Source organism: Geotrypetes seraphini, chromosome 15 (genome assembly GCF_902459505.1).
Source record: "Geotrypetes seraphini chromosome 15, aGeoSer1.1, whole genome shotgun sequence".
Classification (NCBI taxonomy): domain Eukaryota; kingdom Metazoa; phylum Chordata; class Amphibia; order Gymnophiona; family Dermophiidae; genus Geotrypetes; species Geotrypetes seraphini.
The window spans coordinates 44,300,665-45,454,097 of record NC_047098.1 but is presented as its reverse complement, the minus strand read 5'-3'; the positions used below and the strand labels follow the sequence as shown (position 1 = coordinate 45,454,097).

The 1,153,433-nt window shown below is 43.2% G+C and overlaps 4 protein-coding genes across 16 annotated transcripts; 2 read left to right on the top strand and 2 right to left on the bottom strand.

The window, feature by feature from the left end:
- Positions 1-54,488: 54,488 nt before the first annotated feature.
- On the top strand, positions 54,489-153,035 carry TBX4 (T-box transcription factor 4). Its single transcript, XM_033922895.1, has 9 exons — positions 54,489-54,943; positions 63,775-63,927; positions 76,190-76,284; positions 118,605-118,724; positions 119,451-119,598; positions 129,816-129,968; positions 147,395-147,483; positions 147,741-147,985; positions 152,019-153,035. Exons 2-9 carry the CDS (start codon positions 63,778-63,780, stop codon positions 152,648-152,650), a joined length of 1,632 nt encoding a protein of 543 aa, XP_033778786.1. The 5' UTR covers positions 54,489-54,943; positions 63,775-63,777; the 3' UTR covers positions 152,651-153,035.
- A 48,327-nt stretch (positions 153,036-201,362) lies between these two features.
- On the bottom strand, positions 201,363-556,060 carry BRIP1 (BRCA1 interacting protein C-terminal helicase 1). 9 transcript variants are annotated; one of them, XM_033922784.1, is made up of 21 exons: positions 555,687-556,056; positions 549,727-549,838; positions 530,580-530,690; positions 528,871-529,001; positions 502,264-502,407; positions 461,757-462,032; positions 436,123-436,329; positions 423,464-423,663; positions 419,013-419,145; positions 408,222-408,376; positions 406,926-407,091; positions 396,453-396,593; positions 388,553-388,714; positions 359,291-359,450; positions 354,911-355,032; positions 342,552-342,664; positions 337,735-337,817; positions 312,900-313,235; positions 307,787-308,626; positions 303,965-304,046; positions 201,363-201,450 (listed from the first exon to the last, which is right to left on the bottom strand). In XM_033922784.1, the coding sequence occupies exons 1-21, from the start codon at positions 555,804-555,806 to the stop codon at positions 201,396-201,398; spliced, it is 3,849 nt and encodes a 1,282-aa protein (XP_033778675.1). In that variant the 5' UTR covers positions 555,807-556,056; the 3' UTR covers positions 201,363-201,395. The 9 variants fall into 9 exon arrangements, with proteins under 9 accessions (XP_033778675.1, XP_033778680.1, XP_033778678.1 ...); XM_033922789.1 differs by lacking the exon at positions 201,363-201,450 and adding an exon at positions 208,921-208,945; XM_033922787.1 differs by lacking the exon at positions 201,363-201,450 and adding an exon at positions 250,336-250,366.
- Positions 556,013-692,142, top strand: INTS2 (integrator complex subunit 2). Of its 5 annotated transcripts, none has more exons than XM_033922796.1 (25): positions 556,013-556,059; positions 571,810-572,110; positions 576,789-576,927; positions 577,380-577,482; positions 578,279-578,392; positions 580,739-580,869; positions 580,973-581,146; positions 582,528-582,754; positions 583,469-583,594; positions 600,354-600,425; positions 600,517-600,631; positions 609,864-609,932; positions 618,390-618,524; positions 618,722-618,898; positions 620,127-620,235; positions 624,780-624,884; positions 625,819-625,983; positions 626,215-626,416; positions 631,112-631,237; positions 651,315-651,516; positions 660,791-661,036; positions 665,794-665,901; positions 687,666-687,771; positions 687,862-688,038; positions 690,713-692,142. In XM_033922796.1, exons 2-25 carry the CDS (start codon positions 571,818-571,820, stop codon positions 690,883-690,885), a joined length of 3,594 nt encoding a protein of 1,197 aa, XP_033778687.1. In that variant the 5' UTR covers positions 556,013-556,059; positions 571,810-571,817; the 3' UTR covers positions 690,886-692,142. The 5 variants fall into 5 exon arrangements, with proteins under 5 accessions (XP_033778687.1, XP_033778684.1, XP_033778686.1 ...); XM_033922793.1 differs by having other exon boundaries at positions 556,027-556,149; XM_033922795.1 differs by having other exon boundaries at positions 556,044-556,128.
- An 18,071-nt stretch (positions 692,143-710,213) lies between these two features.
- MED13 (mediator complex subunit 13) lies at positions 710,214-1,142,446 on the bottom strand. Its single transcript, XM_033922821.1, has 30 exons — positions 1,141,637-1,142,446; positions 1,139,005-1,139,239; positions 1,066,621-1,066,789; positions 1,056,405-1,056,550; positions 1,030,185-1,030,382; positions 1,022,542-1,022,736; positions 1,010,432-1,010,594; positions 992,631-992,732; positions 983,836-984,525; positions 961,029-961,242; positions 957,224-957,308; positions 938,810-938,931; positions 926,169-926,256; positions 911,024-911,238; positions 903,307-903,503; positions 870,251-871,182; positions 847,057-847,224; positions 827,966-828,189; positions 816,038-816,227; positions 815,364-815,802; positions 802,429-802,648; positions 792,022-792,213; positions 782,253-782,476; positions 770,790-770,932; positions 769,758-769,916; positions 768,864-769,049; positions 768,390-768,538; positions 744,319-744,492; positions 731,873-731,973; positions 710,214-718,541 (listed from the first exon to the last, which is right to left on the bottom strand). The coding sequence occupies exons 1-30, from the start codon at positions 1,141,700-1,141,702 to the stop codon at positions 718,409-718,411; spliced, it is 6,519 nt and encodes a 2,172-aa protein (XP_033778712.1). The 5' UTR covers positions 1,141,703-1,142,446; the 3' UTR covers positions 710,214-718,408.
- Between the last annotated feature and the right edge of the window lie 10,987 nt (positions 1,142,447-1,153,433).

The following is a 1,153,433-nucleotide window of genomic DNA, read 5'->3' as shown; positions in this document are numbered from 1 at the left end:
GAATTCTATGATACGGGATGTAGATTTGATAACATTTGGAATTTGTGCTCCATATATGAAAAAAAAAAAAAAAAAAAAGAAAGGCTTGGAACGTTTTTGAGTACACCACTTATTTAGTCGTGGCCTATATGCCACAGGCTCTTGCTTCATTCTTTATTTATTGGTATTTATCTGGTTTTATGATGAGATTCACTCAAGGCAGCCTTGTTTATACTTCCTCTTCTCTCACGTGAAGTCACTGCTGTGTCTTGACAGGAGGGATGCAGCTGGCGTTCTCAAAGGCGGTCTGGTTTCCAGAATATCTAAGATGGATATTCTTCAGCGGTATTTGCAACACCTATAGTCAAAGAATCAAGTTCACGTTCATAGACTGATTGCCCTATTAAACCAGCTCTAGAGAAACAGAGCTCAGAACCCCAGGGTTGCCACAAACTCAGCTCTCCAAAGAATCATTGTTATTTAATGGCTGAAGTCAAATGAATATAAGATCTCGCCACACAGAAACTACATTACCTACTCTTTACCTCTCTAGAGAGGACAAATGTTCTTCCATTGCAACCCTCCATTTTTTATCTCTTTTGTAATCCGCCTTGAACCGCAAGGTAATGGCGGAATAGAAATCTCTAATGTAATGTAATGTAATAGCCTTACTGGGTCAAACCAATGCTCCATCTAGCCCAGTATCCCATCTTCACAGAGGCCAATCCAAGTCACAAGTACCTGGCAAAAACCCAAATAGTAGCAGCATTCCACGCCACCGATCCAGGGCAGCAGTGGTTTCCCCCATGTTTGTTTCAACAGCAAACTATGGATTTTTCCTCCAGGAACCTGTTCAAGACTTGTTTTTTAAACCAACTACATTAACTGCTCTTACCACATCGACTGGCAACGCATACCAGAGCCTAACTATTCTCTGAGTGAAAAACATATTTCCTCCTAATGGTTTTTAAAGTATTATTCATCAAATGTCCCATAATCTTTAGAAACCTTGATGCAGGAAAAAATTGATACACTTGTACCTGCTCTACACCACTTTGTAGACTTCAATCTTATCTCCTCTCAGCCATCTTTTTTCCAAGCTGAAGAGCTCTAACCTCTTTGGTCTTTCCTCATACGAGAGGAGTTCCCTCCCCATTATCATCTTGGTCACTCGTCTTTTAACTTTTTCTAGAATATGTAATTCTCCTGCAGTCACCCTGGTTCTGATGCTTGTGTTATATCACAAGATCAAGTACCAAGAAAAGCAGTCCAAGACCAAGAAAATGTAGCATAAAGATATAGAAATATTTTTCATCATTTTGGGTGCCAAGGACTTGATTAAAAGAATTTCTAAGCATGCCAGGATAAGCTGCCTATGCTGTACATGGTACATCTTACTGCAGAGGGAAGCTCTCTTTGGCATGATGCAAACTCTACAATGAAGATTAGCAGTAAATGTGAGAGACTGAGATTCATTCCTGTCACAGCATGTACAAAACTAACCCATTTGGAGAAATTGCCTACCAGAGACCGTTTTTATAAAACTTCAATTTTGTGACCACCCCTTAAGTGATTAAAGCTACAGCCTCAGCACCCTGGATTTAAACTCACATTGTTCTTTGTGACCCTGGGCAAGTCACTTAATCCCCCCATTGCTCCAGTTACATTAGATAGATTGTGAGCCCACCAGGACAGACAGGAGAAAATGCTTGATTATCTGAATAAATTCATATAAACCCCTCTGAGCTCCCCTGGGAGAACAGTATAGAAAATTAAATAAATATGATGTGGAGCCATAAAACATACAAGTTATTCCACACTTTTCTTGACATTTCTCGTTTCAATAAGACAAATGATCTAGTAAATGGGCATAGGTATAGGGAAAGCAAGCCATTATGACATCACCAATGAGGTTTGCTCCTAAGCATTGGTGGAATGAGGCATTATGACATCACAAAACGAGAGACCGCTGAAAAGTTCTCAGCCCAAGAAAGAAGAGAATGGGAAGAGTGTGACACAGTGGTTAAAGCTACAGCCTCAGCACCCTGGGGTTATGGGTTCAAACCCATGCTGCTCCTTGTGACCCTGGGCAAGTTACCCAATCCCCCCACTTCCTTCTGCCAGAACCCCGAATGAAAATTTGCCGATACATCACATGCCCACCCAGATCCCCCCCCCCCCCAATACCTTTTTCTTATAGTTCGGCTGGAGGTATGTTCCGGCTGGCAGGCTTGCCTCCATAGAATGGCAGACCTTCCCCTTCCCAGTGCATCCTGGAATGCACTGGGGAGGGGCCTAAGGCCATGATTGGCCCAGGTGCCTAAAGCCCATCCCATAACCAAAATCTTAGGCCTTCCTCCTAGTGCATTCTGGGATGCAGTGGGAGTGTATTAAGACTTTGATTGGTCACTCCCATAGCATCCCTCCGGCTGGCCAACAAGAAAAATATATGAGGGATCCGGGTGGGCTTGAGGGGGTGTCAGGGTGGGGGCAAGTTTTCAGGGGGATTCTGGCAGGAGGGCCTGGGCATCTCTCCTGCCATTGATATTCAGGGGGTGGGGGGTTTCTGGAAGGAGGGAGTAGGCATCCCTCCTGATGGCTGACTTCATGGAGGGGGGGGAGGTTGGGTTCCATGCTGTGGCCGCTAAACTGATCATGGCAGGGAGATTCCCTTGCTGCGATCAGTTCAGCGGCTGCATCTATTTGAAATGTAGGCCTGCATTTTGCTGGCCTACATTTCAGGTGACTATTGCGCCTGGGAGACACCTAAGAAGATGCCTAGGGCCATCTAAGCTCACCTAAGGCCACTTTCGAACGAAAACAAACACATGCCGAGCATTGAGCGAGTTTAGGCAGCCCTACGCATCTCCCTAGGTTCATGAAAATGCCTAAAATGTAGGCTGTCTGCCTCAGGGTTTTTAAAAAAAAACAAACCCAAAAAACCCCATGTGCGTCCAGATTAGTTAGAAGTGGTAGGACGCCTACCGCCACCTACAATCGGGATGCCGTTTATAGAATTTGCCCCTTCTCCTCGTGAAGATACTGAGGGGAAAAAAGGCTGGGAAGAAACAAGGGACAAATTGCAGGAGTTGACTAACCCAGAAGAAGAGGTTAGAATGTTTGCAGCCAAAGAGAAGAAAATAAAGACCGAAGCACAGGGAAAGGAAAGGAGGACAACAAAATACCAGGAACTAAAGTGCATATATGCTAATGCAAGGAGCCTAAGAAACAAAATGGGGGAACTAGAAGCCATGGCCAACGCAGAAGACAGCGACATCACTGGAATCTCTGAAACATGGTGGAATGAGGAAAGCAAATGGGATACAGCACTGCCGGGATACAAGCTCTATCGCCAGGACAGGTCAGGACAAAAAGGAGGTGGAATAGCCCTATACATAAAAGAAAGCATACAATCCGCAAGAATGGACACAGCAGAGATGACCAACAAGCTGGAATCGCTATGGGTTAAAATACCGGGAAGGAAAGGGCCTGAAATAAAGATGGGCCTATATTATCGTCCACCCCGGCAAACCGGAGATATCGATGAGGAAATGGAAGCCGAGATGAAGCGAGAATGCAAAAGCGGCAACACGGTTATTATGGGAGACTTCAACTACCCCGGGATAGACTGGAGTCTTGGAAGCTCGAAATGCGCTAGGGAGACCGAATTCCTGGAAACTACACAAGATTGCTTCATGGAGCAGCTTGTTAGAGAACCGACGAGAGGAAATGCCACTCTTGATCTAATCCTAAATGGGTTAAGGGGACCTGCAAAGGAAGTAGAAGTAGTGGAACCGTTGGGAAACAGCGACCATAATATGATCAAGTTCAAGGTTGAGGTAGGAGTACCAAAAGGCAAGAGATCCATATCAACAACTTTTAACTTCAGGAAAGGAAACTACGAAGCAATGAGAGAAATGGTAAGGAAGAAACTTAAGAACACTTCCATAAAATGGCAAACGGTAAATCATGCCTGGTCCTTCTTCAAGGACATGGTGAACGAGGCGCAAAATCTGTATATCCCCAAATTCAGGAAGGGGTGCAAAAAGAATTGAACAAAAGACCCGGTGTGGATAATCAAAATAGTTAAGGAAGCGATAGGCAATAAGAAAAATTCATTCAAGAAATGGAAAAAGGATAAAACTGAGGGGAACTGGAAAGAGCACAGGAAGTATCAAAAAAAATGTCACCGTGTGGTTCAGAAAGCCAAAAGAGAATATGAGGAGAGGCTAGCCAGGGAAGCTAGAAATTTCAAACCATTCTTTAGATATGTTAAAGGGAAGCAGCCGGCTAGAGAGGAGGTGGGACCGCTGGACGACAGAGACAGGAAGTGAGTGGTGAAGGAGGAGAAGGTAGTGGCAGAAAGGCTTAACATGTTCTTCTCGTCTGTATTTACAAACAAAAACACGTCCAACATACCGGGGAACCTGAGCAATTCTTCAACGGAAGTCAAGCAGAAAAATTAACATCCATGGAAGTGAGCCTTGAGGACGTCCGCAGGCAGATAGAAAGACTAAAAACTGACAAATCCCCGGGTCCGGACAGGATACATCCAAGGGTTCTGAAGGAATTAAAGGAGGAGATAGTGGAACTACTGCAGCAAATTTGCAACTTATCCCTGAAAATAGGCGTGATTCCGGAGGATTGGAAGATAGCCAACGTTACGCCCATCTTTAAAAAGGGATCAAGAGGTGACCCGGGAAACTACAGGCCGGTGAGCCTGACTTCGATTCCGGGGAAAATGGCGGAAGCACTGATAAAAGAAAACATTGATGAACATTTTGAAAAAAACGAGCTTCTGATAACCAGCCAGCATGGTTTCTGCAAGGGAAGATCGTGCCTAACGAACTTATTGCACTTCTTCGAAGGGATTAACAGACGGATGGACAAAGGAGACCCCATAGACATCATATATTTAGATTTCCAAAAAGCCTTTGACAAGGTGCCCCATGAACGTTTACTCCGGAAACTGAAGAACCATGGGGTGGAAGGAGACGTACATAGATGGATCAGAAACTGGTTGGAGGGTAAAAAACAAAGGGTAGGAGTGAAGGGTCACTACTCCGACTGGAGGAGGGTCACGAGTGGTGTCCCGCAGGGCTCGGTGCTCAGGCCGAAGCTATTTAATATCTTTATAAATGATCTAGAAACAGGGACGAAGTGTGAGATAATAAAATTTGCGGACGACACCAAACTATTTAATGGAGCTCGGACTAAAGAGGACTGCGAAGAATTGCAGAGAGACTTGAATAAACTAGAAGAATGGGCAACGAGATGGCAGATGAAGTTCAAGGTTGAGAAATGTAAGGTATTACATATGGGGAGCAGAAACTCGAGATACGACTATACAATGGGAGGGATGTTATTGAATAAGAGCACCCAGGAAAGGGACTTGGGGGTAATGGTGGACATGACAATGAAGCCGATGACACAGTGTGCAGCGGCCGCTAAGAGAGCAAATAGAATGCTTGGTATAATCAAAAAGGGTATTACAGCCAGAATGAAAGAAGTTATCCTGCCATTGTATTGGGCAATGGTGCGCCCGCATTTGGAGTACTGCATCCAATATTGGTCGCCGTACCTTAAGAAGGATATGGCGTTAGTCGAGAGGGTTCAGAGGAGAGCGACACGTCTGATAAAAGGTATGGAAAACCTGTCATACGCTGAAAGATTGGAGAAGCTGGGTCTCTTTTCCATGGAGAAGAGGAGACTTAGAGGGGATATGATAGATACTTATAAGATCATGAAGGGCATAGAGAGAGTAGAGAGGGACAGATTCTTCAAACTTTCAAAAAATAAAAGAACAAGAGGGCACTCGGAAAAGTTGATAGGGGACAGATTCAAAACAAATACTAGGAAGTTCTTTTTTACCCAACGTGTGGTGGACACCTGGAATGCGCTTCCAGAGGATGTGATAGGGCAGAGTACGGTACTGGGGTTTAAGAAAGGATTGGACAATTTCCTACTGGAAAAGGGGATAGAGGGGTATAGATAGAGGATTACTGCACAGGTCCTGGACTTGTTGGGCCACTGCGTGAGTGGACTGCTGGGCACGATGGACCTCGGGTCTGACCCAGCAGAGGCATTTCTTATGTTCTTATGTTCCTCCAGTATTAATGTGTTCAGCACCACTAAAATTCCAGATTGAACTTTATAGTTGGCTAACCCATATGTTGGATTTAGGAGAATTTCAAGCAAAGGATGTTATTACATCTATAATTAATAATTCAAAGGAATCACCATCGCTGATTTCTAACTACAGGCCAATAGCAAGTATTCCTTTATTCATTAAGATAATGGAGGGGTTGGTGTATTCACAGTTGCTTGATTATTTAGAACAATAATCTCTTTTACATTCATCTAAATCAGGCTTTCGTCCTCTTTATAGTACAGAGACTGTTTTAGCATCCTTTTTAGACTATTTGTACAATCTGTTTAGTTAAGGTGTTGGGGCAATTTGACCTAAGCAGTGCATTTGATCTTGTTGATCACTGTCAACTACTTAGATGTTTGGATGCTTTGGGCATTTCTGGTAATGTCCTTAAATGGTTTCGGGGCTTTTTGCATTTTTGTACCTACCAGATCCAATTTGGGAATATATTTTCTAACAAATGGACTAATTATTACAGTTTCTCAGGGATCCCCTCTCTCTCCTTTACTCTTCAATGTTTAAGAACATAAGAATTGCCGCTGCTGGGTCAGACCAGTGGTCCATCGTGCCCAGCAGTCCGCTCCCGCGGTGGCCCCTAGGTCAAAGACCAGCACCCTAACCTAGACCAGCCCTACCTGCGTACGTTCTGGTTCAGCAGGAACTTGTCTAACTTTGTCTTGAATCCCTGGAGGGTGTTTTCCCTTATAATAGCCCCCGGAAGAGCGTTCCAGTTTTCCACCACTGTCTGGGTGAAGAAGAACTTCCATACGTTTGTACGGAATCTCTCCTCCTTTAACTTTAGAGAGTGCCCTCTCGTTCTCTCTACCTTGGAGAGGGTGAACAACCTGTCTTTATCTACTAAGTCTAAATCCATAAATGTGATCTATGCTGCCATCTGCCCTCATGATCTTTGTTGAACAGGGCAATTGTAGAAGAAAAGAGTTAATTGAGACATGCAATGGAGAAAAATCACACATGTGAAAGCTTGAGGGAGGCGATGGGACCACAGAATACTGCAGTGCTTCATTTTTAATTTTAATATCATTGAACCCTATCATCTCAACCAGGAAATTGTCTATTTTATGAGACACATTAAATAGCTCGCAGCAGGGTATATTGAAACATCTTGGTGTAATTTTGGGATGTGTATGTGTAAAAAACATGCACTAAAATATGATTTTTCATTTTTCTCAGAGGGATTGTCTGAGGTGGAGCATGGGAATGTCTGCGGTTGTCAATCAGTGCTGCTATATTAGCATGCATGATTAGTGCATGGGCCCATAGTCCCTCATTCTATAAAATGCGCCTAACTCCTAGGCCCATTGAATGCAATTGTCAATCATCCGTCAGGCGCCAGGCACGGTTTAGTGACACCTAGGTGCTGGTAGGTGTTGAAACCTTAGGTGCACTCCCATTTAGGCCTGGCCTAAATGAGTGTACCTAATGGTGCCTAGGTCAAACGACGCCCAAAATTCTTCCTGAGTCCGCACTTAACCAAGGGTAGGTCCTGCCAATCCAATCTCATCAGCTTCTTTGACTGGGTAACAAGAAAGTTGGACTTGGGAGAGTCTTTGGACGTCGTGTACCTGGACTTCAGTAAAGCTTTTGACAGTGTCCCACACCGCAGGCTGCTAAGCAAGATGGAATCGATGGGGTTAGGAGAGACACTAACTGCATGGGTCAATGATTGGCTGAGTGGCAGACTTCAGAGGGTGGTGGTTAATGGTACCCTCTCTAAAACATCGGAGGTGACCAGTGGAGTGCTGCAGGGCTCGGTCCTGGGTCCACTTCTTTTCAACATATTCATAGGAGATCTGACTCAAGGGCTTCAAGGTAAAATAACACTATTCGCCGATGACGCCAAACTATGTAATATAGTAAGTGAATGCAGTTTACAGAATTATATGGCGCAGGACCTGCTTACATTAGAAAGTTGGTCCTCAACCTGGCAGCTAGGCTTCAATGCTAAGAAATGTAAGGTCATGCACCTCGGAAGCGGAAATCCATGCAGGACGTACTTCTTGAACGGAGAAACTTTAACTAGGACTTCAGCAGAATGAGATTTAGGAGTAATCATCAGTGCAGACATGAAAACTGCCAATCAAGGCTTCATCTAAGGCAAGGCAGATATTGGGTTGTATCAATAGAAGTTTCATCAGCCGAAAGCCTGAAGTCATAATGCCGTTGTACAGGGCCATGGTGAGACCTCATCTGGAGTACTGTGTGCAATTCTGGAGGCCACATTACAGTAAAGATGTGCGCAGAATTGAATCGGTTCAGCGGACGGCCACCAGGATGATCTCGGGGCTCAAGGGTCTCTCGTACGAAGAGAGACTGAACAAATTGCAGCACTACACTCTCGAGGAACGTAGGGAGAGGGGAGACATGATCGAAACATTTAAGTACCTCACGGGACGTGTCAAAGTGGAAGATGATATTTTCTTTCTCAAGGGACCCTCGGCCACAAGAGGGCACCCGCTCAAACTCAGGGGCGGAAAATTTCATGGCGACACCAGAAAGTATTTCTTCACAGAGAGAGTGGTTGATCATTGGAACAAGCTTCCAGTGCAGGTGATCGAGGCAGACAGCGTGCCAGACTTTAAGAATAAATGGGATACCCATGTGGGATCCCTACGAGGGTCAAGATAAGGAAATTGGGTCATTAGGGCATAGACAGGGGGTGGGTAAGCAGAGTGGGCAGACTTGATGGGCTGTAGCCCTTTTCTTCCGTCATCTTCTATGTTTCTATGTTTCTATGTTTAACTATGCCTACTTATTGGTAGGTGCCTACTAGCAAATTCATTTTTAAATGGTTTTTGAATTGGATTTTGATGGTGCTTTCACTTATCAGCACCGATTAAGCCAATTAAGAAAATTAAGTTTGGCACTTAGATCGGCTTGGCGCTCCGATCTAGGCACCTAACTTTAGGTGTCATTCATAGAATCTGTGACTTACTACCTACAAAATAGGTGGCAGTCAAGGCTCACTTAGTAATCTTTTTTAATGGCCACAAACTAATGGGAAAATTATGGGCCTTTAAGTAGTTAAATACTACTGCCAATTTTTATACATTACATTACATTGGTGTCTTCTATCCCGCCAGTACCTTTCAGATTTAGGTGGTTTACAACAAGAGTTGGCCTGGGTATTTCCAGGGAGAAAACCTGGTTAATAGATGTAGTATGCGTTGGGATCTGTTGAGGGTCGATCAGGTTTAGTTAGATCATTTGACAAATTTCTTGAATAGAAAAATTTTTAAGTTCTTTCCTGAATGTTTTATAGTTGGGCGTCATGTTTTATGTGTCTTTTATTTTGCATCTGTACTATTTTTATTTATTTTTTGAGCTCACAATAAACCATGACACTGATAACTGGTTGCTGTGGAATACACTTTACAATCACATGGCACACACATTATTCTAGTCCAGTTCTGAGTGCCTTTGTATACATTATTTTGTTGTATTTTATTTTATGCAAAAATTTATTTTATTTTATTTAGTTCAAATTTATAGACATGACTTTTGATGTCTTAATGATTTCTAATGACAACAAATGGGATGGGAATGATATTGTATATGCTATTTTTATTTTCATATTTTTTGTTTTTATCGATTCATTCATTATAATATTTATATCCGTTCAGATGTACCTTTTGTGGCAGTGTGTGGCGCAGAGGTTAGAGCTACAGCCTCAGCACCCTGAGGCTGTGGGTTCAAATCCCTCACTGCTCCTTGAGACCCTGGGCAAGTCACTTAATCCCCTCATTGCCCCAGGTACACTAGATAGAATTTGAGCCCGCCAGGACAGATAGGGAAATAGGATAAATTACCTCAACGTAAACCACTTAGCGTATAAGTGGATTATAAGTAATTAAATAAAATAAAATATATCATTATTTACCCCCCTCCCTTTTTACAAAGCCGCACTAGTGGCTGACTCTGCAGTAATCGCAGTGTTTGCCACGTGGCTTTGTAAAATAAGCCCTTAATTTGAGTGGTTCATTTTTGTGTTATTTATTTATTTTGTATTTCTACTCTTCATGAAGACCATCAAAAAATGGCCATGTTGGTTCTACGTTGAATTAATTTATTATAGTTTGAATTGGATTTTACTTATAGTGTGGTTCTCTTTCATGGGGATCTTCTGGTTTTTTGCTTCCTCGTCTGTAGCTTCATCACACATGGAATTTCTTTCTTTCTTTTCATTCGTACAGGCCTTGCTGCAGATAACATGCACCAATCATTAGAAAAAGACCTACATATTTCGAATATAGCTCATCAAACAACTTGTAGAGGAGATACAAATAGTTCCAGGAAAATATATAAAGGAAATTGACAAGATGCAATTCTCTTACCTTAAAGCCATAAAAAAAATGAAAACAAGAAATCCAGAAGGATATCCTTTTATGCCCAATTAAAGAGGGAGAGAGTCAGGAGCAGAAAAACTCTACAGGGCATGGTCTTGCATTACTCCAGAAACCAGAAATAAGAAAAGGCATTAAAGTGAAATACACTCAAGCATGCTTATATGATTATTACTTGGTCTAATTTCCCTATTTATAAATCCTGGGAGGAGATACAACAGAACTGTTTCTCAAATCAAGGAAAGCTCTTAGTTGTTCAGGGATAAAGAAAACATAGTTAACTCCCACATACTTAACAAGACATTTACAATGATAAGTCAATAGAAAGGAATCAGGATGAGCTTGGGTTTCTTGTCTCAGTATAAGAGAAGCTTTACTTCTTTTCTGTATTACTTTCACCATATCAGAATATAGACAAATATCGCTGTAACCTGTTCTGGGCTCCTGGGGAGGATAGGCTAAAAAACTAACTAAATTTTGTCCCAAGAACAATATACTACTACGACTATGAAATATTTCTAAAGCGCTACTAGGCGTATGCAGCGCTGTACACATCTGAGCATGTCAAAGAAAAAGGCACAAAACATGGATCATGACTCCTCAGATACAAAAGTGAATATTAACAGCTGGTCCTTTGCTTGCGAAGCTTCTTGAGTGTGTGATCCTCCACCAACTTCAGGCTTGGGATGAACATTCTCTTCTTGATTCTCAACAACATGACTATCTGCCATATCGTGGTGTTGAAATCTTATTGATCGTTTTGTTGGACGTACTGGGAGCCACTGAAAAGTTCTCAGCCCAACCAAGAAGAGAATGATGTGGACTGGAGCCACGAAACCTACAAGATATTCCACAATTTTCGAGAAATATCTCATAGGTTTTGTGGCTCCACATCATTCTCTTCTTGGTTGGATTGAGAACTTTTTAGCGGCACCTCATAGTGCAAAACTTTAAAGGTTTGGAACCGCCTGGTACAGCATTTCGTTACTCTTTCTTAATGTCACCACAGCTTTAGATTCTGTTAATCATGATATGTTGTTAAATCAACTATGTTCTGTGGGAGACTGCTTTTGGTTTTCTTCTTACTTGACTGATCATTAACAGAAAGTTTGTAAAGAGACGTCATTATTATCACGGCGCATTATCAAACATGGGGTACCTCAGGGCTTAGCCCACTCTGCATTACTTTTTCATCTTACATCCTTTATGTGATGTTAGTGGGGCCCATGGTCTTATTTATAATTGATATACAGATAACATTTTATTATATTACCCTGCTACCCTGGGGAATAATTCTTATGGTGATTAGTTCTCTGGACTGTTGTTTCTTGGCTGGTCAGTTGTGGTCTGATGGTAGATAGTCATAAAACTAAGGCCCTCTTTTGTTCCACCTCATGTTTGCACAGCTGACATGGGCATTTCTGTGTGTGCAGAATTACAGTATCTTGGTGTTTTGTTGAATACACACTTGACACCTCTGTCTGTGATGTAGCCACTGCAATCAAGAACCCTTTCCACAAGTTGAAGATACTTAGACACGTTCATCCTATTTTAACAAAATCTGATCTCTATCATGTACTTATTGTGCCCTGTGAGGATTTTGGGAATATAATGTTGTATGACTTGTCTGGTTCTACTGCTTGGTCTTGCGTGCAATTGCACTACTTATACAAGGTCTGTTCAAAAAGTTCCAGGACAGTTTGAATTATGCATCAACTGGAAGTTCTTTTGAGACATGCTAGGTGTCATTGAGTAGCCTAGCTTCGGGTGAAAGAGCAAACAGGCAGCAAGAGGAGAAGAGCTAGTAGGAGCAGGCAGCAGGAGGAGAAGGGAAGCAAAGACCAGAAAACAGAGCCGATAGCAAGAGCAGGAAGTTAGGGGCAGCGGCGAGAGTAAGCTCTGCCCAGCCCCACATCGTCTGCCGAGTCATCACCCAAACTTCCCCTTAAAAGGGGAGGAGCCAATGGCGCGCAGCCGTTCGGCACGCGGCGAAGGCGAGCGGTAAAGGCGCTCGCCTTAGCGAGATCGCCTTTGCGAAGGAGCCTTAAGAAGGGAACAAATAAAGCCCAGGACCCAAGAACACAGCGAAGTATTGGAAGGTAAGGAGCAAGAGAGCACACACGCAAGGAGAGCTCACACAAAGAAGGATAGAGAGGCACTAGGCTTCGGGGACAAGGAAGAGGAAGGCCCAAAGCGAGGACAACACTTGCTTACAAACAAAGGGAAGTAACAGACAAGGAGCACATACAGACAAGGAGCACACACACAAGGCAAACAGAGAAGCAGGCTCCAGGGACAAGAAAGAGGTAGGCCCAAGAGAGGACAGCACTTACTCACAGGCAAAAAGAAAGCGACAAACGAAGTAGGTAAGTATAAGAGAGAGCACACACAAGCAAGAGTAAAAGGCACCTGGTAAATTGAATTGAAGAGAAGCAGAGATGGAAGCAGCAGGAACCCAGAGTAGCTTCCCAGTGTACTGCACAGAGTGTCATATGTACGTCTACCTCCCCTCGGGGAGGCAAGCATGCATATGCAGTCGGTGCCAGGAACTAGACAGCCTGAAGAAAGAAGTCTGTCGACTGCAGTGCAGGATTCAGGAACTGGAAGGACTGCACACCTCGGAAGACCCCTTCAGGACAGCTGAAGACCTCACAGGTGAGAGCCACATCGAGGAACAGGTAAGGGAGCTCGAGAGGTTCATCGAGGAGGCCTACAGGAGGGTGGAAGAACAAGATCAGCAGCAGCGCTGGAATGAGGAAGCTGTGCCCACACGAAATGGAAGACATGAATCAACAGACACCATGGATGAAGGAGCTCGTGGAAGAATCGTGCAAGAAGAGGAGGGGAGGACTCACCGGAGCCATGAAGGGGAAGAAAGGAATCACACAGAAGATATGGACTTGCGACCAGTGAGGAAGCTGAAAAAGGGGATATCTGCAATCATAGTGGGAGACTCAATCCTGAGAGAAGTGGACAGTCATATAGCAGGAGGGAGAGAAGACTGGCTAGTGACCTGCCTACCAGGAGCAAAAACAAAGGACATCACTGATAGAATTGAAAGGATCCTGGAAGGAGCGGAGACGGAAGAGACGGCAGTGATAATCCACGTTGGGACAAACGATGTCAACAGGAGAAGCTACAGCAGGAATGCACTAACTGAACAGTTCAAGAGCCTGGAAAGGAAACTGAAGCTGAGGACACAGAAGCAGTGGCGTACCAAGGGGGGGCGTGGGGGGAGGTCCTCCCCGGGTACCAAGCCCTGAGGGGGTGCTCCCGGTCCAGTCCGGTTCCCCCCCCTGCGCCGGGTGTCGTGTTTGGAAACAGCCTGCAGCAAGATCACGATGCTAGCGATCTTTGCCTGCTTCGGCTGTTTCCTCCACCACAGTTCCGCCCCTCCTTGACGTCAGAGGAGGGGCGGGACCGCGGCGGAGGAAACAGCCGAAGCAAGCAAAGATCGCTGGCATCGCGCGATCTTGCTGCAGGCTGTTTCCCAAGGGAAATGAAGCGGGGAGGCCGGGGGAATGAGCAGTGCTTCTTGGTGGTGGTGGTGGTGGAGCCGAGCGGTCCTTCGAGGTAGTGGGGGGGGGCAGCAGGCCTTCAGGGTGGGGGCGGGCAGGCAGACCTTGTTGAGGGGGGGGGAGACAGGCCTTCAGGGGGACAGGCCTTCATAGAGAACAGGCAGGCAAGCCTTCAAAGGGGGGACAAGCCTTCGGGGGGTGCAGGCCTTCGGGGGGGGGACAGGCCTTCAAGGGGGACTGGCAGGCCTTCGGGGGGGGTGACAGGCCGACGGGGGGGTGCAGGCCTTTGGGGGGGACAGGCAGGCCTTCAGGGGGGGTGACAGGCCGTCGGGGAGGATGCAGGCCTTAAAGGGAGGGCACAGACCTTCAAGGGGGGACAGGCAGGCAGGCCTTCAAGGGGGGGACAGGCCTTCGAGGGGGGTGTAGGCCTTCGGGGGGGGGGGGGGTGCAGGCCTTCCTGGGTGCTGCAGGCCTTCAAGGGGGGGGCAGGCCTTCGAGGGGGGTGTAGGCCTTCGGAGGGGCACAGGCCTTCAAGGGGGGGCAGGCCTTCAAGGGGAACAGGCAGGCCTTCAAGGGGGGGACAGACCTTTGAGGGGGATGTAGGCCTTCGGGGGTATGCAGGCCTTCGGGGGGTTGCAGGCCTTCGGGGGGTTGAAGGACTTCAAATGGGGGGACAGGCCTTCAGGGGGGGCAGGCCTTCAAGGGGAATAGTCAGGCCTTCAAGGGGGGGACAGGCCTTCGGGGGGTGCAGGCCTTCAAGGGGGGGACAGGCCTTCAAGGGGGGGGACAGGCCTTCGGGGGGGTGCAGGCCTTCAAGGGGGGGGACAGGCCTTCAGGGGGGCAGGCCTTCAAGGGGAGCAGGCATGCAGGCCTTCAAGGGGGGGACAGGCCTTCAAGGGGGGGCAGGCCTTCGAGGGGGGTGTAGGCCTTCGGAGGGGTGCAGGCCTTCAAGGGGGGGCAGGCCTTCAAGGGGAAAAGGCAGGCCTTCAAGGGGGGGACAGACCTTTGAGGGGGATGTAGGCCTTCGGGGGTATGCAGGCCTTCGGGGGGGTGCAGGCCTTCGGGGGGGTGAAGGACTTCAAAGGGGGGGGACAGGCCTTCAGGGGGGCAGGCCTTCAAGGGGAATAGGCAGGCCTTCAAGGGGGGGGACAGGCCTTCGGGGGGTGCAGGCCTTCAAGGGGGGGACAGGCCTTCAGGGGGCAGGCCTTCAAGGGGAGCAGGCATGCAGGCCTTCAAGGGGGGGACAGGCCTTCAGGGGTGGGATGCAGACCTTTAAGGGGAGGACAGGCCTTCAGGGGAGGGAGGGGCCCTGGTGTAGAAGTACACGGAGGGAAGGGGGAGGGGTTCAAAGAGACGTGCACATGCCGGACTTTGGGTGGGAAGAAATAATGGGTCTGAAAATAGAGGAGAGAGAGAGAGATGATGGACATGGGTTTTAGGGAGGGAAGGAACAGAAAGGGAGAGAAGTTGGACACAGGGGATGGTGTGGAGGGGGGGATAGAGATACTGGTTAGGAGGGTAGTTGGGAAAAGAAAGGGAGAGATGGGGTGGTGGGGAAGGAGGGAGAGCTGCTGGATGAAAGGGTAGTTAAGAAAAGGTGGATCTGTGGAGGGAGACAAAAAAAGGAAAGATGCTAGACATCTGGGGGAGAGAAGGGAAACAGAAGGGGAGGACAGAGATGGCAGATGGATGGTTAGCACAGAGAAAGAAGAAAGAAGGAAACCATGGCAAGCAAGTTATCAGAAGACAACCAGAGCCTTGGACCAACAAGATTTGAAAAATAACCAGACAACAAAAAGGTAGAAAAACTAATTTTATTTTCTGTTTTGTGATTACAATATGTCAGATTTGAAATGTGTATCCTGCCAGAGCTGGTGTTAGACCGCAAACGTGAGCTAGGATTTAACAGAGAGAGGAAAAGTCCTTTTTGTTTCTTTATTTTATTTACACCACAGCCAAAGGGGGGTGAAAAAGCTATAAAATAAACCCACCATGATGTTTGAAAAAAACACCCAATTGGGCAGGAAAATCGAATCGATAAACCAATTCAATAGGCTGAATCGAATTGAAATTTTTTTTCCTGAATCTGGCAGCACTAGTTTGCGCTACTGTCTTAGACTTTAGGACCTGGGATTGGGGAGAGATGGCATCCTCAGTACTTTATAATGCAAGTAAAATGAGGATTTGGTCAGATTTTTGAAGGGTCTGCACTCTGCAGAAGAAAAATATTGTATAGGCCGGGGACATGAGACAGCAGGAAATGGGAACTTTTCTTCCTTCTATTTTTGTGAATGGAAAGGCTGAAAATGTCAGAGAGTTCCGTTAAAATATGTGCTTTATAAGAAAATATAATAATGTGTTTTATAAAGTTTATAGCATTGCTGGCCTACCCGGTGAGGTGTTCCTAGTGGTGGTGGTGGCAGCGTGTCAATGTGTTGAGAGGAAGAGGTGATCTGGGAAATTCTGCTGAGTAAACTCCGGGCCCATTTCCACCCCTCAGTTAGTCCACTCCACTCAACTGGTTCACACACTGAGTGGGTCTTTGGGTGTTGTTACTGGGTAGTTGTTTTGGGATCTCTTCCAGTGGTTTGTCAGTATCTCCTTCTGGTCCAAGGAAGGAAACTTTGTTAACCTTAGCACTGACCTACAGAATATGTTTGTAACAGCGCTGCTTGTGTGGCATTAGTCTATGTAGTGATCAAAAGAAAAAAACAGACCTTTGCACATTTTTGCACTATATGGTGGGTGTATGAGGAGATTCACATTTCCTGCACAGCTAAGTCCGTGTGAAGTTACCTTGTGTTGTATTTGACATCTAGCAAAGTCTCTGTTTGGAAGGAAAGATCTAAGCTTAAAAATGAAGTGGCCAGAAGTTATGGTAAAAGCAGATAGCGTAGCTGGTTTTAAGAAAGGTTTGGACAAATTCCTGGAGGAAAAGTCCATAGTCTGTTATTAAGACATGGGGGAAACATCTGCTTGCCCTGGATCGGTAGCATGGAATGTTGCTACTCTTTGGGTTTTGACCAGGTACTAGTGACCTGGATTGGCTTCCATGAGAATGGGTTACTGGGCATGATGGACCATTGGTCTGACCCAGTTAGGCTATTCTTATGTTATGTTCTCATCTGTAGGGGCCTTTGTTTTCACTTCTTATTTTAATGTATTTTTTTTCTGAGAACTTATCAGTGTTTTTTATAATGGGAACAAAAATGGAAGAGAATTAATGTGTGTGGAATGGGGGGGGGGGGTTAACTAATTTCTTCAGCTAAATAATTCAATCCACCTCAACCAGACATAGGAGAACTCACGCACCATTCACACACACTCCAACCAAAAACGTCAAAAGAAAAAAACAGTTCGACAACCTCCTAGCCATTCGAGCTGTAACACTCGACCCCCAACTTTACAACCTATTGACCTCGACCACAAACTACAAAACCTTCAAAAAAGAAATAAAAACCCTTCTATTCAAAAAACACATAAAACCAAACTAACACAATCAGAACTGTCCCAAGCATCACCTGCAACTACTCCATATGTACTTCTGATGTCATGACAATTCAGACATAATTTATGTTATGTATGGTATGTTTGGAATAATGGTTAACATAGAAACATAGACACATAGAAAGATGACGGCAGAAAAGGGCTATAGCCCATCAAGTCTGCCCACTCTACTGTCCCACCCCATTAAGTCAGAGTGCTGCTCGACCCATGTAGAGATCCCACGTGGATGTCCCATTTATTCTTAAAGTCGAGCACGCTAGTGGCCTTGATCACCTGCACCGGTAGTTTGTTCCAGTGATCCACCACCCTTTCTGTAACGAAATACTTCCTGGTGTCACCACCAAATCTCCCTCTTCTGAGTTTGAGCGGGTGCCCCCTTAAGACTGAAGGTCCCTTAGGAAAGAATATGTCGTTTTCCACCTCGACACGACCTGTGACGTACTTAAATGTCTCAATCATGTCACCCCTCTCCCTGCGCTCCTCTAGAGAGTAGAGCTGCAACTTGCCCAGTCTTTCCTCGTATGAGAGACCCTTCACTGCCTGTTTCTATTATGACCATTTATTCAGTTTCATGGTTATTACAAAAAATATTTTTTTACATGGGGGGGGGGTCAAAAAATTATGGGCCCCGGGTCCCACCACATACCCTAGGTACGCCACTGCACAGAAGATAGCATTCTTGGAGATCCTGCCAGTACCGAGGGCAGAAGCTAAGAGGCAGATGGAACTACAAGCAATAAACGCATGGCTACGGAGATGGTGCGAAGAGGAGGGATTCCACTTTGTGAGGAACTGGACAGCGTTTTGGGGGAAGAACAAGCTCTTCAGAAGGGACGGACTACACCTGAGCACGGCAGGAACAAGACTTCTAGCAAGCAACGTCAAGAGAGGAATAGAACAGGCTTTAAACTAATAAGAAGGGGAAAGCCGATAGTCGACCTAACGTCGACGGTTCGGGCGAGAGTATCCAAAGAAGATACTGAGTGGGAAAAATGCTGGGTAGAAACAAAAGGCAACCAACATGAGTTCAAGGAACATGAGAAATTGGCAAACAAAAACAAGGGCACACAACAAGAGCTACAGGAGCAGGAGAATTTGAGGAAACAAGTTGCAGACAAAAAAGATGCACCAGAGAAAGAGGATCAAATTAACAAAACTCGGGAACTAGCAGCTCAAAAAAGGGATAACAAGAGGAATGAATCACAGAGAAAAACAACAGAGAAGGGAATAAACCAGGACCTAAACTGCTTGTACGCAAATGCAAGGAGCCTAAGGAACAAAATGGGAGAACTGGAAGCCACGGCCAAAAAAGAGGACCTAGATATCATTGGAATCACGGAAACATGGTGGAACGAGGAAAACAAATGGGACATAGTACTGCCAGGGTACAAACTCTATAGAAAAGACAGGACACACAAGAAGGGCGGAGGAATAGCACTATATATATATTCACTCGACCATAGTGGATACGGCAGCAGAGACGGATGGATTAGAATCACTATGGGTTACATTACCAGGAAGAAATGGACCTGACATAAAATTGGGACTGTACTATCATCCACCTGGACAAACAGAAGCAAAAGACAAAGAACTGGAAGCATAATTAGGGCGGGAATGCAAGAACGGAAATGTCATAGTAATGGGGGACTTTAATTTCCCCGGGATAGACTGGAACATTGGAAACTCAAACAACGTGAGGGAAACGGAATTCCTAGAGGCCGTGCAGGACTGCTTCAAGGAACAACTCGTCAAGGAACCAACGAGAGGGAATGCCACTCTCGACCTACTACTCAACGGGCTGGGGGGACCTGCAAAGGGAGTAGAAGCACTAGGACCACTAGGAAACAGTGATCATAACATGATCCAATACAAACTAGAAGTAGGAACATCAAAAGGGAAAAGAACCACAGCGACAACGCTCAACTTCAAGAAAGGGAACTATGACGCTATGAGAGAAATGGTGAGAAGGAAATTCAGGAAAAGCTCAAGAAAAACAAAGACCGTAGAGGAAGCCTGGTCCCTATTCAAGGACACGGTATAAGAAGCACAAAATCTGTACATCCCCAGATTTAGAAAAGGGTGCAAAAAGAATCAAACAAAGACCCGGTGTGGATAACCAAGGAAGTGAAGAAAGCGATAGGGGACAAGAAAAAATTGTTCCGGAAGTGATGGGCTGATGGGCTGCCGCGGGAGCGGACCGCTGGGCGCGATGGACCTCTGGTCTGACCCAGCGGAGGCAAATTCTTATGTTCTTATAACACAATCACACGCAAGACGTTGACGTAAGGATGTAAAGTACGCCATTGTCATATGTGACTGTGTTTTGCAAGTGCATTTTTATCACTATGGTTACCTAGCCTCTTTGTGCTGAGAATATGAGTCACGTGAATGCATTTTCACGCATTTGACTATGAACTGTAGTTAATATACCGCAGTACCTTAGGAGTTCTATGCTGCTTACAAAGGAAAATTGAAACAGTGACAATAAAAACAAATGACCTAGAAATTACAAAAATCTCTTAAATAAGTAGGTTTTCAATCATTTCCTGAACCGTTCTTGTATAAATGACCGTTTACCGATGGAAAAGCAAACAAATTACAATTTGTAATTACAAATTACAAGCTGTCCAGGGGTCCGGACAGCTTTTCAAAACCCCTGCACTTTGTCCAGGTATTGAAAAGCTTCCGACATCAGGACGCACACGCGTGACATCATCACGTCGCATCTGTGCATGCATGCGACATCATCGCATCGCATCCGCGGATGCCGTCTCGATGCATAAATGGGTTATGGGGGCGGGGCGGGGGCAGGGCTGGGGTGTGATGTGGGTGAAACTGGGCGGGCGAAGGAAAATCTGGGAACCCTATGCATATTCATTAGGGATATCTTGAAAACCCAACTGGCTAGGGGCCCTCCTGGACAGATTTAAGAACTACTAAGCCTACTTCACACACCGAAAGTTTGCCAGTTTCGTAAAACCAGGGCACCAATAGACAAATATTGCAATGTTATCCAATCTAATGCTGTATGACTGCTATATTTTCTTTCATCCGTATGGATCCAAAATCTTCAATAAAATGTATGAACATAAGGGGTCTTGCAAATGAAGCCATGATTTCCTATTGTTGATACTGAAGCCCAGATTCTCCATCCAGCGCAGATATTTGGCGGCCACCTACAAAATGACTGACAATCGCATATCAATCACTTGACGACACCATATAGAGAATTGCACCTTTGGGAAAGATAGGCATTGGAAATGTAGGCCAGGGCATTAGCCATACCCACAGTGGCATTAGGTGGCAATAAGCGCCTCCGGAGGCATGATTCTGGCGTCTTTTCTATAGGAACTGATAGGTGCTTTAAATTTAAAGTTATTTGCTGCTTCAAATTAACTTAGGCTCTGGTATGACGCCTACCAGTGCTATGGACCCAAACGCCGGTCCTAGCAGTGCCTAATTTTAAAAAAATGGGTGTTTAATATTTTTTTTAATGACGCCACTTAAAACCAATTAAAACACTTCTATAAGATTCTAGCCCTTTCTGCCTACTCTTTTATAGGTGGGAAGGAGTCACATGCTAATCACACGCTAATCAGTTAGTACATGGCAATATTGCTGCATTTACCACAGGATTGCCCACTCTCTGCCCTCAGATAAGCCTCCCACCACAGTAAAAAATAAAAGTAATTTTTTGGGTTAGCTTCTGCCGAGACTACCCCATTAGACTACCAATAAGTTTAAAATAGGCACGGGGGGGGGGGGGGGGCCTAGAGGTGGGTGGGTGGGATTTGTAAGAAGAGGTCTGTTCTCAGAGTGGTGCTGGAAGGGGATTTTATACTGGGAGGGATTCAGGAAGGGGGTATATTGTAGAGAATGACACAAGGATGGGCACCCATGTGGCGGGGATGGGGACAGAGCCTATGGGGATGGGACAGGAACAGGGAGAGAGCCTGGGGGGGGGAGGGACAAACTTTGTTCCTCTGTCAAGCTTAACACATCTTAGACAATTGGCAACTGAATTCCATAATAATAATAAAAAAATCCCTGCAGAAGCTGCTTTTGGATTTCAATGAACTACTATTAAATGACATCATTTGTGTCTTGTCTGCCATCTACAATATCCTTCCATCATGTGCCCAGCTGCTCAAGTATCTTAGTCATACTGCAACAGATTCATTCATCATTGTTTGCATCAAGGAGCAATTCCAACACTTAATAGACACTTATTTTCCTGTTCATCCACTACACACTTTAGGTTCTCTTCTACACCCATTTCTGAAAGACAATCCAATTACCTTCACAGATGATGTAAAAACATAGGCAACTGAATCTTTGGGAAGGTTGCACCAAAACCAGATCAAAATGGAAGGCTCTATTTGTGATTTATAAATAGTTGTACAGGATATTGTTCCTTTTTATACTTTAATAAAAAGATTTAAATATAAAATCATAAGTGTTCAAGACTTGTGCAAATGAGGACAGAGTGCGGGGACAGAGATAGAGCTTGTGGGGATGGGTTGGAGACAAGGACAAACTTTGTCCCTATGTAATTCTCTAGTATATTGCTGAGGAGTCATGTTGAAGGCTTGAAATGAGGGGGAGGGGAGGGGGGATGACTGATCCCCTTATACGGGTCTTGGCTAATATTGATCTGGGACATGCATAAGTATTTTATCTGGGTCCTTCTGAATATCAGCCAGGACATGCAAGGAGCCCTAAGGGTAGCGGCTAGCACGGCCGGTAGTTTAGCATGCGGTATTACGTGCGTTAAACCAATACCACACCTTCGTAAAAGGAGCTCTAAGTCTTTTTTCTGCATACCTCCATTAAGCCTGTGAAATGTTTTGTAATGAGACCAATATACAACATTAACTATTGGGTCGTTTATTGATTGCAGCACAACGCTGGTATGACGGTCAGTTAAAGCACAGCTTTCTTTCCTCTGAAGAAGCTGTTGGTGAAACGGGCACTCCGTAGGATTTTAAGATAAGTGCTACATGTCATATTTTTGCTTGAATATTGCACATGTTCGTATAGAGTAGGAGGGTTTTTTGACCTATGATTATATTGTGGGGAACAGCAGCAGTACCACTGAATATATTGAGTCTGTTTCACCCTTGGAGGTCTTTTTATGTATAACAATATTTATTGAAAGAATCAAATAATCAGTACAATAGGATAATACAAAAATACATTCAATACAATAAGAATTACAATAAATTTCATACATGTGTATGTCTGTTAACATGGGCAAGCTACACACACTCGTACATCCAGACACAGGCACTCAAAATTATGGCAACAATATTTATGGGAACAAAAGGCCACAACGTTATTAAAACAATCATGGGGAAAACCCTAGGAAGTACCTGAGCAGCCGTATTCCCTGAGCAATCTTGCTCCCCTTGAAACACCAGCGAGGGAGCGTGACCGTCAACACTTTCATGACCTGCCATACTATCTTTCCAGCGAGGCCACAGCATCCATCCATTCAAAAGCTATCCACAGTTCCTCTGTCAGCCCACCATGGAAGCCATTGAGGAAGACAATCTCTTGCCTGTAGGTCTAGTATGCTCTCACCCCTAGAGTCCAGTCTCAAATATTAGGCAGAAGATTTCATGGCTCGGATGCCTCCAATGTGTAGATCTGTAAAATGGCCATTTCCATTGCATAGTTGGCAAATACAGGTGGTCTCTTGCAATTATTTCAGAAGTGGCAAGCCCTAATAGCTTGTTTTGTAAGGCTAGACTCAAATAGGGCATTGGTCTTTGACTTAAGGGCCGCTGCGTGAGCGGACTGCTGGGTACAATGGACCACTGGTCTGACCCAGTAGCGGCAATTCTTATTTTCTTATGTCTTGAGGGCAAGTTTAACCGAAGACTGGGTCACTTAGCCCCTTATTCCTGTGAGTTCAATGGACCTACCTGGGAGCAGGTAGGGAAGAATCTGGAAGAAGTTGGTCAGACAGGGGGTTGGGAGTGGGGGGTGAATGAGAGTAGAAGGAGTAGAGGATTAGTTCTGTTTGCGGATTAGACCATTCAACCTATAACAAAAGAAGTTGTGAGTTAATTGGTCCAGTGGTTTTAGAGAGAGTAAGGGAGGGAGAAGAAAGGAACAGATTCTCCAGCACACTGTCCTGCAAAGGTTGAGCTTCATCTGCTCCTTGGAGATGACTGTCTCACCCTCTCTCCCAGTTGTTGTTGTTATGTTCTGTTGTTGCCTGTTTGCTGTTCTAAGTATTAGCTGCCACAGCGAGCAATCACCCGAGCTATACAGAGGATAAGACATGTGATTAGATATAGGGGTCAGGTGACTCAGGTCGATGAGCATGGAAGTCCATGCCAGCTCCTATGGTCCTAGCTGTTAAGGTGGGGCCAGAACAGAGAATCTAGGATCTTGCTACTTAGCTACCAGGGCAAACGGAGGAAAAGGGAGCTATTTCTTCTGCCAAATAGATGTTGGTAGCTTGGGTTGAATATTTAATATAATCAATAAATGAAGCTGGGGCATTTATGCATTCCATACTGGCAACTGGTAATGTTATTATGGGATTGAATATGGGCGTGGGTAAGGTGGGAGGGACTGGAGATAGGGGGAGGATGAGGTGATCCCAGCTCTAATGGTTAAATGGTCCAAGGGAACCAGCATATCCTGACCTGGAAATTTCAATTCCCATTTGTAACTTCTGTGTAAAATGGGACTCTATGCATGATAGGGAAAGGGGAGAAAGACTCGAGCCGTGGGGTGCATGTCTCTCCCTTTCTCTGTCTTTTCTGTGTGTATTTTCTTTGTATGCACTCTCTGTATCTCTGTTTAATGAGTGATGACAGTGTGAGTGTTGCTGAGTTTCCCAATCAGTTGCTGCAGTCTTTTAAAAACACACAGATCCCCTTCCGACACTTCCAACTTTTCCCAAACTTTGCAAATGGAACTTAACGTTTTTACTCATTGAGTTACTTCAAAGAGAAAGTTTGGAGAAAGCCTATACATTGGCTAAAGAAGAACGCATGTCTTCATTCATGACTTACATTCTGTAATGTGGGCAGGGTAACAATAATTTTATTATACTGTAGTTACAGTACATACAGATAAAGTTGTAATTAATTATAAATATAAATCTATGTCTGCATGGTATGGGCATAAATATTTTTTTCATCATAGCTGTAACATCAGGTTTGCTTGAGATGGAATTTTTATTTGTCACTGCATATTACTAATCTTGATATTTATCTGCCGTCTTTTAACCACGCTTCTAAGAATGAAGATTACATTTAACCGAACAGCTTCCAGAGTTTTGGACATGTTCGTCCCAAGTCAAATTGTTTATCATTAGCTGGTCTAACCAGACCAGTTACTTGCAGTAAAATGTAAAATTGTAAGTCATTCAATAAACTTGAGTCTTATACAAGATACATCTTTATTTTGGCTATGCCCTTATTTTTATAACATTGTACTTAATACAACTGGCTTCATGTCTGCCTTGGAGAACATTTTTTTCTTATATGGCTCACACCGGTGGATTAGTACTGTATGTTACCTCATTGCTGGTAAGAGGAAGCCCGAGAGCTGGTCTCGATGGGCGGAAATTAATATGGGGCTGGAAGGCTCACGTTGTCCGCCTGCTGGGACTAGCTTTTGTTGGGGGGGGGGGAGAGGCAAGAAACAGTGGAGGCTAGAGAGGAAGTGGATAGAGGAGGTAGGGGCTTATTCCTGCCTCAGCCAATCAAACTGTTTGATTGGCCAAGGTCTGGAAGGTTCTGGGGAGGGGGTATTTAAGCCGGGACTTCCATGGGGTCAGGGTATCCCTGACCCTTGGAGGCAGCTTTCGGAGGTGGCTTTGTGAAGGCATTCGTGTTAATGGTTCCCTATAGCGGCTTATCGAAGTGTCCAGGAGGTTGGGTCCAACGTGGCGCAGTCAGAGAAGGAACTGGTGGACTTGTGTTTCCAGGCCAGTAACTCATTCGACAAAGAGCACTTGTCGGATCAGGTGGGTGAGCCCATGTCATTGCCATGGCATTCCTCTATGCTCATGGCCTTGTCTGCTTTGGCTGCAGTGTAGGCCAAGCAACAGGAGCGCAAGGGAGGAGAGGCAGTGCCACGAGAGGGGGATGTTGGCTGGGGCACATTTGGGGTGTGCCCATGTGCGCGTGAGTCAACTGAGGCTGAGACTTCATGGGGCTGAGGTACAGGGAGTTCCCCCATTAGTGGACGGTCTACTAGTTGGGGGGGGGGGGTGGCGCAGCAGGGTGGCGATACGGGGGCCAGGCCTGTCTCAGCTGGAAGCACATTGAGTGGGCTGCCAGGGATGCCAGGGTTCCCAGCTGCAGAAGGGTTGGGATAGGCAGTAGTGACCCCTGGTGGTGGGCCATTTTGGACTGCAGGGCAGTGGCTTGGTGGTCCTTGCTTCCTCCTAATTTTGCATCAGTAGAGTTGTCCACAGCTTGGGGACAGCTGGGTAGTCCAGGTACAGTGGGGCCCGGGTGTGGAGAGGGGGGAAGGGTGTCAGGAATGCTGCCAGAGTTGTCTATTGTGAGTTATATGTCGGTCGCTGAGCTAGTTTCCTTTTTCTCTTCACAGAACACGGGCACTGGGATCTGGATGGCTGAAGACACCACATTTGGAGAAGTGATGGTCACCAGCATGTTGGCTGATCCACCGGCGAAGAGCCCAGCACAGAGTGGAACAGGCTTACAGCAGGAGGATATGGTGACGGCTGCACATGGGGTCACTGGGGTGTTGACGTCTGGAGTGGCAGGGTTAAGAAGGGAGGGAGAGGCAAAGGGTCCAAGAAAAAGCATAGGGGCAATCGTAGTGCTCAGATACATGACTCATCGTTTTCCTCTTCCTCATCTTCTTCATCTTTGTCCTCTTCACAGTCTTCGATGGTAGGACTTGCGGTGGTCAGGGGAACCCTCAAGACCAAGGGGGGCAGGCTAAGGGCAAACCGAAGTTGGTGGCCATGTTGGAGTTATGGAAGAAGGTTCCCAAGACATTGTGGATGTTTTCCACTTAATGGAGAGGCAGGTTAGCAAAGTGAATAAACGGAAGGCTAGGAAGGAAGGCAAGCAGGTGTGTCCACCATCCGTGTCATAGAACATCGTTAATTGGATGTAGACTTTCCTGCGTCTGACTAGCATTTAGGACCTGGCCCATTCTCAGAATTACAACTTGCTGCTGGCTTATGCGGATTTGGTTTTGGACACTTATCAACAGTTCGAAGGTTAGGCATGGCTCAACTATGAAAAGCTTTTAGGAATATAATGGAAGAAAACTGGGGGACTCAGGATGTGAACCTGTGGTTGACCCACATGACAGTGAAGTCTGGGGGTGTCACTGCCCATGGCAGCGATTTGGGCAGGAGCGCTGGGGATGAGAGAGCCGTGGTCCTTTCGAGCCTCACTGGACACTGGGGCCGCCGGGATGGAAGTCGTTACTGACATTTGTTGGAAGTTCAATAGATCCACATGTCCTTTCCCGGATTGCAAGTTCAAACATGCATGTGCCCAGTGCAGGCAGGGGAATTCTGCCCTTAAATGCCCAAAAAAGGGACTGGGCAGACCCCCCTGTGCTCAGGAAGTAGTCTAGATGAGGGGCCATATGGACGCTGTTGAGGCATTCAGTAGCACCAGCTATGTGGTCCCATTACTGGGCAAGTTTTCATGTGATGGCATCTTTCCTGCAGGAGAGGATATGGAAACAAGGGCTGGTCATGGAAGCACTTCTGGTGACATATATAGCAGATTGTGCCAGTCAGGGTTGTTCCCACCGCATAGTGGCGGGAGATTGGCAGGATTTTCTTTTTTTTTTTTTTTTTGCGAGGCCCTAGGTTGGGGTAACCCATCTACAGGATTCTTGGTGCACAGGATGCTGCCAGTCATGGGGAGGTTGTGGCCGGCATCATGCATGATCTTCTGCAGCAGTTGGTCCAGGATCTGCCAAGCATGGTGTTTTCACTATGCGAGGAACAGTTATTCTGGACGGCCTTTACGCTGGCATTCTTCGGGGCCCTCCAGATAGAGGAGCTGCTGGTTGCCCCCTCGGTGCTGAGGGTGGGGGGCTTTAGGATAGAACATGTTCAGGCATCTGGTGATTCCTTGAGCTTGTGGATAGCCCATCAAGTCTGCCCACTCTACTGTCCCACCCCATTAAGTCAGAGTGCTGCTCGACCCATGTAGAGATCCCACGTGGATGTCCCATTTATTCTTAAAGTCGAGCACGCTAGTGGCCTTGATCACCTTCACCGGTAGTTTGTTCCAGTGATCCACCACCCTTTCTGTAACGAAATACTTCCTGGTGTCACCACCAAATCTCCCTCCTCTGAGTTTGAGCGGATGATTTTGCAGTTTGCTGTGAGAGGTATCTAGCAGCTGATTGTGGTGGGTCACAGCCCTGTTGATTGAGGGGAGCCTGTAATGGCATTATAGGCTTGTGACGGTGTCCCAGGCTACCAAATGCTGGGGGGAGGGGGCTCATCCGGCGATGAGCGATTAGAGGACGTGAGCTTGGAAAGCAAGCGTCATTGGCTGGTCAATGGGCATGGAGGCTCATGCCAACCCCAGGCTATAGCTGAGGACGGTGGGGTAAAATGGGGAGTTAAGTTTAAAGTATGTTGTTATGGTAGCTTGGGTTCTTAAGTTTTTGCTGTATGATTATAAATAATTAGGGCTGCGGCCTAATTTCACCAACAGAAGTGTTACGTGTTATGTGTTCAGAGTGTTTAAAATGTTGATTGTCTGGGGAATGGGATGTTTATGGGGAACGTTGGGTGGAGGGGGGAGGTGTATGAGCAGTCAACCGGGCCTTTCCAGGTCCAGATGTTAATGTAGTTCAGTTGTTCAGTCAGTTCAGCTGAATGCATAAAAATATGGACTAATGTCTCGACTAGCTTTTGGGAGCCAACACCCGCTTCTTCAAGTCAGAACAGAAGGAGCAAAACATGACATTTACAAGCTAAAGCCGGAAGAAATCAAAATTGGTTGTGGGGTGAGATGGTCCAATGAAATCTTCACACACATTTTGTGACAAGTGTGATGAGGGTCTCTTTTCTAGAGATCATAAAGTTGGAGTAGCACATTCTTTTCTTGGCCAACTCTTCTATGTTTACAAAGACTGAATGCTTTCTCCAGTTCTGTAAACATTCTTGTCTCAATCACCAGATAAAGTCTGCCACAAGTCCAGTGCTAAAGAACATATTGATTTGACTGAATATTTTCGGCCTGGGCACTGGTGAAAAAAAAAAATCAGATCTCTTCTCCTCCCCCACCTAAAAAAATTCCTTAAATTGGAAATTCACAGAGAAAAGTTCAAAGTGGTAAGACTTGTCAGAATTAGTAGAGGCACACTTTCTATGTTTACATGTCCTGCATGTTTTTGCTGTCTGACATACGTTTTGCTGTGTATAATTTTTTTAAACGTCTGACTGTGGAGACCTCTAAAATGGGGTTATCTTTCTCTTAATGCCTAAATGTAATGGCAGTCAGTCTGTAATAAGGTTTAGATCTTTGTTTCAGCCTATTCAAGTCTCTATTTTATTCTTCCATTTCTACTCTATTTCTTTGAAAGCATATTTGAAGGAAATAAAAGCCTAAACGGAAAACTGGATGAACCCCTTCCCCCACACCAATAATTTGAGACTTATTCCAAATCTATCGCAAGTTAATTGAATTTCTTTTTTTTTTTTTAATTGAAAAGCTTTTATTGAAAAACACTCCAAACATTACAGAACAATTGCACATGAAAGGCAAAAACAAAAATACATAGAAGACTTTCATGCAGCTGATTATTTTGGGGAAAGGGGTTGTAGTAAAAACGAGTGCATAACTTACATCTTTGAAATAAAATATATTTGGAAAACGGAAAGTACTTTTAATTCTGGGACTGTTACATTGATTAAGGACGGTTCCAGATTTTACTGTTCAAAGCTCAAGAGCTCAGCTTGTAGCATTTTTTATTCATTATTACACGAAGATTTATGACATATTTTTAACCTACAACAAGAAAAACCAAAGCGTTGACAATTTGCTTTTAAAAATGAATTGAGTTAATTAATGCAGTGCAATTATTCATTTCCTTCTCCCACATATACATATTTCCCTATAATAATATTAAACAATATAACATTATAATTTCTGTTTGCAAAATACGATCCCTACAGATTTTTTATTACTGTACTTTACACGGAAACCCCAATTAAATAATAGAAAACAAAAGATTTTTTTAAAATATATTTTTAAAAAAGCTAGATCAAAAATAAAACTGTTCTCACTTAAGAATGCATCTGTTTTCCACTCTTCAAGTTACAGAATAATAAAAATTAAAAAAGATATTTATTTAGATTTAGAGCATATGTAATAGAAAATCCTTCCTATGCCCCTTAATTCAATTTATGAAGTGCACACACCTGCAAGAAGATCCGGCATATATAACAGTCACTAACGTTTAAACTATTTTCATGTTTCATAATTCTTGATTGTTTTAACTTTATGAGAATTTGTTTACTCACATCTAGTTTTGGCTGAGTGTAAATTCTTGCAAAATACCTAAAACCACCCTGCCACATATATATTTCATACAAGTCTATATTGAATGGGCTAAGTCTGTTTTATATGAAAGTATTAGATTTTATTTGGACATGCCAAATTCGGCTTTGAGCTTAGATTTAATATTGCTCTAGCAAAACTATTGTGTTGTCTTCACCGCTTTAGCTCTTTCTGTTAACTTGAATCCTATATGCGAATATTTTCTTTTTATGGGTCTTGGCCACCTTTACCTGCATTTTTAATGGCAGTTCCCTCTTTTTCTTCTCCAGCATTTACCAAAATGTTAATAGAGAACCTGACAACAGATCCTTCTTTATGTAGACAGTCCTAGTTCTCACTTCTTAAGAAGGGAAGAAAAAAAAAAAAAATCCCTCTCACAAATGCAAGTTCCAGTGGTTCCTTTGAGCTCTCTGAGATGCAGGTTCAGGATCCACCCGATTTGAGCAAAACCCTAAAGGGAAATTGTTAGATTAGGACGTGTGGAACGGAAGGGGTAAAACGCGGATCTCAACGGCAGGTCCTGAAAAATCTTCATTTCGTGTGGAATCTGAAGACAAAAGTTTGGTAGACGAGCAAGGGAAAAAATGTACTTCAAGGCATTCTTAGTCTGCTGCTTGAAAACCAGTTGTTCACAGCTGTGGTATGCTTGAGTTCATTTCCTCGATCCAACGATTTTTAGATCCAGTGCATTGCGCTGGACCAGACTCCGGATCTGTTTAGGAGGAGGTCCCCCCCTCCCCCTTCATATTAGTCAAAGAAAGTCATGATTGTGATTTTGCGTATTTACAATCAATTTTACTCTATGGAATATTTTATTACTATCATTTCTATAGTGCTACTAGAGCAGGGATCTCCAAGTCCCTCCTTGAGGGCTGCAATCCAGTCAGGTTTTCAGGATTTCCCCAAAGAATATGCATGAGATCTATGTGCATGCACTGCTTTCAATGCATATTCATTGGAGAAATCCTGAAAACCCGACTGGATTGTGGCCCTCAAGGAGGGACTTTGAGATCCCTGTACTAGAGGTACCAGTAAACACAAGTCTTCATCAGAAAACAACAAGGACGCATTTACAATCTTAACCTCATTCCAACCAGAGGGGAGGGGGTGTGTGCTGAAAAGTTCTCAGCCCAACCAAGAAGAGAATGAGGTGGATATGGTTCAATCAATTATATAAAACAATGTCAAAAAACATAGAATTTCTGAACGAAATAAGATAACACTCCTTTCAGCTACTGATAGGTGTGTGTATGTCACATAACTACTATCAATTTGACTCAATTTTCTCAAACAGTATAATTCAGGGGTGTCAAAGTCCCTCCTCGAGGGGCCGCAATCCAATCGGGTTTTCAGGATTTCCCCAATAAATATGCATGAGATCTATTTGCATGCACTGCTTTCATTGTATGCTAATAGATCTCATGCACATTCATTGGGGAAATCCTGAAAATCCGACTGGATTGAAGCCCTCCAGGAGGGACTTTGACACCCTGGTATAATTGCTCACTGTTTTGGAAATATATTTAAATATCTATTGCAGTCCTTGGAATGAAAACAGATTCTTAAAGAAGAAAATAGTGATCATCAGTCAGAGTTACCTCAATAAAATGAGACTCTTCAGATTCTACATCTGGACAGGTTATAGGAGGATCTGGGGAGGATGCTAGATCAGGGGTAGGCAATTCCGGTCCTCGAGAGCCAGAGCCAGGCCAGGTTTTCAGGAACTCCACAATAAATATGTACGAGATGGATTTGCATGCACTGCCTCCTTGAGATGCAAATCTATCTCATGCATATTTATTGTGGATATCCTGAAAACCTGATCTGGCTCTGGCTCTGGCTCTCAAGGACCAGAATTGCCTACCCCTAGGCTAGATTATAAGTTGCTTTCATAAGAACATAAGAACATAAGAAATGCCTGCACCGGATCAGACCTGGGGTCCATCTAGTCCGGCGATCTGCACACGCGGAGGCTCAGCCAGGCACACCCTGGCGAATACAATGTCACTCGTATCCCTCAATGTCTTCTGCAAGAAGATGTGCGTCTAATTTTCCCTTAAATCCTAGAATGGTGGTTTCCTCCACCAGCTCTTTCGGGAGAGAGTTCCAGGCGTTCACTACTCGCTGTGTGAAGCAGAACTTTCTGACGTTTGTCTTGGCCGTGTCCCCTCTCAGCTTCAGGCCATGACCTCTGGTCCGAGACTGGGTTACATTTGCCAATGTGAATAACGCTGTTTCTTGCTCACCATCCTTTCCCCCTGCTGGTGAGTGAGCTTGCTCCATTATGTCAATCCCTTTTAGCAATTTAAAAGTCTCTATCAGATCCCCTCTCAGTCTTCTCTTCTCAAGGGTGAATAGTCCCAGTTTTCTGAGGCGATCTTTGTAGCTCAAGTTCTCCATACCTTTTACTAGCTTCGTCGCTCTCCTCTGCACCCTCTCCAGTAGTGTTATATCCTTCTTCAGGTATGGAGACCAGTGTTGGACACAGTATTCCAGGTGTGGTCTGACCATTGCTCTATAAAGCGGCATTATGACCTCCCTTGATTTACTCGTGATTCCTTTCTTTATCATGCCTAACATCCTGTTAGCTTTCTTTGCCGCCGCTGCACATTGAGCCGATGGCTTCAGGGTTCTATCTATCAGTACTCCCAGGTCTTTTTCTTGTTCGATCTTCCTCAATGTTATACCTAACAGTTTGTACCCATGCTCCTTGTTTTTACTGCCCAGGTGCATCACTTTGCATTTTTCTACATTAAAACTCATCTGCCAATTTTCTGCCCATCTCTCAAGTTGCTTCAAATCTCTCTGGAGTTCTTCGCTGTCTTTTTGTGACCTGATTGCTCGGCATAGTTTTGTGTCATCTGCAAACTTGATGATAGCACTGGTCGTTTCTTCTTCCAGGTCATTTACGAAGATATTGAATAAGATAGGCCCAAGAACTGAGCCCTGAGGCACACCGCTAGTTACTTTCTTCCAGTCTGAATACTTCCCATTTATGCCCACTCTCTGTCTTCTGTTTTCTAGCCATTTTCCTATCTATCTTAGTATATCCCCTTCTATTCCATGACTTTGTAGTTTCTTGAGAAGTCTCGCATAAGGTACTTTGTCGAACGCTTTCTGGAAGTCCAAGGATTTTATGTCAACCGGTTCTCCGCTATCGACTTGTTTGTTCACTCCCTCGAAAAACTGAAGTAAGTTTGTCAAGCATGACTTCCCTTTCCTGAAGCCATGCTGACTACCTCTCAGCAGGTCATGGTTATCCAGGTGCTGTACAATGCTGTCTTTAATCAAAGCCTCAACCATTTTCCCAGGGACCGATGTGAGATTCACTGGTCTATAGTTTCCCGGTTCTCCCCTTGATCCTTTTTTGAAGATTGGTATTACGTTTGCTATCTTCCAGTCTTCTGGTATCTGTCCGGTTTTAACTGACAAGTTAGCAAGGGTTTGCAGTAGTTCTCCGATTTCCACCTTTAGTTCTTTTAATACTCTCGGGTGAATTCCATCTGGGCCAGGGGATTTGTCACTTTTTAGTTTGTCAATCTGATAGTATACCTGGTCCAGATCCACCTTCACTGTGGTGAGGCTCTCCTCTATTTCCCCCTTGAAAACTTTCACTGTTTTGGGTATTGATGTGGTGTCTTCCTTGGTAAAGACAGAAGCAAAGAAGGAATTTAATCTGTCTGCAATCTGTTTGTCCTCTTTGATGTATCCTTTTCTTCCTTGGTCGTCTCAGATAGAAATTTTAATTAGCTTTGCTCAGTTTTATGTTTATATACGAGGGGTATGTTTTGGGATATTGTCATGTTGCAGGGTCCAGTTCTGCTTCAGTATTAATTTTCTTACAGATCGTCTTACATGTTCCTCAAGCATCCTCTGATACATGATAGAATTCATTGTGGATTCTATGATAGTGAGCTGGCCAGGTCCTGCTGCAGCAAAACATCCCCAAACTATGACACTTCCACCTCCTGGTATGAGATTCTTTTCCTGGAATGCTGTATTTGGTGTACGCCAAACATGTCCTCTTTTCTGGTGTCCAAATAATTCAATTTTAGACTCATCTGTCCATAGAACACTATTCCAGAAGACCTGGTGTTTGTCTATGTTCTCTCTGGCAAACTTCAGTCTGGCCTTGATGTTTCTCTTAGAAAGCAAAGGTTTCCTCCATGCACACCTCCCATGCAAGTTAAATTTGTGCAATCTCTTTGTGATTGTAGAGGCATGCACTTTCAAATCAACTGTAGCAAGAGCCTGCTGTAGGTCCTGTGATGACATTTCAGGGTTTTGGGAGACTTCTTTAAGCATCTTGCAGTCTGCTCTGGGGATCAACTTGCTTGGACAGCCAGACCTTGGCATGTTGGTAGCTGTTTGGAAAGTCCTCCACTTGAACCCTATTTTCTGGACCGTGGAATGGCTAATGTCAAATTCTTTTTGAGATCTTTTTAAATACCTTACCAGACTTATAAGCTGCTACAATCTTCTTTCTGAAGGCCTCAGACAGCTCTTTTGATCTCACCATGGTGTTCACTCTCACCGCAGCAGTCATGAGCACACCAAACTAAATGTCTGAGGTTTAAGTAGGGCAAACCTCCTTCAAAATGCTGAGTAACGATGTGCTAATCATGTGCACCTGATGTGATACACATGTGTCACTTGAGCCACTTTAAGTGGGAGGATATGTGGGGGTGGCCTAATTTATTCCTCAGTTAGAATACACATTTTGGTGGATATCTTTTGTTTCATGAGTAAATCAAGGAAAATTTTTGTTGTTTACCTGCAATTACATCACTTTCTTTTCCAGAGATAAATAAAAAAAAGATTTAACAACAATATGTGAATATTTTGGAGAAAGTCACTTAACCCTCCATTACCCCAGGTGCAAAAAAATGTAAAAGCACTTTGATTGTAAGCACAGAAAAAGAGTATATTAAATCCCACTCCCTTGGAGAAGAAGCTAATGGTTAGTAGAGTGAACTGATATCCTGGAGAGCTGTGTTCAATCCCCACTGCAGCAACTTGTGATTCTGTGACAGTCACTTAACCTTCCATTGGCCAAGGTACAAAAAAACCCCTCCTTAAATTATGAGCCCACTGGGGTCAGAAAAAAGGACTAGTAGCCTATAGAAATGATTAGTAGTCGCATATCAAACAGGACTTCCAGATGTGGGTAAAAATGAATAAACATAGGTGAGTGAAATATAATTGAACTCAAAGATATTTAAGCTAAATTGCAATGATATCTGTAATTTGCTTTCTCATATACCCCCCCGGCATTGCGGCTGCGGCGGTAACAGTTAGACAAGTTCCTGCTGAACCAGAACGTATTCAGGTAAGGCTAGTCTCAGGGCACTGGTCTTTGACCTAAAGGCCGCCATGTGAGCGGACTGCTGGGCACAATGGACCACTGGTCTGACCCAGCAGTGGCAATTCTTATGTTTTTATGATGCTCATAGGAATTCTATGAGAATAAGAGCTGTTATCGCCATGGCTGGCGCTAAAAACTGCGCTATGGGTTTGTAAAAGAGGTGGAGGGGAATAGCGAAAGCATTAAGATGATTAGCATAGCATCAAATATCTGCTAGAATTTTAACTTACCCTCCCCCCACTTTTATAAAACCGCGAAAGTGTTTTTTTTAATCACAGGCCGGCATGCTGAATGCTCAGTGCTGCTTCCGACGCTCATAAGAATTCAATGAGCATCAGGAGCAATGCAGAGTATTCAGTGCGCCAGTCAGCGCTAAAAACTGCTTTCATGGTTTTGTAAAAGGGTGGCTTAGAAACAGAGAACATGTCGACAGATAAAGACCTAAGGCCCACCCAGCCTGCCTGACTATTAACAGCAGGATCTGGATAGGCCCTGCAGTCCACCTACATACTCACCCCCCCCCTTACCATCATAACCTTCCCCCACCCCCCTTTTTCCACAAACACATGATGGTATAAATCCACAACAACATTAACATATCATAACTTCAATTAACATCATAACCAAAAGAGCTCTTCCCGAGCCACCAAAATTACATAGTTTCAGTGTCCTCAATCCCACCACCTCAGCAAGGGTCAGAGGGAGTGGCATTTCCCTCATGCCCCTTTTACCCAGGTCACCTGACCCACCAGGCACGGTTTCCAGCCGGCCCACGGCTCATCACCTGATGAGCCCCATGACCCAGTAGCTTGGGAGATCCACACCCCTGAGGTACCATCATCTGCCAAAAACAATGGGCAGGCGAGTGGGAAAAAGCCACCCTGGAGGACCCCAGAAAGAGTCGAGTCCTCCAAGGTCCCGACTTTAAAACCTCGCCCCTGCGCCCTTTCCTGCCTCCCCACCAATTATATTAAAGCTACCTACACTAACGGGCCCTCCACCCAATCCTCGCCCGATTACTTCCCCCCCCATCTAACCTAACAACCCCAGCTGATGGGTGACACGCGGGCCCTACCAGCCCTGTGTTATATTATGTCCATCGACAAGGGGTCTCAGGCTCCCATTTACCACATTCTCTAATGGTAATCAATTCTTGGCATTCCCATCTTATTTCCCAATTCCAGAGAACCCCCTGTGTCTGTCCCAGCCTTTGCTATAGAGCAAACATTTAGACATTTATTTTTCTAATATGCAATTTATTATATTTAGCAGAATTGATTTTACAGTGGATTGCCCTATATACAAGGGATCTTCAACATGCTTCCGCACTTTCCCCCTCTTTCATGTTTTAATAATAATAATAATAATAATTTATTTTTGTATACCGCCATACCCAGGGAGTTCTAGGCGGTTCACAACAGATAGATGAATTACATACAGTGCGGTTGAAATTGAAGAACATAACAAAGCAATCCTAGAGTCAAACTAGTTTACATTTACAATTTAGGTGAGGGAAGGACTATATACAGAGCATAAACAGTGCATACGGTAAGAGAATACCCAAGAAACTACCTGTGTTAAAGTGCAAATGCAAATACATATGTAAAAGTTCTTTGAAAATAGAAAATTGATAAGATGATAGAAACCCCTCAAACATTGATGGTGTGACAAAAAATAGATTAATAAATTAAATGAATAAATAAGTTAATACAGTCATGTAATACGGTCATACAATAAATATTCTGAGAAATATTATTCTAATATTATTCTAAAATCCTCAAAAACACACATGCATGCCTGACTTAGCTAAGGTATAAAAAGAATTAGAACACATTAAAGAGCAAGCATAGAAAATGTAGATAATAGACAATGTATTTGCATTTGCACTTTAACACAGGTAGTTTCTTGGGAGTTATCATATAGATTTTTAAGTGTATTTTTTCCCCAGGGATGATCCTACCACTTTATTCCAGTGTGGTTTGCATAGTAAGGGCCTAATGATGTATGAGGCAGTGCTTATTAGCGCCAGCAGTGGCGGTAACTGCTCTGATGCTCATATGAGCGTCGGAGCAGTTACCGCCACTGCCAGCGCTAAAACCTGCACTATGTTTTTGTAAAAGAGGGGGTTTGGCCTTCTTTTACTAAGCCGCAGTAGAGGTTTCTACCATGGCCCCAGGCGCAAAATCCTATGACACAGAGGAATTCTATGAGCATCAGAGCTGCGTCTGTTCCAGGCTGTGGGGGAGTTTGATATTTTTAAACACTATTTACTAAATATCTCAAAAGCAAATTACATCACTTTTCCACATAATCACCCTGTTTTGAGGTATATTTTTCCCAGCGTCGTACTAACGTGACCTCTTACCACTTCTCCTGCCCCAACCATTTTCTGCGAAAATATGAAAGAGAGGAAACTTTTTAAAGAACTCTCCTATGTATACATCACAGATAAGTTTAAGTTTAAGTTTATTAGGATTTTATATACCGCCTATCAAGGCTTTCTAAGCGGTTTTACAATCAGGTACTCAAGCATTTTCCCTATCTGTCCCGGTGGGCTCACAGTCTATCTAACTACCTGGAGCTATGAAGGATTAAGTGACTTGCCCAGATGTAGTATATATACAGTATATTTTTTTCTTTTTTTAAGTATGCCTCTGTGATGTTTCCGCTCTTTCATATTTTTGTGGTAAATGGTTGGGGCAGGAGAAGTGGAAGAGAACGTGTTAGTATATATGTATATAGATCTATATAATCATTTTTTTGTTGTGCTTAGAGGGATTTGAGGATTCATTTTCCTCTTATTCACCCTAATCTCATTTGGGGGAGTGGGAAAATGGTTCATTAAGAGATTGACCTCAGTTTACTTTTATTTTGCTCCTGTTCCCAATTTTTGCACCACGTGACTATGGGAGTGCGTTTGGTTTAAAATTCACTTTCAAAGAAAACCTGATAAAAATCTTGCCCCATAAAGTATCAGTAGTTTTATAGGACTGTCTTCAGGAATAGAGTCTCCCACTCGAAATTAAACTTAAGGCAGGAGATAAGAAAAGTCTGGACCAAGCATACAGCTACCTCTGGTAAGATCTGTCCGATATTTTCCATTATTTTCGCAGACTGCCCAAACAGTCTGCTGGAGGAATAAATAGCAATGCACCAAAAATATGTATCTTTAACCTTTTAAAAGAAAACCTTTATTATTTGTACTGTTTCACTTTCAACAGTGATCTATGTTTTGCCTTTTAGCTATTTATTGTGGGGGAAAAAATTTGGAAATCCTACTTAGATTTAAAAAAAAAAAAAAAAAACAACTCCAAATTTGCTACAATGGCTACAGCCTGGTTCATTTCTTAGCAATAGTACACAAATATGGCCTGGACACTTTTAAAGCCAGATTAAATTAATATGTGATAATTAAAACCTATCTAGGAAAATACAGTTTAAAAACTGACTTTAAAACATGGAATAAGGGATTTGTTAATAAGAAATTAATTAATCTCTAGCCACTGTAACAAATTTGGTACTTCTCATCCAGAAAGGGGGCCACGGAAAAGTTCTCAGCACAACCAAGAAGAGAATGATGTGGATTGTGAAGCCATGAATCTTACAAGTTATTCTACGCTTTTCTTGACACTTTTCCTCTCAATGATATGAAATGAAACGAAGTGTCAAGAAAAGTGTGGAATAATGTCTAAGTTTCATGGCTCCACATGAGTCTCTTCTTGGTTGGGCTGAGAACTTTTCCGTGGCCCCCTTTCTGGATGAGAAGTACCAAATTTGTTACAGTGGCTAGAGATTGATTAATTTCTTATTAACAAATCCCTTATTCCATGTTTTAAAGTCAGTTTTTAAACTGTATTTTCCTAGATAGGCTTTAATTATCACATATTAATTTAATCTTAATTAAGTTTTCCAAATTTTTTCCTAAATGGTTATTAATTTGTTAAAGGTTAAATTAATGAACACAAAAGGTAATGACAATAAGGAAAGCCTTTGCCTTTATCGGAGGAATCAGTTTGATTTTATTATGTATGTATATAAAGAAATGTAACTTTATTCTTTATTTAGCAAAATCAGCCCCGGAAAAATAATTTTAGAAGAAAAAGCAAGAACTTATTAACCAGCATAGTTTTCATGCACTTAGTTCAGTTACCAGGAGCCGCTGAAAAGTTCTCAGCCCAACCAAGAAGTGAATGATGTGGATTTTGAAGCCATGAAACTTACAAGTTATTTCACGTTTCATTTCATATCATTGAAATGAAAAGTGTCAAGAAAAGTGTGGAATAACTTGTAAGTTTCATTCTCTTCTTGGTTAGGCTGAGAACTTTCAGCGGCATCTCTTATTGTGATGTCATAATGCCTCATTCCACCAATGCCTCAGAGCCAACCTCATCGGTGATGTCACAGTGGCTTGGTTTCCCTATACTTGTGCCCATCTGCTAGATGCATTTTCCTCATTGGAACCAAAAAGTGTCAAAAAAAGTGTGGAATAATTTGTAAGTTTCATAGCTCCATATCATTCTCTTCTTGATTGGGCTGAGAACTTTTCAGCGGCACCTCGTATTGTCTTGGTACCAAAAACTTTTTGCTTTCATTACATTCCTAAACAGAGAAAATTCAAAACAGATAAAATGTCCCCCCCCCCAACAGTAGTGGAAGATTTAGCGGCTGGATAGATTTGTGTCCACATTTCTCACAAAATACCTTTATTCTTTTGCACGTTTAAGTTACAACGAAGAAATCTTTTCCCCTAAAAAGTTAAACTGAAACAGCTTTAAGGAAGATTCTACAATAGGTGTCTGTAGTATATCAGATTCAGTTTACAGAAAAATGTATATTTGACAACGTCAGAGTCCTGCTGAGTTTGCTTAGGTATATGAAAAGCATCAGAATTTTTGATCCACTGTTATTACTGGTTTAAGCTTTCAGATTATTGTATTACTGAAACGTTTCCTTGTTATTGTTTCATTAATCTAGTATCGGACATAAGGCGAATGTGCGAATGATGACACACGTTTATAACTTCTTAGAAATGGGGCTTTGTGCTACTCTCAGAAGTTTTATCTTTCGATACAATTTCATCTAATACCTTCCGAGGTAGCACAGAAATCGGGGCCAGCTCTCATAAAAGTTAAGGCTTCGGGGGGGGGGGGGGGGAGGGGGACACAAGAACGCCTTTAGCTAGAAGTCCGTAAACGCAAAAATAAAGCAACCCTTTTTTTTTTTTTAATAATTTTTCAGTCTCTCTCCTCTCTTTGTATGCATAAAAGAGAAATTACAATGCGGTATTTCAATTCATCGAAAAGTAATATTTGACGAATATTCCAAGGATCTGGAGCATGGAACAGATGCACACCTATATATGATCATCAATCATATAGGTCAGTGGCAGCGCTCAAATATAATGTCTATTTGTGCATGAAACTTGTGTTTCATAAATATTTTGCTCCTCCAGTAAGTAACTTCGCGTTTATTTTTATTCATTTAACATTTTTTAAAAATTATTTTTAATTCTGATTGGAATTTGCTATTTTAAAAATAATTTCCCGAGCGGTAAAAAATACCCAAAACAAAACAGCACCAAGGAAATCACCAGTGAATGCAATAATTAATATATAAAGGGGAAAAGGCAGATTTTCTGTAAGTGGATCAGCTTCAGGAGCAAAATCATGTGTGTTGCTCTATTAAGGGGAAGGGTTTATTAAAGTGGTCATTGGTTATCATCCCTTAGACCAGGGGTGTCCAATCTTTTGGCTTCCCTGGCCGAAAAAAAATGTTTCTGGGGCCGCGCAAACGCTGCAGCAAGACATAGGAGGAAGCCGGCAAGACAGTAAACACCCGGGGGCGGCAGAGGAAAACACTACATCGCCCTTGACCGGGGCCGCACAAAATATTTCACGGGGCCGCAAGTTGGACACCCCTGCCTTAGACCTTTAGGCCTGTGCCATTCAGGCTTAGTTTCAAATACATTGTGGAAGGAACTTGGGAGTTAAACATGTGCAATACTTTTCCAAATATGTATTTCTTTACAGTCTGGATAGATGCTTATTTAATATGGACCGGCATTAACTGGTGTGCTTTTCTTACTGGCTGGGGGGGGGGGCTCTTATTGTTCAGATCCGAACCTAAAATTGGGATTTCAATATTTAAGGATGAACCATAGCGGTCCCCACACTAAAAAGAAGTCTTTTTTGTTTTATTTACCTTTTTTTGGGAGGGGGGAGGCTGCTCCTGCATGTTTACCATTTTTGGTCTAAGCCGACCTGAACCGAAGTTAAGCATAACTCCAGATTTATGTTTGGCTACAGTCAATTTGGCTCTGTATAATTGCAGGCTCCTATTATAGGCCCTCGAGGGTATACATAGGATGTCCAGAAGTATGATTTCTTGTAGAGGAATATGGAAAATAATTGGAATTTTGCATAACACTTGCTTACAGTATATCAACACAAGAACAAACTGAGCCTTATTCTCTCTTCTTGAAAAATGATTCATTTTTAAACTAGTGTTTAGATTGCGATTTGTATATTTGAATTTCTAGGTCTTTGTTTTGTGCCTCTCTCCCTCGTTTGAAAAAAAAACCCAACACCCTACAACTATGAGTAAAGGGAGGCTCGGTTGTCCCTTAACCTGGCGAAGCTATACCACATGAAACGATGGGCTCCTTTTTAGGCGCACGCTGCAGATTAGCGCGTGCTGCCCCTCGCACTACGCATAAAAACTTACACCAACTCAATGGTGGCATTAGCGTCTAGCACGCGCTAAAACCGCTAGCGCGGCTTAGTAAAAGGAGCCCTATGAGCTGTAGGAGAGCATCTCACCTTAATTTATTTATTAGAATCCGTTATCGCCTTTTTGGAGAAATTCACCCAAAGCTCTTTTTTAAAACATATACGTTTCTCTTATTCCTAAAGAATTTGCCTGGTGTTTGTGTAACAGAATTGTCTTGGTATTCTCTTTGATTTTTTTACAATCTTTTCCAAAACCTAGAAATTGACCCCACCCCTTAGAGATTTTAAAGATACTGTATGCTTATTTTAACACACAATTCTCTAACCATATCTGTGTGGACGAACCTATAGATATTGTTGTTTTATGGTCTATATCAGCTTTTTCTTAAAGCAAATTATTTCTTTGCAAAATGCTGTTTAGCTGGGGGGGGGGGGGTTCTAAGCGATACAAGCTGAATAATTCCGATATTGCCCAAGAAAGAGTGAACTATTGAACTGAAATGGTGTGTTTGAATCCTGTTTTTGCAAGGTAGGTCTATGAGAAATCTTTTCAACGGCTGAAGGCCTTTGAAACACCCTTGAATATGGACAAAGAGGCTCAAAGGTTCTCTGGTTAGTGAACTTTTAAGGCTTTACTGATCCTTTTCATGTAAACATCATTTAAACCAATAGTCCATTTTATTCTACCCTTGACTATAAGCACAAAGAACCATCTTTTCCCATTTAAGTCTTGAAAACTAGTCACTGATGTATTAAAACAAAAGATCACAATTAAGTGGGCTAATAGGTCAACCATGCAATTTTAGGCATAGAGGCTAAAGAAAAACTTAGGCCTCAAAGAGCTTAGGGACCCCAAACTGCATGGCCACATTTGGGTGCGTGCCCAAGTTATCTTAACTGAGTAAGGAGTTGTTTAATTACCAATAAATAGATATTAATCAGCAATTATTGCAGTTAAGATTTGTGCATGCATCTTGCTAAGTTTAATTCTATAAAGATCCACACACATATCTTTTAGCATATAACTGAAAAGGGGGTGTGGCCAGAAGAGGGGCAGGGGTATTCACCAAATCTGCACACATGCCATGGCGTAGGAAGGAGGGGGCTAGGGCGGTCCGCCTCAGGCGCTTTCATGGTGGGGGGGCTGGCACCCCCTCCTCTTTTCTGCCCCCCGCTCCTCCTTCTCCTGCCCTGCGCGCACCTTCACACACACACACACACAAACACACCCATCGTATCTCTAGCTCTTTGCTAGCATTGAACAGCAACACCAACTTGTTGCTTGCATCAGCATTGGCTTGTCCTCTGATGTCACTTCCGGGTCCTGCACCTAGGAAGTGACATCAGAGGGATTGCCGAAGCTGATGTGGGCAGCAAATTGCTCACATCGGAAAAGTTAAAGAGGCACAGAGGAAGGGAAGGGGCAGGCGTGTTTGGCAGGGGGGTGGAGAAGAGGGTGTGAGAGGGGCGCCCCCCCATTCCAGGCACCTCTCACCCTTGCTACACCACTGCACACATGTCATTAGGTCAAGCTAAAAGCTCACTTTTTCAAGGCCACTCCTCATAAAATACCTATGCCTCCTCATAAGATACCTACCATTCTGCCTATGAGAAACTCCCCAACCCCTATATGTACTGTCTAAATTATATTATAAGCTCTTCTGAGAAGGGACATGTACGGCGCTGTGCACACCTTTCAGTGTTTTAGAAATGATAAATAGTTGTAGTAGTAGTACAGTATTAAGATTCAAGGGTCTCCACATAAAGGGACAGATTATGTAATTTGGTGCCTAAAAAGATAAGTGCCTACACATTTAGGCACCCATTACAGAATCCTGCCTAACTAAAACTTAGGTGCCTACAATGTAAGCCAAGGTTTTAAAAGACTACATTATAGGTGCTTAAGTACTTTAGAGAATCGTGCCCCTAAACACACCTACTCTGCCCCTAAATAAGCCTACTTTGAAGTACGATGACATAAGATAGGTGCCTATCTTATATAGAATCATGCCTATGAAGATGGGCACCTGTCACCCAATTAATTTTTAATTTTTTCAATTATGAGCTTGCTAAAGCTCTTAATTGAAGCCAATATACTAATTAAGTTGGTGCCTAACATAGGTACCTATTTATTTAGGTGCATATATGATGCCTATCTTTAGGCCCTTTTATAGAATTTCCCTTATATTATGTGCCAGGATTTATACTCAGTTGGCGTAAATCTTTGTGCCCAAAGTTGGGCACAGATCCAGGTGTTAACCATTTTCTATAAGTGCAACTTAGAGGACTGTTTATAGAATAGCGTTCCACACAGATTATTTTATGGCGCTCAAATTTGGGCATTAGTAGTAAAACACCCACTTAAATTATTTTTCATATAATATGCACCAACCTAGATGAATCAAACAAAATTACATGTGCATTTCAGTCTTTTCTTTAATTAAATTGTCTTCGGACCATCAAGAGTATATAGTTCCAGTAATTTTTCTGCTTGGACCTTAAATTCTTCATCAGTCTGGCATCATTTTAACTTAACTAAATTACTTTTCAGTGATATAGTGAAATTATTTAATAGAGCATATATCTTTTAAAGTCGCATCGGGGGTGATATTAGCCGACACAAATTCATGTTTCGCCCTACAAGGGCTGTCTCAAGGCAATTTCCCCTGAAAAATAATGCCATTTATCACTATCTCTCCTTGATAGACCCAGTATTAAATATTTGGATCTATCAAGGAAAGACAGTGATAAATGTCATTATGTTTCAGGGGGAAGAGCCTTGAGACAGCCCGTATAGGGCGAAACATGAATTCATGTCAGCTGCTATCACCCCCAATGCGACTTTAAAGATAAGTGCTCTATTAAATAATTTCATATATCACTGAAAAATAATTTATCCCCCTTTTACAAAACCGCAAGAGCATTTTTTTAGCATAGGCCTGCACGCTGAATGCTCTGCGCTGCTCCGGACACTCATAGAGTTCCTATGAGTGTTGGGAGCAGCACAGAGCATTCTGCATGCCGGCCTATACAAAAAAAATACTTCTGCTGTTTTGTAAAAGGGGAGTTAGCTATGTTAAATTCAAGTTTAAATTATGAAAATAATGGCGGACTGATGAAGAATTTAAGGCCCAGACTGAAAATTTACTGGAACTGCATATCCCTGATGGTCCGAAGAAAATGTATTTCAAGAAAAGACTGAAATGCAAATGTGATTTTGTTTGACTGAAATTTGGGCGCCATTTACCAAATCTAGTCCTTGATGCCTGGTTTATGCACAGTGGGGTCCATTTACTAAGCTGTGTTAAGCACTTCTGCACACCTGACACAGCAAAAATAGCCAAACATGGGATGTAGTACAGTGTTCCACCTTTCTTTTGGCAAGTCTGCATGTCATCCATGTAGTAATTAATTGTGAGGGGGGAGTGTCAGGGGTAGAGAGGGGGTGTTCCCGCACTAATCAGTTAGCGCAGCTATATTACCGTGCTAATTGGTTAGCACACGGTTAATAGGGGAATCCTTACTGGCTCTTAAAAAGGTGGGGATGAGTGCTTATGTGATAATTTTTTTAAAATATAGAGATATAACCAGAAAACAGGCTAAGCACATTAGCAATTATATCAATAGAGACTGCACTAGAACATAAGAATTGCCGCTGCTGGGTCAGACCAATGGTCCATCATGTCCAGCAGTCCGCTCACTCGGCGGCTCTTAGGTCAAAGACCATTGCCCTATTTGAGTCTGGCCTTACTTGCGTATGTTCTGTTCCAGTAGGAACTTATCCAACCTTGTCTTGAATCCCTGGAGGGTGTTTTCCCCTATAACAGCCTCCGGGAGAGCGTTCCAGATTTCTACCACTCTCTGGGTGAAGAAGAACTTCCTTACGTTTGTACGGAATCTTTTCCCTTCTATCTTTAGTGAGTGCCCTCTCGTTCTCTTCACCTTGGAGAGGGTGAACAATCTCTCTTTCTCTACTAAGTCAATTCCCTTCAATCGTTTCAAATGGTGGAGAAAAAAGACCTCACCTATCTTGTTCCGACAAGTTTCAACTTCATGAGACTTCTGTGTTTTGAGCCATTTGGTGCAATTCCTTAGTGAGGGTGAAGAATTTGTGTTTGGCGAAGACTGCTGATGGAGAATTAATGTAGTAATCCTTGATAAAGCTGGAGGTGAAATAGGGCCGCTGTTGAGCTTTTTTTGTGAATTCAAGATAAAGAATACAGTTGGACTTTGCTTTTTTTTTTTTTTTTTTTTTCAACTGCTATGGTTGTAAGCTGTGAGTGATATGGGATTGTATCAATGAAAATTGTGCTTAAAGACACATTTTTGCAATTTTTTTTTTAAGAATGCAATAGAGTAATGTGCTTAAAGTGGAGTTTTTTTAACCAAAGACTGGAGAAGCTCCTTTATATAAAATATATTCATTCTCATGAAATTGGGACTAGAGAATGACACAGGGACAAATTTTTTCCAGTCCCCTCAGGAACTCATTTTCCCGTCCCATCCCTGTGAGTTCTTTTCCTGTCCCTGCCCCATTCCTGCAAGCTCTGTCCTCATCTGTACAAGCCTCAAACACTTTAAAATCATAAGGAAATTGAGTTCCTGCGGGGATGGGGACAAATCTGTCCCTGTGTCATTCTCTAGTTGGGACTTGTTGGAGCAAGATATGTGAGGTCTTTTTCTCCACTATTTGAAACTAGTGCAGTCTCTATTGATATAATTGCTAATGTGCTTAGCCAGCTTTCTGGTTACTCTATATGTTTTAGGCTTTGCTAGTGAGATTATATAATTCCTCTTTATAACTTTAGAGCTCCTTGTATTTAGCCACGGTAGAGGTTTCTACTGCGGTCCATCCAGGTAACTGCTCCAACGTACATAGGAATTCTATGAACATCGGAGCAGTTATCTCACTGGGCTGCAGTAGAAACCTCTACCAATTCTAAAAAAAAACCCTACTGGTTGTCTAGTGTCCTCTTCAGAGTAGGAAAATCCTGAGTTCCTCCTGCCCCTGCCTGTTGCATAATCCAAATGGGGGCTGTGACTTCCCACAGCAAACTTGCAAACCTGCCATGGGAATTTGCAAACACTATTTTGATATTGAAATTGGCATAGGCAGGCGCAATACCCATTCATAAGAACATAAGAGTAGCCTTACTAGGTCAGACCAATGGTCCATCAAACCCAGTAGCCCGTTCTCACAGTGGCCAATACAGATCCCTAGTACCTGGCAAAAACCTAAAGAGTAGCAACATTCCATGCTACCAATCCAGGGCAAGTAGTGACTTCCCCATGTCTTTCTCAATAGCAGACTACGGACTTTTCCTCCAGGGATTTGTCCAAACCTTTCTTAAAACCAGCTACACTATCCGCTCATACCACAACCTCTGGCAATGCGTTCCAGAACTTAACTGTTCTCTGAGTGAAAAAAAATGTCCTCCTATTGGTTTTAAAAGTATTTCCCTGCAACTTCATTGAGTGTCCCCTGGTCTTTGTCATTTTTGACGGAGTGACAAATCGATCCTCTTGTACCCGTTCTACTCCTCTCAGGATTTTGTAGACTTCAATCACATCTCCCCTCAGCCATCTCTTTTCCAAGCTGAAGAGCCCTAATCGTTTTAGTCTTTCCTCATACGAGAGGGGCTCCATCCCTTTTATCATCTTGGTCGCTCTTCTTTGAACCTTTTCTAGCACCACTATATCTTTCATGCGATATGGAGACCAGAATTGAACACAATACTCCAGATGAGGTCGCACCATGGAGCGATACAGGGGCACATGTGACCTCCAGCTGCCATGGGAAATCGTGACCGCCATTTTGACTTTGCAGTGGGTGGAGGCAGGAATACCTTGGGATAGATCCAGCTTCAAATAGGTCACTAGACCACCAAGGGATTTTAGAAGGTAGGCCTGGGGGAGGTCAGAGCTGGTGGGTGGCCTTAAGGGGATGGATTTTCTGTCAAGAGGAGTTTGGATGGGGAGGGAGAGACAGGCTTGTAGCAGTGGTGGTGGGGAGGGTGATGGTAGGGCTATGGTTTCATTTTCTGCTTTAGTTCCTGTCAAAACCAAGTGGCAAATTTTGGTCACAGATTCAGTTTTGGTCAAAACCAAAAGCCCTGCTTTTGGCCACCCTCTGACTACAGGACATACTAAAACATCCTTTGGTAATTTTCCTGTTTGTATGTACTAATAACACACATTTATTTGTTGCCTTTACTTTCTGGAGCGGGCGTGGCATGGATTGGGAATAGGCAAAGAAGAGTTATCCAGCATGCACATTCATATTGGTTTGTGTTAACTGAATAACAGATTTAACTCAAGAGCCCTTAGACCCATAGAGGGGCATAATCGAAAGAGATGTCTAAGTCCGTTTACGTCCATCTCGCAAGTTGTCCAAAGTTAAAAAGAGCCTAAGACACATTTTCGAAAGACAAGTCCAACTTTTTTTTACTTTCAGAAATTATCTAATTATACGTCCTGCTGATCTGATTGTCCATGCCGCTAAATCGTCTATCTTTATACCACATTTCCGTCCAACTTTCCATCCAAGTCCAAAACGCCTAGAACAAGCCCTGTTGGACGTGGGAGGGGTCTGCAAAGTGATCGACTGCACACCCAGACATACCATCTAAATAGTGGGGTACCTTACAGGGCACTGCTGTGAACTTCACAAAAAGGGTGCCATGTCTTCTCCTCCCTACATCTCCCTTATAGGTTATGGTGAGCCCCCCAAACCACCTCCAGAATCCTCTAGACCCATTTATCTACCACCTCAATAGCCCTTATGGCTGCAGGAGCCACTTATATGCCAGTAAAAAAGAGTTTAGGGGGTGTATAGGGCAGTGCACATGTTTATGTATCAATGCAGTGATTACAGGGGCTTATGAGCATGGGTCCTCCTCTCTATGGGTCCCTAACCCACCCCCAAGATGACTTAAGTTGCCTCTGGGCTGGACGACTAGGCTTTCCTATGCCAGGCAGCCAGGTGATGATGGTCTGGAGGCTGAAATTTAAAGTTGTGAATAAAATTTTTATGGAGGTGGGGGGGTTGGTGATCACTGGGGTAGTGTGTGTGGGGGGGGGGTCTGTGTTATGTGTTTTCTATGCTTATCTGGTGAATTTAGGTGGATTTTTGTGACTTAGACCATGTTTTACATGGTCTAAGTCACAACGTCCAAGTTCCGTCTAGGCTCTGTTATTAAACTTTGGATTATACATGCTGTATGACTAAGTCTAAGCTGGCCCATGACCCACCCAACTCCCGCCCTCAACACGCCTCCCGAAACGCCCCATTTAGCTTTGGACGTTGAGCGGCACTATGAAGGCCTAGGTCGTTTTTAAATAGGTCCAAAACCAGTTTTATTATCGGCACTTGGACGTTTTTGAGAAATGTTCGTCCAAGTGCCGACTTAGGCCGATTTTTGGACATTATTCTCTTTCAATTATGAGCCCCATATTCTATTAATGGTGCCTTATGTTAGGCAAAACCAATCAAAAGGACTGTGGAATCGATGATCTTGATGAAAAGTGTCATAACAGTCTTCACAATGAAATGATGAAAGGGTCCAGAGAAGGGCGACTAAGATGGTTAAGGGGCTGGAGGAGTTGCCATATAGTGAAAGATTAGAGAAACTGAGCCTTTTCTCCCTCGAACAGAGGAGATTGAGAGGGGACATGATCGAAACATTCAAGGTACTGAAGGGAATAGACTTAGTAAATAAGGACAGGTTGTTCACCCTCTCCAAGGTAGGGAGAACGAGAGGGCACTCTCTAAAATTGAAAGGGGTAGATTCTGTACGAATGTAAGAAAGTTCTTCTTCACTCAGAGAGTGGTAGAAAACTGGAACACTCTTCCAGAGTCTGTTGTAGGGGAAAACACCCTCCTGGGATTCAAGACATAGTTAGACAAGTTCCTGCTGAACCAGAACATACACAGGTAAGGCTAGTCTCAATTAGGGCACTGGTCTTTGACCTAAGGGCCGTCGCGTGAGCAGACTGCTGGCCACGATGGACCACATGTCTGACCCAACAGTGGCAATTCTTATGTTCTTAAGTCCATATATATCATAATACAGATGTGTGGTGTGGACCCAACAAGGTCCATGTTTCAGAAATGACAACCTCTTTTGGGGGTCCAATCTGATGGAACCAAGAAGCAAAATAGGCTGAAAAGCATCCAAAAATATAACTGCGAGCTAAAATCTAGAGCACCGTCAGTACTGTGATATATATGGACTGATCCACTGATCTGCATCATTTCATTGTGAAGACTGTTAATACACTTTTCATCAGGATCATCCATTCCACAGTCCTGTTTCTTTTGCTTGGTTTTCCCTGTCTCACTGTGGAAGATTTTGGTGCTTCTTTTTGGCTTGCCTTAAGTTAGGCCTAACTTAAGTTGAAAACACCGTTTAAAAAAATTTAAAACCGATTTAAAACAAATAATATAGGTGCCTACATTGCACCACTTTATGATGCAGTAAGTGGCATTAGGCATCGTAAAGCGCCTCTTTAGGCACGATTCACATGAAAAGTAGGCACCAGAAATGTAGGCCTTGAAAAACCCTGGCCGCGATTATATAAATGGCATGGTCACATGATTGACAGGCGATTGGAAGCCATTTTTAAGGTGGCTGCCAATAACGGCACCTTTTATAGAATCCAGGCCTTAGTGCCTTAAATAGGTAGCAGTAAGCGTTCCTGTGGGTTTTTGGGGTGGATTTTGTTGGGGTTTTTTTTGCAAGACTCACAGCTAATTGAACAATTACTACTGGGCCTGCAAACCTAAAATTAGAAATACCCTCTTTTACTGTTGTGGTAAAAATGGACTTGGCACACTGGAAAGTCCTGTGTTAGGATGCACTAAGCCAATTTCTTCCCTCAGCATGGTAAAAAGGCCCCTTACTAGCTTCTAAATAGGTAGCCCCTAAGCAGTAACACCAATCACAGTACCCTGTAGTAATTGTAAAGACAAATGCTGTTAACAAAATTGTAAACTTTCTGTTAAACTGTACCTGCTGTAAACTAGAGTTTAACAGAAAGTTTACAATGTGCCTCTCCCTGTCCCATTCTGCAAGCTCTGTCCTCATCTGCACAAGCCTCAAACAATGACTGAACTCACGGGAACAGGACGGGGAAATAGCGTTCCTGAGGGGACGGGGAAAAAAATTGACCCCCGTGTCATGCTCTACTGTAAACCACCTTTGGTGAATCTCTTCATAACCCCTCTCCTCCTTTATGAAGCTGCGTTAGGCTTTTTTTATCGCCAACCACGGCAGTAAAAGCTCTGACGCTCATAGAATTCCCATGAGCGTTGGCGCTAATACCGCCACCCCAGCCAGCAATAAAAAAGCCTAATATGGCTTCATAAAAGGGGGGGGTCAAAGGCAATGAATAAAGCCCAGTAAATACATATATAAAATGATGGGAACAACTCCCAATGTTTGCCATATTAAGGGGTAAGGGACCCTTTGACAAAAGACAACTGACATTAGCAGCACTAAGCCTTCCCCCTTATACAAAAGCATAGCATGGTTTTTAACGCTGGCCTTAGCGCAGGGGTGTCCAATGTCGGTCCTCGAGGGCCGCATTCCAGTCGGGTTTTCAGGATTTCCCCAATGAATATGTATGAGATCTATTAGCATACAATGAAAGCAGTGCATGCAAATAGATCTCATGCATATTCATTGGGGAAATCCTGAAAACCCGACTGGATTGCGGCCCTCGAGGACCGACATTGGACACCCCTGCCTTAGCGGTAACAGCTCCTACTCTCATAGGAATTCTATGAGCGTTGGAGTTGTTACCATTGCGACTGGTGCTCAAAACCACACTACGCTTTTGTAAAAAGGGGGGGGGGAGGGGTAAATGCTTTGCATCCATTTTATACTTAAGGGCCATGTGATACTTAGGGCAGGCTAATGGATTACATGTGCTAAGCCAGGGGTAGGAAACTCCTGTCCTCGAGAGCCGTATTCCAGTTGGGTTTTCAGGATTTCCCCAATGAATATGCATTGCAAGCAGTGCATGCAAATAGATCTCCTGCATATTCATTGGGGAAATCCTGAAAACCCGACTGGAATACGGCTCTCGAGGACTGGAGTTCCCTACCCCTGTGCTAAGCTTTAGTACAGGGGTGTCCAATGTCGGTCCTCGAGGGCCGCAATCCAGTCGGGTTTTCAGGATTTCCCCAATAAATATGCATGAGATCTCTATATATGCTAAGAGATCTCATGCATCTTCATTGGGGAAATCCTATAAACCCGACTGGATTGCGGCCCTCGAGGACCGACATTGGACAACCCTGCTTTAGTAGAAGGGCCCCTAAATTGCAGGCAGGCCTTGGGGGTCCCCTTGCACCATAATTATATGCTTCAATATAACACACTCCGTATTATGAAGTGCGATCACCATAGAAATCCCAATGTGAATTTTTAGTGCCATGTATGCTCTAAACCAGGGGTAGGGAACTCCGGTCCTCGAGAGTAGTATTCTAGTCGGGTTTTCAGGATTTCCCCAATGAATATGCATTGCAAGCAGTGCATGCAAATAGATATTCATTGGGGAAATCCTGAAAACCTGACTGGAATACGGCTCTCGAGGACCGGAGTTCCCTACCCCTGCTCTAAACCTTGTACATATGCTCAACACTCAATGTGTAATTATAAACAACACACCTACACCTTTACAAAAAGCGCAGCTACAGTCTTCATGCAGGATATACAGTAATCTTCAGATGCCTCAATGGTGACTGGTTTCACACGAGTCACTCTGCCTGTGATCCGCCTAAGTTTTTTTTTTTTAATTTATATTCCGCATATCCTACAATTCTGTGCAGATTACAAATTATTCAGATACTCAAGCATTTTTCCCTAACTGTCCCAGTGGGCTCCCACTCTATCTAATGTATCTGGAGCAATGGGGATTAAGTAACTTGCCCAGGATCACAAGGAGCAGTGCAGGATTTGAACCCACAAGCTCAGGGTGCCGAGGCACCATTGCACCACACATTCCCACAGACTTCAAATACTGTTTAGTTAAAATACTCATGAAACACACATTTTTGAAAAAAAAAAATTCACAATAATCCATATTTAAAAGGTACTTAGCTTGAGAAAGTGTGTCTCTTTTTAGAGACTTGGGCCAGATAGCCTGACATGGGCCATGTTTCACTCATACTCTTACTGTGTCAAAGGCTGGTATCAACATTCTGAAAGATGCCCTAAATCTCTCATCTGTATGCTCTAAAGATACTTTCTGCTATTTTTTTTTTTTTTCTCTTTTCTGCTTAGAAAATTGTTCCTTCCGATTGTTGTTGCAAGATAAAATGCCCATAGGTCAACCTCATCAATCTGAGAATCCTGACCAGGTCTTACTTGAAATGAATCTGCAATTTGAAAGTTTATCGTCAATATATTGAAATAAACATTGTTTTTCAAAAACAATTCACAGTATGAAAAAAGTAGACAGTTCATCCATATGGGTATAATTAGAGTTATTTATCTATTTATCTAGGGGCAGCGGGATAACTTTTTTGGCTGGAGGGGCCAAACAAACCAATCTCTGTCCTCACCCCCAAGTTCTCTAATCGCTGATGCTGACCTGAACCCCAACACCCACCCCCCCATCTTGCTGCCTCTGTGCTTAGCCTCTGGTTTCGGAAGTGACAGTGGGGTCTTTTGCTCTTTACTTATGACGGTTTATGATTTCAGCTGTATTTTTACCTGAATTGCAAACTTTCCTAGAAAAATAAAAAAAAAAAGCTTTACTTCTACATATCAAACAGAAATATATAATAATAATAACTTTATTTTTCTATACCGCCATAGTCAGATGACTTCTAGGCGGTTCACATCGAAAGAAGGCTGGACATTCAGCGAATTACAAATGCATGAGGGGGATTGTTAGAGAAGAAAGGGGGTTGTTGGGGGGCAGATAAACCCAAAATTGGCAGATAAACTAAAAACTGCAAACTGTGGCTTGCTAGAAAGTAGCGGTACATCTTCTTTAAGGAGGCAGTGCTGTGCTTGTAAATCAGATACTTTTCTCTGCTCCCTCCCCCCTTTTTATAAAAGGGACAAATTAAGACGTTTATTTATCTTGTGATTCTTTCCTACTACATAAGACTATTGTGTGTCTTTTTACCATTTCATATATTTCAGATGGGCATCGAATGGGTTAAAGCTCTTGAAAATTAGGGTCCTAAAACGAATCTGATTTTTTTTACTGGAGAAAAAGTTACAAGAAAGTGGGGGGGGGGGGGGGGAGGGGAGGCAGGATTCATCCTTTGCTGTGACGAGCTAAGGTACTTACATGGGGGTAGATGGGGCTAATAGTTTGGAGCGTAATAGTTGGTTGTGTTTTCCAGGAGTCCCTGGATGGAATCTGGCAGCAGCTGAGCTAAGCTGGGTCTGATTGACGGCTGCAACGTCAGCAGAGAGGAAGGAATGGGGGTGGGGGGAAGGCCACAAACTTTATCTCTATGGAGCATTTGGAGACAAGATCAAGGCAAAGATTCGGTGGGATCTAAAATGGTCCCACTGATAACGAGAGCCCACCTCGGTGGCCATGCGGCTGACCTGAAAGCTGCCTAGGACCGAGTCTTGAATTCGGATCTGTGCAGGGTCATCCTCCTCCCACTCCTCGCCTTTTCCATAAGCCGCACGGTACAGGAACCGGAGCCTCGACAAAGCAAGGAAGGGATCTGGAACTCGGCTTTCCAGAAATGCTGCGCCCATACTTTGAATACTTTTAAGAGGAGGTTTTCCAAAGCCCAGAACTTCTGCAATCGGTGTAAGTGGCTGCCTTTTGACACTTTTCCTAATCGTTTTGCTTTCCTCCCAAAGCGGAATCTCAAGGCTCTGGTACTGGCTACGATTTCTACCCAAATGAGCTGAGCCCAACTGTGGGACTTATTTAGAGCGTGAGGTTGAACCAGCTCGGATTGGAGTTCAGTGTCCATCCTTGTTTGTCCCTAAATCTGTCTATGTGAGAGCTGGAGAAAGCTTTCTTTATTTGTTTCCCCAAATCGTCCCCAAGTATGACGCCGCTTGGTTTTGTCTCTAGCAAAATACTCTGATCATGGTAAAGTCGCAAACAGTTAAAATAAGGCAGAAAAATATTCCATATTGCTTATTTCTTTCCACCTTCCCAACAAAATTACATAATTCTGTCTGCTAAAAGGCCTTGAAAGTTGAAGGGACGAAAAGGCACTCTTTTAAGGTTGATGTCATCTGTGGTCAAGAAAGTTAAAACCCAGAATTTCAAACTTAAACAAGATCATTAGTTCCCTCAAACCCAACATAACGACTTAATGTGTTTGCGCGCGTGCGTAATATTGACAATATTAGTATTTGGAATTTCGACCTTCCTACCTATCTTCTGTTCTGCAGGTTAAGTGTTGCAGCTTTTGCTGACCTTCGACACCTCTCCCCCCACCCCCAGGGCTCTGAAACTGTCTTTCAGCCAGTCTGCTAGGTTCTGGGCGTTTGGCCTACCGCTTTTAAACTCCGTTTGAAGCAGTTTAAAGATTTAGTAAGGTTAGATCAGGGGCCTTTGAGCAAATGGTTTACATTATCTTCAGATTTTTGAAGTTTCTCAGTGAGTGGAGATTGCACTTTTCTCTCGAATAAAAAGGAAAGAAAGAAAGAGAAAACGTCGTCGTTAGTCGAATAATATTTTTATTCTTGCTCATAGAGCTGGGTTACAAAATGAAATATTTAAACAAACGACCTGCAATAATATCAACATTTTTTTATGCTATGCAATTCTATTATATTTATTTATCTATTGGTTATTAGGGTTAATTAACTGCCTTTATGAAGAGTTTCATTGAGTTGTTGCTGGAAAAATACAAGTTAATAGTTGCTACAATACATACAAGTGCAAGAATAGTTTAGGTTTAAAGAAACTGCAGTGGACAAGTGAATGAACCCAGAGTGTAATCATTAGAATGTTTAAATAAGCTTGAACTCTTTTTTGCATTATCTAAAACAATGTCAAAACAGAGAATTTTGTTTCTGTAAATTGGCACTTAACGAAGTAAGATAACACTCTTTTCAGCTACAGTGGCAAAATAACGCTCTTGGGCTGAGAACTTTTCAGCACCCTCTCATATGTAATAAAAGTGATTTATCTGTTTATGAGACCTATTGAAATTATGTCAGTTTATTTTTCTACCTATAGGCCAGTATTAAACATAGACCCTTTTAACACACAACCATCTTACCTTATTCATAATCTGCCTCTTTTTTTAATGCAGGCCAGACTAAACCTGAATACTTGAGTGTGATTGTGGGGGTTAAGGATAAGTCCATTTACTAGGAATATCTTGTTGTTTGGGTTTCTTTCTGATGACTTCAATATTCTTTAGGTGAGAGGATACTGGCCGAGCAGCACTAGTGCATCCTTATCACTTTGATGTCAACAGGCACTTTGTAAAAATAGAGCATTTTCTTTTGAAGAGTTTGTGTCTGTACAGAAGTGTACACATTTTCTTATACAGAAATGTGTGGTGTTTAAAAATACCCCTCACTATTCAGAAAGCCAATGAAAAATATTATATATAGATATCCTCAATTAATCTCTTGATATTCAAATATTATTTATTCAAGCATTTTTTTTCCTTTGTATGGTAAAAAAAAATGATTTATAATGTTACAATCTGAAAATCAGTTATATTAAATTTGATATTTTCACAGTGTTATGCATAATAAATTCAATTTAGACATCAGTTATTAAAGGGACACAGTAACATTTTAACCATTGCTATAGTACAAATTAAGGTACAATGTTGCTTAAGAGAAGGACAATTCTAAAATAATCTACAAATGATAGGATGCAAGTGGTACAAATAACAAATAGACTTATGGAAGGATACAGGTTCCTATCACCAGGAGCTTATGATCTTCATAAGTCATTAAAAATGGATTTGGAAAAATACACTACTTATTTCTAGGATAAGCAGCATAAAATCTGTTTTGGAATCTAACCCGGTACTTGTGACCTAGATTGGTCGCTGTTGGAAACAGGATACTGGGCTCGATGGACCTTCAGTCTATATGGCAATTCTTATGTTCATTATATCAATATTATAGCAATGCTATACTTATTTCCTAGTGAGACATAGAAATATAAGCATAGCACTGGAATATTAGTCTTAAAAGTTACCTAAATGTGTGATTCTATATAGTTTAATGGCAATTCCTGTGTCTTCATTCATATATCTCAAGGTCTGTGCTAGCCCTATGGAAAATGAAGGCAGATAAAGACCATATGGCCTATCCAGTCTGGCCATCCATACCATCTTCGGTCTCTTCCTCTCCCTTAGAGATCCTATGTACTTGTCCCAACAGTGCATCTGTTTCCCAGAAAGACATGAATCCTAATTGATGGAAAGCCCTTTCAGTTTGCTTTTCTAAGAAACCAGGTACCCATAGGTCGTATCTGGCCTTTCTTAATAGTTAATGTGATGTTTTGTCAAAAGGGTTCCTTTAAATAGGATATTTGTTTTTAAGCAGAATTCATTCTCTGTATGGATAGACACTTTTTTTCCCGAGTTTCCCTTTGGAGCAGGAATGTTTATGAGTCGTGGGTCTTAAAGCAACCAAGGGAGTACTTGAGGCCTATTTTCCAGGCAGATGCAGTGTGGGAAAGAGCTTCGGACATTATGAAAGAGAGAGAAAGCATGTACTTTACAAAAATGCATCTCTGCAATTTCCAGGTCTGGTTTTATAAATAATATAATAACAAAACTCTTGGAAAGTACTATATATACCTTATATTTAGTATACATACATATTACTAAGTAGTAAGCCTAAGAGGATATGTCAAAGGAAAATACATAATTGTGGGATCTAGGCTACCCCTGTCCATCTTGTCCATTGCTAAGGCCAACAGTCTACCTTGGGACTCTTGGATTGAAGGCCAGAGTTAAAATTTTAAAAAAGGGTTTTAAGATCAGTTATGAATCTTTTATAGGAGGGCTTATTTCAAAAAGCTCACAGATGATGTTACACACAACTAGTGGATTCATGGGGCAGAAGGTGGTTATAGCTAGCAGGTTTTGGGACTGGCATGGAAGGGAGCCAATGGGGACACAGGTATAAGCGGCTAAGAAATTGTTTAAATAAATAAATAAATAACAATAAATAATATAATATAATACTAGCAAGAGGATCACATTCTCCCAGAATTTATTATAATATGCCTCAGTTCCTTTATTTCTTCTCTGATCCATGAGCCTACATATGACCTTCTTGTTTGTTTATTTATTTATTGGGCTTTGTTAATCTCCTTTATGATGAAATTCAGCCAAGGTGGCATGTTGTAGCCTCCAGGATCAGAGAGGACCTGACCACTTAAGTTGCAGAGAACAATAAAATAAATAGAATCCCCCCCCCTAAAAAAACAACAACAAAAAAACCCAACTATAAGAGTGTTATGAAGGAAGAATTTCAACAAAATTAATTCGCTTATATGTCAGCATAGGAAAAAGTGAGATACTTCCCTTACTGCCTACATATGTTGTCTGAGGTAAGTGTGAAATGTGTCCAATAACACCGATTACGTATGTTTTTCCTACAGTATTCCATATTCAACTTTAAAATACTGAAAAATATAAGAAAACCTTAACTATATACTCATGAAGACAGTCACCCTCCAAACACCTCAATCAACAATCTCTTTTTAATAACCCATGCTGTCTAAAATATAAAAAAATGCACTGCACTACCTAATAACATAGTGCTGGTTTATCCAAGTTGTGTGCAGTAATAAATAAGGGCTTTTTTTTTGGAGAGGATGGGGAGAAGCTGATAAATCTGGCTCAAGTTTAGGATAATAGACTTGGAACAGTTAACCAAAGTAGAAACAACTCTGTGATTTTGTTTATCCAGGACGGATCACGATCATATACAGAAGTTTTAACTGTAAATTAAAGCGGCTGGTGATATATTTTTATTCAAAAGAAAAAAAAGAAAGGAATACTTACCTAAACAATGTGACACAGTCAACTTATAAAACTGAACTGAGTGTATTGATATGCCCATCGAATGTTGCGCAACTTTAAATCACAAGCACGAGCTCTCCTCTTGCTGGGCACATTTTTAACAGAAGTCAAGCTGATGAGCAGCAGTCTCAGAATAACTGTCATGTCTTATCTTTATTGGCTTTTCCCAGTCTCTGTCCAAGTTTAAAAGCGACTGCCTCATATCTAAGTGGGCTTGCACTTAGCATGTTTATAGAAGGCATTTTTGTACCATTATTATTACCAACTGTTTAAATGGGTTCACCAAGTAGAAATTTGGGTGATATTGGAATAATCTGTGAGACTTTGACGGGGGACATTCAAAATGAAAGCCAACTATGTTTCCAGGGTTTTTGGTTTTATAATAATAAAATATCTTGGAAAAAAGAAAGACGCCTCAACTTTGCCAGATTCACGATAGTAAATTGCAGTCATGGGGTATAACAACTAGAAAAAAAATGTTATAAAGATTTCATTTGCTAAAGTACTCCAGCATTAAACATTTAATCACTGTGGGAATGGATGCAGCCCAGTTTCAAAATAAAGAGTTGTCTTCTGAGAGGATCCAGCACTTTCCTGAAAACAAAGGGGTGGGGGGGGGGGGGGGATCCAAACCTGCTATGAAAATCTTGGTGAAGCAGATCAAGTTCAGCTCGGGTTATTTTCTTTCCACATCTTCAATGAATATAGACCTTTCCTAAACTAACTTCTGAAGCGAATTTAAAAACCTCCCACCTTTTTTTACTGCATTATCTTTCTTTTTTTTTTTTCTTAGCTAAAATGTAGCAATTTCAAACCTAGACCGGTCTCTCTTCCTTATAGGTTATATGATTAGACATTGCGGTGTCAATAGTTCAAACTATGTTTAAAATAGTTCTAAAGGAGCTCATAATGTATCAAAGTCACTTGATATTTGTTGTAGTGAACAATCTCTATGTTCATATCAACTGGCTTATTTTCAATTCATCCAAGATAATATCGCAGTGAATTATATTCTTTCACTGGTTCCTAAACCTCAACCCACAATTGTCCATAGACCAGATCAGAAGAGATTTATATGTAAAATAATGGGAGACACGTTTTAAACTGATTGCTGTAGCTCTGGAATAGCCGTGCAAGAACTGACATCTGAATCTCGTGTTTTGTTTGTAGGAGACTGAGGTGGCTTTTGACAGGTTCCTATTTCTTAAGTGCATTTTAACTTTAAAAAAAGTGATTATATATCATGTTTTATGTCCATTTTATTTTGGATAGCATCAGCGAAGGTAAGATTATTTTAAAACCATTAAGACGATGAGTTAAACGTACAAAAATAAGGTATGGATGTATAAATCCATTTTAGTTATTTTAGAAAACAATACTTCCTTGGAAAAGTGATTATGGCAGAACCTGTTGAAAAATCCAACTATTATAATCATAAGGCATATAGTGTTAAAAAAAAAAAAAGGACTGGAAGGAGAATGAAGAGCAATTTAATTATTGTTAAAGAACCTTGAAGGCCAGTGTTTAAAATATGCTTTCAAGTTTCATGTGGGATGAGCAGGAAAATGTCATTTCGTCATTCTTTTGAACCTTCAATGATAGTTTGTTTAGTAAAAATAGAGACCAGGGGTGAGACATTGTTTCATATTCTTCTGGAAAATCAGAAAACTCATTTAAAATATACTTCGAGAAAGAGAACAGTGGAGTTTGTAGGGACAATAAAGGCAGATGATGCCTTCTAATTGATATATTTTGGAACATCTAACTTAAAACATCTACAAACGACGCTTAAACCAGTGGAAAGGAAAGTGAGAAAAAGTTTTCCCTTTGGATTTAAAGTGACGTCCACTACATTCTTTTTTTTTTTTTTTGTCAAGTTCTTTATTGATTTTCTAAACTTCAAAAGTGCAATACACAAATATATATCATATAATAAATTAATAAAAGCACATTCAACTTACAAATATGCATAACCAACCATTTTCTCCCACCCAATGATTATTCAATAAAACACAGAAACATAGGGCTCCTTTTATCAAGCCGCGCTAGCGGGGTTAACGCGTGCAAATTTTCATCACGCGTTAACCCCTGCGCTGGCCAAAAACTACCACCTGCTCAAGAGGAGGCGGTAGCGGCTAGCACGGCCGGTGATTTAGCACATGCTATTACGCGTATCAAACCGCTAGCGCGGCTTGATAAAAGGAGCCCATAGACTATCCCAATAACTTTACCCTATTCAGATTAAAAATATCCTCCCACCCTCTTCCCACCCCAGGTGGACATACTCAAAAGTCAAATTAGGACAGAAATAGCCCCCTCCCACCCTTTCCTGGATATGTATGAAAATAAACCAAAACTGACTCATAATCAAAGACCTACTATAGTGAAGTAATATATGATGTCAACGGCCCCCAAACCAGCTTAAATAAATTACTGTGCCCCAAACTATCGGCATTCATTTTTTCATATCTATAGCTGGAGCACAAATTTGCCCACCACTATATTCTTCTGTATTTACTCTAGCACGGAAAGGCGTAACAAGATATTTTGAGTTATTCTAATAAAGCAATATAATCTTCCTGCAACTGTTTACAGCATTCAATGTATTGCAGAGGGTCTTTGCTTCAGTTCTAAACTGTTGAGAAATGGCTGTTTAGTAAAGGTTTGAGCCTGTTCTATTCACTAAAAGTTTGCACGGAAGCAAACCTTTAGTAAATCAGCTTAGGTGTACATAATGAAACTCCCAACTTCCTGAATGGAAAGACATTAATATTAGTAAGGTCACTACCAAACTCTCTCAGAATTATCCTTTGATCCAACTCCATTTTGATGCAATCAGCTACCAGTAAAATCCCCAACTGGCTCCCAATGTGTTGGTGTTAGAGTAAGTTAATGGAAGTGTCACAGAACTTGCATCAATCCGCTGATAAATTAAAAGAAATGCTTCCACAAACTTAACAGAAGAGAGAAATGTAAAGAAACAGCAGGTTTTGCATTTACTTAAAATATTTTTTTTTTTTAATTTATAACATTTTATTGAAGGCAATAATTAAATATAATATAATACAAATAGATTTCATTTCAAATAGATTCACAATTATGATATTTTCATACATATTTCTATCATTCCTCCAAAATATATTTCCATAAGACCCATATCAACCCCCCTACCACCCCCACCTCCCTAATTAAAAAAAAAAAAATCTTTTAAGACAAGCTTCGGGGGTTATTAGTAAAACCTGCTTTCCACTGCTTCAGTTCTTCCTTGCCAGGGCAGTGTTTTAGGGTCTGCGCGAAGCTGGTCTATATCTTTAAATATAATTGCAAACAGCAACGCTTAGCGTTTTATTTGGGAAGGATACCCATTAATTTAGCTGGACGATGATATCAAATGGCTTTAATTTGCAAAATGCTATAAGACCGAAATGAAAACAACAGCAGTGTCATAAAATAAGAACCCACAGGTTGGCCAAGTTCAGGCCCATCTAAAAAGCTCACGTAAAGCTGGCTTTCCTTCTCTCGATCTCTCAGTGGCTTTCATCTTGCTTCAATATATGAACATAAACAGTTTAAGCTTCTTTTCTGGGGACTGTTTTCAAAAAGGGGTTTCCACCATTCTGTTGTGCTTTTTACTGTATACACTGGGGTTGTGCAAATGGCAAACAAAGAATTTTTTATTTTTTTTTAAGGCAATTTAAGAGCAATGTTGGGAAGTTAAACTAGAGTTCCGGGGACCCAATTTTATAGATTTTCCTTAGGTACATAGGAGGGAAAATCTTTAGAAAGCAATTCCAACCTTTTGAGACAACACCTACATTTCCCTAGGATAGACTTCTACCTTCTTTATGATGCTGATTTTTTTTAAATTTTCTGTTTCCTAATCACGTGCAACATACATAGTAAATGACAGCAGAAAAAGACCTAAATGGTCCATCCAGTCTGCCCAACTCCTGTTCAGGTCTTTGAGATGTATATTCTACTGTTATAACTGTTTAACTGTATCCATGACATCTTGTTTGCCTGTCTTGGCTGTTTAGATTGTAAGCTCTTTCGAGCAGGGACTGTTTTCTTCTTCTTTATGACTCTGTGCAGCACTGCATGCATCTGACAGTGCTATAGAAATGCAGTAAAACCTTAGCTTGCAAGTAACTTGGTATGCAAGTGTTTTGCAAGACAAGCAAAACATTTCATTAAATTTTAACTTGATATACAAACAAGGTCTTGCAATACAAGTACATACAGTATACGCACATCACGTCATCACAACTGAGCCGATGGTTCTTCTCTCTCTGACGCTGCAGGAGTGTAGTGACTGTTCTAAACAAGCAAGGTCTTGCAATACGAGTGCATACAGCATTTTGTATTAAAGTTTTTGGGTTGTGGAGCTTCCATTATTTCTTCTGGAGAAATTCGCTTTGATATACCAGTGTTTTGAATTAGAAGCATGTTTTTGGAATGAATTATGCTTGCAAACCAAGATTTTACTGTAATTAATAGTAAGTTATAAGATGAATTTTCCTGGTCAATTTCTATAGATAATTACATGTACACACTACTTGGTTCTAAGACAGTGCATGTGCGGGAAATAACAGTGTTTTTTTAACTGTTTTTAAAGGCAATGCTCCAGGAGAAGGGCCCCTCAGAGAGCCAAGAAGGCTTTAAAGCAGCAGCAGCAGCCCCAGCCGCTGGCCACACAGAGTCTACCACGGGATCACCCATCCTTGGAGTAGCCGGATTGAGCAGTTCCCCGAACCAGGATTCAGAGCAGGTATATGATGTCGTTATTCTTCTTATGATGTAAACGTTAAGTGGAGGCTGCTTTTTTGTTTTTTGTTTCCATTCTTGTGAAACGGGCTGCTCAATCCGAATTCTGCATCCCCTATAGTCTATTTCAGCTGTTATTGGTTGTAATGACCATGAAAGAAGTTGTCACTCCATGATTACTAGTGAAGGGGAAAGGACTCTGGTAACCCAATTCCCTTCTGGTTTTCTGTCCTGCATAGGAAACATTTTGTCATAGGAGTGATTACTTTCATCTCTTGTGCCATTGTGCCATATCTAATATTTCACACCTTTTATCTAGTACTGCCTGGTTGTGAAATGGTGAATCATAGCATTGATGATGCTTTCTAGAACTAAATAAGTGATCTGTAATGTCGCTACTGGTTGCAGTACAGTATATCCATTCCTGCAGGTTACATACTTGGAGATCAATTGGTGTTTAGGGCCAGGGGTCTTCCTTGGTGAAGGGAGCCCTCCCATCCTCCACCCTATCTCTGTTCTTCTCCCTTCCTATATAGAGAGCATGGTCTAAGTGTGATACTAACCTTCCCCCTTCACCTTCCTCCTTGACAGCACAGATAAACAAGAAAAGGATAGCTGAAGAATTTGCAAGGGTGCCTTTTCCCCTAAGTACGACTTCATACTAGAGCCATAATTTTTTATGGAAACATTTCATATTTTCCTACTTTTCTATAGTTATACTCTCTGAACATTGGTTTATTGTTTTAAAAAAGCACTAAAAGGGGATGAGCATTTTTTTTTTTTTTACTTTATATATTACATTTCAGGTACATTGTAAAATATTTTGTTGTTCAGAGCTCCATGTAATTAACGCTGTATTTTTGTTGAGAAAGTATGATTTCAGCCTCAAAAGCAACTATTTTACTGTCATTGCTACAAATGGATGCATTGAGAAATGTTTCCACTTGTTCTCTGTGTTTATGTTCCCCTTTTATGAGGGGTGCTGAAAAGTTCTCAGCCCAACCAAGAAGAGAATGACTTGGATATGGTTCAATCAGTTATCTAAAACAATGTCAAAACAGAGAATTTTGTTTCTGTAAATTGGCACTTAACGAAGTAAGATAACACTCTTTTCAGCTACAGTGGCAAAATAACGCTCAGAATTTAGGAAGCTGGTTGGTTGGGTTGAGAATTTTTCAGCACCCTCTCATATTTAATAAAAGTGAGGCAAGTATAGGACAATCAAGCCATTGTAAAGTCACTGATGAGGTTGGCTCTTATTGGTGGAATGAGGCATTATGACATCACAATTTCAGCTCTGGTTACCAGACACTGAAACTCTTCACACTACAAGAGGTGCTGAAAATATCTCAGCCCAAGCAGGAATAGAATGATCTGAAACCATGTCAAAACACAGAATTTTGTTTCTGCAAATTGACACTTAATGAAATAAGATAACACTCTTTTCAGGGCTACAGTGGCAAAATAACGCTTTTTAGGAAGTTTTTTAAGAACGAATTTAGGAAGTTGGTTGGTTGGTTGGGCTGAGAACTTTTTAGCACCTCCTTGTAAGTTACTAATATTACATTGTAAAGCTTAAAGGTGATGGAGGGTTGAACCTTTGAGTGACACCACTGGGGACCAGTATTAATAATAATAAAAAAAAAGAGAAAGAAAGAGAAGGAGCAAGTTCTTTGATACCATAAGTTATCACCCCTTTTAAGTGCGGAATTGCTAGATCTGCTGTTTACAAGTTTTCAGTCTGCCAATTCCCATACATGTGACTGGAAAAATACAATTTGCCCTTTCTAGATTTCTGCATTTTTCGCATTTCAGAGCTGCCATAAACAAACAATTTGGGTGCCCACAGATCCATTACCAAATGTTTTAATATGCAGCACTTCAGTATGAGTCCCAGAATCACAATACGCAGTCTATGGTGTCAACGAAATAGCAAGCTCTTGTTTTGCTTCTAAGAACTAATACACCGAGGAGGGGAAGTTATCATGGCGGTCTACCATTAAGATGGGTTATTTTACCACAAATAACTAAACATACAAGGGGCCGCTGAAAAGTTCTCAGCCCAAACACGAAGAGAATGATATTCCACACTTTTCTTGATGCATTTTTGTTTCGATGAAATGAAACGAAAAGTGTCTTGAAAAGTATGGAATAATTCCTGTTTCATGGCTCCACATCATTCTCTTCTTGGTTGGGCTGAGAACTTTTCAGATGACCCTCGTAAGAGAAATGTCTCTAGAAATGCTTTATATAATAAAAGAGCCAAGTATAGGATGATCAAGCCATTGTGACTTCAGTGATGAGATTGGATCTTAAGCACTGGTGGAATTAGGCATTATGACATCACAATATCAGCTCTGATTACTAGAACCTTCACACTAAGGAGGAAAGCTATTAGTGGCCTGCCTAGATGCCCTAGGGTTGCAAGGTAATGTTCTCTCATGGTTCAAAGGGTTCCTTGGATCAAGACTTTATCAGGTTAGGTCTAACAATCAGCTTTCCGTAGCTTGGAAAAACCCTTGCAGGGTCCCTCAGGGTTCCCCACTCTCATCCACATTGTTTAATGTGTATCTATCTTCTCTGGAGTTTCATTTAACCAGGGGTCTCAAAGTCCCTCCTTGAGGGCCGCAATCCAGTCGGGTTTTCAGGATTTCCCCAATGAATATGCATGAGATCTATGTGCATGTACTGCTTTCAATGCATAATCATTGGGGAAATCCTGAAAACCCAACTGGATTGCGGCCCTCAAGGAGGGACTTTAAGATCCCTGCATTGAACAAACTGGGCTCTAGACCAGGGGTAGGCAATTCCGGTCCTCGAGAGCCGGAGCCAGGTCAGGTTTTCAGGATATCCACAATGAATATGTATGAGATGGATTTGCATGCACTGCTTCCTTGAGATGCAAATCTATTTCATACATATTTATTGTGGATTTCCTGAAAACCTGACCTGGCTCCGGCTCTTGAGGACCGGAATTTCCTACCCCTGCTCTAGACTGTACCAAGAAAGAGATAGCTAGGCTTGGACTGATTCACAATACGGAGGTCAAATTAATTTATGGTCTACAGACAGGGCCGGATTTAGATGAAAAGAGGCCCTAGGCTATGCCACTTATGAGGCCCTTTCACCTCCCATTGAACCCCCACCCCACCCCCCTCCGATGCCAGCCTGCCTGCTTCCCATCCCCCTTCCACTGAAACCCACCGATGCCAGTCTCGGCCGCCCTGTCCTGACGGATCCACGTTTTGCCTCTCTCTCCGCGGGGCTGGGCTTTGCCCAGCTGTTTCCGGACTGACGTCTTTCCCTCCCCGATCCTCCTCCCAGGGCAAGAAAAAGAAAGGGAGAAGCCGAGTCAGCGCCCCGTTGTGGCCAGAGTCGGTTCCGATCCCAAAGCGGATTTTATTATTTATGATATAATCATGAAAATATAAAATAAAGCATGTAATATACATTTTAAAATATGCAAATTAAAACATATGTTAAGAACATACTTAGAATTCCGCGAAATGAAGATATTGTCACAAAAAAAATTTTCAATAGTCTATAAACACTTCACTAAAGTATTGAACCTACTGAACTCAAAAGGCGAGAATCAAATGATCGTGTACGCAATCCTAAAATAAGAATCTTTTCTAATAACATTAACACGTGTTTCATATTATCAAAGTAACACGAATATAACCGAACGTCGGGATATCAATAGGTCTGTTCGTTTGTCTGTTCCAATCTACACCAATCTGCACTTTATTTATGCAAGAACAAACCAGAGCTTAGTAGCATAAGGCACGTCAATATTTGCCATAGCAATCAGTAAACGTATGAACTATACTTTGGTGCAATCTAGTATATACAAACGAACAGACCCAATGAGCCGAACGCATTGATCTTAACCAATACATTTTTATGTTTATTAGTCATATGTGTAGAATTTCTCCTTATTTTCGGTTCAGTGTTTTAGTGTTCACTGTTTTTAGAATAGTGTAATTTTAATTTTGCTAACAATTTGAATGTAGGCCCCTCTTGATCTTGAGGCCCTAGGCTGAAGCCTAGTTAGCCTATAGGAAAATCCGGCCCTGTCTACAGAAATATGATCATGTGACTCCTATCTACCTTGAGTTGCATTGGCTTCCAGTGGAGGCGCACATTTTGTTTAAGCTGGGTTGTCTTTGTTGCAAAGTTGCATATGGTATTGCTCCAAACTATATGATCGATAGATTTCTCATAGCACTCCATAAACATAGACGAGAATCACATGCATTGTTTAATTTTCCGTCTGCTCAAGGTTGTAAGAGAACAAATCCTTGGAACATACACTAGCATTTCAGGCTGCTTTCTATGACGGAATTTAGGCCACTGTTGCATAGTGCTTGCTCTTACAAGTACTTTAGAACTCAATTGAAAATGCATCTTTTTTCAAAATATTTAGCGAACTAATTTAAATCATCCTTATTTTTAATCTTTTGTTCACCGCATTGAACTTAGGGCTATGCAGTTTATAAGTACGATGTTATGTTATGTGTTATTTTTCCACTAACTTATGCTATTTTAACACAGGTCCCATCTTATGCACTGAGACCTGTGTTAAACTTGTGGTAAAATAACTGGCCTATAAGAACTGTTAAAAAGAAGCATTCAATTATTCTCAACCACTGATAAACCATTTTTAAAAATCTCATTTTCCTACCTATGTGTATTGTTTTTTCATGGAAGCAAGACCTTCAATTCTTTATTCCAAAGTCCTTAATACACTCTTACTGCTTTTCTAGCACATTGGAATGTAAGGCCATCTTTTACTATTCCACGGTAAAGGTTTCTACCATGGCCTGGAGTGCTAAATGCTCCAACGCCGCTCCAATGTTAATAGGAATTTTATGAGCATTGGAGCATTTAGCTCTTTCTGTGGTGGTAAAAAACTTTGCTGTGGCATAGTAAAAAGGGGGGGGGGGGGTGTAAAAGAGGATATGAGACTGACTACATTTGGACCAGTGATACTAATTAACTTGAACCTTCTCTCATCAATTCATTTCTTAATTAACTCATTCAAGACACCAGGCTTCTAACATGGCATACCCACACTTATTTGGCATTTATTTCACGTTATTCTGCCTCATTACCTTAAACAAATTAGAATAGTCTCTATAGCAAAAAATATAACAGGATACAAAAATACACCAATATTCCCAGTATTCAAGATAGAACATGGCTATAGTTTTATTTATTGTAAAACCCCTAAATATGACAGATATTTTACCCAAGCAAGGAACATAGTCACAGTAACTAAAAATTAATTGAGTGAAAACTGTCTGCCACCCAAAGCTGGAGAGCCCTTTAAGTTGCTCTGATGGGTCCTGCCATGCCCAGCAAGGGCTTGATGGGCTGGCATGGACCTCTATGCCAAAGTCCAGACTGAAACCTACGAAGAAGAGCCTAATGATCACCACCTGGAGAAGATTTGAAGCCCATAACTTAAAGTCTGCTTAATAACTAAACATTTTTTGTTCAGGTACCCCCAATATAGCTGAACAGTTATGACATTCAAACAGGGGAAAGAGCCGTACAGAACACACAAATATATGTCAGTGAAATTGAGCATGGTGAGAGGGAAAATGGCCTCTGAAGAGCAAGAAGGCTTTCATTTCAAAGACACACTTATAGTGTACTGTAGATGGAAAAGCTCCCCACACCAGAAACCAAATGGACCAATCGGGGTTACTCAACTTTTGGTGACCCGCTTGTTGCATAAAAAAACAACAAACTAATTGAGTTCAACTGCCTGGATCACTGACTGTCACAACTGATACTCCAAGTAAGGAGTTTGAGCTCCAGAACTTTCTTCTTCTTCTTTTTTTTTTAATCACTTCCATGCCCCAGTATCCCCATTTGCCAAGCGGCACATCATCCTGTTAACTGGGGTGCTAGGGACAAGCCTAGCACACATTATTCTTCTTTGCATTGAACTGAAGGCATCACATCCCAAACTATGCAACGTTCTGTTTTGAACAGTTATCCGTAACCTAATGTCCTATTATTGTCTTACTAAATGTGACCTGACCCTATCTGAAGGCCATACCTGATGCTCACATACTCCCTTTCAAGGCTAGTGGGTATACATTGAAGGAACTAAGGCCAGTACTGGGCAGGCTTGCACAGTCTGTGTCCTGATAATGGACATTCAGTTGAGGTCAGGCTGGGGAGGGTTTCAATGGCTGGAATGGTTAAGATGGGCTGGAGTGAGCTTTGATGGAGACTCCAGTAGATGGAACCTAAGCACACTACTGGGCAGGGCTCTGGGTTTCTGGCCCAGAAATGTCTACGTAAAAGGACCATTTAAACTAAATAATTAATTTATGCAGCATGTATGGTTGGGCAGACTGGATGGACCACTCGGGTCTTTATCTGCTGTCATTTACTATGTTATGTTATGTGATCGGCCTCTCCATTTCACTGAATGGCATGACTCCTGGTGTTATAGCACATGTAGTATTGAAACCCAGAGATAATGAGATTAGAATAGCACATCATATTGGGTTATTAAATATAGCAATCAGAAAGGAGCAGCCTTACTGCAGAGATTATATCCAGCATACCCTGGTTCATTTCTGCCATGATATGTGCTAAACAAGTGTTCAAAAATAAAATGGGTAAAGCAAAGAATATCAATCTATCAAAATTCAATTTGCTTAAGAATGAATTTTAAATGTATTTTTGTGTGGCTTTCTTAAGCAAATTGGATTTTGTCAATAGGGCTAAAGAAGGACAGAGTCAATCACTTACAGAGACAGTGATCATACCCTGGTATTGCAATACTGCATTCTCGTGTGCTCTCACTGCTCAGACATCAGTAAGGTAAGAAGGCCTTTTCAAATAGGTAATCTTCTGGTGCAGCGCGGATTAGGGGAAATGATTGCTCTAGTCGCAGATGGTGGGGTAAAGAATTGCAATGGTGAAAAAAGCTGAATTTCTCATGGATTCCCATTCCTACAATCCAGAACATACAGAGTTAAAACAAACAAAGAAAAATCTGAACCATGGTCTAACCCCTGCGGAGTACCCCACGGATCACCTCTTTCTCCCACACTCTTCAACCTATACATTGCCTCCCTAAACAAGGTCTAACCTCCTACAGCTATGCAGACGACATCACCATTCTCCTTCCGTTCGATCAACCAGCACCATCCATGACAGACACAATAAACAGAACACTTGAAACAATAGCAACTTGGATGAAAGACTACAAACTAAAACTAAATCCAGACATCCTACTCAAAAATAACAAAACCCCAACCGTAACAAGCCTTGTCATAAACTACAACATACCACATCCAGCCCACTTTAAAACTCCTGTGAGTGCTAATAGACAGAGGCTGTACAATGCAGCCACAAAACAATAAAAAAATCATTCGCAGTCATGAGAAACCTGAGGCAAATCAGAAAATTCTTCGACAGAAAACAATTCCAACTCTTGGTACAATCCCTAATCCTAGGTCTAATAGACTACTGCAACATATTATATCTCCCCTGCACAGCAACCATGATAAAACAACTATAAACAATACAAAACACAGCCCTGACTGGTCTACTCACTGAAGAAATACGACCACATCACAGAGGCATACCATGACTCACATTGGCTCCCAATACAAATGAGAATACACTTCAAATTTTACTGCCTACTATTTAAAGCAATAAACGGAGACAGCCCAGCCTATTGGAACAATCGACTAGTTCAGTCCACCTCAACCAGACATAGGAGAACCCGCGCACCATTCACACACCTTCCAACCAAAAGCGTCAAAAGAAAAAAGAACTGTACGACAACCTCCTAGCCACTCAAGCTGCACAAGTCGACCCACAACTCTACAACCTATTGACCACGACCACAGACTACAAAACCTTCAAAAAAAAATAAAAACCCTTCTATTCATAAAACACATAAAACTGAGCTAACACAAGCAGAAATGTCCCAAGCATCACCTGCAACTACTACATATGAACTTCTAACATCATGGCAACTCAGATGTAATCCTTAACAACTCAAAGAAATGTGCAAACTACTCCCTAAATACTTCTAATCTCCGGACAAACCATTTGTAATCCGCCTTGAAATCCCTAATGTAATGTAATTTGACTTGAGAAGGATGGGGCGTGACAAGTCTATTGTGCACTAGAGAGCGAAGAGTGTGAGGAGGTATATAAGGGATAATCAGTGTTGATAAATAAATAGGAATACTAGAATGTGGTACTTTATGGACCAGTGTTAATATCTTGTATTGAATTCTATACTGAACTGGTAACCAATGCAATTGTTTCCGTAGCAGAGTTACATGGTCATAATATTTGTATTTACATTCACTTTATAGACCCACTAGCTGATGCCCCGGCGTTGCATGGGTATTTAATTATAGCAATAACACTGTAAATGGATTCAAATAAAGATACTTTATAGTGGTGAATGAAATTATTGTTTTACAGCTTAATAAAAAGTACAATATTCAAATTATAATGTGAAATATTTGACAAAATGAATACAATACAACTAACGCAAAACGTGATTATAAACAACATTTTTAGTTTCAACTCCAGGAGCAAGAACATATAAATAGTTGGGTGAACCCACCCTTGAGCAAGCAACATAGAGTTGTGGGCCGAGAGACCCCCAGAACATATCACCCCAGGTAGTGAGGGATCTGCATACCAAGTTTCGTTCAAATCGGTCAAGCCGTTTTTGAATTACTGTGAGAATGGCAGCTTTTTACATTTTTTCCATTGACATGAATGGGTGATATCTGCTTATCTGTTTGTAGCTCCGCCCATGTGTGCAGGTGGGCCGCGAGACCCCCAGAACATATCACCCCAGGTAGTGAGGGATCTGCATACCAAGTTTCGTTCAAATCGGTCAAGCCGTTTTTGAATTACTTTGAGAATGGCAGCTTTTTACATTTTTTCCATTGACATGAATGGGTGATATCTGCTTATCTGTTTGTAGCTCCGCCCACGTGTGCAGGTGGGCCGCGAGACCCCCAGAACATATCAGCCCAGGTAGTGAGGGACCTGCATACAAAGTTTCGTTCAAATCGGTCAAGCCGTTTTTGAATTACAGTGAGAATGGCAGCTTTTTACATTTTTTCCATTGACATGAATGGGTGAAATCTGATTTTCTGTTTGTAGCTCCGCCCACATGTGCAGGTGGGCCGCGAGACCCCCAGAACATATCACCCCAGGTAGTGAGGGATCTGCATACCAAGTTTCGTCCAAATCGGTCAAGCCGTTTTTGCGTGATTGCGGCACATACACACACACATACATATATACACACATACATACCTCCGATTTTATATATATATATATATATATATATATATATATATATATATATATAGATAACCGTGGGCTTACCAAACTTGAGTATTACAATTTACAAAAGGGACCTTTTACTAACTCCAGTCATGGTACATGGGCTCAGTGGCTTAGCAAGGGTGAGAGGCACCAATCCCGCATGCTGTGCGCACCCCCCTTCCCTTCACCCTTCTAGTTGAAGTTGTTACTCGTGGTGGTCAACAATGTGCTCCTCGCAACCTCATTGGCTCTTTCTCTGATGCCACTTCTATGCACAGCACCTGGAAGTGACATCAGTGGGAGAGCTGACGGGGTTGCAGAGAGTGCACTGTTGACCAACACTCTCGTAAACAACTTCAACTAGAGGTTTGAGAGGAAGTGTAGGGGGTGTGGCCATTGGGGGGGGGGGAGGAATGGGAAGAGGTGGGGATGGAGAGGAGAAGAGTTGCCTGCGCCCCCGCCAACATGGTACCTAGGGTGAACTGCTCCCCTCACGCCTGTCTGCCTTGGGAGGCCCTGCTGGTAATGAAACTACCAAAGGCATAGTTTTCAGCTTCTCAAATGATTGCAAACCCCAATGGCATGACAAGTCCATGACAAGTAAGGGGGTTACTATGCCACTGCATGGATTTGTCATGCCATTGGGGTTTGCAATCATTTGAGAAGCTAAAAACTATGCCTTTGGTAGTTTCATTACCAGCAGGGCCTCCCAAGGCAGACAGGTTTCAGCCGAGATGTCAGACAAAGGATGTACCATCCATCTGGGTAGCAGCAGATGGGCAGTGTAGGAAGCAGAGGATCACATTTGATGTGACATCATCAAATTTATACTGCACAGAAGAAAGGCCCGGCAATCTACTTCTGTATTCTGCCACGAAAACTTGATGTTCAAGCACGAGGCAATGGCACCTAATGACCTTTTATTAAGTGGGCCTTGGAGTGCCCTTATGTGGGTCATTCCCATTTTTATTGCTGCTGTAAAAACCCCAATTTTCTATTTGTTCTATTAATGGTCATGTACTAATGTCAATCCAGAACCATAATATCAGCAGAAATCTATCTAAACACTACACCCAAAAAGTAAGATCTAAAAGCACATAACCATTTAAAAAAATGACCACGGGAGCAGTTGTCACTTATTTTGTAGGCCGTAAGGGCTCCCGCACTATATAATACAATTCAATATAGTTCTTCTATCTCCACAATAAATCTATCTAGCTCTATGTGGATCACAAAATTAAGAGGCTGGCTAAAATCCAGGATTTGTATAAATGTGTGTGGGTATTTTTTAAATCCAGAAACAATATAACAATTCATAACTTCCTAAATGAGAAATAATTATTTAATTGTCTCACTTCAACTGGGATATTATTCCATAGAAAAATTGACATATTGAAAAGTGGAAGTGAACTGTTTTTTAAATTTATATTTCATACCCTTTACTGATGGGAAATTTAACATTGCATAATCTCTACAGTTAGATTTTGATGTTTTATATGATAATATAACCAGTTGAATCAAATACAGGCAGTCCTCAAGTTACAGACGCCTGACTTAAGTATGATTCGTACTTAAGAATGTGGTTGCAGCTTCATTTGATTTTACTGAGCAGTATTTCCAGTGGCATAGACATTAAGAAGTGTGTGGTTGTGCATGCTGTACCTTGAAGTTTTCTTAGTATGTTTATTTTATAAGGTATATCCACATAGCACAACCTCAAGAGTATAGGATAACAAGTCCAAGTGTTACTCTTAAGGGAGAAAAGACCTCAGTGTCTATTAGGGAAAATCAAAGCAACCCATATAGACAGGCTAGTTGCAAATATCACTTGCAGCCAGCAGACACATCCTCGGTCAAAAACTCCCAAAAAGTTGAGGACACAATTTCACAGTGAATTTCAACAGTCTTAATTCTAAGTCTCAAAAAGTTTTCAAAAAAAACACTTATCTGAAAATTGTTGTCTTCTCAATCAAATTGCAAACACAAGAACTTGATCCTGGAGCTTGGAAGCAGGAGAAAATCACTCCATAGGAGACAAACTCAGAGCATAGCAGCTACTAAATATCACCACTAGCATAGGAGTATTACTTGCTTCTATCAGAAAAACTCAAAAATCATTTACAAAAAAAAAAAAATGAACAAAAACAAAACAATAAAATTAAAATGATTTCATGCATATTCATTATGGAAATTCTGAAAACCTCACTGGTTGTGGCCCTTGAGGAATAAGTCTCTACACCCCTGGTCTAACGCTTCCCTGCCTGTCATATAATCAGAAGATAAAGAATAGACTATACAAAATCTTGTATACATGAAGACTTTGTGGGGTGAGTAAGGAGGGAGGGGCTCCTGAGCTCAATCATGAAAGTTTCATTCAATTAGGTAATCGACTGTCAAGTTATTCTGTTATAGGGGAGAATACCCTCCAGGGATTCAAAACAAAGGGCTCATTTTACAAAGGTACATTAGGGCCTTAATGCGCAGAATAGTGCGCGCTAGCCACTACTGCCTCCTTATAAGCAGGCAGTCATTTTTCAGCTAGCGCGCGCTATAACACAACTAGCATGTGCTAATCTTGTGCGTGCGCTAAAAACGCTAGCGCACCTTAGTAAAAGGAGCCCAAAGTTGAATCGGTTCCTGCTGAACCGGAACGTACACAGGTAGGGCTGGTCTTTGACCTAGGGGCCGCCGCGTGAGCGGACCGCTGGGCACGATGGACCACTGGTCTGACCCAGCAGCGGCAATTCTTTTGTTCCGAAGTTCTTACACAGTGTCCCCAAAAATATGCCCAGAAAAAAAAGTCACCATAAACAATTTATTTTATTATTACGGAAAAAAGCGTTTGGAATCCAAAATATGAAATGTTCTGCTGTCTAGAATTAAAAAAAACTAACAGTCTCTCTCTATTTTTCCATTTTATTTCTGTTTAGACAATAGAAAACATCAAAGTCTATCTCCATGAGAAAGAGCTGTGGAAGAAATTTCATGAAGCTGGCACAGAAATGATCATTACCAAAGCTGGGAGGTTTGTGACAATGTTCTTCATAGTTTGGCAGCTGGGTTTTTAATTCTGATCTTTCCGATTTCCAGTTGTTTTTTTCCCTGTTTTCTTGAGTGTTTGTAATGCATGGTTGGGACTCATACCCTGTTTCCCCGATGATAAGGCAGGGCCATCAAATAAGACAGCCCCCCCTTTTTAGAAAAAAATGTAAAATAAGGCACCCCCCCCCGCAAACAAGCCACCCACCGATACCTGCGCTTACCCGAATCGGGTGGTACGGTGGGTGACTCCGTGTGGTCCCTCCGTCTACCGTATTTGCCTCCATGGCTGCGTGCTGCGCCTCGTCATGAAGTGAAGAGGAGGAAGTGACAGGACTGCAGCGCGCGCACGTGACTCCGCGCAAGGAAACACAGGCAGCTTCCCTCATCCCTCCCTAACGGAGACTGCAGGAGTTTGTTCACGGCCAGAACATCCAAAAGTGAGACACGCAGACAGGTTTCTTTTGCTGTGAGCAATACCACTTACTGTATATAAAGCCTGTTTAAAATGCATACAGTATATAAACAATGGTTTCACATTGTCAAGTCCCCTCTGATGCTACACTACAGAATAATCTCTTTACTGTGTTTCCCTGATGGAGAACATTGGGGACATTAAATGGTACAATATATGGTATGATGGATAAAGCTGGCCATACACAGTACGATTTTTCGGCCGACCGATTCTTCAGCTGACCGTTTTCTTCCTCCAACGAACGCATTGCGAACGTACCTATCGCGAACGTAATAAAATTCTGGTTTTTTTCAACAATAACTGTGTACTGTAGTCTTCTTCATGGGTAAATAAGGCATCCCCCCGAAAATAAGCCCTAGAGCATATTTTGGCCTTCCAAAAAAAAATAAGACAGTGTCTTACCATCGGGGAAACAGGGTAATAACATTAGTAGATGACGGCAGATAAAGATCCAAATGGTCCATCTAGTCTGTTGGGGTTTTTTTTGTGTGTTTTTTCCCTTTTTCTTAGCTATTTCTGGGCAAGAATCCAAAGCTCTGCCCGGTACAGTTCTTAGGTTTCAACTACTGAAGTCTCCGTCAAAACTCACGCCGGTCCATCTACATCCTCCCAGCCACTGAAGCCCTCCCCAGCCCATCCTCAACCAAAGTGCCATATACAGACACAGACCGTGCAAGTCTGCCCAGTACTGGCCTTAGCTATTCAATATTTACTATTACTTTTTGATTCCAGATCCTCTGTGTTCATCCCACGCTTTTTTGAACCCCGTCACCATTTTCCTCTCCACCGCCCTCTCCGTAAATACTCCGTGGCAGATGCCATGCAAAAGGGCACCTCTCTTTTGTAAAAATCATACCTAAGAAGATAGGTAACTACAGCCCAATTAATTTTTATTTTTTTTTTCCAATTATGAACTTGTTAAAGCTCATAACTGAAGTCAATTTACTAATTAAGAGAGACACTCAACTTTAGGCACCTATTTATAGAGGCACCTAGCTTTAGGCACCCCTCACGGAATTTTTGCCTGTGCAACATTTAAGTTTCAAGTTTATTTACATTTGATGTATCGCTTATTACAATATCTAAGCGATGTACAATTTAAAAACCAACAGATTTACACATATAATTTACAGTATTCTATGTTACATGCCTAAATGTCCTCCCTGCCTCCAGTAGCATAGTAAGGGGGGGGGAGGTCCACCCCAGGCGCCGTCCTGGTGGGGACGCTGGCACCCATCCTCCTCTCTGCATAGCGATAGCAAAGGGGTCCAAGGAAGGGGGCAACCAATGATGCAACCTTAAAGATTTTATGGTTGCATCTTTAATTGTTCCCCTTCCTTGGACCACCTTGGCTATCCCTATACCTAAAGACACGTAAGTTAGAGAATAATAACAGTTATGTGCATGATTGGAGTCTCAATTTGGCATTTACATGCATAAGTGTTAGGAGCTGTTAACATCAGAACATAAGATTTGCCATACTGGGACAAACCAAGGGTCCATCAAGCCCAGTATCCCATTTCCAACAGTGACCAACCCAGGCCCAAGTACCTGGCAGAAACCAAAAAACATGTGCCAAATCTACTTAGTACATAAGTTTGAGGGGAGCACACATGGGTAGAGAATAGATGGGTTATAGGACATAGCATAGAATAGTTCTCAGCCCAAGCAACAAAGTTTGGGTAGTCTCCATCAAGGGCGATTCTCTGCTTTTTTCATTCCACATTTTTCTTATAGAGTGAAAAATCACAGGACTAAGGGGAAAATTCTATTACTACCGGGCCTAAGTTAATTGAAATACACTATTTGAAACTGCAACAAACATTGAATTTAAAGCACCTACCAGTGTCATAAGAACATAAGAAGCGCCATCTCCGGATCAGACCTTCGGTCCATCAAGTCCGGCGATCCGCACACGCGGAGGCCCCGCCAGGTATACACCTGCTTTATTTTATAGCCACCATATCTTTATATGCCTTTCTCAAGGAGATATGCATCTAGTTTGCTTTTGAAGCCTGGGACTGTCGATTCCGCAATAATCTCCCCTGGGAGAGTATTCCAGATGTCCACCACTCTCTGTGTGAAGCAGAACTTCCTGACATTAGTGCCAGAATTGTGGCTCTGGGAGTGTCTATCGGTGCCTAATGCCACTATGGACATGACTAATGCTGGACATGGCATTAGGTGCCATAAGTGCCTATGTAGGCGTGATTCATGGCACAGATAGGCACCAGAAATGTAGGCCTGTAAAACCCTCATCTACATTTCTAGCACTTATCTTTCACAGAGACATGATTCTCTATATGGCATCATTGCGAGATTGACACACAATCAAAGCGACCGCCAATTTCGGCCCCATATATAGAATCCAGATCTAAATATATAGCCCTCAATGGAGACTGCCCCATCTTTGTTGATTGGGCTGAGAAATTTTCAGCAGCCCCTTATATATGGTTTGCACACCCCAGGGCACATTTAGGCATTAATAGTTATGACTGCCATTGACTTGACCTAACGGTTGGTGTCTAACTTTAGATGTACTTATGCTAAGCTATGCCAAACTTGTCTTATATTCTGCCTTATCTCAAAAGGATTTAATGTGGATTACAACAAAGAGATCTCTAGCAATAAGACAGAAGAAATAATAAAAATTCAATCCTAACTAGTCGTCAAGAGGTCTGAGAGACCCATCTCTCAAATAAATATGTTTTCAACAATTTACAAAAAGATTATAAGATGTCAACAGGCAAGCTATTCCAAAGTTTTACTCCATTATAGGCAAAAGACAATTGGTAATACTTTTTATATTAACCTTTTTCAATTATAACACACAGTGGGGCACCTAAATCTTGGCACCAATTTGTAAGGAAAGGGAATGGGACTTGATATACTGCTTTCTGTGGTTACAATCAAAGAAGTTTACATATTATATACGAGGGGCTGCTGAAAAGTTCTCAGCCCAACCAAGAAGAGACTGATGTGGAGCCATGAAACCTACAAGTTATCCCGCACTTTTCTTGACACTTTTTGTTTCAATGCTATGAAGTGAAACGAAAAGTGTCAAGAAAAATGTGGAATAACCTTATAAGTTTCATGGTTCCACATCAGTCTCTTCTTGGTTGGGCTGAGAACATTTCAGTGGCCCATCGTATTGTGATGTCATAATGCCTCATTTGTTTCTCTATACCTGTGCCATTAGCCTCATTGAAACAAAAAGTTGCAAGAGAAGTGTGGGATAACTTGTAAGTTTCATGGCTCCACATCATTCTCTTTTTGATTGGGCTGAGAACTTTTCATTGGCCCCTTGTACAGGTACTTTATTTTGTAGCTGGAGCAATGGAATTGACACCATTGTCTTGAGGCAAAACAACATATGTGGTTACTTCCCTGCTCTGGGAAGGGTTTCATAAAAATGCAGATAAAAGTACACACACACTTTACCTGCATACAGGGTTTTCAAAAAATCCTCCTATCCAGGTAAACAGCTGGATTATAACATTATAACATTCTTATCCCCCTCTCTAAGCCGCAGTACAGGTTTCTGCCGTGGCTCCGACATCGCTCCAACGCTCATAGAATTTAGCAATAGAAACCTCTATTGTGTCTTAGTAAAAGAGGGCCTTAGTCTTTTTAAACAGCTGCAGATTTATTTTTGATGTTAAAAGTTTCACATTGTTGTGGACAAATATTTTGCTGAGGGTTATAGATAATGGGCCTGATATTTGGACCATGGGAGTTAGCTGGGCTGATTCCCGTGGATGATGGTGAACCTTTAAATTCAGTGTCGGGCTGTAGTCAGCGACTGGTATTGAATTTCCAGGAGTTTTTTGGCCTCTAGAAACATAGCCAGTTAAGCCAATATTCATTGGTTGGCCAGTTAAGCTATAGCGGCCAACGATAGACCTGCTATTTATTCAGGTCTATCTGGTAGCCAGTCAGCCAATGAATATTGACGCTAGCTGTGACTAGGGTAGCTGCTAAGTGCCATTATTCATTGGCCATCTCACACTGAATATTAGCACTTTGCCAGCTAAGTGCTATTTAACTGGCTAGAGGCCATTCCTAGTACTGAATATTAGGCAGAAAATTTTTTTGGGTTTTTTTTCCAAACTGTTTTCTCTCTTTAAAGCTTATGACCAGACTGCATTGGGTCTCCTTATTCATACATAGCGAACCTTTTATATGCATTAAGAAAATAACTCAAAGAATCGCCTCTTCCCCCCTCCCCCCTCCCAATAGGTGATCAGGTCTCCCAACTCTATTATGTCTCCATTGCATTATGTCTGAAATTTCATTTGCTTAGAAACAAGAGAAGAAAAGTGTAAACGAGAAATATATTAGAAAAAGCTAGAGCATCTGAAATCATCACCTTTATCTCCAGAATGAAAATTCCCCACGTGGCTGACTTTCCCATCAGGAGGTCTCGACCTTACAACCAGACAAATCTCTTATCTTCTCCCAGACTTTGAGTTCAATGTTGCTTGTGTTAGTGACAGTGAAATTGGGCTTGAAAAATGAACCAGTGATGGGAACTCCTGTTGAACCTGCGTTGTTTGTTATTCAGAGGCAGGGGTCTGGCATAAGCTAATCCAGCACTTCAAAGCTAACTGCCCTTACTTTATATACAGTGCGGTCATCATCGCAGAATGGCTTGAGTGATAAGAGAAATCAGGGCCTGGAAGAGTCAAATGCACTGAGAAAATGACTCTGTGGAAAGGAAAACCCTTTTTCTTTGATCTCGTTAAATTATTTTTCCAAAGTAAAAATTTAGCACAAAAAATATCATATCAAATCTAAAAAAAAAAAAAATCCAACACCCCAAAATAAAATGTATATATTTCTTGGAGCCATTTCTGTAAGATTCTGAATTAATACAATGATCTTTTTTTCTTTACAAATCACTTGGAAAGATTCAATCTAGCAAAAACAACAGTCAGCCATTTTTAGCTATGTAAAAATACTATTACATTACATTACATTAGTGATTTCTATTCCACCATTACCTTGTGGTTCAAGGCGGATTACATCCATACTAAAAAAAGAATTACATTCACAATTTGAAGGAATAGAATAAGCGATGACATAAAATTTTAAGGTAATAAAACGTTGGGTAAAGAGTTACCAACGGGAAGTAGAGGTCTTTAGGAGATAAGAATAGGGTGAATTATGGGGTTTTAAATAACGTTTGGTAGATAGATTAGAGCGTACTAAGGGTATAGAGAGTGTTGGATGTTGGGTTGGGATTGGTCGTGCTGGATAGGTTTTATGTGTTTTTTGAAGAGTATGGTTTTAATATCTCTCTTGAAGGTTTTGTAGTTTGTAGTCGAAGATAACAGAGTGGTGATTTGTCTGTCCAGTTTAGCTGCTTTGGAGGCTATCTATAACTATTACTGCCTCTATCTGTTGCCCCATAACTTGAAACACATTGCTGAGCATTAGGAGTAGTATGGGTGGATCTGGGTGGGTACAGGGCCACCCACTCTGGGCTCAAGATGTGGTTGACAGAGATCCCCATGTCCTGCCAGCTGAAGACTCTTGGCATCTCTTCCCCGTCTCCTCATAGGTGATCAGGTCTCTCAACTCCATCCTACATGCCCCTGTACTTTTTAAAGCAGGGATCTCAAAGTCCCTCCTTGAGGGCCGCAATCCAGTTGGGTTTTCAGGATTTCCACAATGAATATGCATGAGATCTATGTGCATGTACTGCTTTCAATGCATATTCATTGGGGAAATCCTGAAAACCTGACTGGATTGCAACCCTCAAGGAGGGACTTTGAGATCCCTGTTTTAAAGCCTTCAATTCTTCACCACCATCAAGTAGACACTCATACCCACTGGTCATGCCTCCCTTTGATGCAACTTCCTGTTTCTGCAAAGGCAGGATCAGGTGAGAGGGAAGACTCGGGGCCAGTGCAAGCAGTGGGTATGAGTCACTGCTCACTGCCGACAAAAAACTGAAGGCTTTAAAAAGTACTGTGGGTTTAGGAGTGGAGTTGAGAGACCTGACCACTTGCGGGGGAGGGAAGGGAAAGATCCCAGGTGGGGGTAGTAGTGTTGTGCCTACCTATTTTGGGTTCAGGTCCACCCCAAAGTTGGGGTGTTTGGCTATGCCCCTGCCTGTATCATACAGATCCCAAAAATTAAGGGTCCGAGTTGAGCCACATGCAGACCCATTCCAAGAGTTGGTGAGCACAGTGTGCTGTCATTTGTAGTCTTAAGTTCGACTATGGACATACCATAGGAACAAACACCTCTTGAGTTAAAAGTAGCCTAGCTGATGAAAAGAAGACCTGCCCAGGCAGGGTTGTGTAATTTAACTAAAAAAAAGTCCTGCTTGACTACAGAGGAAGGTTTAGCCCATCCTCTCAGTTAGTAATTGTAGCCACAATGACTGCTTTATTGAATGCCAAGGAGTATAGATGGGACTAGGATTGATAGTATTCATTAGAGCACACCACATACAAGGTCTGTTCAAAAGGTTCCAGGACTGATTTATAAAAATTTATTAAACAATCTTACAACTTATTCCATTGTGACCAAATACTCCCCTTTTCTACCTATACACTTTTCCCAATGTCATTTCCACTTCTGAAACAGTCCTTAAATGCATCTTCGGGAATCACCAAAAGTTGCTGCGTCAAATTTTGCTTTATGTCTTCAATGGTGTTGAATCACTTTCCTTTCAGTCTAAGTCAAGAGGGTAAGGTGGCTGGGGATGAACTGTCATCACATTTTTTGCACAAAATTCATGAATTTTGACAGTGGTGTGAGCAAGCGCTTTGTCATGATGCAGGAACCACGACTGCACCCTCCAAAGTTTGGGCCGCTTCCTCCTAATTCTCTCACAGAGTCATTTCAACACTTTCAGATAGATTAGTGCACACAAGAACCCTCACTTGATCAACATGATCATCATCAGTTGACGTTGATGTTCTTCCAGTTCGTGAATCGTCTTCCACTTTTTCACAATCCCTTTTGAAGCATGAATAACATTCAAAGCACCTTCCATGACTCATGACATGTTCCCCATAATCCACTTTCTACATTTCATAAGTTTCTGTAGAGATCTTACCCAATTTAAAACAGAACTTCATGCTGTAGCGCTGCTCATTGAGATCACACAAAATGAAAAATAGCTGTTCATGAAAACACACGTTCACAAAAATTGCTGTAGCTTGGAGACAAAAACAGATATCAACAAACGGAAAAGAGGAGGTTACTCGTGAAGTTTCAAGCTACTCAATGCCACCTAGTGTGTCTCAAAAGAACTTCCCATTGGCTCACAATTCAAACTGTCCTGGACCTTTTTGAACAGACTGCGAAGAGCTGGAGGAATGGCCTAGTGGTTAGAGTTGCTGTCTTATTACCCTGAGGTTGTGGGTTCAATCCCTGTGCTATTCCTTGTGACACTGAGCAAGTCATTTAACACACCCTTGCTCTAGGTAAATTATGAGCCTCCCACCAGGATAGGTAGGGAAAATACTTTGTACCTGATTACTAATTAATGTATTATAAACCACTTTGATATCTGTGGAGGAAAGGCAATATATCAAATAACCATAAACTGCATTTTACCTAATTTAGTAAAATATGAGAAGTCATGACAGCCATCCTTTATCATAATTCCTAGAATCTAGTATGCTTTTTTGGTTTCAGCATATTGTCTACAATGACAACCAGATCTTTTTGGGGGGCGCTGACCCTTAAGGTAGACTCTAGCATCTGGTATCTATGACTTTGGTTATTCTTCCCAATGTACATCACTTTTCATTTGACCATGTTAAATTTCATGTTCCATTTGGATGCCTAGTCTTCCAATTTCCTAAGGTCTGCCTGCAATATTTCCCAATCTGCATGCGTTTTAACAACTTTGAAAAGTTTAGTGTCATCTGAAAATTTAATCACCTCACTCATCATTCCAATTTCCAGGTCATATATAAATAAGTTAAATAGCTCGTGCCAGTTCAGATCCCTGTGGCACTCCACTACTTACCCTTCTCCATTGTGAAAAATGGCCATTTAAACCTATCCTCTGTTTTCTATCTGATAACCAATTCCTAATCCACAACTGAATATTGCCTCCTATCCCATGACTCTTTAATGTTCTCTGGAATCTCTCATGAGGAACTTTGTCAAAAGCTTTCTGAAAATCTAGATGAAAATCTTTATCCCCATGTTTATTCACACCTTCAAAGAAGTCAAGCAAATTGGTACGACAAGATCTCCCTTGGCTGAACCCGTGCTGACTCTGTCTCATCAAATCATGTTTGTCTACCTGTTCCACAATTTTAATTTTTATAAATTTTTCACTATTTTGCCTGACACTGAAGTCAGGCTTACCAGTCTATAATTCCCCAGATCTTCCCTGGACCCCTTTTTAAAAATGGACGTAACTTTGGCCACCCTCCAATCTTCAGGTACTACACACGATTTTAGCAACAGGTTTCAAATCACTAACAGCAGGTCAGCAATTTCATGTTTGAGTTCTTTCAGTGCCTTGGGATGTATATGATCTTGTGCAGATGATTTATCACTTTTAATTTGTCAATTTGGTGTAGTTCATCGTCCAGATTCACCAAGATTTCTTTCAGCAACTCCGCATCATCACCCTTGAAAACCATTAATGGGTCAGATAGATCTCGTACATCTTCTTCCCTAAAGACCAAAGTAAAGAATTCATTAAGTCTCTCTGCTATGTCTTTATCCAGTGGCACAGTAAGGGTGAGCAGCGCCTGGGACGGTGATGCTCCTCTCCCCACCCTCTTCTCCGTCCCCCTGCCGCATGCACAACCCTTTTCCTGTACCTTTTTTACTTCTTCGGCAAGAGCAGTATGCCCATGTCGGTGTTGGCTCGCCCTTTAAAGTCACTTCCTAGGCACAGGTCCTAGAAGTGACAGCTGAGACAGTGCTGATGCGGGCAGCAGCCTAGCACCGGGGAAGTAAAAAAAGGTACAAAGGAAGGCAAGGGGCACATGTCAAGGAGAGGAGCTGGGGATTGAGAGGAGGAGGGGTGTCACACCCTTAGGAAAACCTCACCCATGGCGGATCACACTCCCTCCCCCCGCATCCCCCATACTATGCCACTGGCCTTATCCTACCTGAGTGCTCTTTTTGCTCCTTGATCATCCAATGGTTCCATGGATTTCCTCATAATTTTTCTGCTTCTGATATACCTCAAAAAATTGTTACCATGAGTTCTTGCCTGTTTGGCAAATTTCTTTTCATATTCTTTCTTAGCTTTCTTTATCAGTACTTTGCATCTAAATCACCAATGCTTATGTCTCTTCTTATTTTCTTCATTTGGATCCTTTTTCCATTCTTTAAAGGATATATATATTTGCTCTAATACCCTCTTTCACTTCACCCTTTAACCATGCCAACTCTCATTTTCTCTTCTTTCCACCTTTGTTTATACATGGAATACATCTAGTTTGGGCTTCCATGATGGTATTTTTAAACACCATCCAAGCCTGGTTTACAGTCCTAACTTTTGCCACCAATCGTTTTAGCTTCCTTTTAATCATTTTCCTCATTTTATCGTAGTTGTAATGCCACTACAGTAGATTTCTTTAGAAACATCATTCCAGATAGCTCAAATTTGATCATATTATGATCACTATTTCTCAGTGGACATAATATAGTTACCTCCTGTACTATGCTCTGCATTCCACCTAGGATCAAATCTATCCACCTTTTTACAAAACCGTAATGCAGTTCTTAGTGCCAGCCATGGTGGTAACAACTCCAATGCTCATAAAATTTCTATGAGCGTCAGAGCGGTAACCGCCATGGCCAGCGCTAAAAACCCTGCCATGGTTTTGTAAAAGGGGGGGGGGGGGTATAATAGCCCTCCTCTTATGTCGGTTCCTGGACAGATTGCTCCATGAAGCAATCATTTATGATGTCTAGGAATTTTACCTCCCTGGCACTCCTTGATGTAACATTTAACCAGTCAATGTTGGAGTGATAGCCCATTCATTATGTGCAACTGAAGAAGTGAACATAAAGAGTCAAGACACAAATACCTGATTTCCTGACTGTGATGTGCCCCAGGGATCTCCACTGTCCCCCATCCTTTTCAATGTTTACATGACATCATTATACTACAAGAAGTTAGTCCAGATTTAAATTAATATTTGTTCTTGTATTACCAGATTGTTACAGTGATCAGTTTTGTCATAGAAACATGATGGTAGATAAAGGCCAAATGGCCCATCCAGTCTACCCATCTGCAGTAACCATTATCTCTTCCTCTCTCTAAGAGATCCCACATACCTATCCTAGGCTTTCTTGAATTCAACAAAAACAAAAAAAATTGACCCGAGGAAATCCACAGAGAAGAAAGTCCATGAGAAACCAAAAAGCACTGTGGAGTGACGATGTTCCTGAAATGGACTTTTATTGAGAATTTCAAAGTTCCAAAAGTACAATTGAGTAATCCACACAAAAATAAAGTAATCCACATAAAAACCTAAAGGACTGCTGAAAGCGTAGGACCCAACACAGTCCATGTTTCGACAAGATAGTCTTCTTCAGGGGTCCCTGAAAGTCCTATGGTAGTAGATACATGGAGTAACTGCAAATCCTTCCCTAGGGACAGGTAATCAGAGTGGAGGGAGGTATGAAGCTGCCGCTGAAGATCTCAGGTAGGGCTGTTGTGGGTAGGGCCTGGTTGTCTGAAACTTCATAATAATAATTTTTTCAGACACTGGAGAAGCCTTGTCTATTGAAAAATCATCATGAATATTGGGTATTACACTAGATTCTACATTATCTTTTTGGCAACAGACAAATGATCTAGTTAGAAAATGTTTTCTAAGTTTACATTGCCTAATGTCGCTATGAGCCCTATTTTATCAACATCATTTTGCCACAATTGTTAGATTGACTGTATTAGTTCAGTTGGACTATTGTAATTCAGTTTATTGTAGTAAAGGGAATTTCAAACATCTACAACTGATATTGAATACTGCTGCTCGGATGATTTTTAACAAAAATAAATTCGAACATGTCACGCCCATTTTGAAATCACTACATTGGCTTCCTATTCATTCAAAAGTCAAGTTCAAATATGCTTGTCTAGTTTTTAAATATTTTATGGACAATTAGGAGACTCAGTTGTATCATTGGCTTTAGGTCTGCCAGGACAAAGTAGCCGTAGATCTTCTTTTCCATCATTTAAAGGTGTTCAGTCAAGGAGTCAAGTCTTCTTTTTTTGATCTTTTCTATTTACTACTTTATGGAATGAATTACCCATCAATCTGTGGTCATACGCTACCTATCAATTCTTTTGAAAAAGATTAAAGACTTTCTTCTTTTCTGCTATTTTGGATTAGGGATTTTTAAAAAGTGAATATACTGTGCAATGTCTTAATATAAACCATATCAAACTCTCTTTTCAGAGATGATACGGTATATAAAATGAAAGATTAGATTGCTTTATATTGTATATTTTGCTCAACAGTCAACCAGTAAAGCTGTATCAGAGCTGGGTGATATGGTCTGAGCAAGCCACACCAATTCTATGGTAACAATCTATGGTCTGGGGTAGAGGAAGGCAGTGGAGAATGTTATTCTAAAAGCATGCCCTAGCAGCTGATATTCTCTGAAGTTGCTGAAACATGTGAATGGAGAAGAGGCCAGAAAGAGGGGAAATTTATTGAGTCAAGAGTAAAAAGGAACAGAAGCTGCTCTTGTCCTGCAAGTCCAAAATCCAAATAAAACGAGACCAACCAATTGGTGATATCAGTTCTGGCAGAGCGACAAAGCCAGAATCTTGAAACCTACCTTGTTGGATTATTGGTTTATTCAAATATTGATATTGAATATGACTATGCGGCAACCAAAATTATAAAACCACTCTTCCATGATTGTGCCAAATATAATTGGTTAGTATCATGGCAAATTGCAGGCCTAACTGTGATGTCAGTGTTTGATCATAGAGGTGTGTAACCTACACAGGGTGGGAGGTATGACTCTGATCACCATTGATTGGACCATGTGGGTCTTTCTGCTATCATATATTATGTTACTGTGACTTAAAATGAGAAAATTGTGTTAAAACCACATGACTGATTCTTGGATTTTGGTTTCATTCACTAGAATCTGTAATAACTACAGTTTTCACCCTGTATCTGTCTGCCCTTGAGTCCACCATGGAAAAAGTGCCCAGTCCGAGTTTAGCTGCTGCTTGACTTGGTCATTGGTTCACAAAATGAATCTTGGGTAGGATGGAAGATCCCTGTGGACTGCTATGAATTTCCTAAGCTAGATCACAACCCCTAGCCAAGAGCACTTAACCTAAGATATGGTATGAACACTTTTGGAGAATATACCAGTGACAAAAGACAGTAATAAACTAGTATGAAACATGAGTTGGACAGTGAGAGAGAGCAAGGGAACCTCATTAGAATTGGCTCTGTTTCAATGAGAGAAACTAGAGCGAGTGCGAAGTAGAAAACAAGATATAACTCAAAGAGCTCATCACAACACAGCTCATTTTAAAACCATTTGTGAGCCTAAAGCAAGATTAAAATGCACACGGCACACAAAAATTAAATAAACATTTTGAAAAACTGTCCTGCTGTATTATCAGAGCCAGTGACTTGCTCACATATCAGCTCCCAGGCCAGTGGTGGGTAATGAGATCCTGTCACTTGTTTATTTTGGTTGCTCATTCTTAAGCTTTGGTCTTCTTGGTGCATTGGAAATGCATGTTGCTCTGCTATTGAAACATTTTTATGATCTCTTCCCCCATATGGTTCAAAACTCTAGAGGGAGAACTGTAGCAGGAAACCTTTTACTATAATTAATAGCAACTGTAAGGGAGCTTTTAAAGTACTTGGCCCTGAAGTACAATACACTGCATTTCTAACACACAATCTTTTGCTATTCATGCTCTCTTGAGGACACTGTGCTTCACTTGTTCTCTTTAGACCCAGGGTCAGCTCAACCATTAGGCACATTAAGTAGTCACCTAGGGTAGCATGTTCTGGGGAGGGGGGAGAAGGGTTTCAGCAAATAGAAGCTGCAGTCAAAGCAGAATACATATAAACAGCCACACAAACTCAGAGAATCCAAGTTGATTAGATATACCACCCATCGTACATACATCTTAGTGGTTTACAATAGTATACACACACACACACACACACACATACACATACACACACATACACACACATACATACACACACATACACACACACATACACACACATACACACACACATACACACACACATATATATATATATATATATATATATATATATATATATAAATCTGTGTTTTAACATTTTACTCTTAATCTATAGCAACTGTAAGGGAGCTTTTAAATTTATATACATGTATATAAATTTAAAAGCTCCCTTACAGTTGCTATAGATTAAGAGTAAAATGTTAAAACACAGATTTTATAAATTCAAATATTTAAAAAAAAGGGGGAATGGTATGAAGAGAGGGTAAGAGAACTGCGATATATGATAGTAAAGGTGGGGGGGGAGCAAATTTTTTTTTAAAAATCCTCTGTCATCTGAGATTGGGAATTATTAAGAGATTATGTTGCAAGGATCAAAGTGAGCATGTTGGTGTACAGTATATGGAATATGATGACGTTTCAAATACAGTATAGAGGAACATGGAACTGACAAATTTTGAATACAAGAAGTAGGATTTTATAGGTGATTCTATGTTTGATCAGGAGTCAGTGGGCAGCTTTGAGAAGGGGTGTAACGTGGTTGGATTTCCGAGTTCCAACAACTATTTTATGGCGGTGTTCTGGATGAGTTGAAGACATTGTATATCTTTTATGCATAAACTATTGTATCATGTAGTTGTTCTTAAACCTGTCCTGGGGGACTCCCAGCCAGTTGGGTTTTCAAGTTACCCCTAATGAATATGCATGAGAGAAATTTGCATGCCTACTATCTAGTTTATAGGCAAATCTTGCTCATGCATATTCATTAGAACACAAGAATAGCCTTACTGGATCAGCCCAATGGTCCATCTTGCCTAGTATCTTCTCTTCACGGAGGCTAATCCAAGTCACAATTACCTGGCAAAAGCCCAAATATTAGCAGCATTCCATGCCACAGATCCAGGGCAAGCAGTGGCTTCTTCCATGTCTGTCTCAACAGCAGATTATGGACTTTTCCTTCAGAAACTTGTCCAAACTTTTTTTTTAAACCAGCTACATTAACCGCTCTTACCACATACTCTGCTAATGCATTCCAGAGCTTAAATATTCTCTGAGTGAAAAACTATTTCCTTCTATTGATTTTAAAAGTATTACTCTGTAACTTCATCGACTGTCCCGTAGTCTTTGTAAATCTTGATGCAGTAAAAAGCGATCCACTCAGGATTTTGTAGACTTCATTCATATCTCCCCTTTTCCAAGCTGAAAAGCCTTTCCTCATATGAGAGGAGTTCTGTCCCCTTTTTCATCTTGGTCCCCTTTTCTAGTGCCTCTATATCTCTTTTTTTTTTTTTTAAGATAAGGAGATCAGAACTGAATGCAATACTCAAGGTGAGGTTGCACCATTGAGCAATACAGAGGCATTATAACATTCTTAGGGTTCCTTTTACTAAGCAGCGTTAGGGCATTAATGCGTGGAATAGCACGCGCTGAATTGCTGCACGCGCTAGACCTTAATGCCAGCATTGAGCTGGTGTTAGTTCTAGCTGCGTAGCGCACGGTAATATCCTGTGTACGCTAAAAATGCTAGCGCACCTTAATAAAGGAGCCCTTAGTCTTGTTTACCATCGCTTTTCTAATAATTCCTACCACTTTGTTTGCTTTCTTGGCCACCACCACAAATTGGGCGGAAGGTTTCAGCGCATTGTCCACGATGACACCCAGATCTTTTTCTTGGAGCGCTGTTTCTCAAGGTGCACCCTAGCATCAATAACTCTGATTTGGATTATTCTTCCCAATGTGCATCACTTTGCATTTGTCCACATCAGTGGCATACCTAGCATATGTGACACCCAGGGGCCATCATTTTTTGACATGATTTTTAGTAACAAGCCACATGTCACACATTAGTACCTAGGAAAAGGCAGCATCTTACATACTGCAGTGAGCAGTACAACATCAATACACCCATTGTAAAACTAAACAAGCCAGACTAGTACAGATCAATCCTGCAGTCAATCCTAGCAAAAAACCATGTCTTTTGAACACAGAAAACACCTTCTCCAAGTATGGAATATGTAATCACAAACTAACCCCTCCCTCTTTTACAAAACTGTAGTGTGGATTTTAGCCACGGTGGTAACAGTTCTGATGCTCATAGAATTCTGAGCATCAGAGCTGCTACCACCACGGCTGGCGCTAAAAAAACGCTCCACAGTTTTGTAAAAGGGGGGATAAAATAGAAATACATAGACAAAGGTTAAATTGAACCAGTAAGAAGCTGGACTCACAGAAACAGTGACCCATGTCTCCTAAAGCAATAAATAAATAGAAAATTTTTTTTCTACCTTTGTCTTCTGTGGTTTCTGCTTTCTCATCTTCTTGTAACTCTCTTCCTTCTATCCACTGCCTGCCATCTCTCTTCCCCTATATGGCATCTTTTCTCCTTCTATGCCCCTTCCAGAAACTGTATGCCTCCCCCTTCCATCTCTCCTTTCACCCCCATTGGTCTGGCATCTCTCTCCTCTCCTTCCCTCTCCCACACCTTTCCTCTGCAATCCCTTTCCCTTTTTTCCCTCATTTTCCATTTCAATTTATTTTCTGCATCTGTCTAGATTACGTTCTTACTACCCTCTCATCAATGTCCTTTTTTACTGTCTACCTAAAGCTTGCCACCTCTTTCCCTCACCCCTCCAGTGTTTCCCTAACTCAATCCTTTTCTCCCCATCATGTGCCCTCCTTTTATTTATCCCCTCCTTCCATCATGTACCCTCTTTCTCCAACCCTTCCATCTAGTACCTTCTCCTCTCTCTGTCCACTTCCATCCAGCGTCTGCTCCCCTCTTTCTCTCCTCCCATTTCCTTCCTGCATTTGTTCCCTTATCTCTCCCATCTGCACTTCCATCCAGCATAGGCTCCCCACTACCATCCAATGTCTGCCCTTTCTCTCGCCATCCACCCCTCTTCAATCAGCATCTGTCCCCTTTCTTTCCCTTCAATATCCTAGTCCCTTATGTCTCTCCCCTTTCTCTGTACATCAATTCCATCAGCACCACCCTTCCATACCACCCTGCCCCCTTTCTTTCCCTCCATCACTCTTCCATTCCAGCAATCCTGCTCCTTTTTCTCCCTTCATGCAGCAAGGTCCCACGATGACTGTAACTGCCGGCTGCCAGTCCACCCCACTCCGACGCACTTGCTCTGGAGCGGACTCAGTAGCTGCATGCTGGAAGGCCCCCGATGACTCGTCTGCTGGCTCTGCTCCGGAAGAAGTAAGTTACGTTGGAGGGGGTGGACCCAGCAGACGCAGGGAGTTGTGGCAAAGTAACTTACTCTCTGATGTAACTTACTTCTTCTGGAGCAGAGCCGGCAGACGAGTCATTGCGGGACCTTCCTGCACCTCAGCGCGGCTGCCGACTCTGCTGCAGAGAAAGTAAGTCAGAGGTAACGTGACCATTTATTTTTTTCATCAAAAGGGGACATCTATTAATTGACTGTGTATCCTTTCTTTCATTTCTTTCTTTCTGCCCAACAATTGTCCCTTTCTATTCCCTCCCTCCTTTCTTCCCATGTCCTTAGTGCCCCCAGTGCCCCCGTCCTGTGTGCTTAGTGCCCCCAGTGCCTCTGTCCTGTGTCCTTAGTGCCCCCAGTGCCCCCTTCCCGTGTCCTTAGTGCTCCCAGTGTCTCCTTCTTATGTCCCCCCACTACCTTCTAGATTTTGTCCACCCCCAAAGCCAGCCTGCCTGCCTGCCTACCAATCTCCCTCCCTCCCTGCCGCGCTAAATCCAGCCAACTTGCCTGCCTACATCCTTCCCTCCCTGCCACAGGAAAAAAAAGCGCCTCTCTCCTTCCTTTTCCCTGGTCCGCGCCTGCAATCTTACCTCCCCACTGCTGCTGCTAATCGCGGACAAGAAGTCTTCTTTCCGACGTCAATTCTGATGTCGGAGAGGACATTCCAGGCCATCCAATCACTGCCTGGCTGGCCCGGAACATCCTCTCCGATGTCAGAAAGAAGAATTCTTCTCGGCGATTAGCAGGTGCAGCAGGGAGGTAAGATTGCAGGCATGGACCGGGGGAAAGGAAGGGCAGGAACGGCTGTGCACCCCCCCCCAGCCGTGCACCCAGAGCGGACCCACCCCTCCTTGGTACGCCACTGGTCCACATTAAATTTCATCTGCCATTTGGATGTCTAGTCTTCCGATTTCCTACTGTCTTCCTGCAATTTGTCATAGTATGCATACATTTTAACAACTTTGAACAGTTTAGTGTCATCTGCAAATTTAATCACCTCACCTGTCGTTCCAATTTCCAGATCATTTACAAATAAGTTAAATAGCACCTGTCCCAGACCAGAGCTCTGTGGCACTCCATTATTTACCCTTCTCCATTGAGAAAAATGGACATTTAACCCTACCCCTTGTTTTTTATCTGATAACCAATTATTAATCCACAGTTGAACATTGCCTCCTGAACTATGACTCTTTAATTTTCTCAGGAGTCTCTCATGAGGAACTTTGTCAAAAGCTTTCTGGAAATCTAGATACACTACACCAATAGGCTCACCTTTATCCACATGTTTATTCAGGGCCGCCATCAGAAATTTCTGGGCCCCTTACTGAGCAATCCTATTGGGCCCCCCACGCACCCCTTCCCCCCCCAACACCCCCCCCCCTTCTTCCATGGGCCGAATACACACATACTTTTCTGCTAATGCTCCACCTAAGCCAGTCCCGTAAAATCTTCTCACGTCCATTGGGTGATTTGGCATAGAGGAGATATTCATAAAAAGAACGTCCGTCAAGATCTTTACTCATAGACTGTGCCATTTGCTTTAAATCATCTTCCATCATTAATCCAAATTGCACAATTCTTTCTCTGTCTTTGTCCTGAATGGCATCTGGCCACATTGCTGGATTCTTCCAGTCAACAAATTTATGAACAGGCGCGGAGAATGCATTTTTAAACAAATGTAGTTTATCCTTGTACTCCTTATGTAATTTTAATCATCTATGGATATGTTTGTATGTTTATTGTTCAAATGGTTTTATTTATTTTCCCAAATTTATTTTTGTTATACACATTGAAAATATTTGATATTGCGTTTAAATCAAAATCTCAATAAACTTGAAACTTGAAACGAGTGCCCGTGAGATTGTGGGAGGGTTAAATACTCAAAACTTAGAAGAATAACAATTTACTTAAAGTTTTTGCTACGCCAGCTTTCTGGTATCTTTACATACAGTGGCGTACGTAGCATATGTAACACCCGGGACCCATCATTTTTTGGCACCCCCCCCATCTGTAAGAAAAACATGATTTTTAGTAACAAATCACACGTCACACATGAGTACCTAGGAAAAGGCAGCATCTTACATATTGCAGTGAGCAGTACATCAATACACCCATTGTAAAACTAAACAAGCCAGACCAGCACAGATCAATCCTACACCGTCAATCCTAACAGAAAACCATGTCTTTCGAACACACAGAACACAGAAAACACCTTTGCCTAGTATGGAATATGTCATCACAAACTAACCCCTCACTCTTTTACAAAACTGTAGTGTGGATTTTAGCCACAGTGGTAACAGCCCTGACGCTCATAGAATTCTGAGCATCAGAGCTGCTACCACCACGGCTAGCGCTAAAAAACGCTCCACAGTTTTGTAAAAGGGGGGATAAAATAGAAATACACAGTTTCAATGCTCTAGCTCAGAGGTGCCCAAACTTTTTGAGCTTGTGAGCTACTTTAAAATGACCAAGTCAAAATGATCTACCAACAATAAAATTAAAAAACACAAAGCACACTATACGCTGAGAAAATGTTAATTATCATTCCTATTCTGGGTTTTTTTCAAAGAGGTCAAGGCAGATGACTCTATGCATTGTCACCTCAGTAACAACCATACAAAAATAGACAAATATACCCTCCATCCTTTTTATTAAACCACAATAGCAGTTTTTAAGCGCAGGGAGCTGCGCTGAATGCCCAGCGCTGCTCTTGACGCTCATAGGCTCCCTGCGCTAAAAACCACTATTGCGGTTTAGTAAAAGAGGACCATATTGTAAAATATAGACAGCAGATATAAATTCAGAACTGTGCATAGTAAGTGAAGGGAAGTTTTCATCTCTGGGAATTTACCCAGTTAACTATTAAGTTATTTGGGCAAATTCCTTTGAAAACTGTGGTAATACTGTCTCCACTTTGCTAAATTTAAAATAAAATCATTTTTCCTACCTTTGGTGATTTCATGAGTCTCTGGTTGCACTTTCTTCTTCTGACTGTGCATCCAATCTTTCTTCCCTTCTATCAGCCTGTATGCTTCCTCTCCTCCACACCTCATTCCCTCCCCCAACTTTTTCTTCCTCTCTCCCTGACCTTTCTTTCTTTTTTTCTGTTTCTCTTCTTTCCTTCTGTTTCCCTGCCTGCCCCCTTTCTTTCTTTCTACCTGCCGTTCCCCAAGCCACTGCCACTGCCGCTGCCATTGGGGAACAGGACCCACCAATGGTTAACAGGCCCCAAAGCCGACGCATGCTCTCCCTGCTTAGGGCCGATCAGTCTTCCTCTCCCCGACGTCAATTCTGCCATCGGAGAGGAAGTTCCGCACAGCCAGGCAGCGATTGGCTGGCCCGAACTTCCTCTCCGACTGCAGAATTGACGTCGGGGAGAGGAAGACTGATCGGCCCGATAGATTAGATCACCAAGACAAAGTGAGTCCTGGGTGATCGACTCTGCCTTGGCGAGCTACTGGCGCCCCTGCCTTAGAACACTGCCTAGGACCCTGGGGGAGCCCGGGCCCCCTGTCAGCTCCGGGCCCCTGAATGCAGGACTGGTAGTACTGCCCTGATGGCGGCCCTGTGTTTATTCATACCTTCAAAGAAGTCAAGCAAATTGGTGAGGCAAGACCTCCCTCGGCTGAACCCATGCTGATTCTGTCTCATTAAATCATGTTTGCTATATGTTCCACAATTTTATTTTTTATAGTTGTTTCCACTATTTTGCCCAGCACTGAGGTAGCCTTACTGGTCTGTAATTCCCCGGATCTCCCCTGGAACCCTTTTCAAAAATCGGCGTTACATTGGCCACCCTCCAATCTTCAGGCACTACAGACGATTTTAGTGACAGGTTATAGATCACTAACAACAGTTCAGCAATTTAATGTCTGAGTTCTTTCAGTACCCTGGGATGTATACCATCTTGTCTTGGTAATTTATCACTCTTTAAGTTGTTTGATGTACCTAAAAAATTGTTATTATGAGTTTTTGCCTCTTTGGCAAGTTGTTCTTCATATTCTTATTTAATTTTCTTTATCAATGCTTTGCATCTTGCTTGCCATTGCTTAGGGATATCTTGAAAACCCGATTGACTGGGGGTCCCCCAGGAAAGGTTTAAGAACCACTGGTACAGTGTAACGCATTGTAGTAATCAAGTTGAGCAATGACTACAGAATATACTAGCATGCTTAGCGATGATAGTTCTAACAAAGCTTTAATGTATCTGATCATTTTTCATTTGTAAAAACTACTTTGGATAACAGGTGAAATTTTGTTGTTGGAAGTTCAGCTTTTGGTCTAGGATTAGTATTCCCCCGGTCATTTGCGGTTCGCTGTTCACAGACCCAGTCATTTGCTGATATTCTGACCGCGAATGACCGGGCAGGAGAGGGCAGCCGGAGCGGCAGGAGAGAGCAGCTGGAGTGCCGGCGAGTGAAGGAAATCACTCGCGGTATGCTCCGACCACTTCTTCCTGCACTAAAGTCAGGCCTCACTAATCAGGAGCTGCGTGTCAAAGCACATCAGGCAAAGCAAAAGAACGAAAGAGAACAATATCAACAGATAACTGAGAAGAAATAGGAAGAATAGTGCATATGGTTTTCTATACTGATCTCCAAAATGGTTGAATATTTGGGTAGTCATAAATCATATGCTTAAGGTCACCTAAATTTCCATTACAATGCCAGCGTTTATTTGAAATTCATTATTTAGCTTGCTAGGAGTCCAATATGCTTTATAGTGTAGGACGTTATGTATACTTAAAAAATTTTATCCATTGGTCATCAGCTCCTGACCAAGTAGATTCGGATGTCCAAATGTATTTAGTACATGTACTAGTAGTTATAGATGATGATATAAAAAAATTATGATAAAGTGAAGTCGTTTGACCTTGAGTAATTCTTACATGACAGAGTTCCAAAAATTTTGATATTAAAGGGACATTAGGATATAGAGGCCATTTTAAATTCTTTAAGCAGTGCTGTAGTTGAAACCATCTTTAGAATTCCATAGAGGGGAAATCAAATTTAGTTTGCAAATGTTGGAAGATGAGTAAAGACTTAGGACCTGATTCTCCAAAATGCGTCCCGATTTTAGGCAGCTGTAGGCGTCCTACAGCTGTCTAATCAGCCAATCGGGATGCACGTTTTTTTAAAAAAATGCTCCCCAGGCAGGCCTGAAGGCGCCTCCGGGAGCCTAGGGAGACCCGCAAGATGCCTAAGCTCGTCTAAGGGCCTTAAGCGGGCCTTAGGCAAACCTAGGCGGCCCTACGCGTCTCCCTAGTAGAGGAGAAATGCTAAAATGTAGGCCAGCAAAATGCTGGTCTACATTGTAAGTAGACGCGGCCGCTATACTTATTGCGGCAAGGGATCTCTCTCCCGCTATAAGTATAGCGGGCCAATGCCTGTCCGATCGCTGGCAGGAGGGTGCTCAATCCCTCCTGCCCGAAGACGCACCCCCCCCCGACAATATTGATCGCTGGCAGGAGGGTGCCCAATCCCTCCTGCCCGAAGACGCACCCCCACCCCCCCGGCGCTAACAACCCCCAAACCTCCACCCCACCAAACTAACCTTTTCTTAAGGCCAGACGGTTCTTGCCCGTCCAGGCGGCAGGCCTGCCTCGTCGAAATGAGGCAGGCCTGCCCCTTCCCGGCCCATCCCGCCGAAGCCTAAGGCCTGATTGGCCCAGGCTCTAGAAGCCTGGACCAATCAGGCCTTAGGCATAGCGGGTCCGCCCATCCCCACTAAGTCTAAGGTCTGATTGGCCAATCAGGCCTTAGATTAAGTGGGGGTGGGCGGACCCGCTATGCCTAAGGCCTGATTGGTCCAGGCTTCTAGAGCCTGGGCCAATCAAGCCTTAGGCTTCGGCGGGATGGGCCGGGAAGGGGCGGGCCCGCCTCATTTCGACGAGGCAGGCCTGCCGGCTGGACGGGCAAGAACGGTCTGGCCTTAAAAAAAGGTTAGTGTGGTGGGGTGGAGGTTTGGGGGTTGTTAGCGCCGGGGGGGAGGTGCGTCTTCGGGCAGGAGGGATTGGGCACCCTCCTGCCAGCGATCGGTAGTGTCGGGGGGGTGGTCAGTAGTGTCGGGGGGGGGGGGGCATCTTCTGGCAGGAGAGTTTGGGCACCCTCCTGCCAGCGATCGGTCAGGGGGCTGCGGCCCGCTATACTTATAGAGGCAGAGAGATCCCTTGCTGCGATAAGTGTAGTGGGCCGTGTCTAATCTAACCCGATTCTCTAACCAGCGTCTGTAACATGGATGCCAGTTACAGAATCGGGGTTTAGTGTAGGCCGATTCTGAATAGGACGCCTCTCCCGGGCGTCCTATACAGAATCAGGGCCTAGGTGTCTTGCGGGCCTCGCCTTCAATATAGGTGGCCTGCCTGGGGAGCATTTTTTAAAAAAAACATGCATCCCGATTGGCTGATTAGACAGCTGTAGGACGCCTACAGCTGCCTAAAATCGGGACGCACTTTGGAGAATCAGGCCCTTATTGTCCATCAGTTGATTAATATACCAAATATCCTTCCCCTTCCATATGGAAGCAACATATTGGCTTACCACCAATTTTAATATTAGGATTATACCAAAGAGGAGCAGAGAGAGAAGATTTATTCCGTGAAAGTGTAGGAGAAACCTTTTCAAGCACTTGTATGACATAGTGAGTGAATTTGTTGGTATCATATTATGATAAATGTTTAATATTTTCCTGGATGGGAATATACTTCAGTGGAATTGGAGAAGTTAGAATACCAAGCAGGTGGAGCAGAGATCATAATTGACTGACCATAGAGTACCATATCTCAAAAACATAGCAAGATGGTATTTATAAAAATCCAGAAAACCCAATCCCAATCATGTACTTTAGGTAGCTTTTAACATAGAGAGGGCAATGCGTGGAGGTTTGTTGCGCCAAATAAATTTAGAAAGTAGGGCTTCAAGATCTTTATAAAAAGAACGGCTTGCAAGTCTAGGAAGCATTCCCAAGATATAATTGATGATAGGAGTAAGAGTCATTTTAACTGCTTCAATCCTACCCCACCAAGATAAATGATATGGAGACCACTTAGAAATCAAGGCAGAAATTTTAGATTGAAGAGCCTTCAAATTTAGGGACATGAGAGTATCTCTATGCTTGTGAAATAAGATACCAAGATATTTTAGCTGATCAGGAGACCATTTCAAATCAACAAGACCTAAATTGGATTGAAATGTGTTATCATTCAATGGCATAGCTTCTGATTTGTTCCAATTAATAAGATAACCTGAGAATATAGAAAATTCAGAAACATTTGGAGTAGCGCAGGGCTAGAATCAGTGGGTTCAGTGAGGAATATAAGAAAATCATCAGTGTGCGCTAAGGTTTTAAATTGGTGTCCATTACAAGAGATTCCTCTGATGGAGGATGAATTTCTATTGGCAATCAATAATGGTTCAAGTGCAATATTAAAAAGAAGTGGAGGCAAGGGACAACCTTGTCTAGCACCTCTTGACAATCTCACTTTCTCGGAGAAGATGTCATTGATTTTAAACCTGGAAATAAGGGATGCATATAAGACCTTAACCCATTGCACAAAAGCATTCCCACATCCAAACCATAATAAAGAGTCATATAAATGAGGCCATTTCACCATAGCAAAAGCTTTCTTGGCATCAAGAGAAATGGCGATGTTAGAATTTTTATCAGAATGGGCTAAGTCAATAAGGTATTGAAATGTTTGAGCGCTATCACCGATATATCTGCCTTTCATGAATCCTACCTGATCAGGGTGTATAATGGCAGATAAAAGTGATTCAAGCCTGGTTACTAAATATACTTCACTAATAATGTGGTCTATAGATGTGCAAATAGTCCTTATATTTGTCTGTTCTATAGATGATTTGAATAGTGCTGTCTCTAAAATCTGGTCTCTCTCCTGCTCCTGGCATTATTTGCTGCTAACATATAATTATTGTTGTCTTTTTCACCATATCTCAGATATATCATTGTTATATATAAAAATGCCTTCTATGATATCATTTTATAATATTCAATGGCTCTGGCTATATCTGTAGTTTATAAAGGTTGTCATAGTATATACATGGTGTTCTCTTGGATATCTCTTACATATTATCTCACCTTCTCTTCTAAAGTAGTTATACTGTTTTACCTTTGATTATAGGCATTTCAGTTTTACGCTAATATGGGGACAAGTTATAGCCCTTTTCTTATCCTATATAATAAAACTCTAGCCGCGCATGCGCACTCAGACCTGCGTGATCTTGTATCCCTGATCTGTGATCCATATGTCCGTGGCCAGAGTGCGTATGCGGCGGACAGATCGGGAAAGCACAGCACAGCCGGCGACTTCCCCCCTCCCGCCCTCACTCACTGCCCCCTCCCGCCCTCACTCACTGCCAAAACCACCACCTCCTCCTTCTCGCCGGCTCACCCGCTTTTAAATGAAGAGAAAAGCGCTGCACCGCGCTAAAGCTGGCTTTGTTGTCTTCTGTCCACTGCGGCCCGCCCTCTCTGACTACTTCCTGTTTCTGCTAGGGTTGGCCGCAGTGGATAGAATACGCTGAAGCCAGCGGCTTTAGCCGCCTATCTCCGTTCCTCCGGGGGGGGGTTCTTGGAGGAGAGGGATCGCGGCCACTCTGCGCCCCCACCGAGGAGCCCAGCAACTTTCCGCTGCCCGGGACCCGAGTCATTTGCCGCCCCCCCTCTTCCCTTACCGCGGCCCCGACTGGCGATTTAAGCAGCGTGTGCAGCAGTCTTCACACGCTGCTTCGGGCCCTTCTACTGCCCTGATTTGCTCCAGACGTGCCAGAGTAAATCAGGGCAGTAGAAGGACCCGAAGCAGCATGTGAAGACTGCTGCACACACTGCTTGAATCGCCATATGTAGTCGGGCCCGCGGGAAGGGGGGGGGCGGCAAAGGACTCGGGCCCACGTTTGTAATCGTGACTGTGGGAAGGGAAAGGGGGTAGAGGAAACGCTAATGCTGCTGCACAGGGAACTGGTGTGGGGGGAGGGAAATGGAAGGGGGAGGGAATGCTGCTTTGGACAGACAGACACAGGGAGGAAGGGAGACAGAAAGAAAAGAAGAAAGACACAGGGGCAGGTGCACAGGGAACTGGTGTGGGGGGAGGGAAATGGAGGGGGAGGGAATGCTGCTTCGGACAGACAGACAGAGAGAGGAAGGGAGACAGAAAGAAAAGAAGAAAGACACAGGGGCAGGGAGATATACAGAAAGACAAACAGACAAAGGGGGCCAGGGACAGAGACAGACAGAAAGAAAGACAGCAGGAGTCGCATCAGGAGGGGTGTGGGATGCCGCAGAGGGAACTTTTCCAATGGGTGCTACTGGGCGGCTGTCGGGAGCCTCTGATCAAGGGCAGAGCAAGGTAAGTGTATCATAGGGATAAGAAGGAGGAGGGGGGGAGAAAAAGGAATGGAGGCCTAATGTTGGACAGGGGGGAGAAGGAAGGTGCTGCTGGACAGAGGGGAGGTAAAACAAAGGGAGAAGGGCTGCTGCTGCATAAGGAGAGCCGTGAAGGGGTGGTGGTAGACACAGGGGAGGTAAAAGGAAGGGAGAATGGACAGGGGGAGCAGGCAAGGGGTGGTGATGGACAGTCAAGGAAAAAGAAAGACAGAAAGAAAGAAAGCGGCTAAGGAGAGAGAGAGAAAGAAATAAAGAGAGACACACACATATATTCTAGCACCTGTATATCTGTAGTTTATAAAGGTTGTCATAGTATATACATGGTGTTCTCTTGGATATCTCTTACATATTATCTCACCTTTTCTTCTAAAGTAGTTATACTGTTTTACCTTTGATTACCTTTGTTAGAAGACTGGGCAAACAAATGGCAAATGCGCTTTAACGTGGACAAATGCAAGGTCATGCATATAGGGAAAAAGAACCCGTTGTTCAACTACAAATTGGGGGGGGGGGTATTGTTGGGAGACAGTAGACTTGAGAGAGACTTGGGTGTGCTGGTGGATGCATCACTGAAGCCATCTGCACAGTGCGCAGCAGCCTCGAAAAAAGCCAACAGGATGCTGGGCATCATAAAGAGGGGCATAACAACCAGGACGCGGGAAGTCATCATGCCATTGTATCGCGCGATGGTGCGTCCACATCTGGAATACTGCGTTCAGTATTGGTCGCCGCACCTCAAGAAGGACATGGCGGTACTTGAGAGAGTCCAAAGGAGAGCAACGAAAATGGTAAAAGGGCTGGAACACTGCCCATACGCCGAGAGGTTGGATAGGCTGGGGCTCTTCTCTCTGGAAAAGAGGAGGCTCAGGGGAGATATGATAGAGACCTTCAAGATCATGAGGGGCATAGAGAGGGTGGATAGGGACAGATTCTTCAGACTGAAGGGGACAACAGGTACGAGGGGGCATTCGGAGAAACTGAAGGGAGATAGGTTCAAAACAAATGCAAGGAAGTTTTTTTTCACCCAAAGGGTCGTGGACACTTGGAATGCGCTACCGGAGGAAGTGATCAGGCAGAGTACGGTACAGGGATTCAAACAGGGATTGGACGGATTCCTGAAGGATAAAGGGATCGTGGGATACTGAGGGAGGAGCTGGGATGTAACACAAGTATAGAAAGCTAACCAGGTAATGAGTATAGAAACCAAACCAGGTCGTGCATGTGCAAGACCGGAGGGTTAGGACTTCGATAGGAAGACAGGACTTAAATGAGAAACCAAGGTGGCAAGGGAGCCCCTTCTGGTGATACAGACAGGTCGTGACCTGTTTGGGCCACCGCGGGAGCGGACTGCTGGGCAGGATGGACCTGTGGTCTGACCCGGCAGAGGCACTGCTTATGTTCTTATGTTCTTATGTTCAGTTTTACGTTAATATGGGGACAAGTTATAGCCCTTTTCTTATATTAAATACAGTGCTTGGAATGACCCTCAGACTTGTCGCTGTAATATTATTGGATTGACTGCTTCAGTTCCTGTCTTTTAACCTCTCAGTATTTTAGATAGGTATGGTTAGATTCTAAGAACATAAGAAGTTGCCTCCGCTGAGGCAGACCAGAGGTCCATCTCACCCAGCGGTCCGCTCCCGCGGCGGCCCTTCAGGCCTATTTCTTGAGCAGTGATCCCTGACTATTTCTATAACTTACCTCTTACTCCTATCCCTATAACCTGCCTCTACTCCTATCTGTACTTACCTCTTACTCCTATCCCTATAACCTGTCTCTACTCCTATCTGTACCCCTCAATCCCTTTGTCCTCTAGGAACCTATCCAAACCTTCTTTGAAGCCCTGTAATGTGTTTCTGCCTATCACAGCCTCCGGAAGTGTGTTCCATGTATCCACCACCCTCTGGGTGAAAAAGAACTTCCTGGCGTTTGTCCTAAACCTGTCTCCTTTCAATTTCTCTGAGTGCCCCCTTGTACTTGTGGTTCCCTGTAATTTGAAAAATCTGTCCCTGTCTACTTTTTCTATGCCCTTCAGGATCTTGAAGGTTTCTATCATGTCACCTCTAAGTCTCCGCTTCTCCAGGGAGAACAGCCCCAGCTCCTTCAGTCTGTCAGTATACGAGAGGTTTTCCATTCCCTTAATTAGCTTAGTTGCTCTTCTCTGGACTCTCTCAAGTACCGCCATGTCCTTCTTGAGGTACGGCAACCAGTACTGGACGCAGTACTCCAGGTGCGGGCGCACCATTGCACGATATAGTGGCAGGATGACTTCCTTCGTCCTGGTCGTGATACCCTTTTTGATGATACCCAGCATTTTGTTTGCTTTCCTTGAGGCTGTGGCGCACTGTGCCGACGATTTCAATGTTGTGTCTACCATCACTCCCAGGTCTCTTTCTAGGTTACTCACCCCTAGCGGTGATCCCCCCATTTTGTAAGTGAACATCGGGTTCTTTTTCCCCACATGCATGACCTTGCATTTCCCTATGTTGATGCTCATTTGCCACTTTTTGGCCCACTCCTCCAGTGTCGTCAGATCCTTTTGGAGATCTTCGCAGTCTTCCTTGGTTTTAACCCGCTATATAGTTTGGTGTCATCCGCAAATTTAATGAGCTCACATTTTGTTCCCGCCTCCAGGTCGTTGATAAATATATTGAACAGGAGCGGTCCCAGCACCGACCCCTGCGGAACTCCGCTCGTGACCCATAGCCAGTCTGAGTAATGGCCCTTTACCCCAACCCTCTGTTTCCTGTCTGCTAGCCAGTTTTTGATCTATTGGTGAACCTCCCCTTGTACCCCGTGGTTCCATAGCTTCTTAAGCAGTCTTTCATGAGGTACCTTGTCGAAGGCTTTTTGGAAATCAAGGTAAATAATGTCTATGGAATCCCCTTTATCCACCTGGCTGTTTACCACCTCAAAGAAGTACAATAAGTTTGTGAGGCATGACCTACCCTTGCAGAAGCCATGCTGACTTGACTTTAACAGCCCATTGTTTTCGACGTGCTCACAGATGCTGTCCTTAATCAGCGCTTCCATCATCTTTCCCGGGACTGAGGTCAAACTCACCGGCCTGTAGTTCCCTGGGTCACCCCTTGAACCCTTCTTGAAGATGGGCGTGACATTAGCTATTTTCCAGTCCTCCAGAACCTCTCCAGTTATTAAGGATAGGTTGTATATTTGTTGAAGTGGCTCTGCTATTTCGTTCCTTAGTTCCTTGAGTACCCTTGGATGAATGCCATCTGGACCTGGCGATTTGTCACTCTTTAGCCTATCTATCTGCCTGAGGACATCCTCTTGGCTTACCTCTAATTGGACCAACTTATCATCCTGGTCTCCATTTGCGATTTCTTCGGGTTCCAGAATGTTGGTTGTGTCTTCCCTCGTGAAGACTGACGTGAAGAACTCATTTAACTTGTCAGCTATCTCCTTTTCCTCTTTTACTATTCCCTTTTTGTCTCCATCATCCAAGGGTCCCACCTCCTCCCTCATTGGTTGTCTCCCCTTAACGTACCTGAAGAATGATTTGAAGTTTGTTGCTTCCCCCGCCAGTCTCTCTTCATATTCTCTTTTTGCTTTCCTAACCACTCGGTGACACTCCCTCTGGTGTTCTTTGTGCTCTTTTTGGTTGTCCTTTGTTTGGTCCTTTTTCCATTTTTTGAATGATGTTTTCTTGTCACTTATCGCCTTTATTACTGCATTTATTATCCATGCTGGGTTTTTTGTTCTATTTTTTTTGCACCCCTTCCTGAACTTGGGGACACACAGGTTCTGTGCTTCGTGCACCGTGCCCTTCAGTAGGGTCCAGGCTTTTTCTACGGACTCCATCTTCCTTGGGTTTCCGTTGAGTTTCTTTCTTACCATTTTCCTCATGGCATCATAATTTCCTTTTTTGAAGTTGAGTGCCGTCGTTGTGGTTCTTTTCACTTTTGATGATCCAATTTCAAGCCTGCAATGGATTGTGTTATGATCGCTGTTTCCCAGTGGGGCTAGTACCGCCACCTCTTTTGCGGGTCCCCCTAGTCCATTGAAGATTAGGTCAAGAGTGGCATCTCCCCGTGTTGGTTCCGTGACCAGCTGCTCCGTGTTGGTTCTAATTTAAGTACTTCTATTATGGGCTCCTTTTACGAAGGCGCGTTAGCGGTTTAACGCACGTGCTAAACCGCCGGACGTGCTAGCTGCTACCGCCTCCTCTTAAGCAGGTGGTAGTTTTTGAGCTAGCGCTGGGGATAGCGCGTGATGAAAAGTCACACGCGTTAAACTCGCTAACGCGCCTTCGTAAAAGGAGGCCTATATCTTCATAGGAGTCACTTTCTGTTCATGGTAATAGGTTTGGCAACATTGTATCTCCTTTGGTTTCATAATCTTCTCATTTAAAAACCAAGTGATTTACTTTGTTGCATTATATAAATTTAAACAATGGTTTATTGATTTGTTGGATGTTTAGACTGTTATAATACTAATGTTTATTATCCTATACTTTTATTAGCATCACAATGTTATTACTGTATCTTCATATTATTAAGGTTGATCTTATTGTGGTATTATAATAACAGTGGGTCTTTGATGATGGTCTTGATGCCTGAGTCAGACCCATGGATATCTCACCTAATGCCATATTTTTCTCAAATACCTTCTTTCTATATAAGTTCCAGAAGGCCTTTCACAAATTTCATGATAGTTTGATTAGAACCATTTCAAGTAATCCTTTTCAACCTGAGCATGGTTAGACTCAGCATAGCCAGCTGGAATGTAAAAGGCCTTAATCATCCTGTAAAATGCAAAACAAAGTTTCTGATTATATAACTTAAAAGAATATTGATATTTTACTTCTTCAGGAAACACATTTAAATAAAACTGATTGTTCCCAATTGAAATTTGAGTGGGCTTGTAAGAAGTCATTTTCGCATACAATATTACAACAAGCTGCTGATCCTGAAGGAAGATGGGTCATAATTATGTTCCAAATTGACTCACTCGTTTTCTCGATATTAAATATATGTACCTAATGTTGACTATAATGGTTTCCTGGCTGCTGTAAGAGCCATTCTAATGGAATATGGTTCTCATCCCTTGATCCTGGGAAGTGATTTCAATCTCCCTCTAGATTTAGTATTAGACAAGACAGTCCACTTCCACCCAAGATGTGGTCTGAACTTCACTCTATTACTGTGAATATGGGTCTATCTGACCCATGGAGAATTCATAATCCTACTGGTAAAGAATTCACATTTTACTCTGCATGTCATCAAACTTACTCTAGAATTGATTACTTTCTTGTTTCCAAATCATTAATTCCTAATGTCGCAAAAACAACTACCATATTTTTCGGACCATAAGACTGAATACACTGCATGCCCCCTCCCCCCAGGTACCTTTTGTAGTGGTGGTGGTCCAGCGCGGTCTCCTGGGCGGCTGCCTTGTCTTAGAAGAGTGACACACAATGCAGGAGCATGACCTTTGCGCTTCCTGCCTGGTCATGCCACTCTGTGATTGGCTGCAGTCAGTTACTGACTGTAGCCAATCACAGAGCAGCACGTGACCAGGCAGGAAGCACAAAGGTCATGTGTTGTGTGTCGCTTTTCTAAGACAAGACATCTGTCCAGGAGACTGCACTGGACCACCACCACTAAAAAAAGTACTGGGGGGCTGCGGGTGGCTTCTGGCAGTTTCAGGCTTTGGGCAGCTTTGGGCAGCTTCTGATGGCTTCAGGCTGCGGGCAGCTACAGATGGCTTCGGGCTGCGGGTGTCTTCTGGTGTCTTCAGGCTTTGGACTTTGGGAGGCTTCGAGCTATGGGCTTCATCCAAGCACCAGACGTACCAGACCACCAGATGCACCTATGTGTAGAGGAGGAAAACCAAGAAGAAAAAAATTCTAAACCAAGTTGTTGTTTTTTTTTTCCTTGGGTTTTCCTCCTCTATAGGTGGTGCGTCTTATGGTCCAATAATAATTTTGTATCATGTGTTGATCATTATGGATTTATGTCTAGCCTCTCAACTACAGAAAAGAAGTTGGAGATTTAATGATTCCTATCTCTCAGATCCTCAATTTACTGAAAGAATAAACAATTTCATAACAGAATTTTATCAAATTAAAGCATCGGACTCTATTTCGCCAAACATGGTATGGGAGGCATTTAAATCTTGTCTGCGTGGGGAAATTATTAGCTATTCAGTATAGAATATTAACCCAATTAGAATCTAAAATAGCTCAGTTAGAACAAGATCATATTAAAAATAATGATATCAATACTCTTCATCAGCTTGTCAAATTAAAATGTGAGTATAATACCATGGCTAGTGGGAAAGCTTGCAATGACTTATTGATTAATAAATCTGGCCTTTACTCAAATGCAGATAAAGCTGGTAGATCTCTGGCCCATTTTCTTTCAAACAGAAAGCAAAGGAATAGAATAGAATAGTATCTATTATTTCTGATGATGGAGTAAATGTTGATATTGCCAAAGCATTTGTGAAATTTTAAGATACATTATTTTCTTCTTCATTAAATGAGTCTCAAGTGGCTCGTGAAACATTTTTAAAGAACTTACCTCACCCATCTTTAACAGAACCACAGAAGGATCTCTTAGGTTCCCCTATTTCTATAACCGAAGTTATATCAGCCATTAAATCCTTATCCTTTCAAAAAGCTGTTGGTTTCCCTGCTGAATTCTTTAAAGCTTTCAATGCTACCCTTGCTCAGATACTAACAACTCTTTATAATTATCTTTGGCATAATCCTAGTGATCAAGGGCGATTTACTGAAGCAGTGGTTGTGACCATACTGAAACCTGGTAGCGATGTTACTAAGGTTGGAAATTATAGACCCATTTCCCTTCTTAATTCAGATTTAAGAGTTATTTTAAAAGAGATTTCCAGGCGCTGGAATTGCACCTCCAGAGGTGCCTAATGGCACAGCACTAAGGAGATCTTCTGCACAGGGCAGGATTAATTTGTCGAGGGCCCCTAGGCACACAAGTACACTGGGCCCCCCTGCCCCGCCCCACCCCACCATGCGCCCAGGTGGAAACAGGAAGCTGCGTCAGAGGGAAGCTTTGAGCAAGCAGCACTGCTTGCAAAATTACAGTTCCTGTTGCCTTTCTTACCCGCGTTTCTTGCTTGTCTTACTTTCTGTCGATTGGGGGGGGGGGGCACGTTGCTGATCAGAGAGGGGGGCCCGCATTGCCGATCGATGCTGGAGGGGCCCATCGCCATTTGGAAAAAACAGTGTTGATGTCCTCTTTCATCGGGCCCCCCTGACCATTTCGGGCCCTAGGTATGTGCCTACTGGGCCTATTGGTTAATCCTGCCCTGCTTCTGCAGCAAAAAATGGTGACTTGTGGGGTGTGCTGAGTAAACCTGGGGTAATTTTAGGATGTGTGCGTGTTATCCACATGCTAGAAAATAAAATTTATTTTTTGGCACAGAGGGCATGTCTGGGGGCAGAGAGTGGGCATCTTCTGTGTTCAGTAGTTAGTACTGCTACATTGCCATGTGCTAACTGATCAGAGTGCATGCTTAGCGACTGAGTCCTTACCTCCTACATAGCAAAACTAGCATATGGCCGTTAATTAATAAAGAGAAAATTCAACCATTTTACCCCAGTGGTAAAAATGGGCTTAGTCTGTGGGAAATATCCATATAAGGGTGTTCTAAGGCCACATTTTACTGCTGTTGGGTAAAAGGGCCTCTAAGAATTTTATTTTACAAGCATGTAGAGTTCAGGAAAGTGAAGAGGATCCTTAGTTATGAAAAGGGTCAGGAGTGCCAGAGATTAAGGGCCTCTTATACAAAGTCTTATAGTGCGGGCCACTGTAATAACGGCCCTGAAGCCCATAGGCAGTTGCTAGCGTGGCTTTGTAAAAGTGTGTGGTGGGGGCGGAGAGTTTGCAGCATCACAGCAAGGACTTCAGGGTTATTTGCATCCGAAAATTATGACACATTTCTAGCAGAGGGGATTTTTAATTTATGTTGGCCTCAAAGAGTTTGACAATATATTTTGTCAGAATGAATAGGTTCTTGGTATTGTGTAGGGTTACCAGATTTTCCAAATGGAAAGAATGGACCCCTAGACCCACCCCCAAGCCTGACCAGTTTCATCTATCCCCCATCCCATTATGCCCCAGCCCCCCCCCCAGCCCCTCCCCCTGCTGCCTACTCTCATTGGGCAGGAGGGCATCCGTGGATGTGCAGATGTGACACGATGACGGCAGCAATTTGTTGGAAGCTTTTCAAAACCCAGAGAAAGTGCTGGGTTTTGAAAAGCTGTACGGACCCCTGGACATGTCCTGAAAAAGAGAACATGTCCGGGGAAATCCGAATGTCTGATAACCCTAGTATTGTGCCCACTTAAAACCTTTTGGAAAGTAAGCTAAAAGGTTCCTATTATCTTGGCCCTGATTCTATAAATGGTGTCTAAATCGGTAGGGAAACGGTGCCTGCCGCATGTCAATCACATTTAGGCACCATTTATAAAATCAGGCCCCTTTCTGCCCTATAGGCACTATTTTCATGAATCATTAATGCATGCGAGGGCTATGCATTCACTGTTGTATTGTGCAGTAAATATAAACTCCTGATATTGTGGGTTCTATGACAAGGATTCATCAGTAAATTGAAGCAGCAGCAGCAGCTCCCCCCTCCCCCCATCCTCTCATGATGAGCTAGCAAAGGCTACTTCTTATTCTTTTCATTTTTGACTCCCTTTTACTTTCACAAGACATCTCTGCAAAGGAAAACATACCTCATAAACATGACCAGGATTCTGGAAAGTTTGGGATTGCACCGTATGCTACTTTTAGTACAGTGGAAACGCAAAACCAGCTTGACGTACTGGGCTTTGCATAGCCTTTGATGGCTGTTTCTTACTTTCTTTCTGAAATGCATACTAACACAAAAACTTCCTTCCACCAGACCGATGGAAAAAGTAGAAGACGGAGTGCAGCTTTCACTTTTTTTTTAAAACCAGAGGACTGCATTTCTGGATACAGCCCATAGGAACTTTCCTCCTTTATCCTCACACAAGGCTTACTGTAGGTTATGTTGATGTCATATCAAAGATTAGCATGCAGCATAGGTACAGAAATTGGATTGCCAGAAAAAATGAAAAAAAAAAATCTATTTTCATTATGAAAATTGCTAATGAAAAAGCCCCAAAGCTGGGAATAATGAGAAGATAAACTGGCAGGACCACTAACTTCTAAACTTAAATCTTTCCTGGAATAGAACACAGTTTTGGAAGATTTCATTGCAAAGTTGTAGCCTCCTGACCTGATAAAAATGCTATGACCACAATGAGATGGAGGAAGCCTGTTGTAAGTTAAAACACACCACTAATTAGGATGGGAGGACATAAGGGAAGTGGAACAGTGGTCCAAGCTGAAAAGAGCAATAAAAATGGCTACCGACCTTTATGTGAGGAAATTAAAGAAAACCAGAAGAAAAAAGAAACCAATATGGTTCTCCAAACTAGTGGTAGAGAAAATAAAGGAAAATGAGTTAGCATTCGTGAAATATAAAAATATTCAAGAAGAGGAGGACAAAACAGAATAACGGATGAAAATGAAGGAACATAAGAACATAAGAAGTGCCATCTCCGGAACAGACCCTAGGTCCATCAAGTCCAGCGATCTGCACACGTGGAGGCCCCGCCAGGTGTACCCTGACATAGTTGTAGTCCCCATATCACTCTAAGCTTCTCATATGGAGATGTGCATCTAGCTTACCCTTACCCATGTCACTTTATGCCACTCATAAGGAGATGCACATCTAACTTACCCTTAAATCCTAGAACGGTGGATTCCGCAATTACCTCCTCTGGGAGAGCATTCCAGGTGTCCACCACTCGTTGCGTGAAACAGAACTTCCTGACATTTGTCCTGAACTTGTCCCCCCTTAGCTTCAGTCCATGTGCTCTTGTCCGTGTCACATTGGACATTGTAAATAATTTTTTTTCCTGCTCTATTTTGTCGATTCCTTTCAGTATTTTGAAAGTCTCGATCATATCCCCTCACATTCTCCTCTTCTCAAGGGAGAACAATCCCAGTCTCTTAAGTCATTCCTCGTATTCCAAGTTCTCCATGCCCTTTATTAGCTTCGTTGCTCGTCTCTGCACCCTCTCGAGCATTTTTATATCCTTCTGTAGGTATGGAGACCAATGTTGGACACAGTATTCCAAGTGTGGTCTGACCATCGCTCTATAAAGCGGTATTATTACTTTCTCCGATCTACTCATGATTCCCTTCTTTATCATGCCTAGCATTCTATTCGCATTCTTCGCTGCTGCCGCACATTGCACTGACGGCTTCTGGGTCCTATCGTTAATACGCCCAGGTCCCTTTCCTGTTCAGTTTTTCCCAGAGTTGCACCTGACATACTATACTTGTGTTCTTTATTTTTTCTGCCTAAGTGTATCACTTTGCATTTTTCCACATTAAACTTCATCTGCCATTTATCTGCCCAATTCTCCAATCGGCTCAAGTCGCTCTGGAGTTCCTCACAAGACAGAGATACATCTGGTGAAAGCGCAGGCTGAGGAGCAAATGGCTACAAATATAAAAAAGGAAGACAAAATCTTTTTCAGGTATACTGTATTAGTGAAAGAAGGAAGACGAAAAATGGAATTGCGAAACTGAAGGAAGCTATGAACCGCTATGTAGACAGTGATGAGGAAAAATGCTAAACATTTATTTCTGTTCTGTGTTTAAGGAAGAAAATCCTGGAGAAGTATCATGATTGGCAGACAAAATTACATCTGAGAATGGCGTGGATACCACACCATTCACAGAAGAAAGTGTTTATGAACAACTTGAAAAACTGAAGGCAGACAAAGCCATGGGACAAGATGGGATCCATCCCAGGATATTGAGGAAGCTCAGAGAGGTTCTGGTGGCTCTACATAAAGATTTGTTCAATAAATCCCTGGAGATGAGAGTGATTCCATGGGATTGGAGAAGAGCAGATGTGGATCCTCTTCACAAAAATGGTCGCAGAGATGAAGCAGGAAACTACAAGCCAGTAAGCCTCACTTTGGTTATTGGAAAAATAATGGAAGCATTGCTGAAAGAGAGGATAGTGAAATTCTTACAATATAACGGGTTACAAGATCTGAGACAACATGGCATTACTAAAGGTAAATAGTGTCAAACTAATCCGATTGAATTCGTTGTCTGGGTGACCAGATAATTAGATCAAGGAAGTGCACTAGATATAATTTACTAGATTGGAGGCTCTTGAACAAACTTGACCAGCTGAAGGTAGGACCCAAAGTGGTGAACCGGATTAGAAACTGGTTGATGGACAGATGGCAGAGGGTGGTGGTTGGTGGAATTTGCACAGAGGAAAGAAAGGTGAGTAGTGGAGTGCCTCAAGGATCCGATTCTGTTCAGCATGTTTGTGAGCGATATTGCCGAAGGGTTAGAAAAAAAAGTTTGTCTTTTTGCAAATGATACCAAGATTGGTAACAGAGGGGGCACTCTGGAGGGAATGGAAAACATTTAAAAGGATCTGCAAAAGTTGGAAGAATGGTGTGAAGTCTGGCAACTAAAATTCAATGCAAAGAAGTGCAGAGTGATGCATTTGAGGAATAGAAATCTGAGGGAGATATACTGTAGGTGCTGGAAGGCAAGAAACTGATATGCACAGATGGGGAGAGGGATCTTGGGGTGATAGTGTCTAAGGATCTGAAGGCGACAAGGCAGTGGCTGTAGGCAGGAAGATGCTAAGCTGTATAGAGAGAGGCATAACCAGCAGAAGAAAGGAGGTGGTGATGTCGCTATACAGGTTGTTGGTGAGGCCACACTTGGAGTATTGTGTTCAGTTTAGGAGGCTGTATCTAGTCAAGGATATAAAAAGACTTGAAGTGGTCCAGAGGAAAGCGACAAAAATGGTAGGGGGTTTGTACCAAAAGAAGTACAAGAAGAGATTAGAAGATCTCAACATGTAAGCGGTGGAAGAGAGGAGGGACAGTGTTGATGTGATACCGACATTTAAATATTTGAAAGGCATTAATATAGGACCAAATATTTTCCAGAGCAGGGAAATTAGTAAAACTAGAGGACACAAGTTGAGGTTGAGGGCTGGTAGACTTAGGCAAATGTTAGGAAATTCTTTTTTACGGAGAGGGATGCTTGAAATGTTCTCCCAAGGGAGGTGGTGGAGAGGAAAACTGTGATGGAATTTGAAAAGTGTGGGATGAACACAGAGGATTGCTAATTAGGATAAGAACAGGTTAGCTTTCACTCTCTGAATCCTACAAATGAGATGGTTTGGATAGGCTAGAGTGAACTTCAATGGCAGCTCCAGTAGTTGGAAACTAAGGTCAGTACCGGGTAGACCTCTAAGGTCTATAGCCTAGAAATAACAGAGAATAAAAGACATTTTAATTTAATCATGAAATTGTGATTATAGGACAGACTGAATGAATATTCAGGTCTTTATCTGTCATCATTTACTATGTTACTATGTAATTAGATGTGACTTGTTTATTAGTAGTGATGAATTTAAATTGTGTGTATATAAATAAATAGAGATAAAAATGCAGATTATAGATATAACACCTATAGATATATAGCTGGGTGTATAAATATATATAGATATAGATACTGCCTTAGCCTTTAGACTTTCTTTTTATTTAAGAAGACTAAACCAAAGAATATTACTAGTGCCTTAATGTCTATTCCACATGAGCTCCATATGCAAAAGCTTAATTTTAGCTGCCATTAAAAAAGCACTTAGCATTTATGAGTCCTGCAGTTCTTGCTACTTAACAGCTTAGATAATCAGTAAAGATCAGAAAAACAAGTCCAGGAGCGCTGAACAATAAAAGGGCAATTTTCAAACACATTTAGCTGAATAATTCCTTAGATTAGTCCAGATGAAAGTTGTCTCGGGTATTGATTCCCGAGTGGACCCTTAGACCCAGGCCTGACCATCCCTGCCCTGTTATGCCCCAGTCCTGCCCCTAATGCCGCCCTAGCCCCACCCCCGCTGCTTGCTCTAGTCAAAAGGGAGGACATGTCCGGGGAAATCCAGACTTCTGATAACCCTAATCCTGGCGGATCCTCAGCCAGTTCGGTGTTCAGGATATTTATAATGAATATGCATGAGAACAATTTGCATGCAGAAATCTATGCATTCAGCAAATGCAGGAAAAGGTCAATATTCAGATCGTGGGAGGCAGGATGTGTGCTGGGCCATTTTCAGACAGGCATTGAATATCTAGGGAGTTTTGTGACTGTTAAAAAGTTAACTGGCTAAGTCAATATTAATTGCTGGCCATTAAGTGGCCACAGATAGGACTGCTATTTACATGGCCCGATTTGGCCTCTAAACTTAGCTGCTCGGTGCTAAAAATTGCTGGTTATTGCGTGATATAGCTGGTTAACATTTAGGCACTGATCATGAATATTCAGCGGCGATAACCAGTTATCTTGTGCTGAATATTCATATTTAACCAGTCAGTGCTGTTTCTGATTACTTAAATATAGGGGTCCTTTTACTAAGGCACACACTAATGATTAGCACGCGCTAAATGCTAACACGTCCATAGAATATAATGAGCGCGTTAACATTTAGCACGCGCTAATCTTTAGCATGCGCTAAATCAGCGTGCCTTTTTTAAAGTCTTTATTCATTTTTAAAACTTTCAACAAGTGTAACATAATATACAATCATTTTATACTTTAACATCACTTAATATACCATCAAAGTTTAACTCACATCAAATATCCCTCCCCCCTTAAATCCAACAATTGAACTTAAGCATAATAAATCATAAAATATTTCCCACCCTGGACGTGTATGAACAAAGGGGAAAAAAATAATATTCATTCTGTACAATATTTTGTTAATGGCTCCCAAACATCCCTAAATTTCTTAAAATGCCCCTGCTGTATGGCTATTACCTGTTCCATTTTAAAGATTTGGCATAATGAATTCCACCAAATATTATAATTCAGTTACCGTGCCTTAGTAAAAGGACCCCCTATATTTAACTGATCAGAAACAGTACTGACTGGTTATAGCTATTACTAGCATATTTAAGACAAAACAGAAAAAGTATTTTTATAAATTCAGCATAAAATTAAGCTGAGAAATGTGTTGCCAAAAGCAGAATTTTCCTGAAGGAATGATCATGAAGTCTGGGCCAGCAATTATTTCTTGCTATGAACAATAATGAAGGGATTTGCTCTTTGGGATCTTGCTGGCCACTCTTGGAGACAGGATGCTGGGCCTGATGGACCACTGGCCTGACCAATATGGCACATCTTATGCTTTTAAGGGATGCATGAGAACAGTACTATAGACTGAGTGTAATGGCTGCCATTTGATATCAAGGCATGAAGAGAAAAGAAAGAGGTCTTGCAAGAACAATATATCAAGTAGAGATATTCCTTGTTAACAAGTATAGATATAACTTACTTCTAGTGGATGGAGGCAATTATGGGCAAAATTGTAATGGTGTATTCTGTGTATCTAGTTATTTTACTATTTATATGCTGCTTATAGTCTAAGTAGTTTACATTCAGGTAATCAAATATTTCTCCCTATCTGTCCTGACTAATGTAATGTATCTGACTGATGTACCTGGAGCAATAGAGTGTTAAGTGACTTGCCCAGGGTCATAAGGGGTGGTGTTAGGCTTGAACTTGCAAGCCCTAACTACTCGATCTTTCTAGTAGATCATATCAAGGCCTGTGTCCATTCCTTCTTAAGTGCAAATTTCATTCTGGAAGTCCCAATTACAATGAACTATATGATGGCAGCCATATTATTGTACAAAGATTTGAACATACCCATCATAAGGAGTGAATAATACCATGGATAATCTCTGTCGAGAAAAATAGGGCCAAAAAGAGGAAGAGGCCCAAACAATAATTTTATGAAATAGTAGGTTAAAAGTCCAACATAGGATAACTTACAAGATTGCCCTCTTAATATTCAAAACCTTCAAAACTAAAGAACCAACTTTCCTCGATAAAAATCTTATACCTTATGAATCTAATAGATCCTTAAGATCCTCTGGACAACATCTGCTCTGGGTTCCTTCTCTAAAAATAATAAATACCCATAGATCAACAATATTCTCAGTTACTGCACCTACACTTTGGAATGCATTACCTACTCATCTTTGGCCAGAGCAAAATTTAAAGGAGCTGTAAAAAGCTTCCTATTCACTGATGCTTTTGACTAATGATCCCACTATTCTTTTCTCATTGATCCCCTTTTGTTTTTTTCCCATATAAGTTCTCTTTCCTGTATTTATTGTAGTTCTCCCCCTCTCCTGCTCGTTCTTAGTACATTTGTTTTGTAGTTGTCTGAGTAAAATTGGTCTGTTTATTATTGTTGTTTTAACTTTGTTCTTACCCCTATTCTTATTGTTGTAAACGCTTAGTATTTGATAAGCGTTCAATCAAATTTACAATAAACTTGGAAACTTTACAATAAGAGCTCTCAATGTCCTGTTGTTTTCCTTATTTGGGGGGGTGGGGGTTGGATTTCTTTGGATATGAATACTCTCAGAACAGAATGACTACTGTAGAAACTAGTTTTTAGACAATAGTTTCTTTTTGCATGATCTGTCAATGTAACTTATACATATAGTGGCATATTAAGAAGAGGCAGACTGCCCTGGGCGCCATCTTTGCGGGGGCGCTGGCCCCGCTCCTCCTCTCCACTCCCCGTGCACCTCGTTAAATGTTTGCTAGTGCAAGCAGTATCATCCACTTGCTGCTCACAACGGCCTTGATTTCCTCCTGATGTCACTTCCTGGTCATAGGACCCAGATGTGACATCAGAAGGGAGCCGAGGTCAACGCGAGCAGCAAGTGGAAAATGCAGCTCGCCCCAGCAAACATTTCAAGAGTTACATGGGAGGCAGGGGGCGCTCAAGTGGCAGGGAAGAGTGGGGGCACACAGTGTAACGATGCCAGGTGCCACCGCCCTGGGTGCCAACCTCCCTCGCTATGCCCCTCATACATGCTTATTTCTCTTGGTTCTTTTTCTATGAAGGAGGATGTTTCCAAGTTACAAGATTAAAGTAATTGGGATGAACCCAAAGACCAAGTACATATTGTTGATCGACATTGTCCCAGCTGATGATCATCGGTACAAATTCTGTGACAACAAGTGGTGAGAATTTAATGAAATATTTATTTTTTTAGTTGAAAGAACACAACATAACTGTATTTCAGTTTGCCTTCTGTATTAATGACTGCTTTTTTAATTAAACTTTAAAATATGAAGGAATTGACCTGGTATACTCTGTCAATCCACAGAACAAAATATTAGGTTAATCAGGTTTTCTATTCTGTCTTTACCTATTCTGTTCAAGGTCGGATTATATTACAAGAAGTTGGGTCAGTTACCCAGGAAGATACAATGGACAGTTTGACATGGACATTCAATAGAGTTGCTAGTATAGGTAGATCAGTACAGTTATTAATATAGTTAGATCATAGTTACAAATACAGTAGACTCTCATCTAACCAGCACCCATAGGGATTGATAGATGCCGGATAAATGTAGTTTCTGGTTGCTTGAGAGTTACTATTAAAAATCGGCCTAACTAATATACTATGTAGGGAATACCAAATGTCCGGATTTCCCCGGACATGTCCTCCTTTTCAAGGACATGTCCGGGGGTCTGGACGGCTTTTCAAAACCCAGCACTTTGTCCGGATTTTGAAAAGCTTCTTCTGGCAACCCTAGTCAGGGCCCAGCATTGAATAACACTGACAGTGGGCAGCAAAATGATCACCGCCGCCGGCTGAATACTGGGGGGGGGGTTAGATTGTAGGGGGTGTAAATGAGCTGCAAATGTCAATGTAACTAAGAAAATGGCTATTATTGCTGCAGGATGGTGGCTGGAAAAGCAGAACCGGCCATGCCTGGAAGGCTCTATGTGCATCCAGACTCCCCGGCTACAGGAGCCCATTGGATGCGACAGCTAGTCTCCTTTCAAAAACTGAAGCTCACCAACAACCACTTGGATCCCTTTGGACATGTAAGAAACTGATCTGCCAGATCACAGTGAAGTTTTTTTTAAAAAAAATAATTCTATAAAGTGAGCGCTAAGATTGCACTGAATAAGTATGCAAATGATTAATGACATATACAGGCGTAAAAGCTAAAATTCCACCTAAGCACTTTTCTGTAAATACACGTATGTATTCTGTACATAGCATGTATTTTACAGGTGGATGTATGCAAAGAGGGAATCTGTGCAGGACTCATCACCTACATGTGTAATGTATAGAATACCAGAAGTTAAGTGCATGTCTTCGGCATTTAGGTATGTTATGATAGTATTCTATAAAGGAACGTGAATGCTACCCAAGTATCATGAGCTGCCACTAGAGGCTGCGGCCACAAGGGATATATCTTCAATGCCCCCACAAGGACCACCAAGGATACAGGTAGGCCTAGACCTTAGGGAATTGGGTGTGAGGGGCTTGTCCTGGGAGGGATTGGAAGTCTTTGAGGGGTAGGAAGGAGGGGGGCTATTTTAAGTCTGGTGGGCCAGGAGGGGGGTTCAGGGTACTTTTCAGTTATGTGGGGTCCGGCTGATATCCAACCAGGGCCCCTATCACATTTAGCCCCAATACACAGTGTCACTGCCCAGACATGGCCCAGCCCTGAAAAAATAGATTGTACCCCACCCTGAACTTCTCCAAGATAGGGCAGAATAGTAAATGCCAATAAACATAAATAGTAATGATCAGTGTTTAAAAACACTCTGACTGCCACCAGCTGAATAACAGCCAGCAAGTATTACATTTTCAATACTGCCATGGAAGTCCCCATAGAAAGTTTTAGCATCTCTAAGGTACGTACATCCTGAAAAGTTCCAAGGAAGATAACAAATGGGCCACTGGGAAAATGAGAAACCTCAGATTCCTGGCCTTAAAAATATTCAAAAACAAGAGAAACTGTGGTGACAATGTTCTTGATTTAAAAGTTTTAATACCAAATGTTCTTCACAAATAAAAGCGATGCAGTCAATCCAAATAACACACAGCAAAGAGTAGTGGTGTGGACCCGACATGGTCCTTGTTTCAGTAATAAACAACTTTCTTCTGGGATCCAATCGAAATACAGCACAAGATTTAAATATTCTCCATCATCTCTGCTTATTGCCAAGCTGTCCTTAACATTGGCAATATCTGTAAACCTCTAACTTGGTCAAATATGTTTTAGTCTAGGGTTGCCAGATTTCCTTTTTGAAAAAAGAGGACGCCTGGCCCTGCCCCATTACGCCCACAGTCCTGCCCCATTCCACCTCTGGCTCTACCCCATTCCTCCCCCCCACCCCATCCCACACGAACTTCCCTGAGCTTGAAGGCCGCATTTGGAAGCCGTCGTGCATGCATGGACGTTGATGCAATGATGACACATGCATGCATGCATGCGCATGACATCATCATGGAGATGGCCGTGCATGTGCAAAGGCTTTCAGACGCAGCCTCCGAGCTCAGGACTTTGAAAACCTAGAGGACGTCTGGTAACCCTATTTTAGGCCATCCTAGCCAATTATTCTAATCCTCCAATTTGACCACAGTGTCTTTGGAGAATACACATAACTTGGAAATCAAACTGTGAAGCACAATTTCAGTTCTAGATGTTATCATCCATGTGTCCTGAACAGAAACATCATGTCTATCAGGTAAAAAGTAGTTTGCATGGTCAGATGGTGATAGGACAATTAAAAGGAATGGAACAATTCTGTTAGGTACTGTCTGTCCTTTAGAAAACTCAACAGCAGTGGTATTTATTTATTTAAGTTATGTATATATCACCTACCAATGGAGATTATCTAAGTGGTTTACATTTGGGTACTCAAGTATTCTGGCGGGCTCACAATCTATCTCACAAAGGCACTAGACAGGATGTTTTCAGGGATCCTCAATTGATTCTTTACTGAGGGAACTAATTCTAGAGACTTAAGGCCTGATTCTCTAAAGGACGCTGATCTGAACAGCCACCTAAGAAATGGCCGCCGATCACGTGTGAATCATGCATCAGTGTCCTTTATAGAATCGCGTCTTTTTTTTCTAACATGCCTTATAAATGTAGGCCAGCATTTTACTGGCTTACATTTAAGCTGTCTGTCTTGTGCCTACAGAGACGCATAAGGACACTTATGGATGCCCAAAGCCACTGCCAGTGGAAACCACACCTGCGCCGGCCTTGGCATGCCTAAACGCTTCTGTAGGTGCGAATTAGACACCTATATTGTAGGCATCCTTTGTGGCATGGACATTTTTTAAAGATGTGTGTCCTGATTGGCTGGTGAGACAGCAGTAGGACATCTATCACTGCCTACAATTGGGCCACCATTTGAAGAATCAGCCTGTTAGAAACCTTTTTACTAAAGTATGGGACTTTTTTCCACTTGAGATGTACCACCTCACTATTCTGGTTATTAGAAGACTCCAAGGGGGGATTTTCCTTCTTTCTCCATCTCTCCAAGCTTTTTGACTTACAGTGCTTTAACAGGAAGCATTAATGCACAATAAGTGCAAAGGCTGAGTGCAGATTGTTGGGCGGCTTGCCCAGCATGAATTGATAGAAACAAGTGGATATAAATCAAAGGGCTAAATAAATATAATGTTAAGAATTATTTGCAAAGAGATGGAGAATAAAATGGAAAAGACCATAATGTTGCAGTATCAGTCCATGGTGTGACTGCACTGTGAACACTAGACACAGGTTGGATTGCGTAGCAAAAAGGTGCAAAGAAGGACAGTCAAAATAAGAAAAGGGATGGAATAACTTCCCTTTAGTTTGCAGAAAAGGTTTATATTAAAATGTTAAGTGCATCAATGGTCATTTCAAATAAACTTAACACCTGCTGTTCAGGAGGTGGTAAGTGCACCCACACCAATTGCAAGTATTTGCAAAATATTTAAATCACAACACTGCTCTATTCTCAATGCACACATTCCTCTGCAAAGAAGCTAGCCTATGAGAAACAACTTTCTCTCCCTATCCCCATTTTTCTTCTCCTTTTCTGATATATACCATATTTCTCCCCACTTCCTTCTTTTAATAAATTTTTTCCTATATATCTAAATTTCTCTTCTTTCTTCCCCCTAGATGACTTACGGAAATTGTAAACCATTTGGCTGTATCTGATGGGTGGTATCAAGTATCAGTGCATGGAACATATCATGCACTGAGGGCAATGTGCAGTCCATGCATGCAGCCTGCCCAGTTCCTGTCCCCTGACAAGCATGCAAATAGCGCAGGACTTTTACTACACTGGCTATTTTTAAAATCGTGTAGCCGTTACTACAGACCCACGCAAACAGTTAGTATGCCCTATATCCCGCATTAACTGTGTAGTGCATTTTAGTAGACATGTTCCTTAGTCCTTAAATCCTGAGGAGGGTGTGGAATTCCCGGCCCCAAAGCACAGGGAAATCCCCAACTCCAGTCCACGGCAGATACCTCATTCTCCTGTATTGAGACTTGCAAATGATGATCCATTGGAATCCTGATGACTGAAGCAGATACTACCCCTCTAAACTGACTTTCCTTTTTTGCCTTCTTTGGGAAATTCCTTAATTAATGGCCTCCGAGTCCTCGGTAACACTAAAGAAGAATTTCTCGTTGGCCATGCTCTTCAAGTGCACACTCATGATGATATTTCATGGCTTCCTTTGCCTTTGGCAGTGCCCACGCTCCTTTAAGATGACGTTAACAGATGGGCAGACTTCTTTTCAGCTAATCTCCTCCTTCTCTCATTCACCAGAAGACCCAAAGGGAGTAGAACCAGTAGTGATCGAAGGACATATTTCTTTACAGAAAATATGGGACAAGCACAGAACATCTGAGAGAGAGAGAGATTGTAGAATTAGTAATTGGCGTCAGTGGCATAGCGAGGGTGAGAGGCACCCAGGGCCATGGTACCCATCCCCCTCGCCCCTCCTGGCACACGCGCACCCCTTTCCTAGTACCTCTTTAAAGTTCCCGGTGCGAGCAGCAACCCCAACGCACTGGCGTCAGCTCTTCCTCTGATGTCACTTCATAGGCACGAGTCCAGGAAGTGACATCAGAGCAAGAGCAGATACTGGCGCGAGCAGCAGCTTGGAGCTACTGCTCGCACCAGGAATGTTAAAGAGGTACAGGGGAATGGAAAAGGTGCGCGGTAGTGTGGGGGGGGGAGAGGAGGATGGGTGCTGTCGCCCCCACCAAGATGGCGCCTGCGGATCACTCCCCATTCTCCCTCTTGGTGTGGATGGACAGACTGGATAAGTCATCTGTTTTTTATCTGCTATCATTTTCTCTGTTTCTGTGAAGAACATCAGGTAGCCACAGTCCTTTCTCACCTCTATGGCAGGCAGGTTGCTTTCGACCCTGAACTGTTCCATTTTAGTCAATAGGTAGAAAATTGCAGGCTTTCTTCGTATTTCCTTCTGTCAAGGGTCGTAAAAGCAAGAAATACCATGATCATATGCTTTCATTTCAAGCAGCTTTCCGTGATAAGATTTTTCAACCATTGTTCTTCTCATCTCATTCTTATGGACATCTTAGAAAACAACTGAAGAATTATCTTTTTTCAAAATATTTGGTCGATTAAATCTCTAATGCTTTCTTCCTTTGTTATTATGTATAACTTTTGTAAACCGCATTGAACTTAAGGTTATGCGGTGTAGAAAGTCGATGTTACGATATGTAAGTGGAACATACAGTGATTTGCTGTGAGAAATCAGACAAGTTCTTGATTATATCTGCGAGTAAATATGTACGTTCAAAAATCCCCTCTGATGAGCTACAAATGAATTCCATATCTCGGTAAAATATTATTATAGGCAGTCATTAAAAAGAAACATTGTAGAAGCTATACCTTGCCTGTTAATCCTAAACCTGTTAACCATTTAGAAACTTGTAGTCTCATTACAATGAAAGACATAACATTTTAAGAGCTTTCTTTGCCTGCCTTCTTAAGTAAATGATGAATCTACACATTTCTTAAGTTTATTAGTTTATGCCATCGAGTAGCATGGATGAAAGAGTGAAAAATCACTCAACAAAACCTACAATCTTTGTTCAATCTTTGCCCGCCTCCTGTCCTAGCCTTCGCTAGTTCTTGAAAAGAAGCACCTGGTCTCCTTCTAGTGCCAGACACGTTTGATAGAAGCTGTAAGCACGAGCAAGGCTGTCAACTGCAGGTCACTTATGTCTCCCTATCAGCACAATAACACAAGAAACAGCCTTGACAGGAAAAATCAGTACCATGTTGTATCTTCTAGAACTCCTTCTTAATGTTAGTAAGCAAGAGTATTAAAATGTTCTTATTCTGCAATAATAGGAAAGGCTAAATATTAAAAAGGCATGTAAATATGACAAGCAAACATATACAGGCGGCTCAAAGTTCACAATTGACTTTTGTGAGGAAAAAACCCCCATTATATGGCAGCAATGAACAATCTGGAAGGGCTGTGGCTCACTGGTGAGTTACTGCCTCTGCACCCAGAGGTTGTGAGATCAAATCCCAGTGCTGCTCCTTGTGGCCCTGGGCAAGTCACTTAATCCTCCAGTGCCCACTGCTTTGAATGTAAGCTTTGAAATGCCAAAGCCTTATAAAGGCGGTATACAAGTCCACTTTCCCTTTCCCTGTTCTTCTAAAAGACAGAAATTGCACATTTTGACCCCTGATATTTAGAGAAATAATCTTCCTTTTCCAAAACCCACTGTAGAAGCACTGCAAGTCTTTAATGCTTCGTCCTGGGTGTGTTTAGTATAACAACAGATTAGGTCGAGGAAATTTATCGTTTTCTACTTAACCTGTTGTTTTGAAGGTCAGAGTTCCTGATGGTAAATGCTAATAAAATTTGCCACCACGCCTTTGTGACTGAACTGCTGCTTTGCTTCCTGCTGATTTCAGATTACCATGGAGTGGGGCTGCTCTTTATCCTTTTTATGGTAATATACAGTAGTAAATGGCAGCAGATAAAGACAGAAATGGCTAATACATTCTGCTTACCAACAATTTGTCTACTTTGAATAAATGGATACAGAATTCACTCGAAGAGGAGTAACTTAATGGTTTGGGGAGTGCCTCAGAACTGGTTTCAATCCCCATTTGCAATAAGTCACTCAAGTCTCCATTACCACAGGTGCAAAAAAAAAAAAAAAAAAAATCTGAAATTGTGAGCCCATTAAATACCTGTATATAATATGTAAATTGCTTAAAGCAATATACAGAAAAATAAAGGCAGATAAAGATCATTCATCTGTGAAACTTACTTTACCTTCTTCTCTCTTAGAAATCCTATGTTTTCATCCCAAGATTTTTTGAATTCAGATACAATTTTCATATCCACTTACCTTCACTGGGAGGCTGTTCCACAAATTCACCACCCTTTCCATGAAGAATTATTTTCTCAGGTTACTCATGAGTCTGTCTCCTTTCACCTTCATCCTATACCTCCTCATTCCAGAGCTTCCTTTTAACTAAAAGAGACTCAACCCCTGTGCATTTATGCCACTGAGGTATTTAAACACCTTTATCAATCTTCCCTCTCCCATCTTCCTTCCAAAGTATTCATATCTTAAGAACATAAGAATAGCCTTACTGGGTCAGACCAATGGTCCATCAAGTCCAGTAGCCCATTCTCATAGTGCCAATCCAGGTGCCTAGTACTTGATCAAAACCCAAGGAGTAGCAACATTCCATGCTACCAATCCAGGGCAAGTAGTGGCTTCCCCTATGTCTTTCTCAGTAACAGACTATGGACTTTTCCTCCAGGAAATTGTCCAAACCTTTCTTAAAACCATCTATGCAAGCTATTCTTGCCACAATCTCTGGCAATGCATTCCATAGTTTAACTATCTTTAAGTCTGTCCTCATACACTTTATAACAAAGACCCCTGACCATCTTTCCCCTATGTGTAGAACCAAACACCCACTGATCCTTCTCTCATGTTCCTCACACATCCTACAAAGTTGTATCATTTAGGATTGTAACTGCAGCTCTTCCAGTGATGACTTACAGGTCAGCGTTCAAAAGGACGTATGCTTTTAACAGCCCCTACTAAGGGGCTTATATGAAAACAGAAATTCATCTAAAATTCCGCTTAAGTCAGCACTTGGACAATCAAAAAGACAGGTCGTCCAAGTGACGATAGGATTTTTTGGCGTATCAAGAGACTTTTTAGGCCTCTGAATCCCACTATACACCCAGAGCAGAAAGAGGTATTTATGGAGGAGTGGTTAGGATGGGAAGTGGGCCGACCTAGACTTAGTCGTACTGCAGGGATAATCTCAAGTTTGACAAGACTGCTTAGATGGAACTTATACATTGTGACTTAGATGATCTAAAAACAGGTATAAGTGCCCAAAAGGTATCCAAGTGACCAGAGAACCACTGCAGGGACAAAGTAAAAACCCTCATACACTCCCCCTGTTTTCATTAACCTGCTCACACCACCATAATAATCATAATAAAAATGTTCATACCTCCCTCCGGAACATCAGTACTTGGCATAGGAAAGACTAGTAGAGCTGTACAAAGGTGGATTAAAAATAGTCTGGGGGGTGGGCTAGTGAACCATAGAGAGGAGGACCTAGGCCCATAAGCCACTCTAACCATTGTATTTATGGTGCAAAATGTGAGGCCACCAAAAAACCCTAAACCCTACTTTTCTGCCATATAGGTGGCACCTGCATTCATAAGAGCTATTGGGGTTTTGTAGACAGGTAGGTATAGTGGGTTTTGGGGGGCTCACCATAACCTATAAAGGAGTTCTGGTGAGATGTTTATATGGCATCCTTTTTGTGAAGTTCACAGCAGTGCCTTGTAAGGTGCCCCACTGCTCTCTTGCCATGTCTGGGTGGCCTGACCATCACAATGCTGGCCCCTCCCACGTCCAAAATGTTGTGTTCTGGACGCTTCAGACTTGGACGAATATTTGGTTGAGCATGTGGTATAAAGATAGACATACTGGCAGTCTAGACGATCAAACGCCTGGACGTACAGAGAGACGATATTTTGGGGAAAAAATATTTTGACGTACTTTTAGTGAATGGACCTTTTGTGGCTGGCGACTTTGGGTGATTAGCATCCTATGTCCACATCGGACTTAGATGTTTCTTTCAATTATGGCCCTCTAAGCGTATAAATCCCATTTCATGGAAATCTGTCCTATCTCCACAGCATTATATGGATAGTGCTAGAGCATAATTAGGTAGAAGTCTCGATCATATCCCCTCGCAGTCTCCTCTTCTCAAGGGAGAACAATCCCAGTCTCTTAAGTCGTTCCTCATATTCCAAGTTCTCCATGCCCTTTATTAGCTTCGTTGCTCGTCTCTGCACCCTCTCGAGCATTGTTTTTTTAAATGCTATAGCTGCACTGCCACTGAAAATTGATCTGTTGCTGTTTCAGGTTATAAACTGCTCAGAGCAGATTATCCCCAGTGCTTCAGTTCCATCTTTTTGCCATGGGGATCACCTGTTTTATCCTCCCGACTCCACCTCCTCCCAGCATTGTACTTTTAATCTTCAATGAGCAAGCCACTGGAAATAGGCCTGCTCGTTGGCGCTGCATGGCAGCTGCCCCGAAGATATAAACTACAACATTAGAAGACAGGTGGGAGGCCGGGCACTAACCATCACTGCCAATTTTGGGGAAGGCCATCGCCCCTGTGGCCTTCCCCGTTCAGACACCTAAGCATTTATGTACTTATGGGTTCACATATGCATATATGATAGAATACTGATATTTGCACATACTCTTCTTGCCTAAATCTATGTAGTTCCTCTATGAATTACCCCCTAAGGAGTAGATTTAGTAAATGATGCCCAAATTTGGCGATTCTGACTAGGGGTGCTGTTGTTTTCCATATTCCAACCTGTATGTCTTAATTCCCATCTCCCCATCCTTTTTAAAATATGGTTCTTTCTGCCCAATATTAAGTGCTATATAATTAGCCAGAAATGTCTCCTGGCCAGCTAAATAGCGCTAAGTTAGCTAAATGCTAATATTCAGCTTAAATGGCCCCTGAATATTAGCGCTTAGCGTATAGCCAGCTATCTGTGAAATTTAAAATGCTAGCCAGATAAGATTAGGGGCACATTGCTGGTCTATAAACTAAGTTTATAGTGGCCAAAAATAAACTAGATATTTAATGCCGGTCTAGCATTGAATATCCAAGCTCAGTGCCGATTGCTGGAATCAGCCTGGCTAACTCCTGTGGTTCCCCCTTGTTTCTTTATAAAATAGCACCTAAGTAGGTGTCAACTTGGCTCTTAACCGAGGTGCCCCTGTAATAAAATTACCTTCCTCAACCTTTGTAATCCTAGGCTATATCATGAAGGGATAAAGCCAAAGACTAAGATATTCTTCATAAAAAGGATAACCAGTCCCATCTGTAGCAATGAAATAGTTAATAAAAATCATGCATGGCTTATAACATGTCCAGAATTCCTTATCCTCTCTCCTGAGGGTATCTGGATAACCTCAACAATAAAAAAAAATCATTTAAATGTTATATAGAGCACTGGGGTAGGATGAGGCACTGCCAGACTTGATGTGGTCTCTTATCCACCTCAAATACAGAATGGGCTTCTGTTTCTCCCGTCTGGCTCTGGCAGCTTCATGAAGCAAAACAGAACATAACAAGCTGAGCACATCTAGACACACTGTATAAATGATAAGTTGCAACGAGAAACACTTGACTTTTCAATTTTATCTATTTTAATTGTTAAAGAAAGCTACATTTTTCATTGATAATTGGCTTTTAAAAAAGAGCTCATCTTCAATGGCTCATAGTGGTGGTGTGTGTGGGGGGGGGTGAGGTCATATTGTTTGTTTTCTGCTAAATATTATGGGATGAAGTCAATTAAACAATGTCTCCAGTAGTAGTTAAAAATGAATGTTATAAAATGAAAGATCAAATTAATCCATCTCATTCAAATCACTCATCTTACAACAAAGGAAACGGTGACATGCTCAAAACTCCCCGACTTGATTAAAGTGACTCAGTCTTGCTGTCTCTAATGAGACATCAGTTTCTATTTTTCTGTGCTGCAGTGGGCACCAATGGGCTGGTCCCTACAATATGGCTCTGTTTTTGGCCTTCATGATATTTTTTCTTTACTGTTATATTACAAAAGTAAAGCCGATTAAGTTTACCTGGTGCATGTGCGTTCCTATTCAAATGGTCATAGATGAGCCACTGAAGCTGCTGTAATCAGCTGCATTTTTGCGTTGCAGATAATTCTGAATTCCATGCACAAGTATCAGCCAAGACTGCACATTGTGAAAGCGGATGAAAACAACGCCTTTGGTTCTAAGAACACAGCCTTCTGCACACACGTCTTTCCTGAAACCGCCTTTATATCCGTAACATCCTATCAGAATCACAAGGTAAGGCATGGAACATCCATATCTGTTTACAAAGCACCGCTGTACTTCAAAACCTCTTTAGTTTTCAGCTTCACAAGAGTGGTTTGTAAGTTTATAATGTGTTTGTGTGATTACCATTTCTGTACAGCACACTGAAAAAGAGGCCCGATTTCCTTGCAAAATTAAAATAAAAGAAATTTCAGTTGTACCTATTTAAAGAGAAAAGTTATAAGATTTCAGGAGGTTGTGGAATTCATGAGCAGAACAGTTTATATATTTGAAAAGAACGTTTGTGGTTGAGGATAGCCTGAATAATGTGAAGTGTAATTCTATGTTTAAATCTTTTTATTAAATTTTCAGAAAACAAGTACAATAGACAATATCACAGCAGTAAAGCGAAAAATACAACAGAGACAAACCCCCGCCCACTCCCCCTTGGGAACAGCTTCCGATTAGTCCCAAACCATGATGAGCATATCAGTTCAATAGTCTGCTTCTTGCAGTTGAGTTAGAATAGAACAAAAGGGTAACCAGCAGCAGTGGCGTACCAAGGGGGGGGGGCGGTCCGCCCCGGGTACCAAGCCCTGAGGGGGTGCTCCCGGTCCGGTCCAGTTACCCCCCCCTGCGCCGGGTGTCGCGTCTGGAAACAGCCTGCAGCAAGATCGCGATGCCAGAGATCTTTGCCTGCTTCGACTTTTTCCTCCGCCACGGTCCTGCCCCTCCTCTGATGTCAGAGGAGGGGCGGGACCGCGGCGGAGGAAACAGCCGAAGCAGGCAAAGATCTCTGGCATCGCGCGATCTTGTTGCAGGCTGTTTCCCCAGGGCAGTAGTGTACCAAGGGGGGCGAGGGGGAGGTCCATCCCGGGTGCCGCCTTAGGGGGGGGTGCACAGCTGGCCCGGTCCCTATCGCGCTCCTACCCTCCCAGCGAAAGCAGCATCGGCGCCATTATCGAAAAAGGTAATGGCGCCAGGCCTTGGAGCACCAAGGCAGACCGCTTCTCCCCCCTCCCAGCCGAAACCCCGCTGACCATCCTATCTATCTCCCCCCCCCAAGTGAACCTTTCTGACCCTCCCAGCGAAAGCAGCAAACCTCCCTCCAGTAGCGTCGGCTTTATCCTCCCTCTGCCGCATCACTGATGACGTCATCAGTAACGCGGCAGAGGGAGGAGAAAGCCGCGAAGGAGGTTTGCTGCTCTCGCTGGGAAGGTCGGAAAGGTTCACGGGGGGGGGGAGATAGGAGGGTCAGCGGGGGTTCGGCTGGGAGGGGGGAGAAGCAGACTGCCTCGGTGCTCCATTACCTTCTTCGGGCAGCAGCAGCGTTTACAATTCGCTGCTGTTGCCGGCTTCAGGCCTTGTTCTCTGCCGGGTCCTGCCTACTTCCAGTTTTCATGAAGACAGGACCCGGCAGAGAACAAGGCCTGAAGCCGGCAACAGCAGCGAATTGTGAATGCTGCTGCTGCCCGATGAAGTTCAGGACATCAGGACATCGGGGAAGGAGCAGGGAGAAATCGGCTGCTGGCTTGGGGGTGAGGGTAGGGAAAGAATCATGGAAGTGGAGAAATCAGCACGATGGCTTTGTGCAGGCTAGGGGGAGAGAGAAAGAAAGGAAAAAATAAAGAGGGGGGGCCAGGGGGAGAGAGAAAGAAAGGCAGAAAGAAAGAGGGGGACCAAGGGGAGAGAAAGAAAGGCAGAAATAAAGAGGGGGACCAAGGGGAGAGAAAGAAAGGCAGAAATAAAGAGGGGGTCAAGGGGGAGAGAAAGAAAGGCAGAAAGAAAGAGGAGGGCCAGGGGGAGAGAGAAAGAAAGGCAGAAAGAAAGAGGGGGACCAAGGGGAGAGAAAGAAAGGCAGAAATAAAGAGGGGGGTCAAGGGGGAGAGAAAGAAAGGCAGAAAGAAAGAGGGGGGCCAGGAGGAGAGAGAAAGAAAGGCAGAAATAAAGAGGGGAGCCAGGGGGAGAGAGAAAGAAGAAGGATCAGAAGAAGGACCAGAGACTCATGAAATCACCAGACAAAAAAGTAGGAAAAATGATTTTATTTTCAACTTAGTGATCAAAATGTGTCCGTTTTGAAAATTTATATCTGCTATCTATATTTTGCACTATGGCCCCCTTTTACTAAACCGCAATAGAGTTTTTTAGCGCAGGGAGCCTATGAGCGTCGAGAGCAGCGTGGGGCATTCAGCGCAGCTCCTTACGCTAAAAACCGCTATCGCAGTTTAGTAAAAAGGGAGGGGGAATATTTGTCTATTTTTGTATAGTTGTTACTGAGGTGACATTGCATAAAGTCATCTGCCTTGACCTCTTTGAAAACCCGCGGAATATAAATGATAATTAACATTTTCTCTGCGTACAGCGTGCTTTGTGTTTTTAAAATTTTATTGTTGGTAGATCATTTTGACTTGGCCACAAAGGTAAGGGGGAGGGAGGGAGGGGAACTGCTGAAAGACATCTAATAATCCTTGCAGGCTTGACTGCAGGGAATTATTTTTGTAAAATCATGTTTTGTTATGTGACTGGCATTATCTAGACTTTAATTTCTATGAATGAATAGAATGAAAATGATATAAAATTACTTGCTTGTTTTTATGTGCGTGCGCTGAAGGAAAGTGGAGAGAGAGTGGGCTGAGGATGCTGAAGGGAAATGGGGAAGAGAGTGGGGAGAAGACGCTGATTTATAAATTGACAATTGTACAGAATATTGTTTCTTTTTATACTTTAATATAAACAATTCAAGGCTTGTGTGGATGGAATCAGGTGGTTTGCGGGGATGGGGACCGAGCTTACGGGGATTAGTCCAATAAAATTGTATTTTTTTATATCTCATTATTTGTTTTATTTTTATTTGTTAATTTATAAAGTGGTGATTGTTATGTATCAGTTTTTTCAAATTTACATCTACTGTCTTTATATTTTGCACTGTATTAGAGGACATGTGTTACTGTTTTTTGTGGTGTTGCATTGTATCCAGGGTCTGGTTTCTTGGCGGATCAGTTTAACTTTTGTCTACATATTTCTATTTTTAGTTTGTGATTATTCCATTTTGGGCGAGGGTGTATCTCTGTTCTGTGTGTATGAAAAAGACATAGTTTTCAGTTGGCATTGACTACAGGACCAATTGACTGTGCGGGATCTGGCTTGTTTAGTTTTACAATGTATGTGTTGGTGTTCTAGTGCTCACTGCAGTGTTTAAGATGCAGCCTTTTCCTAGGTACACTCTTGTGGTGCGATATGTAGATTGGTACTAAAAATCATATTTTTCATATAGATGGGGGGGTGTCAAAAAATGATGGGCCCTGGGTGCCACATACCCTAAGTACGCCACTGCCTGCAACTACTCCATATGTACTTCTAATGTCATGACAATTTAGACATAATTTATGTTTTGTTATGTTTGGAATAATGGTTACATATATGAGGTTCAATAAAAGAAAATTTTCACTGCCTGTTTCTATTCTGACCATTTATTCCATTTCATGGTTATTGCAAAAAAAAAAAAAAAAAAAAAAAAATTTTTTTACATGGGGGGGGGGGGTGTCAAAAAATGATGGGCCCCGGGTGCCACATACCCTAGGTACGCCACTGACCAGCAGCAAAGAAACATTGCACCAGGTTTAGAGTCCATATCAGAGATAGCTTGGCGCTCAAACCCTGCCAATTGAATCATTTGGGTAGGCCAATGCACCAGCGTGGGAGTATGTGGGGACATCCAGCATTGAAGGATTGTTTTGAGTCCCTGGACAGAGGCAGCTGCGCCCGGTCGAACTGGTACCAGCGAGAGTTTCAAAGTAAAAAGAAACTTGTCTGTGGGTATCCAAGTACAGTTCCAGATGGATTTAATCAAGAAACAGAGGCATCTCCAATAGGCCTGAATGCCAGGACAGGACCAAAACATATGGCCTACAGTGGCTCAGAAAGCCGCATATTTAGGGCAACAATCCTTGAAGAGGGGTAATTCTATAACTGAGTGTTTGCATTTGCATACCTCTTGCATGCCAAATATCACAGAATACTAGGACTCTTTTTTTTTTTTTATGTTCAATTGACTTTAAATTACAATACAGAAACAGCAACAACTCAAAATTTGAAAAATCTCCAGGTCACATAGTAATCTAATCTAATACAAGATTTCTGAATCGATCTAATACCATTTAGTTCAAGGCAATTTACATCAAAAAGAAGCCATAATAATTCTATGGGAAAATACAATTCCTTGGATCAAAACATATCTTTACAATTCTTTAACTAAAATGCTAACTTTACAATCTATCATATAAAACTGTTTTCAACATTCTACAAAACTTCCAATAACTAACTTCTTTCTTTATTTGTATAGGTAAATCATTCCAAATAACAATAGCAGCATATGTAAAAGAAGAATTAAACTGATGTTTAAAACATATACCTCTAAGAGGGATAAACTGCAATAAAAATGTATTACTCAATCTATTAGATGAATAATGCAAAAGTAAAAAGAACAAAGTAAGATGATCGGAAACCTCTGCCTGAATAATATGATGAATCAGACAAGCAGTTTTAAGATCTATACATTTCTCTACAATGCTGAGATTACATACAAACTACACATTACTGACTTGACGATAAGTATCAAGTGGTGTCCATGATCTCTTGAAGGATGCCAAGCTCCTCTTCATAATTGCAGCCACCTCCTCAAACATACAGCATTCCACTACCCAGAAATTCAACTCAGAATTACTTTTCCATTAATAGAAATGTAGAAACCTGAAGGCAGAAAAAGATCACCTGGCCTATCTAGTCTACTCATCCATGCCATCTAATCTCCCTTAGACATCCTATATACTTGTCCCAAGCTTTTTTGAATTCAGATATTGTTTTCATCTCCACCACTTCCACTGAGAGGTCATTCCATGAATTCACCACCCTTTCCACAAAGAAGTATTTCCTCAGGTTACTTCCGAGTCTTTCCCCTTTCACTTTTATCCTATGCCCTCTCATTCCAGAGCTATGTAGGTATTTAAATGTCTCTATCATATCTTCCCTCTCCCACTTTTCTGTAAGTCCGTGCCCATATGCTTTATAATAAAGGTCAGTGAACATTTTAGTAGCCTTCCTCTGGACCATCCTGTTTATATCATTTTGAAGGTGTGGCCTCCAGAATTGTACACAATATTCTAAATGAGGGGCATCAATATCTCCTATTTCCTACTGGCCATTCCTCTCCCTATCACCCAAGCATCCTTAGCTCTCGCTGTTGCCTTTTCGACCTATTTGGCCACACCCAAGCCCCAGTCCTCATTCATGCAGAACGTTCTTCACCCCCCTAAACCAGTGTATCGCAAACTGTGTTCTGTAGCATACTAGTGTGCCCTGGATAATTCCAGGTGTGGCCCGAAATGCCAGCGTGGAAGAAAGGCACTATCTGACTGCTTACAGGTCATGCCTGTCATGGCAAGAGGCATGTCCTATAGTCAGTCAGCCAATGCCTGTGCCTCTCTTCACCGGCGCCTCTGCTCCTTCTAACTCCCCTCCCCCAACACCGGCGGTAATAGGAGGCTTAAGGCCGTGGCTGGAGGACATCTGCACATGCGTGGACATCAGTGTGATGACATCACACATGCGCATGATGTCATGGCATCGACGTCCACACATTACTGGGTGACTTCAGCAACCTCAAAAAAGTGATTTTTTAGCTTGAATTTGAATACTTCTAGAGACAGTCTAGCGTTATGACTCAGGCAATCTGATCCAGGCATACAGCGCAGCAAGATAGAAGGGGACGGAGTCTGGAGTTGGCAGGGAGGAGAAGGGTACAGGGGGAGCATAGGGGAGATAAATCAGGACAGATACTGAGGAGCTGTTAGAGTGAATGCACTTTTAGATCAATAAGAGAAGTTGAACTGTATTCAGAAATGTATGGGGAGCTAATGGAGTGACTTGAGGAGAGGGGTAATGCAAGTATGGTGGCTCTTGCAGAATATGAGTTGTGCAGCAGAATTTTGAACAAATTGAAGGGGAGAGAGATGGTTGAGCGGAAGTCCTGAGAGAAGCAATTTGCAGTAATCTAAGCAAGAGGTGATGAAGGTGTGGATAAGGGTTTTGATAGTGTGCTTGGAAAGGAGAGGTTGAATTTTGGTAATATTATAGAGGAAGAAGGGACAGTCTTTAGCAGTTTGTTGGATCTGAATGGAGAAGGAGAGAGAAGAGTCAAAGATGACACTTGACATTACGAGCTGACAAGACAGGGAGGAGGAGAATAGTGGTAAGGAATATACAAGTACAAAACAGTCATGAAAAGGAATCAATGTTTTATAGGGTGAGATTTAATTGGGAGGATCGGGATTGGGATTGATATCCCTGGCAGAGAATAAGAGAAGGAGTAAGAGATTATGGGTGAGTGTGGGAGAGACACTGGGGGGGATGCCATGCCGTGGTCGAGATGCACACAAAGAGAATAGGGAATGCTGGATGCTAGGGAGAAAGTGTTGAAGTTTTAGGGCTGAGAAAACAGTGGAGGCCAAAATGATGGTGAGGTGGTAAATTAAAAAATGGAATGATGTGGGGTGGGTTCAGTGGTTTGGGGTGAAGAGAGAGATTGAGAAACCCAGTAATAGGAGGAGGAGGTAGTGTGCAGGAGTCATAGGTGAAAGGGGGGGGGGAGTTGGCACCAAGCACCTCCTTAATGGACTGAGATTTATCCTAGATATGGGAGAGTTTCCTAGACCTAGATTGGTGAGTTTAAATCTTAGCTGCCAAATTCCAGACAATTCTTCAAGCTTTGCTAGGTCCTTCTTCATGTTCTCCACAATATCAGGGGTATCTACCCTATTGCAGATTTTGGTATCATCCACAAAGAAGCAAATCTTACCAGACAACCCTTCAGCAATATTGCTTACAAAATTTTAAAAAGAATCAGCCCAAGAATCAAACCTTACAGCACATACTGGTAACATCCATTTCCTCAGAGTGAGTTCCGTTGACCACTATCCTTGTCACTTTCCACTCAACCAGTTCCTAACCCAGTAAGTTACTTTAGGACCATACTGAGGGCATTCAGTTTATTAGTTGTCTATGCAGAACCATGTCAAAGGCTTTGCTACAATAAAAATACACTACATCTAGTGCTATCCCTCAATCCCTTTGCTTTCCTGAATACCCTATCAGTTCTCTTAGCTTTTCCAGATATTGTTGCTGGTCCTTTTTCTGCAATCTTGAGAACCATAGTGACCTTCTTTATCTCTTACTTTTATTTACTTTCCTTGCAAAAAGGTTTGTTGCCCTTGCAGTAGCTCCTTCCAGTTTTGCCCACTGCTGTTCTGCTTCTTCTCAATGTTCTCATCCAGACAATTCCTTGAAATATTCCCCTTGCAGAATAAAGTTAGTTTAAATGAACCCTCTTCATGCCTATCATAATACACATCATCTGTTGACTGAATAGCAATTACTACTACTACTTATTATTTCTATAGTTCTGCTAGACATACGCAGCGCTATACATTAAAACATTCAAGAGAGAGTCCCTGCTCAGCTTAAAATCTAATCAAACAGACAAACAGGACAAGTAGGGGGTTAGGGAGTTTCTCAGGCATGGGTGCTTTACAAGTGAGTGGAAGTTAGGAGTTAAAAGCAACCTTGAAAAAGTGGGCTTTTAGCCTGGATTTGAATACCACCAAGGATTGAGTTTGATATACTGACTCGGGCAGTCTGTTCCAGGCATATGGTGCAGCAAAAGAGATGTGATGTGGTCTGAAGTTGGCAGTAGAGGAGAAAGGTACAAATGAGAGAGACTTGCCTGATGAACGGAGATCCCAGGGAGAGATAAGGGAAGAGAGATATTGAGAAGCTGCTGAGTGAATGCACTTGTAAGTCAATAAGAGGAGTTTGAATTGTATGTCAAAATGGATAGGGAGCCAATGAAGTGACTTAGGGAGAGAGGTGATGTGAGCAAAGCGACTCTGGCGGAATATAAGTCAAGCAGCAGAATTTTAAATGGATTAAAGGGAAGAGAGATGATGTCGTGGAAGACCTGTGAGAAGCAAGATGCAGTAGTCTAGGCGAGAGGTGAAAAGGATGTGGATAAGAATTTTGGTAGTGTGCTCAGAGAGGAAGTATGTATATCAAATATCTTAACTCTATCCCCCCACAGATCATGAAGTAACGCTGCTGATCTCAAAATCACAATCCTATAACTAAGCTTAACCTGAATACCAAACACACACTGAACCCAATACCAAACTGGATCCCAAAACTTCTTCTAATTAAAACGGTCAAATAACATATGAAACAAGGATCCCACAACAGACTTGCAAGACCAACAGACATCAGACCTATCCCCTGACAACTCTGTCATCCTTAGAGGGGTCCAGAGCACTCTGTGAACTACAGAGAAGAGTGATTATGTAATTGAAGCCAACAAGGATGGCCTATACCCTGGTCCAAAAGTACTCCCACAAGGAACACAAGGAATCAGAAAACTCTCACCCCAAATGATTTTCCCAAACACGTTCCAATGCTTTGTTGCGTATATTGCAGACACCCTTCCAGCCATTCCAACAATCTTTAAACACTAGTCCTTAAACTCTGAATCCCAACTAGCTGTCAGCATAATCAAATTGGAGCACTGACTTGCAACCATTGATAATAATGGACCATAGCGTATGTCATGTTATAACAACATGAAGGATGACAATGGCACTAATAAAAATGGATCACTTGGCACTAAGCCATTTGGACTACTGCAACATTGTTTACTTAGCTGGTGTTAAGAAAAATCTTTCCAAACTGAGAATTATTTAAAACACTGCTGTTAGACTTATTTTTGGTTTAAAAGGTTTGATTGTGTTAATCATTTCTACCAAGAGCTACATTGGCTACCGGTTGAACCGCAGGTTATTTTCAAGTTAGGCTGTATCTATTATAGAGAGGTAGCTGGTGAAGCCCCTTCTTACATGATTGAGAATATTTTTGAAAAGCAAGATAAATTAAAGCTCTAAAGCCAGGGGTGCCCATACTTTTGGGGCTTGCAAGCTACTTTTAAAATGACCAAGTCAAAATGATCTACCAACAATAAAATTTAAAAAAACACAAAGCACACTGTAAGCAGAGAAAATGTTAATTATCATTTATATTCCGGGGTATTTTCAAAGAGGTCAAGGCAGATGACTTTATGCAACAACTATACAAAAAAATACAAATATACTTCCTCCCTTTTTACTAAACATTAAGATCTTAGGAATAATATTTGACAATAAATTATCATACCACGATCACATAAGCAACGTGGTTAAATCTACTTTTTTCAGACTGCGCCAAATTCGTTCCGTCGCCAAGTTCTTATGTGCAAAATCCCTGAATATTCTAATACATTCTCTAGTCATCTCCAAACTTGATTATTGTAATGCCTTATTTAAGGGCTCAACACAAAAAGAAATCAGACGTCTTCAAATTATTCAGAACGCCTCTATTAAAATAATTCATAAAGCAAAAAAATTCGACCACGTCACACCCTTACTTAAGGAGTCACACTGGCTTCCCGTTGCACACCGCATTTTATATAAAATATGTTTGCTTACTTTTAAATCATTAATATTTCAAACCCCCGCTTTTATTTTTAGAGTTTTAATTCCTTACACTACTTCCAGAACACTGAGATCTCAGGATCAACATTTATTGGCCATTCCCTCATTGAGAGTCATTAATACGAGACGTCTTACTATTTTTTCAATGACTGCCCCCCAGTCTTGGAATGATCTCCCACTTTATATAAGAGAAGAAAAGAACTTAGACAAATTCAAGACTAAGCTTAAAAGTTTCCTTTTTAATGATGCTTTTAGTGAATAAATGATTCTTCAATCCCTCTTTATCTTATATTTTCATCATTTTATGTTCGTCTTCCCTCCTAATGTTGTTACCTTTATTTATTGAACTTGATACAGATTGTAACCTTTAAAGAATTTTCCTAATGTTTCTATATTGTTTTGTTTTTTTTGGTTGTTGTTCGTTTTTGAAATATTGTTTGTCTAAGTAATAATTTACCTATGTTTTTAAATATTTGTACTATTTTGTATATCGCCTAGAATGTAGATTAGGCGATTAATCAAACTACATAATAAACTTGGAAACTTGGATAGCGGTTTTTAGCACAGGGAGCTGCGCTGAATGCCCCGCATTGCTCTTGACACTCATAGGCTCCCTGCGCTAAAATCTGCTATTGGGGTTTAGTAAAAGGGGGCCATAGTGCAAAATATAGACAGCAGATATAAATTCTCAAAACAGACACATTTTGATCACTTAATTGAAAATAAAATCATTTTTCCTACCTTTATTGTTTGGTGATTTCATGAGTCTCTGATTGCACTTCCTTCTGACTGTGACATAGTAACATAGTAACATAGTAGATGACGGCAGATAAAGACCCGAATGGTCCATCCAGTCTGCCCAACCTGATTCAATTTAAAAATTTTTTTTTTTTCTTCTTAGCTATTTCTGGGCGAGAATCCAAAGCTTTACCCGGTACTGTGCTTGGGTTCCAACTGCCGAAATCTCTGTTAAGACTTACTCCAGCCCATCTACACCCTCCCAGCCATTGAAGCCCTCCCCTGCCCATCCTCCTCCAAACGGCCATACATAGACGCAGACCGTACAAGTCTGCCCAGTAACTGGCCTAGTTCAATCTTTTAATATTGTGCATCCAATCTTTCTTCCCTTCTTTCAGCCTCCTGTATGCTTCCTCTCCTCCAGACCTCATTCCCTCCCCCAACTTTTTTTTCCTGTCTCCCTGTCCCCCTCCCCTTTCTTTCTTTCTCCCTTCCCCCTTCTTTCTTTCTGTCTTTCTCTCTCCATGCCCCCTTTTTTTCTGTCTCCCTGTCCCACCTTTCTTTCTTTCTGTTTCCCTTCTTTTTTTCTGTCTCCCTGCCCACCCCCTTTCTTTCTTTGTCTTTCTTTCTCTCTGCCCCCTCCCCCAAGCCACTGCCACTGCCATTGGGGAACAGGCCACCACTGCAAAGTTCTGAGCTCTCCCTGCTTCCCGGCGCCATAAACAGGACAGTAGAAGCGCCGGGCCCACCAGCCTTCTCCCCGATGTCAATTCTGACGTCGGAGAGGAAGTTCCGGGCTAGCCAGGCAATGATTGGCTGGCCCAGAACTTCCTCTCCGATGTCAGAATTGATGTCGGGAGGGGGAGGGGGGAGAGGGGAGGATGGTGGACCCGGCGCTTCTATTGTTTACGGTGTCAGGAAGCAGGGAGAATGCGAAGGCAATGCGAGTCTATCACGGAGCCAGGGATGGGCTCTGCGATTGACTCACGTTGCCTTCATGATCTACTGGTCGATCGCGATCAACCTTTTGGGCACCCCTGTCTAAAGCCTTGCTGACTTTCCCAAGAGATGTCATGATTGCATGCTTTCATACCAGGCTACAATTTGGGATAAGGATTTCAAATCTTTGCTATTTTCTTCAGTTTCTTATTTTCACTTTAGAAAACAGTTGAAACCCAATTTATTTTCAAAATTCTTGGGTCTTAATTTCTTATTCATCATTTGTTTGGATTTTTAGTTTAATCTTTTGTAAACCACATAGAACTTAAAGGTAATGTGGTCTAGAAATAGATTTTATGTTTTATGTCATGTTCTTCTAATCAAGAACTATATGCCTTGACATATTCCTTGGGAAACATGTCCAATACCAATGCTCATTCAAAAGCCTATTTCTTAAAAAAAAAAAAAAAAAACCCAAAAAACCAGAGCAATTTTTAACCATTAACTAAGCATATAGGGAGTAATTCTCTAAGGAGCTGACTAATTTTAGGCGGGAAAAATGCATGTGAATACTGGTATTATAGACATTTACCTGGGTATGTATATACATATACATAAAAATGAGCAGTGCTGACTAAGCAGTATTCAGTAGGTATGTGCCTAGTTGCAATCGGGTAGGTGGATATTCACATGGGCAGTTTGGGCAAAGCTTGAATGGGGCACATGATTACACATGTAGATTATAAAAGGGGGAGAGTGTGGTGCCATGGTTAGAGCTACAGCCTCAGCAACCTGAGATTGTGGGTTCAAACCCATATTGCTCCTTGTGACCCTGGGCAAGTCACTTAATCCCCCCATTGCCCCAGATACATTAGATAGATTGTGAGCCCACTGGGACAGACAGGGAAAAATGCTCGAGTACCTGCATAAATTCATGTAAAACCGTTCTGAGCTCCCTTGGGAGAACGGTATAGAAAATTGAATAAATAAATAAATAAATCTTACCTTCTCTAGGTGCTTTAAGGTAGATGTAACTGTTTGCACCTTAAATATAAACTCTCCGATATTCAGAACTATTTAACCAGCCAGGAATGTTCCCTGGCCGATTAAATAGCATATCTACACCTGCCCATGTGACATAATCAGCTTTGTTTACCGGCAAAAATAGGCCATATGAATAGCAGGCCTATATTTAGCTGTTAAGCACTTAATCACTGAGGGCCAGATTCTCAAAACAGCACTGCTCGCAGTGGCTGCCTAGAAAAGTGGTGCTGATTGCGTGTCAATAACGCAACGGTGCCATTTCGAGAATTACAGCCAAGGCAAAGGAAATGTAGACCAGAGTTTCAAAGGCCTATATTTCCAGCACTTATCTTTGACGTGAATCATGACTATGAAGGCGCCTAAGGGCACCTAAGGTCACTTCCAGCGTTAACCACACCTTCTGTGACCTTAAGCATCCTTAGGTACCTCCATAGTCAGAAGAACGGCGTCATTGCTGGAGGCACCTCCATTTTTTTTTTTAATGAGAAAATAATTGATTTTGAACGATGCGGTCAATAACCACACCAATTAAAATCAATTAAGCCAATTAAGTTAGGCGGCGATATGGCACCTAACTTATCACCTTTCACTTGAGACATTGTTGCTCACTGCACGGCACCTTAATTTAAACCTGTTTAACCTGTTTTTAATTATTTTGAATTTAGTTGAAGTTTTAGTTTAATTATTTTAGTCCTATTGGTTTTTACCTTGCTTTTATTTTCTTCCAGCAATTCTCTCCAAGACCTCTCTGCCGCCGCTGTGCGGCGGCATGTTCCGGACTCCGCCCCCTAGTATCCGGTACATGACATTTAAATTCAGTCACTTTGCGGCGCACGCCAAAGGAGCGCACTTAAGGAGCATGTCATGCTCCTTAATGCGCTCCTTTGTGCGTTACTGCAGTGCGTTTCGAAAAACTCTGCAACAAATTGGTATAAACTTTTAAAACGTCCTTACTTAAACAAAACTTTCCTTTTCTGTTCATTTTTATTTCTGTTTCCTAATATTTTTCTGAAACACAATATAATTACTACTTCTACTCCTCCTTACTACCTTTCTACTATGGATAATATTTCATTACCTATTCCAGTCATTTGTGGACACAGACCAATTAAATCAGACATCAATCAAGCTTTTTTACGTCCTCCTGAACGCTCAAATATCACATTATCCCCTAATCAGATAGTTTCTTCTACACTAATCTCATCATCCCCAGACCAAAAAACAAGACATCTTAATATAGGTTTGATTAACATCCACTCTATTAAAACTAAATATCATTTAATTAAAGATCTTATTACTCAACACTCTTTCGATATATTATGTTTAACCGAAACATGGCTCTCTGAATGCGAAGAAGCCTATCTTTCTTATGCCTGTCCCTAGGGATTCTCATTCTTTTACAACCACCGTTGATTAGCGACAATTTTTCGAGAACCTTTATTGTTACATGTTGATAACTCTCCAGCGAATTCTTCTATTGAATTCTTACAGTTTTCATTATTAACTAAACCAAGAACTGATGTACTTTTAGTATATCTACCACCCCCTATTAACTCTGAAAATGTCACTGAACTTCAATCCCTACTTTTCGATTTTGGTAGCTCCACTTTAAATCCACTAATTCTGGGTGACTTCAATATTCATTTTGATGACCCCAACAACAATTATACTAAAACTATTCTTTCCTATATAAATCAACTAGATTTATATCCATTACTAACAATGCCAACCCATCAAGTAGGACACACAATTGATATGGCCCTAATAACAACTTCTGCAATAAACAATTTTTCAGTAAATTGTTGCCTACCGGTTCCATGGTCAGACCACTTTTTAATTTCAATAACACATACTATTCCACATAATTTACCTTACACTAAGCAACAATCAATTAATTTTAGAAACTTCAATGACCTTTCTTCAGATTTAATTCGTTCTACATTTAAATTGGATTTCTCTGAATCTAGAACTCATTCTTTAGACGACTTAATTAACCAATGGAACATAGCCACAAAATCAGTATTAGATAAACTTGCACCACTACAATCTAAAGTTATTTCTGCTCGCAAAATTCAGAACCCATGGTTCACCCTCATAAAAAAAACAATTAAGATCATTAGAACATAAGTGGAGAAAAGAAAAAACTCAAATTAATTCTCAAACATTCAATGAGCAATCTAGATTCTATAAATTAAAAATAAACCAAGCAAAAATGAAATTCTATTCTGACAAAATTTTGAAAGCTAAAAATCCATCAGCTCTCTATGCCATACTAAATTCAATAACAACTCAAAATAAACAACAAACAGAAGCTGCTGGCTCCTCACCCACTGCTCAGGAACTCGCTGACCACTTTATTGAAAAAATTAACAAAATCAGAAATACTTTTACAGTGAATCAACACATAACAATTGTTCATGAACAATCTGTTTCAGAGTCATTGTATTCAAAATGTTCAAGATTTAAAATACCAAGCCTCAAAGAAATTGAGTCTATCCTCAAATCCATTAATATTAAGGGCTCTAAAGCAGATTTAATTCCTCCGTTTATCCTTAAACATTACTTTGATATTTTTGGTTCTTTTATCCATACGCTAATTAATGAAAGCCTAAGTCAAAACACCGTACCAATGGCCTGGAAGAAATCAATCATTCATCCTATTATTAAAGATAAAAAAATTAGTTCTGAAGATCCATCTAACTTCAGACCAATAGCAAACATTCCTTTCCTGGCAAAACTGACAGAAAAGGTAGTTTTTAATCAAATTTCAGAATTCGTTGAAAAAACCAACGTTCTACATCCGAACCAAACCGGTTTTAGACATCACCATAGCACTGAACATTCTTTGATTGGTATGACTACCTCTATCCAATATTTTCTAGATCACCATCAATCAGTTCTGTTAATCTCTATTGATCTTTCTGCAGCCTTTGATTCAATCGACCACCAACTTCTACTTAATAGACTTCAATCCATCGGTATTACAGACCAAGTTCTTTCTTGGTTTGTATCATACTTTACAGATCGTACCTCTACTGTTCTTTTTAAAGACTCAATATCTAAATCCTCACAGACCACATATGGTGTCCCTCAAGGGTCTATTCTTTCCCCTTTGTTATTTAATATCTTTCTTGACCCTCTAATGACCTTATGCCAATCTGTGGGTTTCTAAGTCTTTGCCTATGCTGACGATATCCAGCTCTTACACCCATTGGACGCTAATAAAACTTCTGATATCATAGAGATCAGTGAGAAACTTGATCAAGTTTACCATTGGCTGGACTCTAACAGATTGGCACTTAACATTAACAAAACTAATGTGATGCTTTTTTCCTGGAAAGATAGTTCTTCTCTAGTCGCTCCCATTTCTATAAAAAATGTCCCCCTGCAATTAGTTAGCAATATAAAAATTTTAGGGGTGATCTTTGATCACAAACTGAATTTTCATGATCACATTAGTAACAACCTTTTATAGGCTACGAAAAATTCGATCAATTTCAAAATCACTTAATATTCTTATTCACTCTTTGGTGATCTCTAAAATTGATTACTGTAACGCTCTTTTTAAGGGAATCTCTTTGATTGAAATAAAACGTCTACAGATCATTCAAAATGCTTCCATTAAGCTTATAACTAAAACTAGGAAGTTTGATCATGTAACTCCCCTTCTAAAGAATGCGCACTGGCTTCCAGTTACCCACCGGATAGCATACAAACTATGCATACTCACTTTCAAATCTCTCCTTAATAAAACTCCAGCATTCATATATAAATTATTAATTCCTTATTCTCCAAATAGAACATTGAGATCCAATGAACAGAATTTACTAACAATTCCATCTCTTAAGGTTATTAACACAAGACGGCAATTTATTTTCTCTGTTACCGCACCTCAAACTTGGAACGCCCTTCCCATTTACTTAAGGGAAGAGCGCAATCTGAAGAAATTCAAAAGTCATTTAAAAACATTTCTCTTTAGAGATGCCTTTGGTAATTAACTAAACAGTTCGCAGGTCAAATTATTTTTATTGTATCATATTATAGCTTTTATTTGTCTCCCTTTTTGTACTTTTCCCTTTTTGTTCTACTTTTCTATATTGATTTTGTATTTCACCTCACTTCTTTCCTTGTGTTTATGAGTTTGTTAAGTTAAACTTTTAATCCCTTACGTCGTTATACATAGTTTTGTATTGTATTGTCTCCCAGTTATTGTAATTTTAAACTGTTCATCGCTTAGAAATACGATTAAGCGATTAATCAAAAAAACCATTAAACTTGAAACTTGAAACCATGCCAGTGGCTGCCACTGTGGTAATTACGCCGAAGCCCACTGGGATTTAAAGTTCTTTGGAGCACTTGCTGCATGGCAGCCGCTAGTGCAGCTTTGTAAAAAGGGGATTAGTGCGACATTTGTAGAATCCTGGCCTTAGTGCTAAATATTGGCATAACTGCTTAAATTACAGCGGCCAAAAATGAAACCAGATATTAAATGCCAGTCACTGAAAATAGCCCGGCATTGAATATCTGGGCTTAGCGACAGTAGCAGACAGCAAAAGCATTGCCCACCAGTGACATAGTAAAGGGGGTGCGGGGCTCGTGGTACGCCACGGGTGTGTTATTCCTAAAAGTGCGGAACCCTTCCTCCTCTCCGCCCCACCCCGCTCCTCTCTTTGCCGCACGTTCCCCTTGCCTTCCCTGTATCTTCTTTTCTTCCCCGGCACGAGGTTGCTGCCCGTGTCGGCATCGGCGCTCTCTCTGACATCACTTCCAGGACTCAAGCCTAGGAAGTGACATCAAAGGGCGAGCCGCCACGGACATAGGTACGCTGCTCATGCCGGAGAAGTTAAAAAGTACAGGGAAAGGGAAGGAGCTTTGTGCGCAGCAGGCGGGGTGGGGAAGGGAGCAGGCGGGGTGGGGAAGGGAGCAGGTGTAGGGTGCCACTGTCTCGGGTGCTGCTCACACTTACTACGCCACTGCTGCCCACCACTGGCTGAGAATTTGGCCCAGAGTGGGTTTTTTTTACACTTACACTATTATTCTATAAAGAAAAGTAGGCTTCAACTAAGTGTTTTCCTAGCACCTATATCTAAGTGCCCCATTGTAGAATTGTGCTCATAAGGCCTAAATAATTCTGTAGCAGCTTGGCTTCATTGATTTTTATTTTCTTTCTTTAAGATCACCCAACTAAAAATTGAGAACAATCCCTTTGCCAAAGGCTTTCGGGGGAGCGATGACAGTGACCTTCGTGTGGCACGTCTTCAAAGGTGTGAGAAACGTTATATGGAAATTATCGCTCGAAACTGTGAACATTCTTTTTCAGAAGTGTCTTAAAATGCCGAATGCTCAATTGTGCATAACTACCTCCCTCAGTTAGAACTAGAGCCAACAACCTTTTGGCTTACTCATGGAAAGTTTGTTATTTGGTCCCATTTAATGCTCTTATTTTAAATCAGTGACCAAAGTAAGTTTGTATAATCCTAGGCCTGTATGGCTGCTAACGACCTAACTACTTCCTCTCCAGTAAAGAATATCCAGTGATTTCCAAAAGCATCATGAGACAGAGACTAGTTTCCAGCCATCATGGTCCACTTTCTGGAAAAGGAGATGCAAATCCACTTCATGGGAACCATCAGGCCCTGCAGCATTACCAGTATGAAAATGGGCCTCATGTACAGTTTGGAAACTCTGATGCTCAGGACCTACCTCTCAACACCTTTGCCGCACAGAGAGAGTCAGGACTCTTTTATCACTGCCTGAAAAGAAGAGGTAAGCATAGGAATCGGTGCACATTTATCAATATAGTTGAGAAAACTTAAATTCCAAATATCATATCTTTTTCCTGGATTGTCTATCACTTATATAATAAAGCTGTCATGCTGTGAGGACCCTGGTGACTTTTTACAAACCATTTAATCTTTAGTCCCTTGCTGTTACATTGGACTCAGGTTTGAATGTATAAAATCAGTGTTTGTTCTACTCAAATTACTTATTTAATTCATTTTATATCCTGTCCTCCCCAGAGAATTCAGAACGGGTTACAAAGTAACATACATAATAATTTAAAAAAACAAGATTCAATTAGGGCTATACAGATAATTAATATAATATATATAATAATTTAACATTAAAGATTTTTTAAAATGTGTGCCATTATTAAAGTTGCAATATGATAAGTAAAATGTATTCAGAGGAAAATTATAATACAGTCAGTTCATTTTTTTCCAGCACAAAATGTGCCAGTACTCAGTACCCCTGAGTACCCCCTCAAAAAAAGCCCTGACTAAAGTAATTGAATACAATTAACCATCTATATGCATAATTATAGAGCAGTTTCTTCACAGCCAAGAACTTTCGCATTTGACAAGAAGTCCTGTTTTAATCCTAAGTGGCAGGACCCAAAGACAGCATCTTACTAGTTAATAAATTATATCAACAAATTGGTAATTGAAGTCTGTCTGACACGGGAACAAATTTTTCCCCATCCCCACGGGAATTCATTTTCCCGTCCTGTCCTGGAAAGTTCTTTTCCTGTCCATGCCCCATATAATGCTCATTCAAGATTTATTTAAATATTTATTTATTTTAAAATTTATAAACCGCATAAAAATATGCAGTTTACAAAATTACATGCATACATGTTTAAGAAATGCTAAACATGTTTCAACAAGATAAACACAAAAGATATTAACTAACGGTATCATTATTAAAATCTTCTTTTAAATTCATCCTACAAGATGGAAACACAAAATCCCATAAAGTCATTTACAGGACAGGAAGGCATTAACAGAGATTAGCACAGGAAGGCTTTGACAAATAATTGCGTTTGCAACATTTTCTTAAAGGACTGTCAAGAACTTTAAAAGGACAAGACAACAATGTTGTGAATGCCACCAGGTATAATTATATCTCCAAGTAGGGTCCTGCTTCGATAAATAAAAATTGTATGATTGTGACCTTAGTTCCTCCTTCTTGGACTACCTTTGCTGTCCCTACATCATAATTATATCTCCATCATAGGTCCAGTATTTACTATGCAGTATGTACTAATATCCCAACCAAAGTCCAAACTCAAAAAGTTGCACTGATTTTTGTACATCAGTAATATTAAAAGGTGGTAGATGCATGGAACAGTCTCCCAGAAGAGGTGGTGGAGGCAGAGACTGTGTCTGAATTCAAAAGGGCCTGGGATAGGCACGTGAGATCTCTCAGAGAGAGGAAGAGATAATGGTTACTGCAGATGGGCAGCTCTATGACCTCACAATGCAGGTGCACAGAGCCTTAGCCTATAGGAAGAGAAGATGCAAATGGTAAGAACCTTAGCCAATAGAGAGAGGGGAGATATGATGAGACGTTTAAATGCCTACAAGGCATAAATGTGCATGAGTCGAGCCTCTTTCATTTGAAAGGAAACTCTGCAATGAGAGGGCATAGGATGAAGTTAAGAGGTGATAGGCTCCAGAGTAATCTAAGGAAATACTTTTGTACAGAAAGGGTGGTAGATGCGTGGAACAGTCTCCCGGAAGAGGTGGTGGAGACAGAGACTGTGTCTGAATTCAAGAAAGCCTGGGATAGGCACGTGGGATCTCTCGGAGAGAGAAAGAGATAATGGTTACTGCGGATGGGCAGACTAGATGGGCCATTTGGCCTTTATCTGCCATCATGTTTCTATGAGTGATAAACAGTCTAAGTGAAAACAGCACCTACTAATCCCTGGAAAGGTATGAATCGATCTACTTAGGTTTTGAAAGCTTTGTGATTCTTTGAGACTTGTCCAAGAAAGGGCTGCAGGAAAGCAGGGCAAATGTAGAGAATGGATGGCTCAGGGGAATGGTCACCACAGTCCAAAACCTTTCACCTCTCAGATACAAGAGCATCTGATTTCACAGTACCAATGTGATGTATGACATCTTATGACACCTTGCCAACACCAGCAACGCAAGTGAATTACAGGGCAGCTTGCTAAAAATACGGAATGACAAGGTAAAAATGCCAGTGCTCTCTTCAGGCTAAGGGCTATGGCTGCTTGTTTTAGAAATATTCCTCAGTACAAACTAAATGGAGTCCGTTTACAAATATTACCATACCTTAGGCCCTGTTTCTTTCTCACTTGCAGAACGATGATTCCTGGCTTTGGACTGATCAGATGAAAGGAGAGAACTCTTGAAATCTAATCAAAGAAGTATTAAAGCCAGTGAAAAGAGCAGAGTTGTAGCCTAGAAGTTAGAGTAGGGTTACCATATGGCTCCAGAAAAAAAGAGGATGGATTGAGACATCCGGGTTTTACTTCTACTGAAAGCACTGGAAGTAAAATCCGGATGTCTCAATTCATCCTCCTTTTTCTGGAGCCATATGGTAACCCTAGATTAGAGCAGTGGGATAATAGCCAGGCAAGCCAGGGTTCATCTTTTACTGCAGCTCTTTGTGACCTTGGGCTGGTCATCTAACCATTCATTGCCTCAGGTACAAACTCAGGGAGCCCTTTTACTAAAGCTTAGGCCTGGATTCTCTAAATGGCACCATTTTTTTAAGACGCCGGTAGGTGCCCAAGCTAAGTAAACAATGCCATTTAAACAACATTTTAAACTGTTTTTTAAGGTGCCTACCGGCACCTAAAAAACAGTGCTGGATTTGCGCCTTTTGTAGGCGCTTTATGGCGCCTAATGCCATAGTAGGTGTGGCTAACACCAGAAGTGGTGCTAGGTGCCATAAAGTGCCTATGGAGGCATGATTCACATTAATGTAGGCCTGGAAAACCTTAGCCTACATTTCTGGTCCCTACCTTTGTCAAAGGTGCAATTCTCTAAACGGTGCCGTCGTGTAATTGACACCCGCTCGGTGGCTGCTTTTAAGGCAGCCGCTGACAACAGCACTGGTTAGAGAATCCAGGCCTTAGTGCATACTAAAAGAATTAATAAAATGGCATCTCCAAGGACAGCAAAATACCTAGTAATTCATCTGGAACTACTACCATGTTTCCCCCGAACTACTACCATGTTTCCCCCCAAAAAGGCATTAGGTCTTATTTTTAGGCAGGGCTTATTTTTTTTATGTACATGATCATCTCTCCCTTCCTCTCCTTCACCCCAATTCTTCCTCTTTCCTTTCTCTCCCCCACATTTAAAACATCTTTCCTCCTTCTCACCCATCCCATTGTGCCTTCCCTTTGCAGCATATTTCTATCCCTCCATCCCTCTCTCCCATCCCTCATGCAGCACCTTGAGCACCCGCCGCTGCCCCCACCATGCAGCCGAACTGCCCCTGATGACCCTCCATACTTCCCTCCCAACTGAACCCCGCCGACCGCTACCATAAATATGACCCGGCAGAGCAACGTTGGGCCAGCAGCACTCTAAACAGGCTGCTTTGCAGCCTTCTCGTTTGGACCTTCTCTGTCCCCCATTACTGATGACATCATCACTGACGCGGCAGCGAGAAGGCCATGAAGCAACCTGTGTAGAGTGCTGCTGGCCCGATACTGCTCTGCCGGAAGGTATTTATGGTTGCGGTCGGTGGAGTTCGGTTGGGAGGGAAGGATGGAGGGTCAGTAGGGGTTTGGCAGTTCGGCTGCGTGATAGGGGCAGGGCAGGGGAATCGCGGCTGCCTACGACTAGGGCTTATTTTCGGGGGTAGGACTTATATTAAGACCTACCCCGAAAATCATGCTAGGGCTTATTTTCGGGGTAGGTCTTATCAGGGAAACACGGTACTGGAAAAAAAAGGTGTGAACTAGATTTAAATTAATAATAATATCATCTACAACTTATTTGGCCTTTATTTCTTTTACATTTCTTATTTACAGAAAGTGCTTGTCACCTGGACCTGCCCTGTAAGAGATCCTATTTAGATGCAGCCTCTTCCTCTGCCTCGATGGGAGATGATCATTATTTTCGATCTCCACCTCCCTATGATCAGCAAATGCTGAGCCCTTCTTATCGTGGAGAAGTAGGCCCCCGAGAGGCCTGCATGTATTCCACTTCTGGAGCTGAAATGGGAGGCATTTCGACCGTTGAAGACATGCCGCCTCCCCCACCCACTCTGAGCTGTAACATGTGGACTTCTGTTGCACCTTACACCAGCTACAGTGTTCAGACAATGGAAACTGTGCCTTACCAGTCCTTCCCTGCCCACTTTACTGCCACCGCCATGATGCCACGCCTCCCTTCCATAACCAGTCAAAGCTCACAGCCACCTGGTGATTCCCACATCAGCGTCTACAACCAGCTTTCCCAGGTTCAGGGCAGGGAGAGAGTTCTTCCCTCTCCCTACCCAAGAGAAAGAGTTCATCCTTCCTTGTCGGAGAGGAAACCACCCTCGCCTCACTTAAATACAGCGAATGACTTTTTGCACTCGCAAAGCTTTTCCTTGTCAAGAGAATCCTCATTACAATATCATGTGGGAATGGGGACTGTGGACAACTGGTCTGATGGATGACTGTGATTTCTCATGACACTAAACAGCTGATTTTCATCAGACCTGAACATGTATAAATTCAGTGTCAGAGACTATGAGTAGCCTGCACTTCACTGAAACCTTCAAAATGGACCTTTTTGGGGGGGAAAAATAGAACTTGTACACAGGAAAAATGTGCATTACTTAGGACACCAGACAACTAGTTAGACTGCAACAAAAATGGTTAGGTAAAAGAGTATCTTATAAGTGCAGTATCTTAAAAAATATAATAAAGGTAATCAAGTAAAATTTGAAACCACAGGTCACTCAAGGTTATACTTGTATCTGCCAAGAGATTAATTAGCTTTGTAACATATGGGGAAGGCTTGCTGGCATTGGTAACCGGCATCACTGTGTCGTGCGCACCCCCCTCCCCCCCCCTCGCACTCTATTCCAACTCCTTGGGCACCCCCGCTACTCTTTCCTGCTGCTTAGGTACCCCCCCTACTCTTCCCTGCCATTTTAGCGCCCCCCCATTCTTCTCCACCGCTTGGGTGCCCCCCCACCCCCCATACCAGCACGAGCAGCATCTTTCACTCACTGCTCACACCAGCACTGACCCTCTTCTGATGTCATGTCCTGGTCCCATGACAAGGAAGTGATGCCTATGCAAGTTCGAGCAGCATGCGGAAGATGCTGCTCGCATCGACAAACTTTTAAAGAAGCACATGGGAAGGCGGAGAGGAGGAGAGGCACTGGCGCCCCCCATGAAGACAGCACCCAGGGCGGTCTCCCCCCCCCCCCCCCATTACTAGGCCACAGCATCTCATAGAATGCTATCTAAGGAGACTAAAAAGTAATTTTTTCTCATAAGTAAAATCAGTTTGATAATATTTGGTTCAAAGATTTCCTCAAAATCATCATCTAAAAATATCCAGAAAACCTTGTATGCCTTGTGTCTCAAGGTCAGGAGTCTCAGGTGAGACTATGTTAGAGCTGGTCTTTCCGCTCCCTGGAGTAGTAGACATTCAGCCATAAGACAAGCGTGGAAGGCCAGGCGCAATATCCAATAAAAGAACAAGGCAGACAATTTGAAAGATCCAACGTGAGTGAAAAAGAAGAGCACACCAATGACGGCCTTTTAGCCAAACAAGCAGCGAAACTAGACTACCAATTCTCCAGTTTACTGATAACGACCCCAGACTAAAAATCGTTCAGAAAAGAATTAAAAACCATGCTATTCAAGAAATCCTTGAAGACAAATTAACACCGCAAGACTCGTCTCAATTCTCTGAAGCAACCCGCTCTACTCCTCAATTCCTCCGGAAATGGCCAGATAACTCCTTTTGTAATCCACCTTGAACCGCAAGGTAATTGTGGAATAGAAGTCACTAATGCAATGTAAGGCAATGTCGTAGTAAGAGGGGGAGGGAGGGTGGGCAGACCGCCCTGGGCGCCATCATGGTGGTGGCTCTGGCACTTCTCCACCCCCCATGTCATGTTCGTGCCCTCCCTTCCTCCCTCCCTTGCACCTCTTTAAATTTTCACCAATGCAAGCAACTTCTCAGGCTTGTTACTTTCGCCGGCTAGCTCCCTTCTGAAATCACATCCGAGTCGTAGAGCCAGGTGTGAGCAGTAGGCCAGAGAAGCTTCTTGCGTTGGCAAAGATTTAAAGAGGTATGGGGGAAGGGAGGTCGCGAGTGTGGCATGGGGCAGAGCGGGGGGCAGAGATGAGGGCACAGGGGGCACCACTGCTCTGGTTGCATCCTACCCTCGCTATGCCACTGGAGCAGATCATATATAATGGCAGCCTTTATTCATTGCTCTATGCACCTGCGTGATTCACTGGAGGAGTGGCCTAGTGGTTCAGTCCCCATACTGCTCCTTTTGAACCCTGGGCAGGCCACCTAACACTCCATTGCTTTTAACTCATAACCCCCTCATCCTAACGCACCCACTGTAGCCTCCTTATGATCATAGGCAGATCACTTGGCACTCCATTGCCCCAAGTACAAAAAAGCATACATTGTGAACCCACTAGGGACAGAGATAATACCTGCATATAATGTGTTTAGTGCTGCATATGCCTAGTAGCGCTATAGAAATGATTAATAGTAGCAGTAGTAGTAAGTTGTGCGCCTAACTTTCAATTAACTCCAATTAACATCAATTATGAGGTGTTACTTGCCACTTATTGGTGCCAATTAAACCTATCACTCAATTAAGTTAGGCACCTACATTAGCTAGGCGCGCCAATTTAGACACCTAACTATAGGTAGACTTTATAGCAGGGGTCTCCAAAGTCCCTCCTCGAGGGCCGAATCCAGTCAGGTTTTCGGGATTTCCCCAATGAATATGCATGAGATCTATGTACATGTACTGCTTTCAATGCATATTCATTGGGGAAATCCCGAAAACCCGACTGGATTCGACCCTCGAGGAGGGACTTGGAGACCCCTGCTTTATAGAATCAGGACCTAGGCACTAATATTCAGCGGCCATCTCGTGCTGAATATTAGCACTTAGCCAGCTTAGCGGTATTTAACCAGCCAGAATCTCTTCCCGGACAGTTACTAAATAGCACTAAATATCGGGCAGTCTATATTTACCAATTTGGTGAACTTGGATTTTTATACCAATTGGTAATCAATCGCTCATGAAGCAGCCTCTTGGTCAAAACCTGTGTGTATAGAAATTGGAAGCAGAAAGTAGTGAATAAAGACTGCCATTATGAATGGTCAGCTCTTCTTCATCACCCATTTTAATCCAGGAACAATAACAGCGCAAGCCTAAAAGGGTTAAAACTTTAAAAGGTGGCAGTCACAAAAGCAAACTAAACTAAACCATTAGGTTTGTATACCGCACCATCTCCGCATGCGCAGAGCTCGGTACGGTTTACAGCGGTTAAGAGGAAAGGAATTACAAAGAAGGGATATAGGAGAGGGACAGAGAGGATAGAGAGGGGCAGGGTACTAGAGAACGGGAGGAGAATTAGATTTTTGAGAAGAGCCAAGTTTTCAAGCGTTTACGGAAGGATTGGAAGGAGCTAGAATTTCTGAGCGGGGATGAGAGGTTGTTCCAGAGTTCAGTGGTTCTAAAGGGGAGGGATGTTCCAAGTTTTCCTGCGCGGGATATACCTTTTATAGATGGGAAGGATAGTTTCAGTTTTTGGGAGGGTCTAGAAGAGAGCGGGTTTGATGAATTCCAGAAGAGTGGGATAACAGTAAAGCTCTACTAAACAGCAGGTAACACATTTGTGACCTTTATAATATAAAAGTCTGCATTTTGTACAGGTGTTCTTAACAAAATTTGAGAAATCAGTACAGGCTTTGCATGTTGAATAGCCCTTTGTATGTAACTAATTACATATAAATATATATAATTATCACAAATGCAGGCCATGTGCCCAATTCTGCTTTGCTTTTACAAATGAAGTACATAATAAAAATGAATGCATCAAGGTTCTGGAAAGAATGTTTTTTTTTCTATTTTTCATTGATATAAAAATTACAAAATGGTTAGACTTTTACAAAATTAGCTAACATATAAAGATACCATATTTCTTGCTTCATAAACAATATCCATACTATTGGAACAATTTCCAGTTGACCAGTACTGGGTACAGTTAGTGGGTTTCTTTGCTTTATACATACTTTTGGCTATGAGTCACTAGAGATGTGATCTTTCGCTTCCTTTCCCCTCTGACTTATATAAATCTTGCTTTTTCCCATGATGCAGGCTTGAACTTAAGACCTTTTCCTCAGCTTCTAGCCACTCTTACTGATGCTTTAAATTCCATTTTTCAAGGGTCATTTTGATGCTCCACATTCTGGCCACAAAGATAATCGATAGGCCACACTCAAAAATTCTGAGAGGAGAGGGTTAACGTCCACACTAAGAAAGGACATCGTTGCATCTTGATGATATATTTAATGACAGGGTTTGGATTCAAAAGGATAGCCTGGAGAAAATAACGAATTAGTAGATGCTGAGTAGGGATATTAAAAGCAATAATGTGCATTTACATTTATCATAGTGACACTGAATCAACACCAGACCAGACAAGCGCTGCCAACCTCCTTTTAGCAATTTAAGAGGGGGGTGTTTGTCTGCAGCCCCAGTGATCCATCTAATCAAAGTTCTTTGGCATAAAGTATGATATTGTGATTATATGATTTTTTTTTTCTCTCAAAGGTGGTTTCTTTGTTTTAAAAATTCCGTATTTCTTTTTTTTTCAAGAAGCACTGCAACCTTGATGGCTTGGCAAGAAAGCTATCCGAGGATATATCAGAAAACTTAGCACATTGCAACCTCTTCCCCTCTGTACTATGTAATTTTCTTCTATAATTGAGCTGTAATTATTCTCCCCATGATACTGTATGGGCCTCTCATTTTGTAAATTGCCTTGAACCTGTTCTGGAAAAGTGCGATTAAGAAATCCTGGTTAGATTAGATTAGAATCAGACATTAAATTAAAGGCTCCTATCTCCACAGTTCAAGGCTCGGTGAATTCCACTATAAAGTACGTATTGTGAAGCCATCACTTCCCAATAGGGTGTGATCCAAGTCAATGGACACTTTAGTGTGACACGTTTAGGAAAAGGTCCTCATATTTAAGGAGATGGTAACTTTTCTAAAGTTATTTTCTCTATCCAAGAGCATGCAATATTTATTTTCTCACACCTGGCTATTTTAGAAGCTCTATTCTTCTCTTGAACATCTGAAAACTGGAATTTAGACATCCATACCACATGGATGTCCAAAGCCTAATTATATAATGCCAGGAAATGGCATCTAGCACTAAAGTATGTCCATGTGGCAAGTGGACATGGTCTGGGCCAAAATATGAACATACAACTCCAAATGCAGAAGGGGAAGGGAAGTCCATGTCCAAAAAGACGGATGTTATTATTTAGACCTGCTACATGGCACATCTAGTTTACAGGAAGGGGTTCTGATTGAGCTGTCGTACACTGGAGGGACCTCCTCAATCCCCCAGAGGCTGCTGTCCCCTTTCCCTCCAAATGTGAAACCAGCAAGAGATACCAGGTTCTAGGACAGCTTCAGGTCCTATGAACTTTCTTAATAAAGCAATATGCAGATCTGAGAAGTAGCCTAATAGTCAGTGCAGTAGATTAAGAACCAAGGGACCACACTTCAGCTCTTGGTTTGGTTTGGTTTTTAAATTGTGAGCCATCTAGGAATAGAAAAAGTACTTACTAAACTGAAGGCTATGAAGTGGTGTACTTTCAGGTACAGTAGGTATTTTTCTGTTCCTAGAGCAGTGGTTCCCAACCCTGTCCCGGAGAAACACCAGGCCAGTTGGGTTTTCAGGATCACCCTAATGAATATTCATGGAGCAGATTTGCATGCCTGGCACCTCCATTATATGCAGATCTCTCTCATGCATATTCGTTAGGGCTATCCTGAAAACCCGACTGGCCTGGTGGTCCTAGAGGACTCACAATTGAAAAAAATAAAGAAAGAAATACAAACAGCTGAAGTGGGATTTGAATTTGGGTCTCTTAAGTCTCAACCCACTGCCCTAAACATGAAGCTACTCCTCTGCTCTGCAGGAGGGCCTGTGTAGCCATTGCCACACAAATGTCCTTGACCCATGTTTTCCCCATTCATTATTTAAATGTTTCAGTTTGTAAAATGGATATCCTTACTAGAAATTTCCAGGCTGTAGTCTGTTCTAAAATACATGTGTGATGGATGTCTATTTCTGCTATTTTAACTTGGTTCTCCATATTCTGGATTTGACGTCCTTTCTAAAATACAGCTCTATGCATTTAAATATCAATTCAACTTAGTCAACATTTTGAGTTGGTTAATGTGGATCTCTTTACTTTCATAACTATTCAAATTTTTTTTAAACAATGTTCCTTTATAGATCTCTCCAAAAACCAATGAAAAGAGGAATCTCTCAATAATAAGTTAAACTTAGCAATGACCTAGGATATTAAAGATACCATGTAACTGTATAATTGGAGGAAAAAAAGGCCTCAGAAGTCTGTCATCTGCTGCAGTGATCAGCTCACACATTAGTAAAAATAGCCAGCACTTATCTTTAAAGATCCCAACGGGGACCCGTTTCGTCAACCACTTCTTCAGGGAATCTCAGTGTGCTGTGGCTGTGAAAATAAAGAAACACGTTAAAGCTGGCTATTGCAATCCAGTACAAAATAAAATAAAACTCCAGCAAAAAATATTCACTTGAAACTGTGCCTTCTTGCCCCTACATGCCGCAGCATGTCTTGAAGCAAAATGGCGTGTAGTCCTAAAGAGCGTCATCAAATAAGTCTACATACTTCTATTTTACCCCCCCCCCCCCTTTTTTACAAAACCATAGTGTGGTTTATAGCGCCGGTCGCGGTGGTAACAGCTCTGACACTTAGAGGGTGTTTAGGGCAGTGGGTTGAGACTTAAGAGACCCAAATTCAAATCCCACTTCAGCTGTTTGTATTTCTTTCTTTTTTTTTTTTTTTCCAATTGCGAGTCCTCTAGGGTGGAGGTTGTGGTGGTCAGTTTGTCATTACATATTAAATCATGGGCGAAGGTGTTTTCAGTGTTCTGTGTGTACGAGAGACTTGGTTCTCTGTTAGCATTGACTGTGCAGGATCAATCTGTACTAGGTTGGCTTGTTTCGTTTTACAGTGGGTGAGCATATAAGATGCTGCCTTTTCCTAGGTACATTCTTGTGCAATGCGTGGATTGTTACTAAAATTCATGTTTTTCATATAGGTGAGGGGGGGTGTCAAGAAATGATGGGCCCCAGGTGTCACATATGCTAGGTACGCCACTGTCATTGACTCCCACTTTGTGTAGACAAGCATATACATTCTCATGCTTCAACCAACACTAGGTCCCAAGCAATTGTGTTACAGTGCTAGCCTCCAACACCTCTACTTGCATGCTGTTTCATGCATTATCTTCATTTTTGTGCCTTGCATAACCAACATCTAATCAAACCCAGGCCTTCTTCCATTTCAGGTTTTATAACAATTTGTGAAGTTGTGCAGTTTTCCCCAGCCTTTCTGAAAGCCTGATACAACCCCACACGAACAACCAGAAACAAAAATATCTTTGCATACCCAAAGATCACAGGCTGCAAATACAAATCCTTCCTGGATAGAACATTCATGTTCCAAACAAATAGACAGCAAGTCGGGCTGAGAACCCAAACTGACTTACAATGCATTCCGAAAATCTATTAAAACCGCCCTATTCGACAAATTCATTGACTAAAACAGACCACCCTCTCTCACTACGATATTCCACTCTGTAAACGCTATTTCAATCTCTCAGGAAGCTCCAATTTTCATGTATTCTTTACCTATGGAACCCCAATTAGTATGTAATTTTTCTATTTTAGGCTTCTTATTATTCGCTGACTGTCCAGCCTTCTTTCAATGTGAACCGCCTAGAAATCGCTTGACTATGGCAGTATAGAAAAATAAAGTTATTATTATTATGATACAGTTATCCCACTGCTGTTAGGGCTGTAACTTCTGCTCCATGCATGGTACCCTAGCCTCTGCAGATTACTAAGGAGATGACCCTGGCAAGCTGACAATTTTTCAAAATGATTTTGTACTGCAAAAATAAACTGCATGGTTATAATATACCTGCTTGGATCAGTTTAGAAGCTACTGTTGAATACCCAACTAATGGACAATTTTTTCCTATTCTGTGCTGATTAGTAAAACATTGAGGCCCCAATGTTCTAAACTTATCGTTAAAGTCTTGGGTGGTCGTTGTAATTTTTCCAATTTCAAAAAGATGAGCAATGCTGCAAAAACTTTGCATGCAAGTGAGTTCCATGGAAATTCCAACAGATCAATCATTGGAGAAAGTGACTGACACATGCGCAGAATAGTCCATGTAAAGAGGCATAAATGTACGCATGCTCCAGGAAATGCTATGTCATAGGCATGCATGAGCATCAATCATAGGCGGCCTTATTGTAGCACATCATGGGTGCACATCATAAGAAAATGCTTTTTTTCTACACTATTTCTGAGGGACATATATGCTGCCCCCGTATTTTGGGGGAACTTCCACCTCTCAGCCCCAGACCTGCTGTCATATACTTTTAATGAACACACATGAGACACATCTTTAAGGCATGCGCATGAGACGCACTTTTAACACACGCAGATATGCCCCCCCCCCCCCATCAGATATGATAAATGTATCCTCATCTCTCATGCAATCGGCAGCCCAGACCTGCTGGTGTACAGATTCTTCAAACTTTCGACAACTACAAGAACGAGAGGGCATTCCGAAAAATTAAAAGGGGACAGATTCAGAACCCATGCCAGGAAGTTCTTCTTCACCCAACGGGTGGTGGACACCTGGAACGCGCTTCCAGAAGGAGTGATAGGACAGGATACGGTATTGGAGTTCAAGAAGGGATTGGACAATTTTCTGAAGGAAAAGGAGATAGAAGGGTATAGATAGAGGGCTACTATACCGGTCTTGGACCTGATGGGACGCCGCGGGAGCGGACTACTGGGCATGATGGACCTCAGGTCTGACCCACCAGAGGCACGGCTTATGTGCTTGTGTACACTTTTGACTCACTGATAGAACCTGCATTTTTGTTTAAAATACTGTGTTTTAGGTGGTATAGAGCCTATATTTCTGACTCACTAGTTTTTAGCCATTGTGTCTGATTAGGTGGAGAAGGGAGGGGCTCTGTTTTACTTCTAAGGTTAATTGCATTATCTTTGGGACATTGCTGAAACAAGGCTGCCCTGTGAACTTCTAAAAGCTAAGTTACTCAGCATTTCATATTCTGCTCTTTTCACTGGTTTTCAGCATTATATCTGCTTAATTTCTCTTCTCCTCCCTGTTTCTTACTAAAAAAAAATATAAAAAAGCATAAAAAAATAAATCCTTCTCTGTCCTCTGTTAAATCTTATTTCCTCTTCCTGCATTTTTGTTTAAAATACTGTGTTTTAGGTGGTATAGAGCCTATATTTCTGGTGCCTGTGGCTCAGGGTGACTAAAGTAGGGAAAATCCTGTTATAAATCCTGTGTTTTAGGGTAGCACTGATAGAACCTGCATTTTTGTTTAAAATACTGTGTTTTAGGTGGTATAGAGCCTATATTTCTGGTCACTTCACAACCAATCAAGTCACTTCACAACCAATCAAGATGACCTTTATTCTATGCAATCACTGTGGTGCTTTAATTCCAAGACATACTATTTGGAGGCTTAAGGCTTGCCCCATCTGTCTTCAACTTGCCAGTATTAAGGAGGAGCTCTGCAAACTTAAACAGGAATTGAATACAATTAAAGCAGTTTCCATCACTCCACAAAATCATACCAACTTACCACCTCTACCTCAAAGAATAAAACAGCCCAGGAATAAATGAGTCACAGTAGGCTCAGGAAGACTGCGACATGTAACACAGAAACATCCACCTTCACTAATATTCCCTCTACAGAATTCCTTCGCTCCACTAGTGCACTGCGATACTCAGGAAAACAGAAGGGAGGTGGGACTGGAACCAATGAAGGTAACTCAAGAGAACAAGCGCACCCTAAGCACAAATAAAAAAGCCAAAAACAGAAAACTATTACTGTTGGGGGATTCCATCATCAGAAGCATTAACCTTGGAACACAGGGCGAGGAGACCAAAATAGTGAAATGTCTTCCAGGATCCTCAGCTACCAGGAGTTCCAGGCAAATACTGACTATAATTAAAGAAGAAACTATGGATTTTAACACTGATGTTGTTATCCATCTGGGAACAAATGACCTGGCCAACAACTCCACACTTGAAGCACAGAAAGCTTTTTGGGAGCTTGGTGAGGGCGTGAAACCTTTTGTAAAGACTTTAGCTTTTTCTGAAATACTGCCTGCATATGGAAAAGGAGAGCAAAGAGTGAAAAACTCAGAGGACTTTAATAGATGGCTCAGAGCCTGGTGTCATCAAGAAGGCTTCAGGTACATAGGAGGATGGGGAAATACATGGAAGGACAAGAAGCTATATTGCACTGATGGGCTACATATTACTACAGCAGGAAAAAGAAACCTTGCAGAGAAATTTAGACAATATTTTTCTAGGCATTTAAACTAGAAGGTGGGGGTGGTGTATGTACGAAGGACAATTATAGAGACCACCCCCGGCAAAAGAAAAGATGTGATAGTAGTAAAGGCTGCAACATAAGCAATATCAGCAACTCATTTCTTAGTATTGCAACGGAAAGTGAAACGACACAAAAATCCATACGAAAAAGGAGATTATCGCTGAAAAATAGCTGGAAAGTGATGACCACAAATGCTCGCAGTCTAAGCAACAAAGTTCATGATCTGCAAGCCCTGATATTAGAGGCAGATCTAGATATTGTTGCTATCAAAGAGACATGGTTCAGTGAATCACATGGATTGGATGCAAACATACCGGGATATAATCTTTTTAGGAAGGACAGAGATGCTCATAAAGGTGGAGGAGTAGCTCTCTATGTAAAGATCAATATCCAAGCGACTGAAATGCAAGGGACCTGGGGAGAGGAAGAAGCGATATGGATTGCTCTGAAAAGAGAAGATGGAACTTCTATCTACGTGGGTGTAGTCTACAGACCTCCGACTCAATCGCAGCAAATTGATAAGGATCTGATTGTGGATATCCAAAAGTTTGGAAGGAAAGAGGAGGTTCTGCTGTTGGGAGATTTCAACCTGCCGGATGCGGACTGGAATGTTCCGTCTGCAGAATCGGAAAGAAGTAGGGAGATTGTGGATGCCTTTCAAGAGGCTCTGCTCAGACAAATGGTGACGGAACCCACAAGGGAAAAAGCGATATTGGATCTGGTCCTCACAAATGGAGAGAGTATCTCTAATGTTCAAGTGGGTGCTCACCTGGGTAGTAGCGATCATCAAACGGTTTGGTTTGATATAACGGCTAAAGTGGAGAGCGGCCGCACGATACTTAAAGTCCTAGATTTCAAACGTACGGACTTTAATGCAATGGGAAAGTACCTGAAGAAAGAGCTGTTAGGATGGGAAGACATAAGAGAAGTGGAAAGACAGTGGTCTAAGCTGAAAGGAGCGATAAAAATGGCTACGGACCTTTATGTGAAGAAAATCAATAAAAACAAGAGAAAAAGGAAGCCGATATGGTTCTCCAACCTAGTGGCTGAGTAAATAAAGGCGAAAGAGTTGGCGTTCATGAAATATAAAAAAACCCAAGAAGAGGAGAGCAGAAAGGACTACAGGGTGAAACTGAAAGAAGCCAAGAGAGAGATACGTTTGGCGAAGGCACAGGCGGAAGAACAAATGGCTAAAAATGTAAAAAAGGGAGATAAAAATTTTTTCAGATATATTAGTGAAAGGAGGAAGATAAAAAATGGAATTGCTAGGCTAAAAGATGCTGGGAACAAATATGTGGAGAGTGATGAGGAGAAAGCAAATGTGCTAAACAAATACTTCTGTTCTGTGTTCACAGAAGAAAATCCTGGAGAAGGACCGAGATTGTCTGGCAAAGTTACACGAGAAAATGGAGTAGATTCTGCGCCGTTCACGGAGGAGGGTGTTTATGAGCAACTTGAAAAACTGAAGGTGGACAAAGCGATGGGACCAGACGGGATCCATCCTAGGATACTAAGGGAGCTCAGAGAGGTTCTGGCGAGTCCTATTAAAGACTTGTTCAACAAATCTCTGGAGACGGGAGTGATTCCTGGGGATTGGAGGAGAGCGGATGTGGTCCCTATTCATAAAAGTGGTCACAGGGATGAAGCAGGAAACTACAGGCCGGTGAGCCTCACTTCGGTTGTTGGAAAAATAATGGAAGTGTTGCTGAAAGAAAGGATAGTGTATTTCCTTGAATCTAATGGGTTACAGGATCCGAGGCAACATGGCTTTACAAAAGGTAAATCGTGCCAAATGAACCTGATTGAATTTTTTGATTGGGTGACCAGAGAGCTGGATCGAGGACATATGCTAGATGTAATTTACTTGGATTTCAGCAAAGCCTTTGATACAGTTCCTCATAGGAGGCTGTTGAACAAACTTGAAGGGCTGAAGTTAGGACCCAAAGTGGTGAACTGGGTCAGAAACTGGCTGTCGGACAGACGCCAGAGGGTGGTGGTTAATGGAAGTCGCTCGAAGGAAGGAAAGGTGACTAGTGGAGTCCCTCAGGGTTCGGTGCTGGGGCCAATCCTGTTCAATATGTATGTAAGTGACATTGCTGAAGGGTTAGAAGGAAAAGTGTGCCTTTTTGCAGATGATACCAAGATTTGTAACAGAGTAGACACCGAAGAGGGAGTGGAGAATATGAAAAAGGATCTGCAAAAGTTAGAGGAATGGTCTAATGCCTGGCAACTAAAATTCAATGCAAAGAAATGCAGAGTAATGCATTTGGGGATTAATAATAGGAAGGAACCGTATATGCTGGGAGGAGAGAAGCTGATATGCACGGACGGGGAGAGGGACCTTGGGGTGATAGTGTCCGAAGATCTAAAGGCGAAAAAACAGCGTGACAAGGCAGTGGCTGCTGCCAGAAGGATTCTGGGCTGTATAAAGAGAGGCGTAGTCAGTAGTAGAGGTGTTGATGCCCCTGTACAAGTCATTGGTGAGGCCCCACTTGGAGTATTGTGTTCAGTTTTGGAGACCGTATCTGGCGAAAGACGTAAGAAGACTTGAGGCGGTCCAGAGGAGGGCGACGAAAATGATAGGAGGCTTGCGCCAGAAGACGTATGAGGAGAGACTGGAAGCCCTGAATATGTATACCCTAGAGGAAAGGAGAGACAGGGGAGATATGATTCAGACGTTCAAATACTTAAAGGGTATTAATGTAGAACAAAATCTTTTCCAGAGAAAGGAAAATGGTAAAACCAGAGGACATAATTTGAGGTTGAGGGGTGGTAGATTCAGGGGCAATGTTAGGAAATTCTACTTTACGGAGAGGGTGGTGGATGCCTGGAATGCGCTCCCGAGAGAGGTGGTGGAGAGTAAAACTGTGACTGAGTTCAAAGAAGCGTGGGATGAACACAGAAGATTTAGAATCAGAAAATAATATTAAATATTGAACTAGGCCAGTTACTGGGCAGACTTGTACGGTCTGTGTCTGTGTATGGCCGTTTGGTGGAGGATGGGCAGGGGAGGGCTTCAATGGCTGGGAGGGTGTAGATGGGCTGGAGTAAGTCTTAACAGAGATTTCGGCAGTTGGAACCCAAGCATAGTACCGGGTAAAGCTTTGGATTCTCGCCCAGAAATAGCTAAGAAGAAAAAAATAAAAATAAAAAATAAAATAAAAAAAATTTAAATTGAATCAGGTTGGGCAGACTGGATGGACCATTCGGGTCTTTATCTGCCGTCATCTACTATGTTACTATGTTACAATGTTACGTGCATGAGATGTGCCTTTAACACATGCCCCTGGAATACGCTTTTAACACACTACCAGCACCTCCACATCTGCCAGTAATTTTGGAGCATTAAAGGTCAGCACTTCATGTTGTGCATCACCAGGCAATGTCTGGGCAATGCCCGGAGTGCTCATTTTAATATAAATGACCTAATTGTACCACATTAACATAGTATTATTGGAAGATGCTATGAAGCAAGGAAATGAGAGAAAAACTGCCATAGAAAGGTAACAGACTAGTAACTTGCACCACAGTCTAGACTGCTCTGTTGACATCACTAATTGAGAGAGTGCTAAATGCATTTGCATTATCTGCAATGCATTTAATGTGCAGTAAGGTCCCCATTCTATAAAAGAAGCCACAAGGAGCTGCAATGGGAATCAAACTCGCAACCTCAGGGTGCTGAGGCAGCTGCTCTAACCACTAGGCCATGCCTCCATGCCTTACCATGTAGTAACTGCACATCTTTACTACCCTTTAGTAAAAGACTCATTGTAAAGAAGTCTGCTCAGGCACCCTCAGAGCTGACATATATGGTATAGTTCATTGGTCTCAAACTCATGGTCCAGGGGCCATATGCGGCCCACCAGGTACTATTTTTAGACCCTCGGAATGTTTATCATAATCATAAAAGTAAAATAAAACCGTTTCTTGATCATATGTCTCTTTAGCTATAAATGACAATATTATTATTAAGACTTAGCCAAAAGGAAAGATTTATAAAGTTTACCTCATGCAAAGTTGTCATTTCTTTAATAAAACATTAACTATTTTTTTCTGAGGCCCTCCAAGTACCTACAAATCCAAAATGTGGCCCTGCAAAGGGTTTGAGTTTGAGACCACTGGTGTAGTTGTTAGACCTTAGGTCATGTGGATCTAGGCTCCTATCACGTACCACCAGGAAAGATAAGGAAAATGCTTGAGTACCTGATTGTAAAACGCTTAGATAGGCGGTATATAAAAACCTAATCAACTTGTATAATTGTAAAGGAAGCTTGATCCCGCCCAGTAAATTTTGGCCCCTCTTTGATCATTTCCTTGGACTTCTCTGTTAGTTAGTTGATGCATACTTCCTTTTTTGGACTAATCTCAAGGTATATAGTGTGTTTTCTTTTTTCATTTTAGTAATTTCCATGCCATTTATTGCATTTAGCAGACTTTCGTATAATACCTCGTACTGATGCATACAATTAAAATGTATCATAAGTCCTCTTCAAGCCCTCTTCATCCTTCTCACTTTTCATAGTAAAGTTTTTCTGGCCAAAACTCTTGATCTTTACTTTATAAAGTGGTTCACATTTGTCTTGCCTTTTAAATTGCATTACAAAAATTTTAAAAATAAATATTGGAAAATAAATAAAAATGAAAGATTATTGGATGAAAAATAGAGGGTAAGGTCAAATATAAACCACAAAACAGAGTAGATTAGGCTGTGGTGCAAGTCTGTTACCTTTCTATGGCAGTTTTTCCTTTCATTTCTTCCTTTAAGAGGGAACTGTTTTCTAAGATTAGGTAGATTTTTTTTTTTCCTTCTCTACCATTTGTCATCAGACACGCTAGAAGCTCAAAAATATCCAAAGGGATTTCTGTGTAGTATCACAAAGACGGACCAGGTTTACATTCTACTGTTAAAGCTGGGTGCGTGCTCAGGATTAATCAAGTACTGCATACTAGATTCCACATTTCTCATTTTAAATTTGCTCTGAAAACACATTATCATCAATTGGCGTTTGGTGCGTAGGTCTTTAGCATGTTTGATAAAGTTGCAAGACACTGGGATCCTATTCAATTGCAGCAATTTCTGAATACAAGTGAGATAACATAAATTTGGGTTGATTGTTGAGGAGTATATTAGAAATACCCTATTAATGTAATGGACAGGTTTTTAGTCCATTTGATATTTCCTTTGAAATTAAGTAAGTTCTCTCATTTTTGTGTGCTAGAAAGGAAATGTTTGATGGAAATTATGTTATTTCCTGTTTCTTCTTTGGTAATTTGTATGATTCCTTTTCTTTATTCTTTGTGAATTGTATATATGGAAGTTGATAAATAAAAAGGTCTTAAGTGCTTCTCTGAGATTTGCCGCTATCATATATCTAAATGCTTAAAAGTATTTGAAATTCTGAGCATGTTTAAAAGTAGTGCATTTAACAAATCCTAGGATTTCATTACAGTCTTTATTGGAAAGTTTTGTTGAGTTTGGTGATTTTTCTGGATTCAAATTAAATATGGATAAATCTGAAGCTTTGACTACTAATGATAATTTATGCATGATTTTCCACTTCGATGGATGGAAGATAAATTCAAATATTTGGGAATTTATATTTCAATAGATTCTAAATCTTTATATAAATCTAATATTCCAGATTTAATGAGTCACACAAAACAGAAATTGTTGAAACAGCAGTCTTTTCCATTATCCCTAGGTGGGCGTATTGCTTTTTTTAAAATGTTTCTTTTCCCAAAATGATTATATACTTTTTAGATGCTTCCCCTGGAATTGACAAGTAGAGATTGGCGGAAGTTAAGAACTGCTATTACTAAATTTTGTTGGGCTGGAAAAAAAACAAAATTATCTTTTGATTTTTTACTAGGATCAGGGATGAGAGGTGGCATGGGTCTTTCGGATCTTCGTATTTATGGGAAGGCATGTTTACTAAGACATAGTAGGGATTGGGTATTGGATGATGATTTATTTATAAAACCTCTTATAACATATATGGTATCCATAGATTGATCACAGCAGTAGCACATTGTAATATGGAATATGAAGTTCAGCAACATGGTATATAGCCCCCCGAAGAAGGCTTTGATATAGCTGAAACCCTCTTGGCAAAATAAAGCGTTGGGTATTTATGGACATACCTACCAACGTTGGCTCTAACAAATGGCCATCTAGATAAGTGTTGCTGCTTCCATTATACATTATATATTTTTGATAGACATTTTTTCACATTTGTTTGAGTCCCACTGTCTATTCTATGTTTGGAGGATCAAACATAGAATAAATTATTGAATTATTAAATTGATACCTTTTTAATCTTAGTTAAAATAAAATGGTTAGGGAGATTTAAGCGAGGAATGGAGGACTGACTTAGATGATTATATGGCATTACATCAATCCACGATAAGGACCTGAAATAACATATATGTTATAAGAGGTTCTATGTACTGAATTTATAGCCACTTTATGATACTTCATCCTCCTAGATTATTTATTACTTGGGAAAGTCAGTATGGGAAGGTTGAGTGCTGTGTTCAGCTAATATAATTTATTAGACATATTTAATTGTATAGTTTCTAAAGTTCATGACACTGCAAGTGCAAAATAAGTAGTTTTGATTTAAAAAAAAAATTCCCCCAAAACCCCATTCTGTTTGATGATGTTACCTTTGTGGGTTGGATATTTGATAGAGTGATGCGTGTTATTCTTTTGATAACTATAAATATTAGCAGTCACGCTGCCTGAATTAAGGTCTCTGAAGTCCTTTTCCCCTCATGTACTAAAATCAAATTTGTGCTGTTATTGATGTTATTGGCCTTTGCTGTTAATTTTGAACATCAGTATACTGTATTTGTGTGAGTGCTCAAGTGGAAGACACATAAGAACATAAGAATATCCATACTGGGTTAGACCAATGATCTATCTAGCCCAGAATCCTGCTTCCAACAGTGGCCAATCTAAGTCACAAGTACCATGCAGAAACCCAAATGGTAGCAACATTCCGTGCTACCGATCCCAGGGCAAGCACCAGCTTCCCCATGTCCTCCAGGAATCCGACCATATCTTTTTTTTAAACCTAGACATGCTAACTGCTGTTACAACATCCTCTGGTATGGAGTTCTAGAACTTAACTATTCTTTGAGTGAAAAATTATTTCCTCCATATAACTTCATTGAGTCAGTCTTTGTAATTCTTGATACAGTAAAAACTTGATTCACTTTCACTCATTCTACACCACTCAGGATTTTGTAGACTTCAATCATATCCCTCCTCAGAAACCTCTTTTCCAAGCTGAGGAGCCCTAACGTCTTTAGCCTTTCCTCATACAAGAGGAGTTCCAACTCCTTTATTGGTTGCTCTTCTTTGAAGACATTTGCTTATGACCACTCCTGTCACTGTTATATTCACAACGGAATGGATAGCTTTTGAAAGATTTTGATACTGAAAGCTGGCTGAGTTTTATCTTTTAATTTATGATTTACAATGTTTTACTTCCAATGATTTCATAGTTGTTTTTTTTACAATTACCTGGATTGACCATTGTTGAAAACAGGATACTGGGCTTGATGTATCTTTGATCTGACCTAGTATAGCAGTTCTGATGCTCTTACTAGTAATAATCTATATAATAAAACACTAAGCGCGCATGGGCACTCAGCCCGTGCTTCCCTGATCCCTGATCTGTCGCGCTGTGCCGGCAAGAGTGCGCATGTGCGCTTACTACGTCACCACAGGAGGTGGAGTCCTGCCGTCACCTTCCCGAGCCTCAACCGTCAATCTCCTCCTTCCTGCCCGCCTCGGCACTACCGGCCAAAGTTTATTTTTAAATTTAAAGGTGCAGCAGTTGCTCCTCTCTCGATCCCCGCCTGCATCGGAAGCCTTCTCCGACGCAGGTGCGGCTTGAGAGAGGAGCCGCGGCGGCGGCGCTTTGAACTAAAAAATAAACTTTCTCCGTCAGCAAGAAACTTCCATGAGAGGTGCAAGCGCAGAGTGCTTCGCCGGCTGTGGACGGTGCCTTTGCTGCTGCGCTTTCCGGTACGCCTCCAAGCCATGGCTCTCCCGCCCCGTCTCCTTTAGGCTGCGGAAGAGAATGGAGTGTGGGGCTTAGTGGAAGTGTTTGTGAGCTGACAACAGGTACACGTGCATGCGTTTCTTCCCTCTCCCAGCCAAAACCCTGTAGATCAATGGTGGCCCTGATTATAGGGGAAGACTTTTGCACTTAAGTTGCGGAGGGAAATGCTGCTGCACATGGAGGGGGAAGGAATGCTGCGCACAGGGAAGTGGGTGGGGGAGAGAAATGCTGCTGCATAGGGGGCAGGGAGAGAGACAGATAGAAAGACAGACAGTGGGAGGGAGAGAGACAGAAAGAAAGAAAGAAAGACAGACAGACATATTCTAGCACCCGTTAATGTAACGGGCTTAAAGACTAATAATAATAATAATAATTCATTTCTTGTATACCGCCCTGTAGACGGTTCACAACAGTGAAATTTAAAAAACATTTCAATTAAAAAGTACAATCACATATACACTACTATGAGCAAATTTATACAACATGGTTAAAATACAATTTCAGACATACAGTTATTAATACCTCAATTAAATACAACCTAATTAGAGAGAAAGGTTACAAGCACAACCTAATAAAAATATCTTTGTAAACTTATAATAAAAATCAATATTCTTGTTTATCAAATAAATGAGTTTTTAATAATTTCCTAAATATAGGGTAAGAATGAGCCTGAGCAATCAACGGGCCTATCCAGGAATTCACTTTCCCCACCTGATGTTCTTAAGTCCTGTCAAAGAATGTTTTATAACGACATGCCCTTGGGGTAGGGAAGATAAACATACCCAAATTTCTGGTATGTTGTTTTTTTTTTTTAATTAAACAGTTTCAGATATGATACCAAATAAGAGAGCAATAGTCCAAAAAGAGCCTTGTAACAAACACACCAAAGTACTGTGCTGAATCTGGATACTGGGAGGTGAAGCAACTTCTTATGGATTGCGCAGAATAAGACAGCAGGAGAAATTCAAATCAGGGAGATATTCACTTCATTTCTCAGCATTTGACCATTATACTAGACCTTCTCCTTTCTCAGAAAGACAGAAAAACAAGTAAATATGATTATTTTAAGTAAAGGGATCTGGTGACCAACATAGAGCCTTGCGAGCTGGGCTGCTTGTTTGTAGCCTTTCAACTACTTGGATTTTCTTGTGACTTTTATGTTTTTATATTTAAGACAGCCAAGGACCCTATAAGACCTCTGAGGAAGGCATTTTTATTTTGCTGAAACATGGCCCATGTTGGGTCATTTTTATTGTATACATTATTTGGTTTCTATCCTGTGGGTCACTTTGTGGATTGTCTTTAAGATTACTGTTTTTAAGTTATTTGGGTGCTTATTAAACTACAAATTAGTACACCTGATCTTTTGCTCCACAATCTTTTTGTTGTTTTGCTGCTTCATTTCCTTTTGGTGCTATTTGAATTTTGTTGTTTTGTCGGTTGGGCTAGTGAACCATCGAGGACCCAGGCCTATAAGCCACTCTGACTATTACATTTATGGTAGAAAGTTTCAAGTTTCTTTATTTTTGATATACTGTCTATCAAACCAAGTGTCTAAACAGTGGACAATATAAAAAGATTGCAAAAAACAATTAAAATAAATAAATAAAAGCAATATTTTATCAGATATTAAAAATCCTAGATGAATTCAGATTAACATACATGAAACAGAAGGAAAGTAGGGGAGGGAAAGGTTGTTTAAAATACATCGAAGTAAAATTAATTTAAAAAAAGGACGGTAAATGAGGAGTGACAAAACATTAGGATGGGAATCACTTCAAAAGACGCATTTGATGTTTCAAAGCTTCACAAGAATTAAGGGATTAAGAGATGGAAGCTGATACTAAAGAGTAAAGGCATCTTTAAAGAGCCCACCAAAACTCTACAGTCATAAGGGCTATTATGGTGGTAGATAGGTGGGTCTGGAGGGCTCATCATACATTAGAAGGGAGATAAGGTGAGATATACTTCTGGCACCCTTTATGTGAAGTTCACAGCAGTGCCCTCTATGGTGCCCTATTGCTCTATTGGTATATCTGTGGGGCTAGTCTATTACATAGTTTCAAGTTTCAAGTAACAAAGGACCCCTTAATATGTTGCAGCGACTGGGATGCTTCCAGATAGGGTTACCATCTGGCTCCAGGAAAAGGAGGACGGATTGAGAGATCCGGGTTTTACTTCTACTGAAAGCAATGGAAGTAAGGAGGACAGATAGAGACATATTTTAATCTCATGGTTTATCTCATATTTTAATGAGCAAAACATTAAAGTTCCCTCAGAAGAGAAAACCTCACCCCCCTATTTTTCAAACTTACGGCGTCCCCCAAGGTTCTATTCTCTCTCCACTACTATTTAATATTCTTTATTTCTCCTCTTCTCACCCTTGCTCAATCCATCGGCTTTACAATTTTTGCATATGCAGACGACATTCAACTACTCCATCCTGTTGATTCCAGAAAAATAACTGAAATACAAGAAATTAATAATAAACTTGACAAAATCAGCAACTGGCTCCACATAAATAAACTTTCCCTTAACATCAATAAATCCTGTGGTATACTCTTCCCGATCAGGAACAATGAAACAATAACCGGAAAAATCTTCATTAAATCCTGCTCAGTAAAAATTGAATCAAAAATAAAACTATAGACAAAGATTTAACCTTCCACGACTAGACATGCTCCATAGTAAAAACTTGTTTTTACAAACTCAGGCTCATCCGTTCTTTAACTTCAATCCTTGAAACTAATGCAATCATAACCCTTGTTCACTCACTGGTTATCTCCCATCTAGACTACTATAATTCCCTATATAATGTACTCCCACAAAAAGAACTACGTCGTTTACAACTCATACAAAATACAGCAATCAAACTTATACATAAAGTAGGGAAATATGATTACATTACTCCTCTCCTGAAAGAAGCCCATTGGTTACCCCTCACGTACCGTATTACTTATAAAACCTTAATGCTGGTTTTCAAAATTAAACTCTCATGTCTTCCATCTTTTCTTGACAAACTTATCATCCCTCTCTGCTCTCCTCGGACACTAAGATCAGCAGATCAAAACTTACTGGCTGTTCCTTCCATCAAAGAATTCTATTACATTAGGAAAACTAACTTCTCTGTAGTTGCTCCAACCTTATGGAACGCCATTACCGTAAAGATGTACTTCGAGCTGAGTCGGTCCAGCGAATGGCCACTAGGATGGTCTCCGGACTCAAGGGTCTCTCATACGAGGAAAGACTGGGCAAGTTGCAGCTCTACTCTCTAGAGGAGCGCAGGGAGAGGGGTGACATGATTGAGACATTTAAGTACGTCACAGGTCGTGTCGAGGTGGAAAACGACATATTCTTTCCTAAGGGACCTTCAGTCACAAGGGGGCACCCGCTCAAACTCAGAGGAGGGAGATTTGGTGGTGACACCAGGAAGTATTTCTTTACAGAAAGGGTGGTGGATCACTGGAACAAACTACCGGTGCAGGTGATCAAGGCCACTAGCGTGCTCGACTTTAAGACTAAATGGGACATCCACGTGGGATCTCTACGTGGGTCGAGCAGCACTCTGACTTAATGGGGTGGGACAGTGGAGTGGGCAGACTTGATGGGCTATAGCCCTTTTCTGCTGTCATCTTTCTATGTTTCTATGTTTCTATGCCATGCCACCTCAACTCCGTCATGAAAATCTTCTTGCCAAATTCAAGTCCAAACTAAAAACTTTCCTATTTCAAGATGCATATCATAATCTCTAAGTACCCCCCTTCCCTAAAGCCAGTAAAATTATCTCAACTGCTTTTACGAAGCGACCCCATCCCTGATGTCATATCCTCCCCCTCCTCCCTTTTCTTTTAAATTTTGTTTTACTAATGTACTTAATGACCCTTCCTTTCCTTTATTACCCTCAAATTCATGTAAGTTCTTGTTTATTGTCTTTTAAATGTTCACTCCTCCCCCATACATATACAATTACTATTTTACCCTTTTTTTTTTTTTAGCATTGTAAACCGGCCAGGTTGATGGTTGGTATATTAAAAACAAGAAAACTTGAAAACTTGAAACTTGAATCCGTCCTCCTTTTTCTGGAGCTATATGGTAACCCTACTTGCAGAGCACCAAGACTTTCTGGCCCAGCACTGGTCACTTCCACCATAGAACTCTGGCTTCAATTTCTAGAGGGGAAACAGATAAGCTAGAATATAAATCTATTGTTTACTTTATCAAAGAGTATAAAGTCTAGGAGATACTCCACAAAATTACATAGTGGCACATTTAAAACAAATAGGAGAAAAAAATATCCTTCAGTGCAAAGTAAGCTCAGGAACCCATTGCTGGAGGAAGTGGTAAAAGCAATTAATATAGCTGGGTTTAAAAAAAAACAAAAAACGTCCATAAACTGTTATTAGGATAGCCTTGGGTAAAGCCACAGCTTATCCCAGGGGGCCACTTAGCATGGAATCTTGCTATTGGGGGGATGTTGTAAGGTACCTGTGACCTGGACTGGCCACTGCTGGAAACAAGACACTGGACTCGATGGATGAGTACAACAACTCATATTTTTATGGCTTGCCTGGTCCCTTATGAGAGAAGTGGACAGTCACGTAGCAGGAGGGAGAGAGGATCGGCTAGTGACCTGTCTCCCAGGAGCAAGAACGAAGGACATCACCGACAGAGTCGAGAGGATCCTAGACGGAGCAGAAACAGAAGAGACAGCAGTGATAATCCACGTGGGAACAAATGACGTCAACAGGAGAAATTACAGCAGGACTACGATAATTGAACAGTTCAAGATCCTGGGAAGGAAACTGAAGCTGAGGACACAGAAGATAGCATTCTCAGAGATTTTGCCAGTACCGAGGGCAGACGTGAAGAGGCAGTCCGAGCTACAAGCAATAAACGCATGGTTGAGGAGATGGTGCGAAGAAGAAGGATTCCTTTTTATAAGAAACTGGACAACTTTTTGGGGGAAGAACAAGCTCTTCAGGAGGGACGGACTACACCTGAGCAAGGCAGGAACGAGACTGCTAGCAAACAACGTCAAGAGAGGAATTGAGCAGGCTTTAAACTGAAAAAAAGGGGAAAGCCGATAGTTGACCTGACGTCGACGGTTCGGACAAGAGTATCCAAAGAAGATACTGAGAGGGAAAAATGCTGGGAACAGGCAAGACACGAACAACAGAAGCTGTTGACCAACAAAAAGGACAATCAGATAAAATTAGAGGAACAGGAGAGATCAGGAAATCATGATGCAGACGAAAAAGATACACCAAAAAATAAGGAACAAAGGAACAGAAAAGATACACCAAAAAATAAGGAAGAAGGGAACAGAAATGAGGGACCGACAGCCCAAATAGGGGATGGTATGGGGAGCAAAACACATGTAAAACCAGCAGAGAAAAGAAAAGACCAGGACTTAAATTGCTTGTACGCTAATGCAAGGAGCCTAAAGTCCAAAATGGGAGAATTAGAAGCCATAGCCATAAAAGAAAACCTAGACATCATTGGAATCACGGAAACATGGTGGAACGAGGATAACCAATGGGACGTAGTGCTGCCAGGGTACAAACTCTATAGAAGAGACAGGACCAACAAGAAGGGTGGAGGAATAGCACTATACATAAAAGACACCATTCCCTCGACCGGAGTGGATATAGAAACCAAAGGCGGAAGGACTGGAGTCATTATGGGTCAAATTACCAGGAAAAGGTGGCCTTGACATAAGATTGGGTCTATACTATCGTCCACCTGGACAAACGGAAGCAAACGACAAAGATCTGGTGGCAGAATTGAGGCGGGGAAGGCAACAACAGGAATGTGACAGTAATGGGAGATTTCAACTACCCCGGGATAAACTGGAGTATTGGAAACTCAAACTGTGCGAGGGAAACAGAATTCTTAGAGGCTGTGAGCGACTGCTTTTATGGATCAGCTTGTCAAGGAACCAACAAGAGGAGATGCCACTCTTGACCTATCCTCAACGGATTAGGGGGACCTGCAAAAGAAGTGGAAGTAGTAGGGCCAATAGGAAACAGTGATCACAACATGATCCAGTACAAATTAGGAGTATGTACAACAAAAGGGAAAAGAACCACAGTGACAACGCTCAACTTCAAGAAAGGGAACTATGATGCTATGAGAGCAATGGTAAGAAAAAAACTTAGAAACAGCTCAAGGAAAACAGAAACTGTAGAGCAAGCCTGGTCTCTATTCAAGGGCACAGTGCAAGAAGCACAACATATGTACATCCCCATATTTAGAAAAGGGTGCAAAAAAAACCGAACAAAAGACCCCGCATGGATAAACAATGAGGTGAAGAAAGCGATAGGAGACAAAAAAAAATCATTCCGGAAATGGAAAAAGGACCAGACTGGGGAAAACTGGGATGAACACAGGAAAGGACAAAGAGAATGTCACCAAGTGGTTAGGAGAGCGAAAAGAGAATACGAAGAGAGACTAGCCAGGGAGGCAAAAAACTTCAAATCATTCTTCAGATATGTTAAGGGGAAGAAACCGGCGAGGGAGGAAGTAGGGACCGTTGGATGATGGAGATAAAAAGGGAGTGATAAAGGAGCAAAAAGAGGTAGCTGACAGGTTAAACAAATTCTTCTCGTCAGTCTTCACAAGCGAGGACACATCCAATGTACCGGAACCCGACGTGATCTTCCATGGTGATCAAGAAGAAAAACTGTCGGCAATAGAGGTGAGCCATGAGGATGTCCTCCAACAGATAGATAGATTGAAAAGCGACAAATCACCAGGCCCAGACGGAATCCATCCTAGGGTACTAAAAGAACTAAGAAATGAGATAGCGGAAATACTCCAACGAGTTTGCAACCTATCCTTGAAAACTGGAGAGATACCGGAGGACTGGAAAGATAGCAAATGTTACACCTATCTTTAAAAGGGGTCAAGAGGAGACCCGGGAAACTATAGGCCGGTAAGTTTGACATCGGTTCCAGGCAAGATGGTAGAAGCACTGATAAAGGACAGCATCTGTGAGCACATAGAAAAAAATGGGCTGATGAAAGCGAGCCAACATGGCTTCTGCAAGGGAAGATCGTGCCAAACAAACTTACTGCACTTCTTCGAGGGGGTAAACAGCCATTTGGACAAAGGGGAACCTGTAGACATCATCTACCTTGACTTCCAAAAGGCCTTTGACAAGGTACCCCATGAGCGGTTACTTAGGAAGCTGTGGAACCACGGGGTGGAAGGGGACGTACACAGATGGGTCAAACACTGGTTGGCAGGCAGGAGACAGAGGGTTGGAGTGAAGGGTCACTACTCGGGATGGAGAAAGGTCACGAGTGGAGTTCCGCAGGGGTCTGTACTTGGACCGCTGCTGTTCAATGTATTTATTAATGACCTGGAAACGGGGACGAAATGTGAAGTTATAAAATTTGCGGATGACACTAAACTCTGTAGAAGGGTCAGAACTACGGAAGAGTGTGAGGCCCTACAAAGAGACCTAAGCAAAACTGGAGGAGTGGGCAAATAAATGGCAGATGAAATTCAATGTAGGGAAATGCAAGGTCATGCATATAGGGAGAAAGAACCCGATGTTCAGCTACCAAATGGGGGGATTAGTATTAGAGGGAAGTAACCTTGAAAGAGATTTGGGTGTACTGGTGGATACAACAATGAAGTCAACGGCGCAATGCGCAGCAGCCGCGAAGAAGGCGAACAGAATGTTGGGTATTATTAAAAATGGTATTACGACCAGAACAAAAGAAGTCATCCTGGCCGTTGTATCGGGCAATGGTGCGCCCGCACCTGGAGTACTGTGTTCAGTATTGGTCACCGCATCTTAAGAAGGATATGGCAATACTTGAGAGGGTCCAGAGAAGAGCGACACGAATGATTAAGGGCATGGAAAACCTTTCATACACTGAAAGATTGGAGAAGCTGGAGCTCTTCTCCCTGGAAAAGCGGAGACTCAGAGGAGACATGATAGAGACCTACAAGATCATGAAGGGCATGGAGAAAGTGGAGAGAGACAGATTCTTCAAACTTTCAAAACATAAAAGAACAAGAGGGCATTCGGAAAAATTAGAAGGGGATAGATTCAAAACAAATGCTAGGAAGTTTTTCTTTACTCAGCGGGTGGTGGACACCTGGAATGCGCTTCCAGAGGATGTAATAGGGCAGAGTACGGTACTGGGGTTTAAGAAAGGATTGGACAATTTCCTGTTGGAAAAGGGGATAGAGGGGTATAGATAGAGGATTATTACGCAGGTTCTGGACCTGTTGGGCCGCCGCGTGAGCGGACTGCTGGGCACGATGGACCTCAGGTCTGACCCGGCAGAGGCATTGCTTATGTGCTTATGTGCTTATGTCACCTTATTCATGGTAGCTGAGAAGAGCACTGCTCTCACATCACACTAAGCCAGATGTGGTTTTAGGCTGCAGATTAAATGCCAGGTGCAGGTCTTAAAAATTAGTGGTTAGACATTTTAAGAGGCTTTCCAATATACAGAGGCAGATAGCAATGAGTATGATTACAGCCATGGAACAGGGTCCTCTGATCCTTTGCATTCCCTGAAAACTCCTTCTCCAAAGCATTTGTGATTCGTACTTCTACTTTCTCAATAGGGTAAACAGAACCACAAGCCCCATAAAGGTTTGCACATTAGACAGAGCTTAATAAAAGAAATCTGCCAGGCCCAGGAAAACATGGCTTGGTTTTTTTTTTTCAGTTCAAAAGTTTTATTGGTTTTGTAATAAAGCAAAAAGCATACAACAAGATCGAAGGATGCATAATACAAATATAGTTAATAAACATATTATAACTCAAGTACATCCAAAGATCAAAGAACAAGAAAAATAAGGGAAAGGGAAAAGGGAAATAAATTGTACAGAAAGAGAAACATGGCTCATCAACCATCTATAAGCTCTAGAAAAAATATAGCGGAGAGCCATGAGAGTAACAATAACTCTGGTAGTCCAAACTGGATGTCAATGGAAAAAGAACAGACAACAAGTAGCAGTAGGAAAAAGCAGTTAGAAAAGGGGAAAGAAGAAGGTGACACAATTAGTTGATCATAGGCCGAGGCTGATTAACCAGTAGTTTGATATGACAATATCGAGTATTCCAACAGCGGGGACCACATTTTGTTAAATCGGTCAAGTGCATGAGAGCGTTCTGCAGCTATACATTCAAATTTAGCTATCAAGCATACTGAATTCCACCAGATACCACGTTCCGCTTTAGCTAAATTTTTCCAATTAGATAGGATAATTTTAATAGCTATCAAAAGCAACAAGTGGAGTAAGTTATTTGCATCGTCAGAGAGCCCTAGATGGCCAAGTTCATCCCCAAGTATTAATATGGAAAAATTAAGGGGCGATGATATTTGTAATATCGTGCAGATGTCGAGCCATACTGCCCTCCAAAAGTCTTACAATAGTGGGCATTCTAGTAGCGTATGACGTAGAGAGCCAGTATCTTGACTACAGGACCAACATTTGCTCTCTGTATTAGTATCAAGTTTAGCTAATTTCTGAGGAGTCCAATACGCTCTGTGCATCAGAAAGAAAAACGTCTGTCTGTATGTGGAACAACAACATATTTTCGAGCTCCTGGTCCAAATATTAGGCCACACATCAGTAGCGATTTCCACATCCACATCCCGCGACCAACTGGACTCAAGAGCTGTTAATTGCTGGATTTTCTCTGATCTTATCCACTTATACCACTGAGATGCTACTTTACAATGTTGCGACACAGTGGAACTAACTTGAAGAATATCGGGAGTTGTGGCTAGCAAGGACTTATTTTTTAGTACAAACTTTAAAGAATGTTGTAGTTGAAGCCATTGATAGTGACATGTAGGTGGTAAATGCCAACGTATGAAAAGGAATTGGTGAATTCTCCATATGCCCGCTTGCTGCCAGCACTTCCAAGCAATTGAGGTATTCTGTATTTTAATATCAGAATTGTGCCAGATTGGCGCATGAAGAGTCGACAGCAAAGGAACTTGTAATGAACTTTCAATGATGTGGACGACTTGTTTCATAGAGATGAATATGTGATCGTTAGCACAAGCTGACTTGTATATCCTAAGGAAAGGTAGTGAGGGCAAGGAGAAGAAACCATATTTCTCTGCTTCGAATTGACACCAGATAGTGTTGAGATCAGGTGAAACATCATGAAGTAACCAACGAACAGCTTGTCTCATGAGGAAGGCACAATGATAGTCGTAAAAGTCCGGAAAATTCACTCCTCCATCTGCTTTATTATTCCTCAACTTTTTCAAGGCAATTCTCGAAGTACTTTTTTTCCAAAGAAACTGAGACAGTGCCGTATCTACCTTTTTGTAAAAGGAAACCGGCAAGAAGAACGGAAGCATGCTTAGAGTGTAAGTAATCTTGGGTGTGAGAGTCATCTTAATAGCATCCAATCTCCCCCACCAAGTTAGATTCAGAGGCGACCATTAAAGAGTGAGCGACTGGATCAGTTTCAATATGTGTGACATGTTTAGTTCAATAGTTTGGTCAATCGTGTTTCCAAATTGAACTCGAAGGTATTTTAATTTATGTGGCGATCACTGAAAATTGAAAGCCGCAACATCCGATTTCAGGGTGAATTTATTTAAGGTCATAAGTTCCGTTTTGGAAGTGTTAAGATTCCTGCGCATAGTTCTCAATAGTTGACATCAAGGGCGCCAAGGAAGCAGGAGTAGTGTATAAGAGAACGTCATCCGCAAAAGCGGAATATTTAACTTCAGTGGAACCACGCTTAATTCCTACAATATCAGGATTGTGACGTATGGAAAGAAAAAGAGGTTCTAAAGCCAGATTAAAGAGTAATGGTGATAATGGACATCCTTGCCTCGTGCCTCTCGTGGGATGAAATGAAGAGGAAAATGTCCCATTAATTTGTACATTAGTAGTAGGGGCAGTATACAAGACTCTGATCATTTTAATGAACTCATGCCCAAATCCAAACCATTGTAGGGTATCGAACATAAAGTCCCATTCTACTCTGTCAAATGCTTTCTCTGCATCTAAAGCCAAGGCTAGCATCGGTATATTGCTGTGAGTAGTACATTGAATTACATTAGCGAACATCCTGGTGATATCACTTGAGAGTCTTCCGGTCATAAAGCCATTTTGTTCTATCCCGATCAATTTATGCATGATATGTTGCAATCTAGTGGCCAGAATCTTAGCATATATCTTAGCATCCACATTGATTAGTGATAGAGGACGATAGTTGGATACATATAGCAGATCTTTTCCAGGTTTAGGGAGAACAATTATGTTCGCCTCTGTGAAGGAGCCAGATACACCACCCGATTCTATTAAGTATTCGTATAAGGCAAGTAAGTGAGGAATCAACAAATCTTGAAAAGTGCTATAGAATTCCGAGGTTAGGCCATCCAGCCCAGGTGATTTCTTTTTTGCCATGGATTTGAGTGCAAGCCGGACGTCATCCATCGAGATAGGCACAGAAAGAGCACTGTCCTCCTCTGTTGTGATAGTGGGGTGCGGTAGATTCTGATTCAACATAGTCAACGGGGGCACTTAAGCTCTCTCAGAGGTATAAAGGCATTGATAGAATTGCTGGAAGCAGGACGGTATTCGATTTGGATCAGAAGTTGTATGTCCATCAGGATCAACAATCGTGTGTATATTCAATCTCTCTTCCCTAATCTTTAAATAGTTTGCTAAGGCATGTCCATTCTGGTTATTATCACAATAATAACTAGCCGTTTTCATGAAGATTGCATTGCCAGCTTTTCTGCTGAGGATCAAGTTATAATTTAGACGAGCTTGATGTAATTTTGAGAGAGAGTATTCATGTCCGATGGGCTGGCTTGATGACATAACATGGCTTGTTTTGAAAGACTCGTCAGTTGCTTGGTTCAACCTAGCTAAAGTTAATAACTCATGAAATGTGTATATAGGGGTTTGTGTGTGTATGGATATATATATATATATACATGCATACACACACAAACCCCTATATACAATACATGTGGAGGGGCATAATCAAAACAAATGTCTAAGTCTGTTTTGGGCCTAGGGCGCTGATTGCCCAAAGTTGGCAGCATCCAAAGTCCATTCTCAACAAATACGTACAAAATTTTTTCCCCCGAAAATCGTCTACTTCTACATCCAGCCATTTAATCATCCAGACCTCTAGTACGTCTATCTTTATACTACATTCTCATCCCAAAAATTGTCCAAGTCCCAAATGCCTACAACAAGACCTTTTGGACATGGGAGGGGCCAGCAAAATGATGGACTGGCCACCCAGATATGACAACAGAGTAGTGGGGCACCTTACACGGCACTCCTGTGAACTTCACAAATTGGGTGCCACATAAAAATCTCACCACAACTCTCTTGCTGGTCATGGTGAGCCCCCCAAAACACCCCCACAACCTACTATGCCCACCTGTCTACAACCCCAACAGCCCTTATGGCTGCAGGTGCCACCTTTATGGCAGTACAGTAGGGTTTTGGTGGGCTCATATTTTTCACCATAAGTGCATTGGTTATGGGCCTGTGACCTCCTCTCTATGGTTCACTAGCCCATCCTCCAGACTACTTAAGCCACCTCTGCACAGCTCTACTAGGCTTTCCTATGCCAGGTGCTGATGTTTTGGAGGCAGGTATGTATATTTTTATTCCGATTTTTATGGCGGTATGGGGGGTGGGTCAATGATCAATGGGGGAGTATATGGGGGTCTGTACTATGTCCCAGCAGTGGTTATCTGGTCACCATGGGTACCTTCTAGGCACTTAGATCTGATTTTAGCTCGCCTAAATCACAAAGTATAAATTCCGTCCAAGCAGCCTTCTAAAACTTTTGATTATCCCTGCAGTACGACTAAGTCTACGTCGGCCCACATTCCACCCTAACCACTCCTCTAAAATCAACCCTTTCAGCTCTGGGCACACAGCAGGATTCAGAGGCCTAAAAAGTCTGGATATATCTAAAAACCCGTTTCGATTAGCAGCACTTGGATGACCAGTCTTTTAAGTTGTACAAGTGCCATCTTGGGCTGGGTTTTAGACACATTTCTGTTTCAATTATGAGCCCCATAGTGTATACATCTTTAGTAATGAATAATTGCATTCCATATAAGTATAGGAGGACACCTTCAAAGGGAGCCACATGCTACATTGTAGATGTCCCATTGGGCTGCCCTAAAAATCTTTCTTCTGCTGCAGTTATTAGAAAAAACATCAGTTTAACAATTTGCAGTCTTCAACAGTACACAATGAATCTGAAATTTAAATTAAAAAGACCAAATAGCAGTGTGCTTAAGAATCATAAATAGAAATTCTTTTACCAGATTTTAAGGAATACCAGATTTTAAGGACTGAGGTATATAATACTGTAAGCCAACTAGCACATTTGGGGGAGGGGAAACAGCCTCCTGATTGGCTACAATAGTGGAAAGAAGTGGCCTGGGAGTCACCTGCTAAAGCAAACAAATAGGAATATCTGCATCAAAGTGTGTTTAAGCAGCATTCTAGATTACACTTTTAAAAAAAAATCTATGAGATAAGTGGTCTTCACTAATTTTTAAGTCAGTGCCACCTAGCATTCAAATGAGCTGAGGGAGAATCACCAATACCGTATTTTCACGTAGATAACGCGCACCTGTGTAAAACGCGCACACGGGTATAGCGCGCGGAAAACACAAATTTATGTACAGAAATTTTTATATACCGCGCACACCCGTATACCGCGCATGCTGCCCAACTCTCCCGTCACCGCCCGACTCTCCTTTCGCTCGCCCCGACTCTCCTCTGGCCACCCCGACTCTCCTTTCGCTCGCCTCGACTCTCCTCTCCCCCTTGAAGTCCTGTCCCCACCCTGAAAACCTGAAGCCCCCCCCCCAACGTCCGATTCACCCCAATGCAGGACCGCTCGCACCCCCACCCCGAAGGACCGCTCGCACGCACTCCCACCCACACCCGCACCCCCACCCTGAAGGACCGCTCAGCCCCCACAGCCTCCCGACCCCCCCCATCATGTAGAAGCTCCTACCGGTGTCCTGCTGCTTTCTCTTGGCGGTCCCGGCCCTTCCATGAGCCCTGCGCCTGCGCTGCTTCCTCTTCCAGCGGTTCGCCCTTTCTCTAACGTCAAGCCCTCTTGCCCCGCCGACTACCCGACACGATCGGGGCAAGAGGGAGCTCAAGCCCTCTTGCCCCGCCGACTCCCCGACTCCCCGACACGATCGGGGCAAGAGGGAGCTCAAGCCCTCTTGCCCCAGCCAACCACGGCACTCCCGACACGATCAGGGCAAGAGGGAGCTCAAGCCCTCTTGCCCCCCCCGACACGATCGGGGCAAAAGGGAGCCCAAGCCCTCTTGCCCCGCCGACTCCCCAACTCCCCGACAATATCGGGCCAGGAGGGAGCCCAAACCCTCCTGGCCACGGCGACCCCCTACCCCCACCCCGCACTACATTACGGGCAGGAGGGATCCCAGGCCCTCCTGCCCTCGATGCAAACACCCCTCCCCCAATGACCGCCCCCCCCAAGAACCTCCGACCCGCCCCCCCCAGACAACCCGTGACCCCCCTGGCCGAACCCCATGACACCCCCACCCCCCTTCCCCATACCTTTGTGTAGTTGGCCGGACAGATGGGAGCCAAACCCGCCTGTCCGGCAGGCAGCCAATGATGGAATGAGGCCAGATTGGTCCAGCTCCGCCTACTGGTGGGGCCTAAGGTGCCTGTGCCAATCAGAATAGGCCCGGGAGCCTTAGGTCCCTCCTGGGGGCGGGGCCTGAGGCACATGGGCCCAACCGGACCATGTGCCCAAGGCCCCGCCCCCAGGAGGGATCTAAGGCTCCCGGACCTATTCTGATTGGCCCAGGCGCCTTAGGCCCCACCAGTAGGCGGAGCTTTGGGACGGATGGGCCAATCTGGCCTCATTCCGTTGTTGGCTGCCTGCCGGACAGGCGGGTTTGGCTCCCGTCTGTCCGGCCAACTACACAAAGGTACGGGGAAGGGGGGTGGGGGGGTCGTGGGGGTCGGCCAGGGGGGGCGAGGGTCGGCTGGGGGGGCGGTCGGAGGTTCTTGGGGGGGGCGGTCATTGGGGGGAGGGGGTTTGCGTCAAGGGCAGGAGGGCCTGGGATCCCTCCTACCCATAATGTAGTGTGGGGTGGGGGTAGGGGGTCGCCGTGGCCAGGAGGGTTTGGGCTCCCTCCTGGCCCGATATTGTCGGGGAGTTGGGGAGTCGGCGGGGCAAGAGGGCTTGGGCTCCCTTTTGCCCCGATCGTGTCGGGGGGGGCAAGAGGGCTTGAGCTCCCTCTTGGCCCGATCATGTCGGGGGTGCCGCGGTTGGCTGGGGCAAGAGGGCTTGAGCTCCCTCTTGCCCCGATCGTGTCGGGGGTGTCGCGGTTGGCTGGGGCAAGAGGGCGGGAGTGCGTGCGAGCGGTCCTTCATGGTGGGGATGCGGGTGCGGGTGGGAGCGCGTGCGAGCGGTCCTTCGGGGTGGGGGTGCGGGTGCGTGCGAGCGGTCCTTCGGGGTGGGGATGCGAGCGGTCCTGTGGGGGGGTGAATCGGACGTCGGGGGGGGGGGGAACTATGTAAAAAAAAATTTGTACAACACGCTCACGCGTATACCGCGCAAGGTTATGCACGGTTTGTAAAAACACGTATAACGCGCGCATTATATGCGTGAAAATACGGTACTTTCCCATGCAGGGCCCCAACATTGCTGACCATTGAGTGTCAATGAACAGTGACGGGTCAAAAGCGCGCCGACAACCGAGCGCATACAACAGAGCGCAGGGCTTGATCGCGCCGAAGAAAACCCATATTGTAAAGGGCTCTGACGGGGGTTGTGGGGGGGTTGTGGGGGGGAACCCCCCACTCTACTTAATAGGGATCGCGCTGCCTCACGCTGCCATGTTGGGGGAGTGTGGGGGGTGTAAACCCCCACATTATACTGAAAACTTAACTTTTTCCCTAAAAAACAGGGAAAAAATTAAGTTTCCAGTATAATGAGAGTGGTTACAACCCCCCAAACCCACCACAACGCCAGCGCGATCTCTATTAAGTAAAGAGGGGGGGGGGTTTCCAACCAACACCCCCCATCGGAGCCCTTTAAAATATTGTTTTTCTTCGGCGCGATTAAATCCTGCGCTCAGTTGTCTGCGCTCGGTTATCGGCGCGCCTTTGTCCTCGCGCGCTTTAGACTATGAACCGTCAATGACACCCATCACTTCCATCCTACCTTCAAACTTTTCATTGGGGATGGGCATTTCCAAATGCATTCTCTTCTTCTACTGAAAAATATCCTTCAAGCATGTAGCTCTTCCTCTAGGGTTACCAGACGTCCGGATTTCACCGGACATGTCCTCCTTTTGAGGACATATCTGGGGGTCCAGATGGCTTTTCAAAATCCGGCACTTTGTCTGGGTTTTGAAAAGTTATGTGGGCAGGGAGGTTGTCCGCGCATGCACGGACTTCCTCTCTGCCCAACAAGAGCAGGGGGCGGGGCTAGAGTGGGATTAGGGCGGGGATGGGCGTAACTAGGTGGACCTGGGAGTGGGGCTAGGGGGTCCAGATTTTCCAAAAGGAAAATCTGGCAACCCTATCTTCCTTCCATCTATTTTTGCCTTTCTGATCAAAGCTTGGATAGAGAAGAGTAGTGGGGAGAAAAATCCCAGACTGACAATGTGGGCCACTCCAGAGGTCGCCAAGGACCGCCACTGGCCCCTGGGCCTTGCCTTGAAGAACACTGTATTAGATGGTTAGATTCAACTAGGCCATGGATCTGAAAAAAGTTTCCTCCAGCACTCAGGCAGGAAGTTGATTTTGAACATAAGATCTTAATTATTCCAAAGGTTTTCTTTCTCCAGCTTTTCTGAGTGTCCAGCTGAGTGGCATTTTCATGACTTATTAAATGCATGCTTTACAGCAGTTGGTCTGTTCAGTCTCCATGCCCAAGTCTGTGCTTTTTTCAGGACGGTTTTTCCTGTCACACCAGCCAAGAAATACTTTTGAGTCTTTCTGGCAACGTGCATAGGTTGCATAAGACAAAACAAAATCTGTATAGAGTCTAAATAACAATGATATGACATATTAATTATATAATTTAAGTTTGAACTAATTTTGCTGCTGTTGCTGTTGAGCTGTGCAAACTTTGATCTCAATAAAAACAACAAATGGCATCAAAAGACAAAATAGTCCAAAGATGAAATTTCAAGGTGTAACGACAAAAGTACACCCTAAGGCTGCACTGGTGTCAGTGGATGTTTCATAACACAAAACCAATATGGCAAAGAGTTTGCAAAATGCAAATATAAAAGCAACCACTGGAGTGTTATTGACTGGCACTTTTTATCAACCTTTGCATCAGAGGCAAGAAAGCGCCAATGCTGAGACTTGTAACAATTGCAGGTCACACTATGCAGGTTGCCATTTTGAAGTGAATGATAGGTGAATCTACTAAAGGGGCAATATAGTTCACCAACATTTAGACACCAAAATGCACACAAAATGTAAGGGGGAAATTCTATGAGGCGCCTAAAGATAGATGTCTAAATAAATAGGCGCTTAATTTAATTAGTAAATTGGCTTCAATTATGAGCTTTGACAAGCTCATAATTGGAAAAAAAATTTATTGGGTGATAGTTGCCTATCTTCTTGGGCTCGATTATACAAAAGATAGGCATTTATCACATGGCACCTAGCGGCACCTAACAGTGAAGTAGGTATGTTTAAGGGTGTAGAGCAGGGGTACGGAACTCCGGTCCTCGAGAGCCGTATTCCAGTTGGGTTTTCAGGATTTCTCCAATGAATATGCATTGAAAGCTGTGCATGCAAATAGATCTCATGCATATTCATTGGGGAAATCCTGAAAACCCGACTGGAATATGGCTCTCGAGGACCGGAGTTCCCTACCCCTGGTGTAGAGTAACTTAGGTTCTGCTAGGCATGATTCTGTAAAGGGCTTAGGCGCCTATAATGTAGGCCTTTAAAACCGTGGCCTACATTAAAGGTGCCTAAGTTTTAAACTAGGTGCGATTCTGTAATAGGCGCCTAAGTGTGATTCACAAGAGATAGGCGCCATTTACAGAATTTTCCCCTAAATACTATTCTGTAACAGTATCTGGGCCCCGAGATATAATTACTGAGTTGAGTATAAAGTTGGCATTTAGACTTCAACATTTAGGCTCAAGCACTTACACCTAGTCTATGGCACATCACAATGTTGCATTTTAGTGCGTAACTATAATTTATACACATACATGTGGGACCCGCCTATGCCCCATCCACATGTCTACTCTCTTGCACATTATACAAGTGAGGTACTAAGGGGGAAATTCTATAAGTGGCGGCTACAATAATAAAAATCAATTTCAAAATTAGAATGGTGTCATTAGTGAGCTTTAACGAGCTCATGATGATAAAAACATTAAGGTTAATTGAGTGTTCGGCACCTACATCTCTTGTGTAGGTGCCTAACACCATGTAGGCATGCTTAGGGGTAGATCGTGGGTGTTTTTTTAATAAATTTAGGCACTGCTAGGCGTCATTAACAGAATCCCGCATTCATTGTAGGTGAGGTAAACCCTGGCCTACATTAGAGATGCCTACAATATAGGTGTCTAAAACGTAGGCTCAATTCTGTTAGTGATGCCTAAAATGATTGACACTTCTATGCGTCTACAGATGTAGTTGGTGTTAACAGAATCTGGTCCTAACTTTTTAGAATAGTAGCTTACCTTAGTTACAAACATAAAGTGCCAATAAACACCACTTTATTTATTTAATTTTCTATACCATTCTCCTAGGGGAGCTCAGAATGGTTTACATGAATTTATTTAGGTACTTAAACAATTTTCCCTCTCTGTCCCGGTTGTCTGGGGCAAAGGGGGACAAGGTGACTTGCTAGGGTCACATGGAGCAGCGTGGGTTTGAACCCACAACCTCAGGGTGCTGAGGCCAGTGGTGTACCAAGGGGGGGAAGTCCACCCCGGGTGCAGCCTTAAGGGGGGTGCACAGCTGGCCAGGTCCGGAAAATGGTAGATCACCAAGGCAAAGTGAGTCGATCACGGAGCCCATCCCAGGCTCTGAGATAGACTCATTTTGCCTTGGTGATCGACCATTTTCCGGACCTGGCCGGCTGTGCACTCCCCCTAAGGCTGCCGTTGGAGAAGAAGTTCGGGCCAGCCAATCGTTGCCTGGCTGGGCGGAACTTCCTCTCCGACGGCAGAATTGACGTCGGGGAGAGGAATGCTGGTCGGCCCGACGGTGGGAAGCAGAGAGAGCTTGGGGCAGCCGCAGCGGCGGCTTTGGGGCCTGTTCCCCAATGGTGGCAGCAGTGACTTGGTGGAAGGCAAGGAGAAAGAAAGAAAGGGAGCAGGCAGGGAGACAGAAGGGAAACAGAAAAAGAGAAAGGGGGCATGAAGAGAGAAAAAAGAAAGGGAGGCAGGGAGAAAGAAAGGGCAGGGAGAGAGGAAGAAAAAGTTGGGGGAGGGAATGAGGTCTGGAGGAGAGGAAGCATACAGGCTGAAAGAAGGGAAGAAAGATTGGATGCACAGTCAGAAGAAGAAAGTGCAACCAGAGACTCACAAAATCACCAGACAACAAGGTAGGAAAAATGATTTTATTTTCAATTTAGTGATCAAAATGTGTCTGAATTTATATCTGCTGTCTATATTTTGCACTATGGCCCCCTTTTACTAAACCACAATAGCGGTTTTTAGCGCAGGGAGTCTATGAGCGTTGAGAGCAGCCCTGGGTATTCAGCGCAGCTCCCTGCGCTAAAAACTGCTATTGTGGTTTAGTAAAAAGGGAGGGGGTATATTTGTCTATTTTTGTATGGTTGTTACTGAGGTGACAGTGCATAGAGTCATCTGCCTTGACCTCTTTGAAAAAAATCCAGAATAGGAATGATAATTAACATTTTCTCAGCGTACAGTGTGCATTGTGTTTTTTTTTAATTTTATTGTTGGTAGATCATTTTGACTTGGTCATTTTAAAAGTAGCTCGCAAGCCCAAAAAGTGTGGGCACCCCTGAGCTAGAGCGTTGAAGCTGCGTGTGGCTGCCATAAAGGTCATCTCTGACACAACCGGAAGTTACATCAGAGACGACCTTTACGGCAGCCATATGCAACTACAATGCTCCGGCTGCTGTAAAAAGGCAGTTTAGACATCGCCGGCCACAGGGCAGGGTGGTTTGTAGGACCGGGCCTATTGTCCGGGGGGAGGGGGGGCGTTGCAGATCTTGTTGCCAAAATCGGAAAGGTGAGGAAAGGAGAAAGATGGGCCTGTGGTGGATGGAGAGATTGAGAGAAAGAGGTAGATGATGGAAGTGGGTAGAAAGGGGAGAGAGAAGAGGTCAGATGATGGAAGTGGGGAGAAGAGAGAGCAAATGCTGAATGGAAGTGGAGAAAGAGAACACATACTGGATGGAAGGAGGGATAAAGAAAAAGGACATATGCTGGATGGGGGAAGAAGATAGAGTTAGTGAGATAGTGGAGGGGTGAAGAAAAGGGGTGGCATGCTATGGGTAGACATAGTGAAAAGAGGGAAACTGAAGACTGCATAGTAAAAAAGAATTTAATTTAAACGGAGGCAGAAAATAAAGAAGGAAGACCAGAGAAGGAAAGGGAAGAGAGAGAGAGGAGAGAGAGATGCCAGAGAACGGGGAAGGAGACAGAGATATCAGATCTGAGCGAAGGAAATGAGAAGAGAGAGATGCTAAAAACCACAGGGGGGAGGGAAAGAGAGATGAAAGGAGAAAGATGCCAGACCATGAGGGAACAGAGGGAACATGATGGATGCCAGACCAAAGGGGGGGGGGTCTAGAGGAGAGATGGAAGGGGAAGGCATACAGTTTCTGGAAGAGGCATAGAAGGAGAGAAGATGCCATATAGGGAGGGGCAGAGAGATGGCAGACAGTGGATGGAAGGACGACAGTAACAAGAAGATGAGGAAAGCAGGAACCAGAGAAGACAAAGGTAGAACAAAAATGTTCTATTTATTTATTGCTTTAGGAGACATGTGTCACTGTTTCAGTGGTGTTGCATTTTATGCAGAGTCCAGCTTCTTGCTGGTTCAATTTAACCTTTGTCTATGTATTTCTATTTTATCCCCCCTTTTACAAAACTGTGGAGCGTTTTTTAGCGCCAGCCGTGATAGTAGCAGCTCTGATGCTCAGAATTCTATGAGTGTCAGAGCTGTTACCACCGTGGCTAAAATCCACACTACAGTTTTGTAAAAGGGGGAGAGGTTAGTTTGTGATGACATATTCCATACTAGGCGAAGGTGTTTTCTGTGTTCTGTGTGTTCGAAAGACGTGGTTTTCTGTTAGGATTGATGGTGTAGGATTGGTATGTACTGGTCTGGCTTGTTTAGTTTTACAATGGGTGTATTGATGTACTGCTCACTGCAATATGTAAGATGCTGCCTTTTCCTAGGAACTCATGTGTATAAGTGGCTTGTTATTAAAAATCATGTTTTTCGTACAGATGGGGGGTAGGGTGCCAAAAAATGATGGGCCCCGGCTGAGGTTGTAGCTTTAACCACTGCGCTACTCTAGAAATCAAAATGTAGTAAAAGTGAGCCAAGTATAGGACAATCAAGCCATTGTGACATCACTGATGAGGTTGGCTCTTAGTCACTGGTGGAATGAGGTATTGTGATGTCACAATACCAGCTCTGGTCAGAGGCTGTAACTTGTCACACTATTTATTCAATTTTCTATACCATTCTCCTAGGGGAGCTCAGAACAGTTTACATGAATTTATTCCCAGTATCTGGGGCAATGAGGGATTAGGTGACTTGCTAGGGTCAGAAAGAGCAGCATCGGTCTGCACCCACAACCTCAGGGTACTGAGACTGCAGTTCTAACCACTGTGCTGCATTCTCAGACATAAAAGATAGCATGGCAAACATTGACAAAGATGGCAAAACATAGTTAATAAAGCATGTTGTATCTCTGGAGATAAAGCAACACCTCAACTAGATTTTTCATTAAATAATTGCAGTATAAGACTAGTAGATAGTTTCAGATATTTGGGGGGTTATAATCGACTGTCATTTACTTTTTCAGGAACAGATATCAAGCGTGTTTGCTAAAGGTTTTGGGGCACTAAGACAGCTTAGAACCATTCAAGATTTTTTGGATGAGAAATCATTGCATACATTAATTCATGCCTTTGTATTGTCAAAGTTAGATTATGGTAATTTAGTATATGCAGGGTTGGGACAGTTGAAGCGTTTGCAAACAGTGCAGAATACTGCAATTAGATTACTAGGTTGGGCGTTTATTCGTGATCATGTGACATCTTTGTATTTAAAATTCCATTGGTTACCAATAGAATTTGGGATCAAATTTAAGATCTTAATGTTAGCCCATAGAGCATTATTCCAGTTCCAGCCTTCATATCTTTCTAATTGGTGCCATTCTACGCCCCAAGGCGTTCATTACGATCTCTGAATGACAATAGGGTAGTCGTTCCTCATATTTCAAAGGCACATCTTACATCAACTAGAGATTGTGCATTTTTTTTAATTAGTGCCACGGTTATGGAATAATCTGCCCATAGACTTGAGAAAAGAAGAATCTTATATAGATTTTAAAAGACATTTTTTCCAATTGGCTTTCTCAACTTAGAACAGAGTTTGGGACTGTGATCTGTGTTTTATTGTTTTACTATTAGAATTGTTACTGTTGAGATATTTGCTATGATATTTTATGAAAAGAAAAAAAAAAGCAACTTTTGTTCTTAATCTTTCCTTTTCTATTTTTAATGGAGTTCTTTTCTTGATGAATAAGAACTGTGTATTGTAAACCGCTTAGATCCTTTTAGGCCAGGGGTAGGGAACGCCGGTCCTTGAGAGCCATATTCCAGTCAGGTTTTCAGGATTTCCCCAATGAATATGCATTGAAAGCAGTGCATGCAAATAGATCTCATGCATATTCATTGGGGAAATCCTGAAAACCTGACTGGATTACGGCTCTCGAGGACCAGAGTTCCCTACCCCTGTTTTAGGCTGTTATGTGGTATATAAAGTTCTTAATAAACATATACATAAACACATAGGGCTCCTTTTACTAAGGTGCGTTAGGGCCTTAACGCACAGAATAGCACGCGCTAGCTGCTACCGCCTCCTCTTGAGCAGGCGGTAGTTTCTCGGGTAGCGCACGCTAATCTGGTGCGTGCACTAAAAACGCTAGGGCACCTTTATAAAATGTGATAAAACATAATATGGTGAGCATAGTTCAGTAAAACATAGCAACAGACTAATGCATTGGTCAAGCTCTATATTAGTTCTATCAAAATATGATTCTCTTTTTTATATTCAAAATGTCCTTTTGTTTTAAATACTTAGTAATACTTTCAAAAAGGCAATGCTCATTTTAAAGTTTAATCGGCAGGGGCAGCTTCACCAACATAGAATCAATGTTTCGCTTATCGGTTTGTCAAGGAATCCCCTAAAAAAATAAAACTAAACTAAACTAAGCCTTAGGTTTATATACCGCATCTTCTCCACTGAAGTGGAGCTCGACACGGTTTACAAAGTTTAAAAAATATGGGAAGAGAGAAGAGAAAGAGTTTACAAAGCATAAAAAGAGGGGATGTAATCAGGAGAAGAGATTATTATATGCTAGAGAAGAGCCAGGTTTTCAGTTGTTTTCGGAATAGTTGGAGGGAGCCCAGGTTCGGCAGCGGGACAGTGAGGTCGTTCCAGAGGCCGGTGATTTTGGAGAGGAGGGATCTACCCAGTTTACCTGCGTGGAGGATGCCGTGTAGAGAGGGGAAGGATTGTTTATGTCTGTGGGCAGATCTGGTGGTAGTTGGTGTCGGGGCGAGGAAGGATAGAGGGATTAGGGGCGGAAGGATGCCGTGAATGATCTTGAAAGTTTGGATGACAGTTAAGTTCTCTCATTCTTTTATAGCTCTAAATCTAGCTTCATATTAACACAAAACATACTTTTCACAACTGTCATCGTCACCCTTGCCTCTGTTCTCATGCAAAGATGGCAGCAGTGTTATTTTCACAGCATTTAAACTACCAATCAGCTAATTATCTAATTTAGAGTATTGTTAATTATTGTTCTTTAGATAAACAATGAATATAGAACACTCACAGTTGTATAAAGTGCAAAATCTATACCCAAACAGAGGGAGAAGACCTCAATATACCCCAAAGATTCAATCAATAAGTTGAAACTATTTTGGGGTTAAGGTATCATCATTGGTCCATACCTCCGATGTAAATCCTATTTTTTATCTGGTTAAATTATCTTTAATGTTTTTCTCATGTTTCATTAATATTTCTCTTATGTTTCAAATAATTATGTGGTTTAATTTTTCTCTTATATTTCAAATAACTAAAAGAGAGCTGGCAACCAGATAACTATGATGGTGATATTCAGCAATCTGGCTTTGTAAATCAATTTTAACAAGCACTTATCTTTTTTAAGCCCGATGGAGGCCACATCCGTTTCGCACCAGAAGGCTTTTTCAAGGAATATGATAAAGCTCGCTCGATGGCCAGTGTCGATTCTATTTTATTTAGAAATCTTTAAATGAAAAAGAGAAAAAAAGAGAAAATACATTGCATTTTATCTCAATCATACTCTATAAATCAAGACACATGCCCGATCTGTGTGTGCAATTTAATAGAGTAACTCACCACTTAGCAAAAATAATTGGGTACTAGCAATTAATTATTGATGCTAATTGGCTTGTAAATCTTTTAGTGTGCCACTGAGAAGAGGGTGTGGCCATGGGAAGGGCATGGGCAGGTCAGGGGCGTTCACTAAAGATGCACACGCTGTTATACAATGTGGGCGACCCATGCCTAATTTGCGTGCAAGGTCGTACACGAGGTTTCAGTTGGTGTAAATCCTCAAGCCCAAAGTTGGGCACAGATCCATGGCACCTAATTCGGAGCACTGTTTATAAAAAAAATTTAAAAAAAAGCATTCAGTGCACATCTCTTTCATCGCCCAGATTTGGACATCATTTATTGGAATGTCATACTGGAACAAGCTTACTGGGCAACTAAGATTATGTGCAGATCACTGCAGCTTTAAGAAGATGTTGAAAACCAAGCTGTCTGTAGATGTTTACTTTTGATTTGTCCTTCCTTATCAAATAAGTTATTAAAGAATTTGTAGGTCCTATTTTTAGTAGGGCTGAAAGGGGCCGTAAAAATGCCGAGAAATCAGCTCCGGGGTCGGGAGAGATAGATGGAGACGTCCGTTCAGGCTGAGTGCATCATGTGACCCCCCCTGTAGGTCCTATTTTTATATGTTTTGATATTATTTTGATGAGTGATTTGTATTGTTCTTTGTTCATTGTTTTTGATTTATGTATGTTCATATGGAAACCGCTGTGACTCCAGGGCGGCATATAAAGTTTTAAAATAAATCAATCAATCTAGTCCTATGCAATTAAGTTGCACGTGTAACTGATAGTACGTGTTCTATTTTTCACACAGTGAATGTGAATGTATGTGCAAAGTTAGAGAATTAGGAGGGAAACGATACAAGTGAAGGAGACTGGATCTTTTCCTGCTATATATGCTCAGATTTTAGGTCTGATGGGATTAGTAGTCATACATAGTAAATACAGATGATGGAAACAGCCACATGAACAAATAATAATAATAAACTTACTTAGCCAAGAGAGAAAAAAAAAAGGGACATTAAAAGGAATTTGGATCTTATTTCTAGAAATGTGTATTTCGTAAGGAAATTCCAGCTCACACCCACACTCCTTATCTTTATCCCTGGCATAAACCCTTCCACTGTGATCATGCAGACCAACTTACTTTGTGCTTTTGCTTACTATAAAGTACCTAGCTAAAGCCAAGCAGCATTACAGATGGCAAAATGTCTGGGCTTTCTTTTAATAGGCTACAATAAAAAGCCCCTTCCAACAAATGACTCTTCTTAATCCTCTTCCCACCTGGCTCTCATCAGGGAGCTGCAAAGCATGACTTGCAGTGTTTTCTTTTTTTCACCTTCCTGCTCCTGCAAGCATTGTCATGTTTGCCTATATCATTTCATTCCAGAAACACTTCCACTGCATTTCTGATGAGGTGTTGTCATGAGAGCAGGACATGGCTCAGCCTTTTCTCCAGGGGTGACGTCCACCTACAAATGAACTTTTCCAATCGTGTCTGATCTAATAGGGACCTCATCTTTTTGACTCAACCTAGAGCACAGCTTGGAAGCAGAAAGCATTAACCACAGGGCTGAAAGGTTAGGTAAAGCTAAGGTTTAATATTTAACATGTTCATAGATCATGGTATACATAGTACAAGAAATATAAGTACTCACTGGAGAATGTTGGGGTATTTGCTATTGAAACACCTTGGATTATAGTCAGAATATCTAACACACCAGACGTTATCTGCATGTATATCATACTTATAATTCACAAGTATTCATTTAAGTCATTGCAATGTCCAGTCAAAGAAAAACACCCACAAATCATTTTGCAAGACCCAAAAAGGTTGAAGAGTAGCTATTTATCCTTACAAGTCATTCAGTTTACAAGTAGCTTTTCAAATAGGTTCAAGACTGAGCACATAGACTTCATTAATTTAAAACATATCAATCTGAGGACTGGCGAAAAGCTGGATTCAGGGCTGGCTGACATCACAAGGAACATGACATACTTCAGAGAGGAATGCACTTTGGCAGAAAAACATACATATTGTACTCTTATGAGGATGAAGGGATTTAGGGAGACAGTGCTTGAAAGAAGATGGGGGGGGGGTGGAAAAAGATACACAATCACGGGGATCCGCAATCTGCAAACAAGAAAAAAGATGTGGTTAAGCAAGTGGGAGGAGGTGCTGGAGGAAAGGAGGAGTTGCATGTAAACTGCTTGAATTATGACATGTAACCTATGTTATTATGGAGCTCATAATCAAAAAACTAAAACATAAAAAAACTGCCTAAGTTGGCGCTTGGATGTCCTAATCACCGGGACATCCAAGTGCAGCTAATCAAAACCCTTTTCCTGGACATTTAGCAAGATGTTTCTCCTCGCTGTGTATCTAGAATTCCAGGGGCCATGCTAGGAGGCATATTATGGGCGGGTTTTGGATGAGCTTAAATTGGACATCTTGTGGCAATAAACAAACCTTTTCTAAGACATCTTGGGTGGAATTTAGATGTTCGGAGCTAGACCTATTTTAGAAGTGTCTAAGTGCCACAAAGGGACCCAAACTGACCAGATGACTACTGGATTCATTAAAGTATGACCGTCTCACACTCCCCCACTGCTTACTAACACCCTCCCCCCCCCAAAAAAAAAAATCTGAAAGCCCTAGAATAGAGCATCAGAAAGGTGTTTTAAGAAACCTGGTAGATAGGCTAGAGAACCATAGAGAGGAGAACTCAGGTCCATAAGCTACTTTTACAACTATATTTATGATGGAAAGCGTGAGCCCATAAAAAAATAATACCCTACTCTACTGCCATATAAGTGCCACCTGTAACCATGAGGGATATTGGGGTAATAGACAGGTGGGTCTAGTAGGTTATGTAAAGATCACAGCAGTGAACTCTAAGGCAGTGGTTTCCAACCCTGTCCTGGGGGACCACCAGCCAGTCGGGATTCCAGGATATCCCTAATGAATATGCATGAGAGAGATTTGCATACCTGTCACTTCACAGACTTTTCTTTCAGATTTATTAGCATACCTGAAGAGGTATGAAGTCCCTCCATGTATTTTTATAGGTTAAAAAGTCTTTCTAAGTAATCTTACAAAAATCTTTGATGATTGCTGGTCATTTTTCCACAAAATTTAACTATGGATGCAGATTAGGCTCAGATCAAGCCAGGTTCATCTATATCCATAGCTTTCCCAAGAAATTAAACATAAAACACCTCCCTCATGCAACCTCTTTATTTGTAAAGAGGCCACTGGCCTTGAATCAGATCATTTGTTTCCTGACACCAGTCCGGTGTTAAAAATATATACACAAGAAACAGGAAGCACTACCTCCACAACAGTGAAAGCAGAGAACAAACAATGAAGATGACTGATCTACAGAGACAGCGACATACACTTTTGACTATGGAATCAGACTCCTGAGGCAGGCCCTTCTGGGCCGAAACATGATCGTGTTGAGTCATATTAAACAATAAAGGGAATTGAACACCGATCAGTCACCTTCGTTGCTTGTTCTCTGTTAAAAATATATAGTCATGTGGACAGTGGGCACCTCAGAAAGCCACACCTTTTCAGACCAAGCTTTGGGTCCCATAAAAGGTATTAAGCTAAGATGGCTCCCTTCAGTTCCAAATCTACCTCCAGATCATTCATTCCAGAAGGGGAGAGGAGTGATTGTCACTCATTTCTGCCCTGGCTCTTCCATAAAAATATCCTAGATATTGCTATTTCTAAAATGGCGCCATTATGGCAAGACCTAACAGAGATCACTCCTGTCCCTTTCTTATAATGGAATGGCCTCATAACTTTTATTCCTTTTTGTAAGGGGCAGAGCTTGGCATGAGATGACAGGGAGACATGCAATGTTTTATCATTAGGCCCTGAACAAGAGTGAGATAGGGTTATAGAAAGAGTCTCTGAATTGGGATAGAGCGGGTTATGGGTCACTAGTCCATAATGGAACGGACTAGCTGCCCCTCTAAAGAAATGGTACCACTGCATGAAATTGGGCTTTGGCAGCCATATTTAAGAATATTTTATCTCACCTAGTCGTATTTTAGGAAGGGACAGGCCCACAAAGCCTTTTCATGCATCCGCGTTACTAAATATCCCATTAATGAGCTCCTTTGTAAGCACATTGGCAAAATAAAGACAGCTCAGAAATTTGCATGAAGCAACACAGGAAAAATCAATACCCGATGGGAGCTCGTTTCACCAGAGGCTTCAGCTAATCTAATCTAATCTAAATCTTAGATTTATATACCAGATCATCCCTAAAGATATAGGGCTCAACTCAGTTTAGAATAAAAAAATATGTTTACAAAGGTATGTTGATTTTAAGATAGATCATTAGGAATTACATTCTAAAAAATGTTGAATCGCAGTTTTTAAAATTTTACAGAAAGCCTAAAAGGAAATACCTGATCGTATCTGAACGGGATGGTCATTCCATAATGCAGTAAATAGGAAGGAAAAAAGATTGAGCCTGCACAGCTTTGTAAATTCACTACAGTTTTGAATGCTCTGCTCCACACACAGCTTTACAAATTATTGCGGCTTTAAATGCTCTGTTGACATGGCCCAGTGAATTTAGCCTGCTACCAGAGTGGCTTCACTAAATGGACTACACCCAGCAACACAAAACCTTTTGGGTGCAAGGAAATGGTTTAAACTAAGTTGTCTCAGGTCAGCAGTGATAAAAAGTCACTACAGCAGATTGTGGCCAGCATCATATCAATTATATAATAATAATTCCCTCACTTAAAATCATTAATACACGTCGGCAATTCATTTTTTCTGCTACAGCCCCCCAAACATGGAACTCACTCCCTATCTATTTAAGGGAAGAACGTAACTTGGACAGATTTAAGAGCAAATTAAAAAGCTTTCTTTTTAAGGATGCATTTGATAATTAGAAAGCCTGACTAGTAGCTTTATTTCAATTGCATGTCTTTACTTCTCTGAAGTACATGATCTCTCCCTTCCCAGTGTAGTTTCCCATATATGTCTTATTTACTATCAAACAACTTGTATTTCTCTTCCCTTTCTTTCCTTTTGTTTTAATATGTTTGTAATATTAGTTTTTAATATGTCTTACAAGATTTAATTTGTGTTGTCTGTTTTGTTGTCCCCTAAATTTTGTAATTTTACTGATTTGTACATGGCTTAGAATTTTGAATAAGCGATCAATCAAATTTATATTAAACTTGAACTTGAAACTTAAGAATAATAATAACAACAGTTTATATACCGCAGGACCATGAAGTTCTATGCTCTTAGTCCAGATGTCTACAAGAAACTAAGAACTGCTTAATAGTAGAAGCCAAAGTCTACCAAGGCAAGGAACACGAAGTAATTTCTCCCCTGCAGAAACAACAGCTTTAGAACAGATTTGGAAGCAAAATGATAAAATGTGTGGGAGGACGCTTTCCCAGATACATGGGCAGAGCCAATAAAACAGGAAAAGGTGATACTTTTTTACTGGACTAACTCATATACTTCTTTGGTAGCATTTGTGATCTAACATTCCTTTTCTCGGGCCCAGACAGGATGAGCAGGTCAGAAAAAAAGATGACACAGCCGGAAAATATAAATATAAGTGAATTACAGATTATATTACAACAGCGGTGTGAAGGGGAAGGAGGAGGATTGATAAGGCAGCAAAATGCCATCTGGCCATGAGTTTAGAAAATTCATGTCTCTGCTAAATTCTGTTATGTTCCTTGGGAAGAATCTGACCATTTTAAATTCAAATGTCTTACTTTCCTGCACGGTTTTGAATTTCTCTTTTTAAGGATAACTTTTATAAGGAGATGCTTAGTTTTAGGGGCAAAAACAGGTGCAAATTGAGGACCTTTTTTTTTTTATCAAGCTGCGCTAGAGGTTTTTAGTGCAGGCCAGCGAAGTAAATACTTACTGTGAGCATGAAATGGGTGGTGTTTGGGAAGAGCAGGTTGATTATGAAATACAATATTTGCGTGTTCCCCTATGTTTCCACTGCTGGGATCATGATTGTTGTAGTGGTCCAAATCTTGCCACATCTGAGAAAATGGAATCAACATTTCAGCTACAATGGCAAGACCCAGAAAACTGGAACAATGTGATAAATTGCACGTGTTCCTGCTCGAGGATTAGTATAAAGAATTAGTATAAGAATTGCCATATTGGGACAGACCAAAGGTCAAGCAAGCCTAGTATCCTGTTTACAACAGTGGCCAACCCAGGTACCTGGCAAGATCCCAAAAAGTACACAATCACTTGGCAGGTTAAAGTTTCGATGTGTTGCACTAAGAAAAATGAACAAGCAAATTGTTACTCAAATGAGCCTCGGACCCTTGCGCAGGATTCAAAGTCACTGCTGCATTCACAAAGCTATATTCAGCTTAATGTTCACAAATCATAGGTTCCTCTTGCTATCGGGGGGAAGCACAGCAGAAAACTCAAAGGCAGCAGAAAACTCAAACTGAACCTATTGAGAGAAATCTGCACTTCTGACAGCCCCGGCGGCAGAGCTCAAAATATGTTCATAAACTTCCAGTGACAACCACAGCAAACTGGACATAGTTCCAACCTGCTCTTCTTTTACTTAGCTCATAATGCTGACGTCCTTCTTTCTTGGGTCCAAACACTGGCCACACCACTCTGCTCTCTTGACATACAATTGTAATCCAACTTACAGTAGTAGAGCGGTCAAATCACCATCTCTCAACAAGAGCCTTGTTTCACCAAGAAGTATAGTAAAACAAATTTTTTTGCTGTTTATCCTAGGAATAAGCAATGGTTTCTTCAAGCCATCTCAATAATGACCTATGGATTTCTCTTTTAGGAAATTATCCAACTTTTTTTTAAAAAAACCCTGCTATGCTAACTGATTTCACCATATTCGCTGGCAACAAATTCCAGAGTTTAATTATATGTTGAATAAAGAAATATTTTCTCCAGTTTGCTTTAAATCTACTACTTAGTAGCTTCATTGTATGTCTCATAGTTCTAGTATTTTTGGAAACAGTAAACAAGCAATTCACATCTACCCTTTCCAGTTCACTCAATATTTTACAGACCTTTATCTTATCTCCCCTAAGCTATCTCTTCTCCAAGCTGAAGAGCCCTAGCTGCTAAAGCCTTTCCTCAAAAGGAAGTCTTCCCATCCCTTTTGTCATTTTCATCGCCCTTCTCTATATCTTTTCTAATTCCGCTATATCTTTTTTGAGATACGACATCCAGAATTGCATACTATTTGAAATTTTTGCACTGTATGAACTTTACCTACTAAAATGTACATATTACATTTTCGCTCAGCAAATTGTATTTCTATACTATTGCCTCCTGAGGTCTCTGATCTCTGTATTTCCTCTGAATATCTACTTATTGTATTTCGCTGAATGTCCAGCACTCTTGATTGTAAACCGCCTAGAAGTCGCAAGATTGTGGCGGTATAGAAGAATAAAGTTGTTATTATTATTATATTTTAAGTTTTTTTGCACTTAATGAACTCTATGAACTTTACTGACTTCATGAATTTGTTTGAATTTTTGCATTTATGAACTATATTGACTTCATGAATTTTTTGAACTTTTAATGAGTATTTTGAATCGCTATTTGCACCAGTTGTCGATTCCCTTTAAGAAGGCTTGTTTGGCAGTTGAAATATTTGGATCTTTATTGAGTGATTAAGTTAGTTAAATTAATTCAGTTTTTAAATATCAACAATAAAAGATTAATTTTAAATTTAATAAGTAGTTAGGTGGTTGGAAACCCATGAGGAAAATAGGAGTGTGCCAATTGGAGCATAAAGCAACCCATGAATTGGGTATAACACTCCACACTCTGAGGTATACAATCACTTTTTGAGAGAAGATTAATTTCCATTTGGCTGATTTTGTATGTCTAATTGTGAGTACCGTATATTGCCATACAGTTTTTCTTATACATGTGGGTTTTTGTTTATATAGTTTTGATTAACATTTATATGTTCTGTCATTTTGTTCTTTAGAATTGTCTCTACCAATTTGCCTGGCATTGATGTCAGACTCACTGATCTATAATTTCCCAAATCACCTCTGGAACCTTTAAAAAATTGACGTTACATTGGCCACCCTCCAATCTTCTGGTACCATGTTGGATTTTAAAGATAAATTACAGATTACTAACAATAGCTCTGTAAGTTCATTTTTCAATTCTATCAGCACTCTGGGATGTATACCATCTGGTCCAGGTGATCTTCTACGATTACATCTTCCAGTGTTACATAGATTTGTTTGAGTTTCTCTGGTTCAACAGCACTGAATACCATTTCTGCCACTAGTATCTCCCCCACATTTTCCTCAGTGAAGCCCAAAGCATAGAATTCATTTTATTTCTTCACTATGGATTTGTCTTCCCTGACAGCCTCTTTTACCCCTCAGTTATCTAGCAGTCCAACTGATTCTTTTCCTGGCTTCTTGCTTTTAATATACCTAAAAAAAAGATTTTGCTGTGTGTCTTTTCTTTCAATGTAATCTTCTTTTCAAGGTCTCTCTTTGCCTTCCTTATTAGTACCTTAAATATGGCTTGCCATTCCTTGTGCTGTTTACAATTATTTTCAGTCACATTCTTTTTCCACTTTCTGAAGGATTCTCTTATAGCTCTAATAGCTTCCCTTACCTGTCTCATTAGCCACACTAACTGCCATTTGATCTTCCTGCCTTCTTTTATAATACATGGAATATATCTAGTCTGGGCTTCCAGGATGGCATTTTTTAACAATATCCATGCCTGATGTAAATTTTAGATCTTTGCATCTGCTCCTCTAAGTTTTTTTTTTTTTTTTAACCATTCTCCTCATATTATCATAATCTCCTTTTTTAAAGTTAAATGCTTTTGTATTGGATTTCTTGTATGGACTTATTCAAGGGATATTATCAAATTTGATCATGTTATGATCACTGTTATCAAGCAATCCCCAGCACCATTACTTCCCGCACCAATTCATGCTCTCCATCTAGAATTGCTTCGCCTCTTATTGGTTGCTAAAGCAGCTGCTCTATAAAGCAGTCCTTGATTTTATCAAGGAATTTTAGCTCCCTAGCATGCCCTGATCTTACATTTACCCAGTCAATATCAGGATAGTTGAAATCATCTATTATTATTGTGTTACCCAGTTTGTTAGCCTCCCTAATTTCTAATAACATTTCAGCATCTGTCCGTTCATCCTGGTCAGGTGAACAGTAGTACACTCATATCATTATCCTTTTTCCCTTTACACATGAGATTTCTACCCATAGGGATTTCAAGGTGAGTTTTGGCTCCTATAGAATTTTCGGTCCATTTGATTCAAGGCCCTCTTTATGCTATGTCTCCACCAATTTGATCCACCCTATTGCTGTGATATAGTTTGTACCTTGGCATAACCGTGTCTCATTGGTTATCTTCCTTCCACCAGGTCTATTATATCTATTTTTCCCTTTAGTGCAATATATTCTAACTCTCCCACCTTGTTTCTTAGGCTTCTGGCATTTGCATACAGAAATTTCAAACAATGTTTGTCATATCTATTTACAAAATGCGCAGCAATTGGCATGGATAATTTACAATCTTTAAAATCAGCCTGCTTTGCTTTTAAGGAAACATGATCTACTGTGGCCTGAATTGCAACCTTGCTATCGGGATGCTCCATTTTCTTTTTATACTGATATCTTTTAAAGATACTTTGTTCCAAACCACACTCTTTTGAGAAACTGTCGGCATTCCCCCAGTCTCTAGTTTACAAATGGACTATCTCCTTTTTAAATGTTGATGCCAACAGCCTGGTTCCACCCTGGTTAAAGTGAAGCCCATCTTTGCAGAATTTTGCCCAGTTCCTAACAAATCTAAAACCCTCCTCCCAGCACCATCGTCTCATCCACGCATTGAGTCTCTGGAGTTTTGCCTCTCTCTTGGGTCCTGTGCATAGAACAAAGAACATTTCTGAAAATGCTAGCTTGGAGATTCTGGATTTTTACTTACCTAAGAGCTTAAGTTTGGCTTCTAGATCATCTCTATCATTTTTCCCTATGTCATTGGTACCCACATGTACCAAGACAATAAGTTCCTCCCCAGCACTGTCTAAAATTTTATATAGGTGGTGCATGAGGTCCGCCACCTCCGTACCAGGCAGGCAAGTGATCAAGTGATCCTCATGCCCACCAGCCACCCAGCTATCTATATGCCCAAAGATCAAATCTCCCACGATAATGGCCATCCTAACCTTCCCTCTTGGGCAAAAGCTCCTGGAGACACATCCTCAGTGCAAGAGGATATTGCATCCCCTGGTGGGCAGGTCCTAGCTACAGGATTGCTTCCTACTTCAGCAGAGAGATGCTCTCCTTTAAGAAGACCTCCCTCCTCCAAGGCTGCACAGAGGTGTAAGTGATCATGCCTCAAAATAAGGTATGTTCTTGGCCACTTCTGCTAGTATTTTATAAAGAGAAGCAGGTGCTTAATTTTCTTTGTAGAATAAGCATAAAATAGGTGCTTTAAATAGCACACATCGTAGCTGCCCTGTTAAACCTGTTATGTATCCTGATTATTAGAGCATACGAGTTGCTTTACTGATGCAGCAGCCTGGTCCCCAGACCTTTACAGATACAAGGAAATTTTCCTTTCCAGTACTGGTAAGTTGATATTTTGAAAGCACCAGATCACTGAAAGTGTGAAACCCCACACTGCTCCTGTGACCCTGGGCAAATCACTTAATCCTCCACTGCCCCAGGTAGATTGTGAGCCAGGACAGATGGGGAAAATACTTGAAGTACCACTTTGAGTGAGGTTGTAGAACTACAAAAAAGGTGGTATACAAGTCTCAATCTCTTTTCCTTATTCTTGTTATACCACTTTCCTAACTGTGTATTAATCAAAAATCACAAGAAAGGAGCAGCAAAAAGAAAAAAAGAATTTCAATTTTAGTAGACTAAAGTATTTTGTGTTTTGCAAAGCGGTGTACCATGGGTGAGGTAGTGGGGACAGTCTGCATCGCATGCAGGAAGTAAGGGGGTGCATTGTCTGTAGAGAATTTTAAAATAATAATAAAACTGACTAAAAATCAATCTGCTTTTTATTATCAGCATGCACCAGCAATTCTAAACAATGTCAGTGATCAAATACTCCTCCCTGAAAAAAAATATTTTGTTGGTAAGTTCTAAACAATTGCTGAAGTCACAGTCAAGTTTAATAATACTGAAAATAATGTTGTTGTATAGAGGAGGGCAGTGTTAAAAAATGATCTACTCTGGCTGCCAAATACACTAGATATGCCACTGTGTTTGTTTACCTATCCCTTCACTGTTCTACTGAAAAGATTCTGGTGAAATTTCTATGGGTCGGATTACTCATGGTTTCTCACAGGTTAAAGCTGCATATTTCACACTGTTTTATTATTGAAATTATTGAAAACACTTGAAATGTTAGCTGGCAAGCGTCCGAGCTCAGTGAGTTTGCAGCAGTGCAGCTAATGTGCCCAACTTGTAAAATAGCTCTTAGCGGTAGGCTTTTCAGAGAAAGATGGAAACTGGCTTTAAAGCCTTGGACCTTTAATATCCAGTCCATTAAACTGCTGTCAGGTCTTACAGAGTCAGTTATAAGATCCTCCTGATTTGATCCACATGCAGGGGAAATCTGTTGCTTTTCCTTTAAACTTCTGCACTAAGTGTACTGTTTAAATAATTAGTGACACTTCCACTTTGATCAATTTGATTCACATTCTTATTCTTTTATGTTCATTTAAACTTAATCCAAGTAAAATTTAAGAGCAATTTTAACGTCAGTCTAAAGTGACAATGGTGATACTGACCAGAAAACATGACTATTTAAATCAAATGCTTTGCACTTGTCTTCTTTTTCTGCTTCCATTCATCAATGGCCAGGGCACATTTTTTTAAATGTAGTTATTTAAAAAAAAAAAAAAAACCTAAAATTGGAATCCAGTGATACTGTGCTTCCATCTTTACTCAAGTAGGATGACTAAGGGAAGGGCAGCACAGAAAAAAATGGCACATTAAGCCTCTGGATTACCTGTACGACTACTGTAAAATTTCCAGTGGTTGATATTCAAAGCAATTTACAGTCAGGAGAAGCTCCTGGCAGTGTAATTCAAAGTACTTGGTAAAAGTACTTAAGTAAAAGTAAAAATACATGTATTTTAATACTTAAGTAAAAAGTACAGTGAAGAAGACATTTAAAAAATTTACTTAAGTAAAACCTTGGATTGCAAGTAACTTGGTTTGCAAGTGTTTTGCAAAACAAGCAAAACATTTTATTAAATTTTAACTTGATATACAAGCAATGCCTTGTAATACAAGAACATACAGTATACACACAACTGAGCCGATGGTTCTTCTCCCTCTGACACTGCAAGAGTGTAATGACTGTTCTAAACGAGCAAAGTCATGCAATACGAGTACGTATAGTATTTTGGATTAAAGTTTTTGGGTTGTGGAACGAATCATCTGAGTTTCCATTATTTCCTATGGGGGAAATTTGCTTTGATATACGAGTGCTTTAGATTACAAGCATGCTTCTGGAATGAATTATGCTCGCAAACCAAGGTTTTACTGTATAATACTTTTTGAGTAAAAAGTAAAAGTATTGAAACTACAATGAATACAACTACTGTTAAAGTTTTTATCCCTTCCCTTTTATCAATTCAATTCACTTTGCTTTTAGTAAAACTAAATTTCGAAAATGACTGTCACTCATGCAAGTGTGCTTGAGAGTCATTATTAAACCAGCAGAGCTAATAAAGGTGTTCAGCTGCATTGGCAGAAAGTGGATTGCTCAGCCTAAATATAAAAGTTCCTTCAAATCAAGTCAGGGTGCAATATTACTGAAACTCTATCTGAAATATGACTTCTGTATAGCAAAGAGTATTTCATCATCATTGTCATTATCATCTCTATTGGAAGCAGTGTGGACTAATTCATCATTTGCATCTTCATCTTCATTACCATCATGCTGGCCAATTACAGAGAAGGCTTTCACAAACTTGGAATCATTGTCTGCTGTTGTTCTAATAATTTTTCATTTGATGGCAAACTCTTTTTGAATATCTTTGAGAACTGATGCAAGAACATCAAAAATGTGGGAGCCCTTCAGTCTTGGGGCCAGATAAGCAGGCATCCTCTCTAGCTTATAAATCCAGTAGAAAGGCAACCCAATGTACAATTTTCTATGGGATGACCTGCAGTTTGCTGTGGTAAAGACATATCTGTTCACCAAGTATTGCTTCTAGCTTCAGCTCCATCTCCATCTCTACGTCAAAGTGATCCATGTCATCATTGTTCTGTTTGGCTGGAGACCAGTAACCAGTTCAAAATACATAGGCAACTCTACTGTTCTTCTATGCCATATTCACTGAACAGATGAACAGATGAAATGATCCATTGTTTGCATGTTGAGATTTGCAAAAGTAAAATCCTGGTCTAGGTTTTGCTGTTTGATTTGGTTTTCTGAGGAATCATCACTTACATCTTGCTTCTGCTTCTGCTTTTACTTTTAACTTTTAACCGCAAGCATCAGATGTAACTAGGTAAAAGTGGTGAAAATTGGTGAAATTATTACTTCAATAAAAGTAATAAATGTTATCCTTTACTGCTTTACTAGTAAAAGTAACAAAATTTTACTTAAGTACAGTAATTACCATGTTTCCCCGAAAATAAGATAGTGTCATATTAATTTGGGGTCCAAAAAACGCATTAGGGCTTATTTTCAGGGGATGTCTTATTTTTTTTCACGTACAACAATCATCTCTCCCTTCCTCTCCTCCACCCCAATTTTTCCTCTTTCCTTTCTCACCCCCCTCCTTGTGCAGCATCTTTCTATCCCTCCCTTCCATCCCCTAGTGCAGCAGAACCCCACCAACCTTCCCTCTGTGAGACCTACATACCGTACCTCCGAGGTCTCTAAAAACAGCAGCAGCGGCAACACTCTGAACATGCTGCTTTGCAGCCTGCCCCACCGGGAAGGCCACGAAGCAGCCCGTTCAGAGCACTTTCACCGCCGCTGCTGCTTTAGGAGGCCTCGGAGTGGAGGTATGTCAGGTCTCACTGGGGTTGCTGAATCAACGAGTCTGATTTTTTCAGCAAATTGTGCAGGGATGGAGTCAAGAAGTGTTGAGGACATTCGTGGGGGGGGGGCTTATTTTTGGGGTAGGGCTTATATTAGGAGCATCTTTAAAAATCATGCTAGGGCTTTTTTGGGGGGGAAACAGGGTAGTTATACTTAGTCATTATATAACACTGGCTTCTGGCCATTTAAATTACTTGTGCAGGGCTATCCAGGGATATTCAAAGACACTTAACCAGCATTAGCCCATACAACTTTTGGGAGATGCTGCCACCTCATGCTCATCCCAAACTACACCTATGGGTAAAGGAAGAGGATTTATATCTTTACCACAGAAAACACTTAATCTATGCACTTTACTCATATAAAAATGAAATTAATTGAATTAGCAATATAAAACCCCACAGAAACAAAATCCCTTCTTTACCCCTGATTTATTGTAATATAGAGCAGTGTTCTTTAACCGCCGGTCTGCGGACTGGTGGCTGTTCGCAGAAATTTCCTGCCGGTCCACAGGGATGGCACGTGCATCAGGCTCAAGAGTGTTCTTCAATCGCCGGTCTGCAGTGCGATCGATACAGCGTAATCTTCAGGTCGGCTCTCTCTTTCTCAGTGCTGCAGTGCTCCTATGCACGTCCTGCACCTGAACCGGAAGCCTTCTTTCTAATATCCCAATGTCAGAAGGAAGGCTTCCTGATGAGGCACGAGAAGCACATGAGGAGCCACTGCCCACAGCTTTATGCACTGCATCAGTGAGGAAGAGGGAGCCGGCCCGAAGATAACACCGGGGGCAGCATAAAATGGCCAGGTGGGAGCAGGCCAGAAGGTAAAGCACAGAATGGAGGGAGGCAGACAACACAGGTAGGGGGAATGATTTTACTTTTGAATTTAGTGATTGAATTGCGTCAATTTTAAGAATTTACATCTGCTGTCTGTATTTTGCACTGTTCAGGAAGAAATGCATTTATTTATTTTTCTCTAGGGTTGTACTGCAGGCAGAGTCTTGCATCTTAGGGTTTGTTTGTATATATTAGTACTTTTAGTTTTTGGTCCCATATTTGCATAGGGGTTATCTGTGTTCTGGTAGGAATGAATGTTGAGAAGCATACAGTGTGCTTTGTATAGTTTAATTTTGTGGTTAACCATAATGTGTTATTAATAAGATTATATTGTGTGTGTGTGTGTGTGTGTGTGTGTGTGTATATATGAAAAATGAATGGAAAAAATGGTGTTACAATTAGCACTATTATGGGGATGGGTCAAGAGCAGAGATTGGGCGGAGATGGGCGGGGTCTGGCCCACAACTTAGCCTAGTGTTCTTCAACTGCTGGTCCACAGACTGGTGCCGGTCCACAAAATAATTTTCACCGGTCCATAGGTGTCAAAAGGTTGAAGAACACTGATATAGAGTATACTGTAGAACTTCTGAGATCAAACCATGTGGAATCCCTAGATGAAGAATTAGAGTTTTGAGGCCCTCTAGTGTTCAGATTGTAAACTGCAGCATATAAGAGTGAACACTAAGACTACCAAAGTATAGGGCTAGATTCACTAACCTGCCCGATCGTGGCCAATCCGTGGCAGGGCAACTGATCCACAACGGGTCAGGATGCAAATAGGGGTGATCAGAGGAATGCCCCCCACTGGCAAACCATCTTCTTTGCCTGTAGATGGGCTGCAAATGCTCACCGCAAAGGAAAAGCTGAGATTTTTACTTTACTTCGTGAGCCCATGGTTTTAACCCACTTTAAACCCCTGGGTTAAAACTACGGGCTCACATTGCTTGGGGAAGGGCAGGAGAGTGATTAGTGGGCCTGCTTTAATACTAATCTGAAAATATTCAAATATCTCCCCTGTGTTAAAACATTTACATTAGCTACCAATATCACAGCATATTGTATATGCAATTTTGATGACTATTCGTCAAGTGGTTTACGGGGATGCACCATGGTATGCGATACAAATTTTGCAGGAATATAATTTATGATCACATACAGCTGTGAGATTGAGCATGGAACCAGTAAATGGGGTAAGCCATATGAAAACATGGTTCTCAGCTATTCAGCTTTGGCATGCCCTGCCAGGTTCTTTGAGGCTGTGTAACAATAAGATGGCTTTTAACAAATTGCTAAAAAAACATTTATTTATCAAAGCTTCTTATTAATGCTGGTAGTATTTTAGGTACATGCTTTATTGAAATTTTGGCAACCAACTGTTTTAAGTGGATATGATGAATTGCATGTTCTGTCTGAGTAACATAACTGCAGCTAGGTTAGGTGCCATCGACTCGTGTTCAAGTCCTAATGACTTGATAATATCAAGTTTTCCTGGTAGAATACAGAAGTAGATTGCCGGGCTTTTCTTCTGCACAGTTTAAATTCAATGTTATCACTGTTGTCACATCAAACGCGATCCTCTGCCTCCAGCACTGCCCATCTGATGCTGCTCAAATGAGTGGTACATCATTAGTCTGGCACCTCTGCTGAAACCTGCCTTCCTTGGGAGGCCCTGCTGGTAGTGAAACTACCAATGGCATAGCTTTCAGCTTCTCAGATATGCGGCAAACCCCAGTGGCACAACAAACCCATGTACCATAACTGTCTGTTAAATTTGTGAACCTTTGATATGCGTGTTTTATATGTAATCCACTTAGGTTTTAAGCATAATAAAAGTTTTTTTAAATAAATATGTACAGTACTTCATTTTACTTGTCTTATCAGATTAAATTTTCATGTGAATTGCCTGGAGAGTTGCTGAAAGAGCTCAATGGGTTAATATTTCAGCTAGTACCTGGCACACTCAGCAACCTGAATTTCTTATAGATGGCAGAGGTCAGAACTGAGAGGCCCAGAGCAGGATGTGTTCGATTCCTTGTGGTATTTTAAAAAAGGATCTACTGACTCAAGAGTCTTCCCTAAAATACCTGCAGCAGCCATTTTACACACATATACACTGAAAAAGATAAATGTCACAGATCTGGCAGCTTCCACATGTACTTGCCTCACTTTTCAAACCTACATGGGTAAGTGCTGCCAATTAAGTAGTGACGTCACAATTTTAATATGGTTGCAGTTTTGCGGTAGATATAAACTACAGGGTAAGGAAAATGACTCCTTTAATCATGTAGAGGCCTAGCTGAAATGAGCACATTTGTTAAAACTAATGCATGCCACTGAGCGGGCATAAAAGCAGACGTGGCAAAGTTTTCCGATTACATGTGTATTCCATTTGTGAAATAGGGAACATACCTATAGGAAAACTGATGCAAGAGCAAAACGAAGTAATTTAATCAGCCAGAAATGGCTCCTAACTGGTTAAATTGTCTGTTTGGGGCGAACCGATCATACTTTTTAAAAATTTATTTAATGATTTCTATACATAAATGAAACATTTTGTAACAGAAAAGAGTTTTGCCCCAAAATTTAAACAAAAGAAAAACAAATCACCAGTCCTTAGACCCTAAAGATGTAATATGGTCAAAACTCTTATAACAGTCCACAATCCACATAAGAGGGAGAAACAATTCACACCTTAGAGAGAATATAAAACAAGGATAAACTAAAACATAATTTGTAGTGATACTTCCTCAAATTATTAACTATGAACTGGGCCTTCTACATTGGAGTCAATTAGGATTGCCTCACACCGAGGCACTGTGCATTGATATCCCTTTCCCTTCAAGAAAAAACTGTAACTGGGAGGGTCCGAAAAATACATAGGAATTCTGATCTAACAGGGTCATACATTTGCAGGGATATCTAAGTTGAAACTTTGCTACCAGAATTCCTATATATTTTCCGATCATACTTAGGGGTACTTAATTGGATAGTGCTGCTGAAAATGTCTGGTTAACGCCCAACTCAAAACCAGCTATCTTAGGAGTGGAGTCAGTACTTTTATGTGGTCCTATCTTTATGCGGTTCGCCATAGCCACTTACTGTAAGTGCTAAATATCGCACTTAACTAATAAAAAGCACTGGAATCGCACCTAACACCGCTATGGGCATGGCTTACACCAGAAGTGGTGTTAGGTGCCATAAAGTGCCTATGTAGGTGTCATTCATGGCAAAGATAGGCCCTGGAAATGTAGGCCTGGTAAAAACCCTGGCCAACACTTCCAGCACCTATCTTTCCCGGAGGCGCAATTCTCTATACAGCATCATCACATGACTGACATGCAATCGGCAGCTGCTTTTTAGTTGGCTGCTGATATCAGGGCCTTATAGAGAATCTGGGCCTGATAGCTGGACAAATTGAATCTGTTAACAAAATCTTCCAAATTCTTCTTACTTAAATATCCTCTCTCCACTCTAAAATTGAATATGGCTAAAACAGAGTTGCTCATCTTCCCACCTAAACACACCTCTCCACTTCCCTCATTCTCCGTCTCTGTGGACAACACTCTCATCCTTCCTGTTTTGTCTGCTCATAATCTAGGGATCATCTTTGACTCCTCTCTCTCCTTCACCGCCCAGATACAACATATCGCTAAAACCTGAGCACACTTCCATAACACTTATCCATACCCTCCTCATCTTGTGCTTAGACTACTGCAACTCGCTACTCTCAGACATTCTGCTTAGCCATCTCATTCCCCTCCAATCCGTCCAGAATTCGGCTGCACGACTCATATTCCGGGAGAGCCACTCTCCTAAAGTCACTTCATTGGTTTCCCATCCGTTTCAGACTACAATTCAAATTCCTCTTACTGACCTACAAATTCACTCACTCAGCTGCCTCTCACTATTTCTCTTCACTTATCTCCTCCTATTATCCCCCCACCCCCCATGAGCTCCACTCAGCTGGCAAGTCCCTCCTATCTGTGCCCTTCTCTTCAACTGCCAACTCCGTCCCTTCTGCCTTGCTGTGCCATATGCTTGAAACAAGCTGCCCAAAACGCTACAGCAGGCTCAGTCTCCGGTAGTGTTCAAGGCCCATTTTTGAAAATGTTTCATAATAGCCCCTAGTAACATAGTAACTTTGTAGCTCGGGAATACCGCCACAAGCCTGTAACATACAGGCCCCCCACCCAACAACAAAGCTGCGACCACATGTTCCCTAGGCTAATGGCCACAACCAGCAACCCCCTCGGCAGCCAACCGGAACATGCTAGGTGCTCCCCCCACCCAAAGGTACCACTGATCCACAGCCCAGAATTTGTGATGCCCCATACCCAAGTCCCCCAATGCCAGCCCTTACCAACTATGAGACCGTTCCACCACAGAATCCATTGTGCATCATCCCTGGATCCTAGGGCTCTGCATAAGCACCGCCCGCCCCAAGGAGGCACCTGGTGGATCCGAAGCACCCACTGCCCCTGAGGAAGTGGCCAGCCATTGCCACGAGCATCGACCACTGCTGGCTGCACACCAAAGAGCTGGAACACGGCAGAAATCCACACCAGCACCAATGGACCACAAGTAACACTCCTTGCCACCCACCATCTGAACTTCCCAATATACCCAATGCTAGAAACTCAAATTACCCGTGCCTGACCCCATGCCATAGGCCTATACTCTGCTCATAACCCCCCAAAACTTGCATCATAAAATATACATGAATGCTCGTGACACTACCACTCCCAACTCGCCTGGAGCCTCCAACATATGAACCACAGGAACAGTTACGTATCCCTCCAACCATACCAGCAGCAGTGCGCCTTCGCATACCAAGAACACACCACCCCCAATGATGTCCATGCAAAAAGAAAGCACCAATAACCCCTATCCTATGATTCTTCACAAGTGGCCGGCCCATGCGGGAGAGGGGGGCATCTGCCCTCTCGGAATGCAGAAGTACCCCCCAAAACACCAAGCCAGACACTGTAATCCATACACCGGCATCAGAACACCCACCCTTGCAAAAAGGCAACCTAGATTAACACCTAGCAACACACCCCACCCTAGCTGTGTCCCACGAGGATTACAATGCAAGCAAAATCCTGTACCCAATGGCAAGCAAACATCGCAGCCCAGATAACGGGTGCACGAATGCCAACCAAACCCAGGATCCCACATCAACCACATCCGGCTCGAAAGACACAATGTAAAAGTCCCAGCGGGATCACCAGGCCACTCCATCTAAAAACTGATTCACCATACCCTACCAGAACCTGATGGGTGAGCAACCTTACCCTCCAGACTGCCAGGCAATCCTCCCAAGGCATCAACTGAATCAATCCTCCGAAGACCCAACTCTGCCCCTGTCAACCCAACCGCAACATCAATCCTCACATAGGCCCTCACATAGGCGCACCCGGCTTTCGAGTACCAATGACCAGCAGGAGAGCATTGCAACCCAAACCATGAAGACACCCCCAGAATGCACCGGCGAACTGCACCCATGCCCACCAGCTGAATAGGTCAAGATCATCATGAACCCAAACCCGCCAGCACTAGAGGAGTGATCACCCACACCCTCTTTAACAAGGTCCCTGGGCACCACACAGCACCGGACGAGCTCCTCTGCTCCTGCAGAGACCACCCATTCCCAATGGTAGGCAAGGAGAATGATGCCTCCACCCTCCCCCCCCCCGAAACCATTAGGGCCACTACCCAGTTCTGCCCCTATAACACTCATTGCCTCTGCTCACCAATAGGCCACACACCCCAGTGCAGTCCCCCAACCACAATCCCTGCTCATCCAACATGACACCATTGAACCACCCAGTCCAGCCCCCATAAAGGCTTAGACAAAGTTGCCAAACTGCCCCCAGTCCCAAGAAAGGCGATGCAAATTTGTGGCCTGGACCACAGCCGCACCTTCTATCCCTACCACCAGCAGGCCTCCAGAACCACCAGAACTCCTAAGAAGAACCCAGCAAAGATCAGAGAAGACACCTGGCATCCGAAGCCCTAGCAGAATCCTAGGGGATCCCAACAGCCACCATGAACCCAGCTATCCCAGGCAGGTCCAAAGGCAGCCCCAAACCACCCTGGCTCTGTGCAGGCACCCAGTCCCTCATTATCTCAGCATCACACAACCTAGGCCTTCCTCAAAGTAATCAGGGACACACAGGTCCCTCCCCCTGGGGAGTCCACAGAATCTACCCTGGTCCTGCCCCCCCGGGGAGTCCACAGAAGCCAAGATGGTCCTCCCCCCCCCGGGGGATCCAGACCCCAGTATAGCCACCAGAGTTGCCACAGAACAGTCCCCATGGCCTACAGGTCCCTGCCAAAAAGGGGGGTGCACCACCGAACCCGTGGCACTATGTCAGCAGCCACCCTGCTCCTTCCCATCTAGGACATAGGCAAGAGGGCGCCACCCACAGCAACCCCCTGTTCCCCGTCTGTATCCATCCCTTGTGCTAGCTGGATGCACCGGTACCATCTTCTGGCGCCATGTCAGCAACCACTCTGCTCTTTCCCGTTGTGGACATAGGTAAGAGGAGGCGCCATCCGCAGCAACCACCCAGGCCTCCATCTGCAGCCATTCCTTGTGCTAGCCGGACACACCGGTACCATTCAACTCGGTCAAGCTGTGGGATCAATACCCAGCACTAGACTGACACCATCCTACACAAGCTCCAGACCTGAAACAGAACAGAAAAGAACAGCAGCGACAAGCCAAAAGTGCACTGCTACTAAGAAAGGTTTGGACAACTTCCTGGAGGAAAAATCCAATATTAAAACAAGGGGGAAACCTCCACTTGCTCCCGCATCAGTAGCATGGAATGTTGCTACTCTGTGGGTCTGGCCAAGTACTAAGGTCCTAGACCAGCCACCATGAGAATGGGCCACTGGGCCCGATGGACCACCAGTCTGACCCAGCAAGGCCATTCTGATGGTCTTATGTTCCTAAGCATAGACAAACAACCCGTCCATTCCTTTCTTAACCGCCAGCCCCCTCTCCCACAGAGTCCAATCCCAGTCATCCATCCCAAACCCTATGGAGGCAACAAGCCTGCTCAGGAAAACAGTCTGACAAGCAGAGGCTTCCATCAGACCTCACCAAACCCTCAAACCCCCGCCCCCCTCCCCCTCCCGTGCCCCTGAGCAAACCACCCTATCCCTCCAAGTCCCACACTGTAGGCGCCCATCGAGACCAGCTCTTGGACTCTTTATTTCAGTGTTGTTGCAAGTACGTATATTTTTGAAATAGCCCCTAGCAACATAGTATATGATAGCAGATAAAGATTTGCATGGTCCATCCAGTCTGCTCTATACATGCATTACAATTTCATGATCAAAATGTCTTTTTCTTTGTTATTGCTGGGCCATGGACCTTAGAAGTCCACATGGTACTGTCCTTATGATCCAACTACTGGTGCTGCCATCAAAGCTCACTCCTCTCACTCGTTGCATTTGTTGACATTTGACTTACTACTGTCATGCTGTTAACAAAATTGTACGTTTTGCATTGAATTGTACTTGCTTTACACTGCCTTGGGTGAATCTCTTCATTGAGAGTTAATAAGTCCAAACAAATAAGAAAATAAATAAACCTGGGTTGAGGAACTCATAGAGAGAAAATTCACAGTGAAAACGTCAATAGATTCCCTCAAGCTAAGGGAAATTCTGAATGCACTAAAGTCAAATAGACAAATGGCTATGTTGTACATTAAAAAAAAGAGGACCCAGCTTACATTTTCTTTGGCATAAAGCTGCAAAGACAGTCAGTAATTCAACTGTATGGAGAGGGTAAGGTGGGATGGAGTACGACAGGGTCAGTCTTTAGAGCAGGGAGGAATACTTGTGATACCAATAAAGGTGCAGTGGAGACACTTTAAACCCAGTAGAGATGGATCCCTTCATTATGAACATGCTCCAGGTGCCGCTTGTACTTCTGTTACTGCTATTATCCATTAAGTCATGTCCGACCCTTAGATGCTCTGTAGGCCAGTCCTCGGCCTGCTTCCCTGTTTTCCACATCTTCTTTCATTCTCGTGTCATTCCTCTATTACAGGTGGTATTATGTGCCAAACTCCTATCCTCCCCTCATCATAATGCGCACCAAAATAGTACAACATATTAAACAGCATAGTATTTGCAGTATTCTGGAAAAAATCTGGAACTGCCTGTCAGCAGTGGGAGCTGGAAAGATTCTGGTTTGTGGCTCCCACTTTACCTGGGATACCAGTGGTACTTTAATACTTGGCTCCCACTCATCCCTAGCTCGTAAGTCCAGCATATTCCTGTTGGCCACTGCAACAGCAATCCTGTGGTTACTGGCAACCATAAAATTATCAAAACAAAAAAGAACTAAGACCTGCAGTAGAGGTGCACAGCAAGAAAACAAAAGAAGTGATCACAAAAACAACCGAGACATTAACTTTGCAATAAAAAGTAGACAAATTGGGGAAAAGAAAAATCACTTGAACAAGAGAAAAAATTGGAAATTCTTGGAGCGCAAAATCAGCTCCTAATGAAAGAAAATGGTAATATTAATTTCAAGATGGAAGTGTTGAAAATATCACACCGAGACAAAATTTAAGATTGATTAACTTTCCTAAATCAATTACCATTTCACCAATAGATATGTTTAAACGATATCTCTCAGAGATTCTGAAAGTCCCACAAAATTCTTTATCACCTATTTCTAAAATTTATTATATTTCCTTGGAAAAGAAGAAAACTCTGGAAGAGCATCAGGAACCTGTAATAGATTTATTAGACTTGACAAATTTAATAGAAAAATCAGATTCAGAACAGTTTACATTTGCTACATTATTTGTGCAATTAGCTCTAGATTCAAATAGAGCAGTGTCGTACCTAACATATGTGACACCCGGGGCCCATCATTTTTTGACACACACCCAGCTGTACGAAAAACATAATTTTTAGTAACAAGCCACACATCACACATGAGTACCTAGGAAAAGGCAGCATCTTACATACTGCAGTGAGCAGTACAACATCAATACACCCATTGTAAAACTAAATAAGCCAGACTAGTACAGATCAATCCTACACCGTCAGTCCTAACAGAAAACCATGTCTTTCGAACACACAGAAAACACCTTCACCTAGTATGGAATATGTCATCACAAACTAACACCTCCCCCTTTTACAAAACTGTAATGTGGATTTTAGCCACGGTGGTAATAGCTCTGATGCTCATAGAATTCTGAGCATCAGAGCTGCTACCACCACGGCTGGCGCTAAAAACGCTCCACAGTTTTGTAAAAGGGGGGATAAAATAGAAAAATATGGTTAAATTGAACCAGCAAGAAGCTGGACTCTGCATACAATGCAACACCACAGAAACAGTGACACATGTCTCCTAAAGCAATAAATAAATAGAAAATTTTTGTTCTACCTTTGTCTTCTCTGGTTTCTGCTTTCCTCATCTTCTTGTTACTCTCTTCCTTCCATCCACTGTCTGCCATCTCTCTGTCCCTATATGGCATCTTCTCTCCTTCTATGCCCCTTCCAGAAACCATATGCCTCCCCCTACCATCTCTCCTTTCACCCCCATTGGTCTGGCATCTTTCTCCTCTCCTTCCCTCTCCCACACCTCTCTTCTGCAATCCCTTTCTTCCCTCATTTTCCTTTTCAATTTATTTTCTGCATCCATCTAGATTATGTTCTTTCTACCCTCTCATCAATTTCCTTTTTTACTGTCTATCTACAGCTCTCCACCTCTTTCCCTCACCCCCTCCAGCATATCCCTAACTCAATCCTTTCCCCCCCCCCATCATGTGCCCTCCTTTTATTTGTGCCCTCCTTTTATTTATCCCCTCCTTCCATCATGTGCCCTCTTTCTCTACCCCTTCCATATAGCTAAAGAAGCACTGCCTGGGCTTTGCAATCCCCAGTTATGTCTCTAGCATGATATATATTTCAAATCTGATATATTCTAATGACAAAATAGAAATAAAATGATTTTTTTCTACCTTTTGTTGTCTCTGGTTTCTGCTTTTATCTTCTTTTCACTCTTTTCCTTCCAGTGTCTGCCCTGTCTCTTCAATCCAGCATCTGTCCGTTCCATCCACTGTCTGCCCCTTCCAGAAACTGTCTGTCTCCCCCTGCCATCTCTCCTCTACACCCCCCCCCCTTTGGTCTAGCATCCATTTTCTTCCCTCTGTTCCCTCATGGTCTGCCATCTTTCTCCTTTCATCTCTCTTTCCCTCCCCCCCTGTGGTTTTTAGCATCTCTCTCTTCTCATTTCCTCAGCTCAGATCTGATATCTCTGTCTCCTTTCTTACTCTGCAGTCTTCAGTTTCCCTCTTTTCACTGTGTCTACCCACAGCATGCCACCCCTTTCCTTCACCCCTCCACTATCTCACTAACTCTATCTTCTTCCCCCATCCAGCATATGTCCTTTTTCTTTATCCCTCCTTCCATCCAGTATGTGTTCTCTTTCTCCTCTTCCATTCAGCATTTGCTCTCTCTTCTCCCAACTTCCATCATCTGCCCTCTTCTCTCTCCCCCTTCTCTCCACTTCCATCATGTGCCCTCTTCTCTCTCCCCCTTCTCCCCATTTCCATCATCTGCCCCTTCTCTCAATCTCTCTATCCACCACAGGCCCATCTCTCTCTCTCTTCCTCTCATTTTTCCGATTTTGGCAACAAGATTGGCAACGCCCCCCCCCCTCCAACAACGTGCCTCCTTCTACCCCCGGCATCAACAGAACTTCAGATCGGCAAGGCGGTGCTCAGTCCAAAGCTTCCCTCTGACTCAGCTTCCTGTTTCTGCCTAGGCAGTTCAGTCAGAGGGAAGCTTTTGACTGAGCACCGCGTTGCTGATCTGAAGCGCTGTTGATACTGGGGGTAGAAGGAGGCCCGTTGCTGATCTTAAGTGTCATCGCGAGGGGGGCGTTGCCGATGGCCCCAATGCAATCTTGCCGGCCCTGCGCAGACCGGCACCAGATGGCCCGGACCTGGCCAGCTGTGCACCCCCCCTAAGGCATGCACCCGGGGCGGACCTCCCCCCCCCCCTTTGGTACGCCACTGAGATAGAGATTGGTTATTGAAGTTGTTTTTCAAATATAAAGATGTTTTGTTTCTGAATCAAAAAATAAGAATGTATCCAGATTAACACAAAAAAAAGAGGAAACAATTTTTGCTATTGAGACCCCAGGTTTTAAAACTGGGAGCTACTATTGTGTCAAGGTTTCCCTGTAAATATTTGATTAATTTCAAGAGAGCCAGGTATACTTTTTTTGATTCTACGCAGTTGACAAGATTTATTTTGGAAAATGAGGTGAGGTCTGCAAATACCCCTGTCAATATCCAGGGAATGAGGGAGGAAAATTAGTCTTCGATCTTCATGGAACTCCTCCTTCATTTTATTGTGGACTAACAAACAGTTGAAACATGTCTAATTTACCTTATCATATTACAGTATTTCTTTTGAAATTTGATATGTCGGATACTGTTGATTGCATATGATTGTTATTGTCATAAAAAACTGAAATTCAATAAAGAATAAGTCATTAAAAGAAAACAAAACTGCAGGGAAAGGTACAGGGTGTAGGAGTTTATTTAAGTGACAAAAAAAAATAATCTAAAAACAAATACATAAAATACATCCAAAGAACTGGTCCTTATATTCATTTGGACCGGACCCGACATGGTCCGTGTTTCGAAGAAACACTTCTTCCTCACAGGTCCCAAATGTTGGTAATTAAAATATCAGAAAACCAGATTATATGAAATAAATGAAGTCAAAAAACAGGCATGGAAATATCCTGTGTGAAGCGCTGCACAATGAAACACAAAGGGCTCCTTTTACAAAGCCGCAGATTAGTGCACGCTAGCCGGAAATCTACCTCCTGCTCAAAAGGAGGCGGTAGTGCGGCAAGTTAGTGTGCGCTATTCCACACGTTAAGGCCCTAGCACAGATTTGTAAAAGGAGTCCAAAGTACATTACAGAGTTTTTTGTTTTTTTTTTAAGTAAGTTACCAAATGGCCTCCATGTTTCAGATATGCTGGGTTTTAGTTTACTATTTATTTATTTAAAAATGTATATACCGCATACAACTATGCGGTTTCCATATCACATACATAGAATCTTGTTTCCCTCCGATTATCACATATAACATAAGCATGTCAAAGACAACATCGTTAATCATCCCTGTTATAATAGGGATAGAGCACAAATTCGATCAATTCAGAAGTACAAACAAGCTTTAAATCATACATTGCTGTCAAAAAAATTCTGAAAGGCGATTATCAACTGAAATATACCTTAGCATGAGAATGCATTGGCGATAATTGACTTTTCAGCCTTTTCTTAAAATTCATCCTCCCCATACAAAACCGCAGGATACCAAGCAAGGCATTCCATAGTTCTACGCCAGCCACAGATATCATTGATGCTCTGATCCAAACTTAATTTCATCCCATTTACATCTCTAAGCTCTGTTCCTGGTTTATAGATCTGGAAGAATTCTGGTAAGATCTTTGGGGGAAGCATGATACAATGTCTGATGTATAATCGCAACAATCTTAAAATGCACTCTTTGTTGCATAGGTAACCAATATAGTTTCTTCAATGCAGGAGTTATATGGGTACTCCTTGGAACCCCTATTGAGTTACCAAACATGTTTGGAACATCTTTTATGTTAGCCAGGGCTGTGTGCGGTCAGTGTGCCTGCATAGGGCACAAGGGAAGCTATCCATTGGTTTCCTTTGCATTGATGTCACTAAAGTGGGTGGTAGTGAAAATGCACCATGTCAGTTGGGGGCACGTTGCACAGGGCACATTTGGTGCTTGTGATGTTCCTGCTGTTAACTGTACCTAATCTTTAGAGGAAATAAAGAAACAAGGGTTCAAATTCCCATCGCTGTTCTTTGAGATCTTGGACAAGTCACTTAACTCTCCATTACTTCAGGTACAAACAGATTGTAAGCCATCCAGGGACAGGAATAATTAGTTCTAAATAGATGTTTCCTGGTCCATTATATCCAGTCATTCAGACTTTGAAAAATAATAATTCTACATGAAATTGAATTTGAGACAAAAATTATAGAATGTATTACAACCTCCTGAAAGCAGAAAATGAAGCATTGTTGTGGGGTTTTTGGGTTTGCTTTTTCTAAATCAAATTTCAATATAGTTATAAAACCAGCAGATAAGGATGGGTACATTGTCATATTGGACAGAGTGAAGTACTTTCAAGAATTTATGAGAAAGTTGAATAATAGAGGTCACTAGGTTCTTTTACTAAAGCTATAAATCCTCATGTTGATTTTGGAAGATAAAAACATGCACTTTCTTCTGAGGAATGCACCTGTGTAGTTTAGGCTTGCCCTAATCCAGCCTAAAACATGGCCAGTCCATGCCCCGTTGCCATAGTCATATGTTTGCAAGTTGGATGTGTATTATCCTGGCTTTCTAAAATCTGGATTTAAGATGGGAGCCTGAACAAGTATGTTTTTAGAAGTTTTCTGAATTTAGTATAAGAAGATTTAACCCTCCTAAATGCTCCAACTCTCATAGGGACTCTATAAGCGTCGGAGCATATAGCGCCCTGGGCTGTGGCAGAAATCTCTACCACAGCTTAGTAAAAGAGGACCTTCGTTCTTAAAGTTGAAGGAAGGGGATTCCAAAGTTTTACAGATTAATAAGAGAAAGATGGCATACAAAAACGATTAAAGTGTATCTTATGAGTAGATGGGATGTGATATACATGTCTAAATGCCAGTGTATGCAAATTGTGGCCAGGCATGGGTTTGCCGCTAGGGTCAAACCTGTACTTGCCCAGGCCACAAACCTGACCAAGCGTATTTGTAGAGTTGGTAGGAATCAGGTACAGTATAAAAAACAAAAACAGGGAGTTCCAAGATCTGATAAACAAAATGGTTTTATTTAAGCTTATTTTCCACCATCAAGCAACTCCCCTGACATACATGCACACGCATGCCCCTGGCAGCAGGAGGAATGCCCACTCCCTTCTGCTGCAACTGTTGTGCCCCTGACGACCCCTGCCCCACCTACCTTGTTCACGAAGACCGGCTGGAGGGATGCCTATTTCCTCCGGTCAGCAAGCCCACCTCTTCAAAATGGTGGGCCTACCCCTACCTGGTGCATCCTGGGATGCATGGGGGAGGGGCCTAAGGCTCAGATTGGCCTAGGTTGCTTAAGGTCACTGCCAGGGGAGGGGTGTTGGGTGGGCTGCTTTACGGTGGTGGTGGGAGGGATTGGATATCTCAATCGCTGCCAGGGGTATATGTTGAGGAGGTTGCTTGAGGGCGGCAGCAGGAGGGAGTGGGCATCCCTCTTGCTGATCTTCGATTTGGAGTCCTTTTTTTATTTGTGGGTGTACAATATTCTGCGCGTATGCCAATTGCTAACACCAGTGATCAGCACGTGCAAATTTAGTGACCCTCCGTGAACCTCATTTGCATGCACAGTTTTTAAAGAATGACTCGCCTTTTGAAATTGTTACAATAGCGGCTGCAATAGCTGCCTGTTGGATTTTACCATGAACATTAAAGAATCTTCCCCTAAATTCTATATATGGGGTCTAAAAAATCTGGAGCCAATAAAAGCCTGTTATACTGAATTCTATAAACCACAATTAAAGTTAGGTATGATTTATAAAATAGCATTCACACCTGGGATCCATGCCTAACTTAGGCACATCCATGTGCTCTAACAGAAATGTGGTACAAAACCTTGTGTCTAAGTTTAGGTATGGATGCCCCTTAGTCTATAAATAAGCACATAACTTTGAGGAACATCACCAATCTGCCAACATAAGAACATAAGAATTGCCACTGCTAGGTCAGACCAGTGGTCCATCATGCCCAGCAGTCTGCTCACGCGGCGGCCCTCTGGTCAAAGACCAGCACCCTAACTGAGACTAGTCCTACAAGCATATGTCCTGGTTCAGCAGGAACTTATCTAACTTTGTCTTGAGTCCCTGGAGGGTGTTTTCCCCTATGACAGACTCAGGAAGAGTGTTCCAGTTTTCCACGACTCTCTGGGTGAAGAAGAATTTCCTTATGTTTGTACGGAATCTATCCCCTTTCAACTTTAGAGAGTGCCCTCTTGCTCTTTCTACCTTGGAGAGGGTGAACAACCTGTCCTTATCTACTAAGTCTATCCCCTTCAGTACCTTCCCATTTCTATACCTCCCTGTTTTGCACCACACATAAATTGTAGGTATAGATCTCGTGCATAAATTTTAATTGACTCATTATCAACTTTATAGAATTGGGGGAGGGGGGGGTTAGGGGGCAATTCTATAAACTGGTACCATAAGTTAGGTGCCACAAAAAACAATACAAATATAAGTGTCATACTGGCACAGACCGAAGGTCCATCAAGCCCAGCATCCTGTTTCCAGCAGTAGCCAATTCAGGTCACCAGTTCCTGGCGAGATCTTAAAAAAGTAAAACAGATTCTATGCTGTGTATCCTAGAAATAAGCAGTGGATTTTCCCAAGTGGACTTTTCTTTTAGGAAATTATCCAAACTTTTTTTTTTTTTAAACCCTGCTAAGATAACTGCATTCACCATATTGCCTGGCAACAAATGCCAGAGTTTAATTACATGTTAAGTGAAGAAGTACTTTCTCTGGTGACCAGCAATGACTAAAGGAGCGGGAAGTGACCAGAAAGAGATGAATGACCAGAAGTAACTGGAAGGATCTAGGCTGAATATGCAAGCATATGATCCAAAACAGCTAAACATCTCCTGCCTTTAACAGCCAGATAGGCAAAAGGATTTGAGTACCTAGTAGAATGAGTAGGGGGACACAAAGTGAAAGTGAGCCAGGAAGTAACCAGGAATTTGACATTGCAAAACCTGCAATTAATTTAACTATGAAACTACAAAAGTATGGAATTCACTACTCATAGAAATTCGTATTACTATGTTTCACAAAAATCAGAAAACATGGTGTTCCAGAAATCTTGGTTAGGGATTTAGCAAGACCCTGATTTTACATTGTGGGCTAGATTTTATACACGGCACCTAAGTGTAACTACATTGTAGGTGCCGCTCCATGTGGTTGTCAATCAACTGATAGGCGCCGCTTGTGGAATCATGCCTAGCAGTGCTTAAGGTACTGTTAAAGTAGATGTTGGGACATTAGATCCAGTTTTACCAGGCCTAATGAACCAGTGCCTGTCTCACAAGCTTAGTGATGCCTGTTTACCATGTCTATTCCCCAACCCTAACCACACCTACTTTTCAGGTGGTGCCTCCACTCTTGAGTTTCATGCAGAACTCTAATCCCCCCCTTTCACTAAGCTGCAGTAGAGGTTTCTACTGCGGCCTGAAGCACTAAATGCTCTGATGCTCATGGAATTCCTAAGAGCATTGGAGCAGTGTCAGAGCAGCATTGGAGCATTTAGTGCTCTGGGCCATGGGACAAACCTCTACCATGGATTAGTAATAGGAGGGGTTAATTAGTTAATTTTTTGAATTTATGTCAATTAACTTCAATGATGCGGCCAATTGCCATGTCATTTAAGCTAATCATCATAATTTGAGTTGCACGCGGATTTTAGTTAGGCATTGCTAGGTGTCCACGATTAGGGCACTTAGCATCACCTAACATACTTGCTGTTTATAGAATTTGGCCCTGTATGTCTATCTTTATGAACTGAAAATGCTCTCTGTAACCCACTATATCAGAAGTCTCTTAGGAGTTTAATCTGATTCTAACTTGCATTGTATGTTTATTTCTGTGTGATGATAATGCTGCTGCAACCTGGTTGACATCAGAGAGAAAAGCTGGTTGGAACAGGCATCCTGCTGGATGCAAAAGATTGCTGACATCAGAGAGGGGTCTTGGCTCCTTTCCTTGTCTTGGCATCCGCTCCATGGTACACAGCTGTGGGCGCATGTCCGAAGGGGTATGCTCAAAGGGGAACGCCCCTTTGAACAGTGGAGCGTACCACTCTGCTCCGCGCTTATGGGGAAGAGAAAAGGAAGGATTAAGGGGAGTCTTGCTCCAACTGTGATTAAAAGTTCTATGGACAAGCATTTAACAACTATTGTGCATCCACAGTTGGAGTCCCCCCCCCCCCCTTTAGAAGCTTCCCTTTCTTCTGGGGGATGTATCCCTTCCCTACAACCATTATTCCAATTAGAAGAATCTACTGAATAAAATAATGAGTCAGCTTAATTACCACAAGAAACTGTTAGTGGACAAGATTCTTCTATGCTGATTCTGTAAAACGGCCCAACGCTTGAAGTTAAGGTACCAACTCCAATACCGTTTAAACCTTGACCTATTAAAGTCATATTTCTAGCAACAACAAAAAGGGACCAGACATTACAGGATAATTTAATGATGATATATAGTTTACTGCAGAGACAGTTGAGAAATGTAATGATTAAGATAAGAGGTTTTGCACCTTCGAGAAAAATTTGGAGAAAATAGATTCTCAGGTTATATTCTGTCAATCTGTATTAGCAACCTCAGTTAAAGAAAATTTATTGATTCATTTACAAATGGAAGTATTAGAAAATGCCTCCAGGGTTGTGAATCTGAGGCTGCTTAATTTTCCTGAAATACACTCTCTCTCACCTAGAGAAATATTTAACATGTACGTGAAAGGTATATTACAGTTGAATTTAGAAACTACCAATGAAGGGAATAATTATTATTTACATTGAGCCAATGAAGGGAATAATTATTATTTACCTTGAGCCCTTAGGAAAGAAGCTCCAGAGAGAGAGAGGTGTTCTAAATGCTCTTGATAGTTTAGATTTAACAAAGTTATGGGAAACTTCACAATACACTACAGTAAAACCTTGGTTTGCGAGCATAATTCATTTCTGAAGCATGTTTGTAATCCAAAGTGCTCGTATATCAAAGCAAATTTCCCCATAAGAAATAATGGAAACTCAGACGATTTGTTCCACAACCCAAAACCTTTAATATAAAATTCTATATGTACTTTTGTTTTGCAAGACTTTGCTCATATAGAAAAATCGCTACAATTCCGCACCATCAGAGAGAGAAGAACCATCGGCTCAGTTGTGATGATGTGACGTGTGTATGCTATATGTACTCGTATTGCAAGACTTTGCACATTTAGAACAGTCACTACACTCCCGCAGCATCAGAGGGAGAAGAACCATCGGCTCAGTTGTGTTGATGTGTGTATACTGTATGTACTCGTATTGCAAGACTTTGCTTGTTTAGAATAGTCACTACACTCCCGCAGCATCAGAGAGAAGAACCATTGGCTCAGCTTGTATACTGTATGTACTCATATTGCAAGACTTTGCTTGTTTAAAACAGTCACTACACTCCCGCAGCGTCAGAGAGAAGAACCATCGACTCAGTTGCGATGTGAAGCGTGTATACTGTATGTACTTGTATTGCAAGACCTCGCTCATTTAGAACAGTCACTACACTCCCGCAGCGTCGGAGAGAGAAGTACCATCGGCTCAGTTGTGATGTATGTACTTGTATTGCAAGACATTGTATGTACTTGTATGTACTGTATGTACTTGTACTTGTATGTACTTGTATATACTGTATGTACTTGTATTGCAAGACATTGCTTGTATATCAAGTTAAAATTGAATCAAATGTTTTTGCTTGTCTTGCAAAACACTTGCAAACCAAGTTACTTGCAATCCAAGGTTTTAATGTATTCAGAAAAGATCTACTTTGTAATAGTAATGTCATCAGTTGAAAAAAAAGATGGCGATTATGAGAACTTTCTTTAAAAAGAAGAGAATACTTTTTTTGGTCAAACTATCTTGATGTTCCCCGATATCTCCAGACAACTCAAAAACGTCGTAAGTCCTTTGAAGTATTGGCAGGAGGGGGATCTTGTTTCCTAAAATTTCCTTGTAAATGTTTGGCGACATGGGGCACAGAATCATATATATTTTTTGGATCCAGTACATCTAGAATCCTTTATTGCTAATAAAGAGCTGAATTTACCTAAGGATTTGTTTGTTTAGGGTTTGATATTGTTTTTGCTTGGTACTGACATTTCTTTGATGTGTAAGATATTTTCTTTTCTTTTTATGAATCTATGATGTTAACCTTGATGTGGACTAGAGGGGAAAAATGTGGTTAATTTAGTTTTCCTATTGGAATTTTCTTCCTATTCTTGTTACTTGTGTTTATTTAACAATTCATAATTCAATACAAAAATAAAATGCTGCTGTAACTCGCCTCGAACTCTGCTTTGGAGGATTTGGTGAGATATAAGGCCACATACTCGTATAACACAACAAATGTAAAAGAATAAAACATCTAAAATGCAAAGATTTGTTACTGTTGTGCTTTTGCTGATTAGTTGGTGCCTTTTAGTTATGATTTTATGGCTTGCAAAAGGCACTAGGCCTAGTGGGAAGGGCAGGCTTCAGGGAGTTACCATCATTAGTTAATACAGGATGTCAAGATGTCTCATATTAGAATCCGAGCCAAAAAGAACCAGTCCTATTGCCCAAGCTATATGAGACACATCTCTTACTTCTAATAAGAGACATCTCAACAGAACATATTAATTTATACTAGGGGATGACATTTCCAACATTCAGACCAGATGTAGAAAGCATTTAAGCAATCAATCAATGAAACATTTGGAGATAAAACTGAGCTCTTAGATAAAGTTGGAAGTACCATGTAATGGCAATGAGGTGCAGTGAAGGTCATTTTTTTTAAACATCTAAGCCAGTATTTCAGCTGTTCAGACAAAAGAATACTTTTCCAAAATACTTTTCCAAAATAAGAACTTCATTATTTCTTTCAGGAGTTCATCTAAAGAAGCCATGCTGTCAAAAGTCTTAAATGACATGACAGGAGCTCCATGAAATCAATTAGAGACAAACATTACTACTACCATATGTGAAGTAAAGAACAAACTGCTCCCATCCCATAAAATGTAATTCAATTAAAAAATAATTTTAATATACAGCCAATGGCAACAAAAACATCTAGGCTGTTTACAAAAAGGAAACTCTTACAAAATAGTAATGAAATTAACAAGAAGATAAAGACAAACAAAAATACAGGAAAAGAGATGAGGTCAGACTGCTCTCACCTCTCTGTCATAATAGGAGGAGCTTTGAACGATCTAACGGAAGAAAAAACAATGAAAAACTGATTTGTGTCATAAAAGACTACTAACCAGATTGATGGAGAGGACAAAAGAACACATTGAAATCTTAATATATATTTGTATCGTCCCAAGCCAAATGTCTAAAAAATCCTTTGTGCAGAATTTCAAATAACATATCCCATATAATATTTCAGTTCCAGCATACTACTGAGCTTCATGGTGCTCTCTACATGTTCTTACCTTCCATTTCCTGCATATGAATTGATATAAAGAATCTCATCTACTATTCAGAAGCTCTGGGAGAGGAGATAGGTCACTTTTACAAAGACTCTTTGGTTCTATTGGTGCTTTACTGTAGAAATGAGCTTGTCCACTCCATATGCAAGTGGAAATATAAGAACATAAGAATTGCCGCTGCTGGGTCAGACCAGTGGTCCATCGCGCCCAGCAGTCCACTCACACGGTGGCCCCCAGGTCAAAGACCAGTGCCCTAACCGAGACCAGCCCTACCTGCGTTTGTTCTGGTTCAGCAGGAACTCGTCTAACCTTCTCTTGAATCCCTGGAGGGTGTTTTCCCTTATAACAGACTCCGGAAGAGCATTCCAGTTCTCTACCACTCTCTGGGTGAAGAAGAACTTCCTTACGTTTGTATGGAATCTATCCCCTTTTAACTTTAGAGAGTGCTCTCTCGTTCTTTCTACCTTGGAGAGGGTGAACAACCTGTCTTTATCTACTATGGGGTCCTTTTACGAAGGTGCGTTAAGCATTTTAGCGCATGCTAGCTGAAAATATACCACCTGCTCAAAAGGCGGTGGTAGCGGATAGTGCGCGTATGCTATTCCGCGTGTTAAGGCGCAGCTTTGTAAAAGGCGCAGCTTTGTAAAAGGAGCCCTAAGTCATTATCGTGAATGTTTTGATCATGTTCCCTCTCAGTCTCCTCTTTTCAAGGGAGAAGAGGCCCAGTTTCTCTAATCTCTCACTGTACGGCAACTCCTCCAATCCTTTAACCATTTTAGTCGCTCTTCTCTGGACCCTTTCAAGTAGTACCGCGTCCTTCTTCATATACACATACAGTCTGCATATGCACACTTTCACCTACAGTGAGCAAAGGCGGTCACGGGGACAAATTGTGCAGAGTGACCCTGGACCGCCACCTCACTCTAAATGCTCACACAGATTTATTGGTTAAAAAATGCTTTTCGGTACTATGGAAACTCAGAACCATCAGAAAACACTTTGATGCAGCATCCTTCCGCTTACTGGTTCATCTTCCATCTTAAGCTTGCTCGATTATTGCAACATCATTTACTTGGGATCCTTCAAAAAAACCATTATAAGACTCAGAGTCATTCAAAATTCGGCAGTTCGACTGATTTTTGGACTGAAGAAATGGGAACACATAAGCCCCTACTATCAAAAACTCCATTGGCTCCCCCTGGAGGCGCAAATCCTGTTTAAGTTCTCTTGTCTGTGTTATAAATCAATATTTGGTCTGGCCCTCACTTACCTAGTTTCCCAATTTAATCTGGCAAGTTCTATTAGGCCCACATGAAGAATACATCTGTTCACCTATCCGACAATAAAGGCCTGCCACTACAAAAGATTCTTGGACAGAACTCTTGCCTTCCAGGCAGGCAAATGGAACGATTGGCTTAGTAACGTTATCATGCTCTCCTCATCCTACTTCAGTTTTAGAAAATTGGTAAAAACGAGTTTGTTCAATCGTTTTGTAAACTAAGAATCTATACAGCTCTGCTAATTCAACCAGCAACCTAAAGAACTATATAGCTTTCCACTTCTTTCATTATGTAAGATTGTATTGATGACTTGATTGTGACCTCTTCACTGACTGTCCAGCGCTTCTTCTTGTAAACCGCCTCGAACTTCCATGGCTTTGGCGGTATATAAGAATAAAATTATTATTATTTGCAAACCCACATCTGAAAATTCAAGCATATGCACACATATGCTATCATATCAAGCTGCCATATGGGGTAAAGACCTAGAAAAACTAATTGCGCACACAAACAACTATGAAGAATTCAGAAAACACCTAAAAACTTACCTATTCTTGAAATACCTAGGTAATGAACCGGAACATCAACCCCCCTCGTAACAACACCACACACCTGAACTTGCAACCCCAAACCCCTAATCACTAAACATGAACACTATATGAACTCACGGAATATTTCTACTTCTGTGTAAACAACTTGGCGCTTCCTGGCCTTGCAACACACAAACTGACGTTAACATTACTAATGTTATCAGATGTACAATGCTATACTCTTTAAGTAGTTGTACGAGATATACACTGCTATACTCTCTAATTCGCAGTATGTAAAACTTCTCTTGATTGTATTTACAGTTTAGTTTATTGTAAACCGCCTAGAAGTCGCAAGATTACAGGCGGGATATAAGAATAAAGTTATTATTATTATTATTATATTAACCTAGAAACCTTGATGCAACCATACAAATCACCTTGAAGCCTTTCTTTTTTAGCCCAATAACTAAAAATAGTTCACTCCAAAGAGAAGGTGTAAAAGTAATTTTCCCTGGAGTAAATTTCAAATCTGCACAGACCTATGTAGTATGTACTTTTAATCTGTGCATTTAGCAGTACTTTCCTTTTCTTCCTGGCTAAATGCTACATGAATCGTTCCAAGACAGGTTTCAAGTGTAATTGCAGTGGCATTTGCTCCAAGGACCCGATTCACTGAAACTTTTTTTTCCCACAGACACAGAATAAGAGGGAGGCTTTAGTCTATCAGGACCTTGGTGAACTTTACCAAAACCTTTGATCTAATCCCGTAGACCTAGGCCAGCAACTTCAGCTAGCTACAGTTAAGGATGCAAGATTTAGCTCCTCTGCCTGTCTCCAAATCTTCTCACAGAGAAATGATTTATAGCTCAGTTAAGAAAAATGAGACTGCTCTTGAGTCTGGAAAAGCTCAGTCCGATTTCTACGATCCTAAATCAAGGCAGAGGGATCCATCAAACCAGAGAGTCACTGACCAAAACTTCACAAAACATGAACAGCTGCTGCAATGTATCTAATAAATTACATTACTTCCTTTATTTCAGTACCTTTGACTTGTCTAAGGCAAGTAACCATTACTCTGGCTGTAGGGTTTAAGTATATGTGTATCTTATGAGCAATTCCGGATTAATCATAAGCTTGCAGTGGCATCTCGTACACTCGTGCAAGACTCAGAAAGAGCATTTTCTATCTCCATAAATAAAACTATAAACCTTTATATCATTGGAGAGAGCTAGATTTGAAGGCTCATTTTTAACTCTCAGAAGAGCAATTTCCTTCTAAAGTATCCATCTTTCTCAATAATTTCATTCTGTACATTTCATGGGTATTCAGTTTCCAGCTTTGTGGATACATGAGAAGCTTTTATGTCCACATGTCTTGGCAGGACCACTAAAATGCAGGTACAAAATACAAAGGCTTGCATAAAAAAAAAAAATCAAGAGAGAAATGAATTTTGAGAACATATATCAGAGAAACTTCAACATGATAACACAAGTTTATTGCATTTTCTACCACAGCAAAATCAGCAGAGAGGAATAAAGCTATATCCAGTGTGAAGTGGGCTGGGACAGAAGTCCTGCCATTTTATCCTGCCATTTTGTTTCTTAAACAGAATCTGAGAAAGATCACCAAGAGATGAGACATAACTTAAAACAAACAAACAAAAAATAGCATAGGTGAACTCTCCAGCTTTCTGCTCACACCGGCATTGGCTTTCCCTCTGATATCACTTCCTGGCCCTGCAATCCGGAAGTAATTTCAGAGGGGAGCCAGGCTGGCACTGGCAAAGATTCAAAGAGGTACAGGTGGGGAAAGGGCGTAAGCCTGGTTTGGGGGGGCAGAGAGGTGCCAGCGCCCCCCACCAAGACAGCACCTGGGGAAATCCAACTCCTGTACCGCCCTTACCACACCACTGGGTGAACCAAATTTAAGAGGCAAGTAGGAATATCACTTCGGGGAGAAGTTATCAACATGGGCTATCATTAAGACATATTACTTGTATTTTATTGTTAACCCCAGTTGTTGGCAATTAGATCTTACAGCATAAAATGGGACCTGTGCTAAAATAGCATGAGTTAGTGGTAAAATAACACATCTTACTGGTAGCCCACATAGATAACTACGCCCCTAACTGAGCAGCTTTATCAACAATCTAAGGATACCTACAGGCTAGAAGGCCTGAGCATTTTTCCTTCTTAAGACACAAACCAATCGATATTCAGCTGATGGAGGTCAGTGTTTTTTAATGTGCTGTCACCAGCTAGATTAGACCCTGATATGGCTCATGTATGGGCCCTGATATTGAATACGCACAGCTAAGCGTTGATGCATTGGCTGCCAGTTTCAGCTGATATTCAGTTGGGGCCCGCATAAGACAGTGTGATGATCAGGTTACCAAATCCAATCATTTCAAGCCTTTTATGCTGAAAATTTCTCAGCCCAATCAAGAAGGGAATGACGTGGAGCCATGAAACTTACAAGTTATTCCACATATTTGCCCCTGAGTTCAACACACTTGACACATCATTTCTGAAGTTTCTCAAACTATGTGCCTTGGCACAGTGTGTGCCCCAAAGAGATTCCTTGTGTGCCATGAAAAAGTGCAGAATTTTACTTGATTTTTAAAATACCCTTCATAAGTATAAACTAGAATAGATGACATGTACATTGTGTATGTAAAAGTCTGTCAGTATTAAGAATAGCTATGTGCGTAAATATACAACCGCCCAGACAAGCAACATTCTTTGACAAGCTTGATCCTTAAAAACTAACGGCAAACAATTTTATTTTTATTTAATAGTTATCCTAATTTGAGCAACAAAGCGGTCAAGGCATTGTTATTGTTTAGATCTTCTTATCTTTGTAAACTTGGATTTTCAGCTCTGACAGAAATTAAATCGAAAAAAAAAGAGATTGACTACAGATGGAGGATGATGAAATGCATGTTTGCTTGTTGACTATCAAGCCGCGTTTTCAGTTAATTTGCACTAAAAAAACAAACACTTCCATCAGATTTTATCTACTTTAGTTTCACCATTGTTACAATTACAAAGCTTAAAGAACTTTAAATATATAACTCTCAAATGTAATTTTTTTTGTTGGTTTTGCAATTTTATAATTTCAATTATGAATGTGCCATGAAAAATGTTTTCTCCATTTAGTGTGCCAGAACTAAAAAAAAGTTTGAGACACACTGCTGTAACACTTCCAGAAAATACTTTGATGTCTGGTCACTGAAACACTGCTCCACTGCTGCAATTACCTCTGAATCACTTGAAAATTGTTGCCCTTGCAAACTCTTTTTAAGGTTTGGAAACAGAAAATAGTCAGATGGAGCAAGATCTGGTGAGTAGGGTGGATGGTCTATGCCAGGGGTGTCCAATGTCGGTCCTCGAGGGCCGCAATCCAGTCGGGTTTTCAGGATTTCCCCAATGAATATGCATGAGATCTATTAGCATACAATGAAAGCAGTGCATGCAAATAGACCTCATGTATATTCATTGGGGAAATCCTGAAAATCCGACTGGACTGCGGCCCTCGAGGACCGACATTGGACACCCCTGGTCTATGCACTGAAACCCCAACTGTGTCAAAACATCCATTGTTTTGCCAGCCTTGTGAGCAGGTGCATTGTCTTGCAAAAAGAGAGCTCCTTTCTGCAGCTTTCTCTCTTTTCTTTCAATGCCTCTCTTAATTGTACATCAAGTTACAATAGTATTCTGCATTAACTCCTCGGAAGATAGTCAGTCATTACAACACCTTCCTGATCACAAAACACTGTCACCATGTCCTTTCCTGCTGACTTTTGGGTCTTAAATTTCCTTGGCCTTGGAGAACTCGAATGCTGCCACTGCATGGACTGTTTTGTAACCATGTTTCATCATCCATATCTAGTTGTTCCAAAAAGTTGGCAACAACTCGCTGAAAATGCTGCAAAATTAATTTGGAAGTGTCCACTCAACATTGTTTCTCGTCAGCATTCAAACATTTGGGCACCCACTTGGCTGACAGTTTCTGCATACCCAGCTGCTAATGAATTATACACCCAACACATTCCTTGGACATCTGTAGTGTCTCAGTAATTGTTTTAGCCAATATTCACTGATCTGCCAACATTAGGTCATGGAGTTGACACTGTTTGAGACCTCCCAGACCTTGCTGCATCTTTGGTCTCAAAATCTCTATGCTGAAAGTTTGCACACCACTTTTTCACTGTACTATTACTACTAATCATTTCTATAGTGCTACTAGACATATACAGCACTTTACATCAAAACACAGAAGAGACAGTCCCTGCTAAAAAGAGCTTACAATCTAGTCAAGACAGACAAACTGGACAATAAAATGCATCAATCTACTGTGCTCAGATGGGGGAATTACAGAGAGAATGATAAGACAGATATTGGTGCTTAGAAGGTGGGCTGGAGTTTGGAATTGAAAGCATCTTCAAAGAAGTGGGCGTTTAGTCTGAATTTGAATGCTGCCAGAGACGGAGCCTGACGTATTGAGTCAGGCAGTTTGTTCAGGCATATGATGCAGCAAGATAGAAGGGACAGAGTCTGGAGTTGGCTGTAGAGGAGAAGGGTACAGAAAAGAGAGACTTATCCAAGGAGCTGAGTACCTTGGGGAGAGTGTGGGGACAGATGAGAGAGGAGAGATACTGAGGAGCTGCGGAGTGAATACACTTGTAGGTCAGTAAGAGGAGTTTGAACTGTATAGTGGAAATGGATAGGGAACCAATAAAGTGACTTGAGGAGAGGGGTAACGTGGACATAGCGACAATGACGGACCGCCACTTCTCCAATCTGCTGACTATGACGCCAAACTACAAAACATTCAAGAAAGAACTTAAAACTTTTCTATTCAAGAAATTTGTCAAATGATCTAACTAAACCTGATCTACCCTCCACAGACCCCGACGCATACTACATCTATTAACCATGCATTCTCCCTGGAAATGCCCAGGCCAACTCTTGTACACCACCTATAACTGAAAGGTATTGGCGGGATAGAAGACACTAATGTAATATGAGGCATGCAGCAGAGTTCTGAACATACTGAAGAGGGAGAGAGATGGTTTAGCGGAAGGCCAATGAGAAGCAGGTTGCAGTAGTCTAGGTGAGAGGTGATGAGGGTATGGAAGAGGGTCTTGGCAGTGCGCTCAGAAAGGAAGGATCTGATTTTAGTGATATTGTAGAGAAAGAAATAATAGGTTTTGGCAGCCTGTTGGACATGTGAAGAGAAGGAGAGAGATGAGTCAAAGGTTACCCCAAGGTTGTGAGCTGACAAGACAGGGAGGATGAGGGTGTTGTTCACAGAAATAGAGAACGAGGGAAGAGGAGAGACAGGTTTAGGTGAAAAGATAAAGAGCTCACTTGGCCATGTTTAATTTTAGATGGAAGTGAGAAAACTAGAAAGAATCTGGCAAAAAACAAACAAAGAGGAAGACAAAATACAATGGAAACAAAAAATGAAAAACTACAAAAGTCTGATTAGAGAAAAATGAACAAAACACTACGCCCAAAAAATAGGGACATCCAAAACAAATAGCAAAGACCTGTTCAAGTTGGTAAACAGACTAACAGACACTATTTAAATCCTGCTACGGGAAAACGAATCTATACCCTCGGCATAAACCCTCGCCACTTTCTTCAACAACAAAATCTTAGACATAAGAACGACCATACTTCCACCCTCACCCAACTTCGAATTCCAACTCGGACCCCACGAAAAAGAACCCAGAGTAGACATGCTCTGGAACCATTTTGAAACTCCAAACTGGCACCAATTTCTAACCCTGTTCAATAAATATACAAAATCAAACTGCCTACTGGACGTATGTCATTCCAAGACCTTGAAAACAGCCACACTAGATTTTAAAAAGGATCTATTTAATTGGGTCACAACCACTCTCACGGAAGGAACATTTCATGAGGAAATGGGACATATACTGATCACACCCATCTCTAAGGATCAAAAAAACTCATTAGCCCTGAAAACCAACTACAGACCCATAGCAAGCATCCCCTTATTTACCAACTTGATGCTAGTAAACTATCTAGACAAATTTTGCATACTCAATGAACACCAATCAGGATTCAGAAAAGGTTTCAGCACTGAGAAAGTCCTAGCCTCAATCCTTAATCACCTATACGGCCTATTCAGCAAAGGAACAAGTGCACTGATTTTATAACTAGACTTCAGCAGTGCTTTTGATCTTGTGGATCACGAAATAATGCTAGACTGCCTAGATGCAATCGGACTTACGGGAAGAGTAAGAAACTGGATACAGGGCTGACATCGCGATCCCACTGCGGGCTGCTTCATAGGTGGTGCAGGGAGGCCAGGGGGCGAGCGGTCCTTCGGGTGGGGCGGGCAGGCAGGCAGGCAGGTCTTCAAGGGGGGGGTGACAGACAGGCAGGCAGGCCTTCAAGGGGGGGTACAGGCAGGCCTTCAAAGGGGAGACAGGCAGGCAGGCCTTCAAAGGGGGGCAGGTCTTCAAGGGGGGGACAGGCAGGCCTTCAAGGGGGGGACAGGCCTTCAGGGGGTGCAGGCCTTCAAGGGGGGGGATAGGCCTTCAAGGGGATCAGGCAGGCCTTCAAGGGGGGAACAGGCAGGCAGGCAGGCCTTCAAGTGGGGGTGCAGGCCTTCATGGGGGGTGCAGACCTTCGGGGGGAGTGCAGGCCTTCAGGGGTGGGATGCAGACCTTTAAGGGGGGGACAGGCCTTCAGGGAGGGGGGCCCTGGTATATAAATACAGGGGGGGTTTCAAAATAATGGGTCTGAAAATAGAGAAGAGGGAGAGAGATGATGGACCATGGTTTTTATAGAGGGAAGGAACAGAAAGGGAGAGAAGTTGGACACAAGGGATGGTTTGGAGGGGGGATAGAGATACTGGATAGGAGGGTAGTTGGGAAAAGAAAGGGAGAGATGGTGTACCCTGGGGTGGTGGGGAAGGAGGGAGAGATGCTGGATGAAAGAGTAGTTAAGAAAAGATGGATCTGTGGAGGGAGACGAAAAAAGGATAGATGCCAGACCTCCTGGGGAGGGAAGGGAAATGGAGAGGACAGAGATGGCAGATGGATGGTTAGCATGCAGAAAGAAGGAAGAAGGAGACCCTGGCAAACAAGTTATCAGAAGACAACCAGAGCCATGGACCAACAAGATTTGAAAAATAACCAGACAACAAAAGGTAGAAAATCTAATTTTATTTTCTGTTTTGTGATTACAATATGTCAGATTTGAAATGTGTATCCTGCCAGAGCTGGTGTTAGACCGCAAATGTGAGCTAGGATTTAACAGCGCCAGTGTGGTTAGGAGAAGCCAAAGGGGGGTGAAAAAGCTATAAAATAAACCCACCAGGATGTTTGAAAAAAAAACCCAAAACACCCAATTGGGCAGGAAAGTTGAATTGAAAAACCAATTCAATAGGCTAAATCGAATCGAAATTTATTTATTTTTTTCTTGAATCAGGCAGCACTAGTTTGCGCTACTGTCTTAGACTTTAGAACCTGGGATTGGAGAGAGATGGCATCCTCAGTACTTTATAATGCAAGTGAAATGAGGATTTGGTCAGACTTTTGAAGGGTCTGCAGAAGAAAAATATTGTATAGGCCGGGGACATGAGACAGCAGGAAATGGGAACTTTTCTTCCTTCTATTTTTGTGAATGGCAAGGCTGAGGATGTCAGAGAGTTCAGTTAAAATATGTGCTTTATAAGAAAATATAATAATGTGTTTTATAAAGTTTATAAGCATTGCTGGCCTACCCGGTGAGGTGTTCCTAATGGTGGTGGTGGTGGCGGCAGCGTGTCAATGTGTTGAGAGGAAGAGGTGGTCTGGGAAATTCTGCTGAGCAAACTCCGGGCCCATTTCCACCCCCCAGTTAGTCCACTCCACCCAACTGGTTCACACACTGAGTGGGTCTTTGGGTGTTGTGCCTGGGTAGTTGTTTTGGGATCTCTTTCAGTGGTTTGTCAGTATCTCCTTGTGGTCCAAGAAAGGAAACTTTGTTAACCTTAGCATTGACCTTCAGAATATGTTTGTAACAGTGCTGCTTGTGTGGCATTAGGCTATGTAGTGATCGAAAGAAAAAACCAGACCTTTGCACATTTTTGCACCATATGGTGGGTGTATGAGGAGATTCACATTTCCTGCACAGCTAAGTCCTTGTGAAGTTACCTTGTTCTTTCTATATTTGACATCTAGCAAGGTCTCTTTTTGGAAGGAAAGATCTAAGCTTAAAAATGAAGTGGCCAGAAATTATGGGAAAAGCAGATAGCATTGCTGATTTTAAGAAAGGTTTGGACAAATTCCTGGAGGAAAAGTCCATAGTCTGTTATTAAGACATGGGGGAAGTGTCTGCTTGCCCTGGATCGGTGGCATGGAATGTTGTTACTCTTTGGGTTTTGACCAGGTACTAGTAACCTGGATTGGTTACCATGAGAATGGGCTACTGGGCATGATGGACCATGATGGGAGGGGAGAGAAGCGTCTGCCTCGAGTGCTTCAGGCAGCAGCAGTGTTTACAATTCATTGCTGTTGCTGGCTTCAGGTCTTTCTCTCTGGTCGGTCCTGTCTTCATGAAAACAGGAAGTAGGCAGGACCGGCCAGAGAGGAAGGCCTGAAGCCAGCAACAGCAGCGAATTGTAAACACTGCTGCTGCCTGAAGCACTCGAGGCAGACGCTTCTCTCCCCTCCCAGCCCAACCCCCGCTGACTCTGGGACCCTCCCAGCAAGCTGACTGTAATATCAAACCTCCCTCCAGCGTTGGCAGCCGCAGCACGCTAAACAGGCTGCTTCGGGCTTTCTCCTGCAGTTGAGTCCTTCTGCCGCGTCAATGATGACATCATCAATGATGCGACAGAGGGACTCAACGGCAGGAGAAAGCCGCGAAGCAGCCTGTTTAGCGTGCTGCGGCTGCCAACGCTGGAGGGAGGTTTGATATTACAGTCAGCTTGCTGGGAGGGTCGCAGAGTCAGCGGGGGTTGGGCTGGGAGGGGAGAGAAGCGTCTGCCTCGAGTGCTTCAGGCAGCAGCAGTGTTTACAATTCGCTGCTGTTGCTGGCTTCAGGCCTTCCTCTCTGGCCGGTCCTGCCTACTTCCTGTTTTCATGAAGACAGGACCGACCAGAGAGAAAGACCTGAAGCCAGCAACAGCAATGAATTGTGAATGCTGCTGCTGCCCAATTAAGTAGTTAAATGAGGAAAGGGAGCAGAGGGGGAGAGAATGGCTTGGAGGGAAGAACATAAGAACATAAGAAGTTGCCTCCACTGGGTCAGACCGAGGTCCATCTCACCCAGCGGTCCGCTCCCGCGGCGGCCCATCAGGTCTACGACCTGTGAAGTGGTTTCTGACCACTTTTATAACCTACCTCAAGTTCTATCTGTACCCCTCTATCCCTTTATCCTCCAGGAACCTATCCAAACCCTTCTTGAACCCCTGTACAGAGTTCTGGCCTATCACTTCCTCCGGAAGCGCGTTCCATGTGTCCACCACCCTCTGCGTAAAAAAGAATTTTCTAGCATTTGTTCTAAACCTGTCCCCTTTCAATTTCTCCGAGTGACCCCTAGTGCTTGTGGCTCCCCTCAGTTTGAAGAATCTGTCCTTATTTACTCTCTCTATGCCCTTAAGGATTTTGAAGGTTTCTATCATGTCCCCTCTAAGTCTCCTCTTCTCCAGGGAGAACAGCCCCAGCATTTTTAACCTGTCAGCGTATGGAAAATTTTCCATACCTTTTATCAGCTTAGTTGCCCTCCTCTGCACTCCCTCGAGTACCGCCATGTCCTTCTTGAGGTACGGCGACCAGTATTGAACACAGTACTCCAGGTGCGGGCGCACCATTGCGCGATACAGCGGCATGATGACTTCCTTCGAAGGAGGAAGGTATGCCAGACCAAGGGAAAAGGAAGGAGGAGATGGAGAGAGGCCATATGGAACAGAGAGAGAGAGGGCGGACACTGGATGGAAAGAGAAGAGAGGGGCAAGACAGAGGGTGAACAGTAGGGTAGGGGTAGAGAGAGGGAGACACACCGAATGGAAGTGTGGAGGACAGAGGGAGCAGACGTTGGAAGGAAAGTGGGGAGGAGAAAGAAAAAAGGCCACATGCAGGATTGAGGGAAGAGGATAGAGTTAGAAATAAAGATAGACAGACAGGGGGCCAGGGAAAGACACAGACAGAAAGAATGACAGCGTCCAAGGAGAGAGAGACAAATTAAAAAAAACAAAACAGACAAACAGACATCTACTGTAGCACCCGTTAATGTAAAGGGCTAAAACACTAGTTTTCTAATATGCCCCCTCTGAAAATTCTTAACAAATTGTATTCTGTAATTCGCTACTTTTTCTAAAAGGGCCCCTCTGAAATTCTAAACAAACTGTATATTGTAATTCGCTGCATTTTTAAGATTCTGCATACTGTAAATTCACTGTCTATCTGCATATTGTAACTCGCTAATTGTCCAGCTCTCTTCGTTGTGAACTGCCTAGAAGTCACACAATTGTGGCGGTATAGAAGAATAAAGTTATTATTATTATCCAGGTAGCGATGTCAGACAAGCAGGTTGAAACCCTGGACTGAATGTCTGTTGAGATTTCAGATGACGAGAGAGAGATCTGCTTGTTGTCAGCATAGAGGCAATACTGAAAGCCATGGGAGAAGAGCACCAAGGGAAAAAGTGTACATGAAAAAAAAAAAAGTGGTCCCAGGACAGAGCCCTGAGGTACACCAACAGACAGCGGGATGGCGGTGGAGAAGGATCCACTACAGCATACGCTAAAGGTGCGATGGGAAAGATAGGAAGAAAACCATGGAATAACCAAATCCATGAAAGGACAATGTATCAATGAATAGGTGGTAAGACAGGATGGGGGTCTATCCACAGCTTTTGACACAGTACATCACCACCTACTCATCGACACGCTGACCTCACTTGGGTTTTAGGGCTCTGTTATCTCATGGTTTTCATCTCATCTTTCCCATCCCACTTTTAGCATTTGCTCTGGTGGATCCTCCTCCACCACCATCCTATCATCAGTCAGTGTACCTCAAGACTCTATTCTGGGATTTCTTTTTTTCTTTATCTATACTTTTCCCCTTGGTGCTCTAATCTCCTCCCATGGCTTTCAGTATCACCTCTATGCTGATGACTCACATTTCTATCTCTCTAAACCTGAAATTTCTACAGGAACCCAGGCTTGAGTCTCAGCCTGCCTGTCTGACATTGCTACCTGAATGTCACCTCCATCAAAGATTAAAATGGCAGAGCTCCTTATCTTTCCTCCTAAACTCACCTCTCCTCTCCTCTTCCTCCATTCTCTATTTCTCATCCTTCCTGCCTCGTCAGCTCGCAACCTTGGGGTCATTTCTCCTTCTCTTCACATATCCAACAGACCGCCAAAACCTGTCATTTCTTTCTCTACAATGGCGCTAAAGTCCAACTTTTTCTTTCTGAACACACTGCTAAGACCCTCATCCACACTCTCATAACTTCTCGCCTAGACTACTGCAACTTGCTTCTCACAGGTCTTCCGCTAAATCATCTCTCTCCCTTTCAATCTGTCCAGAATTCTGTTGCACTCCTCATATTCCACCAATGTCATTATGCTCACATTACCTCAAGTCACTTCATTAGCTCCCTGTCTGCATCTGCATACTGTTCAAACCCCTTTTATTGACAAGTGTATTCATTCCGTTCTCCTCTGTCTCTCCCTATACCCCTCCCCAGGAACTCTGTTCATTGGATAAGTCTCTTTTGGCTGTACCCTTCTCCTCTGCTTCTAACTCCTGACCCAATCTCTTCTACTTTGCTGCACCGTATGCCTGGAACAAACTGCCTGACTCAGTAAGTCAGGCTCCACCTTTGGTGGTATTCAAATTCATGCTAAAAGCCCACTTTTAAGTCCTAACTCCAACCAACTTGTAAAGCGCCCTTATCTGTTTGTCATTTCATCTATTGTCCCCTATCCTGTCTTCTTATTCCCTCTGTAATACCCCACCTGAGCAGCATGTATAGATTCACCCTTTTGTCCTGTGTGTCAGAATTAGATTGTAAGCTCTTCTCAGCAGAGACTATCTCTTGCATGTTTAATGTACAGCACTGAATTCATCTGGTAGTGCTATAGAAATGCTAAGTAGTAGTAGTAATATCAGCTGGGACCTGCATAATTTTATAGGGCCATTAGCAGACCCCCCCCCCCCCAAGTCCACTCAGGACCCCTAAAAAAGCCCTTCATGTTTTCCCATTCCCTGCTCAGCCTCAGCCTGTGATCAGAAGTAGTTTGCTCTCTCCCACCGACCCCCTTGTAATGTTTCCCCACTTCCCATGAGAACTGGTGGCAGCCATTCAGGGAGTGGCACAAGGCCGGGCAGGAGCTCGAAAAGCTCGCTCCTACATGCCGGGTGCGCCGCTGGCTGTGAGATCTGACTGAGGCAGCCATCCAGGGAGAGAGGGGCTCAGCACAGGGCAGGAGTGTGGAAAGCTCGTCCTGCCCATACACCATTGGACCAACAGGGATTCAAAAAAGGTGAAAAAAGGTACGCAGGAGCGGGGGTGTAAAAATTGTTAAATCGGCCAGGCTGGGAGATGGGAGGGATCCCTCAAGTCTTGTCCTATCACTAGACTAAAAACAAAAGGAAATGACCTCGAAATATCCACAAAGAAAAAAATCCAGAGAAAACCAAAAAAACTCTGTGGAGTGACGATGTTCCTAAATGGACTTTATTTGAAAGTGTCAAAGTTCCAAAGGTACACTGAAATCATCCACATAAAATAATTCCATCCACATAAAAATAAATCATCCACATAAGAGCCTTAAAGGACCTAGTCCGCTAGGGATACAGGACCCAACACGGTCCGCGTTTCGACAAAAAGTCTTCTTCAGGGGTCCCTGGGGGTCCTATAAAGGTGAGTACGTGGGAAACAATTGTGTGGTGAGCCGGAAGTGAGACACTGCTTGCATTTGCAATGGAAAGGCAAATGCAAGCAGACTACCAGAGGGGGGACAGGGTATAGGGCAGGAAGGTAGGACAGGGTGCAGAGCCTGGCAGGGAGTGAGGGGGGCTGGGTTCAGAGCCTGGTAGGGCAGGGAGGGAAGGGGGCTGGGTGCAGAGTCTGGCAGGGGAGAGTGTGAAGGAGGGGACACAGGGTGCAGATCCTGGCAGGGCATGGCACTTGAATATTAAGCCTCCGTCTTATATTCGAGTCAACCATTTTTCCTCCTTTTTGGGGGGAAAATGGAGGCATCGACTTATATTTGGATTGACTTATATTCAAGTATATACAGTCAGTGCCACAGAATATTGCCAATTAGCCCCTGGCTGCTTAAATCACTTTGAATATTGACCCCAAAATGAGAGAAACTTCTCAATACCTGAAACAGAAGATGTGGGGCTTTAGTATATAAAAAGCATCCATTTCCACTATTTGGTGTAAGAAATAGAATTTGTCTTTAAGATAAGCTGACTTTTTGATCATGGAGAAGCATAGATTCACATTATCTTGGATGCAATCTAAAAAGTCCTATTATGATATAACAAAATAAATGCCCTCAGAGTTAAAGGAGTACATTGGATATTTATAAGCAAAACAAAACCAAGGCCCTGGAAAAACAATGGCTCTACAGAGCATCCAAGCAACTCATATTTCTACCATTTTGAGCAGATAAATTGTGTGACAGAGGTTCCCACTGAAAAGAAAAAAGTCATTTGAACAGAAGCAAGCACACCTGCAGAAACAGGTATTGCTCCTCTTGTTTGCTGAAAACCTGGAGCCTCTACAAAAGGTACCCAGACAAAGGAATATTTTATTTGTGCTGTTTGAAGATTCAATGCTTGTCTATTGAGCTGTGTTTAGGTTTTGGCCTATTGTTTGGTTTTGTGATAGGCAATGTCTGTGTTGTTAGTAATGTACTATTGATTCAAGCTGTGAAAAGTTCAACAGAGCTGCTGATTAAATAGAAATAACTAAAAAAATATTACAAGTTTTGTGTTACGGGGTGTAACCGGAAATAGGGTGGATGAATACGCTCTTTTATGTATTATGACTGCACTGTATAAATAGCTTGAGTACATATCAAGAGTTTTCAGCACAAAATGAGAAAACCCTTTAATGATCAAGGTATCAGAGCTACAGTCGTTTATCTGTTCTCTGAAGTAATAACAATGCTAGAAAAAATGGAGAAAAAACTTGGGACAAAAGTCAACACTGCTTGTTCATCCTCACATGTACAACAGGTAAACTGTGAACTATTTGGATTTATCCACAAAACAAGAGTTTTCAATTCACTTTACAGTTCCTTTCATTCCTAATGTCTCCCACACAATTCACGTCATTCACCCTTTCTCTGGTTGAGGAACACACAATGAGGGTTACGAGGGTAAAGGCTGAGGGCAATACGGAAACACAGGGAACGGGAGAACTGCCCAAAAATCAAGAGGAGGCGGCCCAGGTAAATGCAGAGGTGGAGGAAAAACGGCGGGACCTGCGGTGCTTATATGCAAATGCAAGAAGCCTCATGGCCAAGATGGGTGAACTAGAAGTCGTGGCCAAAGAGGAGGACCTGGATATAATTGGAATTACAGAAACCTGGTGGACAGAGGACAATCAATGGGATGTGGCGCTGCCGGGATACAAGCTCTACAGGAGGGACAGGACCCACAAGAAGGGGGGAGGCATAGCACTATATATAAAGGACTCTATCTGCTCGCTCGGGATGGATATGGCAACGAAGGCAGAGGGGCTGGAATCACTATGGGTCAAATTGCCGGAAAACAAGGGTGCAGGCATAAAACTGGGGCTGTACTATCGCCCACCTGGTACGCCAGAAGGAGTCGGACACGACTTGGAAGCTGAACTGAGACAGGAATGCAGGACTGGAAGTGTAACAGTGATGGGGGACTTCAACTACGGGGATAGACTGGAGTACGGGTCACTCCAACTGCACTAGGGAAACAGGATTTGTAGAGGCTGTGAGGGACTGCTTCATGGAGCAACTAGTCAAGGAACCGACGCGAGGGGGTGCAACTCTTGACCTCATCCTAAACGGATTAGGGGGGCCTGCAAGAGGGGTAGAAGTGGGAGGACCACTAGGCAACAGTGATCACAACACGATCAGATTCACATTAGAACGGGGGACACCCACAGCAAGGAGGACCGCAACAACTGCGCTCAACTTCAGGAAAGGGAACTATGTTGCTATGAGGGAAATGGTGGGGAGGAAGCTCAGAAACATCTTTAAGAAGGAGACTGTAGGAAGCGCCTGGATCCTATTCAGGGACACCCTGCAGGAAGCACAAAGAATGTACATCCACAGTTTCAGAAAAGGCTGCAAGAACAAGCGGTCAAAGGACCCAATTTGGATGTCAACTGAAGTAAAGAGGGCAATAAATGACAAAAAAGTATCCTTCCGGAGATGGAAAAAGGACCCAACGGAGGAAAATCACCAGGCGCACAGGAAAAGCCAAAAGGAATGCCACCGAGAGGTTAGAAAAGCAAAAGGGGTATACGAAGAGGGGCTGGCCAGGGAGGCAAAAATCTTCAAGGCATTCTTCAGTTACGTAAAGGGGAAGCGACCGGCAAGAGAGGAGGTGGGGCCGTTGGACGATGGGGACAGGAAAGGAGTGATTAAAGAGGATAAGGAGGTAGCTGAGAGGTTGAACACGTTCTTCTCGTCGGTTTTCACGAGCAAAGACACATCTAATATACCGGACTCAGAGGAGCTCATGAGTGGGGAACAGGCAGAAAAATTGGAGCACATAGAAGTAAGTAAGGAGGATGTCCTGAAACAGATAGACAGGTTAAAATGCGGCAAATCACCGGGCCCGGACGGGATCCACCCAAGGGTTCTGAAGGAACTAAGACAAGAAATAGCGGGCGCAATCCAGCATGTTTGCAACCTATCCTTGAAAACTGGAGAGGTACCAGAGGACTGGAAATTGGCGAATGTCACGCCTATCTTCAAGAAGGGATCGAGGGGTGACCCCGGGAACTACAGGCCGGTGAGCCTGACTTCAATTATAGGGAAGATGGTGGAAGCTATGATCAAGGACGGCATTTGCGAGCACATCGAGAGAAATGGCCTACTGAGAACAAGCCAGCATGGATTCTGTAAGGGAAGGTCGTGCCTAACGAACCTTCTGTATTTCTTTGAGGGAATAAGCAGTCGGGTGGACAATGGTGAACCCATAGACATCATTTACCTCGATTTTCAAAAGGCTTTCGACAAGGTACCACATGAAAGGCTGCTTAGGAAGCTGTGGAACCACGGGGTGGGTGGGGATGTGCACAGATGGATCAAGCACTGGTTGTCGGGTAGACTGCAGAGGGTCGGAGTAAAGGGCCAATATTCTGACTGGCGGGGAGTCACGAGCGGTGTGCCACAGGGATCGGTGCTGGGGCCGTTACTCTTCAACATATTTATCAATGACCTGGAAAAGGAGGCAAAGTGCGAGGTTATAAAATTTGCAGACGATACCAAAATGTGCGGCAGAGTTAGGTCCAGGGAGGAGTGTGAGGACCTGCAAAGGGACCTGGACAAGCTGGAAGACTGGACAAACAAATGGCAAATGCTCTTTAACGTTGAAAAATGCAAGGTCATGCATATAGGGAAAAAGAACCCGTTGTTCAACTACAAATTGGGGGGGGGGCATTGTTGGGAGACAGCAGACTTGAGAGAGACTTGGGTGTACTGGTGGATGCATCACTGAAGCCATCTGTACAGTGTGCAGCAGCCTCAAAAAAAGCCAACAGGATGCTGGGCTTCATAAAGAGGGGCATAACACGGGAAGTCATCATGCCATTATATCGAGCGATGGTGCGTCCACATCTGGAATACTGCGTTCAGTATTGGTCGCCGCACCTCAAGAAGGACATGGTGGTACTTGAGAGAGTCCAAAGGAGAGCAACGAAACTGGTAAGAGGGCTGGAACACTGCCCATACGCCGATAGGTTGGATAGGCTGGGGCTCTTCTCTCTGGAAAAAAGGAGGCTCAGGGGAGATATGATAGAGACCTTCAAGATCATGAGGGGCATAGAGAGGGTGGATAGGGACAGATTCTTCAGACTGAAGGGGACAACAAGTACAAGGGGGCATTCGGAGAAACTGAAGGGAGATAGGTTCAAAACAAATGCAAGGAAGTTTTTCTTCACCCAAAGGGTCGTTGACACTTGGAATGCGCTACCGGAGGAAGTGATCAGGCAGAGTACGGTAAAGGGATTCAAACAGAGTTTGGACGGATTCCTGAGGGATAAAGGGATCGTGGGATACTGAGAGAGGTGCTGGGATGTAATACAAGTATAGAAGGCTAACCAGGTAAAAAGTATAGAAAGCCAACCAGGTCGTGCATGTGCAAGACCGGGGGTTTTGGACTTCGATGGGACAATAGGACTTCAAATGAGAAACCAAGGTGGCAAGGGGGCCCCTTCTGGTGATTCAGACAGGTCGTGACCTGTTGGGCCGCCGCGGGAGCGGACTGCTAGGCAGGATGGACCTGTGGTCTGATCCGGCGGAGGCACTGCTTATGTTCTTATGTTCTTATGAGGGAAATTCCATAAGGGGGCATCTAGTTAAAGCACCTTTTAGGGCTCCCATGTTGAACGTACTATATTTTATAAAGACAAGTGGACACCTGCTTGTCTTTAGAAAATACTACTGTTTATTACAAATTGATACACCACCATTTCTAAGGCATAAATGGCAAATGCAGACATTTATACCAGTCATGTTTGCACCTAAATGATAGTATTTCATAATCTACATGCACATTTCACCCAAACCTCTTCCTGTGCATACTCACCAGCAATGTGCAAGCTATTATGGCACGGCCTGTACTTTTTCACTAGTTGCTGTTTTTATAAGTTGTCATTTTCAGCACGTGGATGCCCATCTTACATATTTTCAAACAGACTGTAACCTGTTCAAAAGTACATAAGAGATGGATGTACATTTGGGATGTTCTGAGTTGGACTTCCCTAGTTTGACTTGGATGTCTTTTCAAAAATACTCCTCCACACGTCTTTATACATTACTAGCGTACGTAGCAGGAATTGCACACATTTACATCTGCTCTAGAGCAGGTATAAATATTTGTGTGTAAAGTTCACAAGCTTGCATGTAGATAAGTGCATTTCATAATCAACATGCAAACCACTTATTTTTATTGATTTATTCAAATATTTGTTATACCACCAAATGATCAAAAGATATCACGATGGTTTACAAAGGGAGAGAAACCAGAAACACAACAGGAAATTAAGTACTCAAGAGAGGGAGTGAGGCAGCACAACAAATATTGCCAAAATTCAATGCTTGAAGCAAAAACCATCTAAACACAAAAGGGATAGGGATGGAAAAGCTGGGGAAAGGAAGCACAGAACAGTTCAGAAAAGAGCAAGAGCAGAATATCATCCAAGCAAGGACTCAAAGGCCTGATGAAAAGCCATGAGTTTAATGCGGACTTAAATTCTGAGAGGGAGGCAAGTGAATGTAAATCAGGGGCAGAGCCTTCCAGCAACCAAATGGAATGGCACCAAAGAAGGGACTTTCAGAAGATGGTGACCAGAAGATCCCAAGAGATGAGAAAGTCGATATAGAGACAACAAAAATGCCAAACAAGGTGGCGTACTTGTGAACTCTGGTCAAGCCCCACCCAGACCATGCCCTCAGCAATACCGACAGTAATGGCATATGCCTTCATGCCATGGCTTGTACTTTAATGCCTAACCTAATTTTATAAAAGTTATTTTACACTTGTATATTACCACATATGCACTAAAATCACTTTATAAAATTACTACCCAAAGCAAAAGAAACATACAATTCCCATACAAAAATAAACAGTGATAGAAAACTCACTGGGGAATGACCAAGATCTTCCAATAGAAAAACTTTTATTGTTACACACCTTATAATGTACAGTGGTTGAAAGGAACAGACTTGACATGGGCCATGTTTCAGCACAATAGCCTTCATCAATCATCAGCCAGTGAAAGTGATAAAGCCAAGAAAGACTGCTATGAACTCAATTTTCCGCTATATGCCAACAAAAATGTCTCCAAGTAATGAATCTCTGCAGTGGCTGTGGAATTGATCCTCCAGGAGGCTCTCGTACAGTGCTGCAGTTCCTTAAAAAAAAAAAAATTACCTCTGGTGTGACTTTTAGTTAGCATGTAGGTGCTAGCATGCTCTTTCCCTGCACTCCTCTTAGGGTCTTAACCTGAGAAAGAAGAGACTCAACTTAAAAATTTTAAAAACAATTCTCCCCTCCCCACCCCTGTACATTTTGTCACTTTTACGTGAGGGACGCTTAAGAGGGAATACTTAAGAGTGCCTGATTACTAGTCAATGTATTGTAAACTACTATGGGTGAATCTCTTCATGAAAAGGTGGTTCATAAATCCCAACACACAAAATGTGAACAGTTTCAGAGTGGTGTTTGGGTGGTAAACTGCTACCACTATTACTACTACAATTTGTCATTTTTAAGTGCTGCTTGATACACTCAGCAATGCAAACACATACACACAAGAGATGGTCCCTGATCTATGAATATTACAATCTATTCAAGGTAGAAAAAACAGGCCAGGTTCAAGAGTCAAAGGGTTTCATTTGTGAAATGGTTAAAGGGAATTGGAAACTGGTTGAGAGGTGAGCGAGAGAGTGTTAATGATAAATAAAGATCACTCTGTGGAAAGGGAGGTCACAATGGATTGCCTCATTGATCAAGTTCTAGGTCTAGCTCTATTCAACAATTTCCTATGTAATGTTGCAAAGGGGCTATAAAAGATCCAGATTCTGGATAAAACCAAGACAGCCAAGTGCAAATAACCAATCTGAATTCTGTATTTAATAAAATATTACAGCACATACAAGGTTCAAGAGTCATGGATTTGATATATGTACCATCTTTTTGAAGTACAATCAAAGTGGTTTATATTTTTTGCAGGTTCAGTAACCCCCAAGAACAATTTCATTATTTTCTACAGAATCGTTGTCAATGGAATGGAAGAGTAGACCATGCTTAGAACAGTGGGCTAGGAACCAACACTCAACCCCCATTGATGGTCCTGGGCAGGTCATTTAACTTTCCATTGTCTCAGGTGCAAATTGTAAACCATCTGGGGACAAGGTAATATCTATCGAATCTAACACACTCTGAACTACTACTGTCAAAGAATGAGCTAAATCCAACACTCCTTCCCTTCATCTATGTATCATGTAGAAATGCATATATTATGACATGCAGGTAAAAATCATTAGAACAAGAGTAAACACACACAGACACACATATGCAACACTTTTCAGCCCTGGCTCCCTAATAGAAGAAGTTGTGTATTATTAACCAAGCACTATTCATAAAAAAAAAAGAAAGAAGAACAAACAGCGGAAATATGCCTAGATCTGATCTTGTTCTGTATAACCAGAGCTTATACTCCCTAGGAACTGTACTCAACACATTTTAGTTCATTTTATAGGGGAAATCCATGGAAATTCTACAACCCCCTTGAACCACATTAATTAAAGCCCTCCTTCACAGATTATGGTTCATTAGGAAACAAAGTGCTTCTTTCTATTATATGTAGCACTGCAAGTGTAAACCCAGCAACAATAGGTCACAGAGAGCATGGTTTGTCACTGTTACTTCCAGAAAGTAGACAGGAAAAAAAGGCATATGTTAACACATGTATTTTCCTTTAACATGGTCTGATTTCTCGTTAATTTAATATGTCTGGGACCCTTTCACTAAGTTGCACTAAGCAGCTAATATGATTTTACCATGTGGAAAAAGGTAGCACAAGCCTGCACTACTGTCTCCTGTGCTAAAAAGACAGTCTTTGCTGTAAAATTCCCACATTAGATGCTTAACGTGCAAGTAGGCAGGAGACGGACCTGAAATGGATGGGCAGTGGAGTTGCCAGCTCTTACAGCTAGACAGTGGCGTACCAAGGGGGGGGGGCGGGAGGGGCGGGGTGCCAGCCCTGAGTGGGTGCTCCAGGCCTTGCCGATCAGTCTCCCCCACCCTCGAAGGACCGCTCGCCCCACTGACCTTCCTGCACCACCTATGAAGCAGCCCGTAGCAGGATCGCGACGTCAGCGATCTCTGAGCTGCTTGGGCGCTGCTTCCAGCGCCGCGATCCCACCCCTCCTCTGACGTCAGAGGAGGGGCGGGACCGCGGCGCAGGAAGCAGCACCTAAGCAGCGCAGGGATCGCTGACATCGCGATCCTGCTGCGGCTGCTTCATAGGTGGTGCGGGGAGGCCAGGAGGGCGAGCGGTCCTTCGGGGTGGGTCGGGGCATCAGGCCTTCAGGGTGGGGTGGGCGGGCAGGCAGGCTGGCTTTCAAGGGGGAGGGGGGTGACAGGCAGGCCTTCAAGGGGGGGGGGACAGGCAGGCCTTCAAGGGGGGGACAGGCTTTCGGGAGGGTATGCAGACCTTCAAGGGGGAGAGACAGGCCTTCAAGGGGGGGCAGGCAGGCCTTCAAGGGGGGGACAGGGCTACAAGGGGGTGGGACAGGCCTTCAAGGGGGGGGACAGGCCTTCAAGGGGGGGACAGGCCTTCGGGGGGTGCAGGCCTTCGGGGGGTGCAGGCCTTCAAGGGGGGGACAGGCCTACAAGGGGGTGGGACAGACCTTCAAGGGGGGGACAGACCTACAAGGGGGTGGGACAGGCAGACCTTTAAGGGGGGACAGGCCTTTGGGGGGACCCTGGTTTAGAAGTACACGGCGGGAAGGGGGTGTTCAAAGAGACGTGCATATGCCAAACTTTGGGGGGAGGGGAAAGAAATAATGGGTCTGGGAGAGAGAGAGGGAGAGAGATGACGGACCATGGGATTTAGGGAGGTAGGGAAGGAACTGAAAGGGAGAGAAATTGGACACAAGGGATGGTGTGGAGGAGGGATAGAGATACTGGATAGGAAGGTAATTGGGAAAAGAAAGGGAGAGATGGTGGACTCTGGGGTGGTGGGGAAGGAGGGAGAGATGCCGGATGAAAGGGTAGTTAAGAAAAGGTGGATCTGTGGAGGGAGATGAAAAAAAGGAAAGATACCAGACTTCCTGGGGAGGGACGGGAAATGGAAAGGGAGGACAGAGTTGGCAGATGGATGGTTAGCATGCAGAAAGAAGAAAGAAGGAGACCCTGGCAAGCAAGTTATCAGAAGAAAACCAGAGCCTTGGACCAACAAGATTTGAAATATAACCAGACAACAAAAAGTAGAAAAATTAATTTTATTTTCTGTTTTGTGATTACAATATGTCAGATTTGAAATGTGTATCCTGCCAGAGCTGGTGTTGGACCGCAAACGTGAGCTAGGATTTAACAGAGAGAGGAAAAGTCCTTTTTTGTTTCTTTATTTTATTTACACCACAGCGCCAGTGTGGTTAGGAGAAGCCAAAGGGGGTGAAAAAGCTATAAAACCCACCAGGAGTTTTGAAAAAAATCACCCAACTGGGCAGGAAAATCGAATTGAAAAACCAATTCAATAGGCTGAATCGAATCAAAATTTTTTTTCCTGAATTTGGCAGCATTAGTTTGCGCTACTGTCTTAGACTTTAGGACCTGGGATTGGGGAGAGATGGCATCCTCAGTACTTTATAATGCAAGTGAAACGAGGATTTGCTCAGACTTTTGAAGGGTCTGCAGAAAAAAATATTGTATAGGCCGGGGACATGAGACAGCAGGAAATGGGAACTTTTCTTCCTTCTATTTTTGTGAATAGAAAGGCTGAGGATGTCAGAGAGTTCAGTTAAAATATGTGCTTTATAAGAAAATATAATAATGTGTTTTATAAAGTTTATAGCATAGCTGGCCTACCCAGTGAGGTGTTCCTAGTGGTGGTGGTGGCAGCGTGTCAATGTGTTGAGAGGAAGAGGTGGTCTGGGAAATTCTGCTGAGCATACTCCGGGCCCATTTCCACCCCCCAGTTAGTCCACTCCACTCAACTGGTTCACAAACTGAGTGGGTCTTTGGGTGTTACATAGTAATATAGTAACATAGTAGATGACGACAGATAAAGACCCGAATGGTCCATCCAATCTGCCCAACCTGATTCAATTTAAATTTTTTAATTTTTTCTTCTTAGCTATTTCTGGGCAAGAATCCAAAGCTTTACCCGGTACTGTGCTTGTGTTCCAACTGCCGAAATCTCTGTTAAGACTTACTCCAGCCCATCTATACCCTCCCAGCCATTGAAGCCCTCCCCAGCCTATCCTTGTTTTGGGATCTCTTCCAGTGGTTTATCAGTATCTCCTTCTGGTCCAAGGAAGGAAACTTTGTTATCCTTAGCATTGACCTACAGAATATGTTTGTAACAGCGCTGCTTGTGTGGCATTAGGCTATGTAGTGATTGAAAGAAAAAAACAGACCTTTGCACATTTTTGCACTATATGGTGGGTGTATGAGGAGATTCACATTTCCTGCACAGCTAAGTCCATGTGAAGTTACCTTGTGCTGTATTTGACATCTAGCAAGGTCTCTGTTTGAAAGGAAAGATCTAAACTTAAAAATGAAGTGGCCAGAAGAAATTCCTGGAGGAAAAGTCCATAATCTGTTATTAAGACATGGGGGAAGTGTCTGCTTGCCCTGGATCGGTAGCATGGAATGTTGCTACTCTTTGGGTTTTGACCAGGTATTAGTGTCCTGGATTGGCTACCATGAGAATGGGCTACTGGGCATGATGGACCATTGGTCTGACCCAGTTAGGCTATTCTTATGTTATGTTCTCATCTGTAGGGGCCTTTGTTTTCACTTCTTATTTTAATGTATTTTTTTTCTGGGAACTTACCAGTGTTTTTTATAATGGGAACAAAAATGGAAGAGAATTAATGTGTGTGGGATGAGGGGGTAACTAATTTCTTCAGCTAAATAATTCAATCCACTTCAAACAGACATAGGAGAACTTGTGCACCATTCACACACCCTCCAACCAAAAACGTCAAAAGAAAAAAACTGTTCGACAACCTCCTAGCCATTCGAGCTGCAACACTCGACCCCCAACTCTACAACCAATTGATATCAACCACAGACTGCAAAACCTTCAAAAAGAAATAAAAACCCTTCTATTCAAAAAAACACATAAAACCGAACTAAAACAATCAGAACTGTCCCAAGCATCACCTGCAACTACTCCATATGTACTTCTGATGTCATGACAATTCAGACATAATTTATGTTATGTTATGTTTGGAATATAAGAAAATTTTCACTGCCTGTTTCTATTCTGACCATTTATTCCGTTTCATGGTCATTACAAAAAATATTTTTTTACATGGGGGGGGGGTCAAAAAATGATGGGCCCCGGGTGCCACATACCCTAGGTACGCCACTGCAGCTGTGCATGCATTGGCACCAAGTGTTAGCTTCATAACTGCCCAAAGAGCAGCTGAAATTCTACTTCAACATAAGATAGTAAATGCAATTGCACTATTGGTAGTCTAGTAAAGGGGGGGAGTGGGTCACAGCTCCCTCCTCCAATCCCTGACATCAATCATCCCAATAAACCTCCCCCCCCAAATATCAATGACAGATATCCCTTGGCCATCACGTAACCCACTCATCACCCAATAGACCACCTGATACCATCACTCAACCCCACCCCAAAGATCTTACATCTGACAGAAACCCTGTGCTTCCTGAGTCCTACCCTCCCCCCACCCCCCAGGATTTACCATACCATCAGTATGCCATCGCAGCTTGGCGAATATATATTTATTTCTGATCTGTGCCCCCAAGATGTATAGAGCAGGATAGAAATTTTTCAAATTCATTAAATTAAATAAATGTGGATACTCCTGCAGGACCTGGCACCGCATATTACTCGCTGGTAATGCAGGGCAGATGCAGGCTTTGCACATACTGCACATTAATTTTTGAGATAAATATACAGCAAGTGCAAAAACTTACTACACTTTGGTTAAATGATCCTCTACAGCTCTAAACTACAATAATTTCTGACCTATTTTATTTCATAAAGTCTTCTAGTCATAGAAAATCCTAGGATTAGTGTTCTGCTGCCATCTACAGACAGATTCCAATTTAGCTTTGTTTGAAGCAATCTAAGAATAAAGCAGTGGGGCTGTCACGTTGGCTCATATAGATGCATATGCAAAAATACACTTAGGGGTCCTTTTGCAAAGGCGCGGTAGTGGTTTAACGTACGGAATACCGCACGTTAAACCGCCTGCCGCGCTAGTACCTAACACCTCCATTGATGAGGCATTAGGATTTTAGGCTGCCGCGGGGGTTAGCGCGTGATGAAATGTCCGACACGCTAACCCCAGTAGTGTGCCTTGATAAAAGGAGCCCTTAGTTCTACACACGCTGAGGAAATCAAAATTTATGTGCTTATTGCTGATGTTTCCGATAGTACATAATAACATACGAATAGCCTTACTGGGTCCATCAAGTCCAGTAGCCCGTTCTCTAATCACTAGTACCTGGCCAAAACCCAAGGTATAACAAAATTCCATGCTACCGATACAGGGCAAGCAGTGGCTTTCCCCATGTCTCTCTCAAAAACAGACTATGGGCTTTTCCTCCAGGAACTTGTCCAAACCTTTCTTAAAACCAACTACACTATCCACTCTTACCACATCCTCTGGCAACGCATTCCAGAGCTTAACTATTTTCTGAGTGAAAAAAATTTCCTCCTATTGGTTTTCCCTGTAACTTTATCAAGTATCCCCTAGTTTTTGTAATCCTCCTAGACCAGCTGATACCATTCCAAAAGTTTGAGGAGGGTAGTTCTATACAGTACGTGTTAATGGTTAAACATGTAAATCATTAGAATAATGCCACACATATGCAAATGTATGAATATATCCATGGATTCTAAATATAGGTTGCTCCCCTGTCAGCCTGTTCCCCACGCCCATTTATCTCTTCCAGCGCTGCAATTTTCAAACACTGGGCAGCAGACAGCCGGCAGGGTTAGCAATACGATCCTGCTGCCATCAGCCTGCCCTTATCTTAGCAGCAACTTCCTGTTCCCATGTAGGGGGGACATTGCAGAGCAAAGGCGTCTGGAGCTAGCCGATGGCCACAGGATCATGTTGTCAATGCTGCTGGTTGTCAACTGCCTGAACTTTGAAATTGCAGTACCGACGAGGTATGTGGAGACACAGGGGAGACTCGGGTGGGAGGCTGGAGAGAGGCTGTGCTGTGGGGTGGAGCAGGGTAGGGGCAAAACTAGTGGGAGGCAGAGCAGGGCAGTTTGGGTGGAGCAGGGCGGGGCTGGGGTCATGTGTTCTCTTTTTTTTATTTTTTTATTTACAAATATGGTAACCCTAGGCAGATACATCTGGGACTCATTCAACCAGGTCACAGAGAAAGCTCTTGAAAAAAACCCCTGTAAGGCCTGCAGTCTACAACCTGGTTTCTCAACCCCTGTCTAGCAAAGACAGTACAACAAGTGAGCATAGATCTCATTGAAGGGAGCACTAAAATAAGGGTAGCCGCCATCAACACTAAAAAGAGCTGTGGTGCATCCCCTATTGAAAAAGAGCTCCCTTGATGAGGACAAGCTCAAAAACTATCAACCAGTCTCTAACATTCCTTACATGTCAAAACTGATAGAACGGACAGTCTACATTCAACTCAACAACTGACTAACTAAAAATAATTGCCTAGACCCACGTCATTCCGGTTTCAGACCTAAGTATGGAACGGAGACAGTTCTTGTGTCCCTTTTTGATGATCTGCACAGAAACTGTAACTGGGATCTGCCTCGATACTAGTGTTGCTGGATTTCTCAGCAGCCTTCGATACTGCTGTGGATCATAATATCATGCTTATAAGGCTGGCAGAAACAGTTATCTGTGGCACAGTATTTACATGATTCAAATCCCATTTGTCAGATAAACATTCAATTTTGTTCAGCAATAGCACATCATTACCTTGGGTACTGAACTGTGAGGCACCACAGGGGTCCAATACTGTCTCCCATCTTATTTAATATCTATCTTTGTATTCCTAACACAAGTGGACAAACACCTGACTTCAACATATCTTTTGGGAAGCATGAACGCCCTCTAAAAATACAGATTAAAAATTTTGTGATACTGCTAGACTCATCACTCACTATGATTTTGCAAATTCAAACCTTTAAAAATTGTCTCTATCATCTTCAGCAGCTATGAATTTTTTCAACATATACTGAAAATACAAGTCTGACCACAGTGGTCCATGCCATGATAACATCATGACTGGACTTCAGCAATGCCCTGTACACTGTTCTAACCAAAAAGAGTTTGCATCAGCTGCAACTACTTCAGAACGCTGCAGTGTGACTGATAGAAGGTTGCAAGAGGGATGACCACATCACACCCTTCCTGCACAACCTACACTGGCTACCAGTACCTTACAGGGCTAAATTTAAATCTCTATAATTAATTTTCAAGGTCCTCAGACAAAATGGGCCTGAATGCTTAAAGAACAAGCTAACTCTTTATACACCATCAAGACCTCTGAGGTTCTCTCCAGGAGCATCACTATATGTACCCTCACCAAAAGAAATTCTACAATGTGATACTCACCAGCAAACCTTCTGAGGATTAGCCTCCACATTCTGGAATTTACTCACAGAGGGGCCACATCTAACTCTAGACTACCTCTACTTCAGGAAGCAGCTAAAAGCCTGGCTCTTAATCCAAGTCTTTAATATGTACAGAAGATTTACTATACAGTATTGAAGTACCACCCTCCACTGGCAGCAATGTAGTTGGAGGAGACCACTCAGCTTAGAGGGAAGAGTGATCCAGACAGCTGCAAAAAACTAATATATATACACACACACATATACACACACATATACCGTATTTTCACGGATATAACGCGCACCCGTGTAAAACGCGCACACGGGTATAGCGCGCAGAAATCACGATGATATGTACAAAAACTTTTGTATACCGCGCTCACGGGTATACCGCGCATGATGCCCGACGCTCCTTTCGCCCGCCCTGACTTTCCGTGCGCTGTCCCGACTCTCCGTTCACCCCCCCTGACTTCCGTGCACTGCCCTGACTTTCCGTGCGCTGTCCCGATTCTCCGTTCACCCCCCCTGACTTTCCGTGCACTGTCCCCCCTTGAAGTCCTGTCCCCCCTTGAAGGTCTGTCCCCATCCTGAAAGCCTGATGCCCCCCCCCGATACATCCCCCCCCCCCGGCAGGACCACTCGCACCCTCACCCCGAAGGACCGCCGACTCCCCAACAATATCGGGCCAGGAGGGAGCCCAAACCCTCCTGGCCACGGCGACCCCCTAACCCCACCCCGCACTATATTACGGGCAGGAGGGATCCCAGGCCCTCCTGCCCTCGACGCAAACCCCCTCCCCCCAACGACCGCCCCCCCCCCAAGAACCTCCGCCTGTCCCCCAGCCGACCCGCGACCCCCCTGGCCGACCCCCACGACACCCCCACCCGCCTTCCCCGTACCTTTGTGTAGTTGGGCCAGAAGGGAGCCCAAACCCTCCTGGCCACGGCGACCCCCTAACCCCACCCCGCACTACATTACGGGCAGGAGGGATCCCAGGCCCTCCTGCCCTCGATGCAAACCCCCCTCCCCCCCAACGACCGCCCCCCCCCAAGAACCTCCGACCGCCCCCCCCAGCTGACCCGCGACCCCCTGGCCGACCCCCACGACCCTCCCACCCCCCTTCCCCGTACCTTTGGTAGTTGGCCGGACAGACGGGAGCCAACCCCGCCTGTCCGGCAGGCAGCCAACGAAGGAATGAGGCCAGATTGGCCCATCCGTCCTAAAGCTCCGCCTACTGGTGGGGCCTAAGGCGCGTGGGCCAATCAGAATAGGCCCTGGAGCCTTAGGTCCCACCTGGGGGCGCGGCCTGAGGCACATGGGCCCAACCCGACCATGTGTCTCAGGCCGCGCCCCCAGGTGGGACCTAAGGCTCCAGGGCCTATTCTGATTGGCCCACGCGCCTTAGGCCCCACCAGTAGGCGGAGCTTTAGGACGGATGGGCCAATCCGGCCTCATTCCTTCGTTGGCTGCCTGCCGGACAGGCGGGTTTGGCTCCCGTCTGTCCGGCCAACTACCAAAGGTATGGGGAAGGGGGGTGGGAGGGTCGTGGGGGTCGGCCAGGGGGGTCGCGGGTCGGCTGGGGGGGCGGTCGGAGGTTCTTGGGGGGGGCGGTCGTTGGGGGGGGAGGGGGGTTTGCGTCGAGGGCAGGAGGGCCTGGGATCCCTCCTGCCCGTAATGTAGTGCGGGGTGGGGTTAGGGGGTCGCCGTGGCCAGGAGGGTTTGGGCTCCCTTCTGGCCCGATATTGTCGGGAAGTCGGCGGTCCTTCGGGGTGGGGGTGCGAGTGGTCCTGCCGGGGGGGGATGTATCGGACGTCGGGGAGTCGGCCGGGCAAGAGGGCTTGGGCTCCCTCTTGCTCCGATCGTGGATGCGGGTGCGAGCGCGTGCGAGCGGTCGTTCGGGGTGGGGGTGCGAGCGGTCCTGCTGGGGGGGTGAATCGGGTGTCGGGCGGGGTGGGAACTATGTTTAAAAACTTTTGTATACCGCGCTCAGGCATATAACGCGCGAGGGGTATGCGCGGTAGGTAAAAACGCGTATAACGCGCGCGTTATATCCGTGAAAATACGGTGTATATATAATATATATGTGTGTGTGTGTATATATATATATACATATATAATACATAATACATATATAATACACATATACCCACATATATAATACATATATATATATATTTTTTTCATATATAATACATATATATACACATATATATGTATATACATACACACACACACACTTCAGACACACAGCCAGACCTTAAAATTTTGGGGGTGCCAAAGCATAACATAGTGGGGGGAAAACAAAAAATTATTTTGCCTTGCCTCTGGTCTTTGTCCCTCCCCCCTCCCCCCCCCCATATTTAAGTAGAAGTGCTCCTTCCACCTGTGACCACTGCCACCTCCATGCCAGGTCTTTTTCCCTCAGCACATGTTCAGTTTACATGAAACCTAGCAGGTGTAGGAGAACCCCAACCCCAGAGCAAGCTCAGTTTTGCAAAAACTCAACATGCATGGTGGGAGGAGGCCTAGTGCAATGGCAGCAAGCGTTGCGAGTGGAGAAGTACTTCCACTGGTGAGGTGTGGGGACGCCTGCCAGCCAAAGGTCCAGGATACAAATTATATCCCTGAAACATATATAAACAAATTTTGTTTATATATTCCATTTTCTAATTTCCTTAATTACTGTGTGCATGCAAACAGTATTATGTTGTGACACTTTTAAAATGAACTTTGGCACATTGCAATGGATTTTCTGTGAGCTGGCATTTTACTATCCTCAATGTATATTAAATACCACCACAAGATGAACAAACAGAGAAACTAAGCATGAACAAATATATTAAGTTTACAGCTATTATCCTCATTGAAATTGTTTCCGATGAAAAATGATGCCAGCTACTTTCTCTTTGTGCCAGCTTTTCAAGACCATGCAATCTATTCAACCTGTCAGCATAAATCTCGTACTTGCTTCTAATAACACTGCAAACGCACTTGTCACAGTTGCTAATGGTTTGCTCGTCACCACAAACTATGCAAAATATTTTTAGAAACCATAAATCACTGTTACCAGAGAGAGCCACCAGTAAGATGGATTGTACACCTCTTTAACCTCTGTCACCTCCTAACCCAACCATTTTCCTACTGACTTGTTCCTAAAGATCTAATTGTAATGTCAGTGCTTTCATTTTTTTTCAATAATGTAAAAGATTTAAAACAACCAGTTATAAGAATGCATGCTAATACAAATTCCATACTTTACCTCTCCCAGAGCCCATAGGACTAAAATGCACCCTGAGGTACATATTTCAGAAAGGACTACAGGGTGAAACTGAAAGAAGCCAAGAGAGAGATACGTTTGGCGAAGGCACAGGCGGAAGAACAAATGGCTAAAAATGTAAAAAAGGGAGATAAAAATTTTTTCAGATATATTAGTGAAAGGAGGAAGATAAAAAATGGAATTGCTAGGCTGAAAGATGCTGGGAACAAATATGTGGAGAGTGATGAGGAGAAAGCAAATGTGCTAAACAAATACTTCTGTTCTGTGTTCACAGAAGAAAATCCTGGAGAAGGACCGAGATTGTCTGGCAAAGTTACACGAGAAAATGGAGTAGATTCTGCGCCGTTCACAGAGGAGGGTGTTTATGAGCAACTTGAAAAACTGAAGGTGGACAAAGCGATGGGACCAGACGGGATCCATCCCAGGATACTAAGGGAGCTCAGAGAGGTTCTGGCGAGTCCTATTAAAGACTTGTTCAACAAATCTCTGGAGACGGGAGTGATTCCTGGGGATTGGAGGAGAGCGGATGTGGTCCCTATTCATAAAAGTGGTCACAGGGATGAAGCAGGAAACTACAGGCCGGTGAGCCTCACTTCAGTTGTTGGAAAAATAATGGAAGTGTTGCTGAAAGAAAGGATAGTGTATTTCCTTGAATCTAATGGGTTACAGGATCCGAGGCAACATGGCTTTACAAAAGGTAAATCGTGCCAAACGAACCTGATTGAATTTTTTGATTGGGTGACCAGAGAGCTGGATCGAGGACATATGCTTGATGTAATTTACTTGGATTTCAGCAAAGCCTTTGATACAGTTCCTCATAAGAGGCTGTTGAACAAACTTGAAGGGCTGAAGTTAAGACCCAAAGTGGTGAACTGGGTCAGAAACTGGCTGTCGGACAGACGCCAGAGGGTGGTGGTTAATGGAAGTCGCTCGAAGGAAGGAAAGGTGACTAGTGGAGTCCCTCAGGGTTCGGTGCTGGGGCCAATCCTGTTCAATATGTATGTAAGTGACATTGCTGAAGGGTTAGAAGGAAAAGTGTACCTTTTTGCAGATGATACCAAGATTTGTAACAGAGTAGACTCCGAAGAGGGAGTGGAAAATATGAAAAAGGATCTGCAAAAGTTAGAGGAATGGTCTAATGCCTGGCAACTAAAATTCAATGCAAAGAAATGCAGAGTAATGCATTTGGGGATTAATAATAGGAAGGAACCGTATATGCTGGGAGGAGAGAAGCTGATATGCACTGACGGGGAGAGGGACCTTGGGGTGATAGTGTCCGAAGATCTAAAGGCGAAAAAAACAGTGTGACAAGGCAGTGGCTGCTGCCAGAAGGATTCTGGGCTGTATAAAGAGAGGCATAGTCAGTAGAAGGAAGAAGGTGTTGATGCCCCTGTACAGGTCATTGGTGAGGCCCCACTTGGAGTATTGTGTTCAGTTTTGGAGTCCGTATCTGGCGAAAGACGTAAGAAGACTTGAGGCGGTCCAGTGGAGGGCGACGAAAATGATAGGAGGCTTGCGCCAGAAGACGTATGAGGAGAGACTGGAAGCCCTGAATATGTATACCCTAGAGGAAAGGAGAGACAGGGGAGATATGATTCAGACGTTCAAATACTTAAAGGGTATTAACGTAGAACAAAATCTTTTCCAGAGAAAGGAAAATGGTAAAACCAGAGGACATAATTTGAGGTTGAGAGGTGGTAGATTCAGGGGCAATGTTAGGAAATTCTACTTTACGGAGAGGGTGGTGGATGCCTGGAATGCGCTCCTGAGAGAGGTGGTGGAGAGTAAAACTGTGACTGAGTTCAGAGAAGCGTGGGATGAACACAGAAGATTTAGAATCAGAAAATAATATTAAAGATTGAACTAGGCCAGTTACTGGGCAGACTTGTACGGTCTGTGTCTGTGCATGGCCGTTTGGAGGAGGATGGGCAGGGGAGGGCTTCAATGGCTGGGAGGGTGTAGATGGGCTGGAGTAAGTCTTAACAGAGATTTCGGCAGTTGGAACCCAAGCACAGTACCGGGTAAAGCTTTGGATTCTCGCCCAGAAATAGCTAAGAAGAAAAATAAATAATTTAAATTGAATCAGATTGGGCAGACTGGATGGACCATTCGGGTCTTTATCTGCCGTCATCTACTATGTTACTATGTTATGTTGCACTATTATAGTGTTAAAGCATACTGTTAATAAATGGACCCCTAAATATGTTTTGTTTTTTTTTTTAAATCATTGTTGGGCAATTAAGAAGAAATGTTTTCAATAAGAATACTTAGATAATAACCGAAGAGATAGTCAAAATTAGAAAATATGTCTTTCTAAACCTTAGCTCACTTCTAATAGTTTAAAACAAAGGTGAGCAACCTGTGACCTGCCATTGAATTTTATGTGGCTTGTGAGACCATTGGGAAATATACATAGAAAACATCAAGAATACAGACTAATGGCCATTTATAAACTGTATTCTGCAATCATTTTTAGAATAGCTACTCTAGCAGTTTGTAATGCAAAGAAGCAATGGCCCACTATTCAAAAAAAAGCTGAGCTCCTAAATTTGTTCCCTTCTTTCAGGCAAACGTAGCAGTCTGTGTTTTCAGCTGGAAATTCATATTGATTTATAAACAAATTTAAATTCCTAAATTTAGGCCTGAAATTCATTTGCCAAAAATGATGCCTGAAAGAAGGGAACAAATTTAGGAGCTCAGCTGAAAATCAGTGGTAAGCTCCTAACTTCTTTCCCCCGCCTTAAATCCACCAGTTCTTACCCATTTTTTAAGCTCCTAAACCTATTTAGTGAAATTTTGAGTATAAGATTATGCACTCAGCCCTAGTAAATTTTGAAAGAGGCCAATTTAAGAGCATAACTCTCAAAGTCAGAAGCATAAATCCTTTAAATATTGGAGTATGATGGAGCATATGGGAAACTGCCAGTCACACTCCCTTAAAAAGAGTCACCTTAAGAGGCCTAGCTGTAGAGTACTCATCAGGGAGGGTATGGTTTGGCAAAGGGAGATTAAAAATCCAGAGCAGAGAAGAAACAGTTCTCTAGAACAGTGTTCTTCAACCACTGGTCCATGGACCAGTGCAGGTCCACAGGGCCAGCACGTGCATCAGGCCCAACACAGTGTTCTTCAACCACCGGTCCACGGTGCGATCGATGTGGCGTTATCTTCGAGCCAGCTCCCTCTTCCTAACTGATTCAGTGCACAAAGCCATGGGCTAGGGAAATCCAAAGTACCATTTTTATTTATTTTAATGTATCTTTAATCTATCTTCATTGTAAACCGCTTTGAACCTCACGGTATAGCGGTATATAAGAAATCAAATCAAATCCTGCGCCTAAACCGGAAGCCTTCTCTCTGACGTTGCAAAGTCAGAGGGAAGGCTTCCAGATGAAGCACGGACGTGCAAGGTGCAATTAGTACTATTATGGGGGCGGGGTCTGGGGGGTGAAGATTGTGTAGAAATGGGCGGGGTCTGGCCCTTAACTTAGCCCAGTGTTCCTCAACCACCAGTCCACGGACCGATGCCGGTCCACAGAATAATTCTTTTATTTCTGCCGGTCCATAGGTATAAAAAGGTTGAAAAACGCTGCTCTAGAATACACTTCCTTGACTTATGTATGAAGGAGCAGAAGGCTGGCCAAAATAGGAAGATTTTGTATCACTGGGACATTTGTAGCCTGGCAGGAGTTAGGCTTGGTGTCCAGTCCCACCACCAAACCTTGGCCAATCAGAGGAGACAATGGACAGGAAGCAATTTTGGCACCCCTGCCTCCCTTGCATTCTGTATGACCACACTGCTTGAACAGCGTTCAATACAGCCCAATACACCTGTAAACCCTTAACTTTCTGAAGCATGGCAGAAGCCAGTCCTTTCTGATGGTTGGCATTGAACTGAAAGATGATTTATATTTAATCCTGAGTTTCCATGCCTGTGAAAAGAACAGACTTCTGTCTATATTTGTTTAGAAAATACCATAAAGACTTTTGATTTAATTTTACACCATGACTTGGATACATCTTTGAAGATTCCACACTCTGCTCATGCTATCACATGGACCCCGTCTATTTTAGAAAATGTCTGATGATTTAACAGGACAATAAAAAAATAAAAAAACCTTTATGTGGCAATAACAAATTTCTCACTTACTACTAATATTTATTTATGGCATGCCATTAGAGGTAAATAAGTACTGTACATTTAGGGGCCTGTTACTAAGGAATGTTAAGCAGCTAATGTATTATATGAATTAGCATGCCCTGTTACTGCAATGGTATGACAGTAAGCATGTGCAAATTCACATTAACTGCACATTGTGCTAGGGGTTGGAAACTGGGTGGGTTATAGGTGGAGAATGAAAATGGAATGTACACAGCAGTTAGTGCATGGCACTTATTGTCCGTTGTCACTTGTGCATTCAGCACAGGCACATGCCACACCTCCACTTGTGTAACTTGTATGAATAATTGTAACCAGGGCTGAGGAGTCGGTATAACACACTTTCAGCTCCAGCTCCAACTCTTATTAATATTAGGCTTTAAATATTTTGTTCTGGATCTATAGTACTGGTAAATACTGTATAACTTATTATTTACTTGTACTTTAGACTCAGGGGAAGCAATTTTTGACAGTGTTTCTTCAAGTTTAATTTTATTTTGATATACTGCCTATTTACCAGTCTAGGCGGTGTATATACAAATTTAAAAACAGCAAAACGGTATTTCTTGATATACCAACTGCATTTTATACCTCAGATCACGGTATCTTGCTTAGCAGACTGAGGGCCTGCAGAGTAGGTGGGGTAGTCTTTGCATGGTTTAAATCGTTTCTAAGTGGTTGGAAACAAGAAGTTAAAAGTACATGAGAAAGTATCAGCTCAAAGGACCTTGAGAACTGGAGTGCCAGAAGTGCCTTGTTGGCGGTCCTGTTTAACATCTATCTTTGACCACTATGTAAGCTGTTGAGTGATCTTGATGTCTCGTATAGAGTGTATGCTGACGATATACAGTTTTTCTTCCCAATAAAAAGTTCAATGGTATCATCGAATGGGCAGTTAAGTGAGATTATGTTAAAGACCAAGGAGTGGATAGATGCTAGTAGATTGATGCTCAACACTGAAAAGACAAAGGTGATGCTTTTATCAAAGAATACAAATGAGATATTATCGGCCCATGTGCAAATACTGGATTCTGTTCTGCAATTCTCTTCCAAGATTCGCTATTTAGGAGTTGTTATTGACTCTCAAAGAAAATTTACTTTGAGACTTGTAAGTAGTCTTTATCACTATCTCTCTTGGAGCGATAATAAATCTGTTCTCCAAACGGTAGTGTTATCAAGCCTTGACTATTGCAATATTGTGCTGTTAGGTCATGCAAAATTCTATCATTCACGCACTGTTTAAGTTGTACTGGCTCAAGATGGGGTACAAAGTTAGATGGGGTACAAAGTTAGATACAAATTGTTGATGCTAACCTATTAAGAGATTCACAAGTTGGCTTCACAATACCTGTCAAAGGCAATTTCACTTCAGGTTTCTCTTCCAAAGTTATGTTCTGCTGGTAATGGCAATTTAGTTATACCAACAAGAAAAGATGTGAAACTACAGACTATGAGAGCTGGAGTCTTTTTATGTGTAGGTCCAGTGGAATGGAATAAACTTCTAGGTTATATACGACAGCAAGCAAGTCTAAGTATGTTTAAGCACTTACTAAAAGAGCATTTGTTTTGTCAAATGAAATATGAGCGCTAAAGAAAGAAGACAAAAAAAGGGGCAATTTTAATTATTTCATGCAATATGGTATGGTAAAGTGTTTTTACTAAAGGCTAACTGATGGGGATAGTATAATGATATTATTTTACAGTAAAATGTAGTATTTTTTATATTGTATTCATGCTTTGTTTATAGGATTATTTGTATGTATATTTTAATATGTCTTTGTAATCCGCTTTGTACAAAACAGACTATAAAGACCATAAAGGACAAAGATATATCTATTACAATGTTTTTTTTTTATTTTGAAGTTGGAGTCAATCTGCATATTTTTACTGACTCCATCTAAAATTGCATCTGACATCAGTTCCACAGCCCTGATCAAAACTTATGGTAAATAACTTTCCCATAGGGTAACTACAGGAGTCATGATGGGCACAACCTTAACAGTTATTGCACTATCATGGCTGACAGATCATGGCTTCCACTGCTCAATTTAAAATAGCATTTATAATAGTACTTTAATGATCCCTGTTTACGGTACATGGGCTTGTTGTGCCACTGGGGCTTGCATGCATCTGAGCAGCTAGCTGAAAGCTATGCCATCAGTAGCTTCACTACGAGCAGGGCCTCCCAAGGTAGGCAGGTTTCAGTGATGTCATACTAATGATGTACCACCCATCTGGGAAGTTGGAGGCGGAGGATTGCATTTGATGTGACAACGGTGACATCAAATTTATATTGCGCAGAAGAAAGGCCCGGCAATCTACTTCTGTATTCTGCCAGGAAAACTTGATGAGCATCAAGTTGCTAGGACTCAAACATGAGTCAATGGCAACTAACATTAACTTTAATGATTGGAATCATGAGGGAGGTAAATTTGTGGCAGGAATTGGACATGCTTTTGAAAAATCTTTCCTCCAAATACTAGCCACCTAATTGAAGGTCAATGGAAAATCTAGGGGACTATTTTGAGGCCCTCGGTATGTTTATCATAATCACAAAAGTAAAATAAAACAGTTTCTTGATCATGTCTCTTTAGCTATAAAATAAAATATTATTATTAAGACTTAGCCAAAAGGAAAGATTTATAAACTATAAAGAGTTTTACCTCATGCAAAATTGTTATTTCTTTAATAAGACATTAACTATTTTTTCTGCGGCCCTCCAAGTACCTACAAATCCAAAATGTGGCCCTGCAAAGGCTTTGAGTTTGAGACCACTGCTCTAGAGGGATGCTAACTGCAGGTTTTCTCTGAAAATAGAAAAACATGAAAAGTGTTGGGCATTATTATAGATTCAAACCTTACTTTTGTTGACCAGATTAATTCCTTAGTTAAGAAATTTTTCTTCAGATTAAGACAATTAAGAACGATCGATTCTGTATATGTCATGTATGTCTGTTCAAGTTAGATTGTAAGCTCTTCCGAGCAGGGACCATCTATAAATGTCAAAATGTACAGTGCTGTGTATGCCTTTCAGCGCTATATAAGTGATAAGTAGTAGTAGTATCTGCACATTAATTTTTGCGACTAAAGCACAGTAAGTGCAAAAACTTACACTTTAATAAAGGCGTCACTTACTTAAGTCGGTGGTAGTGGGGGAATATAGCACCTTACCAGATCTTTAAATTGGCATATTTCAATTGTGATCACAATTTAGGACTATGTTTATTTATAGATTAGGTTCAGATATCTTTACCCATTTATATCCTGTGTTCTGACATTATTTGCTTACTCAACCAATGAAGCCACTTGCCTTTCAGGACAGAAGGAGCTTTGCTTCAGTGACTATGAGCTATTCCCCTGTGTCATACCTCCTGAATTTATTAAGACAGTTAGTATAGTTTTATTTTAAATATACATCACTCCTTTGACATTCAGATATTCACTTTGTTTTGTTGCCAAATGGATGTGGGAGAAAAACAGCAGAATTAATCCTATTTTTTAATAAGGAGGGTACATACTGACCAGCTTCAGTGATAAATGTACTGCATGGAAAATTGCTTTATAAAACTAAAAGCTATTCCTATTTCTTACATTACAGTTTTACTGTCCAGAAACTAAAGAAGGCAGCTGGGAGGGGTCAGAGAGCAAAGGAAGCCTGATTCTACAAATGGCACCTATCAGTGCCTATAGTGTAGGTGCTGCTCGGCACAATCGTCAATCAACCACTAGGCACCACTTATAAAATTCCACCTAGCTGTGCCTAGGTGTGCTCTAGTCTGGTTCTGTTTGTAGAATCAGGCCCAGAATTTTTTTTTTAACTGCTATCAATTAAAAAAAGAATAAACAGTGTTTTAAACAAGATTTCCTTTATTCTTTCAAGAAACATGATCTGGAGTTTACTGCAGGAAGAGTAACTAATTTCCAGTTCTATAAATCTAAACACCCATTTATGCTTTACATGCAAAGTTGCAGGCACAAGTTATAGAAATAGCAAAGTATTTAAATTGGTATAGGGGCTGTTAACATCCTTTGTTAATTCAACATAATTGTTTTTATTTAATTTACTGTTGATTTTTATATATATCCAGGACGGGGTGGGTGGGGGGATATCTTTTTGGTTTATTTCTTGATTGAATTGTTGGAAGAAATGGGAAGGGATATTTTTCTTCTGTAATGTTATTTATAGATTTTAAGTGCTTATGTTGATTATTAATGTTTGTATACTTCATGGCATTTTGTATTAGTCTTGAAAATGAATAAAGATTTTTTTTAAAAAAGAAATGTTAGTTGTAGTAAACTTAATTTAATAATTAGTTTCTAATTGGAGTTAACAACCAATTATTGCCTATTTGTCTTGTTTGGCGCTAATTGTCATTAATTAACAGACATACATGTAACAGTCATAAGTTTATATTCTATAAATTGTGAGCGCAAATGTATCGCATACAACTGAAAGGAGCATAGACCTGGGAAGGCACAGGCAGGTTAGGTGCAAGCATTACACTAGCCATTGACTTTGCATAAGTGCTCATGCATAAATTTATTGTAATATCAAAGCACATACGATGTTGTCTCTCTCTGACGTCACTTCCGGGCCCCACACCTAGGAAGTGACATCAGAGGGATAGCTGACACGATGCAGGCAGCAAGTTTGTGCTGTTGCAGGTGCCTGGAAAACTAAAAAGGTTTGGGGGAAGGGAAGGGGTACCACTCACCCTTGCTACACCACTGCAGTGGTCCCCACAATCCGACACCCTTCAAATGATACTCCTGTGGTCTTCAGATTCCCGCAGCTGTATGAGTTGGTGGACAGACTATTCAATTAGGGAGGCCACTGCAATGGTTGCCCAGTCAAAGGGAAGTGGTCGGCCTTCCAGAGAAAGTGGTCCATCAACAGACTGGAGCTTCGGGCCATTTGATTGGCATTGCAGAAGCTGGAGAAGATTAATGCTACAGTGGTGCATATGTCAATTGCCAAGGAGGCACCAAGAGTACACACCTAAAGGTGATCTCCTCGGTGCATGTAGCAAGAATGGACAATGTCCAGGCCAATTAACTCAGCAGGCAGACTTTAGACCCAGTAGAATGGGCATTATCTGCAGGAGCATTCCAGTCCATCATTCTTTGATGAAGTTGGCCAACTTTCAATCTGAGGGCTATGGCAAGGAACAAGGTGGACCATTTCTTCAGTTCAAGATCTGAGGCCAGAAGTGAAGGCCTAGATGCTCTAGTCCAGATGTGACCAAAGAGAAAGCTCTTGTATGTGTTTCCTCCATGGCTCATGATAGGACAGATTCTCCACAGAATAGCAAACCACCCAGGAAGAGTAGTCCTCGGCCATGGCATGCGGACCTAGAGCATCTTCATAGGGACAAAAGTCTCTGACTGCAGGATCAACCCAATCTATTTTCCCAGAGACCAGTGGTCATAGATGATCCAGATCGCTTTGGTCTTAAGGCATGGCTGTGAGCGAAGGTAATAGAGCACAAAGAATACTCAGTGTTAGTCATTCCTACTGTTCTTAGAGCCAAGAAGCCTGCGATGATCTTTGTTTTCACCAAGGCATGGGAGACTTTTCAACACTGGTGCACAACAGAAAAAGTGGTTCTGTTTAGAGCTCCAGTCTCAGTGGTACTAGCTTTACGAAGTGGTGGGCCACTCGTGTTCAGAGCCCAAGAACAGAAATCTCTCCTAGCTTCTCATCCAGATATAGCCAGATTACTAAAAGGGGCGCTAAGACTCTGACATTTCTATCGTGCAATATTAACTTGATTCTGCTCAGCCTCAGTCAGGCTCCATACAAGCCTATTCAAAAGGCGTTTGTGACGGACCTTAACCATTAAGATCATTTTCCTCGTGGATATTACAGCAGCGAGAAGAGTCTTGAAGCTGCAGGTGTTGTCATGCAGGGAGCCTTTCCTCAAGATCACCAAGGTGAGAGTTATGCACGGTCGAAGGTCATTTTGGCATTTCACATCAATCAAGAAGTAAGATTACCAGCTTCCCAGACCAGAAGGTCAAAGAAAAAGGATCAGACTGCAAAAATTGGATGCAAGGAGAGTCTTCCTATGTTATCTAGAAGTCTCTAATGAGTTCCGACTGTCTGACCATCTGTTTGTGCACTCCAGTCAGGCTAGACACAGTAGACCAGCTTCCCTTGCTACCATTTCAAGATGGATTCACATGGCTGTCTCATCAGCAATTGCTGGTCTCCTTGGAAGCGCATTCGACAAGAAGTATGGTTTCTTCATCGGCAGAAGTTCGGGCTATTTCGGCCATGGAGACCTGGTCCACAAAGCATACGTTTTCCAAGTTTTATAGAGTGGACGTGATAGCATGGGTGGACACCGTATTTTGGTCCTCAGTGTTACGAGCAGGTGTAGAGAACACGCCCTATGTTTCTGGGACTGCTTTTGTACATCTATTGCACTAGAAATAGATTAGGTTCTTACCTTGCTAATATCTTTTCTAGTAGATAGGTGTGTTATTCTGGAGCCCTACCCTATAAGTTATTTCTCTGCCTGCCTATTCTCTCAACCAGATGGTTCAAGTCAAAACTGAGATTTTATGTAAGTCAGCCCTCAAGGGTATGCAGAATAATGTATTGCTATAGCATTTTGGGGGATGTTTGAATTCCATAAATGTTTCTGATTTGTATGGTTATTCTGAAGTTTGGATTGTTCCATTGCAATATTTAACATGTTTGCTATACTTTCAGAGCAGAACAGCACTGTATTTCGGAGAGTCTCCCCGTACCTCTCCTTCTTATGTGTATCTAGGGCTATTGCCTACTTTGGTACAAACTGCAGGGAGCAGCAGAGCCCTTGGCAGGAGGAGGAGGAGTTGAAAACCTGGAGTGGATTCCTTCTGCATGGCTCATGAGCATGGAGAAAATACCCTACTGTACAGAATGACATATCTATCTACTAGAAAAGATATTAGCAAGGTAAGACTCTTCTCTCTTTTTTTTTTTTTTTTTGCTCCTTGTACACACATTTACCTCTCTAGCCTCAAACATGCCATTCATTCTACTCCACCCCCACCCCAACATAAAGACTGTTGAAAGTAAACAATTGTTCTAATCCCTAGGCTGGTGTGGCATTTGATCGCTGGTTTTGCTCTGTGTTTCAACTAGGCCACTCTTTACAAAACAATTTGCCCCTCCCATGATAGTGTATGAATAACCAATTCTCATTTTCAACAGACACACTTAAACCCCCTATTGTCCATCCAATCAATAATTATATTTGCTCTTATATTGTGTACCACCTTCTGCTCTGGGAGCTCATATCTACCATAATCCCTTCTAAATGAATGGCATACAAAGTTCTAATGCACAGGGATCCAATTACTAGCAATTACCTTTTTTTCCAGCACTTAAGCACACAATAATCATGTAAAGAGAAATTGAAAGCAAACTTTATTTAAATTTGGAATCAATAAGCTAAGAGGCTCTCACATACGAGGATGCAAATGGATTATATGTATTTACTCATGTGTCTTTTCTTACAGGATGTGGCAATGAGGTGTTAAAATATGGTTTTAAAAATCCCCAGGAGATGAAAATATAATTTATTAAATAACTTTTGAATACAGTTTTTAAGAAATGTGTAGTAAACTTGATAGAGGAAATAATTTATTTTTTTAGACTTTGCGGAGAGATTTCAATTTGATCTTTTATTCCTAGAAAAAAGGATCTCTTCTCTTGCCTACATCTGCAGTTCTGGAATTACACTGTTCAAACATTTGCTCCACAATAGTGGGGTTTTCTTTATTCCACAATATAATACTTAATTAGTCTTATAGGATTTGTAGTATGGTGGAACAACCTAAAACTTTCTGTTCATGATGCTCATTAATTTACAAGCAAAAAAAAAAATCTTCAATGTGAGAGCGGACAGAATCTGGCACCATAGTTAAGAAGGGACCCTCGTCAAATCACACAGTCAGCCCAGAGAGATTCCCTTCTGATGTGGTTGACCTGGCTGCTCAAGATTACTCATGTAACTAAAATGGAGCTTTCTCTTCCCACACTTTCTCCTGCTTATCCAATCTCTATTTTACTCTCTTTATTCTATATTCCCTCAGCTTCTCCCCCCCCCCCCCCACCGTTCCATCTCAACAATCTTTTCTACCTTAATCAATCCTGAATGTGCTGTTTCCCCAATACATACTCTCTCTAAGCCCCATCTCAGCCAATTTCAAACCACACACACTTCTAGTGGTCAGCCTCTATCATCCTGTATCCAGCCTCATTCCCTACAAGCTGGTTTTCCCTCCAGTCAGGATTAGTGTAACACAGGTTGGGGCCCAGACCAGAAATTTGGGAGGGGAACAAAGTCTGCTGCAATCTGTGCTTAATTCAGCTTTGGTCACACTAAGGCATGGGGGTCCCAGGGCAATTGCCCTCATTACACTTCTTACTGGCCATGTCTACAGTTTGTTAATCATCTTCCAGAGTTTTGCTGCCAGTGTCACCTTCAGAACAGAAGTTAAATTTTCTTCCAGTTCGAGCAGCATGATACCTGAACACTTGTGCTGTTCTCAGTCTCACAAACTGAGCTGAGACCAAATGTAAACAAAACAGATGCTCTGACATCAACACTGGCAGCAACTATGCAGGTGGAGAGTGTTTACAGGGGAAAGAAAATCAGGGAGCCATAGTTAGGGCTGAAGGGAGTTGCCACCATATTTCAGGTCTTACAAGAATTCTGCTCTGTCTTTGTAAAATTCAAATTCAGGCCTGGTAGCTTTCTAACATCACTGATATTTTGCTGGGGGACACCCCCAACCCCCTGAAAACAAACAATAAATATAGGAGATATGTAGGTCTTACTTGCTTATGCAAATAAGACTTGCATATGCTCAAGTCCTGTCGCGCTCTGCCTCCCTCCAGACTTCCCATTTTGAAGCAGATGAGATCCGGCAGGCCTTGAATGTATGTGGAAGTTCAAGGATTGTGCCAGCTGCAATTAGTCTTTTGTAGACACTTCGACTGCATTGTTGTTCCCCCCACAAAAAAAATTGAATAGGCTGCCTAGTGGTTAGGCCAACCCTGTGTCTAGTTTGGGTAGTCCCCCAGGTACTGTGAATGTGAGTATATATTTCTATGTTCTTTTTCTGCATTTGCTATACCACCCTTCATACATACATTAGAGCTGTTTACAATGGTAAAGAGTCAAAATGATACAAGATAAATTAAATTTACAAGATACAGTAAAGCAGCAAAAAGTAAAAGTAAAGTTGAGCAGAAAATGTAAGCAGTGAAATTAAGCAAACCCCTGTGCCTGAGCTTAACATCAAAGTAGAGCGCACCTTCAATTTCTGTGAAATTTTTTGAGATGTGTCTAACCTGAGAAACTGAGGAAGAACATTCCATAATACTCATAAGAGGGTCTAGGACAAGATAAGACAATTCACATGTATGGTTTTGAAACACCTGTGATGGAAGAGGAATAATAAGCATCTATCAGCTTGGGAATGTATGAGGGCTGTTCAAAAAGTATCAGACCTTTAATCATAAAAAATACTCGTATTCAGATACAATCTTATACTAATCTCCTTCAGAGTAGTCCCCTTGGGCTGCCACACACTTCTTCCAATGGTTCTGCCACTGTCGGAAGCAACGCTGGAACGCCTCTTTTGAGATTGCTCGCAACTGGTTCGTCGCATTCTGTATGATGTCTTCCTCTTGACTGAAATCTGGTCCCTTTTAGGGGCATTTTCAGCTTGGGGAAAAGCCAGAAGTCACACGGAGCCATGTCAGAAGAGTAGGGAGCCTGAGGAATCATAGGTGTGTTGTTTGGCCAGGAAACTCCATATCAAATGTGAAGAATGGGCAGGTGTGTTATTGTGATGGAGCTGCCAATTGCCCGCTGCCCACAAGGTACATCTCACAGCGTTACGAAGGCAACGCGGAACCTCTTGGTAGTATTCCTTGGTGATTCGACGATCCTGTATCACCAGGGTCCTCACTAGGTCAATGATGATCTCATTTTTGGATGTTGAGGGCCTACCAGAACTTGCTTCACTCTCTATTGATGTGCGGCCATCTCTGAAGCGGCTGTACCACTCATTTATCTGTGTGGTGCCCATTGCTTCGTCCCCGAAGACCTGTTGAATCTTGCGGATCGTTTCCACTTGGGAATTGCCAAGCTTTACACAAAATTTAATGCAGTAGTGTTCAACTTTTTCTGTCATTTTGTCAAAAATGAAAATTGGACAGCGCTCACTTACACTTCCTCACTCATCGGCGGTCTGCCGGTGACTGACAGCTTCTGTAGGCAGGAAAAAATTCATGCATGTGCATTAGGATCGCCTACATATGTGCACCAAACTATGCCTCCCTAGCTTTGTTTACGCAAGAAAAATAAAGGTCTGATACGTTTTGAACAGCCCTCGTAGAACTTGAGTGGGTACATAGAGGGTGAGCAAACTTGAGAATTCTATGGTAGACCCATACTCAAAAGTATTTAAAGTCAAACTAAGAATCTTGACTTCAATTTGCTATCCAACTGGAAGCCTATGCCTTTCTAAAAACAACAGACTGATAAGATCAAACTTCTGGGCTCACTGGATAAGTCTTAGTGCAGTGTTCTGAATCTCTGGGGCCTTCTTTTTTTAAAAAAAATTCTTTATTGATTTTTCACATATTAGTGCAAAATACAAGTATAACAACATATAATAAATCAAGAAAAGCACAGTCATCTTACAAATATACATGAACAAAATTTTATCCCCCCCACCCACCCCACCCTCTCAATGATTCAAATATATATAAAGTAATTTAATCCCACCCTGGATGTATATGCTCAAAGGACCCAAATCTCTGTGGCCTTCTTAATCAAAGGCATAGAAGCCAGTTATAAAGTACATAGTTATATAGTAATCTAGTCTACTGACAATCAATGCATGGACAAGTATGAATAGGACCTCAATAGCACATCTTGACTATTGGAGAAATCTGAGCTTCAAATCTAAGTCCAGGGTCTAATATAAATTCCAACATTCTCTAATGAATTGTAAAGAGAAAGGTGGTAGTCTGATAAAAGTGGGACAACAGCAGAAGAACATCAGCCTTTAATGTTTTCTGAAACTACATTCAAATTCTCATAAGGAAAATGGTCTTGATGGTAAGATCTTTCAGAGAAATCCCATCCGAGGGTTCATAGGGCAGACGAGCCAAATAGTGGAGAACCAGATTCAGATTCCATGTAGGACAAGGCAATCTCAAGGGAGGCCTCAGCCTCCCCCCTCTCCCCCTCCCCGCAAGAAGCGAACGTCCGGGTGAGATGCCAGAGAACCCGAGAGAAGAGGGACCCAAACATGACAGGCCCGCAATCTGGACACGGAGAGAAGAAAACGCCAGACCTTTCCTGAGGAAGTCCAGAACATGCGCCACCGAAGGGGCCACAGGTTCTACTTGAACCTGGCACACCAGGCCTGAAAGTAACTTCAGGCTTTTGTGTAGGCCGACCCCATTGACTGTCTCTAGCTTTGAAGAAGCATGGCAATGACCACAAAAGAGTAGCCCCTAGCCCTCGAGAAATCTTACTGCTGCAATCAGTTGAGCAGCAGGAAGGATGCCGACTCCCGCCTGTCGCCACCCCCGAACCCCTACCCTACTGTCTGCGGCAATAGGGATGCCCACTCCCTCCTGCTGCCAATCCCCCAAATGACTGACACTCCCAACACTCCCCAATCCAATTGGCAGGAGGTATGCCCATGCCCACTCTCTCCTGCCGCCAGCCCTGTTGATCCTCCGAACTCTGGACACTCCCCTTAGGAAGGGAGGGCCAATCGGAATATTATGGAAGGGGCCTTATACCCCTCCCCAGTGCATCTCGGAATGCACCAGAAAAAGGAAGACCTGACATTTTGGAAGAGGCAGGCTTGCTGGCCAGGGGGAGTAGACATCCCTCTTGCCGGCCATCTCCGAAAGGTATAGGAGGATGTTCAGGAAGTGTCAGGGGGGATGTTGGGGTATGAAAGAATGTCAGAGTATATTGGGGAATGTCGGCTGAGTGTCAGGGAGTGTCGGGTGTGTGTTGGGGAATGTCAGGTGTTGGGGTGTATTGGGTGTCATGTTGGGGAATGTCGAGTGGGTGTTGGGGAGTTTCAGGGGTTCAAGGGATCAATGGGGCCAGCTGCAGGAGTTTGAGGACTTTGAGGGGGGGTTCGGAGGTGGCGGGGGGATGAATTGGGTATACCTCCTGCTGGTCAAGTTCGGGGGGGGGGGGGGGTTCCCCTGCCGCAGCTGCTCGGCTGATCACAGCAGGAGGATCCATTGCCGCTAATTTTTTTTATTGATATCAAATGAATAGGTGCAAGATCTACTGTATTAAGAAGTCAGCCGACTCTTAGTATTTGTTATGCTGGGACCCAGGGTAAAAGGGCCATGCTTCAGCAAATTTCATCAGGCAAGCAAGAAATTTCAAGGGCATATTTTGAGAGGATATTTCAGTACTGACAATGACAATGTGTGGCCTATCATGGCAATGATTTCCCATTTGCTCACAACTGATTATACTGACTTTGGTAAGATTTTTGCACAGAGCTAATTCCTCCACACATATACCTTTCCCCCCTTAAAGGAACAGTATTTCTCTCATAGTGATTATGACTAACATAAGTAGATTTGTTAATAAACCTGCTGGATTATTAATCTCCAAAAAAACTCATTCTACAAGTCATAAGAAACAGTTTTGACAAAGTGCATCTATGACTTGTTTTTCCTCCTAGCATTCTAGTTTTAGGTTGGCAGTTATAAAGTATGGGCTTGTCCAAAGTTGCAGCAGTGACCCAAAAATCCTCTACATATATGTGTTGTTTATGCTGAGTTCTTCCTTGGTGTTCATCATGGAGAGAAATCAGTAGAAACTCTCAAAACTGTCACTTAAAGTATTTGCAAGTGAAGGTTTATAACAAAACAAAGCAATCAGTACTGGGCTCGGCAAACCAGCTCCAGGCAAACTACATCTCTCATCACATCCTAGAAGTTATTCCCATTTAACAAACATGCGGACTACGCAAATGACAAGACTAGCAAGGACTGCAAGCCTGGGCTACACTCATAGCCAGTGAATTCATTTTTGATCCTCACAATTGTTTGGAGCTGAAAATATTCCGTTTCAAGAATTTTTGAAAAGTATGCTAACAGAACATTTTGTCACATTTAACATATTTAAAAATGTTTTAGGCAATGGAACCAAGACACAGGCCTCGTCCCTCTAACCCCCCACCTCCTGCCCCATAATATTCAAAAGCACTTCTCTGGGTTAACAGAACTTGCTTTCTGGATAAGAACTGACTGGAGTATTCAGAGGCACTATCTGGATAATGCCTCTGAATCTGCTTAATGGCCATTTTGAAACATCGCTTGCTCCGTACCATGCTCCGTACTGCTATAATATCATTATCCCCTGACGAAGCCTATCGAGGTGAAACGGAGGCCCCGTCGGGTTTCACCGAGCAGTGCTGATGTCTTTCAGTGGCGTCCATTAAGATAAATGCTTTTCTTAAGTTTTGGCACTATTTTTGAACATTTAACTTTGCAAGTTTAAAGACAAAAAAGGTATTTATCTAAAAATTTTAAAATGATTAAAAATTGATTTAAAAAAATTATAAATAATGACTAGGCGTTGGGCCAATGATTGAGACTTAGACCTGCAAGCATATTTAGCAGCTCACTGCCTGATATTCAGGTCTCTGAGGCCAATTCCTATGTCATATAAGACTTTTTTGGTGCATTGATTGTATAGGGTGTACTTGGGCTTTGCTTATTTTCAGGATTTCCCCAATGAATATGTATGAGATCTATTAGCATACAATGAAAGCAGTGCATGCAAATAGATCTCATACATATTCATTGGGGAAATCTTGAAAACCCGACTGGATTGTGGCCCTCAAGGACCGACATTTGACACCCCTGACATAAATAAAAGCCCAAGCCCACCCCATAGATACCCTAAAAATTTTTTCAATATGTAAATTTTTTTCAATATGTAAATTCTTTGCTTTCACAGACTTCACCATTCATCACACTAACCACTTCATCCCCAAAAGCCAACCTGAAAATAATAAGCTTTGAAATGTTTTCTAAACCAAACTACAGATCTTCTCTTAACTCCTGGGGAAGTATTCCACAAAGCTGGAGCTAAATGATAAAAGGCAGAATTGTGATTACCAGTAAAATGGCAACTGAAGCAAAGAGGCTTGACAAACTTAGCATACGAGAAGGAACATAAGGTTTAATGGGCTCCAATGATTTAATTATTGGAGCTAACAAGCACTTAATTGGCACTAATTATGATTTGGGTGCCAATCTGGCTATGTGCTGTAACAGTGCTGTAACAATGGGGGCCCCAAATTGAATCGAGTGCAAATGAAAAAGGGAGTATGGCAACCAAGATGGTAAAGGGGATGGAACTCCTCTCGTATGAGTAAAAACTAAAATGGTTAGGGCTCTTCAGCTTGGAAAAGAGATGGCTAAGGGGAGATATGACTGAAGTCTACAAAATCCTGAATAGAGTAGAATGGGTACAAGTGGATTGATTTTTCACTCTGTAAAAAAATTACAAAGACTAGGGGACACTTGATGAAGTTACAGGGAAATACTTTTAAAATCAATAGGAGGAAATTTTTTCTCACTCAGAGAATAGTTAAGCTCTGGAAAACGTTGCCAGAGGATGTAGTAAAAGCAGATAGAGTAGCTGGTTTTAAGAAAGATTTGGACAAGTTCCTGGAGGAAAAGTCTAAAGTCTGTTATTGAGAAAGACATGGGGAAAGCCTCTGCTTGCCTTGTATCGGTAGAATGGAATATTGCTACTCCTTGGGTTTTGGCCAGTACACTTCTCCCTTGTCATTCGCAGGGGATACGGGCAGAGTTGGACCGCGAATTGCGAAAAAACGCGATTATCTGGCTCTGACCCACCCCCACCTCCCTGCCGCCTTCCTGGCCTTACCTGGTGGTCTAGAGGGCTTTCGGGGCAGGAGCGATCTTCCTACGCTCCTGCCCCATGCAGATCGCCATGAGGAAATGGCTGTAGGGAGTTCCCGACGTTCTCGAGAGACTATGGGAACTCACAGCAGCCATTTCCTCATGGCGATCTGCATGGGGCAGGAGCGTAGGAAGATCGCTCCTGCCCCGAAAGCCCTCTAGACCACCAGGTAAGGCCAGGTAAGGCCGGGAAGGCGGCAGGGAGGAAAAAAATATGGATTATTTTAAAATTAAGACAGCTTTTTTATTTTCTCCCTCCCCAGAAAAAATTGCGATTATATGAAACCGCAAATGGAGAAACCGCGAATGGGGAGGGGGAAGTTTAGTGAGCTGGATTGGCCACCGTGAGAATGGGATACTGGGCTTGATGGACCATTGGTCTGACCCAGTAAGGCTATTCTTATGATGCACACAGTGCTGCAGAATAGTTGGGGATCCATGCCTAATTTGCATACCAGATTTTAGCTTGTACCCAAAGTTGAGCACTGAATTTGGCATTCAAGGTTCATTCATTTTTGAGTGCTAAATTCAGTGCTCAACACTATTCTATAAAGAGTACTCATCAAAAAGTACTGAATTTTCAGTGCCATTTATAGAATCTGGCCCTATGTGGATAGTGCTGGGGCAGATCCAGGGAAGTTCCTGAACACATAGCCAGATAATGTCATTTCTAAGTTATCCAAATAGCAGATAAGTCCGGCGCTGACGGCATTGTCCAGAACATAAGAATTGCCACTGCTGGGTCAGACCAGTGGTCCATCGTGCCCAGCAGTCCGCTCACGTGGTGGCCCTTGGGTCAAAGATCAGTGCCCTGCGTCTAGCCTTATCTGTGTATATTCTGATTCAGCAGAAACTTGTCTAACTTTGTCTTGAATCCCTGGAGGGTATTTTCCCCTATAACAGCCTCCGGAACAGCGTTCCAGTTTTCTATCACTCTTTGGGTGAAGAACAACTTCCTTATGTTTGTACGGAAACTATCCCCTTTAAACTTTAGAGAGTGCCTTCTCATTCTCTCTACCTTGGAGAGGGTGAACAACCTGTCTTTATCTACTAAGTCTATTCCCTTCATTATCTTGAATGTTTCGATCATGTCCCCTCTCAGTCTCCTCTTTTCAAGGGAGAAGAGGCCCAGTTTCTCTAATCTCTCACTGTATAAAAACTCCTCCAGCCCTTTAACCATTTTAATCACTCTTCTCTGGACCCTCTCAAATAGTACCATGTCCTTATTTATGTACGGCGACCAGTGCTGGACACAGTATTCCAGGTGGAGACGTACCATGGTCCGGTACAGTGGCATGATAACCTTCTCTGATTTGTTTGTGATCCCCTTCTTAAACCATTCCTAGCATTCTGTTCGCCCTTTTCGCTGCCGCCACACATTGTGCACATGGCTTCATTGAATTGTCAACCAGTACTCCCAAGTCTCTTTTCTGGGGGGGGGGTCTCTCCAAGTACCGCACTGGACATCCTGTATTCGTGTATAAGATTTTTGTTAGACATGCATCACCTTACACTTATCCACGTTAAACCTCATTTGCCATGTCGCGGCTCATTTCTCGAGCGTATTTATGTCATGTTGCACTAAAGTCAGCGATCATTGATAAAGTTGCAGGTCTTCACAATCCTTCTGTGTCTTCATTACTCTGATTAACTTCGTATGGTTTGCAAATTTAATCACCTCACTCGTCGTACCAATTTCCAGGTCGTTTATAAATATGTTGAAGAGCACAGGTCCAAACACCGAACCCTGCAGCACTCCACTCGTGATGCTTTTCCAGTCCGAGTATTGTCCATTTACCCCCACTCTCTGTTTTCAGCCAGTTTTTAATCCATGTATTTCACCCTCGATTCCATAGCTCGCAATTTTCCGAAGTAGTTGTTCATGTGGAACCTTGTCGAATGCCTTCTGAAAATCTAGATATACAATGTCGACTGGGTCGCCCTTGTCTATCCGCCTGTTTACTCCCTCAAAGAAGTGCAGCAAGTTTGTCAGGCAAGATCTGCCTTTGCTGAAGCCGTGCTGGCTGGTCCTCATTAAACCGTGTCCGTCACGGTGATCAATGATACAGTCCTTTATCAGCGCCTCTACCATCTTTCCCGGTACAGAGGTCAGTCTCACCATCTGTAGTTTCCCAGATCTCCCCTCAAACCTTTCTTGAAGATCAGCGTAACATTAGTCACTTTCCAATCTTCCAAAATCCCTCCTGATTTGATTGACAGATTGGCTATTAGTTGAAGCAGTTCAGCTATTACCCCTTTCAGTTTCTTGATTACCCTTGGATGGATGCCATCCGGTCCTGGGGATTTATCGTTTTTAAGTCTATCAATCTGCCTGCATACCTCTTCTAGACTGACCATCAACCCTGTCAGTTTTCCGTCTTCATTTACTGTGTATAGCCTATTGACTTCTGGTATGTTGTGTATATCCGCTTCGATAAATATATTTGCAAAAAATGTGTTCAGTTTGTCGGTGATGGCATTGTCCTCCTTTAGCACCCCCTTTATTCCAAATATGCAGCACAGATTTTTTTTTTCCCTTATCCATCCAATATCAATTAGCAAAATGCTGGAACCACTTACACTATAATCTTGTGACCACTATCTCAGATTCAGAAAACTTTTAAAAGCATTTCTGTACCAAGACAGGGAGCCAAACCTGAAGTAACTGAAGTGCTAATTGTAAAAGCCCATTTCTAAACTGTCTAATGCAACTCCTGGGACATAACAATGAGCCAACGATGACCTACTTGAACCTGTAACTATGTTTTTGTAACCATAATGATCTACCTGTACTAGCAACTCCGTTGACTGTCCATGCAAACTGTCCATTGCAACTTCCTGCAATCTGACCTTGAACTGAATAGGTAAAGGCAGAATCGAAAACAGCGGCAGGATAACACTGCAGCTGGCATTTAAAAAAAACCCCCAAAAAACCAAACAAAAAAACCCCCTACAACACACTGACCCAGTGGCTGAATATTGATAAGATATTTCAATGAATCAGAGAAAAGGAAATTGCAATGTTTAGTTAATTTCATCCTATATGAATATGCCCACACACTTTGAAAAATTGCGAGCCATGGAATTGAGGGTGAAATACTCACGTGGATTAAAAACTGGTTGGCGGATAGGAAACAAAGAGTGGGGGTAAATGGACAATACTTAGGACTAGAAAAGCGTCATAAGTGGAGTGCCGCAGGGTTTGGTGCTTGGACCCATGCTCTTCAACATATTTATAAACGACCTGGAAATTGGTATGATGAGTGAAGTAATTAAATTTGCAGACGATAAAGTTATTCAGAGTAGTGAGGATGCAGAAGGATTGCGAAGACCTGCAAGTTTATCGATGATCGCTGACTTTAGCGCATTTAGCCCTAAGTTGCTGCAAATTTATTTTCTTTTAAATGCTTTTGAGCATGTTGTTTTCCTGAGTGCACTTTTAAGTTGAAATTTATTGTATGCTGCCTTGCTGCTCTTGTTGAGAGGCAGTATAACAATTGCAATCAGCAATAAATTAAGGATTTCACCAAAATAGAAGTGATATTTTTATTCAAAAGCACACAATGGAATGGACATAGAATGCTTAGAAGTGAAAATTTCCAGCATTCTTGAGTCATCTGATTTTCTTTATAACGTATGGAATCTTAATCACAATAAAGAAATTGAGCATCACAGGTCACCTTTTCTGTTTTCCTTGTGTCGCTACTATGTGAAGATAGAATCTCTCTGCCCATCAGAACCCAGGTTTTATACATTTTTTTGTGTACTTCATGAGTTTGGCAGCCTAAACTTCCATCTTGAGTGGACCCAGGCTATACAAGTTATTGGGATACATTAACAATAAAGAATAGACACAGCTAAACACAGACTACATTAATTGCTCTCTTTTATGGGGGTGGGGAATGAAGGTAAAGAAGAGTATGAATAGGACCACAATCTCATCCTACTGTAGAATCAAGACTAGGATGTAGTTCTATGGCCCTTCACTTTCACAATTATCTAGAATCTTTCCTCATAGTTCATATCCTCTTCTAGTTACTTTAGTCTAGTCATTCCAGTCCAGGCCTGGTGGCAACCAGGGGCTCTAAATCCAGCCAATAGATGTTATAGCTGCACAATGAATAGGAAGTCCCAGTTTATTTACTGAAAAAAAAAAAATCTATTCTGCTCAATCTGAAAATTCTTGGCGAAATCAGTACAACAATAAATAATTAAATAATCAAAAAGTCACATAAGACACCTAAAGCAAACTAATTTGATACTTAAAACATTACAAATTATGGCCCCTAACTCCAAACTAAGACAAGAAAAACAAGGGCCATAGCAAACTAAATGTGAGCAGTGTGGCTGCACAGGTCACAAGGGAGGCAGGAGCTCCAAAATTGTATCCTGACCATTTACTGCCTTACTTGGCTGTATTGCAGTGGGTGGGGTACATCATATGGGATAAGTTTCTGGTTTGGGACTGTCCCCATCCCCGCACCCCGCATACTATTTCCTTCCCCACTGACTTTGTCTGATTCCATCCACACAAGTCTTAAATAGCTATTTTATATTGAAATCATTTTATTAAAGTATAAAAAGGAACAATATGCTATACAAATGTCATTTTATAAATCACAAATGCAGAAAAAGGAACAAAACCCATCTCCCCTCTACTACCAGGAAAACTGAATGCTACATAGAAAATTCATCCTATTAGAATACCTCAGTCGCACACACCACAAATGCCAAATACATAATAGCTGACCAAAAATGATGAACATAAATTAAACCAAAATCCCAAGAAGCCACACCTTCCATACAGTACACCACCAAAGAAATAAAAAGATTCATTTCCTCCTATACTCCTATATCACTCATGCCAGGGATGGTGTTAGGCCAAGGAATGCAATTTAGAGCAACTGCCCCTTTGCTAGAGAAAGTCCTAAGCCTGCTGGAAGCTGACGATGGCACAAGCTAGAAGGTGGCTTTGGGGTCCCCTCCCAAATTTCTGCCCTGGGCCTTACCCATGTCTAACACCAGCACCGGCAGGATAAACATTTCAGTTCTTATATATTCTAATCACAAAATAGAAAATAAAATTATTTTTCTACCTTTTGTTTTCTGGTCATTATTCAAATCATGTTGGTCCCAGGTTCTGGTTTCTGTTCTATTAACTTGCTTTCCAGGCTCTCCTGCCTATTTGACATTTTCTTCTTTCTCCGTGCTCACCATCCATCTCTGTCCTCCCCTTTTTTTGTCTCCATCCCCACAGTCCAGCATTTCTCCATTGACCACTCTCCCCTGCCCACCCCCCCATCGCGATCCTCCAGTAACCCTCTCTGCGTTCCTCTCCTCCATGGGATCAGCACAGTTACTTACCGTAACAGGTGTTATCCAGGGACAGCAGGCAGATATTCTTAACACATGGGTGACGTCACCGACGGAGCCCTCGGTACGGACCTTTTTAACTAGAAGTTTCTAGTTGGCCGCACCGCGCGTGCGCGAGTGCCTTCCCGCCCGACGGAGGAGTGCGTGGTCCCCAGTTAGGATAAGCCAGCTAAGAAGCCAACCCGGGGAGGTGGGTGGGACGTAAGAATATCTGCCTGCTGTCCCTGGATAACACCTGTTACGGTAAGTAACTGTGCTTTATCCCAGGACAAGCAGGCAGCATATTCTTAACACATGGGTGACCTCCAAGCTAACAAAGAGGGAGGTGGGATGGTTGGCCATTAGGAAAATAAATTTTGTAACACAGATTGGCCGAAGTGTCCATCCCGTCTGGAGAACGCATCCAGACAGTAGTGAGTAGTGAACGTGTGAACTGAGGACCAAGTGGCCGCCTTGCAGATTTCCTCGATGGGCGTGGAGCGGAGGAAAGCTACAGAAGCAGCCATAGCTCGGACTCTGTGGGCCGTGACAGTTCCTTCCAGTGAGAGACCGGCCCGAGCGTAGCAGAAAGCAATACAGGCAGCAAGCCAATTGGAAAGTGTCCGTTTGGAGACAGGATGACCCAAACGGTTGGGGTCGAAAGACAAAAAGAGCTGAGGGGCTGTTCGGTGAGCTCTGGTACGATCAAGATAGTAAGCAAGGGCACGCTTACAATCCAGCGTGTGCAACGCCTGTTCCCCAGGATGCGAGTGAGGCTTAGGGAAGAAGACGGGCAGCACAATGGACTGGTTGAGGTGAAAAGCTGAGACCACCTTGGAAAGGAATTTAGGGTGGGTACGCAGAACAACCTTGTCATGGTGGAAAACAGTGAAAGGTGGGTCGGCAACCAGTGCATGCAGTTCGCTAACCCTCCTGGCAGAGGTGATGGCAATTAGGAAAAGCACCTTCCAGGTAAGAAGCCTGAGTGAAGTTGTGGCAAGAGGCTCAAACGGAGGTTTCATGAGAGCTGAGAGAACCACGTTCAGGTCCCAGACGACAGGAGGAGGCTTGAGAGGCGGTTTGATGTTGAAGAGCCCTCTCATAAATCTGGAAACCAGAGGATGAGCCGTGAGGGGTTTTCCGAGAATAGGCTCGTGAAACGCAGTGATGGCACTGAGGTGGACTCTGATGGAGGTGGTTTTGAGGCCAGCGTTGGACAGCGAGAGCAAATATTCCAAGACAGTTTCCACCGCCAAAGAGGTGGGTTCTTGATGATGCCGGAGACACCACGAGGAGAATCTGGTCCACTTCTGATGGTAACATTGGAGAGTGGCCGGTTTCCTGGAGGCGTCCAAAATGAGGCGGACCGGTTGAGATAGATTCTCCGGAGAGGTCAGCCCGAGAGAAACCAAGCTGTCAGGTGGAGGGAAGACAGATTGGGATGCAGTAGAGACTGATGCTGCTGTGTAAGTAGAGTAGGAAACACAGGAAGAGGAATGGGCTCCCTGGAGCTGAGCTGGAGTAGGAGGGAGAACCAGTGTTGACGAGGCCACCGAGGGGCGATGAGAATCATGGTGGCGTTGTCCTTGCGGAGTTTGGACAAGGTCCGCAACATCAGAGGAAGTGGAGGGAAGGCATAGAGGAACCGATCCCTCCAGTCGAGCAGGAATGCATCCGGTGCCAGACGGTGAGGAGAAAAGAGTCTGGAACAGAATTGGGGCAGCTGATGGTTGTGAGGTGCTGCAAAGAGGTCCACCTGCGGAGTGCCCCATCGAGCAAAGATGGAGAGCAGAGTCGGAGGGTCCAACGTCCACTCGTGAGGTTGAAGGATGCGGCTGAGATTGTCGGCCAGAGAGTTCTGTTCGCCCTGGATATAGACCGCCCTGAGGAAGAGATTGCGGTCCGTGGCCCAGGTCCAGATGCGCAGAGCCTCCAAACAAAGGGGGCGAGATCCGGTGCCGCCCTGCTTGTTTATGTAGTACATGGCGACTTGATTGTCTGTGCACAGGAGGAGGACTTGAGGGCAGAGAAGATGTTGGAAAGCCTTGAGGGTGTAGAACATGGCTCTGAGTTCCAGGAAATTTATGTGATGACGACGCTCCTGTGGGGTCCAAAGTCCCTGGGTGCGCAGGTCGCCCAGGTGAGCTCCCCATGCGTAGGGGGACGCATCGGTGGTGATGATCATAGAGTGAGGGGGCAGATGAAAGAGTAGACCCCTGGAAAGATTTGAGGAGTTCAACCACCATTGGAGAGATTGCTGAAGAGATGATGTCACAGAGATGGGATGAGAAAGAAGATCTGTAGTCTGTGACCATTGGTTGGCGAGAGTCCATTGAGGTGTCCTGAGGTGGAGTCGCGCCAGAGGAAGGACATGCACCGTCGAGGCCATGTGACCCAGGAGGACCATCATCTGTCGGGCAGGAATGGAGGGATGCATGAGCACCTGACGGCAGAGATGGAGCAGGGTCTGCTTGCGATCTGAGGGGAGAAAGGCCCTCATCAGCGTGGTGTCCAGGACTGCTCCGATGAATTGAAGTCGCTGGGTGGGAAGCAGGTGCGACTTGGGGTAGTTGATCTCGAATCCCAGGAGGTGGAGGAGAGAGATGGTGTGATGAGTAGCTTGTAGCACGAGTTGAGATGAAGGTGCTTTCACCAACCAATCGTCCAAGTAGGGGAACACCTGGAGGTTGTGAGACCTGAGGAAGGCCGCCACCACTATCAGGCATTTGGTGAAGACTCTGGGGGAGGAAGCGAGGCCAAATGGTAGTACTTTGTACTGGTAGTGGTGGTGTAGTACCTGGAACCGCAGGTAGCGGCGAGAGTTCTGATGGATGGAGATGTGAGTGTAGGCCTCTTTGAGGTCCAGGGAACATAGCCAGTCGTGTTGAGAAAGAAGAGGGTAAAGTGTGGCAAGGGAGAGCATCCTGAACTTTTCCTTGACCAGACACTTGTTGAGGTCCCTGAGATCGAGAATGGGACGGAGGTCTCCCGTCTTTTTGGGTACAAGGAAGTAGCGGGAGTAGAATCCCTGACCCCTTTGATCTGGAGGTACTTCTTCGATGGCATTGAGAAGGAGGAGGGATTGAACCTCCCTCAGGAGGAGGGGGGTTTGAGAGGAGTGAGAAGCAGACTCTACGGGAAGGTTGTCCGGTGGAAGAGTCTGGAAGTTGAGAGAGTAGCCGTGGCGGATGATGTTGAGGACCCACTGGTCTGACGTGATGACTTCCCAACGGCTTGAGAAAATGGTGAGACGACCCCCTATAGGCTGTGGAAGAGGCAGCGAGGGTGGATGACTGGCTATGCCCTGGAGAGAAGAGTCAAAAGGGCTGAGATTGTTTAGCAGGCTGAGAAGGCTTAGAGGGTTGAGTGGCCTGAGATCGAGCCTGGGCATGGTGCTGCTGTTGACGGGGTCGCCGAGATTGTTGAGGAGGCGGATTGAGTGGCCTGGCTGAGAACCTCCGCTGGTAAGATGATTGAGGCCGATAGGGTCGAGCAGGCGGAGCCTTCTTCTTCGGCTTGATTAGGGTGTCCCACCTGGTCTCATGGGCCGAGAGTTTCTGGGTGGTGGAATCCAGTGACTCTCCAAAGAGTTCATCCCCGAGACAGGGGGCGTTGGCCAAACGATCCTGGTGATTGATGTCCAGGTCGGAGACTCTGAGCCAGGCTAATCGACGCATGGCTACGGCCATGGCAGAGGCCCGAGAGGTGAGCTCGAAGGAGTCGTATATTGAGCGGACCATATATTTTCGCATCTGGAGAAGACCAGAGATGTGTTGTTGGAATAACGGGACCTTGCGCTCAGGAAGGTACTTCTGGAGGGCAGACAGTTGTTGGACCAAATGTTTCAGATAGAAAGAAAAATGGAAGGAATAGTTGTTTGCCCTGTTGGCAAGCATGGCATTCTGGTAAAGCCTCTTGCCAAACTTGTCCATGGTCTTACCTTCTCTGCCAGGAGGGGTAGAGGCATAGACACTGGAGCCCTGAGTCTTTTTTAAGGTGGATTCCACCAGAAGGGACTCATGGGGCAATTGAGATTTGTCGAATCCAGGAATAGGAATGACACGGTAAAGGTTGTCCAGTTTACGGGGGGCTCCCGGTACCGTGAGGGGATTTTCCAAGTTTTTATAGAACGTTTCCCGTAGGATGTCATGCACGGGAAGCTTGAGGAACTCCTTAGGAGGTTGCTCAAAGTCTAAGGCCTCTAGAAAGGCCTGAGACTTTTTTGAGTCAGATTCTAGAGGAAGTGACAGGGCAGCAGACATTTCTCTCAGAAATTTAGAAAAAGAGGACTGCTCTGGTTTGGAGGTGGCATCGGGTGCCGATGGTTCCTCATCAGATGAGGAGGGATCCTCCTCGGTACCGAGAGGAGTGTCCTCCCATAAGTCAGGGTCCCTGACCTCTGGTGCATGTCGAGACACCGGGGTGGAGGGCGCGGTATGGCGAGTCTTGGACAAAGACTTTCCAGAGCGCACCGAAACGGTACCAGGGGAGGACGACCGGCGTCTATCTCGGTCCCGAGAAGAGTGCCGTATCGCCTGGTGCCGAGGAGGATCCAATGTGGCCTGAGAATGAACCACTGGATCGCCATGAAGTTGTTGGGCCGAAAGGATCGGCATGGAGGTGTTCACCGGTACCGAAGGGGTGGACACCGGGGGCTCGGTACGGGGCTCGGGCCGGTCTGGTACCGGAAGGAGCGGTGCCAGGATAGTGGGCAACAGTTGTTCAAGTTGTTTCTTCAACTGCTCCTGGAGTTGAGCCTTTAAGATGGCCGAGATACGGTCATCGAGGGGTGGCATCGGAACCGCTTTCTTTTTCTTCGGTTCCTTAGATGCCGCTCCACGCCCCGGCGATGAGGAGGCCGATGATGAGGCACTCACCGAGATCGGGGCGGAGCGTTTGCGGGACCGGTGCGATGCCGGTAAGGACGGTGTCGCCACCGTAGCTGGAGGGCGCTCGAGGGAAGAGGAAGGCTTCTTAGCCGGCTTACCTGGCGCCAGCGGCGCCGATGCGGGGTCGGTCGGTGTCGAGGTCGACGGTGCCGATTTTTGAGGTACCGCCGTTGAAGGTGAGGAGTCCATCGCCGACTCGGTACCGAAGAGAAGAGTTTGTTGGATTCTTCGGTTTTTAAGAGTTCTCTTTTTAAGAGTGGCACAGCGGGTGCAGGAATCCGCCCGATGCTCCGGACCCAGACACTGCAAACACCAATTGTGTGGGTCAGTTAAGGAGATCGGGCGTGCACACCGCTGGCACTTCTTAAAACCGACCTGCGGGGGCATGAAGGGGAAGATAGCCTCCGCAAAATCGAAGCCCGAGGCCTGTATACTGGCAACAGGCCCCGCCGGGGCAAAACGAAAGAAAAAGGGAAAAAGCAAAGTTTTTTTTTTTTTTTTTTGCAAATCAAAGAAAAAAGAAACCCGAAGGTAAAGAAAGAAAAAATAAGGAAAAAAGCGCGAGCGGGAAGGCAAAAAAGTGGTTTCAACGGCCGTTGAAAAAACACACGCGTCTTCTTCGCTCCGCGGAAACGAAGAAACTGGGGACCACGCACTCCTCCGTCGGGCGGGAAGGCACTCGCGCACGCGCGGTGCGGCCAACTAGAAACTTCTAGTTAAAAAGGTCCGTACCGAGGGCTCCGTCGGTGACGTCACCCATGTGTTAAGAATATGCTGCCTGCTTGTCCTGGGATAACGACAAGGCAGTACTCTTGTGCTCTTCAGGCCACCGACAGCATGAGTTAGGCTTTCCTTCTGCTACTGTTTTGCACCTAAGCAGAGCAGGAAACATTAGCAGAGGGAAAGCTTCCAGCTGTAGAAAGCAGCATGTCTACTTCACTCATGCTGCCAGTAGCCCGAAGAATGAAAGAGCAGCTGCAGTGATGAATCCCACCATCCCCAGATCCATCTCTCCTTTTCTAAACTACCCTTTCATCCAGCACCTCTCCCTTCTTCCCCACCACCCCAGGGTCTTTCATCTCTTCCCAACTGCCTTCCTATTCAGTATCTCTACCCCCCTCTCTACATACCACTCCCTTGGGTCCAACTTCTCTTTCTTTTTCCTCCTTCCATCCCATTGTCCACCATCTCTCTCCTGTTTTCAGACCCATTATTTCTTTCCCGCTCCCCCCCAAAGGCTGGCATGCTTCCCCATTTTCTCCACCATCATCTGGTGTCCACCTGGTCTTCCAGCAGGGAGGGAGGGAAGTCGTCTGGACCCGCGAGCTAGTACTGCCCGATTCGCCTCCCGGTTTCACTTTAACGAATTATGGCCTGTAGAGGATTGCACTTTACCTCTGCCGCGGTCTACCCCAGACCAAAACAGGACGTTAGGTCAGAGGAGGGGCAGGACCGCGGCAGAGGGAAAGTGCACTGGTGATCCTCTACAAGCCGTAATTAGTTTTTAAAGTGAGACTGGGAGGTGAATCGGGCACACTAGTTTCCAGGTCCAGACGACTTCCCTCCCCTCCCTGCCGCTGGCACAAACCTTGCAGAGTGAGCCACCACACACAAGCTTTCTCGAAGATGTTCTTGGTCTTTCCTCTGCCGGGCTCCTCCTTATGACACAACTTCCTTTCTTTGTGAAAAAGGAAGTTGCGTCATATGAATGAGCCCAGCAGAGGGAAGGCCATGAGCAACTTCCAACAGCCCTATGTAGAGATTGGCTCACTCTGCAAGGTGTGTGCCAGCGGCAGACAGGGAGGGAAGCCGGCTGGAGCCACCAGATCCATGAGTGAGGGGGAGCAGGGCTGGAGCGGCTGGACCCGCTGGACCCACGAGGGGAAGGTCTTGATGGTGGGATATCGGGGAGCTGTGGTGGGTGGAGTTCCTTGCGGGAACAAAGCTATTTACTGCTCCACAGAGCTGTGAAAAGGTTTGTTCCCATGTCATAGAAACATAGAAGATGACGGCAGAAAAAGGGCTATAGCCCACCGTACTGTCCCTTCCTCTTAAGTCTATACCTAGTGACTATTTATTCAGATTGACTCTCTTAGGGATCCCCTCTTTCCTCCTCTGACCCTCGTAGGGATCCCACATATGTATCCCATTTATTCTTGAAGTCCAGCACGCTGTTGGCCTCGATCACCTGCGCTGGAAGCTCATTCCAACGGTCAACCACTCTTTCTGTGAAGAAGTACTTCCTTATGTCGCCACAAAATTTCCCGCCCCTGAGTTTGAGCGGATGCCCTCTGGTGGCAGAGGGTCCCCTGAGAAAGAAGATATCATCTTCCACCTCGATATGTCCTGTGATGTATTTAAATGTCTCAATCATGTCTCCCCTCTCCCTACGCTCTTCTAGAGTGTAGAGCTGTAGTTTGTTTAGTCTCTCCTCGTATGAGAGTCCTTTGAGACCCAAGATCCTCCTGGTGGCCATCCGTTGAACCGACTCGATTCTGAGCACATCTTTACGGTAATGAGGTCTCCAAAATTGTACACAGTATTCCAGATGAGGTCTCACCATGGTTCTGTACAATGGCATTATGACTTCAGGCTTCTTGCTGACAAAGCTTCTACTGATACATCCCATCATTTGCCTTGCTTTAGATGAAGCCTTCTCCACTTGAATGGCAGTTTTCATGTCTGCACTGATGATTACTCCTAGGTCTCGTTCCGCCGAAGTACTAGTTAAAGTTTCCCCATTCAAGGTGTAATTTCTGCATGGATTACCATTACCGAGGTGCATAACCTTACATTTCCCAGCGTTGAAGCCCAGTTGCCAGGTCGAGGACCATCTTTCCAATGTAAGCAGGTCCTGTGTCATACTATCCTGTAAATTACATTCACTTACTGTATTGCATAGTTTAGCATCGTCGGCGAATAATGTTATTTTACCCTGAAGCCCCTGAGTCAGATCCCCTATGAATATGTTGAAAAGGAGTGGGCCCAGGACTGAACCCTGCGGTACTCCGCTGGTCACCTCTGATGTTTTAGAGAGGGTACCGTTAACCATTACCCTTTGAAGTCTTCCGCTTAGCCAATCCTTGACCCAAGTAGTAAGTGTTTCTCCTAACCCCATCGATTTCATTTTGCTCAACAGCCTGCGGTGTGGGACGCTATCAAATGCTTTACTGAAATCCAGGTACACGATGTCCATAGACTCTCCCAAGTCTAGCTTCCTTGTCACCCAGTCAAAGAAGCTGATGAGATTGGATTGGCAGGACCTACCCTTGGTGAATCCATGTTGATTGGGATCCTGTAGATTTTCCTCATACAGGTTCGTGTCTAATTTGCGTTTAATTAAAGTTTCCATGAGTTTACACACTATTGATGTGAGACTCACCGGTCTGTAATTCGCAGCCTCTGCCCTGCAACCCTTTTTGTGCAGAGGAATGACGTTGGCTGTTTTCCAGTCCAAGGGTACTCTCCCCGTGTTTAGGGAGAGATTGAAGAGTGCGGCTAGTGGTATCGCCAGGACATCGCACAACTCTTTGAGCACTCTTGGGTGCAGATTGTCTGGTCCCATGGCTTTATTTACCTTTAGTCTTGCCAGTTCGCTGTAAACTTCACCAGGTGTGAACTCAAAATTCTGAAACGGGTCGTCCGCATTTGATTTAGCCTCTAACCGAGGACTATGTCCTGGTGCCTCGCAAGTGAAGACCGAGCAGAAGTATTCGTTCAGTAGTTCAGCTTTATCTGAATCTGCTTCCACGTAATTCCCATCCGGTTTGTTAAGGCGTACTATCCCGTCTGTGTTCTTTTTCCTATCACTAATATACCTGAAGAAGGATTTGTCCCCCTTCTTAATGTTCTTTGCTAGAGTTTCTTCCACACGAAGTTTGGCCTCCCTAATTGCTGTTTTGACCGCTGTAGATCTGGTCCTATATTCCATGATAGCTTCTCTTGTTTCCGTATGCTTGTAGGAAATAAATGCTTTTTTCTTCTCCTTAACAAGGTGTGAGATCTCTGCGGTGAACCATTGGGGTTTATTGTTTCTTTGTCATTTATTTACCGATTTTATGTAGCGGCTAGTTGCTTCATGTATGGTTGATTTCAGTGTTAACCACTTAGCTTCTACATCATCAGTCTCCACTTGGTCCTGCATCGTCCGATGGACGAAATCTCCCATGCGTGCGAAGTATGTGCCGCGGAAATTGAGTACCTTTGTTTTCGTGTTTGATCTAGGGAAGCCTTTCCTAAGATTGAACCATACTATGTTGTGGTCGCTGGAGGCTAACGTATCTCCTACTGAGACCTCTGAGACGCTTTCCCCATTGGTGAGTACCAGGTCAAGGATTGCCTGGGCCCTAGTGGGCTCCATCACCATTTGTTTGAGACGGGCTCCCTTTATGGAGTTTAATAGCCTCCTACTAGCGCTGGTTGTCGCTGAAAGTGTGCTCCAGTCTGCATCAGGCATATTGAAGTCCCCAAGTATTACAGTGTCTCCCCTTAGAGTGATATTCTCAATGTCTTCAATTAAGTCTGTGTCCATGTCATCCAGTTGTCTAGGGGGTCTGTACACCACACCAAGATACAGGCACTTCTCTCTGCCTCTTGCCAGGTTTACCCAGAGGGATTCCCCTGTGTATTTGACATCTGTAATCCTGGTGGTTTTGATGTCCTCTTTAATATATAATGCTACCCCACCACCTAACCTGCTCTCTCTGTCCCGACGAAGTAAGTTATAACCTGGTATAACCATATCCCACCCATGAGAGTCTGTTAGCCAAGTTTCGGATATCGCCGCCACGTCTAGGTCTGCATTCCTTATTTCAGTCTCTAATTCTAGAATTTTATTACCTAAACTGTGTGCATTAACATACATAGCCCTCCACTCTTTATGTTTGCTAAATCCCTTTGAGATTTTTTCTACCTGAGTTGGTGTGACCCCTAGAGAACTGTTTGTAGTGTGGGTACTTACCTCGGAGCTTTGACTCATCTCATCAGGATAGTTCCTTACTGCGCTGGTATGTGAGTGGGTACCCTCCCCCGACTTACCTAGTTTAAAGCCCTGCGAAGCAGGCGGGCTAGTCGGTGTCCGAAAACGTCCTTACCTCTACTGGTCAGATGGAGTCCGTCTGGTCTCTGAAGTCCCTGTAGTGCCTCTCCATGGTTCAGGAATCCATGTCGGCGGTGAGATATACATTTTACCCATTCCTGCAGTTTTACTGCGGCCACCCGCAGGAAAGGGTCACCGTGTCATTCTCTAAAGAAGACCTGAGCAGAGGATCATACCCAGGTCTTCCACATGTCACCTCTAGGCTTATCAAGCGAGCCACCATACTGGTTCCTCTTTTAAATATAAATATGTAGAAGGCCTCGTTCAATCTGAATTAAATGTAGAAAGTTCCCATGATCCCCTTCTCAATTAAAGGTTCAATCTATATTGTCTGCCTCTTTGCCAAAACTAAACCTTTCTAGTCTTTCCAGTCTCTTATGAGACCCAGTAAATACAGACATCAACATTTAGCAGTAATTAGAGATTTAAGGAGGGCTTTCTTTATATGCAAACTCCTTGGTATGTGTGTGTACAGATTAGGGATATTACACTCATATTTACCACCTTGAATGTAACAGTTTTACAGAAATCATCACAGAAATAAACCTTTGCGGGAAGAGTATAAAATAATTTACAAGGGAGACACTAAATAAGCACTGAAAATAGAAAACACATGTGTGAGTTAAATTTCTTTACAAGAACATTTTGTAAGTACCGATATCAAACAATAACATTTCAGAAAGGTTTTTAGATAATTTACATACGATATTTTAGGAAAAATGCATTCTACTGATATTTTTTTATAAAATGAAACACACACAGCCATAAAAGATATTGGATTACAGATTAACTGGATCTCTCAATATGTAACAATACTAAAGCTAAAATGACTTAACAATAAAAGCCCAGAACGTCTGTGGGAATTATCTTCCAAGACCGACAAAAAGCAGGATGAAATAATCTCACATGGTACAAAATTTATAGGGGTTCTAAATGTTCCTAAGGAACCATGCCTGGGAAAAATATGAAAGCTGTTTGAGGCTTCTGTTTTGAAGAAGTGTGGCACAGTGGTTAAAACTATAACCTCAGCACCCTGGGGTTGTGGGTTCAAACCCATGCTGCTCCTTGTGACCAAGTCACTTAATCCCCTCATTGTCCCAGGTACATTAAATAGATTGTGAGCCTGCCAAGACAGGGGAAAATGCTTGAGTACCAGAATAAATTCATGTAAACCATTCTGAGCTCTCCTGGGAGAATGATATAGAAAATTGAATGAATAAATAAATAAGAAAGACAAGGGATGTGAAGAAGAGCAGAGGGGAAGAAATAGAATGGAGAACAGGAAACACAATGGAAAAGAAAAGGAGAGGGCAGGAGAACAAAGAAGTAACATACACCAAAGGCAACAGAATGCTTTTTTGTTTTGGGGGCCTAAAAGCTCTGCCCCAGACCCCACCCCATAATAATAGTACTAATTGTAATACCATTTCTTCCATTCATTTTTCATATATACACAATATAAACTTATTAACAATGCATAAAGGCAACCACAAAATTAAACTACACAAAGCACACTTTCTCCCGCCCTACCCCTGCACAGCATTTCTTTCTCTTTCTCCTCTACCCCCATGTGCAACATGTCTCCCTTTCTCTCACTATCCACATCTCTCTTTCTCTCACTCCCTCCCTTGCTGTGAAGGGGGTTGGGAGAGAGAAAGAAAGAGGGAGAGATTCAGGGTGCTTTTCTCCCACCCCCTCTAATGCCACATTCAACATTTCTCTCTCATATCCTCCAGACCTTTCCTCCAAGCTCCAGCATTAGAGAGAAGGCTTCTGGGCAGCTGCGGACAGCGTACAGGAACTGCTGCCCATGGCTGAAGGAAGAGGCGGCTTATGTGGTAGAGAGTAGAGAATGACACGGTGGCGGTTTACCCGCGGCCACCGCATTTTAGCCGCGGGTCACCCGCCGAAAACGGGGAAGAAAACTAGCAGTCGCTGCGGCGATGGGGACAAGGCCATTCACCGCCCGCGGGGCGGTGAATGGTCTTGTCCCCCGCAGTGAGGCATGAAGGATCGCGCGGTCCCCGCAGCTCACACCCGCCCGCCCAATCGATTCCAGTGTCCAGCCAGCTCTCTCCCTTCTCCTCACCCCAGTCCGCAGATCCTCCTCCTCGGCGACCCGCACGCTACCAGAGAGCCGCGCACACCCGCCGCTGCTCAGCCTCGATCTTCTGCTCTGACGCAACCGGAAACAGGAAGTTGCAGCAGAGCAGAAGATCGAACACTGAGCAGCCGCGCGTGTGCGGCTCCCTGGGAAAGCGCGCAGGTTGCCGAAAAAGAAAACCCACAAACCAAGGTGAGGAGAAGGGATAGAGCCGGCCAAACACCAGGATCGACCGGGCAGGCAGGTAGTGGCCGCGGGGACCGTGCGATCGCTAGTGTTCCCGGCTAAAATTGGAAGGAGGGAGTGAAAGGAAAAAGGATTCTGGGCCAAGGGGATGAAGTCGGAAAGAAAAACCCACAGCAGGAAAGAAAGGGAAGGACTGGCAGGTGAGCCAGATGCTAGAAGCAGGGGGGGGGGGAAGAAAGAGGGAAAAAAGCTAGATGGGGTTGAAAAGAAGAGACACACTGGTATGGAAGAGGAAGATAGGGGAAATCTGGACACAGGAAGGTAACAGAAAGAGGGGAAATTATGTGCATGGGGCATAGGGACAGAGACATAAAGGGGATATGCCATGGGGATGGTATATGGACACAGGGGGGGGGCAATGACAGATACATAGGGGAGATATTAGAAATGGAGAAAATAGGAGCACAGAAGCGAGATGGTTTGTGGGGATGGGACAGGGACCGAGCTTGCAGGCTCCAGTGGCTTGCACAAATTACATTGTAACGTGCCATGAAAATAAGAGGAAGGAAGGTAGATAGGCCACGCGAGAGGAGCTGAAGGGTAGTAGAAAGGAACAGATGGTAAAGGAGGGAGGGAAGGGTGGTGGTGGAAAGGAATAGAACAGACATTGAAGGAGGGTGGAGAGGAACAGACCCCCAAGGGAAATGTGGAAGACAGAGTGGGAAGAAGACAGATGCCAGACTATGAGGGAGCGGAGGGAAGAAGATGGGTGCTAGACCAATTGGGGGGGGGGGTTAAGGGAGAGGCACAGTAACAGCAAATTGAAGACGCAGAGAGAAGACACACAGTGGATGGAAGGAATTCAATGAGAAGATGTGGAAAGCAGAAACCAGACAACAAAGGTAGAAAAAAAAATTATATTTATTTATTTATTTTTTGCTTTAGGATAAAATAGTATATTAGTTGTGTTGATAAAAATTTATAAACAAAGCCCTGCCAGCTGAACATCTCTTTCTCTAGTTCAGCAGCAGGAACTTTGATTTATAAGAAAGGAATAAGCTAAATATTACAGTACTAAGGCTTATATGGATGCAGCGGGGACGGTGACGGGGCGGTGAATGGGATGGCAGTGGCGGTGACGGGGCGGTGAAAGGGATGGCGGTGACGGTGACGGTGCGGTGAAGGGATCGGCGGTGACGGGGCGGTGCAGAGGATGGTGGGCCGGTGACGGGGCGGTGACGGGGACAGATTTTTCCCCGTGTCATTCTCTAGTAGAGAGTGACACAGGAACAAAAATTCATTGTCCCCTTACCATCCCGCAGTGAAGTGCTTCTTTCATCCCCCTCCCCGTCCCTGCAGTCTTCATTTTCTTTCCTGCATCTCCCTGTTCAAAGCAGAGAGACTTTTTAAATGCATTTTTATGGGCCCAAGGCATTGCAAATAAACATTTGGGGGAAATTCTAAAACCGGCACCTAAACTTAAGTACCCTCCCGATGCGTAAATTAATTGAAAGGTTGTGGCAATGCGTAGAAAAATAAAACAGTAACTTTTATATGGCAGCAGCCTGGCTAAATTAAAGGGTCCATGAGTCAGAAGGGAAGGATCCTGGATTCCCCATCCTGAGCTCTTATAATAATAATAATAATTTTTATTTACCGCCATAATTGTTTGAGGCTGTTTACCAATAAGAAGAGTTGGACAATCAGCGAAGATAGGCACAATGAAACGTCATTGAATACAGTGTTAGAGCTGGACAATCAGCGAAGATAGGCACATTGAAAAGTCATTGATACATGTGAGCAGGATACAGAGATAAGAGGAGCTGGAACAATCAGCACAAGATCAGTGAAAATAAGCACACTGTAAAGTCGTCAAGTACAAGTAGGTAGGGTACTAAGAAGGCTTGAGAGATCTTGGTTACAAATTGGTTAGAGTAAAAAAGGAAAGGGCTTTAAGAGATCTTAGGTTACAAATTTGTTGTATGGCCCAGGGGGCTGATGCAGGGCTAAAAATTTATAAAAGTCTTTTTTTCCCGAAGCTCCATCCCTCCTTGAAATCCTGCTGCTTTCAAAACAAGGTCAACCCCTACCCTCAATGGGTCTCTTTAGACAAGAGTTAAGAGTGATCCCTGCTTATTCCAGTTCCAGTGGTTGCCTTCATCAAACTGGTGCTGCTAATCCATAGTGGTAGTCCCACGATAAAATTTTACATTATAGTACGTTAAGCCCAAAATTTGACGCATTTTAGTAGAAGAGCCTCTTAATGCATACTTGTCTTTTATACTTGGTACTAATCTGCAAGTGAAGTACCTACTGACTTTAAAAGAAGTCATTTTCTTTTTATCTGTGAAATATTGTATAGCATTTCTTAAAATATAACTTCTCTGAGCTGAAGATCCTTTGTCTTTTCACAAACAGATTTCAGAGACTTCAACTAATCCAGAATACTGCTGCTAGGCTGATCTTTGCAAAAAGTAAATTTGATCACGTCTCTCCGCTCCGCAAAAACTTCATTGGCTTCCTATAATTTCCAGGGTTTATTTTAAATGTGCCTGCTTAACATTTAAGATCTTGCATGGCATCCTTCCTCCTTTAATTCCCCTGTCTTGGAATTCTGTAAGATCTGACATTACCAGATCTACTCAAAAATTTAAATTGTCCTTTCCTACATTGAAAGGCGTTACCTACATTGGCAAATTAGGGAAGTCTCTACTTTTCGAAATTACTGAGCTGTGGAATAATTTTCCTATTCAACTGCGCGATCTGGGCTCTTTCCAACCATTTCGAAAACATCTGAAAACTTGGCTAGTTTCAAAGTTCTAAATTTGCTCCTCTCCATACTATTCCAAATCCATATTGTATCTGTTCTCCTTTCTAATTTTCTTATAAACCGTGCCGAGCTCTAATGTTATAGAGAAGATGCGGTATATACGCCTAAGGTTTAGAAGGCTTTTTTTTTTTTTTTAAACAGCTGGACTGGCAGAATTTAGACACTACTTTAGGTAAACAAAGACTTTTAAAATTAAAACCCATTTTATAAAGAGAATCATGTTCACATGCCTCACAATACAACTAAATTAGTTTGATCAGGTCAAATTTCTAGATGGAAGCAAACTTTACTAAATAATAATGAAGTGAGAGTTATAACGACCAACAGTGATTTGGGACCAGCCTTTGATACAGCGTGAGCGAAACATGCCTGTGTCAGCTGTTTGGTCTGTTCTCCTGGTGTTGCCGAGTTTTTTTATGCTAAGCACTTTTTCACTGCTACAGAAAATTTTGAGCCAGTACTATACTAAATGGAGTTCTGAATAAAAATCGAATAATGAAGTTACAAAATGAGCAGACATTGATGATTTAGGTGAATCACCGAGTGGCTCGTGTGAAACAAGTCACCTCCAAGGCTGCTGAAGACTGAATATGTGAAATAGCTGTTATGTTATAAGGATATTGAGCATTGAGCTTTTGTAGATTATTTAGTAAAGTTCACTTACAGCACAACTGAGACTTGAGGACAAATGTATTCTGTCATACCTCATGCCTCTACTGTTTAAAGACACAGTGTAAACAAAGAAGACATATAAATATGTACATATCTAAAATGTGACAAGTACTGAAATTCTTTTCAATAGCTAATCTTGAATTCCTAAACTTCTAGCTCAACTGTAGCCTTCTCTAGTCTTAATGAGAGCCTACAGGAGAGCGGGAGAAAGCCAAGGTTTTGTGTGCCTTCATTCATATAAGCTCCATGCTCTTTTAGTCTCAGACCCAAATATCAACTTTCCAAAAGGCTCTTCTCTCCCCAATGCCTAAGAAGGAGTCTGCTTCAAAGATAAACCTTGACTCTCTTGTACTGGGCTAGTCCCAGTGCTTTAATGTCATTAACAAATACCTAAGACATTCTCTATGCTTTTATAATGTATATTACCTGTCTCCTATATTGATGTCATTTTCTTTATTACTATCTTTCTTGGTTCCTCTTCTTTTATATACTCTCTGGACTTTCAATCCTTTCGTGCATTTAGGATAAAGAAAGACTTATTTAACAAAATCAATGACAAGAGCTACATATTTGCTATACATATAGATTAAAACAAATTAAAGTGCTTAAAAACTAAATAACTTGTTCCCCAGGAAACGATGATTCTTCAGTGAATTACAGGCAAGTGAACTGCTCACACAATACAAACAAAAGCAAAGAATTTGGAGAAAAAATTACTGTAATAACCACACTAATAATTTTGCATCATTTTTATTTTACCAAGTTTTGTAAATACTTTATTTGCTATAAAAACCATACAGTTAAACTTTAATAATTTGCACAATTCTTTAAGCCTCATTGTTTATCAGTAATGTTTTAAATCTGTTATAGTGAAAAAAGCTATAACATATTTTTGTGCTGATTATTTGGTATGTTTCAGAAGAAACCAAACCTGGTTAGTTTGAAAGAAATGAATAAAATAAAAAAATAAAATAACCAGTACATCATAAAGTACCTTTGGAAAAGGAGGAAGGAACAGATGTCTTCAAAAGCTGACATATAAAATCACCATTGCATAATTCTTATGCTAGTCTGATGAAAATAATATAATAAAAATAGAATCTTCTTTAAACAGTGAGTGAACAAGTAGCTTTCAGGATTAGATAAGGAGACAATATTGGTGATTTTCATTTATGATATAGATAGAGACTGGTTACTAAAAGTATACTCATATGCACAAAAATATAATGTAGCTTTTGTGGGACAGATGTCCCTAAAGCTAATCAAGTTTGGATGAAAAGGTTCTTATGGGCCCTTCATTTAGATATACATAAAATGCCAAGGAAAGTCATAACTATCACATTATCCTGCATGTCTATACTTTGTCATGATTATGAGGGACATAATCAAACACACAGTATATCTAAGTCCAATTTGGGCGTATGGTGCTAAACATCCAAAGTCGGCAGTGGGAAAATGGCCATTTTAGAAAAATATGTCTAGAATAATTTTTTTTTCTTGAAAATCGTCTATCTGGACATCCAAGCTATTGTTCGTCCAGACCGCCAGGACGTCTATGTTTATTCCACATTTTTGATCAAAAGTTCGTCCAAGTCCCAAACACCCAGAACAAGTCCATTTGGACATGGGAGGGGCCAATCTTGTAATGGACTGGCCACCTAGACTTGGCAATAGAGCAGTGGGGCACTCTAAAGGGCACTGCTGTGAACTTCACAAAAAGGGTGCCAGATAAACATCTCACCAGAGTTCCCTTATAGGTTAAGGTGAGTTCCCCCAAAAAACACCCCCAAGATCCACTTGTCTACAACCCAAATAGCCCTTATGGAAGCAGGTGGCACCTATATGCCAGTAGAGTAAGGTTGGGAGGTGAGGTTTGGTGGGCGCACATGTTCCATCATAAATGTAGTGCTTAGAGTGGCTTCTGGACCTGGGTCCTTCTCTCTATGATTCACTAGCCCACCCCCAGGCTATTTAAGACACCTGTATGAAGCTGTACTAGGCTTTCCCATACCAGGTGCTGATGTTCTGGAGGCAGGTATATACTTTTTTATTCTGGTGAGGGGGATCAGTGAACACTGGGGAAGTGTTTGGGGATCTTTACTTTGTCTCTGCAGTGGTTATATAGTCACTTTGGATACCTTTTTGGCACTTATACATGTTTTTACATCGTCTAACTCACAACGTTTAAGTTTCGTCCAAGATGTCTAGTAAAATATTCGATTATCCTTGCAGGACAACTAAGTCTAGGTTGGCCCCCATTCTGCCCACAAACTGCCCTAACCACTTGTCCAGATATGCCCCTTTCAGCCCTAGGTGCAAAGCGGCATTCAGAGGCATAAAAAGCACCACGACATGTCCAAAAAGTTGGTTTATCGGCACTTGGACGAACTGTCTTTTAGGCCATCCAAGTGCTAACTTGGGCAGGTTTTTAGACGTGTTTAAGTTTTGATTATGAGCCCCTATATTTACAACAACCTTAAAACCAAAGTGGAGAAAAAAAAACTGTCTCAACAAGATCTTGTACTTCTTAAAACTTATTTGTTCGCTCTGTCACTGAGATCTCTAGAGTCAGTAAAAGAACAACCTGGTCAGAAGACACCAGGGAAGTCAAACTAATAACAGAAACCAACTAGTATGGCAAAAATAACTTATTTACAAATAGATACCTGACGTGGCCATGTTTCAGCAACAGCCTGCATCAGGGGGTACAACGCTTAAGCTTGGAATTTTCTGCTTTTTACACCTAGAAGTGCATTATTAAAGACTGGATTAGTAGTAAGGCACATTATCTTTCCAAATATGTCAATGTTGTACCCCTGTTGCAGGCAAAAACAATGAGAATCAATTTATGAATCAATTATTTCTGCCATACTGGTTATCTGTTTGGCTTCTCTAATGTCTCCTGAGCAGGTTGCTCTTTTACTCTCCTAATGGCTGAACTCTAGATCTGACCACTCTGCCAACAGGAAGAAAATATAACAAAGGATGCTTATGATACTAACATTTCTCTCATCTATTTACGAAATAAACAGACTTTTACAAAAGTAAACCGATTCATTTCACCAAAAGGCTTGAAAGCTGGAAGCGTTCCATGCCAAACGGTTTATTTTGCATGTGAAGAAACCTAATGGGTTTCTTTCATTCTATGACTATGGTGAAAATGCTCTGCAATCCAACCCTAGTTCTCTTTCCAGCTAACCTGCTGTAAACCATCCAGAAACACACTTAGCAGAGAATTAAAAGAAATAAAACTGAGAATGGATTTAATTTTCTGAAAGATTTTTGATATAAAATACAGCACAATTTTGTGCCAAATAAAAACAGAACTGTTGCCTTATGTGAATTTGCACAAGTTGAAACACCATCCATTGTTTGAGAGAGAAAAATATGGACAAAGATAATACTGCAAACAGACCAGCACTAGAGCAACAAAACCAGATTTAAAAAAAAAAACATATACAATACTTGCCACCATATAGCAAACATAGAAGGAAATAGTTTAACACATTTATTACATGTTAACAGACCCAAAATATCATTAATATGCTCAAACGTTTAGCTCCATACAAAAGAGAGATTCAAAACACATAAGAACCTGTCAGCATTGATCTAGAAATTAATAACACTCATCTCCAGTGTGACAGTGATATTTACTTTGGCATGACCTTTGAAGGTGAAAATGTACTATTCAAAGATCAAAGTCTTGAAAGATATTGAAAGACTTGATAACTTTTTAAAAGAAATTTATCCCAATGAAATCAGTTGGTTTAATTATATTGAAGGTCCTCCTCGTTCACTACAATTTAATGTGCTTAAAATATGGTACAATTTAAACTGTGCAATATTGTTTTTACTGCCCTGGGTTCTATTATTTTATAAAGGAAAATTAAGGCCATACTGTATGCTTTTGAGGTACAGGGGTGTATCGTTTACCCAAAACCAGGTGATTCATTTAGCTTTCATACTAAATATTGTGTGCCTCTATGCTTGAAGTCCATCATTAAAATAAACTATAATTCAAATCATTTGGGTAGGTCATACTTGGATATCTTCTACTCAGTGCAGTACTAAAGTAAACAAACAACCCGTGAACTGTTTGAACTGATCAAGTGCCTGAAGATTAGAGCATCCTTGTTGATCTCAGCAACTCCTCCCAAACAGAAAAAGGTCTTGCCATAATTATTCTTAATTTGATCCCTTATGAAGTTTTACATGGTTATCATTACTTAAACAGGATGGAAGACACACCTTTGTGTTTTGATCTGGAAAGGCTAAGTTTCTTTGTGGTCTCCTTTTTCTGAAGTTGTGTTTGATCTTGTTCATTAGAATCGCTGCCATTATGGCTACCTAAGCCCCTCTGAATTTCATCACAAATCACAAGTTTATCCTTTCTTGCATTCACATGAGCATTACATGTTTCCAGCTCTTTATCCGAGTGTGTAACATTTATGGAACATGCTTCAGCAAGATCTTCCGAGGAAACATAGACTCCAAATCCATCATCATCATCCATAGCCCATTCTTTTCCAGTAACATTCTGAAATACTGGTTCATTCTTTTCTGTTTCTGAATCCAGCCCATTTTCAGAATCATCATCATATAGTTCAGGTGTGAAATAAATAGTTTCATCTTTAGTTTTGTCTTCACCCATTATCAGCATGTCAGCTTTTTCCCTCACTGAAGTAAGATCAATGACCTCCTCTGTGACTTCATGGGTGCAAAGAAATGTTCTCTTCTCCAATGTTGCTTCTGAATGCTCGACAGCTCTGTCCATCTCTATGGTCAAATCAATTACTGGTTCCTGCAGTGCATTTACTGTCTGTGAGGTCAAGGTTGATTCTTGGCACCCATCAGCATAAGGAATTTCAGTAATACTATAGTCTTGCTTCCTATTACTTGTTGAAATAGCACTTTGTTTTTCCTTTGTAGACAGAGGAGTGGAAGTTCGAGGCGTATGGATTAAGTAGTTTTCTATGGAGCTACAATTTGCCAGATTGTTTCCTTTTTTCTTCTGATAATTGGTAGTGGAACCTTTAATGGCTGAACTTCTGGGGTGGGAAATAATTTCTTTACCAATTTTCTGGCCATCTATAATCACAAAGGGAAAAACAAAGAAGAGAGAAAAGGCCTGTCAATATATTAAACATACAAATACAACAGGGGCTCAAAAGATCCACAATCAAAGCCAATAAAAGGGTGAAAAGATAAAAAGGTTTATTAAACTGTCCAATGTGGCCACATTTTGCCCAATACTAGGCTGCGTCAGAGATAAAAATATACATATCATTACAAGTTAATAATGAATAAATACCTACAGAACTGATCTGTATGCATTTTAATTTTGAATTGTGTAATGTGCTTATGATTTTAATGTCTTTACTATGTTACTGTTTTATCCCCTGATGCAGCCCAGTAAAATGTGGCCACTTCGGCCAATTTAATAAACCTTCTTACCTTTTCACCCTTATAATCAACTCCTTTTATTAACATTAAACATTACATTTAGCAAAGTTATTAGGTAAACAAGAGTTCTATACAGTCAAAATGTGGCATAGCATAATGGGCTCTTATATAATGCTCTGTGCTAACCTTTAGTGTAGTAGTTTATTCTTGGTTTTCCTGCACTATTCTTATTCACTAGGATAAAGTTAAGGGGTGAAAGGCTCCGGAGTAATCTGAGGAAATACTTTTTTACAGAATGGGCGAAAGATGCATGGAACAGTCTCCCAGAAAAGGTGGTGGAGATCGAGACTGTATCTGAATTCAAAAGGGCCTGGGATAGGCACCTGGAATCTCTCAGAGAAAGAAAGAGATAATGGTTACTGCGGATGGGCAGACTAGATGGGCCATTTGGCCTTTATCTGCCATCGTGTTTCTTTTTTTTTATTTAATATCATTTTTATTAAAGAGGCAACCAGAGAAAACAGGTATGGCACAAGGTGCAGATATATAGACATAAAGAACAGTACAGTGGTACCTTGGTTTACGAGCATAATTTGTTCCAGAAGCATGCTCGTAAACCAAAATACTCGTATATCAAAGCGAGTTTCCCCATAGGAACTACGGGAAACTCGTTTGATACATTCTCAGCCACCCACCCCCACCCCCCCGAGGCCAACGGCGCTGCTCTACCCCCCACCCCCCGAGAACCGGCATTGCTCCCACCGAAGGCCCCCCCACATGATCCGGCCCCCTCCCCCCCCCGCGATCCGACACCCCCCACTCATGTCGTACCCCCCACCATAATCTGAAATCCCCCAGACCCACCCGAACATGCTTCTTACCCCCATATGGCCACCGGCATGTCCTGTGCGTTGGTGCCGGTGCCCGAAGATCTGCCTCCTCTTCTTTGCTGGGCCTTGAGCATCTGCGCATGCTCAAGGCCTGTGAGTTCACGCTCTCTCCGAGATTCTCAGAGAACGTGAACTCGCAGGCCTTGAGCATGCGCAGATGCTCAAGGCCCAGCAAAGAAGAAGAGTCAGATCTTCGGGCACCAGCACCAACACACAGGATATGCCACTGCCGGTGGCCAGATGGGGGTAAGAAGTGTGTTCGGGTGGGTTTGGGGGATTTCAGATCGCAGCAGAGAGGGGGGGGCGCCAGATTGCGGGGGGCGCCGCTCGCAAATCGAGGCAAGCTAGGTTTCCGAGGCGCCGATTTTGCGAATATTTTGCTCGTCTTGCAAAACACTCACAAACTGGTGCACTCGTAAACCAAGGTACCACTGTACAAGCTGTCAATAGCTGCTATCACAAACAGTTCCAAAATACAGAAGCCAGAGCAAACAAATAAAGAGGTAGGAAGAGGAGCCCAACAACACTCACCGGATATGCACCAAAAGAAATAACCTAAGCAGAGGCACCGAGTGTGGGCGCAATCAACAAAACAGGTGAAGGCTCCATGTCCCCCCTCCCCAAACGGTCTGACCACAGGGCCATCCCCGCTTCCCCGTCAGCCCCACAATTTTCTAAATCATAACCCCCCCAGTGCAAGGAACAACAGGCACATCACACAACTCAAATCAGACAAGCAACCAACCATATCACAAACAAACCCCCCATTCACGCTCCCCTGTCGGGAGATTAGAGGCAACTGCAGGAACACCTTTCACAAAGCCAGATAGGCCCACACTTCAGGATTGAACGAGCACTTATAATAGCTAAGCTCAAAATGAGCCAGCTCAGACATCTGACATAAGATATTTTAGTGTAGGGAAATTAGCATAAAATGACTGCATTAAAAGATACCACAGTGGGCATGCACACTGCTGAATATGAAAATGCTCCCAATGTAAAAATATCTAGTGCAGTATTTTATTTTTCTATTGTTGTATCTTTAAGCCAGCTCAGGGCTGGAGTCAAGATGCAGTATAGGAGCAAAGACAGTAAACCAAGGTGAAGTATTACACTTCATACCTTAGATCACGCAAGATCTCTGGTGGCCCAAGTGAGCCCCTAGATCCCCGGCTTCCTCTCCCCAACACCACAAAACTGTCTAGTTCAAGTGGATGCCCCAACCACTAAAGATTGGAATGCTGGAATGATATCCACTTGCTCATACCTCCAGCATCACCATCTTCAACAAGGTACCACCTGAATTCTAGCAAGTCATGTGCCATCAGTTTAGAAGACGTCACTTGAAGCAGGGGCAAGTAGTCATCACTGTTGCCCACTAGAGACAAATGGATGGGGAGAGGAAGTCTACTTGGACCACCAAAAAACCACTGTGGAATGACGATGTTCCTGAAATGGACTTTATTAAAAATACAAAAGTTCCAAAAATACAAAAAAGCAATCCACATGAAAATAAAATGATCCACATAAAAACCTAAAAGACCTAGTATGCTGAAAGTGTAGGACCCAACACGGTTCGCGTTTCGACAAGATAGTCTTCTTCAGGGATCCCTGAAAGTCCTATTGTGGTAGATAGGTGGGAAAACTGATATGTGGAAAGTCGTAAGCAGCGTTCTCATGAACTCTTGCGAAATTCAGCACCTATCCTGGCATGAAAGTGAAAAACTCGGCACCTCTCCATGCAGAAAGTGAAAAACTATCTAAAATTTCACTTTCTGCATGTTGCACTACTTTCAACTGTGTATAGCTGAAATTATCAGAAGCAATTAAGGAAAGATTTATAAACTATATTGAGTTTTACCTCATGCAAAGTTGTTATTTCTTTAATAAGACATTAACTCTTTTTTTCTGCGGCCCTCCAAGTACCTACAAATCCAAAATGTGGCCTTGCAAAGGGTTTAAGTTTGAGACCGCTGTTGTAGTGGGATAACATCTATTCCAGTACCCACTGAGGAAATTCAAGTATGCGAACCCTCCTATTCATGTTGTTGCTCAATTATACTTTTGGAACTTTGGAATTTTCAATAAAGTCCATTTCAGGAACATTGTCACTCCACAGTGATTTTGGTTTCTCTTGGTTTTTCTACTCTGTGGATCTCCTAGGGTCAATTTTTTTGTTTTGGTTGCTTCAATTTCTCCTCCGACAAGCCAGCTGGACTTGCCTTGTTGTAAGATAACTGTGGACTCCTCTACAAAATCCTGGCGGGTAGAGGGAAATGATCCACTGATGCCGAAATAAAGTCAGATTGTACAAGAAATGCACTTAGGCATACCTAAGTTGTTATAGAATACTAGTGCATAGGTGTGGAGGATGGGCAGGGGAGGGCTTCAATGGCTGGGAGGGTGTAGATGGGCTGGAGTAAGTCTTAACAGAGATTTCGGCAGTTGGAACCCAAGCACAGTACCGGGCAAAGCTTTGGATTCTTGCCCAGAAATAGCTAAGAAGAAAAAATTAAAAAAAAAAAATTTAAATTGAAACAGGTTGGGCAGACTGGATGGACCATTCGGGTCTTTATCTGCCGTCATCTACTATATTACTATGTTACTATGTGTGCCCACTTATGGCAGCTCAATGGCTGGCGTAAGTTGGTTCATTTGCAATATGCACAACTGATAGTATTCTATAAGTTGAACCCATCACTTGGAACATGTCCATGGCACACCCATGCTCTGCCTACATTTATATCCCATCCCCCTTTGCAATTATGTGACTCTGGCATTTCTAAAATAGAGCCCAGTGCTTTTAGGTGTAAATGCCTATTATCGATGCCCGTGACTCACAGAAGTACTACTGTTCTATAAACTATGTATACACTTGGCACCTATAGAATGAGGGGACAAGCATTTTAAAATGTACCATTCCTCAAAGTTTAAGCTAAAATAATAGTATTAATTGAAAAATAACTGTAGGCAGTATCTTTCAAAGTGTTGTGTTTCTATTTTGTAACACTACATGAGAACTGCATAGACATTTACCAATCAGCTGTAATAATTGGTAGAATACATACCTTTGCTATTTGGTCTGGTGATTTGACTTTGGCTGCATGTAGATGAAAATGTAGTAGGGACAGCAGAAGACTGGGTAGATGGAGTTTCCTGAACAATTTCACATTCCACAGGGGCATTAGGCAAATCATCAGGAGTTGGGTGAATGGTTGACTCTAGTATAGAAGACGTTGATGACAGGTCTCTCAAACTTGACAGCTCATGCAGAGAATCACCATTGTAATGTAGCACAGAATCAGTGCTCTCTTGATGGCTCTTAGCAAATCCATCTAAAGACTGTAATGCTTCAGAAAAGGTTATATGGTGCCGAACCTGTTGCCTAACCCATTTTGACAATCCTAGAAAAAAAAAAGAAAAATAACTGAAATGCTATGAAACAATTCATCCAATGGCTGGTAGTTGCATTATATTGAACAGATTAATTAGAGGATAACATGAAAATATTTTCATGCAAGTTCTGCCCTCTGTTCATTTTTAGCACCTAACTTCCCCTTAAATATTTTGAAAAGCTCTTTTTGTTGACTACCAAACTCATTTTATTTTGTGTCATTTAAATTTTTCATTTAACTTTCAAATACCAGTGCACAGACACAGATTAATGTTTCTTCCAAAAACAACCAAACCTTTTACTGTAGTGCTCATTTCCCCCCACCCCCCCATGCCATTTTATGGACAATAGGCTAGGGCAGGGGTGAGCAACTCCAGTCCTTGAGGGCCAAAATCCAATCAGGTTTTCAGGATTTCCCCAATGAATATACATTGAAAGCAGTGCATGCAAATAGATCTCATGCAGAGTCTTGAAGGAATTGAAGGTTGAAATCGGAGAGTTATTGCAAAAACTTGCAAACCTGTCAATCAGAACTGGTCAGATACCAGACGACTGGAGGAAAGCGAACGTTACGCCAATTTTCAAAAAAGGATCGAGAGGAGAACCGGGCAACTATAGACATGTGAGTCTTACGTCTGTCCCCGGCAAGATGCTTGAATCACTGATCAAGGATAGCATAGTTCAGCACTTGGACACACACGACTTGATGAAACCCAGTCAACATGGATTCAGGAAAGGGAAATCGTGCTTGACGAATTTACTCCAATTCTTTGAGACCGTGAACAAGCAAATTGATAGTGGAAAGCCGGTGGACATAATATACTTGGACTTCCAGAAAGCATTTGACAAAGTTCCACATGAAAGACTTCTCAGGAAACTACAAAGCCATGGCATAGAGTGAGATATACAAAGATGGATAGGCAAATGGCTGGATAACAGGAAGCAGAGAGTGGGCATTAATGGGAAGTTCTCCGACTGGGAGAAAATGACTAGTGATGTACCCCAGGGCTCGGTACTTGGGCCGATCCTTTTTAATATTTATATCAATGACCTGGAAAACGGAACATCCAGTGAGATCATCAAGTTTGCAGACGACACAAAACTCTGCCGGGCAATCAGATCGCAGGAGGACAGTGAGGAACTCCAGAGCGATTTGTGTCGGTTAGAAAAATGGGCGGAGAAATGGCAGATGAAGTTCAACGTGGAGAAATGCAAGGTAATGCATTTAGGCAGTAAAAATAAGGAATACGAGTACAGAATGTCAGGTGCAACTCTGGGAAAAAGTGAACAAGAAAGGGATCTGGGTGTACTGATAGATAGGACCCTGAAGCCGTCGGCACAATGCGCAGCAGCGGCAAATAAGGCAAATAGAATGTTGGGCATGATAAAGAAAGGAATCTCGAGTAGATCGGAGAAAGTTATAATGCCGCTTTATAGGGCAATGGTCAGACCCCACTTGGAATACTGCGTCCAACATTGGTCTCCCTACCTAAAGAAGGATATAAAACTGCTGGAGAGGGTGCAGAGACGAGCAACTAAACTAGTGAAGGGTATGGAGAAACTGGAATATGAGGATCGACTTAAAACACTGGGATTGTTCTCCCTTGAGAAAAGGAGACTGCGTGGGGATATGATCGAGACCTTCAAAATACTGAAAGGAATCGACAAAATAGAGCAGAGAAGATTATTTACATTGTCCAATTTGACACGGACAAGAGGACATGAAATGAAGCTAAGGGGGGACAAGTTCAGGACTAATATCAGGAAGTTCTGCTTCACACAGAGAGTGGTTGACATCTGGAATACTCTCCCAGGGGAGATTATTGCGGAATCGACAGTCCTAGGCTTCAAAAGCAAACTAGATGCATATCTCCTTGAGAGAGGCATATAAAGATATGGTTGGCTATAAAATAAGCCAGGTGTATACCTGGCAGGGCCTCCGCGTGTGCGGATCGCCGGACTTGATGGACCGAAGGTCTGATCCGGAGATGGCGCTTCTTATGTTCTTATATTCATTGGGGATGTCCTGAAAACCCGACTGGAATGCGGCCCTCGAGGACTGGAATTGCCCACCCCTGGGCTAGGGTATAGCACAGCCCTCTGAAAGGTTATTTCTACCATACCAGCTCATAGGAAAAGTCAGATCTCCCATGAGTCTGAGCAACATTAATAAGCCAAAAAATGTAAAGTACCTCACCAAGTTACCAGGAGCTTCTCATGTAACAACAGTGACTGATGCTCTTTCATGACTCCTTGATTTTAAAACCATAAGCAAATCTAGTATGAAATTATCATAAAGCCATGGCTTCAAAGATTTTTGAAAGATTTGTCAGGTTATTTAGTAAAAAACAAAAGGAATTGACCCCGAAATTTCCATTGCAAATGCAAGCAGTGTCTCACTACACAATTGTTTCCCATGTACTCACCTTTATAGGACCCACAGGGACCCCTGAAGAAGACTTTTTGTCAAAACGCGGATCGTGTTGGGTCTTTTAAGGCTCTTATGCGGACGATTTATTTTTTATGTGGATGATTTCAGTGTACCTTTGGAACTTTGACACTTTCAAATAAAGTCCATTTAGGAACATCGTCACTCCAGAGTTTTTTTGGTTTTCTCAGGTTATTTAGTAAGCCTATGTTATTTTAGCAAATGGAGCAATAATGTATTAATATGTTACTGCTATGGATTTGAGAAAATTGGACTTTCTAGCAGAAGTTCTGTTAACCATAATTTATACCATCATGAAGACAAACTATCCCAATTAGGGTCTTTTAGCACAGCAGTTACTATACTAACATTACTTCTAATGCAGCAAAGGTTTTAGCGTGGAAAAATCTACAGTAAAACCATCACACTAAAGAACAGCATGGTCTTTATGCAAATTGTATTCAAACCTGCTGAATCAGGAATTCCTCCCAATGGAAGACAAATGAGTTGATTTTACTCTTTAATGCAGGATTTTTCTTTCAGTTTGAGACTGAAGTAAAGATCCTACACAAGAGCAGCAGGGTCATCTGAGGTGAAGTGCAGCACTTTACTGCTTTGGAAGGTAAGTTCAAAACCAAGATTATCCCAAAATCCCAAGCCTAGAACCGGATAATTTGGCATCTCAGAGGTAAAAAAAAAGGATGGGGAGATGAAAGGCAATGTGGCAAGGGAGAAATAGGGATGTAAAGTTGTCAGATCAAGAAACATGAAGGTATGGTAATGAAGGAAACAGAGGTATGAACAAAAATAAAAGGAATATAGAAGGGGTTAGCACCCAAGAAAAAGATCTAGGTGTCAACCTTTCACCCAATATGCAACAGCAGCTAAAAAAGCAAACACAATTCTAGGAATTATTAGAAAAGGGATGGTAAATAAGACTAAATGTTAGAATGCTGCTTAATCGCTTCATGGTGCGACCTCATCTTGAGTACTGCATTTCAATTCTGGTTGTCATATCTCAAAAACAATATAGCAGAATTAGAAAAGATTTGAAGAAGAGTAATACTTTTAAAATGAATAGGAGGAAATATTTTTTCACTCAAAGAATAGTTAAGCTCTGGAATGCATTGAAGAGGATGTCGTACGAGCAGTTAATGTAGCTAGTTTTAAAAAAGGTTTGGACAAGTCCCTGGAGGAAAAGTCCATAGTCTGCTGTTGAGACAGACATGGGATGGTAGCATGGAATGCTGCTACTATTTGGGTTTTTGCCAGGTACTTGTGACTTGGATTGGCTTCCGCGAAGATGGGATACTGGGCTAGATAGATCATTGGTCTGACTCAGTAAGGCTATTCTTGTGTTCTTAACCAAGGTGATAAAGGGGATGGAACTTCTTTCGTATGAGGAAAGCCTAAAGAGGTTAGAGATGTTCAGCTTGGACAAGAGATGGATGAGGGGAGCTATGATTTAAGTCTACAAAATCCTGAGTGGTATAGTATGGGTTTAAGTGAATTGATTTTTTTACCCTTATCAAAAATTACAAAGACTATGGGACACTTGAAGTTACAGGGAAAAACTTTTAAGGAGGAAATATGTTTTCACTCAGAGAATAGTTGCCAGAGGATCTGGTAAAAGTGGTTAACATATTGGTTAAAAAAAAATGTTTCAACAAGTTCCTGGAGGAAAAGTCCATAGTCTGCAACTGAGACACACATAAGGAAAGCCACTGCTTACCCTGGGATCAATAGCATAGAATGTTGCTACTGCTGGGGTTTGGCCACTGTGGAAACAGGATACTGGGCTAGATGGATCACTGGTCTGACCCAGTGTGGCTATTCTTATATTCTTAAAGCAGGGATCTCAAAGTCCCTCCTTGAGGGCCGCAATCCAGTCGGGTTTCAGGATTTCCCCAATGAATATGCATGAGATCTATGTGCATGCACTGCTTTCAATGCACATTCATTGGGGAAATCCTGAAAACCCAACTGGATTGCGGCCCTCAAGGAGGGATTTTGAGACTCCTGTCTTAAAAGCACCACTGCATATGTTAATAGTTGTATATGGAAATTATTTTCTTCTTTTACACGTTTTTTAATGATTGTAAACCGTCTAGATAAATTATTGATAGATGGTATATCAAATGAACAATAAACTTGGAAACTTGAAACAGAACATCAAACATGCCCCACACAGTTAAATTACTACATATAGCAGCACAGTTCAACCAATTGTATATTCTCCTTAGGTATTGTTCAGGACCAATCAGAAAAATTTGGCTGAAAATAAGGGCTACTGTGTTTCCCCTAAAATAAGACAGTGTCTTATATTAATTTTAGGCACAAGGTCCTAATTTCGGGGCATGTACATGATCATCTCTCCCTTCCTCTCCTTCACCCCAATTCTTCCTCTTTCCTTTCTCTCCCCCACATGTGCAGCTTCTATCCTACCCTCCCTCCCATCCCATCCCTCGTGCAGCAGGACCTTTGTCCAGCTTCTATCCTACCCTCCCTTCCATCCCTCGTGCAGCAGGACCCTTACCCAGGTTCCCTTCCTTCCCTTGGGTAGCAGAACCCTTGAGCGAGTACCCGCCGCGCAGCCGAATCCCCATCCTTCCCACCCTCTCATTGGAAACCCACCGCGAGCCTTACTTACCTCCATAAGCAGTGTGGAGGCCAGCAGCCCACAAATCAGGCTTCTTCGGTCTTGCCTGCTCGTAAATTCAGTCTGCCGCGTTACTGATGACAAAAGAGAAGGGACTGATGATGATGACAATGGCTGTACCTTTAAGGCTGGAACAACCAACCCTATTTTTAGCCAACTTTTTCCTATTGGACCTGAACAATACTCAAGGAGAATATACAATTGGATGAACTGTGCTGCTATACACAGTAACCTAACAGTGTGGGGCTTGTTTGATGTTTTGATATTTTGATTCCCTCCACTAAAATTTGTTACTGACTAAAGCATGTTCTGGTAGGCCCTCAACATCCAGAAATGAGATCGTCATTGACCAAGTGAAGACCCTGGTGATGCAGGATCATTGAATTACCAAGGGGTACTACCAAGAGGTTCTGCGTCACCTTCGTAACACTGTGAGATGCAACCTGTGGGCAGCAGGCAATTGACAGCTCCATTACAATAACACACCTGCCCGTTCTTCACATTTGATATGGAGTTTCCTGGCCAAACACCACACACCTGTGATTCTTCAGGCTCCCTACTCTCACGACATGGTTCCTTGTGACTTCTGGCTTTTCCCCAAGCTGAAAATGCCTCTGAAAGGGACCAGATTTCAGTCAAGAGAAGATATCATGCAGAATGCGACGGACCAGTTGCAAGCAATCTCAAAAGAGGCGTTCCAGCGCTGCTTCCGACAGTGGCAAAACCGTTGAAAGAAGTGTATGGCAGCCCAAGGGGACTACTCTGAAGGAGATTAGTATAAGATTGTTGTATCTGAATAAGGATATTTTTTATGAATAAAGGTCTAATACTTTTTGAACAGCCTCGTATAGTGACTTGATTTCAAGGATTTTTATCATTCAGATCCTCTAGAGTCAAGATGCAAGAAGTTTAGTTAGAAAAGTGGTTTCCACCATCAGGAGCGCCACAGGGCTCTCCTTTATCTCCTATTTTATTCAATATATTACTCTTATCACTAAGAAAAAAATTAGAGACTGCAGGTTATCGCATATTTATCTATGTTGACGATATTACTATCTTTTTTGAGGATAACATATTTCAAGATATTAATGTATATAAGATATTAATGGATGTAAGATTTCAGGAGAATACTCAGCTAGGACTGGAGTACCACAGGGCTCGGCACTCTCTGCCTTATTATTTAACATCTATATTGCTGCTATAGGCAAACTATTTGAATCTTTATGAGTTGAATATCAAATATATGCAGACAATATTTTTTTTTCCCCAGTAGGCGGATAGGATAAGAATTTTGAAAAATCATTGAGTAAATATATGTGTAACATTGAAGAGTGGATGGGAGAACAAAGTTTGAAATGAAATATACTGTAGATAAAACTGAAATAATGTTGGTAGGAAAGCCAGATCAACAGTGGCCTAAAGAAGTGAAAGTTATTGATGATGTTCTTTCGATACATTAGTCTATGACCATCTTAGGTGTAAGGCCCGATTCTGGCCTAACAATGAAGTTGCAAGTAACTAAGACCGTACAAGTATGTTATGCACAAATCTAATCTAATCTAATCCTTAGGTTTGTATACCACATCATCTCCACGTTCGTAGAGCTCGACGCAGTTTACAGTAGGAGAAATAGGAAGGAACTACAACAGAGGGTTAGAGGTAGAAGTGTGAAGAAAATTTAGAGGACTTGGGATGCCAAGATATAAGAGTTTCCTTGATTCCTAAGTTGGAGGGAGACTTACATTTTTTGAGAAAAGCCAGGTTTTCAGATGTTTGCGGAAAACTTGGAGAGAGCTCAAGTTCCGAAATGCATTTGTTACACTGATTAAAACTAATATTAGCGCCGTATGATTTCCATACAGTAGTCCAAGCTATGGTTTTGTCGAGACTTGATTACTGCAATGCCCTCTACCTTGGAATAACAAAAGATGCAGAACATTGCAGGTTATACAAAACGCAGCAGCAAGATTGATAATGTGATTGTATAAATATGATCACATTTCGCCATAGCTCCAAAAATTGCATTGGCTACCAGTCGCCTTCAGAGTACAGTATAAAGCAGTAATGATTTGTCATCAATTCTTGTATGGAAACATTCCAGAATTGTTCAAAAATAATATACTTAGCTATACACCAAAAATATCATTGCGCTCTGAGAATCTAGCTTTACTGAAGATGACGGTGAGAGACTAGTAAAATTACTTTTTGTTGTGCAGGAGTTAAGTTATGGGACTCCTTGGTGGGTCAGATACGAAACTGCCGTGAAAAGAGCATGTTTAGAAAACTACTTAAGATGCAGTTATTTGTAGAGCCAATAATTTTCCTTTCTGGCAGAGTTAATGAATTATTTATGATCTTTACTATGCAAGCTATGGCATTTTTTTGTAGACATGATTTCTGAGGATTGTTTGTATGTTTATTTTATCATGTTTTTGTTTTAAAATTATGTATGTAAATTATGTAAACCATTTAGTTTTATATGTTGGTAACAAAAATCTTATACACGAATACAGGATGTCTGGGGCGTTACTTGGAGAGATCCCCCAGGAAAGAGACTTCAGAGTGCTGGTCGACAGGTCAATGAAGCCATCTGTGCAATGTGCGGCGGCAGCGAAAAGGGCGAATAGGATGCTACGAATGATTAAGAAAGGGATCACAAACAGATCGGAGAAGGTTATCATGCCGCTGTACTGGACCATGGTAAGCCCTCACCTGTAATACTGCGTCCAGCACTGGTCACCATACATGAAGAAGGACACAGTACTACTCGAAAGACTCCAGAGAAGAGCAACTAAAATGGTTAAGGGGCTGGAGGAATAGCCGTACAGCGAGAGATTAGAGAAACTGGGCCTCTTCTCCCTTGAAAAGAGGAGACAGAGGGGACATGATCGAAACATTCAAGATACTGAAGGGAATAGACTTAGTAGATAAAGACAGGTTGTTCACCCTCTCCAAGGCAGGGAGAATGAGAGGGCAGTCTCTGAAGTTAAAAGGGGATAGATTCTGTACAAATGTAAGGAAGTTCTTCTTTACCCAGAGAGTGGTAGAAAACTGGAACGCTCTTCTGGAGGCTGTTATAGAGGAAAACACCCTCCAGGGATTCAAGACAAAGTCAGACAAGTTCCTGCTGAACCGGAACGTATGTAGGTAGGGCTGGTCTCAGGGCACTGGTCTTTGACCTAGGGGCCACTGTGGGACCGGACTGCTGCGGCAATTCTTATGTTCTTACGATATAGAAATTTTTAAAATAACTAAATAATTAAATAATCTGAAAATTTCATAGCGTTTTCACTTGATTACAGATTGGATGAATGCTTCTTATCTGAAACTGAATAAAGATAAAAGCAAATTCTTATTAATTGGTTCTAAAGATAAACAAGGGGAATGTTTAACTCTTGAAGTAGATGGTATTCATTATAAGTTAGAATCATCTGTAAAATTGTTGGGAATTACTCTAAACAGCAAACTGACTATGGAAACTCAGGTTAATTATCTTGCTAGAAGTGTTTTTTGGACTTTAAGAAAACTTAGAAGTATTAGGAAATATTTGCATCAAGATCAATTTAGATTGGTAGTGCAAACACTAATATTAAGTAAATTGGATACTACAACAGACTGTAGTTTATCTGGGAATTCCCAAGTGTCTGCTTAAACATTTGCAGACAATACAAAATTCAGCTGTCTGATAAATTTATAAATTAAGAAAAATCAGATAGAATTACATCTTCATATATAGCTTTACACTGGTTACCAATCAAGGCTAGAGTCAAGTTTAAGTTGTGCTGTCTGGTGTTCAACATATTTTATGGATTGACCCCACAATATATAAAGCAATTTAATTTGCAGGTTATTGATAGACAATATTATTTTGTTTGTAATACTTTAACATTGCAATTTCCAAGTTTAAAAGGAATTATATATAAAAGATTGTTTACTGTCTCCTTTCCTTATCAGGCCACCTCTGTAAGGTCAAATCATGCCAATTCAAAAACGATCTATAGTAATTCTTATCATTTTTAAAAAAGTACTTCAAACTTTTTTGTTTCAGAAATTTAACCTTAATAGTTAATAATGGGACAATGCTACTTATGTATATCTTAGTTGAATTGTATCTATTTCTTTGTATGTAATCTGCTATGAATTATTTGTTGGCAATAGCGGAACAATGGTCCAGTACTTGGCAACAGAACTTTAATGCCAAAAAATGTGAAGTAATGCATCTTGGAAGCAGAAATCCCTGCAGAACATACACCTTGAACGGTGAGAACTTAACAAGAACTACTGCAGAAAGGGACTTGGGAGTATTCATTTGGGAAGATATGAAGGCTGCCAATCAGGTGGAGAAAGCTTCAGCAAAGGCTAGACAAATGCTGGGTTGCATCAGAAAAAGCTTTATCAGCCGAAAGCCTGAAGTCATACTGCCGTTAAACAGATCCATGGAGGACACATTATCAAAAGGATGTGAAGAGAATGGAGTCGATCCAGAGAATGGCCACTAGAATGGTCTCAGGATTTAAAGATATCCATACGAAGAACGTCTGACCAGATTGTGCTTATATTCTCTTGAGGAGCGCAGAGAAAGGGGAGACATGATAGAAACATTCAAATACATCACGGGCCGCAATGAAGTGGAGAAAGAAATCTTTTTTCTTAAGGGTCCCACGGCGACAAGAGGGCATCCGCTAAAACATAAGGGGGAAAAATTTCATGGTGACACTAGGAAATACTTCTTCACCGAAAGTGATTGATCAATGGAATGGTCTTCCATGCCAGGTGGTCGAGGCCAGTAGCTCGATTTCAAGAGTTGATGGGACAAACAGGTATGGTTGTTACAGAGTAATGCTTAAAAGATGGATTCTCAAGGGAGGGAGGGTTCTTGAGTGGGCAGACTTGTTGGGCCACTGGCCCTTTTCTGCCATCATACTCTATGTTTCTCTATGTATAAATGATTTAACTGTAACTAACTCTGCAGAGCTGGCTATCTGCCCATATTCAATGGCACTAACATGTAATGGCTCTGAATATCGCCTCTATCTGATCATTCCCTAACTGCCTAGGTTAGTGGGAGTCTAGGGGAAGAGCTGGGTAGAGCCACTACTTAGCAGCAATGTTTAGTCCGCTAACCAGCTAAGTAAGCGGATAAAGTTACAACAGTCAAAATGCTGTCCTTTCTGACAAGTTTTCCAGGCAATGCTCTAAATATTGGCTGGTGAATGGTTAACTTCCAGGTAGCCATATTAACTTGGATAGTCAATGTTGGAAGCCGGACAAGCCACAGCATTAAATATCCAGGGATAATTCAGTCCACGACTTTGAGCGGCCTACAAACAACTGCTGTGGGCTAAATATCTGGCCCTACGTTTTTTTTCCCATTTCTCAGGAGATACTTCTTTCTTCCATAATTAATAACTAGAAGGCAATTATTTCTAAATGTTCAGCTCCTTGAGAGTAGAAGACCTGAAAATTTATATCTCTGGTTCATTTCCTTTCTGGCTTCAATGAATGAGTTGCATATCTCTGCTTCTAAGAAAGAATCTGAGCTCCCCCTATTGACTAACTCGCAGTTACTACAAGTTATCTTAATGTCATTACCTTTTTAGTTTTCTAACCTCACATATTGGTTCCTGTCTCAGAATCAAAAACTATTAAAGAAGTCACCCCTTACTCTGACCTCAATAATTAAAGTGTATTACACATTTTAAAAAGCAGACAAAGAACAGGAGCCCAAGTAATAGTTTTTCCCAGGTATCAAACTATTTCAAATATTTTATGTTGTGGCTAATTGTTATGCAAACATATGCTCTGTAACACTTACTAAGCAACATATAGCCTTCAAAGATCTGCAGTTATTATCTCGGATGGGTGAATAATGTTTCTGCAGCATGAATTTGTTATTCAGGGAAATTTCTTTAGTAAGAGTAAGAAATAATAATAATAATAATAATTTTATTTCTTATATACCGCTATACCATAAGTTCAAAGCGGTTGCAAATCGCTATCAGTTTATAATCTCATCAGCAAGTACTGCAGTGAATTAATGAGGCAGCATGCAAAATAAACATTTGATGAACATCTTGGTCTAGATTCACTAAACCCCACTTACTTTTCCAATCCGTTTCCGATCTGTGTCCACGTTGTCCCAGCCGACCAATTCAGGAACCCTCAACATGCAAAATATCTCGATTGGTGGCACGCCCCCACAGTGACTACACGGATCATGATCCTGACACATGTGCAGATCATCTTCTTTATCTGTAGATCAGTGGTCTCAAACTCAAACCCTTTTGCGGGGCCACATTTTGGATTTTTAGGTACTTGGAGGGCCACAGAAAAAAATAGTTAATGTCTTATTAAAGAAATTACAATTTTGCATGAGTTTAAACTCTTTATAGTTTATAAAACTTTCCTTTAACAGTTAAAAGGAAAGATATATAAACTATAAAGAGTTTTACCTTATGCAAAATTGTCATTTCTTTAATAAGACATATACTATTTTTTCTGCGGCCCTCCAAGTACTCTATTTTTTCTGCAGCACTCACATTTAAAGTTTAATATCTTTTCTTTCTCAAAACTGGCACATTTCAATCACTAAATTGAAAATAAAATCATTTTCCTACCTTTGTTTGGTAATTTCATGAGTCTCTGGTTGCACTTTATTCTTCTGACTGTGCATCCAATATTTCTTCCCTTCTTTCAGCCTCCTATATGCTTCCTCTCCTCCAGACCTCATTCCCTCCCCCAACTTTTTCTTTCTTTCTCTATGTCTGTCTTTCTCTGCTTCTGTGTCCCATATTTTGCTTTGTTTCTGGCTCCCTGTCCCCCCCTTCTTTCTTTCTGCCTTCCTGCCCTCCCCCATGCCACCATCGCCGGGTAATAGGCTGCTGCTGCCGCCATCGGGAACAGGCCGAGATCTCCATGCTTCTCTTCTCCACGGGGCCGACCGCCCGACGTCAATTCTAACATCTGAAAGGACGTTCCGGGCAGCCAGGCAGCGATTGGCTAGCCAGAACGTCCTCTCGACGTCAGAATTGACGTCGGGCGGCGAGAGAAGCAGGGAGATCAAAGAGCACGGTGCCGGCCTGTTCCCCGATGGCAGCGGTGAGAAGGGAAGGGAAGGGAAGCAGGTTGGGCACCACTGCTCTAGACGAGCCGCATTCTAGGGAGAACAGTGGAGGGTGGCCAGCTGTGTGGACCGCCCCCCCCCTTGGTACGCCACTGGAGCAGCAGCGTGTCTGGCCGGCTCATTCCGTTCAAAGCCGGGGGTGGCGGCTCCTTGGGAGATCCGTGCCTGCGTCTGAAGCCTCTCTGATGTTGTGATGTCAGAGAGGCTTCCGATGCAGGAGTGGATAGCGCAAGGAGCCGCCAACTCGCGGCTTTGAACGGAACGAGCCGGCTAGACACGCTGCTGCTCCAAAAGGAAGAGAATGATCCAGTCCAGACCGCGGGACGCAAATAAAACCTGGAGAGCTACATGTGGCCCACGGGCCGCGTGTTTGAGACCGCTGCTGTAGATGGTTTGCACATGCGCTTGCTCTCCTGACTTCCCTCTGACAGCATGGAACAGAAGAAAAAAAAAAATCAGCTGCAGAAAACACGGCCGCATAGCAATCCAGTGGATAGCTGTTTGAACAAACCGGCCTCCCTCCAGCCTTGTAGCAGGAAGAAAGAAAACAACGGGGAAAAGCTACAAAAGCCCCTGAGAAGTCCTGCTTATAGCCCCGAACAAGTTTACTGCTTTGGGAGGAGAAAACCACCGCATTCTCAGTTTAAACCGGCACTCTTTTCTGTGAGCTGTAAACACGTGCTGTTAATCGCCGTAAAGAATCCTTCTTTTCTTCCCTTTACTCCTCCTTACTAGGACCATGCAGCCAGCATTGGCTTCCCTGATATGCTACTGGCTTTGTACTGGACTAACGGAGCAGGGCAGCAGAGAACTGGGGAAGCAGAGAGCAGGGCGCTTTTGATTGTTTTTTTCAGGGTGGCAGAGAGCAGGGCAGTCTGAAAACAGTGCGTGATTGGTCCTCAGTAGTAGCTCATGTTTGAATCGGCCAGCCCAATTGATTTGTTTAGTGAATCGCTGCAGGAATGCATTTCCCCTCATTTGCATGTTGGAATCGGATCGGGTACGGACAAGATCGGCCAGAAGGTTAGTGAATCGGGTTGGGGTCGCAAACTGCTCACAAACCGATCGGTACACGATCGGTTTGCTTAGTGAATTTGGGCCCTTGTTCAGGTCCAGTGTGTAATCTATCCATTAATTATTCATTATAGGAAGAGGTACCAGGTACAGCTCCTTTGCCTAGACCACATGAAAGCTCCTTTCACAAAATTCCCAGAACTGCTCATATTGAGCAGCAGTAAAAAATCAAGAGGATGTAGTAGATTGGAATAAGAGAAAAAACAGGGATGAGTTTGATAAGACCTGTGATGAAAATATTCAATTACTGTTACATGTTGAATGTACAGCACTGCAGATGCCTTTCAGCACTATAGAAACGATAAATAGTAGTAGTAGAGTCAGAATTAGGACTCAAATGTAGCATGTCTTAATTAGCATCTTAAAATGTGAGACACTGGAGTTTTGAAAGAGAGAAAGATCAAAGATAGGCCAGCTGGTGACTCATCAGTAGTGTGGAATACACAACCACTGTGGACAATCTGGGCTTCATTACAAAACTAAACTTCTGCTGGAGATACTGAGGGAGGAAGGCAGCTTTGGCTGTCATCAAGACACTTAGGCCTAAATTCTTTAAACTGAGCCGTAAGTTAGGAGGCGGTAGGTGACTAACTTAACTGTTCTAAATGGTGTTAACTGGCGTGATAATTTACCATGTCATTTAAAAAAAACACATAAAAAACGTAAGGCTCAGAGGCGCCTGCAAAAAAGGATGCCATAATTATGCTTACCAAGATGCCTAATGGCGCATGAGGTTAAAGTAGGAGTGATTTATGCCATAAAAATGAGATTCTTACCGTGATAATAACTTTTCCAGTAGATAGGGATGGTATACTGAACCAAGGGTCTTGCTCCTGTGAGTCGGTTGCAGGAGATACTGATCACCATTTTCAGCACTTTCTCCTACCTTATCCACCCGTGAATTCACTCTGCCGCGTTACTGATGACATCAGTAAAGTGGCAGAGTGAATTCACAGGCGGACAAGGCCGAAGAAGCCTGTTTAGAATGCTGCTGGCCCGACTCTGCTTACTGAGATATGTAGGGCTTGCTCAAGGTCGGCGGGGTTCGGATGGGAGGGAAGGAAGGATGGGGGTTCGGCTGCACGGCGGGGGCTCAGTGCTCGCTCAAGGGTTCTGCTGCACAAGGGATGGGAGGGAAGGGAAACTGCTGTCAAATCCTGGGACTAGGGCTTATATTAAAACCAACTCCGAAAATCCTGCTAGGGCTTATTTTCGGAGTAGGTCTTAATTTTGGGAAACACGGTAATCAGGCAGCATTATGGGGTAAAGATCTGGAACAATTACTTATGCTCACTAATACTTATGGGGAATTTAGGAGACGCCTAAACACATATCTGTTCCTGAAGTATTTAGGTAACTGATCTGTACAATCTTATTCCACAATAACTGATCTCTAGAGCTGTTAATCACTAGCTTTTAACTTTGTTAACTCTACTCAATTTGTAGCACCTTTTAATCATTGTAAACCGCATAGAACTTCATGGTCCTGCGGTATATAAACTGTTATTATTATTACTAGTGTTAAAGCCCGTTACATTAACAGGTGCTAGAAAGCAGCCCCCTTTCCCTCTCCCTCTCCAGTTCCTCCCTGACTGTCTCTCCGTGGCACCCCTTCTGTCTTCCCCCCAAGCAAAGCTGTCTGCCTCAGAGCACACCCCTCCCCCAAAGCAGACCCTTTCCCTCTCCCTCTCCAGTTCCTCCCTGACTGTCTCTCCATGGCCCCCCTTCTGTCCTCCCCAAGCAAAGCTGTCTGCCTCCCAGCACACCCCTCCCCCAAAGCAGCCCCTTTCCCTCTCCCCCTCCAGTTTCTCCCTGTCTCTCCGTGGCCCCCCCTTCTGTCTTCCCCCAGCACACCCCCAAAGCAGCCCCCTTTCCCTCTCCCCCTCCTTTGAGAATTTTTACCTGCATGGGACACCTGCAGCACCGGCACCATACCCTCCAGCTGTTCCTCTGAGTAAAACTGCCACCACCGCTCAAACTCCAGCGAAACTGCCACCACCTGTTCAAACTCCTTCACGCGCCGACCGCCTACATGCTGTTGAGGCTGCCGCGCACCGTCCCCGTGGTCTGGCCAGCTCCCTTAGTCCCTTGCCGCCCCCTTCCCTTCACGCGGTCCCGTATCAGGCAGAGCAAATCAGGGCAGTAGAAGGCCGCAAACCAGCGTGTTTAGAGTGCTGCGGCTGCTGCTGGAATCAGGACGTTTGTCGGGACCGCGGGAAGGGGAGAAGGGCAGCGGCAAGGGACTAAGGGAGCCGGCCAGACCCTGGGAAGGGAAGGTCGGTTGGGAGGCTGAACGGGGGTTTGGGTGTGCAAAGACGACACTGACGAAGATGAACTGTCTTACGGGGGGGGGGGGGAGGGAACCCTAAGCGCACATGCGCACTCCTGCGGCCACAGACATATGGATCATGGAAGCACGCAGATAAGAGTGCGCATGCGCGGCTAGGGTTTTATTATATAGGATAATAATCTTTATTAACAGTAAGCCACAAGAACTGTGGAACCCCTAGGGAATTATATACATTAAATACACAATGTCTTCCAATTTATCACAACTGGCAGTATGTTCAGAGAAGCAGACTTCAGGCAGATGATCCAGGTAGGATTATCAATAATGATGGGTGGGGGTTTCAACATTCCATCCCTATCTACTGGAAAAGATATTATCAAGGTAAGAACCTAATCTCTTTTTCCAGTGCAATAGGGATGGTATGCTGAATTAAGGAACTAAGTAGTCCCCAAAACCCTGGGTGGGAGAGATAAGCCTGCCCTCAAAACTGAGGCTCAAAAGGAGGAGTCCTCCTGAGCAGCTACGTTCACCCTATAGAATTTGGTGAAAGTGTGACGGGATGGCCAAGATGCCACCAAACAGATCTCATCCGGCAGAATTGTCCTAGCCTCAGTCCAAGAAGAGGCAACTTCTCTTGCTGAATGCAGTCAAAGAGTGAAAGGAGGCTGCTTTGCTTAGACAATGTAGAAGGATGAAATAGCTGGCCTTACCCATCTTGAAATGGTGGCTTTGGAAGCCGGCCTCTCCATTTTAGCTGGATTTGTCAAAACGAAGAGGAGGTCCGAAAGACCAAAATCATTCATAACCTCTAGGTAACGCATGACAGACCTTCGGACATCCAGCACCTTCAAGGCTTTGTCCTTCTTCTTAGAACCATAGGTCTGAAAGGCTGGAAGTTGAATTTCCTGGTTGATGTGGAATGCTGAAACCATCTTTGGCAAGAAAGAAGGTATACTCTTCAAGGATATACCTGTCTCTGAGATAAGCAGGTAAGGGTCCCTGTAAGACAAAGCTTGAAGTTCGAAGACACACTGTACAGAAGTAATGACAACCAAAAAGACCACCTTGATAGTCAGGTCCATGAGGATGGCATCTTGCAAGAGCTCGAATGGAGGCCATGAAAGCCCCTCCAGCACAATGTTCAGGTTCCAGGAAGGACAGGGCTGGCAAACCGGAGGCCTTAATCTCAGAGCACCATTAAAGAATCTGATACCATCTGGGAACGAGGCAAAGGAAAGTCTGGCACCTTGTGACCTGAAACAGGAAACTCCAGCCATTTCTACCTTCAGAGAAAAAACTGCCAATCCCAAATGTAGCCTTTCTTACAGGAAGGACAGGGCAGCTGATACAGAAGTCAAGTCCAGGTCCAGCTGCTCCTTGTGGCACCAATGTTGGAAGGAATCCCAGGCCTTGACGTACGCCGCAAAGGTAGACATCACCAGATACAAGTTGCCCTTCTGGTTGAAAGTCGAGCACTTAAGAGCCATGCTGTGAGACCAAAATGCTCTGGATCTGGTAGGATGATCAGACCTTGAGACAGAAGTCCCTGAAGCAGGGGCCAGTCTGGAGCCACCAGAATGACTCGTTCCTGGTGTCCGGTCACTCATCTCAGTACTGTTCCCAGCATGGACCATGGAGGGAACACATAAAGCAGATCATTCACTGGCCAAGGCTGCACTAGGATATCGATCCTGGTGCTTCCGCACTCGTATCTGCAGCTGAAGCATCAAAATGCTTTCTTATTCCTTGCTGTCACCATAAAGTTGAACATAGGGCTGCTCCAAAGGTCTCCAATGTCTGAAATGCCTGATGCGATAGAGACCACTTTCCCAGATCCAGAGTCTGTCTGCTGAGAAAGTCTGCCTGTATGTTTTGCACTCCAGCGACGTGTGCCATAGACATGGCTAGAAGATGAGCTTCTGCCACTGGAAGAGGGCCTGCACCTCCTTCTGGATTCGGCACTCCTGGTGCCTCACTTGCTGACGTACACCACTGCTGTGACGTTATCTGAGAACACTCTGACCGTCTTGTTCGCCAACCAGGGCTGAAACCGTTATAATGCCAATTGGATGGCTAGGAGTTCCAGTCTGTTGATGGACTAATGGCATCACTGGACTAGGAATTCCTTGCAGTGTGCTCCCCACCTAGCATCCATTGTCAGTGTGATCCAAGAGTCTATCTGAAGAGGCATCCCTGAAGCCAACAACTGAGGATGTAGCTACCAAGTCATGCTGCTGCGGGCTGCTGTCATCCAGGTCAGTTGAACTTGCAGAGGGTCCTTCTGCAGAGACCAGCGAGAGAGAAGGGAGTGCTGCAGGAGGCACATATGAGTTCTTGCCCAAGGAACCACCTATATCATGGCTGCCATTGAGCCCAGAACCTGAAGATAATCCCAGGCTGACGGAGTCTGCTGTGCGAGGAGAGATGAGATTTGGTCCCAAAGTTTCAGTCTGCGTGCTTCTGGAAGAAACATTCAGCTGTTCTCTGTGTCGAATTGAACAGGCCGCAGTTGGCTCTTCTTCAGGTTGAGAATCCAACCCAGAACTTGAAGGGTAGTCAGTATAATCTGAACTGCTCTCTCTGCTTCCTCTCTCTCGAGGGGGCTCTGATGAGCCAGTCATTCAAGTAAGGTTGGACAAGCTAATCCAATTTGCAGAGATGGGACTCCACCATAACCATCACCTTGGTGAAGGTTTGGGGAGCTGCAGCTGGCCTGAAAGGAACCACCTTGAACTTAAAATGCTGTTCCAGAACATGAAAACAAAGGAAGCACCTATGATCTGGAAATATTGGAATGTGGAGGTACGCCTGTGTCAAGTACCACCAAGAACTTCCATGGCTGTATCAAGGTAATGACTGACCAAAGATTTCCATATGAAAACGAGGCACTTGGAGAGCCGCATTGATGTACTTGAGGTCCAGGATCGGCCTACAATCTTATGAGCCTTTCTTGGTCACAAAGAATTATATGGAGTATCTGCTGAAGCCAGAGTCTCCATCTGGTACCCGTTCGATAGAATGAATGTCTAGCAACCTCTACAGGGTCACTTGGACCTGGGCGGCCTTCTCTGGTCAGCCCATTGGAGAGTCTACAAACCAGGCAGAGAGGGAACAGGCAAACTCCAGCTTGTAGTAGTCCCTGATAACTTCCAGAACCCATTTTCCGGTTGTGATAGCCTCTCATGCCTCCAGGAACTCCTGCAGCCTGCCTCAAATTTTGCACAGAGGGGCTGGAGACCTGGCGTCATTGTGACTTCTTCGGCTGCCCACCGGAATAGGGGATGGAGCCCTGAGACTTTCTATTCATGGAGAATCTCTGTCGTGGGCTCTGAAAGGATCTCTTGGACGAGGACCCAGAGAAGAAAAGGTGCAAACAGCATGAGTCTTGAAAGGACCCATGGGTATATGTCTTTTAGAAGTCCTAAGTTTGTGACTGGGAGCGACTTTGGACGGCAGTCCAGGACGCTAGCCATGAGGTCATCCAACCCTTGGCTAAACAAAATATTGCTCCTGAAAGGAAGCCTGCTAAGAGTGGCTTTGGACGTGGAATCCCCAGCCCAATGACTGATCCACAAAGTTCTATGTGCAGAGTAAGTCAAAACCTTGCCCACTACCCTCAGCAGATTATACAAAGCATCCGCCACATAGTCCACGTACACCAACAACAGCTGGGCTATGCAATTTAGAATGGCATACATGAGCCACAAAGGAGACTGCTGCAGCAGTCTTCACTGCTAGAGTCAAGGCCTCAAACTGTCTTTTCAGCAACATGTCCAGTCTGCGGTCATGCTGAGTCTTGAGCCCCAAACCTCCTTCGCTAGAGAGGGATGTACGTTTGGTTACTTGAACCACCAGATAGTCCATTTTAGGCATAGCAAACATCTGCTGATACTCCTGGGTCCATAGGGTATAACTTGGACATGGACTTAGCCACCTTAAGGGATCCCTCAGGGTTTTCCCAGTGTTCAGAAATAAGGACCTTCATGTCAAGATGCCATTTGAAAGCGACAGGCTAAGAGCGGATCCAACTGTGTAGAGAACATCGTGATCCACTTCACCCAGTGTCACATAATCTCTAACAGAAGCTTCACTCTGTGAAAGAGGATAAGCATTCAGATCATCATCTTCAGTGACCCCATCTGACCAGCTGACAGAGTCAGGGGGAGATGTAGAGGTGGAATTAGGAGGATGCTGCACAGATGGTTGCTCTCCAGCTGACGCAGAAGATGCACCAATGCCACCAACATATGCTTGCCAGAGCAAGTTCACAAAATCAAGCATAAAGCGAATAGAGAACCTAGAATCCCCTTCAAGAGGAGGGTTAGAGTGCTTTCTTTTTGCTTTGTGGCAATCAGTGCCCTTACTAGGCACTGGTGTTGCACTAAGGGACACAGAGATGGCACATTTGTCCTCCAATTTTCCCAACAGTCATTTGACAGCAGTAATCAGATGGTCAGAGGCTGAATCAGAGGTCCTCACCTCCCCAGCCTGAGCAGAGGAATACATGGCACAAGGGCCCAACATGTTCATGTTATTGGAGCCTAAGGACACCATCCCTGGTGTTTAGAATATAAAATGAGGCTTTTTGAAGAAGTTTGAGAACTTAGAAGTCAAATTGGGAAAAATCCAAGATGCCTGCTGGCAGGATTTCCCCCTGAAAAAATGGCTGTAACTCCATCGGAGGACCACAAAACCCAGCGATTTTGGGGTGGGTAAACAAGGCAACAAGTTATCACAAAAAAACAGTAAATTCAGACCACAGACCAGACGATGTGAAAATGTGCTGCAGCTTGCCACAGCTCCTCTCAGGATAGCTCAAATTAGGAGAGTACCTCTGCCTCCAGGAAAGCTGCCTCTTCTGACTTTTCAGCTGCCAGTTGGGCCCAAAGCCGGACTGAGCCTCAACCCCTGGGACCAGAATCCAAACGCCAAGAAAAGGGAGGAGAAAAGTGTAGCAAACACAGTGTACACTCCGAAGAAATACACTAGCTCTTCTGATCAAGTCAAGGAGTGAGCAGAAAGAAGGGGAAACCCCCGAGCTCCACAGTTCAAGCAGGCTGGCTGAGAAGGTCCCTGCAGAATCTACCTGTCAACTGCAGAACGAAGTCTGCTCCTCTCACTCAGGCTAGGCAGTGACTGGAGCTGAACAGGAACACAAAATCCTGTGAAAAGCTGCAAAAAACCCCAACAACTTGAAAAACAAAAAAGTATACCGAGCCAATCAAAGTTACTCTTGCAGGCTCATTGCAGAAGAAATAGCTGACTGAGGGCAGCAGAGAGCAGGAGGAGGTGCTGAAAACAATGATCAGTATCTCCTGCAATGGACTTGTGGGAACAAGACCCTAAGTTCAGCTTACTTTCTCTAAAGCACTGAAAATAACCTTAGGCGCTGTTAGGCAGCTCTGTAGATAGATAGGCACTGGAAATGTAGGTCTACAAAACCCTGGCCTACATTTTCAGCACCTGCCTTTGACATTAGCTGCAATTACGAAAACAGTGCCATAGTGTAATTGACATGTAATCGGCGTTGATTTTATACGTGGCTGCAAAGCCATTTGCAGAATCTGGCCCCTAATGCCCAGTCTTAGATGTCACATTAGCTGATTTACAAAGGGAGCCCAGTCTATGGTTCCTGGCTGGGGACTGTTGCTACACTGATGTAACTGAGTTGTAAAGAAAATATGAAAGTAGAAGCAAACGTCCTAAATAATTGCAAATACAGAAACTGGGAGCCATTGCCCAACAAACTAGTTTCAATTGAGCTGAAAGCCCAAATGAGCAGACAGTAGCATAAATTCTGCAGTATAGCTGGGTCCAAGGAAGAAGAGAGCCCAATTGCAGCTGTTTCTGGATGTTCTAAGCTGGAACCTTCCACTCTGGGGCCCTTTCCAAAAATTTCCTTTTATCTGAAATTGGAAGACTGGGCATCCAAATGGCAAATGAAATTTAATGTGGACAAATGCAAATTGACTCCAAAAACAAAAAGGAATGGAGGAGCAATAAATCAATACCACACAACTTCACCGATTTGCTGCAAAGGCATGACAAAATCAAACTTCAATTGAGGAAAAAGTCTTAGGCTTAAAGAGAGGCAAATGAGTCGGCTCAGATTCTAAAACATCACTGGCTTAAAAAACCTCCAGAACACAGTAGGGAGATAAATCGAGGGTAATGCAACCAGGTGAGCACCCTATAATAAACCCCTTCTTAGGGGGAACCCGCGTTTTGCAGTTAACAACCGCTTCTTCAGGGCAATGGGGCGCAGGTGCTGAAATAAACATTCAGAAAACTTAGCTAAGTCCTGTAATCTCAACCAAACTTAGTGAAAATAAAGCATAATACTAACTGTTGCATCAGCTCTTCCCTCTTTTGGCTTCCGCTTTCTCTTGTAGTGCCATTGTGCTATAAACACCTTTACCATGATGTCACCACTGACACAAGGGACGTGGCAGACTCACTCACTTCTTTTTAAAAGGACAGACATTATTAGAGAAGATAATTAGACAGAACTTAAAAGTAAAACCAGTCAATGTTGCAATCTAGTCCATGTGGTTGTACAGTGTTAAATGTGAAAATCTAAAACTGCACGCGCTATTGTAAGATAAGCTTTCTATTGCCCCCACAAATTGAAGGAGGAGCATGATCCAAAATAATTCTGCGCATTTCACTGAATGAACGAGAGCACTGCAAACAATGCTTAACCATGGGTGCCTGTTGTAATCCTCTTTTAAACACACTACGGTGCTCAGCCACTCTAAGTTTTACATTTCTGCTAGTCTGTCCAACATGCAGTTTCAGACAAGGACAGATCATGACATATACCATGAATGCGGTGTCACAAGTGTCAAGATTTATTTTTTTTTCTCCCATAGAGCAGGTACAGGACGAGAAGGTAACCATCTATGTTTTAAACTATGACCCTCGTGCATATCTGATTGCTAGGATAATTCAACAGCATTGGGATATGGTGTCGGTATTGCCCTGTTTGCTGGACACCAGCTACAGGTAGCATACTGAAGAGGGAGAAATTTCAAGGATCAACTAAGCTCTGCTATGCTGAGGAACACTGACAACACTACAGGAGCAATGGGGGGATCACAGTTCCTGTGGAACTTGTAAGGCTTGTGACATCATGTTGACTATCACTGAATTTACAAACCCTTTCAATCAGAAACGGTACACTTTGCAGCATGCCACCACTTGTGACATTGCATTCGTGGTATATGTCATGATCTGTTCATGTGTTTAAAAGAGGGCTACAACAGGCAACCATGGTTTAGCATTGTTTGCAGTGCTCTCATTTATTCAGTGAAATGTGCCATTTTATTTTGGATCATGCTCCCTCTTCAATTTGTGGGGGCAATAGGAAGCTTCTCTTATAACAGTGTGAGCAGTTTTGGATTTTCATATTGAACACTGTACAGTCGCATGGACTAAATTGCAACATTGACTGGTTTTACTTCTTCTAAGTTCTATCTAATTATCTTCTCTAATAATGTCTGTCCCTTGAAAAAATTTAAAGGTTCCTACTGCCAGTGAGTCTGTCACGCCCCTTGTGTCAGTGGTGATGTCATGGCAAGGGCTTTTATAGCACAACGACACTACGAGAGAATGAGGAAGCCGAAAAGGGAAGAGCTGATGCAGCAGTGAGTATTATGCTTTTTTTCACTAAGTTTGGTTGAGATTACAAGAGTTAGCTAAGTTTTTCTGAATGTTTATTTCAGCACCTGCACCCCATTGCCTGAAGAAGCAGTTGTTAACCGCGAAACGCGGGTTCCCCCTAGGAAGGGGTTTGTTGTAAGGTGTTCACCTGGCTGCATTATCCTCGATTTATCTCCCTACTGTGTTCTGGAGGTTTTTTTAAAGACAGTGATGTTTTAGAAGCGGAGCTGACTCGTTTGCTTTCTTAAAGCCTGAGGACTTTTTCCTCCATTGAAGTTTGATTTTGTCAAGCCGTTACAGCAAATCAGTGGAGTTGTGTGGTATTGATAAAATGCAAATTGATACACATTGGGAAGCACAACCCAAAGCATAGTTACTATAGTCCACCTTAGGGATCAGTACCCAAGAAAAAGATCTAGGTGTCAACACAGACAATATGCTGAAACCTTCAGCTCAATGTGTGGCGGCGACCAAAAAAAGCAAACAAGATGCTAGGAATTATTAGAAAACAGATGAACAACAAGACTAATAATATAATGCCTCTGTTATCGCTCCATGGTGTGATCTCACTATTATGTTCAATTTTGGTTGCCATATCTCAAAAAAAGATATAATTGAATTAGAAAAGCTTCAAAGAAGAGTGACCAAGATGATAAAAGGGATGAAACTCCTCTCTCATGAGGAAAGACTAAAGAGGTTAGGGCTCTTCAGCATGGAAAAGACACAGCTGAGGGGAGATATGAATAAAGTGTACAAAATTCCGAGTCTTATAGAATGGGTACAAGTGAATTGATTTCTTACTCCATGAAAAGTTATAAAGACTAGAGGATACTCACTGAAATTACAGGGAAATAATTTTAAAACCAATAGGAGGACCTATTTTTTCACTCGGGGAATACATTGCCAGAGAATGTGGTAACAGTGGTTAATGGAACTGGTTTAAAAAAAGGTTTGGACAAGTTCCTGGAAAAAAAGTCCATAGTGTGCTGTTGAGACAGACATAGGAGAAGCCACTGCTTGCCCTGGGATCGGTAGCATGGAATGTTGCTACTATTTGGGTTTTAGCCAGGAGCTTATGACCTGGATTGGCCACTGTGGAAAACAGGATACTGGGCTAGATGGACCATTAGTCTGATATAGTATGGCTGTTCTTATGACATTCTGCCAATGGAGGAAAAAACTACTATTAAAAAAAAAAAAAAACACCTTAAAAAATGCATAGGAGGTTACATAACAAATTATGTTTTTTCCTATACTCAATTCAGTACCATACCAGCTATGTATTTGTTAGGGTTGCTTCTGAAACGGTCATCAACCAAAATTAGTGCACCCCAATCATTCTTGTGTCGAATACACCTACAAAAGAAAGGAAAACAAGAAAAGCAAATAAATCTAGGCTTTGAAATGCAGTGTTAAATCTTTTGCTATATGAGTGGTAAGCATAGGAAAGATCCAATGTTATGCTTGCCTGCTTCTCTACAATAGGAGTGCTGCTGGCAATGGACCAGTGGGTCACAGTGGAAAAAATTACATATATACTCGAATATAAACTAAGATTTTTGGATCAATAAAATGGCCCCAAAATGGTGGTCTTGGTTTATATTCAGGTCAGCGCTGACCCTCCCCCATCCTGAACCTGTTGCGGACTTCGCTGAGCCAACGGTAAGACTTGGTGGTCCAGAACAGGAGTGATTCCTCCGTCTTCTGCCCCAGTCAACCATAACAATTTTTATCTCCCTCAGCCCACCTCCCCCCACCCCATACCTTTTAAATCTCTGGTGGTCTGGGACAGGAGGGATTCCTTCTGTCTCCTGCCCCGGCCAACTTTAAACAACTTTTATCTTCTTCCTGCCCTGTCCGCGTACCTGTTAAGTCCCTGGTGGTCCAGCGGTGAACCACTGCATAAGCAACCTTCCTCTGTTTATATTCAGATCAGTTTATATTCAAGTATATATGGTATGTGAGCAAAGTAACATATCACATTTCTAGAGTAGAGAAGTGTTGTCTGAATAAGGCAGTAATACATGTTCACTTACATCCCAGCAGAGCCTGTCCTTCCAGACGCCATTCTCTAACTGTAGGGACCACTTCCTGTCACTGCCACAATGTATTATACTGCATATTCATTTACAGTAATATGTTGCCCTGCCAATAAGGACCAGTAACATGTGTGTCATTTTAATCATTTAAATGCTAGGATAAGGCATGCCATTTTTCTTTTCAAAACATCCTAAAATATACTGTATTTTAAGATATTATTAAAAGTCACTCTTTGAAAGAGGCAAGTATATAATACTTTATAAAAAAACTAGAGATATCTCTTGTGTGGATTTATTATTCTAAAGCCCTGCATAAAGCATTCAATAATAAAGAAATCTGAAAATGTGTTTCTATATAAAACAAAAATGTTCATGACGCATTTGGACATTTTGTTTGCTAAATTGTCTAAATCGCCATTTTTGAAACTTTTTTTTTTTTAGATGTTTTTCTGTGCTGTTTGTCTGCGGAGCATCTAAATCTCAAGGGGGCATGTTGAGTGTGTGTTTTAGGCAGGCCTATGATTTAGGAATTTTTCTGCAATAATGGAACATTGATGAAAATGTCCATGGCATAACTTGGATGTTTGACGCTAGACCTGTTTCAGTAACGAATAAGTGCCAAAAAGGTGGTCAAACTTACCAGATGATCACTGGAGGCATGAAGGCAAAGCCATCCTTTACTCCTCCAGTGACCCCTTTGCATCTCCAAAGATGTGAACAGAAAAGTACACACCAGCACGTATGACAGCTTTAGATGTTATGGCCAATCCTATTGGAGTAGTCAATTGGTCAGTGCAGTGGAGACTGCAGAGAACGAGACCCATATCCCACTCTAACTACTATACTTGTGGTGGAAAGTGTGAGCCCTCCAAAACCCACCCAAAATCTACTGTATATATATGTGATACCTGCATGCATAGAGCTATTGGGGTGGTATACAGTTAGGTATAGTAGTTTTTTGGGTAAGTTTTGGAGGGCTTATCATATAGTGTAAGGAAGTTATGGTGAGATGTGCACCTAGGACCTTGTATGTGAAGTTCATTGCAGTGCCCCCAAGGGGATGGTTGTGTGGTCAGTCTGCTAAGAATGCTGGCTCCTCCATTCCAATGGCTGGTTTTTGGGCACTCTTCATTTAGACCTTTTTTTAAAAAAAAAAAAAAATGGTCTTTTTGAACCAAACATATCTAGGAAATGGTTATTTTTGAAACAAAAAGTTGGATGTTTTTCCGGTTTGAACACGGTCATTTTCAATATTAGATTTTTGGACTTTCCCCCAAAATTGAATTTAGATGACATATTGAAAATGGTCCTCTAAATATTTCCAAAGCTTTATTTTTTCTATTAATTTGTTGACCAAGAAAGCTCCATTGAAAAAACTGTTTCTGCTTTAGTTAAAATTTGCTCAAGGACTCACTGACTTACAATTTTAAGAGAAAATGTTTGAGGACTGTAAGGCACAAGTACAGGATTTAGACCAGAAGACTGAGAAGGTACCATCTGTGTAAACTGGTTTAATTCAAGATGTTAATAGTTCATTGGAAAATTGTTCAAGAACCTTGAATTTAAGAGTGCTTTTAATTTTCCCAAAAAAATGTCCATTGGTATAACTGGTTGAGAGTGAGACATAAGAGACATACAAGAGGTTTTGAAAAATCAAGCAGATGATCCTATCTATTAGTAAGGCTTATTTTATACCCTCAGGAATAAAGTGCTTGGTTGTGGAAGTTCTTCCATTCTAGGAGAAGTCTCTGCATATAGATTGGATCTTTCTGGCTTTTTGGAAGACACTCATAATGAAGAGGCTAGAATAGCAACATTACTTGGGTCTTTCATGTTTCTTCCTGAGTAAAATCATGCAGAAGCCATGTTAGTCCATTTTTAAAGGTCATATATAGAAATAAAACAAATATCTACCTGTCTCTCACCCACCCAGCTCTCCCTGCTTTCTCACCTTACCCATCCCCTCTTCCTGTGAGACTGCCATTGGAATGCCTTCATGTTTCATTTATATATTCCGATATTTGTCCCACTTTAAGGTTTATATGAAAACTCACTTTTTTCTCTCTTTTCAGCTGGGCTAGTGACACTTGGGGGGGTAAGATGGTGTGGAGATGACAGGTAGGTAGTGAATGATTGTTAGTCCATTAATAAAGGTATCACTTTATTTCATTTATGTTTTATATATTATGCTTCATCCTGACAGAGATCATATTTTGAGATTGTATTTACAGAGAAGACATCTGTAATTTTTTGGACAAAACAACAGCATTTTCCCTCATCTCTGCAAGGCCTCTTAGGAGTGGAGAGAAAAATTATTGCCATGCATCAAGCAGCTTTGGCTCTAGATGCTTATATATATATATTTTTTTTTTTTTTGTTTGTTTTTTTTGCAAATTCCCTGCAAATATATAATTATTACTATTATTTCTATAGTGCTATCAGAAGTACAAGTGCGTACAGAGTCACAATGAAGACAGTCCTTACTCAAAAGAGCTTACAATCTAAACAGACAAGACAAGATGTCATGGATAGAGTTAAGGGGAATGGTCAATCTGCTGGCTAGGTTGGTTGGCAGTGGGATGCAAGGTTATAGATTGAAGGCTTTGGGGACATAATCATAATTAATAGCTGAATGAGGAATCATTGAGAGTTGGGTGTGTCCAGTTAATTCTGCTCTTTTAAAAAACCACACACACACCTCTTTTTAACCTTCTTGGCTTGGATCTTAATGATATATGATTACAGATTTTCATATTATTCACTCACTTCATATTTTATGGGTTACCACAAAAATTACACTCAGATATTCAAAGCTTAGACAGATCCAGATACAGGCATTAAATATCCAATATATGCAGATGGTGAGCACTAAGAAAATCCAAAAAGCAGTGGGATCGACCAAACTAATGAGCCAGGAGTAAGTCTTCTATGAAAGTGTTCATCTTCATTATATTTTGGATTCACATAGAGCTGGGTTGGGTTACAATGGGAATGGTTTTAGTGGGACTAGTAACTGATCTTTGCAATGGTATGATTGAGGTACCTCTGTTTTCAATTGTTTCATTGTCCTTTGTTTCCCCATTTTTTCTTCACTTTGCCCCTCTTTTTTTTTTTATAATGGACTTGGGGATTTATCATTTTGCTTGTAATGGAATTAAGATATTGCTTTTTCTTTCAAGATTTTGTAATAGGTGACATAATTTAAAATTAATCAAGCTCAAAAATTTACTAAAATTACACCTGCAATATACAGTTAATGAAAATGGCTCAAACTAGTTAAAGGAGAGATTTAAAAATAGTTCTACTTGTTGATTACATTTCCCAAATATTACTGTCAATGTGCATCCAAATTAAAAAAATCCTGCAAAAATTCAGTATATACTCGAATATAAACCAAGCTTTTGGGCAAAAAAAATGGCCCAAAAATGGGCGTTTATATTCGTGTTCTCAAGTCTGCATGCTTCCCACCCAGACTCATTGCAGGCCTCCTGCGGGCCTGCTTTAAGCCCTGGTAGTCCAGCGGTAAGCCAGAACAGAAGCGACTCTTCCTGCATTTTGTCCTGGCCTGATGTTAACCATTTCACCTCCTGGACTCGTTGCAGGCCTGCCTTAAGCCCTAGTGGTCCAGCAGTGAGCCAGGACAGGAGCGATCCTTCCCGCATGCTGTCCCAGTCAACTGTTAACTACCCAGCTTTCCTCCTGCACCCCTCTACAACATACCTTCTGAACCCTGGTGGTCTAGAAGTGAAGCGGGGCAGGAGCAATTTTTCTTTGTTCCTACCCCATGTGGAGCCACGATCAGAAATGACTGTGCAAGTTCCCAGGGCAAAAAGATTACTTCGTTTATAATCGGATCAGTTTATATATACAGTATCATGTTTTTTAAAAAAGTAAACAAAGTATTTATGTCACTATATATATTTTTTTTGCTGTATAGAAAAATAACAGACACAACAACCACCAATGACACTGTCAATAGAAGTGACAGCATGGTTCCTCACTTTCAAAGAATCAAATTGGATGCACCCAGTGCTTCATGAACTATTCTTACCTGCCCAGTGCCTGGTTGAGAGCTCTGTAAGCTTGAATTTCATACCACTGGCTTCCCGATAAAAGTCCCCGAATCTTTGTATGTTGATCATTGTATTTCCTTTTCAGCTCAACCTATAAGAAGATTGTTGAACACTTAAGAGTAAACTTGAAAACTATCCCATTATTTCTTACATTTGTCATGTACTCTAGATTGTTAAAAGCTATTTGGCAAACAAATCACAATAATAAGAGAGAATGAGGACCCAGTGTGACCAGCTTTCAGTGAGCTTAAGGCAAAAAAGGTTAAAATTTTTCTTAAAGGGCACATCAGGGACCTGCGCCCCACTGCCAGAACTCTTCCCCAAGCAAAAGTCTGTACAGCTTTCCCTCCGTATTCGCGGGGATTAGGTGCAGAGCCGGCCCACAAACTGTGAAAAATCGCAAATAAGTTTTTTGGCCAGCTCTGACCCATCCCTGCTTCCCTCCTGCATTCCCGGACCTTACCTGGTGGTCTAGCGGTGATGTGGGACAGGAGCAATCTTCCTATGCTCCTGCCCCATGCAGAACCATCATCAAAATGGCTGCCATGAGTTTCCGTTGTAGTCTCGAGACTACAACGGGAACTCATGGCAGCCATTTCGATGACGGCTCTGCACGGGGCAGGAGCATAGGAAGATCACTCCTGCCCCGTGTCACTGCTAGACCATCAGGTAAGATCCGGGGAGGCTCGGACAATCTAAAAATAGAAGAAAAATAGAAGAAAACTTAGACAAAAACCCCCGCGAATAACTGAATCCACGGATACTGAAACCGTGGATACAGAGGGAGAAGTGTAGTGACATTTTTAAATGGAGGAGGATGACATTCCAAGGTACATTGAAAAAAAACAATTAGAACATCTGCCACCAAATGGTTAACGCAATAAGTGTATAGATATAAAAGTGATGGATATAGATAGGGATTTTTAAAAACAACTATATGCTTAAAATTACAACATATGGTGTTAAAGGCATATGCCAAATTAAAAAAAGAAAGGCATTTATACTTCATACAATTAAAACATATGCTAAACAGGAAAAAAAATCCTAAACTAAGTACACTAATGTACAAAGATAAAAGTAATAAATATTGGGTATTGAGTATGTCAGACTCTGATGTAAAGGTATATACGATATGGAACACAAGGGTAGGAAAACTAGACGTAAGAAATATTGAGCGTGATTAAAAGAAGTGAAAAGGAAATGAAAAGGACCAAGTTAACCATTCTCTGAAGTCATCCACATTCTGACAATATAAGAGGTTAAGAAACAACGATTATACCAAACTTTATGCATTTAACTGAATGAAAATGTATCATGAACAGGAATGTGTATCTTAAGACAGATAAAAGAAATAAGTATAACCAAGTTCACATAGGTCACCAGCAGTGTTCCCTCTAAGCGGGCGGGTGTTGTGAGCAAACTTTTTTCACTGTGAGCTAAAAATATCGGGCGCCAGCAAGTTATGAGCCAAATAAATATGTTGTCAAAGTTGCTGATACATGAGGACGAGGTATTCAAAGGAATTTTAGGCCTACACGCTAAATTAAATAACGTTAAATAATATTTTTAAGAACACAAAACAACGCATTAATTCTTGAAAGTACAAAATTCTTTATTTTATTTTTTTTTTTTACCAGAAAAACTCAAATTTATTTTAAAACAGTCTACAGAAATTGTAGGGATGAAATGATATCTTAATAAATGTTTTACAACAAATGTAGTTATGTCTGTTACATCCATATGTGTAAACTGTAAATTAAAAACAGTCCAGAAGACAATACGTTTGATGCTTTCAATTTCTAGACAATCTATCAATTCCAGCTTCTACACAAAAGTATAAATACATTAAAACAAAATATTGAAAACCATTTTATTGGGCACAAAGTTTGCCTTCAGTGAGAAGAGTTCACTCAATATGTTGTAGAATAATTGTTGTGAAACTGGAATGGAATCAATTCTTCACTCAAGTTAGATATCATCAATATCTTCATCATCATCCCCAAGAAGAGGCGGTCGGAGCGTACGCGAGTCCGGCTGCCTCTCCTTGTTGGCGAGCTGAGCGGACCGTCGGGATCGACCCCCCGCACCCCCTAGGTACGCCTCTGCAAGTCTTGCCTTGCCCGGATTTGCCGCTCTCTTCCGGTGTTACTCCCCCCCCCCCCACCCGACTCTCCTCTCGCCGCCCTGCCATCTGCCGTACGCCTCTTCCGATCGCCCCCCTCCCTGCTCGCACCCCCACCCCGACGTCCGATTCCTCCCCCAGCCTCCCCTTACCTTTGCGACGCGTTACATGGACTGCCAGCTCGCCTGCCTGCAAGCACGTGTGTGCGCTGTGACGAGAAACTTGTGCGCTGCGATGTAATATTTTGTGCGCCAGCGCACGCCAGCGCAGCTTAGCGGGAATACTGGTCACCAGATGTTAAAAAAACATACCAATTCTGAAAATATGGCTAGATGAAGATAGTGGGTGCACTGAACTTTGTATGTGTACCTAAATAAAATGATTATATCCATCTTTAAGGACAATTAAGAATAATCCATAAAATGAATCACCATGCAACCAGATAATGGGCTGGATGGGATGGGCTGGGCTGGGCTGGGGAGAGCTTCAGTGGCTGGGAGGGTGTAGATGGGCTGGAGTAGGTTTTAACGGAGATTTTGACAGTTGGAACCCAAGCACAGTACCGGGTAGAGCTTTGGATTCTTGCCCAGAAATAGCTAAGAAAAAAAAATTTAAAAATTTAAATTGAATCAGGTTGGGCAGACTGGATGGACCATTCGGGTCTTTATCTGCTGTCATCTACTATGTTTTATGTTACTATAATAAAAATACAAATGAAGATACATAAAAAGTATGAGGGAATAGTAATGTATAGAATATATCTAATAAGATTAAATATATTAAATATAGATCTAATAAATTTGCTTATGTAATTGCACACATCCATATAGAACAGGGATGCCCACACTTTTTGGGCTTGCGAGCTACTTTTAAAATGGCCAAGTCAAAATGATCTCCCAACAATAAAATAGTAAAAAACACAAAGCACACTGTACGCAGAGAAAATGTTAATTATCATTTATATTCTGCAGGTTTTCAAAGAGGTCAAGGCAGTTGACTTTATGCAATGTCACCTCAGTAGCAACTATACAAAAATAGACAAATATACTCCCTCCCTTTTTACTAAACCACGATAGTGGTTTTTAGTGCAGGGAGCTGTGCTGAATGCCCTGCGCTGCTCATAGGCTCCCTGCGCTAAAAACTGCTATTGCGGATTAGTAAAAGGGAGCTATAGAGCAAATACAGACAGTAGATATAAATTCTCAAAAATGTGCAAATAGTGCATTCTCTTTAAAACAAAATCAAATTTTTATGGATAAATATAAAGGTTGTCTTTTCCTTATAATGACAGGGATAGCCATCCAGATGATCACTTGAAATTGGAAGAACTGTGATTGTTTAAATTTTTCGTTCTGGTGGACAAGTCTTTGCTCTAGTTATAGATTTGAAAGAATAAATGCTGAAAATTTAGGACATGGTAATATATTTAAATTAATATGGGCCCCTTTGGCATCTTACGTTATCTCTTTGTAATTGTTTGTTGACTGTGAGTCAGTTTGATCTTTACTTTGGTACATATCCAGGGCAGGGTGGGAGGGGGATTCTTTACGTCATAAATTGATTTTCAATAATATATGTTTATGTTATATTGAATGATTATTGTTTGGGTGGATGGGTGCATGGTGGAAAATGGATGCTTATGAACATGAGAAAGATGAATATGCTTTTATTATATTATTATGCATTGCATTAGTTGTATTGCACTGTTGTAGTTTTGAAAATGAATAAAGAATTAAAAAAAAAAATCAATGCACACTTAGCAGCAAATGAGTCACATATGAAATGACTGCACATCCCTGGTACAGATTTCATTCAACCAGAAAAGGTACTTAGCAATAGTATCTATGCAGCAAGAACTGCAAACACTGATTACCCTCAAAAACCGTAGAAAAATAAATATCTAAAACAGAAGACCTAAATATAACATGTTTCAAATAAGAACAATCAAAGCAGTGTGCACACTAAAAACAGAAAGGAAAAGACTAATTCTTCAGATAGAAAGGAAAGAATTTCGGCCACCTTTAACAAAGGTGTGCGGCAAATGCTCCGATGCCATGAGCGTCAAAGCATTTACCGCACTGTTGGCTATAGTAAAAGAGGTTAGTGAGGTAAACAGAGTCATCTTCTGCAAGAGACAGTCTCTCTGTGTCAACCGAGCCTGGAAAACCCCAAGAAAAAAGGTGAGTCTTCAAACCACCTTGAATTTAGGATAAACGAGTTTTAGTACAAAGGTTCATCAAGAGTGAATTCCAAAAGGAAGATGCCAAGTAAAAAAGAATGTACTGTGTTGGTTGAGGCACACTGACTATATGGTAGAGGGGGTAGATAATTTAAGTTAAAATTGTGAAAACACTGCTGAACAGCAAATCTAAATTTCTATTAAGATTCATGATGTTCCTAGATTCTAAAGGATGCTATAGAAAACAGATTTGCCAACAAATATAGCTCAGATTCATACATGCATATGATAAGAATATTTAAGACAGCAGAGCACTGAGCATTCATCAGAAGCTTGATAAATCTAGAAAAGTTGGTTTGTGATATTTTTATATAATCAGATTCCATTTCATTGTGCAAATCTGCTTTATCAGGCATCCAATCAATGGCCAATTCAAAATGAAATGCTGCATAAGTGAAAGCCAGTTTCTCCTGCTAGCAAATACCATAAGTGTGTGCAATGCCATAGGCTGGACTGGACATGCCAAAAATAATCATACAAAAAAGCTTGTACCTGATCTTCCTTCAAATATACTGTATATATACTTCACTGTTCAACATATTTTAAAAGACAAGCAGCAGTAGCAGCAGGCATGTGGTAAATAGAACCATTTTGCAGCAGTCAGAGATTTAGGGGGGAATTCATCGATGTGTACTACTGTTAAGACAGGTTATTTTACCACAAGTCATGTCATTTTAGCAAAAAGTCCCAATTTATCCAATGATACTTTGTGCTATAATAGCACAACTTGTGGTAAAATAACCCATCTTAACAGTAGCACTCATTGATGAATTCTAAACTGCAATAGCAGCTATTAGCGAAGGGAGTATTGGGAGCAGCATGGAGCATTCAGCATGACTCCCTGCGCTAATAACCGCTATTGTGGTTTAGTAAAAAAAAAAAGGGGGTAGTCTTTGATCTGTCTAATAGGTCAGACACATTCACAGCAGGCATTATGTTAGACTTCAGCCAATAATCGTAATTTCTCTTACTGATAAGTTAGACAAAATATTTTTTCTTTACAGAGACTTTAACCATTTGGAAGAGAAAAATACTAAAGGAAAAGTCAGAATGATTAATTCAAAAACTGTATTTTAGGTTAAGCTGTCTTATGGAGTATATCATTTTAAATACATTTCACCATATATAAGAATATTATGCTGCAATTAAGTTGCAGAGACTGATTTAAGTCAATTTATATTAGGGTTCTCAAACCTGTCCTAGGAACACACAAAGCCCCAGTCAGGTTTTCAGCATATCCACAATGAATATGCATGCAGTAGATTTAAACACATTGAAAACAATGCATACAAAGCCTCTTATGCATATTTATTGAGTTATGATAAAAACTAGAGAGATGAATGTGTCCTAAGGACTGTGATGAGGACCACTGATATTTAAGAATATGTGCATAAACTCAGCTCTAAATAATTTATCAAAATTTACTCAGATAGCCATACATCCAAAAGGCACAACTTTTTTTTTGCCTTCTAATTACTCATTGCAGTCTTTACCACTTCTTGCAGACTGGTCCAGAAGATATTGGATTATCAAAGTACTGCCTGGTAGGAAACTCCTGGCTGGCAATAGCCTTTGTTAAGTCTTCACACTTTTCTTCTGGCGCTTACCGTATTTTCGCGGATATAACGCGCACCCGTGTAAAACGCGCACACGGGTATAGCGCGCAGAAATCACGATGATATGTACAAAAACTTTTGTATACCGCGCTCACGGGTATACCGCGCATGATGCCCGACGCTCCTTTCGCCCGCCCTGACTTTCCGTGCGCTGTCCCGACTCTCCGTTCACCCCCCCTGACTTCCGTGCACTGCCCTGACTTTCCGTGCGCTGTCCCGACTCTCCGTTCACCCCCCCTGACTTTCCGTGCACTGTCCCCCCTTGAAGTCCTGTCCCCCCTTGAAGGTCTGTCCCCATCCTGAAAGCCTGATGCCCCCCCCCGACGTCCGATACATCCCCCCCCGGCAGGACCACTCGCACCCTCACCCCGAAGGACCGCCGACTCCCCAACAATATCGGGCCAGGAGGGAGCCCAAACCCTCCTGGCCACGGCGACCCCCTAACCCCACCCCGCACTACATTACGGGCAGGAGGGATCCCAGGCCCTCCTGCCCTCGCCGCAAACCCCCCCCCCCCAACGACCGCCCCCCCCCCCCAAGAACCTCCGCCCGTCCCCCAGCCGACCCGCGACCCCCCTGGCTGACCCCCACGACACCCCCACCCGCCTTCCCCGTACCTTTGTGTAGTTGGGCCAGAAGGGAGCCCAAACCCTCCTGGCCACGGCGACCCCCTAACCCCACCCCGCACTACATTACGGGCAGGAGGGATCCCAGGCCCTCCTGCCCTCGACGCAAACCCCCCCCCCCCCCAACGACCGCCCCCCCCCCAAGAACCTCCGACCGCCCCCCCAGCCGACCCGCGACCCCCCTGGCCGACCCCCACGACACCCCCACCCCCCTTCCCCGTACCTTTGGTAGTTGGCCGGACAGACGGGAGCCAAACCCGCCTGTCCGGCAGGCAGCCAACGAAGGAATGAGGCCGGATTGGCCCATCCGTCCTAAAGCTCCGCCTACTGGTGGGGCCTAAGGCGCGTGGGCCAATCAGAATAGGCCCTGGAGCCTTAGGTCCCACCTGGGGGCGCGGCCTGAGGCACATGGTCGGGTTGGGCCCATGTGCCTCAGGCCGCGCCCCCAGGTGGGACCTAAGGCTCCAGGGCCTATTCTGATTGGCCCACGCGCCTTAGGCCCCACCAGTAGGCGGAGCTTTAGGACAGATGGGCCAATCCGGCCTCATTCCTTCGTTGGCTGCCTGCCGGACAGGCGGGTTTGGCTCCCGTCTGTCCGGCCAACTACCAAAGGTACGGGGAAGGGGGGTGGGGGGGTCGTGGGGGTCGGCCAGGGGGGTCGCGGGTCGGCTGGGGGGGCGGTCGGAGGTTCTTGGGGGGGGGGCGGTCGTTGGGGGGGGGGGGGGGTTTGCGTCGAGGGCAGGAGGGCCTGGGATCCCTCCTGCCCGTAATGTAGTGCGGGGTGGGGTTAGGGGGTCGCCGTGGCCAGGAGGGTTTGGGCTCCCTTCTGGCCCGATATTGTCGGGAAGTCGGCGGTCCTTCGGGGTGGGGGTGCGAGTGGTCCTGCCGGGGGGGGGATGTATCGGACGTCGGGGAGTCGGCCGGGCAAGAGGGCTTGGGCTCCCTCTTGCTCCGATCGTGGATGCGGGTGCGAGCGGTCGTTCGGGGTGGGGGTGCGAGCGGTCCTGCTGGGGGGGGTGAATCGGGCGTCGGGCGGGGTGGGAACTATGTTTAAAAACTTTTGTATACCGCGCTCAGGCATATAACGCGCGAGGGGTATGCGCGGTAGGTAAAAACGCGTATAACGCGCGCGTTATATCCGCGAAAATACGGTACTATTGCTCACACAGTTGAAAGATACTTACTATGGCTGAATTATGGAGAAATAGCTTCCCCTGTTCACTGTTATCAAGTCTGTAGGGATATATCTTGGTATAAACACAGCATCATATGTTACCCTAGAAATTGTTTTTTAGTACCCTAACCTAAATCATCCCAGTAAAAGAAACTAGAACCAAGAATCCAATCTGAGCCTCCCACTAGTGTTTCCAAAATCTTATTGGTTCAAATCTTGTGCTTTTAAGAGTTAATACCATCAAGTAGTTTTGATGACGTGATAACTAGAATAAGCAACAAAGGCAAGCGCAACAGATTTTTCATCACACAGAAGACTATGTAAAAGATTTTTTAGAACAATCTGTTTCATGTATGTAGCACATATTAAAACATATGACTACCTCTTTCTCAGAGTCAGAAAGTTAACAAAACATTAAAGAAACGAGAAATCTGCTAAGTCTTTATTAAGAAAACGCTGCTCAGAGATAAACACACTTTTCAGAAGACACTCAGCAAGGACTTTTAATCTTCAGCCAAAGGACAGAGCATGAAACCTAAACAATTTACAGCAAAGTCAAACTGGAAAGAAAGAGGGAATGTGCATTAGGGGCATTTACTGCCCAGTATCATTATACTGTAAACACATTTATCAGTGTGTGAATCACAATATAAATTCCAGCAGTTAGAGGCTTAGATGACAGTACAAGGGCTTGTACTTTAAATCATTTCAAAAGATAAAAAGAACAAGGCAGTCTGTATTTCGCCTGGCAGATTTTCAAGGAATTTTTTCTTCTATATAGAGAGACTACACTTCAAAACCAAAAACAATAAAATTAAGTTACTGCCGCCAAGGGTTAACAGGTCTGTGCTGATGTTTACATCCAACAGAATTCAAAAGACTATTTTTCAATTGTTCATAGAATATTGATACATTTTTTAACATTGGCTGGACTCTAATTCAACAGCAGAAGACACAGAAAAACTAGGATTCACTGCTTATCAAAATGCCAGGGACTGTACTCGCACACTCTCTCTTGCAGATCTCCAGTCAGTTTCCACTTAGCTCTTTTCTATTTTAGAAGGGAAAATGGTAACCAACAAGGACTAATTTTACCCTTCAACTCAAATATTTGACAGAATCTGGGCAGTTATGTTCTTTGACCTGGGAGCCCCCGCGTGAGAGGACTGCTGGGCGCGATGGACCACTGGTCTGACCCAGCAGCGGCAATTCTTATGTTCTTACCTGATAATTTTCTTTCCTTTAGGTTTACTTATACTGGGATGCCAGATTTTTTATTTTTTTGCTGAACAGAGATATTCCAGGTTGGCCACTTTTGGAAACAGGATACCCTGGCATAATGGGCCCTCACTTTATTCTAGTATGGCAACTCTTATGTTGAACTTTCCTTAGCCTGGCATTGGCTGCAGCATCAAATGATACTGCTATTCCTTCTTTGCATAAATTTTGAGTCAGGTTGCTCAATATTTATAAGATGAAAAATTAACTGTTATTGTTTGTTTGAGGGTATCTCTTCTAGTGTATGCAGATGATAGGGAATGGGAAGGGAGGGACTTTATGGTTGTAGCTGGGGACTAGTTAGGAATATCCAATTGTTTTTGTTTTAAGCATATAAAACTTATTAAAATGTTGCAGGATTTATTATGTAATATTTTTATCTGTTTGCACTTTCACACTTTTTTTGTATACTCTTTGCACTGTTTGCTTCTACTTTTAATTGGTTTATAAAGACCTCCAATTAGAAAGCTGCAAAACTGGCCTGCTCTGGAGCTTTTCTCCTCAAAGATCAGCACTGGAAGAGTTTTCTTTTGCTATAACCACATAGCATTCTAGCTATTGCTCCAGCCGTTCATGGACAAATTTTTTGCCAGATCTTCTCTAGAAATGGTGAGTAAAATCTTGAAAAAAGAACGAGATAGGGCAAAATCCAGTGATTACAAAATGGCAGCGCCTGCAACTGGTGTTCACAGTGACAGTTCTGGGAGAATTGAAACAAGCAGTTTTACAAGCAAACAGTCCCGGAATGGAGCAACTTTCTTCTCAAATCACAAAATTAGAATCTTTACTTTCGGATAATGCCAAACGAGTTACTGATCTGGATCAATGAATGTCAACAGCTGAAGATGAAGCAAGACATTGAGTCAGAGCTTAAGGATATCAAACTATAAATCAACAAACAACAAGAAAAATTAGAGGATTTGAAGAACTTGGTCCGATTCATTGGATTTGATTCTGCCCACAAAGAAGCTACTCCTTGTGTGGAGTGAGCCTTTACCAAAAGAGGCCACTTTCCAGCTCCGATACAAGAGGATGAAATGGCCATGCAGATCCATTTGGAAATGGTGGCTTTCGAAGTCGGTCAACTTTTACGGGCTGGACCAATCAGCACAAACACTTCAGAGAAGAAAATAACTTAGACTGTTTTAAAGGTCTACTTAAAATCCATTTATTTAAAGATGCCTTTAATATTTAAGTCCCTCCCCCCCCTTTGGATACTCTTGCTCCTTTTCTAAAAGATTCACGCTCTTCTTCGAAAAGAATCAGATCACTGTACTTCCTTTCTTATTTGTTCTCTATCCTATATTGATTATATTTCTACCCCAATCCTTTCTGTATCACATTAGTATCGTTCTTGTCCTATCTGATGTTATGCCATTTACTTAAGTTGTTATAATCTTTTTAACTGTACTGTTACTGGCGTTTTTTAATTTTAGTTTGTTTCCCTGATTTTTTATCTGTAAATTGCTTAGAAGTTATATAAGCGATAGTATCAAATTTTAATAAAAACTTGATCAGACAAATGAAACTTGTTTGTGACCTCTAAGTACCTCAGCAAAAGTCTGCGCACATCCAGCGATTTCAACACCTTGTCATGTTTGTTTGAACCCGAGGGTGCAAAGACTGGCATCCGCACCTCCTGGTTGATGTGGAAACTAGAGACCACCTTCGAAAGGAAGAAGGGGACAGTGTGTAGGATCACATTGGAATCTGTAATCCGTAGAAAAGTATCTCTGAAGGACAAGGCCTAAATTTCAGAAACTCTGCGGGCTGACATCATGACCACCAAAATGACCATCTTGATGGTGAGATCCATCAACAAAACCTAGTCTAATGATTCACAGGATGAACTAGCAAGTGATCTGAGAACTAGATTGAGATTCCAGGCTGCAATTTAGGATAAGGATTTCAAATCTTTGCTATTTTCTTCAGTTTCATATTTTCATTTTAAGAGACAGTTGCAAGCCTATTTATTTTTAAAATTATTGGGATCCTAGTTTCTTTATTCTTCATTTGTTTTGTGCTCCTAGTTTAACCTTTGGTAAACCACACAGAACTCAAAGGTAATGCAGTCTAGAAATAGATTTTATGTTATGTTTATTCCAAATCGAGACTGGCTGATGTAACGGAGGGCATAGATGTAACATGCCTTTCAGAAACCTAAAATACATCTGGATGAGCGGCCAGGGACCCCCCCCTCAGGGGCTTGTAACTGAAGCAGGAAAGTCTAACTATCTGAACCCTCGGGGAGTCAACAGCAAACCCCTTCTCCAGTTCTTCTTGAAGAAAAGTGAGCAAAACAGGATCGATGACGAGCTTGAATATTTGTTCCTCTGAGTGCACCAATGCCATAGTTGACTTTTTCTTGTTGCAAACGATGGTAGCTATCACTCCTGTTGAGTAGCCTCTGTGAACTATGTCTACGCACTCAAGAGCGAGGTTGTAAAGCAGTCTGGATCTTGCAGGGCAATGGGACTCTGAATGAGGAGGTGAGAGTAGCAGGGAAATTTGAGCCCCCACTCTAGCACAACAGAGTCAGGATCACGATGCAGCTTGGAGTGACAGGCTCTAGCGACAAAGGATGCCGCTGCGACCACTTTCAAACCTGAGGCCACAAAATAAAAAAGCCTTTTTAGCACAAAATCAATCCTATAGACTTATGCGTCCTTCAACACTACTCCGTCCTCACTGGGGAGAAAAGTATGTTTGGTGACCTGTACCACCAAGAAATCTACCTTAGGAGGAATAAAACACTGATTAAAGGCTTACACCATTGGATAAAGCTTGGACATTGCCTTGGCAATTCGCAGAGGACCCTCTGGTGCCTCCCAGTGATCCGTGAGCATTTTCAAAATGTCCAGATGATCAGGAAAGAAGGAAGACTGCGACTTTGTGCTACTCATGAGAGAGCAATGTGCTGTCGAGGACTGGCTTACCTGCAATTTTAATTCCTGAAGGGATTTTGAAATAATCCCTACCAATTCGGAAGAACAGAGTGGGATTGTACAAGAATTTACCATTACCATTTTCAGTGGACCTACATCTTGATTAGAAAAAGTGATATTTAAAAATAAAGAACTGAAAACCTTTCCCCTGTAAGACACTGAATTGTATTGTATTGTATATACTTTAAACACCTAAGCCCAACTAATCTTAATTTTTTTAGCTCAGTTAAATAGGCTGGTCAGACTTGTTTCTATATGGCTAAATTCCTGTGTCATGCGTCGAACTACCATAGACTTGTCAACTTGCAACTCCTCTTTAACAGTCTTCATATCTTACCTGGAGATCTTTCACATTTGGAAATGGAATGCCTATAGTCAAAACGGCCCGGGCATTGTCATCAGAAAAGTCCAGCCCTTCACTCACTTTCCCTCTACATACTGCTATAAGTAGTGCGCCATCTGCAACAAGACAGAGTATACACGAGTACAATTATTTCAGAAAAGAAATTCTACAATATCAAGCCATATTTCAATATTTGTTTTAACTATCTTGAGCAGAGAATTGTGGTTGGCATGTTTGTTCAGATAAACATTTGAAAATAATGGTCAACAAGCAACTTGTAGGTTATTGGACTAACATTTAAAATTACAATGATTAAACACTTTGGGGCCCTTTAACTAAAGCTTAGCGTCCTTAGCTAATGGGCTTTAGTGTGCGCTAAATGCTGTGCATCTTATTTTATACCTATGGATCATGTGACACTTAGGCCCTTATTTTATAAAAGATACCTAGAGTTAGGCGACTAGATTGATACGGCTAACCAATCTAGGCACCTAACTTAATTTTTTAATTGGCTTAATCGGTGATAATTGCAAGCGCCATTAGAAAAACAATTTTTTAAAATTAATTTGCCAGTAAGCCAGTAATTTGGTAGGTGCCTACCACTTCAATGTAGACATCTACACCGAGGCATCCACCGGAAAGTAGGGATGGATCTGAAGCAGAGTTTGGGTGCAGATTGTGTTAGGCATTGGTAGGTACCTACCTTAGGCACACTTATTAAGTTCAAGAAAACCCTGGCCTAAATGGAGTGCACCTAAGAACACTTAGGCATCACTAGGTGCGATTTTATAAATGGCGCCTAGTAACTGACAATTATGCTGAATGGCACCTAGGAGTTAGATACCATTTTTAGAATTAGGACCTTAGTGTACACTAATGTCTGTTAGCAGAGACTAAGCGTTAGTAAAAGGGCCCCCTAATGTAACCCAAGCATCTTCACAGATAAAGCTGGTTGCCCCGGCTTCACTGCACCATTATTGCCCCTTTGTGGTATGAGTAGGAATAGCCATGTAAAGTAGGGCTATTCAATTCCGGTCCTTGAGGTCCACAGGGAGGACAGGTTTTCAGGATATCCACAATGAATATGCATGAGAGAGATTTGCACGCACTGCCTCCTTGATATGCAAATATCTCATACATATGCTTTGTAGATATCTTGAAAACCTGGCCTGCCTATGGACCTTGAGGACTAGAACTGAGTAGCTCTGATGTAAGATTTTCTTAGTGATAGGGGAAAGGGGTTGATGTTTGAAAACATTTTGAAGAGAAATAGGGAAGATAGGCAGTAACCAGATAAAGGTAGCATTTAAGATTTATTGGGTTTCTCTGTGTAAACAAAGAAAAACCCGTATAAACAAAACATAGTAACTGACAGCACATAAAAGACTTGCATGGGCAATTCAGTATGCTCAAAAGTCACATTTATTATCAAATCTTTATTGAACCAATATCCAATAGTATTATTACAATATTTTACTCGCTAAGTTCCACTTTACGATGTCTTTTCCTCACCAACTGAGATATACAGCACAGAGCATAGCATATACCTTTTACCTGTACTCTACTTACATATATTCTAAGACTTTTTTTTTTCCTTCTCGCTGAATGTCCAGCTCTTCTCATTGTAAACTTCCTCTGTCATCCTTCCTCCCTACAATTATTCCTATATTCTATGACTTAATTGTTTATTTTTTCGCTGAATGTCCAGCTCTTCTTATTGTAAACCGCCTCGAACTACTTTGGCTTTGGCGGTATATAAAAATAAAATTATTATTATCATTATTGTGGTAAAAAATACCTTATACTTGATCCTGACCTGTCCTTGCCAAAAAAATCTGTCCTGCACTAGGATTCCTTTGGTTCTGTTCAATTTTTAAAGGTTCTCTCTTTCAAAATTGAAGAAAACCAGGCTCTCTCTATACTTCCTAGTCCTATGGTTTCAAATATATTTATCACTATATAATTCAGTGTATCAAAGTCTGCCATTAAAATCGAGCAGGATGCTGATTTTATGTTTTAAAAAGGTCTAATTAAGATTTGCCTCTGTGGATGATACCAAAATCTGCAATAGACACCCTGGATAGTGTGAATAACATGAAGAAAGACCTAATGAAGAATGGTCTGAAATTAATGCTAAGAAATGCAAGGTCATGCATGCATTTGGGCTGCAAAAACCTGAAGATTTTTCTTCATGTTATTCACACCATCTGAGGTGTCTACTCTATTGCAGATTTTGGTATCATCCACACAGAGGCAAATCTTACATGACAAACCTTACCTCTGTCTGAAAAGCTCATGACTCAAACTGGTTAGTCTAAAATAATTCTTCAATGCAAGACCCAGGGGCCAATGGTGGACCCTGGAGATCTCCGGGGTGGCCCACATTGTCATTCTTGGTTCCTCCTACACTACTCTCTTCTCTATTCAAGCTTAGATCAGAAAGGGGGAAATAGATGGGAGAAAGAACTGCATGCTTGAAGAATATTTTACAATAGAAGAAGAGAATGTATTTGGAAATGTTTGAAAGAAGGTTGAAGTATAGGGTGCAATACGAAAGGAGAGATATTGAGGAGCTGCAAAGCATATACAGTATTCCTCCGATATTCATGGGGGTTCCGTTCCAGGAACCCCTGCGATTGCTGAAAAACTGCGAATACGGTTTTTAGCAGGGGAGACAAGAGAGGGCAGCCGGAGCGCTGGCGAGTGAAGGAAATCACTTGCGGTATGCTCCGACCGCCTCTTCCTGTACTAAAGTCAGGCCTCACCAATCAGGAGCTGCTTTGATACGCAGCTCCTGATTGGTGAGGCCCGACTTTAGTACAGGAAGAGGCGGTCGAAGCATACCGCGAGTGATTTCCTTCACTCACTGGCATTCCGGCTGCTCTCTCCTGTCCGGTCATTCGCAGTTGGAAAATACCGCGAATGACCGGGACCACAAATTGCAGACCGTGAATTCACGGGGGAGCACTTGAATGTAAGAAGAGTTTGAATTGTATGTGGAAATGGACAGGGAGCCAGTGAAGTGAACTGAGGAGAGGAGTAATGTGGGCATAACGACCCTGGTGGAATACGAGACAAACAGCAGCGTTTTGAACAGATTGAAGGGGAGAGATATGGCTTAGCGGAAGACCCGCGATAAGCACATTGTAGTAATCCAGAAGATGAGAGGTGACAAGAGCATGGATGAGGGTCTGGGCAGCGTGCTCAGAAAGGAAAGGATGGATTTTAGAATTATTATAGAGAAAGGAGGAGAAGGAGCGAGACAAGTCAAAGATGACCATGAGGTTGCAAGCTGACGAGACAGGGAGGACGAGAGTGTTATCCACCACTATAGAGAATGGGGAAAGGGAGAGCCAGATTTAAGAGGAAAGATAAGGAGTTCAGTCTTGGTCATGTTTAATTTTAGATGGCAGTGAGACATTATGGTGTTTAAAATTCTTTTGGGGATTAGCCCCACCCTTCACTCAGTTCTTTGGTGGAGGTATATATCTTTATACAGCCAAACCACTATTGGGATGAACAGGGTCCTACTCTGAAAATTTCCTCTATTAAGAAGATCAGACTTACCAGATCATGTTCATTTATAAGGCTTAATTGAGACTATGAATGCAATCGATTCATAAAGCATTCAAAAAATAAAAAGACATGGTTGTTTTCTAAAATTGGAACTTGATTTTGAATTTCAGAGATTGAAAACAAGCCATTTCCATTAATATGAAGATGACTTTATTAGGCTGAAGTTTGTTTGGGTTTTTTTAATCTGACTTGTTATAACTGATTTAATGATATATTTATTATTTATCTTGTAAAGCCTGTATTTATTTTTATAATCTGTCTTGAACTGCTGGTTAAACAGAATTTAAATTTCAAATTAAATCCAATTATCATAAGGCTTATTTGTGGAAGACTATATATACATGTCCTCATAAATTTTGAATGGCTAGATCTGTTGCAACAAAGCAATGTGGAGCTGAGAAATATTAGACCTGGATTGACTCCATCTTATATCTTTTTGAAGGTGTGGTCTTCAGAAATGTACACTGTACTCTAAACAAGGTCTCACCAGAGATTTATACAGAGTAATTATTCCCTCATTTTTCCCACAGGCCATTCCTTTCCCTGTGCACCCAAACATCCTTTTGAATTTTCCTATCACCCTTTCTATGTTTGGCCACTTTAAAATCATTCCATATGACCACACACATCCCGCTTCTCTTTTGTGCACAGGAATGCTTTCCAGGGGCTGGAAAGAGGGTCAGAGTTGGGAATTTTGTCATTGGAAATGCATTGAGACTTGAACAAGACTATACTGGTTTGCTCTTTAGTCTACAAAATTTAATAACTTTCATATACTTTAGTGACTTTCACAGTTACCTTTTTCTCCTTTGTTTCTCACTCCATTGTAGTATAGCTGCAACAGTTTATCAAAGTCAGTTTTGTCACCTCCTTGTGGTTCCACAACAACCATCTTAATACTCTCAAGCATCTCCCATAAGCCTGTATGCATCCACCGATCCTTTAATTTGTCTAACATCTAAAGGATTAAAATAAGTTTAGAACTAAAATACACTTTAAAATATTACTAGTTATATAAATGTACTTTCTAAAGAGAATTAACAGAGGTGTAATAATCTCATTTGAGCAGTAGCCTCAGCATCGTGATGTAATAAAGTCCTGTACACAATTATACTTATACTTTTACATTTAAATATATACATATCACCAAATCTACGGATTTCTAGAAAACAAACAATATATCAAATAAAAACAATAATTAGTAAGGAAAAAAACAAAATAGATCACCCTCTAGATCAGGAAAATGACATCAAAGATATACACAATGGTCAGAGATAAACAAAATAAACAATCAGTAAGAGATGTCCCAAATCATATTTCCCAAGCCATCCCTTACAGTGATTATTTGGTTCATACACAGTTATATTAACATCTTCTCTAGCTTTAAGACAATCTTCCATGTGCTTTGGGTCAAAAAAGTGAAACTAGGTATCCTCCAAAATGATAATATACATACAAGTGAAGTGAAGAACAAATTCAACCCCCAGGGCCTGAATCCTAGGGAGATTAGCCAAAAGGCCTTCCGCCTCAATTGTGTTCCTCTACCAAGATCAGGAAAGACTTTAATTTTTGAACCCATAAACACTGTCTACAAATCTAAAGGAAAGACAATTTTTCTTTCAGGTGGACTTCCTGGGACACCAGGCCGCACAGTGGTATAAAGTGATATCTGGATTTATGAATAAAAAAACGAAAACTGGTCTGAGGGACATTTGGAGCATTGAGATAAAGCATCAAATTACTGCATCTCAATGGCCACGGATTTAGTCTTGGAGGATAAGATGTACAATGTTGGCATCTATGAGACAAACTTTGTTTTTTCTGTTGCATAGAGCATTCTGGACCCCAGTTCGTTTACAAAAATTGGATAGATCTAAGTCTTATAAATGTTGGCATTGTCATCTTGAGGCAGGGACTCTAGATCATTTATTATTTTATTGTCCATTCATTTTGGCCTTTTGGAAATCGATATGGGGCCAAATAAATTCTTTATTAGAAAATCCGGTGGCTTTATCATACGATACTATTCTATTTGGAATGTCAATGAGGAAAAAAAGTCAAATTTCTGCAAAAAATAATAAATTATTACTTATTATGACAGGAGTAGCCATTCAACAAATTACGTTTAATTGGAACAATTGGAATAGACTTAACTACAGTTTCTGGTGGAACTCTGTGTCATATATATAAGACGGAAAGAACATTAATTACGCAAAAAGGAATTTTCAATAAATTTCAGGAGGTTTGGGGTCTATTAATAGAATATTGTGATGAGTAAATATCATTTTTCCTTTATTGATACAATTGTAAAGTGAGGGATGGGGAGGGAGGGTTGATATAATATTAAATGTTAAGAGTATTAGAAATATACAATATATTATATGATATATGAATTAGTAGGGATGGGAGGGAGGGTTTAAATTTTATAATTTAAGTTATACATGAAAGCTAATCAAATGTTATTTTATAAGTTCAAATGATATTTTCTGATACATTTGTTGTAAGATGTAAAAATGAATAAAGAATTTTAAAAAAAAAGATTTATTCTAGATAAGACAACATTAGTGCTGTATTTCAATGAGAAATCACCTGCATCAGATGTCAAAATATCTGAGTAGTAGTTCTTATGTATTAGAACCATATGTAAAACCAGCTAATGCTTGGGGTTATCTATAAGTTTAACAATCATCGTTTAGGACATGGTAAGTTTTGAGAATCCAATCCTCAGACTCCTAAAAAGATACAAGAGCTGTCAGATTCAATTTGTGCTTTTCAAATGTCACACAGACCGGAAAAAACGCAATCAGCATCTGTGCAAGTGCAATATTATTCTTCAATTTGTGTATTTTCACAATTTTAAGATGATGCACACAGATATGCATTTAAAGCTGTTTTCCATATTAATTATAAGGCAATTTGTCTATGGATACTTTTTATCCTATGATTTTCCATGCATATTCTAGGGGTGTGCAGGCCAAAAATTTTTTGTTTCGTTAGTTTCCGTTGTCATTTATGAGATTCCTCTTTTTGTTTGGGGTTTGTAAATATTTTTGCTTGTGGACATCATCAGTAGAATGCCTTATTGCTCAATAATGTGCACTATTAATGCACATCCCTAGTACTTTTACTTAGAAAACTGACTAAAGAAAAAGTATCCAAAGACATTTGCACCTTTTTTTCTGTGGGTATGTTTTCTGACTAAAACCAAAGCGCATCCTTTGAAAATCCTAGCCCTCCTAATCAAGTCTTACCCTATTTATGCAGACCATACCGCAATATCTTCAGTCTTATTTCTGTTCCTCTTCTCCCCCCTTTTTCATGTGTTCTGTGGAATGCCTACTTTATTTCTAACAAGCTCACTTATAACCACAACCTCTTTATCTCTCATTCTTTCCACCTGCTTGCACCAACTGAGACCTGGCTCTGCCCGGAAGACTGTTTCAATCGCTCTTCTATGTATTAGAGGTTACTTTTTCTGACAGAATACTTTTAAGGACAAGAATGGTAATCAATCACAAAACTACTAAATAATCCACTCTGTTCTGCTGAAAGAAGGAACTGAATCTGTAACAGTGGAGAAAAAGACCTCACCCTACTTAAAGCACTGCAGTATAAGCACAATTTTTCAATAAGAAACAGGCTTTCTTCATTCATCGGTCAGAAAAAAAACTCCACTTTTTATAATTTCTTCAATCTTCTCAGTTCCTTCAGTCAGCAGGACATTATAATTTCTTAATACAAACTGCAGTGGCGTACCTAGGGTATGTGGCACCCGGGGCCCATCATTTTTTGACATCCCCCCATGTAAAAAAATATTTTTTGTAATAACCATGAAAAATAAATGGTCATAATAGAAACAGGCAGTGAAAATTTTCTTTTATTGAACCTCATATATGTAACCATTATTCCAAACATAACATAAATTATGTCTGAATTGTCATGACATCAGAAGTATATATGGAGTAGTTGCAGGTGATGCTTGGGACAGTTCTGATTGTGTTAGTTCGGTTTTATGTGTTTTTTTAATAGAAGGGTTTTTATTTCTTTTTTGAAGGTTTTGTAGTTTGTGGTCGAGGTCAATAGGTTGCAGAGTTGGGGGTCGAGTGTTAGGAGGTTGTCGAACAGTTTTTTTCTTTTGACGTTTTTGGTTGGAGGGTGTGTGAATGGTGCGTGAGTTCTCCTATGTCTGGTTGAAGTGGATTTAATTATTTAGCTGAAGAAATTAGTAACCCCCCCCATTCCACACACATTAATTCTCTTCCATTTTTGTTCCCATTCTAAAAAACACTGATAAGTTCCCAGAAAAAAAATACATTAAAATAAGAAGTGAAAACAAAGGCCCTTACAGATGAGAACATAACATAAGAATAGCCTAACTAGGTCAGACCAATGGTCCATTGTGCCCAGTAGCCCATTCTCATGGTAACCAATCCAGGTCACTAGTACCTGGTCAAAACCCAAAGAGTAGCAACATTCCATGCCACCGATCCAGGGCAAGCAGACACTTCCCCCATGTCTTAATAACAGACTATGGACTTTTCCTCCAGGAATTTGTCCAAACCTTTCTTAAAATCAGCAATGCTATCTGCTTTTACCATAATTTCTGGCCACTTCATTTTTAAGCTTAGATCTTTCCTTCCAAACAGAGACCTTGCTAGATGTCAAATACAGAAAGAACAAGGTAGCTTTACAAGGACTTAGCTGTGCAGGAAATGTGAATCTCCTCATACACCCACCATATAGTGCAAAAATGTGCAAAGGTCTGGTTTTTTCTTTCAATCATTACATAGCCTAATGCTACACAAGCAGCGCTGTTACAAACATATTCTGAAGGTCAATGCTAAGGTTAACAAAGTTTCCTTCCTTGGACCACAAGGAGATACTCTCAAACCACTGGAAGAGATTCCAAAACAACTACCCAGGCACAACACCCAAAGACTCACTCAGTGTGTGAACCAGTTGAGTGGAGTGGACTAACTGGGGGGTGGATATGAACCTGGAGGTTGCTCAGCAGAATTTCCCAGACCACCTCTTCCTCTCAACACATTGACACGTTGCCGCCACCACCACCACCACCACCATTAGGAACACCTCACCGGGTAGGCCAGCAAAGCTTATAAACTTTATAAAACACATTATTATATTTTCTTATAAAGCACATATTTTAACTGAACTCTCTGACATCCTCAGCCTTGCCATTCACAAAAATAGAAGGAAGAAAAGTTCCCGTTTCCTGCTGTCTCATGTCCCCGGCCTATACAATATTTTTCTTCTGCAGACCCTTCAAAAGTCTGACCAAATACTCGTTTCACTTGCATTATAAAGTACTGAGGATGCCATCTCTCTCCAATCCCAGGTCCTAAAGTCTAAGACAGTAGCGCAAACTAGTGCTGCCCGATTCAAGAAAAAATAAAATAAAATTTTTGATTCAATTCAGCCTATTGAATTGGATTTTTGATTCAACTTTCCTGTCCAATTGGGTGTTTGTTTGTTTTTTCAAACATCCTGGTGGGTTTATTTTATAGCTTTTTCACCCCCCTTTGGCTTCTCCTAACCACACTGGCGCTGTGGTGTAAATAAAATAAAGAAACAAAAAGGACTTTTCCTCTCTGTTAAATCCTAGCTCACGTTTGCGGTCTAACACCAGCACTGGCAGGATACACATTTCAAATCTGACATATTGTAATCACAAAACAGAAAATAAAATTAGTTTTTCTACCTTTTGTTGTCTGGTTATTTTTCAAATCTTGTTGGTCCAAGGCTCTGGTTGTCTTCTGATAACTTGCTTGCCAGGGTCTCCTTCTTCCTTCATGCTAACCATCCATCTGCCATCTCTGTCCTCCCCGTTTCCCTTCCCTCCCCAGGAGGTCTGGCATCTTTCCTTTTTTTGTCTCCCTCCACAGATCCATCTTTTCTTAACTACCCTTTCATCCAGCATCTCTCCCTCCTTCCTCACCACCCCAGGGTCCACCATCTCTCCCTTTATTTTCCCAACTACCCTCCTATCCAGTATCTCTATCCCCCCCTCCACACCATCCCTTGTGTCCAACTTCTCTCCCTTTCTGTTCCTTCCCTCTCTAAAAACCATGGTCCATCATCTCTCTCCCTCTTCTCTATTTTCAGACCCATTATTTCTTCCCATCCAAAGACCGACATATGTGCATCTCTTTGAACCCCCCCATTCCCTCCGTGTATTTCTACACAAGGGCCCCCCTCCCTGAAGGCCTGTCCCCCCCCTTAAAGGTCTGCATCCCACCCCTGAAGGCATGCACTCCCCCCCAAAGACATGCACTCCCTCCCGAAGGCCTGCACTCTCCCCGAAGGCCTGCACCCCTCCTTGAAGTCCTGCACCCCCCCCTTGAAGGCCTGCCTGCCTGTCCCCCCCCCCTTGAAGGCCTATCCCCCCCTTGAAGGCCTGCACCCCCTGAAGGCCTGTCCCCCCCTTGAAGGCCTGCCTGTCCCCCCCCCTTGAAGGCCTGTCCCTCCCTTGAAAGCCTGCCTGCCTGTCTCCCCCCCCTTGAAGGCCTGACCCTCCCTTGAAAGCCTGCCTGCCTGTCCCCCCCTTGAAGGCCTGTCCCCCCTTTGAAGGCCTGCCTGCCTGTCTCCCCTTTGAAGGCCTGTCCCCCCCCCTTTGAAGGCCTGCCTATCCCCTCCTTGAAGGCCTGCCCGCCTGTCTGTCACCCCCCCACTCCCCCTCGAAGGCCTGCCTGCCCGCCCCACTCCAAAGGACCTCTCGCCCCCCTGGCCTCCCCGCACCACCTACGAAGCAGCCCACAGCAAGATCGCGATGCCAGCGATCCCTGCGCTGCTTCGGAGCTGCTTCCTCCACCGCAGTCCCGCCCCTCCTCTATAGTGGAGTTCCGCAGGGTTCCCCTTTATCCCCTACTTTGTTTAACATTTACATTGCTTCTTTGGGAACTTATTGCAAAGTTTAAAAGTAAAATTTTATATCTATGCGGATGACATCACTATAGTTATTCCTTTTACTAACCTGACTTCTGAGATAAAGAATCATTTGTCTTTTATTTTAAAGCAAATTGAATTGTGGCTGACTGCATTTAAATTGAAACTCAATTCTGACAAAACCAAATTGTTTCTGGCAAGCCCAAATGACAAAATTAAAGATTTATTGATTTCTTTGAATGATCAGGTCTTCCCAATTGACTATTCCATAAAAATTTTGGGAGTGACATTGGATCGATCCCTGACTTTAGATGAACATACGGATGCATTGGTTAGAAAATGCTTCTCGGTATTGTGGAAACTAAGATCTATCAGAAAATATTTTGATGCTGTATCATTCCGTTTATTAGTTCAATCTTCCATTCTCAGTATGCTTGACTACTGTAATATCATTTACTTGGGAACTTTTAAAAAAACTCTCCAACGACTTCGAGTTATTCAAAACATAAGCAGTGCCTCCGCTGTCAGACCAGAGGTCCATTATGCCTAGCAGTCCGCTCACGCGGCGGCCCATCAGGTCCAGGACCTGTATAGTAATCTTCTATCGGCTGTTACATTGATCTTTGGTTTGAAAAAATGGGAACATATAAGTCCTTATTATCAAAAATTGCACTGGTTGCCCCTGGAAGCAAGAGTTCTGCTCAAATTCTCTTGTCTTTGTTTTAAATCAGTATTTGGTTTGGCCCCTACGTATCTGGTCTCTCATTTTAGACTGAACTGTTCACATGTTCACTTATCCTACAATAAAGGCCTGTCGATATAAAAGATAGAACTCTTGCTTTCCAGGCGGGTAAATTGAATGAATGGTTGGATAACACATTACGCATTCTTCATCCTATTTCAGTTTTAGAAAATTAATAAAAACAAAAATATTTAATCAATTTGTAATTTAGGTTTTACTGATTTTTACTTTCACATTGTATGTATGTACTGATGATTTTATATTGTGTTTTATTCCCCGATTGTCCAGTACTTCTTGTTGTGAACCGTATATAAGAATAAAATTATTATTATTAATTTGCAGCAATCCTCGCTCACCACAATCTGTTACAATTCCAGGTTACCTTTTTTCCCATACTCCTCGCCCAGTTGGTCGCAGAGTAGAGAGCTGCATGGGAATAGGGGCAATGGGAATCTCACAGAGTTCATGGGGATCCTCTCCACACTTGTGGGGATCCCACAGGTATGGTACCTTCTTCCAGCATAGGGTCCTATGTAGCCATCCTTGTTCGCTCTTTTCAGGCTACCCTTCCCTCTGACACATTTTGAAGAGGTGGGCCTACTCACTGAAAGGAGTAGACATCCCTCTAGCTGGCCTTTGTCTTAATGGTATGGGGGGGTTGGGGGGACCCCAGTAGCAGGAAGAAGTGGGCATTTCTCCTGCCATCCTTGAAGTTAAAGGTATGAATGGTGTTGGGGGGGGGGACCCAAGCGGCGGGAGTGGGTGGGCATCCCTTCTGCTGTCCTTGAAGTTAAAGGTGTGGGGGGTATTGGGGGTTTGTCATGGGAACATGGGGCTGACTTCCGAAGCTGCAGCAGCATCACAGCAACGCAAAAGGCAGGTGCAAACTTTTTGTGTGCCTGCCTTGTCCTACACCACTGCATGAATGGCTGCCGTCAGTTCTCTTTGCAACAGAAAATTCTTTCAACAGGCAGTCTAGTGCCAAAGTGTAAAGCCTCACATCAAGAATTGGCAGCAAGATCCATTTCCTGAACTTCTGGTTTGGGTAAGGACATATAAACCTTCTTTCAACCATGGGAGACTTTCTGACAGATGAGGATCACCATTCTCCATTCTGGTTCTTGAGGGGAAGATTGTTCATGTGAAGGGGCCAATGCAGATCCCAATTTAGCTGCCTGCTCCATTTCTTCCTCAGCTGGCCTTGCCATGATAAAGACTAGGGTGAAGGGGAAGCCCCATCTGTACTTGATTCCATTATCTCTCAGCAGTTATTTCTGCAATTGGGAGATATCCACAAAAATATTAATTTCTGCCTCTAAAGAAAAGAGGGGCTTTATTTCAGACCATCATTATAAAGGTTGTCATCACCATAGCTATGGAAGCAAACAATTATAGTACATTTAGTACTGGTTTGAGAATATAGCGTTCCTGTGGATCTGTATGTTCTCTGTAATCTAACCTCTTTATTTACAACCTTGAACAACAAGATAGAAGAGGTCCTTCATTATTTGAAAAGCATACTTAGTTTCACATTCAGAGATAACCAGAACTTGCACATTATTTCTTTGCTGATGATTTTCCAAATCCATCTGCTTATTCTGGATTTTGCGAATACCCCCTCACCCCCGGTAACTTTTTATTTATTTATTATTTGCATTTCAAATTAATTTGCACCAGAATCCACTTGTTACAGCAATTCAGAGCATAGGTAAAAGTATAATCCAGCAGAAGAAAACATATAGACGTAAATTTAAACAAAATAAACATAATATAAAATTTCATACTTTTAGTAATAACAATTCATGCTCTTCCTTAGACCCCTAAAGATTCCAATGGAGAAAAAAGAAATTAATGAAACAAGGAGGTCTACAATTCAAGTATAATTAACCAATTAGGAAAAAACTTAACGTGTCATTCCAGCTTCATTGGGAGGGGGTATTTCGACTGTTGTTCCGACACGATTGATAAAAGATATGCAAAACCTTTCATATGCTGAAAGATTAGAGAAACTGGGGCTCTTTTCCCTGGAAAAGCGGAGACTTAGAGGGGACATGATAGAGACTTACAAGATCATGGAGGGCATAGAGAAAGTGAAGAGGGACAGATTCTTCAAACTTTCAAAAACTACAAAAACTACAAGGGCATGCGGAAAAATTAAGAGGGGACAGTTTCAGAATCAATGCTAGGAAGTTCTTCTTCACCCAAAGGGTGGTGGACACCTGGAATGCGCTTCCAGAGGGTGTGATAGGACAGAGTACGGTACTGGGGTTCAAGAAGGGATTGGATAATTTCCTGAAGGAAAAGGGGATAGAAGGGTATAGCTAGAGGATTACTATACAGGTCCTGGACCTGATGGGCCGCCGCGTGAGCGGACTGCTGGGCATAATGGATCTCTGGTCTGATCCGGCAGAGGCACTGCTTATGTTCTTATGGAAGGAGCCGTCGGAGCCTTGGGTTTGGAAACATCTCTATCCCCTTCAGCAACCCGATTGCCACCTAATCCGGCTCAAGAGGACGGCGTGAAAGGCGTGATTGCCGATAAGCCCAACGCAGCCACACAGAGATAGTGAATCAATCGCTGTTTTAAAATTGGCCAGGAATCGGCCAACAGCAATTGAATCACTATCTTTTAGTGAATCTGGGCCTATATCTTAGAAATTGGAGGATAGGAGGATTCTAAAACTTTTAATACCTCAGTTAAATTAACATTTCAATAGCAGATACAGAATATGCTTTAGAAAAATTAATTAATAACTGCATTCTCTAAGTTCTCCAATTTAAAGCGAATATTCCCACTGTCTTTCATCCAGGTTTGACCCTGCGATTCCAGAGTTTCCAGTCTAGTTGCATGCTTTACAGATTTATTCTCCAATTCCTATATTTTATTCTTCAGAATCGTAGATTCAGAGAGCATTACATTACAATGGGAAGTGTGTGTTTTATTTGGGTCCCCAAAGAGACTTGCAAAGTAAAAATTGCTTCCCAAACAGTCTAAATTAAAAAACTGAAAGGGGACAACACTGGCTAAGACCTCAACTTTATACTGTTCGCACTGCCTCTAGCTCCTTAAGCAGCAGTTTGTCCCTGGACCCCCATCTTCCGGCTGCAAAAAGTCACCTAAAGCTGGTACCAGTGATCTCTCCTGCATCACTTGTACTATGGGTTCTTCTGCCACACAGTCAGGAAGCGAGGCTGCCTCACTTGCCCCTCCAGCCACAACCAGTGATGCAGTTCAGGACTATGGCTATGCCGGCAGGCATTGCATTTCTGGGGAAAGACTGACTGCTTCAAGAGAGGCCAAGGAATCCTCTGCCTGGTTCCCACCTCCAACTGAGGATTTTTCCTCTGGACCTGCCCTAGGTCCACACTCCAAAAAACTTTTCATCAGGCTAGGTACTGGGTTCAGATGGGAAGACCCAGGTCTTAGATTTCCTCACTACCATTAGGAAATACAGAAATTGATTAATGGTGTTCTACAGAGTTCCATCAGTCAGCCATAAGAACATAAGCATCGCCTCTGCCGAGTCAGACCACAGGTCCATCGTGCCCAGCAGTCCGCTCTCATGGCGGCCCCCCAGGTCAGTGACCTGCAAATGATCCTCTTTTGAAGACATTTTGGCCTGTATAGTACCCCCTCTATCTATATCCCTCAATCCCCTTTTCCTTCAGGAACCTGTCCAACCCCTTCTTGAAACCCGAAATCGTACTCTGCTCCACCACCTCCTCTGGAAGTGCATTCCAGGCATCCACCACCCTCTGAGTGAAGAAGAACTTCCTAGTGTTTGTTCTGAATCGGTCTCCCTTCAATTTTCTTGAGTGCCCTCTTGTTCTTGTTTCCCCTGCCAGTCTGAAGAATCTGTCCCTCTCTACCCTCTCTATACCTTTTATGATCTTGTAAGTTTCTATCATGTCCCCTCTAAGCCTCCATTTTTCCAGGGAAAAGAGCCCCAGTTTCTCCAGCCTCTCGGCATATGGAAGGTTTTCCATGCCCTTTATCATTTTTGTTGCTCTTCTTTGGACTCTCTCAAGTGTCGCCATATCTTTCTTAAGGTACGGCGACCAGTATTGAACGCAGTACTCCAGATGAGGGCGCACCATCGCCCGATATAACGGCAAGATAACTTCTTTGGTTCTGGTAGTGATTCCTTTATTGATAATGCCCAGCATTCTGTTCGCCTTCTTTGAGGCCGCTGCGCATTGTGCCCCCGGCTTCATTGTTTGGTCCATCAGAACCCCCAAGTCCTTTTCTAGGTTGCTTTTGCCCAATACCATCCCCCTCATGCTATAGTTGTACATCGGGTTTCCTTTCCCTATGTGCAAGACTTTGCATTTCTCTACATTGAAGCACATTTGCCATTTATTCGCCCATTCACCCAGTTTGTTCAGGTCCCTTTGTAGCTCTTTACATTCCTCAACAGTTTTAACCCTGGTGGAGAGTTTTGTGTCGTCCGCAAATTTTATAACCTTGCACTTCGTCCCTGCTTCTAGGTCATTAATGAATATATTGAACAGCAGTGGTCCTAGCACTGACCCCTCGGGACACCGCTTGTAACTGCTTCCCATTCCGAGTAGTGTCCCATTACTCCCACCCTCTGCCTCCTGTCCTTCAGCCAATTACAGATCCATCTGTGCACGTCTCCTTCCACTCCATGGTTCCACAGTTTTGTTAGCAGGCGCTCATGGGGTACCTTGTCGAAGGCTTTTTGGAAGTCCAGATATATGATGCCTATGGGGTCACCATGGTCCAATTGTTTGTTTATCCTCTCGAAGAAGCACAGTAGGTTCGTTTGGCAAGATCTTCCTTTACAGAAACCATGCTGGCTGGTTCTCATCAGATTATTTCTCTCCACATGCTCATCGATGCTGTCTTTGATTAAAGATTCAGCCATGTTCTGTAAACCGCTTAGAACCTAACGGATGTAGCGGTATATAAGAAATAAATTACATTACATTACATTACATCTTCCCTGGAACTGAGGCTAAGCTCACTGGTCTGTAGTTCCCCGGGTCTCCTCTGGATCCCTTTTTGAAGATATGTGTAACATTCGCTATCCTCCAGTCCTCCGGGATTACCCCTGTTTTCAAAGATAGGTTGCCATCTTGGCCAAGCTCCTCCCCCTTTACTATTCAACCAAAGCTTTAGAAACAAAAAAATAATTTCACTAGCTAAACAACCGAGTGAAACTAATTTGGTGTTTTACAACTTTATTTTCAATTTTTAACCTGTGGGGAAAATATTTAGACCCCTAAAAAAGTTATGTCAGCTGCATTTTGTTCATTATGACCCCAGTTATGCGGGACTATCAGTGATGAAGTTTGCTGTATGCAAAATATAGAAACATATCTGTTTGGATATTGAGGGAGAGTAAGAAGGAAGAAAAACATGGAAAGAGACAAATCATGTAGAAAACAAATGCATTATAACCCACCCATGAGCTTCATAATTACAAATTACTCCTCCTCAATCAGTTCCCCACAATTCCATATTACATGAAATATGTTGCAAAAATTTAGGGAAAGGCCCAAAAACTAATTTGCTCTTTTTCACTTCAATTTCATTTAAAGTGCAGAATTTTTACATCTTTCCTAACATAACACACTGTGTCGACTGTCTACATTCTATCTGGATATTTTCAATATAGTGACTCAGATTTCTTGAACTATCTCACCAGGGAGGAAGCCAGTCCACATCAGAATGTGAGGAAACCCTGCACTTGCTCAATGTCCATGGCTTATACACAATTCCAGATGTTCTGTACATTAATAATGTACCAACTGAAAACTACTTTTTGAAACTCTAGAATGTGCAAATTACATTAAAACCTCTTTGCTCTTATTAATGGCACTATTACAATCCTAGAAATCTGGAAAATGCTGTTTAGTATTTAACTTTTATTTTTTTATACTTTTTAATACTGTTGCTTACTTTAACATCCAGATGGTCAGTCTTAATGTTTTTATTAGGACTAGGCTAAACAGACTTCAATCTAGATTAGTAGGGGTTTGTTTGTTGTTGTTGTTGTTTCTTTTTGCATAATTTGTGTAGCAGGTAAATACTTGTGTTTTTCTTACAAGAAATTACATCTTATATGCTCCCCATCATATAATAAAACTTGAAAAATCTGCAGTTTTCATTCTGTAAAACAGTTCAGCTTTGATGTTTAAGACATATAGACTATACTTAGACTAGTGGTCTATAGTCATCCCCATGTATTTGCATTAAAGACATGATTTAATAACTGATTTTTCCCTCTACATTCTGAAGGTAATTTTATAAGAAGCTGCCTAACCTGTGTAACAGGACTGCATGTTACTCCAGTATTAAAAAAGAATGTATAGGATCTTCATCTTATGAAGATACCTAATTAGTTACAATAGATGATGGGGGTGTCTTTTGTGGGATCTGAAGAATTGTGTCTACCAGTGGAAGAAGGAGAACCATGCTGATCAGAGTTTACATCAGTTATTTCAGATCAGGAAATAGATTTGGTTGCTTCCCTTTCTGTTGCTACTTATAGTAAGGAGCTGCTGTTGGCATTTAAAATTGATAATGGTGTAGTAAAACTGGAAAAATCAGAACCCATGTTGTTAGGTGCCATCAGTTTGTGTTCAAGTCCTAATCTAATATAATAAAATGCTAGGTCGCGCATGCGCACTAAAAAAATCGTGTTCCCTGATCCGTCGCGAAAACACGATTGCGCATGCGCGGATTTTACGTCACCACTTGCTCGCGACGACTTTCAAATAATAAAAAAAAAATTACACAGCTGCGGCGGCCTTCCTCACCGTGAATGGTACCGGCTCCTCTTTCGAACTGCACCAGGATCGAGAGAGGAGCTGCAGCGCTGGTTTTCAACTTAAAAAAAAAACCACAACTGGAGATCGCCGCTCTCACCCAGCTCCCACTATGCAAACCCCCCCCCCCCCATGGGAGGATGCGCCGCAGCAAAGTGCTGCACAGGTACTGGAGGGGGAGAGATATATCGCTTCTGCACCGGTACAAACATCCCTCCAGCGTTGGCACTCGCTGCACGTTAAACAGGCTACTTCGGGCTTTCTCCTGCAGTTGAGTCCCTTTGCCGCGTCACTGATGACGTCATCAATGACGCGACAAAGAGACTCAACGGCAGAATAAAGCAGAAGCAGCCTGTTTAACGTGCTGCGGCTGCCAACACTGGAGGGAGGTTTGATATTAAAGTCATCTTGCTGGGAGGGTCACAAAGTCAGCGGGGGTTGGGCTGGGAGGGGAAAGAAGCGTCTGCCTCGGGTGCTTCAGGCAGCAGCAGCGTTTACAATTCGCTGCTGTTGCTGGCTTCAGGCCTTCCTCTCTGGCCGGTCTTGCCTACTTCCTGTTTTCATGAAGACAGGACGGGCCAGAGAGAAAGACCTGAAGCCAGCAACAGCAATGAATTGTGAATGCTGCTGCTGACCAATGAAGTAGTTAAATGAGGAAAGGGAGCAGAGGGGGGGAGAATGGCTTGGAGGGAAGGAGGAAGGTATGCCAGACCAAGGCAAAAGGAAGGAGGAGATGGAGAGAGGCCATATGGGACAGAGAGATGGAAAGAGAAGAGAGGGCAGTGAATGGAAAGGGCAACATAGAGGGTGAACAGTATTCTAGCACCCGTTAATGTAACGGGCTTAAAGACTAGTGACTTGATAATATCATCAAGTTTTCGTGGCAGAAAACAGAAGTAGATTGCTGGACCTTTCTTCTGCACAGTATAAATTTGATGTTGTTGCTGTTATTGCATCAAATGTGATACTCTGCCTCCAATACTGCCCATTTGCTGATGCCCAGATGGGTGGTACATCATTAGTTTGACATCTCCGCTGAAACCTGTCCACCTTGGGAGGCCCTGCTGGTAGTGAAACTACCAACGGCATAGCTTTCAGCTTCACAGATTCGTGCAAGCCTCAGTGGCACAAGCCCGTGCACCATGACTGGAGCAAGACCAAAGAGGTGGCATTTTCAGATATTTTGGCAGCTTTTCATTCTGTCAATCCATTCTATGCTGATCCAGCAACTTGGGCTTTTTAGGTCTTGGCTCAAAAGTGATGGCATAGCTTTTATCATATTTAACTGAGAGAAAGATGCAGATCAGTTTTGGAACACAAAAGTCTTCCACCTTTTAGATGTTTAAAGGGATCTGTCTTGTCTGCACTACTATTTAATTTGTATACCCACCTATTTTTGCTTACAATTCTGTGTGTATCTCTTCTGATATGTGCAAGTGATATATGCACTCCGACAACCAGAAATATTAGATAAATTAGTCTTTAAGCCCTTTACATTAACGGGTGCTAGAATAGATGTCTTTCTTTCTTTCTGTCTCTCTACCTCCTGCTGTATTTCTCTCTCCCTGACCCCCTTTCTCTGTCTGTCTTTCTGTCCCTCTTCCTGCCCCTGTGTCTTTCTTCCTTTCTTTCTGTCTCCCTCCCGCTGTCTGTCTGTCTTTATTTCTATCTTTCTCTCTCCCTGCTCCATATGTAACATTCCCTTCCCCTTAATTTCCCTGTGCAGCAGTATTTCCCTCTGCGTCCATTTCTCTGAGCAGCAGGTCCCTGTGCAGCAGCATTTCCCCAACCCCCCCCTTTGCTTCCCGCGGTGTGGCCTACCATCACACTCGCAGTGGTCAAGGAGATCGAGAGGGCACAGCAGGAAAAACGGCACTACCGGTAGAAGTTTATTTTTAAGTTTAAAGTTGCCGCCGCGGCTCCTCTCATGATCGCTGCCTGCGTCGGAAGCCTTCTCTGACGCAGGTGCGGCTCGTGAGAGGAATCACCGCAGCACCTTTAATCTTAACAATAAACTTCTACCGGTAGTGCCGCTTTTCCTGGATTTAGGTTTGCGCGAGGTGGATAGCAGGTAGGCCAGCGGTTTAAGGCCCGTCTCCCATTTTACTTGCCCCCGAGCGCCAATTCTATGCATATGCCCGCCGCCAGCACTCCCAATGACCTCCTCACGGTCCAATGCGGTCAGCCATAGCGATGTTTCTCTGACGGTGGGTGAGTGAGGGTGGGAGGGGGGAGTCGCGGTGTGTTTGATGCCTCTGTCAATCGGCCACTGCCACAACTAAGCGCGCATGCGCACTCCTACCTGCGGTGCCCTACAGCGCACAGAAAATGGGAGCACGCAGGTGGGAGTGCTCATGCGCGGATTAGGGTTTTAGCTTTTTAGTGCATACCAGAATAAGTCAGGAACTACAGGCTGGCACAAATACGAGAGCAGATTTCCAACCTCTCTCTGCACATATTCAGAAAATACGCTTATAAGTGTAACCTTTAACCGTGGGAAACGAAAATACAGAATTTTTACACAATGATGGTTTTCTATTTGTGAACAAAATGAGAGACTGTATCAGAAGTCTGAAAGCTAATAAAAGAAAATAGGATTTAATTGTTTGAAGTTTCCGTAACATGAAGTAACTTCTCTTGACCAGAGCATTAATTTGTGAGTCAAAAGACATATTGCGGTCCAAAAGGACACCCAAGATTTTAATAACCGGTATGATAGGATAAACATTCCCAATGTTATAGAATCCTCTTTAACTTTAATATGTGGGAAGCCAAGAAAATTTTGTTTTTTCTGTATTTAATTTTAATTTAAAATCTTTCATCCATTGTTCCACTACCTGCATTATTGAATTTAGAATGTGCAGAATATCAGAAGATAGTGAATTGAGAGGTACAACGATAGTTATGTCATCTGCAAAACTGTAAACATTAATTTTAAAAGAAATTAATCTTTCACCTGTGTATATTTTCTGCACATATTACTTGTGTATGTTTTGTGCCTTCCCATATTATTTTTCTTTCGTACTTATATTTTATTTGCTAGTTTTATTAAATGAAGTGCTGTTCCCAGGTGGATTTTACCTACTAGCATTCCTTTCGGAGAAACCTTGTGTTGGCAGTCTTTCCCTTGAAACCTATGAAATTCCAACAGACAATCTTAGCACAGGAAATCCAGATACAGTACTAAAGTAGTAAAAAACAAGAACAGCACTGGTAACAGAAGTGTTTGAATCAAATGATTATTTTGTTCAACATATGGGGAGACAGAAGACATTCAAAATTTAAAATATCAAGAAATGCAATCATAAACCAAGAATATATGGCAGAAAGATACATAAATATTTCCATTTGGAAGATATGCCATGTGCAAAAACAAAGTCCTCAAAAGTCTCAGTTGTCAGATGTTCCCCAACGCAGATGCTTTCGATGTGGAAGGCTGTGATGTCTTCTCGGAACAACTATTTTTGTTGGAGTTTTCGACTCTTAATGGTACATTTTTGCAGGGTAGAACACCACGTGCAGGATTCAATGCGGTGTTCTGGGCCAAGGCATTGTAAGCACCAACTATGTGGGTCAGTGATGGAAATCTGCCGTTGGCACCTGCATCACTTTTTAAAACTGGTTAGTGGCTGGAACATCGATGGAAAAACCGCCTCAGCCAAATTGAATTCAATGGCTGAGGAAAAAGAAGAGGCCTCGATGGGCAAAGCCCGTCAGATGAAAAAAGCAAGGAAAAAAATGTCCCAGGCTGTTTTTTGTTTTCTTTAAAAAATAAACTAGAAAAATAAAATAAATAATAAGAAAAAAAAGACCCATGAGAGAGAAGGCAAAGGCAAAAATTGAACAATGTTCAAAAAGCAAGACTTCTTAGCTCCACGAAAACTAAGAACTGAGGAGCCGTGAGCAGTGTTGGGCAGGAAGGCACTCGCGCATGCGCCGTGCGAACAGTTCGTGAACTTTCTCAAGTTCTTAAAATGGCAATGCACTTTTAAAGCTGTCCGTACTGGGGCTCTGTGGATGATGTCACCCACATGTGAGAATATGCTGCCTGTTTGTCCTAGGATAAGGCTAAGACCCCCACATGAAGACAATGCCTCACCTCAGGCAGAAGCCCAGATGAGGGAAAAAGTAAAAAGAGTTTAAAAAAACCCAAACGAAGAACAGAAAATAAAGTTTAAATTTAAACCATGATCAAAGCCCAAAATACAAACGGGCCAAAGGCAACGTTGATCAGACGAAGTCCAGAAAAACACACTTATTCGCTTCATGGAAAACAAAGAACTGAGGAACTGCTCAACTGAATTATGCAATTTTGTTTCAACAATTTTAGTAATTGCATTAACCAGCACCAGCTCCAGGAGATAGTGCAGCAACCTCAAAGCAATGGTAAGGAGGTCCAAGAATTCTAACAGTTCATGAAAAACAGTAATAAAATTAGATGGATCACTACAAGAAATTATAGGCTGTAGCACTGCCTTCCTCACTGTATACTTTGACTTTGATATAACACATATTGAACAAATCATCAAGGCTTCAGACGCCAAGCAAGATACATCTTAATGCAGACAGGTCGGCGACATGGACTCTTAATGGTTCTTATCTTAATCATGTTTAAAAGCATTTTAGATTTCTGAGTAATTTTTTTCACTTTGTAACATTCTCTTTTATAAGGTGTTTTTGCTAGAAGTAGCTACTGACCATAAATGCACAGATGCTGTATCAGATCATCAATTTATTTCCAAGTTATTTACTGAACCTCAAAATCATCCATAAACGTCTCATTGTTGCTGTGACAAAAAGCAATAGGGGTTAAAAAAAATTGGTTTCCAAATATAAAATGGATTTTCTAGTCCTGTTTTGTTATGAAAGCATTGTAATGTTAAACCTTGAGACCTATGACATACTGTATCTACTAAGGCTCCAATGCTCAAAAGCTTACCATGCAAATAAGACTGGTTATAGCCAGTCTTACTTGCAAGTTAGATCAGTGTACAAAAGGTTCTTGAGGGCGGGGGAGAGGGGGAGGGGGAGATGTCTTTTACCAACTGTAGTAGCGGTCATCGAGAAATCTATGAAAATGCATTACAAGGAACTCACCTTTTACTATCTAAACTTTTCAAGCAGCTCTGGAGCTATCAGCAACTTCTCTGGTAGGAGCAGTTTGCTTAAATTTTAAATTCTGGAGTGTGTATGTTGTTTGCATGTGTATTCCATGCCTAAAAGCTGCATCTAAAATCGCCATGAAACTCAAAAACAGAACACTTCCAAACTTGCTGCAACAAGAGAGGCTTCAGATGCAGCTGAAACTTTTCTTTTCTTTTTTTGCCCTTGCTGCTGCTTATCTCCAGAGCTTCAGGAATCACAGTCTTGTATTCTATAGGGCCTGTGCACAAGAGCTGCGCCTACCATTCAGCTCTTGTGCGCAAGTGTCAGGCACAGTTCCTCCCCCTTTCACTGCGGTACTCGGCACAGAGTGCATATAATTTGCATGCTGTTTGTGTTAAGCATTGCCTGGCAAATGAAAGTCATGCTCAATCCAGTGTTTTCTACTGGGTTGCAGTTCTGTGCATCCGGCCCTAAGTAATGTTATACATGTAATCTGAAAAATGTACTTCTCAGTACATGAGAGATACTTACCGTATATGGTCAGATGCAAATACACTGCATATTGGTAAGATGAAGGCTTTGTTATATTTTTTCAACTTTATATAGATGACAAAACAATTTAAACCTAGCATTTACATTATAGAAGCTAACTGAGCGATATGACTAAGCATTTCACATTCAATATTTTAAAATTTCATGATATATGTACTTTGTAGTGAACATGAACTAAGATTTTCTGTCTGTGGAGCAATGGCAAGAGAGAGCTGCAATCTAGTTACTGATCAGAAAGGAGAATACTATTTACAGCAGGCCCCACGTCATCTAAAAGTGTTAGCTGAGAAAAGTCTTGCATGCAATGACAAGTAATGACATCTTTGTAAATGTTTGCAATACCAACAAATATTAAAATGTGGGAAATGCTACAAATTCTCAGCTTTCCCATCAAGCAGCGTTTCTTGATGAGAAAAGATTTTACTCATGGTCTTAGTTCCTATTACAGCTTCTGCTTAGTCACAATTTGAAGATTATTGGAGCCAAAACATTAATAAAATAAAAGGGCAAAATAAACAAGTCACTGTAATATAGAATAGCATACTAAGATAAAAAGAGATTATGTACTTAACCTGGTAACCTCTTTTCCAGTAGACAGGTGAGACTTCTAAACAGTAGGGTTATTTCCCCATAGCCGCATGCTGCTGCAGAGGTAATCCACTCCGGATTTTTCACTCTGCCTCTGTTATACTTCACTGGGCTCTCTAGCTCCACCTTCAGGAAGTCCAAGCACGTAGAGCCACCCAATACACGTGAAGGAGAGGCATCTGTAGCAACAGGTTTAAACAAATTGTTCTGCTCAAAAGTAACTAAACAGTACCGTTAACCGTCAACACTGGCTTCAAAAGAGCTCAGAAACTACTCCCCAAAAACTTGAAAACATATGTACAAATTCTTCCCAGCCCCCAAGGGCTAACGGGCATCCAAGAATCAGCATGGAGGAGCATAAACAGATTGAAAACTTTAAGCAGGTGCAGGAAGGACAGGGCGAGAGTCTAGAATGTCTCACCTATCTACTGGAAAAAAGTTTACCAGAGTAAGTACATACAGTAATCTCTTTTTCCAATGCAATAGATGAGACATTTTAGACAAGTGTTTCTCAACTTCAAGCCAAATACCCCCTAAGTCTAACAAATATCAACCGAGTACCCCCAGCCAAGCTCTCCCCAGACCTGATCCCCATAATAATAATACTAATTGTAATGCAATTTCTTCCATTCATTTTTTAAGGTGGCCACTCCAGAAGGGAAGTTTCTGTCTGCGGGTTTCTGGTAGATAGACGCGGTCCGCTGCCATGTTGAAAAGAACTCCCAGATATTCCAGTGACTGTGCGTCAGATGGCTCTTCCTGAAGTTGATAATCCAACCTAGATCTTCCAAAACCTGGAGCACCCGCTCTACCGTGTATCATACCTTGGCCAACATGGAGCTCTGATCAGCCAGTCATCCAAGTAAGGGTGAATCTGGAGCCCCATCTTACGCAGGTAAGCCACCATTACCACGGTGAAGATCTGGGGTGCTGTCGCCAGTCCAAAAGGAATGACACAAACTGGTAATGGTGTTCTAGAACATGAAACCGCAAAAATTTGCAGTGGGCCAGAAAAATGGGAATGTGCAAGAACACCTCTTTGAGGTCCAAACAGGTAAGAAACTCTCCTGGGGCCACAGCTGCAATGACCGAAAGCACTGTCTCCATTCAGAATTGAGGAATCTTGAGAGCTGCATTCATGTGCTGAAGATCCAGAATAGCCCTCCAAATCTTCTGAGACTTTCTTTGGCACGATAAAGTAAATTGAGTATCTGCCTGAACCCGAGAGGTCAGGTGGTATTGGCTCTATAGCTTGAATATCCAGAAAGTGCTGAATGGTGGTTTGAATCCTGAACATTTTGTCTGGGTGACCAGGAGAGTCCATGAATCGATCTGTGAGAGGTAGAGCAAATTCCAGCTTGTAACCCAACTGAATAATGTCCAAGACCTACTGGTCAGAAGTAATGTGCATCCAGGCAGGAAGAAATGCTGAGCGCCAGCCCCCTATCTGCAGAGGGGCATCCCTTGGCCTGGCGTCATTGAGCCTTTCTGGCAGAGGGTACAGAATGGGAGGTGGAAGGCTGGGAACGCCTGTAGTCTGTAATTGTCGTCAGGAGTACTGGGATAATCTCTGTGACATGGCATTTGCATATGGTCTGGAATGCTGCGAACCACAAAAATTAGAGCGCCCAATCCTGGCAAGAATCCACATGAGGAGAGCCTAAAGATTCCATCCCAGCAAGTTTCCAGGCAAAATTTACAGTTTTGAAGATGCAGGGAACTTTAGAAAAAAAGACTGCTAAAATCCAAGATGGCTGTCATCAAAAAATTTACACTAAAATTGTGATTTTTTTTCACACTTTCCAAACAGTAAAAACAGCAATTTTAGGACTTGAGGAAATGGAGAAGACGCCAAGGGATAAGTCCTGGTTTTCCCCTCCTGTCATGTGGGCTGCAGAAAGAGCTTGAAGGTGAGCTTCTGCCCACAGAAAGAACATCTGAGTCTCTAAGAGTAAGGGAGTGCTTCTGGTGCCTCCCTGTCCACATACGCTACTGCTGTAGCATTGTCAGAGAATACTCTTACAGCTTTTCCCTAGACGATCTTTTCCAGTGACTTCAAGGCCAGCCAGATCCTGAAGCTCCAGATGATTTATGGACCACCTCTTTAAATCAAGTAGTCCCAGCAAAGAGCTCCCCAGCCCAAAAGACTGGCAGTCATGAGAGTCACCCACTCGATATTTGGAGAGGCATACCCTTCGACAAGGAGGTTTCCTGAAGCTGTTTCTTGCTGTCCCTGCCCATGGGAGTTGCATCTGAAGCAAATGCATTTGGAGGGTAGAAATCCGAGAAAACCATATGTTCTGGGAAGTGAGAGGCTGTATAGAAAAAGAGGTAACCAGAATAAGAAGGGCAGTGCTGATGCCCCTGTATAGGTCATTGGTGAGGCCGCACTTAGAGTATTGTGTTCCGTTTTGGAGGCCGTATCTGGTGAAGGATATAAAAAGACTTGAAGGGGTCCAGAGGAAGGCTACAAAAATGGTTTGAACAAAAGGGGGTTTGAACAAAAAGAAGTATGAGAAGAGACTAGAAGACCTAAATATGGAAGAGCAACAGGGGAGATATGATACAGACGTTTAAATGCTTAAAAAGTATTAATATAGAAACAAATCTTTTCCAGAGAAGAAAAAATAGTACAATTAGAGGGCATAATTTGAAGTTACAGGGAGGAAGATTTAGGAGCAATGTTAGGAAATTCTTCTTCACGGAGAGGGTGGTAGATGCCTGGAATGCCCTCCCGAGGGAAGTGGTGGAGAGAAAAATGGTGATAGAATTCAAAAAAGCGTAGGATAAAAATAGAGGATCTCTAATTAGAAAACAAAGGATGTAAATTAAAGAACTAAGGCCGATATTGGACAGACCTGCATGGTCTATGTCCCATATATGGTGATTCAGTGTAGGCTGGGATAGGATGGACATCAATGGGAACTCCACTAATTTGGAACATGAGAATGTTACTGGCCAGACTTTATGGTAGATATCCTGCAACCAACGGGATGGTTGGATAGGCTGGAGTGAGCTTGGATGGCAATTTCAGCATTTGGAACCTAGTACAATACCAGACTTTACAGTCTATGGCCCAGAAATAAAGAGACAAATTAATTTAATAATGTATTAATTTTATTAAAAAATTTATACAATGCATACAACTATGCGGTTTCCATATCACATACATAAAATATTGTTTCCCTACAATTATCACATATAACATAAACAACATCATTAATCGTTATAAACAGGGATAGAGCACAAATTCAATCAATTCAGAAATACAAACAAGCTTTAAATCATACATTGCCGTCAAAAAAATTCTGAAAGGCGATTATCAACTGAAATATACCTTAGCATAAGAATGCATTGGCGATAATTGACTTTTCAGCATTTTCTTAAAATTCATCCTCCCCATACAAAACTGCAGGATACCAGGTAAGGCATTCCATAGTTCTACACCAGCCACAGATATCATTGATACTCCGATCCTAGCATGAATAGTCAACATTTTACCCTCCAAACTTAATTTCATCCCATTTACATCCCTAAGCTCTCTTCTCAGTTTATAGATCTCAAAGAATTCTTGTAATATCTTTGGGGGAAGCATGATACAATGGCTGATATATAATCGCAACAAACTTAAACTGCACTCTTTGTTGCATAGGTAACCAGTATAGTTTCTTCAACACAGGAATTATATGGGTACTCCTAGGAACCCCTGTGATTAATCTTGCAGCAGAGTTGATAAGCATTTGCAAAGCCCTCAACTTCCCTTTCACAACTCCTAAGTATAGTGAATTACAATAATCTACCCTATTCAGGATCAATGTCTGAACCACAGTACGGAAACCATATTATGGTAATATTGGCTTCAATCTATAAAGCATTTGAAGTTGCATATATCCCGCCCAGATTATTTTAAATATTTGGTTTTCCATTGTCAAACAACTATCTAAGCACACTCCCAAGACAGTCATCTCCTTTTTTACTGGCAGTTTTTTCCCCATAACAACCACCTTTTCCAACTCAAAATTATCTCTCTGGCCTTTCACCACCATTACCTCTGTTTTGTTAACATTTAATTTCAAAAAATGTTCACTCATCCAACTTCCGATCATTATCATATATTTTTGCAAGCAAAGATCTATATTAAGGATGTCTTTTGTCATAGAAGAATAACAGAATATCATTGGCATATATTCTGTATTGCTCACCCATCTCTTTAAACTTCTTTCTCAATGAGGCCATATAGATGTTAAACAGCATTGCCGATAAGGCTGACCCTTGTGGGACTCCTTTTTTAACTTCCACTATTCTTGATACCACACCCTTACTTCTCACCCCTAATGCTCTTTCATTTAGATAAGATGTGAACCATTTAACACATCTCCTGCTAAACCTAGTTGTTTCAATTTCACTAATAAAATTTCCAAATTTATAGTGTCAAATGCACCAGAGACATCCAAGGATACCATGAGATATTTTCTTATGATTACCTATACCTTCCCTCAAAGTCTCCAATACTGAGATCATTAACAATTCGACACTGTGTGCACGTCGGAATCCAAATTGGAACTCATCAAGGCAATTTTTTTGTAGTATAGAATCATTTAACTGATTCAACGCTACTTTCTTGATTACCTTTCCTTAAAATGGAACTACAGAGATAGGATGAAAATTTTTTAAATCCTCAACATCCAAACCCTTTTTCTTTAACACAGGAGTTACAGTTGATTCCTTACATGCCTTAGATAGTTCTCCTTCAATTAAAGATTTATTAACAAAAGAAGTAACAAAAGTGCATGATGTAACAGGTATCTGACGTAAAATATTTGAATTACAAGGATCCAAAATAGCTTGGGTCAGTGAAATATGAGCAATTACTTCACTACTTCCTTCCTTAGTCACAGAGCAAAAAATCGCCACAATTCAATTGATTCATCCTCATCATTCTCTGTTACTTTCTCCCGTGAAACCATTGTACACAATCTCCCCCAATTTCTTCTATAGATAGCTAGCATATTTATCAGCATCTGGTTGTTCTTCACTATTAAGCTGGTTGTTCCCATGTAATAAAAATTTACATGTCCTATTTTCTAATGGGTATAACTTATAGGCAGACTGGATGCCGTCATTTACTAACAGCTCCAGATGGCTCTTCTTGAAGTTGACAATCCAGCGCAACCACTGGAGCAATTCCAACACTCATTGCATTACCATTTTGCACGCCTGCCTGCTTGGATGGGGCTCTAATTAGCCAATCATCCAGGTAGGGATGTACCTGGATCCCCATCTTACAAAGATGAGCCACAATCACCAACCTAACCTTGGTGAAAGTGCAAACTAGAAATGCTGTTGAAGTATGTGAAGCTTCAAATATTTTCTGTTTGCTGGAAAGATGGAACTATATAGATACATTTATTTCTTTATTTCGATTTCTATCCTGTTTTCCCAGAAGCTCAGAACATTCACAATCATTTGAAAACAGACTAGTCATGACAACAAATAGGTTACAGTAGACAATAACAGAGCTTATTCTAGAGACCAGACTGGTCATAGCGAAGAGTACTAGGAGAAGTATATTGAAGCAGTTTTTGATGGCCCGATTGGCGGAAGAGGAAGGTCTTTATTGCTCTGCGAAAGGTCATTAGTGAGTCTAGCGACTTGATCTATGTGGGTAGTCGGTTCCATAGCTGAGATAGGAAATGGCTGTAGGATCTTTTGTACGCCGTACTCATTCGGAGAGATCTTCCTGAGGGAATGCCGAGTCGTTGTTCTGCTTTGGGGCGGAGGGGGCGGTTAAGGGTGTATAGGAGTAGCTTGGATGCTATGAGGGAGACTAGAAATTCTCCAGGAGTCAGAGCTGTGATGACCGACTGGGCCGTTTCCATGTGGAAATGGAGGATCTTCAGAAAGGCATTCATCACCTTGAGATCCAAGATGGGCCTCCGGTTCTCTGTGCCTTTCTTGGGCACGATGAAGTATCTGGAGAATCTGCCTGAGCCCAACGTCAGGGACAGGCTCTATGGTCCGAATGTCCAGAAGACTTTGGCCTCCTTTTCAGGCCATTCAGATCCAGAGGAAGGCGATAAAACTCGATCTGGTGATCCACTTAGATGATATCCAACAGCCATTAGTCTGAGGAAATTTACTCCCACTCCCTCCAAAACGCTGACAGCTCTCCTCCCACCGCCCACCCCCCCAACCTCCAATATGCAGAGGTGTTGTTGCCAACATGGTATCATTGGGGCTTCTTGGAGGGAGGGTTGACATGAGCCCTTAAGGCAGGGGTGTCCAATGTCGGTCCTCGAGGGCCGCGATCCAGTCGGGTTTTCAGGATTTCCCCAATGAATATGCATTGAAAGCAGTGCATGCAAATAGATCTCATGCATATTCATTGGGGAAATCCTGAAAACCTGACTGGATTGCGGCCCTCGAGGACCGACATTGGACACCCCTGCCTTAAGGTCTGCTGGCATCTGGAACTGCTGAATCGCTGTCTATAACTCTGGAAGGAACTCTGGACAGAGGCCCCCTGGTTATACTGCCAAAAATAACAGGTCAGATGAAAATTGCTCCTACTCCTGCCCAGAAGTTGGTGTGGTCTTTCCAGAAGAGACCTAGGAAGGAGATCTGCCACGCTAGCCATAAGGTCATCAAGGCCCTTACCAAAAAGCATCTGTCTCTTAAAAGGGCAGCCTGTTCAAGGTAGCCTTGGAGGCTAGGTAGCCTGCCCACTGCCTGATCCAGGGAATTCTATGAGCTAAGACAGCGTAAACCAACGCCTTGATCATGACCCTGTTAAGGTCATATAAGACATCTGGAGGCAAGCATCCATTGCAGTCTGGTGAGGCAAGCCTGAGCAACCAACAAAGCAGCAGCAGCAGCCTTGATTGATCCCCAGAGCTTTTTCAAAATCATGTCCACCTTGAGGTCTTGAACATCTTTCAGCATAACACCACTCTCACTTGGGAGAGCTATACATTTGGTGACCTGAGCCACTGTTGAATCAAGTTTCAAGTTTATTTCAATTTGATATATGGCCTATTTCACAATCTAAGCGGTTTACAAAGAAATTGAATAATAAAACCAAATTCAATTAAAAATCAGAGACAATACTAGATACATAAGGAATGTAGGGAAAATACTGTTACAATTATTGTTATTAAAAAAAAAAAAATAAGTAAAATTGGCAATGGTGCAAACAATGAAGGCAAAGGATAGACAGATTAAAAGCCTATTCTGGAAGCACTAAAAATATTATTATCGAAGGACTACCTCCATTTACATATCAAATGTGTCCTTAAAGAGAAAGGTTTTAAGTGTTGTTTTAAATTTGGAAGTGCAGTTTTCTTGTCTGAGATTACTAGGAAGGCTATTCCACAGTGTAGGCAGTACAACAGAAAAAATAGTTTTGCGGGCAGTGTCGTAAACTATTTGGTGAATGGAAGGAACAGAAAGGAGATTTTGCTGGGTTGATTGAAGTAAGTAGTATATGGAAGTAAAAATAGTATGTGGATGTAAAAGTCTATCTATAATGCCCACATTCGGCTGCTCGAATAGCTACTGGAACTCCGGTGCCATGGGATAAAGTCTGGATATGACCTTGTCAACCCTCAGGGACCTCTCCAGGGTCTCTCACTGTACCCAGTGCAATAATATCCAGATGCGCAAGAAAAAAGGAGGTCCAAGTGTTGGAGCTACTCATGACCGTGCACTGGGAAGTGGAGGTTGGAGCCTCCAGTTTCAGTTCTTTAATAGCATTGACAATAAAGTGGCAGAAGAAGCGGCGGAGCCGAGGGTCATCCCCCTTGTCAGGAGCCAGGGAGGCATCTTGACTGCTGGACCCAAACAGGGAGCCAGAGTCATCCAGAACTGAATCCGAGTCCAGAGACAAAAACGGCATGGTATCTGACCTCCAATCTGGTCAGTCTGGCTCAGAAAGGTCATTGGAGCTAAGGTCTGGCCTGCTCAACTGAGAAGTAGACACCAGAGGAAAGGACACTCCCTGAGTTGACAGCTGTGTGCCCACAGGCTGTGCTAACTGACCTGGTCTGGTCAGAAAGGCTCTCCACATCAGATTTACAAATTCTGGGGAGAAGCCTTATATAAGGGAAGCATATGAAGCCTGCAGAACTTCTGGTTGGGCTCTTGTGGGTTCGGCAGATTCCACACGCCTCTGCTTTACGTCACTGCAAGATAGGGAATCTAGATGGGACTTTGTACCCATTTCTCAGACCCACAGCGATTCAACAGCCTTAAAGAACATGGATGGAGCTAAGCATGAAGCTCCCACCCCTCCCTCAAATGTGCTGCAGCATGCGGTACACGGACGCTCCGCCAACGAACAACCGGCATAATTTTTACAAGTAATGATGTCCGGTCGATCAAAATCAAAATAGATGGATTTTGAGGCAGCTAAAGGCTTTTGAAAAAAGATCAATTGACATCCAAGATGGCTGATGACAGAACAATTGCACCAAAAATGGCTCACGGAGACTTAACTAAAAATTCAAAATCAGTGAAAAGGGGGTTTTGGAGGTGGGAGATCTAAACCTAACCTTAGAAATCCTCAAATTGAAGATTTTCAGACCCACCTTGATTTTCCCATAGGAAATAATGGGGCTGTACTCACAGTTCTGTTGAGGAGCCTGCCTGTCAGTTATTTTAGTGCAGCTGGAGAAAAGGAAAGGACTTTCTGCCTCAGATGCTTCCCAATCCAACTCCAAACCCAGAAATCTTCAGCTGCCAGTCGGACTGACCCCAACCTCCACCCCTATGGAACCTCGCAGCACGACGGGGGTAGGCAAACTACGCAACTGGCGCCCTAATACACTGAGGGTTCTTACACAGGGTGCCTACAGCCTGCACTCAAGCCACTGAGAAACTCAGACGGCGAGCTGGCTCCCAGGGGAATGGACCCAGAGCCCCGAAGACACATAGCAGGCTGGCTCCCTAGGTCCATCTGAAGGTTTGCCCTGCAGAACTGTAATCTGACTTAGCAGAACCTGCGTTCTTTCCCAGGCAGAGGATCCCAAAGAATAGAGTATCAGGGCACCAAAGTCTCAGAAAAACACTTAGTCCGAAAAGAAAAACAAAATTAAGCATAGCAGATCAGAATACCTCTGCACAGTTGTGGAAAGTGTTCAAAACTGTTAAGTATTCACACTTTTGCAAGTCCAGTTTGCAGGAATGGATTGATCACCATACGTATGAACTCCTGCATGGATGTAACAGAATCTGAGTTCAATACAATAGAAATTATTACAAAGTGATAGCCAGATATTCAATGCTCACTTAAAACACAATCTATCCGACATTTGGCAAATCATTTTTACCATATACATTTCAAGGAAAACTGATTGCCTGCATTAAGCTTCCCTTACCTTGTATGAAGACATAAAACAGAGCACCCCATGGCTTACAGTGTGGCATATAGAAAGCAAAAGTTCTCCCACTTCATCCTGGAATTCAAATGTCTCTGTATACTGGAATGTGGCACATAGTTTTCGACCCTTAGGACCTGTCCCTATGGTGCCAACCCAAACCTGCCAGATATAAGTATGGTTGTTATTTAGATCCTAGAAGTCCTTTTTGGCCTTAGGCCTGGCAAAGATAAGATAATAAATGGAAAATATATATTTTTCAATATAGTACATGGTAAAGGAGCTATATATACCTAACAGAACAGACTAAAATAAATAACAAATCAAAAATTAAGCCTGCTTGTAATAGGAATGGGGAGAATTTTCAAAAATATTTCAGAAGGCAAAGGTGAAAGTTACACAGTGCACTGTAAAAATCTTCATACCTAGAGCAGAGAAGTATCTTAATGGTAAGAGCTGGGAGCTGAGAAACAGAGAAGTCAGGGTACAAATTCTTCTGTTTGGCTCAAGTACAAATTTACATTGTGAGCCCTCTAGAGATAATTAATTCCCTGCTGTACCTGAATGTAACTTTCCTTGAACTATTATTAAAAAGATGAAAGCAAAATCCAAGTAAATAAAATACATCTTTGCACATTTTTCACATTGTGTAAAATTAAAGTTCAAAATGCATTAGAGATATTGATTCATTAATCTACACAACATATTGATCTGTTGGTCTCCTGTAACAAATGTTTTCCATAAACAACAGGACTGATCAGGCATATGGTAGAAGTGGGTAACGTCAGTGCATGTTGCCAGAATAGAACAGCTCTCCCAGATCTCGGAGCTGAGTGCAAAGTTCTGAGAATGTGCAGCAATCTCCTCAACAACTGTATATACTCGAATATAAACCAAGGTAACCTCCTCCCCCCCCAAAAAAAAAAAAAAGTAGGGAAAAAAAGTAGACTCAAATATAAACTGAGGTTAGAAATTTAGGTATACGAGTTTTCAGGGATCATGCCATAAGTAATCACTAATTTTTCAGTTGGGGCTTTTTTTTTGAGTCCAATAAAGCTAAAGGAGATCCAACAAATATTTTCCTACTTGAGGCCGCAACACCAGCCAAAGTTTCCAGACTTCTATCCTCACCAGAACACCTGGCCTCAGTCACACATGCAGAAAACAGAAAAAAACCTTTTCAGATACAAACCCACAAACTAAAAGTACTATTGTACACAAACGAAACCCTAATGTGCCAGACTCTGCAAACAGTACACACACACCCCCCAAAAAAGAAAGAAATGCACTTCTACCTGAACAGTCCAAAATATTTTAAAAAAACATGTAAATTTTCAAAATTGACTTATTTCAATCACTAAATTGAAAATAAAACCATTTTTTTCTACCTTTGTTATCTGGTGATTTTATTTTTTTTATCTTGTTCCATCTGTGCTCCTTCACTTTTTGCACTGATTTTCATATTCAGTTTTCTTCCATTTTCTGCTTCCATCTCAAATCTATCTTTCCAACTCTTCCCCTTCCCTTCATCCATGTACCCCATCTCTTCCCCTTCCATCCATCCATGTGCCCCATCTCTTCCCCTTCCCTCCATATGCCACCATCTCCTTCCTCTCCCCTCCATCCATGAGCCCCTGTTCCTCTTCTCTCTGCCCCTCCCATTCAGCATCGCTCCCTTCTTCTTCCCCCAAATGTTCTTCCACCTGGTTCCAAAGCCCCCCCCCTTCCACCACAAAAACTACAAAGAGGGTCACTGACGCAAAAGCAAATCTCTTGAGCTGTCTGTGGTCTCCTCTGCACAATTCCTTTGCAGCGGTCTGCCCAAATGAAAACAGAAAGTTGCTTCAGAGGGGGGATGGACAGTGGCAAAAGAAAAGTACAGAGGAGGCCACCAGCAGCACTGGAGAATCAAAGAACAGTGGCTTAGGCACTCCTATCCTCCACTAACCATGTAAATCAATGCTCTATTCCTGGACTCTACCTTAATAAGTACCGTATTTTCACGCATATAACGCGCGCGTTATACGCGTTTTTACCTACCGCGCATACCCCTCGCGCGTTATATGCGTGAGCGCGGTATACCAAAGTTTTAAAACATAGTTCCCACCCCGCCCGACGCCCGATTCACCCCCCCAGCAGGACCGCTCGCACCCCCACCCCGAACGACCGCTCGCACGCGCTCCCACCCGCACCCGCATCCACGATCGGAGCAAGAGGGAGCCCAAGCCCTCTTGCCCGGCCGACTCCCCGACGTCCGATACATCCCCCCCCCCCCCGGCAGGACCACTCGCACCCCCACCCCGAACGACCGCCGACTTCCCGACAATATCGGGCCAGAAGGGAGCCCAAACCCTCCTGGCCACGGCGACCCCCTAACCCCACCCCGCACTACATTACGGGCAGGAGGGATCCCAGGCCCTCCTGCCCTCGACGCAAACCCCCCTCCCCCCCAAGAACCTCCGACCGCCCCCCAGCCGACCCGCGATCCCCCTGGCGACCCCCACGACCCCCCACCCCCCTTCCCCGTACCTTTGGTAGTTGGGCCAGAAGGGAGCCCAAACCCTCCTGGCCACGGCGACCCCCTAACCCCACCCCGCACTACATTACGGGCAGGAGGGATCCCAGGCCCTCCTGCCCTCGACGCAAACCCCCCTCCCCCCCAAGAACCTCCGACCGCCCCCCAGCCGACCCGCGATCCCCCTGGCGACCCCCACGACCCCCCACCCCCCTTCCCCGTACCTTTGGTAGTTGGGCCAGAAGGGAGCCCAAACCCTCCTGGCCACGGCGACCCCCTAACCCCACCCCGCACTACATTACGGGCAGGAGGGATCCCAGGCCCTCCTGCCCTCGACGCAAACCCCCCTCCCCCCCAAGAACCTCCGACCGCCCCCCAGCCGACCCGCGATCCCCCTGGCGACCCCCACGACCCCCCCACCCCCCTTCCCCGTACCTTTAGTAGTTGGCCGGACAGACGGGAGCCAAACCCGCCTGTCCGACAGGCAGCCAACGAAGGAATGAGGCCGGATTGGCCCATCCATCCTAAAGCTCCGCCTACTGGTGGGGCCTAAGGCGCGTGGGCCAATCAGAATAGGCCCTGGAGCCTTAGGTCCCACCTGGGGGCGCGGCCTGAGGCACATGGGCCCAACCCGACCATGTGCCTCAGGCCGCGCCCCCAGGTGGGACCTAAGGCTCCAGGGCCTATTCTGATTGGCCCACGCGCCTTAGGCCCCACCAGTAGGCGGAGCTTTAGGATGGATGGGCCAATCCGGCCTCATTCCTTCGTTGGCTGCCTGCCGGACAGGCGGGTTTGGCTCCCGTCTGTCCGGCCAACTACTAAAGGTACGGGGAAGGGGGGTGGGGGGGTCGTGGGGGTCGCCAGGGGGATCGCGGGTCGGCTAGGGGGCGGTCGTAGGTTCTTGGGGGGGAGGGGGGTTTGCGTCGAGGGCAGGAGGGCCTGGGATCCCTCCTGCCCGTAATGTAGTGCGGGGTGGGGTTAGGGGGTCGCCGTGGCCAGGAGGGTTTGGGCTCCCTTCTGGCCCAACTACCAAAGGTACGGGGAAGGGGGGTGGGGGGGTCGTGGGGGTCGCCAGGGGGATCGCGGGTCGGCTGGGGGGCGGTCGGAGGTTCTTGGGGGGGAGGGGGGTTTGCGTCGAGGGCAGGAGGGCCTGGGATCCCTCCTGCCCGTAATGTAGTGCGGGGTGGGGTTAGGGGGTCGCCGTGGCCAGGAGGATTTGGGCTCCCTCCTGGCCCGATATTGTTGGGGAGTCGGCGGTCCTTCGGGGGGGGGGGGGAGGGATGTATCGGACGTCGGGGGGGGGCATCAGGCTTTCAGGATGGGGACAGACCTTCAAGGGGGGACAGTGCACGGAAGTCAGGGGGGGTGAACGGAGAGTCGGGACAGCGCACGGAAAGTCAGGGCGGGCGAAAGGAGCGTCGGGCAGCATGCGCGGTATACCCGTGAGCGTGGTATATCAAAGTTTTTGTGCAAATCATCGTGATTTCTGCGCGCTATATTCGTGTGCGCGTTTTATACGGGTGCGTGTTATTTGCGTGAAAATACGGTACTGGTGAGCTGGACTTCTGGTTCCTGACCAGCTTCCTAAGTGTACCATCAAGATATGCTTGCACTTTGCTTTGGGAGTCCCTAGACGTAGCACCCCATTTCGTTTGTGCGGGCTGTGTCTCCTAATAGCATGGTTTATTTCAGGTTTATACTGTTTCATTAACTGTTTCAATTGTTATGATCTTTTATGTTGCGAGCAGATTATACTGATTTGTTGGGGAGTTTCCCCATACCCCTCTCTTTTGTCTTTGTCCTCTACAGGTGACTGTCTGCTTTTATACAAACTGGCTTCCTGAGGGCACTCCTTGAGGTAAAAGGCATAAAAGTATATAAATGAACCTTCCTACAAGCAGTCTGGCTACATGAGATGCAAAACCCACTTGTCCAGGAACAGGGCAGGACTGTACAAGAAAGAGAGGTTTTAGCCAAGTTCCAATATACAAAAGAGAATTGCCTCCTATCCCACTTTTTAATTTCCTAAACAGTACTTCATGAGGGACTTTGTCAAATGCCTTTTAAAGTCAGAAACAGATCTCTACAGGACATACATACCAAAAAGTCTTCAACAAAAGATTCCTATTTGACAGCTGTCTTAATGTGTCAAACAAGGTGATCACTAACACTCTCAGTACCAAAATCACCTTAGGGAGGAATGACCTGCATGAGAGGTGAACAAACATTTTACCTTTCTGAGAAAATGAGCAACATTATAGTGAACTGCAACAGACAAACCCTTAAAGAATTCAAAACCAGGCCTTTCTTCAAACTAATCTGAAGAAGGTCCAAAATGGAATAAGTCCAGAGTAAAACTGGTAACGTGGACACACTCCAGAACTGTACATAGGCTAGCAAAGTCAACTTCTCCCATACTTTTAGAGATATGGATAGAACTACCAGGGAATATCTCCTGCTCAACACTTTCCTCTCGAGGGCAATTTCTTAGAGCAAACTATATTAGGTCATTCAAAGAATTTGACTTTGACATAAATGATCTCTGGAGAAAAGGAGCTGTCTTCAGCCTCATTAGATCTACCTATTAAAGCTTTCTTGGCCAGTTTAGCACTAACAGGATAACCAAAAAAAGATGAGAGGCCACGGTGGGAAAACATCAGCATCTTGCATGGCCAGAGTTGGACCCATCCAGAGGTTGTTCACTATGCATGCTGTATGGATCATTCGGATATTTCCTTTAGCTCAGATAAACAAACTCATAGCTTCTCTTCATCACCTGGGAGTTCCTGATGCCACCTTGTTCACTCACATTATCTACTATAGCTGCACACAGCATTACTGCTCCCTGAAACTGTAGAAGGAATCCCATTCAAGGCCAGATGAATGGCCCTTTACTCCAGTCTTTCTTAGGCCATATGCATCTGCAACAGTGGTAGTATTTGCCGCCATAGCTGGCTCTAACATGGCAGCCACTTGATCTGTGAATTCTGAGGTGGATCATCTTCTAGTGGAAGCTGCAAGAAGGGTGGCTAATCCCACAACTCTCTTATTTCCCTGCAAATAAAGCTGTACAACCACTAGGTCCCACAAACTACTCCACCTTCCTCTCTCAGCCATATCCAGGAAGTAGCCTCTAGTTGCTCTTGTGAAAACACAAATTTCTGCACAAAAAAAAAAATCAAAATTCTGCAAGTTTATTTGACAACATTTAAACAACATTTTTGGCTAATTATTATCCAGAATTTCAATATAATTCAGTATATTTTCATTAAATTATACTACTGAAGACAAAGAGCCTTCACGTTTTTCTCACTTAGTGACTTTTTTCTAGGAAAAGATATCAAGTTGAACAGCGTAAAACTTCTCTCTGCATCTCTAGAGTTGGAGACAGCATTTATACAACTAAAGGCCAGGATATATAATGAATCCCCCAAAATCCAGATACCTGCTATAGTCAGCATTCTACAAAACAGGTCAAATAAAAATTTGGGGGACTTTCCAACCAAACATTGGAAGAAATGCACTTTGGACAACTTTTTAAAACCTCTTAAGACAGTCAGATTTAATTGGTCAGAAGGATGGTAGTAGGAAGCCAAGAACTATTCACATGGCACAAAATGTTCAAGCAGTCAAACTAGTCCCATGGGAACCATTTACTATTCCCAAGATTAAAAATATTTTGAAGGATTATTCAGAATACAATTAAGTTTCTCTATGCCAAAAATGATTGATATTTAACCATTTTTGTAGAAATTATGCTGACCATAGCAGGGGATTGGGTTTATTTTTGGTTTACAATGTAGAATTTCAGTACAATTCAGTATTTTCATTTAATTTATAGTAGAGAAAACAAAGAGCCTGTGTCTTCCCCCCAGCCAGCCTCTCTCTCACCCTTGTCCCCCCAGCCATCATCTCTCTCGCTCTTGTCCCCCCCAGCCAGCCAACATCCTTCTCATTCCTGCCCTACCCCAGACAGCATCTCTCTTACCCCTGTCCCCCCAGTCAATATAGAAACATAGAAATATGATGGCAAATAAAGTCCAAATGGCCCATCCAGTACGCCCATCCACAGCATCCATTATCTCCTCCTCTCCCTAAGAGATCCCCACATGCCTATTCCACGCTTTCTTGAATTCAGATATAGTTCTTGTCTCTACCACCTCTACTGGCAGCCTATTCCATGCATCTACCACCATTTCTGTCAAAAAAGTATTTTCTTACATTACTCCTGAGCCTATTACCTTTTAACTTCATCCTATGCCCTCTCATTCCAAGGCTTCCTTTCAAATGACTCGCTTCATGAGCATTTATGCCATGAAGGTATTTAAATGTTTCTATCATATCTCTTCTCTCCTGCCTTTCCTCCAAAGTATACATTATTGAGATCTTTAATTTTGTCCCCATACACCTTACAACGAAGACCACTGACCACTAATTTTTCTGTTGTTCTAGGTACCCTTAATCTCTCCTCCTGTCAGAGAAGGAGGGAGGGAGAGAAAGAAGCCAGGTAGAAAGAGGGGAAGACAAGATGTCCCAATTGAAAAATTAGCTTACTTAGACATAAGGTCTGGTGTTTTGAGAGCTTAAGGATCCACTACTGCTTCCTCTTTGCCTGTGCTTACCTCAACAAGAAGAGCAACTTAACTGTGACTACTCAGAGAGTCTAAGTCCCTCCTCGAGGGCCGCAATCCAGTCGGGTTTTCAGGATTTCCCCAATGAATATGCATGAGATCTATTAGCATACAATGAAAGCAGTGCATGCAAATATATTTCATGCATATTCATTGGGGAAATCCTGAAATCTCGACTGGATTGCAGCCCTCGAGGAGGGACTTTGACACCCCTGGTCTAAGGCCAAATCCTGCTGCATCAATCTAGTTCATTCACCATCTAAACTACTAGAAAAGTGGTGGTCTTTTCTGTCTCCATCTTCTGGAAGGGGAACAAAACCCATTTGCTGGATTGGCCTGGCAGTAAAAGAAAGAGCAATTTTACATGTGTAAATTGGATATCTAAAAATTGTCTTCCCCCAATTAAAGTATTTACTTCATTTCAGAGAAAGTTGTTCCACACAACTTGTACTTTTAGCTATGTTAGAAGTGTTGTTCCTGGAGAAATGTTTATGTTGGTGGAAGATAACAATACATACAGATTATTGTATTTTGACATCTAGGCATGTTGTTTTCTATGGGAAAAGTGTATACACAAAGAAGAGGAGCCTAAGTCCACTTCTGTCCACAACAAGTTTCAAAGGGAAAAGTTAGATACAAAAACCATGATTAACAGGTACCCACAAACTTGTACAGCCTGACAATCTTAACTGAAATCTATATAATAAAAAACCTGTTGATCTTGAGGATGCACAAGATGCCTTGTAGCATTTACCTGTGATTTATTAATTACATGATTTGCTTCCAGCTGGATACAAAACTTTACACCAAGTTCAGAAGAAAATGATTCCATTGGTGACAGAGTGCCAGATGTCAGAACAATTGAGCGTGCATTACCACTAACTTCAGAAAAAGCCTTGAAAAAAGTGAGGGGAAGACAAAGGAAGTCATTTTAAAATAGAAACAATATGACAAAGAAGATACTTAATATAACTATTTTTACTCTGGATTATTCTTATAAAAACTTATTAGATTCAGTTTGTGAAAGCAAGAGTATTGTTGTACTATAAAAACAAATTTTAAATTATGAAAACAGTGTCTTTAGTAATACTGTATTTGCAACCTGTACAATTATCAAAGACAGTCAATTAAAAAGTTTCATCATAACCACTTTCCCTCTTTGCAACGAGAGTAGAAATAAGAGTCTCAGTAAATGACTGCAGCTAGCATTGTATTTTGTAACCTAAAAGGTGCCATCTCAAACCAAATGTGTAACAACTGCGAAACAAGGCAGTTTTAACTGTCCAGACTCTGTAAGAAGGAAACATTAGGTTCTTACCTTGATAATCTTCTTTCCAATATAAGGGTAATGTAGACTTGACAAGTGACATGTAGGTTCCTTTCCTCCAACTACAAGGATTTCAGAAAGCATCATCTATATTTTTGAACTCCACCCCCTTGTGTCCCTGGGTAATGCTGAAATCCTCAGTTTGTAACAAGAACAATTAAACCATCAATGGACCGTTATAAGAACCATAAGAAGGTCCATCATGTCCAGCAGTCCGCTCACGCGGGGGCCCACCAGGTCCAGGACCTGTACAGTAACCCTCTATCTATACCCTTCTATCCCCTTTTCCTTCAGAAAACTGTCCAAACCCTTCTTGAACTCCAATACCGTACCTTGTCCTATCACGCCCTCTGGAAGCGCATTCCAGGTGTCCACCACCCGTTGGGTGAAGAAGAACTTCCTAGCATTGGTTCTGAATCTGTCCCCTCTTAATTTTTCTGAATGGCCTCTCGTTCTTGTAGTTTTCCAAAGTTTGAAGAATCTGTTCCTCTCCACTTTCTCTATGCCCTTCAAGATCTTGTAAGTCTCTATCATGTCCCCTCTAAGTCTCCGCTTTTCCAGGGAAAAGAGCCCCAGTTTCTCCAATCTTTCGGTGTATGAAAGGTTTTCCATACCTTTTATCAAACGTGTCGCTCTCTTCTGAACCTTCTCGAGTATAACCATATCCTTCTTTAGGTATGGCGACTAATATTGGACGCAGTACTCCAGATGTGGGTGCACCATCGCCCGATACAACGACAGGATAACTTCTTTCATTCTGGTTGTAATACCCTTCTTGATTATACCTAGCATTCTATTCGCTTTCTTAGTGGCTGCTGCTCATTGCGCCGACGGCTTCATTGTCTTGTTGACTATTACCCCCAAGTCCCTTTCTTGGGTTCTCTCACTCAATAACAGCCCTCCCATCATGTAGCTGTATCTCGGGTTTCTGTTTCCTACGTGCAAGACTTTACATTTCTCTACATTTAACTTCATCTGCCATCTCATCGCCCACTCCCCTAGTTTGTTCAGGTCCCTTTGTAAACCTTTGCAGTCCTCTATAGTCCTAGCCCCACTAAATAGTTGGGTGTTGTCTGCGAATTTTATTACTTCGCACTTCATCCCTGTTTCTAGATCATTTATGAATACATTGAATAGCTGCAGTCTAAGCACTGACCCCTGCGAAACACCACTCATGACCCTCCTCCAGTCCGAGTAGTGGCCCTTCACTCCTACCCTGTTTCCTACCTGCCAACCAATTCCTGATCCATCTGTGTACGTCTCCTTCCACACCATGGTTCTTCAGTTTCCGAAGTAGGCGTTTATGGGGTACCTTGTCAAAGGCTTTTTGAAAGTCTAAGTATACGATGTCAATAGGGTCCCCTTTGTCCATCCGTTTGTTAATTCCTTCGAAGAAGTGCAATAAGTTCGTTAGGCACAATCTTCCCTTGCAGAAGCCATGTTGGCTTGTTTTCATAAGTTTATTCCTTTCTAGATGCTCCTCAATCGTATCTTTTATCAGTTCTTTCACCATTTTCCCCGGAACTGAGGTCAGACTTACCGGTCTGTAGTTCCCCGGGTCACCTCTTGACCCCTTTTTAAAGATGGGTGTAACGTTGGCTATCTTCCAATTTCCGGGATCACGCCTGTTTTCAGTGATAGATTAAAAACTTGCTGTAGTAGTTCTGCTATTTCCTCCTTAAGCTCTTTCATCACCCTAGAGACAACAGTGGAACCAACCAACCTGAGTGCAACCAGCATTAACATTTATGCAGCTCATATAGCCTCTCGCAAAAGATTTTGCTTTAGAGCCACCCGATAATTCTTCTTACTTGTTTAACAGAAGTACATTAAACATCTTCATTTTCTCTTGGTCATTCAAAGACAAGCCTCTGGAGACATCCATATATGTCCGAGGTAGACAGCAGGCTCTAACTTAACACCTGACAGGACGAGCCGTCAAGCTTACTGTACCCTTATAGTGGAAAGATTATTGAGGCAAGAACCTACATAAGAATAGCCTTACTGGATCAGACCAATCGTGGTCCATCAAGCCCAGTAGCCCATTCTCACGGTGGCCAATCCAGGTCACTAGTAGCTGGCCAAAACCCAAGGAGTAGCATTATTCCATGCTACCGATACAGGGCAAGCAGTGGCTTCCCCCATGTCTTTTTCAATATGGACTTTTCTTCCAGGAACTTGTCCAAACCTTCCTTAAAACCAGCTACACTATCTGCTCTTACCTACTTTTTCTTCCAGTGCAAATGGTGCAGACTTAACATATGGATGTACCAAGGCAGTCACCTAAGTTTAGGGCAGGGCAGATAAGCCTTCTACAAGCACCGAGAACCCAAAAGCGGTGTCCATTTCTGCTGCCATATCCACTCTGTAAAACTGTAAAAGTATAGAGGGAGGACCATGTAGATGTTCTACAGATCTCCTTGGGTGGAACTGCCCAGGATTCCGCCCACGAAGAAACTACACCTCTGGTGGAATGCACTTTCAAAGCAATCAGCGGCTGTTTATCACAGCCAATGTACACAGCAAGATAGCCATGCAAATCCATCTGGAGATGGATGCCTTCAAGGTAGACTTTCCCCATCTGCTAAGGTTGGTCAATACAAAAAGATGGCCGAAAAGACAAAATTCGTTTGCATCTTGAGATAATGGAGAAGACCTCTCCTCATATCCAGTAGCCAAGACTTTGTCCTTTTTTTATGCCTGTGGCATGGAATGCCGGACTTTCTGATTTACATGGAAGGCTGAGACCACTTTTGGTAGCAAGGAAGGCACCGAGCATAGAGACATGCCCATCTCTGTAAATCTGAGGAAGGTCTCCCTGCATGATAGAGCCTGGAGCTCCAAAAACCTTCTCACCAAGGCAATCGCCACTAGGAAAACTGTCTTGACTGTACGATCCATCAGTTTTGCATTCTGTAGGGGTTCATATAAAGCTTTACAGAGGGACTGCAAACCCATAGTAAGATTCCAAATGGGGAATAGTTGTCGCATGGGAGGATGCAGCTGCAACTCTCCCTTCAGGAATCTAGCTATGTCTGGATGGGAGCTAAGCACCTTTTCTCCACTCGGGCTCTAAAGCATGGGAGGATGGCTACTTGCATTTTGAGAGAACCAACCACAAGGATCTTTTTGAGGCCATCCTGAAGGAACGACAGGATTTCGGAAATGGGAGCTGTGTACGGCTTTACCTTCTGACCATGACACCAGCGCTGAAAAGTCTTCCAGTACTTAGCATAAGCCGTTACAGTCGCCAGATTCTTGGATTGTAGAAGGATAGTTATGACTCCCTTCGAGTATTCTTTCTGTGCTACGGTTGAGTGCTCAAGAGCCAAGCAGAAAGACCAAAGTGTTCCAGATCCTCCAGGATGATTGGGCCCCATGACAGAAATGTTGGCATTAAGGGCAGCCAGAGACATCTATCCCGTTGTAGCTGTACTAGATCTGTGTACCATATCCAATGCAGCCAATCCAGCACCACTATAATCACAGATCCAAGATGGGTCGCAATTCTTCAAATGATTCGGCCTACTGTTGGCCACAGAGGGAAGACCAAGGCATCTACACCGACACTTCCTGACTTGAATTACCATCTGAAGTACCAAGGTATGCTATCAGGTCGATTGCTGGTCTTCCCCAGCACTTCATAATTTTGTTGAAAACACTCTGGGACAGCTTCTATGCTAGCCTCCTCCCAATTAAACAACAATTGGGCCTCCAATTTTAACTCAACACTCCTGGTGCCTGTCTGATGACATATGCCACCACTGTGGCATGGTCCGAGATGACCCCGACAGCTTTGCCTTCTAGATACTTTTCAAAGGCCTGCAGTGCTAGCCGAATGGCTCTCAAATTCAATCTGTTGATGGACCAGCTCCTCTGAGAGGATATCCAGTGGCCCTGAACTGAGCAACCCTCACAATGACCTCCCTAGTCTACCAGACTAGCATCTATTGTCAGTATCACCTATATTTTATTTTATTTTTTTGTATACCGCCATACCCAGGGAGTTCTAGGCGGTTCACAACAAATAGATGAATTACATACAGTGCGATTGAACAAGGAGGAACATAGCAAGGCAATCGAAAGGTCAAAACTTGTTTACATTGACAATTTGGGTGGGGTTAAGGGCTAATACAGAGCATATACAGTAAGTACTGTAAGAGAATACAACTGGATTTAAGAGAAGGGGGAATAGAGCATATTAGATGAGAGGGGGGGCAACAAGGAGAAGGTGGGAAGCGTTGAGGAGGGGGAGGGGAGGGTTAAGGATTTGCTCAGTTGCAAAGAAGGGATTTTGATCTGTTTTTCTATTTTTCTAGTGTGGCGAGGGGGAACGATTAATGCGGAAGAGGGGGGCATTAAGGATTTGGTCCATTGAAAAGTAGAGTTTTGAGCTTTTTTCTAAAGTGGAGGTATGAAGAGGCGTCAAGTATAATTTGGGCGAGTCATGAATTTAGTTTGGCCGCTTGAAAAGAGAAGGTTCGTTCGAGGAATCTTTTAAGATGACACGATTTCAGTGAGGGAAAAGCGAACATAGTTATTCTGCGGGAGCTCTTATTATTATAGTTTAGGTTGAAGTGGGGGTAAAGGTAGTCTGGTGACATACCAGATACGGTTTTGTAGCAGATGCAAGAGAACTTAAATAGGACCCTGGATTCGAATGGCAGCCAGTGCAACTTGTGGTAGAAAGGGGATATGTGTTCCCATTTCTTCAGGCCAAAGATAAGGCGGATTGCGGTATTTTGGACCAATCTCAGCTTCTTAGTGATTTTCTTGAAGGCGCCTAGATAAATGATGTTACAGTAGTCTAGGACACTAAGAATAGAAGCTTGGACCAGCAGACAAAAGGAGGTGTCGTCAAAGTACTTTTTAATGGTGCGGAGTTTCCAGAGCACTGAGATACTTTTCTTAAACACTAGGTCAGTGTGTTTCTCCAATGTGAGATGCTTGTCTAAGGTGACTCCTAGTATTTTTAAGGATTGCTCAATACAGTAGTCTAGACCAGTGTTCTTCAACCTTTTTACACCCGTGGACCGGCAGAAAAAAAAGAATTATTTTGTGGACCGGCAAACTACTAGGACTAAAATTTAAAAATCCCGTTTCCGCCCCATCTCCGCGAGCTCGGTCCCCACAAATCATCTGATCCCATCCACACAAGCCTCAGTTATGATTTTATATTGAATGTATTTTATTAAAGTATAAAAAGAAACAATATTCTGTAGAATTGTCATTTTATAAATACAAATAATTCAGAGCAAGGATCAACAAAACCCCTGTCTCCCCTCCCCTTCACATATATCCCCTCTACTATCAAGAAGACTGAACAAGCCAAATTATTACAGAATGCTACACAGAAATATCATGCTAACAGAATACTGAAGTAACACATGACAGGAATAGTTTTAGGGGAGTGCAACTAGGGCAACTGCCCCCTGGTCAGAGAGCGCCCTAAGCCAGCTGAAAGCTAAAGAAGCACTGCCTGGGTTTTGCAGTCCCCAGTTATGTCTAACACCAGCTCTAGCAGGATATATATTTCAAATCTGATATATTCTAATCACAAAATAGAAATAAAATTATTTTTTTCTACCTTTTGTCGTCTCTGGTTTCTGCTTTCAATCTTTTTTTCACTCTCTTCCTTCCACAGTATGCCCTCTCTGTCTCTTCAATCCAGCATCTGCCCCTTCCATCCACTATCTGTCCTCTCCCCCTTCCATATGGTATCTGTCTTCTTTCTATGTCCCTCTCCCCTTTCCATCCAGCTTGTGCCCCTCTCTCCTATTTACATGATTCATTCCAGCTTCACTGCTCTCTTCATTTTTATCTCTCCTACACCAGATCTATCATCATTGTCCCTCTGCTTATTTTTCTGCTGACCCCTTCCTATCATCAATCTCTCTACTTTCTCATGCCTGTGTCTCCCCTTCCCCTCCTCTAATCTCTCTGCCAGCTGTTTCCTTCCTTTTTTCATTCTCCCTTCCCTCCTCCTCCTGTCCAGCAGTAACTCTCTTCCCTTCCTCCCCTCCCAGCAGCATCTCTCCGTCTCCCTCTCCAGTAGCAGCTGTCCCTTTTTTTTCCTTGCCCAGCAGCTTCCCAGATTCCTTTCCCTCCTCCCCTCCCAGAAGCATCTCTCCTTCTCCCTCTCCAGTAGCAGCTGTACCTTTTTTTCCTTGCCCAGCAGCTTCCCAGATTCCTTTCCCTCCTCCCCTCCCAGAAGCATCTCTCCTTCTTCTCCCTCTCCAGTAGCAGCTGTCCCTTTTTTTATCTTGCCCAGCAGCTTCCCAGATTCCTTTCCCTCCTCCCCTCCCAGAAGCATCTCTCCGTCTCCTTCTCCCTCTCCAGTAGCAGCTGTCCCTTTTTTTCCTTGCCCAGCAGCTTCCCAGATTCCTTTCCCTCCTCCCCTCCCAGAAGCATCTCTCCTTCTTCTCCCTATCCAGTAGCAGCTGTCCCTTTTTTCCTTGCCCAGCAGCTTCCCAGACTGATAGTGGTTTTCTCCCCTCCCAGCAGCTCTTCTTACTTCCCAGCGCAGCGATTCACGAAGGCAGCCTCGGGTCCTTTGTTGGGTCGCGCCGCCTCTGAGGAAAGAGGAAGTTGCATCATCAGAGGCAGCCGCGACTCAGCAAAAGCCCCGAGGCTGCCTTCCTGAATCGCTGCGCTGGGAAGTAAAGGAGAGCTGCAGAGAGGGGAGAAAGCCACTGTCGGAGGCTCCCCAAGATCTCTCCGGCCCAGCGCAGACTTCAGATGCTGATCTTGCCGGTCCTGCGCGGACCGGCAGGAAGTTCAAATGAGTCAATCTTGCCGGTCCTGCGCGGACCGGCAAAAATTTCCTGCGGACCGGTACCGGTCCGCGGACCGGCGGTTGAAGAACTGTGGTCTAGACCGTTAACATGTAGTGCAGTTTCCTTGATTTTGTCGTTTGGGGATACTAAGAAAAATTTAGTTTTCTCTGGGTTTAGCTTTAGTCTAAACGCTGTCATCCAGAGTTCGATCTGATTTAGGGTGAAAGATAGTGAGTTTAGAAGCTCTGAGGTAAGGTAAGAGAGCGGAATGATTATGGTGATGTCGTCCGCGTAGATGAAGAATTTGAGCTTTAAATTCTGCAGGAGGTTTCCTTGGGAGGCAAGGTATATGTTAAATAGGGTGGGGGACAAGGGGGAGCCTTGTGGGACCCCACAAGGGTTGTCCCAGCTGTAAGAGGTAGTGTCCTCCTTGAACACCTTGGAGGTTCTTGTTGTCAAGAATTCGTGGAACCAATTGAGAACGTGACCTGAGATTCCAATAGGAACTATAAGGAACTACGGAGAGTAAGTCCCTGAACAGTGTCTCCGCCAAGAGCCACCAGCGCAGACTTTAATGCACTTCCACTGTCCAGGGTAACTGCCTTTGGAGTGAATCCATTTGCAGAGACCAGTGGAATAGTAGCGCACGCTAACAAGTACGAAGAAGAGCTTTTGCTACCATGGACCACAGCAACTGCAGGTAGTGCAAAGCCTTAAGAGTCGGCATCACTAGAATTTCGAAAATCTGGCATCTTAGCTTCAGTTTGCATGCTTCGATTAATTAATCTTCTTTTTTAGTCATTCTCGGTTTTTATTTACTTAATTTTTAATTCAACTCCTCCCCTTTTGTTTTTGCCTTTCCCCCTCTTTTTTATTATATTGTAGTTCATTCCCCTTTTCCCTGGTTTCTCTTGTACTGTTGAATGTAACATAACCTAGCATTATTGCATGGTAATGTTTGTATTGTTGTCTTTCTCTTTTGTTTTTGAAATTATATTTTAAATATCTTTGTACATCGCTTTGAAATATGACCTAGCGTTTAATCAAAAATTTTTAATAAACTTGAAACTTGAAACTTTAAACTTGAAACTTCTGGAAGGAAAACAGGCCTTTTGACATGCTAAACAGAATACCTAGATACTACCGAAATTGGACTAGGTCCAGATGACTGTTCCAGAAATTGATAATCCATCCCAGGTCCTGCAGGAGCTGTACAACCTGTGCCACTGCCTGGAAACCTTTGACTTTGGACAGAGCTCTGATCAGCCAATCACCCTAACGTGGTTGAACCTGAATTCCTGCTTTGTGCAGGTGGCTGCAGCTACCACCATCACCTTTATAAAGGTGCAAGGCACCTTTGCCAACCCGAAAGGGAGCTCTGATAATTGGAAATGTCTTTCCAGTACATGAAACCTGAGAAACCTTCATCGAATCCAGCAAGGCTAGGAAGTTCCTCGGTGCTATGATCAAACGCATGGTCTGCATTTGGGATCTGAGCAACCTTAGTGCCATATAGACACTATATGGTGGAGGAGGGACACAGCTGGCACTTGTTATAGTCCACTGGATGAACAAGGGGCCATGCAGAACTGTTCCAGGATTTCTGCAAACTTCTGTAGCACTAGATGCCTTAAAGGTTGGATGAAGACCTAAAAATAAGAAAGGAGATACAGAAGTGAACAAAAGACACCTTCTCATCTCACATGCACAAAGAAAAACTGAGGAGATGAGTCATTTCCTAGAGACACAAGGAGGCAGTGTTGAAAAATATAGATGATGCCTTCTGTAAATCCTCCTGGTTGGAAGGAAAGGAACTCACATGTCAAACCTACTGTACCCTTTGCACTGGAAAACCCTTTCGTAAGAACATAAAAATAGCATTACTGGGTCAGATCAATGGTCCATCTATAGCCCAATATCCTGTCTTCACAGTGGCCAATACAGATCACAAGTATCTGGCAAAACCCCCAAATAGTAACACCATTCTATGCTACCAATCCAGAGCAAGCAGTGGCTTCCTCCTTGTCTGTCTCAATAGCGGACTATGAACTTTTCCTCCAAGAACTTGTTCAAATCTTTTTTTTTTTTTTAACTAGCTATGCTAACCGCTCTTACCACATCCTCTGGCAATGCTTCCAGAGTTTAACTATTCTGTGAGTGAAAAAATATACCTTCCATTGGTTTTAAAAGTATTTTCCTGTAACTTCATCAAGTGTCTCCTAGTCTTTGTAATTTTTGATGGAGTAAAATATTAATCCACTTGCACCTGTTCTACATCACTCAGGATTTTGTAGACTTCAATCGCATCTCCCCTCAGCCGTCTCTTTTCATACCTGAAGAGCCCTAACCTCTTTAGTCTTTCCTCATACGAGAATAGTTCCATCCCCGTTGTTATCCTGTGTCACTCTTCTTTGAAGTGTGTGGCACAGTGGTTAGAGCTACAGACTCAACACTCTGGGATTGTGATTTAAACCTCGTGCTGCTCCTTGTGACCCTGGGCAAGTCACTCAGTCCTCCATAGCCCCAGGTACGTTAGATAGATTGTGAGCCCACTGGGACCGATAGGAAAAATGCTTGAGTACCTGATTGCAAAACCGCTTAGATAACCTTGATAGGTGGTATATAAAAACCTAATAAACTTGAAACTTCTAGTTTTACTATATCTTTTTTGAAATAAAGCGACCAGAACTGAACGCAGTACTCAAGATGAGGTTACAACATGGAGCAATATAGAGGTATTATAATATTCTTAGTCTTGTTAACCATCCTTTTTCTAATAATTCCTAGAATCCTGTTTGCTTTTTTGGCCGTTGTCACACATTGCACAGGTTTCAGTGTATTGTCTACAATGACACCCAAATCTTTTTCTTGGGTGTTGATCCCCAAGGTGGACCCTTGCATCTGGTGACTATGATTTGTGTTATTCTTCCCAATGTGCATCACTTTGCATTTAATAAGACACTTAAACATTAAGCCTTTTTACTTGTTATTTTATGAGTTTGTGTTCTGTAATGTAGAGACTATTTTTTATAGTTACAAAGAGTTTTCCAGAATGTCTAAGAGCCACTATCTTTCTCAAGCTATGCGAGTTAAAATTGTAAATTGGTTATACAACCTGACTTACCACAGCTGGGTTTAAACACCAGAAGTTCAGCACCAGGACTGCAGTTTTCTGTCGGATATTTTTTCTGATTTTAGGACGGGCAAAGAATCCATTTTCATCAAGAATTTCTTTTCTATTTGTCCAGGTGTAGGTCTGTTGTAAGGCAACTCTATAGTCATTTGCATACCTAAAATGAGCAAAAAGTAAGTTTCGCATCATTTCATATCCTGCAATTTTAAACCAGATTTTCTTACATTTACATGTGTCACAAACAAAAACAAAATGTCAAATTTATGTCACAAACAAAAAGAAAACGGTGCTTGATACAATCAAAAACAAATATACAAGGCACTAATTTATCTATACGGAACTAGAGATTTTAATCATGCTAAATCTAATAACTAGACCTGCATTTATCATGTGGATACCAACTGGCAATGAATGGAGGTATGCTTCCATCCCTATTTTCTATCCCCAAGAAAATTCCCAGAAGTATCTAATTTGTAATATTGCCTAGAAATGTCCAGTTGTTTTACTTGTTATCTAATTTGCAATATCTCCTGGAAATATCCAGCTATCTCATCTCATTTGTAACCCAAAATTGTAACTTTCCTGGAAATGTCCAGTTAGCTCTTTTATAATCCGCCTAGAACTGCGAGGTACAGGCGGAATAGAAGTCACTAATGTAATGTAATGTAAGACGTATCACTCAAATTGCTCCCATCCAAATCCTTATCCATCCTCATTTCAGACTCAACAGCAGCATTAACTCCAGAAGTAAAAAGTAAGAATGGGGCCTACAATCTTTATGCACTGATGGATGCTTCAATGGCCTTGCCTCTTGCATAGGTTTCCTGTTACTATGGAAACCAGAGCAAGCAGAGGAACCACCACAAGACTTTTAGGCCTGCAGTTTTTGGTGGGTGAGAGGGATTAACTCATACCTCAGTGCAAGCTCAAGGCAAGCAACACGTAGATATAGCAGATATTTCTCTGCCCACAGAAGGCTTACAATCTAAGTTTGTACTTGAGGCAATGATGGGTGAAACAACTTGCCCAAGGTCATAACGAGCATCATTGGGAGAAGCAGGATATGAACTCTAGTTTTCATTGTTCTCAGCCCACTGTTCTAACCATTAGGCTCCTCCTCCAGGCCAAACGTTACTGCTTTTGTGGGCCCATACAAATCCAAAAAAACACCAGCATGATTTTAGCTACAAAAAGAAACCTTATAATGGTGAACGTGCTCCAGCATCTAAGAAGATTTAGAACCAAAAGCAGTTCCCTAAGTGCAACAATATATGCTTTTTCACTGACCTACTGTTTTCTTTAAAGAGATATGTGAACACCATAAAGAGCCCTTTCAGCATAAATTGTGTTTGGGGACTGACAGTAGGTAACTGAATTATTAGCTCTCCACCATGCCTCCAAGCCAGTTTTTCTTCCTTTTCAATCACTGCAGCAAGATGGTTCTGCAAAATTCAAAGTTCATGTTAGAGAAGAACTCAAAGCAAACTAGCAAGAAAAATAAAATGTGTGTCATTCAACTTGCATCTACTATCCAGGATTTTATTTAAAATAATTTTTCAAAGGCACGAGCTATAATAACCAAGGCTCTCTGGCTTCACCATTATAATGAGAGAAATAGGGAAATAGAGGATTTCAGTGTGGGGGGAGGTAAAGGAATTTGTTTAAAATTGATATAAGATATGATATAGCTTAGCTAGATGGTATCATTTTTGTTACATCTTCTCAATAAAAATGTTTGAAATATAAAATAATTTTTCAAGCTGCTGGACGCCAGATTTTGGGATAATGGAGATGTGTGAGGGATTAAAATGGGGGAGAGGAGAAGTAATACGTGTTTCCCTGAAAATAAGACCTTCCCCGAAAATAAGCCCTAGTCCCTGGATTCTCCGACAGCAGCGCTTTCCCCCGCCGCGTAGCCGAACCACCGCTGAACCTTCATCCTTCCCTCTCATCCACCCTACATACCTCCCTCCAGTGCAGCGTTGGGCTGGCAGCACTCTAAACAGGCTGCTTCATGGCCTTCTCTCATCGGGGAATTCCCTCTGCCGCATCACTGATAATGTCATCAGTAATGCAGCAAACAGAAGGCCCTGGCGGAAGAAGGCTGTGAAGCAGCCTGTTTAGAGTGCTGCTGGCCCAACGCTACTCTGGAGGGAGGTATGTAGGGCTCGCGGTCGGCGGAGTTCAGATGGGATGGAAGGATGGGAGGGTCAGCGGGGGAACGGCTGCTCGGCAGGGGGTGCTCAAGGGTTCTGCTGCATGAGGGATGGGAGTGAGGGAGAGATAGAAGCTGAGCAAGGGTTCTGCTGCCTGAGGGATCGAGGGAAGGAAGGATAAAAGTTGGGCAAGGGTTCTGCTGCACAGGGGAGAGAGATAGAAAGATGCTGCAGAGAGAAGGCACAAGGGGATGGGTGAGAGGGGATGAAATATGCTGCACATGTGGGGGAAAGAAAGGAAAGAGGAAGAATTGGGGTGAAGGAGAGGAAGGGGGAGATGATCATGTACATGAAAAAATAAGCCAATTTTTGAGCCCAAAAATCCCAGTTTATATTTGAGTATATACGGTAACACTCAGTAGCAAGTATGCCACTCTTTGCTAAAATCATAAAAAGTGTAGTTGCAGATCAACTGTCCTTCTACTTATAATTCCATAATTTACTTGTGATAACTCAATCAGCTTTTAGTAAAGGATTCAGCACAGAAACTTTACTGGGGGGCATTATAGTATAAAATTCATCATCAATTAGCCTCAGGTAATCAAATTGGTTATGCTACAATTTGATTGGAGTTCAGCCTTTGATCTGATCAACCATGATATTTTTATCTATTAACCATCAGATAAGCACAGCTGTCAAGAAATGCTTTTTCAAATTAAAAATGATACGGTCCATTGCCACTCTTCTTGAACTCCAATCACTGAATATTCTAATCCATTCTTAGAAATCTCCCATCTAGATTACTGTAATTCCCAATACCAAGGAATTACTCAAGAGGAGATTAGAAGACTTCAAATTATTCAAAATACCACCATTAAAATTATTCATAAGAAAAGGAAATATGACGTCACACCTCTACTTCAAAACACCCATTGGCTCCCCATTACCCATCTGCAAAATTCTACTGTTAACATTTAAAATGCATTCTAAACACATCAGAATTCATCGATCGTCTGCTAATACCATACTCCCCAGTCAGATCGCTCCACTCAGCAGATCAAAACCTCACGGTTCCGTCAGTTCGCAACATATTCTACAATACTTCCTGGAAAACAATCTTTTCTGTTACAGCCCACAATTTATGGAATGCCCTTCTGAATTATCTTAGAAAGGAAGATAACCTGAACATCTTTAAATCTAATTTTAAGACTTTTTTTATTTAAAGATGCTTTTGCTATTTAGCTTCCCCTTCCCAATTTTTTTTCTTCTTCTTTCATCTTTCTAGTTTTTCTTTTGTGCAGACATTTTCCCCCTTCCTATCATATCATTCCTTTTTGTTGTTTGTATTGGTTATTAGGCATCTACTGTAATTAGTTTCTCCCTACCTACCTCCCATACAATGTCTCTGTCTAACGTTTGTATTTATTAGACCCCTGATCACCCATGCTCTGCTTTTAAATATGCATGTATACTGCCTAGAGTGCTTGATTGGCGGTATAACAAAATAAACTTGAAACTTGATGGGAATCTCTGGCCATCTATTGAGCTGGTTTCAAGGATTCCTTACAGAAAGGAAGTATTCAGTAAAATGGAATAATGAAATGGTTGGAAGTTGGAAATTGAAATGTGGGGGTCCCTTAGGGATTGCAGCTCTCACCAGTACTTTTTAATATAGTGATGGATACTTTACAATCTTTCATGCATAAGATTTGTCATATTTTGGTTCTATTCACATCATTTTCATCATCAGTTCCCTGTATTCAGGAAAGTTTTACTTTAGTGCAAGAGTGGCCAACAGTGAAAAAGTTAAAATTAAATTCAGCTAAAATTAAAGATTAGGTTCTTACCTGGATAATCTTCTTTCTGTTAATATACACGTACGTTTCTGTACGTTAGGTGATCAATCTGTGCTTGCAAACTGTTGCAGAAGGATGCCAATCACATCTTTCAGCTCCTCTTGATCTGGATCAGTAACATGGAATGTTACTATTCCTTGGGTTTTGGCCAGATACTAGAGACCTGGATTGGCCACCATGAGAACGGGCTACTGAGCTTGACCATTGGACTAACCCAGTAAGGCTATTCTTATGTTTTCCTTCCACCAGTGGAGTATATTGCTCTCTTCAGTTTGTACCAAAGCAATCAAAATCTACTTTAACAGGAGGAGGAGCATGGGGAACTTCCCAGATATATCATACATTTCTGTTCTACTCTGTAACTCATGAAAAAGAACAATAATTAGCATGAACTGGCAACATAGATGTATCAATGAACCAACCTGCTGTGTGCAACTAGCACTAATATAAAGAGCTCCAAAGCTCAACAAACTCATTACTTTACTAGTAATTTATTCATACATGTTCATCCAACTGTCAGAATAAATCTACCGTATTTGCCGGCGTATAAGACGACTGGGCGTATAAGACGACCCCCCAACTTTTACAGTTAAAATATAGAGTTTGTTATATACTCGCCGTATAAGACTACCCCTTCTTCCGCACACCTTCTGCACAACAAATAAAACTTAAAAGAACATCAGAATTTATTTCAACAATTTTAATTAATTCACTAAAGCAATAGAATTCTTTTCCTACCTTTGTTGCCTGGTTTCTGCTTTCCTCATGTTCTCATTCAATTCCTTCCATCCACTATCTCTCTTCCTTCTGCATCTTCCATTTGCTCTGTTTCTGTGCCTCTCCCTTTCTTCCCCCTTCCAAATTGGTCTGGCACCCATCTTCTTCTCTCTGCTCCCCCCATAGTCTGGCATCTGTCTTCTTCCCTGCCAGCGTCTTCTCCCTACTCTCTCTTCCTCATTTCCTTTGTGTCCTTCTCCCCCCCCCCACCCTTCCCATGGCCTTTCAGCGTCCTTCTCCACCCCTTTGTCTTCCCCATGTGCTTTCAGAGTCCTTCCCCCCCCCCGCCCTTCCCATGGCCTTTCAGCGTCCTTCTCCACCCCTTTGTATTCCCCCATGTGCTTTCAGCCTCCTTCTCCCTCCTCTGTCTTCAAGTGCTTTCAGAGTGCTTTCAGAGTCCTTCCCCCCCCCTCCTGTCTTCACCATGGCCTTTCAGCGTCCATCTCACCCCCTCCTTCTCTACCGCCCCGGGTGCAGCACAGCCGTCCAGGTTCCCTTACTTTTGTGGCACTTCCCCGACCGACCGACAACAGCCCCGGTACGACAAACCTCCCTGCCCTTAACCGCGAATCTAAATTACCTTCTTACAGCTGCTGTAAGAAGGTAATTTAGATTCGCGGCTACAGGGCAGGGAGGATTGTCGGACCCGGGCTGTTATCGGTCGGTCGGGGAAGTGCCACAAAAGTAAGGGAACCTGGACGGCTGTGCTGCAACCGGGAAGGGGCGGGCCGCCCCTCTCCCTTGGTAGCCACTCGAACCGCTTGCAGCACAGAGCCGAACGGAAGTCTTCCCGACGTCAGCGCTAACGTCGGAGGGAGGGAGGGCTTTGTTTAAGCCCTCCCTCCCCTCCGACGTCAGCGCTGACGTCGGGAAGACTTCCGTTCGGCTCTGTGCTGCAAGCAGAGAAGGTAGGGAGAAGGAAGAGCCGCGTTCTGGATAGAAGACTGAGCATCCAGCCCCGCAGGAGCCCCGCGACCCTCGGAGGCGTCCCCATGGGATCCCCGCGACCCTAGGGGGCGTCCCCACGGGATCCCCGCGACCCTAGGGGCGTCCCCGTGCAGCTCTCTAAACAGTACCCGGCGTATAAGACGACCCCCGACTTTGGGGAGGATTTTAAGGTACTGAAAAGTCGTCTTATACGCCGGCAAATACGGTAGTTCCGGACTAGAGATGGCAGAGGCAGAAAGCAGGTGAATTGCAAAATTCACAGGGCGAGCCATACAGACTCCTGTGTATGTTAACAGAAAGAAGATTATCCAAGTAAGATCCTAATCTTTCATTCTATTACATAAACACAGGAGCTGGTACGTTAGGTGACATACCAAAGCAATGTTAGATGTCTAGGGTGGGACAGATCAGCCAGCCCGCAAAACTGAGGACCCAAAAGTGGCGTCCTCTCGAGCCGTCATATCCACTCTAGAACCTTGTACAGGTATGAAGAGTAGACCAAGTAGCAGCTCTACAGATCTCTTTGCGTGAAACTGCCTGGGACTCCGCTCATGAAGATGCCACACTTCTGGTCAAATGAGCTTTCAGAAAAATAGGTGGCTGTTTGCCACAGCCAATGTACGTGGACGAAATTGCCATGTGAATCAATCTGGCAATAGAAGCCTTGGAAACTGGTCTGCCTTGTCTTGACAAACTGGTTAGAACAAAAATATGGTTGGAAAGTTGAGAATCATTGGTCCATTCCAGGTAGTGGAGTAAAATTCTGCGCACAGCCAGCTTCTGCAATATCTTGTCTTGCTTTGTTGAACCTGTAAGATGAAAAGCGGGCAAATGAACTTCTTGGTTAACGTGAAAGGCTGACACAATCTTCGGTAGAAAGGAAGGGACCAAGCGCAATAAAACCCCAGCCTCTGTGATCCTGAGGAAGGACTCTCTGCAGGAAAGAGCCTATAATTCCGAGATCCATCTTGCTGAGACTATTACCGTCTTCACCATGAGATCCAGAAGGGACGCCTCTTGGAGAGGGTCATACAGAGGCTTAGAAAGGACCTTCAAAATATTAACATTCTAGGATGGAAAAAGATTGCACAATGGAGGCTGTAACCTGAGTGCCCCCTTCATAAAACGGGTCACATCCAGGTGAGATACCAGTGATAGCTTTTCTCCTTGAGCTCCAAAGCAAGAGAGGCCTGTCACCTGGACTTTGAGAGATGCCACTTCTAGTATTTTTTCTAGTCCAACTTGTAGTTCCTGGATCACAGGAACTGGTGCCTCGAAAGGCTCTACCTGATATCTTGGTGCACCAGAGCTAGAAAGCCTTCCAGGCCTTAGTGTATGCCGCAAACAATGATGACTACCTCCAAATGTCTATCTCCAAATAACCTTTGCGGGTTAAGGCTGTGCACTCAAGAGCCATGCCGTAAGACCAAAGTGCTCCGGGTTCTCCATAGGAATTGGTTCCTGACTGAGAAGAAACCGGCAGCTTGATGCATCTGTCTCGTAGGAGATGCACTGGATTCACATACTAAGGCTGGCAAGGCCGGTCTGGGGCTACCAGGATCACCAGCCCCAGGTAATTTGCAATTCTGCGGATAACCTGGCCTACCATGGGCCATGGTTGAAACATACATAGAAGCCTCTCTTCCAACCAGGACGGAAACAACGCGTCCAACTCTGCACTTCCGGTTATCTCTTCGGCTGTAGAAGCAATTTGACTTTGCATTCTTGGCTGAAGCCATCAAGTCCATCGCCGGTCTTACTCAACATTGCACAATGAGATTGGACGCTCTTGGGACCGTGACCACTCCCCTAGGTCTAGAATCTGCTGGCACATAAAATTGACCTGCACTTTTTCCACTCCAGCTGCATAGGCTCCTGGCCAAATCCAATAGACTCTACTCTATCCTTATTCTTCTCGATCTGACTGCTGCCTTCAACACTGTTGATCACCACCTCCTTCTTGACATGTTGTTCTTGCTGGGCTTTCAGGGTTGCGCTCTCTCCTGGTTCTCATCCTATCTCTCTCGTCGTACCTTCAGCATATGTTACAGTGAATCCTCCTCTGCCGCCATCCCACTGTCTATTGGCGTACCCCAAGGTTCTGTCATGGGCCCTCTCCTCTTTTCCATATATATCCACTCTCTTGGTACACTGATCTCCTCTCAGGGTTTTCAATATCATCTCTATGCTGATGACTCCCAGATCTACCTCTCTACACCAGATATCTCTATAGGAGTTCAGGCCCAAATTTCAGCCTGCCTGTCCGACATTGTCGCTTTGAATCTCGCCGCCATTTCAAACTGAATATGGCTAAAACTGAACTCTTTATCTTTCCGCCTAAACCCACCTCCCCCCTCTCGCCGTTCTCTATTTCTGTGAATAACACTATCCTCCTCCCTGTCTCATCGACTTGCAGCCTTGAGGTGATCTTTGACTCCTCTCTCTCCTTCTCTGCTCAGATCCAACAAACCGCCAAATCCTGTTGCTTCCTCCTCTATAATATTACCAAAACCCGTCGTCTTCTCTCTGAACATACTGAAGCCCATATTACAGAAAACTACACTGGCTGCCTGTGGAAGCAAGGGTCATTTTTAAGTTTGCTTGCCTTTGTTTCAAAACCATGACAGATTCATCCCCAACCTATCTGTCTCACCAATTCGAATTCCTAGGCACAACTAATACATGCAGTACCTACTTGTTCGCTTTTCCATTCTTAAAGGGCTGCACCTACAAGAGATACCTCGACAGAACACTTATCATTCCAAGCAGGGAAATGGAACAAATGTTTAACCAATTTCTTCTCAAATGAACTCTCGTACCAGTGTTTAGAAAGTCAATAAAAATCTATCTCTTTAACAAATTTCTCTGACCCCACCTCAAATTTCAATACACTTCCAGATAAACCTGACTAAACTTAACAAACCAATGTAAATTCGAAAGTTCACTGTAATGCCGCTATCTATATACAGTCTCTTCCCTTGTAAACCGCTTAGAACTGTTTGTAGTATGGCGGTATATAAAAATAAAGTTATTATTATTATTACCAAAACCTTTCTCCACGCTCTCATCACCTTGCATTTAGACTACTGCAACGTACTTCTCTCGGGCCTCTTGCGTACCCATCTCTTGCCTCTTCAATCCATTCAAAATTCTGCTGCACAACTCATATTCCATGAGAGCCGCTTTTCTTACATTACTCCTTTTCTTAAGTCACTTCTTTGGCTCCCTGTCCATTTCTGAATATAGTTTAAACTCCTCTTGCTGACTTACAAGTTCACTCGCTCTGAAGCCCCCCAATATCTCTCCTAACTTATATCCCCCTATGCTCCCACCCATGATCTCCGTTCATCTGGCAAGCTCCTTTTATCTGTACCCTTCTCTTCCACCGCCAACTCCAGACTCCATCCCTTCTTTTCTTGTGGCACCGTATGCCTGGAACAGGCTGCCTGAATCAATACATTGTGCTCCATCCCTGGCAGTGTTCAAATTCAAGCTAAAGGCTCACTTTTTTTGAAACTGCCTTCAACTCTTAACTCCCACTCACTGCTGTCAGATACCTATACCCACTGTATCATTTCCTCTACCATAATCTCCCCAACCCTGAAATGTCCTGTCTAAATTAGATTGTAAGCTCTTCTGAGCAGGGACAAATACAATCTGATGAGGACCAGCCAGCACAGCTTCAGCAAAAGAAGATCTTGCTTGATGATCTTGCTGCACTTCTTCGAGGGAGTAAACAGGCAGATAGACAAGGGTGACCCAGTCGACATCGTATATCTGGATTTTCAGAAGGTGTTCAACAAGGTTCCGCATAAATGACTACTATGAAAAATTGCGAGCCATGGAATCGAGGGTGAAATACTCACGTGGATTAAAAACTGGCTGGCGGATAGGAAACAGAGTGGGGATAAATGGACAATACTCGGACTGGAAAGGCATCACGAGTGGAGTGCCGTAGGGTTCGGTGCTTGGACCCATACACTTCAACATATTTATAAACGACTTGGAAATTGGTACGAGTGAGGTGATTAAATTTGCAGGCCCAACGGACAGCAGGGCCGATTCATTGGGATCTCTGGCTGTGTGATGTCTCAAGGCCAAGATTAAACGCTGAAGACAAGAAGGCAGGTTGGCCACAGCAGATCACAGATGCCAAATCCTATAGTCTCCAGCAAACCGTCTCCAGCCTCAGAAGCATATTTAAGCATATTACTAAGCAGAGGAAAAGAAACTAACTAGGATTCCCTCAGTAATGGCGAGTAATGAGCCCAGCACCAAATCCCCACCCATGCGATCCGCCCGTGCGATGATCTATTTTAATTAGAAAATAAAGTTATTTTTTCTACCTTGTGTTGTCTGGTCATTTTAGCATTCAAATCACGTTGGTCCGAGGCTCTGGTTTTTGTTTGACTTTGTTAACTTGCTCACCAGGGTCTCCTGTCCCTTTGATGTTTTCTTCTTTCTCTGTGCTCACCATCCATCTTCCATCTTTGTACCTTCCCTGCCACTGTCATATCTAACATTTCTGTTTCTTTCCCACTGTCTACCATATATCTCTCTCACCATGCCTTGTGCCCTGGGTCAAACCTCCATGCAGAATCTTTCCCTTCCTCCCCTCCATTATTATATGCAACATTTCTCCCCATGCACCATCTCTCCTTGCCCTCCACTCTATGTCCAACATTTCTCCCTCTCTCTTCTCCATGTATGGCTCCCTCCCCTCCACAATATGCAGGATTTATCCCTCTCACCATTTGCTACCTCTTTGTTGCATTTCTCCCTTCCTCTCCTCCACCCTATGTCCAACAATTCTTCCTCTCTTATCTCTCCTCCCATGTGCATCAGCTTTCCATCCTTCCCTCCCATCCCCCTGTGCAGCAGCATTCCATCCCTCTTATCCCTCCCCTACCACCATGAGATATGACATACTTCGGGCCTCCTAGAACAGCTGCAGTGGTGGCGGTAGCCAGCCGACAGAAGCAGCACTGTGAACAGGCCACCTGTGGCTGGCCCTGCCAGGGCTTTCCTCTGCCACATCATCAATGACAAGGCAAACAGAAGGCCTCGGGCGGGGAAGGCTGCACCAGCCTGTTCAGAGTGCTGCTTCTGTAGGCAGCCACCGCTGCTTTAGGAGGCTCAGAGGTATGTCAGGTCTTACTGAGGTGGTGTTGGTCACTGAATCGGTGAGTCTGATTTTTTGGAAGAACGAATTGATTCGAATCAACGAATCAGACAGCACTAATATACAAGGATGGGGAAAGGGATCTTGGGGTGATAGTGTCTGAAGATCTGAAGGCAACGAAAAAGTGTGACAAAGCGGTGACTGTAGCCAGAAGGATGCTAAGCTGTATAGAAAGAGTCATAACCAGCAGAAGAAAGGTGTTGATGCCCATCTACAAGTCACTGGTGAAGCCCCACCTGGAGTACTGTGTTCACATTTTGGAGACCGTATCTGGCTAAAGATGTGGTCCAGAGAAAAGCGACGAAAATGGTATAGGGCTTGCACCAAAAGACATATAAAAGGAGATTGGAAGAGCTGAATCTATATACTTTAGAGAGGAGGGGCAGGAGAGAGATATGATACAGATGTTTAAATATTTGAAAGGCATTAATACAGAAGCACATTTTTCCAAAGAAAGGAAAATGGTAACACTAGAAGGCATGAATTGAGGTTGAGGTGCAGACTTAGGAGTAATGTTAGGAAATTCTTTTTCAAGGAGAGGATGGTAGATGCCTGGAATGCCCTCCTGAGGGAAAAGATTGAGATGAAAATGGTGACAGAATTCAAAAAAGCATGAGATGAACACAAAGGATCTCTAATTAGAAAATGGTATAAAGCAAACCAGGGCCGGTATTGGGCAATCCTGCACAGTCTGTGTACCCATATATGGTGATTTGGTTTAGGATGAGCTGGAGAAGGCTTTGATACAAACCACTGACAGGATGATTAGGTTAGGCTGGAGTGAACTTCAATGGCAACTCCAGCCATTGAACCAGCCAGTAGAAACCTAAAGACAGTACCGGGCAGACTTCTATAACCTATTGCCCAAAAATATTAAAGGCAATTTAACTATGAATATATAATGAGTGTGACTACTAGGCAGACTGGATGGACCGTCCAGGTCTTTATCTGCTGTCATTTACTATGTTACTTTATAATTGCCACCAAACAGTCATAAGGTTGCATTAACCCCCCAAGCTGCACAGATTAACAGAGAAATGAAAGACATTGTATCATCCTGAGAACCACATAGTACCTGCCAATATATTTTCATTTCAATAATTTATTTATTTATTTTTACAATGAACCACAAATGCTCATGATCATTGCCTTAACTTACCTGGAGAATAGGAAATGAGGCATTAGTTATGCCCATCCCATGCAAAATGGTTAATATGTCCTTTCCTTCCCACACTTTAGAGGAGGATTCATATGCCCGTTCTACAAGCAGCTCAGAGCTTTCTCTTATCCATCTGCACACAAAATATTTTATTTATTTATTAAAAAATTTATATACCGCATACAACTATGCGGTTTCCAAATGACATACATAGAATCTTGTTTCCCTCCGATTGTCACGTATAACAGACATATCAAGACAACATTGTTAATCATCCCTGTTATAATAGGGATAGAGCACAAATTCGATCAGTTCAGAAGTACAAACAAGTTTTAAATCATACTTCGATGTCAGAAAAATTCTAGAAGGCAATTATCAACTGAAATACATCTTAGCATAAGAAGGCATTAGCAAACAATTGAGTTTTCAGCACTTTGTTAAAATTCATCCTCCCCATACAAAACCACAGGATACCAGGCAAGGCATTCCAGATCACATTGATATTAAGATAAACCCATGTACAAATTTCACATGGGCACTACTATACAGATTTGATGCCAAAGAGCAATTTGGATTAAGTGTACATTAATATATCTCTAGCTCCCATGTAGAAAGCAAAGAGAGCTGTATTTAGGTCACACAGAGCAGAAATTATTTAATTTTCTTTATTTGATGCGGCTAGTGCTAGTAGTGGTGATTCTATTTGAAGTCAATGGAGAAGAAATGCGAGTCCCCCAAGGATCCTGTCTTTCACTATTATCAAATATTTTTATTCAACCATTGGGGTTCTTATTATATCAGTTAGGTTTTCTGTATGAAAATGGCTTACAAATTGTGCTTCCTCTAGACAAAGATTTGTCAAATGAATTAGCTACGTTGAATCAGGATTTAATAATTGTTCCAGCTTGGTGATTAAATGATTAAGACAAATATTTTATGAGTGAGACAGCAGGTCTGGCTGTCCCAATGCTGCCATTATCCATACTTTACCTCCACCTGAGTTAAAATCTAAACTGGTCTAAACTGGTAAACAACATTGGTGGCCAAAGAAGTTAGAGATCTAGGGTGGCACTTTGACTGTTCCCTATCTTTAGATATGGACAATTTTTTTGAATGAATTACTGGTTATTCAAGCATTTGTGGTACTGCATTTGGATTATGGTAATAGCATCTTTCTGGATTTCCCAGAAAGATTGTTACATAGAGTACAAAGCCAAAGAAAAGAAGAGAACACCAGAAAACTCCTGCAGAACAATCACAATGAAAAGATACAAAAAGAGGGAGCAACCAACCAATGAATCAGGGACCAAGAAAACAATAATTGTCAAATTTCTCAGTTTGTCACCAAAGTGAACAAAGTGGTACTAAGTTTCAGAAGCAGACCCAACATGGTCCGTGTTTCAGCTCAACAGCCTTCTTCAGGGGTCCTCTTGGCCAGTGTTAAAAGAAACGCAACACAGAGTATATGTAATTCAAAATTCTGCTGCCCAAGTGAAGTTTGGTCGCTCAAGATGGAAATCAGCATCATCATTATTGGGCTTACATTGCTAGTTATCCATTATTTATTTATTAGAATTTATTTATAACCTCTTTGAAGTTCACTCAAGACTATGTACAGAAAGAATAAGTCAGAACATAACCAATAAACAATTGCAGCAGTAAAGAAAAAAAATGAAATTATAATACAAAGTATAGCATAGTATTTTACATTACAATGTCAAGGAATAAAACAGGGGAAACAAAAACACAAACTCAAATATGCAAAATATAGAGTGGAATTGTCCTAATCTGAATGATGTCCAAAAAAATACAAATGTCCTTTAAAATACAAATGTCCTTTAACTCAACTGATGGTTCAAATGCCTTTACTGTTCCATTAACTCAATGACTCGACATGTACATGTTTCGGCCAAACAGGCCTGCCTCAGGAGTCTTGAGAGTCTTCAAAGTTATGTCAGATGATATTGTGAATAAATGTGTAGTCTCTCTGACAATGCTACGGAATGGGAACTTCTGCAACAGTGCTCGGAGCCAAAAGATGTACCGGGCGTTCTGGAACTAGTTCTAGATCTAAAAATGAGTATGTCTAGTTTTAGATCTAGTTTTAGATCTGAATGCCCAAGTACGTCTTTTGGCTCGAGCACTGTTACAGAAGTTCTCATTCCATAGCACTGTCATGAGAGACTACAAATTTATTCACAATATCATCCAACATAACTTTGAAGACTCTCAACACTCCTGAGGCAGGCCTGCTTGGCCGAAACACGTACATGTCGAGTCATTGAGTTACTGGAAGTATAAAGGCATTTGAACTATCAGATGTGTTAAAGGACATTTGTATTTTGTTGGACATCATTCAGATTAGGACAATTCCACTCTATATTTTGCGCATTACAATGTCAATACAATGCCCAATAAAACATTTTTATAGACAGCATAGGGTGTAAGCAAAGGAGTTTATAGATAGAAGAGCTAGAGTATCAGAGGTTAGAAAATAAGGCCTTCCTTTACAAAGCTGTGCTAGTGTTGTTAGCACCAGCCACAGTGGTAAGAACTCCATGCTCATAGGAATTCTATGAGATCAGAGTTCTTACCACCGTGGCTGGCGCTAAAAATGCTAGCACAGCTTTGTAAAGGAAGGGGGTAAGGGACTAATTTGAAGAAAGTTGCGCATGATAAACTAGTGCTTGAAAATTATCTCATCTAGGGTAGGAGTGAATAAACATGTCCTGCTATAGTATGTGTAGCCAAGTGTCACTCCTTGTGTGACTAGCAAGCAAGTTACTTCTTCCATTAAAGGCCTGGGTGAAAAGCCAAATTTTCATCTGCTTCCTGAAGTAGAGATAGTCTTGTGTTTAGTGAAGCCTTTTAGGGAGTGCACTCCAGAGTGCAAGAGCTACTCCAGAGAAGTCTCACTGGCAGGTAACACAATGTGTGATGTCTGTCGGAGAGGGAGTGGTTAGGGCTTGGGTGCAATTTAAGATCCCAACATTAATTTTTTGAGTTCTCTATTTCAGGGACAAACTTGCTTTCAAGGCAGGAGGCATTAGAACAGATCCTTATAGTGAGAGAGGTATGGAAGCTCAAGATACAAAGAAGGAAGTTTTCAGTGATTCCCCCCTCATTGTGGAGCAAGTTAATATAAGATATTAGACTGGTAATGAACTATTTACAATTTCAGGAAAAAAAATTAAGAATTGGGTTATTTCCAAAGGTATAAGGGGACCCTTGAGGTTCTCATTGGTTTCAAGATTCCATGTGCTCTGGGTTATCAATTTGTGTAATGGTTTAGTATGTGAGTATTGTTTTATTTATTTTGTTTATTTGCATGATATATAGATTGCACATTTGAGGTACATCATGGTGGTGTATAATTTCAACTAAAATAAAAAAGAGAACAAAACAAAACCACAAAAGAGAATCTAAACTAAAAACTAAAAACAGGACTAACAGGGCCAAAATGCATATTATAACAATAGAAAATCCATTAGATTGAAATCCATGGAATATAAAAGGGAGGAGAAACAGAATGGGACAAAGGAGCAGAGAGCAGGAAACTTAAGATAGTAGTTTGTTGGCTTTGTAATTTATGTAGGTGATTTTATATTGACTGTAATTCTCTGTTTATTGCTTTGGGTGGTTCTTTGGACCAGGAAAGCAGCTTTTAAGTCTTTTTAATGAATAATATGTATTAATTACAGAAAAACTTGGAGAAAGGCTATTGTTAGATAATGTGGCCTGCTAATGAATAGTTATAAGGTTCTGAACTCTTGATACTGATTGGCTTTAGCATCCTATGGATAACAACAGACACTTCTTAGAAGACTCAGAGGAAAAGCCATAAGCCCCCTTATTTCACTTTAAATTTTGAGTGAAGTGGTGTGGTGGCTGTGTTAGCCCATTTTCCAAGCTTCGAAAGCTCATCATAAAATGCCTTGAGTTAGCCCAATAAAAAAAGGTATCACCTTGTTTCCTTCGTTTTTTGTTTTATTTCTTTATACTACTTTAAATTACAATAGTATACAGGAATCCAATAGAGCCCCAATGCTCACAAGTCATGTTTATTAAAATTGATGAGTTATGGCATTTATAGCTATAATTTAACCCTCATTCATAAATAATCATACTGGATCAGTAAAAGGTAGAAACAAGCAATTAACTAACCAACCACTGACATGAAATAGGAAAATATATTTTAAAAATGGTGCCCCAACATTCATAAACAAGATATATTAAAACGCACAATTCCCAGTGATTAAAACCATACTCATCACTTGTTTTGAATATGAATGGTGTGTAGGGTTTTGATTATTGGAATTTATGGGTTTGAGCTTTAAAACATTTTGTTCTATGGAAGCTGGGATTCCAATTTAAAATATATTTCAATAAAAAGGTAGCTAAATATACAAAAGAATCTAGTTGCTGATGGTAAAATAGACTGGGGTACTTACTTCGTCAAGCTATAGCATACACCACACAAAGGCTCATGGTTCTCACATCTAATGTTATGCTGTATCATGTTATCAATTTCATCTCGAGCAGACATCAGCTGTTCTTCTGTTACAGTGAAACTAGCTGACTCCCGACTACAGTCCTCAATATTGTGAGCTTCATCCAAAATAACCACCTGATCCTTCAAATTAATATTCATCTGGAAAAGAAAAGAACTTTCCAGCAAGATGACGTCTCATATTTATATGTCTGCAATGGTATGACTGCATGAATTATTTGACTTTGAATTTCACTCTAAATGCATAAAAAGGCCACTGTGTATGGAAGGATTAGGTTCTTACCTCAATAATCCTCTTTCCTGTAGAAAAGCATATGATTCCTTACGGATGGGTTGGGTACCCCAATTCGTGAGTTTGACCGTAGAAGGCATCAATCATTTTTCTCAGCTCCACTTCCTTGTCACCCTGGGCAGTGCTCTCTCTCTTCAGTCCTTACCAAAGCAAGCGATAACTCTTAAAAGAGGAAATGATAACAAGGAGGGGGTTCGGGGGACTCTTTAACATTTACTGTTTTTCGTTCCTATTGCAGAGCAGAGAAAAGTTAACAAACATTGCAATTGCAAAACTAAAGGTGGAACCAACTCACCATCTACCTGTGTGCAACCAGCACTAACATTTGTATAACTCTGTGAAAGCAGGGTGCAGTGGAACTTTAACCCACTACCTAACAAGTCATTTTCTTTTCTTCTCTTTAGACTGCCACAAACAAAGTTACTGGAAATTCAACCCAGATTATTATTCAAACGAAGGCTAGATCCATTTCTGATAGGGTAGGGTGCAAGGAATTGTATGCTGCTCTACAGGAAAGAGGATTATCAAGGAAAAAACCTGTGGAGATCAGCGGACAATAGTGTGTCCTGTCGCTGGCATAAATGAGCCTTCGCCCAAGGGATGATCTCTATGGTTACTACCATTGAACCCAGAACCTGCAGATAGTTCCTCCCCCCCCCCCCCCACACACACACTAGTTTTTATTATTTATATACCACCTATCAATGAAGGTCATCTAAGCAGTTTTACATTCAGGTAGTCAAACATTTTTCCCTATCTGTCCCAGCAGGCTCCAAATCTACCTAGCATACCTGGGGCAATGCAAGATTAAATCACTTGCCCAGGTTCACAAGGAGCAGCACTGGGCTTGAACCCACAACCTGAAGTTGTAGTTCTAACCATCAGTGCCATGCTGTAGGCGCCTACATCGCCAGAATGTTTGAAATTCAGTGGGTTAGCTTCAGTTTGCGTGGCTCTGGCTGAGAAACACTCGACCCACTGCCATGCCAAACCAAACTCCCAAGTACTCTAGGGATTCAGTTGGTCCCAGGTGACTTTTCTGGAAATTGATGATTTAGCTGGACTACTTGTACCACTGCTCTCTCACCCTCAATCTTGGACAGCACTCTAATCAGTCAATCGTCCAAGTACAGATGCACCTAAATTCCTTGTGTAGGTGTGCTGCTACCTCAACCATTACCTTGGTGAAGGTACAAAGTGCTGTTTCTAGTCCAAAGGGCAGTGCTGCAAATTAGTAATGTTTTCCTAGCACATGAAATTTCAGAAATTTCCTGTGGCCCAGAAAAGTGAGAATATGCAAGTAAGCCTCTGTCAAATCCAGAGGCTAGAAACTCCCCTGGTGTCGCCCCCACAATGACTGACCATTCACCATGTATAATCAGAGAACTTTTAGTGCTGTATTTACTGACTTCAGATCCAGGATTGGTTTTCAAATGTTTGAGTCTCTTTTGGGCATGACAAAGTACCTGCTCAAGCTCAATTCTTCTGTTGGTACAGGCTCTACAGTCAGGATATCTATTAGCCTTCTCACTGTTGCTCGCACTTTGACCACTTTCACCGGCTAGCCAACTGGGAAGTCCACAAATAAGTCCCTCAGGAGATGAAATAATTTAGAGTTTGTATCCTTCTCGAATGATGTTGAATACCCTGCGGTCCAAGCATATCTGTGCCCAAGCCTCCCAGGAAGCTGTCAACCTTCCACCTATCAGTGGAGGTGCAGTTAAAGACTTGGTGTCATTGGGCCTTTTGGGAGGTTGCTGCTGGGCAGGAACAGGTGGACTGAGCCTGCCTGGAATTGCCATATCTCTGCTGTGAACTGTAATATGATCTCTAAGCAGAGCAGCCCACCAAGGGCAGACGAAATCTCCAAGAACCTCGACAGTTACCATGACCTGACCCTCTTGAGGTCCGAAGTCTACTGTCTGACAAAGACTCAGGTTGACGATCCAACATACTGGCCATCAGATCGTCCAATCTTTTGCCACATAGCATTTGGCCCTTAAAAGGTAGCCTGCTCAAAGTGGCCTTGAAAGCTGAATCTCCTGTATACTAGTTCTGCCCGATTCACGATTCGAATCGATTTACCGATTCACTTTGGGTGAATTAATTCTAATCGATTTACTTTTTTAAAAAAAATTGGCCTCCTGATTCAGTGGCTGACCTTCCCCCCCTCGCCCTCCTAAGCGCAAAGGATGTACAATATAATATCGTTCGATGGTGACTGCAGAAATAGTGAGACTCGAGGCGAGCTGAAACAAACTCCCAGGGAGACATAGAGCCAACAGAATTCATCCCCGACTTCCACCTTGCAGAAGACCGCAGAGCTGGCCACCATCCAAGTTCCCAGGGGCATGACAGTGAGAGAGGCCAGAGTGTCGATGAGGCACATATGCACCACAAACTTCCTAAGGTGAGGAGTCTTCACGATCACCACAGTGACAGCCACATTGCCCACGATTGCCAGCACATCCAAGAGCAGCATGAGAAAAAGCCCCACGGCATTGCGCACGATCTCTGGGTCCCCCAGGGCTCCGCTCCCGGCACTTGAGGCAGCACCAAGGCCGGAGCACGGGCAGATGAAGGAGCAACTGTTGCTGCCATTCCAGAGTTTGGTAGTGGTTTGAAAACAGCTCCTGCTTTAAGGGCAAGGGGGGGAGGGTCAGTCGGCAACAGCCATTCGGGTGGGGGGTTGCAGGTCTTCAGGGGGGACAGCCCAGGCCTTCAGGGGAGAACAGACCAGGCCTCAGGGGGAAACATTTCTTAATGAGGGGGTGCAGGCCTTCAGGGAGGGGGGGACAGACCTTAAGGGGGGTGCAAGCCTTCAGGGGAGAGGGGCTCTGGTGTAGAAGTACACAGAGGGAGGGAGGAAAGGGTTGGTTCAAAGAGACATGCATATGCCAGATTTTTTTGGGGAGGGGAGAAATAATGGGTCTAAAAACAGAGGAGAGGGAGAGAGATGGTGGACAATGGGATTTAGGGAGGGAAGGAACAGAAAGGGAGAGAATTTGGGCACAAGGGATGGTGTGTGTGTGTGGGGGGGTGAATAGAGATACTGGATAGGAGGGTAGTTGGGAAGAGAATGGGAGAGATGGTGAACCATGTGATGGTGGGGAAGGAGGGAGAGATGTAGGATGAAAGGGTAGTTAAAAAAAAGGAGAGATGATGGATCTGGGATGGTGGGGTCCACCCCTGCAGCTGCAGGGATGGAGACCAAAAAAGGGAAAGATGCCAGACCTCCGGGAAAGGGAAGGGAAACAGAAGGGGAGTACAGAGATAGAAGATGGATGGTTAACACAGAGAAAGAAGAAAGAAGGAGACCCTGATCAGAAGACAACCAGAGCCTGGGACCAACATGATTTGAACAATGACCAGACAACAAAAAGTAGAAAAAATAATTTTATTTTCTGTTTTCTGATTACAGTATGCCAGATTTGAAATTTGTATCCTGCCACAGCTGGTGTTAGTCTGCGAACGTGAGCTAGGATTTAACAGAAAGAGGAAAAGTATTTTTTGTTTGTTTATTTTGTTTATACCACAGCACCTATGTGGGTAGGAGAGGGCAAAGAGGCTATAAAAGGGGTGAAGAGGCTATAAAATAAACCCACCAGGATGTTTGAAAAAAACACCCAATTGGGCAGGAAAATCGAATCGAAAAATCGATTCAATAGGATGAATAAAAATTTTTTTGCCTGAATCGGGCAGCACTCTGCCCACCTCCCAACGTCACACCCGATCTGCCCCCATAAAAGGGGATGAGCCAACGGTCGTATCGAGGAGGAAGATAATATTTTCTTTCTTAAAGGCCCCTCGGCCACAAGAGGACACCCGCTAAAAATCAGGGGCGGGAAATTTCATGGCGACACCAGGAAGTATTTCTTCACCGAAAGAGTGGTTGATCATTGGAATGAACTCCCAGTGCATGTGATTGAGGCCAGCAGCGTGCCAGATTTTAAGAATAAATGGGATGCACATGTGGGATCTCTAAGAGGGTAAATTTGGGGGAGGGTCATCAGAGTTGACAGACTTGATGGGCTATGGGATATCTAAGAGGGCAAAGTTAGGGGGGTGGGTCATTAGTGTGGGCTATGGGATATCTAAGAGGGCAAAGTTAGGGGGGTGGGTCATTAGTGTGGGCAGACTTGATGGGCTATGGCCCTTTTCTGCCGTCATTTTTCTATGTTTCTATGTTTCTACTGCCTAATCAAGAGAATTCTGCAGGCAGAGACTGAGTATGCAGAAACCTTGCTCATGACTCTAAAATATCATATAGAGCATCTGCCACATAATCCACTCTGGCAATTAGTAACTGGGGGTAAACATCATCATTCAATTAAGGAATCCGACAATCTGGTAAGGCAGGCCTATGAAACATAGGAAGATGTTGCTGCCGCTTTCAGACCCAAAGCCAAGGCCTCAAACCGCCTTTAGAGGACTAAATCCATCCTGTGATCCTGCATATCCTTTAATATTAATCCCCCTTCACTGGGGAGCAAATTCCTCTTGGTAATCTGCTCTACCAAGAAATCCACTTTATGCTGGACACACATCTGCTGAAAGTCAGAAGCCATTGGATACATTTTTTTACATGATCTTGGCAACCCGCAAGGGCCCCTTTGGGGCCTCCCAATGCTCCGAGGGAAAAAATGTAGGCTAATCCTTAGAACCACTCATAACAGAACACTGAGCTTCCAGGGTCTGCAGGGGTTCTAACTTTAGTTCCCACAAAGATTCTGTTATAATCTCCAGCAAATCTGCCAGTTTAAAAAGGCGGCGCACCATCAGGTCCTCCCTCTGATCCAGGGCTGCCACAATCACCTGACTGGTGCCTTCCACCTGAGACCCTGAATCTTCCAACACTGAAGATTCATTTTGGTGGGTCAAAGGAATTGAATCTGAGTCTCAATCTTCCTAGTCCTTTTCTGACTGGACCTCTGGATCATGCACAACACTGCCAAGAAGGAACTACGCTATTTGAGGGTACAACCTCCTGCACTAACCCTGATGTGCTTTCAGATGGTGCTGACAGAACCCTATAATTTAGATAGGCTTCAAACATCATAATCATAAAATCAAAGGTAAACTCCAATCCAAGGTGCCCCAAGGATCCCTGCAGGAATTGTCTTCGCTTTCTCAAGGGCCCAGGGGAGTTCGCGCAGTAGTGCTTCGCTGCAGATACAATCACCCTTTCCAGGCTCTGGGAGAATTTTTGACCCACAGACTGAGCCACCTGTGAATCCATAACCCTTAAGGAATCAGAGAGGGCTAAGCCCATGGCTCATGACCCTCCCCCCCAACTTGCTCCAAAGCATGTGGCACATGGATGCTCCTCTTTCGGCTATCCAATACAAATCTGGCATGATACAGGAGGAAAACAGCTTGAGAAGTCCATCTGTATTGATTTTGATCCAAATCAAGGTGTTTTTGAGGCAGATTGAGTTGGACTGAAAAATCTAAGATGGCCACCACAGCAGAGTTCTATCACCAAAAATGGCCTAGGAGAGCAAAATTGCAGTTCAAAAAATTCAGGGAAGGGGTTTTCCAGAGGTGGAAGACCCTAAATGAAGCCCCAGCAACTCTCAAAAATGCAATATAAAATTGAAAACCAACCCTGATGTCTCCCATTCACTACAATAGCCTGAACTCACAGTTGGTGCTGGGAATGCTTTTGCTAGAACTCCAGCTTAAATTCAGAGAAGACTTCTGCCTCAGATAATAATAATAATAATAATTTTATTTCTTGTATACCGCTATACTGTGAGGTTCAAAGCAGTTTACAGTAGATACAGAAGAGATGCAATTAAGTAAGATTAATTAAAATGAAGAAAAAGTACTTAGAGTTCCCTGACTGTCCCAAAGGCTCACAATCTTGCAAAAGTACTTGAGAAAAATTAATTAATTAGGCTATAAACATAGAATAGAAGAAGGCAGGAAAACAGTACATAGGAAAATTAATTTAGAATATATTATACAGGAGGTTTTTTTTCGGATACGATATATGGGAAGGATTTAACATAATATACATAATAAATTATGTATCATTAAAAAATTAAATCTAGTAACATTACAAAGATTCTAAACTGAATTCCATACATTGATTGAGTAAATGGTTTAGCAAAAGAATTTAGAAATTGAAATTGATTACATTAATTAAGAAAATTGAACCAGGTAGTAGACTAAACTTGGGAATATAAAGAGGAGATAGAAGGAGAAGAGTTTAGGTAGAATGAATATGCTTAGTGAATAAATGAGTTCTATAAGTGTGTAAGTGGCTCCAAAAGCTTGTATCTTTGGGCTGCCAATCAAACCAATAAATGTGACTGAGACCTGTCCTCAAGCCTTCAAGATGTATGCGTGTCGATGGGGGGAAAGGAAACCCAGCCAGCACCCAGTAAAGCCCTCAGGATCAGCACAGGGTCACACAACCTGCACTCAAGCTCTGGATAACCATGAGCGAGCTCTGCTTTGAGGGGTACAGTCCCTGAGCCTCCAAACTGTTAGTGCAGGCTGGCTAGGCAGGTTCCCCTAAGGGCTGCCCTGCAAGCTACAGACTCAATCCAGAAAGCCTGTGTCTTCTCACAGTCAGAGCTGTCCCAGGAGCACTGGGAACCTGCAACACTAAAAGCCTCACAATCTGGATAAAATACCCGAAAATAATAAAAATTTCAGAGCAGATCAGAAAACCACTTTCCAACTCTCGTGTAGAAGGAACAACTGAGGAAGAACTGGAATGCATTTCAGAGCAGGTGGTGGAGCTGAAGAAACTGAACTTCTATACAAACTCACGGTTAGGGATATATAACCTACCTGTCAAGATTCCTGTACCCTTTGCACCAGAAGTTATAGTTCAACAGAACACCTTTACTCCAACCTGCTTTACAGCGGCTATTCTACAACTAGGCACCTCCATTTAGGCACTAACGACATGTTCTATAATAGCACCTGGCTCCCCAGATTCTGTTATAGAATACTAGCATAAGCTGGTATTGGTACACTTAATATTTGCACACCCACAATCACACCAGGCATAGACCTGTCATTAACTACACGCAAGTAAGTGCAGCAGTGAAAGTATTCTATCAGTTATGTGCATAACTAGGGGCTCCACTAAGACGCACCTACGTGTAGAGGAGGAAAAAAACAAGAAAAAAAAATTTGGTTCAGAATTTTTTTTTCTTGGTTTTTCCTCCTCTACATGTAGGTGCATCTGGTAGTAAGCAGCCTGCAGCCCCACACACCTTTTTTTAAATGCCAGTGATCCAGTGCGGTCTTGCCAGGAACTTTCCGTGCTCCTGCTGGACAGCTGCCGCCTTTTTTGCTGCAGAGAGGCGAATAAGGCAGGAGCACGAGCTTTTTGCTTCCTGCTTGGTTCCGCACCTCTCTGTGAATTGCTGTTGTTGGTTCTCGCGATTCGTGAGAACTGACGCAGCCATTCACGGACCAGGCGAGGGACCAGGCAGGAAGCAAAAAGCTCGCGTTTCTGCCTTATTTGCCGCTCTGCAGCAACAAAGGAGGCAGCCATCCAGCAGGAATGTGCAAAGTTCCTGGCGAGACCATGCTAGACCACCAGCATTATTTAAAAAAGGTACAGGGGGCGGGGGTGAGGTGTTTAAAAAATTATATTCGCTCCATAATATGCACCCACTTTTCCACCCACTTTTTGGGGCGGAAAAAGTGCATCTTATGGAGCGAAAAATATGGTATATGCTTTCCTTGTATTTATGCACTTTATAAGTTAGGCACATTGTTAGAAAATAGTGCCAAGGTGCCTGCTGGCACTTTCACAGGCAAGTGCAAATATACGTGTACAAAGGGCACATAGATGTAGGCTTCTGGTTTACAAAATTGCCCTAAATATGGATAGTGTCAGCAGTCAATAAGAATTTTCAGGGACACTATCCATAAAGTGCCAATTACTGCCATTGAAAATTCATGGTTAGAGCACTTAACTGTATAGTACCTTTGAATATTGGGACAATGGTTTGACAGATTAGACATGTCAGATCCTTGGTCAGCAGAGCAGACTGAACTTGGAATAAAGTCAGCTCATACAACTGTTCCAAAGGAACTGGATAAATGCCAGAGCTCAGATGCAGGCACAGTAAAATAGCCATCTACTACTGCTACAAATCTCAAAATTTACATATTTTGAATAGTTTGTATTGTACACTATATTGAATGTGCTGTAGTTTGGAGGCAGTTTATAAAATAAATTCATAGCAATATAATAAAGAGAAATCAAATATCAATAGCAAATATGGTATACTTTTATATGTATATTTGGAACCCACTTACATACATCTTTTAAACTCAGACAAACTATATTGTGCACAATCACTAATTCAATGCAGTTTTCTCCTAAGGACCTACTGACTGGCTGATTTTACTGACTACTTAGCTAACAACTTGATGAACGGCTACTGTACAGTACTCCCCTGCCACCAACTAGTTAGCTTTCATAACACTCAGCTGGCAAAAATCTCTGGTGAGAACACTGCACTGAAATAGCCAGGAGCAATAATGTATCAACATGAGATTTATTATGTATTCTGTCTAAATTGAATAAAACATTGTGAAATAAAAATCTGACAGCTATGCAAACAAAGACACCACATGAAAATTTAAGTAAAAGCAAAAGTATTTCATGTCTGAAAAAGTCTCTAGAAATTAAACTCTACTAAATTTGGAAAATATGCACTGCTTTTTTCTTTCATTTGAGCCCACCTGGGGGCAGATTCTCAAAAGCTTATCGTGCAACAAAGATTGCTTGTAGCCAATCTAGCTTGCACATTAGTTCACCTCTGATGTACAAAAGGGTTTATCGTTGGCTTTTACTGATAAGAGATAGAAGCCACTGAAAATCCTATACAAATGCATTACAAGGAGCTCATAATATTAAAATGAGCACTCAATACAATGCAAAGCATTTATCTTTTAGCATGCATACTTTTCTGGCAGATCTGAGCTCTCATAGCCTTACTTTCCGGTCAGTGCCTGAGCAATGATTGGCTCAGGTACTGACAAGAAAGTAAGTCAGGGATTTGCGAGCCCAACCCGCAAGAACTCCAGGAGTCAATGGACTCCCTCCCAAATCCCCGATGACCCAGTGGAGACCTCTTGAAACCCCTCTCCCTCACTTAAAAGATCCCTGATGGTCAAGCAAACTCCCTCCCAAACCCCCAGGCCAGGCCCCCAGTTTGACAGTAGTCCTTGCTTCTTCCCTCCATCTCCCCTACCCCCCAACTGTGGTAATCTAACTCCCAGTACCCTATATGGTGCTTAGGTCCCTCCCAGTGCATCCCAAGATGCATTGGAAAGAGGCAGAGCACCACCATTTTGAAGAGGTAGGCCCGGAGGCAAGAGACTACGAGGAAAAAAATAGCCAAGGAGGTGAAAAACTTGAAGCCGTTCTTTCAATATATTAAGGAGAAACAACCCATGAAGGAAGCGGTGGGACCGTTGGATGACCATGGAATAAAGGGAGTGCTAAAGGAGAACAAAGCAATTGCTGACAAACTGAACACATTTTTTGCATCTGTATTTACCGAAGAGGATATACACAGCATACTGGAACCCATCAGGCTATATGCTAAGAAACGAAGACAGGAAACTGACAGGGTTGACGGTCAGTCTAGAAGAGGTATGCGGGCAGATCAACAGGCTTAAGAGCGATAAATCTCCGGGACCGGATGGCATCCATCCGAGGGTCATCAAGGAACTATAGCTGAACTGCTTCAACTAATAGTCAATCTGTTGATCAAATCGGGAAAGATTCCGGAAGACTGGAAGGTGGAGAATGTTGCTGATCTTCAAAAAAGGTTCGAGGGAAGATCCAGGAAACTACAGACCAGTGAGTCTGATCTCAGTACAAGGAAAGATGGTAGAGGCGCTGACAAAGGACCGCATCATTGATTACCTTGACGAACATGGTCTGATTAGGACCAGTCAGCAGTTTCATCAAAGGCAGATCTTGTTTGACAAACTTGCTGCACTTCTTCGAGGGAGTAAACAGGCAGATAGACAAGGGCGACCCAGTCGACATTGTATATCTGGATTTTCAGAAGGCGTTCGACAAGTTTCCACATAAACGACTAATTCGGAAAATTGCGAGCCATGGAATCGAGGGTGAAATACTCACGTGGATTAAAAACTGGCTGGAGCATAGGAAACAGAGAGTGGGGGTAAGGAAGAGCGTCACTAGTGAGGTGCTGCAGGGCTTGGTGCTTGGACCCATGCTCAAACCCGTGCTCTTCAACATATTTATAAATGATCTGGACATTGGTACAATGAGTGAGGTGATTAAATTTGTGGATGATACGAAGTTATTCAGAGTAGTGAAGACACAGGGGGATTGCGAAGATCTGCAACGTGACATAATCAAGCTCAAGAAATGGGCATCGACATGGCAAATGAGGTTTAACGTGGATAAATGTAAATTGATGCATGTCGGTAACAAAAATCTCATGCACGAATACAGGATGTCCGGGGCGGTACTTGGAGACACCTCAGAGAAAAGAGACTTGGGAGTTTTGATTGACAAGTCGATGAAGCCATCCGCGCAACGTGCGGCGTTGGTGAAAAGGGCAAACAGAATGCTAGAAATGATAAAGAAGGGGATCACGAACAGATTGGAGAAGGTTATCATGCCACTGCATCGGGCCATAATGCGCCCTCACCTGGAGTACTGTGTCCAGCACTGGTCGACGTATATGAAGAAGGACATGGTACTACTCGAAAGGGTCAAGAGAAGAGTGACTAAAATGGTTAAGGGGCTGGAGTAGTTGCTGTACAGTGAGAGATTAGAGAAACTGGGCCTCTTCTCCTTTGAAAAGAGGAGACTGAGAGGGGACATGATCGAAACATTCAAAATACTGAAGGGAATAGACTAAGTAGATAAAAGACAGATTGTTTACCTTCTCCAAGGTAGGGAGAACGAGAGGGCACTCTCTAAAGTTGAAAGGGGATAGATTCCGTACAAACGTAAGGAAGTTCTTCTTTACCCAGAGAGTGGTAGAAAATTGGAACGCTCTTCCAGAGTCTGTTATAGAGGAAAACACCCTCCAGGGATCAAAGACAAAGTTGGACAAGTTCCTGCTAAACTGGAACATCTTTGACCTGGGGGCCGCCGCGTGAGCGGACTGCTGGGCACGATGGACCACTGGTCCGACCCAGCAGCGGCAATTCTTATGTTCTTATGTTCCCTCCTGCCACTTCAGAACAGGTTCCGGGAAAGGAGGCATTTAACTTGGTCACCATGTTGGCAGGGAGGAGGGAGAGAGGATGAAACTTAGAGGAGCAGCAGCTGAGGTCAAAATTTTATATCAGGCATGGATGTTATTCAAAAATACCATTCTAAAAGCCCAGACTAGATATATTCCGGGTATTAAAAAAGGAGGAAGTAAGACCAAACGGCAACCAGCGTGGTTAATGAGTGAGATGAAGGAAGCTATTAGAGCCAAAAGAGAATCCTTCAGAAAGTGGAAGAAGGATTCGTCTGAAAATAATTATGAACAGCACAAAGAATGGCAAGTCAAATGCAAGGCGCTAATAAAGAAGACAAAGACCATGAAAAGAAGATTGTGCTGGAAGCAAACATGCACGGCAAAATTTTTTTTAGGTATAAAAGCAAGAAGCCAGGAAGAGAATCAGTTGGACTGCTAGACAACCGAGGAATAAAAGGGGCTCTTCAAGGAAGACAAGGCCATAGCAGAAAGATTAAATGGATTCTTTGCTTTGGTCTTCACTGAAAAATATGTAGGGGAGTTACCGGTGTTAGAAATGGTATTCAATTCTGATGAATCAGAGAAACTCAAACAAGTCTCTGTAGCACTGGAAGATGTAATGGGTCAAACTGAATAGTAGCAAATTGCCTGGACCCAGAGTGCTGATAGAATTGAAAAATAAGCTTCTAGAGCTATTGTTAGTAATTTGTAAATTTTCTCTAAAATCCAGCATATTACCGGAAGACTGAAGGGTGGTCAATGTGATGCTGATTTTTAAAAAGATTTCCAGAGGTGATTTGGGATATTATAGCTGTATATACCCCCCCCCCTTTTATGATGCCGTGTTAGGCTTTTTCATTGCCAGCCATTGCAGTAAAAGCTCCAACGCTCATAGTCTTCCTATGAACATCTGAGCTAATACCGCCACAGCTGGCAATAAAAAAGCCTAATGCTGCTTCATAAAAGGGGGTCATAATTTGCATGCTGTTTGGGTTGAGCATTGGTCGCTAAAATCAGACCGGTATGTCTCCGGCACTGAAGTTTTGATCTGCTCCTCAGACAAAACAATCTAATTAATGGAATACTTACACTTCCTCTGATTTGTTTATCCAGAAGGTAGTTGTAGGGACAGAAAATGATATAGGCATCCTGCATCAGATCTCGAGCTGCATAATAAGGACAAGCCTTCAGCCTCCTCCCTAACCCCACCAGCTCCTCTATATCCCATGCCTGATTTAGACAGGAGCTCTCCTCACGTATTTTATGGAAACCATGGTAAAAACGACAGGACCTGCCCTGAAACAAAAAAATTTTAAAAATATGAATTTGCGTAATAGATTAAAATCCACTTCTCCAATCAGAAACTGATAGTCCAAAGTGGAAAAAAAATATCTAAAAACATAATAAAAGAACAAAAACAAATAACATGGCAATAAATGACTATGAACAAATAACTTCAATATCATTAGCCAATTGATTACCAGGCTTCACATTTTTTTCCACTTCTCAATCCTAAGGAAAAAGTCACCCTCTCTCTCCCAGGTACCTCTGCAATCTCAATTCACCCCCGTTATTACTGGGAAATTTCTGCACACCAGCACAAGATAGAATTTGTACAGAACTCCTACCTGTATAGAATTCTACATTTCCCATGCACAGGCAATGGCGATAGATCATTGTGTCTACACAGCTCGGCCTCCCCTCCATCCTGCCATGATCAAGAAAAGGCACATGGCTGTACATCAGACCATATATGCTTTTCTTCTACCATCTTGGCCTGACTGTTCCTTTAAACTACATGGCTGTAAGAAGGCTCAATTAGTTCACAGGAATAGTTGGGCACAGGACATCAAAGGAGGAGGATACTGTTGAGTCTGATATATGGTCTGCTATAATAAATCAAATGAAATCAGTTATTAATTTGGAATTGAACAGTTCAATTCTTATAGAATATTATAAATTGGAACATATTCCCAGGGGGTTGAGAATGTTAAAAAGAACTATAGTAAAACCTTGAATTGCAAGTAACTTGGTTTGCAAGTGTTTTGCAAGACAAGCAAAACATTTTATTAAATTTTAACTTGATATACAAGCAATGTCTTGCAATACAAGTACATACAGTATAAACACATCACAACTGAGCCGATGGTTCTTCTCTCTCTGACACTGCAAGAGTGTAGTGACTGTTCTAAATGAGCAAAGTCTTGCAATATGAGTACATACAGTATACACAAGTCACATCATCATAACTAAGCCGATTGTTCTTTTCTCTCTGATGCGACAGGATTGTAGTGACTGTTCTAAATGAGCGAGGTCTTGCAATACAAGTATGTATAATATTTTGTATTAAAGTTTTTGGGTTGTGGAACGAATCGTCTGAGTTCTCATTATTTCCTATAGGGAAATTCGCTTTGATATACGAGTGCTTTGGATTACAAGCATGCTTCTGGAATGAATTATGCTCGCATACCAAGGTTTCAGTGGCATACCTAGCATATGTGACACCCAGGGCCCATCATTTTTTGGCACCCCCCATCTGTACGAAAAACATGATTTTTAGTAACAAGCCACACGTCACATGATTACCTAGGAAAGGCAGCACCTTACATACTGCAGTGAGTAGTACAACATCAATACACCCATTGTAAAACTAAACAAGCCAGACTAGTACAGATCAATCCTACACCGTCAATCTAACAGAAAACCATGTCTTTCGAACACACAGAAAACACCTTCGTCTAGTATGAAATGTCATCACAATCTAACCCCTCCCCCTTTTACAAAACTGAAGTGTGGATTTTAGCCACGGTAGTAACAGCTCTGACGCTTATGAATTCTGAGCATCAGAGCTGCTACCACCACGGCTGGCGCTAAAATACGCTCCACAGTTTTGTAAAAGGGGGGATAAAATAGAAATACATAGACAAAGGTTAAATTGAACCAGCAAGAAGCTGGACTCAGCATACAATGCAACACCACAGAAACAGTGACACATGTCTCCTAAAGCAATAAATAAATAGAAAATTTTTGTTCTACCTTTGTCTTCTCTGGTTCCTGCTTTCCTCATCTTCCATCCACTGTCTGCCATCTCTCTGCCCCTATATGGCATCTTCTCTCCTTCTTTGCCCCTTCCAGAAACTATATGCCTCCCCCTTTCATCTCTCCTTTCACTCCCATTGGTCTGGCATCTCTCTCCTCTCCTTCCCTCTCCCACACCTCTCTTCTGCAATCCCTTTCTTCCCTCATTTTCCTTTTCAATTTATTTTCTGCATCCATCTAGATTATGTTCTTACTACCCTCTCATCAATTTCCTTTTTTACTGTCTACCTACAGCTCGCCACCTCCTTCCCTCAATCCAGCATGTGACCTTTTTTCTTTCTCCTCCCCACTTCCTTCCAGCATCTGCTCCCCCTCTCCCTCCACTTCCATTCAGTCTGCCCCCCTCTGCCCCACACTTTCATTCAGTGTCTGTCCCTCCTCTCCCCCCCTTCCATTCAGTGTTTGTCCCTCCTCTCCTCCACACTTCCATTCTGCGTGTCCCTCCTATCCCTCACACTTCCATTAAGCATCTGTCCCTCCTATCCCCCACACTTCCATTCAGAGTCTGTCCCTCCTCTCCCCCACACTTCCATTCAGTTTCTGTCCCCTTCTCTCTACCCCTTCCATCTACTGTTCACCCTCTGTCTCGCCCCTTCCATTCTCTGCCCTTTCTGCCCTTTCCATCGTGTCCCTGCCCACTCTCTCTTCCATATGGTATCTTCCCTCTTTCTATGCTCCTTCCATAAACTGTCTCCTTTGTACATGATTCATTTCAGCCTCACCCCCTCTCCATTTTTCTGTCTCCCTATGCTCTGGAATCTCTCTCTTCTCCTTTCCTTCCTTCCCACTCCACCCCATGGTCTGGCATCTCTATCTCCTTCCCTCCCCCATGCCCTGGCATCTCTTTCTCTCCATGCTCTGGCACCTCTTCTCCCTCTGGTCTGGCATTTGTTTCCTGTCTCTCCCCCATGCCCTGGCATATTTTTCCTCTCCTTCCAACTCCCCCTCCCCCTCCATTATCTGGCATCTCCTCTCCTTCCTTTCTCTCCCTCCCTCCTTCCTTCCTTTCCCATGGTCTGGCATCTATCTCTTCCCCCCCCCTGCCCTGGCATTTCTCCCTCCCCCTCCATGGTCTGGTATCTCCTTTCCTTCCCTTCCATGGTCTTGGCATCTCTTGTTCCTCTCCCTTTTCCCTCCTTCAGTGTCAGCATGCCCCCTATCTACCTACTACTCCAATATCCAGAACCTCCTTTTTCTTCTTATTGCATCCACCCCGTGTCCAGCATCTCCCACCTGTCTCTCTACTCACATCATGTCTGGTTTTTTCCCTTCACCCTACAACCTCCATGTCCAGCATCTTCCTGTGTTTCTTTTTTTCTTCCTTATCTGATTTAGCAGCTTTCTTCCCTTTTCTGAGCCAGCCAACCCACCATCTTCCCACATCCCATTTCAGTACCTCCCCCTCTTTTCCCCAACTTAATAGGTCTGAATTGTATAGAAGTCCCTCAGAGTGTTCTAGTGCTGCTGCGAGGCTGGAGGCGATTCTTAGCTGCCATCAGCCCTGCCTTCGGCTCCGCCCGTAACAGGCGATCACTTCCCCTCCCGCGCTAAAGCCTGCCTCCCTTCTTTCCTCCCTACAGCGCCGAAATGGTCAGGGGGACCGTCAGATCCGGAATCACTCTCCCTATTCTCAGGGCTGGCATTAGGGGATGGCAAGGGGGCCCCGCGATCCAGGCAGCTCTCTTAGCTGCCATCAGCCCTGCCTAAGGCTGCGCCTGTAAAGCTAAACTGGACGGTAAAAGCAAAGAGAGACGCCGCGGGACTTTTCCACTTGCCTTCATCGCTCGAAGTTCTGCCGCTCTCGATCCCGCCCCTCAAAAACAGGAAGTCACTTCAGAAGGGGCGGGATCGAGTGCGGCAGACTGAATAGAAATCCGTAATGTAATGTAATGTAATGTGTATGGGGACAGACTTAAAGATCTCAATCTGTATACTTTGGAGGAAAGGCAGGAAAGGGGAGATATGATAGAGCCATTTAAATACCTATGTAATGTACATGCACATGAGTCGAATCTCTTTCATTTGAAAGGAAAAACTGCAATGAGAGGGCATAGTATGAAGTTAAGAGGTGATAGGCTCCAGAGTAATCTAAAGAACTACTTTTTTACAGAAAGATTACTCCATGCATCTACCATCCTAAAGAAACACTTTTTTACAGAAAGGGTGATAGATGCATGGAACAATCTCCCAGAAGAAGTGGTAGAGACAGAGACTGTGTCTGAATTCAAAATGGCCTGGGATAGGCACGTGGGATCTCTTGAAGAGAGAAAGAGATATGGATGGTTACTGCGGATGGGCAGACTAGATGGACCATTTAGCCTTTATCTGCTATCATGTTTCCAATATTAGTAAATACCGTGTCACAAAACTAGAGGAAGAGGAGGAAAATAATATTTTTATAAGAGAGGCATGAGATAGCGGGGGTTTTTAATAGGTTTTTGTTATGGGTTTGCAGGATGGACAAAATAATGGTTGTGTGAGTAAGAGATCTGATGTATCTAGTTATTGTTAAATCAATGCAATGTTAGCTTATTATGCAACCTGCTTCCTGCCTTTAGTCAGCTCAGTTACATTGTTTCAATAGTCAAATGGTGCAATAGTTGTGATCAGGCCGTAAAGTTATACAGGCTTTATCCAGGACTGAGTCATTCCCTGAATTGGGTTTTTGTATTGATTTTAGACTGTATTTGAGTATGTGGTGTGTTGGGATTGATGTTTTGATTAATTGTATGCTTATCTGTTTGTTGTAGGAATTGATGGTATCTGGTTGGTGTCACATGAGGAGTTCGGAGTAGTTCCAGTCTCCACTGTCAAGTCTTTACACTGATTCCCCAACAAAGCATTTGGCGAAACGGACCCATTGGAATCAGGATGCCCTAAGCAAAAGCGAAGTGATTAATAATAATAATAATTAAAAAATATATATATTTTTTTACAATATATTATAAGTTATAAATAAATCATACAGGTTGGAGTTTTTTTGATCTATGATTACAGTGATGTTTCATTCAATTGACCAGCTTCGGCAGTTTTGAAACAATATATAAATGGTCTGAGGTCTTTTTTCCTCCTGTTAAGAAATGATGTACAGTTAAGATCTATACCATCACAGTGTTAACTGTAAATCTGTTATGACTTTATACCAGTGTATCTCAAACTGTGACATGGCACACTAGTGTGCCTCCTGAGATTTCAGGTGTGCTGCGGCATACTGGGGATGAAGAGAGACGCTGGCGCCAGCTGACAGCCTACAGGACACACCTCTCATGGCGATAGGCAAGTCCTGTAAACAATCAGCCAGTGCCAGCGCCTCTCCTTCTCTCCGGCCCTTTTCCTGCTGGCAACCCCCTTCTGGCATCTCAGGGTCTGGAGGGCCTTCATGCGTGTGCATATGTCATCAGGGCAACGTTAGCACACTTCCAGATGTCTCGAGCCACGGCCCACTTACATTTAGTGTGCCGCGGCTCAAGAAAGTTTGCAGGATACTGCTTTATACGGATATACAGATTTAGAAATTAATAATTCTTTACAGCTCTACTTCAAATCTATCTTTTGATGAATAATTGTAGGGTTTCTTTGTCTAGTTGATGTCTTCATCTAGACCACTGGTCTCAAACTCAAACCCTCTGCAGGGCCACATTTTGGATTTGTAGGTACTTGGAGGGCCTCAGAAAAAATAGTTAATGTTTTATTAAAGAAATGACAATTTTGCATGAGGTAAAACTCTTTATAGTTTATAAATCTTTCCTTTTTGCTAAGTCTTAATAATATTGTAATTTATAGCCAAAGAGACATATGATCAAGAAACTGTTTTATTTTACTTTTGTGATTATGATAAACATACCAAGGATCTCAAAATAGTACCTGGCGGGCCGCATGTGACCCCAGGGCCGCGAGTTTGAGACCACTGATCTAGACCATTTAAAACTAGGATGTCTGAACATAAATCCAACATTAAAAGAGGTAGACTTTCAGAACCATTAGTAGAACATTATATAGAATTTCAACATCTATTTAGTTCTTTGAGGTGTTTTGCCATTGATTGGGTACCTACACCTTTAAGGGGAGGTAATAGAAAAAAAGATGGTTTTGCAATGTGAAGCATGCTGGATTAATTGGCTGAGATCTACTAAACCACTGGGACTTAATAGTAAGTTAGCATTCAATATGATTTTTGGAATCATTGCATTGTTTTCTACTCTATTGTTGTGTCTGAATGAACAGCGAATGACAGCTATTGTGACAACAGAGTTTTGGATGGGAACAACTGTTAGGTTTAGCAGTTTATGGAGAAGGATTGATGAGTAGATTTAATGTTTATATAAAAAGTTTGCGATTGAAAGATCTTGAATGTTAAGCCAGATATTGGCTAGTGAATGTGGCTCATGCATGAGTTGAATGAAGTTCACATGAGCGTGCTTGTCCTTTAAAGCACATACGTGGCGTCCATTGAGTTGCAGGTGCCATTTATGAGAAACTTTTCGTTGTGAATGCTTGCCCAGCTCTTTAAACAGTAAGCGATTTAGTTTGTATATCTGGTTTCTCTCACTTATTTTGCACATTTAGCAGAATATATAATAATAATAATAATAATAACTTTATTTTTTTATACCGCAATACCACAAAACAGTTCAGAGCGGTTTACAGGATAAGAGACTGTACATTTACAGCGAAGTTACAGCTTAGTTATAGCGAAGTTACATCGAGGTTACAGCATATCGAAAAACAGTTCAGAGCGATTTAAACAATGTAGGTGCAGAGAATTGGTTAACAATTATATGGCATAAACCAGTGACAATTACAAAAAGGTCCAATAATTGTTGCATGGGGAGAGGGGAAGGGTAGGGAGGGAGGCAAGGGATTATTAGTTTGGTCGGGGGGACGGGGGTTAGAGGCAGTGCATTTGTATTTATCATAGAATGTGAGCAGCATCTTGAGCATGACCCCAGAAGAAGCCGTTTAGATTGGCGAAACGGGTCCCATTGGGACAGGGCTTCCAAAAAATGATTTAAAAAAAATAAGTGTTGAACTATCTTAATGTAATTCCAATACAAAATGTGCTAGGACAGAATGTAGTATCGATATAGGAATAAGTTGATAAATGCTTGGTTCTGTAATTGTCAGGTTTCTCTAGCAGAAACATTGCAGTATAAAAATTGCTGTTAGCTTTATCAGCTTGAATGAACATAGGCACTGATAGTGGATTGTAATATAAATGTGATTTGTTATTTTGTTGTGCACGTGTTAACATAACGAGCCAGTATTTAATCCACTTTTGAATGTAGAGAATGTACTTTAGGGATTTATGTACTATTACACAAGAATGAGGTATGAAACAAAGTAACATAGTAGATGATGGCAGATAAAGACCCGAATGGTCCATCCAGTCTGCCCAATCTGATTCAATTTAAAATATATATTTTTTCTTCTTAGCTATTTCTGGGCAAGAATCCAAAGCTCTGCCCGGTACTGTGCTTAGGTTCCAACTACTGACGTCTCCATCAAAGCTCACTCCAGTCCATCTACACCATCCTAGCCATTGAAGCCCTCCCCATGCCATCCTCAACCAAACAGCCATATACAGACTCAGACTGTGCAAGTCTGCCCAATACTGGCCTTAGTTCTTCAATATTTACTATTATTTTCTGATTCTAAATAATAATAACTTTATTCTTCTATACCGCCATAGTCGTGAGTCTTCTAGGCGGTTTACATTGAAGAGGGCTGGACAGTCAGCGAGTTACAATATGTAGAGTTAAGAGAAATACAGCATGCAGAACTCTTTTTGAACTTTTGTCACCATTTTCCTCTCCACCATCTCTCTCGGGAGCACATTCCAGACATCCACCACCCTCTCGGTAAAGTAGAATTTCCTTACATTGCTCTTGAGTCTACCACCTCCCAACCTCAAATTATGTCCTCTGGTTTTACCATTTTTCTTTCTCTGGAAAAGATGTTGTTCTTCGTTAATACCTTTCAAGTATTTGAACATCTAAATCATATCACCCCTGTCTCGCCTTTCCTCTAGGGCAGGGGTAGGCAATTCCAGTCCTCGAGAGCCGAAGCCAGGTCAGGTTTTCAGGATATCCACAATAAATATGCATAAGATAGATTTGTATCTCAAGGAGGCAGTGCATGCAAATCCATCTCATACCCATTCATTGTGGATATCCTGAAAACCTGACCTGGCTCTGGCTCTTGAGGACCGGAATTGCCTACCCCTGCTCTAGAGTATTCATATTCAGGGTTTCCAGTTTAGCAATGTTACTTACCATAACAGTTGTTATCCAGGGACAGCAGGCAGCTATTCTCACTAGTGGGTGATGTCATCCGACAGAGCCCCGATACGGACATCTTGCTTGAAGAAACTCAGAAGTTTCGAGATGCCCGCACCGCGCATGCGCCAGTGCCTTCCCGCCCGATGCTCCGGGCGTGTCTCCTCAGTTCAGGTAGCTAGCAGAGAAGCCAACCCAGGGGAGGTGGGTGGGACGTGAGAATAGCTGCCTGCTGTCCCTGGATAACAACTGTTACGGTAAGTAACATTGCTTTATCCCAGGACAAGCAAGCAGGTATTCTCACTAGTGGGTGACCTCCAAGCTAACCTCAATGGGATGGAGGGAGAGTTGGCAACTTAGGAGAACAAATTTTGTAACACAGTTTGGCCAAACTGCCCATCCCGTCTGGAGAAAGTATCCAGACAATAATGAGAGGTGAACGTATGAACCGAGGACCAAGTGGCAGCCCTACAAATCTCCTCAATCGGTGTCGATCTGAGGAAGGCTACAGAGGCTGCCATTGCTCTGACCTTATGGGCTGTGACCTTACAGGGAAGGGGTAATCCAGCCTGAGCATAGCAGAAAGAGATACAAGCCGCCATCCAGTTGGAGATGGTGCGCTTCGATACAGGTCGTCCCAACTTGTTTGGATCAAAGGAGACGAAAAGTTGAGGAGCAGTTCTGTGTGGTTTGGTGCGATCCAAGTAGAAAGCTAAAGCACGTTTACAGTCCAGAGTGTGAAGAGCTGATTCTCCAGGATGAGAATGAGGCTTTGGAAAGAACACTGGAAGCACAATGGATTGGTTGAGGTGAAATTCAGAGACCACTTTAGGCAGGAATTTCGGGTGAGTGCGGAGGACCACCTTGTCATGATGGAATACTGTGAAAGGTGGGTCCGCCACCAAGGCCTGAAGCTCACTGACCCTGCGAGCAGATGCGAGGGCCACCAGAAAAACCACTTTCCAAGTGAGAAACTTTAGTGGAGCCTTGCTCAGAGGCTCAAAAGGAGGTTTCATAAGCTGAGAAAGGACAACATTTAGATCCCAAACCCTGGAGGCGGTTTGATAGGAGGATTGACATGAAAAAGTCCTTTCATAAATCTGGAAACCACAGGATGAGAAGAGAGAGGTTTCCCTTATAGAGGCTGATGGAAAGCCGCAATAGCACTCAGGTGGACTCGTATAGATGTCAACTTGAGACCAGACTGAAACAGATGTAAAAGATAGTCCAAAACAGAGGATAGGGAGGCTCGCTGAGGCTCCTTAGAATTGGAAATACACCATGAAGAAAATCTAGTCCATTTTTGGGAGTAGCATTGACGAGTAGCTTCCTGGAAGCCTCCAAGACATCCCTCACCGCCTGGGAAAACTGGTGCGGAGTTACATTGAGAGGAACCAAGCTGTCAGGTGGAGAGACTGCAGGTTGGGATGAAGCAGAGACCCCTGATGCTGAGTAAGCAGTGAAGGAAACACTGGAAGTAGTCACGGTTCCCTGCTGCTGAGTTGAAGTAGAAGGGAGAACCAAGGTTGCCTGGGCCACCGAGGAGCTATCAGAATCATGGTGGCATGGTCGGACTTCAGCTTGACCAGAGTCTTTTGAATGAGAGGGAATGGCGGAAACGCATACAGAAAGCGATTCCCCCAATCCAGCAGAAAAGCATCTGCCTCGAGGCGATGAGGAGCGTAGATCCTGGAGCAAAACTGAGGCAGCTTGAAATTGTGGGGAGCCGCAAAGAGGTCTATCTGAGGCGTTCCCCACTGAGCAAAGATCTGATGAAGGGGCTTGGAGTGGAGTGTCCATTCGTGAGGCTGGAGAAGACGACTCAGTTTGTCCGCCAAGACATTGTACCTCCCCTGAATGTAGACAGCTTTGAGGAAGGTGTTGTGGCGAACCGCCCAATCCCAGACTCTGAGAGCTTCCTGGCAGAGGGAGGCCGAGCCCGTGCCCCCTTGCTTGTTGACATAATACATGGCGACCTGATTGTCGGTGCGAATGAGGACCACCATGTCGTGAAGCAGATGTTGAAAAGCTTGAAGAGCATTGAAGATGGCTCTGAGCTCCAGAAGATCGATTTGATGGAGTCGGTCCTCACAGGTCCAGAATCCCTGAGTGCGAAGCCCATCCAGATGAGCCCCCCAGGCATAGGTCGAGGAATCGGTAGTGAGAACCTTCTGATGAGGAGGAGTGTGAAACAGCAAACCTCTGGATAGATTCGAAGAGGTCATCCACCAAAGTAGAGACTGCCGAAGAGCAGGAGTGACTATGATGTGTCGAGTCAACGGGTCTGACACTTGAGTCCATTGAGAAGCTAGGGTCCACTGAGGAATTCTGAGATGGAGCCTGGCAAAGGGCGTCACATGAACTGTAGAGGCCATGTGGCCCAGGAGGACCATCATGTGTCTCGCTGAGATGGACTGGCGAGAAGATACAGACTGGCAGAGACGAAGAAGAGCATCCATGCGCTGAGGAGGAAGGAATGCTCGAAGCTGGATGGTGTCCAGTACCGCCCCAATGAAGGGAAGGGACTGGGTAGGCTGCAGATGAGATTTGGGAAAATTGATCTCGAAGCCTAGGCTCTGCAGGAAGCAGATCGTGGTCAAGGTCGCCGAAATGACCCTTGGAGCTGACGGGGCCTTGATGAGCCAGTCGTCGAGGTATGGAAATACCTGAAGACCCCTGTTCCGGAGTGCAGCGGCCACCACCACCAGACACTTCGTGAAGACTCTGGGAGACGAGGACAGGCCGAATGGAAGCATTCGATATTGCAGATGTAGATGTCCCACCCGAAATCTGAGGAACTTGCGGGAGGCCGGATGAATGGGAATGTGAGTGTAGGTCTCCTTGAGATCCAGAGAGCATAACCAGTCGTTCTGCTCGAGGAGAGGGTAGAGAGAAGCAAGTGTCAGCATGCGAAACCTCTCCTTGACTAGGAATTTGTTGAGGGCCCTGAGGTCCAAAATGGGTCGCAGGTCGCCCATCTTCTTCGGAACAAGGAAGTACCGGGAGTAAAACCCCTGGTTCAGTTGGCCGTCGGGACCGGCTCCACGGCACGAAGCCGGAGCAAAGCCTGAGCTTCCTGGAGAAGAAGGGCGGTCTGAGTCAAGTTGGAAGGATACTCTCTTGGAGGGTGGTCCGGAGGGACCCGATGGAAATGAAGAGAGTATCCTTCCTTGATGATAGTAAGGACCCAGAGGTCGGTTGTTATGGCCTCCCAGCGATGATAAAAATGATGGAGGCGCCCTCCGATGGGAAAAACAGGGGGAGGCAGAACGAGGTTGGTTATGCCCTCGACGAGACAGTCAAAAAGGCTGAGTGGTCTTAGGGACAGCAGGCGATTGAGACTTAGGCTGACCCTTTTGGGGAGGCTGACGCTTCGCCGGTTGCCTCGCAGGAGGAGTTTGCCTCGGCTGATAAATCAACGGCGGACGAGAAGGTCGAGACTGCTGAGGCTTAGGCTTCGGCCGAAGGATAGATTGGAAGGACTTTTCGTGGTCAGACAACTTCTTCGTGACAGTCTCGATGGATTCGTCAAAAAGATCCGCCCCAGCACACGGGACGTTTGCCAGGCGGTCCTGAAGATTCGAGTCCATATCAATGGTCTGCAACCAGGCCAACTGGCGCATCGCCACCGAGCAGGCCGCCGCTCGGGCGGAGAGCTCGAACGCATCATAGGCAGATTGCATTAACTGAAGCCGAAGTTGGGACAGCGAAGCAACCACTTCCTCAAACTCAAACCTAGCCTGGGATTCGATGTATGGTGTGAACTTCCGAAGCACAAGTAGAAAAAATTCCAAGTAGGCTGCAAAGTGGAAATTGTAATTCAGGACTTGAGACGCCATCATCGAATTCTGATAGATGCGTCGACCAAACTTATCCATGGTTCTGCCCTCGCGGCCCGGAGGCACTGAAGCATAGACCTGGCCAGGATGAGACCGCTTGAGCGAGGATTCGACCAGGAGGGACTGGTGAGAAAGCTGAGGACCCTCGAAGCCTTTATGATGCACCGTGCGGTACCGCGCATCCAATTTGCCAGGGACCGCAGGGATAGAGTAAGGAGACTCGAAGCATCGCATGAAGGTCTGGTCGAGGAGCTTGTGCAGGGGAAGCCGCAAGGACTCTGCCGGAGGACGAGGCAAGTGCATGGTATCGAGGTACTCTTTGGAATATCGAGACCCAGCATCGAGAGTAATGTCCATGTCATCCGCCATCTGCCTGAGGAACGATGAAAAGGACAGTTGGTCTGCCGTCGCCGGTCTGCGAGACGGACTAGAAGAAGAAGAGGCTTCAGGCTCCAGAGAGGCCTGCGAGCAACAGGACAAGTAGAAAACCTCGGGGTCCTCGAACTCCGGGCCCAGAGGAGGAGACCCAGTCGAAGCAGCATACCCCAACCAAGGCAATTTCTTCTGAGGCGAGATGGTCGAGTGTCGAGAGGAATGATTCGAAGAATGTCTGGATCGATGCCCCTCCCGATGCCTGGAAGGGGATCGAGCCCATCTGTGAGAAACTGGCTCAGACGCCTCCAAGGAGCAGATTGGACTCGATGCCGTCGATCGCAGAGGCGGCAGAGTCGGAGGCTCCCCCGACGACGCCCAGGTTTGATAGGGGGTTCGGAAGAACTCGTCCTGCTTCCTGCTATGCCCAGGACTGGGTGGCCCCGAAGGTGGACGCCACACTGAGTCATGGGACGGAGTAATCAGTTCCAAGGGAGGCAGGTCACTAAACGAGGCTTTCCTCGAGGGGATGGGCTCCAAGGGAGGCATATCACTAAGGGAGGCCCTCCTCGAGGAAATCGGTTCCAAAGGAGGTACAGCGCTAACGGAGGACCTCCTCGAGGACCCGGACACCGCTCGCCGCTCCTCTTCGCCGAGTAACGAGGTAGTGCGGCGAGGAGGAGGAGGAGGGGGCGGTCCGCCCCTCGAAGCCGAAGCTGGAAGGTCAACCTGGATGGTGGCAATCAGCCGAGGCCCCATGGTCTGCATGAGCTCCACGAACTGAGCCTCCAGGATGGACCGCAACGAAGCCGATATGGAGGGATCCGCACCAAAAGGGGGCCCTTCCGCACGGTCTCCGCGCTCCTTGGGTGCTACGTGCTTCTGCTTGCCAGTCTTCGGCACCTTGAGCACCACCGGAGGAACTGTCGGGGTCGATACCTGCTCCGAGGAGACGGATGAAGACACCGGCGCCGAAGCCGGTGTGAACGACGCCGGTTTCAGGAGGCCCGAAGCAGCCGGGGAGGCAGAGGGCTTCGCAGAAGGAGTCGAAGCACCTGTCGATGTCGAAGCTGCAGGATCCGATGAAGCTTCCATCTTGAACATGGATTCCCACAGCAGACAGCGACGCTTAAACGCTCTCGCCGTCAGAGTGGAGCAAGGCCGGCACGATTTCGGGAAGTGATCCGGTCCCAGACACGCGCTGGCACTTGCTACACTTTTTAAAACCGGTGATCGGCCGGGACATAGGCCGGAAAAGCTCCGCCGCAAGGTCGAAGGCGCGGGGCCCCAGCCACGCGGCCAACCCAGTATCGGAAGGAAAATTTTTTTTTTTTTTTTTTTAAAGAAATCAAAGAAAGAAAGAAATGCAAAGGAGAGCCAAAAGAACTCAACCCGCGGCAAAAAAGAAGGCAAAAAAAGAGATTCAATGGGCGCAAATTGAAGATAGACTTCTCAGCTCCGCGGAAGAAAAAGAACTGAGGAGACACGCCCGGAGCATCGGGCGGGAAGGCACTGGCGCATGCGCGGTGCGGGCATCTCAAAACTTCTGAGTTTCTTCAAGCAAGACATGCTTGCAAGATGTCCGTATCGGGGCTCTGTCGGATGACATCACCCACTAGTGAGAATAGCTGCCTGCTTGTCCTGGGATAACTCCTCATATGTCTTTTGGCGCCCTCCTCTGGACTGCTTCAAGTCTTTTTATGTCCTTTGCCAGATACGGTCTCCAAAACTGAACACAATACACTTCTCCCTCCGTATCCACGGGAGTTAGGGACAGAGCCGGCCCGCGAATATTAAAAAACCGCGAATAATATTTGGGCCGATTCTGCCTTTAATTCTTGCTTCCCCTCAGCTATTTTAAGCTCTGTAAGCCCTCCCTTAAGCCTTACCTGGTGGTCTAGCAGATTTTTGGGGCAGCAGCAATCTTCCCACGCTCCTGCCCTGTGTAGATCACTCACAGGAAATGGCTGCCTTGAGCTCCCGATGTCTTTTGAGCCATTTCCTGTGAGCAATCTGCACGAGGCAGAAGCGTGGGAAGATTGCTCCTGCCCGAAAACCTGCTAGACCACCAGGTAAGGTTTAATTGGGGGGGGGGGGGTGCTTACAGTGCTTAAAATAGCCCGAAAAATTAAAATGTTTTTTTTGGTTTTAAATCGTGAATAACCAAATCCGCAGATGCTGAAACCGCGGATTTGGAGGGGGAAGTGTACTCCAAGTGGGGCCTCATCAATGACCTGTACAGGGGCATCAACACTTTCTTTCTTCTACTGGTTACGCCTCTCTTTATACAGCCCAGCATTCTTCTGGCAGCAGCCACCACCTTGTCACACTGTTTTTTCGCCTTTAGATCTTCGGACACTATCACTCCAAGGTCCCTCTCCCCATCTGTGCATATCAGCCTCAATGATTGAAATCTGGAACTGATAAGTCTCAGACTATTTTCAATTCCATCTCAAATTGAGCAGGTTTCCAAGATCCTTTCTCCTTTCTTATAATGTGAACACTTACTGTTGATATTTAGAAGCTTGTTGGCTGTGGCAGGCTGTGCTTTTGCTTCTTTATCCATCTATTTTGTAGTAGTGTTCTGCAAGAGGTGTGTGCCATGGGAATGGGGGAAAGAAAGGTGAGGTGGGTATTTGTTAGTGTTACCATATGGGTCCAGAAAAAGGAGGACGGATTGAGACATCCGGGTTTTACTTCCATTGCTTTCAATGGAACTAAAACCCAGATGTTTCAATCTGTCCTTCTTTTTTTGGAGCCATATAGTGACCCTAGTATTTGTGCCTGGGGAGATGCAAGGATTTTGGGAGACAGACAGAATTAGTAAGAAATAATGTGGAACAGTGAATGCCAAGGGGAGGGGAGAAACCAGTGGGAAGAACACCAGTACTGGATTTGTTTTCAGCTACCCTATCTGAAACACAAGTGACTGTTTTAGAAAGAGGCCTGACCGTTACTCCTTCCACAGAATATAATGTGTTTCTTTTATCTAGTGATTGAATTAATCTTCAATAAAGAGATCACCATACTGTTATCTGTATTTTTTTATCCAACTTTGTGATCTTCTGCCTCATAGTTAATCTAATTGGTGGCTTAAACATAACTGGCTCAAATCATACAGGCTTGGCTTCCTTATATTCTCCTCTTCCCTCCAATTTATATTAAAATCCCCCAACACTATCAACTGCAAAAACCTAATTTGCATCAAAAACTAACAAATTTTAGAATATTTCCCAAAGTCCCTGTAAAGTCCTATAAACCAAGAAAATACCCAAATCCTGTTTTTTTTCTACCTGAACCAAGAATCAGGTCTCTTCCTCTTATCATCCCTGTCAACACCTTCTGTAACACAATGCTAGGTGCTCCCTCCAGAGCTGCAATCATATCTCCTCCTTCCAATCAGCCCCCCCCCCTCTCCTGCACAGCTCTCCCTGCACTCTGACCACTATGCTTTCCTGCCAAAGCACAAATCACACTGCCTGGAAGTGCTCAGCAGACACTGCACAAGGAATAGCACTTTGCTGTTACCAGTGGTGCTTCCATTATTGCACTGCCTTCTGACTAGGCTGCTACAGCAACCACCCCAGTATCTGTACAGCCTGCATGAATCAAGCATTAGCCTTTCACTGCCCAGTCATCCACCTATGCTCCACTGGTCCTGCTTGGCACAAGTCAGAACCATCCCCTCACATGTAAGCTGCTCTCAGACTGGCTCCCCTTCATTCAGTCTGCACTTTTTTGCTATTCATTCTCTTGATCTTCATTTTACATAGACATTTTAAAATCAAAGATCACTTGAAGAAAGGGGGAGGTGTTGCCCAGACGGTCATGGACTCTTCTCTCACCATCTTGTAACTATCAACCCCTTCTTCTATCCCAAGTGTTTTCCTTTTGTATCACGCATTGTCGTTTGTGTTGTCTATTTTACCTGATTTTAATCTTTTTAAAAAAAAATTGTTATTTAAACGTTGTTTTTGTAAACTGCTTAGGATTGGTAAGCGGTATATCAAACCCTAATAAACTTGAATTTCACTGTTCTCCTTCCTCTGAAGTCCATTCCATTCATCTAATCACTCCTCTACCTCTCAGAGTAGCAGTAATTTACCGACCCCATAATAGGTCCTTCTCCTCCTTCATAAGAGCATAAGAATTGCCATACTGAAGACTAAGGTCCATCAAACCCAGTATCCTGTTTCCAACAGTGGCCAACCCAGGTCCCAAGCACCTAGCTAGATCCCAAGTAGCAAAACTGATTCTATGCTGCTTATCTTAGGAATAAGCAGTGTATTTCCCCAAGCTATCTCAATAATGGCTTATGGACTTCTCTTTTAGGAAATTATCCAAACCTTTTTTAAACCCCGATAAACTAACTGATTCACTGACTGACTCCTGGCTTTCCTTTCTTGAACCCTCATCTCCCTCTCTCATCCTCGGCAACTTCGACATCCATGCCGAGACAAAGGCACACATCTTTGACTTCAGAATCAGATGACAGAACATTTCCTTAAAGTATCTGCAATTGAAGACTTTGAACATTTTGTGTTTACTATTGTATCAGCAGCTTACAGACTCCTGAGGCAGGCCCATTGGGGCTGAAATACGATCGTGTCAAGCCATTGTAATAAAGGAAATTGAACATCTATCAGTCACCTTCGTTGTCTGTTTTCTGCTTTCACTTTTGAGAAGGTGGTATCTCCTGTTTTCAGAGGCACAATTGAGACAACAGGTGTTTGAATATGACAATAAATCGGGGGCCATGTTAGGTAGATATCTTAGGAAACAGAGAGTTCAATATATGATACAAGAAATCAGAGAACCGGGGGGGGGGGGGGGGTGAAGAGGGGGGTGTAATTCACCACAGATATCGACATTCAGATGAGCTTCATGAAATATTTTAAAAAGCTCAAAGTGATATGAGCTGTGAGAGGGAAGCCATAGAAACTTTTTTGGAATGACCACTGGTACATATTTCTAAGCTGACTGAGGATGATCAGAAGGGCTTGAGTAAGCTCATTACACCTTCTGAAGTGATAGACATGATTAAGCAGTTGAAACTGGGTAAGTCACTGGGGTTGGACAGATTCACGAGAACATTTCATAAGAGATTTCAGGATATTTTGGGAGGCCTCTTAGCAAGAGTAGCTAATAGGGTGCAGGAAGGGGGGGGCCTTGCCATCTTCAATGGGGGAAGCAGGGATAACAGTGTTGTTGAAGCTGGGCAAGGACCTGGAGGGCTGTGGATCATACAGACCTATATCACTTATAAATACTGATGCTAAGATTACAGCAAAGGTTTTGGCTGTAAGGCTGGTGGGAGTACTCCTGAGTCTTGTACATATTGACCAATCTGGATTTATTTTTAGGCAGGTGCATGATAACGTACACTGTGCTTTGCATTTGATCTGGCATGCGAAGAGGTGTCTGTCCAGAGAAGACAGCGATGCTGGCCATCAATGCCGAAAAGGCATTTGACAGGGTAAATTGGGACTTTTAAGGTAGTGATGAAAAAAAAAATGGTCTGGGAGACGCATTTTGCTCCTGGGTACAGGCTTTATACATCCCAGCAAGAGCATGTTTAAAGATTAACGGCTCTTATACATACTTTTCCCGATAGGGAGTGTTACAAGGCAAGGTTGCCCCTTATCGTCATTATTATTTGCTGTTTCAGTTGAGCCCTTGGCAGTGTACATCAGGGAACATTTGGATTTGAAGGGGGGCCAGGAGCATAAGATAGCGTTATTTGAAGATGATATCTTACTGTATATTAGGGATCCAGGGCTTACACTCCCGATACTTTTGAATGTATTCCAAAAAGATGAAGCCTTGACAGGATTTAAGGTTAACATAGACAAGTCCAAGTTCATGTGTCTGCAACTGAGTGTTGAGGAATAACAAAGGATAGGAGTAGCGTTTCCCTTTAAAATTGCTGGACCATACATCTGGTACCTGGGGATCTACATAACACAGAAATTGAACCAGCTGTATTGGTTTAATTATGAGAGGATTATGTAGCAGGTGAGGTCTGATCTTCAAGGCTGGAGGGGGCTCTGGCTGTCCTGATGGGGTAGGATAAAGGTGTTGAAGATGAATGTTCTGCCAAGGCTACTACACTCCTCTCTCCATATTTGCGGTGATAAGGGGCGGAACATGACCGCGAATACGGAAAAACCGCAAATAATTTTTTATATATTATTCACGGGTTTTTTGTAACAGCCATCCTTTAATATATTGAAATTGCGAACAACAAAATAAGAGAAAAAGGAAGCAGATATGGTTCTCCAACCTAGTGGCTGAGAAAATAAAGGTGAAAGAGTTGGCGTTCGTGAAATATAAAAAAAACCAAGAAGAGGAGAGCAGAAAGGACTACAGGGTGAAACTGAAAGAAGCCAAGAGAGAGATATGTCTGGCGAAAGCACTGGCAGAAGAACAAATGGCTAAAAATGTAAAAAAGGGAGACTAAAAATTTTTTCAGATATATTAGTGAAAGGAGGAAGATGAAAAATGGAATTGCTAGGCTAAAAGATGCTGGGAACCAATATGTGGAAAATGATGAGGAGAAAGCGAATGTGCTAAACAAATACTTCTGTTCTGTGTTCACAGAAGAAAATCCTGGAGAAAGACCGAGATTGTCTAGCAAAGTTACATGAGAAAATGGAGTAGATTCTGCGCCGTTCACGGAGAAGGGTGCTTATGAGCAACTTGAAAAACTGAAGGTGGACAAAGTGATGAGACCAGACGGGATCCATCCCAGGATACTAAGGGAGCTCAGAGAAGTTTTGGCGAGTCATATTAAAGACTTGTTCAACAAATCTCTGGAGACGGGAGTGATTCCTGGGGATTGGAGGAGAGCGGATGTGGTCCTTATTCATAAAAGTGGTCACAGGGATGAAGCAGGAAACTACAGGCCGGTGAGCCTCACTTCAATTGTTGGAAAAATAATGGAAGTTTTGCTGAAAGAAAGGATAGTGTACTTCCTTGAATCTAATGGGTTACAGGATCCAAGGCAACATGGCTTTACAAAAGGTAAATCATGCCAAACGAACCTGATTGAATTTTTTGATTGGGTGACCAGAGAGCTGGATCGAGGACATATGCTAGATGTAATTTACTTGGATTTCAGCAAAGCCTTTGATACAGTTCCTCATAAGAGGCTGTTGAACAAACTTGAAGGGCTGAAGTTAGGACCCAAAGTGGTGAACTGGGTCAGAAACTGGCTGTCGGACAGACACCAGAGGGGGGTGGTTAATGGAAGTCGCTCAAAGGAAGGAAAGGTGAGTAGTGGAGTCCCTCAGGGATCAGTGCTAGGGCCAATCCTGTTCAATATGTTTGTGAGTGACATTGCTGAAGGGTTAGAAGGAAAAGTGTGCCTTTTTGCAGATGATACCAAGATTTGTAACAGAGTAGACACCGAAGAGAGAGTGGAAAATATGAAAAAGGATCTGCAAAAGTTAGAGGAATGGTCTAATGCCTGGCAACTAAAATTCAATGCAAAGAAATGCAGAGTAATGCATTTGGGGATTAATAATAGGAAGGAACCGTATATGCTGGGAGGAGAGAAGCTGAAATGCACGGACGGGGAGAGGGACCTGGGGGTGATAGTGTCCGAAGATCTAAAGGTGAAAAAACAGTGTGACAAGGCAGTGGCTGCTGCCAGAAGGATGCTGGGCTGTATAAAGAGAGGCGTAGTCAGTAGAAGGAAGAATGTGTTGATGCCCCTGTACAGGTCGGTAAGGCCCCACTTGGAGTATTGTGTTCAATTTTGGAGACCGTATCTGGCGAAGGACGTAAGAAGACTTGAGGCGGTCCAGAGGAGTGTGACGAAAATGATAGGAGGCTTGCGCCAGAAGACGTATGAGGAGAGACTGGAAGCCCAAACCTCCACACCAACAATCAACACCCCATCACTGTTATCCGGAGAAGAAGATCAACACCCCCGAAAACAAAGCCTCAAACAACCACCACAACATTCATATACCCGGAAACAACTCACATTCCACAGAACAACACGACCTCCCTTACATGTGCCTATGTCAACATCAGATCTCTAGGACCCAAAACAGAAAACATAAAAAACTGGATAACAACAGAAAAACTTGACTGCTTATTCCTCACTGAAACCTGGCTAACCTCAGACACAGACCCTAGAATAAAAGAAGTATGCCCGCCGGGATACAAAATAACAGTAACCTGCAGAGAGAAAAAAAGAGGAGGAGGTCTAGCAATAATATACAAGAACACCATAACTCTAAACATAATCGAGAAAGTATCCACTCCACAACTGGATTTCCTAGCATGCCAACTCACAAACACAACACTAAAAAACTCTCTAAACTGCATGCTCTGCTACATAACACCAGGAAACTGGACCACAGTGAAACCCGAATTTGAAAACTTCATCTACCAAAACTCACTAACAGCTGACTACAACCTCATATTAGGAGACCTAAACCTACACCTAGAAGACCCAACCTCCACACCAGCAAACAACTGTCTATCCTTCCTCAATGCATTATCCTTCCAGATCCTAAATCCACAAACCACTCATGAAAAAGGTCATCAACTGGACATTGCAGCATTCATGACCCACCAACCAACCAATCAAGAAATCCAAACTCCTAACGGAACATGGTCCCCATCACTATGGTCAGACCACTACATCTTTAACTTCAACATCAACTGGACCAAAACCAAACATACACCTCAAACAAAAAAAACCACATATACCTCACGCAAACATATCGACCCAGCCATTTTCTGGTCAAAGGTAGACGAAACTATCCAAGACTGCGACCCAAAAAATTTCATTTCCCACTGGAAAAATGTATCCACCAACATACTTGATAATCTGGCACCCCTACAAACCAAAACCAGAAACAGAAGGAAATCGGACCAATGGTTTGATAATGAATTACTCCAACTCAAAAGACAGTGTAGAAGATTAGAAAGAAAATGGAGAAAAAAGAATCAAGAACAAACAAAAACCGACTGGAAAAAAATCAACAAACAATACAAAAATCTACTAAAAGACAAGAGGAAAAGCTACTATACCAAGCTCATAGGCACAGAAACACAAGACTCCAAAAAAACTTTCCAAATACTAAAAGAACTAACAGACACCAAACCATACACTACCACCACCAACACACCTCCACCATCACCCACCATTCTAGCAGAACATTTCAAGAATAAAATCACCAACACCAGAGCCACACTCATTCTCAACCCACCCAATCAAAATCCAATCACAATCCACCCTACAGGAAAAGAGGCAATCGCAGCAGACAGAACTTGGTCTCAATTCCCAATCATTCAATGGCCAGAATTCAACAAATTATACAAAAAATACAGCCATGCCTCCTGCGACCTCAACCATTGCCCCTCATATCTCCTTACCACCTCTAGTATAAAGTTCCGCACCATAACTCTACAATGGATCCAATTCACGCTCACAGAGGGCAAATTCCCTGACAACCTCAGCGAAATTGTCATCACCCCAATCCAAAAAGACCCAAAGGCACCACAAAACCTCCCTTCCAACTATAGACCTATAGCCTCAATTCCGCTATATGTCAAAATTACAGAAGGCCTAGTAGCCAAACTCCTCACCAATTACATAGAGGACCACAACCTACTACACCCCATGCAATCAGGATTCAGAGCAAATTTCAGCACAGAGACACTACTAGGCTCCCTCATGGATACCGTCAGACAACAACTTAGTATAGGGAAAAAAATGCTACTCATACAACTGGACCTATCGGCGGCATTCGACCTAGTAGACCACAACATCCTTCTACAAATACTAGATGCAATAGGCATCTCAGATAAAGTATACTCCTGGTTCGAAGGATTCCTAAAACTCAGAACATACAGTGTAAAATCAAACAAAGAAAAATCAGAATCCTGGTCAAACCCCTGCGGCGTACCACAAGGATCTCCACTATCCCCCACACTCTTCAATCTATACACTGCCTCTCTAGGAACCCATCTGGATAATCTAGGCATAACATCCTATAGCTACGCGGATGACATCACCATCCTCATCCCATACGATCATTCCAAGCCTACCATGACAGAGGAACTTCACCAAACACTGGAAGCAGTCACAACCTGGATGGAAAATCACAAACTTAAACTCAACCAAGACAAAACCAAATTCATCCTCCTAGAAAACGACAGGATCCAAACCACAACCATCCTAGACATAAACGCAACCAAATATCCCATCCAAACAACCATAAAACTACTAGGCATGACCATAGACAGATGCTGCACAATGCAACCGCAAATAAACAAAACAACCCAAAAATCATTCGCAATCATGAGAAACCTGAGACAGGTCCGAAAATACTTCGAAAGCACACAATTCCTACTTATAGTACAATCCCTAATACTAGGAATACTGGACTACTGTAACATTCTCTTCCTCCCATGCCCGGCAATTACGATAAGACAACTCCAAACAATCCAAAATACAGCCTTAAGACTCGTATATTCACTGAAAAAACACGACCACATCACTGAAGCCTTCATCAACTCACATTGGCTCCCAATCCAAGAAAGAATCCAATTCAAATTCTACTGCATATTATATAAAACACTACACGGAGACAGTCCATCATACCTGAACAATCGCCTCATCCAAGCAACCAGCACCAGACACAGAAAAACGCACTCCCCATTCATACCCCCCCCATCCAAAGAAGTAAAAAGAACAAAACTACATGACGGCCTCCTAGCCACACAAGCTGCAAGACTGGACAACCAAATCTCCATCCTTCTGATGACCACCCAGGACTATAAGACGTTCAGAAAAGAAATAAAAACCACACTTTTCAAGAAATTCCTAAAACAGATATAATAACATGACCACCAAAAGCCCTCAAGATCTTCATATTACCTCTCTAGCTATCATCTACAATTCTTATAATTCTGTAATTCTGTAACTCTGTAATTCTTCTATTCATTGTAATTCTGCTCCTTAAACTAACCTTTTGTAATCCGCCTTGAACCGCAAGGTAATGGCGGAATAGAAATCCCTAATGTAATGTAATGTAATGTAATATGTATACCCTAGAGGAAAGGAGAGACAGGTGAGATATGATTCAGATGTTCAAATACTTGAAGGGTATTAACGTAGAACAAAATCTTTTTCAGAGAAAGGAAAATGGTAAAACCAGAGGACATAATTTGAGGTTGAGGGGTGGAAGATTCAAAGGCAATGTTAGGAAATTCTACTTTACGGAGAGGGTGGTGGATGCCTGGAATGCGCTCCCGAGAGAGGTGGTGGAGAGTAAAACTGTGACTGAGTTCAAAGAAGTGTGGGATGAACACAAAGGATCTAGAATCAGAAAATAAGATTAAATATTTAACTAAGGCCAGTACTGGGCAGACTTGCACGATCTGTGTCTGTATATGGCCGTTTAGTGGAGGATGGGCTGGGGAGGGCTTCAATGGCTAGGAGGGTGTAGATGGGCTGGAGTAAGTCTTAACAGAGATTTCGTCAGTTGGAACCCAAGCATAGTACAGGGTAAAGCTTTGGATTCTTGCCCAAAAATAGCTAAGAAGAAAAAATTTAAAAATTTAAATTGAATCAGGTAGGGCAGACTGGATGGACCGTCATCTACTGTGTTACTATGTTTCTCTGTGCACGCTGGGAAGTAGCGATTGTGAAAGCTTGGAAACAGCGATTTTAAGGGTGGAAGCTTAGAAGAAGTGATTTTCAGGGTGAAAGCTGGGAAGCAGTGATGTTCTCTGTGCACGCTGGGAAGCTGGGAATCAGCAATTGTGAAAGCTTGGAAGCAGCAATTTTCAGGGTGAAAGCTGGTAAGTGCCAAACTTTTTATCGGTACAGTACTTTATTCATGATGTAATTTTGAGGGGAGGAGTCAGCATGCAAAAAAGCATGAATAAGCGAAACTGCGAATACGGAGGGAGAAGTGTATTTTGTTTCAATCTTTACCTATACCAATCCCTAAAGGGCTATTGCATAATTTACAGAGGGAATTTTCTAATCTCCTAGAATAGGGGAAAAAAACTCTACGGGCCCCGAGAGAACAAGGTGGAAGAGCTGTTCCTAACTTGCAGTGGTATTATCAAGCTGCACAATTACAGTTTATTTCAGATTGGTCAATTTCGGAAGACAACCCAGGGTGCAGCTAGAACAATCCTTTGTGGGACCCTAGCCCTTGAAATGGTGGATGGGGGCTTCCTATTCTGATTGGAAAAGATTATGCATAGTGACCAACCCTTTTGTACGTCACTTGATAGAGACTTGGGGCAAACTACAAACTAAGTGGGGAAGAGGAGTCAAGATATCGACATTAACTGCTATTTAAGGAGACCCAACTTTTACAGTGGGGACAGATAATGGGGTGTATGCTAGGTGGGAAGCCTTAGGTTTACACGTGTTTTGGGATTTTCTTCAGAGGAATAGGTTGGTAATGGTCACTGCCTTACAGGACAGATATCAGATCCCTCCTGGGGATTTTTTTGCAACATATGCAACTTCGTCATTTCATGCAGAGACAAGGGCTGGTTAGATACATACCCAATTTCATCAGAGTATTTAGAAAATTTATGGTTATTATTGGGCAGGGTTCCTAAGCCCATCTCGGTGTTATAAACCTATCTTAGGGTCTGGAAGAAATTATCTTGTCTATTGCACTAGAAAAATCTTTATGACCCAAAACTATATTGGGCCCTTCCCACTGTCACTGAAAACCTTCCTCTTAACAGAAACCTCCTAAAAAATGTTCTTAAGATCATCCCTTCCAAAAACCTTTACAAATCATCTGCCACTCCCCACCATACACTAAGGCCATACAGAGTGGCTAGCCCTTTGTCATGCCCTTTTAGTTATATGCCTACAACAACAAATAACATGACTGGCAATTTTTATTCAAAGACTTGAGTAATGCTTGTTATCAATTTGGTGGTGGTGGTAGTCCCTTGGGTGTCCTCAGTAGATAATTCAGAACAGAAAATTAATCTGCTGATCCATGGAACGCAGGATCCAAATTCAGGAATCAAACCAGAGACCAGAGTGGCAAGCCTGCCCCCTGAATAGTAATCATTTACTATAAGAAAATGTAACTTTTTTGATGAAGTATATATATCCACAACCACAATTACTCACATCTTTTGCTTCTAGAAGTTCTTTGCATTTTTCATTCTTGTTACTGGTTATGGATGGATGGATACAGGTGAAATCTCTGCTTGAAAGAATTGTCATTGGGACATTGGAATAAGCTGATCTCCGAAGTTCCTTTGTAATCTGAGCTATCTGCTTGTGCGTTCGGGTACCAAAATATATTTTGGGAATAGGCTTCTCTTCATTTTCTTTTTTTAATGTTTGGTCACCATCCTTGCCACTATTACTGCCACAGAAACAAAGGCTGCAGGGACCAGGTGGCTATGGATTGAAAAGAAAACAAATGTGTCAACCATTACACCACTGATTATAGCAACACCCCCCAAAAAACCCCCAAATTGTAGGATGCATATATTTAAAGATAAATCTACTCAGAAGGTAAAACATGTCTATCTGTTCTTTTTGCTCAAAACATATATCTTAGAAGCTTCATGACCATCAATATTATACACTGTATACCAATTAATTACCAAGACAAAAAAATATTAAGATTATATTTTGCAAGGTTTTGTGGCAATGAAACATTCAGTCACATACTCCACTTGACAGCTCAAAGATATTTTTTGCTATCCTTTTATATTAATTGTAATCAGTAAGACTATCCTCTATAAACAAATGCTAAACCATGGCATGTGTTACACCACAACTGCAGGGATCAAGCTGTCTCCTGGCCTCCACGCTGTGGAAAACCAAGTTCAAATTACCCTCAGTCCCACTCAACCTTGCCCGCCATTAAATATTACAATACAGGATAGAATGAAGGTAAATGTGACCCTCTTGGAGCTGTCAGTCACAAGGATAAAAGGTTCACTGATGTGCCAAATAAACAACCCCTCTAAGCAGATAAGGTTACAACCACACTGAAATTGTTACAGTCCCCCTTCTCAGGTTGCCAGTCTAGGAAGATTTCATTACAGGGTGCTGCCACATTAAATAGCTAGTTCCGAATATCCTGCCTTCTATATTGAATAATTACTTATTTGCTGAAAGGATAAAAAGAAGAGTTATGAATGGGGCTCTTGTTAGTGGTTAGTCAGGAAACAGCTGACATAAGGGTGTGTGTTACATATATAGCAGTATCTAACGTGACAAAGTCACATGGAGAACTGGAATGTAAATTATAGAACATTATTTCATTTTCTTAAACTGATGCTTTAGCAATGAAAGAAATCAATACTTTTTAAACTGAAAATACAGAATTATTTCACTGAAATTTACAGTGAACATTCAAGGTGCCCCTTATTCTCGTTAGTATATTGTACTTCTGATTCAACAAAATATTGTTTTACTACCAAAAGTAAAATTATCCCTAAGCATACAAAAATCGCTGCTGCTGTATGAGAACGTGCATTGTCATGGTGCAGCAAGATATTTTGGACAATATTCTTCTTTTGCAGCAAATAGCAGATTTAAGTTCAGTTCACAGCAATTTGCCTGCGTGCTTGGAAATGCACCAGAAAAGGCCCCTTCATCTCCCAAAAGAAGGTTAACATGTTGTTCTTCGACGGTGCAATCTTGCAATGGAGCATCCATATTTTTGACCTCGTGGCTGGCCAAACAACTAAAGGCCGAGTGCTGCACTGTGCATGGAAGAACTAGCTAACAGGCAATATACAAGTACATATGTTGCATTTTGCAAGCTCCGTTCCTGTTATCGTGTAATTTAACAATGGCTCTGTACATTTTTTAGTTCAATTTAAAAAAAAATAAAATAAATCACCCTTTTTCTTTTATGTTTTGTTTTATTTCTGTATATTACCTTTATAAATGTACTAACAGCTACCACACCATTTTACTTAAAAACATAAAAGCTGTAAATTAGGCTGAATTTTAGCTAATTGTGAAATATTAGCAAAGAACAACATAAGTCAGGGCATTTCTGAAATAGGCAGACTGTATATCATAGCTCTTGATAAGATTTTTTTAAAAGGCATAGCAGACAATAAAAATAAGATGCTATACTTGATTTGTGCAATTAAACAAATTAGCTACTGAACCTCTCTCTTCTGGTCATACATGCTATCTATCACCTGCCTGTTATTCTACCCTGGCTCTAAGCTGAACACATTCCAGTCAGGGCATTTTGAATGAAACACCCTCCTCTGTTGTCTTCCAGGACAGAAGAATGAACAGATATAAATCCAGTGATCTGCCTGTGGTCTAAAGCAGTGATTCCCAACCCTGTCCTGGAGGAACACCAGGCCAATCGGGTTTTCAGGCTAACCCTAATGAATATGCATGAGAGAGATTTGCATATGATGGAAGTGATAGGCATGCAAATTTGCTTCATGCATATTCATTAGGGCTAGCCTGAAAACCCAATTGGCCTGGAGTTCCTCCAGGACAGGGTTGGGAACCACTGGTCTAAAGGGAGATGATGTAACTCAGCCTCAACACCACTGAAATGAGCAGCTAGGGTATCACATATTCTTTATGAATAATAAAGGGCTGGGATCACAAACACCTGTCAAACAATCCTTTGCAAAACCAATCAGACACTAGGATCTTTAATCACATTTAACCCTGGTTGGGTGTCATATGCTGTGTGATATGCTGACCCAAAAGGTAAATGTCTTAATAACTATGAGTCAAGTCACTCACCCATTCTGCCTCTTTTGCTTTTCAAAATTATACCACAGGAAGGATTGCCACTTGCAATGTCATCATTTGAATAATGGGAAATAATTCAGTTTCTATTATTATTATTTAGAGCACTGAACTGGGCTTCAGAAGTCTGAGACAAAAGTTCAAGGTTTGCCTCCACCACCAGTCCTCTGTACTGGCCCTTAAGCAAGTCATTTTATCTTCCAGTACTTCCACGTATAGACATTTTTTGTGTACATTGACAAGTGAACAAGCTGTTTGACCTAATGTGTATTGTTAACAATCTCCCCCCCACCCCCTCAACTAATTGATATTGGCATCCTAAGTGCAAAAAAATTCATTTTTCAAGTGAGTTTTCACTGGCTTTATATGGACAAGTTCATCTGTCAAAGATCAGAGCCAATGGGGTCTAAAGTTTTAAGGAAGGATGCAAAAATAAATAAATAAATAAAAAAGCAAAATGCAGGAAGGAAAGATGACGGAGAAGTCTGTTGATCAGGTCCTTCCATTGGCAGAACACTTTGACAAGCTAAAACTATCAATTTTTCCGTTGTAGCTCCAACTTTATGGAACGCCATGCTACCTCAACTCCGCCTCGAAAATTCACTCGACAAATTCAAGACTAAACTATAAACGTTCTTATTCCAAGACGCATACCATAGTGTCTAAATATTTCCTTTCCAACAGCTAGCAAAATAAATATGAACCGCTTTTAAGCAATGATCCCCATTCTTGGTGTTTATCCTCCCCCCTTCCCTTTAATTATTTTGTTTTTAATGATGCAATTATTAACGTTCCCCTCCCCCTTAAGCTCATGTTCTTATTTGTAATTTGTCTATTTAATGTTCAAATTCCCCCCCCCTAAAAAAACTTATTTTAACCTTTCATTTTTAGCTTTGTAAACTGGCCAGGTGCACGTCGATGGTCGGTATATTAAAATTAATTAAACTTGAAACTTGATCCCTGGTTGGCACAAATTTCAATGTAGATGACTCACCTTGAAATCGCTTATAGTTGAGATTTCTAAGTGAGCAAGAGAGATTGAGCAATGGGTCTCTGGCCTAGAAGATAGCTTCGTGGGCACTACAGCAAAGATTGCCAATCTTTTTTTTTTTTAAATTTATTTATTTATCATTTTTCAATAACATATCAAGTACAGAAAGGTAAAGTTAGACAGGAAATAAAATACAGTACAAATTATAATCTAGAAACCCAATATATCTTAACTTTAACTCAAGTCTTCAATATAGGTCCAAGAAAGACTTAAAGAGCAACTGCAAAAACAGGCTGACAAGCTGGAGGAATTAGAGAACCATTCTCGGCACAGCAACCACCGCTTTGTGGACCTGCCAGAATCCATTCCAGAGGCAAAGCTGATATCGATTCTAGCGCAGTGGTTAGCTGTCGAGCTGCCCTTATCGTCTGGAGCAGGACCTCTGCACTTTAAAAGGGCCCATCGGCTGGGCAAAAGATCCTCCCCAGAGACCAGACCCAGGATCATGATAGCTAAGGTACATAACTACATTCACAAAGTAGAACTTCTCCGTGCATACTGGCTCAAGAGAGATCTTTTACAATATGAAGAGTCACCAATTCACATTTTTTAAGATTTCTCGCCAGTATTGCAAGAAAAGCGCTGATGATTTACACCGCTTTGCAGTAAACTTTATGAGAAAAAGATGCACTTTATGCTAGTGTATCCAGCTATATTAAAAATATTTCATGAAGGGCACTGGAAGGTTCTGGACTCACTTGAGGTGGCACAAGATTTTGTTAACACAATGGAAATTACAGCATCACAGCACATGATCCTCCTGCACATAGATTTAAGCCAGTATTAATTACAAAGTTTTGTTGAATTCTTATCTATGGTCTCACATGATTTTTCTCTGTTGTCGCGTTGGCAACTGTAATCACTAGGGTCTACTAATGTTTCTCTATAAGTAGTGTTTGTCATGTACCGTTTATACTTCGTTTCTTAATAGTGGTGAAGTGGGGTCCTAACATTAAATGGTCTTCTCCTACTCTCTGCAGCAGTGGGGAGTGAGGTATTTTATGGTGTATGTGGGGGGCTGGGGGAATTACATTACATTACATTAGTGATTTCTATTCCACCAGTATCTAGCAGTTCTAGGCGGATTACAAAAGAAGATAACTGGACATTTTCAGGAAAATTACAATTTAGGGAGCTGTTTACATGATTGAGACTTTGAAGAGAAAAATTACAAGAGTGGTAGAGACTTTGAGGGGGAAATTTACAAAAGAGGGGATGGACAAGGGGAAGAGTTAAGATATCTGGATAAATTTTTTGAATAGCAGAGTTTTGATTTCTTTTCGAAATGATTTTGAAGTCGCTCATTGTTGTCAGCAAGTTGGAGATGGAGTGGTCAAGTTTTGCTGCTTGCGTCACTAGTAGGTTGTCATACATCTTCTTGCGCTAGTACCTTTGAATGGGGGGTAGGTAAATGGGGTCTGAGTTCTCCTTTGTCTAGTTATAAGGTTCCAATTTAGGTGATTGTTTAGGTAAGTGGGGACAGTGCCATTTATTGCTTTGAATAATAGACAGTATAATTTGAATTGAATTCATGCTTGTATAGGTAGCCAGTGCGAGTCTAGGTAGGCAGCGGTGATGACCACAATTTGAGGGCTGTGTTTTGTACAGTCTGTAATTGTTTTATCATGTTTGCGGGGCATGGTAGGTAGAGGATGTTGCAAAAGTCCACTAGACCTAGGACTAGGGATTGGACTATGAGCCTATATTGTTCTTTGTCGAAGAATTTTCTTATTTTTCGTAAATTGTGCATGATTAAAAATGCTTTCTGGGTGGTCTTGTTGATTTGGACCTGCATTGTGCAGCATCTCTCTATCATCACTCTTAGGAGTTTAAGAGCGGACTGTATAGGGTATTTGGTGGCATTTATTTCTAATTCTATAATGGATGGGGTTTTGGCCTTTTCAAGCAATAGAAATTTTGTTTTGTCTGCGTTCAGCTTCAATTTGTGGTCTATCATCCATTTTTCCACTGCTGCTAGTGTTTTTTTTCAGTTTTTCTGTTGAAGTGGGATCTGGTGAATCGAAGGGGAGGAGTATGGTGATGTTGTCTGCATAGCTGAATGATGTTACGTCTAGGTTATCTAGAGTAGTCCCAAGGGAGGATATAAAGAGGTTGAAGAGCATAGGTTATGTGTTGACGTTAAAGAGTTCTGGAAGATGAAGTCTTCGAGTTCATGTTTTCTAGCGCTCCATTTACCTGGTGTTATGTAGCAGAGAAGGCAGGTCATGGTGCCTTTGAGTGTGTCATCGGATAGTTGGCAGGCTAGAAGATCCAGGTGGGGAGTAGAATGCAAAGGGAGTGTGTGAGCAGGGGTTTACTAGGGAGGAGGCAGGGCGGGAAGTTAGGATTAGGAGGGTTAAGGGGAAAGTGGGCGGAAGTGAGGATCATAATTTATTGGATACTTCTAATTAAGGTATATGTACTGTTGATATATCCTTGGTTACTATTTGCTATATTATGGAAGATGATGTTGAAGTCACCTGCATTTAATGTCCTGGATTTATGCAAGCTAAGTGATGCTTTGGGGGAGGCTGGGCTCCCGGGACCTTGCATATTTAATACCACTGTGTATTTTCTGTAATCAAAATGTTTATAGTATAACATGAGATCTATATGTATGATCTCTTGGAATGTGGGAGGTATTACCTCAACCTAAGAGAGCTAGAATTCTGACAAAATTAAATAAGACAAAAAGCTCCAGGAGACTAGGTTATCGGATAGTGAACATCAAAAACTATGCCGCAGCTGGGTGACCCAGGTCCATTATGCTTCATTCAGTGGTAGATATGGTGGGGTGGCCATCCTACAGACTTGGTACACGATGCAGGCTGACTTTATTTATAACAAGTAAAACATGGGTTAAAAACCTTTTACCAGGCAAGGGACCCAACACGGTCCGTGTTTCATATAATCTTCATCAGGGGTCCACTTTTGATAAAAGGAAAAGTTATCAAAAGGATAGCCTTGGACAAATAGCGGTGAAACACGCTGAGAAATCTAAAGCACTGGTAACACGCAGTTACCAGTGCTTTAGATTTCTCAGCGTGTTTCACCGCTATTTGTCCAAGGCTATCCTTTTGATAACTTTTCCTTTTATCAAAAGTGGACCCCTGATGAAGATTATACGAAACACGGACTGTGTTGGGTCCCTTGCCTGGTAAAAGGTTTTTAACCCATGTTTTACTTGTTATAAATAAAGTCAGCCTGCATCGTGTACCAAGTCTGCAGCTTTTGGTTTGTTTGTTCTGGTTTGTCGGTTACTGCAGACAGTTGGACCTCAGGTTTTTTCCTTTTTGGTTTGGTTTGCTGGGGTGGCCATCCTACTACATAAGAACTTACAATATGAAGCTGAAGTGCAGATAAATGTCTAATGAAGATAGATAATTCTGGATTTAACTCTACAGGGCAGAAATTATATCTTGATGGTGGTTTATGGCCCTAAACAAATACCCGTTTTCTCTCTAATTTGATTGCTCAATGTACTCTCTATTTAGGACAATGCCCCCATCTTGATCATGAGTGATTTTAATCTTCTAGTAGGCCCTATGATGGATAGATTTTCTCAGACAGGAGCACCACAGGGAGAAAGAGGGAGGACTTTGTCTTTCTTTTGTCATGAACCAGATTTAATGAACCTATGACACCTTTTACATGCTAATAATTGAGACTATATTCTTCTGTCTAGAGCGCAAGGGACTTTCTCTTGCATAGATTATTTTTTTGTTTTTGCCAGTGTGTTTACAAATGTAGTTTCTGCTCAAATTGGCCTTCTTGTAATCTCAGACCACTTTCCAAAAGGGATAGGTCTTCAAGGTGACCCTTATTATCAACAGCTACCTTCTTGAAGATTTCTTTCATACTTGGATCAGGTTGCAGAATTTAAAAAAATATTTAACGAGTAAATGGGAGTCCAACTGTGAACATAATTGTCACCACACAGATGATCCCATGTTATTCTGGGAAACGGGTAAAGCAGTGCTAAGAGGAGATATTATTTTGTATGTCTCACCAGAATAAGAAGTCTTCAGGTATCATTACCTTAGAGTGGGCGTTAGCTAAAGCCAAAAAATTGATATAGTGCAAGGCTTAACCAGCTGAACAAGAAACCTTTTTGTCAACTCAATCTGCGCTCAATTCTCTACTTCATGAGCTTATGAAAAAATGGTACTTTTATCAGTTCAAATTTTATATCTTTGGCAATAAACTTGGTAAACTCTTAGCAAATATTATGAAGTCTTGGCAGGGCCGCTCCTAAATATTATCACTCAAACGTAAAGATGGTACAATAATATCTCATATAGAGGATATAATACAAGAATGTTTAGAGCATTTTACTGCTGCTTATAAGGCGAATGCGCCTATGTCCTGGCCGCCCTGAGCAAGCCCGTGCTTACTATCGGAAGCTAAGAAGGGTCAGGTCTGGCTAGTACCTGGATGGGAGACTGCCTGGGAATACCAGGTGCTGCAGACTGAGGGACCCTATGTTGGGCAGCAGGAACACAGTGGAGCTGCACACTGCGCAGCAGAAGGCAATGGCAAACTACTCCTGTACTCTGCCATAAAATATCACAGGGTGGATTCCTCACTGTGCGAGATTCCATGAGTCAGTGGCCGATCCGGTGGCATAATCCATCCATAAGGCAGATGTAGGATTTTCTCCTGACCAATTTATTTGCATCAATCTGGCCTCCCCAAACTACTCCTTTACAGGCCAAGGAGCTCCTAAACATCATTAAAAAGATGCAACTTCACACTGCTACAGGAGTAGATGTGTTCTCTTGTGAATTTTATAAAATGTCAAGTTCACAAGGGGGGGAACCCTTTGCTGGGTTATTTTAATGCTGCCGTAAAGGGAGGGATCTTCCCAAGATTTGCTAATGAGGGGTTGATAACACTTCTCTTGAAGTCAGGAAAGCTTTCAGTGTCTGGACTCCTATTGACCAATATCTTTAGAAAATGTTGATATAAAACTGCTTTCCAGATTTTTGGCAGACTGGTTATCCTCTTATTTACCTGATTTGGTAGGAGTAAATCAGGTAAGATTTGTCAACTTTGAATCTTCACAAAGCTCTAATACCCTGTTTCCCCCAAAATAAGATCTATCCTGAAAATAAGCCCTACCATGATTTTTAAAGATGCTCCTAATATAAGCCCTACCCCAAAAATAAGGCCTAGTTAAGATCGACCCTCCCAAAGCCCCCCCCCTGAATGTCCCCCAACTCCATCCCTGACACTAGTGCTGTCCGATTTGCCCCCCAAAATCAGACTTGTCAATTCAGCGATCCCCACCCTGGTGAGACCTGACATACCTCTGCTCCGAGTCCTCCAAAAATAGCTGTTTTTGTAGGCCTTGGAGCGGAGGTATGTCAGTTTCATGGTGGGTCAGTGGGGTTCTGTTGCACAAGGGGATGGGAGGGAGGGATAGAAAGATGCTGCACAAGGGGATGGGTGAGAGGGGAGGAAAGATGCTGTACATGGTGGGGGGGGGGGAGATAGAAAAGAGGAAGAATTGGGGTGGAGGAGAAGGGGGGAGAGATGATTGTTGTACATCCCTGTGTTTTTGGACCCAAAATTAATATATGACACTGTCTTATTTTCGAAAAAACAAGTTAACCCTTTCTTTTAATCAGAAGCATCATATCAAATCTAATAGATGCTGAATGTAGAGAAAACCAAATTCCTACTACTAGAGAAGGAACAAAAACCATCTCTAACAGAACTCGAAGTAAACGCAACCAAATATCCAATACAGAGCACTCTCAAAATTCTGGGAATACAACTAGACAGATGCTGCACAATGCAGACACAAATCCACAAAATCATACAAAAAGCATTCTTCACCATGCGAAACCTAAGAAAAATAAGAAAATTCTTTACCAAAGAACACTACAAACTCATTGTACAATCCCTCATACTTAGTACCTTAGATTACTGCAACAGCCTCTACCTACCTTGCCCAAACAACATGATAAAACAACTGCAGACCGTCCAAAACACAGCCATCAGACTCATCTACGCTCTTAGAAAATTTGACCACATCACTCCCGCCTATGTAGACTCTCACTGGCTTCCAATAAAAGCAAGAACTCAATTCAAATTCTATTGTCTACTATTTAAAGTAACCCATGGCACTGCCCCCAGCTACTTAAACAACCGCCTACACCGCTACCACTCACCCAGATCAAGGAGAACTCAGAACCTATTCACCTTCCCCCCTCATAATGGTACCCGATGTAAGAAACTTTACGACAGCCTTCTGGCGACACAGGCAGCGAAAATTGACCCCACCATCACCAAACTGATGATCAAAACAACAGACATCAAGGTGTTTCGAAAAGAAATCAAAACAGTTCTATTCAAAAAACACGTCCTCACTCACTAATCTCCTCCCACTCGTACATGCTCTCTCCCCCGCGAATAGCACATCAGTCACTCCCCCGAACCACACCTACCAAAAAAAAAAAAAAAACAACCATTCAGATTCCTTAAAAAGCATCTACCACAAGTATCCAAAAAACGTTTTCCTTCAATGTTAGGTAATCTTCCTCTATTACCCGAACATATTGTTTTTCTCCACTGTATCCTGTAAGTACTTGAATCTTTATATGTAATTTCTCAACTATATTATGTAATGTACAAGAATCACTGTTATATAATTCTCTCAGTAATGTCCAGATATCTTCTAATTTGTAATCCGCTTAGAACCGCAAGGCACAAGTGGAATAGAAATCACTAATGTAATTGTCATCTTGATATAGGGACACTGGATCATCTGCTGTTCTATTGTCCTTTGATACTCAATTTCTGGAAGTTGATATGGGGACAGATTAATGCTATACTTGAGTCATCGATTCCTTTGACATATGAGGCAGTCATATGTGGAACGATATTACATCATTCTGAAGCCCTCATTGGACAGATATAGAGGTCGGCTTTTCCTTATCATGACCGGGAGAACCATACAAATGGTTATGCGCAACTGGAAGAACTAGGATCGCCTTAATTTTAATTTTTGGTGGGCAAATTTATGTTTAATCTATAGATTTGAAAAAAATGAATGCGGATATGCTGGGACATATTAAGAGATTTAAGTTAATCTAGAAACCTTTGACATCTTTTATGGATTCATTGTAGTTGTCTTTTCCTTTGTTCCTGGTTGTATATTGCACACACATACACACACACAGGGGGAGAGGAGGGCAGGAGGGGGTATTTCTTTATATGGTTCTATTCCCTTATGAAATGTTAGTTGGTTAGTTTTTTTTTATTGTTGTATGGATTTTGATTATAAATGTATATATGATTAATATTATTTGTATAGATACTGTATTGCATTTTTGTTGGTTTTGAAACTCAATAAAGATTTATTTTTTGAAAACTCCCCCAGCAAAAAGCAGCATCATATCCCTACTTTACTAACAAGCTTAGAAGCCGCTAAAGCATTTGATAATGTTAGCTGGCCCTTTAAATTTTACATGTTCGACAATATAGGTACTACAGGCTTGTTTCAAGCAGCTGTTGAGGCCTTGTATAAAGATCCAAGAGAAGTTCTGTTGAATAATGGAATAAAGGACAGAGGCCCTGATGCACAAAAGTTTTCCATGGCACTACATAAAAGGGTTCTTCACCACCGAGAACCAATGTTCCCTCTAAGGATTGTGTTCATGTGAGCAAATTTTTTTCCGTGAGCAAAGGAATGAGTTGATGTGAGCAAAATTTTTCTGTTACATTACCCTGTTGATATTACATACACTGTACATTACAAATTAAGAATTACAAACAAATTTAAAAAATGGAAAATAAGATGATATTTTATTGAAAAGACTTAAAACATTTTTCAGTTAGCTCTCAGAGGCCAACACCTCTTTCCCCAAGTCAAGACAGTAAGCTGTCCTATCCTGAGAAAGGTGGTTTTGGTCTCTGACAGTTGGTCAAAATGTATTAAAATGAGTCCAATGAAAAGATATCATGTTTCCCCGAAAATAAGCCCTAGCATGATTTTCAGGATAGGTTTTAATATAATCCCTATCTCCGAAAATAATCTCTAGACACCGACAGCAGCGCTTCCCCCTGCCCCCCTCCTCCACTGCTCACCCTTCCATCTCTCCCCCGCCAAGCGCGAGACCAAAATAACTTGTAACAAATGGTAACGTCGACAGCAATCTAGAAAGGCTGCTTCACAGCCTTTTCTCACCCGGACGTTCCGTGTGCTGCACTGCTGATGATATCATCAGTGATGAGGCAGAGGAACACCTGGGCAAGAGAAGGCTGCGAAGCAGCCTGTCTAGGTTGCCATTTGTTACAAGGTATTTCAATCTCGCAGTTGGCGGGGGAGAGATGGGAGGGAGGGATTGAAGCTGCAAGGGTTCTGCAGCACAAGGAATGGGAGAGAGGGAAAGATACTGCACAAGGGGATGGGTGAGAGGGAAAGAAAGATGATGCATATGTGGGGGAGAGAAAGAATTGGGGTGGAGGAGAGGAAGAATTGGGAACAGGAAGAATTGGGGTGGGGGAGAGGAAGGGAGAGATGATCATTGTACATGAAAAAAATAAGACCTACCCCGAAAATAAGACCTAGAGGGGCATAATCGAAAGGGACGTCTAAGTCCGTTTACGTCCATATCGCAAGTCGTCCAAAGTTAAAAAGAGCCTAAGACACATTTTTGAAAGATACGTCCAACTTTTTTTTACTTTCGAAAATCGTCTAATTATACATCCTGCCGATCTGATTGTCCAAGCCACTAAATTGTCTATCTTTATACCACATTTCCGTCCAAAGTCCAAAACACCTAGAACAAGACCTGTTGGATGTGGGAGGGGTCTGCAAAGTGATGGACTGCACACCCAGACATGCCACCTAAATAGTGGGGTACCTTACAGGGCACCGCTGTGATCTTCACAAAAAGGGTGCCATGGCTTCTCCTCATTACAGCTCCCTTATAAGTGATGGTAAGCCCCCCAAACACCTCCAGAATCCCCTAGACCCACTTATCTACCACCCCAATAGCCCGTATGGCTGTAGGAGCCACTTATATGCCAGTAAAAAAGGGTTTTGGGGGTGTATAGGGCAGTGCAAATGCTTCAGTATCAATGCAGTGATTACAGGGGCTTATGGACATGGGTCTTCCTCTCTACGAGTCCCTAACCCATTTCCAAGATGACTTAAGCTGCCTCTGGGCTGGACGACTAGGCTTTCCTATGCCAGGCGGCCAGGTGATGATGGTCTGGAGGCTGAAATTTAAAGTTGTGAGTAAAAGTTTTATGGGGGTGGGGGGGTGATCACTGGGGTAGTGTGTGGGGGTCTGTGTTATGTGTTTTCTGTGCTTATCTGGTGATTTTAGGTGGGTTTTTGTGACTTAGATCATGTAGGCTCTGTTGTTAAACTTTCGGTTATACATGCTGTACGACTAAGTCTAAGCCAGCCCACATCCCGCCCAACTCCCACCCTTGACACGCCTCCCGAAAAGCTTTGGATGTTGAGCAGCACTATGAAGGCCTAGGTCGTTTTTAAATACGTTCAAAACCCAGTTTTATTATCGGCACTTGGATGTTTTTGAGAAATGTTCATCCAAGTGCCAACTTAGGCCGGTTTTTGGACGTTTTTCTCTTTCGATTATGAGCCCCCTAGTGTCTTTTTTGGGCCCAAAATTAATATGACAGTGTCTTATTTTGGGGGAAACACGGTATCTGCTTAATTCTATTTTCTATTTATATTCATTAATCTTTATAAACACAGCCTAGTGTACTGATCTTTATTTCCATGCTGTAAAGGGGACACTGCTATCATTATTTTTAACATATAGAAGGGCATACCGTGTATACTCAAATATAAACGGATCTGAATATAAACCGAGGTAACCTTCCCCCCTGCAAAAAAAGAAGGGGGGGGGGGGGGGGGGGGGGTTTGACTCGAATATAAACCGAGGTTAGAAACTTGGGTTATCACTGTAAGCCAATCTACAAAGACTAGACATTTTTGAAATAAGTTTTAATACATTAACTTTATTATGTCTCAATTTAACCTCTTTGCTTCTCTGACAAACTTTAAAAATAGAAAAAGAATTTTGTATGTAACACCACATAAAAGACATACATAAAAATGGGTAAAAGTCACAAATCATAAAAATACAATCAAGCAATATGGCACTTAATGTATAACATAGGTGAAACAAATTTAAAATATTACAGAATATAATAATACAATAAATATAAGAATAACTACAATGCTAGCAGATAACTACTAAAACAACATACATTATGGGCTAGATTCACAAAGCAAATCGATCGTGTACCGATTGGTTTGCGACCCCTTTGCGACCAGATTTCCCTCCGGCCCCGATTCACTAACCTCTCCTGCGATCCACTTCGAATCAGTGCATGCAAATGAGGAGAAATGCATGCAAAGTAGACAGGGACGCGATTCACCAACAAAATTTTTAAAACTGACTGGGCTGGCTGATCAACCCAAGAAGCAACTGCTGGGGACCAGTCGAAAACATCTTTCCGACTCTCCAGCTACATAGAAGCCCTGCTTTCTGCACGCCTTGCTCTCTGCTGCCCCGAATCTCTCCTGCCTGCTGCCCCAATGCTCTTCCCCGGATCTCTCCTGCCTGTTCTTCCGCAAATCGCCGCCCTCCTCTGCCCCGGTTTTCTCCTGCCTGCCGCCCCGAATCTCTCCTGACCTTCCCCGCACTGCGAGCCCGTGGCTCACTGGGCTAAAATGTAAAAAAAGTATTAACCAAAAAAAAAAAAGTCTAGACGCATGAACAGACCATCTAAAGATGATCTGCGCATGCGTTGGGATCGCACACCAGCGATCTGTGCCGGCAGATGGGGACGTTCCTCCGATCGCACCCATCTGCATATTTGTTGAAGAAATCTGCAGAGGTTCTGCACCTATCTGCAGAGGTTGAAGAATCCATCGGACCTGCACAGATCGGGCACAGGTTGGTCCCAATAGGGCAGGTTTGTGTATCTAGCCCTATGCATGTGTACTGTGTTACACCATAGAGGTAAAACACATGCATGTGTACTGTGTTACACCATAGAGGTAAAACACACTCCTAGCCAAACTTCACTGGCTCCCAGAATCCATTTCAAATGCTCTTGCCTGGCTTTTAAGATCATTCACGGCATCCTTCCTCCCTTAATCCCACTATCTTTTAACTCGAGTCCTGACTCTACCAGACCCGCCCAAAGGTATAAACTATCCTTCCCCTCTCTACACGGTATTCGCTATGCAGGTAAATTGGGAAAATCCCTTCTCTTCAGAATTAAAGGTCTTTGGAACGACCTTACCACCCCGCTGCGGAACCTGGGCTCCCTCCAATTATTCCACAAGCAATTGAAAACCTGGCTTTTCACTAAAATGTAATTCTATCCCCCCTTACTCTTCTTTTCTATATATAAGTTCATGTAAACCTTTTTTTTCCTTCTCTTCCTATATTTTAAGTTCTTGTAAACCGTGCCGAGCTCCACATCCATGGAGATGATGCGGTATATAAACTTAAGGTTTAGTTTAATTTAGTTTAGTTTATTGCCACCCAGTACATTATGTTGAGTGCGGCTGGATTCTAAGCTGTTTGGTTTCCTGAAGCAGGAGCACGAAACATGTGCACGTTAAAGCCAAGAAACCAAGCTTTAAGTTAAGCAATTTTGATTTTTTGATTAATTTATATTGATTTGGCACGAATTGGCACTATTTATGCTTCAAAGTATGGTAGATTCAGCAATGATTGGGTGGTGAGATGGTATAAGGGGGGTTTTACCTTCTGTAAAAGCCCCTCCATATCTCTGAGCTGATCTTTACATATGTATAGCATTATTAAAGCATCATCATTGCACAATTCAGGGTAGTGTTTTTGATTATACATTACTGTATAGGCAGCAGAGATAATATGTGGGCACTTGCACAAAAAATGTTTTCCTAGACTATCAATATCCCTTCTTCCTGCTGATGAATTTTTTGTCTTAACTAAAAGTTTAACTGCTGAAGATCATATCCTAAACTTTTGAATAGCCATAGGGTTCATCTTTCAAAGCACATCAAACAATATTGTAGTGGAGCTTGGGTTATATTCTGAAAAGGAAAAACTGATCAAATCCTCTGTGTAAGTTATGATTTGTGTTGCTGGTTAACTCCAATAGCTGTCTTATTTACAAAAGTGTTTACAAGCTGTGCTGAGGATTAATTTGAGCATATACAAATTTTAGTATAAATCATTTTTATTAAATAAATAAAATAATACAATGTACAATATATAAATGAGTGAGTACAATATATAAATGAGTGAGTACAATCATGTATATCTAATAAATATAAATACAAAAGTAAACAATTCATAGAGTAATGAAATAAACTATATTTCAAATACAATTATAATAAATGAAAGACTATTTAACTAATTTCCCTCTCCCAAACTCCCCCACCCATTAATTGTACTGTATATACTCGAATATAAGATGATCCAAATATAAGTCGAGACCCCCATTTTTCTCCCCCAAAGGGAGGAAAAATGGTTGACTTTTTAATTTTTGTTTTAAATTTTCTTTTAATAATATTACTGTAAACCGTTTAAACTAACTGTGGTTGTATTTGCAGTATATCAAATAAATTGAAACTTGAAATGCGAATATAAGTCAGGCAGCTTAATATTCAAGTGCCCTGCCAGGATCTGTATCCATCGTCCCCCCCCCTCCCTCTCCTGTCAGGCTCTGCACCCAGCCCCCTCCCTGCCAGGCACTGCACACAGCCCCCTGCCCTTCCTCCTTCCCAGGCTCTCCACCCTGTCCCCCCTCCCTGCTCATCGTACCTCCTCCGGCTTTGGAATCCCTCCAGAGGTGTAGCAGACAGGAGTGAGCTTCCCCAGCTCTTGCCCTGTTGCTAAGCCGGTCGTTCGCTGCTGTGAGTTCAAGCTTCAGCCGCTGAGTGGTACTGAGCAGGAGTGTGCTTTGGCGCTGCTGCTCGGTGCTAAGCGGCTTCCAGAATAGCTCCCATGAATTTTGTGGCCCAATAATTCTGGTTTATATTCAAGTATACATGGTATGTGTTGAAAACAATAGTTCAGATTATGTAAATCCTTCCTTCTTTAAATGAATCTTAATTTGCTAAAGAAAATTTGTAGCAATGGGCCTGTTTTCTTTTCACCCCTACCTGATGGCCACTTCAGTGCTACCACCTCCCCACCTGATGATCGGCACATCTGACCTTCTCCTCGGCCATCTGGTGGGGTCTTGTGCATCTGCGCATGTTCAAGGCCTCTGCTGGCTCCTTTCCTTTCTGAGGTCATCTTGCCTTTTTTTTTTTTTTAATTATTTATCATTTTTCATACCATTAACAAACATAAAACATCTTGAACAGAAAAATTGCTTAAAGAAATTTTTTTTTAACATAATAGACCAAAAGAAGAAAATATTATATTACCCATACATCAAATTAGCAATCTCCAGTCCACAATTGGATCCAAGACTTTTACAGAGAGATATAAGCTAAGAAATTAACCTAAGAGAAAAATAAGTGACTGTAAGCAGTACCTGGGAGTCAAACATTTAAATCTCTGTTGTTCCCTCTTTCTCAAGACGTTTCAAGGCTATGAAATTAGTTAGGTGGGTAGGGTCGAAGAAAACATATTTATTAGAATCATATTTCACAATACACGCAGGAAAATCTAAGAAAGAAAATACCCCCTACTGAAATTACACCAGGTTTTAATAATAGGAACTGTTATCTTTGCTTTTGAGTCTCTTTAGTAACATCAGAGAAAATCTGTACCTTCTGTCCTAGAAACTCTTTGCTCCTATTTTTGAAGAACTATTTCATTATCCAGTTTTTGTCCGGCATCAGTGCAACAGTTACCAACAAAGTTGCTGGTTTTGCCAAATCTTTTATTGAAGTTTCCAACAGAGTTGTAACATCTAACTGAGGTTCCTGCTGCTCTTGCTACGCTAATTGTTGATCTGATATTCTAGCAGGTAAATAGTATGCTTGAGTAAAAGGTGGAATTAATTCTTCTGAGACCGTTAAGATTTCTAAGAAGTATTTTATTTTACATTTCCCTTGGGGATATAGTAAAAACCCTTGGAAAATTTAAGAACCTCAAATTATAGGCTTGATACCATTTTCAAGCATCTCCGACTTTCTCCTTAGATTAACGCAATCTTTAATCTTAGTATCCTATACTTGTGTGACCCCTTTTATTTCAACTTCATTTTTTTCCACTTTAGATTTTACCTAGGTCAATTCCTGATTTACCATACCTCTTAATTCTTGTTCCTGTTTATTTAACTTTTTTCCCACATCTTTGATTTGCAGAGTCAAGGAGTTTCCTAATTTGATAACAAGGTCCCAAAGAGACTCCATAGTGATTTCAGCAGGCATTTCAACTATGAAAGAATTAGCATGTTTTGTTAACAAAGCCTCACCTCCCACATTTCCTGCTTGTTGGTCTTGTTGTTCCTCCTTCCCTTGCGATGTTCCAGCTACAATCTCTCTCCTAAGACTCAAAAAGTCCTTCGGGATATCTGTCTCCAAGTTCCCAGATGAAAGAGCCTCCTGGTCCGCAAGCACTGCCTCTTCAGATGTGTCTGAGACCCGCGATGAGCTAGTGTGTTGCAGCTGTGGGGAAGTGTCTCTAGCTTCGGGGCTCAGCATGATATCCAGCCCTAAGACCTCCATAGCGGCATCATTCAACTCCCCGATACAAATGACTCCCACTGAAGGCGACTCAAGAGTTGCTCAATTGTCAAAGGGGATTTTCTCTGGGCGCCGCGAGGCCCCTGTGGCACTTCTCCCCCTTCTCTTTGGCATCAAGGCAAGTCGCAGTCAAAACTGCGATACAAAAAAGCAGGTACATTTTTCAAAATTATAGTGAGTGCTCTGGAGCTACCTTCTAGCGTTCAGCCACTTGCGGCCATCTTGGATGGTCATCTTGCCTTTCGTCAGTACATCAAGAATAAACAACACAAATTTGGCATAAAACTATTCAAACTGTGTATTAAAGATGGATATGCATATGATTTCAAGATATACAGTAGCACACAAAAGACCAATATCACTAATAGAGTTCCAATTTCGATTGTTATGGGACTTGTGAGAATCTACTTGACCATGGAAACACAATATATGCAGATAATTATTATACCAGTATTGAATAAGCGCACAAACCTTTGAATAGAAAACCACACCTTGTAGGCACATTGAGAAAAAATCGTTAAATGGTGTTTTCGGCGTTTTTCAACTGCTTGATGAAGGATTAAGCAGATTCAAGATGGATGATACAAGCACAGCAGCACGAGCGCTGGAAGCCAAATGAATTAAGCTAAGTGTTAATCTCCTTTTGTGCTTTATAAACGAGTGTACAGTGGTGGGTAATGCCCTTTTGTTGATCTTTACATTTCTGTGGGAGGTTGGACTTTTTTATGCAGATGACAGGAGTAACAGCAGCTTGAAATCACTTGTTGATTGCTGCGTGAAAGTTGGTTTTGAGGCTTTTTCTACCCCCCCCCCCCCTTTTTTTTGATGATGTAGATCTTTGGAGGCTTCTCAGACTCCTGCTGAATAACATTTTTGGAATTTTTGAATTTAGATTGTTGTTGTTATGTTTTTTTCTTCAGAGACATTTAAATACCTACATGATGTAAATGCTCAAGAGTTGAGTCTCTTTAATTTGAAAGGAAGCTCTGGAATGAGAGGGCATAGGATGAAGTTAAGAGGTGTTAGGCTTCGGAGCAATCTAAGGAAATACTTTTTTTACAGAAAGGGTGGTAGATGAGTGGAACAGAATCCCGGAAGAGGTGGTGGAGACAGAGACTGTGTCTGAATTCAAGAGAGCCTGGGATAGGCACGTGGGATCTCTTGGAGAGAGAAAGAGATAATGGTTACTGTGGATGGGCAGACTAGATGGGCCATTTGGTCTTTATCTGCCATCATGTTTCATGTTTCTAACTATATAAACCTGTCTACCAGGTCCCACATTTCCATTACCCATAAGCATTTCATTTAGATGCATATCGGTAACAAAAATCTTACACACGAATACAGGATGTCCGGTGCAGTACTCGGAGAGACCCCCCAGGAAAGAGACTTGGGAGTACTGGTCGACAAGTCAATGAAGCTGTCTGTGCAATGTGCAGCCGCAGCGAAAAGGGCGAACAGAATGCTAGGAATGATTAAGAAAGGGCTCACAAACAGATCTGAGAAGTTATCATGCCACTGTACTAGGCCATGGTACGCCCCCACCTGAAATACTGCATCCAGCACTGGTCGCTGTAATTAAAGAAGGACACAGTACTACCCAAAAGGGTCCAGAGTAGAGTGACCAAAATGGTTAAGGGGCTAGAGTTATTGTACAATGAGAGATTAGAAAAACTGGGCCTATTCTTCCTTGAACAGAGGGGACATGATTGAAACATTCAAGATAATGAAGGGAATAGACTCAGTAGATAAAGACAGGTTGTTCACCCTCTCCAAGGTAGGGAGAATGAGAGGGCACTCTCTAAAGTTAAAAGGGGATAGATTCCATACAAACGTAAGGAAGTTCTTCTTCACCCAGAGAGTGGTAGAAAACTGGAATGCTCTTCCGGCAGCTGTTATAAGGGAAAACACCCTCCAGGGATTCAAGACAAAGTTAGACAAGTTCCTGCTGAACTAGAATGTACGCAGGTAAGGCTAGACTCAATAAGGGCACTGGTCTTTGACCTAAGGGCCGCTGCAGAAGCAACTGCTGGGCACGATGGACCACTGGTCTGACCCAGCAGCGGCAATTCTTATGTTCTTGTGCTCTTATGGGTGAACTACGCAGCCTGAAAGAAAAATCTATATGCAAAGCAAATATGATTCACACAATGCTTTGAAAAAAATGTAGTGCGAATCGTATTTGATTTATACGGCAGTCAACGTGTTTATGATGTCAGATTTATATTTTTGCTGTTTTTTGTACAGCTTGACTCTTTCGCAAGCCACTGTGAATTGTAAGGATAAGCGGGCTATAAATAAAGTTTTATATTATGTTATATTTTTAAGTCATTTCACACAAGTTTTTCAACTGTTCTTTCTTGAAACTCTTAACAGGAATAGTTGTAGTCCACCACTATGGGCTCATGATTAAACCACACAAAGCAGCTGTTTATCCACTCACAGTAACCAGCAGGTGAACCCGATTCAATATTTATCACAGCCTTTCACAGATCACTGCTAACCAAGCAAACGTTTTAATTAAGCTGGAACTTGCTTCAAAGAGCTTATTCAAGATGTCAATCAGCAAGAATAGGATCAGATACGGTGTCAGGTGAGAGAGTGTAACACAAATCCGTAACTTTCTTCATCCCATCGCTGTAAATTAGCCCTGCTCTGGAGCTGGGACTCTGATTGTAACAGACTGCCAGTCTCCTGGAATGTGTAAGAGAAATTATTCAAACCCTATTGTGAAGGTTGTAAGCAATATGTTAAACTTGCAATGGGCTCGCACATTAAGACAGATTCTTTTCACAGTTGTTTTTTGATACTGCAAGTGTTTGTTACACTATTCTGCATTTACTGTTTACTTTCTTTCCTGATGTCAGTCAGGATGACCTGGACACTGCTGCCAAACTTTTTTTTTTTTTATAAATCAGCCCTGTTACAAAGAAATAAAGGATATGCTGCACTTTTGTATCTAGATTTAAACCATAAAACTGCACTCATGTTCAAGAGTTAGCAAGTCAAGAATCAGATGTGATTGTCGGAATCTATGATGTTAGTAAATTACAAAAATGGCAGATGAAGAATTTATCCAAGGCCTAGGGTAGAAGCAAGGCTGATGTGAGAGGTGAGCAAGAATGACTGCTTTCAGCACCAAGCCAAGGTGGAAGTGGGTGGGCTGGGGGTATGCCATACCACCTTTTTGAGCTAGTGTACAAGTCAGTGAGTCTGAAAAGAAAGGGAGGACTGAAAATAATCCTAATCCAAAGTACTATTTCATCCAAAAACTGCTACAAGCAGTTTACTGGAGCAGTCATAATAGCTTTTAAAGGCTATAAAGACTGCGACTGCAGTAACCCCGAAAGCTCTTGTCTGAGCATAGCCCGGACCTCTTCCTGAAGAGTAGGCATTAGTACTTGATGAGACATCAGCACAGAAGCAGTTTGCAATATTTGTTGTCTGGACATGCCTGAGAAGAGACATTATATGTAGCGATGTTGAACACTCCTTGGTGCATTGACACTTCCTATGTGTCAAGGATGCAGATGCCTGGAAAGTTGCTGTGCCATGCCTAGAAGGGGAAGAATGCTTGTTTTTCTTAGCTTTCTTATGTGAAGTCTTCTTCGATGCACGAGGCATGGATGAAGAGGACTTGGAGTCCTGTTTCTGACATGAGCCCAATGCCTGGTACTTTGAATGTGGCTTTGGTGTACTTGGTGTCGATGCCGGTGCTGATTTAGGCTAAGCATCTGTTCTCAAATCTCCAGCTGTGTTCAACGTTGATGCTGATTCAAAAAGTTTATTACACTAGACTCTGTGGGTTTTAGTGACCTCTTCTGCATACACAAGCAGAGGTCACAGCGAACGTCCTAATGTTCAGAATCCAGTCATTGAATGCACTAGTTATGAGAGTCAGAGCCTAAGAATTTGTTGTTCATTATCTCTCGTATTCTGTATACCAATTCATAGCTATGTCGCTGACTGTCCAGCTCTTCTTATTTGTACTTGCTTTCAGTGTACTTTTATTCAACGATTCTATATTGTAACTTATCGCTGACTGTCCAGCTCCTCTTGTTGTAAACCGCCTCGAATTACCATGGCTTTGGTGGTATATAAGAAAATAAATTATTATTATTATTATTATTAAAATGGTCCTATTGCATCAAGCACATTTTTAAAGCCACTCGGCACCTTTTTGACATGGAAGGAAAAATGGCTGATGTGAAAAATGGCTTGATGGCCCATGGAACTTGAGTAAAAAATAAATACCAAAAATCACCCAAAAAACATCAATGCTTCTTGGGCTCGAAATGGCTGGAAGGCCAAAAAAGTCAAAGTTGTTAAATTTGACCAAACTCAAGAAAAATACTGGTAAAGGTAAAAGATGAAGAATTATTTAGAAAATAAAAGGAAGAAAAGTACCAGAAAGACACAAAAATTTCAAAAGTTTGATGTGCAAATGAGAGATTGAAAAATATAGCTTCTGAGCTCCAAGAAAAACTAAAGACTGAAGGTCCCGTGCGCTGACGTCAGGGGTCACCTCAAAGATTTAAATTGCCAGTACACATAGCAGTGTCCACACCAGACTTTAGGGATGACATCACCCACATGTGAGAATATAGCGCCTGTTTGTCCTTAAAGGAATATAATTATACACACACGTTTAATGAAAAATAATGCCTCTACCTCCATAATTCATCAACAGATGGCAGCACTGACACACTACATGTATTCACTTGTTCTTTGAAATTGCTTCCTTCATCTCAGTTGGCAAATGTCTATGTGAAGAGGCTGTTTTGCTATCGCTTATCGGGTATGAAATGGAAGCATGCAGTGAGCACTCTGGTGCTATTTAAGCAACATGCCATTATAGAATTTCTGACTTTTTGAAGGAGTTTCTTCAGCTGAAGTTCACTGCCACATGCAGGATGATGATTGGGTTGTCATGAGTACTGTGTGTCATTGGGCCAAGAAAACAAAGACAGGGTGATTTTAGAGATCAAAAATGAAGTGGAAACCCCATGACAGCAAAAGACTAGTCTCACATGAGAAAGGTTGATGAATTGTAAAGGAATTAGACTCTCTGTCATGAAATTTCCATCCTTTTCCAAATTTTAAGGAATACCTTTACAGGCATCTGTTTGACTCAAAAGAGATGGAAAAGACTATGAGCAACTGGTTGAACAAGATAAGATATGCCATTCTAGTTATGGAGGTAGACCTTTACTTTTCATTCAATTTGCATGCTGCCTTAAACTCTATATGAAACCAAGAAATCTGTATTATGTTGATGCCAGATTAACAAGCATTTAAAGATAGTTTTGCAGTGTCTCATTATAGCCTCTAACTTTGAATCAAACTACAACAATTCGGCAAAACATGATCAAACTGGGAAAAAATTAAAACCACAACATAAATGACCCAATAGCAGTATATCAGTGAATGCATGCTTTACAGAGCATCAGTACATACAATATCTACAAGGAAAAAAGAATGAACCTACAGCCCTACCTTTGTAAGACTCTTGCTTTTGACCCCTTGTTTATGGGCAGTAGAGCATGCTTTATATTCAATGCCAGTTAAAGTGTACTTTACCAAGAAAAGGCAAACAGAAGTGAAGGATCTGCTTAAGGGTACGCTTCTGAGAATTCTGTTTGTTTAGTTTGGAGCAGCAGTTAGAAAAAAGTTAACATATTAAACAACTATAAAGTTTTTCAATTCTTCTACAATGATAAACATTTAAAGCAGGGTTGTCCAACACCAGTCCTCGAGGGCCACAATCTAGTCGGGTTTTGAGGATATCCCCAATGAATTTGCAAGGGATCTATTTGCATGCACTGCAACCTTTGCATACAAATAGATCTCATGCCTCATGCATATTCATTTGGGAAATCCTGAAAACCCGACCTGTTGAGGGCCAAGGTTGGACACCCCTGATTTAAAGTATTAAATGAAATCTAGTTGCTCCAAACGACTGAAAAGTGAATTCATCAGACCTAAACTCTGTTCACTACCAGATCTGGGGGCTGATATAGGAATGCGTCTACCAAACAGCGATATCTGACGTCAAAGGCCTTAAACGCCGCCTTATCTCTGTTTGGGCTGAGCTGAAGCAGAGCACTGTTAACAAGTCCATAGATTAGTGGCATCCAAGGCTAAACTTTATAAGGACTGTCCAAGGTCTGGGGAAGATGTGACAAAAACATTTTGGTGTGGATTTTTTCAGTTCATAGTGTACAATTGAATAATAGGGTGTGAAAGTTAGATCAAATAAGGAGATAAAAGCCATATTTTATGAATATTATAAACATTTATATACTAAGCAAGCCAGGTTGTTAGAAGGTGATGTTTATTTAAATAGTCTGTCTCTCCCACAGTTGTCAGAACAATCTCAGGCCATGCTTAATGCTCCTATATCAGATGACGACGTGTCAATGGCTTTTCAAAATGGAGCATTACTCAAAGCCCCCGGCAATGATGATTTTCGTATGGAGTTCTATAAATTGTAGGAGGCGGCAACTCCCTTATTAGCTACAATCTTCAATTAATTTGTTTGTAATGGACAAATTCCTGACTCCCTTAATATAGCCCAAATTATCGTTCTGTTGAAACCAAATAAAGATCCGGAGAAGTCTTCATCATACCGCCCAATTTCATTATTATGTGTGCAGACTAAATTATTTGCTAAGATTCTGGCAAACTGCCCAGCAAGATATTTACCTTGCTGGTGGCACCTCAAGTGGGGTTTTTAAAGGGTCGAACTGTGACCAAAAATATAAGAACCATTTAGGCCTCTTTCAAGTATGTAGAAATGTGGAACTTCCCTCCTTTTTGATTAGTTTCTATGTCAAAAAGGCTTTTGATCAGGTATCTTGGAAGTTCATGTAGTCAGTGCTTGCGCAATAGGTGCATTGTAGGATATTTTCAAGATATGTTCAAGGTGCTTTACAGTGCTCCTTGAGCCATGGTGTGGGAGAATATTATTTGTTCTGACCCCCTTTCGATAAACTGAGGAACAAGACAGGGTTGCCCCTTGTCACCGCTTCTGTTTGTTTTAAAACTGGATCCGCTAAAATGGGAAGTTATTACTAATGCTGATATCAAGGAAGTAAAGATTGGATGTTCAGTATTCAAAATTTCAGCATTCGCTGATGATCCCTTAGTACATATCACAGATTCCACCCCCCCCAGGTCATTGCCATACCTAATGAAAGGTATTATTCTCAAAGATAAAACCTCCGTATTATATTGCAGTAATGTGGAACCCTTGCTTAATTATACTAAAGCAGGGGTGCCCACACTTTTTGGGCTTGCGAACTACTTTTTAAATGACCAAGTCAAAATGATCTACCAACAATAAAATTAAAAAAAAACACAAAGCACACTGTATGCATAGAAAATGTTAATCATCATTCCTATTCCAGGGTTTTTCAAAGAGGTCAAAGCAGATGACTCTAAGCACTATCACCTCAGTAACAACCATACAAAAATAGACAAATATACCCCCTCCCTTTTTACTAAACCACGATAGCAGTTTTTAGCGCAGGGAGCTGCGCTGAATGCCCAGCGCTGCTCTCGACACTCATAGGCTCCCTGCGCTAAAAATCTCTATTGCGGTTTAGTAAAAGGGGACCTTAGTGTAAAATATAGACAGCAGATATAAATTCAGACACATTTTGATCACTAAATTTAAAATAAAATCATTTTCCCTACCTTGTCTGGTGATTTCATGAGTCTCTGGTTGCACTTTCTTCTTCTGACTGTGCATCCAATCTTTCTTCCCTTCTTTTAGCCTGTATGCTTCTTCTCCTCCAGACCTCATTCCTTCCCCCCAACTTTTCCTTCCTCTTCCCTGCCCTTTCTTTCTCTCTGCCTCCTTTTCATTTTTTTCTGTTTATCTTCTTTCCTTCTGTCTCCCTGCCTGCCCTTTTTCTTTCTTTCTCCCTGCCCTCCCCAAGCCACTGCCACTGCCATTACCATCGGGGACCAGGACCCAAACGCCACCAATAACAGGCCCCAAGCTCTCCCTGCTTCGGCCAACCAGCATTCCTCTCCCCGACGTCAATTCTGCCGTCGGGAAGAGGAAGGCTGATCAGCCCAAGATCGTGATCAACCTATTGGGGGAAATGCTGCCGGGTCCTGCCTTTGCGGAAACAGAAAGTAGGCAGGACCCGGCAGGAACAAGAACAAATGCTTCACTAACCTGTCTCCCACATTAGCCCGTAGCGAACGCTTGCTTCAGGGCTCTCAACATGTGCGTGCAGGCTTCCCTTCTCCCCCCCCCCCCTCCCCGGACATAACTTCCGGTTTCGGAGGGAAGAGAAGAGAAGCCTGCACGCACACGTTAGAGCCCGGAGCATAAGTTCGCTAGGGGCTGAAATCTCCAAGCTGGTTTTTTGGGGTTTTTTTTTTAATGTTCAGCAGCGGCAGATGACAGCTGGGCGGACCGCCCAGCTAAAAGGCCCTAGGGAGAACACTGGAGAGGAAGGCTGATCGGCCCGTAGATCAGGACGGCAACACGAGTGCGATCGACTCGAGTTGCCTTCCTGAGCTACTGGTTGATCGCGATCGACGCGTTGGGCACCCCTGTACTAAAGAATGTCTGCTAAGGTGGTCTATGTAGCTGATCTAAATGGTAGGATACATTTATTTGGCATGATATTTCCCAAGTGGCTTTATATTTTAAAACTTTTGCCTATACGGTTCCTGGCACAGGACATCATCAAATTGAATTCTTTATTGTCTCACTTTTGTTGGAAAGGCAAGAAACCAAAGGTAGTGTTACTACTACTATTTATTATTTCTAAGTGCTCAAATTTCTGCAGGGATCCTGGAGGAAAGGGGGTATGGGGCTTCCCAATACCCACTTTTATAACTTAGCTTGTTTGCTTCGGCATTCAGGAGAATGGTTTTTTGATCACCAGGATTTTGCCCCCATAGAAACAGAATTAACTATTTGCCCAGTGGCATATTACCTTGCTTCTATATGCTCCTATGGCCTCAGTAACACCTGCTATAAAATGAAGTGTATTTTTTCATTCTTTATGGGTAGCCTGGACTGAACTGATTTGACACTGGGATGGAAACCCCAGAGTTTTTCCAGTTGCTTGCCTATTATTGGTAATCTACAGTTTTAACCAGGGATGGCCCATGTTAGTTTTAGATGGCTGGTGTCCAATGGTATTACTTTATTATCTCATACTTTACAGGTAGATGAGACATTAAAATCCTGTTCAACTATTCGACAGCAATGCCAGTCAGGTATAGGGGATTTCCTGATGTATTAGCAGCTGCAACACTATGTGAAATCTTTGGAAGGTGTAGGCTTACTGTTTCCCAGTGAAGCTCGAATATAAGAGTTTACAGAGCAATACTTTGAGGATGGATTCTGTGTATCAGGCGTTCAAAGAGATCTCCAGCAGCTTTCTTCTCCAGTAAACAGGGATGTATTTTGAACCCAATGGTGTAGAGATGTGGGTCTCCTAAGAATTTGTTGGATCTACTTAGATTATTTAAATGAATTCCAGAGATCTCCATGAGTGCAGAACTTAGGGCTCCTTTTACTAAGGTGCGCTAGCGTTTTTAGCGCATGCAGGATATTACAGCACGCTTCGCGTCTAGAACTAACGCCAGCACAATGCTGGCATTAAGGTCTAGCGCACGCGGCAATTCAGCACGCATTAATTCCCTAACGCAGCTTAGTAAAAGGAGCCCTTAGAGAATGTCAGTTCAGAGTACTTCATGGTGAAAACTTTATTTATTTATTTTAGGTATTTATATACTGCGTATCAAAGTTATCTAAGTGGTTTACAATCAGGTACTTAAGCCTGGTGAGCTCACAATCTATCTAACGTATGTGGGGCAATGGAGGATTGAGTGACTTGCCCAGGATCACAAGGAACAGTGTGGGATTTGAACCCACAATCTCAGGTTGCTGAGGCTGTTGTTCTAACCACTACGCTACTCCTTCCTCCTCAGGATCAGCTCTATAAATTGAGCTATATTGCCTTTTCCACAGGTCCAAAATGTTCTCAGCAAATTAATACCTTTTTTCACACTTTTTGGTTATGCACAAGGATAAAACAATTCTGACATGCAGTTCTATGCTATATTGAAAGACTTTTTCAGTGGCGGGTCTGCTACTTGATAAATGTGAGGCATTTCACCTTACTCAGCAGGGGCATTGATCATTTTTGAGGAAAATAGTTGTTCTGGGGAAAAATGTTATATTAGCACTTTGGGTGAGTGGAGAAGTCCCATCTTATTTGGCTTGGCGTAATTAGCTACATGCTCTCTTGTTACTGGAATATAGGTATGCTAGATTTACCCCTAAACGTAAAAAACAGTTTCTTCATATTTGGGTGAAATGGTGTGGTGGCCGTGTTAGCCCATTCTTCATGGTAATATATAGAAATAAAACAAAAACAAAGAAAAAGATTATGTACTTACCCTGGTAAGCTCTTTTCCAGTAGATAGGTGAGACATTCTAGACAGATGGGTTATGCTTCCATGGCCACGTGCCATCTGCAGAAGGAATCCACTCAGGATTTTTCCTTTTGCTTCTGCTTTACTTCACTGGGCTCCTTAGCTCCATCTGCAGTTAGTACCCAAGCATTGAGAGTCACCAAATAAACGTGAAGTAGAGGCACTTTAACAAACAGGCTAAGAAACAACTGTTCTGCTCAAGAAGTAAAATCAAACACTAACATTAACCTCCAACAAAAGCTTCAAAGGAGCTCAGAAACTGCTCCTATACAAAACGGAAACATATATACAATATTCTTCTCATCCCCCCAAGGGCTGCCAGGCATCCAAGAATTAGCCTGGAGAAGCATAAACAGACAAACAGTAGGCAGGCGCAGGAAGGACAGGGCGGGAGTCTAGAAGGTATCACCTATCTACTGGAAAAGAACTTAATAATCTTTTTCCAGTGCAATAGGTGAGATATTCTAGACAGATGGGATGTACAAAAGCACTCCCCAAAAAAGCTAGGGTGGGCTTGTTGTGCCCGCCCATAAGACTGAGGACCCAAAGGCAGAGTCCTGTCTTCTGCCACATCCACTCTGTAAAACGTGTATAAGGAAGACTATGTTGCTGCCCTGCACATCTCCGCAGGGGAGACAGCTCTAGCTTCGGCCCCTTGAAGAAGTCACACTCCTGGTAGAATGCGTCTTGAAGGAAACATGGGACTTTTTCCCAGAAAGAATGTAGGCTGACGAATGGCCCTATGGATCCACCTTGAAATCGTGGCCTTGGAAGCAGGAGTGCCCCACTTAACCAAATGAGTCAGCACAGATGGTCAGAGAAACGAAACTCTTTACTGACCTCCAGATAATGCAGAAGTACTCTGCGCACATCCAGTTTCTTCAACAAGCCATCTTGTGTGCTGAAACCAGTAGGCTGAAAGGCAGGCAAACACACTTCCAGAATAATATGGAAAACCGAAACAACATTTGGCAGGAAAGAAGGAACCGTCCAAAGGGAAACCCTAGTCTCCAAAATATGAAGGAATCGTTCTCTGCAAGAAAGAGCTTGGAGATCTGACAAATGTTGCGCCAAAGTAATGGCAACCAGTAAAACAGTCTTGAGCATCAAGTCCAAGAGGGAATCATTTTGAAGAGGCTCAAAACGAGCCTTGGTAAGGCAAAACAGCACTAGGTTAAGGTCCCAAGAAGGGAAAGGTTGCTTAACCGGCGATCTAAAACAAAAAGCCCCCTTCAGAAATCTAGAGACATCAGGATGAGATGCCAATGAGGACCAGCGATCCCAGGATCTAAAACAAGAGAGCCCGGCTACCTGAACTCAAAGAGATGCCACGGTGAGGCTCTTATCCAGGCCAGCCTGAAGAAAGGCAAGAATCACCGAGATCAGAGGTGAAAAAGGTCTATCTGGTCTTCAGTGCACCAATGCTGGAAGGCCTTCCAGGCATTAGCATATGCGGAAATTGTAGATGACTTCTTAGACCTAAGAATCATATCAATAACCACAGCAGAATAGCCTTTGTGTTCGAAGGCTGCGCGCTCAAGAGCAATTCCACAAGAGCAACCCGAGTCCTCCATGCAGACCAGACCCTGGGTAAGCAGGTCCAAATGGGCACTCATCCAAAGGATGGGACCCCTGTGATTTGTCCAGGTGACCATTAGGAGAGTCCACAAACCAATCTGCCAGAGGCTGGGCAAATTCTAGCATGTAGCCTGACGGAATAATGTCCAAGACCCAGTGGTCGGATGAAATGCGAATTCAGACGGGAAGAAATGCTGAGAGCCTGCCCCCTAACTGTGGAGGGGCATCCCTCGGCCTGACATTATTGTGCCTTTTTGGCAGAGGGCACAGAATGGGAGGTGGAAGGCTGGGATCACCTGTAGCCAGCACACCACCATCAGGAGCCCTGCAAAAATCTCTGTGACATGGCACTTGCATATGGGCAGGATCGCCGGGAGCCACAAAAATTAGAGCAACCAGAAACTCTAGAAGTCCTGGATCTGCTATCAGGCAGAGTCTTAGGGCGATGGTCCACCACAGAATCCATGAGGTAATCCAGACCTTTGCCAAACAATAACTGCCCCTTAAAGGAAAGTCAAGCCAAAGTAACCTTGGAAGTGGAATCACCAGCCCATTGTCTGATCCAGAGCATCCTATGAGAAGAGAAGGAGTACGCCGACATCTTTGCCAAAACTCTCATAAGATCATACCATGTGTCAGCAATATAATGTGTCCCAGTCAAAAGAAGTTGACTCTCCAGTGTATGCAGTTGAGAAAGACAGGTGCCTGTGACATAGGACGTCGCCAAAGCAGCTGCGTCAAAGAGTCTCCAGAGGACTACATCCACATGGTGATCCTGCATATCTTTAGGCACCACACCACCTTCACTGGGCAGAAATGTGAATTTAATCAACTGCACAACCTAAGAATCTACCCTGGGTTGACCCAAAAGCTGCCATCACTCCTGTACCAGAGGATAAAAGCGTGACATGGCTCTGGCCATTTTAAGAGCACCTTCCGGAGAGTCATACTGCTCTGTGATCAGAACGCTCATATCAGGGTGCCAGGGAAAGGTAGCAGACTGCGAGCGCACACCATAAAGCCAGAAGGAATAAGTGGATACAGCTGGCTGAGTGACTAAATTCAACTCCTGCAATGATTCAGAAATAAGATTCGGCAAAGCTACAGACTTAAATAAATGCAGAACCATGGGATCATCCGCAGTTTCCAAAACCCTAGTGGGATCCGCAGATCCAGCACAGTCCCTAATCTCCCGTACCAGGGAGCAATTCACCTGTAAATAAGGGGTCAGAAAGTTGGTTATCCAGATTAGGATCCCCCAGATCAGGATCAGGCAATGCAAGAACAGCAGCAGGTTGAGTCAAGCACATGTCCAAAGGAGCAATGCCAATGAGACACGCCTTGGAAGCAGATTGGGACTGCACAGGGGTAGAATGCTGACTTAAACTTGTTCCACAAAAATTTCATAGTCTGGTAAAGTGTCCAACTCCTGGGGTATAGAGTCACCAATTGATGACTTAACTTTGTGTTTCTTAGAATGCTGAGGGTCCACAGCCAAGCGCATGGAACTAGCAGTCATGCTAAGACCCAAAAGTAAAGAAGGCCACACCGACGGGCTAGTCGAGCGTTTAGTCATCTGCTTCAGCAGGGGAGAGGCTAAGTTTGATGCTGCTGCCTCCCTCGGCTGTGCCATGCAGCACATGATGCAAGGATGCTGTGAAAATGCTAAATTTGTGCAATCCTGGCATGAATCCATATGAGGAGATCTCAAGGCCTCTATCCAACAAGATTTGAGGCAAAAATTGCAGTTTTGGAGAAGCAGGAAGCTCTAGAAAAAAAGATCGCAAAAATGCAAGATGGCCACCGTCAAGAAATTCACATCAATATCGTGATTTTTTTTACATTTATCAAAGACAAAAATAACGGCAATTTTAGGATTTTTCAGGTGGGGGAACATGCAGAAACTCTGAAAACCCCAATTTTCAAACCTCCCCCAATTCACCTCACAGGCTGTAACAACCTGCACTCACTGCCTGTTTGTGGATCTGTGCTGCAGCCTGCCTCATCTCTCTAACAGCAGCTGGATGATAGAATCCCTGCCTCATGCTGGGAATGTCTCTGCAAAGCTGATCTTTGGGCTGCCAGTCAGACCCTAAGCCTGACTGCACTTCCATCCCTGCGGACCGACGGGCGCGAACTGGGATGGACGAAGTGAGAAGACGCAGCCAGCACCCTGCGAGACACCGCCGAGTAGCTGCAGTAAAGGACGTCTTTGACGCAACCAGAAGTTGCGTCAGAGACTACATTTTCTGCCTCTTTCCTGCGACTTCAAAACTCTGGCTGCTCATAGAAAGGAAATTTAGAAATCGCCTGCCACGAAGGGAAGGGAGGGAGAAAGGGAAGGTGGGATGAAGAGAAACAGATGCTGAAGGGAACTGGGTAAGAGAGAGAGGGAAGGTGGAGTGGAGAGGAACAGACGCTGAAGGGAACTGGGGAAGGGAAAGAGGGAAGGTGGGGTGGAGAGGAACAAATGCTGAAGGGAACTGGGGAAGGGAGAGAGGTAGGGAAGGTAGGGTGGAGAGGAACAGACGCTGAAGGGAAATGGGGAAGAGAGAGATTCCAGACTATGGGGGAGCGAAGCGAAGAAGGTGCTAGACCAATGGGAGGGGGGGGGGAGAAGGTAAGAGGCACAGTAACAGACCATATGGATGAGGCAAAGAGAAGGCAGACAGCGGATGGAAGGAAATGAATGAGGAGAAAGATGAAGAAAGCAGAAAGGTAGAAAGAAAATTTCTATTTCTTTTCTTTAGGATAAAGTAATATATTAGTTGTGTTGATAAATATTTATAAACAAAGACCTGCCAGCTGAACATCTTTTTCTCTAGTTCAGCAGCCAGAACTTTGATTTATAAAAGACAATTGTACAGAATATTGTTTCTTTTTATACTTTAATAAAATAAGTTCAATATAAAACTAGTCGAGGCTTGTGTGGATGGGATCAGATGGTTTGCGGGGACAGGGCGGGGACCTAGCTTATGGGGATGGGGCGGAGACACAGAAAAAGTTTCCCCCCATGTCATTGTCTACGAAGGATCCCCTTATGTTGAATGTTTTTCCCATTCTTTTCTTTGTGGGTTTGTGAAAGGAGTTTGTTTCTTACCAGTTTCTGTTTTAGATTAGGTGGCTGACAAAAGGCCAGCACAGGTGGAGCTGGGAATATTTTTTTTAGTAATTCATATTTGGGAACTGTATGTTTAGTCCTTGCTTCCTAGGGCTTGTAGTAGTATTCTTAACTTCTTGTGAATATGTTGTTGGGGGGGGGGTGTTGTTCTTCTGTATCGAAAGCTTAAGGGAAGGAAGGAGGGTGGTAGGTGGGTTTTAATAGGAAGGGGGGTTGCAGTATGGTCAACAATAGTGCCGTTTTAGCCTCTGGAAAGGCCATAAGAGTCCAGGTCACCAGAGGTTTCCTTTGTTTCCTTAAGTGGGGAATTAAGGGGGTTGCAATGAGCACTTTTTTTTGTTTACAAATATCTTGATTGGTTGATTGCTGATGGATAGTATAGACACAAATCCGGAATGAAATAGTTGTACCATTGTCGGTGCATGCCTCAGTTTTACTTACTGAACAGTGATATATTGTGTACAACATGAACCAGCACATTGTTCAATTATTATTGACATATAAGTCATAGTGGTTATTATATGGTATTTTTGAACGTCAAATGTTTTCTTATCTAACTAAGGAGGGGTGTAATTAAATATAAAAAATGGAGCTGTAGCATTATATTTTCTTTATTGTTGTACTGTTGTGGAGTCATCAATAAAAAAATTGTTGAAACTTAAATAATGTTGAGCAGGTTACTGGAAGCATTAAAGGGCCAAGAACTTCAAAAGGAAGAAATGTAAGCTTCTTGTTGACTCTCAAGGAATTTTGGATCTTCAGTAAATTCATTGTGGTAATCTTGAAAACCAGACTGACTAGTTATGCCTTCAGAAAAAGGCTGAAAAGCCCTGATACAGAAAACACACAAGTGCTGATATCACCCTTGCTCTGCTTATTCTCTGCCCCCAGAAATGTCTACATATAAAAGCAGGTGCTATATTTTCTTACTAACTGCTTTAATATGTTTGTACATACCTCCTGGAATGAGTAAAACACTGTTCTATATGCCTTTAGTAAACAAACCCTATACTTAAGCTGTACTATGGATTTTCTTGTTTATTAAATCTATAATTTAAAAAAAAATTAATTAAAAAAAATCTTTCAAGCAAGTGTGACAGAGTAAAACTTTTCATTTTATAAGAAATATCACCCTCTAGTGGTTTACAGGTACCACAACATTACCTTGACACGTGCTAAGTATTCCCAAATCCTTCCTAGAAATAAAATTTTAAGAGCCCATTAGATTTTTGGGGGGCAGAATAGTAACAAAGTATAAGAACCTTTAAAGAAGTCTACACTGCCTGACTTCCTTATAGTCAGAAGTAATGAGCCTAAATTCAGACTCCATGATGGTTAGTGTGGCAACTATAAGTCCTTCGTTCTGTTCAGGTCCTCAGCTGCAAGTTTTGTAGATTTAGCTGGAGTCTTTGTTTGAGACTGCTGACAAGGAAACAGCAATCCAAATGTGGGTCAATGGTTCCTTAGCTATACCAGGGACACAGGAGCAGATGCAGCAAGTTTTGTGGTAAAGTTACAGCTCAACTGCAAAATAACTGCCCCTCCCCCTCCCCAATTTAGTTTTAAATTCCGTGGCATGCTATAATCTAGGGGTGTCCAACCTTTTGGCTTCCCTGGGCCGCATTGACCGAAAAAAATGTTTCTGGGGCCACACAAATGTGCAAACGCTGCAGCAAGACAGAGGAGGGAGCCGGCAAGACGGTAAACACCTAGAGGCAGCAGAGGAAAACACGGCATCACCCTCGACCGGGGCTGCACAAAATACTTCACGGGGCCGCAGGTTGGACACCCCTGCAAATCAATAAACATGCAAATTACTGCCACATTAAAATTGCAACAGTAGTCTGCAGCTTATTGATAATGTCACTTTTCCTGTTGGAGCTCAAGCAGCAATTGGCTTAAGTACTGGCAAGATTGGATTTTTCTTTTTAATAGCTGCAGGTAAACATTCTGCAGCATCCCTCCCACTTCTCCCTGACCCACAAGCTATTCCTAGTGTTTAATATCACCACTTCTTCCTGACCCCTGAACAATCCCTGGTGTCTAGTAGCACCCCTACCACATGCCCAGCTCCCTTCCTTCTCAAGGGCTAAACCAAATAGTGGCATCCCTTACTCCAAATCAATTTTTAAAAAAATTCCTGGTGGTTAGTGGGTGTGTATTATGATATACCTTGTATATAGATGTAATTCAAAGTGTATATATAATGGAGTATCTGCAATATAGAATAATGTAAAAAGCGAAAAAAAACCTCAACCTACATTAAGTCTACATTAAAGTCTCCATTCATGGATAGCACAATGCATCAACTCAAAGGTCATCACTGCTGTGTTCTCAGAGTGATAATAAGTTGAATGCCATTTGCCATAAGTGGTATTCCATGTCACATTTAGATATTCTGATACACCCAACATTTATAGAAGTAATGCACTCACATACACTGATCACTGTTAAGGTGTCTTTGGCAACTGATCAGGCTCACTTGCTTAGTCACCATTGACGCATTAAATTCAATAGACTTGATTTTCCCTACTGCATTTGAAACAATATCACGTAGATCTACTTGATACAACCCAAGGAGATGAACTGTTTTGTGTTAATAAAGTTTTGAAGGTGTCTCTTATGCCATTTGTCTATCAAATACTTTTTGGCATGCACTGTTGGTATTTAGGCCCAAGATAAGTAAGAACAGAGTTTATTTTTTTCTGTTCAAATGTGGTTGAAGTCATCCAAAGGGTAAGTTCAAAAGCACCATTTTATAATCACTGTATGTACTTGAATACAAACCCATCCAAATACTGTATAAACTGAGGTAACCTCTTTCCCCCAAAAAAAGGGAAATAAAGGTTGACTCAAATATAAACTGAACTTGCTTCAGTCTTGTGAGGTTACTGTGGGCGTGAATGGTTGTTAAAGCTGCTGCCTCAGCACCCTGAGGTTGCGAGTTTAATCCTAGTCTGCTCCTTGTGACTCTGGGCAAGTCACTTAGGGCCAGATTCTACAAAAGCCCCTCACATATCAGTACTACTGTCTCTCACATTTCAGGGAAAGTAAACCAACCTTGGACCAGAATGGAATTTAGACTATCTATGGTTCACACAGCTAGAACCATTTGCTTGCAACAGCAGATTTTTTTTAGGATGTAATGGCAATATTGTAAACTCTCTAATAAACTAACATTCTTGACACCCCGAAATATAAAAACTGGCATCCTTTGCCCTTAAATTGACTTCAGTCCAATCCAGTAAACACCAAGAGCAACAAGTTTTTCAACCAAAGGAAGAGGTTGCAAGCAGGAATGCTCCTTCACTTTCGCCTCGGTTAGTTTCTTTCTTGGAAGACCCTCTCCATTCTGTCATGACTTTTGCCGTGAACAGGGAGACTTCTGAAGGTTGACTTTGACAATGAGTTACTGCTGGAAAGAGGTCCACAGAGCAGACCTAGATTAGAGTTTCTGTAGGTTCAGCTTTTCCTTCAATAGCGCTAAACCTATCTTTACATTATAAGGAATGCATTTGGCTATTAGAATCAACTTTTTTAAGATCACTTGTTTCTAATTTTACAATTTTGTTGATACTAGAACTTAGCTACTATAAATTTTACAGATCATGCTTCAAAATTGGATCGAATCTGTCCAATCATCACATGTTATTTCTGACCAATCAGGAGGTGCCTTTTGTCAGCCAATCACAGTCCAGACGTCTAGGTAACAAGGCAGCTATAAAAGGTGTGGGTGGCTTTTGGGGTTTCATAAGCTTTCTAATTCAACCATGAACAGGATTTGGAACCTGATGTTGGAGGAGCATGTTCATTTGTCAGTGATGAGCGAGGAAGGATTTTTGTGCCACCAGATCGCCAGCAAAGTCAACTGCAGCCACAGCGCGGTATTAAAGATTGTACAAAAGAAGAAAGCGATGAGTTCAGTGGTAGAAAAGGCTCAGTATGGTCATCCAGGTGAATCAACATCATACCAAGACCATGCACTTCGACGCATTTCATTGACCTCACCTCAGCTACTGCATGAGTGGTTAGACGAGTGTAATAACAGTGTTAGCTCATCAACAGTTTATCACAGGTGCCTGCGGTTTGGTCTGTGGGGCTGAAAAGCACACAAGCTACCAATGACTGACGTCCAAAGGCGCAACCGGATTGAGTGGGTGCAGAAGCACTCAAGTTGGACATGTAAAATGTGGGAAAAGGTGCTTTTCAGCAATGAAAGCACCTTCTACCTATTTGGTAACCAGGGCCACATCTACGTGAGGAGGTTTCCCGGAGAGGAGTTCAAGCCTGAGTGCCTTAACCTCACTGTGAAGCATCCTTTGAAGGTCATGATCTGAGACCGCATGACTGCCAGTGGTGTCAGATGTCTGTACATGGTCATTGGAATGGTCAATGGGACCAAGTATATCACAATACTGCAAAAGTGCATGGTGCCATTAGCTCAGCAGCTGTTTCATGGATAGTTCCTATTTCAAGATGACAACCAACCTTGTCATTGCTCTAAGCAGGTGATCAACTGTAAGCATAAGGTGGCCTGGAAGATATCCAAGGGACATCCAACATAAAAACGTGAGTTGAGTCATTCATTGCAGCCTGAAACCAGTTGTCACCCATGATCACCTCATCAAACTAATCAAACTAGTTCACTCAATGCCAACACGGTGCAGACAGATGATCAAGAAGAGGGTGGCTCACCAAATACTGACAAAGTGTAAGAATGGATAGAAACCTCCGATGTGATATAACTAATACAAAAACAGGTTTCAACACACAACTGTGAAGAATTATTATCAAGAGGAAAAAACTTCAGATTCCTGCGCCACTGAAGAATATGAATTCAAAAGTGGTTAATAGCAGAGACAGGATTTCTATCATCGGTCAAAAACCTCTTGTAACCGATCTAAAAAATATTTTAAATTCAGTGAGTTATATATTTTATCATTGTTGAAAATGATCAGCTGTAACATTAATGCACTTATCTTATAATGCTGATAAGAGCCCGATGGGACCCATTTCGCCAAGGTATTGGCTTTGTCGAGGGACTTTTTGAAAACTACAAAAGAAAAAAAGTGCAATCGCATATAGAATATAAAATAATCAGTTGTTGAAACATTAAATAGAAATAGTACTCACTGCATTCAGTTTAACTGCTACTAAATATAAAAAATGGCGCTGGTGACTTACTGAACGCTACATAAGCGCACTTATGCTCAGCTCGAGTGATGTCATACATCAGCTGATGATACTAACTGAAAATCTCAATAGATTTTATGAACTAAACTAAACTAAACCTTAAGTTTATATACCGCATCATCTTCACGGAAGTAGAGCTCGGCACGGTTTACAAGAACTTAAAAATGAGAAAGGGTAGGAAAAGGTTTACATAAGTTTATAAGTTGAGTGGAAAAGTAAGGGAAAAAAGAAATTACATGTTAGAAAAGAGCCAGGTTTTTAGTTGCTTGCGGAATAAATATGAAAAAACAGCTGATGTCAAAAAAAGGAATTCCAACCCACAGTGCTATTGAGCCCGTATGGTTTCAATGTATTTAAGCGAAACATCCATCTAGCCTCGCGCTGGAGTAACCTTTTCTGACGATCAACCTTCCTCTCAGAAACACCTTAAATGTTTAAACTCATGATGAAACTCAATACAGTGTTCAACCAAAGGTGCGCTGATTCTTTAAGCTTAAGATTAGACTTGTGCTCACTCATCCTGATTTTAAATGGACGGATGGACTTGCCAACTTGAAGCTTGGCACAAGGGCAAATGACTACATAAATAATATAATCAGTGTTACAAGTTAAAAAATGTTGAATCTGGTATTCTCTGTTGTCCATAGGATTAATGAACGTTTTCCCTTGATGAGTTACAGGACAAATGCTGCAAGATCCGCATTTATAAAAATCTTTTGGCAAAGTGTTAGTACTTGCAGAAGATATACGATAGACTGCTGGACTGAGGATATTTTTAAAATTTTTTTCACGAGAAAAGGCAATTCTTAAAGGCACCTCTTGAAAAACAGTGTTTGTCTATATAATTTTCCAATTGTCTCTCAATATGTTGGCTGGGATCCTTCCCTGTGGCACTGAAACAAACCACACAAGTTTGAATGGGTTCTTCAATTCCATTGGAAATGGTCTTGTTTTTATTAAGCAGCAGATCCCTGTTGCAGTATCTAGCATCTAGGGATAACCTCGCTCACTAATTCTTCACAGTTGTGTGTTGAAACCTGTTTTTGTATTAATTATATCACCAAATACTGAGCCATCACTGACATATAAAACGGCCTTTATCAAGGCCACCTACATGAAGATGAAGGATATGATGATGCTTGTATGTAATTTTTTGGCCAGCAAAGTACAATACTCGATTTAAGCAGAAAAACAATTAACATGGCAACTTTAACAAACAAACTCAGAAATTTAAGGCCAAGCTAAAATAAAAAGTTGATTCTAATAGCCAAATGTATTCCTTATAATGTGGTAAACAGACAAATTTAGTGGGTCAAAAAAAAAAAAATTTTAAATAAAAGATCAGAAAGTTGAAAGAATACAAAATTCACAAGTGGTTCCAGACTTTTGCACACCACCATGTATATGCACTACAGACTAGTTTTGACCCCAGATTTCACAACTCTCTCAAGTGTGTGTGTGTGTGTGTGTGTGGAGGGGGGGGTTGCCTATATGTAGCTTTTCTATAATTCTTTCTTCTAAAATTGTTGAAATACAAGACTCCTTCACATTGAACTTGTGCTGAGAATCAGTCACTTAAAATCACCGACAGCTTTTGCAATACACTGATTCTGAAGTGACAAACTTTAGGTTAGAAATGTGATGACAAAGGAGGGACAGGTCACCTTTCAATCACAGCTCTCCCTGCATTATAGTGTGTTACATGTGTCATTTTTTAAAATGAGGTATTAGATTGTTCTTTGCTATGCAGCAGAATGTGTGATTAACAGACAGTACTCACTGTTTTCGGTACGAGAGGAATGAACGTTTCCGAATGACACATCTCTTCTTCTTTCCTTTGCTGCTGCTCTGTAGCTCCTAAATCTATGTCCAAATCCTCATTGATAAAATGCACTCCTCTGCCAAGACAAGGACGTTTCTTAGACTGTGAGAGGAAGCAAACCATTATGAAACCAGGAAGAGTCAACTAATACAATCTTTTTCATATCAGACTGTTCAGATGTGGAAGTGTCTTCCATTAGAAATAAGAATCTTTTCTAGTAGTTAGGTGTGTCATTCTGGACTGTAGGGTATTCCTCCCATCTTCCCCCCCATGCTCCCAAGCCGTGCAGAAGGAATCCATTCCAACTTTTTAACTCCTCCTCCTTCATCAGAGGGCTCTGCTACCTTCTTAGGCTTTTTAGCCCCGAGGAGAGTAGCAATAACTACCTCCGAGTATCCTTTGTATGTTAATGCCACACGCTCAAGAGCCATGCCATAAGAGCAAATGACTACTGACCCCTGAAAAAGAAGGCCCAGCTTCATCTGCAGTCTGAGTCCCTCTGCAGATGCACTAAATAGATCCGCATACCATGGTATGTGTGGCCAATCTGGTGCCATGAGAATGACTTTCCCCAGATGGTTTGCAACTCTACGGAGTATCTGCTCTATCATGGGCCATGAACAAAACATGTACAAGAACTCGTTCTTTGGCAATGGATGGACCAAAATATCCAGACCTGCACTCCTGGGCTCGGATCTTCAACTGAAGAAACGGTCTGCCTTCTTATTTCTCCTTGTCACAATCAGATCAAACGTTGGGCGATCCCAGCGAAGAACAATAGACAGCATCCACCCTCCGGGATCCAAAGTGTCTGTTGTGGTAATCTGCCTGGACATTGCCCACTCCTGCTACATGCGCAGCTGAAAGGGCCTGAAGGTGAAACTCTGCCCACTGGAATAGTAAGCAGGCCTCCAGACTCAGCTGCACCTCCCTTGGTGCCTCATTGGCAATTGACATGTGTCACTGCGGTAGCATTGTCTGAGAAGACTTGGACCACTTGTCCTTCCAGAATCTTCTCCAGCTTCTGCAATGCCAATCGAATGGCTCAAAGCTCCAATCTGTTGATTGACCACTTCTTTTGGAAGGCGGACCAACGCCACTAAATTGGGCATCCATTGCAGTGAGCTCCCCAACTGAATAGGCTGGAAACTGTTGTCACAATTACCCACAAAGCTATTCTGAGAGGCATGGCCCTAGATAATGCTTGTGGGTGGAGGCACCAGCTCAGACTGGCATGGGATTCTGGATTTTATGGCAGAGCCATTTACAGGGAGTCCGATTGTGATGACCACCACGATAGCCGTGTGTTCTGGAGAGGACGCATGTGAATTCGCTCAAGGAACCACATCTATCGTGGAAGCCATGGAACCTAGCATTTGCAGTGCCATGCAGATGGAACTGCCATGGCCAACATGTTTGTTATCTAAGTACAAAGCTTCTGTATGAGTGCTTTTGGAAGATAGACACAGCCTTCTGAAGTGTTGAAGACTCCTCACAGATATTCCAGGGATTGGGATGGGATCATTTGGCTCTTTTGAAAATTCACTATTCAACCCAGGCTCTGCAGGACCTGGACCACTGCTTGTTCTCTTTCTGAGAATGACAGAGACCTGATCATCCAGTCATCAAGGTATGCAACTGCAATCTTGTCCTGCGGAGATGAGCAGCTACCACCACCATCTCCTTGGTGAACATGCGGAGCGCTGTCACCAGACCAAAGGGAAACACCAAGAACTGGCATTGGTTCTCCAAGACATGAAATCTCAGGAACTCCCTGTGTTCCAGAAAGATGGGAATATGAAGGTAGGCTTCCGTCAAATCCAAGGAAGCTAGAAATTCTCCTGGTGCCAACACTGTGATGACTGACCACTTTTTCCATGAGAAAACATGGAACCTTCTGTACTACACTGACATGCATGAGATCCAGAATAGGTATCCAATCTTCTGAGCCTTTCTTGGACACTATGAAGTATATGCCCTAGCCTAAATAATTGAGTGGCACAGACCTTACTTACCAGGCACCCTGCCAGAGAGTCCACAATCCAGTCTGCTAAGAGCTAAGTGAATTCAAGCTTGTAACTGCTTCAAATGATCTCTAGTACCCAAAAGTCTGACGAAATCTGCACACAGGCCTCCACATAAATCCAAGAGTCGTCAGGGAAATGGCTCCAGTCATGGAGACATTGTGCTTTCTTGGAGGCTGAAGCAGGTTGAGTGTACATATTCCAACTCCCTTAGCAACTTAAAGAAATCATCCAGTCCAGCAGCAAGATGGGGGCTATCCAGTCTTTTGTACTGAGTGTCACATGTTTGATTATCTCCAAATTTGTGAGAGGTTTTATATGTGTGCTTGATGAAAAGAGATATTAGCACTCAGGGAACGGACATGATCTCTTGAAGCTAGAGTAGCAAACTTGGAGAAGATGAGGGAGACAGAGGGGTACATAGAAGAGACCTACAGAGATGATGTAGAAAATTCCCATCTCCAGTCTGGCAGACTTTGTGCTGCCTCAGAGGAGGGAGGTCTTCTTAAAGGAGAGCATCATCCTGGTGAAATAAGAAGCAATCCTGTAGCCAGGATCTGTCCACCAGGGGATACAATATCCTCTTGCAGTGGGCTTCTTCCCAGGAAGGAACACAAGAACACTAGAATAGCCTTGCTGGGTCCACCCAGTCCAGTGTCTTGTCTTCAAGTGGGCCAATCCAAATCACAAGTACCTGGCAAAAATCCAAAATTACAAAGACTAGGGGACACTCGATGAAGTTACAGGGAAATACTTTTAAAACCAGTAGAAGGAAATATTTTTTCACTTAAAAAATAGTTGAGCTCTGGAACGCATTGCCAGAGGTTGTGATAAGAGCGGATAACGTAGCTGGTTTTAATAAAGGTTTGGACAATTTCCTGGAGGAAAAGTCCATAGTCTGTTATTGAGAAAGACATGAGGGAAGCCACTGCTTGCCCTGGATCAGTAGAATGGAATGTTGCTACTCCTTGGGTTTTGGCCAGGTACTAGGGACCTGGATTGGCCACCATGAGAAAGGGATACTGGGCTTGATGGACCATTGTCTGACCCAATAAGGCTATTCTTAAGTTCTTAAAAATAATTTTATTTTCTGTTTTGTGATTACAATATGCCAAATTTGAAATGTGTATCCTGCCAGAGCTGGTGTTAGACAATGAGCATGAGCTAGGACCTAAAAGACAGAATAAAAGTCTTTTTTGGTTTAACACCAAAGCACTGGCATGGAGTTGGAGGGCAAAAAGGGAGGGGTGTGTGAAGAGGGTACAAAAATAAAACTGCCAGACCGTTTGAAAAAAAATGCACGATTGGGCAGGAAAAGTGAATAGATACGGAAAATCAATTCAATAGGCCAAATTGAATCAAAAAATTTTCCCCTGAATCTGACAGGACTACTGCAGACTGCCTCAGCTCTAAAAGTTAACTGGATCTGAGGGAAAAAATCATTGCCTCAATTGAACTGTCCTCCAATGTTGAAATCTTCAAGCTGTCAGTCAGATCGAAGTCTCACTGATCTTCAACTTCTGTGGACCTGCACACGCGAAGGGGGGGGAGGCGAAATGCAGCCAGTACCCTGAAGAGCCCAGCTGAGCCCCCTGTGGATGCCTAACAGCCTGTGCTTAAACCCCTGCAACCCAGTAGGCAAGTAAATCTTCTAGAGGTCAAACCCAACTCCACAAAGCTGCAGGCTGGCTAACAGATACCACAGAGGGATTGGCCTGTCAGGTGAGGACCTCAGTCTGCTTTTCCTCCATGCAGGCAGAGCTTAATCTCCTGAGGAGTTCTGAGCACCGAAATCCGTCAAAACCAGGAAAAACACACCAAAAATAAAGAAATATACAGAGCAGATCAGAAGGACTCCTTTTGGCTCGCGTACAGAAAGAAAAATTGAAGGGTGAAGCAGAGCCCTCTGGTGAAGGGGGTGTTGAAAAGCTTGAAAGGATTCCATCTATATGGCTCACAAGCATGGGGAGAATACCCCATGGTCCAGAATGACACACCTATTGCACTAGAAATCATTTTTGTAAAATTTTCAAGACATTTTTGAAAAATGTTACTCTTGATTTTAACTTTTTGTGTACTAATTTTTAAAGTATATGTACTCTCCCCTTAATCTAGGGTTTCTCTTGTTGCAATCCACTCTGAACTAGAGAGTTGCACGGGGACAGAAATCCCACCCATCCACACCTGTCCCCGCCAGGATCCTCTCCGTCCCCACCCATCCCCGCAAGGAATTACCTCCATCCCCGCCTGTCCCCATAAAAAGCAGCAATTACTTCTGACAGGATCATCAATTCCACAGTTTCTTTTGTGTTTGCGCTGCTGTTTTCCTTGTGGAATCTCTTTGGTGGAACCCTTTTTTGTTTTCTGTTCAGGTAATTAACTTATAAACCCCCTCTTTTACTAAGGCTGACGTGTCCATTATATTATATGGACGAACCTTGTTTACAAAACCTTCCATCCCTGTGGGAGTGCCGCTGGCTAGAGGGGGGTCCCCCTGTGAGTCCCGTGGGTTAGGGGGGATTCCCGCGGGACCCGTGGGATTCCCGCGATCCCCGTTCCAGTGCAGACCTCTACTCTGAACCTGAATTGAAAAGCAGCGGAATATAAGATTTCTGGTTAAATTAGACTATGAAGATGACACTGTTATGTCAGAGGTCCTATTCAAAGTGAACTTGACAAGGGAAATGTCAGTGTATTTAAAAAAAAAAAAATCTGAGAAAGTAATGAGAGAATAGCCAAAATATAACTTAAATAAAAGCCCTCATTGTTCAGATGATCTCACATCAAGCTGCAATTCTTACCAGTAGTTTGGGCTTTGTGCTACAATAGATATCAAGGCCTGGATTCTGAAGGTGGCAATAATCAGCATGTGCCTGAAAAAATGACACCACACGTGTGCCATTCAGATTATGGTGCTGATTTCAGAATCGCGGACTGCGTTGAAGATAGGTGTCGGAAATATACGTCAGAGAATTACAGGCCTACATTTCCAGTGCCTACCTTTGACGTAGAATCATGCTTAGCAGTGCCGAACATCAACCCCGCCTATAATTGTGCCTCTTTTCATGTTTAGTATCGCTAAGCATCTGAATAGATGCAATTCCGGTGCCATGGATTGTAAGCACCTCATGTTGCTTACTTTTTTTCTTTTGTTTATAATTGGTTTTTAACAGTGCAATTACCAAACCTTTAATAGCCAATCAAACTAATTAACTTAGGCACTGGTAGAGCGCCTTCCTAATGGTGTCGCTTTAGAATCCAGGCCTAAATGTTCAGGTCAGACTTATTTTGATAGCTTTAAAAAATATTAGCAAATGAAACAAGTTTACAGGATAGAGAAAAAAATACATTTTCATATTTATTTTTCACCTACTAACAAAGTACTCTACGTGAAGTACAAAATGATATGTACAGTATTTTTCACTCCATAAGACGAATATACCCCCCCCCCCCCCGGAGCGGTACCTTTGATTTGTGGAGGTCGGTGGACGGCTGTCTGCTGCTTGTCGGGGCCCATGGCGCACAAGCGCGCTATTGTCTGGACCAGCCAACACTTCCTAATTGTGCCGGTCGCTGGTGCTTCGCTGGACGGCTGCTTGCTGTTATCAGTATGTCGGGGCCAGCGGTGAACAAGCGCCACTTCTAAATGGCTGCCTCAGTTCTCGCTAGCTCCTCACGAGAACTGAGGCAGGCAGCCATTCAGAAGTGGCTTGCGGCCATGCAGCAGCACACTTGTGCGCCGCTGGCCCCGACATGCCGGTAAACATTGGGCAGCCGTCCAGTGAAGCACCAGCGACCAGCACAATTAGGAAGTGTTACTGGCCCAGGCATTAGCAAGCTTGTGCGCTGTGGGCCCCGACAAGCAGCAGGCAGCCATCGACCGACCTCCACAATTTGAAGGTACTGCTGGGGGGGAGGGGGGGCTGGGACGGAATTTAAAGGTGCTGGGGGGTATGTAAAAGCGATGATTGATTGGGGGGGGGGGGCTGGGACAGAATTTAAAGGTGCTGGGGGGTATGTAAAAGTGATGATTGATTGGGGGGGGCCAGAATTTAAAAGTTTGTGGGCTGGGATGGAATTTAAAGGTGCTGGGGGGTATGCAAAAGTGATGATTGATTGGGGGGGCTGGGATGGAATTTAAAGGTGTCGGGTATATTAATATACAATTTGGTTCATAATGGGTTTTTTTTCTTGTTTTCCTTCTTTAAATCTGGAGTGCGTCTTATGATGAGGTGCATCTTATGGGGCGAAAAATATATTTAAAAACATGCAACCTTCCTGCTCTCCTCCTTTGTCGCCTGTTGTTGAAAGTACTATATGAGATTTAATCAGAAGGACTTTACTGAACTTTCACTATAATTCCTTTGATTACTGGTATTTAAAACAATTTTTCTAATGTAATTTTCTGATCTACCCTCTTCTACATAGTGAGTTTTAGCTTAAACTCATAATGTTTCATTTACCTTTGACTTGATTAATTGAATTGTAATATATTATATATGGGTTGAGCTTTTCTTGATTGTTTAATTATTTAATTTTCTATAAATAGATTTATTAAAAAAAAACATGCAACCTAATGAAGACACTGGATTCTCATCTAAAATAACCACTCACAAATGCCCCAAAACCATATGCCAAAATTCCCTAATGCAGTTTGATTTGGCTCTAGAATACCTTAATCATGACCTCCCAGGCAGCAGGAAAACAAAGACATGGAATTAATCGAGGACATAGCGAACATCACACTACGCGGGGACACAGTAATGCTAGGAGACTTCAACATGCCCGATGCAGATTGGAACACACTCTCCGCGACTACAGGTAACAGCAAAAGAATATTAACCTCCATAAAGGGTGCATGTCTCAAGCAAATGGTATTAGAACCCACCAGAGACCAGGCGATACTAGACCTAGTACTCACCAATGGAGATAGCGTCTCGGAAGTCTCAGTAGGTGATACACTGGCCTCCAGCGACCATAATATGGTATGGCTCAACCTCAAGAAAGGTTTCTCTAAGTCCAACACAGCAACAAGGGTTCTCAACTTTAGAGGCACAGACTTCAACCGCATGGGAGATTTTGTCCATGAGGAGCTACATAAACAAGCAAAATCTGACAACTTAGAGGATATGTGGTCGACTCTGAAGTCCATCCTACATGAAGCAACAAAACGATACACAAAAACAGTAAGTAAACGCAGGAGAAACAAAAGACCCCAATGGTTCACTAAAGAAATTTCAGACCTAGTTAAAAAGAAAAAAGAAGCATTCATCACCTACAAACATTTAGGAAACCAGGGGGCGAAAGTGGACTATCTAGACAGATCTAAAGCTGTCAAAAAAGAAGTCAGAGAGGCCAAACTCCGAATGGAGGAAGAGCTAGCACGGAATATTAAGAAAGGGGATAAATCTTTCTTTAGCTATGTTAGTGACAGGAAAAGAAACAAAGTTGGGATAGAACGGCTGAAGCAATCGGACGGTAACTTTGCGGAATCAGATTCTGCCAAGGCAGAGCTACTAAACGAATACTTCTGTTCAGTCTTCACCTGTGAAGCGCCGGGAGCTGGTCCACAGCTTCAGACGGGAGGTAACCTGGAAGACCCATTTCAAGATTTCGAGTTTACGCCCAGTAGCGTCTACGAAGAACTATCAAGACTCAAAGTAAACAAAGCCATGGGACCGGACAACCTACACCCCAGGGTGCTCAGGGAGCTAAGTGAAGTCCTGGCAGAACCATTATCTGTGCTTTTCAATCTTTCCCTACGCACAGGAAGAGTCCCCTTGGACTGGAAAACCGCCAACATAATCCCACTCCACAAAAAGGGCTGCAGGACAGAGACAGCAAACTACAGACCAGTGAGTCTCACATCTATAGTGTGTAAACTCATGGAAACACTGATCAAACGGAACCTTGACACAATTCTAGACGAGGAAAACCTACGTGACCCCCACCAACATGGGTTCACCCAGGGTAGATCCTGCCAATCTAATCTGATTAGCTTTTTTGACTGGGTTACTAAACAACTGGATGCCGGAGAATCACTGGACGTGGTATATTTGGACTTCAGCAAAGCATTTGATAGCGTCCCACACCGAAGGCTTTTGAACAAGTTGAAATCGATAGGATTAGGAGACACTCTAACTGCATGGGTTGGGGATTGGCTGAGCGGTAGACTTCAGAAGGTGGTGGTGAACGGTACCCCATCTGAGCCGTCGGACGTAATCAGTGGGGTGCCACAGGGCTCAGTCCTGGGCCCGATTCTATTCAATTTATTCATAAGGGATATGACGCAAGGGCTTAAAGGAAGGGTAGCACTGTTCGCTGACGACGCCAAACTTTGCAACATAGTAGGCAAAAACTTATTACCTGATAATATGACACACGATCTACTGCTGCTGGAAAGATGGTCAACTACTTGGCAGCTAGGCTTCAATGCTAAAAAATGCAAGTTAATGCACCTGGGTAGGAGAAACCCGCGTAGAACTTATGTACTGAATGGTGAGACCTTGGTTAAGACCACGGCAGAACACGATCTAGGGGTGATCATTAGTGAGGACATGAAAGCTGCCAATCAAGTAGAGAAGGCTTCCTCCAGGGCAAGACAAATGATGGGTTGTATCCGTAGAGGTTTTGTCAGCAGGAGACCTGAAGTCATGCTGCCGTTGTACAGATCCATGGTGAGGCCTCACTTGGAGTACTGTGTTCAGTTCTGGAGACCACACTACCATAAGGACATACTAAGGATCGAGTCAGTTCAGCGAATGGCGACCAGGATGGTCTTGGGGCTCAAGGATGTAATGTAATGTAATGTAATTTATTTCTTATATACCGCTACATCCGTTAGGTTCTAAGCGGTTTACAGAAAATATACATTAAGATTAGAAATCTCACGTATGAAGAAAGACTAAAAAAACTGCGGCTGTACTCACTTGAGGAAAGAAGAGAACGGGGGGACATGATTGAAACGTATAAGTACATCACGGGACGTACTGAGTCGGAAGATGATATCTTCTGTCTCATGGGACCCTCAACCACCAGAGGGCATCCGCTGAAAATCAGGGGAGGAAAATTTCATAGCGACTCCAGAAAGTACTTCTTCACTGAGAGAGTGGTGGATCGGTGGAACGGACTCCCACTGCAGGTGATTGAGGCCAGCAGCGTGACGGATTTTAAGAGGAAATGGGATACTCACGTGGGATCTCTAAGGGTGTGAACTCTGGGGGGCGGGCACTTGGAATCGGCAGACTTGCTGGGCTATAGCTCTTTTCTGCCGTCATTTTCTATGTTCTATGTTTCTAAGCTTTTAACTATTTTCTTAATTTTAAACAAACAATGGGACATTTGTACTTGCAGTCAATAAAGGAACTATTTTTAATAATAAATGCCATCAGGGCAAAATGACACTGTGTTTTCTTTGGCATAGTGAGCTATTACTTTATATTTAGTACACAGATCTGTAATAATAAAAGTGAAATTGCTTACCTATAATGGCAATTCTCTACAGACAAGCATGCGAAAGAAGCCAGGATAGGGGGCAAGATCAAGTGTCACCCTTGCCAGAGTTTATTGCTCTACTCAGAAGCTAAGGAGAGCCCCTGAGCATGTGCAGGTGTTCCTATGCTGATAAAAGTACCAATTCTCTGTCAATTCATAACATAGCTCAAGATATAACTAATAGGGGGGGAACAAGGATGAGAACACATGACTTCATTTCCCTGCTGCTCACAGAGAACCCCTGTTACAAGTAAACAATCTCACTTTCTCTGTGGGCAAGCAGGGCTGAATGGAGCCAGAATAGTAGGTAATTTCAAAGCTAAAGGCTGTTTAGTTTTATTGCTTAATAACCTGTAATAAAAGATGGAAGTAGTTGTGCAAAAAATGGACTGTCTAAAAATGCTGTCACTGTGAGAAGATGCACAAAGGTGTGAATAGAAGACCATATGGCTCCCTTATAAATATCAAGTGAAGTTGATCCAAGATGATTCACAGTTGTTGGCTTCAGTCTATCAATATGGTCCACAATCCATTTGGAAATTGATTGTTTTCAGTCAGGATTGTAGAGACAAAAAGGTGAGAATCCTTCTGTAGAAAGATTTATGGTCCACTAATCAGTTACATAAACAAATATGTGCCTGTTAGTTTTCTAGGGAAAACCATAATATCTCCTCCAGGTTCAGCTATCTTTGCTTACTTACACGACACCAGACCCAGGCTAATGAGAAATACTTTTATTATGAAAATAGAAAAATATAGTTCATAAGCCAGCAGCAATAACTAATTATTGTTCACAAAATATCCGATTACATATATGAAACTCAGTACATAATTATCACAACACTCTTGCTAGATAAATAAGATAAACTAATTCTTACACTCTAAATAATTCCTTATAATAATAATTCCAGATTAGCAGCAAACTAAATATATCGTTTATCACCAAGAGTAGCTTCACCTCTCCTTATCCTGAACCACAATAGGAATCATTTATCTAACCCCAGCTGATAAGATAATAGAATTCCGTATTCTCACCATCCAATTAGGCCTTGGCACAAAATCAGGTGAAAGGGAAGACATCCTCTACTCAGCACTGAAAATAAGAATTCTTTTGGTACCGGAACAAGAGTTCGTCAGCCACTGGAGAAGCTGTAACTTAGGTTGACAGCAAAGGTTTCCTTGATGTGATGGAATCCAGATCTGTTTAAAGGTCCAGATCTCTCTCTCAGGCAGAGAGTCACAAGAGGTAACTTTTCAGGATTTAATTATTATAAGATGTGCAGAGAATCCAATGTTAAGATGTAAGCTCCCTCACATCCCAACACAGAATAATTATAATTAGCATCTTTTCACTTGGATCTTGTCAGATGACCTCCCCGGACCAATCCAGAAACAGAACTTAGATGAATAGCCTTTCTGTAGAGTCTCATACAGGCTGTGACAGAGGCGCCTTCGTTAATTAAGACCAGCACAGGAGCAATTCCTCCTCCAAGATTCACAGAGGCTGAGCATGGAGGCATAGCTGGATATCCTTGACTAGAATACAGTTCTGGTACATACTCAGAATGCATCAGGCAGAAACAGAAAAGATGTGTTCTTCTTTCTCTTCTTGCTAGGTTCAGGCTGGAATGATTTCTTGCAACAATGGTTCAGGCTTGATAATGCCAAAGAGGCCTAACCTTCAGGTGCAAATAAGGAAACACCCCTACATTTCCCAATAGCTGAATCACTTTCAAATTATATTAATCAAAGCTTTTTTCCAATGTAGTGTGTGTAGCATAGCTTCATTTGAGTAGAAGTGTGGTTTTGGGAGGGGGGAAAAGCTGAAAGGACTCTAATTAGGTTAAGGTGGAACTCTAACCACAACCTTTAGCAAGAAGGAAGGATACTTCTGTAACATAACCCAGGTAGGAAAAAAAAGTGTATATGGAAAACAGTGGACTAGGGCCTGAAGTTCTCTCACTGGCCTGACCATAGTGATAGCAATGAGGAAAAAGTACCTTCAAAAAAAGTGTTGTTTGGACATTGATTCAAAGGGGGCTTGAGTCATCTGTATGAGAAAAATGTTGAGCTCCTAAGAGTTGGGGGGGTAGGGGGAGAAGGAGGTTGAATAGGTGGCTTGGTGCGTTAAAAATCCTTTTATGAACCTGGAGACCAAGGGATGAATAGAGAGAGGTTTGATGATATGCTATGACAGCAAATAACTGCAAACATACCAAAGAGGTTTGCATTTCAGAGTTGGAAAAGGCAGAATTTCTCCCCTCCCCACCATCACAACCCCAGGAATTAGATCACTGGTAGTTTAGTAGACCCTTCTTCCCCACTTGCCTTGAAGAGGAGGTAAGAGCAATGCCCACTTGCTCCTGCCTCTATGCTGCCATCATCTAAAAAGAGATTAGGTTCTTACCTTGCTAATATTTTTTCCAGTAGATAGGGATGGAATGCTAAACCAAGGTTCTTGCATCCGCTCCCACAAGTCCGTTGCAGGAGATACTGATTACTGTCTTCAGTACTCCCTCCTTCTCCCTGCTGTCTCCAGTCAGTCAGTTTCAAAGCTGGCGACAGCCCTACAGTACCACACAGGAGGAGGAGAATGGGGAGACTCCCCCAACAAAACTTCGATCTGCTCATAAATATAAACACATAGTTCATAAACATTCCATGAACAGGAAAGGAAACAAATAATCTTTATTAGCTAAAAGCCATAATAAACTGTGGAACTCTGGGGAAACCCCAAGTAACAATAACAGTAGAGTCTAAGTTAACTGGAACTCTCACACAATCAGCAAAAAAAAGGTCCCAAAATGTCCCCCCTTCCTCAAGCCCCGAAACAGCTATGAAAACCCCTCCCTCCTCCCTCCTGTAGGCTATTGATGTAGTGGTGTACATTCAGGTATCTTTCTGTTCCTGGAGAGATCCCATTTAATAAAAGAGAGTTACATTTAGATTTGAACCTGTCTCTTGGTTTACAGTCCACTGCACTAACCATTAAGCTACTTCTCTGTTCTGCAGAGAGATCCACGTATTCATTTTCATATAATACATGTCTTATTTCCCTGGTTTATAATTTAAACTTTTTGGTTTGTAAAATGGTTGTTCAGGATGGACATCGCCAACGGATGTCCCAATTTTGACTTGGATATTCTTTTAAAACTGTTAGATTTGCAAAGCGTTTCTTAAAAGCCCACAGTGACACAATCTGATTAAAAAATCCCTGTGAATTGTATACTAGTGTCCTGCTCATTGATGGTAAAGGGAGTTAGAGCTGACATAATGACCTAGGAAACTGATTCCTCAGGAACCCTTTTATATTACAGCTAGTCAAGATTTCTAAATGAACTTAAAAGAGGAAACAGACTTTTCACACACAAGAGCATGTCTATTTTAACTAAACCATGAAAAGCCCTGCTCTCAATTACTCTGTAAGGATAAGGATACAAGGTCTCCCCCCTGTGTTTGTTTAACAAGCGATTTATCACTATGGCATTTCATTGTGTATATACTGTGCATAATAATGAACTCATTTGTAACAAGAAACAATAAAATTCAGATTAAAAAAACAGATTGATTGTGACATGACCCAACAAATTAGTGTGACACTGAGAAATAATTAATATTTGTGAGCCAGGTCAGAACACGTCTGAGAAAAAAAAAAAAAAAAAAAAGAACCCTGCTATTCAATTTTTAAATAGCTGCCCCTCCTAAATGATGTTTTTAAATACATACCAAGAAATGGCACAAGAGGTAATTGCTGCTTTTTTTCTGATCAAAATGTATATCCAAGCTTTTCATAAACTAAGAAGCACTTTAGCAGGAACTAGCCATTCAAAATACTGTTGATTTATTTAATAAGTTAGTCATTTTGCTCTGTAAAAATAAGAGATAAAATGATGCTGGGATAAACGCGAGTCAGCCCTGCTCCCAAACATTTGGCCTGGATTAAACATATTCAGTCAATTCTTCCACAAATACCTCTCTTGACAAACTACATTTCTCCCACTCCCTATTTCATAAACAAACTCTTGTCTTGAATGGGAGAGGAGATGTCTTCAAAACTACTAAAAAGAACTGCAACAGACCACGAAGAAGTGAGGACAAGATGGCGCCAGTGGCAGCTGCCACAGTAAACCAATTCTCCAAGGAAGCGCTGAGAGAACTCACTCAAGCGATAACAAAGGCATTGCAACCGGCTTTGTGCCATTCATCCGAGCAGATGCTGTGCTTTGAGCCTTTTAACTGAAACAGTCTGTTGCACCATTGATCTAGATAGAACAACGGGCGTTATTGCTCGATGATGGACAAACGGAGCATGTGGAAGAACTAAAGGTACGCAGGCCTTAATGAAGTTGCATGGCGAATGCCTGGAGGACCTGGAAAACTGCTTTAGTCAGTCTAGCTTGTATCTTCATTCCCGAGATAATTCTGAATAACTTTCTCCTAGACACCTTAGAAACCACCTTGAACAAGCTCATCGGATCGGTCACAGACAGGTCAGAGACCAGAAGCCCAGGCTCATAATTATTAAATAACACAATGACATCCATAAAGTGGAAATCCTTAAAAAATATAAATTTAACAAGGATACTCTTATTTGAGGACTAGATTCGTATCTTTCAGGATTATTCAGCAGCTTTAACTAAAAAACACAAGCTCTTCTATCTTCTCTACACTAAATTGGCTGAAAAAAAAAAGATACGGTTCATGTTCCTCTATCCAGCCATCTTAAAAATGTATCACCAAGGAAGTTGGCACTCTTTTGATACGGCAGCAATGGCAGAAACCTACATGAATACTTATGTTGAAGTGGAAACATCTGATCCCTGAGGGATGAGTAATTCTAACATTTCTAATGTTGTTTCTGGGTTGTTTTAGATGTCTCCTGGTCTTTGAGTAATTTGTATATTGAAAGAGTGGGGACTGGAGATACTGTAACAGTAGAATATTTAAATCCCAAGATAGTTTACAATATTTGCAGAGACATCAGTGATACCCACCTTATTTAATACTTTGGAGTTTGTCAATTATGTTGTACATATGTGACAAGTTTCTTTCACACCAAGTTGGGGGCTCGGTGTAGCATCGGTTACATGATCCACCATCTTTCCCTCCATATTAAGAAGCGAGACATGGACACTTCCAGAGGGTTACATCGGGAATAGGGTTTCATGGGGGGGAGGGGGAGTTGGGATAAAGGATAGGGGTGGGCAAGGATGGCGGGAAATTTTTGCATTCAACTTGACAGATGCAAGATATATCAATGTTGTAATTGGAGCTTTTGTACACTACTTGTCATATATTCATTTTGATAGCATAGACCTGAATCTCTTCATATGTCTCCCGGGTGAAGGCTGGATGCCTAAGGAATCCTATTTGATCACTATGAATGGTATTATCTTTTATATTACATACTATAAGATTCCCTACAAATATTCACATTATGTCCTGGAATGTGTTGGGCAAAATGTCCCCGGTCAAGCACAGTAAGATTCTAATGATGTTAAATCGTCACCATGTAGATATTGCATGTCTCCAAGAAACAAAACTCACTGATTCAGAACACCTAAAACTGGGTAGGAGTTGGGTAGGACAGGTGCTTGCATCCTCATCTGACCATAAGCGGGCAGGAGTGGCCATATTGATTTACAAATCTTTAATTTGCATCACACAGTTAATTTCCAAAAATGGTGAGTGTAGACAGGTATTACTAAAGGTCTCAGTAGGTGATCACAGTTTCAATTTATTAGCAGTGTACGGCCCTAACATGTATGAGCATGGCTTCTTTAAACAGTTGGTAGCGTGCTGCATAGATACTGCAACGATGCCTCTAATCTTAGCAGAAGACCTAAATCAAAGTTCATGACTCTGTTTTGGATCGCTCATCTGCACATTCAGCTTCACTGGGGAATGCCATGTGTTTGTACACAATTACACTCATAGATCCAAAGCACATGGAACCATGTCCTGGATAGAATACACTTTTCTCTCTCCCTCTGTGTTTGATTGGGTGAATGGGGCAGATAGGCCCTTCGATTATATTAGATCACTCAAACTGGGCAAATATAACGACAGGCCCTTCACCTAGTCAACACTTTTGGAGATTTCCCATGTGGATTTCCCTGTGGATACTCATTTTAAGCAGTTTCTAGAGTGCAAGTGGTCTGATTTTACACAATTTAATGAATATTAGAACTCTCTGGAGCCTTTTTGGAACACAGCTAAAGCTGTGCTCTATGGTGAATATATAGCCTTCGTCTCTGCCCATAAGAAGCAGATAGCACAAAGCATAATACATTTAGAAAAAAAAACTTCATTCCTCTAAGCGAGTATATTAGTAATCCAACTGCTGCCATAATAGAGGCGTAAACAGCTACTGAGGCAGCACTCAATTCACTCATACATGAATATACAAAAAATTGCTATTTTACCAGAAATATAAAATTCAATAAACACAGAAACAAGTCAGGGGTCTCAGATGATATCACGCATATGAGATGTATCAGGACAGTTACAGCATAAAACAGTAGATGTGTCGCAATTATTCCATACACATTTTAAAAACTTTTATTCAGCCCCTACACTAGGGTCAGGCCCATCAGTTATAGATTATTTAGAAGATTCTAGCCTGCTTAAACTTACGGCAGAGGAATAGTAACACCTTCAAGCTCCCATAACAGCCACAGAAATCCACACAGCTATTAAATTACAAAAAAATTATACAGCAGCAGGCCCAGATGGATACACATCCAAATTTTTCAAATTACTCTCTCCACACATGATCCTCTTTGGGACATTTATTTTCATATTATTCAGAGATGTTCTTTCTGAGGGAGGTAATGAGGTTTTAATTACACTCATTTTGAAGCCCAGAAAACCTGACTCCCTCCCTGATTCTTACAGACCTATTTCCCTTATAAATGTTGACTTGAAAATCTTAGCTAGGATTCTGGCAGATCATCTATCAACCTGCTTACCAAGAATGATTTGCTCTGAGCAAGTAGGATTTGCCAAAGGCTGCCAATCGGTTTTAAATGTCCTCAAAGTATTAATAGCGATGGCACACAAAGTTGATGAAAAAGTTTGTCATGGAAAGCACAGGCAAAATATTTGACACAATATAGCTCCTGAACAGAAAGCTTAATAGGGCTCAGATTTTAGGAACTGGAAGAGATTACGGTACTTTTCTTTTATGAGATAAATCTTTATTTAGATTGTTGAGAAAAAAAAAAAGTATGCAAATTTTTACCTACAGTATATTTACTCCCTATATTTACTCCCTCCCCTTTTACAAAACCGTAGTGTAGTTTTTAGCGCCAACCACAGCTGAAGCGCTCATAGAACTCCTATCAGCTTCAGAGCTGTTACCGCTGCGGCTGGCGCTATAAACCACACTACGGTTTTGTAAAAGGGGGAAGGGTTAATGTCATATCACAACTGTTCATCCTCCAATCTCTTCTTTCTTGCACCATTCGAAAGAGCATTTTTTTGGGCTACAAAACTCACAGAGCCACATTTTTGACCCACTATTCATAATAGCTTAAAATAGGAAAGTACACCAAGATTTCAACTTGCATTTAATGTTAAATATGTTGGAGATGTAGACACACCAATGTCTGCTAATTGATCATAACACTGAAGCTCAAATACATTTTTCAACCGAGCTGCAGATAGATAATTGATTTTTTATATATTTTTGTATGGACCTTCAGAATGCAGCTGGGCACCATATGCTACTGGTTGCTCATCTTCATCAGTCCAAGTTTTATTGATTTGTATTAATTAATTCTATAATGCATCTAATACTCCCATTTTTGATATATAAATTACTGGAGTGCCACTTAGCTTTATAGTGGACTATCACTCTTCCTTTACACCACCACTCCCAACATAGATGTTTCAAGTGAAACTTTTCTTGAGGGTCAAGGGGAAATTGTGAAGATATAAAAAATTCTTCTGTCTCATCTGTTCAATCAAATTTAAAAACATATGCAATGGTTTAAACTTATACTTGAGCAGACATTTCAAGAATAACATATGCAGTGCCTCTAATCATATTCAAAATTAACCAATTAAACTTGGACTGATGAAGACGATAGCAATCAGCAGCATATGGTGCCCGGCTGCATTCTGAAGGTCCATACAAAAATATATTTAAAAAAATAAAAAAATTATATCTATCTGCAGCTCAGTTGAAAAACGTATTTCAGCTTCAGTGCTATGATCAATTAGCAAACATGTGTGTGTGGCAATTGAATTGAGTTATTAAAAATGGCATAAAGATTGAGTATCTGGAGATGTAGACAGGCACAGGAATAAAGACAAACTTTGAATTGGAAATTTGTGCCTTTTTAATAACTGTAAATGTTTTATTATGATGAAAAATTAATGTAATCAAAGAACAGGAGGAGTAGGACTAGGAAGGAAACCATCCCCCCCCCCAAGATTTAGGGGGTCATGGTCGAAAACAAACTAGTGCTAGTTACCCTGAGAACACTGAAGACTTCAGCACTGCAATGAAACTGCTACACAAGCGAACCCGAACAACCCCATCATAATCACTCAGCCCACTTTTCCGAGCGAAGTTCGATCTTTCAGGTACTAACTTTTAAATTAGCAGTAGGGAGAGCTGTATTATTATCCAGTAACACACATAGCACAAGTACATAGAAACATAAAACAAAATAAAGTTGGGTGAATACTAGGTAGTGAATGAATTGCAAATATGCTTGATTTTTGGTTCAAGCAAGATCTTTTTCAACAGCTGGAATGAGTGGGCATGGAAAAGCAAATCATGTGCTATCACTAGTCAGTTGAGAGATGAGGGTTTTGTCTGGTCTTCAATTTTTCCAGGACTATAGTGAGCATAAATTTCATAAGAAAATGCACACAACAATCTGCATCATCAGTAAGAGTGGAAAAAGTTGCAATAAAAACTTTAAATGTTAATTTTTGAATCATATTATTTAGACTATATTAACTTGTAAACCAAAACATATTTATATCTGATAAGCTGGCCAGTTAGTAGCCCATGCCCCAAAACCTATGTCACTAAATTTTACTAAATTTGGAGATGTACAGCTAAGAACCCTTATTGAAACTGCAATGAGTCACCAACAACTACAAGAGTATGCAAAAGCAGTGGATGTCATAACCTGAGTTAGCATGGCAAGCCCAACATACTTAGCTTGTTGTATAATTACATCTTTGCTTCTAACTTCCCTTTATAAGTATATTTTTTTAGCTATGATTTTATGTAAACTGTTTAGGCTGTACAATAAGCGGTATATCAAGCCGTAATAAACTTGAAACACCATGCAATTTCATACCTCTAGCTCATTTGCATATTATACAATACTAGTCTTATAGCCCGTTACATTAACGGGTGCTAGAATATATGTGTGTGTGTCTGTCTTTATTTCTTTCTCTCTCTCTCCTTAGCCGCTTTCTGTATTTCTGTCTTTGTCTTTCTTTTTCCTCAGCTGTCCACCACCACCCCTTCACTGCTCCCTTTATCCAGCAGCAGCCCTTCTCCCTTTGTTTTACCTCCCCCCTGTCCAGCAGCACCTCTTTCCTGCTCCCCCTGTCCAGCAGTAGGCCTCCCTTCCTTTTTCTTCCCCCCCTGTCCATCAGCACCTCTTTCCTGCTCCCCCTGTCCAGCAGTAGGCCTCCCTTCCTTTTTCTGTCCCCCCATCCATCAGCACCTCTTCCCCTGTCCCCTTACCTCCATTCGCATCTGCCCTCCGCCATAGCCTGCAGGCGCCGACAGCCACCGCATGTGCCTGAAGCCGACTTAATGTTTCCGCCATCCCTGCCACCGCCGCTGCTTGAGAGGCCCGCGGGACCGAAGGCGGTCAGCATGTCTGTGGCTCAGGAGGAGGAGTCCTGGTGTCGTGCATGCGCACTCCTGCCAACCACTGACCTACAGACCAGGGAACATGCAGTAAGAGTGCGCATGCGCGCTTAGCATTTTATTATTATAGATGATACCAAATATGCCCTTTTTACCACTGCATGTATAGGCATGTGAATAATGCATGCATTTGAGGCCTAACTTCTGGCCAAAGCAAGGTCGGGTCAAATAGAATGTCTTTTGTAGCAAAAAATAGAATGGCCTTTGTAGCAAAAAAGATGCTCTTTCAAGTGATGTAAAAAAATTAAAAAAGTTGGACGATGTTCAGTTGAACCATTTGCACTCCAAAAAACGGCCAAAATTTGTATAAAGCACTAATATGATTTCTTTGTATAATTATATCTTTGCTTCCAATTGGCTCCAAAGCCTCTTAATGCAAATCCTATGTGCATATCATGTACCATGACTGCTGGAACAGTTATGGACTTGAATCGAAGTACAGGACAGGAACAATGAGGAGTCAAAGTAGACATTAAATTTATTTTATAACATTTTTTGCCTACATTGCTGGCTTATAAATGGGAGGTAAACTAATGTTACATTCCAAACTTTGCACATGAAATTAATGCCAAGGGTTGTATTAATCCGCAAAACAAATGACTTTGTTGGAATGTAGTGGCTGGACAAAGTTGCCATTTTGTGTTACGCATAGCACAGTACTTTGAGAGTGACCTACATTTGAGAATCTTTAGGTCTCAAACCAGAAAAATTTATATGATTTCATTTGAAGCTAAAGGGAACATCCATACAAAGTTTTATTCAATTTGAAGGAGGGTGAATGGGGATGATTTTCAATATTGGATCACTTGACATGGATGGAATGACCCAAAAATAAGGAAACACACTGAATTAAAGCAGAAATATAAGTCTACATAAAAAGGCCCATTTTAGATAGATCTTTAGAGGGGAATTGAGAAGTCCAAGCAAGAATGTGCTCAATTTTCCCTATTTTACAAAACACAGATCTGGTGGGAGGAGCAATTTTAGAATGTTCTGAACTCAAGTAGCTGGTGCAGCCACAAAATTGCAGTTTCCTGCCTGCAAAGATGCAGATGGCAGCCCCAACTGGAACCACTATTTTTAAAGGGATCATTAGTGGGATCTAGATAAACCTCCGTCTAATAAGAGTAGTTAAGTCTTGGTGGAGTTATTGAGGATGTCTCTGGGGTCAAGTAGAAAACAGGAGCAATCCCTAGATGCAACTGTCCTCTCTGAGTCCAGGTTCAAAATAGCACCTCAGTAGCCTCAAAATATTAGCATTAGGAGTCAGATGTGAAAATTTTTCAACCCACACATCAGCAATCGAATAACCAGTTTAGTTTAGTTTGTTAAACTTATATTCCACCTTTATACGAGGTTGATAAAAGTAAACAAGTCACAATCACAAATGTCTCCCACCAGACACCAGGAATCACTCTTGCCCCTTGATTTAGGATACATATCTAAACTGGGAGCTGGTACTTTTGTACACCTTGAAGCAGGTGCAAAAGCTGTTATGAACAGATGTACAGTATATTCCCATTTTAAAATGAAAAGTACATCTCTATTTTTCAGATACATACAAGCTACATTCCCTTTATATCTGTGTCTCTGGGAATATACATAAAGAAATAGAAGCTTTATAAAATTATTGTCTACATGTATATATGCTCTAAAAGTGTACATATTGCTATTTATACTTCTAGATGTTTTTAAAATGACTAAGTATCAAAATAAAGCACTAGTGGAGGGATTTTTTTTTTCCATTCTCTGTACCGAGTATTAAGATTGTCATTTAGTTTAGTTCATTTCATTTTCTATACACCTTTCCCTACTCATGTTGAAGAATTTTGGGCGTCCCAATAGCCTGCACATCCAAATAGAGGATTTTCCCCCCAAAAAAAATTATTTCTAGACATATGGTGGTTTGCCTTTCAAAAACAGGCATTTCCTTACTGCTGACTTTGGATGTCTAGCACCATACATCCAAATCGGACTTAGATGTATGTTTTGAAAATGTCCCTCTTTGTGTCCAATTTATTTGAAATAGCAGGTCAAGAATTCTCCCTGAATTTTCAGGAGAGGAACTCTCATCCTGGAAACTCCTCTATTTTTTGCAAATGTATTTATATGGTATTTTATGGAAACAAACAACAAAGTGAAAACAGCCAATAGAAAAACCAGAGCAATAAAAGTAACAATAGCAAAATATACACACAGACTATACAATACTATGCCCACCCCCAAAGATAAAAAAAATATCCCCAGGGCCAACAGCAAGACAACCCAGTACAAAATATAACCAAACAATCCCACTCCCTTACTAATGCTTAGCACGGGTTTTAGCGCCAGCAGCAGCAGTAATTACTCCAACACTCATAGGAGGGGGAATATAATCACCGAGAGCCAGCACGCCAAGTCAAATAGGAGTCCCAAATCTTATAAAAAGAAGCAAGACACCCTGATTTGAGCGCCATCAATTATGACATTAAAGCGAAACTTGATCACCCCATCTCCAACATGCTGACATCAACGACCGACTTCAAATCATTTCAAAAAGAAATCAAAACCCTGTTAGTCAAAAGATTTATCAAGAAATAATAATAATAATAATATTTTATTTTGTATACCGCCATACCCAGGGAGTTCAAGGCGGTTCACAACAGGTAGATGAATTACATACAGTGCGATTCGAAAAAAAGAAGAACATAACAAGGCAATCGTGGGGACGAACTCGTTTACATAGACGATTTAGGAGGGGGAAGGGCTAAATACGGGATACATACAGTGTGCTGCATTAGGATACAATACGGGATACATACAGAGTGCTGCAGTAGGATACAATAGAGTTTAAGAGGAAATTAGATAAGAGCATGTTAGTTGGAAACAGGGGGGGGGGCAACCAACTTGGAGGGGGGGTGGGAAAGTAAGGGGGGGAGAGGGAAGAGGAGGGTTTAGATGGGGGAAGGGGGGGCTAAGGGATAGGTCTGTTGCAAAGGAGGGGTTTCATCAGTTTTTTAAGGTGGAGAGGGGGTAACGTTACGGCGTTAGGGATTTGGTCCGTTAAAAAGTAGAGTTTTGAGCTTTTTTCTGAAGGGGAGGTATGAATAGCTGTCAAGTATGATTTGGGCGAGCCATGAGTTTAGTTTGGCCGCTTGGAAAGAGAAAGTTCGTTCGAGGAATCTTTTAAGGTGACACGATTTCAGTGAGGGAAAAGCGAATAGAGTTGTTCTGCGGGGGCTCTTCTTATTATAGTTCAGGTTGAAGTGGGGGTAAAGATAGGCTGGTGACATACCAGAAACGGTTTTGTAGCAGATACAAGAGAACTTAAATAGGACTCTGGATTCGAATGGCAGCCAGTGCAGCTTGTGGTAGAAAGGGGATATGTGATCCCATTTCTTCAGGCCAAAGATAAGGCGGATGGCGGTATTTTGGACCAGTCTCAGCTTTCTGGTGATTTTCTTGAAGGCGCCTAGATAAATGATGTTACAGTAGTCCAGGACACTAAGAATGGAAGATTGGACCAGCAGACGAAAGGAAGCGTCGTCAAAGTATTTTTTAATGGTGCGGAGTTTCCAGAGCACCGAGATGCTTTTCTTAAATACTAGGTCGGTGTGTTTCTCCAGTGTGAGATGCTTGTCTAAAGTGACACCTAGTATTTTTAGTGATTGCTCAATAGAATAGTCAAGACCATTGATGTGTATCGTGGTTTCCTTAATTTTGTCATTTGGGGATGCTAGGAAGAGTTTGGTTTTTTCTGGGTTTAGCTTTAGTCTAAACGCTGACATCCAAAGTTCGATCTGATTTAGGGTGAAAGATAGCGAATTTAGAAACTCTGAGGTAAAGTAAGAGAGCGGAATGATTATTGTGATGTCGTCTGCGTAGATGAAAAATTTGAGCTTTAAGCTTTGTAGGAGATTTCCTAGGGAGACAAGGTAGATGTTAAATAGGGTGGGGGATAAGGGGGAGCCTTGTGGGACTCCACAGGGGTTGTCCCAGCTGTAGGAGGTAGTATCGTCTTTGAACACCTTGTAGGTTCTTGTTGAAAGAAATCCATGGAACCAATTGAGAACGTGACCTGAGATTCCAATAGAAGTCAGACAGTCTAGTAGAGTGGTGTGGTCAACCAAGTCAAATGCGCTACTTAGATCGAGTTGCAGTATTAGAGCAGAAGAGCCTTGGCTGAATAGTTGATGCAGGTAATCGAGCAGGGAAGCTAAAATTGTTTCAGTACTGTGGCCTGACCGAAAGCCGGATTGGTTGTCGTGCAAGATGTTGTGTTTTTCTAAGTATGTGGTGAGTTCGGTGTTTACTATCCCTTCTGCTATTTTGGTAACCAGGGGGATGTTGGCGATAGGTCTAAAGTTGGAGGCCGTGTTGGAAGGCTCTTTAGTATTTTTCTTAATTGGTGTAATCAAAATGTGCCCTTGTTCTACTGGGAACTTCCCCGAGGATAGTAGGGAGTTGATCCAAGTCAGCATTTTGGCCTTAAAATTGATTGGGGCCGATTTCATGATATTAGGGGGGCAGGTGTCCAGTCTACAGTAGGAGTTGGCATACTTATTGTAGTGTTTACTAAAAGTTTGCCAGTCTATGGGTAAGAATGTGTTCCAGAACAGGTCGGCTCTGGATTCGCCTGAGTCTGGTAGAATGGGGTAACACCAGTGGGGCTTGGTTGGGTTGGTAAGAGAGGATCTTAGTTGTAGTATTTTGGAGTTGAAGAAATCCGCCAGGCAGTTTGCTGTTAGAGTGGTCTCTTCGGGTGAGTTGATAAAAGTTTCTATATTGTATAGATCATTTACCAGCTTAAATAGGTTGCTGCTGTTAGTTGAGATGTCGCCGATCATAACACATCTCCATGTCTATCCCCACTCTTGTAAATTTCCCATCTAAGTCTTAACCATGTAAACAGCACCCTAATTTGTAATTTTCCTGGAAAAGTCCAGTTATTTTCTTTTGTAATCCGCCTAGAACTGCAAGGTACTGGCGGAATAGAAGTCACTAATGTAATGTAATATAAACAATTATAGTCCAATTTAACAAAAACTTATTCAACTGGTGGAAGTTTAGATTGTTTCCACCATCTAACCAATAAAATCTTGGCTGCCACAAGCATATGCATAGCAAATGTGCTGGTTTAGGAACTCCAGGAAGTCTCACATGAAGCAGATAATAGTCCATTTGCAGAACAGTATTCAAATAAGTAAGTAAGGAGAAACAAAATAATTACACACTAGGACAGTCCTACCAAATGTGAAAAAAAGTCCCCTTGGGAACCACAGTTTTGCCAACAAAGCTCAGAACAATAGGAAACATCTTAGAAAGGCGAGACAGTTACCACTGATAATAAAAAATCTTATAACCATTTTCAATTAATGGAAGCTGATACAGAAATTTTAAATAGATGTTTAAAAGTATGGGGTCAATGGATCGCAAGGACTCTAGAGTCCAACTGCTTAAATCGGATCATTAAATAAAAGTGCTTTATTTAAATTGAATATATTCAAAGCACTCAAATTAGCTTTGAGGTCCCCCATCCTCAGAACATAGGCAAGACTTCCTCATTTCAATGACAGCAATAACATAACCACAATTTATATTTTTCCTGGGACTAGTAATAAATGGTCTACTTCAACAGGCAAAGTTTAGAGATTTTAATAGGTGTCATTGAGTATATTCTGGTAAAACTGCATATTTTGCCAAAATTCTTCTCAAAAAGCACACAGTATTTAAGAGAGAGATGTACCACTGTACAGGATTAGACTGCACCAACAATGCTTGATAGAGTTTACCTATACCTACCTATACCTCACCTGTCTGCCCCTGTACGAATAGCTTTTCCCATCAAAGTTTCTGAGAGTTCCAATTCCTCCCAATCTTTACACTTTATAAAATCTCGTAATTGATTATACTGAAAAAGATCTTGAGAGACAATGCCATACTCATTAACAAGATGTGAAAAGAAAGCATAGCTCCCCCCCATACCCATAATCGATAAAGATTACCGTATTTTTGCTCCATAAGACGTACTTTTTTTCCACCCAAAAGTGAGTGGAAATCTCAGTGCGTCTTATGGAGCAAAGGTACAATTTTTAACCCCCCCATACTGTTTAAAAAATCCCCCCACTGTATGCCCCTTTTTAAAACATCCCCCCACATGCCTGCCGCCACAACTTTTTAAAACATCCCCCCAGCAAACACCCGCCGCCGCACCTTTTTCACACACATCCCCCTCCGCATATACTCGCCACTGCACCTTTTTAAAACATCTCCCCCCTCCCCCCCCCCCGCAAACACTCGCCGCCGTTGTACCTTGTTAAAAACATCCTGGTGGTCTAGCGTGATTCCTCCCTCGCTAGCCATCTCCCATTTCCCAGACAGGAGCAGTGGAGGTCAGGTGAGAGCTTTCCGCTCCTGCCTGGCCCCGCACTGCTTTCTGATTGGTTTCCATCAGTTCTCATGGCGGCATGTGTTTGCAGGGGGGGGGATGTTTTAAAAAGGTGCAGCAGCAGGCATATGGGGGGATGTTTTAAAAAGGGGCTTGTGGCGGGAGTGTAATTTTTTAAATGGTATGGTGGGGTTAAAAAAATTGTACTTGCAGGGGGAGGGGAAGTTTTAGAAAGGTACCTGGGGGGGGGGATGATAAAAATACTGAGACAGCTGTCTAGGGAGGGAGAGAGGGATTTAAAAAGGTACCTGGGGGTGGGGTTCTGGCTGGCTGGCTGCCTACCATTAGATGTGCCCTGTATCCTGTCCCGGCCTACTACTAGACCACCAGAGGGGGACAGGGTACAGGGCACACCATTTGGTTCAGAATTTTTTTTCTTGGTTTTTCCTCCTCTACAGGTGGGTGCATCTTATGGAGCAAAAAATACGGTATGTACAGAAAGTTTAGTCCAATTAAGAAAAGTCCTATAATATTGGTCAGGAAGAAAATCAGGGAGAAAAGAAATAGCAGAAAGTACTTCCTATAAGGAAACAATTTAGCTCACTGTTTTATCCAGATGACCCGGGGCACTCGCAAAAAAACATTGACTTCTGTTAAAAGCTGACAATATATCTAGGGGGAGAAAAGGCAAGACCCGTAGAGAGACTGGAAACTCCTCTTGCAGAATCTCTTGGATACTCATAACAAGGAAGAAAATGCAAACAGCTCCTTACCTGTTGTTCAGCTCCTAATACACGGACTCTTTTCCTTTCTGTTTGAAAATCATCATCGTCGTCTCCACTGAATACAAATGCCTGCTTCTTAGGAAACAATTTTGATGCTGAAGTCTGTGCATAGGACATGTCTGCCAAAGGAAAAAAAAATCAGAAAATTAAAAAGGAATAGAATAAATGTTCCCAATTCATATATTATCTAAAAGATGGACAAGCTTGATAACAAAAGAATCCATAATTTAATTCAACTATTTTTCAGAACACAGCATGATGCAAACTAACTGCATGTTGGGGAATGAAAGGATAAGATTTAAAAAAAAAAAAAAAGTGATATGATTTCTCAAAACACAAAAAAGGACCTCATAATCAGAGGGAAACATAGAAGAGTAAAAGAATGCTAAGTATTTATGCCATCAAAGCCCATTCTCCACAGTTCTCAAAGCAGTGTTATTATAAGTCTCCTTTGGCACAACTATGCTTTTAATATATTCAATGAACTTAATCAGTACAACAATCACTTTTTGATCCACCCTGGACCACCTAGATCCGCCCCCCAGCCCCACCCAGTTCCGCCCCCAATCCATCCTAGACCTGCCCCAGCCCCCCCCCTCCCTCCATTGCCTGCCCGACAGTGATTTCTTCCAAGCTTTCAAAACTTGGACAAAGTGCTGGGTTTTGAAAAGCTGTCCGGGGAAATCCGGACATCTGGTAATCCTAGCCAAAGCCATTCCCAGAAATTAGGCGTGATGTTACAGAATACCTGCATTTGTGTGTCTAACTGCCATCAGTTGGGTGTAAGCAGAAACACCCAAAATTAGGTAAAAACAAAATAGCACCCTTTACCAAATACTGTACTAACTTAGTGAGGATCATAACAGTGCCTAATATTAAGCGCCATTTGCTGAATCTGGCCCTTAAAACTGGAGTAGCGCTGAGCTCACCTAAGGGATGAATGGCCTTGAAAAAACTTGGTTGTGAAACATGTTGGCTAAGTTATCCCATTAAGGAATTTTATCTTAATAATCAATGCTAAACTATATATATATATATATATAAATATAAATATATATATATATATATATATAAATATATAAATAAATATATATATATATAAATATATATATATAAAAAAAAAAATATATATATATATAAAAATATATATATATACTAAAATCTTATTATGAAATTAAAATGATTCAGTGAGGAAATAACACTTAAAGCCTAGGACAATGAATGATAGAAGTCCAAGGTGGTGTTTCTGAGGATCAATTAAATTGGTGCATTAAATTGTTTGAATGAGAGCCATAGGTGGATCAAAGTGATTGTTCTACTGATTACGTTCATTGATAAGGGCTCACGTTTAGGTAAATCGGATCATTAAGTAAAAGTGCTTTATTTAAATTGAATATATTCAAAGCACTCAAATTAGCTTTGAGGTCCCCCATCCTCAGAACATAGGCAAGACTTCCTCATTTCAATGACAGCAATAACATAACCACAATTTATATTTTTCCTGGGACTAGTAAAAAAAATGGTCTACCTCAACAGGCAAAGTTTAGAGATTTTAACAGGTGTCATTGAGTATATTCTGGTAAAACTGCATATTTTGTCAAAATTCTTCTCAAAAAGCACACAGTATTTAAGAGACTAATTACAAGTTACATTTCCTCTCAGTAAGAATTCAGCTTTCATAGACAATGATGAAGTACCAGGATTTGTCTCTCCAGAGGTATGAGTTGTTGTCCAACAGTGGCATCCACACTGACATGCTTTGGGAGTCTCTGTTCCTTTAGCCTCCTTTTCACACTCCCCTCGCTTTTCTAGAGAACAAAGGAGTACATGTCAAAAAGCAGAAGTGCTGTCATTTTGTTTTCATGTGTATAAAAGGTATGAGGACATCCAGATTTCTGACAAGATTGGGTTGGAGATGATGCTTTCACATGGATGTACACCAGTATAGAGCCAGGAAATATACAGTAAGTTCTACAAATGAATTACCCTACACCCAGCAAGCAACTAATTGATCTCTCAACAAGAGCCATTTAGTTTAGTTCAAGTAAAGGTATGATGAAGCTGTTATTCACATTAACATATCAGCTTCTTTACGAACATTTATTCTTTTATTTAAAACATTTTTCTAAATCCTCTTCCTGAATTTTAGTGGAACGCCCAAAACAGCACACAAGATTATAAAATACATAAAACTGCAGCCATTACTTACCTCCAAAATAAATTATAAACATTATATATATATATATATATATATATATATATATATATACACTTACAGTATATATATAGTATTGCACCTAATATTTATTTCCAAAAATTTAACATATCACTCAAACCACTGTCATTTATGGGCTATTCCAACTATTGTCTGAGCAAACTCTGCCCTGTTAAGCAAGAACACTGTTAACAGCAGTAAATTATATATACTTTTTCTTAATATAGCGCAGAAATGGTGACTAATATTTTTGCATCTACAGCAGATACAAAGCCAAGATAGACTCCATCACATCTGGCTGCCTATATATTTTGACATGGTGGAGACTTGACAACTAGTATTTAAGTAAGAGTGACTGAGGCCCCACACAGAATGTCAGGCACAGGTCTAGCCACCTTGTTAGGCAGAATGGATGGACTTTTCTATGATATATTACTTATAGTCCGCCAACTTCCAACTATTAGGTTCAAAGCAGATTAATAAAAGAGTGTACACGTATGATCTTTCAAATAAATAACAGTGAGTCTAACTTTGTTTTGAAAAGATAAATACATGAGCATGATCCTTAATTTAGTAGGTAATGAACACCAAATAATAATAACAGTTTATATACCGCAGGACCGTGAAGTTCTATGCGGTTTACAATGATTAAAAGGTGTTACAAATTGAGTGGAATAAACAAAGTTCAGAGTTAGTGAATAATAGTTCGAAGATTATTTGTTGAGGACTAAGATTGTATAGGTCAGTTACCAAAGTACTTCAGGAACAGATGTGTTTTTAGGCGTTTTCTGAATTCCCTATAAGTAGTAGGCACGAGCAGTTGTTCCAGGTCTTTACTCCATAATGCTGCTTGATGTGAGAAAGATGTTGGTGATGACTTTTAAATTTACAACCTCTAACCGGTGGAGAAACAAAGTTTGGATGTGAACTTCTCCTATGTCTGTTGGTTGTGAAAGAGAAAAGGTCTGTTATATATTTAGGGATTAAGCTGTAAAGTACTTTGAAGCAAAAACAACCAAACTTGAACTTCACACATGCCTCCATCGGCAGCCAGTGTAGAAGTCGATATGAAGGTGTTACATGATCAAACTTCTTCAGTCCACAAAGTAGCCTAACTGCTGCATTTTGTACCAGTTGCAATCGCCGCATATTTTTCTGGGAGAGTGCCAAGTAGGCAATGTTACAATAATCAAGTTGATTCAATATGAGGGATTGTACCAGAATTCTAAATGATGAGACATCGAATTAAGCTCTGATGGACCGAAGCTTACAGAGGGTGAGAAAGATCTTTCTAATCAAGGAGTCTACCTGGTCTTTCATGGTCAGACTCTGGTCCAGTGTTACTCTCAAAACCTTCATAGTGGGTTGAATGGGATGACTAAGGTTATTGATGCACAGTGATGCTTTAGTGTCAAGTGGGTACGGCGATGCTATAAAAAATTTTGTTTTCTCTGGGTTTAGCTTTAGTCTGAACTCAGTCATCCATTGCTCTATCCGATTTAGTATATCTGTTGCTTTGGGGGTGACTTCTGAGATAGAGGTATTGAATGGGATAATTATCGTGAAGTCATCAGCGTAGCTAAATAGTTTTATCACCAGCTGGGATAGTTGCGCACCCAATGAGGACATATAAACATTGAAGAGCAGAGGGGATAATGGTGACCCCTGTGGCACGCCAGATGAATTGTTCCATGTATCAGAGAGATTGTAATTGAAACGGACTTGGTAGGTACGGGATATGAGGAAACCTCGAAACCAGTTTAATACCTCTCCTCTGATTCCAATTGCATCTAGGCATTGTAACAGTTTCCCATGGTCCAACAAGTCAAAGGCAGAGCTCATGTCAAATTGCATGATCAGGGCGTTGAGGCCCTTACTAAACAAGTAGCGCAAATTATCCAGGATAGCTGCAATTACTGTCTCAGTGCTAAACAGAGGCCTAAAACCTGATTGAATTTCATGCAAAAGAGAGAATTGGTCGAGATATTCCATCAGTTGGGTGTGTACCAATCCTTCCATGATTTTCACAATGAATGGAATGGATGCTACTGGTCTATAGTTGGTTACTGATGTTGATGATTCTTTACAATTTTTTGGGATTGGGGTTATTATGATATGACCATTATTAGTGAGGAATTCAACAGTGATAGTTTAAAGTCAAATGGAGCTGTTTTCATAATTTCTGGGGGACATGAGTCCAGGACTCAGTATGATTTAGAATATTTGTTATATAACTTGATATAGTTATTCCATTCAAAATTGTGGAAGGAACTCCAAATCATGTCTGCTATAGTTGATTGATGTTCGCATGCGACAATTGCTGAGTGGTTATTTCTTAGGTTTTTAATTTTTGAATCAAAATGTTGTGTTGGATTATTTGCTGAGGGTAGCTTGATATTTAACATGGGTTGAGTGTGGTGTGCGGAGTCAAATAAATTTATGACTATGTTGAACAGTTCTTTTGTATTAGCTCCTTTTGAGCTAGTGTTAGATGAGTTAATTTTGCAAACTTTTTTATATTTCACTCTATAAAATGAAGGAAAATAAAGCAGTGTGTTAAACTGTGTGTCTTAACTAATGATGGCTTGTTGCAAAGAATACAAACTGGCTGCAACTCATTTTAGTAATTTTGAAAGATATGGTGGTTTTCTCAGGGGGCGATTTCGACAAATGGACTAGTTTTTCAAATACCATGACAGGAATGAACCGCACTCCTGTTTTTCCCTTTGGAGGACATGCTGTGGGTCACATATTAGATTTGATTTTTATTTACTAAGTTATGTATTTGGACTTGGAGATTGAAATGTACAGCGTCAGCATCTATGAGACAAACATGGTTATTTTTGTTAAATAGGATTTTCTGGACCCCAGTTCGATTTAAATAAAATAGATAGTTCTAAGTCTAATAGATGCTGCTATTGTCATATTGATATAGGGTCTTTGAATCATCTGCTATATTTTTGTCCGTTTATTTTTTATATATTTATATCTTTTATTATTTTCAATTTAAATTCCAAGTATTAAACTTGTACAGAAAACAAGAATAGAATAGATATCAAATACAATACATATGTAAATCCTAAATTAACAAATATACTATTTATGCTCAAGTCCTCAAATTGAGATCCAAGGATTAAAGAAAATTGGCGAAATTATAAAGAAAAATAATAATAATTTTTAAGAAACTGAGAGCTATAGCGATGATTATGAGGTCATAATATCCAAATTATAGGGCTCAAAGATTATTTGCATTCAGACGAGACATTGCCACGAAATTTGTCAGTTGTGATGGTTCAAAAAACACATATTTAAGAGTATGGTAACACACAATACATTTACACGGGTGTCTCAAATAAAAGGTTGCCCCCAAAGATAAAACCCCAGGTTTCAAAAGAAGAAATTCACGGCGGCGCCTTTGCGTCTCCCGTGCTAAATCCGGAAACATTTGTATTTTGTAACCAAGAAAACTTTTTTGTCTATTTTTAAAGTAAAGTTTTAACAACCATGTTTTATCAATTGGCAAAGCTAAAGTAATGATCATAGTGGCTGGTGATGCTAAATCCTTCTCAGATGTTTCTAAAATCTGTGAAATGTTTAAGGGTTCTTGATCTGAAGATTTTACTTTTTGTTGTTGATTTTGTTCTTTATCAGGCAAATAATAAACTCGTGAAAATGGTGGTAATGATTCTTCAGGTATCTCCAAATTTTCCACTAGATATCTCTTAAGCCTATCTCTAGGTGTTACCAGCTCAAGTCTTGGAAAGTTAATTAACCTTAAATTGTTGCTACGTGAATTGTTCTCAAGCATTTCAATCTTCTTCCTTAGGTTAATATTGTCTTTAACTAAAGTCTCTTGCATTTGTTTCGATGTTACAATTTCTTTTTCTATTTTTTGAATGGATGAGTTAGAAGTGTTCATTTCTTTTCTTAAATTCTTCAGTTCCTTATTATGTTCCTTAATTTTCCCTTCAATTTGTTGAAATGTAGGGGTAATATTTTTAACAAAACCAGCCATTAAGTCCCAAATAGAATCTAAAGTCACTTCTGCAGGTTTAATCAGTACAATTGGAGTTTGTGTAAATGTGAAGTGCTCACCGTCCTGAAGTCCTTCGGGGGTTGTTGTCGGTCCTTCCCCCTCATATTGAGATGGTGTTCCCCCAGATATCTCCATGGGGGCCCTAGAAAGGTGGGCCCCAACCTCCAAACTCTCCAACAGATCCTTCCTTGCCTCTGGAGAGGAGAAAACCACTGAATCCGGGGTTTCCCCGCCCCTGGGAGAGCAGGTTGTCTGGGGCTGCGGGGGCGGTGCCCTAACGTCGGGACTTAGTGTAGTATCGGGCCCAGGAGTATCCACAACGGGTTCGCCTCCCTGTGTCCTCAGCAGGCCGCCATCCAACGTCGCTGTGACCTCCTGCATGCGCCGCAGAAGATCCTGTATATTCCCGAGACCCGGAGCTCCAGAACGCCGCGAGGCAGAAGTGGCACTCCGGCCCCGTCTCTTCGGCATCGCGGTAAGTAAATACCGCTAGAAATTTTCCCCAACAAACGCGATTCTGGGATGAGCAGCTCAGCGCGTCCTACTCTCAAATCCATTTTTGTCCGTTTATATTTATATTTTGGAAAACAATCTGGGGACAAATAAATCTAGTTTTGGATTCAAATGTTCCATTATCATATGAGGCTATAATTTATGGAATAATTTTACATCTGAAACCCACTCTAGATAAATATAAGAGTCGTCTATTTATGATCATGACAGGTGTAGCCATGCAATTGATCACGAGTAACTGGAAGAACCATGATAGAATAAGTTACACTTTTTGGTGGGTGAACGTATGCACTACGTACAGATATGAAAGAATTAATGTAGAATGTAGGGGACTTAGTGGTGTATTTAATAAAGTTTGGAGCCCATTGACTAAATTTGTGAAATTATAATAATGTATTTATCTTATTTTTCCTTTTGTTCATGTACCTTTACACATCCATGGGGGGATGGGGGGGTTGGAGGGAGGGGAATAAATATTGATGATGACATTTGGGTAACTTTATTCTTCATTTATACTATATATTATGGAAAAATTATGTTCTTACCTGTTAAATTTTCTTTCCTTTAGAAGCAGCAGATGAATCCAGAGACAAGTGGGATAGCTCACATCGACCAGCAGGTGGAGATAGAGAAACTGATTAACAGGTAGTCTTATAGAATGGTATTCCTCCTGTCCATTCAGTTATGCTCCTTGCCCAAGCATCCAAACGTATGAGAATGAGCAATCAAAAAACTTCTTTCCAGTATCGAATTTCAACAAGTAAACTAAAGAACAGAACTACCAACCATAACCCAACTGAGCAACGCCACACAAAACATAGACAGATCGTTCCCAGAAAAGGTGGGGCTCTGGATTCATCTGCTGCTTCTAAAGGAAAGAAAATTAACAGGTAAGAACATAATTTTTCCTTCCTTAGCATAGCAGCAGATGAATCCAGAGACAAGTGGGATGTAGCAAAGCAAAACTCAAACCGGGTGGGAAGCGAACGCCACCTCCGCAATCACCGAAGCGCCAAAACTAGCCTCCGCACGGGCCGCCACATCCAATCGGTAATGTTTGGAAAAGGTGTTCCCAGACGACCAAGTAGCCGCACAGCAAATCTCCTCCAAAGAAAGACCTCCGGACTCCGCCCAAGACGTAGCCAACGCTCGAGTCGAATGAGCACGAAGCTGCTCCGGCAACTGCTTTCCCGCTAGCAAATAAGCCGAAGCAATCATTTCCTTGACCCAACGAGCAATGGAAGCCTTAGACGCAGCCATACCCTTGTTCTTGCCCGCGAACAACATGAACAGGTGATCCGACCGACGAAAGTCGTTTGTCACCCCCAAATAATGCAGCACAATCCGGCGTACATCCAGGAAGCGCAACGACGAGAAGCGTTCCCCCCCCATTCCTCCCACCGAAAAGCCGGGAGGTATAAACACTGGTTCACATGAAAGGAAGAAACCACCTTAGGCAGAAAGGACGGCACCGTCCGAACAGACACCCCAGCATCCGAAATGCGCAAAAAACGGATCCCTGCAGGACAGTGCCTGTAACTCCGACACCCGCCTGGCTGAAGCCATAGCCACCAAAAACACCGTTTTCAACGTGACATCCTTCAGAGTAGCCGCAGACAAAGGCTCAAAAGGTGCCGCTCGCAATCCCCCAAGGACCAGTTTAAGACTCCACACGGGACAGGTTCGTTTGACAGGAGGCCGGATACGGTGAACCCATTTGAGGAAACGAACCACGTCGGGTTGTGACGCGAGCGTAGAACGAGACCCCCGGCCCCTGTAACAAGCAATGGCCGCCACCTGGGGAACCTTCAGGGAATTATAGGCCAATCCTTTCGCTACGCCCTCCTGCAGAAAGGACAGAATAGCCGACAGAGACGCCTGGAAGGGAGAAATACCTTGCCCCCCACACCAAGACTCAAAGACTCTCCAGACCCTAGCATAGGAGGCAGAGGTAGAAATCTTTTTAGCCTGAAGAAGAGTGGAAATAACCTGCTCCGAATAGCCCCGACATCTCAGCCGCGACCGTTCAAGAGCCAGGCCGTAAGACCAAAATGGGATGGATCCTCCATGGCGATTGGACCCTGAGTCAGTAAGTCCGGAGTCACTGGGAACGTCAGCCGATCGCCCGCTGACAACTGTATCAGGTCCGCGTACCACGGCTGACGCGGCCAATCTGTAGCCACCAGGATCACCCTGCTCTGAAAGAGAGAGATACGGTGCAACACCCGACCTATCATCGGCCAAGGAGGAAATACATAAAGAAGGCAACCCGGAGGCCACGGGAGGGCTAACGCGTTCACCCCCTCCGACTCCTGTTCCTTGCGTCTGCTGAAGAACCGAGGAAGCTTCGCATTGCGGGACGAGGCCATGAGATCCATCTCCGGAAGACACCACCATAGGACCAGCAGATCGAACGCCCGAGCGGACAGCTCCCATTCGCCTGGATCGAGAAGATTTCTGCTGAGAAAGTCCGCCTGAACGTTTTCGTGACCCGCAATGTGTGCCGCCGAGAGAAGAGGAACATGCACCTCCGCCCATCAAAACAGAACCATTGCCTCTTCGGCCAACTGAGGACTCCGGGTACCCCCCTGGCGATTGATATACGCCACCGCCGTGACACTGTTCGAAAAGACCCTGGTCGGACGGTCCTGAATCATGGAGTGAAACGCCAGAAGCGCAAACCTGATCGCCCTCAACTCCAGCATATTGATCGACCACTGGGCCTCCTCCGAGGACCAAACACCCTGCGTCGAAGCCTGCAGGCACTGTGCTCCCCAGCCCAGAAGACTGGCATCCGTCGTAATCACGACCCAATCCGGCGTCGCCAGCGGCATGCCCCGGAATAGATTGGACTCGCTGAGCCACCACCGCATGCTGCGGGCCGCCCGAGGACTCCACTGGAGACGCCGATCGTAGTCCTGAGACACCGGGGACCACCGGGAAAGGAGAGACTTCTGCAACGGCCTCATGTGGAACCGAGTCCAGGGGACCACCTCCAGAGCCGCCACCATCGATCCCAGAACCTGTACATAATCCCAAACCCGAGGTCTGGGCGACTTGAGAAGCAGACAAACCTGAGACTGCAACTTCTCTCCCCGGTCCCGGGGCAGAAACACCTTCCCCAGACAAGTGTCGAACCGCACTCCCAGATGCTCCAATGACTGGGACGGGGACAGAGAGCTTTTGGGAAAGTTGATGATCCACCCCAAAGACTGGAGGAGAGAGATCACTCTCTGAGTCACCGACAAACACTCCCGCCTGGAAGAGGCGCGAATCAACCAGTCGTCCAAGTAAGGGTGCACACGAATTCCCTCTTTGCGCAGAAAAGCTGCCACTACCACCATCACCTTCGAAAAGGTGCGGGAAGCCATAGCAAGACCAAAGGGCATCGCCCAAAATTGATAATGCCGGCCCAGGATTGCAAACCGAAGAAACCGCTGATGCGGAGGCCAGATCGGAATATGGAGGTACGCCTCCTTGAGATCGAGGGACGTGAGGAACTCCCCTAGTTTTACCGCCGCAATGACCGAGCGAACTGTCTCCATACGGAAATGGCGAACCCTGAGAAATTTGTTGACCCTTTTGAGATCCAGCACAGGCCTGAATGACCCCCCTTTTTTGGGCACAATGAAGTAAATGGAATACCTGCCGAGACCCACCTCGTCCGGGGGCACCGGCACCACCGCCCCCAGATCCAGAAGAACCTGAAGAGTCAGGCGGACCGATTCTCCCTTGGCCGCCCCATTGCACGGGGACACCAAGAAAGAATCGGCGACGGGAGAGGCGAACTCTAACTTGTAACCGTCTTGAATAATGTCCAAAACCCACTGATCCGACGTGATCTTGGCCCACTCCGCCAGAAAGGCAGACAGCCGCCCCCCTAAAGGAATGGTGGAGGGAGCCGAGACCCCGTCATTGAGGAGTGCGATTTGCTGGAGCAAGGGCTGGCTGACCTGCCGGGGGCTTCGCTGCACGAAAGGAACTCTTTTGTGGAAATCTAGGTCTCGCAGCAGAGAATGAACCGTAAGCGGGCTGGAAGGAAGGCTTACCAGGCCTATATCTCTTAACATCCCGGAAGCGCGGTCTCGCAACCGAGGTCTTCAGAGGGGGTCTAGACCTATCCTCTGGCAAGCGTTGCGTTTTGGTATCACCAAAATCCTTCACCAACTTATCCAAGTCTTCCCCAAACAACAACCGTCCTTTAAAAGGGAGTTTAACGAGACGAAGCTTGGACGCCGCATCCGCTGCCCAATTACAGAGCCACAATTACCTGCGAGAAACCACAGAAAGAGCCATTTGCTTGGCAGAAGCACGAATAATATCATACAAGGCATCGGCCAAATACGCCAAACCAGATTCCAGATCAGCCACCTCCGAGGGAATAGAACCCCCGGACTCCATCATGTTATCCGCCATGAGTTGCGGCCATTACAAACAAGCACGCACAGCATATGAACTGCAAACCGCCGCCTGAAAGGTGACTGCCGTTACCTCAAAGGACATTTTAAGCGACGACTCAATCTTCCTATCCTGAACATCCTTCAGAGCAGCACCCCCCTCCACCGGCAGGGTAGTCTTTTTGGTGACTGCGGCTACCAACGCGTCCACTCTAGGCAACTTAAACTTTTCTAGTTCCGCAGGAGCAATAGGATACAACTGTCGCATGGCTTTCGACACCCGCAGATTTGCCTCCGGCGTGTCCCATTGCGTCGTGATAAGCTCCTGCATAGCCTCATGCACCGGAAAGGATATTGCCGGCTTGCGAATTCCTGCCATAAGGGGGTTCGCGGACCCTGACACTGGCGGATCCTCCTGCGAGATGTTCAAACCTTGTAAAGCCTTAGAAATTAACAAGGAAAGTTCCTCCCTGTGAAACAGACGGAGCGTGGAAGGATCATCCCCGTCCCTACCCGATAGCTCCTCCGCGTCTAAATCCGGGACCTCACCGTCCTCCAACTCCTCAGGAAGAGTCAGAGATACGGGGGAGACGGGGATAGCATCCCCCTCGTCCGCCGTTGCAAGCCTGCGACGCTTGGCCGCCTGAGCCTGCACCAGAGGAGCGACCTTAGGAAAGGAAGCAGACCCCGCCGAATTAGGAATAGTAGGAGAAGCAGAGTAGGCAATAAAGGCAGACCCAAATTCACTGCCTGAGCAGGTTGAGAGCTCTGTAAAACAAAAGCCCTGTGCAACATCATGATAAACTCCGGCGAAAATGAGCCGAGCCCACCTTCTGCCAGTCCAGCCTTCCCTGTCCCATGGGACAAAAATGCGGCTTCCCCCAGCGCACCCGACGCATCGGGAGCCACCGCACTCGCTTCAGGCATACGCGTGGTCAGCAACATGGCCAACGTGACCGCGCAGGAAGAGGAGCTCGAGTGCGCCTCTTCAGCGCTGGAAAACTCCCCTTCACCCAGCTGCAATAATGAATCCTCGGCCTGCGCATCTGCACATCCTGCAGAGCACAGACCCGACAGTGTCCTGCGCTTCCCACAGCGCGAACACCGCTTTACTGAGTCAGCAGCCATGGGGACTTTTTTTTTTTTTTTAAACGGAGAATCCCGCCAAAAAACCACCGACGCAGAACGCCCGATCTAACCCCTTGAAACGGCCCAAATCGCACGTGTCTAACCACACTCAAAATCCAACTCACCTAACACAAGCACACATTCAACTGAAGAAAGGTTATAGCTGGCAGTTATAGGCTGAACGCTGACCCGGAGGCACAGCACAGCACAGAAAGGCTCTGACCCTGTTGCTTTTTGTTTTTTTAAACTGGAAAGAAGAAAGAACACAGAGCCAAATGAAACCCCTCAATCCAATGGAGGGGAGGGTAGAGAAGGGACCTGGGGGGGACCCAGGTGTAGCTCCCAAAGCTGGCACCGCTCAGCCAGACACCCCTTTCTTAACTGAAGAGAACTAGACTCAACAGAAGAATATAAAAGTCCCAGAAATTTATTCCTGCACAGCCAGAATCCAGGAGCTAGAGTGATAGCTCCAAACCCCTGCTGGGAGATAGAGCAAACTGAATGGACAGGAGGAATACCAGTCTATAAGACCACCTGTTAATCAATTTCTCTATCTCTACCTGCTGGTCGATGTGAGCTATCCCACTTGTCTCTGAATTCATCTGCTGCTATGCTAAGGAAATTATGTTATGTTATGTTACTATTATATGTAGGAAAACTGAAAATCTTGAATGATATATATGTTACCTGCACAGATATTAATGTAATGTATGTAATACCTACTGTTCTTTCATTTGTATGACTGTTTTAGATTAAACATCAATAAAGATTTTAAAAAAGTTATGTATTTAAGTAAGAAATGAGGATTTTTATAAAACAATTACCTTGGTCTGATCATTAAAAGTTATATTTTAGAATGCATAAACCCACATTAAAGCTAAAGTCTCTAGATAGCAGAGTTATTGTGAGGAAAGAAACATACAAAATTCAGGACTGGTAGGGCCCTTCAGAGCTAGAGATTGAAACTTTAAACATAGCAGCAACTGAATGCTGGGACTTTTCCTTGATCATGCGCTGCAGAAAGTTGCACCAGAGAAGGAATTCAAGATTGCAAGGCCACATTTTGTCCTTTAGTTTACTGACAAAGTGAAACAAGAGAAAAGGAAATTAAAGAAGTTAGAGAGAACTTAGCGAAGATACCCCCATGCTTATTCTATGAGGAAATATAACTCAGCATTAAATTATTATTAATAACACAAGGCAACAAAAAAATTTTTTTTTTCAGAATCATCTGTTTTTCATGCTGATTTCAGATCTGTTATTAGTTTTTCCAGTCACCTAAACTTTTAAAGTTATGACTAATGTTAGTTTACAGCCTTTTAGCATATAAGGTTTTAAGAATTACAGCATCAACATAAAGAAATGTAGCAGCATCTGCAGTCTAAAGTCAAATAAGCACACAGCATAGTATAATTATACTGGACTGTGTCATTTAACAACCAATATTTCTTTAAAAATGCTTAGAGTATGATTTCTTTTTGTGAGTTGTGTCTGGATCACGGCACAACATCCAGCAGTAGTCGGCCATCATACTCTCATTCCAGAAACATTGGTAGCAACGCTCCATTAACTGAATGTTCTAGTAAAAACGTTCTCCTTGCTCGTCACTCACCATATCAAGATTTTGCAGGAAAAAGTCAACATGCGAGTGCAAAAAGTGTATTTTTAATGACATATGACAGCCAAATTTCTGATATGAGTCAAGGAGATTCTGAACTCCTTCCTTGTATGAAGGAGGCTTATGGTTGCCCAGAAAGTTTTCCACTAACCACTTGAATGCCTCCCAAGCTTCAAGCTCAGCTACTGAGAGTGATTGCTTAAAATCTTCATCCTGCATAATGGACTTGATCTGTGGGCCTATAAATATCCCTTCCTTCAGTTTTGCAGTGCTGATTTTTGGAAATTTCTTAACAAGATATTGAAAACCTGGTGCGTTTGCTTTACCCATGGCCTTTATCAGGTTCTTCATCAACCCCAGCTTGATATGAAGAGGTGGAAGAAATATTTTATGCAGATCCACCAATGGCAAAAATTTCACACTTCTGGGTTATAGGTATTCCTCAGCTGCCAGACATGCTTGGCATAATGTTCAGATGTAGATCTGCTATCCCACAAGCACAGGAAACAGCAGTATTTAGTGAATCCTCCTTGCATTCCCATTAGCATGCCAATGACTTTCAGACCACCACAGATGTTCCACTAGTGGGTTGTTGTTTGTTTGTTTCTATAACCGATTGCTTCTAGTAATTAAAAAAAAATCAGCCTCTTCTTCCCATTTGTTGAATGTATGTTCTATATTGGTATTCAAATCAATTGCAGAGGAAATTGCTAAGCCCACTGATTTGCTGGTAAATAAATCTTTTGAGGATGGAGTTTTGCAACCCTTCCTAAAAAGAGCTGTTCACCTTTTGTTGAAGAATAGTAATTTCCATTGATATTCTCTGCACATGTAGGATCTATCTCCTCCTTGCTACATTCGACTAAAGTTGTTGAGAAATTAGTTTTATACCAGTCGCAGAATCTTCTGGACACCTTTCAGTTTGGAGTTCAATGTAAGCATGGAATTGAAACATTATTGCTTCAAATGTATGATAGAATCAGATTAACGTTTTTTTAAGGACGAACAATTTTTCTGGTCTCATCAGATGTGGTGATTAAAAAAAAAAATCATATCAAAAACAATCTTTCAGTCATGTTAGGTTATTTGCCAACATTAGATGCTAGTGCTCTATCTCCACCTGCTGATAGATATGCATTATGCCACTAGTCTCTGGATTCATCTGCTGCTGGCACTAAGAAACCATCGTAGATACCTGGGAATGCTTTTGGATATGGAGATTATGCAGAATATGGAGATTTTGCAGGGTTCAAGCTTAACTTATTGAAGTCAGAGGCATTGCCATTGGACGAATCTCTACAAGCACTATGGGGTGCAACTTTAGAGCCAGCTGCAAAATATACTTCTCCCTCCGTATTTGCAGTTTCAGCATTCATGGTTTCGATTATTCACGGTTTGTAGCATGCTTGCTCCTCCCCCCAAATTACATCAGCTTGCATAGAGAAATCGCTGATTCCAAGCGTTTACAGAGAAAATCGCTGATTCCCAGCACTTTCTTCACCGTGTTTTGCCTCTCCTTCAGGAACAGGCCAGGTCTCCCACCATGTTATTCGCAGTTTCACCATATTCACGATGGTTTTTAATAGAAAACAGCGAACAACATATGAAAAAGTTATTCGCGGATTTTCTGTATTTGCAGTTCTGTTAATCCCCTATCATAGCAAATACGAAGGGAGAAGTGTAAGTCTTTGTGCTCTGTCACTGCTACCTCCCCCCATGACCCACCAACCTCAGATCAGACACAGCAGCAGCCCGAGTGCTGAGGCTCAAAGATCCTTTGGCCAGCATTGAAGCATGTTTCACCACAGCTGTAAGTCCAGTGGCATGTGGTGGCAGCAGCATTAGGTGTGCATGGGGCTTAAAGTAACATTGCACTTGGGCAATGGGCCAGAAATGGCCAAGCCATAAGGTTGACACTTGTGATCTACCTCTTCTCACTTGTTTATGAGTCTTCATTATCAATAAAGCCCCTTGGGCTGGAACACAGCTGACAACTTGGGGAGTACTGTCTTAATCTTTTTTTCAATTAAAGCCACAGCTCCCAAAGTGTTAATTTCTAACTCTTGAATCTACAATCACTTTAGAAACATAACATTACACCAAAGAAGATCACAATAAAAGTAATTTTAATTGACTTTTTCATTTATTTTAACAATCAATCTCTTTCCCCCAGAATTCAAAGGAAGCATTAACTGAGGAGCTGGGGAGGTTCTCTTCAGATAACCTAACACTATTCTGGCTACAATATTTTGGACATCCAGGCCTAGATTATGTAAATGACGTTTAACTTTAGGCATCCATAATGTGGACATCCATCGACTTAGGAATTCAAATAAAGTGGATGAGTCCAATTAACGACTTTAACGAGCATTAATTGGAACTTAAGACATCCAATCGCTGGACGCGATTCTATAAATAGACGTCCACAATTTCCTGGACGCCCATCAGAAAAAGCTGCGCCTAAAAAAATAGGCATGGGCGTGATGTGGAAATGGCTTTGATGTGGACGTCCATTTTCAGAATCGTATGCCGCTCAGCACCCGAACGTGTCTAATGCATAAAATGTAGGCGTTGCAAAACCAGGTGTACTTTTGAGCGTGAGCTGAACACTAGATAGATGCTAGTTAGGTGGACGTGACTTAGGCGTCCGTTTATAGGTGAACGGGACTTTTATTTGGGGTTTTTAGAGGACTCCAGGTTGCTATTAAGCTCAAAATATGTTTAATAATGTATCACTTTTAACAAAGCACATGAAAAAAATATATATATTGCATACTTCACCTTCTATTTTTTTAGCCTATAGAGGACTCCTCTTTATTACCAATAGCATAAGATATTTATTAATGCATTACTGAAGCAAAACATATGCAAAAATATATAGAGTGCATACTAAACCTCATTTCCAACAGGTTAAGAACATTAAAAGAAATACACTACTCAAAAGAGAATGGCTTGTAGTTCCGAGCAAGTGAACGTGCCTGATGCACAATCTTGACATCATTGTGACATTATCAAAATGCACTTAGATGCCAGAATGCCAGTGCACAGAAATTTCCTGCCGGTCCAGCACGTGCATCAGGCCCAAAACAGTGTTCTTCAACCGCCGGTCCACGGTGCGATCGATGAAGCGTTATCTTTGAGCCAGCTCCCTCTTCCTAACTGATTCAGTGCACAAAGCCACGGGCAGTGGCTCCTACAGGCATCCTGCGCCTGAACCGGAAGCCTTCTCTCTGACTTTGCAATGTCAGAGGGAAGGCTTCCAGATGAGGCACGCGACGAGCAAGGTGCAATTAGTACTATTATGGGGCGGGGTCTGGAATGGAGATTGGGTAGAGATGGGCAGGGTCTGGCCCATGACTTAGCCCAGTGTTCTTCAACTGCCAGTCCACGGACCGATGCCGATCCACAGAATAATTATTTTATTTCTGCCGGTCCATAGGTGTAAAAAGGTTGAAAAACACTAATCTAAAGGTCATGGGTTCAAATCCACACAACTCCCCCAATACCTTAACAGCTTCGTTTTCCTCTCATAAGAGAGTATGGATTGTGGACTTTGCCATTTACATTTGCACTCTGCCTTTTCCAGGGTCCAGAGGGAAACTTATTTTTACTCTGCAATAGCTAGGATTTCCTAACATATCATATCACTTTGCAAAGAACCTCTGCCTAAAAGAAAGTGCCTGTGGCTCATTGGTTAAAGGCACTGCTTCTATCTTCCAAAGGTCATGGGTTCAAATCCCAAATATGGTCAGATACCCAGTACATATTCCTATCTTTTTTAGTGGTATTCTGCAATCTAGGTGCATACTGATGATGTCACAATGATGTCAAGATTGTGCATCAGTCACAAACACTTGCTCTGAACTGCAGCCATTGTGTGAGTAGTGTATGTCTTTTAATGTTCTTAACCTGTTGGAAATGAGATTTAGTATGCAATCTATTTTTTTTTTCTCATATGCTTTGCTTGCATTATTAAAAATCTTTTGAGCTTAAAATCAATCTGGAGTCCTCTTTACCCCCCCAAAATAGAAGGTTTAGTATATATATTTTAATGTGCTTTGCTTAAATAATGCATTATTAAACATATTTTAAACTTAAAATCAACCTGGAGTCCTCTTTAGCCCAAAAATAAAAGCTCCGTTCAGCTATAAGAGGATGCCTCAAGCACTCCTAAGGGACACCTAACAGCCTGTTTTACAAAGCCGTGCTAGCGGCTGCCGCACAGCAACAGCCCCAAAGCCCTTTAAATCTCTATGGGCTTCGGGGCCATTACTGCGCAGCAGCCGGTAGTGCAGCTTTGTAAAACAGGATCTATGTCATGTCCATCTAAATTGGACCTAAATAGAGCCCAAAAGACCTAGTTTTACAATTCACATGTGATTTAACAGCCGAGTGTGTAGTGCAGTGGTTAGAGTTACAGCCTTAGCACCCTGATGTTGCTGGTTCGAATCCCCCATTCCTCCCTGTCACAGAAGAGAAATTAAAAATATATATATATATTAATACATAAATAAATAAATTAGTGGTGCCAGCATTTCATTGCATACAATTTTAATGAAAAACAGCATAAAATCGCCATTCTAATGATGCCATAACAATGAGATGTGATAACGTTATAGACGTTGTGTAGACATCTACGTGATGCCTAAAAGGCGATTCTATAAAGAAGTCTAACTAATTAGATGCATATAGACTTACTAAGCGCAATTCTCTATAGTGTGTCTATGCATTACAGAATTGCATTCAGCTGGATACCTAAACCACAAATAAAGTTAGAAATCCTTTATAGAATTTAGGCTCCAGAGTCTACTTGCAGTTAGCCGACTCTCTTTAACAAAGATATGAAGAACATATGGTCTAGGGTTCAATCATATATAGCCTGCTAAAAGACCTCCAAAACAGAAAGTTCATAGTAGGAACTACTGTTCTGCTCTTGCTGTGTTTTTCAGAATGAGGGATAAATAGGCTACTATTTGGAAGCCTACATATCCTTGTAAAATACTAGGAGGAAAGTGGTAGAAATCATGGCTAAACCGAAGCCACAGACATTTATGTCTGTCTTTAACAATCTTACAGGTTTGTATATTAAAAAAAAAATTAAAAAAAATCAGGACTTCAAAAAATAAGATAAAAGCATAAAAAAATGTAACTAAGGGCTCCTTTTATCAAGCTGCGCTTGCGATTTAACGCGCATAATTGCGCGCGTTAAACCACCGGCTGCACTAGCCGCTAATGCCTGCCTTGAGCAGGCGGTAGTTTTTTGGCCAGTGCGGGCGTTAGCGCGTAATTAAAAGTCACGCGCGCTAAACCCGCTAGCGCAGCTTGATAAAAGGAGCCTTAAATAATTTATCACCACCACCACAGTGCCGAAACAATAACTTGTGCTTAATGAAAGAAGTGCTCAGTGCCTTAATAGTTTTCCCAATATGGAGGAAAGAAATGTTAGGCATCATCATTGCAGTTCGCTAGTTCCCCTTCACTATCACAGTTGTTAACAATGGTGTATTTAGATATATGAGATGCATTTATAGGTGATATAACTACTAAATAAAAGAAGTGGTTTTGCTATATGGTATTTTTTGTATTGGATGAAGCCAGAAGGTGAAACCCAGTTTGAGTTGGGGAGAGTCTATAAAGATTGTGAGCTTAAGGATAGCTTTAAATACCGATTATGGTTTTGAAGAATGGTGTTATGGAGCAAAGAATGCAGGAATATGAACAGTATAAGTAATGAGGACTTTCACTGTATTATCATCTGATTTTTTCAGACTTTATTGTTAACAACTGTGGTGGTAAAGGGAAACTAGCGAAGTGCAATGATGGTTCCTAACATTTCTTTCCTCCATATTGGAAAATTATTAAGGCACTGAGCACAAGTTATTGTTTTGGCACTGTGGTGATGATAAATTATTTAATTAATTAAATTTGTATATGCTTTATATAAGTATTTGTGCATACGGAGCTGAGAATTATTACATTGAATTCTCTTTTTGACTACTGTATATCTTCAGCAATGTAGAAAGATACAATGTGGTACATCAAGTCTCGACTTTTTATGAATCAGAAATCATTCTGAATTCAATTGGTAGCCAAAAAAAAAAAAAGAGAAGACAAGCTGTGACTTGATTGTAAAGTGACAAGCTGGTAAGTAATGTGCCATAGTGTTCTTCACTATATGTAATAGATATAGTATAGAAGATGAAAGACCCAAGATACTGCAATAATCTAACTTGGCAAGACTATTCTGCCATCATTTGTTATGTTATCATGAACAGTCAACAAGAAAAAAAAGAGAGGATGCTGTCTTTATATAACTTTCTAGTAAAATCCTATTTGGACTACTGTGTCCAATTCTGTTGATGGCACTATAAAAATGATATAAATTGGAGTTGATTCAGAAGGAAGCTACTAAAATAGTAATATTTTTTAGCAGAAAAACAGATTGGGTTTTCTATTGTCAATAGCTGACCCATAACTTGAGGGACTCAAAGACAAGCTCTAAGAAACCCTGATGCAAAAAACATTAAATGACCCTTCTTCCTCTCAGAGGGCATCAACTCCAGAAAGATCTCATCCTGAATTTATTTTTCTAACCAGTGCAGAAACAGTCTGAAGAAAAGCTATTTACAAATGAAAACAAGCTAGTAAACTGCTATTGGACAAAAAAAACCTAAACATCAAACACACCACTTGTCCAATGGCAGTGTGTATTAGCACAGCAAAACCACCAAGAAGAAAGAGAAAGAAACAGGGTATAAAAATTTTATTCTAACAAGATGATTTTCAGCTTTATCTCATGAACCTGTTGAGAATTAGGTGAAATAAGGTCCCATTTTTCCCCCATCTACTGGAATTGAATTAATAAACCAAGCAGGTATTACCTCAAAGTGACTTTTGCCATCAGACTTTCTGATTCAGGAAGCTATCTGCTACTTACCCCTCAAAGTCCGCTGCCAAGCCAGCGCAGAGCACAGGAGTGCTAAAGTTTTTCCACTGCCAGTGGGGCTCTCCAGAAGACAATGTTGGCCATTATTTAACCCTTTTATAATCTACAAAGTAAAATGTCAGTGTTACAGAACTATATGTTTGTAAGGCTACCTCTCGATAGAAAAATATGTGCAGATGAGGACAGAGCTTGCAGGAATGGGGCAGGGACAGGAAAACAACTTGCCAGGATGAGAAAAATTTGCATCTATTAAAAAGTTCTTCTAAGGGCTTCACCTTTTTTACAATATTACTGTGGGTTCTCTGCTCAGTAGTGTTTATACAGGTATTATTAAATACCAAGTAGGCATAAGTGTTCAAAAAGCATGAACATTTTGAGAAATGACCCAAGTGCACACACAAGACACAGCAACCCCGATCCTGACAAGCAGTGCTAGACCAATATGCTGAGACGAAGTGAAGTGAGCATTGTTACACTAGACCAGGGGTGTCGAACTCAATCAGAGAAGGGGCCAAAATCTAAAATCCAGCCTAAATCGCGGGCCGAATGGTTTACTGAACAGTCATAAACTGACAATGTTAACCAGAAATGTGAATTTAAAATGAGTGGAACAATCTTTTCCTTAACAGTGCTGTTAACCAACTCACATGCTATCAAGCAAAACAGTAATATTGGTATCAAGCAAAACAGTAATATTGGAATATACCTAAAATGCTCATTGTTTTGTTTTCTGGCTAGATGTCTGACACCGTTTTCCCCATATCAATGAGTCAATGTTCGGTTTTATTTCTTGGGCTGTAGCAACCCGCAAAACAGCATGGAGGTTGTCATCGGTAATGCGTGATCTGTGCTTGTTTTTGTTCAGATTCATTATTGAAAACATCTGTTCACAAAGATAGGTGCTCCCGAACATGGATAGAATACGGGCAGCATGAAGTCGGAGCTCTGGCATTGAGTCAGGGGGCAGTAGAGGGTAGAAGTCCTCAATTTCAACATCCTGAAACCTTGATTTCAGGCCACTGTCAGACTGAAGCTCGATTATCTCCATCTGAAGGTGATGGGGCACATTGTTGACATCAACCGTAAAAGGATTGGCAAAGATGTCAAAGCCTGAGTGCTGTGTTCTAAAGTCAGAGAAGCGCCGCTCAAATTCACTTAGTAAACGGCTAACTTTGGTAGCCAGCCGACTGCAAGGAAAAGTACCAGAAATAGTGGTTGAGATACTCAAACAAACGGGAAAGTGGGCAAGATTGTCCTGTTCCAGTTGGGACTTCCATAGTTGAAGTTTACGCTGGAATGCTGTGATCATGTCAGACATCTTCGTGATGACTTGTTTGCGTCTCTGCAGCTTCAGATTCAGTTGGGCGAGATGCTCGCATATGTCACACATCATAGCAAAATCACATAGCCAGGCGGGATCCGACAGTTCAGGCAAGGGCTTTCCTTTACTTTCCATGAAAAGAGCAATTTGTTCTCTGAGCTCAAAAAATATTTTGAGGACTGCGCTCTTGCTCAGCCATCTTACTTCTGTGTGGTATGGCACGTCTCCATGCTCTGCACCCACCTCCTGTAAAAACTGCTGGAACTGGCGATGATTCAGGCCAAGTGCCCTTATAAAGTTAATAGTTTTAATGACTGTGGTCATTATGTCATTCATGTCCAGAACTTTTCCACACATAGCCTCTTGGTGGATAATGCAATGATAAGTAATCAAGGGTGTGTGGCAGTGACTTTTTTGCATTCTTTCCTTCATTAGTCCAACCAAGCCTTTCTTTTCTCCGCACATTGAAGGTGCGCCATCGGTAGTTAGCCCCACCAACTTTTCCCAGGGTAATTTAAAATTATTTATAGATTTCTCCACAGCCTCAAATAGTCGTTGTCCCATGCATGGCAGCTACATCCAAAAGTTCCTCAGTGACAGAGAGGTTGGTCTTCGTAGCACGTATAAAGATGGACAGCTGCGCTGTATCAGTGTTGTCTGTGCTTTCATCGATAGCAAGTGAAAAAGCGAGATAACTGCATGCCTGTTCGGCCAGCTGTGATGATAGATTTCCTGAGAGTTCTTGAACTCTGTCTGCAATGGTGTTTCTTGACAAACTTGACAGTTTGAAAACTCTGTATCTGGTCTGGGCATACTTTCTCACACACTTTTAGCATGCATTGCTTCAAAAAGGCACCCTCTGAAAAACACCTTGAAGTACGGGCAATTTCTTCAGCCACTATAAAGCTTGCTTTCACTGCAGCATCATTTTTCGCTGTAGCCTTTGTAAACATTTGCTGCTGTGATTGTAGTTTGCCTTTTAGTTCTTTAACAATTTTATGCTTTTCTTCCAAAGTATATTTGCCATACTTAACATTATGTTTGGTATCAAAATGACGACGTATATTGTACTCTTTCATCACCGACACTGTCTCATAACACAATATACACACTGGTTTGCCCTCACTAAGCACAAACATGTATTCATTTTCCCATTTGTCATTAAATTGTCTGCCTTCACCGTCAACTTTTCTTTTCCTGGACATTTTGGGATCAATATTGGCAGTAAAAGATGTAGTTTATTGGAAATCTGCGTTAGAATGAAAAAGTCAGTTAATAAATGCCTGGCTGGGTACAGATAGCAGATTCTGTTGCGATTTTTATGCCTACACTTTATGCCAGGAGCTGGCAGCTTCTGCTGTGTATTTTTTTTACATAGTTCTCCCCCCCCTCCGACGTCCGATTCACCCCAAGCAGGACCGCTCGCATGCACCTGCACCCCCACCCCGAAGGACCGCCGACTCCCCGACTCCCAACACGATCGGGGCAAGAGGGAGCTCAAGCCCTCTTGCCCCCCCGACTCCCCGACACGATCGGGGCAAAAAGGAGCCCAAGCCCTGTTGCCCCGCCGATTCCCCAACTCCCCGACAATATCGGGCCAGGAGGGAGCCCAAGTCCTCCTGGCCCTGGCGACCCCCCCCCCCCGCTAGTTGTTCGGGCCAGGAGGGAGCCCAAACCCTCTTGACCACGGCGACGCCCTACCCCCACCCCGCACTACATTACGGGCAGGAGGGATCCCAGGCCCTCCTGCCCTCGACGCAAACCCCCCTCCCCCCATCGACCGCCCCCCCAAGAACCTCCGACCCCCCTGGCCGACCCCCACGACACCCCCAGCCCCCTTCCCCGTACCCTTCTGTAGTTGGCCGGACAGACCGGAGCCAAACCCGCCTGTCCGGCAGGCAGCCAACGACGGAATGAGGCCGGATTGGCCCATCCGTCTCAAAGCTCCGCCTACTGGTGGGACCTAAGGCTCCCGGGTCTATTCTGATTGGCCCAGGCGCCTTAGGCCCCACCAGTAGGCGGAGCTTTGAGACGGATGGGCCAATCCGGCCTCATTCCGTCGTTGGCTGCCTGCCGGACAGGCGGGTTTGGCTCCCGTCTGTCCGGCCAACTACAGAAAGGTATGGGGAAGGGGGGTGGGGGTGTCGTGGGGGTTGGCCAGGGGGGTCGCGGGTCGGCTGGGGGGCGGTCGGAGGTTCTTGGGAGGGGCAGTCGATGGGGGGGAGATAGATAGCAAGTACGGCCGGCGAGATCACAAGCCTCCTATGTCACCGCGCGTCATTGTGATGGAACGCAGCGGCGTGCAGTGATGACAGCGCGGTGTGGGCCACATTGCAAGGCCTGGCGGGCCGGATTTGGCCCGCGGGCCTTGTGTTTGACACATGTGCACTAGACGCAACTGTCCCAGAACATATAAAAGGGTCCTTTCACTAAGGCACATATGTCAAACACAAGGTCCGCCTGGCTGTTTTATACAGCCCAGATGACTGTGCACCTGACACTACACTCTCCAGGAACCTCCTTGAGTCCCAACTCCCCCACCTATCACTTCCCCGCCGCTGAAATTTAAAATCTTTATGCAGTCAACGCGAAGCCAGCCTCTCACCGTCGGCCTGCCCTGGAAGTGTTCTTTCTGCAGTGTCCTGTCTATGCAGGGAGAGGAAGTGCTGCAGAAAGAACACTTCCAGAACAGGCTGCCATCGGGAGGCTGGCTTCGTTTCGGCTGCCCGAAAATTTTAAATTTCATCAGCAGGGAGATGGTAGGTTGGGGAGTATGGAACTTGGGACTGTCGTACCAAAGGATCCAGCTGAGAGGGGAGGGCTGGTGTTGGGAATGTGGTAAGGACATACTGCGGAAGGACAGACTGTGGGGGGAAGGGGGTTGGGAAAGCAAGAAGGACAGATGCTGCACAGGCTGGGACAGGACAGAGGCTGCACAGGTGTGTGGAGTGGCAGGGAAAGACAGATGGTATACATAGGGAAGAGGGAGAATTGTTGGACATGATAGTGTTGGAGAGGAGGGAGGGAGAAATCTTACACTGGGAGGGAGGAGAGATGACTCAAAGAAGGGAGAGATGACAGATTCCGGAGAAGGGTGATGGAAGAAGGGAAGACAGAGGGATGCCAGACCACTGGAATGGGAAGGAGAGAGAGAAATGCCAGACCACAGAATGGAAGGGAAGGAGGGGAGAGAGATATGCCAGACTGCAGGGAGGAGAGATACTAAACCGCAGAAAGAAGAGATATTTTAGACCTCAGGAAGAGGGAGGGGAGGAGAGATAGATGCTAGACCATGGATGGGAGAGGAGAGAGATTCCAGGCTATGGGAAGGAGAGGAGAAAGATGCTTGACCATGGGAGAGGGGATATGGTGTACAACAATGGGTGTGGCAGGGAAGAGATAAGAAGAAATGGTTCTTATGGATAGCTGGGAATAGGGGAGGAAAGAGGGAGGAGATGGTATAAACATGGATAGATGGGAAGGGAAGACATGGAAAAGTAGATGGATTTTGAGAAGAAAGCAGAAAAATGGAAGAAAGTTGAAGGTTAAAAGTTAGTGCGGCAGAAAGTGAAGGAGAGAAAAACAGCAAATTGATAAGGTGGTCCTGGATACACAGTTAAGAACACAGACAGGAAGTGCAGCCAGAGATTGGGAAAAGTTGGTTTGAAAACCAAAATCACCAGACAACAAAGGCAGGGGAAATGATTTTATTTTCAATTTTGTGATTGAATTGTGTCAGTTTTGAGAATTTACATCTGTTGCTATATTTTGCATTGTTCAGGAAGAAATACATTTGTTTTTATTTCTCTGGGGTTGTATTGCATGCAGAGTCTTGCATTTTAGGGTTTTGTTTGTCTATATTAGTACTTTTAGTTTGTGGTCCCATATTTGCTTAGGGGTTATCTGTGTTCTGGTAGGAATGAATGTTGAGAAGCATATAGTGTGCTTTGTGTAGTTTAATTTTGTGGTTAATTATTATGTGTTGCTAATAAGATTATATTGTGTGTATATATGAAAAATGAATGGGAAAAATGGTTATTACAATTAGTACTATTATGGGGCAGGGTCTGGGGTGGAAGTCTCCCTCCCCCCAAAAAAAATCCCCAACAAAAAAGCGTTCAGCTGCCTATTTGAATAAAGTTGAGATTAAGTATGGTAACATCTATGAGGTGAAAATAACCAGGTGAATCGCTGGAATGGTATCTCAGGGTGAGGAAGGATCTATACTTCTACTGAAAGCAAGTATCTTAATAAATAAATTTTAAAAATGGCCCGCGACTTAGCCTGTGTTTTAGATTTCGGCCCCTTATGTGATTGAGCAGCGCTTTGTAAAAAAAACCCGCTAAAATTAGAAAATAGAATGCAACAGAAACTCCACTTGAAGAAAACTTTTGGCCCCATGCACTGAGAACTACAGTTTTAAATACAGCGTTACCTTTAACCGATGGAACTAAAATTCATAGCAACACATTAAAGGCCCCTTTTCCAAGGCCACGATAGTGACTTTCCCGCGACAAATGCACCGAAGCCCATAACTGAAGCATTTCCCGGGGGAGAATCGCTACCACAACTGTGGAAAAGGGGCCCTTAATGTCCTGCAGAACCAGACTTGCTCTTTTGTAATACTTACGGCATTCATCATAGAAAGCTGGGACGGATATGCTTTACAAGGGAACATAATCTTCACCCCACCAATGGTGTATTCTGATAACGTTGACATTTTGGTCTTTTTTTCGTATATAACACTCATATATGCATTAAAATTAAATCAAAAGTAAACATAAATATAAAGCTCCAAGAAGTGCATGATTCATATCTACTGTACTTTACATTACTATGAAAGCAAACTTAAAAATATAATTTTATCTGAATCTCCCGCGACTTCCAGAGATTAATCCGTTTACTAAGCTTTTCTGCGCACGCGCATCCACTCAAGACATCACCTCCTACAAGCCAACTGCTGCTTTGGACCTGCTCAAACGCAACTTCCGCTTCCGATTAAGGTGGGACGCATCCAAGGGGGAGGGGTTGTGTTAGCAAAGAACGGGTTACTGAAGAAGGAAAGCTGCGAGGTTTGTGGTGGGTGATCTCAGGTATGAGATTGACGGTAGTATGGGGAGGAGTTTTTTTTTCCAGGGAGAGGCGCTGGGTCGCGAATATGGGAGAGGGTGAGGAGAGATGGTAGACCATGGGGAAGGGAAACCGGTCTCTGAATGCATGTGAAGAGGGGTGTTCGGCTTATGAGAGTAGCAGAATGCGTGTAAATTAGTATCTGCTTTCTGATATCACGATAATTGCTAAAATACAGGAAGATGCTGCTTCCTTTTAAAAACATGGGTCCTATATAGACCATTGTACAGTTTATGTAGTAACACTTGTCTTTGTTAACATTTTCATTTATTATTGCTGAATATAGTTTAGCATGTCTTTAGGAAAACGAATGCTCCTGAAGAATAAAGGTTTGCAAAATATTAAAAGACGTGTATAATTGGCTAACTTTTTAAAGCACCAACAAAAGATGTTACCTGAAAAAGAGTGAATTACTATACAACAGTTGTGGTGTTACTCTTTCCAAAAATACTAGGATTAGGAGGCATGTGATGAAACTACTAAATAATAGGGAAAGGGATTGGGACTTGTATACCGCCTTTTTGTCCTTTTACAACCACACTCAAAGCACAGGTACTTAAGGCATTTTCCCTATCTGTCCCAGTGGGCTCACAATCTATCTAATGTACTTGGAGCAGTTGAGGATGTGACTTGTCCAGGGTCACAGGGAGCAGAGCAAGGTTTAAACCCACAACCTCAGGGTGCCCAGGCTGTAGCTCTAAGGACTGTTCCTCACACTCCTCTAGATTTAAAACAAACTGGGGAAAATATTTCTTCACTCAGCAGGTAATTACAACTCTGGAATGTAGAGAAAGCTATTAGTTTATCAGGGTTTAAAAAAAAGGTTTGGATAACTTCCTAAAAGGAAAGTCCATAAGCCATTATTCCAGTGCAATAGATGTGTTAAACTGAATGCTAGGGTAATCTCCCTATTCTCGGGAGCCATGCAGAAAGAATACACTCCAGCTTTTCAATTTCTTCTCCAAAAGGACTCTGCTGCCCCCTTCAGTTCCAGACCTGTCTGATCTGCTCTGTATATTTCTTTTTCTTCTGTTTTTCACGGTTTTTGTTGGATTTTGGTGCTTGGAGGGAGGAGAAGCAGACTGGAGGTCTGCAGCTGATAGGCCAATCCCTCTGTGGTACCTGTTAGCCAGTCTGCAGAGACTTTGTTGAACTCTGGGTCAGAACCCCTAGAAGCTTTGCTCGCCTTCTGGTTCACAGGGGCTTGAGCGCAGGCTGTTGGGCATCTGCAGTGGGCTCAGCAGGACAGGGAGCCGGCTGAGTTTCACCGCCCTTTTTTTGCATCGGTGGGTCTGTGGGGGTTTGAGGTTCAATCAGACATCGATCCAACTGGCGGCCCGAAGATTTAAGCGTTGGAGGAACAGTTTCATTGAGACAGTGATTTTGTCTTCCAGATCCAGCTACTTTTAGGGCTGAGGCAGGTTGCAGCACATCCATAGTACAGGTCATAGTAAGGCTATTATAGCCTATGAGAAAAATCAAGGTGTTGGGGTGTCTTTAAAGACTAGTTTTCAAGGTTTCTGCCATTTCCTTTAGTGCCCTCCACATCTGAAATCCTGTTTTTTAAAAAATAAAAGTTTGTTTTCAGTTAAACTATTTTTGAGCCGTTTTTGGTGCCAAAATACTGTCATGGTGGCCATCTTGAATTTCCTGGTTTATTTTTTCCCCAGAGTAATTCAGAACCTTCAAAACACCTCTTTGCTTTAAGACTGGCAGGGATGTAGTCCTTAGGCTCTTTTACTCCTAATTCATGCCGAATTTGTGTTGTATGGATGTCAGAGTGCCCTTGCACCATGTGCCACACAGTGTGTGAAGGGGGGTGGGAGCTTCAGACTAGAGAATGACACGGTGACAAAATTCATCACCGTTCCCGTCCTCGCAGATAACTGCGGGAAACCATCTTCATGTCATTCTTTAAGGGAAGAATCAGAGTATGAATGGCCACAACCACTGACCCACAAGCTTTGCTTTGAAGAATGCTGGTGTAGAAGGACTGAGGTTGAAATAGACACTAGAAAATGACATGGGATTATTTCCCGCGGTTATCCGCGGGGATGGAAATGGTGATGAATTTTGTCACCGTGTCATTCTCTACTTCAGATGTAGCTTCTCCTCAGGGATCTAGGGCTGAGGAGATGTTGGAGAGCCTATCTGCTGGGGTAAAAAAAAAATCTCTTCCAGAGCCCCAGAACATCTGCTTTCCTAGGCATAGGAGTATCCGTGGAGCCTCCTAGAGAGGACTCGGCACTGCCTAGGACTGCATTCTCTCCTGAAGTGGAGAGCTTATTTGGATGACCAGGATCCCCAGGGGAGGTCTGGCAGCAAACCGGAGAATGCGTGAGGAGGTTTGGGCTTCCAGGGCATGCCGGCCTCCATAGCAGAGGCTGGCCAGGATCTAGTGGACCTTTCTAAAAGAGACTCAGAGGATGAAGGATCTCTCTGTATGCCTTTGCTGTTACAGAGTGAGTCTTCCATGATGGGAGAAACAGGGTCACAGACAGGAGCCAGTATGCATGATGCAGTGGTGGCCCTCGATCAGGGGGATGACCCTACAGTACTATGGCTGTTTAAGCCATCAGCTCTGCTAGAGCCTATTATTGACTCACACTCAGCAGGCTCTGTCTGCTCCATGAGTGGAGTGACAGTCCACTCCACGTCTTTTTCATGGCATCCTGATATGAGTGTTTTAGTCTGAGAATTGGAATGCTTCTAAAGGCTCATTAAAGGTAGCTAAGACAATGGCTAGGCTGTGTCTGATGGCACATTTGCCTATTCCTTAACAGATGGTTTGTGGACTTCCCTGTAGGGTGACTATAGAAAGCATGCAAGGTGTTAGCAACAGTGCAGAGACTGGTAGACCTTCAGGCAATAGAGCCTGTGCTGCTCAAAGAATCAGGCCCTGGCAGATACTTCATATACTTCTTAGTGCCCAAGAACGGCTCAGAAGATTGGATCTCGTCCACATCAATGCAGCGCTGAAAGTTCCATACTTTTCTATGGAAACAATGTGGTCAGTCATTGCAGTGATTGAGCTGGGGGAGTTCCTGGCTTCCCTGGATTTCACGGAAGCCTACCTGCTTATCCCCATCTTCTGAGATTTCATGTCCTGGAGCATCATTTCCAGTTTTCAGCGCTCCCTTTTGGTCTGGCAACAGTGCCCCGCACATTCACCACGGTGATGGTAGTGATAGCTATGCAACTCTACAGGACAGGTTTGCAGGTGCATTCATATTTGGACAACTGGATGATCAGGGTTCTGTCATTCTCCGAAGGAAAACAAGCTGTGTCTCAAGTGGTCTCAGTTCTACAGAGCCTGTGTTGGATAATAGATTTTCAAAAGAGCCAACTAGTTCCATCCCAATCCCTGGAGTACCTGGGAGGTTTCTTCAATATGGCAGAAAACCATCTCTATCTTCTAGAGGTACACAGACAGAAGCTTTGTATCCAGATAATGAACGTGATGGCCAAGCCAACTCCATCCTCATGGCACTACCTGTAAGTACTAGGCTCACATCTGCCTCTTCAGTATAACCCTGCTATCATGGTAGTCATCACAATTGGATTCCATGCAGATGTTTCTACCGTGGACTCTAGAAGCCTGAGCAAATATGAATGTTATCAAGGGGCATGCCGTTTAGAAAACCTTCATGGGTGACTGCGAGTAAGGATGCCAGTTTGTTCGGTTAGGGATCTCACTGGTCCTCCCTGTAGAAGTGGTCAGTCATCAGATTGGAGCTCCGAGCCATTTGGTTGGTATTACAGAAGCTGGAGAAGAGGCTGGGTTTTCTCAGACAATGCTACGGCAGTGGCATATATAAGCCGTCAAGGAGGCACCAAAAGTGCCCAGCTGAGTCTGGAGGCCCCCTTATAGTTCTGGTGGGCAGAGAAACTCCTTCAGGCACTTTCAGTGGTGCATGTAGCAGGAATGGACAATGTCCAGGCCGATTACCTCAGCAGGCAGACCCTAGAACCGGGGGAATGGACATTATCAGCCACAGCCTTCCAATCCATTGTCCGTCGGTGGGGTCACCCAACATTCAATCTGATGGTTACAGTGAAAAACAAGAAGGTGGAACACTTCTTCAGTCAAAGATCTGAGCCTGGAAGTGCAGGTCTGGATTCTCTGTTGCAGCCATGGCCAAATAATGAGCTTTTGAAGTATTTCCTCTGTGGTCCATGATGGAGCGGATTCTCCACAGCATTGAAAACCATTTTAGGAAAGTCATCCTTGTGGCACTGAATTGGCCGTGCAGACCACGGTATGCGGACCTAGTGCATCTTACTGACTTGCTCTACTTACTTCCTGTTTACATTTTAGGAAACTATTGAAAGCTTATTTGTTTGCAAGATTTTGGGAAGATTATTTTTTGTATGTCATTGTAGCTATTTTTTATCTGTTAAACTGCATAGAACTGTAAGGTTATGTGGCAGATAAATGGGATTTTATTTGTTACTAAAAGTATCCTTCTGTCTCAGGGCCAGTAGTCAAAGAAGATCTGGATTGCTTTACTCTTTCGATATGGCTCTTGAGCATGCAGCGTTGGCACACAAAAGCTACTTAGTGGTAGTTATTGATACTTGCCTCAGAGCAGTCTACAAGCCTACGATGATCTCTGTGTAACTGGGAGACATTTCAGTATTGGAGCATTAAGGAGAAAGCGGAGCCGTTCTCTGCTCCAATCTCAGTGGTGGTAGCTTTCCTCCAAGCAGGCCTTGACAAGGGTCTTGCAGTGGCATCGCTCTGGGTCCAAGTGGCAGGACTTTCTTTCTTCAGGGCCCAAGAACGTAAAGCTCCCTTGGCATCTCATCCGAACATAACCAGATTCCTGAAAGGGGCGCTAAGGCTCAGATTGCCGGTGAAGCAAGTTTCCTTCATGGAATTTAACATAGTATTGTTCAGTGTCAGGCAGGCTCCACATGAGCTTTCTAGGGTGGCATCTGTGATGGATCTCACAGTTAAGACTCTTTTTAGTGGCCATTACATCAGCGAGAAGAGTCTCAGAGCTACAAGCATTGTCGTGCAGAGAGCCCTTCTTCAAGATCAGAGTCGGGAGTTTCCATGCACCCGGTTCCTTCCTTTTTCCTGATGGTTGTTTCGGCCTTCCATGTTGGTCAAGAAGTAAGATTTCCGGCATTCCAGCCCTCATGGTTAAAGAAGAAGGATTGGATTCTGAAAAAGCTGGATGTGAGGAGAGCCTTACCTAGAGGTTACCAATGAGTTCTGACTATCTGACGATCTTTTTGTGCTCACCATTCAGGCTCTATGCGGCAGACCAGTGTCCAAGGCCACCATTTCCAGATGGATTTGCATGGCTCTTTCATCAGCATATATTGGTTGTGGCAAACAGTTGCCAGTCTCAGTGAAGGCATATTCGACTAGAAGTATGGCTTCTTCATGTGTGGAAGCTTGGGCAATTTCTCCCGAGGCGGTTTGTATGGCTGTGACCTGGTCCACTCTTCATACATTCTCCAAGTTTTACAGAGAGGATGTGGCAGCAAGGGAGGACACTACCTTTGGGTCTTCAGTGTTACGAGTAGGTGCACAGGTCCCGCCATAATTTCCTGGGACTGCTTTTATACGTCCCTAGCTTTCAGGATGACGCACCTATTGTACTGGAAAAAGATTAGGTTCTTACCTTGCTAATATCTTTTCCAATAAATAAAGTGTGGCATGCTGAAGCCCTGTTCTGTCAGTGATTTCACCACTTGTCTACTGTCTCAATCAGAAAGTTTGAGTCCAAACTGAAATTTTGGATGTCGGTCAGATCTCAAGGATATGAGAATTAATCTTTTGTTATGAAATATTGGGGGGCTGTTCATGTTTTGCTGATTTGTTTTAATTGTTCAGTTTCCGCATTTTAATGTTTTGTTGTATGTTCAGAGCAGAACAGGACCCGTACCCCTCTCATGTGTTTCTATATAGAGCTATTGTCTGCTTTGGTACAAATTAAGGGGCAGCAGAGTCCTTTTGGAGAAGAATTGAAAAGATGGAGTGGATTCCTTCTGCACGGCTCACGAGCATGGGGAGCATATTATTGTAACCCGTTCTGGGCTCCTGGGGAGTACGGGCTATAAAAATGAACAAATAAATAAATAAATTATTCTAGCATTCAGCATGACACACCTTATTTACTGGGAAAGATATTAAGGTAAGAACCTAATCTCTTTTTTAGATGTCTTAGGAAAATCTGCTTATTCCTAGGATAAACAGCATAAAATCTGTTTTTCTCCTTGGGATCTTGCCAGGTACTTGTGACCTGGCTTGGCCACTGTTAGAAACAGGATACTGGGCTTGATGGACTTTCGGTCTGTCCTAGTAGGGCAACTCTTATGTTCTTATAAGGTTAAAAGGGCAACTTGTTAAGAGTAATTTTAAGGTGGCATCACCTTTAATTCCTAAATTTTACTTTTATTTTATTAAATTAGTTTATTTACTCCTTAAAATTTTATTTTTTAAAAAGGACAGAATTTGTCCCAGAATCGGCATGTAGAGTTAACAAAGCCAGTGCAAGATACCATTGCCAAAAATTCTCTGACGCAGCAGGAGCAGATAAGGCCCTCGAAACGCAGGCTGCGTTGGAGTAAGTTAAAAAAATGAGCAACGGCTTTAGTTATACAACTATGGGATTCACCTCATGAAATTAAGCCAAAGAAAGAGAGTTTTCCCAAAATAAGTACTGTTTTATTTATCTACTAGTGTTTAAGCCCGTTATATTAACGGGTGCTAGTAGAGCCTCCTTCCCTCACATGTGCCCTATTTTCAGCCCCAGCTCCAAACCCATTTTTACGCCCCTCCCTCCCACCACGGTCCAATAGCACCTCTTCCCTGCTCCCCCAGTCAGCAGCACCTCTTCCCTGCTCCCCCGGTCAGCAGCACCTATTCCCTGCTTCCCTGGTCAGCAGCACCTCTTCCCTGCTCCCCCGGTCAGCAGCACCTATTCCCTGCTTCCCTGGTCAGCAGCACCTCTTTCCTGCTCCCCCGGTTCCTCTTCCCTGCTTCCCCAGTCAGCAGCACATCTTCCCTGCTCCCCCGGTCAGCAGTACATTTTCCATGCTCCTCTGGTCAGCAGGACCTCTTCCCTGCTCCCCCGGTCCCTCTTCCCTGATCCCCCGGTCAGCAGCACATCTTCCCTGATCCCCCAGTCAGCAACACATCTTCCCTGCTCCCCCGGTCCCTCTTCCCTGCTCCCCCGGTCAGCAGCACCTCTTCCATGCTCCCCTGGTCATCAGCACCTCTTCCCTGCTCCCCCGCTCAGCAGCACATCTTCCCTGCTCCCCCGGTCTCTCTTCCCTGCTCCCCTGGTCAGCAGGAACTCTTCACAAATCTCTCGCCTGTAGCAGCGGCTGCAGCACTCTACACACGCTGCTTCGCGGCCTTCAACTGCCCTGATTTGATTTGCCGCATCTCTGATGATGTCATCAGGGACGCGGTGGAGCAATCAGGGCAGTTGAAGGCCGCGAAGCAGCGTGTGTAGAGTGCTGCGGCCGCTGCTACAGGCGAGAGATTTGTGGGGACCGCGTGAAGGGGCGGCAAGGGAGTAAGGGTAGCGGCCAGACCACGTGAAGGGGTTCGTGTGCGCCGGGGGGGGGGGGGATGGTGGCGACGACGACGATCTGGCTTACACAGAAACCGAATTCTCCTGGGGTCTGCGGGAAGGGAAGGGTGGGGTGGCAAAGGACTTGGTTCCCGGGTGGCGGGGCCAGTTTTTCGGTTCGTCCCGGGGGGGGGGGGAGGAGGCAGTCTTTGTACCCCAGTCCCGGCTTGTGGAGGCGATCGTCGGCTGGCTGGGAGCAGGCTTGTGGAGGCAATCGTCAGTGTAAAGAAACTTCTGTATTGTGAGGTGGCTGTGACGTACTAAGTGAGCAGGTGGTGACGTAAAACCCGCGCATGCGCACTCGTGTTTTCGCAACGGATCAGGGAACACGTTTTTTTTTTTAGTGCGCATGCACGGCCTATCATTTTATTATATTAGATACACAATGGATTATATGTTACAAGTCTTTTGGCAGTCATTTGCCGATTCTGTTTTGAAATAATCTGTAAGGTAGATCAGTATACCACTTGAAAAATCAGCTGATGGGTGGAAGAAAAAGATAGAAGATGACCATATAAAATCGTAAAGATTATATAAAAGGTCCTTTTTTAAAAAAGAAATTTTTAAGGAATAAACTAATTTAATATAATAAAACAAAAATTTAGAAATTAAAGGCTTGAGCAGGAGCCAGTGAACTTTTTCACAATACAACCCGAAATGGGTACACAAGCTCCATACTCTGAGGCTCTTTATCCCTTATAGAGAAAATATTAATGAAAGCCTTACATCTTTATTTCTTTTACCAGTGGGTTGTGTTTTTATGTAGTATATGATACTTTGACCCTGTGTGTGTGTATGTGTATGTGTATATATATATATATATATATATATATATATATATATATATATATATACATACACATATATATATATATATATATACACACACACTAGTGTTTAAGCCCGTTACATTAACGGGTGCTAGAATATATGTCTGTCTGTCTTACTTTCTGTGTCTCTCCCTGCCCCTGTCTCTCTCTTCCTTTCTTTCTCCCTCCTGCTGTCTGTCCTTCTTTCTTTTTGGTTCTCTCTCTGGCACCCTTGGCAGGTCTGCAAATTTCAGGTGCTGATGTCTGCAGTGCCATTTTGTTACAATTTTCAAACTGTACTTTGGTGGTGGGGCTATAATGTAAGAACCAGTAAAAGAAACACATATAAACCTAGCACTCCAGGGCGCCCCCTAGGTACGGTCAAAGCGCGTCTAGTACCGCTGGCCTCTATTTGAAGAGCAGGAGGCCCTACCCCGCTTCCCCAGCCAGGGTTTGGCGCCCCCCTGCTGTTTACAATTCTTATAGCTATAGTTAACATTTTAAGTTTGCAGGAAAGATAAAGTGAAAACCCCAAAAACCCTCCATTCCCCAGTTTAAAATTGCGTCTTTATCCCAGGACAAGCAGGCAGCATATTCCCACACATGGGTGACGTCACCGACGGAGCCCCGCAGCAAACAGCCTCGAAAGCAAACTTGCTTGAAGATCTCGATCTTTCGAGTGCTGCAGCGCGCATGCGCGCGTGCCTTCCCGCCCGAACTAGGGGGCGCATCTCCTGTGAGGATCCTCAGTTTGTTTAATTCCGCGGAGACAAGAAGACACGTTTTTCTTCATCTCTGCAGCAATTTGCCTTCTCTTCACCGCGGCTGTTTCTTTTTTTCCAATTAGTTCGGTCGCTGTGTTTTTCTATTTCTCCTTTTCTTTTTTCTTTTTACAAAAAAAAAAAAAAAAATTTTGTTTCTTTTCTTTCTTGTCCGGCCGGTGAGCCTTGGGCCTAGGCCCAATTGCTCCTTCCGTTCGACACGGACTTTATTTTTTCTATGTCACGGCCCCTTACCGGGTTTAAACGTTGTCATCAGTGCAATCGTGTGATTTCGGTCACCGATCCCCACTGCCGCTGTCTTCAGTGCCTGGGTCCGACCCAATTCCCAGAAGATTGTCATCGTTGCTTCACTCTAACTCCACGGGCCTTTTGACGCCGGTGCGCCCAATTTTTTCAACTTTTTGGAGACATGGAGCAATCTTCGGATCCAGCCTCGACCGCGGCGGCTGCCCTGGTCTCGAAGGCTTCGACTCTGACACCATCGACATCCACGGTCTCGAAGGCTTCGACCCTGGTTCCGGCTGGAGCCTCGGTTTCGAAAGCCTCGACCTTGCCTCCTTCAGTGCCCTCGAAGACAGTGACATCGGTAAGGGGGTAAGTCTCCTGGTTCTATTTCAGGTGCCGTACCTAAGAAGCCACCAGAGTCCTCTTCACGTCCATCTTCCAAGCGTACCTCCAAGATAAGGGAATACTCACCTTCGAGGTCACCCTCTTCGGAGCGTACTGCTGCACCTACGAGGCCAGAACCTTCTGTCTCGGTGCCGATGCTGGAGGACATGCTAAAGTCTATCTTGACCACTCAGATTTCCTCATTGGTGGCTCAATTGGTTCCGTCCTCGACCTTGCCTCGGGTGGATCAGCCTGTCACCCAACCACAGCTTCCAGTGTCTCGAGGCCGATCCCGGACTCTGAAGAGAACACCTTCTTCGGATTCTTCTCAGGACTCACCTCCTCCGAAGCATCACTCGAAGCATTTGAAACACCTTGCTTCCAAGCTTCGAAGGGAGTCTTCTGCTTTTGACACTGAGACTTCGCTGCCTCGTTCTTCAAAATCGAAGCACGGATCTCGACACCACCGAGCATCGACTCGAAGTCCTTCTCGACCGAAGACTCCACCGTCGAAGACCACTCGTCGAGACACTTCTCCTCAGACTTCGACCCATTCGGTACCACGTACACCTGGTATTTCTCCCTCCAGGAGTCTTAAGAGAAAACATTCTCTTACTCCACCACACAGTACAGCTTCTTCTGTAACTCTACGTCTTGAATCAGAACCACTCTCACCATATTCCAGAGAGGCTTCTCCTTCCTACTCAGCACTTCCTAAATCTCGAAGTGTCTCTCCTGAGGAAGCATCTGATTCCAAATCCATTTCATTTGCCAAATTTATATTTGATATGGGACAAGCTCTCAAACTAGATCTCCATTCAGATTCAAAATACACTCCTGAATATTTAGCAGATATGGAGCTTCCTCAACCACCTAAGGAGTCCTTACGTTTACCAATGACTCCTGTTCTCAAACAAACCTTTGTTCGTAACATGGAGACTCCTTATTCCATCACTGCCATTCCATCTAAATTGGAATCCCGTTATCGAACAGTTCCATGTAAAGGTTATGAAAAATCTCAACTTTCTCATCAGTCCCTGGTAGTGGAATCATCTTTGAAGAAAGCACATCCTTCTAAAATCTACGCTTCCGTTCCTCCCGGCAGAGAAGGTCGTACCATGGATAACTTTGGTCGCCGTTTATACCAGAACTTCAAGATCGATTGGCGAATCTTCCTTGTCAGGGGAACGAATTGTTTGATGATTCTATTGAAGCAGCTACTAAGCGTCTTTCAGAACATGAACGCTCTTTTGCTTCCCTCATCAGACCAAAACCTAAACCTACACCGACTAGAGGTTTTAAACAAACTCCACGTCGTTATCCTCAGAAAACGACCCCTGCTTTTTCCAGGCCTCCTCCTCGTTGTCCTCCGCAACAACAGCACCAGCAAAAGTCTCAGACTCCCGCTGCCACCAAACCAGCTCAGTCTTTTTGACAGTCTCAGCCTGAGCATTCCAATTTCTCTGTTTCCAAATTCTCTCCTCCCCATAGGGGGTCGCCTTTCCCACTTTTATCACCAGTGGAAGCTCATTACATCAGATCTCTGGGTGCTTACCATCCTACAAGAGGGATACTCTCTTCGGTTCCTTCAGGTGCCTCCAGATCGCCATCCAAGAGAGTGTCCTTCCAATCAGTCGCACCTTCCCCTTCTGCTTCAAGAAGCTCGGGCTCTTCTTCGTCTGCGAGCTGTGGAGGAAGTTCCTCTTCCACAAAGGAACTTGGGATTCTACTCCCGTTATTTTCTAGTTCCCAAGAAGACAGGGGATTTGCGACCTATCCTGGATCTCAGAGCTCTCAACAAATACCTAGTCAAAGAGAAATTTCGAATGCTCACTCTGCCGACTTTATATTCCTTAATGGACCAAGGGGATTGGATGTGTTCCCTCGATCTCAAAGAGGCGTATATTCATATCCCTATTCATCCAGCATTTCGCAAGTACCTCAGATTTCAAGTAGGAAGCCTTCATCTGCAGTACCGAGTTCTCCCCTTCGGGTTGGCTTCTTCTCCCAGAGTTTTCACAAAATGTCTAGTGGTGGTAGCTGCAGCTCTTCGCAACCAGGGTCTCCAAGTATTTCCATACCTCAACGACTGGCTCATCAAAGCTCCCTCTTTTTCAGAGGTTATTGCAGCGACCCAACAGACTATTCTTTTTCTTCAAAGTTTGGGGTTTCACATCAACTTTCCCAAATCTCAGTTGACTCCCTCTCAGTCTCTCCAGTTCATAGGAGCAACTCTGGACACTATCAATCTGAGAGCCTACCTTCCACAACCACATCAGGATGCACTTCTTCAGATTTCTCATCAAGTCTTCCACCTTCCATCCGTTCCAGCACGAAAGATGATGGTTCTGCTCGGTCACATGGCTTCTACGGTTCATGTGATTCCTTTTGCCAGACTTCACCTTCGTATTCCTCAATGGACACTGGCATCTCAATGGCAGCAAACCGTGGATCCACCGTCTCGACTGATTTCCATAACTCCTTCATTGCGGAAGTCTCTCTGTTGGTGGATGCTCTCTTTGAATCTTTCAAGAGGCTTGCTGTTCCACCCTCTTCCTTATCAGAAAGTCCTCACAACCGATTCATCAACGTACGCTTGGGGAGCTCATGTGGACGGTCTCCGCACTCAAGGTCTATGGACTTCAGCAGACCGTCTGTGTCATATCAATCTGTTGGAACTCAGAGCGATACTCTATGCTCTCAAAGCCTTTCAACATCTCCTTCACGACATGGTGATTCTTGTACGTACAGACAACCAAGTAGCCATGTATTATGTCAACAAACAGGGAGGGACGGGATCTCACTCCCTCTGTCAAGAAGCTCTGAAATTGTGGCATTGGGCAATTCTTCACAACATCTATCTCAGAGCTGTTTATATTCAGGGTCAACACAATTATTTGGCGGACAAATTGAGTCGTCTTCTACAGCCTCACGAATGGACACTCAATTCTCCAACTCTTCGCCAAATCTTTGCCCGTTGGGGAATGCCGCAGATAGATCTGTTTGCGTCACCTCTCAACTTCAAACTGCCTCAATTTTGCTCTCGCATCTATGCCCCTCAACGTCTCGAAGCGGATGCGTTTCTACTGGACTGGAGGAATCAGTTCCTTTATGCTTTTCCTCCGTTTCCTCTGATTCTCAAGACTCTAGTCAAACTGAAGTCAGAACATGCCACCATGATTCTGATAGCTCCTTGGTGGCCCAGACAACCTTGGTTCTCCCTTCTACTTCAACTCAGCGCCAGGGAGCCTCTTCTTCTACCAGTATTTCCCTCTCTACTCACGCCGTCACGGATCCTTGCTTCATCCCAATCTGCAGTCTCTACATTTAACAGCTTGGTACCTTTCTGCATAACAGACTTTTCTCAATTTTCTCCATCTGTTCAGGATATCTTACTTGCTTCCAGGAAGCCATCAACTAGACAATGTTATGGCCAGAAGTGGACTAGATTCTCTGCTTGGTGTTCTACATGTCACTTACCACCCAGATCTTCCTCCTTGACATCCGTTCTGGACTACTTACTTCATTTGTCACATTCTGGACTTCAAACTACATCTATTCGAGTCCATCTTAGTGCTATAGCTGCTTTTCATCAGCCTCTAGATGGGAAACCTCTTTCTGCACATCCTATGGTTTCTCGCTTCATGAAAGGACTTCTTAATCTTCATCCACCACTTAAACCACCTCCAGTGGTTTGGGATCTCAATGTTGTTCTGGCTCAACTGATGAAACCTCCTTTTGAACCACTTGACAAAGCTCACCTCAAATATCTCACTTGGAAAGCTGTGTTCCTCATCGCCCTCACATCTGCTCGAAGAGTCAGTGAGTTACAAGCTTTGGTTGCAGATCCACCCTTCACAGTTTTTCACCATGACAAGGTGGTCCTCCGTACTCATCCTAAATTCTTACCTAAAGTTGTTTCAGAATTTCACATCAATCAGTCTATTGTTCTACCTGTGTTTTTTCCAAAGCCTCACTCTCATCCTGGAAAAGCGGCTCTTCATACCTTGGACTATAAACGTGCCTTAGCTTTCTACCTCCAACGCACTTAACTTCACAGGACATCTTCTCAACTTTTCATCTCCTTTGACCCGAACAGGTTGGGTCGTCCTATCTCGAAACGCACCATCTCCAACTGGATGGTTACTTGCATTTCTTTCTGCTATACTCAGGCTGGTCTTCCTCTGCAAGGTCGAGTGACGGACCACAAAGTTAGAGCTATGGCAGCATCTGTAGCTTTCCTCCGATCAACACCTATTGAGGAAATCTGTAAGGCTGCCACTTGGTCCTCGGTTCATACTTTTACCTCTCATTACTGTCTGGATTCTTTATCCAGGAGGGATGGCCATTTCGGTCAATCTGTTTTGCAAAATCTTTTTTCGTAAATTGCCAACTTCCCTCCATCCCTTTTTACTTAGCTTGGAGGTCACCCATGTGTGGGAATATGCTGCCTGCTTGTCCTGGGATAAAGCACAGTTACTTACCGTAACAGTTGTTATCCAGGGACAGCAGGCAGATATTCCCACAACCCTCCCACCTCCCCTGGTTGGCTTCTTAGCTAGGTATCTGAACTGAGGATCCTCACAGGAGATGCGCCCCCTAGTTCGGGCGGGAAGGCACGCGCACATGCGCGCTGCAGCACTCGAAAGATCGAGATCTTCAAGCAAGTTTGCTTTCGAGGCTGTCCGCTGCGGGGCTCCGTCGGTGACGTCACCCATGTGTGGGAATATCTGCCTGCTGTCCCTGGATAACAACTGTTACGGTAAGTAACTGTGCTTTTCACCTCTCCTACACGTTGGCTGTTCAGTGTCCCTGTACCTGCTCTGGAAGTGCCTTTAGCTCTCTGTGAAAGTGGCACACATGTTTAAAGTCTGATACTCCCCTCCCCCTCCCCCCAAGTAGCATTTCCCACACACACACTTGCCTGTATAGCAGCAACATTTCCCGCCGCCCCCTTCCCAGCCGCCGCGTTTAAATTCTGAGAAAAGCGCTGCACCGTGCTACCGCTGGCTTCGGTGTCTTCTATCTACTGCGGCCAACCCTAGCGGAAACAGGAAGTAGTCAGAGAGGGCGGGCCGCAGTGGACAGAAGACGACGAGGCCAGCGTTAGCGCGGTGCAGCGCTTTTCTCAATTTAATCGCGGGTGAGCCAGCGAGAAGGAGGTGGTGGTTTTGGCGCTGAGTGAGGGCGGGAGGGGGGAGTCGCCGGCTGTGCTGTTTCTCCGCTTTCCCGATTGTCTAGCCGCCATCCGCACTCCTGCTGGCCAAGGACCTACTGATCACAGATCAGGGATCATGGAAGCACGCAGGTAAGTGCGCATGCGTGGCTAGCTTTTTATTATATAGGATATGTATATATGTATATGTGTGTGTATATATGTATATATATATATATATATATATATATATATATATATATATATATATATACTTTGACCCACTTGTTTGTATGTGTGTATATATATATATATATATATATATATATTTATTTATTTATTTATTTTTATTTTATTTTATTTTATTTTTTTAAATTTTTTCAGTAGTGCGTTAGCCCATATCTCTTTTGAAAGCTATTATGTGTTGGGTTTTTTTTGTGAAATATTTTGAATAATTTTGGTTTTGCATGACTTTTTTTCATAATTCTGACTTTTTTTTCCTTTCCATTTTCTGCTTATAAGGTCATCGACACAGTGATCTGGTTCTCAAAAAAACAAACAAACTTTCCTCACTGGATAAGGCAGTTATATGCTTTGAGTGCCCAATATAAGAAGAGCTATTATGGAGATAGATAGTAAACTTGTCTATATATGTGTTTTGTGTTTTAAACAGGGGTGAACATGGCAGAGTGTGCCTTTCTGCAGTTTGTAAGTTCCTATGCCTTTGAAGCCATGCAGAAGGTAGATGTGGTACGACTGGCAGCTCTCAGTGACCCTGAGCTCAGGCTTCTGCTCCCCTGCTTGGTCCGGATGGCATTGTGTGCTCCAGCTGACCAAAGCCAGACCTGGGCACAGGATAAGAAACTGATTCTCCGTCTCCTTTCTGGAGTAGAAGCTGTCAACTCCATTGTAGCTTTACTATCTGTGGATTTTCATGCTTTAGAACAGGATGCTAATAAAGAACAACAACTTAGGTATCTATCAATTGGTATTCACTATGGAAATACGGTAACTGTTTTAGGAATGTTAATATAATTGAGGCAAACCAATGTATAATAATAATTATTTCTTATATACCGCTATACCATGAAGTTCGAAGCGGTTTACAATAAAGATACATTTGACAGTACATGGGATAGAATCGGTTTACAATAAAGATACGTTTAGTCAGTACATGGGATACAAGTGGGTTACAGTAAAGATATATTTTGTCAGTACATGGGATACAAGTGGGTTACAGTAAAGATATATTTTGTCAGTACATGGGATGCAAGTGGGTTACAATACAAGTGGTTTACTATCAAGGTGCATTTTGTCAGTGTAAGGGATACAAGTGGGTTACCATAAAGATACATTTATCAACCTATTGTTTAGAAGAGCGGTTTTCAAAGCCATTGCCATGTTTGAAACAGTATTCTACCTACAGAAAGAGACTTTGAAAATTACACATACTCTCTTTCATGTTTATCCTAGGACAAGAAGGCAGCATATTCTCACGTTTGGGTGATGTCATCCATGGAGCCCGGTACAGACAGTGCAAAATGTGTACTGTCACTTTAAGAATTTTCAAAGTCTCAAAGACTACCTGTACCGCGCTGCGCCAGTGCCTTCTTGCCTGAAGTCAGCTCGGGGGATGATTGGTTTTCAGTTTTCCGTAAAGCTAAAAGCTACTTTTGTTTAGAGTTCCTCCAAGTTCACCCCATTTTTCTATTTTCTATTTTCTTATTTTATTTATAATTGTTTTGTTTTTCTACAATGTCTCTTGTGGCTTGAAAAGTTTTCATTTTTCTCAGATTTTTGGGTTTGGGCCTTTGGGCCTCATGGAGCTTGTTTTCAGGCCAGGAGCATTGACTGATTTTCAGTATTTTATATACTGTGGATTCAATATTTGTCTCCCTCTTACTTCATCCCCTTGGCCCAGCATCTTTTTCCCTTTCACTCCCTCCTTCCTACTGTGAGGGAACACGCGCAGTCATGGATCGCGCAGTCCAGCAGCCTCCTCCCTCCTGCATTCTCTGCCCAGTTTCACTTCGCTATGAGAAATGACAGCATGCTCCAGATCTTTAGAGCAAAGAGTACTATTGAGCCACTGCTGATTCCCCCTGTGGCGTGCTCCCGGCTCCTTCCTTGCGTGATCCCGGTCCGGGCTGCGCTCTCCCTGCCTTTTCAGTGCAGGGTGGCTTTTGCAATTAGATGGCAAAGTGAAGGCAGGACAGCAGTGGAACCGAACCCACCCTGGGGGCGCTCCAGTGGTAAAATCATTGCTAGTTAGTTGTGACTGGGAGGTTAATCTTTGCGCCTACCTTTCCTGGGATGATTACAGACATGTTCTCCAGATGATTGTGATGTCTAGTCTCAATTATTGTAACATTGTTTTGCTTGGTGCAACCTCTATTGTTGTGCATGCAATGCAGGTGGTACAAAATTCAATCAGAACATTGTTTAGATTAATAAAGGGTGAACATGTATCCGAGTACTACATCAAACTATATTGACTCAAGATGGAGTTTAGAATCGGGTATAAGGTGGTGTTGGTAGTTTATCAAAGATTACATAGATTGGTCCCCACAGATTTAATTGATTGTCTTTCATATCATATTGAGTTTCCCAAGTTGCGTTCATTGGGATTTGAAGAGCCCAACCAGAAAGGAACTAAGACTTCAATATAATCTTATTATGGGACTTCAAGTATTATGGGAGTGTTTTCCTGCGTTGATCCAGAGGAATGGAACAGGCTTCCGCAATATATATAGCAGCAGAGGAATCAAATGACATTTATAAGACTGCTAAAACGCCATCTGTTTTGTAAAATGAAATATGGCTGAAGGATGGGTGGCTGTGTTGTGGTTGCGGGGAGGACAGTTGTGAATACTGTCGATGACTGTTGTCAACTGTCCTGTGTTTTATATCTTTTAAATTGTATTCTGTATAGTTTTATGTTTGTAATGATTTTATTATGTCTGTTCATTTGTGCTTCGCTTTGTATAAGATGAATAATAAACAAACAATACACAATATGGTAAAATCATTGCGAGTTAGTTGTGACTGGGAGGGCTGGTTCTGTTGTGGGGTTCTTGGTAGACAGTTTATTATTTTAAATAGTTATTTTGTTGAATTTGCAGCTGGTTCGATGTTTTCAGATAAATTCTGTTGCCTGGCAGTACATTACAATTTGTTTCTTACAGTTGAGCCTGTCTTGAATGGCACTGCGCAATGTGAGACCATTTTGTTGCCACTACAGCTTCTGAGATTCCCCATTTAAAATATTAAATAAAAGTGGAATATACTTGATTAGCAAGTATTGTTATTGCAGTCTAAAGAGGTTTTTTTTTGTTTGTGTACCAACCCATCAGGATTTGGAAGTGATCATCTAAGGAGCTGTCTAGTTTTAGGGGCCAAGAGCATGTGTAAATGCCAGTTTTCTAATCACTTGTGCATACGTGGATACATAACTAAAAAATGATCATTTACATGTGCATATGCCAAGATACGTTGGTGTGTACTTTGCAGATGGGCATACATGTGGGTAGGGTGCACATCCTAGTGCTGAAATCTAGCCCTCCTCTCTTGTGGAATTACCTTCATAGTTTTCAAAATAAGTGACAAATGCTAGATTTACTAAAGTATACTACCATGTTGGCATGCACTAATCCTGTTAATGCATGTTATTTTATGTGTTATGGGTCCCATTATATAATACAGTGCCTGCTAGGAAAAATGCTCATTACCTCATTTTAGTGTATGACTACGTATCTTAGCAAATCTAGTCCTAAGGATTTTTTTTCCATAGAAACCCCATTAGTATGTTAGATTCTAAGTTTTTACTAATGGAGATGCACTGAGTGCAAGTACAGTAACTAGCGATTGATGGGAAAAAGCATTACTTGGCTTTAAAAGAAAATGTTTTGTTTCTGTAGTGCAAACTGCCAGGCAAAATCTTAAAAATTTAAAGGTGAAATTAACAGGTTGCTATGAGCACCAAGTACTGTGTCTTACAATTCTTTGTCAAGCAGCCAGCATGTGAAATGACCAGTCTTTATTTTGTTATGCTCAAAGTAGAGAATGACATGGAGATGGGGAGAGAGCCTGCGGGGACAGGGACAAACTTTGTCTCCATATCAGTCTCGAAAAACTTTAGACTAGTATCGGTATGTAAAAATTTAACACATCTTAGAGAGCCCTGTTTACCTGGAGGAAACGGCAGATGCTCTCTGCATTTTGCAAGCAGGTGCAATAATCCACAAGCAGAATCATTTGTTAAAGTAACTGCATTTGTATTAGTAGTTCAGATTTCAATATTCATTGAAGCTTCAGATTTTCAAAGGGAGAGCACTCGTAAGTGGTTTATTTGCCCTCTGTAAGGAATATGATGTGCTATTGGCTGTAAAAGCTTATTGTCAGTTGTTGATGACTTATGGCTTCAGAACTCTTTGGGCACTCTGCAACTGAATAAATTTTTTTTTGGGGGGGAGGGATCTTAAGGAAGTAATTTTACTTCTCTGTGCTGCATTTTATCCTGATGTAATAGGTGAAACCTAGAATGCTGCCTTTTTTTTTTTTTTATTGGCAGCTAAATTCAATGATTTAAAAAAACTGCCGAAACTGCTTTTGGATTTAAATGAACTACTGTTAAATGACATTTGTGTCTTGTCTTAAAAATTTTAAAGAAGAAATTTAACAATGAAATTAACAGGTTGCGATGAGCAATAAGTACTGTCTTACAATCCTTTGTCAAGCAGCCAGCTGATCAAACGTCTACCAACTGCAAAATCCTTCCATCATGTGCCCAGCTGATTAAGCATCTTACTATTACTGCAATAGATTCATGTATTGTTCCTGGCATCAAGGCACATTTCCAACATTTAATAGACATATTTTCCTGTTTATCCACTACACAGTTTAGGTTCTCTTCTACACCTATATCTGAAAGACAATCCACTTACCTTCTTAGATGATGTAATAACATAGACAACTGAATCTTTGAGAAGGTTGTACCAAAACCAGATCAAAATGAAAGGCTGTACTGTATTTGCGATTTTTAAACAGCTGTACAGAATATTGTCCTTTTGCATACTTTAATAAAAAGATTTAAATATAAAATCATAAGTGTTCGAGGCTTGTGCAAATAAGGACAGAACTCATGAGGATGGAGGCCGCAGGGATGGGGACAGAGCTGACGGGGTCTAGCTTTGTCACTGTCATTTAGAGAATGACACAGGGACAAATTTTTCCCCGTCCCCACGGGAACTCATTTTCCCATCCTGGTGAATTCTTTTTCTTGTCCCTGCTCCATTCCTGCAAGCTCTTTCCTCATCTGCACAAGCCTCAAACACTTTAAAAACATAAGTGATTGAGGCTTGTGTAGTTAAGGCAGAGCTTACAGAAATGGGTCAGAGACAGCGACAAAACTCGTAAGAACAGGACAGAGAAATTGTGTTCCTGCAGGGACAGGGAAAAATTTGTCCCCATGTCATTCTCTAGTTCAAAGTTGAAATCTAAAGAACAACATCTAAGCAAAAGATATTTGTTATAACTGAATTGAGAAATGGAGTTGGTGGTGATAGTCATATTAATTGCCTTTTGCTAAGTGCATTTTGCTGCTACTTTTATGATATTTTTAAAATCCTGCTTTGAATATTAATTCCCTATTAGACACAAGCTTGGTGGAGGTAGTGGAGAAAGCATCTTGGTGTCGCAGCTTCAACACAGCTTGACCTTGGAGTTTGAACACAGTGATTCCCCTCGCAGATTGCGTCTTGTTCTTAGTGAATTATTAGCAATTATAAATAAGGTACATCTTTTTCTATTTCAGCATTTTGTTCTCATCTGAAATTTTTTTTAAGTACTACTTTGTGCTCTTATTAGGGAATTTTTGTGCATATATTTCATTTTACCTTCTTTAATTTGTACCCCCTAATCATTTTTACTCCCTACTTCAACTAAAGAGCAGAGTTAAATGATTTATTAAGTGTGTCAAGCATTTTTCTTATGGACACAAAATATTAAAAAAAAACCTTTAAATCATCTGGCACTAAGGGCTCCTTTTACAAAGCCACATTAACAATTGCCACATGGCAAATGCAGTGAAGACCATTAAGTTCCTATGGACTTCATCACATTTGCCACATGGGAATTACTAGCATGGCTTTGTAAAAGGAGCCCTTAGTTATTTAACTTTTATATAACTCTGTAGAGTGTTCTTGCCTAAAGAATCAACTAGCCAATTTTTTCTCTGACTTGTAGGTGTCTGATTCCACTGGAGAGTTTTTCCTGAAGTCGTCTGAGCTTTTTGAGAGCCCTGTTTACCTAGAGGAAGCGGCAGATGTTCTCTGCATTTTGCAAGCAGGTGCAGTAATCCACAAGCAGAATCATTTGTTAAAGTGACTGCATTTGTATTAGAAGTTCAGATTTCCATATTCATTGAAGCTTCAGATTTTCAAAGGTGGTTTTATTGGCCCTCTGTAAGGAAGATGTGAGATATAAGCTGTAAAAACTTATCGTCGGGTGGTTTTGACTTCTGGTTTCAGAACTCTTTGGAGGGGGATCTTAACTGAACAATTTGGGGGGATCTTAAGGAAGTAATTTTACTTCTCTGTGCTGCATTTTATCCAGATATAATAGGTGAGACCTAGAATGCTGCCTTTTTTTTTTTTTTTTTTTTCCTACCACAGTAAGAAGGTGCTGCTTGGACATTATAAACAACCAACAGTAGTGCGGAGGGTGATGTTTGGGTAATCGCCATATTTGTATACCTGGCTGTTTACTACAAAGCTTTGTTAATATAAGCACAGGAAAGGTGCTGTACTAGAGAGAACTGTATGTTGTCCTTCCCATGAAAGAAATACAGATGGGCCTTGATAAAGAGACATTTTGCAGGTGTTCACATTCTGAACTGTAGTTGGGATGTATCCTTGCAGGGTAGATTGGATGAATCAAATGTTTTTTCCGCCATCCTCTACTATGGTTTTTACTATTTTAAACTGATCTAAATTTAAAAATAGGCTTTGGTTACACTGGAAGGAATGCCACAGTAAGTTAACCCCAGTGATTGCCATTCCTGTTAGAATCCATTGAGGGTACAAATGTATCAAACTGAAGTGACCAGAATGAGGTATTACTTGCATGTTGTTCCTTTCTTGCAGAACTCCCATCACTGTTACCTATAGTCGATGTGGCCGAGGCTTTGCTTCACGTTCGAAATGGAGCTTGGTTTCTGTGTCTATTAGTGGCCAACGTTCCTGATAGTTTTAATGAAGGCAAGTGGTTTTGGATACTTTTAGATGTACAGTTTCTGAACCAGTTAATTGTAAAACAACAAAAAAAAATAAGCAATAATTTGGTTTATCACAGTAGAAAATAGATCTGCACAAGTGTGAGTGCACTACTGACTTTTTTTTTAAACTAAAATTCTAGAAAACGGAAAACAGGATTAAAGTCTACATAGTCTATATAATCAAGTTTAGGGCAATGCTTAAGTGTGTATATGTATGTATGTATGTGTATATATATATATATATATATATATATATATATGTGTGTGTGTGTGTGTGTGTATATAATTAAAATATATATTATATATATATATATATATGTGTGTGTGTATATAATTAAAATATATATAATATATATATATATATGTGTGTGTATATAATTAAAATATATATATATATATATATATATATATATACACACATACATAAGCACTGCCCCCAAACTTGATTATATAGACTATGTAGACTTTAATCCTATTTTCCATTTCCTATATATAATCCGTTTCCGTTCTATATAATCAAGTATATATACACACACATACATAAGCATTGCCCCCAAAGTTGATTAGATTGCCGTTTCCCACTTGTTCCTCTTGATGTTCTAGGCACAATATTTTCCCCTGGTTATTCTGTACTTGCTAAAACATTTAATACTACACTTCTCCCTCAGTATTCGCGGGGGCTAGGGGCAGAGCTGGCCCACAAATGTTGGAAATTCGAATAACTTTTCGAATGGCTGCTGTGAGTTCCCGTAGTCTCTCGAGACTACAATGGGAACACACGACACCATTTCCTATGAGTGATCTGCACGGGGCAGGAGCATAGGAAGATTGCTCCTGCCCCAAAAGCCCGCTAGACCACCAGGTAAGGTCCGGGATGCTGGGGGGAAGGCAGGGAAGGTCCGGAATGCAGCTTTATTAAAAAAAAAAAAAAAAATATCACGAATAACTGAATCCATGGATACTGAACCTGTGGATTTGGGGAGAGAAGTGTATTACTACTAACACCATAACTTATTTTCATTTCTTTAATTTTATATTTATTACGTTTTAAGATACACAAGCATCTACTTTCAACAAAAATCTTGATAAAGAGCAAATCTCATATTAAATAAAATAAATCATACTAAATTAAAACGGAAACAAATAGAGAAATAACCACTTAATTACATTAGATCACAATACAGTGAGGATGGAGACTTGTTAATGGAATTCAAACAAAAAAACCTATTAAACCAAATAGGCTTAATGCAATATTCTCCCCTATTTTTAACCTATGACTCAGGAATAAGTATGATTAGCTGGTGAAATAGCTTTAAATTAAGAAAAGACCTTAAATGGACTGGGGCATAGAAAAGAGATTTAACTCCCTAATAATAGATCAAACATTTTGCAGGTTAATAACTTAAAAACAGAACCCATAGACACTGTCTCATGGAAAGCCTTCACTTTTAAAATGCTGTTGGGCATAATCAATGCAGTGCTGTACAGATACATATAAGAAAGTAATCCTTTTGCCATGGAGCATAGTCAAGAAAAAACCACATCCTCATAAACTGTTGTTCATTCCTTTGTTATAGAGAAGTGATTTAAAAGCAAACCCCAAAACATTGGTTTATAAAGGGACTTGAATATGACCAGAGGGCAATATGGCGAAGGAAATCTGTTCCAGATACACAAGGCATGAATGAATGGAGTTGGGGAATTGACAATAGAGCACGGATAACTGACTTTCTTTCCTTTTTTTTTTTTATTCTTTATTCATTTTCACATCAATTAACAAGCATACAATATGATATCTTATAATATACAAAATCACTTGTACATTCTTAACCATAAATCTTAAATACTTTAAATTACCCCCCATCCCATCCTCCCAGCCCTCCCTATATCAATAAAATTGATAACTGACTTTCTTGATAGCAGCATTCATGAGGAAGGAAGAGAAGAATGTTAGAGCAGCACATGAAATAAAGGTTTTTTTAATTGCCTCCTTCAGCATCCAAAAGCATCTTTATTAGGGATAATGCAACTCAAGCTTCTGTTTTGAATTCTCCAGCCCGTGTTTGGCAGATATAGAAAATCCATTTTTAAACTAGGTTTATAAGTAAGCAGCTTAGTGGAATAAGAGCTAAGTTCAAATGTGGAGTTGTTTGTGGATTTTTGGCAAGGTTATTTTTTTGTTGTTGTTGTGTGCATGTGGGTTTATTTTGTTTGTTTGTTTTTGTTTTTTCCCCCTGCTGCTGTGTTTGTAGCCAAAGCATTAAATATTTAACAAAATATGCTGATGCAGTTCAGGGGGCCCAAATATGTAAAATGCTTTGGTGCTCAGTTTGCAGAAGTCTTATAAAGAATGGTGAACGTCAGGATGAAGAGAGTGCTGGAGGACACCGGAGGACAGAAGCCCTCCGTCAGCTCTGTAAGATGAATCCTGCCCAGGCTCTAAAAGTTCGAGGCATGGTGGTAAGGATCCAGCCACATAATTTACAGCAGCTAAAAACAAATTGTGTGTGACAGACCCCCAGTTGCAGCTGAATGTGTGTGTGTTTTTGTAACTTTGTGCTAGGTGGAAGAATGCCACCTGCCTGGCTTGGGTGTGGCTTTGACACTAGATCACACGAAAAATGAGTCACCAGAGGAAGCAGTGAGTGATCTGGTATGTTTTGTGAGCGGCTTACTCCTTGGGACAAATGCAAAAGTCCGAACATGGTTTGGGACATTCATTCGAAATGGACAGCAGGTGAGAGGAAATGAGGCAAAGTGAATTAGAAATCCACTGGGGTGGATGTATATATGTATTGGATTGCATGCTATGTATGTATTCCCTTCATCTGGTTTAGTTTTAGATTCTCATTTACAGCAGTATTTTATAACTGCAGTGCCAGTTTTAGCTTTTTTGGAAACTGATAATATCCAGTTACACACCAAACAGATTATTATGTTTTGAAAATTTGGCCTTACTGAAGACGAATGTAAATCCAAGGCTTGTTGAGACTGGCAAAATGACTTTTTGCTGTGCAAGAGTCAAAAAATGGAATTCCCTTGTAGGTCAAATACGAAATTGCCATGTAAAGGGTATGTTCAGGACACAGCTGTTTGTAGATGCTTTCTTCTAGTTAATAATTGCTTTTTTTGGCAAAGCTGATGAACTGTTTACAATCATTTTTATTATGGTTTTAGTTTTTAATAATGTTTTAACATGACTTTTTTGGATTATTTGTATGTAATGATCATTTAAAAAAAAATTATGTATGTAACTCAACTGTTTAGTTATAAACAGTATAGAAATTTTTAAAATATATCAATTAAATATAGAGAAGCAAAGATTGACACATTTTGAGTTGAAATAAACTCAGTTTGTGTGGGCTAGTTGTGAAAAGCTGTGCTATCTTCCTTAGGTCTCTGCAGAATGAGACGGGGAGGATTAGAGAAATAGTGCAGTAAAATATTGGTTGGATATCATCAGCAGTGTGTTTATTTTAGTTTGTGTGAAAATCTCTGCTGGAGCCTGCTCATGCTCATGTTTCAACATCACCAAGTAGGGATCATTAATTCTCTTGCGCTCAGTCTGGAGCCATAGAAATGAGTTTTAATTAGTACAGATTTCTTCATTTGAAGGTAGTTTAGCATGATAAGTTTTCAAAAAGTGTTTCAAATTTGCCAGCTGAAATAACTCCATAAAGTTGGTGTTAATGTGCTGGTGGAATCGGAGAGAAAATATTAACATTCAACTTCAATTGCTTTTGCATTCAGTTCAATTTCATCAGTTTTATTTTATTTTTGTTGATACTGCAGTCTTCTTTTTCAGTATTTGGTCCTGGTTTGCCTGGCATCTTACATTTATGTAAAAATGTTTGGGTTTAGGAAGCCATTTAAAACTCTTTTTTTTTTTTTTTGTCCAGGCATTTGCATCTAAGGTGGATTTTTAGTATGTAGAATGATTTTGACTTGATTGCTGGTACATTTGATGTAATATATTTATTTTTTAATGTTTTAATGACTTTGGATGTTTTTATTGTAAGCCGCCTAGGTTTTAGGTTGATAATAAATATTTTAAATAAATAAGTAGCCCTTAGAAATAGGAATTCTTTCACAGTTTTTCATCTAGAGTTCTCTTGCAGCGGAAAAGAGAGAGTAGCAGCTCTGTGCTCTGGCAAATGAGAAGGCAGCTGCTTCTGGAGCTGATGGATATCCTTCCGAGAGTGAGGAGCACACATGTGGTGGAGGAAGCTGATGCTGACATGGAATCCAGTGTATCTGTGTACTCAGGACTAAAGGAAGAGCATGTGGTGAAGGCCAGCGCTCTGCTGCGTCTCTACTGTGCCCTCATGGGCATTGCAGGACTCAAGTACTACTTTATTTGACAATCCTATTTTTTTTAATGGTAGTGAGTATTGATGTCAAAGTAACATTTTCAGCTCAGCTGATTCTAAGCAGTGCTATACTGAAATGCGTCCCAAGGGTGGATAACACCAAAATTTGGAGCTTGGCATAAGCAGGAGAACGTGCAGTTTCTTTTCAGTGCCTCATGTTCCTTGCTTGGCTTGCAAGAGGCTAGATTTTAGTGAAGAATATTTCATTCACTATGACTTTGAGTTTGCTAGCTCAAACTTCTACATTAAAGATCTTCCCCAGCATAATGTACAGCAAAATTGGCTACACAAGGTTCTGGACTTCCAAAGCTAGCTAAAATAAATTAAGTTCCCTTTTTATTAGTCTACCATCTTATGTTTTCTTTTTATTTCTAATTAACATATATCAATGTAGCTGGTATCTTCAAATGAGAATATTATTGTTCTTGCATTTGCTTTTGCTCCATTTTCAAGTGTGCCAACATTATTTAGATCAAGTATATTTAAAAAAAAAAAAAAAAGTAATGACCTGAAGTTCACATAACTTCTTGGTGTCATGTTTTTGCCATGACTTTCATTAGTATGATGCTGTCATTCTTTTAACCTGGTTTTTGAAAGCACATGCCTGTAAAGACCCAGTTGCTGGTCTTTGAAGGGCAGATTTGTGATTGGGGTAGTAGCTTTAACAGTGTGTGGTTCTTCTTGCTCAGGCCCACAGATGAAGAAGCAGAACAGGTCCTGCAACTAATGACCAGCCGCCCACCTGCAACACCTGCTGGGGTCCGCTTTGTGTCACTTTCCTTCTGTATGCTGCTGGCCTTCTCTACGCTTGTCAGGTGGGCTACAGAAAGCTACTGCCATTCGCATACTGGTTTTGTTTTTTCTTTCCAAGCAGCTTTAGATCTGAAGGAGGTGTACTGAAAGGTACTTAAGTTCATTTTAGAGCTATATCTGAGCCATAGCTAAGTATTAACTGAATATTAGGCCAATTTTGTTAGGTATAGGAAGAGAGTAAGTAACTTTTAGAAAGTTATGGTAAAGTGAGCTACATGTTCCCTAGTTCTGTACTCAGACCACAAAACCATGCTGAAAGAAAAACTCTCTTGAAAATATTTTAGCTAAGCTTCAGGTCTGTAGTTCAGAGAAACTCGAGTATGGGATAGGATGAGACTGGCACTCACAAAGAATAACTTAGCAGAATAAGTCATTGTGGAGAATGCAATGTATTTGGTCAGATCGGATGGTAGTTTAGTGTGTCTGAAACACAAAAGTTTACTTTTTGCCAAACAGTTCTGTGTCCACAAAAGAACTGTTTATAAAGCTGTTTTGGTTTTTGGCTTGCTGTGTTTTCTTGTTTTGAGCATCCAGCTGAATGAGAATAGCTGGTTATTTGAAATGGGGGAATGAGGAGGCTGAGAAGGGAATTTTTTTTAAAGTGTGATATTTTGCTTCCTTTGAAAGTTCTGCACTAGTTGGTACTTATGTATCTTTTGGGGTATATGAACATTGCCACAGATTCCATATTGGAGCTATAAAGAAGGCACAGGGATTTCAAGATGAAATCTCTGCTGCCTCTGTCCTTTCTCTTCCCCCCCCCCCCCCGGCCTTTTATGCTGTGATTTTAAAAGTATTTGTGCTGTGAAACAGAACGGGGCTCATTTTTCAAAAAAGATAAGACATCCAAAAAACAGCACTTGGACGTCTTACTAATCAAAATGTACAAGTGGACATTCTCAAAACAGACTTTCTAGACTTCTTTCTGGTTGTTTTGTCTCCAGTGCGTCCAAATTTTAAGGGGGCATGTTAAAGGCATGTTTTGGGCAGGCTTAGGACTTGGACGCTTGTCAGGCATAATCAAACCTTTAACTAAAGATCCTGGGCTTTTTTTAGATGTTTGGAGCTAGACCTGTTTTAAAAGTGTCTAAATGCTGAAAAGGTGCCCAAACTGACCAGATGACCACTGGAGAGATTAAAGCCTGATCCTCCTCCCTTAATCCCCCCCCCCCTTTAGTGGTCACCAACCCCCTCCCACCACCCAATGATGTAAAAAGAAAACAAAACAGTACATTCTATCCTGTATTAGGAGTTCTCAGTCCAAGCAGCTTCAGATGTTAACACAGCCATTTGAGCCCAGAGAGCAGAAGTTACTGCAGTGAATTTTACATTAAAAGTTCCAGTTATAGATGTCACCATATCTTGCTTATATTGTATGGTGAGCCCTAGTGCTGCTCGATTCACGATTCAAATCGGTTCACCGATTCACTTCGGGTGAATTGATTCAAATCGATTTAAAACAAAACAAAAAAATCGGCCTCCTGATTCGGTAACTGACCCTCCCTCCTCACCCCCTAAAGCAGGAGCTGCAGCGCTAACTCTTTCTGGCTGGCTGCTGCCGCACCTGCTTTAGAGGGCGAGGGGAGAGGGTCAGTCGGGAAGTGCTGGTGTCTGGCTTTCCCTCTGGCCTCCCACGCATCCATTTACCTAATATCAGCAGCCTGCAGAGAAGATCACTGGTGCTAGTGATCTTTGCAAACTGCCATAGGCCTTCAGAGCTGTTTTCTCTGCCGCAATCCTGCCTCTGACGTCAGAGGTAAATGGATGCGTGGAAGGCTAGGGGAACACCAGTCCTTCGGGGGTGGGGCACAGGCCTTCAGGGATGGGGTGCAGGCCTTCAGGGGAGAACAGACCTTCAGTTGAGGGGGGCCCTGGTGTAGAAGTACATGGAGGGAGGGAGGGAAGTGGGGTTCAAAGAGGCATGCATATGCTGGACTTTGGGGGGAAAGAAATAATGGGTCTAAAAACAGGAGAGGGAGAGAGATGGTGGACAATGGGATTTAGGGAGGGAAGGAACAGAAAGGGAGAGAAGTTGGACACAAGGGATGGTGTGGAGGGGGGATAGAGATACTGGATAGGAGGGTAGTTGGGAAAAGAAAGGGAGAGATGGTGGACCCTGGGGTGGTGGGGAAGGAGAGAGAGATGCTGGATGAAAGGGTAGTTTGGAAAAGGTGGATCTGTGGATGGATGGAGATTAAAAAAAAAAAAGGAAAGATGCCAGACCTCCGGGGGAGGAAAGGGAAAAGGAAGAGGAGGACGGAGATAGAAGATGGATGGTTAGCACAGAGAAAGGAGGAGACCCTGGCAAGCAAGTTATCAGAAGACAACCAAAGCCTGGGACCAACAAGATTTGAATAATGACCAGACAACAAAAGGTAGAAAAAATAATTTTATTTTCTGTTTTGTGATTACAATATGTTAGATTTGAAATGTGTATCCTGCCAGAGCTGGTGTTAGACCGCAAACATGAGCTAGGATTTTTTTTTTTTTTGAATTTTTTATTTATATTATTCAACAAAATTTTACAAGAATACATCTTGTTACATTAAATACAGGAAAGAAAAAACAATACAGAAGTATTACAGATTCATACTTATGAAAATAATTTTTCCTTTCTTAGACCACCATAATAGGGGGATGGTCAATCGGAAATTTTTGAGAGAAATTTAACAAGAAACTTAATTAAACAATTAGGCTTTATGTTCTAAACACCAGCTATTAATTTCTATTTCCCCTCAGTCCTTGATGATTTTCTTTACATCCAAGAATTCCTTCAGGTGATTAGGAGAAAAAAATGTATATTTAACTCCCAAATACCTAACTAGGCATTTACAGGGGTATGCTAACAAGAAAGTTGCTCCCAATTTTATAGTATCTTGACGCATAGAAAGAAATTCTTTCCTCCGTTCTTGTGTAGTCTTTGCGACATCAGGATATATCCAAACTTTTTGCTCCCCAAATAATTTCTGTGAGTTTTTAAAGAATAGTTTCATAATCATGTTCACGTCTTGCTCAAAAACAAATGATACTAAGAGCGTAGCTCTAACATTATCAGTAGAAATTGTTTGTTCAAGAAGAGCAGTCACATTAGCAAATTCTATTTCATTATTTTCATTATTTTCCCTCCTTATCTCTTTCTCAATCTCATCTTCTCCTTGTCTTCCGGGTATCTTCTTATTTGGTAAATAGTAGATTTTATTTATAGGGGGAATACAATTTGTCGAAATCTTTAAATTTTCAATCAGGTATCTTTTTAATAAGTCCAAAGGCAATATACCCGGAATTTGAGGAAAATTTAAAATACGGAGGTTCAAACGCCTGTTGAAATTTTCAAATTGCTCCAATTTCTTATTTAACAGAGAGAGGGAAAGTCTTTGTTTATTTTGTTTACACTACAGTGCCAGTGTGGCTAGGAGATGGCAAAGGGGGTGAAGATGCTATAAAAGGGGTGAAGGGGCTATAAAATAAACTCACTAGGATGTTTGAAAAAAAACACCCAATTGGGCAGGAAAATCGAATTGAATTGAATTTTTTTTCCCTGAATCGGGCAGCACTAGTGAGCCCTCAAAAACCTACTGTACCTGTAGGCATAAGGGCTATTGTTGTGGTGTACAGGTGGGTACAGTAAGTTTTGGGTGGGTTTTGGAGGGCTCACCTTATATATGAGCGAGATATAGTGACATCTGTATCTGGGACTTTTAATGTGACATTCACTACAGTACTTCTTAGAAGAGCCCCTCTACTATGCTCAGCTGTCTGAACAGTTTACCAAGAATGCAGGCTACCTAGAGGAAAACTTGCTTTTGTACGTTTTTCATGTGGATGTATTTATATTCGAGAATGGCCAAAATAAAAATAGACGTACTATGGATCAAAATGTCTAAGTAGGTCATTAAAAAAAAAAAAAAAAAAAATAACTCAGACTTAGACATCCTATCGAAAATGCCCCTCCACGGGTATGGGTAACCTTTACTTTCAAAGAGAATACCATTCTCAACTGTAATGTAATAAAATAAAAACTGCCAACTGTGTCTGGGTAATTGCTTGATTATTTGGGTAAAATCATTGGAAAATTGTCATCCTTGTGCCTCTGTTAAGAGATGGCAGAGACCTGCCACTCTTCTTCCCCAGGATCTGTTAAAGCTGCCTCTCTATCATTAACCCTGAATGTCTCCAAAGAACAGAAATTTTGTTCCAGTGCAATAGGTGAGACATTCTAGATAGATGGGTTGTATCCCTATGGCCGCATGCCATCTGCAGAAGGAATCCACTCTGGAATTTTTCTCTGTGCCTCTACTGTACTTTATTGGGCTGCTTCGGCGGTGTCCTTTGTCACATGCGCCTGTCCTCTCTCAGCTGTGCACGCTGGATAGTGAAGCTGTGGATCCTCCTCCTCACTTTCTTTTGGCTGGATCAGATTAAGTTGCTGACGCGTTGTATGACCTTATGTGGGTTTAGGCAAAAGAGTCGGCATATTCCATTTCTGCCTGCAGGATGCTCTGGATCAGACAATGGGCTGGGGATTCTACTTCCAAGGCTACTTTGGCTAGACTTCCCTTTAAGGGGCAGTTACTGTTTGGCAAGGGCCTGGACGACCTCATGAATTCTGGGTATCATCGTAGACAATACGATGAAACCTTCCGCTTAATGTGTGGCGGTGGCCAAAAAAGCAAACAGGATGCTAGGAATTATTTAAAAAGGGATGGTAACAAGACTAAGAATATTATAATGCCCCTGTATCGCTCCTTGGAGCAACCTCATCTGCAGTATTGCATTCAATTCTGGTCTCCTTATCTCAAGAAACATATAGTCCTACTAACTTTAAGAAGCCTTCTATTGCTGACCCAGTGAAACACAGCCCTGTGTTGGGCTGACTGAACAACATGATTGTAGAGTCCAGTAGTGATATCAGAAAGCATAAACTATAATCATTGTGGTTGAGCAACATAAGACTGTGGTAACAATTTGCAATACAGCAAGAGAACGTGTGATAATTTTTTAAAAAATGGGACAATGTGGTGTTGAAAGAAACTGAAAAGGCTTTGCTCCAGTCCAGGTTTTCTGGCCCAATGGGATATTTCTGTTGAGCTATTTTATAAAGAAAATAGTTGTGTAGTGTGATTTGTTCACAGAGTGTGGTTTGGTAATATGTTGCTTAAATCTGTGTGATATAAATATATTTATTATGTGGTAATAAAAAACAAAACATGATAAGTGCAATAGAAGGCTTCTTAAAGTTAGTAGGTATTTATTGTTGAGTTAGTTGAAGCCATTTTAAGTGATTTAAATCCCTGTTTATACTAATTGGTAATCCAAGAAACATATAGTAGTGCTAGAAAAGATTCAAAGAAGAGTGGCCAAGATAGTAAAGGGGATGGAACTCCTCTCATATGAGGAAAGACTAAAATGGGTAGGGCTCTTCAGCTTGGAAAAGAGACGGATGAGGGGAGATATGATTTAAATCTACAAAATCCTGAGTGGAGTAGAACGTGTACAAGTGGATCGATTTTTCACTTCGTCAAAAATTACAGACTAGGGGACACTCGATGAAGTTACAGGGAAATACTTTTAAAACCAATAGGAGATAATTTTTTTTCACTCGGAGAATAGTTAAGCTCCGGAACACGTTGCCAGAGGATGTAAGAGCAGATAGCGTAGCTGGTTTTAAGAAAGGATTGGACAAGTTCCTGGAGGAAAAGTCTGTTATTGAGGAAGACGTGGGGGAAGCCACTGCTTGCCCTGTATTGGTAGCATGGAATATTGCTACTCCTTGGGTTTTGGCCAGGTATTAGTGACTTGGATTGACCACCGTGAGAATGGGCTACTGGGCTTGATGGACCATTGGTCTGACCCAGTAAGGCTATTCTTATGTTCTTATGTTAGACCGTCGCCCTAAGACCGTGCCCGATAGCAGTCCCAGGACCTTTGGAGGTTCTGGTTGCTCTAATTTTCATGGCTTCTGGCAATCCCACCCTTATACGAGTTCCATGTCACAGATTTTCCCAGGACTCCTGGCTACAGTATGCCAGCTACAGGTGATCACAGCCCTCCACCTCCCGTTATGTGCCCTCTTCCAAAAAGGCGCAATGACGCTAGGCAAGGGGATGCCCCTCTACAGATAGGGGGAAGACTCTCAGCATTCCTGCCCATTTGGGTTCACATTTTGTCTGACCAGTGGCCCTTAGACATTATTCGGTCAGGCAACAAACTGGAATTTGCTTGGCCTCTTCCGCAGGTCAACTGGACAAAAGCGTTCAAGGTTCAAGCCACTATTCAACGCTTGCTTGGATATTCAAGCTATAGAGCCAGTGCTACTCAAACTCTCTGGCTCAGGCAGATACTCTATATACTTTTGTGCAAAAGAGAAGCACCGAAGATTGGAGGTCTATTCTGGATCTTCAGCATATCTTACCTGCAGAAAATTGATCTCCAGGTTCATCCTTACTTAGATGACTAGCTAATCGGGGCCAAGGGCTAGCGCACAATGAATCTGGTGATCCAGGTGCTAGAGGACCTAGGCTGGATTGTGAACTACAGAAAGAGCAATCTGACACCCACACAGTCTTTGGAATATCTGGGCATTCTCTTTGACATAGCTGCAGGCCAAATCTGTCTTCCAGAACCACACAAACAGAAACTATGTGCCCAGATTTTTTTCCCTTCTGGAACAGCCGACCCCTTAGCGATCTTCAGGTCCTGGAGTACATGGCTGCCATGTTTGATGTGGTTCCTTGGGCAGGGTTTACTCTCTCGCTGAGCTTCTACAGGGATGCTTTACAGACATGTCTTCCCTGGACTTTGGAGGCTTCTGCCGCAGTCTCTCTGCAAGGGCGTTCCACTGCGGATTGCCTCCTGGATCTTGGTGATGACAGATTGCCAGCTTTCAGAGTTGGGGAGCCCATTGCAATCATCCCATCCAAGGGCATTGGACACCCTTTCAGAGGAAATGGCCAATAAACTGGTTGAAGCTGAGAGCCATTTGGCTGGCTATAGTGCAACTGCAGAAGATTCTGGAGGGCCAAGTGGTCAGGGTCTTCTTCGACAATGCGACGACAGTAGACTGTGTCTGTTGTCAGGGAAGGACCAAGAGCACCCCTCTGGCTCAGAAAGCCTGCCTTCTTTTTCTGTGGGGTAAATAGACAATACTGGGACTGGAAGAGCATCACCAATGGAGTGCCGCAGGGCTCATTGCTTGGACCCGTGCTCTTCAACATCTTTATAGACGATCTGGACATTGGTATGATGAGTGAGGTGATTAAATTTGCAGACGATACGAAGTTACTTGTGATGGTCGGTATATCAAAATAATTAATAAACTTGAAACTAGTGAAGACACAGGGGGATTGCGAAGATCTGCAACGTGACATAATGAAGCTCGAGAAATGGGCATCGACATGGCAAATGAGGTTCAACGTGGATAAGTGTAAAGTGATGCATGTGGGTAACAAAAATCTCATGCACGAATATAGGATGTCCGGGGCGGTACTTGGAAAGTGACATGGGAGTTCTGATCGACAAGTCGATGAAGCCGTCCGCACAATGTGTGGCGGCGGCGAAAAGGGCAAATAGAATGCTAGGAATGATAAAGAAGGGGATCACGAATAGATCGGAGAAGGTTATCATGCCATTGTACCGTGCCATGATGTGCCCTCATCTGGAGTACTGCATCTTTTACTGGTCGCCATACAGGACACGTTACTACTCGAAAGGGTCCAGAGAAGAGCGACTAAAATAGTTAAAGGGCTGAAGGAGTTGGAGAGATTGGAGAAACTGGGCTTCTTCTCCCTTGAAAAGGACATGATCGAAACATTCAAAATACTTAGCAGATAAAGACAGATTGTTCATCCTCTCCAAGGTAGGGAGAATGAGAGGGCATTCTCTAAAGTTGATAGGGGATAGATTCCGTACAAACGTAAGCAGGGCTGTGGAGTCGGTAGATAAATGTTCCGACTCCGACTCCTCAGTTTTTTGTACTTCAGACCGGAGTCTGAAGTACCAGGTACCCGAAATTTCCTCCGACTCCTCGACTCCGACTCCACAGCACTGGCTAATTTTCAGATCGTTAAAATGGAATGTCAAGTTGAGAGAAATGAGCATTTTCGACACCACCTTCTTTTTGCTTTTAATCAAGGTTCTAAGGCCGCAGAAGCTGCTCGCAACATTTGTGCTGTGTATATAGTGGGTGCTATAGCTGAAAGAATCGCTCGTGATTGGTATGCCAAGTTCAAAAATGGAGTCGGTAAATAAATGTTCCGACTCCGACTCTTCAGTTTTTTGTACTTCTGACTCCGACTCCAGGTACCTGAAATTTCCTCCAACTCCGACTCCACAGCCCTGAAAGTAAGGAAGCTCTTCTTCTCCCAGAGAGTGGTAGAAAACTGGAACGCTCTTCTGGAGTCTGTTAAAGGGGAAAACACCCTCCAGGGATTCAAGACAGAGTTGGACAAGTTCCTGCTAAACTGGAATGTATGCAGGTGAGGCAGAACTAATTTAGAGCACTGGTCTTTGACCTGGGGGCCGCCGTATGGGCAGACTGCTGGCATGATGGACCATTGGTCTGACCCAACAGCGGCAATTCTTATGTTCATAAATCTGGGAACCACAGGATGAACAGAAAGGGGTTTCCCTTCTATAGGCTGATGGAAAGCATCAATTGCACTGAGATGGACTATAATGGATATGGATTTGAGGCCTGATTGAGATAATGCAACAGGTAATCCAAGACTGAAGACAAGGATGTAGATTGAGGTTTCTTGTGATGAATTGTGCACCAAGCAGAAGAAAATGTAGTCCATTTCTGGTTGTAATAATGTCTAGTGGTAGGCTTCCTGGAAGCCTCTAAAATTGTGATGAATTATGCACCAAGCAGAAGAAAATGTAGTCCATTTCTGGTTGTAATAATGTCTAGTGGTAGGCTTCCTGGAAGCCTCTAAAATGTCCTTGACAGATTGAGAAAACTGTAGAGTGGCTGTTGAGTTGAGAGATACCAAGCTGTCAGGTATAGAGAATGCAGGTTGGGATGAAGTAGAAACCCCTGACTATGTGTAAGTAGAGAGGGAAACACTTGTAGAAGTAGTGGCTTCCTGCTGCTGAGTTTAAACAGAAAGGAGAACCATTGTCTGGGCCACTGAGGAGCTATCAGAATCATGGTGGCATGTTCGTGTTGAGTTTGATGAGCGTCTTGAGAATGAGAGGAAATGCATATAGAAACTGATTCGTCCATTCAAGAAGAAAAGCGATGAGGAGAGTATATCCTGGAGCAGAATTGAGGCAGTTTGTTGTTTTGGGGAGACACAAATAGATCTATCTGAGGAGTCCCCCACTGAGAAAAAATGTAATGGAGAGGCGAGGAATTGAGTGTCCATTCGTGAGGTTGCAGAAGATGACTCAATTTGTCCACCAGACAGTTTTTCTCTGCTTGAATATAGACCACTTTTAGAAAGGTGTTATGAAGGATTGCCCAATTCCACACCTTTTGAGCTTCCTGGCAGAAAGGGAGATATCCTGTTCCTCCCTGCTTGTTGACCTAGTACATGACTACTTGATTGTCCTAATGAGGACCACTTGATTGTGGAGAAGATGCTGAAAAGCTTTGAGAGCAATCGAGATCACTCTGAGTTCCAACAGATATATGTGTTAGACCAATTGCCTTGAGTACGGAAACAATCGAGATGAGTATCCCAAGCATTGGTCGAGGAATCCGTCGTGAGGACCTTATGATGGATGAGGGAGCGTTTGAAACAGTAAGCCTCTGGAGAAATTGGAAGAGAGCATCAACCAGTGGAGAGACAGTCTCAACGAAGGAGTCACAGTAATGTGCTGTGCCAACTGAGATGGCAGGGTCCACTGAGGAATTCGTAGGTGACGTCTGGCAAAAAGAGTCACGTGAACTGTAGAGGCCATGTGATCTAGGAGAACCATCATGTGTCTTGCTGAAAGTGAAGTGAGGGATGATACTTTGTGACAAAGTTGAATGAGCATCCTGACGATACTGAGGAAGGAATGCTGTGAGTTGCACAGTATCCAGTACAGCTCTGATGAAGTGTAGAGTCTGCGAAGGTTGTAGTTGGGATTTTGGGACGTTGATTATGAACCTCAAGCTTTGGAGGAATCAAGTAGTCCATTGGGTCGCTACAGTAACCCCCTGAGATGTTGAATCCTTGATGAGCCAGTCGTCCAGGTACGGAAAACCCTGAAGACCATGGTTTCACAGAGCTGCTGCTGCTACTACTACTACTAGGCACTTGGTAAAGACTCTGGGAGATGATGCCAGGCCTAAGCATAGCACTCTGTATTGAAAACGATGATTTCCCACCCGAAATCTGAGGCACTTGCGAGAGGCCGGATGAATGGAAATGTGAGTATAAGACTCTCTTTGAGATCCCAAGAACATAACCAATCGTTCTGATCTAGAAGGGGATACAAGGATGCCAGAGACAGCATCCAAAACTTCTCTCTGACAAGAAATTTGTTGAGTGCTCTGAGATCCAAAATAGGTTGCAAGTCGCCCCATCTTTTTCGAAACTAGGAAGTAACAGGAGTAAAATCGCCTACTCTGCTGTTCTAGAGAAACTTTCTCGATGGCACGGAGATGGAGCAGAGCTTGAGCTTCCTGAAGAAGAAGGGCGGTCTGGGAAGGATTGGAAGGATACTCTCTTGAAGGAAGATCTGGATGAAATGAAGAGAGTAACCTTCCCTAATGATAGAGAGAACCCAGAGGTCAGATGTAATGAGTTCCCATCAAGGGTAATAGAGATGGAGACAGCCCCCTATGGGAAGAGGAGAGGACCGAGGCAGAACCATTGAGGTTATGTTCTGTATTAGATGGTCAAAAAGGCTGAGAGGCTTTGGGTGCAGCAAAAGTCTGAGTTTTTTTGCTGACATTGTTGCTGCTGTTGCTGTTTCTTAGGAGGCGGCCTTGAATAAGAAGCTGGATTCTGAGGAAATTGCCCCTGGTAGGATGGAGCAGGCCGAAAACCTTTGGCAGTGGAAGAACTTCTCATGTTCAGATAAACGCTTGGTAGCTGCCTCAGTAGAGTCATCAAATAAATAATTGCCTTGGCATGGAATGTTAGCCAGGCAATCTTGGAGAGTCAGGTCCATGTCCACGGTGCAAAGCTAGGTAAGATGACGCATGGTCACCGAAAAGCAGTGACTCTAGAAAACAGTTCAAATGCATCATATGAAGATTGAACTAGATGCATGCAAAGTTGCCTCAGAGTATTGTGAAGTTGTTGAAACTCAAAACTCGGATCGCCATGAGTGAGTTTTGATACAGGCGATGACCAAACTTGTCCATAGTCCTGCCCTCTCTTCCAGGTGGGACAGTGGCATGAACCTTGACAGGATTGGTTCTTTTGAAAGAAGATTCCACACGAAGAGAGTGATGGGATAATTGAGACTCTCTAGGAGGATAAGACATTTCCAGCTCTTCCAGATACCCCTTAGAGTATTTTGAGTCAGATTCTAAAGATACCTGGTCTGAAGAGGAATGACCTCATTGAGGAGAAGGTGAGCGAGAACCCCTCGAGATCTCTCTCATAGTAGAGAATGAAGGTGAAGTCTCTCTGGAGTACTGATTCTGATATCCGAGTCCAGAGGCAAAGATGACCCACTTCTGGAATATGGAGAGAACCTTGCAGGAGAGGAACTCGACTAACGAGAGTGGTGAGGTTCAACTGACAAAGGAGTATGATGCCTCGATGAGTCTCGCTGCCTGGACAAATGAGACCTGTCTCAAGAAGAAGACATAGGTCTCGATGATTGCCTTGACCTCGAATCACGGTCCTGTGATTGAGTCAGATCCAGTCTGGAAGATGAATGTCAAGGAGTCCTCGTCCTATGCTTCATAAAGGGCAACACCTTATGTGAAGAGAAAGGACTGGTGGACGGAGTTCGAGGACGAAATACCATAAAGGACTCAGCTCCTTGTAGCGAGGTATCTTGAGGCACTGTCAAGGACTCGACTCCTTGTATAGAGTGACTAGGTTGAGCTCGAGGCACAGCCAAGGACTCGACTCCTTATATAGTGTGTACAGACTCCTCGAGGCACTCGTAAGTACTCAACTCCGTGTACAGATTGTGTTGATGTTTCTTTAAGCACTCTCAAGGACTTGACTCCTTGTATAGAGTGTGTTGGTTTTTCTCAAGACACTCGCAAGGACTCGACTCCTTGTATTATTACTGAGTGCTCAGGCTGGCCTACAGGAAGCAGGGTCTAGGCAGGAGTTAATTTGGCAAGCATATTACCAAACTCCTGATGCAGAATAACTTCCAACATACTCTGCAAAGCCCGCACCGAGACCAATGAAGCTGGTACAATTGGTGTGGCTATAAGCTCCAAGGAAGACGACCTCGAGGGAGAGTCTTGCCTCGATTTTGAGACACATGTTCTGGAAATCCCCAGACCCACCGGGCACTCTGGTTCTAGAGGTAGCATGTCCGTAAGGGTTGACTGAGCTATCATAGCTGATGGAGACACCAAAGATAACGCCCCAGATGAAGAATTAGCTGAGCTCCCCAAAGACGAAGACTCCCCGGAGTCGAGGTGGAGGTCGGGGCAGAAATGGAATTGAAGGCGTTAGGCAAAGGCTGATCCATTTCCGGATTGGACGACCTTGGTAAATGTAGCACAGCAGGCGCCTGACTCCAACCAAGGTCAGGCTACACTTCGTAACCCTGAGCCGGAAGTGGAAGGAAACACGGGCCCCGCTGAAGTAAAAAGAAAGAAACTAAATTTTTTTTTTTTTTTTTAAAGAAACGCGCAAATAAACATAGCGAACCTGTAAAGAAAAATACACGAGCTGCGGTGCGGTGAGAGAAGGCACGAGTAGAACTAAGTCTAGCGCAGAGCGTCAAAACGAGTGGCTTTTCGGCACCGCGCAAAACTGAGAACTGAGGAGACAAGCGCCCTACCTCGGGCAGGAAGACATTCGTGCATGCGCTGTGTGGCAGTCGCTAACTTTCTTAAAGTTTTACAAGCAAGTCTGCTTGTGAGGCTGTCTGCATCCGGGTTCCGTGGATGACATCACCCACATGTGAGAATATGCTGCCTGGCTGTCTAGGATTATTTCTGCTTTTTCTAAGGTGTGGAATGCTTTCCAACATTGGTGTGCTCAGGACCAGGTTGGTGCCTTATTCAGCTTCGATCATGGTGATTCTTGCCTTTCTTGATAAAGGCATCACTGTGGCGTCTCTTTGGGTCCAGGTGGCCAGGCTCTCTTGTTTAGAGCTTGGGATCACCATTTCTCTTTGACATCTCATCCTGATGTCACTAGATTTCTAAAAGGGGCTCTTCACATCAGACAGAATTGACATCAGACAGACAGAATCAAAAAGAATTGATTGAGGACATAGAGAACATCACTTTGCGTGGTGACACAGTACTATTAGGCGACTTCAACATGCCAGATGCAGACTGGAACACCCTCTCAGCAACTACGAGCGGTAGCAAGAGAATAATAACCTCCATTAAGGGTGCACAACTAAAACAATAATAATAATAACAATAACAATAATAATAATAACCTCCATTAAGGGTGCACAACTAAAACAAATGGTATTAGAGCCCACCAGGGAAAAAGCAATACTGGACCTGGTACTCACAAATGGAGACAGTGTCTCGGAAGTATCAGTGGGAGACACGCTGGGCTCCAGCGACCACAACATGGTATGGCTCAACCTCAGGAAAGGCTTCTCTAAATCAAACACAGCAACGAGGGTCCTCAACTTTAGGGAGGCAGATTTCGACCACATGAGAGACTTTGTCCATCAAAAGCTGCAAAACCATGCAGAAACTGACAACCCGGAAAATATGTGGTCAAACCTAAAATCCATCCTGAACGAAGCATCTAGCCGCTACGTAAAAACAGTAAGCAAACGCCGGAGAAACAAAAAACCACAATGGTTCAACAAAGAAATTTCTGACCTCATTAAAATGAAAAAAGAAACATTTATTACCTACAAACATCTTGGGAAAAGGGAGGCAAAAGAAGACTATCAGGCCAGATCTAAGGCTGTCAAAAAGGCAGTCAGGGAAGCCAAACTTCAAACAGAGGAAGATCTAGCACGGAACATTAAAAAAGGGGACAAATCCTTCTTCAGGTACATTAGCGACAGGAAGAGAAACAAAAATGGAATAGAACGCCTTAGGAAATCAGATGGAAACTACGTAGAATCTGATACTACCAAAGCAGAACTGCTAAATGAATACTTCTGCTCAGTATTCACCTGTGAAGCACCGGGAGATGGTCCGCAACTACAAATAAGAAATAGTCAAAATGACCTGTTTCGTGATTACGAGTTTACACCTAGTAATGTCTACCACGAACTTTCAAGACTCAAAGTAGACAAAGCTATGGGGCCAGACAATCTACACCCCAGGGTACTCAGAGAGCTGAGTGAAGTTCTGGCTGAACCACTATCCGTACTCTTCAATCTTTCCATGCGCACGGGAATAGTACCCCTAGACTGGAAAACAGCTAACGTAATTCCACTCCACAAAAAGGGCTGCAGAACGGAGACAGGAAATTACAGACCGGTGAGTCTTACATCCATAGTGTGCAAACTCATGGAAACACTGATCAAACAGGAACTTGACAAAATTCTAGATGAAGAAAATCTACGTGATCCACAGCAACACGGATTCACCAGGGGAAGGTCCTGCCAATCTAATCTGATTGACTTCTTTGATTGGGTGACCAGTCATCTGGATGCCGGTGAGTCCCTTGACGTGATATACTTGGACTTCAGCAAAGCTTTTGATAGCGTTCCACACCGCAGGCTGTTGAATAAACTAAAATCGATGGGATTAGGGGATACATTCACAACATGGGTAAGGGATTGGCTAGATGGTAGGCTTCAAAGGGTGATGGTAAACGGTACCCCCTCCAAAACGTCAGCAGTGATGAGTGGAGTACCTCAGGGCTCCGTCTTAGGGCCGATTCTATTCAATTTATTCATAGGAGATTTGACCCAAGGACTTAGAGGAAAAGTATCACTGTTTGCCGACGATGCCAAACTATGCAACATAGTTGGCAAAAGCAGTGTGCCTGACTTTATGACGCAGGACCTAAGACAGCTTGAACAGTGGTCATCAACTTGGCAGCTGGGCTTCAATGCTAAAAAATGTAAAGTAATGCACCTAGGCAAAAAAAATCCACACATAACTTACACACTAAATGGTGAAACATTGTCCAGGACCACGGTGGAACGTGATTTAGGAGTGATCATTAGCGACGATATGAAGGCTGCCAATCAAGTGGAGAAGGCATCGTCCAAGGCAAGACAAATGATGGGCTGTATCCGTAGGGGTTTTGTCAGCAGAAAACCTGAAGTCATAATGCCGCTGTACAGATCCATGGTGAGACCTCATCTCGAGTATTGTGTTCAATTCTGGAGACCACACTACCGAAAAGATGTGTTGAGAATTGAGTCGGTTCAGCGAATGGCTACCAGGATGGTTTTGGGGCTCAGGGAACTCACGTATGAAGAAAGGTTAAAAAAACTGCGGATGTACTCACTGGAGGAGCGAAGGGAGAGAGGGGACATGATTGAGACCTTTAAGTATATTACTGGACGTATAGAGGTGAAAGATGATATCTTCAGTCTTATAGGGCCCTCAGTAACCAGAGGACACTCGCTGAAAATCAGGGGAGGGAAATTTCAGGGTGATGCGAGGAAGTACTTCTTCACTGAAAGGGTGGTAGATCATTGGAACGAGCTGCCTCAGAGGGTGATTGAGGCCAGCAGCGTGTTAGATTTCAAGAGAAAATGGGATATTCATGTGGGATCTCTAGGAGAGTAAGAATCAGGGAGTGGGTCATTGGTATGGGCAGACTCGATGGGCTATAGCCCTTTTCTGCCGTCAATTTCTATGTTTCTATGTTTCTATGACAGTCGGTTAAGCTGCCATTTCCTTCCTGGGACCTCATCCTGGTGCTGTCTAGCCTCACCAAGGCTCCCTTTGGGATGCTTCCCTCTTGAACTTGATGCTTAAGACCAAGTTTCAGGTAGCTATTACCTCAGCGCGTCTCGGAACTCTAGGCTCTTTCTTGTAGGGAACCGTTCCTCCGCATCTCGGAGACTGATGTTTCCCTACATGCGGTTTCTCCCTGCCGAAGGTGATTTCAGCTTTCCATGTTAATCAGAAAGTGTGTTTGCCTATCTTTCAGCCTACTGATTTCAGGACGCAAGATCGCCTTTTGAAGAAACTTGATGTGCGCAGAGTGCTGCTTTGCTATTTGGAGGTCGCTAACGAATTTAGTTTCTTTGACCATCTGTTTGTGTTGACTTATTCTGTTACTGCAGATGGAGCTAAGGAGAGTCCAGTGAAATATAGCAGAGGCACAGAGAAAAAATCTGAAGTGGATTTCTTCTGCAGATGGCACGTGGCCATGGGAACAAAACCCATCTGTCTAGAACAGTGGTTCCCAACCCTGTCCTGGAGGACCACCAGCCAGTCAGGTTATCAGGATAGCCTTAATGAATATGCATGGAACAGATTTGCATGCCTGTCACTCCATTACATGCAAATCTCTCTCATGCATATTCATTAAGGGTATCCTAAAAACCTGGCTGGCTGATGGTCTTCCAGGATAGGATTGGGAACCACTGGTCTAGAATATCTTGCCTAACTACTAGAAAAGAGCTTACTAGGGTAAATAATCTCTCTTTCTTGGAACCATTGTGACTGTAAATACTCTTATCTAATCCACTGAACCTTTCAAATGGAATCTAATAAGGCCTGACTTTTGTATGTAGTACCCCAGAGCAGGAGCAGCTGATGGTGGTGTGGTTAAGCTGGATGATAAAAGAAGAGGCATATTTTGAAAGGTAAGTTGAATGGAACTTTTCCCCAGAATTGCATATTAAATATGATAATTTATATGATTTGATAGAAAATATCATGTTTTTTTCCTTTCAGCACTGCTGGAGTCTCTGCTTCCTTTGGAGAGATGCTTTTATTGGTTGCTATGTACTTCCATAGTAACCAGCTTAGTGCCATCATTGATCTGGTCTGCTCTACCTTGGGAATGAAGGTAATTTGAAACTTCTCCAGCTATTCCTACCTTTCAGTAGTGGGCAGAAGTGGATTTTTCTTTGTCAACTGCATGTTTCTTTATTTTATATATCTGAAAACCTACAAATAGGCAGCCAGGGCACAATTAATAGGAATGTCTTTCTAACACAGATAAAGAAACTGTTAATTCTGTGGCCATGGCAGAAAGTTGCAAGATTAATTCTCAAAAATCCCTATTTAAAAAATGCAGTACTGAAGCATTTAAGGACAAGTATTGAACCTTTGCAGATTATAAATGTTTTAAAACTTAAAACAGCATAGTTTTCCAGCCAGCAAACTTACTGAACAAATCCTGTATTTGCGTCTATGCTGGAGAAGTATAATAGTAGGGCTTTGTGCAAGTGGCTAGATGCAGCAATGAACTTGATGGCCTATAAAGATTTAATCTTCCTCTAAATATTTATGAAGTTATCTGAGGACAAGCAGGTAGCATATTCTTACATGTGAGTGACATCATCCACAGAGTCCAGTATGAACAGTGCAAATGTGTACTGTTACTTTAAAAATCTCAAGACTGCCCATACTGCGCATGCATGAGTATCTTTCCACCCGATGTTGGCTCACAGGACCATCAGTTCTTAGTTTTCTGCAGAGCAGAGAAGCTGTTCTAGAGTTTCTGTAAGTGCACTTATTTTGTACTTGTATTTTCCGAATATATTTTGTGCCTTCCCTTCATTTTTGTCATTTATTTTGGTTTTCCATGTATTTTAGTATTTTTTATTAATTTTATTGTTAACCGTGTCGAGCTTCCCATGGTTGAATGACCCAGTATATAAGGTTAAGGTTTAGGTTTAGTTTTAGTTTCTTTCATTAGAAATCCAAAATTTTTTTTTTCATTATTACATTTTCATTTTGGGCCTGTGGGCATTTTTTAGTCTCTTCTCAGGCTAGGAGCATTGACTTGTTTTCGGATTACTACCTACTCGAACTCCTTTGACCTTGCATCGGCAGCTTTTCCTTTAGTGTCCAAAGTGCCTAGTGGCTTCAAGCAGTGCACTCAATGTCACGGGACCATTTCAGGCAAAGATTCACATAACTGGTGTATCCAGTGTATAGGGCCTCAACATCGGGATACTTCTTGCATGCTCTTCTGGAAGTTGCAGAAGAGGTTGCTTAAGGCCAGGAAATTGCAATTTGAAAAATTTTTTGAGTCAACTTCAACTGCATCAACTATGACTGGAGACTGATGCCGATCAACACCGGTTCCAATAACGTTAGCAATACCTGCATCAAGGGAACTTTATAAAAAGGCTAAAAAACAAACACCTTTACCTCTCTCAGTATGCATCATCATTGTCCCAAGTGTCATTACCATTGATGCACTCCAAGCGTTGATGCACCGATGCAAGATTGTCATCCTTACAATTGATATCTCCTCTGAAGCGTGACCCAACATCAAGGTCCCTAACGCTTCAACACCTGATGCAGACTGTGCCTACTGTACCCTTGCCAATATCAGTACTGGTGCTATCGCTACAGGATCAGCTCAGAGGTGTTGTAGAAGGAGCTAACTGGATTGCTGCAGTTGCACTCAATGCAAAAATCTGCTTCCATGCACCCAGCTTCAGCTCAGTCTGAGCATCAAACTCCATTGAGTCATCAATCTCAGACACCACAACATCAAGCATCTAAATAAGGAGATGTCCGTCTTCTAGGGAGCACAATTCATCTTGATGTTCCTCTCAATGTCCATCTCGATGCTCACCGCCAATGTTCTACATCTATAAAGGCTGATATCGAGGCATATGACTCAGGCTTGTCACCATGCTCTTCTAGAGACTACTCTGACTTGTCTGCAGATGAGTCCTATGGGATTCTTTCTGACCCATCTCCACGTCTTCGATGAAGGTCACCTCCAGAAAGTCTATTTCACAAAGCTTATCAGTGAAATGGGGAAGGCGCTTCCTAATCATATAGAATCTGAATCCACAGCCTCGAGCAGAGCTCATGGATGCTCTTGACTACAAAGAGTGGTCTAAGGATTGTATAAAGATCCCTTTACGCAATCTTATGAAAGATGCCTTATTTAAAAACTGGGAAGATCCATTTTCTGTCCCAATAGCTCCATGAAAATTGGATACTCTCTCTAAAGCATCCAATTGTGTCCAGGCTTTGACAAATTACAGTTGCAACCCCAGTCCTTTGTTGTGGAATCTGCGTTAAAATGAGCTAATAGTTCCAGAACTTATGTAAGTACAATACTAGGCAGAGAAGGAAGAATACTAGATAAGTTTGGGCACAGTGTTCCAAGGCTCCATGCTGGCTAATAGAATGTTAAACTACAACTTCTGTATGACATATTATATGAAATAACTCATCCAAAAATGTCATATTTTGAACAATAGATATCATCAGAACATCTGAATGATTACCAACACCTGACTAATGATTTCCTGGAGACTAGAAAGTACACGGTGCATCAATTTTTAATGCTTTTGACATAATCAGTTTCTTCTTGGCAGTCTATATTGCCATGCGTAGACAAGCTTGACTGAGAATTTCAGACCTAGACATCAATGTACATGATCAACTCTCCAACATACCCTGTATAGGAGATGATCTTTTTGGAGACCATATAGAAGAGGCAACTCAAATGATCAAAAGACATACTGATTGCATTATCACCTTGTCTTCTGTCAACCCAGTCTCAAGCATCAAGGAGATATTCTGCTATCTCTAGACGGTCTACTTCTTATGTGAAACGGAAGTATAGCCAGCTATCCACATCTACTCGCTCTTCAAATTGGAGGTATCCCAGACAACAGAGGCAGCAGAAGACCCAGCCACAGCCTCAACCCAAACAGCAGGGCTTTTTTTTTTTTAACTTCATACTGGAGAGCACTGCTAGAATTTCTCAACCTTTTAACTCATATTTTCCCCATAGGAGGTTGACTCGCCCACTGTTCTCATCAGTGGTCCTTGATAACATTGGTCTATGTGATTCTGTGTGTGGTGAATCAGGGCTATGCCCTTCATTTCCAGAAAATACCTCCAAATCATCCTCCAAGAGAGAGTCCTCTTTTAACTCTCATCAAAAGACCATCAGGAACTCTCAGTCTTCCTCCAGCTCAATGCCACAGAATAAGTATCTATGCAGGAGAGGAGCCAAGGGTTCTACTCAAAGTATATTCTTATACCAAAAAAGCCCAGAGGTCTCCATCCTATTCTGGACCTTCACACTCTCAGCAAATACTTGATGAAGCAGAAATTTTGCATTGTCTCTCTGAGAACCCTGTTGCTACTGTTATAGAAGAACGATGGCTCTGCTCTCTAGATCTCAAAGAAACCTACACACACATTCTCAGCCCACAGGAAATATCTTTGCATTCTCCAATAATGATCTTAGCACCCAGAGTATTCTCAAAATGCTTGATGGTAGTAGCTGCAAACCTTCACTTACCCAGTTTTCATGTGTTCCCTTACCTAGAGGACTGGCTGATCAAGGCTCCAACACCTCAATAAGCTCTTCTGGTCATGAATACAATAGTCCATCTACTGGAACTCCTAGGATTTGCAGTCAACTATGAGAAATCGCATCTAGAACCAACTTTAGAGCTCTTTGTATCTTTCTACCTGAACAAATACTCAAGCCACTGGTCTACTGTCCCAAAAGATCAGAGTAACCTTACATCTTCAACAGTCTCTTCACTGATGGTTATCACTGACCAGTCTTTCCAGGTATTTTCTATTCTAAGCACCACTGCATCAAAAGATATTGACAACCAATGCTTCCATGCTTGGATGGTGAGCTCATCTCGATAGTCTCCATAGCCAAGGCTCCTGGACTCCTCCAGAAAAAGCTTTCCATATAAATCTCAAGCTTTGGGCAATTCACAATGCTTTGTATACATTCCAAGATCATCTCCTCAATCAAGTGGTGCTCCATCCGCACAGACAACTAAATAGCCATGCACTACGTAAGCAAGCAGGGTGGAACAGGGTCTCACCCACCCTTATCAGGAAGCAATAAAATTCTGGTCCTGGGTGATACCTAGCAACATTTTCCTGAAAGCAGTCTATCTAGCAGGAAAGCAGAAAATTTTGGCGGATAAGTTGAGCAGAACATAAGGATAGCCTTACTGGGTCAGACCAATGGTCCTTCTAGCCTAGTAGCCCGTCCTCATGGAGGCCAAGCCAGGTCACTAGTACCTGGCAAAACCCCAAAGAGTAGCAACATTCCATGCTACTGATCCAGGGCAAGCAATGTTTACCCCCATGTCTGTCTCAATAATGGACTATGGACTTTCCTTCTGAGTGAAAAAATATTTCTTCCTACCATGTTTCCCCGAAGACACTGTCTTATATTAATTTTGGGCCCAAAAAAGGCACTAGGTCTTATTTTCGGGGTAGGTCTTATTTTTTTCATGTACAATGATAATCTCTCCCTTCCTCTCCTCCACCCCAATTCTTCCTATTTCCTTTCTCTCCACCACATGTGCAGAATCTTTCCTCCCCTCCCTCCCATCCCTTGCAGCTTCTATCCTTCCCTCCCATTCCCCCCACCGTGCGCACCCCCCTCCCCAACCCTCCCATTTCTCCCCTGCCAACCGCGAGACCGAAATGCCTTGTAACAAACTACAACAATGGTTTCCAGATTCATGAAAGGACTTTTCAATGTCGAACCTCCTCTCAAACCGCCTCCTGTGGTTTGGGACCTCAATGTTTTCCTTACTCAATTCATGAAGCCTCCATTTGAACCAATTGATAAGGCTCATCTGAAGTATCTCACTTGGAAAGTGGTGTTTCTCAGTGCCCTCACTTCTGCTCGACGAGTCAGTGAGCTGCAAGCTTTAGTTGCTGACCCACCATTCACGGTGTTCCATCATGACAAGGTGGTTCTTCGTACTTATCCTAAATTCCTCCCTAAAGTGGTCTCGGAATTTCATCTCAACCAATCCATCGATCTTCCAGCGTTTTTTCCAAAGCCTCATTCTCATCCTGGAGAATCAGCTATTCATACTCTGGACTGTAAATGTGCTTTGGCCTTCTACTTGGAACGCACCAAACCACACAGAACTGCTCCTCAACTTTTTGTTTCCTTCGATCCCAATAAGTTGGGACATCCTATTTCTAAGCATACCATCTCCAACTGGATGGCGGCTTGTATCTCATTCTGCTATGCACAGGCTGGATTACCCCTTCACAGTAAAGTCACAGCCCATAAAGTCAAAGCAATGGCAGCTTCAGTAGCTTTCCTCAGATCTACACCTATTGAGGAAATTTGTAAGGCTACTACTTGGTCCTCGGTTCATACCTTCACTTCTCACTATTGTCTGGATACTTTCTCCAGATGGGATGGACAGTTTGGCCAAACAGTATTACAAAATGTATTCTAAATTGCCAACACTCCCACCATCCCATTCTGGTTAGCTTGGAGGTCACCCATATGTGAGAATACCTGCCTGCTTATCCTGGGATAAAGCACAGTTACTTACCGTAACAGGTGTTATCCAGGGACAGCAGGCAGCTATTCTCACAACTCACCCACCTCCCGTGGTTGGCTTCTCTGCTAGCTATCTGAACTGAGGAGATGCGCCCTGCGCTGGGCGGGAAGGTGATGCGGGCGACTTGAAACTTCGAGTTTCTTCAATCAAGTCTGCTTGTGAGGCGTCCGCATCCGGGCTCCGTCGATGACGTCACCCATATGTGAGAATAGCTACCTGCTGTCCCTGGATAGCACCTGTTACGGTAAGTAACTATGCTTTTTTGGAGGTAGGGCTTATATTAAGACCTACCCTGAAAATCATGCTACGGCTTATTTTTGGGGAACACGGTATCTGTTTAAAAAGTATTTCCCTGTAACTTTGAGTATCCCCTAGTCTTTGTAATGTTTGACAGAGTAAAAATCTATCCACTTGTACCTGTTCACAACACTCAGGATTTTGTAGACTTCAATTATATCTCTCCTCGGCCTTCTCTTTTCCAAGCTGAAGAGCCCTAACCTTTTTAGTCTTTCCTCATATGAGAGGAGTTCCAACCCCTTTATTTTGGTTGCTCTTCTTTAAACCTTTTCTAATTCCGCTATATCTTTCTCGAGATAAAGCAATCAGAACTGAACGCAGAACTCCAGGCACCATGGAGTGTTACAGAGGCATTATAATAATTCCTAGCCTATTGTTTGCTTTTTTTTGGCCACTGCCGCACATTGGGCGGAAGGTTTCATCATATTGTTTACAATGACACACTAGAGTGCTTTTGATGGGAAAGAAAGCAATTCTTACTAATTGGTTATCCCGAGATCCTCCTTCCAATCCAATGCTCAATGGAGAGCCTTGATGATAACTCATGCTACGCTGGAGCGAAGATTGGTGGGAGACTTAGATCATGGGCCGGGTCGTGGATTTCGTCAGACCTGGGAATGCTTCTGGCAGGACCTCACACCATATGCTCGAAGTAGACTCTTGAATCAATAGATTTACTTTTCACTCTCAATTTTACTGTGGCATTGGACTCTTGGGGTGGGGAGGGATGGGAAGGGAGGGAGGGGGAGTGTTTACAATATTATTTCCTGACTATGCTATCTGTTTTGTTTGTTATTTGTTGAAATAATAAAAACATTTGAACATACAATGACACCCAAATCTTTTTCTTGAGCGCTATCCCCCAAGATGGACTCTAGCATCTGGTGACTATGATTTGGGTTATTCTTCCCAATGTGCATCACTTTGCATTTGTCCACATTAAATTTCATCTGCCACTTGGACGCACTAGTGGTCACTCAACTCTACCACCTTCAGATATTTGCGGATTGGGGAAGTCCAGAAGTGAATCTCTTTGCTTCCCCCTACAATCACAAACTTCCACTCTTGTGTTCCAGACTCTACACTACCAATAGTCTGGAGTCCAATGCCTTTCTCCTCAAGTGGCGAGACAAGTTCCTTTATGCTTTCCCTCCAATTCCTCTACTCAGGAAAACTTTGCCAACAACAGGCCATCATGATTCTCATAGCATCTTGGTGGCTGCATCAACCATGGTTCCCTCTCCTCCTACAGCTCAGCGTAAGAGAACCCATTACACTTCAAATCTTTCCAACCTTGCTGGCACAGAACGAGGGTTCTCTCCTCCATCCCAATCTATGTTCGTTAGCTCTCACAGCTTGGTATCTCTCTCCCAACCACTGAATGCCTTTGCAATATCTGCTCCAGTGTCGACCATCATTTAAGCCTCTAGAATGTTTTCCACACAGCGCTGCTATTGTTTCACAGTCTAGTATAATAGCAACACACTGGATTCAATAATAATAATAATAACTTTATTTTTGTATACCGCAATACCACAAGCAGTTCAGAGCGGTTTATAGAGGAAGAGACTGTGTACAGATAGCAATGTAACAAAAAAGACTTTCAAATTACATTAGCATGTCAAGATTAGTCAAAATTTATCCGGAAGCATTTCAAAGATACAACAAGACAGGAAAGGAGTCGGAGAAATTTATCAGAGAGAGAGAGGTTTTAATTGACTTCCTGAAGGTTTGGTAGGAGGGTGCATTTGAAATGAAGTTGGTTAAACATTTATTCCATTTGCCTGCTTGGAATGATAATGATCTATCAAGGAATCTCTTGTAGATGCAGCCCTTCAAGGATGGAAAAGCAAACAGGTAGGCACTACATGTGCAAGTGGTGCTTGGAAATTCAAAATGGTGCGACAGATAGATTGGGGATGAACCTGTTATGGTTTTGAAGCAGAGGCAGGCAAACATGAAAATGACCCTTGCTTCTACAGGTAGCCAGTATAATTTTTTGTAATACGGGCTTACATTATCCAATTTTTTTGAGACCATAAATAATACGGATGGCAGCATTCTGAATGACTCGCAATCTCTCAATCGTTTGATGGTTTTCTTAAAGGATCCCAAGTATACAATATTGGTCCTTGATATCTACTATACCTTTCTGACTCTGGACTAAAGACTACTTCAGTCAAGAGTTCATCTCAGTGCTGTTAGTGCCTTACTTATTCAACTGGCCAAAAATCATTGTCTGTATATCCTTTGGTTTCCAGATTCATGAAAGGCCTTCATACCAGACATCCCATCAAGCCTCCTCCAGTGACTTGGGATTTAAATGTTGTACTTTCCACTCAGATGAAACCTCCATTTGAACCACTCTCGACTGTATCCATCAAGCATCTCACTTGAAAAATAGTATGCCAAATCAGTGAACTTCAAGCTCTTCTGTCAGATCCACCTTATACAACTTTCTAGTGTGGTTCTTCGCACCCATCCCAAGTTCCTCCTGAAGGTCATCTCTGTATTTCATCTGAACCATTCTATAGTTCTTCCAGGCTTCTTTCCAAAACCACATCCTCACTGTGGTGAAGTAGTACGCCACACCTTAGACTGTAAACATGCTCTTGCTTATTAATTAGATTGCACCAAACCTCTCAGAACGTCAACTCAGCTGTTTGCCATTTGATCCTAACAGACTTGGAGCTCCTGTCACTAAGAGAACCAACTTCATATGACTGGCAAATTGTGTCTCCTTTTGCTTTGCTCAGGCTGGGCTGACGCTTGAGGGTTGTGTCACTGTACAAAGTTCAAGCAATGATTTTCTTCAGTAGCTCATCTACATTTCACTTCCATTGAGGACATCTGTAAAGCAGCCACTTGGTCCTCATTTCATACTCGCATTCCATTATTGTTTGGCCCACACCTTCAAAAAGATATTATCAGGATAGAGTCAGTCCAGAGGGAGGCTACTAAAATGGTCAGTGGTCTTCATCATAAGGCGTATGGGGACAGACTTAAAGATCTCAATATATATGCTTTGGAGGAAAGGCGAGATAGGAGAGATATGATAGAGATGTTTAAATACCTACATGGCATAAATGAGCATGAGGTAAGTCTCATTTGAATGGAAGCTCTGGAATGAGAGGGCATAGGATGAAGTTAAAAGGTGATAGGCTCAGGAGTAATCTAATAAAATACTTTAAAACAGAAAGGGTGGTAGAGACATTGAATAGGCTCCCAGTAGGGATGGTGGAGTCAAAGACTGAATTCAAGAAAGTGTGAGACAGGCACATGGGATCTCTTAGGGAAAGGAGGAGATAGTGGATGGGCCATTTGGACTATAACTGCCATCATATTCCTATGTTTCTAAGTAAAACTGGTTATCTTAAAAGCAATCGGTACTAGGGGGGGGATCTGACCAAAGAAGTATTGTTACTGTTTAGCAATTTCCTTTTATTTCAGATTGTCATTAAACCAGGGTCCCTCAGCAGGATGAAGACCATTTTCACGCAAGAGATTTTTACAGAACAGGTAACTGGTTTTGCTCTCACTAGTTCATCTGTGTGTATGTTTGTTTTTAAAGTATTTGCATTGAAAGTTAACTTTACTATTGTTCTGTCAACAGAAAAGCAAAATATGTTCTTTATTGTTGGTGCCAAACCAGTCCAAGTGGGTTATGTCCCCCTGCTTGCAAATGGAGATGGAGAAAAATCTCAGAGCTAACTTCAATCACTTTTTTAGGAGGGTGGTGCCACCTTTTGGCTCTTCAGTATTTCTGTTTTTTTCATAGACAAGCAGGGCAATGTAGGCAAGCTTTCTAGTAATGTTATCTGATAAATTCAGTGTGTCTAGAACCCCCTCCACCTGGAACTTTTTTTTTTAACTTGAATTTGTTTTGGGAATTTGTTTTCCCTTTCTCTAATCTATCAGGATTCAATCAACTTTATGTTCTGGCCAGACTGGATACTCCTTTCAAATTAAGTAAACTTGACAGCTAATTTTTCTTCCAAACTGAAAGGAGAGAACAGTAGAAATAGTTGTGCTGGTACCTCTTTTTTTTTCTTTTCTTTTTCTCATCAGCTTAAACTTCAGATGAAGTTTAATAAACATAAGAAATGCCTTCACCGGATCAGACCGAGGTCCATCTAGTCCGGTGATCCGCACACGCGGCGGCCCATTTAGGTTCTCCCATTTAGAGCTCCTCTCCCTGGACAATCTGCCTGCTTTTAAATATCAGCAGCAGTGGGAGTTCAATTGCTTTTACACCTAAGCAGCAACGGGACCAACCCACCAACCTCTGCAGTCCATTGGAGAGATCAATCTACCTACTTTTAAATATCAGCAACAGTAGGAAATCAACTGCTTTTACACCTCAGCAGCAGCGGAACTATCCGCAACTACCAAGAGCACACAGACCCGATCCAACCAAGAGTGTGAGCTCCACCTTCCCCTGCAGTCCACTAGGAAGATCAACTGTTTTTTACACCTAAGCAGCAACAGGACCAGCCACCACTACCGAGAGCCCTTTGCCCTGATCCAGCCAAACAAGTAAGCTCTTCCCCCAGCATTCCGTTGGAAAAATCAATATGCTTGCTTTTAAATATTATCAGAAGTAGGAGATCAACTGCTTTTACACCTAAGCAGCACCAAGACCAGCCGCCACTATCGAGAGCTTTTGTCCCAATCCAGCCAGACGTGTATGCTCTTCACCATACAATTTGTTGGAGAGATCAATCTGCCTGCTTTTAAATATCAGCAGCATTGGGAAAACAACTGCTTTTACACCTAAGCAGCAGCGGGTCCTTCCGCAACCACCAAGAACCCACAGACCCGAACCTGCCAGGAATGTGAGATCCGCCCCCCCTACAATTCGATAAGAAGATCAACTGTTTTTACACCTAAGCAGCAATAGGACCAGCCGCCACTACCGGGAACCCTTTGCCACGATCCAGCCAGACATATAAGATCTTCCCCCAGCATTCCATTGGATAGATCAATCTACCTGCTTTTAAATATCAGCAGCAGTGGGAGAACAACTGCTTTTACACCTAAGCAGCATTGGGACCAACCGCAACTACCAAGAGCCCATAGACCAGATCAAGACAGGAGTGTGAGCTCCACACCTCCTGCAGTCCGCTAGGAAGATCAACTGCTTTAACACCTAAGTAGCAGCAAGACCAGCTGCCTATAATAGGAGCCCTTGCCCCGATCCAACCAGGCATGTGAGCTCCTCCCCCAATATCCCATTTAAGAGATCAATCTACCTGCTTTAAATATCAGCAGCAGTAGAAAAACAACTGCTTTTACATACAAGCAGCAGCGAGACCTACCGCAACCACCAAGAGCCCACAGACCCGATCCTGCCAGGAGCGTGAACTCCTCCCCCTGCAGTCCATTGGAGAGATCAATCTGCCTGCTTTTAAATATCAGCAGCAGTGGAGATCAACTGCTTTTACACCTAAGCAGCAACGAGACCAGCCACAACCACCGAGAGCACACAGACCCGATCCTACCAAGAGTGTGAACTCTTCCCACCCTGCAATCCACTAAGAAAATCGACTGTCGGCTCCGGGCGGCTTTCCCGCAGAGGAGAGAATCCTGCATTCACCGTGGGCCTCATCTGGGGCAGCCTCCTTGGAGCGGATGGGGCACGGGCAGTGTGTCTGGGAGGGAATGCATGGATGGGAGAACATCGCAGGGGAGGAGACATAGGCATCCTGGGACTGTCGGCCAAGTCTCTTCCCTGAAGAAGCCCTTTCTGGAAACGTCAATCGCTCCTCCTAAACTTACTTGCTCCACTTCATCACTGACGCTAACCCATTCTGCTTCTATTCCTTTCTCTCCTCTCTTCTACCTTCCAAGTATTTAGATCAATGCTGTCTTGTTATTTTATTTTTCCTCTAACTCTACTTTTCACTTCTCTATTACCCTCCAGGTACTTTAGTTAGATTGTGAGCCTTCGGGACAGTAAGGGAATTTTTCAAGTACCTTTCTTATTTCTAATCTTAATGTATATTTTCTGTAAACCGCTTAGAACCTAACGGATGTAGCGGTATATAAGAAATAAATTACATTACATTACATTACATTAATGTAGAGAAATGCAAAGTCTTGCATGTAGGGAACAGAAACCTGAAGTACAGCTATACGATGGGAGGGCTGGTAATGGGTGAAAGTACCCAAGAAAAGGACTTGGGGGTAATAGTGGACAACACAATGAAGCTGTCAGTACAGTGCGTAGCGGCCTCTAGGAAGGCAAATGGAATGCTGGGTATTATCAAAAAAGGCATTACAACAAGATCGAAAGAGGTCATCCTGCCGTTGAATCGGACAATGGTGTGCTCGCATCTGGAGTACTGCGGCCAATATTAGTCACCGTACCTTAAGAAGGATATGGCGATACTCGAGAGGGTTCAAAAAAGAGCGACGCAATTGATAAGAGGTATGGAAAACCTTTCGTAAGCTGAAAGATAAGAGAAACGGGCTCTTTTCCCTGGAAAAGCGGAGACTTGGAGGGGATGTGATAGAGACTTACAAGATCATGAAGGGCATAGAGAAAGTAGAGGGTGACAGATTCTTAAAACTTTCAGAAACTACAAGAACGAGAGGGCATACGGAAGAATTAAGAGGGGACAGATTCAGAACCAATGCTAGGAAGTTCTTCTTCACCCAAAGGGTGGTGCATGCCTGGAATGCGCTTCCAGAGGGTGATAGGACAGGGTAAGGTATCAGGGTTCAAGAAAGGATTGGATGAATTCCTGAAGAAAAAAGGGATAGAAGGGTATAGATAGAGATCACTATACAGGTCCTGGACCTGATGGGCCGCCGCTTGAGCGGACTGCTAGGCAGAATGGACCCCTGGTCTGACCCAGCAGAGGCACTGCTTATGTTCTTTTGTTCTTTAATGGTAACCTTGGCCAGTAAAAATTGCCCCTTCAGCTGTATCTATGCTGCTGGGCCTGGCTCTTTCGGGGGAAAGATGTATCAATTTGCAGCTCCTGCCATATTATCAGGAGCTATTTCTCTCTTGATACTGGCAGACTTCCACGAAGTGCATGATTTATTTCCCAGCACTGGGACAGCAGCTGAACCCACCCCCCCTACTTCAATGGTATGCCCTCCTTTTGTCCACTAAAAACACTTCATAAAAGAATATGGCAGATTCTTGTGGAGAGACCTGTAAAGAGATAAATAAAAGTAATTTTTCCCACTCTGAGATAAAGAAATAGTACAATACCCTCAGGCTGCTGCTAAAGCTGCTACATCTCCTAAAAGCTAAGGAAAGACTGCTTGGGCAGCGCAGTGCCTAATCATTCGTCTTTATCATTATGATAAATTATTAGATCAAATAGTCTTAATGCTTCTCATTCAGTTTGTGAAAACATTACTGCCATACTCTGAAGGCTCATCTACTACCAACTTAGTCTGCACTTCCTGGATCCAACTACTATTGACTTAGTTACAGCCACCTCAGTTGCCAAATCCATCTTGAGAAGACTGGTCACCAGATCCTGCTTCCCACCTACTCTTCTCTTAGTCTCTCTACTGTTTCCACCATTGAGACCTTATGCTTGTAGGAACACAGTCTCTCAGCCTGCATCGATCACTGCAGTAGGAAGTTTTCCTATCCAAAATTTTTCTACAAAATCTCTTCACACACATCTGGTAGTAAGGATTTCCAGCCTGTTCTATAATCCTATGGTAAATCCAAGGAAATGATTGAACTACCAGTGCATTAAATTAAAGTCTTACAGCTTATCCAAAAAATAGTAAAGAATCATCAGCACTAGTAACCAACTATAGACCAATAGCATCCATTCCATTTATTGTAAAAATCATGGAGGGATTGGTACATACCCAACTGATGGAATATCTTGATCAGTTCTCTCTCTTACATGAAACTCAATCTGGTTTTAGACTGTTGTTCAGTACTGAGACAGTAATTGCAGCTATCTTAGATAATCTGTGGCTCTTGTTCAGCAAGGGCCTCAATGCCCTGATCATGGAATTTGATATGAGCTCTGCCTTTGACCTAGTGGACCATGGGAAAATGCTACAATGCCTGGATGCAATTGGCATTAGGGAAGAGGTGTTGGACAGGTTCCGAGGCTTCCTTATGTCCCATACCTATCAAGTACGTTTCAATTATGATCTCTCCGATACCTGAAGCAATCCATCTGGCATACCACAAGGGTCACCACTATCCCCATTGCTTTTCAATGTCTACATGTCCTCACTAGGTGCGCAATTGACCCAGCTGGGGATAAAACTATGCAGTTATGCAAAGCATCAGAAGCACTAAATTTGATGGAGCAATGGATGTCTGAATTCAAACTGAAACTTAATTCAGAAAAAACGAAATTTTTTGTAGCTTCGTCACATCCGCTTGACACCAAAACACAACTATGCATCAATAATCTTAGTTATCCTATTCAGACTACTATGAAGGTATTGGGTGTAACACTAGATCAGTGCCTAACCATGAAAGACCAAGTGGACTCCTTGATCAGAAAGGGTTTTTTCACTCTCTGGAAACTTTGATCCATTAGAGCATATTTTGATATGTCAGCATTTAGAATTCTGGTACAATCCCTTATAATGAGTCAACTTGATTACTGTAACATGCCTATTTAGCAATTTTCCAAAAGAATATGTGACGATTCCAACTTATACAAAATGCGGCAGTCAAACTGATTTTCGGACAGAGGAAGTTTGACCACGTGACACCTTACTACCGATAGCTGCATTGGCTACCAATGGAGGCACGCGTAAAGTTTAAGTTCGCCTATTTCTGCTTTAAAGCACTATATGGTCTAGCTCCCAAATACATAACTGACCTTTTTTCCTTCTCAGCCAACAGACATAAGAGAAGCACACACTTGAACTTCGTTTTCCCCCCAGTTAGAGGTTGTAAACTCAAAAGACTCCACCAATACCTTCTCTCACACCAAGCAGCATTATGGGGTAAAGATCTATAACAATTGCTTATGCCTTCCACTTATGGGGAATTTAGGAAACGTGTTCCTGAAGTATCTAGACAACTGACCCGTTCAATTCTTTCTCTTCAATAATGGTTCCCTTGAACTGTTAACCACTATCTTTCACCTCTGTTAAGTTCATTCAATTTGTACCATCTTTTAATCTTTGTAAACCGCATAGAACTTCACGGTCCTGCAGTATATTAAAAAAAACTGTTATCCCACGTCCTTGGAATTATAGTGCAAAGTTCCACCAGTGCCACAACATGATTAGCCTTTTACCTCACCAGTTTGGGCCCTAGGTATATGCTTAGTTTATCTGTCTTAATACAGTCCTGCTTGGAATCTGCTTCTATCAGATGCCTTGTTGGTCTGGCTTGGTTGAGGTCCCAAGAATGTAGGCTATAATCCCTAACAGTGAATGCAAACTCACCCTTGTTGAGCAATTTCCTCCCAGTTCAGGGGTAACTGCCTTCTGGGAATGTCCTGGACGTTCTAGTGTGGTATGAATATTTCTGACAAGACACTACTTTTTTTTTCCAGGAAAGTAGCCCATTAAATTTAGTTAGCCTGGGTCAGCTCCCACTTTGCTGTGAATGGATGAGTTCTTGGAATATCCTTTCATAGAAACACCAGGGACCTTTGTGAGTGGGTTGTATGACCTTTCTCTTGGGTTCTTCTTTGTCAACTTTTCTGGCAGAACTAAAGGAGAAGATGATAGGGATAGGTAAAATTAAATTTTGCTATCATCGTTTTGTAGTTTTAGTGAAATATGTTTTTTATCAATAAATAATAACACTGAGGTAATTCTTGTGTAACAGCTATCTGTAAAATTTTTAAGAAATCCTTTTTAACAAATCTGAGTGGTATTTTAGTCATTTAATCTCACTTAGACCCATTTACAGATTAACCAAGGCCCTTATTTACTAAACCATGGTAAATCTTCTACCATGGCCTGGAGCACTAAATGCTCTTATGCTGCTCTGACACTCATAGGAATTCTGTGAGCGTCAGAGCATTTGGCACTACGGGCCACGGTAGAAACCTCTACCGTGGCTTAGTAAAAGAGGGCCGAAAGTAGCTTACAACAGATAAAGCATGACAGTATAAGGGGTTTACTTAGCTTTGAAATTGTTTTAAACACCTTTCCAATTGACACCAGCACCATCATAAAACCTCCCTTTTAAACTTTAAGCAGATTTTTTACTATCCATTCCCCCTTCAAACCCACTTCCCAGTTTCAACTACCTTAGCAACCAGAAAACTCTTCTATTTTTTCCCATCCAGCCAGCTACCATCCTTCCTTCCTACAGGTAAATCTTTCCATGTTCTTATACACACAAACTTTTAAATGGTTTGCCTAATTTAATACCCATGTAAATCTTAAAAACCATCTTCCCAAGAAAACATTTTTGATTCAAAGTATTTAAACATTTTGGTAACTGGTTAGTTTTATAGTAGTGCTTGGTTATATTTGGAATGGCGACTCATGTTTCCTTTACATCTTTCTCATGTTCTCAGTATCAAGATGCCCAGATTATATAAAGAAAATAGAATTTTAATGGATACTTGGAAAACCTTACGATTTGTCAGTAACTTAACAGCTATTCCTATTAACAATCAACCAATCAAACCATATGGCTAAACTCCAAGATTCAAATTGGCGGATTCAAGGTTGTCTGGAAGCATTGGATAATTGCAGGAATTCGAACTTTAAATGATGTTATTTCTAATGGTAAACTGCTTGATTTTACACAATTGCAACAAAAATTTGTGCTTCATAAATCACAATGTTTTCGTTGGTTGCAATTGAAGCAGGCCATTCAGGCAGGGCTCCCTGAATGGAAAACTCTTAATACTCAGTACAGTATGGAATTTTTATGTTTTCAGGCGGACTTTCTGGGTCACCAGGCCGCGCAGTGGTATAAAACTATTAGTGATTTGGTTAAAAAAAAGCCTAAAAATGGTCTTAGGGATATTTGGAGCATTGAGATTAAGCATCAGATTTCAACATCTCAATGGCCACAAATTTGGTATTGGAGAATAAGATGTACAATGTCAGCGTCTATGAGGCAGACTTGGTTTTTTTTCTGTTACATAGAACTTTTTGGACCCAAGTTAGATTACAAAAATTAAATAGTTTCTTGTCTAATAGATGCTGGCATTGTAATCTGGATGTAGGGACTTTGGATCATCTTTTGTATTATTGTCCCCATATCTTAGCCTTTTGGAACTCAATCTGGGATCAAATAAATTGTTTATTGGAAAATCATGTAGCGTTATCTTATGATACTGTGATATTTGGAATGTCCATGAGAAAAAAAAGTCAGATATCATCGAGTAACAATAAACTTTTATTGATCATGACAGGAGTTGCCATTCAACATATTACTAATAACTGGAAAGACCACAGTAGGCTTAATTTTAATTTCTGGTGGAATTCGTTATGTCACTTATATAGAATGGAAAGATCACTGGCGGTACAGAATGGAAAGTATAAAAGTTTTATAAAAATATGGGAGCCATTAACATCTTTTTGTCATGATTAAATGCCATTTTTCTATTAATTATACACCACTTAGTGATGAAAGAGGGGAAGGGTTTAATGGGAGGGTTTATGATCTTATAATGAATAATGGGCTTAGAGGGAGGGTGGAGGGAGGGTTGCATTTATATTTATAAGATACAATGATAAGATGTTCAAGTGATCTAATTAATAGTGTTTATTATGATTTCTGTACACTTGATGAAAGTTTAAAAACGAATAAAGAATTTTAAAAAAAAAAGTGCTTACAGATTCTGTAGCATGCTCGAATCTGCAAGTGTCATGTCCTGGTTGAACTCTCTTTGATAACGGCCATATTTTTGGTAGGCAATAGCCATGTCTGTGTTGATGGTACATCACTGCTGTAACACACACAATTGGTTCTTAGTGCAGAGCAGGAAGATAATAGGCTTTTCTTAAATGTTAGATATTCTGGAAATACTGTACATTTTGTCTTTCTTTTAGGTGGTCACAGCTCATGCTGTGCGTGTCCCAGTAACAAGTAACTTAAGTGCCATTATCACTGGATTTTTGCCAGTGCATTGCATCTACCAGCTCTTGAGAAGTCGGTCATTCACCAAACACAAAGTTTCTATAAAGGTGAGCAGCCACACATTTAAATGTTCCTTATTTAGTATTACTTAGCTCTGTTTTCGCCAAACTGGTCGGGTTTGAGGGTATAAGTTAATGGATGATTTTATAATGTATGACACACAACATATCCTAAATGTATACAATTCCAGAGTTAATTATGGCCCTGCCCATTATCTGCTTTATTGAGTCATCCTCTGTTGTAGGACTGGATCTACAGACAGCTGTGTGAGACTGCCACTCCCCTGCATCCCCAGTTACTGCCCCTTATTGATGTGTACATCAATTCCATCCTCACACCTGCCTCCAAATCCAGCCCAGAAGCCACCAATCAGCCAGTCACTGAGCAGGAGATACTGAACGTGTTTCAAGGCCTCACTGGAGTAAGAACTTTTAATGTAATATTAATTTACTAGTGTTTAAGCCCATTACATTAACGGGTGCTAGAATATATGTCTGTCTGTGCTTCTCCCTGCCCCTGTATCTTTCTTTTTTTATTTCTGTCTCTTTCCTTCCCGCTGTCTATCTTTCTTTATTTCTATCTCTCTCCCTCCCACTGTCTGTCTTTCTTTCTGTCTGTCTCTCTCCCTGTCCGCTGTCTTTCTAATCTCTCTGTGGCCCCTTGCCTGCTCGCTTTTCTTTGTCTTTCTCTATGGCCCCCTTCTTTATCCTCCCCAAAGCAATCCAAGATTGCTCCCTGGACCCCCAGCACAGCCCTCCCCACAAAGCAAAGCATGTTTGCTCCCTGGCCCCCTTTTGTCTTTCCCCCTCTTCCCTGTGCAGCAGCAGCATTTCCCTCCCCCCCCCCTTCCCTGTGAAGCAACATTTACCTACCCCCACCCCACTTCCCTGTGCAGCAGCATTCCCTCCCCCTCTATTAAAGGTATAGGCACACTCCTTCTTGCCCCATTCAACCTGTTCAGCCTCAGCATAACAGCTCTCTATTCCCTCCGGGGACGGTTTTATACATCGGACACCATGGGAGGTGCTCGGGGCTATCGGAGGTGGAGCGGCATGCAGGGCTACTTTCGGGATCGGCCGTTTTTGCAGCGTCTGATCCTTTGCTTTGGCTGGCCGACTTAGGCCCGTGCGCGTCGTCAGCCTGGAGGAGCCAGTCGGGGCCTGAAGGAGGCGGTTGGGGCGGTGCTCCCGTGCGCGATTCCATGGTCGGCTGCGTGGGAGTTTAGAGGCATGAGTGAGCAGCGAGCATAAGGCTTCAGGTGTGGATGTTCTGGTCTCTGATCCGGCAGTAGTTGGGTCCTGTTTACTGTGAAGAGGTCTGCCGCTGCCTGGAGGAACTGAAGAGTAGGTAGGGCCATGCTTTACAGATTCTCTGCTGGCCACTGTCACAGCTAGCACATGCGCACTCCTGCCGACCACGGACATATGGATCATGGAACACGCAGGTAGGAGTGCTCATGCGCGCTTAGCATTTTATTATAGTAGATAAATTTATATAGACAATTACAACACATCAGTAGCAAAATGGTCTGTACAGAGCGTAAAATTAAGGTATTCTATATAGTAACTATGCCTCCATTAAGCAATGAATGCTTAAACATTCTTGGATGTTATTTAGTAATCTGATGTTGGAAGTGTTTTGTTTTACAGAGTGAGAATCTACGTCGTCCTGAGCGTTATAGTATCACCACACAGCTCTTAGTGCTCTACTATGTGCTCTCCTATGAAGAGGCTCTGCTGACCAGCACAAAAACACTTGGTATGTGTGCTGGTATCTTGTCAAGAATGTACAACAAAGCTATGCTGAAATTGTTAGCTGCATTGATAATATAGAGATGATGTCTGATATGTAGGAATGGACTTTGAAAGGTCTCTGCTGAAATGTCCAAAGCACTAAGCGGAGGAGAGTGTGGCATAGTGGTTAGAGCTACAACCTCAGCACCCTGAGGTTGTGGGTTCAAACCCCGTGCTGCTTCCTGTGACTCTGTCTTACTCCTCCATTTCCCCAGGTATATTAGATAGATTGTGAGCCCACCAGGACAGATGGGGAAAATGTTTGAAGTACCTATATGTAAACCGCTTTAAGTGTGGTTGTATAACTACAAAAAGGTGGTATATAAGTCCCAATCCCTTTATAAAGGATTTATAATCTGCTAACTCCCTAAATTAGGTTCAATGAGGTTTACATAGAACTATAAATAAACAAGAAATAACAAACAAGTGGCAAAATATTTTGAAGCAAGTCGACAATTTTCAAATAAGTCTTCAAATGTTGTCTAAATATAAAATTATTATTTGATGCACGTATTGCCACAAGTAAGCAGTTCCACAGTTGTGCAGCAAGAAACATATAGGAATGAGAGAGAATAGCTTTGAACCTAATATGCCTAGATATAATTATTTCCAAAAGGAAATAATTATATCTGGGGACAAAATATGACCTTAGTAAGCTTACCAGAGAAACCAGACTCTGAACAGAAGCCACTAAAGACTAGACTCTACAAATGGTGCTGGTATCGGCCGCCACCTAAAAAACGTCTCCTGATCACATGTCAGTCATGCACTGGTGCCCAATATAATACAACTGGGTAATTGAATAAATTGAATATTGTTCCAAAGGAAATGTAGCACAAACAGCAAAAAAGGAACAATAATAGTTATTAATACAGTTTCAAAAATGGCGTTTAGAATCCAAAAGTAGAGTAAAATAACTCAGCATAGGGAAAAACCCTTTTATAAATTTTCATAGGATCAATCATTGCACCATCTTGTTAGAATAAATGATTTTTAAATAACTTCATAATTCATAAGTAATTCTTAAATTTCCATAATGTGAAAATAAAGTCCAAAGTCCAAAGTTTTGTGAAAAGCTCATATAAGTAAACAGATTTAGTTTCAATGTCTCTGCAGCGGTGACCCAGCGGGGTTCTGACGCGTTTCGCCGTCCTGGCTTCCTCAGAGAACCCGCTAATGCTGTGTGTGACCTTAAAAAATAAATCCTCCTTTAATAAGAAACAACAAGAAAGATACATAGTAACATTTTACAAAGAGAACTTTTAACAAAGAAAACTTTTAACCAAACACTCACAGACTTGTCAGTTGGGTACCTAATTCAAAAGGGAAAAGAAACTTCCTCGTGTTCTATGACATGAATGCTCTGCTGAGCACCCTGTACTTATGAAGTGTGAGGCTGTCTATCATCTGTGAAGAAACGCCCACCATTCTACTTCACGGTTTAACCCAGCAGGGGTGACTGTCTTCCAATGGTAAATCCATCTCTGCTCTCTTTTCCACAACCAAGCTTGGACATTTCCTCCTCTCTTTAGCTGAGCCACTTCTAGTACTTGGTTGTGTCTTCCAATGGTAAATCCATCTCTGCTCTCTTTTCCACAACCAAGTACTAGAAGTGGCTCAGCTAAAGAGAGGAGGAAATGTCCAAGCTTGGTTGTGGAAAAGAGAGCAGAGATGGATTTACCATTGGAAGACAGTCACCCCTGCTGGGTTAAACCGTGAAGTAGAATGGTGGGCGTTTCTTCACAGATGATAGACAGCCTCACACTTCATAAGTACAGGGTGCTCAGCAGAGCATTCATGTCATAGAACACAAGGAAGTTTCTTTTCCCTTTTGAATTAGGTACCCAACTGACAAGTCTGTGAGTGTTTGGTTAAAAGTTTTCTTTGTTAAAAGTTCTCTTTGTAAAATGTTACTATGTATCTTTCTTGTTGTTTCTTATTAAAGGAGGATTTATTTTTTAAGGTCACACACAGCATTAGCGGGTTCTCTGAGGAAGCCAGGACGGCGAAACGCGTCAGAACCCCGCTGGGTCACCGCTGCAGAGACATTGAAACTAAATCTGTTTACTTATATGAGCTTTTCACAAAACTTTGGACTTTATTTTCACATTATGGAAATTTAAGAATTACTTATGAATTATGAAGTTATTTAAAAATCATTTATTCTAACAAAATGGTGCAATGATTGATCCTATGAAAATTTATAAAAGGGTTTTTCCCTATGCTGAGTTATTTTACTCTACTTTTGGATTCTAAACGCCATTTTTGAAACTGTATTAATAACTATTATTGTTCCTTTTTCGAGTCATGCACTGGTGCCATTTGTAGAATTGCAGCTTCGCTGGAAATGTAGGCCAGGGTTTTCAAGGCCTCTGTTTCCAGCCCACCTTTTCACATGAATCACGGCTATGGAGGTGCTTTACAATGCCTAATGCCACTTCTGGCATTAGCTGTGCCTACAGTGGCACTAGGTGTCACAAAGTGCTTTCGTAGCCGCAATGTATTCGCCGGTAGGGGCCTACATTTTTTCTTAAACACTTTTTAAAAAAAAAAATTGGTGTTTTGCTCTTAAGTTAGGTGCTGGTAGGGTGCTGTTTAAGAAATATGGCCCTAAGAGTCTTGAAAGACAAGCTGTTTTAAATTTTATATAAGATCTTACTGGAAGCTAGTGTAACCTTTCCAATAAAGGAGCGACTGACTGAAAGCGAGGTTTATAAAATATCAATCTGGCAACTGTATTTTGAAGCAGCTGACTCTTGTCTATTAATTTATAAGCTATTCCGAGCAGAATGTTTCCATAGTACTGATAAAAATAGAAGGCTGAGCTATAAACCTGTAATGATAAGAAAGAAAATAAGAGCGCAATCAGCCCAAATGTTCTGCGAGCCAGATCATTTACCTGAGGCTCCACTGACAAAAATGAGTTAAGGAGCATTCTCAGTACTTTAGTTGTCTTCTCAGTTTTAAAATGAGTACCTTCCACACTCAAAAATGAATTAGGAATATTGCTGGAATTCACACTGAAGCGTAAGATCTTAGTTTTATCAGTATTAAGTTTTAAACAGACTGAAGTAGACTAGCTTTTAATTTGTTGGATTCCATTACTAATGATCCTTCTAGTATTTTCAAAATCGGAAGAGACAGGTACTAACAAAAAAATATTATCACCATAAGAAAAGCTGCTCACAAATTTTTAATGTGAGCTGATATAGTTTATGTAAGCGTACTGCTGGGCACGATGGACCACTGGTCTGACCCAGCAGTGGCAATTCTTATGTTTTTAAAAATAAAAGGAAAAGGTTCAGGGAAAAACTTCAGGGAAGTGGGGTTGTCTGGAACAAGCTTCTTCTCTTTTTTTTTTTTTCATTATCAGTCATAAATCTCATAAGTGTCTTTGAAGAGAAAAGTTTTAAGATTGGTTTTAAAGTTATTTAAACTAGTTTCTTACCTTAGGGTTAGGGCGTTCCATAGTGTTGGCGCAACTACCGAGTAAATGGTTTTTCGTGTTGTATCATAGAACAGCTGTCGGATTGCGGGAATAGTCAGAATATGTTGCTGAGATGATCTCGGTGACATTGAGGATTCGTAAGGAATTAAGAGCCTGTCAATGAACATGGGGAGAGTGATTGAGTTGAACTTTAAATGCTAGTAAGAGTTTTGAATAAGGTTATAAAGGAGAGGAGAGCTGGGGTCCCCTGTGGAATACCACAAGCAGTTACCCATCCATCAAGACCAAATATTGCCTATTCTAAAATAAACCCCAAAAAACCCAAATAAATACTGAGCCAGCTAAATCAGCTTCAGACAGTAGGATCTCATGGTTCACAGTATCAAACAGCAGAAATATCTAACTGCAGCAAAACAGTCTCTTCTCCCCTACACAAAACAATCTTTACTTCAAAAGCAGAGACAGAAGTAAGGTTTTGATACTATGAAAGCTTCGAAATCCATGTTGAGAAAAATATAATAGACCCTTATTAGACAAATAGTTGCAAGAAATGGAACATTAGCTATCCGTCTAAAGTTAGAAACTTGACTCAGATCAACACTAGTTATTAAATGTGTGCGCCTATGATCTTCTTTTTCTTTTTGGCTTGGTAATTTATCTTTTTTTTATTTCTTTGTTACTAAGATTTATTAGACCACCAATCAAATTGTAAGCCCACCTAGGTGCTAGAATTTGGTTTCTTTAGCCTTCATTCACAACAATCAAGGGGCTTAGCCCCTCTATTTTAAGACCCCTCCCAGTGTTCTTGGTCTTATTGCAACAATTGTGCTCAAGTCATGATTTCTCTTGAAACCCTGTATGACCTCCAAATCCAGCCACCAGGTGGCCCAGTTATCATACCTCTTCCTAACTCCTCTTCCCCGTCTCCAAGGGCTACAAATACTGCCACTGCACTTGCTCTATTCAACGAAGGGGCTGTCCATATGGTAGCTTGCAGCACTGCCATGACGACTTCTGAGATTGTTTTTTTTTAAATAGGTTGTTTTCTTTTGCTCTTTCAGCTACCATGCAGAGAAAACCTAAGTCTTATAGTTCTACATTGATGGATCAAATTCCAATCAAATACCTTATCCGTCAGGCGCAAGGGCTGCAACAGGAGCTGGGTGGTAGGTCATCTTAGAATTAAATACTCTGAAGTGTGTGTGGTGGTTCAAGGATTGTAAATTGCATGCTTTCCACAGCAGAAAGAACTCAAATCATATGTTGGTCATCTGTGTGTCTTAACCTAGCAACTGTAAGATTACAGAGCAGCTAGAGGTATCCAAAATGCCTCTATCAGACTCGTATGGAAAGCAAAGAAATTTGATCACATCTCACCACTTCTCAAAAAATCTAATTGGCTGCTGGTGGTACACCGAATTACTTACAAGATATGTCTACTCACTCTTAAATCAATACTTTATAAATCTCCCTCCTTCACTGACAAGAGTCTTGATACCCTATGCCCCCACACGATTACTTAGATCCAATGATCAACATTTGCTGGTCGTCCCCTCTCTTAAATCTATTAGCACATGGAGACAATATATTTTTTCAGTTGTCGTCCCACAATTGTGGAACTCCCTTCCAATACACATAAGGGAAGAACGTCTCATTGATAGATTTAAAAGCAAATTAAAATGCTTTCTTTTTAAAGATGCTTTTGACTAGGTCACGCCTTTTAACTCCACTTTTGATCTTTTTTTTTAATTTTATTTATTTACCCCGTCCTATTGTTAAATGCTTTACCCATCTCATTTTCTATTATATATTGTATTTCTTCCCCCTCTTACCTTTTGGCCCTGCGTTTAAGTGTTGTGTCCATGTTACTTGTACTGTATTTATTGATGCACTATTTTTAGACTTGTTCATCGCTTTGTATTATGATAAAGTGATTCATCAAATTTTAAATAAACTTGAAACTTGATTAAGAGTTTTGGCCTACTGAATTGTGAGTGGTCAAACTGATGCTCTTTCTCCCCATTCTTGTGTCAGTACTTTACCATAAGAAGCATGTTACTTTTATGTTGTTGAAAGTAAAAATGTTGACTTGCTTTCTAGGGCTACACTCTGCTTTATTGCGGCTTCTTGCTACCAACTACCCTCATCTGTGCATTGTTGAAGATTGGATATGTGAGGAGGAAATCACAGGGACAGATGCGCTGCTCAGAAGGATGCTGCTGACTAGCTCGGCAAAAAACCATTCTCCAAAACAGTTACAGGAAGGTAGACACGAAACATTACCCAGTTACTTAAAGTCTTCTGTGGTTGTGATGCCTTATATTTGAGCTGATATTCAAACAAAATTATATGTTCACCACTAGCTGAATGTATATTATCCATGTGTTTTAAAAAATTATATAGATGGTGTTGGGCTGAAAATTTGACTGAACAGTCAGGCCAATCTTTTCTCTCGACAGTTGTGATAGGTCTGTCTGTCTTTTTTTATCTCCTCAGCATTTTCCATGCTTCCAGTGAATCACACACAAGCAATGCAGATTCTAGAACCATTGACTCTGCTTTCTGCTAGCGAGTTGATTCCATATGCAGAGGTATTGACTTTGAATATGAGCTGTTTACTGAATGCAGGAGTTCCACGGAGAATCCTACAGACTGTCAGTAGGCTTTGGATGATTCTTAACACTGTGATGCCGAGAAGGTAGACTTCTGAAATGTTTGGGGGTTTTGTTTGATTATTTAAAATATTTATGTTCTTCTATAAAATTTAGTAAGCAATGCCTTTCATCTCTGTTATCAGCATATTTGTACTGTAAAATTGAAACGTATTGCATTTTTAACCCACCTTTCCAAATTTATTAAGGCAGCTGTACAACATTATTAGTATTCAGACCAAGGTGAGAAGGAATGTTGGAAGTGGGAAGGTATTATTTATTCTATTCTAGCAGATCTCACCCTGAATTATAGCATTCTATTTTAGATTGTTCCATTATTGCACAATCTAAGGGAGATATTTGTGTGATATTCAAAAAAGCTGAGCTTCTAAACTTGTCCCCTATTTTCAGCAAGGCTTAGAAGTTGTTTTCAGTTGAAAATTCAACCTTGGTTAAAAGGCATAAAATATTAAGTTACATCATTAAATTTAGGCCTGGATTAAGGATTTTAATTTAGGGGCCTAGTGCTGAAAATCAGTGTTAAACTTCTCTCTCCTGTCACACCCGTGCTGTCTGTGGACACCATGAGCCGTCGGGTAGTGACACGATGTTTGCTACTGGCGTGGTCCCTTTAGAATTAGGGTATCCTTTCAAGTTGGCCGCCACTAGGCAAACGCCTAACTAAGCTTATTCCCAAGGACTTTGAAAAAAACACACTTGTCAGAATGGCCTTGGTGCAAAACATAAGCTTTTATTCGGCCACCGGCTGTAGAATCACTGTGCCACTCCAGGTTTTCCTGGTAGCATGAACAAAATATAAAACCAAACAGAGAAAGTTCATTTCGCTCACTATCACTCAGTAACCAGCTCTGAGCTTGCTTGGCAAACAATATACAGTCATTTAGCTCTTCATGAGGCTTGGAGGTGAAACAGATGGCAAAAATAATTTTTCACTGTAGAGCTACAGAGGAGACATTCCTATTCATGCCTGAGAGACATTCTGTGTTTTCCTACAGTGCACTCACTCTCTCCAGCTGGGCTGGACTTTCTACCTAGTCACGAGCAGGCTTTTTCCCTGAGAGGGTTAATCTCCTTTTCCCTACGAGGCATGCAGGCTCATTTAATTACCTAGTTGCTATGGCAATCACTACATAGCTGGGCTCTTGCACGGAGTCCTGAAACCAGGAAACTCTGGGTTTAAACTGGGTAGAATTACAGCCTAGCGTTTGGTTCAGCTGTAAAAATGTCCTGAAGAGGAGATTACTGTGTCTTTCACAAATTCCAGCAAACTAGCATGTGAAAACTGCATTACAGGATTACGTTCCTTGATAACTCCCACAGTCATTAGCTCAATGAGCAAACAGAAAAATACAGCCAGAAAGAAAACCCTTTTCACAGACCTTTTCCCAGTGTGTTCAGCTCTCCATTTCCTCAGGTCAGCTTTCCTGCACAGCACTACTTCCTTCCACCACCATTGGCTCTGGGGGAAGGAATTCTGTAGCCAAATTACCAGCCTGTTCCTCAGGCATTTCCCAGTCAGTGCTGAGGAACTGCTCTGCAGGGTCTGAGGCAAGCTCAGCCCCATCCTGCCTCTGCTCTCGCCCTGTTCGTTCTGCCAAGCCTCGTTCTGCTCCTCCTCCTTCCTCCCTTTGCTCTCTGATGAGCCTGGCTTTAAGCTGAGGGAAAGAACCACTCCCCCTTGGCTTTGGATGGAGGAAGGGAATTCCTTCCTCAGCCCCTGCCGTTTCTCTGAGGGGAAACTGCTTGTGAGCTTTCTGCCTTACAGGCATTGGACAATAGCAAGGTAGATTCTTCCTGCCTGGCTTTGGGGCTGCTTCAGGTAAGACTAAGCTTTCCTGTTCTATTTCCATTTCTTCATTGTTACTCATAGGATAGTCAGCTAACTTATTGTCCTGGGCACTGACTTGGTCATCCCTTCTGCACTGGGGTTTGTATACTTTCCTTTCTTTCCCTGTGGCAAACCTTGGGAAAGACGTCCGTTTGTCACACCCCCTAATCTGCCTCTATTGTCACTCAATTTGTGCTCCTAGTTTCTCTACGCTCTAAATTTAAGCACTCAGCCCTACTAAAACTTTCAGAGAGGCCAGTTCAAGAGCTTGATTTTCAGGAGCTTAAATCCTTTGAATATCACTTGTTTTTAAACATGTGTGCATCACTTCATAGTTCTTTGTGTCATGATATTTGAGAGTACATTCCTTATTGTCCACCATAACAGCCCGGAACCAACAGTTCTGATGTGACAGATTCTTTATTTCTGAACCTGTGGGTAGTCGACCCCTTCTCGTGAGAATTCTTATAGAGAGCCTCATTTGCATTCTTTTGCTCTGCCTCCCATCCCTCTATGCTGTCCTCCAATTCCTCAGTTGTCTCTCTACAAGCAAGATGGTAGGAGTCTGTCTTTTTTTCTTCTCGTTTATTTTTCAATTAAATTTGGATTTGTTTGGTTTTGGGGGGAGGGTTGCTAACATTTAACATAAGAACATAAGCAGTACCTCCGCCGGGTCAGACCATAGGTCCATCCTGCCCAGCAGTCCGCTCCCGCGGCGGCCCAAACAGGTCACGACCTGTCTGAATCACCAGAAGGGGCCCCTTTCCACCTTGGTTTCTCATTAAAGTCCTATCTTCCTATCAAAGTCCTCACCCTCTGGTCTTGCCCATGCATGACCTGGTTGGCTTTCTATAGTTATTTCCTGGTTAGCTTTCTATACTTGTGTTACATCCCAGCACCTCTCTCAGTATCCCACGATCCCTTTATCCCTCAGGAATCCATCCAATCCCTGTTTGAATCCATGTACCGTACTCTGCCTGATCACTTCCTCCGGTAGCGCATTCCAAGTGTTCACGACCCTTTGGGTGAAGAAAAACTTCCTTGCATTTGTTTTGAACCTATCTCCCTTCAGTTTCTCCGAATGCCCCCTCATACCTGTTGTCCCCCTCAGTCTGAAGAATCTGTCCCTATCCACCCTCTCTATGCCCCTCATGATCTTGAAGGTCTCTATCATATCTCCCCTGAGCCTCCTTTTTTCCAGAGAGAAGAGCCCCAGCTTATCCAACCTCTCAGCGTATGGGCAGTGTTCCAGCCCTTTTACCAGTTTCGTTGCTCTCCTTTGAACTCTCTCAAGTACCGCCATGTCTTTCTTGAGGTGCGGCGACCAATACTGAACGCAGTATTCCAGATGTGGACGCACCATCGCTCGATACAATGGCATGATGACTTCCCACGTCCTGGTTGTTATGCCCCTCTTTATGATGCCCAGCATCCTGTTGGCTTTTTTTGAGGCTGCTGCACACTGTGCAGATGGCTTCAGTGATGCATCCACCAGCACACCCAAGTCTCTCTCTAGTCTGCTATCTCCCAACAATGCCCCCCCAATTTGTAGTTGAATAACGGGTTCTTTTTCCCTATATGCATGACCTTGCATTTTTCCACGTTAAAGCACATTTGCCATTTGTTTGCCCAGTCTTCCAGCTTGTCCAGGTCCCTTTGTAGGTCCTCACACTCTTCCCTGGACCTAACTCTGCTGCACAGTTTGGTATCGTCTGCAAATTTTATAACCTCGCACTTCGCCTCCTTTTCCAGGTCATTGATAAATATATTGAAGAGTAACGGCCCCAGCACCGATCCCTGTGGCACACCGCTCGTGACTCCCCGCCAGTCAGAATATTGGCCCTTTACTCCGACCCTCTGCAGTCTACCCAACAACCAGTGCTTGATCCATCTGTGCACATCCCCTCGGATGTAATCCTTTTCGGTGCTGTAGAGGATCACAATGTTTGGGCATCTCTGGCCATGGGAGAGCAGACTGCTTTGCAGTGCACCCATGGATAGCCTGCATTAAAAGTTTGGGAGCTCAGAAACTGATCCCTTAGGAGCAAGGCTCGTCCCAGGTTTGGCTGCAGTGGATGCTTCTTCCAGGATCGAGGCTGACTGCTTTCCTCCCCCCATTTACGTGCACAAGGTCCAGTAGGGGTTGATGTCTTCGGCTGGTTCAATGAGCCTGAGAGGCAGTCCAAAGACACAAGCAGTCCCAGCGCACAGAGTAACAAACAGGTTGACAGCCAGAAAAACAAAATTGGGGTGGGGGGGGTCTGGGGTTAGTCAGGTTCCCCCAGCTCTAAAATCCCAAAATCAAAATCGCTATTGGACCCCAGTGTAACTTTCCCAATTTGATGCTAAAAGCCTCTATCTACTTCAAAACACCTTGATTTTGCTTAAAAACAGGTGTGATGGACTCCTCAGGCCAAGGTACCTTGGATTCATTCTAGATTTGCGATGGATAGCTGTCTGAGGATTGTCCGTGTCCCATGTGGCATGGAGGGGGAGGGGGGCAAGAGCCTCTGGCTTAGCCTCCTTTAGCTCTTAGGGGTTGCTAGTACCTAGATGGTGCAAGGGCCAGTGTACTATATAGGGCAGAGCTCTTAAGCTGTTCTGTCTCTGTCTGCTGGTTGATGAGCATAATTCATTGGTTCTGAACTGGTCTGACAAGGAAAGAAAATTAGCAAAACCAAACTTTTAGTTCAGCTATTCCCCTACCCCCAATGTAACAAACCATTGAGGGTATCTTGTTTCAGTTCTTTTTATCAAACATTCTCTCATTCAGTAAAAATAAATTATTCTGAAGACTATTTTACATTAAAGTGGCAAGCTTTTTCAGCCGTTAAAACTTATTCCTTTTCTCTTGACCAAAACATAACTAAAGGATTTTCCTTTTTTCTTACAGGTTATGGGTGATGACTGTTAATGCACTGCAGCCATCATTAAAGTTAGTCAAACAACATATATACACACAGAATGATCTGATGATTGATCCTCTCATTGTACTAAGATGTGATCAGAGAGTCTACAGGTTAGTGTGCTGCCTCCTTATATTAGCTTCTGCTGCCTCCTTATATTAGCTACTGCTGCCATAAATGTGTACATTTTAAAGAATTTGTATCTGAGAATAGCTAGAAATAATGGGATGTTTAATCTTTCTCAGATTTTAACTATCTGACTTAAATGAGCTTTGATAGACTGCTTCTCATCCTGTAAATAAATTTGAGTTGGGCATAAGGAACAGAAAAAAAGTACAACAACATATATTTAAATAAAATATAACATTTCAAATGCACAATAAATATAATTTAACCCACAAAAAACATTAAAAACAATCTCACACCAAAGCAGTTGTAGTCTTTCTGTTAACATTATCAAAGAGCCATTTAAAAAAAAAATTAAAAAAATTTTCCTGTATGGCAGGTAAGACATCTCTACATAAGAACAGCCTTACTGGGTCAGACCAATGGTCCATCAAGCCCAGTAGCCTGTTCTCACGGTGGCCAATCCAGGTCACTAGTACCTGGCTAAAATCCAAGGTGTATCGATATTCCATGCTACCATTACAGGGCAAGCAGTGGCTTCCCCCATGTCTTTCTTAATAGACTATGGACTTTTTCTCCAGGAAATTGTCAAAATCTTTCTTAACAGTTCATTCCAAAACTGTGGAACAGCTCTGGAAAGCATACAAGTGCTAATTAAAATCAAGTACAGTTCCCTAGCAGAGAGAATGACTAGTCCACAGACTGCAGTAGAAAAGCCTTGGTCCGTATTTGACCACACATTTACCTCCCATTTCATCAAGCACTGCCAAGCAGCGTGAGCTGAATGCCGAGCCACCCATTCTATTCCTATGGATAGCTCGACATTTAGCTCACGCTGCTTGCCAGCTCAGCTTGATAAAAGAGGGATTAGGCTGATACTCTCTTTAAAATTCTTTAAAATATTGGTCCAAAGTAAAGAACTTTTTTTTTTATTTTTTTTTAATTTTATTTATTGAATTTTTCAATTTTTACAATGTTTGAAATTCAAGTGATATAATTAATTACTATATATCATTGTATCTATCATTAATACAACTTAATTTATAAACAGTATATATTATATATAATCAAAAGTTATACATCCCTCCCCTTTTTCCAATTAATGATTCTAAAAATTATACATGTCCCTCCCCTTTTCTATATAAGTATTATAATTGTGCTAAGAAATCTAATCATTAGAATAATTAGTCAATGGTTGCCAAATTTTATTGAAATTATGAATGTTCCCGTGTTGTAATGCTATTACTTTTTCCATTTTGTATATATGACAGACAGAGTTCCACCAGAACGTATAATTTAATTTGGTATAGTCTTTCCAATTCTGAGTTATTTGTTGCATGGCGACTCCTGTCAATATTAATAGTAGTTTATTATTGTTTACTGAGATCGGACTCTGAGTTCTCATTGCAGTTCCAAATAATACAGTGTCATATGAGAGTCCTACATGATTTTCTAGTAATTTGTTAATTTGGGGCCAAATCATATTCCAAAAGGCATTTACACAGGGACAAAAAAAAATTAGATGATCTAACGTCCCTATTTCTATTTTACAATGCCAGCATCTATTGGATCTAGTATTATCTATCTTTTGCAAGCGCGTAGGGGTCCATAACACTCTATGTAATAAAAACATCCATGTTTGACTCATAGATGCTGACTTTGTAGATCTTAATCTCCAGGACCAAAATCGTGGCCATTGAGACGCAGAAATTGTCTGTCCAATCTCAATACTCCAAATATCCATAAGACCAGTTTTCTTTTTTTAATTTAAAAATCCATATATCAATTTGTACCATTTTGCGGCTTGGTGACCCAAGAAATCCGCCTGGAAACATAAAACCTGCAGACTATATTGAGTATTAAGATTTTTCCATTCAGGGAACCCTACCTGAATGGCCTGCTTCAATTGCATCCATTTAAAATATTGTGATTTATTTAAGCCAAATTTATTTTGCAATTGTGAAAAACTAAGCAGTGAACCTTCTGAAATGACATCATTTAATGTTCGTATACCTGCACTTATCCATTGTTTCCAGACGATCTTAAATCCGCCAATTTTGATCCTGGAGTTTACCCAAATAGATTGATTTAGTGATTTACAAATTGGATCTGGTGATAGGTTATTTATATATCTTAATGTTTTCCAAGTGTCTAATAATATTCTGTTTTCTTTGTATCTTCTGGGCATTGTTATACTAATTAAATGATCTAAATGTAATGGGAACAGGAGCCGCCATTCTAAATATAGCCAATCTGGTACATTCTCCATGAGATCTGGGAGGATCCAATACATACCCTGTCTTAGAATATAGGCTTGATGGTACCTATAAAAATTTGGAAAATTTACCCCTCCCTCCATAATTGGTCTTTGTAAAGATACTAAAGCAATTCTGGGTCTTTTCCCAAACCAAACAAATTTTGTAATAATATTGTTTAATTTTTTATAAAAGGACCCCTGAAAAAATATTGGTATCATACTCATTTGATAACAAACTACAGGCAATATCATCATTTTAATTGTTTGAATTCTTCCCCACCATGAAAGATGTAAAGGATTCCATTGTTCACACATTTCTGTAATTTTTTTCAATAAAAGTTTTTCATTTTCTTTGACTGTATCATCAATTGTATTTTTGATCATAATTCCTAAATATTTTAATCCTTCCTCTTTCCAAATAAATGAATATGAATCAAATAATCCTTTGGTGCAGTGAACATTAATTGGAAGAATTTCTGATTTACTCCAATTAATTTTATATCCAGAGAATTTTCCAAATTCCTCTAGAAAATTAAGTAAATTTGGAATAGTAATCCCCGGTTCTCTCAAATATAATAAGATATCATCTGCATATGCAGAAAGTTTATATTCCCAGTAAGAAAATGGGATTCCCCTTATCTCCTTAGTTTGATTAATTGCAATTAACAAGGGTTCTAGAACAATATCAAAAAGTAAGGGAGACAAAGGACATCCTTGTCTAACTCCCCTTTGCAAATTAAATTTATCTGATAAATTGTTATTTATATATAATCTTGCACCAGGAGAGCTATACAATGTCTGAATCATTTTAATAAAACCGGGTCCTATTCCAAACCATTCTAGAGATTGATACATAAATTTCCATTCTACTCTATCAAATGCTTTTTCTGCATCCAAAGATAGCATAAAAGTTGGATCATTCATATTTTTTGCTAAATTTAAAGAGTGAAATGCTAATCTGGTGTTATGTGATGAGTGTCTTTTAGCAATAAATCCTGTTTGATGTACATCAATAATGAAAGGAAGAGCTTTTGCCAATCTTATTGCTAGTACTTTAGAAATTAATTTACCATCTACATTTAATAAGGAAATAGGCCTGTAATTTGAAACCAAGGTAGGATCTTTGTTTGGTTTTGGTAAGACAATAATTAATGAATCAGCCATAGTACCTGATATATTTCCATTATTCATTTGATATTGATACAATTTTAATAGATATGGTAAAATAATGTTTTGAAATGATTTATAAAATTCAACCGTATAACCATCACCACCCGGAGCGGATCCAACTCTAAGAGACTTCAATGCTGATTCTATTTCTTTTAAAGATATAGGTTCTTCTAAACTTCTTTTTATATGATCTGGAACATTTGGTCCAATAAATGAATTTAAAAATTTTTGTCCATCTTGTTCTTTATTTTCATAAGATTCAGAAGAATATAAATCTTAATAAAAATCAAGAAATTGTCTTAAAATGTCTTTATTGTTAGTGTGTGTATTACCTTGTATATCTTTAATTGCAATAATCTTGGATTTTCTTTTTTTTGCTTTAAGGAAATTTGCCAATAATTTTCCAGCTTTATTTGAATTTCCGTAAAATTGAACTTGTCTATTAAATAAATCTTTTCTCACAAATTGAGAAGAAATCTCATTATATTTAACTTTTAATTTTAATAAATCTTGTAATGTTTTATTTTCCCATTTTTCAATTAATTTATTTTCTAATAATTTAATTTGTTTTCCTAATTCAAGAAATTGTTTTTTATGTTGTTTATTAATATATGCTGAGTATGAAATAATATTCCCTCTCATTGTTGCTTTAAAAGCGTCCCATAAAATCTCAGCATTAATATTATCTGAATCATTAATTTGAAAAAATTCTTGTATTTTTAATTTAAATTCTTCGAGAAAATTTGAATCCGCTAAAAAAGTATTATTAAATCTCCAAATTGAATTTAAATGTTCAATATCATAATTTTGAAGATTAATCCACACACCAGCATGATCCGAAATTATAATAGGATCTATAACTGCTTTTATCACACGCTGCGCTAGGTTATTAGAAACAAATATATAATCAATTCGTGAAAAGGATTTGTGGACCTGAGAACAAAAAGAAAATTCCTGATCATTAAAATGAAGAATACGCCATATATCTACTAAATCACAAGATTGAATCAAATTATCTAAGCCTAATGATTTCATAATTCTACTTGGTTTTTTATCCAAAATTGGATCCATTACAGCATTGAAATCTCCTGCTACTATTAAATTAGATGTAGCCAGTGGTAAAAGTAATTGTTGAATTTGTTTGAAAAACTCCATTTGATTCGTATTAGGAGCATATAAATTGAATAAATTCATGGTTGTATTTCCCAGATCCATTTCGACATGCACCCATCTACCTAAGGGGTCATAATTTATTAATTTGAAATTCGCATTGCATTTTTTGTTTATCAGAATAGCCACTCCAGCTTTTTTCTTTAAAGCCGGTGCAAATAAACATTTAGAAATCCAACCCCCAGATAATTTTTTAGATTCAGTTTCAGAAAGATGGGTCTCTTGTATGAAGTAGATATCCGCATTTTGATTTTTAAGGAACGATAATATTTTCTTTTTCTTAATAGGATGATTTAAACCATTGACATTCATAGAATAAATTTTTATATCCATCTTATTTATCATTAAATTTTAACCAATATTCTATGATAATATACATGATTAGATCTCAGCACAATTAATATATATTGATTCCCATTCCCACCCTCTATTTTCCCTCCCGACCCTCCCACTATCAATGTTTGTCCTGGAACACACATTGGTCATGCAAAACCTAAATCCCCTCCCCCAGGCAACTAATCATTCATAAAAATATTCTCTAATTCAATACATTTCATATTTCTTTATCCACCTTATTATTCATTTAAACCTTCATTAAATCCCCTTGTATATTATAGTTCATATCAAATTTAATTTGATAAATCATATTAATCTTTTCAAGTCTTAGATATAAATAATATATTACCCCTTCAATAAATTAAATATATTTCATATATAGTTCTAATTTCATATATTCAAATTAGATATATCTATTCCTATATATATAATATATATAATAATAAATATTTTAGTAAATCATTTTATATATTTGAAAATCATCATTTATAGTATCATAATATGTATAGATAAATATTTATATCAAAAAGATTTTATAATTAATACCTATGTTATAATAATTTCCCATTCATTTAACCGAATCCAAAAAAATTTTTCCATTAATATTAGCAGAATTAAATATAGATGTAGTAATTCATATAAATTATAATTGGATAAATCATCTTAATATTTTCAAGTCTTAGATAAAAATAATATATTCTCCCTACAATAAATTTAATATATGTAAAATATAATTCTAATTCCATATATCATATTGTAATAATAACATTTTTAAACATCATCATTTATAATAACCTAATATGTATAGGAATTAAATATCTATGTTATAATAATTTCCACACTCATTTAATCAAATCTAAAATATATATATATATATATTTTTTTCCAATTAATAATAGCAGTATTAAATATATATGCAATAATTCTATAATAGTATTCAATTCAATTATAATGTAAATTTATCATAACATCCAATATATTAATAATAATTGAATCAAAAATTATAAAATATATATTTTTTTTTAAATGGATGGAATAAAATCAAAAATTAATTTAAGTCATAAAATTCAATATATTGTAATAAAATTTGAATCAAAAATTGTCATTCTTATTTTATCTTGCATTTTCTATATCCTTTCTTCAGATGAAACTTCCATTTTATTCTGATTATATGTAGACATTAGTTCCTCTTCTTTTTTCTTTCTTTATTTCCATCTATTTTCATTAGATAAATTTGCTTTATTCTGCTTTATTATGTAGACATTGGTTCTTCTTGTGTCAAAAATTCTTTCAGTTTAGCAGGATCTTGAAAATACATAGATTTATTTCCTGTAAAAATTCTCATTGTAGACGGATAGTAAAGACCATACATGTAGCCCTTTTCTTTTAATTGTTGTCTGAATGTAAGGAATTGTTTCCTTATATTTGCAGTATCTTTAGCAAAGTCAGGAACAAAAATCAGTTTAGATCCTTTATAGTTTAGGTTTTTATTTGCTTTTGCCACTTTTAAGATCTCAAATGCTTGTTGGTATCTTAATACTTTGAAGATCAGAGGTCTAGGAGCTGTCTGGTTTGTTTGTTTTCTTGTGGGGATTCTGTGGGCACGTTCTATCTCCAACGGCCATTTAGAATTCAGCTGCAGCAGTTTAGGCAAAAGATTTTCCAAGAACTGTATAGGGTTTTCTCCTTCAATATTTTCAGCTAAGCCAAGGATTCTAATATTCTTTCTTTTTCCTCGATTCTCCATATCAATTAGTTGATTTTTTAAGGCTGTTACATTTTTCTTTTCCTCTTCACACTTTTGTGTGAAAGTTTCCAACTGACAGATTCTTTCCTCCATCACAGACATTCTTTGTCTGTCAGTTTGGATTTCTTGTTTCAGGTTAATCAACTCTTCCTTCACTTCTGATAATTTGTTGGCATTATCAGTCAGCATTATTTTGATTTTAAATAATTCCGCCATGATGTCAGCTTTTTCATTAATTTCATCTGCTTCCAGCGGGATTGGTACGCTGGACGGCGATACAGGGGTTACCTTTGACCTTTTTGCCGACACTCCCGAAGTACAAGGTTTTTCATTTTTTCCTTGCCTTATCGCTGCCATTTCCGCCGTTGATTTTTATTATTTTTAAGTCGGACAAGTAAATAAATAGTTTTATTTTATTCAGTTGTTGCCTGGGACTCAGGAGCTCTGCGGTTAAGCTGCCATATCGTGCGCGCTCCAAGCCACGCCCCCAAGTAAAGAACTTTTAAAAATTAATAAATCAGTAAGTAACAAATTTAAAAAATTTTGCTCTTTCCCATTTTGCTTTTTAAGATCATCTTTGCTGCATCATTCTGTAATAGTTGTAAACAGTCAAAGTAAAGAAAATTACAGCACTTACTCCTGGTAGAATTCTGCACAAAAAATTCTGTGCACAAAATTAGCAAATTATGGTCAAAATTTAAACAATGTATTTGCTAATTATTCATATTCCATTTAAAACATTTAAAATAAAATGGTTTTCTTCTACCTTTGTTGTTTGGCCATTTTATTTTTCCATTATGTTGGTTCCAGTTTCTGTTTTTTCTGCTTTCCTGTCTGCTAATTCTTCAAGCGACTGCTATCCATCTATCTTCTCTCCTACACCTGCCTTTGACATATTGATCATTCCTTTTTAGGGTTTTTTTTTCTGCTTCTTTCTTACTGTTCTCCTCTTTCTCACTTTCACTTCCATCTTCTCTCCTATTCCCCATCTCATTCCTTCCTCAGTCCTTCATTCCCTTTCATCATCAAGGTACACCCCCCACTCCCATTTACCATATTTCTACCCTCTGTAATATCTGTCCTCTCATCCGTTTCCTTGTCATCATTTCCTCCTCACTCAGGGTTCTACCATTCTCGATGTCTTCCTTCCTGCACCCTTATAGCCTAGTATCTGCTCCCTCTTTCTTCCCTCCCCTTGTAGCCTGCCATCTCCCTCTCTCTTCCCTCCTGCACTCACATTACTAGGCATCTCTCTATCACTCTGTTCTGCTCAAAAGAACATAAGAATTGCCATACTGGGACAGACTGAAAGTCAATCAAGTTCAGTATCCTGTTTCCAACAGTGGCCAACTCAGGTCCCAAGTATCTAGCTAAATCCCAAGTAATAAAACAGATTTTATGCTGCTTATCCTAGGATTAAGCAGTAGATTTCCCCAAGCCATCTCAATAATGGCCTAAGGACTTCTCTTTTAGGAAATTATCCAAACCTTTTTTAAACCCTGTTAAGCTAACTGATTTCACCACATTCTCCAGCAAGCATTCTCAAAAGTAGTAGCTGAGAAGGTAAGGAATAAGAGATTAGCTTTTATAAACTACAAAAGATCACAGAAAGAGGAAGACAGGCAAAAATATCTGGAAAAGTTAAGAGAGGCTGGTGAAGTAGTCAGGAAACAAAGATACTTAATGGAAGAAAAAATAGCCGATACGGTAAAACAGGAAGACAAAACATTTTTTAGATATATCAGTGATAGGAAGAAGTGCAAAAATGGCATTGTAAGACTCAAAAGTGAAAGTGAGAAATATGTAGAAACTGATAAAGAAAAGGCTGAATTGCTTAACAAATATTTCTGCTCTATGTTCATGGCTGAAGTGCCAGGAGCTAGATCACAGAAGACAAACATGAGTAGGGTTGGAGTAGTGGTAGATCTTGATTGATTTTCAAAGGATTGTGTTTGTGTGGAGCTAGCTAAATTAAAGGTAGACAAAGCGATGTGGCCAGATGATGTACATCCAAGGGTGCTGAAGGAACTTGGAGAAGTTCTGGCGACTCCGCTGACTGACCTTTCAATGCTTCTTTAGAGTCAGAAGTGGTACCAGAGGACTGGAGAAGGTCAGATGTGGTCCCTCTATACAAAAGTGGAAGTAAAGAAGAAGTAGGGAATTACAGGCCAGTATGTTGATAAGCAAATTAATGGAAACACTTTTAAAACAGAGAATAGTGAAGTTTCTGGAATCCAGTGGATTACAAGACCAAAGGCAACATAGATTCATTAGAGGTAGGTCTTGTCAGATAAATCTGATCAATTTCTTTGACTAGGTGACCAGAGAATTGGATAGAGGGAGTGCGCTAGATGTGGTATATTTAGATTTTAGCAAAGCCTTTGACAGTGTTCCACACAGACATCTAATAAATAAACTGAGTGCCCACGGGATGGACCCCAAAGTGACGGGCTGGGTCATAAACTGGTTGAGTAGAAGACGACACAGGGTAGTGGTCAGTGGAGATCGCTCTGAGGAAAGGGATGTTACCAGTGGTGTGCCTCAAGGTTCTGTTCTTGGGCCTGTTCTTTTTAACATTTTTATAAACCACATTGCTGAAGGGTTGTCGGGTAAGATTTGCCTCTTTGCGGATGATACCAAAATCTGCAATAGAGTAGACATCCCGGATGGTGTGAATAACATGAAGAAAGACCTAGTGAAGCTTGAAGAATAGTCTGAAATTTGGCAACAAAAATTTAATGCTAAGAAATACAAGGTCATGCTTTGGGGCTGTAAAAACCCAAGGGAACAGTACAGTTTAGGGGGTGAAGAACTTATGTGCACAAAAGAAGAGCAGGACTTGGTTGTGATTGTAGGTGGCCAAACAGGTTGAAAAGATGTCGGCGAAAGCTAAAAGGATGCGAGGGTGCATAGGAAGAGGTATGGTTAGTAGGAAAAAGGAGTTATTGATGCCCCTGTTTAAGACGCTGATGAGACCTCATTTAGAATATTGTGTACAAGTCTGGAGACTGCACCTTCAAAAAGATATAAAAAGGATGAAGTTGGTCTTTATTATAAGACGTATGGGGATAGACTTAAAGATCCACATTGACAACACACCCCACTTCTCAGGGTTCAATAAAAGGATGTCTGAAGGGCCTTTTCCATCATTTAAATCAACACTAAAAGTGTTTTTCCAAATTATATTGGATAAGAGTGTTACACTTAGATCCTTATAAAAGCTTCCTTGTTCTAGATACTGCATATTAAAGATAAGTAAAGAAAAGACTTTCTGTTTTTGACTTTATTTTGAAGAAATATTAAATTAGAAAACAGCCAGCAAAAAGCTACATTAAATAAGGAAGCTATTATAAGGACCTAAGTGGAACACTCTTATCCAATATAATATGGAAATACACTTTTAGCGTTGATTTAAATGATGGAGAAGGCCCTTCAGCCATCCTTTTATTGAACCCTGAGAAGTGGGTTGCGTTGTCAATGTGAATATTTCCAGTTTACCTCACTTCATCATCTTCTGCATCCATTTATTGACAGACTTAAAGATCTCAATATGTATACATTGGAGAAAAGGCAGGAAAGGGGAGATATGATAGAGATGTTTAAATACCTACGTGGCGTAAATGCGCATGAGTTAGTCTTTCATTTGGAAGGAAGCTCTGGAATTAGAGGACATAGGATGAAGTTAAAAGGTGATAGGCTCAGGAGAAATCTAAGGAAATACTTTTTTACAGAAAGGGTGGTAGATGTGTGGAACAGCCTCCCGCAAGAGGTGGTGGAGACGGAGACACTGTCTGAATTCAAGAAAGTGTGGGATAAGCACGTGGGATCTCTTAGAGAGAGGAAGAGATAATAGTTATTGCGGATGGGCAGACTGGATGGGCCATTTGCTTTTTAGCTGCCATCATATTTCTATGAATTCCAGAGTTTAATTACACATTGTGTGAAGAAATATTTTCTCCGGTTTGTTTTAAATCTACTACTTAGTAGCTTCATCGCATGCCCCCTCGTCCTAGTAGTTTTGGAAAGAGTAAACAAGTGTTATCCCAGGATAAGCAGGCAGGCTATTCTCACATATGGGTGATGTCATCAGCGGAGCCCGGATGCGGAAGCTCGTAAGCATACTTGCTTGAAGAAACCAGAAGTTTCGAGTTGACCGCACCACGCATGCGCGAGTGCCTTCCCGCTCAGCATAGGGCACGTCGTCTCAGTTTTCCGTGGAGCCGAGAAGTCCGTCTTTGACTCTCTGCGTTTAACTTCGTGCCTTCTCTGAACCACGGTTTGTATTTTTTTCTTCACGAATCGCTGCTCTTACTTTATTTCTTTTATTTCTAATTTAAAAAAAAAAAAAAAATTTCAATCTTCTGTCCGACTGCCGGGGCAGGCCGCTCGGCCGCAGCCCAAAGGCTTCGATTTTGCGGCGGCCATTTTTCCTTCTATGTCCCGGCCTGTAATGGGCTTCAAGAAGTGTAGCCAGTGCCAGCGTGCTGTGCTACTCTTCAATCTTGAGCCTTTAAACATCGTCGACTTTTGGTGGAGAAGCTCTTCAGGAGGCGACCTTGGCCTCTCCTTCGACCGAGACTCTTCCTGCTTCTACTGCTTCCACCTCGAGCCTCATCAGACCTTCATCGTTTGCAGCGGCTCTCTCCTCAACGACGTCTGCTATATCTTCACCTGTATCCTCGTCAGATAGCTCAGCAGAAAGTTCCAGCGGTGGTGCTTAAGGTGCCTAAGACTTCAAAGTCGAAGCACATTTACACTGCCTTGGTGGAACCTCCAGCCAAAGCAGGTGGTCCGGTTTCAGACGTGGATCCATCCTTGCCGGCTTCTTTCCAGACTATGTTGGAGAAGCAATTCATTCAGTTCCTTACTAATATGGGACCGAAGCTTTTTCCTCTCATCCAGCCTGGGCATTTTGCAGACTCCCGCGAAGTCGAGCCGCTTCCTTTGCCTCAGTCTGAGCTTACACACTCTTTGCAGGGAGCAGAGACTCTGCGAGTGTCTGGTCTGGCATCTAAGCACGTAAAGCAAGGAGCAGAGTCCTCACACTCTATACAAGGAGCAGAGTCTTTGGGAGTGCATCGAGGTTCCTCCTCCAAGCCTCTGGAGCTTCGATTTACAGCCTCCATTCCTATGCATTCTTTGGTGGCATCGGCTGCTTCTGTCTCCGAAGTGAAGTCTCCTCGATCTTCGAGATCTGCTTCCAAGCACCGTTCTCACCAACGATCGAGGCCCTCATCGAGGCATACTTCCAGGCATAGTTCTTCTTCAAAAGAACGTCCTTCTTCAACTAAGCCTCAATCTACTCCTACTTCGACTAGACCGCCCGACTCCTTGATCAAGGTCTTCACTTCCACACCTCGAGGATGCAGTGGTTTCGATTGCTTTGTCCAAGTCTCATATTCTTTTGATGCCTTTTTTCCTGCCGAAGCTTCATCTTCGACCCAGGCTGCTTCGATGACCTCAAGTCCTTCTCGAGGCAAAGCAATGGTGGATCAGCTATCTTTTTCCTCTTTTCTTCGTCAGATGGCTGTTGACTTGGACCTTCAATTAGATGCTGGTTCTAAATACTCTAAGGAGTATTTCGAAGTCATGCATCTACCTCAACCTCCGGTAGAGTCGCTTAAGCTTCCTCTTCACAAGATTTTGTCTCAGATTTTTGCCAGATGCCTGGAGACTCCTTATACCATACCAGCTGTTCCAGGCAAATTGGACTCCAGGTATAAAACTGTACATCGCAAAGGATTTGACAACTCACAGTTATCTCATCAATCCCTATTTGTGGAGTCCTCCTTAAAAAGATCCCATCCTTCCAAGGTTTATGCCACCGTTCCTCCTGGAAGGGAAGGGAAAAGTATGGACAAATTTGGATGTCACATCTATCAAAATTCTATGATGTCTTCTAGAGTCCTCAATTATAATTTTAATTTTATTACTTATTTTGAATTCCTCATAAATCTTACCTAAATTTCTGAGTTATTTGGATACTCAAAAACACTTTGAATTTCAAGAAGTCATTGCTTCTTTATCACTTCTTATAGCTATGCTGATGACATCACCATCCTCATTCATTTTGACCAACCAAAGCTCTTAATGACAGACACACTACACCGAACTCTAGTTACCGTTACGACTTGGATGGAAGACCACAAACTGAAACACAACCCAGACAAAACTAAATTCATCCTCCTAGAAAATAACAAAATCCCAACCATAACCAACTTAGAAATCAACTCTATCAATTACCCTTTGCAAACCACCCTAAAACTACTAGGTATGACTATTGACAAAGGCTGCACCATGCAACCACAAATAAACAAAACAATACAGAAATCTTTCGCAGTAATGAGAAACCTTAGACAAGTTCGAAAATTATTCGATAAAACACAATTTCAGCTCCTAGTACAATCTCTAATCCTAAGTATCCTAGACTACTGCAACATCCTCCACCTCCCCTGCCCTGCAATAATGATTAAACAACTACAGACAATTCAGAATACAGCTCTGAGACTTGTCTGCTCACTGAAGAAACATGACCACATTACTGAGGCTTTAATCAACTCACATTGGCTTCCAATCCAGGAAAGAATATAAGTTAAATTCTACTGTATACTATTTAAAACTATAAATGGAGACAGCCCAGTCTACCTGAACGACCGCCTCATCCAAACTACCTCTACCAGGCATAGAAAAACTCACACCCCATTCACTTACCCCCCCAATCAAAGAAGTAAAACGGAAAAAACTATACGACGGCCTACTAGCCACTCAAGCAGCAAAAATAGATAACCAAATCTCCAACCTATTGATAACTACCCCAGACTACAAGATGTTCAGAAAGGAAATAAAAACTTCAAGAAATCCCTTAATAAAGCTTAATACCATGAATACCCCTTCTTACCTTCCCTTCCCCAACCCCTGATCCTTCTTATCTCTCTCTTGGAAACGATCTCTAATCTAACTTTGTAACCCTTCTTCCATAACTCTTTTTGTAATCCGCTTTGAACCAAAAGGTAATGGCGGAATAGAAATCTGTAATGTAATATAATCACAACTCAGATTACATCTCCTTCAGATGTCTTATGATGCCTTCGAGTTGTCTGCCCGGGCAGCTGCTTGCTCTGTAGCCATGCGTCGCCTTACCTGGCTTCATACCATTGACATGGACCCTAATCTTCAGGACTGCTTGCCTAATATTCCTTGTGCAGGCAATAACCTCTTTAATGAATCTATCGAGCCAGCCACCAAGAAATTGTCTGACCATGAAAAAATCCTTTGCTTCTATTGTCAAACCTAAGCCAAAGCCAGCTCCTTCCAAAACTACACGTCCTCCTCCTATCTATCAGAGGCGCTTTGCTCCAAGAGTGGCTCCTTACATTCGCCCTCCTCCTAAGAAACAGCAGCCTCAGAAGCAACAAAAATCTCAACCTTCTGTTGCACCTAAGGCTTCACAAGCCTTTTTGACTGTCTCAAACAGAGCATAACCTCCATCGTTCTGCTCTGCTTCTCTTTCCCCTATAGGAAGTCGTCTCCATCATTTTTACCATCAATGGATGACAATTACATCCATCCTCTGGGTACTGACCATCATCAGAGAAGAATACTCTCTTCATTTCACTCAGGTTCCACTAGAGCTTCCTCCAAGAGAGTATCCTTCCACCCCTTCCCAGACCGCTCTTCTTCTTCAGGAAGTTCAAGCTCTGCTTCATCTCCATGCCATCGAACCAGTTCCTCTGGACCAGCAGAACATGGGGTTTTACTCCCATTACTTCCTTGTTCCGAAGAAGACAGGCGATCTGCGGCCCATTTTGGATCTCAGGGCTCTCAACAAATTTTTGGTCAAAGAAAAGTTTTGCATGTTGTCCCTGGCATCCCTTTATCCCCTTCTCGAGCAGAACGACTGGTTGTGCTCTCTGGATCTCAAGGAGGCCTACACTCACATTCCCATTCATCCGGCCTCCCATCAATATCTCAGATTTCTGGTGGGGAATCTGCATTATCAATACAGAGTGCTGCCCTTTGGCCTGGCTTCATCTCCCCAAAGTGTTCACCAAGTGCCTGGTGGTAGCAGCAGCTCTAAGGAACCATGGTCTTCAGGTATTTCCCTATCTCGACAACTGGCTCATCAAAGATTCAGCATTTCAGGGGGTTATTGTAGCGACCCAACGGACTACCTGGTTTCTACAAAATTTGGAATTTGAAATCAATTTTCCCAAATCCCATCTTCAGCCCTCACAGAATATATAATTCATCAGAGCTGTTCTGGATACTATCCACCTCAGAGCATTCCTTCCACAACAACGTCTGGAAGCTCTTTTTGAACTCTTGTCATACAGTGTCTTCCCGCTGTTCCATCTCAGCGAGACACATGATGGTACTCCTGGTCACATGGCCTCTACAGTACACGTGACTCCTTTTGCCAGACTTCACCTCAGAATTCCTCAGTGGACCCTGGCATCTCAATGGACGCAGGTTTACGACCCACTTTCTCGCCACACAATAGTCACTCCTTCATTGAAGCAGTCTCTCCGTTGGTGGATGCTCTCTTCCAGTCTCTCCAGAGGCTTGCTTTTTCAAACGCCTCCTCATCAGAAGGTCCTCACGACAGATTATTTGACCTATGCTTGGGGCGCTCATCTCGATGGTCTCCATACACAAGGCCACTAGACCAGTACGGATTGTCAGTGTCATATCAATCTGTTGGAACTCAGAGCGATTCTTAAGGCTCTCAACGCTTTTCAACATCTTCTTCACAACCAGGTAGTCCTCATTCGGACGGACAACCAAGTCGTCATGTATTATGTCAACAAACAGGTAGGGATGGGATCTGCCTCCCTTTGTCAAGAAGCTCTGAAGGTTTGGGACTGGGCAATCCGCCACAACACCTTCCTCAAAGCTGTCTACATCCAAGGGGCAAAGAATTGCTTGGCGGACAACTTGAGTCATCTTCTGCAACCTCACAAATGGACACTCCATTCCTCGCCTCTTCATCCCATCTTTTCACAGTGGGGAAACCTCAGATAGACCTCTTTGCAGCTCCCCACAACTACAAACTGCCTCAGTTCTGCTCTAGGATATACTCTCCTCATCAGGGCTGTGGAGTTGGTAGATAAATGTTCCAACTCCGACTCCTCAGTTTTTTGTACTTCAGACTCCGACTCCAGTACCCGAAATTTCCTCCGACTCCTCGACTCCGACTCCACAGCACTTGTTAATTTTCAGATCGTTAAAATGGAATGTCAAGTTGAGAGAAATGAGCATTTTCGACACCACCTTTTTTTTGCTTTTAATCAAGGTTCTAAGGCCGCAGAAGCTGCTCGCAACATTTGTGCTGTGTATATAGTGGGTGCTATAGCTGAAAGAATCGCTCGTGATTGGAATGCCAAGTTCAAAAATGGAGTCGGTAGATAAATGTTCCGACTCCTCAGTTTTTTGTACTTCTGACTCAGACTCCAGGTACCCGAAATTTCCTCCGACTCCTCGAATCCGGCTCCACAGCCCTGCTCCTCATCGCCTCGAGGCAGATGCTTTTCTTTTGGAATGGACGAATTTCTTCCTCTATGCATTCCCTCTCATTCTCAAGACTCTGGTCAAATTGAAGAACGATCATGCCACCATGATTCTGATTGCTCCTTGGTGGCCGAGACAACCTTGGTACTCCCTTCTACTTCAACTCAGCAGCAGGGAGCCATACCTTCTACCAGTTTTTCCTTCTCTGCTTACGCAGAGTCAGGGATCTCTGCTTCATCCCAACCTGCAGTCTCTACACCTGACAGCTTGGTACCTCTCAACACGATTCCTCTTCAGTTTTCTCAATCTGCGAGACTAGACAATGCTATCACCAAAAATGGATTAGATTTTCTACGTGGTGTTTTTCTCATGATAAGGAGCCTCAACATTCCTCCTTATCTTCTGTTTTGGATTACCTTTTGCACTTATCCACTTCTGGCCTCAAGTCTACATCTATCCGAGTCCATCTCAGTGCAATTGTGGCTTTCCATCAGCCTATTGAAGGGAAACACCTCTCTGCTCATCCGGTGGTTTCCAGATTCATGAAAGGACTTTTCAATGTCAAACCTCCTCTCAAACCACCTCCTGTGGTTTGGGACCTCAATGTTGTCCTTGCTCAACTGATGAAGCCTCCATTTGAACCAATTGACAAGGCTCATCTGAAGTATCTCACTTGGAAAGTGGTGTTTCTCATTGCCCTCACTTCTCCTCAAAGAGTCAGTGAGCTGCAAGCTTTAGTTGCTGATCCATCTTTCACGGTGTTTCATCATGACAAAGTGGTCCTTCACACTCATCCTAAATTCCTTCCTAAAGTGGTATCGGAATTTCATGTTAACCAATCCATTGTTCTTCCAGTGTTCGTTCCAAAGCCTCATTCTCATCCTGGAGAAATAGCTGTTCATACTCTGGACTGTAGACATGCTTTGGCTTTCTATTTGGAATGCACCAAACCACACAGAACTGCTCCTCAACTTTTTATCTCCTTTGACCCAAATAAGTTGGGACATCCTATCTCTAAGCGTACCGTCTCCAACTGGATGGCTGCTTGTATCTCATTCTGCTATGCCCAGGCTGGATTACCCTTACACAGTAGAGTCACAGCCCATAAAGTTAAAGCAATGGCAGCTTCAGTAGCTTTCCTCAGATCTACACCTATGAGGAGATTTGCAAGGCTGCTACTTGGTCCTCGGTTCATACTTTCACTTCTCACTATTGTCTGGATACTTTCTCCAGATGGGATGGACAGTTTGGCCAAACAGCATTACAAAATTTATTCTCTTAAATTGCCAACACTCCCACCATCCCATTCTGGTTAACTTGGAGGTCACCCATATGTGAGAATAGCCTGCCTGCTTGTCCTGGGATAAAGCACAGCTACTTACCGTAACAGGTGTTATCCAGGGACAGCAGGCAGATATTCTCACAACCCACTCATCTTCCCTGGTTGGCTTTTCTGCTAGCTATCCGAACTGAGGAGACGCGCCCAATGCTGGGCGGGAAGGCACTCGCGCATGCGCGGTGCAGTCGACTCGAAACTTCTGGCTTCTTCAAGCAAGTATGCTTGTGAGCTTCCGCATCCGGGCTCCGCTGATGACGTCACCCTTATGTTAGAATAGCTGCCTGCTGTCCCTGGATAACACCTGTTACGGTAAGTAACTGTGCTATTTACATCTACCATTTCCACTCAGTATTTTATAGACCTCATCATATCCGCCCCCGCCCCTCCCTAAGCCCTCTCTTTTCCAAGCTGAAGAGGGGAAATGAAAAGGGATTGGGACTTGTATACTGCCTTTTTGTCATTTTACATCCACACTCAAAGCGGTTTACATACAGGTACTTCAAACATTTCCCTATATGTCCCGGTGGGATCACAGTCTAATGTACCTTGGGCAGTGGAGGATTAATTGACTTGCCCAGGGTCACAAGAATCAGCGTGGAGCTTGAACCTACAACCTCAGGGTGCTGAGGCTGTAGCTGTAACTATGCCACACTCTCATCTGCCCTAGCCACTTTAGCTTTTCCTCATTGGGAAGTCGTCCCATCTCTTTTATTGTTTATCACCCTTCTTTGTACCTTTTCTAAATTCTGCTATATCTTTTTTTAGATACAGCAACCAGAATTGCACACAGTATTTGTGGTGTGGCTGTACCATAAATACAAGGGGATTATAACAGTTTAATTTTGTTTTCCATTCCTTTCCTGATAATTCCTAACATTCTATTTGCTTTCTTAGCTGCCGCCACAAATAGAACTGAAAGTTTCAATGTATCTTTAACGATGACACCTAGATTCTTTCCCTGGGCAGCTGGAGCCCTGCATCACATAGATATAGTTCTATCTCCCTAATTAAGGCTTGCTTCAGTGGGTCATGGCTTTGACAGCAATTCTCACACTCTTCCTGCTACTAAACCAGAAGCCTCTCCTCTGCTGTAGAGGGACTTCGTGTTTGCGGCAGGCAGTGTGTAGAAATCGCTGCCAATACTGCGACCCAATGAAGCCGACACTGTTGCCGAAGGAGATTCTAAGAGGGCAAAGGGGAATTCTATGCGACTGTGTGCAATTCTACAGGAATTCTGCTTTGCACAGTCGTGCAGAATTCCACAAGGAGTAAGTAGTTCATATGAGAAAGTACCACATCATGGACCACCTTCTTCAGTCAACTGCATTTTCATTGAGGAAACACTTCAACAATTTATTCTACTTTATACATATGCATGAAGACAACTGTATCTATTTTCTATCATTCTAATAAATAAAGTAGATCAAAGGCTTACTAGTTTATAGCAGTTCCTGTGAGCGAATGTCAGTCCCCTCCTAGTGACAGTCACTTCAACTAGCACAGCCAATCTTTTTAATTTAAGTTGAACAGTTAAACACTCTTGTAAATTCTTTGGGATATTGCCGTTCTTGTGACATGAGTTGTCCATGGTTGGAAACAGGAAACTGGGCTTGATGGACCTGCTCTTTGTCCCAGTATGGCAACTCAGGGCAGTTCTTATGTTCTTAATGTGTATATTAAGCAGTAGCAACAAAGCATTATAACTTGCTATTGATTACAGATTTGATATCTTAATTTTTTTTCTCCATTTAAGCTTCTTTCTAGCGTTACTATATCATATCACAAATATAATATCATATACCACAAATATAATGTAAAATATCCAAGCAATTTACAATAGAAAAAATGAGAATGAAAGAGTGGTAAACACACAAGGAAACCTAAATTACTGCATAGCAATACAAAAATTAGAAAGTGACTATCATATTTTTTCATTTGGTCAAAAAGAGTTTCATTTATTTCTCAAAGTTCCCTCTTAAAACAAAGTACTCTTCTGTGTAATGTTGTCATTGAATAAAGCCCCTGTTGAGCATTACTGAACATGGGTTCACCTTCTAGTTTTATCAAGGAGAGGTGAATACGGAGCTGCACTAACACAATATTAAGCTAAACCACTTTGGTTATACTACAGGAAGGCGGTATATCAAATGCACGGCCCCCTATAATCATCAGTGCAAAAAAATCTCCCAGTTTGTTGAAGGGACTTTTTGGAAGTCCAGAGGACTTCTCTATAAATTTGGCAACAAATCTTTAAGTGTAATCAAAACCCAACATATTAGAACACACTTCTTGCCTAGATGTGTTCTTGGAAAAGTAAAATTGGCCAAAGTAATTGGGCATTTTAGCTTTTTGTTGGTGTCTTTCCATGTAGATGTTATGCTTGTGTTCCTTCAAGATGGAATCAACACCTGTGTTTCTGAGGATACCTAAATCAACATTTCAACATCAAAATGCCAGAGAGAAACAGTATTGCTGTGTTTACAGCATTTTTTCTTGTTTTGTTCATAAAATTTAATAAATGCTTTGCTTAAATATCAGATGCCCCCCTTTGATGGATATCACACTGCATATGCTCAATGGGTATCTTCTTGCATCAAAAGCCTTCCTGAATTCTCATTTGAAGGAAACTGCAGACCAAGATATTAGATCATCACAGACTAATTCCCTGGGCACAACAGGACAAACTGAAGTTCCTGAAGTGACAAGAGAGGAACTAAAAAATGCACTACTTGCTGCTCAGGTAATTTTTAGAAAAATAAAATGGTTAAGATTTTTATAGGAAACAACAAATGCTTAATTGCTTCTTACTTTTGTAGGTTTTCAGTAGACATCAGGAAAGCAGGGAGAAATAGATTCCTCTTCTAGATTTGTAATAATAATGGTATTATGCAACTTCCCTAAACAATACCTTTATCAAGAGTCTCGAAGGATGATTGCTTTGGGCACCAATTTTTGGCTGTGCTCGTTTCAAACATTTACCTGTACTTAATGCACTATACATGCATTGGAGAAATCATCCTTGGAGACTCTTGATAAAGGTATTGATTCCCAAACACTGTCAGTGTTAAGTCTTCGAAATGATACTACCAATAAGTGCACTTTGAACTGTATACCCGTGACTGAATTAATGACATCTTATCCTTACGACTCCTCCTTATTGTGCTGTGCTTCTGTCATTGTTGAGGCCTTTTTAGACTTTTTCTTCAGTGACTTCTCTAAATAAAATTTCTTTAACAACTCTCCAGACTGGCATAGGCATCTTACAAGTGGGTTATATCTCATCATGACCAGCAGGTGGAGACTGAGACAAAACTTTGGAATGGTACTTAATAGGTTACTCCCCTTAATTACCTCAGTCTTCTGTCTGTCTCTAACTGTTGGATTTTGTTCAGGACTCCTAGTCCCTGTTTTTGTGCTGGACTGAGCTTGGGTGGGCCCTGTTTGGGGGTCCGTCTGACCTCGGGGGTATCAAACCTGGCAGGTGTCGTGCTGGGTCCCTCCCCCCTTTCTTCCACTTCCACAGCATTTTTTTAGAGGTGCCTCAACAGTAAGCCTTGCCCCTAATTTAGCAAGACATACTGCTTTGAGAGCCAGTGGAGTCTATTCTGTGTAAAAAAAAAAAATCTTGAGGCAGCGCCTATCTGAAGGGTTCCTTTCCCTTTAAATTTAATGTATTTTACTGTATTTTTCAAGTAACTGGTACTTTTCTTTAGTTAGGTCGCATATGGAGCAATGAGCACTTCACAGAAGAAGTGCTCATTTTGCTCCAGACGCGAGGCACTCGCAGCTAGCCTGTGTAAGCGCTGCACAGGCCGGAGCGGTGAGGGAGCCTCGTCGGCAGCGGGTGCCGGTGACCAGGGCTTCCTGCCAAAAGTGCCTCGTGAGTTGGCAGCTGACAGCGGGGATGCCCAGTCTTCCCCAGCTGCCCATGGAGAGATTTCCTCAGCTGCTGACGGTGAAGGTAAAAAGGATTCTCTCATAACTGATGCCGGCTTGCCTGCTTTAGCGGCTGGGACAGTTCAGGTTTCCCAGCCACTGCAAGCCTTGGAGGGGTTATTTTCAGCTGCAACTTCGCCAATTTTGGCAGAAAGACTCTCCAGTTGCTCTGCAGCCTCATGTGATCTTCCCCCCCTCCCCCTCTCTTGCAAAAACAGGGGCAGGTTTTAGCTGGGTCCCCTTGGGGAGACCTTCAGGATCCTCTTGAGGGGATGGCCGCTGGTACTGGGGATTCGGTTCTTTCCCTCTACCAACGAGGAGGCGTCCATTGGGGGCCTTTTTCAGAGAGATGAACTCCCAGTTCTGATTCAGCAGCCTTCCCCGGTGTTGCGCTTTGAGGATGCGCAACCTGAGACGCCACGTGTGGAGGATCCTCTTCTTAAAGGGATCCGCTCTGTGTCCCGCTATTTTCCTATGTATTAGTATATTTGGGATGTTATTCAGGCGCAGTGGAATACGCTGGAGGTGCCATTTTGGTTTATACGCTCCATGTCTTGTTTGTATCCCATCCCGAAGAGGGATAGGGCTATCTTGAAGACGCCAGTGGTGGACGCGTTGGTCTCTGCTATTGCTAAGCGGCATACTGTGCCCATGGAGGGCGGTTATGCTTTATGGGACTCTGAGGAGCACAAGTTGGAGACCATTCTTAAGCAGAATTTTAATGTCTCTGCCTTGGGAGTCCAGGCAGATATTTGTGGGGGGCTCATAGCTCGGGCCTATTTTCAGTGGGCCAAGCGTGTCCTTGACCGCAAGTCTGATTGGTCCTTGGTGGATCAAGAGGTGGCAAAGATTAAGATGGTAGCCTCTTTCCTCTCAGACGCCCTTTATGACTTGATGTGGACGTCCACCAAGTGTATGGCTTTTGCGGTGACTGCTCATCGCACCTTGTGGCTTGTGGCACCTTGTGGCACCTTGCAGCATCCAAGACTAAACTCACTAAATTTACCTTTAGGGGGTCTTTTTTGTTTGGAGAGGGTTTGGATAAGTTAGTTCAGACTCTGATGGACTCTAAAATGCCCCGCCTGCCTGAAGACGTGCTTGCCCGGCTGTTAGGGGTGGTACATACTCGTGGATGTTTGCAGGAGTTCCGCAGATATCGCCCTGGGCATGGGACTGCTCCCTTCTCTTCTGGGTTTTCCAGGGGTCGTTTCTTTCAGCGCATACAGTCCTTTTGTGGGGCCCGTCGAGGAGCTGGGAATCCCTCTGCCACTGCCCCTGCGCCCTGTCCTGCCCAATGACTCCTTGCTGGAGCCCCCTCTGATTCCGGTGGATGCCTGGCTATGCGATTTTTATCCAAAATGGGCAGAAATCACACCCAATCAGTGGGTCTTGGAGGTGATTCGGGACGGTTATGCTCTGGAGTTTGCTCACTCCCTGCCAGATCTTTTTCTAGCTTCACCTTGTCAGGCACCGTGGAAGAAGCAGGCTTTTTGCCAGACCCTTCAAAGATTGTTAGATCTGAAAGCAGTAGTTCCAGTCCCTCCTCAGGAGTGTTTCTCCGGCAGGTACTGGATTTACTTTGTGGTGCCCAAAAAAGAGGGGACTTATCGACCCATCTTAGATTTGAAGGGGGTCAAGAGGGCTCTCAGGGTTCCTTTTCGCATGGAGACACTGAGGTCAGTGATTCTGCCGGTTCAGCCAGGGGAGTTTCTGACCTCTCTCGATTTGATGGAGGCTTACTTGCATGTTCCAATCAGGGCCTCCCATCAGCGTTTCCTTCGCTTTGCGATCTTGGGTCAGCACTTTCAGTCCTGTGCGCTTCCTTTCGGTCTGGCCACGGCTCTGCGGACGGTTACCAAGGTTATGGTGATAGTCACGGAGGCATTGCGCAAAGAGGGCATTCTAGTTCATCCCTACCTGGACGACTGGTTAACTTGAGCGAAGTCGTTGCAAGAGAACACTCTGGTCATGGCTCGGGTTGTCGAGTTCCTGCAGTCGTTGGGCTGGTTGTCAACCTTTCCAAAAGTCGGTTGACCCCCATCTCAGCACCTGGAGCACTGTGGAGTTCTCTTTGACTCCTCCTTGGTTAAGGTCTTTCTCCCAGAGCCCTGGGTAAGCAAATTGCAATCTCAAAATCACCTGCTTATGGCGTCCCGGTTTCCTCGGTCGAAGGCGACTTCTCTCGAAGTGGTGAGTTGGGCTCGGGCCCACATGCGTCCGCTTCAGTATGCTCTTCTTCAGAGGTGGTCGCCCCAGAAGCACAGTCTGGATCTGAGTCTGGATCAGCCACAGTAAACGGTAATGTTCACGGATGCCAGTCTCCTTGGTTGGGGAGCTCAGTATCTCGGTCATTCAGCTCAGGGCATCAGGTCCAAGGAGGAGGCGACCTGGTCGATCAGTGTTCTGGAAACCAGAGCCATCCGTCTGGTGCTGTTAGCCTTCCGATCCTTCTTGAGGGGCAAGTCAGTTCGGGTTCTTTCAGACAGTGCCATAGTGGTAGCCTATGTCAATCATCGAGGGCATCAAGAGCACTCTGGTAGCACAAGAGGCGTCTCTGCTCTGGTCTGGTCAGAGTCTCATCTATGGGATATCTTGGTCTCCCACATAGCTGGAGAGGAGAATGTTGAAGCGGACTTTCTAAGTCGTCTCGTATTAAATCCCGGATAGTGGTGTCTAGGTCACGTGGCTTTTCAGTTGATAGTGCAAGCTTGGGGTCAGCCCCTCATGGACCTGATGGCCACAAGTGTCAACGCCAAAACACCCCGCTTCTTCTGTCAGGCCGAGGGTTTGGATGCTCTGGTCCAACGCAAGGTCTGGTGTACGTGTTCCCTCCGTTACCATTAGTGAGCAGAGCTCTTCTTCGCATTGTGCGTCATCCAGGTCTTGTGATTCTGGTGGCCCGGGATTGGCCCAGACATCCATGGTATGTGGACCTGGTGAGGCATTTGGTAGCGGATCCTCTGCCTCTGCCTCTCTCGCCCGACCTTCTGGGGTTCTAGTCCCATGTTTGATCCGGGTCCCTTTTGTCTTATGGCTTGGCTCAAAGGGAATGCCTAGGTAAGAAGGAGTATTCAGATAGTCATCTCTACCCTATTGTGGTCCCGGAGACTTTCCACTTCTCAAGCTTATATTCGGGTTTGGCATACATTTGAGGAGTGGTGTGCTGCAAGTAGAGTGGTCTCTTTTTGCGCTTCCCTGCCTAACATCTTAGAGTTCTTGCAGGATGGCCTGGACAGGGGCCTGGCTTGGTCTTCTCTTTAGGTTCAGCTTGAGGCTTTGTCAGCCTTTCGGGGATTGTTATGGTGTTTGCATCTGACTGCCATTCCTGATGTTTGCTTTTTGCGGGCGGCCAAGTTGCTCAAGCCTCCCTTTAGACCAGGGGTCTCAAAGTCCCTCCTTGAGGGCCGCAATCCAGTCGGGTTTTCAGGATTTCCCCAATGAATATGCATGAGATCTGTGTGCATGCACTGCTTTCAATGCATATTCATTGGGGAAATCCTGAAAACCTGACTGGATTGCGGCCCTCAAGGAGGGACTTTGAGATCCCTATGTTAGACCATCTATTCCTTCCTGGGATCTTAATCTGGTCTTGTCTGTTCTGGTGTGCCCACCCTTCGAGCCTTTGGGGGCCTGCACATTGAATGACCTTACTCTTAAAGCGGTCTTTTTGGTAGCAATTACTTCTGCTAGACGTGTTTCTGAGTTGCAGGCTTTCTCTTGTAAGTCTCCATTCCTGGAGTTTTCTAGGGAGCGGGTTATTTTGTGGACTGTTCCTTCTTTTCTGCCTAAGGTAGTTTCTCCTTTTTATGTCAATCATTCAATGGTCCTCTCGGTGTTGGGTTCTTGGGACGGATCTGCAGAGCAGAATCAGTTGTGCAAGTTGGATGTTTTTCTAGTTCTTCGCTCTTATGTCCAAAGGACCCAGGAATTCAGAAAGTCAGATCGTCTTTGTTCTTTTAGCGGGTCCTCGTACGGGGGATGGTGCTTCCAAGGCTACCATTGCGTGCATGATCAAGGAGACTCTTGCTTCTGCATACCTTCAGAAGCCTATTCCGGATTTTCTCAAGGCTTATTCCACTAGGCGGCTTCTTGGGCTGAGTCTTCACTAGTGCCTCCAGTGGATATTTGTAAGGCTGCTGTTTGGTCTTCCTTGCATTCATTTGTCAGACACTACCGTGTTGATGTTCAGGCGCGTCGGGATGCGGTGTTCAGTGAGCATGTTCTGGTGTCGGCCCTTCGGGGGTCCCACCCATGATGGGGACTGCTTTAGTATGTCCTGCTTGTAAGATGCCTATGGCAGTCTGGAGAGTTGCTAAAGAAGGGGAAATTAGGTTCTTACCTGCTAATTTATTTTCTTTTAGCCTCTCCAGACCGGTATAGGACCCCACCCTGTCAATTGTCGTGTTGTTCTTCTGGATAATGCGCGTGCAGATTTGGGTTTTTTTCTGTGGTTTCTAGTACTTTTCTAGGGCCAGGGAGAATTGAAGAACAGCGGCTGAGGCTTAGCTGCGTAGCTAGCGAGCTGTGGGGACATTTTCTTGCTGGGATCTCTCCTTTGCATTTTTCAACAGCATTTAGTTTTAAGAACATAAGAATAGCCTTACTGGGTCAGACCAATGGTCCATCAAGCCCAGTAGCCCATGCTCACGGTGGCCAATCCAGATCACTAGTACCTGGCCAAAACCCAAAGAGTAGCAACATTCCAGCATCTCAAAGAATAGCAAGATTCCAGAATCTCAATGATTAGTTGTTACTCCTGTTCGGAGTCTTGTTTTTCTGTTTACAGTTCTTAGTTCTGCTTGGCTATTCGGCAGACTAAGGTAATTAGGGGGAGTAACCTATTAAGTACCATTCCAAAGTTTTGTCTGTCTCCACCTTCTGGTCATGATGAGATATAACCCGCTTGTAAGATGCCTATGCCAGTCTGGAGAGGCTAAAAGAAAGTAAATTAGCAAATAAGAACCTAATTTCTCCATTTTACAGCCAGATTGAAAGGTTGCTTGAGGAAAAGCAAGATACAGTCCTTGCAACATGAGTGATATGGCTTATCTTGCCCAAGAGCTTCAGGATATTTCTTTTTTTACATTAAAGTTGGATCCAAGGGTCTTCTCTGGATCTGACTTTTCAGCAATAAAGTTGGATACATCGATTCACAGATCCAACTTTAATTTAAAAAAAAAAATCATAAAGGTGGCAGCAGTGAATCTGGGGCAAAGCAGGGCAATTTGGAACCCTATGTCAGGGACACCAGAGAATCCAGAGCAATGCATAAGTAAAAGCTGGGTCCTCTGCCGACTTGACTGGATCCTGGAGGAGATTTACAGTCGATTCAGCAGATCTGGATATTCAACTTTTGCCTGTTTTCTCCATCCACATACATCTTTTCCCCTCTCTTACCTTCCCCTCCATCCATGTGCATCTCCTCCCTCTATTTCCATCCATTCCACTTTATCCACATGCATCTCCTTCCCTTCCTTTTCATCCTTGTGCATATCTTCCCTTTCTCTTCAGTTCCGCTCCATCCATGTGCATTTCCTCCTCTTTTCTTCCCTTCCTCTTCATTCCTCTTTCCCCTCATTCCCCTTTCCCCTACTCCATCAATGTCCAGCATTTCTCTTCTCTCCCCTCCCACCCATCCATCCAGCCTTACTATCTCTCCATTTCCCCACCTCCCTCAGTCCAACATCGCCCCCTCTATCCTTCTATGCACAGGCAAGTCCAGCGTTACTCCTCCTCTAATCTTCCTCCTACCGCTGCCTGACCAAGCATCCATACAAGGCCTAACCCCGGCGCTAACTTCAGTGATGAAAATCCTTTGAGTCCACACACTCGGGAAGGCCCTGTTGGCTCCACCCCCCCTTTCCTTTGACACGTGTGTGTTAGTACTGGTGTTATCTGGACCGTGAGGCCCCCTGAAGCAGTGGGGCCTAGGGCAGCTACCCTGTTCCCCGCCCCTCCCTAATGCTGACCCTGATCACTATACTGGAGTAGCTTCCCCTAATGTTTTGAGATCTTTATATCCTGCAGTTCACAAAACACCTGCTACAGACTTATCTACCTTTGAAGGTAGAATAGTGAAGATGTGTGTGTGTGTGTGTGTATGTATATATATATATATATATATATATATATATATTTTATTTATTTATTTTTTTTTTAACGTCAAAACAGAAAAAAAGGAGGAAAGGAAATTCCACACTACAAAGTCTGGAGGCAACAGTGGAACAAAATAAAACCCAACTATATCTGCATGAATAAAAAGCTGTTTTATTTCTTCCATTTCTTGTATATATATATCATATACCGTGTTTCCCTGAAAATAAGACAGTGTCTTCTATATTAATTTTGGACCAAAAAATGCAGTAGGTCTTATTTTCATGGTAAGGTTTTTTTTTTAAAATTTTTTTCATGTACATGATCAACTCTCCCTTCCTCTCCTTCACCCCAATTCTTCCTCTTTCCTTTCTCTCCCCCACATGTGCAGCATCTTTCCTCCCCTCTCATCCATCCCCTTGTGCCTTCCCATTGCAGCATCTTTCTATCCCTCCCTCCCATCCCCCTGTGCAGCAGAGCCCTTGCCCAGCTTCCATCCTTCCCTCCCACCCATCCCTTGTGCAGCAGAACTCTTGAGCACACCCCCCCCAAGCCGCGCAGGCAAACCCCCGCTGACCCTCCATTCTTCCCTCCCATCTGAACCCCGCCAACCGCGAGCCATACCTCCCTCCAGAGCAGCGTTGTGCCAGCATCATGCTAAACAGGTTTCACGGCCTCCTCTGTCGGGGAATTCCTTCTGCTACTTCACTGATGTCATCAGTAATGCGGCACATGGAAGACGCCCGACGAGAGAAGGCCGCAAAGCCTGTTTAGAGTGACGCCGGCCCGATGCTGCTCAGTATGTATGGCTCGCAGTCAGCGGGGTTCGGATGGGAAAGGAGGATGGAGGGTCAACGGGGGTTCGGGGGCGGGCAGGGGGTAGCGCTGCTGCTGGCGACTAGGGCTTATTTTTGGAGGTAAGGCTTATATTAAGACCTATCCCGCAAATCATGTTAGGGCTTATTTTTGGGGAAACACGGTATCCAATATAAACCAACTTTCCCTTTTTTTTTTTTTTTTTGTACATTAGCGGAGGATTCCTGATGAAGGCAAGAATTGCCGAAATACAGACCTTGTTGAGTTCTAATATGCCATTTCATATTGCCTAAAGTTGAGGGCAGTTGCAATTCAATTATTGGATTTAAAAAAAATAAAAGCTCTTTATTCATTCTGATACAGTTGGTTGTGTTTTTTGTTGTTCTTGTTCTATTACCTCCATGCATGCTTTTTTGTTGTCTGTATGTGCTGTTAATTTTACTTACTTTTGAATAGCAAACAATACATGTAAAACAGACTATATATGGCTAGCTCAGATGATACTCGAGGCCCCCACTTACCTATCATTCAGAAAACTACTAAAAACGTACCTTTTCAGCAAACACGACCCTTAATAACCCATTCACCTCACATGACACTTACCCCACCGCTGCCCCCTTCCTCCTTCACCAGTCCCTCCCTCCCCCACTCTCTACCTCCCCTACCTAGCTCGGTCAAACCTGCAATTTCTGTAATATTGATGTAAACCTGCCCTCTTTGCAGACAGTTAAGAATCGCTGTAACTTCACGGCTGACTGCGGCAAATCACTGTAATTTATCGTAATTCAGCCTGCAATTTTCTGTCAAAAATTCTTCTAATTATGCTGTAAATCTGCTTCTAATCTTGTAAACCTACTTCTAATTTTGTTGTAAATCTGCTATTCAATGCTGTAAATCTGCTTCTAATTTTGTAAACCTACCTCTAAGTTTGTTGTAAATCTGCTATTCAATGCAGATCATTTGCTAACTGATGTAAACCGCCTAGAACTCACTGGGTATGGCGGTATATAAGAATAAAGAATAATAATAATAATAATAATAGTAAACAACTTTTTTACCAACTGAGTAATTTGGTCAAAATAAATGAGAAAAACAAATATGAAAAGTATATGGAAATGCTGGGGTTTGTTTGCTAAATAGAGAACTAACTATGGCTTGATTCCTTTTAGGACAGTGCTGCTATTCAGATTCTACTAGAGATATGCTTACCAACAGAGAAGGAGAAATCTCAAAATGTCATTTCTGAGAGCTCCTTGAAGAATTTTCTAAGCCTTACAGTTCCTCCAAGTAGGGGATTGGAAGATGGAGAGGAGAGCCTGCTGTGTGACCTCCGGGAGGTGCAGTGTCTCATTTGCTGCCTACTACATCAGATGTTCATTGCTGATCCTAACATTGCCAAGCTGGTTCACTTCCAGGTCTGTTTTGTTCCTATTTCAGTTTGCATTTTGACTATAATATGTAATAAAACATAGGGTAATGCTTCCTTATTTGTTCAAATTTTCACGAAAGATTACTCTGGAAGCATCATAAAAAACTGTGTACTCCTGCTATATCCCTACATTCACGTTCAGAGAGGGTTATATAAGAATTGGCACTATATACTAGAAAGGGAATGGGATTTGCATACTGCTTGTTTGTGGTTACACATTGAAAGCGGTTTATATATACAGTATACAGGTACTTATTTTGTAGCTGGGGCAATGGAGGTTTAAGTGACTTGCCCAGGGTCACAAGGAACCATTCTATTTAGATAACTTTAGGAAATTAGATTAATCATAGAACCATGTGTTAAGTCTGTTTCGGAATACTTCATCAGATGGATTTTGATGTACAGCTAAAGGTAAAGCATTCCAAATTTAATTGCACAACCTTCATGATTGTGATTTCCTACCTGTCTACCTAATAACTTAATTAGATTAGGGAACTTCTCAGGTACATGTCCATAGAAAGTTTTAAACACTGCTATAACAATCCAGATGTGTTGGTTTGTGCCACTCTGCTAACAGATAGAGAAAGAGGACTTTTTAGCTTTCCAGTGATGTCACAGCAATATAAAATGGTACAGATAAAGCACTTACTAATGCTCTCTGTCTTCAGCAGATGGTGGTAGAACTCCCAAGATTCAGCCTTTGGTGGATGTGCTTCTGGGTCATCTTCCTCTGGAGACCTAGTTGAGCAGGGATAATAAACAGGGCCAGTTTAGGAGAAGATCTGAAGTGCTAGGGTTTGATTCTGATCTTCCCCAACCCACTTTTCCAGGTCTCACTGAGTCTTTCTCCCCATGTGCCTTTCTCTTCCCTGAAAAAAGTTTATTAAAAAATATTAATAAAGCTGAAGGAGGAGAACTTGCAGCAGCTGAAAGAGGATATTCCAGGTTTCAGCAGTGTAAGCTGCTGGATTGGGAGTTACCACTATTTGGCCAAATGAGTTTTAAGCACTGCTGGTAACTTGTGAGGTCAGGCACTTGAATTTTTCCACTGGTCTTTTCAGCTCTGAAGATGCAGAGGCAGCATTGGAGGAGATACAGCTGTAGCTGTTCTGCACATGGGAAAGCATCTCCAAGACCTGGTGGAAAGAGGACAACCAATTGGTCACAGATAACATGGCACAAATTTATATTAGAAAATTAGAAGAATTAAACTATATATAAGTCAGTAAGAAAATGAAAAAGCAGCGGTATACTCATAACTTTAAAAAAATGTAGAGAAAAGAGAGACCTCAGAAAAGCGCATACCCACATTTTTCAGTACAACAATGTCATGCACATGGGGTTAATCTCAGTCACTGGTCTTCAAAAAGCTCCACAAAATGTAGAACTCCAAAGTTCAAGATTAATCATCATGCAGCATCCTTGAGACAGCTACATGTGAAACAGGGCCACTGTCGGGTCTGAGAGGCTTGGTGAATGAATGATGATTCTTTTGTTATTTGAACCACACTAAATTATTATTTATCAGATTTTTGTTTCTTGTCCTGAAGTACCCCTGTGTTTAAGAGAAATATTATGCATGATGATTGAACTTGCCCTTTGGACTTATTCATTTGTGGATTTTTTGGGAGACCAGTAACTGAGATTAGCCTCGTGTGCATGACTGATGTGCTGAAAAGTGTGGATATGTGCTTTTCTGAACTCTCTCTCTTTTTTTCTCCATGTTTGTTTGTTTTTTAAGTTATACTGCTGTTTCCTTATCATAGGGGTTGTTACACATTATATATTGCTTTTGATTTTCTTACAAATTTATATTGCATTGATGGGATAGATCAAATTGCTGGACAGATTGTTCTATATCAGTGTTCTTCAACCTTTTTACACCTATGGACCGGCAAACTAATAAGACTGAAATTTTTTAAAAACCCCATTGCCGCCCCATCCCCGCGAGCTCGGTCCCATTAACCATCTGATCCCATCCACACAAGCCTCAAATAGTTATGATTTTATATTGAACATATTTTATTAAAGTATAAAAAGAAACAATATTCTGTACAATTGTCATTTTATAAATATAAATAATACAGGGCAAGGATCAACAAAACCCCCGTCTCCCCTCCCCTTCACATATATCCCCTCTACTATCAAGAAAACTGAATAAGCCAAATTATTACAGAATGCTACACAAATATCATGCTAACAGAATACCACAGTCAAACATGGCAGGAATGGTGTTAGGGGAGTGGAACTAGGGCAACTGCCTCCTGGTCAGAGAGGGCCCTAAGCCAGCTGGAAGCTAAAGACGCACTGCCTGGGCTTTGCACTCCCCAGTTATGTCTAAAATCAGCTCTAGCAGGATACATATTTTAAATCTGATATATTCTAATCACAAGATAGAAATAAAATTATTTTTTTCTACCTTTTGTCGTCTCTGGTTTCTGCTTTCATCTTCTTTTCACTCTCTTCCATCCAGCGTCTGCCCTCTGTCTCTTCAATCCAGCATCTGCCTCTTCCATCCACTGTCTGCCCTCTACCCCTCCCCCTTCCATATGGTATCTGCGTTCTTTCTATGCCCCTCTCTCCTACACCAGATCTAGCATCTTTGTCCCTCTTTCCTTATTTTTCATCTGATCCCCCTTCCCAGCATCAATCTCTTTCTACTTTGTCATTCCTCTGTCTCTCCCCTTTCCCTCATCTGATCTCTCCATTCCATCCTGACTCCTTCCCCTCCTCTAATCTCCCTGCCAGCTGTTTCCTTCCAATGTTCCTCCTCCCCTGTCCAACAGTACCTTCTCCCTTTCTTCCTCCCCTTATCCAACAGTAACTCTCGTCCCTTCCCTTTCCCTTCTCCCCTGTCAGAAGTAGCCCTTTCCCCTCCCTTTCCTCCTCCTCTTATCCAACAGTAACTCTCGTCCCTTCCCTTTCCCTTCTCCCCTGTCAGCAGTAGCCCTTTCCCCTCCCTTGTCCATGAGCACCCCTTCTCCCTTTCCTCCTCCTCTTATCCAACAGTAACTCTCGTCCCTTCCCTTTCCCTTCTCCCCTGTCAGCAGTAGCCCTTTCCCCTCCCTTGTCCAGGAGCACCCCTTCTCCCTTTCCTCGTCCTCTTATCCAACAGTAACTCTTGTCCCTTCCCTTTCCCTTCTCCCCTGTCAGCAGTAGCCCTTTCCCCTCCCTTGTCCAGGAGCACCCCTTCTCCCTTTCCTCCTCCTCTTATCCAACAGTAACTCTCGTCCCTTCCCTTTCCCTTCTCCCCTGTCCAGGAGCACCCCTACTTCCTTCTCTCCTTCCCTCTCCAGCAAATGTTTCCTCTATGTAGGCTAGCGGCAGCTCTGTGTGCTTTTAACTTCGGCACACAGCTGCCCCTAGGCAGTATTTTAGCGCGGTTTCATGAGGCAGCCTCGGGGCCTTTGGTAGGCCGGCCCGCTTTGATGATGCGATATGGGCCGGCCTATCAAAGGCCCCGAGGCTGCCTCATGAAACCGCGCTAATATACTGCCTAGGGGCAGCTGTGTGCCGAAGTTAAAAGCACACAAAGCTGCCCCTGCTTGTCTGGGGGTGCAGAGACATACGCGGCAGGAGTAGGAAGTGGAAGGCAGGAGTGTCGGCATAGCGACGGCAACAGGAAGTTGCACGTCAGCTGACGCCGGCACTTTTTGCTGTGGCTGGGGACCCGAATCCTTCGCGGACCGGCAACATTTTTTTGCGGACCAGCACCGGTCTGCGGACCGGCGGTTGAAGAACTGTGTTCTATATGATAGATTGCATTGAGCTGAATAGAATAAAAGTTTTGCAATAAACAAAATACTGTGTAATTTTTATGGTAGAAATTATGTGTGAAGGGGACAAGGATAATATTGGAGGTATTCTGTCTGCTTGTCCAAAATGGACAGATAATGTAACAAAATGTTGGTATGCTAACAAATTTAGCAACACAATGAATACATTTAAAACATGCTAGGGATGTAAAGGTCCTAGATAACATAAGTAACTACCTAGTTCTCCTCTTGTCTGCTCCTAAACAATCTTAGACTTAGTCTTTAATGAAATGCAGTATTTGATGTGAGAGGTAATGGTGCTGGGATCAGTTGGCCTTAACGATCATAATGTGCTATGTTTGGCTTAACTGAAGTGCTCTAAAGAAATCTACTGCACTAGCAATTAACTTTCAAAAGGGGAGATTATGATAGAATGAGGAAAGTAGGATATTTATATCAAGCAGTGAGATTGTTAGAAAATAACATCTTGGAAGTCCAGATGAAATGTATTTCATGTGTTAAATGGAGAGGTGAAAGCTACTAAACCAGAAGAACATCTTTCAAAAAATGAAAGAGAATTCAAATGAAGAATATGGGAAACGGCATAAGTTCTAGCAAACTAGATGCAAAGCATTGATAAGAAGAAAAAAGAGAACCTAAAAAAAGCTTGCCATAGAGACAAAAAAATCATAAGAAGAGGATTTTGCAAGTACATTCAAAGCAAGAATTTTGAGGCTGTTATTTGGACCATTGGCTGACCAAGGGATAAAAGGGCACTCAAGGAGGACAAAACTATAGCTAAAAGACTTCTTTGTTTTACTCTTTACCGAGGAAGATGCAAGGAAGTTGCTTCTATCAGAAATGGTATTTTATATAGAAATATGACGGCAGATAAAGGCCAAATGGCACATCTTTTGTAATTATTGGACTTTGTATCGCGTAATCCTTTCTATTTTTAAAAAATTAAACGTATTATTATTGTCAACAGGGTTATCCATGTGAACTTCTGGCACTTACGGTTGCAGGCATTCCATCCATGCACATCTGCCTAGATTTTATCCCAGAGCTCCTAGCTCAGCCTGAACTTGAAAAGCAGGTAATTAGAGTTACAAACTTATACATATGTAACCGTGTTTCTCAACCCATGGTATGCATACCCTGGGGGAAGTGGTGTAGAAGGTGTGTGTGTGGAGGGGGGGGCCCGATCCACCCCAGGCATCATCTTGGTGAGGGCGCAGACACCTGTCATCCTCTCTACTCCTCCTCCACCCACTAGAAACATAGAATATGACGGCAGAAAAGGGCAGGCGGCCCAACAAGTCTGCCCAATCAAGATCCCTCCCACCCTCGAGAAACTATTCTCTATTATACCTCTGTAGCTTGTACCATCGTCTCTTGAAGTCTAGCGTGCTACTGGCCTCGACTACCTATCGTGGAAGACATTCCATCTATCAATCACCCTCTCGGTAAAGAAGTATTTCCTGGTGTCCCCATGAAATCTTCCTCCCCTAAGTTTTAGCGGATGTCCTCTTGTCACCGTGGGACCCGTAAGAGTAAAGATTTTCTTCTTCTCCTCCTCGATGCGGCCCATTATGTATTTGAAGGTTTCTATCATGTCCCCTCTTTCTCTGCGCTCCTCGAGCGAGTATAAACGCAGCCTGCTCAGATGATCTTCATATGGAAGATTTTTGAGTCCTGAGACCATCCTTGTGGCCATTCTCTGAACAGACTCAATTCTCTTCACATCCTTTTGGTAGTGTGGCCTCCAAAACTGGACGCAGTGCTCCAGGTGCGGTCTCACCATGGATCTGTATAACGGCATTATAACTTCGGTCCCCAATGACAACCACTCTTCGCTCTTGGGGGGTGGGGGTGCTGATTTGTTGCTTCTTGAGTTTGGATCGTCTGCCGGGTATCCCGGATGTCTTACTGAATGTCCTCCTCAGTACTGTTGGTGGCTCTTTCCTGTAGAGGCTGGAATCTGTTGCTCAAGGTGATCTGCAGTGTCGATGTGATGTTGCTGTGCTTGCTTGTAGAGAACCAAGAGGAAGACAGCCTTCTGTGTTTGCTTGCTGAGGTGACTAGTTGACAGGTATCATCATCTGGAGTCTCTTCTTGTACCCCAGTCGTCTCTTCGAATGCTTCATGTCTGGTCTGTTCTGGTGACTCTAGGATGGACTTGTCTTTGTGCACTTGCTCGGAGACTTGAGACAGTTCCTGAAGGACTTCGTCGATGAATGCCTCGTCCTCCCGGATACTCCTTAGCCGCCGCATTTCTTCCCTCAGACTTGTCAGTTCTTGCAGGATGTCTTCATTGTGAAGTTGTTGGAAGTCCTCTTCTGTCTGCACAAAGACTGAAGTCTTCAGCTGGGGCACAGCTTCGGTCTGATCTGAGACCTCCTTCATCCCTCGGGCGGAGTCCTCTTCAGTCTGAATGGAAACCGTGGTCTTCATCTGGATCTCTTCTGCTGCCGGGGCGCTGGTTTTGATTGAAGTCTTGGCGCTTCTAGTTTTCCCTGCCATTCCTGTTCTTGTCCTTCCACTAGGGCTTAAGCTGTGGTTGTCTGTGTTAGTTGGTTTGCCTGCTAGCTGGTTATCTGATTGTAGGTTAGTCTGCCTGCTGTGTTTAGTTTTCTACCTGCTTGCTTTGTTTGTTTGTTTTTTTTTTTCTTTTTGACTGCCTTTGCGTGTTATTGACTGGATTTGCCTAGCTGTGTCTGTCAGGCCTGTACAGTGGGCCGGTTTTGTTTCTGCTGGGTTCTGTCTGTTTGCTGGTTGTGTATGTCTTTGCTGGGTGCTTAATGTTTCTAACTACGCTCTCGGCTGGTTATTTTCTGTTGCTAAGCTATCTGTATATGTGGCCCCTGGCTGTGTCTTTGGGGCCTGCCTGGTGGGACTGGCTACTTGTCTCTACTGGGTGTTGTCTGTTGCTAGCTAGCTATGTGTTGGGCAGTGTGCTAGTTGGTCTGTCTTTTAGCCTGTTAGGTTGTGTTAGCTTTGCGTTAACTTAGTTCTTACCTTGCTGCCTTCTGGGTGTCCCTGTGTTGACGACTTGGCCCTTCACAAAGGCGCTCTCGCTAAGGCAAGTGCCTTTGCCACGCGCCAAATGGCTGTGCGCCGTTGGTTCGCCTCCTTTTATGGAGGAGCCCGGATGCTGGCTGCTGACTCGGTGGGGGTGGGCGGAGCTACTCTCGCCGCTGCCCCGATGTTCCTCTCTCCTGCTCCTACAGCACGTGCTTGCCTCGCGCTGTATTTCTCTCCCCTGCTCCTTTCTTCTCTCTCTCTCTCGCCTCTCCTGCCTTGCTCAGGCCTGCAGCTGCTCCCGTTGGCTCGCCTCTTTTTATGGAGGAGCCCGGACGCTGGCTGACTAGGTGGGGGTTGGCGGAGCTACTTTTGCTGCTGCCCCGATGTTCCTCTCAGCACACACTTGCCTCGCGCTGTATTCCTCTCCCCTGCTCCTTTCTTCTCTCTCTCTCGCAACTGCCGCGTGTGCGTGCTGCTTCCCTTCCCCGTACCTCTGTAATGTTCCTGACCTGCTGTTGCGCCAGTGTCGGCTCTTCCTCTGATGTCACTTACTAGACCCGCACCTAAGAAATGACATCGGAGGAAGAGCCAACACTGGCGCAACAGCAGGTTGAGAGTTGCTGCTCATGTCAGGAATATTACAGAGGTACGTGGGCAGGGAAGGAGCATGTGGGGGACGGGCACCTATCACCCTCGCTATGCCACTGCCTGGGGGATATACATACCAAAAACCCTGCTAGACATGTTTGCTACACTTTATTTGTTTGCCTGTGGAACTGGAAGCAGCAGCAGGGAGGCTGTTTGGTACTTCTGTCCCTTTTAATGCCATGCTGTGCACCTTGTGGTACCACTGAGGCTCCACTGGTCTTATGTGTGTTTTGTGGCTTGGAAATGAGATTCTGGGTGTGGAGTGGTTTGATTTTGTTGCTTTTTTGCCTTGGGATAGGGGCAGGGGATCAAGAGCAAGGATAGCATTTTCCTGTGCCACCTGTCAAGGAGTCAGGATGGCAGCAGGGTTGGATGTGTTACAAGACTTTGTCCTTCAGCATGCTGGTCAGGAAAGGGTCCATAGTATTTTTTTTAAGTGGCTGAATTCAGCCAAGGAATAGTTTTGAGTAGAGGAAAAAAGACAAATGAAAGAGTAATGGAAAGGAGAAGTGAGATAAAGGGAATAATAAATGAGTTGAGAGGAGGGGTGGAGAAAGAGAAAGTATAAGGGGAAAGAGATGAGAAGGATGAATGAGCAAAGGCTGGGAGGTATAGGAGAGATAGTATGAGTGTGAGTTTAGTGGAGTTGGAAGGGGGTGTGTGTATGTGAGTTACTCAGGTAGAAGGGTGTTGATTGCTCCAGGAAGGTGTCTATTATAAGGTTCACTTCAGATAATTTGCTTTAGGGGTTGTGTGTGTGGTGCATTATGAAGAAGAATGAGATATTACAGTGGTGTTTGCAAGCTCCTATTTTGCATAGGATGGGAAATGTTATGTTGTTTGCAAAGTCCCTGCCCCCTTTGTCTGCCTTCCCTTTTTTTTACTTTTTTCTCTTCCCAATTTTTCTCTTAAAACTATAGTAAGAACATTGGCTTAACATAGTCTGTGTAATTCTAGGTTTACGCCTTGTGCTGAGGGTACAAATGAAAATTTTCTTAAGTTTGATGGTATTTTCTGCCCCAAAAGTTGTGAAACATTGATGTATTACTGTCTCATAAGGTAAAAAAAATCTGGGGGTGATATTAGATACTGCTTTCAAGCAGTAAATATAATCTGTTGTCACTCATTTTTTAAGTTACACTTATTGTGCAAGCTGCACCCAATGATTACACAAGTGGACTTTCAGAAGATTCTACAATATTCTGTGATATTAAATTGGCTTGAATATTGTAATGTGGGATATGTGGGACTATCATTGATCCATTCCCAGGTTATACAAAATTCTGCAATATGGTTGTTATATGGATTGGTTAGGCATGATCATGTTACTCCCTTTCTTAAGAAGTTACGATGGTTACCAGTAGGTGAATGTATTAGTTTTAAATGATGTTGGTGCACCAAAATCTGTATCTCGAATCATCTCAATATTTGACTGACCATCTTAGTATGTACCATGAAGATCTCCTAGATCAGAGGATGCGTGTACGCTGACTGTGCCCACTTTTCAGCAGATGCAATTGGAATGGGACACAAAAGAGATTATTCCATTACAGGCCCCACTTGAATGGAGCAAGCTACTTCTGGTCATTAGAAGACAGAAGAACTTGACCCAAAGTGATGAACTGGATTAGAAACTGGTTGACAGACATTAGAGGGTGATAGTTAATGGAATTTGCTTGGAGGAAAGAAAGGTGAATAATGGAGTGTCTCATGGATTGGTGCTGGGGCCAATTCTGTTCAATATGTTTTTGAGTAATATTGATGAAAGTTTGGAAGGAAAGGTTTGCCAAGATTTGTAAAAGAGTGGACACCCCATAGGAAAACATAGACAGAATTGCATCCCACTTTAGTACATCAGTGTGTCAAGCTTCTCCATAAATCTGTCTTGCTTGTCCAGTTTTGCTCTGCCCACAAATACTTTACTGACTTGTTCCCACATGGATTTCAATTCTGCTTTAATCCTAACTTGGCTCTTTATGTTTATTGAGAGTTTCTATACCGCTACTAATGTCTGCCCCTCTCCCCATTTCCCCCACCTCCCCAAATTTTTACTTTAGAGGTGCCTCAGCTGTAAGCCTTGCCAACAATTACTGGCTTTGAGAACCAGTGGGGTCTGTTCAAGGTAAATTAAAGTTGTTTGGGGGAAAAAAGTCCTGAGGCAGTGCCGGTCTGAAGCGAAGCCTTCAATTAAGCTTAATTGAATGTTATTGCTAACCGGAACTTTTTCCCTGTAGCGGTTTTCACAATGAGCACTTTTAAGCTGAAAAAGTGCTCATTGTGCTCCAGGCACGTGGTTGATGCGGCAGGTGTGTGTGCACGAAGTGCACTGGCTGCTGCAAAGGGGAATCCTCATCGGTTTTGGGTGCCGGCAAGCAGGGTTCCCCTTTGCATAGGCACCGCTCATTCGCAGCAAGCAATGGGGAAGCCCAGGCTTCCCCTACCACCCACACAGGAACATAAGAAGTTGCCTCCACTGGGTCAGACCAGAGGTCCATCTCGCCCAGCGGTCCGCTCCCGCTGCGGCCCATCAGGTCCGCGACCTGTGAAGTGGTTTCTGACCACCTCTACAACCTACCTCAAGTTCTATATGTACCCCTCTAACCCCTTATCCTCCAGGAACCTATCCAAACCCTCCTTGAACCCTTGTACAGAGTTCTGGCCTATCACATCCTCTGGAAGCGCGTTCCATGTGTCCACCACCCTCTGAGTAAAAAAGAACTTCCTAGCATTTGTTCTAAACCTGTCCCCTTTCAATTTCTTCGAGTGACCCCTAGTGCTTGTGGCTCCCCACAGTTTGAAGAATCTGTCCTTATTTACTTTCTCTATGCCCTTTAGGATTTTGAAGGTTTCTATCATGTCCCCTCTAAGTCTCCTCTTCTCCAGGGAGAACAGCCCCAGCATTTTTAACCTGTCAGCGTATGAAAAATTTTCCATACCCTTTATCAGTTTAGTCGCCCTCCTCTGCACTCCCTCGAGTGCCGCCATGTCCTTCTTGTGGTATGGCGCCCAGTAAAACACAGTACTCCAGGTGCGGGCGCACCATTGCGCGATATAGCGGCATGATGACTTCCTTCGTCCTGGTTGTGATACCCTTTTTGATGATACCCAGCATTCTGTTTGCTTTCTTTGAGGCTGTCGCACACTGCGCCGATGGTTTCAGTGATGTCGACCATCACCCCCAGGTCCCTTTCAAGGTTACTCACCCCTAGCAGTGTTCCCCCCATTTTGTAGCTGAACATCGGGTTCTTTTTCCCTACATGCATGACCTTGCATTTCTGTACGTTAAAACTCATTTGCCACTTTTTTGCCCAGTCTTCCAGTCTCATTAGGTCCCTTTGCAGGTCTTCACAGTCTTCCGTGTTTCTAACCCTGCTGCAGAGTTTGGTGTCATCAGCAAATTTGATAACCTAACATTTTAACCCCATCTCCAGATCGTTAATAAATATATTGAACAGTAGAGGTCCCAGTACCAACCCCTGTGGAACTCCGCTCGTGACCCATTGCCAGTCTGAGTATTGGCCTTTTACTCCAACCCTCTGTTTCCTGCCTGCCAACCAGTGTTTGATCCATCGGTAGATATCCCCTTGCACCCCGTGGTTCCACAGCTTTTTAAGTAGCCGTTCGTGAGGTACCTTGTCGAAGGCTTTTTGGAAGTCAAGGTAAATGATGTCTATGGATTCCCCCTTATCCATCTGGCTGTTTATTCCCTCAAAGAAGTACAGCAAGTTCGTGAGGCACGACCTTCCCTTGCAGAAGCCATGCTGGCTCGCCTTCAGTTGACCATTGTTTTCTATGTGTTCGCAGATTGCGTCCTTTACCATTGCTTCCATCATCTTTCCCGGAACCGAGGTCAAGCTCACAGGCCTGTAGTTTCCTGGGTCACCCCTTGATCCCTTCTTGAAGATGGGCGTGACATTTGCTATTTTCCAGTCCTCTGGGATCTCCCCAGTTTTTAGGGAGAGGTTACATATTTGGCGAAGTGTCTCTGCTATTTCGTTTCTCAGTTCTTTTAGTACCCTTGGGTGGATGCCGTCCGGGCCCGGTGATTTGTCGCTCTTTAGTCTGTCTATCTGTCTGAGGACATCCTCTTTACTTACCTCTATTTGTATCAGTCTTTCGTCGTGTTCTCCGTTTATAATCACCTCGGGTTCTGGGATATTGGATGTGTCCTCTCTGGTGAAGACTGACGAGAAGAAATTGTTTAACCTGTCAGCTATCTCTTTTTCCTCCTTTATCGCTCCTTTCCTGTCTCCGTCGTCCAGTGGTCCCACTTCCTCTCTGGCTGGTTGTTTCCCTTTCACATACCTGAAGAAGGGTTTGAAGTTTCTTGCTTCTCCTGCCAGTCTTTCCTCATATTCTCTCTTTGCTTTCTTGACCTCTTGATGGTATTTTTTCTGGTGTCCTTTGTGTTCTACCTGGTTTTCCTTTGTTGGTTTCTTTTTCCATTTCTTGAAGGATGATTTCTTGTCGCTTATCGCCTTTTTAACTGCAGTTGTTATCCATGCTGGGTTTCTAGTTCGATTTTTTTTTTTGCACCCTTTCCTAAACCTTGGGACGTACAGATCTTGTGCCTCGAGCACTGTGCCTTTGAGCAGTGTCCAGGCTTCCTTTACGGTCTTCACCTTCCCTGAGCTGTTTCTGAGCTTTTTTCCTACCATTTTCCTCATGTCCTTGTAGTTTCCTTTTCTGAAGTTAAGTGCTGTCGTTGTGGTTCTTTACACCTTTGGTGTTCCCATGTTTAATTTGTACTTGATCATGTTGTGATCGCTGTTCCCTAATGGTGCTAGTACCTCCACTTCCTTTGCGGGTCCCTCTAGCCCGTTGAGGATTAGGTCTAGAGTGGCCTCCCCTCGCGTTGGTTCCGTGACCAGCTGCTCCATGAAACAGTCCCTTGTCGCCTCTAGGAATCTAGTTTCTCTCGTGCAATTTGAGTGTCCAATGTCCCAGTCTATTCCCGGATAGTTGAAGTCCCCCATAACCACCACCCTTCCACTTTTGCACACCTGCCTCAGTTCGGCCTCCAGGTCCAGGTCGTTTGCTTCTGGCTGTCCTGGTGGGCGATAGTACAGTCCCAATTTGATGTCAGCTCCTTCCCCTCCTGTCAGCTTAACCCATAGTGACTCCAAACTGTCTGCCCTTATTGTTGTTTCTGTTCTGGATGAAGGAATGGAGTCCTTTATATACAGTGCTATTCCTCTCCCCTTCTTGTGTGCCCTGTCCCTCCTGTAGAGTTTGTACCCTGGCAGGGTCACATCCCATTTGTTGTCCTCTGACCACCATGTCTCTGTGATTCCTATTATGTCTAGGTCCTTATTTCTGGCTATAACTTCTAGCTCCCCCATTTTAGTCCTTAGGCTCCTAGCATTTGTGTATAGGCAATTTAAGTCCCAGTTTGTTACCTTTTCTTTTGGATTTACTCTTGATTTGTTGCTCCTGCTGGTCTCCTCACGGGCTGCCTCCTGTGGTGTATCTATCCTGCCCTCTGCCCGCTTCTTTGTTCTTTGATAGCCCTCTGGTTCCGGCTGTTTCCTCCTTGTCGTGCTCTTTAGCTCTAATTGCCTCTCGGGTCCCTGTACTGCATCTTTGGGTTTATGTCCAAAAAGTGTCCATTTTGTCTCATTTCCTGTTTCAGTATCCTTGCTCGATACTGTGGCCCGATGTGTCGAGGTCAGATCGACTATCGGCTTTCCCCTTGTTATCAATTTAAAGTCATGTATATGCAGGTCTGGATGTTACGTGCCAGCATCCTCGTCCCAGCCGTGCTCAAATGCAGTCTGTCTCTCCTGTAGAGCTTGTTTTTCCCCATGAAGGTTGACCAGTTCCGTACAAAGAGGAAACCCTCCTCCTCACACCATCGCCTCAGCCATCCATTTATTGCTTGCAGCTCGGTCTGCCTCCTCGCATCTGCCCTTGGTACTGGCAGGATCTCTGAAAAGGCTATCTTCCCTGTCCTCAGCTTCAGCTTCCTCCCCAGGATCTTAAACTGCTCGGTCAGTGTAGTCATGTTGAAATTCCTTCTGCTGACGTCGTTTGTTCCGACGTGGACTATCACTGCTGTTTCCTCCGTCTCAGCTCCCTCCATGATTCTCTTGATTCTGTCGGAGATGTCCTTTGTCCTCGCCCCTGGGAGACATGTCACTAGGCGATCCGCTCTGCCCCCTGCTATGTGACTGTCTACCTCTCTCAGGATTGAGTCTCCCACAACGATAGCAGATTTTCTTCTCCTCAGCTTCCTCCTGGGTCTCAGGTCTGTGTCGATGATTGGGTCCTCCAATCCTTCCTCCTCCTGAATGGTTCCTCCGCAAGGTTCCTCTCCTCAGCTCCTGGTGGGTCCTGGTGGCTCCTGGCGGGTCCTGTCCTCCATCCGTTTGTTCCCTTCTGAAGAGCGGGTGAACCTGTGTTTCTACCATCTTGCAGGCCTCCTCGATGAATCTTTCGAGCTCTCTGACCTGTTCGTTGATGTGGTTTTCTCTGGTGGTGTCCTCAGTTGGTTCAAAATCCCTTTGTTCCTCTATGGAGCGGAGTCCCTCTAGCTCCTGTACTTTGATCTGCAGTCTCCCGACCTCCTTCTTTAGGCTAGCCAGTTCCTGACATCAACTGCATATGTAGGCCTGCCTCCTGGAAGGGAGGTAGTCATACATGTGACAATCAATGCAGTATACTGGAAAGCTTCGCTGGCCTTCTGCTGCCTCCATTTTTCCTTCCTTGTGATTTAAAGTTAGTGCGCTGGAGTGCGCCCGACGTGTAGCTAGGTGGAGAGGTAGAGAGAGAAGAAATAATGAGTATAGAAGAAAGGATAAGAAAATTTTTTTTTTTTTTTAGAAGTTATTTAAGAAGATTGAAGATTGAATTCGCTGCTGAGCAGCCTGGGCGCCTGGCTCCTTCTCTCGGCTCCTTCGCAAAGGCGGCCCTCGCTAAGGCGAGCGCCTTTGCCGCGCGCCGTTGGCTCCCTTCCTCTTAAAGGGGGGGGAGCCCGGGCGCCGATCCGACCTGTGACGCGGGGGTGGGCGGAGCTACCTCTCGCCGCGACCCCGATGTGGCTTCTGCCCTTTTGCCTGCCTACCTGCTCGGTTTCCTCCCCTCTGCCCTCTCCGGCTCTTCTCCCTGCAAAAAAAGAAAAGCTGCAACAAGAGAAGAACTCTGCTGAGGTCTGCCTCGTGTCCCTCGTGTCCCTGACAGTCAGGGAAATAAGGTTTCCTTTACTGCGGATAGTTCTTGGAACTCCCTTTTCACTGCTGCCGGCTTGCCTGCTTTAGCGGCTGTGTTTGTTCAGGCCTTGGGGGAGGGTTTTTTCCAATGGTTTTTTTGGCGGGAAGCTCTGCCATCTTGCCTGTAGCCTCAGGTGACCTCCTCCCCCTCCCCCGGTCTTAGAGAGACAGGAACAGGTTTCTGCTATGTCTCCTGCTTTGGCAATGGTGTTTGCCCCCTGATTTTGTTTTAGCCATGTACAGGGCTAATTTTCAGGCGGCCAGGGGTCCTGTTTCTTCCCCAGAGGTCTCTGGTTTTTCAGGGGGGGTTGCCTTCCACGTCCACCCTCGTTTCCCCCCCCCCCATCCAAGCGGCCACGGGTCTCATGGAATGAGGATTTTTTGGTTTACAGATGCGTTTTTGCTTGATGTGGACTTGGAACCCCCCCCCCTCCCGATCCTCTCTGGGCGGATGATGTAGACATGTGTTTTTCAGAGACACTGGTTGGCGAGAATGTATCGGTGGTGAGCATTTTTCACCGGGAAGAGCTACAGGAATTTATTCTTCAGGTTTTATCAGTTTTGTGCTTTGAGGAATAAGCAAAGGAGCCCCTGCGTGTGGTGTACCCCCTACTTCGGGGGATACAGTCGGCCTCTTGTTCTTTTCCTGTGCATCAAGATATTCGGGATGTAGTCCACGCACAGTGGAAGACACTGGACACGTCTTTTGGTTTGGCACAGTCAAGTTTCAAGTTTATTGGTTTTTTATACCCCGATCATAAAACAAATATCTGACCGGTTAACAATAAAATTTAGATAGGAAAGAAAGAAATATTTAAATGTGTTTAGAGAGATTAGTGAGAAAAATAGAAACATTTAAAACGTATGGACAAACCTGACAGTGAGGATAAGTGGGAAGGTTGGGAAAAAGTTACATAATCTTAGGAGAAATGAGATAGAGGGAAGGGATATAACACAGGGGACGGGGGTGCCTGGTAAGAGTGATATACTCTGAGGATGATAATAAGATTGAAAAAGAAATCGACAAGTAGACGAGGAAAAGATTAAGATTTGGCATAGGCGTCTTTAAATAGATAAGTTTTAAGAATAGTCTTAAATTTTGGTAATTGGGTTTCGTCCCGAAGAAATTGGGGGAGAGAGTTCCATAATGTGGGTGCAGTTATGGCGAAGTTAGTATTCCTGGTGTAAAAGGATTCTTTTAGAGAAGGAATGAAGAGGAGTTTTTGATCAGATGATCTTAAGGAACGAGAAGAACTTTGGGGGATTAAAAGTTTATCAAGAAATAGGGGCAGGTGAGAGTGTTTGATTTTGAAAGTAAGTAGTATGATTTTATAAAGTATCCGATGAGTGACGGGGAGCCAATGAGCCTCTTTAAATAGAGGAGTGACATGGCTTGGCTTGGCTCTATACCTTTAAGCCTGTGGTTGATGCAGTGGTCTAAACTATTGCACATAGACATACAGTGCTGGTTGAAGGCAGTTCAGCCTTGCAGGATTCGCTGGATCGTAAGTTGGAGTCTCTGCTTAAGTAAAGTTTTGACATAGTTATTTTGGTGGTTTGGTAGCCTGGGCTTGTTTCCGGTGGGCCGAGCGAGTTCTTGACCAGGAGTCTGATGACTGGTCCTTGGATCAGGAAGTTGCTAAAATTGAGCTGGGCGCTTCTTATCTCTCGGATGCCATGTAAGATCTGTTATGGACTTCGGCCAAGCCTATGGCTCTCGGATTGGCTATTCGCCATACCCTGTGGCTTTGGGGTTGGTCCGCGGATGCAGCGTCTAAGGCTAAATTGAGTAAATTTCCTTTCTTTAGCACTCTCCAGACCAGTAGAGGTTAATCTTTACGAATGGGTATATATCCAATCATGACCAGCAGGTGGAGACTGAAAACAAAACTGTGGGACAGTATATAATATACTTCCTTCTCTATTTACATCAGTCTCCAGCAGGTGTTGAGTGATCTGTACCCATCTCCCTTGGTAGGGCTGTTGGAATTTGTTTAGGGGGTTTCTAGTCCCTGTTTTTGGCCGGACGGAGCTTGGGCGGGCCCTGTTTGGGGGTCCGTCCGACCTCGGGGGTGTCAAACCCGGCGGGTCTCGAGCGGGGTCCCTCCCTCCACTTCCTCCACCTCCCCACATTTTTTTAGAGGAGCCTCAGCAGTAAGCCTTGCCCCCTAAATCAAGCAAGGCATATTGCTTCGAGAGCCTGTGGAGTCTGTTCTGTAAAAAAAAAAAAAAAAAATCCTGAGGTAGTGCCGGTCTGCAGGGTTGCTTCCCTGTCAGTTTAATGCTTTTTACTGCATTTTTTCTTCTAACTGGCACTTTGTTTCTAGCTAGGTCGCGAATGGAGCAATTGTGCCCTTCTCCGGGGGAGTGCGACACAATTAGGTCCAGCCGCGAGGCACTCGCGGCCGGACTGAAATCGGTAGTTTGGCCCGGTGAGGTGGTGGAGCTCCGTCGGCAGCGGCTGCAGGCGCCCAGAGCTCCCCGCCGATGGTGCCTCGCGAGTCGGCTGGGAGCAGTGGGGAAGCCCGGTCTCCCCCAACCGCCCACGGAGGGATTCCCCGAAGGATTCCCTCTTAGCTGATTTTTTGACAGCTGATGCCAACTTGCCTGTTTTAGCGGCTGGGACTGTTCAGCCTTCTCAGCCGCTACAGGCCATGGAGGGAGCATTTTTGGCGGGAACTTCGCCATTTTCTCTCTCTGGCCCCTCCATTTTGTCTGCAACCTCAGGTGACCTTCCCCCTGTATTGCAAACACAGGGGCAGGTTTCAGCAGGGACCCCTGCTGGGGCAGGGAGTCCCTGGGGACCCCCAGGGGTTTTTCGTCCCCAATTTAATTTCTTTCTTTGTGCAGACAATTGGGGGTCCCACGTGCACCTGGGGGGTTTCGGGGGTGGTTTCCCTCCACACCCCCTATGGCTTTGCCTCCCTCTTTTCGTTTGGCGTCCCCTCTTCCTCCTCCCTCATCCAAGCGCCCGCGGGGGGGCTTGGATTGCGAATTGGTGGTCGGAGGAGCGTGTTGGCATGGTTGAGGACCTGGCTGCTTTGGCGGGCTTCCAGGATCCTCTAGAGGGGACGCCCGCTGGCAGCGGGGCGGCGGGTTTCCTGTCTTCCAGAGCAGATGCGTCTGTGGTGCGCTTTTTATTCAGAGGGATGAGCTTTTAGACCTGATGTAGCAGGTCTCCTTGGTGCTGCATTTTTGAAGTTGCGCCACCGGAGACCCCGCGTATGGGGGCCCCTCTGCTTCAGGGGGTCTGTCCTGTTTCCCGCTCTTTTCCTGTGTGTCAGGATTTTCGGGATTTTGTGTTGGCGCAGTGGCCTACGGGCGCCGTTTCGTTTGGTGTGCGCCTTGGCTCATGGGTATCCCATCCCAGAGGGGGATAGGGCTACCTTAATTTCGCCAATGGGTGACGCGGTGGTCTCGGCACTTCCTAAGCGGCATACCGTGCCTGTTATGGACGGTTCTGCTCTTAGGGTCTCTGAGGAGCGTACGTTAGAGACACTTCTTAAGTATAATTTTGATGTCTCTGCCTTGGGGGTCCAGGCGGCTATTTGTGTGGGGCTGGTGGCTCGCACCGTGTTTCGGTGGTCTGAGCATGTCCTGGATCGTGAGTCTGATGACTGGTCCTTAGTGGATCAGGAGGTGGTGAAGTTTGAGATGACTGCCTCGTTCCTCTCGGTTATTCTTTTTGACTTGGTGCTGCTAAGTCTGGGACTTTTGGTGGCTGCACGCTGTACCTTGTGGCTTCGCGCTTGGTCGGCGGTTGCCGCATACAAAACTGAACTTCCCAAAATTTCCCTTTCGGGGGTTGTTTTTTGTTTAGAGAGGACTTAGATCCGGTGGTTCAGACTCTGACGGACTCTGAGGTGCCCCGTCTGCCTGAGAACCGTGCCCGCCCGGCATCTCGGGTTGGCATTGCCCGGGGGCGTCTGCGGGAATTTCGCAAGTTTCGCCTGGGGCATGGGACTGCTTCTTTCCAGGCTTCCGGTTTTTCCCCGGGGTCGGTTGGCTTAGCGCATGCAGTCTTTTCAGGGGGCCTGTCGGGGGGTGCCCCCCCGGTTCCCCTGCTGCCCGTCCTGCGCAATGTCTCTTTGCCGGCGCCCCCTTTGGTTCCCGTGGGTGCCCGGCTTCGCAACTTGTTTCCCAAGTGGGCCAAGATCACGTCCGATCAGTGGGTCCTGGTGGTAGTGCGAGACGGTTATGTACTTGAATTTTGCCCGCTCTCTGCCGGATCATATCTAGCCTCTCCATGTCAGGTGGCATGGGAGACGCTAGCCTTTCGCCAGACCCTTCAGCGCTTGCTAGATCTCAAAGCAGTTGTCCAGTGTCCCCTCAGGAGTGTGGTATCGGCTGGTAAGCCATTTCCTTTATGGGGCCCTAAAGGGAGGGGACCTTTCGGCCTATCCTTGGTTTAAACTGAGGTCAACAGGACTCTCAGAATTCCCTTTTATTCGCATGGACACACTGCAGTCTGTCCTTCTGGCGGTTCAGCCGGGGGAGTTCCTGACTTCTCTCGCTCTGGCGGAGGCCTACTTGCCTGTTTCCATTCGGGCCTCTCCTCATCTTTCTTTGCTTTGCGATATTGGGTCTGCACTATCAGTTCTGTGTGCTTCCCTTGGGCCTGACCACGACTCCCCGGACGTTCGCCAAGTTGATGGTGGTCGTCACGGCAGCATTGCAGTCAGAGGGCATTCTGGTGCACCCCTTCTGGGATGACTGGTTGTTTCGGGCGAAGTCGTTGCAGGAGAGCGCCCGAGTTACGGCTCGGGTGGTTGAGTTTCTCCGGTCACTGGGCTGGGTGGTCAACCTTTCCAAGAGTCGGTTGGTCCCCGCTCAGCATCTGGAGTACCTTGGGGTTCAGTTCGACACCTCCTTGGGGAAGGTCTTCCTTCCAGAGGCCTGGGTAAGCAAATTGCAATCTCAGATTCGCCTTCTTTTGGCGTCCCGGTGTCCTCGGGCGCAGGATTTCCTCCAAGTCTTGGGGTCGATGGCAGCGTTCCTGGATGTTGTGAGGTGGGCGCGGGCCCACATGTGTCTCTTCAGTATGCTCTGCTCACCCCAGAGGCTCAGTTTGGAGGTCCCTGTCCCTCTGCGAGGCTTGGCGCGCTGCAGTCTTCTTTGATGGCTCCAGACCTCTCATCTGGTCCAGAGGATGAGTCTGGATCTATCGCAGTGGACGGTGCTTCTCACGGATGCCAGTCTCCTCGGTTGGGGGGGCTCAGTGTCTAGGTCACTCAGCTCAGGGCACCTGGTCCATGGAGGAGGCGTCCTGGTCGATCAACATGTTGGAGACCAGAGCCGTCCCTCTGGCGCTGTTAGCCTTCCGCTCCCTCTTGATGGGCAAGTCGGTCAGAGTTCTGTCTGACAATGCCACAGCAGTGGCTTATGTCAATCGTTGAGGCACCAAGAGCGCTCAGGTGGCAGAGGAGGCGGCTCGGCTCATGCTTTGGGGCGGAGTCACGCCTTCTGGACCTCTCGGCCTCTCACATGGCCGGGGTGGAGAATGTTCAGGCGAACTTCCTCAGTCACATCTTAGATCACAGAGAGTGGTGTCTCAGCCCTGTGGCTTTTCAGTTGATAATGCAGGCTTGGGGTCAGTCCCTGATGGACCTGACGGCCACGAGTGGCAATGCCGAGGTGTTTCGCTACTTCAGTCATCACAGGGATGGACTGGCCGAGGGTCTGGATGCTCTGGTTCAACCATGGCCAACAGAGGGGCTGTTGTGCATGTTCCCTCCGTGGCCATTAGTGGGCAGAGTTCTTCTCCGCATTGTTCGCCATCCGGGTCTGGTGGTTCTGGTGGCTCCAGATTGGCCTCGGCATCCGTGATACGCAGATCTGGTGACACTCTGGTGGCGGATCCTCTTCCTCTGCCTCCCTTGGACGACCTTCTGACGCAGGGTCCCATTCCCATGTTCGACCCGTCTCCCTTCTGTCTTACGGCTTGGCTTTTGAAAGGGGTCGCCTTGGTAAGAAGGGGTATTCAGATAGGGTGATTTCTACACTCTTGGGGTCCTGGAGGCTTTCTACCTCTCAGGCTTCTGTGTGGATTTGGCACTTCTTTGAGGGGTGGTGCCAGGTGCGGGGAGTGGTCTCTCTTCGCGTTTCTGTGCCTAAGATCCTAGAGTTCTTGCAAGATGGCCTGGATAGAGGCCTGGCTTCGGCTTCTCTCCGGGTTCAGCTTGTGGCCTTGTCAGCCTTTCGGGGGTTTGTGACGGGTCAGCGTTTGACAGCCATTCCTGATGTGATTCGCTTTTTGTGGGCGGCCAAGGTGCTCAGGCCTCCCGTGCGGTCCTCTATTCCCTCTTGGAATCTCAGTCTGGTTTTCTCTATTCTGATGCACCCGCCCTTCGAACCGTTGGGCGGCTGCTCTTTGAAGGACCTTACTCTGAAGACAGTCTTTTTGGTGGACATTTCTTCCGCTAGGCGTGTTTCTGAGCTACAGGTTTTCTCTTGTAGGGCTCCCTTCTTGGAGTTTTCTAGGGAGCAGGTTGTCTTGAGGCCTGTTCCTTCCTTTTCTGCCGAAAGTAGTTTTTCCTTTTCATGTCAATCAATCTGTGGTCCTCCCAGTCTTGGGTAGTTGGGAGGGCTCTTCTGAGCAAAGACAGCTGAGCAAGTTGGATGTTGGTCGGGTCCTTCGCTCTTATGTGCAACGGACCCAGGAGATCAGGAAATAAAATCATCTCTTTGTCCTTCTGACTGGTCCTCTTAGGGGGGCTGGCGCTTCTAGGGCTACTATTGCATGCTAGATCAAGGAGACTATTGCTTCCGCTTCTCTTCTGGGGCAGCAGCCCGTTCCGGAGTTTCTCAAAGCTCATTCTACTCGGGGTCAGGCGGCTTCTTGGGCTGAGTCGTCGCTCGTGCCTCCAGTGGACATTTGTAAGGCTGCGGTTTGGTCTTCCTTGTATTCCTTTGTCAGACTCTTTCGGGTAGATGTTCTGGCGCGTCAGGACGCGGTGTTCGGTGTGTGTGTTCTGGTGTCAGCCCTTCGGGGGTCCCGCCCTTGTGAGGGACTGCTTTGGTACGTCCCATTCGTAAAGATTAACCTCTACTGGTCTGGAGAGTGCTAAAGAAGGAGAAATTAGGTTCTTACCTGCTAATTTACTTTCTTTTAGCTTCTCCAGACCAGTAGAGGTCCCCACCCTGTCTGTTGTTGTTGTTGTTGGGGCTGTTTCGCGGGCAGTTTTTGTTTTTTGCTGCGGGTTCTAGTATTTTTCTAGGGCCGGGGAGAATTAAAGAACAGCGGCTGTGGCTCGGCTGGCTTAGCTGGCGAGCTGTGGGGACATTTTCCTTCTGGTATTTCTCCTCTGCATTTTCCAACAGCATTTGGGTATGTTATTTGTTACTCCTGTTCGGAGTATTGTTTTCTTTCTGTTTTCCAGTTCTTAGTTCTGCTTGGCTATTCGGCAGACTGATGTAAATAGAGAAGGGAGTATATTATATACTGTCCCACAGTTTTGTTTTCAGTCTCCACCTGCTGGTCATGATTGGATATATACCCATTCGTAAAGATTAACCTCTACTGGTCTGGAGAAGCTAAAAGAAAGTAAATTAGCAGGTAAGAACCTAATTTCTCCTTTATCCTTAAGCAGGCAGCATATTCTCACATGTGGGTGACATCATCAATGGAGTCCTGATACGAACAGTGAAAAATGTAGTATCACTTTAAGCTTTATCAAGTTTTTAGACTGCCCGCATCACACATGCCTTCCTGCCCAACACCAGCTTGTGAGGTTGTCAGTTTTTCATTTTACGCGGAGTGAAGACGTATTCTCTGTCAAATTGCCTTCTTGTTTAAATTTTTTAACGAACTTTCTCAAATATTTCAGTTTCTTCTCTTCTTTACTTTTAGAAATCAGTGAAGAAGAATAGTAGGCAGAAATTTTGGACTTTATTTAAAAACAAACTTCTTGGGGGTGGGGGACGGGGACCTCACTTTGGCAGGTATACGACGAGAACCTACCTTTGCAGTGGGAGGCTCTTCTGGGATTTTTGCTAGGTAGGAGAGGAGGGATATTCGGGTATTTAGGGATGTAATGCAGGGTAATGAAATTATTCCTTTTGTTACCTTGCAGAGGAGGTATTCTTTGTCACCTGGTGATTTATTTTCCCTATTTACAACTTATACATTATATCCAAGCCCAGGGGTGGTTGGTAGATTCTCAGGGTGGTCAGGAGCAAGTGGAAAATTTATGGTTATTTTTAGGTAGGGTACCCCATCCAATTTCAGTACTGTATTCTTTTCTTAGGGGCTGGACTAAACCTATTTTTTCCTTTAGGGGTAAGTGGAAGGCAGATTTGGGGGCCTGCCTGACAGAGGGCCAGTGGGACATAATTTGTTCTGAGATACATAAAGCGTCAGTGTGTGTGTTGATTCAGGAAAATGCATATAAAATAGTATCTCGTTGGTATTATACTCCTGCTCGTTTACATGTTGTTTCCTAATGTACCTGATGTGGGGAGGGAGGAGGTACTTTTTTCAAGTATGGTGGGATTGTGTTAAGTTTCAACCCTATTGGGTTATGATTACTGGCTGCTTGACTGCTTGGTTGGGGGGAGATGGTTTCGCTTACTCCACAGACTTGTTTATTAGGTCTTACCAATTTGAGAGATGTCTGGTGGCGTAGGAAACTAATAATAATAACTTTATTTTTCTATACCGCCATAGTCAGGCGACTTCTAGGCGGTTAACATAGTAAGAAGGCTGGACATTCAGCGAATTACAAGAGGTCTTAATGCAGTACAATAATTCTGCATACTCCGTATGGGTCTTTCTGCTGCCAAATGCTTGCTAGCTTCTTATTGGAAACAGACCTGGGTACCTTCGGAAGGGGAATGGAAGGACCGGGTGGGTTCTTTACTTCATATGGAATGTGTAACTGCTAAACAGCATGGCTATTTTGATATGCATCATAGGGATTGGGATTTGATTTTTGGCAAACTTAGGGGTTGATTATTGGTGGATTTTCGGGTTGGGGGTACTGGATGTCTTCTTTTGGAGTGGGGGATGGATGGAAGGTTTGGGGTTGGGGGGTATGTGATGTGAGTTGAATTGACAGTTGGGGGTTATTTGGTGGGAATGCTGTGGGTGGTGGACCTTGTGTTTTTATTGTGGCTATTGTTTAGTGATGGATGGTCCTGTTTGTGAACTTAGTTGGTTTCTGTGGGTTTTTTTTCAATAAAAATTTATTGATATTAAAAAATAACCAACAAAAAAACCTTCTTTCGAAGTTCAACGACCCTCACGCAAACTTCATCCTTGCTTCATACTGTGATCATCAATGGATTTTCAACCTTGTTTCTACTCTAACTTGGCTCGCCCTTGCCGATTGTGTCTGTCTCTGGGGCTATAGATTAGAAGATAAATACTATTGATTAATGTCAAAATTTTTCTTCTTTTGTTTATTTCAACATATAGATCTAGAGTCAGATTTCCAGCAACTGGGACTTGCCAGTACCAGTAGACATCTATACCTTCATCGGTGGCATATTAGCATTGAGTCTTTTTGATGCATGCCTTCTGTACCGATGTTTCAACCATGTTAACGCAGATGTATCGCATTGCCATAGATGCTTCCATCTACGTGCATTGGAGGCATATTAGCATCTAGTTTGTTTGATGCATTCCTTCTGCACTGGTGTTTCAACCATGTCGACACAGATATATCGCAGTGACACAGATGCTTCCATATACGTGCATCGGAGGCATATTAGCATCTAGCCCTGCTGGACCTGCCCCTCCTCTTCAACCGCGAGATTGGAAGATTTCGGGAGTTCTGCAGGGACGGAACACAGCGTTGCCTATGGAGCTTGTTGGCTCGCCAATCCCTCAACCTGAAGCGGCTGGAACATCGATTTCAGAGAAGGTGCTGGAAATGTCAGCAAGTGAGGGACAGATTTCTACCGTCCCTCCATTGGTAAGACCTGGTGAGTTTACTCTGGAGTCTATTTGGACGGCTGGAGCCCTTTCCCGGGTTAATACCTTGGCTCAAAGATTGGATAAAGTAGAAGAAGAAGCTAAAGCTCACAGAGATAAAGTTGACCATTTGGACCAGGTGGTCCAAGAGTTACAATCCTTTCAATCTTCCATTCAAGACAGACTATTGTTTGCTAGGAAAGTAGAAAACTTTGAAAATTTCACTAAAATGTTGAATCTTAGGATTTTGAACTTTCCTAAAACGCTGACAATGTCTGCAAAAGATCTGTTTTTACAAATTTTTGAAGGAAGTATTTAAGTACCCTGAGAATGGACTTCCTCCTTTTCATAAAATATATTTCTTGTCAACTTCAAAAAAGCAGACCCCTCCTTCGTTGGACTTGTCTGAATCCCCAAGTCCTTTGAATATAACTAATATTCTGGAAACCTCGGAGATGGAGGTTGTATGTCGTTTGACTCTTCTGGTGATATTTGTTTTCCAGCAGGAGAAGGAGGCACTTCTAAGACTATTTTTTAGGCTTAAAGAAGTGACCTCCTTAGAAAGTAAGATTAGTATGTTTCCAGACATCTCGAAAACAACTCAGACCAGGAGAAAGAGGTTCCTTGAATTAAGGCAACATGTGATTGCCCTGGGAACAAAATTCAATTAAGATATCCACGCAAGTGTATGATCCAACTGGATCAAAATTCCTATATATTTTTTTTAACCCTCCCAGTTGCAATTCTTTCTTGAAGGAAAGGGAGTATTATTGTCTAATGCCTCAGTATGAGGCAATTCCCCAGATAAATAGGTCTATGTAACTTAGAAGATGTAACACTACGAATTTGATTTATAAATGAAAACAATTTCTTTTCTATTATTCTCTCTAAATGTGAATTGTCTCCCCCCCCCATATATGGACTATAAAAGACTGAACAATTTCAAGTTTTGAGCTCCGTAGACCTAATTCTATATTTCCTTTGTTGTTAAAATGTGGAAAAATCTTTATTTTCATTCATAACGTATGATGTATAAGAATAAATGGATAAATTTTTAAAAAAAATTCTAGATAGGTAAATAACACATTACACAAAATTTAAAGGTAGCTGTTGATTTTCAACATGAAATTGTACCATTTTTTTCACTAGTGCTTTTTAAAATTGACATCTCCAAAATCGACACATCCTACCTCCCAATATCCTGTTGTCTCTTTTTAATAGGTGAGGAGGAGATCAGAATACATGTGACTAGGCTGAGTAAGTCTGAAGAGTTAAGAGGTAGCTGTACCAGTATGGAAATCCCCCTCAGCCTGCTTGTAAAAAATCTGGGCTTTGGTAGAGCTAATGTCAGAGCCTGGATCATTAGAGTGGTATCACCAGGAAAAGTTATTGCATTCCCTTGCTTAACAGAGAACATGCATTTCAAGATTTCCTCCATGTAAGGACAATAACAGAAGTATGCAAAATGTGGGCACAAAGGGGGAGGGGCTGAGGAAATATCAGAATCTTTGCATATCACATTAAGTACAAGTTTCTGTTGATGGCTCATATAGTCTGCATCATGATGATGCTTGGTATTTCCATAATTGTTTCTGTCCTGTCTAGAAATTTGTACTCTTCTCATACTAAAGGACCAGTAGAGCCAACTTAAAACGGGTACAATTGGATGTGAGACAGTAATGCTTCTTTTCATATGCTAGTCATTTGGAATGGAACAGACTGTTTATAAAACAACAGCAGGATCTGCACTTTTTAAAGAAACTGATGAAACATCATCTGTATGATGTGGTTTCCTGACTCATTGTTTTGGAACTGATTTTTAGAAGCGATGCTTTGATGTTTGTACAGTTTGTTTTATTATTGTGCATGTAATCCACTTTGGTATAGGCAGAATAGAAGTATTCATAAATTAAACTACTAATAATAATCTAATCTCTAAAACTGCTTAAACTACCCTGACCTTTTCATACCCTTTTTTCACAAGGGGTAACATACTTTGAGTATTTCTCCCTAAATGTTTTAAAAATGAAAGTGGACATAACTGATATTTGTTTTCCTTTCCCCCAGAAATTTGCCATCCAGCTTCTTTCTTATTTGTGTATTCAGTATGCATTGCCAAAATCTCTCAGCGTGGCTCGCCTAGCCATCAACGTGATGGGAACATTGCTAACAGGTAAAAAAATGCTACTGCACCACTATCAGCAGACCAAGCACTTTTCTGGCCAGGGAAGATTGGACTTACAGTTTTCTATTTATTTTTTAGTATTAACCAAAGTGAAACGTTACACGTTTTTTATGCCAACATTGCCTTGTTTGGTGTCGTTCTGCCAAGCCTTCCCTCCACTGTACGAAGATATCATGTCACTCCTGATACAGATAGGGCAAGTCTGTGCCTCTGATGTTGCCACTCAGACTAGAGATATTGATCCAAGTATTGCACGTAAGTCTAAGCTTTTTTACCTTGGCTGAAAAGCAGAAGAGAGAGAGATGAAAATTCCTAACACTGCTTTGGTATAGTGCAGGCTGAGTAATGAGAGGGAGGCATACTTGGATTTGTATGACCTCTTGCTGTAAAGAAAAAAAACAATTCTGCAAATTTGAGGTCTATGAGAGAAGCAAGAAACCAGTGTAAGGTAACTGGGATCTGCTCATTAGAGACATAGTCTTCTAGTTTATCTGTAAAGGTTACAAGTTCCGTGTTCTGTATATATGTGTTGGAAAATTGTGCTTGAAGGGTAGAACCCTAAGAATACTATACTAGGAACCAAGCCTATCTTTTTAATTATACAGTAGTAATGCTGAATGCTATATATATATATATATATATATATATATATATATATATATATATATATATATATATATATATATACTAGTGTTTAAGCCCGTTACATTAACGGGTGCTAGAATATATGCTTGTCTGTCTTCCTTTATTTATGTCTCTCTCCCTCCTGCTATTTTTCTCTCTCTCTCCCTGGCACCCTTTGTCTGTCTGTCTTTCTTTCTGTCTGTCTCTCTGGTTCCCTGTCTGTCTTTTTTTCTGTCTGTCTCTCTCCCTGGCCTTCTTTTGTCTATCTGTCTTTCTTTCTGTCTCTCTCCCCCCCCCCCACACACACTTTCCTTTGCAGAAGCAGCAGCGGTATTTCCCTTCCCCTCCAGGTCCCTGTGAAGTAGTAGCAGCATTTTCCCCGCATTTTCCCCCCACCCCCTTCTCTCCCCCCCACTTTCCTTTGCAGAAGCAGCAGTGATATTTCCCTTCCCCTCCAGATCCTGTGAAGTAGTAGCAGCATTTTCCCCCACCCCCTTTTCTCCCCTCCCCCCACTTTCCTTTGCAGAAGCAGCAGTGTATTTCCCTTCCCCTCCAGGTCCCTGTGAAGTAGTAGCAGCATTTTCCCCCACCCCCATTCCCTTCTCTCCCCCCCCCCCACTTTCCTTTGCAGAAGCAGCAGTGATATTTCCCTTCCCCTCCAGATCCTGTGAAGTAGTAGCAGCATTTTCCCCCACCCCCCATTCCCTTCTCTCCCCCCCACACTTTCCTTTGCAGAAGCAGCAGCGGTATATCCCTTCCCCTCCAGGTCCCTGTGAAGTTGTAGCAGCATTTTCCCCCACCCCCCATTCCCTGTTCTCCCCCACCCCACTTTCCTTTGCAGAAGCAGCAGTGATATTTCCCTTCCCCTCCAGGTCCCTGCTGAAGCAATTCCCTTCTCTTACCTGAGCTGTCCTGCTCCGTTTCAGCCCCTCCCTGCGATCTGGCCTGCTCCGTTTGGCCCCTCCCCCTTCCCTTCCCGCGGGCTGGCCTTCTGCGGCCGAAGATTTTTGTTTTAAGCTTTTAAAAGTGCCGGCGGCGGCTCCTCTCAGCTGCTAATCCTCCTGTAAAGAGCAGCCTGCGATGGTGGACGGCTTTAGCAAACCTCGCAGGCCGCTCTCCAGCCTCGGTAGCACGTTCCCTCTGACGCATGGTTAGGTTCTAAGCGGTTTGAAGAAAATATACATTAAGATTATAAATGAGAAGTAAGAAGGTACTTAAAAAATTCCCTTACTGTCCCGAAGGCTCACAATCTAACTAAAGTACCTGGAAATTAATAAAGAAGAGAAAATAAAGATGGTTGAAAAAAGAAAAATTCTATGTGAATTTATAGGATGGAAATTAAACTGACTGTGAAGAACTGTATGAAAAATACATATGGAATTCAGTTAGAGAGGGTAGGTTACAATCTATTTATGGTATTTGTTTAATTGGAAGGTGTTAAGGTGGGTAATTTGGGGGAAGGTTATCTGAAGGTAGGTGAATCTTCTGGAGGTAAAAGAGGAGGGGTTAAGATATTTGGATGAATGCTATATATCTTTGTATTGGTTAAAATTAGAACATTGAATCCTTTATAAATTACTGGTCATGGTGCATCTTTTATACACAATAAGGCACCGAAACATTTGATGGATAGCATTCTGCCATACAAACCACAGTGCATGTTGCGCTTGGTGACTCATGATGACCTACATATTCCGACAGTAAGCTGCGGCTAGCTGTGTTTAGAGCTAGCATATTTTCATGTGTGTGTCTTCGGGTGTGGAATAAGCTTCCGATATATTTATGACAGCAATCAAGTTTGAGTAGTTTTTAAGAAAATGTTGAAGAAATACCTCTTCTGTAAAATGAAATATGGGATTTGATAGTTTTTTGATGTGAGGCGCTGGTAGCCTTGTTGTAATTTTAGGAGGTTTTACATTATCACTGTTCATGTTTAACTTGTACGTGATTCTGTTTGTGTATGTGTTCTATTGTGACCCGCCTTGGGGAAAAACAGGGTATAAATAAATAAATACAAATAACATTCCACAATAAAAAATTCTAACAAATAAGCAAGCATTACTTGTCTTCTAAAGCTTGTCTTCAGTCTTTTATACTATTTATATTTGAGTCTGTTCAAATAATAATTAAACCTTATGTACAAGTATATACCTTGTTCTTTAAAGTGACATCAACAGTATTTCTTACATTGGATCCCATAGGCGGTCTCAAATAATGTCTTCAAAGAAAGTTTAAATTCTTTTAAATTGATGTTGATTGCATCTCGTTTGGAAGGCTGTTCATTACTCTTTGTTGAACTTTTTAGGTCTCCAGCAATTGAAAGAGAAGCCAGTAGAATGGTCTGGAATACATAAGGATACAAAATCTTCTACAGATAGAATGAAGGAACTTGAAAGCATGGATCCTGATGTACAGTTGTGTCAATGCATTGAAAATGCCATAATTGAAATAATAAACATGAGCGTCGCCGGTGTTTAGGGAAGAATGTTAAAAATGTCAAATGGAATTAAAGAATCTTCCAGTGTAATAGGTGAGGCATTCTAGACAAGTGGGTAGTGTCCTCATGGTCGCGTGCCATATAAAGGACGCCAGTTTGGATTTTTATCTGTACCTTTTCTGTTTGTCACTGAGCTCCTTAGTTCCACCTATGGTTTTTCCCTTCTGCACGTGTACCTGCAGGAATGTGTTCGTTCTGCTCTCCATACTTTATTTTATTCAGTGTTTTAAATCCTTTTTACTTCGGGATTCTTGTGCTCAATGTGTTCCTTTTGCTGTGGCTGCATTGAGAATACAGACTTATATCTGTAGCTGACAGGCCAATCCAGTGGGTACCTGTTGGCCAGCTTTCTTAGTTTCTTTAGAACTCAGGGCCATCCCTGAAGTTGTTAAGCAGGGGTCAAGCACAGGCTATTAGGCGCCCTGAGGAGGCTCGGCGGTGTCTCACAGGGTGCTGGCTGTGTCTTCTAGTCTAGTGTGCATATATTGGTCCGCAGGGGTGGAAGTGCAGTCAGGCATGGGGTCTGACTGGCAGCCTAAAGATCAGCTTCATAAAGCCATTCCCAACAGTGATTCTCTAATCCAGCTACTGTAAGAGAACTGAAGCAGGCTGCAGCACAGATCCACAAACGGTGAGTATAGGCTGTCGCAGCCTGTGAGGTGATTCGGGGGAGGTCTGAAAATTGGGGTTTCCAAGGTTTCTGCATGTCCCCCTGTGTTCCCCCACCTGAAAAATCCTAAAATCACCGTTTTTTAAACTTTGCTAAGTATAGAAGTTTTTGCAATTTTTGCACAAATTTCACAGTGGTGGCCATCTTGGATTTTTAACAATCTTTTTTTCAAAAGTTCCCTGCTTCTCCTAAATGGCAATTTTTGCCTCAAATCTTGTTGGGATGGAATCCTTAGAGTCTCCTAATGTGAAATTTTGCTAGGATTGCACAAATTAGGCGCTTCAGGAGCGGTCTGACACAATGTGCCACATGTGCAGCCGGGAGGGGTGGCAGCAAAAAACTTAACCTCTCCCCTGGTCAAGTAGGTGACAAAATGCTCGGCTGACCCGGAGAGGCAGCCTTCTTTATTTTTGGGGTTCGGCCTGGCTTGTATTTCCATGTGTACAGCTGTGGGCCATATAAGTCATCAGAGGGTGACTGTGCCCATGGAGCCGGAGACTTTCTGAAATAGTTGTAAAAAAAAAAAAATAATAATTCAAAGGAGGCATTTTTCCCCTGTGCAGTCCCACTCTGAATACACTGTGTCTCCTAGTGCCATTGCTTCTCTGGGCATGTCCTTGTCTCAAGCAGCCATTGTCCCTGGTCTTTATGCTGATGACCCCTTATTTCAAGGTGCAGTGCTTCCAAGAACAGGGTACCAGGGACTGTATGCTGGTTCTTTGGATTCTTCAGGTTAATACTACAGTTCTGTGCGCTTCCAAGAACAGGGTACCAGGGACTGTATGCTGGTTCTTTGGATTCTTCAGGTTAATACTACAGTTCTGTGCTTATTTCAGTCTTCAGCTTTGCCATATCTTGATTCTGAGACTTTGCAGGAATTGCATTTGATCCCTCAGCTGGCTCCATCCTCTTCTTCCTCCTGGCTTTGTGGTATGTGCTCGAATCTTCCACCTTTCCCTCGCACCCTGATATGAGCATTTTAATAGAGCAATGTGACTATCTGGAATGTTCTCTTATGTTAGCAAGGACTCTGTCTCGCTTGTACCGTTTGGCACTGGAGTGCCTGCAGGTTCTGGATCAGCCTAGAGTTGATTCTTTGGTTATTCAGGTGCCTAACTGCACATCTCTACCCAGGGAAAGTGCTATGATTCTTTCAGAGGCTTTTTCATGGAGCTGCGTTGGGCTTTCAGGCTGCTTTGGTGGCACCTGTTGTCACATGCGCCTGTTTCACCTTGGAGAGTGAGGCTGTAGATTCTCCTCCTCAACTTCTTTTGGCTGGGTCAGCTTATGCGACTGCCGCTTTATATGTCTTATGTGGGGTTTGGCGTTTTCCATTTCTGTCCACAGAATGCTCTGGATTAGACAATGGGCTGGTGATTCCACTTCCAAAGGTTTCTTTGGCAAGACTTCCCTTTCAAGGCCATTGATGTTTGGTAATGACCTAGTTGACCTCATCGATTCTGTGATGTTCAGTTGCCCTAAGATAGCAGATAGCAGACCCAGACCCTCTAGGGGTTCTGGTCTCTCTAATTTTCGTGGCTCTAGGCATTACCACTCATATTCAAGCACCATGACTCGGACCAGAGCTCCTGGCAGCAGTATTTCGGCTACAGCCATGCCCTGCCATCTGGCTCCCATCCTGTGCCTCCTGTCAAGAAGGCACACCGTACCATGCTGGGGGGACATCTCCCCCCCCCTTACAGATAATGGGCAGGCTGTCAGCATTCCTATCGGCTTGAGTTTGCATTATGTCTGACCTGTGCGTTCTGGACTTTTATTTGGTCGGGTTGCAACTGGAATTTGTCCAGCCTCTGACCAATTGGTTTGGGGAATCTCACACAGGGCACTTGACCCAGGCGCGCTCCAAGTGCAGGTCACTATACAGCGCTTACTGGATATTCAAGTTCTAGAGTGGGTGCTGCCTGATCTTTCAAGCTACAGCAGATACTGCATATGCTTTATCGTGCCACTGAATTGCTCAGACGGCTGGAGGCCTATTCTAGAGCTGCAGCACATATATGAAGCTCTCAAGATTCCACACACTTACAGGGAAACAGTGCGATCTGTCATAGCAGCAGTGGCTCCAGGAGAGTTCCTTGCCTCCCTATATTCATAGGAGCATACTTGTACATTCTGATCTTTCCAGTCCACCGCAGATAATTAGCGGTTTCACATCTTGCACAAACATTACCAGTTTTTGGTTTTGCCCTTTGGACTAGCAACAACTCCTCCTCTTACCTTCGCTGAGGTGATGGTGGTCATAGCGGCTTACTTAAGTAGCACAGGTCTGCAAGTACACTGTGTCTAGGGTGACTGGCTAATCAGAACTCCCTCGTTGGTGGAGGGTCGACACATGGTAGATCAGGTGATCCAGGTGCTGAAGGACCTTGGTTGGATATTGCAGTACAGACAGGACAGTCTCTTACCCAAACTATTTTGGAATACTTGGGTGTTCTCTTCGACCCGGCTGCGGGCCACATCTGTCTTCCAGGGACACGCAGACTGATTCCACGTTCCTGGATTTCTTCCCTTCTCTAGTTCCTTCGGTGTGGGACAATCTTCAAGTCTTGGGATCTGTGGCTATCACATTGGATGTGGTTCCTTGGGCAAGAGCGCACATTCATCCTTTCCAGCTTATCTTATTGGCTACACACTGGGATGCATTACAGACTAGTCTTCCCTGGACTCTGGAGGTTCGGGCCAGTCTTATTGGTGGCTTTTCCCACAATCGCTCTACAAGGACGTACCCTTGCGGATCACCACCTGAGTCATGGTGCTGATGGATGCCAGCCTTCAGGGCTGGGGAAGCCTGCTACACTCTGTCCCATTCAGGGATATTATTCACCCTTTCAGTGGAGTTGGTTGCTTAACCGGTTGGAGCTCAAAGCCCTTCAGCTGGCTCTAGTGAACTAACAGAAGACTGGAGGGCCAAGCGGTCAGAGTCTTCTCTGACAATACAATGGCAGTAGCCTATGTCAATTTGCAGGGAGGTACCAAGAACAATTCTCTGGCTCAGGAGGGCTCGCCTTCTCTTTCTGTGGGCAGAAAGCCACCTCCAGGTACTCTCAGCATAAAATGCTAAGTAAGGGTTCCAATGCACTGATCATGCAGTTCGACCTAAGTAGCGCTTTTGATTTGGTGGATCATGCAAAACTTTTGGAATGTCTAGAAGCCTTTGGAATACATGAAAGAAAGTATATAATTGGTTTGAAGGATTTCTGACTACTCGTTCATATCAGGTTAGATTTAACAACGAATTTTCAGGAAAGTGGAAGAATACCTGTGGCGTTCCACAGGGCTCACCGCTCTCTCCTTTGTTGTTTAATGTGTATCTGTCCTCTTTGGGTTCCAAACTGACTTCTCTGGGGCTAAAATTATTTATTTATGCTGATGATATTACTATCATTTTGCCTTGTTCTCAATCTATTCTACACATTAGGAATTAAGTTAGAGGAGATATTCAGGATAATTGAAGCATGGATGTCAGAATTCAAATTAAAACATAACCCATTAAACAATTTTTTGTAGCATTTACTGCAATACTTTTACTGCTAAATAATGTTACCTATTCAATACAACCCACCATTAAGATCTTGGGTGTTATCTTGGACCGGAATTTAACTATTCAGAATCATATTGATGCATGGGTTCAGAAGATCTTCTATACTTTGTGGAAGCTGCGCAACTGGACTACTGCAACTTAGCATTTTGGCAGGCTTACAAAATAATTTTTGTAGATTATTAATAGTCCAGAATGCTGCAGTTTGTTTGATTTATTGGTTGAGGAAGTACGATCATGTAAGCCCCTTTTATAGAATACTACATTGGATGCCAATTGAGGTACGTTTTAAATTTAAGTTTGGGTGTTTTTGCTACAAAGTTCTCTTTGGCATGACTCCCACTTATCTATTTGAATCATTTTCCATTGTTCAATATAAACATTCCTGAAATACTCATGGCTTTTTCAATTTTCCATCAATAAAATGATGTTATAAAAAAAATACCATCACCGCTTGTTCTCTTACTAGGCAGCTCTTTGGTATGGGGAATTGAAACCCTTGTTACTAAGTTATGAGACTTATTATCATTTTAGAAAGCAACTGAAGACTTATCTGTTTAGTAATTCATTCTGATTTTTTGTATGATTCTTAAATTCTTGTAAACCGCATTGAACTTTTTGGTTATGCGGATTATTAGATTAGATGTGGTGGGAGTTGGCATTGTTCAGGCCAACTTCCTCAGCAGACAGCCTGTGGATTAGGGCAAATGGGATGGCCCCAGCAGAGTTGAACCCTTGTACAGTGCTAGGGTCAGTTCTGCTTCGACCTCTCCTATCCACACTGGTGCTGTGGTGTAAACAAAATAAACAAACAAAAAATACTTTTCCTCTCTCTGTAAAATCCTAGCTCACGTTTGCAGTCTAAGACCAGCTCTGGAAGAATGCACATTTTAAATCTGATATCCTGTAATTACAAAACAGAAAATAAAATTATTTTTTCTACCTTTTTGTTTGGTCATTTTTCAAATCAGGTTGGTCCCAGGATCTGGTTGTCTTCTGATAACTCGCTTGCCAAGGTCTCCTCCTTTCTTCTTGCTAACCATCCATCTTCCATCTCTATCCTCCCCATTCTGTTTTCCTTCCCTCCCCCAGAGGTCTGGTATCATTCCTTTTTTTCATCTCCATCCCCCCACAGCTGCCGCGATGGACCCCACCATATCTAGCCCCACCACCCTCTCCACACCATCCCTTGTGTCCAACTTCTCTCCCTCCCCCCCAGTCCAGTATATGCTCATCTCTTTGAACCCCCCCCCTTTCCTCCCTCTGTGTACTTCTACATCAGGGGTCCCCCAGGCCTACATGTTTCCCCAGCTTCCCCTGGCTACCATCCATCCTCCCTCTGAATCCCTTATCTATCATATCCAGCAACTCTCTTCTATGTCTCCTGTTCCTATTCTCCTGCACTCTGCCCACCTACTTTGTAGCAGTATCTGTCCCTCTTGTACCCTTCCCCTTGTGGTCTTGCATTTCTCTCTTCATTAATTCAGCACCTCTTCTCTCCCTCTTTTTGGTTTGGTCTCTCTCTTCCCCATTCCTCTTCCTCCCTCTGCACAGGCCTGGCAGGAATCTCTCAATCTTCAACATATGAGTATAGCAAATGTGTTATACTGCCCGCCTACTGCGAAGGCCTGCTCTCCTGCTTTTACCTTAAGCTAATAAGGCAGCCTGCAGGATTGCTGGTGCTATAGCGATCCCAGCAGCAGCAGCCATCGTCCTCAGTGGCACATTCTCTCTGCTACGGTCCCGCCCATCCTCTGATATCAGGGGCAGGATCGCTGCAGGGGAGCTGAGGAAACATGCAAGGCTTTCGGACTGACCCTCCCCCCTCAAGCAGGAGTGGCAGCATATAGTCAGCAAGAGGCAGTGCTGCCGCTCCTGCTTTAGGAGGCTGATTTAAAAAAAAAAAAAATAGAATTGAATCGAAAATCAGGTAGCACTACTCCGGACTCCAGGCTCTTTCTTGCAATGAACCGTTCCTCCGAAATTCAGAGACTGGGATTTCCTTGCGCATGGCTCCTTTCTTCTTGCCAAAGATGGTTTCAGCTTTGCGTGTTGATCAAGAAATATGTGTGCCTGTTTATCAGCCTATTGGTTCAAACTAAGGCACATGATCGTGTTTTAAGGATTCTGGATATGCATGGGGTGCTTTGCTATTTGGTGGTCACAAATTAATTTGTCTTTCTGACCATTTGTTTTTGTTGACGAATCTGCCCAGCACAGCACTTCCACTGCTAAGGCCTCGATTTCCAGATGGATCCGTGAAGCCCGTTTGTCAGCCTACATGCTTTCTGGGAAACAGTCTCCTGTTTCCGTCCATGTGCATTCTTCTAGATGTGTGGCTTCATCATGGGCCAAAGCTAGAGCTTTCTCTCCTGAGATTTGCACTGTGGCAACATGGTCCTCTATACACCCTTTTGCCCTGTTTTGCATATGGTGGCGAGACAGGACTCTGCCTATGGGTCCTCAGGATTGAGAGTCGATGCAATTAGCCTGCCCTGGCTTTTTGGGGACTACTTTTGTACATTTCACTTGTCTAGAATGTCTTACCTATTGTACTGGAAAAGAGATTATGTACTTACCCTGGTAAGCTCTCTTCCAGTACATAGGTGAGACATTCTAGACTCCCACCTTGTCCTTTCTGTGCCTATTATCTCAAGTTTGTTTCATGCATCTCCAAGTTGTACCTTGGCTAGCAGTCAGCCCTTGGGGGCTGGAGAGTATACTGTAGATATATTCCTCTTTTCAGCATAAGTAGTTCTGAGCTCCCTTGAAGTTTTGCCAGCTGTTTGCAGCCGATCTTTTCATGTTACTCCTTTTGAGCAGAACAGTTATTTATATCCTTGATTGGTATGGGTGTCTCTACTTCTGTTGGTTTGGTGGCCATTGTTGGTTGGGTACTAACTGTAGGTAGAGCCAAGGAGCTCAGTGAAGTACACAAGAAAATCAAAGTACAGAGAAAAATCCAAACTGGATTCCTTCTGCAGATGGCACACAGCCTTGGGGACCACTACCCACTTCTCTAGAAAGTCTCCCCTATCTACTGGAAAAGAGCTTACCAAGGTAAGTACATAATCTCTTTATACTTATTGGTTATGGGAGCTGCAGAACTGAAGTTAGCACCAGCTCCAAAAGAGCTCTGCCTGGATAAGACTCTTAATGAGCAAAGCCCCAAATTTCCATCAGGATGGGGGCAAGATACTACAAATGACATAATTGGGATTCCCTGAGTAGAGCAAGTATGGTATAGTCCTGTGGTAGCAATTTTTGGTAAGCAGATGCCTTTTTATTGTCAGATTTACAAATGTAAAATATGTAAATAACATTTTATTTTTATGTGAGATGTACATTTTCACCTATTACAGTGTAATAGGTTGTTGTTTTTTTATCATTTTAGCACATCAGATTTATTCTCTTAAGATTATTTTCATAGTGATTCATGTTTCAATAAACGGGCTTACATGAAATATTTTTTTCTCGTTTGTCTAATAAAATTTTTTAAAGTTAATATATCTTCATGTGATTGTTTTAACTACTAAAAATATGATTTGATGGAGGCTGGGGTTATCACTAGTTCAATCTTGGAAAAGGCATAAATATGTTATGTAAATAGAAACAAAGAAAAAGAAACATAAGAACATAAGCAAAGGGATAGCAAACCACAAAAATCAAACCAAAAATGCAAAGAGTGGAAAAGGCACAAATTACCAGGATGAGAGCAGGAGTTCAAAATAAAATCATTTTATTAAAAATACTATATAAAAAAAGCAGCAAAATCCAGATGAGTGGATATAGCAGTTACTTACCAAACCATATCCTCACAAATGGGTGATGTCATCCACAGAGCCCTGGTACAGACAATAAAAAAGTATAGCATCACTTTAAGCTTTAGCAAGCTTTTTAGACTGCCCACATTGTGCCAGCTTGTGAGGTTGTCAGTTCAACGCCCAAGCGAAGAAGTCAATTAGGGGAGGTGGGCGGTTTATGAGAATATCTGCCTGCTGTCCCAGGATAACACCTGTTATGGTTAAGTAACTGCTTTATCCTTAGACAAGCAGGTAACATATTCTCACAAATGGGACTCTCTAGCTCGAATAAAAGGGATGGAGGGAGAGTAGGGTTCCAAGAACTCAGAAAAACTCAAGTTGCCTCGTAAACTTACCCCCTCTTCTATTAAACTGCGCTAGCAGTTTTTACTGCAGAGCTGCATTGCTCCTGATGCTCATAGGAACTCTAAGCGTTAGGAGTAGCGTGGGCCATTCAGTGCCACTCCCCGCATTAGAAACTGCTATTGCAGTTTCATAAAAGAGGGGGTTAGACCTAATATCTGATGCAAGATCATGAAGGCAAGGAAAGGAACCTAATGGACAAAATGAAGATAGGAACCCTATGTTCCACTAGAGGTAAACAGAAAAATCCAATAAAACCTATGTGCACGGAGGTTCAAAGATAATAAACATCCTCCTAGTGTCAGTTGAATCTAAATATATGCGATGGATATGCCGAAAAGATTCAAGAACTAAATAAGAGAGGCTACTGACTAATGAACCTAAATGGAGCAGCCAACCCAACGAACAGTTGAAATCAGTCCTATCCTTGAGTAGATACTAATGAAAAGGGAAAGGAATTTTGTAATCAAATGACAGCAGGATTTTTTTGAAAAGAATCATTATAAAGAAGCCGATGCTTTGGAACATAAAATCAGAATGACATAACAGCTTACTGAGAAGAAAAAACAACCTCCTGATAAAAATATTTGTAATACTATTATTCTGTAAGATCTCATGAATGCTGAAAAAGTAACATAATAGGCCTTAAAATAAGAAAATCTGTAAAATCAGCAAGGGGAAGCATATTATCAAAACAATATGCTAATAAGATGAAACCCCTCAAGATTTAACAAGGAAAGCGAGAATGGACTTGTGCAATATCCCTGTAAAAACCAAAAGTTGGTTAAGTGGTTTTGAGTGCTGGGGTGTTTTTTTTTTTTTAAACATCTCCTCGAGATGCTTAGTAAGGACAGAAAACTACTAAAAAAAGGTGGCCTGAGCCCAAGAAAGCGTACGTGTAGAAGGAAAGTAATTAAACTTATAAAACTATTGACCCCTGGTAATGGCTGTTAGAAACTGAGAATCAAAATAAAATGTTACCCATGTAAAATAAGGAATGGAGAACGAGCTATGATAGTGCTACATGAAAACAAGTGTCTACGAAGGTGACAGGAAAATCAAAGTAAGAAACTTGTATCATTAAACCCTCTTACTTTAATATCGAAGAGGAAACATAATTAACCTGAGCTTAGCCAGGTGGTACCCCAAAAATCAAATAATTTACTCCTGAGCCAGTGGCATCAACTGAAGGTAAGGAGATACCATAGAGTTGAGTGTGACATAACTAACCAAAGAGGCAATGTGCCCGCAGAGTTAAGGTGTTGAATAGAACCTTCTTTGAAAAAAGGTCACCAACAACAGAATGGTAACCTCAATGTATTCTTGTGAGGAAAAAAACCTCAGGTTTTTTTTTTGTTGTTGTTTTGGGTTTTTTTGAGGAAAAACACCGCAATGTTGCACGGATAAATAAAATTGGTGGTATGAAGCTAATACTAGAGCAGTGGTCTCAAATTCAAACCCTTTGGAGGGCTGCATTTTGGATTTGTAAGTACTTGGAGGGCCTCAGAAAAAAATAGTTAATGTCTTATTAAAGAAATGACAATTTTGTATGAGGTAAGACTCTTTATAATTTATAAATCTTTCCTTTTGGCTAAGTCTTAATAACAATATTGTCATTTATAGCTAAAGGAACACATGATCAAGAAACTGTTTTATTTTACTTTTGTGATTATGATAAACATACCGAGGGCCTCAAAATAGTACCTGGCGGGCCGCAAGTTTGAGACCACTGTACTAGAGGATCAGCAAGAACCAACAGAGACTCGGAATAAAAAAACCTTTGAGTGGATTTTGAGAAGTACAACCCAGAGAAACGTGCGAGAACAGTTCCTGCATTCCAACCCTTTGAAGGAAATATGAGAAGAAATGCACACCACGACCTTTCCTGCAGAAATATAGAAGCATAATGGCAGAAAAAGGCAACAGACCATCCATTCGGCCCCTCTGCAGTAGTCCTGAACTCTTATCTTAGTAAAATTAAGAAGTAAAATAACTTTGCAAGACCATTAAGAAATGATTGTAGTAGACGACTACAGAAGGTCAGCAACTAAGAAAAATCTGGTTTTGTTTTTTTAAGTAAAGACCAGGTAACTTAAAAAAATTCCAACAGTGAATCAAGTACATGCTTTTGGCACCACCATGGAGGAGTTTCGAGTCTTTGCATGAGATAGAGAAATTTCAAAAGATGACTGAGTCTTACAAAGATGTGACTGTATTACGTAAACAGGAATGAATATACCACTGGTAAAAAGGAGGTGACCTAGGAGCAGTCTAGAGGTCACAACATAAAAACCATGGTATATGAGATCTCAGCATACTGCAAAGAAGTGTAACAGGTAGAAACCATAACACACTGAATGAAGATCGATACAAAACCCAAGGATCTGTGACAAAAGGTACTGTTTGATTTAAAGTATTGGACCTAATGGTACTAAAAGATGCTGGATTAAAAGGAAAGGAAAAACAGATCTCTCCTAAGAATGTGTATAGCAACAGCAGGACAAGGGAAACACTAATGTTGAATGTGGGATGGGCCCTCATTAAACACAACAGAGGAATTAACAAGAAACCCCATTTTTCAAATATTTATCATTACATCAGGTTGATTAAACTCGCTTCATGGAAGAAAAAGCTCTCCTTACAAAAGGAAAGAGAACTGGAACTGTCCATCAAAGACTTAAAATCTAGCCACATGTCTGCTCACACGCATGATCCTACTCTTTATCAACAAATGCAGAATCTTAAATATGAATACAATTCTGTTCTCTCCTATAAGGCCCGACATGACCTTTTTATATCTGCTTCTGGTCATTATATGGGTGATAATGTTATGGGCAGGCCTCTAGCTAGATATCTTAAAGCAAAATCCAAAGAACTGCACGTCTCAGCTATCCAAAACCCATCTGGTCAGATTGTCACTACTAGGGATTTGATTTCTTCTCAATTTGAGACTTTTTATACTAACCTCTATCAATTGGAATTCTCAGCGTCAGAACCAGCCATTGATTCTTTTCTAGATCCAATTGCTCATCCAAATCTGTCCAACTCCCTCAAATCTGAATTAGATCTTCCTATTTCACTTTTGGAGATTAAGAATGCGATCTATTCCTTAGCAAATAACAAAGCTCCTGGTCCTGATGGCTATACCAACAAATTCTTTCTTATTACAATTTTCTTCACTCGTCCCTAAGCTACCCTTATAGTTTTTCCTAAGCTGGACAGGGATCCCACTCTTGTTAAAAACTTCCATCTCATCTCTCTTCTCAATTTGGACTATAAGATCTTGGCCAAACTTCTTTCTTTGAGACTCAATAAAGTGATTTCTTCTCTTATTCATAAAGATCAAGTGGGCTTTATTAAAAATCGTTACATTGGTGATAATCTAAGACTCTTTCATCATATAAATGTACATGTTAAATCTCTCCCGGATCCAGTAGTTGGCTTGGCCATTGATGCCGAAAAGGCCTTTGATAGAGTTGAATGGCCCTTCCTGCTTCATGTACATCAATGGTACAATTTTGGTCCTTACTTCACAAACTGGATTAAAACCCTCTATTGGCAACCCACCTCCCGCATATTGATTAATAACTCCCTCTCGGGCAAATTCTCCCTCCATAGAGGAACTCGTCAAGGGTGTCCTCTCTCACCTTTATTGTTCAACTTAGCTCTGGAGCCTCTCTTATCCGCGATCAGACAATGTACCTCAATAAAGGGCATTACCTCCACATTTAGACAGATTAAACTTGCAGTGTACGCAGATGATGTCCTTTTGTTTGTTCGTGACCCTCTTGACTCTCTTCCTCCTCTCATCAACCTTGTCTCACAGTACTCCTTGCTCTCAGGATATCTGGTTAATTGGGAAAAGTCTGAAATTTTTCCTTTGAATGATCGCATACTTTTCTCTGACTTATCTCGCTTTCCTTTTAAATGGTCATCTGATGCCATTAAATACCTGGGTATCTTAATTCACAAAGATTCTGCCCTAGTCCATGATCTGAATGTGTCCAAAGTTAAAAGCTTGATTACTCAAACTACATCTAGATGGTCCCCCCCTTTTCCTGTCATGGTGGGGAATAATTGCTTCTATCAAAATAACATTAGCCCCTCAGATTAATTATACTCTTATCTATGCTTCCTTCTAGCTGCAAAACAACTTTGTTCCAATGGATTAATACTAAATTATCCGAATTCATTTGGAACAAAAAAAGACCTAGAATAGCTCTCACTAAATTGAAAGCTTCTAAGTTTCATGGGGGCATGAATCTACCTGATTTTCACCTATATTACATTGTCTCTTTGGCTAAATATGGTGCCCACTGGGTGCATCAGATGCATTCTCAGGACTCACCATCCTGGTTTGAGATGGAATGTTTCATTTGCGCTCCTTACCCATTTCCATTTTTACTACTATGTCCATTCCTAAGCAGTTAAAGAGATATTTCTTACTGGGTGCGACACAGCAGGCACTTCGAAACCTGGATGCTGCGGCGGAGGTCTCATTTAATGATAGTCCTAATATGTCTCTCTGGAATAGCCCTAAGCTAAAATGTAATGGCAAGTCAAGTTCCTGGAAGAAATGGCAACAGGCTAGTCTATGGTCCGTAAATCAGCTGACAACTTCTGACTCAATTATCTACTTCTCTTCATTATGCTCTTCATACCCACTTTCTCCACAGGCTCATTCTCAATGGCTTCTTCTCACTACAACTATTTCAAGAAAGAATATTCGTTATGACTATAATGACTCCATAAACACAGTTCGACACTGGTGCAAATTGGCTTTAAAGCAATCTCTCTTTTATCATGTTTTACGAGATCATCTCTTCACCTTCTCCCCTCAGTCTATGAAACACTGGAACTCCTATGTTGACAACTCCGCTTTCTGATGTTAACTGGGAATTTTTCTGGTCTTCGACGAATCAGCCCTTGATGTCCTCCGGAGTCTCCCAATCCTTGTTCTTTGTCATGTGGAATGCTGTTTGGACTCCGTTCCGCATATGGAAGGCTAAACTCAAACCAGACTCTAAGTGTTGGCACTGCCTAACTGAAGAGGGTACTTTGGACCATATGTTATTTTATTGCAAAGAAGTCCACCTCTTCTGGACTCACATATGGGCTACTGTCAAATCCATCACCTCTTGCACCTCTGATTTCTCCTTTGATGTTATCATCCTTAGATCCCAACATCCTTGCTTTGCTTTCTCGGACTGTTCTTCCAAACTGATTGATACCATGATTCCAACAGCCCTTATGCACATTTTAAAAAAATTGGAAGTCAGCCTCCATGCTAGACTACACCTTTTGGTGGAACTCTTTGTGCCTATATCATAAATATGAATCTTATGCCTTTGAAAAAGGTGTATTTCCAGATTATCCCTGCAGATGCCTTGTCATGTTTCTCCTTGGAAATTCCTTGATTGCTATGTACAATCTGCTATGTAGATCACTCCTGTCTCTCTCCTCCTTTTTCTTTACTCCCTTCCCTTTCCTTCTTCATGCTATAGCCTTCTTCTGTGATTGCTTTCAGATTATTTTGTTATTTGGGGCTACTTATACAGTGGAATCTATTCATGGACTTTGTCTTTGTTATGTTGCCTGATTGTCACTGTTTTGATGACCTATGATTCTTTATTGTTGTTTTTTTTTCTGTATACCAAAATTCACAATAAAAAATTAACTTAATAAAAAGAAACAGTTAAGACTATCTCCTGAAGAAGCTCCAAGGGGAGTGAAATGGAGACGCTCCATTGAGCATTGCTTAATATCCCCAACCTCTATACTTTGAATTATCACTTCTAACAGCTGAGAGTGAACATCATTTGGCGAGATAAATATTAATTCCTATAACAAGAACTTTATAAAAAAGAATTAACCAAACAATAAGGTTAACTTTTAGCACAAAGGATACATAATTAAAATTAAATGAACTAATAATAAAAATGAAAAAAATAGGAGGCGGTAGCTCATGAAATGGTTGTATTGACAAGACTTGTTCTAAAGTCAAACAACTGTGAGCATTTGAGGTTATTGTTCCCCCAAAGAAGAAAGAAAAGAACATTAGCAAATAAAAGCATTAGGAAAAAGAAGAATTTATAAAAGGAAAGTTTACTTCCTATTAGTATCACATAGGAAGAGTGTTATGTCAGACAGAAATTAAATCTGATTATACATGGTATACAATTTAGCCATGGCCCTAGAGCACTTCAGGGGACCATCCGGGACCTTCCAAACCTCCAAGAGTATTTCCGCCAGATTCACGTGATCCGGAAATGCAGCGGAAAGCAGGGGTTTAGACATCATGATGGAACACCCCGCCTGAACTGTAGAGTCTGAAACAAGTTTCAATGTCCGCAGGGATTCAGAGATAAGATCAGGAAGGCAACTGGACAAAGAGCCTGCACACCGTCTGATCATCTCCCAGATTGTGGAAATCAGTGTTCTGGGAATCCCCGAGGTCCACTAGGCTAGCCAGGTCAGTGGCACCCGCCAGACCAGCAAGGGAGCAGATGATGGAATCCAAAGGTTGCACAGACTGCTGCACTGGAATCTGAGGGGGGACACAGGCATAGCCCGCTTTCTCATGAAAGCCTGACACATCATATCCACAGATACCAGTGAAAAATAGTCCCCGGTAGCTAGAGCTGATCTACGAGACTCAGATGTGGAATGTTTTGAAGACTTATGAGACTTTTCTCCGGAACTGCGCTTGCATTTCGCGAAAGCACCCTCCTTGCCCAATTTTGGTGTCCCAGACACCAGAATCACGTCTCCGGCGGAGGACAGTGCAGAATCCACGCATGGTTCATGCCCCTCGTAAGCCACAGCGCATGGAATATATGGCTGCGAAACCACAAGCCATCTGCTGCATTTACGGCATGAATCCATGCCATCCTGTCCTGAGATGGCCATCTGTTAAGTCTGGAGCAAAAATGAAGCTTCTAAGTCCAAAAAATATAGTTTTTAAAATGTTAAAGAAAATCCAAGATGGCCATCGCGGGTGCCGATTTTTCCTGAAAAACGCCCGTTAAAAACGCAAGAAAATGTTAAAAAATGGTGATTTTAGGACCCCCAAAATCTGCAAATTCTGTGACTCACAGACACCACAGAGACATGTGCTGCAATGAAAGTCCATGGCAGCCTGCAATACACAAAACAAGCATAGAGATCAGTACCTCAGGAGCTGATTAAACTGGATTTTTTTTCAGGTTTTCTGACCACATCACCTTCCTGAACCCCTCAGGGAAATCAGGGAAGACACGTGGTGTGGTTCCAATCTCGGTGCACCTCCACGGAACCGCAGCAGCCTGCGCTCTACCCCTTTGCGGACAAACCAAATGAGGGATTGCTTCCAATCCTGGAGACCCGATCCAAGATGAAGGCTGTCCAGAGGGCTTACTGCAGGTTAAGCTTACAGAGCACCCTCCAGAAGCAGACAAAATTTAAAATGTCTGCGATCTCCTGCCGAAGGATCTATCGCACAATACGTAGGCAAACCCACAAAATAAATAAAAAAAGACTAGGAAATGAAAACAAATCACGAGAAGAAACTGATTTCAACCCTGCAGAGAAATTGCAGGTAGCCCAAAGGGGAGGGATCAAGTTTTAGTAGCCCTACAGCAGACCAGACATACAAGAACCCTCGAGTTCAGCCTCCAGAGGAATTTTACAAGAATTGACCATTGTAATGAGGGGGCTGGAAGAACTTCCAGCTTTAGTCCTTATAGCGAGGTAGAAATAATGGCAGAGAGCACAGAGGCTCTGAACAGCCAGTGCACTGTGGACTCTTCCCTTGCTTGACCGTTGCTCTCATACTGAGAACTAGACTCTGCCAGAGAAACAGCATCCTGGGATAATAGTGGCATTGAATTGAACTTTCCATCCTCCCAGTCTGTGTCAGACTGAACCTTCTGGTCCAGTTCTGTCCTCATCTGATTGGGAAGCATGCTGAAGGAATATCCCCTACATCACCGCCTCCATCATGCTGAATGCAGAGGCTCCTGGGAAGAAGGCAGAGTTCAAAAGATGATTGACTGCATTTTTCAAGCAAGATTCAGATGCATAACCCTAGCATTCAGGACCACTAGACACATTGCACTAGAAAAGGAGATTGTAGAGGTGGTAGAAAACAAATACAGTCAAACCTCGGTTTGCGAGTGATTTGCAAGACGAGCAAAACACTCCAGCAATTTGTAACTTGCAAACCGAGCAGTCTTGCAAAACGAGCCAAATTTACCTGCAGCTTAAGTTGATTTTCCAACCCTGCCACCCCACGATCTCGGCGACATGCTCAGAGCTGAAGCGAGGCCTGTTCTGCTTCTCCACCACACCGTTAAACCAAGCCCCGCGTGCGCCCAATGCAAGAGAAGCCAGCAGTGAGCAACAGCCAATCCCGTTCAACCAATCCCCACGGCCAACCCAAGAGAAGCCAGCAGCCAATCCCAAGCGTCTCACCCGATGAGGGTTGAAAGTGGCACTCAATCAGCTCAGGGATCCGGGAAGGGGGCGCCGGACCGACCTACTGTACCTTCGAGCTGGGAAGAAGACTGACTGGGGCCAGTTTGTTCCCCAGCCGCTGGCGGCGAATAGATCCTGCTCTGAAGGAGAGGGAATGCAGGACTGAAACGGTGCGCGAGAGAATGGCTAATAAAGTAAGTAAACAAGGCGATCTGCGCTGCTCCCACACTGCTTTATTGTCCTGTCCTAATTCAACAAAGTAACAATCATATTCAAAAATCCAGACAGGGATGCTCCCTGTTTCGTTTTACTGGAACTGAGTATAATTCTAAGCTGGGGGGTGAAACTGGACGTACCCAGGACAAGCCATTAAAGCAAGAATGAGGAACAATGTAGAACAAATCAACTGAGTTTCCATTATCTCTTATGGGGAAAGTTGCTTTGATATACGAGCATGCTTCTGGAACAAATTATGCTCCTAAACCAAGGTACCACTGTATATCTGGATTTGAGAAAGCATGATACAAGTATGGAAGATCTTGAGAGGGATTTTACAGTTTAGTAGTTATGCAGATGGGCAGGCTGGATAGGCCTTATGGTCTTTATCGGCCATTATTTTCTGTTTCTACAATTTGGATACTTACAACTAATCCAGATTGTATACTAGACCTTGGTCTAATCCAGCCTGCTGAATCTTATGTTATAATAAATATAAATTATATATCTATCTATAATAATAAAACCCTAAGCGTGCATGCGCACTCCTACTTGCGTGTTCCGTGATCAGTAGGACCCTGGCAGGTAGGAGTGTGCATGCGCGCTTAGGGTTCTGTTTTCGTGTAAGGCAGTTTGTCGTCGTGCCCCCCCCCCCGTTGACTCACCGCCCACAAACCTCCCGGCTCTAGCAGCATCCGCAGCACTCTAAACACGCTGCTTCGCGGCCTTCTACTGCCCTGATTTCCTCTGCCGCGTCCCTGATATCATCAGAGACAGAGACATGGCAGAGGAAATCAGGGCAGTAGAAGGCCGCGAAGCAGCGTGTTTAGATTGCTGCGGACGCTGCTGGAGCCGGGAGGTTGTCAGTCGTCTCACGGTGGGAGGGTCAGTGAGGTCGGCTGCACGGCGGCGGTAGTGGCGGGGGGGGAGATGGAAACATCCTGCTCAAGGGTTATATTGCACAGGGGGATGGGAGGGAGGCAGGCAAGCAGGCTGGCTTCGGAGGGTGGGGGTGGGACAAAGTCTGGAAGGCAGTGAGGGGGACATGGGAAGGAGGCACTGGGGCCACTCAGGACATAGGAAGGGGTACTAAGGACATGGGAAGGAGGCACTGACATATGAAGGGGCACTATGGACATAGGATGGGATCTACTCTAGCACCCGTTAATGTAACGGGCTTAAACACATTGAAGAGAAGCAGTTCTAAAGTCTTTCCTAAGTTATTAGTATTCATCAACTGGTCTGTTTACTACTCAATATTCCTAACCTGCCCGATCGGGCCCGGTGTGGGCAGGTCCGATGAATTCACAAAAAAACATATGCAGATGGGGCAATCGGAGGAACGCCCCCCATCTGTCTGCCTGGATCGCTGGTGTGCGATCCGCGCACATGCACAGACTATGTGTAGGTGATCTGCGCATGCCCGTCCGAGCCGGGGCCGTTTTTTGTTTTTTTTTTTACTTTTCTGCACTGCTGAGTGCAGCACCGCTTTAAACCTGCAGGCTCGCACTGCAGGGAAGGCGGCAGAGAGTAGGAGATCGGGGCGAGCAGGCAGGAGACACAGGGCAGAGCAGAGTCGGAAAGATGTTTTTGATTGGTCCCCAGCAGTTGCTTTTCAGGATGAGCGGAAAACCCAGTCAAATCGCGTCCCTGCCTATTTTGCATGCAGTTACCCTCATTTGCATGCGTGGATTGTAATCAAATTGCTACACAGGTTAGTGAATAGTGCAGGAGGGAAATCTGGTCGCAAAGTGCTCGCAAACCGATCGATTTGCTTAGTGAATCTAGCCCTATGTTGGTTCAGAAAATAGTACCTAGGATTATGTTATCTTGTTTACATTTATTTTTTAATATTTATAGGCCACAAATCAATATGTTTTCAATTCTGATTTCTCATTTATCTGAACTTGGTTTATTGTTTATGACAGAGTTTTCTATATGATATTTCTCGGACTATTATTTAGCCTGTTAGTTAGTGAGATGCAGTCTCCATTACAAGTAGATGTACACTATATTAACAGCAACTACTTTAAAATCAGGAAAGGTAGGCATAAACCTAAAAAATGTATATTCATATAATTTTGAGAGCAAAGTGCTTACTCTATGAATGCCTGAGAACCTTTACAAATTAAACTTTCAAAATCTATTACTTTAAATGTCAGATACAAATATGCTTTGAAATTCACCCTGAAACAGAACAATCTGTCACCTGCTATTGTACACTAATGCAATGAGACAACACAATCAAGGATTCATGAATAATTTATTCCATTTGAAATTATTTTTCTTTAAAGTATAAACCTTTTCATTTCTTCCATCACAATTTGTACAACTCAGAGTATATGGCATTCAACAGCAAAAGTATTTGCTGCTATTTTCTTCAGTGAAACTTTAAAATAAAAATAGAACAGTGGCACTTTATATCAGTGCTGAAAAATTCTAATATGAATCTGTTTTCCAGGTCAACAGATCTGATAATGGCATCATAAGCTGCAGTTTTTAAGTTCCTGCAATCCAGTTTAGTTGAAAACTAAAATCCATGCTTGAAAAATGAACCAGAGGCTTATTTCAAAGTCCCAAATTCATTTTCTTGTAAGTGAAATCCTACTCCATTAAAAAGAAAATGGATAAATTCATTTTAATTTGAAGATATACAATATCTTGACTAATCATCAAAACAATTAGAACTGGAAATAAAAGAACAGTATTCCTATTTGGGGCCTAAAACAGACACATACACTATTAAATTTCCAGGAGTAAACTAAACAAAGTAATACAGTTTTATTAACTAAAATATTTTCCCTCAAGATACTTTATGCACATTAGACTGATGCAATGCTAAATGCCTGCAAATGAGGTGGCAACATTTCAAAGCCTCCTTTGGTCTGCTGTTACCTGAAGTAATGTGTAAATGTAACATGGCAGTGTCCAAACAGTATTTCATTAGTTCATGTTATGTTATTAATAAGCAGTTATAAAAAGTAAATGCAAAGCAAAGAAATATTGCAGCACAATGAATCTGTACTACATGGACATGCAAATTCAAATGTAGTATATGAACTATAAAATTTATTAAGGGTTCAAATCAGGCTTTTTCTATATTTGACAGGGCTGAGGTTGAGAGGATTTTAAAACAAATCAGAAAATGTCCATCGTGCATATAGAAAAAGGCCAAGGTACCAAAGTGCAAATATTTTCACAAAAGGGAGTAATGCATGTAAAATACATGCAAAATGTTCAGAAATGCATAAAAAACACAATGCCAGTGTTATAATTTTTATATACTGCACTTTTTTTTTGCAAAAAAATAAAAAAGGCAGCCAGCTATGTACAAAAACTATTATAAGGAGCTGATGCAGCACAAAACTGCTGGCAAGGTAGCATTTCATCTAAAGGCATGTTGCCCAGCTTTTGTGCATGGGTAGCTAACATTTGTGCAAGGCAGCTAAAAAAAACAACTCAAAACCCACAGGAAATCCTGTGGGTCAATGTATCTACCTCAGAGTTTGAGATGGGCACACAAAATTATTGTGTTTACAACAGTTGTGGAGTACATTTGGATTAAAAAGGTTTAAAACTATTGTATTTTGGTGTTCAAGCATGTCATGTAATCCAGTTCATCATGCAAACTAGTCTCTCCAAAAACAGCACAGGGTTTAAAAAGTCAAATTCACATAAGTATTAACTCAAGCTAAATGGACAGAATAGTTTGCAAAACGTTTACAGGAGTCTTGCCTATTTTACAAAAATTCATGATAGATGCACAGTTTTCTAAGTTACAGGAAACCAATACTGTTATGAGTAGTGTGTAGCTATTTTGGCAGCCATTTGTGAAGAACATATTCAGTATTCAGAGCTTGAGCCAGGTTATGAGTGGTAAAGGACAGAAAATGTAGCAATTCACTTATAACTAAAATATTAATTTATTCATTTTCTGGCTCCATTGCTTTCTATTTTAATCTTATTCCTGGGTCTCCTTTATACCCTTATAAAATATCCTTTCTAAAATACAGAGAATGGAAGATTAGGTTCTTACCTCATTAATCTTCTTTGTGTTATAAAACATAGGATTCTGAACTGTAGCTGTTGCTTCCCAGTAGTCGTGAACTTTGCAGAAGGGTGTCACTCAAAACACTCAACTCTTCCCTTCCAGCAGTGTAGAACAGCTTCCCCTTCAGATAGTACCAAAGCAATTGAATTCTACTAAAACAAGAAAAGAGGAGGAGCACAGGGAACCTCCCCTGCAACAAACCATATTTTGTTCTGCTCTGTAACTTGTGACAAAAGAGCAATGATTAACAACAACAACAATAATGCATAACAAAGTAAGCTTAAGAGTAGCTAGGAACCAACCTGCTAAGTGTTACAAGGAAACCAATAAAAACCCTAAAGGATAAAGGGAAGAGGTGCCTTTCTGCACCTTTAAGTTTATCTCTTCTGAAACTTAAATGACGGGAGAAATCATTCCATGATGAACACCAGCAATATCTGAGGCAGAAATCAGGCAAATCAAGGGTCTGCACAGGGTGGGCCATACAGAATCGTATGTCTTATAACAGAAAGAAGATTAACGAGGTAAGAACCTAATCTTCCATTCTGTTGCAAAGACATAGGATTCTGTATTGTAGCTGACGTTACCAAAGCAGTGCCAGATTTCTAGGGAGGAACAGATGAGCCTGCCTGCAGTACCGAGGACCCAAAAGCGGCATCCTCTCAAGCCACCACATCCACTCTGTAGAACCTTGTAAATGTGTTTTGTGATCCTTAAGGGAATGTGAAGATATGCATCCATTAAATCCAAGGAGGCTAGGAATACACCCATGATGACTGAGCAGATCCCTGATTCCGTATGGAGACGAACTCTTAGTGCCTCGTTTATAGACTTAAGGTCCAATATAGGTTTCCAATCTGGAACCTGATTCTTTTTTGGGAACTGTTTCTGTGGCATGTATTTCCAAGAGATGCTGCACCATGGCTTCCTTTTCTGATCAACTTGTTTGGGAAACAATGAACAGATCTGGAGAAGGGTGAAAGAATTCTATCCTATGCCCTTTCCAAATAATGTCCAGAACCCAATGATCTGATGAGTTCTGTTCCCATTTCCTCCAGAAAGCTGATAACTGCCCGCTAATGCGAGGGGGTGAGGCCGTTGACCTGGCATCATTGTAGCTTCTTACTGGCTGAGCCACCATGGGAAACCAAAGATTGTTGGTGCCTGTAGTTACCAAATCTCTGTCTGGTCCCCTGAAAGGGCCTCTGGGAAGAGGAATGTCAGAGGAATAAAAAGTGCCTCTGTTGCTCCTGGCAGAATGTCAAACCCTGCTGTCTGAGAAGGATTTGGGACAGCGATCTGTCATGCTGGCCATAACGTCATCAAAACCTTTGCCGAGAAGCATCTGCCCCTTAAAGGGTAATCTGAGAATGGCCTTAGAAGATGAATCATCCGTCCACTGCCTAATCCAGAGCATCCGGTGGGCAAAGACAGTGTAAGTCAAAACTTTGCTCATGACTCTAATGATGTCATAAAGAGCATCAGCCACATAATCCACTCCTTCAATAATCATGTGGGGAAAGGCCTCCCCCAGCTCCAAAGGACTATGCCATAATCTGGTATGACAGGCCTGTGCCATAAATGAGGCAGCTACTTCTGCTTTGATGCCCCAAACCAGCATTTCAAACTGTCTTTTAAGGACCACTTCCACCTTAAGATCCTGTGTGTCCTTCAGCATCATTGTTCTCTTACTAGGAAGGGAGGTACGCTTAGTCACTTGCATAACTGCAGAATCCACTTTCAACTGTGAAAATAGCTGCTGAAAGTCCAGAGCCATAGGATAAAGCCTAGACATAGTTTTGGCTACCTTTAGAGAGCCTACTGGAGACTCTCATTGATCAAGGAGGTGATGTCCGGATGGGTTGAAAAAAAGGTAGTCTGCGCATTAGTGTAACTCATAAAGGAACACAGAGGTGAAGGGTTATTGGTGATCAAACTTCAACTCAGAGGGTGTCAGAAATGACATGTGAAATGGAAGCAGACTTGAAAAGACCATGCACTGAGGGATCAATAGCTGCCACAGCTTCCTGACCTCCGGTCTCAGAAAGGGACCCCAAATCATCCGGGAATACAGTGGATCCTTGCGACAAAATCATGGGAAGGGGGCTTCCAGTCCTCCCAATTCTGCTCTGACTGGTCAGTGATGCTCGGAGCTGGCATGTTCTGAAGTGAAGAAGCCTGCTTAGGACATGAATCCCCTTATATCAGAAATGGCACCCTCAGAGATGGTGCACCACTTCCCAGGCCTGTTAAGAGGCTTTCCACAGGAGAATGACAAAATCTGAGAATCCCTGGTCAGGTGACCCCAAAAACCCCTGCAGGACCCCTGACTGGGGTGGTAGGACCTCATCCATGCGCTTGTGTTTTGCCCCCTTGTTGCGTGCGACCTCTAGATGGGATCTTTTCCCCAAACACCAGGCTTTTGGGGGTTCTGGTTCTGGAGGACTGGTTCTGGTTCTGGTTCTGGTCCAGTTCTGGAGGACTGGAGAGGCAGAATACGAAGATCCTGCCCTTGCCTCTAGTGTTTCATAACATGTGGGACACAGCTGCTCCTTAGTTGACAAATGTGCACAAAAGTGCTTGATTTAGGGCTAGATTGGCCTGGGGAATGCATTACAAATAATCCTTAGGCAAAACAAGGGGTTCTGAGGCAGAAAAAAAGCACTTGAAAAAAAGATCACTGAAAAATCTGGAGCCTACCTGAAAAATAAAAAAATGGTGAAAAAGGGATTTAGGAGGTGGGGGGGAGGGGAACATAACTAACCCCAGAAAATCTCGAATCAGCCTTTTTTTTATACCCCTCTCCCTCGATTTTCCACATAGGGAATAAAGGGAGTACTCACTGTGACTTCTGGTGCCTATCAGCTTGCAGCAGCCTTCCTGCAGGGAAAGGATTTTTGCCTCAGAAAATGCCAGGAAGAAGTCCACTGCTGGATATGTTCTGGATGCTGGTCAGGCGAACCCTAAGGACTCCGTCTCCTGAAAATCCACGCGACAGGTGGGGGGGGGGGGAAAATTTGCAGCCAGCTCCCCAATACCCAGATGGCTGTTAAACAGGGGCCCGTAGGCTGCGCTCAAACTCCTGATGAATCAGTGGGCGAGCAAGCTCCCAGGGAAACAAACCCAAGCTCCTGATGGGACACAAAGCAGACTTGTTCTACAGGTACTCAGAGATTGGCCTGTGAGCAGACCGACCTTGCAAGTCTGTGACCTTTTCCTGGTGGAGTAAACCCAAAAAGAGAACCTCCAAGCACCGAATCAACGCAGTAAAAAGGAACTAATGGCAAAAATACTCAAAAAGAATAAAAAGAAAAAAGAACAGATCAGAACACACCTTCTCAGTTCACTTGCAGCACAAAAAATTGAAAGGGAACTGTTCTCCTTTGCTGAAGGGGAGGAGTTGAGAGTTTTGAGTGACATCCCTCTGCAAAGATTGCGACTATTAGGAAGCAACAGCTACTGTACAGAATCCTGTGTCTTTACAACAGAATGTACATTATGAAAATGCCATTTTTCAATGTTATGTTGTCACTTGCATGGGATTCTAATTCATCAAAATTCCATATTGCTCATATTCATATATTCAGAAAAAGCAAACTAGTAACACTCAGGAAGAAAATAAAACAGCTGGCTGTTAATGTAAAAACATCGACTAGAAATGATAATAATCAGAGTTGATAATTGTCATTTGTATTTGCAGCTGTTAAATCACTGTTTGGATTACTATAAACCAGATCTTCATATTTTCATGTAAATAAGTAAAAACATTTACAGAAAACTAAATCCAAACTTACTATTTTGTCTAATCAAAATTTGTCTCTATATTGATTTTACTTTAAAATACTATTTGATATCTGATCTTTGATTCTGTAAACTGGTAACAAAAGTGCTCTAGCTTCCTTTAATGCACACTAAATTAACATTTACAAATATCCAAAGTGAATACACATAAGACAGAATTAAATTGCAACTAACTGGGCATAAGCTGAAGTTTGTGTGAGGTGGGGAGGGGATGTTTTGTTTTCATTTTTAAACCTTCATTGTGAGGGTGAAAGGGATAATGAAGAAAAGGAAGTATAAGAAAAAAATATGATATTAGTTAACGGCTCTGGAAAGATGGTCAATGGATCCTACTGAACAGTACACAAAATGCTGGAGCAATTTGGCAATATTGAGAAGAAACAGAAATTCCTAATAATGGAAGTCATACTATTTCAATGCATACACCTGTCTAACCAGCTTTAGTATTAATCTTTAGTAATCTTACTTTTGTTACTGGATGATACTTTGAGGACACTGCCAATCTAGTTTATGAATGCTAAGAAAATAAATTAATCTTAAATTAAAAGTGACATACACCAATCAGAGTTTAAGCAACCCTCAAATTACTGCTAATGGTTAGCTAAGGCTTTTATCGGGGGAGGGGGGAATTAGTTCATGATTTTTCTAAAAACACTACAGTACTTAATAAAAATTAGGAATTCACTGTTAAGCTACAGTGTGTGTATACTGTGATCAAAATAGATATAGATTGGGAACTGGACTGCTGGCTTATTGAGGAATCTTTAAGATATTAAAAGCCTAGTTTAAGTCCCTAGCAAAAGTTAAGCATAGATTAAATAAGAGAAAAGACAGGTTTGCTGTACCCAGCAAAAACATGAGATGCAACATTTGAAACATCCACATTAAAAAATATATATATCTACATTGCCATATAAAATGTGCTGATGGTTTGCTGGAACAATCTAAAAATAAAAAAACAAGCTGGAGTGAGCTTTAATATCAAAATATGCTGACTTTTTCTGATTGCACCAATATTGTTCTGAAGAAATGAATGAAAATCCGGCACCACTTGTACAGTTTCTTTATACAAAAACAAAAATTGCTAATTTTATATATACAATTCCATGAGGTCATGTGATTCCATATGAAACCGATACTTCAGGTAACCAGTTTTGTATTTCCAAAACCTGAACACCAGCAAGCAATACTGAATTGCATGTTATAAACACCAGCTGCTTTCTGTTGCCCAAGTATTGGCAGCAGGTACACAGACAGAGGAGCTGTACAAGATATACTTCCTTATGAACACATACAGGGGAATCCAAATTTTAAGAAAGTCAGGAAAAAATTCCTTCATGAATGGAATCAAATAAGAATAGCACTATTCACTGAGAGAGGGCCTATTTACACCACATTGTTTAAAAATAAAACAAACAAAAACACAGCAATCTCTGAATATCTATTTGTAAAATGGCAAGAGCTGAGCTATAATTTCAAACTTTGTACGAGTTTAATTTTGCCTGCTCTATGCTTTGGTGTTCTACCTGATCAGACACATCCAGGACACCTCTCACATTTTGTAGTAGACATATTTGATTATCCACAAAATTGGGTGATAGCAATTCTTTCCTCATCTCCCACCACGTTTCAGTGTTATGTGACAAGGTCTGAAAAACTAGTCACAGCCCTGAACCAGATTACAAAAATTAAACTGAAGCATTTGTTTATTTTATTCTCACCACAAATAATAGCACTCATATTGCAGTCATGTTGCTCGGTTTGTAAAGGTCTGATATAAAATTCTGTTAAGACCGGTACCTTCTTCCCCCCCCCCCAATTCAATTTATAAACACAGTGAACTTCATTTTACTGTACATATACTCTGCAACTACAGCTTAGCTGTAAATCCCCCACACACAATGGTATGGACATTAACCCCTGCATACCCATTAAACTGTACATCAAGACAATACAAATTCACTGTCCCCCCTTCCCACCCACTCCCTTACAAAAAATAATACTCTAAAAGCAAGCTACTGCAACTTTTAATTAAGACGATTACATATATTTTAGACCAATTGCTTTAAAGCAAGAAGGCAGTATAAACCTTCTAGGAAATTTTTTTTATAAAAGGTTAAGAAATATAAGACAATTTATACATTTAAAAACTTACAATAAATAAGAGATGCAGGCATTTTTGAATATCAATATTAGGTATTATAATCCAATATATCATCTTGATGCTCTGAGGCCATATATTGAAACTCCTTATTGTTCCTTTAGTTCTCTTCTAATCCCCATGCTTTTAATGTTCATTGAGCATGACTGGGTACTATTGGCTCATTACTCTTCACAAATACTGTGATGTTAAAGATTTTTTTTTCTTTTGCTCCATGTTATGATTTTCCTCTGATCAATAATCTTCATTCTCAAAAGCTTGTGTAGTCAATAAAATGTAGCAGGGGAACAGAGCTGAATCCCACTGTTCCCCATGTCAAAACAATATTTGATGAAGTAACAAGAAAAATACCCTATCACAAAAGACTTGCACCAAGAAGGGCCTGCAATGGAAATCCTATCCCCTTCCCATGTTCTCCAATGAATATCACAGCATATTCATGATAAAGTTATATAACTGGGTCAGCACCACAAAATGAATGGGTAGACAGGATCGTCTGTCCTGGGTTGCAGGGTCACAGGTCAGCCAGGAGAGTGCATTGTATTGTTCCAAAACAAACCTACAAAACAAAAATATAGTTAACCTTTAAAATTGTCTTAAATTTAAATATAAAACTACCTCCTTAATTTGCAAGAGATTGCTCCAGGCAATGCACATATTAAAAGTATATATAAAACTAAAGCTTAATAATTTCTAATTTTGCAAAGTAGAATTATTAAAATCTGTAATAATCCGCTATAATAAAATCCTTAGCGCACATGCGCAATTCAAACTCCGTGCTTCATGCTGCACATGCGCAGTGCCTGCCTCAGCTGATTTCCTTCCTTTTGCCCCAATCTCAAGATGCCGGCTGACTTCCTACCTTCTGACTACGCTGCCGGGATGCCTCTTCTTCTCACCCTGGACCAGCAGCAGCGGGGCATTTGCTAGGCCAGCCTATCAAAAGCCCCAAGGCTGCCTGGGCTAGCGGATGCTGGACAGGGGGAGGCAGGGAAGGGAGAAGGGGTACTACTGGACAGGAGGGATGGAGAAGGGCTACTGCTGGACAGGGGGAACAGGGAAGGGGTGCTGCTGGACAGGGGGAGCAGGAAGCAAAGAAAGAAAGGCCTCAGTGCCCCATTGTGCTAAATGTTTACACATCTATTCTAGCAACCATTAATGTAACGGGCTTAAACACTAGTCAGTATATAAAATGGTAATTAAAACTCAGCCAAATAGGTCAGATGTGGATTCCTAATGCCAGTTCCTCACGCTGGCTAGCCCAGCCCATACTGCACTTAAGATAAAGCGGCAACCCCTAAAAGCAGAAATGAGAGGGTTGTATAGATATAATCTATTCTCAGTCATAGGGGATTTCTATGCTATAAATACTTGGATACCCAGGAAAACAAGCATGATTATTTATTGAAATCAAAAGAGGTACAGGCCTTATAATGGAGAATAAACCAAAATATTTCTGTCCCTAAACCACAAAAATCAAAGCCAAATACTAGTTAAAAATGTATTTAGTGTTTGAACTAGTGAGTAACAAGGCTTACATCCCCACTAATATAAAGACAAAACTCAAGAGAGCTGTCATATTGCAGGCAAACAGAATATAGCAAGCATATCATTCTCTTTATGGAGCAGTTTAGTGATTTAGAGATAGTATTTTGCACTATCTGAAGGAGACAGGCTTTGATTTACAAAGCTCATTTCTGTTTTTCAGGCCAAATGGGGGTGCTGAGGATAGCCTAGAGCAGGGGTGTCAAACTCAATCACATTAAGGGGCTGAAATCCAAAACACAGGCTATGTCGCGGGCCAGACCCCGCCCATCTCCGCCCCAGATCCCGCCCCCATAATACTACTAATTGTAACACCATTTTTTCCATTCATTTTTCATATATACACACAATATAATCTTATTAACAACTCATCATTATGTTAACCACAAAATTAAACTACACAAAGCAGACTGTGTGCTTCTCAACATTCATTCCTACCAGAACACAGATAGCCCCTATGCAAATACAGGACCAAAAACTAAAAGTACTAATATATATAAATGAAACCCTAAGATTCAAGACTCTGCATGAAATGCAACCCCAGAGAAAAAGAAACAAATGTATTTCTTCCTGAACAGTGCAAAATATAGACAGCAGATGAAAATTCTCAAAATTGACACAATTCAATCATTAAATTGAAAATAAAATAATTCCCTCTACCTTTGTTGTCTCCCTCCCTCCTTGCTGTGCTATGATGTGCTGTGCTTTAACTAGATGCCTCCCTCCATTGGGTGTCTTGCCTTCTGGCCGGCTCCCTCTTCCTCACTGCTGCATTGTGCACAAATCCACATGCGGTGGCTCCTCACGCATCCCGCGACTCATCCAGAAGCCTTCCCTATGATGTTGCAACATCAGAGAGAAGGCTTCCGGTTCAGGTGCAGGATGTACGTAGGAGCCGCCACCTGTGGCTTTGTGCACTGCGGCAGTGAGGAAGAGGAAGCCAGCCAGAAGATAACACTTGGAGTGGCAATGAAAATGCCATATTGATCGCACTGTGGGCCGCATAAAACAGCCAGGCGGGCCAAATTCAGCCCACAGTCCTTGAGTTTGACACTTGTGGCCTAGAGAATGACACGGTGACAAATTTGTCCCGGCCCTACAGGAATTCAATTTTCCCGTCCCGTCTCTGTGAGTTTTATTGCTATCCCTGTCACTGCCCCATTCTTGTAAGTTTTGCCTTAACCACACATTTCTAATTCTAGAATGCTGTCCGAGTAAGACCTGGGCTTCAGTGTCTCCCTCTTTTGTTTTTAATTTTTAGTTTTATTTTGGTGGTTTTAACTTTATTTTGTTTCTTTCATCTACTTTATAGTTTTATGTTGTTCTGTTCATTTTACTTTTAATTTTTACCCTGGGTGAGTCAGAAAATCACTAAAGTTTGACAGTTATAGAACCTAGAGGCCTTGAACTGTTAATCTTTAGCCAAGGTCTTTTTTACCTGCGGCCTCAATGCCAGTGGGCAGGATTGGAGTTCTTTTGTGGAGTGTCCATATTCCTACATCTGGTAGGGTCGGAGAGTTCCTGAGGTGATGGAGGTCAGCTGTGGGGAGATTGATTTTCAGCTAGAAGGGGTGAGAGTGGTGCACTGTGAGTGTCAATGGAGGAGGCAGCCTGCGAGGGCATCCTACGTGCTAGTGCTCCTGTTAAAAGCCACGGAGTCCAACAACGACAGAGCCGGAGACAGGAGTTACGCAAGCCCCCTACCAATGCAGCATACAGCCAGCAAATCAGCCCTATCAGAGGTGGCTGACTGAAGAGTCCTACTTCTCTCGACCTGCTGCCTTCGGCCCCTCCTGCCTCTGTGAACTTCTTCAGTTATCCTACTTTCGGCTGCTCCTGGACCTGGGCAGTGGTGCCTTCCCTTGCCATCCTGATTGCAGAAGTTGTCCTGCTGTGAAGACCAAGCTGCCTTAATGAGATATTTTAAATTATTTCCCATTATTTTTCTCTCTTTTTATTATACTTGTTTTTGTTATTATTTATTGATTGATTGATCTGTCCAGTTTATGAGAAAATCTTATTAATATTTTATTTATCTATTTATTTTTCCTTACTCTCGGATTCTTTCTCTGCTGTTATTCTCTTCTCTTTCTTTCAATTTGAACTCAAGATTGTCTGCTCTTTTTTTCTTTTATTTGTACAAAGTTCTCATTATTATTATTATTTAATATAATTCAGAATGTAAACCGCTGAGGTTGGTATTTGATATAATTTAGAATGTAAACCGCTGAGGTCTAATATGGTGATGCGGTATAACAAATTATAATAAACATAAACAAGCCTCGAACACTTATGATTTTAAAGTGTTTTGAGGCTTGTGCAGATGAGGACAGAGCTTGCAGGAATGAGGCAGGGGCAGGAAAGAACTCACAGGGTCGGGATGGGAAAAAATTTGTCCCCGTGTCATTCTCTAACTCAGCCCTGGCAGGGAAAAGTTTCTGCTAGAAGGTGACAAACCTGTTTCTTTGGTTTCAGCCGAAACCAAACATGCAACTGAAATTTACTGCTTGGTTTTGGCCAAAGACCAGCCTGACCCAGTCTAGCCGCCATCCCATCTCTGAAAGAAAATAGCTCCCACTACCCGCCTTCTGGACTCATCCAGGCCTATCACCGCTCTAGTGGTCTCCACAGTCAAAATGGCTCTTGTGACTTCCTGCAACAGATTAACAAGATTGCTGCTGGAGGTCTGGCAGCATTTTTAGGATTGAAGTCGGCACAGGTAGGAATGACTGGCACGGGCAGAAGCAATCTCAAATTGACTGCTGCAACCTTAGGAAACCTCAGCTGGAAGTCACAGCAACCATATTGACTGTGGAGACAGAATTGGGCAAGAGCGATTGGGAATTGTTCATACCCGAGTGGAATCGAACTCCCAAGTATTCCAAGTCCTGCATCAGCTCAAGGTGACTCTTTCAAAAGCCGATCACTCAGCCCAGGTGCTGAAGCAGTTGGACAACCTAGCAAACCACCTGATGCCCCTCGGACTCCGACAGAACCCTGATCAATCAGTTGTCCAGATACGGGTGGACTAGGACTCCTTGGATCTGCAGGTAAGCGCCACTAGCTCCGTCACCTTGGTGAAGGTCCAGGATGCAGTTGCCAACCCGAAGGGCAGCGCTGCAAACTGGTAATGCTTCTGCAGGATATGGAATCTCAAGTACCTCCTGTGTTCCAGAGAGAGAGGAATATGGTGATACGCCTCCGTCAAATTCAGTGAAGCTAATAATTCTCCCAGAGCCACGGAGGCGATCACCAAAAGCACAGTTTCCATCCGGAAACAAGGAACTCTCAGGGCCACATTGATCGCTTTCAAGTCCAGGATCGGCCTCCAGTCTTCAGAACCTCTTTTTCACACAATCACATATAGACGATATATATAGACGTATATAGACGATCTGCCAGAGCCCGAGTCATGCTCCAGATTGGGCTCTATGGCCATAATGTCCAGCAATCTTTGGACTGTGGCCTCCACCTGCCTTTTATGGCCTCCCTGCAAGGGACTCCAGAAAAAAACTCTGCGAGGGGACGATAAAACTTGAACTTGCAGCCATCTTGAAGAACCTCCAGAACCAAACTGTCCATGGTGATAGCCTTCCACTCTGCCAGAAAAGCTGAAAGCCACCCCCTTGATCTGCGATGAGCAGCCAGAGGCCTGGCATTAGAACTGTTTCTGAGAGGCTGCAGTCAGATGGGCTCCCTCTCAATAGCTAGAACCAGGAGCCACTGAACCTCTGACTGATTGAGAAGAATGCTTCCCTAAGGAGCCCCTACAGTACTGACAGGAACATCTGAAGGGGCAAAAATTAGGGTGCCCTGATCCCCTAGGGCAGGGGTAAGCAATTCTGGTCCTCAAGAGCCACAGGCAGGTCAGGTTTTCAGGATATCCACAATAAATATGCAAGAGATGGATTTGCATGCACTTCCTCCTTGAGAAACAAATCTATCTCATATACTGTATATTCATTGTGGATATCCTAAAAACCTGGCCTGCCTATGACTCTCAAGGACCAGAATTGCTTACCTCTGCCCTAGAGGATCGAGGCCTATTATTTGGCAAGGACTTAGGTCTATGGTGCACACTAGCCATAAGGTTGTCCAAACCTTTGCCAAACAGCAATTGCCCTGTGAAAGGCAATCTGCTCAGGGTCGCCTTAGATGATGAGTCACCAGACCACTGATGGATCCACAACATCTTACATGCCAAAAAAGAATAGGCCAATAGCTTGCTAAACACTCTGAAAATGTCATACAAGGCATCCACCATGTAATCCACCCTGAGATCAGAATGGTGAGATCCCAGATCACGATAGTGTCAGGATCATGGCGGTGTTTCAAATGACAAGCTGGCCACAAAAGAGGAAGTCACCAAGTCAAAGAGGAGCTTGAGGATAAAGTCCACTCTGTGGTCCTGGGCATCCTTCATCACTAACCTACCATCACTGGGAAGAGAAGTACGCTTAGTAACTTGTGCCACCGGGTAGGGCCTGGACATGGTTCCGGTGCATTTCAAGGGACCCTCAGGCACCTCCCAAATGCCCATGGGCATCTTGACTATGTCCAGATGATCAGGGAAGGTGGCAGATTGCAGTTTTTTGTTACTCATAAGAAAGCATGTTGAAGAAGCAGACTGATCAACCTTCAACTTTAAATCCTGGATGGACCCAGATATCAAATCAACCAGGTTTGCAGGTTTGAAAAATCTCCACACTATGAGATCCTTACCCAGATCCAGGAACCCATCCAGATCCGGATCCTGGAGATCCGCGAGCATTGTAACATCTCCCTCAATAGTAGTGCCAGTCTGCGTGAGTAAAGGGATAGTCAGAGCATCCAGGTTATCCACAGGATCCTCTGGTGCCACAGCTTGGGACACCTCAGGGAGAATGGGCTTGACACCCATGTCCTGGGAAAGGGAGGACCCCCGTAGCAGAGAGGATGCCTAAGGAAACCCAGAAGGTGCCTTTTCTTTTGCCAAATAAGCTTGATACATCATGTTAATAAATTCTGGGGAAAATAACTCATCACTTGGGACAGGAGCTGGCTCCTGTGGATCCTTCTTAGAACTTTGGAGGACTTGTGAACTTTGGATGACGAATCACGGCTGTGTTTCAATGGGGCCACAAGGGTAATATCCACAGGGACCCCTTTTGACTTTTTCGGGAGCTCTTGGCCAGAAAGAACAGCAGGACTCCCTTCACAGGTTGAGGAAATTTGGACCAATAAGATTTCGCTCCCTCCCATACCAAAGCACTCGTAGAACATGGGCACTTGCCGGACAGCCATCCACCAAAAATGGGGCATGAATCCAAAGAATCCTGCCCTAGGGAGTCAATCAGTAGTTTTCTTTCAAAAACGAAGCTTGTAGAGGCCAAAAATAACTTTAAATTAAAATTGAGAAAATCCACAATGACCACCGTGGGTGTAATTTACAAAAACAAAAAAAAGACTCCGGATAAAGAAAGCACAGAAACCACTAGAACACAGCGATTTCGGGATTTTAAGAGGGGGGTATTAGGGCTCACTTCCAAACTGCCCAAAAAGCACAGTTACTTACCGTAACAGGTGTTATCCAGGGACAGCAGGCATATATTCTCACATGTGGGTGGGGGTGACGTCATCTACGGAGCCCCGGCGCGGACAGCTTTTCAAGCAAACTTGATTAAAGTTTCAAGTTTGCACACTGCACCACGCATGTGCGTGCCTTCTCGCCCACTAGAGGGCGCATCCCACCTCGTGGTCCTCAGTTCCATAACTAGCAAGGAAGCCATCCCCGGGGAGGCGGGCGGGTTGTGAGAATATATGCCTGCTGTCCCTGGATAACACCTGTTACGGTAAGTAACTGTGCTTTATCCCAGGACAAGCAGGCATGATATTCTCACATGTGGGTGACCTCCAAGCTAACCAAAAAGGGGCAGGTGGGAGGATGGCAATTTAGGAAAACATATTTTGCAAAACTGACTGGCCAAACCGGCCGTCACTCCTGGATAAAGTGTCCAGACAGTAATGAGAGGTGAATGTATGAACCGAAGACCAAGTGGCAGCCTTACATATGTCCTCCATCGGGGTGGATCGGAGGAAAGCTATCGAAGCTGCCATCGCTCGGACCTTGTGCCCCGTGACTCGACCCGGGGGAGGAAGGCCAGCCTGAGCGTAGCAAAAGGAAATGCAAGCGGCCAACCAGTTAGACAGAGTGCGCTTGGAAACTGGATGCCCTAATCGATTGGGATCGAAGGACAAAAACAATTGAGGAACCTTCCGATGAGGCCTGGTGCGTTGAAGATAATATGCCAACGCCCTCTTACAGTCAAGCGTGTGAAGCGCCGTCTCGCCAGGATGGGAGTGGGGCTTCGGGAAGAACACAGGAAGGACGATGGACTGATTGAGGTGGAAGTCCGAAACAACTTTAGGTAAAAACTTAGGATGGGTGCGGAGGACCACCTTGTCGTGATGAAAGACAGTGAAAGGAGGGTCCGCAACCAAGGCTTGCAACTCCCCAATCCGCCTGGCGGAGGTGAGGGCAATTAGAAACACCGCCTTCCAAGTCAGAAATTTCAAGAGGGACTTGTTGAGTGGCTCAAACGGGGGTTTCATCAGTTGAGCCAGAACCACATTCAAATTCCACACGACAGACGGAGGCTTAAGAGGGGGACAAATCCTGAGTAACCCTTTCATGAAGCGTGTCACCAAGGGATGGAGTGACAGAGGGCGTCCCTCCAGAGGTTGGTGGAAAGCAGAAATCGCACTGAGGTGAACCCGCACCGAAGTGGTTTTCAAGCCGGAGCGCGACAAATGAAACAAATATTCTAAAACCGAGGATACCGGAACTGATACCGGATCCAGGTGAAAAGACGAGCACCAGGTGGAAAACCTGGTCCATTTCTGCGCATAGCAAAGCCTCGTCGAGATCTTGCGGGAGGCTTCCAACACCTCCTTCACCGATTGAGACAGGTCCGGAGGAGTCAGGGAACAAGAAACCAGGCTGTCAGGTGCAATGACTGCAGATTGGGATGTAACATGGATCCTTGACTCTGAGACAGCAGAGAAGGAGAGACAGGCAGGGGAAGAGGCTCCCTGGCACTGAGTTGGAGCAGCAGGGAGAACCAGTGCTGACGCGGCCACCGAGGTGCTATGAGAATCATCGTGGCCGTGGACGATTTTAGGTGTACCAGCGTTCGCATGATCAGAGGGAACGGAGGGAATGCGTACAGGAACCTCCCTTCCCAGTCGAGTAGGAAGGCATCCGCTTCCAGACGGTCCTGCGAGTACATCCGAGAACAATATAGTGGTAGTTTGCGTGTCTCCGGAGAGGCAAACAGATCCACCTGTGGCGTTCCCCAGCGAGCGAAAACCTCGCGTAGAACTGCTGAGTGTAGAGTCCACTCGTGCGGTTGCAGAAGTCGACTGAGTTTGTCCGCCAGGCAATTCCGTTCTCCTTGGATGTAGACCGCCCGGAGGAAGATGTTCCGGGAGGCCGCCCACTCCCAGAGGCGAAGAGCTTCGGAGCAGAGGGGCCATGACCCCGTTCCTCCCTGCTTGTTCACATAATACATTGCCACCTGATTGTCCGTGCGGACGAGGACCACCTGGTCCTGCAATATGTGAACGAAGGCTCGAAGTGCTAGGAAGATGGCCCGCAGCTCTAGCACGTTGATGTGACACTGACGGTCTTCTGCCGACCACAGGCCCTGCGTGCGAAGACCGTCGAGGTGGGCTCCCCACGCGTACTCCGAGGAGTCCGTGGTCAGGACCTTGCGAAAAGGCGGAGTGCGGAATAATAGCCCCATGGACAGATTTGAAGAGTCTGTCCACCAACGCAGCGATTTCCGCAAGGGCGGAGTCACCGAAATGAGGCGAGACACAGGGTCGCACTCCTGACGCCACTGGGACGCGAGGGTCCACTGAGGGATCCTCAGATGTAGCCTCGCAAACGGCGTGACATGTACCGTCGAGGCCATATGGCCCAGCAGCATCATCATGCGCTTGGCCGACACCTTCGACAGTTGAGAGACCTGGTGGCTCATCCGTACCAGGGCTTCCAACCGCTGGGTCGGCAGGTAGGAGCGTAGGCGCACCGTGTCCAGCACCGCACCTATGAATTGAAGAGACTGCGACGGTCTCAACTGAGACTTTGGAAAGTTTATCTCGAACCCGAGAGTTTGCAGGAAGGCAATAGACTGTCGGGTCGCTGAGATAACCCCCTCCCTGGTCGGGGCTTTGATGAGCCAATCGTCCAGGTAAGGGAACACGTGAAGTCCACGCGACCTGAGGGCTGCTGCAACCACCACCATGCACTTCGTGAATACTCGTGGGGACGCGGCCAGGCCGAAGGGCAGTACCCTGTACTGGAGGTGGAGGTCCCCCACCTGGAATCGTAAGAATCTTCGACAGGCGGGGTGCACCGGAACATGGGTGTATGCTTCCTTCAGGTCGAGGGAGCACATCCAGTCCCCTTCCTCCAAGAGGGGATACAGAACCGGGAGAGATAGCATTCGAAACTTCTCCCGGGCCAGGAATTTGTTGAGCTTCCTGAGGTCCAGTATGGGGCGCAGGTCCCCGGTCTTTTTTGGGACCAAGAAGTAGCGGGAGTAAAACCCCGTACCCCACTGGTCCTTGGGGACCGGCTCGACCGCCCGAAGCTTCAAGAGGGCTTTGGCTTCGGTTATAAGGGTCGGTAGCTGCGAACGGTTGCAGGGGACTAAACTTGGGGGACTGTCCGGCGGCGAGGACACAAAGTTGAGCGAGTAGCCCTCGGAGACGATCCGGAGCACCCAAGCGTCTGAGGTAATCCCGGTCCATGCCTCCCGGAAGGACCGAAGACGGCCCCCGATAGGAAGGGGTTCTTGTGAAAGTGCGGAGGGGAACCCGCCCCATCCGCTCAGCCCGTCAAAAGGAAGGCGCTGGCTTAGAAGGGCCCTGCGCCGGGGCTTGGGGTTGTCCCCCTCTGCCTCGCTGAGACGGACGTCTCGGAGGCGGTCTCGAGAAAGCCGGGGTCGACTTCTGAGGGTATCGGCGCGGCGGAGGCCGAAAGGGTTTCTGCGGCGGGGGCCTAGGTTTGGGGCGGACCAGGGATGCTAGAGAGCGCTCCTGTTCCGACAAGCGCTTGGTCGCCGCGTCCAATGACTCGTCGAATAACTCGGACCCCACACAAGGCAAGTCTGCCAGGCGTTCCTGCAGGTTTGGGTCCATGTCGAGGGTGCGAAGCCAGGCCAAGCGGCGCATGGCCACCGCGAGGGCCGACACCCTCGAAACCAGCTCAAAGGCGTCGTACACTGCATGGAATAGGTACAACCGCAATTGAGACAGGTTGGACATAAACTTGTCGAATCCTGCTCTTTGGGAGTCCGGTAACGAGTTTCGATATTGAGGAAGGTCCTTCACCATACCACGCAAAAAGGAGGAAAAGGTGAAGGCGTAATTTAGAACCCTGGTGGCCATCAGGGAATTTGAATAGAGGCGACGGCCAAACTTGTCCAGGGTCCGCCCCTCCCTGCCTGGTGGAACCGCCGCAGAAACCCGTGAGGGCTGAGATTTTTTAAGAGCAGACTCCACCAGAAGAGACTGGTGTGAGAGCTGCGCCTTATCGAACCCTTTAGGGGGAATCGTCCTATACTTCGATTCCATTTTTGAAGGCACAGACGTGACTGTAAGAGGGTTTGACAAGTTCTTCAGCCAGGTTTGCAGAAGGACACTGTTGAGAGGTAGTCTAGGCACCTCCCTAGGAAGAGTGGGGAGGTCCTGTTCCTCCAAAAATTCTTTGGAATACCGAGAGCCTACCATCAGGTCAATCCCCAGGGCTTGGGCCATGTCCTGAACGAAGGATGAAAATGAGGACGGCCTAGCCTGGGGAGAGGGGGTTCTCGACCGCCCCACCGAGGAGAGGGGGGAGGCCTCATGGGAATAATGAGGGTCCCTAACCGATCCCGAATCCCAGGATCCGCTCTCGAGGGCCCTCGAGGGGGAAGGGGAAGTTATCCTCCTCGCAGAACCCTTGGGTGAGGACCCCGGGGTTCGTGGGACACTCTCCCGTTTCCTCGGCGAGGCGGCCCGGGAAGACTTCCCATGGGGTGAGCGGAGGAGCCTCGGGTTGTCGAGGCGCAACTCCGACACCTGCAGCGCCTCGCCCCCGAACGACGAGGAACGGTCGCGCCGAGGCGAGCCTCGGGGCCGCTTAGACTTCCTCGATCGACGCCCCGTCCGAGGTCGCGTCGAGGGCGAGGCGTGTCTGGAAGACCCGGAGGAAGAGGAGGAAAGACGGCGCACTCTGCGCAACTTTTCCTTGGGCCTTACACTCCGCTCAGGGGGTTCCCCCGAGGTCGAGGTCCGGGGCGGGGCCGAGACCGAGGTGAACGGGGCCACCGTACCCGAGACCGAGGTCGCCGAGGTCGGGGCTCCCGAGGGAGCCCAGGCCGGGGCCTCCGAGACCGAAGGCGTCCCGGCCGAGGTCGAGGCCGCCGGAACCGCAGCACGCTGCAACACTTCCAGGGCTCCCGACAGCTCCGATGAGATCAGAGCTCGGAGGAGATCCTGGAAGGCCGGAATCCCCACGAAGGTGGGGAGTTCCGAGTCCGGGGCACACTCCCTGGAGGGCGACCTCGGTTTCGAGTATTCCCTCGGGGTGTGCGGAGTCGAGGTCCGATGCGGGGCCGGGGTCGACCCACCCGCCTTGGCCTGACTCGAGGATGGCTTCTTGCTTCACTGACGAGGCCTTCGAGGAAGAGGGCCGAGGCGAGGCCGAGGCCCCCGAGGACGCCGAGGCCGAGGTCAAGGCCGGGGCCGAAGCCGAGGCCGACGTCGAGGCCTTAGGCGGTGCGTCGACGGCGAACAATTCGGCCATTCTTGCCTTACGGCGACGGAGGGCCCTGTTTTGGAAGGTAGCACAGCGATCACACGAGTCTGTCGGATGTTCGGGCCCAAGACAGACGATGCACCACCGGTGAGGGTCAGTGATGGAAAGCAACCTCTCGCACCGGCTGCACTTTTTGAATCCCGTAACAGGACGGGACATCCACGAAGAAAAAGAAGAAGGCCGGGAACGTACCGACGTCCCGCGGCCACGGATTCCGGGAGCCCCCGGAGTCCGATGAAAAACGAAAGACCTTTTTTTTTTTTTTTTTTTTTTGAAGAGAAACGAAAAGAAAGAAACAGCACCGCGAACTAATTCGAAGGAAAACAAACTAAACGCGGCAGCTAGAAGGCAAAAACACTGGAGCTCAGATCCACAGGGCTTTCTTGCTCCGCGGAAAAATTTGAACTGAGGACCACGAGGTGGGATGCGCCCTCTAGTGGGCGAGAAGGCACGCACATGCGTGGTGCAGTGTGCAAACTTGAAACTTTAATCAAGTTTGCTTGAAAAGCTGTCCGCGCCGGGGCTCCGTAGATGACGTCACCCCCACCCACATGTGAGAATATCATGCCTGCTTGTCCTGGGATAATCCACTTTTGGAGACACACACCCCCCCCTAAAAAAAAAAAAAAATTGCTACAAACAGGCTGTCAGCTCTGAACTCACTGTCATGAAGTGATGAAACTGCAGGGAAAGAAGTTGAAACAGCTTACAGGGAGATCCTTTGCCTCAACAAGCATGCAAACTGGACTTCTGGTCTTCTGACTGCCCTATTGGCCAGATATCAACAGCCGGAGACCACTACTACCACCGGATACCCACATGGACGCAACTTGGCGGAGGGACACAATCAGCTCTGATCCTGGGCACATCTCCAAGGAGCCACACAGCCTGCAATCTACTAGCGGACAAACCTGGGATGAGCAATCTCCTAAAGGAATGATCCCTAAGCCCTGATCCGAAAATGCAGGCTGTCTGGAAGGTGAACTGCTAAACAGCCAACCCCTCAGAACAGACTTTCTGCAAAGACTGCAATCTCCCGTAGTCAAAGCTGTCCCTGCGGGGAACCTCTGCAACACAAAGACATGAATCGCAATCAAGACTGAGTTTAAAGAAAAAATAAACACAAGCAGAAAAGACTAGTTCCTAGTCTCTGGCTTGTAGGAATGCAAATGAATTCCTGGAGGGCACTCCTGAGGTAAGAGGGGAGGGGTTGAAAATATTATGTAAATAAGGCTTCCTACAAGCTGTCTGGCGATCATAGATGCATAACCCACTTATCCAAGAATAGAACAGAATTGTACAAGAAGCAATATTTTCCATTTTAAGCTCAAAATTCCAAGCACTGTGGGATATTTCAACAAAGGTAAAGTTAGATCAAATCAATTCAAAAAACAAGCTTTTATTTTTTTCATTGGTGTCCTAGTCATGCAGCAAAGTTAAGAACTGAAGCTATGCAAAAAAATAAACCCAGCATACATGTGAAGGACTAGGCAGCTTACCTGAGGACATCTGAAGTCTGATTTGAATCAAGAGGGTGGGAGTGTTTACTGTGGAGCAGCTCATCTGATTGCACTGAAGGCACATGTAGGTGCAGAGAGGCCTAAATGAATAAACAGAGAAAAAGACACAGGTTATGCTCCATATAATAGTTAATACGCAAAAAATGTTACTGCTCAGAACTAAAAGTAAATTCACAGGCTCAAGTTACTACTAGTTGGACATAAGAAAAAGGAAAATGACTTGTTTGCCACAAATGTGTGCACTTTACACTTAATGGTCAAATTATGTATTTGGTACAATCCATTATAATCATAATCAGTGCTAAATATGTTACCAGTATCATCAAACTTCACTGTGGCTGAGCTACCTAATGATTAGAGCAGTGTCTGTGTCAGAGGAAAGCCAAGGTTCAAAGACTATCTCTCCCAAAGACACTCCCCAAGACCTTGGGACAAGTGTCTTTAACCTCTAATAAGTCAGATAAGTCACTCTTAATGTTACCTTTTTTCTCCACTCCTCATCTGAGCGGCACAAGCAGCAGCGCGATTTGGAGCTGCTTCTCGGCCCTCAGCGGCTTCCTTACTGGCTCTCGTGAATTCACGGGAGCCAGTAAGGAAGCCGCTGAGGGCCGAGAAGCAGCGCCAAATCGTGCTGCTGCTCGTGCTGCTCAGATGAGGAAATTTGATCACGCAGCCAGTTAGCAGCAGGGCAGGAGTTTGAAAAGCTTGCTCCTACTCGCTGCACCTCCACCACGGATTGGCAGAGGTATAATAGGGAAGAGAAGGGGAGCAGAGCCTTGCGGCGGCCTTAAAAAAAAAAATCTGTGAGGTGGCATTGACCCGAATATAAACCGGGACCCCCATTTTTGGGCCAATTTTTCTACAATATTGAGTCATTTTCAATCCCTTGGTTAGACTATTTTGGACTCCATTTTTTGCTTTGATCTGGTTATTTGGGTGGAGATCCTATTTTTCCTTTTTTCTGACTGCACCCCCTTGCCAGTCAGGTTTTCAGGACATCCACAATGAATATGCATGAAAGAAATTTGCATATAATTGAGGCAGTGTATGCAAATCAAGTTTATGCATATTCATTGTGGATATCCTGAAAACCTGACTGGCAAGGGGGGTACAGTCAGAAAAAAGGACAAATAGGATCTCCACCCAAATAACCAGATCATCGGTCCAGAACGACGGCCACGGCACTGAACTTCCAAAAAGGGAATTACGAAGGGATGAAACTTATGGTGGGGAAGAAGATTAAGAAGAAGAAAAGTACTGTAAAAATGCTAGAGCAAGCTTGGTCCCTTTTTAAGGGCACAGTCACCGAGCTGCAAAATCTATATATACCGTGTATCAACAAGGGATCCAAGAGGAAAAAGAACAAGGAACCGGCGTGGCTCACTGTAGAGGTGAAGGAAGCAATCAGAGACAAGAAAACTTCATTTAAGGAATAGAAAAGGTAAAGAACGGACGAAAACTGGAGTAAGCACAAACAACATCAATGCAGGTGCCATAAAGCGGTAAAAGGGGCCAAAAGAGACTACGAGGAAAAAATAGCCAAGGAGGCAAAAAACTTCAAGCCGTTCTTTCGATATATTAAGGGGAAACGACCCGCGAAGGAAGCGGTGGGACTGTTGGATGACCATGCAATAAAGGAAGTACTGTAGCAATCGTCGACAAACTGAACACATTTTTTGTGTCTGTATTTACAAAAACTTGGGAGTTCTGATATACATAGCATACCGAAACCCATCAGACTATATGCTGGAAATGAAGACGGGAAACTGACAGGGTTGACAGTCAATCTAGAAGATGTATGCAAGCAAATCTATAGGCTTAACAGCGATAGATCCCGGGACCAGATGGCATCCATCCGAGGGTCATCAAGGAACTGAAAGGGACTAAAGGTGGCGAATGTTACGCCGATCTTCAAAAAAGGTTCGAGGGAAGATCCGGGAAACTACAGACCTGTGAGTCTGACCTTGGTACCGGGAAAGATGGTAGAGGCATTGATCACCTTGATGGACACGGTCTGATGAGGACCAGCCAGCACAGTTTCAGTAAAGGCAGATCTTGTTTGACGAACTTGCTGCACTTCTTCGAGGAAGTAAACAGGCAGATAGACAAGGGCGATCCGGTCAACATTGTATATCTAGATTTTCAGAAGGCGTTCAACAAGGTTCCACATGAACGACTACTTTGCAAAATTGCGAGCCATGGAATCGAGGGTAAAATACTCACGTGGATTAAAAACTGGCTGGAGCATAGGAAACAGAGTGGGGATAAATGGACAATACTCGGACTGGAGGAGCATCACCAGTGGGGTGCCGCAGGGCTCGGTGCTTAGACCCATGCTCTTCAACATCTTTATAAACAATCAGGACATTGGCACGATGAGTGAAGTGATTAAATTTGCGGACAATACAAAGTTATTAAGAGTAGTGAAGACACAGGGGGATTGCGAAGATCAGCAACGTGACATAATCAAGCTCGAGATATGGGCATCGACATGGCAAATGAGCTTCAACGTGGATAAGTGTAAAGTGTTGCACGTCAGTGACAAAAATCTCATAAAGGAATACAGGATGTCCGGGGGAGTACTTGGAGAGACCACCCAGGAAAGAAACTTGGGAGTTCTGATCGACAAGTTGATGAAGCTGTCCGCGCAATATGTGGCGGCGGCAAAAAGGGCGAACGGAATGCTAGGAATGATTAAGAAGGGGATCACGAACAGATTGGAGAAGGTTATCATGCCGCTGTACTGGGCCATGTTGTGCCCTCACCTAGAGTACTGTGTCCAGTACTGGTCGCTGTACATGAAGGACACGGTACTACTCGAAAGGGTCCAGAGACTAGTTGCATACAGTGAGAGATTGGAGAAACTGGGCCTTTTCTCCCTTGAAAAGAGGAGACTGAGAGGGGACATGATCGAAACATTCAAAATACTGAAGGGAATAGACTTAGCAGATAAAGACAGATTGTTCACCCTCTCCAAGGTAGACACTCCTCCAAGAGGACACTCTCTAAAGCTGAAAGGGGATAGATTCCGTACAAACGTAAGGAAGTTTTTCTTCACTCAGAGAGTGTTAGAAAACTGGAACGCTGTTCCGGAGTCTGTTATAGAGGAAAACACCCTCCAAGGATTCAAGACAAAGTTGGACAAGTTCCTACTAAACTGGAATGTATGCAGGTGAGGCTGGACTCATTTAGTCTGACCCAGCAGCAGCAATTCTTATGTTCTTTATTAGTATGTGCAGTATGGGCAGTCTTCGAACCTTTTGTTTTTAAAGTGATATGCACAGATGCCAAGATTTTCAGATCAGATTTTCCTGTTTCTCTATCAATGTTTACTTGATCTGATATGCTTCTCACAGCTAGCTGATGATTTTGACACACAATTCGACAGAGTTTTGCAATGTTTTCAACAGTTCTGCTTATCACTGATCGCTCTGTCCTTTTTTCATCAGTGACGCTTTCTTTCCCCTCAGAAAAATGTTTAATCTTAGTTCTTTCTCCTTATCTTAGCATAGGCAAACATATTCGTATGTTTTGGGTTTTTTTTTAATATCATCTGCCATTCATTCCTTTTACACAAATGCAGTGTCTGTAATCGGTCCATCCTGCTTCCTTCTTATCATCATTCCATTACTGTCTATTTCCCTTTTATCAGTTTATTAATTTGTCTGATCTTTCATATTTGTCTCTTTAATCAATCAATCCAAACTTGAGTCTCATGGATTAGTTCTGTCAGCTTTGTTTAATGTCATTGCAGTCCACCAAACAACTCTCTAAAATGCCATAGGTTCTGATTTTGAGAGAAAGATCCTTAACTTCTCCGGGTCAACAAAATATAAAGATTTATCCCCACAAGAGACTCTCATTTTTGCTGGATAATATAAACCATATTTATACCCTTTTTCCTTTAATTGAGGTCTCATTGTGAGGAATTGTTTCCTAGTATTTGATGTATTTTTAGCAAAGTCAGGCAAAAAACATATTTTGGACCCTTTGTAGTTTAAATTTTTTTCACATTTAGCTGCATTTAAAATGTCTATTGTCTGTTGATAACGTAACATCTTAAATATTAATAGTCTTGGTCTTCCCTGATTATCCAAATGTTTTATTGGAATCCGGTGTTCACGTTCTATTTCTATAGGCTGTTTGAAATCTAACTGTAGCAGCTTGGGTATTAGATTCTCTATAAACTGTATGGCATTTCATCCTTCCAAATTTTCTTGTAAACCAAAAAGTTTCACATTCTTTCTTCTGCCACGGTTTTCATAATCTTCCAGCTGATTTTTTAATTCAATAATCGCCAAACTGTCACTTTTGCATCTTCTTTCTGCACATTCTAAAACCTCAATTTTAGACTCCAACTCTGTGGTTCTTTTATTTGTCAATTCAATTTGCCTATGAATATTCAGAATTTCTTCTTTCATCTCCGCCATGTTACTTGCGTTTTCTTTTAGCATTTGTTTGATCTGCCTTAATTCCCCCATAACTTCGGCTTTGCTCAGCTCCTCCGACGCGTCTCCCGGAAACGGAACTTTAGTCGGGGTAATTTGATCCTGCTTCTGTCGCTTCGCCATCTCTCCAGTTTCATTTTTATTCTGCCATTTGTACATTGCCATTTTCTTCATGGCATTATCCCCATATACTTAGACTAACATGTCCCAGATTTCACTTCCACTCTTGCCAAGTTTAACAAGAAATTTTCTGTTCGTTGCTCTAATTCAAGCTCCGATATTCTCGCAACAGCACACATCAACATGCAACAATAATGAACGCCACTCCATCTGACCAGTAGGGGTAAGAACGTCTTCGGACACCGACTAGCCCGCCTGCTTCACAGGGCTTTAAACTAGGTAAGTCGTGGGAGGGTACCCATTCACATATTAGTGCAGAAAGGAATTATCCTGATGAGGTGAGTCAAAACTCTGCTTCCATGTCCAAGGTAAGTACCCACATTGCAAACAGTTCTTTGGGAGTCACACCGACTCGGGTAGGATACGCCTCACAGGGACTTAGCAAACACAAGATATGGAGGGCCATGTATGTCAATGCACACAGTTTAGGTAACAAAATTCTAGAATTGGAGGCTGAAATAAGGAATGCCGACCTAGATGTGGTGGCAATATCTGAAACTTTGTTCACGGACTCACATGGGTGGGATATGGCTATACCGGGCTACAATCTACTTCGTCAGGACAGAGAGGGCAGGTTAGGAGGGGGGGTAGCTCTATACATTAAAGAGGACATCAAAACCACCAGGATCACAGATGTCAAGTACACCGGGGAGTCCCTCTGGGTAAACCTGGCAAGAGGCAGAGAAAAATGCCTGTATCTAGGCGTGGTATACAGACCCCCAAGACAACTGGAAGACATGGACGCAGAATTAATTGAAGACATAGAGAATATCACTCTACGAGGAGAAGCTGTACTGCTAGGGGACTTCAATATGCCTGATGCAGACTGGAACTCATTTTCAGCGACAAGCAGCGGTAGCAGGAGGCTCTTAACCTCCATAAAGGGAGCACGTCTCAAACAAATGGTAACGGAGCCCACTAGGGCCCAGGCGATCCTCGACCTGGTACTCACCAACGGGGAAAGAGTCTCAGGGGTCTCAGTAGGAGATACGCTAGCCTCCAGCGACCACAACATAATATGGTTCAACCTTAGGAAAGGCTTCCCTAGATCAAACAAAGGTACTCAATTTCCGGGGCACAGACTTCGCACGCATGGGAGATTTTGTCCATCGGACGCTGCAGGACCAAGCGGAGACCGATGATGTAGAAGCTAAGTGGTTAACACTGAAATTAACCATACATGAAGCAACTAGCCGCTTCATAAAATCAGTAAATAAACGACAAAGAAACAATAAACCCCAATGGTTCACCGCGGAGATCTCGCACCTCATTAAGGAGAAGAAAAAAGCGTTTCTCTCCTACAAGCGCACAGAGAAAAGAGAGGCAAAAGTAGAATATAGGACCAGGTCTACAGCGTTCAAAATGGCAGTTAGGGAGGCAAAACTTCGAGTGGAAGAAATTCTGGCAAAAAACATTAAAAAGGGGGACTAATCCTTCTTCAGGTATATTAGTGACAGAAAAAGGAACACAGGCGGGATAGTACGCCTTAGAAGACAGGACGGAAGTTACGTGGAAGCAGATTCCGATAAAGCCGAACTACTGAATGAATACTTCTACTCAGTCTTCACCTGTGAGGCACCGGGACACGGTCCGCTGTTGAAGGCAACACAAAGCACAGAAGACCCGTTTCAGAATTTTGAGTTCACCCCAGGTGAAGTTTACAGTGAACTGGCAAGACTCAAGGTGAACAAAGCCATGGGACCAGACAATTTGCACCCAAGAGTGCTCAGAGAATTGAGCGATGTCCTGGCGAAACCGTTGGCTGAGCTATTCAATCTCTCCCTAAGTAAGGGGAAAGTTCCCCTGGACTGGAAATTAGCTAATGTCGTTCCTCTGCATAAAAAGGGTTGCAGGGCAGAGGCTGCGAATTATAGACCGGTGAGTCTCATATCAATAGTGTGTAAACTCATGGAAACAATAATTAAAAGCAAATTGGACACGATCTTGAATAAAGGGAATCTTCGGGATCCCAGTCAGCATGGATTCACCAAGGGTAGGTCCTGCCAATCCAATCTCATCAGCTTCTTTGACTGGGTAACAAGAAAGTTGGACTTGGGAGAGTCTTTGGACATCGTGTACCTGGACTTCAGTAAAGCTTTTGACAGTGTCCCACACCGCAGGCTGCTAAGCAAGATGGAATCGATGGGGTTAGGAGAGACACTAACTACATGGGTCAATGATTGGCTGAGTGGCAGACTTCAGAGGGTGGTGGTTAATGGTACCCTCTCTAAAACATCGGAGGTGACCAGTGGAGTGCTGCAGGGCTCGGTCCTGGGTCCACTCCTTTTCAACATATTCATAGGGGATCTGACTCAAGGGCTTCAAGGTAAAATAACACTATTCGCCGATGACGCCAAACTATGTAATATAGTAAGTGAATGCAGTTTACAGAATTATATGGCGCAGGACCTGCTTACATTGGAAAGTTGGTCCTCAACCTGGCAGCTAGGCTTCAATGCTAAGAAATGTAAGGTCATGCACCTCGGAAGTGGAAATCCATGCAGGACGTACTTCTTGAACAGAGAAACTTTAACTAGGACTTCAGCAGAACGAGATTTAGGAGTAATCATCAGTGCAGACATGAAAACTGCCAATCAAGTGGAGAAGGCTTCATTTAAGGCAAGGCAGATATTGGGTTGTATCAATAGAAGTTTTGTCAGCCGAAAGCCTGAAGTCATAATGCAGTTGTACAGGGCCATGGTGAGACCTCATCTGGAGTACTGTGTGCAATTCTGGAGGCCACATTACAGTAAAGATGTGCGCAGAATTGAATCGGTTCAACGGACGGCCACCAGGATGATCTCGGGGCTCAAGGGTCTCTCGTACGAAGAGAGACTGAACAAATTGCAGCTCTACACTCTTGAGGAACGTAGGGAAAGGGGAGACATGAACGAAACATTTAAGTACCTCACGGGACGTGTCGAAGTGGAAGAAGATATTTTCTTTCTCAAGGGACCCTCGGCAACAAGAGGGCACCCGCTCAAACTCAGGGGCGGAAAATTTCATGGCGACACCAGAAAGTATTTCTTCACAGAGAGAGTGGTTGATCATTGGAACAAGCTTCCAGTGCAGGTGATCGAGGCAGACAGCGTGCCAGACTTTAAGAATAAATGGGATACCCATGTGGGATCCCTACGAGGGTCAAGATAAGGAAATTGGGTCATTAGGGCATAGACAGGGGGTGGGTAAGCAGAGTGGGCAGACTTGATGGGTTGTAGCCCTTTTCTGCCGTCATCTTCTATGTTTCTATGTTTCACTCAGCAAGACACTGCCACAACTCAACACGAACACAGCTGTAAGACACTGATATACAAAAGTTATGAAACCTTACCGAGTTGTTTGTATAGTGCTGCCAAGAGGCAACTTTGTGAACTTAATTGTCAGACCTCGTATGCTGCCTGCTTGTTTTAGGATAACTTATACCGTGTTTCCTCAAAAATAAGACAGTGTCTTAAATTAATTTTAGGCCCAAAAAACGCACTAGGTCTTATTTTCGGGGTGTGTACATGGTCATCTCTCCCTTCCTCTCCTTCACCCCGCATGTGCAGCATCTCTCCTCCCCTCCCTCGTGCAGCAGGACCCTTGCTCAGCTTCCCTTCCTCCCATCCCTCATGCAGCAAGACCCTTGTCCAGCTTCCTTTCCCTCCCATCCCTTGTGCAGCAGAACCCCCATCCTTCCCTCCCTCCCATCCGAACCCCAACGACAGCGAGCGAGTCCTACATACCTCCATAAGCAATGTCGGGCTGGCAGCACTCTAAACAGGCTGCTTCGGCCTTGTCCGCCCATGAATTCACTCTGCCGTGTTACTGATGATGTCATCAGTAGCGCGGCAGAGTGAATTCACGGGTGGACAAGGCCGAAGCAGACTGTTTAGAGTGCTGCCGACCTGACGCTCCTTAGGGAGATATCATATGTAGGGCTTGCTCACGGTCGGCGGGATTTGGATGGGAGGGAAGGATGGGGGCAGGAGCTCGGGGGGGGGGTGCTCATTCAAGGGTTCTGCTGCACAAGGGATTGGAGGGAGGTAAAGGAAACTGCCAGCAAATCCTGGGACTAGGGCTTATTTTTGGGGTAAGAACATAAGCAGTGCCTCTCCTGGGTCAGACCAGAGGTTCATCGTGCCCAGCAGTCCGCTCACACGGCGGCCCATCAGGTCCAGGACCTGTATAGTAATCCTCTATACTCTTCTATCCCCTTTTCCTTCAGGAAATTATCCAATCCCTTCTTGAACCCCAAAACTGTGCTCTGTCCTTTCACACCCTCTGGAAGTGCATTCCAGGTGTCCACCACCCTTTGGGTAAAGAAGAACTTCCTACCATTGGTTCTGAATCTGTCCCCTCCTAATTTTTCCGAATGCCCTCTCGTTCTTGTAGTTTTTGAACGTTTGAAGAATCTGTCCCTCCCAACTTTCTCCATACCCTTCATGATCTATCATGTCCCCTCTAAGTCTACGTTTTTCTAGGGAAGAGAGCCCAAATTTCTCCAATCTTTCAGTATATGAAAAGTTTTCCATACCTTTTATCAATCGTGTCGCTCTTTTCTGAACCTTCTCGAGTATCGCCATATCCTTCTTAAGGTACAGCGACCAATATTGGACACAGTACTCCAGATGCGGGCGCACCATCGCCCGATACAACGGCAGGATAACTTCTTTCGTTCTGGTTGTAATACCTTTCTTGATAGTACCCAGCATTCTATTCGCCTTCTTAGAGGCCGCTGCACACTGTGCCGACTGCTTCATTATGTTGTCCATTATTACCCCCAAGTCCTTTTCTTGGGTACTTTCACCCATTACCAGCCCTCCCATCGTATGGATGTACTTTGGGTTTCTGTTTCCTACATGCAAGACTTTACATTTCTCTACATTAAACTTCATCTTCCATCTCGTCGCCCACTCTCCTAGTTTGTCCAGATCCTTTTGTAAATCTTCGCAGTCCTCTTTAGTCCTAACTCCACTAAATAGTTTGGTGTCGTCTGCGAATTTTATTACTTCGCACTTCGTCCCTATTTCTAGATCAATTATAAATACATTGAACAGCAGCGGTCCGAGTACCGACCCCTGCAGAACACCACTTGTGACCCTCCCTCCAGTCAGTAGTGGCCCTTCACTCCTGTCTGTATATGGCCTTTTGGTGGAGGATGGGCTGGGGAGGGTTTCAATGGCTGGGAGGGTGTAGATGGGCTGGAGTAAGTCTTAAGAGATTTCGGCAGTTGGAACCTAAGCACAGTACAGGGTAAAGCTTTAGATTCTTGCCCAGAAATAGCTAAGAAGAAAATATTAAAAAATTTTAATTGAATCAGGTTGGGCAGACTGGATGGACCATTTGGGTCTTTATCTGCCGTCATCTACTATGTTACTATGTTACCCTTTGCTTCTTACCCACCAACCAATTTTTGATCCATCTATGTACGTCTCCTTCCACCCCATGGTTCTTCAGTTTCTGTAGTAGGCATTCATGGGGTACCTTGTCAAAGGCTTTTTGAAAGTCTAAGTATATGATGTCTATGGGGTCTCCTTGGTCCATCCGTTTGTTAATACCTTCGAAGAAGTGCAATAATATCTACCCCAAAAATCCTGCTAGGGCTTATTTTCAGGGTAGGTCTTATTTTTGGGGAAACAAGGTAGTACACAAACTAGATTTGTTTGACAATAGTATGGAAGTTTCATCACATCTACTTCCTATAGATATAAAATGGTCATCAATAATTTGGTCTAATCATTATATTAGAAAACATTTAGGGCTGCTTTTAAACCATCTTAACAGAATTACTCATCAAGAGTAAATAATAGATCATAAACTATTTTGGACTAGATTAATTTCATCTTGAATAAAGACTCCACGTTCACAGGAAATGTTAGACCAATCGAACTATACTGTTTAGCGTACTTTGGATAGCATTGCTCCTTTGGTAAAATGTTTGGAGACAATGGAATACGAGGATCGACTTTAGAGACTGGGATTGTTCTCCCTTGAGAAAAGAAATTTCTATGTGAATTGAATCAGCTTGAAGCGGAATTATTCACGATACCGCATTAGAACCTTTGAATGACTCCTGCGGTGATTTTGCACTGTTAAAATTAAGATAAGTGCTCACTTTTCTAAGAAACTTATAAAATCTTTTTAAAATCACATGATAATAACTAGGTAAAAAAAATTTAAGTAAAAATTAACAAAATAAACGGTAGAACATAAGACCAAGGATGTATTTCTCTATGACAGTATCTTTACTGGCATAGTTAGTTTCTCAGTTCTGAGAAACACTGAGGTCTTTTACCGTTTATATAAAGTGAAAAGAGTACTATACTTGTTTTTTGACAGTATAATTATTTTGAATATCAATTTGGTGTGGTTATATATTTGAAGATATTCAGCTTGTAGTATATACAACAATTTGTAACTAAAAATTACGCCAGGTGTACACCTGACAGGGCCTCCGCGTGTGCGGATCACCGGACTTGATGGACCAAAGGTCTGATCCGGGGATGGCGCTTCTTATGTTCTCTAGAAGAGAGAGATCCCTGATTCACAAATCTCATATCATTGAAATTGGAGCAACAGTGTATTGAATGGGCTTGAAAGAATAAAAAAAAAAAAAAGATACTGTTCCCGTCACCCTCATTGGTCAACCAGAGAGTTAAGGTAGGCATGAGGTTGGGCGTTTTCAGAAGTTCCCAGGGTTCTTTATCTATATAGTCCAGGCTAATATTTAGCCAAAGCCAGCAAAACAGTCATATCGGCCAGGACCTGCATAAGCTCCAGTGGCCTGCCCCACTTAGTTTCAGATATTCAGTGCTGGTGCCCAGACATGGTCTGGCACTGAATATCTGGGGCTAGTTCTGCCCGCACCTGTCAGCATTTAAAAAATGCTAATTGATGCAGGTTGAATATTACCCCATGTAAATGTTGGTTAATGTTTGCACCACTTTACTAATTTACAAAATTTGTGGGAAAATTAAGTTTCTCCAATGTGCTGCTGCCAATGCAAATGCATCATGTGACTTCCTAAGAGACTAGCTTTTCAAGATTAAAGTGAGAGCACTCATAAGCATCCATGTTCAATCTTATCAATGTGTCGTGCAGAGGCTTACTCAATCCAATCTGGAAATGATTTCAAATGGAAAATTTAAAGCTTACAACCTGCTTATGTGATTCAGCACTTGTACAGATATATTTATTTATTTAAAATATTTATTATCCACCTAAAACCTAGGCAGCTTACAATAAAAACATCCAAAATCAATTAAACAAACATTTAACAATAAACCTCATTTACATCAATAAAATAAACAAAATGCCCATAAAATAATCATAATATAGAAATCACCCTAAATACAGGAAATTCTCATTTCAGTTAAATGCCTGGACAAAAACAGCTTCCCAAACCTCAACACATTCTCACAAAAATGTAAGGTCTTAGGCATGTCATTCCACAAAGCCGGACTGGCCACTGAAAAAGAAGGTTTTGCTGTATCAATATAATGTCTCTCTCCTCTTCTTTCCACAGCTAAGATGCAACTTTCAGATCTAACGTACATCCTTGCATATATATATTTACAAAATATCTTTGAAGTAACTAGTCAATTCACCATATATCCCCTGGTGAACCAATTTCAAAATCTTATATTGTATACAAAATTGCACTGGAAGTTAATGAATCTTCTTTAGTATAAGGGATATATGGTCAAAGCGTGATACCCCCATCAACAGAGCTCACACCCAAGTAGATGCAAATACCTTCACTTCTATAAAGCTCATCTGTTAACAGGAGTGCTTAAAAAAAAAAATCAGTAGTACCTTTAGAAAGAGCGGACACTGATTTTGTGCTTGAGGACATGCTGACCAAAACCAGTCGGGCAATGGACCTACTTTGGCAGTTGATACGAAATAACCAAGTGCCAAAGGTTGCTGAAGGATATTTGTTACTTCATCATGAGATTCTGTTGAAAGCAGTCGATCTGTACCTTGACCCTATAAGAAAAATAAGGGAAAAATTTCAAGAGTTGCACTTCCTAGAATGTGAAGCTGCATAAGACATATTTTACATTACAAATAGGAAAATGGCCTCAACTAAATAAACTTGTTACTACTGGTTGGAAACAAGAAAGTAACATTACATACCTATGACAGAAGTTTTCTGTGGAAAGCAGGTTAAGCAATCACAAAGGGAGAGAGGCAGACATCAGAAAAGAATAGAGGATGGCAATATGGCATGCATAAAACTTTATTGAAGACAAAATACTTAACATGGCTGTGTCAGGAGTGCAGTGGAATTTGAAGACAGAAGATCTTTTGCCATCCAAGAGAAGAAAATCTCACAATGAACCACCATTCATCATGGCAATGACTTTACATAGTGCTTCAAGCAAAGACATAAGAACACAAGAACATAAGCAATGCCTCTGCTGGGTCAGACCTGAGGTCCATCTTGCCCAGCAGTCCGCTCACGCGGCGGCCCAACAGGTCCAGGACCTGAGCAGTAGTCCTCTATTTATACCCTTCTATTCCCTTTTCCAGCAGGAAAATGTCCAATCCTCTCTTAAATCCCAGTACTGTATTCTGCCCTATAACGTCCTCTGGAAGCGCATTCCAAGTGTCCACCACATGTTGGGTAAAGAAGAACTTCCTGGCATTTGTATTGAATCTGTCCCCTTTCAACTTTTCCGAATGGCCTCTTGTTCTTTTATTTTTTTGAAAGTTTGAAGAATCTGTCCCTCTCTACTCTCTCTATGCCCCTCATGATCTTATAAGTCTCTATCATATCCCCTCTAAGTCTCCTCTTCTCCAGGGAAAAGAGACCCAGTTTCTCCAATCTCTCAGCGTATGAAAGGTATGGAAATTCCATCCCTTTTATCAGACATGTCGCTCTTCTCTGAACTCTCTCGAGTAACGCCATATCCTTCTTAAGGTATGGCGGCCAAAACTGGACACAGTATTCCAGGTGTGGGCGCACCATCGCCCGATACATCGGCAGGATAACTTCTTTCGTCCTGGCTGTAATACCCTTCTTGATTATACCTAGCATTCTATTTGCTCTTTTAGCGGCCGCTGCGCACTGTGCCTTCGGCTTCATTGACCTGTCCACCATTACCCCCAAGTCCCTCTCTTGGGTACTCTCATTCAATAACATCCCTCCCATCGTATAGTTGTACCTCGGGTTTCTGCTTCCCACATGCAATACTTTACATTTCTCAACGTTGAACTTCATTTGCCATTTTGTCGCCCATTCTCCTAGTTTGTTCAAGTCCCTTTGCAATTCCTCACAGTCCTCCTTAGTCCGAGCTCCCCTAAATAGTTTGGTGTCATCTGCAAATTTTATTATCTCACACTTCGTCCCTGTTTCTAGATCATTTATGAATATATTAAATAACAGCGGCCCGAGCACATGTTATGCTTTGGTCCCAGTTGAGGCTGCTTGAAAGCACATTGATTTCCCTGTTAGCTAACAGGTCTTATTTTGGAATCTAACTTTTTTGCCTTGTGGTGTTACGAGATTTTCTTCACCAGAATGGCAATGGATTTGCTGCGTCTTCAAATTTTACTTACCCATGACTCAGTTGGAGGCTAAAATGCAGGTGTTGGGGTATTTTATCTTCAATAAAATTTTATGTATGGCAAACTACCATCCTTTGGTTTGTGTTGTCCAGCATTAGCCAGCCACACATAGCATCTAATGGCACTAGCTCAAATGTGCTGTACAAGAACCCAGAAAAGTCTAGAAGACTGAGCATATGCAAGCGTTCCTCCCTAAAGGCAACTGCTTACCCTTGCCAGTCTGTTGCATAACTGGTAGTCTAATAGGGTGGATGGTAGCTTCACTCAACCAAGGAGGAGGGATTATGTGGTTAGGTTACTCTGTTCAGGAAAAGCCCTCATTATGGGGCAAACCAGGTAAGGCAACTGCACATAGATTACTCCCAAATTAAGAGTGCAAGGGAAGGTAGAATATGCATGTTTCTCCTTCATTTAAGGAATGGATTTGTGATCTGTGTCCTCATCAATCATCTCATGCTCCTCTGGGAAAAAAATCCTCATCCCAAGAGACCTTGGGGTGTTTGGATGAGAGAGGAGTAGAGGGGGGGCAAAACCGCTGCTGTGTGGAGTCACACCTGGGAAGATGTCGAGGGTAACACCCCCCCTCCGAGTGGACACAGAACCTCCTGTCACCAGCACATAAGCTGAACAAAGTGCTAACAAATTCAGGGGGAAAGAATCCCGACGGCCCCAAGGGACTCCCTGCCCCAGCAGGGGACCCTGACATACCTTGCCCCTGTATTTCCAGAACAGGGGGAAGGAGGAGGTTCCCGTTGAAATTGGCCCAGAGACCGCCAAAATCGGAGCTCCTGCGGTCTGTCGTGTCTGAAAAGCCTCGGACTTTCCTGAAGCAGAGGTCGAGGAACCGACCGATGCAAAAAGGGAATCCCCAGCCGAAATGGCGGGAAGGGAATCCTTTTCTCCCTGACCATCGCTGGCTGGCATCAGGGGAAGCCCGGGCTTCCCCACGATCCAAAGCCAAATCGCGAGGCACATGCAACAGGGTGCCCTGGCCACCGACATCTGCTGCCGACGAGGCTTCCCCACTGTTCTGGCCTGCACAATGCTTGCATAGGCCAGCCACGAGTACAAGGAGCTCTTTTTCTCTTTAAAAGAACTCATTGTGCTGAAAACCGCCCTAGCTGTAAAGAAAGTGCCAGTTAGTAGAGAAAAACACAGAAAAAAGGCAGTTTTAAAGGGAAATGAGCCCTTTAGACCAGCACACCCCAGGATTTTTTTGGTATTGCTTTTTACTTAGTCAGAACAGACTCCATGGCTCTCAAAGCTGGAGGGTTGACCAACCAGGTAGCCAGGCCTCCTGCTGAGGCCCACTACAAAAATATGGGGAGGTGGGGGAAGGTCCCAGCACGAGACCCGCCAGGTTGGATGGATCCCCAAACAGAACCCGCCCAATTTCTATCTGGCACAATAAAGGGGAAGCAGGAGTCCATAAACAAAGTTCCAACAGTGCTAAGAGGTTGATTATAAGGAGAAAATTGGAAGTACTTGAAAACAGTAGTCATATTAATAACTTACGCTTAATTAACTTTCCAAGGGTTCAGTCAATTTCCCCAAGAGAAATGATAAAGCGTTGCTTTCTGGAAATACTTAAAATTCCTGAGAACTCTTTACCACCTTTGTCAAGAGTGTATTATTTACCTACAAAGACTCAGGATTCTCAGAAGAAAGAAGGTTTTGGAAAACCTCAAGAAAGTTCTCTGGACGTTTCCACTTTACTGGAACAATCAGATAGAGAAGTGGCTATCTCAGCCACTCTCTTATTGTCTGTGGCTTTGGCTCCAGACAAAGATTGGATCCTTAAACTTTTTTTTTTAAATAGATCTAGAGATTCCTGGATTTCCATATTCAAATTTTTCCTGCAAGAGTGTAGTGACTGTTCTAAACATGCAAAGTCTTGCAATACTTGTACATACAGTATAAACATGTCACATCATCACAACTTAGCCGATGGTTCTTTCCTCTCGCTGCAGTAGTGTAGTGTAGTGACTGTTCTAAATGAGTGAGGTCTTGCAATACAAGTACATATAATATTTTGTATTAAAGTTTTTGGGTTGTGGAACAAATTGTCTGAGTTTCCATTATTTCCTATGGTGAAATTCGCTTTGATATATGAGTGCTTTGGATTACAAGCATGCTTCTGGAATGAATTATGCTCGCACACCAAGGTTTTACTGTACTTTTAAAACAGATAGGAGGAATTTTTTTTTTACTCAAACAATAGTTAAGCTCTAGAACTCATTGTTAGAGAATGTGGTATAAGTGGTAAAGTTTAAGAACGGTTTGAACAAGGTCCATAGTCTTCTATTGATATAGACATGGAGGAAGCCATTGTTTGCCCTGGATCAATGGAATGTTGCTACTACTTGGGTTTCTGTCAGATACTGTGACCTGGATTGGCCACTGAACGGACACGTATCAGAACTTTAGTAAGTGTCCTTAGGCATATGTTGTTTAAAGATGCAAAGGTAGGCCCTGTTTATCTTTCCCTTCTTTGAAGACGGTATAAGGACAGGAATGTTTAAACAGAGATAATGTGAAGTGAATTCAATTGTTTTGTTAAGCCGTATTTACAGACAGATTTAGTTAAGAAGCTCTGCTGGTTAAGGCTTTTTCTGACCCTCTGTGGACTTCAATCTCTAGCTAGGAAAAATGCTGATGTGTTTAAAGTTTCATGTGACTTTCCATATATGGTTTGTATTTACGTCACATGCCGTCACATGCTGACAAACCTGATTCGTATAAAAGATGTGAAACTCATAATAAAAGACGGACATGTTTTGGAAGACGATTTCTGGTCTTTAAGATGTGTCCCCAGGTACCTGACTTACATATGACAGAGACAGAGAAAGTATGGGGCAGGAATTGGGACCTGAATCCTTTTCAGCCACTGTTGGGAAACAGGAAACTGGGCTAGATGGACTACTGGTCTGACCCAGTATGTCTATTCTTAAGTTCTTATGTTTCTGTCATCAGGAATAGGGATGCAGCTAAGTCAAACTCAATTATAGGATGATCCTATGCTGTAGCTCACTCTATTTATAACATTCCTTAGATCTCTCCTCTTATACATACAGTGTATGGATGTTGCACTGCACACTTCCCACCTAGGTTTATTTCTTCATGTGTATATCCAATGAAACATAAAAACATAGAAGATGACGGCAGATAAGGGCCATAGCCCATCAGGTCTGCCCACTCTACTGACCCACCCCCAAGTCTACTATCCTAGGGATCCCACTCCTGGTGACAGGTTCCCTTGACTTAACCCTCTAAGGGATCCCACATGGGCATCCCATTTGCTCTTAAATTCTTGCACGCTGTTTGCCTCGATCACCTGCACCGGGAGCTCGTTCCAAGGATCAACCACTCTCTCGGTGAAGAAATATTTCCTGGTGTCGCCATGAAATTTCCCGCCCCTGAGTTTGAGCGGATGCCCTCTTGTGGCTGAGGGTCCTTTGAGAAAGAGAATCTCTTCTTCCATCTCGATACGGCCGGTAATATACTTAAACGTCTCGATCATGTCTCCTCTCTCCCTACGTTCCTCGAGTGAGTACAGCCGCAAATTTTTCAGCCTTTCCTCGTACGATAGATCCTTGAGCCCCGAGACCATCCTGGTGGCCATCCATTGCACCGACAATACTCTTACTTCACTTTACTTTATATATTGTAAACTGCTCTATCACTTACCTGTTAAGAGCAGTATCCCAAATGCTTTGAAATAAATAAATGGGAATTGTGAAGGCAGTAAGATTTTTTTTTAAAATTAGAAGCAGTAGATGAGAGAGAGAACAGAGGTTCTGTGCTCAGAGCAAACATAAATTTGACAAGCAGAGTTGGTTACTATTAGGTGGGAACTCTCCGAATGCTTAGAAAGTCTTATAGAATTTTCTGGACTTCTGTAGAGGAGGTTCAAGTTAGCTTTGTCAAATGATATCAACACTATCTATGTCTGGCTGCCCTTTCAGCATGCTCAAGGAGTAAAGGTTAATGACACTATCGTTGGCACTTAAGTCAGTTTTCCAAAAAGAGGCAATGGATTGTGCTGTGTGCTAAATATGCTACTAACAGCATCAAATCCCACTGTAGTGGAGTTGTCAGTACTACCGCACTTCCAGTATAGGAGCAAGACTAGATCCCACAGAGTACCAAGCAATCAGGAGTGTTCATGCGGAATGCAACATCCACAGGAGGTTTGCACTCCTAGAGGAGACCCACATTAGAGAAGGGATGCTTATTATTTTCACACCTGAAGTACATCTTGTTAGCTTAGATACTTGCAACCCCCAAAAAAAAACACCTCAAACCCCAAAACAGAACATCTTGCACAGAATGTACACTTTCTGAAAAACCATCATGGCTAGTAGAAATCTCATCACTATTCACTATGGGGAAATTTAGTTTTGCTACGTAAAATATAGTAAATTTTCTAGACAAAAACATGTATAGCATTTAACCAAAGTTTCTGGATCAGTAGGTTGACTCTTCTAGTTTTCTTTAAATACAAGTAAATTTGAAGTAAAGTTTTCAGTTGAAAGTGGTAATAAGAACTAAGTTGTCCTCCCCCCCCAATTCCAAAAGCTTCCACAAGCAACCCTATAGTTATCGTATGTTATCATGCACAGTCACATCAGACACAGCAAATTCTTCAATGTGCAGGAAAAGATTAGGTTATCATCATAATAATCTTCTTTCTAGTAGATAGACATTCCATTCCTGAAGGTGTGGGAAGTCAATCCCTTCTCACGAGAATTCTTGTAGGAGCTTCATTAGCATTCTTTTGCTCCGCCTCCCATCCTTCTGGGCTGTCCTCCCAATTCCTCAGTTCATACCAAATCAGATAGTCAGCCCTGGAGAAGAAACAGAAGAGGGAGGGGGTACACGTACAATCTCCAAGAAACACGTCTGTTCTGCTCATATCATTAAACATATAACAGATAAACAAAACTTTTGCAATAAGGTGAAAAACAAAAATCACCAACTTGCACTAAAAGTGTGGGAGATTTCATAGATATCCTCCTAGCTTCTTCAACATGGCAATCCTGTCCTCTATTCTTGTCAAGGCTGGACAAAGGAAAACAAGATAGCCGGATTCCTCAGCACCTTTGAGGCAGTAAGTAGGCAAACAAACATCTTTTTAAAAAAATTCTTTATTCATTTTACATCTTACAACAAGTGTATCATAAAATAACATTTAAACTTAAACAATATCACTTGTTTCTCTATCAGTTTAACTTACATCATATTTAAACCCTCCCTCACAATCCTACTAATTCATATGTAGTACATATATCATATAATATATTATATATATATATATTCTGTCTATTAATTTAATATCAAATCAGAAATCCCCCCCCATACTTTGTAATTATACCTTTTAGGGAAAAATGATAGTCCAATAACTACTCATTACAATATTCTATTAATGGCCTCCAAACTCCTGAAAGTTATTAAAATTACCTTTCTGCAAGGCTAACATTCTTTCTATCTTGTATATATGACATAGTGAATTCCACTAATCTATTCCAATTTTTCCAATTAAATGTAATCTGCTGAATGGCAATTCCTGTCATAATAAGTAATAGCTTATTATTCTTTGCAGAAATTTGACTTTTCTTCCTCATTGACATTCCAAATAATATAGTATCATAGGATAGAGCCACAAACAAACATCTGACAGGGTGGGCTTCAAGAATTGTGTGTCTGTCTACTAGAAAGAAGATTACAGAGGTAAGAAATTAATGTTTCCTTCTAGTGTGACAGACACTGGGACCTATCAAAGTAGTCCCCGAGTTTAGGATGGGACAGATAAGCCTGCTGTCAGAATTGAAGATTCAAATACTGAGTCCTCTTTTGCCACCACATCCACCCTGTAATTTTTGTGAACATATGAGAGAAGACCAAGTGACAACTCTACATATTCATCTGGGGACACTGCCGAAGAGTCTGCCCCTGAGGAAGCTTCTAGCATTGCGCATTTATAGATAGTAACATAACATAGTAACATAATAGATGACTGCAGATAACGACCCAAATGGTCTGCCCAACCTGATTCAATTTAAATTTTTTTACATTTTTTCTTCTTAGCTATTTCTGGGCAAGAATCCAAAGATCTACCCAGTACTGTGCTTGGGTTCCAACTGCCAAAATCTCTGTCAAAACCTACTCCAGCCCATCTACACCCTCCCAGCCATTTAAGCCCTCCCCAGCCCATCCTCCCCCAAATGGCCATATACAGACACAGACCGTGCAAGTCTGCCCAGTACTGGTCTTAGTTCAATATTTAATATTATTTTCTGATTCTAGATCCTCTGTGTTCATCCCACGCTTCTTTGAACTCCGTCATCGTTTTCCTCTCCACCACCTCTCTCGGGAGCACATTCCAGGCAACTACCATCCTCTCTGTAAAGTAGAATTTCCTAACTTGCTCAACCTCAAATTATGTCCTCTGGTTTTACCATTTTCCTTTCTCTGGAAAAGATTTTGTTCTACGTTAATACCCTTCAAGTATTTGAACGTCTGAATCATATCTCCCCTGTCCCTCCTTTCCTCTAGGGCAGTGATGGCTAACCTTTTTGAGCCCGAGTGCCCAAACTGCCGCACAAAACCAAAGAATTTCCTCAAAGTGCCAGCACGTCAATTAAACCTTAATAACAAGATTTTAGTATCTAAAAACTCTATAAAGTTGCCTGAACTATGTAACATCATTTTTAAAGGTTGGAATCTTTGTATTGTCAGAGAATTAATTTGATTCACAATCCTTTGGTTTTCATTTCAATTTATTGGCAATTTATAATGTTTTAATGATTTCATTCAATTTAATGAATTTAGGAAGAATTTGATTCAGTTACACAATATATTTTAAATGTATTATTCACATAACATGTCAAATGTATCCTGAGTAAAAAAAAAGATAAACTTCTTAAAACTGTTAACTGTGTCAAGACTCGGTGTGTATTCCCAAAGAGTCTATACATGTTTTTTTGTAAAATTTACAATCAAATTAGAAAATAGTTAAATCATTACATTTCTAATAATATGATGTAAAGAAAACAAAAGAGCTTTCAATTAAACCAACCGTTTTTATTGGAAATTCCAGATTGGAATACAACAGGGCCATGTAAAGTCCCTTTTTTAAATAACATCTTTAAATAATATTTAAATAACTTAGAAAGTGTCTTAACTGCAAACTGAAAATACTGCTTCATGTAAACATATGCATTGGGCATGCTCTGAAAAAAATTAATGTGATTTTTGTTGTTGCATGCATGCTGATAACTTGTCAATCCTTGGCTCATAGTGCGTTAATTTCAGAGCAACACATGCAGCACTCATGTCATCCGTTAATCTGTTTCTAGCATCAGATTTTATATGATTCAAAGCCGAAAACAGCTGCTCACAAGCATAGGATGACCCAAACAAAGTAAGAAGAGCAATCCCAAGTGCTTTCATGGACTTAAAATTGTCTGGCAGAGAATTCCACGCTTTTAGGATTTCATTTTCAGAACTGCTAGCAGTGATTTCATTTGTCACCCTTTCACACTCAATACGTTCAAGAGCCGCACGCAGGTCATTGAATTTACTTTTCCAGATAGAGCTTTCTTGAAATTCCAGTAGCTCCATTTCCAAATTTTGAATATCCAACCACTGTAAGCAGGAAAGATCAAGATCTTCATATGTGGACTTTTCTGGGGAAGTTATAAATGAAAGGGTTGTCTCCATCTTACGGAACTGAGAAAATCTTTTACTAAAATTCTCCTTTGCTTCGGCTACAATGGTGGAATATGCTTTGTGGATTTCCTGGTGTTTTTTTATGACTGTCCACAAATGTTGTAGAATTATCCAAATGTATTTTTAGGTTGGGAAAATATTTTAGCTGTCCACTCTCAAGGTCTTTTTCAAAAACATGCAATTTTCTCTCAAAAGCTTTGATGTCACTAAACATGCTTTCTGCTGTTTTTCCCATGCCTTGTAATTTTTTGTTTAGTACATTAAAGTGGTTAGTAAAATCTGTAAAGAACATGAGGTTGTGTGGTTTTGCAGCATTTACAGACTTGGAGCAATGGTATGATTGTTTCACTTTTGACCATTTGCCATTTAAAGACTACTTGCTACCCAAAGACTTCTAAGACTCCTGATGCAGGCCGGATGGCCGAAACGTGATCATGTCGAGTCATTGAGTTGCTTTGGATGTACGATTTTGTTTTGGATTAATAAAGACCATTGGATTTATCAGATGAGTTGAAAGACTCTGTTTTTGTGCACCATCTTGATTGGACATTTCCACTTTGCCCTTGCTTCAACAGCAGGGGTGCCCACACTTTTTGGGCTTGCGAGCTACTTTTAAAATGACCAAGTCAAAATGATCTACCAACAATAAAATTTTTAAAAAAAACCACAAAGCACACTGTATGCAGAGAAAATGTTAATTATCATTTATATTCCGTGGGTTTTCAAAGAGATCAAGTCAGACGATTCTATGCAATGTCACTTCAGGAACAATTATACAAAAATAGACAAATATACCCCCTCCCTTTTTACTAAATCGCAATAGCAGTCTTTAGAGCAGGGAGATGCACTGAATGCCCTGTGCTGCTCTCGATGCTCATAGGCTCCCTGCGCTACAAACCGCTATTGCAGATATAAATTCTCTAAACAGACACATTTTGATCACTAAACTGAAAATAAAATCATTTTTCCTATCTTTTTGTCTGGTGATTTCATGAGACTCTGTTTGCACTTCCTTCTTCTGACTATAAATCCAATATTTTTTCTTTCTGCCCCTCCCCTTTTCTTTCTGTCTCTTTCTTTCTCTCTCCCCCCGCCCCCCCAAGCCATCGCGCCAATTTCTCCACTTCCCCGATTCTTTCCCTACCCCCTAAGCCACCATGCCGATTTCTCCCTGCTTCCATGAGCCAGGCCAGGAATGTACAAGCGCCGGACTCACAAGACTTCACCTCTGATGTCAATTCTAACGACGGAGAGGAAGTTCCAAGCCAGCCAGGCAGCGATTGGCTGGCCCAGAACTTCCTCTCTGACGTCAGAATTGACGTCGGAAGTGAAGTCTTGTGTGTCCGGCGCTTCTACGCGCCTGGCCTGGCTCAGAGAGGCAGGAAGAAAAAGATTGCCAAGGCAACGCGATCGACTCACATTGCCTTTGCGATCTACTGGTCGATCGCACTCGACCATTTGGGCACCCCTGCTGTTATGGTATCCTGTCCTGACCGAAAGGGGTTTAGTCCCCAAAAAACTGCCTTATTTCTATTTCCTATTTATAAACTTTAATCAATAGATACAATACTACTTGATTCTACGTAAAGCAACAAAACAATTTTTTCTACCTTTTGTCGTTTTTGCTTTAATCATCTTGTCTTCACTCTTCTTTCTAGCCAGCTTCTGTCCGCTCTGTCTTCCATACAGCATTAGCCCCTTCCATCCACTGTCTGCCCTCTCCCCGTTCCATATGGCATCTTCCCTCTTTTTATGCTCCTTCATTAAACTGTCTATCCTGTGCCCCTTCTCTTCTCCTTTGTACATGATTGATTTCAGCTCTGCCACCTCTCCATTTTTCTCTCTCTGTCACCATCCCGTCCCCTATGCTCTGGCATCTCTCTCTTCTCCTTTTTTTCCTTCGCACCCCATAGTCTGGTATCTTCCCTTCCCTGATTCTCTAGCATCTCACTCCTTTCCTTTTCTTCCATCTCTCCCTCCCCCTCCATGCTTTGTCTTCTCCTCCTTCCTTTTCCCTTGGTCTGGGATACTTTCCTCCTTCCCTCCATGCCCTGGCATCTCTTCCTCCCTCCCTTCCCTCCAATCCCTGGCATCTCATTCCATTCCCTCCCTCATCTTCTTTCTCCCTCCAGTTGGGTGCAGCAAGTCTATCCCCCTCTGCTCCCTTTCCTCCTTCTGTCACCCATGACCTGGCGTCATGAACTTCTTCAGGCAGCAGCATTCACAATTTGCTGCTGTTGCCAGCTTCGGGCCTTCTTCTCTGTCGGGTCCTGCCTTCATGGAAACAGAAGTAGGCAGGACCCGGCGGAGAGGAAGGCCTGAAGCTGGCAACAGCAGTGAATTGTAAATGCTGATGCTAGCCGAAAAAGTTCATGACGCCAGGTCGAACACCCGGGGCAGACTGCTACTCTCCCCCCCACGACCCTCCTAACTCTCCCTCCCTCCCATCACGAGATTCTAAACAGGCTGCTTCAGGACTTTCTCCTGCCGTGATTCCCTCTGGCACGTCATTGATGAGGGAAGGAGGGAGAGATAGGAGGGTCGGATCGGGTTGGGATTCGCCCGGGATGATGATGAGGCTGCTGCTGCTGCCAGCGAATCCAGCAAGGGTGAGGCCCCAAAGCACAGCACTGGCAGGCCCCCCTGACTATTTTGGGCCCTAGGCCTGTGCCTACAGGGCCTATCCTTTAATCTGGCCCTGATTCCCCCCCCCCCCATATGCCCTGACATCTCTCTCTAACACTCCATGGTATGGTATCTCCTTTCCCTCCGTCCCATGGTCTTTGCATCGCTTTCCTCCTTTTCCTGATCTTCCTTCTCCCTCCTTCCCTCTCTCTCCCCAATTGGGTGCAGCAGCATTATTCCTCCCATTCCCCCCCCCCCCCCGTCTCACACACCCAGCAGATTCGCTACAGACAAAGGCAAGTTGCAAGTTTCCCTTGGTCGCTGACCTATCTCCCAAAGGGCAGCGACAGAGGGAAGTTTACAGCTTACTTGCTCTTGCTTACTTCGGGCCTTTCTCGTTGCCGGGTCCTGCCTTCACGGAAACAGAAAGTAGGCAGGACCCGGCAGCGAGAAAGGCCCGAAGTAAGCAAGAGCAAGTAAGCTTCCCTCCATGGCTGGCCTATCTCCCGCATTCCCCAGGGCTCTAATGGTCTGTGCCGGCTTCTCTTCTCTACCCCCCCCCCCCCCTGACGTAACTTCCGGTTTCGGAGGGAAGCCGGGTTCTAGTCGCTTGCTGGGGGGGTTTTTTGTTTAAAGTCCGGCAGGTTTTTCGGCGGCTCTTCAGGCTGCGCATTAAGCAGTGGCGGCAGCAGGATTCGGCAGATGACAGTCGGGCGGGCATCTAAATTTGCTGGGCGTTGCGCCCGCCTGCCCTGATGGCGGCCCTGTCGGTCGGGTTAGTGCCACAAAAGGGGACCTGGCCGGCTGTGCTGCACATGGGGCGGGGCGGACCGCCCCCCTCCCTTGGTAGCCGCGAGGCTACTCCTCCTTACCTACCCTGCCTGCAGTACAGAGCCGAACGGAAGTCTTCCCGACGTCAGCCCTTCCTCCCTCCGACGTCAGCGCTGACGTCGGGAAGACTTCCGTTCGGCTCTGTGCTGCAAGCAGAGCAGGTAGGGAGAAAAGCCGCGCGACTTAGTACATCCAGCCCCGTTCCCGTGCAGCTCTCTATTGCGGACCTTCCCGCATGCCAGCTGCAAGGCCTTCGCGTGCCACAGGTTCGCCATCGCTGCTCTAGGGTATACATAATCAGGGCTTCCAGTCTCTCCTCATACGTCTTCTGGCGCAAGCCTCATATCATTTTCGTCGTCCTCCTCTGGACCGCTTCAAGTCTTCTTACGTCCTTCGCCAGATACGGTCTCCAAAACTGAACACAATACTCCAAGTGGGGCATCAACACCTTCTTCCTTCTACTGACTACGCCTCTCTTTTTACAGCCCAGCATTCTTCTGGCAGCAGCCACCGCCTTGTCACACTGTTTTTTCGCCTTTAGATCTTTGGACACTATCACCCCAAGGTCACTCTCCCCGTCCGTGCATATCAGCTTCTCACCTCCCAGCATATACGGTTCCTTCCGATTATTAATCCCCCAAATGCATTACTCTGCATTGAATTTTAGTTGCCAGGCATTAGACCATTCCTCTAACTTTTGCAGATCCTTTTTCATATTTTCAACTCCCTCTTCGGTGTCTACTCTGTTACAAATCTTGGTATCATCCGCAAAAAGGCAAACTTTTCCTTCTAACCCTTCAGCAATGTCACTCACAAACATATTGAACAGGATCGGCTCCAGCACCGAACCTGAGGGACTCCACTACTCACCTTTCCTTCCTCCAAGTGATCCATTAACCACCACCCTCTGGCGTCTGTCCGACAGCCAGTTTCTAACCCAGTTCACCACTTTGGGTCCTAACTTCAGCCCTTCAAGTCTGTTCAAGAGCCTCTTATGAGGAACCGTATCAAAGGCTTTGCTGAAATCTATCAAGTTATCAAGTTTATCAAGTTTATTATAACATTTGATTAATCGCTTATTCCGAATTTTAAGCGATATACAAAGTGATAAAATTACAAAATATAGGAAGACAAACATAAAAGAGATGTACTATAACTACTAATATATTGTAGTAAATAAAATTACAAACATAAACGACAAGTTTCATAACTACTAATACATAATAAATTAAATTACACGTACATTAATAAAAACATAGGGAAAACTCAGGATGAAATACAATCTAGTTATAAAAGTAGAACATTTAAGGTTAAAAACAATAGGAAGGGGAATAAAAAACAATCAAAGTAGTTAAAATGGATTAAGAGCCAAAAGCAGTTCAATTAAACATTGAATGCATCTTGAAAAAGAAGACTCCAGTTTGCTCTTATATTTTTCAAGATTCTTTTCATCTCTCAGATGAATTGGAAGAGAATTCCAGGATTGGGGAGCCGTAACAGAAAAAATAGTCTGCCGCCGTTCTCTGGTCACTCAATCAAAAAATTCAATCAGGTTCATTTGGCATGATTTACTTTTTGTAAAGCCATGTTGCCTCGGATCCTATAACCCATTAGATTCAAGGAAGTACACTATCCTTTCTTTCAGCAACACTTCCATTATTTTTCCAACAACCGAGGTGAGGCTCACCAGCTTGTAGTTTTCCGCTTCATCCCTGTGACCACTTTTGTGAATAGGGACCACATCCGCTCTTCTCCAGTCTCCAGGAACCACTCCCATCTCCAGAGATTTGTTGAACAAGTCTTTAATAAGACCCGCCAGAATCTCTCTGAGCTCCCTCAGTATCCTGGGATGGATCCCGTCCAGTCCCATTGCTTTGTCCACCTTCAGTTTTTCAAGTTGCTCATAAACACTCTCCTCCATGAATGGCGCAGAATCTACTCCATTTTTTCGGTCCTTCTCCAGGATTTTCTTCCGTGAACACAGAACAAAAGTATTTGTTTAGCACATTTGCTTTTTCCTCATCACTCTCCACATATTGGTTCCCAGCATCTATTTGTTTAACAATTCCATTTTTCATCTTCCTCCTTTCACTAATATATCTGAAAAAATTTTTGTCTCCCATTTTTACATTTTTAGCCATTTGTTCCTCCGCCTGCACTTTCGCCAGATGTATTTCTCTCTTGGCTTCTTTCAATTTCACCCTGTTGTCCTTTCAGCACTCAGATATAGGCCAAAGAAATGGCCATTGGAATCCATCTTGAAATGGTCACTTTCAAGGCTGATTGACCTTTATATGCAGCTCCAGTCAATATAAACAGATGATCCGGCAATCGAAAATCATTTATAACCTCTAAATAACACAGTACAAGTCTAAAAAGATCCAATAATTTCAACACCTAATCACTTTCTCGATCCCGAAGGAGTGAAGGCAAGTAAGCAGACTTATTAATTGATCTGAAAGATGGAAACCACTTTTGGAAAGAAAGATGGGATTGTGCATTAAGACCACGCCTGAATCCAAAATTCTGAGAAATGGATCTTTGCAGGACAAAGCCTGAAGTTCTGAAGATCAGGCAGAGGTAATTGCTACCAAAAACACTGTCTTGATGGTGAAGTCCATAAAGGAAACTTGTTCCAGAGATCCATAGGGCACTCCCGCCAGCATCCATAAGACCAGATTAAGATTCCACATTGGAAAAAGCTGTCGCACAAGAGGATGGAGGCCTAACATGACCTTCAAAAACCTCGTCACACCTAGATGTGCAGCTACAGTGCTTAGGTCGAAAACAGGAGAGCTCCATAACCTGAACTTTCAAGGAGCCAAACACTCCCAAACACTAGGCCTTTCAGCTGACCTTCCTGCAGGAAAGTGAGTACGACAGAGATCGTTGCCAAGTTTGGGTTCTTACTCCTCCAAATGAATCAAGTTTAGAAGCACTTCCAGGTTTTTGTATATGCTGCTATAGTCACCTTCTTCTTACATCTTAGAACAGTGGTTCTCAATTTCCTAATGCCACGACCCTTTAATACAGTTCCTCATGTTGTGGTGACCCCCAACTATAAAATTATTTTTGTTGCTATTTTATAACTGTAATTTTGCTATTGTTATGAATCGTAATGTAAATATCTGATATACAGGATATATCTTCATTGTTACAAATTGAACATAATTAAAGCATAGTGATTAATCACAAAAACAATATGTAATTATATATTGTGAAATATTTATTTCTAATTACAAATAAATGTATGTGGGCGTATCTGTATGTGGGCGGACCCGCCTGGAGACGGATAGAGGAGCGATGTCTCGGTTCCTATGACCAGTGTTTTTCAACCTTCTGACATCTATGGACCGGCGGAAATAAAATAATTATTTTGTGAACAGGCACCGGTCCGCAGACCGGCAGTTGAAGAACACTGGGCTAAGTCGTGCCAATCTACACTCAATCTCCGCCCCAGACCCCACCCCCATAATAGTACTAATTGTAACACCATTTTTTCCATTCATTTTTAATATATACACACAATATAACTGTATTAACAACACCTATTGGTTAACCACAAAATTGAAATACAAAAAGCACACTGTATGCTTAACATTCATTCCTACCAGAAAACAGATAACCCCATGCAAATGCAGGACGAAAAACTAAAAGTACTAATATTTACAAACAAACCCTAAGATGCAAGACTCTGCAAGCAGTACAACCCCAGAGGAAAAGAAACTAATGCATTTCTTCCTGAACAGACAAATCAATCACTAAATAAAAAAATAAAAGCATATCCCCTACCGTTGTTGTCTCTCTCCCTCCATGTGCCTTGCCTTCTGGCCTGCCCCCCGGTGTTATCTTTGGGCCGGTCCACTGTGCCATCAGCACAGTGTCTTCGGGCCGACTCCCTGAGTGCTGCATTATACAAAGCTGTGGGCAGTGGCTCCTCGCGCGCATCCTATGCCTCATCTGGAAGCCTTCCCTCTGACTTTACGACGATTCAAGCGTAGGCCGCACATAGGAGTCTTTTCCCACAGCTTTGTGTACTGCAGCACTCAGGGAGCTGGCTTGAAGACGCCGCATTGATCGCATCGTGGACCGGCGGCTGAAGAATGCTGTCTTGGGCCTGATGGACGTGCCGGCCCTGTGGACCGGAAGAAAATTTCTACAGACCGGCACCGGTCCACGGACCAGTGGTTGAAGAACACTGCCTAAGACCATTGGAAATATGTGTTTTCCGATGGTCTTAGGCAACCCCTGTGAAAGGGTCGTTCGACTCCCCAAAGGGTTCGTGCCCCACAGGTTGAGAACCACTGTCTTAGAAGGTGGAGACCACTCCATCCGAATAGCCTTTATGTGCTAGCACCATGCACACAAAAGCCATGCCATAAGACAAAGTGTTCTGGATCTAGCAGGGCAATTGGACCCTGTGTGAGCAGCTGTGGATGACAGGGAAGTTTGAGACTTTGATCCCTTTGTAAATGGACCAAGTCTGTATGCCATGGTTGCCTCGGTCAGTCTGGTGCTACTAGAATCACAGGCCCTAGAAGTCAGCCTATCATGGGCTAAGGAGTGAAGGCATAAAGAAGACCTGCCTTTGGCCAGGGTTGCACCACGTTGCCCAAGCCTTCACTTCCTGGTTCATGTCTTCAACTGAAGAACTGAACTGCCTTCTTGTTGGCTGCTGTTGCCATCAGATGAAATGTCAGGCACTCTCACAATGCAGGTGAAGGCTTCCTGAGACAGTGACCTCTCCCCAGGATCCAGGGTCTTCCGGATGATGAAATTCGATTGCATATTGTCTACTCCTGCCACATGCGCTGCCAAAAGCATCAGAAGATGTGTCTCCATCCACTGAAACAACATCTGGGCCTTCAAAGCATAGAGCTGCACTTTTGGTGCACCCCTGGCAAATGACATAGGCTACCATCATTGTGTTATCTAAGAAAATTCGTACCTGAACTCCTGAAGCATCAGGCAGACTCCAAGATCTGCATTGGCTCCAGGTAGCTTTTCTGAAAGTTTATTTTATTTTTATTTTATTCCATTTTCTATACCGTTCTCCCAGGGGAGCTCAGAACAGTTTGCATGAATTTATTCAGGTACTTGAGCATTTTTCCCTGTCTGTCCCAGTGGGTTTACAGTCCATCTAATATACCTGGAGCAATGGGGGGATTAAGTGACTTGCCCAGGGTCACAAGGAGCAGCATGGGTTTGAACCCACAACCTCAGGGTGCTGAGGCTGTAGCTTTAACCACTGTGCCACACTCAGTCCAGCTTCTGAAGCAGTTGACTGACTGAACCGCTAGTCTGCCTACGGATTCAGACTGGGCTCTTATTAGCCAATCCTCCAGATATGGAGGGACTTTTATGCCCGCTCTGTGCAAATGCGATGCAGCAACCACCATTACCTTGGTGAAGGTCCGTGGTGCCGGGGTCAGTCCAATTGGCAAGGTCATGAACTGGAAGTGTTGCTCCAGCAAATGGAATCACAAAACTTCCTGTGCTCTGGAGAAATGGGAATGTGTAGATATGCCGCCATCAAATCTAGGAAGGCAACAAATTTCCCCGGCACCACTGACACAATCACTGACCTCACCATTCAGAAACATGGTATCTTGAGAGTTGCATTCACTGCTTTGAAGCCTAGAATCAATCTCCAGTCTTCTGAGGCTTTCTTGGGCACTATGAAGTATATGTCTAATTCCTTGTGGGATTCCATGATCACCTCCAAAAATGCTGAAGATATAAATAGCCTGCAAACAGTCGGGTCCTCCCTGAGATCAGGGGCCTTCACCAGATTCAGATTACCCCCCACCCCCGAGATGCAGTAGTAACTCCTGCTACAGAGAACCCTGACTGGGAGATTAAAAGTATTGAAACAGAGCCAATTTCGTCCCAATTTTCTTCACACTGAACTTCCCCATATTTCACTCCTTGGAGGGGGGGAGACCCCATGACAGCAGGGCTGTGATCTTCGAGGGTTCCATGCATCCCTTGTTAATCAACTAAGCTTCAAACATCATACTGATGAATACAGGGGAAAATCTCTGACCAGGACATCCAGATGACCCCTGCAGATGCTCACAAGCTCTTAAACTAAACTAAACCTTAAGTTTATATACGGCATCATCTCCACGGTTTACAAGAACTTAAAATATATGAAGAGAAGGAAAAAAAAGGTTTACATGAACTTATATATAGAAGAGAAGAGTAAGGGGGGATAGAATTACATTTTAGTGAAAAGCCAGGTTTTCAGTTGCTTGCGGAATAATTGGAGGGAGCCCAGGTTCCACAGTGGGGTAGTAAGGTCGTTCCAAAGACCTGTGATTCTGAAGAGAAGGGATTTTCCCAGTTTGCCTGCATAGCGAATACCGTGTAGAGAGGGGAAGGATAGTTTATACCTTTGGGCGGGTCTGGTAGAGTGCCAGTGTTCCCTCTAAGGTGAGCGAATGAGCGATCGCTCACTATTTTCAGTGGCGTCGCTCATACGCTTTCCCCTGTCGCTCACTCGAGGGAGGTGAGAGGAAGCGGCGGCAGCGGCCTGTATTTTCCAAAGTTGAAAGATGCAGCGGCAGCTCCTCTCAAGATCCCCGACTGCATCGGACTTCGTGAGAGGAGCCGCTGCCACGTCTTCAGTGGCTACTAAGGGGGGGGGGGCGGTCCGCTCCGGCTGTGCACATCCCCTAAGGCTGCAGTCGGAGAGGAAGTTCGGGCCAGCCAATCGCTGCCTTGCTGGGCGGAACTTCCTCTCCGACGGCAGAATTGACGTCGGGGGAAGCAGAGAGAGCTTGGGGCAGCCGCGGCGGTGGCTTTGGGGCCTGTTTCCCCCGATGGTTGCGGCGGTGGCTTTGGGGCCTGTTTCCCCCGATGGTGGCAGCAGTGGCTTTGTGGAGGGTAGGGAGCAAGAAAGGGGGCAGGCAGGGAGACAGAAGGGAAACAGAAAAAAAGAAAGGGGGCATCAAGAGATAAAAAAAGAAAGGGCAAGGAGAGAGGAAGAAAAAGTTGGGGGAGGGAATGAGGTCTGGAGGAGAGGAAGCATACAGGCTGAAAGAAGGGAAGAAAGATTGGATGCACAGTCAGAAGATGAAAGTGCAACCAGAGACTCATGAAATCACCAGACAAGGTAGGAAAAATGATTTTATTTTAAATTTAGTGATCAAAATGTGGCTGAATTTATATATGCTGTCTATATCTTGCACTATGGCCCCCTTTTACTAAACCGCAATAGTGTTTTTTAGCGCAGGAAGTCTATGAGCGTCGAGAGCAGCACTGGGCATTTAGCACAGTTCCCTGCGCTAAAAATTGCTATTGTGGTTTAATAAAAAGGAAGGGGGGTATATTTGTCTATTTTTGTATGGTTGTTACTGAGGTGACAATGCATAGAGTCATCTGCTTTGACCTCTTTGAAAAAAAACCCAGAATAGAAATGATAATTAACATTTTCTCAGCGTATAGTGTGCTTTGTGTTTTTTAATTTTATTGTTGGTATATCATTTTGACTTGGTCATTTTAAAGTAGCTCGCAAGCCCAAAAAGTTTGGCCACCCCTGAGCTAGAGCGTTGAAGCTGTGTATTTCTATTTTATCCCCCCTTTTACAAAACTGTGGAGCGTTTTTTAGCGCCAGCCGTGGTGGTAGCAGCAGCTCTGATGCTCAGAATTCTATGAGCGTCAGCGCTGTTACCTCCGTAGCTAAAATTCACACTACAGTTTTGTAAAAGGGGGAGGGGTTAGTTTGTGATGACATATTCCATACTAGGCGAAGGTGTTTTCTGTGTTCTGTGTGTTCGAAAGACATGGTTTTCTGTTAGGATTGACGTTGTAGGATTGATCTGTGCTGGTCTGGCTTGTTTAGTTTTACAATGGGTGTACTGATGTTGTACTGCTCACTGCAATATGTAAGATGCTGCCTTTTCCTAGGTACTCATGTGTGACGTGGCTTGTTACTAAACATCATGTTTTTCGTACAGATTGAGGGGGTGCCAAAAAATGATGGGCCCCGGGTGTTACATATGCTAAGTATGCCACTGTATGTAAAGATACCAGAAAGCTGGCGAAGCAAAAACTTTAAGTAAATTGTTATTCTTCTAAGTTTTGAGTATTTAACCCTCCCACAATCTCACGGGCACTGGTTTCAAGTTTATTGAGATTTTGATTTAAACGCAATATCAAATATTTTCAATGTGTATAACAAAAATAAATTTGGGGAAATAAATAAAACCATTTGAACAATAAACATACAAACATATCCATAGATGATTAAAAATACATAAGGAATACAAGGATAAACTACATTTGTTTAAAAATGCGTCCTCCGCGCCTGCTCATAAATTTGTGGAGTATGTAATTTGTCGCTCATGCATATTTTTTTTTGCACACACCTCATCAATCCTTAGAGGGAACATTGGTCAGGACTCGAGGAGTTATAAGATAGTGGGATTAAGGGAGGAAGGATGCCGTGAATGATCTTAAAAGCCAGACAGAAGCATTTGAAATGGATTCTGGAAATCACTGGGAGCCAGTGAAGTTTGGCTTGGAGTGGGGAGACATGGTAAGACTGGCGTTTTGCAAAGATCAACTTGGCTGCAGTATTCTGGATTAGCTGGAGTCTTTTAAGACTTTTTTTTGATAGGCTTAAGTAGATGGAATTGCAGTAGTCTAGTTTGGAGAGGATGATGGATTGGACAAGGATGGTGAAATGTTGTTGGCGAAAATCGGATCTTACTTTCCTCAGCATGTGGAGGCTGAAAAAGCATGATTTAGCCAAGGAGTTGAGGTGGTCATTGAGGGAGAGAGAAGAATCGATAATGATGCCAAGGACCTTGCTTGAAAACTCAAGCTGCAGTGCAGCGCTTGACAGTAGTGCGAAGAGGGTGGGCAGGTGTTCTAATTTTGTGCCGAGCCAGAGTAATTTTGTTTTTGATTCATTCAATTTCATCTGTACCGAGAAGGACCAGGAATGGAGTCTCATTATGCAAGCCGTAATGTTCTCGTGGAGGTTGGTGAGGTTCTGGTCTGTCTCAAGGAGGACAAGTATGTCATCAGAGTAAGTGTAGATTGTTTCAATGGGGGATAATTGGAGGAGTTTCAGGGAGGGGTAGGGGTGATCCCTGAGGGACACCGCAAGATGGTGTCCAAGGAACGGACATGGTGCCATTTGTGTTGACAGTGTAGGAGCGAGAGCATAGGAAGTTTGAGAACCACTTTAGGACGGTGGAATCAATTCCTATCTCGGAAAGTTGATAAAGTAGTATGTCGTGGTGGACATCGAAAGCTGCAGAGAGACAGCGAATTTGTTACGAGAATGTAGTTGTTGCACCTTAGAAATTAAGGAAACTAGGAGGGATTCGGTGCTGAAGCTGGGTCTGAAGCCATATTGGTAGGGATGGAGGTTGGAGAATCTCTCTAGGTAAGAAGAGAGCTGTGTGGTGACTATGGCCTATAGCAGTTTAGTTAGGAGAGGGATATTTGCTATGGGGCGGTAGTTCGATGGTAAGGAAGGGTCGAGATCGGCTTTTTTCAGAAGAGGGGACAAGGCAATGTGTCTAATTTCTGTGGAGAACAGGCCCGATAGTAAAGCAGATTTATGAGCCTTGTAAGGGAGGAGATGGCCTACACGAGAATGTTTTCGTAAAGGTAGGAAGGGAAAGGATCCAGGATGCAATTGCAGGATTTCAGTTTGAGACAGAGTTTAGAGATTTGGGATTCGGATACGAGTTCAAAGGCAGTCCAGGATCTATCAGCAGGGATAGGGTTGGAGTCGTTGGGAGGCAGATAATTTTAAGAGACTGTTGGGGGGAAAGAACTCCGTAAGGTAGTAATCTTTTCGTTGAAAAATTTAGCTAGGTCATTTGCGGATGGGGGGGAAAGGGGAAAGGTGGAGTCGTTTTTTGAGGTTAGGTTGCGCCAGATGTTGAACAGTGCACTATTTTGGTTTTTTCATCTGGTGATTTTATCTCCATAGAAATTCTTCTTTGCTTTTTTTAGTACTGCATCACAGCTGTGCTTTACGAGGGAATTTTTCAGGCCATTGGACCAACTAGGCCCTAACACCCCCCAAAAGACTAGAAGAAGCTAAGTCAGAGACTCCTGCCCTCCTCTCACTTATTGCTCGTCACATGGAACATGGATGATCCTCAGACATCTACTGCAAACCTGGCATGAATCTAAGGTATCTTGGCTTGAGAAGTCCATCACGCCTTAAAGCATAATTGAGATGTTTTTAGGCAGATAAAGGCTTTTATTTTCAAATTGGGAAATCCAAGATTACTGCAGCCTGGGGAAGCTACACTAGGGAATAAAAATTAGCGATTTTAAGATTTTAGAGGTGGGATAACCTAACTCAAACCCCAGAACACCAAAAAAAAAAAAAAAAATCTATTTTAAAGATCTCCCCCTCCCAATTTTGTTTACCAGGCTGTAAACTGTACCATGCTGTGTGCTGGGAGCTGCATGTGTGGAAGCTGCAAACAGCTTATAGGGAGAAACTCTGCCTCAAAAAGCCTGGTATCTGAACTGTGTGCATCTTCTTGGGCCTCTTGGGCCAAAACCATCCGGAGACCTCAACCTCCACTGGATCATGCACACGCAAATAGGGGAAGGAAAGCAGTTAGCTCCGATCCTAGAAAAACTGCCAAGGAGGCACTCAGCCTATGCTCGAGCCTACTGCAGATGAATCTGGGGCGAGCCTTGCTCTCAAGGGATTGGTCCCTGAGCCCCTGAACTGGTAGTGCAGGCTGTCCAAGTAGATGCAATGCAAAGCAGTCTGCCTCTTGGAAGCAAACCCTCGACCTCAGGGTCTGCGCTCTCCCACAGCCAGGGCTGTCCCAAGAGTGGGATCCTCTACAGCAGCGAAAAGCCTTGCAAATGGTCCAAAAAAACAAATATAATTGAAAAATAAGCAAGAGCAGAAAAGACCGGCTCCTACCTTCTTGCTTGTAGAGAAACATCTGAGGAATTGGAGGACAGCCCAGAAGGATGGGTGGCAGAGCAAAAGAATGCTACCTACAAGAATTCTTGCAAGAAGGGATTGACTACCCACATGTTCAGGAATGGAGTGTATGTCACTTTAGAAATTAAGTTAAATGCAAAGAAGCAGGTCAGTGGATAACATTTTGTTCTCCACTCTCGCTTACCTTGCCAGCATCACCTCCATGAGGATAATGGGATCCCGGTGAATGAACAGGGAAGCCAGTGGGTGAAGCAGAAAGGATATTAGTAATATCTGGATCAATCTCTTCTCCAGTGTCTAACAAATCAAAGATACCCATTTCATCTGCTCCATCTTTAGAGGAAAAGAAAATAGTTAATATACTCTAGAATCTATATTTCCTCTTAAGAAACTAGAAGGAAAGAACAATTTTCTTTACATATCTGCCAGCCAAAATTTCTATTGAGTTATTACCTAAAGAATGTTGCATAATAGAAAATTCAGAATACAATGCAGATATAAAGACTAAAATAAAAGCATCCCTTTTTCTCACTGTACCCAATAACATTTTCCATTTTAATTGTCTTCCTAATCCTATGACTTGTTTCCTGTAAGGATTTCTGTTAAATTACAAAAGGTCAGCAGAGGGCACAAAATTTCTCTGTTGGCAAGCACACACCGTTGTTTGCATTGAAGGCCAGGTCAATATTTTCAGTGGTGTATGTTGCTGAGGCTACTTGCACAGAAGCAGACGTAGGAAACACCAGTATATGAGTGCATGATGTGTCCTGTGGGGTATTCAGCTGGGAGGTCTGCATATTCAAAGTGGTGCTGCGCCCAAAGACTGACCCTGTTGACACAGAATCTGAAAATAAATAGTAAAATATAAGAAAATAACATGTAACTGAATATAAACAACTTACAGAGGAAATAATTACCATATCTATTAATTATTCAAACCACCTTCCTTTCACCTCCCTCCCACATTGGGAAAACCATTACTGCATATTTCTAGCCACTTACAAATAGTATAAGCCAGGATTGGATAGCTAATCTCTGAATACAATGGCTACCCTTATGAGAAATCTATACAGTCTATAAAGGTTAATTCAGTTTGGTAATACTTAATTTACTAGAATACACCAACAACTACAGATACTGGATTATTTTCATCATAGTAGTAGTTACAATATAATCTCAAGGGAATGTTTCTTTTATATAAACAATGAAAATGCTCTCTATTTTAACAAATAAGGCCGTAATGTCCATTTTTTTAAACATTAATGTCATGGTACCAGTGTGTAATAAAACCAAATTCATAAACAAATAAACAAGTATCTAGAGCAGTGATTCCCAACCCTGTCCTGGAGGAACACCAGGCCAATCGGGTTTTCAGGCTAGCCTAATGAATATGCATGAGAGAGATTTGCATATGATGGAAGTGATAGGCATGCAAATTTGCTTCATGCATATTCATTAGGGCTAGCCTGAAAACCCAATTGGCCTGGTGTTCCTCCAGGACAGGGTTGGGAACCACTGATCTAGAGAACAGGTGGTTTTTTTTTTAACTTGCCTGGCATAACAACAAAAGACCCCTGTGGCTCCATAGCCACTAGACAAGCACTGAGAATGCTGGGAGAATCAGCCGCAGATATGCCACACATCCGACAAACATCTTTCAGCCTCTTGCTAAGCGTCTGCAGGTTTCGGCGACTCAGCAAACAGCTCCAATCTGAGGTAGATAAAGGACATTATTGAATTTAACCCCTGAGATGATGGGCTCAAACCCACACTGCTCCTTGTGATCCTGGGCAAGACACTTGGTCCCCCATTTCCCCAGGTATATTAGATAGACTGTGAGCCCGTGGGACAGGGAAAAATGCTTGAGTACCTGAATAAATCCATGTAAACCTGAGCTCTCCTGAGAGAACGGTATAAAAAATTGAATGAATAAATAAAATTTTTAGATCTTGTAAACCAAAGACAAATAAATATACTGTAATAGTTTTCATCACTGAATAATATACACTTCTCCCTCTGTATTCACGATTTTAGCAATTGCGGTTTCGATTATTCGTGGTTTTTAGCTTGCTGGCTCCTCTCCCCTCCCCCAATTATGTAAGCTTACATAGAAAAATTGCTGATTCCAAGCGTTTACAGAGAAAATTGCTGATTCCCAGCACTTTCTTCACTATGTTTTGCCTTTCCTTCAGGAACAGGCCAGGTCTCCTACCATATTCATGATGATTTTTAATAGAAAACAGCGAACAACATATGAAAAAGTTATTTGCGGTTTTTCTGTATTTGCGGGTCTGTTAATCCCCTATCACAGCGAATATGGAGGGAGAAGTGTATTACTAAAAATGTGAAGGCCTGAAGAAAATACAGTAAGCATAGTGTAGCTATAGAACAAACTTATCAAAGCAGTTTTGATTTTAACTACCAAGTCAATGTACTATAAAAAGTCTAAATAAATATACAGTTTCTGCATCATGCTCATAAAAGCAACAGTCTTCACTTCCTGGTTTATTTGGGGGTGTTTTGTTTTGTTTTTAAGATAGTAATATCAAAGCTCTTGTCTTTCATGTAGTAGTTTCATTATTACCTTTTAATTCTCCATGACCTATTCTTCCTAATCGGCCTATAACAACTCTCCATGGTAGCGAACTCATTTGTACAAGTCCTAAGCACCACTCCCAGAGCTTCTGAAGGCCACAGCGGCGAGCAGAGCCTTTTTTCCTGCGAGCTCTAGAACACAAAGATAGTATAATACCATATGTGAAAGATCAAACGTTTTCTATACTCAGTGCATTAAATTATAAAAATGAAGCAGCTCTTTTTTTTCTTACTGCAATTTTACTTCAATTTCAAATTTTTCTCATTCCAAATTTTATTTACATTTTAGAACTGGTCAGCTTGTGCAATCTCTACTAAAATTCCTAGCATACAGGAAAGCTAATGCCACAATCACGGCAGGTGATATAAGCTGAGCAGAAGTAGTGGCAGCCTATAGGGGATGCAAAAACTAATTTGCATAAATATTTACATAAGTCAGCAGGATCTAAAAAGTGGGGTCATGTGCAAAAAACCCAAACATACCACACATTCACTCAGCGCACTGCTGCTGGGACTCTGCTAAGGCCAAGCACATTGGTTACTTATAACTGCAAGAAAATAGTTTCAATTATGCTTCATTGTTATGATCATTAATGATTAAAGGATTATTTTGTCTTAAAACATCTGTCATGTAAGGCAGTTTTAAAAGAGTCTTAGAAAGTTCTTTATCAAGTGTTTTTATTTTTTAAATACAATACCAACATTTGTCAAATAAACTATTTATGTGTTGCCCCAAAAGTATTTGAAATCATTTCTTTTTCAGAAGTACTTAAAACAAATTTAAGTGTTTTTATTATAGAAGATTTTTGGGTCTTATAATTGCTTTTATTACTGTCAGCCATTCTGAACAAGATATTGGGATTAGACAGTTTAGAAGCTCTGAGATCAAGATTGAAATTAAGGACTCATTTTACACGCAGAATAGTGCGCACTAAATTGCCACACGTGCTAGCCGCTACCGCCTCCTTTTGAGTAGGCGGTAGATTTCCGGCAAGCGCACGCTAAATACTAGTGCAGCTTTGTAAAAGGAGCCCTAAGTGTTTGATTTTAAACTAAAGTGCAAGAAAGCCTCCCCATAATAATAAACCCTCACTTTTTGACTTTTCTATCATTGGCATTAATTACCCTTGATCGACATTAAATTTTCTTCCTGAATCAGGTCTTTGGAAATAAACCTATCTTAATATACCTATCTTGACTAGAAATCCTATTTTGTAGTATTAAGAGGAAATTTCATAGTATTTTTAAAGCATATTTAATTCACCACCATTGAATTGTTTTATCCCATTATCTTGTGTAGTCTGAACAGAATGAGGATATCAACAAAAACAAAGTAGTGGTTTGCATTATTCTTCTTCCTCAAATAAGTAACAAAAAAATTTACAGGACACAAGCAAGCCATTTACCTATGCTTGTGTAGTGGTGAGATAGAGCTGCCATATATGGAGGGAAAGAATTCAAATGGAAGATTAGGTTCTTACCTTTGCTAATTTTCTTGTAAACGGGAATATCAGTCTTGCCCAATGGGTATTTACCCTCTTTTACTGCAAAGTTTGTAAAGAGCCTAATTTACATATTCTTCTGCTCCTCCTCCTCTCACTCCAGGCTGTACTGGATTTCCTTAGTCTATATCAAAGGTGGTATTTTCGTCCCATCCTCCGTCAAGGGTAAGGGCCAGGTTAGAGAAGCACGCATCCTGGAGATGAATGCGTGGCTACGACGATGGTGTCGTCGAGAGCATTTTGGCTTCCTGGACCATAGGATGATTTTCCAAGGGCTATTGAGCATGGATGATATAAATCTATCAAAGAAGGGAAGAAGTGTCTTCGGCGGCAGGCTGGCTAATCTACTGAAGAGGATTTTAAACTAGAAGTGATTGGGAAGGGTGATCAAAGCCACCGGGTGAGTATAAGCCTTCAGATAAGTAAATCACTGACTACTACATGGATGGGAAAAGGGGACAATGTCTGGAAAGAAGTATATACTAAAGCTCGAAGTATGGGAAACAAAATTCTGGATCTAGAAACAGTGATGGAAGAAGATGAGTTGAATATAGTGACGATCAGAGAGAACCATGACTGGGATGTAGTTATACTGGGCTAAAATTTGTTCAGGAAAGGCAGGATAGGAAGAAAAGGAGAGGGAGTGGCATTATATGTTAATCATAATAAACAATGAATATGTTCAGGAAAGGCAGGATAGGAAGAAAAGGAGAGGGAGTGGCATTATATGTTAATCATAATAAACAATGAATATGTTCAACTTTTGTGTTTTAAACCAACAATCCTAATGAAAATAGGCATATGCTAGAATGAGCCGGTTTCAATTTGTTTTATATTTTCATAAATTTTTTGAGACTAAGAGACCTCAAGTGCTCGCGGTTGCTTGCTATTATAACTTGTCTTAGCAAGTGACCTAAATGTGAGCTATCACTGGTCAAAACGTCTTTTTAACTTTTATAAATCTGAAATGTTCTTATAAATTAATAATTATATGAAATATTAGTCTTTTAAATAAATCACTCATTTGTGTTCATTTAAGATTTCTTGTGTTATTTCTTCAATTTCTTTTTTACTCCTAATGGAGACCCATAACTTAATCTATATAATACTTAGCTTGGATTTTACTCTGCCAAGCTGAATAGATGAAATATGACGGAAGATCTCCGTTTCACTCTATAGTTGTCTAAAGAGCTTCATCAGGAAATGGGCATTCTGTTGTTTCAAAAACTATGAAAAAATGAGAAGAAATACATAATATAAATTATAAGTTAATATAAAATTGAGCAGACACTCGGCACCGAACGCGCCCTATCATGGGCCACGGAGGAGAAAACATACAGAAGTTCCCCCACCCCCGGGGCCAAGGCAGGACCAGAACGTCCAGCCCCTCGCTGCCGACCTGCTTGCGTCGGCTGTAGAATTTAGCCGCCTTCCGGTGCCAGGCAGACACCATCAGATCGAAGGCCGGACGGCCTCACTGCCGAACGATGGTCTTTAATGCCATCCTGGATAAGGACCCATCTCCCGGGTGCAGAATCAGACAACTGAGAAAGTTTGCCTGAACGGTGTCTACTCCAGCCGCAGACAAGGTCACCTGATGCTTTTCCCCCAGGAAAAGAGCATCCAAGCCACCAAATGGTTGACATAAGCTACCGCTGTCACGTTGTTAGAGAACACCGAACCGCCTTCCGATGGAGACAGAGTTGAACCTGCAATATGGCCAGCTGGAGCATTCAAAGTCCCAGGTGATTAATGGAACATCTGTCTGAGCACGTTGAGGACCCAATGGTCCGAAATCACCCTCCACCACGCCGTTTGGAAGGCCAAGAAGCATCTGCAATTTGAGGAAGAGGAGCCAGAAGCCTGGCGTCAGAACTCCCTCTTGGGATGGTCAGGAGGACAGTTGTTGGAAGACTGATGTCACACATGATCTCCAAAGCGAGATCTGGGAAGCGCTCCAAACTGGATCTGGTTGTCTGGGGTCCGGAGTATTGGAGAGGTCTCCTGTAAGGACAAAAAAATCTTGGTCGTCCAGATCCCCAGGCAAGTCGAAGTTTAGACCCGGGAAGCACCGTAGGCCTACGGCCCTGCACACTGGCCTGGTCAGCCAAGCATGGGCCAAACAAGAGCACACCTCTGAAAAGAAACCGGCTCAATGCAGCCATAGAAGAAGAAACACTGGACTATTGGCAAATCCACATCAGCCGCTGGGAAGAGACCAAAGAAGCTCCAAGTTTAGCAAAAACCTTAACCTCGACAAGAAGGGTATCCACCAAACAATTCACCATGGAGACTAGGAAATCAAAGTCTCGAAGGACAACCCCCTCGTGATCCCAACGGAGCCTAGAGCACCACACACGGGCAACAAGGAGGAGGCCACTGTAGCTCAACTTCCACCGCTGCGGAATCTAAAAGGCATTTGAGGACAAAATCCAGCTGCCTGTCCTGAACCTCTGTCAGGACAACCCTTCCAACAGAGGGCAAGAAAGTGCGGTTAGTGGCTTGTGCCACAGCCGAAACCACCTTCGGCGAAGCTATACGCTTGGAGAATTCCAGGTCCATGGGATGCAAGCGCACTATGATCCCGGCACATTTAAGGGGATCCTCCTGGGACTCCCAAGACACTAAAGGCATCCCATCCCAGTCCAGAATATCCGGAAAGGAAGCGGGCAGTGGGCAGCTGGTGGTCCGAAATCAGGTTCAGGAACCTGAGGACTGAGAAAGGAGTGCAAGGCACCAGTCAGATCGGAAGAACCTGCGCACAGCCGGGAAACCCCAAGTACTGGGGACCTGCCGTGGGATCCTGAAGATCCACCAGAAAAGTCATATAAGCGGATGCAGTAGAAAAAAACTGTGACAGCAAAAATATAGAGACCGGGGCAGAAGCGATGGCGGAAACCGCTAGTCTGCTCTCCGGCGTCACTGAAAGGAAACACAGACATTTTGGAATCCAGAGGGAGATCAGATCCCATCTGCAGCACTGGATTCAGCGGGGAAGAAGCAGGCACAGCCTTTTCAACCAGAAAAGCCTGACATTATCTGACACTTGCAGGCGGGAAATAGGCACTGGCAGCGAAAACCGCACTTGCGTTTCACTGCAGCGGATGTCGCACCCATTTGAGGGGGACCGGACAAGCCAAAAGTGTCTCTGGTAGAAGTGGAGGCAAAAGAGGATTCTCTGAAGGAGGAAAACGTGGAAATTGCGTACATCTCGCCCCCCCCCCCCCCACGGGTTGCGGTGCATGTGAATTGCGGCCGCGATCCCGCCAGCCATCCACCATAATTGATTCATGAATCCATGCCATCCTGTCCTAAGGTGGCCATCCCCGAAGTTTGGAGCAAAAACAAAGCTTCTAAGGGCTGATTTTGCCCTAAAACGGCTCTGGAAAATCACCGGGAACCTGGAAAAACAGCAAATTTTTTTATTTTACAGGGGGGGGAGGCTAGGGAATGCAGGGAAACCACCCAAAAATCCCTTTCCAGGCTTCCCCCCCTTAATATTGCCAAACTCGTGGGAATACAGACACACACAGAAACATGTGCTGGAACAGTAATCAATGGCAGCCAGCTAACACAGAGCAAGCGGAGAGATCTCAGGAGCTGATAAAAAAACTGGGTTTCAGATCTGACCACCTCTCCTTCCCAGTCACCCCAGACAGGAACTCTCAGGACCTCACCGGAAAATTAGGGAAGACCCGCGGTCCGGTTCCGATCTCGGCATACCTCCATGGAACCGTGCACATGGAACCTTTAGTGCACAAACCTAGGGTGAGGTGGCTCCCGATCCCAGAGGCCCGATCTGACCTGCAGGCTGTCTGAGGGGTTTACTGCAGGTCTGCTAACAGTCCTCCCTCCCCCAGAAGCAGACAATGTAAATACAAAAGTCTGCTGTGATCTCTTGCCGAAGGATGTCCCCAAAGAGTGAATCCACAGCACAAGGGCAAAACCCGCGCCAAAAGACAAATTAAAAGAACTAGAAATGTATAATTAAGCAAGAGTAGAAAAGAGCAACCCAGCAGTCAGAGCTGCAGGAACAGACTGGAATTCTAAGGCATATTGACAGGATGCATACACCTAGGAAGGGGCTAAAGGTTTGGTTTGGAGTACCTATAGCTCAGAGCTAGAGAGGATACATAAACCTGCTGGTGAAGATTCCAGAGTTTATTGTACAAGAACAACTGTTCCAGCGATTGGTAATTGAACCCATGCAGGATGGGGTCATATTGGACTAGTGCTTACAAATGGGGAAAGTATTTCTGATGTTACAGTGGGCGATCAGCTGGCATCCAGTGATCTCTACATGGTATGGTTTAATATTAAGATGGGTTTAGAGAGGGCTCATTCAAAATTAAAGGTTCAAGACTGTAAAAAACTAACTTTGTTAGGATGGGGGATTACGTCAAGAAATTGTTATCTGGAATGAGTAGAAATGCAGTGGGCAAAATTGAAAGGCATTATTAAAAGGGCGACAAATCTTTTTCTGAGGCAAGTAATTAAATGTAAGAGGAAAAGAAGGCCGTTTTGATTCTCAAAAATATTAGCTGAGAAGGTAAGGAATAAGTTTAACTTTCATAAACTACAAAAGATCGCAGAAAGAGGACAACAGGCAAAAATATCTGGAAAAGTTAAGAGGTTGGTCGAGAAGTCAGGAAAGCAAAGATACAAATGGAAGAAAATATAGCTGACATGGTAAAACAGGGAGATAAAACATTTTTTAGATATATCAGTGAAAGGAAGAAGTGCAAAAATGGCGTTGTGAAACTCACAAGTGAAGGGGAGAAATATATAGAAACTGATAAAAAAAAAAAAAAGGCTGAATTGCTTAACAAATATTTCTGTTCTATGTTCATGGCTGAAGATCCAGGAGCTGAAGCAGAAGACAAATGCAAATAGGGATGGTGGAATGGTAGACCCTGATCAATTTTCAGAAGGTTGTATTCATGAGGAGCTAGCTAAATTAAAGGTAGACAAAGCGAAGAAATTTAGGGAAGTTCTGGTGGCTCAGCTGATTGAAATTTGCAATGCTTCTCTAGAGTCGGGAGAAGGGTGGATGTGGTCCCTCTATACAAAAGTGGAAGTAAGGAAGAAGCAATGAATTACAGGCCAGTAAGTCTGACTTCTGTGGTAAGCAAATTAATGGAAACACTTTTAAAACAAAGAATGGTGAAGTTTCTGGAATCTGGTGGATTACATGACCAGAGGCAACATGGATTCAGTAGATCAATCTGATCAATTTCTTTGACTGGGTGACCATAGAATAGGATAGAGGAAGTGTGCTAGATGTGGTGTTATTTAGATTTTAGCAAAACCTTTGACACAGACAGCTAAAAAAATAAACTAAGTGCTCTTGAGATGAGTCCCAAAGTGATGGGCTGGGTCAGGAACTGGTTAAGTGGAAAATGACAGAGGGTAGTGGTCAATGGAGATTGCTCTAAGGAAAGGGATGTTACCAGTGGTGTGCCTCAAGTTTCTGTTCTTGGGCCTGTTCTTTTTAACATTTTTATAAGCGATATTGCTGAAGGGCTGGCAGTTAAGATGTAACTCTTTGCGGATGATGCCAAAATCTGCAATAGAGTAGACACCCTGGATGGTGTGAACGACATGAAGAAAGACCTAGCGAAGCTTGAACAATGGTCTGAAATTTGGCAGCTAAAATTTTATGCTAAGAAATGCTAGGTCATGCATTTGGGCTGCAAAAACCCGAAGGAACGGTACAGTTTAGGGGGTGAAAAATTTTTGTGCATGACAGAAGAGCAGGACTTGGGTGTGATTGTATGCGATGATGTTAAGGTGGCCAAACAGGTTGAAAAGGTGACGGCAAAAGCTAAAAGGATGCTAGGGTGCATGGCTAGTAGGAAAAAGGAGGTATTGATGCCCCTGTATAAGACTCTGGTGAGACCTCATTGAGAATATTGTGTACAATTCTAGAGATCGCATCTTCAAAAAGATATAAAAAGGATGGAGTCGGTCCAGAGGAAGGCTACTAAAATGGTGTGTGGTCATCATAAGGCGTATGGGGACAGACTTAAAAATCTCAATATGTATACTTTAGAGGAAAGGCAGGAGAGGGGAGATATGATAGAAATGTTTAAATACCTACGTGGTGTAAATGTGCATGAGTTGAGTTTCTTTCAATTAAAAAGAAGCTCTGGAATGAGAGGGCATAGGATGAAGTTAAGAGGTGATAGGTTCCGGAGTAATTAAAGGAAATATTTTTTTGCAGAAAGGGTGGCAGATGCATAGAACAGTCTCCCAGAAGAAGACTTTGCATACTAAGACTTCATGCTCAAGAGCCAAGCCATAAGACCACATGGTCAGAATCCTCCAGGGCAATGGAGCCTTGCGAAAAGAATCTCAGATGACATGGAAGCCCGAAACCCTTGCCCTCCTGCCGACGTACTAGGTCTGCATACCACGACCATCTCAATCAGTCTGGGGCAACCAGAATTACTCACCCCTTGTGGGACTGTACCTTTCGGAGGACTCTTCCTATCATCGACCATGGGAGAAACACATAGAAAAGCTCTTCTTGAGGCCAGGGCTGAACCAGAGTATAATCTTTTGTGCTTTTGTATTGTCTATTCTATGTAATGTTTTGTGTTTTTGTATTGTCTAGTCTATTTTGGGTCCCAGGTTCAGGCCTGAGGCAGTAGGAAGTAAGATGAAACAAGAGCCAGGTGGTGCATAAAAAGTATATTTTATAGGAATAGGTTTTTACAAATGCAGAGTATAAATTAGATTTAAAGCAGGTTGTGTGTGTATATCTATGTCCTGCCTGAATGAATGAGAGCAGAGCAGAACCTGTGCCCTGCCTGAACAAATAGAGAGAGAGTATGAGTATGTATGTGTTTCTGAATGGTGGGTGTATAGGTGTGAAGAGGCAGTGAGGAAGGAGCAAGAAATCAGAATGAGCAAGAGGGAGATCAAGGTGCTGCAACCTGTCTTTATAGATTTGAATTTGTTCTAAAAATAGTATCTTCCAGTATCTTCCTTCATCACAATTTTTTTATCTGATTTAAACAATGGCTCTGTAGCTGGAGCCATTCTATGTCTGAATTCCTTAAGCACCTGTCATTATTACATCTGTTTGAAAGTCCAGGGATTTATTTATTTAAATATTTATAGCCCGCACATCCCACAATTCTATGCGGCTTACAATAAATATTAGGTGCTTGGAAAAATAACCCTAACTGTCCAATAAGGCTCACAATCTAACTAAAGCATCTGAATAAACAATTGCTTAATTACAAATAAAATAAAAAGACCAAATAAATTCAATAATTAAAATATTACTAATAAAGAAAACAAAAAATTACTAAATAATACTATGGTATCCCAACCAAAATAAGAAACAAAAAGAAAAATTCAAAAATAAACATGTCCACAATGAGCTAGAATTCCAAAGGCCTGATCCAAAAAGAAGTTAGTATAAGAGTAATGAACCATCCTCACACATAAATTCTTCAATGCTGCCAGGAAACAATTTCTCTAACATGATCCAAACCTCTGGCCTCACCAAGTCTGGAATATGCAAGAGCAACTCAGAAGGAGGAAAACAGCCGGCACAGAAACTGAGGCAGAGCCCATTCTCCACCAGATCTGCTGTCACAACATCGAAAGAGGTGGGCTGAGAACTTTGTCAGACCCTGCATTGACAGGCAGGGAGGGCCAGCAGGACAGGAAAAGCCCCTGAAAAAACTGCAATGAGAACGCCAGCCAGCACGAAGGTGGATACATCCAACACTAAGCAGGCAGGCACAGAGATATCATCCGACAAGATGCAGGAAACAGCTGGCATGGAGGACGAAACAGAGCAGGCACAAGCCAAGACAGTCTGAGCCCTCAAAGTGGAGACAAAACGCCACACTCCCATGAAACAGGTAAGACAGCCCTTGGTAAGAATAAGGCCTCTCGACCGTTAAACAGTAAATGGTTGAATTCCAAATTTTAATAACAGTTCGTTAATGAGGCAGTTTGTAAAACAAACAAAAAAATAAAAACAAAGCAGACTAACAAAATAAAGCTAATAAAGAAAAAAACAATAAACAGGATAGAAGAAACCAACATAAGTATAAACTAAAAAAAAATTAAGGAGAACTTTAGCCCTACGCCCCCAGAAATATGCAAACGCTTCTTTGTTAATCTCAAGAATTGGACTTTCAGGAGTCATTTAGAGAATTCTAAGGTCTTTTGTTAGACTGAATGGGCAGTAGCTATTCAGTCCATCTACATCAACATTCCCAAGGTCAGATTTAATATCCCAGAATCCTTTGCTTGAACTCTGGACCTGCCAACACACAGTAATGTAATGCTAGCACAGAGCATTGAGGATGTTGATTCATGTCTCATATCTTCGACTGAAGAACAGTGGCCTTTTTGTTGTTGGCTGATACCACGAGATCAAACATTGGTCACCTCCAACACTGTAGAATGCTGTTGAAGGCTTCCTGAGAAAGAGACCACTCTCCAGGATCCAGTGTCCTATCTTGCTACATGTACTGCGAAGAGCCCATAGATGGGCATTGGCCCATTGGAACAGCATTTGAGCTTCTAATCTCAGCAGTGTACCCCTGGTACCTCCCTGCCAGTTGATAGACTACTGCTGTGACATTGTCCAAGAAGACACGAACCACCTTGTCCTTCAAGATGCTTTCCAGTGCCCGTAGGGCTAATCTGACCATTCTCGGCTCCAAGCAGTTGATTGACCAACCCCTTTGCAAGGGTGACCCCCGGTCCTGCAACAGGCGCCCCTGGTAAAGGGCTCCCAGCCAAAGAGGCTGGTATCTGTCATATAGATCTCCCACGTGGATATGCACAGAGGCTGCTCACAGAGAACCTCTAGTCAAACTACCACAACCAGACACAGGAGAACCCAGACACCATTCACATACCCTCCAATCAGACATCAAACGGAAAAAACTGTACGATGGCCTTCTAGCCACACAGGCAGCAAAACTAGACCACCAACTCACCAATCTACTTACTAATCGTGACCGCAGACTACAAAGCTTTCAGAAAAGAAATTAAAACCCTGCTATTCAAGAAATCCATTAAAACTAACTAACACTGTATGAAACATTTCAATCCTCTGAAGCAACCCGCTCTACTCTGTAACACCTCTGGACACGTCCAGAAATCCTCTTCTGTAATCCGCCTTGAACTGCAAGGTAATGGCGGAATAAAAATCACTAATGTAATGTAGTCAAGAGACATGAGAAGATTTCTGCCTCAGACAAACCTGACAAAGGAAAATTGCTTGTTTCTTTTAACTGCTATCCAGTTTCCCCATGAGACCAGACTCTCACCGGAGCCCACAAGACATTGTGGGGAGAGGAATGCAGTCGGCCCTGATCTTGGTACAAAAGCACCTTGGAAGTCACACGGCCTGCGCTCAAGCCCACTGTGTTTGAAACCTGGGGTGAGCCTGCTCCCAAGGAAATGCTCCCTGAGCCTCCAGGCTGTTAATACAGGTTGGCCACACAGGAATCATGCAAAGCATGTGCTTGCGAGCTACAAATCTCTGCCCCTAGAATCTGTATGTTCTCGCAGCCAGAGATGTCTCAGGGAACTAAAAGCCTCTGCAGCACCAAAAAGCCTCGCTTACAGGATAAACCCCCCCCAAAAAAAAAACACAAGCGGAACAGAGAAGTTCTTATAACTTCACTGTAGAGAGTAAGACTGAAGAAATCCAGCACAGCCCAGAGAGAGAGAGGAAGAGGAGAAGCAGAAGAATATGCAAATTAGGTTCTCTACAGATTTTGCACTGATATTCCTGTTATACTAGAAACAAAGTTTTTCTTGAAGTACCAAAGAACTGCTGCATCTCCTGCAAAACAATTTTAACGAACTATCAACTTTTTGAATAATGCCAAAAGAAAGAGGCAAGGATGGTGAGCAAATTATTAAATTGTTGTAATAGATTTTTGCTCCCCATTTAAACTGTTCCTCACCTGTTTGGTACATCAATATTAATGATGCAAGTTTCTAAAAGTTCTCCATAGAGATCTGTGCAAGATGCCAGAAGCCATCTTTGATCATGAGATAAGCAATAACACACAAAGAGCACATTGTATTTTTGACTTGCTTCCCCAAATGTCTCCCCAAGTTCTGTCTGTTTATCCTTAACAGGGGCAAGTATAAATGGAGGCGAGTACAGTCGAATGCATTCTGCTCTCTGAAAAGAAAAATAAAACACGAGAATCTTACAAGACAACACAGACACACAATAAGAATATTTACAGGTAGTTTCAGTATTTTATACTTCTTTATTTAAACTTTTCTTTATTTATTCAATTAGCCCATCCTCCCGATAACACTCCCAATGGGTTAGAGCAGGGCTGCCCAAGACCGGTCCTCAAGATCTATTGGCAGTCCAGATTTTCAGGATATCCACAATGAATATGCATGAGAGAGATTTGCCTGCACTGCCTTCTTAGTATGCAAATCTCTCTCTCATGCATATTCATTGTGGATATCCTGAAAACCTAGCTTGCCAGTAGATCTCAAGGACCGGACTTTGGCAGCCCTGGGTTAGAGAATAACATGTACAGTATAATTGAATTTACAGACCATGATAAAATCAAACAAACAAATTAATTTAAACAGATCTTAAAAAAATAACATATAATAAAACAAATAATTCTCCTAAGTAAACCATAAAACAATATCCAGCAGAAATTCATAGATAAATAAGTTTTAATAACTTTTCTATATACTAACAAGTCTCTATTGATCTCAGTGAAGACAGGATCTTATTCCATAACAAGATACTAGAGAAGAAGGCTCAAGATTAGGGTTACCATATGGCTCCAGAAAAAAAAAAGAGTACAGATTGAGATATCCAGATCTTACTTGCATTGAAAGCAATGGAAGGAAGGAGGACAGATAAGAGAAATATGGGTTTTACTTCCATTGATAGCAATGGAAGTAAAACCTGAATGTACTAATCTGTCCTCCTTTTCTGGAGCCATATGGTAAACCCTACTCAAGATAGAGTAAACTCCAGATAAAAATATCTAGCAGCTGGTAACAGAAAGGCCCATATTCTATAGAATGCACCTTAACTTAGGCGCTGATAGGCACCCTACCGGCGCCTAAGTGCAAAATGGCACCAGAATCGCGCCTATGGAAGTGGAGTTGGCATCGTAAAGCAATAGGTGCAATTCATGTAAAAAGTAGGTTCTAGAAATGTAGGCTTTGAAAACCGTGATCTACATTTCTGGCGCCTACCTCTCCTGAAGGTGCGAGTCTATAAATGGCATTGACGTGTGATTCACATGCAAACAGCGGCCGCTTTTAAGGCAGTTGCTGACAGCCCAAAAAGTCTATCTCCTTGGGATCTCAAACTCCCGAAAAGGTATATATAATGGCAATTTATCAGAAATATATTTCTGAACCATCCCATGAAAGGCTTTAAATTGCAAGACCAAAAGCTTAAGCTTATATTTTTCAACTGAAAGCCAAGGCAAAGAAAGTAAGGAAGGTGCAACATGCCCAAATAGCCCTAAATTCAACAAAAGCCAAGCTGCCTAGTTTTGAATACAATGACGTCTTTCAAGCTCTTAGCAGTTAAATCAGCAAATGCATTACTATAATCAATGCACAAAATCACATAGGCATGAAGTAATTGGGCAAGAATCAGATGTTGCAAAATAGTAACAAATTTTACAAAGTTGCTGTACAAATCCAACCCCTCAATAGCAGGCTGGGGCAGGTGATTTGGTGTTCTTGTAAACTGCTCTATGTGGGACAGATCTCTTGCATGTTAAGAAAAAGGGTTTTGGAGCATCGATCCAGTCTAAATACCCGGAGGACAAAGGAAGCACGACATAATTTCAACACCTTGAGATGTGTAGTTTTGGAACAGGTGAAGAGATCACCACATCATGAGGACTGGCGTCTTCATCTACTGCAGAAGGAGCAGTGCTGGATATATGAGCTGGGATCAGTCCATCCAAAGGGTCTTAATGCCCATATTTAATGGACTGCATTTTTTTGAAATGTGATGTGAAATACACTTTGAAGTACTTTTCCTTATAACTCATACCATCAGTGGCGTACCTAGGGTATGTGGCACCTGGGGCCCATCATTTTTTGCCCCCCCCCCCATGTAAAAAAATATTTTTTGTAATAACCATGAAAAATAAATTGTCATAATAGAAACAGGCACTGAAAATTTTCTTTTATTGACCTCATATATGTAACCATTATTCCAAACATAACATAAATTATGTCTGAATTGTCATGCGATCAGAAGTACATATGGAGTAGTTGCAAGTGATGCTTGGGACAGTTCTGATTGTGTTAGTTCGGTTTTATGTGTTTTTTTTAATAGAAGGGTTTTTATTTCTTTTTTTAAGGTTTTGTAGTTTGTGGTCGAGGTCAATAGGTTGTAGAGTTGGGGGTCGAGTGTTAGGAGGTTGTCGAACAGTTTTTTTTCTTTTGACGATTTTGGTTGGAGGGTGTGTGAATGGTGCGTGAGTTCTCCTATGTCTGGTTGAGGTGGATTTAATTATTTAGCTGAAGAAATTAGTAAACATTGTCCAATTTGACACGGACTAGAGGACATGTAATGAAGCTAAGGGGGGACAGGTTCAGGACTAATGTCAGGAAGTTCTGCTTCACTCAGAGAGTGGTTGACGCCTGGAATGCCCTCCCAGAGGAGATTATTGCGGAATCGACCGTCCTAGGCTTCAAGAGCAAACTAGATGCATATCTCCTTAAGAGAGGCATATAAAGATATGGTGGACTATAAATTACGCCAGGTGTACACCTGGCAGGGCCTCCGCGTGTGCGGATCGCCGGACTTGATGGACCGAAGGTCTGATCCGGAGATGGCAGTTCTTATGTTCTTATGTTAACCCCCCCCATTCCACACACATTAATTCTATTCCATTTTTGTTCCCATTCTAAAAAACACTGATAAGTTTCCAGAAAAAAAATACATTAAAATAAGAAGTGAAAACAAGGCCCCTACAGATGAGAACATAACATAAGAATAGCCTAACTGGGTCAGACCAATGGTCCATCATGCCCAGTAGCCCATTCTCATGGTAACCAATCCAGGTCACTAGTACCTGGTCAAAACCAAAGAGTAGCAACATTCCATGCTACCGATCCAGGGCAAGCAGACACTTCCCCCATGTCTTAATAACAGACTATGGACTTTTCCTCCAGGAATTTGTCCAAACCTTTCTTAAAATCAGCAACGCTATCTGCTTTTACTATAACTTCTGGCCACTTCATTTTTAAGCTTAGATATTTGCTTCCAAACAGAGACCTTGCTAGATGTCAAATACAGAAAGAACAAGGTAACTTCACAAGGACTTAGCTGTGCAGGAAATGTGAATCTCCTCATACACCCACCATATAGTGCAAAAATGTACAAAGGTCTGGTTTTTTCTTTCGATCACTACATAGCCTAATGCCACACAAGCAGCGCTGTTACAAACATATTCTGAAGGTCAATGCTAAGATTAACAAAGTTTCCTTCCTTGGACCACAAGGAGATACTGACAAACCACTGGAAGAGATCCCAAAACAACTACCCAGGCACAACACCCAAAGACCCATTCAGTGTGTGAACCGGTTGAGTGGAGTGGACTAGCTGGGGGGTGGAAATGGGCCCGGAGTTTGCTCAGCAGAATTTCCCAGACCACCTCTTCCTCTCAACACATTGACACGCTGCCACCACCACCACCATTAGGAGCATCTCACCGGGTAGGCCAGCAATGCTTATAAACTTTATAAAACACATTATTATATTTTCTTATGAAGCACATATTTTAAATTGAACTCTCTGACATCCTCAGTCTTGCCATTCACAAAAATAGAAGGAAGAAAAGTTCCCGTTTTCTGCTGTCTCATGTCCCCGGCCTATACAATATTTTTCTTCTGCAGACCCTTCAAAAGTCTGACCAAATCCTCGTTTCACTTGCATTATAAAGTACTGAGGATGCCATCTCTCCCCAATCCCAGGTCCTAAAGTCTAAGACAGTAGCGCAAACTAGTGTTGCCCGATTCAAGAAAAAAAAATAAATAAATAAATTTCGATTCGATTCAGCCTATTGAATTGGTTTTTCGATTCAACTTTCCTGCCCAATTGGGTGTTTTGGGTTTTTTTTTCAAACAACCTGATGGGTTTATTTTATAGCTTTTTCACCCCCCTTTGGCTTCTCCTAACCACACTGGCGCTGTGGTGTAAGTAAAATAAAGAAACAAAAAGGACTTTTCCTCTCTCTGTTAAATCCTAGCTCACGTTTACGGCCTAACACCAGCTCTGGCAGGACACACATTTCAAATCTGACATATTGTAATCACAAAACAGAAAATAAAATTAGTTTTTCTACCTTTTGTTGTCTGGTTATTTTTCAAATCTTGTTGGTCCCAAGGCTCTGGTTGTCTTCTGATAACTTGCTTGCCAGGGTCTCCTTCTTCCTTCATGCTAACCATCCATCTGCCACCTCTGTCCTCCCCGTTTCCCTTCCCTCCCCAGGAAGCTGGCATCTTTCCTTTTTTCGACTCCCTCTACAGATCCATCTTTTCTTAACTACCCTTTCATCCAGCATCTCTCCCTCCTTCCCCACCACCCCAGGGTCCACCATCTCTCCCTTTCTTTTCCCAACTACCCTCCTATCCAGTATCTCTATCCCCCCCTCCACACCATCCCTTGTGTCCAACTTCTCTCCCTTTCTGTTCCTTCCCTCTCTAAAAACCATGGTCCATCATATCTCTCCCTCTTCTCTAATTTCAGACCCATTATTTCTTCCCACCCAAAGTCCGGCATATTCACGTCTCTTTGAACCCCCCCCATTCCCTCCGTGTATTTCTACACCAGGGCCCCCCTCCCTGAAGGCCTGTCTCCCCCTTAAAGGTCTGCATTCTACCCCCGAAGGCCTGCACTCCCCCGAAGGCCTGCACCCCCCGAAGGCCTGCCCCCCTTGAAGGCCTGCCTGCCTGCCTGTCCCCCCCCTTGAAGGCCTGCCTGCCTAATCCCATTGAAGGCCTATCCCCCCCTTGAAGGCCTGCACCCCCCCGAAGGCCTGTTCCCCCCGCCTTGAAGGCCTGCCTGTCCCTCCCCCCCTCCCCCTTGAAGGCCTGCCTGCCTGCCTGATGTCAGAGGAGAGGCGGGACCGCGGCAGAGGAAGCAGCGCCGAAGCAGCGTAGGGATTTCTGGCATCGCGATCCTGCTGCGGGCTGCTTCGTAGGTAGTGCGGGGAGGCCAGGGGGGCAAGCGGTCCTTCGGGGGAGGGGCACTGCACGCCAAGGCCGGAAGCACCCCCTCAGGGCTTGCACCCGGGGCGGACCGCCCCCCCCCCCCCTTGGTACGCTACTGCATACCATTTAGTTCTGTAAAGGAACGGGCGGCAGTTCACTGAAGAGTCTCATGCAAGGTTTTTGCATGGAGCTCCTATTGGTGGAATGAAACAGAAGGGGGCGGAGTCAACTACGAATGATAATACAGTACTTCTGTACCTTGAGGCAGAGTCCCAGCGCCGCTCTGAAGCCATGTGTTTATATTTTTGGTTTAGTTTTTTTTGCTTCTGTTTTTGGGCTGTGCTGTTCAACTTTGAAGAGGATAGTGACAGGAGATTCCTGAAGAAGCCGGTGGGCGAAATGGGGATGACCATGTTGGATCTCTGCTTATCGTTTTGGAAGGAGTACAGTGGCGGTTGGAATGCTGCTGATTACCAGCCTAAGTAAAGTCAGTGGAGGACAGACCAAAGTTGCAGCAAGCTGTTTTGGGTTTCAAAATTTTTTTTGCTGGCTTTAAGGGCGATTAGCCTGCACTGTGTTACTGCACTGGCATGTTTTGGAGACTTTAAACAGTTGTTTTCTATGTGGGAGTTTTCTTGGCGGCCATATGAAGCTCAAGTGAGGCCATTTTTCTCCCATTTTTTTGGAGTCTCCATGGTAGTTGCCTATTAATAGTGCCTAAAGCATTTACATGGTGTTTGGCTAAGCCCCCTGATTATATGTGAATAAGTTATTAGTTTTTCTGTGATTTCAATAGCCCCAACATTGACTGGTTAAATGTTACATCGGAGAGTGCTAGGAAGGTAAAATGCCTAGATGTCATAAATAAATGCTTCTTGGAGCAATTGGTCCGGGAACCGACAAGAGGAGAAGCTATTTTTGATTTGGTCCTTAGTGGTATACAAGGCATAGTAAGGAGTTAACTGTGTTGGGTCCACTGGGAAAAAGTGATCATAACGTGATCAAATTTGAGCCAATACCAGGAGTGACATTGCAAAAGAAATCTACTGTAGAGGCGTTTAACTTTCAAAAGGGCAATTATGATAAAATGAGGAAAATGGTTAAAAAGAAGCTAAAGGATCAGTTGCAAAGGTTAGGACTGTAAACCAGGTGTGGATGCTATTTAGAAATACCATTGTGGAAGCCCAGATCAGATGTATTCCACGTATCAGCAAAGGTGGAAAGAAAAGGAAACGAGAGTCGGCATGGTTAAAAGGTGAAGTAAAAGAGACTTTAAGACCAAAAAAAACATCCTTTAAAGAATGGAAAAAGGATCCGAATGAAAAAAATAAGGAGAGGGACAAGCACTGGTAAGTTGGGTGCAAAGCATTAATAAAGACAGCTAAGAAAGAATATAAAGAGAAACTTGCAAGAGGCAAAAACTCATAACAATTTTTTTAGGTACATCAGAAGCAGAAAACCTGTGAGGGAATCCATTGGACCACTGCATGATCAAGGAGCAAAAGGGACACTCAGAGAGGATAAGGCCATAGCGGAAAGACAGAATGAATTCTTTGCTTCGGTCTTTAAAGAAGATGTAAGAGATCTACCTGAGCCGGAAATGGTTTTCAAGGGTGATGATGCGGAAGACTAAAATAAATCTTGGTGAATCTGGAAGATATACTAAGCCAAATCAGCAAGTTAAAAAGTAATAAATCCCCTGGACCGGATGGTATACATCCCAGAGTACTAAAAGAACTCAAACATGAAATTGCTGACCTGCTGTTAGTGATCTATAAGCTCTCACTAAAATCATCTGTAGTACCTGAAGATTGGAGGGTGGCTAACGTTACGCCGACTTTTTAAAAAGGTTCCAGGGGAGGTCTGTGAAATTAGAGACTGGTTAAGCCTGACTTCAGTGCAGGCAAAATGATGGAAACAATTATAAAAAATAAAACTGTGGAATACATAGATAAATATAATTTAATGAAATGGAGTCAGCATGGGTTCAGCCGAGGGAGATCTTGCCTCACCAATTTGCTTGACTTCTTTGAAGTTGTGAATAAACATATGGATAAAGGCGAGACGGTTGATGTAGTGTATCTAGATTTTCAGAAAGCTTTTGACAGAGTTCCTCATGAGAGGCTCCTGAGAAAATTAAAGAGTCATGGGAAAGGTGACAAAGTTCAGTTGTGGATTAGGAATTGGTTATCGGATAGAAATAGAGGGTAGGGTTAAATGGTTATTTTTCTAAATGGAGAGTAAACAGTGGAGTGTCGCAGGGGTCTGTACTGGGACTGGTGCTATTTAACTTATTTATAAATGATCTGGAAATTGGGATGAATGAGGTGATTAACTTAGCAGATGGCACTAAAGTGTTCAAAATTGTTAAAATGTATGCAGATTGTGAAAAATTGCAGGTAGACCTTAGGAAATTGGAAAACTGGGATCCAAGTGGCAAATGAAATTTAACATGGACAAATGCAAAGTGATGCACAACAGGAAGAATAATCCAAATCACAGTTACCAGATGCTAAGGTCCACCTTGGGAGTTAGCGCCCAAGAAAAGGATCTGGGTGTCATCGTAGACAATACGATGAAACCTTTCATCCAATGTGTGGTGGCGGTCAAAAAAGCAAACAGGATGCAAGGAGTTATTACAAAAGGGATGGTTAACAAGACTAAGAATGTTATAATGCCCTTATATCGCTCCATGGTGCGATTTCATCTGGAGTATTGCTTTCAATTCTGGTCTCCTTATCTCAAGAAAGCTATAGTGGCACTAGAAAAGGTTCAAAGAAGAGCATCCAAGATGATAAAGGGGATGGAACGCCTCTTATATGAGGAAAGACTAAAAAGGTTAGGGCTCTTCAGCTTGGAAGAGACGGCTGAGGGGAGACATGATTGAAGTCTACAAAACCAAGTGGAGTAGAACGGGTACAAGTGAATTGATTTTCACTCTGTCTAAAATTACAAAGACTAGGGGACACTCAAAGTTACAGGGAAATACTTTTAAAACCAATATGAGGAATTGTTCTTCATGAACAACAGGAGCCTACAAATAAACCTTCCATTGCACATACAATTGGCTAAATAAAAATGGGCTGAACAGAACCTTCAATGGAGGCAGCACAGACTCACTTTTTCAGAGCTTAGGGAGGCAAAACCTGACCCACTTTGCCCACCTATGTAGCCGTAGGACCCCTGAGTGGTGGAATACTGGAGTTTCTCGATACCTGGCAAAATAGCATTAAAAAATACCTACAGCAGAGCCTTCCAAACTATGGGTTAGAACATAAGATCATAAGAATTGACGTACTGGGATAGACCGAAAGCCCAACAAGCCCAGTGACCAACCCAGGTCCCAAGTACCTAGCTAGATCAGAAGTAGTACAACAGATTTTATTCTGTTTATCCTAGGAATAAGCAGTGAATTTCCCGAAGCCATCTCAATAATGGCCTATGAACATCTCTTTTAGCAAATTATCCAAAGCTTTTTTAAACACTGCTAAGATGATTTCACCACATTCTCCGGCAATGAATTCCAGAGTATGTGTTGTGTGAAGAAACATTTTCTCCAGTTTGGTTTTAAATCTACTACTTAGTAACTTCATCACATGCTCCCTAGTCCTAGTATTTTGGGAAAGAGTAAACAACAAATTCACATTTACCCTTTCCATTACACTCAGTATTTTATAGAACTCTTATATTACCCCTGAGCTATCTCTTCTCCAAGCTGAAGATCACTAGCCGCTTTAGCCTTTTCTCACAGAGAAGTCGTACCATCCCTTTTATCATTTTCATTGCCCTAAAAGGGGGAGGGGGGTCACAAATCCTGCATTTCGGATCAGAACCTGGGTGGGCATTCCATAAGTGCATCATTATTCTGGACCTCCAGTGGTCACACAGTTCTTAGCTTCGATTATGAGTCACTGCCACAATAAGATTGGTTAAGCATAGATCTATAGTGTATGACAGCTAAATATCCTTTAGAATCTAATTTTATTCAAGTTTCAGCCTGTTTTTAAGTTACTATATTATGATTAGTAAATGAAGATAGGAATTTAGGGGTGAGGAGAGAATGTAATTTTGAAAAGCATTACAAGAGGAAGGGAGAAGTAAAAATGATAGATTCTTATTTAGTATAGAAAAAATTAAAGAGGCAATGGGTTTAATATTTTGGAGACCAATAAATATAAAAACACCCCCAGAAATACAAAAAACAGTAGATAACAGTTTTAACCATAATCAAAATTCTTAGGTAGTGGGGAGGTGCCCTTGTACATACCAATATACCAAATGGTAATGTAGTATTTCATCACTGTGCATCAAAAGATTTCCCAATGTGACTCAATAGAATTCCTTAATAAAATGACCTCATCAACAATGGCATAGAATGCAAATTTGATCATAGGAATAGGAAGTGTAAAAGTAAAGTGCTTTCCTAGGACTGTTAAATTCATACACCATTGAAGTTATTAACATTTATGCTGACACCAAAGAATGCATGGTGCAAATTCTTACCTCTGGACTCTTAAGAGCAGTTTCAATGGCTAAACCTGGACCAAAACCAGTCAAAGTTTTTACATTGGTTGAAACTGGCAGGGGTCTTCGACACTGGGTAAATGCTGAAAATGCCAAAGACTTTAAATGCTGAGTATAAATCTGCCGATCCTCATTCTTTACAGGCTGTAACAAATACTGGCATGGCACAATCTGAAATACAACAAACAGTTTGACAAGAAAATGTGCAATCTGAAAACAATTTGCCTATGGCCACATCACCCTGAGAGCACTTGATCCCGACTGATCTCAGAAGCCAACTCCAAGCATGGTTACTACTTCGATGGGTGAAAACAATGTGAGTAGGAACAGATACTGTGGCAATTTTGCCCAGACAATTTGCATTAAATAATGTGCATGTTTATCCTTTGAAAAATCCCAAGAAATAATGGTATCTAAAGAGCTTTGCACTTCCTTGATTTTCAGACACCTCTTCCCTGAAAGATCAAAATGCCTCCTCTGACCTAGCCCACATCTGATTCTGCCTACCATTCCCATGGGAAAAACACATTGTTGATACTACTCGCCCCCCCCCCATTTACAAATTTTCACCTATACATATCGTGACCATTTATTTTTTCATCAAAACGGGACAGCTACTGATTTTCAGTCCTGCCCCAACCCCACCCTAGCCCCACCCACAATTTTTTCCATTCATTTTTCATGTACATACAATATCTTATTAATTCATAATGGTAACCATAAAATTTTTAAAAAACACAAACTACACTGTATGCAGAGAAAATGTTAATTATCATTTATATTGGGGGGGTTTCAAAGAGGTCAATATAGATGACTTTAAAATATGCAATATCACCTCAGTAACAACTATAGAAAAATAGACAAATATAGTGCAAAATATAGACAACAGATATAAATTCTCAAAACTGACACATTTTGATCACTAAATTGAAAATAAAATCATTTTTCCTACTTTTGTTGTATGGTGAGTCTCTTGTTGCACTTCCTTCTAATTGTTTATACTTTCTTGCTTTCATTTCTTTCTTTCTTTCTGTCTTTCTTCCTGCCCCCTCCAAGCCACCGCTGCAACACTCCCCTAACTTTTTCTTTTTTTCTTTCTCCCTGCCTCCCCCCACACCACTGACGACAATTTCTCCCTGCTTCCCTGCCGCCGCAGCAACAGGGCCAGGCAAGGCGAGTGCAGCGACTGCACAACGGCTGGCCTAGAAGCCTTCCCCCCAACATCAATTCTGACATCGGAGAGGAAGTTCCAGGCCTGCTAATCGCTGCCTGGCTGGCCCAGAACTTCCTCTCCAAAGTCAGAATTGACATCGGGGAGAAGGCTTCTGGGCTGGCCATTGTACAGTCGCTGCACTCGCCTCGCCTGGCCCTGTTACTGCTTTGGAGTCGGTGGCAGGAAAGCAGGGAGAGCGCCCAGGCTCCGCAATCGCTTGTCTCGTTAAACCCACACACAACTTCGGGACGCTCTATCTGAAAACAGGACATTTTGATGTCCCGAAGCTGTGCATGGGGACAACGGGACAGGGGATCTAAAAACGGGACATATGGTCACATTACCTATACAATATACGTCAATTTTTAAAATGAGTCTACACAATTGATTTGTCATTAATAAACTGAAAGGAATTAACTAAAGCTAAATAACCAGCATGTATAGCATGTCCAAACACTTTCTCAACAATATGGCCAGATCTGAATACAGATTTATATCACCCCAGAGGTTTTTAAACCAGCACTGATAAATTATATGATTAAATCATAAGGAGGGAGGGTGAATTTTGCCTTATTTTTCAAATGAAAAGCCTCCCTATTACAGGATTTATCTGGAATCACAAGTTTCTTTCTAATTAAAGGTTTTATTATATCTACCTATGAGGGACAAGACAACCAAAAGAGGGCCTTAAAATGAAGTTAATTGCTTTGGGTGTTCTCTGTTGACAGCAGGACTTAAATCTTCAGATATGGGCGATGTCACCAACAGAGACTAGCATGGAAGCACTACCCAACAACTTTTCTAGAAGCTTTTGCATAAGTTCACTACACATGAGTTCCTACTCCCACCAACATATATTTATTTCTACACATACAATATGTTTATGTTTATTAAGAACTTTATATACTGCATAACAGCCTAAAAGGATCTAAGCAGTTTACAATACACAATTCTTATTTATCAAGAAAAGAACTCCATTAAAAATAGAAAAGGAAAGATTAAGAACAAAAGTTAATTTTTTTTTCTTTTCATAAAATATCATAGCAAATATCTCAACAGTAACAATTCTAATAGTAAAACAATAAAACACAGATCACAGTCCCAAACTCTGTTCTAAGTTGAGAAAGCCAATCGACCTCGCGGGAGACCTCCGCATGCCCAGGCTGGATTTGAGAGAGAAGCTTCGGCCCCATGGTAGTAAAGAGCTGAATGAATTGCTTCTCCATTAAGGTCTTGAACGAAGCCGGCAAGGATGGATCCGCGTCTCCAACGGGACCACCTGCACGGGCTTCGTGTTCTCTCGAGGCAGTGTGAGAGTGCTTGGACTTAGAAGCCTTGGGCACTTTAAGCACCACCGGGGGAAATGGGCTGCTGTGCTATCTGACCTGAAGAGACAGCAGGCATCGAAGACATAGCTGGTACAAACGAAGCAGGTTTGATGAGGCTCGGAGCAGAAGATGTGGAAGCCTGGAGAGCATTGGATGATGTCAAGGGCGAAGCACCCTATGAGGACGAAAGCTCCATCGAAGATTCCATGCTGAAAAGCTGCTACCACAGGATGCAACGACACTTGAAAGCACGAGACTTAAGTGTTGAGCAAGGCCGGCACGATTTCGGGAGATGTTGAGGCCCAAGACACCGAAGACAGCGTCGATGAGGGTCCGTTAGGGAAATCGCGCGCTGGCACTTGGAACACTTTTCAAAGCTGGTTGCAGGCCGGGACATAGGCCGAAAAAGCTCCGCCGCAAGATCGAAGCCACGGGACTGCGGCCACTTGGCCTGCCCGGTCGAATAAACAGAAGAAATTTTTTTTTTTTTTTTAAACAAGAAAAGAACGACAAAAACCAGCGATTCTGAGAAAAATGAACCCAAAACCGCGGACAAAAGAAGGCACAAGTGAAAACACTTCACGCAGAGAGTCGAAGATGGACTTTTCGGCTCCACGGAAAAGTAAGAACTGAGGAGATGCGCCCGATGTCAGGTGGGAAGGCACTCGCGCATGCGCGGTGCGGGCAACTCAAAACTTCGAGTTTCTTCAAGCAAGTCTGGTTGTGAGGCGTCCGCATCGGGGCTCCATTAGATCACGTCACCCACTTGTGAGAATACCTGCCTGCTTGTCCTGGGATAAACTCTGCAATGCTGCGCACAATGTTCTCCAAGTGCATGCCTATGAAAAGCAAGAAAGATGCCATAAGGGACAAAAGCATAGCACTCTGAAACAGTCTTTTCCAAAAAGACTCCTGTATCCAAGCCTCCCTCCCAGGGATAACTAGGAGTGAGTCTTGAAACTCTTGGCTCTTTTAAGAGCAGATCTGACCACCATGGAATAATGAGGAAGCTGTTACTGTTGCTCATATTTTGGAGTCTTCTGGACTCTATATACAGTTGGTCATCTTATTAATAGGCGATACAAACAGAGGCTCCCACTTTCTTATCTGTAAATTCTTCAAGATTCTGTGCATAAGCACTGTCATGGTTTCCAGAGAAAGGAGGGGCAGGAACTGAAAAATATCCAATGCTTCTGCTCCGGGTTCTTCCTCCATCTCTAGGTAAAATAAGATGACCCAAGTCATCTCCCATACAAAATCAATAAACGTGTTCCTCTCATTAGGATTTGTTTCTCACATGTGGTGGAGAGGTATCTGAAAGGAGACCAATGGACCTCTTCTTCAAGAAGCTCTTGACTCTCAGAATGCCAGGAATGGTCTCAACTCAGTCACAGAAGAAATAAGTTGGTGAAGTCTGAATTTCTGCCTCATACTACTGACTATAGGGTCAGGCTTTCTACAGCAAAAACACCGAAGATTCCTGGCATGTTGGTGAAATTTTCTCTCCCAAAACACAGAAAATGGAAACTACTGCAGCTTAACTTGACTGCAACTCCCCACTTCACCTCTGCTCAGTATTGATTCTGTTTCAGGCAGAGTATGGGTATCGTGTATCAGCTATATCACATCTGCCCTTAACATCGACAAAGTTGAAATTATTGCATGGAGTGAAGTAGCATTCCATCCACTTTGTTGAATTTCTACACAAGCTGCTCCTTGAAGGTTGCTATCAACAAAGGCAGGGGAATCAGACTAGGTGTAGCCACATCCACCTAAGTCAGTAGAGGTGGACAGGAACCAGGATGGAGACTGTTGCATCTCTTTCAATGGCAAAGAGGATGAGTGATCCTCAAACTAAAGTGCTTCAAAGACATTAGCCACCTTGGTTTCTCTCAGTGACACAGATGGGAAATGATGCCAAAATCTCAGCCTCAACTTGATGTCCTACACTGTGTTTTCTTTCTTTTTTTTTTTTTTTAAATATCTTTATTCATTTTTACATTATACAATCAAGTGTAAAAGAAATCAAATCATACTGTACATTCTTCACTTGAAACTCTACAATCATTTTATATCATAGATTTTCTCCCCTCCCTCCCTTTTCATATATTACCTCTCATAATGTCATAAAACCCACTCATCCCCCTTCCCTCTACACATATTTAATGGGGATAAATACAATTATTTATTATAATACTCAATTAATGGTCCCCACACCCCTTTAAATTTCTTATAATAACCACTCTTAATTGCCAATGTTTTTTCCATTTCATACACTTGACAAACCAAACTCCACCAAAAACAATAATTCAATCCCCTATAGTCTTTCCAATTATATGTTATATGTTGGATGGCAACTCCTGTTAAAATCATTAATAGTTTATTATTATTCGATGAAATTTGACTTTTGGCCCTCATAGACATTCCAAACAAAACTGTGTCATATGATAAGGCCACAGGATTCTCTAACATACAATTTATTTGACCCCAGATCAATTTCCAAAAATTATTAATAAACGGACAATAAAATAATAGATGATCTAGAGTTCCAGCCTCAAGATGACAATGCCAACATCTATTAGACTTAGAGCAATCCAATTTTTGTAAACGAACAGGGGTCCAGAATGCTCTATGCAACAGGAAAAACCATGTTTGCCTCATAGACGCAGACATTGTACATCTTATCCTCCAAGACCAAATACGTGGCCATTGAGATGCATTAATTTGATGCTTAATCTCAATGCTCCAAATATCTCTAAGTACAGTTCTTGGTTTTTTATTTAAATATCCAGACAATGTTTTGTACCACTGCGCGGCATGGTGACCCATAAAATCTGCCTGGAAGCATAAGAATTCTAGAGTAAAATGAGTATTTAAAGATTTCCATTCAGGGAACCCTGCCTGAATGGCCTGCTTCAATTGCAACCATTTATAACTTTGTTTTTTATTAAGTCCAAATTTATGTTGTAATTGTGAAAACTCCAGCAGCTTACCATCATTAATAACATCATTTAAAGTACGTATTCCTGCTTCAATCCAATCCTTCCAGACAATCATAAAACCGCCTATTTGTATCTTGGAGTTCAGCCATATATTTTGACAAGTAGATTTTTGAATAGTAATAGGAGTTAAGTTGTTAACATACTTTAATGTTGTCCATGTGTCCATTAATATCCTATTACTTTTTCTTATTCTAGGCATTTTAATACTAATCAAATGACGAAGCCTAATAGGAGACATGAGCTGCCACTCCAACCATAACCAATCTGGAAGCTTCTCCATGAGTTCTGGGAGGACCCAATACATACCTTGGCGCAAGATATAGGATTGATGAAACCTATAGAAATTTGGAAAATTTACCCCTCCCTCCTCAATTGGTTTTTGTAAAGTCACTAGAGCAATTCTTACAGCTTTACCCAGCCAAATAAATTTACTAAGAATATTATTTAATTTTTTATAAAAAGACCCCTGAAAAAAAACTGGTATCATTCCCATTTGATAACAAACCACAGGCAATATCATCATTTTGACTGTTTGTACTCTTCCCCACCAAGATAAATGTAATGGATTCCATTGCTCACATAACTCTGTTACTTTTTGCAATAAACTTTTTTCATTCATTATAATTGTCTCATCAATCATGTTTTTTATCCATATACCTAAGTATTTTATTCCTTCTTCTTTCCATATAAAAGGGAATGAATCAAATAATCCTTTTGTGCAATGCACATTTAAAGGAAGAACTTCTGATTTAGTCCAATTTATTTTATATCCTGAAAACTTTCCAAATTTTTCTATCAAATCCAATAAATTTGGAATGGTTGCTTCAGGATTCCTCAAATGAAGTAATATATCATCCGCATATGCAGAAACTTTATATTCTTTATCCTTAGGCGTAATACCCTGTATCTCCTCTTCCTGTTGAATAGCTAGTAATAAGGGTTCAAGCACTATATCAAAAAGTAAAGGAGATAGAGGACATCCCTGTCTAACTCCCCTTTGCAATTTAAAACAATCTGAAAAATTATTATTGATATATAATCTATCAACAGGAGAGCTATACAGAGTTTTAATCATTTGTATAAATCCAGAACCAATACCAAACCACTCCATGGCCTGATACATAAATGTCCATTCCACACGATCAAAAGCTTTCTCTGCATCTAGAGACACAGAAAAAGCCGGATCTCCAATTTCTTTTGTTAAATATAACATTTGCAATGCCAATCTGGTGTTATTAGAAGAGTGTCTCTGAGCAACAAACTCTGTTTGATTCATACCAACTATATGAGGAAGAGCTTTTGCCAAACGTGTAGCCAAAAGTTTGGCTAATAATTTACCATCTACATTTATCAACGAAATAGGCCTGTAATTTGAAATCAACATGGGATCTTTATTTGGCTTCGGCAAAACAATAGTTAATGATTCTGCCATAGTGCCTGATATACAACCTTTCTTTAGTTGATTCTGATATAAATTTAATAAATGAGGTAAAAGAGTATTTTGAAATGTTTTATAAAACTCTACCGTAAAACCATCACCACCTGGAGCAGTCCCCATTCTAAGAGACTTCAATGCTGTTTGTAATTCTTGTAAAGATATTGGATTTTCCAAACTTCTTTTTATATGATCAGGAATCTTCGGACCTTCAATATTATTTAAAAACTCTATACCATCTTTTTCTTTATTTAAATAAGACTCAGAAGAATACAGGTTTTTATAATAATTTAAAAACTGTTTTAAAATAGGACCAATCTGAAAATGAGTTTCACCTTTTTCATCTTTTATTGCATTCAATTTTATCTTTCTTTTTTTCACTTTAAGATAATTTGCCAATAGTCTTCCCGCCTTATTTGAACTACCATAATACAAAGCTTGTTGACACATAATATTTTTTTTAGCCAAATTAGAAGAAATCTCATTATATTTATACTTTGCTTTTAATAAAGTTTGCAACGTAGAATTCTCCCACTTATTAATCAATTTTAATTCTAAATCTTTTATTTCTTGTTCCAATTCCGTAAATTGCTTATTTAATTGTTTTTTAGAATAAGCTGAAAATGATATAATTTGCCCTCTCATCGTTGCCTTAAAAGCATCTCATATTATTTCTGTAGATATTTCCTCTGTAATATTATTTTGAAAATATTCATCCATTTTTAATTGAAATTCTTCACAAAATTTTGGATATGCAAGCAATGCATTATTAAATCTCCATACCGGCCTAACATTATCTGGGTCATTAAAATTTAAAGAAATCCACACTCCTCCATGATCTGATAAAATTATTGGTTCTATAGAGGCTTGTGTAACATCTTGTATTAGCCCCTGAGAAACAAAAATATAATCAATTCTAGAAAAAGATTTATGAACATGTGAATAAAATGAAAAATCTCAATCATTAAAATGAAGAATTCTCCATATATCTTTTAAATTACAAGAATTTATAAAATTATCCAACCCTAAAGATTTTAAAATTTTACTAGGTTTTTTATCCAATAAAGGGTCCACAACAGCATTAAAATCTCCTGCCACTAACAAATTATTAGCAGCCAGTGGTAAAATTATTGGTTGTAGAGTTTTAAAATATTCAATTTGATTCGAATTAGGTACGTACACATTAAATAGCGCCACAGTATTATTGCCCATACTCATGTTCACATGCACCCATCTTCCTAATTTATCTGCTTTTACCATATTAAATCCTGCTGAACATTTTTTATTTATTAAAATTGCTACCCCAGCTTTTTTTCCCACTGCTGGTGCAAAAAAGCAATCCTTCACCCAATTACCAATTAACTTTTTTGATTCATCTCCATTAAGGTGAGTCTCCTGTATGAAATAAACATCCGCATTCTGTTTTTTTAAATATATCAATACTTTTTTCCTTTTTATCGGGTGGTTGAGACCATTAACATTTATTGAAAAAACTATAGTTTTGAAATTGCAAATATATTAATGCAATAAGAGTCATAATATTATTGTTTGTGCTAAAAATTGGTTTGACATTACTATAAATAATGGTGGATATGTGAGGAGGTAAAAAAAAAAAAAAAAAAAAAAAATTAGAAGTTTTGGTAAAATCAAAGGATGTAGGGGAAATTTGGATGTTATAATTTAAGGTATATGATACAAGAGAATGTTGTGAATGGAATGGAAATTAAAAGGGTAGCAAATATGCCAGTGTGAAATTTTAGGAGGGTTAAGTTAAAGGTATAAAATTTGTTGTGTTTGGGGAATTATTGACTTTTTGAAAAGAAAAGTCAGGAAGAAAGATTTCCATTATATATTTAATAATATTTAAAAGTGATATTTAATTTGAGGGAATATGATGTAGTCTGCCATGAAGGATGGATGTGGTTTGGATGATTGTAATTTTAAAATTTGATTTGATTATTTATGTATTTCAATAATATCTTAATGGTAATGAATGAGTAAAGAAGGGAGGGTTTATGAGAGATAAGGGAAAGGAAAAGGGAAAAAGAAAAACTTAAAAAAAAAAAAATTTTTATTACAAAAAATATAACAAAAAAAAAAAATAAAAAAAAGAGGTAAACCTTATTAAAGAAGTCATGTGTGATAAAGTGATTTTCATTTTAATATGATAATGATCTGGCTATTGGTTTAAAATTATAAATATAGCTTGTGGGGAGTTTATCTATTGCCTAGTCAAAGTGTGCGTTTCAAAGTTGGCAAATAATTCAAGGGAGGGACGGGAGGGGAGGGGGATTAAGAATATGGGAAGGGGTATAAGGGAGGGGATGGGGTTTAATAATAATTTTAAAATGGGGAAAAGAGGTTATAATATTGATGTGAGGAATATTATTGTTTTGATTTATTATAATGACTTTACACTGTGTTTTCTTAGCACCAATGAAGATGAGATTGAATTTTTCCTCTTCTTTAAACAGAAATTGGATGATGACTGCTCCTGGTGGACACTACTGGTATCGAGGGTTATTAAGCCATTGTTGATGCTCATGCATCCCTAGCAACCAGTGTAGCTCCTGGATCCATGGAGACTGATCTTTCCAATTCTGATTTTGATGGACTGGTCTTAAGTCCAAATAAGCTCTTCTCTGTCACAAGTACCTTCTGACTCTGAACAGAAAATATAAATAAGAAGGATTATCGTCAGGTCCCAAGAATTAGGAATGGGTATTTGTAACAGACATATTGCACTGAAACACCTTTTAAAGCTGCTGGAGTTTTCTTTCAGAACATCTTGTTGTCCACAAAAATAACTGCAGATAAACCAAATGATTTAATGGTGACAAATTCCTCATCTGAGAAGTTGAGGCCTACAGATGGCTCCACCAAGCTAGCATGAGAAAGCAAATTAAACTCTGTGAAAAGCTGACTAAAGTATTACTAGGGAACTAGAGAAACACTACCATGCAATGACAGGACAAACTGAAAACCATTCAATATGAAAAACCTTGGTGCTGAGGTGATTGTGACAAAAAATGGGTCCAACCAGCTCCATGAAAAAGTTTAGACTAATGAGATCCCATACAACTGTGGTGAGCAGGAAAAGATGTAGGAAACCTACTCAAAGACTTCTAAGAGAGTTGCTGGTGTAGTGCTTCCCATGCTGGGTTCTGCCAGTGACATCACCCATATGCAAGGATTTAGCAGTCCTACTTGTCCTCAAAGAAAATATACAGATTTTATTGGTATCTTCCCTAGAGACACAACCAAAATGAAAATGATTAATGAATACCACCTGTAATAGTAAAATTACATTCTGAAAATATTTTAAAAGATAAAAAATGTATATTTTCCCCAGATGCTCTAAAGGTCTAAAATACATTTCAATAATCTGAATGATCCAGTTACTCCTACCTGCACAGACAGTGTGTTCCTAATACTGGATGGAAGACTCTGTACCATCTCCAGAAAGCATCGAAGCAGCCCAAGAGTCCATATGCTGGATGAGTTTATGCCTTCATCTTTATTTTCATAAGAAAAGGGATCAACAATATAAATTACAATTGCAGGTGGGTAAGTGACAGCATGGGAATCACCATCAGTAGGTATTCCAACTTTATCCCGATCCATTGTACTGCAAGACAATAATGGAAAATACATCAACAGAAATAAAGAAATCAGACTGTGACAGGGTGCAAAATATAGAATACAATGAAACTGGACTCTCTGCCAGGAAGCAGGCATAATAAATCCCTAAATATAGAGAATGTCTTGAAGAGGTGCTGCTAAGGGGAAGAAAAACTCCATTGGAATATCTTACCTGCTGGCATTCAAACTTAGGAAAAAGATAAAACTTGGGCTTCAGTAGGTCCTCTTTTACTGATTTAGCTCAGTACTCTGCTTTTTCAGCAAGTCAGTTTAGGCAATAGTATAGCCTTTAGAGTCCCTGTTAGTGTTTTTACATAAAAAGTGTTTTAATCTAGATTAGTGTTTTAGGTTGCAATTCAGAACATAAGATAAGATCAGATTAGGGCACAGATAGCAGTTCAGGAAAGTCTTTGCTTAGTGTTTAACATTAGTTTAAAATACAGCTAGAAAACCGTAGCCCTACAGGGAATATTTTTTGAAAAGGTCTTTTTGGTTAGGCAGTTAGAAACTGCTTTTTTGTTTAGTTGCCTTTTAGTTAAACAATAGTGCCTGATTAAAGGGAAAAGTCAAAAGGCCAGGATCAGTGCAGGGTGACTCATCCAAGAGCTGCGAAAGGACTTCCAGAGACATAGAGATCTTCACTGGTTTATGTTTATATCTAGCAAAATTTCTCAACAGATTACATAAAAGTTATAGAATAAAAAACAGAAAAGAACTTGTAACACTTTGCTGGGAAACTGCTTACAAACTTGGGAAAAGGGAACCCTAAAGCTAAATAGATAATTTTTTTTTTTTTTTAGGTACTTGCTCACTTAGCAAGGGAGTTTTAGGGATAGTATTTTTCTTAGCATCGAAGGCTCTGTTAGTCTACATAGGCTAGCATTTCAAAGGGCTATTTTAAAATTGCTGTACTATCAGTATAAAGTACAGCTAATAGACACAGGCAGCTTCAGATTAGACTTTAATTCTCTCCCTCCCATCCCTGGCCTGATCTCTGATTTATAAGCCCTTGAGCAAAACAAAGATTAAAAAAGTAATTAGCTAATCTCTATTAGCTAGTAATTAGCTCGTAAGAAACAGTCTAAGAAATCCTTGGAGGGTAATCTACCAATTACATTACAAAATAATAATAAAAATTAAACATTACCATAGCCTAACATATAACTAGCAATTTTAGGGGAACTTGGGAGTACATATTCCAATTCCCTTAGCAACTTAACCAAGAAATCATCAATATTAAGATGCAGGCAGTAGTTCAGCAGCAAGATGTTTGATTATCTCCCAGTTGGTGAAAAGTCTTGTATGTGCACTCGGTGCAAAGAGCTCCTAGCACTCAGGGAATGGGTCTGATCTTTTGAGGCTAGAATAGAAGACTTGGAGGAGCTGAGGGAGACAGAGAGGTACAGGGATATTGTCCCACCTCCAGTCTGGCAACTTCTTTTTTTTTTTAAAAATATGTTTATTAAAGGATCAATGCATACGAGAAAATACAAATTATGACCATACAAGAAAGACATCAAATACAATAATCAAGGATGCAGGTAAAGAATAAGCAAATGTAGATAAATCCACAACATATCATCTCCCGTGCAGATCCAATTTTTGAATGAAACCCTCCCCTCCAGCCCCTTCCCCCCACCCTGTGCACCCATGATCTCTAACCAGCCCTAAAAGGAACTCCAATAATCCAAATAGGTCCTAGATTTCCAGCTCGCAGCCCCCCGGCGGTGCTGCCGCTCCCACCCAGCCATCAGAGACATATTAGCCCGCCACTGTTGCACTGTTGGCCGCGTGGTACCAATCCAATGGCGAAGAATTAGTTTCTTTGTGATTCCTAAGGCCACTAAAAGAAAGTGCCTTCCAGAATCGCTAACACCTGCTTCCACCAGGGGACCTGTGACACCCAACAGCAACGTCTTATAAGACCAGTCTATAAATAATCCTATAACTTTCTCCAGCTCCCGAAGCACAAAAATCCACAGGGGCCCTACATGTGAACACTCCAAAAAGTGATGTACCAAGGTGTCCCGACGAGCCGGACAACAGGGGCAGCAGTCATCAGGCCAGAGCCCCATCGTTCGTCCCTTACACCTCGCTAAATAAGATTGGTGCAGAATCTGCAGATGTACCTCCCGCAAACTCACATTAGGGGAGGCAGAAGCACATTCCCGAAAGCACAGAACTAATTCATCAGCAGTGACCTGCTCTCCCAAAGCTGAGGTCCAATCCGTTGCCATAGCATCAAGAAACCTATCAGACCGTCGTTCCCTCCCCACTTTATACCACTCCGAGAGCGTGTTAAATTCAGATGGGGCTGACAAAAACTGTTGATCCAAGGAAGTGAAGGTGGGCAAGCTGCCCTCCGGCGAACGGAGAACCAAACAATAACTTTGCATCTGCAGGTACGCAAACATAGACCCTGCGGTCCAATCCCAGCGGTCCCGACATGCCAGAAAAGAGGGAACCGATCCCGACCCCACTTCAGCAACCTGCCCCACAAAACGACACCCAGACGTCCGAGCAGAGGCAAAAAATGCATGTAACGAACCAGCAGGAAACTTAGGGTTACCCACCAATTCCGTAAAAGGCGAAGGACCCACCGCGCCCCCCAGGGAAGACCGCCACCAGCACCAGGCCATTCGTAAGGGTCGAAGCATAGGAGGGCAGGGTCCCGCCCCATGCCACAGGAGGTTAAAAACTGACACCGGAGCTGACAAAATGTACCAGAATCCAACCGGGGCAAACCTGGAAACTCCCGTATATAATTCATGTACCCATCGCAACAAAGCAGCAACATTATAAAGACGCAAATCGGGCAAGTTCACACCTCTGTGCTCGCGCCCCCTAATCAGTTTGTTGTAGCCAATTTTTACCCGGCGGGAGCGCCATATAAAGGACGAAACGATCCCCCTATAGGCCTGAACATCTTTCTGTTTGATCCAAATGGGCACCATTTGTAGTGGATACAGGAGCTTCGGCAAGAGGACCATTTTAATAAGGGCAACACGTCCCAGGAACGAAAGGGGAAACTCCATCCATTTCTTACACAGAGCTCGGACTGCATCATATTTATCAAGTACGTTCTTCCGATAGACCACCCCCGGATCTGCATGCAGATATATTCCCAGATATTTGAGCGTACCCTTAGACCATTGCAATGGAAAGGAAGGATCATGCCATAGAGTACACGGTGGGCGGACCTCCAGAGCCTCTGACTTATCAAAGTTAATTCGCAACCCAGAAAAGGCTCCAAATCTCTGTATAAGGTCTATTAATCGGGGAACCCCCTCTGCAGCATCTCCCAGAAAGATGAGCATGTCATCCGCAAACAAATTAATTTTAAATTCCTGGGAACCCAACCAAATACCACGCAAGTCGGTGCTCTGACGGATCTTAGCCGCAAGAGGCTCTAGAGCCAGGACAAAAAGCATCGGGGAGAGGGGACAAGCCCTGGCGCGTCCCCCTCTCGAGTTCAAAAGAAGAGGTAAGCTCCCCATTAATCAGGATTTGGGCTGTAGGATGAGCGTATAATGATCGAATCCCAGTCAAAAAGCTCCCCATAATGCCGAACTGAGGAAGAACCCAAAAAAGATAATCCCACAACACTTTATCGAACGCTTTTTCCGCGTCTAAACTAACTATAAGAGCGTTCTGCTGTCCCGGGTGTTGCCCAACAAGTCCAGGATTCTGAAACACCGAGAGCGCCCTCAGCACATTAGCAGACGAATAGCGGCCCGGCACAAAACCTGCCTGGTCCGAATGAATTAAATTGGGCAAAACCCGACCCAGGCGAGCCGCCATAATAGCAGCAAACAACTTGATATCTTGATTGAGCAGAGAAATAGGTCTATAGGATCCCAGCTGATCTTCCGCTCGACCCGGTTTCGGTAGAACCAAAATATTGGCATGGGTTAGTCTATGCGGAGGCAATTCACCTCTGCTAAGAGCCCCACATAGGGCTCGAAATGGGCCCACCACTCGTACCCCCAGCAACTTGTAATATTCAGAACCCAGTCCGTCAGGTCCAGGGGCTTTAGCCAATTTTAAGGCCCGAATAGCTTGTTGAATTTCCAACCCTCGCACCGGGGCATTTAACACCTCTCGCTGCTCATGTCCCAGGGACGGGAGCTGTAGGTCTTGAAAGAAAGTCGTCCTCTGTCCTGTGTCACAGGTCCCCCTGTCATATAGCGCCCTATAGTAGTTAACAAAGCTCTGCTGTATTCCAGCTTGGGCAGTTACCTCACTACCATCAGGCGCCTGAATCCTTGAAATAATATGCTTCGGAGCCCTTGAGGTAACCAAAGATGCAAGCAGTTTCCTCGCTTTGTTACCCCAGCGATGGAGGCGATATTTATACAATCTGATATCTCTAAGGGCTCTTTCTGCCAACAAATCATTAATTTGCCTACGTAGGTCAAAATATTGAGATCGAGCAGTCGTAGCACCCGGGGCATGTAAACTCCCACGCAGCGCGGCCAGACGCTGTGTTAAGTCCAACAGAGTCTTATCTTGGGCTCTGCACTTGCGGGTAATATACTCAATAATTTTACCACGCAAGACCTCCTTGCTCGCCTCCCAAAACACCACCTCTGATACATCAGAAGCAGGGTTTTCGTTCACAAAGAAATCCCATTGTTGTTCCAGGAAATCCTTAAACTCATCATCTTCATATAACGTGGGATTCATACGCCAACTAGTAGTCGACCCCTGGGACCCCGGCCTATCAATAAGCTCCAGCCAGACCAAGTGATGATCTGACAAAACACCATCTTCAATCACCACCCGTGGAATACCCGCCAGCAGAGAAGGAACCACCAGCAGGTAGTCCAAGCGACTATGAACATCATGCACTTGAGAGTGAAAAGTGAAGTCAGATTCAGTAGGATGCAGTGTGCGCCAGACATCAATCAGACCCAGTTGGTGTAGCACAAAGTTCACCCCCTTGTGATCACCTCCTTTCAATCGAGGCTTAGGCGGCTTGCAATCAACAAGTGGGTCTGCAGTGATGTTAAAGTCCCCACCTAGTACCAATTGGTATTCAGAAAAAGGCGTCAAAGCCGCTACTAATACAGAAAAAAATCTATGAGAGTATACATTAGGTGCATAAAGAGAGCAAAACACATATTTCTTCCCCAAGAAAACTCCTGCCCAGATCACATATCGCCCCTCAGGGTCCTGTATTACCTTGTGCATAGTACAAGGATGCTTTTTATGAAAGAGGCGAGCAACACCTCGCTGTCTGGAGTTATATGAAGCAAAAACTACTTCCCCTACCCAATCCCTCTTCAGTTTAACATGTTCTGTCACGCTGAGGTGAGTCTCCTGAAGCATTAGAACATCTACTTTTAATTTCTTACTGTATTGAAGTAATTTGCTGCGCTTCACTGGGGAGTGCAAGCCATCTATATTGAAGCTGGCAATCTTAACAGAACCCACAATAGCAGTTGGTAAGAAGTAATTCCCCCCAGAGACAACAAGTCTGTGGAGCAGCAGCGCCAGCCTCCCAGCCAAACCGGCACGCCACCCACTGAATTATCATTACAGTACCGATCAGAGACCCCAGGTGCATCCCCCCCCCATCCCTGCCCCACCAAAACCCCCCTCCCACCCTAATCCCAACGGCTCTTATCCCCTCAACCCTACCCCAAGTCCCCCCACTCATCGCAACCATTCGTACACCAGTCCCCACACACACATCCAAAACCCCAGCACTACCTCCGGTCCCCACTCCCTTCTCACACGAACACTCTCGTCCCCCCATCCACCATCCAGCTCCCCGACATAAAACTAAAGTGAGAACCCCCACACAAACTCTAGAGGGCTAAAACACCCAGGTATGTGAAAACATATCAAAACAGTGCAAAGAGAGCAGCATAAACAACAATAAACAGGCAATCTCTCAAACCGGCACTCAACATAATCTCAAACCAAGTGAACAGAGGCCAGAAGTCCCTGTAGCGCAGGTCCCCCTCCTCTGATGGATGACAAGGCGATGTGGCTTCCAATAGCTCAAGGAGACTGGGTAGACTGAAGTCGTGCCACGCAAGCAGGTCTCACAGGCGGCAGCAAAACATAGGCCCCCCATCAGCAGTGATCAAGGCAGAGTCAGCACCACACTGTCGGATGACCAAAACGGCTCGACAGAAGAAACACCACCAGAAATCACACGACAGACGCCCATCAGCGCTCCTGAGGCGCCGGCAGCTTCTCGAGGAACTTTTTCAGCTCATCCGCCGTGCTCATGGTGAAAGTCCGATTTTCATGAGTTAGTCTCACCTTAGCGGGGTAAAGAAATGTAAATCTTATTCCCCTTGTAACCAACTGCGAACAATACGGCGTAAGAGCCCTACGCTGCTCCGTAACTTTGGTGGAGAAATCTTGAAATAGCATAATCTTAGCCCCTTCATAGGACAGAGATCTATTTTTCTTGAACAGGTCCAGCAGGCGTGCTTTGATGGCATAATTATGGAATCTGGCCAGCACCGGCCTCGGACGGCCCGGTCCGTCTCCATCGCGACGCTGACCAACACGATGGACCCGCTCTACCACCACCGGGCCAGCCTGCTCCGCCAGGCCCAGCTCCTTCGGCAGCCATCCTTCCACCACGTGGAGAAGCTCAGAATCTTTAACTGACTCCAGGAGCCCTATCAGACGGAGATTCTTTCTGCGGGCCCTATTCTCCTGGTCCTCCACTCTCTCGAGCAGTTGGCACACTCGGGTCTCCAAGGAGTCAAGCCTGCCATCGGCGACCACCGCTCTGTCCTCCTGGGCCGAGACCCGTTCCTCCACCTGATGGATCTGCGCCGCATGGCCGGACAGCACATCTTTAATTTCATCCATGGCAGCGTGCAGCTTGGCCAGTTTGTCATCTAAAAGCTGAGAGAGGTTCCGCATGGATACATCCGAGGTGTGGTCCACTGGAGTCTCCGTTTGCGTCCCCGCCATTTTGAGAGCCGGTGCCAAGCTGTTTCTTGGGGCCTTCGGGGCTCGTGTCGGCATCCCCCGCGCCAGCCCAGCGGGAGCGAACCCGGAAGTGCGGGAGCCGAAACGATCAAAAATATATCGGCGGCGGCAGGCGTTAGGGGAGCCGAACGGTGCAGGGAGGACGGAGCTCCGCGTTCAGGCGTCCGATCAGGTGCCGGCCATCACGTGACCCCCCCCCTCCAGTCTGGCAACTTCTGTGCTGTCTCGGAGGGAGATCTTAAAGGAGAGCATCATCTTGGTGAAGTAGGAGGCAATCCTGTAGCCAGGACCTGCTCACCAAGGGATGCAATGTTCTCTTGCACTGAGGATGTATCTCCAGGGGCTTCTGCCCTGGAGGGAAGGGTTGGGACGGCCATTATAGTGGGAGATTCAATCATTAAGTATGTAGATAGCTGGGTAGCTGGTGGATGTGAGGATCACTTGGTCACTTGCCTGCCTGGTGTGAAGGTGGTTTACCTCACATGTCACTTACATAAGATTTTAGATAGTGCTGGGGAGGAGTCTGCTCTCTTGGTACATCTGGGTACCAATGATGTAGTGAAATGCAGTAGGAATGTTCTGGAAGACAAATTTAGGCTCCTCTTATGTAGGAAATTAAAATCCCAAACCTCCAGGCTAGCATTTTCTGAAGTGCTCCCATTCCACATGGACCCAAGAGATAGATAGAACTCTGGAGTCTCGATGTGTGGATGAAGCAATGGTGCAGGGAGGATGGTTTTATATTTGTTAGGAGCAAATATACTGGGGAAGGGGGAGTCTATTTCACAAAGATGGGCTCTACCTTAACCAGGTTGGAACCAGACTGCTGGCTTCAACATTTAAAAATGAGATAGAGCAGCTTTTAAACTAGAAACTGGGGGAAAGCCAACAGTAACTCAAAAGAACATGATTCAGAACAAGGTATCTTTAAAAGATATCATAAAAGGGAAGACCAAGCATCCTGATAGCGAGATTGCAATACAGGCCACGGTATACCAGGTTTCCGTAAATATAAAGGATGCTGATTTTAATGATTGCAAATTATCCATGCCAACTGCTGAGCAAATTGTAAAAAGATGTGACATTGTTTTAAATGTCTGTATGCAAATGCCAGAAGCTTAAGAAACAAGATGGGAGAGTTAGAATATATTGTACTAAATGAAGAGATAGATATAATAGGCATCTCTGAGACCTTGAAGGAAGATAACCAATAGGACACTGTCATACCAGGATACAACCTATATCAGTGACAGAACATAAGAACATAAGAAGTTGCCTCCGCTGAGTCAGACCAGAGGTCCATCTCGCCCAGCGGTCCACTCTCGCGGCGGCCCATCAGGCCCACTGCCTGAACAGTGGTCTCTGTCTAATTTTACAAATTACCTCCACAGGGTGGATCAAATTGGTGAAGGCGTAGCGTTATATGTTAAGGGGGCCTTGAATCAAATGGACTGAAAATTCTACAGGAGCAGAAACTCCTTGGAATACCTATGGGTAGAAATTCCATGTGTAAAGGGGAAAAGAATAGGAATGTACTACTGTCCACTTGACCAGGATGAACTGATAGATGCTGAAATGTTATCAGAAATTAGGGAGGCTAACAAACTGGGTAACATAATAATAATGGGTGATTTCAACTACCGGCGAGAAACAAAAAAATGGACGACCCAATGTTTCACAGTGAAAACAATCCAAACGATAAAAACAGAAGACTATGGATGATGATGTTCTAAAAAGATGATTTATTTATTTCTTCTTCCCCAAAAATCCCCACAAAACCCTAAATGGTCCGTGTTTCGGTGAACACGCATTCCTCAGGGGTCCAGTTGGATGCTATGGTCTGGACCATTATATTTGTATTTATTTGTGATTTTGGTTTGTTTGGGTTTTTTGCAGAAGAAAAAATAAATAAATCATCTTTTTAGATCATCATTCAGTGTCTTCTGTTTTTGATTTCAATTACCCCAAAATTGACTGGGTCTGTATAGGAGTTAATATGATAGCGCTACAATAATACCGTTGAACCTCACAAGTTTCCACATGGTATTGTTTCAACTCCACTGAAAGTGTTGCCATTGTGTTCAGTTAGATCCTGATAGATTCTTATTTCTTTTGATGTGCTCTCCATGGACAAGCAGAATGAATCAAATACACACCGATGTCATTTGATGGTGCTATAGACGGATTGGCTCTCCCAGGCCATTCTGAACATGTGCTAGCCACTCCACCCATTTCTGTTCCAATCTTTTCTGTACTTTGATTTCTGTACTTCTTCCTCCTATCCAATCATATTAGGTGATTTTAATATTCATTTTGAAGACTTCACCAACCCTTTCACCTCAGATATGCTATACTTCCTCAATGACCTTAACTTATCTTCTTTGATATCGTCATCCATGCACAGAGCTGGACATACTCTAGATACAGTGTTAGTACCTAATGCTTCAATATCCAAATTTTCTTTGATGTCTAATAACCCCATGCCCTGGTCCGACCATTCTCTTCTTATCTTTAATTACCATTGGTCTTCCAAAAGACCAAATCAGAACCCCATATCAATAAGATTCTGAAATTATTCTAATTTAGATGCCACCATTGTCTCTTCTAATTTTAAATTCTGTCCTGAATCGTCCCTATTCACTAACATTGACAATCTTCTTTCAGCGTGGAACAACTCAGTACTCACATTCCTTGATGAATTTGCACCTTATCAAACCCAACTCATTTCCAGTCGTCATCAGAAAAGTCCTTGGTTCTCTCCTGAATTACTTTTAATTATAAAACAGTTTTCGCTCCTTAGAAAGAAAATGGAGACACACAAAATCTATCTCTGACCTTCTCAAATATAGGGACCATGCTTCTCACTCTAAAGCTAAAATAGTTAAAGCCAAATCCCTATATTACACTAAACAAATCTCCACTGCCAAAACTACTTCAACATTGTATAGGATTGTACGATCATTAACTACAGACCATTCAAAACGCCCCAAATCCTTATTGCTTCCATCAGTTCAATCCTTGGCTGATTACTTCTTAAATAAAATTGAAAACATCAGATCTACATTTCCACCCTCTGATAATTCAACATCACCTACTCCCACTGGTTCAGTAACACAAAATTTCTGCATACCACTTTCCAAATGTGCTAACTTTAGATTCCCCTCACTTTTGGAACTTCAGCGAATAATCAATTCCATGAACACAAAAAACGCGGGCACTGACTCAATTCCCCCAACGATTCTTAAACAATACTTTGCAACATTCAGTCGCCATATTCTAAAATTAGTTTCTACTAGTTTGACAACAAGCTCTGTTAAAGTTATGTATAATTGTATTATCTGTTTTTACCCTATTTTAAAATGTATATAACCACCTTGAAATAAATGATAAGGTGGTATATCAAATTTGAAACTTGAGCTTCTCTGCCTGACCAGATATATAGATTCTTATTTCCTCTCTCAACTTTATTCTTTCCTTCTAATTTTTCTTGTTGGGTTAAATGCCATCCAACTCCCCAACAACAACAACAAAAAAATTACAGCAAGCTACTTGGAACATGGAAGAAACCAGTGCGCTGGATATTTTTCCCCTCAGAGACCACAAGTGACTCAAATGGTCCATAAGAACAATGGGGTGCGATGATGATGACTTTCATTTTGAGGTATTGAATCATAACTTCGTGATGAAGCATGTCAGGTTGGGCTGAAGCTGAGGTGTGCTGCCTCGAGGGAGGTATCGCCCGGGACTATAGTAAGGATGCCAATTCCTGCTGCAATAGGACTTTAATTTGGTCCTGCAGGGAAGTGCCAGTACCAATGTCGTTAAAGGTACAGTTGGCTCATATTGGCGTTGAGGCATTGGGAACTTAGATGCAGGAGGACGCCCAGTCAGAGAAAGCATCTGGAGCAACGAAGAGCATTCCAAATGTCGACGATTCTGAGGAGTGTAAGATGACGAGGAGGTGGAAATCCGTCTAGAAGGTGAGTGCCAACACTTATTAGAATTTTTTCTAGAAGTCCTTCAAGGTCTGATACATAGATGAGCTGGAGCCCCCTCTGGAAAGAATGGGCAGCTGAATGGACACTGGTGTCTATGTCAATGGAAGAGGCGCCTGGGCTGATAATGGGTCTATAGACATGGTAGAAGTAGACCCAGAAAGCTTCTCAAATTGGATTTAATGGGCCTTTAGAGCCCTTTTTTGCATGCGACTGCAAAGGACCAAGCCTGAAATGGTCCTGTACATCAAGAACACTTCTTGAATCCACTGGGTGTCAGGGACATCAATGGGAAGACTGCTGACACTAAATCAAAGGACTCAATTGTAGGAGCAGTAAAAAAGAATAGTATCCGAAAAGGAGTTGATACTTCCAGTCGCGTCGGAGGAGGAAAATCGCCCAAAAAACATAGAAACTAAAAGAAAATTATATCAAATGTAATAAAATGAAAAATTATGAAAAAACAGTACAGGAAAGCACCTAAAGTGAAAAACATTTACTGCATACAGGAGTGTTTGAAAAACATTGCTTCTTTGCTCCATGGAAAACAAAGAACTGAAGGTCGTGCAAGCTGATGTCAGGCAGGACGACACATGTGCTAGAGTTTTAAAGCAACAGTACACTTTGGTACATGTCCATGCCAGGCTCCCAGAGGGAGAATACACTGCCTGCCTGTCCTCAGAGAAGAACTGATTAGCTGAATGTCATAGACTGGAGTAACTGAGATTGCGTCCATATAAAGTTTGAGGATGACTGGAGGAGGGAGGGGATAAGACAGAATGGGGAAGGGATGGGATGGTTACTATAATTTGTATCTGTTAATGTTGACCAAAATGATTATGGTTTGTGAGAAAATCTAATAAAATTTAAAATGTCATCTTTAAAACTGCTGAGAATTACTCTAGATGGCAAACTGACTATGAAAACTCAGATTAATTATCTTGTTAGAAGTGTTTTTGGACTTTAAGAAAACATACTACTTCTACTTACTACTTATTTCTATAGCACTACTAGACATGCACAGCACTGTACATCAAAACAGCCCTGCTCAAAAGAGCTTACAAGCTAGTCAAGACAGACAAACTGAACAAGAAGGTGCTTCTATACACAGTGCTTAGGTTAGGGTATATTTGCATCAAGATCAATTTAGATTGGTAATGCAAGCACTAATATTAAGTAAATTAGATTACTGCAACAGTTTATCTGGGAATTCTCAAGTGTCTGCTTAAACATTTGCAAACAATACAAAATTCAGCTGTATGATTAATTTATAAATTAAGAAAATCAGACAATAACACCTTTATATATAGCTTTACACTGGTTGCCAATCAAAGTTAGAGTCGTGTTTAAGTTGTGCTGTTTGGTGGTTAAAACATTATATAGATTGACCCTACAAAATATGAGCAATTTAAATTTGTAGGCTATTGATAGACAATATTATAATGTTGTTTGTATGTAAAAGATTGTTCTCCATCTCTTTTCTTTATCAGGCAACCTCTGTATGGTCAATCCTGCTAATTCAAATACAATCTATAGTAACTTTTACCATTTTAAAAAAAGAGCTTAAAACATTTTTGTTTCAGAAATTTAATCTTAATAGTTAACAATGGGATATTTTGTTACTTATATATATCTCAATTTACTTGATCTATTTTTTGTATGTAATCTGCTATGAACTATTTGTTGGCAATAATGGATTTAAATGATTTAACTGTAACTATTATAAACAAAAAATCTCATCACCTTTCAGAAACTTCTGAATGCTGTTGTCCAGGTATGGATCCCACTCCAACTTCTCCAGATGTTCCCGATGGTTGATGAGTTGGCTGCTGCATTTGGCCCCCTTGTCCATTCTGAGCAGTGTTAATCTGTGTAGGCATGCAGCCAGCAGAGGTACTATTTATGCTGGCAAAAGGTGGAAATGAGGAAGGCTTGCTTGTTGCTATTCCACTGCCAATGTTTGAGGTGGTGGTGGTGGTTGAAGTGCTTGAAGTAATTGTAGAAGAGATGGAACTGTTTGCTATGGAGCCACTAGTGACAGCTGCAGAGATAGATGGAGTATTTGCATTCCCAGTGCTACCTGCTGCTGAAGGTTGGTTGGCAGTTGGCTGGTTAACAGGGGAAGCAAGATTTGGCTGGCCAAGTAAAGAACTATCCAAAGGCTGAGAGGCAAGGTAAGGACCTATAAGAAGAGAGGTAGAAATCAGAATAGTGTGACATTTTCAAAAAAGCAAGAAACTTAGCTTGTTTCTTTTAATAACTGCATTTCTTTGTATTCTCTGTTCAAGAACATGTTTATAAGCCTATTTGTTATCACCATGTCTGTAATTTTACTTACATAAAATTATATTTTACTAGTTCTATATTCTTCCTTTTAAATTCTCATGCAAAATAAGCTATAAAATCCAAATGAGTACCAAGATCATATCTGCAAACTTGTGCATAGAGTCGGAGTTTAGAGAATGCTTCACTGTTGCCATTGGCTGCCTGGGAGAACCAATCAGAGACTGACTTATCAACAAGTTTCTTTGCAGCACTAGATCCAACCTTCATGATCCCGTCAGAAAGCAGCCTGGAAATAGGTCTGTGTTGGCCAAGTCTACAGGACTGTACAGACAAGCAAAATCAAGTTAGAAATCTATTATATTTCCTGACAAGATATTTATCATAGCAATAATAATAATAATAATAATCAGCTATGCTTACATCTCTTTATTAAGGGACACCAGGATACAATAAATGGGTCAAAACAAATTTACCAATAAAGCTAACATCTTTCCTGTACTGCCCCAGTGCCTCATCAACATACATTCCTTGATACCTTCTATTTTCCAGTTTTCCCCCTCTCCCTACTTCCCCACCCCCTATTAATCCAGTGCACTCCTAATCCTAGCCCAATAATTTCTAAACCACAACCTATACTATCCAGCTATCCCTACACTATACCACTCTTTCACCAGCCCCCTTCCCATTCAGTCTTCCTCTTCTTTCCAAACCCCACTCATCAAATTATTTAAAATGAAAGACTAGGATCTTACCTGAATAATAATCTTTCTGTTAATCCTCTCAGGAGTCCATACGTATGGGTTATCAATCTGTTCCTGCGAACTGGACTTGCAGAAGGGTGAAATACTTACAGCTTTGAGCACCTCTCTCATGGAGGCGGAGCCCAGAATCCCCTTGCAGATAAGTCACAAAGCAACTGAACTCCACTGGAACAGAATACAAAGAAGGAAGGAAGCAGGTAATGACTCCGCATAAATTACTCAGTTCCCTTCTGCTCCTTAACTTAGAAACAAGAATTAAAACGATGAATTTGAATTTGAATTAGAAAACCAACCTGAGTGCAACAATAAATAAGGAGACAGAGAGTGAAGAATACACTTACATATTTAGGATTTTCTTCACACACAGCTTTCTGGCAGACACGAGGAGAGCTCCCGGGCTAAAATCTACACACATTTGAGACAAAAAGTAGGCAAAACAGTATATATTAAGGTGGGCCTTATGGATTCCTGAGAGGATTAACAGAAAGAAGATTATTCGGGTAAGAACCTAATCTTTCATTCTGTTACATCCACTCAGGAGTCCATACCTACGGTGATGTAATAAAGCAATGGCTGACATCTAGGGAAAGATAGTAGAACCTGCCCACAAGACCAAGGACCCAAAAGCAGTGTCCTCTCAAGCCACTACATCCACTCTGTAAAATCTGCCAAAAGTATGAAGAGAAGACTAGATAGCTACTCTACAAATCTCTACAGGAGGAACTACCTGAGGCTCCATCCATGAAGAGGTGGCACCACTGCTAGAATGCATCTTGAGTGATAATGGCAGCTGTTTACCACAGGAAATGTACAGTATGTCGAAGAGATGGTCATGCAAATTCATCTAGCTATAAAAGGCCTTGGATGCCTGCTTCTATGCCAGGACTAGCTAGTAAGCAAAAAAAGATGGTTATAAAGGTAAAAGTCATCGGTTCTTTCCAAGTACTGGAGCAAAGCTATCCGCATATCAAGCATCCAAAATATTGTGGATTCTATATGGGGACTGGCCCCTGACTCAGAAATCCATGAAGAGGCAGCAGCTTGAAGCTCCTGTCCTGTTAAAGTCATAGAAACAGAGTATGAAGACAGAAAAGGGTCGTCGGCCCAACACGTCTGCCCACTCACAAGAACCCTCCCCTTTAAAGAACCCTTCCTTTAAAAGAACACTCCCTCTAAGCAATTCCCCTAAGCGAACCCACATGTTTATCCCATCGTTTCTTGAAGTCGGGCACGTTGCTGGCCTCAACTACCTGAGGTGGAAGGCCATTCCAACGATCAACCACCCTTTCAGCGAAGAAGTACTTCCTTATGTAACCATGAAATCTCCCACTCTTGAGTTTGAGCGGATGCCATCTTGTTGCCATAGGACCCGTAAGAAAAAGGATATCTTCCTCCACCTCGGTACAGCCTGTAAGATATTTGAACATCTCTATCATGTCTCCCCTCTCTCTGCGTTCTTCGAGAGAATATAACTGTAGCCTGCTTAGGCATTCTTCATATGGGAGATCCTTGAGTCCTGAGACCATCTTAGTGGCCATTCGCTGAACCGACTCCATCCTCTTCACATCCTTCTGATAATGAGGCCTCCAAAACTGAACACAGTACTCCATATGAGGTCTAACTATGGACCTGTACAACGGCATTATGACTTCAGGCTTTCGCCTGACAAAACTTCTTTGGATACACCCAGCATTTGTCTAGCCTTGGCTGAAGCTTTCTCCACTTGGGTGGCAGTCTTCATATCTTTGCTAATGATTACACCCAGGTTTCATTCCACGACAGTTCTTGTTAAGGTTTCACCATTCAGGGTGTATGTTCTGCTGGGGTTACCGCTACCAAGGTGCATAACCTTACACTTTTTGGCATTTAAACTCAGTTGCCAATTATTAGACCATTGTTCCAGTAAAAGTAGGTCCTGCCTCATAGTGTTGGGTGCGGTTGCACTGTCAACCACGTTGCATAGCATAGTGTCATCAGCGAATAGTGTAATTTTACCTCAAAGTCCCTGAGGCAGGTCTCGTACAAAGATATTAAACAGTATCGGACCCAAGACCGAGCTCTGCAGCACTCCACTGGTCACTCCCGACGTTTCTGAGGGGGTACCATTTACCACCACCCTCTGAAGTCTACCACTGAGCCAGTCTCTAACCCATGCCATCAATGTTTTTCTTAGTTCCATCGTTTTCATCTTATTCAATAACCTACGGTGTGGGACACTGTCAAAAGCCTTACTGAAGTCTAAATACACGATATCCAGGGACTCTCCCTTGTCCAGTTCGTTTGTTACCCAGTCAAAGAAGCTTATCAGATTGGATTGACAAGACCTTCCCTTTGTGAATCCATGCTGGTGGGAATCCCTCAGCCTCTTGTCATCCAGAATCATATCCAATTTGTTTTTAATCAACGTTTCCATAAGTTTACACACTATTGATGTGAGACTCACCGGTCTGTAATTTTCATCCTCTGACCTGCATCCCTTTTTGTGGAATGCAATGACGTTAGCAGTTTTCCAGTCCAAGGGACTTTTCCCTTACTTAGGCAGAGATTGAAAAGCACGGTTAACGATTCTGCTAGGCCATCTTTTAGTTCCCGAAGTACTCTGGAGTGTAGATTATCCAGTCCCATGGCTTTGTTCACCTTTAGCTTCGAGAGCTCATGGTATTCATTGCTCATGGTAAATTCAAAATCACGGAACGGGTCCTCCGAGCACTCCCTTGTTTGCAGCTGCGGTCCGGATCTCGGCGCCTTACAGGTAAAGACCGAGCAGAAGTATCAATTGAGTAATTCGGCTTTGTCCAAGTCTGAGTCTACATAGTTAACGTCAGGTTTCCTTAGGTGTACAATCCCGTCTGTGTTCTTTTTTCTGTCACTAATATACCTGAAAAAGAATTTATCCCCTTTTTTAACATGCCTAGCTATATTTTCTTCCATCTGGAGTTTGGCATTCCTGACTGCTGTCTTAACAGTTCTAGATTTCACCAGATAGGCTTCTTTAGCTTCCGGTCATTGTGATTGTAGGATATAAAAGCTCTTTTCTTCTGCTTTACCAGTTCCAAGATCTCTGCGGAGAACCCCTGGGGTCTGTTATTTCTCCGTCGTTTACTCACGGTCTTTATGTAGATGTTGGTTGCTTCCTCCAGGGTAGATTTCAGAGCCGACCACAGTACCTCCACACTGTCCGTTGTGTCCTGATTTTGCAGCGCCTTATAGACAAAATCTCCTATGTTCTGGAAGTTAGCTCCCTTAAAGTTAAGGAACTTTGTTGATGTATTTGACCTAGTGACTCCCTTCCTGAGGTGAAACCACACCATGTTGTGGTCACTGGAGGCCAAAGCCTCACCTACTGAAACCTTTGTGACACTGTCTCCATTGGTGAGCAACAGGTCCAGAATCGCCCAATCCCTGGTGGACTCCAGTACCATCTGCTGCTGCAGGTTGTAGCGGAAAGTTTGTTCCAGTCTACATCAGGCATATTGAAGTCCAACAGCACAGTATCTCCTCGCAGAGTGATGGTCTCGATGTCTTCGATTAGTTCTTTGTCAATGTTGTCTTGCTGTCTTGGAGGTCTGTACACAACACCAAGATACAGACATTTGTCATAGCCTCTGGCAAGGTTCACCCAGAGGGATTCCCCCGTATACTTGACGTCTATGATCCTGGTAACTTTTATGTCCTCTCTGATGTATAGTGCTACCCCCTCCTCCGGTTTTGCCTTCTCTGTCTCGACGGAGCACGTTATATCCAGGTATAGCCATATCCCATCCATGGGACTCCAAGAACCAGCTTTCCGTTATCGCCACCACATCTAGGTCAGCATTTCTCATTTCTGTTTCCAATTCCAGAATTTTATTGCCCAAACTACGTGCATTAACATACATAGCCATCCATTCTCTATGTTTGTTCGGTCTGCATGGAGATTTTCCCGTTTGAGTTAATTTGTCCCCCTCAGTACTGTCTTTGAGGCAAATACTTACCTCAGACTCAAAAATGGAGTGGTTATTTGCCCTATCAGGATGAGAGTGGGTCCCCTCCCCAAGCTCACCTAGTTTAAAGCCCTCTGGAGCAGGCGAGCCAAACGTCGTCCAAAGATGTTCTTCCCTCTTCTGGTCAGGTGTAGCCCGTCTGATCCCTGCAGTCCTTGAAATGCCTCTCCGTGGTCCAGGAAGCCAAAGTTCATCTCTCTGCACCATCCGTATAGCCACTTGTTTGTCCACTGGATACGTTCTTCCCTAGCTCTCCCCTTGCCTCTTACTGGAAGGATAGAGGAGAAGACCACCTGTGCCTCCATCTGTTTCAGCTTCTCCCCTATGGCTCTAAAGTCTTCAGTTATCTTCTCCGGGGTGTTTCTGGTGGTATCGTTCATCCCAATGTGGATGAGGAGCATCGGGTCTTGGGGCTTGATCAGTCTTCCTAAGCAGGTGGTCCAGGTCCTCATACCACAGACAGTGAGGCCAGTCTGGGGCCATCAGGATAAAGACAACAATCCTGCAAAGAACCTGGCCCACCACGGGCCAAGGAGGACAGACAAAAAAAGACTGTCGTGCAGCCAAGACTGGACCAACACATCCAACCTCAAGCTTTTTGGTTCCTCTCTTTGCCTGAAGTGCTTCACTTTCGAATTTTTGGCAGAAGCCATCTAATCCATCACTGGCCTACCCTAGAAGTGTACAATGCGATTGAATACCTTTTGGGAGAGCGACCATTCCCCTGGGTCCAGGAATGGACGAGTTAGGAAGTCAGCTTGTTTTCCACACCTGCCACGAGGGCCACAGAAAGAGCCTGAAGGTGGGCTTTTGCCCACCGGAAGAGCAGCTGAGTCTCTAAATGTAAGGGGGCGCTTCTGGTGCCTTCCTATCTGTTCACATATGCCACTGCTGTGGCGTTGTCGGAGAATATCCTTACAGCTTTGCCCCAACAATCTTTTCCAGCACCTTCAAGGCCAGCTGTATAGCTCTGAGCTTCAAATGATTTATGGACCACCTCTTCTGATGGTGCGTCCACTGACTCTGAAGCAAGCAGTCCTCACAATGAGCTCCCCAACCGAAAAGACTGGCATTGGTAGCGAGAGTCACCCACTCTGATATTTGGAGAGGCATGCCCTACGACAAGGGGATCTCCTGAAGCCACCAGCGTAATCTGTTTATCGCTGTCCCTGTCCATAAACTGCATCTGAAGCGAATGCCTCTGCGGAGACCACTGAGACAGAACAGAGTCCTGAAGAGGATGCATGTGCACCCTGGCCCAGAGAAGCTGCCACAGAGCTCATCACCTGAAGGTAATGCCACACAGTGAGAATCTGCATTGCCATCTGGTTTAGTTCTAGATGGCTCTTCTTGAAGTTAACAATCCAACCCAACTGCTGGAGCAATTCCAACACTCATTGCACCATGGAATAAAGGTAGTACTAAAGGAGGCAAAACCATCGCCCACAAACTGAACACATTTTTTGCGTCTGTATTTATCGAAGAGGATTTATCCAATATACCAGAAGCAGACAGGCTATACACTGGAAATGAAGAAGAGAAATTGACAGGGTCAACGGTCAATCTAGAAGAGGTATACAGACGGATTGATAGGCTTAAAAGCGATAAATCCCTGGGACCAGACAGCATCCACCTGAGGGTAATCAAGAAACTGAAAGGGATTATACCTGAACTGCTTCAACTAATACCCAATCTGTCGATCAAATCAGGAAAGATTCTGGAAGACTGGAAAGTGGCGAATGTTATGCCGATCTTCAAGAAAGGTTCGAGGGGAGATCCGGGAAACTACAGACCAGTGAGTCTGACTTCTGTACCGGGAAAGATAGTAGAGCTGATAAAGCACAGCTACTTACCGTAATAGGTGTTATCCAGGGACAGCAGGCAGATATTCTCACGTATGGGTGACATCACCGATGGAGCCCCGGTACGGACCACTTTAAAAGTGCCTCGCCACTTTAAGAGTTTAGAAAGTTTGCGATAACCCAAACCGTGCATGCGAGAGTGCCTTCCCGTCTGATGCAGGGTGCGCGGTTCCTCAGTTAAGATAAGCTAGCTAAGAAGCCAACCTGGGGAGGTGGGTGGGTTGTGAGAATATCTGCCTGCTCTCTCTGGATAACATCTGTTATGGTAAGTGTGCTTTTTCCCAGGACAAGTAGGCAGCATATTCTCACGTATGGTTGACCTCCAAGCTAACCGAGATGGGATGGTGGGAGTGCTGGCCTAAGAAAATAAATTTTGAAATACAGATTGGCCGAAGTGCCCATCCCATCTGGAGAAAGAAGCCAGACAGTAGTGAGAAGTGAAGGTATGAACTGAGGACCAGGTGGCAGCTGTACAGATTTCCTCAATAGTGTAGATCTAAGAAAAGCAGCAAAAGCTGTCAGAGTCTAACTTTGTGAACTGTGACACGACTTTCTAGTGCCAGTCCAGTCTGAGTATAGCAGAACGAGATGCAGGCAGCCAGCCAGCTGGAAATCGTTCGCTTGAATACAGGGTGCCCTAACTTGTTTGGATCAAAAGAAATTAAAAATTGGAGAGAAGTTTGCTGTGGCTTTGCCCGGTCAATGTAGTAAGCCAAAGCCTGCATACAGTCCAAAGTACAAAGCAGTGTTTCCAGCATGAGAATGAGGATTAGGAAAAAACACAGACAGAACAATTGACTGATTGAGATGAAAAGTGACAACTTTTGGAAAAAACTTTGGATGTGTACACAGAACCACCTTGTCATGATGAAAAACTGTGAAGGGTGAATCTGCTACTAATGCTTGTAATTCAACGACCCTCCTGACAGAGGTGAGAGCAATAAGGAAGACCACTTGCTAGGCAAGAAACTTAAGATGAGCTGTTTCAACAAACTGGAAAGAACTATAGTAAGGTACCAGACAACATGTGGAGGCTGTAGAGGTGGTTTCACAGAGAAAAAAGTTCTTTCATAAACCTGGAAACCAAGTGGAAAGGACTACAATAGGGCCCAACCGATAGGAGAAGGCATGAGGTGTGGTTACACATTAAAAAGCCCTGTCATGAATTTGGAAACCAGAGGATAAGCAGTAAGAGGCTGACCCTCGACAGACAGAGGAAAAGCTGCAATAGCACTGAAAAGAAGTCTGAGATATAGAGAAACAAGACTAGAGTCAACAACAAAAAAGAAAATAATCCAAAATCAATTCCACTGTCAACGAAGGTGGAACATGAAGATAAAGAAGACACCAGGAAGAAAACCTAGGCCACTTTTGATGGTAACATTGTTGAATGGCTGGGTTCCTGGAGACATCCAGAAGTTAACAAACAGGCTGAGAAAGTGAGATGGACACAGCCCAGATAAACCAAACTGTCAGGGGATGTTGACTTCGAATCCTAGAACCTGAAGAAAAAAAATGGTCTGAGATATTGCTTAGACCACTTCCTGAGAAGAAACAGTCATGATCAACCAGTTGTCCAGAAAAGGAAAGACCGGAGAGATGCGGCCACCACAATCAGACACTTCGGGAAGACTCTGGGAGAAGATGCCAGACCGAAAGGAAGGACCTGTACTGGGAATGGCAGTGATTGATTTGAAATTGGAGGTATTTTCTGGAAGCCAGATGAACTGGGATATGTGTTCAGGCTTCTGTGAGATCCAGGAAGCATAGCCAGTAGTTCTGAATGAGGAGAGATGAGTCCTGAAGTACCTCTCAACTAGAAAAATGATAGGAACGCTGAGATCCAGGAAAAATCTCAGTCCTCCGGTGTTCTTGGGAATCAAGTAGAAATGGTATTAGAATCCCTAACTCCTCTAATCGAGGAGGACTCTTCGATGGCAATCGGAGAAGGGAGGACTGTACAGGGTCCAAAACAAGACGCTCTTGGATAAAAGGGTCTGAGAGCAGGGTGAAAACATTGAGCATAGAACCCTGCCCTATGAAGAGGAGAAACCAGAAAACTGAGGTGATAAGCTCTCAGCTATGTATGAGGAACTGAAGACAGCCTTCGAAGAGACAAGGTCTAGACTATAGAACGTTGACATTGACTATGCCCTGAATGGAGGAAAAGATTGAGCAAATCTTCAGTGAAAAGAAGAGTGCGGTGAAGGCAGCTTTTTGGGCTTGACCACAGTGTCCCACCTGGTCTACTGAGTAGGAATGTCCATGGAAGCACTAAAGAGGTCATCCCCCAAATAAGGCGTAATTGCTAGCCTGTCTTGGAGGGTGATGATAAGGTCAGATGCTCGAAGTCAGACCAGATCTGGTTGGAGCAGAAAAGAGGTGCTGAAAAAAAAAAAACACCGTATGCAAGCGGAGAGAAGTGGAATGTGGCAACTGGTTTTTGCCAAGTAAAATGGTTACTGGACCAGTTAGTCAGGATAGGATTCTGGTAAGCTGATTAGCCACTGTGCCCTCTTTGTCCAGAAATACAGAGGCCTACACACTAGCCTGTAGAGCTGACTCCACCAGTAGGGATTCGTTGAAACATCCTCAGTGTTTCTAAAGGCATATAAAAAGTCTCCCGTAAGATATCATGGAAGGGAATCCGAAGAGCCTTGGGTAGTTGACTATAGGTCAAGGTATCTAAAATTCTTTAGAATTTGCAGAGACAACTGCCAAGGGAATGGCACAAGATGCAGACAGTCCCCTAAGGAACCTTGAAAAAGATAATTCCTCAGACACTACTGAAGTGTAAAAGAAAAGTATGTGTTGAAAAACCCACCGCTACAGAAAGATTGGGGGCTTGTTCAAACCCCACCCCTCCCCCCCAGAGATTCAAATCCCAAACTATACAGAATCAATGACAGGGATTCAGTGTCTAAGGCTGGCGACAGTTTAATTTCTGCAGGGCCTTCCCAGACCAAGCCAACACCGGCAACGTTAAAGATGACCGCCGTCGCTTCATATGTCGGAACTGTTGAAGACCTGACTGGCACCAGAGGAGTCGGTGTCGACAAAGGCGTCAGCACGAACAACTGAAAATACTTGAAGTACTGAATGAAATTTGCTGAATTAAAAACTGTTTGGCGGATAGGAAACAGTGAGTGGGGATAAATGGACAATACTAGGATTGGAAAAGCATCACGAGTGGAGTGCCGCAGGGTTCAGTGCTCAGACCTGTACTCTTCAACATATTTAAAAATGACCTAGAAATTGGTACGACGAGTGAGGTGATTAAATTTGCGGACGATACAAAGTTATTCAGAGTAGTGAGGACACGGAAGAATTGCAAAGACCTACAATGAGACAAACACACTCGAGGAATGGGCCGTGAAATAGCAAATGAGGTTCAATGTGGATAAGTGCAAGGTGATGCATGTAGGTAACAAAAATCATATGCACTAATACAGGATGTTTGGTGCTGTACTCGGAGAGCGCCCCCAGGAAAGAGACTTGGGAGTACTTGTAGACAAGACAATGAAACCGTCCGTGCAATGTGTGGCGGCGGCGAAAAGGGTGAACAGAATGCTAAGAATGATTACGAAGGGGATCACAAACAGATCGGAGAAGGTTATCATGCCACTGTACTGGGCCACGGTGCGCCCCCACCTGGAGTACTGCATCCAACACTGGTCGCCATACACGAAAAAAGATATAGTACTACTCAAAAGGGTCCAGAGAATAGTGACAAAAATGGTTAAGGGACTGGAGGAGTTGCCATATAATAAGAGGCTAGAGAAACTGGGCCTCTTCTCCCTTGAGAAGAGGAGACAGAGGGGACATGATCGAAACATTCAAGCTATTCAAGAGAATTGACTTAGTAGAGAAAGAGAGATTGTTCACTCTTTCCAAGGTGGAGAGAACGAGAGGGCACTCTCTAAAGTTAAAAGGAGATAGACTCCGTATAAATATAAGGAAGTTCTTCTTCACCCAGGGAGTGGTAGAAATCTGGAACGCTCTTCCAGAGGCTGTTATAGGGGAAAGCACCCTACAGGGATTCAAGAAAAGGTTAGATAAGTTCCTGCTGGACCAGAACATATGCAGGTAAGCTAGACTCTAGTAGGGCATGGTCTTTGACCTAAGGGCCACCGCGTGAGCGGACTGCTGGGCACGATGGACCACTGGTCTGACCCAGCAGTGGCAAATCTTATGTTCTTATGCATTGCCATCTCACACTCCTGGATCCCCATCTTCTGAAGATGAGCAGCAACTACCACCATAACCTTGGCGAAAGTGCACTAGCCCCATGCCCATTCCTATCACCCCCTCTCCAGCACCATGCCACATCTCTCCCTCCATCACTATGTCCAATATTCCCCCCACCTTGCATCCCCTTCAATCTGTCCCTCTGTTCCCTCTCCACCACCATATCCAACTCAATAAACAATTAATCTGTGAAATTTCTTTTTAAATTATCCACCCATGCCATGCCCCCTAACACAAAAGGCACTTAAAACCACAGCAGAACCAGGTTTTATTTCCACTGTGGCTCCTTATGACTTTGGGCAAGACACTTAACCCTCCATTGTCCCAGATATAAAACTTGGATTGAAAGTCAACTAATGACAGAGGAAATACATGTACATAATAAAAATATGCAAACCATTTCAGCTGCAATGTAACACAAAGCTCTGTTTCTAGTAGTACTAAGTCAATTATTATTAAACCCCAAACAGTTGCAAAACATCATGTCCCCCTTACTTGTCTGAACTACATTCGCTCCTCCTTCAGTCCTCAGCCCCCAGCAGCACTCCCGCAATGGATGGCACAAGCAGTAACCCACATGCTGCACATGGCTGACCCAAAAGCCTTCTCTCTGACGTCAACTCTGACATCGGAGAGAAGGCTTCTAGGTCAGCCACTTACATGCAGCGCCTGAAACGCTGTGTGTGCCGCCCAAGGTTATCACAGGAGCGGAGGGAGGAGGAGGCGGGCAGGAACACGAGATCCTGGGTGGTAGCGGCAGCAGATGGACGGGCTGAAACTGGCGGCCAGACCGCATACCCCCAACAGACTGCTTGCATACCCCCTGAGTTGTGAATATTTACAAGTACAAATTCATCAAAAGTAGATCTGGCTGGATCAGTGAGCAACACACCCAATATGGTTGATCAGTTAACAAATCTGAAGATAAAGTATGTTTAACTTACAAGAAAAACAGACCTAAGAATGTGACTACAGTATTTACCTTAACTCTCAATCAAAAATGCATTAATTACATTATCAGCACAATTGTCATTAACACTGTTATACATGAAAATTTCTCAATGTCAATGAAATGGCTGTATCAAGAAAACATTCTTTGTAAAACTGTGTTTTGAGAATATCACTGAGTAAAAAATCCAGCAACATACCTTCTGTATTTATAAGGTAACTTAAATTATCTTTGAAGCTCTTTAAAAAACTCTTACCTCATAAATTGCAGTGAGGTCCCTGAAGAAGCTTTTTGCTGCATTCAGCAGGGCCTCATTCTCAGGACACACCACCACATAAGCAATGTCTCGTTGTGATCCATAGGGTTCCAGCATAAGCCTTTCCCAGTAAGGCAAGGCAAAAGGCGAGAGCACCAGAAAGTCATAATCATATCCCAGCAAAAATGTGGGAATTGGCAGTGGCTCTGGGGACTCATCTGTTCCTATGTAAGGAAACACAAAAAAATAAAAATAAAACCAAAACCAGGGCTGGAAAAAAGCAAACACCCCCCCTCAAAAAAAAAAAAAAAGTTACAATTTATTAAGTAAAAATGACTTCTATTTGTTCAATATAATTTACTACATTAAATAGAGCTAAGCATCTTTCACATTCATTTGAGACATTCAGATCAAAGTTAAAATGTTATTTACACCTTTGATACTGTGCTTTAAAATGCTGGTGACAGAATGCAACAGTTACTGTGATGATAGAATAAATTTCATGGAAAAGTACTCCTATTCAACAATAAAAATAAGTTGTTTTAAAATGAAACCAAATGCTAACACAATGTAGCATGAATCTAGTTTATCACAACCAGCATGCACAATCTGAAGGACGATGATGAATATGTTAAGAATATAACTATGAAGTAACACTTCTCAGAAAAGTGGACGACTTAGGGAACTATATGTTTTAAAAATGATTCCTCCTTATGATATCTGAAGTATCTTTTTTGATTGGCAATCTTGAGAGGTAGTGTTTTTGCAAACTTGACACTGTGCATTAAGTTCTGCAAGGGCATGTGCATAAATAGCTAATAAAAAAGTATGCAGAAGGCACGCATAGCATTCCGGCAAACTTTCTTTCCATAATATTCCAGCGTCTGAGCCTCCCTCTCTCAAGGATATCGATGAGCAATTTTTAGAATTCTCAGCTCTTCTGAGAGCAGATTTGACTACCACAGAATGGTGAGGAAGCTAAATCTTCTGAAATCCAGAAGCCTTCTGGACTTCATACAACAGACTCCCTTCTTATATATAGGCTATAGAGATATGGGAGGGTCTCCCACAGCTTCAACTGTACAGCCCTTCTGATGCTGAGCAAGGGCACCGTCACAGCTTCCTTTCAAGAGGCATCTAAGTCAAAGATGTCCAATATCTCGGCCCTGGGCTCATTCACCATTTCCAAATTGATTGGGATGGATTTAGCCATCTCCTGAACAAAATCAGAAAAGGAGAGCTCCTCAGGAGGTAACTTTCTTATAGAAATAATCCTCCCTGGATGTCTGAATATGTCTGCCTTGGTGTAAGGGCACTAAAAGACATAACATAACATTCCACCGTAAAGCTCTATGCAGTTTACAAAAATGAAAGTTATTATAACTGAATAGAGTAACTTAGTTTCCTATATACTTAGTGAACAGATATGTTTTCAAATGCCTCCTGAAATCTAGGTAACTATGCTTCTTCCCAAGGCGTTGAGGCATAATAATCAAGATCTTCAGCTTAGAAACAGTTTTTCCTTAAGTTCTTGATTTTTGAATTAAAATATTGGGCAAGGTCGTGTGCCGATGGCGGAGTAAAATGCACTAGCTGAGTGAAGCGAGATAAATCCAATATATTAGAAACCAATTTGAACAGTTCTTTGGCATTTATATTTGAAATACCTATTTTAGTTGAGTAAAATACCTTGCGTTTATCTTTTATTAGTAGTTTATAAATTTTAATTTTATTCCTCCAGTTATCATGGTCTGATTGTTTGCCTGTCTTCCGCCAAATTCTTTCTAACTGCCTTACCGATGGTTTCATTGTTAAAAGTTCGCTATCAAATCAATTTTTAGGCTTACAAGTATGATTAACCTGATGTTTTGGGGCAATTTCATCCAAAATGGATAAACTGAATTTATCCCAATGAAACCAAAATTCAGCTAATTCTTTAGCTTTTGGTAATTGTTCATATCATGTCCAAAATTCTCCTGGTTCAATAGGACCTCTTGAAATAAGCTCTTTATGAGTCACAGGTTGTATTTTAGATTATGAATATCTCCATACTAAACTAAAATAATAAGTGAAACGGTCTGACCAAAAATTTGGACACCACATGACCGTTTTCTAAAAGAATTGTCGGATTTAAAACATTTTTAGATGATAATGCGACTAAAACCAACTGATTACCTTTCTCATATGATTTGTGTAAAATTTGATAAAAAGTAATTAAGTGAAGATAGAAAGTTTTAAGATCCTTGATTTCTACATTGTCATCTTTCTCTAAATGCAAATTAATGTCTCCCACAAGTATGTTATATGGGGAAATCATAGAAACAGATGGCAGATAAAGGCCAAATGGTCCATCTAGTCTGCCCATCCGCAGTAACCATTCTCTCTTTCTCTAAGAGATCGTACTTGTCTTTCCCAGGCCCTCTTGAATTCAGATACAGTCTCTGTCTCCACCACCTCTTCTGGGAGACTGTTCCATGCATCTACCACCCTTTCTGTAAAAAAGTATTTCCTTAGATTACTCCGGAGCCTATCACCTCTTAATTTCATCCTATGCCCTCTCATTGCAGAGTTTCATTGCATAGGTTGGCAAGAAATTGTTAGAAAGAATATTTTGACTACAAAAGTTTAATAGTGGAAGCAAAGCCAGAGCCATGCGCAAACAAACACACCTGTCAAACTACTTGGAAAAAGTTAAACAGGATCTGGCAACCAGGAATCACACTGCTCAAAATGAAGTCGGGGTCAATAAATATGCAGTTGAAGTAACAGTAGTTGAAGTACAGAGAGACTTTATGATGTCTGCTGACACCATCAGATTGATTGCCAGTCTTCACAAACACTTTACAATTTTATTGAAAGCACTCTGGGACAGATCCAAGGTCTGGCAACTGGGAAAGTCGGTCTGTACACATGTGCCACCGAGGCTTCTGCCCATTGAAATAACTGGGCTTCCAATTTTAATTGAGCCCTCTCAGTTGTCTGTTAATGTATACCACTGCTGTGGCATTTTCCAAGAAAACCTGTCTGTTTTTTACATTTTATCTTCTAAGGGCACAGATGTGCACATTTTTAAAAAAATGGCCTGCTGTGCTAGTTTCCCCCCACCCTATCCTGACGACCCCGTTACCAAAAAGGAAGAGATTCCCACTCCCTCCTTCTGCAGCCACCCCTCACCTTCCCAACTTCCCTCCCCCATGCCAACCCCCCCCCCCCCCAAAGACTAAAAGAGGCAAGAGGGATGCCCACTCTCTCCTGCCTGAACTATAGTAACGTGATGCTAGGTTCCATGTTAGGAGTCACTGTCCAGGAAAAGGATCTAGGTGTCATCATTGAGGATGCACTGAAACCTTCAGCTCAATGTGTGCAAATAGAATGTTAGGAATTATTAGGAAAGGAATGGAAAACAAAGATGAAAATGTTATAATGCCCTTGTATCGCTCTATGGTACAACCGCGCCTTGAAAGATGATGGAAGCGCTGATTAAAGACAGCATTTGGGAACACATCGAAAAAAATGGGCAGCTATAGTCGAGCCAACATGGCTTCTGCAAGGGCAGGTCGTGCCTCACGAACTTATTATACTTCTTTGAGGGGGTGAACAGCCAGGTGGATAGAGGGGAATCCATAGACATCATTTACCTTGACTTCCAAAAAGCCTTCGACAAGGTACCACATGAAAGACTGCTAAGGAAGCTATGGAACCACGGGGTACAAGGGGAGGTCCACCGATGGATCAAAAACTGGCTGGCGGACAAGAAACAGAGGGTTGGAGTAAAGGGCTATTACTCAGATTGGCAAAGGGTCACGAGCGGAGTTCCACAGGGGTCGGTGCTGGGACCGTTCCTGTTCAATATATTTATTAACGACCTGGAGGCGGGAACAAAATGTGAGGTTATTAAATTTGCGGATGACACTAAACTATACAGCAGGGTCATAACCATGGAGGACTGTGAAGACCTCCAAAAAGATCTGACAACGCTGGAAGAGTGGGCCAAAAAGTGGCAAATGAGCTTCAACATAGGGAAATGCAAGGTCATGCATATTGGGAAAAAGAACCCGATGTTCACTTATAAGATGGGGGGATCACCGCTAGGGGTGAGCAACCTTGAAAGAGACCTGGGAGTGATGGTGGACACAACAATGAAGGCGTCGGCACAGTGCGCCACAGCCTCAAGGAAAGCGAACAAAATGTTGGGTATCATTAAGAAAGGTATCACAACCAGGACGAAGGAAGTCATCCTGCCACTGAATCGTGCAATGGTGTGCCCGCACCTGGAGTACTGTGTCCAGTACTGGTCGCCGTACCTCAAGAAAGACATGGCGGTACTTGAGAGAGTCCAGAGAAGAGCAACTAAGTTAATAAAGGGTATGGGGGACCTCCCATATACTGACAAACTGAAAAAGCTGGGGCTTTTCTCCCTGGAAAAGCGACGACTCAGGGGAGACATGATAGAAACCTTCAAGATCATGAAGGGCTTAGAAAAAGTGGACAGGGACAGATTTTTCAAACTAAGGGGAATCACAAGTACAAGGGGGCACTCAGAGAAATTGAAAGGGGAAAGGTTTAGAACAAACGCCAGGAAATTCTTTTTCACCCAGAGGGTGGTGGATACATGGAACGCGCTGCCAGAGGATGTGATAGGCAGAAGTACACTACAGGGCTTCAAAGAAGGTCTGGATAGGTACCTAGAGGACAAAGGGATTGAGGGGTACAGATAGGAGTAGAGGTAAGGTTATAGGGACAGGATTAGAGGTAAATTATAAAATTAGTCAGAGACCACTGTTCAGGCAGTGGGCCTGATGGGCCGCCACGGGAGCGGACCGCTGGGCAGGATTGACCTCTGGTCTGCCCCAGCGAAGGCAACTTCTTATGTTCTTATGTTCTAATACTATGTGGAGTTCCGGTCGCCACATCTCAAAAAACGAAGTAGCAGAATTAGAAAGTACAGAAAAGGGCAACAAAAAAAATAAAAGGGATAGGATGACTTCCCTATGAGGAAAGACTAAAGCGGCTAGCACTCTTCAGCTTGGAGAAGAGATGACTCAGGGGTGATACGATACAGGTTTATAAAATACTGAGTGGAGTTAAAGGGTAGGTCTGAATCATTTGCTTACTCTTACCAAAAATACTAGGACTAAGAGGCATGCAATGAAGATACTAAGAAGAAAATTTAAAACAGACCCGAGAAAATTTTTCTTCACACAATGTAGAATTAAACTCTGGAATTTGTTGCCAGAGAATGTGATAAAATCAGTTAGTTTGAATAACTGCCTAAAAGAGAAGTCCATAGGTCTTTATTGAGAAGAGCTAGGGAAATTCACTGCTTATTCCTAGGATAAATATCATAAAATCTGTTTTGCTACTTAGGATCTAGCTAGGTACTTGGGACCTGGGCTGGCCACTGCTGAAAACAGGATGTTGGGCTTGATGGACCTTTGTTCTGTCCCAGTATGGCAATTATTACGTTCTTAAAATCAGGACCCAACAGGTACAACTTTATCATAGTCTTGGCAATCTGCAGAATATTCCGTCAGCATCATGGTTATCTCTAGATGTGAAGGGGAAAAAATGGACTGTGTCTTAGAGCTGCTCATAAGCAAAATGTGAGCTGTGGGAATCTGCAGGAGTTCCAAATTTAATTCCCACAAAGATACTGTGATGACTTCCATCAAGACTGCTGGTTTGAAAAATTTGCACACTCCCTCTGTTCTTCAGCTGTTATCACCCACCTGAGACCTGGAATTCTCTTAACTTGAGGATTCACTCTGAGGGAGTAAAACCATGGACCCTGGCCTTCAGTCTTTCCAGTCCTTTACCGAATGGACCTCTGGTTCTTGCAATAAAGCTTTCCACAGGGGAACTGCACTTTGCAAAGGTAAACCCCCAAGCACCACCAGTGATGATACTCCAGACCATGCAAATGCTTTATCCTTCACATGAGCTTCAAACTTATAAAATCAGAGTCAAATTATTGACCTGTATCTCCTGAGGATCTCTGCAGAGGAACTTCTGGTACCCTCAAGTTCAGAAGCAACTCCGCATTTGTGTTTCACCGCTGATGCCAAATCGCCATTCAAGGGCTCTTGGTGGAATTTATGTCCCAAAAAAGAGCTTCCTACGACTCAAAGGCCCTAGAGGGCGCTCCTGCCCCTCCTCAAGTACCCTGTGGCACATAGCATATGGGACGCTCCTCAGCCATCCATCCAGCCTAAAACTGGCAAGACAGAGGGGTAGAGAGGCCTGGGGAAGCAATAAAAATCACTTATTAGCAAACAAAAAAAAAAAAGTGTTTTGAAGCAGATAAAGGCTTTTGAGATAAAATCCAAGATGGCTGCTGTGTCAGTGTTTTGGTGATAGAAAATGGCCCGGGAAAGATATAAAACTTGAAAAAATGAAGAAAAGAGGTTTCTGTACAGGAGGACCCAATAAGAAACCCCAGAGACCCTCAAAAGTCCAGTTTTCGAACCACCCCAAAGTCTCTCATAGGCAGTAATAGACTGTACTCAAAGAACTGTTTGGTGCAGTGCCTGCATCAGCTCACACTGCAGCTGGATAATGGAAAACATTTCTGCCCCAGACAAGCATATAGGATTCTTCATCCACTTGTCTCTTTAGGCTGTCTTTTAAACAGTCTTTGAGGGTCTGAAACTCTGAACCCCACTACTTCCTCACATGTCTTCAGGGGGAGGTACAAAGTCCACACCTGCTATAGTCCTCTAGACCAACATGGGGCCACTCAGACTATGCTCAAGTACCTGATAAATCAGGGGCAAGCTGAGCTCCCAGGGGAACATACCCTGAGCTATCCTATGAATTAGGACAGGCTGGCTACGTAGATGCCCTGTGAAAGGGTTTCCCCCCACCAGCAACAGCCTCTGATCCAGAGACTCCATCCTCTTCCAGTCAGAGCTGTCCCAGAAATCTGGGTAAACTCTGTAGCACCAGGAAACCTCAAAATTCAGATTAAAAAAAAAAAACAAATAATAAATCAAATGCAGAACAGAAGAAAACACACCTTCTCAGCTTGCTTGCAGAAGGAAAAACTGAGGAATTGAGATGCTGCCCAGTGACACAAGGAGGTGCAAAATGTAGATTATGCTCTCTGGAATCTTCGCAGGTAAAAAGAAATCCACTTGTCAAGCCTACTGTACCCTTTCACTACAAGTTAGTTCAACAAAGTTGTCAACAGGAAGAAAAGTAATAAGAGTGTACAGTGGCTGTAAATTCAATAGTTGCTGTTTGAAAAGGAGTATCCTCTGATGATTTAATTCACATATTTATTGGAAGATTTGAACTGACTAGAGATTGGATTTGAAAGAAAATTAAGATATGGTTGACCAGCTCAGATCAATGTAGGACTGGAATTATAGTATTCAGAAAATGACCTATTTTACAACCAAAAGCAACAGAAATTAAAAATCCGTTCAAGTATGTTCCTCTTATTCATCATGGTTCATAGGTTATATTCAACATTGGTTTCTGAAGTCAGTAATGGGGACATCAAGAGTGTAATTGGGAGTGAAAAGGAGATATTATGTACTTACCTTACTTGATAACAAGGCCGGAAGAGAGAGAGAGAGATGGTAGACAGTGGGAAATAAACAGACATATTGACAGTGAAAGGGAAGGTACAGAGGTGGAAGATGAATGGTGAACACAGAGAAAGAAGAAAACGTCAAAAGGGCTGGAGACCCTGGCGATCGAGTTAACAGAAGACAAACAGAAACCAGAGCCTGGAACCAACATGATTTGAATAATAAAATAACCAGACAACAAAAGGTAGAAAAAATAATTTTATTTTTTATTTTGTGATTACAATATATCAGATTTGAAATGTGTATCCTGCCAGAGCTGGTGTTAGTGAGCATGAGGAAAAGTTTAGGAACGCTAGGAGAGAAAAAGTCTTTTTCGTTTATTTTGATTACACCACGGTGCCGGCGTCTGGTCAGAGAGGGCAATGGGGGAGGGGGTGAAGAGGCTACAAAATAAACCCGCCAGGACATTTAAAAAAAAAAAAAAATGCCCAATTGGACAGGAAAAGTGAATCGTATCAAATAGAAAAATCAATTCAATGAGCCGAATCAAATCATGTTTCCCTGAATTGGGCAACAGTAGGCAGTAGGGGTGAAACTAGGAACTAAAAAATAACAAGCAACAATTAGATTTTTGTTCTCTCCACAACTGAGCAAGCCCTAGAATCGCTGGGTGGGAGATATAATATTTACTAGGGGTTGGGTTAGTTTTGGGTAGCTGCTGGTATCTGCTCTTTTCTTCTAACTTTGTGAACAGTAGGATCAATAAGGCATTTAAATAGAAAGATAGGAAAGGTCAGAAGGTTGTGGAAGCATGGATTATCTTGAACTGAAAATTTCCCTTTATTTTTTAAATTTACTTTCTCTTAGCAGCTCTGATATTGAAAGGGCTATGGTCGGGGATTGAACTGAATGACACAATGACAGAATTCATGACCGTTCCCGTTCCAGTGGATAACTGTGGAAAACCATCCCCATGTCATTCTTTAAGCAGAGAGGGAAGAATCAGAGTTTGAATGGGGCACAACCACTGACCCTCAAGCCTTGCATTGAAGAATGCTGGTATAGAAGAACTGAGGTTGAGATAAGACACTAAAGAATGACACAGAATGATTTCCAGCGGTTATCCGCAGGGACAAGAATAGTGATGAATTCTGTCACCATGTCATAGAAACATAGAAGATGACGGCAGAAAAGGGCTACAGCCCATCAAGTCTGCCCACTCTGCTTACCCACCCCCTGTCTATGCCCTAATGACCCGATTTCTTTATCTTGACCCTCGTAGGGATCCCACATGGGTATCCCATATATTCTTAAAGTCTGGCACGCTGTCTGCCTCGATCACCTGCACTGGAAGCTTGTTCCAATGATCAACCACTCTCTCTGTGAAGAAATACTTTCTGGTGTCGCCATGAAATTTTCCGCCCCTGAGTTTGAGCGGGTGCCCTCTTGTGGCCGAGGGTCCCTTGAGAAAGAAAATATCATCTTCCACTTCGACACATCCCGTGAGGTACTTAAATGTTTCGATCATGTCTCCCCTCTCCCTATATTCCTCGAGAGTGTAGAGCTGCAATTTGTTCAGTCTCTCTTCGTACGAGAGACCCTTGAGCCCCGAGATCATCCTGGTGGCCGTCCACTGAACCGATTCAATTCTGCGCACATCTTTACTGTAATGTGGCCTCCAGAATTGCACACAGTACTCCAGATGAGGTCTCACCATGGCCCTGTACAACGGCATTATGACTTCAGGCTTTCGGCTGACGAAACTTCTATTGATACAACCCAATATCTGCCTTGCCTTAGATGAAGCCTTCTCCACTTGATTGGCAGTTTTCATGTCTGCACTGATGATTACTCCTAAATCTCGTTCTGCTGAAGTCCTAGTTAAAGGTTCTCCGTTCAAGAAGTACGTCCTGCATGGATTTCCGCTTCCGAGGTGCATGACCTTACATTTCTTAGCATTGAAGCCTAGCTGCCAGGTTGAGGACCAACTTTCCAATGTAAGCAGGTCCTGTGCCATATAATTCTGTAAACTGCATTCACTTACTATATTACATAGTTTGGCGTCATCGGCGAATAGTGTTATTTTATCTTGAAACCCTTGAGTCAGATCCCCTATGAATATGTTGAAAAGGAGTGGACCCAGGACCGAGCCCTGCGGCACTCCACTGGTCACCTCCGATGTTTTAGAGAAGGTACCATTAACCACCACCCTCTGAAGTCTGCCACTCAGCCAATCATTGACCCATGCAGTTAGTGTCTCTCCTAACCCCATCGATTCCATCTTGCTTAGCAGCCTGCGGTGTGGAACACTGTCAAAAGCTTTACTGAAGTCCAGGTACACGACGTCCAAAGACTCTCCCAAGTCCAACTTTCTTGTTACCCAGTCAAAGAAGCTGATGCGATTGGATTGGCAGGACCTACCCTTGGTAAATCCATGCTGACTGGGATCCCGAAGATTCCCTTCATTCAAGATCGTGTCCAATTTGCTTTTAATTAGTGTTTCCATGAGTTTGCACACTATTGATGTGAGACTCACCGGTCTATAATTCGCAGCCTCTGCCCTGCAACTCTTTTTATGCAGAGGAACGACAATAGCTAATTTCCAGTCCAGGGGAACTTTCCCCTTACTTAGGGAGAGATTGAATAGCTCAGCCAACGGTTTCGCCAGGACATCGCTCAATTCTCTGAGCACTCTTGGGTGCAAATTGTCTGGTCCCATGGCTTTGTTCACCTTGAGTCTTGCCAGTTCACTGTAAACTTCACCTGGTGTGAACTCAAAATTCTGAAACGGATCTTCTGTGCTTTGTGTTGCCTTCAACTGCGGACCGTGTCCCGGTGCCTCACAGGTGAAGACTGAGCAGAAGTATTCATTCAGTAGTTCGGCTTTATCGGAATCTGCTTCCACGTAACTTCCGTCCGGTCTTCTAAGGCGTACTATCCCGCCTGTGTTCCTTTTTCTGTCACTAATATACCTGAAGAAGGATTTGTCCCCCTTTTTAATGTTTTTTGCCAGAATTTCTTCCACTCGAAGTTTTGCCTCCCTAACTGCCATTTTGACCGCTGTAGACCTGGTCCTATATTCTACTTTTGCCTCTCTTTTTGCTGTGCGCTTGTAGGAGAGAAACGCTTTTTTCTTCTCCTTAATGAGGTGCGAGATCTCCGCGGTGAACCATTGGGGTTTATTGTTTCTTTGTCGTTTATTTACTGATTTTATGAAGCGGCTAGTTGCTTCATGAATGGTTGATGTCATTCTCTACATGGAGAGTAGCACTGTTCTCATTCCTCACAAAAATTAAAAATATTTTTCCATTACATGCCACAGTAGGTAGAAATGGTGGGAAACTGGGCTATGTGAGCCTAGAGAAAAAACAGCAGCTGCAGTAGGAAAAGTCAATGAAATGTGGTCCTATGTGGGTTGTAAAAAAGCTCAGAGAAACTCTGAAGGGAAGGTTTTTAAACCTCCCTGAGAGAAGAGTTCACCTTCCAGTCATAGCAACTCAACAAGTTCATAGGGCACATTCAAAAAAACTCAAAAATGCAATAAAAGCTCAATGTTTTATAGTCTTTGTACTTTGAAATGAATATCTTCACTTTTTTACAGGGTAAACTGCCACCACAGGTTACTTAGCAAAGCAATATACAGAGCTAAGTAACCTGTGGTGGCAGTTTAAACTGTAAAAAAGTGAAGATATTCATTTCAAAGTAGAAAGACTATAAAACCTTGAGCTTTTATTGCATTCTTGAGTTTTTTTGAATGTGCCCTATGAACTTGTTGAGTTGCTATGACTGGAAGGTGAACTCTTCTCGCAGGGAGGTTTAAAAACCGAGTTTCATATCTCTGAGCTTTTTTACAAGCCACATAGGGCCACATTTCATTGACTCATTTATTATTGAAACCAGTTGCTTTACTATATCCAATACCTTTTCTGGTTTCTCCTTGTTTGATATATTCACCCTGAACCCATTGCTTGGCAGTAGGAAAAGTGGCAGAAGACCATTAATAGTATTGGGGATAGAGAAGAAGGAATATGCTTCCTCACAAACTCTTGTATGTTTCCTGGTTTGGCTCCCTGGCTTTCTTCTTGCTTAACTGCTGAATCTTTGCTCTTAATAAAACTCTACAACTGCCTCCCAGGTTTCAATGCAGATCCTTAAGCTGGATGCTTAATCCTCGTCTATCAGAGCAATATCCTGCAGGCAGCCCAGAATAGATAATTAAGCTGGATGCTTGTTCCTGGTCTACCAGAGCAATATCCTACAGGCAGCCCAGAGCACAATTGATTAGTATGAGTGGATGCTCCTATGCCTTGGGATGCTAGGAACATGTTCTTCCACTCAGCATGTAATCTTTGAGGTTTCAAACTGTGATCCTTGCTGGACTTCCAAAACTCAGGGTGACTATTTGGCAAAGAATCTGATGTGGACTCTGCAGGCAGAAAGGTGGCCATTGGTCTGGAACGTGAGTGCCAGGATAAGTGTTGCAGTGCAAAAGGGAATGAGTAACCTAGATAAGGGCGGATGAGAAATAAACAAACAAAACAGGAATGCGACTGGAGCCAGGGAGAGCAGAGCTAGGAAATGATCCAAGCCTGTGGTCAGTGGGAAATCACAAACTGAAGATGAGTTAAATCTACAAACAAAAGGAAGTCTCACCTGTACAGGAGAGTGAGTAGTAGAGAATGACATAGATACTGTTTCCTGCGGTTAACCACAGCAAACCATAGTAAAACCACAGGAAAGGAGAAAAATTTGGTCTGTTTAACGCCAGTGTTGGAGCAAGGCTTTTCACTGCCCTGCAGGAGTGGTAAAAAGCCTTGTTTCCACAGAAAAAATACAAATGCCGCAGGTCGACCCGGCCCCTCCATGCTTCCCACTCCATTACCCTCCTGCACCACACTATCATACCTTAGGACTGGAGCTTCAGTGACTTGCAGGCCTACTCAAGGGCTTTCGCTCAGCCGAGTCCCTCCTTCCGTTGTAGCTTCCAGTTTTCATGAAACCAAAAGTTACATTGAAAGGAGGGACTCGGCCGAAGGAACAGATCGACACGATCCCTCTATGCCTCTCCTCCCCACCTCACTTCCTGCTCCATGTTATCAGTGCCTCCATTCAAAGTAATCTCTGGTTGATTTATCTTTATTTCTAGAAAGTTCTCTTGAGGTGGTTACAGATAGAACCACTCTTTTGTTGACTCTAGCCTTGGAAAGAGATAGGGAATATGTTTTACGTCTATATTTCTGTCATATAAATGACAAATTTTTGGGCTCAAAAGTTTTTCCAGATTTAGCTCAGAAAATCCAGAGGCGTAGAAAGAAGTTATTGGCCTTCCTGGCCCTTGAGGCTACTTTTATGTTAAAAATTTCCAGCAAAATGTTTTATTTCCTATCAGAATAAAAATTTCCTCTTTTTTGAGCCTAAACAGTTATTAAATTTTTTAGGACCAAAAGAAGGGTTGGTTTCTTAGTCCATTGTCTACTGTCTATCGGCTGTAGGGTAGATAACCAGTGCCGTTACTCTAATTTTGAATATTTTGTTCAGTTTATTGAAATGTATTTTCTTTCTTGAATCTAATATTTGTGGACTAAATAGTTGATTATATTTCTAATATACACTTTGGTGTATTTATGTTAACTTTTTCTTTTTGTATATTCTGATCCTTTGTCAAGATTGTTATGCTTGATGAAAATGCAAAAGGGTATAAATAAAAATAATTTTTAAAAAAATTATGCATCATGTTGATGTCACCAAGCAGCATGGTCAGGTATGATTTAAGAACATAACGTAAGAACATAAGAATAGCCTTACTGAGTCAGACCAATGGTCCATCAAGCCCAGTAGCCCGTTTTCACGATGGCCAATCCAGGTCACTAGTACCTGGCCAAATTAGTGAACCTTTACCATCATTTGCCTAAATATAGTTGATAATTTTGCTTGTTGTCAGTGCCTGCTTTATGGCGGGCAAGAAACTGTGCCCGGATTTGCAAACTTGCTTCTCTTGTCAATGACAACACTACTCCAAAAACGCCTACCAATGGAACTTACAAAAGATACTAACAACAAGGCAGCAAAAGTCACAAGGTTCCAAGAGTGGTAACTTAAGAGCGAAAACCACTGTGCAAGTAAACACAACTTGACAAAATCTAACAATGAATAATTAATTAATGTGATAGGATACCCTCAGTGTGAAGGATCAGCGAAAGGAGAAATTCTCCAGCGCTTACTCAACAAGGTAGAGGCAACCATACCCTCACCTGCACACCATCATCGGGTACCGCATGTGTGCCTTAAATCAAAACGTGAATCAAAACACAATGCGATACCTAAATAAACACAAGTGTAATCGCTCAAAGAAACCACTCTGAGAATCCCCCAGCCAACTCCCCAAACAATGATGATGGACTTAGCTTTAAATAGTCTTCATAAATCAAACAGCGAGGATGGGGGGAAGATGATCAATACCCCCCTGGATACCAGGTGCAACCAAGCCCAGTTTCGGGAGCTCAGCGTCCCTTCATCAGGAACCCGTAGATGAGAAAATTCAATGGTATCAATCCAGGCCGGCTGGGAGGAGGGCAGAAATAACAGAGCGGGGCGCGAAACGCATTTAAAAGCCACAGAGAAAGTGACATCACGCATCAAACAGCCAGTCATAGCTGGAAGGGAGATTTGGAGGCAATTCTAAATGATCGTGTTCCACTCAATGCTGTCATTTAGTCCATGCGGATGTACACACTGTAATTGGAAAATCCAGAACTGTTCTCTCAGTTGAATATGGGCCATCTTGTCGCCCCTAAAGTCCCCTGGTAACTGTTCCAACACAAACCATGTGAGATCGTAAAAAGCATGGCCCTTGTCCAAACAATGAGGTACTAAAGAGGCAGATCTGGAAGCTGTATGAATCCTACTCTTATGTTCAGACAACCTGGTCTTAATTCTCCTGCTGGTCTGTCCTACATAGACCAGGTCACATGGGCACATAATGACATAGATCACCCACTGAGATTCGCACGATGTATGATGCTTCAGCTGATACTGCCGATGAGTTTGAGGATGCTGCCAACTAGAAATCGACAGCGTGTTGCAACACATATTACAATGACCACATGCCTTGTGGCCTCCTGAAGTGTTAGTAATCCGAGACACTGGAGATGTCAAAAAAATTTTTAGGTTTTTGGGACGGGAAAAGGGAATACGTGGGAAGTCCTTAAAAACGGGGTGAAAATCCAACACATGCTAATGTTGCCTAATGATGTTAGCCACTTGGTCAGCTTTATCAGAAAAAGAGATCACACAAACTTGGCAATCCGAAGATGGTCTCTGAACAGTGGTGAGTAAAAGATCAGGATTAGTGTAACGTGCTCTAAGATAGGCACGTCTTATAGTCCAATCCAGATAGCCCTGAGCTTTGAAATGTCAATGAGACACGCGGATCTTCAGTACACAAGATGGTGGCAGGGTCTGACTGCAATGTGCGGCCAAATTGCATGGCAGAGGAGAGCAGTTTGTGGCTCCTCGGATTCTGAAATCAATTTGTCTAGTAAGGAGGAGTTGAAAGCTTTTCTGTCTGGTATAAAACAAGACTTTAAAAGTTGATATGGAGGTTTTGCATAAAAAGCGATGATATGGGCAACGTTTGAATGATTTCGAAGAGGTCATAACACATGACCAAGAAATAATAGGGCTGCAACAATACTGAGGACTTGTTATTGAAAATTGATGACGGGGAAAATAGAGCCCGTCGCGACAATCTTAGGGCGCGGGGTGTGCCTGAATCCCTTATGGAACGAGAAGTATCGAAGCTAATGCAAATGGTATGTCATCACTTTTTGCGAGCTGTGGATCTGGAAGGGGATCTTCCGGAGTTTGAGTTTGAGAGAGTTCATAAAGCATTGGCCCCCATGCAGCCAGGAAGACCATGTAATCTTATTGCCTGCTTCTTGCGCTTTCCACAAAAAGAATGTATATTGCAAGCGGAATGGGTCATATTACCATGAAGGGCGCTAAAGTGGAGCTTTTTAATGACCTATCCTCCATAACGCTCCACCGCAGAAGGGAATGTTGCTTACAGGAGCATAACATCCGCTATAAATGGACCTACCCCTTTGGGCTTTCTTTTGCGGTGGACAATAAGCTACATCATGCTTCTTCGGCGAAGGAAGCACAGCATATTCTACAGCATGCCAAGCTTTGGACTGCGGAGGAAGGGAGACAGTGCTGAAGCCCCCTGGAACAGGTGTTGCGAGGGGCTTTGACTCAGAGATGGCACAGAGTTAATCAGAAGCGGCGCTTGCTGCACCTAATGGAGCAGCAGGATGGACAATCTAATACTTTGGAGGGAGTAGCCTGAGTGGACTCTAAGTTCAGCACTATGTGAACCTTTTCCCTCTTTTTCTTGAAATGGAGGCTTGTGGGGTTCTCCTATCTGGCATGTGACAGGGGCTGACCGGACATGTCTGCGAAAAACGTTATCTGTTCTGTCCTGGAAGTTTGGGGCCTTGTTCTCTCTATCTGTGGGTAGGTTGGGGGTGGGGGGTTTGTTGGAAATTAGGGAAGAGTGGTTACTGGGGAGGGTCTGCAGGGTGGGAGGAGAGGCAGTATGTGTGAATGGTGGGTATGCTAGCAGTCAGTATGTGTGTGGTCTAGGGCAGCTACTTGAGCCTTGTTTTCTTTACAGGTATGTCACCTAAGTTTCAGACTTATCTCTCACAGAATGTAAGGGGCTTGAACAGATAACATAGCCTTTATTTTAAGAAGGCAGAGAGAGCCAAGATGGCTAAAGGCTTTGTTCAAGAAATGCATCTTCTTCCCTGGGGGGAAAATATTTCACTCATAAGAAATACTCTACCTGTTATTTTGCATCCAATAGGATAAAATTTAAAACTAATGGGGTGGCTATTGTTTTTGCTCATTTTCTGTTCCCTGAGGTGAGGGAGGTGGTTCGTGATAAGGATGGGCGCTACCTTCTTTTGAAAGTGCGGCTGGGTGGCCAAGTGTATACCCTGTTAAACATTTATGCTCTGAACACCGATCAGGGAGCCTTTTTCCAACAACTGTCTGTCCTCTTACAAGATAAGGCAGAAGGGAAACCGATTGTGGGAAGAGACTTCAATTTGACTCTCAATACAGATTTAGACAATTCCTACCGTTCAGTCACATATGGGAAGGGACAGAGGAAGCAATGCCTTCAATTTTTGGAGGCTTGGGACTTGATTGATGTTTGGAGATTACAACACCCATTTGATAAGGATTATGCATACTATTCTGAGCCTCATTCTACTTATTCTAGAATTGATATGTGGATGTTGGGAAAGGATGTTCTTCCTGGGGTGGAAAAAACTGATATTGCAGCTCGGGTTTTGTCTTGCTTGGAATAAGAAATTTCAACTTGTGATACTTTAGGATTTTCATCTATCACTGGTGCTTTCACTACCCACATTGCTATTTTGAGATTGCTATACCTTATGGGGGGGAGGGTGGACTGAGGGGTGGTGGGGGTTGGGTAGTGAAAGGGGAATGCTTTAGGAATTATTTTGTTAGATTCGTAGACTCTTTTTAGGAGGCATTGTTTAGCTATGTACTGAAAAATGACAGTACATCGTAAGTGGAACCCATCGTATGTTGATTGTACTTTTATGGTTTTTTTGCTATTTTAAGGTACATTGCCTCTTTCATATTTTGTTTTATATGGGTCAATAAAATGTATAAACTTAAAAAAAATTATGCACCATTTTAACAAAAAAAAGTACATTTTTACAATTTCTTATAATACTTTCAGGCTAATGCAATGCCTAATTCTTAATATAAGCCTATTGCTCACATTATACCTTGCAGGATATAGTGTGGGCATGTCCAGGCATACATTCAGGGCAAGCTACATAACATCCATGGAAATGATGCAGTCTGGACATGCTTGTACATGGGTTTGATAGATGCTGCCTGAAAAGGCTATATAAAAGCAGTTCGCATACACGGATAATCTTCATTACATATCTGTCAGTTCGGGTGTATTTTGATGCTTCAAGACATATCACTGTCTATGTAAGTAACTTAATTAGTAAGCCAGTTCATTATTAATTGCTATAGGATGATTTGTGACCGCAGAAATGTCTCGCCAATGTTGCAACAGCTGTGATACATTCCGCTACATTTGAGGTGAGTACACACCTAAACCTCATAGACATACCATGACTCGACTTATTAAGAAAGCATATGAGCTATACTTCGGTTCAAGATTGGTGATCAAAACAAACCATGGGCTCCTCACATTTGTTATGCAAGATGTGCCGTCAATCTTAGAGCTTGGCTCCAAGGTACTCTGAAGTCAATGTCATTTGCTATCCCAATGATATGGCGAGAACAGAAGGACCACTTGACAGACTGACAAGCTGTTAATGCTGACCACAGAGCATCCCCAATCCCAGTTGACTCAGGATATAGAACATCATTCTGGAAATCAAACTAATGATCTTCTAACAAGGCACTGCTGCTTAGCTGCCAGACCAGCTCCTGCATTTTTTTAAAAAAATTTAAAGGTACAGTAACAAACCAACTGCCTCAGAGAGGTTCAGGAGCTTAGCAGTAATGACATCAATTTAAGACTTCTCATCTAGTAAAATGGCAGCAAGGTTATTCTTATGTTCTATACTGTGCATTTTACCATTTACAAAGAATTAAACTTGAGCAAAACAACCAGTTTCAATAGGATTCATCTAAAATAACAACATGTAGGTCATTTGTTCCATCAATATCCAAATTGTTTCTTCAAGTATACAGTGGTGCCTCGCATAACGGACGCCTCGCACAGCGAACGCTGCGCATAACGAACTTTTTGTCTTGCTCCCTATAACGAACTTCGTTTCACACAACGAAGTCGCCCGAGGGGCCCGGGGGGGGGCGGAACTACTCTCGCCGCTTCCTAATGTGAGCCGGGAACAGCAGCACCCTCCTGTCTGAATGCAGTGTTCCATCATCTCCCTCCACCTTACCTTAGATGCCGAGTTTTCCGGCTTTCTTTTTCGGCCAGCCACACACTTTCAAAGAGCAGCACATGCGCGCATGCTCTGTTGTTCAATCTTCTCCTCTGACGCAACCGGAAACCGGAAGTTGCAGGAGAGGAGAACATTGATCAACTCCAGCAGCTGCGCGTGCACAGCTTTTTGAAAGCGTGCGGCTGGGTGAAAAAGAAAGCTGGCAAACTTTGCATATAAGGTGAGGTGGAGGGAGGGAAATGTAGGGCTGCAGAACGAATTATTTTGTTTTACATGTATTCTTATGGGAAAACAGGGCTGCAGAACGAATTATTTTGTTTTACATGTATTCTTATGGGAAAACGCGTTTCACACAACGAACTTTTCGCATAACAAACTTGCTCCTGGAACGAATTAAGTTCGTTGTGTGAGGCACCACTGTACATAGATATAAACTGAAATGCTTAAAAGATCTATACATAAAAGTCAGGATATACAGAGTAATCATTATACTTTGCACATCCCAAAGCATAGCATCTGAACTAATAGCAGGTCTATTCCAACAAGTTACTCTCTACAAATGATTTACCATAGCTGCCTCGACCAGCCATTTTATGAAACTGTTGCCATGTGAGGGGACCCTGCACACCCCAAGATCTGACTGTACGTTTTTTCTGAATTGCATCCTGCAAAATGGGCTGCAAGGACAGAAGCATACGAAGAATATCCTGGGAACACTGCATGCTCAAGTCCACAACTGCAAAGAAGAAAAATACTGTTAGTATTTACACCAAGCATCAGCTAATGCTGTACAAGATTCAAATGGACAGAAATCACTTGTAGATTGTATCACTTATTTTTAAATCAATGTTACAGCAATTTCAATACCCAATAGATTTACTCCTCAAGGCTAAGAGCAGCAATATTTGATCCAAAACTGTATTTCTCAATTATGGTTTTCTAAGATGTCTTAATATTTACAACATAATAGACCTTCCTTGTGGAACTCACTACCTGCTAATATCAGTAATATGACTATTTATTTGGGTTTCTGTAAAGTACTAAACACCTGGATTTTTGAAAACAATTTGTATTAACTTTTATTGTTTGTATAGATTTAACATATAAAACTTTGTGTTTTTTTATAGGAAAGTTTACAAAATACAATAATTTTTTTTGTTCACCACTTTAAAACTTTGGTATTAAGTCAATAAATCCAGTCCAAACAAGAAATAAATTGGTATGAAATAGCTTCTGGAAATTTATCAACAGTTTTCAATAAGAAAACAATATAATAAAAATTCTTACATTCCATTACTATCCCAGAAAGGTACAATGCAGATCACATAAAAAGGAGACTAGAACCCTAAGAAATACAGTAATCAGTTTAGTATCTTATAATTAATTCTGAAATTTCTGAAAAAATAATGTCTTCATACTCTCGAAATCTCCTATAATCACAGTTCAACCAAACAGATGAAGGAAGCGAGTTCCAGCAGTGTGTGGCTTGGTATGAAGAGGAAATGGATAAATTTTGTAGATTTCATGCCCATCACTGAGCATTCTTGCTGACCAACTAAGTTCTATAAGTACTGTAGTTCTATATATTTGAAGCTCTTTCTCAAGAGTTTGTTCTTAAAAACGTTTCATCCAATTTCTACAAAAGACCATAATAAACCACAATTAAATTTTATGACATAATGCAGAACTTACAGTAAGGGCAAATAGCACAATGTACAAATCTATAGTGCTGGTTCTCTTAATCATAGATATCTAAACCTATCAGGGTACACAAAGTCAGTACAGTACTATTACACGAGAAAAGGGAAGACATGCTGCAAGAAAGCCACTGCAAAGAAAAAGTCTCATTGCTTTTGGTAATTCTTGTTAACAGTAACCTACTTAGTTTTAATATAAAGATAAGATGTAATATTCATTCCTACATCTCCTAGAATGAACAGTGTAAACAAGTGAAAGTTTAGGTTCTTTCTTGTAAATCCACACTTTATTCCGGGATCAGTGGTTTATTTCCATCTACCCGCTAGGACTTTGTAGGAAGCCTGAAACTTCAGAGGCTTAAACCCTTCCCCCTCTTGCCTCATCACTCTCCCTGTGAACTTCAGTTAGTCTTAAAGCAGCCAGGAACAGTTAGTTATTTTATTTGATATACCACCATTTTTAACAAAAAGTCAAATCAAAGTGGTTTATAAAAAAAATAAAAGAAATGGGCAATAATTAAAATTGATAAAAACAAACAAGGAAAATGGACAAATTAACTAAACTGGATTCAAGTAGGCAAACAAGTGCAGGAAAGGTTTACAATATCATAAGGAAAAAACAAACAGGATAAGAATTAGAGGAGGGTAGGTTAAAATGCAGAAAGAAGAAATAAATCAAGAATTAATAAGCTAAGATATTGATTTCCAGATCACAAATAACGAGAAAAAGTTGTAAAGTGTCAGACTGTTAAGAACAAGGTTAAAATATAATTTTGAAATAAGTTTTCAATCGAGACTTAAATGACTTAAGAGATTTTTCAGATCACAAATGTAACAGAAGAGAGTTCCAAAGTGTTGGTGCAATTACAGAGAAATTCGAGTCTCTGTAATGTAGAATCTCTGTAAATGTCCATAAACATCTGTCTGAAAGATGGAATAGACAGTAAGTGCTGGTGGGAGGAATGCAGGACCCTTTTAGGTGAATATGGAATCAAATTAGTAGACAAAACATCTGTAGAGGATAACAAGAGACAAAGGCGAACGGGGACACTCCCCGACAAATAAGTCAATTCTGTTCATATCAACAAATACAACAATGAGAAACGAGAGAACAGGTCATAAAACATTATAAACCTGAATGACAAAACAGAGCTACAAAGAAACACAGCCTGCACTGTCAGAAAGGGATGCCTGAAATAGGGACAACCCCCCCCCCCAAACTAAGTGCTAAACCCATTCTGATGGCATAAAGGCTGGTCAGAAAACAGAAATCTAGCTTACCACTGCATATAAAGGCATACTATTGGCGAATCAGCAAAGTATAGGGCGGGTTCCAGGAATAAAGTGTGGATTTACAAGAAAGAAGATTAGCAAAGTTAAGAACCTAATCTTTCAAACAATCTCACTTTATTCTGGGACCAGTGGGATGTAACAGAGAAGTCCTGAAAATTCAGGGTGGGACTGATGAGCCCATTGCCAAAACAGACACACCAAAAGCAGCATCCATCTTGGCCTCCATATCGATCCTGTAAAACTTGGTGAACTTATGCAAGGAGGACCAGGTAGCGACCCTGCAAATCTCGAACAGAGAAACAGCTGACGACTCTGCCCAAGAGGACGAAACATCTCTGGTAGAATGAACCTGCCCCACTGGGGGGGTTCTTTCTGGCCGCCACATATGCCACGGAAATGGCCATATGGATCTACCTGGAAATGGTGGCCTTAGAAGTTGGCCAACCCTTGTGGGCAGGAACCGCCAGAACAAACAGGTGGTCGGAAAGGCGAAACTCATTGACCTCCAGATACTGCAACGAGATCCTGCGCGTGTCCAAGGACCGCAATACCTGGTCCTGCTTCCTCGAACCAGAGGAAGCAAAAGCAGGAAATTGGAGTTTCTGATTCTTGATGATAGAAAGTGGAAACCACTTTGGGAAGAAAGGAACAGATCCATAAGGCATGCCTGCTCCAGAGGATGAGCCAGAGAAAAGAGAACCAGGTTAAGATTCCAAGTTGGACAGGGAAAATGCATCAGAGGCTGAAGCTGCAGAAGATGAGCCACATCTGGATGAGCTGCCAAAGAGCCCCTCAGAGAAGGAAGACCCATACATGAAAGACCAGCACTGCACCCAGAGAGAAGCTACCGCTAGGCCCTTCTTCAGGCCATCCTGCAGGAATTCCAGGATGTGAGGGATCAATGAACAGATGGGTCCACTTGTCGCAGGCCGTACCAGGCCTGATAACATCTCCAAGCCTTCGCATAGGCAGCCACTGTTGATTTCCTTTTGCTGTGTAGCATCAGGGCAATCATAGCCGAAGAATAGCCCCAGCTAGTGAAGGCCGCGAGGTCAAGAGCCAAGTGGTAAGACCAAAACAGTCTGGATTCTGCATTGCAATCAGATTCTGCATAAATAGACAAGAAAGACAAGGTAGCCAGAGTCCCCGATTCTGTTAAAGTTGCACCAAGTCAGTATACCACGGCTGCCTTGGCCAATCGGTTATGACCAAGATCATTGGACTTCTGTGGGCTGCTATCCGTCTTAACAGACATCCTATCATGAGCCACAGAGGGAAAACATATAGGAGACTTTCACATGGCTAGTGAGTGTCCTTCGCTGCCGGCCTCATAACAGTGACTGAAAAACCGATCTGCTTTCTTCTTGGCCACAGTCTAAATGAGATCAAAAGTGGGATGCCCCTACTGATCTACCATGCAATCGAACACTCTTTGAGACAGAATGTACTCCCTGGGTCCAGAGACTGACAACTGAGAAAATCAGCTTGAATGTTGTCCACTCCTGCCACGTGCACCACTGATAGTGTGTCTCTGCCCATCAGAAGAGAAGCTGAGCCTCCACACTCAGAGAGGGACTCCTCGTGCCCCCCTGCTAATTGACATAAGCCACCGACGTGGCATTGTCCGAGAGGACACAGATGGCTCGAAGATGGAGACAACTCTCAAAGTGGAGAAGAGCAAGCCAAATTGCCCAAAGCTCCAAGCAACTGATAGACCACTTGTGCTCTGAGGGCGCCCACTGGCCCTGAACAGGGAAGGTCATACACACCGCTTGCTAGCCTTTGATACTTTAATCCGTAGACAATTACCCAAACTGAAATCTGGAGTGGAAGGCCCCTGGATAGCAAGAGGGGTCACAACCACTGTGCAAGACTAAACCATGCCACGGTTATCCAGGGCAGGGGTGCACGTAATGGGTGCCGCTGGAGGTTCCAGTGCAAAAGCAGAGCATCCTACAGCGGACACAAATGGGCTCTGGCCCAAGGAATCACATCTATCATTGCCACCATGGTCCCCAGAACCTGGAGGTACTGCCAAACCATTGGGACCAGAGTGGTCAGAAGGTCCCTGATAACCTGTCAAAGCTTCTCCTTATGGAAGACAGGCAGGAACACAATGTTCTAGCCCGTGTGAAGTCGAACTCCCAGGTATTCCAGATCCTGTGTCAGCTCAAGATGACTCTTCCTAAAGTTGATCACCCAGCCCAGGTGTTGCAGCAACTGCACCACCTAATGAACAGACCAATGCCCCTTGGACTGCGAGGGAACTCTGATCAACCAGTCGTCCAGATATGGGTGAATTAGGACACCCTGGGTACAAAGATGGGCTGCCATCAGCACCATCACTTTGGTGAAAGTCCTGGATGCTGTTGCCAACCCAAAGGGCATCGCTGCAAACTGGAAATGCTGCCCTAACACATAGAATCTCAGATACATCTGGTGGGCCGGAAAAATGGGAATGTGGATACACGCCTCCATCAGATCCAGGGAGACTAGAAACTCCCCCGGCATCATTGATGCTATCACTAAGCGCATCATCTCTTTGTAGAAGCAATGTACTTCATAAGAACATAAGATTAGCCTTACTGGGTCAAACCAATGTACTTCATAAGAACATAAGAATAGCCTTACTGGGTCAAACCAATGTACTTCATAAGAAAATAAGAATAGCCTTATACTGGGTCAAACCAATGTACTTCATAAGAAAATAAGAATAGCCTTATACTGGGTCAAACCAATATACTTCATAAAAAAATAAGAATAGACTTATACTGGGTCAAACCAATGTACTTCATAAGAAAATAAGAATAGCCTTATACTGGGTCAAACCAATGTACTTCATAAGAAAATAAGAATAGCCTTATACTGGGTCAAACCAATGTACTTCATAAGAAAATAAGAATAGCCTTATACTGGGTCAAACCAATGTACTTCATAAGAAAATAAGAATAGCCTTATACTGGGTCAAACCAATGTACTTCATAAGAAAATAAGAATAGCCTTATACTGGGTCAAACCAATGTACTTCATAAGAAAATAAGAATAGCCTTACTGGGTCAAACCAATGGTCCTTCAACCCCAGTAGCCCATTCTCACAGTGGCCAATCCAGGTCCTTAGTACCTGGCAAAAATGCAAGGAAAAGCAACATTCCATGCTACCAATTCAGGGCAAGCAGTGGCTTCCCCCATGTCTTGTTCTGGAAAAGTTCTATGGCTGCAATATTGAGTAATCTATGGACTGTGGCCTGAACCCAAAATGCCTTCTCGGGGCAGCCCGCCATAGAATCCCGAAAATACTCGGTCAGGCCAGAGAAACTCCAGTTTGTAGCCAACCCTGAGAACCTCCAAGACCCATCAGTCAGAGGTAATGGTCTGCCATTCCGCCAGAAAAGCCAACAACTGCCCCCCTATGCATGGAGGGAGGAAACACCAGCATGGCACCAGAACTGCTTCTTGGCAGGAGTCATCAAACGACTCTCCACAGATGGCTAAAGCTGAGAACCTTTAATGATAGAAAAAGCAAGAAACCTCTCAGAATGTATATTCAATGCCAAAGGAATAGGTTTCGAAACCACAACTTAAAAGTTCTTTCTGTTTTGAGAGGAAAAGGTCTCAGAAATCCTGCTCTGTTCAATGAATGAACATTGAGGTATCAATGCAGGAAGGATTCTCGTTCATCGACCAAAACCTGGCACCATTTTGTGGAAATTATTGCTATAGCTGCAAACATCTCCATAAAACCCCCCCGAGAAAGCCATTAGCGATGGCGAAACAGGCCCCATCGGGCGAATATTTGACTGCACAAGGCACTTTACACTAAGGCACTTTTTAAAGAAGTCTCAAGCTAAGTGCACTTTTATTGATATTTATTGATTCGTAGAACAGAAAGTAAAAACAAAAAATAAAAAATATTAATGACTTAAATGAATGAGTGAGAGGTTTTTGGTCGATGAACGAGAATCCTTCCTTCACTCATTGAACAGAGCAAGATTTCTGAGACCTTTTCATCTCAACACAGAACTTTTAAATTGTGGTTTCGAAACCTATTCCTTTGGCATTGAAGTTGAGAACCGCCAAAGCGCAGTCTGGCGGATGAAGAGGTTCTCTGGTCCTTGGAAGGGCCCGAGTATGGATGAGAGAGTTTTAAGTTTAAGTTTTTTAAGTTTATTAGGATTTTATATACCGCCTATTAAGGTTATCTAAGCAGTTTACAATCAGGTACTCAAGCATTTTCCCTATCTGTCCCGGTGGGCTCACAATCTATCTAACGTACCTGGGGCTATGGAGAATTAAGTGACTTGCCTAGGGTCACAAGGAGCAGCGCGGGGTTTGAACCCATAACCCCAGGGTTCTGAGGCTGTAGCTTCAACTACTGCGCCCCAAACCTCTAGAAGGACGCAATCTATTTACAGGCAAGCAACTTGAGCTTGCGATCCTGCACACTGGCCATCGGATCATCCAGACCCTGGCCAAGCAATAGCTGCCACTTAAAAACAATATGGACTAGAGGTCAATATGGACTAGAGGTCAACTAAACCCTGAAGAATTCTGGTCCCATTACAACCCAACACCCATCACAGACCGAAACCCCAACTTCATCCCAGGTTGGAATAACTTCAGCATCCAGATTCTAAACGACTTGGCTCCACTGAAACCTTGCAAGAAAAAACACCGCTCATCTGCCAACTGGTTTGACGCCAACCTTCTAGCTCTGAAACGAGAAGTGCGCAAGCTAGAAAGAATTTGGTGCAAATCCGGCACAGACATTGACAGACACTCCTGGCGAAAAAAAGTTATTGAATACAAAAGAATGATCAAAGAGAAACGCGCCAAATACTACGCCCAATCAATCAATCCCTGAACAGCAATAAACTCTTCACACTAGTCAACTCCTTATTTGACATCAATTCATATAAAAGCTCCCCCACAGATCTTCCACCCTCCCCAACAAACCTAGCCAACTACTTCGCCAATAAAATTCTTAACTTAAAAGCCTCTCTTGCCACTACAAACACCAGCTCATTAACCCATCTACCTCCCCCAAACAATGAAGGTACAACCGCCGACATAACTTGGAATCGCTTTGAAAACCCAGACTGGAACCTATTTCTAGAGCTATACTCCAAATCCAACTGCCTACTAGATAATTGCCCACCCTCCATCATGAAAATAGCTCCCCCCCCTTTCAAAGTGGAACTCTTCAACTGGGTCACTCTCTGCCTATCCACCGGCTACTTCCCGCTGGAACTCAGCCACATCCTCATATTCCCAACAATCAAAAACCCCAAAGAACCACTCTCCACAACCACCAACTACAGACCCATTGCCAACATACTATTCTTCCTCAAAATTATGGAAGGCCTTGTCAACCAGGACCTCATGTCACACCTCGAGAAATTCAACATCCTTCATGACTCCCAGTCTGGATTCCGCACTAACTACAGCACGGAAATCATCATAGCATCACTGACTACCTCCTCCAACTATTCTCCCAGGGAAACAACGCTGTTACTCCAGTTTGATCTCAGTAGTGCCTTTGACCTGGTAGACCATGACATTCTGCTTAGTTGCCTTGATTCTATTGGCATTTCGGGACAGGTACTTACCACAGGCTTCCTAAAAAACCGCACCTACCAAGTACACAATAAGGGAGCCTACTCCCATACCTGGTCCAACCCCTGTGGAGTCCCACAAGGCTCCCCCCTATCATCTTCCCTATTCAATATCTACATGGCATCACTGGGACACATGTTGTCAGGCCGAAAACTGAAATCCTACATTTATGCAGATGACATTACAATTGTCATCCCCATCTCCTCATTATCACAAGAAACAGAACAGCACATCTCATCAGTACTCACCATGGTCGAACACTGGACAACTCGGTTTAAACTGAAACTAAATCCAGAAAAGACTAAACTCTTCCTTACAAGCCCCAATCACAAATTAACGACCACCACCCTATAACTCAACGGTCTAACTTACCCTATTAATCCCACCATCAAAATCCTTGGAGTCATCCTAGACCGCTGCTTGACCTTTGAAGACCACAGCAATGCCCAGGTCAAAAAATGTTTTCATACCCTCTGGAAACTCCACACCATCAAACATTACTTCGACTTCCTCTCCTTCAGACTGCTGGTCCAATCCCTAATCTTAAGCACCCTGGATTACTGTAATATTATATATTTGGGCTCCTACAAGAAAACCATCAAACGTCTAAGACTCATTCAAAACACCGCCGTCCGCCTAATCTATGGCCTCAAAAAGTCAGACCATATCAGCCCTTACTACAGAAAACTTCACTGGTTGCTACTAGAAGCGAGAATCATCTTCAAATTTGCCTGCCTCTGCTTCAAAACCCTAACTGGCTTATCCCCGATATATCTCTCTCACCACTTTGCGTTCCCAGGTACCACTCGCACACGCAATGCCTATCTGTTTACCTACCCATCCCTAAAGGGATGCACCTACAAAAGATTCCTTAATAGAACTCTCTCATTCCAAGCTGGCAGATGGACAGATTGCCTGACCACCCTCATCCCATCTGCCCCATCTTACTCATACTTCAGGAAATCTCTCAAATCTTACCTCTATGATAAATTTCTCGAACCCCTCCCCTCCAAATAACCAAACCCTCCCACCTCTCCTCCCCCGATCTCTCTCGTACCGTTTCTTTCACTGTATAAATATTGCTGCTGTAGATGTATAGACTCCTGCACTGTAATTCTGCTTTGCTTTAAGAACATAAGAAGTTGCCTCCGCTGAGGCAGACCAGAGGTCCATCTCGCCCAGTGGTCCGCTCCCGCGGAAGCCCATCAGGCCCATTGCCTGAGCAGTGGTCCCAGACTATCCCTAAACCTACCTCTACTCCTATCTGTACCCCTCAATTCCTTTATCCACTAGAAACCTATCCAAACCTTCTTTGAAGCCTTGTAACGTGCTCCGGCCTATCACAGCCTCCAGAAGCGCATTCCATGTATCCACCACCCTTTGGGTGAAAAAGAACTTTCTGGCATTTGTTCTAAACCTATCCCCTTTTAATTTCTCCGAGTGCCCCCTTGTACTTGTGGTTCCCCATAATCTGAAAAATCTGTCCCTGTCTACCCTTTCAGGATCTTGAAGGTTTCTATCATGTCCCCTCTAAGTCTCCGCTTTTCCAGGGAGAACAGCCCCAGCTTTTTCAGTCTGTCAGTATATGAGAGGTTTTCCATACCCTTTATCAGTTTAGTTGCTCTTCTCTGGACTCCCTCAAGTACCGCCATGTCCTTCTTGAGGTACGGCGACCAGTACTGGATACAGTATTCCAGAAGTGGGCGCACCATTGCACGATACAGTTGCAGGATGACCTCCTTCGTCCTGGTCGTGATACCCTTCTTAATGATACCCAACATTTTGTTTGCTTTTCTTGAAGCTGTGGCGCACTGTGCCGACGCCTTCAAAGTTGTGTCTACCATCACTCCCAGGTCTCTTTCAAGGTTACTTACCCCTAGCAGTGATCCCCCCATTTTGTAGCTGAACATCGGGTTCTTTTTCCCTACATGCATGACCTTGCATTTCCCTACATTAAAGCTCATTTGCCACTTTTTGGCCCATTCTTCTAGTGTCGTTAGGTCCCTTTGCAGATCTTCGCAGTCTTCCATGGTTTCTACCCTTCGGTAGAGTTTTGTGTCATCCGCAAATTTAATAACTTCGCAATTTGTTCCCGCCTCCAGGTCATTAATAAATATTTTGAACAGGAGCGGTCCCAGCACCAACCCCTGCGGAACTCCGCTCGTGACCCATAGCCAGTCTGAGTAATGGCCCTTTACTCCAACCCTCTGTTTCCTGCCTGCCAGCCAGTTTTTGATCCATCGGTGGACCTCCTCTTGCACTCCATGTTTCCACAGCTTTTTAAGCAGCCTTTCGTGCGGTACCTTATCGAAGGCTTTTTGAAAGTCAAGGTAAATGATGTCGATGGATTCCCCTTTATCCACCTGGCTGTTTACCCCCTCAAAGAAGTACAATAAGTTTGTGAGGCATGACCTACCCTTGCAGAAGCCGTGCTGACTCGACTTTAGCTTAGAGGTCTGCACGGGAACGGGGATCGCGGGGATCCCGCGGGTTCCCCCCTGGCCCACGGGACTCCCACGGGGACACCCCCTGGCCCACGGGACTCCCACGGGGATGCCCCCTGACCCACGGGACTCCCACGGGGACGCCCCCTGGCCCACGGGACTCCCACGGGGATGAAAACAGCCTACCTAAATTCTGGCGATGCAGGCATGCAGCTTACAAGTCCGGCGTCGCGGCGGGAAATAGCCATGCTGAGCAGTGAGCTCAGAACGTACACAGATGAAAGCCTTGCTTGCTGATTGGTCCGGCGGCCCCGCCCCACCGAGCCGCCGGACCAATCAGCAAGCAAGCTTTCATCTGTGTATGTGCTGAGCTCACTGCTCAGCATGGCTATTTCCCGCCGCGACGCCGGACTTGTAAGCTGCATGCCTGCATCGCCAGAATTTAGGTAGGCTGTTTTCATCCCCGTGGGAGTCTCTCTCGTGCGCTATGGCTCTAAGTCAGGGATGCCCAACATGTCGATCGCAATCAACCGGAAGTTCAGGAAGGCAACGTGAGTCGATCGTAGAGCCCATCCCGGGCTCCGTGATAGACTTGTGTTGCTGTCCCAATCTACCGGGCCTATCAGCCTTCCTCTCCCCGACGTCAAAGACGCCGACGCGGGCATTAGGTTGTTTTTGTCATTTCGGGTGGGGGGTGGCAGCGGCAGCAGCAGCAGTCTGAAAAAGAAATCATCCTGGCTGGGGTCGGTGTCATGCTCCGGAGCTTCTACAGCCTTCCTATCTCCCTCTCCCTTCTACCTGCTTCCGGCCACACCCCCTGCTCCGCGGCTCTCTTCGGCAACTCAGCAGCAGCGATCGACACAAGCTTCTGACGTCGGGGCCTACCCTCTGCGAGTCCTGCTTGTTTCAACTTCCTTTTTCCACAAAGGAGGGACTCGTAGAGGGAAGGCCTCGATGTCGGCAGCTTGTCTTGATCACCGCTGCTGACGAGTTGCTGAAGAGAGCCGCGGAGCAGGGGGGTGTTGCCAGGTACAGGTAGAAGGGAGAGGGTCAGATGCAGGACTCGTGGGTGAGGGAGCAGAAGAGAGAGAGAAAGAGAGAGGGGAGGGAAACAAAAAGAAATATTTCATACTGGGCTGAGCCGGAGTGGAGGGAGGGTGGAAAGATTCTGGCTACCGGGTGCAGTAACAAAGGAAAAGGGGGGAAAGCTGAAAATGGAGATAGTGACACAAAGAAGAGAAAGGGTAAGCAGGACCTACTGAATAAGGATAGAGATACAGAGGGGACATGAAGAGGAGGTGAAATAGAGACATAGAAGTAATGCTGAAAAAGTGTGGGGGGGGAGATAAAGATATTGAAAGGGCAAATGGTGAACATGGGGTAAAGACAAGGACAGAGACAAATGAAGATTCTGAAAAAGTGGCGAGATAGGGATATAGGTGAGATGGACACAAAGAAGGATGATGCTGGAAAATAGGTGGAATGGTAATTCTGACAGACACAGAAGGGAAATGCTGGATCAAGGAGAGATGGGGCTCAGGCTGGATGGAATGAGGAGAAATGCCTTGTTGGCCCAGAACTTCCTCTCCTACGTCAGAATTGACGTCAGGGAGCGGAATGCTGATCAGTGCGACGCTTCTGCAGGGAAAGCTTGGGACAGCGGTGGCAGCAAACCGAGTGGCTTGGGGGAGGGCACGGAGAAAGAAAGAAAGGGGGCAGACAGGGAGACAGAAAGAAGGGGGAACAGGGAGACAGAAATAAAAAGTTGGGGGAGAGAATGAGGCCTGGAGGAGAGGAGGCTGAAAGAAAGGAAGAAAGATTGGATGCACAGTCAGAAGAAGAAAGTGCAACCAGAGACTCATGAAATCACCAAACAGCAAAGGTAGGAAAAATGATTTTATTTTCAATTTAGTGATCAAAATGTGTCTGTTTTGAGAATTTATATCTGCTGTCTATATTTTGCACTATGGCTCCCTTTTACTAAACCGCAATATCGTTTTTTAGCGCAGGGAGCCTATGAGCATTGAGAGCAGCGTGAGGCATTCAGCGTAACTCCCTGTGCTAAAACCTACTATTGTGTTTTAGTAAAAAGGGAGGGGGTGTATTTGTCTATTTTTGTATTTTGTTACCGAGGTGGCATTGCATAGAGTCATCTGCCATGACCTCTTTGAAAAAACCCGGAATATGAATAATTAACATTTTCTCTGCCTTTCATTGTGCTTTGTGTTTTTTTAAAATTTTATTGTTGGTAGATCATTTTGACTTAGTCATTATAAAAGTAGCTCGCAAGCCCATAAAGTGTGGGCACCCCTGCTCTAAGTCTTCTTACTCTGGGGCACCAGACCTCCCTCATACAAAGGCCGGGAATGCAGAGTTGGTTCCATTCTCGGTAGCATAATTAAATAAAATAACTATTTCTGAAGTTTATAGGGAAGGATGGTGACGGAGGGGATTCCTCGCGGGGACGGGTGGGGACGGAGGGGATTCCTCATGGGGACGGGTGGAGACGGGTGGGATTTTGGCGGGGACGGGTGGGATTTCTGTCCCCGCGCAACTCTCTACTTTAGCTGTCCATTGTTTTCTATGTGTTCACAGATGCTGTCCTTAATCAGTATTTCCATCATCTTTCCCGGGACCGAGGTCAAGCTCACCAGCCTGTAGTTTCCCGGGTCCCCCCTTGAACCCTTCTTGAAGATGGGCGTGACATTTGCAATTTTCCAGTCCTCCGGGATCTCTCCAGTTTTTAAGGATAGGTTACATATTTGGCGAAGTGGCTCTGCTATTTCATTCCTTAGTTCCTTGAGTACCCTTGGGTGAATGCCATCCGGACCTGGCGATTTGTCGCTCTTTAGTCTGTCTATCTGCCTGAGGACATCCTCTTGGCTTACCTCTAGTTGGACCAGCTTTTCATCCCGATCCCCATTTACGATGTCCTTCGGTTCCGGAATATTGGATGTGTCCTCCCTCGTGAAGACTGACGTGAAGAACTTATTTAACCTGTCAGCTATCTCTTTTTCCTCCTTTACCACTCCCTTTTTGTCTCCATCATCCAATGGCCCCACTTCCTCCCTTGCCGGTTGCTTTCCGCAGTATTAACACCTATGCTAAATATGTACAGTCCCTGCATTGTAATTTGCTCTCAACTGCATAGTACATTCCCTTACATTGTATCTTCGCTGTATATGTACAGTCTCTTACATTGTAAACCACTCTGAACTGTTTGTGGTATTGCGGTATACAAAAATAAAGTTGTTATTATTATTATTATTATTAAAGGGCAACCAGCTCAAGGTTGCTTTAGAAGACGAATCGGCAGCCCACTGCCAGATCCAGAGCATCCTGCAAGCTGAAACGGAATAGGCAGAAAGCTTAGCAAAGACTTTCAAGATGTCATACAAGGCATTAGCCATTTAATCCACTTCTGAAATTATAAAATTCAAGTCACGAAGCACCACAGTGTCAGGATCATGGCGCAGCTTGGAATGGCATGCCCTTGCCATGAAAGAAGTGGCCGACGCTGCATTAACACCAGTAGCAAAAAAATCAAATAGTTGCTTGAGGACAAAATCTACCCATCGATCCTGAACATCCTTCAGGACTGGGGAGAGAAGTATGCTTGGTGACCTGTGCTACTGAGGAATCCACTTTCAGGGAAGCACAGTGTTTGTTAAAAGCATCCACCATGTGATAAAGCTACGCCATGGCATGAGCACATTTCAAGGGACCCTCAAGAGTCTCTCAAATATCCGTAAGAATCCGAATGAGATAAGGATGATCAGGAGGAGAGGCAGATTTTGGCCTCTGGTCACTCAGGGAACATTCAGCAAGGACGGGCTGCTCAGACTGCAACTTTAATCCCTGGAGAAAATCAGAGATCAAATCCATGAGATGTGCGTGCTTGAAAAATCTGTGTGCACTAAGATCCTCCCAAAATCAGGGGCTCCGCACCTATCTGGATCCTAGAGATTCACCAGATCTGCCACATCTGTGGCCACCACGCTCTCCTGCGAAAGAGGCATGGAACGCATATAAGGCGCAACCACGGGAACTACTGGCTTATCTGCTGGCACCTCCGAGGGGAGGTAGAAGAAAAGATCCTAGTCCACCGGAGCAGGGAACCCCGTTACCGGCACTGAGTCTGGCGGCAGGGAAACGGGCAGAGACTTTCTAATCAAGTATGCCTGATAAAGCATATTTTAAAAATCCGGGGAAATCCATCCTCCATGGCAGGAGTCGACCCTGTACACTAGGTTTGTACTGTTTGGAAGATTTACAGGGTTTACCTCCTGTGACATGCTTGCATTTTGCCAAAACATTGCCTGTGCACTTCCCATGAGAGTCGGGACAGAAGACCCTAGAAGACCCTCCTTGGAGTTTGAAGGCACCGAATCCGGGCAAGCCTCACACCCTCGCATGCCGCAGCGCAAGTGGCACACAGCTGCGCATCCGATAGCCATCCAATGCAAATGAGGCATGAATCCATCACATCCTGCCCTGGGGAGGTCATCTATATGGTTTTCTTTCAAAAATGAAGCTGGCAAGTATAAAAAAATAGTTTAACAATCAAATCTTGAAAAATTCAAAATGGCCACCGATGGTCTATCTAATATAATAAAACGCTAAGCGTGCATGCGCACTCTACCACCATGTTGTCTGATCTGTAGTTCCGTGGTCATCAGAGTGCGCATGTGCGCATACAAGGGTCCCTCACTCCGTCTAACATAGCGGTCTCGGCAAAATGGCCGGCAGCACTGGACTCCCTGCTCTCCACCTCTCAAGCTGCGGTGTCAGCTCCTCTCACAAGCCTGCACCAGCGTCGGAGAAGGCTTCCGATGCTGGCGGGGATTGTGAGAGGAGCCGCCGACAGCACTTTTAAACTTGAAAAGCAGCAGGCCAGCCCGCGAGAAGGGAAGGTGGGGCCGAAAAAGAACACGATTCCAGCTACTGGAACGCAGACTACATCGCGGGAAGGGAAGGGGGGGGGGCGAACGGAGCAGGCCAGATCGTTAAGAGAAGGAAGGGGCCGAACGGAGCAGGACAGCTCGCGGTAAGAGAAGGGAATGGGGGTGGGGAAAATGCTGCTACTTCTTCACAGGGACCTGGAGGGGAAGGGAAAGACCGCTGCTGCTTCTGCAAAGGAAAGTGGGGGGGGGGGGGGAAATGCTGCTACTACTTCACAGGGACCTGGAGGGAAAGGGAAATACCACTGCTGCTTCTGCAAAGGAAAGTGTGGGGGGGGGGCGAGGAGGGAAATGCTGTTGCTGCTACACAGGGAAATGGGGTGAACATGCTGCTGCACAGGGAAAAGGAGGGAAATAATGAGACAGACAGACAGCGGGAGGGAGGGAGACAGGCAGAAAGACACAGGGGCAGGGAGAAGGACAGAAAGACAGACAGAGAATGGTGGCCAGGGAGAGAGAGAGACACAGCGGGAAGACAGACAGAGAATGGTGGCCAGGGAGAGAGAGAGAGAAAGACAGACAGACATATATTCTAGCACCCGTTAATGTAACGGGCTTAATGACTAGTTTTGACTAAAAATAACACAGGAAAATCACAGAGAACCCTCAAAAATGGCAATTTTAGGATTTTAGGGGTGGCGATAGGGCATGCAGGGAAATTACCTAAAAGCCCTTTTTGAAAGACCCATCAAAATCTCTGATTCAAGCTGTCAGCTGGTACTCACAGACACATGTACTGACAGGAAAACACTGCAGACAGAGCTGAAGCAGCTCATTGGGAGATCCCCTGACTCAACTTGCTGGAAAGCTGAACCTTGAATCTTCTGACTGCCCCACTTGCCCAACGTCCACGGCTGGTCACCTCCGCCAGCCTCGGATACGCCGCACAGCAGGCCTGGTGGAGGAACATAGTTTAGTCCCAATCCCAGGACTGCCTCCTCAGAACCAAGCAGCCTGCACTCAACCCACTAGCAGATGAACCTGGGGTGAGCTAGCTCCCAAGGGAATGGTCGCTGAGCTCTGATCTGATGTGCAGGCTATTCAGAGGGCTTACTGAGAAGCAAGCAACCCACCAGAAGCGAGTAGTTTCAGATCAGATCAAGCCAAACTGTAGGTTCGAAAGGGTGGGGTGGCGAAAAGGCTACAGAGTAACGTGTAAACTTCCCCTCCCTTTGCTGAACAAACAGCTTGTCCTCAGAAGGAATCAGAATGCTCTGACAGTGTTGCTCTATGGAGAGAGGAGGTGGGGGGTGGAAGACACCTAATGGGGAGGGAATAAGTTTTTTCTCGAGAGGGACAAAGAATGTGTATGTGTGTGCTGCAGAGTCCGTTCAACTGGGAAACAAAGGTGGGTTGCAAGAGCCAGAGTGATTTAATCAAGTTATAGGATCGTGCAAAAAGCAAGTCGTGCTTTCTTTAGTTGCTCTTGTGGATTGCATGAGGTTGATCTTGCCTGGCTTCCTTCTCTGGTTTTGCGAAACGTAAGGAAGGCTTTTGCTTGTTTCCCCTTCAAGTTTTGACCAAGGTAGTCATTGTATTTGGGATCGCCTCATTTCTAGACAATGATGGAGTGACCATAAAATTAGTTTTCGCAATCCACACCTTATGCTCATGGTTTCAAAGCAGCTCCTCTGGAGTTTTGCAGTGTGCAGAATACAACAGCTTTCCAAATACAGTGGTGCCTCGCATAACGGACGCCTCGCACAGCGAACGCTGCGCACAACGAACTTTATGTCTTGATCCGTACAACGAACTTCGTTTCACACAACGAAGTCGCCCGAGCTGCATCCTTCCGCGCAGGCACTGCGCTTAACTGCCCTCTCTCCGCCTGGCTCCCTGTTGCCCCCCCGACTCCCCGACACGATCGGGGCAAAAAGGAGCCCAAGCCCTCTTGCCCCGCCGATTCCCCAACTCCCCACACAATATCGGGCCAGGAGGGAGCCCAAGTCCTCCTGGCCACGGCGACCCCCTAACCCCACCCTGCACTACATTACGGGCAGGAGGGATCCCAGGCCCTCCTGCCCTCGACGCAAACCCCCCCTCCCCCCAACGACCGCCCCCCCCAAGAACCTCCGACCGCCCCCCCAGCCGACCCGCGACCCCCCTGGCCGACCCCCACGACACCCCCAACCCCCTTCCCCGTACCTTTCTGTAGTTGGCCGGACAGACGGGAGCCAAACCCGCCTGTCCGGCAGGCAGCCAACGACGGAATGAGGCCGGATTGGCCCATCCGTCCCAAAGCTCCGCCTACTGGTGGGGCCTAAGGCGCCTGGGCCAATCAGAATAGGCCCGGGAGCCTTAGGTCCCTCCTGGGGGCGGGGCCTGAGGCACATGGGCCCAACCCGACCATGTGCCTCAGGCCCTGCCCCCAGGAGGGACCTAAGGCTCCCGGGCCTATTCTGATTGGCCCAGGCGCCTTAGGCCCCACCAGTAGGCGGAGCTTTGGGACGGATGGGCCAATCCGGCCTCATTCCGTCGATGGCTGCCTGCCGGACAGGCGGGTTTGGCTCCCGTCTGTCCGGCCAACTACAGAAAGGTACGGGGAAGGGGGTTGGGGATGTCGTGGGGGTCGGCCAGGGGGGTCGCGGGTCGGCTGGGGGGGCGGTCGGAGGTTCTTGGGGGGGGGCGGTCGTGGGGGGGGGGGGTGGTTTGCGTCGAGGGCAGGAGGGCCTGGGATCCCTCCTGCCCGTAATGTAGTGCAGGGTGGGGTTAGGGGGTCGCCGTGGCCAGGAGGACTTGGGCTCCCTCCTGGCCCGATATTGTCGGGGAGTTGGGGAATCGGCGGGGCAAGAGGGCTTGGGCTCCCTTTTGCCCCGATCGTGTCGGGGAGTCGGGGGGGCAAGAGGGCTTGAGCTCCCTCTTGCCCCGATCGTGTCGGGGAGGCAAGAGGGCTTGAGCTCCCTCTTGCCCCGATCGTGTCGGGGAGTCGGGGGGGCAAGAGGGCTTGAGCTCCCTCTTGCCCCGATCGTGTCGGGGGTGCCAGGGACCACACGGAGTCACCCACCGTACCACCCGATTCGGGTAAGCGCAGGTATCGGTGGGTGGCTTATTTGCGGGGGGGTGCCTTATTTTACATTTTTTTCTAAAAAGGGGGGGCTGTCTTATTTGATGGCCCTGCCTTATCATCGGGGAAACACGGTAGAAAAAAAAAAAAAAAAATGAACAGTTAAGTCCCAGTTTTTGCCGCTGAGACTCTGCCCTCTCTCACTGTAAAATTAGACTCTACTTAGTCTGTCTTTAAATTTAAAAAATGTGTGTTGTTTTAAAAAACAATTATGTTTTTAGATGTATCTAAATAAAAATAATAACCAAAAATTTATCTTTTTTTATGTCATCTTAGCATATTTTATGCTACAGAACGAATTATTTTTTTTAACATGTATTGTTATGGGAAAACGCGTTTCACATAACGAACTTTTCGCATAACAAACTTGCTCCTGGAACCAATTAAGTTCGTTGTGTGAGGCACCACTGTACAGGCAAGCAATTTTGTAGTGCAAGAGACTGCAGGCCAGGGGGGGAAGCCAGAGGATGCTACAAAGAAGGGGGGAACATGCAGGCCTTTAGGGGGGAGGGGACCCTGGTGTAGAAGTATACAGAGGGAGGGAAGGGGGTTCAAAGAGACATGCATATGCCGGACGGGGGAAGAAAGAAATAATGGGTCTAAAAACAGAGGAGAGGGAGAGAGATGGTGGACAATGGGATTTAGGGAGGGAAAGAAAATGAAAGGAGAGAAGTTGGACACGAAGGATGGTGTGTGGAGGGGATAGAGATACTGGACAGGAGGGTAGTTGGATAAAAGGAGAGCAGGTGGCCCCAGGGGTGGTGGGGAAGGAGGGAAAGATGCTGGTGAAAAGGTAGTTGAGAAAATGAGAGATGGTAGATCTGGGGATGGTGGGGTCCATCGCTGCAGCTGCGGGGATGGAGAAGAAAAAAAGGAAAGATGCCAGACCTCCAGGGGAGGGAAGAGAAACAGAAGGGGAGGACAGAGATGGAAGATGGATGGTTAGCACAGAGAAAGAAGAAAATGACAAATGGGGCATGAGACTCTGGCAAGCGAGTTATCTGATGTGAATAATGACCAGCCAACAAAATGTAGAAAAAATAATTTTATTTTCTGTTTTGTGATTACAATGTGTCCACATTTGAAATGTGTATCCTGCCAGAGCTGGTATTAGACTGCGAACGTGAGCTAGCGTTTAACAGAGAGGAAGTCTTTTTTGTTTGTTTATTTTGTTTATATCACAGCACCAGTTTGGGTAGGAGAGGGCAAAGGGGGTGGGGTGGGTGAAGAGGCTATAAAATAAACCCACCAGGATGTTTGAAAAACACATACTCAATTGGGCAAGAAAATCGAATCGAAAAATCTATTCAATAGGCTGAATTGAATCAAAATATTTTTTCCTGAATCGGGCAGCACTAATGACTAGATCTTGAGCAACGTTGAGGCGCAAGAGAGCCAGTACCATGTGATGCTTGCTTTGATCTAGAAAAGCAGGCATTGGTACCGTGGGATGTCAGCGTCTGTCGATGCAGAGCGTCACTGTGTCAATGCAAGTTTCAAGTTTATTTGTTCTTAATGAATCGCCTATTTAAATTGCTAGGCGATGTACAACATAGTAAAATATACAAATAAAACATTGGTGTTGACATCTAAAATAACTTTTGTTATGGGTTAAAACTTAACATACAAAATACATACATATAAAATAATTTTTGTTATGGGTTAAAACTTACAAGAATTGTGATCTAGAGCCGGTATCTTGTGGCCTCAATGTGCTAAGCTCAGTCTGGGCTAGTACCGAGGGAGTCAAAGAAAGCACTGGTACCATATGCAACTTAAATAGGTCGCCAAGCTCCCTCTGGAACAACTCCTTCAGTTGTTCTTCGAAGACTTGATTCGGTACCCTTAGCTCAACAGCTGCAGAATGTCGGGGAGTGGGTGACATTGATGAGGATGCATGCCCTGTAGAAGAGACAGCCTGCACAGAAGATCAATGCATAGATGTTTGGCTTGCATCAAGGGACTCGATGCTGTAGAAGCCTGCGATTCTTGCTGGGAAGAGGATGGCTTCTTAGCAGGTTTACCCGATGGAGGAACACCATCCAATGTTGGAGGCATCAATGCTGGTACAACCGGTACCGATGGCTCAGATTTAGCACCGGAGTCCATGGCCGATCCAAAAAGCTTTTCCTGCTGGATACGACGAGCCTTTAAAGAGCACTTCTGTAGTGTAGAAGAATGAGCACAAGTACTCAGGCCTCAAACATCGTATACACCAGCTGTGCAGGTCAGTGATGGAAATAGGGTGCTGGCACTGACAGCATTTCTTAAAGCCACTTGAAGACATCGACATGGGCAGACTACATGGGCCATTTGGCCTTTATCTGCTGTCATATGTCTAAGTTTTTATGACAAGGAAGGAAAAATCTTAGAGGCGAAGTCAAAAGACTCAATGGCAACAGAGTATGCAATACAGAGAAGGGGAAAAAAAGAGGCGCAAAGGCCAGACTGAGGTAATTAAAAGGAAAAGAAAAAATGTATTTATTTTTTTTCAGGTCTAAGAACAGCATAATAAAACATGAAATAAAAGCTGAAAGACAAAAAGAAACGTTGACAAAAAGGCAATACAATTTTGGACGGAGCCCAAAAAAGTATAACTTCTTTACTCCATAAAAAAAATTAAGAACTGAGGAACTGCGAGCCGATGTCAGACAAGCAGTCTTGAAGCTTCGCAAAGCTTAAAGTGACAGTGCACTTTTCACTGTCCATACTGGGCTCTGTGGATGATGTCACCCACATGTGAGAATGTGCTGCTTGCTTGTCCTAGGATAATATTTGACTAATAAAGCTCTTTTGCTAATCATCTACGATAACAAAAAATATTTTTTAAAAAATTGTGTTTCTGCTCTCCAATTACCAAATATTTTGAAAACATTTAGGAAACAAGAGAAAATAAAGAGGCTAGTCCTCAAATGTAGTCAGTTTAGTTTATTAATTTAAGGATAGCCATAGGAAAAGAAGCTTTTTTGTTTTTATTGTTTGTTTGTTTTTTTGCAACTCCATCTAGAGGTCTTGAGTGATGATGGTGATATTTTTCTGAGATGATTGCTAATGTTTGTTATATCATTTATGATTCAATGAAGTTAAAGGATTTCCTATCAAAAAAGTTTTCTTGCAAGATGTCAAGTTTTCTGTCAATTTGCTTGACATGTCAGAGTAATGTAAATATAAATTGCTTCTATGTTATTAGTCAGGCATTAATGAATAGCATATTTTTGGGGTTTGTAGTTTTTTGGTCCTCCTCCTCCTCCTCATTCAGAAATATTTTTATTGGGTTTCCTTTTTTTGTCAGCTTAATAAGGGGTAAATTATATTGATTGTTTACTGATGTAACTTCATTTTTCCTTTTTAGATTTGACTAATTATATGGAATAATTTACTAAATTTCTGTGCAGGACTGATTCTTGTATACTTCCCCCTCTGTATTCGCGGGGGTTAGGGGCAGAACCAGCCCGCAAATATTAAAAAACGCAAATAATATTTGGGCCTGTTCTGCCCCTAACCTCAGGCTATTTTAAGCCCTGAAAGGTCCCCTTAAGCCTTACCTGGTGGTCTAGTGTGTTTTCGGGGCAGGATCGATCTTCCTACGCTCCTGCCCTGTGCAGATCGCTCACAGGAAATGGCTGCCTTGAGCTCCTGTAGTCTCTCAAGCCATTTCCTGTGAGCGATCTGCACGGGACAGGAGCGTAGGAAGATTGCTCCTGCCCCGAAAACCCACTAGACCACCAGGTAAGGCTTAAGGGGGGCTTACAGGGCTTAAAATAGCCTGAAAAATGAAATTTTATTTTTTATTTAAAACCGCAAATAAGCAAATCCATAGATATGGAATTTGCGAATATGGAGGGGGAAGTGCAATACTTTACTTCAATAAATACTAATTTTAAAAATGTTAGCAATTTAGGGAAGTTAAACACACAGAGCTTTTTGTTAAAGTTTAAATAACTGGAGGTGCTTATAGAACAGGAAATTTTGCTTAATAAGCCCTTCATAACTTAATCAAGACAAGATATGACACAACCACTAAACAAATTACTATCTTCTATAGCTGTTCTATAACATAATAATGACCTTCTATTTCTTGACAGATATTTTTCCTTCTCAAGTTTAAAACTTTAAATGATTTTCTTCTGCTCTCTTGTTCTCTAAGTACACTTTATATTCTATAATAGATTGTGAAAAAAAATTAAAAATTAATGACACTAAATCCCATACGCAACTCAACTGTTATACCAGTGTAGTCACAGAACCTTTATTCTCCCTTCCCCATTACTCCATTCATAAATCTGCCCTCCTCAAACTGCTATAATGTAGTATATACATTCAGTAATTCCTTTTGTTGTAAATTGCTGTGAACCTGTTTAAGCATAGTGCGTCTCAGAAATACTAGATTAGATTAAAATGCTTAACTGTCAGACAAAAGAAACTACCATCAATAAGGTAATTTATATTCATAGCATTCTTGACTCAATTGAACAGAATGTACCAATGGTTCAACATTAGCTTCAAAGGGCATAATCCCAATTACTCACTTTTACAATCTTTAGAAAATAAGAATAAATAAATAAATTTGCACACAGTGAACAACAGTTATCTGCTAAAAGTTTCAAAAGCTCTCATCTTAATTTTCCAGATCCCATTACAAATGAAAAACAAGGAGCAAAACTGTAATAAAGCAAAAACAGATACTTACCATTTTTTTTTGACCAATTATGTAGGCAAGTGCTTTTCACAAGGGCTTCATCAACTTTGCCCCCCGACATATTGTCCATAAACTGGCGCCCATGTTCTAATGCTAGATAGCAGTCATTACAACAGTCTCGTTCTTCCACACGAACTGAGTTACTAATAGCACCAGTTTTATATATGGAATCTTGATCTATAGCTCCAAACGGAGAAAATAAATTAGTGCACTGATCTTGAAGGAGCAGGATCAACTCATCAGGTAATTTCTCAGGTTCTTTCATCCCTCCACTGTTATGATCAACATAAACAGCCCTGAGGGCTTCAAAACGTTTTTCTACTTCTTTGCCACACTCCGTATTACGTCCCACTATATCTAACTCATCTTCCAGGAAGAGTCCAGAATTGTTGCCAAACTTTCTGTTCATGACAGCACTGAAGCCACACGTACACCTGTACTGAGCCTCTTGTGTTGGATCCGGAATGTAAACTCCAACATCGGCCCCTTTGATGTTCATGTTGCAAACACAAATGCAACAGCTATCAAAATTACAATCTTTGAATAGGTTTATTACAGACTCGGAGAGAATGAGATTGACATAAAGACTGTGTGCTTCTGGGATAGAAGGAACAGTAGCAGGTTCAACAGAATTGAGTGGTCTGCAGGTTGAGGGTGTGGAGGCAGGTGAATATAGATCTGAATTCTCATATTTAACTGAACCTTGAACGCTGGCAGGGCCACCTGCACCACGTGGGGTACGTGGAGTCCTTGGGGTTCGGGGTGTAGGAGCAGAAAAGCGAGGGGTGGCAGGAGATGGGAGAATTCCTGGTCCACTGTTACTGGGAGGAGCACTGTTGGACATTCCAAATGGCGTATGAGTTTGTGGTGTGTAGGTCTGGCCATATTCCTGATCCATTGCACTTCCAACACTAGGAATGTTCCTAATAAGTTAGGGGGATAAATTAGAAATTAGAAATTAAAAACACACACAGTAACATACTTTCAAAATGCAAAGAAAATGTTAAATGACTAACCCTCTTCTAGATTTCTGGACAATACTTTCTGCACCATGAGAAACATTAAGCATTTATGTGCCAGAGAAGGAATGGCAGATGGAAGTAGATAGCAGTACAAATATTGGAGAACATCTTGCCAGGAGACTGAAGATCAAGAATGCTATAATTTTTGTAGTTACAGCTATTAAGATCAGGTATGGGATGGAAACAAAAAGTGGCCCATGGATATTTTTAACACTGAGTAGATTTAACTTATAATGAGACTGCGGGAAGACCACAACAAAAAAATTGAATTCCTAGTGCTGGGAAACTGAAAAAGACTAAACTATTTGACTATTTCATATTTTTTCTTACATTACTTAGCTAAACCTTTAGCCCCATAGTAAGTAAACACTACTAAACTTGTCAGTGCCCTTTCTTCAACTGCTGTATCCTAAAAAGATAGCAATTTTGAAAATCACATGCATTAATATAGTAGATTTTGTAAATGCATTTCTTCCAGCCCTACCCATCAATTTCCTTGTGAATCTGGGACTTAGCAGAACCTAGCACATTTAGAAAATGTGGCATTGACTATTTCACTGGCAGATTATACTGGCTCTCATCCAAATATAACTTGAATCTCAGCTTTTACATAGAAACAGAGAAAAAAATAAAGAACATAAAGACCATTTGGCCTACCAAGTCTGCCTATCCATGCCATCTACTATACCTTCCTCTCCCTTAGAGATCCTATGTACTAGGAGTTGTTCAAAGCTTTCTTGAACTCAGAAAGAATTTAGGCCAATGACTACACAATCTATTGCCACCTAACCCATACGCAGTAGAAGCAGCCTGATACAGTTAAGCTGTACTTTCATGTCTTTCATGTAATTATATAAGTGTATGGTGCAGTGGTTGAAGTGGGTTCAAACCCCGCACTGCTGCTTGTGACCCTGGGCAAGTCACTCAGTCCTCCATAGCCCAAGGTACGTTAGATAGATTGTGAGCCCACCGGGACAGATAGGGAAAATGCTTGAGTATCTGATTGTAAAACCGCTTAGATAACCTTGATAGGTGGTATATAAAAACCTAATAAACTTGAAACTTCATCTTCACACAAAGCATATAAATGAAGAAATCAGTCCAAAAAGTACAGCAACACTTAACAACAAATGCAATAATTTGAGATTCATACTGCATGTTGTATCCATATTTCAGTTTCTATCCTCCAGCTTCCCCAGGAAACCTACAGTCAATATGAAAAATAGCATTGTTACTCACTTGTTATCAGGGTGTTTTCCATAGACAGTAGGACTAATTAAGTGCATAGTACATGTCATCACATAATGTCAGGACAAAACTCTTCAAGAGATTAGAATTTCAGCAAAAGTTCTGAACACGCATAGCCTGTGTCCAGCAGTCTCCTCAGTTTGAAATCTCAAGAATTTATGAAAGGTTCTAAGAGGTGGGACACATTGTAACCCTAATAAGTCCTGCTGTCTATTAAAGACACCTGCTAGAGGTAAGCAATAATGCCTTCTCTGTTGACAAGCGAGCTTGGTCAGGCATAAAAGTGGGCAATTCTCAAGCTTAGGGGCTAATCAGTACTTTTTGAATTGTCCCACATTTAGAAGCAGCCTGCACTGAAATATATATGGCTTCAGATGGCCAACACAGTGATCAAAGGTACTTGTCCTTTATTAAGGCTTGATTCAAACAACAGTGCAAAGTAAAGGTATGCAGTAGAGAATGACACGGTGGTTGTTACCCGCGGCTAGCCGCGGGTAACCCGCCAAAACAGTGACCAAAAAAAAAAGGTCACCGCGAGATCGAGGACAAGGCCATTCACCGCCCTGTGGAGTGGTGAATGGTTAGCACGTGCGGTGAACGAGCATTCGATCCAGCAGCCCCCTCTTTTCCTCCAGCCAGCTGGCCATGCATCTCCCTCCCTCCTTTTCCCTTACCTTTTCTTGTTGAAACTGGCGATTTCTATAAGGCTATGAGCTGTATTACAGCCGGAGCCTTGAAATTGCGTTGCGTTGCCTGCTGGAAAAGTCTCCTCTGATGCAACTTCCTGTTTCCGGTTGCATCGGAGGAGACTTTTCTAGCAGGCAACCTGACGCGATTTCAAGGCTCCGGCTGTAATACAGTGCATAGCCTTATACAAATTGCCAATTTCGCCACAAGAGAAGGTAAGGGAAAGGGAGGGAGGGAGGGAAATGCACGGCTGGCCGACGGGACGGAGCTGCTGGACCGCGTGAAGGGTGCTGGGGGTGGGGGAATGAAGAGGAGAAGACGCTGAAGACGGGGATGGGGCGGTGAAAGGGACAGCGGGGACGGTGACAGAGCGGTGAAGTGGACGGCGGGGACGGGGCGGTGAAGAGGATGGTGGTCCGGGTACGGGGCAGTGACGGGGACAGATTTTTTCCCCTGTGTCATTCTCTAGTATGCAGTAAGGATTACTTCAGTACTTTTCAAATTTTATCTAGTGAAGCAAGTTTTAGGAGAATCAGATTAGCTGCAGTGGCTCTAATTTGTTAAAGACTACTTTAGCAGTCAGAAGAGGGCTGAAAAGTTCTCAGCCCAACCAAGAAGGGAATGACATGGAGCCATTAAACTAACAAGTTATTCCACATATTCTCCCCTAAGTTCAACAGACTTGGCACAACGTGCCTGAGGTTTATGTAACCCTTTCAAAAAATATTCTGATGTCTGGTCACTGAAATACTGCTCCCCTACCGCAATCACCTCCGAATCACTCAAAAATTGTTGCCCTTTCAAACAGAAAATAGTCAGATGGAACAAGATCTGGTGAGTAGGGTGGATGATCTATGCACTAAAACTCCAACTGTGTCAAATCATCCATCATTTTGCCATCCTTGTGAAGAAGTGCAATATCTTGCAAAAAAACAAAAATCAACCACTCGTTTCCACAGCTTCCCTCTCCTTTTTTCTTTTAATACATCCTTTAATCAGCACAGCAAGCTCCAGTAGTATTCTGTATTAACTGTTTGACTCCTTGAAAGATAATCAGTCATTCCAGCATCTTCCTGATCCAAAACACTGTAGCCATGACATTTCCTGCTGACTTTTGGGTCTTGAATTTCCTTGGCCTTGGAGAACCCAAGTGCCGCTATTACATGGTATGTTGTTCTGTCTCGGGATCATCGTGGTTTAACCATGTTTCATCAGCAGTTAACTAGTCATTCCAAAATGTTGGCACCTGCTCGCTGAAAATGCTGCAAAATCAATTTGGAAATGTCCACTTGATATCGTTTCTCATCAGCATTCAAACAAATCAAGCAGAAAAATTAACATCCATGGAAGTGAGCCTTGATGATGTACACAGGCAGATAGAAAAACTTAAAACTGACAAATCCCCGGGTCCGGAAGGAATCCATCCCAGGGTTCTGAAGGAATTAAAGGAGGAGATAGCGGAACTACTGCAGCAAATTTGCAACCTATCCTTGAAAACAGGCATGATCCCAGAGGATTGGAAGATAGCCAATGTCATGCCCATCTTTAAAAAGGGATCAAGAGGTGACCCGGGAAACTACAGACCAGTGAGTTTGACCTCGGTTCCGGGGAAACTGGCGGAAGCACTGATTAAAGAACACATCGATGAACATCTGGAAAGAAACGAACTTTTGAAATCAACCCAACATGGTTTCTGCAGGGGGAGATCGTGCCTAACGAACTTATTGCACTTCTTCTAAGGAATTAACAAACGGATGGACAGAGGAGACACCTTAAACATCATATACCTTGATTTCCAAAAAGCCTTTGACAAGGTGCCTCACGAACGTCTACTCCGGAAACTGAAGAACCATGGAGTGGACGGAGACGTACATAGATGGATCAGAAACTGGTTGGCGGGTAGGAAACAGAGGGTAGGGGTGAAGGGCCACTACTCGGACTGGATGGGAGTCACGAGTGGTGTTCCGCAGGGCTCAGTGCTTGGGCCGCTGCTATTTAATATATTCATAAATGATCTAGAAACAGGCACGAAGTGTGAGATAATAAAATTTGCGGACGATACAAAACTATTTAGTGGAGCTGGGACTAAAGAGGAATGCGAAGAATTGCAAAGGGACTTGAACAAATTGGGGGAATGGGTGGCGAGATGGCAGATGAAGTTCAACGTTGAGAAATGTAAAGTATTGCATGTTGGAAACAGAAACCCGAGGTACAACTATACGATGGGAGAGATATTATTGAATGAGAGCAACCAAGAAAGGGACTTGGGGGTAATGGTGGACATGACAATGAAGCCGACGGCACAGTGCGCAACAGCCGCTAAGAAAGCAAATAGAATGCTAGGCATAATCAAGAAGGGTATTACAAGGACAAAAGAAGTTATCCTGCCATTGTATCGGGCGATGGTGTGCCCGCATCTGGAATACTGCGTCCAATATTGGTCTCCGTACCTTAGGAAGGATATGGCGTTACCCGAGAGGGTTCAAGCGACACGCTTGATAAAAGGGATGGAAAACCTCTCATACGCTGAGAGATTGGAGAAACTGGGTCTCTTTTCCCTGGAGAAGAGGAGACTTAGAGGGGATATGATAGAGACTTATAAGATCATGAAGGGCATAGAGAGAGTAGAGAAGGACAGATTCTTCAAACTTTCGAAAAATAAAAGAACAAGAGGACACTTGGAAAAGTTGAAAGGGGACAGATTTAAAACGAATGCTAGGAAGTTCTTCTTTACCCAACGAGTGGTGGACACCTGGAATGCGCTTCCAGAGGGCGTAATAGGGCAGAGTACAGTACAGGGGTTTAAGAAAGGATTGGACAATTTCCTGCTGGAAAAGGGGATAGAGGGGTATAAATAGAGGATTACTGCACAGGTCCTGGACCTGTTGGGCCGCCGCGTGAGCGGACTGCTGGGCATGATGGACCTCAGGTCTGACCCAGCAGAGGCATTTCTTATGTTCTTATTTGGGCACCCACTTGGCTGATGGCTTCTGCATAATCAGCTGCTCGTGGATTATACACCCAACATGTTCCCTGGATATCTGTAGTGTCTCAGCAATTGTTTTAGCTGATATTCGTCGATCTGACAAAATCAGGTCATAGACAGTTATCAATTTCAGGAGTTGACACCATTTGAGGCCTCCCAGACCTTGATGCATCTTTGGTCTTGAAATCTCCATACTGAAAGTTTGCACACCACTTCTTCAGGCAAAGAACATCATGACAGTTCAGTGTTCCACACTTGAAAATTCTATACTTTTCATTGACATGATTCAATCAATGATCTGAACATGTCAACGCATAGCATTACGATTCTGCAAATTGACCCTTTGCTAAATAACATTTTTTAGCTATAGTAGCAAAATAACACTCAGAATTTAGGAAGTTGGTTGAGCTAAGAACTTTGCTCATAACAAAACTGGTTGCAAGATGTCAAAAGAATGCTAGCAATTTGGCAGACAACTGATATTCCAGTTCATAAGGCCTTAAAGGAGACAAAAAACTGCACAGACTTTTTGACCAATTCAGTTCAATATTTTTAGGTAGTACGCAAAGGCCCTGTTACAGTGAAGTGTGGAGGGATTTCTCCCATGGAGTTTTATGAGGTTTTGGCCAGAATGAAGTACTATTTCCTCACCAATGTGGAAAGATGTATTACTACCTTAAGTAAGAACTTGGAATAAGCTTGAAGAACTATTGGAGAGTCCTTGGACATTGTATACTTGGATTTCAGCAAAGCATTTGATAGTGTCCCACACCGCAGGTTGTTGTGCAAAATGAGTTCTATGGGATTAGGTAACACTTTGACAAAATGGGTTGGGGACTGGCTTGGTGGTAGGCTTCAGAGGGTGGTGGTGAACGGCACCCCCTCCGTAATGACGGCAGTGATCAGCGGGGTGCCACAGGGCTCGGTCTTAGGCCCGATCCTTTTCAATATCTTTATAAGGGACCTGGCTGAGGGGCTTCGTGGTAAAATAACGTTATTCGCCGATGACGCCAAACTGTGTAATATAACAAGCAAGAGCACAACGGACAATATGAAACATTACCTACTCCTATTGGAGCAATGGTCAAAGACCTGGCAACTGAGTTTTAATGCCAAGAAATGCAAAGTCATGCACCTTGGCAGTCAAAATCCATGCGAGACTTACACCCTAAATGGCGAGATCCTAGCAAGGACGGTTGCAGAACGGGACCTAGGGGTGATCATCAGTGAAGACATGAAGACTGCCAATCAAATGGAACGGGCTTCATCTAAGGCTAGGCAGATCTTAGGATGTATACGTAGGAGTTTCGTCAGCCGTAAGCCTGAAGTCATTATGCCGTTGTATAGATCTATGGTGAGGCCCCATCTGGAATATTGCGTGCAATTCTGGAGGCCTCATTATCGCAAGGATGTACTGAGGCTTGAGTCGGTCCAGCGAATGGCCACCCGGATGGTCTCCGGACTCAAGGATCTCCTGTACGAGGAACGGCTGGACAAATTACGGCTATACTCACTCGAGGAACGCAGAGAGAGGGGAGACATGATCGAGACGTTCAAATACCTCACGGGCCGTATCGAGGTAGAAGAAGATATCTTCTTCTTCAGGGGTCCGACGGCAACAAGAGGACATCCATGGAAAATCAGGGGGGGGAAATTGCATGGCGACACCAGGAAATACTTTTTCACCGAAAGAGTGGTTGATCGCTGGAATAGACTTCCACTTCAGGTGATCGAGGCAAGCAGCGTGCCTGATTTTAAGAAGAAATGGGATCGTCACGTGGGATCTCTGCACAGAGTTAAATAGGGGAGGGTTATTAGGGTGGGCAGACTAGATGGACCGCGGCCCTTATCTGCCGTCTTTTTCTATGTTTCTATTACCTTCTGATGAAACTGTTTGGCACATTTAGGATTCACTTACTGTTCTCTGGCAGAGAGCATGTTCCATATAAAGGGCTACAGAGAACTGGACTCCAGTGATTCAAATGGTAACTCCATGCGAGAAGTTAAAATAAGACTAAGGGAGTAAATAACATCACTCAGATGGGCAGATGCCCAAGGAGAGAGCTCCAGTCCCAGACATAGTTCATAGTTTATATATTTTTTTTTTCATAGTTTATTTAAATTTTTAATTAAACGCTTATCCAAAGATACAAAGCGTTATACATAGTGATTAAAAATAGCTGGGAGACAAACATTTTAAATAATCAGACATGGTCACGTGATGTCGAGCTGCTGAGCAGACGTCGGTGGGGTAAGCTCCCGATCCCGTTCCCACCATCGGCGATTATTGACCCCTGAACGCCGCGATTTCGTCGCTGTATTTTGGCGCTGGAATTGGTGTGACTCTCTCACAGTGTTTTCCTGCAATCGGGGCTTTATGACAAGCAAGCTGCCTCGCCGGGAGAGGGATCGCGGTCGCGCGGGTGATTCCAAGATGGCCGACCGCGAGTCTCCTCCGCCGCTCCCGGCGCCGACCGCGTGGGTGTCCGAAATAGTGGCCGAAGTGAAACTACTATTGGAGGGATCCCTGACCACGAAACTGCAACCTATCGTGGACAAATTAGATTCTGTGGACACTCGGCTGGAAACGCTGCAGGGAGAGTTTGCCTCCTATCAGCAACGTCTCACCACTTTGGAGGATAGAGTTCAGCAACGTGAAGGGGACCATCAACAACTGCGAGCTCAGCTTGTCGCTATGGAAGCAAAGGTGGAGGACCTTGAGAATCGGTCTCGTCGGGGGAATCTGCGACTGGTAGGCTTACCTGAATCAGTGAAGGATGGTGAGCTCCATTCCTTTCTGGAATCTTGGCTGCAGCGCTCTTTAACCTTATCTGAAGCACATGGTCCCCTGAGAATTGAACGCGCTCATCGTTTGGGCCCGCTGGGAGAACCAGGCTCGAGAGCTCGAACTGTCATCCTTAAGTTATTGAACTCTGCCCATAAACAAGAGATTCTGCGAGCCATTCGTACTTCGGGCCCCCTGCTGTATGACAATTCCAGGGTGTTATGTTTCCAGGACTATTCCCCAGCTCTACAAGACAAACGGAAGGAGTTTACTCCCATCTGCTCCCAGCTGTTTCGGATGAAAATTTCTTTTGCCTTGCTGTATCCTGCACGTCTGCGGATCCGACATGCTGGTCAGACTCACTTCTTTATGGTGGCGGCTGAAGCGCTTCGCTTCTTGCAATCCTTGCAGGCCCCAGACCCTGCTCCTTGATAGCCCATTGGTTCTTTTCAGCTGGAGTTCCACTGGTCTATATATACCTCCTCTGTCTGATGTGTCCTGGAAGCCTTGATGCCAGACGGCCAGCTCCCGTGGTGGTCTGCTCTGGGCAGTACTTATTTTGAGGGCTGGCAGACCTTGATGTGGTGCAGGCGCGATGGACCGATCTGGACTTCCTTCGGACAATATTCTTTCTTATCCTTCCTGGACTGTGTGGATGATTGGGAGGGGAGTGCATGTTTCTGTTGAGTTGGATGGAGTGTTTTGTATATAGGGAGCGATTCTCCCTTCCCGAGTGACTGTATGATTGAGGGATTAGCGTGGATGGGTAAGACAGGGAGGGAGTATTTGAGTGTTGGGTAGTGGGTATGGAGGCTCCGTTGAGCATTTGCTTGTTGATTTATATTGCATTATTTCCTGATTGGTGGTTGCCCAAATTTAATGCCTAGTCTGTTATTGGGCATCGGGCGAGGTGTGGTTGGGATTGTTTCTGTATTGTTTGGGGTGGATTCTGGGGTGCATTGCATTTTTTTGAATGCCTATAGATGGGGTTGCTTTGACTTGGCGAGGGTTGTTTATTGTACATATTGTCTGCTAGGGGGGGGGGGGGTTGGGAGCTACTTCACAGGGCCCTTGGACCACTAGTGGGTCACAAGAGGGATGGGGAGGGGATGGTGGGAGGAAGGGGCGGGTGGGTGGGTGGGTATGTGGGGTTTTCTTTTTGTTTTTCTCTTTCTACTTCTTTTTTTTCTCTCTTCCCTTTTCTTTTGTTTATTTTTGTGTGTTCCTGGTGCCCTACAGGTGGCCTTTTGTCTGGTGGTGGAAGCTCGGGTCTGGATTGAGGTCCTGGGAGCTGGTCGCTGGCTGGGACGGCCTCGCTCTCGGTTCTCTTTTTGGATTTTTGCCTGTCCTTTGTCTTTCTAATTTCACTTATGAAGCCTCTTAGATGTATTTCCTGGAATATAAATGGGGTCACTTCACCTATTAAACGACAAAAAATTTTGAGAGCCTTGAACCGTCAGAGAGCTGATCTTGTCTTCTTGCAGGAGACGCATTTGTCAGCGGCAGAGCATGCTAAACTCCAGACTTGGTGGGTTGGTCAACATTTGGGAGCACCGGCGAACAACCGTAAGGCGGGAGTTCTGATTTTGATTCGGAAGGGGTTGCCCTTTGTCCTTCAACAGCAGTGGGCGGATCCTGGGGGACGGTATATCATTGCTAAGGCGCTCCTTCATCGTCAGCCTGTGATTCTTTGTAATGTTTATGCTCCTAACAGCTATGACTCTCGGTTTTTCTCCTCGCTTATTCGCCTTCTTGGTCAACATTCTGATATTCCTTTATTGGTGGGAGGGGACTTCAATTGTGTTCATGACCCTTTGTTGGATAAATCACTTCCTACTCCCCAGGATAGGGTGCATCCTACTAGGGGTATTTCTTTACTTTGCTCATCATTGGATGTTCTTGATGTCTGGCGGACGCTTCATCCAGGTGAGCGTGATTATACTCACATTTCTAGGGCTCATGCCTCTTTATCCCGGATTGATTACTGGTTGACTTCTAGCTCTTTGTTTTCTCGGATTGAATCGGCCACGATTGGTTCCTTTGATGTCTCTGATCACACCATGATTTTGTTGACCTTGCATTTGGATGTCTCTTCCCCGGGCTCCTTCCGCTGGCGATTTCCGCTCCGTTTGTATAAGGATCCGAAGTTTCAGGAGTTTCTGCTTCGGAAATGGTCTGACTATCAACATCATAATATGGAACATCGGGCTGACTCTACTCTCTTCTGGGAGGCTGCGAAAGCGGTGCTGCGCGGTGAGATCATGTCATATTCCAGCCATCAAAGACGTGCTCGAGATAGGGAGATTTTACACTTGGAACGTAGGGTAGGTGACCTACGTCGGCTTTACGGTCAATCTCACACTTCCTCTTTGCGTTCTCAGCTCTTGGCCTCCCAGTGCAAGCTTCAGGAATTGTTGCATGCTAGAACGGTCAAGTCGCTTGCTTATTATAGGTATCAACTTTTTCGCCATGGGAACCAACGTGGGACGCTCTTGGCAAGGGTGGTCCGTCGGTCAGCGGGTCGTACTCCTGTCCTCCAACTTCGCTCAGATGGGGGGGCCATGGTCCGGATGGATGCCGAGATCAACGCGGTGTTCTATGACTACTATAGGCAACTTTATTCACAACAATCTGATTTAATGGATGGCACGGCCTATTTAGATGGCCTTTCCCTTCCGGGTCTGTCTGCTCAGGCAGTGGTGCGTCTTAATGCCCCTATCACGGCTGAGGAGGTAGCAAGAGTAATACAGAATGGGTCGTTGCTGAAGGCCCCCGGGCCAGATGGTTTCCGGATGGAATTCTATAAACTCCTCCATCCCACCATAGCACCTGTACTGGCTGAGACCTTCACGGCCGTTATCCAGCGGGGTACCCTTCCGGATTCTCTCTCCTCTGCTCAAATAGTCGTGCTGTTGAAGCCTAATAGGGATGCTGCCCTTTCTTCTTCTTACCGTCCTATCTCACTGTTGAATGTGGAGGCCAAGATGTTTGCCAAGGTTTTGGCTAATCGATTGGCTTGTGTTCTTCCTGATTTGATTGCTTCCCCTCAGGTGGGATTTGTGCAGGGGCGTACTAGTGTGAAAAACATTAGATCCATACTGGCTTCTTTGGAATTTGTGGAGAGGACCCGTCTTCCTTCCCTATTGGTCAGCTTTGATGCGGAAAAAGCCTTTGACCGTGTTTCTTGGAACTTTTATTTGCAGTTTTAACTCGGTATGGCATAACAGGGTTTTTTCAGGATGCGATTCGGGTGCTTTATCATTCACCTACAGCCTTCGTTTGGGTCAATGGCCATAGTTCTCCTCTGTTCCCCATCCGTCGTGGTACGCGTCAGGGATGTCCCCTTTCTCCATTGCTCTTTGCTCTGTCGTTAGACCCCTTGATCCGTGATATTCAGCTTAATAGAGCTATTTCAGGTATTCGAATTGGTTCTTCCGAATTCAAGATCTCGGCTTTTGCGGATGATCTCTTGGTTCATATTTCAGATCCCATTGTATCTCTTTCCAATCTGATGGCCACTTTTCAGGAATATGGAGATTATTCTGGTTTTAAGCTTAATCTTGACAAATCTTTAGCGTTGGCCACGTCCTCGTCGTTACGGGACTCTTGGCCTGGGCCCTTCCCACTTCAATGGGCTTCCTCTTCGTTTCGTTACTTAGGGATCTTGTTGACGCCTTGTACTTCGGCGTTATATCGCGTCAACATTGATTCTTTGTTCTGTTCCTCGACTGAGTATTTTGCTCGTTGGTCTCCTCTTCCACTGTCTTTATTAGGCAGGATCCATTTGTTTAACATGATCCTTTTTCCAAAATGGCTTTATACTTTGCAGTTACTTCCTTTGTGGCTTTTGAAACGGGATATTACTAAATTGCATTCTATGCTTTCTAGATTCTGCTGGGGGGGTCGACGACCACGGGTGGCGTTGCGTTACCTGTTTGGCTCGTGGGGAAGCGGGGGACTGGGGTTACCGCAGTTCCGGTTATACAATGCGGCCTGTTTGTTGCGTTACCTGGGGGAGTGGCTTTCGGATCACCAGGATTTTACTCCGAAACCCTATGAGAAGGATTTTTTTGCCCCTTGGCATATTTTGTCCTTGGTGCAGTCGCCTCGTTCTGCCTTACCGGTGCCATTTAGGGGAAGTGTGTTGTTACACTCTCTACGCATCATCTGGTCTTATGTATTGCATTCTTGGAATGGTACTCCCTCGACTACTAGATACTTACCTATTCAGGGGAATCTGCAATTTAGCCCTGGTAGTGAGAATGCTTGTTTTCGTAAACTGGCATCTCGGGATTATACGCTGCTTGCTCATGTTCTCCAGGCTGATGGCTCTTTAAAATCCTGGGATGTTCTAGTCCGGTCTGGAATTTTTTCTGTGGGTGACTTTTTTGCGTTTCGGCAACTTCATCATTATATTCAATCTCTCCCCCGAGCCGCTTTGGCGTTTCCTATTGAGGACAGATTTGCGACACTACTGGATCCCTATTTGGAGACTGGGTTTACGGTTTCAGGTCTTTATAAAGATCTCCAGCGTTGGTTAGGTCCGGCTGATCGTGCTGCACTCCAAGCTCGCTGGTGTCAAGATTTGGGGATGGCTCAGGACGCTTTGGATCTCCCTTCCTTAATTTCCAGAATTCCAGGAGTGTCTGTTAATGCAGATCTCCGGGAGTGTCAATTTAGGGTGATTCATCGCGGCTATTTTACGAAAAGTCAGTTATATTATTCAGGTTATACGGATTCTCCGTTGTGTCCCAAGTGTCTCCAGCAACCCCACTCGTTTATTCATGCCTTTTGGTCCTGTGTGAAAATTAAACTCTTCTGGAGACGGGTTTTATCTTATGTGGAGCGCATTTTTGGTAAGGCACTCCCCCTTTCTGCTGCTGGTCTCCTGCTGGATAAATATGAGGCCTTTTGTTTATCTGATTCGGGTCAGCGGCAGTTTATGAGACGGGTGGGTGTCTTGGGGAAGAAGGTGATTCTGGCTGTTTGGATTGGAGATACCTTGCCCTCCTTTTGGGCTTGGAGGAATCGTTTGCATGCTCTGCTGCTGTTGGAGCGGAAGGATGCGTCTTTTAGCCTGCGAAGAAAACGCCAATTTCTGCGGATCTGGGATTCTTATCTTTTTTCATTATCACCACGGGCTCGAAGTGACATCCTGAATTTATTGTAATTCTCTCTGGGCTCCGAGCTTGTTGTATTTTTGTGAGGGCACCAGGTGCACCTTCTATTCCTTTCCCCCCCCCCTTTTTTTTTTTTTTTTTTTTTTCTTTTCTTCTTTCTCTCTTCTCAGTGTTGGAGTTTAGCTTTTCTCTTTGGCAGTGGGTTATCTGAGTCCAAGCCTACTGCACTAGGGTTCTTCTACTTTTCAGATCAGGGAGTTTGGGGTGGGGGTGGGGTGGGGGGGGTGTTGAATCCGATCTCATGTATCGGATTATTTTCTTTGTAATTGTGATTCGTGTTTGTTGGTTTGTGTTTTTGTATTATTTGATAATAAAAATTGATTCAACATAAATAATCAGACATAAATCTACTAAACAAACATACTTATGACATAGAGACATTAGGAAGAAAAGGGGAGAATTACAATTTCTTAGAAAGAGTGCATAAAAGGGAAATACAATAGGAAAGGGGGACAAGTTAAGTAAATACGTGTGTTAAAAATCAGTTAGCATCTTTTAAAAGTAAGCATTTTAGGCTGCCTTAAAATTTCTGCAAGTTTTGTTTAGCTCTGAGATAAAGAGGGAGAGAGTTCCAAATTGAAGGGGCGGTGATTGAGAAAATGAGAATACGACGAGTACCAATTATCTTTAGGGATGGGACGTTAAGGGAATGCTGTGAGGCTGATCTTAAAATTCTGGGAGGGTCATAAGGGATCAGTAGTCTGTCTATGAACGCCGGGGTATTATATAAATAAAAGAGGCATTTTAATTTCTATAGGGTCACACCAGAAAAAGCAGAGGGAAAAGAAAGATGGAATTCAGAAAGATTGACTCATTTAGAAGCTAAGTATAAAAGGAAGTATAAAAGCCTCTGCTAGGAAGTACTGGGATATAGAGCAGAACAGGGAGCATCTCCAAAAACTGGGGAATGCACAAATTGCCTTCTTTTTCTACTTGTAATATTTTTTCCATATCAATATGAAAAGCAAGTAGCCTATTGGCAAATAAATTAAAGACAAAATGGGGGACTTCCAGTTGGAAGTGCAAAGCAAGCACATACAGGTAAGCCTTGTTCTGTGCCCCTATGGCTAACCACTGATGGTAGCTCAATTGTGTTTAGCAAAAGGGTCATAGGAAATACTGGTGGACATTCAATATGCTGAAAGTAGTAAAAGGAAAGCCACATAAAACCATTAGAGAAACTTAAGCTGTAAAATTGGTAGGACAGAGTGCACCAAGGCATGCTGAACATGGAAAATATGGAGGCCACAATTAAGCAGGATGCTGGAGTCAGTATGTTGCTCTGGGAGATCAGGGAGGTAAAGGTTGAGATTCTATAGTATGTAATCAAAAAATCTTATGAGTGCTTCAAGACATTAGTAGTTTGGGTATCTGACACTAAACAGTGGACTGGTTAGAGGACTGGATGAAAATGATTCATTCTCTGCAGTCACAGATACAGGTGTCCAAGGACCGTCTGGAGGAGCAGGAAACCTAGAGCCAGTAATCTAACTTGAGGCTGTATGTGGTCCCAGAGGACAAAAAAAGGAGAGATGCTTGGAGTATGTGAGAGCTACTAAAGGAAGTTTCCAAGGCTACTCATGAAGTGGAACCCCACAGAGAGCTGCTCTATGCAAGGTTGGCTGCTGCTGCTCTGACTTGTACTCTCTCATCTTGAAGCTTTTATGAGGAGGAAGGAGTAGAATATGCACTACAAATTTCAGGTGGAAAAATGATCTGGAATATAATAATGTGGTCACAAATCCACACTTTCCTGAACTTGGCCCTTGAGGCAATCAGTAATTGCAAGATATTAAAATGGAGGATCACTCTCCAAAATCTGTTTTCTCAGGTTGAGGTCTGTAAAAAAGTTGTTGCTACTCCAGAGTTGGTGAAATTTATGGCACATGTGCAGAATGGAACATGTGCAAAACAAGGAGAGGGGACCATGGTGTACAGGAGGCAAGCAAGTGTTTAAGGGGTGCAGTGGACAAAGAGCAACTAGCTGGTCATTGACATGTGCAAGCATGGAGGCCAGAAGTTCCTCTGAGGAGGATTATTAGTAAAGCAGCCTGGGTTCCTCACCCCTGGATGCTGCAGCAAGTCAAGAAGCCTCAGATGGGCAAAGCAGAGGTATTCACAAAGAAGAGAAAAGAGGGTCGGGGTTGAAGCCCAACAACTGAATTAGGGTAGCTTAAGCCATATTTGTATGGCAAAAGACCTTTGATAGTTCCTATAGTTCTTAGATGAAATCAAGGACTGCTTTATTGAGTAGCTGGAGGAACCAACAAGAGGGGACACAATTCTAGATCTAGACCTTAGTGGTAGAAGAGGTAACGGAACTGGGGCCACTTGGTAAGTGATTTTAATGTGATCAGATTTGATTTAATAACTGGACACAGGAAATTCAATATGTTAGCATTTAACTTTCAAAAAGGAGATTTAGATAAAACATAAAATGAGGAAAATGGTTAAAAAAAAAGCTTAGATAAGAAGCTGCAAAAATCAAAAATTTACATCAGGTATGGATGTTTAAAAATACCCTCTTCTGGAGGCCCCAGCCAGATATGAGGTTGTTACTACTACTACTAATTATTTCTATAGTGCTACCAGACGTATGCAGCGCTGTATAGTCACAAAGAAGACAGTCCCTGCTTGAAAGAGCTTACAATCTAAACAGACATTTAGAGCACTGGTCTTTCACCTAGGGGCCGCCGCGTGAGTGGACTGCTGGGCATGATGGACCACTTTTCTGACCCAGCAGGAGCAATTTTTATGTTGACAAGACAGACAAACAGGATGCCATGGATATAGTTAATCTGCTGGCTGGGTTGGTGGGCAATGAGGAGTAGGTTTATGAATTGAAGGCTATATCAAAAGGTGGGTTTTCAGTCTGCTTTTAAACAAGGGAAGGGAAGAAGGGGCTTGGAGGACAAACTACCTAATTACCTAATTTCTTCCAGGCATAGGGGGCAGCTAGATGAAAGGAACGGAGAGTGTAATTGGCAGTGGAGGAGAAGGGTACAGCTAAGAGCAGCTTATCTGAGGAATGGAGTTCTCTGGTAGGTATATAAGGAGAGAGGAGAGATAGAGGGGCAGCAGAATGATGTAGGTCAGCAATAGGAGCTTGAACTGTTTGTGAAGGCAGATAGGGAGCCAATGAAGTGATTTAAGGAGAGGGGTGACATGAGTGTAGCGAGGTTTACATAGATTACATAGAGTATGATGGCAGAAAAGGGCCGACGGTCCAACAAGTCTGCCCACTCAAAGAATCCTCCCCTTAAAAGAACCCTCCCCCTAAGCATTTATCCGGAGTGAACCCACATATTTATCCCATCGTCTCTTGAAATCGAACACGTTGCTGGCTTCGACCACCTGACATGGAAGACCATTCCAATGATCAACCACCCTTTCGGTGAAGAACTACTTCCTGATGTTGCCATGATGTCTCCCACCCTAGAGTTTGAGTAGATGCCCTCTTGTTGCCGTGGGACCTGTAAGGAAAAAGATATCTTCTTCCACCTCATCATGGCCTGTAAGATATTTGAGCGTCTCTATCATGTCTCCCCTCTCTTTGCGTTCCTCGAGAGAATATAACTGCAGCCTGCTTAGATGTTCTTCATATGGGAGATCCTTGAGTCCTGATACCATTTTAGTGGCCATTCACTGAACCAATTCCATTCTCTTCACATCCTTTTGATAATATCTGCATTCGATAATGTGGCCTCCAAAACTGAACACAGTACTCCAGATGAGACCTGTACAACGGCAAATATAACTTCAGGCTTTCGACTGACAAAACTTCTTTGGATGCAACCCAGCATTTGTCTAGCCTTGGCTGAAGCTTTCTCCACTTGATTGGTAGTCTTCATATCATCACTAATGATTACACCCAGGTCCCGTTCTGCGACAGTTCTTGTTAAGGTTTCACCATTCAGGATGTATGTTCTGCAGGGGTTACTGCAACCAAGGTGCATAGCCTTACACTTTTTGGCATTAAAGCTCAGTTACTGTGAAATTGAAATGGATAAGAACCTCTTCAATGTAGACAACAAAACAATAAAATACAGGTTCTGCACACAATTGAATTAATTTTGAACAAGAGGAAAAGACCTCAGAAGCCTGCACCATCAAGAATATTAAATTCTATAGTGGTTACTCAGCAGGACAGGTTCTCTATCATTGGTCTCACACCCCTCTCCTAACCGGTTAGCAAAAAAAAATTTTTTAATCGTGTATTCAACACTTCTCACTTTTTTAACCGGTGATATAGACAAAAATGTAATGCACTTATCTGAATTAAGGATAAGAGCCCTTAAAGCTCAGTTGCCAAGTATTTGACCATTTTTCCAGTAAAAGTAGATCCTGCCTCAAAGTGTCAGGCACGACTGCGCTGTCCACTACATTGCATAGCTTCGCATCATCAGAAAAAAAAACAATTTTACCTCAAAGTCCTTGGGGCAGGTCTTGTACAAAGATATTAAATAGCATCGGACCCAAGACCAATCCCTGCGACACTCCACTGGTCACTTCCAACGTTTCTGAGGGAATACCATTTACCACCACCCTCTGAAGTCTACCACTGAGCCAGTCTTTAACCCATGCAGACAATGTTTCTCCTAGTCCCACTGTATTCATTTTGTTCAATAACCTACGGTGTGGGACACTATCAAAGGCTTTACTGAAGTCCAAATACATTATATCCAGGGACTCTCCCCTATCTAGTTGTTTCGTTACCCAGTCAAAGAAGCTTATCAGATTGGATTGACAAGACCTTCCCTTCGTAAATCCATGCTGGTGGGGATCCCTCAGCCTCTCATCATCCAGAATCCTATCCAATCTGTTTTTAATCAACGTCTCCATAAGTTTACACTCTATTGATGTGAGACTCACAGGTTTGTAATTTTCAGCCTCTGACCTGCATCCCTTCTTGTGGAGTGGAATAACGTTAGCAGTTTTCCAATCCAAGGGGACTTTTCCCTTGTTTAGGGAAAGATTGAAAAGCGCAGCTAATGGCTCTTTCAGGACAACTCTCAATTCCCGAAGTACCCTGGGGTAAGGATTATCCGGTCCCATGGCTTTGTTCATTTCTAGCCTCGACAGCTCCTGGTAGACGCTGCTCACGGTAAATTTAATATCCCGGAACGGGTCCTCCGAGCATCCCTTGTCTGCAGCTGTGGTACGAATCCCGGCGCCTCACAGGTAAAGACCGAGCAGAAGTAGCCATTGAGTAGTTCGGCTTTATCTGAGTCTGAGTCTACATAGTTACCGTCAGGTTTCTTGAGGCGCACAATCCCGTCTGTGTTCTTTTTTCTGTCGCTAACATACCTGAAAAATGATTTATTCCCTTTTTTAACATGCCTAGCTATTTTTTCTTCTATCCTGAATGAGGGAAATGGTAAGGAAGAAACTTAGGAACACTTCCAAAAAATGGCAAACAGTAGAACATGCCTGGTCTTTTTTCAAAGACACAGTGAGCGAGGCACAAAATCTGCACATCCCCAGATTCAGAAAGGGGTGCAAAAAGGGTCGAACAAAAGACCCAGTATGGATGACTAAAACAGTGAAGGAAGCGATAGGCAATAAGAAAAATTCATTCAGGGAATGGAAAAAGGACAAAACTGAAGGGAACCAGAAGGAGCACAGGAAGTATCAAAAAGAATGTCACCGTGTGGTTCGAAAAGCCAAAAGAGAGTATGAAGAGAGGCTAGCCAGGGAGGCACGAAATTTCAAACCGTTCTTCAGATATGTTAAAGGGAAACAGCCAGCTAGGGAGGAGGTAGGACCGCTGGACGAAGGAGACAGGAAGGGAGCGGTGAAGGAGGAGAAAGAAGTCGCAGAAAGACTCAACATGTTCTTCTCGTCTGTATTTACAAACGAAGACACAACCAACATACCGGAACCTGAACAAATATTCAATGGAAATCAAGCAGAAAAATTAACATCCATGGAAGTGAGCCTTGATGATGTACACAGGCAGATAGAAAAACTTAAAACTGACAAATCCCCGGGTCCGGACGGAATCCATCCCAGGGTTCTGAAGGAATTAAAGGAGGAGATAGCGGAACTACTGCAGCAAATTTGCAACCTATCCTTGAAAACAGGCATGATCCCGGAGGATTGGAAGATAGCCAATGTCACGCCCATCTTTAAAAAGGGATCAAGAGGTGACCCGGGAAACTACAGACCAGTGAGTTTGACTTCGGTTCCGGGGAAACTGACGGAAGCACTGATTAAAGAACACATCGATGAACATCTGGAAAGAAACGAACTTTTGAAAACAACCCAACATGGTTTCTGCAGAGGGAGATCGTGCCTAACGAACTTATTGCACTTCTTCTAAGGAATTAACAAACGGATGGACAGAGGAGACCCCATAGACATCATATACCTTGATTTCCAAAAAGCCTTTGACAAGGTGCCTCACGAACGTCTACTCCGGAAACTGAAGAACCATGGAGTGGACGGAGACGTACATAGATGGATCAGAAACTGGTTGGCGGGTAGGAAACAGAGGGTAGGGGTGAAGGGCCACTACTCGGACTGGATGGGGGTCACGAGTGGTGTTCCGCAGGGCTCAGTGCTCGGGCCGCTGCTATTTAATATATTCATAAATGATCTAGAAACAGGCACGAAGTGTGAGATAATAAAATTTGCGGACGATACAAAACTATTTAGTGGAGCTGGGACTAAAGAGGAATGCGAAGAATTGCAAAGGGACTTGAACAAATTGGGGGAATGGGCGGCGAGATGGCAGATGAAGTTCAACGTTGAGAAATGTAAAGTATTGCATGTTGGAAACAGAAACCCAAGGTACAACTATACGATGGGAGGGATATTATTGAATGAGAGCAACCAAGAAAGGGACTTGGGGGTAATGGTGGACATGACAATGATGCCGACGGCACAGTGCGCAACAGCCGCTAAGAAAGCAAATAGAATGCTAGGCATAATCAAGAAGGGTATTACAACAAGGACAAAAGAAGTTATCCTGCCATTGTATCGGGCGATGGTGCGCCCGCATCTGGAATACTGCGTCCAATATTGGTCTCCGTACCTTAGGAAGGATATGGCGTTACCCGAAAGGGTTCAGAGGAGAGCGACACGCTTGATAAAAGGGATGGAAAACCTCTCATACGCTGAGAGATTGGAGAAACTGGGTCTCTTTTCCCTGGAGAAGAGGAGACTTAGAGGGGATATGATAGAGACTTATAAGATCATGAAGGGCATAGAGAGAGTAGAGAAGGACAGATTCTTCAAACTTTCGAAAAATAAAAGAACAAGAGGACACTTGGAAAAGTTGAAAGGGGACAGATTTAAAACGAATGCTAGGAAGTTCTTCTTTACCCAACGAGTGGTGGACACCTGGAATGCGCTTCCAGAGGGAGTAATAGGGCAGAGTACAGTACAGGGGTTTAAGAAAGGATTGGACAATTTCCTGCTGGAAAAGGTGATAAAGGGGTATAAATAGAGGATTACTGCACAGGTCCGCGTGAGCGGACTGCTGGGCATGATGGACCTCAGGTCTGACCCAGCAGAGGCATTGCTTATGTTCTTATGTTATGTTCTGAGTTTGGCATCTCTGACTGCTGTTTTAACAGTTCTAGATTTCACCAGATAGGCTTCTTTAGTTTCCGGTCATTGTGATTGTTTGTAGGATATAAATGCTCTTTTCTTCTGCTTTACTAGTTCCGAGATCTCTGCGGAAAACCACTGTCTGTCTTTTACTCATGGTTTGTATGTAGAGTTTGGTTGCTTCCTGCAGGGTAGATTTCAGAGCCGACCACAGTACCTCCACATTGTCTGTCATGTTCTGGTTTTGCAGCATCTCATAGACAAAATCTCCCATGCTATGGAAGTTAGCTCCCTTAAAGTTAAGGACCTTTGTCGATGTATTTGACCTAGACACTCCCTTCCTGAGGTGAAACCACACCATGTTGTGGTCACTGGAGGCCAAAGCATCTCCTACCGAAACCTCTGTGATACTGTCTCCATTGGTGAGTAACAGGTCCATTATCGCCTGATCCCTGGTGGGCTCCAATACCATCTCCCTGTATGGAGGCTAGTAACCTTCTGCTGCAGCTGGTCGTAGCGGTAAGTTTGTTCCAGTCTACATCAGGCATATTGAATTCCCCCAACAGCACTGTGTCTCCACGCAGAGTGATGGTCTCGATGTCTTTGTCAATGTTGTCTTGTTGTTTTGGAGGTCTGTACACAACACCAAGATACAGACATTTGTCATAGCCTCTCGCAAGGTTCACCCAGAGGGATTCCCCCATATACTTGACATCTATTATCCTGGTAACTTTGATATCCTCTCTGATGTATAGCGCTACCCCTCCTCCGGTTTTGCCTTCTCTGTCTCGGTGGAGCAAGTTATATCCTGGTATAGCCATATCCCATCCATGGGACTCCGAGAACCAGGTTTCTGTTATAGCCACCACATCTAGGTCAGCATTTCTCATTTCTGTTTCCAATTCCAGAATTTTATTGCCCAAAATACATGCGTTAGCATACATAGCCATCCATTCACTATGTTTGTCCGGTCTGTATGGAAATTTTCCCGTTTGAATTAGCTTGTCCCCTTCAGTATTGCCCAAACTACATGTATTAACATACCCAGCCTTCCATGCTCTATATTTGTCCGGTCTGCATGGAGATTTTCCCTTACGAGTTAGTTTGTCCCCTTCATTATTGTCTTTGACGCAAGTTAGTTTGTTCCCCTCATTACTGTCTTTGACGCAAATACTTACCTTAGACTCAAAGATGGAGTGATTATTTACCCTACCAGGATGAGAGTGGGTCCCCTCCTCCAGCTCACCTAGTTTAAAGCCCTCCGAAGTAGGCGGGCCAGACGTAGTCCAAAGACGCTCTTCCCTCTTCTGGTTAGGTGTAACCCGTCTGATCCCTGCAGACCTTGAAGTACTTCTCCATGGTCCAATAAGCCGAAGTTCATCTCTGCACCATCCGCGTAACCACTCGTTTGTCCTCTGGATACGTTCTTCCCTTGCTCTCCCCTTGCCTCTTACTGGAAGGATGGAGGAGAAGACCACCTGCGTCTCCATCTTCTTCAGTTTCTCACCCAGGGCTCTAAAGTCTTCAGGTATCTTCTCCAGGGTGTTCCTGATGGTGTTGTTTGTCCAAACGTAGATGAGGAGCATCGGGTAGTGATCTTGGGGCTTGATCAGTCTTCCTAAGCCAGTGGTCACATCTCAGATTCTGGCTCCTGGCAGATAGCAAACCTCTCTAGATTGTAGATCTGGTCTATATACCGGTCCCTCGGTGCTTCGCAGCAGGGAGTCCCCAATGACAACTACTCTGTGCTTTTTTATTGGGGGGGGGGGGTGTGATCCATTGCTTCTGGAGTCAGCGTCTTCCGCTGGGCCTCAAGATCACTCTCCAAGATATCCTCCTGAATTCCGTTGGCAGGTCTTTCCTGTAGGAGCTGGAATCTGTTCCTCAAGGTGATCTGTGGGGTTGATGTAAGGCTGCTGTGCTTGCATGAAGAAGAGGAAGGCATTCTGTGTTTGCTTGCAGAGGTGACTAGCTGCCAGGTGTCAATGTCTCTAGCCTCTTCTTGCACCTCAACCGTTACTTCCAATGATGTAGTTTCAAGTTTTATTAATTCTTGATAAATCGCCTATTTAATTTCCTGTAGTTCTTGTCAGTTCGTGCGTCTCAAAGATGGTCCTGTCTTCTTGCATCTGCTCGGAGACTTTGGATTCTCAGGACAGTTCTTGGGATAGTTCTTGGAGGACTTCATCGATGAACGCCTCATCTACCCGGATACTTCTTAGGCGTAGCACTTCTTCTCTCACTCATCAGCTCTTGCAGGATGTTTCCTCTGGCTGCTGCTGGATAACTCCTATTGTCTGCACAGAGGCTGAAGTCTTCAGCTGGATAACTCCTTATGTCTGCACAGAGATCGAAGTCTTCAGCTGGGGCACACTTCGGTCTGCACAGAGACCTCTGTCATCCGTCAGGGGTCCTCCTCAGTCTGCGTGGAGACTCTGGCCATCCTCCGAATCTCTTTGGCAACCGGAACGCTGGTTTTCATTGCAATCTTGGTGCTTCTAGTCTTCCCTGCCATTCTTGAGCTTATCACTTACCTGTTAGCCGGTTAGCTGTGTGTGCCCGCTTTGTTGGCAGGTCAGTCTTGTCTGCTGGGTCTATCCAGTTATGGGTCTGCTGATCTGCCTGGTGGTGACTGCTTGTTTAGCACTGTGTTGTCTGCTGGGTCTGCTTGTTTGTGTGACTACTACAGTGTCAGCTGATAATCTGGTTTGTCGTGTTGTCTGCTGGGACAGCTTGTTTGTGTGCTCGATTGGGTCTGTCTGGTTGTGTGTCTGCTGGATACTCCTAGCCGTGTGTCTGTTGGGCCTGCCTGGTGGTGCTGGTGTTTTGCTTCTGCTAGGTCCACCTGGAGGTGTATTATGTATCTGCTTGTACTGCCTGGTGGTGTGTCTGCCTTTATTAGCGGTGCTATCTGTTTAGCTGCTATGTCCTTACCTAGCTGCCCCCTTGTATCCTTGTGTTATACAGGCGGTAACAGGCTATACATGTGATATCAGGCTATGCATGCGGTGATAGGCTATACATTTGGTATAAGGCTATACATGAAGTGATAGGTTAAACGTGCGGTAACAGGCTATGTGTGCGGTAACAGATTGTACCACTCTACATGCAGTATTAGGCTATATATGTTACAGGTTATACAAGCTATACTTGCAGACAGTAAGTAAAGGTAATACAGGTTGAAAAGGCTATACTTGCAGGCTGTAATTTTGGATTCTAGAGGCAGCTGCAGGCTATCCTTTTAGTGGTAATTAGGAAGCTTTTTAGGAAGCTTGTCGTGTGGTCTGGATTTCAGATTCGCACAGACGTTTCGCAAAGGCGTGAGCTAAGGCGTGCGCCTTTGTTGGCGTGCCGAACAGCTGCGCACCGTTGGCACTGCTGACTTTTTAAAGTGATCCCCTGCTGGATCGGGGAAGGGGCGGAGCTGTGCTCTCACGCCCTGCTAAAAGGGGAGTCTCGCGATCTGCCCGCTGGTATCGGTGCAGTCCCGAAGACGATGCTGACTTTTTAAAGTGCTTTCCTGCTGGATTGGGGGAGGGGCGGAGTTGTGCTCTCACACCCTGCTGAAAGGGGAGTCTCGCAAAGATGACTCATGCAGCAGAGTTTTGAACAGATTGCAGGGGGAGAGGCGGCACTATGGGAGACCAGTTAGAATTAGATTGCAATAATCTTAGCATGAGGTTACGAGAGTATGAACAAGGGTCTGGGTAGTGTGCACAGAGAGAAAGGGGCGAATTTTGGTGATGTTGTAGTGATAGAAGCTGGGATTCAGGACAACTAGACATCTTTCTTTCTAGTGCAATGTGTCTAGTTGTCCTGAACCATAGGGATGAACCAAAGCAGTCCCCAGAATTTAGGATGAGCCCACTGAGCCTGCCTTCAGGACAGAGGACCCAAAAGTGGCATCTATCCTGCTGGCTATATCCACCCTGTAGAACTTGGTGAAGGTACGGTGAGTAGACCAGATAACCACCCTACAGATCTCCTCGGCTGAGATCATCCTGGTTTCTGTCCAAGTGGTAACAACTCTTCTGGTGGAGTGAGCTTTAAATGCAATCGGTGGCTGCTTATCGTAGCCCACATATGCGGAAGAAGTGGTCATCTTGATCTATTTGAAAATTGAGTCTTTAGATGCTGGTCTCCCTTTCTTTGCATGACTGGTCAGGACAAAGAGATGATCTAAAACACGAAACTCATTGGTAACTTCGAGGTACCAGAGGACAGCACGCTTGACATCCAGCAAATGCAACACACTGTCCTTTTTCTTCAACTTCATAGGAGAGAAATTGAGCAGACGTACTTCCTGATTAATGTGGAAGGCTGAGACAACATTGATAAGGATGCTAGAACTATGTGTAAGGAGATCCTTGCTTCTGTAATCTTGAGGAATGGCTCAAACTTATCTTGCTGATGTAATCGCCACCAAGAATAGTGTCTTGATGGTAAGATCCAAAAGGGAAGCACTCCGCAAGAGCTTCTACAGAGAACCGCTGAGACTCTGTAATACGGTGTTAAGATTCCAGTAAGGGAAAGGGGGGTGAACCAGAGGGCATAACCGAAGAGTCTCTTTAATGACATCTGAGTGAAAGCCTGGGTGACATCTGGGTGAGAGGCCAGGGATCCTCTGTCCCCCTGCACTTGGAAACAGGAGAAGCCTGCTATCTGCACTTTTGGTGAACTGACAGACCCTTCTGAAATCCCTCCTGCAAAAAGTCCAAGACTACCGAAACTAAAGCTTAAAAGGACTCTAACTCCTCCACAGTGCACCAGTGCAGAAAGGCAAAGCCTTAGCATAGGCTGCTACCATGGACGACCGCTTAGCTCTGTGCAAAGTGGTGACCACTAGTTCCAAATATCCTTTACACATCAGAGCCACCCACTCAAGAGCCATTCTGTAAGCCCAAAGTGTTTCGGATTCTCAACAGAAACTGGACCCCGAGTGAGAAGATCCGCTTGAACCAGCACCTTGAGGCTGTCAGCCCTCTGAAAATGGACTAAATCTGCCACCAGAACTTCCCTAAGTTTCTTCAGCACCCTTGGATGTACACTATCCGGCTCCATCACTTTGTCTACCTTTAATTAGCTAGCTCCTCACAAACACAATCCTCTGAAAATCAATCAGAGTCTACCATTACTCCATCCCTATTCACATTTGTCTTCTGCGGTCCCGCTCCCAGGTCTTCAACCATGAACACAAAACAAAAATATTTGTTAAGCAATTCAGCTTTTCTTTATCAGCTTCTACATATTTCACCCCTTCACCTTTGAGTCTCTGCCACTTCTGCACTTCTTCCTATCACCGATATATCTAAAAAATGCCTTGTCTCCCCGTTTTACCGTGTCAGTTATTTTTTCTTCCATTTGTATCTTTGCTTTCCTGATTACTCGACCAGCCTTCTGGTGTTTGTAGGTAAAAGGTGGACTTCTAAAAGTTAACAGTAAATCCCAGACTCTGAAGGTATATAGTCTCATTCTTGAGGGTTAGGGCATGGATTTCCAAAGAACTGCTAGAAGTCAGTATCATAGAGGTGAGTAGCTAACTCTACAAGGCAGATGGCAGGTCAAAGAGAAGGACCTGGATTCAAAATAGCCTGTTTTTTTGTTGTTCTTTTTAATATTTATTTATTCAATTTTCCATAAACATCCAAGCATATTAATCTTGTACAGATAGTGTGGTTAACCAATAAAAAAGAGGCATAGTTCATTGAACAAACAATAAGGATACCATACTAAGTGAAATAAGTAGTATAGATATAATTAATTAATCACACTCAAGTCCACTATCAGATCCAAGAATTACTGAGTAACAACATTTCAGGAAAAATAAAGTTATAATGAAACTTAAATGTCTGTTGCTAAACCAGGAGCCCAAAATTTATTCATGAGTGATTATTGTTGTATAGTTCCTTCTTTTTCTGCTCGTTTTTGAGATATAAATGATGTCAAATGGCTTGGATCAAGAAAAACATATTTAAATGAATTATATCTAACTATGCATTTAAGGATATCGGAGGAAAAAAATTCCTCCGATCTGAATCACCCCAGGTTTTAACAAAAGAAACTGACGACATCTTTTTTGAATTTCCTTTGAAACATCGGGAAATATTTGAATATTCAATCCCAGGAATGCTTTCCTCCTATTCTTGAAGAACACATTCAACAGCCAATCTCTATCCGGAGATAGAGCCATTGTGATTAACAGAGTAGCAGGAGTAACTAACTCTTGGTCAGAAGTTTCCAGCAAAGTAGATATATCTAATGAAGATTGTGTTTGTACGTTTACTTCTGCCTCTTGATTTTGCTGCAAAATTGGCAAGTAATACACCCGTGTAAACGGGGACAGGGATTCCTCAGGAATTTGCAGAATCTCAAGAAAATATCATTTTATCATTTCTCTGGGAGATACTGAGGAAATCTTTGGAAAGTTTATTAAACGTAGATTATTACTTCTATTATGATTTTCAAGGTTTTCTAATTTCCTTCTCAATAAAATATTATCTTTGACCACTAAATCTTGGTTTTGTTTTAATGTTGTAACTTCTTTTTCTATTTTTTGAATGTCCATTTTATGCACAATGAATTCATTTTTTAATGTATTAGTCTCTTCTTTGTTAATATTAATTTCTTTTTCCAAAGCTTTTATTTGGGGAGTAAAGGATTTCCCTAAATTCACAACTAAGTCCCAAATTGTTTCAAGTGCTATTTCCTGAGGTTTAATAGGTTCAAAAGAAGAACTTAGCATAGTTAGTGAAGGAATAGCCGTTGTTTTCACCTCAGAAACGACTCTCTTCTCCCCTGCTTGTGATGTTCCAGCCACAGCTTCATCTCTGGGAGAAAACTCAAACTGGGAGGTCTTCGACGCCATGCTCACTGAAAATTCAGCCTCAGGAGTCGAGAGCACTTCCTCTCCGGGTGTGTTCTCTTCTCGCGGTGAGCTGGCTCTCTGTGGTGTAGGCTGCGTGGGAGGCACTCTTGCATCAGGGCTAAGGGTGACATCAAGCCCAGGAACAGATGCTGCCGCGTTACTCTCCGGCAACGTGTCCAACGGGCGACTTCCTGACAGTAAGGGTTCCAGCTGCAATCTTCTGAGGATCTCGTCAATCGTCAGACGAGGAGCATCTGAACGTCGGGAGGCTCCAACGGCGCTTTTGCACCGTCTTTTCGGCATCCGCCTAAGTTCCAAATCGTTTAATGAGGAAAAGACTGCAAGGTAATCAGAAGCATTCAGTAGAAGTCAGGCATCCGCAGCCATCTTGGATCCCATCATCTTCCAGCCTGTTTTAAGTATAACTCTCATATACTGTACCTTCTGTAAAAAGACTGATTGGTATATGTGCAGACATATCCTTGAGATCTAGGGTAATGTTCAACCGCCGGTCCGTGGACCGGTCTGCAGAAATTTTCTGTCAGTCCATAGGGCCGGCACGTCCATCGGGCAGAAGACAGTGTTCTTCAGCCACCGGTCCACAGTGCAATCAACACGGCATCTTCAGGCCAGCTCCCTGAGTGCTGCAGTGCACAAAGCCTTGGAAAAAGGCTCCTACACGCGTCCTGTGCCTGAACCTGTGAGTCCAGTCTAAGAGCTAATCTGAAGGTTGGATAATAAACTCGAGTTGACAGCCTGTTTTGATTATATTCAGAATGTAAGAATCTGTGATATTTTCCCAGGATTGAAAGGAGTGAACCAGATGTCCATTAGGAAGGGTAAGGCTTTATACTGAGAAGAGATGTCAGCTGTGGTATATTACAGCTAAAAATAAGGCTGAGCAAGCATAGCCTGCTTTGGCTGAGCAATTTGTTGATGAAGCTTGATAAAGTTAGGGATCCTGGAACTGTTGAAGTTGTTTTTAATAAAGATAAAACATCCTTTTATAGTAGGAAAAATACACTTTGCACTAAGGATGTCCCAAATGAGGGTGGGTTGACATAGAGATGTTGAAAAGTGGAGCAGTAATCCTATATAAGATCCTGTCTTTTTCACTTTAGCATCAAATAAGGAATATCCTATACAAGGGGCAACTACTAATTTGTATAGATGTTATCACATAATCCAGATGCATGTAGCCAAACTTGTAGCAATGGCAAATGCAGAAACAGTGGACAAGGTTTTAAAAATGGTATATGCCACCCATAAAAGACAAGGTCACACATTTGCATGTACTGATATGGTAGCTAGCTGCATCTGAGCCAGTGGCTAGGCAAAATGGCTTAAACTTTTTGAAAGATTGTATGCTTATATTGAACCACATAGCTGGCTGTTTTGTGGGCAGAAAGCTTGGACCTTGAAACACTTTCTTGCCAAAGCAGAAGTAAAGATATGGATCTTAACCAGGAAAGTACTTGTAAGTGAACTTATTTTCTTTTCCAAGCTCACTGCTGTTTATACCACAGCTGAGGGAAGGAAAGGGAGACCACCATCCATTAGGCATGTAAACTAGTGCTGCCCAATTCACGATTTGAATTGATTCACTGATTCACTTCGGGTGAATCGATTCGAATCGATTTAAAACAACAAAAATCGGCCTCCTGATTTGCTTACTGACCCTCCCCCCCTCGCCGTCTAAAGCAGGAGCGGCAACGCTGCCTCTTGCTGGCCGGCCGCTGCTTTAGAGGGCGAGGGAGGAGGGTCAGTCGGGAAGTGCTGGTTTCCGGCTTCTCCCCTAGCCTCCCGCACATCCAGGGCCAGATTAAAGGGTGGGCCCAATGCCTTCTATGATGAGTGCAAGTGGCAGTGGTATTTGTGTGTTCCTGCTTGCCTGCTTGCGACCTGCCAGCCGGCTCAATTTAATTCCGCTCGCTGCTGCTGCTCCAAAAGGGCCAGGCGTGTGCGATTGCACGCCGCCGGCCCATAAGCCTTCTCTCCATCAGAATTGATGTCGGGGGAAGGCTTATGGACCGGCGGGTGCAATCGCTGCACGCGTCTGGCCCTTTTGGAGATGCGGAAGGAGCGGGGGGGGGGGGGGGTGTTGCTAAATGGATTCAGCTAGCAGCAGCTGCGGGCAGCGGGTGAGTGGCGGGAGGCCGAATCGGTGGCAGGTCGGCTTAGGGGAAGGTAGGCAGGCTTCAGGGGGAGGAAGGGAGGCCATGACTGGACCCACAGCAGCACAGCATTTCTTCTGCTGCCATCAGACTGCTGCATGATTTAAAAAAAAAAAAAAAAAGAGAGAGAGAGATCAAGTGTAGGCAGCCTGAGAGGAGAGCTGAGGGGAAGGAGGCAAGGAGTGAAAAAGTACTGAATGAAGGATTGGAATGAAAAAGGAGACAGGGAGAGAAATATAGGGTTGGAAAGATGATAAAGAGTATTTGGAGAGAGGGATGGAGTAAGCACAGAAAAAGGTCTGGTGGGAGAAAGGGAAAGAAAGAGAACAGTGAAGAGGAGAAGTAGAGAAGCAAGAAGGGGAAAAGAAGTAAATAAGAAAATGGGTACATGCGGGCAGGGCATGGTGGGATAGCCTGGGCAGGGGGGTGCAGGCCTACAAGGGAGGGCAGACCTTCAGGGATGGTGGCACAGGCCTTTAGGGGTGGGGGGCAGGCCTTCAGGGGGGCCCTGGTGTAGAATTACACGGAGGGAGGGGGGTTCAAAGAGACGTGCATATGCCAGACTTGGGGGGGAAGAAATAATGGGTCTAAAAACAGAGGAGAGGGGGAGAGATGGTAGGCAATGGGATTTAGGGAGGGAAGGAACAGTAAGGGAGAGAAGTTGGACACAAGGGATGGTGTGGAGAGGGATAGACATACTGGATAGGAGGGTAGTTGGGAAAAGAAAGGGAGAGATGGTGGACCCTGGGGTGGTGGGGAAGGAGCGAGAGATGCTGGATGAAAGAGTAGTTGAGAAAAGGTGGATCTGTGGATGGAGACAAAAAAAAGGAAAGATGCCAGACCTCCGGGGGAGGGAAGGGAAACGGAAGGGGAGGACAGAGATGGCATATGGATGGTTAGCACGGAGAAAGAAGAAAGAAGGAGACCCTGGGTAAGCAAGTTATCAGAAGACAACCAGAGCAGGATTTGAATAATGACCAGACAACAAAAGGTAGAAAAAATAATTTTATTTTCTGTCTTGTGATTACAATGTCATATTTGAAACGTGTATCCTGCCAGAGTTGGTGATAGACCGCAAACGTGAGCTAGGATTTAACAGAGAGAGAAAAAGTCTTTTTTGCTTGTTTATTTTGTTTACACCACAGCTCCAGTGGCAAAGGGGGTGAAGAGGCTATAAAATAAACCCACCAGATGTTTGGAAAAAACGCCCAATGGGCAGGAAAATTGAATCGAATCGAAAAATTGATTCAGTGGGCTGAATTGAATCAAATCAAAAAATTTTTTTCCTGAATCGGGCAGCACCAATGTAAACGTCCCATGGACTACCCCTTCTGAAACATACAGGCGCAAACACAAACATATTTACTTACACAGTCCATGGCACAGAGGCGTAGGCACAGAGGCTTAGATCCCCTTACTTTAAATGCAGGCTCTCTCCAAAACTGGCATGCTGCTCAAATCCCTCAGCACTGAAGTGAAGAAGTTGGCAGTATGCTTCAGCAGCTGGTATCTGCACTCCCACGCATGCTCAGTTCAGCAGCATGAACTAAGCATGCACAGAAAGGGCCAGTATCAGCAACAAAAGCAGGCTGCTGACAACTTCACTGCTCAGGCAGCATAGGATGAGGCTCAGTCAGCAGAATAGCTTTGACTTGTGGGTCATGGGCATCCCTGCTAGCAAAGGTAAGAGTTAAAGCTACCAGAGGGAGGAGGGGGAAGAAATGTGTGCCTCCCCCCAGTCCATTCCTAGCCTCCGCCCCCTCCAAAAATGGACTTCTGCCTAAGCCCCTGACATGGCAGCCAGAAGCTACCCAGTCCCTATTAGAACAGGGTACAGTTTTTGGAGCAGAGGTTCACTGGTGTTCATTACCTCAGCCTGTAAACACTCAGTTAGTGGTAGCCTAACATCCCCCCTCTGTTCTCTCCAGGGCTTTAATATACAGTACTTTGCTTTGTCATTTTCCTTATTGTGCAGATATGTGAGCCAGTATTCTTCCACTTCCTCCCCAGTCCATCTCCTAAGATCTCTTGGGTGCCCTATTCCTGCCAAAATATACTAAACATAAAATTTGCTGGGGAGGTTTCATATAAATCTTTCATTAAGAATTGACTACTAATTGTTTAAAAGCACAATAATTTTTTTTTAATATGGTCAAGCTTATGAAGGATCATTACATTTTTTCTCAAATTCATGTCATTCACTTAAATTATTCAGATAATTCTCAATATAATCAGCAGATAAAAACTCCAAGGATTTTTTCAAGATTTAGGGCTTCTTTTACTAAGCCGCGTTAGGGCCTTAATGCGCGGAATAGCGTGCACTAAATTGCCCCGTGCGCTAGACCTCAACGCCAACATTGAGCTGGCGTTATTCTAGAAGCGTACCGAGCTGTTTAGCGCGTGGTAATTTCGTGCGTACGCTAAAAACGCTAGCGCACCTTAGTAAAAGGAGCCCTTAATTTCTGGAATACAATTTCAGCAAACAGCTCACATCTTTTGTAAAGAGATACACAATACAATATGGTTTGGTCCATTATTAGACATACCCATCTTTGATGAATGGCATGGAGAGGCCTGGTGGAAGTAACTCCAGTTTTCCAACAGTCCAACTTGGGCGGTAAATGCACTCCTCAGGTAATTTGACAGGAGGTAGACACTGGCTGGGGATGATCTTCAGAGGAGCAAACATAGAGCATCCCACTAAAGCCTGATAATTCTCAGGTCTATACACGTATGAAAAATCCTGATATTTTAAAAAGAAAAGCAACTTTATGAAACATAAAATTTCTAATAATCCAACAAACAGCATCCATGGCAACTTCATCTGTAAATATTTCTTAGACTAATTTAAAAATATCTATAAAATATTATTTCCAAATTGTATATTATTGCATTTGCTTTCTCAGAACTAGATATTATTCACTTCCTGAACTTATTTAAGACTGCAAGGTTCATAATAGCTTAATATCCAAGTTTAAGAAATTTCTTTAGTTTACTAAAGAATGCACATACGAAGTCAGGGAAAATTTCCAATTGCCATCAGTATTACTGTTAAGAGATTGGGAGTCTTATTCAAGTCTGCTCTTTCAAATCTCATATATTCCAAATTATTTACAGATGTTTCTTCAAGCTAAAATTATTATATTAGGTTAAACATTTATTTACAAAACCAGCCCTTAGAATTTTTCTCCACTCTTTGATAATCTCTAATATAGATTATTGCAATAGTGTATTACAAAAAATTAAGGCTTCAGATATAAAATAATTACTTCAGAACTCAGTAATCAGGTTTCTTTCAGATACAAATAATTTGATCATATTTCTCCCCTTTCACAAGAAGAACATTGGTTGCCTATAAGTCATCGTATAACAGTACATAAAGTGCACTAATCAGAACAACCCTCATATTTACATCATCTATTGATCCCTTATTTATCAACAAGAATCTAGAATTTTTAGTGTAACCGCTCCATCCCTGTGGAATGTTCTTCCACTTTGTTCCAAATGGAGATAATCTCATGTATAATTCAAAGCTGGACTAAAAACATTTTATTTAAGGATGCATTTCTTGATTAATCCAAGTTAACTCTAGTCAGAATTTTATTTATTTATTTATTATTATTTTAAACTTGGGAGGATATCTACAGCCTACCTAAGTAGAAACTAGTGGAAAACTTGTAGTAAATTTTTCAACACTATTATCGTCCACATACAAACGTCTGGGCAATCTACAAAAAACAAAAGTCCATCTTATAAATGTCAGAAAAGCTGACCGGAACTTACACAGGTAAGGCTAGACTCATTTAGAGTACTGGTCTTTGATTAAAGGGCCGCTGCATGAGCAGACTGCTGGGCACGATGGACCACTGATCTGACCCAGCAGCGGCAATTCTTATGTTCTTATGTAAAAGCCTCATAGCACGGTCTGCCACTACAGTTCTCACACTAGTGTCTCTTTTCATAGGCAGAAAAATTTCCTTTCTTTCCAAAAATGAAAAAGCACAGTTACTTACCGTAACAGGTGTTATCCAGGGACAGCAGGCAGATATTCTTAACGTATGGGTGACGTCACCGACGGAGCCCCGGTACGGACCTTTTTAACTAGAAAGTTCTAGTTGGCCGCACCGCGCATGCGCTGGTGCCTTCCCGCCCGACGGAGGAGTGCGTGGTCTCCAGTTAAGATAAGCCAGCTAAGAAGCCAACCCGGGGAGGTGGGTGGGTCGTAAGAATATCTGCCTGCTGTCCCTGGATAACACCTGTTACGGTAAGTAACTGTGCTTTATCCCAGGACAAGCAGGCAGCATATTCTTAACGTATGGGTGACCTCCAAGCTAACAGAGAGGGAGGGGGGATGGTTGGCCATTAGGAAAATAAATTTTGTAACACAGATTGGCCGAAGTGTCCATCCCGCCTGGAGAAGGCATCTAGGCAGTAGTGAGTAGTGAATGTGTGAACTGAAGACCAAGTGGCCGCCTTGCAGATTTCCTCAATAGGCGTAGAGCGGAGGAAAGCCACAGAAGCAGCCATAGCTCGGACCCTGTGGGCCGTGACAGCTCCTTCCAGCGACAGGCCAGCCCGAGCATAACAGAACGCAATACAGGCAGCAAGCCAATTGGACAGCGTCCGTTTAGATACAGGGTGACCCAGACGGTTAGGATCGAAGGTCAGAAAGAGTTGAGGAGAGGAGCGGTGAGCCCTGGTACGGTCAAGGTAGTACGCCAGGGCACGCTTACAATCCAGCGTGTGAAGAGCCTGTTCCCCAGGATGAGAATGGGGTTTAGGGAAGAAGACAGGCAGTACGATGGACTGGTTGAGGTGGAAGGCTGAAACCACCTTAGGAAGGAATTTAGGATGGGTACGCAGAACCACCTTGTCATGGTGAAAAACAGTGAACGGTGGATCGGCGACCAGTGCGTGTAGCTCACTAACCCTCCTGGCAGAGGTGACGGCAATGAGGAAAAGCACCTTCCATGTGAGAAGTTTGAGCGAGGTAGTAGCAAGAGGCTCAAAAGGAGGTTTCATGAGGGCTGACAAAACCACATTGAGGTCCCAGACGGGGGGAGGCTGAAGAGGTGGTTTGATATTGAAAAGGCCTCTCATGAACCGGGAAACCAGAGGATGAGCTGTGAGGGGTTTTCCAAGAATAGGCTCATGAAACGCAGTGATGGCACAGAGGTGCACTCTGATTGAGGTCGACTTGAGGCCAGCGTCGGAGAGAGAGAGCAAATAGTCCAGTACAGTTTCCACCGCTAGGGAGGTGGGATTGTGATGATGAAGGAGACACCAAGCGGAGAACCGGGTCCACTTCTGGTGGTAACAATGGAGTGTGGAGGGTTTCCTGGAGGCATCCAAAATGCGACGGACCGGCTGAGACAGGTTTGCTGGAGAGGTCAGCCCGAGAGAAACCAAGCTGTCAGGTGGAGGGAAGACAGATTGGGATGTAGCAGAGACTGATGTTGCTGCGTAAGCAGAGAAGGAAATACAGGAAGAGGAATGGGCTCCCTGGAGCTGAGTTGAAGCAGGAGGGAGAACCAGTGTTGTCTGGGCCACCGAGGAGCGATGAGAATCATGGTGGCCCTGTCCTTGCGGAGCTTGAACAGGGTCCGCAACATCAGAGGAAGTGGGAGGAAGGCATAGAGGAACCGATCCGTCCAGTCGAGTAGGAAAGCATCCGGGGCCAGACGATGTGGAGAGAAGAGTCTGGAGCAGAACTGGGGCAGCTGATGGTTGTGAGGAGCTGCAAAGAGGTCCACCTGTGGAGTGCCCCATCGAGCAAAGATGGAGTGGAGAGTGGGAGGATCCAGGGTCCACTCGTGAGGTTGAAGGATGCGGCTGAGCCGGTCGGCCAGGGAGTTCTGTTCGCCCTGGATATAGACGGCTTTGAGATACAGATTGTGGGCTGTGGCCCAGGTCCAAATTCGGAGGGCCTCCTGACAAAGGGGGCGAGAGCCGGTGCCTCCTTGCTTGTTGATGTAGTACATGGCGACTTGGTTGTCCGTGCATAGGAGAAGAACTTGAGGATAGAGAAGGTGCTGGAAGGCCTTGAGAGCATAAAACATGGCTCTGAGTTCCAGGAAATTGATGTGATGTTGACGCTCCTGAGGGGTCCAGAGTCCCTGGGTGCGTAGATCCCCCATGTGAGCTCCCCATGCATAGGGGGAGGCATCTGTGGTGATGATCATGGAATGAGGGGGCGGATGAAGAAGGAGGCCCCTGGAAAGATTTGAGGAGTTCAACCACCATTGAAGAGATTGCTGAAGAGATGATGTTACAGAGATGGGATGAGAAAGAGGATCCCTGGTCTGTGACCATTGGTTGGCGAGGGTCCATTGTGGTATTCTCAGATGGAGTCGCGCCAGAGGAACCACATGGACCGTCGAGGCCATGTGACCCAGAAGAATCATCATCTTGCGAGCAGGGATGGATGGTTGGAGGAGTACCTGTCGACAGAGGTGAAGCAGTGTCCGGTGCCGGTCGGCAGGAAGGAACGCTCTCATGGAGTTGGTATCGAGAAGAGCTCCGATGAACTGAAGGCGCTGCGTGGGAAGCAGATGCGACTTGGGATAATTGATCTCGAACCCCAGGAGATGGAGGAAAGAGATGGTGTGGTGAGTGGATTGCAGCACAAGTGGAGCGGTTGTTGCTTTCACCAACCAATCGTCCAAGTAGGGGAACACTTGTAGGTTGTGGGACCTGAGAAAGGCCGCTACCACAATCAGGCACTTGGTGAACACCCTGGGCGATGATGCGAGACCAAAGGGCAGCACCTTGTATTGATAGTGGTGATTCTGAACCTGGAATCGGAGGTAGCGACGTGAAGCCTGATGGATTGGAATGTGGGTGTAGGCCTCCTTGAGGTCCAGGGAGCATAGCCAGTCGTGTTGAGAGAGAAGAGGATAAAGTGTGGCAAGGGAGAGCATTCTGAACTTCTCCTTGACCAAACACTTGTTGAGGTTCCTGAGGTCGAGGATAGGACGAAGATCTCCCGTTTTCTTGGGTACCAGGAAGTAGCGGGAGTAGAAACCCTGACCCCTCTGGTCTTGCGGAACTTCTTCGATGGCATTGAGGAGGAGAAGGGATTGGACCTCCCGAAGGAGGAGAGGAATTTGGGAGGAGTGAGAAGCAGACTCTACGGGAGGATGATCTATGGGTAGAGTTTGGAACCTTAGTGAGTATCCGTGACGGATGATGTTGAGAACCCACAGGTCTGACGTGATGGCCTCCCAGCGGTGGAGGAAGATGGTGAGGCGGCCTCCGATAGGCTGAGGAAGAGGCATGGAAGGTTGGAGACTGGCTATTCCCTGGAGAAAGGAGTCAAAAGGGCTGAGGGTTTTTAGTCGAAGGGAGAGGCTTGGTCGCCTGGTGGGACTGAGAACGAGCCTGAGTGTGTTGTTGTTGTTGGCGAGGCCGGCGGGATTGTTGCTGAGGAGGATTCAGCGGCCTGGCAGAGAATCGACGTTGATAAGAGGACTGAGGCCTGTATGGTCGTGCCGGTGGAGTCTTCTTTTTCGGCTTAATGAGGGTGTCCCATCTGGTCTCATGAGCCGAAAGTTTTTGTGTTGTGGTATCCAGAGATTCCCCAAAAAGTTCATCACCAAGGCAGGGCGCGTTGGCGAGACGGTCCTGGTGGTTCACATCAAGGTCAGACACCCTCAACCAGGCTAGGCGCCGCATGGCTACAGCTAGTGCAGAGGCTCGTGAAGTAAGCTCGAAGGAGTCGTAAATCGAGCGCACCATAAATTTTCTGAGCTGAAGGAGGCTGGAAATCTGCTGTTGGAAAAGTGGGATTTTACGCTCGGGTACATACTTTTCCAAAGCAGAAAGTTGTTGGACCAGGTGTTTCATATAAAATGAAAAATGAAACGAGTAATTGTTGGCTCTGTTAGCCAGCATGGCATTCTGGTACAGGCGCTTTCCAAATTTGTCCATAGTTTTTCCCTCTCTGCCAGGAGGGGTGGAGGCATACACACTAGATCCCTGAGATTTCTTTAGAGTGGACTCTACGAGGAGGCTCTCATGGGGCAATTGGGTTTTATCAAATCCCGGGATCGGGATGACCCGGTATAAACTGTCCAGTTTTTTAGGGGCACCTGGGACAGTCAGTGGGGTTTCCAAATTTTTATAAAATGTTTCCCGTAGGATATCATGTACGGGGAGTTTAAGAAATTCCTTGGGAGGTTGGTCGAAGTCCAAGGCTTCTAAAAATGCCTGTGACTTCTTGGAGTCGGACTCAAGTGGGATGGAGAGAGCCGCAGACATCTCCCGAAGGAATTTCGTGAAGGAGGATTGCTCGGGCTTGGAAGTGGTTTCAGCCATAGAGGGTTCCTCATCGGTAGAAGAGGCATCCTCTTCGGTACCGAGTGGGGATTGCTCCCACAGGTCTGGGTCCCTGACAGCCGGCTCAGTATGGCGTGTTTTAGAAAGGGACTTGCCAGATCGCATGGATACGGTGCCGGGGGATGAAGACCGGCGTCGATCCCTGTCCCTGGAGGAATGGTGCCCATCCCGGTCCCGAGATGACCGGCGTCGATCTGGGGCCTGGGTCGGGTCCTCTGCCGAGTAAGTCTGAAGTACAGGTTGAGCAGATAAGACCGGCATGGATGTGTTCAGCGGTACCGAAGGGGTGGATACCGGTGGGGCGGTACCAGGCTCGGTCTGGACTGGTACCGGAAGGAGCGGTGCCAGTATGGTTGGAAGGAGCTGTTGGAGTTGCTTCTGTAGCTGCTCCTGAAGTTTGTCCTGGAGGATGGCCGAGATCCGGTCCTCCAATGGGGGCACCGGTACCGCTTTAGATTTCTTCGGTACCATCGGTGCTGCTCGACGCTCCGGCGATGAGGAGGCCGATGACGAGGCACTCACCGTGATCGGAGCGGAGCGTTTACGGGATCGGCGGGACATCGGAAGAACCGGTGTCACCGCTGTAACAGGAGGTCGCTCAAGGGAAGTGGAAGGCTTCTTAGCCGGCTTACCTGGCGCTATCGACCCCGAAGGAGGATCAGGCGGTGTCGATGTGGCCGGTGCCGATTTAGGCGGTGCCGTCGACGTCGGGGCCTGCTCCATGGTAGAACCGGTACCGAAAAGAATATTTTGCTGTATTTGCCGGTTCTTAAGTGTGCGTTTCTTGAGAGTTGCACAGCGGGTGCAGGTGTCAGCCCGATGCTCTGGACCCAAACACTGAAGGCACCAATTGTGTGGGTCAGTCAGAGAGATCGGGCGTGCACACCGCTGGCACTTCTTGAAGCCCGGTTGCGGGGGCATGAAGGGAAACACGGCCTCCGCGAAATCAAACCCGGAGGCTTGTATGATTACAACAGGCCCCGCCGGGGCCGGCTGCAAAAAAGCAAAGAAAAGACACGAGTTTTTTTTTTTTTTTTTTTTTGAAAAGGAAGGCAAAGTCAAAAGATAAAATATAGAACAAAAAGGGATCAAAAAATCGCGAGCGGGAAGGCAAAAATAGAGTTTTCAACGGCCGTTGAAAGCACATGCGTCTTCTTCGCTCCGCGGAAACGAAGAAACTGGAGACCACGCACTCCTCCGTCGGGCGGGAAGGCACCAGCGCATGCGCGGTGCGGCCAACTAGAACTTTCTAGTTAAAAAGGTCCGTACCGGGGCTCCGTCGGTGACGTCACCCATACGTTAAGAATATGCTGCCTGCTTGTCCTGGGATAATGTTATCTTCAGCTTTTCTAACATTTATAAGATTGAAATTTGATTTTGTAGATTGTCCAGACATTTGTATGTGGAAGATAATAGTGTTGTAGGATATCTAGAGCCCACAGCAGACTTATCTCCCTAATGTGTGCCTTTATTTTTCATCTTTCCTACCCAATATTGTTGTTCTTAAATCCTGTAATTATTTTATTAATGTCTAGATTAATTTCAGTATTTTAAAGTTTATGTATACTGCTCAGAATGTGCTTCTATTGGGCAGTACATCAAAATTTTAATAAACTTGAGAAATCTCTCACTACGCAAAAGATAAATCACTAACCCCCTCCATTACAAAGCCAAGCAATCATTTTTTGTGCCAGCTGTTGAAGTAACAGCTCCAATTCTCATAGAATTCCTATGAGCGTCCGAGCTGTTACCGCTACAGCTAGCGCTAAAAATACTAGTGCGGCTTTGTAATGGAGGGGGTAAATTAAAATATCATTATGCATTTCTGTGAAACTACACTTCTGAAATTTGCAAAACAAAAATGAACTTTAGAATGCATTCCTAAACTTGTGTCAAGTTGTGCATATTCTCAGAATATTTATTTACCTTTATTTCAGAAGGTTTTGGACTGCAGAATCCCTCATCCACCTCAATTTTAAACTGAGCACCTATACTGAAATTATTTCCTTCTAGTAACGTTCCTCCAGGCATGCTGTCCAAGATGCCATACTCCTTGTTGTTCATATTCATAGGAGAGAACCCCATAATGTGCTGCTCCAGTGATGGAGGGGTTGGATACATCTTGTGGAGATCTGCAGTACCTATTTAAAATTTAAGAGCCATCCCAAATAAATGATACCTCATTGAAGTGCATTTGCAATGTGTTTTCCTTTCTTTTTTTAATGCTTATTTTAATACTTGTGGGTACATTTCAGCAACAAAAAAGAAAAGAGAGTCTGTGTCAAATACGTCACTTCAGAATAAACACAAAGCACGTTCTAAAAAGCGTTTAGCCATGATTCAAGACAGTTTTAATGACAAAAGCTGATACACCTAAGAGCAAAAATTCAATGAAGAATGCTTTTCTAGCAAAATGAACAGTATAAAATAGAAAAACTTGGTTTGTGCCACCACAAAATGTTTAAACATTTTTCTAACAAGTTTGAACATTCTAGCTTTCTAAGAAATATTAGAATAAAAACATGCCAATACAGATTTAATACACTGTCCAAACTGATACAAAGGAAATATATTTAAAAATTTTAAACTTTCAGATAAGGGCAGTTAACATTAAACAAACAGTAAGACTTCTGGTGACATTACCACAGTAAATGATCACCTTCCTTGCAGAACTTACACCCTGAATGGAGAAACTTTAACCAGGACTACGGCAGAACGAGACTTAGGAGTAATCATCAGTGCTGACATGAAAGCAGCCACTCAAGTGGAGAAGGCTTCATCTAAAGCACGGCAGACGATAGGTTGTATCAAGAGAAGCTTCGTCAACAGGAAGCCTGAAGTCATGATGCCATTATACAGAGCCATGGTGAGACCTCATCTGGAATACTGTGTGCAATTTTGGAGGCCACATTACCGTAAAGATGTGCTCAGAGTTGAATCGGTTCAGCGGATGGCCACCAGGATGGTCTCGGGGCTAAAGGGTCTCCCGTACGAAGAAAGACTGAGCAAATTCCAGCTCTACACTCTCAAAGAGCGTAGGGAGAGGGGAGACATGATTGAGACATTTAAGTACATCAAGTGACGGGTCGAGGTGGAAGATGATATCTTTCTTCTGAAGGGACCCTCGACCACAAGGGGTCATCTGCTCAAGCTCAGGGGAGGGAAGTTTTGTGGAGACGCCAGGAAGTACTTCTTCACGGAGAGAGTGATTGAGCATTGGAACAAGCTTCCAGTGCAGGTGATCGAAGCACGCAGCATCTCAGATTTCAAGAATAAATGGGATACCTATGTGGGATCCCTACGAGGGTCATGCCAAGGGATAGGGTCACTAGGGTATAGACTTGAAAGAACGGGTCAGTAGAGTGGCAGTATAATTACAATTATACTTAAGGGGGTCATTAGACTTAATAGGGAGGGTCAATAGTGTGGGCAGACTTGATGGGCTGTAGCCCTTATCTGCCGTCATCTTTTTATGTTTCTATGTTTCTACCTGTGCTGAGAGGAACCCTAATTAAGATAACCTCTAGTGGAAAGATCATAGTAGACTTAATTTTAATTTCTGGTGGAATTCGTTGTGTCATCTATATAAAATGGAAAGATCACTGGCGGTACAGAATGGAAAGTATAAAAGTTTTATAAAAATGGGAGCTATTAACATCTTTTTGTCATGATTAAATGCCATTTTTCTATTAATTATACACCACTTAGTGTTGAAAGAGGGGAAGGGTTTAATAGGAGGGTTTATGATCTTATAATGAATAATAGGCTTAGAGGGAGGGTGGCATTTATATTTATAAGATACAATGATAAGATGTTCAAGTGGTCTAATCGATAGTGTTTATTATGAATTTTGTACACTTGATGAAAGTTTAAAAATGAATAAAGAATTAAAAAAAAAAAAAAAAAAAGATAATCTCTAGTACACCGAGGGTCTTCAAATGAGTTTGGGTAGTTTTCAAGCACATAACAGAGTAGGGGGATGAAGGGGGAGAGTCAGTCACCGAATCGGGAGGCTGATTTTTTTTTGTTTTTGAATTGATTCGAACTGAGTCACCCGAAATAAATTGGTGAATTGATTCGAATCGTGAATCGGGCAGCACTAGCACAGGCTGCCTGTAGCAAACGTTATATCTTCAAGGGCCTGATACTAGCATTCAAATCCTTGCACAACATGGCGCCAGGCTATGTGATAGCTAAAGTTCCTCTGTTTGCGCCAAACTGGTCCCTCCGCTCCCAAGATGAAATACGCCTCAAAATGCCCCCTGGTCATGCCCTTCAACTACAAACTGCCAAACAACGATCCTACTCCCAATTCATACTGAGCCACTGGAATCGACTGCCATCACAGATCAGATCTCTTGAAGGTCTCCTCAACTTCAGAAAAGCAATAAAAACATACCTCTTCATGTGACCCCCCTTGCCCATGATCCTTGGACTACAAAGAATTGTATATTGGTAACTGAACCTGTCTGTGTCATGCAAGGATAACTACACCTAATAAGTGCCAACTAGGATGAAAACTTGCATTGTAATCTTGTACCGATATTATTACATTACACATTAGTGATTTTTATTCCGCCATTACCTTGCGGTTCAATATGGATTACAGAAGAGGATTTCTGGACATGTCCAGAGGTGTTACAGGTTGCTTCAGAGGATTGACATGTTTCATATGGTGTTAGTTATGTATGTTTAATCTGTAACCCATTCTGCGCTCTTTGGGGACAATGGGATAGCAAATGAATTAAATATATAAATAATTCATCATCATATTTACAATATTTTCTCTTTTTTGCACACCCGCTACTTGTTTGTGGTGAATGCTCTTCATTTTGTGCTGTCGTATGCTTATTAAAATTCAATAATAATTTGTCCATTTTTAGGGTTCTGAAACAACAAATTTTAAAAATTATTTTGATCAGAACTTGACACTTACCCAAAAATCGCTTATTCAATGATAATATGAGTAAAATACTTACGTTAGTATTATTATTTTACCAGTAAAGTTTGATAGATACGAGTATAACAGCTGATTTTGCTCCAACAATCCACTGATTACTTACATTCAAATAGATGTCACTAGCCATGTGCAAAGCCACTAGGCATGCGCACTAGTCATTAGTGCTGCCCGATTCACGATTCGAATCGATTTACCCCTACAAAAAATCATCCTCCCGATTCGTTGACTGACCCTCCCCAATCGCCCTCTAAAAAAGGAGTGGCAATGCTGCCTTTTGCTGGTCTGCCGCTCCTGCTTTAGAGGGCGAGTGGGGAGGGTCAGTCGGGAAGTGGCTTACCCGCTGGCCTCCTGCTGCTGTGCTGTCCTGAAACCGTTGGCACAATGCATGGCAGCGGCAAAGAAAGCAAATAGAATGTTGGGCATGATAAAGAAGAGAATCACTAATATATCAGAGAGGGTCATAATGCCACTGTATAGAGCAATGGTCAGACCACACTTGGAATACTGCGTCCAACACTGGTCTCCCTAAAGAAGGATATAAAATTGCTGGAGAGGGTGCAGAGGCGAGCAACGAAGCTAGTTAAAGGTATGGAAAACTTGAACTACAAAGAACGACTTAAAAAACTGGGACTGTTCTCCCTTGAGAAAAGGAGACTGCGAGGGGATCTGATTGAGACTTTTAAGATAATAAAAGGAATCGTCAAGACAGAGCAGGATAAAAAGTTATTTACGATGTCAAATGTAACCAGGACAAGAGGTCATGGACTGAAGCTCAGGGGGGACAAGCCCAGGACAAACGCCAGGAAGTTCTGCTTCACACAGCGAGTGGTGGACACCTGGAACGCTCTCCCGGTAGAGGTTGCTGCGGAACCCACAGTTCTTGGTTTTAAGGGCAAGTTAAGATGCACATCTCCTCAAAAGATGCATAGAAGGATATGGGTGACTAACCTTTTTTTGTTCGCCAGGTTACAATAGGCTGGGCCTCCGCGTGAGCGGATCGCCGGACTTGATGGACCAAGGGTCTGATCCGGAGATGGAAGTTCTTATGTAAACAACAAAAGGTAGAAAAACTAATTATATTTTCCATTTTATGATTACAATATGTCAGATTTGAAACATGTATCCTGCCAGAGCTGGTGTTAGACCGCAAATGTGAGCTAGGATTTAAGAAAGAGATAGGAAAAGTCTTTTTTGTTTGTTTATTTTGTTTACACCACAGCGCCAGTGTGGTTAGGAGAAGGCAAAGGGGGTGAAGAGGCTATAAAATAAATCCACCAGGATGTTTGAAAAAAACACCCAATTGGGCAGGAAAATCGAATCGAAAAACCAATTCAATAAGCTGAATCGAATCGAAATTTTTTTCCTGAATCGGGCAGCACTACTAGTCATATGCATAAATCTCCCCCACGGTGATTATATTCACACAATAAAAGAAAAACAGTTTTACCGGACATAATCATCAAAACAGTAACTAATGAATAACCTGAAGATTCAATTGTATTTTTTTTTATTATTATTATTTTCAAAATTATACATTACGAAAAGTATAAGATTAGAATTTCCAATACAAAAGAAAAAAAAAAAGGGAAATAAACTACATCTGTAGTAAAAATAACCAACATTTTCCATCAAGCCCACATTAAGAAAGATTACTATTTTAAATTAAAGAAAATTACATTCATAATTAAGAGATTTATAGTAATATGATCCAAGTAAATTATATTCCAAGAAATCAAAGTTCTCAATTTATACTGGTATTCTTAATTAACTCCTAAGACAGTAATTATTAATTTCAATTTATGAAGATTTATGGGTTTCTTGAATTAGTAAAAACTGCTCTAATTGTAGAGGATCCCAAAAAATATTATCTTTGTCTTGATATCTTAGTAAACATTTGCACGGGAATTTCAAATAGAAGGATGCCTCAATTGCCAAGATTCAAGGTTTTAATGTCAGAAATGCCTTTTAAGCTGTGTTGTCTTGGCAACGTCTGGAAAAACTAGAACATTGTCCCCACAGAACTTTTTATTTTAATTGTTGTACTTTTATTTCTATATACTTTTTCATTTTTTAAGGTTGAAAAAGATGTCTAAAATAAGAATAATCTGCTGCTCCCCTGTACGTCAGTCACAGCTACCAAGGAAGCCGCGGCTCACAGTTTGGGAACCGCTGATCTAGAGAACCATTCTTAAGCAAATGACAAATGAGAGTATGCTTCCATTCTTTTGGAAAACAACCTAATCTGAGACTAGTATTGATAAAATGTAGAGTAAAATGCCAAATGAGTTAATTTAAGCTAATTTGAGGGGAATGGGTCTAAAGAATGCATTGTAGTACTAGCTAATGAAATAAGCTTTGGCAATGAAGTAGTAGTTAAAGTGAAGCAAGCCCAGGACGTTATTCCCAGATTTGTCCTAGTTGTTATCGCCAATAAATCGCACAAGAAAAGAAATCAATGAATCTCAAGGAGACTCTACCAAGGAGTCTTAATTGAAAATCTAATTCAGGATGGTGAGAAGAGACTTTATGTTCAAATGCTCTTGCTAGATCTTCTACTGCAGGCATATTTATCAGGTCTTGTGAGTGGGGAGCACTTGCAGCTGGAAATAAAGAGTGGATGCATTGAGTTCTGAATTCCAGAAATAGATAAGCACCGCTAGAAGTGGTGGTTTACCTACATGAGTATGTGGTGCAAGAACAGATCCTGTGTGCAGTCAGGAAGCGGGCCAAGTGGAGTGGCTCTAGTATGTGCTCCAGCGTTTCAACTTGAATCAGCACAGTGAGGGGAAGGGAGTTCAGTCGTCCCCCTCACTGCACCGAGACTTCCATCTTTTTCTTCGGCAGGAAACCCTACCCCCTTCTTCCCCAGAGCCAACCTAGCTTCTCTACAGCACAGTGAGGGGAAGGGAGATACAGTCATCCCCCTCACTGCACTGAGACTTCCATATTTTTTCAAAGCTTTTTCTTCGGTGGGAAGCCCCGCCCCCTTCTTCCCCAGAGCAGCCTAGCTTCTCTATGCCGGAACTCCTCCACAAAAACCCCAAACAACCAAACACACCGAGCCCTATCACTGCTATCACACTTATACTCCCCATAATGGCTTTCCACATCCCTGTTACTACAGCCCTGGGCCACCATGGAGAACTGGCAAACCACTATCACATGAGACAAACAGCTGCCAAAACTCCCAACCTCATAAAAATTCTGACAAACACAAAAGATCATGAAAGTTGCAGTATCTGAATTCAAAAGGGACCTATTTAACTGGATAACAACCACTCTCATAAGTGGGACATTCTATGAGGAAGTGGGACCCAGCCTGATCACACCCATCCATAAAGACCAGAAGAACTCAATCGCACTGATGTCCAATTACACTGCACAACAAAGTTTTTGCTTCCTGAACACTGCTGGGTGTTTCTTATAGAATTTTGGGTGCTGATCATGAATATTACATCAAAAATTACCCATCACGTACCATTTCAGAGAAATCTTCAATTTTGTCGTGATTTTTTCTTATATTTGGATGCAAACAATTTTTTCTCCATAAGTGTCTTATCAACAACGGTTTGTGCCGCCTGGGTATGTCCATGCATAAAATCTAGCCAGGTTGGAAGCTGTTTTATGGAAGATGACATCCTGGGCATGTCTGGGCAGGTCTGAACGAGCTTGCGCTGTCTCACCATGCTATAATGGTGGCTTCCATACACCGATCCTGCTCATTTGGTTAATATAGATAGTCCGTGTGTGTATATAGTATCAGTATAGTAAAGTATAGTAGTATAGTAGCTGTAGCAATATAACAGTAAGTAAGCTTGATGCTATAGACGTTTTGGTGTCGGGCAATATGTCTCGTCGGTGTTCGTAACAGCCGCGACACATTCTGCTATATCTGTGGGGAATATACACTTACGCTCCAGAGACGTTCGATGACTGCCCTTGTAAAGAAAGCCTATCATCTGTATTTTGGCTGCAAATAGGTGATCAAGACAAGCAATGGGCGCCTCACATTTGCTGTGCGACATGTGCTGTTAGTCTGAGAGCCTGGCTCAGAGGTACTCGAAAGACGATGCCATTTGCTGTTCCGATGATATGGCGAGAACAGAAAGACCATGTGACGGACTGTTATTTCTGTTTGACTAATGTGTCTGGTTTCTCTGCCAAAAACAAGAAGTCAATTGAATATCCTAATCTGCCTTCAGCAATGAGACCCATGCCACATGATGACAGTCTTCCAGTTCCGAAACCACCAGAGGATTGGACCTTAGACGAACCAGATGAAGAAACTGCAGTGCAGGGTTCTAACAGTGACATTGACCCGATTTTGAACCATCCTCATCAGGCGATCCACATCTGATAACACAGTCCGAATTGAACGATTTGGTCAGAGATTTGGGTCTGTCAAAAGCAAAAGCTGAGCTGCTAGGTTCGAGACTTCAGGAATGGTGTTTGCTATCACCAGGTACGAAAATTTCTGTGTTTCGAGACCGGCATCATGATATAACCAAATTTTTTGCACAAGTCGACAGTCTCTGTTTCTGTTGTGACATGAAGGATTGTTCTCGGTCTTTGGTTGTGATCACAACCCGGAAGAGTGGCGTCTTTTCATTGATTCGTCAATGTTAAGCCTGAAAGCTGTTCTGTTGCACAATGGCAACGTTTATCCTTCAGTACCTGTTGGCTATGCAGCACATATGAAAGAAACATATGAGAATATGGAAATGTTCTAAAGTATGTCCAGTATACCAGGTATAACTGGAATATCTGTGGAGACCTCAAAGTCGTTGCTCTGTTACTAGGACTGCAGCTTGGCTATACAAAGTACTGCTGTTTCATCTGTGAATGGGACAGCCGAGACAGAGAGTCGCACTATTCTAGAAAGAACTGGCCACTCCGTAAAAAGTTAGTTCCAGGACAGAAAAATGTAGCACATGAATCGCTTGTTGACCCGACAAAGATATTTTTGCCTCCTCTTCACATTAAACTGGGACTCATGAAGAATTTTGTGAAAGCAATGAACAAGGAAGGGGAAGGTTTTCGTTATTTAAGACAGATGTTCCCAAGAATAACTGATGCCAAGATCAAAGAGGGTATTTTTGATGGCCCCCAGATCAGACATGTTATGAGTGACAAGCGATTTGAAGATCTGTTAGTTGGGCCGGAAAAAATTGGCTGGAAAGCCTTGAAAGACGTTGTTGACAATTTTCTGGGCAATTACAGAGCCCCAAACTACATTCAGCTGGTAGACAAACTTCTCAAAGCATACAAGAGAATGAAGTGCAATATGTCACTCAAGATTCATTTCCTCCATTCACACTTGGACTTCTTCCCCGCAAATCTCGGTGCTGTGAGTGACGAGCACGGTGAAAGGTTTCATCAAGACATAGCTACGATGGAGAAACGATACAGGGGCAATTGGAATCCGTCAATGCTTGCCGACTATTGTTGGATGCTACAACGTGATGCACCAGACACTGAATATAAAAGAAACTCGGGAGCAAAACACTTTTAATTCTGTTTCATTTAGTCGCTAACCTGACCAACGAAACTATAAAACACATCTCCCATATCATGACTGAAATTGAACAATGAACTATCAACTTTAAATTGAAATTAAACAAAAATTTTCTTGGCAAGCCCAAAGGACAAAATCACCACAACATCTATACACCTAAATGGTCACAATCACCCAATATCAAAAACTCTAAAAATATTAGGAGTCACCTTAGACACCCACTTGACCTTAATCGAACACATGAACTTGGTGACAAAAAAGTGTTTCTTTACACTTTGGAAATTAAAAACCATAAAAAAATATTTTGACCCTCTTTCTTTCAGACTACTGGTACAGTCAATGATTCTATCCACCCTAGACTACTGCAACATCATTTATGTGGGTATACCCAAAAAAACAGTGAGAAAATTAAGAACAGTGCAAAATACGGCCGTCCGCTTAATATTCGGTCTAAAGAAAAGCGAACACATTAGTCCCTACTATAAACTGCTACACTGGTTGCCAGTGGAGGCACGAATATTATTCAAATTTTCTTGCTTTTGCTATAAACTGATGTGGGGAATGGCCCCCACCTATCTCCTACCACACTTCGAACTATACATCCCCATGAAGACAACCAGAAATCGCAAACTCTTTACCTATCCAAAGATCACTGATTGCAAATACAGATCCTTTATGGACAGAACCTTTAAGTTTCAAGCTAGCAAACAGCAAATCTGGTTGGGCGGTTTCATCAACGAAGCCAGGTTGACCTACGGCGCTTTTCGGAAAGAAATTAAGACAGCTCTGTTCGATAGATTTATCTCCTAGACAGATATCCCCCTCCTTTTTTAAAAAAACTATTATCCAACGTGTTGATATTGCATATTCTCACAAATTGTACTCTGTTTTTTCACTGACTCTTCAGTGACATTTTCGCCTATTGTATTCTAAATTCACTAGCTGTCCAGCCCTCTTCACTGTAACATGCTAATATTATGTTTCTCACTAACTGTACTCTGTAATCACTGTAATTCGCTGATTGTACAGCTCTTTTCACTGTAAACCGCTTAGAAGTTGCAAGATTGTGGCGGTATAGAAAAATAAATTTATTATTATTATTAAAACCACCAAAAGCAAACGCCATCACAGCAGCCTTAATAAATACCAGATCTGTAAACGGCAAAGACCTCATCCAATTAGATGCTATAACAGACAACAAATGGAACCTCCTATTAGTGACTAAAACATGGCTGAAGGACAATGATGGGTTCACCCTAGGTGCTCTATGCCCTCAGGGCTACCAAGCACTGGCATGTTCCTGCCCCAATAAAAAAGGGGGTGGGGTGGCAGCTATCTCAAAATCCAAGTTGAACACACGACATATAAACTCTATCTCACTAGAAGGCCTGGATGGCCTCATTCTCTCAATTTGCCAGGACAGTAAAACCATATTCATATTAATGGACAGAACTTTTAAGGAGGAGTGTGTGGCGCAGTGGTTGAAGCTACAGCCTCAGCACCCTGGGGTTGTGGGTTCAAATCCCGTGCTTCTCCTTGTGATCCTGGGCAAGTCACTTAATCCTCCATAGCCCCAGGTACGTTAGATAGATTGTGAGCCCACTGGGACAGATAGGGAAAATGCTTGAGTACCTGATTGTAAAACCGCTTAGATAACCTTGATAGGCGGTATATAAAATCCTAATAAAACTTGAAACTAATCTACAGAGCCTCCCTCCTCCTCAATGTCGGTGCTTGATGAACCACTAACTGTGATAAGCAAACTTTCAATCAACTACAAACAAATTATCATCCTTAGAGACTAACTTTGCAGAATACCCAGAATCACCGGTGCACCGGTGTCTGACCTCGGTTTCATCCAACAAGTCCACTCCCCCACTCACTCCACCGGGAACACTCTAGACCTGATCTTCATCTCAAAATGCCTGCTACTCGACAACAAACCAACGCCGCTGACTAACTTTCAGGTCTCCTGGACTGACCACCACATATTCTCATTCAACATACACACTAAAACCAAAGGGCCTGCAAAAAATACTGCATCACACAAAACAACCACATTTGACCCAAAGTCGGTCAACCTTCACGATTTATCCATTGGCATCTCCTCACCTGACCTAAACACAGGCTAGAGGAAAAGGCACAGGTGTGGCACTGTGGCATAAAGTCACTCTACGAAAAATTAGCTAAAGGCAAAGAAGTCATAACTAACAAGATCTTTCTCATCACTCTGGTTCACAGAAAAACTGAGAGAACAAAAACGGAAAGTCGGGAAAGCTGAAAAAACCTGGTGCAAAACACACATCGCTGAAGATAAAGCTAACTGGAAAACCCTCTTTAAAGAATACAAACTAACGAAACTCGAAACAAAAAAGGCACACTTCACAAACCTAATATCCAAGATCCCAAGCAGATCAAAGGCCATCTTCTCACTGTCCAAAAACTTGTTTTCCTCCTCCCAAGGATCATACCATAACCAAAAAACAATCTTGGACAGTGAATCCCTCTCAAACTTCTTCCACGACAAGATATTCAAGATATGAGAAACCCTAAACTTAGAAGCTACGCAACACAACAACCCATGCAAGTTAGAAACTCTAAATGGCTTCAAACCAGTATCCACTGATGACCTTAAAGTACAATAGTCTCCCTACACTCCACAACCTCAATCTTCGACCCGTGCCCATCCACCACACTGCTAGCTACCAATGAATCATTCCCAAACTCCATTTTACCTCTAATTAACAAGTCCCTACAATCAGGTATAATACCTAAGAGCTGGAAATCTGCTGTAGTAAGACCACTCCTGAAAAAACCCACCATGGATCCGGACAATCCAAGCAGCTACAGACAGGCTCAAACCTCCCATTTGTCCCAAAAGTATTAGAAAAGCTAGTACTCACACAACTGCAAGACTTAATGGAAACAAACACCACCCTCTCCAATTTCCAATCAGGATTCAGGAAGCATCACAGCACAGAAACAGTGCTTCTAGACATCGTAGATGACAGCTGGAAAATCCTCAATGAGGGTAAAGATGCATTGCTGGTACTATTAGACCTGAGTGCCGCCTTCGATACTATTGATCACTCACTTCTCCTATCCAGACTACACTCCATCGGAATCCGTGATGTCGCCCTGGCACGATTCTCCTCCTTCTTAAAAGAAAGATTTCAGAAAGCACTACTAGGACCCTCCTCATCGGAACCAAAACCTCTCTGCTACAGAGTACCCCAGGGTGCATTGCTATCCCCACTCCTCTGAAGTTGAAACCTGTACTTGACATTACAGAAAAATATCAAATCAAAATCCACTCTTATGCAAACATACAGCTCTACCTCTCCCTAGGTCAACATCGAGACACACAAATCAAAAAACTTCATTGCTGCCTAACTAAAATAAAGAACTGGATGACTGCAAACAAACTACAGCTCAACGCATCAAAAACTGAACTTCTCTGGATACACAAGGATTCCTGCACATACCCCTGCCCATCCCTCTCCTGGGGAAATGACACCCTTACAGCCAAAGACAAAGTCCGCAGCCTGGGAGTGATTCTCGATGCAAACCTGTCACTCTCAGATCATGTATCAAAATTAGCATCTTCATGTTTCTATTACCTACGCCAGCTAAAGTGCATCTGTGCTTACTTTTCAGAGAACGATTTTGCCTATCTACTATATGCGTTTGTGTTATTCCGCTTAGATTATTGTAACACGCTACTAGTAGGCTTACCCGCAAAAACTGTCTCCAAGGCGTGCAAAACTCTGCAATCTGACTCTTGAAAAACCTGGGCTTCCGCAACCACGTCACCCCTGCACTAAGATCCATTCACTGGCTGCCTATCTGAAAATGATGCGTCTTTAAAGCACTGGGGTTCTAGCTTTCAAGACATTCCACAAGATGACACCAAGCTACATAGCATAAAAACTACAAATTTATGTCTCCAACCGATCACCGAGATCCCAAGCAGAAAAACGACTAGCCATTCCACCCGGACGCTCACTCACATCTGAAACAGCCCGGAAGCACTCTTATTCCCATTTCATACCCAGATTATGGCACATCATCCCCCCATCTGTCAGATCTTTAAACAGTCTATGGAACTTCAGGAAGGCCTTTGAAAACCTTCCTCTTTACAAACCCAGCTCCTTAGCTTACATCTGCATCCTTGACTGACCCTTATGTCGGACCACCAGACTAAAAACCCACCATACTTCAACGATGCACAAACCTACAAAGCTATTTTACCTTATGTTAGGCTATGTCCATACAAAAAATGATATAATTTAAACCATCATAGGCTATGGATTTTCAGAAAATGCTGCAATTTGAAACACCCTATGTCTATATCTCAAAATCTGTATGGTATGACTATACTGTAAAAGCTGAAATTTACACCTCTATGTACACCAAGTTTGTTTTTCCCACCAAAGTTTGTCCTGCTTATACTGTGAATGTACTCTTGTAACCTATTCTGGGCTCCTTTGGGAGGATGGGCTAAATAAATAAATAAGACAAATATTTCCAAACATCAAGCTAGAAACTGTCAGATGAAGAAGAGAAATTACAAAAAGATAAAGCGGCTCTTAAGCAAAAAATGTTAGAATTAAATGGTTCTATTTGATTAGCCTGGCCTTCACCATGAAAGGGAAAACAGAGCCATGACAGATGTACATGTGCAGGCCATACTGGAAAAGTCTGGGATCAATGGCCCAGTAGGCACTGGTTAACAGCAGGGTTCTATGAAGAAACCAATAATATTGAATTGGCAGAGAATAGAGAAAGTTGGATGCTTTCTGCTGCAGCACCATTCCAGGTATGGCAAGACTTAACAAAACTGGGACAGCATCCTTCAGAATAGCAGCTTAGTGATCTTCCTTCTGCACTTTTATTCTCCCACATGTCTAGCTATCTTCTCTGTGTCCATATACCCTACCATGTCTAGCATTACCCTCTGTGTTCATATACCACCCCATGAAGTATTCCCCTTTATGTCCCAGTTCCTATGCTCCCATCAACGCCTACCATCTCCCCTCTTTTTGTATATCTCCATGTCCAGCTTCTTCTCTCTCTTACTCCCTTATACCAATGTCTCTCTCACACTCTCTCTTTCCTCCCTCCCTCCCTCCGCTATGTTCAATATTTCATTCACTCTTCCTTCATCCCCATAGTTCATCTTTTCTTTTTTCCTTTCCTTCTCTCTCTTCCTCCCTGCAGGTCCTGCACCTCTAGCCCCTTCCCATGGGTCCAACACCTCTATCCCCGCCCTTCAGCGCCCAGGTGTGGGTCTGGCACCTCTACTTTCCCTCAAGCTCCACTCCACCCACCATATGGGACAAGAACCTGTTTCCCTTCTTCCCTCAATCTCCAGACCAGATCCAGCAACTGTCTCTCTTCCCTTCAGCTCCAGCCGGTCCAGCAGCCCAAGCAAACCCCTCCCTTCTTCGTGGGTGGTGCAGCAGCAGCCCCCCACCCCACCCCCTCGTGAGTCCAGCAGTTCCCTCCCTCCTTCCTAGATGCCAGGGCAAAAAAAAAAAAGAACAACAAATCTGCGACTCTCTTAGGTCGTCCCCTTCGTGCCTCCTAGGGCAGGCCTAAAAGCCTCTTAGAAGCTTCCTGCATGCAGCGCTGCTCCAGGAACATTCTTGCCACAGAGTCCCTCCTTCCAATATAACTGCTGACCGGGAAGGGAGGCAACTCGCAGCAGATCATTTACTGCAGGGACAAGGCCATTCACCACTCTAAGAGATCTACCTGAACCAGAAATGGTTTTCAAGAATGATGTGTGCCAAATCCACAGCATTATTAAACCAAATATAGTAGTCTATATTAACCAGGACTCTCAACCAACCGGCAAATAAATGGCCAGTGAGGGAAAAAAGTCCCCTAAAGAACCAGCAGCTCCGGTCCTAAGCCACAAACCCCCCTCCCTCCCTCAAACCCCAAAGAACTACAAGCGGCGGCAGGCCTGAGCCATGAAACCCACCTCCCTCCCAACCCGAAACACCAGCACGGCAGCATCCTGAGGCGCAAATCTTCCCTCCCTCAAGCCCTGAAGTAGCTACAAACTCCCTCCTTCCCGCCTCGAAGCACCAGTGTGGCAGTGGTCCTGAGCCGCAAAGCCCTCCTCCCTCAAGTCCCCAAGCAGCAACAAATCCCCCTCCTTCCCCGAAGTACCAGTGCAGCAGTGGCCCTGAACTGCAAGGCCCTCCTCCCTCCCTCAAGACCTGAAGTGGCAGAAGCAGGTGATGGTCCTGCGTCGCAAATTCCCTCGCTCCCTTCCTCCCCTCTTCCTTACCTGAAGCACAGCAGTCAGCAGGAGGCAGCCTCAAACAGGCTTTCCTCTGACGCATCACTTTATATAAAACTGCATTAATATGTGCTATCTGCCACCACAGCTCTTTTAATATCTATGGGCATAGCGGCAGATAGTGCATATTGATAACCAGCAGCATGTACTAAACTTTAGTGAAGAGGAACCAAAGATTCCTCCTCTCTCCTATTAAAGAGATGCTTATTAACAGAGTCAGCTTATATCAATATGAGAAAGTAATAGAAATCAAGGAACTACACACACATACAAAACAACTTACTTATGCATGATAGAGGGTCCAGATTTCCAGTTTTTGATTCTTTGCAACTGGATTTTTCATCCGAGATCAGAGTTTTTTTAGATCCAGGCTTTTTTATATTAAAAAAGAGAAAGAAAAAAAATTAACTTTAGCAAGGTTGTTTTTTGTATAGAAAAGCTACAGGACATCCAACTTCAATATATGAACTTTCACAATAAAACCACAACTGACATATCATCCAGAACTTGATACAACCTCAATGGACATTTATCATAATTTTCTATTTCTTCCCCCCCTCCCTTTCCCTATAAGCAAAGCGATCCTAAAGGCGGTCTGTACAATCAGTTGTTTCAATAAGTAAGGAAAAAAACTAAGGACATGCAGAGTCAACTGAGACCATAGAGGTGTCCAAATCTTTTAAAACATAGACCAAGTAACAGATTTTCCTTTACAGTCAACAATATAAAGATACCAGGAACTCAATATATTAATCTTTGCTACCATGAATACTTTCCAGAACAAAAATTTACTAATGTAAGAGACAGGGTTGTCTGAGACTGAAAATGCACCCTATTTGATATACCCTCTAGAGCTCCTATCCAGCCCACTCTGTCATGGCAAACAGGGAAGGCAATGGACAGGACACAATTTTGGCGCCCCAACCTCCCTTGCCACACTGCCCACACATAGCTCGCTAAGGCCCTGGCTGATATAAAGTTCACAATAGGATTGTCCACAAATAAACAAAACATGGGTTATAGTGGAAGCTGCTTCCAGAGTAGTCCTATGTAGATTAGCATCTGGGCCCAAAAATCTAATTGGTGCTTATGTCCAAAACAAATAGCCCAGATACATTGAGTTTTCCACATTTTCTAGAATCATGAATGCTCATTAGGTAGACTTTCCTAGATACAATGTACAATCTCCTGCTCCTGAAAACAAATATTACATGAAAGCTTGTGGTGATGCTTGAAGGTATTAGATTATATCCACTGAGATGTATTCAAGGTCCTTGAGCCCATCTGGTGGACAATTTCTGAAAATCTTAAGAGGGAAGATCCTGTGAATGGGCAGACTAGATAGGCCATTTGGCCCTTATCTGCCGTCATATTTCTATGTTTCTTTAGAAATATTCTGTATAATATACAAATCCATGCTCCTTTAGGATTGTTCTCTTTTTTTTTTTTTTAACAATAACAGTTTCCTCTATTTTCTCTTTAATATCCAAAGTCAAAGCTGTACCATCTAAAGTTTTTACATAATGGGAAATCTGTTTCTGGAATTAAACCCTGTTCCCTAAAATAAATAATGAGCTCATACAGGGGACCGGGGGGTTGACTTTGCACAGGCTGGGGATATGGTCTGCTTTTTGGGGGGAGGCTTCATTGAAACTGGAGGGGTGGCGGCTGGGATGCCCTATGGTACTCTTAGGGGGATTGTCCATGCTGTATTTTCCCTTGACTAGACTTCTCTGGAGTTCACGTTGACCTAATGGAATGTAGGGGGGGATACATTCCCCCATAAAACATTATAAAATTTTACATTTGAATCATTCTAAAACATCTATAGCCTTTTTACAAGAGACCCGGTTATCATCTGCAGAACATGCCAAGCTCTGTACCTGGTGGGTAAGTGCTCATTTAGAGGCGCCCGCTGTTGGTGGGAAGGAGGGCGTGATTGTCTTGATTTGCAAAGGTCTCCAACTGCAAACCCATAGAGTGATCCAAGACCCTAGAGGCCATTTTGTTGTGGCGTCCGTTTCACTCAATAATTGGCCTTTATTGTTGTGCAATGTAAATGCCTCAAACAATCCTTTGGGGGCTCCGCAACCAACTTTTGAAATTTGGTGACATTCCGCTGCTTCTGGGTAGGGACTTTAATGAAGTCCCCGATCCCCAGCTAGACCGTTTTATGTCTACTGGAAGAGAAACTACCAAGACTTGTTACGGAGGTCCGGACCTTGGAATCTGCCTTGGGGTTGCTTGATGTTTGGAGGGAGTTACACCTTCTGGAACGGAATTACTCTCACTTATCTCGGGTCCATGGTACACTTTCCCACATAGATTTAGTTCTTATTTCGTGTGCACTGCTCCCCCGGGTGCAAGGGGTGGAGAAGGGACCCATTGACATTTCTGACCACGCTTGGGTAGGTTTTCATTGGACATGGGGGGATTCTCGGAGCAGTTGGAGGGGGTGGCGGTTTCCATGCTCTCTCTATCAAGATGTTTGGTTTCAGGAGTTTTTGATGCAGCAGTGGAAAGATTTTCAACACACCAATCAGCAGCATCGAGAAGATCCCATTCTTTACTGGGAAATGGCAAACGCTATGTTGCGGGGAGTGATAATTGCCTATGTGGCCCGGGAGACCAAGTTAAGACACCAAACTTGGCTTGGAACATCGAACGACTATGTTGAGACGTCAATATGGTCATCGGCCATCTTTCCTGCTTCGAACGCAGCTATTGGAGGTCCAACAGGAATTGAACGAGTTATTGCACCAGGGGGCCATGAGGACGCGGGCACATTTTAAGTTTCAGTTGTTTCGCTTTGCCAATAAAAGTAGCCGGTTGTTGGCGCGTTTGGTAAATGCACATAGGGAGCGAGAGGACATTACAACTCTTTGCGACTCACAGGGTGTTCTGCATCACAGACCTGTGGAGATTTGTGAGATATTGTGGATGTTTTTCGCAGATCTAGGTGCAGAGGTTCTGGATGGGTAGGTGTATCCTGACAGTGTGTATTTGTCTCCTAGGGATTCTGGAGCTTTGGAACTCCCCTTTACTGCTGCTGAGGTGGAGTGAGCGATAAGGGCTAGTGCCCTGGGTAAAGCGCCAGGCACAGATTGGCATAGGAGTGAGTTTTATAAACTGCTGGTGGAAGAGATCGAACCAGTTTTGGCAGATGTTTACAATATTAGTATAACCAAGGGCTTTCTTCCCCGGTATTTGAACTTAGTGCAAATTATTGTTCTCTTAAAGCCTGGCAAGGATCCTCATTTACCAGAATCGTATTGACCAATCTCTCTGTTGAACTATGAGGCTAAGCTTATGGCTAAAATTTTGGCTACTCGTTTTGGCGCAGGTGTTACCTTCAGTGGTCTTGGAGCCTCAAGTGGGATTTGTACGGGACCGACCAGTTGCTAAAAATATCCAGAGAATTTTGTTGGTGTTAGAAAGGGCACATGTGGAGGGTAGCCCTTCCTTGCTTATCAGTTTTGATGCTGAGCCTTTGACAGGGTGAGGTGGGGCTACCTCTTCTTGTTGCTTCGGAAGTATGGGTTGGGTCCCTTTTTAAACGTGATTTGAGCATTGTATAGTGACCCAGCCAAGCAGATACAGGTCAATGGGGAACTCTCGAGCTCTTTTAGGATCCGTGGTACTCGGCAGCGGTGTCCTCTGTCCCCGCTCTTGTTTGTGCTTTCTCTGGATCCTCTACTTCACGAAATCCAATTAAATACTGATATTCAAGGGTTAGCCCTGGGTGCGTCTCACTTTAAACTTGCGGCATTTGCTGATGATCTCCTGGTGTTTCTGACTGACCCCCAGCATCATTGCCCCCATTGCAGGAGAGTATATATGAGTATGGAGATTTTTCTGGAAGTTTGCTTCTTCGGAAGATCTTCAGGGGCATTGGAGGGGCGACTTTCCCTTACATTGGGCTAGGTCTTCTTTTCAGTACCTGGGGATCAGGCTGACTATGGATCTTACTCAAATGTACCGCATTAATATCGATAAACTCCTAGTGGATACTAAACAGCTGTTGATTAAATGGCAAGATCTTCCGCTTTCTTTGTTAGGTAGGATCCACCTATTTCTAATGGTCTTATTCCTGAAGTGGCTGTATGTTCTTCAGACTCTCCCCCTGTCTTTGTTGCAGAGGGATGTCAAGGCCAAGTATTCACTGTTTTCATGGTTTGGGAGACCTAAATTGTCTTTGTTAGTTGAGCCTAACACCGGGGGTGGCTTTGGGGTGCCTGACATCCAGGCGTATTATCAGTCCTACTTGTTACGCCATGTTGGCGATTACGTGTTGGGCACCTCTTTTTATACTGATCTTTCCTGGGAGCGGGACTATTTTTATTCTCTTGATCTTCTTTAGCTCCTCCATGCCCCCCCCTGTTACCATGCCCATGCCGGCGTAGTGTTCTTTTTAGGCTTTTATGAGTGGCGTGGAAGCGGATTCTCCGGTTGTGGAATCAGGACTCTCAGGTCAGTGTGCTCCTGCCCTTGGTAGGGAATCTAGCTTTTTCTCCAGGGGTTGGCCCTTCAGTTTTCGGTGGCTGCCATGCTTGGGGAGTTGAGCAATTACAGCATATTCTGCAGAATGATGGGGGGGGCCCTTATTTTCAGTGATGATATGGTGCTGCGCGGAGTCCCTGGGCTTGGTTTTCCTTTTGCCCTATGTCAACTGAGGCATTATGTGGGCTCTCTTCCGAGGGGGTTCCTTGAGTGGAGATTTTGGGATCTGCTTCTGTGCTTTTTTGGAAGCAGATCCGGACACTAGGGTCTCAATCTCTTACTTTCATAAACAGATTATGGATCTCCGCCTGCCCAGGGTTTTCCCCGGCGTTCGGGAGGCCTGGCAGCACAACTTGGGGAGGAACTTTGGGGGGGAGTTTTTTGCTTTGGGTGTTGAAACGCACTGTAGTCCTGGTATATAATCCTGAATTATGGGAATGTCACTATCACACAGTCCTGAGGGCTTATGTGTCTCAAAGTCAGGCTTATTATCTGGGTTGTGTTGATACTCAATTATGTTGAGGTGAATTCTTATTTTCATGGTCTCTGGAATTGCAAGGGGATCCAGGCTTTTTGGAAAGCACTGGCTTCCTTTTTTCAAGTGCCAGTACCTGTTTCAGCACTTTCTATGTTATTTGCTCACTTCTCTTTGCTCTCTGTGTACACTTCGTCAGAAAAACTATTTCTTAGTAAATGTTTCATTTTAGGGGAAAAATGTATCTTAAATTGTTGACTTTTTTCCGAGCCACCCTCTTTTGGAGAAATAGATTACATGAGCTCATAGGCTGGGAAGCTCATTTGGCATATTCCTCTCGATGCCAAAGCAGAGACTTTGTTAACACCTGGACTCCATATTTGACTACTTTATCTCCAGAGAGTCACAGCCGTATATTGAATCGACTCCAATTGTATTCTGCCATACCTGTTTGATATCTGAACTCACTGTGCATTGTTTTTCTTTCTGTTTGGGGGGGAAGGGGGGGTCGTGAGGGGGGGTCTTTCTGTTGGGGAGGGGAGGTTTGCTGCTTGATAGAAGCCATGGAGGATATAAGCGTTCAGTCCTCCATGTTGGATTGATTCTATTGTAAATATTGTATTGTGCTTTTGTCTTTTTTGAAGTTGTATCTGTTTAATAAAAAAGATTTACACACACACACAAAAAAGATAGACAAGCCTCTGTCCTCTCTAAGATGCATCATCTTCTGCAAACTAACTTGGACTGCTTTACTTTTCCAGAAAAATCTCTAACAACCAAATGGAGGTGTTTTCCCTGGATTTATTTATATGGAGCACAGATTTGGGTCCAATCCTGAGATGCACACACAACTTAACTGGCAAACAAACTATTAATGAGCAATAACTGACTGCCAACAGCCAATTGACTAGCACATCAATTAAGAATTGCATGCACATCAGGCTATGTGCTATTTTATAACACTTGGGGATAGATGCACTAAAGTCAGCGATTGTCACTAAATCTGTTTTCACAGTTTTAGCAACGATCACTTTTACTGACCCGATGCACAAAATGGCTCACTACATGTTTTCCCCTCGATCACCTATTTTTTGATCTGGCCATACAAATTAGCCAAGCGATTGATGCACTAATATTGCTTGGCTATGCGCAAAAAAAAAAAAAAATCAACAGGAGTTTTAGCGATCAGAAAAAACTGACTGGTCTGCCTGGGTTTTTTCCAATGGCACAGATATTTTGCTTGTGTTACATATGCAAAATATATGTCCCATTAAAAAAAAAAAGAAAAAATGTCCCCTCCACCAATGACAGCTCTTTCCAATGATTCCCCTGACAAACACAGCACCGGGAATCCCCACCCCATTAATAGAAAATTGGCAGGAGGGATGCCCACTCCCTCCTGCCAACGGAACCCCCCTCCCCCAAACCATCCCCTACCCTCCTGGAAAAAAAGGCAGGAGGGATGCCCACTCCCTCCTGCCAACGGAGACCACCCCCCCTCTCTCCTCCCAAATTAAAAAAGGGAGGGATGCCCACTCCCTCCTGCCACCTGATGCTCCCCCCAAACCCCATCCCTACTCTCCACCCCCGTCCGTACCTTTGCTAAACTACTTATCAGAGGATAATTTTAGAACGACTATTGTGATGATGTTGAATCCCATCTTTTGACTACTACAATGCCTTCTATTTAGGCTTGCTGCAATGTGTTCTTAAAGCCTTGCACATCATCCAAAACGCTATGATTGATATGATTGAAGCCTACAAAATCCCGAGTGGTGTAGTAGAACAGGTACAAGTGGATCAATTTTTCACTCCGTCAAAAATTACAAAGACTAGGGGACACTCAGAGTAACAGGGAAATACTTTTAAAACCAACAACAGGAAATATTTTTTCACTCAGAAAATAGTTAAGCTCTGGAATGCTTTACCAAAGGTTGTGGTCAGAGTGGATAGCGTAGCTGGTTTTAAGAAAGTTTTGGACAATTTCCTGGAGGAAAAGTCCACAGTCTTATTGAAAAAGACATGGGGCAAACCAGTGCTTGCCCTGATCAGTAGAATGGAATGTTGCTACTCTTAGGGTTTTGGCCAGGTACTAGTGACCTGGCTTGGCCACCATTAAGAATGGGCTACTGGGCTTGATGGACCATTGATCTGACCCAGGAAGGCTATTCTTATGTTCTAATTGAACATGTGTCGCAATTTGAACACATTGCACCAATTTTGAAGGATTTGCATTAGTTGTCCATCAATGCGCGCATTGAATTTAAGCTTCTGTGCTTAATATTCACAATGCTGCATGGATGATAGTCCTGCAGCGATGCGCTCATTGTTCTACCTCTATTAGCTGTCATGGAACTTACATTCAAAGGACAAATTCTGTTTAGAAGTGCCCCCTCTGAATGCAGTGAGATGGTCAAGTTATCGTAAGACAATGTTATCTGTGCAGGGCCCTATCTGTTGGAATCGGCTACCATTAGAGCTTAAGCAAGCTCTCACTGTATTACAGTTCAGGAAAGGGCTGAAAACTGTACTTTTTTTGCACAGTTTTATAAATTGAAGTAGTGTACAATGAGCTGTTAGTTTTCATTAATGCTGCTGAAGATGGAACGTTGTATTGTCACAGGCATTGTTTCTCGATGAGTTGATTATTTTAATGTGTAACAGGATGCTTTTATTTTATTTTGTAAATTGTAATGTGTATGTTGTTTTTATTTTGTAAGTTTTGTTGTAATCCGAATAGAATTGTGGGATATGCGGACTATAAATTTCTTAAATAAATAAATAAATAAAGAAAGAAGTAAAATAACTCTGCGAGACCATTAAGAAATGGTTGTAGTAGGAGACTACATAAGATCAGCAAGTAACTTAAAATTAGTCCAATGGTGAATCAAAAGTACAGGCTTTTGGCACCACCATGGAGGAGTTTCGAATGAGTTTTAGAAAGATGTGACTACTACATTAGCAGGAACAAATATGCCATTGGTAAGAGAGGTAAAAAGGAGGTGACCTAGGAGTAGTCTAGAGCAGTGTTTTTCAACCGCTGTTCCGCGGCACACTAGTGTGCCGCGAGATGTTGCCTGGTGTGCCGTACGGTCAGGGCCGCCATCAGGGCAGTACCACCAGTCTAGGGAGAGGGGCGGTCCGCCCCACGTGGACAGGAGAGAGCTGGACGGCGGACCCGCGGAGTTCAATACATCTCGAGCCGCGAGGCTCGTCTTCTGTTCCTCCCTGCCCTGCAGCTAACATATAGCCGATCGCAAGCGTTCCCCGATGTCAGCGCTGACGTCGGAGGGAGGGCTTAAGCAAAGCCTGCCCTCCGACGTCAGCGCTGACGTCGGAGAATACTTCCGTTCGGCTATTTGTGTGCGGCAGGGCAGACAGGAAGCAGAAGACAAGCCTCGCGGCTTGAGCTTCGTTTTGCTGAGAAAGTTGCAAAGATGGGCTGGTAGGCAAACCAGGAACACAAAAGGGGGGAGGGAGTGCGTTTTGGACACAAGGCATGAACTTGGGAGAGAGGAAGGGAGGGAAAGAGATGCTGAGGTGGGGGAGGGAATGGGTTTTTGGACACAGAAGGCATGGACTTGGGAGAGAGGAAGGGAGGGAAAGAGATGCTGAGGTGGGGGAGGGAATGCGTTTTTGGACACAGAAGAAATGGACTTGGGAGAGAGGAAGGGAGGGAAAGAGATGCTGAGGTGGGGGAGGGAATGCGTTTTTGGACACAGAAGAAATGGACTTGGGAGAGAGGAAGGGAGGGAAAGAGATGCTGAGGTGGGGGAGGGAATGAGTTTTTGGACACAGAAGAAATGGACTTGGGAGAGAGGAAGGGAGGGAAAGAGATGCTGAGGTGGGGGAGGGAATGAGTGTTTGGACACAGAAGGCGTGGACTTTGGAGAGAGGAAGGGAGGGAAAGAGATGGTTGTGTACACGGGGAATAGAAGAAAGGAGAATTTTTGGTCATAGGGAGGGAGTGAGGTACAGATAGTGGCATACCAGGGTGGGGGGGGGCGGTCTGCCCCACCCCGGGTTTACGTCCCAAGGGGGTGCACAGCTGGCCACCCTCCAGTGTTGTCCCTAGGCCGGCAAACTGTGGCTCTTTAGCCACTTGAGTGCCACCGCCGCCAACGGTGTTGTTGGCGGTGGCAGCATTATAAAATACTTTCTTTGTGTTTATTTGATTCCTATTCAAGAGAATTACTTTATATATAGTCAATATAGGCACAGAGTTAAATTTTTTAACATTTTCTAATGGTGGTGTGCCTCGTGATTTTTTTCATGAAACAAGTGTGCCTTTGCCCAAAAAAGGTTGAAAAACACTGGTCTAGAGCAGTGTTTCTCAACACGCGATATGTGTACTCTTAGGGATACGTGAGCCACTTGTTGGGGGTATGCAGCCTGGCCACCGCAGAGGATATTCACTGCCCATCAATAGAAGCCGCTGCCACCAGAAGAAGAATCTGAAGAAAGTACAGTTGTGGAATATGCTACACTTAGCAGACCCAGTCATTAAAATCTGACTCCAGCCCTATTAATAAAAAAATAAAAGAATAAATGTTTGACATTAATCAATAGTATTTATCTTCTTTTCAATCTATAGCCCTGGAGTCATATACAATCTAAGAGGGCAAGCTGCTTTACAGTAGAAACAAGGCTGAAAATTCATTGATGATCACGGTATGAAGTCAGGATGGAATTGTGTGTGAAGTAGAGAGTTGGGCGGGGACAGAAAACCCACCCGTCCCCGCCAAAGTCTCACCCGTCCCCACCTGTCCCCGTGAGGAATCCCACCCGTCCCCGTGAGGAATCCTTCCATCCCCACCCGTCCCCGCGAGGAATCCCCTCCGTCCCCGCCCATCCCCGTGAGGAATCCCCTCCGTCCCCGCCCGTCCCTATAAACTTCAGAAATAGTTATTTCATTTAATTATGCTACTGAATTAAAGGCTCTGGTAGAAACCCATTTACAAATAAGCAAAAAGACTTTATTAATTTGGAAATATTAATTGGGAAGAATACATACTTTGTAAACGGGTTTCTACCAGAGCCTCTTTTGTTTATAAATTTTTATCAACACAACTAAGATACTACTTTATCCTGCAGCAAAAAAAAAAGAAACAGAATTCTTTTCCTACCTTTGTTGCCTGGTTTCTGCTTTCCTCATGTTCTCATTCAGTTCCTTCCATCCACTGTCTCTCTTCCTTCTGCGTCTTCCATTTGCTCTGTTACTGTGCCTCTCCCTTTCTCCCCCCCTTCCAAATTGGTCTGGCACCCATCTTCTTCCCTCCGCTCCCCCCATAGTCTGGTATCTCTGTCTTCTTCCCTGCCAGCATCTTCTCCCCACTCTCTCTTCCCCATTTCCTTTCAGCGTCCTTCTCCCCCCCATCTTCCCCATGTCCTGTCAGCGTCCTTCTCCCCCCTCTGTCTTCCCCATGTCCTTTCAGTGTCCTTCTCCCCCCTCTGTCTTCCCCATGTCCTTTCAGTGTCCTTCTCCCCCCTCTGTCTTCCCCATGTCCTTTCAGCATCCTTCTCCCTCTCTGTCTTCCCCATGGCCTTTCAGCGTCCTTCTCTACCCCTTTGTCTTCCCCATGTCCTTTCAGCATCCTTCTCCACCCCTTTGTCTTCCCCATGTGCTTTCAGCGTTCTTCTCCCCCCTCCTTCTCTCCCACCCCGGGTGCAGCACAGCCGGCCAGGTCCCCTTACTTTTGTGGCACTTCCCCGACCGACAACAGCCCCGGTCTGACAAATCTCCCTGCCCTTAACCGCAAATCTAAATTTCCTTCTTACAGCTGCTGTAAGAAGGTAATTTAGATTTGCAGTTAAGGGCAGGGAGGTTTGTCGGACCAGGGCTGTTGTCGGTCGGTCGAGGAAGCGCCACAAAAGTAAGGGGACCTAGCCGGCTGTGCTGCACCCGGGGCGGGGCGGACCGCCCCCCTCCCTTGGTAGCCACTCGAGCCGCGAGGCTACTCCTCCTTACCTACCCTGCCTGCAGCACAGAGCCGAACGGAAGTCTTCCAGACGTCAGTGCTGACGTCGGAGTGAGGGAGGGCTTTGTTTAAGCCCTCCCACCCCTCCGACATCAGCGCTGATGTCGTGAAGACTTCTGTTCGGCTCTGTACTGCAAGCAGAGCAGGTAGGGAGAAAAGCTGCGCGACTTAGTACATCCAGCCCCGCAGGAACCCCGCGACCCTCGGAGGCTTCCCCATGGGATTCCCGCGACCCTAGGGGGGGTGTCCCCACGGGATCCCCGTGACCCGAAGGGGGAACCCGCGGGAGTTCCGTCGTCCCCATTCCCGTGCAGCTCTCTAGTGTGAAGGCCATTGAACTTCAAAGAAGCTTTTATTTTTAAAGAAAGTCCAAAATGTCTTTCTACTAATCTTCTATGATAATTTTTTAAAAGACACTTGAAATACTTGAAAAGGTTCATAAAAAAAGTTATACGGGAAGGCAACTCAATGGAGAAACAAGAGATATGACTTTTTCACTCCGCAGAAAACAAAAAACTGACAACTTTAAAAGCTGGCATCAGACACGAAGGCACTCACGCATGCACAGTGCAGGCAGTCTAAAAAGCTTGCTAAAGCTTAAAGTGATACTACACTTTTCACTGTCCATGCTGGGGCTCTGTGGATGATGTCACCCACATGTGAGAATAAGCTGCCTGCTTGTCTAAGAATAATGTTGGATATGGCAGTGGAATGCAAGGGAAAAAAACAAAAGAAAACTGCAGACTGATATGTACAAGATGCAGGCTATGTTTATTGTACCAGATATTTAATGCAGTTACAGATATCACCTTTTTATAAACCAAGGGACCCGACACGGTCCGTGTTTCAGAGAACACGCCTTCTTCAGGGGTCCATGGTTGATAAGGTTTAAGATAAACCGCAATTTAAATTGGTATAAAATAAATGCCTGTGTAGACAAAATCACGAGCTGACAGTGCAAAGCAAAAAATGGAAGGTACAGAGATGGAAGATGGATAGTGGTCACGGAGAAAGAAGAAAACATCAAATGGGCAGAAGACAAACAGAAACCAGAGCCTGGGACCAATGATTTGAATAATAAATTGACCAGACAAAGAATAGAAATTTTTTTTTTAAATTTTCTGATTACAATATGTCAGATTTGAAATGTGTATCCTGCCAGAGCTGGTGTTAGATAGTGAGCGTGAGCAAAGACCTAACAGAGAGAGGAAAATACATTTTTGCTTTTTTTGTTTGTTTGTTTACACCACAGCACAGGTTTGGGGTTGGAGGGCAATAGAGGTTGAAGAGGCTGCAAAATAAATCCAGCAGGATGTTTGAAAAAAATGCCTCATTGGGCAGAAAAACGAATTGAACAAAAAAAAAAAAAATCTATTTTAAGAACATCTGTTACTGGTCAATAGGTTAGGCTACTATAATTCTTGTATGCAGAATTAAACTGACAGCTAGCTCTAAGACAGTAGTTATTGCAAAATAATGAAGCACAAACGATCACATTATACTCTGGTTGCTACTGGAGCTGAAAAAGTTCAAGGTCTGAGTGCTGATTTTTTAAAATTATAATACTTAGGCTATACTGAATATTTGAGGTCCTCCTTAGAACCACCACCTTCATTAGGACAGGGTTAACTGTCGAGCTATTTTCAGATAATTGCCTCCAATTCCTGGAAAACTCACAACTAAAAACGAATGGAAACTTTTCTAAGCTCTAAAACAACTAGCCATGTTGGAACCACTGGGATCACCCACTAATGTGGCTTTCACCCTGACTGAAGAGGGAGAATCAAGAGTTTTTCCCATTGTGTTTATGGTAGAACTTATTAAATGTGGACTTGTACATCACATATCCATGTGCTTAGAATACACTTTTAACTTTTTCTCTAATACCTTTTACTTTCTCTCTAAGTGTACTACCCAGAAAACCAGCTCATTCACTTTTCCAATGATTAGCTATTCAGATAAGTTACTCACTGTAAGTTCATCTTCATCAGAATTGAAGAGATTATCAAGGTCCGTATAAGATACCACCAGGTCATTTTCATGAATAAGGCTGGTTGATGCAGTGCGGGTGTGAGTAGCTGTGCGTTGGCCATCTACAACAGAGAATGAATACATGTTATCTAATTACTTATCAGCTACATTTAGTTTTACATATCTCATCAAGTTACTTACTATAAGCTCACAGAGGCATGCACTGAAGCTTGCTTTAGAATCTGTACATGTTACAGAAGACATGTATAACTGCAGCTTTTCATTTCCCAAAAAATACTGGTCATCTGCTTGCTGTCTATGAATGTTGTTTTTATTTAAATATTTATTACATTTTGAAAGTTACTTAACATTATGAAGGCATTTTTGAAAGAACATCCAAGTCAGAATTGAGATATTCTGCTCATAACATCCAACAAAAAAAGAGTCCATCGTGGCCATTTTCAAACAGAAAAAATGTTGGTATTTCCTATTTGAAAATACATGGAGGACATTCTTGTGCAGAAAACATCCAAAATGAACAGGCATTTTCCAAAATGAAACATACAAATTATGAATGCTAAATGACAGACACAAAAATGTTTGTTGTTCAAAAATGGCTACACAGACATCCCTGCAGAGCAGAAGGGCAGCCTAATGGTCAATGCACTGGACTTTAAACAAATCTCACCTTAATTCATGCTTGCAGGTGTCTTATAAATTCAGATACAATAGGTTTTCCATGTTCCAGGAAGGCTCACATATTTGTACAGAAATAATAAACGAGTTAAAGAGGAGTTACACCTGGGACCCGTTGTTCAAAGTCCCCCTACACTGACCACTCTGCTACTCCTTATATTTGCTTGCTGCTCTACAGGAATGGCTATAATACCTGAAGCCGTCACACAGCCTGGTATTCACCATCACTTTCATTTCTTAAGGGGGTGAGAGAAGGTCTTTCTTCCCATTTCATTATCACTGAAAGATGTCCTAATTTCAGGCCACCTCTAGTCCTGCCCAAAACACATCTCTACTATGCTCCCTTGTTACTCGGGCAAACTGCAGTGCAACACACCCAAATTATGCTTTTTGAAAATTGTAATTTGGACACTGTCGGGAGACATCTGCTTTGAAAATGAGCACCTATATATAACACAAAATGTTACAATTTGTCAAACATTCATGTTATAAAATGGAACTGTTCATAATACAATTTTAAGCAATTCCACATAATATTCTATTGACAGAGCTTTTCTCCTTCCTGCTCCACCTCTACCCTCCTATTCTAACTTCCCCTCCCTCAAACATATAATCATCCCAAATTGGGACAAGGATTGTTTTACATCAAGCTTTGCTCAGAACCGACATTTCTTGCATCTGTATTTACCGAAGAGGATATACACAGCATACCGAAACCCATCAGGCTATATGCTGGAAACGAATACGGGAAACTGATAGGGTTGACGGACTGTCTAAAAGAGATATACAGGCTTAAGAGCAATAAATCCCCGGGTCTGGATGGCATCCATCCGAGGGTCATCAAGGAACTGAAAGGGAGTATAGCTGAACTGCTTCAGCTAATAGCCAATCTGTCGATCAAATCGGGAAAGATTCTGGAAGACTGGAAGGTGGCGAATGTTATGCCGATCTTCAAAAAAGGTTTGAGGGGAGATCCGGGAAACTACAGACCGCTGAGTCTGACCTCAGTACCGGGAAAAATGGTAGAGGCGCTGATAAAGGACCATATCATTGATCACCTTGAGGGACATGGTCTGATGAGGGTCACCCAGCACGGTTTCAGCAAAGGCAGATTTTGACAAACTTGCTGCACTTCTTCGAGGGAGTAAACAGACAGATAGACAAGGGCGACCCGGTTGACATTGTATATCTGGATTTTCAGAAGGCGTTCAAAAAGGTTCCACATGAACGACTACTTCGGAAAATTGCGGGCCATGGAATCGAGAGTGAAATACTCACGTGGATTAAAAACTGGCTGGAGCATAGGAAACAGAGAGTGGGGGTAAATGGACACACTTGATGTTGAAAAAAGTGTGTAGACTAAAGGATTGCACTGCAAATAAAATTAATATAAAAAGCTCATCCTTCCAGCTTCCTGATGTAGCGTAGCAAAACACAGACTGTGTTGGAGCCGTGAACTGACCTTTTCAGATAAGTGGTCTACTGTTAAACAACTTTTGTAGAGCCATAACATTTGCCACTCCAGTAGAAGCAAGTATCCTTGCTCCATCCAATGTGTTATGATTAAAATTCAAGCACCTTTCCAGCGACATTGTACCGCTGCTGTAGCGCCTTGCTGAAGAGCTTATGAGCACATTTAAATATTTAAAAGCCTTTAAATGTTATATAAAGATACTATTTGAGAAACTTGCCCAGTATTGATGAGGGGTTTTTTTGTGTTTTGTTCTATTTGAAAGATGGATGCAAGGCAGAAAGTTAAGACAGAGAGAAAAACAGTCAAAGGTCAAGAAGGCCCTGGAAACATAGTTAAAAGCACAGAAAAATAAAGTCTCCAGCCAACAAAGGTAAGATTTTAAAGTATGTTGGAGCACCAGATTGGGGCTTACAATGTACTGAGAAAGATTTCAACCTGAGGAAAGAGACAGGAGGGAAGTTTAGCTGATAAAACCATGAGATTTGGCACGTCACACAAAAAGAACACATGCCAAGATTCTCAAACAAAATCGGCATTTAACACCAACCCTTCTCAGCAGGGGGCGAGATGCCCACGCTGTCCCATTGCCATGCTACACCTCCTCCTCCCATGCCTCCAGGACCCCCGCCCTCTTCTCCGTACCTTTCTTTAGATGGCTGGCCAGAGGTATAACTACTCCCTCGGGCCAGCTGGCCCGCCTCCTCAGAATAGGCCTTCCCCTCCCCGGTTCATCCTGGGATGCACAGGGGAGGGGCCTGAGGCTGACGGGCCCAGACTGGTTAAGACCCTCATATGGGAAGGGCCTTAAACAATCTGGACCAATCAGAGCCTCAAGCCACTCCCCAGATGCATTAGGGAGGGACCTAAGACTGGTTGTTTAAGGCCTTCCTATGGGTGGGGCCTTAGGCATCCAGGCTAATGAGAGCCTTAGGCTCCTCGCCGATGGATCTGGGGAGGAGCCTAAGCACATAAACAACCTGGGCCAGAGCCTCAGGCCCCTCCCTGGTGCATACCAAGGGGAAGAGGGAAGTCTCGGCGCTTAGGAGCGAGGTATCGCTTAGCCCTGCAGGACCCATGCCTTCCCAACAGCCACGAGAGAGGGAAACTACGGCGGCTCAGAAGGGATAGGAGATCTTCCCTGACAGAGCTGGAGGGCTTACCGGTGTCCCAAGTCTCCCAGGCAGTGATACCATCATTGGAGAAGGCAACAGTGGCGTCAGTAGTTGGAGGAGAAGTTCTATCAGTCCCCGTAATGGTAAGGCCAGCGGAATTCACTTTGGAATCCATCTGGACTGCTTTAGACTCCTTATATAAACTGTGTGCGGGAACTCTCCCTCTGGTAAATGCACAAACTTTGAGAATTGACTCTTCACAGGAGGAAATAAAGTCACAGGAGGAAAAGGTGGATCGCATGGACCAACGAGTTCAAGGTATTCAATCAACTCAGACTACTTTAATGCAGGATAGACTGTTGCTAGTAAGGAAATTCCAGAGTTTAATTACATGTTGTGTGAAGAAATATTTTCTCTGGTTTGTTTTAAATCTACTACTTAGTTTCATTGCATGCCGCCTAGTCCTAGTATTTTTTGAAAAAGTAAACATCTACTCTTTCCATTTCACTCAATATTTTATCATATCATATCACTCCTGAGCCCTAGCCACTTTAGCCTTTCCGCATAGGGAAGTCGTCCCATCCCTTTTATCATTTTTGTCGCTCTTCTCTGTACCTTTTCTAATTCCGTTATATCTTTTTTGAGATACGGAGACCAGAACTACACACAGTGCATGTATGTTGCTGCTTGCCCATGTTTCCACCAATACAAACCCTCTTTCTTACTATACATTCCTGCCAGTTTTTCTGGTATTAGACACCAACAGCAAAGATACTTATCTGTAGCGGTACATAGACGAAACCGTGCGAGATAAAGCCATGTGGACAATGGAGCGCCGACAATCATGGGCAGGACATCTGCGCGCTGGATTTAAACAGTATTTTAACGCACTCTGAGGGTGGTTTGGGTGGGGAACCCCCCCACTTTACTTAGAATCGTTGGTTCTCCCGTTGTGGGGGGTGTTGGGGGAACACCCCATTATAGAGAAAATAGCCTTTTCCCCTGTTTTTTAGAGAAAAAGTACAGTTTCCTCTGTAATGGTGGGGTTCCCCTCACCCCCCATGGGAGCGCCGACAGTTCTAAGTGGGGGGGGGGGGGTTTCCCCCTCCCATCAGAGCGCTTTAAAATACTGTTTAAATCTAGCAAACAGACATCCTGCCTGTGATTGTCAGTGCGGTTTTGACCCATCACCATCTGTAGCAGGTGCTCTCTGAGGACAACAGGCATATATTCTCATATGGGTGAGGTCATCCACAGAACCAAGTATGGACACTGCCAATTGTACCGTCACTTCAAATCTTTAAGCAGTGCCCATACTGCATGCCATCAGCTTGCAGGACCATCAGTTCAGTAATAATGCTAAGAAACCAACTAAGAGAGTTGGATGGTTTCTAAGAATATATACCTGCTGTTCTCAGAGAACATCTGCTACAAGTAAGTATCTTTGCATTCTCCAAGGACAAGTAAGCATAACGAACTGGCAAGACTCAAGGTAAGCAAAGCCATGGGACCGGACAATCTACACCCAAGAGTGCTCAGAGAATTGAGAGATGTTCTGGCGGAACCGTTGGCAGTGCTCTTCAATCTTTCACTAAGTACGGGGAAAGTACCGTTGGACTGGAAAACTGCCAACGTCGTTCCTCTACATAAAAAGGGTTGCAAGGCTGAGGCTGCGAACTATAGACCGGTAAGCCTCACCTCCATAGTGTGTAAACTCATGGAGACACTGGTTAAGTATAGATTGGATACGATCCTAAACGAGGAAAATCTCCAGGATCCCAGTCAACATGGATTCACCAAGGGTAGGTCATGCCAGTCCAATCTTATCAGCTTCTTTGACTGGGTAACAAAAAGACTGGACTCAGGCGAGTCCTTGGACGTCGTGTACCTGGACTTCAGCAAAGCGTTTGACAGCGTCCCACACCGCAGGCTGCTGAACAAGATGAAATCGATGGGGTTGGGAGAGACTCTAACTACATGGGTCAAAGATTGGCTTAGTGGCAGACTTCAGAGGGTGGTGGTTAATGGTACCCTCTCTAAAATGTCGGAAGTGACTAGCAGAGTGCCACAGGGTTCAGTCCTGGGCCCTCTCCTCTTCAACATATTCATTGGGGATCTGACTCAAGGGCTTCAAGGCAAGGTAACCTTATTCGCTGATGATGCCAAACTATGCAATATAGTAAACGACTATAATCTAAAGGATGCTATGGAGCAAGACCTGCGTACTTTGGAAAGCTGGTCCTCGATCTGGCAGCTGGGCTTCAATGCCAAGAAATGTAAGGTCATGCTTCTCGGAAACAGAAATCCTTGCAGAACTTACACCCTGAATGGAGAAACTTTAACCAGAACTACGGCAGAACGAGACTTAGGAGTAATCATCAGTGCTGATATGAAAGCTGCCACTCAAGTGGAGAAGGCTTCATCTAAAGCACGGCAGATGATAGGTTGTATCAAGAGAAGCTTCGTCAGCAGGAAGCCTGAAGTCATGATGCCATTGTACAGAGCCATGGTGAGACCTCATCTGGAATACTGTGTGCAATTTTGGAGGCCACATTACTGTAAAGATGTGCTCAGAGTTGAATCGGTTCAGCGGATGGCCACCAGGATGGTCTCGGGGCTAAAGGGTCTCCCGTACGAGGAAAGACTGAGCAAGCTACAGCTCTACTCTCTCGAGGAGCGTAGGGAGAGGGGAGACATGATTGAGACATTTAAGTACATCACGAGACGGGTTGAGGTGGAAGATGATATCTTTCTCCTGAAGGGACCCTCGACCACAAGAGGTCATCCGCTCAAACTCAGGGGAGGGAAGTTTCGTGGAGACGCCAGGAAGTACTTCTTCACGGAGAGAGTGATTGAGCATTGGAACAAGCTTCCAATGCAGGTGATAGAGGCACACAGCGTCCCAGACTTCAAGAATAAATGTAGGATCCCTACGAGGGTCAGCCAAAGGATAGGATCACTAGGGTATAGACTTGAAAGAGCGGGTCAGTAGAATGGCAGTATTACAATTCTACTTAAAGGGGACATTAGACTTAAAAGGGAGGGTCGATGGTGTGGGCAGACTTGATGGGCTGTAGCCCTTATCTGTCGTCATCTTTCTATGTTTCTATGTTTCATAATATTCTCATATGTGGGAATCCCAAGCTGCCAGGATCATGCCTCTCGAAGATGTAAAGCCTAGCAAACTGGCAAATTTTATCTTTCAATGTTTGCATCCAGCCTCAACATCAGTCTTCATTCAAATATGATAAGAGCTGGATTCATTCAAAACCCTCGCTATACATTCTATATCTTCAAGGACGCCTCAGCCCCACCACTCCGCCGCTGTAATAGTTTGCTACTGCGGGAAGAATTATGTGGTGCTTCATCACTGGCTGCCCATTTAAATATCGTCTGACTCCCAGGTTTGGCTGAGATAAGTACTACATGCACTTTATATTTCTACATATAGCACAGTTACTTACCGTAACAGGTGTTATCCAGGGACAGCAGGCAGATATTCTTGACTGATGGGTGACGGCACCGACGGAGCCCCGGTACAGACAATTTTAGAGTGATTGCACTCTAAGAACTTGGAAAGTTCTGGCATGCCGCACCGCGCACGCGCGAGTGCCTTCCCGCCTGACAGAGGCGCGCGGTCCCCAGTTATGATAAGCCAGCTAAGAAGCCAACCCGGGGAGGTGGGAGGGACGCAAGAATATCTGCCTGCTGTCCCTGGATAACACCTGTTACGGTAAGTAACTGTGCTTTATCCCAGGACAAGCAGGCAGCTATTCTTGACTGATGGGTGACCTCCAAGCTAACAAAAAGAGGGATGGAGGGAAAGTTGGCCATTAGGAAAACAAATTTTGCAAAACAGATTGGCCGAAGTGTCCATCCCGTCTGGAGAAAGCATCCAGACAATAATGAGATGTAAAAGTATGAACTGAGGACCAAGTAGCAGCCTTGCAGATTTCCTCAATAGGAGTGGAACGGAGGAAAGCTACAGATGCTGCCATCGCTCGGACTTTATGGGCCGTGACAGAACCTTCCAGTGTCAGTCCGGTCTGAGCATAACAAAATGAAATGCACGCTGCCAGCCAATTAGACAACGTACGTTTAGAAACAGGACGTCCCAATTTATTTGGATCAAAGGACAGAAAGAGTTGGGGAACTTATCTGTGGGGTTTCGTACGCTCTAGATAGTAAGCTAGAGCCCTCTTACAGTCCAAAGTATGCAGAGCCTGTTCTCCAGAATGAGAGTGAGGTTTTGGAAAGAAAACAGGCAGAACAATGGATTGGTTGAGATGGAATTCAGAGACAACCTTAGGGAGAAACTTTGGATGCGTACGCAGAACCACCTTGTCATGGTGAAAGACCGTAAAAGGTGGATCTGCAACCAGTGCATGAAGCTCACTGACCCTCCTGGCAGAGGTAAGAGCAATAAGGAAAAGTACCTTCCAAGTGAGAAACTTGAAAGAAGCGGTAGCCAAAGGTTCAAATGGAGGCTTCATCAAGGCGGAAAGAACCACATTGAGATCCCAGATAACAGGAGGGGCTTTAAGAGGTGGTTTCACATTGAAAAGACCCCGCATGAACCTGGACACCAGGGGATGAGCTGATAGAAGTTTTCCATGGATCGGCTCATGAAAAGCAGCAATGGCACTGAGGTGGACTCTGATGGAAGAAGACTTAAGGCCAGAGTCAGATAATGAAAGCAAATAATCCAACAACGACTCCACTGCCAGGGAAGTTGGATCAAGATGATGAAGAAGACACCAGGAAGAATACCTCGTCCACTTCTGATGGTAACATTGCAGAGTGGCTGGCTTCCTGGAGGCATCTAGAATGGAACGAACAGGCTGAGACAAAAGTGTATCATGAGAAGTCAGCCCGAGAGATACCAAGCCGTCAGGTGCAGAGACTGGAGGTTGGGATGTAGAAGGGTCTCCTGATGCTGTGTAAGCAGAGAAGGATACAGTGGAAGAAGAAAAGGTTCCCTGGAACTGAGTTGAAGTAGAAGGGAGAACCAATGTTGCCTGGGCCACCTCGGAGCAATCAGAATCATGGTGGCTCGTTCCCTCTTGAGCTTGAATAAGGTTCTCAACATGAGAGGCAGAGGAGGGAAAGCGTACAGGAACAGATTTGACCAATCGAGGAGAAATGCATCTGCTGCCAGACGGTGAGGAGAGTAAAGTCTGGAGCAGAATAGGGGCAGCTGGTGATTGTGAGGAGCTGCAAAGAGGTCTATCTGAGGAGTGCCCCATTGAGCGAAGATAGACTGTAGAGTTACAGGATCGAGTGTCCACTCGTGAGGCTGGAGAATTCTGCTGAGCTTGTCCGCTAAGGAATTCTGTTCTCCCTGAATGTAGATAGCCTTCAGGAAGAGATGGTGATCTATGGCCCAAGTCCAAATCTTCTGTGCTTCCTGGCACAAGAGGCGAGAGCCTGTCCCCCCTTGCTTGTTGATGTAGTACATGGCCACTTGATTGTCCGTGCACAGCAGAAGGACCTGAGGAAAGAGAAGATGTTGGAAGGCCTTGAGGGCATAAAACATCGCTCTGAGTTCCAGGAAATTGATGTGATGCTTCTTTTCCTGGGCTGTCCAAAGACCTTGAGTCTGGAACTCGTTCAAATGAGCTCCCCATGCATAAGGGGAGGCGTCGGTGGTGATGACTAGTTGATGAGGAGGCTGATGGAACAGAAGACCTCTGGATAGATTTGAGGATACCAACCACCATTGTAGAGATTGACGAAGAGATGATGTCACAGATATGTGACGTGAGCAAGGATCCGTCGCTTGGGACCACTGAGTAGCTAGGGTCCATTGAGGAGTTCGCAGGTGAAGACGTACGAGGGGTGCGACGTGAACTGTGGATGCCATGTGACCCAAGAGTATCATCATTTGTTTGGCAGAGATGGAATGTTGTGGAAGTACCTGCTGACATAGAGACTGAAGAGTCTGAAGACGGTTGGATGGAAGAAATGCTCTCATGAGGAGTGTATCCAATATCGCTCCAATGAATTGGAGTCTTTGAGTGGGAATGAGATGAGACTTGGGTAGATTGATCTCGAATCCCAATATTTGTAGAAACTGGATGGTTTGGTTGGTGGCCAGGAGAACTGCTGGAGCGGATGTGGCCTTGATTAACCAGTCGTCCAGGTAAGGAAATACCTGAAGGTGGTGAGAGCGCAGAAAAGCAGCTACCACGATGAGACATTTGGTGAACACCCTTGGAGAGGAAGCAAGACCGAAGGGCAGCACCTTGTACTGGTAATGACACTGATTGATCATGAAACGGAGATACCGTCTTGAGGTTACATTGATTGGTATGTGAGTGTATGCTTCTTTGAGATCGAGGGAGCATAGCCAGTCGTCTTGGTTGAGAAGAGGATAAAGAATGGTTAAGGAAAGCATCTTGAATTTTTCCTTTACCAGATGTTTGTTGAGATCGCGAAGATCTAGAATTGGTCTGAGATCTCCTGTTTTTTTGGGGACTAGAAAATAACGGGAGTAGAATCCCTGACCCTTTTGATCTAGAGGAACTTCTTCTATAGCGTTTAGAAGAAGGAGGGATTGAACTTCCTGAATAAGGAGGGCAGATTGAGGACTGTTCAAAGCAGACTCTTTTGGCAGGTTTTGGGATGGAAGAGTCTGAAAGTTGAGAGAGTAGCCGTGGCGGATGATGTTGAGGACCCATTGGTCCGAAGTGATAACTTCCCACCGGCTGAGGAATAGAGAGAGACGACCTCCTATATGTTGAGGCAGGAGAGCAGATATAGGGGTACTGGCTATACTTTGGAGAATTAAGTCAAAAGGGCTGTGTCTTCTGCTGTGGAGTTGGCTTTACAGGCTGCTGTTGCTGTTGTTGCCTGGGAGGCTGACGCTGTTGCTGTCGTTGACGCCTGGGTTGCTGAGCAGTTGTTGGCAATGGTCGAGCTGTGAAACGGCGTTGATAGGCTGACTGTTGTCTAAAAGGCCTTGTTGGGGGAGGCTTTTTCTTATTTTTAAGAAGGGTATCCCAGCGTGTTTCATGAGCCGACAGCTTTTGAGTAGTCGAATCCATGGATTCCCCAAAAAGCTCATCCCCTAGGCATGGGGTGTTGGCTAACCGATCTTGATGATTAACATCAAGTTCAGATACCCGAAGCCAGGCCAGGTGACGCATTGCCACAGACATTGCTGTCGCTCTGGATGTAAGTTCGAAGGTGTCATAAATGGATCTAACCATGAACTTACGCAACTGAAACAGAGAAGACAAGCAATGGTGGAAAGATTGTTGTTTCCGTTGAGGAAGGTATTTCTCAAAGGAAGCCACGGTGGTAAGGAGATGTTTCAGATAGAAAGAAAAATGAAAGCCATAATTTCCAGCTCTATTTGCCAACATTGCATTTTGGTAGAGCCTCTTACCAAATTTGTCCATGGCTTTACCCTCTCTGCCAGGAGGAACAGAGCACATACACTGGCTCCTGCAGATTTTTTAAGGGTGGATTCGACAAGTAAAGATTCATGAGGAAGTTGTGGTTTGTCAAACCCAGGAATGGGAATTACTTTGTACAGAGAGTCTAACTTACGTGGGGCCCCTGGAACCGTTAAGGGAGTCTCTAAATTCTTGTAAAAAGTCTCCCTCAAGATGTCGTGAAGAGGGAGCTTCAAATATTCCTTTGGAGGTTGGTCAAAATCCAGGGCGTCCAAAAAAGCTTTAGACTTTTTGGACTCAGCCGCCAAAGGAATAGACAGAGAATCACACATATCTTTCAGAAAACTGGAGAAAGATGACGTGTTATGCTTAGAGGACGGGTCATGTACAGCAGACTCCTCCTCATCTGAGGAACATTCTCCTTCAGAGAGAAAAGGCTCTTCTGAATCTCCCCACAGATCAGGATCCCTGACATGGGGAGAACGATCCCGAGACTCAGGGGTAACTGGGTCTACATGCCGGGTCTTGCGTACCGACTTACCCGATCTCACCGACATCGACCCAGGCGATGTAATCGGTTGTACCGGAGCCGAAGTCTGTACCGATTGATGCTGAGCTCTCGGCTCCGGCGCAAGGACTGGCATCGATGCCGATGAGGCGGAGTGAATCGGTACCGAGGGAGTGGATACCGACAATACAGGTTGCTCCACTATCGGTACCGGCTCAGTGCGGACCGGCACCGGAAGGTTCGGTGCCAGGATAGTTGGAAGAAGCTGTTGCAATTGCTGCTTGAGCTGTGCCTGGAGAATGGCCGTAATTCGGTCATCAAGGGATGGCACCGGTACCGCTTTTTTCTTCTGCGGTACCTGCGGTGCCGCTCGACGCCCCGGAGATGAGGAGCCCGATGTCGAGGGACTCACCTCAATAGGGGCGGAGCGCTTCCGCTGGCGCCTCACAGTCGGCAGGATTGGGCTCACTGCACTTGAGACCGGAGGACGTTCCAGCGGGGAAGGCTTCTTAGCCGGCTTACCTGCATGTTGGGACGTCGGCGCGGAATCTCGCGGCGTCGAAGAAGAGGGTGTCGACTGAACCGGTGCCGAAGTCGGAGTCGATGGCATGGGATCGGACATCTCGGTGCCGAACAGTAATCGCTGTTGTATTTGGCGATTTTTTAATGTTCTCTTTTTTAGTGTGGCACAGCGGGTGCAGGTGGAGGCCTGATGCTCAGGACCCAAACACTGTAAGCACCAGTTGTGTGGGTCCGTGAGAGATATGGGCCGAGCACACCGCTGGCACTTTTTAAAACCTGGCTGAGGGGGCATGAACGTGAAGACCGCTTCAGCCAAATCGAAGGCCGAGGCTTCGATGGTGGCAGAAGGCCCCGCAGGGGAAAAGCCAAATTGAATGAAAAAACCAAAGATTTTTTTTTTTTTTTTTTACAAAAATGAAAGAAAAAGAAAGAGGCAAAAGCCAAAAGGGTTTACGCGAGCGGGAAGGCAAGTTTCAAAAAATTTTCAACAGCTGTTGAAAAAACGCGTCTTCTTAGCTCCGCGGAAACTAAGAAACTGGGGACCGCGCGCCTCTGTCGGGCGGGAAGGCACTCGCGCGTGCGCGGTGCGGCATGCCAGAACTTTCCAAGTTCTTAGAGTGCAATCACTCTAAAATTGTCCGTACCGGGGCTCCGTCGGTGCCGTCACCCATCAGTCAAGAATAGCTGCCTGCTTGTCCTGGGATAATTATATTTATTAATATTTATAACATTAAGAATCAATCAAGCATTATTATATTAAGCAACGATATTTAAATGGGCAGCCAATGATGAAGCATCACATAATTCTTCCCGCAGTAGCAAACTATTACAGCGGCAGAGTGGTGTATCTCGAAGATGTAAAGCATAAGGTTGGAGGGAAAGTTAGCTTTTAGTAGAGAAAGAATAGTTATTTATTGTAACAAGTGTTATCCATGGACAACAGGCAGATATTCTCACATATGGGCAACTTCATCCATGGAGCCAGGTATGGACAGTTTGACAAGTGAACTGTCACTTTAAGTTTGAAAAACTTTGCGACTGCCCGCACCTCGCATGCGTGACTGCCTTCCCACCTGACGTCAGCTCGTGCCCTTCAGTTCCATAAGCAAGCTAAGAAGCCAACCAGGAGAGGTGGGTGGATGTGAGAATATCTGCCTGCTGTCCCTGGATAACACCTGTTACAGTAAGTAACTGTGCTTTATCCTAGGACAAGCAGATAGAATATTTTCACATATGGACTCCCTAGCTTACTGCAATGGGATGGAGGGAGAGTTGGCCAAATTAAAGCCCAGATTCAGTAACCTCACTGATCGGGCCCGATCCGGGCAGGTCCAACGAATTCAGGAAAGAAAAATATGCACACGGGGACAATCGGAGGAATGCCCCCATCTGCCTGCACAGATCGCTATTGTGCGATCTGCGCACATGTGAAGACCATCTGTAGATGGTCTGCGCATGCCCGTTGGAGCCACAATCTTTCTTTTTTTTCTTTTACTTTTTACTGGACTCTGGACCGGCATTTTTACTTTTCTTTTGCCCGTGGTTTTAACCACTAGAAGCCCGCGGGTTAAAACCACGTGCTAGCACTGCGGGGCAGGCAGATCGTGGCAGTGGGAGGCTGATTGTGGCAGCAGGAGGCAGATCTGGACAAGGGGAGGTGTTCAGGGCAGCAAGAGATCGGGCTGACAGGGCCGTGAGCAGTGCGGCAGAAGGCAGGGCAGCCGGAAAGGGCTTGAGTGACTGGTCTTCAGCAGTTGCTTCTTTTGTGATTGGCCAGCCCAGTCGGTATACCTGAAAAATGTTGGTGAATCGCTGCCTTGCTAGATTTGCATACCATTCCCCTAATTTGCATTCGTGGATCGGATTGGGTGTGGCCAGAAGGTTAGTGAATCGGGTCGTGTCTTAAAGGGGTCGCAAACCGATCGGTTTGCTTAGTGAATCTAACCCTAAGAGAATAAATTTTGTAAAACTGCTTGGCCTAAGTGAGCATCACATCTGGAAAAGGATTCCAGTCAATAGTGAGAAGTAAACGTATGCACTGAGGACCAAGTAGCTGCTTTGCAGATTTCAGCAATTGGAGTGGAGCGTAAGAATGCAATTAAAGCTGCCATAACTCAGACCCTGTGTGTCGTAACACGACCTTTCAGTTGCAATCCAACCTGAGCATAGCAGGAAAAATGCTGGGAAGACACAACAGGCAAACAACAAGAGTTGATGGAACAAGAGGATGATAAGAAGAATGTAGCACAGGGGGAAAATAAAATGGGCGTAGAACAAGAGCTGACAGGACAAGAAGAGAATGATAAGAAGAATGCACAACAGGAAAAGAAAATGAAGACAAGAAAATACCAAGACTTAAGAGCCTAAGGAACAAAATGGGAGAAATAGAAGTCATGGCCAAAAAAGAGAACCTAGACATCATTGGGGTCTCTGAAACATGGTGGAATGAAGAAAACAAATGGGACATACTCTATCGCAAAGACAGGTCAGATCAGAAAGGAGGAGGAATAGCCCTATACATAAAGGATAACATACACTCGATCAGAATGGACACGGTGGCGACAACCGACAAATTGGAATCACTATGGGTTAAAATACCAGGAGGGAATGGGCCCGAGATAAAGATGGGCCTGTACTATCGTCCACCTGGGCAAACCGAAGTAAACGATGAAGAAATGGAAGCCGAGATGAGGCGAGAATGCAAAAACGGTAACACCATTGTTATGGGAGACTTCAACTACTCAGGGATAGACTGGAATCTTGGATACTCAAAATGCGCTAGGGAAACTGGATTCCTGGAGGCTATAGAGGACTGCTTCATGGAGCAGCTCGTCAGAGAGCTGACGAGAGGAAATGCCACTCTGGACCTAATCCTCAACGGGCTAAGAGGACCTGCAAAGAAAGTGGAAGTACTGGGACCGTTAGGAAACAACGAAAACAATATGATCCAGTTCAAAGTCAAAGCAGGAACATCAAAGGGGAAGAGAACCACAGCGACAATTTTTAACTTCAAGAAAGGAAACTACGAAGCGATGAAAGTAATGGTAAGAAAGAAACTTAGAAACAGCTCAAAGAATTCGCAGACGGTGGAGCAAGCCTGGTCTTTATTTAAGGACTTGGTGAGCGAAGCATAAAATCTATATATATATAGCCACGTAGATAGAAGTTCCATCTTCTCTTTTCAGAGCGATCCTTATCGCTTCTTCCTCTCCCCAGGTCCCTTGCATTTCGGTCACTTGGATATTGATCTTTACATAGAGAGCTATTCCTCCACCTTTTTGACCATCTCTGTCCTTCCTAAAAAGATTATATCCCGGTATGTTTGCATCCCGTCCATGTGATTCACTGAACCATGTCTCTGTGATAGCGACAATATCTAGATCTGCCTCTAACATCAGGGCTTGCAGATCATGAACTTTGTTACTTAGACTGCGAGCATTTGTGGTCATCGCTTTCCAGCTATTTTTCAGTGGTCATCTCCTTTTTTGTATGGATGTTTGTTTCATTTCACTTTCCATTGCAATACTAAGAAATGAGTTGCTGATATTGTTTATGTTGCAATCTTTACTACTATCACATCTACAGGCCGGTAAGTCTGACCTCAGTCCTGGGGAAGATGGCGTAAGCGCTGATAAAAAACAGCATCGATAAGCATCTAGAAATGAACAAACTGATGAAAACAAGCCAACATGGCTTCTGCAAGGGAAGATCGTGCCTAACGAACTTACTGCACTTCTTCAAAGGAATTAACAAACAAATGGACGAAGGGGCCCCCATAGACATCGTATACTTGGATTTCCAAAAAGCCTTCGACAAGGTACCCCATGAACACCTACTACAGAAACTGAAGAAACATGAGGTGGAAGGAGACGTACATAGATGGATCAAAAATTGGTTGGCGGGCAGGAAGCAAAGGGTAGGAGGACTGGAGAAGGGTCACGAGAGGTACTCTGCAGGGGTCAGTACTCAGACCACTGCTGTTGAATATATTTATTAATGACCTAGACACAGGGATGAAGCACGAAGTTATAAAATTTGCAGATGACACAAAACTTTTTAGTGGGGTTAGAACTAAGGAGGATTGTGAAGATTTACAAAGGGACCTGAACAAGCTGGGAGAGTGGGCGAATAAATGGCAGATGAAGTTTAATGTAGAGAAATGTAAAGTCTTACATGTAGGAAACAGAAACCCAATGTACAGCTATACGATGGAAGGGCTGGTAATGGGGGGGGGTACTGGTGGCCAAAACAATGATGCCATTGGTACAGTGCGCAGCGGCCTCTAAGAAGGCAAACAGAATGCTAGGTATTATCAAGAAAGGTATTACAACCAGAACGAAGGATATTATCCTGCCGTTGTATCGGGCGATGGTGCGCCCGCATCTGGAGTACTGCATCCAATATTGGTTACCGTACCTTAAGAAGGATATGGCGATGCTCGAGAGGGTTCAGAAAAGAGCAACGCGCTTGATAAAAGGTATGGAAAACCTTTCATACGCTGAAAGATTAGAGAAACTGGGGCTCTTTTCCCTGGAAAAGAGGAGGCTTAGAGGGGACATGATAGAGACTTACAAGATCATGAAGAGCATAAAGTGGAGAGGGTCAGATTCTTCAAACTTTCAAAAACTACAAGAACGAGTGGGCATTCGGAAAAATTGAAAGGGGACAGATTCAGAACCAATGCTAGGAAGTTTTTCACCCATAGGGTGGTGGACACCTAGAATGCGCTTTGAGGGTGTGATGGGACAGAGTACGCTATTGGGTTTCAAGAAGGGATTAGATGATTTCCTGAAGGAAAAGGGGATAGAAGTGTATAGATAGAGGATTATTATACAGGTCCTGAACCTGATGGGCCACCGTGTGAGCTGACTGCTGGGCGCGATGGACCTCCGGTCTGACCAAGCAGAGGCACTGCTTATGTTCTTATGCAAGCCATGTTTGTGAGTGACATTGCTGAAGGGTTAGAAGGAAAAGTGTGCCTTTTTTCAGATGATACCAAGATTTGTAACAGAGTAGACACCGAAGAGGGAGTGGAAAATATGAAAAAGGATCTGCAAAAGTTAGAGGAATGGTCTAATGCCTGGCAACTAAAATTCAATGCAAAGAAATGCAGAGTAATGCATTTGAGGATTAATAATAGGAAGGAACCGTATATGCTGGGAGGAGAGAAGTTGATATGCACGGACGGGGAGAGGGACCTTGGAGTGATAGTGTCCGAAGATCTAAAGGTGAAAAAACAGTGTGATAAGGCAGTGGCTGCTGCCAGAAGGATGCTGGGCTGTATAAAGAGAGGCGTAGTCAGTAGAAGGAAGAAGGTGTTGATGCCCCTGTACAAGTCATTGGTAAGGCCCCACTTGGAGTATTCTGTTCAATTTTGGAGACCTTATCTGGCGAAGGACGTAAGAAGACTTGAGGCAGTCAGAGGAGGGCGACGAAAATGATAGGAGGCTTGCGCCAGAAGACGTATGAGGAGAGACTGGAAGCCCTGAATATGTATACTCTAGAGGAAAGGAGAGACAGGGGAGATATGATTCAGACATTCAAATGCTTGAAGGGTATTAACGTAGAACAAAATCTTTTTCAGAGAAAGGAAAATGGTAAAACCAGAGGACATAATTTGAGGTTGAGGGGTGGTAGATTCAAAGGCAATGTTAGGAAATTCTACTTTACGGAGAGGGTAGTGGATGCCTGGAATGCGCTCCCGAGAGAGGTGGTGGAGAGTAAAACTGTGACTGAGTTCAAAGAAGCGTGGGATGAACACAGAGGATTTAGAATCAGAAAATAATATTAAATATTGAACTAAGGCCAGTACTGGGCAGACTTGCACGGTCTGTGTCTGTATATGGCCGTTTGGTGGAGGATGGGCTAGGGAGGGAGGGCTGGAGTAAGTCTTAACAGAGATTTTGGTAGTTGGAACCCAAGCACAGTACAGGGTAAAGCTTTGGATTCTTGCCCAGAAATAGCTAAGAAGAAAAAATTAAAAATTTAAATTGAATCATGTTGGGCAGACTGGATGGACCATTTGGGTCTTTATCTGCCGTCATCTACTATGTTACTATGTTCTCTTGGGAGCTGGAGGGATGGACATCTGGCTGCCTTGACGCTTCGGGGGCTGGAGGGAGAGAGGGAGGGAGATTTGTGACTGTCTTGACGCTTAGGGGAAGGGGGATTGTTGGATCAGTGGCATAAGACTTTGAAGAATCATGGGAGTTAATTTTTTTTGCTGGTTGGTTGAGAGAGCCGGTTAACTGAATACTGGTTAACTGGGATCCTACTGTACCAATAATAACTGGGCAGTCAATATCACAGCATATCTCTGACCCCCCCCCCCCCCCACTCAGACACACTCCCCAACCTCCCACCCCCACCCCGCAAGAGAAAGCTGACATTGCTACTTTGCTATCAGGGTAAAATCTATATAGTTGCTAGAAGCAATAAACACCATTTCTGGCTAAACCAGCTCATAATCCAGTGTAAAAGCTCACTATTTACAGCCAGAATATTTTTCCTTGGCTGAATAATTAGCTATCTTGAATTCTGACCAATCCCTCTTTTAAATCAAAATAATATTAGCCATCACATGTTCCAAAAGCAAAAAATACTGGGTATGTTCTAACATGATTACATCTTGGAATCTATTTTTATGTTAGTTTGTTACATTCCATGTTAAATTATATTACATAAAATTGCATACTTCCTTACCTTGCTTGATAGAGGGACTAAACAAGGACATAGCATCTTCTCCTTCATGAGGCAGAACAGTTACATTTGATATTCTATCCTCTACCTGCAATCATCAATTTTAAATTAATGCATCATACAGTTAATTGCTTCTTTGCTACAATATGCTGCTTTGCTTCATATGGCCTTAAACATTGTGAAACTACCAACATTCTATTGTGTTTTTGCAAATAAATGGGCAGGGAGAAGATGTCCATTAATACAAATCTGAAAAGATCAATCTGAGCCCAATCTGTGGCATGACCATTAAAATAAAAAAAGAATATATTAAAGAGAGAAAAAAATTAAATGAATAAATTTTCAAAATCAAAAATATCAATTCTAACACTAGAGAATTTTAATAAACTTAAACTAACAAATCAAATAGTATGTGTTCAGTGACGTGACTGGGGGAGTTGCCGTACAGTGAGAGGCTAGAAAAACTGGGCCTCTTCTACCTTGAAAAGAGGAGACAAAGGGGACATGATCGAAATATTCAAGATAATGAAGGGAATAGACTTAGTAGACAAAGACAGGTTGTTCACCCTCTCCAAGGTAGAAAGAACGAGAGGGCACTCTCTAAAGTTAAAATAAGGAAGTTCTTCTTCATTCAGAGAGTGGTAGAAAACTGGAACGTTCTTCCGGAGGCTGTTATAGGGGAAAATACCCTCCAGGGATTCAAGACAAAGATAGACAAGTTCCTGCTGAACCAGAACGTACACAGGTAAGGCTAGTCTCAATTAGGGCACTGGTCTTTGACCTAAGGGCCGTCGCGTGAGCAGACTGCTGGCCACGATGGACCACTGGTCTGACCCACCAGTGGCAAATCTTATGTTCTTATTCAAAAATGTCACTGGAAGGCTATAAGATGTTCAACTCCTTACATCATTGCACAAGCCCTCCCTGCCTCCATTGTAAATATGCTCATAGCATCTAAAATCATAACTGAAACTATGAAAAATAATAAATTACTTAGCTCAATGGATCTTTGTAGGCTTTTGTAAATTGCAAGCAGGGGGGGTATTGACCCATAAAGTGCAGAGGCGTCCTTAACCAGCTGCCATCAAAACTGTATGTGACCAAATCCCCAGAATCCTCAATAAGGTACATAAAATGTATATCGTATTTTTCCTGCTCCATAAAACGCACCAGACCATAAGACGCACGCTAGATTAAGAGTAGGAAAACTTGAAAAAAAACATTCTGAACCAAATTGTGTACTAATATATACCAGGCTCTGCACCCCTTCCCTGCCAGGCTGTTCATTTCATTTTTCATATACACACAGCAGATATAAATTAAAAAAACTGATACATTTTGATCACTAAATTGAAAATAAAATAATTTTTCCTACTTTGTTGTCTGGTGATTACATGAGTCATTACATGAGTCTCCTTCCTTCCTTTCTTTCTTCACTCAGGCCCAAGAATTGTCCCTTTCTATTCCCTCATAGAAACATAGAACATGACGGCAGAAAAGGCCACGGCCCATCTACTCTGCCCACACTAATGGCCCACTCCCTAACTACCTCCATGAAGAGATCCCACATGCCAATCCCATCTTTTCTTAAAATCAGGCACGCTGCTTGCCTCAATTACCTGTTGTGGAAGATTATTCCAGCGATCAACCACCATTTCGGTGAAGAAATATTTTCTGGTGTCACCATTAAATTTCCCACCCCTGATTTTCAATGGATGCCCTCTTGTTGCCGTGGGTCCTTTAAGGAAAAAGAGATCCTCTTCCACCTCGATACGGCCTGTGTCATATTTGAACGTCTCGATCATGTCTCCCCTCTCTCTGCGTTCCTCGAGTGAGTACAGCTGCAACTTACCCAGTCGATCCTCATACGGGAGATCCTTGAGTCCTGAGACCATCCTGGTGGCCATTCACTGAACCGACTCAACTCTCCGCACATCTTTTTGATAATGCGGCCTCGATCCCATGTCCCAAGTTCGTGCCCCCTCCCATCCTTTGTTCTTTGACCTCCCTTCCCATGTCCGAGTTCGTGCCCCCTCACTGCCTTCTAGCCTTTGTCCTTCGTTCTCCCTCCCATGTCCCAAGTTCATGCCTCCTTGCCCTCACTGCCTTCCAGCTTTTGTCCTCCCTGCTGCGTTGGAAACTGCCTTCCTCCCCCCCCCCCCCACCTGCACGCTGAAACCTGTCTACCCTCTGCCGATTCTTCCTCCTCTGGCCCCGGTCCGTCGCCACTGCGCCGCAACTCAAAGAAGAAAAGGGAAGGACCAGCGTGCAGCGATTGCACGTCGCCGGACCACAAGCCTTCGCCCAATGTCCGAGCTGACGTCAGTTCTGACGTCGGGAGAAGGCTTGTGAGCTGGCGACATGTAATCACTGCGCACTGGCCCTTCCCTTACCTTCTTTGAGTTGCAGTGCAGCGGTGGCCAGCAGGGAGCAGCGGCAGGCAGCAGTCAGCCCGCGTATCCCCAATGAGTGGGTCATTTTTAAAAGGTACGCCGGGGTGGGTTGGGGGTGTTTAAAAAAAAAAAATTACCTTCACTTCATAAGACGCACTAAAATTTCCACCCAATTTTGGATAGAAAAAAAGTGTGTTTTATGAAGCGAAAAATACGGTAATCCAAAATAAAAAATACAAAAAAGCTAAAAGACAAATAAAAACACAAGTCACTCAAAATCCTTCATTCATATAGTCCACACATTAGCCATAAATCCTCACTCTGCTTCCTCGACACAGATCGTGTTTCAAAAGGCTCTTTTTCAAGAGGAAGAAAACACGGGTGGAGAGCAGAGACCACACACTCCCAAACTCATCGATCTGTGTCGAGGAAGCAGAGTGAGGATCTATAGCTACCATGTGGACTATGTGGATGAAGGATTTTGAGTGATTTGTGGGGGTTTTGTCTTTTTGCTTTTGGATTATACATTTTATGCACCTCATTGAGGATTCTGGGGATTTGGTCACATGCAGTTTTGATGCCAGCTAGTTAAGGATGCCTCAGCACTTTATTGGTCCCTCCCTGCTTGCAATTTACAAGAGCCTAGAAAGATCCATTGAGCTAGGTAATTTTTTATTTTTCATAATTTCAGTTATGATTTTAGGTGCTATGAGAATATTTACAATGGAAGCAGGGAGGGCTTGTGCAATGATGAGTTGAACATTGTGGCATTTTTGAATGTTCACATCACTGAGCACATACTATTTAACTTATTTTAGATTAAGTTTATTTAAATTCTCTAGTGTTAGGAATGACCATTAAATAATACTGGACAACATACACAAAAATCAGAATCAAGAAATAACATAAGGATATCATAGCAAACCAATCCATGTAGCAATGGCTTCCAAATCTAACCTGGGGGTACCCCAACCATTCAGATTTTCAGGATATTTGCAAAGAATATTTATGAGTTAGATTTGTATGCAATGGAGGCAACACATACAAATCAAACTCATGAATATTCATGACAGATATCCTGAAGATTAGACTGGCTGGGGTTCCCCCAGTAAAGGTTTGGGAACTGCTAACACGCATACCTGAAAAGCACTATTTCCTCAGAATAAATATTTTGCTTAGTAATACTAACTTGAGGGTATAGCTTTATACTTAGCATAAAAATTACAAATATGAGCCTTTTTCAAAGTTGTCCATTTGCATGTAAATATTTTTCGAAATAGGTAATTAAAATTATGTTGTCCAAACATTAACTTTTCAACTAAGTTCCATTAAAAAGATAGAGGAAAAGCATAAATTACCAAATTTAAATGAAATATACATCTCTCCCCACATACATTTTGCTTCATTTTACTTACTTTGTGTTTTTTATAAGTTTCTTTTTCACTGTTCTGCCTCTCTTTCTTATCAGAAAAAACAAATTCCACATCTCCATCAACAAAAGCATAGGGATCAATTTCAGGTTTCTGATCAGTATCCAATCCTGTTGCTGCCAGATACTGGTTTTTACTTTGATACTTCTGGACAACAAGATCAGAAACCTTTAAAGGTTTCTTATATTGCGCCATCAACCTATACAAAATAAATTAAAAAGTTATATCTTCAACATTAAGAAAATAACAATACTAAACATTTTCAAATTGTCAAGGAGATAGTTGAACATAAAAAATTTTATTAGAATACACATACTTTCTAATTTTGATTTTGCTTTTATGGAGACAATTGTAAGTTACTGAATGTTTTTTTTTTTTTTGGGGGGGGGGGTTATTTTTAACCGGTTGCTCACTTATCATTTGCACACGATGTACAAACACAGCATGAAGTGAAGTGTAAATGGAGTTCAATCTGAGAATGTGAAATTACTCGCTTGCAGTAGGTGTTCTCAGAGGACAGCAGAACATATTATTCTCACATATGATTATGTCATCAAGGGAAACCAGAATTGACACACTCCCCAGCATTCTTATTCTCAAAGCATCTACCATGTATACAAGGGCCTTTCCATGGGATCAGGGCAGTCTAACACAAAAGTTGATAGAATTCGACTACCAGGGGAGGAGAGCAGGTATGTGAGAAGATATGTTCTGCTGTCTTTGGAGAACATCTGCTACAGGTGAGTAACTCCCAGGACAAGCAGGACATTATGATCTCACATATGGGAATCTCTATTTATTAGGCTGTCTGAAATAATTCTAAGAGGGAAAAAGGCAAGGTCTGAAAAAAAAAACCAAAAAAAAAAACATGGGCCAACCCAATTTTTATTTTTATTTTTTTAGATTGCCTGGAACATAAATTTTAATATGATCAAAATTTTATATTAGGCAACTTCAAACATAAAATACAGCTATAAAACTTTTAGGTTATAAAAGCTAATACGATCTTGTAATGCCATTATTTCTCTCTTATCATCGGTTACCAATACCATATAAAATTCAATTTAAAATTTTGATGTTGGCACATACATCATTTAATTTACAATAACCAAGTTATTTAAATTATCTTACTACTAGTGTTTAAGCCCATTAGATTAACGGGTGCTAGAATATATGTGCAGACTTAAGAGTGAAAAGAATTTACTAAAAACTTACCATGAGAACATTGTATGGTTGATTTATTATAAGTTTTTCTATTTTTCCTATTTTTTTGTTGCATGTAGTGGGCTTAAGAAATTTTTAGATTTCCCATTTGTCCAGCAGATCTGTTTGCCACATGGACATATAGGTGCAATTTAAAAACCCGAAGTGACTGAAAAATATATTATTTTTTGAAATTATTCTTAAACATTGTAAATGACAGTTCTGTGTGTCTCTCCTTCTACATTTTTTTTCCTTGCAATCTGTCTCTCTAGGCCTCTGTCCTTTTTTGTGTGTTTGACTACCACCTTCTGTCTATCTCCTTGTCTGTATTTCTTTATTTCAGTGTCTCTCATTGGCAGCTGTATGGTTTTTTTGTGTGTGTGTGTCTTTCCCTCCTTGTGCAGTGGTTTTTGGGGTTTTTTTTTAATCTGTCTCTCTTGCCCCCTGTTCTTCTGTGTGTGTTTGACTTGCACCTTCTCATTGTGTGTGTGTGTGTGTGTGTAGATGTCAGGGGTCTTTTGGGAGAATAGACCCATTCTCTCACTTACCTTTTTTTTTTTTTTTTTTTTTTGATCGCACAGTAACTTCAAGCTGGCACAGAATAGTTGTTATGAATTAAACCGGCAGAGTATGGAGTATGAAATCGGCAAAGTAGTAAATAGGCACAGAGTGACTTATGGAAGATAAACCGTCACTGGACACTCGATTAAAAGCAAAGTTACGCGCACCACACGTGCACACATGGAAAATTGTTATGGCAACCGTAGAACGTGAATGCTCTAACCCCAACGGAAAGTATAGAAGTAAAGTTGCTTGCGTTTTGAAATGAAAACAACAGTTTGTAAAAGCATTAAAGGATCAGGGAGCAAGGCAGAACTTAAAATACGAAAACCTTGGCAGAATTATTAGTAAGTTTATAGTTGTCGCCGCAGCTCCTCTCACGATCCCCGCCTGCGTCGGAGAGAGGAGCCTCCGCCACCTCTTTGAACTTATAAATACAATCGGAAAATACATTAAGGGAGCACTGGTGCGCGAGTGTGAAAACATCACCTTCTGGTGCGTGCGCGTGAGTGTTCTTACAGGGAACGATGGCGGCGGCGACAGCAAAGTTACTGTAAGGGAGGGAGGAAGTACTCTAGGGCCATCAAATAAGAATGAAGCTGTGTGATTTTCTTTGTATGGCAAGACTGTCAGTTGTCCGATCTCAGGCTTTATCCTTCAGACGCCAAGAGCAATACATTAAGGGAGCACTGGTGTGCTGTGTGATTTTCTTTGTATGGCAAGACCCTCGCGCATGCGCACTCTTACCTGCGGGTCCCTACAGCGCACAGAAAACAGGAGCACGCAGGTGGGAGTGCGCATGCGCGCTTAGGGCTTTAATATATTAGATTCTGTATTCTCCATTGAGAACATTGAGATTGTTACAGGATAATAGCTTGGCAATACCATCAGTTAAAAGGACAAAATGGGAATTCACTCGATCGAAAGCTTTTTTCTATTTAGTGGCAAGTTTATGGAATCAGTTTCCAAGTCAGATTCAGAATGATCATATTTATTGATCTTTTCTGGGCGATATTCAAGGATTAGGCTGCAAACACAGCAATATAAAATTATATTTCTAGATTTAGGCAAGTCTGTTCTTATATTTAACGGAGTTCTTTTCTATTTATATGATGTATTTTTTATTGTAAACTACTGTGAACATAAACAAACATAGCGGCAGAATTGGATTCTAATCCGACTCAGGAAAGTCATCCTTAGAAAATGAAAAAAACATGTCAGACCTGCCAGTAACACAGTGTACCAACTGGTCTAGACTGGCCGTTTTTTGGAGGTTGGTATTAGCGATCCACCTATGGCATTACAATGTTAGACCATCGATCAGATGGTTTGTTTTAATATTAATGACCTAATTTTAATAATAATGAGGTTGTTTTCATGCCAGATTTGGAGAATATATGAACGTATGGAAAACCTCACGGTAAGCAGTTTTGAACATCGGGTTGGCAAATTTGGTCGGTTGATAAACCAGTCAAAACAGGTTTAGTGACCACTGTTTCATGATCGGCGTGTTTAGTGCATCTAGGCCTGAGTGGAGTCGCTGGCTAATGGTTAGTGCAATAGGCTGAGAACAGAGAATTGAGTTTTATTCCTGCAGCAGCTCCTTGTGACTCTGTACAAGTCACTTTACCCTCCATTGCCCCAGGCATAAAAAGATTGTGGATCCACAATGGACAGAGAACATGCCTGAATGCAATATGTAAACTGCTTTGATTGTATTACAAAAAGGCAAATATAGAGGATCTAATAAAGACATTGTGAGATGTGATACTACCCTCCAGAGTCAGCCCAGCATGGGCATAAGCAAAGGAGATGCAATCTGCTAGCCAACTGGAAAAGATGTGTTTACCAATAGCTGTCCCCATCCAGTTTGGCTCAAAAACAAAGAGCTGGGTAAATTGACTATGTGCTTTAGCCCACTCCAAATAGAAGACCAAGGCACTTTTGCCATCCAAAGTGTGAGGTATGCTTTTACCAGGATGAGCAAGAGTTTTTGGCAATAACGTTGATTAGTTAAAATGGAATTCCGACACTACCTTAGGAAGAAACAAATGTATGCAGAGAGTTATTCTACTGTGATGAAACTTTGTATGAAGTAGATCAGCTACTAGGTCCATAAGCTTATTGACCCTGCGTTCTGTGGTTACCACCACCAAAAACAAGAACTTCCAGATCAGAATCTTCAGGTGGCAATAGACAAGCAGTTCAAAAGGAATTTTCCTTGGTTAGGTGAAAATGATGTTTGGGTCCCATAACACTGATGGAGATCTGACTGGAGGTTTTTTTTCCAAAAGCAAACCTTTCATATACAAAAAAAAAAAAAAAGCAGAAACTAAAAGCTATACAAAGATGGGTTTACCTTCCACATGGTGATAAGCACCAACTATACCGAAGTGAACCCTTAAAGAGTTGATTTTAAGACCAGACTCGGAAAGGTATTATGTCTGTAAGCCGCTGTGACTTCTGACATTCAACAGGGTATCAAATATACAACAAACATACATATTCAAGCAGTTTCCAAGTTTTACACTTCTCCCTCTCTATTCACGGTGGTTAGAGGCAGAGCCGGCCCGCGAATAGGGAATAACTTTTGGGCCGGCTCTCACCCACCCCCGGATCTTATCTGGTGGTCTAGCAGTGACACGGGGCAGGAGTGATCTTCCTACACTCCTGGCCCCGTGCAGAACCATGCTGTGAGTTCCCATGGTCTCACAAGACTACAACAGGAACACCATGTTGTAGTTTTGTGAGACCATAGGAACTCACAGCATGTCTCTGCACAGGGCAGGAGTGTAGGATGATCGCTTCTGCCCCGCATCACCACTAGACCACCAGGTAAGGTCCATGCTCTGATCGCCCCCTGCCGCCTCCGATTGCCTCCCACCTCGCCCTGATTCAAGACCCGGGGCTGTTTTTTTCGATGCCAATGAGCGATTCTCAAGGGGAGGGCCTGGGGGAAAAACCCACGAATAATCAAAACCACGAATAGGGAGAGAGAGGGGGAAGTGTATTTAAAATTTGATATACCGCTTAAAAAGTTGTCTAAGCGGTGTACACAGTCAAACAAATAAAAATCTTGGGGAGATTGAGCAGTTTTTATATAGGACACAAAAAAGGGGAAAAAAAGGATCTTGGGCCCTGCCTTCACACCAAATGGCGAATCTCTTCCAATTCAAATTACATGATTTTCAAATAGAGTTCTTCCTGGAAGCAAGTTGGATCCTGGAAATACCTTAATTCAATTGGATATGCGAGTTATAAGCTCTCAACATCCAACCTATGACGGTGAGGAATTGGAAACTAAGGAGGAGAAGAAATCCTTAATTCTAAGCAATATGAGTGGAGGAGTGGATTAGAGTAGCCTAGTGGTTATAGCTGCAGCCTCAGCATCCTGAGGTTGTAGATTCAAGACCCAGCACTGCTCCTTGTGACCAGGTATGATTGTTTGCCTTATAAGAAGTTTTGAAGATGGTATTTAAGGTATTGTTTAAATGATTTATATGACTGTTATAGAACGGATATGGGGTTTTTAGTGGCTGTGCACTATCTAGATTATTATTTTTTGTTTTCAATGATGTTATTGCTTTAGAACATAAGAACATAAGAGATGCCGCTGCTGGGTCAGACCAGTGGTCCATCATGCCCAGCAGTCCGCTCAAGCGGCGGCCCTTTTGGTCAAAGACCAGTGCCCTAACTGAGACTATCCCTACCTGCGTACGTTCTGGTTCAGCAGGACAACCAGATCCACATTCAACAACTCAAGAACCAACATAGAAGAAATACGAATCAATCCCAAAACAGATGAAGCAATCCCAGCAGACAGGATATGGACAAACTTCCCAAAGATACAATGGTCAGACTTGGACAGGCTTTACAAAAAATACAGCAAATCCTCATGTGACTTAAACAACTGTCCCTCATACTTACTAGCAACAGCTTCCACCAAATTTAAAGCTAGCCTCACACTATGGCTTCAAACAACATTAAGTGAAGGTCATTTCCCACCGGAATTAGGAGAAATCATAATTACACCTATCCTAAAAGATCCCAAAGGTCCTATAGATAATCCTGCAAACTATAGACCAATCGCTTCAATCCCACTATACATTAAAATAACAGAAGGCCTTGTCGCACAACACCTCTCCAACTACCTTGAAGACCATCACATACTACATCCATCACAATCCGGATTCAGATCCAACCATAGCACAGAAACTCTACTGGTATCACTATTAGACATTGTCCGACAACACCTCAGCAAAGGAAACAAGCTGCTTCTCATTCAACTCGATCTTTCTGCGGCATTCGACCTAGTTGACCATCACACGCTACTCCAGACATTAGACGCAATAGGAATCTCAGGTAATGTTCACAAATGGTTCCGAAGCTTCCTCAAAACACGAACATACAAAGTCAAATCAAAAGAGCACATATCCGACCCATGGTCAAACCCATGTGGAGTACCACAAGGATCACCATTATCACCCATATTATTTAACCTCTTCATAGCATCCCTAGGCATAACCCTAGACGCCCTAAACACAGTATCATTCAGCTACGCGGATGACATAACTATCCTCCTCCCCTTTAACATTCAAGACCCATTATCCACAAACCACCTGAAAATAATAATGGAAACGGTAGAAAAATGGATGTCAAGTCATAAACTAAAACTGAACTCGGAAAAAACTAAATTCCTACTACTAGAGAAGGAAAAAAAACCATCTCTCACAGAACTAGTACTAAATACAATCAAGTACCCAATGCAAAGTACACTCAAGATCCTGGGAATACAACTAGACAGAAACTGCACAATGCAGTCTCAAATCCACAAAATCATCCAAAGAGCTTTCTTCACAATACGTAACCTAAGAAAAATAAGAAAATTCTTCAACAAAGATCAATACAAGATAGTAGTACAATCCCTAGTACTAAGTATTGTAGATTACTGTAACAGCCTATACCTATCATGCCCAAACTACATGATAAAACAATTACAGACAGTTCAGAACACAGCCCTCAGAATCATCTACTCACTCGGCAAATATGACCACATCACCAAAGCATACCTAGACTCACACTGGCTACCAATAAAAGCAAGATCCCAGTTCAAATTCTATTGTCTACTATACAAAGTAATACATGGAACAGCCCCCAGCTACCTAAATAACAGACTACACCGTAACCTATCACACAGACTAAGGAGAACTCAGAGCCTATTCACTCACCCCCCTCTCAAAGGAACACAACGAAAGAAACTATACGACAGCCTTTTAGCGACACAGGCAGCAAAGATCGATACTACCATCACCAATCTACTGACCAAATCTACAGACATTAAAGTATTCCGAAAAGAAATCAAAACTCATCTCTTCAAAAAACACTTCCCATCATCATAACCTCACAAAAGTATTAGGAAAGGTTCTCACGACCACCTCCATCACCACCACCAGCAACATCCTGAATCCGAACAGTATTATCTCTATTCGTCTAAACAACCTATCACTATCTACTACCTGCTATCAATTTCTCCTGGAAAAGTCCAGACTAACAATTGTAACTGGACACACTCTTGATTACATGTACTGCAATGCTACTGGAAATGTCCAGTCCTCTAACTTATAATCCGCTTAGAACCGCAAGGCACAAGCGGAATAGAAATCACTAATGTAATGTAATGTAATGTAACTTGTCTAACCTTGTCTTGAATCCCTGGAGGGTGTTTTCCCCTATGACAGCCTCTGGGAGAGTGTATCAGTTTTCCACCACTCTCTGGGTAAAGAAGAACTTCCTTACATTTGTACGGAATCTATCCCCTTTCAAATTTAAAGAGTGCCCTCTCGTTCTCCCTACCTTGGAGAGGGTGAACAACCTTTCCTTATCTACTAGGTCTATCCCCTTCAGTATCTTGAATGTTCGATCATGTCCCCTCTCAATCTCCTCTGTTCGAGGGAGAAGAGGCCCAGTTTCTCTAATCTTTCGCTGTACAGCAGCTCCTCCAACCCCTTAACCATCTTAGTCGCTCTTCTCTGGACCCTTTCGAGTAGTACCATGTACTCCAGGTGAGGGTGCACCATGGCCCGGTACAGTGGCATGATAACCTTCTCTGATCTGTTCGTGATTCCCTTCTTTATCATTCCTAGCATTCTGTTCGCCCTTTTCGCCGCTGCTGCACATTGTGTAGACGGCTTCATCGACTTGTCGATCAGAATTCCCAAGTCCCTTTCCTGGGAGGTCTCTCCAAGTACCGCCACAGACATCCTGTACTCTTGCTTGAGATTTTTGTTACCGACATGCATCACTTTACACTTATCCACGTTGAATCTCATCTGTTATGTCGATCCCCTTTCCTCGAGCCTGATTATGTCACGTTATAGATCTTCGCAATCCCCCTGCATCTTCACTCTCTGAATAACTTTGTGTTGTCCGCAAATTTAATCACCTCGCTCGTCGTACCTATGTCCAGATCATTTATAAAGATATTGAAGCACGAGCCCTGCAGCACCCCACTTGTGACGCTCTTCCAGTCCAGAGTATTGCCCATTTACCCCCACTCTCTGTTTCCTATGCTCCAGCCAGTTTTTAATCCACGTGAGTATTTCTCCCTCGATTCCATGGCTCGCAATTTTCCGAAGTAGTCGTTCATGCTGACCCTTGTCAAACGCCTTCTGAAAGTCCAGATATACAATGTCAACCGGGTCACTCTTGTCTATATGCCTATTTAATCCCTTGAAGAAGTGCAGCAAGTTTGTCAAACAAGATCTGTCTTTGCTGAAACCGTGCTGGCTGGTTCTCATCAGACCGTGTCTGTCAAGGTGATCAATGATTCGGTCCTTTATCAGCGCCTCTACCATCTTTCCCGATACCAAGGTCAGACTCACCAGTCTGTAGTTTCCCGGATCTCCCCTCGAATCTTTTTTGAAGATTGGCGTAACATTCGCCACCTTTCAGTCCTCCAGACTCTTTCCCGTTTTGATCGACAGATTGGCTATTAGTTGAAGCAGTTCAGCTATGGTCCCATTCAGTTCCTTGATGACCCTCGGATGGATGTCATCTGGTCCCAGGGATTTATCGCTCTTAAGCCTATCAATCTGCCTGCATACCTCTTCTAGACTGACCGTCAACCCTGTCAGTTTCCTGTTTTCGCTTCCAGTATATAGCCTGATGGGTTCCGGTATGCTGTGTATATCCTCTTTGGTAAATACAGATGCAAAAAATGTGTTCAGTCTATCAGTGATTTCTTTGTCCTCCTTTAGCGCTCCCTTTATTCCTTGGTCATCCAACAGTCCCACCGCTTCCTTCGCGGGTCGTTTTCCTTTAATATATCGAAAGAACAGCTTGAAGTTTTTCACCTCCTTGGCTATTTTTTCCTTTTTGCCACTTATACCGCCTTATGGCACCTGCGTTGGTGGTGTTTCTGCTTATTCCAGTTTTCATCCATTTTTGATCTTTTCCATTCCTTAAACGAGGTCTCAAATCCTGATTACGCTTGATGCAAAACACGGATCTGTGTTGGTTTGAGGATATAGTTGTGCCTTTGGTTCAAAGATGGATCTTGCAGAAGTTGAAGGCATGTTGCATTAAACATTTCAGCTTGTGGCAAAGATTAAGCGATGTTAAAATCTACTTAAGTGGACAATTTTAAGCAAGCAATGGACAATACATAATTAAGTAACAGAGAAAACAGTCTAGTTCCATATAAACTTTAAGTATTGACTTTCGTGAATTATCTTGACATCTAGAAATTCATTTAATGCCTTTTCTTTGCAAAGGATTTTATAAATTGTGAACATTATTACATTACATTAGGGATTTCTATTCCACCATTACCTTGCAGTTCAAGGCGGATTACAAAAGAATTATCAAGGAAGTATTACAAAAAGATCTTACCAAAAAGAGATTTGGTCATTTTAAAAGAGAGTAAGAAATGAGTATGGTTATTTGTTTAGGGTAGTTGGCTTTAGTGAGAGGCGGTGTTTGATACTTGCGGTGTTATTTCTTTTTCAGGGATTTCTTGAATAGTATGGTCTTTATTTCTTTTCTAAAAGTTTTGTAATCTAGGGATGCTGTCAGTAGATTGGCAATTTGGTTGTCTAGTTTGGCTGCTTGAAAGGCTAGTAGGCCATCATATAGTTTTTTCCGTTTGATCTCCTTAATTGGGGGATATGAGAATAGGGTGTGAGTTTTCCTATGTCTAGTTGAGGTGTTGTGGATGAGGTGGTTATTCAGGTAGTTTGGACTGTCTCCGTATAAAGTCTTAAGTAGTAGACAGTAGAATTTAAATTGTATTCTTGCTGGGATTGGAAGCCAGTGCAATTTGAGATATGCTTCTGTAATGTGGTCATGTTTCTTCAATGAGTAGATGAGTCTTCGTGCTGTGTTTTGGATTGTTTGTAGTTGTTTTGTTACTGTTGCAGGGCAGGGGAGATAGAGGATATTACGTATTCTAGTAGGCCTAGTATTAGGGACTGTACTATGAGATGGAATTGTGATTCTTCAAAGAATTTCCGAACTTGTCAAGTTTCTCATGATTGAGAATAATTTTTGTATTGTTTTATTGATTTGCGGTTGCATGGTACAGCATCTGTCGATTGTTCTTACTAGTAAATTTAGAGTGGGTTGTATGGGGTAGTTGATTGCATTGATTTCAATGTTGGTTATGGTTGGTATTTTGTTGTTTTCGAGGAGGATGAATTTAATTTTATCTGGGTTCAATTTCAGTTTGTGATCTTTCATCCAGGTCGCTACTGATTTTAGTTTTGGTGTATTGTGTCTGTCATGGAGGGTTTTGGTTGATCGAAGTGTATGAGAATGGTGATGTCATCTGCATAGCTGTATGAGGTTATGCCTTGTTTGTCCAGGTGGGAGCTGAGGGAGGCTGTATAGAGGTTGAAGAGTGTAGGAGATAGAGGGGATCCCTGGTGAACTCCACAGGGGTTTGACCAAGGTTCAGATTTTTCTTTGTCTGATTTTACTCTATAGGTTCTTGATTTTAGGAATCCTTCAAACCTCGAGTATACTTTATCTATGATACCTATTGTATCTAGGATTTGTAGTAGAATGCTATGGTCCACTAGGTCGAGTGCAGCGGTCAAGTCTAGTTGTATGAGCATCATTTTTTTTCCTGTGCTGAGATGTTGTCTGGCTGTGTCTAAGAGATCCCAGTAGTGTTTCTGTGCTAAAGTTGGTTCTGAAGCTGGATTGCGTGGGATGAAGTATGTTTTGGGTTTTTAGATAATTGGTGAGGAATTTGGCAACTAGTCCGTCTATTATTTTGACATAGAGTGGAATAGAGGCAATGGGTCTGTAGTTGGATGTTTGGTCTATTGGTCCTTTAGGGTCTTTGAGGATTGGGGTGATGATGATTTTCCTGAGGTTAGTTGGGTAGTGGCCGCTTATGAGCGTGATTTGTATCCATTTTAGAAGAAAAGCATGGAATTAGGAGATATGGTGGACAGTTGTTGAGGTCACAGGATGCATGGCTGTATTTTTTGCAGTATTTGTTAAATTCGGACCATTGAATGTTGGGAAATTGAGACCATATTCTGTCTGCTGCAGTTGAATCTCTATCTGTGGGGCGAATTGAGAGTTCGATAAGAGGGGTAGGGGTGTCATTGAGGGTAGCTCTTATATTTGTAATTTTATTTTGGAAGTGTTCTGCTAATAAAGTGGCTGAGGGGGGAGTGGTATTAGTGGTCAGGTAAGGTTTGGTGTCAGTTAGGTTTTTTAGAATTTGGAATAGTTTTTTGGTGTCTTGGGTTTCAGTGCCTATTAGATTGGTGTAGTGTACTTTTCTCTTGTCCTTTAATTGTGATTTGTATTGTTTGTTGATTTTTTCAAGGTGGATTTTGTATGATCCGAGTTCGATTTTCTCCATTTTCTACATTGTCTTTTGAGTTGTAGCAGTTCTGAGTCGAACCATTGATCTGATCTTCTGCTGGTTCTAGTTTTGATTTGCAATGGGGCTAGTTCATCAAGGGTGTTGATGCATAATCTTTCCCATTCTGAGATGAAGTCCTCGGGGTTGTTTTCTTGAATTGTTTCATCTATTTTAGTCCAGAATTTGGAGGGTTCAATGTGTTTGCGTGAGGTGTATGTTACTTTATTGAGTTTTGTTATGGTTGTTTTGTTTTTGGTCCAGTTGATGTTGAAAGTATAAGTGTAGTGGTCTGACCAGATGGATCTGGACCATGTTCCGTTAGAAACAAGAGGAGTAGCGAGGAGTAGGAAGAAAAGCAGGTTAAAAGCAAAAAAAGAGCCGAGGAGGGAGACAGAGAAGAGCAGGAGGCTAGGGGCAGCGGTGAGAGTAAGCTCCGCCCACCCCCACCGCGTCTGAAGAGTCAGCAACCGAACTCCCCAATAAAAGGGGAGGAGCCAATGGCGCGCAGCTGTTCAGCAAGCGGCGAAGGCAAGCGGTAAAGGCGCTCGCCTTAGCGAGAGTGCCTTTGCGAAGGGCCTCAAGTAGGGCCAAGTCACTACACCCAAGAGCATCAGGGAAGGACTGAAAGGTAAGGAAGCGGCAAGCACAGAAGGTAAGGAAGAAGCAGGCGCAGAAGGAACGAACACACACAAGCAAAATTAAGGTAAGGTTGAGTAAAGACAGCACACACAAGAAGGCAGCAAGGCAAGAAGCAGGCACAGAAGGAACAAACACACACACACAAGCAAAAGTAAGGAAGGTTGAGCAAAGGCAGCACACACAAGAAGAGGGCAGCAAGGCAAGAAGCAGGCACACAAGGAAGAAGGCTCAGAAGGAACAAACACACAAGCAAAAGTAAGGTAAGGTAGAGTGAAGGCAGCACACACAAGAAGAAGGCAGCAAGGCAAGAAGCAGGCGCAGAAGGAAGCAGGCACAGAAGGAACACGTAATTTTAACTGTTATCTTAAAGTAGGAACGACGATGGAAGCAGAGGGAAACCAGAAGATGAGCTTTCCAGTGTTCTGCGCACACTGTCATATGTACGACTACCTCCCCTCGGGGAGACAAGTCATATGTATGCGATCAGTGTCAGGAGCTGAAAAGCTTGAAGAAGGAAGTTAAGCGACTAGAGGACAAAATACATGAGCTAGAAGGACTTTACACCACGGAGGACCCAATCAGGACAGCTGAAGACTTCATGAGTGAGAGACACATCAAGGAGGAAGTCAGGGAACTCGAGAAATTCATTGAGGAAGCATACAGGAGGAGGGTGGAAGAGAACGAACTTCAGATGAAAGATGAAGTTACACCAACACGGAAGGGAGAACAAGAAGCAGATGACCTCAAAGAAGACACCCACAGAGGAATACCGCACGAGGGGGAGGAATTGGCTAGTTGATGCCCAGAAGAAAAAAGAGCGAAGCACACCGAGGACATCGATCTGAGACCGAAAATTGAAGAAAGGAAAGTCAGCGATCCTAGTGGGAGACTCGATCCTGAGGCATGTGGACAGCCACATAGCAGGAGGGAGAGAGGATCAACTGGTGATCTGCCTCCCAGGAGCGAGAACCAAGGACATCGTGGACAAAATTGGAAAGATCCTAGAAGGAACGGAGACGGAAGAGACCGCAGTAATGATCCACATCAGGACGAATGATGTCAGCAGGAGAGACTACAGAAGAAGCACACTGATAGAACAATTCAAGATTCTGGGAAGGAAGCTGAAGATGAGGACCCAGAAGACAGAGTTCTCAAAGATCCTACCAGTACCGAGGGTAGATGTGAAAAGGCAGGAGGAACTACAATCAATAAATGCGTGGATGAGGAAATGGTGTGAGGAAGAAGGATTCCACTTTGTGAGGAATTGGACAACGTTCTGGGGCAAGAGCAAGCTCTACAGGAGATGGACTGCACCTGAGCGTGGCGGGAACTAGACTTCTAGCAAACAACGTCAAGAGAGGAATAGAACAGGCTTTAAACTAAGAGGTAGGGGAAAGCCGACAGTCGACCTAGCGTTGATGATTCGGAAGGTATCCCATGAAGATACTAAGGGGAAACAAGGCTGGGAAGAAACAAGGGACAAATTACAGGAGTCGACTAACCCAGAAGAGAAGGTTAGAAAGATTGTAGCAAAAGAGAAGACACTAAAGACCGAAGCACAGGGAAAGGAAATGAAGACAACAAAATACCAGGATCTAAATTGCATATATACTAATGCAAGGAGCCTAAGAAACAAAATGGGGGAACTAGAAGCCATGGCCAATGCAGAGGACATTGACATCATTGGAATCTCTGAAACATGGTGGAATGAGGAAAGCAAATGGGATACAGCACTGCCAGGGTACAAGCTCTATCGCCAGGATAGGTCAGGACAGAAAGGAGGTGGAATAGCCCTATACATAAAAGAAAGCATACAATCGACAAGAATGGACACAGCAGAGACGTCCAACAAGCTGGAATGGGTTAAAATACCGGGTAGGAAAGGACCTGAAATAAAGAAGGGCCTATACTATCATTCACCCGGGCAAACCGGAGATATCGATGAAGAAATGAAAGCCGAGATGAAGCAAGAATGCAAAAGCGGTAGCACTGTTATTATGGGAGACTTCAACTACCCCGGGATAGACTGGTCTTGGGAGCTCAAAATGCGCTAGGGCGACAGAATTCCTGGAGGCTACACAACACTGCTTCATGGAACAGCTTGTTAGAGAACCGACGAGAGGAAATGCCACTCTGAATCTAATCCTAAATGGGTTAAGGGACCTGCAAAGGAAGTGGAAGTAGTGGGACCGTTGGGAACCAGTGATCATAATATGATCAAGTTCAAGGTTGAGGTAGGAAAACCGAAAGGAAAGAGAACCATAGCGAAAGCTTTTAACTTCAGGAAAGGCAACTACGAAGCAATGAGGGAAATGGTAAGGAAGAAACTTAGGAACACTTCCAAAAAATGGCAAATGGTAGAACATGCCTGGTCTTTTTTCAAGGACACGGTGAGCGAGGCGCAAAATCTGTATATCCCCAGATTCAGAAAGAGGTGCAAAAAGAGTCGAACAAAAGACCTGGCGTGGATAACTAAAATAGTGAAGGAAGCGATAGGCAATAAGAAAAATTCATTCAAGAAATGGAAACAAGACAAAACTGAGGGGAACTGGAAAGTATCAAAAAGAATGTCACCGTGTGGTTTGAAAAGCCAAAAGAGAGTATGAAGAGAGGCTAGCCAGAGAAGCACGAAATTTCAAACCGTTCTTTAGAAATGGTAAAGGAAAGCAGTCGTCTAGGAAGTCGCGGAAAGACTTAACATGTTCTTTTCATCTATATTTACAGATGAATCACAACCAACATACCAGAACCTGAGCAATTCTTCAGTGAAAATCAAACAGAAAAATTAACATCCATGGAAGTGAGCCTTGAAGATGTGTGCAGGCAGATAGAAAAACTAAAAACTGACAAATCCCCAGGTCCGGACAAAATCCATCCTGAAGGAATTAAAGGAGGAGATAGCGGAACTACTGCAGCAAATTTGCAACCTATCCCTGAAAACAGGCGTGATCCCAGAGGATTGGAAGATAGCCAACGTCACGCCCATCTTTAAAAGAGATCAAGAGGTGACCCGGGAAACTACAGACCGGTGAGTGATCTCGGTTCCGGGGAAAATGGCAGAACTGATTAAAAAAAAAAATTAAAAAAAAAAAAAAAAAAAAATCGAACATTTTGAAAGAAACGAACTTCTGATAACTTTCCAACATGGTTTCTGCAGGGAGAGATCGTGCATAACTAACTTATTGCACTTCTTCGAAGGAATTAACAAACGGATGGACAGAGGAGACCCCCATAGACATCATATACCTAGATTTTCAAAAAGTCTTTGACAAGGTGCCTCATGAACGTCTACTCCGGAAACTGAAGAACCATGGGGTGGACAGAGACATACATAGATGGATCAGAAACTGGTTGGCGGGTATGAAACAGATGGTAGGGGTGAAGGGCCACTACTTGGACTGGAGGAGGGTCACGAGTGGTGTTCCGTAGGGCTCGGTGCTCGGGCCGCTGCTATTTAATATATTCATAAATGATCTAGAAACAGGGACAAAATGTGAGATAATAAAATTTGCGGACGACACCAAACTATTTAGTGGAGCTCGGACTAAAGAGGACTGCGAAGAATTGCAAAGGGACTTGAACAAACTAGAGGAATGGGCGACGAGATGGCAGATGAAGTTCAAAGTTGAGAAATGTAAAGTATTGTATGTGGGAAGCAGAAACCCGAGGTACAACTTACAATGGGAGGGATGTTACTGAATGAGAGTACCCAAGAAAGGTACTTGGGGGTAATGGTGGACATGACAATGAAGCCGACGGCACAGTGGGCAGCGGGCACTAAGAGAGCGAATAGAATGCTAGGTATAATCAAGAAGGGTATTACAACCAAAACAAAAGAAGTTATCCTGCTGTTGTATTGGGTGATAGTGCACCAGCATCTGGAATACTGCATCCAATATTGGTTGCCGTACCTTAAGAAGGATATGGCGTTACTCGAGAGGGTTCAGAGGCGAGCGACACATCTGATAAAAGGGATGGAAAACCTTTCATATGCTGAGAGATTGGAGAAACTGGGTCTCTTTTCCCTGGAGAAGACGAGACTTAGAGGGAATATGATAGAGACTTACAAGATCATGAAGGGCATAGAGAGAGTAGAGAGAGACAGTTTCTTCAAACTTTCAAAAAATAAAAGAACAAGACAGCATTCGGAATAGTTGAAAGGGGACTGATTCAAAACAAATGCTAGGAAATTCTTCTTTACCCAACGTGTGGTGGACACCTGGAACGCGCTTCCAAAGGACGTAATAGGGCAGAGTACGGTACTGGGGTTTAAGAAAGGATTGGACAATTTCCTGCTGGAAAAGGGGATAGAAGGGTATAAATAGAGGATTACTGCACAGGTCCTGGACCTGTTGGGCCGCCGCGTGAGCGAACTGCTGGGCACGATGGACCTCAGGTCTGACCCAGCGGAGGCATTGCTTATGTTCTTATGCACTCTCTCTCTATGAGATTTCTATTGAAAATAGTTATAATACTGTATGTGTGGGTTTAAAAAAATATTTTAAAATAATTTAGCTCTATTTGACTGAGATATATACTATTGAGAATCTTGTAATGGTTGTCCCTATTTAGTACTGAATTGGCAAGTTATACTATAACACCACAATATAGCAGTTACTTACCGTAACAGGTGTTATCCAGGGACAGCAGACAGATATTCTCACTTGTGGGTGATGTCATTCACGGAGCCCGATATGAAGAGTGCTACAGTGTACTGTCACTTTAAGCTTTTGCGAAAGTCCGAGACTGCCCACACCGCACACGCAAGTGTCTTCCTGTCTGACGTCAGCACGCATTTCCTCAGTTCCATAAGCAAGCTAAGAAGCCAACCAGGGAAGGTGGGAAGGGATCTGAGAATATCTGCCTGCTGTCTCTGAATAACACCTGTTAGTAACTTACACCAGCAGGTAACTGTGCTTTATCCTAGGAGAGGGGTAGGCAATTCCGGTCCTCGAGAGCCGGAGCCAGGTCAGGTTTTCAGGATATCCACAATGAATATGTATGAGATGGATTTGCATGCACTACCTCCTTGAGATGCAAATCTATCTCATGTATATTTATTGTGGATATCCTGAAAACTTGACCTGGCTCCGGCTCTCGAGAACCAGAAATGCCTACCCCTGTCCTAGGACAAGCAGGCAGCATATTCTCACGTGTGGGTCTCCCTCGTAAATGGGATGGAGGTAAAGTTGGCCATCAGGAAGAAAATAAATTCTGTAAAACTACTTGGCCAAAATTACCATCTTGTCTGGAACAGGATTCTAAACAGTACTGAGATGTAAATGTGTGAACCGAGGACCAAGTACCTGCTTTGCAAACATCTTCAATGGGACTGGAATGCAAAAAAGCCACTGATGTTTCCATAGCTCGGGTTTGTGTGCTGTAACTTGTCCTTCGAGCTACAGTCCAGCCTGAGCACAGCAGAAGGAAATGCAATGTGGAAATAGTTAATTTGGTTACAGGCAGACCCAATCTGTTAGGGTCAAAAAAGATGAATAGTTGAGGTGAAGACCTGGGTGGCTTAGTCCTCTGTATGTAGTAAGCCAAGGCATATTTTCAGTCCAATGTATGAAGAGCAGTTTATCCAGAATGAGAATTAGCTTTTGGAAAGAACACAGGTAGCACAATGGATTGATTCAGGTGAAATTTTAGAAGGAATTTAGGATGAGTTCTAGGAACCTCTTTATCGTGATGAAATACTGTAAATGGTGGATCACAACCAACGCCTGTAGTTTACTCACTCAATGAGTAAAAGTGACAGAAATCAAGAAGACCACTTTCTAAGTGAGAAACTTAAGATAAGTAGTTATCAGTGGTTCATCAGACTGGTGAGGACTACATTGAGATCCTAGATAACTGGAGGCGGTTTTAGTGGAGGTTTCAAGTTCAAGAGTCCTTTCATAAACTAAGAAACAAGCAGATGAGTGGCTAGAGGTTTATTGTTGAAAGGAGCATGGTAAGCACTAATAGCACTGAGGTGAACTCTAACCAAAGTGGTCTTAAGTCCAGAGTTGGATAAATGGAGAAGGTAGTCCAATACTGAAGAAACAAAAGATGTGGAGGGATCAACACGAAGGAAATTATACCACACAATGAAGCATGTCCATCTGAGTCGATAGTAGTGCTGAGTACAAGGCTATCTGGAAGCAGCTATAATGGCTTGTACTGAGTCAGAAAGAATAAAATCTGCTGAAGTCAGATCAAGAGGTACCAAGCTGTTAGGTGCAGATTGGGATCCTTGATTGAATGAGAAGAGATGGAAAGATCTGTAATGGAATTGAATCCTCAACATTCAGTTGAAGTAAAAGGGAGAACCAAGGTTGTCTGGGCTATCGAGGAACTATTAGGATCATGGTGGCTGACTCTTGTTTGAGTTTGACCAATGTCTTCAGAACGAGAGGAATTGGTGGAAAAGCATACAGGAACTTGCATGACCAATCCAGAAGAAATACATCCGCTTCCAGATGATGAGGAGAGTACTGTCTGGAGCAGAATTGAGGTAACTTGTGGTTGTGAAGAGTCCCCCAAAGTGAGAAGATGTGGTGCAAGACTTTGGAGCTGAGAGTCCACTCGTGCGGCTGAAGAAATCTGCTGAGCTTGTTGGCCAGAGCATTCAGTTTTCCTTGCACATATATCGTTTTGAGAAATATATTTTGAGGAATTGTCCAGTTCCAAATGTGTACGGCTTCTTGACATGGCCACTTGATTGTCTGTTCAAACAATGAGGACTTGATTGGAAAAACGATCCTGAAAATCGCCCGCAGTTCTAACAGGTTGAAATGCCTTCTTTCGAGCAGACCATAATCCAGAGGCCTCCAGGTGAGCTCCCCATGCATACAAGGAGGCATCCATCATGAGTACTTTCTGATGTAGAGGGATGTAAAGTAGCAAACCTATGCAAAGATTTGTTGGTTTCAACCACAACTGGAGAGATTGTTGAAGAGGCGAAGTGACTTTGATCTGCTGGGATAAGGGATCCGTGGCTTGAGACCACTGAGATGCAAGATTCCATTGAGCTGATCTGAGATGAAGTCGAGTGAAGGGAGTGACATGGAACTGTGGATCCAATGTGACCCATGAGATGCATCATTTGCCTTGCTGAAATGTGTTAGAGTGGACACATGATGGCAAAGTTAAAGAAAAGTGTTTTGTCTTTGCTGTAGTAAGAAAGCTTGTAAGAGTTGTGTTGAGCACAGCTCCCATGAATTCCAACGCCTGAAAAGGTTGAAAATGAGACTTTGGAAAATTGACTTCGAGAGTGCACTGCTTGAGCCTATGCAGCTTTTATCAACCAATCATCTAGCTAAGAAAACACTTGAAACCCATGGGTATTTAGGGTTGCTGTTACTACCACAAGGCATTTTGTGAAATACTCTTGAAGTGAAGCCAAATGGCAGAACTTACTGGAAAGGATGATGACCTACACAAAAACTAAGAAACTTTCTGAGGTCCGGATGTATAGGAATATGTGTGTAGGCCTCTTTGAGGTCTAGAGAGCACAGCAAATTGTTTCATTATAGAAATGGGTATAGAGTCCCCAGAGATAGCAAGCAAAGCTTTTCTTTTACAAGATATTTGTTAAGAGCTCAGAGGTCGAGAATGGTTGGAATTAGGAAATACCTGGAGTAGAAACTCTGATTTTTCTGGGAAGGGGGTACTACTTTTATGGCATTCAGTTGAAGTAGAGCTTCGATTTCCTTAAGAAGGGATGTCTGCTGAGAAGTGAAAGAAGACTATCTTGGAGAGTTGTTTGGTGGAATGAAGAGAGTAGCCCACCTATATAACTTTGAGGACCCAAGTGTCTGTGGAAATGAGAGTTCAGCACTGATGATAGAAAAGAAGTCGTCCCCCAATGGGTTGGGGAGGTGGCTGAGTAGGAGGAATTGCGGCTATGCTTTCTAGAAACATGTCAAAAAGACTAGAGTTGATTTTTATGGAGCAGAAGTCCAAGGCTTCTGTGATTTTTGTCTCTTCTGTAGTGGGGGTTTGGACGAGGACGAGATTGCTGGATAACACTTATTATATGAAAAGTAAGCAGGTTTCTGGAAAGATTTAGATGGCTTGAGTCAGATTTAGACCTCACTAAGGTAGCCAAGCTCTGTTCAAGTCTTTCCGTGGTATCCTCGATTTTATCCCCAAATAGCTCTTCACCTAGACGGGGAATATTTGATAAACAATCTTGAATATTTATGTCCAGTTCAAAGACTCAAAGCCATGTGAGATGTCTCATAGCAATAGATATAGCTGATACTCTACATGTCACATCAAAAGCTGATCTTGCCATAAATTTTCTGGTTTGAAGTAGCCTATGAGCAATTTCCTGAAACTCTGGACATTGTTCAGATGGAATATATTGTTCAAAATGTTTTTGTTGTTCAAAATCAGCCAGCTTCTTTATGAGTTGTTTAAGATAGAAAGACAAAGAAATTATAGCTGAGAACTCTGCTGGTCAACATAGAGTTTTGGAAGAAGCAGAAACTCAAACTTATTGATGGTATGGCCTTCACTTTCTGGTGGTGCAGTAGCATACTCTTGTACTGGAGGATTTTTTAAAAGTAGATTCCACCAGCAAAGACTGGTGCTGCAATTGTTGCTTATGAAAGCCCAGACAAGATTGTATTCTGTACAAGGAGTCAATTTTTCTTGAAGCTATGGGAAGGGTGAGAGGAGTCTCCCAGTTCTTAAACATAGCTTCCTTCAATAGAGTATGAAGAGACAATTTTAGAAGCTCTGCTCTTGGCTTAATGTTTGACTCCAGTTTAACAGGCAAAGCTTTCCCCATCTGCCTGATAAATTTAGTGAAAGATAATCCTTCTGAAAGAGATCTGTGTCTTGGCTGTGGAAGAGATGGATCCGATGGGATGCCATATGACTCTGGAGCAGATAATGTGGGTTCAAGATCAATATCATTATGTACGGAGAGCTCTGAATCAACGTCCCCAACTCCAGGAAGGATACGATGGAATGGATGCTTCTTGGTCTGAGGAGTATGATGATAGTGAAAATGTTAAAAAAATTTCTGCAATGATGTTGGTACCAGCCAGATTAAGATGAAAAAGAAGTACGATGTCAAGGTGAATGCAAACTGGTACTGTGCAATGCTCTCATAGATTTACTAGAAGATCGAGCACTGGTACAGTAGGATTTCAATGTCAGTCGATGTTTAGATGGAGAGCTGGATTTGGTACCCTGGGGCCTCAATGTGCCATGGTCAGGCTGGGCCGGTACATAGGGAGTCTGTGCAAGCACTGGAGCTGTATGTAGCTTAAACAGCTTAGCTAGCTCCCTGTGAAAGAACTCAAGTTGGTCTTGGAAGGACTGCACTGGTACCATTGGCTCAACAGCCAGTACCCATCGGTATGCAGAGTGTCAAGGGAGAGGTGACCTCAATAAGGAAGAACACCAAAAGGAGTCACAGCCTACACAGGAGACCAATGATGGCGTCAATGCTTGGTATGCATCGAGGGACACGATGCCAAGCATGCCTGCAATGCTGGTTAAGAGGACAGCCTCTTAGCAGGTTTACCCAATTCATGAATTGAGTCTGACATTGAGGGAGGCATTGATGCCAGTACCGTCTGTACTGATTGCATCGATTTGTCACCAGAGACCATGGCCAGTCCAAACAGCTTCTCTTGCTAGATGTATCAAGCCTTAAGAAAGCATTTTTGGAAGGTATAACAGCGGATACAAGTATCTATTCAATGCTTCAGCCCAAGACACTGTTGTGCGGGTCAGTGATTAGGCTGCTGGCAACAAGTACACTTTTTGAACCCACTAGAAGGCCTCGACATGAGAAGAAAATTCTCGGCAGCAAGGCCAAAAAACACAATAGCTGTGAACCGAGGCCGAAAATTAGTCTGAAAAATGGCAAAAGGGCCCAAAGGCCTGACTGAGGAAAAAAAATTTTATATATATATATATATATATATATATATTTTTTTTTTTTTTTACAGAAAAGAAAAAGAACTGAAGAGGTAAAGTAAATGTTAACTAGGTTTTAAAAGAAAGAAAATAACGAGCTGAAAAGGGCAAAAATACTGTTGACTAGAAAAGTAATTTGTTTGGACAGAGTCCAAAAACAACTCCTTTGCTCCGCAGACAACGAACAACTGATGAACCGCGAGTCAACATTGGGTGGGAAGGCACCCACGTGTGTGTGTGGTGCGTGAAGTCTCGAAGCTTCGCAAAAGCTTAAAGTAACAGTACACTTTAGCACTGTCCATACTGGGCTCCACGGACGATGTCACCCACATGTGACAATATGCTGTCTGCTTGTCCTAGGATAAAGGAGAAATACTGTTAATTCCCCAAACAAGAAAATTTGAGCATACTACAGATGAAATATGTTTGAACCCAGGACAAGAGAACAGGCTATTGCTGTTTCTACAGTAGCAACTCAAGCTGGAAAACAAAATGACCACTGGTCAGAAAAGCTGAAGTCATTTAAGCAAACCACCTAGGAAACAAAAAAGATCATGAAGGAGACAGAAAGAGTTAAATACGTACTCTGTAATAGATGTAACATTTTCCAGCCCAACAGACCCTATTGGATCATCTCGGAATTTATCATTTGGAAGCTGTGGAGGCAAGAATTCCAAATCTTTTCTCTTAGGAACCTTATAATACTTCCATGCAGCATCTGTTTCTTCCTCATCCACGTTTACTGCTGCACCAACATAGAGTGTAGGCTCCAGGACGTCAGGAAATGAAGGTGGAAAGGATTGGTTTAAGCTATCTATCCTGTCATCTACTGCCTTAGTAGGAATCAAGGGATCTGGAGTTGGCATTTGATAGAAATGCTGGCTCTGAGGAGTCGAAGGGTTTTTAATAGCATCTCCACCTTCATCTACTCCATCACATGGATGAGGACTAAGTGGTGGTGGCAGTGGTGAATTTGTCATTTCAGGGCAATGAATCTGAGGAGTCTTTGCTACATCACTATGTCTGATGTTTGAGAAACGACCCCTGCTGTCCTGTGATCTGATCGCAAGTCTTTGATTAGCTGAGTCAGTTTCTATGGCAATATCATCACTAACAGATGCACGATGGTGAAAAGGAGTCAGAGGGCGTTTCTGTGGCTTATCCCCTTTCTCTTGCTTCTCTGCTGTCTTGTGCTTTGGAGCTGCCTGCTGCTGCTGGCCCACCGGCATTGTCTGCCCCTGTTGACCTATATTTCTCTGTTTAAGATTTTTATGTCTACAGGAAAAAAGAGAGGTATCAATAAAATAATAGCTAGAATTTTGTTTTACAGCAAGTTTAGCTAAAATTCAAGTCTTACCAAAAATGAAGGGTTCTCCGAGACCATTGTTCTAATTTTGTCTACTTAAATAATTGTGTACATGAGGCCAATTTTCAAAAGCCATTTAGCTAGATAAGTAGGTATTTACTCAAAGTAAAAAAAAAAAATCTAAAAATGACCCACCCTTATTGCCATGAAAGAGGTAATTCTATAAAATACGCTAACAGCTTCTAAAAATTAGAGCGCTAAGCTAGTATTCTATAACAGCAAATTTGTGTGTAAAATTATTTATAAAATACCAGGATAAATCAGCAGTTATACAACAATGTTTAGGTGTATTCATTTGTGCCATGTCAACCAGTATAAATGTCACCTAAATGTGGCATCTTATGCAAGCAACTGACAGCATTCTATATATTGCCTGCATTGCTTGGTGACATACTCATGGCCCACCCATGCCCCTCCTATGTGAAATGCCCCCCTTTGCAGTAATGTGCTAGAACATAGGTACCAAATTATAGTATAGTGCTTAAGTGCACTTATACCTGTTGTTTCACTCCTGTTTTGGTGTGTTAGTGCCACTGTAGTGCAGACGTTGCAAACCAAATTAGCACTTAAACTTTTGGTGCACTATACAGAATGAGGGGGTAAGTTTGTGTAAGGATTCTTTAACAAGTACTTTTATCTGCATTTCTGGGGACATACTTAAGTTGGAAGAAGAAAATAATATGTGTAGATTGTATTTTCAAATCTATGCATTCATAAAGAGTAAATGCAAAATATCCTCAGGTACAAAGACCACAGGTAAAAAATGCCCAACAATGCAGGCAATTTTGAGAATTTCCCCACTATCATTTTTAGCAGACATGTCCCAAGATTTAGATTTAAAAACACACTGGTAATCTATGTAATACAAACACATTTTCTCTCACATTTATTAAGACATTAGAAGTTCCAGGAATTACATCAGGATAACCCCAATGCTGAAATTTTAACCCTTAACAAGGGCGATTCTATTAAGTTTGCATGTACAAATGCATGTAGATGCCAAAATTCTACCTGAGTGCTATTTGATAAATGTGCTTATCTTATATGGTGCATATTTTCTAAATGGACACAACATAGGCAGAGCCTGGGCAAAATGCACACTTAGGAGTGTAACTATAGCACATTTTAAGTCGCATGAGCCCCGCTCCAGCAAGGCATTGAGTCCAGCTCCACCCCTCCCCCAATCCTGCGGGGGTGCCCCTTAAATTCATCTGCGGCAACGGAAAGCATCCTTCCCGCACTGATACTAGCGGGCCGACCTGACTGCACGAGCCCCGCTCCAGAAAGGCGTTGAGTCCAGCTCCGCCCCTCCCCCGATCCAGCGGGGAGCCCCTTAAATTCATCTGCGGCAACGGTGCACAGCCATTCAACGCGCCAGCTAAGGCGCACGGCAAAGGCACGTGCGCCTTAGCATGTGCCTTTGTGAAGCGTCTGAGCACAGCACCAGAAGCCTCTCCACAGGCCAAACTAATAAGTACTTGCATGACCAATCAACCTAACTATTTGCACGCTTAGATATCCTAAGTCTGTATTACTTTATAAACATATAAGTCTATATTACCAAACTGATATGTATTTGCACGACCAGTCAACCTAACTATTTGCACGCTTAGATAGCCTAAGTCCATACTATCTCTTAAGCAACCGCTCTTTCCCACGCCCAGTAGGCTTAGTCTCTTCTCCTTTCCTCTCTCCTTATCCTCGCTCCAACATGACCAACCCTACACAAAAGTTCATAGCTTGTCTCCTCCTCTACCTACTAGGCACTAGAGGTTGGATTTCAAAAGCCTTAGCCTTCGAGCCCATCCCAACTTACATTACATGGAATAGAATCTCAGGACCTGAAAAATCTCTCTGCCCCCATCGTCTCCTTCATGATTGCACAGAAACAGGCACTTTCCCAATCTCCGTTGTCAACGCCTCCCGCCATTCCTCCAGACCAACACCCAAAAGAAAACGATCCCTAAGAACTTACAACATACTGAGCCCCCGCTTCCTTTGGAACAATCCATTTTCTCTGGAGCGTATCTGAACATCCGCTCGGTCAGGAATAAAGCCCAACTTATCAAAGACTGGCTGGAAGAAACCCACCTAGAAATCCGAAACATGGTTAATTTCCGATCAGGATGCAATCATTAGGGAAATACTACCATCAGACTACAAAATCATCCCCCTATCAAGAAACTCAAAAAGAGGAAGTGGCCTAGCTATAATTCTCCGAGACCATTTTGAGTTCCAAGTTCTAGATTCTAAACTAACCGACCTGGAAATTCTCACATGCAAAATATGCAAAATGGACTGTAAAGACAACTTGATCGTTACAATATTTTATATGCCTGGTTCGAAGGATTCCTAAAACTCAGAACCTACAGCGTAAAATCAAACAAAGAAAAATCAGAATCCTGGTCAAACCCCTGCGGCGTACCACAAGGATCTCCACTATCCCCCACCCTCTTCAATCTATACACTGCCTCTCTAGGAACTCATCTGGATAATCTAGGCATAACATCCTATAGCTATGCGGATGACATCACCATCCTCATCCCATACGATCATTCCAAACCAACCATGACGGACGAACTTCACCAAACACTGGAAGCAGTCACAACCTGGATGGAAAATCACAAACTTAAACTCAACCAAGACAAAACCAAATTCATCCTCCTAGAAAACGACAAGATCCAAACCACAACCATACTAGACATAAACGCAACCAAATATCCCATCCAAACAACCATAAAACTACTAGGCATGACCATAGACAGATGCTGCACAATGCAACCGCAAATAAACAAAACAACTCAAAAATCATTCGCAATCATGAGAAACCTGAGACAAGTCCGAAAATTCTTTGAAAATACACAATTCCTACTTATAGTACAATCCCTGATACTAGGCATATTGGACTACTGTAACATACTATTCCTCCCATGTCCAGCAAATACGATAAGACAACTCCAAACAATCCAAAATACAGCCTTAAGACTCGTCTATTCATTGAAAAAACACGACCACATCACTGAGGCCTTCATCAACTCACACTGGCTCCCAATCCAAGAAAGAATCCAATTCAAATTCTACTGCATATTATTTAAAACCCTACACGGAGACAGCCCATCATACCTGAATAATCGCCTCATCCAAGCAACCAACACCAGACACAGAAAAACGCACTCCCCATTCAAAGAAGTAAAAAGAACAAAACAACATGACGGCCTCCTAGCCACACAAGCTGCAAGACTGGACAAACAGATTTCCAACCTTCTGATGACAACCCCAGACTATAAGACGTTCAGAAAAGAAATAAAAACCACACTTTTCAAGAAATTCCTAAAACAGCAATAACAACACGACCTCTAAAAGCCCTTAAGATCTACATCTAACCTATCTAGCTATTCATTATAATTCATGTAATTATGTAATTCTGTAATTATGTAACTCTGTAATTCTATAATTCTCTAACTCTGTAATTCTGTAATTCTGTAATTCATTGTAATCCTGTCCTTAAACTAACCTTTTGTAATCCGCCTTGAACCGCAAGGTAATGGCGGAATAGAAATCCCGAATGTAATGTAATGTAATGTAATATGCCCCTAACAAATGGAATCTAGCAAAAGATGACTTCTATGAATTCCTCCTTACAAACTCGGTAGCCGGCACTCATAATCTTTTAGCCGGTGATGTTAACTTACACCTCGAACAGGAAGAGAATTCCAATGTAGCTGACCTACTTTCCTTCCTAACTTTGCTAGGTTTCTCCAAGCCTCCCCCAACTACAACCCACAGGAAAGGTCACCACCTCGAACCTGATTACTTTTCTCTCCAATGTCCCTATTACCCCCAGTATATGTCTCATAGATGAAACCTGGGCTAATACTCCCTGGTCGGACCACCTTCTTTGTAATTTTGAATTAACTTGGATCAAAAAACAACCTGAAAGGAAAACTAGGACCAATCCTAAAAAGAAGTTGTTTTGGTCAAGAGGACAATTAAACCCAATAGACTTCTGGTCACACTACAGCCTAATTTCCAACCCCGGCCTAGAACCTAATTCCATCCTTGATTGGAATAATTTCAGCGATCAGGTTCTAAACAAAATCACACCACTGAAACTCCGCAAGAAAACACTTCGTCCCTCAGATAGCTGGTTTGATGCTGACCTTTTAACTTTAAAATGAGAAGTACGTAAATTGGAAAGAACATGGCGTAAATCAGAGACAGACGACAGACTCAACTGGCGACTAAAAGTCAAAGAAGATAAAAGAATAAAGAAAAGCGCTGTAAACATTATTCCCAAATAATCAATTATCCCTCGCTGAATAGTAAAGAACTTTTCAGAATAGTTAACTCTCTGTTCGATATTGATTTACTCAAATGCTCCAACTCTGACCTCCCACCCTCCGCTACAATCCTAGCTGACTATTTTGCCAATAAAATTCACAATCTGAAATTGTCTCTCGTAGTTTCCAGCACAGAACCAATAATCAAACAACCTGCCATAGGAAAGGAAAGTTCAATAGCAGACATGACCTGGAATCACTTCGAAAGCCCAGACTGGAATCTATTCCTCAAGCTCTACTCTAAATATGCAAAATCCAACTGCTTACTAGACAACTGTCCCCCCTCTATCATGAAATCCCCCCCCCCCCCATTTAAAGATGAACTCTTCAACTGGGTTTCCCTATGCTTGTCCACCGGCCACTTTCCGACAGAACTCGGCCACATCCTTGTATCTCCATTATTAAAAAACCCAAGGAACCTACCTCTTCGGCTACCAACTACAGACCCATTGCCAATATACCACTCTTCCAAAAAATTATGGAAGGTCTAGTTACTCATGACCTCATGAATTACCTAAAGAAGTTCAACATTCTTCATGATTCCCAGTCTGGCTTCCACTCAAATCAAAGCACAGAAACAGTCTTAGCTTCTCTGACTAATTACCTCCTCCATTTATTTTCACTGGTAAAAAGCGCTCTGATAGTCCAGTTCGACTTGAGCAATGTCTTTGACCTGGTTGACCATGACATTTTACTCAGATGCCTCGACTCCATTGGCATCTCCAGACAGGTACTAAACTGGTTCACAGGCTTCTTAAAAAAACGCACTTACCAGGTTCTCTGTAACGGAACCTTCTACCAATCCTGGCACAATCCCTGCGGAGGACCTCAGGGCTCCCCTCTATCCCCTTCTCTATTCAACGTCTAACATGGCTTCGTTGGGTCATATGTTATCTGACTTAAAACTGAAATCATATATATATGCAGATGACATCACTATTATCATTCCCATAACCTCCCTTTCACAAGAGACCGAACAATTCACCTCTTCCGTCTTCACCAAGATAGAACAATGGACCACACTATTCAAATTAAAACTGAACCCAGAAAAAAAACAACATTTTCCTGGCTAGTCCCACCAACAAGCTAACAAATATCTCCTTGAAATTAAATGGGTTAGATTACCCAATTAACCCCACTATCAAAATCCTTGGAGTCATCCTGGACCAATGCCTGATTTTCGAAGTACATACTAATGCTCAGATTAAAAAATGTTTTGGTACCCTCTGGAAACTTCGCACCATCAAACATTATTTTGACTTCCTACTTCTGGTCCAATCACTAATTTTGAGCATCCTAGACTACTGCAATATTATATACCTAGGATCCTTTAAAAAAAACCAAACGCCTAAGAATCGTTCAGAATGCTGCCGTTTGCCTCATTTACAATCTCAAAAAATCAGATCATGTAAGCCCTTATTACAAAATACTGCACTGGCTGCCGATGGAGGCAAAGATCATTTTCAAATTTGCTTGCCTCTGCTTCAAAACCTTAACAGGCTCGTTTCCAATCTAACTGTCAGATCACTTTGAACGTTCAGGCCCCACCCGTACACGTAATTCCCACTTGTTTGCCTTCCTGTCCCTAAAGGGCTGTGTCTACATGAGATTCCTTGATAGATCTCTGGCATTCCAAGCAGGCAAATGGAATAAATGTCTAACCACTCTCATTTCTACCTCACCCTCCTACCAAACTTTCAGGAAATCAATCAAAACCTATCTCTTTGATAAATTTCTCTGACTCCCTCCATGTCTTGTAATCCCTCCCTGCCTTGTAACCCTGCCTAGTATCTCCGACATGCCTCTGGATTTTCTGATTACTCCCAACTTGCTAAGCTAAGCTGATTGACTTGTTTGTAAAATTGCTGTCTATGTACAGTCTCTTACTCTGTTAACCGCTCTGAACTGTTATTGTACTGCGGTATACAAAAATAAAGTTATTATTATTATCATGCACATTCTCTCTAGCACTCAGATGCACACACTTAGGCCAGCTCTTTATGGTTGACATTAAGGGCCATATTCTATAAAAAGCATCCCAACTGTAGGCGGCGGTAGGCGTCCTATCGCTGTCTAACCAGCCAATTGGAAAGCACATTTTAAAAAAAACAAAAAACATCCACAACCCGAGGCAGGTCACCTACAATGTAGGCATCTGTCACGGCTGAGGGAGATGTGTAGGGACGCTTAAACTCACTCAAGGCTGGGAATGGTTTTGCTCAGAAATGGCCTTAGACGAGATTAAGCAGTCCTAGGTGTCTCTCTAGGGCTGTGATAGGTGAATGAAATGTAGACCATTGAAATGCTGGCCTACATTTCAATTAGATGTGGCCACTAAACTGATCACGGCAAGGACATCTCCCTGCCACGATCAGTTGAGCAGCTATGGCAAGAAACCCCCAAGCCCCACCACAAGTCAGCCTGCAGGAGGTATGCTCATTCCCTCCTGCCGCCATCCCCAAACCCCACACACAGTCTGCAGCAGGAGGGATGGTCACTCCCTCCTGCTGCAAACTGCGAAACAATCCCCAGCAGGAGGGATGCCCACTCCCTCCTATCGGCAGTGCCCCCCCCCCAACATCCCTAGCAGGAGGGATGCCCACTCCCTTCTGCCAACACACACACCCCTCCCGGTACCTTTAACAGGAAAGTTGGCTTTAGGGATGCCTACTCCCACTGGCTAGTAGGCTCACCTCTTCAGAATGGCGGGCCTTTCCTCCCTGGTGCATCCTGGGATGCACCGGGGAGGGGCCTAAGGCTCTGACTGGTCAGATCCCTAAGGCCCCTCCCATGGGAGCGGCTTTAGGTATCTGGCCAATCTGAGTCTTAGGCCACTCCTAGGAGGGAGCAGGCATCCCTCCTGCTGGGGATTTAGGGGTTTGTGGAAGGAGGGAGTGGGCATCCTTCCTGCCTCAGACATTGGGGGGTGGGGGGTTTAGGGGTGGCGGCAGGAGGGAGCAGGCATCCCTCCTGCCGGCTGACTTACGGTGGGGTTCGGGGATTCCCTGCCACTCAGCTGATCGCGGCAGGGAGATTCCCTTGCCATGATCAGCTCAGCGGCAACACAATTCTCTAAACAGCATCTGTGACATGAATGTCAGTTAGAGAAATCAAGGTATTCTGTATAGGAAGCCCGTGTGCCATTCCCAAAAGCTGCTTGGGCGGCTGCTGAGACCGGGTGTCCTATACAGAATCAGGTCCTAAGTGCTCACACCTTATAGGTGTGTATTATACAGTATTCTGTAAAGGAAAGTATGCACCTGTACTCCTTTATAGAATAGGCCCCAAACTGTTTGGATTAATTAAAAAGCACACTTTTTTATATGACAGAATTATGAATTACATATGAAAGATATGCAAATAGATAGTAGCCAAGACCAAAAACTCTCTTAGGAAAAGAAAATCTGGCAATTCAGACCTATATTTACTGACATTTTCTTACAAAAAGATCTTTCAACCTCACTCTTGAATTATTAACCTTGTTTTGGTGAAAACTTCAAGTCTTGGAATTCTACATTTCTCATCTTTGAAAATTCAACACATCTTTCCAATTTTCCCAAGAAATGCAAGTACAAATGTATTTAAAAGCATACAATGCCCATTTAAGAAATCATATTCTATGGAAAATATTTTATATTACATTTTATGGGTTTTAAAGACCATTTTTACTGTACCTGGAACAATTACAGTTTGTTCTCTGTGTAGCTTCAACAAAATCCCAGGATGCAATTTTTTCAGCCATCTTTTCATCATTTGAAGTAGCAGAATACTTTCTCCTGAAAATCAAATATTTTATTTATTCATATTACTTGACTTTCCTCTTTTGTTTCCATTATACCTGAAATCTCTTTATGAAACAAAAGGATATCAATAAAATAAGTTGTCATGAAAATCTCTAGTGAATTGTATGTAAACAAAAAAACCAGTCTGTCTCTTCAGCTGAAGAAATCTGAAAAGGATTGAAGCAACTGTGTTATAATAAAAAGAAAGGCAGCACATGAAGACCATAAAACCCATCTGGTTCATCCATCTGCACATAATATTCAGCATTAAAATCCCTTCCGCTCTCTGAAATTTTCTGTTTGTCCCATACTTTTGTGAACTCTATTCTATTTTTTTAAATGCAATTTTTCATAATACAATTCTCAAAGACTAATAAAACTAAATTTACAAACCACAAAAGGGGATAATAAAATATCTAACAGTAATTCTATCTAGCCCACATTACTGGTGAATTTACCACAGAAATCAGATATATTTATCAATAAATCAAGCTCAAATAAGAGGGCTTACAGAACCCTCAAATAAACGAGCTAATCTTTCCTGGTGATTATCGCACTCTTCATTCAAAAATCAGCCTGAACAATTCAAACTAACAAAATAATAAACTAAGCAATTATTTCTTTCTACATTTCCCTAGTACTTAAGAATTGTTGTAGTTGAACAGGATCCCAAAATATGAATTCCTTTTCATGTAACTTAATTATACATTTGCATGGAAACTTTAAGAAAAATGTAGCTTCAAGGGCCAAAACCCTAGGTTTTAATGAAAGAAATTCCTTTATTCTCAATTGAGAGGCTTTGGCCACATCAGGAAATATTAAAACTAGATCCCCACAGAATTTGGCAAACTTATTTTTAAAGTACAATTTCATAATTAAATTTTTATCCAATTCACTCAAACAGGTCAACAGAAGAGTAGACCTAGTTTGAATCTTCTAGGAAAGCTGCAAGGATCTGTCGACAGGCTGGAAGATTCATAACCTTGTAAGAGAACCACCGAAGCAGAAAGAAAGCAGGCAATTCTTAACAACTGAGCTTACACAGAGAGGGTAGGCTATATGGAATCCTACAGGGACTAACATAAAGAAGATTATCAAAGGTAAAAACCTAATCTTCCAATCTGTTACATCCCTTCCAGATTCCAAGCTCCAAGTGACATACCAAAGCAATGGCAGCGTCTAGGAAGGAGCCTGGGGAAGAGCCTGCCCCAACCCCGAGATCCCAAAAGTGACATCAGAGCAAGCTGCCACATCCACTCAGAAAACCACGTAAAGGCATGAACAAAGGACTGAATAGCCGGCCAGCAAATTTCATCTGGATGAATCGCACGAGACTCCGCCCACGAGGCAGCAACATTGCTAGTCAAGTGGCCTTAAGAGAAACCGGTGTCTGCTTGCTATGGGCGATGTAAATCACAGAAATGGCCACGTGAAACCAACGGGCGATAGAAGGCTAAAAAGCCGGCCTACCTCACTGAGATGAAGCAGTCAGGAGAAAGAGATGAACAGATAGCCGGAATTCATTAGTCTACAGAAATGGTAGCCGAGCTGAGAAGGGAATGCAAGAACCCAAACACCATAGTTATGGGAGATTTCAACTACCCTGGGATAGACTGGTGTCTTGGAAATGGTCCAGAGAAATGTGCAAAGGAAATGGAGTTCCTGGAAGCAATCCAGGACTGCTTCATGGAACAACTAGTCGAGGCACCAACGAGAGGATCAGCGACTCTGGATCTGATCCTCAATGGGCTGAAAGGCCCCGCGAAGGATGTGGAGATCATAGGACCACTAGGAACCAGTGACCACAACATGATTCAGTTCAAAGTGCAAGTAGGAGTACCTATGGGAAAGAGAACCAAGGCAATAACATTTAACTTCAAGAAAGGGAACTATGATGCCATGAGACAAATGGTGAGAAAGAAGCTCAGAAACAGCTCCAAGGAAACTCGGACTGTGGAGCAAGCCTGGTCCCTATTCAAGGACACAGTAAACAAGGCGCAAAACCTATATATACCAAGATTTAGGAAAGGTTCCAAGAAAAATCAAACAAAGGACCCTGCATGGATAACCAGTGAAGTAAAGAAAGTGATAGGAGACAAGAAAAAATCATTTCGGAAGTGGAAAAAGGACAAAACTGAAGGAAACTGGAGAGAGCACAGGAAGCAACAAAAAGAATGTCACCGAGTAGTCAGGAAAGCCAAGAAAGAGTATGAGGAGAGACTGGCCAAGGAAGCAAGAAATTTCAAACCATTTTTCAGATATGTGAAAGGGAAACAGCCAGCGAGGGAGGAGGTGGGGCCCCTGGATGATGGTGACCGGAAGGGAGTGGTGAAAGAGGAAAAGGAGGTGGCTGGTAGGCTAAACAAGTTCTTCTCGTCGGTCTTTACAATAGAGGACACATCCAGTGTGCCAGAACCGGAAAAAATCTTCAGGGGAGATCAAGAGGGGAAATTATCATGCATGGAGGTAAGCCTCGAAGACGTTCTTAGGCAGGTAGATAGATTAAGAACGGACAAGGCTCCGGGCCCAGACGGGATCCACCCGAGAATACTGAAAGAGCTCAGAGATGAAACAGCAGAGTTACTGCAGCATATTTGCAACCTGTCCTTGAAAACAGGGGTAATCCCAGAGGACTGGAAGATAGCGAATGTTACACCGATCTTCAAAAAAGGATCGAGAGGCGACCCGGGAAACTACAGACCGGTGAGCTTAACCTCCGTTCCAGGGAAGATGGTCGAATCAATGATCAGGGAAGGTATCAATGAGCATATAGAAAAAAATAATCTGATGAGATCGAGCCAGCATGGTTTCTGTAAAGGCCGATCATGCCAGACAAATCTACTGCATTTCTTTGAGGGGATAAGTAAGCAATTGGACCAAGGTGACCCAGTAGACATTATATATCTAGATTTCCAAAAAGCCTTTGACAAGGTGCCCCATGAACGATTACTGAAGAAACTGTGGAGTCACGGGGTGGAAGGGGACGTGTACAGATGGATCAAAAATTGGCTGGCGGACAGGAAACAGAGGGTAGGAGTAAAGGGGCACTACTCTGACTGGATAGGGGTCACAAGTGGTGTTCCGCAAGGGTCAGTGCTGGGACCATTGCTGTTCAATATATTTATTAATGATCTAGAAACGGGGACAAAGTGCGAAGTTATCAAGTTCGCGGATGACACAAAACTCTCCAGCAGGGCCAGAACTGTTGAGGAATGCAAAGAATTGCAAAGCGACCTGAACAAGCTGAGTGAGTGGGCAAAAAAATGGCAGATGAGCTTCAATGTGGAGAAATGTAAGGTCTTGCACATAGGGAAGGGGAACTCCATGTACAGCTATACGATGGGAGGGAGGGTACTCGGGAAAGGCAGCCAGGAAAAAGATCTGGGGGTATTGGTAGATAACACAATGAAGCCGGCGGCACAATGTGCAGCGGCCTCAAAAAAAGCGAACAGAATGTTGGGCATTATCAAAAAAGGTATCACTACCAGAACAAAAGAAGTTATCCTGCCACTGTATCGAGCAATGGTGCGCCCACATCTGGAATACTGCGTCCAATACTGGTCGCCATACCTCAAGAAGGACATGGCAATACTCGAAAGGGTCCAGAGGAGGGCAACGAGGATGATAAAGGGTATGGAGAACCTTTCATATGCCGAACGGTTAGACAGGCTGGGGCTCTTTACCCTGGAGAAGCGGAGACTGAGAGGGGACATGATAGAAACTTATAAAATCATGAAAGGCATAGAGAAGGTGGAGAGGGACAGATTCTTTAGACTAGCAGGGACAACTAAAACAAGAGGTCATTCAGAAAAACTGAGAGGAGACAGATTCATAACGAATGCAAGGAGGTTCTTCTTCACTCAGAGGGTGGTGGACACCTGGAACGCGCTTCCCGGAGAGGTAATAAGACAGAGTACAATTCTGGGGTTCAAAAAGGGACTGGATGACTTCCTGGAAGCGAAGGGGATAACAGGGTACAGATAGAGGTTTACCGTACAGGACATTGAGCGAATAGGGTATGGATATTTCAGGTTAGGTAGGGAACACTTTCAGGTCATGGACCTGGGGGGCCGCCGCGGGAGCGGACTGCCGGGCACGATGGACCCCTGGTCTGACCCGGCAGAGGCAACGCTTATGTTCTTATGTTCTTATGTACTCCAAAGAATGAAGCAAGACTCTCCCAAAGCCCAAGTTGCGTAAGAACTGATCTTTTTGCTCCAAGTTTCAAGTTTTCTTTAGATACTTGCATGATAAACGGTATATCAAAATAAACGGTTAACAATAAAATAGAATATAAAAATGTTTAAATAAAATTTAAATAAAAGCATGGCTAAGCTAAAAGGAGGGAAGCACTTACGCATATACATACATGATACGTGGAGCAAAATGCAGGCAAATGAACCTTCTGGTTGATATGAAAATCAGAAACCATATTCAGAAGAAAAGAAGGTACTATATGGAGAAACACTCCCGCTTCTGTGATCCATAGAAAGGGATTCCTGAATGAAAGATTCCAGAACTCTGAAATACACCATACCGAGACAATTGCGACCAGAAACACAGTCTTGATAGTCAGATCCAGAAGAGAAGCATCCTTCAATGGCTGGAAAGGAGCTTCCACAAGGCCCTGCAGAACGAAGATAAGACTTCATATAGGGAAAGAATGATGCAAGGGAGGTCGCAAATGAAGTGCCCCTCTCAGAAATCTGGACACACTGAGATAAGCAGTAAGTGAACTGGAACCCCTATGTGCTTTGAAGCACAACAATCCTACTACAGTAAAAAAGTAAAAAAGCTCAATCTAGAAAATTATTGGTATTAGGGGATTCCATCATTAGAGGCATTAGCCTTGGAACACAAATCAAGAAGCCTAAAATAGTGAAATGTCTCCCAGGATCCTCAGCTACCAGGAGTACAAAAAAAAAAAATAGTCTATAATCAGGGAAAAAACTAAGAATTCCAAAACTGATGTTGTTATCCATTTGGGAACAAATGACCTGGCCAACAACTCCCCACTTTTAGCTCAGAAAGCTTTTCGGGAGCTAAGGGGTGAATTAAAACCTTTTGTAAAGACTAGCTTTTTCAGAGGTAATGCCTACATATGGAAAGAGAGAGGAAAGAGTTAGAAACACAGAGGAGTTCAATAGGTGGCTCAAAGCCTGGTGTCAAGAAGGCTTTGGGTACACAGGAGGATGGGGAAATACATGGAAAGACAAGAGACTATATGGTAATGATGGCTACATCTTAAATATGTAGAAAACAAAACAGGAAGGAAGACTCTGGTGCTCAATATATTTTATTTGATATGTTGTGACTCAACATGCTCGTGTTTCGGCCCAACCGGGCCTGCCTCAGGAATCTGAACAAATATATATAAAAATATGCTTATACACAAATAATCAGATACATGTAAAATTTAAATTTCATACACGCAAATAAACAAGTACATATAAAGATAGAAATTGCATGGTAATCAAAACATTAAAAACATTTTTTAATTTATAAAAAAACATAGAATATGAATGAAACAAAAGAAACTGGACTAAAAATGACTAAAAAAATATATACATTCCAAGAATGTTTTTTTGTATGTATAAACATCAAATATGTATTGTTCTATAACATAAAAAGAGAGTGCTAAAAACATCATACATTCCAAATAACTTAAAAACTTGACTAATATATATACACGTCATGAATCGACAGATTATTGAATCTGGCGCAAAAAAGATTAATACAAGTATATAGTAAATAGACTGATGGCATAAAATCGCAATTTGTGCATTCATGGTTAAAACATATACATATAGGTTTCCTTTTACAAAGGTGCGCTAGGGCCTTAACGTGCGCAATAGCGCGTGTTAAATTACTGCGCGCTAGCCACTACCGCCTCCTTTTTAGGAGGCAGTAAATTTTTGGCTACCGCACACTATAGCACGCGGTAATTTTGTGCGTGCACTAAAAACCCTAGAGCACCTTTGTAAAAGGAGCCCATAGTGAATAAACTAAAAACGTGAAATCATAGTTTTGCACCATCATTGATGGATCAAAACATACATGACAGATAAAGCCGTACCTATTAGTAGAATGATGTAATATCTAATATCTTCCTAAGGATGGCATAAATAAGTCTCTTACAACGTAGCAATTGGCTCCTACAGAGAGGTATATAACAGACAGGAAGGTAAAAAAAGGAAAAGAAGAAAAGAGAAAAAATGAAAAAAAGAAAGGACAAAAAGGGAAAACGTAAAACAAACAGAGATTATAGTGTTTGTCTGAACAAAAACAAAATATGTTAAACTTATCACTCAGTAGAGGTGTTAAAGTGACAGAAGACTGTATACCAATTGTGGTATAAAAGGTTCTTAATAAACAAACGTGAATGATGCATAAACAAGAGAACATTAATCTTCATTTAAACACATTGTTTCAAGAAAATATTGAAACACGCAGGCACTTACTACAAGCTGGTGCAGCACTTATACAAAAAGCTTGGCCTAAAAACAAATGTTGAACATAAACTATCTTTGTTAAAACCAGAAACCATAAACTTAAATCAGAAATCACTAGTACAAATATAGATGGCAAAGATTGATAATGGTGGACAAAATTGCCAGGGACCAAAGAAGGACATAAATTATCACAATACCAAAATCTAGAACAATGTCCCGCAAACTTTCTCGAGTCACGGCACACTAAAGGTAGTGGCCCTGGCTCAAGGCACAGGTGGGGGGTGCCAGACAGGAAGAGGGCAAGAGAGAAGGATAGGTGCTAGTGTCCACTGACTGCCTACAGATGTGCCTCTTGCCACGAGAGGCATGTCCTGTAGGCAGTCAGCTGGTGCTGGCGCCTCTCCTCCTCCCCAATGTACCACAGAACACCTGAAACCTCAGGAGGCACACTAGTGTGCCTTGGCACACAGATTGAGATACACTGATCTAGAGGATAAAAAAACTTAAAATGTAAGAAGGCTTGGAATCTCAAAGATGCAGAGGATGCTGTCATAGACTGTCATAAAAACTAATACACCGGAGCGGATTGTGCACGGTGATCGGATAATTAAGCAACAAAGTACACCGTGCCATGAAAAACAAACATAAGATGATTCAGGACTTACCCCTTATCTGAAACAGCACTTATCTCCACGGGAGCAAGAAATTGAAAATCAGAGTCAGGATTGAAAGTCAAAAAGAGCGCAAATACTGGGAAAAAAGGCATGAGAAACAAAACTAAATTGGCCAATAAAACTAACGTGATGTCATGAAACTAGAAAAAAAAAACAGATTGTGCGTACGTATGCACATGGCATGTTGGCAAGCTGCCAAGAACATCATAGAAAAAAACCACCATGCCAGAACTCAAAGGCCTTGAGCATGCGCAGATGCTCAAGGCCCAGCAAAAAGGACTGCAGATCTTCAGGCACCAGCATGTCCTGTGCGTTGGTGCCTGTGCCGGGTGCCAGATGGAGGGTAAGCATAGTGTTCGGGTGGGTGGGGGTGCCGGATCGCGGGGGGGGAGGGTGCCAAATCGCGAGGGGAGGCGCTCGCACATCGAGGTAAGCTCGGTTTGCGAGGCACCAATTTTGCAAATGTTTTGTTCATCTTGCAAAACACTTGCAAACCGGTGCACTCGTAAACCGAGGTACCACTGTATATAAAATAATGTGATTATGGAAAGCAACTTAATGGGTGGCATATCAATCACTTAAAACACTGCACTTTCAATTACATCTAGAAAAACTACATTAATGGGTTGGGAACTGGCTTGGAGATAGGCTTCAAAGGGTGGTGGTGAACGGCACACCCTCTGAAATGACGGAGGTGATCAGTGGAGTGCCACAGGGCTTGGTCTTGGGCCCAATCCTATTCAACATCTTTATAAGGGACTTGGCAGAAGGGCTTCGGGGTAAAATAACATTATTCGCTGATGACGCCAAACTAAGTAATGTAGTGGGCAAATGCACAATAGATGATGTTTCAATGCCCGACAACATGATGCACGACCTACTCCTACTGGAGCGCTGGTCTAGGTCCTGGCAACTCAACTTCAATGCCAAAAAATGCAAAGTTATGCACCTGGGCAAAAAAAATCCATGCAAGACTTACACCCTAAATGGAGAGATCCTAACAAGAACTGAAGCAGAACGTGACCTAGGGGTGATCGTCAGTGAGGACATGAAGGCTGCCAATCAAGTGGAGCAAGCTTCATCCAAAGCAAGACAAGTCATAGGTTGCATACGCAGGGGTTTCGTCAGCCGAAAGCCGGAAGTCATTATGCCGCTGTATAGATCCATGGTGAGGCCCCATCTGGAATACTGTGTGCAATTCTGGAGGCCGCATTATCGCAAGGATGTGCTGAGACTGGAGTCGGTTCAGAGAATGGCCACCCGGATGGTCTCGGGACTCAAGGATCTCCCATACGAGGAACGGCTAAACAAATTGCAGCTATACTCACTCGAGGAGCGCAGAGAGAGGGGGGACATGATCGAGACGTTCAAGTACCTCTCGGGCCGCATAGAGACGGAGGAAGATATCTTCCTTTTCAAGGGTCCCACGACAACAAGAGGGCATCCGTGGAAAATTAGGGGAGGGAAACTACGAGCTGACACCAGGAAATTCTTTTTCACAGAAAGGGTGGTTGATCGCTGGAATAGTCTTCCAATGCATGTGATCGAGGCCAGCAGCGTGCCTGATTTTAAGGCCAAATGGGATCGTCACATGGGATCTATTCACAGGGCGAAGGTAGGGGAGGGATCTATTCATAGGGCGAAGGTAGAGGAGGGACATTAAGGTGGGCAGACTAGATGGGCCTTGGCCCTTATCTGCCGTCTATTTCTATGTTTCTATGTTTCTATGTTTAATGGTATTATCACAAGCCTATCAGGTACACATACAGAATACTTGAACTGTGAACCTCACTGCTGATTGCTTTCAAAAGTGAATGTCCATGCGAGATGTATGTCTAAAATCTTACTGCTAACCACAATGTACTTATAAGTCTTTACAACATGAACACAAACTAAAAACTAAATAAAGCTTCTTTTACTTGAAAGAATTGAGGATAAAAAATAAAATGTACGCATGACAATCTAACACAGTGATGTGTTGTAAATAATAATAATAATCAATTTATATACCTCAAGGCCGTAAAGTTCTATGTGGTTTACAGTAGTTATAAAAAAACAATAAGTTGAATAGAACTAAAAAAGTTAAAAGCCAATAATTAGAGACACTAAAATAATCAAAATAGTGCATAATAAAATTTTTACGAATTAGCTGCCTAAATACTTCGAAAACAGATGTTTTTAGATGTCTCCTAAATTCCCCATAAGTGTCAGTAAGCAAAAGCAATTGTTCTAAATCCTTACCCCATAACGCTGCTTGATATGAAAAAAGATTTTGATGATGTTTTTTAAGTTTACATCCTCTAACAGGCAGAAAAACAAAATTCAGATGTGAGTTTCTCTTATGTCTGTTAGTTGCAAAAGAGAAAAGCTCAATTATATATTTGGGAGCTAAACCAAAGAAAACCTTAAAACAAAAGCAACCAAACTTAAACTTTACCCGCGCCTCTATTGGCAGCCAATACAGTACTCGAGAGGAGGGTGTTACGTGATCGTATTTCTTCAACCTAAAAATCAGCCTGACCTCCGCATTTTGTATCATTTGCAATCGTTGCATATTCTTCTAGGAAACTGCCAAATAGGCAATATTGCAGTAATCAAGTTGGCTTAGTATAAGAGACTGTACCAAAACTCTAAATGATGAAACATCAAAATACGTCCTAATGGACCGAAGCTTCCAAAGAGTAAAGAAACCCTTTCTGACCAAAGAGTCCACCTGGTTCTTCATAGTCAAGCTCTGTACTGACCATACAGTTATCAATTTGTTAAAAAATGAACTAATATTATATATATATATATATATATATATATATATATATATATAGCACAGTTACTTACCGTAACAGGTGTTATCCAGGGATAGTAGGCCGATATTCTTGGCTGATGGGTGACAGCACCGACGGAGCCCCGGTACGGACAATTTTAGAGTGATTGCACTCTAAGAACTTGGAAAGTTCTAGTTAGGCCGCACCGCGCATGCGCCTTCCCGACCGACAAAGGCGCGCGGTCCCCAGTTAGGATAAGCCAGCTAAGAAGCCAACCCGGGGAGGTGGGAGGGACGCAAGAATATCTGCCTGTTGTCCCTGGATAACACCTGTTACGGTAAGTAACTGTGCTTTATCCCAGGACAAGCAGGCAGCATATTCTTAACTGATGGGTGACCTCCAAGCTAACAAAAAGAGGGATGGAGGGAAGGTTGGCCATCAGGAAAAAAGATTTTGTAAAACAGATTGGCCGAAGTGTCCATCCCGTCTGGAGAATGAATCCAGACAATAGTGAGATGTAAAAGGATTTTCCAACAGCCGTTGGAAACACGCGACTTCTTAGCTCCGCGGAAACTAAGAAACTGGGGACCGCGCGCCTTCGTCGGGCGGGAAGGCACTTGCGCACGCGCGGTGCGGCCTAACTAGAACTTTCTAAGTTCTTAGAGTGCAATCACTCTAAAATTGTCCGTACCGGGGCTCCGTCGGTGCCGTCACCCATCAGTCAAGCATATGCTGCCTGCTTGTCCTGGGATGGATATATATATATATATACTAGTCATTAAGCCCGTTACATTAACGGGTGCTAGAATATGTCTATCTGTCTTTCTTTCTTTCTATGTCTCTCTCTGCCCCTGTCTCTTTCTTCCTTTCTTTATCTCTCTCCCTCCCACTGTCTGTCTCTCTCCCTGGCCCCCTTTGTCTGTCTGTGTTTATTTCTTTCTGTCTCTCTCCCTGCCTGCTGTCTTTCATTCTCATGCGCTACCTGCCTGGCCCTCTTTTGTCTCCCCCCCTAAAGCAAACCAAGATTGCTCCCTGGCCCCCTATCCCTTTCCCCCCCTCCCCCACTTCCCTGTGCAGCAACAGCAGCATTCCCCTCCTTCTCTGTGTAGCAGCATTCCCCCACACTTCCCTGTACAGAAGCAGCATTCTCTCCTTCCCAGAGCAGCAACATTCCCCCCTTTCCCTGTGTAGCAGCAGCATTCCCCCCCTTCCCTGTGCACCCATCCCTTGCCTGCTCCCCCTGTTCCCTTCCCCCGTCCATCAACATTCATTTCCTGCTCTCCCTGTGCATACGCTCTACTTGCCTCAAAGAAAAGCGCTGCACCGCGCTGTTGCTGGCCTCCGTGTCTTCTCTACACTGCGGCCAACCCTAGCGGAAACAGGAAGTTGTGAGAGGGCGGGCCGCAGTGGAGAGAAGATAGTGAAGCCAGTGGCAGCACAGCGCAGCGCTTTTCAGTTAAACGCTGTGAGTAGGCGAGAGGGAGGAGGGGGAAAATAGATGGCGGCAGGGGGGTTTGGAGGTCGGGGCGCAAGCGGCAAGCCGTCGCTCGCGTCTGAAGATTTAAAAAAGGCACTTGGCATTGGGGCGCGTGCGGCAAGCCGCTGCTCGCGCCTGAAGATTTTAAAAGCTCCCTGGATCGGTCTGCCCTGCTCCTTACCTTAGTATATTTTTAAGTTGAAAGACACAGCGGCGGCGGCTCCTCGCAGGAGCAGGGCAGACCGAAGAACAGCACGGCCGACAGCCACCACGTCCGACATCCGCCTCGGGGGAGGAGAGAGAGTGTTTCACGCGCATGCGTACTCCTATCTGCGAATTTATGTCTGTATTTTTCTTTCTGTCTCTTTCCTCCCTCCATTTCCCTGTGTAGCGCTGTCTCTGCTTTCTTCCTCAGTCTTCACTCTCGAGCTGTAACATTACTGCTTAGCTTTTTCTCCCTGCAAGCATCTCTGCTCTCTTTCTCATCCCCAGTCTCTTTGCTATTTTTCTCTTCTTGCAGGGGTCTCTGCTCTCCTTTCTCTATATGTTCCTGATTCCTGCAAACTTCTGTTTTCTCTGTATGCTCTTGATCCTGTGTTTCCCTGTAGGTGTCTCTTCCTTTTTTTTTTTTTATTCCTTCTTCACATATGGTTGATTTATTAAAAGTTTTTATATTTTTCCTATTTGTTGCATGCCTGTCTCCTTGGCCGCTGTATGTTTCTCTTTTTTTGCTTTCTGTGTTTGTTTGTGTTTTTTTGCCGATTGTCTACTTGGTCGCTGTCAGTCTGTCTGTCTCATTGGCTGCTGTATGTCTTTTTTGCAGTCTAACTCCTTGGCCACTGTATGTCTGTATGGTTTATTTTCCTGAATTTATCCTTGGGCATTGTATTTTTTATTTTTTTCTGTTTGTCTCATTGGCTGTTTGTATATATATATTTTTTTTTTTTTCTGTCTCCTTGCCCACTGTCTCTCTGTCTGTCTCCTTGGCTGCTGTATGTCTGTTTGTCATTTTTTTCCCTGTGTCTCTCTCTCTCCTTGTCCTCTGTGTTTTGTTATTTTTTCAATCTGTCTCTTTAGCCCCCTGTCCTTCTGTGAGTGTCTGTGTGTCTCTCTCTCCTTGTCCTCTGTGTTTTGTTATTTTTTCAATCTGTCTCTTTAGCCCCCTGTCCTTCTGTGAGTGTCTGTGTGTCTCTCTCTCCTTGTACACTGTTGTTTTTTTGTTTTTTTCAATATCTCTTTAGCTCCTGATCCTCTCTCACTGACCCTTGCGCGACTGCATGTTATTCCGGCTGGGTTTCCATGGCAACCCTGCTCGCAGGTCTGTGAGTGTAGGGCCGTTTTGTCGGGTCTGGCGGCGCTGTGTAGCGGGGAGGCGGGGCCTCAGCACCGGTCGGGCAGCTCGCACCGCCGGCCCCCAGGAGCCCGAGGTCGGCGGCGGGGGAGGCAGGGACATGCCTGGTGTGCCATGGTGCAGGAGGAACGGAGATCAGCGGCTGGCTGCAGTCCTGCTTGTGGAGGCGATCGGCTGGTGACGTATAAGCACGCATGCGCACTCCTTCAGCCACAGACCTACAGCACACGGAACACGCAAATAAGAGTGCGCATGCGCGAGTTAGCCTTTTATTATATAGGATATAGTGTATTAAATGTTATGGAGGATTGATAATTGGAGAAATGAATAAGAAAGAACATGGAATGCAAATCACAATATAGCAAATGGGCGAACAAGAAATACAGAAAAAAAAAAAATAAAGAGAGAAAACAGGAGGAGTCATAGAATGAAGAATGCAGTAATTTCAGATGAACATAATTATATCATTTCACAGAAAATGTCTCAGATCGAACTCAATAGTCAAACCTCTGGGAGTTACTGTATCAATTACTGTATAAATTATTTTCTGTTCTTCTCTGAGAAATCTCTGGTCTATATTACCTCCTCTCCAATTCAATTGTATGATGTTTAGCACAACAAACTTTTAAAATCAGATATTGTATGGTTGCTCTCCATCCAATGTTTCACCAAAGGAGCTGATTCTATGTGTCTGCTGATACAACTCTTATGCGTGTTTATTCTGGTTTTGATCATCCTTTTAGTTTTGCCTATGTACCATAAATTGCATGGGCATATAATGCAATAGATCACTGTTGAGGTGTTACAATTGGAACTGTGCTTTAGCCTAATTGTTTTCTTAGTGACAGGGTGTGTGTTTTCTGCCAATTGAATGCAATGCCTGCAAACTGTGCAAGACCCACAAGGTAAGTATCCCATAGATCTTGGAGGTTGTCTATAGCATAGGGTTGGTAAAGCAGATAGTACTAAAAATTCCTTTAAATTTTTGGACCTTGAATAGGCAACGGTTGGCAAGACATCTATGAAACAAGTGTGAGACTGGACCATGTGCCAGTGTTTCTTAATGATCTTCTGAATATCATTTGATAGATACGAGAAACGTAAAATGCAAACCAATTTGGGGTCCTTTTCTCTCTGTGATCCATGCAGAAGTAATTGTCTATCCTTCTATCTTGCTTTTCAATTACATTCCTCAAAGCACCTAGATGGATATCCACGTTCTGAAAAGCTTTTTATCATTTTGGATGCTTGTTTCTCATATTTGTGTGTGGAGACGTAGTTGCGAGTATGGCAAGTTTTTTTTTCAGAGAGCGATTGTGATAACTGGTATAATGCAAGTAAGTATTGCGATCTGTATCTTTTTTATAGATTGTAGGTCTGAAGTTGTCCTGTGTTTTACTAATCTTGATGTCTAGATAGGATATCTCATTTGGATCATACCGTATTTTGAATTTCAAGTTTGGATCAAGTAAGTTTATCCATTCATGGAACTCGTGAAGTCTGTCTACTCCTCCTTTCCACACAATGAATACATCATCTATAGAACATTTATAAATGACAATTCCATCTGAAAAAGGGTTATTGCTACGATGAATTTCTTCAAATTGTACGACATACACGTTTGCGAGGTCAGGTGCTATAGAAGAGCCCATGGCAGTACTCCTTATTTGTTGAAAGAAGACATCCTGAAAACAAAAATAGTTATTTGCCAATGCTATTGTTGCCAGTGTCAGAATGAAGTGGTTTGGAATTCTTTTGTGTGTCTCTCGTCTCTGCAATGTTTTCTCGACTATGGCCAATGATTCTAATTGCGGTATATTCATGTAAAGGGATTCTATGTCCATGGTTATTAAAACAGTATTTTGAAGATCTCCTTCATAAGATTCTAAAATATTATTCATATGTGATGTATCTCTGACATAAGATTCTATTTGTGGTACGAAAGGTCTTAAAAAGAAATCAACAAATATTGACAAAGGTTCCAAAATAGAATTATTTCTAGAGACAATAGGCCGGCTGTGTGGCTCTGAGATAGATTTATAGATTTTTGGTAATACGTATATTGTGGGAATGACTGGGTTCTTCTCTATGAGAAAGTCGTTCTCTTTGATTGTAATATAACCCGTATCCTTTGCTATTTTAACTAATTCATCAATCTCCTTTTTCAATCAGTGGGGTTTTTATCCAGAATGTAATAATAGGTATCATCATAAAGATGTCTTATTTCTTGAATGTATTTATCTCTGTCTAGAATCACAATTCCGCCCCCTTTGTCTGCTGGTTTGATAACTATGTCTGTGTTTTCTGAAAGTTCGAAGACTGTTTTGTGTTCTTCTTTGGTCAAATTAAAAAATGCTTTTTTTCTTATGATTGGCCTCTAAATGCTCTATATCTCTAAGGACACATTTCTGAAAGGTGTCTATGGCCAGATCTATAGTTGTTGTTGGTATCCAATTTGACTTCCGTTTCATTATAGACATATCGCAGTATTCACTTGTGTTGGAAAAGAATTGTTTAATCTGTAATTTTCTACTACACTTAAACAGGTCAACAATGTAATCCAGATCAGATGTAGCTGGATGGGAGGGCTCCTGCACATGAACCCTTGCTTCAAGAAAGGCGTTGCACCCGCCAGCTCCATCAAATGAGCTGGTTCCGAAGAATACACTCTCTAGAGGAGCCAAATGAAATCCGGGGCCATTGCTGGGTCCCGCTGAGGTATCCACCGCTGCACAAAAGGAGTTCCCAGACTCAGTTTGCAGACAATTGGCACCAGAGTCCAGAACGGCTCCTGAGTAAGACTTTTTGCCCATATCACAGACTGCCTCCCCAACCCTGGCAAACCTGGAGAAGGCAAAGTCCGAAGCTCCCACCCCCTCCTTCAGCATGCTGCGGAACATGGTACACAGACATTGTTCCAGCACTAATATGACGAAATCCACACATGTAATAGACAGATTAGAGGCTAATTCATCCACCCCAATTGATTTTCAACATAATTGAGGAGTTTTGAGGCAGAAATCAAGCTTAGAAAAAAGACTGATAAAATCCAAGATAGCACCAAAAATGGTAAAAATAAAAATTTTAAAAATAAAAAAGTGATTTGGGGTTTGGGGAGGTGGGAGACCTGAACCCTACCCTCAGAAACTATCAAAAATTAATTTTACAGAGTTCCACAGACCCCCTCCCCCCCCACCCCACCCCCCGAACTCTCATAGGAAATAATGGAGGTATACTTACAGTCTCTGAAGTGCCTGCCTGCCAGCTCTGTACACTGCAGCTGAATGGAAAAAAATGATTTTCTGCCTCAGAACTACTCCAAATTGACCAAATTTGAAGATCTTTGGACTGCCAGTCGAACGGACTCCAACTATCTTCACCTCCACAGATCCTTTCCACACGACCGGGGTCCGGAAATTCAGCCTGCATCCTGAAACCATGAGTGACTTTGACACAGGACGCAAACAGCCTGCGTTTAAACCCCTGACCAAGTCAGCAGGCAAGCGATCTTCCAGGGTAAAAGATCCAGAGTCTGAGAAGGGTGGCACACAGAAGGCTGGCTCCACAAGTCTACCAGTTTCTCTGTGAAGCAGCAGTCTGGCTCCATGGAACTGCGTCTTTTTCTCCAGCGGAGGACACCCCAAGGGGTCTCATGGCACTGAAGCCACCGGAAAAAAATAAACTTTAGTGACCAAAATAAGAAAAAGAAGCAGATCAGAAGACTTCTGCACAGATTGCTTACAGAAATTGAAACATCTAAGGAAGGAGCAGCATATGCTCAGAAAAGTGGTTGAATTTCTAAAGCTCCCGGATTGAAGGAAGAGATTGAACACCTAGAGTATGGAATCCGGAAGGGACAAAACAGAACATTTTAATATGTATCCTGCCTAGTCCCACAGATTTATCTACTTTTAAGTTTGCTAGTTCCTTACAAAATGTCCAAGAATGTTTTAAAGTTTATCCATTTTTGTAACCTTACCCAAAGCTTCTTTCACAGTGAACACCAAACAGAAATTTGTTTAGCAATTTTTTGCCCATCACTGCATAATCTTCTCCTGCTCCTCTTAGTATTACAGTGCAGCGTTTGCACTTCCTCTTCTCTTTCATCTGTGCTTTCATTCTCTTGATTCAGTAAAGAATTTTGTAGCAGACCAGAAGAATGTGACCAGTATATTACAGCAGTTAATACTATGTATACTTAATACTCAAATGATGTTTTTCTATTAAATACTTCATAATAGACCCCAGAATTTGCTTTACTAAAATAGAAAAGACAGATTTTACTTATATCTTACTTAAGAGTTAGAATATTTAAAAATTCTATTTACACCACAGCTGCATTTCGATTAAAATTTTTTATCACCACAATTAATCACATGATTACAGGACCAATATCTCCCTCTCTCCTGTCCCCAGGTTGAACACCTCTCCTTTTCTCTTCCTTTCCTCCCTCCATCTCCAATTATCCAGCATCTCTTCCCCCACCCACATCCCCAGGCCATTCTCTCTCTCTTTTTCCTTCCAGGAGGTCCAACTTCCTGTTTCCACAGGAGCAGGAGAGTCAGAAGGAAAGGGCAGGAACTGGATTCTGGCCACATGCAGCAAATGAGTATTTCTGTTGAGGATTGAAAGAAGAGCAAATTTAAGCTATAAAACAGTGGGCAATTGAGGGGAGAAGCAGTCAAACCACAGGCAGGGTAGGGAGAGAAAGATGCCTGATATTGCAGAGAGTGGTGTGGGGGCAGGAGGAAAAGAAGGGGAGATTTGGGAGGAGATGGGACAGGAGACTCTGCAGTATGGCTAATTTTATTAGCTGCAATTAATTTTAACTGCTACTAACATGTTAATCGTGGTATTAACCATAATGTAATACCCTAATTTACATAAAAATTTAAAATATTAGCACATGTTAATAACAGTCAATAACTCAAGATTTATTAGTATTTTAATACAATACAATAGGATTAAGATACGTACTTGTTCTGTGATCTGTTCATGGTGCATTCTTGCCACACCTTATCCACCACCTGATTGGCTAATTTCCTAGGGATTTTCCCTCCATGGTGGCTAGTGCTGTCAGAACTCAATCCATCAGAAACATTAGAGAACTTCGCCCACTTCTGAGCTGACTGAGCATCCACTAGAAAGGAAAGGGCAGAAATAGTTTAACTATAGAAGAGTGCATCTACTAATCAGTGACTATTTAGAACCATGCCAATCAAAGTGTATTCTGGCAAGCTGTGTGAAAAAAAAATATTAAATCAGGGCTACTTCTGAGACATAGCCTGAAAGGTCAAATATATGAAACTGACAAGAAGAGAATGTGGACAAGGGAAGCAATCACTAATGACTCCTGAACATCAAACTCCTATCTATGGACCAGAGAAAGATTAGGTTAGTGGAAAGATTATATGTGAAGGTTGTTTACTCTTTCCAAAAATACTAGGACTAGGGGGCATGCGATGAGGCTAAGTAGTAGTAGATTTAAAATAAATCAGAAAAATATTTCTTCACACAACATATTTATTTATTTCAATTTCTATTCCGTCCTCCCAGTAGCTCAAAATGGGTTACAAGTCAACATTCACAATGGAAAACATTTTGGACAGTACAAGACTATACAGCAACTTAAGTACAGGAGAGTGCAGAATGAGGGGGAATATAAGGGGGCCAAGGAGTGGTTTGCAGTTAGAATTTCAGTTGAATTAAACTCTAGAATTTGTTGCCGGAGAATGTGGCAATAGTAGTTAACTTAGCAGGATTTTTAAAAGGTTTGGTTAATTTCCTGTAAGAGAAGTCCATAGGCCACTATTGAGATGGCTTGGGGGGGGGGGGGGGGCGTGGCTTGGACGCGAACGCTGATGGTTGGGTGAGTGAGTAGCTCCGTGCAAACAAGCTCTATTTATAGAAAATACTACAAAAATAATTAAATTTTAAAAGAAAAACAGCTAAATAACATCAAAATATGGCATCTAGCAAACAAAACAAAGGAGACTCGGTTGCTGGAGGATCCGGTACTAGAAGCAACAAGAGATCAAAGCCGGAGCCAAGCACTCCTCCTTCAAAGGTGCCGTTACCATCAGATGAAAGCCCTGACGTTATGGAGGAATTACGGCAAATTAAGGAAATTGTTTTAGACAGTAATAAAAAACTACAAAAGGCAATGGACGATGCTGCAATCCTCACTAAAAGAGTAGAGGTGACAGAAAATAGAATAACTATTTTGGAGGAAAACTCGGAGCAACTAAATATGGATATGAGACACAGTAAAACAATATGGAAAGAGGTCACAGAAATTAAAAGAGATCTTGAAGATAGCCGGAACCGTGAACGTAGAAATAATTTAAGAATTATCGGAATGCCGGAAGGGGTGGAAAAAAACGACCCTATAACTTTCTTGGAACAATTTTTGCCTAAAGTGTTGCCATTAAAATTCAAAACTACGTTAGAAATCGAAAGGGCACACAGGATACCAACTCAGAGGAAAAACTCACAAATGGGACCAAGGACTTTAATTTTCAAACTCCTGAGACATCAACAAGCAATAGAAATTTGCCAACTAGCCAAAGAGAATAAAAATCTCAGATGTCAGGACGCAAAAATACACATTGTCCCTGACTTTGCAAGAGAAACTGCATTGAGAAGAAAACAATTTCTGGACTTGAGACCCCAATTAAGATCCCTGGGGGCTAGGTATGGGCTCCTATATCCGGCAGTAATGAAAGTTACAATAAATAATACAACTCAAAATTTCTCGGATCCCAAAAAACTACAGGAATTTCTTGAGCAATATGAGCAACCAATGTCCTCTTAAGAAAACCTGAAAGGATCTTTTCATTATTATTTATCTACATATAATTATAACTTTTAACCTTTGATAATATGAACAAATGAATATACAGGAAATTTTCAGTTAAAACTCAAAACTTTTAAATGTAACGGATAGAATCGCACAAGGATGGAACTATAATTTGAACTACGTGGAACGTTCTTAAAAAGAAGCAAGAAGAAAACATAAATCTTATCGGATCTTCAAAATTCAATTCTGGAGTTTTAAAATAAAATAGACTTACATGTAGCATCGTGGAGCTGACAGTGGTCCGATTGAAATGTTGACGCAGGAGACTGTTTGTACTCACTGACCTTAAATTAAAAGAGTTGCTGATTGGCTCCGGAAATGTAAGGGGCGTTATTTGCAAGGGAAGAAAGGAACTCCTTCAATCACATTAACAAATATAGTGTCATGTGTAAAAGCAATATACGATTGGTTAAATAAGGTGATTTCCGGCTAGAGGAGGTACTTCCGGTTAAGTTTGCGTTTCAATAGGGTCGAAGGGAAAGTTTAAAAAAAAAAAAATGTATACTGGGCGATCTTATTTTAATTCACTGGCTCTCCCGGTAAGATCCTAATGTTCATCTTAGGAATTCTCCTGTATATTCTTCATAAAATTATTCATATTATATGGTTCAATAACATCTTATTCTGATGCTTCGAAACTGTAGCATTGTTGCTATTTTGATTTGCTGGCTCTCCTAGTTTTAATTTTAGGAAATCTCCTATGCTTATACTTCATTATAATCATATTTATATATATTTTAAATTAAGAACATGTCATTCTGATGTTTAGAAGCTGTAGTAATGTTGTTCATGAGGAATTTTAAATCATCTAGATGCCAGGATCTTATAATATATTATTGAGAAGAGAGAACAAGCTTAGAAAATATAAATTTCTTTTTAATTTCTGTTTATACTATCCTCAAGATTCAAAAATAGACAAATACAGATAAGGATTCCTTTATAATTCTTATATAATTCTGGGATAGATCCTGAGTTTTTTATAGATTCCTCTGATTAGAATATAAGGAAAAAAAAGAGAAATTTAATTGTAGTAATTATAGTTAAATTTGATAATAGCTTGTGGGAGTTATTTATGCCTAACCTCAATCTGCGTATCCAAGCTATCGTGTTTAATTGGGGATAGGTGGGAGGGAATGGGGGGGAAATATATAATGGAGGGTTGGGTGAGGGTGGGGATGGGGATATTATAAAATATTTGGTGTATTGGGAAAAGTTATTACAAAAAATAATTTACTGTTTAATTTTGGGAAATTTGTACTTTAAAAATATAAATGGATCTTAAAATACTATCTTTGAATGTTAATGGTCTGAATCATATGATAAAAAGGAAAAAAGCATTATTATTTTTAAAGAGGCAAAATGCGGATATATGCTTTTTACAAGAGACCCACCTTTCAAATATTGAATCTAATAAGCTGGAAGGAGGTTGGGTCAAGCATTGTTTTTTCTCACCAGCTATAGGGAAAAAAGCGGGTGTTGCTATTCTAGTGAATAAAAAATGCTCTGCTTCATTCAAATTAAAGGCATCAGATATTCATGGAAGATGGGTAAATGTGGAAATGAACATGGGAAATACTACCATGACGTTGTTTAATATATACGCCCCTAATTCGAACCAAAATGAATTTTTTAAGACTCTTCAACAACTGATTTTGCCACTGGCTACTTCAAATCTAATAGTAGCTGGGGATTTTAATGCTGTTATGGATCCTCTATTGGATAAAAACCCAAGTAGATTTATGAAATCTATGGGATTAGATAATTTGGTACAATCTTGCGATTTGACAGATATTTGGCGAATACTTCATTTTGATGGACGGGAATTTTCTTTTTGTTCTCATGTTCATAATTCTTTTTCAAGAATAGATTATATCTTTATTTCAAATAATTTGGCACATCAGGTAACACAAGCTGCCATTGATCCAATCATTTTATCTGATCATGGTGGGGTGTGGATTGAAATTAAGATCGCAGATCAAAATACTAATAGACCAATTTGGAAGTTTGATAATACATTGCTTGCTGATCCAATATTTTGTGAGAATCTTCAAACAAAAATGAAGGATTATTTTCAATTGAATGATAAAGATGAGATCTCTAGGGAAATATTATGGGATGCTTTTAAAGCATCAATGAGAGGACAAATAATTTCTTATTCGGCTTATCTTAAAAAACAGATTAAAAAACAATTTTTAAATTTAAAAAAGATAAAAATTTTAGAATTAAAACTTATAGAAAAATGGGAATATTCTATTCAACAAGAATTGTTAAAACTTAAGGGTAAATATAATGAGATTTCATCTAAATTGATTAGGAAAGATATATTTTCTCAACAAGCTTTGTATTATGGTAACTCAAATAAGGCGGGAAGAATATTGGCAAATTATCTTAAAGCAAAAAAAAGGAAATCAAAACTAATTGCCATTAAAGATGAAAATGGTGAAACATTTACACAAATTGAGCCTATTTTAAAACAGTTCCTAAAGTTTTATAGATCTCTTTATTCTTCCGAGACTTATTTAGATAAAGAAAAAGATGGTTTAGAATTTTTGACAATGTTAGAGGGTCCAAAAATTCCTGAACATGTAAAACGAAGTTTGGAAGAGCCAATATCACTAAAAGAATTAGGAATAGCTTTGAAGTCCCTTAGAGTTGGATCCGCTCCAGGTGGTGATGGATATACGGTAGAATTCTATAAAACATTTCAAAATTTTCTATTGCCCTATTTATTAAATCTTTATCAATACCAACTTAATAAAGGTTCTATTAATGGCACTATAGCAGAGTCTTTAACTATTGTTTTGCCAAAGCCAAATAAAGATCCCACTTTGATTTCAAACTATAGGCCAATATCTTTAATAAATGTAGATGGTAAATTACTAGCAAAAATATTAGCATTAAGATTGGCTAAAGCTCTCCCTCATATTATAGGTATACATCAAACAGGATTCGTTGCTCAAAGACATTCATCTCATAATACCAGATTGGCATTCCATATGTTATACTTAACAAAGAAAATGAATGAGCCTACTTTTGCTGTTTCTTTAGATGCAGAAAAGGCTTTTGATAGAGTAGAATGGACCTTTATGTGTCAGGCATTGGAATGGTTTGGTATAGGTCCTGGATTCATACAAATAATACAAACATTGTATAGCTCCCCTTCTGCTAGATTATATATTAATAATACTTTTTCAGAAAAATTTAATTTACAGAGGGGAGTTAGACAAGGTTGTCCCTTGTCTCCTTTACTGTTTGATATTGTTTTAGAACCCTTAATATTAGCTATCCAACAAGTAAAGGAAATACAAGGTATACCACATTCAGATAGAGAATATAAAGTATCTGCATATGCAGATAATTTACTATTGTATTTGAGGAATCCAGAATCTACTATTCCACATTTACTTGAGTTGATTGAGAAATTTGGAAAATTCTCAGGATATAAGATAAATTGGAATAAATCAGAAGTTCTTCCATTAAATGTACACTGTACAAAAGGATTATTTGATGCATTCTCTTTTGTTTGGAAGGAGGAGGCTATTAAATATCTGGGAATTTGGATTACAAAAACAGTGGATGAAACAATGAAAAGTAATGAAAAAAGCATATTACAAAAGGTGACAGAAATGTGTGAGCAATGGAATCCTTTGCATTTATCTTGGTGGGGAAGAGTACAAACTGTTAAAATGATGATTTTGCCTGTAGTTTGTTACCAAATGGGGATGATACCAGTTTTCTTTCAAGAATCTTTTTATAAAAAATTAAATAGGATTTTGACAAAATTTATTTGGCTTGGAAAAAACTCCAGAATTGCTTTAGTGTCGTTGCAAAGGCCAATTGTGGAGGGCGGGGTAAATTTTCCCAATTTTTATAGGTACCATCAAGCCTATATTTTACGTCAAGGTATGTATTGGATCCTCCCAGAGCCCACTGATAATATTCCAGACTGGTTCTGGTTAGAATGGAGACTTATGTTTCCCTTGCGTCTTAGTCATGTAGTTAGTATCAGAATGCCAAGGTTATATAAAGAGCATAAAATATTTATGGATACTTGGAAAACTCTAAGATATATAAGTAATCTAACTCCTATTCCAATAAGTAAATCAACAACACAAACGATTTGGTTAAACCCCAAGATCAAAGTTGGCGGTTTTAAAATCATCTGGAAACATTGGATGATAGCAGGTATTCGTATTTTGGATGATGTAATACAAAATGGTAAGTTGCTGGAGTTTTCACAATTGCAACATAAATTTGATCTTAATAAGTCACAATATTTTAGATGGTTGCAATTGAAGCAATCCATTCAGGCAGGGTTCCCTGAATGGAAAAATCTTACTAATTATCATAGTTTGGAATTCTTATGTTTCCAGATGGATTCAACAGATCATAAAGCCGCACAATGGTATAAATTAATATCTGGATTTGTAAATAAAAAACCAAAAAATGGTCTTAGAGACATTTGGAGCATTGAGATAAAACACCAAATTACTGCATCTCAATGGCCACAACTTTGGTCTTGGAGGTTAAAATGTACGGTGTCAGCATCCATGAGACAAACTTGGTTTTTTCTATTGCATAGAGCTTTTTGGACCCCTGTTCGTTTACAAAAGATAGATAGTTCTAAGTCTAATAGATGCTGGCACTGTCACGTTGAAGTCGGAACATTGGACCACCTTTTATTCTATTGTCCATTCATCTTAACATTCTGGAAGTCAATTTGGCCTCAAATCAATAGGATGTTAGAAAATCCAGTAGCCTTGACATGAGATACTATTTTATTTGGCACAACTATGAGAGCAAGAAGTCAAATTTCGGCAAGCAATAACAAATTACTGTTTATTTTAACTGGAATAGCAATACAGCAAATAACATATAATTGGAAAAAACATGACATGTTAAACTACAATTTCTGGTGGAAATCTGTATGCCATATATACAAAATGGAACTCACCATTGCAATACAAAAAGGCTATGTGAGTAAATTTCAAAAAGTCTGGGGACCGTTAACAGATTTCTGTAATGAATGATTAACTTTTCCCATGATAAGATATTTGAATAGAGGGGAATGGGGTGGGATTTATTTCTGATTATTACATACTATATCAATATTTGAATGAATTTACAATAAAGTTAATTTTATGTATTATTGATTGGGAGGGAGGGAGGGGTGGGGGATTATTATATTCAATAAGAATTATATAAATTTAGATTTCTTGCATAATATTATAACTTTATATAATATTAATTTTCTAAAGAAATGTTAAATTTGATGTTAATATATGAGTTAATCAAGTGTGTATATTCAAGTTTCTAATGAGTTTATTTGGAACACTTGTTGTAACATAAGAAAATGAATAAAGATTTATAAAACAAAAAAAACGAGATGGCTTGGGGGAAACCACTGCTTATTCTTAGGATAAGCAGTATAAAATCTGTTTTACTATTTGACATCTTACTGGGTACAATTCTTATGTTCTTAGGTTCTTGCCTCGATAATCTTCTTTCTTGTAGATGTGTCTAGTAATACTAAACTGTAGGGTTATACATCTAACCTTCAAGTTGCTTGCAGAATGCTGTCAATCATCTTTGAATGTAAAGAACAAACAGCAAAGGAAGACTCTGTCATGACTCGACATATCAATAAAAGACACTGAGCACCTAAGTCTTCCTTCGCTGTTTGTTCTTCACTTTCTGAGTTTTTGGGAAGTGTTTTATCTCCTGTTTCATTGTGTGTGTAATCATCTTTGAATGCCAGGAAGCTATTCCCAGGATAGCTTCCCAGGAAGCTATTCCTGCCCCCTCAGTTTGAAGTAATCAAGATTTGTCCCTGTTTCCGCGAGCTCAGTCCCCGTCTCCCCAAACCATCTGATCCCACCCACACAAACCTCAAATGGTTTTATGCTGAACTTATTTTATTAAGTATAAAAACAAACAATATTCTGTACAATTGTCATTTTATAAATCAAAGTTCTGGCTGCCGAACTAGAGGAAGAGATCTTTAGCTGGCAGGGCTTTGTTTATCAACACAACTAATATACAGTACTACTTTATCCTAAAGCAAAAAAAATAGAAATTTTTTTCTACCTTTGTTGTCTGGTTTCTGATTTCCTCGTCATTCTATTCCTTCCATCTGCCTTCTCTCTGCCTCTTCCATATGACATCTGCTCTGTTACTGTGCCTCTCCCTTCTATCCCCCCCCCTCCCAATTGGTCTGGCACCCTTCTTCCCTCCCTCTCCCCACAGTCTGGCATCTCTGTCTCCTTCCCTTCCATCTTTCCTTCCCTCCCCCAGATGATTTTTAGCATCTCTCTCCTCCTCTCTCCACTTTCCTTCAGCATCTTCTCCCTTCTCTCTCCTACACACATCCCTTCAGCATCTGTTCTTTTCTCCCCTCCACTTCTCTCTCCACTTCCCTTCCGCGCCCTTCGTGTGGTCCAGCAGCCCCTTCCCTCCCTCCTGATCGTCGCAGTCCAGGCATCTCCCTCCCTTCCCCTCACTGGTGATTTACATTTATCTATCTCCGAGCGGCCCAAGCATTTTCTCAAGTCACATGCGGCTGCACTGAAACTTCTCTGACGCAACTTCCTGTTTCCGGATGCATCAGAAGAGAAGTTTCAGGCAGCCACACACGACTTGTTTAAAGGCTCGTGCTGCTCGGAGACAGAAAAATGAAAATTGTCAGTGAAGGTGAGGGGAAGGGAGGGAAGGAGATGCCCAGACCGCAGAGATCGTGAGGGGGCTGCTGGATCACGAGGGGTGATAAGTATTTTGCGCGCCATTGCCTCACTTAACTGCAGGGACAAGTATATTCACTGCTCCACGGGGCGGTGAATGGCCTTGTCCCCGTACCCGCAGCAACCACTGTTTTTTTCCACCCTGTTTCGGAGGGTTACCCACGGGTAACAGTCACCACGTCATTCTCTACTCCTGCTAACAAGCAGACAGACCAGACTGTTCTTTCTTCCATTGGGGTTTTTTTTTTGGGGGGGGGGTTTCAGCTTATCTGAAAGACAAAGAAGTCTACAGACTGATCATAAGGCAGATGAAGCCCTCTTACAAGGCGAGGCTTCAGAAATTAGACATCTACAAGAATGAAGATTATACTACTATTTATCATTTCTTTTTTTTTTTTTCAAAATTTTTATTGAATTTTAAGATTACAGACAATGGTCAAGAATAAAATGCAAAATGTAACAAACAAGAGATGCATGAAAATTGAACAGGAATATATGCATCTGGGAGAGAATAAAACTCTGCTACAATAAAAGTATGCAAATAACCCAGTATCAATGTAGGATGAAAGGAAGAAGAAAGAAAGGGAATGAAGAGAGGGAAGAGAAGTGTAGGTGGGAAGTAATTGAATCAGCAGAATTTGAACAGTCAAGGGAGAGGTTGAGAATAAGATTGCAAGCGCAGAAAGACGTATGCAGCACTGTACACGTGCACTTAATATGTAATAGACAGTCCCTGCTTAGAAGAGCTTACAACTTAATTTAGACAGATAAACAGGATATATAAATGATAGGGAGTTTGTCACAGAGAGAATGGCAAGATGAGTATAGGTATCTTATGGTGAGTGGGAGTTAGAAGTTAAAAGCAGCCTTGAAAAAGTGAGCTTTTAGATTGGCCTTTAGGACAACCGGCCATTGGCTGCCATCATTCCAAACTGCAAACACCACAGCTGAAAGAAAGCGGTCCAAACAAGGCCAGACCAAGCAACAGTCTTCACATCATACCAGTCTCAAAGCCGGACTCTGCCCATAGCATGATACAAACAGTACCATAAAAGTCAGCCGTAGGTTCACGCAGCCCAACAACTAAAAAGTAGTTGAGCAGATCAGGAAAAAAGGCAGAATATGCAGTAGTTCAGGCAAACAACATAAAGATCCCCAGCCACCTGTGAACCCACACATGGAGACTCTGAAACGGCACCTGACCACCACAGGAGAAAGAAAAAAAAATACCACCCTTGGTTACAAATCAGGGAAGAATATTAAAATCAAAATTGAAACTTCCAGCCCGGTAGAAAGTACAGGGAGGGAACAATCAAAGTAAGTAACCCCCCTCCAAGGAAGAAAACCACCTAGATAACAAGACAACTATGCGGCGTGGGCAGGGCAGATAGGTACAACCGCTGCTGAAGCATGCCAAAAACTGACTGCAGGTAGACAATCTCGGTGATCATCGGCTCCCTACAGCACTCGATCCCGCGTCCCGACTACTGTACATCAAGTACGCCTAGAACAACGAACTGCCACAGCAACCCAGCAGGAACGCTACATATGAAAGCAGCATTAACACCTCAGTGAACGGCGGACGAAATGTGCACCATGCGGCTGATGCAGGCAAACCAAAATGGCCGCAAATGCCCGATTCAAAAATCGGTCTCAGCTCACCCGCGCGGGAAAAGGCCACATACCTCTCCCACCGGAGCCTTCTATAGTGGAGCAAAGATAGCCCAGATTCCCGCCCGAATCACGGCGGAGCTAGGCCAAACTGCTCAACCGAGCCCTTGTCAGCTCCTTCAGGTGCCCAAAACGCGAACCGCATCGAAAACCCAACACCGCGAAAGGGAAAAAGAAACACTCACCCGCAATCAGTAATGAAGGGCAACCGAAGGAGCAGGAACACATGCTGATAGCATGAAGGGAGCTTAAGCTATTGAGGATGAAAACCGCTATTGAAAGCCAGTCCTCCTCATAAGTGACTTTTTTTTTTAAACATGGGAAAGGAGAAGTAAATAAGTCACAACTGCAGAGAGGGAAAGGGACCTGGGGTGAACAGGTGTATCTAATAAATAACTCAAACACAACCCCACACAGAGCAAACAAACCTGCTCAGCAACGCTAAAAGGCTTAAACATACATTCACCCAACCATACACAGCAGGAGAAACACTCAATCAACCAGAAAAACAAAAAAAGTGGAGAAAAAGCCTCAGTTCAGCTCCATTTGGCAAAAAACTCCACTTCACACACACTCCTACACAAACAAACCGGTAGGGTGAAGAAAAGCACTGTAATAGCTTGCAAAGTCAAAGTTCAAAAGCACCAGGGGTACATAACCCCACACGTGAAAAAAATGTGGCAACAGGGCCCAAAGGCACAGCGATCCGAAATCATAGCATTAGGCCAAAAAAAAAACCCACTTAGCTGCTACAATCCTTCAGATATGTCTCAATCCAGCGTAGTAACACAGCAGCTAGAGTACCCGATGGGGAATCTCCCGTTTCGCCAGTTCTTGCTGCGTCAGGGCTTCATCTGCCAGTCCACGGATCCTTCGGTGCTCCTCTAGTACACCCACCACGTCATGAATCACAAAAAAGGTGGACTGGCAGATGAAGCCGTGTGGATACCCCTGACGCAGCAAGAACTGGCGAAACGGGAGATTCCCCGTCGGGTACTCTAGCTGCTGCATTACTACGCTGGATTGAGACATATCTGAAGGATTGTAGCAGCTAAGTGGTTTGTTTGTTTGTTTTTTTGGCCTAATGCTATGATTTTGGATCGCTGTGCCTTTGGGCCCTCTTGCCACATTTTTTTCACGTGTGGGGTTATGTACCCCTGGTGCTTTTGAACTTTGACTTTGCAAGTTATTACAGTGCTTTTCTTCACCCTACCGGTTTGTTTGTGTAGGAGTGTGTGTGAAGTGGAGTTTTTTGCCAAATGAAGCTGAACTGAGGCTTTTTCTCCACTTCTTTTGTTGTTTTCTGGTTGATTAAGTGTTTCTCCTGCTGTGGATGGTTGGGTGAATGTATGTTTAAGCCTTTTAGCGTTGCTGAGCAGGTTCGTTTGTTCTGTGTGGGGTTGTGTTTGAGTTATTTATTAGATTTAAATCGCCCTTCTTTCCTTAATGTACACTATTTAGTGAACAGGTGTATCCCAGAAGAGGGTGAGGCAGGGACTGGGGGGGCCCAGGTGTAAAGTTGGCACCATTCAGCCAGACACCACTCATCTTGAAATATCCAGGCCTGGACTGAAATCCACAAGCAGAAGCCAGGAGCTGTGAGGAACACATCCATCAGCCTGCGGGAGACAGAGAATACTGGTTGGCCAGGAGGCTGTGCATCCAATAAGGCTGAGGACAACTCAGTTCTCTCTTTCTCCACCTGCTGGTTGATGGACGTAATCCTACTAGTATCTGGATTCATCTGCTGTTGATGACAAGGAAAGGACAATTAAGAAAAGAGTTTTTGTTTTTTTAGGAAGGGGTTTTGGTTAATGTACCTGTTTGAACTTCTTCTGGGGATGTTGGTGGAGTTAGTGTTACTGAAGACATGGCAGGATCTCTTGTAGAAGCAGGCACTTGGTGGACCCCCAGGTTGGTAGCAGAACAGTGAGAACTTCCAACATTGCTAGGAGAAGGGATGTCAGACTGAGGAACTAAAATCAAGCATGCTGGATAGACCATTCGCACTCCAGCTAAAAAAAAAAAGAAAATTACAACATGTAAATGTGAAATCATCATATTCAGATTTGGTTATGGCTGACTAAAAACAGAAAGAGGAGCTTCTCCTGGGCTTACAGTTTAGTCAAGACCTGTGTTAACTAACAGAGGAGGAAAGGGAATGGGACTTGTATAACACATTATGAAGCTTCATTCCTAGCTACCCAGGGCTTTTGCTTTTCTTTCTTTTTAAACTCCTTCCAACACAAGTGTACTCTTGAACAAGACGATTAGTGACATTGTTGTATGACAATTGCATCTAAATTTAGGGGAAATAGCAAAATGGAGGAAACAGCAGGCTACCCCTCACTTGGAACATGAAAGGGTGAACTCACAAATAATACAAAGAAAGATGAGTATACAGAAACAATAATTATAGTATAATTAGCTCATGTATTGTAACACCATTACTGAAGCTCACGGAAACTGCTCAGCACTGACTCCCCAGTCATTAGTAGCGTATAGAAGCTTCCAATAAACAATAAGTCCCACTTCAGAGTCTAATCTAATCCAGTATTTCTGAGTCACACTATACTTAAATAGGTTCAAGGCAACTTGCAATATAAGGAACTACAGATGTATATGCTACATTATATTATAGAAGTTTGAGATGGACAGAGTTATGAAAAGAGTAATGAGGAAGGGAGAATTGAGGTTCCATAACTGTATTGGTAAAACACCGAGTATGGGATTTAGTAATATTAGGTATTTTGAGTTAGTTGTCAATATGTATGTATGCTTTCAAAGAAGAGAGTTTTTAATTTTTTTCTGAATCTGTTATAGAATGTTTCCATCCTAATGTCAGATGGAAGGTTGTTCCTGGTCTGGGTGCCAAGAGAAGAGTGAGTTGAATGTGTGTTTCTATTTAACTCCTTTGGGAGATGGAAGGAGTTAATTGAAGCGACTCGTTTTCTGGCTAGATGTTGACCAGAAACTGACGAATAAATTAATGAGTGGCTCTGTGGTTTTGCATATAGAATTTGGAACATTATACATGATAGTTTGAAGGTGATACAAGTTTTAAAAGGAAGCCAATGTAAGTTCTTATAGTAAGGTGAAACAGTCAAATTTTTTTAGTTTCAATATTAATCTGATTGCCGTGTTTTGTATCATCTGTAGTTTTTCGTGAGTAGAGTTTAGACCTGCATAGAGGGAATTACAGTAATTCAGCTAGGACAGTATAAGCATTTGCAAAGCAGCACGCTTGAAAAAAGGATTGGATAAGTCTTAGTCTTCTCATATTGTAGAAGGTTTTCTTCCTTAAGTTGGATACTTGAGATTCATATGATAGAGTCGAGTATAACTCTAAGGACCTTGGATGTCGTGTTGATATTTTGTGTGGATGCTGAGATTATAGTAACAGTGGAAGGAATCGTGTGTACAGTGTTATAAAACCACATTTAGTTTTGAGTTTGTTGCATGCAACCCAGGTCTGTATTTTGTCTATTCCATTTGGTATCAGCACAATATCATTAGAGTCACAATTAACTGGGATGAGTAGAATAATATCATCTGTGTATGAGAGTATACATTTGTTGTTGTTGAATTTGATATGGCCTAGTGAGCTCATGAAAAGGTTATAGAGGATCAGGGATAATGTTGATCCTTGCAGTATATCACAGAACAATTGCCAGTTTTTAAAAAAATGCTTTGTCTTTGTAGACGAGATATTGACTATTTTGTAGAAAGTCTTTGAAACTGTTCAGAACAGTTCCTATGATGCCTAGTTGATGGTCAACCAAATCAAAGGTGGCAGATATGTCAAACTGAATATAGACAGTCAGCAAGAGCAGAATGCAAACTGTCGCCCAAGTCCAGATATGCTGGGCCTCATGACACAACACAAAAGAGCCCGTGCCTCCTTGCTTGTTCATGTAGTACATAGTTACTTGATTGTCCGTGCAAAGGAGGAGGACTTGAGGGCAGAGTAGATGAAGAAAAAACCTTGAGGACAGAAAACATCACTCTGAGTTCTAGGAACGATGTGAAATGTTCCATTTCCTGGCGGTCCAAAGACCCCGAGTCTGCAGATCATCCATATGAACTCCACATGTGTAAAAAGATGCCTCAGTCGTGATGATTGTATAATGAGGGGACAAATAAAAAAGAAGATCTCTGTAGAGATTAGAAGAGATCATCCATAAATGAAGCGACTGTAAATGAGACAATGTCATAGATATACATGATTTGAGAGACGATCCGTCATCTGAGACCATTGGGAAGCAAGAATCCACTGAGGAATACAAAAATGTAGTCCTACCCGTAGTAGAACATGAACAGTTGATAACCTTGTGGCTCAGAAAAAAACATTATGTGTCTGGCAAAGATGGTTTGAAAAGGAAGCAACTGCTGACACAGACGGATGAAAGTCTGAAGACAATCTGGAGGAAGAAACGCTCTCATGAGAGTGGTGGCTAGGATTGTCCCAATGAATTACAGACATAATTATGGGGACTGTAATGTCAAACCATAGAACCAGAAGAATAGAGATGGTCTGAGAGATTGCTCAGACCACTTCCTGAGAAGAAACAGCCTTGATGAACCAGACGTTCAGAAAAAGAAAAACCCTGAAGGCCATGTAATTGGATAGATGCAGCCAACACAATCAGACACGTCGTGAAGACTCTGGGAGAAGATGCCAGACCGAAAAGAAGGACTCTGTACTGGTAATGGCAACAAATGAGTTGAACTCAAAGGTATATTCCGAAAACCGTGGGAATTGGAATATGTAGAGGCTTCCTTGAGATCCAGGAAGCATAGCTAATGGGTCTGAATGAGGAGAAATGCCTCTCGAGCAGAAAAAATGATGAGAGCTCTGAGATCTAGGAAAAATCTCAGCTCTCCAGTGTACTTGAGATTCAAGTAGAAATGGGATAAGAAACTCTGACTCCACAAATCGAAAAGGACCCTTTTATAGCAATTAGCAACAGAAAAAAGGGAGGACTGTGCCGGATCCAAAACAGACTCTCTAAGAAAAAAGGGTCTGAGAGCAGGATGAAAACATTGAGTATAGAAAACCTACCCATAAGAAAATACAGAGAGCTAAGGTGAGGAACTCTCAGCAATGCACGAGGAACGGAAGACAGTCTCCGAATGTAGTACGTGAGTATGCCCTAAATATAGGGAAAAAGTAACTACAAATCTTTGTTGAGAAGATTGAGATAAAGGTGACGACAACTATTTGGTCTTGACCAGAAAGTCTCACCTGGTCTAGTAAAACAGACAAATGCTGAATAAGCATGTCCCAGCGGGACCATGTAAGCATCAAAAAGGTCATCCCCCAAACAAGGCGTATTTTCTAGCCTGTCCTAGTGGGCAATCATGAAAAACTCAATCACTGTACGTCTAAGCAAAGAAAAGTAACATGGAAAAAATGTATGCCAAGTAAAGTGGTTACTGAACCAGTAAGGCAGCATAGGAATTTAGGAAGCCAATTAGCCAATCGGTCCCTAGTCTAACCCACTCTGCCCAGAAAGACAGAGGCCTACACACTAGCCTGTAGAGTGAGCTCCACCAGTAGGGATTCATTGAAACAGCCTCGGTGTTTCTAAAGGTATAGCAAAAAAATCCTTGAGTAATTAACTATAGGCCAAGGAAAATAAAACCCTTAACAAAGGTAACTTCCAAGGGAATGGCACAAAGTGTAGATATTCCCCTAAGGAATCATGAGAAATGAAAATCTGAACCCTACTGAAGTGGAAAGAGAAGCATGTGGTAAAAACCCACTGCTTCAGAGAGATATAGGGTCTCGATCTCAGAGAACCAATCCCAAACTATACAGAATCGATGTTAGGGAGTCGGTATCGAAGGCTGAAGACACTTTAATGACTGCAAGGCCTTCCCATACCAAATCGACACTGACACCGGCAACGTTAAAGAAGACCGGCGTCGCTTTATACACAGAAGTGTGAAAGTGTTACCGGTGTCAAGAACTGATACTGGATAGACACCCATAGTCGACAGTAACAACTGAAAATATAGTTGAACATGACAATGTTGGCATGAAAGAAAACCTGCTAAAGAAGAAAACACCGGTACCACTAGCTGCATCGTCGGTACCATTGATGTGCGGAAAAAAATTATAGCAGGAAAGAAAAAACACCGGTACCAAAGGTCTAAGAACCAGTAACATCGGTGTCGCTCAACACTTCCACGATGAGTCCGCCCGTACCGAGGCACTCATCGATATCGAAGCGGAGCCCGAAAGAAAAAACTCCGGTACCGTTGGTTTAAGAACCAGTACCATTGGTGTCACTCCACGCTTCCAAAATGAGTATGCCCATATCGAGGCACTCATTGATATTGAAGTGGAGCCAGAAAGAAAAAACACCGGTACCCTTGGCCTATGAACCGGTACCATCAGTGTCAGAGATGGGGCTGATCGAGGTCGCAGGACTTGACTCACTGCTACAATGACCTGAAGCCCAAAAGAGAAAGTTGCAAGCCAACTTACCTAGAGAAGATCGGGACAGTCAATGTCGGTGTGGGCTGGAAGAGCGATGCCGGAAGTAGGCTGGCACAAAATTACTGACACCGGTGGGTGCCGGATTCCTGACGGTGCCGACGAAAAACTGCTTCTGAAGAATGAAAATGTGCTGGTGAAGAGAAGAGCAGGGAAAGAAGAAAATGGCAAGGCCGAGAACCCGACACTGCTAGGACCACAGAAGGATGTCTGTGAAGACAATTTCCCCAGCAAAGCAACTGCGCAAAAGGAAATATAACAGGAAAAACCTGCATGGAAAAACAGCCATAAAATGGAGAAAAACCAGTATGGTGACCCATAAGGCCCCACCAAGCCTAGCCAACAATGGTAAAAGAAAAAATAAACAAACTAAAAATATTTAGGGTTTTGTTTTTTTTTAACTATAAAGAAAAGAAAAAACTGACTAAAAAGTCAGAAAACCGCGAGAGTGGGAAGGCAGCAAAAAGAAAATTTTTCAACAGCCGTTGAAACAGAAACTAAGAAACCGAAGGACCGTGCACCCTCATCGGGCAGGAAGGCACTCGCGCATGCGTGGTTTGGGCCATCGCAAACTTTCTAAAGTTCTTAAAGTGGCAATGCACTTAAAGTGACCCGTACCGTGGCTCCATCGGTGACGCCACCCCATCAGTGACAATATGCTGTCTGCTTGTCCTGGGATAAGATGGATGTTAAAACTCATTAAAAAATTGTTGAATAATAAAAAGACCCAAAAATATTTAAAAATGAACAGAACAGATCAGAAGATCTCTTCTTGGTTTACTTGCAAAAGAAAAACTGGAGAGGAAGCTATACTCCACTAGTTAAGGAGAAGGAGTGCAAGATGTGATTGACACCCTTCAGCAAGTGGTTTGTGAGCATGGATTGATCACCTAATGTACAGACAGACTCCTGTGTATATTTAACAGAATAAATAATAAAATACATTTACAAAATAAAATTGTCAGGGAATTTAAGTTAAATTTTACAATAATATATATATAGACACACAGATTTGACTCTGGAGAGTTGTGTGGGCCCCTTGGGTCAGCTATGATTAGGGACACTGCACAGTTATTATGGTACATGCACCAAAAAGTAACTGCTACCAATGCTCAAAGAACTGCCACTTCAGTATTTGTGGCTAGATAGGTGAAAATGAAGACTCATGGCACCATAGATTTAGTTTCAATGAAAGCTCTATAGCACTGTTCTTCAACTGCTGGTCCGCAGCCGGTCCACAAAGGGCCGGCGAGATCGAGTCGGCAGTTAAATTTCCTGCCGACAGCGGTAGTGTTGGAAGGCTGCTATTCCTCCCAGCCTCAGGCGATCAAGACAGGCTGCTGACATCGGGGCCTTCCCTCTGTGAGTCTCGCCTGTTCGGAAACAGGAAGTTGAAACAAAATAGGCGGGACTCAGAGAGGGAAGGTCCCGACATTGGCATCCTGTCTTGATCGCCGCCCCTGCCGAGTCGCCAAAGAGGGCCGCGGGGAAGATGCAGGTGGAAGGGAGAGAGCTGCAGGTACAAGTGGAAGGGAGATGATCAGCGTGCGTGGGAGCAAGATCATGGGGAGCCTTCGACAGTGGCTGTCTCCCCTCCCAGCAGCTCTCGTACTTGCCAGGGCAGTGATTCACCAGCAACTTCCTCTTTCCTCAGAGGCGGCAAAGGACCCAAGGCTGCCTAAATAAATTGCTGCTGCAGGCAAGTACTGAGAACTGCTGGTAGGGGAGCCACTGTTGGAGGCTGGGAAGCTGCTGGATAAAGGGAGAGCTGCTACTGGACCTAGAGGGAGGTAGAAAGAGAGATGCTGCTGGGAGGGGAAGAGGGAAAGGGATGGGAAGAGAGCTACTGTTGGATAGGGGGAGGAGGGAAGGAAGAAGGAACAACTGACAGGGAGATTAGAGGAGGGAAAGGGGTCAGGGTGGAATGGAGAGATCAGATGAGGGAGAGAGAGGAATGAGAAAGTAGAGAGAGATTGATGCTGGAAAGGGGGTCAGCAGAGAAATGAGAGAGGGATAAAGATGCTAGATCTGGTATAGGAGAGATAAAAATGAAGAAAGCAGTGAAGCTGGAATGAATCATGTAAAAAGGAGAGAGGATGCACAGGCTGGATGGAAAGGGGAGAGGGGCATAGAAAGAAGTCAGATACATATGGAAGAGGGAGAGGGCAGACAGTGGATAGAACGGGCAGATGCTGGATTAAAGAGACAGGGCAGACGCTGGAAGGAAAAGAGTGAAAAGAAGATGAAAGCAGAAACCAGAGACAACAAAAGGTCGGAAAAAAAAAATTATTTCTATTTTGTCATTAGAATACATCAGATTTTAAATATATATCCTGCTAGAGACATAACTGGGGACTGCAAATCGCAGGCAGTGCTTCTTTAGCTTCCAGCTGGCTTAGGGCTCTCTCGGACCAGGGGTCACTCCCCTAACACTATTCCTGTCATGTGTGACTGTGGTATTCAGTTAGCATGATATTTCTGTGTAGCATTCTGTAATAATTTGACTTATTCAGTTTTCTTGATAGTAGAGGGGATATATGTGGAGGAGAGGGAGACAGGGGTTTTATTGATCCTTGCTCTGTATTATTTGTATTTATAAAATGACAATTGTACAGAATATTGTTTCTTTTTATATTTTAATAAAATACATTAAATATAAAATCATAACTGTGGCTTGTGCAGATGGGATCAGATGGTTTGCGGGGACCAAGCTCGCAGAGAAGGGGCGGAAATGTGGTTTTTTTTAAATTTCAGTCTTAGTAGTTTGCTGGTTCACAAAATAATTCTTTTATTTCTGCCGGTCCACGGGTGTAAAAAGGTTGAAAAACCACTGCTCTATAGAATGAGAAGCATGCCAGGATATAAAACATAGTACATTAATATGTAGTATCTTCATAGCAGGAATTGCAATGACAATTTTAAAGAAATCATTATTTCATAAAATATTAGATTATCACTTACCAACAAGGACTTCCACTGCAGCCAGAGAGTCATCTTCCCAGTCCATCTCCTCCAGCTTTTCCTCCAAACCTTCTTTCATGCCAGATGAGATAGGATAAAACTGTTTCCACTCACTAATTAATTTCTTGGTGGATGAATCAGACAACTTGAAGGACTGACCTGTTAGAGTGCCATTTAACCCAAATGGGCTTAAAATAACTAAAAAAAAAACACACATAAAAATATTTTAGTATAAATTCATTTGAGCATAGGCCCTCATCTATCAGCTAAAGAATTCTGATTAACTTGTGCAACCTATTTTGTTTGAGAGCTTAGCTATAATAAAGTGAAAAACTCCCTCCTCAAGTTTCTCCTCTTGTATATTTGACACTAAATAGTTTCTGATTTTTAAACAAAATGTATTAGAGGGAAACTAGGTAAACATAACACACAGTTTTTAAAATGATTACTTTTATTTAAAGTTATCCATATTACCCATGTAAAAAAGTAACTGCCCCCCTAAACTTAATAGATGGCTCATCGCCTTTAGCAGCAATAATTACAACTAAGGCTGCATTTTAAATCACAGATAAATCTGCAATTAATATATCAGTCACAATTTAAAAATTAATCACACTGAAGCATTTCCTGTTTTCTCCAAACATCCCTCTGCTCTCTTCTACTCTCAACCCCTGGGCCCAAAAAAGGAACTAGGTCTTATTTTCAGGGATGTGCTATTTTTTTCATGTACAATGATCATCTCTCCCTTCCTCTTCTCCACCCCAATTCTTCCTATTTCCTTTCTCACCCCCACATGTGCAGTATCTTTCCTCCCCTCTCACCCATCCCCTTGTGCAATATCTTTCTATCCCTCCCTCCCATCCCCCTGTGCAATAGAACCCTTGCAACTTCTATCCCTCCCTTTCTCAAATCCCTTGTGCAACAGAACCCTTGAAGCTTCTATCCTTCCCTTCCTCCCATCCCCCGTTCAGCATCTTTCTATCCCTCCCATCCCACCCCCCACCGATCCTTTCATCTGAACCCCAACTGCGAGACCAAAATACCTGGTAACAAATGGCAGCATCGGTAGCACAGGCTACATCGTGGCCTTCTCATGCCCGGGCGTTCCTCTCCAACATCACTGATGATGTCATCAGCAACGCGGCACACAGAACTCCTGGGCGTAAGAAGGCCACGATGTAGCCTGTGCTGCCAACGCTGCCGTTTGTTACCAGGTATTTCGGTCTTGCGGTCAGGGTTCGGATAGGAGGGAGAGATGGAAGGGTCAGCGGAGGAGGGGGAAGAAGCGCTTCTGTCGGCGACTAGGGCTTATTTTCGGGGTAGGGTTTATATTAAGACATACACTAAAAATCATGCTAGGGTTTATTTTCAGGGTAGGTCTTATTTTCGGGGAAACACGGTAGATGACAGCATTTAATTTTTAGTCTTTTCATTATGTCTGAGATCTCAGTTGTAGTGACTGTTAGAGAACTTTCCAGCACCTGTCTGCTGGAATTCCATCTTTCTCATTGGCAAGTGTTGTATTAGTCTCACTGCTATCTTCTAGTATACAGGTAAAAGATTCTCTTAAGGAAAAATTATGTCTTACCTGTTAATTTTCTTTCCTTTAGACGCAACAGATGAATCCAGAGACTAGTGGGATAGCACACATCGACCAGCAGGTGGAGATAGAGAACTGATTAACGGTGGTCATCTTGGATAGAACCTCTCCTGCAGCTTCAGTATTGCTCATTGCCCAAGCATCCGAATGCAAAAAAACTTCTTTCCCATAACAAATTTCAAAGATATTAATGGAGAATACAACTATCAACTATAACAAAAATGCTGAAACAAGCGAAAGACAACCCAACAGACAGTATGCAGAAAGGGTGGGGCTCTGGATCTATCTGCTGCGTCTAAAGGAAAGAAAATTAACAGGTAAGACATAATTTTTCCTTCCTTAGCAACGGCAGCAGAGGAATCAAGAGACTAGTGGGATGTAGCAAAGCAATCCTCAAACAGAGTGGGAAGCAAAAGCCGCCTCCGCAATGACCAAAGCAGCCTCCGCATGTGCTGCCACATCCAATCTGTAATGTTTAGAAAAGGTATTCTTAGAAGACCAATTAGCCGCACGACAAATCTCCTCCAAGGAAAATCCCCTAGACTCAGCCCAGGAAGTAGCTAGTGCTCTAGTGGAATGAGCATGAAGACCTTCCTCGCCACCAAGTAAGTGGAAGTAATGGTCTCCCTGACCCACCTAGCAATGGAAGCTTTGGACGTTTCCATACCTTTGTTGCGTCCCGCAAACCGCACAAATAGATGATCCGAACGGCGAAAGTCGTTAGTAATCTGCAGACAGTGAAGAAGAATTCTATGCACATCTAGGAAACGGAGCGAAGAAAAGTGCGCACCCCCAGTCCTGTTTCCGAAAAGTAGGAAGGAAGAGAGACTGGGTGACATGGAAGGAAGAGACAATCTTCGGAAGAAATGAAGGCACAGTTCTAATCGAGACCCTGAATCCGAAATTCGCAAAAAAAATTTGCATGACAACACCTGCAACTCAGAAACCCGCCGGGCGGAAGCCATAGCTACAAGAAACACTGCTTTCAACATGACATCCTTTAGCGTCGCAGTGGACAAAGGCTCAAATGGGGCCCTCTGTAAGCCCCCAAGAACTACTCTAAGGCTCCACTCTGGACAGAGCTTTTTAACAGGCGGACGGATATGTTGTACCCCTTTCAGAAACTGAACCACATCAGGCTGAGCCGCAAGGGAAGAATGAGACACATGGCCTCTGTAACAAGCAATTGCCACTACTTGAACTTTAAGAGAATTGTAAGCCAAGCCCTTGGTAACTCCATCTTGTAGAAAGGATAGAAGCTAAAGAAGCATGGAAAGGAGAAATACCCTGATCACCGCACCAAGATTCAAACACTCTCCATACTCTAGCATAAGAAGCAGAATTAGATCTCTTTTTAGCTTGGAGAAGAGTGTAAATAACCTGCTCAGAATAACCCCTACATCTCAGTTGCAACCTTTCAAGAGCCAGGCCATAAGACCAAAGCGGGACGGATTTTCCATGTGGATCGGTCCATGATGAAGTAAATCCAGAGTCACCGGAAACCGCAACTGTTCGCCCGTCGAGAGGCGCATCAGATCCGCATACCCCAAGTCCGGAGCTACCAATATCACCGATCCCTGATATTGAGCTACACGATGGAGGACACGACCTATCATCGGCCAAGGGGGAAACACAAAGAAGATGACCACGAGGCCAAGACAGAGCCAACGTGTCTACCCCTCCGACATCCGCTCCCCCTGTGTTTGCTGAAGAACCTAGGAAGCTTTGCATTTCGAAACGAGGCCATGAGGTCTATTTCTGGAATGCCCCAGCGTTGCAACCTTAGCTGAAATGCCTGAGCGGAGAGTTCCCATTCTCCGGGATCTAGAGGATTTCTGCTGAGGAAGTCCGCCTGAACATTTGCTTGTCCTGCAATGTGAGCCGCTGAGATAAGAGGAAGATGAGCTTCCGCCCACCGAAGTAGAACCATCGTCTCGTTTGCCAACTGAGGACTGTGGGTACCCCCTTGTCTATTGATATAGGCCACTGCCATGACACTGTCCGAAAAGACCCTGGTCGGCCGATTCCGAATCAAGGCCTGAAACGCGAGAAGCACCAGTCAGATCCCCCGCAACTCCAGAAGATTGATGGAGCACTGAGCCTCGTCCGGAGACCAGACCCCCTACGCTGAGAACTAAAGGCACTATGCCCCCCAACCCAACAGACTGGCATCTGTAGAAACTATGATCCAGTCCGGCGACACCAGTGGCATCCCTTTGAACAGATTGGTCCCGCTGATCCACCAATCCATGTTGAGCGATGCCTGAGTAGTCCAGCGAAATCGACAATTGTAATCCTGAGACACACCGGGCGAGAAGTGATTGTTGCAGTGGTCTCATATGAAAGCGAGCCCAAGGCACTACCTCCAGAACTGCCACCATTGATAATTGGACATAATCCCATACTCTCGGAGCAGGAGACCGAAGAAGACGAACTTGAGACTGCAACTTCTCTCCCCAAGCTCTGGGAAGGAAGACTCTCCCCACCTTCGTATCGAACAATACCCCCAGATGTTCCAAAGACTGGGAGGGAATAAGAGAGCTCTTTGGAAAGTTGACCACCCATCTCAAAGATTGAAGAAGTGAAATTACTCTTTGGGTCACAGTTAGACTCTCCTGTCTAGAAGAGGCCCAAATCAACCAGTCCTCCAGGTACGGATGAACCCGAATGCCCTCCTTGCGAAGAAATGCCGCCACAACCACCATCACCTTCGAAAATGTCCAGGCCAAACGGCATCGCCCGAAACTGAAAGTGCTGGCCGAAAATGGCAAAGCGCAGATACCGCTGAGGCGGCGGCCAAATGGGAATATGTAAGTAGGCTTCTTTGAGATCCAGCACCGTAAGGAACTCTCCCGGCTGAACCGCCGCAATAATCGATCTTATTGTTTCCATGCGGAAATGTCTGACGTTGAAAAACTGATTGAGCACCGGTCTGACCGATCCTCCCTTTTTGGGCACCACAAAGTAAATGGAATATCTTCCCTGGGCCCTCTGCTTCGGAGGAACCGGAATTACTGCTCCAATATCCAGAAGAATCTGAAGAGTAACTTGCACTGATTCTCTCTTGGCCGCCCCCGAACACGGGGACACCAAGAAAGAATCTGCGATGGGAGAAGAAAATTCTAATTTGTAACCTTCTCGAACAATGTCCACTACCCATTGATCGGACGTTATCTTTGCCCACTCTGCCAAGAAGGAAGACAGCCGACCCCCGATGGGAATGGCAGAGAGAGCCGAATCCCCGTCATTGTGCATTGCGTAAGGCCAGGGTACGGGCTGGTTGAGCGGTTGGGGTTTTTGCAGGACAAGGTAAAATTAGGTTCTTACCTGATAATTTTCTTTCCTTTAGAAGCAGCAGATGAATCCAGAGACTAGTTGGTATAGCTCACATCGACCAGCAGGTGGAGATAGAGACACTGATTAACAGTTGGCCTTAAAGCCTGGTGTTCTTCCTGTTGATTCAGTTATGCACCTTGCCCAAGCATCCCAAGACAGGAGAATGAGCACCTTCAAAACTTCATTCCAGTAATCCATGTGTAATTTAGAAATGCAAAAAATACAATTACCAACAATACCCCAACTGAAATATGCGAACGAACACACCGACATACAATCCACTGGGGTGGGGCTCTGGATTCATCTGCTGCTTCTAAAGGAAAGAAAATTATCAGGTAAGAACCTAATTTTACCTTCCTTAGCAAAGCAGCATATGAATCCAGAGACTAGTGGGATGTAGCAAAGCAAATTCAAACTGGGTGGGAAGCCAATGCTGCCTCCGCAATCACCGATGCGCCAAAACTAGCCTCCGCACGGGCAGCCACATCCAAACGGTAATGTTTCGAAAAGGTATTTCCAGACGACCACATAGCCGCCCGGCAAATTTCTTCTAGAGCCAGACCACCGGACTCCGCCCAAGACGTGGCCAGGGCTCTAGTTGAATGAGCCCGCAGTTGCTCCGGTACTTGTTTCCCTGACAACAAATAAGCCGACGCAATAGACTCTTTGACCCAACGAGCAATGGAAGCTTTGGACGCAGCCATCCCCTTATTTTTTCCTGCGAATAACACAAACAGGTGATCTGAGCGACGAAAGTCATTAGTCACCCCCAAATAATGTAAAACTATCCGGCGAACATCCAGTAAACGCAAAGACGAGAACCGTCTTCCCCAATCCTCCTTCCGAAAGGACGGAAGGAATAAACTCTGGTTCACATGGAACGAAGAAATCACCTTCGGAAGGAAGGACGGCACTGTCCTCACCGACACTCCCGCATCCGAAATACGCAAAAAAGGTTCCCTGCAAGAAAGCGCCTGCAGTTCCGACACCCTTCTTGCTGACGCCAACGCCACCAAAAACACTGTTTTCAATGTGACATCTTTCAAAGTCGCCGCAGCCAGCGGTTCAAAAGGAGCCGCCTGCAATCTCCCCAGGACAAGTTTAAGATTCCATGTCAGACATGTACGCTTCATCGGCGGCCGGATATGGTGAACCCCCTTGAGAAATCGCACCACGTCAGGCTGCGATGCGAGCTTCGAGCGAGACACCCGGCCCCTGTAACAGGCAATGGCCGCTACTTGCACTTTGAGAGAGTTATAGGCTAATCCTTTAAATACGCCCTCCTGTAGAAACGACAGAATCGCTGATAGAGATGCCCGAAAGGGCGCAATACCCTGCCTACCGCACCATGACTCAAAAATTTTCCAGACTCTAGCATAGGAGGCCGAAGTAGAAAGCTTCTTAGCTTGAAGCAGAGTGGAAATTACCTGTTCCGAATAGCCCCGCTTTCTCAGCCGCGACCGTTCAATAGCCAGGCCGTAAGACCAAATTGGGCCGGATTTTCTATAGAGACTGGACCCTGCGTCAGTAAGTCCAGAGTCACCCGGAACGTTAACCGCTCGCCTGCTGAAAGTTGAATTAGATCCGCGTACCATGGCCGACGCGGCCAATCTGGAGCCACCAGGATCACTCTTCCCTGAAAGAGCGAGATGCGATGCAACACTCGACCTATCATTGGCCAGGGAGGAAATACATACAGAAGAGAATTCGGAGGCCACGCGAGAGCTAATGCGTCCACCCCCTCCGAGCCCCTCTCTTTGCGTCTGCTGAAGAACCGAGGTAGCTTTGCATTGCGGGGCAAGGCCATGAGGTCTATCACTGGAAGCCCCCACCGACGGACCAGCAGATCGAACGCCCGAGGAGACAGCTCCCATTCGCCTGGATCGAGTAGATTTCTGCTGAGAAAGTCCGCTTGAACATTTTCGTGCCCCGCAATGTGAGCTGCCGACAGAAGCGGAACATGAACCTCCGCCCACCGAAACAACAGCATTGCTTCTTCGGCTAACCGAGGACTCCGGGTACCCCCCTGACGATTTATATATGCCACCTGGTCGGACGGTCCTGAATGAGGGACTGAAATGCCCGAAGCGCTCGCCTGATAGCTCTCAGCTCTAGTAAATTGATTGAACATTGGGCCTCCTCCGAGGACCACACTCCCTGTGCTGAAGCTTGCCGGCACTGAGCCCCCCAGCCTAGCAGACTGGCATCCGTCGTGATCACGACCCAATCCGGCGTCGCTAGCGGCATTCCCCGGAAAAGATGAAACTCGCTTAGCCACCAGAGCATGCTGCGAGCTGCCTGAGGACTCCACTGGAGACGCCGATTGTAGTCCAGAGACGCCGGGGACCATCGAGAAAGAAGCGACTTCTGTAAAGGTCTCATGTGGAACCGAGCCCAGGGAACCACCTCTAGCGTCACCACCATCGAGCCCAGAACCTGTACATAATCCCAAATTCGAGGTCTGGGTGCCTCTAGAAGACACCGAATCTGAGACTGCAATTTCTCTCCCCGATCTCGGGGTAGAAACACCTTCCCCAGACAAGTGTCGAATCTGATCCCCAGATGCACCAAAGACTGGGACGGGGCCAGAGAACTCTTGGGAAAATTTATGATCCACCCCAACGACTGAAGGAGAGAGATTACTCTTTGAGTCACCGACACACTTTCCTGTATGGCGTCTAAGTAAGGGTGTACTCGAATTCCTTCCTGGTGCAGAAAAGCTGCCACCACCACCATCACTTTTGAAAAGGTACGAGGAGCCGTCGCCAGGCCAAAGGGCATTCCCCGAAATTGAAAATGCTGGCCGAGGATCGCAAACTGCAGAAACCGTTGATGCGGAGGCCAGATCGGAATATGGAGGTACGCCTCTTTGAGATCGAGGGACGTGAGAAACTCTCCTGGCCTTACTGCCGCAATGACAGAGCGAACCGTCTCCATGTGGAAATGACGAACACTGAGAAACTTGTTGACCCCTTTGAGATCCAGCACCGGCCTGAACGACCCCCCCTTTTTGGGCACAATGAAGTAAAGGGAATAAATACCGAGGCCCACCTCTTCTGGTGGCACTGGCACCACCGCCCCCAGATCCAGGAGCACTTGAAGAGTTAAGCGGACCGCGTCTCCCTTGGCTGCCCCATAGCACGGGGATACCAAGAAGGAATCGGCGACGGGAGAGGCGAACTCTAACTTGTAGCTGTCTTGAATAATTCCCAACACCCATTGATCCGACCTAATCTTGGCCCACTCCGCCAAAAAGGCCGAAAGCCGACCTCCTAAGGGAAAGGCGGAGGGGGCCAAGACCCCGTCATTGGGGAGTGCGACTCGCTGGGGCACGGGCAGGTTGAGCTGAAGGAGGCTTCGTCGTACGAAAGGAACGCTTCTGCTGAAACCTAGGTCTTGAAGAAGAGACAGAACCCGAAGCGGACCTGAAGAAAGGTTTACCAGAACCGTATCTCCTAATATCCCTGAAACGTGGCCTGGACGCCGAGGATTTCAAAGGGAGCCTAGGCCTATCTTCCGGTAACCGCTGAGTTTTGGTATCACCAAAATCCTTCACTAATTTATCCAAATCCTCTCCAAATAAAAAACCCCCTTTAAAAGGGAGTTTCACCAACCGCAGCTTAGACGCTGCATCCGCTGCCCAATGACGGAGCCATAAAGACCTGCGAGAAACCACCGAAAGCGACATCTGCTTTGCGGAAGCGCGAATGATATCATATAAGGAATCTGCCAAATAAGCCAAACCTGACTCCATATCAGCCAGTTCCGAAGGGACAGAGCCCCCGGCCTCTAACAAATTATCCGTCATAACTTGAGACCACTGGAGACACGCTCGTGCTGCGTAAGAGCTACAAATTGCTGCTTGTAAGGTAATCGCAGCCACTTCAAAAGACATTTTCAGAGAAGATTCAATCTTCCTATCCTGGGCATCCTTCAGCGTAACACCCCCATCAACCGGCAAAGTAGTCCTTTTGGTAACTGCCGCCACCAAAGCATCAACCCTGGGCAATTTAAACCTTTCCAGCTCGGCCGGGTCAACTGGATACAAGAGCCGCATGGCTTTTGCCACTCTCAAGCTGCCACTGCGCCGAAATAAGCTCCTGCATGGCCTCATGCACCGGAAAGGCCTTAGTCGGCCTACGAGTCCCCACCATCAGGGGATTTCCCGACGCCCTCGCGTCTTCCTGTGAGATGTTTAAACTCTGCAAAGCTTTGGAAATTAAGGACGAGAGCTCTTCTCTATGAAAAAGGCGGAGAGCGGAAGGATCATCCACATCCCTACCTGTAGGATCCTCCGCTTCCCAATCCAAAAGTTCCCCTTCCTCTAAAGACTCAGGAAGAGAAGAAGGGGGAACTATACTAGGATCACCTTCATCCGCTGACGCCCGCCTGCGCTTCTTAATTACTGGAGCTCCAACTGGAGAAAAAATTTCACCCCCGGTCGCACCAGCCATCCTCTGAAAACCCGAGGTGGAAGGTACCGGAAGGACCGGCAAATTCACAGGAACCGGCTGACCACTTTGTAACATGAAGGCCTTGTGCATGAGCATAATAAACTCCGGAGTGAACGAGCCCAGTCCAACAGCCATGGAACCAACATGGTCAGAGCCTGAGAGCGGAGCCTCTGGTGCAACTGCTAACACATCCGAGTCCCTGATCGCTGCCGAACTTCCCTCAGCCGCGGGAGAGCCTTGCAGCCCGACCGAGTCGACCTCGAGGGCAGGGGACAAAGCGCGCTCCTCCCGGACCCGGGAAATGGCGACGTTACATGCTTGCAAAAAAGCATCCTCAGCCGGTGCATCTACACATCCGCCTGAGCACAAACCCGCCGGTGTTGTGCGCTTCCCACAGCGCAAACACCGCTGACTAGCCGCCGCCATCCCCCGCTCCGGCAGAAAAACTTTTTTTTTTTTTTCCCTCAACAAACCGGCAATCGCGTACCAACCCCGCACCAACCAAAGTGAAAACAACTCACCACTACACCGCCGAGCTTCCCACAAGCAGCAAGGATAAAGCTGGTAAGTGTACTGCACGCCGACTCAAACGGCCCAGCCCAGCAAAAGCAGGAAGTAAAGAAGTGGGGGTTTTTTTGTTTTTTTTTTCAAACTGGAATGAAGAAACCACCACCGGAGAGGCTCACGGAAATCCCTCAATCCATCGGAGGGGAGGGTGGAGAAGGGACCTGGGAGGGCCCAGGTATAACTCTTAAAGCCGGCACCAGCTAGCCAGGCACCCCTATCCTGCTGAAGAGAGCTAGTCTCAACAGAGGAGTAGACAAGAACACCCAATGCACCCGAGAATCCAGGAGCTAGAGAGATAGCTCCACCCCTGCTGGGAGATAGAGCAAAACTGAATCAACAGGAAGAACACCAGGCTTTAAGGCCAACTGTTAATCAGTGCCTCTATCTCCACCTGCTGGTCGATGTGAGCTATACCCACTAGTCTCTGGATTCATATGCTGCTTTGCTAAGGAAATTATTTTGCTGAAACCTCGGCTTGGAATTAAAGGAGGACCCATAAGATGGCTGAAAGAACAGTTTCCCAGGTCTATATCTTCTAACATCCCGGAAGCGGGGCTTGGGAATTACAGGCTTCAAAGATCCCTTAGGCTTATCTTCCAGCAATCTCTGTATTTTGGAATCCCCGAAGTCTTTGACCAACTTATCCAAATCTTCACCAAACAAAAGATGCCCCTTAAAAGGGAGCCTCACGAGCCGAAGTTTAGACGCCGCATCCGCAGCCCAATGACGGAGCCATAACGATCTGCGAGAAACTACCGAAAGAGACATCAGTTTCGCAGAAGCACGAATAATATCATATAACGCATTCACCAAATAAACTAAACCTGATTACATATCCGGGAAGTCAGACGGAACAGTCATCCCGGATTCCAACATGGTATCCACCATTTGTTGCGCCCATTGCAAACAAGCTCATGCCGCATCGGAACTACACACTGCCGCTAGTAATGTAAGTGCCATTACATTGAAGGAAAGTTTCAGCATAGATTCAATTTTCCTATCCTGGGAGTCTTTTTTTGTTTTTTGCAATTGTTTATTTATGACAAGAAAAAACAGCACCGCAAAACATCAGGAAAATCCAACAACAGTACAGGCAGGCAATCTGCAGAACAACAAAACCCCTGATGTCACCCCCCTCCCCCAGTGACAGCAAACAGCACCCTGCCACCTCCCGGAAGCCCTAGAGCACCACCAGTAGGCACGGCAGCACCCCAAGGAGAGAAAAAGAAGAAAAATCAGAAAAGAAGGTGACAAAAGAACACAGAACCCCAATAATACAAACCCCCAAAGATCCAATCCAGGCCGGAACCAGTACTTCATCTGACAACAGAACTATCCACATCCATTCCCTCCACTGTCAGGTATCTCCCCCAAATATCGTAATATTGCTGCCATTTTCTAGTCAACAAGGCCGAGAGCCGGTATTTCTCACACACCCAGCCCAATTTCTCTCGCACTAGAGCCAAAGTAGGTGTAGCGGTACTGCGCCAGTGGTGAGCCACAGTCAGCCTAGCCGCTGTGAAGGCCAACCGTACCAGTCTATCCTGGGTGTCATCTGCCCCTCCTGAGGGAAACCCCCAACAAAGCCACCTCCGCCCTTTCCATGAGGGGCACTTGAAGGAGAGCCCCCGCATACTTAAACACCTGTCTCCAGAAGTCTTGAATGGAGGGGCAGCTCCACCACATGTGAAAAAATGTTCCCCTGGGAGTCTTAAGTGTTACACCTCCCTCAACCGGCAAAGTGGTCTTCTTGGTAACCGCGGCCTCCAAAGCGTCTACCCTCGGGAGCTTAAATTTCTCCTGCTTCTCCTGCGCCACCAAGTACAACTGCTGCTTAGCCTTCGCCACACGGAGACCAGCCTCTGGTGTGTCCCATTGGGCGGAAATGAGTTCCGTAATAGCTTCGTGGACTGGAAAAGTCTTAGGCCCGCCAGATCTGCAGATCTGTTTGAGAAATATTCAAACCTTGCAATGCCTTAGAAATAAAGTAGGATAATTCCTCCTTATGGAAAAGCTGGAGCACTGTGGGATCATCCACCTCCCTACCCAGAGTCTCTTCTAACTCTAAATCTGCCAAATCTCTATCTGCCAGAGATTCAGGAGGAGGAAGGGATAAAGCAGAATCCAACAGCTCGTTCCTGCCATCTACAGGGGCCACTCTGCGCCGTTTAGCTGCGCCGTTTGTAAACCCTGCTGAGATAGAGTAACAATAGGCTGAGGAGAAGCAGGTAAAGCAACCTCCCCCTGAAGGGAAGGCTGAGCGCTCTGCAGAAGAAAAGCCTTATGCAAAAGCAGCACAAACTCAGGGGAAAACGACAAACTCTATGACTGAGCATGCACAGTAGACATACTGGGTGCCGCGGCCATTCCGAGCTGCCCCGCTGGTAGAGTAGAGTCCTACCTTGCAGAAACACCCACCCTCTGCCTAGCTGGTACCACCGACACAGGCTACAGCGCTACAGCTGAACCCCCCCTCCCCCCTGCCGAGAAGAGAAACCACCGTCGATAGGGAAGGAAGTGCTGCAATAAGCAGCTGCGGGTCTTGAACCGCCAATATCGCCGGCGAAACTGAACTATCGTCGTTTGGGCGGGAAAATGCCAACTCATCCGGCGCCATTCTTACCTCCTCCCCCAATGCGTCCGCACACCCCGCAGAGCATAAACCCGACGGTGTTCGCTGCTTCCCACAGCGGGAACACCTTTTAACAATCTCTGCTGCCATGGCACTGCATCAAATAAAAGAAAAATAACTCTGCACCTGCAGCAGAGGAAAACCACCTATAAAGAAACCAAGTAAAGTGAATCTTACCTGCTTCACACAAGAAGTGCTGAATAGAAAGGTAGTTGCAGTCTGCTTACAAAGTAAAAAGACAGCTACACCAATTATAAACTCCCTGTTTGTTTGTTTTTTTTAAAGGAAAGAAGAAACACAGGGAGCGAACACCCCTCACTGGCTCTGAGGGGAGGGTGAGGCCGAGGCCTGGGCAGGCCCAGGTGTAACCTCTAAAGAGGGCACCGTGCAGCCGAACACCCCCTTCTCACTGAAGAGAAAATCTCAACAGAAGAGCAGACGACCAAAAACAGCCAGCATTCAGAAGCTATAAGGATAGCGATCATGACCAGCTGAGAGATAAGAGCATACTGAAGCTGCAGGAGAGGTTCTATCCAAGACGACCACCTGTTAATCAGTTCTCTATCTCCACCTGCTGGGCGATGTGTGCTATCCCACTAGTCTCTGGATTCATCTGCTACCGTTGCTAAGGAAGGTACTGATTTTGTTCTGGAAGCAGTTAGTTAGGCTGTCTATAACGGGTTGTAGAGTGAAGGGGTCTGTGATAATGCCTTTAGTGCAGTGTCTCTCAACTGTGTGCCACAGCAGAGTGATGTGCCCCAAAGAGATTCCAGAATTTTACTTTATTTTTTAAAAATTCCATTTATATTCTGCACTAGAATATATGATACAACCATACCCAATACAAACATGTGTATACTTCCAACCACTGTTTGTTTCATGGCAAATGAACTTCTGAGGTATATCTTTAAAGAGTCTTGACTAGAGAATGACACGGTGGCTGTTACCTGTGGCTAACCCGCCGAAACGGTGTGGGGGGGGGGGGGGGAGTGCTCACTGCGGGTATGGGAACAAGGCCATCCACTGCCCCGTGGAGCAGTGAATGTCCCCACAGTTAAGGGATGGAACACGCACGGTCCCCTCCCTCCTTCCTACCTACCGACCAAATATATCTCCCTCTCTCCCCCTTACCTTCACAGCGCGTTAGTTTCCAGAGTAACTTGCTCAAGCTGTGTCAGAGGAGAAGTTCCGCCCACAGACGCACGCGACTGCAGGCAGGCTCCGGCAGTTTGAGAAAGTTACTCTAGAAACTAACACGCCACGAAGGTAAGGGGGAGGGAGGGAGTGAGAGGGAAGGTTGGTGGTGGAAAGGAAAGGAAAGGAACAGACACTGAAGGGGGGTGGAGAGGAACATACGCTGAAGGGAAATGAGGAACACAGCGTAGGGAGAAGATGCTGAAGGGAAATGGGGAAGACAGAGTGGGAAGAAGACGCTGGAAGGGAAATGGGGAAGACAGAGAGGAGAGAAGACACTGGAAGGGAAATGGGGAAGACAGAGTGGGGAGAAGACACTGGAAGAGAATAAGACAGAGATGCCAGACTATGGGGGGAGCGGAGGGAAGAAGATCGGTGTCAGCCCAATTGGGGGGGGATGAAGGGAGAGGCACAGTAACAGAGCAAATGGAAGACGCAGAGAGAAGACAGATGGTGGATGGAACGAATTGAATGAGAAGATGAGGAAAGCAGAAACCAAACAACAAAGGTAGAAAAAAAAATTTCTATTTATTTTCTTCTTTTTTTTTTTTTTTTTGCTTTAGGATAAAGTAGTATATTAGTTGTGTTGATAAAAAATTATATAGAAAGCCCTGCCAGCTGAACATCTCTTTCTCTAGTTCAGCACCCAGAACTTTGATTTATAAGGAAAGAATAAGCTAAATATTGCAGTACTGAGGCTTGTATGGATGCTGCGGGGATAGTAGTCATGGGGACTGGGCGGGAACAGTGGTCGCGGGGACGGAGTGATGACAGGGACAAATTTTTTCCCCGTGTCATTCTCTAGTCTTGACTATGCAGTCAACTCTTAAAAGGTTACCATCTTCTTCATTAGGTCATCAAAGAGGTATATTTCATATTTTTCTCAAAAAACATTTCATTTTCACAGATTATAAAGTAAACTTATTAATGAAGATCCAGAGCTTAGATTCTCCTGGAGACTTAGAACTCCCCTCCACAACTGTGCTACCTCTCAACAGTCATGCCCCAAAAACTACCCACACCAACTGACCCCCCACCCTTAGCTACCCCAGGCACAATACATGCAGTGCACACATAGAATACACAGATAAACCCACACACAGAGTGGTTGGAATATCATGAGCCATATTCTGCATTCTTTTCCTACTTGTCTCTAACTGCAGCCACTTTCATTTCAAAAATTACTGGATCCGTGACCACTAGGAGGTAGTGGTACCGTTTCTCCAAAAATAAGACACTGTCTTATATTATTTTTGGGCCCCAAAAATGCAGTAGGTGTTATTTTTTGGGAAAGTACCCAATCACAAACCCATAGCATCTTTCTATCCCCCATGCCATGCAGCCGAACCCCCACCGACCCTTCCATCTCTCCCTCCCCATGCCGACTGCAAGACTGACATATCATTACCTACTTCCAAAAAGCAGCGTTGCAGCAGCAATGCAAACAGACTGCTTTGGGGCTTCTCACATCGGGGCATTCCTCTGCCGCATCAATGATGATGTCATCAGCAACACGGTAGTGGATTGTCCCGATGTGAGAAGGCCCGAAGCAGCCCATTTAGATTGCTGCCGCGACCCTACCTTTTGGAAATAGGTAATATTATGTCAGTCTCACGGTCAGCATAGGGAGGGAGATATGGAAGGGTCTGCTGTGGCATTTAGGAAGATCCCGGTACCAGCAGTGGACTTTTATTTTGCTTTCCCCTACCCCAAAATTAAGCACTTCAACTAAGGCTTATTTTTGGGATAGGGCTTATATTAAGACCTACCCCGAAAATCATGCTAGGGCTTATTTTCAGGGTAGGTCTTATTCTCTGGGAAACACAGTAGTTGGCAATTCCCTTCTGAGGGGTACAGAAGCGTCCATCTGCAGATTAGACATGACGTCACGAGAGGTATGCTGTCTACCTGGTGCCAAAATCCAAGATGTTACGGAGAGCAACTCGAGACTCATCAAGCCTGATGACTACTTTCCGATGCTGCTCATCCACATTGGCACTAACGATACTGCCAGGTACCCCTGCGAACATGTCAAAAGTGACTTTGTGGCTTTGGGAGAGAAGGTGAAGCAGTCAGGTGCTCAGGTGGTATTCTCGTCTATCCTCCCTGTCAAGGGTAAAGGCCAGGGCAGAGAAGCTCGCATCCTGGAGATGAATGCGTGGCTACGTGGATGGTGTCGTCAAGAGCGTTTTGGCTTCCTGGACCATGGGATGATTTTCCAAGGGCTGCTGAGCAGGGATGGTGTGCATCTATCAAAGAAGGGAAGAAGTGTCTTTGCCGGCAGGTTGGCTAATCTACTGAATAGGGCTTTAAACTAGAAGTGATGGGGCAGAGTGATCAAAGCTCCCGGGTGAGTATAAGCCCTCAGGTAAGTAAATCCCTTAATACCTCTACACGGATGGAAAAATGTGGTAATATCTAGAAAGCAGTATAAACTAGTAAGGGAAACAAGATTCTGGATCTAGAAGCTGTGATGGAAGAAAAGGAGTTGGATATAGTGGCGTTCACGGAGAACCATGACTGGGATGTAGTTATACCGGGCTATAATCTGTTCAGGAAAGACAGGGTAGGAAGGAAAGGAGGGAGAGTGGCGTTATATGTTAAAGATCATATTAAAGCCACACAATTGCAGGATCTGCAGGGCAAGAAAGAGGCATTGTGGATCAATTTGGAAAGAGAGAATGGTGAATATATTTACATTGGTATGATATACAGGCCTCCTTCACAAATGGAAGAAGTAGATAGAGACCAAGTAGCCGCGCGGCAAATCTCCTCTAAGGAAAGCCCTCTGAACTCCGCCCAAGACGTAGCCAGCGCTCGAGTCGAATGAGCCCGAAGTTGCTCCAGCAACCGCTTCCCCGCTATCAAATAAGCCGAAGCAATCGTTTCTTTGACCCAACGAGCAATGGAAGCCTTAGATGCCGCCATACCTTTGTTCTTGCCCGCGAACAACACGAACAGGTGGTCCGACCGACGAAAGTCGTTAGTCACCCCCAAATAATGCAGAACAATCCTGCGCACATCCAGGAAACGCAACGACGAGAAGCGCTCCCCCAATATTCCGGCCGAAAAGCCGGGAGGAATAAACACTGGTTCACATGAAAGGAAGAAACCACCTTAGGCAGAAAGGACGGCACCGTCCGAACAGACACCCCAGCATCCGAAATGCGCAAAAAAGGATCCCTGCAAGACAGCGCCTGCAACTCCGACACCCGTCTGGCTGAAGCCATAGCCACCAAAAACACCGTTTTCAATGTGACATCTTTCAGAGTAGCAGTAGACAAAGGCTCAAAAGGTACCGCCCGCAATCCCCCAAGGACAAGTTTAAGACTCCACGCGGGACAGGTTCGTTTTACAGGAGGCCGAATATGGTGAACCCCCTTGAGGAATCGAACCACGTCAGGTTGCGACGCGAGCGCCGAACGAGAGACCCGGCCTCTGTAACAAGCAATGGCCACCACCTGAACCTTCAGGGAATTATAGGCCAACCCTTTAGCTACGCCCTCCTGCAGAAAGGAAAGAATAGCCGACAGAGACGCCTGGAAGGGCGAAACACCCTGCCCCCTACACCAAGACTCAAAAACTCTCCATACTCTAGCATAGGAGGCAGATGTAGAAATCTTTTTGGCTTGAAGAAGAGTGGAAATAACCTGTTCCGAATAGCCCCGGCGCCTCAGCCGCGACCGTTCAAGAGCCAGGCCGTAAGAGCAAAGTGGGACGGATCTTCCATGGAGATTGGACCCTGAGTCAGTACGTCCGGAGTCACCGGGAACGTCAGCCGATCGCCCGCCGACAGCTGAATCAGGTCCGCGTACCACGGCCAACGCGGCCAATCCGGAGCCACGAGGATTACCCTGCCCTGAAAGAGAGAGATGCGGTGCAACACCCGACCTATCATCGGCCAAGGAGGAAATATATAAAGAAGGCAACCCGGAGGCCACGGAAGGGCTAACGCGTCCACCCCCTCCGACTCCTGTTCCTTGCGTCTGCTGAAGAATCGAGGAAGCTTCGCATTGCGGTACGAGGCCATGAGATCCATCTCCGGAAGACCCCACCGCAGAACCAGCAGATCGAACGCCCGAGCGGACAGCTCCCATTCGCCTGGATCGAGAAGATTTCTGCTGAGAAAGTCTGCCTGAACGTTTTCGTGACCCGCAATGTGTGCCGCCGAGAGAAGAGGAACATGCACCTCCGCCCATCGAAACAGAACCATCCCCTCGTCGGCCAACTGAGGACTCCGGGTACCCCCCTGGCGATTGATATACGCCACCGCCGTGACACTGTCCGAAAAGACCCTGGTCGGACGGTCCTGAACCATGGACTGAAACGCCAGAAGTGCAAGCCTGATCGCCCTCAACTCCAGCATATTGATCGACCACTGGGCCTCCTCCTGGGACCAAACTCCCTGTGCCGAGGCCTGCAGACACTGGGCTCCCCAGCCCAGAAGACTGGCATCCGTCGTAATCACGACCCAATCCGGCGACGCAAGCGGCATGCCCTGGAACAGATGGACCTTGCTGAGCCACCACTGCATGCTGCGGGACGCCTGAGGACACCACTGGAGACGGCGATTGTATTCCTTAGACACCGGGGACCACCGGGAAAGAAGAGACTTCTGCAATGGCCTCATGTGGAACCGAGCCCAAGCCACCACCTCCAGAGCCGCCACCATCGAGCCCAGAACCTGCACATAATCCCAAACTCGAGGCCTGGGCGACCGGAGAAGCAGACGAACCTGAGACTGCAACTTCTCTCCCCGGTCCCGGGGCAGAAACACTTTCCCCAGACAAGTGTCGAACCTCACTCCCAGATGTTCCAATGACTGGGATGGGGACAGAGAGCTCTTGGGAAAGTTGATGATCCACCCCAAGGACTGAAGGAGAGAGATCACTCTCTGAGTAACTGACAGACTCTCCTGCCTGGAAGAGGCGCGGATCAGCCAGTCGTCCAAGTAAGGGTGCACTCGAATCCCCTCTCTGCGCAGAAACGCAGCCACCACTACCATCACTTTCGAAAAGATGCGTGGAGCCTTGGCGAGACCAAAGGGCATCGCCCGAAACTGATAATGTTGGCCTAGGATCGCAAACCGAAGAAATCTCTGATGCGGAGGCCATATGGGTATATGGAGGTAAGCCTCTTTGAGATCTAGGGACGTGAGAAACTCCCCTGGCTGAACCGCCGCAATTACTGAACGAACCGTCTCCATATGGAAATATCGAACCCTGAGAAATCGGTTGACCCGCTTGAGATCCAGCACCGGTCTTACTGACCCCCCCTTCTTGGGCACAATGATGTAAATGGAATACCTGCCGAGTCCCATCTCCTCCGGGGAAACCGGCACCACAGCCACCAGCTCCAGAAGCACCCAAAGAGTTAGGCGTACCGAGTCTCTTTTGGCCACGCCATTGCACGGGGAGAAAGAATCTGCGACGGGAGAGGAAAACTCTAACTTGTAACCGTCTCGAATAATGTCCAAAACCCACTGATCCGACGTTATCTTGGCCCACTCCGCCAGAAAGGCAGACAGCCGCCCCCTCAAGGGAATGGCGGAGGGAGCCGAAACCCCGTCATTGGGGATTGCGATTTGCTGGAGCACGGGCTGGTTGAACTGCCTGGGGTTTTGCTGCACGAAAGGAACTCCTTTGTGGAAATCTAGGTCTCAAATTCGCGAAGGAACCGGAAGAGGGTTGAAAGGATGGCTTACCCGGCCTATATCTCTTAACATCCCGGAAACGAGGTCTTGCAACCGAAGTTTTCAAAGGCGGCCTAGGTCTGTCCTCCGGCAATCGCTGTGTTTTGGTATCACCAAAATCCTTCACCAACTTATCTAAATCCTCCCCGAATAATAGCCGACCTTTAAAAGGGAGTTTCACGATCCGAAGCTTGGACGCCGCATTCACCGCCCAATGACGGAGCCACAAAGATCTGCGAGAAACCACAGACAGAGACATCTGTTTTGCAGAAGCACAAATAATATCATACAAGGTATCCGCCAAATACGCCAGACCAGACTCCAGATCTGCCACTTCTGATGGAACAGAACTCCCAGACTCCATCATGTTATCCGCTAACACCTGAGACCACTGTAGACAAGCTCGCGCAGCATATGAACTGAAAACCGCAGCTTGTAAGGTGACCGCTGCCACCTCAAAGGACATTTTAAGCGAAAATTCAATTTTTCTATCCTGGACATCCTTCAGCGCAACATCCCCTTCAACAGGCAAAGTAGTCTTTTTGGTGACAGCGGCCACCAAGGCGTCAACCCTAGGTAGCTTAAATTTCTCCAGTTCCTTCGGAGCAATATGGTACAACTGTCGCATGGCTTTCGACACCCGCAGACTGGCCTCAGGAGTGTCCCATTGCATCGCAATAAGCTCCTGCATGGCTTCATGAACCGGAAAGGATCTAGGCGGCTTCCGCGTCCCTGCCATCAGAGGGTTCGCGGACCCAGAAACCTGCGGATCCTCCTGCGAAATGTGCAAGCCCTGCAAAGCCTTACAAATTAAGGAGGAAAGTTCTTCCTTGTGAAAAAGACGGAGCGCAGAAGGATCATCCACGTCCCTACCAATCGGCTCCTCCGCGTCCCATTCCGTCACCTCTCCGTCCTCCAACGACTCCGGAAGAGACAGAGACAAGGGGGAAACTGAGGCAGGGTCCCCCTCATCCGCAGGCGCAAGTCTGCGACGCTTCGCCGCCTGAGCCTGCACTGGAGGGGAAACATTGGCAGGAGGAGCAGGAGCAGAAGTAGTAGTCCGAGCAGCCAGAGTAGGCAGCAAAGGAATATTCTGAGCCGGCTGAGAGCTCTGCAAGAGGAAGGCACGGTGCATTAACATGACAAATTCAGGCAAAAATGAGCCCTGCCCAAATTCCGCCGGCCCGGCCTGTATCGCACAGGGGAGCAAAACCGCGTCCTCCCCCAGCACTCCCGACACTCCAACAGCCGCCAAACTCCCTTCAGACGCAGCCGCGCCCTGAAGTGTGGCCTCCCCAGCACGGGAAATCTCAAAAGCGCTGGCCAGTAGCAGCGCGTCTTCAGCCGGCGAGCCCGCACAGCCGGCGGAGCACAAACCCGATGGTGTTCTGCGCTTCCCACAGCGCGAACACCGTTTAACGGACTCAGCCGCCATTTTGTTGTTTTGTTTTTTTTTTAAACAGAGAAAGCACGCGAAACAAACAAAGCTGCCCCCAAACAAAAAACCACCAGGAATCAGTCAACCGCACTAAACACACACAAACCAGCAACTTCAACTTACCCAAACCTTCCACCTATCACAACATGAACAAGTTAAGGCTGGCAGTTGTAAACTGTAAGCTGACCGAAGGCACAGCACAGTGAGGCTCTGATGAAATTTCTTTTTTTTTTTTTTTTTTTTTTAAACTAGAAAGAAGAAAAACAGAGCCCAAAAGAAACCCCTCAATCCACTGGAGGGGAGGGTGGAGAAGGGACCTGGGTGGGCCCAGGTGTAGCTCCCAAAGCTGGCACCGCACAGCCAGACACCCCTTGCTCTCTGAAGAGAAAAATTCTCAACAGGAGAAATGAAAATTTCTATGAAGTCACCCGGCATAGCCAGAATCCACGAACTAGATGGATAGCGACTACCCCTGCTGGGAGATAGAGCAAACTGAATGGACAGGAGGAATACCAGTCTATAAGAACACCTGTTAATCAGTTTCTCTATCTCCACCTGCTGGTCGATGTGAGCTATCCCACTAGTCTCTGGATTCATCTGCTGCTGTACTAAGGAAGTAGAAGCTGATGAAGGGGAGGAATATGTAGAAGCTGATAAAGAAAAGGCTGAATTGCTTAAATATTTCTGTTCTGTGTTCATGGCTGAGGCACCGGGAGCGGGACTGCAGAAGACAAACGTGAATAGGGATGGAGGAGTAATAGATTCTCAGAGGGTTGTGTTTGTGAGGAGCTAGCTAAAATAAAGGTATACAAAGCAATGGGGGCCGGATGGTGTACATCCGAGAGTGCTGAAGGACTTAGGGAAGTTCTGGTAGCTCCGCTGACCTTTTCAATGAGTCTCTAGAGTCAGGAGTGGTACTGGAGGACTGGAGAAGGGCGGATGTGGTCCCTCTCCACAAAAGTGGAAGTAAGGAAGAAGTAGGGAATTACAGGCTGGTAAGTCTGACTTCTTTGGTAAGCAAATTAATGGAAACGCTTTTAAAATAGAGAATGGTCATGTTTCTAGAAATCCCGTGGATTACAGGACTGGAGGCAACATGGATTCACTAGAGGTAGGTCTTGTCAGACAAATCTGATCAATTTCTTTCACTGGATGAACAGAAAACTAGATAGAGGATGTGCACTAGATGTGGTGTATTTAGATTTTAGCAAAGCCTTTCACAGTGTTCCACACAGACGTCTAATAAATAAACTGAGTGCCTTTGGGATGGGTCCCAAAGTGATGGGCTGGGTCAAGAACTGGTTGAGTGGAAGGCGACAGAGGGCAGTGATCAATGGAGATCGGTATGAGGAAAGGAATGTTACCAATGGTGTGCCTCAAGGTTCTGTTCTTGGGCCTGTTCTTTTTAATATTTTTATAAATGATATTGCTGAAGGGTTATCGGGTAAGATTTGCCTCTTTCCAGATGATACCAAAATCTGCAATAGGGTAGATACACTGGATGGTGTGAATACCACGAAGAAAGACCTGGCGAAGCTTAAAGAATGATCTGAAATTTGGCAGCTAAAATTTAATGCTAAGAAATGCAAGGTCATGCATTGGGGCTGCAAAAACCAGAGGGAACGGTACAATTTAGGGGGTGAAGAACTTATATGCATGACAGAAGAGCGGGACTTGGGTGTGATTGTATGTGATGATCTTAAGGTGGCCAAACAGGTTGAAAAGGTGACGGCGAAAGTTAGAAGGATGCTGGGAGAGGTATGGCCATTAGGAAAAAAGAGGTATAGATGCTTCTGTATAAGATTGGTGAGACCTCATTTAGAATAGAATTCTGGAGGCCACCCCTTCAAAAAGATATAAAAAGGATGGAGTCGGTCCAGAGGAAGGCTACTAAAATGGTGTGTTGTCTTCGTGATAAGGATTATGGGGGCAGACTTAAAGATCTCAATCTGTATACTTTGGAGGAAAGGCAGGAGAGGGAAGATAGATAGTCGTTTAAATACCTAGATAATATAAATGTGCATGAGTCGAGTCTCTTTCATTTGAAAGGAAACTCTGTAATGTGAGGGCATAGTTTGAAGTTATGAGGTGATAGGCTCCGGCATAATCTGAGGAAATACTTTTTTACAGAAAGGGTGGTAGATGCGTGGAACAGTCACTCGGAAGAGGTGGTGGAAACAGAGACTGTGTCTGAATTCAAGAAGGCCTGGGATAGGAACGTGGGATCTCTCAGAGAGAGAAAGAGATAATGGTTACTGTGGATGGGCAGACTAGATGGGCCATTTGACCTTTATCTGCCGTCATGTTTCTATTACCAGATAAGATGATGAAAGAAAACAGGGAGTTTTCTAAGCCATAAGCATTATACAGTAGCTACCGTATTTTTTGCTCCGTAAGATGCACTTTTTTTCCTTAAAAAGTGGGTGGAAATAAGGGTGCGAGTTATGAAGCGAATACCAACCCCCCCCCCCCCTGGTACCTGTTTTAATCACAGTGCTTCCCTCGCTGGATGGCTGTGGCAACGAGTGGCAGAGCGGCGAACAAGGCAGCAGGGAGTTGGGAGGTGTGCCGAGGTGATGGAGGTCAGCGATGTTCTGCTTGCCAGGGTGAAAGCAGTGCATTTTGAATAGTTCGAAGGGTGTGGGTCAACTGAGGAGGCGGCTTATGGGAACACCCAGTATACCAGCGAGGGCGCAGTCTGTGTGTTGCCGCCGCCAGCCTCTCCCTCTGCTCAAGGTTGCAGCAGAGACCAGCGAAGAAGAGCAGCCAGCGCCTGCAGCTGATGGAGCCAGACACAGGTGTAATGGAGGCCAATGGCCAGTGCAACACATAGCCGGTGATCAGCCTTGTTGGAGGCAACTGACTGTTGAGCCCTGAGACAGTGGTTATTTCAGTGTGGATCCCTCTCACACCACTGGGAATCCTGGACCTGCTATGCCATACATGCAGCGGCGTGAGACCAGGCAAGCGAGCGAAAAGCTCGTGCCTGCCTTGTTCACCTCTCTGCCTCTCGCTGCTGCAACCGTCCAGCCACGATTAAAACCAGGTACCGGTGGGGTGCCCTGCCACGATTAAAAATAGGTACGAGCCAACATGAATAACGCATGGGACCATTCTACTCTTTTTCCTCTATCTCCCAAACCAAAAGAGCAGAATGGTCCCATGTGTTATTCATGTTGGCTTGTACCTATTTTTAATCACGGCAGGGCACCCCACCGGTACCTGGTTTTAATCGTGGCTGGACGGTTGCAGCAGCGTGAGGCAGAGAGGTGAACAAGGCAGGCGCGAGATTTTCGCTCGCTTGCTTGCCTGGTCTCACGCCGCTGCATGTATGGCTTAGCAGGTCCAGGATTCCCAGTGGTGTGAGAGGGATCTACACCGAAATAACCACTGTCTCAGGGCTCAACAATCAGTTGCCTCCAACAAGGCTGATCACCGGCTATGTGTTGCACTGGCCATTGGCCTCCATTACACCTGTGTCTGGCTCCATCAGCTGCAGGTGCTGGCTGCTCTTCTTCGCTGGTCTCTGCTGCAACCTTGAGCAGAGGGAGAGGCTGGCGGCGGCAACACAAAGACTGCGCCCTCGCTGGTATACTGGGTGTTCCCATAAGCCACCTCCTCAGTTGACCCATACCCTCCGAGCTCTTCAAAATGCACTGCTTTCACCCTGGCAAGCAGAACATCGCTGACCTCCATCACCTCGGCACACCTCCCAACTTCCTCCTGCCTTGTTCGCCGCTCTGCCACTCGCTGCCACAGCCATCCAGCAGCAAGGAAAGCACTGTGATTAAAACAGGTATGGGGGGGTGGTATTCACTCCATAACTCGCACCCTTATTTCCACCCACTTTTTTTAGGACAAAAAGTGCATCTTATGGAGCGAAAAATACGGTAGCTACTGTATATTGCTTATGGCTTAGAAAACTCCCTGTTTTCTTTCATCATCTTATCTGGTAATAGAAATATGATGGCCTTCAACAGTCATTATTCTGTGTTGGAGCAAGAATGAGTGATTAAATGTTAGTTTACTTTGCCTTAGCTTTGTAAAATGCTTATTGTTTTAATTGCAAGAATTGGAATATTTTTCAGGACTATACTGTTAACTTACTCTAAACTATAAATGGGATGGGAACAAGTGAATTAGCATTGAAATCAGACAAATATTTTGTTCATTTGTTTTGAAGGTGAAAGGAAAGGAGTGCTGAATGATTTTAAAATATTGATCCTGTTAGCAGGGGCACATGATGGATTTTTTTGTTTTTTTATATTTTGGTGGTTGTAAAGTGACGTGATCTAATGGGGTACTTGAGCGCAAAATGTTGCCATTCTCACCATGAAAAGGATGGATTATTGCATTGGATTGGTTGTGGGTGTTTTTTTTAAAAAAATTTTTAAAGTTTTAACATTTTCTGTGTTGCGTAGTGTTTTTCATTTTTGAATTCTTTGTATTCTGAAAATACTGTTAACAGTATGGGGCAACCATTTTTAATTAAAAATAACACCCCCCCCCCGGTACCTGGAGGAGCCCTGCAGCAATTAAAACCAGGTACCGGGGGGGGGCCCTGCCTCGATTAATAAAAAGGTACGGGGAGCCCTGCCTGCCTGCCTTGTGACATGTCCCTGCCTGCCCACCCTGTGTCCTGGCCTGACCTACCACTAGACCACCAGAGGGGGAGACAGGGTACAGAGCCTAGCAGGGAGAATTTGGTTCAGAATGGGTTTTTTCTTGTTTTCCTTCTCTAAATCTAGGGTGCGTCTTATGGAGCAAAAAAAAAAAAATAAGGTATGTAGAAATAATCAAATTATAAACATTTATCTTTGAAATTTGGTAAAAACATATACTTGGCACAAACTTACTTAAAGATGCTCAGTCACTGTAAAAAAATGTATTAATTCAGCATTACAGGAAGAGACTATAATTACAAGTGGGATAGCATGTGTAGCAATAGTGCAATACAGTCCAGTCAGTGCAGGAGGACAATTTTTTTAACCTCAGCTCCATGGTCTATAGAGATTAGGCATCCAAGGATAAAAGGAACCAAATGCCATTTCTATATTACCTCCCAACCACTTCATGAAGGGCAATTTGAGGAAGCTGGAGGTTCTACCTTTGTGGAAACAGACGTCACAAATCCAAGTATGAAAAGAAAATTTACATCATCAGAATATTAATGGAAATAAATTCCATCAATCATTCCTTTGTCACGAGACAATAAAAAAAATTCACCTCCAGTGTAAGACGGCGGGCATTTCAAGTATATGGCTCCCAAAAGCATAAAACAAACCAACTACCACCAGTAAACCATACCTTGAAAAGGACTGTTAGACTGCTGGGCAAGGTTGAGATGTTCCTCACTGAGAAGATACACAGGTTGGTGCTGGTTAATTTCCACACTAGTACAAACATTGCTGTCACCGTGCAGGAAAAAGGTGAAAGAACAGGACAAGTGCTCACTATAAAAGAAAAAGCACAATATGGAAGACTGTGGAATATTTCCAGAATAGACTAAGATTAATGTTAACAAGTTGGAAATTTGTTTAACTACTATATTTTAAAAGCATATATTCCAGCTAAAATCTTAATGCAAATGGAAAAAATTGTACCAAAAGACTGTGAATGCTGGTAGCTAAGCCCTGTTTAGTTACAAGTTAATATTATGCAAATCAATCCTAAGCATAACTTTAATAATAGGACCAAAATGGCTCGGAGGAGCTCCGTGGCTGCAATGAAAATTTAGCCTTTCCTAAGGCATCCTGTACTCTTGAGCAGGAGAAAGTTCCAAGCAGACAAAAGCTGAAATTTGGACTTACTTGTTAATTTTCTTGAGTCCTGCCAGACAAGTCAAGACAACTGGATTATATCCCCCTGCCAGCAGATGGAGCCAGAGACAAATTGAGCACTCAGAGCCAACTTCAGTCCCTTATAGGGGTCTAGTGCTTCCTTAAGCTCCTCAGTATCCTATGTCAAAGTTAAAGCAACTGAGGGCAATCGTTATGCTTTGCATGTCCAACACCAAAGCAAAACCTGATGCACACAAAATCAAATACTTAAAAGGTATTAACGTAGAACATAATATTTTCCAGAGAAAGGAAAATGGTAAAACATAATTTGAGGTTGAAGAGGTGGTAGACTCAAGAGTAATATAAGGAAATTCTTCTCAATGGAGAAGGTTGTTGATGCCTGGAATGCGCTCCTGAGGGAGGAGACAGAGAGGAAAACAGTGACAGAGTTCAAAAAAGCGTGGGATGAACACAGAGGATCTAGAATCAGAAAATAATGGTAAATATTTAAGAACTAAGGCAAGTACTGGGCAGACTTGCACAGTCTGTGTCCGTATATGGCCATTTGGTTGAGGATGGGCTGGAGTGAGCTTTGACAGAGACTTCAGTAGATGGAACCTAAGCACAGTACCAGGCAGAATTTTGAGTTATGGCCCAGAAATAGCTAAGAAGAAACATTTAAATTAATACAGTAATTTAAAGAGAGGTTAAGGTTGGGCAAACTGGATGAACCATTCGGGTCTTTATCTGCCATCAACTACTATGTTACTATTTCATGTTCACTAACCCAATAATGAGAATTTCACAAACTAAAGTTTATGATTACCTTTATGGCAGTGGTCTCAAACTCGTGGCCCGGGGACCACATGCGGCCCGCCAGGTACTATTTTGAGGCCCTCAGTATGTTTATCATAATTACAAAAGTAAAATAAAACAGTTAACTTGATCATGTGTTTCTTTAGCTATGAATTACCATATTATTATTAAGACTTAGCCAAAAGGAAAGATTTATAAACTATAAAGAGTTTTACCTCATGCAAAATTGACATTTCTTTAATAAGACATTAACTATTTTTTCTGCGGCCCTCCAAGTACCTACAAATCCAAAATGTGGCCCTGCAAAGGGTTTGAGTTTGAGACCACTGCCTTATGGGTAGGCTATAACATTCTCCTTAGCTTTCTATATTTGTCTGTCAGAACCTTGGACAAACCATGGATTCTTAACTAGTCCAGCACAGAAAATAATATAAAACCTGGATTTATATATTTTTCTTTCCTCGAGTCCTGCCAAAACAGTCAATAGAAGTCCAAATTTCACCTTACAGCCCAAGAAACATACGCTACCCAGACCAGGTGGAAGGAAGTCACAACAGGTCTCATGACTCCTACACTCACAATGTGAATACAGGAAAGCTCTCAGGGCCACCAAAAGATTTCAAGCTTACATATATAGTCAAACCTTGGTTTGTGAGTGTTTTGCAAGACAAGCAAAACATTCTCGCAAATCATGACTCGCAAACCGAGCATTGACTCGATTTGTGAGCACCCCTCCACAAGAACCGGCATTGCTCCCCTCCCCGCATGAACCGGCACCCCCTACCCAAACAGAAGCCTTACACCATCTGGCACCGGCACGCATTCCACAGGACATGCCGGTGAACGAAGATCCTTGCTATTGCCTAGGCCTTGAGCATCTGCGCATGCTCAAGGCCTTCTGGCTCTCACTCTCTCCAAGAATCTCTAAGCATGCGCAGATGCTCAAGGTCCAGACAACAGCAAGGATCTTCATTCACCAGTACATCCTGGGGCTGCGTGCTGGTGGTTGGGGGGGGGTGCAGAGCAGCAGCAAGGCCAGTTCGCACGGTGGTGGGGGGGGGTGCAGAGCAGCAGCAAGGCCAGTTCGCACGGTGGTTGTGGGGGGTGCAGAGCAGCAGCAGCAAGGCCAGTTCGTGCGGTGGTTGGGGGGGTGCAGAGCAGCAGCAAGGCCAGTTCGCGCAGTGGTTGGGGGGGGCGGTGCAGAGCAGCAGCAAGGCCAGTTCGTGCAGTGGTTGGGGGGGTGCAGAGCAGCAGCAAGGCCAGTTCGCGCAGTGGTTGGGGGAGGGGTGCAGAGCAGCAGCAAGGCCAGTTCACGCGGTGGTTGGGGGGGTGCAGAGCAGCAGCAAGGCCAGTTCGCGCGGTGGTTGGGGGGGTGCAGAGCAGCAGCAAGGCCAGTTCGCGCGGTGGGTGGGGGGGGGTGCAGAGCAGCAGCAAGGCCAGTTCGCGCGGTGGTTGGGGGGGTGCAGAGCAGCAGCAAGGCCAGTTCGCGCGGTGGTTGGGGGGGTGCAGAGCAGCAGCAAGGCCAGTTCGCGCGGTGGTTGGGGGGGTGCAGAGCAGCAGCAAGGCCAGTTCACGCATTGGGGGGGTGGGCAAAACAGCAGCAAGGCCAGTTCGCGCATTGGGGGGGGGGGGGGGGGGCAGAGCAGCAGCAATGCCGATTCACACGTGGGGGAAGCAGCAGCTACTAATTTTGTAAACCTCCTTGACCTGCTTGTTCAAACTGAGTATTAAACATTAAAAATTACTACTACAGTAATACTGATTCTACAACAGATTTTAAAAACTCAAGTTATTTTGAATTGTCTACAGCAGTGTTCTTCAACCACCGGCCAATGGACCAGTGCCGGTCCACAGGGCCAGCACTTGCATCAGGCCCATAACAGTGTTCTTCAACCGCCGGAGCACGATGCTTTCGATGCGGCGTTATCTTCGAGCCAGCTCCTATGGGCATCCTGCGCCTGATCCGGAAGCCTTCTCTCTGATGTTGCAACGTCAGAAGGAAGGCTTTCAGATGAGGCACAGGGCGTGCAAGGTGCAATTAGTACTATTATGGGAGCGGGGTCTGGCCCATGACTTAGCCCCGTGTTCTTCAACCGCCAGTCCACGGACCGATGCCGTCCACAGAATAATTCTTTTATTTCTGCCGGTCCATAGGTGTAAAAAGGTTGAAAAACACTGGTATACAGTACCAACACACTTAAGTGTTTGCAGATCAAGTGGGCAAGATTGAAATTAACATATTTACAAGACTTGAAGAGCAATTCAGCAAACTGAGGACCACAATGGAGGACTTAGGCCCTCAAAGACATAAGCCCTTCAGCCCAGCATACTCATGCTAAAGCACTTAGATAAGGAGTGCAATAGAGACAAAGGCACTGCCCTGACATTACTCTCTGGAAAAGTCAGATTCTAACTCTTCCTACAAACTAACCTTACCGATCGTGTCCCGAGCAGTTTGCGACCCCAACCCCTTCACTAACCTTCTGACCAATCCTGTCCGTACCCGATCCGCACATGCAAATGAAGGGAAATGCATACATAAGTAGGAAGGCAGCGATTCACTAAACCAATAAAGGAACACCAATTGGGCTGGCCAATCCAAAAACAAGCGGCTGCTGAGGACCAGTCGCTCAGGTCCCTGCCGACTCTCTTGCTCTCTGCCATCTGCGTTAAATTCGCAGGTTTAAAAAGGAGCTGCACTGCGGCATGTTTTTCTGTTCCAGAGAGAGCTGGGACTTGATAGAAATGATCTCTTGGCCATAGCGCTTTTGGATCTCTGCGGCGTTAACAAAAATATCTGCTGTGCCAGGCGCTCTGACTCCAGAGTCTGCAACACCAGCTTAGCTCATCCTGGGCAGTCACTCGATGCTCTCTAGCTCCTATTCTCTGCCCCAGGCTTTTCGGCTCCCCCAGCCTAGTTTCTCAATCCCCCCCCTCCCTTCCTCGCTTATGCTGAGAGCAAGTGCATGAGCAGATCATCTACAGGCAAAGAAGATGGTCTATGCATGCATCAGGATCACTGTGCCTGATTGCTCTGGGGTCAGTGTGGGGCGTGCCTCCAATTGCATTAATTTGAATGAGGAGGAGTAGTGAATCCGTCGCCCCAGAAGACTCGGCCAAGGATTGCCCAAAAAAAGGAGGTTAGTGAATCTAGGCCAAATACTCCTGCACTCTTCTCAAGAGTAGGCTCACTAGCCCTTTGAAACTTGTGCACTTTTACGTGTGGTCCGAGGAAATCATCTCCATGATTTACCGAAATAGAAGACTATTGTGCCTTTTCAGAACATATCAACAGATCAAACACTTAATCAACATTTAGAAGGAACTGGGCACCTACAAACATCTCAAAGTGGCCAACAACTGACTTAAAAATGGTCACAGCTGCCCTGCTACCCTGATCTGCATCATCTGAATTCTTTATCACTGGAAGAGAGAATGGAAGATTAGGTTCTCGGTAATCTTTCTGTTAGAAGACATAGGATTCTGTACTGAAGCTGTTGTCCTCTAGTTGCAAACTTTGCAGAAGGGTGTCACTCATACCTTGCAACTCCTCCCCTTCACCAGTGGAGAATAGCTCCCTTTTCAGTTAGTACCAAAACAATCAATCAAACTTCACTGAAACGAAAGAAAAGAGGAGGGGCCTGGGTTTTTCTTGGCGGTAACATACACTTCTGTTTTGCTCTGTAAAGCACAGTTACTTACCATAACAGGTGTTATCCAGGGACAGTAGGCAGATATGGGTGACATAAGGGTGACGTCATCCATGGAGCCCTGACGTGGACAGCTTCAATCAAGCAAACTTAATTGAAGATCTTTGAAGTTTGCTAGTGCTGCACCGCGCATGCGTGTGTGCTTTCCCGCTCAAGCTAGGGGACGCGTCTCCTCAGCGTGGCCTCAGTTTAGATAGCTAGCAAAGAAGCCAACCCGGGGAGGAGGGTGAGTTGCGAGAATATCTGCCTGCTGTCCCTGGATAACACCTGTTACGATAAGTAACTGTGCTTTATCCCAGGACAAGCAGGCAGGATATTCTCTACATGTGGATGACCTTCAAGCTAACCAGAATGGGACAGTGGGAGAGTTGGCAATTTAGGAAAACAGATTTCGCAAAACAGACTGGCCAAACTGGCCATCTTGCCTGGAAAAGGCATCCAGACAGTAGTGAGAGGTGAAGGTATGAAATGAGGACCAAGTGGCGGCCTTGCAGATCTCCTCAATAGGAGTGGACCTGAGGAAAGCGACAGATGCCGCCATCGCTCTGACTTTATGCCCCGTGACCCGACCCTACAGAGGGAGACCAGCCTGAGCGTAGCAGAAAGAAATACAAGCAGCCAACCAGTTTGATAGGTGCGCTTGGACACAGGACGCCTCAATTGATTCGGATCAAAAGATATGAAGAGTTGAGGAGCCGTCCAATGAGCCTAAGTGCGTTACAAGTAGAACGCCAACGCCTTCTTACAGTCAAGAGTGTGGAGCACCACTTCTCCAGGATGAGAATGGGGCTTAGGAGAAAACACAGGAAGAACAATGGATTGATTGAGGTGGAAATCCGAAACCACTTTAGGCAAGAACTTAGGATGTGTATGGAGGACTACCTTGTCATGATGGAAAACAGTAAAAGGTGGGTCTGCAACCAGAGCTTGTAACTCACTGACTCTGCGAGCAGACATGAGGGCAATTAGGAACACCACTTTGCAAGCGAGATACTTCAAATGAACTCTATCGATCGGCTCAAACGAAGGTTTCATCAACTGAGCCAGAACCACATTAAGACCCAAAACCACCGGGGTGGGGGGGGGGGGGGGTTGAGCAGAGAATGGACATTGAAAAGACCTTTCATAAACCGGGAAACCAGCGGATGGACTGAAAGTGGTTTCCCGTCAATCAGCTGATGAAAAGCAGCAATCGCACTGAGGTGGACTTGAATGGATGTTGATTTGAGACCAGCCCTAGACAAGTGCAGCAGATAATCCAGTACTAAAGATAAGGAGGCAGACAGAGGCTCCATGCTTTGCGTAGCACATCATGAAGTAAATCTAGTCCATTTTTTAGTATAACACTGTCAAGTGGATCATTTCCGCGATGCCTCGAGAACATCAAGGACAGACTGTGAAAAACAGAAGGAGGGAATCATGTCGAGAGAAACCAAGCTGTTAAGTGTACAGACTGCAGGTTGGTATGAAGCAGAGAACCTTGACTCTGAGACAGCAGAGAAGGAAACACAGGCAGAAGCAGAGGCTCCCTGACATTGAGTCGAAGCAGAGGGAGAACCATGGTTGTCTGGGCCACCGAGGAGCTATCAAAATCATGGTGGTGCGGACTGACTTGAGCCTGACAAGAGTCTTCAGAATGAGAGGGAACGTGTAGAGAAACAGGTCCATCCAGTCCAAAAGGAATGCATTTGCCTCGAGACGATACAGGGAGTAAATCCTGGAGCAGAAATGAGGCAACTTGTGGTTGAGAGGGGACGCGAACAGATCTATCTGCGGAGTCCCCCATCGAGCAAACACCAGATGCAGAGTGGAGGAATGGAGCGTGCATTCGTGGGGCTGAAGAAGGCGGCTCAATTTTTCTGCCAGACAGTTCAGCTGGCCCTGGATGTAGACCGCCCTGAGAAAGATGTTGTGACGTATCGCCCAATCTCACATCTTCAGAGCTTCCTGGCAAAGAGAGTCAGGGATCCTGTACCTCCCTGTTTGTTGACATAATACATCGCCACCTGGTTGTCGATCCAAACCAGGACCATGCGGTCTTAGAACAAATGACGAAAAGCCTTTAGGGCATTGAAAATGGCCCAAAGCTCCACAGATTGATGTAACAGCGACGATCGGCATTGGACCAAAGACTCTGAGTCCGGAGACCATCGAGGTGAGCCTCCCAGGCATACGCGGAGAGTCCGTTGTCAGGACCTTCTGCGGAGAAGGCGCATGAAAAAGAAAACCTCTGGAAAGATTGGAAGAGAGCATCCTACTAGCAGAGAGATCTCTTCAACAATGTGCTGAGAGATGGGATCCTGGTCCTGCCTCCACTGCGACGCCAGTGTCCACTGAGGAACTCGGAGTTTAAGTCTGGTGAAAGGAGTCACATGAACTGTAGAGGCCATGTGACCCAGCAGGATCATCATATGCTTGGCCGAAACAGTGGACAGAAGAGAAACCCTCTGGCAGAGGTGAATGAGGGCATCCTGCCGAGGCAGAAAAGAGCGGAGACGAGACGTGTCTAGCACCGCTCTGATGAACTGAAGAGACCGAGAGGGACACAACTGGGACTTGGGGAAGTTGACCTCGAAACCCAGATGTTGAAGGAACGTAATAGTCCATTGGGTCGCTGCAATAATCCCCGGCCTGGACGGCGCTTTGATGAGCCAGTCGTCGAGGTACGGGAACACCTGAAGACCCTGCGTCCGCAGGGCTGCAGTCACCACCACAAGGTACTTCGTAAAGACCCTCAGGGATGAAGCGAGTCCGAAAGGGAAAACCCGATACTGGAGATGGAGATTCCCCACCTGAAATCTTAGAAACCTGTGAGAGACCAGATGAATCGGGATGCGAGTATAGGCCTCTTTGAGATCCAGCGAGCATAGCCAATCCCCCTCGTCCATCAGGGGATACAAAGTCAGAAGAGAAAGCATGCAAAACTTTTCCTTGACCAGAAATTTGTTCAACGCTCTGAGATCCAGGATAGGACGCAGGTCCCCGATAATACCGGGAGTAGAACCCGGTGCCCTGTTGACACAAGGGAACCTCTTCTACCGCCCGGAGGCAAAAGAGGGCCTGAGCTTCATGAAGAAGAAGGGGAAGCTGCGACCTGTTGGAAAAACACTCTTTTGGAGGCAGTTCTGGAGGCGCCATCAGGAACTGAAGGGAGTACCCCTCCCGGATGATGGAGAGGACCCGGAGGTCCGATGTGATCAGCTCCCACTGATGATAAAAAAAAAGCTGAAACGACCTCTGATGGGCAGAGGAGAAGGCTCGTGGACAAAAGGGAGCGGCATGCTCAAACCAGGATTGTCAAAAAGACGGCGCTGGTTTAGCCGTTGCAGGGGCCTGAGGCTTTTGGGGGGCCCTCTGCTGCTGCTGCCGCCTAGGCGGCGGATGAGAAAACACCAGCGTGGACTTCTGAGGATAGCGCCGGGGTGGCAATTTGTATGCCTTAGGAGGAACCTTCACCTTTGATCTCACCAAGGAGGCGAAGGAACGTTCATGTTCTGAGAGGTGTTTGGTAGCCTCCTCGATGGAGTCGTCAAAGAGCTCGTTCCCCAAGCACGAGAGATTCACCAGACGGTCCTGCAGATTAGAGTCCATATCCACTATGCGCAGCCAGGCCCAGCGACGCATAGCGACCACAAAGGCTGTGACCCGCGAGGACAACTCAAAAGCATCATACGTGGCCTGGAGCCATATACAGGCGGATCTGCGACAGAGTATCCTGAAGTTGGCAGAACTCCGAGTGGTAGTGGGCAGCCAAATCACCATGGAAAGACTGCATGGTTTTGATGCAGTGCTTGATAGGAGGTGAAATTGAAATTGTAGTTGAGGACCCTGTTCGCCATCATCGAGTTCTGGTATAGGTGACGGCCGAACTTGTCCATGGTCTGCTCTTCCCTACCCGGGGTGACACCAGCGTAGACCTTGGAGAGATGAAACTTCTTCAATGAAGACTCCACAACTAAAGACTGGTGGAAGAACCGAGCCTTCTCAAATCCCCTGCACGGGACTGTCCGATAGCGGGATTCCATCTTGGACGGTATGGCAGGAATCGCATAGGGAGTCTCCAAATTCCGGAAGAAAGTCTGCTTCAAGACTGGGTTCAGCAGAAGACATAGAGATTCCCTGGGCAAATAAGGGCATTCCATCTTCTCTAAATATTCTCGGGTATATCTGGATTTTTCAGACTGGAGATCCAGCTGAATAGATTGGATTCCTTCTACAGATGGCATGCGACCATTGAGATACTACCCACTTGTCTTGAATGTCTCCCCTACTGCACTGGAAATTTAAATATAAAAAGTGAATACTATGACCACCAAAGTTGCTAAAATCAACCTGTTGCGGATATCAGACCTTCCTCTATCTTCTACTGCTGCGCAGGAGCTAGCAAAGTGGCATTTCAAAGCTGCTATCTGTACTGCTGCCTGAAGAATCCCAGAAGGAGCTGACTGTGCCAATACATTGGCTCCCATAGACCCCACAGCACTTACCCCAGGATCCCACCTCTTTGGGAAAATCCCCACAGTTGGTCCATTCCTGTCTCTATGGACTTAAAACAAAAATAACTTGGAAAGCTCTGGTTGTGCACTACTTAAATATCAATTTTTTTTTTGGGCCACCAGAGTAGGTAGGCAAAGACAAAAGCTGCACAGCTAATGGTCCTGTAGGACCACCATCAGACTAGCTGAACCAAATCAATACCCATGGGCTAAAGCTTGAGCTGAGGGGTAAAATCTCCCAAGCTCAAATCACAACAAAAATTCATAAATTCCCCCCAAGAAGTTCAAAAGTCCAAAGATTCTACCATGAAGCAGAAATCTGAAACTGCTCTAAAACAAAATCAGGCCTTCAACAAAATCTTGCTGCACCAGTCCAATCTGCGCCATCTGCTGGAGGCAGATAAATACTGGCAAATTCTAGGCTACATCATTCCTCATGTTGGATTAAGTTACTGGAAAGCTCCATTTCTCTGCCTCCATTTGCTGGCAAAGTGGCATAACCATCAGTCTGGACTGATCCATCAAGATGTAAATTCAAACATTATTTAGAAGAGAGGCCAAGTCTTTAAAAAAAGAAAAGAAAAGAAAATGGAAAGAATAACTAACACTAGGAATGCATTTTATCTGTATTCATTTGATATTTTGCATCTTCACAAATAAGACGGATAAAAAAAATTTCATGGCATAAATACAAAAAAATAAATAAATTCTAAAGCTTTACCTTTTATTAATGGGTTTCTCGTCTTTTTCATAGGGTTTCACAAACCACTTGCCGATACGCACAAAGTTGCGGTTCATTAAACATCTCTCCAGTAGATTGTGAACTGCCTTGAAGAGCAGAGTTCGACATTCATAGGAAAGTCCATTTTCCCACATTCCATCTTCCTCCTCTGTCATGTGAAACAAAAGGAAAACTTACTATATAGTTTATTTAAAATATAAGGAGCAAATGCAAGCAATTATTTGTGTAGAAGCACTAGCACAAAAACCAGTAAGATCTCTCCATCACCATTTTCTATAGTGCCTTTCAATATAAAAGATTTCATGAAATTGATCTGAGCAAAAAAAGAAAAACTGATTAAAAGGCAGATGTTGCTAACTCTTTTACAATATACTATACCACTTTTATTAGTAGATACTAAACTGGCTGCAAGATATAACAACAAAGATGTTTGTACATGCCAGTAGCATATATAGACAGACAATTTTTGGTGGGCCTGAGCCCAAAGTGGGCAGGCATCTCTCTTCCCCTCGCCCTGCCTGTCCAGCAACCTCTTTCCTTTCCTTCCCACCCATCTCCCATCCTGTGCAGCAATCTTTCTATTTCCCTCCTTTTCCACAACCTCCAGCCTGTGCAACATTTCTACTTCTCCCTCCGTATTCGCGGTTTCAGCACTTGCAGTTTTGCTTATTCTTGATTTTTTGCATGCCGACTCCTCCCCCCCAAAATTACATCATGAGTAAAGTATCTGTACTATACTGATAAAAAAGTTTGGCGCTTACCAGCTTTCACCCACAAAATCGCTGCTTCCCAGCTTCCTAGTGTGCACAGAGAAAAACACTGCTCCCCAATGTGCACAGAGAAAATCGCTGCTTGCCTGCTATCAGCCTGAAAATTTCTGCTTTCTTCAATGATACTACTACTACTTCTCCTTCAGGAACAGGTCAGGTCTCCCACCATTGTTTGTTATTGGCAATTTCAATAGTAATAACGGTGGCTGTTACAAAAAAAAAAAAAAAAAAACACCCACAAATAACATAAAAAGTTATTCACAGTTTTTCCGTATTCACGGATAAGTCCAACCCCTAACCACAGCAAATACGGAGGGAGGAGTGTATTTCTTTTCAGGTCACTGAACCCATACTTCAAGCGTTAGCATATATTGCTTTCCAGACATCGCCCCCCTTTTCTCATTTGTGTAGAGGTATTTAGTGATTCACTTACCTGAGGGCTTATACTCACCTGGGGGCTTTGATCACCCTGCCCCAACGATTCTAGTTTAAAGCCCTCTTCAGTAGGTTAGCTAGTCTGCTGCTGAAGACACTTTTTACCTTCTTTGATAGATGCACACCATCCCTGCTCTGCAGCCTTTGGAAATCAACCCATGGTCCAGGAAGCCAAAATGTTCTCAACACCATCCGCATAGCCTTGCATTCATCTCCAGGATGCAAGCTTCCGTGTCTTTGCCTTTACTCTCAGGATATTACAGAATGAAGCCTTAAAACATGCACCCCATGTAAAACAGTTTATAGCAAAAAAAATGGGGTATCTAGATTCTAGATGATGAAGATTGTGACCAGTCAGGCTCCATGCCTGCTTTGTCCCGGAGTTTTCATTAAAGCCCACTGGGGGGAGCCAGAGAGGAGCCCAGGGAGATCAGGTGTAGGTAGAGTAGGGCGTGGCCTCTTTCCCTTATAAGTTATTAGCTTGCTTTTGGTAAAGGAGGTGAGAGGAAGATAAGAGGCTTTTCCCATGTAAGGCATGTCTGGCAAGCTAGGGCAATGCCTTAGACCCGAGTGTGGAGGATGCTGAGGTCCACACTACCTTTTGGCAGCAGGAGCCAGTATGTTTGTGATTGTGCTGCAAGGAAAGCCATGAGGATTGGCAGCTCCTGTTTCTTAGCCTGTGCTGAATCATCGTGAGTTTTTTTTTCTTCTTCTATTTTTGTGGCTAGGTTCCTTTTCCCACTCCTAGTCACTGCCAAAGTCTTTTCTATACTGGACAACTGTTTCATAAGCTAAGAGTGAGTGGGGAGAGGTTTGCCAACACCTGGGAGGGAAGTTTGAATGCTAATTTTTGTGCTTTTAATGGCAAGCTTGATAGACTCCTCTTTACCCAGCCCTGCTACAGTTTTGGGGCTGGAGGCTTCATTTTTGTTTGTGTTTGCCTAGAGATTGCATTAAACACGAATATCTCTGGGAACTGTTTTAAATGCTGTGAATTTACCTGAGTCCTGCTGAGGAGCAGACTTGGGGAGGAAAAGAAAGCTCTAGTGTAAGCTGCTCTGTGAGAGTGTGGCTCAGAGAGAACTATTACATAAGGAATACAAATCCTGAAGGCTGCCAGAGTTTTCCTCTGGCCTTATTTTGTTTTCAGCTGGAACATTTGTTGGTTACTGTGAACTTTATGCCTTTTTGACTTTGATTTTGGAACAAGTAAAATTTGCATTTTTGCCATTCCAATCACTGTGTTTGAGTTTGATTAAGTTCTGTGGAAGACCTGCAGAGTGACTCCAGTCCGGGTCACACGCCAGTGCACTTTTTGTTGTTAACCACTGAGAGTGCTGCTGAGCCCCAGCCTAGGGCTGCAGTGTGGTTACAAGATAAAATTCTTAATGAACAATTTCTAATCAAATGTCAACTGTTATGATAACGAATAAACTTCCATTGTCAATTCCTGATGTCAGTTTTCACCATACATCTTATTTGATATCTTTATCATTTTCTCTTTGAGCAATAAAGCTTGTGGTAGGCATATCATAACTCTACAGACATCAGTCTTTAGAACCTCTTATGATATATGGAAAAATTATGTTTTTACCTGTTAATTTTCTTTCCCTTAGATGCAGCAGATGAATCCAGAGATCAATGGGATAGCACACATCTACCAGCAGGCGGAGATAGAGAAACTGATTAACAGGTGGTCCTATTGGCTGGCACTCCTCCTGTATCTCCAGTATAGCTCCTTGCCCAAGCATCCATAACCATTAATAGGCATAGCAGTTAAAAAAACTTCTTTCCCATAACAAATCTCAAAAGGCAATAATACAGAATACAACCCTCAATAATAACAAACTGGATTCATCTGCTGCGTCTAAGGGAAAGAAAATTAACAGGTAAGAACATAATTTTTCCTTCCCTAGCAACAGCAGCAGATGAATCCAGAGACCAATGGGATGTAGCAAAGCAATCCTCAATCTGGGTGGGAAGCATACGCCGCCTCCGCAACAACCAAAGCACTAAACGCATCTACCGCATACGCCCCCACATCCAACCAGTAATGCTGAGAGAAAGCACTCTCGGAAGACCAAGTAGCTGTGAGACAAAACTCCTCCAAGGAAAAAACCTCTGGACCAAGTCCAAGAAATAGCCATCGCTCCAGCAGAATGGTCATGAAGTTCTTTCGCGAAACGCTTCCCTGCCATCAAGCAAGCATAAAGAATGTCCTCCTGGACCCATCGAGCGATGGAGGCTTTGGATGCCGCCATACGTTTGAGGCATCTCATGAAGAATATAAAAAGATGATCTAAACCAGTGGTTCCCAACCCTGTCCTGGAGGACCACCAGGCCAATTGGGTTTTCAGGCTAGCCCTAATGAATATGCATGGAGCAGATTTGCATGCCTATCACTTGCATTATATGCAAATCTCTCTCATGCATATTCATTAGGGCTAGCCTGAAAACCCAATTGGCCTGGTGGTCCTCCAGGACAGGGTTGGGAACCACTGATCTAAACAACTAAAAGTCATTAGAAACCTAGCTCTCGGAGAACGCTACACACTTTCAAAAAATGCAGTGAATAAAAGCACGTCTCCCCATTTCTCCTCCCAGGATGAAGGAAAAGTGAGAGCAACATAAAAGAAAGGATGCCACCTCCTTAGAAAGAAATTGTGGACCGTCCAAACTGACACCCCAGATTTTGTAAATCAGAAATAGGAATCCCTGCCAAACAAGGCCTGCAACTCAGAAAACCGCCGAGCTGAAGCCATGGCCACAAAAAACCCGTGTTCAATGGCACAGTCCTTTAGAGTATCAAAAGACAAGGATGAAATGAAGCCTTCGGTAAACTGTGAAGAAGTACCTGAAGACTATACTCCGGACAGGGCTTTCTATGAGGTGTACGAATATACCGTACTCCGTTTAGGAACTGAACTACATGAAGCTGAGAAGGAAGTGAAGAGCAATATACCAAGTCCTTGTAACAAGCAAAGAATGGCACTTGAAGCTGAAGGGAATTGAACGCTAAAGCCCACTATTACTAACATTTACACTTTCTAGAGCGTACACAGCGCTGTACACTGTAATATACAATAAATGGGCCATGCTCAGATTTCACGAAGAGAAAGTCTATCTAAACTCTTTTCCTGACCCATAAAATGATCTGCCAACAGAAGAGAAAGATGAGGGTCCACCCATTGAAGTAGAACCACAACTTTACCTGCCAACTGAGTACATCACCTACTGCCCAGGTTGTAGAGAAATACCCCCATCATAATACTGACTGAAAAGACCTTCAGCATCATTCTGGAAGAATGGTCTGAAGCTCCAGAAACGGTAGCCCGACCATGCTCCAGAGTAGAAGAATGAACAAGTACCGAGTCGCCTCTTAAGACCAGACTCCTGGAGCTGAGGATGGAAGGCTCCGAGCCTCCCAACCCGACAGCCCGGGATGTTTGGTGACCATGAGCTAGTCCAGCAAAGACCGAGGCATGCCTTTGAAAAGAGAAATCTCGCTGAGCCACCAAATCATACAGAGTGATGCATGAGGAGCCTACCAAATAATTGGAGCCCTGAGGTACCGGGAACCACCGGAACAAAAGCGACTGCTGTAGTGTTATAATGGGAAAGCAAGTCGAAGTTCCCAGTGGAGTCAGCAACATGGGTCCTAGAACCTGTACAGAATCCCATACTCTTGGTCATGGTGACCGAAGAAGAATGCAAACCTGAGACTGTGACCCATCGCCCTAGTCTCTGGGAAGAAACACATTTCTCTCCTATATGAATAAAAACATCTCCCCGATATACCTATAAATAGTACAGGAGAAAAGAGCGCTGTATAAATTTGAAGATTCACGTCCAAAGAACTGAGGAAAAGAAACCACCCTTTTCGTGTCAGTCAAATGGCCCGACTGGAAGACATCCAAATCAAGCAGTCAGTCAAGAAGAAATTAGGTGAATCGCCTGGTAGCGCCAAAACTGTACCACTGCCCACATTTTCAAAAATGTTCGTGAAACCTTGGGTAGGCGAAATGGCATGTGCCAAAACCAAAAGCGCTGCTCCAAGAGAGGCAAGCAAACCTAGTGCCGATTCGGAGTCCATAGTGAAAATGTAAATATTCTCCCAGTTTTTCTGCAGAAATGTGTAACCCTGAGAAACTAATTCAGCAGAATGGGATCCAGCCTGCCCAATGCCCCCGTCTTGGGCACCATGCAGTAAGTGGAACAACGTCCCTTAGTTCCCGAAGAACAACAAGAACTGCCCTGAGGACCAGTAACACTTAAAAGGGAAACACAAAACATAGAGACTCCAAGAACGAACTGGAAACCTGAGGATGCAGCAAAGTTTCAAGCATCCTGAAAAATGTTCACAGCCCCCTGACCTGACATTATAGCGTCTTCTCCCTCATGAGAAAGCTTGAAGAGTCATTGGAAGAAGTCAAGATCCCCTCAGAATGAAGTGCAGAAGGTCAGGGAACGGCAGGAATAGAACTGTAGGATCTGTAAGAAGAAAGAAATTCTCCTAGAAAAAAATCAAGTTTCGCAATGTAATTTGCAAATTAATTAAATTTTATTACACAGTGTTATTCTAGTTAATTATTTTTTACCCATTTTTTAATCTCCTTATGTGTTCTCCCTGTAAGTTCTTTCTTTACTATAAAAAAATGTATTTCTTTCCCTCTTACCCTTTGTTTACGTTATAATTGAAATTGTATGTTATGTTGTTGTTTCCTTACATGTATATTTTATTGTACATCGCTTAGAAATCTGATTAAGCGATTTAACAAGCAACCTAATAAACTTGAAACTTGAAACTTGAGTATACTGGAACCATGAAAACAGTACGAACTCCATGCAACGTGAGCGAAATACGCATGTCCATTAAAGTGAATACGTAGACGCAATGAAGATGCTGCATCTACCGCCCCGTGGAAAACAACAGCATCCTAACCGATATCAGACAAAGCTCACATCGCTAATGAGAGCTTCAGGGATGAGGTTAACAGCCACATAGCACACGCTCCTCCGCGGGTTTGATAGAAGGTTAGAAGGAGCTGCACAGCCCTTCCTGTCTGGTCGGGGGGTCCGTCTAGCATGTGCCATGAGAAGATGGCGACAGGAGAAACCAGCGTGATAAGCATGGAAATCTGAAGTCCAGGCCCTCTCAGAAATAGAGAAAGAGAGTCCTGGCTGCAGGAAGATGCGAAGTGTCATTATGCCCATAGAGACAGCCCGAACTTGGAAACTGTTAGTACTACCTTTAGGCATATATATCCTATGCCACTACTAGACACATGCAGCGCAGCACATAGGCTCAAATAAGAAGGACAGTTACCAACAGACAAAGGCTCAATCTGCAGGGAGACAATGAGATACCCGTGTGAAATACAGGCCACTATCTTACTGCTGATCTCACTGTGCCGTGAGACAAACCGAGACTGGGTGACTTAGCACAGGTCAGAGTCTCTCTGGTAATCCCCTTGAGTGCTAACCCCAGAGTCCGATTAAACTAGCAGTTTCCTTCAAGGGAATACAGCAGGAACACAGACATAGACATATAAATCTGCCTAAGCTTCTCCCAAAGCTGGTGAAACACGAACAACTTGTCTGAACCGGAAAGGAGAGAAGCCGCGGCATACCCTGACCAAAGTCAGCTGTAAATACACTACTGGAACGCTGCAGCTCTCCTGCCATCGCCGGAGATCCAAGCGCACGCCTGATTTTTGTTGACACGTGGCCGCTGCATCAACGCTCCTAGAAACATAGTCGGAATCAAGTCCCGCAAAATTTACCCTGCCGCGGCCTGCATAGAAAGAAAATCAGACTGGGGAATAACCAGAAGAATGGTGCGGTGCTTCCCACAGCGCCAGAAAAAACATGTACCATCTCATGCGCGCTGCTATAAACCGGCACCTGCACAATCAGCTGCACATAGCCGTGAAAAACACCGACAAAAGAGAGCCTCAGAATAAACAGGACTACTACTGCTGCACTGAAACCCAACAAGGAGAACAAGTGCGAGCATGAAATCGCACTGTTACTGCCGCGCTGTAACCAACAAGGAAACCAAGCGTGTGCATGCAAAGAGTGGGAAAGTCCCGGCTCCCTCAATGGATTTCTAGTCATAAAACTTAGCCTCAATAAAATATCCATTCCTTAAATGTACGATGACCAAACCAACAGTACTAAGACTCCCAAACAGAACCTGAAGTTCAAACAGTAAAAAACAGATATACTCACAAGCTTGTTATTAGGACCGGTTGAAGCCAGTTAGAGCTAGTAGTGCAGCAAAAACAGGGCACAATGTAGCAACTGTGGTCTCTTTTTTTTTTTTTTTTTTAAAGAGAAGGGAAAGAAGAAAAAATTGAGACCCAGTCAGACCCTCTAGCAATGGAGGGAGGGTGAGGCAGGGAGGGGCCCAGGTGTAACCCCTAAAGCCAGCACCGTTCAGCCGGACACCCCTGTCTCACTGAAGAGAAAATCTCAACAGGAGAAATAGCACTGCCAGCTCACTGAAGAGAAACCTCAACAAGAGAAACAGAATGGCAGTCTCACTGAAGAGAAACCTCAACAGGAGAAAATAACTATCCAGTCACAGCCAGAATCCAGGAGCTAGTTGAATTGCGACCAAACCTGCTGGGAGATAGAGCATACTGGAGATACAGGAGGAGTACCAGCCAATAGGACCACCTGGTAGATGTGTGCTATCCCATTGGTCTCTGGATTCATCTGCTGCTGTTGCTAGGGAAATATCATTTCAAGTTCCCATCATGTATGTCTTGTGGTATGCAGACTATGCCTGCTAGGAGTGCCCCTAGAGCAGTGCACAAGTCTACTTCAAGCTTCACTCAAATTTCCCCTTTTAAAGCACAATTCCAGTCAATTCATAACTTACCTTCTTCGTCCTGTAGAGGGAGCGGGGGAGCAGGAGTGCAGGATTCCCATCCCCCACTGAAGCCTAGGGGGATTGACCAGAAATCATCTCCACCTGAGGGTTTGGGGTGGGGCTGCAGACTGCTATCCTTGAGAGCCAAGCTACTTGAGAATCAGAAGCAGCAGGAACTCAGGCAGGACAGGCCACAGCACTCAGGGCTGAGAGCTCTGAATGTCAGTCCAATTCCAGAGGCCATGGAGTTGATAGAGGCTGGTGAAGACATGCCTCTGAGTTTGCTGGAAGAACCACATGACATGGAGCTGGAAGTAAACCGTGAGACAAATGCTGATTTGCCTAGTGAAGCCCAACCTATGGAGGTATGCTGTATGAAAGCCAAGTGACTGACTCTGTTTTAGTGAGTACTGAAAGTTTGTTTTTTCTAATTGCTTGCAAGTGCTGGATATTTCTAAGCCAGCTGAAGAGTAAAGAAGTTTTCTTTTGAACTGTGCAAGAACTGTATTTTTTTTTGGGGGGGGGTCTCTTTTTGGAAGTTTGTTGTTTTCCCTGGTGGGGGAAAGTGAACTGTTTCTCAGTCCCAGACAGTGGGGTTTGCCCTGTGTTCATGTGGTGGGATAGAGGGCCAATTTTGGCAGAATAATACCACACGGAGCACACTGCCTGCCCAGCACGCCTTTGCTGAAGAAGCCGGTACAGTTGCAGACTTGTGCTGAATTGGTGCAAACTTGAAGTTGTTTGTTTGTTTTGAGTTTTGGAGTTTTTCTTTCTTTTGTTACACATGCTTTTGGACTGTGAATTAATGTGGACTCTACCCTGTTGAGGAAGATTTCTGTTGAATGCTTTTGAACTATTTTTTTATTGTGATACATCCACAGAAACTAGTGACTTATTCAGTTTGCCATATTGACATTGAGTTTATAAGCTGAATCATCCTAACAAGCTTTCCGTTTATTTTTTTACTTTGAGGAATAAAGTGCAAGTTTATTTTGGAGAAAAACTTACCTGGGGCCGTGTTGTCCTTAATCTAAACGCTTTATTATTTTTCCTTGTGCTGCCCGCTGCGGCCCACAAGAGGTTTTTCTTGTACCGGTGGCCCAAGACCCATTGCCTTGAGGCTGCCAGTTACAGTCTTTATAATCATTTATGCCCACCATCACCTACCAATCCCTGTTATATTTATATTTTTAATTACAGTGGTACCTTGGATTACGAGCATAATCCATTCCAGGAGCATGCTCGTAATCCAAAATGCTCATATAGCAAAGCAAGTTTCCCCATAGGAAGTAAGGGAAACTTGCTTTTATATGTTCCCCCCCATCCCCCCCCCCCCCCGAGGCCAGCAGCGCTGCTCCCCCCCCCAACGAGAACCGGCATTGCTCCCCCCGAAGGCCCCCCCCCCCCGCGATCGGGCACCCCCCCCCCGCCGCGACCTGAGATCCCCCAACCCACCCAAACCCTCTTCTTACTTCCAGTGTAGCCTCCGCATCGGCATCGGTACCAGCATGTCCTGTGCGTTGGTGCCGGTGCCCGAAAATCTGCTTCCTGTGCCGGGCCTTGAGCATTCGCGCATGCTCAAGGCCCGGCACAGGAAGCAGATTTTCGGGCACCGGCACCAACACACAGGACATGCTGGTGCTGGTGCCGATGCGGAGGCTACACTGGAAGTAAGAAGAGGGTTCAGGTGGGTTGGGGGATCTCAGGTTGCGGCGGGGGGGTGCCCGATGGCGGTGGCTGCCCAATGGCTGCGGGGGGGGGGGGTGTTGGATCGTGGGGGGAAAGGTGCCGGTTCGTGGGGGGGTGTTGGATCGTGGGGGGAAAGGTGCCGGTTCGTGGGGGGGGGGCGCTCTTACAGCGAGGCAAGCTCGGTTTACGAGGCACCAAGTTTGCGAATATTTTGCTTGTCTTGCAAAACACTCGCAAACCAGTGCACTTGTAAACCGAGATACCATTGTATTTGACTTATTAGTTAATAATGCTACCCATAAATATATTTCCTTAAAAAAACCCTATAAATTGTGTAGCAACTAACTTTCTGATTATAAATGAAAGGCAACACTTATCGTTGAACTTGGTGGAATCTGCCACCATCAACGTTGATGTTTCCTGACTCCCAACACCCTTGCTTTTTATGGGTGTTTCAACCCCAAACGGTTCTTCCTCGGGGGATGTTAAATGTAAGCTGCCTCTCCAAAATCTGTATAAAATTATTTCAATCTTCTCAGAAAGTGTGTGATAATCTTATCTATGTCTTATAATCTTAAAATCAATGAACAAATTATATACCTTCTAACCTTTAGGGCGTGTAGCTCAAAGTTCTTAACAGGAAGGGATATCCTCTTTACCTCTAACTTGAAATGATATATATATCATAAGAGGTTCTAAAGACTAATCTGTAGAGTTATGATATGCCCACCACAAGCTTTATTGCTCAAAGAGGAAATAAGAAAGATATCAAATAAGATGTAAGGTGAAAATTGACATCAGGAATTGACAACGGAAGTTTATTTGTTATTATAACGGTTGAAATTTGATTAGAAATTGTCCATTAAGAATTTTATTTGCCTTTACGCTCGACAGGGAAGATCAATGAGAATACCATCTGCTTCACCTTCTCTCCCAGAGCCACAAAGTCACTTTTGATATGTTCGGAAGGGTACCTAGAAGAATCATTAGTTTACAGAATCGTTAGTGCCAACATGGATGAGTAGCATCAGATAATAGTCATTAGGCTTGATGAGTCTCAGCAAGCTCTCTTAACATCTTGCATTTTGGCACCAGGCAAACAGCATACCTCCCGGGACATCAAGTCTAGTCTGCAGATGGACGCCTCTGTAAGCCTCAGAAGGAAATCACCAACCTACCTCCTAATGGTCACGAATCCAGAAACTTTGAGGATTTCAACCTTTGGTCCTCCCTCAAAACAGCCTCTTCTTCCCCACTGCTTGAAATCTGATGCTTCAAGAGGCATTTCATCATTTACCTCTCATTCTCACAGATGCTTCTCAGTCTTGCCACCTTCTCTCTCAGTTTCTTTACTTCTCTCGTGAGAGATTCAAGTTAAAGACAGCTTGCACATGGAACCATTCCCTCTGCTTGGGTAACATTTTCTGTCTGCACAAAGACAGAAGCTGTAACCTGAGCAACAGCTTTGGGACCATAGCGTGGTTGCAGAAGTATTCACACCTTTTCCCAAGTTTTGAATGCCACAGGTAAGATATCCGATGGAGTTTTTCTCCTCCTTAGCAGATCCTCACTCAGCACCTCTCCAGGACAAGGAGATTTGATGGATAAAATACATGCAGCTATGGAATCTCGATTTCAAGCTGAGTTTAATGCTGAAAGGAAAAAAATTTCCTTATTGTAAAATTCCCCAGTTATTCCAACCATATCTCATACTGAAAATCTGTTAAGTCTCTTACTACCTGCAGAAAGCTATAAATGTGGCATGTTAAGAACATAAGAACATAAGCAGTGCCTCCGCCGGGTCAGACCATAGGTCCATCCTGCCCAGCAGTCCGCTCCCGCGGCGGCCCGAACAGGTCACGGCCTGTCTGAGTCACCAGAAGGGGCCCCCTTGCCACCTTGGTTTCCCATTGAGTCCTATCTTCCCATCGAAGTCCTAACCCTCCGGTCTTGCACATGCACGACCTGGTTGGATTTCTATACTTATTACCTAGTTAGCTTTCTATACCTGTGTTACGTCCCAGCACCTCTCTCAGTATCCCACGATCCCCCTATCCCTCAGGAATCCGTCCAATCCCTGTTTGAATCCTTGTACTGTACTCTGCCTGATCACTTCCTCCGGTAGCGCATTCCAAGTGTCCACGACCCTTTGTGTGAAAAAAAACTTCCTTGCATTTGTTCTGAACCTATCTCCCTTCAGTTTTTCCGAATGCCCCCTCGTGCCTGTTGACCCCTTCAGCCTGAAGAATCTGTCCCTATCCACCCTCTCTATGCCCCTCATGATCTTGAAGGTCTCTATCATATCTCCCCTGAGCCTCCTTTTTTCCAGAGAGAAGAGCCCCAGCCTATCCAACCTCTCGGCGTACGGGCAGTGTTCCAGCCCTCTTACCAGTTTTGTTGCTCTCCTTTGGACTCTCTCAAGTACCGCCATGTCCTTCTTGAGGTACGGCGACCAATATTGAACGCAGTATTCCAGATGCGGACGCACCATCGCTCGATACAATGGCATGATGACTTCCCGCGTCCTGGTTGTTATGCCCCTCTTTATGATGCCCAGCATCCTGTTGGCTTTTTTCGAGGCTGCTGCGCACTGTGCAGATGGCTTCAGTGATGCATCCACCAGCACACCCAAGTCTCTCTCAAGACTGCTGTCTCCCAACAATGCCCCTCCCAATTTGTAGTTGAACAACGGGTTCTTTTTCCCTATATGCATGACCTTGCATTTTTCCACGTTAAAGCGCATTTGCCATTTGTTTGCCCAGTCTTCCAGCTTGTCCAGGTCCCTTTGCAGGTCCTCACACTCCTCCCTGGACCTAACTCTGCCGCACAGTTTGGTATCGTCTGCAAATTTTATAACCTCGCACTTTGCCTCCTTTTCCAGGTCATTGATAAATATGTTGAAAAGTAACGGCCCCAGCACCGATCCCTGTGGCACACTGCTCGTGACTCCCCGCCAGTCAGAGTATTGTCCCTTTACTCCGACCCTCTGCAGTCTACCCGACAACCAGTTCTCGATCCATCTGTGCACATCCCCTCCCACCCCGTGGTTCCACAGCTTCCTAAGCAGCCTTTCATGTGGCACCTTGTCGAAAGCCTTTTGAAAATCAAGGTAAATGATGTCTATAGGTTCCCCATTGTCCACCCGACTGCTTATTCCCTCAAAGAAGTACAGAAGGTTCGTTAAGCATGACCTTCCCTTACAGAATCCATGCTGGCTTGTTCTCAGTAGGCCATATCTCTCGATGTGCTCGCAAATACCGTCCTTGATCATAGCTTCCACCATCTTCCCTATAATTGAAGTCAGGCTCACCGGCCTGTAGTTCCCGGGGTCACCCCTCGATCCCTTCTTGAAGATAGGTGTGACATTCGCCAATTTCCAGTCCTCTGGTACCTCTCCAGTTTTCAAGGATAGGTTGCAAACATGCTGGATTGTGCCCACTATTTCTTGTCCTAGTTCTTTCAGAACCCTTGGGTGGATCCCGTCCGGGCCCGGCGATTTGCCGCATTTTAACCTGTCTATCTGCCTGAGGACATCCTCCTTACTTACCTCTATGTGTTCTAATTTTTCAGCCTGTTCCCCACTCATGAGCTCCTCTGAGTCCGGTATATTAGATGTGTCTTCTCTCGTGAAAACCGACGAGAAGAACGTGTTCAACCTCTCAGCTACCTCTTTATCCTCCTTAATCACTCCCTTCCTATCCCCATCGTCCAACGGCCCCACCTCCTCTCTCGCTGGTCGCTTACCCTTTACGTAACTGAAGAATGCCTTGAAGTTTTTCGCCTCCCTGGCCAGCCCCTCTTCGTATTTCCCTTTTGCTTTTCTAACTTCTCGGTGGCATTCCTTTTGGCATTCCTTTGCTTGACCCCTCAACAGACAGTCTATTGGAGACAATCCAACTATCATCTCCAATATTTTGTGAATCAATTTTTGTAAAACTAGCCTATATTCTTTGTATCTGAAGACATTCCCAACACATATGTATGAATGTTCCTTGCCAACCATGTCCTCTCCAGTACTCTCTCATTTGTCCTCCCTTCAAGTGACTTTCCTCTCCAGGGTCACATACATACATTATTTTATAGCAGATCTTCTGAAGCTGACTGACATGTTCAACTTTTCTCACCGCCAAATCTCTCTCCATTATGATCATCCAAAGCCCTCTACCAGGATACCATAACTATTGCATTTACATACAGCTGAGAAAGTAATGTGCCACATAAGAGGATAATCCTCACCTTTTTTTATGCATCTTGAATAAATCCTCCAATGGGGCTGCCTCCTCTCCCAATCTGTCCACCCTCATGTTTTGTTCCATATAATTGGAAGAACAAAAACACTACTGCGGAACATAAACAGTCGGCAATAAGGAGGAAAGCAAAACCTAGGTCTTAAAAGTATCGTTTTATTGTTGCTGAAACAATATACTCAGAAAAAAATATATAGATCAATAGAACTTGACATGGGCTGTGTTTTGGCCTATCCACCTGCATCAGGAGTTCATAAAAATGTAAAATCAAATCAACAAACAATTGCAAATTAAACATGAACATACAGATGTATGTAAATATTCAAAAATAAAATATCAATGCCATACTTACATAAAAACCAATCTAAAAAGTCATATAAAAATAGGGGATAAAAACCCCAACTAAATGACTTAAGGGCTTGGGAATCTTAGCTAACACCACCCGTGGCTGGACTTGGCTGGCTATCAGGCGTGACCTCTTGGCAATGGTGTTTGGCAGTGGTTAAACCACCATGGACCAACGCAAGTTTTGACAATATTTTAATAACCATTAAATACATATATATTATGCTTAACACAATTCCTTTACTACTAACCAACATTCTTAGGGCCTGGCAATTTTTAGCCTTGTGCCACAATTAAGTTTTAAAATAAACAGTAAATTATGTGTGGTGTAAAGTTCTTTCATAGTTCAACTTGAATATTTGAAGAACCCTCCAATGACAAATAGAATTAATACTTTTAAATAGTTAGTTATGCTGCTGTGACAATCAGAATTCAATTGCAAATTTCTTCCCTATACAAAAAAACCACCCTCCTGAAAATTTTATATTTGGTAGAGAAAAAGTTGCTCTATCCAAAGCTTTTTGAACCAAAATGATTGCTGGTGTCAAAACTGGAATATAAGGCTTCAAAAACAGGTAAAATGTGTTAATTTATTTGCTGCTCTGTTTGAGTTGCAATATCTTTGCAAATAAATGAAAGCAGGCCTTGAAGTTTTCATACATGAATAGTAATGAATAGTTGAGCAGGTGTACCAAGCAAGAAGTCACCACTTAAATTTATTTCAAATCTATGGCACCCCAAAGATGAAGCCAAAAATGAGCAAATTGAGTTTTTGGCCAACTTTGGCAATGAGGTATTAGAAGAGCACTTTCTAAGATTTTAGAGTTTCAAAAGTCTAGGCTAAGTACAAAAAGTTGCACCAGTAGACTAAATTTCAGGCTGTTAGCAAAACTCTGTGTACAGAAGGCCCTTGAAGTTGCCCATTGGTTTCATATTACATGCACAAAAATTTTAAGGCCTCTACCTACATAAATTTCAGGTTTTAGGGGTTGAAATTTTGCATGGCTTAGTGCCATAAGTAAGGGTACCTACATGCCAAGTTTCATTAAAATTGAAGTTGACATGGACTAGCCCTCCTTTCAGGCCAAACTATTTGAGGCATTAAATACAGGCAATATAGAAAAAAATCATAATAGGCAGAGGGTGGGATGTATAGACCCTTTCATGAATTTACAGAATGATGATAATCAAAGGTAAGAACCCAATTTTTCATTCTGTTACATCCACTCCAGAGTCTATATAGTAGGTGACAAACCAAAGCAATGGCAATGTCTAGGGTGGGGCAGAAGAGCCTGTCCCCAATACTGAAGCCCCAAAGGCAGCGTCAGATCATGCCGCCACGTCTACTCTGTAAAACTGTGTAAGGGTATGAAGAGATAACCAAGTGGCCGTGCTACAAATCTCGGCTGGATTAATTGCTTGAGACTCTGCCCATGAAGCAGCGACACCTCTTCTCAAGTGAGCTTTGAGAGAAACCGGCAGCTGCTTGTCACAGGTGTTATAAGTCGACGAAATGGATATGCAGATCCATCGGGCAATAGAAGCCTTGGATGCCGACCTACCTCATCTAGACTGGTTAGTCAGAACAAATGGTCAGAAAGTTGAACCTATACCTTGAGAGAGGTCACCACAAGTCATTTTTCCAGACTGGCCTGAAGAAAAGTGAGGATCACAGGAATAGGAGAATGCATCACCTAGTCTCTGGCACACCATTGCCAGAAAGCATTCCAAACCTTGGCATAAACCGCCATTGTAGAAGATTTCTTGAATTTCAAAAGAGTGGCAACGACTACGTTAGGAGTAGCCCCTCTAAATCAAAGCCTGTGCTCAAGAGTCATGTCATAAGACCAAAGCGCTGGGGGTTCTCCAAGGGAACTGGCTCCTGCGTGATCAGGTTGCAACGAAGAGGGAGCTTGAGCTTCCTGACTTACCAAAGATGGACAAGATCCGCATACCACGGATGGTGAAGCTAGTCTGGAGCCACAAGGATCATCAGTTTATTGGTGTCTTCAGGCTTCACTTTGGGCTATTTCTAATGGTCTCTAGTGTAGTGTTCTTCAACCACTGGTCCGCAGTCACATAACCCACCCACTAAAGCACTAGCTGGGGGCAGACGTCCTCTTCTGCCGATGGATCCGGTGCAGCCTCGTGAGAGAGGCACTTGTCATAAAAGAGGCAGCTGCCGTCACTTTAATGCCCGAAAAAGCCACCTCAAAGAGCCTCAAGACAATATCCACCCTGCGGTCCTGAAAATCTTTAAGCATCACACCTCCTTCACTAGGGAGGGCAGTGCGCTTGGTAACCTGAATCTACCTTCAGCTGCTCAAATAGCTGCTGAAAATCCAGCACCATAGGATAAAGCTTAGACATAGCTTTAGTCAAATTGAAAATAACTCTCTAATGTCTCCCATTGCTCTGTAACCAGAGCTGTGATATCTGGATGCGCTGGAAAAAAGGAAGTTAGAGGATTGGAACGGCTTATGACAGTACATTAAGATGTGAAGGGCTCAGCTTCCAACGTCAGTTCCTTTATGGCATCTGCAATAAAATAGTGGACAGAGGCTGACTTAAATAGCCGGCAGACGAAGGGCTCATCATCCAGATCAGGGCTCCCTGAGACATCATGTTTAACTGTCCCGCAAAGGGAATCAATGTCATCCAGGTTGGAGGCAGTGTCCAGCATAGTATCAGTGCACCAGCTAAGGCAGTCTGGATAAAGAGACTTGGGTGCTGGGAACCCAAGCAGTGACCTCCATAAAGGAATGCACTGGCATGGAGGTCGGCGGCAATCCGACAGCAGAGTCAGGGATTACATAGAAACATAGAAAAATGACGGCAGAAAAGGGCCACAGCCCATCAAGTCTGCCCACTCCAGTGACCCATCGCCCTGATTTTGCCGACCCACCCTCTCCTTTACATCATTAGAGATCCCACGTGAACATCCCATTTATTTTTAAAATCTGCCACGCTGTTTGCCTCAATCACCTGCAGTGGGAGTTCGTTCCAATGATCGACCACCCTTTCGGTGAAGAAATACTTTCTGGAGTCACCATGAAATTTCCCTCCCCTGATTTTCAGCGGATGTCCTCTGGTGGATGAGGGTCCTATAAGACAGAAGATATCCTCTTCCACCTCGATACGGCCCGTGATATATTTAAATGTCTCAATCATGTCCCCTCTCTCTCTTCGTTCCTCAAGCGAGTACAGCTGCAATTTATTTAGCCTTACTTCATACGGGAGATCCTTGAGCCCCGAGACCATCCTGGTGGCCATCCGCTGTACCGACTCAATTCTCAGCACATCTTTCCGGTAATGTGGTCTCCAGAAATGAACACAATATTCCAAATGAGGTTTCATCATGGATCTGTACAGTGGCATTATGACTTCTGACTTCCTACTGACAAAACCTCTACAGATACAACCCATCATTTGCCTTGCCTTGGAGGAAGCCTTTTCCACTTGATTGGCAGTTTTCATGTCATCACTAATGATTACTCCTAAATCCCATTCTGCTGTGGTCCTAGCTAAGGTCTCACCATTCAGCGTGTAAGTTCTACACAGATTTCTTTTACCCAAGTGCATCACTTTACATTTTTTAGCATTGAAGTTGAACTGCCAAGAAGTCGATGACCATTGTTCCAATAGTAGTAGATCCTGCGTCATACTGTCAGGCAAAGTGCTTTTACCTACTATGTTGCACAGTTTGGTGTCGTCGGCGAACAATGATATTTTTCCTCTAAGCCCTTGGGTCATATCACTTATGAATATGTTGAATAGGATTGGGCCCAAGACCGAGCCTTGTGGCACTCCGCTGGTCACATCTGATGCTTTGGATGGGGTACCATATGAATCATTTGCATGCAAATTTTTAGTGCATCAATAGCTCTTTTTGAATCAGCCAAAATTAAGATTGGAGCAGACCCACAGCGTCTTACCAATCCTCTTTAGTTCTGAATTAGTTCAGAGGCTTCTTGGAAGTTATGATCTTATCAAGTGCATGCCGAGGGTAAATTTTCTCCATCTTGGTCTCCTGTCTGCAGAGTACCTCAGGCATCTTCATTGTCTCCTATATTATTTTATATATGGCAACGTTAAAATATCTGAATTTATCCACCTTGGAATCGATCTTTACCTACGCTGATGATATTTTTATCTTACTTGAAGCTGAGCCATCACTGGCCAATTTAAAGCAGATATTAATTCTTGCATTTCAAGAATTCAAGATTGGACTTCTTCCATACGTATAAAACTAAATACCACCAAACAAAACTTTTATGGTTTGGCCCTACATTAAATAGATTATCATCCTCCCTGCGGTTAAATTCTAATGATATTTTGAAGATTGAATTTTCATCCAGAATCCTGAGGTTTGTCTTGGATTCTACTCTTTTTATCTAATCAAATTAATATTTAAAAAATGCTTCTTTAGTCTTCGGATATTGAGGAGGGTCTGTCATTTTTTCCATCAGCAACATTTTGCTATGTTGGTCCAGGATATTATATTATCTAATTTGGATTATGTAAACTCTCTTTATATCAGTTTAAGTAAGTGCAACTTAAAGAGATTGCAACTTATTCAGAACACAGCCGCCAAATTAATATATGGTAAGAGCAAACATGATCATGTTACTCCACTACTGAAGGCATTGCACTGGCTTCCGGTTTATTGGAGGGTTCAATTTAAGTGTGCCAGTGTTGTATTTAAAATTTTATACAGGATTTTTTTCCCTCCACTACTTACTTTTTCATTTAATTCCCAACAGCCTCTTTCCTTGAGGGGAATACACAAATTTAAATTAGTATTCCCTTCTATTAGGGTTATAAAAACCCTAGGTAGGCTTTATCACTCTATGTCAGGGGTGGACAACTCCGGTCCTTGAGGGCCGGAATCCAGTCGGGTTTTCAGGATGCATTCAAATAGATCTCATGCATATTCATTGGGGGAAATCCTGAAAACTCGACTGGATTCCGGCCCTCAAGGACCAGAGTTGCCCACCCCTGCTCTATGTCATTTGCCTTGGTAAAAATCTGGAATTATTTCCCTTCAGAAATTAGACTTCTCCCTTCTCTAACATTTTTTCGGAAAACTTTAAGACATATCTTTTCCAGAAATTTTTAATTGATAAATAAAGGATTGCAACTGATGAATTTTCTGTCCAATTATTCTTTCCTTTGTCTTTTAATTAAATTTGTGAACTAGATAAGAGTCCTATAGTTGGAATGACCTGGTATACCCGCACCTATCAGGTATGCTTCAACTGCAACCTCTCTAAAACATGGAGAAACCCATCAGGCGTTCCACAGGGGTCCCCATTATCCCCTCTACTCTTCAACGTCTATATATCATCACTAGGCATGCAGCTGGCCCAGCGAGGTATAAAAGTATTCAGTTACGCGGATGACTTTACAATCATTATCCCGTTTACTACGTCTCCCTCCGAAATCACCCCCACAGCAACAGAAGCGCTAAACCTGATGGAACAATGGACCACAGAATTCAAACTCAAGCTCAATTCAGATAAAACTAAATTCTTTATAGCCTCGCCACACCCACATATCACGACAAAATCACTACGCATTAACAAACTCAATTACCCTATTCAACCAACAATGAAGGTTCTGGGGGTAATACTGGACCAAGGTCTAACTATGAAAGACCATGTAGACTCCCTAGTCAGAAAAGGATTTTTTACTCTCTGGAAACTTAGGTCCATTAGAGCATACTTCGACACCTCAGCATTCAGAATTCTGGTACAATCCCTAATACTAAGCCACCTTGATTATTGCAACATTACCCATCTGGCAATCTCTCGGAAGCAAATGCAGAGACTACAACTTATACAAAATGCAGCAGTCAGGTTGATCTTCGGGTTGAAGAAGTACGATCACATAACCCCTAGAGAGTTGCGCGGGGACAGAAATCCCACCCATCCCCGCCAAAGTCCCACCCGTCCCCACCCGTCCTCGTGAGGAATCCCACCCATCCCCACCCGTCCCCGTGAGGAATCCCTCCGTCCCCACCCGTCCCCGCGAGGAATCCCCTCCGTCCTCACCCGTCCCCGCGAGGAATCCCCTCCGTCCCCGCCCGTCCCTATAAACTTCAGAAATAGTTATTTCATTTAATTATGCTACTGAATTAAAGGCTCTGGTAGAAACCCATTTACAAATAAGCAAAAAGACTTTATTAATTTGAAAATATTAATTGGGAAGAATACATACTTTGCAAATGGGTTTCTACCAAAGCCTCTAATGTTTATAAATTTTTATCAACACAACTAATATACTACTTTATCCTGAAGCAAAATAAAAAAAAGAAATATAATTCTTTTCCTACCTTTGTTGCCTGGTTTCTGCTTTCCTCATGTTCTCATTCAATTCCTTCCATCCACTGTCTCTCTTCCTTCTGCATCTTCCATTTGCTCTGTTACTGTGCCTCTCCCTTTCTTCCCCCTTCCAAATTGGTCTGGCACCCATCTTCTTCTCTCCGCTCCCCCCATAGTCTGGCATCTGTCTTCTTCCCTGCCAGCGTCTTCTCCCTACTCTCTCTTTCCCATTTCCTTTCAGCGTCCTTCTCCCCCCATCTTCTCCATGTCCTGTCAGCGTCCTTCTCCCCCCATCTTCTCCATGTCCTGTCAGCGTCCTTCTCCCCCCCCTGTCTTCCACATGTGCTTTCAGTGTCCTTCTCCCCCCTCTGCTTCCCCATGTCCTTTCAGCGTCCTTCTCCCTCTCTGTCTTCCCCATGGCCTTTCAGCGTCCTTCTCCACCCCCCCGTCTTCCCCATGTCCTTTCAGCGTCCTTCTCCCCCCTCTGTCTTCCACAAGTGCTTTCAGAGTCCTTCCCCCCCCCGCCGCCCTTCCCATGGCCTTTCAGCGTCCTTCTCCACCCCTTTGTATTCCCCATGTGCTTTCAGCATCCTTCTCCCTCCTCTGTCTTCAAGTGCTTTCAGAGTCCTTCCCCCCCCTGCCCTTCCCATGGCCTTTCAGCGTCCTTCTCCACCCCTTTGTATTCCCCATGTGCTTTCAGCGTTCTTCTCACTCCTCTGTCTTCAAGTGCTTTCAGAGTCCTTCCCCCCCTCCCGTCTTCCCCATGGCCTTTCAGCGTCCTTCTCCCCACTCCTTCTCTACCGCCCCGGGTGCAGCACAGCCGGCCAGGTCCCCTTACTTTTGTGGCACTTCCCCGACCGACTGACAACAGCCCCGGACCGACAAACCTCCCTGCCCTTAACTGCGAATCTAAATTACCTTATTACAGCTGCTGTAAGAAGATAATTTAGATTCGCGGCTACAGGGCAGGGAGGATTGTCGGACCGGGGCTGTTGTCGGTCGGTCGGGGAAGTGCCACAAAAGTAAGGGGACCTGGCCGGCTGTGCTGCAACCGGGGCGGGGTGTGGCGGGGCGGACCGCCCCCTCCCTTGGTAGCCACTCGAACCGCGAGGCTACTCTCCTCCTTACCTGCACTGCCTGCAGCACAGAGCCAAACGGAAGTCTTCCCGACGTCAGCGCTGACGTCGGGAAGACTTCCGTTCGGCTCTGTGCTGCAAGCAGAGAAGGTAGGGAGAAGAGCCGCGAGACTGAGTACATCCAGCCCCGCAGGAACCCCGCGACCCTCGGAGGCGTCCCCACGGGATCCCCGTGACCCTAGGGGGCGTCCCCACGGGATCCCCGCAACCCTAGGGGCGTCCCCACGGGATCCCCGTGACCCAAAGGGAGAACCCGCGGGATGCCCGCGGGTCTCGCGGGATTCCCGTCGTCCCCGTGCAGCTCTCTACTTCCTACCAACTCCTGCACTGGCTGCCAATGGAGGCTCGCACGAAGTTCAAGCTAGGATGTCTCTGCTTTAAGGTATTATCAGGTCTAGCCCCTAAATATATAATAGACCTCTTCTCATTCCCAACTAACAGACATGAGAGAAGCACACACCTGAAATTCGTTTCCCCACCGGCTAGAGGATGCAGATATAAGAGACATCATCAACAACTTCTATCGTACCAAGCAGCCTTATGGGGCAAAGACCTAGGAAAACTAATCACACACTCAAACAACTATAGCGAATTTAGGAAACACCTAAAAACATACCTGTTCTTGAATTACATAGGTAACGAATAAGGACAATAGCCCCCTTCGTAATTCCACCCATATCTGATCTTGCAAACTGTTAACCTCTAATCTCTAAACTATGAATGTCCCAATCAATTTATGAAACTTTTCTAACTCATTGTAAATAGCACGGAACTTCCCGGTCCAGCAGTATATAAACTGTTGTTATTATTAATGTTGTTAATATCAGATGTTCACTGTTATACTCTGTAATTCGCTGTCTGTACAGTTTCACCTCACTGTAAACCGCCTAGAAGTCGCAAGATTGTTGGCGGTATATAAGAATAAAGTTATTATTATTATTATTATAAAGTTTGGATTGGATTGGATAGTGCATCTAGGCCTAAGTTTCTGAAGTGCCAAACCTGTCAGCATTTTCACAGCAGTTGTAGTAAAGTGAAGGGAAAGGAATTTCTGCTGCAAAAGTTTCACTGAATGGTCCAATCTTCAGGATCTTTGGGCTGCCAGTCATACGAACCCCAACCAAAACCTCCATCCCCTCGTAACCTCACCAACCGACCGTGGGCGAGAAAACGCAGTCTGCGCTCCTATATCCTGAGGGCTCTTACTCAGGGCACACATACAGCCAGCACTTAAGCCTCTGACGGAGTCAGAAGGCAAGTTCGCTCCCAGTGGGGGCACAGTCCCTGAACTCTGATGGTGGCACACAACAGGTTGGCTCCACAGGTCCACCTGAAGCTTGCCCTGTGAAGCTGCCGTCCGTGGAAACTGCTTCCTTTCCCATGCAGAGAACCCCTCCAAAAGGGGACGGGGTCTCAAGGCACCAAAGCCACTGCGAAAAAGATGAACTTAGCAAAAATAAAAAAATAAGAAAAAAAAAGGTAGCATAGCAGATCAGAAGCACTTCTGCAAAGTTCGCTTCCAGAAACAGAAATTAAAAAAACTATAGGGGGCTGTGTGTTCCTCAGCCATTTGGGAAGAGTAGAGGAAAAAAGTATGTGGTTTTCTGCAAGACCCGGTTCGTGGATTTAGATAACATCTACTGTATAGACTTCTGCACAAATTTATTGCAGAAATTGAAACTGTAGAGCACAGGTGTCATACTCAAGGCCCGTGGGACGAATCCGCCTGGCTGTTTTATGCGGCCCACGGTGTGAGCAATGCGGTGTTTTCATTGCCGTCCCCAGCGTTATCTTCTGACCGGTTTCCTCCTCCTTACTGCTGCAGTGCACAAAGTCGCGGGTGGCAGCTCCTACACGCATCCTGCGCCTGAACCGGAAGCCTTCCCAAGGGTTCCAGATGAAGCGTAGGACGCGCGAGGAGCTGCGACACGTGGCTTTGTGCACACTGTGGCAGTGAGGAGAGAGCCAGCCAGTAGATAACACTGGGGGAGGAAATGAAAACACCACATCAATAGCATTGCGGGCCACATAAAATGGCCAGGCGGGAGCCAGCCAGAAGGTAAGACACCCTTCAGAGGGAGGCACCTAGTTGAGGCACAGCATGGAGGGAGGGAGGGAGACAACAAAGGTAAGGGGAATGATTTTATTTTCAATTTAGTGATTGAATTGTGTCAATTTTGAGAATTTACATCTGCTGTCTATATTTTGCACTGTTCAGGAAGAAATGCATTTGTTTCTATTTCTCTGGGGTTGTATTGCATGCAGCGTCTTGAATCTTAGGGCTTCATTTGTATATATTATTTGCATAGGGGTTATCTGTGTTCTGGAATAAATGTTGAGAAGCATACAGTCTGTTTTGTGTAGCTTAATTTTGTGGTTAACCATGTGTTGTTAACAAGATTATATTGTGTGTATACAGTGATACCTTAGAATCCGAACTTAATCTGTTCCAGAACCCTGTTCGAGTTCCAAAGCGTTCGAGTTCCAAGACAATTTTTCCCATTGAAAATAACAGAAACTGGATTAATCCATTCCTGGGTCCCACAAACTCAAATTTTAACAGTAAATACACTGGATTTTAAGGTAAAATATTAACAAATATTCCAAAGCAGCATTCAGATTCTGGAGCACAAACATACATATACAATGTGCAGGGCATTCGGATTCCAAAGCAGAGTTCAGATTCTAAGGCAAAATTTACTACAAAAAAAGTTCGAATTCCAAAGCATTTGAGTTCTGGGGCATTCGGATTCTGAGGTACCACTACATATGAAAAATGAATGGAAAAAATGATGTTACAATTAGTACAATTATGGGGCGGGGTCTGGGCAAGAGATGGATGGGGTCTGGCCCATGACTTAGCCTGTGTTTTGGATTTCGGCCCCTTAAAGTGATTGTTTGACACCCCTGCTTTAGAGCAGTGTTCTTCAACCTTTTTACACCTATGGACCAGCGGAAATAAAATAATTATTTCGTGGACCGGCAAACTAATAAGACTGAAATTTTTAAAAACCCTGTCCTCGCGAGCTGATCCCATCCGCACAAGCCTCAAATAGTTATGATTTTATATTGAACATATTTTATTAAAGTATAAAAAGAAATAATATTCTGTACAATTGTCATTTTATAAATATAAATAATACAGGGCAAGGATCAACAAAACCCCCATCTCCCCTCCCCTTCACATATATCCCCTCTACTATCAAGAAAACTGAATAAGCCAAATATTACAGAATGCTACACAAATATCATGCTAACAGAATACCACAGTCACACATGGCAGGAATGGTGTTAGGGGGAGTGCAACTAGGGCAACTGCTTCCTGGACAGAGAGAGCCCTAAGCCAGCTGGAAGCTAAAGAAGCACTGCCTGGGCTTTGCACTCTCCAGTTATGTCTAACATCAGCTCAGGAGGGTTAGGTTCCCCTACCTTTACAAGTAAAATCTCAAAAGCACTATTTTTTATTTTTCAGTGTAGCTCTCCCAGGCCGTTTTTGGTGTTAAAATCGCTGCTTTGACAGCCATTTTGGATTTCTCAATTTGAAATTAAAAGCCTCTACTTGCCTCAAAACACCTTGTTTTTGCTTAAAAACAGATGGAATGGACTCCTCAGGCCAGGATACTTTGGATTCATGCCCCTTTTGTGGTAGATGGGTGTCCGAGGCGCATCTATGTTCCTCGTTCTGCGCTGCATGTTGGGGGGGGCAGGAGTTACTGGCTTAGCCTCCTCTAGTCCCTCGGGGGTGGGGGGTCCAAGGAACAGGAAAAAAAGTCCAAATTTGACCTAGAGAACAGTGCAAGTGCATCTCCAGTGAAACACAGCTGTAATGCGGCTGGAAAACCCCAAAAAGGAACTAGACTGCATCTGCAGGAGCCGTCTGGACAACGGGGGTTTCCCCCTGAATTTATGAATGATTTTTCAGGCTTATATGATTGAGGTTCCTCTCCCTTAGGGTTACCAGACGTCTGGGAAGACCATGGCATGTTCTCTTTTTAGAGGACTGTTCGAATGTCTGGACGGACTTTCCAAAACCCGATAGCTTGTCCAGGTTTTGGAAAGCCCTGACCTCTGAGCATGCGTAGATGATGTCACATGCATCTGCGCATGCTCAGAGGCCCTCCAGACGTGTGTTGGAGAAGAAAGATGAGGTTTTGTAGGGGCATAACAGAACTGGAGGCAGGGCTGGTGTGGAACCCTACTCCCATCTGCCTCCCTCCCCAAGAATGCAGTTCCCCAGCAACAGTGCCATGAGAAGGTCAGGGAAATTCAGTCAGAGGACAAATCGGACACTAATGATTCTATTTCTATGTCTCTGCTCTCCCAGTCGGGGTCCTCTAGAGCAGTATTCTTCAACCTTTTGACACCTATGGACCGGCAGAAATAAAAGAATTATTTTGTGGACCGGCGATTGAAGAAAACTGGGCTACGTTGTGGGCCAGACCCTGCCCATCTCTGCCCCAGACCCTGTCCCCATAATAGTAAAATTGTAACACCATTTTTTCCGTTCATTTTTCATATATTATATAAGCACACAAACGCACACAATATAATCTTATTAACAACACATAATAGTTAGCCACAAAATTAAACTACACAAAGCAAGCACACTGTATGTTTCTCAACATTCATTCCTACAAGAAAACAGATAACTCCATTCAAATACAGGACCACAAATTAAAAGTACTAATATATACAAACAAACTCTAAGATTCAAGACTCTGTATGCTGTACAACCCCAGAGAAAAAAAAAACAACAAATGCATTTCTTCCTGAACAGTGCAAAATACAGACAGCAGATGTACATTCTCAAAATTGACACTATTCAAATCATTAAATTCAAAAATAGTCATTCCTTCCCTCCATGCAGTGCCTTAACTTCTGGCTTGCTTCCACCTGTCCGTTTTATGCAGCCCCTGGTGTTATCTTCGGGCCGCCTCCCTCTTCTTCACCGACGCAGTGCACAAAGCCACAGGCAGCAGCTCCTCACGTGTCCCACGCCTGATCTAGAAGCCTTACCTCTGATGTTACGACATCAGAGAGAAGACTTCTGGTTCAGGCGTAGGAAGCGCGTAGGAACCTTGGCAGTGAGGAAGAGGGAACTGGCCCGAAGATAACGCTGCATTGATTGCACCGCAGACCAGCAACTGAAGAACACTGTCTCGGGCCTGATGCACGTGCCAGCCCTGTGGACCAGCAGGAAATTTCTGCAGCATCCCTGGAAGGACAGGATAACTAACTGGTTTGATACAAACTGAGGAAATGCAGCCCAGTCTAAAGTGAAAGGAGGATGAGCAGAAAAATATGTGAATTAGGCTCTCTACTGACTTCACAGTAAAGGAGGGTTGATCAAGGTAATGGCCTAATCTTCCATTTTCTCTCTGTGCTTTTGAAATTGAGCCTGCAGTTCTGTAGTTTCTTGCATTTGAAACAGTTCTTCCAAAACAGAAGACAGAAGAGGAAAGATGTTTTAGAAGGCAACAGAAAATTGCAGACTGAGTGAATAGAAAGTTAATTGTGGAATTTGGTTATTCAGAAAACTCCTGTAAGAACTGGTAGGGTATATTAACCTTTGAAATAGTTCAAAGTTTATTGTGCAGTTAAAGTCCACTCTCATTAAAACTTAGTTAATGTTTGTTCTGTTCTGCCTAGGTCTATTCCTATGCACTCTCGTATTCAGGGCACTGTGAAGGCTGGTCCTTCTTGCATGGTCCCTTAAGTGCACGACGTTGACATGTTTTTGCAGAGGCAGAATCAGTTTACTTAAACTTGTATGTACTATGCAACTATGGTATGGATTTTAATGTTTTTTATAAGGACTAAGCAGCTATTAAAATGCCTTTCTTTGGTCCATTGCTTGACAATATTTTCTATAAGTTATACAGTACTTCCCCCCAAATTTGTGGAGGTTCCGTTCCAGGAGCACCTGCAAATTTTGAAAAACCACAAATATTGGATGTGTTACGAAAATGCCTAAATATGCCCTCCAAAACACATTTAAATAAGAGTAAAATGTGTGTACTCGCCAATAATGATGGGTATGCACAGGAAAGCAGCAAAGCAGAGGATTTACATCTCCTCGGGTGGCGCCTCTTCTTCAGGCGCTTCAGGAAGAATCATATCTTCTGACAGGTCTTCTTCTGGTGGGGTTTTGTTCTGGCTTTCCTTCATAGGTTTGAGGAATATTGTGATGGGAAGTTGCTATTGTTTCTTCATGATAGCAAGGAGGGTTTTATATGTCTGAATGGAAGCATCGATGCCATTATTAACTTTGAGAGTCCAAACCATATAGGGATCCCATGCTTCAATCATCCCTTGCACCTCCTTTGCTGTCCTAATAATCTGGGACAGACTTTCTAATATCAGACCCTGCTCCTCCTCCTCCTCTGGATCAGTCCCTTCCCCCTCAACTTTGCTGGCAGATTTTGTTAACCAACAAATCCTCATCCGTCAGGGGTTCAGAGTGGGCATCGATGAGATTGTTGAACTTATCTTGAGTGATGTCATCAAAACGATTGCCACCTAGTATCTTTGCCAGTCCCAAAACCTTATCAACAGCCACTTGTTGAATTTCTTCTGGTGAGAAGCCCTTGTAGTGATGGAAACACTCTGGCCACAGCTTCTTCTAGCATGCGTTGAGGGTTTCCTTTTTCATCTCCTTAAGAGCAGCTTGAATGACTGACAGGCACATTGTGATCATAAAGTTTTGCCAGTAACCCTTTAATGTAAAATTATTATCCGTGTCCATTGCATCCACAAGGTGTTGGAGATAATTTCTTGTATAAAGAGCCTTGAAGGCACGGATCATGCCGTAGTCCAGAGGTTGGATTAGGGTGGTGGTGTTGGCAGGGAGGAACTCAATCTGAACTCCCTAATGATACAAATCCAAAGGGTGTCCGCCAGCATTATCCATAATGAGCAGCACCTGGAAGTCCATGCCTAAATCGTTGAGGTAATCCTTGGCTTGAGGGATGAAGCACTTGTGAAACCAGTTTGAAGCTAGGATTTTGGTAATCCAGGCCTTTGGGTTGTGGATCCAGTGGACTGGCAGCAGGTTTTTATTTTTGTTTTTGAGGGCTCTAGGATTTGTTGATTTGTAGATGAGTCCTGGTTTCATCATGTAACCAGCAGCATCGCCACACATAATGAGCATCACTATGTCCTTCTGTGCCTTAAACCCTGGAACTTTGGCTTCGTCCATCATGATGTAAGTTCTGGACGGCATCTTCTTCCAGAACAAGTCTATCTCATCCATGTTGAAAACTTGTTCGTGCTTAAAGCCCTTCCCCTCAATGATGTCCCTGAAGGTCTTGGGGTACTTTACTGCAGCTTCTTTGTCAGCAGATGCTGCATCTCCATGTATAGAAATACTTTTAATATTAAATCATTTTTGAAAATGATCAAACTATCCCTTGCTGGCTTGAAAATCTTCAGGCTCCTGTGTTGTAGATGATCCTGGTTGCTGTTCTGTAGCATCCATTGCAAACTGCTGGTATAATTTCCGAGCTTTCTCACGGATGATGTTACCGTCCAAGGGGATGTTCTTTTTCCTGCAGTCAGTGATCCACAATACCAAGGCAGATTCCATCCGCACAATATTCTTATTTCTTACTGTCGTTACCTTTTTGGCAACATTACAGAAACTTACTGATAGGGTACTCCTGATCGCTGCCTCATTCTTTTTTATGTAATGTACGGTGCTTTCGTTAATGCCATAATGACGCGCTACTGCAGCATAACATTTTTGCTCTCAGAGCATATCTAGCAGCTCAACTTTCTCTTACACTTACACTTCTTCTGGTGCTTGGGTTCATTGCCATAGGTCTTTGAAGGTGCAGGGCATTTTGGTGGCATCTTAGGGATTTCATTGGTCCGTGAAACACTCGAGATAGCTACATTCTGACTGGCTACTTTCAAACCTCCCACCAAACCTTTTCAATCATCCTGATTGGCCACAGTGCTTCCAAACATTTTGTATATGTAAATTTAGCTCTCATGGGATGATTGAAGCATGGTGTCCCTATACAGTGTGGTTCGGGCTCTCAAAGTTAATACAGATGGCATTGAAGCTGCAATTCAGACATGTAAAACCTTGCTTGTCACCATGAAGAAACAACGACCATACGGTGCATAAGGAAGAATGAGGCAGCGATTGGGAGTACAGTATCAGTAAGTTTCTGTAACGACAGTAAGAAATAAGAGAAAATACAGGAAAAAATTGTGGAGTAAAAAAACACGAATGACTGGGGGTGTGAAATCTGAAATGCGATTAAGCGGGGGTTTACTGTACTACCATTTTGCACCTTATGAGGGGAAGTGTGTCTTCAGCTCTTTCTCTCCAAGCAGTTCTTTTTTTAAGACTTATCTAAAAGGAAAGATTTATAAACTTTAAAGAGTTTTAACTCATGCAAAACTGTCATTTCTTTAAGAAGACATTAACTTATTTTTTTCTGAGGCCCTCCAAGTACCTACAAATCCAAAATGTGGCCCTGCAAAGGTTTGAGTTTGAGACCACTGGTCTAACAGGCCAAAGCAGTTTATAAATAGCAAGCAAAGTGAGGTAGAAAAAGAAGTACAATATAAAATAGTTAAGAGGCCTATTCTCAAATAACTACTGGATACTTCCATTAAAATCAGGAAAGAGAAATAGCAAATGATGTTATAATGTTCAGTATATATAGATTCTAAACAGATGGGAAATAAATGTAGGAAAAGATGTAACTTCTCAAGCTAATGATTTATTAATGTTCCAAAAAGCTTAAGTGAAGCGAGGAACCTTTTAGGAGGTTTGTAAAATGTTTATATAATTGTGCCGATCTCAAGGATGCTGGGAGTTTGTTCTATAGCAGGGATACCAGGTTTCAGGATATCTACAATGAATATTCATACATACATATTGTGGATACCCTAAAAACCTGGCCTGCCTGTGGACCTTGAGGAGTCTAGAGAGTAGAAGCTAAGTAGAAAAATGTGCCTTTGTGTGTAGATTCTAGTCTTGCCCTTCTAGTTTGGCATTGGAATGATCTAGCTTTAGTATATGACTATGTAATTTTTGAATAGAGATAATATGAATTTGTTTTCTTAGAGGGCCTTATAGGCAAGTACTAATATCTTTAATTCTATTTTGAAATGAATTGGTAACTGGTGAGGGGGGTTATGTGGGCAAAGATGCTGACTTTTGTGAGAAAATGTTATTGCAATTGTCTGTAACGTGTGCAGTTTCAGATTTGATTTGGTAATTCTGATGTAAATGATTTTGCAATAGTCCTTCTGTTATGTCCCTTCCAGACTCTAGGGCAGGGGTGTCAATTGTTGGTTCTCGAGGGCCGCAATCCAGTCAGGTTTTCAGGATTTCCCCAATGACTATGCATGAGATCTATTGCATGCCCTGCTTTCATTGTATGCTAATAGATCTCATGCATATTCATTGGGGAAATCCTGAAAACCTGATTGAATTGTGGCCCTCGAGGACTGACATTTGACACCCCTGTTCTAGGGGTTCAATCCCTTCCTGCAATCTAGGAGTTGCAGAAATCCAAACACTTTTCTGAGCATTTGCTCAGAAAGTGAGTTGGAACCCTCTAAAGCACAGTTCTTCAACTGCCGGTCTGTGGACCAGTGCCGGTCTGCCAAAAAATTTTGCCGGTCCATGAAGGATTTGGGTCCCCGCTGCAGCAAAAGGTGCCGCAACTTCCTGTTGCCGTCACTATGCTGGCACTCCTGCCTTCCACCACCGACTCCTGCCGCGTATGTCTCCTGCTCCAGCCTTTGTCCTTGCACCCCCAGACAAGCAATGGCAGCTCTGTGTGCTTTTAACTTCGGCATACAGCTGCCCCTAAGCAGTATTTTAGCCGCGGTTTCATGAGACAGCCTCGGGGCCCTTGCTAGGCCGGCCTGCTTCGATTATGTGATGTGGGCCAGCCTACCAACGGCCACGAGGCTGCCTCATGAAACCGCAGCTAAAATACTACTTAGGGGCAGTTGTGTGCCGAAGTTAAAAGCACACAGAGCTGCCGTTAGCCTACATAGAGGAAACATTTTCTGGAGAGGGAAGGAGGGAAGGGAGAAGGGGTACTCTTGGACAAGGGAGGGGAAGGGGGTACTGCTGAAAGGGGAGAAGGGAACAGAAAGGGACGAGAGTTACTGTTGGAAAAGGGGAGGAGGAAAGGGAGAAGGGGTACTCCTGAACAAGGGAGGGGAAGGGGATACTGCTGATAGTGGAGAAGGGGAAGGGAAGAGAGTTACTGTTGGATAAGGGGAGGAAGAAAGGGAGAAGATATTGCTGGACAGGGGAGGTGGAACATTGGAAGGAAACAGCTGGCAGGGAGATTAGAGAAGGGGAAGGAGTCAGGATGGAATGGAGAGATCAGATGAGGGAAAGGGGAGAGACAGAGGAATGACAAAGTAGAGAGTAATTGATGCTGGGAAGGGGGGTCAGATGAGAAATAAGGAAAGAGGGACAAAGATGCTAGATCTGGTGTAGGAGAGAGGGGCATAGAAAGAACGCAGATACCATATTGGAGGGGGAGAGGGCAGACAGTGGATGGAAGGGGCATATGCTGGATTGAAGAGACAGAGGGCAGACGCTGGATGGAAGAGAGTGAAAAGACGAAGAAAGCAGAACCAGAGAGGACAAAAGGTAGAAAAAAATAATTTTATTTCTATCACTGTGCCATGCTATGTGCAGGAAGCTTCAAACAGCTTACAGGGAGAATCTCTGCCTGGAATCCAGACTGCTCATCTTCTGACTGTCTCAGGCCAAACAAACCAGGTAGAGACCTCAGCCCTACCAGATCACACGCATGCAAATGAGGGGGGAGGAACGCAGTCAGCCCCAATCCTGGAAAAAGCCACTACTTAGCCACACAGCTTGCACTCAAGTCCACTGCAGACAAATTTGGAGCAAGTCTTTCTCCAAAGGGACTGAGCACTGAACTGTGAGTGCACTGCAAAGCAGTCTGCCCCTTGGAAGCAGACTCTCAACCTCAGAGTCTGCACACTTCTGCATCCAGACAGAAGGTTTCCATGTCAGCTGCAGGTAGCATAGAGGAGCGAAGGAACACTGCCGGTGGCCTGAAAGAGTGAACGAGTGCAACTACTTAGGACCTGACCTAGGAGAAAGGTACCACACCCGCAGGATCCACGAACAAAGCCGACTCATCCCCGCAAGATCTCTGAGGACCTGGAGGAGATCCCCATTGCCCCCATTCAGCTCTCTAATAAGAAGCGAGAAGCCGAAAATTGTTGGCAAATGAAATTCTGGTAAATTTATGCAATTTTTTGTAAAAGTATTTTTAAAGGAGGGATGAATTTGAATCACTGGTGCTTTTTGTTGAAAGTAATCTTTTTAAATATCTTTTAAGGTGATTAAAGAATAAAACATTGAAGCTGTTAAATGAAATGAGTGATGAGAAATGCCATAAAGAACACTAACCCCTGATTAAGCTTAATAAGTGAAATGGTAGAGCTACTGTCAGAATTGAACTAAGTGCTCTTTCAATTTTCTGATGTTTGAAAATATAATTGGCAGCTCTATCTTTGGATAATATAGACCGATGAGAAGAATCATAACCCAAGTAAAGGCACTTGACTGAAATTGGTGCCAGTATGTTTGAGGTCCATTACTCATAATATATTATAGTGATTTGTTGAAACATTTTGCTCAGTATATTGCAGAGTTTTGAATAAGATGAGCAAGATTTAGTGTTTCTGATTACTGTGGGTTGAGAATTAAATTACAGGCATTAAAAAAAACAAACAGGACAAGCACTGTCTCCAGCTCATTTTCTTGCAAATATTGTCAATATCCAGTACCAGTGTCAAACCTGAAGTAGTTAACTATGATATGGGTATCCAGGAATCATCCATCTGTAATGCCAGCTATAATAAACTTCAGAGACAAGAGGGAATCATGCAAGAAATATATGTTTGTCAATGATGTTTTAAGGAAAGTCACACCAGTGAACTGGTGAAGGTCACTTATTAAGCACATGGATTTAGAAACTGTTTAAGTAATGATTTCACTTTTAAACAGTAGTAGCTTCCTCTGCTGCATTATGCATAGAAAGAATATTGTCTTCCTTTGGACTCATTCATTCCAAATTAAATCATTTGGGACCCAATAAAGCAAGTATGATGAAGATGGAGTAAGCTACAGTAGACAAGATGATAAAGATGGAGTGATCTACAATAGACAAATAATTTAAGTCTTTCATATGTGGACCTGGCTGATTGTCTAAGAACATAAGAAGTTGCCTCCGCTGAAGTAGACCAGAGGTCCATCTTTCCCAGCGGTCCGCACCCGCGGCGGCCCTTCAGGCCTAATTGCCTGAACAGTGTCTCTGACTAATTATGTAACTGTCTCTAGTCCTCTAATCTTATCCCTATAACCTACCTCTACTCCTATTTGTATCCCTCAATCCCTTTGTCCTCCAGATACCTATCCAATCCTTCTTTGAAGCCCTGTAGCGTACTCCTGCTTATCACATCCTCCGGTAGCGCATTCCATGTATCCACCATCCTCTGGGTGAAAAAGAACTTCCTGGCGTTTGTTCTAAACCAGGGGTGCCCAACGCGTCGATCGCGATCGACCAGTAGCTCAGGAAGGCAACGCGAGTCGATCGCGGAGCCTATCCCGGGCTCTGTGATAGACTCGTGTTGCCGTCCTGATCTACGGGCCGATCAGCCTTCCTCTCCAGTGTTCTTTCTCCCTAGGGCCTTTTAGCTGGGCGATCCGCCCAGCTGTCATCTGCCGCTGCTGAACAAAAAATCTGCTTGGAGATTTCAGCCCGTAGCGAACTTATGCTCCGGGCTCTAACGTGTGCGTGCCGGCTTCTCTTCTCTTCCCTCCGAAACCGGAAGTTATGTCCGGGGGGGGAGGGGAGAAGGGAAGCCGGCGCGCACATGTTGAGAGCCCTGAAGCAAGCGTTCGCTACGGGCTAATGCGGGAGACAGGTTAGTGAAGCATTTGTTCTTCTTCCTGCCGGGTCCTGCCTACTTTCTGTTTCCGCGAAGGCAGGACCCGGCAGCATTTCCCCCAATAGGTTGATCACGATCTTGGGCTGATCAGCCTTCCTCTTCCCGACGGAAGAATTGACGTCGGGGAGAGGAATGCTGGTTGGCTGAAGCAGGTAGAGCTTGGGGCCTGTTATTGGTGGCATTTGGGTCCTGGTCCCCGATGGTAATGGCAGTGGCAGTGGCTTGGGGGAGGGCAGGGAGAAAGAAAGAAAAAGGGCAGGCAGGGAGACAGAAGGAAAGAAGAGAAACAGAAAAAAATGAAAGGGAGGCAGAGAGAAAGAAAGGGCAGGGAAGAGGAAGGAAAAGTTGGGGGAAGGAGGAGGAGGAGAGGAAGCATACAGGCTAAAAGAAGGGAAGAAAGATTGTATGCACAGTCAGAAGAAGAAAGTGCAACCAGAGACTCATGAAATCACCAGACAAGGTAGGGAAAATGATTTTATTTTAAATTTAGTGATCAAAATGTGTCTGAATTTATATCTGCTGTCTATATTTTACACTAAGGTCCCCTTTTACTAAACCGCAATAGAGGTTTTTAGCGCAGGGAGCCTAGGAGTGTCGAGAGCAGCGCTGGGCATTCAGCGCAGCTCCCTGCACTAAAAACTGCTAACGTGGTTTAGTAAAAAGGGAGGGGGGTATATTTGTCTATTTTTGTATGGTTGTTACTGAGGTGATAGTGCATAGAGTCATCTGCTTTGACCTCTTTGAAAACCCTGGAATAGGAATGATGATTAACATTTTCTATGCGTACAGTGTGCGTTGTGTTTTTTTAAAATTTTATTGTTGGTAGTTCATTTTGACTTGGTCATTTAAAAAGTAGCTCGAAAGCCCAAAAAGTGTGGGCACCCCTGTTCTAAACCTTCCCCCTTTCAATTTCTCCGAGTGCCCCCTAGTACTTGTGGTTCCCCATAATTTAAAAAATCTGTCCCTGTCTACTCTTTCTATGCCCTTCATGATCTTGAAGGTTTCTATCATGTCTCCGCTTTTCCAGGGAGAAAAGCCCCAGCTTCTTCAGTCTGTCAGTATACGAGAGGTCCTCCATACCCTTTATTAGCTTAGTTGCTCTTCTCTGGACTCTCTCAAGTACCGCCATGTCCTTCTTGAGGTACGGCGACCAGTACTGGACACAGTACTCCAGGTGCGGGCGCACCATTGCATGGTACAGTGGCAGGATGACTTCCTTCGTCTTGGACGTGATACCCTTCTTAAAGATATTTTGTTTAACCACATCAGTTGGATGTTTATGCAAATACAAAAATGCATATGCTGTAATTTTATTGTTTTGATTAAATAGAACTACAGTAAATTGTTACAGTAATGATTATTTTTCTCCTTTCAATAAATACAGCAGAAAAATTGTCCAAATATGAATGGATTAATCTATTAAACTGGAGATAATTATGAAATCATTGCAAAGTGAACTATCTAGGTATTTCTAATAGTATAACTAAATCAGTAGTTTTATATAACTGTAAAACTAAATGGAAACAATTCTTTTTCAAAAAATGAAACCTCCCATCTTGTAAATATGTTGTAAATATAATTATATTAGCAAGAATGAGTCTTTCGCTTGGGGTCGCTAGGGCAATTGATCCCAAGGCCAGCAATTCTCCAGAGTAGCCATCATGAAATTCCTTTTCTTAGGGACATTGCAGGGCAACTCCAAAAAGAAATCTGCGACTGGCAAGGCGAGTTCCATCTCTGATAATCTCCAGGATCCACTGGTCTGAGATGATTTTGACCCACTCTGCATAGAAAAGGCTGAGAAAAGCAGGTCAGCAGTCCATCACTGGGAAGACTGTGGGCCCACCACTGCCTACTGGACTGTGTTGAGCTCCTTTTATTAGGCGAAAAAGACAGGCACTGGGGAAAATGAGATCTCTGAAAGGTCTGCGAGTGACTAGGGTGATTTTTTTCTGGAATCTTGAAGCCTTTGCAGCTGCTTCCCAGAAGACTTGTGGTCTCAGGAGACAAAACATTAAGCACTGCTAGAGCGCTCACAATGAAGGACGGAAACTTCTCCTTGCAGAAAAGACATATAGCTACAGGATCATAAGCCCCCATCCTAAAAGATATCCAGCAGGGAGGAATTATCCAAAACCACATACTCCAAGGCCTCTCTTCGATCCAGGGAAGGAGAAGTGCTCCGCCCTAAAGTGTCCTCTTGCAGCCTGCAACAGCTGCAGGATCCTCAGAAACCAGCAGTCCGAGAGAATCTTACAGAGGGATTTGACTGCTTGAGGCTTGGTGGGGCAAGAAGACAAACTCAGGGGAGAAGGAAGTCTGACCCCCAAAACCACTCCCTAATGAAGAACCAGGCTGTACAAGGGACCCCTGAATGGAAGATAGGACAGACCCACCAGGAGATGACTTCCCCCCTTGTGACATGGCTTCCTGCATCACTTGAAGGTCAATGGGGGCCCTATGGCCCCTGATACCATCACAGGTCCCCGGACAAGGGCCTCAGCCAAGACCTCTGCTGTGATGTATGAAAACACAGAAGGAGCCTCCAAACCAGATCCAGATTTTGAGGGGCAGTAAGAACGACACCTCTCTTCGCTTCCCACAGAGGGAGCAGAGATAAACAGGGTCTGCCGTCATGATTTCTAGCTTCCCGCCAAAGCATACAGCTGCTGCAATCTGCTTCCAGTCATGTCATAGCCCTTCACACAGCTGATGGCTCAGTCCCGCTCCAGTCTCAAAACACTGCTACAACACTGAAATCTACACAGCACACTCCCCCCAGTACAGCTGTTTGAGTTTTCTTTAGGGGGGGGGTTCCAAGTCAGGATGCCCTCGTGAGAGATTCCCCCTCCCACCTCCCAACCGCTGCTACCACAGAATGCTGCAAGCCACTGCAGGAAGCACAGACAGAAGTAGAAAGGCAGCGTTACTCACACTGCCCAAAGATGCAGGCCAATCCCCTCCATTGATTAATAGTTAGAATGGTTAATAGTAATCTTGTATAAACATAGAACACATATATAATAGTATAATAATGCAAATACAATCATGGTACCCTAGCCAAGTAGCTAGAAGATCCAACAATCACAGGGGAATCCATCCGAATCTGTATTTTAAAATCCATTACAGATGTCTTTGTAAACCGCCCTGAATTGGCTCTCCAGTCATTAGTAGCGGTATAGAAGCTTCCAATAAAGATAAAGATTGATTCTGCAAAGGCTGCCAGCCAATCCCATGTACAGCTCTGCTGACTCCCCTGGGGTTACTCAGCAGAGGACTGCTGAAAGCACTCAGTTGAAAACAGGCAAAGTCTGCCCATAATATTTCCCCCTTTTTTTCAGGCAAGGAGGGAGGAAGGGAGTCAACTACCCAAAAGGTGAATAGGGAACAGAATTGACCTGGCTCCACCAGGTGTACCCCTAGTTAGGAACCCCAAACCTGAACCCCTGCTCACTGAATTATCAAACTAAAACAGGAGCAAGGCCACAGACAAAGCCAGGAACATGGGACATATCAATCCATCCGCCTGCTGGAAACAGAGATTACTGAACAGTTAGGGGGAGTACCATCCTATATCACTGAAAGCAGTTCAGTGCTCTTTATCTTCACCTGCTGTTAGATGGACACAACCCCACTCATCTGTCTGCTACTGATGACAGGGAACCAGCATTGTTAATATGCTTGTAAAGTTATGAGGCATTTGATAAAATATTTTCAAAGTTATTGATAAACCAAAGTATGATCTTTGTTTTGTGCAATGATTTTTTTGGGACCATTTTGCTGGGCAATAATGAAAAAGGTAATCTAATTTGGATAATTCAAAAACTGTATAGATCAGCCAAATTTGAACTTTCTACCAGTTTTGGTTTATGTAATGCAGATACTGGAAGTAGCCACTTTTGTCATTCTGCGTGTGACTGGAACCAGAGTACCCCTCACATCAGATGCTCTAGTTCAGGAACAAATACATAGCCGAGTCTAATATTTTATAAAGCTCAGTTTAAGATCTTAGGCTAATCATACATAAAATTTCAAGGAATTCCGAGATGGTCAACTGGGTTTATGTGGTCCCCAGTTGACCACTTGACATGGAATGACCCAGAGGGTAATCCACGTCACAAGAACCTGGCAAGATCCCAAAAGTGTAGAAGGAAAAATGATGTTCTTAACTGATAATTTTATTTCCTTTAGATGTAGCAGATGAATCCTAAGACTAGTGGGATAGTGCACATCTACCAGCATGTGGAAATAGAGAGCACAGATTTGCAGGTCCTCTTCTTAATGGAACTCCTCCTGGCCAATTAGTATCACTCTTTGCCAAAGCATCAGGAAAAACAAAACCATAGAATAAAAAAAACTCCTCTCATAAATGATGCCAAATACAAAACCAAACTACATTACATTACATTAGTGATTTCTATTCCGCCATTACCTTGTGGTTCAAGGCGGATTACATCCAAACTAAAAACAAGAATTACATTTCAACTTTGAAGTAATAGAATAAACGATGAGATAAAATTTTAAGGGATAATTATGGGTTTTAGATAATGTTTGGTAATTAGAAAAAAATTAGAGACTACCAACCTTAACACAAAACATGAGGGTACAAATAGCAGAAAGTAAGAACGGGTGCAGTATTCTCCCCAGAAATTTTTTCCAGCCGGGTGGCATGAAAAAGTAGCCAGGTGGGGCGGGGAAATTTGGTGGTGGGAAAAATTAAATGTGTACTATTTTACTAGTTAATTTTTATTAATTATTTTCCAATACTCAATATGACTTCCTTTTTTAAGGTTTGACACTTGTGCCAGAATATTTTTATTAAATTTAAGAAGTATCCAATTCTAGAAGTGAATAATTAGATATTTGCCCTCTTTCAAATGGTATAAAGCAGTGTTCTTCAACCTTTTGACACCTATGGACCAGCAGAAATAAAATAATTATTTTGTAGACCGGCACCAGTCCACGGACTGGCAGTTGAAGAACACTGGGCTAAGTCGTGGGCCAGACCCTGCCTATCTCCAACCAATCTCCGCTCTAGACCCTGCCCTCATAATAGTACTAATTGTAACACCATTTTTTCCATTCATTTTTCATATATACACACATACAATATAATCGTATTAACAACACATAATGGTTAACCACAAAATTAAACTTCACAAAGCACACTATATGCTTCTCAATATTAATTCCTACCAGAACACAGATAAACCCCTATGCAAATAAGGGACCAAAAACTAAAAGTAGTAATATATACAAACAAACCCTAAAATGCAAGACTCTGCAAGCAGTACAACCCCAGAGGAAAAGAAACAAATGTATTTCTCCCTGAACAGACAGCAGATGTAAATCAATCACTAAATTCAAAAATAGAAACATTCCCCCTACCGTTGTTGTCTCCCTCCCTCCCTGCTGTGCCTTGCTTTCTGGTCTGCTCCCCGGTGTTATCTTCAGGCCGGTTCCCTCTTCCTCAGTGCTGCAGTGCACAGAGCTGTGGGCAGTGGCTCCTCGCGCGTCCCACGCCTCATCTGGAAGCCTTCCCTCTGACGTTGCAACTTCATAGAGAAGGCTTCCAGTTCAGGCGCAGGACGCGCATAGGCGCCTCTGCCCATGGCTTTGTGCACTGCAGCACTGAGGAAGAGGGAGCTGGCCCGAAGACAATGCCGCATTGATTGCACCGTGGACCAGAGGCTGAAGAGCACTGTCTGGGGCCTGATGCACATGCCAGCCCTGTGGACCAGCAGGAAAGTTCTACGGACCGGCGGTTGAAGAACATTGGAATAGAGGTTTAGAAAAGGGAAATACGTTAATGAAGTCATTAGGTTCAATCTAGCCATTTATTTATAAGAACATAAGAATTACCTCTGCTGGGTCAGACCAGTGGTCCATCGTACCCAGCAGTCTGCACATGCGGCGGCCCTTAGGTCAAAGACCATAGGTGAATGTCATTGGATAGCCCAGTTATAACACCTGATCTAACAGAAAATCAGTGTCAGGACTGTAAGATTGCTATAATCCTCAGTCAAATTGAACAAGACTGGGCTATTCTGCCAAGAATGGGCAAAAACTACACTATCCCACTGTGCAAAACTAGTAGACACCTATTATACTAGTACAGAACTCGTAATAATCTCCCACATTTTATTACACTGGCCCTTAAGGACTGATTGCTGGAAAAGGATGAAAAATAATGAGTATGGCACAAGTCTAGGGCAGGGAAGAACAATTAAAACATACAGGATTTTATACAGAACTTTTATTTTTGCATAAACTCCCCAGGAATATTCCTTGCACAGCTGTGACCTTAACACAAAATGTCATTGTGAGGTGGCATACTGTATCGACCCAAGAGAAATCAAGGCATTGTCCCATCCTTCTGCTGCTAACCTACTCAGACTCTCAAGTGTAGCCCAACCTGATTACACCGGTGAAGACAGAGCAAAAATAGTAAATGAAATAATAATTAAAAAACAACACATTTAAGACGACCATGGAAATAATATCCCAGCAGCTACAGAATTTGACTTGACTGTCAGCCTGCACGTTTTTCTACTGTTCTTGAGGTGTTTTGTTTATTCCCTTTTAGCTTAAACGAGATACTAACGTGTAAGAAATAAATAATTTGATTCATCAGACTGGTACACTGTTTAATGTTTTAGCCCTGCCAAGTTTAAAAGCTTCTTATTTTCCCACAAGATCCCCCCCCCCTCCGCCCCGGTCGGCAGATTCGCTACAGGCTAAGGCGGGAGATAGATCAGCGATGCAGGGAAGCTGGCTTGCTTCGGGCCTTCCTCGCTGATGGGTCCTGCCTTCAGGGAAACAGAAAATAGGCAGCGAGGAAGGCTCGAAGCAAGCCAGCTTCCCTGCATCGCTGACCTATCTCCCGCCTTAGCCTGTAGCGAATCTGCCGACCGGGGGGGAGGGGGGGAACCTGTGGGAAAGTAAGTAGCTTTTAAACTTGGCAGGGCTAAAACATTATCCAGTGTACCAGTCTGATGAATCAAATTATTTATTTCTTACACGTTAGTATCTCGTTTAAGCTAAAAGGGAATAAACAAAACACCTCAAGAACAGTAGAACAACGTGCAGGCTGTCAGTCAAGTCAAATTCTGTAGCTACTGGGATATTATTTCCATGGTCGTCTTAAATGTGTTGTTTTTTAATTTATTTCTCGGACCTGCTTTATTCCTCTTAGGCACCTTCTCCCTCCTTTTCTGTGTGCCAGCAGCAATTACTGAAACACGCAGCTACTAGCTTCTGCCTCTCCTCTTTCTGAAGAACCAATGTCCAGCCTATCTTGCAGGATAAGCAGCAGAAAGAGGCGCACTCGGTCATAATGAGCGAAACCATTTAGAATAATAAAGCGAAACCAATCAGAAAGAGGCGTACTCGGTCATAATGAGCGAAACCAATCAGAAAGAGGCGCACTGGTCATAATGAGCCTGCAGTCCCTGCCTCCAACTGCAACTGTAAAAACTAACCAGCAGTAGGAAATTTAAAAAAAAAAAGTAAAGCTGAAAACCCACTTGCTGGGCTTAAAAAAAAAAAAAAAGTCAGACTTAGACGAATTTGCAACCAAAATGACAGCCTGGCGCTCATCTAAATTAGCTGGGCGGAGCGCCCGGCTAAAAGGCCCTAGGGAGAACACTGTATATATATATGAACTTCCTTATGTTTGTATGGAATCTATCCCTTTTCAACTTTAGAGAGTGCCCTCTTGTTCTCCCCACCTTGGAGAGGGTAAACAATCTGTCTATCTACCAAGTCTATTCCCTTCAGTATTTTGCATGTTTCGATCATGTCCCCTCTGTCTCCTCTTTTCAAGGGAGAAGAGGCCCAGTTTCTCCAATCTCTCACTGTACGGCAACTTAACCAGCCCCTTAACCATTTTAGTTGCTCTTCTCTGGACCCTTCTGAGTAGTACCATGTCCTTCTTTACGTATGGCAACCAGTGCTGGACGCAGTACTCCAGGTGAGGGCGCACCATGGCCCGGAACAGCGGCATAACCTTTTCCAATCTGTTCGTGATCCCCTTCTTAATCATTCCTAGCATTCTGTTTGCCCTTTTTGCCGCCACCATGCATTATGCGGACAGCTTCATCGACTTGTCGATCAGAACTCCCAAGTCTCTATCCTGGGAGGTCTCTCCAAGTACCGCCCCGGACATCCTGTATTCATGCATGAGATTTTTGTTACTGACATGCATCACTTTACACTTATCCACGTTGAACCTCATTTGCCATGTTGATGCCCATTTCTTGAGCTTGATTATGTCACTTTGGAGATCTTCGCAATCCCCCTGTGTCTTCACTACTCTGAATAACTTTGAATCATCCGCAAATTTAATCACCTCACTCATCGTACCAATGTCCAGATCCTTTATAAAGACGTTGAAGGGCACGGGTCCAAGCATCGAGCCCTGCGGACTGGTGATGCTCTTCCAGTCCAAGTATTGTCCATTTATCCCCCACTCTCTGTTTTCTATGCTCCAGCCAGTTTTTTCAGATTTTTCAACTGAAGTTGAAGAGAGTTGATTCCAATTTAGACTTGGTAGATAAAAGACTAATGTTGGTTGAAACATCCACGCTGCAGCAAGTTTCGACTCCTGCGGTTAAGGATGCCTGTGTAATTCATTCAAAATTGGAAACTATGGAGAATTTGTCACGGTCAAAAAAAAAATGCAGATTTGTTAATTTTTCTATGACATTTGATATCTCCTGAGATTTTATTATGAAAATATTTGAAAGAGATATTAGGTTTAACAAATGTAGAAACCTTTTCTATACAAAATTGTTATTATATACCACAGAAGAAAAATGTAACATCTGACCAGGGAACAGATCTTTTAGTTTTTACTGAGTTTAATTTAACTCATTTCCTTGAAGATTCCCACGATGTTATTAAAACTAGGGCTACTCTTTTGATGACTTGTTTAAGTGAATTAGATAAAAATTACTTTTGAAATTATATTTTAATAACAAAACAACCAAATTCTGCGGCGATAATGTATTGATATTTCCTGATGTTGCTAGAGCTACCCAAATGCGAAGGAAGGAATTTCTTCAGTTAAAACCAAGGGTTTTAGCTCTAGCAGCTACTTTTTTTTCTAAAATTTCCCTGTAAATGTATAATCAAAATACAAGAGAAGGAATTTATTTTTTGAGATCCCACACAGCTTCAGCAATTTTTACGTTTTCATGAACAAGGGAAAAATAATGTAAAATAGCTTGGAACTGATCTTTGAAAGGAATCCAAGAATAAGAAGAAAAGCACTAGAATGATGCAACCTGGGGGAAGATTTTTATTTTACTAAGTTGGATTTTCATTTATAGTTGAATCTTCTCTCAAGTTTAATATTTCATTTCCATTAATTGTATTTGAACTTATGATAGCTCCCCTAAATTAATGTGGGCTAGAAATATTTGTATTTGATGTTCTTTATATCTTTTTGTTTTTCCGATGTATAGTCAAATGTATTTTATTGAGCTCAACAGAAATATCACAGTATGCAGCATATACAAGAAAAACAAGCTCAAATTATAGCAAAGAACCCACATCATACCCGGCCAACCAACCCCCCCAAACCGTTCCTCCCCCCCGATCCTCCTTCCAAGTACAACTCCATAAGAAACTAAAATACAGTACATACTACAAAGGATAACATAAAAGAGCAGAATAATGGAAGAAAACAATGTATCAGCAATTAAGCAAGCAGCTACGAGCCAGGGGAGTCATAGTGGTCCTAAAGGGGTTCCCAAGTGTTTTGAAAAGCACGCCCTGAGAGGGAGGAAAAGTCTTGCACATCTCGACGTTCCCACATCAGAATAGTAATCATCTGGCACCTCAAGAGGGAGTAATCTGGCGCCTCTCCATCAAGGCATTTAAGCAAGATACATTTTAAAGCAATAAGAACATAAGAATATAAGAACATAAGAAATGCCTCCACCGAATCAGACCATTGGTCCATCCAGTTCGGTGACCCGCACACGCGGAGGCCAATCCAGGTGTTCCCTGTTTACGTCCTAGGTGTTCCCTGATGAAGACCCTGTTTTCCCGTATCCCTCAATGTGATTTGCAAGCAGGTGTGCGTCCAACTTGCACTTGAATCCCATAATGGAGATTTCCGTCACCACCTCCTCTGGGAGAGCATTCCAAGCGTCCACCACTCGCTGTGTAAAACAGAACTTTCTGACATTAGTCCTGGGCTTGTCGCCCCTCAATTTTAGTTTATGGCCTCTCGTCCGAGTCACATTTGACAACGTCAATAATGATGCTTCTTGTTCTATTATGTCAAAACCTTTTAGTATTTTGAAAGTATCTATCATATCCCCTCGCAGCCTTCTCATCTCGAGGGTGAACAATCCTAGTTTTACGAGGCGTTCCTTGTAGCTCAAATTCTCAATACCTTTTACAAGCTTCGTGGCTCGCCTCTGCACCCTCTCCAGCAGAGTTATATCCTTCTTTAGGTAAGGAGACCAGTGTTGGACACAGTACTCCAGGTGTGGTCTGACCATTGCTCTGTAAAGAGGCATGATGACCTCTGCCGATCTACTTGTAATACCCTTTTTTATCATGCCCAACATCCTGTTTGCTTTCTTTGCTGCCACTGCGCATTGTGCCGATGGCTTCAGGGTCCTGTCTATCAGTACCCCCAGGTCCTTTTCTTGTTCGCTTTTGCCCAATGTCACACCTAACATTATGTAATCATGTTCCTTGTTTTTCGTACCCAGATGCATCACTTTGCATTTGTCTACATTAAACTTCATCTGCCACTTTTCTGCCCATTTTTCTAGCTGGTTCAGATCTCTCTGGAGTTCTTCAATGTCCTTATGTTATTCCAACTGGTCGACATAGTTTCGTGTCATCTGCGAACTTGATTATATTATTCGTGGTTTCCTCTTCCAGGTCATTTATGAATATATTGAATAATATGGGTCCAAGAACTGAGCCTTGGGGCACACCGCTTGTCACATTTTCCCAGTCCGAGAACTTTCCATTTATGCTTACCCTCTGCAAACTGTTCTCCAGCCAATTTGCTATCCATCGTAGTATATCCCCTTCAATCCCATGGCTTTGTAGTTTCCTCAGAAGTCTAGCGTGTGGAACCTTGTCGAACGCCTTCTGGAAATCCAAATATATTATATCCACCGGGTCTCCGCTATCAATTTGTTTGTTCACCTTCTCAAAAAATTGAAGTAAATTCGTCAGGCATGACTTCCCCTTCCTAAAGCCGTGTTGACTAGCTCTCATCAGGTCATGATTCTCCAGGTGTTGCACTATGCTATCCTTGATTATTGCTTCAACCATCTTCCCAGGAACCGACGTAAGACTCACAGGTCTATAGTTGCCCGGTTCCCCTCTCGATCCTTTTTTGAAGATTGGAATGACATTTGCTATCTTCCAGTCGTCTGGTATTTTTCCGGTTCTAATTGACAAGTTAGCTAGGGTTTGTAAAAGCTCTCCGATTTCCATCTTAAGTTCCTTTAGTACTCTCGGGTGAATTCCATCCGGTCCAGGGGACTTGTCACTTTTTAGCCTATCGATTTGATAGTATATCATGTCCAAGTCCACATCCACTGTAATGAGGCTATCCTCAATTTCTCCCCTGAATGCTTTCCCTGGTTCGGGCATTGTTGTAGTGTCCTCCTCGGTAAAGACAGATGCGAAGAATTAATTTAACCTATCCGCAATTTGTTTGTCTTCCTTGATGCACCCTTTTATTCCTTGGTCATCGAGAGGGCCCACTGCCTCCTTTGCTGGTTTTTTCCCTTTTATGTATCTAAAAAAGGACTTGAAGTTTTTGGCATCTTGCGCTATTTTTTCCTCATAGGCCTTTTTTGCGTCTCTTACCACCTTGTGACACTTCTTCTGATCGACCTTGTGACTATTCCAGGCTTCCGTTGTTCCTTCTCGTTTCCATTTTTTAAACGAGTTCCTCTTTTCCCTTACCGCTTCCTTCACCCCTTTATTTAGCCAAGCTGGTTCTCCTTTGTTCTTATTTTTTCTTCCTTTGGATATCTGCGGAATGTAGAGAATCTGCGCTTCAGTGATGGTATTCTTTAGTAGGGATGATACTTGGTCGACCGTTTTGATTTTGGCTGTCATTTTCTTGAGTCGTTTTTTTACCATGGCTCTCATGCTATCATAATTCCCTTTTTTGAAGTTAAAAGTTGTGGTTTGGGTCCTGATTCGCTTCCCCTTCCCGATGCCAATTTTAAATTTGATCATGTTGTGATCACTAGTTCCCAGCGGGACCAAGACTTCCACATCTGTTGTCCTTCCAGTTATGCCATTTAGGACTAAGTCCAAGGTTGCGGTTCCTCTTGTCAGTTCTCCCACCAATTGTTCCAGGAAGCAGTCTCCTATTGTTTCCAGGAACTTTGTTTCCCTGCCGCAATTTGAGGTTCCTATGTTCCAGTTTATCTAGAGTACTGCGTCCAATATTGGTCGCCGTACCTCAAGAAAGACATGGCGATACTTGAGAAGGTCCAGAGAAGAGCTACGAAAATGATAAATGGTATGGAGGACTGTTCATACGCTGACAGGCTGGACAAGCTGGGGCTCTTCTCCCTGGAAAAGAGGAGGCTTAGGGGGGACATGATAGAAACTTTCAAGATCATGAAGGGCATGGAGAAGGTAGACAAGGATAGATTCTTCAAACTACGGGGAACCACAGGCACAAGAGGGCACTCAGAGAAACTGGAAGGGGAGAAGTTTAGAACAAATGCCAGGAGGTTCTTCTTCACAGAGGGTTGTGGACACATGGAACGCGCTCCCGGAGGAAGTGGTCAGGCAGAGTACACTACAGAGATTCAAAGAGGGATTGGATGGATTCCTGAAGGATAGGGGGATTGAGGGATACATGGAAAGAGTATAGATGAAAACAAGGGGGCTAGGGCTAAATCAAGATAACATGACAGGTCATGGACCTGATGGGCCGCCGCAGGTGCGGACTGCTGGGCGCGATGGACCTCTGGTCTGACCCAGTGGAGGCAAATTCTTATGTTCTTAAGAACTGTCCACTTGAGGAAGGCAGCCGCCCCCGATTTCCGGGGGGAAAAATGGAGTACATTACTAACAACAACACAGGAGAAAGTATAATGGTAATGGATCAAATGCGCTCCACAAAGAGAAATACAGCATCCCAAAAGGAGCTAATATTGGGGCAGGTCCAGAACATATGTCCCAGGCCCGCCACAGGGGCTTGACAACGAAGACAGGAAGCGGACTCACGAAATCCAGAGAGATGAGCCCTCTTAGGAGAAATATATAAACGAAGGACTAACTTGTAATGTTGTTCCCAAAAAGTAGTATATTTACAAAAAGCAGGTTGTCTGTGAACAGCATGTAAAATCACATCATCAGATAAGTCCACTGCAAGGTCGCGAGCCCAGGCATCTCGAAATCGAATGTGGTCAAGCAAGTGGGACTCATCCTTCAGATGACGATGATGAAATTTAAGGGGAACAGGGAGCTGAGAACTAATTGTAAAGGCCGTGGATAACAACTCCTGGCAAGAAGTCGTTAAGGAGCCAGAGGGCAGGGAAAGCACAGTTATTTACCGTAACAGGTGTTATCCAGGGACAGCAGGCAGCTATTCTCACATATGGGTGACATCACCGACAGAGCCTCGATGCGGAAGCCTCGCAAACAGACTTGCTTGTAGAAACTAGAAGTTTCAAGTCAGCCACACCGCACATGCGAGAGTGCCTTTCCGCCCAGCACAGGGCATGTCTCCTCAGTTCAGATAGCTAGCAGAGAAGCCAACCAGGGGAAGTGGGTATGTTGTGAGAATAGCTGCTTGGTGTCCCTGGATAACAACTGTTACGGTAAGTAACTGTGCTTTATCCCAGGACAAGCAAGCAGCCTATTCACACATATGGGTAACCTCCAAGCTAACCAGGATGGGATGGTGGGAGTGCAGGCAACTTAGGAGAATAAATTTTGTAATACTCTCTAGCCAAAATGGCAATCCTGCCTGGAGAAAACATCCAGACAATAGTGAGAAGTGAAAGTATGAACCGAGGACCAAGTAGCAGCCTTGCAAATTTCCTCAATAAGTGTAGATCTGAGGAAAGCTACTGAAGCTGCCATTGCTCTGACCTTATGGGCTGCGACTCGACTCTGTAGGGGTAAATCCAGCCTAGGCATAGCAGAAAGAGATACAAGCAGCCATTCAGTTGGAGATGGTATGCTTGGAGATAGGATGTCCTAACTTATTTGGATCGAAGGAGACAAAAACTTGAAGAGCAGTTCTGTGTGGTTTGGTGCGTTCCAAATAGAAGGCCAAAGCACGTTTAAAGTCCAGAGTATGAAGAGCAACTTCTCCACGATGAAAATGAGGCTTTGGAAAAAACATTGGAAGAATAATGGATTGGTTGAGATGAAATTCCAAAATCACTTTAGGGAGGAATTTAGGATGAGTACGGAGAACCACCTTGTCATGATGGAACACAGTGAAAGGTGGATCAGCAACTAAAGCTTGCAGCTCACTGACTCTTCGAGCAGAAGTGAGGGCAATGAGAAACACAACTGTCCAAGTGAGATATTTCAGATGAGCCGTAGACATTGATTCAAATGGAGGCTTCATCAATTGAGTAAGAACAACATTGAGGTCCCAAACCACTGGAGGCGGTTGGACATTGAAAAGTCCTTTAATGAATCTGGAAACCACTGGAAGAGCAGAAAGGGGTTTTCCTTCAATAGGCTGATGGAAAGCAGCAATTGCACTGAGATGGACTTGGATCGATATAGACTTGAGGCCAGAGGAGGAATGTTGAGGCTCCTTATCGTGAGAAAAACACAATGTAGAACATCTAGTCCATTTTTGGTGATAGCATTGTCTAGTGACATGGTTAAGGGTAATCTGGAGGCACTTCTCCTTATGAGAATCTCAGAGTGATATGGGGACTAAAACTATGCCAGGGTACACCTGGTGGGGCCTCACATGTGCGGATCGCCGGACTTGATGGACCTAGGGTCTGTTCCGGGGATGGCACTTCTTATGTTCTTAGTGGTAGGCTTCCTAGAAGCCTTTAAAATGTCTCTCACATATTGAGAAAACTGAAGAGGAGTTATGTTGAGAGGTACCAAGCTGTCAGGTGTAGAGACTGCAGGTTGGGATGAAGCAGAGATTCCCGACTTTGTAAGCAGAGATGGAACAAACTGGTAGAAGGTATGGCTCTCTGCTGCTGAGTTGAAGGAGAAGGGAGTACCAAGGTTGTCTCGGCCACCGAGGAGCAATCAGAATCATGGTAGCATGGACGTTCAACTTGACAAGAGTCTTCAGAATGAGAGGGAATGGAGGGAATGCATACAGGAAGAGATTCGTCCATTCCAGAAGAAAAGCATCTGCCTCGAGTCGATGAGGAGAATAGATCCTGGAGCAGAACTGAGGCAGTGGTTGTGGGGAGCTGCAAAGAGATCTATCTGAGGCGTTCTCCACTGTGAAAAAATGTGATGTAGAGGTGAGGAATGGAACGTCCATTCTTGAGGTTGCAAAAGACGACTCAAGTTGTCCGCCAAGCAATTTTTCGCCCTTTGGATGTAGACAGCTTTGAGGAAGGTGGTGTGGCGGATTGCCCAGTCCCAAACCTTCAGGGCTTCTTGACAAAGGGAGGAAGATCCCATCCCTCCCTGTTTGTGTTGACATAATACATGGCGACTTGGTTGTCCGTCCGAATGAGGACTACCTGATCTTGAAGATGTTGAAAAGCTTTGAGAGTCTTGAAAATCGCTCCGAGTTCCAACAGGTTGATGCGACACTGACGATCCGTACTGGTCCAGTGGCCCTGAGTACGGAGACCATCGAGATGAGCGCCCCAAGCGTAGGTCGAGGAATCTGTTGTGAGGACCTTCTGATGAGGGGGCATTTGAAACAGCAATCCTCTGGAGAGATTGGAAGAGAGCATCCACCAACGGAAAGACTGTCTCAATGAAGGAGTGACTGCAATGTGTCGAGAAAGTGGATCGCAAACCTGTATCCACTGAGATGCCAGGGTCCACTGAGGAATTCTGAGGTGAAGGCTGGCAAAAGAAGGTACGTGTACTGTGGAGGACACGTGACCTAGCAGTACCTTCATGTGTCTCGCCAAGATTGAAGAGCGGGAAGACACTGCATGACAGAGTTGAAGGAGAGTTTCCAGACGGTGTTGCGGAAGGAAAGCTCTGAATTGAATAGTGTCCAGAAAAGCTCCAATGAACTGTAGATTCTGAGAGGGCTGAAGTTTGGATTTAGGAAAGTTGATTTTGAATCCCAAACTCTATAGGAACCACATAGTCCGTTGGGTCGGTACAATAACCCTTTGAGATGCTGAATCTTTGATGAGCCAGTTGTCTAGTTAGGGAAACACCTCCTTAGAGCTGCTGCTACCACCACCAAGCACCAGGCCAATGGGTAGTACTCTGTATTGATAATGCAGATACCCCACCTGAAATACTGACGGGAGTTCGGATGGAAGGGGATGCAAGTAGAAACCTCCTTGAGATATAGAGAACATAACCAATCGTTCTGATCTATATTTAAAATGGGTCTCAGATCGCCTGTCTTCTTCGGAACTAGAAAGTAACGGGAGTAAAACCCCCTGCTCTGCTGTTCCAGGGGAACTTCCTCGATGGCACGGAGACGAAGCAAAGCTTGAGGTTCCTGAAGAAGAAGGTCGTTATGCTCTGTTAGACAGTCAAAAAAGCTGCAAAGCCTTAGGTGCAGCAGAAGGCTGAGGTTTCTATTGCTTCTGTTGCTGCGGTTCCTTGGAAGGGGCTCGAGTGTAAGGAGCCGCTTTGGAGCATAACAGCTCTAGAAAACCGTAGTAGGGCATGAAGGTTTTGTAGGAGCTGACTTTGGCTTTGGTCTGACAATGGAAGCAAAATATTTTTCATGATCTGACAACTTCTTAGTTGCAGCCTGTATGGATTCATCAAAGAGGCCATAGCCCTGACAAGGAATGTTAGCCTGAAGATTAGGATCCATGGCAAGTAAGACCAAGCGGCGCAGTGCTACAGAAAAAACAGTGGCCCTAGCCGACAGTTCAAAGGCATCATAAGATGACTGGAGAAAATGCAATCCGAGTTGTGACAGAGTAGTAGCGATGTCTTTGAACTCGAAATGTCTAAGTAAATCCAGGTTCTTCAGAAAATCTGGAAGAAGATCAATAAGGAACTTGATATAGATGGCGGCCAAACTTGTACATAGTCTTATCCTCCTTTCCAGAAGGAACAATAGCATAGACCTTGGAATGATAGGTTCCTTACAAAAAAGACTCCAGAAGGAGGGATTGGGGAGATAATTGTGAATTCTCAAACCCGTTGCAGTGTAGAGATCTATACCTTGAGGCCAATTTGCCTGGAAGAGCAGGTATAGTATAAGGAGTCTCCAGACAACGTTTGAAAGCTTAAGAGGAAGCTTAAGTGACTCTGCAGGAAATTGAGGGATATGCATGACCTCGAAATACTCCTTAGAGAATTTAGAACCAGCATCGAACTGAATTTCCAGATCATCAGCTGATCCGCCAAGGCCTTGCCTCAAGAAGGGCTCAATGACCTCGAGGTGCCTCGAGCAGAGAACAAAGGTGAAGCCTCTCTGGAGAAATGACAATCCAAAGAATATGGAGACTTGGAGGAGGTAATGAAAATAGCTGACACCTCAGGGTCCGAATGCGGTGACCTGGAGCGAGGAGTTGGGGCCTTGAAGAACTGGAAGGTCTGGAATGAGGCCCAGATGAAGATCTGCACCTCGATGGATGTCTCGATGAAGGCCTTGATCGGCAACGAGAGTGGTGCTTGGAAGCAGGTCTCGAGGATCGAGGAAACTTCGTCCTATGTATGGAAACAGGCAACGCTGCTGGTGAATGGATAGGGCTCGAAGCTGTAGATCGAAACTCGGTGGTTCGGATCGAGAAATCTCGAAGCTCCTTGCAGAGAGAGTGAAGGTTCCAATCGAAACACTTGCAAAGACTCTGCTCCTTGCAGAGAGAGTGAAGGTTCCAATTAGAGAATGACACAGTGACAAAATTAATCACCGTTCCTGTCCCCGCAGATAACTGCGGGAAATAAACCCATGTCATTTTCTAGTGTCTATTTCATCCTCTGTCCTTCTACACCAGCATTCTTCAAAGCAAAGCTTGCGGGTCAGTGGTTGTGGCCATTCATACTCTGATTCTTCCCTCTTTCCTTAAAGAATGACATGAAGATGGTTTCCCACGGTTATCCGCAGGGACGGGGACAGTAATGAATTTTGTCACCGTGTCATTCTCTAGTTCCAATTAAAACACTCGCAAAAACTCTGCTCCTTGCAGAGAGAGTGAAGGTTCCAATCGAAACACTCGCAAAGACTCTGCTCCTTGCAGAGAGAGTGAAGGTTCCAATCGAGACACTCGCAAAGACTCTGCTCCTTGCATCAAGTGTAGTAGCCAGACCAGACACTCGCAAAGACTCCTGCTCCTTGCATCAAGTGTAGTAGCCAGACCAGACACTCGCAAAGACTCCTGCTCCTTGCATCAAGTGTAGTAGCCAGACCAGACACTCGCAAAGACTCTGCTCCTTGCATAGAGTGTGTAGATGCCAGACCAGACACTCACAAAGACTCTGCTCCTTGCATAGAGTGTGAAGCTTCTGCTCAAGGCACAAGCAGGGACTCGACCTCACGGGAGACTGATTGCCCAGGCTGGATTACAGGAGGCATTGTCGAAGCAGAACCACATTTGCTCAATAACTGAACAAATTACTGCTCCAACATGGTCTGGAGAGAAGCCTGCAAAGATGGATCTGCGTCTGAAACTGGACCACTTGCTGAGGCTAAAGGCTCGAAGGTGGCAGTGGTGAGGACCAGCACAGGAACCTTCTGCTGAGGTATCTGACCTGAGGGGAGCTCAGGGGAAGATAAAGCAGGTGTACTCGAGGCGAATGACAATCCAAATGAGGACGGTCTGATGAGGCTCGAGGTCGGTGAAAGTAGGAGGACCCTTGCTAGAAGGCAGGACCGAGGTAGCACTCAAGGCTGAGGGTGTCATCGAGGAGTTCATGCTGAAGAATTTCTCCAAGAACACTCAATGACGTTTAAGGGCTCGAAGTTGAAGAGTAACCCAGTGCTCGCACGACTTTGGATTATAGGCAGGCCCTATTTGTGAGAGAAATCGCATGCTGGCAGTGTTTACACTTTTTGAAGCCCGTGACTGGCCAGGATATAGGAGGGAAGAGAGCCGCTGTGAAGTTGAAGCTCGCAGGCTGCAGTCATGCAGCCTGGCCCGCCAGTCAGTCTCTGAAGAAAAAATTAATAATTAAAATTTCTTTTTTTTTTTTAACTGTAAAGAAAGAAAGTAACACAGCGATTCGCGAAGAAAATAAACACAAACCGCGGTGAGAGAAGGCACGAAGAAACAAAGTTAAACGCAGAGAGTCAAGGACGGACTTCTCGGCTCTGCGGAAAACTGAGAACTGAGGAGACGCGCCCTGTGCTGGGTGGGAAGGCACTCGCGCATGTGTGGTGCGGCCGACTCGAAACTTCAAGTTTCTACAAGCAAGTCTGCTTGTAAGGCTTCCGCATCGGGACTCCGTTGGTGACGTCACCCATATGTGAGAATAGGCTGCCTGCTTATCCTGGGATAATTAAGGTAATGGTGAATCTGCATATAAGCAAAAGAATCAGTGGGCGGGAGATCAAAGTCCTCCCTCACTTGAGCAAAGGACCGAGTCTTCCCCCCATCATCCACCAACTGAAGCACATATTGAATTCCCCTTGCTCCCCACCGGACAAAACTAGCCCCATCTACCCCAGGAAGAAAGGAGCCATTAAAGCGGATAGACAGAAAAGGAGTGACAGTAGAACTAAGAGATTGAAATTTACAGATCCGTTGCCAAACCTTCCCGGAGTGGATGGTGCAGCACTCTTCAAAAAAGAGGTTCAGGTAAGGGAGAGTTTTTCCGATGTATATCTTTATCCTTTACTGTTCTTTAAGAAATGTATGAAAAAAAATTTGATTAAAAAAAAAAAAATAATTAATTATGGTTGGTGACACTATTGGTGAAGGTTAAGTTTATCAAATCAGGATAAAAAGCCGATTAGTGGGGGGGGTTCTGTTTTAGGGGAAAAGCCTTGATAAAGCTTTATGCAAAACATGTTGGTTGTTACTTACCCCGACTTTGAACCCACACTTTGAAAGCTAAGTATAAAAAAAAAAACTTTGTGTGTGTGTGTGTGTTCTCTGGCGAAATGCTGAATTCACATCGGAGCCCCAAGCTTTTTGTATAAGATAAGTCACTTTGGGCTTTAAGATTTCACTAAGAATTATTTATTTATAAGACAGCAAAAGAATGACCGATGAGGAGGTTGGCTACGGTATAACTCTAGCTTTACATGAAATATGATGCTGGAGTGTAGCCGCTGAGGTCATTAAAAATCAAAAAGTATTTTGCACTTTAGATATTTATTCACTATATTCTAAGTGTTTATTTATTGATCTATTGATGAATCACATGAGAGAAAACTTTTTTGATGGTGTGAAGAGTGCAGCATTTATCAACTCTAGTTATTTATTAGCTTCACTCAGAAAAAATTTTTCTATATATTTTTGAAGGCCAATATAGACTGATTTCAATAATAAATTTATGGACATACTGTATAGATAATATAAAGATGGATGCAAGGTAGAAATTGAAGGAGAGAAAAACAGTCAATGGATAAGGTGGCCCTGGAAACACAATTAAGAGCACAGAAAAATAAAAATCGACAACAAAGGTAGGGAAAATGAAATGGGTCAGTTTCAAGAATTTATATCTGCTGTGTATATTGTGTGTATATGAAAAACAAATGGAAAAATTTCCATTACAATTAGTATAGCGGGTGGGGACTGGGGTGGGTCTAGGGTAGAGCTTGGGCAGTCTGTGGTTGGGGGTACTCAGTTGATATTTGTTAGACTTAGGGGATACTTAGCTTGAAGTAGCCGAGAAACACTGCTGTAGGCAATCAGCCGGCACCTCTCCTCTTCCCTGCTTACATCCCCCACTGGCATCTCAGGGCCCATCTGGAGGGCTTCTGTGCATGTGCAGACATCGACCTGATGCTATGCATGCCCGCAACATCATCAAGGCGAAGTTCATGCGCTTCCGGGTGCCTCGAGCCATGACCACTACTTTTAGTGTGCCTCAGCTTGAGAAAGTCTGAGGGACACTGACTTAGAGAATGACACAGGGACAGAGAGTCTGTCCTTGTCCTCGACCCGTTCTTGAGAACTCTGATCCCATCCACAAAAGCCTCAAATAGTTAAGATTTTATATTGAAATCATTTAATTAAAGTATAAAAACAAAACAATATTCTGTACAACTGTTATTTTATAAATAAAGAAATACAGAACAAGGATCAACAAAACCCCCATCTCCCCACCCCACTTCACAAATATCACCTCTACTATTAAAGACAACTGAACAAACCAAACTACTACAAAATGCTGTATAGAAAAATCATGCTAACAGAATACCCTGGTCACACACACAGAATACAAATGGAAAATCCATAATAGCAGACTAAAAATGATAAACATAAATTAAACTTAATTCTCAAGAATCTTGTAGTACAGCACCTATATAGATATACAGTAGTACTGTACCTATATAGATATATAAATAAAGGAGTTAAGAGTCGAAGGTTTTATATACCACCTCCACAGTACTGATTTTTAGTCTCTGCAACTTATACAAAGGATCAATTTATAATCTCTGGAGTACAGTAACTTCTGGTTTATATAAAATCTGATAATGTTAACGATCACCGTTAACAAATGGCCCAGCACTTTACCTCCTGCACCAAATTATGCACTCCACTAAGGACTAGATCTAGAATTTTTTTCTTCCCGAAATAGTTGCTCCATAAAGCAATCCTTGATTTCTTTTTTTTTTAATCTTTATTAAATTTTCAAGGCTAATACAAAGTGCATAAAGTAATACAGTAATACTCAGAATCAACACTTACAACCAGTCAATAACAATACAAAATGAATTACTCCTCCTCCCTTCCAGTACGTTCAGTCAAAGAATAAAACAAAAGAGATACCCCCCTCCCCCTTTCCTGGATGTGTGTATCAATCCTTGATGTCAATCAAGGAATTTTACCTTCTTAGCATGCCATGACATTTACCCAGTCAATATTGGGGTAACTGAAATTACCAATAACTTCCAGTGTCTTACTCCAATCAAAAAAGCACAGTTACTTACCGTAACAGGTGTTATCCAGGGACAGCAGGCAGATATTCTTGACTGATGGGTGACGGCACCGACGGAGCCCCGGTACGGACAATTTTAGAGTGATTGCACTCTAAGAACTTTAGAAAGTTCTAGCTAGGCCGCACCGCGCGTGCGCGAGTGCCTTCCCGCCCGACAGAGGCGCGCGGTCCCCAGTTAGGATAAGCCAGCTAAGAAGCCAACCCGGGGAGGTGGGTGGGACGCAAGAATATCTGCCTGCTGTCCCTGGATAACACCTGTTACGGTAAGTAACTGTGCTTTATCCCAGGACAAGCAGGCAGCATATTCTTGACTGATGGGTGACCTCCAAGCTAACAAAAAGAGGGATGGAGGGAAGGTTGGCCATTAGGAGAATAAATTTTGTAAAACAGATTGGCCGAAGTGTCCATCCCGCCTGGAGAATGCATCCAGACAATAGTGAGATGTGAAAGTATGAACTGAGGACCAAGTAGCAGCCTTGCAGATTTCCTCAATAGGAGTGGAACGGAGGAAAGCTACAGATGCTGCCATAGCTCTAATTTTGTGGCCCGTGACAGAACCCTCCAGTGTCAGGCCCGACTGAGCATAACAAAAAGAAACGCAAGCAGCAAGCCAATTGGACAGAGTGCGTTTAGAAACAGGATGACCCAACTTGTTAGGATCAAAGGACAAAAATAGTTGAGGAGATGATCTGTGAGGTTTGGTGCGATCAAGATAGTAAGCCAGAGCACGTTTACAATCCAAGGTATGCAAAGCCTGTTCACCTGGATTAGAATGAGGCTTTGGGAAAAAAACAGGTAGAACGATGGATTGATTAAGGTGAAACTCAGACACAACCTTAGGAAGGAATTTTGGATGTGTACGAAGGACAACCTTATCATGGTGAAAAACAGTGAAAGGTGGATCAGCCACCAGTGCATGGAGCTCACTGACCCTCCTGGCAGAAGTGAGAGCTATCAGAAAGACCACTTTCCAAGTTAGAAATTTAAAATGCGTTGTGGCCAGAGGCTCGAAAGGAGGCTTCATTAACGCAGAAAGAACCACATTAAGATCCCATACAACAGGCGGGGCCTTAAGAGGTGGTTTCACATTGAAAAGGCCTTTCATGAACCTTGAGACTAAGGGATGAGCTGAGAGGGGTTTTCCATGGATCGGCTCATGAAAAGCTGCAATGGCACTAAGGTGGACCCTTATCGAAGAGGATTTAAGACCAGAGTCGGATAAGGACAAAAGATAGTCCAACACCAATCCCACTGCTGTAGATATGGGATCATGGTGATGTAACAGGCACCAGGAAGAAAACCGAGACCACTTCTGCTGGTAACATTGAAGAGTAGACGGTTTCCTGGAGGCATCAATAATAGAACGGACAGGCTGAGAAAGGAGAGCATGCGGTGAAGTCAGCCCGAGAGATACCAAGCTGTCAGGTGCAGAGACTGTAAGTTGGGATGAAGAAGCGTTTGCTGATTCTGTGTAAGTAGTGAAGGAAACAGAGGAAGAGGTATGGGTTCCCTGGAACTGAGTTGAAGTAGAAGGGAAAACCAATGCTGTCTGGGCCACCGTGGAGCGATGAGGATCATGGTGGCTTGTTCCCTCTTGAGCTTGAATAAGGTGCGCAGCATGAGCGGAAGAGGAGGGAATGCATAAAGGAAGCGATTGGTCCAATCCAGAAGAAATGCATCGGGTTCCAGACGGTGAGGAGAGTAAAGTCTGGAGCAAAACAGGGGCAGTTGATGGTTGTGGGGAGCTGCAAAAAGATCCACCTGAGGAGTGCCCCATTGAGAGAAAATGAACTGGAGAGTCGAGGGGTCGAGAGTCCATTTGTGAGGTTGAAGAATTCTGCTGAGATTGTCTGCTAAGCAATTCTGTTCCCCTTGGATGTAGACTGCTTTCAGGAATAGGTGACGAGCAGTCGCCCATGTCCAAATCCTTTGAGCTTCCTGACATAAAGGACGGGATCCCGTCCCTCCTTGTTTGTTGAGGTAATACATTGCAACTTGGTTGTCTGTGCAAATGAGAAGAACCTGAGGAAAGAGGAGATGTTGAAAAGCTTTGAGGGCGTAAAATATCGCTCTGAGTTCCAGGAAATTGATGTGGTGCTTCTTTTCCTGGGTGGTCCAAAACCCCTGAGTTTGGAACTCGTTCAAGTGAGCTCCCCATGCATAGGGGGAGGAATCCGTGGTGATGACTAGCTGATGAGGAGGTAGATGGAACAGTAGACCTCTGGATAGATTTGATGAGTTCAACCACCAAAGAAGCGACTGTCGAAGAGACGAGGTCACAGATATGTGTTGTGAACAAGGATCCGTCGCTTGTGACCACTGAGTCGCTAGGGTCCATTGAGGAGTACGCAGGTGGAGACGTGCGAAGGGGGTGACATGCACTGTGGATGCCATGTGCCCCAAAAGTACCATCATTTGATTTGCTGAGATGGAAGTTTTCTGGAATACCTGCTGACAGAGATGAAGGATGGTGTGAAGGCGGTTTGGAGGAAGAAACGCCCTCATCTGAACAGTATCCAGAATGGCTCCAATGAATTGAAGTCGCTGAGTTGGAATGAGGTGTGACTTGGGTAGATTGATCTCGAACCCCAACAGTCGAAGGAAGGAAATGGTCTGATTGGTGGCTATGTGAACGGACTGAGGAGAAGGAGCCTTGATGAGCCAGTCGTCCAGATAAGGGAAGACTTGAAAATTGTGGGAGCGGAGATAAGCTGCGACCACAATCAGACATTTGGTGAATACCCTGGGAGAGGAGGCTAAGCCGAAGGGTAGCACCTTGTATTGGTAATGATGTTGGTTGACAAGAAAGCGAAGGTATTGTCTGGACATCAGGTGAATTGGAATGTGAGTATACGCCTCCTTGAGATCGAGGGAACATAGCCAGTCTTCCTGAGAGAGAAGAGGGTATAGGGTGGCAAGAGATAACATCTTGAACTTCTCCTTGACCAGACATTTGTTGAGATCTCTGAGATCTAATATTGGTCTGAGATCTCCGGTTTTTTTGGGTACAAGAAAGTACCGGGAATAAAATCCCAGGCCTTGCTGGTCTAGAGGAACTGGTTCGATGGCATTGAGAAGGAGGAGGGATTGAACCTCCTGACCGAGAAGGAGGGACTGAGCCTTGTTGGAAGCAGACTCTTTTGGTAGACTTAACGGTGGAGGAGTCTGAAAGTTCAGGGCATATCCGTGAGCGATGATAGCAAGTACCCACTGGTCGGAGGTAATTGCTTCCCATCGAGACAGAAAAACCTGGAGTCGACCTCCTATGGGCTGAGGTAGAAGGCATGAGGGAGGAAGACTGGCAATGTTCTCGAGAAGAGAGTCAAAAGGGCTGTGTAGACTTAGGTTGAACAGCCGGTTTTACAGCAGGCTGTTGTTGTTGACGAGCCTGTTGCTGCTGTTGACGCTGCCTGCGAGGTTGAGGAGGATGAGTCTGAGCTGGGCGAGCAGAAAACCTTCTTTGATAAGAAGGTTGTTGCCTGAATGGACGAGGAGGAGGAGGTTTCTTCTTGTTTTTCAACAAGGTGTCCCACCTAGTCTCATGCGCGGAGAGCTTTTGTGTGGCGGTATCCATGGATTCCCCAAACAGCTCATCCCCAAGGCAAGGCGCATTGGCCAGTCGGTCCTGATGGTTTACATCCAGTTCTGAGACCCGTAGCCATGCCAACCTTCTCATTGCTACCGAAATAGCAGTGGCCCGTGACGTCAGTTCAAAAGTATCATAAATGGAACGGACCATAAACTTCCTGAGTTGCAAAAGACTAGAAGTACATTGCTGAAAAGCAGGAAGTTTACGGTCCGGAATGTACTTCTGAAAAGAGGTCACCTGTTGAATGAGATGCTTCAGGTAAAACGAGAAGTGGAATGCGTAATTACCTGAACGGTTGGCCAGCATGGCGTTTTGGTAAAGGCGCTTTCCAAATTTATCCATGGCCTTTCCTTCTCTGCCAGGAGGAACAGAGGCGTAAACACTGGCACCTACAGACTTCTTCAGGGTTGATTCCACCAACAAGGATTCATGGGGAAGTTGTTGCTTGTCGAATCCTAGGATTGGAATGACTTTATAAAGAGATTCCAATTTTCTTGGGGCTCCCGGGATGGTTAAGGGAGTTTCCAAGTTCTTATAGAAAGTTTCCCTCAAGATATCATGGAGGGGCAACTTTAAGAACTCCTTAGGAGGATGATCAAAGTCCAAGGCATCTAAGAATGCCTTGGACTTTTTAGAATCAGACTCCAAAGGAATTGAAAGGGTGTCTGACATTTCCCTTAAAAATTTGGTAAATGAGGAGTGCTCTGGCTTAGTAGCAGGGTCTTGCACCGATAGATCCTCCTCTTCAGATGAATAATCTTCCTCGGTACCGAGGTGATCATCCGAGTCATCCCACAAGTCAGGGTCCCGTACCGATTGGAGACGGCCCTGAGAAAGTGGAGTCGAGGTGCCAACATGTTTAGTCTTGCGTACCGATTTCCCCGAACGGTTGGAGACGGTACCAGGGGAGTGTAGAACGGTACGGGGCTCAGAGAACGGTACCGGTTCAGAAGTGTCCGGAGCCGAACGTCGTTTCGGTTCCGCTGATAGAATAGGCATGGACATGGATTTGTGCGGTGCCGACAAAGTCGATGTCAATAAAAGGGGTTGATCGACGGTCGGCACCGAAGGCTCACTGGGTACCGACACTGGAGGATTCGGTGTCAACAGAGCCGGGAGCAATTGTTGTAGTTGCTGTTTAAGTTGGGCCTGGAGGATAGAGGCAATGCGCTCATCCAACGTAGGTCCCGATTGCACCGGTACCGGTCTTTTCTTGCTCGGTACCTTCGGTGCCGCTCGACGCTCGGGTGAAGTCGATGCCGATGACGAGGCAGTGACTTCAATGGGAGCGGAGCGTTTACGGGGCCGGCGCTCAGTCTGCAGGACTTGGCTCACTGCATGCTCGACTGGTGGCCCTAGGACAGTAGGGGAAGGCTTCTTAGCCGGCTTACCTACAGGGATCGACGTCGGCGATGTATCTGTCGGTGCCGAGACAGTCGGTGCCGATTTAGAGGAAGTTGCCGATGTCGATACTGGTGCAACTTCCATGTCGGTGCCGAACAGAATTCGTTGCTGAATCTGTCGGTTTTTTAAAGTTCTTTTTTGTAAAGAACTACAGCGGGTGCAGGTGTCAGCCCTATGGTCCGGACCCAGACACTGAAGGCACCACTTGTGCGGGTCGGAGAGAGATATAGGGCGCGCACACCGCTGACACTTTTTGAAACCCGGTGACGGGGGCATGAAGGGAAAAACCGCTGTAGCAAAATCGAAGCCGGAGGCTTCGATGGTGCCAACAGGCCCCGCCGGGGTAGTCAATAAAAAGAGAAAAAAATAAAACAATTTTTTTTTTTTTTTTTACAAACGGTAAAAGAACAAGAAAGAAATAAAATGAAGAGAAAAATACGCGCGAGCGGGAAGGCAAGTGAACAGTTTAGGAAAAAACTTCCAACAGCCGTTGGAAACACGCGTCTTCTTAGCTCCGCGGAATTAAGAAAACTGGGGACCGCGCGCCTCTGTCGGGCGGGAAGGCACTCGCGCACGCGCGGTGCGGCCTAGCTAGAACTTTCTAAAGTTCTTAGAGTGCAATCACTCTAAAATTGTCCGTACCGGGGCTCCGTCGGTGCCGTCACCCATCAGTCAAGAATATGCTGCCTGCTTGTCCTGGGATAAAATAAGAGTTCACTGCCTAACACCCTCAAACTAATAACTGATTAGTAACAATCCCTATGTTGGGAGAAAAAGGCCTCAGTTGAGCTTCATAGACCAAAATCCCCCCCCCCCCCCCAAAAAAAAAAACTTCTGCTAATTTTAGTTATATGGTTTTAGAAATGATTCTTCAATTGATATCAAACATTCTTCAGTAAGAGATGCAGGCAGTATGTCCCCAAACATTCAGTATAGCAGCAGAAAAATATCAAAATCAACTTAGCTTGCTTAAATTCACAGCCGTGTTCCTCATCAGCTATTTCCAGCGGCATCTTCTGCTACAAACCGCAGAGGCAAATGCAGAGAGTTGAAATCTTTTGGATAACTGCTTTAGCTGGCTCAGAGACTCTGCAGCAGAAGATTCCTGAGGAAGCCGGATTGCTGCTACCCTTGAGGGTCTGGAATTCAGCTTCTTATCTAACAGCCTAAATTTGTCTTCCATGACCTCCCTCCCACATTTTCCTATGTTATTGGTACCCCACATGTACCAAGACAGCAGGCTCCTCCCCAGCACTATCTAAAATATTATCCAGGTGACATGCGAGATTTTCCACCTTTACACCAGGTTTTTTGTTCTTGTTTTTGCAGGAGCGGAGAGGCAGAGGGAAGGCAGGAGGAAACAGCCAGAGCAGGCTGTTAGACCGGGGTCGCGGCGAGAGTTAGCTCCGCCCACCCCCACCCGCGTCAGAGGTTACATCGGACCCGGGCTCCCCCTATAAGAAGAAGGGAGCCAGGGCACGAGGTAAACCTCGGCAGCGTTTTTGTTTTTTGTTCTTGTTTTTGCAGGAGCGGAGAGGCAGAGGGAAGGCAGGAGGAAACAGCCAGAGCAGGCTGTTAGACCGGGGTCGCGGCGAGAGTTAGCTCCGCCCACCCCCACCCGCGTCAGAGGTTACATCGGACCCGGGCTCCCCCTATAAGAAGAAGGGAGCCAGGGCACGAGCTAGCTGCACGCCGGACACCACTCATACACACCGAGGAACCAAAGGAGCAGGGAAAAAGAAATGGAGGCTGCAGGAACCCAGCGGAGCTACCCAGTGTACTGCATCGAGTGTCATATGTATGACTACCTCCCCTCCGGGAGGCAGGCGTGCATATGCGGTCGATGTCAGGAACTGGATAGCCTGAGGAAGGAGGTCGGGAGACTGCAGGCCAGGGTCCAGGAGCTGGAAGGACTGTGCACCTTAGAGGAACCATGCTGGACAATGGAGGATACCACCGGAGAGAGTCACGTCACGGAGCAAGTAAGAGAGCTCGAGAAATTCATCGAGGAGGCCTGCAGGATGGTGGCGGCTCAGGACAAACAGCACATCGAAATGGAACCAACAATTGGACAGAATCCACCAGACGCCATGAGAGTAGGACCTTGCGGAGGAGCTGGACAGACAGAGGAGATAGTGACCCAACCGAACCCAGAGGAAATTCTAACGGATCGCGACACGGACCTGAGACCAGAGAGACAACCAAGGAAGGGGAAGTCTGCAATTGTAGTGGGAGACTCAATCCTGAGAGAAGTGGACAGTCACATAGCAGGAGGGAGAGAGGACCGACTAGTGACATGTCTCCCGGGGGCAAGAACGAAGGACGTCATTGACAGAATAGAGAGAATCCTTGACGGAGCTGAAACAGAGGAGACAGCGGTGATAATCCACGTTGGAACCAACGACATCAGCAGGAGGAGCTACAACAGGACTACACTAACTGAACAGTTCAGGATCCTGGGGAGGAAACTGAAGCTGAGGACAAGGAGGATAGCCTTCTCGGAGATCCTGCCAGTACCGAGGGCAGATGCTAAGAGACAGACCGAGCTGCAAGCAGTAAACGGTTGGCTGAGGAGATGGTGCGAAGAGGAGGGTTTCCACTTTGTACGGAACTGGACAACTTTTTGGGGGAAGAACAAGCTCTACAGGAGGGACGGACTGCACCTGAGCACGGCTGGGACGAGGTTGCTGGCACGCAACGTCCAGAGCAGCATAGACTTGGCTTTAAACTGAGGAGAAGGGGAAAGCCGACAGTCGACCTGACCTCGACACATCGGACCAAAGTATCAAACAAGGATACTGAACCAGAAATTTGTGAAAGAGGGCTCGGGACTGAGAGGGAACTTTTGGAAAAAGGACACAAGGATGCAATGCAGGGAGCCAATGCACAAACGAACCTAGCAAACAGAATTAAGAGAGAGCAAAAGGAGCCAGAGGGACATCCAAACATGGGGGAGCAGGCTGAGGACAACATAGACACACCGCAGGATGGGGATGAACACAACAAAGCTCCGGGGCTGGCAACCCATGAGGAGGTTGGCAGGAGCGCCAAACCACGAGGAAAACCAGCGGAAAAGGCAAACAACCAGGACTTAAATTGCCTATACACTAATGCTAGGAGCCTAAGAGCCAAAATGGGAGAACTAGAAGTCATAGCCAGTACAAAGGACCTGGACATAATAGGAGTCACAGAAACGTGGTGGACTGACGACAACAAATGGGATGTGGCCATACCAGGGTACAAACTCTACAGGAGGGACAGGACACACAAGAAGGGTGGAGGAATAGCGCTTTATATAAAGGACTCCATACCTTCAACCAGGATAGAAACAACAGTAAGGGCGGACGACTTGGAATCACTATGGATTAAGCTACCTGGAGGAGCTGGAGCAGACATAAAATTGGGCCTGTACTATCGCCCACCTGGACAAACGGAAGCACTTGACCAGGACCTGGAGGCTGAGCTGAGGCAGATATGCAAAAGCGGAAGCATGATGGTGATGGGAGACTTCAACTACCCTGGGATAGACTGGAGTATTGGACACTCAAACTGCACAAGGGAGACCAAATTCCTGGAAACCACGAGGGACTGTTTCATGGAACAGCTGGTCACGGAACCAACACGGGGGGATGCAACTCTCGACCTAATCCTCAATGGGCTAGGGGGACCTGCAAAGGAGGTGGCGGTGCTAGAACCCCTAGGAAACAGCGATCACAACATGATCCAGTGCAAGCTGGAAATTGGACCATCAAAGGTGAAAAGATCCACAGCGACAGCACTCAACTTCAAAAAAGGGAATTATGATGGCATGAGGAAACTGGTGGGAAAGAAACTCAATGGTAGCGAAAGGAAGATGGAGTCTGTAGAAAAAGCCTGGTCCCTACTCAAGGGCACGGTGCAAGAGGCACAGAACCTGTACATCCCCAGATTCAGGAAGGGGTGCAAAAAAAACCGGACAAAAAACCCAGCGTGGATAACAACTGCAGTGAAAAAGGCGATAAGTGACAAGAAAGCATCGTTCAAAAAATGGAAAAAGGACCAAACAAAGGACAACCAAAAGGAACACAAAGAACACCAAAGGAAGTGTCACCGTGTGGTTAAAAAAGCTAAAAGGGAATATGAGGAGAGACTGGCGGGGGAAGCAACAAACTTCAAATCGTTCTTCAGATATGTGAAGGGGAAGCAACCGGCAAGGGAAGAAGTGGGGCCATTGGATGATGGAGACAAAAAAGGAGTGGTAAAAGAAGAAAAAGAGATAGCAGACAGGTTAAATAAGTTCTTCACGTCAGTCTTCACGAGAGAGGATACATCCAATATTCCGGAACCGGAAGACATCGTAAATGGGGATCGGGATGAAAAGCTGGTCCAACTAGAGGTAAGCCAAGAGGATGTCCTCAGGCAGATAGACAGACTAAAGAGCGACAAATCGCCAGGTCCGGACGGCATTCACCCAAGGGTACTCAAGGAACTAAGGAACGTAATAGCAGAGCCACTTCGCCAAATATGTAACCTATCCCTAAAAACTGGAGAGATCCCGGAGGATTGGAAAATTGCAAATGTCACACCCATCTTCAAGAAGGGTTCAAGGGGGGACCCGGGGAACTACAGGCCGGTGAGCTTGACCTCGGTCCCGGGAAAAATGATGGAAGCACTGATTAAGGACAGTATCTGTGAACACATTGAAAACAATGGACAGCTAAAGTCGAGCCAGCACGGCTTCTGCAAGGGTAGGTCATGCCTCACAAACTTATTGTACTTCTTTGAGGGGGTAAACAGACAGGTGGATAAAGGGGAATCCATTGACATCATTTACCTTGACTTTCAAAAAGCCTTTGACAAGGTACCGCACGAAAGACTGCTTAAAAAGCTGTGGAGACACGGGGTGCAAGGGGAGGTCCACCGATGGATCAAAAACTGGCTGGCAGACAGGAAACAGAGGGTTGGAGTGAAGGGCCATTACTCAGACTGGCATGGGGTCACGAGCGGAGTTCCGCAGGGGTCGGTGCTGGGACCGCTCCTGTTCAATATATTTATTAATGACCTGGAGGCGGGAACAAATTGCGAAGTTATTAAATTTGCGGATGACACCAAACTCTACCGCAGGGTTGAAACCATGGAAGACTGCGAAGATCTGCAAAGGGACCTAACGACGCTAGAAGAATGGGCCAAAAAATGGCAAATGAACTTTAATGTAGGGAAATGCAAGGTCATGCATGTAGGGAAAAAGAACCCGATGTTCAGCTACAAAATGGGAGGATCACTGCTAGGGGTAAGTAACCTTGAAAGAGACCTGGGAGTGATGGTGGACACGTCTTTAAAGGCGTCGGCACAGTGCGCCACAGCCTCAAGAAAAGCAAACAAAATGTTGGGTATCATTAAGAAGGGTATCACGACCAGGACAAAGGAGGTCATCCTGCCACTGTATCGTGCAATGGTGCGACCGCATCTGGAGTACTGTGTCCAATATTGGTCGCCGTACCTCAAAAAGGACATGGCGGTACTTGAGGGAGTCCAGAGAAGAGCAACTAAACTGATAAGAGGTATGGAAAACCTCTCATATACTGACAGACTGAAAAAGCTGGGGCTGTTTTCCCTGGAAAAGCGGAGACTTAGAGGAGACATGATAGAAACCTTCAAGATCCTGAAGGGTATAGAAAGGGTAGACAGGGACAGATTTTTCAGATTACGGGGAACCACAAGTACAAGGGGGCACTCGGAAAAATTAAAAGGAGACAGGTTTAAAACAAATGCCAGAAAGTTCTTTTTCACCCAGAGGGTGGTGGACACATGGAACGCGCTTCCGGAGGCTGTGATAGGCCGGAGCACGTTACAAGGATTCAAAGAAGGTTTGGATAGGTTCCTAGAGGATAAAGGAATTGAAGGGTACAGATAAGAGTAGCGGTAGGTTATAGGGATAGACTGGGACCATTGCTCAGGCAATGGGCCTGATGGGCCGCCGCGGGAGCGGACCGCTGGGCGAGATGGACCTCTGGTCTGCCTCAGCGGAGGCAACTTCTTATGTTCTTATGTTCTTAAAGCAGGTGCAGGGCTGTGGAGTCAGAAGCAATTTTTGGGCTACTAGAGTTGAAGTCTGTGAAAATGTGCTGACTCCAACTCCGACTCTTAATAGAGTTAAATTATATGTCATGCAAATATAATAATTAAATTTCTTATTTCACAGATAATTTGATTAACCGATTTTTTTAGGATATGTTTTACTTTTAGACTACATTTTGATATTAAGTTATTTGATGATTACAAAACGTAATATATTTTATGATATTTATATTGGTGAAAGTGGCACCTAGAACATAACATAAGAACATAAGCAGTGCCTCTGCTGGGTCAGACCAGAAGTCCATCATGCCCAGCAGTCCGCTCACGCGGCGGCCCATCAGGTCCAGGACCTGTATAGTAATCCTCTATCTATACTCTTCTATCCCCTTTTCCTTCAGAAAAGTGTCCAATCCCTTCTTGAACTCCAATACCGTACCCTGTCCTATCATGCCCTCTGGAAGCGCATTCCAGGTGTCCACCACCCGTTGGGTGAAGAAGAACCTCCTAGCATTGGTTCTGAATCTGTCCCCTTTTAATTTTTCCGAATGCCCTCTCGTTCTTGTAGTTTTTGAAAGTTTGAAGAATCTGCCCCTCTCCACTCTCTCTATGCCCTTCATGATCTTGTAAGTCTCTATCATATCCCCTCTAAGTCTCCGCTTCTCCAGGGAGAAGAGCCCCAGTTTCTCCAATCTTTCAGCATATGAAAGGTTTTCCATACCTTTTATCAAACGTGTCGCTCTCTTCTGAACCCTCTCGAGTATCGCCATATAGAATGTTGTTTAAGTTGTAACTGAGTCTTGAAAGGATGGGATCAGACAGAGTTTGCGGGAGCAGGAATGAGGACAGATTTTATCCCCCCCCCCCAGTTCAATGTAGAGAAATGCAAAGTCTTGCACGTAGGAAACAGAAACCCGAGGTACAGCTACACGATGGGAGGGCTGTTACTGAGTGAGAGTACCCAAGAAAGGGACTTTGGGGTAATAGTGGACAAACCAATGAAGCCGTTGGCACAGTGCGCAGCGGCCGCTAAGAAAGCGAATAGAATGCTAGGTATAATCAAGAAGGGCATTACAACCAGAACAAAAGAAGTTATCCTGCCGTTGTATTGGGCGATGGTGTGCCCGCATCTGGAGTACTGCATCCAATATTGGTCGCCGTACCTAAAGAAGGGTACAACTGTCATTTTATAAATCACACATACAGAAAAAGGATCAACAAAACCCCTGTTTCCCCTCAAATATCCCCTCCACCATCGGGAAAAACTGAATACTACATAGAAAATTCATACTAACAGCTTACCTTGGACACACACACACAAACAACACAAATGCTAAATCCGTATTGGCTGACCAAAAATGACAAACATAAATTAAACCAAAATCCTAAGAAGCCACACCATGATTGTAGTACAACACTACATAGACATATAAATAAAGGAGTCAGAGTCAAATTAGAGATACCATAATAAAGGAGTCAGAGTTGAAGGTTTTATGTACCGACTCCACAACTCTGGGCAGGTGATACTTGAATTTACCAGTCACACAGCTATCTACATACCTAATGATCACGTCTCCAACTACAACGGCCTTGCTAACCCTTCCCTTCTAGGCAGAAGACCCTAGAGAGACAGTCTCAGTGCGAGAGGATATTGCATCCCCTGAAAGGCAGGTCCTGGCTACAGGATCACTTCTTGCCGGTTCATAGACAAAACCGCGCGCCGAAGAAAAAGAGTGTTTTTAGGGGCTCCGACGGGGGTTTTTGTTGGGGAACCCCCCTCCCACTTTACTTAATACAGATCGCGGTGGCGTTGGGGGGGGTTTGGGGAGTTGTAACCACCCTTATTATACTGGAAACTTAACTGTTTCCCTGTTTTTTAGGGAAAAAGTGAAATTTTCAGTAAAATGTGGGGGGTTGCAACCCCCCAAACCCCCCACAATGCCCCCACAACGCGGGGCAATCTGTATAAAGTAAAGTGGGGGGTTCCCCCCAACACCCCCCCGTCGGAGCCCTTTAAAACAGTCATTTTCTTCGGCGCGCGCCTCCACATTGCACTCAGTTGTCTGTGCGCGCCTTTGTCCCGGCGCGCTTTTGACCTGACACCCTTCTTGCCTCTCCACAGCGATGTTCTCCCTTCAGGAGACCTTTCTCCTCCATGGCAGCATAGAGGTGGAACTTCTCTACTGTGTCCCTGTAGGCCTCTTCTGTAAACCCTTCTGTATGCCATTCTAGTCTCCAGAAATCAAACCTATTGCCCAAGTGCTAGGAGCTCTTTGAACAGAACACATAAATGACCTCTCACCAAAATGGCGATAACCCCCATCTCCCTTGTTGGACTACTGACTGCCATCTTATTATTCAACTGAAACACAGGTAATCAAACTTCCTTACTGACATGAAATGCTAAAACCACCTTCAGCAGAAACGAGGGCACAGTGCATAAAGATACCCCTGCCTCCATGAATATGAGTAAAGGATAAGGAAAGGAGACCTTAGCTTAAAATCAGCTTAACATTTTCATTAAATATTCAGTGCAAATGTTGCTGTGAACTAGTATGGGGAAGTCTTCATTGTTGGAAAGCTTATTAGTTGCAAGTCAAGTCATATTGCAGAATACCAAACATGCTTGGAGATCTTCCATAAGCTCTGGAAAACTTCCTCCGCATGGGCCTAAGAGTTCGTTCATCCGTCAACCAAGCACATTTACTGTATATTGCGCCTTATCTATATTTATTCTAAGCAAGTCACAGAAGAATATCCATAAATTAAAACCATAAACACATTATTAAAACAATTGTATATAATCATAATACAAAATCAACCGCTATAATTTAGTTAGCATACAAAATATATAAACCTCCCCAAACTGGTGACCACAAACATCATCCGTAAAAGCCAATTAAGTTTTTAGCTGTTTCCTACAAAGAAGATAGGAATGTAGTTTTCATAATTCTAGAGGAAGACCATTCCACCTAATTGGGCCAACATGAGAATACATGTGTGAATGACTGTCCTCCAGACAAACCTGGTAAAAAAGGGAACCTTCAACATATTTTATTTGAGAGCTTTAGAAGGACAATAAACTTAGAGGGACATCACCATATAATGCACTTTAAGCAACATGTTAACCTGAGGGCTCCTTTTATGAAGCCATGTTAGTGGTTTAACGCGCATAATTTAGCACGTGCTAATTTGCCGGCCGTGCTAGCCACTACTGCCTCCTCTTGAGCAGGCGGTAGTTTTTCGGCTAGCGCGGGGGTTAGCGCGCGCTAAAAAGTCACGTGGAATAAAGCCGCTAACGCAGCTTCGTAAAAGGAGCCCTGAATTTGCCAAACAGGTAACCAATGAAATTTAATAAACTGAAACATAATATGATCAATCCTAGTCAATCCTCCAAGTATACATGCAGCAGATTTTTGAACTACTTATAAAGTCTGTAATGAAGTTTGATGCAAGCCACAAAAAAGGGCATTACAGTAGTCCAAATGCATAATAACCAAACTTTACATAATATGCTACAAGTTGTCCACGAATAGAAGTTTCATTATATCTTGTCATCAAAGCAGAAAATCAATGCAGTAGGAAATATATTAAAAACGCCAAGGGAAAGCTGTACCTGCTAAGCAGGGGCAGATGGATACAATCAACAGTGAAACTTTAGTTGGCAAAATGGCAAAACCAGTGCATGTTACAATTATAGCATCCTTACAAGAAAAAAAATTAAGACCACTTAAAAAACAAAACTCTCTCTTATAGAACACTAAATTCCCTAAGAGTAAAAGTCCCATTTCCAGTTTGGGATTCTAGGCTCTAATATGTCAAGACTGGCTGGGAACCCATACCACAAGCATATGGCAACAGCATCCAACTGCCTACAAACTATTTACGCTGCTTATGAAGCTGGGTTTTTTTTTTAACATTTGGAGCATAATTTCTGGACCTATCCATGGAGTTAAAAAATGGTTGAAAAAATAAGAAATATGGAGGGGTGCTTTTTTTAGCCTAAGAGTGGTTATGTATCCTAAAGTAAATATGTATATATGTTAAACACAAATATTTGTCACCTCTCTAATAGTGCTCCAACTTTAACTACTGTATACTATGAATTACTGTAAAATTTTACCTTCTACAAAAGGATGGGAAACATCTACATAAAAAATAACTTCCTAGAATGGACACAGTTAAAGAAAAATAGAAACCAGAGTGAGAAACTGGACACAGTTAAAGATAAACAGAAACCGGAGTGAGATTAATAGTAAAACATACAACTACTGACTAAAATAACGTAAAATTTCACCTTTTCTTACCTATCAAATCATGATGAATAAGATCAGAAAAGTTGGGGTCCTCTCCCCACCAAAATATCCACAGCTCCCTGCGCCCAGGTCTCTGGTCTCGCTGCCAAACACTCAGCACATCTGCCTTCAAACAGCAACTGAAACTGCTTAGGATGGGATCCTCTTCCGTCACAGGAAAGAGAATGGGAGCAGACGTTGAACCCTGCCATACATACCGCTTCCATTTAATTCCAGTTAAATCAGCCTGAAAAATAAAACACAGCTTTAGCAAATTTTATATAGTTTTACAAAATGCTTTTAAGTATGGTATACAATGTTGTATTACCAATATACTGTACAAAAATTTTGCACATCGGTCATGCAGATAATTCAGAGAGATGACTAATCTTAGAAGCCAAACTTTCTAACATGACAGCATGGATCAACTGCAGGGACATGCCAGGTAAAGACAGACAGTGACAAGAAGAAAGTTGGAGAAATAATTACCATTTTATTTTGAACACAAATAGGGAAGAGAGGACTGATACAGATATAGACTGATACAGATAAAAATAACCAAAATGGAACAGAAGAACAACAGAAGAGATATTTGTAAAATATCGAACAGCTTAAACTGAGACCTAAGTATGAACAGCCAGCCAATTGCATACAACCTAAGAAATATACAGTAGTGGTTTTGTTTTTTATAGATGAAGGCAGCACAGAACTAGTTGGAAAGAAAAGTACAGAAATTAGGCCTTAAGAAGACAGTCCAGGCACGAAATACAAATATAACTGGGAGAAGTGAAAATAGCAAGAAATAAAAGAATGAGTAAGAGGCTACAGAATAGCAGCAGCTCTGAGTTTTTATCAAATGTTGGGTGGGCTGTGATTGCAGCTGAATTTCATAGAGCAACTAAGACATTGAAATATTTGTTAGAAAAGATGGAGATAATCAAAAGAAAAACAAAGCTCCTAGCAGAGCTAAATGGCAACTAAAAGGAGGAAATAAACAGAAACAGTGGTACCAAAGGGAACAGAATTTCAGCTGTGCCCAGATTTATTGATGCAGGAAAAGAATAGTCTAGCCATCTCTCAAAATTAATAAACTAGCCACATATACCCTTTCTGAATGCAAACTTATTTTAACATTAGTGTACCAATAATTTCATAATCTATAAGAGAAATAGCTACAGCAAATCAACACTACCCAATTGCAATGATTATATAATTAGTGAGGGGGAAAAAACTATTAGGCTAGACTCAAGAATCTTCAGTTCAAATGGTTTTGAGCACTCATAAAGGCTATGCCAAGCATGAAATCCAGTGGTCAGCAGCTTATATATGTTTTTTAAAAAGTCCACAATTTTGAACATCACTAAGTGAAATAGTAGCAGCTTCTTTATACTGAATAAAAGTTTACTGTTTTACTAAATGTCAACTTCAAGGCAAAATAATTGCTCTATGAAAAGCTGACAACATGCTATATCTTTTTTAAACAATTTTTTATGGCGACTACAGGAAAAAACTTAAAACACTGTGAACCAACAGTATTCCTTTCATCAGGAAAGGCCTCCAAAACCATATTTTTCTTTGCTGCAAACCACAGTTTAGGGCTTAAACTCGAAAATATTCCTCCAGTTTGACAGCTAGAGGGGAGGGGGGAACCTATTTACATCACAGAATTACTTGGAAGAAAGCAATATAAAGATTTCTAGATTTAGCACCGTTATCACTTAGTAACAACTGGTATTCCAAACACCATCCTGCCTTCAAGAGATATGGCAGGGGAAGAAAAGTCCTTTCCTTCATTAACTAAAACTTGCAGCTCAGAAGCGAAAAGGTTACATTTAAACATTTTAGTTCTACTATTCCAACCTTCTGAACTACTCCCTGCACAAAGTTAAAAATTAGCTTCATATGCAAACCTACACTGATGGCCTATTAGAAATTTTTTTGCTATGGCCCCTTCTTCCCCCCCTCCCCCGTTAAAAAGAAGCTGCAACAGTTGCTAGAGTCTCATCTTTCCACAATGCTTCAGCGAACAAGACCTCAGGCCTTCCCCACCAACTGCAAACTCAGCATATCCAGTTTCTTAGACATGTCCACAGTTTTCCAACAAATCCAAATTTAAAAAAGAAAAATCAGTGACATTTTCCTAGATGCCAACTGAATGCAAATGTTTTGCAATACCAAAATCGATCATATATATTTTAGCCAATGGGTTTAAAGACGTTAATTTCTCAACATCTACAGATCATACATTATATAAAGCTGGTATAGAGTCTCCAGTAAGACAAAAACACGACCCCACTTGATATTTTTAAGGAATGCATTTGTGTTTGGCTACCAAAACACTGAAAATGTCAGGGGAGATGAGAGAAGGGACACGACGAGAGGTAAAGTAGCAGACTGGGAAAAGTTACTGGTTTTCGTGGGTGGGGGTGCCAAAAAGGAATTGGTATTTCCTCTCGCCCCTTCCTAGTCTCTCACCCAACACAACATACAGTAATAAGTTTAAAAAATGCAATTTTAACAAAGCCCAGGCCTTAAAGGCCCCGACAAGGCCATGAAGAGAGAAAATGGCTGCTTTTGCTTCTCATTCCCTTTCTTTTTAGTTTTTTTGTTGTTTATTTGGGGAGGGGGGTGTTAATTCACTTACCAGACAAAAAAGATTGGAATGGCAATCCTCCAGACTGGCCCCGTTCGGTACGAAACATGAACTCATCCTCACAAACCAAGCCAACTCGCCATTATGCCAGTCCCGAAGAAAAAGAAAAGAGCCCGAGAGGAGCCGGCCGAGGCAAGGAGACGAGCCGGGGGCAGCAGGGGCCGTACGATCCCGCTTCACATCTTGAGGGAAGGGGAGAGGGAAGGGGGGAGGGAGGGAGGGAAGGGGGCGGCGGGCCGAAAGAACAGCGACAATAATTTACGATATTTAAAATAAGTTGGAAGGGAGGCCCACCCTCTCTCCCTTGTTTTTCTTAAAAATTCGTTTAAGCAAAATAGGACGGGAACGCGGTGGGGAGGAGGCACCCGGCACTGCGGTGCCAGCCCGGTCGGTGCCTCTCGGCAATTCCCCGGCCCCACTCCCCTCAGAGTTCCTGCTGCTGCCGCCAGTGCCAGTGCCGCTGCTGCTGCTGCTCCTCCTCCGCCACCCGTCGGCCCGCGCCGCCTCCGTCGCTGCCGCCCCTCCGCGCTCCGGAGGCCCCGGGCATTTCCTCCCGAGCACCGGCAGCGCACGGAACGCCCTCACTCTCACAGCCGCTTGCTTTCCCGTCAGGGCTTTCTCGGGTATTTTTCTTTCATTTGAAATTCACGGATTCCTTTCTTTAATGGCGGCCGTAGGGACAGCTCGGCCTTTTGCACCGATTGGCTGCCGGCGGGTCACGTGGGGTGTTAAAAGGTATAACGAAGGGCTGGTTTGGGGACGGAGTTGGAGAGATGCGCTGGCAGTTGACGGCCTGCAGGAGGCAAATGAGAGGACAGAGAGGCGCTGCAGAGTCCTGTATTTCTGTTGTTACTTTAGCGCCATCTAGTGGTGGCGAGGTACGGCGGCGATCCTGGATTCACGGCGCGCAGGATTTTTGTATTGGATAGTCACGGTCCTAATGCTACATAAACGGTGAATTGATAAGTAAAACCATCTATAGTATCTGTTTAATACAAAATAGTTTATTAAGTTAAAAGCCCACATTCATGCAGATTTCATAAATTGCAAATCCTCCTTCCACTCCGCTCTTGCACTTGCCAAACAAGAGTACCATATTCATTTAACAAACTCTCTCGCTCTTGCCTCTCACCCTCCCTGACTTTTTGCCACACTGCCTTTCTCAACGAGCCTCTACAAACCCCCACTTTGTTTTCTTCCCAGGTTATGTCTGGTACTTCCATGTCAAAGTTTATAAGGTTAACCTTGAGTTCTCTGCTAAGTTACCTTCGTTTCCTCTTCCCCCACCACCAATTCATTCTTAAAATCTTCCTTCAATTACTACAGAATACGTCTGCTGAGTTTATTTTGGGGACTAAGAAATGTAATAGGGGTCATCCCTTCTCCGACCAAACTTCATTGGTTACCAATTCCTGCCTGGTGTAACTTTAAGGTGTGTACAATTTTCCTAGTTCTTCATGAGATGGCACCATCTTATTTACCTGCTTTAGAATTGTTAATGAGTAATCGTCTCTCCAAAGGATTTACAACTCTTGTTTCCATCTACCCGCAAATTCCATTACGTTTGGGTTACTCTGCCATATTCGCTGCTACAACCACCTTATTCCACTCTTATTACGCCTTCATTGGTTGCCGTACAGCAGTGGTCTTTGCTAACCTTTAAGCGAGGGTCATGTTAGGTTCAAAAGGGCTGAAGGAGAGCCTACAAGTATTTTCCTGCTTGGAGCCATGATGCCAATATCGCTTCTCGATTTTTATTCCTACCAGAAGACCTTGCCTTGGTCACACAATGAACCCTTTGCAAATACAGGGCACAAACAAAATGTCCTAATGTGCACAATCGAAACCCATAATACTAGACTCTGCATGCAGCACACTACCAGAAAAACAGAGAAATGCATTTCTTCCTGAACAGTGCAAAGTAAAGAGAGCAGGTAAATTTTCAAAACTGACCTATTTTAATTATTGAATTCAAAATAAAATCATTTTCCTACCTTTGTTGTCTGGTGATTTTATTTTTCTAATCATCTTTTCCCGGGCTCTGGTTGCACTTCCTTCTGTCTGTGCTCTTGATTGTTTCCAGGTCTTTCTTATCCATTTGCTGTTTTCCTCTCCTACATTTTTTGCCCAACATCCATCTTTAGCATTAACCTTTAACTTTCTTCTATTTTTCTGCTTCCTTCTCAATTTGTCTACTTTTCCATGTCTTCCCCTCCTCTCATCTATGTGCACCATCTCTCTGCTCTCTCTCTCTCCCCCTCTCTGCTCTTCCTCTCCATCCATGTGCATCTTCTCCTCCTCTCTGCTCTGCTGTTCCCCTCCTCTCCATCCATGTATACCATCCCCTCCCTCTTTCTGCCCTTCCCCTTTCCTCATCTTTCTTCCCACAGAGGTCTGGCATCTTCTTCCCCTTTCCCTCCCTCCCTGCATTTTTTCACTTTGGGCCAAAAGCAAAACTGTCTGAAAACTTGTGACCAAAACCAAAACTCACCTGGCTTCAGTTAAACCCAATACCAAAATCTCAAGTTGGTTGTGTGAATATAAAAAATTGAGGGCTGCTGGGGATTCAGAGCTTGCAGTCTGCTTCCCTCTGCTAAGCCCACAGTATCCAACTCAAAATATAATTTAAATAAGACCGTATTTTATCTCCAAGCAAAATAGCCTCTCTACACATGGACCACAGCTACTAAAAACAGGAATCAGGGCAGCTTCTGGATTATAGCACAAGCCTTCTTGTTACCTCTTATCAATTACTGCTCCATATACAGTAATATCCCTTTAAAACTCCTGAAATAATTGCAACTCCTACAAAACACTGCAGCAAGACTGATTTATAAAGTAAATAAATTTGACAAGGTAGCCCCACTGTTAAGGGAATTACACTGGCTACCTGTCCAAAGCAGAATCAAATTCATAATTGTCTGCTTGGTCTACAAATCACTAACAGGACAAAGTCAAGAGACAATCAGCAACAGATGCCTACTTTTTCAAACTCGAAATAAAGTAAGAATTAGCATGAAATATATCTTATCATTCCCTATGATAAAAAAAGTGAATTTCAAAAATCATCATCACCTATCCTTTGAATACCAAGAGCAAAAAAATTGGAACATTGGAAAATTGGATGCTAGTTGCATCAACCTACACCATATTTGAAAGAACATGAAGACATACTTATTTGAAAGATGGTCCTCCAATTAATCACCTCCATCCCTAACTCTAAGGGTTCCTTTTATCAAGCCGCGCTAGCGGGGTTAACGCGCGTGACTTTTCATCACGCGCTAACCCCTGCGCTGGCTAAAAATTACTGCCTGCTCAAGAGGAGGCGGTAGTGGCTAGCGCGGCCGGCGGTTTAACGCGCACTATTACGTGCGTTAAACCGCTAGTGCGGCTTGATAAAAGGAGCCCTAAGACATCTTAACATTCTTTATCTACCTCATTTTATGTAATCCGCTCTGAATGTGCAAGGAATAGAGTGGAATATAAATCACCTTTAGAATAGCATAGCATAGCAAGACTTAAGGGACACCATTGGCATGGAGTTGTGGGACTTGACACCCGAGTTTGATTATGTTTAAAAAAATTTTTTAAACAGATTCAACCATAATAAAGACAAAAATGCAATAGAAACTATCTACCATGAAGGACTTAACTCTTATATCCTCCACAGCGACTGCCAGACACCATAACCCCCACCCCCCTTCTCTGTTCCCCCAAATCAGAACCCTCCCAACCCCGTTTCCCCCCCCCCAATGGAAACAATGCACAGACTGAGGTCAGAATCCTGAGTTTGATTAAATGCTGTTGCCAAAGGAGTCAACTTTTAAAAATGATTAGGAGTGCACAACTCAGCACAAGTTGCCATGTCTGTAAAAAGAAAAACAAAGTATACAGAGTCATGGGCACAACTGGCCAGACCATATATAGATATAGAGCACAGTGGAGAATACACACATTGGAAGGATTCCTGGCTAAAAGAAGAGCTAGGGAAGCGCTGAATATCTCACTTGTCTCTTCCTCCTCAACCTCACCTCATCCCCATCAATTTACTCCACCCCACTTTTCAACTCTTCCCTTCCACCCACAGCCTATCTAAATCACAGACATATCCCTTCTAGTCCAGCCTGGCTTATCCAAACTATCCATACTCAGGCAAGATGATTGTTTTATTTTTGTAAAGAAGGAACATGATGTTCCTTTCCATTTCGCTTTCAGTCTGAGACAGGATTTTAGATCCTCTCCTTTACAAAACTTTTTCAGATCATAGCATCATATACTGGCAAAATTTCCTTTGCTCCCCCTTGACCCTTCAGTAAGATAACTTGTATATTCTAGTGACCATATGGCTAGAGGAGAATGGCAAAATACCAGTTATTCCATACCCTTGACCCAGCCCAGTTAGATAGAAATTTTTACTTTTGTGTCTAGTTTATCTTACATCCTCTATCTTTGCATTTTCTTGCTCTTCTCTCGTGCCTTCATGTTCTTTGTCTTTTATGAGAGTTATTTTCCAGTCTTCTAAATTTTTCATTGGCCTTTGCTTCATATATTTGACTCTCCATAGCCTGTCTCTCTACTTTCTCTCATCTTAATTCTAATGTCATCCTCTCATGCCTCATCTCACCCTTGTCATCATCATGTCTCTTCCCTCCATTATGACCCCTCTTTCATCTCCTTTTTCTCGGCCCCTCTTTTCCCAATCCCACAGCTACTCACATCTTTTAGTTCTTTCCTTTGCATCTTGTGTCCTCTCAACCAAATCATGTCTCCTCTCAGCTCCATTTGCCCCATCACAGCTCAAGTTCTCTCCCCGATCTCCTTATTCTCACAGCCTGTTTCTTCTCCACTCAGTTATATTCCCATTTGCTGTCCCCATCACTAATCCTCCCTTCCCTTCACATTCCCTTACATCAACATTCCTTCTCCTAACCAATAACCCCTTTAAATTCCCTTTATCCCTTCCTAGCCTCCTCTATTCCTTTCTCTACAGTTCCATTACAGTGTCTGTCTTGATCACCCCGCTCTTCTCCCCCTTACAGTTCCTGTTTTTTTCCAGCCTTTCACAACAACATTGTCTCCCAGGCAGTAATCCCTTCCTACTCCTTGCCAGTGACCCTTTTCAATCCCCTTCATCCTTTTCTAGTTTTCTTTATCCCTGCCCCACAGCTGCATACCCAGCCTCTGTCCCAATTACCCAGTCTCTATTTCCCACACAGCTCCTTTTTGCGTCTTTCAGTTATTCACAGCAGAATTCTCACTCCTTGCCAGTAATTCCTTTCAATCCCCTTCACCCCTTCCCAGACCTCTCTATTCCTCTCCTCACAGCTCCACTCCCAGTGTATGTTCCCATCACCCATGTTTAGATGCAATAAGAGGATCAGTAAGACAATTTGGGTTTGCACCGATCTAATTTTTTTGGCCGATTCTGAAAGAGCTATTGATGCACTAAAAAGTTTGCATGCAAATGATTCACACAGATGTTCGCCATAATCCCTGACTCTGATCCGATGGAGTGAGAGTGACTCTCACACATGCGCAGAGCCGGCAGGAGAAGCCCACACAGCTGAGAGGCAGGGGAAAGTTTCCTGCCATGCTGTTCAAGGCAGCAAACCTTTTTTTTCCCTTTCTTTTTTAAATAGGCACAGAGGCTGTGCATGTGTAACACGCACAATATCTGTCCCATTAAAACAAAAATCCTCCTGCTGATGATGGCCCTCCCCAATAACCCCCGATGAATGCGGCACCAAGAATCCCTCCTCTGCGCTAGCAAAAATCGTCAGGAGGGATGGCCATTCCCTCCTGCCATTCACCCCCCCCCCCAGTGTGAGACAAAAATGGCAGGAAGGATGCCCATTCCCTCCTGCCATGCGGACCCCCCCATGACAGCAAAACAGAAGGAGAGATGCCCACTCCCTCCTGCCACCAAAGGCCCACCTGCCACCCCCTTGCCAGGCACCCCCTCCCTCTTCCCCCCCAAAAAAAAGACCCGAGAGAGGCCCACTCCCACACCAGACAGCCCCCCAAACATCCCCTACCCTCCCCCTTCCCCCCCGAAAAAGGACAGGAGGAATGCCCACTCCCTCCTGCCACTAAAGGTCCTCCAAAACCCCACCCCCACCCTCCGAACCCTCCTCTACCTTTTTAGAGAAGTTGGAGTGGGAGGGAAGCTCAATCTAACCCATTTGTAGGTCCGTCAGTTCAAGATGTGCCTTTCCCTCAGGACCTTTGATTCCTCCCTCTGCATCCCATGATACAAGAGGGAGGAATCTAAGGCCCTGATTGGCTCAGTTAAACCAATCAGGACTTTAGACTTCTCCTTGTATCCCAGGATACAGAGGGAGGACCTAAGGTGTCTGAGCCAGTCAGGGCCTTAGGCTCCTCCCCATGTATCACATGATGCACCGGGGAGGGAAGGGCCCGCCATTTTGAACTGGCAGGCCTACGAGCAGGATAGAAGAGAGGTGCTAGGGGGAACATAGGAGCTGGAGAAGCTGAATGGAAGGGCTGACCTGGTGCTCTACATGAAAAATTCTGCCTTTATTCTAGTGCATGCTAAGACCTGTGACCGAATGCTGCCTAAAAACAGTTCCCTGAACCTAGGATAAAGACTGTTTGTGGTGTGGCAAGCCCTACTGAGAATGTGGCTTATATTTAGGGAAAAGCCTAACTATTTTCTTTGAAGAACCCAAGCTTATAGTAGCCTGTGAAGAAACAGGCTCTGCACTGCTGCCAATTAGAGTTCCTTTTTTCCTGCATACTCCAGAGTGGTCTGTCTGTCTGTGCAACACTTCTCCTGAGCACCATGCCCTACTCTGTCACAATAGTGAACATTATATCATGCATGGAAGTTGATGGAACAGTTCTTTGACGGGACGAGCTAGGTAGACAAAGACCTTTGGCATGAAGGGTGCATGTGGAGAGTAAATGGTATAGCTTTGGTTCACTAGGATTACTGAGCTAATTGTCATTAGCTTGATACAGGAATGCCTGTCCTGCAGATGATAAAAGGAGGCCCCTGGCCTTGATGATGGCCTTCCTTATTGGAGCTGGCAGTCTGACACCTTACAAGATGGTCAGCAAAGATTAACCCATACCAGCATTGGTGTAAATTACATTCCTGCAACTTCACACTAGAGAAAATGCAGTTGCTCTTGGAATGACCAAAACAAGAAACAAAAACTGTGGATTGGATGATCTTGATGCAAAAGTTTATTGAAAATGATGCAGGTCAATAGATAGATCCAAAAATCGTCACAGTTTGAAAACCCTGTACAGTCAGTAAATCTAGATAATAAACAGTTCTGTCATTCTAACCCTCCTTTTTTCTGCGTTTCCACCTTCCAAGGCTCTCCCTCCAAACAGGGACCTAGACATGTCACTTTTCCTACTTTGTAGTGCCTTTTCTAGGACGGTCCGCTTCTCACAGCCACCACCCTCTCCCCCTTTCTACACATGGATCCGTTTCAATCCCTCCCCCCCATATCCCTTTAGGTTGTCGGTGGCCTCTGCATTTTCACACTCTTTTGACCTTTGGTGTTTGTTTTGGCTTTTTTACGCAATCCAGCGCTCATGTTGCACCCCTACTATTAAGGTTTTTTTGTGCTTCCTTTTTATATTCTAGTTTTCTTTCTCACTTGTATTTCCGCTAGGTTCATCACATTCCTCTTGCAGTATGGTTATATTCTCTCTCCTTTAGATATTTGTTTAAATACTCCCTTCTTCACATATCTTTTTCAGTAAACAGTATTCTGAATGCTCTTCAGCATATCCAAGCCTGTGGCAGTATCACATTAGTATGTCTCATTTGTACTCATTTCTCCATACACATATTTCCACAGATTATTTTTTTCATCATATCACTTTTTTTCTGATCTTATTTGATACTCACATATTTTTTTCTTTTCACCTATTTTATATGGGACAATCTGTTTCATCCCATCACTTTTCATCCTTATTTTATTTGTCTACATTATGATATGGTCACCATTTTTGTCATTATTTAGATTTCACTTTACACTCTCTGGGTTAGTATCCTTCTTTCAACATTATAATTTCCCACTAACTCCACCCAGGAAGCTCACTTTAGACTCACTCCGAGACGTTCACATTTGGTTGTTTACCCCCATCATTTTTTTTGTTTAGTCTTAGTTTCTTTATTAAAGTTTCAAACAACAACAAAAATAGAAATAAAAAATAACATCCAAGGATATACAAAAGATTTATCCTGCAAACAAATAGAGTTATGTACTCAAAACAATTTAGCTGGTATCCATTGCAGAGTTCAGCAGCAAGTACATAAGAACATAAGAATTGTCGCTGCTGGGTCAGACCAGTGGTCCATCGTGCCCAGCAGTCCGCTCCCGCGGTGGCCCCCAGGTCAAAGACAAGCGCCACCTGCGCACGCTCTAGTTCCGCAAGAACTTGTCTAACTGTCTTGAATCCATGGAGGGTGTTTTCCTCTTCAACAGCCTCTGGAAGAGCATTCCAGATTCCACCACTGTCTGGGTGAAAAAGAACTTCCTTACATTTGTACGGAATCTATTCCCTTTTAACTCTGAGAGCAGACCATTTACTCAAAGAGGACGAGGGAGGTGGCTGAACAAGTTCTCTTAATAGAATAACATTCATATCTATAAGTAAGACATAGTAAATTCCACCAATGATTATGAGAAACTTTTGAAAGGTTTTTCCAGTAAGTACCATCATTTTTTATTTTTTTTTCTCGCACACTTGCATCTTCATATACTCACAGGACTCCAGAAGAAGGTCTTTTTGACCGAAACACAGATCGTGTTGGGTCCACGCCACAATACCTTTACTGTTTCTTAGCTGGATTTACTGACTGTACAGCGTTTTCAAACTGTGAAGACTTTTGAATCATTTTCAATAAACTTTAGCAGCAACATCATCAACTCCATAGTTTTCGTTTCTTGTTTTGGTCTCTCCTGTTCTCCTTTGGAACAATTGGTGAATTTTGTTGACATTGCTGTTGGAATGTCAGTGTCCAGTGCTGCAGGGAGTCTTAATAGCCATGATAGTATTGTCCTAAAAAGTTCCTGGTCCAGTCAGAATTTAGTTTACACTTCTCCCTCTGTATTCAGTTTCAGCATTCGTGGTTTCGATTATTCACGTTTTTAGCTTGCTGGCTCCTCCCCTCCAAATTACATCAGCTAGCGTAGAAAAATCACTGATTCCAAGGGTTTACAGAGAAAATCGCTAATTCACAGCACTTTCTTCACCGTGTTTTGCCTCTCCTTCAGGAACAGACCAGGTCTCCCACCATGTTATTCGCGGTTTCACAATATTCACGATGGTTTTTAATAGAAAACAGTGAATAACATATGAAAAAGTTATTCACAGTTTTTCTGTATTTGCGGTTCTGTTAATCCCCTATCACAGCGAATATGGAGGGAGAAGTGTATAGGCCTCAGTTAGGCAATGCAGGTCTTATGCAAAACAGACAGATATGGGCAGTATATCTTATTACAGCACTTACATTTGGAGTAGGTCAAGGGCAGAGTGCAAAGTTATACATGTAACTTTTAGAATTTTATAAATTCTGTGCATATTTCTGAAACACAGTGGCACACATTTATGTCAACCCTATGGTTGGTAGAAATGCTAATGCCTAAATTATACACATGTATCTCACATATTAAACTAGTGTTCTATAAAGGAAAGTAGGCACCTACTTTGTAGAATAGGCTTTTATATCAGGAGTGAAGGTGATGTGGAGGTGGAAGGGGGTGGGAATAGGATGGGAGATGACAAAAGGAATTGAAAGCTAGAAAAAAAGGAAAATGGAGTAGATGGGTAGAATAGGTGAAAGATGTGAGGAGCTAGGAAGAGGTGAAGAGAGATAGTGAGGAACACAAAAGAGATGAAATCCGGGAACAAAAAGGCAGAGAGAGTGAAGTTAAAATAGAATTAGTTGGGTCCTTCATAGAGAGTTGATGTGGCAGCAGTAGAGTAGAAACAGCTTGCAGAGAAGGAGCAGGGCAACCCTATTGCTTACTTAACATCAAGGTTATACTGATCGTGTCTTCCCAATGTTTATGGACAGATATGATCAATTGTTTTGTCACTGCATAATAATTCTCCATATTTCAAATTTCCCAAAAGTGGGTCATGAATTTGATATACAGTATTGCCTTTTTGTGTACCTGAGATAATGATTACTTCAAAGGATCTCAAATAGATATTAAACAGAAGACAGAGAACAACCCTTGTGGCATCACCCAGGGCCGCCATCAGGGCAGTACTACCAGTCCTGCATTCAGGGGCCCGGAGCTGACAGGGGGCCCGGGCTCCCCCAGGGTCCTAGGCAGTATTCTAAGGCAGGAGCACCAGTAGCTCACCAAGGCAAAGTGAGTCGATCACCCAGGACTCACTTTGTCTTGGCGATCTAATCTATCGGGCCAATCAGTCTTCCTCTCCCCGACGTCAATTCTGCAGTCGGAGAGGAAGTTCAGGCCAGCCAATCGCTGCCTGGCTGGGCGGAACTTCCTCTCCGACGGCAGAATTGACGTCGGGGAGAGGAAGACTGATCGGCCCGAAGCAGGGAGAGCATGCGTTGGCGTCAGCGTCGGCTTTGGGGCCTGTTATCCATTGGTGGGTCCTGTTCCCCGATGGCAGCGGCAGTGGCAGTGGCTTGGGGAACGGCAGGGAGAAAGAAAGAAAGGGGGCAGGCAGGGAAACAGAAGGAAAGAAGAGAAACAGAAAAAAAGAAAGAAAGGTCAGGGAGAGAGGAAGAAAAAGTTGGGGGAGGGAATGAGGTGTGGAGGAGAGAAAGCATACAGGCTGATAGAAGGGAAGAAAGATTGGATGCACAGTCAGAAGAAGAAAGTGCAACCAGAGACTCATGAAATCACCAAAGGTAGGAAAAATGATTTTATTTTAAATTTAGCAAAGTGGAGGTAGTATTACCACAGTTTTCAAAGGAAATTGCCCAAATAACTTAATAGTTAACTGGGTAAATTCCCAGAGATGAAAACTTCCCTTCACTTACTATGCACAGTTCTGAATTTATATCTGCTGTCTATATTTTACAATATGGTCCCCTTTTACTAAACCGCAATAGTGGTTTTTAGCGCAGGCAGCCTATGAGCGTCAAGAGCAGCGCTGGGCATTCAGCGCAGTTCCCTGCGCTAAAAACTGCTATTGTGGTTTAATAAAAAGGATGGAGGGTATATTTGTCTATTTTTGTATGGTTGTTACTGAGGTGATAATGCATAGAGTCAATCTGCCTTGACCTCTTTGAAAAAAACCCAGAATAGGAATGATAATTAACATTTTCTCAGCGTATAGTGTGCTTTGTGTTTTTTAATTCTATTGTTGGTAGATCATTTTGACTTGGTCATTTGAAAGTAGCTCACAAGCTCAAAAAGTTTGGGCACCTCTGAGCTAGAGCGTTGAAACTGTGTATTTCTATTTTATCCCCCTTTTTACAAAACTGTGGAGCGTTTTTTAGCGCCAGCCGTGGTGGTAGCAGCTCTGATGCTCAGAATTCTATGAGTGTCAGGGCTGTTACCACTGTGGCTAAAATCCACACTACAGTTTTGTAAAAGGGGGAGGGGTTAGTTTGTGATGACATATTCCATATTAGGCGAAGGTGTTTTCTATGTTCTGTGTGTTCGAAAGACATGGTTTTCTGTTAGGATTGACGGTGTAGGATTGATCTGTGCTGGTCTGGCTTGTTTAGTTTTACAATGGGTGTATTGATGTACTGCTCACTGCAATATGAAAGATGCTGCCTTTTCCTAGGTACTTATGTGTGACGTGTGGTTTG

Excerpts from the sequence above, each read along its gene's own strand:
- INTS2 (XM_033922792.1), top strand. Across the intron at positions 600,426-600,516 it reads GAAGAGGCATATTTTGAAAG|CACTGCTGGAGTCTCTGCTT; the intron begins GTAAGTTGAATG and ends TTTTCCTTTCAG. Across the intron at positions 618,899-620,126 it reads TGTTTCAAGGCCTCACTGGA|AGTGAGAATCTACGTCGTCC; the intron begins GTAAGAACTTTT and ends TTTGTTTTACAG.
- TBX4 (XM_033922895.1), top strand. The coding sequence starts at position 63,778 with ATGCTCCAGGAGAAGGGCCCCTCAGAGAGCCAAGAAGGCTTTAAAGCA. Across the intron at positions 118,725-119,450 it reads AAATTCTGTGACAACAAGTG|GATGGTGGCTGGAAAAGCAG; the intron begins GTGAGAATTTAA and ends TTATTGCTGCAG. Across the intron at positions 147,484-147,740 it reads CGTGTGGCACGTCTTCAAAG|TAAAGAATATCCAGTGATTT; the intron begins GTGTGAGAAACG and ends CTTCCTCTCCAG.
- BRIP1 (XM_033922782.1), bottom strand. The coding sequence starts at position 555,806 with ATGAGTGTTATATACGAAAAAAAGACCAAAATGTCAACGTTATCAGAA. Across the intron at positions 419,146-423,463 it reads GTATGCTATAGCTTGACGAA|ATGGATAAGAGAAAGCTCTG; the intron begins GTAAGTACCCCA and ends TTTTGTGTGCAG. Across the intron at positions 388,715-396,452 it reads ATGTAATTAATAAATCACAG|GTTTGGGTTGGCACCATAGG; the intron begins GTAAATGCTACA and ends TATATCTGGCAG.
- MED13 (XM_033922821.1), bottom strand. The coding sequence starts at position 1,141,702 with ATGAGTTCATGTTTCGTACCGAACGGGGCCAGTCTGGAGGATTGCCAT. Across the intron at positions 938,932-957,223 it reads TAGTCCCTCTATCAAGCAAG|ATGGCCAACGCACAGCTACT; the intron begins GTAAGGAAGTAT and ends TCTCTGTTGTAG. Across the intron at positions 816,228-827,965 it reads ACCTCACTGCAATTTATGAG|TCCTGTAGACTTGGCCAACA; the intron begins GTAAGAGTTTTT and ends TTGTCTGTACAG.